The sequence below is a fragment of the Lepisosteus platostomus genome, chromosome 1, assembly GCF_059453375.1.
Source record: "Lepisosteus platostomus isolate fLepPlt1 chromosome 1, fLepPlt1.hap1, whole genome shotgun sequence".
NCBI lineage: Eukaryota > Metazoa > Chordata > Actinopteri > Semionotiformes > Lepisosteidae > Lepisosteus > Lepisosteus platostomus.
The window spans coordinates 7,390,425-8,543,857 of NC_142611.1; the positions used below are offsets into that span (position 1 = coordinate 7,390,425).

The 1,153,433-nt window shown below is 35.0% G+C and overlaps 1 protein-coding gene and 2 long non-coding RNA genes across 45 annotated transcripts; 2 read left to right on the forward strand and 1 right to left on the reverse strand.

Annotated features, from left to right (window-relative positions):
• Positions 1 to 133,134: 133,134 nt before the first annotated feature.
• LOC148677632 (uncharacterized) lies at positions 133,135 to 136,391 on the forward strand. 2 transcript variants are annotated; one of them, XR_015935803.1, is made up of 2 exons: positions 133,135 to 133,217; positions 134,042 to 136,391. It is a non-coding gene; the product is annotated as an uncharacterized LOC148677632 (long non-coding RNA). The 2 variants fall into 2 exon arrangements; XR_015935875.1 differs by having other exon boundaries at positions 133,142 to 133,199.
• A 13,477-nt stretch (positions 136,392 to 149,868) lies between these two features.
• LOC148677633 (receptor-type tyrosine-protein phosphatase delta-like) lies at positions 149,869 to 805,994 on the reverse strand. 42 transcript variants are annotated; one of them, XM_088606470.1, is made up of 45 exons: positions 805,859 to 805,994; positions 805,613 to 805,720; positions 805,437 to 805,473; positions 624,475 to 624,546; positions 609,911 to 610,009; positions 569,068 to 569,112; positions 530,705 to 530,753; positions 420,303 to 420,340; positions 317,617 to 317,784; positions 274,789 to 274,934; positions 272,068 to 272,209; positions 232,112 to 232,300; positions 230,216 to 230,233; positions 228,059 to 228,169; positions 226,721 to 226,732; positions 223,685 to 223,954; positions 221,516 to 222,097; positions 220,103 to 220,248; positions 219,717 to 219,861; positions 215,935 to 216,240; positions 214,872 to 215,065; positions 212,457 to 212,483; positions 211,203 to 211,320; positions 207,958 to 208,542; positions 207,484 to 207,581; positions 206,868 to 207,124; positions 205,511 to 205,601; positions 200,788 to 200,997; positions 199,004 to 199,164; positions 197,184 to 197,195; positions 193,765 to 193,877; positions 188,774 to 188,815; positions 188,183 to 188,280; positions 181,092 to 181,215; positions 175,913 to 176,088; positions 174,320 to 174,343; positions 172,389 to 172,508; positions 171,635 to 171,789; positions 162,269 to 162,554; positions 160,361 to 160,539; positions 159,438 to 159,564; positions 158,641 to 158,766; positions 155,869 to 156,023; positions 155,038 to 155,173; positions 149,869 to 153,214 (listed from the first exon to the last, which is right to left on the reverse strand). In XM_088606470.1, the coding sequence occupies exons 9-45, from the start codon at positions 317,699 to 317,701 to the stop codon at positions 153,146 to 153,148; spliced, it is 5,835 nt and encodes a 1,944-aa protein (XP_088462596.1). In that variant the 5' UTR covers positions 317,702 to 317,784; positions 420,303 to 420,340; positions 530,705 to 530,753; positions 569,068 to 569,112; positions 609,911 to 610,009; positions 624,475 to 624,546; positions 805,437 to 805,473; positions 805,613 to 805,720; positions 805,859 to 805,994; the 3' UTR covers positions 149,869 to 153,145. The 42 variants fall into 42 exon arrangements, with proteins under 42 accessions (XP_088462596.1, XP_088462172.1, XP_088462262.1 ...); XM_088606046.1 differs by having other exon boundaries at positions 207,484 to 207,584; XM_088606136.1 differs by lacking the exon at positions 805,437 to 805,473 and having other exon boundaries at positions 207,484 to 207,584.
• Positions 371,429 to 378,109, forward strand: LOC148677634 (uncharacterized). The gene is made up of 2 exons (XR_015935963.1): positions 371,429 to 371,559; positions 376,686 to 378,109. It is a non-coding gene; the product is annotated as an uncharacterized LOC148677634 (long non-coding RNA).
• Positions 805,995 to 1,153,433: the final 347,439 nt, after the last annotated feature.

Sequence of the window (1,153,433 nt, forward strand, 5' to 3'; positions counted from 1 at the left end):
ATATAGTATTTTACTTTATATGGTCACATGTCGTTATGCCCAAAATACAAGATCATTAAGAGAGGGCTTACTTACAGTAGTAGCATATTACAGTACCTTAAATTAGTTCTAACCTAAAGATTTTTCATTCATGTTTACAGTGTGCAGTGTTTTTAATTTATAAAGATCTTGATACAGTATACTCACTCATCCACTATAAGAAAATATTTTGAAATGCTTTCAGCCTTTGAACTTTTTCAACTGACAGTTCTTGTGTAACGCTCATCATAACTGGATACTCTTTCACTTTTCAGATCTTCCATCTGCCCTTGATTTTACAACTCGTACTTCAGATAAAATCAAACATCAACTTTTCCTGTAAGGTACAGTACTGTAGCACCACACAAAAAAAAGAAAAACAAATCTGTAAGGATTCAGGATGTAAGGATTGGAGAAAATGAAACATAGACCAACCACGACTACCACGTACTATATAACAATTTGAAACCACACAATCGTCTAGTTACTGCTTTAGTAGTACCTCCTCAGTAGTCGGATCTGTGTATATGATCAATAAAAGTATTGGTTTTTGTGCATCCCTTTGGTTTTATAAAGGTTATTTATTTCTATTTTGAACATAGTTTAATCTAACATTAAAAAAAAGTAATTCTATAGAATGGGGACATTTTCAACCAATACTGGTGCTGAAATGTTGTTTTGCTATTTAGCAGTACGGCCAGGAGGCAATCTGCAGAAGGATTTATGCAGTGTGCAGCTCATTCTTTTTGTTTTGAATATTTAAAGCATTTCTTAATGAAATGTTCAAAAACAGAGAACAAATTGTAATATTACGGTTCCTTTATGTGATTATCTTCAGTTTTCAGGCTGTCAGAAGTGAAATACCAATAATCTTTGCGGCATTGTACTGTTTTTACTGTATTTCAGGACAATAGTCATTAAAATATGAATCCATCCATCCATCCATCTTCTCATCACTTCATCCAATACAGGGTCAGGGGGAGCGCGAGACTATCTTAACAAGCAACAGGAGCAAGGCAGGATACACTGTAAAAGGGATGCCAGTCCATCGTGGAACCAGAGTACCAGAGAAAATCCCAGAGGACATGGGAGAATATACAAAGTCCATGCAGACAGCACCCCAGGAACTGGACCAAGGTCCCCAGTGCTGACCACTGCGCCACCCTGCCACCCGCCTAAATTTTCACAATGAGCATTTGCAGATATTAACATTTTATTATCAAAAACAATAACTGGGATTTTGTTATTGTTCGTAGTTGTCTTTCTCAACTTGTAAGCCTTCAAAAAAAAAGTCAGCTTTGAAAATAGTTATTTTATCCTGTTTAATTTGATGTCAGAAATTAAAGAGCTATCAGACCAGACTAGTACTGAAGTTTAATATTTAAAGACAAGCTTAGTCCATCCTACATCTGCAGATGAGCAGTGCCAGTCTGTCTCTTTTACACCTCTTCACTCAGTCTCACTGGGCTTTACTATACTATATTCTGTACTGTACAGTACCTGCCCCAGAAACATTTTTCATCCTGCTGAGAATATTCATAGCCTCCTCAGCTGAATCTAATCATTGCTCTCTGCTCTAACATACTCTTTGGGTACAGTATTATTTTGACTGGGAAATTCAGAATCTCCAATGAGAGAACTGGCAGTCGTAGATGAATTTACTTCCCACCCAAAGAAACGTTGTGTTTCTTTTCTTCTCCTTTCAGCATGGAATAAACCTTTACTTGTTCCTTTGTTGCTGAATGTATCTTTTGTTGATGATAACCTAACTACCAGGAAGTATTTGCCATGCATTGACTAGACATTACCTTTCATATACTGGACGAAGAATCGATACACTTTCAAAACACCCCTCAAGATATGTCTCCCGTTATACTGCAGTACGGAGTGAATGCGAATGAAGCAGCAGTACTGTGACTATCACCAGGAGCTGGTGTCAGATAGTTGTGGAGGGCTGGCAGTGCCTGGTTTAGGTTGACAGGACAGTCTGATCATACTGGGTTGGTAGCCGGTAGGGGAAATTAGTTGACAGGAATGAGGAATGAACAAGATTCCTGCATAGATTAATTGAGAATCAACTGAAGCCTAGAGGCAGTTTGTCCAAGCATTAACAAAGAGAAGACTTAGCTTCTCAAAGGGAGAGTTTTTATTCAATCTGAAACTTGAGGAGACTCTAAAAGTATCATCACTGATTTTTTTTTTATTGCAGAGGTGAGTAGAACTTGAAAAATGAATGAAGCAAACTAATTGTTTGTACAAATGCTATGGTATGTACAAACACAGTATGTGTGGCACAATACTGCCATAAAATAAAGATTTAGCCTCAATTACATACTGTAACATACATTGTCAGAGATCAATATATTTTGTATTCACTTCTGTGCAATATAAATAAGACCTATTTATGTAAGAAACTCAAAGACGATTTTTGTCTGTGTATATTTCCTTTTATTTTGTAGAAGGTTAAAAATCCATTAGTATATGAAGGAAAATTATTTAAGAATTTTTATATTTATCTGACAATAAACTACATGAAACTTCAGCTGAGCATAAAAACTATATGAAAAAGAGGTACTTCTTCAAATACTTGTGGACACACTAAAACTTTCTTACAGGAACAACAAATTTAGACTGGGAAAAGCATAGGGCAAAAGCAGCCTCATAAATCAACATGTGACAGTGTGGCTGCATTCATAAATTTAATCTTTTATCCACGAATGCTGCAATGGACGTGAGGTTTCAGAGAGCATCAATACTAATACCTCTTCTTCTTTCACCTGAGGAAGGTATTTTTTCTGGCCTCAGGGGGCTTAACTGAGAAGAATGATTTTTGAGACAGACTGACAGTGACATTATGCAGATGTTTCTGGAACTTGCAATTATTATATGATTAATATGATCACAGGATTGCAGTTTAGTCCATGGTCTGTTTTTGATTTCACATGGAATTTTCTCATTAAAGACAAAAATGAAAGTATTTTCATGCCTCAAATATTCTACTATTACTCAAAAGAAAACGGACTCCACAAACACACAACACAAAGCTTAAGATCAAATAAAACAAATTGAAAAGGTTTAACGTGCCATATTCTTTAGGTATTTCTTCTTTAAAACTAAATTATAAGATGGTGATGTCATTCATACTGTATCTGTAGTGACAGTGAGATTCTAAATATAGGTATAGTCTCACACAGAAACTTTGGTTCAAGAAATATGAATAAAGATCTCAAATCTGCAGATACTGGGAGAAATATTTAACAGTAGCAAGGAATAAAAAGACTTATAATAAGGGTCTACTTAGATAGGCTGCACATTATTAGGGTTAATGAAAATGTGATTTTCTAAGATTTCAGTTTGCATGGAGCTGAAATCGAATGGCTTATCCTTAAGGGGGAATGTCATCATAGATGTGTCTTAATTGAATGCTACATAACTAATATTTTACATTTCTGAAAAGTTCAGCATGGGCTGTGAACCTTATTATTGCCTTATTCTTCATGTAAAATCCACTTACAGAATAAACTAACATCTTGTATGTTAATCTCATAATGAATAAGTACAGTACATATCTTACACTTTGTCCACAGGTTAATCTAAAAGGAAATGTATTTTATGCTGCTTTAATATTTATGTCTTCAGCGTTTGTTGAGGTCAAATAATGTGACCAATAATTTGCAAATCTGTAGCTACTGTAGATTTCTGGAAATGTCATAAGCAAGCATGCATGGATTTTTACACATGTGTTCAAACAGGACTTTAAAGTGACCATGCTGGAAAACAAGGAAATTGCTGTTCTGAAATATGAGTTAATGTCGCAGCATAGACTGATAATGTTTTGTCTCATCTGATAAATGCTTACAAAAATGAATATTCAAATAACGTTGTTAGTAAATGCTTATTTATCATGTACTACATGTGAATAATATAGGTTTTTTCGGGTATCTTATACTCATACATACCTGCACATTTTAAAGATTGATCAATTGGTGTGTTATGGGACCCTGCCCTAACCTTATCTTTATGCGAGATGTTATATACTGTACAGTATATGTATTTAGTAATGATTTTAAAAATCACAAAATCATTATAGAATACACAATTCAAAATTGTCTGTCTGAAACAGGGCAGGACAAAGATCTGTCATCATTTGCAAAAGCAGCATTGTGCATATGCGCCATGCAGAAGACACTGTAGCAAGGACAATAAAGATTACTAGACTTCTGCAGCTCATCATTCACCGGAGTGTGTCAGGGCTGACAAACAAAGGAAAATTAGTGTCCAAGACATCCTGCTGATACCACAAACATTCAGTGAAGGATGAAGGAAAGAGATGGTAAAAGAAGCTCATAAGAAGGAAGCAATGCTTAGCTGCTTAGCTGCTTGCTCCTACCCCCATCTGTGGCAGGTGAAAAATGGATCATGTTGCATGACACGATAAGCAGATTGGTAAAACAAGCATCTACCGACAGTTCAAAAATGCCACAGAAACAAATTACAAAGTAAACCCAAATAAAAACAACTTCAGCAAATACCAAAGATTAATGCTACTGAGCAGGTCCTTATTTTAATGAGATAACCTGGTTTGTTCCTTTTCCATGTTGGTATTTGCGATGTATTGCTAGATGGTTTAAAACAACACCAAAAAAACGTGTGAAGCTATTTTAATAAATGTATCCAAAACGTTTTTATCTTCTGGAAAAATGGTGCTGTAATGGACTCAAATAAACTCCTTCACATGGTTTTAAACCTTATGCAGCGTGAAAATCTGACTTGTTTGCAGTAATTAAGCTTGGTCCTATTACTTGTACTGTATATTAAAAATAGTGATCAGACAAAAGGCAATTCATGTACACCTCTGTGACACAGCACCTGATAAAACTAAATTTGCCCATTCATCTTTCTTTCCATCCATTTTCTAACCACTTCAGCCAATACAGGGTCGTGGGATCTTAATGGGCAAAGGGCAGGATACACCCTGGGTGGGATGTCAGTCTATTGCAGGGCACGAACAGACACAACCCCAGACATGCACACACTCACACCGAGGCCAGTTTTCCCAGGAGCCAATTAACCTGCCAGCAGGCCTTTGGACTGTGGGGGGAAACCCATGTGAACAAAAGAAGAACATACAAAACGTCATGCAGCTAGTATCCCAGGTCAAGAATTATACCTGGGGCCCCAGAGCCGTGAGACAGCAGTGCTAACCACTTGTGCCAGCATGATGGCCTAACTCAAATGAAAACAATCACAACTGCATAGTTTAAATGTTTACACTAAGAGTGGGGGCAAGACAGTTTATAAAAATCTAGGCATTTGGTTAGAATGTGCTTTTTAGCTTTCAAAAGTCATTTTAAGGCTATACTTGATTTTCTTTACTGCAACAAATGTTGTTTTATCTGTACCTATTTTTCTAGGTATACAGTAAACTAGTTCAAATGTCTGTACACCTCATACTGGACATTTTTTTTTCAAATAGTTTCTAAAGATGTTCTTAGGAATATCAATGTCTAAGACCATTCTTCCCTTAAGATTTATCATGAGCACCCCCTATCTCAAACGTTGTGATCTTTACTCGTTAATTAGTTGGTCCTCTCTGTACACTAGATGAATGTTTTACTGGCTGAAGTTAATTTACTGATCTTTAATTGGGAAAACACTTTCTTATCTTCATAATTTATTACAGCTCTCAGGGAGATCTTACAATTTGAGATGGAAGACTTTTATCAGATTGAACAACAAAACAGAATCTACTGATTTTGGGTGCTAGTTTTTTCAATTTGCCAAGTGTTTTCTCAACTGATTAATCTGGTTAAAATAAAGGAATATAGATGTTAGACATTAAGTAACTAAGAGCAAACAGAATGTTTATTTATATAGTTAAAACGGCTTGTATTGTAAAATTGTACAAAATGCATCGGTAAGGGTGCACTTCCATTATTGTTATACCATTTGAATCATCATGATTTAACAAAAGCAGCTCTAGTATCAGCTCAGAAAATACCAATCTGATACATCCCTGGTTTGAAAAAGTATATCTTACACTGACAGACTAAAATAATTTAGCCTTTTTGTTCTTGAACACAAAAGACTATGAGGGGCTTCAAGCATTCATACTGCTCAAAATCAATCCAATGTTCTTCTTCAGAACTGACAGTAAAACATGAACCAGAGGAAACAAGTAAAATCTACAGTCTCATAATCAATTCTAAACACACAATCTAAAGTGTGTTTGGAATTGATAATAGGAGGAACTTTTTTTATATACAATGGGCTCTGGGTTTCTGGAATAATAAACCCATCCATGTTGATAAAATTGATACTGTGACTTCTTTTATAAAATGGCTAGCTGAGATCCCTGGATTAATTAGCTCCTAGCAATCAAGCCATCTAGACATCAAGATTAGCTGGATGGCCTCCTGACCATTAGTAAACGATAAATATATTTGTGAATATATTTTTTTGTGTGTGATCAGCCATATATATATAATTGATTATTCTTTGTGTGCGTGGAAAATCTTGTACTAATGGGACATCATGCGTAAACTTTGCAGCATGAGTTGCTAATAAAAAAACAGGTAAATCTAATACTCACGTACTGTACTGTATAAAGCATGCCAGTGTCATTTCCAACATTAAGCAAGAATGTGGAATGTGAGCAGCAGTAGGTGGGTGGGTACTTATTACATCACCTGTGTTCTGTATCTGTGCCTGTAGCTGTGCATCTGCCAGTTGGCACAATGGGCACTGGGAAACCTGAAACTGCGCTGTCAATTATTCATTGCCCCCCTATTCAGGTCTATTTTGGAACATGTAGTGGAGCACAACCCCTGACATGTCTTCCCGAAATTACAGAATACTGATTGGGCCTCACAATCTAAACAGTGCAGAGAGAACACAAGATGCATTTTGTGCAAAACCACAGCGAGTGATAAAATCTGTGCTGACTTTGCCTGCCATAATCAGAGGCTGAAGGATTTATGAATGTCTTTAACCATTAAACCTAAGTGTGTTTTACTGTGTGCAAAATAAGTATTTTGCTTTCCTTGATTTTGATTGAATAAGGGTCAAAGGGTATTCAACATTTTTGTAATGACTGTTTAAATATTGGTGTTCCCCAGTAATCAATCTTTAGATGCAAACCTGTCCATCTGGTCTGTACTTTTAGGCTAATTATTATCATTTCTACTGTTTGACCACTTTGTGAAGACAGCATTCAGCAAATAATAATAATTTATACGAGTTCCTCCTCACAGTTCAGGGTACAGTATGTTGTTAACAATATTTCTGTCACTTACATATAGAGGGGTATGTTTGAAAACATACCCCTGTGAATGCTGACTATTGTGTCTGTAGCTGACTTTTTATTTCATATCATCTGTCATAAAAAATAACCTTTCATACTGATCAGCGGAGACATATCTCCTCGGAAAACAGTGAAATGTAAGACAAGTTCTTTTTTGTCTCAAGTTTAGTAAACATTCTGTACTAGAATGCCTGATTGTGAGCTTGCCGACATTAAAACAGAAACCAGCCACTGAGTTTGATCAAAGGTGTAAACAGCACCCCTGGGGTTTTATTGAACTTGGAGTCTCTGCGCACTTAAGTAAAACCCTTCATTTCAATCAATACTCTGCACATTAACCTTTACATCTTCAACATGGCTGAATCAATACACATACAGAGAAAAGTGGCTGCTTGTTAAACACTGTAAGGGATTCGGGGAGCAAATCCAACGGACAGATTCTGCTTATTTGAGCCATATTGTGTGATTACAAGGAATTCGAAAAGATTCTGGATCACTGGTTAAGTCTGTGCATATGGTATCAAATCCGACATAAATAAACCACTTCACTGAGAAAACCCTTTCTGAAGAAGCATCATTAAGCTATTTATTCGGGAAGAGTCAGATACTCTTCTGAAAACGTGTTCCCATCATACTTTTCAAAAGTTAAGATGCTCACCTCATGAGTTGCAGACCCAGGCAATCGAATACTTGCACAAATGACTGCACAATATTCTAGAACTCTATGATAACATTTCATAATTGTGGAAATTGATATTTTGAGTGGCACAGACATAAAAACATGTGAAAGCTTCTGGGTGAATCTTCAGCTCCTTCTTGTCTATGTTTGCAAAAAAATGCATTGGTAAGTCCTTATTTAGAATACCATGTGTATTTCTTCCCACTAGAATCAGTTCAAAGCAAGGTCGAAAAGCTGAACTTAAGACCTGGAAGGAACGTCATAGACTGATAGGTTGAAAGAACAGAATCTCTTTTAAAGCCATTCCAAAGGAGCCAAAGGAGACTGTGAAGGGACTCCATTCAAGTTTCTAAAATCCACCAAAAGCGTTTAAAAACACAACACAAAGACTGACGTTTTCCAGGTCAACTGTGAAATGCAAATACAGACTATGGGAAAATGCAATGTAAGACCAAGACAAGGAGAAATCTGTTTACACATAATGGTGTGGGAATCTGGGAGAAACTACAGAGCTGCATTGTTGAAGATGATGCTACATTTTCATTTAAGAAACAGCTGGATGAAATACTTGGAGCAGTTACATACTAGCAACCAAATAAGCTAGATGTGCTGACTGAACTCTTCTTGTTTTTAAACATTCTTATTTAATTTGTGCTCTGAAATACTTGTGCTTATTTGAAATCGTTAATGTACTCTAACATACCACTGCTCCCCTTAAGGTGTGTTTGGGCCTTCCAATACTGTTTGTTATGAGAAAAAGAGAAATAGTGATTGATCTGATCTACAGTACAAACAGATAAAAAATGTTGCCCCATGCTCCTATGCCCCACTACTACAATCTGTGATCAAAAACCGTTGGGATGTCTGAATTTAAATGCTATGACCAAAGAAATGGGTTAGCCACATACTGTAGTTGGAATTTAAACTAGCAGTCTCTAAGTGGTTTATCTTACATTCCAAGCAGAAACACACCTTAAACATCGATAATGACTTGTTTGAATTACTGTAATGCCTGTTAGAAACTTGTTTGAATTTAAGATGCCTTTTATCTAACATAAACCCAAAGAATTACATATTATCATTCTTTCTCCATAAACCAAAGAATTTGTCAAATCAAACTGACAGCACTCTACTTAGCATCTGAAACAAATCCCCATTTTTTCAGAGGCAGTCATATTTCATTTACAAACTTGATGACTTTGATGAGCAGGAGAGAAGAGTGAATAAATATTCCTTCACTATGCATATTCATTTAAAGATAGACGTCTGTGAAATTAATTAGAATACCAAAGGTTTTCTCCAGATTTTCAATATTTCCAGTTCGTATCACCTGTAAATGATTCCCTAAGCAGATCAGAATATAAATACATGATAAGGTAAACTTTAATTGTGTAAATATTAACTACCAGACAAATATATCTGTGACACTGCTGTTACAGTTTGATTGAAAAGTTGACATTTCTCAATATTATAAACATCACTGACCATTTAATAGATCACTTTATTGACCATATACAATTTCTTGCATTAGGAATCCGTCTTTTCGCATACCCCAGCTTGCTCTCCATGAGACACACAGACAGGGAGAAAAGCTTGGGGTCAGAACGCAGGGTCAGCCATTGTACAGCACCCCTGGATCAGCTGGGGTTAAGGGCCTTGCTCAGGGGCCCAACAGAGTAGGATTCCTCTAATGGCCACGGGATTTGAACCAGCAACCTTCCAGCCACAGGCTCAAATCCTTAGCCACAGTGCCACCGCTCCGCTGGTCAAAATCACTGACCATTTGTGGCTTCCATTCTCTTAGTTTGCAATGTCAGTACTAAATATACTACTCACCCAACACAACTTGTTGTTCGGCTATCTAAGTAAACAATGTTATTTATGACACAGACATATTGCCTTGTGCCTCAACATATTTTAAAAAATCATTATTTCTATATTGCACTGTAAAGGCGGTCTAAGAAAGAGGCTATTAAACCCAAATCAAATCAAATTTCTTTTCTCACTGTCACTAAACACATCTCCCTGATGTTTTCCTGCTGGTTCTAAAATCAGGATACCCCCTTTTGCAAATAGCCTGCTTGGTCATCTCTTAGTTCAGGCCTCTGTTCTTCCTAGACTGGATTGCTGCAATCTTCTGTCAGCCTCCCTGCATCAGCAATCCACTGTCTCTGGATTGTCCCAAACTCTCTTTCTCTCCTTGTACCGTGATTTACTTTATTCTTCCCATCGTACTTCACTATTCTGGACTGTCCACAGTCTTCTTGTCCCTGCTAAATCATACCCCATATAGTCCTTTTTGTCCTCATCTACAATGGAGTGCCAGAACCTCTCTATTTTGTCTAAGAATAGTGGAGCAATTTTCCTATGGACATCAGGACGTTACCTACAGTATGCCTCCTTACCCATGCCTTAACGTCATTGACTTATTCAGAGCAGTAACTTCACTGAGTTTATTGCTCTGTATAACATAATTACATTTACTGTACCTTGAGTTTGTGGTATTTTATTGTACAAAATAAAATTATTACTCTCAAACTAAAAATATTTGTTTAATCAATCCAACATAAATGCATGAGCTACTACAGGAGAACAATCACCTCATTCTCATCAATTTAATTATTCATAGTTAATTATTTATAGAAATAATGCTTCATATGGTGCCTCATAGGTGTGGTGCCTAAATGCACAAATTGTGATTATTCAAACTACCTTTAAGGAATAATCCAGCTAAATATGTAAACAATAATATTGCAATACAGGAAATACAGTCAGAACTAGTGTCCACTAATTTTCAACAACAGCAGCTCTTTGGTCATCCTATTGCTTTTCCTGGGTAATATTTTAGGCAGATTGTGTGTTGCCAGTACCTTACTAATTTCACAAAATGTTTTAAAAAATTATTATTTTAATATACTTACTGTACAGTATTAGTGCCAAATCTGTCATTGCATTTAAAAATAACTTTTTAAATATCTATAGGTACAGTATATACAGTGTAAGACCCCAAAAATCCAAAAATGTTGTATGTGATTACTTTATACTCTGTGTGGAATGCGATAGTATGGATTGGTTTTAACACTTCGCGCTGTGATTTATGTTGCTGAATTTAGTGCATACTGTAAGTAACAATATTCATCCTGTACCATGACTAAATAATTAGGTTGGGAACATGCAGTTTGAAGGAACATAAACATCAAGGTAGAACACACTCTACTCTGACTTTCTTTATTACAGTGTACTAAGAGAAGACTGACGTGTAATCTTAAAAACTGCAAGTATAATTATTTTTCTACATTTTTACAATCTCAATCTCAGTCCTAAACCAAGGTGCTTGTTGCTGCCCTTGGGCTGCAGCCATATCACCCTGTAACTGACAACTGTCTATGAAGTGGCTTCATTACTCTGTTCTCCTCCCCACTGAGAGCTGGTGTGTGGGGAGCGTTCTGGTGCACTATGGCTGCCATCACATCATCCAGGTGGGGCTGCACAATGGTGGTGGTGGAGGGGAGTCCCCATCATCTGTATAGCGCTTTGAATGGAGTGTCCAGAAAAGCACTATATAAGTGTAAGCAATTATAATTATAACTGGCAGCCTACTGAAGCTCATCAGGTGTGAGCCTGGTCAGTACCTGGGTGGGAGACCTCCTGGGAAAGCTAAGGCTGCTGCTGGAAGAGGTGTTATTGGGGCCAGTAAGGGGTGCTCACCCTGCGTTCTGCGGGTCTTAATGCCCCAGTATAGTGACAGGGACACTATACTGTAAATAGGTGCCATCCTTTGAATGAGACATAAAACCGAGGTCCTGACTGTCTGTGGTTATGAAAAATCCCTGGATGTTTCTTTAAAAAAGTAGGAGTGTTACCATGGCGTCCTGGCCAAATTTCCCATTGGCCTTTACCAATCACGGACTCCAATTAATCCCCTTCTACGAATTGGCTTCATTACTCTGTTTTCTTCCCCACTGATAGCGGATGTGTGGTGAGTGTACTGGTGCACTATGGTTGCAATCACATCATCCAGGTGGGGCTGCACGTTGGTGGTGGTGGTGGAGGGGAGTCTTAATTATCTGTAAAGCGCTTTGAGTGGAGTATCCAGAAAAGTGCTATATAAATGTAAGGATTTATTATTTTTACTATTATTATAATTATATATAAGTCTACACAGAACATAGCCTATCCCATGCCAAAACTCCTGTTGGGCCTGCTTGTGGCAATACTGTTTCGCCCGCACAGGTTCGAGCTCCCAACTCGGAGAACAATCGCATTTGCATGAGGAGCTCAAAACCTCCCAGCGTTACACGCACCAGATTCGGCAGGCTCTCCCAGCCTCCTGCTGCTCGTTAAAGTTAATGAGCACAGTATTTGAGCCCCACAGCACCATTGCTCTGGGCTTGGATATGGTGCTGCTCACAGTCTTGCTCGGCCCTGATCTGTGAACTCTGTATTTCAATTGTGTCCTGCTTAACATAATATTTCTTATGGTCTACCTTGTAGGTAATCAGTCTGATATGATAACATCACATTTATTGTACAGTATATTCTTACATACAGTAAAAACAAAAACAGTATTCAACCAATTCTCAGATTCAATTAGTCCGTGGTCCAACTTGCACTGCTCTGTTCTGGGAGTGTGCTGGTTGCAGAGAGGAAAAAGAAGAGCTTTGCTTAGCACCTGGCGTTGGCCTCAGGCAGCTCTGCCAAAGTTAGCATCTTGTTAACTTCAGTCTTTAAAAACCGTCAGTGCAAAAATGAGTTGGATTCTTGCTTTTAAGTTGGTGATTGGCTGAGATACAGTACTATCAAGTGTGTCGAGACCATGCTCTGTAATTATCTCCATTATTTATATTACATTAGCCATAAGCTGTTAGAAACACTGCAGATGCCTTTTTTAAATTTAGAATCATAATTTGTTTTTGTTTTTTATCATGCCAGAGGCACTACATTCTTGCAATGGAGGTTCAGCACAAGATGGAGGAGAGAAATGTCCCTCACTGACAGCACTGCATGCCTGCTAGGGACAAGGAGGCTGTAGAGGTCACTGTGTCACTGACAGCTAATAGAACCCTGGCTAATTCTATCTTACCCCTGGTGATGCTTGGCCAATTGTGTGACAACATTTAAGGATTTGCGGTCACATTCAATTGGTGACACAACCCAAGACTGAACCCGTGCTCGCAGAGCTTGACCTGCATCCAGGCAAGTGTCTGTCAGGTGAGTCATTCAGAAGGCCCCAAGATTCTTTTTAACAACTGCTTTAGGTGCTAATGAATTATTACAATCAACATTTTACTGAATTCTTTTGTCTCTTAATGAATGTCACACATAACCTTGACCTTAATGGATCCACTGTGAGTTTTGCATTAAAGTTTTAATATTAATTCAGTCAAATTTAATTATTTTTTACTTTACAAATTGTTTAACAAAAAAATAAATGTGAATTTGTTGTCTGTCCTGTTCAGGTTCAAGAAACTGTTGCCCACAGCCCCTGCCTGCCCTTTGAACTTTCTTATCATTACATAAGAAACAACTGTACAACTAGCATAGAAACTAAATTTGACAACTCTACTAATCAATTTTTAATCAATTCATTCATGCTGTGCAATGAACAGAATATGTTCTTGGCCCGAAAGATGTCAATATGCATGAAGCAATTAATATAATTAATGCATTCAAACTTCTGGTATTCCAGGGTCCTTGATACTCTGAGGTTGTGAGAGGTCACCATATCACTGCTCAAGAGAAAGCAATGCTTTTTTCTGCCCTATATGCTACAATAAGAGGAAAGTATGTGATAAAGGTACAGTATACTGATATAAGGCATAGAAGAAATCAGCAGGTTTCCGTTATGTGCCTTTATACTGTAGTATTGTAGTTATGTGCCTTTATACTGTAGGCTTCTATCTTTTTGTCTGCATGGCATCAGCTGGCAAAAGACACTTCTCTTTTACCTTTCAAAGATGTTTTTACAAAAGAAAAAAACAAATTACTATTGTACAGAATAACAAAAGATAGCACTGATAGTGATACATACAGCATGAATGCTCATTGACCAGGAACCTGATCAACATGATGGGCCTCTAACTGGCAAAAACAATTTGAGCAAGGTTTTGAATTGTTGGAAGATGGATCACATCCTGTTCCCAAGTGAAGTTTAGGACAAATGATATTTTGCCCCTATTTTATTTTTTTCTGACAGTTTAATCTAATTATATTAAGTGATTATATTCAAAAACTGACCATAAGTTGTAAGAAAACCTGTCCTATTGGGTAAATACAATAAAATTCTCATTTTGTCATTTAACGTGCAAGTAATGTTCTATTCTATTGTTGTTCACTTTTGGTAGCATTATGGGTTTTTTTGTACTCTGGCACCAACCTTAAATAGCTTTATGAGACTTTAAAACTGTTGATTTTTCACATTACCTCTAGTTAAGCAACAGTATAAATCTGAGAATATTGACAAGCTTCCTTAATGCCTAGAGCTATCTGAGTCACCTTATTTGATTAAATGGCATAATGACAGGACACATGCTGGTCAAGTTTCAGTTTTTGCCTGGACTTGGAGTTCCACCATTCCAAACCATTGTGCAGATTTTTTTTATTAGTACAAGATAAAAAATGTAAATTAATATATCTGTTCCCTAAAGCTATCCCTGTGCTGTGTCCTTGTATTAAGAACAATTTAGCATGCTTTTCCTATTCCCTTTTTTCACGAGCACAATTCAGAATTATAAGTAGGACTTTAAATGCATCAACATCCATAACTTCATTTCTCACATACACAGAATAAACAAATCAAAATTCAAATGACAATTCTTTTTTTGCCAATAGTTACCATTGTTTCACTACTTTTCAAAACTAGTAAAACACTGTAAAGGATCAATTTTGTTTTGGAGGTGCGGTACAGATATACTGTTCAAATTTTCAGATAATGAAATGTGCTTGTATAAAATGTTCACATTACCGTAGTAATATTTGGACTCCTTTAAAGTGGTTTTATAAACAGGGATTAAAATCAAAACAACTGAGGCAACAGTGCAAAGTCTGTACAGGGTTTGTTACAACATATTCTCCTTGATCTACTGTCAGATATCAATCAGTCATTACTGCGTGTAATAGAAAACAGTGTCTAGTTATATTTGATTACAGTCACTGCATTGGTTTTACCTGAAATGCAAAGGAAGGACACAGCAGGAGCTGTTGAACTCTGTCTAAACTCCACTTAAACAGAGACTGTATTTCACTAGAGCAAAATGTTAGTTTTTTATTTAACTAAAAGGGAAATTGAAAAAGGATATGTGTGCTGGCCTGTGTACTTGATATGTGCACTCATTGATTGCAGATACTTGCAAGCAATCCCTGTTTTCCTTGACGATAGAAAGTCCAGGAGGTGTTAATTTATTATGTTCATGTTGTTTTCTTGCTGACAATTATTGATTCCTTGTGCTAGATACCAGGAACTCTGCTTTGGGTTTTCTTTCAGTGTGAGGGAGGAGGGATTCCAGATGGTGCATAGTGAGAACATGTTCTGTCACTTATGGCTTGTGCAATAGCTAACAGTACAAATGTTTTCATCTATGCATTACATGTGGCAATTTTTAATATAAATATTTTTATAGGCTGAGGTACTGTAGGTGACAACGGGGGTGTCTAAGAATCTAGAAAAATCTAGATATACCTGGCAGGATTAACATTTCCAGCTTCAAAGCATTATGTGCCTAACAATTTTCCCGAATGATGAAAATTTTACTTGCAATAATGTATTTGTTTTCATGTTTCTGAACAATCTTAATATTATTAATATATGAATGTCTAGACCCTATCTTTTTTATTTCCTTAAAGTTTCCTCTTTCAGCCCTGAGGGTAACCTTTCTACAATAATTAGATGAGTAGCAGAATGCTATCCTATTTCTTTGTTAAAATAAATTGCACCTCATGTCCTGCTCCTCAGACCAATTATTGTTTGTATGTCTACTGCCATAGAATAGTCCTTATTTTTCCATGTGGGTATACTGTGGGCAAACGCAGTGCGCTTTAACAGGAAAGCTTGCAAAATGGAAAATTTGCCCATGGGCTAAACACATGTCAATATTTTTAGAGCCAATAACGTAAAGGTTGAATTCGTTCAAAATATAAAACATATATACACAAAATATAAACCTCTGAAAGTTGAAGAGTATTAGATCTTGAATCGAATTACTTTGGCAGATGATGTAAGGCACTTACTGTACATTGAGGTTTGGGCCACAGGCATGCTTATTGTCCTGTAACCAGTTTGTTATTCAATAATTATTGACTTTACCACAACATCCCGTAACAGAATGTGGGGCACGGTTATAGAGGGCGTATACTTTGGGTCTAGAGCCTTAAGAAGCCTCTACCTTCTATAACCATGTGTTTTCAAAAATGTGTAGTTTCGTGTGTGCAGAGGACTACAATTCCAGAGTGATAAAGGGGATATATGGTTAGTGTTCCAAAAGAGGGAATTAGGTTTTGTTTTGGGTTTATGTTGGATTGAGGTTTGATTTTATCAAAAAAGTTGAACCCTGAGTTGTTTTTCTGGCTTTTTCACTGTCGCCAAGGCACGAAGATCTCAACCAGTTGTGACCTGGCTACCCTAAAAACGTCACAATGCATACTGTATCAGACTATTAAAATTTGGGGGAATACTTACTGAGGATATACTCATATATCATATATTTCAGAAGTATATGCAGGCTCATAACTGGATATTGACTGATTGTTATGGAAACAGTTACTTTCCTAAAAGTGTTTTTGCTGAATGAAGAGTGGCTTATAAAGACATTGGGAGTGTGCATGACAAATTAAAAAAAAACAAACAGCTGTACAACAAGACATGGGGACCTTTACTTTGAAACTTCATCCTGTATTATTGTTACACAAATATAATTCACCTCCTGCAGTGTCTGAGGACGTTGTGTTACCCTCCAAAGGACCAAGAAAGAAAACAATGAAAGTGCAACCACGCCAAGGATTCATCATCACCGGTCTTTGGTTTTGTTCACCAATGGAAGCTGATTCAAGATGGCCGAACATGGGCATAGAGTGGCCTTGGCAAAAGATATATTGGCACCTTGCATTCAGAGTACTCTACTGTACCTCAGTTTCTCTGGTCATTATGTTCCTTGAACCAGTACCGTCAAGCAGCTACAAGATTAGATGGGATGATGCTTAGCACAAGTTGGCAACCCATTACAAGACCTGGGCAAATCTCAGTCTTGTCTCAGAGGGACAAGTCTCAGAGAGAACAGAGCTCTCACATATCTTCACATACAATCATATTTAGGATTTAAAACAGAAGCAGGAGGTCTCCCCACACAAGGTGCTGCACAGTACATAAACATCTTATCAGTAATTCACTGACTGCAGTTTACAAGGCAACTTTCAAAGCATTTTTTTTCTAATGCAAAATTTACTCAATTTTTTCTGTCTGAAAAGAGCTCATTTTATATCCAAAATTATTTATGTAAAAAAATCTATTAATCTGTTTGTTAATGTATTTATTTGTTTGTTTTGCGCACCTAATAAAATGTTTAATATAATGAAACCTCATAAAATGCTTGATAGCAATATCCATGCAGTTTATGAAAACCCACTGTGCATTAAAATTCATTTTTATAATACACATGAATACATTAATGATATAAAATAATAATTGGATTCATTTGCTCATTCATCAGGACTAAAATACCAATTATTAATTCATATTGATCTTTAGACCTACTACACTTCACCTTATTGTAATCCTTCAGAGCAATGCCCTTGAACACTACAGGAAAATATCTGCAGTCACACACCTGTTCATAGCTCATTGAACTCATTGGTGTCACTAACATGTTTCATACGGAAAGGGTCTGGTCTTGGTCTTGACACACTGTACAGTTACTGTATGATGAAGTTCCGCCTCCACAATCATTCTATAAGGAAAGGTTTGTCCTGTTTTATTTAGAGAGCTACAGTATGTTGTCCTATCCAGTATTCTTTATCTTTACCATCATTATCAATATTGCATAATTACTTATTTTTAGACTGGGTTACTGTCAATAGGCTTTATTATCTGTATGTGATTTGTTGTGTTCCACCATTTTACAAATACACTGACAATGCGAAAAATATCCTCACATTACAGTGAACATTATATTTCTCTTTTCCTGGCAACCCAAAATATCTTGGGCTGTTTTAGAATGAATTTCAAATAAATGAAGGGCAAATATGCCTATGGAATTTATTTGACAAAAGTCAGAAATGAAATTACAAATACTTTCTATAAATCATAGCTAACACCAATGATACAAAATGTCAAAATGATTGTTGAATAATGCTCAATGCTTTTTAAACTTTCTGCCTCTAAAATGGAAAATAAAGTGCTGAAATGCAAAATAGTCTTCAGAGAGATCTATTGGATTCAAGATATGTAGCAGTTCCAAGTGTAAATTTATTAATACAATATGAACTGTCAAATACGTTACATTCAAATATAATATTCTGTAGGCCTGCACCCTATTACAAAAATGAATGGTTTCAATATCTGTGCAATGGTGTGTTAAAAATGAAGGAAATATCATTAACAGCCGAGGAGGCTATTAAAACATTTTATTTCTCTTGAGAATAAAATGTGAATCCTGCCACTGAATATAACTATTTTTTGTTTACAGGCTTCACGCTATATTCCCTCTGGGACAATTTACCATAATCATTAAGATTATAGTAAAGAAAGCACATTTAATATCATTAGGAGCAGTCAAATTAAATAAATATGTATACTAGTCATAGTGCAATATCCTAAAATGTTAAACTATTCAATTTCTTGTAATGTGCCCTTAGCAGATAAGATCACTGATGTTTTGAAAGTCACCGAAAGAAAGTTTATTGTCCAAACTCCATGGTCTCAAGTTTTTTTGTAATGCACATTATGAAGCCTCAGGAGAAATTTACTGTGGTTGTGAAGTTTCCAGTCATATCAGTTTAAATGCAGTTAAAAATTAATTCTGTTTTTTGCCAGTATAGGAATACTGGACTGTTTGTCGTATATACTTAGGTTAATCTTATACAAGCAAGTGTATTCCTTCCAAAGTTTTGTGTAGTATTTTGTAAGATATTTGTCTTTTATGATGACAGTATGCTTAACCCCAGAAGAGGGTTATTCAGCAAATACTCAAAACACACCCTCTTTGGGGGGCAAAATAAAACTTTGTATTTATACTTGCTATACTGTAAGTGTTTAAGTTCTTAAATATGGACTATGAAGTCGAAACTTCCCTATGGACACCTACTGAATGCTTTATAACTACAGAAATAATAACAGAAAGAATAACAGAAAATGCTGTTATTATCAATATGTACAGTATTAACAGATAGCATCACTGTGGATATTTGTCATTACTGAATGGTCTATTTTTATTATTTATTATTTTTATATTACATTACATTTTTACGATACTTATACAGTATTAGATTACTTCAAGGTGAGCACTAATCCAAAGCACATTATGCTATATCGTATTACTAACAGTAAAGTACAGAAGTTAAGTATCATAAATTGAAAGAAAATAGTGTAAAATCAAAACATTAAGACTTTAAAATACAACAGGAGGATTATTGATTTTTCAAACATTAAAAAGTCCTCAAATGTCCAGACAACACACAGATGTTGGACTAATTAAAATCCGAATTCACATATTCATAGCGGTAAGGCTAGGGATGTAAATTAATTTTGAAGCTCAACAAAGAAAATGTAGTTTCCTGTTTTATGATAACTAGTCCAGAGGTACTTAATGCTGTGTGAATATCAAAAAGGACTGTAATATTCTCTTTGTCATAATACAAACTAATGTGGCAAAATCAGAAATGAATTTCTGCTCATGCCAGATACTGTTTGTTCATTTTGGTACTGCAGTAACTAGATTTTAAATCAGTGCAAAAATCCAGATAATTAAAGACAAAGAATTTTACATCACAGTAGCAACTAAGGTGAACTGTACTGTATATTAACAGTGTTTTTGAAGAAGATAGTAGAAATGTATCAGGGCTGATTAAGAGCACATCAATGGAAGAACTGCTATCCAGGTGAACCCAGAGATACAGTATCCGACTACATACAGAAGATCAGCAGTGACTGTAATTTTTTCAAGTGAAAGTATTGGTTTTCCTAAGCTTGTGCTTTGATGCCCACCAATAATTCACCAAAAGGTGGTTCCTCATTATTTATATATTTATATACTGCATGTGTGAATGAAGACATTCACCAGATAGAATGGAGAGAACAGTGCTCTCAATAGCAATACAATTCAAGATTTTTCTCAACTATGAGATGATATTTTGGCACAGGGAGGTTGCTGCACTTTGTCGAGGCAGGTGCTTCACTTTGTTAGTCAGGTAAGTCAGGTAAGTCACCTCCTACAGTATAGCGTCCTACTGCATACAAGGTACAGCACTTGTGATCATTCCAGACGAAAGTTCTATGGATAATGTAATTAAATATTGTTTATTATTACTATCATATAGTAGATTCATCAGTGTTACTAAGATTTAGAAAAAAGCATATTTATGATTTAGTTTTAGCTCATATAGCAAAGAAAATTATGTTTGTGAGTACCTACGTGTGCAATCATTTGGGCTAAAAAATAATTTTGTGTGGGTATTGATTCAAATTGCAGGGATTCAAACCAAATTCTTTTTTCTCATTGATGCCACTGTTTATAGTTCTTTGTGTGTACTTATACTGTATCATAAACAGCTGTATTCTTTCGAAGATAATTGATGTCAAACCTCAAGTAATTAGATTGAAGCACAGAGAAAAAAGGCATAGTTGTGTGTCTGCTTACTCAACATTGTGAGATAATTCAAATTGCCCCTTAAAAAGCCATTGTTTATTTTTTGTGATTCAAAACTTATTTCCAAAAACAGCAGCTGTACATATTCGCGTGCTCAGAAAAACAAACCGCATAATTCCATTTGTACTTCAGTGGTTTCCTGTTAACCTTAACATTAATTTGGAAACTTTGGACCTCAGTTCTATTGACATAACCTTATCTTGCTCTTGTAGAATTTTGTCATTCAGACTGTTCTATTAACTTGAAGGCTTTTGGGGAACATTTTTTTTAATCCATGTCCCTTCAAACATTCTGAAAAGTCAGTGGTGCAGAGAAATCAAACCATCTGTTGAACACAGTTCACATCCAATACTTTTAACCATCCATCATAAAATGTTCAAATATAAAAAAAGAGGTAGTCAAACCATTGCTTCCAACATCATTCAGTGGAGAATAATCTTTCTTTGCAATTATTGATTTTAATTCAACCATGCATTTCATTTGTGTATGAAACAAGAATGATATTGATTGAAAACTAGAAAAGTAAGAGTGGGCAAAGTGATGTGAAAGGTTTTCTCATTGGTTTTTATCTCATGTCTTCACTAAAGTGTTTGGATCAAGTTTGGGTCTTTTCGCTTTTAAATGGAGATTGGAGACATAAAAGTCCTCCCTACAGTACTTCGCATCTACAACAGAAAAACGGTTGTAAGACAACATGTTATAGGTATGGTAAAAAAGACAATTGCATTTTGTAATGGATAAGGACTAGTAAAATGTGATTGATAGATTACAAAAATTTTGCCATAGGTGGAATTAATAGTCCATAAACACATAGAAATCATTTGCTGTTGCAACAACTTATTTACCAACAAAAGCAGAACAATAAGTTCTTACAAAAGTTTCATGTGCAACGTTAAGTTCTTTGTGTTGCTTTTTGTAAGTTGTCAAAACATTTTTTAAATAAAAAGGCTTCTATGCACGATACAAATTATATAGTTTCTAGATTTTATCAATTTAAATTTCAAGTGGTACAGAATATCTACATACTTTGACTAAGCTGATCCAAGTAGATTGATACTGTGTTAATTTATGTGAATATGATAAAAGTTCTAACCAGCCAAGGGTTAGTACTATGGATAAATTGAAATTGTAACTCTGAGCATATCTTGAATCTGTTACAAGGTGATGCAATGCTCATGGAAACTAGATCGAAATGTATTCTCAAGTAGTGGGAGGCCTGGTCTTTTTGTGCAGAATTCCCAGCTATCTAAGGAGACACTGCAGGCTTCAGAGCTGGGAGTTTCCTGAGAGACTATGATCAAATTTCAGCAAGGGAGAATAGTGCATGCCACACATGCCCATGTGTGCTAACAAAAAGCTTTCAACAAGAATTCAGTTGCAAAAAGGTAAAATTGAAGATATGAGACAGTACAGTCCCATATTTACAGTATATCTTTGCTGGTTGTACAGTGTAATTATGCATTATTGTTTTCTGATTTTGCCCCCTTCTTTCCAAAATGTAAGGAAGGGCACCAGTTGTGGATTGTATGTGTTTATTGGTTTATTTTTTTCAAGAACAAATAATTTTGCTAATCACCTGTCTTTGTGAATTGTTTGCATGCTATAGCATCAATCATGTGAAACGTTTTACACCTCTCGGGGGTTCTCTACTACTTCTGCAAAGTCTATAGCTGCTCTCAGCTTCAAAGAACCTATCTATTTCAGCGTGTTTCACCATTTTGTACTGTAGAACAATAAAACCAAACCAGCTCTCTACTCCCTTGCATATGCTCCTCCAGGGCAGACATCTTACAAATCTTTCTCTCCTTCCCAAAATGATAGAACTGCCATTCACAATCCAAGTCATGAAGTCATTACAAATAAATCAACATGTACAAAATAAAGGTTTAAATAATAGAGGCTCTGCTACACTGAACCTTATAAGAAATAACTAAATTAAATGAGACTAGCGATTAAATTAAGCACTTGGTATGTATAAATAATAAAATGAATTGTGCAAGATAATTCCTTAATAAAAATGTTTCATAGAGATTGTTAAGGAAAATTTGAAGACAGGTTTTAATACTGTATTAAAGTATTAAATACAGTATTAATACTATAAAACCATTTTGCACCTGAGCTAACTTTATTAGTGGTGTGTATCAATCATCCTAGATTTTTAGGTATATTGAGAAAGATATCCACACATTAAATTACCAAACTAAAACAAACACAACTGAGGAAACACTTTCTAAGTTAAAAGTACTGTATTTAAAGTCATTTATCTTTTAAATGTTTTTCTTTTTTCAGGTGATACAGTATGTGTAAAACAATTTGTTCTTCAGTTGTTTATTCAGCTTTTAATTGACAAGGTCTGCTAATTAAAAGTTAACATTTAAAGAATACATTTTAAATCTGTATTCTATAAAATTACCTTTATCATTGTTTTCTTATACTATATAACACTGTCTATTGACACCTGAAGAAGGCTCCACGGCTGAAACTTTGTGTTTTCTTTCTTCTTTCTTTCAGCATGGAATAAACCTATTACATGTTCCTGTACAGTATATAACAGTGTGCATGTGTATATAACAAATAACATTATATAGAATTATTGTAGCTATAATTTGGCAATTTCTTTTTCTTTTTCCAAAGGCAATTCCCACTTAAGGGTTTCCCTCGTGGAAACCACTAACATGGTAACTATTTTACTAAACAACTGAGATAACAAGTTCTGTTAGAAACATAAAGTGTTAATTTTATAAGAAGTAGAAGAAAAAAAGGCTCCCCCTCCGGCTTTATACAAATAACACCTGTTGTTAAAATCAGCGAAGCTTACAATTTAATTTTATCTGCCTGCAAACAATCTCTCATTAGGGGGTGAAATGATGATGGAATTCACTGAGGCATGCAGTTTCACATTCAGCAGGGCAATACATAACAAGAGTCATCTTTTCGCATGAGAGAAATATCAGTTCTCCCAAACACTCATTGACAAGGGAAAACTTTCACCAGCATAAAATAAATACTGATATTACACTCAGTAGTAAAACTGTGCTCTTCAGCATTCATTTTGAATATTGCTATTGCTTTAATTTTGAATCTTGCTATTTGAATCTTAACCCAAAATTGATTTTATTGACGGCTTAATTAAATTTAAAAATTAGCATAAACTGCTTGAGACTTACTTAACCTCTGTTATAATAATTATAATGTAAACTCAATAAAGTGCACTCGCTGATTAAAAATAATAAAGAAGACCATGCTCTATGCAGGAACCAAATCCGACTTTAATTTAATTGCCTACATGGATACACACTCCCACAACACTGAGCTAACCCTTCAACACAGAACACATTGGCACAAATATTAGTGAGATGATTCCAATGCAATGTAAGAGTGCAGAGTAACCTTAATTTTTTTCAGTTAAAAAGGACAATATCTTTGGACAGAGAAATCCCCTTGTTCTATTATAGTTCTTTTTATCAAACAGTCGGAAGTAGTTTTGATGTGTGGATAAGAACATCAGAAAAGCTCTTGGCGAGAACAGGCCATTCATCCCATCAGTGCTTTTCATGTCCCTATACACTGAATGAATCTATCATGGCATCAAATCCAGACTCGAAGGTTCCTAACATTTCTGCCTCTTCTGTTTGTCTTGATAAAGGATTGCAGAGATAGATACTGTAAGTCTCTTAACAAAACGTATTTATCATACAGTATTTCTTTCAAATTGCCAGGTAGCTAATACTGGAAATATACTGTTAACATGTTTCCAGCTATGAGAAAACTAAAGAAAATAAAAGTCTCTCTTTAAAAATAATACACAGTGGATAAAATAAGCAATGTTTTAAGTCATCATTACAAAATATAGTGTTGTATAATACATATAAATTTAAAAACTCTTAGCAGTAAGCTTTGGAATCTGGAGCACCTCCACAATTTGCATCACTTTCTTTAAAATCTCCTGTGTTTTCAATTGTCTTTGCTGATCATCATAAAACGAAAACCTGTACTATAATGGAATAGCAGTAAATTGAAGTGTAATTTCTGACAATAGCTGGCCCTGCAGCCTAGGTTTTATTGCTTCAACAATTGCCTGAGCAAATGTAAAATAAAATGGATGGCTCCATCCCAAATGAATAAGATAGGGAACAACAGCTGGCAAATGAATTTTGCTTTAGGTTAGAGGAGGCAGTGCTGGGCAATAAATTTGAAATGGACACTGTAGCCTCAACTTGGTTATTACTATCGATAATGTGTAATGCTTTTCAGTGAACAGTACACCAATAATAAGCATAATTGCAACAAATTATACATACTGTATATTTAAGAACACATATTTGTCCAAATCTTTTATTGTCATAGTCCTTGTTAATTACACACCACTGACTTTGGTGTGAAGGAAAAGAGCATGTGTAATCTGTTTGACTGTTTTTAGCATTGCTTTTGTTTGTGTCCTTTGGAATGAATGAAATTGTTTGTTATTGTGATTTGTGATAACACAGTCACATCGAAACAACACATCAAGAAATCATGGTGTGATTTCAGGACAGTACATTATACAGTGTCAAAATGAAAGCCTCTTCTACATAAGCAGACAGATATTTCTGTTAATTTCTGCACTCTGTCGCTGCCACTATCAATAAAGACACGTGAACCAGTTCCAGAGTGGCCGTGCACGCCCAGACCATGACATTACATTGACTATGTTTCAGAATTGACTCAGAAGAACAAAGATGAGCCTGAAGAGTTTTGGAACAACGTTTATGGACAGCACCCCAGGAACAGGCAAACACTCAAAGTGGCTATATCAGAGCATCACAGCTGATTACAGAGAGTTTGGTCCCAGACCTCATGCAGTTATTACCTCAAATATGTAAATACTGACTTTTAAGTTCTGAAAATGTACTTAAATTTATTTCAAGTGAATATGTTCCTATACTTATGGTCTCTTGAAATTACTGGATTGAGAACAATGTTTTTTTTCTTAAAAAATAAGATCAAATAATACACGGAATTACCCTATAATTAAATTCCATTATATTGTATTTATGATTAATTTTAATTACATGATTACAAATGCAGATTGTTTGGCTGTAATGCTGTCCCAATACTTTTGGAGGGAGCACACTGTAGTTTCTCATGCTGTTGCCACTGAAGTGAGAAAACAATAATGCAGATGCAAATAAATCAGCCAGTTTCCTGGTTCCTCTGGAGTAGTCTGCTGATCGTTAGAACAGGAAATCTCATTCTTCTGGCCAACTCTTTTCATGACTGGTCAGGTTCAGTAAAACCAATGGCAACCAGACATGAGCTTTTCTTCATTACTAAAGCAGGCCAAGACACTATCTTTTTCTATTTTGCACCAGTTAACAAAATTAAATGACTTTACAGGTTATTAAATCATTATAGCAATTTTCATTCAACTTAAATACTTTGAGCACCCTGTATTATTACAAAATCACATGACAAACTCAATCAGTATTTCATTTTCTAAAGGAACAATGATACCAAATATTAAACAGCCTATCTATTCACTATATTATAATTAAACAACGTTATGCATGTGCTTAATGATTTAAAGGTTAGACAGTTGCATATGTGCATACTGTACATACGGTATATAATAAACTGTATATACAGTATACAGTATACTGTAACACCTGCTTTGATTAATTATATGCTTTGGAAAATCAACTTTAAAAGTGTAGTTGACATCTTTACAGACATCTGAATATTCTATTTTATTACTGAAGTTATATACGGTACATATCTTCACCTGCAAATATGAATTCTGTTTTCCTGTTTTCATCAATATTAAATATCACATACATTATTGGTATATTTTTATTGTACCAGAAAGCACAAAGTAGAATAACATAAGAAGAGAATGAACAGAAAAGTGAAAATAGGTTTTGTTTAGGTGCAGACAAGGAAACCTGAAACAGTAATATTGGGAAGGTTGTAAAATATTTATTATTATGTATTAAATTTAAACTGGAACACCTAAGTGCTCTAAGTTACATTTTATGTACTATTCAATTCCTTATAATAAAATGCTAAGGTTTAGCCAAGTTTTTTCTGCCAAAATCTTTTCCTTTCTGAATTGAGAACTAATATCCTTCACCTGTTTTGGTGAATATGTCCCCCATGAGAGGCATTACAATTTCATTGCATCACATTACTCAGACTTATATTATGTTTTTCTTAAAATACTGATTGCAACAGTATGGTCACATATTAGCTGTGGGTCAGGAATTGTAGGAGGATTTTAAAATGCTTATTCAATCAGAAATACAATTCTTAGCATATGATTTTATGTATTTGCAAATTGCACAAAGTAGCAACATGCTATTTGCATATACACAGCAAATTTGCCAATAATGTTAATCCAGTCTGTTAGAGCTACCAAATGTCATAGTTGTTAGCCTTTGTCAATCCATACTGTGCATAAAAGACTAAGCTTAGAATGGTAAGAAATTGAACAAAACCTGCACATTTTATTACGATTAAGCAAATCAAGATACATGCGCAATCACCTTTTAATAAGAAGCTGAAACTAAACAAGCTGTAGGAATTTCACTTCACAATTTTCAGCCTTTTGCTGGTATCGTCTTTTTCAACCTAAAGAATCCCAAAGTGCTATAGTATACACTGTATATGGAAGGGGACCCCCTTTCTCTACCACTGAAATGCTACCACTATCAGAGTGGATGCTGAGCAACAGTACTGTGCTCTACTGAGAAAGTACTCCAATTGAGTTAAGGGCTAATTTTAAATAGGCCATTGAGGAATTGAGCAAACCCAACCCTCTTTCATGATGGAGGCCATGGGATATTGAATAAGTAATCAGGACCTTGACTTATTGACTCATCAGAAGCATGGATATACATCTACAGTGTCACAGTATATGAAACAGGCTATAACCTGTTGAGGGATGTGTCCCAAGCTCAGGAAACTCACCTGCCTCCCTTCTCTCATGTGCAAATTAAGAACATACTGTAAGAAAGGCTGTAAATGAAAGGAATCTACTTAGCTCATCTTTTTTAGTTCTTTAGTTTTGTAGATTAGTGAATCTACTGTATATCCATGTGTGTCTGTCTCTTAAAACTGTTTTGCAAGACTTTCTCATCCGCAGCCCATTACCCACCCACAACTGCCATCCATGCCCGATGATTGTTGCTGCAATAGAAATCCCTGTCCATCTGGCTACCTCATGATCTCCCAAATGATGATCACCAGATCATGTCACCCTTCAACAATGACACGCATTGTATTTCCTGCAGAAAATACCTTTCTGACAGGAGAACGGGGAAAGAAATAAAAAAGAAAGAGGAAAAGGACTGGGTGATCATTTCAGAGAAATTCCATGTCAAGTATTTCCCATAATTACACTTCTGAGAGGTTACATCCTTGCTTACATCCTCATCTGATGTCCTCCCTTATGTCCATGCATACCTCAGACAGATACAATGTTTTGTAATTTTTCTCTAGTAATGTGCTGCAATTGTGTAAGTGGTTTTAAAAAAAGGCACACAGTAGACTGTATGGCAATCAGCCTGATAAATAAACAGCATACTTAACTATATTTTTTGTATGTTAGGGACAGGAAATACCACATAGCGGTATTGAAGTTCACAGGTCATGGGTACTGGGTTATATTCTGGATCGTTTTTATTTTTCTTTGCGCGTCTACGTGGGATTTTCCCAGGTGCTGCCCAGGCTAATTGGTATCTTTAAGTTGATCCCTCCATGTCAGTGTATGAGAGAATGCATGTGTGCACTGTAGTCCTGCTTTCTACCAGCTGGGTAAGCCTCTGACTCACCTTAACACTCTAAGGACACTCTAAGAGTTACTGAAAATTGATGCGTAGATTGACAACTGCTTAGCATCTCAAGTAAAAGCCTAAAATAACTGTTAATTAAAAAATAATATTTTGCTGGCAAAATGATGCTTCACAGTGATGAATTGACATTTTTCAAATATACATGTTGGCCAGCATTCTTTAACTCATTGTTTTCTCATTTATTGTTATAAAACTCCTTCTACTGCTGTATGAGCTCAAGAGGATGTTAAGACAGCTTGTGCAATTCCCTACAAAACATACAGTATACTCTCAGGTCATCAAATAGTGTTGCACTGCAAGCCCGAGCACAACGATCAGAGCAAAGACATTGGATGGAGGATTGACACAGCAAGCTTATGATCACCAGCCCTGGTAATATTCTGTCAGTTGAGCTCCTGGTAACAGTAGATTAATGATACAATCCAGATTTTAACTAATGATCTCTGTACTATACAACACAAACTGTATATTGTCAGTTTTACAAATAGTCAGTAACGCTGGAAAGCAGTAAATAAAACAGCCTTGACTTAACACCTTAAAATTTCAAATTCATTACCTTGTGTCTGCCTGAAATTTAGAACTTATGATTTTACATCAGCATTACCTAAGATACTAAAAATGCTTGGTACAAAACATCACAGTTTTTGTTAGGTGAAAAGACAAATATTCTACTTTAAACGGATATCTTGAAAATAGGACAATACATTTAGAAACATGTCATATCCTTAAGTACTTTTGAGAAGTACATTGCAAGATATTCTGGTTTTGAAATCAGTAGTAAATTACTCATTTTTAACAGCATATTTCATATTGCTATGATTTTTCAGTGACCCTTTTGACTTCTTGAAAAATTGGTTTTGACATTTTTTTTAAGTTACATTACTTTACAAAATGTTGCAGTGTGGGGTATGATTCAAGAAAAAACTGCTCGAATTTGAACTGCATTCATTTTATGAAATAGTACACTATTCCTGAGGAATATGAATGAGACGCTATTATGTATTTTTTAAGAAAATGACCCACAGATGGAGTATCCATCCTGTATAAATTGCACAGATAGATCAAAGCGCTGAAGACAACCTCTGCCCAGATCTAGCAAGGCTGTGTATCATTTTCTCAGGCATGCATGAACTGCAAAATGGTCCCTTCATTCTGGGATAAAATTACACCACTAATTTTGTCAAGAGGAAGTGGATAATATGAACTGAAACCCTCCTTTCATGTTAAACCTTTTCTGCCTTTCTGCCCTTCTCCAAGACTGGCAAAGCATCAAGGCCTTTAAAAATGTCTGATAAAAGTGAAATTTTGTCTGGATGGTAGTAGTTGGTATTAATCTGAGGGAATGAATAGCAAAGGATAATATTATCCTTTCTGATGTTTACTCTAGTGTACCATGGTTAAAGGCACAGTAGGAGAAATGAAAACATGAAAAAGGTCATGGGAAGCAACAGAAATTCATGGTATTTTTGAATGATGCAAGAATAATAAAACCACAAAAAATGACTGAGAAAATTTTCGGTGGTAAACATTCTTTCAAGTATACAGTACATGAAGAATAGTTATTTTAGAACTTTTGAAAAAGAAATTAGGAGAAAAAGGATTTTTTATCTTCAAGTTGAAAACTATATTTGTCCTCTAAAACGAAACAAAACTTGTGACATTCTTTTAAGGAATTCAGCGGCATATTTGTGATTTTGTCACAGGCTAATTCTGTTTAAAATACCTTGGTGTGAATAAACAATCAATTGACTACAATACATGTTTTTGTGTATGCTAAATTTTTTTGCCATTATGACATTTTGTCTTTGTTACGAGAAAAAAACAACATTTCAAATTGTTGTGACGCTTCCATACCTTAGCTTTGATCTTATTGATATTTTGCTCTTTTCTTTATATGTAATCAAGAACAGTACCAGGGTTCAGATCTGGAGCTACATACTGTAGTTCATCAGTAAGCTCCAAAAATACAGGCTGTAAAATTACAATAAAGCACAATGGTGGTACTGCCTCCAACATGGAAAATCCAAACTATGACATCAAAGAAACAGGATCTGAAGTCAATAAGATCCCTGGTCTTAAAAAACATTGCAATACAGAAACTTTGTTCTGATCCCCTATGCAACCACAAAAAAACCATGAGAGAGTACGGAACAAAGAAGCATAAAAATCAGGTCTGGCTTATGTCCAGCCTTACTCACATAACACAGTCATACCCAGTCCCTTTAAAAGATATATTTTCAATTCCTTTTAAAAATAATAAACTCCACTGCCTCTCCTCTGTGCTGATGTAAGAGAGGCCACCAGCATGGCAGACCTGAAGTGCTGTTGAATAATTTAGAAAAGACTGAATCTGCTCCCTTTAGTGGTCTCCTCACTCCCCCAAAAAAGAGTTTGTTCTGGATTGCCATCTAAAAAAAAACCCAACACAGATCCTTCAGCTGTGCAAACAGGGCCCGGTTGCCAACGTAATGCGTCACGTTTGCGCAGAAGAGAAGTTCAAAGACAAACAATGGGGCTTGACATGACTTCCAGAAGAGCATCTCCACTCTGTATTGTGTATACTATGCACTTTTCCACACAGAACTCTCTTTGTGTGAGATTTGGAAATCATATTTTGTTTCAGCAATCCAATCCGTTCATGGCATTACGGCATCACAGCATTAGCCTCACTCAGGCAAACCCGCTGCGTGAACATTATTTTGTTTTGGGTCATCTTATCCAGCAGCCATATCACCCTGCAACTCACAAATGGCAACCCACTGAAGCTAAGCAGGTGTGAGCCTGGTCAGTACCTGGATGGGAGACCTCCTGGGAAAAACTAAGGTTGCTGCTGGAAGAGGTGTTAGTGGGGCCAGCAGGGGGCGCTCACCATGTGGTCCATGTGGGTCCTAATGCCCCAGTATAGTGATGGGGACACTATACTGTAAACAGGCGCCGTCCTTCAGATGAGACGTAAAACTGAGGTCCTGACTCTCTGTGGTCATTAAAAATCCCAGGGCGCTTCTCGAAAAGAGTAGGGGTGTAACCCCGGTGTCCTGGCCAAATTTCCAATTGGCCCTTACCAATCATGACCTCCTAATACTCCCCCTCTATGAATTGGCTACATTACTCTGCTCTCCTCCCCACTGATAGCTGATGTGTGGCGAGCGTTCTGGCGCACTATGGCTGCCGTCGCATCATCCAGGTGGATGCTACACATTGGTGGTGGTGGAGGGGAGTCCCCATTACCTGTAAAGCGCTTTGAGTGGAGTGTCCAGAAAAGCGCTATATAAGTGTAAGCAATTATTTTTATTATTATTATTATTATTATCTTCCAATTTGACCAACTTTCCAGCTCTGCTGAATAACTAACTATTCGGTATCTTTTTCTTACTCACTCAGTGTCTAATTGTGTATCAGTTACTGAATAGCTAACATTTAAGTATTTAAGTTCTCAGCCAATACAGTATCCGGGGACTCTCAATGTTACCACCTACACTATGTACAGTATTCTGTTTCACAGACTGCGCCAAACAGAGTGTCAACCTTGGCCTTGACCAGAGCAAGATAAATGAACATTTTTAATTTTTCTTAGCTGAGGAAAAATGTGAGTAGAGTCTGTTTTTTTTCCGTGTTCTTGCCATCCTGGGAAGATCAAACACAAATAAAATAAAAAAATAGATTTGGGAGATAACAGAAGATAGAACAAAAGGAATTGGCAGCAGGAGCTCTGACTCTGATTTACTACTACCCCAGCCACACAATATCCCCCGACTGTTATTTCTGATGAACCTAGACATTTTAAAGCAGATCAATAATTCATTTAAACAAAATAACTTTGAAACGCGATTCATGAAGAGACAGAGTACAGGTGTGCAATAGGTCATAAAAAACGAAAGGAAAGTAAACCTTAAAAAGGGGCTTTTTTGTGAACAGATTTGGCTGTTTTGTTTGAGTGTGGACCACTCACAAAACTCTTGATAGGCACTATTCGAATGGTATTGATTAGTATAATTAATTGTAGTTAAATAAAAGCATTACGACATGGATGGAATAATCTCCTTTATGAGCAGTCTTTTTTTGCATATATCAAGAATAACTGTTTGCATTACAGTACGTGTTAATTACCATTTGAAAGCTCAAGGTAGTCAAAGGGGGAAAGAAGTATTTTGTAGGTCATTTCTGAGAAACAATGGTAATGGGTATGGTTCACATTGTGTGTGGCGTTTTCTGTTTAGCTTTTTCACTAATCTCCATCATCAGTGTGGTATTAGCTCCACACATACAGTAAGAGATGAGACTTTTTCATTAAGTGCAAGTCTAAGGGCTTAAAACCATTGTATAACATCATTTGGAATAGTTGTTAATCATCTTATCAGTCTTACAATCCAGAGAAAAGATTTCACTACATAGACCTATGTTAATCAAGGATGAGGCTTCCTTTGATACACTGAAGGAATATCAGACTGTAACTGGAATTCAATACAAACATACTGTAGCAAATCTATGTATAATGTATAAAATAAAGGCTACAACAGGCTCATATTAAAGGTACATGTGCCACCATGTTGTGTCATTCAGTAACAATGTTACATAACCATGGACATTCAATCTCTACATTGTTGGAATTATTTCATGTCCTTTTTATCAGGTAAGCTCCATTTTATTGCATTTTGTCAGATGCTCTTTGTAAGATAAGCCCTACTGACATTGAAGCTAACACACTTCATTTAATAAGTTTAGCAAAGTGACAAGTTTTCTTTTGAGTATGTTAAGCTTCTCTTAAAATCTGAAATGTAGGGTTATGTTATTTTAGCCCAGTTTTAAGCAGGGAGTTTGACGCAATGCACACCAGATACTGATAGCTGAAAATGTATTCTTGTGTGAAGTTACAGACAAGAATTTACCTAAACTGGTAAATATGGTACCCTACAACATTTATTTCTGGCAAAGGTTGAGGACCTCATAAGAAATAGTTTTGTATATATGAAGGAAAATATTGGAATACGGCTTTCTGAAAATGACAGCCATTTCACAGCAAATGTGAACATCTTTAAGAAATTTGATCTATGAGACCTTTATTGCCAAGCCTCAGGCTAAGTAATTCAATGCCTTTGGCCTCTGCAGATTGTTTTAGGATTTGTCAGTATTTTTCTTCCATCCTGACCTGGGTTTGGAGGGAGATGTTTTTATTCTGACGGGACAAGGGTTTGGCATGGGATCTTTTATTCCACCATGAAACTGGTTTGGCAAAGAAATTTCCTAACTATTTATGTGAGCGATTATATATGATTATTTTACAGTGTTTATTATAACTTTCCCCCTGAACTTTGGTAACAAGAGTTGTATGAGCTCAGACCAATTACTGGTAAGTTCTAGTATTTTGTTCATAACCTTTAAAAGAAAAAACAAAAAGAAAATATGAAAAATGGAACATTAATGGAAGAATCTAGGTTGTCAGTGTGTATGTGTACCCTTCAAAGTATTGTCTGGCCTTGCATCCTGTAATTAAGGAATGTCATGACTCCTAACAGGAAAAAGTAGCTTTCTGATAATGTACAGATGGATAAAGGAAGTTATGCTTTGTTAGTTGGTGACCCTAAAGGTGTGAAAAGGTTGAAGGTGAGTCTTTTAGTAGAAAAAAAAAACAAGAACAAAATAATGGTAGATAAATGATTCATTAGTATATGCTGAAACCTACTAAATTGTGTTCTTTTCACAAATACACGGGTCATAATTTCACAGTATTACCCTTCATAGATGATTTTATGAGTAATACCCTGAAATACTTTTTTACCTTTAATGGGATTTGTAAACATCTGATCAATTACTAGTTTGTTTCCTTTATAGAAAATCTATTTGTCCATGCTACCACCCATGTGAACCAAACATGATGTATTTTTTAATTGTGACTAAGCAGTGTCCCAACTATAGTGTCAGAAGAGAAAGTACTTTTCTTAATAGGGTTTTGCCCTGTGAGAAAATATATTCACCAAAATATGTATCATTACCAAAATATTTTTTCTTATAAATCAACTAGTTATATAAAAATATTGTTCTCATATGGCTACAGAGACAGATACAGTAGCTATTAACCTGCGTGTGTTCTGGAGCATTCATTTGTTAGGAACTGTAGATGCTAACTTTGGCTTTTGTTTGCTGAAGAATATTTCATGCAAAGTGAACATTCTGAAACCGCAGGATCACTTTGTTTTGCAATCAATATTAATTAAACAGAATAGTTGTTTGCAAATTAATTTTTTTCATGTGCAGAGCATCGTTAAAACCGGAGGGTGTGCAGGAGAAGATATGCACAGGGAACATGTCGGTGACAGCAACGCTCTACAATGCTCTTTTTGGCAACCTGAGGCTTTTTTGTTGATAATGTCAAGCTTTAAATACAGCAGAAATAAATACAAAACAACAAAGTGCTGATAATCATAGAGTTGCGAACTGTCCAAAATGGCCCCTTGTTGTTGTTTTTCCGAAACAGTTTGTTGCATTTCTAACATTAATAAAGTGCACATTTACACTCTGCAGTGCTGCAGCACCAATCTCCATAATCTAATCAGAAATAAAATGGTAATATGGGTGGATAGGATTTGCCCTTGGGGCTGAATTCAGGCTCTCTATAAATGTTACTACATGTTAGCAATATGTATCTGTTAGCACATAATGTGCCATAAATAGCATTGAATTGACCTATAGAGATTAATGGATATACTGTATGTTTTAGTAAATTCTTTTTGGTAGCTGTTCCAGAATGAGACTCTCAATTAGATGACACATAATACTATAATGTTGCAGATACTCCAGATGACCTAAAAGTAGCCTGGAAAGGTGTTCTGTATGCAATGTGGTGTATTGGTAAGGCACAAATAAGAGTATGGGACAACACTGCAAGTGCAAATAGACTGAAAGGGCAACAGGCTGGACTCATTGAGTCAAGCAGGATTACTGTTGGACCAAGGCATAACAGAATAGATCAAGAATAAGACCTCCTGTTAGACAGCAAAATGAAATCAATAGGTTCACAGGCTGGATAAGGATAGATAAAGAAAGTTCACAGAAAAATATGTTGAGGAGGACTTTGTCCAGCAGAGGATCAATGGAAATCAATGACAGTGATTAATAGACTATAGTTATATACTTTTTCTGAAGCTCAGGTATCTTCTGCCTAATTGACTTCTACATGCTATCAGTTTACCTTAATATTTATGCAAATATTTATGTATGAAAATTACAGTACTGCACACTGCCTTAGTGGCAACATTATGCAAAACCTTACAGGAATCTGGCGGGAACATTTCAAGGGTGATCACAAAGGAAAATAACGACATACTGTACTGCACAAGGGCTAAGCTCTCAATGAGGTCACTTCTGTAACTTCCAACAATAAAGGAGATATAAAGTCAACTCTTCCAAATCTATCCTTGATTTATTTTATGTAATTATTCTGTCTCCTGTTTTTTACAGTTTGTTCTGAAGCAAGAATGGTGGCATCATTCGCCCCAGACCTCAGTTCCTTTTTGGTCTACATTTATCGATTCAATTGCAATACACCAGAACACCATTTAAGATGATTACTTGTCAAGCTCTTGAGGATGTTGTTCAAAGTAAAAGTAAGAATTCTTTATAGCCAGTCTTTTTTGTCCAAGTACAGGTAGAGCTCAACAATCATGAGTTCAATGCCTGGGTCACATTATTAGTCAACTGTGACCAAGAATCCCAAAATAGTTGGCTAAGCACCACCTTGGATACGCTAGGGATTGGCTGCACAGGGCACTCTTGGCTCTTAGAGACACAATAACTCCTGCTAGCACCTAGGAACATGCAGCCATGAAATGCTGTTGATGAAGGACATGCAGTCCCTCTTCTCCTGTGAACCACTGGTATGAACTGGTGGTGAATTGTCTGTGATGTGTTACAAAATGAGTGGTTCGAAGGTGGACAGATTGGAGGAGTCTGCCTACAGTACATTTCCTTATTCTCCTATGTGCCGCCAAGGGGTTCACAGCTGTGTGCTGAAACATGAACACCACTGACTGTTCCAAATTGGGTATTAAAAATACTCACAAATTTACATTAAAAAAGAAATACAGACCCAGCACAAATTCTAAGTTTAGTAGTGCAATATACTGTAGTAATAGTGTAAAAAACAAAAATCCAGGAAAGAGAAGCTTTCTTGTGACAGTGTAGTGTTGGAGTAGTTAAACTTGGCTGCAAATATGAAAGACAGGCTCTGAAAGAGATTGGATTGATTTATTCACACCCTAAGGATAATGAAGATGACAACTTTAAGATTACAGTACAAATCAGGGCCAGGGGGTGAAACTGATGTGCATTCTGAGTCTGGACATAATATAGCAGTACACTGTTTCATTCTTTACAGAACATGCCTGTGGCAAATTATTTTACCAGAGCAGCCCCTGGAACTCCTGTTTTATTTTTTTCAGGTCAATGCCACTGCAGATGAACAGTGAATGTTGACTATTTCACATAATTAACCTTTTACCACAAATACAACATTATTGTAAACTTATGGCAGTAGCAGGGATTGAAATCCAAATTGCACCTTTGAATTTGCCATATTAATGGACACAAACATGAGCTATTATGAATGATTATTTTAATTTGACCATATTCTAGTTACTGTACATCCTAGACTAGTGTAGTACTCTCGGCATTCAAGTTCAGTTTTTTAATTGTCCATTCATTGAAGGGCAGTTTTACCTGAGGTTTAACTCTAACATTATTACTAGGATTAGTTTAAGTTGCCTTGAAGTGATCCTCCATCCATCGATTGTCGTAGTGGAACCAGAGCCAATCCAGGCAAGAAATGTGCCCAAGGCAGGACACACCCCGGCCACGATGCCAGTCCCTCGCAGAGGAACTGATTCAAAGAAACAGAATTTATCGTCACATCTTCACACCTGTATCTCTATGTAAAAAACCTCTCAAAGAAAAGCTTCACAAGAATAAAAGCATAGAAAATAATAACTAGCAATAGAAAATGACATACAGTACAGTATAGATGTAACCAAAAAGCACCGAAAAGAGACAATTCAATGAATAGGCATAAAAGTACATTTTCAATGTGGTTATACAGTAAGTGTACTAACTGTGTCACTGTCTTTTAGGTCTTTGTACCGTACATTTCATAATGAAAGAGGTAGAATGCGAGGTCACCCAAGGAGCACCATTGAGTTTCTGGGACAGAGAAAAGTATATGATCACTACAAGAAGTACGGGAAGATCACTAATATCTTCCAGTGTTAATCTATTTATAGCTATAACTCTTAGAACTATAAATTTAAATTTTACTGTGGACTCTACCAAAAGCCAGTGCAGAGAGAGACTAAGGTGACAGAGGTTCATAATGTATTGTTTCAGTTTAAGGTTGCTACATTTTGAACATATTGCAGCATGTTACAGTTGTATGGGAAAGACGAGTAAATACTAGCATAAAAAGATGCCTTAGAAATATTAAAAACATAACTTTTAAAAAACGCAGATCTCAATGAAAAGCAATACTACTATTTTATTTTCACTTCTGTGCTAGATTGTGTTGTCTCCATTCCAAACCACAATAATAACAGGAGATGGACATTCATTTGTAAATGTGCTGCAGGCCAAGTTCTTTTTTGAGGAAGTGGGGGAACTATCAATGACTCATCACAAGAATAAGTCTAGGATAAGTCTGTGCCTGGAGCTCTAAACTCCCACTCTATAACCTGCTAGCACCCTTTCCCACATTCTGAACTATGCAGACTGGTCTGGCATCACCTACTGTTTGCAACCTTAGTATTTTTAGCACTATTAAAGTTAAATTTCAATGAACTCAGAAATACAGTACAGCTGGAACCACCCTCACAATCTAGGTTTAATCATTTGATCACATGAATGTACTGCAATTCTGTTATTTCATTAAAATAAAACACTGTATACTGTATTAAACTGATTTTTCCCAGTGGTTCCTAACATTTGAGTAATTCCATGTTTCTTTACATGTACCTTAAAGTCCACAATGAGTCTTTCTATATGATGAAGCCCTAGAATATAACACAAAATACTTCTTTACATTTTTCACCAGTTTTTATTCATTTAAATGTTCTAAAGACAAAAAAAGGCAACAAAACAATGAAACATCCTATCCCACTAAGAGAGGCTTCCTGCCATTAAATGATCCACCTCTCTGAGTCTCCCACCAAAAAAACCCTTAAATAAATTAGATAACTAGAGGTAGAAGTACAATTCCAAGCCCCCACAGTCCTCATACAACTCAAATCCAAGCAGTAGAGAACTGTACTATATACTGTTTATCATAATACATACAGTGTAATACTATATAATATATAGTGTTATATATTATATAGTATTACACTGTATGTATTACTGTATATAATAATAAAGTACTGTATATAAAGCTGCATATTAACACTATGATAGGCCAGGGACATGTGTGGGCTAAATTCTCCTATTCTCCTGCATATTTTTCTATGAAGGAAAATATAGATGTTGTCTTGATACATACCGTAACACTGGAGTCTCAATTGAAACAAAATGGCAGTAGATTTGCCAACACTGTAAGTATTGCAACGTGGTTGTCTCCCCTTCTGCAGACAAAGGAGTGACACAAACAGTGTTAAATAGTATCATGACAGTATCTTTGAAAGTCTCTCTTTGGGCCAGGGTTTGGTTAGTTCAAATGAATACTTCAAGTTAAAGTTATCAAAAATCTTAGAAGCAAAGTCATACAGTACCTATTAATAAGTGACAATATGGTTTAGAATCCAATCACCTCAATACAGGTTCATATAAATCCTTGAAATCCCTATTTGGGGAAATTTGGGACATGCTGTGTTAATTAAACAGTTAAACATGTCACTGGTAGATTTGTACAGTATTATTTTACGCTGTAAAGCATACGAAATATTTATAACTAAATACTTCTGTGATCTGCTACTGACATTTCGTGTTGTCCTGAAACATGACCCTGTTATGATTCGGGTGTAATATTTAAGAAGATTATAGCTTATCTAGATAACACATGATGATAGGTCAGGCTCAATTAAGAAAAAATGAGGCATTTTTCAAAAAGGAACAAAAAGCAATGAATGTCATCCTGTTTGACTAGAGCAGTCAACATTATGGCTGTGTGTGAAGTTACAGACAAATCAATATATGCAACATGAATCTTGAGAAATGTCAGTGAAATGTTTCTCCAGTGACAATTCAAACTAAAGACATATCTGACATGGAAATGGACCTTGTCAGTCAAAACATAGAGGTCACTAATGAAGAACACTGAAAAGGCAACTGAGTGCTTAACTTTAGTGAGAAAGTTATACAAAGAACAATATGAGAACCAAACATTTCAAGTAATCGTTTTTTAGATGCTTTTGCCTTTTTGTGCTTAAGAAATAAAAGCAATTGATGTGTCTTTACAATTTTAGGAATTGAACATTAAAAAGAAAAATGTAAGAACCTAATTTTCACATTCAATGTGGTTATATCATCTTTAAATTCCTTTTACTAAGGAAGAATTCATCCCTCAACCATCACGAAAGTACTGAATGGGAACAGTTTTGCTGGGAGGACAGTCAGCAAGCAAACATTACTCTCTATAAAGAACATTTCCACCCATTTTACATTCACCAAAGAGCACCTTGGCAATCCACAAGACTACTGGAAGAATGTATAAACAGTAGTCTAGATAGACAAGTCAAAATGTGAACTTTTTGGATATAATGAGAAACATTTTCTGTGACAAAATCCAAACACTTTTTAAGCCAATGCAAATAATAAATAGTTACAGGAAATATCTAACTGAAGTCATTGCTTCTCCAGGAAGTGGCAGCAGTTACTTAATCACATACAGTACAGTACTTGTTCATGCACTATCATTCACTAAAATACTTTTTGATAATTTTGATAATTAAATAATGTACAATATACTGTACAGTATGTTATGTCTTCATTTTATATGCTTCATCAAGTTATCTTTAGTTTAAGACATTCAATGAAGCTCTAATTACATTTTAAGTTTAACATATTGGAATACAGCCCAACCTAGGAGGTTCACAAACTTTGTTCTCAGCAGTATAATAAAAAACATAACAAAACCTTCACAAGACTGCCTACGGGTATCATAAATGCTTTGACCTATTTTACAAGAAAGGTTTGATGTTTTTCTTTCATACTACTTTTAAAAAACCTCCTGCACGGCAACAATATTGATTATTTAGTTCACAGACCTAAATCATGTTAAGACAATTCAATAATGAGCTGGGTTGTAAATGAATTGGAGAAATCTCACAATAAAAAGTGCTCTTTGCTGCCATTAGTGATGTAAGAAAGCAGTTCAAAGAACATGGTTTTCTCCTATTAGTATCCTAGTTGCTCAAAACATTTTTCTGTTCTTTGGTTTTCTATCATTTAAAGTTATTGATTCACCTAAGCCAACTCATCTCAAGTTAATACCAAGAAAAGACTAACCAATCCCAGCAGACAAGTCAATAGATCAAAAGAGAAGCCATTGTGTCTTTTGAGAACCTGCAATTGCTTCCTGAAATTCTACCCTTGTACCTTTGCAGTTATTATACTGTAAGATGCCTGAAAAAAAAATTTTAAGACCATCCATCATATCAGAAGGTTTGTATCGTCATCTTAAGTGCAGTCTCTAACAACCTGAGTCTCAAAGTAATGCCACAGGGCATTTTCTTTTCAGAAGGAACTCTAGTTTCAAACAAACATTATTAATAAAGTTTTTTTTTTAATGTACTGCTTTGCCAAAGCAAGGATACTCAAAGGTAAAACAAAATCACATCTTTCCATTTGAGAAGAATGTACTTTCTTGAGTAGGTGAATTTGTACAAATATTTTACAAATAGCTGAAGCTCAAATACTGTAACTAGAATTTACACATTTATTCAAGTATTCAAGTAGGTTTTTGTAGTCTCTTCCCATCTACTGCTTTACTTAGATAATCACTGCTGAAAAGATACTTCACAAAAAGAAGCTGGCATTTCAAGGAAAAATGGCAGTTTGTTGTAAAATAACTCGCCAACAATAAGACAAGAAAAAGTACATAAGATTTTAGTTTGCTGGAAGTTCTGTAAATAATGATATACTGAACATTGTGAACTTGTATTTGGCTGAATATCTTTTAATTGGAGTATTTCAACTCCCTACAACCCCCAAGTAAAATAAAACAATGTAACATCTTTTTGTCCAGCTGTTAGTCAGAAATGACTTTCTGTAATCATAATATATAATGCAACTTATCCAGGGCAAATCCAGTTTATTGATGCCTCAACCACAGCCCTCTGACTAGTGGTTTATTAATGATCGATATTCTGGCCACAGTTTCTTGTGTAAATTCAGCAGGGATCACGCAGACATTCATCTTGTTTAAGTTCACCTTGACAGCATGGTTAAGAAGCATGATTACAATGATGTGTAAAGTGACATTCCTTGTTTATCAAAGTTGTACTGTTGTTCATATGGTCCAGGAGCACTATACAGTACATCGGGGGGGGGGGCATTGCACAAAAATTGACGTGCGCAGCGCTCCCTGTTTCTGGTCGTTGTGGGCAACAGCTCAGCAGAATTTATAGGTGTCCTTAAATCTTCCACGAGTACAAGGCCTCAAGAAGAGTATTAAATTAGCTCTATTGAGACTTAATTGGATCAACATTACCTTCCTGCACACGTCTAAAACTGCTGTTGATTTAAGGATACCTATAAAACCTGCTGGGCCGCTGTCCGTGAGAGACAGGTTCTGGCAAACGTGGACTAATGCTTTCTGCTTAGTCCATTATTACAGCAGTCTACCTGTTGAGGCAGTTTCATGAAATTTCATTTCTTTGGACGGGACCTATCCAGTCAATTTCACAATGTTTTCTGGGTAATTTAAGATACTAGAAAAAGCCAACAAACATGACTGATGTGTCACAAAAAGAGTGACGCCAAGAATTTATTTTAGCGGAAAACATATGCCTCTAAGAATGATGCTGAAAAGATAATTCTTTCAAGAGACCTTTTTAAAGACATTCTAAAACTGGTAAACATAAGATTGGGGGAAAATGTCAATAAAAACACAAAAGATTGTTTATCATATTGTATATCAGGAGAGACTTTACTGAAATTGATATGAAAACATTTTGGGAACCTGCTTTAATACAGTAAATATATATTTTTGTTGTTTCTAAGTAAAAACGAAAACAATGTCATGAATATCATAATAACATTTTAAATAATTGTATCTTTGTTAACTGGATGAGTAAATGTTAAACAGTTGATAGCCTATTGTGGTTAAAACTATTAGAAATGTCTTTAATGTCAAAAGAATAAATGGTAGGAATTCCATAAAATTCTATTAATTAATCATTGTCTGCAGCTAGTCTGGTTCAGCGTAAAACTTTAATGAATCATACCCTTTGTATTTTAAACAATTCTTACATAAAATTAATCTGCTCTAAGAATACAACCTTTGGTTCTATTGAAAGACTGAGTTGATGTTCAGAGCTTGCTATCAAAAGTAATATTACTTTCTGTATATAGTATGTAGTATAATTTTGGCATCATAGAATGTACTGGATCAAATTATTTTAGTTAAAAAAAGCAATTGTGATGTGACACTGTTTTGTTTTGGGAGTAGTTTAAAGTAGTTAAAACTTGAGGTCAACAGTTACAAACCTGAGAAAACCATTTAAAAATAAAAAAAATTGTATTCCAAAAATAAATAAAAACTCCAAAGCATATGCCTGTAGCATGCGTTTACCAGGTGTTATTGTGATACTACTTGTTACCGTTCATAAAATCTAGTGCTTTTAGTATCTGATAGAAATTCTTGTAAAATGGGTCTTTCGCAGCATACTGTAAATATAGCCTGCACCAAACTTTGTCAGCATTTCAAGTGCCTGACATCTCAGGAAGGTGAAGTGGGATAAAAAACCCAATAAAGATGAAGTGTTTGGAAATGAGTCAGTTTTGAATTGAGTTCTGGAGTTTCACAAGTGCTTGCATTGAGTGAGTGCTAAATGTGGTTCTCTCCAGTACCTGGGAACACTGTTCAGCTAGATGCGAGATTTTATCAGTATCGTAGCAAGTACTGTGCATTGGAGAAACTGTAGGTAACTGGTAATGCTAGTTTTACGCATCCCTTTTTCACTGCTTTTGGGGATATATAGATGACAAGAAAACATTAGGTTACTCCTGTAGTCCTGATTCCCTGAAAGAGAAGTGTTGTCACCAACCAATGGCATATTGCTGTCCCTATGGCTAGAGGACTGAGTATTTAAATCAATGCTGTTGACACTGTAGACTACTCAGGAATGTGAAGGCCCTTTTTCCATCCCCACCCCTGAGGGAAATATATTGTATGATAGGCACCTCTTCCATTCCTCTCTCTTTGATGGACCCCACACTGGGGCTGCCAATTGACCAGAAGATGCCATGCCCTCTACATCTAGAGGGCGCTCCTGTTCCTAGTCTCCCCGTGCTTTACTTGCTCTTCCGGTGTGTCTCGTGTCTGGGGCTTTATATTTCCTCCTCGCTCGGCATTGGGATCGGTTGGCTAGAGGCTCACCTCACCAGGTCGCCCCACTTCCGCTACCTGAGTATTTAAATCTCAAGAACCTGGGGGCTCTGGTCTCGTCCCTGACTCCGCCCGATACCTTGAGCCCAGACCGAACCCCCATGTTTGCTCCGTTCCTGTCGCTTCGCATCGGGTTTTCTCATCTCGCCGGTCTCTCTCCACAGCTCGCCTCCAGCTTCCATGACAGAAGGACCTGCTGGCCTTTCCTCTACTTCCGGGAATCAGGGTTACGGGAACAAACTAATGTTCCTTTTCAATTCAAAAGCTAACCACAAACCAGTGTGACAGTGTATGACCACCCGCCACATGTTGACCCTGGTGAGAAATGCTGATTTCAGTACAACTAGAACCAGAAATGTTGATCATTTTAATCCTGTAGTGGATTATTTTATTGAATGGTGCAATAACTCCTTCCTTCAACTCGATGTGTCTAAAACCAAAGAGATGATCATTGATTATAGAAGGCAACCACCAGCTGCAAAACCAACAAAGTTCAAGTAATTGTAATTGTCAGGCTACAGATATCTTGGCACTATTCGTATTCTGTGAAAACACTTATACGATATGTAAGAAGCAATTGTTTTTCCTGCTTTTGTAATGTGTACAGTATACTCCATCAATGACATTATTTTATTGAACTTTCATTGAACATTCACTAGGGTAGCCTGGTTTGGTAGCCTTCATACACACATTATAAACAGACTGAGCAGGATTGTGTATCCAACAACATTTTTGATGCACAACAATAGTCATTGACTGTCATGACCCCCCCTTCCACAGTGAATTAGAGCTGTAATAAGATACAAGCGACGATACAGCTGTAAGATACTCTAGATAGTAGAACTTAATTTCCCATGGTTATTATTCTGCTTAATTTGGACAATTGATTGCATATTTTACTTTATTCATGTATATTTGCCCCTAATTTGTTAGTGGTTTCATGTTGTGTTTAATGCATTGTGTATTGTATTATACCTTTTACCTGCCTGCAAAGCAAATTTCCCATCTGGAACAAGTAAAGGAAGTATGTAAGCACTAGAATGTATGTATATGAGGGCTACAACACTACAGTACCTTGCCTTGAAGAGAGAGGCAACCACCAAGTAGCTCAAGGAAGAACACCACTCTGATCTTCAGCCTGCTGACACAGCATTGAACACCAGTGGTCTCTCCATAGGCCGTGCACATTTTTCCCATTCCAAATTGCACCACAACCCATTTTGAAGGCATAGACGCCAAGAACCCAAACTGCAGTTCACTAGCAATGGCAACAGCCAAGAATTAGGTTTGTTAAAAGGTTTATTAATCATTTAAAGCTATTTTAAGATTACTTCTTGGCCATAGGATGAGGAAGCTAGAACCCCTATGGAGGTGAGATGCAAAAGACATATGCGTGAAAGCGAACGAGATTATGCACGGCATCTACAGTTGAACTGCTTGAACTTGACTTTTGTCATCCTTCCCAAACTTTTGTTATAAACTCCATGAACACTGACGGAAAAGTTGGCATCTGACGGTGACTCATAATTAAATATAGTATGACAGGTATTTTAATTTTCAATATGGTCAAATGTTCATATGGCTAATTAAAGTTGTAAACAAATATTGTTCTAAACAAAAATCTGAGCAAGCCAGCACTTTTAGTTGAGTGTCTTTGACAAGATCCTTAATGCTGAAACTTTCGATAGATGTCTGTAAAATGTTACAGGCATGGACAATAGCTGTGTCTACATGCGTTGTGGCAGGAAATGAAAAGCACTTGGATAGGAAAGGGACAAGAAAGTGGATTACTGACTGCAATGAGAAAAATAGTTGCATTTAAGGAAGCATAATATGATGCTATTTGCAAAGTGAATTTTACAGTAAGACCACAAAAAATATCTAAGGGATGCAATTATTTGAACACCTTTTTATATTGCAGGCTGAATACGTTAATGACACAACTGTAGTAATTTATTTTAAAGAAAACCATTATTTCCATCTACCTTCAATTTAAAAAGGAAATTTGGTGTAATAAACTTTGTTAGCTAATGTTTAAAGAAAGAGACATACTACCCAAGTGTTATTATGATTTAAAGAATTTCCATTGTAAGTGAAATGTTAGCTATGACACTTATGAATGTTTAGTGAAAAGACATAAGACATCCATGCTCTATATCTCTGTGTTTCTGTCAGTGCACAGCTGTGTCAAAGCTTTGTCAAAGCGATGTGAAAGTAAGTCAAGTGTGACCAGAGCTGAAAAGAAATGCTCACAAGGGTTTCTCAAAACTTAGGGCACTAAATCAGAGTTCTGAACCTTAGTCAGTGCATGCTGAGGAAAGAAAACCTTTTTGTTTAAAAAAATGTTATAATACAGAGGAGGTTTGCTTTATAAACTGAAAAGAAAGTACAGTGTACATACTGTACAGGTACCTGTAGAATCTCTAAATGTTATGTACAGCACAATGCACAGTCCCAAATACTAAATTTTTATCTTTAAATTTCCAAATAAAACACAATATTCTTTAAAAACTTTCGAAAGGGCAGAATAAAGAGAGAAACTGGTTAGTAAGAAAACATGTTTGCGAGGGAGAAAACATCAGCCCGTGAAATCAGTTTTTGCAGTAGCAAAATGTACCCTACTGGTGCCTCTGACTGTATTAGCACATTTACAACAGTCATTTCTAGCTGAACATTAATTGTAGGTTTCCTGATTAGACTGAACTAGTCGCACTTCTCAAGCCTCATGCCTCAGGATGGCTCAACAGCTGGAACATTGTGTTTTTTCATTCTACTTTTTACCGTATAATTAGCCTTTACTTATTCCTTTGCAGCCGATGTGTGCAGATGCAGCACCCCACTCAAACCCATCCTGAAGTGGTGTTGATTGTAAACCTGTATTGTAAAATACACAAATTATTTAGGTTTTGTAAACAATTGAAAATGCCTTTAGAAAAGTGGGCAGTTTTCTTTGCTTCAGTTATTCAGAAAAGCCATCATTGAATAATCCAAAATGATTGCAGTTGTAAATGATCAACTGCACTGTACTGTATGTGATGCCAGGTTTTTGCTCCTCACAGATTTCTAGATTCCAGTTTATGAAAATCCCACCATCAAACATTGCTTATCGATTGTGATTCATGGGTAGATTGATGTTTAAGTTTACTGCAGGACAAAAGTTTATTAATGGAGAATGGGGGAAAAGAGTTTTTAGTGAGCAAACTCTAGTTCTGCCTTAAAGTGAAGATTACTGTATATTAGAATTTTAGCATCTGGTGTGGAGAGACTAGATTTTTAGATACTGTAGTTTAGCAGATTGCAATCTGAAAGTCTGGGATGAAGAAGTATTCTTATAGTGGGGTGTGACTTCAGCCACCTGGAAATTCCTTACCAGCGCTTGTATTCTGATGAAGAATTTGACAAACACTTTCCTTCTCCTTCTCAATTAATTATTCTTAAAGGTCACACATACAGCACCACTTAAAAAACCAGTACTGCTGTTAAGTATGGGTTTGAGATTGGTGAATTAATCCCTAAGAACGGTCTATAGCTTTTTGTTGAGTACAATGGTCAGCATGATAAGCTTAGCACTGCTCACAGTTTTTAGGATTAGGTTAACTTCTGGGCTGGGTGTTTTCTGTGTACAGAAGTTGGTCTCTTTTGTTCATGTTTTTTTTTGGGGGGAGCCCTGGTTTCCTCCAACCTCCCCAGAACATACTGGGTAGGTTCTGATTAGTTATTTTAAGCTATTCTGTTCTCCATGACCCTGGAATGGACTGGTGTCCCATCTACTTTTTAGTCCTCCCTTGTGCCTTATGCTTCAAGGATAAGTTCTGAGTTGCTGTGACCCTCACCAAGATAAGTAACTTTCTGATAATGGATGTATGTTTTTTTGTAATTAATATTATGTTTTTTAAGAAATATATGTCCATATATACAGTATATACAACTGTACAAAAGGATTAGATATATTTTTTATTGATGTACTCTTTTCACTCAAATGACTCTCCAGATGAATTTCTCTGTTATCTTCTACTATAAAATATGTCATATTGGTTAGAGTATCAGCCTAATGTATATTGGTAAATAACAGGCTTAGTTATTTCTTATCCAAACTAAAGTTTTTTGAAAACCAGCCAAGTTGTTATAAGAGCAGAAAACACAAGTTGAGGCTTTGAATTCTTGTTGGTGTTGGTATGCACATGTAACAACTGAGTGTGTGCCTTTGATGTCTATGACTTTTGTGTACAATATTATGTAATATCATGTAAAATCAACATAGTTAATATTAAAATGGATTAACTGGCTTTTATTCTATATTTTTTTCTTCATGGCATATACAGATCTTCTTTAAAATGTTAGTCATGTATGCATCTGTCTTTTTTTCTGTAAGATTTTTTTTTTCACGCAATAAAAAAGATTTGTTTCCAAAGATTACTTTTTCTGTATGTCAAAGGGGGGAAAGGCATGATAATTTTCTTTGCAGTGAAAATTTGTCTGCATTTGAAATCAAAAGCAATTACATTATGCAGTGTCTGTTTCCTCAGAGCTGATGAGTGACATGATTGCAAGTTTTCTCCTTGTCGGTTATAAAAGAGTAGCAGACACCTACATATTATTAACTGCCACATGCTAGAAACTTCCACTTCTTCACATCATGCCCAACTTGACATTTCCAATACAAATCTTGAACTGTAAATTTTTTCCCTATTAAAAATGTTCAATTAAAATTCAAGTTTCAGATTTGATAGAAGCGTTTGATTAAAGTTACAGGAAGCTAATGAGTCTTTAATCGCTGTTTAGAAACATTCACTTAAAATACTCAGAAAGTGACTCATAAGTTTACATTATCAATGGAATGTAATTTCTTAATAGGAGTCAATGTAATTTAAACTACTCATTTATACATAGATTGTATAAATGAATAATTGTCTCTATATAATGTAGTCCTGCTTTTTCTGTTATTGCAATATGATCAGTTTTGTGTGCAGTTATTCCCATGGTTTTGTCAAGCTTACATCCATGAAAATCAAACACACTAAAACTGTGTAATAAAAGTATCATCTTTTCATACAGTGCCTCACAATGACAGGTGAAGATTTGGTGATTTTAAGACACAGGTGGCGCAGAGCTGTGAGGTATACTGTAGCATTTCTGCCTCACGGGTTATGGGTCCTGAGTTTGCTTAGGGGCTGTGGCACTCTTCTGTGGTGTTTAAATGTTCTCCTGTTGTTAACCTCTCTTCTCCAGGTGCTCGACATACTTCCTACAGTACCTTCTAAAAGTCATGCTGTCTAGTCTAGTCTGTGTCTCTGAAATGTGTAGCCTTGCCTTATGTCCTATGTTTTTAGGATAGACTCTAGGTTAATACTGTAATACAACTGACTGGATTATGGAACTTTCTGATTACGGATGTTTGAAAAACACACATGTAAACAGCACTAGATTTTTAATTTTACACTTCCACTATTTTTTCCTTGATGTTCTTTTACTATGTTTGAATTTTAAATCAAGTACTTCTTGCAATTCTCCACTACTTAAACTAGGTGACCAGTCCTAATATTTGTCATTATATAGTCTTATTGGGGTGCTGTTAATATTTTAGTCTAATTTATCTTTGCATTATACAGTGATCATATAATTCAGAATTTTAAAAAAATCATGTTTGTGTCTAATTTAAAACATTTCAATACAATGTTTTATTAAAATACACTTTAGAAATAAATATTTTATGCCAGCTTTTTAAAACAAATCTAATTATCTTCAAATGAATATACCATACCACGTGAAAAAATAATATTCTATAGTTTAATGCACTGCAGGTTGACAGACAACAGGTAAAGCAAGAGGCTTACAAATCAGACTGACAAAAATGTAATGTATTTTCATTACATTAAATACTCTATGCTTATGGAATCTACCATATTACCCCCACTGAAGGTCAGGTAACTTACTCATTATATATGGTGAGTGAATAATCAAGGAATTCCTAGTTGTTTAGTCAGCATAATAACCAAATCTCCAACCATGAATTTCCAGCTCATGTAACTGTCTAAAATTTACTGTGTAGGATAGAAGAACCCATACAGTAGTTGAGTGGAAATCCCTCTTCTTTATACTCTTTAAAATGTGCACCCTTAACATGCACACACATGCATTCACGGTAATAATTAAAGCTACATACTGCAGACACAGCTCACTATACTGTACGTAATTATTTTAGACCTAAATGCATCAAATTCTTCCCTGTTCCAAGTGCATTGTGCTGTCTTATATTGCATATGACACAAGAACCCTGGGGTAGTACTTCCGTCACATGGTATCTTTGATGTTACACTGTATATTGGTAATGGCAATTAAAATATCGTTTGCTTTAGGTGTGTCTCATCAGTGTTATATACACAAAACAAATAGCCACAGTAGGCTCATTCGGCCGGATAGCGAAAGAACCCGTTTCATTTTCTCAGAGATCTGTTTTACAAATTAATGCCATTCTTAATGCTCTGCTGTCCTTCACCTTTTTTGTTTGAAAGTCTTTATTTTATCTGGGGGGATCTGTACATTGTCTCGTCCACTTATGTACCAGCTGGTTTTGATAAACTGATAAACTTTCAGTGAAAATTAGAATTAAACACAGGAAAAAAAACTTCACTGTCCTTCTGTGCACCACTCCCAAGATTACAAAAGCATCCTATATGCTGTTTGGCTTATTTCCAAATCTATTTTCTTCCAGACAAAAAACTGAGGGTATTTATTCATAGTTCCAGAATGTTTTGCTTCCTGTTGCTGGGCTTTTTTACTTTTTTGTTTTAGAATCTTCACGTTAAATTACCTCAATAGAATTAAAGCTTCACGAAAACCCCAGAGTGTTCGATACCTCACTGAGTGGGTTGTGCGCCCCCATGTTGTGAACACACGGTGTAGAATGATCACAGATCTGAGGAACACAACTGTGTTTTTGCTATTAACAGGAGTGAGTTTTATCCAACTGTGTGCCATATAATACCACATATGGAAGCTGTTGTTTAGAAACAGTGATAGGATGTGAGGAGATTGTCATTATGAAGCTCACCTGCTATGTTAATTATGTTCAGCACTTTATGTTAATTTAAATCGGTAAAATATTTTGGTTTCTGGTATTGATATTGTTCATTTCAATTTTCTAATTTCTATAGTTCTGGAATCAAATCTCTTTTGTATGTTTTCTAGATGTTTCTGTGTTTTTTTTTCCATTTTACCCTGTTTCTCTTATGGGTGGCAGGGTGGTAATTAGCATTTCTGCCTCACAGCTCTTGGGTTGTAGGGCTGTTTGTGGACTGGGCTGCATTTTGTGTAGATTTTGCATGTTCTCATTGTGTCCAGATGGGTTATGTCCAGGTTCAGAGAGACAGCAGAATCCAGAAGAAGGGTGTATTCAAAATTTCACAGAACTCACTGAGGAAATGGAAGCATAACCTTAAGGTAAATTCTTACAAGACTCCCCTCCCCATACAGTACACACACTAGTGAGGAATGAACCAAGAAGCTGCTGTAAGAGTGAAGATGGGGTCGGAGGGTACAAACACGATTCGTGCAAACGGTGCTCAGTAGTCAGGTCGCTGCGTCTGGCCATTTAAGAAAAGCCTGTGAGAGCAAAGAGATGATGGGGCGGGAGCTGACTGATGGTTCAGAATACAGAAGCTAGCAGGAACGGAGGTTGAAGAAGTCAAAGGTGGACAATTGAAAGGTAAGGTCTGTCCCTGGCAAGAGCAAAAAGTGCCACAAATGATTCTTGCAAAGGGTGATCAGGAGGCAACTTATTCATGTGTAAGAGACCAGAAGTGGGTTATATTGAGGTCTGATCATCTCCTGGACTTCTACTTACAACCTCCATTTTGTGATCTACAGTAGTACTGTATGTCTCATTTAATAATTGACATAAGCCTCTAGAAATAAAAGGACAGATGAGGAGTACTTCAGAAATAGAACAATTGAAAACAAATTGTTTTCAGGGGACCTGTTAAATAGTCATTTAACAGAGAAGAAAAGACACTGGAAATAGCTCTATGAGGCTTCTCTGATATGACATCAGAACGTCATCAGAATAAACATTCCATCCATTTCATAAATTGGAAAAAATATGTCATTTCAAATTAACAAATTCACTGAGCTTTTGGGATTTCAAATGTATTTTTATACTAGTACAGAGCAGGAAACCATGCTGATGTCAATGTTAAAGTTGGAGTCTGTGGGGTTTTGGTATCTGCAAGTGCCAGGACACCACCTACAGTATTCATGTGACTACATAGACAAGAAACTACAACAATTGTTCTGATTCAAAAGCATAAATGTTAACTGTAATAGTTTATTTTTATTTTCCTTGAATATGTTTACTTACTTGTTCTTCTTTTTAAATTAACATCAGACCATTTTGTATCACGGATACTGTATGTCAATATCACAAATATATAATTTTCCCTGCTTCCGAAGTGCTCTCTTACGTTGGACACCTAAATGTCCTTGAAACCACGTTTAGGAGGAAACAGTCTAGGTTAGATGTTCCCTCATCAGTGTACTATATACAGAAACATGCAATTCTTGACCAAACCAAAAAAAAAAGCCAATTAAACAAACAAACTTGAATTAAATATTACAAAAGTGGTTTGGTTACTTTCATCTTGTTTGCATTTTATATCTCTCTGTAAAATGTTTCATGTTTTTTGCACCGTTTACAAAATTACAAACAATAACATTTTCTTCTGCCTCACTAGTCTAAAAAAATCTTGTGGTTTTGCATGCTAACACTTAATGTGTCAAATACAAATACAAATAGAAAATTGTTGACAAAAGTGCTTGCAAAATTAAAAAAAATATATATTTTCACCAGCATCTTTCCAAATACTTAAGACTGAAATGGTCAATAAATAGCTAATATACTGTATGTTCCTAAATATGCAATATTTATAGGTATTTTATATTTGAGAAACTGTTTAGTCTATGTTTAATAGAAATGTTGTAAACACTGAAATGTCACATAAAATCTAAATTACATAACCTTACATGAAATACGTACTGTATATCTGCACTAAGCTCACATCATGAAAACTAATGATATGATGATTGTATTGAAGGTCAAATGATACAAACAGCAAGGGCAGTCATACACTATAAAAAAGACATCAATTATCCAATATTTCAGCAGTTATTGCTGCCCTATAATGCTGTTAATAGAATCCATTGCATTACTCTAATCTATAAAAACATGAAAAACAAGCATGATGAACATCTTTTTTAAATACTTCTGTGTGGGAGTGTTTTGATCTAATCACTCACACCTGCATGCTGCAAACATGAGTGTCAGGTGCAGTTTCTGTTCTTTAACATTTAAAAGAAATATATTAATCTAAGTAGGATTTAAAAAGAAATGTCTGGTGTTACATTTCATTTTCTGTTGATATTATGCAGTGTATAAAACACAAAGACACAAAGGCAATAAGTTTGATTTAACAGGGTTGTGATGTAGTGAATGTTGATTTTGTGGGAAAACGTCACAATCTTAGCTCAAATATGTAGCCCATTGATGTGACCTTGAGCCAAGATGTTTGCCTCTTTATTGGGAAAACCTGCACAGCCCAGCTGGTCTAAATGATAATAATTTTTACTCAGAGGGAGTGAGATTCCGCATGAGGAACAGAAGCTGTCAGGATAGGCTCTGCACAGAAATCGCCCCGCCTCTATGCTAATTAAGAGGTATTTAAGTTTAGTTTGGTGGCAAAGAGTTTTTCTATTTGACTAGGCTTTTTAAGACTACTTAAATGTGAAAAAAACTAAGTTTTTTTTTTAATGGCAGTAATTGGATATACAAGGTGTCTGTGCCCACATCTGTCATAAGGGCATATTTCATCAACCAATAACAGAATGATCTGGACTGAGTATTTATCAAGAAAAGTGACTTCAAAACTTTTACTAAGTGACTGACAAAAGCGTAGGCTTATTATAATGGAAAACCCCACAGTAGTTTTAAATGAACCAAAGGCTACTGTATGTCTAGCTTTCAAGAGTGTATTTTGATACACAACTCTTGCCAGTCCTAGAAAAGAGAAAACTTTATTCTGATTTCCCTTATCGTATTCCATACATTAAGATTAAAATTATCAGTTCAGAATGTTATCTGTGAAGGCACACCAGCAATACAATTTACAAGAGCATTTTCATCACTTTCAAAAGATAAAGTATCAACATTATAAAGATAAGATTTATGACTAATATAATTACAGGATTTCTTGTAAGTTTTCCTTAAAAACTTTGATGAAGTACTCCAGTGTTTGTTTATTAACTAGTTTCACATAGTGGGAGTGAATAAAAAGTCCCATCAAAACTGAAGACTGAGATTCAAAGCATTAGTAAAGACAACTCAAATGGTTTGAAAGTTGCACCCCTCAGTATTATGATCTTCTGATCAAACCTTTATTAACTGCCATTCATTCATCTTATCAAACTCACAAATGAACAAGTGGGGATTTAATTAAAAAAATATTTACTTAATTGGGACAGGAAAATCATAACTAAATAGCAGGTCTGTTCTTAAGTACCGTATACCCTATATATTTAAATTGTAGCAGTTAAACAATATTCTGAACAGTTTCCTTACACAATCTGTCATACATTTAGTCATTGCAGATCATAAAGCTTCAACGTGCAATTAAGTTTTGCAGACTACTTTATTGATATTAATAAACTGTGAATACAGACCATAACACAATTACATTGCTAATTATCATGACAAAATTCAGACTATTATACGAGACTTAGGTGCATACCAATACATACTGTAAGCTTGCAACCTTTATTTACCTACTGTATTTACACAAAGTAAAGCTTATTTATTCTCAGTGACTCATTGTGTATTCCTTTCAAATCCCTGCCTGAGACAAGTGGAAATACTTATATTGTAGTCTATACTGTTGTACTGTATGCTGACTCTAGTTTCATCTGCATATAAATATCTTCTGGCGTTCTCACAAATAGATAAGTGCCATTTACCAGAAGTGAGAATGGCAAAAGCCAGATATTGACAAACAGAGAACCTAGTGTTCCAGTCCTTTTGATGAGGAGTCACAGTTGTCAAATTGTCCACTTGCTGTCAGTAAAAGAGAAGCTGAAAATGGCTATAAATAAGGGTCTAGCCTGACTTGTTTGAACAAAGTGCTGTTATTAATTCTATCTTTTCATAGATCAACAAAAAAATCGCTCCTCTTGCCACCTGCTAAATACTGTATACAATACAATATGATTCTGGACCTTCGGAAAATTACTTTCTCTGAATTATTACAAGGAATTTAAGGTGGAAGGCATGGTAGGAGATGTCTCATTTTATTACATCATTCGAATTAAAAATCCATATCGCGCTCAAAAAGCACTTGCACAATATCTTTCAAAAGATATTCAGTTTCAAAATAGGTGGCAGCAATCTTTTGATGGAGACAATTACTATGTCATGATGAAAAGAATGAAATGTGTGAAATGTATTTTTCTGCTCTTCAACTTGTCCCATCAGCCTCCTTCCACGCCTCCTCCCATTTGAGAGGTGTGGATGCTTGCTTTTGAATGTGAAGAGCTAATATTTTAGCCATTTTTCTGAGGAAAGATGGGTTGTATGGTACTTACCCCTTGAATCTGCTTTGCAAATTATCACCATGATTTCTATCAAGAAAAACATTTGCAGCCATCATCCATACAGAGTGTAGAATCATTTTCTTTTTCCGTTTCAAACTCTAGAGGTAAAAATAAGATGTCAATTAGTAAATTGCAGGATTTTCTTTGAGCACATTTTTTATCCTCCCAATTTGGGATGAACAATTGTTCTGTTAGGTGTTAGTTCATAGTTATGACTCAATAGTACTGTTCTATATGGTACTACATGGGGAAAATAAAGAGGGCAGACATGCTTCTCCAACCTGCCTACCCACCAAGTCATTCATCTTTTGACAGATGCAAGTCTGATAGCCAATTGGAGGAGCACTGTGTCTCTCACTGCAAGCCTGCAGGAGCCAGGTAGTCACAAGGGTCATTGCTTCACTAAGGTGGTAATGTTTTGCCAAACGTGTGACAGACACTAGGGAAATCAGACATTACCCAGGCTGTAACACGCATGCCCAGATGACAGTGTTCAACCCATGCTGGGAGTAAGTGGCTTTATCGGTAGAGCCACTCTCGAGTGCCGTAAATCCCCAAATTTTAAAACCAATTCATTTCCAGGAATCCCAGAATAACAAATGCAGCACAAATGTAAGACTTAATTATTTATTCAAACATGTATTCAAACATACACAACATGATTTGTTAAGACCGATTTCTAAATTAAAAAAAAAAACACTTAGCATTTTTAAAATACTACATGTTTGTGAACTTATGGGCCCTAATTGAACAAATATTTCAGCTCATCAACCTGTCACCACTCCACAGCAGATTTCCAGTAGGGCAGGCGCAATAAGCCTCCAGCAAACAGAAAAACTCATCCTGTAAAATATCTGAATTTATGATTTGTGGGTAAAACAATTTTTTTAATTTAATCTGGGTTTTAGTTTACCTCAACAGATGTTGCTTTGAAAGGGGAAAAAGATGGCAATCAGCACAGCTTTGTCCATTATCCTGAATCTGTTGTTGAATTTTCCTGACAATAAACATTATTGCTTCCATATACTGTACTATATTGCAGTCCATAGTCTAATTGTTCACATTATTGTTGTTCACCACAAGTTTCTTTTCTGTCTAAATGTTTAGGCTCTAAACATGCCAGACTTTTGGCAGCACTGCAAGATTCCACTGAAATTGTCTGAAGGTTTTTGCAATTAGGACACAAAATGAGAATGCTCAAGTGAAATAAATAAGGGCATCACATCTGCAGTGAAAAACCACTAATTGCTGATTGATTTTAAGTAGAAGCCACTCTCAGCAACAACAGCAATGCAGTGGAAAATTGGTCTTCCCCCATTTTGATTATCCATTGTTCTGTGTGTTTATTGAGCAGAAATTGAAAAGAATGTCAGGTTAATAGAGCTTAAAAGCCAGACATGAAATTACATTCCTTTTAAAGAAATATAAAATTATATTTAATTAAAACCTTGTTTTGCAATCTGTTTGGTTTGTTCCCTTGCATGTAGCAAGATTAAAAAAAACAAACACAGTGAAAAGAGTAAAATATGATAGCTGAAATTATATCCGAAATGAGCAGGGGCTTATCTCACCTCCTAGTGTGAAGTAATTGCGCAGTGACCAGTTATAACAACTTCAGGTTGTGTAGCTCCTTCTGGTACACCAAATTCCAATGTCCTGTATAAATTACAATTTGCTAGACATGAACTGTTGTGCAAAAATCTAATGCATTTTGTGATGTATTTTTAAATGCAGAAGCAATTTTATGGCATTTTTTATTTAACATTTAGTAAAATTGTTTTAACACTTACTCTTGATAGATTTACAGTATATTTGGTAGTACAGTAAGTAGTGCTTTCTGAAATCGTGTTGGAATAATAGAAAACACTAATGGAGGCTTTTTTTTGTTGCTAAAAAAAAAGCCCAAAAATATCTGTAACTTCTGATCGTGTTTAGACTATTGGACTACGGTGTATCCTATTACTTATCCTAGGAGATCAACATAATCCATCCTGCACAAAGAGCCATTGCTGTCATCGAATTAAATCTGGTTGACAAATGCTAAATTATAAATTTGTTTTATTAAAAAATGCACAAAAATAATATTTGCATTAGAATACATGTGCTTTATATGTTTGATATGGTGTGAAAATTAATTTTATAAATGTCATAAATACAATGTATATGTGCTTATTACAGAGTATGGATCAAAGTGTTCTTTTTTTCCAAAGAGACATTGTATCAATACAATAATAGTTATTTTTTCATTCACAGGTATACATTTATATTAGACAATCCCTTTTTCAAATGTTGCTCTGCTGAAGTGTCAGATCAAACATCTTACGATGAAAATGCATATATTACCAGTGGAAAGGACAAAAGGAAAAAAAAATACTAGGAGTACAGTATTTCAAAATGATATCGTTTGGCACAAAACATGCTGTAAAATTGCTTTCTGAAATACAACTTAGTTCTTTCAACTTAGTTTCCGAAAAAGAAACAAGAGGCTGCCATATTCACGAAGCAAGTTTCTTCATGCATGGCTGCAGTCGTCTTGGAGTTTTGGAGCTCCTCTGCTATGGAACACTGAGCAGCATTTCCTCCTCACCAACAGATGAACAGACAGCAAAGGTCATAATCCCTTGCAACAAATATTACTGTGGATGAATCAGACAGGCACACGTTCTTTCTTTCCTTTATCCTTTTTGAGTTTTATTCCTAAATGTCCTAGTGTACTATGTATGTAAGACAAGAGTATACTGTTCTTTGTTACTGTATATAGGTTATTGGTTTCAAGCCACCTTTAAAGATTTAATCCTCAAATTGTTATTTATTCAGATTTTTTCAGTAACAAATGTATGACAAGTGTATGACACATTTCTTTGTGAAGGGATTCATTTTTGTAAGCTGAAAGACAATAGATGCAATTTCTGTTTTCCATTTTCTGAACTGACATTTTATAGAGTAGATGCTTTTCCTGTTTTTCATTCTCTGAATTTACTGTTTTAGAGCAGCCTTTCATAAAATCTTTGAAGTCAAAATCATCTTGGTAAAGACAAGAGCAAAGCCAGTGGTGAAGTAATGTGTATCAACAGTGTTCATTCATTGAAAAATTAAAGCATTGCAACTCATGATGTAGATTTTTCCATCATAAAAATTGCTTTTATTAAAAGAACTCATTTTCCTTCATTATATGGAGTGCTTTATAAGACAGGCTCACTGCTGTGAATGTTGTTGTTTCCCAGCGGGATATTAGCCATCTCCACAGACTCTTTAAATTGAAATCATTTTACCTCCGTTTTTTCATTTGTATTTTAAAGAAATAGTAAATGTAGATATGTTTTTGTTTCCAAATAGAGTGAACTTTGTTTTCATTTGTCTATTAAGACCTGAAAGGAGTATTACAATGATCTAACCCAAGATAGGATTTTCATCTTTGAGAAATCCAAATGTAGTGGATCACTTCTTGGCAATGATTAAGTCTTTATGCTCTTTGGTACTGTATTTGAATATATGTTGGTATGTTATACAGTAATCACACCAAGCTTTGTCAGTGTGTGGGCTGTAAAGACACAATAGAGGTTAATTCCACATTGAAAATAGACATTTTGACTGTTAAGCCTTCTTCAGGTACTGTATGAGTCAACTCAGACCTCAAGAAGGCATAAAAGCTGAAACATTGTTTTCTCATATAATTTAGAGTATAAAACTCTCCTCCACCTGGGAATGTATGTGGAGTGTTAATTCAGTCATACTCTGATGGATTGACTCACAGGATACCACAGCTATGTTGATCAGGTTGTCATTTTATAATGATTGACAGCATAATGAAGCCATTAGTCCATTTACCATAGTAATTATAAATGAGTTCTTACAAAAGATTGCAAATTGGGCAACACAGGAAATACGATTATTATACATAAAAGGCCGTTTATTTCTACAGATATTTGGAATCACTAAAAGGGAAAGAAAGGAAAGCAATTCAGATCAGCCTTTAGAAAGGAAAAAGAAAGCAGGCAGTTCATATTTTATTCTGTAATTCACTCTGCCTTTTGAATCAGTGGTGGTAAAGAATAGATTTTCTTACTGTCAGACATGACTTTCGTGTTAACAAGCTCCTAGTGCAGCAACATGACATGGACTGCCAATTTGTCCCACAGAAGGCACAGTGTGGGGCTTACATTTTCTAATCATGTCGCCCAACAGGAACATGCGCTAATTTCATTTATAACCCCAGAAAACCAGTCATAATCTATGGGAAAATCACAGAAGGTTGTCAGAAATTGTAAATAACAATAGGATTCATGCATCTACTGTATATACTGTACAAGGGAAAGGGGTTTATGAAAACCTACAACAAAAAGCCTATTTTTTGTTGAGCTGACAAAAGTTGCATTGTAAAATGTGTGTTTTATTAAAGATCAGCTATGAATCCGAGCACGAAGATTAACCCTACCTTCACAAAAAAATCAGATTTTGCTACTGTAGGTCCGTCCTCTGAGCCTTCATTTTAAACACTGCCTCCTGTCATTCCTTCAAGGTTTTTTTTTCTTTCTTGCATCCACCACTTACCAAACGCCTCTACCAATGTAGTGTGAATAAGGGATGACTGGATCGTGCTGAAAAATTGTGGGGGGTGTTTCTTCAGTGAATGCTCAGATTTGGTTGCAAAAAAGGGGAATTCACGCATTTTCCACTTGAGGGCAGTGTACAGAATCGCTTGCAAAGGATGGACCAGGGGTTAGGGGAGAGAGAAATTGAGCTGCTTCCTTGCTTTTTGTGATTGCTCTGTGACTGCTTAATTTAATTTGGTGTGCGGAAAAGATAATCAGAGTAAAGTAAACAATGCATAAACATCCATTTGCACTCCAAGTCTATGATCTTGAAGAAATACAGTGCATTTTCAATATAGAATGAAATGAAATGCACATAAGGAGAAAATCAAGGATAAAGATGAATGAGGTACCATACAGTATGTTGTTGTCAATGTAAATAATATCAACAAACGAGGAATGTACTGAAACAACGCCATTATGAGAGCATTGAAAATCTCCCAATGTACTCCACGTTTCTGACTATACAGTAAATAGTTATTTAAATTGAAATTGAAATCGCTCAAATAAATGTGGCTGAAGAAACATACTCTGAATATCTAAGCTCGAAATGAGAAGATAAACCATTATGAGAGGTTAAGATGTGTATTTTTCATTTATGAAAGTATCGTGTCATGTATCTCCAAATGTCCCAATCTCTGGTCACGAGAAATGTCTACAAATTGGGTTTTAAAACAAGTAAAAAAATAAAACCCAAAATTATGTACGTTAAAATTGATAACTTCTTGAAAATTGCCTTTTCATGTACAATAGACCCAATTCATAATATGTGGACAGTTTATTCAACACCAGAATTTCAGTAGAAATGTATACAGTGTGTATCCTCTTCTCACCTATAAACTCAGGAAGTCATTCATCTATTTTATCAAAGCAGTAACTATTTGTATATTGTCTGTAGCACTATACAGTATGTCATTAACTGTTTTATTATAAGCTCTGTTCAGTTACCTTATGTACAGCAATTTGACAAATATTTGTGCGATCATTATTTTCTTTGCTTAGTTATGATTTCAAAAGGACGTAAAATGATTTAAGGCTTCCAATTAGACTTGGTATAACATTGGCCCTACCTTTCAGCCAGCTTTTGCTTTCAGCTATAAAGAAACTGTCATACAATACGATACAGGTCATTTGCTCAGAAGGTCTGCAGTGTAGATATAGCAAACAATTAACAGAGAATAGGACTCTGGACTGTTTTTTCATTACAGTTGTACAATGGCTCAATACTGGAATGTGCCATTTGTATAAAAATGACATTAACAATTTGCTTCTAACAAGCACATAGAAAAAGAAAATTAAAAAGAATTCCTAGGGAAAGAGTCAAAGGTCTGGCTATCGCAATTACTCAACCAGAATGAAATGTTTAATGTTTGATCTGGAGAAAACCAGGAAGTCCACAGCTGTAAGCTGTGACAGTACAGATCTACTGTACAGTATGTTTCCATAATTTATTTTTGTTTCAAAGCTCCATAGTTATTAATTTCTAAGTGCTCTTCACATGTATTATTTAAATACAGCAGAAAGAAGAAAAAATAAACGCAACTTTTATAGTGACAAGAGGCTTTGGCATTTGGAGGCATACAACACAATACATTCATAAATATACTGTACATGTCAAATTAACAAAAACTGTATGTGTAATGAGTTGGGACAGCATAGCAAGGTCTCGGAAGTTTTTGAATTACATTGCACCACATATTGCAGTGTTTTAATAATTTATTACATTAATATGGCACTGTTCATTTTGAAGGATCCTAAAGCCTCTATAAATATAGTAGGGAACCCACTTCACCCACCATCAAAGAAAAGCACCCACTTGAGTGACGCCTACAATACACCAGCACTCCCTCCTACACTCCTACACCACAGATCAGGTGGAGAACAGCTTCATTAATGCAGTACATTTAGGTTGCCCATATCGTACAAGTGCCAAATGGAATTTAGCTAGGACTGAAGATCGCTTCCGAGACCTGAAGAGATCATGCTAAAAGAAGATAATGATCCCTTAGTTTATATTTAAAAGTATATATTGTATAAATAAATTATATTATATTAATTATACATATTGTGAACTCCACCTGTAAATTGATTAAAATGAACTTTTAAAGCATCCTAATATTTCACTTTTACAGCAACAGTTTAGACAGGAAAGAACTGAGATTTTCTTATTTTAGTTTTGTGAAGGCAGGGATTTCTATATCATGTAAAGGGGGTCTCTTCTTTTGTTCTAGGCTTGAAGTATTATCATGTACGCCTTTACCAAATATTATATGTATTGTTTTCAAGACTACTCAAGTTGCCAATGAAATGTTCTAAGTGCTGGCGATGTCAGATGCTTGTGTTGTACTGTATGTGTCCAACTTGGCAGGAATACGGATCTTTCTCTCTTTTCCAAAACTCAAGAAATACCTCAGTGGACAGCACTTTGAGATTAATGAATTTGTCATTTCTCTGGACCAGAAATAGCTTCTTTTTTTTCTTGGACGGCCTTCTGAAATGTGACAAAATGTAATATTGTTGCAGGAGAAGATGCTGAAGCACAAACTTTGTGCATGAAACAAAGAGTCTTGGTTTTAAGAGCAGGCTAGATACTGTTTATTCTAAATGCTCAACTGTAACCTAAAATATAAATAGAATCTTAACAAACTTTTAAATATTCATGTTCTTAACAATTTCTCAACTTTGGTGTATGGGAGTAGGGGAAGAGGTAGAGATCTGTTTTCTCCTTTTACCACAAACAAATGATAGAAATTTTGATTAATCACAACTTTGAAACATCTTTGGAAATTCTGAACTGAGAATGGGATGTCATCTATCTGTTGGTTAGATGCAAGAAGACTGAAATACAGACAGCCATCATCAAGTAACACATTTGGAATCAGTGCTCAGGTCAAAATTTTAATGTAATCTAGGACAGATTAATTTTTGAACACTGCTTCTAAAAATGAATGAACAAAAGCTTAATCATTCTGGGATATTTAAACAGAATAATCTGTTTTTGAAAAATGGGCTTTTTTATTTGCATTTTTTTAGATTATTCAGTTTTAAAAAAAACAATTTGCAGTATTTAAGTGAAATATAATTTAAAAGACTGCATACGTGAAATTTCTGTTAACATTCTAACTTTACTTTTGAAAACAAAATGATATCCTTTTTAGTCTGAACAAAATAAGTGATAATTTCTGGACCATTCCATATTTCAAGTGTGATGACATGTCCTTTAATCAGAATGATACAGCAGCCCTCCGGGTAGCGTATAGACCACCCTTCCATTTGGTGTTTTCCACACTTAGATCCCACAATCAAAGTGATGGCAGGGGTCCAGGAGTTGTTGCAGGCTCTAGAACCCCCAAAACCTTTTTTAGGTGAATTAGCCTTACTAGCACAGCTGAGATTGTACATGAAAAGATTAAATTACTTGTAATGAACTAGTTATCAGAGTACTGGAGTAGCTGCATCAGCATGCGTAGGCGACAAAGGAGCAGGGTAAAGGTTTATTCCATGCTAAAAGGAAAAGAAAAGAGGCACAACGTTTCAGCTGTGGAGCTTTCTTCAGGTGTCAAGAAGAAGGATCCACAGCAGAAACATTGTGTCCCTTTTCTTTTCCTTTCAGCATGGAATACACATTTTCTGTTCCATTGACTACTTGGATTCTGTTGCATGGATGGGGTGTGACAAGGTAATAGACAGGATGCCAGTGAGGATGTGAACAGAGGAACAGAATAAGTGGGTGCAGGTTTCAGCCAGTTGCAGAAACTTTGTTTCTGAATTGTCTTATACACTGTAACACATAAAGAGTCATGCACGAATACAATATTACCCAGAGTTATGGGGTCTCAAATTTTAGAGTATGGTATTATGAGTTGTAAAACACTACTGGACAAGGCTCAAGGCATTTTTTCCTCCCATCTGCATTAAGCTGGATTGTGACTTGAATTCTGACCTGTCTCTTTTCTGTGGAATGTGATAAATGAAACAGTTATGGGACTGTGCAAATGTACATTTGCTTTTCTTTCCTTTTTTTCTTCCGAAAGTATTTGGAAATTCAACTTGTTAGATACTATTATTTTGGTACGTACACTAGGACTCTTTTGTCTCCTGTTGTCCCTATGATCAAATACTTGGTCTCAACGAATGTATCACGTGTACAATATTGCATATATTTTAAAGCACAAAGATATTTTGTTTGACGATATTAAGTATTCTTCAGAATCAATCACACTACCTACAGTACCACTGTAAAATATGGTTTGGCATGTTCATTGCAATTAACTGTTTCAGTGTCAAGCATAAATATTAATTTTGCACCAAGACTGTAATCTTGTTTCTTCTCTTGTTTCCAAAAGTATTTTCTTGTTTTTTAATTCCCTAATTTGATTTTCTGTTTCAGCAATCTTCTTGGAAATTGTCTAATTTATTTTTTATTTATTATTTATTTAAGCAATTAATACCTCTTTAGTCTGAACTTTGGAGGCCTCCCAGATGATTTTTCTGCTTGGGGCATAAGAAGAATCACTCATACAAGATTGCCTAAAGATATTAATTTGGTCATTAACAGGCTCTGAAAAGTATCTCTTGATAAAAAAAAAACAAATTGAAAGTCCTGTAACAGATAGAACTCTAGTGCTAACAGCTAATTCTGGTAGACCTATGCAGTGTCTGGCTTCTAATACTGTGAACAAAATTATTATTATTATTATTATTTATAAAAAGTATTTGTGGCAGAAGCAATTTAGTTCTATTTTTTCCAAGAAACAATTCCAGTTAAAAAAACAGTATTTAAACACATCAAATCTTCTCTTACACATAAGTAACTTGTCTCCTGAGTATCTCCTGAGCATGCATCTTTTCTCAAACCCCTCCCAACTCCCCATCTTTGGCTCCTTGGCTCATTCCTCATCAAAAATAGGGGATGCTGTCATCCTTATCTCTCTTGAGTGGGCACTGTCATTATTTTTAACCTATTTAAATTCTGAAGGGTACTGTATAGGTGTGTTTATTAAAGAGGTAACTGGCATTTTGGAAAATTAAATTCTAAAATTTGCATTTTAACTAAAATTCATAAATCTCATAACTGATCTCCAACTATTACTACAGTACATAACATTTTAAGAAAAATATTAGCTGAAAAAATTAAATAACTATTTTTTTCTTAATCTTTGATCTATAATATTTTTACTTTAATGTTCTCTTTTTTAAGCCTAGTTGTTTTTTTTATGTTTTCTTGTGGAATTTTTTGTTTAAAAACTGTATAATTCAACGCAAAATATTCATCAGTGATCTCGGGTGAATGCTTAGGAATTTGTAGGAATTTATTAAAAAGCAAAACAGTTGCAGTCATGAGTGGTGATCCATTTGTGCTTTTTAATACTCTGAGGGGTATTTCTGATTCCAGTAGAAATGCATAACAAGAAGCACTTAGTGTCTTGTTCGCAATCACAAGCTATTCATTCCGAGTTTGGAACAAGGACTCATCAGTGTCCCTAAACCTGTTAAACAAAATTTCAATCATTCTTTCTGTAAAACAGATTTTCACTCTTTCTTAGCCTAGAGACTGCATGGATATGAGCTATGAACGAAACAGCACAGGCTCTTTGGAGCACTGTCAGAGTTCTGTAATATCCTTTTCATCAAAACAGCCAAGCTGCCTCTTTGTAATTGTCACAATAACAACTAAAGGCCAATGTGATTCATGCCATGTCGATTATTTCTCCATTGCAGTCTAAGCTTGATTTTTCTTCTGACACAAAAATAGCCCTCTGACAAATATGTGGCAAGATAACACTTAAGCTCACATCTCTAAGATTTCCCTACCATGAAATGCGGTTCAAAGTACACACACTGGAAGGTTTCCCTTTACACAATTTTGTCTCACTGTGCTTTAAGATTTATTTTTATTAAGTACAGGTGATTATTATTTTTTAAAAAAATACAAATTAGCTTTTGTGCATCTTCTTTCAGTGAGAAGCTCTTGCTTTGGTGAACACATCATCTCTTTTATGTCCATTTTCAGTTAGATATATTTTTAGTGTACTGTAATGTGCAGTACAACTCCCTCATTCAGTGTCAATTCTAAAACACTGCCAGTTCTAGTAGTCCATAATTGCTGATCATGTTTGAATGTGGAGCAATGTACAGTTGCTACCCTTAAATGGAATCATTTAAGTGAAATTATTTGAGGTAAACCATCTTATTTTGCACTAATATTTAAAACCAGAATAATAACCGTCACATAATATTTATGGCATACACATTTTGGATTTCTTTGACAACTTTATTTCAATACAGCATTATTCACAGTGCAATGGAAAAGTATGTCAAGATTCAAACAAATCCACTGCAAAGTACAGGTTAGAATCAGCTTGAAGGAACTACTGTAGATGGATTATTTTGTTTTATAAACAGATTAAAAGCAAGTCTTTTCCCAGTTGTAATTTAGTGCCTTAATATACCATACGCAAAGTGAAGTACCCTACATGGACTGTAGTCAGTTATGTAAAATTCATAAGAAATTTAAATGGGAATAGTTATACAGTATGACTGTAAAACTGATATACTGTATGCCAGACTGATATAATAAATATGGAAAACAAAAGACAATTAATGTGTCTAAAAAATAATGAAGCATGTGGTTTGATCATTAACTAGTTAAGTACTGACTTCTTGATTTTAATGTCATAATATTTTGGACTTCAGTGATTTTTTTTGCTTTGCTATTTGTAGATACCCTAGAAGATGCTAACAAAATGAACCAAATTGTCATCACATGCTTAATGTGAGATAACCCTGAGCTATCAGAAATGTGTTAACATATTCCAAAAGCATTCTCTAGTGTCTGTTATTTAGTGACAGACCAGTTCTTAACATTTTGTCTCTAGCGTATCATAACTCTCTTATTTACCTCATTGAAAGCTATTGTAGCTAATGGACAAATAAACATGTAGATTTCAACTCACAAAGAATCTGAAGAGTCTAGACATATTTAAAAGAAACTTTTAACATTATAATTTAACTACCTTAGAGGAATAAAGTTATATTTTCTTATTCAGATTCTGGAGATCAATATCTTATTATAATAATAATAATAATAATAATAATAATAATAATTGCTTACACTTATATAGCGCTTTTCTGGACACTCCACTCAAAGCGCTTTACAGGTAATGGGGACTCCCCTCCACCACTGCCAATGTGCAGCCCCACCTGGATGATGCGACAGCAGCCATAGTGCGCCAGAACGCTCACCACACATCAGCTATCAGTGGGGAGGAGAGCAGAGTAATGTAGCCAATTCATAGATGGGGATTTTTAGGAGGCCATGATTGGTAAGGGCCAATGGGAAATGTGGCCAGGATGCCGGGGTTACACCCCTACACTTTTCGAGAAACACCCTGGGATTTTTAATGACCACAGAGAGTCAGGACCTCGGTTTTACGTCTCATCCGAAGGACGGCGCCTGTTTACAGTATAGTGTCCCCATCACTATATTGGGGCATTAGGACCCACATGGACCGCAGGGTGAGCGCCCCCTGCTGGCCCCACTAACACCTCTTCCAGCAGCAACCTTAGTTTTTCCCAGGAGGTCTCCCATCCAGGTACTGACCAGGGTCACACCTGTTCAGCTTCAGTGGGTTGCCAATTGTGAGTTGCAGGGTGATATGGCTGCTATTGCTTATGATACAGTGATGGAGGATGTGCATCTCTGACTGTCTGCAGCAGGGACAAGACTGAGTGACTAAATCTGGCCTCAAGTGACATATTTAGGCAGTTGAAGGGAGTTTCATTTTGAAACACCATTCACCTGCTTGAGTCTGTGGGCCTGAAGCCTGATCAATTTTATGGCTCATGCTACAAGTCAATTTTACAGACATTCACGCATGGATGCATGCTTTGATATTCACAAATAATCTAAAAATGAACTTCAGAATGTGAAGAAGTTAAAAAACAAGAACATAGCATCATAAATCTACTGAGGTTCCTTGATACATTATTATTAACGATTTAAGAGTCTTGGAGATGTGTATGTAAGACCTATGTAACATCTGAACATTGAAAGTAACATTGGCCCCCCAGAGGTCACTCTCAGGAGTGTTCCCTGCTGTCTGGGCAATGGAACTTTTTCATAACAGATCTTGCCTAGGAGGCATGTTTTCCTTAGTGAATAAATGTACTACTGTAGCTGCAAGTATGTACTTTCTCTGCCTTGCCTTTCCTTGTTCTCCCCCCCCATCAAGTCAGAGAATTCTTTTGGAGATATTTCAAACAAATTCTTAAAATCAAAATACTGAGATAAAAGGCAAAATCAAAGGAGATGTGCCTAAATTCCTACAAAATGGTATTTTTTTACATCTTTTTTAATAACGCAATGTAGTTTGTGTACTGTACCTCTGCACCCCAAACTGTAGCAGCACTGAAGAGCAATCTATAGAAGTCAGGCAATTCAATCTTAAATAGAAGTGATTAAATGAAGTTTGGAAGGGATAACAACAGCAAGTCATTTTCACGCAACTGTTCCTAATCAGTACTAAAATTAGCTATACATATACAGTAACATCTAACATAAACACCTCCTTTCACATTTGTTTCATGCATCTCTCCTTTATCTTGCAACTACTGATTGGTTAACTACTCTCTCCTGAAAGGGGTTTGGCCTCCTTGTGCTCAAACAGCCAGGGTGCTGTTCCTCAACCAAGTGGGTTAGGCCATAACTTTCCTGTAATAGGTTAAAGCTCCCGTGAAGCATAGTTCAGGACCCTATTCAGATGGTATAATCCGGAAGTAAGTGGTGAAGGACAACAGGGAAGAGACGTAGAGGATCAGGACAGCTTTACAGACGGGGGGGGGGGGGTGTGACGGCGGTGATCCGGTGCTCGGGGGGGCATGGTGAAGGCAAACAATCCAGACAGTCTAAAGGGGGAATCCAGGGTGGAGCCCAGAGTCCAGGAACCGGGGGATCCATCTGAGACAGACAAAGTTAAGATCCGGAACGGGATCCAGAAAAGGAACAAGGAGGAAAAACTGGTAGGCGGGTTTCTGGGCATCCATCTTCCAATGCTGAGCCAGGAATAGCAAGAGCGCCAGGCTTAAATAATGACCGACAAAACAGGAGGCAGGTGTGCATAATCAACTAAAATTCGAAAGGGTCAGAGCGCCCTTAAGAGAAAGGATGACAATTGTGACATTTCTTACCTAAAATACTCAATAATTTACATAGCATCTGATTTTTTTTATGTTTTTGTCCCTTATGAATTGTTGTATGCTTCTGAATTGTTCAAATGGAAATTTGAACAGGTTATACTGACATTGAATAGAATGGAATGGAACTGAAATTTCATGCAATATAATATGAATTTGAAGTGAACAGATTTGAATATACAGTACCTTGCAAAAGAATTCAACATATTCACCTATATTTAACTTTTTTTCATCCATAAAACTGTTCAGTGAGAACATTCAAGTTATGGTAAAAAATATTCACTTTTAAAAAATGAATATACAGTTCATTTGGAATTTTGCTTAATGTGATGTCACTGGAAGAGGGTAGATTATTACAAAGCCATGATCTAAACATTCTGAAATGTTTAATCTGACTTTTTATTATACAACATATCTTGTTTTTCTGTGTTAATCTACAAAACATTTGCTTTGAAGTTTTGTTTTAATCATTGCAGAATGATAAGAGCCTCTTGAAGGAGCAAGAATTTCTTTTATGTTGCAACAAACATTTTCAGCCTTTGCTTTTTAAATGGATATTGAACAATTTCAGTTAGAGACAATGGAAGCTATTTTAATGACACTCATTCTATTTGTAAGTATTTGTAGAGCTCAATTCCATCTTTTTGTGCAATACTTCAAAGAACTGAACCAAAGAAAGAAACAAAGTGAATGAGTGAAATGAAAATCTTAATGGTAAATTAATAAAAGGGTATGTCGGAGAACAAAATGCATTAAATTTGTTATTTACAGAGTTCAGGCAATGCACACTGCTTCACCCAAAAGTTGGAAACCATCATCAGAGATACTACAGTACATTGGTCTGCTTTTACTACAGAGAATATCAATATTTACTATTAGAAAACATTTTATTATTACTGTGTCAAAATGAAAATCAACCTTTAAAGGTGTGATACAATATGAAACCTAAACCATAAAGGACAAAACATTTTAATCTTAAGATCTCAAAATATGAATGGGCCTATGTTTATGTTTTGTATTTGGTAAAGGTGATGATAACTCATAATGTGTAAAACAGCTGCTTCACATAGATACTTGGTGATTCAATTTCTTCATGTTCAATAGAATACATTTTTTTTCAGTCTCTATTTGTTTCAACTTTTTTCTCCCCCTTTTTGTAAACTTTTGCATGTCTGGATGTCAGCCTCAAATAATAGGTTTAAAAGAAAAAGCATATATCTGGTCACAGCTGAGAAAATGACACAACAAGGAAAACTTTCCAGTGCCCTCTCATTATACCATATTCTTTCAACTGGCACATCTAAAAAGTGGCAGGACTCACTGCCAAAACAAATTTAATTAGTAGTTTGCTTTATACCAACGTTTCCCAAAAACAAATGCTATACATTAGTGGAAATCAGTGAGAAATCCTTGGTCAGTTAAGGCTTAGATATACTATGTGCTTATCTTTAAGAAGCCCTACTTTTTCCTTGTAAATTCCAGAATCAGTTCAATTATTCATTTATACATGATATATTCATATTAAAGAAATTACAACGTTGTGCGATTCCTGTAAACATGACATTTTGTGCAACATCAATTACAGACTGGATAACAGCAGTCTTTGGGAAGCTCCGCAAAGTGTATTTTTATTTTGTATATTTCACTGGGTGGTCAAGAACCACACACAGGATGCAACCATGTTCATTGAAAAAGCATCGACAGAGAGCTCTTTAAAATTGTGTTTTTACTGCAAATCGATGAGCAAGTACATTTTGACAATGCAGACCTTTGAACGCCACTAACAAAAAAGTAAAGTAAATAAACTCTGACTGTTAGTCAACCTTGTCAATAAAATGCTTTATTACTTAGGGTCAATATACTAAAAACACAATAAGGTAAAACACTTTATAATTAAGACTTCCTTAATAGCTTCATTAATAGCTTTCGTATTTCATTCTTAAAATGCAAGTTTCCACTTATCTGAAAGGAGAAAGCACTATCCATCTTCTTATTTATCTGGCATTTCAAGTGTTTAATCCATCGATATCAGGGTTTACATTAGTTGGCCTATAGCATTTATAACCTTAAAATAACTCAAACATTCAAATTAAGAAAACTATTAAATGCATCTGTGTTTAGTTTTTTTTACTACCTTCAAAACATTCTCAGCTTCCATATAACAGTAGTAGTGAAGTATGATTTTTCCCCGCTATGCAATAGCTTTCTTTTATTTTTTTTCATTTAGTAACCCTTAAATGGAGTTTAGTGAAGTACTATAGTTGGGACTGCTACTCTTAAGGAGAGTGCCATGGACTCTTTAATGACCATGTGTAGTTAGGACCTTGGCTTAGGGTCTCATCTAAAGGATAATTGGAACTGGAAAATTGGATTGGAATTTCTAGTCAAGCAAAAAAGTGCCATCTATGGGTCTTCAAGTAACACTTCCAGAAGAAACCTAAGTTTTCTAAGAGGTCTCAATTGTATTTGCATGGGCCTATCTTTACTTCTAGTGCTCAAATTCCAACTATTTTTGAAGTACACCTCAATTGGATTAACATGTCGACCTGACACTGACTTTTGTTCAATATTTATCTGAAGCAGTAGAATTTCAGTTGTCATAAACAATGGGCTTCAAAGTGGAAGTATCTTCCCCTAGAGTATAAACCTAGTGGGTTTGGGATTTTATTTACAAGAATGACAACCACCAACAAAGCTGGAAACAAAAAATAGCAGACAATCTTACTTGAGCATTGTGTGAATAAAAAAGCCCAGCTCAATGTATGGTCAAAAATTGCCATTCAGGGGACTTGACTTACTGTATGACAGCAATAGAAACACATTAGACAACTCTTTCCCAAACAGAGGCAAAAAACATAGAGCCCAAACATAGAGACACGGGGTAAAAAGCTTCAAGTTACTGCTTTACATTTTTGCATAATGTGTGCAGCATGTTAACTCCTTAGAGTCAGTTTTCCAGGAATGCTAGGAAGATAGGATACAAACAAAAAGTGTGTAATTCCTGCGCTGATTCATCAACACAAACCAGGACATCACAAATTCAGTCCAGTACATGTATATCCTCTAGTGATGAACTGTTCACAGTGATGCCTCTTAGTCTACAACTTCAGATGGAGATCACCTGTCATCAATTCACTAAAAGAGCCAAAGTGATTCACAGATGAGTAATATGACATTTTTGGATGGATACACCACCTGATTAAATGACCAATTACCAATATGTTATTATGTAACTTTATTATGTAAAAAGAATGTGCAACAGTTTGGGGATCTTCATACTCTTCAGTATTTCAAGCATTGGAAACCTGAAAGCTAACCAATCATGTGACTGCAACCACTGCTGTCCAAACCAAAATTAGAACAAAATGAACAGAAAGTAACTTCCAGACTGAGAAACTTTACATACAGTAGATGGAAGTCTGTTAACAACTTCCTTTGTGATAAGAAAAGTTTTGTGACAAGCTCTAAATTAATCAGGGAAAATAAAACAGTTGGACTTCCGTTGTTGTCAGCAAATATCAGTGAATATTCAGTATAGCAGCTACAAATACAGGCAAGCACATTTTCTCCCCAATCTCAATTTGTGGATATATCCAGTTTTTGAGATTTCATGAACATTTTCCAATAAAGAGGCTGTCTTCAGTATGAAGCTAGGTGGTACCCTCCTTTACTACTCCAAGATCTGCAGGACATCCTTCGTCACAGAACCAGTAGACAAGAACCATGGTGCAACCAGATCCAGCTAGTTCCTCTGAATGTAAAACTGAACCAGAACTACCTGGCTAGTTGTTCTTTGGATAAGTACCTGTATATATGCAACAGAGTACTGTATACATTCAATAGTCACAGAACACTTCAAATTGGAGTTGTTATTCTAAACACATATTTGAGAGTTTAAGCCAAAAAAAGAAACAAATATTTACTTTGCTGTTAAAGCTGTGAATATTGAAGTAATCACAAGGTTGGATCTAATTATAGTAGTATCATTCTTGAATGATTGATCAGCCATTTGTATCATGGCAGACTGATTTATATACTTTCACCTTTATTAATTTGTTTTGTATGATTCATTTTATTAATAAAATTGCAGATTGCATTCTTGTAATCGGTGTGTGCATTGTCCTAATAGATCCCTAGTAGCAATAAAATACTCCCTGTGTTTACTGTCCTATTTTCTAATCATCTCAGTAATTGCCAAAATGAAAACAGTACACTTTAGTTTTAAATAGAACTAACCTTTCATGTATTGAAAGTTTTATTTACATGTATCTGTAAATGTAAATGTTTCTGTAAATGTGTATATGTTTTGATATGCAATGCAAGTATTTTAACCTAAAACAAACTTTTTTTCAGTTAAAAAGAAGTCAAAAACATTCGCCAGGATATAACTTGAAACACATCTTTCTTGTTTTCATGTGGCATTACTCTTCTGATTAAATGGCAGTGGTTTCAAAGCAAACACAGAGTTCCTGTTTACAACAGATGCTAGGACCGGGGCCATCTTCCTTGATTTATGCTCTTTGCATTATTGGGCCTTGAGCCATCTCTTGAGCAGGATTGAAGCCAGTGGTGAAGCTTGATTTGAATGCAGTCTTAAGTAGCCAACATTTTCATACAGGCTACCTAACCTTACCATAATAATATTCATAAACCTTTATAACTAATCAAAACACTTCACGTTTCTTCTCAAAATACAGTTTCATTTATTTTTCTCAGTGCAGTGATGAAGACCAAAAATATATTTAGCATTTTTGCAGTAAAGCATCATCAGTATCAAAGGTCAAAATGTTAACCAATCATGAATCATGACTGTAGTAGTTCAGGTGGGTAGCTGCGTCAGCATGCGTAGGCTGCAAAGGAACAAGTTATAGGTTTATTCCATGCTGAAAAAAAAAGAAGAAAGAAAACACAACGTTTCGGCCGTGGAGCCTTCTTCAGGTGTGACACGTTGCGTTTTCTTTCTTCTTTTTTTTCAGCATGGAATAAACCTATTACATGAATCATGACTGCACTCTGAGTCTTTTGGAGAGTTATACACCAATGTCTTGAATGGTAAAGGACTGAGTTTGATGGTACTGAGATGTTATATGCAGTGCAGAATAAAAGTAGGTTGGTCTGTGCTCTAGTGTCTTTCAGACCCAGAACATAATTAGATCTTCTTAAAACTCTCAACAAAAGATTAAGATGTTGTTAACCATATAGAGCAAAGATATAGTACATGAAACATCTGAATAATTTAATTGACAAAATGAGACAACAGTCAAATTACTCATGTGAACATAGATTTAGTAACCTGTGTTGCCCAATGGTGTAAGTGTGTGTGCCATGTGAAGGACTGGCTGATATCACATCCAGGGTTAGAAAATGAATGTATGTAGTTGTACTTCTACATAGTTTGGTTATATATAAGGAAATAATAACAGTTTCAATTAAAAATGGGTGTCATTGTAAGAAATGACCATTTACCAGAAGAAATGTCCATAATTATAGAAGTGTTAATTAAAAAAAAACTTTTTATCATTACTGTAAGTGTTAATTAGCCAGAAGATGTGAGGTGGATGTATCAAAACAGCATGTTAAAATCCAATATATGTTGTAATGCATGGTCTACAAGATTAGTCTACTGACTTGTAATTACGCACAAAACATTTTTGTGTATGTACTGTACTGTACAATAGTATCATGTCCTGCTTTCTCTACAGTAATCACAACTATTTCAAGCAACAGTTATCCTTCTGATGAACAATGCATACAATACCTTGAAATAAAGGAACAACGTAAAGTACACTTCAAAACAATTTTACAATATTGCTAAACTTCAGGACAACAACAATACAAAGTGTATAAAAACAATAACTATACACGTATTGCAGTAAAGCTTGACAGTAAAAATAATTGAAATCTACAAGCTGAACTAATATTACCACCTTCATCTTGATCGGTCTCCTTGCCACTGTGGACATTGTTTAGGCTGAAATCTACTGTTCACTATCACTTCTTATATTTCTAATTTATGATGAGAAAGCAAAACATACACTTACAGTACATGGTGGGGGATCTAATCGAAGACTGAGCTTCGAGAATCAGTGCTATAGAGTTTCACTTCCATTTATCATATTATAATGGTTTTGCTTTGACAGACATCAGTGTCTTTCAACTGTGCAGAGGAAATGGCAGGCGTATCTAAACTTTCAATAAGGGATACATCCTCCATACATGTCGACAGCAGCAGAATATTTACAGAGTATTTGATTACAATGATTTTCCAGACAGGACTCAGAAAGTCATTTTTTTTTCTGTGCTGCCTGACACTGTTGGTTCAATGTCTGTAAGTGCTTTTGATGTTGGTGATGTTTTCAAATATTTTCAATAAGGTTTGCACTGCTATTGTTCAGAAAGTCTTCAGACATGAGAGCACTGTGAAAGTGGAAATTAACATGTCGGAGAATATTATAATCATTTTATCATCTCTAAGGAAAGGCTAGTGACAGCAAAAACAAGCAGTTTTGAATGATTTTAAATAAATTGTTTTCACATACTTTTTTGCTGTGCTTATAAAAGTATATTCTATATTTTTTTAAAAAACAAGCAAAGCAATGCTTAAAATGCCAAATAGGCCATCTAAGTCATATACATTACATACTATATGAAATCACAGTTTTGTGAATTTACTAATTTATTTTGTATAACATGACGTGCATAGTTGCAGTCTTGAAATAAGAATTACACATCCTTCTGCACATAACAGATATTCCTAGTTATGTTATATACAGTAATAGATATATCCCAGCACAAAAAATAACATTAATAAGTTTATTAATTAAACTACTGTAAATCCAGCTGCTGGAAACAAACTAATAAGACATTCAAGGTATGAAAGTCATTTTAGAAGTCCTTGATAACAATGTGGTAATATTGTAGTTATTTCTCTATGCAAATCGCAGGTAACATACAATACTGCACCTTCACTAAAAAGAGATTATCCTTTTACATGGAGCATACAGTATATACAGTATATATACACCTTATAACTAACTACTCCAATTTATGGATTTATGTTGCATTTGCTGCTACAAGGTGGCAAGAGTATCTTCTTCCTCTTCATTTTTGTGTTTGTTTTATTGCCATTTAGCCTTGAATGAATCCTCCATTTTCAATCGATCTTAAAAACAGTAATTGCCATGTTAAATTTGGGAGAATGCTAAATGGTAGTGCACCAATCTATCTATCAATCTGTCTACCTATTCTCCTAACATTTCTTCTGTAAATGAACCATTATTAATTTTAGTGCATAATCGAGCATAATTAATCCGAACTGTAAGTGCTATAATTAATGTCAATTGCAGATGACTAAAAGGTCTTGCTAAAGATAAATGCTCCCTGTGGTTTAAGGAAGAAGACCTTTGAAATTTCCAAGAGTTTTAATTACCGTTACAGACTTTTAGGCTACCAATAAAAATAACCACCTAATGGAATTACTATTGCTTTTTAGTATTTTTCAAATCCCTTTTATAATACTTTTTCTCTACAGAAATCACTTATTTTTTCTTGTCTCTAAAATAATGTGGCAAAAGTTGTGTGTAAATCTTTAGATTCATCACTGGTAGGTTATGGGTTCAAGCCCCCACTGCAGACATCGCTGTTGTGCCTTGATCGAGCTACTTTATACTGATTGCTCCAGTTCACCCAGCTGTGTGAATGGATGATAGTGTTTTCTGAGGGTAGGCTTGGTGATGGACTTGAGTCACATCCAGAGGTGGAGTCTTAAGCTTTCTGTTATCTTAACTCCATGGAAACCAGAATAAGCTCTCTCACCACAAAGTATCAAAGTTGCAAAAACAGGATATACAGCCGGCAATATTTTCGATCACTCCTTGTGGTTGCTCAATCTGGCCTCCCTAAAATTATCTTTAAATTAAAATGATGAACTGACCCTTGAAGGCATGGGAGTTCAGGCCAGGACACACAGAAACACCAGAGACAGCAGACTGGAGTAGATTTGCTTTATTATGGCACAAGGAGACCACCCCCTCACTGTATATTGTGCAAAGAGTGTTCTCAGTGTAACAAAGAGTTACAGTACAAGGCACCCCAGCAGGGATGTGTGAAAGGTTATGTACATAGGATTACCAAAGATTTAATACTGCTATATTATTCTGCTCAGAAACACAAAAACAGTGTGTGTTTCAGGCAAAAGAAATTCAATAAGGTTCAAGTGACTTGAGATGGGCATTGGGAGTGAAACTAGAATAAACTCCATGTTACCTCTCCATTGCCTACCTTCTCCATGAGGTCTAATTTGCCCAGAACATTCCAAGTACCATCGCTTAACAACCTAAATAGTAGCCCACTTCTTCAACTCTTCCCAGAGTCACTCTCAGACTTTTCTCCTCCTCACAAGCCTGTCTTTTCCTCCAAGCCTCTCTGAACCAGTTTCTCGCTGAGAACCTGTCTTTTGCTTGATGCCTTACTTCACCTTAATCTGTGTCCTGTAGTGGAGCTAGTGGCACCCAGGTGGGTGCTACACTTCATCTTGGATAAAGCTGATCACTTCTTAATCATGAAGGGTTCTGAGACTGTTTCAGATGAAGAACTATACCCAGATGGACTGATCTTCATGTAAGATGTCAGAGGTTTCAAAACAGCAACTTTCCCCAATACTAAAAAAAAAAAATCTTACTATGCCAAATGGTTCACAAGGTCATATAATGATAATTATAATGTGTAAAAACATCTGGGGCCATATTGATGCAGTATGTGAAATACTAATTTTGTCAGTCTTGATAAGGACATTTATATTAAGTAACTTCCTGGTGATGAAAGTTTTCCCCACCTCAAATGTAATCTTTAAATTTAAGTTAAAAGGATGTACAGTACAGTTCAGTATGAGAGATATTCCTCCAAGAAGTCCTCTTTGAATGAATTGCAACCCCACTCCCTTTCCTCTAACATACATAAAAAAAAACATTTTTTTTGCTATTACTGTAAAAGTGAAGATTCAATCGTAGTTCTGTTGAGGACAAAGATGTGTACAAATGGCTTCTATCGTGTAGGAGTATAATTTTTTAGTTACAAGCAATCCCGCAGCATTATATACTAACCAAAATAAAAAAGTCTGCAAAACAAGTGTTCTTTTGTTTGCTGTTTTGTTTTGTTTTTTGAGTGGCCAACGGGAGTTCCCATTGAGTATCTTTGTAACTCGGGCAAGTTTGTTTAACTTCTGTTGAACTCGGTCAGATGCCAAAACCAGGGCAAGAATCTGAGGTTTCTATAAGCTGTAATTAAATATAGGAAGTTTCTCAAGGGTTTCTGTCATGACTAAGACAATCATGGAGGTGAAGTTTCCAGTGAAACCGAGACTGAGAAATGAATTTTTAAGCATTTGATGAATAATCCTTACTTTTGCAAAGCCAACGAAAATCGTAGAATTGAACGATTACTTACTGTAAGAACATTTTTAGATGTAAGATCCTGGAGGTGTATTATGGAAGAAGTCTACCTGAAATGTTTTTATCTTGTCGGTGGCAACAGCCAATAAAAATGGCAAAATGTTAAATCTGTGCAAGAGTGAAGATTTAAAAAGACAAAATTGATATGCACCCACAATTGTGCATTAACAAAAACACTGAAATTGAAATGGGACACTTTGAAGTAAGAGCCACTCTATATCTATATCTGAAATGGTAATAATTTAGAATACTCATTTGAGATTCATGATTAGAGCTAATGATGTAATTTACCATGGTTTCACAACAATTTATGATGTATACACTTAACATTCAATAGTGTTCTTGTTACTCTATTCTTACTGTACTCATTCTACTTACTCTATTCTTACTGTATTCTATTTATTTTAACAACTTAACTCATTCCTGCCATTCCTATTTTATTGTACAAGTCTAAGACACTCATTTACATATTGATATGGTTTGAATACATTAAACCTTCCCTCAGAAACACTATAAGCTTGACTGATTTAAGGTATTACAAATACTATAGATTGGATTATCAGTACATGCACTGTGGACTTTAAAACATGAATTGCGAATAAAGTGCTTAGACTGACAACAACCTCAGAGGTGTCCGTGTGATCACTAGGATTAAAGTAAAGTTTGTATGAGCACACAATCACTGCGCTGAGCTACCATGGACATGGTGCCAGAAGAATGTACTGCATGCAAATTAACACTAAAATCCTTGAATATGGACAAGTGGCTACTTGATTTTCAGAGACATTGTACTTTGAATAAATTACTCTTACATTAGCAGTATGAAAAATGTTAAATGCTAGCTAAAATGTATAATTATACAGTATATACAGTATATATATATAAAAAAAGAGAAAGTAAAGATGAAAGTAAAAAAAAATACTTTCAATGTCATACAGCAATTCTGCCTTCATGCTGGCATCATTATCTAATTTGTTTAAGATATTCGCAACTTCATTGCCTATATATAGAATTTATTTAATAATTCTGGCAGATTTTTAGGATATGTCCTAAAATATGAAGCCAGGACAACTTCTCTCTTTCCCATAATCCCATTAATGTGCAGTTCTCAATGTGTGTTCTCAATGGGTGTAACCCCTGCGTCCTGGCCAAATTTCCCATTGGCCCTTACCAATCATGGCCTCCTAATAATCCCCATCTATGAATTGGCTTCATTACTCTGCTCTCCTCCTCACTGAAAGCTGGTGTGTGGTGAGCGTTCTGGTGCACTATGGCTGCCGTCGCATCATCCAGGTGGATGCTGCACATTGGTGGTGGTGGAGGGGATCCCCATTACCTGTAAAGCACTTTGAGTGGAGTGTCCAGAAAAGCGCTATATAAGTGTAAGCAATTATTATTATTTGGGTGTCTACACCCCTTCACTCCTCCCAAATAATTTGTAATTCATACCTCCTTTCTGAACTTCAGAGTCAGCTATATGCTGTTCTTTACAGATTATACACATAATACAATTTTCAAGCTCAATATTTTTCTGAAAGTTTAACAGCACGCAATAAAATCAATTTTGCTGAGCAAGGTGGAGACTTAGATACTGTACTGTATCTTTTGACTCATACTGTACATTCATGCTCATACGGTAAACAAAGGAAAGGCTCAGCTGACACCCTAGGTAGGGTTGGGGTCAGCATTCAAACACTACTTAGACAGTTTTAAAGCTCAGGGCAGGATTTTGGGTCCCATGTCAGGTTTAGGACGAGTGGCTTTTACCTCCTATCTGAAAATGTTTTTTTTTTTCAGAAACTCCCAGGGCCCTGGATGTCGCGGTGCACCGTGCAGAAGTTGTATCTGAAAACTGATCAGTTGGATCGAAAGTCGTAACCAAGCATTATTGAATGTCATTCAAATGCAAGTGCTACTGTCAGTGGTCTTGATTGTTTCCCACATGTTCTTTTTGGTTTGGGGAACATGTCAAAATCCTATGCCCAGAGAAGTTCAGATACACGTACTTCTTCAATACTATACAGCAAAAGTTCATTTGTTTGCAATTACAAAATTATATCTGATCTGATAATGAGCTGATTGTTTTCCCAATCTTTGTTGTTTTTATGCTGTATTTGTTCAATGTTCATGTTCTTTAAAAGTTTTCAAACGAATTGAACAAAAAAAACGTTATTTTCCCAGGATAGAAGTGTGAACCCAGACATTAATGAGCAAAATACAGTCTTTATTAATATCTATAAAGGTTTCTGTTTATTGCTCTGAATAAGGTATTGATACTATGGTGTTATTGTGACACCTTCAACAATAAGCTGCAAATGTCAACTGAAAGTTACCCTGAGAACGTACTGTAGGTAGTAATAAGCCCTGGAATCTATGACAGTATTGGCCACCCAGTATCGACTCATACTGCTTGAGCAATAACATATTGCCCAGCATCAGGGAACAGAAAGTGGTAAGCCTCACTCTTCTCAGATGAGGATCTGTCTTGGAAATCATCCATGAGTTTAATGACTATTTAAATCTTTTCTAATATTTAAATACCTCAAATCATTAAAGCCTAATTCTAAATGTACACAAGGTGATCCTTAGGAAACTTAGCTGCATTTGCTTGTTTGCCTACAAAATATTCAAAGCCATATTCTAGTACATTGCACACCAATATATGCATATGTCTTTGTAATTAAAAAGAGATACAGATTTAGAAGACATCCCAAACAGTAGAAAGCAAATCAGTCTAATCAAATATATGTGTGTTTGTTCATTTGTGGCATACATAACTGTAATCCCTTTTAATTAATTTTGGTGTATTTTAAAAAAAGCAATACAGTTAATGTTCATCCGAACTGACTTCTTGATAACGCAACACACAGCAACAGGAACTGACTGACATTGAAAAAGTAAAAGTCTGAAAAGCTGCCTAAGGATTCCCGTACCTCTTCCCCTTATTAACAAAAATTCTCTGTAGCAATAACAACATGATTATTATCCACATTTAACCAAAAGGTATTGCATTTTTGCCATGTCTGGTTTGGTTGATGTTTTGAGGTTATGACATTGTTGGTGCAACCGGCATGTTCTAGTCACCTGAGTGCGTTTTATTACATTGCATGGTGTACAGTCTTGAAAAATATTTCTGAACCACAGAACGTTGGAGTTACTCTTGCGGATGGGGCCATGCAATACACATGAAAATTACTCTTCTAGAGATGGTACACTACAGTAAGTCCAGTAGGCAAGAGAAACATCACTCCCTAACCCTGCCGTCTTGTAATATTTAAGTCATCTTGACTCTGTTGCGTGGTCACATCACTTGACAACACTCTTAGCAACCATCAAGCTGTTTTTGCTTTGCATATTTCCAAAATTGTAAATTGTGGCTAGAAACAGCTTCTCAGTCACTTACAGTATGTGTTGACACACATTTGTTATTATCATTGACTTTAGGACATTGCACATGCTCTTGTAGCATAAAGGAAGCAGCCAGAAAAGATAGTTATTTGAGAATGAATTAATAACCTTGTTTTTTTATTTGCTTTGCAGTACAAACACACAATTAAATCAATACAAACAAAAACAACTGAAATAAGAAGCTAAAACTGTGAGCTGAAGTAAAATCAACCTTTCAGACGATTTAAAACATAAGGTGAAAAAAATACTTAAAAGCTGAGGTTTTGGGAACTCATCTGTCCAGTTGAAGTACAAGTTATAAAAAGCATAAAAAAGTGTTGGCTAAGTGGAATACAAAATTATATTTTAAAATACAACAACTTTCAGTGATAGTTTATCACAAATTCTAATCTGAAATTTTCATACAACTATTCTTTTGTTTTTATGGCATTAAGTTTCCGTATCAGTAAAAAATAAAGATACTGTTTTTAATCTGCTGTGTAGAGATAGTTTGGAATCTTTTTTACTTCTACCAGGGTTTCATATCTTATCTGTTCTAAAGGAATGTCAGATACAAAACAAAAACGAAAACCTTGACAGGCCACCACAGCAATCATTTCACGAATTAATAAAAATCTGATTAAAGATGAAAAGATTAGTGTACCTGTTATTCTAAGAAATCATCTACATTGAACACTATGTTTCACCTTTCATTGCACTCAGGGAAAAAAAAGAATAAACAAACACAAACTAGGTTAAATCCTGCCTAACCAAAGGTTTTCTACAGGGAGTGCTAAATATGCTGATCAGATTGAAAAGAGACAAATGCTTTCCTATTTAAAAAATAGTGGGAAAGTGTTATGTTCTCATACTGTATGTGCAATGATTCAGAATGCAAGTGTGGAGGAACTGTTGTCTTTATTACTACCCTCGATTTTTTAACATATTGTCTCAAGTCACCTCTTGTCAATATGAGAATCCAATCCATTCTTCCCTTTAAATACACAAAACTAGTAAGATACTGTAACACATCTATATCAATTAAATAAAAGTCACAGTCTCATCTATGAAAATATTGGCAGTGATCCATTTCTACTCATGAAAAAGAAGTGTATATAAAGCAATTTTCTACTTTCTTTATTTTTCAATTTCTTCCATCTATTTCCAATCGTTCCACATTATGATGACACAAGAGCTCATACAGTAGCTGACTCCAGTAAGATTCTTTCGAGAAAAAGATGGTACCCTAAATGAACCTCGCAAACCTGTACCAGAATAACCAACAATTGAATCAAATGAATCATATTCATTCTTTATATGGTTGTTATTCTGCTTATCCATATTGTTCAGTGGCCTTCTCAGGTGCTGTCTCTTGCTCCAGATGATAGCAATGATCTCAAAATTTTGCACTGTTTCATTCTCCACTAAGAAATAATGTGAAGGTGGTTGTGTCAGCATCTTTATCTTCACAACCTTTTCCATCTTGTATTCTAAGTTTTCTGCATATGAATTCAACCCTGGCCTTGAAGATAAAATGGTGTCTTTCAAGCACTGTATACTTTATCCCCAACAAGATTCATCACCTACTGATAAACTATTTTGTAAAAGACCTCTAATCATCAAATTGACTAAAGGGACACAAAATGTGCAAAAAAGATGTCTGAAATGTAAATAATCTTCAGCTGTTATCATTGAGACAAACTTGACAAACTCTCAATGACACAAGCCTAGAAAAGAGCTTTTTAATTCATAATTTCGCTCATTGTGAAAATTTCTTTCAATTTAAATGTGCTTATGATAATAAGCAAATCTAATGTCTTTGATTAATTTGAGATCTTTAAAATACATATGCATCATCATTTTCCAACAATTTGCCCAGTCTATGTGCTCCTCAGCTTTGGTAGTCATCCCCATATCAGTAATTAAATCTAGGTCTTTTTAGAGCTTAAATTAAAATGCATGAGGTAAGTTCCTGGAAGCATGTACAACTAAAACTGCATTTCCCCTCATTTACATTTTGTACTTTCCAAATAAATAAACCCATACCTGTAAAAGTGCCCATGTATTACAGACAGTCAGCACATTCTTGCTTCTGTGCCATAATAATACTGTTGATTCTCTTAATTAAACACAGATTTTCACATGATGCATGATTTAGAGTTTGAGAGACTGTCTAATTGAAAAACAAAAATGGACACTTTCTTGCAGCTTTATTAGAGCTTCATTTTTCATTCCTGTATATGTTGTAACCCGCCCTGCCCACTATGTACACATCTGTATTTTTAACTAAAACTGTGCCAACTCAGCAGTCATGTAAATCAGTAGTTTCTTCTAAACTTCAGTCTGTCTAGTGTAGTAAATGTTCACTCACTTTCTTTTCTTGTATTCCCATTACTTGATGGCCTCTAATCAATGAGTCAGTCATATCTTCGAATCTACATAACTGTCTTCAAGTCTTTAAAAAAACTGTTAAATCAACTACTGTTCTTTTCACAATCATTTAAAAAACCTATGCCTATCATAAGCAGTTTCTTTATATCAGTGCGAGCAATAGGCTTCATATGTTTTTATCACAGTACCTATCTTTTTTCATCTTCTGAGAACTTGAAAGTTTTCTAAACTTGCAGTGCTTCTATTGCAATAACAGCATTGTTTTTATTTAACCTCTTCATTTTGAGCTACTGAGACCAGATTCAACTTGAATCTCAGCTAATAGCGTCTCCCGATCTCTTTGAAATTAGTACTAAGGCTTCATGTTAATAGCATTTTAATTTGGTCCACTTTTCCATTTAGTTTTGTTAAAGGTTTTTGCATACTTCAGGCACTGCACTGGAAAGACTTTTCATTATTACTTATTTTCTATTCTGGTGCATATAACTGTTGTTTTGCTTTACAAGACCTCAATCATTCTGGCATGTCAAAAATGCGAGTAAAGAAAAAATATAAAAATAAAAGACTGTATGTTATTGATATTTTGAAGAGTCCTTTGTAAACAGACCTTATCATGGTATGCAAAATATTCATATACAGTATTTTAAAATAAGTTAAATAATTAATTTAAAGTCTCTTACTGATATATAACTGAAATGTATTTCATTGAATGCACTGGAAACTTTGAGAATTCTGTAGTCAAATCTATTATGTTTGCCTTCCATTAGTCATGAGGTTGTTAGAACCCTTCTCCCCCTTGGCAGAACCATTCTGTGGCCGTATGGTTCAATTCAAAAACATGTGTCACCCTGAATAATGCTGACAGATGACAGACATGCTATGTTCCTGTCATTTACTTACTTTCAAGTGAGTGAAGGCATTACATCATAGGACAAAATGCCTGTATTTCATGTTAAAATATTATTTTTTACACCACATACCTTATTAACATCTCCATCTGGCCAACAGCTGCCACTCCACTTCCAGATTTTCTGAATGAAAGCTAGTGTTTTGGGTTTGTCGGTGTCCATCTGTGTTGGCAACTGTTTCAATAAGAGAACCATCTGAATTGTAAATTATATCTCTATAACACTCAATGATTCAAGTACACCCATGTATTTGAAGTGACATTTAAAAATACCAGTGGTCTTGATATTATGGGCATTTGAACAAATATTTTCTCATACATCATGTACATGGAAAACTTCTAAAGAAGAAACACAAAAGTAAAAATAACCAATTTGCTTTAGTTACCTCTAATAATACAAACACTCAAGAGGATTAAAATGGCCCCATTAAATATAATGATCTCAATATAATATGACTCAGATTTAATGAATATACTATGGCAATCTGTAGAAAAAGTTCTTATATGTTTGGCAATGAATCATTTAAGAGGCTATAAAGAGTTCAATTATCCTTTCCAACATATTCCACAAGGTGTCCAGTATCCAGTATCCCCTTGAGGACCCGAGAGACTTTCCAGTCTCCCATACATAAAGGGGCATTTCTCATTCCTGGTATAGCAGAGATTCCCAATCTATAGGACCAAGCACCAACATTTTGCATCAGCCAAGATCTCAGGTACACACATATACCCTTAACATAACCCTTAACAATAATAGGATTATTTGAACTATTTGACTATTTTTGAGCCTTTCAAAATGACAGGGGGTTGATTTTTAACTATTGGCAGTATAATAAATACCAAAGTTATGAGTAAAAAAACTTGCAAATATTCTAATCAAGCAACTTATTATTTCATTTTCAGTCTTGAATGAGGTTATTAAGCTCAGCTGGAATGAAAATTAACAGGTGTGTGGTCCAACTATACCAGGACTGGGAAACCCAGTCCTGTAGATCAACACTTTTGCCTGCTGGAACTTGAATATTAGTGCTAAAGCCCGATTTGTGATATAGATATCTGATTTCAGTTTTTTATTATTAATATTAACATTGTTTAGAATAATACTAGGAATTCATTTGTTTTTGATTTTACTTTGAAAGAGATTCCATGTAAGTGGACCTTCCAGCCAGAAAAAGTTGGAAAGCACTAGTTACAATGACAATCATTTTAGTCATCTAAATATAAATATATTCTGTTAATGAATTAGTTGGAGTAACACTGGAAATCCACTTCAGACATATCGCCGAATACATTTTTGTGGTTTTCACCAAAGCAGCTGCTGGGTTTGTTTTTGTTAAACAACACATTTTGTTTTGTTTGTGTTTAAGAAAAGATCAAACAATGCCTTTTGAACAAGATGAAAATCGGGCTGCAAGTCTGGAAATATGCAAGAAAAGAAAAGCCCTGTAGAAAATAAAACAAGAAGCTCTTTAAATCTCTTGAGCTCTTGCTAATATAGATGTACCGATACAATATGATTAAAAATGTGATTCAGGTTTACTCTTTCTGTTACTGTGCCTGATTAGCAGCTAAAACATTTATATCGTTTACAAAATAGATGAATTATACTTTATAAATCAGAGGTGCTCGACCAGTCGATCGCAGAGGAACTGATTATTGTTGTATTGTCCACAATCTAGTCTTTTCTTGTTAGGGGTAAGGTAAGGAAGTGGTTTAGACTTAAAAGTTATGATTATAAAAAGCAAATCCCAGCATACATTTCTGTAATTGTTTTATCTCTACAGCCTACCTTATCAAATAAACCTTAATAAAAATGGAATATGGAATGGTGGTGGAACTGCAATAAAGTGCACTTGGGCAAAAATTATTGTGAAAGTAGAATCTCAGGGGGGCCATTGTGCTTAATAATGCTTGAAAGGTTTGCTCCAGAGAAATCCCAGCCAGCTTGATTTAGTCCTACATTTGGTGTACAGGAAATTGTTGAAGTAATAAAATAAAGGTCAAATAAAAGTAAATCCAGTAATGCATCCACTTAGTCTGGGAGTTTGTAAAGGAAAATGTTCTAAACTCTCTGTCTCTAATTTTCATAGGGCTCTCTACATTCATATTTAAAACTATACATGCGGTACGTCATCCATGTGTTTTCTCACATAGAAAACATTGAGAGCATCAAAATGTGTTCAAATATGATTTTTGCTAATTTTAGTTTTCTTAACATATTGAAAAACTTTACAAATATAACCCAGTATCCAAGATCAACATCAGAATGGATAAATGTGGGTTTATTTGCTTCTATTCATCATTCCATCATTTGTTAACAATTTTCTGAAAGTTTATGGTATATGTCATATGGTGTGTTCAATACTTCTCTATCTAAATAATAGGTGTTTGGTTAGTATTTCCTCCATTAGCTTGAGGACAAGTATGCAAATACCATGACAAACAGTAATGGAGAAATTGAATATACAGTAGACCAACCGTGGAGATTATCCTCCTTTCAATCTCTAAAGCAGTTGCCAGATCACTAGTTTAGGCAGCTCTAATAACGATAGAATGATAGAAGTACTCAAACTTTTTTTCAGTAAATGACTTTTTGTACCACAACCCCTTCCACTTGGTGCCAAGTATTGGCTGTAAGGTTGAAGGTGTAAGAAAATTAACAACTTACTCACAATGTTACTCACAATGACAGTTTTGACTGTTATTAAAACAGTCTTGTGTGGGCAAAATGAAACCAAGCTTGCCAATCTGTATTTCACATTTTTTAATGTTTTAGTTTGTTAGACCTACAGTAGAACTGTGTGAAAAATTAATAAGGTTTATCTGTGAAAGAATGACGATTAACCATATCGTGACATATTCCTTCAGCAATTGCAATTGATCTTTTAAAACGGGTGCTTAATACTTGAGTTATTTGTGTGCTTGATTCAATTTGATTGATATCAATTTGATTTGATAACAAAAATACTTCAGAATATCCTAAAGAAGCCTTAGAGATAGTTATAAAACTTCAGAAAAGAAAGAGAAACCAACTGTACCTGATATGTTTATAAGCACTCTTCTATGATATTACAGAAAGAGTTTGCTTACAGCACTCAGGTACCTGAAAAGTAAGAAACACTTATAGTTTGCTGGAGACAGACAAGGCCTTTAGTTTAAAGGTTTAAGACTAAAAAAGGTCAATTGACAGTTAGACATCTTTAACAGAAACACAAGATGCCAAAAGTATATCTGTGGAAAGACACAATGAGGAAAGTGATGATGAAAAAGATTATTCAGTCATATTCTTGTAGAAACATTTTACCATGAAAAAAGAAAATTAGATGTACTGTATGTGAATGTCTGAATGGCATGCCCAATATGCTGATTGCTTGGAAAAATTATAATACCTTGTTAATATTGCACCACAGTACCAATTTAAACTCTTTTTATGGTCTTTGTGAGAACAATTATTTCCCATGGCAGTTTTAAACAATTATAAAATCACTCCCTAGACAAAGGACATCATAATGACTTGGCAAATATTTATAATCAATGTTTTTATTGCACTAATAAAACAACATTTTAACCGCATTCCACATAATTTGTTCGTTGGGTCATTATCAGCTCATTTTATTTGGTAAAAATAACCACAATTATCCACAGCTAAATGAAAAGGCTCATTGTCTACTTGAGCAGAATGATTTGGAATGGAATGACTGCATAGCTGGAAAGAAATTTAAATGGTGATAACAATAACAAGAAAATAAGAACCCCATATGAAGTCCTGAAGTGCCCATTTGTGTTTTGAGTTTTTATTTAGAATTGCCAATTATTTTTACATATATATACAGTATACGGTATTCATCCACCCATTTTGGAACCATCAACTGCGTCTTTAACTTTCGACTCAAAGCGATGACCCCATTTTCCCCATATAGTGAGAATATCGATGTTAAGACAGGCTCCTCCAAAATGCATTGTCATTGAGTCCTTTACCTTTTGTCTGCTGTTGAATGGAAGAGCTGACCTCACTGATTTCACGGCAAGCCTGCAGACACAAGGAAAGTCAGGGGTAACTGTTTCACAGGGACTAGTAACGCCCTGGTCCCTTGGGGCATTTCAGTCACAGTTGTCTAGTGACATGATCCAGGGTTGTGCTCACAATGTCTGCCTCATAGACCTCAAACTAGACTCTGAGCAAGTACTGGTACCAGATGAACCACCAAATATAAAAATGTTCTGCCCAAATCTATTATGTTTTAGATATTAGCTGTAATTTTATTAGTTACATTTACAGGTACTGTAGCATTGGTAATAATGGAGTACACAGAATTGTCAAAAAGCAGAATTCATTTGTTAAAATACATGGAGGTGTATTTTTCTGTATCTTTTGCAGTGTTTCTAAGGTAACTGTTTAAAAATTTCTAATCCCAGAAGTATTTGCAATTGCTGCCCTTCCTTGTATAAAGCTTTGCTTAGGTGGAGAAGGTAATTTCCTTTAAGCAAATTCTGATATATTCAAACTACAGCTGATATTCTTAACCTGATTAGAGGACACTGCAGTGATGCAGAAGACACGGCTCTTTATTCTTGCTTTCAATAGTATTGCCCTCTATCTTTAAACCTTTCATAAGGCAAACATCTACATACAGTATCAGTGCTGGAACACAGCCAACACAGCATGAAAATAAAGCATTATGTGACTAATTATTATACGGAAAGTTAATGAAGTACTGGAAAAGCTGAAATAGTTCCAAAACTATACTGAAAGGCATTAAAACACAACAAATGAGTGTAGGAGCCAAGGGCATTTATCGCATTTTAATGCCTTCCAGTAAATTTTTGTTGCTTTTTTCTTACAGGTTTATAGCAAAGCTGTTTACACAGTAAATTCCATTTCTCAACTCAGTTTAAAGGAAGGCTTTATTGAAGCTTAGATGGGATTTCATTTCACATTAATATATTGTCCATGGGGGTGGCATGGTAATATAGCTTTTAGTTCTGCTCTGTCACAACTCTTAGGTCGTGGATTGGATTCCAGCATGGGGTGCCTCTTTATGGAACTAAAATTATACATAAAACTTGTTACTACTGTTTTATTTTTACACAATTCAATTTTGATCATATTTTCACTTTATGTGAAATGTATTTGCATTTGCATGTATTCGCAGAATCATTTTCTAACTCCATACTTTGCAGTACACCAAGTAGATAAGTAACAATTAACTTTAACATTTAGAGATCATAGTATCGCAATGATTGTGACAGAGTATTCTATATTTAACCAACTATAGGAAATGTTTTCTTTTTACCATTACCACTTTAGCCGAAGTTATCTCTAACTACCCTTTAATGCACAAAAAAATAAACATAATTAAATATTGACGTGAATCATGGAATGTTTACACAGACATTGTTAATTTTGTTAACAATTGTTTAACAAATAAATGCTGTCACTGGAATACTGTCATTTATAAAACATCCTCAAATTTATAAGTAAACCATCAAGCCTGAACTTTTGGTTGGTTGTCTAGCCAAAGAGAGTGATTCATTTTATATAATCAGATATGGTTGGATTTAGCTGCCTAATTAATGCTTGTGTGAGTTACAGAAAGGGAATGAGTAGCTCAAAAACACTGAAAGGCAGGATATATTTTTATGGGTCCATCATAATACAGTATGTGGAAGATGCAGGCCATACTGTACATCCTGTCATTCCAGGACAGGTTTCAGCAGTAAAACTGATATGGGTGTACACCACTGGTGCAGATAGGCAGTAGAGTCACTGATGTCCACTGTCAGCTATTATAAAACTAGAGTATCACAGACGAGTGGCAGAAAGCTTAGTTTTAGTGATGTGTTTAACCACACTGAAAATACATACTTATAGTTTAAGCATTCTGCGAGGAAAAACATAGTAAATACTGTCTCCCCCAAGAGAGGATGACTGTAAAACCTTTCACAATCCACACCTGTGCCTAGTTAGCTTCTCTAATGCCAATAAGATGATGGGGAAACAATAAACCCACAGGATTAGGTATCAGATGATGGATTGTTAATTCACCATGGACAACTACGTAATCCACAGAAGTTTAGAATAAAAAAAAACCAAGTGTGTGCTGGTGTTTGAGTGTTCTTGTTTTATGGTGTATTGAATTAAATGTTTGTTGGATTCCTCACAAGCATCTGCAGAATTGAAGCCATGAGGATTTGCGCCCACTCTATAAGCTTCAAGAAGTAATTTCAATACTTTATTTTCTATGCTCCTTGTGGTCATTAAATCAGTAATTACTAACATTATATTTAGTAAACAATACATAGAATCTAAACGTATTAATCTCAAGTTAAAAAAGTGTGTTCATTATGTACAGTAAATACAGGACAATTTGCTGCCTCACACTGTACATGTTGGTCTGTGACAGTATAATATTGACTTTAATTGATATTATTAAGTTTCCACCAAGAATACTTTTGTTAAAATTTCACCATTTTCTATTTTAAGGAAAACGTATTGCAATATAATGTGTCAAGTCCAGTTTGAATCCATCCCTGTGTGCAGCCATTGACAATTCTAAAACGTATGAGCAAAGTTGATTTGTCAAAATAATTCAAATTAATGTGCACTGAAAACTAAAACATACACTGTGGCTTAAAACAATCAACATGAGTTGGGGGCAAATCTTTTATTTTGCAGAAACTGATTCAGAAAGGGTGTGAAAGCTCAAGCAAATGTTGACATTAACACCTGAGAAAGAAGAAGATAAAAACTGATTTGCTTCTGCTCTGTATCTTAAATATAACAGATCATGTCAAAGTAAATGTGAAATGGAGAACAGAAAGCATCAGCTGAAGGCCATGAAATTAGCTGAATACATTTGTTTCTAATGCTTTGGATAATCTCACCATATGTGATGAATTGCTTTGCAGTTAAAAAAAATCCATTGGTGTGTCTGTTACATGGCTTGTATAGCCCAGCATCTCTAAGCTGTGCTGACAGCACATATGCCTTGGAAAGACTCCTTGGAATCACACACTTGTGATTTAATTCTCAGCCAGCACCTACAAAAAATAAGTTAAGTACGCTGAAATACTATTGCAACAGTTCATTACACGCATAATAAATTTGGTGGTGCTGAGAAATGCTTTCATTAAAACCAGTCATGACTCTGAGCTTTGCAGTTCTAGGAAGCCCTAATACTCCCACGGATGCCTCCTCACATCACCTGAAAAATGTGGAATCATGACAGATTAAAGCAGTGCTGCAGACCCCTGATTTACACCATAACACCACTCCACTGGGGAATGCTACCTCACATGAAAACAAATGGCGGAGGAGTTGCCTTCCGAGGCTCACTTGCTTAATTTTCTTGCAGTTACATAGACAGTTTTCTGCAATGTCAGATGTAAGTACATAAGAAAGGTTACAAATGAGAGGAGGCTATGTGTCCCATCTTGATCATTTTTGTTAGTAGATCATGTAGTTTGTACTGTATGTAGGAAAAAGGATGCATTTACATCCAAACAGGTTTCTAGCAAAATTACTAAAGGCACACTCAGACACATAATAATGATATACTGTACAGTATGTACACCACAGTAGTATGGTTAGGGAAATTAGACTATAAGCAGTTAAAGTAAAAGTGAAGCAAACGAAACGAGGTTTGAGTTATGTTTTGTTTCCACCTATAAGGTATTAAAAATAAAAATCTTCTGCATGTAATGAAAATTACGCTGCATCATCAATTCTGATAATGATTCAGAGAATTCAGAAACAGACATAGCTTTGACAGTGCTTGTAAAAAAAAAATCATTATTGAATATAATAATGCCACTGTAACAAAGAGTAATCTATGTGTGAAAAATTATAAGAAAAACTTTCGATTATTTCTCTGGTTATTTGAAAGTAGATGCAAATATTTAGAAATGAGGAGCATTCATCTAGCCTTATCAAATTTTAAAAGCAAAACAGAGTGTTCCCTTTTTAACATTATTGTCTTAAAATAATTATGAGCTGGTTTTATTAATATGGGAAGTGAACTAAAGGCTTATTAAGTCATGCTGTTGTTTTACAGCAGATTTTATGTTATGTGATAATTACCCTTAGAATGTCCTCCCAGTTTGGGTAAACAAATGAAATTATTTACTCAAACAAACTGTTGTGCTTAATTGCATTTAAGCTGTTCCTGCTCACTTTGCCATGGTTTCAGGCATTATTTTCTACCCTTTTCCACAGTTTTATTGTAAGTGGCTGCTTAGGAGTGTTTATTTTATATTTCATTCTGATGTTCCTAAATCCTGAATTTTTATTTTATGATATGACTTGCATATTCAATGAGAAATTGTGCACTAGCACCAGGTCTTTTTTTACTGTTGGTGTGGACATTTAGTAACTAAGTCTAGAAGACTTAATACTTTTTTTTAATCTAAGTTTTTTGTGTGCATTTTGTTTTTGTTATTTGATATGCAATAACTTACAACAAGCAAGCTGATTCAAAATGAGCTGCCTTTAAAACAAGTGGGCTTATAAAAAAGAATGCTAACACTTTCCCTGAACAAGTACTGTAAGCACATTATGTTGCAGGGTGTAATTCTCTTACCAATACATTTCTCTCACACCAACATTCTCGCAAACATACATAATTTCTGGTGTTTTTTAATATCGATGATAGGTGAATAATATCAAACTACTTAGTCAATTACTGTATATCATTATTTAATTGAATCCTGGCTCAACCTGAGCTAAACTATTAAATTAACAAAATGTAGATGTGAAAACTATATTAAAGCATATTTCAATGTTTCAAACAATGGACTCATTTGAGTCAGTTGGTTTAAACTAGCTTGATATAAAGATACAGTAAATGTAGTAAAATGGATCATAAGTCCATCTGCACGTTTGATATTTCAGGTGCTCTGCCTTGTAGTGTCAAATGAATAGTGTTACAGTAGATATAACTCAGAAGCTGATATTGCCTTACAAATGATGTCATTTTTATAATTCCCACTATACATTTTTTTTTAATTTAATAGCAGATTTAAAAAGCAAGAGCATATAACTATGGCACAATGTACAAGATGTTCCTGAAGAGACTGTATTCCTTTTTGCCAGATTAATGTTTGTTTTTACGTTTTTGTGGTCACAGGGCTACAATGTGTTTGTATATAATAATGCCAAAACTATTGTGAAGTTATTGTACCCTGAAGAACTTCCCATAACACATTTAAATAATAGGTTTCGACATGTGGGAAAATGTTCTATTGTTTTACTAAGAGGTCATGCGAGGAGTAAAGCCTACATGAAAAATGCACAGTATCAGCAGCAGTACCTAGAGTTTGCAAAGTTAACAGTACTTCATACAATCTGTCTACAAACTGCAGTTTTATCATTAAAAATATTTTTCAGGACATTTTTCTATTTCTTTGTGCATTTTAATATTTCTTCTGTTGAACATGCTGTAAGATACCATGTCGCAAAGCTTTTAAAGTTGGAATTCAATTAGATCATTTCAGTTATGTACTGTACCTTAATACCTCAAGGGGAATGTTGAAATTCATCTGATTTCAAGGGTAACCACCAGTTAATGGATGGGACAGCCAGATAAATAAATGTTTTTGATTTATGTTACTTAAAGCAAAAACCTTCAGCATGAATTTTTGTACAAAATATATGATCGCTACTAATGATATTTTAATTATAAACTGTAATGTTGATTGACATTTTACAAAAACTGAATTTTCCTTAATATTTGGAATAGGTCACTGAAAAAAAAATATTCTGAAGAAGCTGCAGATTAGACAGACTCCTCTCTTTTGTCATTTCCTATTTCTTGTAAGTATATTTCAGCATACTTACAGTAGCTTTGTACACACAATTGTGTCCTGATTCATATCTCATTTAAGTGATACAACTTGTTTGGAGGTTTCTGACACAACCTACTATATTTTGAAAACCCTGATGAAATTTTTTACAGTACATTAGTAAAAGTGTATTTTTATAATTCAGTGAAAAACAGATTGATATTTTTGCTTAATTTAGAGATGAAGAGTGAAATATGAACCAAAGAGCACAAGGGAAATCTACACTTATTTACCCAAAGGGTTGTGTGAGCATGGAACAAATTACCCAGCCATGTTTTTGAAGCTTATCTAGTCAATGAGCACAAGCAAAAAAGGTCTCACAGTAGAATTTAAAATCTGAATTTAACAAATATGTTTGTGCCACAGTGCATTCTTTTTCGCACAGGTAGCACAGAGATACACACATATCATTACTTGTTCTTTACAGAACAATAATGTCTTCACACTTACATTTTCAGTTACCTCCTCCCTCTCCAGCCCTCACCATTTGCAGTCTCTGCAGCAGATGGGCTATGTGACTGATGATCCAATAATTGTGCTCATTTAAAATGTGCACGCTTTTAATTTTTCTCACATTCAGCTAAGAGCTGAAGAATGAAATGGTTTTGTCACTGTCAGCAGATACTTAATTGAGTTTACTTTGATTTTCTGTAACCTCCGACTGTATAGTGACATCCACATAAATGAGCGAGAAGCAACACTTTTGGCCCTTCTGGCAAGAGTGTAGGTGACTGCTCCTTTGCGTTCAAGACAATGACATTTGGTATGGCATCAAATAGACCAACCTGCCAGTACAGTATTCGACAACACTTGCGTTTCAGCTCAATGATTTGCCTTGGGCAAGCCTTATTAAGAAAAGCAGACCTCAGTTACAGATCCTTTTTTCTTTTCTTTAGGATGTTCTGATGCATCTTTTTGCACTAAACAAGTGGGCAGACAACACTAACAAAGAAGACAAGCTTTGATTCTAGAAACCTAAATTTAAAATTGACAGGTGCGTTGAAAAAAAAGTATTAACACATCAAATTTCCCTGAATATTGTGCCAGACTTTTAGATCTGTTTAAAAGATTTTGAAACCACGATTTGACTTATACGCACTTTTGATAGGCATGGGGAAAAACTTGACAAGTCTTTGGGCCATTTCAGAATAAAGTTAAAATACAAACCCGAAGAAGGCTCCACAGCCATGTAATGAAACGTTACATTTTATTTCTTATCTTTTCAGCATGGAATAAACCTACTACTTGTTCCTTTGCAGCCTACTTCATGCTGATGCAGCTACCCACCTGAACTACAGTTAAAATAAATAAAGTTAAAATAAAATAAAATATACCATCAATGGACGTTTCTTAAAAGGGTAAAATGTAAAAATAAACATTATCATTACTTTCGACTCTCTTTTTACCCGTATAATTCAGAACATAGTTTCTTTTTCTTTTTCTTATGCTTATGCTTACCACATAGCTGGTCCTAATGCCATACAGTCTCCACACACTAAAAACAAGAATTAAAAACGATAGCTTTCTATATACTTTGATTCAATTAATGGTTTTAGTGGGTCCTCAGTATGTTTTAGGCAAACCAAGGTTAGAGGAGATCTATATGGAAAGAGTGAGTAGCACAGCTTGTGCTCAGACAGTGACAGGCTCCTTGGAAAGCCCTATATAGATTGTAATATACAGTAGCTAAAGAGCCACATGCAGAAGAAAGCAGGAGTTATAAATAGGTACACTTTTACTTCACTTGTGTAGTGAAGTAAAAAGAGTTTGTGCAAGAAGGGTGGACAGCACAATGTTATCTTTTTTCTGCATATTGTATCTTAAAGTTATGTTTCAACAGCTCTCATCTTCTCATCTTAAAACTGAATTACATTTTTTTTTTCAAAGAAATCTAATACAAGAAAAAAAGTATTTTCTGTCTGTTGTCTTAAAATACATTTGTGTTGGTAAGTCCTTCTGATGTGCAGATCCTAGCTTTTAAGGATTTTGAAAGGATATTGCATAATTTGATATCTGGCACTGGCTATAAAGTAGAATACAAAGTAACTTTAATCTTCATGACATTAAATGGAGTTTAAATGGCATCACTTAAAAGCCACCATTACCAGCATTGCAACAATAATTAAAACCTAACATTAGATCTTTATTATTCTCTCTGTAATCCATCTGCAATGAAGGCTTTTAGTTCACTCTTTGAAACAGATTTTAGATTAAAGAACTGCTTGACTTGCATCTCATTTTTGTTTTTAAAAAAATAGGAATGACCTTTCAAAAATGCAAAGTACAGGATTATGCTGTAACTTCCTATGATAATAATAAGTATATAAAATATTAATTCTAGTGGGAAATGCTTTAATGAGAATTGTTTAATTTATTTGAAGCTTGAAAACAGAACAATTATGTGTTAGAACTGTAGAAGAAGGAAAATCAAAACATATGCTCAGTCCATAAAAAATGAAAGAAGGATTTTGAAGATGATCCTCTTGCCTCTGGAATCTCCCCCTTTATAATTACCCCCTTGCGATCATCAATGATTCTCCTTATTTTACTAAACTTACTGTGCAATAGGTTTTCCTATTAAATCATTCTTAATCCAAAAATAAAAAGGTTTGGGGGGTGGAGACATCCAGAAAAAAAACAATCCCATTTAATAAGGCTTTAAAATAAGCAGGAAGACAAAAATCCAACCCACGTGCAGATGTGCCAAAAAATAAAGGTGCCGTCATTTCAAAGTAGTTATACTTTTCAGCTTTAATAACAGCTCCCACACAGCTCCATCAGTATGAATTTAGTGTCATTCATTTATTACACATCACACATATGTTTCCATCTCAGAAATATCCATTCAGTTGTGGTGAAAGGCTTGCAATCATTTTGGAGAAATTGAGGTGTGTAGTACTTGGGTACATGAATTGTGCTGTAAAACACACTTTAATATGGTGAAACGATTAATGCTATTACGTTCTCTTGAATGTGCTGCCAGGTTTGGATTCAGCACTTTTTCAGTGTTAATCACATATCGGATCCAGTTACTGCCAAAGGGCAATTTTAAAATCTGACAGACGTTTGCACCTTTCCAGCACCAGAAGTTTTGTCACTTAAAAGAAGGATGCTATTTCTATAAAGGATGTTAGCTATAAGTCTCAATGACTCAAAACTCAGAAAGGCCCTGCTTTTTTGAATGGCTTCCCTGACAAGGGATGTGGATCAGCCTAAGAAGTCAAAAAGCTTCACACATTCATGCTCCAGTAGCAATTCTCAGTCCAAGGTCTGTCTGCACCTGACTGTAACAGGAGTCTGTGTTTTACATAAAGTTTTACAAATCTACCTGTTCAATATCATTATTGTACTCCACATTATGGGGATATATGTTTATCCTACTATGAACTAGACATTATGTAAAACTATATGCCTGAAGATAAAATACAGCACATGGACAATTTGTACTGGCATTGTACTCCAGTCACTACAATGAAACTGCACACAATTTAGGACCTACTGTAAAATAAGAGAGAACAAAGAGCCACATAAAAAAAAATCTTAACAAAGCAGGAGCTGAGTGCCAACTTGTTTTGAAAGAGAAGTCTGAAAGGAAAACAGTACAGTGGGTTACCATGATTCCAGAAAAAAAATTTTGTCATTTGTCCGTAATTATCATTCACAAGCTACAGTATGTGTGTTATAGTGTTATAACGACTTACATAGCAGTCCTGAGGAGGGAAAGGCAATTTTGGGAATTTTAAGAGCATAAAAGCATTTTTGAAAGGCACTTGAGATAGTATTCCATAATATACTGTACTGTACTACAGCGTGAATTTGGATAAAAAGGTTCTGGGCTGAAGAAGTGGAGGCTAAGGAGGCTAAGAAGTGGACCTATTGAAGTGAATGAGGAAATCACAGATTTTCAATACATTTTTCTAACAAAAGTTTCACCTCAGGTCAAGTGAAGATGAGTATCATTGAGTTCCTCATTCCTAGACTTAATAGCTTAGCTATATCTATTGATCCTGTTAATCTGACAGAACATAGGAGTTCATAGGAGTAAAACGGACTCCACCTGTACAGTTGCAGAGTAAACTTCAAAGCACACCATACTGTATTATGATCACAGTTCCCTAATGGCTCCATCACGTTTTCCTCATTTGTATTCCTTGTATTTGTTTGAACATACAAGATATATTATAGATATACTGTAAATATTCCCTTTGTAGCCATAAACCATGTCTACCTTTTCACTTTCTACTGCTGACATCCCTACAGACTTTCTTTGTGGTGAATGTTGATGTTCAGGTATCAGATAAGAACATATTTATTCTGTAGTACATAAATTAACTGTGCATAATACAGTGTTGAATTCTAATTAAAATCTGAATTTCTTGATCTATACCATTACTCCTTGGACTATACCTTTACTCTATACACATGTTTACACATACGTATTTTGTAAACATTGATTCCTTTAACTTTAGTTTTAGAGTATGAATGCTCTTTTTAATATAGAGGGTATGGTGCCTCTTCTCTTCTGTGTTTCAGGAATAGTGACATGTTTCTGTGATTCCATTAAAATCATAATTATCTTCTAATGTGGTAGCTTCTACTATAGGCATTTTGTTTCATGAATATTAGCCCAGCTCATGTGACTAGCTGACGTTGATTGGGTTTTTCCAAGCAGCAGTGTACAATTAGCATTTGCTACCAAGGCTAGGGCTGGGATTAGTCAGAGCTCTCTTGACAACAAATTATGACTGGCCATTCAGCAGGTGATCCAAAGAATATTATTATAACAAGTGTTAAAGAGGGTCTCTGTGAACTTTGTACACACTTTTCCTGCAGAAGATGCAATATTTTATGAGGTGGATATTTAGAACTGGTTTGAACTGGACTGGAAGAATGCTAGACACAATACTATGTAATTCAATACTGTTACAGCATATAGAAATGCGTGCAATGAACCTAATTAACCAATTGTATTAAAATAAGTTATCTTTAGCCAATAGGGAAGTAAGAAAATGTGATTTTGGATCACTACCAATCTTGTAAGCACAGGGAAGCATGATTACTGAAAAATATTTAAGGAGTGTTCTAGTTTAATTACTTTGAGAAGAATACACCGAGCATCTCTGAGTGTTTCGTTCCCATGCACATGAAATAAAAACTTCTTTTAACTTCTGAGATGGACTCCTGTCTTTTAAGGGGAAATGGGGGAAAATGTATCCAACACAACACTCAATGCATTTATCCCTGCTCTTTTGCTGTTTTGCTTTAGCTTAAAGATGAAAATTCCAGCAACAGTTACGTACTGTACATACATAAAAACTAACAAAAAGAAAAATAAGACCAGTGCAAAATGAATTTTCTGATGATGGATGATAAAATGCAAATTGCAGTGACAAAAAGGAGGTAAAACAGAATTAGGATATAGGCAACAAACAGTAACCAACCAAACAGTTAAGGATGCCCCAAAGAATTCAACTGACAGCTGAAGGACGAGCCTTGGGATAGTGTCCAAAAGCTTGGGTACTGTTCATTCTACTGCTGAGGATTGCTGAGGAATGAGGGGAGAGGAGGAATGGGCTGTGAAAGCTCTGAAATTGAGGAGAGGGTACAGAAAGCCTAGCACTCTCACTGATCATCAATGAGAGTGAAAGTACGTGTAAGGACAGATAAGGGGCTGAAGAAGAAGCAGTATGCAAAGCTACTAGGGTTTTTTAATCAGACGTGTGCAGCTATAGGTAGCCAGTGAATGGACTGGAGTAATGGAATGGAGATGAGTGAAAAAACAAAACGAGCCACTGAATTCTGTATGGATTGGAAGGACTTACATTTAGGAGGGAGGCTGGAAAAACAGGAGTTAAAATAGTTTAAGCAGGACAAGATGGTAACAGGGCTTACATTAGCAGCTGAGGAATAACTGGTAAGGAAGGGACAAATTCTGTGAATTCTGATGAAGAAAAAGCAGCAAAGACATGCCAGAGAAAGAAAGTGTTGGGCACAGGGAATGGAAGTGATGTTAAGGTTCTTGGCAGAGGAACAAGGTGAGAGGGTGGTGGAGCTGGAGTCAAGAATGATAAAAATAGAGAGTTACGTAAAGGATATGCAGAAGAATGGGCTTTTATTCAGGTTTTGAGAGGTTGAGTTTAAGATGTGAGTTGATTTATGGTATGAAAAGGTTAAGGGTGAAAAGAAAGGAATATTCAAGCCTCAGCACCATAAAGGTTATATAATATGCTGTTGAAAGAGGTGAGGCAATCTAAAGAGTGACTGTAGAAAGATCACCGGTGTGCCTCAGATGGAAACCTGAGGGACACCAGTGAAGAAGGAATAAGAAGTTGAGAGCAAGCCTGGCCAGGAGACCTCCTGGTACTGTATGTGTAATGAGCAAGGTAAGACAAAAAATAGGCAAGGACAGTTCTAGAGATTTAGAGGTGAGCAATTGACGACTAAGAATAAAGTGATCCATGGTGTTGAAGGAAGCATGAGAGATCGATGCTGATTAAGACAGAGAGGAAGGAGAGGGCTCCAGCTAAATGGAGAGCAAAAATAAGACTGAAGAGGACTGAGGAACAAGTGCTATAAGAGAAATGTGAAGAGATTATATTCACCACCTGTTCAAGATCTTTAGAGGGGAAATGGTATAAAGGAGACAGGGCAATAGTTTTGAGGTAATGATGAATCAAGGGTAGGTTTAAGATAGGTGTAATGATGGCCTACTTAAGAATAAAATAAAAACAGCCCAGTGTTAAGAAGACAGGAAATGAAGAGAAGGCAATCAGCGCCAGCAGACACCAGCGAGGACAGTGACCTGAGTGCATGTTTTATGGAAGGAAGAGTATGGAAAAACAATTATTTCTGCAGTTGTCTGAATTCCTGAACCCACTGACCCTAACACCCTGTGATGAGACAAGGCAACAGCCAAAATTGAAATAAAATGATTCATGCCAATATATTAGTTAGAATGCGAAAATGCTAATGGTTTTGCCCCTGTCAGAAGAGGTTCTGCCCCCAACTCACCAGTATGACATACAAATGTCAGCTACTTTACTTCTTCAATGCATTAATAATCTTATAATCTCATGGCTTGTGGCTGAGGCAGTTGGAACCCTTATAAATCAAGCCTTCTATAAACAAAGCCCAAGGGAAGCCTTCTCAGGTAAAAGGGGAGAACAAATCAATCAGACTTAATGACCATCCTTAAACAAAGAATCCTCTGCTCAAATAGAGGAGTTAAATCTTGCAGAAATTTAAGAATGCAGGGAAAAAAAGTGAAACATATTCATTGTGGCATTGAGAGCAAAGGGGAAGGCTACCTACAAAGGGTTTTTCTCCATTGAGTCAAGCTTCTGTCTATATTAAGCTACACCTACAGTATGTTAAATTGTGATTATGTCATAACTATGTAAGATGAAGTTGTAATTCAATTTATCCTTATGCCCTATGAGCCGTAAAAGGACAGCTTCAGATGGCAGCATTACGGAGGAGCCCAAGAACAGCATCTGCAGCCTTTTAATCACGCTGAAGAGTTGTACTGTATGCCATTTGCAAGTGCACAAGATAAACAAGAGTGCTTGAGGAAAAGACGCTGGAGGTCAAGTAAGACCATATGTTAGAGACTTGTCCGTTGGGCTGCAAGCTAACGACCTTGAACACTATTTAACTTTGAGTTCTGAAATCTGTAAAGCAAAAGCATACAGAATGAGTCTCAGAGTTCATTCAGCCGTGCAATGGAACATCTTGCTTAATAGTAAAAACAAAATCCATCATCAATCATATGTTGAACTAAGAGAGAGAGTTGCTGAAACTTTTATTTAGAATTTTAGTTTATATAAAACATGTTTTCAGGCACTGTTGAAATCTTTTTGGGTACTCTTTTTTGTCAAGCCTTTTTTATGAAGAGAATAGATGGGCTAGCGCATCTTGTAAAGTGTTGGCTGTAAATTATAAATACTGTACTCTATGTACTATATACAGACATGAAGGGACCAGCTACTGTATAAGCAAAATATTGAAAATAGGGCTGTAAAACATATTATAATAATTATGCTCAATTATCTTGAATTTTATAAATTAAAATCTAAAACAACATATCAAAATGTCACACCTTACTAAAAGATGGACATTGCTATGAAAGGATCTAATCCTCGATTATAGCGAAAAACATGGCATATTCATTGGAAATTCAGGTTACTTTCTCTAAGAATTTGAGCAAAGCTTGGTTTTAATTGACAACAAAACCATTGTTAACACAGCAGAAGAAATTCCATAAAAATGACAAGCATCCAAAAAACAGAGTATTGTTTTACTGAAGGCAATTATAAAGATTCTTATTGGAATCCCTTTTTGTGACAGCTAAACAAGGAATAAAAATGAAAATTGTATAGCTGTCTAGATGCAGTTTCCAATAAAAAGAAAACCATAATGATCCTAGTCAATGTCCAACTTAGACATTTATAAAAAAACATAGAAAATAAAACTAATAATTCAAACTGGGTAATTACCACATACTGAGGCAGTCAAGAGTTAATTATTTCTTTGTTATCATGACACTTTCAAGGAGAATAAAACTATGGTGTTAAAGTTTGGTTGAAAGACATCAAATAAATTAAATGGGTATTTACACTTCAAACTATGTGCCAAATACACTATGGTGTAAGCATTTAAAGCAGATCAATAGTGTGTACTCCAGGCCCTTGCAAGAGGTTCTAAATGTCTTTCACTGCACCAGTTTCCATCACTCTAATGTTGTTAACAAGACAGCTAGGCATCAATCCGAGAGTGTTTTTTTTTCAAATAAAAACCAATCTCTTCTTCCAATGCAGTCACTGCAAAGAGTCTTTTTTAGAAAGACTTTACAGCATCTAAAGCCGATGACAAGAAAATAAAAGCCTTCTCCGCATTGTCTTCATTAAATTAATTATGTTGAGCAGGTATTAATACCCTTGTAAAAAAGTTATTATCAGTATAAAAATCCTTTACTTCCATAGTCATCTGTGAGTGGTAAAACAGTATGGCTGTTAGCACTGGTGACCCAGAATTCTTGGGTCCTGGGTTCAACGAGACTAGTGCTACTTCTCCATGAAATTTGAATGTTCTCCCTGTGTTTTGCTTGGATTTTCACTAGGGGCTCAGATTTTCTCCCACATTCCAATGACATGCTCTGCCCTGTGCTCCTTGGATAGGCTCTGGGTAGCTGTACCCCTATCCAGGAATAAGTAGCTTTCTGATAATGGATGGATAGATATCTTTATAAATGGCATTATTTATAGCATTAATTGCATGTCACAAAAAACACGTTTGAAGAGAAACTACTAGCATTTTGAATACATTTAGAAGTATGTGTGAAGTCTTCTTGAGTACCAGCATGGTGGCATCTGAGACATAAAGAAGTGCATTGGTCTTTAAGAAAAACAGATGGTAGTAACTCATAAGAGCCGTTAAAAACGAGAGGAAGCCATTAGCCCCATCTAGCGCATTTCGCAATTTGTACCTAATTGAGTTGAGGATCTTAACCAGCTATTTCTTGAAAGAAGCCAGGATTTCAACTGCAAAAACAGTAATCTGTTCTGTTCTTTCACAATCCTTTATATAAAGATGTGCCTCCTGCTCTCAGATTTAAATTTCCATTTTATGACCTCCAGTTCATGGTGCACTGTTGATACAGAAGGAGTTTACTGGGTTGACTTGGGCTTACATGTCCCCTTAAAATCTTCTCAGTGACTATAAAAGTTCAGCTTTTGTAGCCTGTCAGTGTTGGACATTCCCTTAAACCTGGGCACATGTGTGATTGCTCTTCTCTGGATTGATTGCATATAAGCAATATCTTATATGTAACATGGTGAAAAAAATGGAAATTCTAATTGAGGTCTCATTTGTACTTTATACTATTATAACTTTGCTTGATTAAAATTATAAAATTTGACTCTAACTTTACAGTATACCCTAACATTCTGTATACCTTATTATTACTTTCCCACATTGTCTTGAAATGTCAATGATTTGTGAAGAGTCTATCTAATAAATAGCCTTTTCTGGGATCAGTGTTTCCTGTTTTAAGTTTATGTTTTTTACTGCCTGCATGAAAAACCCTAGATTTGTCTATATTTAAACATCATCTACCAGCTGTTTTCTCAGTCTTGAATTTTATGTTAATCTTTTTATTTGAATTGCCTGTTTTTAGATTGCTTGTATCGTCTGAAAACCTTACTTGTTTACCAACTAGACCAGAATCTGGATCTTTCATTTAATTAGGAACAGCAGTGGTCCTAATTCAGATCCCTGAGGTACTCTGGTAATTACAGTACATCCCCATACTTCGCCCCATCTTTGAAGAATTAGCCCATGAAACTTGTATTTAGAAAACAGAAATGATTATGAAATTCTGATTATGATAATAGTTTAGACCAAAAGCAACAGTATAGGTAAACACCTGTTTTGAAACATTAGTATTTGGGTCGTCTAGCACCATCATACTGTATATAGTACTAAAGTGACAGGATTATTTTGGAACGTGTCAACTTTTTAGCTGATTGATACATTCTCATTATTCCACGTTATAAATCTCTTAAGTTACAAGTGTGTGTAAGTGTGTAATGGCTTTCCTCCACGTCATTGATTTTGAAGTACAAAACACAGAACCATATAAAAATGGTGCAAATAGACTGATTTAATTTATGTAGTTTTCATTTTGTTTGCATCTGGTATCAAAATGGGTATAGCTGATAAAAATAAACTTTGGATGAGAAAATGTTTGCCTTCATGAGCAGAATGGAAATCTACCTGCTACAAGACATTAGCATTTGTGCCCATAAGGCTTTTCCTTTTTATTTTGCCCTAAAGTCCTGTTTGCAACAGGAAAATGCTCATGCATTTTTTATAGTCCCTCAGTCTTCTGGTCATTTCTCAGCCCAGTGCAACTAGACTAGAACGATATATTTTATGCTGAACCCAAATAAGCACAGGATGTTCAAGGTGGAGAAAAGTCGAAATTAATTTATACAATGGGGTATTCAGTTCATGCTGAAATATCTTGGAAAAACTATGTGTTTTAACCTCTCATTATTAACTACTGAATGCTCAGAGATGTAAGAGATCACATCCCCTTCACTCCTTATTTTCTCCATAGCATGAAATGTCAAAAAAGAGAAAACACTTGGAACTAGAGCTCCTGTAGCCTGACAGTCATTCTGTGACACAGACCCATTGTTTTCCCATTTACAGTAAGAAGAATTTTAAAGGTTAAAATTCTTCAGAATTCACCGAGATGCTTGTTCTATTGAAAACATCAACAATACTTAATGGCATCTCACTGGCACAGTTCCTGAAATAATCTACACATCCAATATACCTACATACCAACATTCACTTTGCAAAAATGATCATTTGGAAAAAATGATTAGGAAAAATGTATCTGCTATATCCTATTAGTAGAATAAAATGAAATGCTATAGTTGCTAAAATGGGGATTACAAATACAAGGTCATAAGAGTAAAACTGAAAAAAGCCTTAACTTACAAAACTATTGCTGATTGTTTACAACATGCACATAATCCAATCATATTCTGTATGACAACACTTTTAAGAAATAGTGTACAGTATTTTTGGAGATTTTTTAAAATGTTTTAAATCTAGGACCATGATTTGTTTTATATTTTAATGTAGACAGAACACATTTCAAAATGAATGAACACATATGAAGAATGAACATCTGTTTATAATGAAATAATAAAAATACTATTGCCTCAATCATTTATTGATAAGCACAGCACCTGAGATTTACAGTAGAACTGAAATGTGTAATATGTACAAATTACTTTGTACCACCCAGAGACTTTAATGAAACTTTTATGTGATATTTTTTTACTATGTACACTTGATGTTACCAAATTGCAGTGTGTTAACTAGGATATTCTTACTTTGCAGATGAGTCAAAACATACTTAGCATACTTCAGTTAAGGGATGTTCAGTCCTTAAGGACCTTTGTTAATTGGTTTAATTTAGCAACTTTATACTGTTCTTTAAGTAAAAGAGACTATGGAACCCTACAGACACAGGTGGGGACATCCCTGTTTTAGTTGAATGTTTTAGAGATATTCTTGCATACAGTACATCCTTTAGTTTCACATCACTTACAGTACATATGAATCCTTATTAAGTTCATGCAGAGAGACAGAGAAAGCTAATCAAGTGCAACTACTTTGTGTTTCTTCAAAACCTGAAACATTGCTTTTGCCGTGTGCTGTTGGATTGGATTGTCGATACACTGGAATGGAATGATCAGCTATAAAATCTCTTTTTATAACATTTCTTCTGCAATATGGTTGCATTTCTGCAATCTTCAATAACACATGTATGTTGAAGCCCTCACACTGCTAAACCAAAGTGAAATTATTGTGGACCCCCTTCCATATTTGACAGGCAGAGGAATTTTTTCTTCAGTGGCTATATTCATTTTCCACCAAACATACTGTGGCCACTGACTGAAAAAAATCTATACTGGTTTCATTGGACCACATAATGTAGTTATAAAAAGCTTGTGGTTCCTCAAAATATTGTTTTGTCAAGACTATATGGTTTGTTCTGGGTCATATTTTTTTTTCAAAAGTGGTTTTTGGAAGGGTCTGTGTCCATGACATTCTTTAGAATTTTAAATAACCTATCACTATTTTGTCATATACTGTACCATACTTCCAGGTTCTTCCAGTTAATTCTTTAGATCCGTAGGCAAATGTTTAATGTTATAAGTAAAGGTTTATTCCATGCTGAAAAGAGAAGAAAGGGAACACAACATTTCGGCTGTGGAGCCTTCTCTGGGTGTTTCGACTATGGAGCCTTCTTCGGGTGTGATCGAACCGTGTTTCCTTTCTTCTCTATTCTGCATGGAATAAACCTTAACTTGTTCCTTTGCAGCCTATGCATGCTGACGCAGCTACCTACTTGAACTGTTTAATGTTATAATTGCTTCCTAATTTATTCTTTTTAATACTTTTTACACTTAGACTTTAATAATCAAATACATTTTACAATTCACATTGAAGAAAAACTGTACGAACATCTTGATTTCCTTACTAGATCTTACTAAAATAGATTGTCATTTTGGATTCACAAGACTTTTGTTTTGCTTTGATTTGTCAAGAAGCAATGAGGTCTTTAGTTTTAAATCCTTTCCTGAAATTAAGATCCTTGTTCCTCAGGAATTTATATTTTGTAGAGCACAAGAATAATAAGTTCAGGTGGGTAGCAGCGTCAGCTTGCGTAGGCTGCAAGGAACAAGTAATAGGTTTATACCAAGCTGTATTCAGGTGTGAAGAAGGAGTCTTCTTCAGCCTACACACCTGAAGAAGGCTCCACGGCCAAAAGGTTGTTTTTCTTTCTTCTCTTTTCAGCATGGAATAAACCTATTACAAGAATAATAATACTTGCTGTTGTTGAAAACAAATAATTCAGCTTTATACCGACCTCAGAAATTACTCTTTATAAAACATGATCTTAGGCACAGAATTACAATCTTACTGATGCCATGCTATTAATCAAAAATGATCAATTTAAGTTTCACTAATAAAAGTTTTAATGCTTTGTCGAGAATGTTAAGAATGGGCAACTAAGGAAAAAACATCCTTACCTTTTAAACAGATACAGATGTTTTAACATGAATGTTGAAAATATTTTTGCTGAGTTTTTACAAAAGGTGCACTTCAAGTACTTTGATCTAGCAAATACAACAGGAAGAAACCAAAACACAAAGCACTATTGTAGTAATTTATCTTTTAAAAACTATTTTTTAGGAATATGTCTAATGAGTATTAAATGACGTTTAATATCATATTAATATGAAATGTAACAGTTCTTTGAAAGGCCATTTAGAACAAAAAAGGTATCATTATCCATATGCATAATTTAGCAATTAAATTGTGTATTTTAACATCCCTGTCACATTAGTATTGTCACCACTTAATTTATTACTCACATGATCTTTTTTGTTCTCTCACTGGAAACCACTTATCTCAACCAAGCAATACATCATTTAGATATATGTTGCATCATTAATGTTTAATCTGAAAGCTTGAGATCTACTGCCAGGTACTGTTTAATGTTTTTATTGAATAGTTAAAACTGAACAAATTATAGTGTAGCAGGAATGTTTGGGGCATTTGCATGCATGCTGCTATTCAGAGAAAAACTTTTCAGATTGGGTTGGGCACAGATTCTGGATATGCACTGGCAGAGAAACACTGCAGAATGTACAGGCTATGCCAATTTGGAATGAACTGCAAACAAGTATTTAATTTCTTTTCCCTTTTGTAAATGAGGAGAACATTTTAAGACAGAGCTAGGTTATGTTCTGACAATGGATGGCACAAGTAATAATTAAAGTGAATATAAAAATTAATGCTTTATCACGATAACATTAAAACTACACTGTACCTACTGTAACAACATAAAAGGATACTTGGAATTACTAAGCAAGTTATAAGGAAGTTGATATAAAATTAAATGTGCCACTGAAATGTGCTTTTCACTTCTTTTCCATATTGCAATTTCCACTAAAACAAACAGCAGAGTTAAACATAAGAAGAAAAACATCCCTGCAGGCTCATAGGTACTGCTTCATGGTAAACTGAGGCTACTAAGGTATGGGACAGAGTAGCAAACACAAACTAGATTAACCAATAACTAGAGTATGGCTTCTACTGACATAGGTGAGAAGTTGCATGTGATTGGATACTTTACTAGACAGACCACTTTGACTAGGCTGATCACACTGTTAAAGACAATAAAAGAGTAGCCAGTGTCTGTCTCAAACTGCAATGTATACATTTACTACCTAAAATTAATTCCTTTGGGTTGTGACAGATGGAATTTTAAGGCAGCCCTATTTTTAAGGATTTTAAAACAACACAATTATTGCAAAGGAAATGAGCTAATGTTTTAGTTAATGGATAGAGAATGCAGTTCTGTATGTATTATGGAAAATAAACATTTGAAAATAAATATTGTCATAATCAGAGCCACTGATGCCATTTTTTAGGAAGGTGTAATAGCTCCTTCACTCGCAGAATCAATTAAGCACTATATACAACCTCCAAATCAGTGCAGTTTACTTAAACACCGATTCCCTATTTGCTTTTCTTGTGAAACTTTTCCAGATTTAAGATTTCACTTCAAATATTAATCCGTTTGCACAAGGAAAGAACGAAATTCACCGTAGGACCAAAAGCACAGATGAAAGCACCTGACTCAAACCTGTGTCAAACCAATATCAAAGCTCCTAAGCAATCCAGTATCCTACAGTAAGTGCACCTCCATGATAAATTAGATAAATTTCTCCATAACATACAGAATGAATATACATTAAAGGTTTCCAGAGGTCAGAAAACCGCAGGTATGCATGGTCTGGAGTTTGCATGAGCCTGTATACACTGTACATTTAGAAAAAGCTCAAAGAGCTTAATTTTAGTGTGGGTTTGAACAGTTAAGCACTATTCTCAAGATATAGGAGAGAACAAATTCTGAAGTATATCAAAACAATTAGCCCAGGTGTAATTGGCTTTTAGCTGAAAGCCCTATAAATACATACCTGCCTCTACTCACGGCTTCGGTGCTGAATGGCTGACATGCTGGGATGACAGCAGGAGAGGATACCTACCTGAGAAAGGTATCAATTCTTAATGGTGCAACAACAGAGCCAGCTCTGTCCTGGTGCTCAGAAAGGTATACTTAGTGTCAAAATAGTCATAGTACAAACAACAGACTTTATCTTAAGGTCACTCTGAGCTTTCTTTCCTTTTTTTGTATTTTTTTTTCTCATTCCTTGCTGCTATTGCCAAGGATTTCAATGGAATTTACAATGAATTAACATTATATGTACTGAAATATACAGATACACAATGGCAAATAAAAGTATTTATACCACTGATAAAACAACAACAATAAAAATGGTCAAATTTCATTAAGACATACATCTTAGATAATACATCTTGCTTATAAAGGTTTAGAAAAGTTATAAAGTAATCTTAATAGTACTGCATAGACTAAAGTTGTATCTGTCATAAATAATTAAAGACATCAAACAGGTTTGACTGAATCACCCACAATTAATCAATTAGACAAATCAAGTGGAAACCCTATTGTGAAAACAGGAAATAACTGAAAACAGTTTCATCAAGGTATAGCAGAAATGCATTAATTACCTTGTTTTTTTGTGTGTTCATCAGAATTTGCACCGATAATAAAAACAGATTTATAAAGAATGAAAAATTGTTTTTTCCTGAAATCTTACTTTTAGTTTCCATTGGTGCTTATAATAATTTTTAATGGAGCAAAAACATTAATCTCATTGTGGAAAGCAGTTTTATTTTACCAAAAAAAGTCACTAGGACTGAGGGCCTTATAACAGGAATACAGATGTACTTTCCTTCTGCCCCTTCATTAACCTAGCCATCTACAATCTTCTCAAGCCGACAGTGCGATTAGGCTAATCCTTCCTATATGTACATTTTTTTTCCACATTATTTTCAAATTTCCTGTGCTGCTTTTTTTCAGGGAAAACTGAAAATCGAAAAATATATTTCGACTATAGTATCAGATTAGCTCTAATCAAGAAAGAGAGATATGCTGCTTGTTCTCCTTTTCCTTACATGACAAAATCGCTTCTCTCGAAACAGGAGACTAGAATACAAGCTGGTATGGTAATAAACAACTCAGTGGTACTCCTGGTGAGGTGGACAGTTTCTTCGTAGGTGGCCCTAATTGTTCCAACAGCTTTTAGGTATTCTAATGCACTCAAGTGAATTACCCACTGTAGAGCCTTTTAGAAACACAGACATTTCTACCTCCATTAATATGGAAGATTTGAGCCAAATGTTCTTAAATGATAGCTTCTCTTTATTTGCAATTTCAGAGTCTATTGATTTCCTTCTGTTCCCTTCATTATGATTTCAATTGATTATCTTGGTAGCTGCAATAACAGAGATTGCACTTGACACCATCTCAAACAATCGAGATTCCATTTAAATAGGAATGATATAATCTGAGGCAGAAAATGCCTCCAAGAGCCTTACATTAGTGGTGCATTTAGCAAGTTCTTTAGTTCCAGTCTGGGTTATTTTCCACACAAAGACATTGAAAACATAGACAATGTAAAATACATAGCTATACTAATTTATGGCAAACTCAATCACCATAAGTGTACTGCAATATTGTAGAGGAAAGAGATCACCAAAAGTGATCTTAACACTTCACAGATCTTCATGAAGTATCAGACCTCCAGATCTTCTGTATGATTTTGTGATTCTGGAATGTAAACATACAGCCAAAACTGCTTATCCTGGCTTATGTTACGGCAAACTGAAGTCTGTCACAGAAGCACAGAGTGCAAGGTCGAAAGCAGACAACATCTCTGAACTTGCCCTGGAGAGAACACCAGTCATTTGTAGTGTGTCAGAAAGCAGTCTCATTTTAAATGTATACTTTGAATACCATAGATTACCTTTGTGGCACTGGGCATTTTTATTTATTTGACAAAATAAAAGTTCATTTAATATACAGCTGTGTTATTTGTTAATTTTGTTGTGCAATCAGGAATCTAACCTACTTTAAAAAAAAACATCAGTGGTGTGGCTATATCGTAGGTCCATCTGTTTATCAAAGAGTACAGCCTGCTCTTCAAAATACCTAAATATCTCCTGTCAGTCTCCCTCCTCAAAGTGTCTGACTGATCCTCTTTAACACTGCTACCACTGTTTGTTCCAATAATTTAGCACACAATGTGATGGCAGATTAAACCGTATTGAAAAATCAAACTAAAATCATACACAAGCTATAAAATAAGGCTCAGCCAAACTCTAATCATCAAATGTTTCTTGCCCAACTGTTCCTCCAACAAGATCTTTTGAAAAAAAAAGAGATTTAATATTTATGGGGACTCCTACTTAAATAAAAGGTTAATACAAATAAAATATTGAAAAAAATCTAAATCAGTTTCAGAATTGATTACATGCTTTATTTCTCTGAATTAGTGCATTGTATTTTTCATTTTCTGTGCAATACAGCATGTTGCAATAAATTCCTATTTCAGTTTTTAGTTGTTATTTTTCACATCTGAGTGATAAAAGTAATTCTCTTTACAGAGGCTTAGGAAAATTATGTGGTTCCCTATTTTGCCAAACAGGCTGGACATTTCTGTTAACCTTTTTACGCTCTGATTTTAGCACTTACCATTATTTTTTTCCCGGAGAAATGTGCAACCATATCGTTAAATTATTGTGTTTAAATTATACAATCTGTCTAAAGACTTATAATTATATACATATAATAGGCCAGACAATAACAACCTATCACAGGTGTATCACAAAATCCTGCACAATTCAGAGGTGCCAGGATTTTCAGTAACCAAACTGAAATTGCAATTATGCACACACATTGTTCTTATTATTACTTTGTCTACTCTACAGCAGTGCTCCAGTTGTGTGTCTGTGATTTTACTACAACTCCTAAAAGTAAGAACACAAAAGCCCCCTCAAAATGTTTCTAGGCAAATAATTTTATAACCAAACATTCTTTTCCATATGGTTTGGTTGAATGTCTGCAAACAATGAATTTTAGCTTAAATCTGGAAATACGCACCACTGGCTTTATAAAATAACCTTTTGAGATACTCTGTGACTGGAGACTCCATTTCCAGATCACCTGGCACTCATGGGGTGTCCACATGTACACATAAACACACATACGCAAACATTTCACTATCTAAACAAAGGCGATAACTGTGTTCCAACGTAGACAAACTAGTCTGAAATCCCGGGGATAGCTGTGCTTCCTCTGTGGGTGCACACACACAGTAAAGTAAGGTAGTTCCCATTTCATCAAAATTAAACATGAACTGAAACCAAACTCCTGTTTTCCCGTGTTTTAGAAGTGAAATGTTCCAAAATGGTGACCAACTCACGTGTTTCAAATAATTAAATTGTCTGGATTTCTCACCGGCAAAATGGTTTCCCCCGCAACTTGTAGGACCCAAACGTTGGCATGGCAACAGGGACAGTCTTAGTAGTGCCTGTTTCAGGGTTGCGCATGCGTGGATTGATTTTTAAGAAGATACCATTAAGAGGTGGTAGTATTTTCTTAAACAATATTTATGTACATAAAAGGAGTATGATATTTTATTTTTGGTAATAAAATGTTCATTGTTTAGTTGTGTACTCTGTGCAGAAATCAGAATCCTGATTATTATTTCGTAAAAAATGTTTTGCTTTATAGTGGAATATTTTAGGGGGAGGAGTTTAACCTAGAAAATGAGCTCTTCAAGATAGGAGGACGTTGGTTGTGGGGTAGAATAGGAGCTGCCTACAACAATCTATGTTTTTACATCAATTAATGTACAGTATTTATTATTGTACTATAGATTTGTGGTTTTTTTTCCCCTGGATAGTTTGTATTTTTCACTTTGTTTTTTGGGTGTGTGGTGTGGGAACACGGTTCCTCTTAATAAACTCCATTGCACGTCTTTGCAATTGTGGCTGTGCCATCGTTATTTCTGCATCCCATCTACGCCTCTAAACGCTTCAAGGAGGAGACGGAGACATACTTATAAGACACCAAATCAGATGATCTTTCATAGCTTTCTCAACTCTTACACTGTATATTCCAGTATTTTAAAGCCTTTTCTATATGCAATGGGAAAGGGTGAGGATGTTTTGGAATAGTGCTAACATGCAGAGATGATTATACACGTATTAAAACCAGAGCATTTGTGTTTTCCACAATAGTTTTGAGTTTAATTTAATACATTTTGGTGAAGCAGAGGAGACATTGTATTGACAGTATGACTGGAACAGTTAAACCTTTAAATCCAACCTTCAGATACGGCACACATACTGTACAGTAGTTGAACAGCAAATGCGAACATTAAGAAATAACACAATCTAGAATATATGAATGAAGAATAAGAAGACATAAATATCATTATATAGCATTTGAAAATAGGACCTAATTAATCAAATCTAAAAGCATAAGATCTAGTTTTATAATGAATCACAGTCTGTAATGCCTGAGTGTGTGGACCAGTGTGTGAACCGGTGGCTCTGTCAATGTTGTTTGCGTGAAGAAATCACATGTTACTGCTTTACAAATGTACCTCTTAAAGATTCAGAATGGCTAGCACCTCAAGGTAAAAATCGGCAAAACAGGAGGTATCAGCTGCTTGAAGTACTGTATAAAGAAATTGGTTTATGTGCACTGCAGTTTTCTGACAAGTATAGAGACGCAGGATCCTTAATGATGTGATTGCCAGCAAGAGACTGAAAAAAGAATGTCACTGTGAGTGGCAAATGAGTGAGCACCGAAAATAAGACAGTTAAAATACACAAGAGTCAGTGTGCACATACAAGAGAAAAACAGTACTTGTAAGCAAGACAGTCAGAGGACAATTGAAGCATTTCAAGATGAAGCTATCAGTTTCCATGTCTGAGACCGCTGATCATGTTACAGTGGGCATTCTGGTGTTAACAAAAATTAGACTGTTCATTAAGAGGGTTATTCTGCTTTAATGTCAGGCAATTAGTCCTTTAAACCCTGATTTGATACCACAAGAAACAGTTATTTCCAAAGACATAATTTATCACTTCCACAAGAGATCCTTCAACCCAAGGAGCTCATCACCAAACAGCTGTCACCACTTCTCTGTTGTTTTCTGCCACCTGAAATACCAGCTTCTTTCTGTTCCAGCAAAATGCAGCTGCACCCTGCTTAGTGATACTCCCCTTCTCCTGAAACTTTGAGACATCAGTCAGTTGTCTGAAACTCTTCTTCAAAGCAGAGAAAAATTGATCTGTCTCTAAACTCATTCTTTCGGAATCCAACTCAATACTGAGCAATACCAATTCCCTCTCCTTCCTATGAGCAAAACATCCAGGTTCTTTTATTTAAAACCTTGTACCATAAGGGTTTATAGTGTTTATAGAAGTGTTTATAGAAATTGATCATTCTTTGAATTCACTTAGAACTTTTTTGGAAATTGGAAGAGTGAATTCTGAGAGTACTTTTATGGCTCCAAGGAATCAATCAAGCACAAAAAATGGTAACAGATGGGTTTTAAGAATACAAAATACTACTGTACTTTATTAATACAAATAATAAAAGTGAAGAGATACATTGAATCAACCTGCCATGATAAACAAAATCACTCACTCAGGAATTATTATTACTATATTATTAATAATTCTTGTTACAATAATTACTACAATTATTTATTGGGTTAAAAAAATCTGACTATATACTGAATAATTTTTTTTTTGTAGCCTGACTCATAATTTATAACAGTCTCAGCATTCACACACTTGAAAGATAAGTATGTACAGTAGTTCTTGTTTTAAATTAATTTTTATCTAAAAGGTGTTTGCACCTTAATTCTCAAGGGTTATAAGGTGAATACTGAATGCATACAGTTCTGAATACAATGTTGGCCAGGTCTATTTCAGAAATTTAAAATGTGTAAGGATAGGAAAAGATGAATCCATTTTTTAATTTTGTGGAAAAAGCACCTTTGTGGCTCTGTGCCAAAGGAAGCCCAGTTATCACAGAAAGGGAGAAGTCAGTTTCCAGCTTTCACAATGTCTCAAATCTCAATCTGACTGCAAGTTGGGGTGAGATTTGTTAGTCTTCTTGTGCATGTTTATAACTGTTACTCTGAATATTCTGTGATATTCAGTGGTGTCAACACCACTCTATAAATGTTCAGCTGTATTATTTTGCATGGCAGGTGAAATTACAATAGGAGGTACCTGTTACAAGACTTCTTTTGTTGCAGAGAAAGTCTTGGGCAGAAATCTATTTTTACGTATAGTCTCTCAGACCGGACTAAATTGAAGCTACGTTTCTTTGCTGTAGGAAGTCACACAAAGGGCTCACAGTTGTGTAATTAGTTAGCTTGTCAGGTTGGCTAGTTTAGGAGAGAGAACCACAAATCCCAACTGCTATAGAGTATCTATTAAGTTAAGCCATCACAAGTGCTGATTGTCATGACATCATCAGATGCTGTGTCCTTCCCCACCCAGCAGGTTTCATATTGCTGAATTATTGTAGTGCTGTTAGTGTATTATTGGCTGTCCTACATATTGGGTCGCAGTCCACATTTGCCTCCCTCTTGGAACTGTAAATAAAGAGGTACCGATGTCAAGAGTTCATCACTGAAGGTGTCATTATGAGCGATTTATGATATCCTGGTTTGTATCAGAATCTCAACGTGTTACACTTATCAGGTACCATGTGCCAGGCTTGTTTTCAAGCCATCTCATTCACCACAGTACACATTTCTCAATCAGTTCTTAAATAATGCAGGTTTGGTTAAAAATACAGCAGACATAAACATATTTTTAAGGATATTTCTTGCAAATAACTGGCAGAAGAAAAATACAATCACAGATAAACAATATCCTAATTATGAAAACGCAGCAAACACAATTAATACCTTGCAGCACGAGAGTTCGATAAGCATTATATATTAACAAAGATACCACAAAGGAGTTGCGAAAAGATAGATTTAGAACACAAGCAGAATGGAAAGAGGTGGGGAAAATGCAATATAATTCTAGTTAAAGTATTATTCACACTTTTATAATGAATATTTGATAAATTCTGATATTTATAAAAGAATATAACACCTTATCACACAGAAAGAATACTAAAACATGGAATAAATTAAATCAGTACTGGATTCTCAAACCTTGATTTTGAAATGTAATAAAACACAAATGGAACTACATTGATAACCTCTTTTATAATGAAGAACAAAAACATGCCTCCCTTAGTTCCACAGACTTCATTTTGTGGGTGATTTGTTACAAATTTTCATTGCTAAGCAAGCTTCATAATACATGTTCCTATTTATACATATAATAGTATATTCTGGTATACAAATGTACAGTATAATAAATTAGACATGCAATACTTATATTAATCAAAATCACATTTTAATATTCACTAATCTGTGAACTGTAATTAAAGAAGTTATCATAAACATATCACGGAAAAGACTGAATCATGTCAAATTGGAAAGCTACACATTTCATAAACATATGAATGATCTTGCATTTTCAAATTGATGTCTTTAAGTAATGAAGAGGTTGTTTGTAATTTGATTTTGGTTGTGATTTTTATTTTATGTATACTATCCTTCTACATACTGTAAATGTACAATGAGTGCCTTGTTTGTAAGCTATGCAGATCAATAATTGTATAAGAGCCTAAGAAACTCTATAGAACAATCCTACCTGGATCCCAAAGAATAGTTTAGGGAATGTGTGCTACATTTCTGGTCATGGAATACCTCATTTTATGTAATATGTAATCATATCTTTACATACAAACATTCCTTGTTCCAACAATTCATAGTCTTCATCCCAGAATGCTTCTTTGCCTTCTGTGTATCTTTTCAGCTTGGCTTTTAATTACTTACTTGAATATTTAATTCAGTTCAAGAGTTGTTTCCAGCTCTCGAACTATTTTTCAAGAGCTGGAAACAAATATTAGTGGCCAGTTAAGCAAAGCCACCTGTTCAATTAAGTGATTGAGAGCTCAGTTGGAACAAAAAAACAGAAGGGTACTCAGGGACAGGAAACTGAAAGCTACTACCTTAGACTTTCACCTTGTTAAACTTTAGTTTTTGTATGTGCAGACATTACAGTAAAAAACAAACATCAACAAAAATATTAACCTTTAAAGTTAATTGCATTTTATTTTCTTTGGTTGTTTTTAAGCCATCTATGACACCTTTTGAATGCACGACTAGTCTGGATATGGAGCAGAGAGCTTATCTATTTAATGCATAAGTGCTTAGCTCTTGTCCTGCAGGGCCACAATCCAGTAGGTTTTATAGGTCTGTTTGAATCATCAACAGCTGAAGACCTTTGAAAAGTACTAAATTGGACCAATTAAGCTAATAATTAGTTCAGCTAGGAGCTAAGAGCTCAGTTGGAATGAAAACATGATGACACTGCAACGCTTGAGGACTGGAGTTGTGAACAATTTGTTTGAGGTGATAACTTTCAATTAATTTGCTAATTTTGTGTTCCATATTTGAAAAAATGTAATATCACAACTATAATGGCAAAGCTTACAATATTTGAATTGTGAGAGTGATGTCTTGCAGGTCTATGTGGCCATAAACCAGAGCCTCATTAAAATTCAAATTGTTTATGCTTATCAATGTCAGTGTCAACATTTGTCAATCTACTGCTGGCCTGCACAAGTGTCTTCAACAAATTTCTTTTTGCAATTATCCTCACCTAGCTTTTCTTCTTCTTTGCCATATCTTCTTTCATATTTCTTCTTACTTTTTAATGTCCTCTTTCACTCTCCTTGTTGACCTTCCAAATGGAAGGCTATGTACATTGGTATTACACTTTTCTCTTAAGGCACTAAGGATGTATTATGCTTAATTTCTTTTTAAGACTCCTCCTTTAATTTCACACATCTGGTATTAGGAAGTTGCTACTTATTGACTTAAATTACATAATGGTTCACTTCCATATTAGCTTAATTGTTATTAGCTGTTAGAAGGTCAAAAGAAATGGTCAAATGTTAAGGACTCATACTGTACATTGCGTGTTGAGTACTTCATACAGTCTATATACCACTCATGGTTGCACATCATCTGTCCTGGAGGGCTAGAAGGTTTTTGAACATGTTGAATCCTTTCCTTGTTCTTAACAAGCTGGAGTTTTAAAGAGACCTATATCATTCAATAATTTATATTAGAATATGCTATGGTTTGCTACACATTAAACTCATCCTGCACAGCAGTAAAAATGTCTGAATGTTATAAAAACTGAATTTCCTGATTACACTACAGACTCATTTCTAAAAAAAAGAGGTGTTTGAATCATGATAGGGAATGTGTCCCTAAAATAAATGTTCTTGATAGTCAATCTCCATTTTCTGACTTCAATCTTATAAAGTTCAAGTTCAAAGTTCAATCCAATCAAACATTCCAATTTCAAGAAGGCAGTTCACAAATGGAAACCAAAGTGTCTGAAAGATGTAGAGCAGTTCTATCTAGAACAGTGGTTCTCAAACTGTGGTACCCCCATGTGGTATGCCAGATGGTCCTGGCACACATGTGTCATGTGCATTGAAAAATTGGGAATTAAAAATGGAATAATTAAAAATCCGTACATTTTTCATTTGTAATTTGCTTAATCGGCTTCAGAAAGCGTGAGATGGGTTTTCATATTTTCTATTTTAATAAAATTAGTTTATGTGTCAAATATGCAACCTATGTACTTAGCTACATCGATACAGCGTGCGCTAAAACTTGAGTGGCCACAAGAGCAACTATGTATAAACTATTGTATAGGAATGTGTGCTACGTGGCCAACTGTATTAACAGAAGTTATCTTTAGCAAATAGGGAGGTAGGAGGATGTGTGTGATTGTGGAACACTGACAATCTTGTAAGCACAGGAAAGTGTGATAGATAACAGAAAAATATTTAAGGACTGTTCTAGGTTAATTACTTTGAGAAAAATACACCGAGCATTTCTGTGTGTTCCGCTTCCATGCACAGTAAATAAAAACTTCTTTTAACTTCTGAGATGAACTACTGACTGTCTTTTAAGGGGGAATGGGGGAAAATGTCTCCAACAGCGCCACATTCGCCAACAGAACAATTAATCGAAAATGAATACCTCGATTATACATTGGCCACCGACACTAGCTCTGCTGCTGAACCTGACACAGACAGCACTGCTAGTGTTAGCAAGCGTCAGAAAACGGCTACAAGGCGGTACAATCCAAATTATCGAGGTGCTCAGTGCTGTTTTTATTAAATGTGTGTGAGTCTGTGTGTGCGTGCTTATGTTGGTCATTGAGATTTTCTGTGGTTCCTATGAGAAAATGACTTGAAGGTAGTACTTAGACACTTTGGTTTGATCAGGGGTAGTACTTGGTCCAAAACGTTTGAGAACCACTGACCTAGAGGAATGGTCAAAAATCCCACTTCAGAAGTACCAAAATCTCATAACACACAGGAGGCATCTTGTCAGTATAATCCCTGCCATCCTTTAGAATTTACTAAATACTGAACAGTAGAGATGTGACTTAAATTACAAATGACAAATAACTTTACTCTATGTTTTAGATCACAGTATAACATAACATTTTTAGATTTGTTTAAAGCACATCATCCAATCTATAAATCTATCTGTTACATGGTAGTTTTGTTCCTCTTTCATCGGTGGTGTGAATAAATCAGGAGGGCACTGCATAAGTAATTTAGCATTAACTAGAATGTGACATTGAATTTCAAACTTATCTCTGCTTATTTTCAGAAGCTGGAATTTAAAATTGGTAAAGCTTCTGAATCCATGTCAGGTTGCACTGTAATTTACTCAATTTACAATCCAAAATAAATGTAATATACTGTCAACATAACATTCACAGTGGGAACACAGTTTAAAGTAAGCACTTTTAAAAAGAAGAAACTAAAAGATGAAATAAAACACCTATCTTAATATAAACATTCATAGTTTTTCAAACCAAATGAAGCAATCCACGATTTAATTAATCATTCTTATTGTGAACAGTTGAATTTGAATTGCAGAAAAAATGTTTTTATCTGAACAGACACCATATCTTTTTTTAATAAATGTTATTAGTTATAGACATATTAGTATACACAATTGTCAGGTAGAGCTTAAGTATCACAATGCTATTTATATGATTACTGTAGTTGAGCTGAGGAAAGATTTACAGTATGCACTTTTGCTATCAGCTACCTTATAGAAAATAGAGGATTCCTATAGTGTGGGCCTAAACCTTTTAAATGGGCTAAAAATGCTGATGCATTCTATTTATTTTGCAGTAATGGATTTGTTTTCAGCTGAAAGCCCTGGGTCTCCCAGGAATATCGGGGCTTAACACCACTCAGTTTTTGCTGCACTGGTCATTTATTCTGATTAGGAGAATGAAGTCTTACACACAGCTATCTTGAAAGTAATTGCCAAAGTGTTCTAGGAATGAAAGAAAAAAGTGTTTCTGATGTTCTTGTCCTCACGGTAATGTTTTGAGCAATATGTAAAATGATAATGAAAGAACATAAAAATGTGTTTTTGCATTAGATATAACATATATCATTTTTTACTTTACTCATTTGAAAGGATAATTGGTATACTTACAGTATTTCTTTTCTAATTCTTTCCAAATTGCCCAAGAATGTCAACATGATTTGAAAGGTTAGTGTTCTCTGGAAAGGTTAATGGAGGTCAGAAACTCTGTACAACATTAGTAAAGATTGCTGCTGTTGCCCCTTGCAATTGAAAGTAATCTTTCAGTGCCACACGTTTATTTAAACTCAGAAAATCTTAAATGGCCAAATGTCACCCTATAGACATTCATTTCCAATGGTTTATACTTTTCACATAACAACTGATGAAATATCGTATTAGTGGAATGGACCTTTACCTTTATCCTATTTCTGTACATGTAGTTAAAAATGAATGTTTGGGCGAAAAGGCATATCCTTACTTGTTGCCTCTATTTAAATCCTTCCTTTCCAGCATTCATACCTTTGCATTTGTCAAACACACTGTCCTAGCACATTTAGCCTCTTAACTCACTACAGTACATACCTTGTGTGTTCTTGTTCTAGCTATTCCAGTCTCTTAACTATATTCAAATCCCCAAGCCATGGGATTTACATGGTAAAGGCTATAATCCTTTCGAATAGCCACTGAAAGACATTAGGTTATGGGTGTGCTCATTTGCAAATTTCCAAATGATCAGAAAATAGGTGATGTTCCCAATAGCATATCAGCACTGCAAGATCAATCTTAGGGGTATATAGGCAGATAATTGAAATTAACATGGACAGCCACAAAGTATGGCATGCAACAATAAAAAAATTAAAATTTCAAAACATTTTCAAATACAGTTTTGAAATCAAACATTTTATTGAATAAAAAAATGAAGGAACATAGAGAATGAAAGTTTGAGAGATATGAAACAGATCTTCAAGTTTATTTTGGCTTCCTTCATGTAAAACGTGAGTGGAAACAATAAGAAAGACCAACAAAATGTAAAATTTAAATTGTGCTTTGCATTAGTTAGACTTCACTTCAAATGTTGTATTTATTCTTGGGAACCATGTTTCAAACAACAATGAAACCACAGCTGTAATGGATACACACAAAGTATTTGGAATGGTGTAAGTACATTTTAATAAGGCTTTCAATAAAGTTCCTCACAAAGGATTAGTTCTCAAAGATGCAGTATTGTAGGTATTCAGGGAAAGTTTTAGTAATTAAATAGATAAATATTTACTAATGTAATTGGTGGAGTTCCACAGGGATGTATATTAGGACTGCTACCTTTCCTAATTTGTTCTAATGATCTAGATGCTGGGATAGCTAGTAAATTAGTCAGGTTTTCAAATTATACCATAATAATATGAATAGAAAATGAAATAAAAAAAGATAAAACTCTGGGAAAACACCCAGATGATTTTAATGTAGACAAGTGACGGCTTTTGCACGCAGGTAAAATCTAAAACCAAAATAGAAATCTCTAAGTTTTTATTGGAGAGGCAACAAGGACGTGGAGTTTTATTGACACACCATTTGCCTCTTCTCAGCCATGTGCAGAGGCAGTAAAAAAGGTAAAAAATATGTTAGAATAAGTATTTAAAAGTACATTGACAAAGTCCCATTCAATGGCCGTTTTCGCAATCCAAGTCAAACATAAGGACACAAGTTGAAACTAAGTGAAAATGAATTTAAAACTGGAACAAGGGTATCTGTAGTGCTGTTTGTACAGTAACTGCACTGTGTGTACTCTGTCACACACCTGAAGAAGGCTCCACGGCCGAAACTTTGTGTTTTCTCTCTTCTTTTTTTCAGCATGGAATAAACCTATTACTTGTTCCTTTGCAGCCTACGCATGCTGACGCAGCTACCCACTTGAACCTGTACTCTGTTATGTTTGTGTGTAACACATATAGCACATTAACTCCTTCACCTATGTTTTTACAAAATGTTCTATTTAGTATTAGATGAAAAGAATAATCTGAAGAGAAAAATCTAAATCTACTGTACAGTATGTACTGCATTACACATTTGACTATGCATATTGCAACCAATAGTCTAAAAACTCATTTAACTCCCTAAAGTTTTGTTAATGTCTTTGGCACACATTTCTTCACTCCTACGTGCCAGACACACCACACTGATATATGCTGTCCTGCATCTGAGAATCCCCAAAGCACACAGCAACAGTGAGACACCTGCTTGTAGAGTAAAGCCAAGAACAGCAAAATTAATGTTTTGTTTCCAGCTGATGATTCTCTCCCAGGAATTCCTTCAGCATTTCCCTAATACAGTTTTTGCATGTCTGTTTCTCTCATATTTGCAAAAGTTACACTCATGAGAAAAATGTAACATCTAATGCCTACTGTTCATACCTCATATCACAATTAACTGCAATACTGTAGAGCTGGACCTTTAAATCTGGGATTGGAATGATCACCAGCACCTTTTTGTGATTATGACTTTTATGTGTTGAATGTGAGGATTTTGCCCTTTTTCCAATATTATTTAATTGGCGTAACATTTTACTACAATGGATTACATTCTCAAAGGCATGGCCAAAGTCAACCCTGCAGACTTCTTCATAATGAACAGTGAAATACAAACCAATGGATGCAGAAAATTACTTGAAAGTACATGAGAGTGAGAGTGAGTGAGAGTCCTCTCTGTACCTGTAAGTTACATTAACTGCGATGATAAATACGGTGTAGTTTTTGTAGCGTTAAGATGGGTTGACTTTCTTTTAGCCATCTGGAGTATGGGTGGACTGTGGACGTTCCACACTCTAGGGTGAGATCAGTGTAAATCTGTGAACACAGAGGGTAAAGGAACAGAACATACTGTACAGTATAGTAGGAAATATGAGACTCATGCAGCAGATGGCTGCTCTACAGAGGTTGGGATTGAGGGGAATTGGCAAGATGCTGAGCAAGTGACTTTGACCTTGAGAGGGGCCCTCCTCATGTCCCTCCGCCCTTGTAGGGCTACCAAAACACTGTTTTTTTTTCCACTGGACTTAACCTTACTTTTTACTGTAAGACATGTTTAAAAACTAAAAAGCAAGGCAGCAGCCTTCTTAACAGACTATAGAAGAGACCAAATTAGTCCTGCAACATTCTGAATCTAAGATGATATGTTTTGGACATACTAAGTAAAAATAATTCAATTTGAGTGTTTGCAAAAAAATCAATTTACATCCATCCTCCTTATACCATATCTGTTTTCGACCAAAGGGCTTTAAGATTCAGAACTAAACACATGTACACATATGCTATCTGTTCTAGATAGCCACTGTAGTGTGTGATTTCTGATGTGTTTCACTTTTGTTCAGACAAACAGCCGATCATCATTTTATTTTCATAACCATTTTCTCGTTGCCTTCGTTAATTTAAGGTTACTGCATATTTTCGCCTCTAAGGGGAATGATTGTATGTCTTGATAATATGCTTGCAACTGCAGTGATGAGTAGGATGTCTGATAACATGCGGCAATAACTTGGCATCTGCAGTAGCTGCAAGTTTATCCAATAAAAAAATCATTTAATGATTTCCTCACAAACTTTGCTCTGGGATATGAAAGCCCCTCTTTTTTCCCTGCTCAAAAATTCCAACCTCCTGCCATCTTTGCCTAAGGGACTGAGGCTTGAGATGACACATCTGTCTCTTTTATTTCTGGTTATGACTGCTCAAGCTATTAAGTCAGATCATGAGTTGTGGAAGTACATATCTGTTAAATGCCTGTGTTCAACCTCAGCTTTTCTGAGAGTGAGAGTGGCATGTTGAATTATCTAATTCATGCCTGACCACTGTTTCTGCCTTTGCTGTAAGCTTTAGAAATGTTACTAAATATAATTCCTTAGCTTTTTGGAAAAGACAAAGAAATCTGATAAAGTGAATGCGCTTTATCATGGTATAAAATTAGGAAACATACTCTTAGTAAAATCTTATATACTGTATATACCTAGATTTCTACACACATATGAAGAAATTTCTACACAACCATCTATAAATACCACTTTTATTAATTTCTTTCTTTTTTTCTTTTGTAGCAGACATACTGTACATATATTGACATATATATTAGCAGACAATAATTATACTACCTTCTCTGTTAATGCATAATTTCGGTTATGATAATATACTTATCACTGCCAGTTATAGCAGTGTCGATTTTTACTTACAGTATGGCTAAGAAAATCTTTCTTGCTAAGTTAAGGATTTACGAACAATAAAAGGTTATGTAAAATAACACAATATTACTTGAATTGTTATTTACTGTATACAGTATAATGCTTACAGAGGTTTACATCATGCTAGAAAATTAAACAGTACGAGAACTGTATTATTCATGTTTTTTGTAGAATATTTTGAATGACAAAAAACACCCATAAGATATGAAATAAGTGGAGCATAAAGATAACATGAACTACCACTTGCAATAAAACATTCCACCCAGCAATGTTTTCCTTCCATACAAAGAAGGAGGGAAGCACGTTCTGCCTAAATTATTTATAGAGAATATTTTTTCTACAATTACTTTTTATTTTTTCTGTCACAAAATTGCTTCAAATATCCATAATATGGATGATTTGAAAATGAATATTATTAGAATTTTAAATTCAAGATAACATATTAAATTATGTGGGTTTTGTAATAAGAATGTTTCCTGAAACATGAAAATGTTATTTAAATTGTTATAAAGTACTGTACTGTACATTCATTCACATGAATTGGACACTTAGTAAGTGTCTTGGCCTTTGAAGATATTTGATTATTTTCCACAAATAACTTTAAGTAGAAATACTTCTTTACTTTGGAATGTGATGAACAAGAAGAATTTTCAGGCGTGGCATACAGTATCTCTGCAAACATTACACACAAATAAATTGTTTCCTTTCTATGATTTCCCAAACCATTTTTCTTGACTCGCTTCCATTTTTCTTGATATGCTTCCTAAAGGAATTGTAATTTTCATCGTACTTTATCTTCTCGGTACATGCTTTTAAATTTCGATACAAGTGCAGACAGGTGAGATTTTCTGAATTCCTATGCATGTGTTACATTCACAGTGTTACTTTAGTACCTTCTGTGGTTTGTTACTGTAGATGTAATCTTGTAGCTTGTTGATGTAATCATAGCATGCCAAGCTGGCTCAGAAAATATTAAGTTCAGAAGGAATGTCATTCCATACCGTCTGCCCCCATGGTAGGTATGTTGCTTCATTTTTAACTTATAAAGCTCTGAAAACAAACATGCCTGCATTCTAAAAACTATTTCCTACAGAGCAAAGAAACGTGACATACATTATTATGGGTGCATAAGGAACACAAATGGAAAAAGCACACCAAACGGAACTAGCACCGCCATTGTTCACTTGATTTTATATCCTAGGAATGTATTGATGTGATATTAGTATCTTCTGGTATGCAGTTCCTTTTCCCATTGTTCCTGGTGGACTCATTTGTATGTGGGCCAAAGTGCATTACTTCAAATTGTACCACTTCCATGATTCAGATGTTTGAATATTCCAACCTGCTTATGCAAGCTTATGTAATTTATAAAAGCAAACTGTGCTCAATCAGTCTGGTTCATATCACATCAAATTGCTACTTCTGATTTCTCTTTATACCACAAACAATAATCAGAGAAAAAATAGTTGAAAATAAGTCTCATCAGTATTGTAATTATGGATCATACATGTATTTAGAGGACCCAAGTAGAATTCCTATGCAGCTTGTTTGTGCTAAAACCTGCTGGAAGTGAAAAATTGAAAGCAGTGAGACAAAGGTAATGAAGCTGGTCCTGTGCAATGAAATGGAACAAATGTTGCTAAAGTGCCATTTGAAAGACAAGCACGGCTTCCTCCTATACCACCCCAATCCCAAGAGCAACTGACAGACCATAGGAATAAGAGCTGTTCTGCAATTCCGTGCTGATCCTGCTGTGTATTCCCATATAAATTCCAGCTCTTTCACCAGGGCTTTACAGCCGTTCTGAGGATCTCTGGGATGTGTGGCTCCCATTGTACTCTGTATAGAGGATTTTACTATACTAAGTAATTCAGCAGGCTTTGATTAGTCATTAAATGTCTTTTTCTATATATTGCCTCGGAGAGGGAAAGAGCGAATCCCAATTACACTGAGTTTTAAGGCAAATGTGATGCCACCATTTGTCATGAAAACAGCATTTTCAAGTGAAACAATGTTCTTTAATTCATGTTTTTTTTTCTTTACATCAGTGCCCAGGGGAGCCATGAGAGATTACAAGGAATTTCTCTTGCAAAGATTTTCAGCAATCTGCATCTTACCCCTGATATTTTAGAAATCATCATCTGATATACAGTACAGTACCTCAGATGGACAGTTTTGTTTGTGTAAACTTCAGAGAATATGTTTTTCGTTGAAAGGGGGTTATTGAATAAATCCAGAACTACATTAGCCAAAACAGGCATTTTATCATTGAGTAACAGCATAAAAACAGCTTGAGCATAAATATAACACAACCTACCATTCACATTAAAAGCACTAAAACTGTGTAATATATCCAGGCATGAAGCACATACAATTATAAGCTTTATTGCATTTTCTTACTTTTTACAGGTGCTTTGTTACAGTTCACTTAGTTGCACAAGTCAGAACCAGCTGTCAAGGCTGGCATTAAGAGTACCTGGTTGGACCCTATGCGGCGCTGAGTCTGTAGGCAGCTACTGTACTCTTTGGTGTACAATACCCAAGGGCAAAAGGCGAAAGTTGTAGTCGAGGTAGAAGAGCCAGGTCGGGTATCACAAGAGTCAGGTCGAGAGTATCCAAAGCCAAAGGTTATTCTCAATAGTGAGCGGGGACTGAGTGGAGTGAGAGGGTATAATAAGGGAAGAGCGTGAGGAATGACAATTGATTAATTAGTGCGCGGGTGTTGGCGGTGAGAGGCGCTCATAGGAATGGGGTTCGTGACACCAACATTGCTGTGGGTAATCTCTGTGATGGACTAGCCTCCCATTCATGGGGTGCCACATGCTCTCTAGTCTGCTTAATGCCACAATGACCAGGGTGAGCTCTGACCTCAAGAGACATTTGTTCAAGTTACCAATGTACGGTATTGTGTATTTCTGTGACATTGCTTTCCGGAGATATTTTCTGCAAGAAATTTGTTTTACAGCCAAATCAAATCAAATGTATGAATCAGAAGTTTGAGTGAGATCTCTAAAATAGCTCTTAAAGGTAACTTATCTGAGCTCAGAGTTTTACTTTTATCAATTCCTTGACTCTTACAAAACAAAAATGCTCTTTAATCACCCCCTGCTATTACCAATTATTTGGCCCATCTGTCCTTAAGAACTCAGAAATAAGTGTGATTCAGTATAATTCTCATTTATATTCCAAACTGAACCACATATTTCAAAACTTTAAACAAATTTAATAGATTCAGAATCTGTTACTAAAATACAAATTCTGTGATAAAACAGATGGATAATGTGTTGACACACTTCCCGAAATGATGATTTTCATTTGTTGACAGGAGAAAATAAGCTGATTAAAAACCGTGTCTTACTGATATAAAAGTTAAATCTGCAACCGTACCCGCAGTACATGCAGTATTTAAGAAAAAAATAAAATGCTGAATATTACTTTGAATGTAAGTAATTATATGATGTTTAATAAATAATCCACACATTAAAATGCAACATATCAGTCAGTATGTTACATTGGGCTACTTAACTATTAGGGGCATTAAATAGGGTATTAAATATGGGGCATTAATCTGAGACAAAACCAGAACCAGGTTTGAGCTATATGTAAGGCACTTTAAAGTTGTTGATATCTTCTGACTAGATAATAAATGAACCAATCACATACAGCCACAAGATCTATGCCTATAAAGAAAGTAGCAGTAGTCTTGTCATATACTTCACAGGAGCCATAATTCAAACTGTCAGCTCACAGCAAGACTTTGTCATTGAAGTGACCAAATATTAGCAAATTAATCTGGAAACATGTTGCTGTTTGTGTTTCTTAAAGGTGAACGCTAGATTGCAAGAAAAATCAGACAGAGAATCTTCATCTATTCATTAAAAAGATGTAAATGTGCTAGGGATGAAAAAATCAGAAAATCAGAGTGACAAAAGTGGACAACCTAAAGCAAACTGCAAGGGGCCATTTGTAGTTTTTCGTGGGAAAGAAAATTGCAAATTGGTCTTACAATTACCTCATTTAGAAAAGAACACAAAACGTTCACAAGTAACAGAACAACAGCTGAGGAAAAACTTCTTTTTGGAGAGGTCACGTTTGCATATAATACTATATGTAAAGCATGTCCACAATAATGAGACACTGCCACTGGTGAAATTCCAAAATTACTTCAAAAAAAGTGTTTTTGCTCTACTAACCGATTTCAGTTCTTCTGCAGAAAATCTGCTTCTTTTTAAATCAAAATATTCTAAGAACAATTTATTTGTACAGCAACACTAATAAGCTCTTCTTTCTTTTCTGAATAGAAGGAGATAGTTGTGAATACAGCCAGTTAAGCATTTATACTTTAGCACACGACAATCAACCCATTGAAATACTTCTGAGTGCTGCGTTTTTTTCATAGAAAAACCAATTCAACAGTTCAATAACAATATGCTTACAGATGACCTTCTGTAAATATCCACACACTGTATTTAATCTCCTCACAAGTCCTCACTTGTCATTTTATCCAGCTCTGCCAGATTAACTGTTCAAAAATCTTATTTTGTAGCTTTAAAACTGATGTCAGACAGAAACATTATATAATATTTTCTGACAGAAAGAACAATGATTTTGTTGCATAGAATATCATTGTGACAAAATTACCAAAATGCTCTTCGGTTTAAGTCTCAAATGCAATCCATTTGTTAATTTCTAATAATACAATTGAGCCTTGTGCTTATCACAAATAAAAAAATCCACCCATCAAACAACCCTTTAAACTCTCTGTGAATGTCTTCTTGTTATCAACTTAAGTTTGGAGTTTTTAATATAGTTTGATGTGCTAAACTGTTCTAGGTCCTAACAAAGTTTATTTAATCTATATAATTTGTACAAGTGTAACAGATTGCTTGTGTCAGTCATGCAAAAACAGCCTTCTGTTGTTTTTGTACTGTTCTTGTAGAAGGAAATAAGTTTTCGTTGTTTTTCAGCTCTGCCAACACCTTAACTGCCAAAAAAACTTGAAAGAACAGTTTCCTCTTGAGTCTTCCAGTTTTTCCTAGCATTTGAAAGTCTCACAGATCTGACAAATACCCCAATGTCTGAGTATTCATGGATAGCTTTGAAAAATTACTCTCAAAATTATCTTTTCATTTACTCTGAATTTGGGTGCCAGCATATCTCAGGCTGTAGGACTGAAGACAAAATGTGTTAGGATAGGAAAGTCTTCTTGAAGACTGGACACATTCTTTCAAAGACTTGTGTCAATGTTTATTTCTTTTCCTAAAATGCTTTTTTAACATGTATGCAAATGACAGAAAAAAGTCAGTCTAGGAATGAACTCTAAAAGATGATCGACTATACTGGGTCATAGATGCTGAAAGCATTGTTCATCACAGCAGCAAAATGGAACTGTGCTATATAATTTTTCTACTTTACATTAGTAATTTTGTAGAAATTTGTAGAAAAAACTTTAGTAGTTGGGAGTTCTATTACAACAAATTGGTCAGAGAGAGAAGTTCTGGCAATATTTGAATTTCTTGGGATTGTAAAACAGAAACTGGGCAGCTGATCACTTGACCATCTGTCCACTAAGATATGTCTGTCTGCAGAGAAATCAATAAACTTGCAATAAACTTTAGATAAATAATTTAAATTCTAAGTTGTGAAGTGGCATTACAGTACATGGATCTTTTTTCGGATTTTCTGATACTTAAATTTACATGGAATTAGATATAGTGATTCTCAAAGATGATGATAGATGATGGCAAAGCCACAAGTGCAAAGAAGTGCAAAAGTGTTTATTGTGAGGAACTGTTCCCAAAGTCCACTGTGAAAAATACAAACTAACCAAAGGAAAAATAACACACAAAACTATAGTACAAGAATATATACATTAATTGATTTAAAAAAAAAGAGATTGTTGTAGGCAACTCACACTATTCTTTCCCACCAACTTCCTCCCATCTCTCCTCTCTTATCGTGAGAAGCTCTTTTTCTAGGTAAAACTCCTCCCTCTAGAATATTCTACTACAAAGCAAAAAGGAATTAAACAAAATCATGATCAGAATTCTGAAATAAACTTGTCTCCAACAAATACACCATAAATCAATCAACATATTATTAACTAAAATAAAATGTCATTAATCCTTTTATGTACATAAATGTTTTAAAGAAAATACTACCCCCTCTTAATGGTATCTTCTTACAAATCGAACCACACATGCGCAACCCTGGAACAGGCACTACTAAGCTACCCCTGTTGGCATGGTTTGGGACTTACAGGTTGCGGGGAAAACATTTTGCTGGTAAGAAAACAAAACAAGGTATTTATTAGAGACACGTGAGTTGAACACCAATTGATCCATATGTATTTAGTTCTTTTCACTTATAGAACAAAGAAAACGCGTGTTTGGTTTGAGTTAATGTTTAATTTTTGGCCATACGTGAACACCCCTTACTTTATTCTGTATGTGCACCCACAAAGCAAGCAAAGCTATCTCCGGGATTCCAGACTAGGTAAAGTTTGTTTGCGTTTGAAAACAGATTTATCGCCTTTGTTTAGACAGTGAAATGTTTGCGTATGTGAGTGTACAGAACGTCTGGATTCCTTGCTAGTGCAAGGCGAGTCTCCAGACACAGTGATTTTAAATTTGGCAAAAAATATACCTGTGGATTCCTTCCGTCAATGTGTCAATGTTCAGATTGAGAAAACCAGCAGCATTTCATTTTTGAATGAAAAATAGACTTTGGGGGGGTCAAGAGGAGAGTTGCTGATTGTTGATTCATTGTGGACCTAAGATGCAGACTAGTACAACATGCTGATATTGAATTAGAAAATCAAAATCACGTACCTCAACAGGGAACTCTGTACAAACATAAATTATACAGCAGGTTAGTGGATGTGAAATGTTTCCAGATAAGATGGCCATAGTCCAATCTATGCTATTTATTTGTAGTCCTATTTTTTTTTCTATAACCTGTTGAGTTCTGATCAATAATATATTCAGTTTTCTAAAATGAAAAATGTTATTTTATTTTTTCTTCAACAGAATAAGAAGGTTGCACAGTATGTTCAGTGAGTCTTTTTTTTTTCTAACAAAATCAATACATACAAACTAACCACATTTCTTGAATGATTTCCTTATAGGGTTGTTTGTTAAACAAGCATCTTTTAGTAGTCACAGCACCACCACTACAGTTTCAGTTTGATGATAATGAATGGATTTCGTGGGAAATGGAGCCGATATCTGTCGATAAAGCAAGATAAAACGGAGCATTCCTGAGGGAACAATCCATAGGGAAGACAGGGTGAGAGTGGAGGTCCCACTTCAAGGATACCTGGAGAGAATGAATCCTCAGGTGGGACAAAAGGAATGAAATAAGCAGCGTACAGTATGCGTGGTGAGGAGGGTCTTGATGCCTGAAGTTGAATCCGAGGAAAGGTCATGCCCCAGTGTGATGCTGTCTGTTTTATTTAAACCTCTTCTGAAAGTGACATATTCTGCCACAGTTGCTAATGTTTTATTTTTTTTCCTGCTATCCAAGACCCATGCACTAATTCGTCCTTTTGTGATTTCTGGAACGAAATGCTAGATCTTGAATTTCATGAGGATAGTGCTGAGATTGTTTGGATTTGGGGCATTAAAGCCTACATACTATAATCTTTTAGTTTAAAGACTCAGATGGCAAAGACACAAATGCGCCCATTACAATGCATGCGTCAACTGTTTTTACTGTTTAGATGTAAAACAGGAAAATAAGGATCAAAATGCACAGTCCCTTTATATACAGTATGAAACAACTGGCAGATTAGATTCAGTTCAGGAAAGAAGTGAAGGGTCTGTAAGAGGATTATGAAGCACAAGGGAGCATCAAGATCTGGAGAATTGGGATTTAAAATGTATTTTTTAATATACAGCAAGCCTTTATATGACACTTCATGTGAAGAAAATAAAAGCTATTTTAATCCTTACTGAATTGCAAGTTAAATAACATGGCCACTTAATTGTAAAGCAATAAGCAACCATATATTCTAAACCATCACAAATCTATCCAATGTTCATACCTTTCACATTGGCAAAGCTCAGTGGTTTCATTCTTTGTCATGTATCCTCCCTTTAAATTTCTGCTGAGCTGTTTTTTCCCTAACAAAACTTATTTCAGTTCATTAAAAAAAAAAAACAAGGTCTTTTGCTTTTACCTTCCTATTGTACACTAAGCTTTGTATTAAATAGCACATTTCTAATTCATAAACCTTTTTAAAATAATCACTAGTAACAACTTGCCCACCCCTTTGCATGTCCTGTGAGGCTGGACTTTAGTTATGACTTTGGAGTGTGGGAGGAAATCGGTGCAAACGCCAGAAGAAAATACGAACTCCATGCATATACACTAGCACCCCAGATCCAGAATTCAGTTTATGCAATTCAATACTGTAGATGTTACGAAAAGCAAATGTAAACGCCATTGACCTATGAAAATAAGGGTGAACATTTTTTAATGTTCTTGTTCATACTGGCAGGGAAAGCCGCTCAGCCATTTTAGAACTGTGTGTGTATTGGTTTGACATTTTTGATGGTAAGAAATGTAATGGGTATTTTGTGATTTTGTTGCACATGAAGTCCTGTGAAGTTCAGGCTTGACTCAGTTGTTGCTCGTCTTAAAATATCACATTTGTGAATGTTTACATTACTCTTTAACATGAGAAAGTGATTTTAACCCCCTTGTGCCATATTTTGTTACCATGTGCAATATTTACCATCCACATTTTTGCGTGTCATAAAACTGCATAATTTGATTGTACAGAACAGAAATGTTTTTGGCAATGTTTTGCTGTTAAGGTGTGATAGCATGTCTCTATTGAATATGAATGTTTAATGATGAAATCATAAAAGAGGTCAAATCCCTTAGTCTCCTTTCCTTTGTGTATTTTGCACAGAAGAAATCAGTGATCTGTATTTGGACCTAATATCCAAAACAAACCAGAAATATTTAGAAAATTATCTGTTGTTGGCCTAAACTCAGTTTGAAGTGTATATCATTATTATGATTTCTGAATTACTGAACCACGGCCTTTGAACATTAAGTACAATATTATGTTTTTTAATTTAATGAACCACGGGCTTTGAACAATAAGGACCTGCCCGGACAACTTCAGTTGTCTTATTTTCATTCCAGATTGGCCAAGTCTCCCATATTGATTCATTAGGTTATATTTTATTCTGTGTGTCATGTTTAGAAAATCATCATTAGAACATTGAAAATTTTGAAATTAAATCTGTAACTATATAGGGAAACCAAAATACCCTAAAATGGTAATATATCTTTTTGTGTAAGATATTTAGTTTAAAACACTGTTTAACATGTATTTATATTTTTATTGACTATCAACATTAATTTGTTGTTCAATGCACTTCTAAATTCAGACTCAGTTTTTTGGCTATTGCTGTGACCTACTCTTGTAACGTAAAGTGAATAAAATTAATGCTTTTAAAATGTATTTAATTTCTAAAGTTAATTTGTCTGGTTTTCATAATGGAGTTTGTAACGTGAGCACATCGGGAAGGTCAAATATCTTAATCTCACTCACTTTCTCTCACCATGTACTGTATATAAATATTGCACCCAGGACTTCCCACTACATACTGTACCTTTCTCGCATCCCTCCTGCATCCCTCCCTCCAGTCATCTGTAGCAAACTCCCCAACTCAGTCCTCACAATGACTCTTCTAAGTTATCATTCCCTTAGCTAGGCAAGTCTCACCAAATTCTCAATACACATTTCCTGCCTCTGTTACATTCGTTAGGATCTAAATGAACTACTGAAAAACACATTCTGAGGCACACGGTTGATTTTTATCCAAATGACAGACCTGTTTTTTTTCATAGGTTCTCCTCATTTTAGCTGATGGACAATGAGTCAAAAAAATAACTGGTAAAAAGTACTAATCTGTGTGATTGGTGTGAAGCTGGTCAGTGAACTCTTGACACTGCCTTTTCATGTTCTGACTCAAATTCAATTCCACCTCATCATATTCATCCTTGAGATGAAAATAACCTTAACAGCTTTCACAATTATACTGAGCGTGCTGTGAGGACCAGTGAGGATTCCTGAGTGTGATGGAGTAGTCAACTTTCTGCGCTCAGGGTAATACAGGTTAGTTGACTTGCAATTATTCAACAAGGGTCATCGACGTGAAGCACAAGAGAGATAGAGAGTTGGCAGAGGGAGGTAAACGTGAAAAGGTTCTTGAATTATACATAATAAAAGTCATTTAGGCCATCTTCGAATCCCTGTTATAAAAGAGAGAAAAGCCTCATGGAAACTGTGGTGTGTCATTTCACTCTGTTTACACAGAACAAAGTATTTTGTTCTTGTTCTTGTGCATTTTCAAACTTGTCTAAAGCCAAAAACACGATGTTTGAAGTCATCCCTAGTCCCTAAATAAGGACTAGTTTGATAATCATAGCCAACAAAAATATATTGAAGACAGTGGGCTATATATCCAATCGCTTGGGATCTTAAATTTCCATTGCTCGCTATGGAGACATAAATGCTTTAACTGTTTTGAATATTGGGCCCAATGTCTTTCTTGAAAAAAATCCTTTATTCATATGAGTAATATACTCTAAACAACTAACAGATGTAGAAATTGCAAATAATAACTGCTGTACTTAACTATAATGATTACACTACAGTATATACTTGCATTAAATGGACTTTGCAAATCTAAACTACAGTAGGTCACAGGTGGTCAGTACCTGGAAACATAGACTAAATCATTTTGGACAGCAGTATGTGGTCTCTAAGCTGAGAGTATTAAAGCTGTCCATTTCTTACTGACTCAGCATCAGCTTTAATGGTCATGTCCATTTCTGTTTTAAGATGGGCTGATAAAATTTGATAAACATTTGCAGAACTGTACTTTGTTCTGTTATCCGTTTTGATCCCTACCACACTTATTATGCATTATTCACACTATAATATGTTATATAAACACAGTGTTGAACATTATTAACGTACTTCTGCGCTTATTATCCATTAATCTAAGTAACTGATTAAATGATCAATTTCTTAGGCAGTTTTAACTTGATTGCTTAGATATTTCAAATGTGATGTGATGATTTGCAATATGTGGTTATGTGATGATTTGAAAAAATATGTTTGAAAATGTTGATTGAGATATAATTTCATCCATAAATGTGTCAGAAAGGGAGTCAATCAGCCCTCTGATAAAATGCTTCAAATAAATCTTATACATCTATTAATTACTGTCATCAGGTTTATAAAATCAGCCTAAATCTGTCAGTTCTAGATTAAGTGTCTATTTAACTTAATGTATAAAATGAGCACCTCCATCAGTCTTTTTAACATTTACGGTTAGTACTGTTACCTGGGGAAAGTGAAGCCTTTAATCACAAATCGAGCTATCCCTCTGGAAAAGGAAAGAACTAACAGGTGGTGCAAGTTATCCAGCCCAGTTATAACGGCTGGGGTCCTTACATTATCATGTGCAGTACTCGCCATGTAAATGCATGTCATCTTATATTATGAATAAGGTGAATATTCGTGCCAAATACGTCAAATATATTTAGCTGTCTTATTATCTTGTTTTCAGAAATCAGCCTTTGAAGCTCGATGGAATCAATCCTCACTGTACACTAGTAGTATATATATGACTCATGCTTATATTAAATATAAATATGTATGATCTTTGTCATTTTCAATTTCATATTTATGGTTAAGAGCTGTAGTGTCTCAGTGATGATCATTAGTGAGGCTGACCTGGAGGCAATGTGTACTTGGCTTCATTGTAGGAAGTTTTAATGCAAATGTATCATACCAAACAAATATAAAAACCTCAGTAAACAAATGAACATTTCTGTGTATTTCTCTGTGATATGTAAGAAATGAGTCTTATCGTTTTTTCTTGTTTTAAGTCTTTCATCACTTTGGAACTCCAACAGAAAATGCTAAGGAGATTCATAAATGCTTACAGTTAAAGCCAGAGGTTCAAAATGCAGGATTGGCTTTGTAAATTGTAGGACAATCTGGAAAACAAATGTATTTTGAGATCTACCAAAATAAAATACATAATTTTTAACCTCATTGGTGAGAAATACAACAAAAATCTTTGTGTTGACATGTCTTAAACGTGAGGTGCATTCATGAGTTGATGGTGTTTTTCCCTTGTGGGCTAAGTTTTGAGGTATTTTCTGAGAGATCAATGAGAAAGCCAAGGTCCGTCAGCCATGCAGGGATCGTAAGCTCTTTCAAAATGTTCCCTTTCTTCTTGTAGATAATGGCCGTTTTTATCTGAGTAGAATAAAGAACAGATTCAATACTGAACTATGGCTAAACTTTTGAAAATGGTATATTATGTGGAGATATATTTAGCTTTCAGCTAAAGAATGAAGAATACAATGCAGTTTAATAGAACTTGCACCTCTCATGCACCTTTTTGCACATAAGCAGAATCATCACATTTTACTGTGCTTACAATTAATATTAGATTAAATTAAACAATCAGATCCCTTCTAATGACAAAACCCCTATCCTTTTCCTATAGAAAATAAGGGTGTATAGCATTATTTGTCTTCCATGCTTTCATCACAAACAACTGACTGGCAATCAAAAACACATTTTCACCCAGCTGCTGCACATTTGCTGTGCAAGCCTTCCATTTCCCTCACTAGTTTATTCCTTGCTCAACTCAACTGAACAAACTGCTGATTATTGTCAGGTCATAAGGGGTTATTTCAAAATAATGTGTAATATAATAATGGGATATGAGAAAGATTAACCAAAGAAATGGAAATCTGGAAGAAAAATGGGAGAAGTGCTCTTGCTTCTGCCTGTTAGAAGAAATAAAAAATTAAAAAGTAGAAAAGGCTAATTTGTTTTCAAACAAATTCATATTTTTCCGTGACATTTTTATTATTTTTTCAATTAAGAAAACATCTTTAAAAATTCCAGTGTCTTATTCCATGAACCATTATCTAGTTTTCTGTTTTTTTTTATTCGCTACTGTCCTTCTGATAACATTCACTGTGGTGTAGTTGGTGATAAGCCTTTGCATTGTATATTTGAATAAATATTTATAAACAATATATGCCAGTGTGGTTAGCTCTTAACTCTCAGTAGGAGCCATAATACAGGACACCAACACAGCTGGTGTTGAAAACCAGGTGGTTCAACTGCAGTGAAGACAAAAGATGAAGAGAAAAATTGCAACAGATCAGTAACAATGCAAGAAATAAAAGAAAATGGGAAGAATGAAGAGTAAATACTGAAAATTGACAATAAAAATGTAAACGACAATGATAATCACAATTATAAGTCATTTAACAAGTTAGATTACTTGCAGAAAATAATTCCATTGTTATTATTTACAGTATGCTGGGTCGGCCTCTCCAAACATGAGTATGGCCATAGTAGGAGCTGTTTTGCTCCTAGAGGTTCAACAGGTTTATTTTAGCAAGGCAAAAGTAAACTAAAAAGCTACACACTTTAAAAGAAACACATTTTTGTATTTATACAGTATACAAAGCAGAATATAAAAATGCATCTCCAACTGGATGTGGCCACCAGATACAATGAAAAGTTTTGAATAGGACAGGGGTTTGCTACTATTACAAGATTTACAGGTAGATGGAGAGAATGTGTATCTCCCTAAGTGTATTTTCATTTGGTTTGAAAGTCTGTGTGATTTGTATGTTATTCCCTTTAGAAGCCACAAACAAACACAACAGTTTGTTCCTACTGAGAATAAAAATGCCAATCACATGGGTATGCTTCTCAAAAGACAACTCAATTGTGTTTTTGTAAAATATATTTCTATTCTTTCATGGGCTGAAAACATCTACAGTACACTATCAACTTTAATTTCAGCTCCTAGAACACGCTCATTAAATTATTTGTAGGTAGAAAAACCCTACATTCACACACCATATGAATACATTATCCTAAGACAGTAACTCTTCACTGCGGTTTCATGAGAAATATCAATTACAATGTGAAGTGCAAAGAAAAATAATCTCTAATTCACCAATGACACTAAAAGGCTGTAGTAGAGATGTATGCTTTCCCTTGTGGTTAAAACATATCTGCCTTATAAAGAGTACAAAGGGAAGCTATAAAGATCATTACTAGTCTCACAGGGTTGTCAAATATAGAAAAGGTTAAGAGTTAAATCTTCAGTCTCAAACAAAGGAGATTGAGATATGCTTTGATCCAAGTATATAAAAATCCTAAGTGGCACAAATAGCTTCAACCAAGGGAACTATTTCTCACTCATTAGCAACTCAAGGATGCACTATAGAAAGACATAAATAGGTAACAACAGAAAGAGAAGAGGAATCCATTTATGTTGCAGAATAGGACACACATAGAATTGTGGGAAACTAGATACTCATATTTTGGTCTTCAAGGAAAAGCAAAAATTCAGATAGAGGTACTATACAGTAGTTAATAAACTACCTAATAAGCAAGATGGGTCAAATGACCTACAGTATTTTCGTTTTCAACTTTCACATGCTCTTATAGCATAACTACACTCTAGTGTGATTGTAAGACTGAGCCTGATCCATAATTGGATGATAATAACAAATTAAAGGTTTTGAAGTACTTTATCTGCCTAGCTGTATTGTTAAGTTTGAACTGACAGGGCAAGCATTTCTACGGACAGCACCTACAGAGCAAAATGCTGAATTGGAAGTAAAATGGTCAATAGCTGTCCACATTGGCACTAAATAACAATGCTCATAACACAAAAAAAAATAAATAAATTCTTATTTTCCCTGTGTAGCATGTTCACAGCAGTTTGGAAAGTCTTTATGGCCACCATCTTGTTTTTAAAATAGAGCACTGCATCAAGGCAGTACCCAGCTAACATTGTAAGTACTTTTGAAAAACTGGGTAATAACAAGGAACATTTGGAAGGAATTACAATTTTATACCCCCAAGCCACAGAGCAAGAAGTCCATAGTCAGAGTTGATGCTTTTGTAAATTAATCTCAAAAGTAGGAAATCAACCATCAATGCAGGATTTTATTGTAAAAGTAGAGTATGGGATGAGTTCCGCTTGTGTATTTAGAGGGGCTAGCTCTCGGATCACTAAGAAGATGCCTTGGTTTTGCATCATCCCTTGTTCATGTTGTTCTTATTTAACTTGCAGATTCTTAGAAATATCAGTCCTTGCTTCAGTTTTTTTTCTTTTTCACATCATATGTTTTTAACCAAAGCTACAATATTATGCAAATGCATTTGAAAGTTTTAAAAAGTGAAAAACATTGCACTGTTGCAATTTCATAATGATAAATGCAACTTGTGATCATTATGAACACCAATAGAGTGATATCAGGTGACCAGTGCTGCCATAGTGATTTAAGAACCAAAGCAATCTGAGAATATCAAGTGAAACAGTATGAAGTATAGTGAGATGTAAGGCAACAAACAGTAAATTTGAGTGTTTCAAATAATAGCTTACACATATCTGATAAACAAAAATTTGACAGAGTGTCCGGGATATTGGTTAAAAACTACATCTCCATTAGAAAAGTAGATCCTTACGGCAATTTCCCAGATGTTCCACTTCATACGCTGTCTGGCGTCTGGGACAGTGACAGGATAGCTCTTAAGGTTAACCGTATGAAATCTGAAGAACACTAGATGGTCAGATTTAGTTTAGTGGTATCCCGTGTCAGCTGAAGAATATCAAATGCCATAATAATTCCACTGTTTTTGACCCAAGTTTTCTTTATCTAGGCTAAATTTTCAAAATATTTTTTTAGTATTGTTTATATACTGTATACTGTATTACCGAGCTCTTTCTACAATTACTCTCTGATTTTGATTTCTTATTTTTCCACCTTTTCCAACATTTTACAGGTACACCAGTATATAACACATCTGAGGAGTAGTTTCATCTATGTTTGCAATAACTAAATGCGGCAGTTAATTCCTTTTTTGCAAAACAGTTTGATATTGTCATTGCATCACAATTAATTTGCCATCCAGGAATGATATTCTTCGTAGACAGGGTTAAAACCTTTCTTAAAATAATTGACAATAGAAAACTAGTCTTGAGCGGACCATCGACAGACATTTAATAAAAACAATAAATATAACTTTTATTGACTGGTCCTGACCACTTGCAATAACATCTTTTATTGTCTTACATTCTGTAACAGTCCACAGTTTTATTAGCTATTTCTGAGGTCCTCTTTATGAGGTCAGGAGCAACAAAACTTTGATGAGAGTTTGTTTAGTGTTGTGTGTCACCTATCAGTCTCCAGTTTTGGAGTAAAACAGCAGGAACTGCCGTGAGAGCCCACTTGAAGTGGAAAAGGAGGAAGAAATTGAAGCAGCTGTGGCACAGGTTTATTGGGTGGTCCATTGATAGTTTGGGAAATCTGGCATTTCTAATACTTGGGGGAAACATTGAAATTTGCTTCTGGTGATAATCAAAACCTCTGACCAAAACACTGATGCTGATTGTGGATTGTATTAATTCTATACTACTTCAAAAAAATTATAATAAAGTAAGAATTAACTTATTTGAGTTACAGCATAATTCACACGTATACAGAATGTAGATGATAATGAGTGGGAACAAACTCATCAATCAGAAAATTCAATGTACTGTATGTAGATTGTTTGTCAATGGGTCTGTATTTATCTGCAAAAATATATGCTGATGCATATCTTCGTCAGGGTGCCATCTTTTTAAATGCAAAAAAAACACCCCTCAATATTTATAGGCAAACATTACAAATGTCTTGATCCTCTATTTTTCTTCTTCTTACTACCATGTACTACTATAACACCAATAAGCTGATTAAGTTGGCGCGAGTAGGGTGACCAATGTAGCAATGAGCTAAAAACCATAAACATTAGATGGCCTTACAGACCGTAATAACACAGCATTCGCTTCCTTGCACATTAAAAAAGTCCTAATGAAATCCTCTAGCAATAAGCATCTAGGTGAAATTGGGCACTTTGCAATATAGATGAACATCAGCATTTGCCTTGCCTTAATGTGCTTTAATAACACAGGGTATTTTATTATTTTACACAAATGACTTAATGTAAGGATATTCGTAAAGTATTTAGTTTTTAAAAGCTATCAGAAGTTACAAAAGTGTTACTGGTCATTACCTTATATTCAGAATTCAAATGAATTCCACAAATAATTGAATAAAAGATAATGACATTTTCCATTTTAAAATGTGACAAATTAAATGCACAGTGCTCCTTAAACAAAGAAAATAGATAAAATAAAAGTGGGCTGATGTAATTAGTGGAGTACCACAGGAATCTGTATTGGGAACACTACTCTTCCTAATTTATATCCATGTTTTAAATTATTTATAGTTAGTAAACTAGTCAAATTCATGAATCCTACTAAAATAGGACCATAAGCAAACACCACAGAAGCTACAAAGGAAATACAAAAGATCTATACAAAATGTAAGACCTGGCTAACGTCTTACAGAAAAATACAAACTATATTCAGTACATACAGAAGGAAAAACCCTAATCTTCAAGAAACTACCTTTGAAAAAAATTGGAGTGGCTAAAATGTTACAATGCACTAGTAAGTCTGTTTTGTACAATTTTAGTCACCACAATAAAAAAATATATATATTGCTACCTTAGGAGCAGTCCAGATAAGATCAATGGATGTAGAGCTTTTTACTCTTAAGCAGAAAAGTAAATGAAGTATTTAAAATTATTTAAGTCAACCAAATGGACTTTAGACTCAACAGTGATACATGAAGCAGAGTAAAACATTGAAAACTACAAACTACAAACTGAGCATACAGTATGAACAATATTTTACAAAAAAGATCAAAGATCTTACACTTCAAAGATCACTCCAAACAAATAATTTCCCATTTTACCTCTAACGGCCATGATCATTCTGATCTCTCCAACTGCATCGTCACAGAGGGGTTTCAGTACTCCTGTTGTAGAAAGACATCCAAACCCAAATTATCCTTTAAATTGGATCACACCTTCCCCCTTCTCTCAATGAGAGACTCATCTTCTAAATCCTCTCCATTCATTTGCAGATTTTGGCTTGACACACCTCTGCTCCTTTTCTCCCTTAGTTTTGACACGCATTCCCACCTTCTTACCTACTCTTTTTTTCTCCTATGCTTTATTTAATTTACTATTTTTTCCCTCTCCCTCACAGGAGAAAAGAAGATTCCACATCTGAAACATAGCTCCCTAGTTGAACATTTTTTACAGAAAATAGTGTGGGAGTCTGAAATAAGCTGCTCAGTTATGTTGTCCAAGATGACTGCTCAACTTCTTTTGAAGAAATGTTTAGATTAGATCTTCGGATCACCTTAAATATTATGTTGACCTAAAAACGCAGAGAATTGAATTGAAATTAAAACTGCCAACAAATGGGAAAGCAATAGTGAATTTTGTCAAATCCCTGGTGCATAATTTGTGACTTCCAATTTCAGACATCATTCAAGCCGATTCTGTCTTGTTACATGTTAAGGATGTAGAAGTAATATCCAATATGTCAATATTCATGTGAACAGTTCTCACACAGCCTGTAGTCACAGAATGAAATGTTTATTTAATCATCTACTAAGGCCATTTTTTACTAAATTAATCACTTTAGATTGTCCATCACCATACATATCCTCCATTTGTTGAGGGATTGGTGTAGGATTATATCTTTCCTGATTAGAATAATGAGACAATGCACACATTTACTGAAATTTGTGTTTTCAGTAGTCTAGACGTATAGATTTCTTCCAGCCAAAAATAGAGAGTAAGCTTTCAAAAGCAATATAGATCAAAACTGAAACAAGATTAAGTTGTTCATTAACTTCTTCATTCACCAATATGCCAGCCAGACAGGTATATACTCTCTTTTGTAAGCTAAGTCTTTCAGTATCTCTATACTGTATACTGTACTTCCACGCAATCTTGTTTGAGCATGATGGCTTTGCAATGTGATTCATCTGAATTACAGTTGAGACTCACTTTAACTGACACCACAATTTAGCAGACTGTTGGCATCAAAATATGTTTTATTTTGCAATTAATAAATTATATACTCATATTCTAAACCTTTTGTATTAAATTAGGTAAATCTCTTGAAACATTTTTTACATACTAGACATTCACTGTGATATTTATTTTAATGATATTTAAGCAGGGTTATATTCCTGACATATGTCTTTAATTAAAATAAGATTAGGTGGATTTTAAATTATGGTTGTCAATTAAGATTTATTTCCAATTTAAGCTAATTCATTCCTAAAACCATATCTATTAATATATTAATATAACAAAATTTGTTCACAGTACAAAATAGGCAATGGCGTAAAATCTGACTGAACATTCAAGTCCCTTTTAAAATTGTGCGGGAAGTATTTTGAATATAGCGAATTGAAAGAACACAAATAGGACATTCTTAAGGTCACATGGCAAGAGGACAGATTGGGAAGGATGGAAAGGATGAATAAGGTCGCAGAAATACAATTTTTGCACCTGCTAGAGCCAAACACAATAACACAAAAACAGCAACTTTACAATATAAATGATGAAAGCAGTACACGTTTTTCTGATTTTCTGAGTTGATGACTTGGCTGATATCACTCTTCTTAATAGAACTCAAGTGGATAATTTTCATTTACTGTAGTTCCCCATGGCATGCATTGTTCAATATCACAATATACTGCAAATATCTTACTGTATTTCAATACAGGAACGTTTTCCTGCCACATCAGGGAAACTGACATTTCAGAGAAGAGTAAAACTCTTTTTCTTTTCTTTAATAGAACAAGGTATTGTTCTAGCCCATTCTTACCTTACTTATCACCCTGGTACCTTGCAAGTTTGAGCAACAGAAACAAGTGGATTCTTTAATTCTTTAATTTCTACAATTTGAACCTTTCCAATTGGCTTGGCTGCAAAGACTTGCTTTCTTTTTTTTAAATAATTATTTTATGTCCATGAAAGTTTGAATTTAATTAAATCATTATAATTACAAAGAAAAAAGACCAGTGTACACCATTTAAATTAAACATTGGAGTCCTCATTTTCGCTTTCATTGCAAGAAACATTGTTTATTGTTCCTTGTGTTTGTTTCAGTGATTACAAGCAATTAGTATTTTATGTTGTAATATAATGAGTCTGTAGGTCAAGCTTGCAGCTGTAATTTTTTAATTACATATTGTGCTATTTATGCTGTACAAATGCGCTGATATATTTTATTCTAGTTTCAATGTTAAATAATTAGTCTCAGTCAGATTTGATTTCTTCTCTGCTGGCTCCACCATTTTCACAGTCCTTCTGGTGCCTCTATCTTAGACCACATACATCGAAAAAGCAGGAACAAATACTCGAGTCTACACATTGAAATCTGACTTATTTGTCATGCATGTAGCAACAGAGATCAGTGCTGTCCCACAGGTTAATACAGTATTTCAAAAGAATGGGTGCAGTAAAGTACCAGCATTTGTCTGGGCAGGGTCTCAGATGCTCACAATCACGAGTAAAATAGGTTTAAGAAAAGCAAAAACGAGAATAAAAAGGAGTTTTAAGAAATATAAAATGAGGGAACATTATGTGAAATTGAATTCATGAGATATTGTATTACTTTCTTTCATGTTTAGCTGGTCTTTATACTGTAGATGGGAAGTATTTTTAATTTTGTTTTTGACAGAAGCAGGTGTTTGTTTTCTTAAAGCACTTATGAGCATTAGCGAACAACACAGTGAAAACAAACATTAAACACAGTTTTTGTTTAGGAAATTCTAGTGGTAGGTGTTGGCATGTACAGTAGATTAAAGTCTAAACCTTTCTTTCATATTATTGATATCTCTATTTTCACATACATATTCTATCATTTTTTTAGACATTCCCTGTTAAAATGGCTGAGATAGAGAGAAGCCAAAAGTGAACATAAATATAGCACGAGCCTCAGAAGGCCCAGAGTTTTAAGTGTGGTGTGAAGGATAAAGAAGGATTTGCTAATTACTGTTTGTAGTTAATCTTGTAGTTAAACAGTTTTGTTCATACCCGTATCATTGAAGAGGAACTTTAATGTCCACCATTTCAGTTTTCAGCTGTTGTTTAAACAAGGTGTTGTAAATTAAAAATAAACTTGAGTGTTCTTAAGTTTAGCTGTTTGTGTCTCTCTGTAACAACTACTGTACATACAGTAACATCACTTTCCATATCAAGAGTTTCAAATTTTTCCCCTTTGTACAATACAAAAAATTAAAAATAGGAGCCAATATGTTTCATCAACAGGAAGTAAACAGAACAGATTAAAAAAACATTTATATTTTTTGTATGTATCCCTTTATGTGTAAAAATATGAAAAATGAGAAATATAGGATATGGGTATATGATTAATGAACTACAGATAATACAGTAGAAGTGGTCATACATTTGAGCCAGTTTCATAACTTTGTTATTACGATGTGCTGAATCAGAGCTCAGTACTACATTTGTTTTGTGTAATAGTCTTTGATAGTTATGATAGTGTGGCAGTTAAGATGACTCTACTGAACATCTGTTATATTGTAGAAGTGAAAGCAGCCATATGTTTTCCAAATAATGTTTCCATCTTGTCACAACTAATTTTTAGCTTTATAGCAAATCATATTGATAATGTGATTTTTTTTCTTGTCCTTGTCTTGGAAGTATGCTATGAATTCGTAAGCTACTTACTGTACAAACTCTTATGCCCAAAACTGAGAATATAAAATTTCAGAACACATTTTTACAAAGCATTGGTAATCGATTAATCCTCAAGCTCCTGATTTTTAGTTAGGGTCAAATGCATTTGCAAATGAAATTTATGGAAGATTAAGTGAAATTCACTATGTTGAATTAAGGTATTAGTGAAACACGGAGTTCTGTTTTCAGAACCACCCACAAATCCTATTTTCTGATTTACTTACCATTTTGTAGCATAAACAACATTTTTTGTATCTCCCTGCTAAGACAAAAGTCATATCTGTGCTTTCCAAACGGAACAAAAGGGTAAGAAAAATGCACTGCCTCTGAAATGGAAAAAAAAATAGACTAAACACGTTTATTCTTTTGTAGGAAAAAAAACTTGCAGGCATTTGCTGAGATGTTAACAGATAGCGAAAACCCCAGCTCTGCAAACATACACTTGCTTCTCAAAATGAGGACCAACTGCAGTAAACAGTAGAGAGTCACACACTGAACCATGAAGAGCAGACTACCAATCATCACTTTCATTGCACCAGACATATCCCCTGGCCTTCTGTAATGTACACTTCCAGTTGGCTCTTGCTAGTGTCAACTGCACACCAGATTGTCTGGCTCTTGTTCTTGCATTTTGAGACCTTCTGCAAACCATTTTTGCAGACACTGCAAGCACAGCTGCATAGTGGTTTTTGGCTTAGACATATTCCACTGGACAATAGAAGCGAAGTTTCATCCCTGCTTGGAGCAATTTAAAGATAAATGCTTTTAATCATTGCCTATATTTCAAGTTAAAAGTAAAAAACCTCCCAAGGCCCTTAGTAAGAAACTGAAAGGTCTTCACAAACCATTGGAAGACAAAAAACCCCAACATTTTAAGACATCTTTGCCACAGTTATCCCGCTGTGTCTTAGTTTAAGGGAAATATCCATTTCTATGTTTGCAGTTCATTTAAAATAAGTTCTCCTACCCTTTTAAGTAAGCTCCTATTTAAGCTCCTTAAATAGTTTACTTCAGGAGAGTAGGGTATTTTACTTTAATGTGAGGTAAATAACAAAACAAAGTACATACAGTATCCTCACAGTGTTTAAGAAAATATTTAAAAAACTGATGGTCTCTACAATATGAAATAAGTTCTGCTTTCAAATAAAAGAAAAATAATTTCTGCCTAAGGCTGCAGTTAGAGGTGAAAAAGCATCCGTGTTTTAATGTCCCTGTATGAATTAAAGAAAAACACCAATAAAAAGAGACTATAGTGCATAACACTGACATTTTTTATTAGAATTCATTTGTAACAAATGGAACTTGTGTCAGCAAAGAACTGATTTTCATACAGACTTCTTTCGCCACCAATGTAACCTAAGTAAGAAAATAAAAAGCACTCCTTTCATTCTGAAAAACGTTTACGCTTACTACTATCAGAGGTAATTGTATGATTCTTTTAACAAGCCATTTTTTTTACAATTTCATTTATTATTTTCAGTCTATGCATCCAGACGAGAGATAGATAGAGAGCAGAGAACACAACGTTTATTTTTGTAATGACACTCCAAGCTTGAATGGCAAAGCCACATAACAGATGGTTATGACAAAATCTGTCGTCAGCAGTTGTCTGCTGGAGTATCATGGCACCAGAAATGGATGCTCTTTTGCCACAAACTATTTTTTGTCTTTTTTTTAGTTCAATATTCTTCTGTGTTATTTACATACACACAAAGTGAACGTTTAAGTAAATTCTTACAGATGGGTTCAAGTAATATATTATTGGGTTTAGAATCAATAGGGCAGTGCATAGTACAAAGATATAGAAAGTGCAATTCTTCCTAAAGGGCCCCCATTGGCCATCTGCAATGTTTTACCATGCATATCAAAAAATAAATGAAAAGAAGTGGACCAGTACAAATGTACATAGATTGCTGAAAATAACTAAGTACAAAATGATACACAATGTCTACCCCTGGATGTAGAAAAATAATAGCACCTTACTCATCACACTTATGACTGCAAGAAGGAAAATAGAATGAAAAAAATAACCTTACTGTCCGATTAAGTGATTGGAAACAACTGCTGAAAATAACAAGGGAAAGAAAGCAACTGGAATGCACATCCACAAAACCAGAAGGAAGAAAACAAAATCAAATCAAAAGGTGCCTAGCGTGTGTGTCCTTAATTTCCAGGAAAAAAAAATCAACACCTTAAAAGTGCATCTGCAACATTAGCAGACATACTGTTACACTTGACCAACTTCGATTGTCAGGATTCAAATGCTAGTTTTTTTTTTTCCCCAGCGGTTCTTTGTTCTAATGTGATTTTAACTGATTTTCAAAAGATGCGTGTAGGCGCAAAGAAAAATGTTTTGTTTTTCCCACCCTTGCCATGTTCATTCTTAAGGCCTTCCCAGCTGAGAATCTGTCCAACGTGCATTGCACTCTGTCCTGTTCAACATTTTCCAGAGTCCATCTAGAGGTAGCCTTCTCATTGTATGTATATAAAAAGTGCTTTTTACTGCTAAGGTTTGGTCTTCGAACAGTCTAAGTGTATAGGTCTTCGGTAATGTGAATGCTTCTGTATATCTTCCTTTACGTATGCTTCTATCTAGCGAGTTATTTGCATGATTTTGTACCCTGAAACATAATACTGTTGCATGCTAACGAAAAGAACAAGCTGCTAAGACAATATATAAATATGCGTACATTTTCAAAGTGCTAGTAGATTCTACAAATACAAAATGATTAGGCTTAAATAAGAAAACCTAGAATATACAGGGGAATAGTGTGACCTGTTCTCTTGTTAGAAAATATATCCCATGCTCTGTCATAGTGTCTGTAAATGAAGGATTCACTGAACTCTACATGGGCAAATCCATTTAAGACCAAGAACCAGATAAGGCGACTGAAAATGAAACCAGGATCGTTGCAAGTGACTTATTTGCATATATAATTGTATATCATCTAATAAAAAGTAATACTTTAGATAAAATGAAATAGATATGAATTAAGTAAAAGGATAGATAAAACTTTTAAAGGAACATTATAAAAACAGGCATTAGATATAAGGCACTCTAAATGCAAAATTAAAACATTACATATTATGCTATTCAACATGTCTGAACTTTAGGAAAGTGATGTTTTTTATGCCTTGCCCTATTACATTAAAATGACATCTATATCGGCTTGTCAGCTATACTAAAGCAGCCTTCTGCACAAACCACTACCATTATGAAGCGAGAATTACAGAACACACTGGTGTACCTAGTGATACATGACAATCCCCTTGTCACTTTTCAGGGAATAACTATGCGATGAATCACAAAAGAACTACATAAATCCTATCTATAATACATCTATTTATTGCACAAGAAAAGATGCACTGTATCGAAATACTTTTTCTCCTACTGATGTGCATTCCAGTGAAAAATCTCTTCATTCCCCCCCTAATTACAGAAATCTCATTGTGGAAGCCTTTTGCTTTTATCTTTTTCTACTTACTGTACTGTATGTTGTGTATCTCATCAGAGGCTGTTTTGGCAAACTGTATACATCACCTTGGAAGAACTAAGATAATTGGTAGCAGCAACTTCATACTTTGCTCATCCCTGTTGATTCCACAAAGCCCCAGTTTATCGCATGGTTGTTATGGGCATCATTTAATTTTAAAAAAAGACCAAAAAAAGGAAAATGAAAAGAACCCTGTAATAAAGTTATTTTGGTGGTGTTTAATACAGAGCTGCACAGAAATGTGCAAAAAAATTAAAATAAAAAAGCACACTAAAATGAACATTACCTCAGCTTGATGGTACAAACATTATAACAGTTCTACAGCTGAAAATAAATGTACAAGATGGATGGAACAAAAAGGTGAACAATTAAGCAAATGATTTGTTTAATTCGCTTCAATAAATGAAAAAAGTTCGTTAAAAAAAGGGAAATAAGTTTACACAGTTATAAATGAAGCACAGGTCAGCAGTATAATACAGTACTAAAAAACTAAATCAGTAAGTTTATTTTTATTTTTTAAACATTCCCCATTTTTTCCCCTAATTAATAATAATGAACTTTATAGAGGGAAGGGGGATATTACTGAAGCAGTGTCTTCTTTTCATAATTTACCAATATCTGGCGTCCTTTTAAATGAATTGTCTGTGTATACTTGGTTGTGAATTTCTTGAGATTTAGCTTTACAATGTGCATTCAGTTTTCAGGCAACTCTGAAAACAATTTCTCTGCAATTCCCAAGATTTCTGTTGTTGTTTTATGTTTCAACCCAAGATGAATCCTTGAAGCAAAAATTAAAAAAAAAAAACTTCCTTAAGATGCCTCAACAGTCAGGATTCACTTTTTACGTTCAGGGTAGTTTTTTAATCGTGTAAATTCTTGGTCCACCTGGAATTTTTTTGTATTTTTTTTCTGTTTAATATCCGACACTTAAATTGTCTTTAGCTAGAAGTTAAGAAGTACTTCTTAAGCACGTGTTTATGGCTCAGAAGAGGCTCTCTGGATCTTGAAGGGCCTGCTGTTATCCAGGATGGGCTTTTTACGTTGCATAGTGATCGAAGCTCCCAAGGTACTCCAATCCAGCTCGGTAGCAGAACTGGTACTGATCCTAGGTAAAGGACAAGGTCTCGAGTTAGTAAAATTAACACATAAAAGAACCTGCTATATTTTGGACATAAAGGGGTCTATGTTCAAAACCCCTGGAATTTAAAGGGGGCACTGCAACACTATTTTTATATTACACAGTTAGAAAGAATCAGAATTGATGAGTGCATTTCAAAACTCAATACACAGTCACTTCTAAAACATCCAATTTACGTCACAAAATAGCCGAAATGACCAGGTACGCGGAACACCATCTTCTGCGGTTCAGAACAGGGCAACAAAACTTCCTGTGATGTGTAGTGGCCTTTTCTCATTGTAAACAAACAGGCTTGTGAATTTGTATTTGAGATTGCGCAAATTCTTAGGTCCTTCATAGATCTTCTGTACTGGGGAAGATTTTACCATAGTCATTTGGTAAAAACATCAGGCAGACAAGACAGCTTAATTATAAGCACAAATCTATATACAGTCATCACTTATACAGTAGTCACTGATCTAGCTTTTACAGTCACGGATTCTTGCACAATTAAAAAGTCATCTGGGACTTCAGCCAGATCTGAAAACAATCTTTATTTCTCCCAGTAGAAAACAATTACTTAAACTGAATTTAAGAAAACTACCTTGTAATAGCAGGTATCTGCATAAAGCAAGGTAAGCACTGTCATTACTCAATTCACTCCACTTTCACCTGCACTTGTCCTTCTGCTGACATTAACTGCATTAAGCTGCATTTTCCATTATTTTCCGGTTGAGTGAAATATAAAAATTGTCAGGCGAAATGATTTATATTTCACAATAGGTTTCTGTCCTGCTTTCGATACGCTGCTTTTCTGCAACATCACGTGAGAAATGAACAGGATCTGTCAGATACAGTAAAGGAGTCTTCACTGCTTCATGAGCATGCTGGGACACGTAATCCCTTTGCAACACGCTTTGCTCTTTCTGCAGGGCATGATTTTGCATTTGGAGATGCTTGACAAGGTTTAAAAAAATAAATTCTCAGTACATGTTCTGGCTGATTATCAGCCGCCTTTTAAAAGAAATGTGTATTTTAGCATAGTAACTTTTCTTTATTGACATGGCATGACCAGAACAAAAAACTGTAATTTTAGGAGTATGTTTTGCATTTAACTACCAGGAATTTATAGTAACCATGGGATAAAAGTTTCTATTAAAAAATGGAAACAATCTAAAATATCAATCTACAATATGGATATCAGATGGGGAAAAGTTACAATTATTTTATTACGAATATCCCTAAATTGAAACAGAAGTCAGTGAACATGAAATCTAACTTATACTTAGTGACCATTCATTTGTTTGCTTTTCTTTCCTATGCAGTTTTTTAAGATGCTCACTTGGTATTTTTTGTCCTTATAAGCACTAAATTCTGAATAGTGCGCATAAGTACTAATGAAGCATTAATTCTCCCCTCAAGGCTAATTTTCTGCCATATTTCACTCGGAGACAAGTATTAAAATGATTACAGCAATATATCTAGTTCAAGACTTTAAAGGACACATTACATTCCCCCGCAAAGCTAATACAAGTAAATCCCTATTTAAAATGGCGGAAATGTTTATGTAAGGCTAAAATTAGCATTACTGAAGTTGACTTAGGACCCACACAAGCATTGGTGCTTCTTGGGTCTTAGATGTGCTTTCAAATCGGTCCTGTCAGCGCACTTAGTTGTACAGGGATTAAACCAGAATGGGAACTGCCAAGCACCCTTATGATCTGGAGTTTGAGTGTAGAGGCGACTTGTCTGTCTTCCGACCTGTCTCCCATGCAGGTGATTTTCCAGCATTAAACACATTATTTCCTCACCTCTGTCTGTACCATGGCTGGCCTCTGTGTCCTTAACATTTTGACAGTCTGAAAGATGTCCACCACACCTTCATACCTCATTCTCTCCAGGACAATGCTGAGTGTGATAAAAACACCAGTTCTTCCAACACCCGCACTGCAAGGGAATGGAGAGAGCTTTAATTAGGTGACAATCAACCATCTAAAGGCTCTTTACACTCATGACCTCCCACTTATTAGTTAGTAATTAGAAAACAATAAACAATAAACACCAACGAGGATTTTTTCCACAGAGCTGAGATGTAATTTACTCCTTTGCAAGGGGCACTCTCAGCACCTTTATTAGCTAGGTATCAAATATACAGTAAATCAAAAGGACTTGGCGTTATGAATAAAATTAAATTTGACAGGCAGTGCTCTTGCTTCACAAAACAAAGAAAATATAAAGATTATTTAGAATAATTGTTAGCTGTAACTACTACAATGTATTGCCAAAATTTTAATGAAGCAAGTTTTGATATTGTAGTTTAGACATATATTACATATACAAGTTCAAGTAGGTAGCTGCGTCAGCATGTGTGGGCTGCAAAGGAACAAGTAAAGGTTTATTCCATGCTGAAAAGAAATGAGAGACAACATCTTCCTCACACCTGAACAGGGCTTAACAGCCAAACATTGTCTTTTTTCTTTTCAACATGGAATTAACCTTTTATATATTACATATTAAGAATTTTAAGTAGCCAGTGTTGAACAATTCTGAACATGTATTACAAATGCATAAGGTGATTTAGTTATTTTCAAGAGCTGCTCTTGTTGCTAGCAGAAACTCATTGATGTGTGGTCTTTACTTACCTACAGTGAACTGAAATTGGCCCATCCTGGCCAAACTGTTCTTTTGTTTTATGTACTTGGCCAATGAAGTCAATGAAGCCTTCTCCTGATTTTGGCACTCCTTGTTCTGGCCAATCAGTAAACTGAAACTGTCTTACTGTTCGCGACTGTCCATCCTGTAAATAAAAAAGCAACATGCTCAAGATCAGATAGCCTTCATTGACAAATACATTCTAAAGAAAGAATGTTTTCTCCAAAAATTGTATGCTTTTATATATTCTAGTGAATGGCCTTAAAAATATTGATGTAAAAGGAACACTGTAAAGATTTCAGTAAAGAAATAAAGGTAAATAAAGAATTATACCTTTATTTAAAAATATATCAGACTGTGCTTAAGAGATATCTTATGACAGTCATCTTTTTGTAATCCTTAAAATCTAATCTTAAAACTGACTTTTATACACTAGAGTTTAATGACTGTATTAATGTGTGCATACTTGTCTATAAATCTAGTAGGAATGGATTCTAATAATGTCAACAGGCTGATGTGTGACAATGTAAATTGTGTGAACAAGGATTACAGTAACAATCTTTAATAGGTTGCTGTTAAATTTAGAGAACTGATTTCTAATGTCCATATTGTAGTCTCAGCTCTAGCTCTTAAATGTGATGAATAATCTATTAGTGCACTTCTTGCAAAAGCATATACAGATGTTGAATTAAAAAAGTAATTACTGGACACTAGTAGAAGAGTGAAAAAGCTTATAATCTGAGTCAAAAATGCAAGTATATTACGAGCTGGGAAGCCTGCACTCAGACAGCTCATAGATCTCTAAAGGGAGGAAGGGTCTTTGCATCAGAAAATATTTTGGATGCAAATAACCATAGTTTTGTAAACAAGCATGGACTGCAAAAAATGATTAGCAGGCCCCGTTGAGCTCGATTGTATGGTGGCATTCAAAAAGGCTGAAATGTGAACATAAAATATTTTTAAAAAGATTATTCATTTCTAAATGATTAGAAATGAAAATGATTCCATCCTCATTCCATCCAAATGAGGATGGAAATTAAAACCCGAAATACATCTAAGTTCAGAAATCTTTAAAATAGTACTACCCATTTTCTAATGTACCATAAAAGATGAACAACTATGCTGTGAAGATAAAGTTAAGGCCATTGATTAGTGATTGCTGATTACCTTTGTACTACTGTATGGAGGCTACAGTGTCATTTTATAGCGGAAGACAAATAACTTAAAGCAAATTCTACCTTGCAATGGTATATGAACAGGGCTAATGCCTTTATTCTTTCGTAACCATAAAAATGTTGAAAGCTAAGAAGTTGATACATTCCTGGTGTCTGCCTTTTCCAAGGGAAGGTCACTATTTTTGTAGTTAGAAAGCTGCAAAGATACTACTTCCCTCAAGCTACAGTGATACAACAGAACATGAAGGAGCTCTGTTACTACCAATTATTACTCAGGAAATGAAAAAAGAAACAGTAACCTAGGAAGCAACCAACCAATCAACAGACAAAAACAAAAAACGGCACATATACTGTAATAATTTTATTTCAGTGCCATCGAGTCATAAGTATATTTATACACAAACTATCTGAGAACAGTTAAACTTTTTCTTTGTCAAAGAGCACACAAAACTGAGTTTGACTTTGTTAATTTGATACATTATCTGATTATTTTCATTTTGTAAGCCTTATTTGTTTCAGAACTGTACATAAACTGTACATACAGAAATGTAAATAAACAGAAACAAAATTCAAAACGTTAAGTGGAGTAATGGATTAAAAATACTTTATCAAAAAGATATATAGTTTTTGATAAACATCTCTTATGAAATGCACAAACCCACCTCGTAATATACTGTTTTACATTGGCTTTGTCCAGTAATCTCAGTTATATGCCCTTATTCTAAATTTCAATTACAAAAGTATAAAATGCACATTTTCTTTAGACAAACAACACATATTATGGAACACCTTTGTCTTTCTACTTCAAGTGCTTGAATGCAAATAATTAAGATAGCTTGGCTTAATTTGTAATGTCTGTCTGTTCTTGGTCACATTCATGACAGTGTACATTACATATGTAATAATGTTTATGCATGATAAGGAATGCAATCCCATTGAGGTATGTGTGTGATATGCACTACAAAAGCAAAGCTTGCACAGTTCATCTATATCAGAGAAACACCTTTGATGGAATTACTGGTTCATGTGCACAATTCTTAGTATTTAATTTTTATGAAATAGTGAAACGTGTCAAAATTTCACTGAAGAAATAAGCCTCCAACTAACATTTCAAATGAGATAAAGAGCTTAAGTCTACACTGCATTTATAAAAAAATAGACCTCATTTAATTGTTGCAGATTTTGGTATGTATTGGTAGGTTTACTATATTAGAAAGTCTTGTGACAAGATATCGCCTAAGAAATCTAACAGAAAAAAAAATACAAAGACAAATTCATAATACAAGAAATTGTATATGTCCAATAAAGTGATTGGCAGCAACAAAGAGTGGTGATGTCAAAGACATTTCTGCTAAATTCTCTCTTTATCCATGGCATGTCGTGTTCCATCTTCATACACCCCTTAATACTAGATATGGCAGACATCAGTCACTTGGTTTGTACACATATAGCTCATACATACAGATTCGCAAATATGTAGAATTACTGTCACCTAATGCTTGTTGTACTTACACTGTCCAACAGAACACACAACAAATTAACAGCAACATATTTACAAAAATATTAAATAAATTAAGAAACACTTACTCTGGCATCAGTCACTTTAAATTCCCGCAGGATATACTGTGGCATATTGTACTCTGCCATGGGATCCACAACAAAGTATTGGTACCTGGCGGACCTTTCTGCTGGCCAGTACTGGTGGCATTTTTCCTATGACAGAAATGAAGTGTCTTTTTTTAGCTGCATTCAACCTCATTCATGAAATAGATGTAGCAGACGATGCAATATTACGTGTATCAGAAACCAAGTCTGCTCTATTCTATAACGCACAACAAAAATAAAAATTTTGATGGGCTCCTGTTCATTTTTACATTCATATCTCAAAACAAATACAGTCAGATGCAGGTAGGAAAAGGGGAATGTGCAGGTCTACTGGATCAGTCAAGTGAATTTTTGTTTCGAGCAGGCCAGAGAGCAGACATTTCAGGAAACATTTATCAGTACAGTTGCAAAACAAATGTGTAAAACATTTTTTCTGTGTGAGAATGTTTTTTGGTGCTTTGGTGTGGGGCGGTGCAGTGGCTCTGTGGCTAAGGATCTGCACCTGTGGCTGGTTGGTTCGTATTCCATGGCTGGCAGAGGAAACCTACTCTGTTGGGCCCCTGAGCAAGGCCCTTAACCCCAACTGCTCCAGGGGTGCCGTATAAATGGCTGACCCTGCACTCTGACCCCCAGCTTCTCTCCCTGTCTGTGTGTCTCATGGAGAGCAAGCTGGGGTATGCGAAAAGACAAACTCCTAATACAAGAAATTGTATAAGGCCAATAAAGTGATCTTACCCTTACCTTATCTTAGAAAATTAGAACTGAATTTTGATACTTACCCTCCCCATTTCTCTGAGCTTTGTGAGCATGACAACTATTGTGGAGTTGTGCTCCCAGAGCATCCTCCAGAAGTCTTCTGTAGTCTCTGCTAAGGGGCCTTGGGTGGCTATGTAGGCTTTCTGTTGCCTGAAACGAGTTATTTCATTAACTCATTAACTTATTGTTATTCACTAATTCATTATAAAACAAATAAAATCAGAAAAAAATAACCAGTTCCAGAACACCCTCATGGGAGTTAAGTGCTGCAGAAAATCCTGCCCTGACAACTTCATTAACAAGATATTCCACTGCAAAAGGTTTATAAAGCCATGATTGCCTGTGCATTAAAAAACCATTAAAGATGGTTTAATCAAAGAATTACATTTCTGCAGATTTTGGAGGCTCATTTACTCAAAGAAAATTAGTTTGCTGATCTATGCAGTAGATCTACTGTTTACATGCTGTCACGGCTGTAATTAATTAGAAGCATGGTAGAGAGACTCGACAATGCTTCTTCATTTAACCTGTTACAAAACAGGTTCTGTTTTTCAAAGAAAAAATTAAACCAGTTTTGGAACACAGTACACAGCTATATGGTAAAAGCTAATAAGATGCTACATATGCAAGTCCAACTTTAAAAAATTAAATTAAACCAGGCATTAAGTGTTTTAGAATTTACTTGTGTCCCAGAGGTACTCCTAATTTAGAAAATGATTAATGATTAAACATGAACTAAAACTATTTGGAACTAGATTAACTCTATAAACTTTCAGGATCACATGACATATCTCCAAATCAAATACACTCTGTTTCCCAGCTTACAAGTACTTCCTGTGTCTGAAACTCAAGTTATTTCAATACAACTTGAAACACTGGGCTAACTCATGGCACTGTATTTTGTAGCACACTCTATTCATATATTAATTTGTTTAATAATCCTTACCTGTATCCATCAATAAAGCTGGCATTGATGTAATCTGAGCCTTCCACTCCTCGGATAGGCTGCAGACATACTCGAGTGGATTCATATGGCATAATATTAACAAGGCGGTTTTTGAATTTGTTACATGGTAGATTGGCACTGATGAATCTTGATGTATGGGCTTTAGTGTTGGCTAAACGCTGTAGAGGAGAGATAAAGCAAGTTCTTTCGAATCACATGCTGTTTATATTTTAGTAGGTCTGCATTTTGCATACAATATTTCTCTCAAGATAAACTCATTAATAAAAAAAGTGTCTTGAAAGGAGTGGTGGGTAGGAATGTCGAGAAGATTACAGGATCCCACTAGCAACTGCTGTTGAAAATTCAGAATCCTTTATTACATTCTATAGTAGCACTGTGAATGGGAGACAAAAGGATTACTGTTCCTTTGCTGTGTCAATCTTCTGAGGAAAATAAGTCTTCAATAGCAAAAAAAAGTAATACTATGAGAAAGCCTAGCACAGCACACAATTCTGTGAAGGAAAGGTAATTTTATTTATTCATTGGTGCATTAGCATTCAGCATTTCACCTGTACAGCAGTGAGATTTTAAAGAGGAACACAGATGCAGGCCTATAATTTAAATATAAATATGTAGCAGTGTAAATACAGAAATTCAAAATGCATGCATTTTGCAATGAAATAATACACCCCCACTTCCTCTATAAGACTACTTCCTTGGTTAATGGAGACCTATACTTAACATGCACTATGAAACTGTGTCCCTATTACCACAGATGTCAAAAGCTGTATGTCTCTCGGGACTGGAAAAGTACATTTTATTGAAACCAAATTTCAAAGAAAAACAGTACAGAGGAAGCCACAGGCCCCATGCTGTCTCATTCTCCGAAAGTGTCTATAATGGTATCATGATCAAGCAATCAGTGAAACTTGCCCCAGAAATTCTGGGGCTCTTTAAATGAAACAATATTTCACTGCTTTTTTTTCGTTGACTCAAGGGGAAAAACGTCTGAAGGATCTCATGAGTTCAACACAATATAATATGAAACAAATGGTGGTTACAAGTGCTTTCTTATATAGTGCAATCTTTGAATTCCTAAACCAGTTCAGAAGCCTCTGGCTGTCAAAGCACTTGTATTGAAATTTTGACTCCAGTCCTTGTGACTCCATTCATCTGCTTTTTTTAAACTTGTGATTTGTATGCAGTGCTAGGAATCCTGAATTTTTTTTACACTTTCCATTATTTCTGCACATTATGCAGTTCTATGGCTGCCAGATTTAGCCCTTTATTAACTTGTTTCTGATGGAGAATCCAGTGTCGCAAACAAAAATCATTCAGAGTAATTAAGTATCAAGCATTGTACTTTTAGGTAATTTCCACAAAATAATATAGTTTAGGAAGAAGAGCCCTAATCACCAAATCACAAGTGCCTATAATATATGTAGTTTCATTATTAATAATATTCTTACACTTATATAGTGCTTTTTTGGACACGCTACTCAATGCACTATACAGGTAATGGGGACTCCCCTCCACCACCACCAGTGTGCAGCCCCACCTGGTTGATGCGATAGCAGCCAAAGTGCACCAGTACGCTCCCCACACACCAGCTCTCAGTGGGGAGGAGAGCACAGTAATGAAGCCAATTCATTATTAGGAGGCCATGATGGGTAGAGGCCAGGGGGAAATTTGGCCAGGACACCAGGGTAACACTTCTAAATCGAGGTTCAGTTAAATGGCTAATCGAACATTACACAGGAACAATGGCTCAGTCCTCAGTCTTCTACATAGAAGACGATACATGTAAAAATGCTATCTATACTATAAGTTGGATAAAACATGGAAAAATGCTACTTAACTAATACGCAATAAGTGTCATTTTTTTGCAAATCCCCTGTTGTTGCTTACCTTAAATTCCAGTTCCATTCCAGTGACATTCTCCCCCGCTTCTATCTGTGTTAGCTTCTGAATGTATGCATACAGGTTTCTGGCTGGCACTTCAGTAGTTCCGCAAGTCACTGCCTCCAGCAGTGCATCATGGATAAAGATATATTGGTCCTCTGTTTGAACCATGTAATTCCTCTGGGATCTCATCAGAGTAACGTGGCCATAAATATCTACAGTCTTCTCGTGTTTTATCCTCTCCAACATGGCATCTATTACAATGAAGCACCCGGTCCTGCCAACGCCAGCGCTGAAAAAATAACACATAAATAATCGAAACCAATCAAACTGGTGTGAACTGAAGCGCTTAAATGTCATTGTGAGTCTTCAATGCAGACTATAAAACAGTCCACGGGGTCTGTCTTCTCCCTGTGAAGCATGCTACGTAAATTTCTATAGGCCTGCTGAAGCTTCAAGTCTTATTTGTTATCTAAAGGAGATAAAAAGTCATATACTGTATATATTCGTAACACCAGACTGCAGGAGCATTAAAGGCTCAAATAATGCTTTCCCAACATGCAGCAAGTCAATTCATACAGGGAAAGAAATAATGGTTCACTGTATGTGCTGAGGATGAGAACTTTTCTGAATCTCCAGAGGAAGCTTAGCTGGCACAGCGTGCTGTAATGGAATTGAATATTCAGGCTTTAGCATTATTATATATGAAGTGCTTCTATGCTAAAGCTCCATATCAGGGGAGCATAATTCCAGTCATCAAGGGCCATAGTGCTTTCCGTTTTCTCTCTGTAGTAACTCTTAATTAGTTGATTAAACTAATTAATTTCTCCAAATCTTGACTGAAGTTGTGCACCACTGTTGTATATCGTTAAGGGGGAAAGAGCTGCTCTATATCCATATATTGTGTATATTGTATATATAATATGTGACTTTGAAAATCAACCGCAGATGAGTACTTTTAGCTGTAATGCATCAATAATACTTTAATTGAACAGCAATTACTCATTCATGACAAAATGGTTCTCGTTCTTGGTTGAGAAACTCTCAGCAGCACTGCTGGTATTGGACAAGTTATATACAATGATATTATATCCAGTTAAATAAATAAATGTGTGATGTAATCCCTGGTATCTGGTATCCCTGGAGATTTGGTTTATTATAGCATCAAATGGATACTATTAGTCACAGTCGTGAATGGTGGATCACATTAATGGAAATGAAGGGTTTTGTGTAAATAACACGTATGCAAGAATACTGAGAATCAAAATAAACATCACTGTTTATACATGTGTATATGGAAATTGATTACATGTTTATATCATCATTCCATTTAATTAATGAATCATGATTGACTATAATACACTTGATTTACTTTGTTGCAAGAATACTAAATCACTTCATTAGTAAAAGAGCTGATTGGGTACAGGTGTTGAGGTGCAATAACCTGCTGAATGTCAAATTTGGTGGAAAAAGAAGATGAACTCCGAAATGAAGATGAAAGAAACTAATATGTCCCCTTTGTTAAGGGATCAAAACCTATGTTCCAACAGTATGATGGATATTTAGATGGACTTGCCAGTCATGTCCTCTTTAAAGAACAATCAAGGTTTTTTGAAGACCCCCCGGATGTCAACAAGTGTGGTGCACAATGATATGCTCATTATGGTGTACAACAGACCATTTCACCAGAGTGCAGTGGTCTTGGCTGAAGTGTCAAGTAGCTTTAGAATTCCACTTGTAGTGATTGATGGCAACCTGACTGCACAGAACTACACTGATCAAATCCTGAGACCTCACCTGCTCCATTCCAGCAGGAAAACACACATTCGTATGCTGCCTGTGTAACAAAAGCTTTCTTGTGAGATGGGAATGTGACAGTTATACTACAGATGTCCTACTTGCCACACTTGAGTCCTACTGAACATTTGTCGGCTGAGCTGTGATGACAAGTGGTATCTAGGACTCACAGACCAGTGAACAGGTACACGCTTGCTTGGGTTCTATGAGAGGAATGGGGCAAAATCCCACAGGACACAAGACAGCATCTGCAAACAGGTGCAAAGCATGTATTGCAGATGTACAGTTTGTATTGGTTCCAGCCATGGCTATGTGCTATTAGACTGTGACTTTCACAGTACACATCTTTTCATCAAGCCTGATAATCACAACCGTTATTCAGCAAATAATTTACCTACTCATGCCTGTTGAATGAGATGTTAATGAAACTTGTCCAAAAAGTATTGTCAATTTCTCGATAAAAACTTTGTTGCACTATTAAGTGACGAGCATCTTTTGAAGTTTAGGGTACTCAAGTGTAATATTTCATGTTCACAGAGAAGACTTTCAGCTCAGTCGGAGGTTTACTTTTTTATCCGCGCAGATTATTGCTTGCTAAAAAAAATACACAAACTTTTAGAAGCAGATAACAGACAACACTGTTATTAATGTTTAAAGTTTGTCTTATTGATGTGTTTAATGTACCCTTTGAGAGACATTAATATTCATCAGAGTTGTTTGAAGTGGTACAGAAAGCAAGGCATTACAAAACAAGAAAAAGAAAAAAAAACTTTCTCTAGCAAACAGGAATATACCTAGATGTAGGTCTAGAAGAGGATACTACTTAGATAATAAGGGAGGAATACATCTGTTTTTGGTGCAATATTAAGTCTTTTACCCACAGTTTAGCCCTAGGAGCACTAGGAAATGTACAGTAGTCACTACCTTACAAAATTTACTTTGTCATATTTGTTAATTAGTTACTATTACTAATTAGTTATATTATTTAATAAAAAGTATATGTATGCAATGTACCACCATGAGCACAAACCCATAAACAACAAACACCATCTGGAGTTTAGAACCTTTTTTAGTGTTTTTCATAATTTAAGTATCTAGTATTGTTCAATGTGTAAGCAAAACATTGGATTTGCATCTGCATCCCCAAAAAAATCTGGAAATGGTTTTTGGAAGGGAATTAAATACACAAAAAAAACATACAGTTAAGCTCAAGATTCACCCAGATGTCTACTAATAAAGAGTTTGGTACTTCTTACAAATAAGAGGGCCGAAATTCATTTTCTGTAATTCCGATTATGATGACTTATCGTAAGACTGTTAAGCGTCATATAAAACATTAGTTCTAATCTTATATTTCAGAATATACACTTTTTGGTAAGAGTAATCTTTTTTAAGTAACCAGATTTCTTTCCAAGGGGAAAAGAATACAAAGCAGTTTGAGTTTTTTTGATGTTATTGGCTTTCAAATGTGGTTTGACAGAATAAAGGTTTATTGTAGATGTCCTGGCAGCTTGCCTTACTTGACCTTTGCCAAATAATTTAAATGTATTATGGTCCTGTTTTCTGTAATTAGAAGAGCTGAATAAAAAGACAGTAGAATATAACTGGCTTTAAGACTTTCTGTACAGAAGAAACATTCAGCATACAAAAACACTGTACATCCCTTATAAGCCAATTCAATGCCAAGTCTTAGCCTTATCTTAGAGAGAGTCCTTAGGTTGGTGCTTAAAAGCAAATGGGTTATTCAATCCATTAAGCAAACATGCCTAGTAGGTGCTATCTTGCCTCTCAGCATTATTCTTCCTTCAGTCACAACATTTGTTTTTAATTTATAAAATCATGACTGAGTTGCTCCCCTGAGCTGAAATTTGGTTAATGTCCCATGATGTGATGTAAGCGTGCAAGAATAAAATTAAGATACATACGGGAGTCATTTTGTGCTACAAATCGTCATATGGTTACGTTTAAAGATTGGCACCAGCTGATTAATTTGTTACTGTTTTAGTGTGGACTTCAGCTTGATACTTCAGTGATCCTGGCAGATTAAAATGCTGTAATTGCGAAAGTTTCATGCATCATTGGTTCATTGATAAAAGTCTAGTTGTAATCTTGTTACACATATTTCTGGAATACTGTAGTCCTTTCCATGACTTTGAACAACAGTACAGGTAGGGCTGCAGCTAAATAACCAGCATTCTCTTTTAACAGCAGCTGTTTCCAATTTTTATCCATTATTATATTTCAGCATCAGGTACCAGTAAATTCCTTTATTATTATGAGATGTAAAAATAGCTGCACTGTATATTGTTTTCATATACTTTCACAGCTGTTAGAATGATAAAGGAGTTACAAGCACTTTTGTACAGATTTTAACATTTTTTCTGACAGGCAAGATTAAATAAGACTGCTTTCAAATTATGTATTATAGGGATTTATTTTTTTCTGGTCCTTAAAGAGATTGTTTTAGAATTAAAACATCTAACAATTTATATAAATCTTAGCAATAGCATTTCTGTATTTATGATAAATTATCAAGGCCATAATGCACAATTAAAACATTTTGAGGTGCAGAATTTTGCTTGTTCTATTATTATTTACAGTGTTTGCAAGCATGTGTCTGTAAATGTGTATAAAATTAAATTTGTTAAAGTATATTTTAAGCTAGTCTCAAGATTAACAGTAAAGTTACAAAAACAGTTTGGACTGGAGAAAACTGTAGAATCAAAAACACACAACAGGCTCAATAGGCACATTTCCTTAAATGTTGTCAGAATCTTCAGGTTAAATCAAGTTTGTAGCAGCAGCTTCTCACTAAGTAGCTGTAACTTATGAATAGTGCATTTGGCTAAATGTTTGATTTTCCAAATAGCCTTTCAAACAAGTTTGTTAAGCTTCTTCAATATGGTGCATGATTTAGTTTGTAATTTTTCAGGCACATTTACATTATATGTAAGACTATAAAACTGGATTCCTGAAAAGGCAGATCCTTAAAGTGTTATAAACTAAGGTAACCCGTCATAGTAATGTAAAGTATTTTACACATAAGCTTTCAAGCATATCAAATCCCTTCAGAATTCTGTGATTTTGAAATACACATTTTAAACCATAGCTTTCTATCCAGCTACAGAGACATATGTTAGCTATAGCTATTGAAAAGACTGTCTTGCTTTGTAAATAATTTAAATAAACCAAAAAATAAAATTTAAAGAACTGAAACTGTTCAGTGATAACATTGACTATAAGCTGTAAAAGCTGTGAGAACTTCTACTGGAATAATAAACCTACTAAATGTATTTAGAAGGGGACGTGCTTGTATTAATTCCAAATGTCTTCTATAAGGCAAGCAGGAAAAGAAGAAATTAAAATGTTTGTAGCAGATGAGGATTAAAGCACCAAGATAAACGAGGAGGCAAGCTGATGTTTTGATATGAAAGAAATGACAAGTTGCTTGACTCATCTGAAAATGGTATCATTAGGCAAAGATTTCATGATGAGAATCACACAGCTTATCACATTGTTGCCTTAGTCTTACAACCAATTACTTTTTAACCTCAAATGTGCATCTGAGGTAACACAGCATAATTCAAAACAAACTAAGAATCCTATATCAGTCAATACTTTCCATTCTTGAATAGTGTGGAAACCTATTTTAGAAACTCAAACCCTCCTGTCATGTTCTGCTCGGGAAATTCAGTATTCCCTACTCTGACTTTTTGCTGTAAGGTCATAAAAATATGTTCTTATTTCCTGCAGATGGCTAAATTCCATTCCTCCAAAGTAATTCCAATTCAGAACTCATCACAGACAGCTGTTGACTAGTAGGTAACTTAATTACTTTTTTCATACTAGACTCAGCTGTAAGCACTTTTTTTTTCCCAAGAACAATGTGACAAATAGCCAAATTAATACAACAAAACAACCAGCAAAATAATAACTCAGCGCTCAGAATAAAACAGATGGCTAAAGAGATTCTTGCATGATTTTAAAGTAAAAAAAAAACAATAACAGCACAATAATGATAATGACAAAAGCTCCATGCTGTGACTTTTCGGCCTCTTAAAGTTTTAATAAGAAAGTAAATAGTGAATGATTAATTATTTTGTCAGTGCATGTTATTTCATTTATTTTTCTTAGAAAAAAAGCTGCGGTTTTTAAGTCTCATAGATACCTTATGATATTGGTGAGACTATGACAAAGTTATTTTTATTAACTGTGTTTCGTTTAATTGTTTAGGCTTTGGACCCTTAAACATAGTGGGCATAACACTCTTAACACAGCATTTAAAGGACCATGTCTGGTAAATAACTATATATGTTATATGTGGTACAAATAATAGAACAAGGCTTTCCAGCTAGGAACAAAGAAGAAAAATTAAAACTACCTAAGCTGAACACAGAAGGGGCTGGCTTGAAGCTATTATTAATTATTATTATCTGAATTTACACGAGAAGGCTTTATTCCTGGTGTGCATTTTCAACCAACCATTTAACAACAGCCCTTGTTCTGACTTTTTTTTTCATTATGCGTGACAGACAATAGTGGAAGGCTCAATTTACGTCTTTCTTTGCTCTCTTAACATCCAGTAAAATTCACTCTTGGGTGTCACTTGACATATTGATTACACATGATATCTCGCAGAAATACCAACAAGGACAACTTTTTTTTTCCGGAAATAAGAAAAAGATATAAACTACAGTTCAAAAGGTGATTTGTTGATGACATGCTTCAAACGAATGTTTTAGTTTTTCCATACTGTGCATGCTTAAGATCAGACTGTCATTATTGCAAGCTACCTTTCTCACCCCAAAATAAATGACAAACATAAAAAATGATACATTTGTGTGCCTCATCACAAGTGCCGTGTTGTAAAGGCTTGGTACAAAGAAGCCTGGTGACAGGTAGTGGTGTAATGTTCTCTGGACAGCTGAGTAAAACATTTAACTCTTTGGCCACAACGACCAGCCAACAAATGAATAAAGTAATGTGTTTTGTGGAAAAAACCAAGCACTGCCCTCCAACAGAAGAACCTCATCCTGACTGGCAAGTTTGGTGGTGGATGTATCATGGTGTGGGTTGGCTTTGCTGCCTCAAAACCTGGACAGCTTCCCATCATTGATGCAACCCAAAAATTGGTGTTCTTTCAGCACATTCTGCAGGAGAATGTCAGGCCACTCTAACGAGCTGAAGCTGAGCTAAAAGTGGGTCATACAGAAAGACAATGATTCTAAACATACAAGCAGATCTACAACACGATGACTGAAGAAGACGGAATTTCCTGTTTTGGCCAAGTCACAATCTGGACCTAAACACCACTGATATCTTATGGAAGGACCTGAAACAATGGAATCTAGAAATATCAAAGACTTAAAGCAGTTCTGTAAGGATGATTGGGCCAAAATTAAAAAGGCTGATAACCATTTACTGGAAACATCTGCAGTAGTTCAACTGATTACTGCCAAGGAGGCACCATGAGTTACTGAATCCAAAGGTTCACAAACATATTCCCATGGAGAATATACTGTTTATTAAGTGTTCGGTCATTACTGTATCTTAAATAATACAAACGTATAGAATATCTTTGTGTTATACTGTTAAGTGACGTATTGTTATTCATTAAGACTATCGTGAATATATAATTAAGTTTAAGGTGTCAATTTTATGAGAATACAGACCAAATTAAGGGATTCACAGACATTTTCACGGCACTGATCTATCAAGGGCAAAAAAAGGACGGACATAAAGAGACAAATTAGAGTAACTGGACAAAACCTAGCTTCTTATTATTTTATTTATATTAGAGGAAAGCTTGTGCTATCCTCGAAAAGTACCTTTACCAATCAGAACAGATCCCAGGACCTGTTTGTAAAACAGTACACTAAATCACACAACAAACACAACAATCCTGCTTTGAAAGCTTAATAATAATAAAATAATAGTAGTAATAATAAGAAGAAGAATATGTTTTAACACATACTATCTGCTAAACATATTAGTAAACCACATAAACTAATGGAGGACAGACTGCATGAATTAACAGGGCTACTGTATGTAGACTGAGAATTCATGTTATGACAATATACAGTCTCAGAAAACTGTCAGAAATTAATGTTAGAATTTCATTATTAATTTATACAGCATTTACAAAAACAATTTTGCAGTGCAAAATAATGCAGTAAAGGACCTGTTTTCTGCTTTTCTCATTTCTTTTAAATCCAAATTTCAACCAACTGGTTGCCCAGCACGTTTCTCAGTGATTTACATGCTGAAGTCAATTTATAGTTCCAAAACGTTTTCCTTCACATATTGTGGTTAGACTGTGCCTTAGCACTTTTAGAAACTGTTTGACAAAGCTCTACAAAGTAACAATCACACAATTTTCACTTTATTCAAAGAGTACATAACATTTCTGATAGCATGGGCATAAATATCCTTCAGAACAGTAACTTTGAAAGACTATAGATGAAGGGATTTCTTTTAAACTGATTTTAAACCACTGTGAAGCTTATCTGATCTGGGGGAAGGAATTAAAACTCCCATCTGCAGTATGACATTAATTCCAGCATTCTGCATGCCAAAATCAGGATTTTCAATTTAAACTGATTCTGCTAGTAGGTCTAATTAAGTTCTGCATGTGGTAATTTAATTCCTCAGTAATCCCTTTTCCACAGTTTCTCAAGCAGGTTTATTTGCCTTTGCCCCGTAAAACTGCTTCACTTTCTAGCAGAACTGGTGCCATTCTGTGGATTACAGTGACAGCTTCCTCTGTCATTGTTTTCAGTTTCTCTATCTGCCACACATGTAGGAATTCTAACTATGTGGATGCAATTTGTATAAAACAAATTGTGTTTATATTCAGCCTGGGGATATCCTGAGAAATGAAATCCATTCATATATTGTCCATCTTCATCACAAAGATGCAACAATTCTCTAGTGGATACATTTTCCTTTCCATACCAACTAGTTTTAGTCTCTTTTGTCGATTTCTACCTCAGAAAGTTTATCTACCCCATTCTCTATTCCAGACAACTTAAGGTTATATGGTAACCTGAAGAGAGAGTAACCTACTATACAATGTATTCTGTCTGATATCAAAATGCTTTTTTGATGCATTTTGTACTAAATCTTTAGTACAAAAAAAATAAGTGTACATCTTCAAAACTAAACGCTTCAAATACTGGGACTAATATACGTTCATATTTACTTTAGATTAGCTAGCATACATATGGGTTATGCAAAATGCTTTTTTTTTGTCACATTGGGAGGACCAGAAAACAAGAGGGTCAAACAACTTTGGGAAAGGCACAGAGAATGTGAAAGCCAGGGATTTAACCAAAACCTCCTACTAAAAATCAATTTACTTAAACCATTTGAACACTTGGTCACCTAAATATGAGATTCATTTCCTGAGGATAAAATAAGGGAAATTGTGGTATAAATAGTAAAGTGAAAAGGAATCATTTATGAAGCCTGAAAACCAGTTTTTATAACGACGTTTATGTACAATATACTTTGGAGAGGTACGACCCACAATGAGCTTTTTCACTGATGCACAGAACGAACTATAAATGCTCTTACCTGCAATGCACGACCATTGGCCCTGCATCTGGTGGGTTACAGGCTTTGACACGGCGTAAAAAGGCAAGGAAAGGCGTGGGATGTTCAGGAACGCCATGGTCAGGCCAGGCTGTGAACTGGAACTGCCTCACTTCTCTCTTCTCACTGGAGCCATTCTGTGACAACAAGTGCACACTAATTCCATGCCACCACGCCAACATTTACAGCAGCTAACATCTGCTTCCCATGCAAGCAGGAAAATTGATTGAACACGAGCTAAGCTTTTTTTTAATGACCTCACTTTCAAGAACGTAAGTTAAGATTTCCAGATAGAAATGAGGAAAGAAAAACTTTCGGCTTAGTTAAACTTCTGAACAGTTAGTGTATTCATAGTTTGACAACTCAGACGCTTGTAACGTCAGTTCCCAAACCCAACTAGAAGAGGCTGATGGGATTACATTCCTCACAAATTCACATAAATTGCCAGCCTTTCAAGACAACTGAGAGGTAATGAGGAAAAGAAACAACTTTAAATGACTTAAAGAAAAACAAAAACGACATTGGCAATCTGATGAACAGGTGAAGGACCCATATGGGATGACTCAGTACTAAACTAATTTCTTAATAGTCATCAGCATGCTAGTCACTAAATTAAATTAACTTTGGAAAGTGGCTAAATGTAGCATTCCGGTAATGAGATAGATTGAAATTCAGGGTGATGAGGAGTTTTGATCTTATCATCAGACAGTAGCAGTATCTTTTACTACACACTTACCTTGTAAAGTGCAAATGTTCTAACGCAGTAAGTTGCTAGCTCCACTGTATCTAATAATGTCACCTGTATGAGACCATAGGTCTCAGTACCTCTTGTGGGCCAGTACTGATCGCATTTAACCTGCAACAAAAGATTGTATTAAAATACAGAAAGTGCATGACATAGTAAAAACTGTAGATTATATATAACATTTCGAGAGCTCAGTTCTTAATCTTTAAATCTGCATCTGAGGCTTATAAAAATCTGTCAAATGACTTACATAACCAACTGCATATCTGTCAAAAGGGAAACTACAGCCATGGTGAATGCAAATCTAATAAATAAAGGGTATTGGGATGCCAGTAACTTCTCATTCTGCTGATTTCTACAGTTTCAAATAAAAAAAACAACAACTTAAAACATTCCACTGATTCAGACAGCAGTATTTATAAACCTGACAGAGTCTATAATTACAATCTTAACTGCAGTTTTCCAATCACATTATAGACACTAGTTTATTATGATTATACAGTTTCGTTGCCCAGTGAACAACCAATAAAACTCTGTTCCATTACAGTATTTTGTTTCACTGCCAAGTGGAAACAAAATTAATAGTTTAAGTAAATAATAGACTTTTACACAATAAACTGTCTAAAAAGCCATACGTTACTCTCATTAAGATACATCTTTAATCCAAAAACAGATTATGCAAAGACAAACAATTAAAAATGACCTCCGCATCGCAAAATTAGCTTAATAAAAATGTTTACTTAGGGTTAGACAACATAGATCACAATTAACTGAAGAGTCTCACAAAGATAACTATTTAAGTTTATAGGATAAATGTTGAGCTAGTCAGACACATAAACAATGCAGAGTCTTTATCTAGGCCATTTAGATTACAAAAAACTATTACAAAACAATGGCAAGAACTACCACAGTTGTTGAGCCCTAAGGATGTAATGTCTTTTAACGTTTTAAGAAACACTTAAAACACTGGAAATAACATGACAACTGTCAGCTTCATACACAATTTCTAAAAACAGTATACTATAATATAACATGCTACCACTAGCAAATGAATACTGTAATTTGGGCACAGAACTTGTTTCTGTTTGTTAGTATATACCACAAATAATTAGAATTATAAAAGAAATAACTGATCTAATTATATTTTTATTTTGCGAACATCATAGCTAAACAGTTTACAGATTTTTTAAAATTGATTATTTTATTTTCATACAAACATACAAGAACAAATCTGCAAAGTAAAAAAAAAAGTTTTAGAAAAATGCTTTGAATTATTTGTAATCTAAAAAATACACATCAGGAAGCAATTTTCAAAGGCATGCAGTTTGTGCTCAAGTATACCTGTGTGGTCATACAATCAGAATGATAACATTAGGAGTTAAGGAGAAAAACAAGAAAGGGGGATTTCTCTCTTTTAGGTGTAATGATGCTATCTAACCTAGCTGCATCAGAAACTGTTAACTGGGTCCACTGATTTTCTTCTCCACTTTACAAAACTTCTTTTTAATTAAAATTAAGACCTCTGAAATGCCAGGTGACAAACTGAATTATTGTGGAAATCATGCACTTTATTTCTGTGACGTGGTTGTACATTTCTCATCAAGACTGTGCATAACAGAAAAAATAAAATATGCTATAGCATTTGCATATGCCAATTTATTTATTTTTTCTTTTTAAGCATGTTCTAATGGAGAAAAGCCTTGCAGCGTGTGACAGTGCCAAGTGCCGACGACAGTTTTGTGTAATAGCAGTTTAGTATCAGTATTATAGGTGCAACATTTACAGCTTGCACACAGCAGTGTTGGATAAAAACAAAGCCATGCTACTAAATTAAACAACGACACGACAAAGAGGAAACTCGAAAAAAGTGACAGATGATTGAGTGAATGACACCCAATGGCACAAAATGAGAAATGTCTTGCCTTGGAGAAGAAATAAGAAGGCATCTGAAGAAAAAATATAAAACAAAACGAAACACAACAAAAAAAATGATGGCAGTTAAAAAAGTAGTTTGTTAAAATGTTAAAGCAGAAACCTGCATTGAAGAAGCACCTTTTGAAGGTTTAATAAACCAACTTCAAAAACTAAAATTCACCATTATTCAGACTAAATATTCAAAGAATACCTGAATGAATATAAGAATATCATTTCAAACGGTAATTAGGCTTTCACATAATTCATTCCTTTTGTTGTTAAAGAGAAATCTCATTAAAAAAGGCCACTTCTCTCTCGATTTCTTGCGGTTTCTTCATTGTTTATACCTCTTGTTTTTGGAATATGTAAATGTTACCCTAACTGCTAATGTTAATAAAACCAACAAAATTAATTATCCTTAGAATTTTAACTATAACATACTGTAATACCTATTTTCAATCTGCCAATAACTAAAGGACTACACACTTTTTGTGAACAGAAGTTGTAATCATTTTAATGTTGGTTGTGTTAGGAGGGACTAGGATTTTATTTTCAGGTCCAAAACAGTGGACCCCCCTTCCACAATTATTATTTGGTCCCCCCTTCTACAATTATTGGATAAACCATAATTATAAGGGGAAAAGAGCACTCATTGGTTAAAAAAATGTGATTCTAAACACTGGAACACAAATAGTACCTGAGTAAAGCCTATCAAGAGACGCAATGCTTTCATATTAAAGTAAACACAATCTATATGAATAGCTAACATACAAATATTTACAACAGTCTAATCTAATCACAGTTTAATAAGATGTGCTTTGTAGAAATCTAGAATGTTGTGACCAACTGTACTTCATAAATATATTTTCAGTTGTTCTGGCGATTTCAGTAAGCGAAATATATACACACTTTGAATTTGTGAAAACAAATAATATCAAAGAAGGGCAAAACTTTATATGAAGTATAGAGGGTTCTATAATAAAAATGATTTTACAAAAATATTATCCCAACAATTACTGTTTGATAGGAAGAAAAAAGTTTTCTTTTGATTTGTGCAAAAGAAAATTACTAATTTTACTAAAATTCCTAATACTGAATGTAATGTTATTTGTGAGATGTCATAAATAATGCGGGCTTTACAAAAAAACCCATCAAAAAACATTGTTTTATTGTCTTTCAGGGCGAGAAGTCAGGAATGATGAATTAATTATTATTGCCATTAGATATTCCATCAAAAAAGAACAGAATATGTATACATAAGTACATGTAATTTATAGTTAAAACATGAAAAAAAGCACTGTTGCTTTGTTGCTTATTCCTCCTGATTGTTTGACATTTCAAATGCATACATTTTAAGCATCTTGTACTGTATGTTCCAGATGTAATCTGACTTTAAAGCTGTGTCGCTGGCTTAGTGGATTGGATGGGTGGTCATGGCTGCTAAATGAATCAAAGATAGTAGCTGTAACAGGAAAGAATTTGAAATACTACATCCCAAAATCTGGTAGTCAATAGACTCATTAATTCTTTCCTTAATCTTTTCTTTTGCTTAGCAAGATAACACAAATGTCACATGAAGTAAGAAATGATTATGTGCTTACCCTAGATCTCTCCTCCAGCTTAGTCATCATGACAATATTTGCACTGCGTTGTTCCCAGATCATCCTCCAGAAATCACCAAAGGTTTCTGGGAGTGAACCCTGGGTGGCAATATAAGCATTCTGTTTCCTGTAGCCATCAATATAGTTGGAATTGATATAGTCACTTCCAGGGATACCTGAAAGAAAAGGAAAATTAACATTTGAAAGAGGATTACACACATATATTGCAATCTGGTGCCCAAAATGGGTTTGCAGTTGATTAAAAAAAACATGCAAAAAAAGGTTGCACAGAAAGTGTCTGATATTTTAGATCAGCTGTTGGTATGTTTTTCACACTTTCCTAAGGCCATCACTGCCTCTGCCCCAAGGTTTAATTTGTAGCTGTCCATCTTCCTGAGACATTTTTTTTCTTGCTCCACAATGCTCAGTATCTCTGAAGTCACAAGACAGTGACACAGAGATGACTGTCATTTGAAGCATGTGCTATGGGCAAGTACTTCAATCACGCTAGTGTCCCTGCTTGAAGAAAGCTGCAAGGAGGTAAGATAAAGGTCTAATAAGCTCTTTTCACTCACTTTGGTCACTTAAATCCCACCAGAATATTAACTGCTGATCACGGCTATGCCTTGCATCATATACATACTGTAAAGATATACTGAAGAAATAAAAATATGTGTGTCATTTGCAAATTAATTTGACATTATAAATAATCAAAGTTAAAAATGTCAAATGGGCAAAAACAGTGAAAGACACTTTCAATACCAGTTGGTGCTTGTAACACTGGAGCTCTGAAGGCATTTCATCAAAGTTTAGAAAATAAAAGAGGCATAGATTGTATCTGTCATCATTCCAACCTAAAACTAGTTTAGAGTTAAAATCCAACATCACATTTAAACGGCCTGCATAACAACCAACAAATATGTCCTTTAGAGCTACAAAGAAAGCTTTAAAGATGTTTTCTGCCGTTTCCTTCCTTCACAGCCTTGCTATAAAATCCCAGCATGTAATAGAGGTACCTGAGGTAATATCTCTAAAAGGGTTAAGTTTACTCCTGATTCTTGTATTAATGATTTTAAAATCACAACTGCATCTGCATTCCTAAATTGTGGAAAACATTCTAGAGCAAAATGTATGCCCCCCCCCCCCCTCCATTTTTCTTACTCTTTTCAAATAAAAGCAGCAAGTCTTTTTCAATCTAGGGAGAAGCCTGGCTGACAGCAGAGTCAATGCTGCAGGACTGGCAGCTGTGAACAGCACTCACACATGGTCTGTGAAGATAAGTCTCATCTGCATGGGACTCACGTCTTACCGGCGCCTGTGCTTTAACTTTGCCTTTTTGCAGGTAACTTATTCAGTGAAAAGACCAAACCGTGTGTTCTTTCAAAATTCACTGTTTTGCTGTAAACTAAGCCTGGCCACATGCCAGTCATTTCTCTATGATGGGAGCAGATAAAGACAACTAAGCTTCCGGATGAAAGAAAAATGAAATATTACTATGTCATGAATACTAAGGTGTTGTTTCCTGGACATTGATTATTTTCAGGATTTAAAACTACTGCTCCCTCCCTGTTTTCTACACGGTAATCTCCTGTCATACAGGATAAGAAGGTATAGCAATTTAAATGTTCTTTGTATCTTTTAATATATCTAGCATTTAACTCTCTAGGTATAGTCAAAACTATACATATATGAGAAAAGATCTGAAACGTTTGGAAAAGCTGTTTTAAGATGTTTCTCTAAAAATAATAGATTTTTATGGAGAACATTATTCAATTGCACATTCACTATATAGAGTATGTAGAAGAAAGGGAACACTACTAGAAACAACAGAAAGAGGAAAGCAATAATAATAATAATAATAATGATTCACAAAACCACTATATTTGAGTAATTCCTAAAAACAAAAAGAGGCTATAGCTCTTGAAATACACAGCTGCAAAAATCATTTTCTTTATTGTACTACTGCATTGGCAAAAGAAGGCTTGATCAGCTTTCCAAATTGTCAGTCAGGATTTGCCTGTTTTACTTTTTACCAAGTTGAAGCATCTGATGCAGTGTAGCTGTTCTGCAATGCATGGCAGCTAAATCAAAACTCCATTCATATGGTTTAAGTTCTCCAGTACAATCATAATAGGAAATGCTACAACCAAGAGGATGTCATTTGGACTAGTTAGCCCACTTGGTTACTGGTTGCTAACTGATCTGAGGATCCTCTCCATCTGAGGAGCCTAAGAGACTCCCACAGTTCTTTGACTAGTTATGGGCAATTGGTGGATGTAATGTTCCTGTGACACATTTGAAACAGTGAGGAACATGTACTGTAAATTGGGCGCTCCGTATCGGTAAGCAAAATCTGGCATTCCTGGGTATTTTGTTTAAGAGCATAAGAAAGGTTAGAAATGAGAGGAGGCCACCCAACTCTCATCTCTCTTCATCTAGCTCATTTTGTAGCAAGTAACCAATTAAACTGATCTCATCCAGCTGTTGCTTGAAAGAAGCCAGCGTATCAGCCTTGACATTATGGCTGAGCAGCTTATTCCCCACCAGCCTTTAGTGTAGAGAAGTGCTTCCTGTTGTTAGTGTTAAATGCAGTCTTGTTTCACTGTGGATTTTGAAGAAATCCACTAGATTGCTTTTCAGGATTTCAAATACAGTACTTTCAAATAGTATTCAGCTACTCAATGCACTGTGTACGCAGAGCTGCCTGATCTGATAAGGCTTTTCCAATGATGGAAAACAAAACAGAACATAGGAAATTTAAAAAAAAAGCAAGACTGCAAGTTAATATTCATAAAGGCATCATGCAAATGCAAACAACAACAACAATGTCTTGTTTTCTGTACAAGGCCAGTGACACTGAAAGCTTCTCCTGAGAGATGGAAGTGTATTGGCAAAAGCAAAACTGGTACTCTACAAAGCTAACAGAAGAAGCAGGGAAACACTTTAGTACAACAGCGAAATAAAGTATTTGAAGCAGGAAGCAGAGACCATAACTTATTCCCAATGGCAGCTTTATAAACTAGTTATACAGACAAGCCCTTTGGCAACAAATTCTATCAAACGGTTTAAATGTAAACACAAACTCCCAGGTGCCAACTGCTTTGTTATATCAAACTGAAAAGTCCCCAATCTCTGGAAAAGCCCTCCCTTCTCTCAAAAAGTAGCAACTTCACCATTCTGCTGTGTTTGTGTTGCCTAAATGGAATCCATCAATGTTCAACTGTCTTTTCTTTTAGGGAAGAGGCTGTGCAAAAGGACCCACATCTTTATTTAGCTGCTATTGTTACTTGTCATTTACATCCATTTTACAGTTTCTTTCTACCCGCACTGTGCTAGAATTCCATTTTAGTTCTTGCTTGCATCCTTTCATTTGAGTTATCTGGCATGAGCAGATTTATGTTGGGGCAATATTCTATTACAAAGTTAAATGGCTCATTATGGGACTAATGCCAGAGAGCTAAAAAAATGTGTCGATTGTGCATTTTATCCATAAAAAATGTGTTACTGTAAAAACAGAGCAGATAGGATTTTCTACCATGTGATGTAGTTGTACATGAGATATTATTTAAGATAGACCACACTGGATATTTGCAAACAACTGTTAGAACTTTATAATGTGTTGCACTTAACATCACATTGCAGTATAACTACAATATACATTAAATAATTATATATCATAATTATCTACTGTAATTACAACATAATTATCTGTTAATATTTGCATTATCTATTGCAAAATAGCTAATAAATTGTAATATTCAAAATGGTATTTTTCTTGTTTACATGCTAGTCTGAATCCAGAGCATCAGATTTTAAATGAGTATTAAAACTAAGAAAATTAGCTACTTCTGACTATTTGAAGAGCCCATTTAGAAAATGTATTACTATGGTAACTGTGAAACAAACACAGCTGTTACACACTTGAATTACAAGACTAATACTTTTAAGTCTAAAAATACATAATGCAATGAGTAGATGAAACTGAGATTTACAAATTGACTGGAGAAACAAACATTTCTTTTGTTAATAAGTGGTATAATTTGCTTTTAAACTAAGGGAAAAAACAAACCCCTACAATTTTACTGGCTAATGTAAACAATTCTCTGAAAAGTTTAAAGTGGTACCATTACTCCAGTATTTGGGGACTTGGGAACATACCTTTTAGGAGTTTTGAGAGTTTGGAGTTTTTGGAGGAAATTGGGAAACAATGGGAAAAGGAAGGATTGGATTTTGACTGGAATCTCCTTTAACCTCCCTCTTTAGACAGAGCTACAATAGATACTTCTACCTCGGAGATCACATCTATTCAAAAAGTCGTAGTGGCGTGGTTCGATGAGTCATCAGGAAACAGAGTTTTCTTTTTAAAAACACTGTTCATTTTTCACTACCTGCAGCCATGCATGTTGAGGAAGTCTTCTAATGTTAGACAGAGCTGCAGATAATGAAGTCTCAGAAAAAATTATCGCATATCAAATTAAACGTCAAGTCGAGCCTTGCCATTTTTGACAAGAAGCAGATGTGTCTTGTCTATTGCAGCTGTTTCATGTGACAAACCAAATTTTGTATCGGGAAATACAAAGTCTTGCACGCTAGAAATGAAAGTATGACTTATAATTGGAATATGCATGGCTCAGATCTTGAACATACCCAATGAGGAATTCATTGTGAGATGTTATGAATTTGTCATTAACAGCCTCTTGCCAGTGCGGGAGAGTGGTAAAAAAGACATGCAGAATACTTATGTAGAATGCAAAACACATCCATGGATGACAAAATGTTGCGCAGTACCCTACTTCTAACTCTTGTAGAAAATTGGTTCTTTCAAGCTTTGTTCATTCATCACAAAACCATGAAATGGCATGAAAAAAAAACAAAAGTAGATTTCATAATAGATCAAATCTACCACTTCAGTTCTCAGAGTCTTATACATCTGGGATAGTCCTGCTTTAATTTCTAACAGAGGGGCATCCAAAAGCAAGTTGCATCACTTCATTCTGTCCTGCAGTTTTATTCCCATTAGAACCATTAGAGCTGATTGTTAACAAGTTTACCTCCTTACAGGCTGACTGTAAAAACATCACAACTTGTTTCCTGAGAACAATGTAAGTTTATTAAGCAAGACTGTAAACTAAAGGTAACTGTAAACTGTCTGAAGAATGGCACTGCATGAGATACTCACCTTCTATGGCAGAAAGCAGGACGCGTGAATGGTCATATGCAATCACATTTGCATATCTATTCTTTGGTTTGTTAACTTCCAGGTTGGAATGCTCCCATGTGAACTGCTGCCCAGGATCAATGGACTGTAAGAAAAAAAAAGTAGATTTTAGAACTAAATACCTCTTTCAATTACCAGACTCTATCTAAAATTTCCACCTGCCCATTATTTATAAAACTTCATGTTAAATGTTTCAGAAACACACAGCAAAACTTAATCTGACGAGGATAATTTAAGGTTTTGTTAAAAATGTTTCACAGAATGCAATGGAAATCCATTTTCCAATACTAAGTCTTTGTTGCTATTTAACCTATTCAAATGTACCCGTGTTCTTTTAGAATGATACATGTTAATCATATGCAATGTACAGTAGTTGAATTAAGACCCTTGTTGCTCCTACAAGTTTTTGCAGCTTTTACCAACATACATATTCCAAGTCAAAGGCAGCAAACAAACCAACCAAATAATATCTAATATACAGTGCACTAAAATAAAAAAAGCATACATAATATTAAAGTCACAGATTTAGCTTGAAAGAAAAGTGATACTGACTTTTAGAGAGTACAATCAGAACTATTCTGTGGGTCTTTGCATTCTGAATGACCTTTAATAAAATAAGTCTCCTCTTTAAAGTTACCTTTACCATCCATCCGGGCACTTTATCTTACACCAGGTCATGAGAATTATCTAAACGTAAGACTGCAACTGTTTTTCCAAAAATATATACTTTGCTGAAAATTGTGATGTCTACAAAACGGCTTTTAAGAAAAGCAGTTTATATTATGGAGCAAGGTCCGATAATTAATACAAAATATTCAGAGTACAATACTCATAGTACTTTTGCTCTGAGGTATGCTGCTGATAACATTTATCATATACTGTAGGCTAAATTCTTTTAAACACACACAAACATGTTCACCATTTACAACAAGAAATAATCTAAGAACGTGTCATTTTATAATATCATCTATTTTTAATCAATAAACTGATTTGTATCAGTGCACAGCCCAGGAACATGTGTCATAGGAATGAGCAGTCTCTCTGTGTAGCAGGTAAAACACATTTTCAGTGGCAAATATATATTTTCCTCTGCATTCCCTGTAGGAAGACTGTAGGCAATCTGTTAATAGGCTACAGTTTCTGGTTCCACAAATTCCTGAAGGAGGCTTTTTTTCTTACAAACGTTTACTTTAACTTCAAGAAGGTATACCAGTGCCCCTAGAATCTTGGTAAATTCACAATTAATCCCTCACAACTCACAGTTACTCTACGGAAGAAAATGCTTTTGACCTTGGCTGAAGTCAGGATCATGATTATGTTTTTTACCAAGAGGGAAAGCAGAAACAAATGGCAAAGCAGCAAGTTTGAGGCTGAAGCAGCAGAGGGCACTGTCTTGAGCAATAATACTTTATTGTCATTAGGTTTATACCACTGTTCTTTTGCACTGCTGTGTTTTTAGTTGTTGTTCAGTTTGTTGGCCGCTGTGAATACTTCAGCTAATCGTTAATCTAATCATCACGTATAATGCAAATAAATAATAATAAAAACATAAAATCAGAATGAACTTGCTTGATTTCTACTGTTTTCTGCTTTGTCATTAGAATTAAGTGATTGGAAAAAAAAGTTCACAGATGCACATGAAAACAAAAAATGAATAATAATCCTTGCATTTCTACAGTTCTATGATGTATTTAATCGCAAAGGACCCAAAAGCACCTCAAATTTTGGGCACAATTTATGCAGCCTTTTTTCCACATTTTGTATCACTATTGTTATGAATAGGTTGGAATCTCTGATCTTTAACTCATCTCACATCCTGTGTCAAAATCAGATATCCTTCAACTCGAAACATGTGCTGTCAGAGTAATCTTTGGCACTCTGAGCCCCACTGTGCCAGTAGTGCAACTCGTATCGTCTGGAGGAGTGATGGAGCTGGCAAGTCACAGGGGTTGCTGATGTAGGACAAACATTCTGGCCAATTCAGTCCACTCCAACTGAGTCTAAACTATTTTACCCTGCTGCTTTGGGAACCCCCAAAACAAGTCCTTGAACGAGGGTCCATGGGTTTAACACCTCAGTAGCCTCAGAAATACATTCTACTGTAAAACATGTTGACATAGTTTCAACAGTACTACCATAATATACATGGGTGTTCATGCATCTTTGTGAAAAAGAAATGAATAGCATACAGTATGTATACATTGATTTCATACTAATTCCACAGGAGATTATGCATCATTTCATATGTAATTAAATACATAATGGACACTTATTGTAGAAACTTACTGATCCATGTACTTTAAACTCAGTGCTAGGCAACTGGAATTATAGACCACAACTGTTATGCATTTCTACATTGAACTGAACAAATGAATCACAATAAAAATATGCCCTTTCTACAATTCATTCTTGCAAAGCAGTAGTTTCAAATATGGCAAAAGGATACCTACTACTGGGCTGTGGGACAGAACACACAGTAGGGCTTAATTTTTTTAAGTGGCAGACTTTTTATGAGTGTGAAAATGAATGGCTTATGGATAACACTATTGAAAAAAAAACTCATTAACTCCAGTCACTGCACAATAATTAAAGAGTACAAAAAACATCCAAATTAGGTTTACCAATATCCGTATAACTCTGGAGCTATGGCACTTAAAAGAACTCACATGTGAGCCCATACAGAGAGAGCATGCAATTCCGAATGACTTACAATACATAATTATGGGTTTGGAATAGGCTTCAATGTGCTTTACTTTTGGAATCATAGAACCATGTGTCTCTGGTTATCTCACCACAATTACTTACAAATTCCCTTAGGCTGATTTATTAAATACATTTCAATAACAAATTCATTCCCAACAACTGGCTGCTCCTTGACCTGGGTTATTTGTTAAACCACTCTAATTTGAAAAACGCTGTCCATTTACAAATTTCTTCAGTCTGAGATTAGTGGTAATTATGAATCCACACTGAAAGGTTTGAAACGTGCCCTTCTGAACCAAACATTTGGAGACCACAAATCAAGCGTGGCTTGATCAAATCGTGACACGAGTTTCTTCACTCTTTCCATGGATATAATTTAAGTTGCTGGGCAGCACCAACAAACTAATGTTGTTTCCCATATATATGGTGAGAGTTTCATGTAATAATATTAAATTAATATATTGCGTTCTGGTCTAAACTGAAAACATGTGCTTAAAATGTAATATAACAAATATCCCCACTGGTCTTTTAAATACTGCTATAACTTTTATAAAAGTAGTTCAGGCATTAGTGGTACATTTTCATGAATATTTTATGCAATGCAATGACAATGTATAAAAATAAATTCACTAATTTGTCATAACACGGGTCTATTGAAAGGATTGCAAATAAACTGACGAATTGTTTTACTACTTTCCAACCGATGTGTATTTTTAGAGATCTCTGAAATTTCAGACAAGGCCAAACATACCCTCTAGAGACTACTGTTATTTAAATTGCATGTAATTATGATGTGCTTAAACTGAATTATAGTATCGTTTTACATTTCCCTTTGTCTGACAAGTGCAGACTAAAATTCACGTCTCCAGATGAAATGTGTAAATCAGGCAAAAGTCTATGCTTTGATTTTTTTTCTTCCATGTATCTTATTTGTGAATCTTTTGATTTTCTGCACAACATTCAAGAGTAGGTTATGTACAGTCTTCATCTGCAGAAGCCATAGGTCTATTGCCAAATTTTCTCCTATGGCAACAGATGGAAGGGACAGCAACTGATGAAACTTTTAGGTTCTGGAAAACTGCCTATTGACTCTTTTCTTCCTATTGATGCGTCTTCCTACCCTGTTTACTACACAATATTTAATGTCCATTGTTTTCTGAGAAAGATTTTAAAAAATGTACAGTATGTGCCTGAAAGCCAACTATTTCGAAAGAGATTCTAACAGCACACATTTGTTCCACAAACTCAAAATTTATGCATTGCACACTACACAAAAACATTTTTATTTTGAAATTTTGCATGTGAATTTTGCCTAACCCATTGCCTCCACTTCCTGCTTTCCCTATAATGCCATTTTCCAATTCCATCTCACTGCCACCACAATCTTACATGCAAGAAAGTCTTCCAGTATAGGAGAAAATTCATCTTTTCATGCAGGGCACCCAGTGAGCAGATGTTTCTGCCAAACTACAGAATCCATTAGAACAACATTTAGCTAAATAAACCAGTTCTGAAATGGCCTCTCTATTCATTTACTCAGAAGCTGTGCTGCACTGCACAATTCCTGTCAGAGGCAGTTTTCATCTGTTTGTCTACAGCTCCTGCTAATGTAGTACACATGCGAATACAAACATAACATGCGACTGCACTTTCATTTCAGAGTGTGAAAGTTGAGTAAATTTAGATTTTTATCTTCTTTGTGCTATGTGATTTATTAAACCTATTTTTTTTACAAAACTATTGTACACTGGGGTAAAAGAAGGCAATTAACAAGACAAAGATAATCTTAAACCAATTTCATTTACTACATGAGGATCTTGTATCCATTCCGATTGGTCTAGAGTAGCTTACTTTGGTGTAGTCACATTCAACGTGCATATAGTTTAACCATTGATCGCAATGAGGCAGTTCAATCTTGGAATGTGGAAAATGTGATAATCAAGTATTATTTCAATTAAGTGAATTAAGCTGATTTAAACCCTCTGCTCTATCACCTGGACTTAAATCAGCACTACTTTGTCATCATCTCAAACGTTCAGTGCTATGTTATTTCAGAAGACTCTTTAATTTTTGCTTTATTCGATTTTAACATATACATTATGTCAAAACCATTGGAAAGCTAGCTGACAGAGAACCTCGAAGAAAGGACATCAAGCATCACTTAGTGCTTGCTGTTCAAAGTAGACCCTTCTGGATATTTCTCATTTACTTTTAATGTAACGCTGTCACCCAAATTGCTCTTCAGGTGGTCACAGCCTTGCAACACTCGACAATTTGATCATGTTTTTAAATTATGCTTTTAATGAGTTTAAAAAATGCCTGTTTGATAAATGGTTTATTCAATGAAACAATTGTCATTAATAGAAGCTGTTAAGTTCAAAATTCAGCAAGGAGCCTGCAGTGTCTGACTTTTTAACTACCTTACAAAATTATCTGAATCTTGTTTTGCACGACAAGTAACATCTAAGATGTAACAATCTCATATGTTATTAATTAGGAACATGCTATTCCATAACTCAAAATGTGCAGACAGCTGCACATATTTCCTAATAAATGTCCTTATTTTTCCAAATATATATTTGTTTCTTTTTCATTCTTCATGAACAGTAGCTAGCATTTGTAATTTGATGCACTAAAATAACAATAATGTTATGGCATCGTGGCTGCTAGCCGAGATGTGACTTCATCTTCTGAGGCATTAGCAGTCACAGAGGAGAGCTGGTGCAGAAGGTTAACCACAGGCTTTCACACATAATGGCTCTGACAAAAGCCTATCTTGTATGTTTCACAAGATATAGTTAAGATTTTACAGAGAGCAGTCAAATTATCACAACCAGAAATAATTATTTTAGTGTCTAAATGATTTAAATTTAGTCTTTTAAATGACAGATGGCTTTCAATCCTGTTAGCTTGAAGACTATTTTTAAATTCAGAAGTAAATACAATTGCTGGAAAACATCCTTAGTGCCGGTCTATATATCATTTATCATTGTACAGGAAAGATAAGAGATTCCTGAACTTCAAAATAAACATATATTTGTTCTTGTGTTATACATTACATTGATAAAATATGAGTGCGTTTTATACCACTCTTTGATTGCTGTTGATTATCCAAGTCAACAATACATGTACATACTGCATAGATAGTAGCAGACATCTTGCTGTGCATAACACTGTCCAGATAAGTGATTCTACCAGGAAAATTTTAAAGGATTTGGTCAGGGATACCCCACATATGCTCAGTGATATTCGTGTACAGTAGTTAATTTATCCAGAGCAGAACTCTGGTAACCACACTGAGGGGGCAGGATTGTGGGCAGCTTGATGATTACAGCTGGGGCTCTGTGAAGAAAATGCAAACTACTGTCCAAAAATGTCCCAGAGAGATTTCTACACATCTATGCCAATGTCCATTTGTCCAAAATGGGTAGCATTTTACAGCCCTGTAATGGGTGTGCTATTTAGTTGGTATATAAAAGAATAGTTTTGAGAAAAAGCATGCAGAAGAAATGTAATTATGTTGCCACTAATACTCATGTTTAAGACTGCTTTTCAAGAAAGGCACAGCTCAGAATCTTGCATTTTACATGCTCTTCGAGTAGTAATGAGATTATACAACAGTCTGTAACCTTTTCAGAACCTCAAAATTAAATGGCAAACAACTGTTATTCTGAGAATGGAAATGTGGCTGTTATTTGATACTGTAAATGGGTAAACTTTTTCATTTCAGCCAAGTATTAACATTTTTATGTATTCCACATTCTGCTCTTATACAATTTGGCATGTTATAAAGATTATTTGTTCTATAAGGCAAAAATGAATGCTTTTTATCAACACTATTTACTGTTTGGGGGACAAATAGCTGTTATTCTTGTCACAGGAGACAAATGTATTTGAAATTCATCATTATATGGTTTTGATAGGTTTGCTTGCTCATACGTTAGAACAGTATGATGAAAAATCAAAACCATGAAGGCAGTGAGTATAGAAAAATGTACTAAATATATAACCCAATTACCACAGCTTACAGTCTGAATAACTAGCAGACAGTTAGCACTTGTGAGCTGCATATTCTTCATTCAATAAGAATCCCAGTCTCCGAGTGTCCCATACAAAAATGTATGATGTGCATTTCTAGATAACCATTATTTTTGTGTTTTGTGTGTGCACGGACATGGGCACGGGCTAAGAAATTACAGTATACCAGGTTATCACCTTTAAACTAAAGGCACATTTAGTAGGACATTTAAAAGCTTCCATTTAGAAACAGAAATTAGTTTGCCATTGGTAGTGCATTAACTTCTGAAAAAGCGCAAAATGCAGAAATAAAGTATCATTAGGACCATTACCTCATATTCTTGGGAGAATTTCAAGTTGTCATTAGCTTTCAGCCTCTCTATGTGATCAGCAAGCTCCATGATGGGGATAGGAGGGTGGCTGGCCATACCTGTCAAAACAGACAAGAAAGATGTTTTGAATGATCAATGTAGCTTATCAAGGTAGCATAAATTGACAGTTATTAATTAGAAGCAGCATGTGTGTAAAGTAGCAATGAGAAGGTGAATCTTGTTAGGCAGACTGTTTGCTTCATCAAAGCAGGGCATGCTCACAGGATATGAATACAGAAGCCAATGAAAGTCACCAAGCATACTTCCAAAAGCTTACATTCCTAGTGTAAAAGAAAATGTTATTTGTACTATGCTGCAGAAAGGTTAGCATGACAAAAAAGTACATAAAAAGTTAGGCCCGATGTCGACATCTGCTTTGAATAATGACATGTTACAGTGTGTCATTTCACACTTCTCCTCCTGCAATGGATGAACATGAACACAGTGTAGATTAGATGGTGTGAGATTAACTAAGGTGCCTAAAGAGAAGAAGATAAGGTTTCGACACCAAAAAAGAGAAAAGTGACATATGCATAAACAAGATCAACTAACTTGACGAATGGAGGTTACCAGGGTAACCGGAGACACCTGAACCTGAAAAGGAAATGTTGGTATAAATAAAAGGTTGTATATTTTTGCAGTAATGTGGTGGACAATTTCAAAATAAACTTAAAAACAACAACAAAAGAAAATCAACAACAGCAGAAAATCAGGCCATGTAAACATACTAACTTAGGACTGCTGGTATGATTATATACTTAAGATATAAATCTAGCCACTCTGTCGCAGAGATTAGTAACACAGACACTGACATGCTAAATGTTTCTTAGTACATCATACAATTCCATGCATTTGCACATACTGCTGCAAAACGGACCACACAACCGGACCTGGCAAAAATGTTTTCACTAGTAGCAGATTGTAGAGTGAGAGGGGTATTGAGGGAAAAACAAAATCAACAAAATGTAATTCTGGGGTTACTTCAGCTAATGAGACATTTAAGGGTCCCTCATCTGAACCCCAACCTTAATTTCTACAATCCACTTCAGATGTAAACATCTTTGTCCATTTCAATGCAAAGGTATGTGGAGCCACAAGCTTTAGTCTACCAGCTGCAAAGAAAAAAAATAAAACTTTTTAGGAGAAAACAGATATTGAACCGCTTAGCACTGAAAGCCATTTACTGGGTTGCTAAGGTGGTGCTGTATGGAGGTGTACAAGTTGTGAGTTGAGAAGGGCTGTTTTTTTTTTGTCTTTAAAGCAGCTGGCAAGACCTCTACTCAGGGCACCTCAGAGCCACTGTGAGAGCACAATGGGGAAATAAGGGTGCTCGAACTGGAAACCAGAAATTTCAGGTTTTGAACAGCAAGATGGTGAGCACAGTGTTTCATTAGTGTTTCATGGGTTCATTTTTTCACTTCCTTGATCATCCATGTGTGAGGGCACACTACACTTCACTTCTGCTACTTACCAATAACATAAGTAGCTATTAACTAATGGAGAACAGGGGCCCTTTATACTGAAGAGACACGAGTGTCTGGCATTAAAGCAGTTAAGATCTATCTCTGGCTGAGTTCAGTGACATTGCCATTCGAAGCGGCCCTATCCAAACATCAAGCACCCTTAAGAGCAAAATGTGTGTGAGGAAGCCTGACCGTAATTTCCAGCCGGGCCAGCTTACAAGATGGAGGTGGTCTAATGTAACACCTATGCGGTGCTTGAAATGAGACAATATAAGAGAGACAAAGATGTTTAGACCTTTTTGAGCGAGGCGAGGGAGAGAGCTATTATCATATAAGGACCGAGCAGCAGCTTGGCTAGAGAGGGAGGACACAGAGCCAATCAGGGAGGTGTATGGAACTGAAACACTGGTCGAGGCTGTGAAAAGGGAAAGCCAGGTGGAAACGGTCATTAGGTGTTAGTAAGAGCTCCGCAGTCTCAAGATTGTAAATGCTGCCCTTTAAACCTTATTGAAAAGTTCTGAAAATACATAGCTTGAGAGCCTTAGTAGAGCTTCACAAATTAAACATAAAGTTGGGAAAATATAGACGGTTTACATAAAAACTTGAATTTAGGGACATATATATAAAATGTGCCTGTATACGGTGTGCTAGTTTTGCCACTATGTAAAAATGACAATGTCAGCAAGCATTCTTATGACACTTCTGCTGTATCTTGGCTGATATGTAGCTTATGGTTTAGAGTAATGTTGCCTTTCATACTCCATGAAAATGTTGCAAAAACAAATGTGGAATTTGCTGCAGTCAAATTGTCAGAGCAAATTAATTTATTAACAAAAATCCTACGAGAACTGATGTTTCCAAGTGGATGAATTGAAATAGGAACTTATCAGAGAGCAAGTTTAGTTTTATTGACCAGACATCTTCTGAGTTAGTTTTAGCTGGCTGTTGTTAGGATTTACACACTAAAGGTGGCCAGGATGTTTGTCCGCTTGGTGTTCAATGGCTCCTGAGGCTCACTGGGCACCTGTGAGCTTGTAGTGACAGTGTCAGATGCACTATGCTCCTCCAATTGGTGCTAACTCTCCATTTGGGCGCTATGGAGCTGACAGCCTGTTAAAAGGTGGTTGCATTTCATAGGTGGGCATATTAGGAGACTGTGCACACATAGAATCCCATTCTCCTTGTTTGGCATAGGAGCTGTAAAAATAATGTAATTGTTGATAAACCACTGACAATTCCAGATTGGGTGGGCAAGAAATTATAACTGGAGTATATAACGTCCATAGAGTTAGTGCATTACAGAGCAAGTTAAGAAAGTAAGAAAGGCAAAAACACTGTATGTGTGGGCATGGTTTCCTAAACTGTGTCTTTATTAGGATTAATTATTTTTATGCTCACCAGAGTAACAAAATAAATGTCAAAATAACTTTCAAATAGGGTTTTGGACCACAATAAATGCTACAGTTTTTTTTTTAAAGTGATTTAGACCTTTGGATTGTTTGGTCTGTTGGAATCTTCAAAATATAGGATTTGATTATAGTGGTAGGCAACATAATTTTTATGTAACTATTTGCAAATTCTTTCCATTTCTATAAATATAAATAATTCTACAGTAATATAAATAATTCCATAAAGTAATGGAGGTTTTCTGTGTGTACAGACCGCTCGAATCCAGAATATAAATTAATTTAATTGCAGCGCAGAGAGCCTTAAATTAAATCAAAACTTCAACTTATCCACCAATTCCAAATTACAAAACATTTGATGGTGACATTGTGTGTCAGAAGCTTGTTCTTTCTGCTCTGCTGACAGATGCCATCAAGTACTGGGGTTATGATTTGCCATTGGCGACTGCATCAAAGTTGTGATTTAAAAATTGATATATAGTTAATTAAATCTAGACAGTTTCTAGAATAATTTATTCATACAGCTCTGAAATAAAGCATTTTAGTAGCACTGTTTAGCACAAAAAATAGGAGGTATAAAAAATATGTAATATGAACACAACTATTGTAACAGTAAAAATGAATTCGGGGGGGGGTCATGTTATCCGTTAGAATCTATGATCCAGTTTTATATTAAACAGACCCATTGATAAAAGTCTAGAGAAGTGGTTCTCAAGCTTTGAAACACAATTCCCCCCATTCAGCTACCACAAAACCTATTTGTGAACTTAATATTGCATCAATGAATAGTAGTTATAACTTTAAAAAAATAGTGAATCAGATTAAAGGTAGCACAGTCCAAATTCTCATCTGAACGTTAGCCTCCAACATTATCAATGTAAACTCTAATGCTGCATATCTGCCACAAGTTTTGAAATTCTTCAGCTTTTGTGGAAGACAGAGCACAACGATCACTGAAAATCCAGTCCATACACAGCCTACATTTTTTTTAGTTAGCTGTATATAAAAAGCTCTCACGCCACCCTTTAGATTATTATATGCCCCCCTAATGGAGTGTACCGGTTGAGAGCCCATGGACAAGAAAATGGCCACAATTTTCAGACCAGTATCTGCCAGCATATGGCACCATTCTGTCACAACATTTCAGTAAAGAATGCTTGATTGACAGCTGTATGGCCTCACATGGTACTTTAAAACAGTGAGGTTTAAGCAAGAACTGCCAGAAAAAAAAAACACTTTTGTAGCATCACCCAGTACTGTACAATGGCTCAGTGGTGACCAACCCGAATCCTGCATCTTCAGAGCTCCTCTCCAATCTCAGTCAGTTCTCTATACATTGATCACCTATTGTTTAGACCTAAAAAGAAAGCCAGCAGATGCACTGGTCACCCAGGCCTGGGCCTAGGCCTGGGGTTGGATGCCGCTGACTTAAAGTAGTCTTTGACCTAATCTTTGAAAACATTGAAGAGGGAACTGCAATCTTTTTCAAACCTGTGCAGGAAAGCTTATGCATTGTTACATTTGTAAACCATATGGGGTAAAGACTGTTATACTACCACAATCATAGTTTATACTGGGAGAACAAAGCCAAAACCAGAGGAAATCCTTTCTTCCACCTCCTCCATTGGACCACAAAGTGTGCACAGAAATTCACTACATCAGCCATTTCAGAGCTCAACTTTTGATCCTTCATGAAATCCTAGGGCATGTGGTTCTTTTAAATGCAAAGTAAAACTCCACTTCTGGCCTATTTTTTGACTGCTGACAGTGTTCCTTTTAGCCACAGATTAGTTTATATTTTATGTTTTTCTCTCACTTCTTTTTACTTGTCCTTTAGTCTAATGACCCTTTATACTGCCTTCATGTACTTAATCACTAAAAATAAATGTCTATTCAACACGGTAGTAGTCAAAAGTCATGTATATTGAAAGGCAGTCACCTATTTACTTACCTCACCGATTGTTAGTAAGTGCAAGTGCTGGCCATATTAAGAGCACATGCAAATGTCCAGAGATGGGAGTCAATCAAATTGTCTGGGTGTGCTTTTCAAACTTATTTGTATGTTAATATATACAGTATATACAGTATAACAACTGCAATATATATCTGCTCTATGAACAGTCAAGAGAAAAGCTCTTAATGCATTTCTGTGTAATTGTGGGTTTTTCAAAATTTGTTGTGATAAAACTGAAAACTTTTTTTGGTCACATATGAAAATGAATGGACACATAAGCTTAAATATATTTTGTTTTCAAATTTCTACTTACATATTTGTGAATTTGATCATATGCCAAAACTATGACTTTTGCATATTCTCTTTAAAACCCAAGCATGCCTGTTCAAACGTGTATTTAGTATGTATAACCTGAACATACTGTATACACACATATAGCACATATGAACACAAATATACTTAGAAAAAAAGACTTCACTTAGCATTTTATGTTTGCAGAAAGTTATTCTAATTCAATAGTGTTGTTCTCATGTTTTTGTCCCAGAAAACTTCTTTCAATGACTCCTTTCTGCAGAAACCTGTATCTCTCTTTTGTCTGTTGAACGCAAATTTATTTGTCTGTACCACAGACAATATTTTAGAAAGTCCATTGTGACTCAGCTGAGCTGACGACAAGGATCCTGACCAGAACAAATGAATGTTTAACATCTGTGCACCTACCAGGTGTCTGGAAATTGAGGCGCCTCAGTTCTACTGGATCTGTGGGATGATGGGATGGTATCTCCTTGCTGTTAGGAAGGCTACTCTTTCTAGACTCAGATTCAGCCCTTTTCCTGAAATAACAAGAAATACGTACATCAAAAATAATCAATAGAAAAAGAATATGGAGTGAGTGCTACTGCACTGTGAGATTATCCTTAATGCAATTAAATTTATCACTTACTGTGAACTCTACCTTCAACGTAAAACAAAACACCAAGGCACTACATTAAGATTAAGTCAGAAATGGACTAGAGGTACTGCTTCAACCTAAATTAAGATACACAGGCACAGCTCCAAATCAGCGCCTACCCAAGTGGTGTATGTGACTGTGTGAGCAGTTAAAGCTCAGGATTAGATGGAAATTTTCTGGAATGAAAAGACTATAAGATCATACTTTTCCAGCGAGTATCCCAGAGTGTATTGACTTGTATGTAACTGAATCTATTTTTTTTATTACAATGAGATTCTTCTGAGATTCTTATGATTAACTAGTGGCATTGTACAGCTGGTACACAACCTAAACTGAAGTATCATGAAAGCCAGGAAGATAACTGCAATCAAAATATTAGGATTAATAGAATAATAAAAGAATAGAAGTCAAGAATTTGCTTAATGTTTTTACTAATAGCATCATTTTGAATAATGGAATTTAAAGCTTGCAGTGGAAGCAATAATGATCTCCTGTATAGAGATTTGGACAGCTAGGGTACATGCCAAAATAACCTATTAACAAATATTCAACTGAATTCTATGAATTATACTGACAAATGCACTTTGGATTATTACATATTTTCTGTTGAAATTCTAAAGTAGTCACTAAACTCTATTCACTATTGCTTGAAGTACTTCTAAGCATATGGTATAAGTTAAATTTCTAATTTAACATGATGTACTTCTACTAAATCTTCTTTTTTATGGATTAAATCCATCTGAATTCAAAACAACTGCCTGAAAAATATTAAAACATATGCTGCACATTACTGCATTTCTGACCTTCCTTAAGATTATCTGATATGCTGCTTAAAGAGATGAGAAAATGTCCATTCAATAATGACTGAAGGCTGAAATACACAAGAGTCAAGTACAAATATTATAATGTGTGGATAAAATAGAGTCAGGCTAGAGGCAAAAGACTTTCCATAAAAAAAACCCATCATCTAGATCTTAAAAAAAACGGGACAATACGGTAAAGATACAATGAGAGACGTTTATTTCTAAGAAGTACTGATTACACACCCCTTCCAACTGACTCCAGAAAATTATCAATGTGCACTATCACAGCTAATGCAACACAATTAAACAAAAGCTTTCCATAAGCCATGCAATGAGGAACTGCAACATAAAGAATGAGATGGAACAAAGTGGCCAAACATGTCATGGATGTTGAAGAACATCCCTAATCCAATGATAAACTCATGCTGTTTTACCCATTCCAAAACACATGTCTTTAGAGTTAAGGAGACAGAGCAGTCGCTCAGACAAAGACTCTGTGCCACAATCAATTTCCGCCCTGAGTAAAATGCCTTCTTGTGGGCACTGATCAGGTCCGATCAGGACAGGCTTGATATGGGGCTCTGGATTAACAGTGGAACAGAAAAATGAAATGCTTGGACTCTTAAGGTGGGAAAGCTATGCAAATGTGTAAAAGGGGTACAGTACCGGTATACTGATTGTTCCCTGCCAGACAGTAAATTTGATTGTGATGTCATACTGTTGAGAAAATATACCTATATGTGATATATTAGCATTAGCATAAGCATGCCATTTTTGTATAGATTTAAAAGGGAGTGGGGGTAATAGGGAAGCACATCTTTCTTTGCTTAAGACATGCACTTCCTATAGTAACTTTAATGCAGGCAAGGCAAATCATAATCTGTTCTCTTCAGTGTGGTGAAAAGTGCAGAGAAGCAGAAGGGGTCAATTTAACTGACATAAACACGCATACATCAGACATATCCAAATACGCACAGCTATTGTTTGACTTAATTATGTACAGTATAATATTCATTGGCACACCAAATGGAACTCATATTGGCATTGGCTGGCTTTAGCTGTAACAACAATAGCCTGCATTTCACTCGAAGCTCTACTGTACATCAACTAAATGGACCCCCTTCTGTTCATACAGTTGAGGCAAAAGATACAAGTTACATAATGATCAATGAAGGATGGGAATATAATAAACTACAAACTATGTCATTGCATAAAACTCAGTCACTATTAATAGTATTTTCATCGGACATACAAATGTATATTGTATAATCAGGATAAAATCGTAAAAATAAAAAACTTCTTAAGCTACTTTGCTACTTCTTTTTCACGGGTTTAATAAGATTCGCCATTTCTAATGACAGGAAATGTGAATAAATTTACTATAAATAATATAAAAGTAAAAAATAAATTGCATTTTATTTAATCTTGTTGCATATGCTGGTATGTACTCTGTACTTATATCCTGTATTGCTTGCTTTTTTCAGCATTAAAAATTAATAGTGGTACTGTGGCAAAGATCGATGATGCATTCTCAAAGCTTTAAAAACTATCAACATCACACGATGACAGTAATTGCTGTCATTGTGTTGTCCTTACGACTGCAGACTGGGTTTAACTTCAGAGAAAAGATGTCTACTGTATGTAAACAAATATCTGTATGCTGTTTTTTTCACTTGCACAATTAAGCCACGGCACTGGCCTTTAGATCAATAAAATGTGATTAGCTAATGTCTTATTGTTCATATCCTTGCATCTGCTTCCAAGCAAACGCACGGGTATCTGAACATAAAGGTGCAGCTGGCACTGCTAAGACACACAGCTGAACATGGCCAACCCTGGCCCAATGCATGAAGTATTTTGTTATTCTTGCTTTCACTAGTTAGACAATAACTTTATGCTGGAGTTCTAGGTGAAAGTGTACAAAATCTCTGACTTCAGTGGTTCTGGTTACCTTTCCAAATTTAACAAGACAGATACAACTGTGGCCTTTCTCTTATCGTTGCCTCCTATTTTAGAAACCTAGAGTACATTTTAATAACAAGATGATGGAAACAACTCCTGAAAGAGGTTTAAACGAAGCATAATCTCCTGAGAGACCAGCTGACACGGAAACATTGGTGTATCTTCTGTGTGTCACTTCTTGTTCATGAGTTTTTTTTAACTCTTTTGAGAAGCTATTTACTTCCTTTTTGTTTTTGTGCCAGGACCAGCATTACAAACAGCTAAAGAAAAAAACAGGACCACAAGCATCTAACAAATACAATACATAAACAACAGAAAACCTAAATAAAATGTAAAATGGGGATGACAAACAACACTTTTAGATATAAAGACAAAAATAAGAAGGTATATAATGGATGGCAATAGGTGTGTTATCTTCTTACCTGTCTGGTTTGCTGTTCCATTTACATGCAGCATAAAGAAATAAGGCAAGGCATTAGCTGGCCAGTGCAAATAACCACTAACCATGATAGCAGTGTATTTCTATCACAGCTGCTTTGCTATCAGTGAAATTAGTAAATGGGTACCCATAAACACAGATAATGTGTTAAATCACACTGTAATGGAGAACATGACAAGGCACACAAAATGACAATGGTGTTTGCGTCATGGAAATTTCAGTTTATATGTCACGTTAGCTTTGCCTTACTACTTACATACCACCCTAAATTTCAGATCCTGTGGTAGTAGTTGAGTAAACATTAATTTCCTACCAGGTAAAGATTTTTTTTATCTTATTATAGCAATTTGTTTGACCTTATGCATTAAGTACTTCTAATTTTGATAAGGAAATGAAAAACACCAAAACATTCTCTACCCCAGCAGTTAGAACATCAGAATATGTCTGCAATTGCATAAGCACCCTTTGATACATTTTAAAGAAAATTTTCTTTAGCAACAAAAGAATCAGTGCCATCACAAACTAATACCTCCAGACTCTGGTAATGATCACCCCATTTATATATCAGTTATGTTCCCTAACACATTTGTAACATAAAATGGAAAAATAACATTACTCTAAAGTACACTCTCTCAGCACAGATCATCCAAGCACAGTATTTCATGGGAAAGCCTAATAAACCTAATAACTGAAATGTAAAGGAGTAGGTCAAGGATAGATAGAAATTGGAGTGATCAAAAGAGAAAACAAACCTCTCTATGAATAGTTATAGAGAGACGCTTCATCTGTCAAGAGACATCTAGCTGAGAAGCTTATGTCTCAAAGAAGAGACGGAAAACTTCAGCACAGCTGTGTAACACTAAACACTTTTTACCTATAGTAATACATCCTCAAACAACAGGATATACTACTATATTTCCTCCATAGGAAGTCTAAAGTTGCAACTGGGTGCAAGTCACTAACGGTGCCAGCAATCCTTGAGTTCACATATCACAATAGGATTGCTAGATACCAGCATTAAGAAACGAATAGGCACAAAACAGTATGATCACAATCCAGGAAGTTATCGATAGATGATTGCACCATATGGAAAATATCAGCACAAAAAGATTGTTTTATATGAGCCAACCAACCAGACAAAATTTTCCACAATAGGAAGAAAACAGTAAATCCTTTACAATCTGGCAATCCCAGACAATGCAAATTTAGTGCTGACTGAACACAAGGAGGTTGAGGTGATAAGGATTTGGAAATTAAAGATAAGAATGGTTCAGTGCTAACTGAAGCTCAGGAAATAATCAAGGAAATAATCAAGCAGTGATCTACAGAACACTTAAAAAAACCCTACTCTACAAAAGACATACAACAGAGCTACAAGAAGTAGCATTTTTCAGTGCAGCTTACATTGGTCACAACATTGGTTAGACACTTGTTAGACATAAAACAGATCATACCTGAGTACAGAACTAACATGATCTAATTTTCAAAGCATTCCAGAGATGGTGAAGAAATATTAAATATAGTAATATATCATATTTGTTCATTCTAGCAAAGCAATTTTCAGGACTACTTTTAGTTTAGTAATCTGCTTTTAGTCACTTTTGGTTGCAGCACTTAAACTAAGGCCATTTACTGTGTGAGATCTAGGAGAAACCCGAGGCTGTTTATTTCTGTATTAAAAGTGACATATGCCATATTGTTAAATTGTGGTATTACTGATAGACGCAAATGGGTTTTGACAGAGACTGCTTGCTTACGCTGAATAAAGAGGTTATCTCAGACAGATCAGTCCTATCTCCTTACCTCTTGTACAGGAGGATGGCAATGACAATGCAGATGATAAAGACAACAGCAAGCACTGGTCCCACCACCCAGATCAGACCTTCCTCCTCATCAATGATTGGCTGAGGATCGATGTCAGCTGACACCACCGGGTCAGAATAGGGGCTTGTCGCATACATGGTCTAGGACATCATTAAAAAAAAAGAATGTTAAAATAAATAAATGACTAAATCATGATTCAGATGGATAGCCAAAAAAACATAATCAAGAGAAAAAGAAATCATTTGTAAACCTTTGTAAATGTATGAGAACAATTGCAATATTAGATTTACAGTGCCTTCATATTTTATAGTATTAACCTTTATTTTATATCATTCCTCGCATGGTTCATGACTGCAAGGATGAGACTGTAAGTTATCATTAAAAACTCAGGAAGAATATAATAAATGCCTCAGTAATTTTTGAGGCATTAAATCATCAACCAACGCAATCACAGCATCGGTTGTGTCAAACTGAATGCGCACGAGAAAAAGAATTTCAAAAACAAGGATCAATGACAAGATTGAAGGATCAATGACAATGATAAGAATATGCACTGCGTACACAGCACTACCCTCTGTGGAGTTTTTTGAGGTAATTTAAAGGATAGTTTTGAAAATGTCTTATCTTTTAGAAAATAAAGCAATATCTAATGTCAATAAAATAGTTTACATTTATGTTTCCACTGATGAGGATTGATGAATGAAACCTCTCACATGATTTTAAGATAGTTGTTTTTTTAAAATATTCCTTTGCAAATGTGCTTAAAAACAGAAAAACAAGTCTTTTGAAATAGAATTGCATTCAGGGTAAGAAATTCAACATTTGAAACTGCTGCATCAGGTAGTTCTTTTATCAAGGACAGCTAGGCACCCTACAGTCCAGACTTACAAATGCTATAAGATGACAGCCCCCACAGAAATCCAGTATTAATGGAGGCCCTGTGATGAAACACAGCTGGAGACACTGGTGTCTTCAATAGCCTTTATGTGCATTACACTAAATGACTTCCATATTCAAAGCAAACATTCCAAATACATTAAGTACACTAAAATCCACTTAAATTGTCAATGAGAATATAACAAACTCCACCTAAATAATCTAAATAAAAAATTCCAGAGCAATGAGTAGTTTCTCATAAACTATTCTTAATTTATTTTCAATTTGTCCCGCACATACTTTTCTGATTTTGTACTGCATATCAAGCATAGGAATGCTAGATAAGTTCTTGACTTGCATTTTAAAGATTTTGCTTTAATGAGTAAGGTTCAAATTTCCTGCTGTCTGTTATCAGAAATGCTGCCTACAGTAACGATAACTGGAGCAAAGATATATGAGCTCATATGGCTTGAAAACCCACAGCTCATTATATAGAATATCCCCAAAATTTACCTAATCATCGTTCATTATCCTCAGACATCCTGAAATGTCAGAGATAAGGTTCACAGCACTTTACCGCAATTAAAGCAGCGTGAGTTATCTAGTTATACCTCTGATTAGACAAGAGTCTTCTTTTTCATAGAAATGACTGTTTCCTCAGTCGCTTGCTGCATTTGGATTTAATTGTTTTTAAACTGACTAAAATAAGGGCAGATATGTCCACAGGGCAAAACCTCTGTTTATAGCTTGCAGGTTTGTCATTTACTGGAACATTCAATTTCTAGTACCAACAAAGACTCTGGGATGCCTGAGGAGGGGAATTCTTGTCTAATGCCTTCCCGCTCAGGATTAAACAGATGTGAACATTGTTAGGTAAAGAAACTCACATTTTCAGAGATCTCCAACACAGCCAAAACAAAGAAGACATATTCTTGACCATTTAGGAGCTGCTTGTTTTCAAAGTCTCCATAGATCTTCTGGTCTCCAAGGGTGAACTCGGTGGGCAGATCTTTGAAGTAGGCAGCAATGTAGGCTTTGGGTTCCACTTGTCTCCTGAACCGAAGACTCCTGCTCGTCCTGTTAATCTCTTTCAGCAGCTAAGCAGAAAATCATACCAGGAGTCAACATAAGTGCACAGGAAAGAACATTCTTGTTCTCAGAAAACCAGGACAATCATACAAATGTCTTTTTTTATTTTTTTACTGTCAACTAGAAGTAATGAAGTGCACAGGCTAAAAAAAAAACTACAAAAAAGGAGTTTCATTTTTTTTATTTTTCCTTTACTTCACTTATTTATATATTTACTTATTTTCATTTTGATATAATCATAGGGATGTGTGCCTCAGGGAAACTACTTGAAAATTAGGTATTTTCATATCAAGAGTCTCCTGGGGAGATATTACTAAAAGCAATTTCAACTGCTCTCATCCACAGAAGTGCATAATTTCAATGAACAACACAGGTATAAAATACGACTGAACTAATGAAAAAAAAAACAAGAGGATGAATATATGAATGATTAAGCAATAAACAACAGAAAGCTATTTATCAATCTATTAAAAATCACATTTTTCCATATCAAAACAGTTTATCAAACTACAAACAAATTAATTTTTGGTACTAAGATTTCCAAGAAAAATAACAGTTAATCCTCATGATTTCAGTGACCAAGGTTACTTACTGAGCCAAAACCAAATAAACAAATGCTCTCTATCAAACACAATCTGGACGAAGTACTGTAGTGCTACTTTTTCTGAAGTAAAGCCTCTAACTTTATTTATTTGATGACAGCACCCCTAAGCAGACAGCTGTAAAGTATTTACATTTTTAAGTCTTGACGTGCCATGAAAGATAAGAGAGCACACTCCTGGCCAAAATGAAACAGTGGCAGTAGATTCTTCCCACTGCTCTACAACATATTCTGGCCCTGACCTTTGTTGAGCAATACTGTTAACTTTCAGTAAACAGGCTTGAATTGTGTGTCTTCACTCTCAATTTCTTCTTCAGGCCTAATGCATACTAAGCCAATCTAAGGACACCAAATGCATTCCATGTGCAACTTAAGCCAGATCTGATTCCAGGTCATCAGAGCCAAAAGGTGCCAGAGGCTGTTAAATGTGCCACCTGGTCCCCTTTATTACACATCTTCTGTATGTGACATACACCATTGCTCTCCCGGGGAAATCCTCACCAGGCAAACTCTGTCACATCATGTTATTACTATTCAAGATATTTGAGACACAATAGGGTCGTTGTGTTTTTTTTAATTTATTTTGGCACACTGGTGTACTGTAGGTATCAGAGATGATTGTGAATCACCACTCACTACTTCTAGGGTAATTTGTGATGACTATACAGTACTATATATGCACTGTGTTTGTAAGGTAAGCCGGCCTATTCAAACTTTATTGACAATCTGTGTACCTAGGAGCAATGTATCATGTTCCACAGATAGCAACAGTGACCACTAAAGGGTGCTTTGTCTTGGCCAGTTTCTAACGTAGGAATGTCGTGGGGACACATCCCCTAAATTAATAAGATTTAATCATTAATTTTAAAAAATCATACATAGACTTAGAACATCTTGTGTGTTGGTGCTCATCCAAGTACGATGCCCTATGCAGTAAAAAAACCTTCACATGTACAATGCCTATAGAAAGTCTACTCCCCTTTGAACTTTAGTGCAGGTGGCTTCTCTTAGGTAGTGCCATACAATACACTGTAGATGATCAGGTCTGGGTAGAGTGTGTGTCCTCTCTTTTTCACAGATAAATGCCATTATTATAGTGCATTATAGCCATCAAACCAGAGCATTTTTTATGTCTCCCAATATCACCTTTACATGTGCAATGTCACATCACAATGCTTTGTCATTTCATACTCAGGGAGTAACAAAAACTAACTAGAAGAGTAGCTCATATTTGGAAATTGACAAAAATTAGTTTTTTCTACCTGTATATTAATAACACCATTCTCGAATGGGTCTCTACCATGATATCATATCAAATGTTAAATAGGTTAACATTGTGCAATTCAGAATCAAAATACGTGCTAAGTTTTTAATTACATTTAAAAATCCCAGAGTTGCGGAGTTAATTCAAGGACACATCATGCTAAGACAGAGACAAATGGAAAAGGTCCTTAAGCACAAATAATTTTAATTGAAAACTGCAATACTATGAGTTTACCGCATGAATGTCTTCCCTCTAGCTTAGTATCAATGCACTGCGCAACAGCAGTGTAGGATACATCATATAAGGACATACACGGACATAACCAAGGAAAGATTTAAGAAACGAATATGTTAAAACAAACAGAAACACTTCAAAGACATCCACGTAATGTATTAAGATAATTAGACTTCCAATTAAACCTAGAAATTTACCCTAAAATAATGAATCACGTGTCCATACAAGCCGGTCTTAAAGCAGAACAAATAATGTAATTCTTGAACCTGATTATTTTTATAAATGGAAAGCCTCTAACTGCTCTACCACTGAGGTGCAATGTCCTTTGCTAGATTATATCTTCAATCATATTTCCTCTCTCTACTGTCTTTCCTGCTAAACTGAATGTCCTTGGGGAAACTTGAAAAGGTGAAAGGAGATTGACAAACAAATAAATTCTGAAGGGTACTGTTTGATGATCAGTCATGCTGTGACATGAGCTTGCAATGTATTCTATGCACCTAGTGATGACTTCTGGAGATACAGCTCTGAAATCATTCAATAAGATTAATTTCAAATGAGAGAACGAAAACATCAGCTTTAAAACTATTTAAAACTATATACACACATAGACATAGAAGGATACCAGTAAGATACAAAAAACACACACACATAAATGAAAGAGTTTCCTCTGTGCAAGCAAACGGGCACATTTTTATAAAACATTATAATTGGGACTGTTGGCAGCACCGAAGATGAAGGATAGCTAAAAATAGTATAAAGTGATATGTTTCCCTTCTAAAAAACGAACATTACAGCTTGAACTAAATGAGAAAGAAGATATTGTCTGATGTAGAGTGTGCCCCTGGGTAGCCAGATCTCTGTTTGAGTTTGTTTTCTTTGGAACTCAACTCATGTTTTGTTATGAGATCCAGAACCAACCAAACTGTTATTGCCTGTTCTTTTTCGTACTATTATAAGGTCCACCATGGACTGATCACTGCTGCTGTGGTTATTTGGAAACATATTGATCACAGGTATGGGTCATGGGAATATTGACAAATTGCAGAACTTTCATTATACCATTTCCTCAAAATCCCAGAAATGTGCATTTTTCTTTCTTCTGCTACATGCTCACTTTTAGCACAATCAGCTTCACATCTGGATGTTTTAAAAATAACTGTCTCTTTCCTTCAAAATTCCATGTGCTGTAAGTAGGGCTTTATAGCATCATGTAGTACAAATGATATGAATTTGAGACTTAACAATCTTTAGATGTTTACATTTTAATACTGAAATTTGCACCCAGTTCCTTTATGATGTTTATAGAATTATCTACGCCTTACTGATTTTGGTTGCACCAGTGTGTAAATATAGGTTGAAAGACAAATACACACAAGTTTTAATTCTAAGATTAAACATATACATTGTTTACATCAGTAATGATTCGAAGAGCTCAATGAATGTAATGAAAAATGTACTTTTTGTAATTTTGAATTAGTATTAATTGTATATTTTTCATTCAAAAACAGAACAAAATCTTAGTAGAATACAGCATTTCTCCATTCCCCCATTTAATCAAAATAATCCTAAAGAAATATTAGGCAGATTAATGCATCACAGGTTGCATCTCATTAAACTCCTCTGTTCTATGCAAACATGAGATTAGCTGGACGCAGTTCCTGCTCCACTGGAGTACTTATAAACTATTTAGATCGTGTTAAACTGATGCAGCTACTTATTAATCAATTTGTATGTAATCTGAATAATTTGAAGACAAAATCGTATATGATCATATCTAAAGCCATTAAAATTATAACAAATTTGACATAGAAAACGCATATGTACAAAACTGTTATTTAAATTAGCAAAAATTATATACTGTCCCTAAAGAATATAAAAAAATAAAACTGCTATGTATTTCACATTTGTAATAAAAACTAGAGTGACATCAGCAAAACAATTAAGGGAAATATTTTAACGTAAACCGTCCATGTTTCTTGGGAGTTTTTAAGAGCTAAATTATGTCTTTTACAAAACAAAGCTTTTAATCTAAAACAGGAAGTGTCGTTCAAATCTTTAGTCAAGCTTAAAAAGCCTCATTTTAAATTATAGAATATGGTCCTAGTAATATTCCCTAAAACCTGAACACTGAAACTGGCTAACATACTATGCATAAAACAATGATATAATTAAATTATAAAATGTTAAAGTTATTTTTTACATCTAGAGAACATCGCATTATCATGATGTTTCATTTTTTAATTCTTTAATCTAATTTTATGTAGGTTCCCTGTGGCTGTCTGTAACACAAACGGTTAAACCCGATAAATAGGTAAAAATAGACAACAGTGTGTATGGTATAGTGCTTACACTTTTTAAGATACAAGAGAAATGTGTTCAAGCATTTTTCTAATTAAAATATTATAATCAGTGAACGTACCTCCTCCAAATTCATTTCATCTGGACTGTCCCAAAGCTTGATAAATTTCCCACGTTGTTTCTTCAACGGCACTACCACAACGTAATAACCCCTGTAAATACAATGTGACGTTTTTCACAGTTACTGGATGAGCTAAGTTTGACACCTACATTAACATGCATCTAATGCTTTTTACCGTTTTCATTTTGGACCATATTATTTTTATCTATGCATGCTCTTGAGAAAAAAATACGGGAAAAAAATTCAACTTTAAAAATTAAGTATACTGTCACTGTTACTATATTGTCAAATCTTTTATTTATGTGCTCTTTCAGTCTATCTGAAACATAATAAGTTAGTTCAAGCTGACAGTCACACCTCACTCTGGCCTCATTAGGCATCTCTATAAGAGTAGAAATTAAAAGGATATCCATTAATCGGGATGTATAAAGATGATGACTTCACAAGCATTTTGTTTCCTGGCTGGATGTTATACAGCCATCACAGTCAGGAAGTCAACATAGCTGAGTAATAGGGAACTAATTAGTTTAACATCCTAGCAGGGAACAGGTGTGTGCTCATTTAGAACAGTCAAAGAGATCAAAATCCCAGATTTTTTGAAGTGGCAAACTGCTGTCTTTTATAGATTTAAGGCTGTCTGTCAGTGCTGTCTTTTAAAGACCAGCTCAATATATCAGTCCTGCAGGGGTTAATTAAATATTGTAGTGGCATATGTGAAATACATTCTAAATGTGTTAATGAAATTGAGCTGGAAGACAGGTGCAAATACATAAACATGTAAAGCTAAGCTTTCAAACCGTGTGACATAAAGAATATATTATGATGAAAAATTGACTAAACACACATAGTGTAGCGTCAGCTCCAGTTTGCATATAGGAGTTACACAAAATGAATGAAAAGACCTGGGTAACACCATTGTTCAGTGGGGAGCAGCTCCAGGATCCTCGGCTCGATTGTGGGTCTGTTTGTTTTGAGTGTACATGCTACCTTTGTGTTTTCATGGGTTTTCCCTGGGTCCTCCATTTTCCTCCCACATTCTGAAGACATTCTATCAAGGTTCACCATTGTTCTAAAATTCCAACATGTGTACACGTGTGAGTGGATGTATGCGTGTGTGTGCCCTGCGATGCACTGGCACTGTGATGGACTACTACTCCCTTCCAGGCGGTAGTACCACCTTGTACTCTGTGACTACCAGGTTAGGTTAGGGCTCACTGTGACACTCTAAAGATAAAGACGTCACTAGATGGACAGACAAATGAGAAGACCCTGCTATGCAGTTCCGTTGTTCCATCTCTTATCTGTCCTCACTTAACTACAGTGAAGCTCAGAACAAGAATAACCGCCTGTTACTCACTTCACTTTCTCTTTGGTTTCTACTGTTGGCAGCTCCACTGTCACCATCCCGTCAGAGTTGGTTTTTCCTATTAGGTAGGGCTTGGTACGTAGAACATCTGGTGCCGTCATAGTTGATACTCGGTGCTGGAGCCCCCCAGCGCTGTTGCCTCGGTTCGTCAGCAAGAAGGAGTACTGTGTTCCTGGCTGAAGGTTAGTGATCAGTTTTTGTGTGAGTTTCCCATCCACTTCAACACTCTGGCCATTGTCATACAGGATCTGGAAAAGGGAAGACAGAGATTACTCTTCATGATACTGAATCACACTGCCAAATATTGAAGCAATGATTTTCAATATGCACAGTCGGTTTCAAAACTGAACTTTTTGGTACCACGAAGGACTCTACTAACAGTAAAAAGACTGTTCAAGTTCAAATGTGCTGTTAAAACATTGTACACAAGTTTCTAATGTGTCTTTATACATGCTGCATGCAAGTGAATAATGACACATTTATCCAGGGAATACAAATCATTAAGATGACTCTATTTTCAAAGCTCATGGGAAGGTAGATAATGAATAAAAATTACACGTAGAGAATCTGGAGATACACTTGTGTAGAAATCGTCAAATCCACCTACTGTGAAAGGTTGAGCTGGATTGTAGTTTTCTGGTATCTCCCAAGTAAGCAGCACGGATGTCTTCATTGCAGCTTTCACATGAAAATTTTTTGCAAACACTGCTAAAAGAAAAGGCGGTGCAGATGATTTAGACAACATAACCAGCACCCCAGCTCCTCACAGCCCTGAGCACTTCGAGAAAAACCAGTTTCTTACCTGTGTACCATCCATTAAACCAGCCTTAAGTTCTTCTTATGAACACTTCACAAAGCTAATACAACAACTCAGTCTTACCTGTTTCGGAAGAGCAACCCTTGTATAAATTTACTGAGATGACCAGGCACAGGGATAGGTACTGTACAATAGGTACTTTAGTACTATACCTTTGACTCTTTGCTGGGTGTAATGGTAGCTATGAATATCTTGTAACGGAAGATTAATGCTGACACCCCACTCTCCTTTCTTGAGGTGAGGCCAAAAGGGGAGAGATCCTACCTTGATCAAGAGGCTGTGTCCTGAACTGGACACTTGGGCTATAAGGACCGGAACCTTTGCTGGTAAAAGCGCACATTTTAATATCGTAAGTGGTGTCTGCCTTTAAGCCATCAATTGTCACGGTAGTTTCAGGAGCAATGACGAAGATTTCTGAGGGGTTCCTTGGGCTGTTGATGTCCTTGTACTGGATGGCGTATCTGATAATGTTGCCGTTTTGCTCAGCCAATAAAACAGGTTTCCAGCTCAGCTGAATGGTGGTTGTAGTTATGCTGTCAGCAACAATATTTTGAGGGTAGCCACTCGGTACATCTTCAGGTGTAGAGATTTCTTTGACGATCTCCTCCCCAAATCCCACTTTGTTCCTGGCTGCCAAACGGAAGACATAGGTGGCGCCTTTATGAATTTCCTTGGTGGTGTAGTGATGCTCCCTTTCAGAGAACTCTATTACAGTCAGGGGCTCATCCTTTCGGCCAAACCTCAGGCGATAGCCTTGCAAGGGGCCATAGGTAAATGTGGGTGGGTGCCACTGAAGTAACGCAGTCCCCATATTGGTGGTACCAACCATAAGTCTGGGCTTTTCTGGAACTGAAACAGAAGTAAAAAAACAAAATAAGGAAAGAATACCTCAACTTAAGAAATCCCTTTTTATATCTGATGTAGTCCCACTGTAGACATCCCCCACAGAGCCAATCAGAATAGATGTATTCATTTTAATTTCAGAAGTTACACTGATAACCCATGCTTTTCCAATTTTCATCATAATAGTCAAAAGAGGCTTAAGAGGCTCCTCCACATGTTTTTTTTTTTCTGTTTATATACATGGCTTTGGTATATAACTGAATATTGTTGAATATATCTTAAGGCTGTCTTTTGCTCATAAAATATGCATGTTGTAATTCAATCCGAATACTTGATTACAATGTCGGCATTTTTCTTTCTTGCTGACATTATTTAAAATAAGACTTTCACTCAGATAAAGACAACAGTACAAACAATTTATAAGAAAGTCAGCGCTGGCACTCCTGGAAATGCCAAAAATACTCTTTTGATATACTCTTTTGATAAGTTCTATAAAGACTGCTTTTGCTGTCAGAATATGATATGTGTTTATGTTGTCTATGTCCCAGCTGCGCGGGTTCAGTATTCTCAGCTCGAAATAAAAAAGACAGGTACAGCAAAATATCTTGCATTGCTGGCAACTTTTAAGTCTCTCTAGATGTGTGTTAGCATCAGCATAGCACTCAGAATCCAAAGATACAGCTGTTTAAAAACAAAACAAAAAACAACAACAGCAGAAGAATGAGAGTTCATGCCCTCTCTCTGTTGTTTGTGAAGCAAAGCCATAGACATTAATCAGTCTCCTTTCATTTCCATCTTTGTTTACATCAAACGTATATGTCATACCTTTCAATTCTATAAAGGGCTCGCATACTGACTAATTACCTATGACTATCAATGAAGTTGATTATTTGTTTTAAGTCTAAATGTAGCATACAGATGCAGCCATTCAAAATGAGCAGGGCACGCTGCAGTACAACGCGATGGGCGTGTCGCATCAAAACGCGTCATTTTGCGTCATAACGCATTTTACCGTATGCAAATTCGATTATGTTAGTAGTATCCAGAACCACCTTGCTAAACCGCCAGGTGGAGCTAATAAAGCTTAACCTCTCATGTACAGCATTTGAGCTGTCACCAGAAAACACCCAGTTTCGAATCCCTATCACTGCGGAGTGACAATCTGTATTTAATTAAGAATTTAAGTTGTATACTCTTTAGACTTAAACGGTGTATTACAGCATGTTAATCAGTATACATTAAAAAGTTGGTATATGTTATGAAAGCAAGATTACTCAGTTGGACAAAAGTACACAACCTACCACCTTTATCATAAATATTTTAATTATGCAGAACTATTTTATGGATCAAAGTCTTTACCGAAGATATTACTAATAGTATTAATAATGAATTACCTTACTTTTAGAATTTGAGTAATAGGGAATAATAATATGGAATCGCGTATCTAAAGAAATGTATAACGGTATAATATAATGAATAATTAATATAATTATATCGTTATTAATTTCTTTAGATAAGCGATTCCATATTATATTCCCTATTAATCAAATTCTAAAAGTATGCTTTTGTTTTCTCTGATAACGAGTGTATTCGCAGAAAAGGTTAAAACGATAAATTTTCACAAAGTATATAAATGTACAGTAATCTGGTCAGAAGGAGCACGTAAAAACGTTTCCGAAATAAAAACATGTAAGACTTTGATGCTTAAAATGTTTAGGGAGAAATGGAATACTGGTGTGTATTTTTTCTTTAAACTACCAATACCAGCCATATACAGTACAGTTTACATAATATGTTTATGTTCCTAAATTAATATCGCTTAGACCTTCAGATGTGCTATGCTCCTCTTCTTTTTATGCTCAGCTACTACAATTTCCCCTTAGTTGTGAAATTCCATATAAACATTCAATACTAAGCGGATTAAAATGTGCACAGTAAAGAGATTAAATGATTAAATCTTTTCACTACCGACCAATGCACCACGAGTGCCCACCTGTCATTTTGGCCAGCCAATCACGTACCGCGGTACGGTGTGGTGGCTTGTGCGTAGTCGCGTGCGGTATGGGTTTGTACCGCGAAGTTTGAATGGCTGCATCTGTATATGTTAATTTGACACTGCAGGACTTTTTTACATACTGAATGAATTATTTCAAAACATTTGCCCCGCCTTTCCATAAGAACGAGTTGTGTATATGCAACATTTTTGTGATATCAAAATCAAAACGCCATCCACAGGCAAAAGGGCTTTTGGTTTTTTATGGCTTTTACATTTAGATTTCACATTATACCCCTGAGTCTTTAATGTTTCTCCCTTGTAATTATGGCTCAAAACTAGAAGGTTGTGGGTGTAAATCCTGGGTGGCTCACTTGCTTTTGTCACCTTGTTGACCTTGGAAATTATTGAGATGCAAAGGAAAACCAGGCTGCCGTTGCAAGTGATATTGTCGACCAGTAGGTGACACCAGTCCCCCTGGACTGAAAGATTCAAACCCATGGCTCGCATGGAGCCTGGGGACACAACGTTATAGGAGGAGACATCTTGTGGATGACTTGTTGAGTGACTTTTTTGGTCATCCTTTGGATTGAACAGAGCTATTGTATATAAATGCAACCATTGATTAATTAAGCATCAATTAAACTAGCACCCGATATAAAAGCTAACATACCTGCACCAGTTGTGGAGACGAGCTTGGGCTTACTGCGAGCCCCGTCTCCTTTGGTTGTATACGCCGCAACAGCGACAGAGTAGGTGGTCTCAGCCTGAAGTTCAGAAATGATCATCTCCTGCAGATTATAAAAGACGCAGCATGAGAACCTCCACTTCACTTTTAAGGACTGATAAGTACGTAACAAGCAGAGGTAAGGCATACAATTTGGAATGGCTACACTATTTGTCTACCTATTCACTTTCTTTCTTAATTCTTTTTCAATTTTCAGTTTTTTTTTAGAGCAATGCCTTCCTTTTAGACCCAACCTAATAAGTTCAACAAACTGTTTTTTTGTATCTTATTTAGTAATAAGGCTTTATTGCACGTAATTTAACTTAATTTCTATTCACTGTACCTGTTTGGATAAACCTATAACATGACCAAGCTTTTTCTCTAGCCTTCCATTAACCCTAAAAGATTTAGTAGTTTAATTTGCTGTATGTTTATTTTTTATCTCATATACTTTATATATTTTGATGTAGAGCTTAATTTGTATTGTACATTCATATGTAAAGGCCATTTCTGCATGATATTTTTCATATTTTTCATTGCATCTTGGACTAGATTAACTCATTCCATTCACGCTCTTTTATGTTCAAATTAAAGGTGTTCTTTGCATATAGCCAGAAGTAGTGAGGTAACCTAACTACCAGGTAGGAACAATCAGGAAATGATGTTCAAAATTCTAATGTATCCAAGTGTGTAATCAGAAGAAAAAGAACTGTAGTAAGTGTCACCTCATAATTTATTTCTTAATAATTAAATCACAAGCATGCTTAGCATCGCACTGGTAAATGAAAGGCTTTGTTAAACATGCTAATAATGTCAATATTAAAAATCAAGTATAATCAATAAACCAGAATTTCAGATGAAAAGTAAAACCTAAGGAAATGATTTGTGATTGATCATGGTTTTGTTTCATTTAAAACCAATTATTACTGTTTTATTTTTGTTCTTTTTCCAAACAAGCCTCTAAAAAGTGTTTATAAAAGAATTATGCCAATTTTAGCACCAACCAAAAAGCAGAGCAAAAAATGAATAAAAAACATCCATGCACTGACACAGGACTGCCATCAAAAAGTACAGCGGAATTTAGAGCAGTAGTAAAAATGACAAGATTCCAACAGACAGACAAAGTATAGGTCAGGCCATGCTGGGCAGAAAGCTTAACAGATAGGCATGACACACTTGGATCAGTCCATATTTACTCACATGTTCAGCAGAATCATCATATTCCCACTGATTGAAATTTAGAAGATAGAAAGGAAAGAAAAAAACAGGAACTAAGTGGGGGCATACTACCAAGAGGGAAGACAGTCCAACTTACAGCGCACAGCTGCTGTTTCAGAAATTAACAACAAAAAAGCCTTTTATATTTTTTTCCCCTCAGCTAATAAATAACATCAGACATGTCACTTTACATAATCTCATTCGAGATCTCATTCTGCACATGCATCTTTCTAAAAATGAATATTGCAAAACCTTATTGCATGTCAATATTGTAAAATCTCATCTAAAGATGAAAACTTTCACCTTTGTAGAGAATGATAGAGAATTTATAAAGAATTATACTTAAGACACATAAATGTTAAATAATACTTGTGCATACACAATGTACACATACTTTACTTTAATAATAGTCAATTTTAAGCAAAACTAAAATGGTAACAATATGACGGACGGTATTAAAATGTATATTTCTATATTAACAAAATTAGTACATTTAGTGAATGCTAAGGCCATAAGAGGGTGTTGTTAAATGCTGTATAGTCCATTTTCTAACCACTTCTTCCAATTCAGGGTCACAGATGAGCCAGAGCCTATCCCAGACAACAACACCAGTCCATCGCAAGGCACATACACGGAAACGCACACACTCACACTCACACTCACACTCACACCAGGGCCACTTTTCCTAGAAGTCAGTTAACCAACCAGTATGTTTCTGGACTGTGGGAGGAAGCCCTAGACTACAGGAAACACACACAAACTTGTGGAGAACATGCAAACCTCACACAGACAGCAGCCCAAGCCCAGGCTTGAACCCAAGGCTGCAGTACTGCGAGGCAGAAATGCTAACCACTGGGCCACGGTGCCACCCATTAAAAACAGTGAAATGTCAAAATAATTTCTTCTCGGATACATTATTTATCCCCTATATCTAGCAGATAGCCTTATTTTTACATTGAAATATGTATATCCAAATTATTTAATTAGTTTAAAGTCCACTGTGTATTGATTATGTCAACATTGTACATATTTCTTATTTAAAGTACCCTGATTTTTTAAAAACAATTCATTAACATACTATTGTTCTCTAAAACCAAGCAGTCTAAAGCTCACCCGCTATTTACATTGTGCCTCACATTCTGTCAATAAAATATCTATGTTAAATAAAATGAGGAGTAATTCAATTTAATGTACATAGTTCTATATGACTGATTTGAATATTATGCACGTATTCTTTAGCCATCATAAGTAAACTTACTGCAGGCACAGCTAACGACTTAATTAACAAATTCATACACAAACCCTTCAGTAACCAATTAATCTCTGTTGAAGCAAAGCTTTGTAAAAGTGTTCCACCTTGGGCTCCTCATAATTCATTCCAATCAGATATGGATTGTTTTCCTTCATATGTTAAATTATGCTCTTAGGAATATCTCTCAAAAAACTCTGGGACAAAGAGCTACCGTACTACATTAAATGAAAAAGAAAAACTGGAAAAAATTAAGGCTGTATAATCACATCTCGTATGTGTGATACTTGTAAATCAGAAGCATTTGATTTGTGCAATTATTTGTATTTTTCATTTCATCCCTCTCTCAATCTGGAGTAAGCAATTGCTTTTTTTACGTCTCACCAATAGCACCAACCACTGTACAAACACAAGGAGAATTAAGAAGGGCCAGTCTGGAAGAGCAACTCTTTTGACATGCTTAAAGTTTCACAGCTTCTTACAAGAGAGTTAGCTCTGATTGGTGATGATGTCCCCCTTTAAGTCTGCAGGCACCTGTGATGTTACAGGAGTCTCTGGTTTTGCTGAGAGATAGGAGAGCACCGTAAACTAATTCCTACTGTACCTTATCCACTTCCAATTGTACAATAATCACATGGGATAGCATGCCCAACGCCAGACAGAAACATGAGCTAGGCTCAAACATTGCAATATCTGGTTCATTTGTGTTTAACGGCACTCAGTTTGAGTACTTCACTGGTTGAGAGACAAAGGAGCCCAGAACTTTATGTAAGAAACTAGAAACTAACAGGCATGGCACAATATATCTTCAAAAGGCAGTGACCCAGAACCCAGTGCTGAAGCTATCCATTAAGAGAGCATCATAAATTGTGAGTGAAGTGCTCACAGTGATAAAAAGTGGGAATCCTCTTTGAATTTGTGCAAGAAAACATTTATATAGAGCACATGATGGGTCTGACCATTCCAAACTTATCCTTATTGATGCTGACAGCAGCCATTTGTTAGTCATAGTCGGCTAGTGGCATTTAACTTCTTTATATTAATCCCATCGTGAATTAGAGCTGAACCTGGGTTTCCACACACCCTCTTGTGCTAAAATCCGCAAATGTTTTGCGCAAAAGACAAAGTGGAAATCGTCAATACTTTACCTGGGCATCTTCAATCAAGATGTCCTTAATAATGGGTTGTCCGGTTGGCTCTCCATTTACCATCTTGACATAATGCACCTGGTAGCCTCGGATCTGCCCGTGCTGCTTGTTGGGAACCGGCGCACGCCAGATCACTTTAATTGATGTGGAGTTGACAGCCTCCACCTCGACTTTACGAGGGGGACCACTGGGAACTGGAAGAACATCATGGGATAAAAGAAAAGGTCAAGATTACAGTGACCCCTCTCCTGCCCAACTCCGCAGAGCCCATTTGGGGAAAAAAAAATACAAAAAAGGGCAGATACCACAGCATTGAATGACATCAATATTTTAATAATGGTTAAGAAAAAAACAACCCAAAAAAGGTCTGAGAGCTGACCTAACATTTTGAAAGACAGCAAAAAAGTGATCAGTGGATTAAAAATATGGAATAAAAATGTAAGTATTTGGGAAAAAAAGCAAGAAAAAGCCAAGGGTGATGCTTCGAAGATCAAAGCATCACAAAAGATTAAAGAATTTGTCTGTGAACTGTAAAAACATTGAAAAAAAAAGAATGTTTGCTGTGGCCAAAAAGCATCCATTGCCTCTGGAGTTCTTCCCACTAACCTGTTTTGCCTGGCTGTCACGTTTAAAAAAAAAAAGAAAAAGAAAATGGTATTACAGAATGAATTTTCCCCCCAAAAAAGCCAGGAAGCCAGGAGAAAAACTGGCAGCTGGAAGTGAGGTAACTGAGCTGCCTCCGAGGGATGGGCTGCAGACAAAATGGATACGGTGGAGTCTAACTTTTTTGAACTTCTAATTAGGTGAGGGAGGAAAAACAAAAGTTCAAGGAGAATCAAAAATATTATTCAGCCTTGATGGCTGGAAAAAAGTCCGAAAAAATTCGAGGATCAAAAAGATTACAGAGGGGGGCTGGTTCAAGGTTAGTAATTTTGGGGCAAGGTAGAGATGTCTAAAAGCAGGACAGAGGGAGTGAGAGGAGGACTTTTGGGGAGCTTAGATAACTCTAGGCTTGCAAGACTGCATTGCTAGTTGTCTATTGGAGCAGCAGGAGCCAACATACCATCCTCGTCGGTGCGGATCAGCACGGGTAAGCTTTCAGGGCCCCGTCCAACATCTGTGTGGGCGCTCACTGTCACACGGTATTCTGTCCATTTTTCCAAGCCTTCCAAGAGGTACTGGGAACTTTCAGGGGGGAGGTCAGTGATTTGGCGGGGACTGGTATCCTCTCCTTCGGTAGCAGCATACTGGACGGAGTATTTGGTAAGGATTCCATTCTGTAATTCCACAGGTGGTGGCAGCCAACTTACCAGAATGCTGGTGGAGCTTGGGCTAGAGCATGTGACATCCTGCGGAGGCGCTGACGGCTCTGATTGGGGTTTGCGGGTGTTATTTCGAATCGAGTTTTGTTGGTGCATTTCGTTTTTAAAAGCGGGGTTCAGAGCAGGTTGGAGTGATGGAGGGTTTTATGACGGTGGAAACAAATGGAAAAAGAAAAGGAGGGGGGGGGGATAAAACGTAAAATGAAAACAAAATACACAGATCATGTTGCGGTTTATAAACCAAACTAAAATGAAATAAAACGTCATGAATTATTCTGGATCAAATGGAAAAAACAATAAGCAAAGACCAACACCTTGGCTTGTCAAACTGAATGTACTGAAATGATGAATGATGAAAACCACACACCGAGGATGTTGTGTGAGGGGGTAAATAATGTGCTTAAAATGGAACCTTACAAGGCAAAACCTACCTTTGTTGTTTAAACCATTACACCCCTCTCTTGAAAACTGTATAAACCTTCCCTTGTGCCTACTGTAAAGAGCTCCCACAAGCCATGAGGCTGAATAGTAACAAAATATACACTGATACTGTAAGTAAACCCTCTGATTTAAGAACTGCCAGTGGTATAACCAGGATTCATGATCTGATCACACTAGAATTGGTCTTCCTTTATAAGGTACTCCTACACACAGATGCCAAAGAGAGGCAATGGATTTTGCTGAAAAGCAACTATCTCACAATCACCCTTTACCAAGCAATTACCACGAATCAAAAATATAAAGGTTGATGTTTCAACTCTCTTACTGAAGGAGAAAAGTTACATTATTCACCAACCTTTCCGGAGTCTGTTGGTTTGTGGTAAAAGCCTGATCAAATAACACAGTGCATTCAAAGAATAAAAGACTGATGTTCTGAAATCATCTAAGTAACACAGAAACATGCAAAAAGTCTTTGCGGGAGTGAACAGTTTACAAACAACAAGTAATATGGGGTTCTGGTATACATACCAAGTTCAGGTCAGACTTGATGAGCTTTGGACTGCACAGTAACTTATACCCACCTGCGTACTACCTGCTTCTGATTCAGACCTCAGATTTATGTTCATAAGAAGTTTTTTTCTCACTGTTATTAACTCAGGGCCTACAGAAGTACATTTTATGTACACACCCTTTGTAATTCTATACTTGTGGAGACCATTGATTAATTCCCATTCCATTTTAAATAATATTTTAAACTCTGCCAGATCAAACTCAACACAGCGTATAAGCAGACCCAAAACAAGTTTTTTAGATTTTATGTGGTTTTGCGGTTTCAAAAAAATGATTTGCCTTGCCAGGACAACCTTTCCGGTCAACACAATGCCTGTTTCTCAGGAGTAACTTTTTTTGTGAAGACATTTTCTCAAATTTGGTCCTAACAAGTACAGTAAACTTAAGCAACCAAACACACATAATTTACTTATATACACATTTTACTGTATGTAGCACATACACATTTAAAGGCATTTAAAAACAATAAATTCCTTATCATAAGCAATTTCTCAATGCGTTCAAGGACAAATAGAATTAGATACATGTACTTATTTAATTATTAACATGGTCAGTTTTAATAAATCTGAGGTCTGTCAGTGTGAATCAGTTAATATTTTTTAAATGTTCAGAGGATACTTGTGTTTGAGCTTTCTATTTTATGAGATGTCCTCTATAAAATAATAATGTCTGCTTTGTATTCAGTAACAGATGATAACGATTGCTGATGATGTTCAATGGCAGAATGCATTGGCCTCAATAGAAAAGTGTTTAGGCTCGCTAATTTCCTTAGAAAGCTCAATCACTGTATGCTAATGCATATCAGAGCTGACATGAAATGTCAAGAGACAAGGTTTTAAACTAAGTGAACACATACTTTTCTATTTAAATGAGAAACAGTTGAATAACTTTAAAAGAAACAATGAATTATTCATTATCTTATTCCTTTATTGGGGCTGCATCAGGACAAAAAGATTTTTAAACTTCAAAGGGAAAGAGTTTATGAAATCTTGCTATAAACCACATAACCTTGTCAGTTGACAATAAAGACAAGCCCACTCCAAGACTGATCTTACAATCCTTTTGAAATGAAAAGGAGTGCACACAGTCCTAATATAAGAAGCCAGTCAAACAAGAACATGTATTTTCACAACTCTGGTTAATTAAAGTATTCCGTTTTCAAAACTCAGTCACTGCTTTTCAACTTCCATGTATTGTTCAAGTTGACAAAATTATATTAAATCCTGGTCATAAGTTGACTTCTTCATTTATCTTTTGTTATCATTTATTTCATTTTAGCACATAGACACAAGGTTGTTCTAAAAACTACAGCCATATATGGGAAGTAAATGGGTTTGCTGTCTTGTATTCGTGCAGTACATACAGTATACTGTATATAATACAATAATGTTTGTTCACTTAAAGCCTTTAGTGCTGTGGTAGTGTAACGTACAGTTGGATCATAGAGAGCTTGCCACAGGTGTACAATACAGGTGTATTGCCACTTATAAGTACAATTATTTGCACTTGTACGTTATTTGAAGAGAAGGATAGCACTGTATCTTTATAATCACCAGAGTCGATTAAGATATTTGAATGTTAATTTTATTCATGATTTTTATTCCAGCTATTTCCCCTAAGCACTGAAGGTTGATGGCTGAAGCCTGAAGTTCCTTTCATCCATCCATCTTTTTTCTGACAGATGTATCCAACAGAAGTTCGCAGGGGGAGCCGGAGCCTATCCCGGCAAGCAGCAGGTGCAAGCAGGATACATCCCGGACAGGATGCAGGGCACACTCAAACACATCTAAACCCAATTTTCCCAGACACCAATTAACCTACCAGTATGTCTTTGGACTGCGGGAGGAAATCGGAGCTCCCGGAGGATTCCGACGTGAACACAGGGAGATCATACAAACTACGCAAATGCAGGCCAGGTTAGGAAACTAACCTAGGGCTCTACCATTTAACTTCTTTTAGAACTTCGCAAATGACTTCATAAAAATGCCTCCTCTCCCCCTTAATAGTTTAACCCGCTACAACTTAATACTTATACAGGACTGTTGTGTAAACCTGCAATTGCCAATACTGCACATATAATGTAAAGTCTCCCTGGTAGAATGCAAAATTCTGTAGGCAATGTTCAAACATCTTCAAGGTAAACCACTACTTATGTTTTGGGTAAAGAAACATAAAAAGAAAGATTACTTTTTATCTCTTTGCTTGCAACAGCATATTTTAATCTGTTGAAGGAGACTTTGAGTCTCAAGGCGCCTCAAAGGATAGAAAACATTTTAGGAGGGGAAGACATTTTCTTTTCATCTCATACGGCGCAAATAAATATTCAGCCACTGGGGTCAAGCTCGGAGTAACATATTTCTTAAAGTGTTGTGACCTCCTAGTTTTTTTCTCAATCTGTTGACTTTTGAAAACGGAAGCCTTACTCGTGTTAGTTGCGCTGCCTGTTTTTCAGGCACGGCTCATTGCAAAAGAAAAACAAAATATCAGAGATTTTTCAAAGAAGAAGACCTACGTGTCTGGGGGGTTTCAGCTGATACCTCATTGGTATACGCGCCTATCCCATGCTTACTGCGCGCAGCCAGCAGAAAGGTGTAGGTGGTGAATGGTTTTAGTTCCTTTAACAGGTAGGATGTGGTAGGCTCAAAACTGCTACGTTTCTGTTGGACAGAGAAATACAGATATATTACTTTCAAAGGATAAAAACATGATTTCTTTGTTATCTGTTAAACAGCTGAGTCTTATTAATTAGACACAAAGTACATTTATTCTTATACATTCTCTAATTCAGTTCAAAACAGGACCAAGAAATTATAAGTGACGTCCACAGGGTGAAGTAAAATATTTTCCATTTTTTGCTTTCCTTACTAATTATGGGGAAAACAATAAGTTAGTACGTACCTCCTCCTTATCATCCCCTTTTCTATAAAGAAGTTCATATCCAATGATTTGATTGTCTTGACCGTTCTGTGCTGGTGGCACCCAAGACAGCAAAATGCTTGTTTCTGATTTTGCTTCAGCTTTGAAGTCAGTTGGCTGAGATGGAACTGCACATCAAAAACACAAAGACAACAATCCTTATTATGGCTTTGTATTTAGAAAGCAAACCAAAATAAATTCCCAAAATAAAATCTCAGGCACTATGCGGCCATAACATTATGTAATTTTTGGCACTACAGAACAGTGCATGTAAACGTAGATAGAATTCAAGGGTAAAATAAATTAATGTTGGGATATATCCATTAGGAAAAGTACAATTAACAGCAGAGTTTGAATCCACTGTTGCACATAATTTAGAATTTTTCCGTTATTAGTTTTTAGTTAGCACATTGGGTGTTTGTTTTCTTCATTAAAAAAGGGTTGTGGTGATGAAACAACAGATGAATATAAAGGTGAATCTCTCCTATATGATTTACCATCATTTTTTTATTTCAGATCATAAAATTAAACAGAAGAATTCTCATATATTTCTAAATAAGCTTAAACATTTTGTCTTATGTCTTCTAAGTTAACTTATTAATGTACTTAGTACACATACATTTTTACTGTTTTATTTTTAAGTCTGTTCCTCTTTACAGCAGATATTAATCATTCAATACATTGGCACACTGCACTGTAAGTGTAGTGAGTTACCCACTGTCACATAACTATCAAGCATGAAAGAGACAAACACATAAACATAAACCTCACGTGTAACAGCTGTTTTTCAACTGTTTCAGTATAGATTATAGATTCTAGATTTATATAGATTCTATATAGTTTTGTTTGTCTTCACCATAAGAGGCTCTAAGGGAAAATTTTTGCTAGTCAAATAATCCTAAATAAAACAGAATGATCATTCAGATCCCAATGCATACCTGTAATAACAAGCAATTATATTAATTTAATGACCTAATTATTGAGTATGAGGTGATAGATTATATATTATTACAAAAGTGTGAGCGGAGATACAGTGCCTATAATAATAAGGTAATATATAAACCACTGCACAGTCATTTGTCATGCCTTTGACAAACCTTCTCAGTAATCAGCTTCCTTACATTCTTAGGGGAATCCAAGCATTTAGTATTATGATTAGAGAAGATGTGAAAGTGTTTTTTCCTACCGTCAGGATAAAATAAAAAGAAGTGTGAAATCCGTGAAGAAGAGATGACTCAAATGGGCAAAACAACTCCCTAGATAACTTCCCCTTTGCTGCATACCTTTCAGGCTCTTTTCTCTATTTTTAAGCTCTTGCTCATGATAGCAGGAGCTGACTACCAGATTAGCTGTTCCACCCACTGTCTCCCTGACTGAAACACATGGAGAGCTCACCTCCTGTTTTGGCTATGATCTGCAAATCCGGGGAGAGGGGTCCGTCTCCAACAGAGGTAAATGCCAGAACCTTGATGTAATATGTCTTATTTGGGATGAGTCCCTGGATGGTGAGTAGGTTAACATCACGCACGATTTGCTTCTCCCAGTGATTGACGTGCTGGTTAGGCTCCGTGGTGTAATACACCCTGTAGCCCATAATCTGTCCATTAGCCTCCTCCGGTTCATCCCAGTGGATGATGGCGGTGGTGCTGCTAAGCATGCGGCCCCTAACCTGCCGCGGCGCTGTGCTTGGAGCCTGTTCAGCCGTCTTGGCTTCTATAGCTTCACTTGGTGGGCCACGTCCAATATTGTTCACTGCCACCACCCTGAACTCATAATCTGAATAGGGACTGAGGCCTCCAACACTGTAGCGCGTGGTCGCCACCCCGTCAATCTCCTTGTAAGTCTCCTCAGAAAACTTGGATTTGTGCTGAATGATGTAGTAAGAAACAGGCTCCGGGTTGCCAGAGTCCCACGTTAATGTGATACTTGTTGCTGTCCTCTCAGTTACGACAGGGGTCCCAGGAGCCTTGGGCAGTGCTGAAAATGACAACATGGATTAATTAGTGAGAACCTCAAATGTGACAGACTACACAAGCACTTACCTCAGACTTTAACTGTCACACCCAGTACACCTAGAGGGCGCTCTACTTCTCTCCTGTTCCTAGTTCCCTGTGATTATTCATGTCTTTCTGGTGTGTCTTGTTGTGTAGCCTTTTTACTTCCTGCTTCTGCTCTGCTCCTCGCTCAGCACCGAGGTTCGGATGTCCTGAAACCCGCCTAACACCAGGTCGCCCCACATCGATACCTGAGGGCATAGGTTTCTATACGACTCCTGAACTGCTGAGCCCGGGCTAACCCCTGTCTCGCTGCTACACATAGGATCTTTCATGCTCTCCTGCCCTTCCGTCCATTCTCCTCTCGTCCCTTCCGACTTCCGTGACATTTACACTGTTGACGTACACACGTAACAAACATATTTTTACTTTTTTTTAACTAAGGCTGTTCTGTAGTTTAAGATTAATTTAATGCACACTTTACTCCATGCAGCTTTATCAAATGAAGGACGTGTTTTTTTTCTTTTTCTTTATAATAGTTGCAATCGAAATCTCTTTTTCTTAAGATTTACATAAACTAATAAAAAATGAGAAAGTCCCCATATGGTCCCCTACATGGCATTAAAAATGTACCAGAAAACAGAAATCAAAGATGAAGTTCCTGATCCCAGGATTAATGTTTTTAATGTTTTTATTTGGGTCTAATTTAACACTAGCTCTTATTTTATTCAAGAAGTGACATTAAGAAGTGACAATATCCACTGTTTTCTTTGAATAATCTCCACAAATGAAGTATAGGCATGTTTAGACATACAGTATGATGATTCTTTTCTGTTATGTCTAAGAGTAAACCTTCATATTGTACACACCTTGCTATAACAATGCAAACTTTAACAAGACATTCAATAACAATACAGTACACTTACAACAGCTCACAAATTTAATATACTGTATAGTGTATGATTGAAGATGGTAACTCCACATGGAGACAGTACACTTTTACTAGAAATGTACCTTATTTTTTACCCTTCTCACTGGCTTTCTGTAGTTACTGTATATTGCTCTATAGGTAACCTACCTCTGAATTTATTGTTTACAGAAATGAATCTGCCAGGTAATTAAAACTGTGCTGAACCTATTCATTACATTCAGTTTATAAATTGTTCTGTGAATGCCAGTTCCTGGAACCTTTTCAGAAGATCTAAGAAAAAGTCTCTTTATTTTAAAATCTAAGTGTTTGAAGATGCGCAAGAAAGTTTAGTGATGTTCTCCTTGCAGTACTGTACTGTATCTCTGTACTGTACTGTGTCTGCCTATGCAAAGATATGACTTCCTAAAATCTGAGTGAGTAGTTTTGCAGTGAATTTTACCTGAAAGCTCAATGTGAGTATGCATGTGGCAACCCCCTCTGTCGAAGCAGCCCAACATTTTTGCTAGTGCGTGGATACCACAGTGCCTTAGTTAGAGTATGGAAATATGATTTTTATTACTATGCTCTACGGGCTGTGAGGTGTGAACCTTTCTTTTTCCGATTCCAGACTATTTTTCAAAAGAAAGTAAGGGAAATCACCTTTGACTGTAATCTGTGCAATATCCTCAATGACACCCAGAGTAGACATTGCCACGCAGGTATAATTGGCGGACTGGCGAACATCCGTGAGCTCCAGCACATTCCTTCCAATGGGCATGTCATCCTCGGGCGTGAGGTCTTCCGAGCCAAGCATCCACTTGACGTAGGGCATGGGCGAACCCACTGCCACGCAAGTGATGTTTACACTTCCTCCCGGCATGATCTCGTGGTCTGTTGGAGGAATTGAAAACCTCGGGGGAACACGCCGCACTGGAAGAAAAACACAAAACAGGTAACAACATGTGCGAAAGCGGGGATCGGGGGCTTTTAACTCACTAGCGAAACAACACCGAAGACATCTATATGGGTTTTAAAAATTAGATTTATGTTACTTTGCGCCATTACAATGAATATATTTTAGACTATTTCAATTGACTCTGCTTGAAATGTATTTGCCTCTATTGTTTTACGGTGTTGTAGAAACACATTCACACACAAGTTGATTCAAACCTAACAGGGCCCAACAGTGGACTAGCTACAGACTAACAATACACAAACACCATGCACAAAAAAGTATATCAATAATGACAGATATATAGAACAGCACAGAAGTAAGAACTGGAGGATCAACAGCATGCTTGAGTTGAGTACGGAAACCAACTTCAATGCTGCGTACTTCCAGTTGATGTGAAGAAATGTGCCGGATCACATTGTCACATCACACAGACAGTAGCCCGTGATAGACACACCCAACTACAGTACATGGAAAAGTGCAACTCTTGATTTGCTCTCAAACTCAATCAAAAGTGGATGCAGCCCCAAAACCTCACACTAACAGTTACCAAAACAAAATGTTGAAACAGAACTAAAAAAAAAAAATCAAATCAAAGTATAAAATATACATTATAAATGCACATGGAGAGAAACAAGGCAAGAGTCTGGGGCATAATCTGGGTCTCTGTCATGCACACAAGCAAATGGCTGACTCTGGAAGACAACCATGCTTAGGACTGGTGGAGAGAAAGCTGGGAGGTCAACAATAACAAAAACGGAAGTCGAGTCACAAAGAAGGGGGACGGGACTCTGACCAATAGCTTTGGCTTCACGAGAAAGATAAACAGGGAGGTTGCTTAAAAGCTGGAATTGTCACGACATCTGCAGAACTAAGTGCCAAAGGGAGCACAAAAAGCAGCAGGAGAAGGAGAGGGGTGGGCACTGAGAAAATAAAGCTCAAAACAGACACGAGAAGCATTTCTCATCACTGGGAAATAAGGGGTTGATTATATAAAACATAAAAACACAAAATACCGTTGCTTATAGGAAATTAACTCATGACTTTAAAAGGAAACTAAGGGCAGAAAGCAAAGAGGAGACTGGATCAGTGTTTCTGCTTAAAATACCCCTATCATTATATATTACAGAGATACATCAAAATCTTTCAATCTATACTGAACAGCTGAACTTGATATACAGTAGGAGGGATTTTTAAAAGGACACTTTTATGTACCACTGCCTCTGAAGTGCAGATTTCACAATTCGCCCGTGGAATCTTTCAAAAACAATTGTTCTTCCCATTGTTTTTATTTGCAAAAGAGATCATTTTTTGCCCGTATGACAGCAAGCCTGTATATGAAAAAGTGCTATAATGACCTCAGCAGGTACAGTGAGCATGTCTGATGATGTCCAATGGAAATTACACACAACAGAAGGAGTACAGAAAGTAGGTCAAATCGCTGAACCCATTTAGATTTTTTTTCTCACCAGGGTTTATTGAATCCCTTTTAGTATTAAGGATATTGATTCCTTCAAAAATGATCTGTGCTTTAAAGCAGTGATAATCCTGTGGAAAGAACGTAGTATACACTACTCTCCACAGGCTGTATTTCCCTGTGCTAGGAACCAGTACCAAAAGACAGGGATTTTACAATCCCTATACCATATATTCTATGTAATTCTTTCTATAGAATGGCATATTTAGTATTTCTCTAAAAATATTTATTAAATCATCCAAAACATTTCCTGTTTTTCTATTTGAAATATAACATGTATCAGAATATTCACATTTGTACTGTTGTAACTGTTGATGATAAATGATAACCATTCTGTTTAGAATATGTATGTTACCATTACAAACAGCAATTGTTCTCCTTAATGTTTTACAAACATAATGTAAAGAACGATATATTAGCCTGGTGTTAGAGCCATTACAACCTCCGTAAAGAGCCAAAATGGATGCTCAGTGCATTAGCACACCATTAACATTATAATTAACATGGTCTTGAAAACCCCCTCTTGGTGAAGAACAGCTCACTAATTCTAAGGAGTTATTTTCTTTCTGCTTTACACAGATGTCCTCAGAAAACTTTGGCACAGAGCAATTCATAAGATATCTCACTATGAATACTTATTAAACAACACATTTTTTACAGTGTCCTCAATAATGCCCTTTTTAGGGTAATTCCTTCTGGAAGTAAAGGGCCATATCTTTATGACTATGAGAAAAAAATGAAAGGACGGGCAGAGGAAGCACTTCTGATACGGACAACATACAAAGCAGAGTGCATGTCACTTTTTTATTTTTACAAAAACACATTAAGGATTGTTTCTCATCAAGTGACACACATCTATAGGTGGGTCTTCATGCTCTAACACAGGTGCTTGGCAAAGTCATCTTAATGTCAAACTACTTCTGTCGCCAAAGGTATCACCATGAGTAATCAAGCAGGAACACTGAACAGCACAGGGTAAAAATGGAGCAGACCACAGCTTGTGCATATACAGGTCGCCATGCATCCCACAATGCACATTCTCTCCCAACATGCATCACTTTTTGAATAGTCAAGCATCATAGCCAAGACCAGAGCATTCTGTACAAAATTTCAACATGAACCAAAGAAAATAATACGAAAATGAAAAAAAGAAGAAGAAAAAGGCCACGCAGTGCAGCTTACATTCATTTCATTTGTATTCTTGTAATTGTTTTTTAATTAATGTTTTTTTTTTTGTAAGGTGGTTAAAAAGTAAAAACACACCAACCTTCTCGCAGCTCTGAGGGATGTAGGGGGTTTGATGCAGAACACAATGAAATGAGGAAAGGAGAAAAACAAGGGAAACACAGAGAGAGTAAAAAGGCCATATCAAGGCTTTCAACTGCTACTTGAAACATCTCTGCTCTTTTGAAGCCTTCCTGTCACCTTTTTTAACACCTGCATCTTCTTGATGCTACCTTAGAATCAGAAACCCTAACTAGCATCATTTTGAAATTTTAACCATTCCACATTAAGAAAGAAAAACGTACCCAAGGTCTGAGGTATTACTGTACACTAAACCAGAGTTGAAGCAGGAATGGCAGAAACGGACTTCCTTCTCAGCCAATTCCTGATGCTGAAAACCTTTTTAGATTCTTAGATGTATAAACCCAAAGCCCAAGAAGCGGACCCAGAGATAAAACATCCACGCTGTCCTGGAGATTCCTGCCAGATGTTACTGGGTAAGAGAGCTTGAAAAGGTTTGAAAGCGACTGCAAATTTAGCCAGACTGTGTCATACTGTACATCCAATAATCACCAAATTCCTCAAACCTTGTGCAAGTTGTAAAGCATCAACAGAAAAATTAAACACATTAAAATTTCAAAATCAGGCTAGGTGACTGCCTAAATAATCATCCACACAGAATAAAATGAGTTTATGTTGTCGTAGTATCCATATGAATTTTTCTTACCAGTTCTAGGAAAAAGAGTACTCTGCAATCCATGTGAGAAATTAAAAACGGCAAGATATATTTTTAATAATATAAACTGATGTTTTGTCATCTTCTTGTCATTAAATATTTCTTAAAAGGTAAAAAAGAAGTTTTATATTCTTTGGGAAACTCATTAATATTATATTTCTGAAATGTTTTTTGTACTTGCAATTGAAAGAAAGGTCCTATTTCAAGGAGGAAAAAGAAGACATGTCCATGTCCTCCAGAAAGGAAGTGACATTGAAAGATTAGCGAAACGTCTTGACGCTTATTGAAAGAGGGAAGCATGTGGAGACATCCCGCTCCACCATTGCAGAACCAGGAGTTAAAGGCAATTAGTAACACACCAAGCAATAGTGTTGTAAGTGTAAAAAAAACAAACAAAAAACAAAACAAATGCAAAGCACAGGTCCAAATTAATGCAAGGAAATAGAATGTAGAAATGTATACTTACAAACCCCATGTCACAGGATACACTGGACTCAAAGATGCAATAGTTAATCCAGTTCGCACAAGATTCAGTACCCTTTTAATCATGTGTCAAACATTTTCATATTACAATTTGCCATTTTATTGTTTTCATGAATTCAGTATCCCTTCTGAGTGAAAGGGTTCGCTTTTCTTTTCTCCTACCTCTGACATATAGATTGGCAGGGGCAGAGTATCGTGTACCATCATTGTTGGTCGCAACACATTCATATTTCCCCTGGTCAGACTCTTCGCTCTGCTCAATTTGGAGGGCACCTGCGAGGGAATAAAACGCATGGGGCACAAAGCCAGATTAAACGGCTGCAGGTAAAATGGAGACCCGCACATATAAACCTCTGCTCAACTCCTGACAGGCCCTGCGTGTGAAGGTCCTTTTACTCCAACTCCGCGCTTCACTAGATTTGTGCTACTTTTCTCTTGATTGAAACTGAACCGACAAAGGCTAATGTAATGAAAACAAAAGCTGAACTTTCTCATGCTCGAGACCACAACCGCAACCTCAGGTAATTAAAAATCACCTCTGTGTTTTTCAGCAAGGCTGTTTGTTTTCTTGGTTACCAACCTGGACGTACAGTATGTCTTGAAGAGAACACTTTATTTAATATAGATACATAGATGAACATACAATTATTTCTATATTGCATTACTGCTTCTCCCATTGTCTCTGCCACACAGTGCTGACGTAGTTTCAGGAATCACACTCAGCCATTATGAGAGACATTATCAAACATGTACAAAGCAGTCTGGAGTTTTAAATGGCACTCAAAGCAGAAAGTCTTGAAATTACCTGTTTTGAGAAGGTTCACATATTTAAAGATACTATTTTAAATTTCTGTTCAACATTAAGGAGATTATTGTTACTCTAGAATTTCTCTAGACAAATGTAACAGATACAACAAGCAACTTTTCTTGGGGGGTAGGGGATAGGGGACATGGGGTAGACAATCCTGCAATAATACAACATTTCACTGGACTGGTCAATATGGAAATGGGTGAAGCAGCTTCGCGGGAAGCATGACTTGAATTAAACAAAAGAGGTTAACAGTATACAAAAGCACCATAAGGATAGGGAACAGTTTAAAAGAAACAAAGCCAGGGAGTTCTATAATATTATAATCATATTAAGTAACAGATGTATTTTATTTGGGGATGGTGTTTGACTTCACCATCTGATAGAAGCCCAAAAAATGCAGCAAATTCAAAAAAGGGGTAGGAAAAATCGCTGCTTGGATATAAAAAAAATAAATAGAACCGTGATTAGTTACAATAATAAAAAACAAAAACAAAAACAAAATACCATTGGAAATTACAAAACTTTGGACATGCAAATCTTTCCAAGAACAAGAAATGTATGTCAGAGCAACTTACAACCTTTTGACAACCCTTAGCTGAAAAATAAAATGCAAGTTGAATTAGAAGACAAAATTCAAAATCATGGCTGAAGCCCAACAAGAAATCAACCAACCACTGCCATATTGTGAAAGGGCAACAAGAGACACCCAGTAAAATCCACCAATGGGATCAGCAGTGTGGTGTCATAAAACCCAAGAAAAATGTTTTACGCATCAACCACTCTCCAACTTCAGCCATGTACTCAAAAATGACAAAAAGCGCACACCCTAAGTCAATTATCCTTTTCCAAACCCTAAAGAATCAAAAAAAGGTCAAAAGGTAAAACAGCCTTCAACAAAAGAGCAAAAGTAAGAAAAATAGGTGGAATAAAAAAGCACCGTAGGAACTTTATCAAAAAAGTAGTTGTTTGGGGCTTTTTTGTAGAAGGTAGAAGAAAGTAAACAGAAGAAAGAAAAAAAAGTTGGCAAAGATAGAAAGATTTTCTTTGGAAAAAAGTACAAGAAGTGTAAGAAAGGCAATGTTGTCTTCAGCATATCTGCATGAATCCACACCATCTTGGTTTTTAGTGCTGAACAAGAACAGCTAAGGGAAAAAAATGTTTGGTTGTTTTAGTTGGACAAAAAGAGGGACAAATGATTCGCTGTGACTGGGCTATGGCCAAAAACCAACAAAAAAAAAAAAGATTTTAGATATGCTTCTTAATTCTCTGTTAAGCATATCACAAATTAAAAAAGAAGTTCCTTTTTTAACATTAAACAGAAATCAAAGAAAAAATAAAAGACACTTAATGGGAGAGTTAATGGAGTTAACCAAACAGGACAAATTAAAAAGGGAAAAGAATGAGGAATTTATGGATTTTTGTTTCTGTAACGGGACAAAAATGGGGAGGATGAGAGGACAGCAAGAATGAAATATTTCATTCTGTGAACGTTAGTTCAGCACTCTTACCTCGTATTGGTGTACCACCTGGGTGGATAATATGAATGCAAATAAGATTAGAAAGAAGAAGCATTAGTACGAGAAGAAGGAGGCTGGGGCTTTGGAAGAAGAATCAAATTAGATTTAACAGAGTAAGCAAATAAAGGTACTAAAAGGAAAAAAAAGAGAGTAGTTTTTTACTCTACTGGTAAAACAGGATTGTCATAGATATTAGATTATAAGAAAGTTGTACAGTTATGTACCACAAGGGCAATGCCATCTAAGAGTGGCATGGTTTCTGGAAGAGCATTAAGTGGGAGCTCTTTAAAGGGAGTTTGGATTATGAACGGGTTGAAACAGACTGTTAACCTAAAACCTGTAACTTAACCTTAACACATACTTTAAACAGGGTCTCTGTCTCTTAAAAGCATACTGGAAACACTACCGTATAGAAATATGCAAATATACACAGAGTGATAAATAGGATACACTGAAGGCAGGTAGGAAAATAGTGTTGGTCAGGTGGGAATATGGCATCTACTTAACTACGTCTAAGTGACATTTGTGTGCTTTAGACAGGTGTTTCTATGGCTGGAACGACAACAATTGTGTGGAAGTGTGTGCCACTACGGATATCTGGTGACTACACTAACTGTTAGTAAAATGCATGCCATGCATTTTAATAATAGTTTGAATATGGAAATTAGTGGGGGTGAAGTGCGCTTCAGAACTAAGCACTTACCAAAGGATTCTGGAGATTTAAATACGGAGAGAAGAAAGACAGCATAAAAATATTATTATATTCCTTAGACTTTGGTACAAAGTTTTCAGAATTAAAGCTTTATATACTATATACTGTATATTCTACTTCACAGGTGAAAAACGTTAATTCTTACATTAAAAGGTTAATTTACACAGTTCTGCTGACAACAAGCAAAAGGCAAGTTAACAAGACGAATTAACATCACAGGACAGGTCAAAAGCTGAGAATTCTGGGAAGACAGGTGGTCAAACATCTCAGGCTATAATTGGTATCATTACCAAATGCCAATCGTAACAGCTTATTACAAGCAAATATAGTAGCTGGGAACTATTTTATATAAGCTTATTTAATTATTTTGAATAAAAAATATCTAGATTACAGCAAAAAAGAGAAAATTGGGGGTTGGGAAAGGGAATATTAGGGAAACGCCATAGGCAAAGAGAAGCAGAAGCTGGAGTCTACACCAAAAGCAGGGACCGTAGATCCAGAGTTAAAGGACTGGGAAAGCTACTGCGCGATCTCACACACTACTGTGGCTACTTAGTTTAGAAAAAGCATTCCACTAGAAAAAGCACCATGGTTTTGTTAGTCGAAACAACTTCTCTTTGGTTACATTATGCAAAAGGTGTTATGTATTAGTGCAAGGGGAAAGTTAAGATCCAAACTGCTATTGATTTGGTTAAAAAACGTTGAAAAGAACACAAAATATAGGCATATACCTTTAGTGAATTCTGTTTATTTTCTTTTTGGTCATTTTGTTTTTTTTGTTTGTTTTTTTTTTACCGAATGGTTAGAAACCACTGATACTCCTTTGCAAGTTCTGAATGAAGCCCAATGTTGAAAATTAATTGTTTTTCAGAAAATAAAATGGAAACAAAAGAAAAAAAAAGGAGAAAATGGATCCGTCAAATACTGCGAAAAAAGCAGTAAAGGAAAAAAAAATCATCAAAAAGTACAGTCACAGCAGTGAGCATTGTGGAGTAAACAGAAGCCGCAAACACACAAGACATTGAACAGGCCATGACAACAATCAGAGACAAGGACGACACACACCAAATAATACATAGAAGAGGAAAGGAGTAGAAACAATATAATTACCTACAAATTAAACCAACAAAAATGGGTAACAGCTCTTGTAGTTGTTAACAATAACAAGACCATACCTGATCGTAACTGCTTGATGCGCCCGTTATTGTTGCTTGTGTTAACAGGTAAGAAGTCTTTGAACCAGGAAATGTCCGGGTCTGGGTTTCCACTGGCAGCACAAAGCATGGTGGCTGTGCGCGTGCGCTCCACCACTTTCAACTGGGGGCCCATGTCTATGGTGGGAAAACCAGGAGGAAGCTGGTCCTCTGCAACACAGAAAACCACATCATGTTCAGAAAGGCAATCAAACGTGCCACAGCTCACACTAGAATGAGCTTATGTAAACAGACAACCAGAACATTTGACCATATAATAAGAGAAAATACTGCACCAAATATTTGGAACATGTAGAAATAATAATGCATTAAATCACAATCCTGCAAATAAATGCAACTCAAGTCTTATGTATTTGTAGCCATGAACAACATATTGTTTCTATACCTACAATTTATATGATTGTGCTCATCTTATTATCCTAATTCCCTACATCATTGCTTTTTTTCCTTGCAATGCTTTAATATTTTATAATGCAGACCAGCAGTGTAGAATAGGATATAAAACATGTTCCCTGTTCTTGAAAACAACTACCGTTACAAGCAGTGTTTTGTCTTTTGCATTCTTCTCAAGGCGTACTGTTCCTCTATTTGTCTTGAATCTCTTCTTTAATGCTGAAACATCACTTTATGCTGTAGTTGCTTAACACACCCAAGCATGTTTTTTAAAAATCATGGTTTCATGCTTGACTCTTGGCAATACTGGACAGAAATGCAACACATGCAACTCAACCAATGACAAGACAGTACGGAAAACTCAAAATGACTTTACTTCAGGTCCACTCTGTTGTTGAGTTTGTATGTTTTTGGACAGTCATTGTATCACTGCAGTTTGACCAGTAATGTTTTTTTTCTAAAAAAGAACCAAATGAGAATGATGGGCTGAACAGCCTGTCCTCTCTCGCTTGTGTATTTTATGATACTCCGTTCTTCTACCACATCAGATCGAGAAGCAAGACGCAAGAGTATAATCCACAAGTCGATGAATTGTTTCATCAATGTCAAGTGAACATTTTCTTTTAAATGAATGATCAGGGTCAAATGCGTAAATTTGCTTTGTCGGTACTGGAGGAGTTCAGTGCTCTACAGTATCTTCTATTAAGCAACAGAGGGTTTCACCTTGGAAATAGTAGACAAAATCTGACTTGTGCTTACATAAAAAAAAAAATCTCAGTGCATCTGCATGACCTTTGTGCTTATTTTACCACTGTTGTGTTCTCACTGGCTGTTTGGTACTCCAGAGTATTTTTTTTAAATATATACATACTGTAGATGTGCACAACAATGAAGATGTAGCTTGCATACTAACAAGATGGAGTCCGCCCTAAGCTTCTCTTTCCCTTTTTAATAAGGGTAATTAAATTCCTTCCTTCCCCCTCATGCACAGCACCTTTTTGATTCACTCACTTCATTAAATTTTCATGAGAAACATCACAATGTAACAGATTTAAACAGCCAAAGCTATTGTATGCTGACAGTCATGGCCTGTTTCCAATCTGGGTTTCAGGTGTTTAAAAAAACAGCATTCAATATAAAATATCTTTAAAAATGTATTTTCTAATGAGAAATCACCTGAAAGCAATGTTATACTGATTTCTTTTTGTGTCATTTTTTAATCATGTATTTTACCTTAAATTATACAAGATGATTCATTTCTTGTACACATTAAGATTGCTCTGCATTAAGATCATCTTCAGCTCTAAGACTAAATATTTTTTCTTGAACATAATAAACATCAAGATTCCGATACAATCTACCAGCATTACTCCTAAGGCTACATATGAAATACACATTAAAATAAAATAATATTCTGATTCTTAGCACAATCACAGTATTCAATGTGATATCTGTCCCATTGGATTGTGGACTCCACTTATAGTAAATTCTGGAATACTACTCCTTAGGTCACAAAGTTAGAATTAATGAAAGTGAACCGGCAGTGTGAAGTAGCTTTTAGGGATCTGAACTTGTAACTAAAACATTTTGTAAAAGGTTAGAGGTCCAAAACCCCAGTGAGAACAGTTCTTGTACCCCTGAACAAGATACTTTACTCAAATTTGCTTCAGATAAATTTTCATCTGGGCACACAGGCATAAAAATGCTGAATGTATCAGACAATTTAATAAACTACGAACTGATTTGTGACAAAAGAATGCATAAATTGTCTTTTTTATATCAAAAAAAACTTTTTACATTGTTTTAAAAAAGTATGGAAAACTTTTTAAGTTTTCCACTGCAGGTCACTAAGAATGTGACAGCCTTCCTATATGTTCATGAAGCTTTACAATAGCATCTACAAAATGCAATGCAATGTCAAGCCATGCTAAATTAGTCATCACTAATTTAAATTAGCACTGACCTTCACTGAGCCATTTAACTCTGTCACTGTAATTGTCCATTAAACTGCAAATTATAGAACTTCTGCCTAACAGAATACTTTTATACTTTTTGAAATGATGTACATTATTATTATGTATTGTTATCATTCACCAAAAATACTTGGACTATGTCATTGTAACCAATAGTTGAAGTCTTTGCCTTTCTATTTCATGTGATCTTCCAAAAACATTTTTCCAGCAATACAGTATTTCAGGTGAAGTCACTGCTGTCAGTCCAGCAGGGAAGATATGAAGACAGTTTTCCATTCACTCCCCAGATTGCGTTTTAACCACAGAGAACTAACAGAAAGTTTTATTATTAATTTGGCATTTTACAAAATATTACAGAATTCACATGCAGTATGATACAAAACTACCTAGAACACATGTTCCTTTAACAACCTATGAAAAAAATAGTGAAAATGGAAACCTTTGGAAAATCTTTGGCCTGCAAATGTGGATCTCCCAGATGTCAATTAGAGTGCTCCTTTTGTGTTCTACACTGAACCCCAAACACAACCTCAACAACATGTTCTTCATTAGCGGAAAATACCACAACTGGTGAAGAGCTGCTATTTTCAGTGATTTGTAGTGCATCAAGCTACCTGTTGGGAGATGCTACAGGCTATGCTGACTCTATTAACGTCTTACGTTACAATCAATCACACCACGAACGAATGGAGGTGAAGTACAGATAATGTGGCAACTGAAAAAAACTAACAGCTCACAAGTAAAAGATCCTTCAAGTACCCTAATAGGAAATATGAACCCTGTATCTCTTCCTAGAACAAAAGATGGAGACACCCTTGAATGTATGAACTAAAAGTATTTTGGCAGCAAATAGAGTATTTTTTTTCTAAATTGTTAAGATACTTTGTACACATACAACCACAAGTTGCATTTATGAAGCAGTGCGCTGTTGGAAGTAACTGGCATAAAAAGGAAAATAATGCAAATGACTTTATGTAAAAGCTTACTGTATGAATATTGTTTAGTACATGCACACTGTTTTATTAAAAAAATATGAAGACAAATGAATTTATTCTTTAGTAAATCAGTATCAAGGGTTGGGGGCCCTGTGTTCTATACTGAGTTTGACCTTTTGCGTTCATGGTTCCATACATTCAATGAATGAAAGAATTACATTCTAAATATTCTGCGACGCTTCCCACAATTCCAACTTGTTTGGTTGTCCTTTGCAATATCCATAGATAGCATCACACAGGTTCTGATGTTCACAAAGGCCAAGGCTTCTTTGTTGTGTCCCATCACCCTCTACACATTTTAACACACTGACTGCGCACCTGGGGTCAATGTCATGTTGAACGTGGGACCCCTTCCTTATGAGATGCAGCTCTGAGGAAATATCAAGGTAGATCAGAGCCTGTTTTTACCTGTCAGCAGTCGGGTTACCCCTGATTTTATATGAATCCTGGACACCCCAAGCTGATCACAATTGTACAGTTTGTAAAAACATTTATGAAGTTTCTCTTCACATTGTTTCATATGTCTTGCTTTCTTTTGGACTTTCCTCTCCATACCAAAAGGCTTCTAAGCAGCTACATGCCCCACTGTATACTGTTCTTGGAGAAACAATACCTCCTGTATTTGCAGCAGGGTCATTCATGAGATCTGTACGAGATTAACACCCATCTAGAGGACAATTTACAATTCACTACATTACAAACATAACATTGCATTCACATAACTCACACTCAAATGCCAAAAGAAGGATTCATTCATCATAATCTAACAAAGAGACCTCAGCTAAACATACAGGGATGAATCCATTTTGGTTCAGTTCAAGTTCAGGTAATTAATGGTAACAAATATAGCCGTGAGGAAAATGAAGACATGCCTACTGAATTTGTTATTTAGAAATCAAAGGATATACAGTAGCAACATTTATAGTCTAGTATTTATATGACCTTGCAGATATTTTTAAGCTTTTGATGAAGCAAGGGAACAACATACTCCTCCCACTTATTCTGGCACAATGAATTCACAATTTTTAGAAAAAGATCAAACTTAAACACTGAAGGCATAATGACCTTCAATGCTATTCCATGCATTAATATTAGCAAAGCATTAGTGATAAACATCATGTAAAAATAACTGTCCAGCTGCCCAGTTTGCTGACTTTTGATATAGATTCTATATACATAATATTTGAGTGCACAAAAAATAATAAAAAAAAGCTTTAGGTAGAATGGGATGATTTTTTAGATCAGCCTTTTTAGATCAGAGGCATCAATAGAGTAGGTGGCTCTGTGAAAACACTTGATCTATGGTGGGTCTAAGGTTATTTGGTAGAAATAATTTAATCAATATCACAGAGTTAAAAGCTGCATGTTTTAACATTTTGGAAGCTGAGAACATCCGGTGTATCTGTATCTGTTGAATATCTCCTGAATAGGAATATACATATTCAATTTACTGTATTATAATTAATGTTTTCCAATCATTCTGTATGAGAAAGTGGTTGCTTTAAAACCCTTTAACACCAATTGAAAATAAATATCAGGGTAATTCAAGTTATCGTGACAAAGAATACTTATGCCATTACAGAAACAGGTAAGGTTTCACAAATGAAATACCACAATTTTGGACTTCTATGCTGCAAGCTATGAAAGAAGAAATTAATATCTTTTTTTTCCCCTTATTACAATTCCTTTTGAAGCATGCATGTCATAATCTTCACAGAAGTGAGATGAATATCGTTTGAATGCCTGGAAGAAGTATTTCTTTTTCCAGATTTCGAAGAGGTAGTTTGAAACAGGTTCAAAAGAGATCTATCACAATTAGTTTACAAAAATAAAAACAGAAAAACAAATGTTAATGCTAATAAGGATAGAAATAACTCATATACACAACAATGTTAAAAATATATGCTAAATATGTTGCACATCCAGAATTTAAAATTGCCAGATCAACCGCCTATCAGCTCAGGAAGAACTGTTTTAGAGATGCAATCTACATCTTCAGTAATAATAACGGACACAAATTCAGTAACCTATTTTTATTTTTTCCTAATCTAGTTTGCTAGTGAAAAGTGAAAAATGTCTTCATTCCTGAGCTGAAATAATACTTTATACATAAAACCTGCTGATGCTCCAGATGACTTTAGAAAGTTTGCCTCTGTCCTCCAGTGTCACATAATAAAATCTAATGAGTGTGTTCAGGCTGTAAAGCAGAATATAAAGAATCTATATGGAAACTAAGGTGATTTATTTACTTAATAAAAGAATATTGCACCGGTGGAATTATGCTGTATGTGTTGAGAGTCACACAGCTAAGTTAGGAATAACTAAAGAATTAAACTGCTCTTATCATAATATGTTTACCACCCTGAATCTTTACTGTTCCTCCATTAAATATAAAAACAGAAACCCAGAACATATACTTAAATCAAGTACTCTTGATTTGATTTGACAAAAAGGATGTACACATTCATTCATCAATTCAATTAGAAATCAGGTAACTAATTACATAATTTATAACACAGATGGAACAAAAAGCAGAAATTCTCCAGGATCAGCAATGACAGTCCACAGACCTTATAATAAGCTGCATAAAACAATCACATTTTTAATTTTTTAAATAAAAAAAAAATGAAAATAGTGCTTGTTTAAGTATTTTGTAAAAGTATTTACAATCTATAATATTGTTATAACATTGTTATAACATGAATTGGTTCATAACAATTCAAGTTGACAAGGAGATCAATTTGTTGTTTTCAAAATAAGTAGAATCACTTTTTCTGATGAACTATGACAAGCCAGGCAAACAGAATTGTCCTTCAAAGGGTGTACATCTAACTAAAGCAGAAACTTTGCAGGGACAAACATTTCAATATTCTTCTGATCCCAGCTGCATTTTAAATGGAAATAAATAAAGTCAAATACAGAGAAGTCACAAAAAAAAACAGCAGTGCAACTTAGTATAAATGGCTCAAAGACAATTTGCACACATTGGCCTCGGTAGATTGATTTTGTAAAGTAGACTTCAATGCCATATAGATAATGGACAGTTTGAGTTTGGAAAGGCACCAGTGGGTGACTCTTTTCACTTGGATTTGCCAGGGTTATCTACTCTGCTTGAATAATTTTGGCTGAAGTGTGAACAAGTGTCAGTCATTAAAACGTGTCAGACTTTCAGTTAATTTACCAGTCTAAATAAAAAAAAATAAAACACTTTTTTGACACAGTTTCAAAAAGAAACACTGAAACAATGTAACACTGAGAACAAACCGTCAGTTCTAACTCCCCACAAAGAAAATGAAAATATCTATGTTATTTTGATTCTTACACATGGAAGCCCACTTATTTAAACACACTGGTGGCTTCAAATTAACAAAAATGGTGAATTCTTATGTTCATACCAACCTATTACTCATATCATATAACAGTGATATAGCAATTTGAATGACTTGTGTCCGTTGGACAATGAACTCTAAACGAAATGGTCGCAAGTTAAAATCCAAGGTGAAGACACTCTGACTTTACCCTTGCAAAAGGCACCTCGTTCATATTGCTGCATAAATAGTGTTACGTTCAGTTTATTTTTTTACTCCCCTCCCGTGCAGGGGGTCCATTTTTGGAGGTGGGTGTGTCCCTAAATTTGCTCTCTCTGTGGATTGGTTGAAAAGAGCTGTCTGGTTTTAAAATGCCAGTGTGGGACGTCCAGAGGGAGAGGTAGAATAGAGGTGTGGAATACACTATGCCAATTTTTTGTAAGACTGGTCCTGGTTTGTAGTTTTTGGTAAACGTGAGATCTGTCGGGTTTGTCTATTTGGTTGTGGTGGGGATTGGGATTGTTGTGGCTCCTATGTGTTTTTTGGGGTTTTCTTTTACAGCTTAGTTTAGTTTAAGAAGCTAGCTTGCAGAAGACTTTTCTTTGGCTTTGCCACCCCTTCTTTTCGGGATACAGGTTAAGAGGGTATTGGGTTGTAGGAAAGTGTAGTGTTTTTTTTTGTCTATTTCTGTCTGTTTAATCCCTGGCTCATATGTTAGTCCCCCATTCTCCCCTAGACTGAGCCATATTGGGGACATAACAATGGGGTAACAAAATGTTTATTTAAAAATAGTTACAATCATCCTGAATTACTCTGCATAAAAGCATCTGTCAAATCAGTAATAAATATTCCACCTAGTTAGTAGATGTGAGTTTAGACACTGAATTTATCCATCTTTTGAGTCCAACATTCTTGTCTTAAGGCATAAAGAAGATAAGAAAGCAGAATGAACTGGAAAAAATGTTTTTCTGCCACTGGGATAATGTAGTACAGTGGAAACTAGGGAAAGTGAAAGCCTGCACTAGATTAATGAGATTGCAGTGGCATTACAATTGACAGGCATAACTAACAAGTTCCTCAAAAAAATGCTTTAATTTAATGAAGATAATTAACTCTCAGTGGACTGGACTAACATTTAAACACGATTAGTTAACATTTACCCGGTTAACACAGTTGAGTTTATTTAACAGCGTTCAGGAAGAGCTTAGCTTACCTAAATCAGATTTTCCAGCGGATGCAAATCATATTATCACAGTGTGGGCATTTCATTAGGACTGCAAGCCATTACTTTAAATGGAAAGAAAGCACACTTTTTTCCATTTGAGATCATCCTTTGTACATTCATAGAAAATCCTTAAAATAACTTTATAAAACACAGCCTGCTGAAATTAAAAACAAATTAATTTCCTCTGCAAGCTGTGTGTCTTAAATGCTGCTTCCAGCATGAAGAATGTATAGGCCTCAGTAGTACATTCTGTTCAAATGAATTGAGCTCATTATACTTTTTGTCAATGAGATGCAATTAAACATCACACTGTAACTGCTTTTGTGAGCCCTAGACACTTTTACTATGTCCTTATTTGGCATGTATGAGAGATTTATTATTATTTTAAATCTTATAACCTACCTAAATCAATTTTTGACTTTTCACTGTGTAGTAACTAACATTTACTTGTTTCTTTGCAGCTTACAGGCTGAAACTCTAAAGCTGGAGGGAACCTAAGGCACAAACAATAGTACAGTGAACATGGTAAGTGCTCTGTTTTAATGGAGCACTGGACTTTAAACTAAGCATACATATACTATAGTGTTTAACATTAATTTTGCATAAACAACACTTTCTAAATGTAATATATCATGCAAACCTACAGTATATGAGTATAAGCCACTGTTTATTTGGTCTATCTTAAAAGTTATGTTTGATGAATACATTTAACAGCGCGTGTGAAGGTTTATAGCCCTCAGAAAAGAACAGCACTGTCACCAAACTTTTGGAACATGGTTTGAGTACAGAGATCACTATATTTCATTATTCTGTTACAAGTATAAACTCTAAGTTAGAACCACGAAAGAGCAAAAGCGAAGTACAGCATCATAACTTTACAAACAGAACCTTCTGTGTTTTGTTGTGAGAGTAAAGCTGTGAATTGCTAAGCAAAAGAATCAATTAAGCACTTCTAACTCTCAAAATATTCTGATAAGTAATAGTTGGGAAAGTAATCTGTTTGGTGTTCTAGGAGGTGGGGTATAACAGACCATACCTGCTCGTTTTGAGCTCTGCACAGAAGCAGAATGACAGTTAACTATGCCTAGAAGTCTCTCATGCCACATGCTTTTTAATTGAACTTGCCATTACAAATTCCACTGATCTGCAGAAAGGATTTTCAAATGGCTCTCCGGTGCCTTGGACTCTCAAAGAGTCTCTTTCTTGCATGTCTGTGGTATTCCTGCTGAATGGGGATAGGAATTAGACCGACTTATCCCCCCCCCCCCATGCAGGACAAGTCCTTCCTCTTTTCATTCATCTTAGAAAATCCCCCAGGTTCATAACAAGATAAATTCTTTTAATGTTTTCAGTAGATACAATCTTCTCTTCTGCAATGGGTCATTTCTTTAGGCACTAACCGGATGAGAAAGAAAATGTTTCACTTTATTATCACTGGGATATTTTCTTCAACATTGCAGCCCAAGGATTATGAAATGGTGAAACCTTTAAAATGCTACACTGAGTTCTGTGAATGTGCTCAGTTATCCCAATTGTAGTGTACCAGTAAGCCAAGGCTGAAGGATATATTCACAGTATGATATTCTTTTTTAAGAGCAAGAGGATGTTCTGTATTATGAAAACTAACTACACTGAGGGAAAACTGCTAAAAAATGACTTTGATCACTACAATGTGTATAGTGGATAGTATAGATTAAATTCACAGATTAAACAGTATTAAACCAATCTATGTTATACAAAATGAGAATGCAGAACTTTCCAGGCATTAAGACTTCATTAACAAACATATTTTACAACCAAACATATATTTTCATGGATTTTAATCAATGACAATTCAAGTTAATTTTCCAATTAGTCTTTAAAAAATCTATCTGAATTCAGTAGAGAACCCAGCAACTTTGTATACTTCACTTGGAAAAAAGATATCACCCTACGGTGGGCAACTGATGTATTGTATGCATAGGCACTAATGATGGTAAATTGATTTGCCACTAAATGAGGGTGACTGGCAAAGATATAATATGAGAAATAACAATTTCTCAGAAAGGAATTATTATAGGGCAAAAGACCTGACTTTATAAACATACAATTATAGTAGTTCAGGTGGGTAGCTGCGTCAGCATGCGTAGGCTGCAAAGGAACAAGTAATAGGTTTATTCCATGCTGAAAAAAAGAAGAAAGAGAACACAACGTTTCGGCCGTGGAAGTTGTGGCCTTATTAACTATAAGTTATAGTTGTGTTCTAACTATACAATTATAGTTACAAGTAATAGGTTTATTCCATGCTGAAAAGAGAAGAAAACAAAACATTGTGTTTTCTTTCTTCTCTTTTCAGCATGGAATAAACCTATTACTTGTTCCTTTGCAGCCTACACATCCTGATGCAGCTACCCACCTGAACTATAATCATAGTTATATTTGTAATACGTCATAAATATTTACAGAATATACTTTGTATGATACACAAGTGATATCTGGACATGTGAGAAAAGCCACCACAAAAGGTAATCAATGGTAAACCTGAGCCAGCGCAGTTGTACAGTCTGAGTAGCACAAAATAAATTATAGCATCAAAGTGTTTACTGTCTACAGAGACCCTTAAGTCTACTGATATTGTTGTTAGCCATCAAAGCACGTGCAGTTCAGTAGAATAGCTAGATTCTCAAGGAAACTAATATGCCTTAAATTCCCACCAGAGCTTGTTAAGAAGCCCCCTGAATACTGGGAACTTAGTCTTGTCAAAATTGAACATTTGACTCACACAAAGTTCATCCAATGTCATAGTAAGGTGGAAAATGACTACCTAATTACCTGTACTCATCAATGAAGAGTGTTGCTCTGACTGATCAAATTAATTGCAGGGAATTTTGAAGGGCCCTGAATTAAACGGTCTGAATTATGCCTTAGGGGGAAACAATGACTAGAAGTCAAAACCAGCACACTACCATTAATGAGAATGAGTCTAATTATTAATAAGAATGGGTCTTATCTAAATCAAAACTACAAACTATGGGGGGTTTATGTATAAAATCCCAAGCAGTGATAAGTACATGTGAAAGATGTGTTTGTGCATTTGTGTGAAAATGTTTAAGACATATATCCATCAATTAAGACATTATTGATGGATAAGACATATATACATCAACTTCCCTACGGGATTAATAAAGTATTATCTATCTATCTATATACCCTGCAACGGCTAAAGAAACAGCATTGTATATGATATTACTAATATTTGACCATAAACCTGCAAAAAGGAATGTGCTTCTCTGCCCCTCTTCAGTGGGTTTGAGAATAAGGAAATTATTAAGCCAGGCTACAGTTTTGACAGCTGTTGATTCCGATTTATTTCCACACATGCCATGAAATACGTCTTGTCCACAGGTTGGACAGTAACATAGGTTTTAAATTCCATTCTATTGAAAGCAGTCACTAAGGCACAGAGCTGACGGACTGTAATCTGTGGCAATACTAGTAAGAATAAATTCACTAGGCCCCTGAGCTGAAAAACTTTGCAGACTGTATTGATGCCCCTTCTTATAAGCACTGCTGCTTATTTGAAGAGCACAATCCCCCAGACAAACGAGCTACAGCTCACCTCGGTTTCTTTTAAAATTCTTCTCCGGTTGCATTCCAGTGTATCTGTATGTCAGTTATTTTTCCCTTCTCTAGAAATACTCCAAAAGCAATTAAAATTTTGAGGTTGCAGTGTTATTAGTGGTAAAAAATATTTTCACAGAAATTAGTGGTTGGAATGAATAAATGTCTCCTAACTTCAGTCTCCTAGCTGGTTAGGTAAGTAATACAAAATAAACATTCTAATATCAACTCCTCAAGTGTGTATTTGCCCTTAAACCCCTCCATTGTAATGAGATGGCCATACAGAAGGAGCTGTTGGTTATGCTTTTGCTGTCATTACAAAATACAACCTATCAAATAATTATTATTATTATACTTATTACAGAAAATACAACTCAGAGACTGTCCCTGCTTTCGAGATTGTCCCTGCTGCTGACTCTTTTTCACCAAAATGTAGAATTCATTAGTATCAGTGCCTTGTCAACCACATTGAGACACATCTCTGAAAGTTACCAAAACACGTTATGGTCTGGCTATTTTACCAGCCCTTCAGCTACATTTTTGGATTGGGCACTTTTTTGTTTTGTCTGTTCTCACCTAACCATTATAGAACATACTTTATTATTATTATCATCAATTTAACGCAATTTAAAGAACACAGACTTGTAGTAGAGCCTACAGCCCACTATTTATAACTGGCAAAACAGGTCACAATGTCTATTAAAACTGTGATTTAACTTGCCAATTTTTATGTTTAAAAGGAAATTTCAGTTCCATCAGCCAATTAAAAAAAGAATCCTTTGGAATAGGAACACAGGTAAAAAATGTTGCTTTTGTTTTATATTCTTAAATAAATTCTTCCCATTTTGTTTTGAGCCAAAATCACATATAGCTAGAATTCTATAACAGACTTTAAAAGAAAAAAAATCTTCTAAGCTGAAGAAACCAAATTTTAAAGAAACATATGAGAATCAAATATCAAATAGGCTATATGCATTTAATTAATCTAATTCTATAACCATAACAAAGTATTTTCATGCATGAATACTCCTTCATTAGATATCAATTGAGATTGTAATTACAATCTTATAAACTGTTTGAAATAATATACTTTGAAAATTCAAAACACAATTTGTCTTTCTTGCCTGTTTCTGACCACAATAACAGTGAACGTTTATGATGTGAACTCCTGCTTATTGTCCCAAACCAGTTACTAAAAGAATAATCTTCTCTAACAATCACAGTTCTACCACATTTCCGACTTCCTATTATGTAAAATATTTTGTTAAGGCATAATGAGCACCAGGGAGTTTCTTATAGTTTGTCTTACAATTTCCAGTAATAATAAATCCGCTACTAACAATATGCTTCCATCATGTTACTTTGGTTTTTAAAAAGTTCCTGATAACCTGGAATCAGTTCATTTTCTGGTGTTTGGCATCTAACAGCTCAAGCTCCAAAGAGCTTTCTGGCAAATCTGCTTTTTTAGCAAAATGTCTTTAAAGATTTGATACATTTAAATATAGGTAACACACTAAATTCTGAATTCCAAAAATGATGTGCCATTACACGCACACATTTATTTTAAAAATGGGATTTGTTGAAATACAATGAAAGGCTTAGAAGAGAAATGGTAAATGTTGTTGAACACTGCCTTTGAAGACCTAAAGAAACAGTTTATGCTATCTGAATTTTTCTGTTACCACATTTCGCACTTGAATTACATTCTATTATATGTGTTCCAGGGCTCTGCCCAGAAATTTCTATTAGTGTGGCACTGTGAGCTGGGGGTAGGAGGTGGTTCATTGTGTCGGAGAGGCTGTGTGGCCAGGATGGAAAGCCATTTTTTCCGTGTTTCGATCTTTTTTTTTCCAATAGCACGGCTATTTCACTTCTTACGGAAAGGTTGAGTGCACTCTGTCAGGTGCTCATTTTATTTCCTTGATATTAAACCATGCCTTTGAAATCAAATATAAAGGCCCTGTGGAGTACTCCCTGGAAGGCTCCATTGTTTGGACAGAACCCTATGATGCTGCGACAATATTTCTCGTGTTAACCATTTCAGCAAAATAATGGCTTTGCAAAGGTGTCTGACCTGATAAAAGGAAATCTCGTGGCAAACTACATCTGCACCTCATCTTCACGAAGGTCTATCGCAGGGTTTGTGTGACAACCATCTGACTCAGTAATCTTTTCTTATTACATTTTACTTCTACTATATTTACTATATTTCTAATATATGGTATATTCATTTTATCTCTACTATTCTACTATTTCTACAGATCTAACACACTCAAATTCCCATTACATATTATGAAACACTCAATCAATGTACTGTACATGCAATATGGGAAATAAAATGAGTAATAAAGAAAAACAAAGACGTAAAACTTTTGAAAACACACAAGCTGCTTCTTTAAGCAGAAAAAGTGCTTAGGTGAAGCAAAACAAATACAACAAAACACAAACAACATGGAGGTTTTAACAGTTTTTCCACTGATAAGAGGTCTTTGCTTACTTTATTGATTTGGCCAAGGATAATGATAATGTTTCTGGTGATTAAACCAGAGCTCTTCAAAGTAAACAGATATTGACTGTTAGGAGCTGACATGCTGATAAGTCAATAGACCTGACCAGGGCAGATACACTGATAGCTCCCTGAGAATGGGTTCTAAAAGCCATCTTACTGACCCATACTGCAGTGCATTTTAGCAATGACCTGATTCTTATTTAAATACTACTATCGCAGAGTGCATATTTATAGGATGAGCTCCAGATAATTTCAAAGTAATGTTCTTATGTAATTCAAATAAAAAAACATTGCCTCTTTGAATAACTGCTTCACAAACCAGCTTTAAACAGGCTAGATTGGATTTGAACAACAATGAAAAAAAAAAAACTGCTGGAAACTTTTCCCCCATCTGTGCTGTGAAAAGAATCCTCAAATAGCCTTGCTGTCACTTGTCTATTATATTTTAAGAGATTACTCTGTAAAAAAAAAAATCTTTCATCGGTTCCAAGAACTTTCTATTCTCTTCTCCTTAATTTAATCTTTGAAAGAAAGAGAAGTAATGGAATTGCCACTGGCAGGTGACCCAAACAGCTGAAAACACAAGTGAATTTGATGACACTTAACCCACAGGGAAAAATCCATTGCTGGAGGGCATATAGATCTGAACCAATGAGTAAGGCATATGAAGTCATGCCACTAACTCTTTCTAATACAGTTCCCTAGAGTTTGAACTTAACAGTAACCAAATTCGCCCGGGGAATGTGAAAATACAGACTGCCAGTGGTGATAATTAAAAATAAAAGATTGGTGAGCAAATTTTAACACATTGAGGTTTAAGCAGCAGGCAGACTCTAGGAACTTCCCCCTATATTATTTGTCTTGACTACCATTTTTGCCTGTAGTTAAAAGCTTTATATAACTAGAGAATTTGGAAGCGTACTTTTGATCATGCAACAGCTTGCCACCATTCCTGTCTCATTACTACACCCATCTTGGAATTAGCAACATGTACTGAGCTTGCATAATAGTAATGACTGGTCATTCCATGATATCCAATTTAATATCCAAGTCTGTTCTGCAGTCACTTAACCATTTATTATCAATCACCAAAACAAACAGAATATAATACACTTAATAAATGTGGAAGTGTGGCCAGTAAAATTCTGTTTGGGTGATTTGCAAGTATTCAAGCTCCTTTTGCAGCTGCGAATGCATTCTTTGTCAGGGTGCTTTGTCAGCTGTAAGACACTGAGAAGAAATTGATAACAATATGATTAAAAAGAAAAGCAAATAATCGATAAAGACATATAAACCAGAGCCAGGTAATGTAAACTGAGGGTAGACACTTCAGAGTATGGCATTTGTGTTTGTGTTAACATGCCTTTATTTCTTGCTTGTATTTGTAAGTATTCATTTTCTTATACTTAGGACTTAGGACTTGGCTCTTAGCCAACTCTTTTGGCTAAAAAATGTACTGAACTGGTATTGACCTGATTCTCCTTCTTTCAAAAAGCACGATAATAAACTATAAAAAAAAGCAAAATGTGCTGTATTTGAATGGTTCACCGACGATTTCTTAATCATATCATCCCCAGAAAAAAAAAACACTACAAAATATACCCTTCGTGTCTCTCTGCATCTCCTGTAATGAAACTATGCTCAATGAAGCTTCATTCAGTAAGTCTGTTATATCTTAATGAGTGGGACAGAGGGACGAAATATGAAAAGAGTAGTTGACATGACATGCTAGATGAGGGAAAGGCATCTTAACTCAGGGGTTCACTGCCCACCCCAACCCCCTTCCTGTTGCCAGGAGTAAGCTAGGGAGTTTGCTGCAAGAGAGTAGATGGGGAAGCGGGGATGGAAAGGTCGGTGGCTGAGAACTGCAGGGAAATGAGAGAGATATGTGAGGGGTGCAGGGGCCAAGACTTATATACATTGGCAAGTAGAAGTGACTAGGATCTAAATTCCTGAACTTCTGTTATGAACTCCATTAAGCTCCAAATTCCACAGCAACAAAAATCTAGTAAACACACAATATAGTGTATTTAGATTATTAGACAATTTTTATAATGTTCCTCATAAAAGAGTAATTCTCAAATCACAGGCTGTAGGCATGTAGGGAAATCCTTCTATAGACTGAAAATAGTTTAAAAGAAAGAAGAGGTTATGGGTAGGGGGTAAAAATTAGGATGATGTAATGTTAGTGGAGTTCCACAAGTATCTGTATGAGGTCCACTTCTATCACTAAACCATATCAATTTTCCTGACACTGGTACAGTTAGTAAACTAGCCAAGTTGGCAGATAATACGAAAATTATGAAGCTTAGCAAACACTGTGAAGCAGCAAATGAAATTCAAAGAGATTTAGAAATTCTAAAATGGGTAAACACCTAGTAGATGATATTTAATGTAGTCAAGTCAAGATAATTATATGCAGGTGGCAAACAGATAAACTATAAAGAAATATGACTTTGAAGAGCCTACTTATTAAAAAGACTTGTCATATGTTGATGTATCATTAAGATCTTCTGGAGAACGTGGAGAAGCAATAAGAAGGCAACGAACATATTAGATATGATTAAAACACAGAATATGTCTCCCAGGACATATATTTCATTTTCCATGACATCAAATACTCTTTGCAAAAATGTATTAGTAGATAATATGCTAAGCAATCACATGAAGTTACAGATGAAATAAATATTAGTATATTCTGAGAAAGCTAACCTTTAATCCCAAGTGATCCCTACGCTATTTCTAAAATAAACATAACAAATAATATTTTGATTACTAACTCGATATTATTATACATTATTTTTGTCAGTCTTTTATGTAATTCATGTTAATGAGCAATTAATGGTCAAATAAAATTATATTGGCTTACACTCCTATTAGATTGCAATGAACTTCAATTTGGCACATTTGTCAAATATATTTTTGGAAAAAGAATTGTGTATTAAAAATATTCACACAAACTGGCACACATGCATAATCAATAATCATAGACAAAAACAATTTAAACGTGGCATCATTCTGGTTTTAAGAAGTTTAATTTTAGAAATGAACCAGATGTTACATTAGCTTAAGGTTGTAACCACACAAGGGTTTCAGAAATACACAAACAAATCTCTGTTTTTTAGGCTTTATCAAAGCTCCTGCTAAACAGGATTTTGCAAACAGGATTTTTTTCTTCAAAATATTAGATTCTGTGTTTATATGAAGACCTTGCAGATCTGAAATAATCCCTGGCTAGCTTTCTTAAAAAGTGAGAATTTTAACATTTAAGATGAGAAGCAAAGTGTCTGGTAAAACATAGTTTGAAATGTAGCTGAGGTTTTTATTGGCACTTCTTGTGCGTACTGGCTAGGCTATTCAAAGTACAATTAACATTCTCTGGTCTTGCTTTTTGTTGGACATTTTTCTTCTTTTTGGAGTAGTGCTGCTATTTTTTAGAAGCACCAGCTGTTAAAGTCAAACTGAGAGTACTGGCAAAATACCAGTTACAGCACATCTTAGCTCCCCTGTGGTAGGACAAAAAAAGCTCTAGTTAACAGGACAGTTTCAACATTGTCCGTCACACAAGATATCTACTGCATCCGTTTGCCAGGAATAGGGATGCCTTTTCCAGTTTCTGCAGAGAGTCTCCTTTTCTTTTAAGGTATATCTGCAAATCAAAATGAAAAACCTATTGTTCACTGAGGTTTCATCATTACCAAATGGCCATGAAACGCAAACTTTTTTTCTTGGCAACTGATAAAGCAAAATTGCCGTGAGACAAATTTTAAAGCAATTCCCCTTATATAACAAAGGTAACAAAGTAAATTAGAGAAAATTGCTTGGAATTATCATGTAAATCAAGTTCTTTAAGCAGTAGTTCAAATCTGTTTTCAGTTTCATAGCCTAAAGGCAACATAAGAGTTAAAGTCATGAAGCTGTGTCCGGTCTGTTAATTAAAGATCATAAAGAATCAGCTCTGACAAGAAGACAAGGTATCCCATTACTACAATATATACAAGTATTACTGTGAAAAATGTGCTTCCTGACCTCAGGCTCAAAACCAACTCTTTTTTGATGAAACTGCTGTGTTCTGCACTCCTGCTTTCTGGGATTCATATGTTAAATATATCTCTTTTGAGATTTTTAAATCAACTTAATGCTTCCTGTGGTTAATCATTGAAATACCTATTGCTAATCCCCTAAATTGTTTGTAGTTATTACAATGAAACAATCAATCAGTGTAGTTTTACTATAAATCCCTTCACTGCGTTTTAACAAAGACTAAACAATTAGATTCTGTCACAGAATAGAAAAATAACCACAAAATATGAATAATGGAATGTGTGGCATCTTTTTATTTTTCAGCGAACTAAGAACCATGCAGCTCTACCACTGTATGTTATGTTATTGTGTGCAGTATCAATCAAATAACATTAAAGATATTAGTATTTTAAACTCAGTAATACTTAATGTAATTACCATAATATTTCTAAGTAATTACATGCCTATTATTGTCCTGTAAAATAATGTTACCAGTGGTGTTCATAATTATTCTCTGATAACAGAAAGTGACAGTTCCTCCTGTACAAGGTATGATAGATTATTCCATGATGTATGAGCTCTGAAGCTTTTTTACTTGCATTATTTTGCTATGTCTTAGGAATACTGAGTAAGTCTTCAGCCTTTCATCTAAATGAGCAGCAAGGACTGCATGGTGTCAGAAAAGCCATTAGAAATGGGAGCAAGGCCATTTAAAGCTTAAATCAGGGCCAAAATCAACTGGACAAGAAGCCGATACAAGGCTCATTACACTAAGGTTATGTGTTAATGTCTCTGCTGATGTTAGGGAGCTTTGGTAGTACTTAAAACAACACATTAGACCATTAGAATACCAGTGAAAAACGAATTGCATTCAATAATCAATCCCAGATGTTTCAAAAGCATACATAAGTCTTTCATAATCCAAAGAAGAAAAAATACCCTCCAGGTTTATTCATACTCTGATTAAAAAAAAGGAACAAATCATCTTACACCAGAAAGAACTGTAGATTACTTAAAAAGATATAAAAATGTTATTGTTTAATCATAATGGTATTGTGTTGAGCATAGTCATATTTCTCATAAAAAAAACTGAGATTGCAAGAGTCATATTCACAACAAAATCGAATTTACGATAAAATTCTGCTCTGCATTTAATTTGTGCTGGTCTCTCTCGATTTTGGACTGTCCACACTCTGGGAGCTCTAGGCACAGCACTGGCAACTCCTCCTGGCATGAAAAAATGTAACATGCACGTTTACAATTTAAAAATAGTCCTGAAGAATTAAAAAAAAACAGAGAAGGAGACTTTTGATTTGTTATGCTGCTGACATGCTGTGCACATTGCCAGCATAGCAACACACACTGGCCCTCCTCTGAGACACTGGAAAAAAGGCTGTGGAACATGCGTGAACCAAGACGCATGTATTTTGGAGAAAGCTAAGTGGACACTTTAGTGCAGACCTTAATATTGAGCTTTGGCACCTTACAACCAAAAAAATTAAGTACTGATTCAGCACATTGTAAGCGTAATGGACACCTCCAGAAGTATACAGATGTGTCCATTCCAAACGTAAGGCTACGGGCTCCCACCACAGGTTGAGAGACAAGTGGGTTGAGAAGTATCTGTAGTTCTAAAGACAACAGTTGGAGATCGTCGACAGGTGTCTTCAGGAAAGAAAATGTTAAAATCTACCATTCGACATTTCCAGGATGACGTCTCTGCTGAGGATGAACCACAAACAGAGGGGACTCAAATTTTCTAAACTTGTCTAAACGACAAATGGAGTCATGATGAGATGAAATTAAGACATGTTCAACAGTGTATGCTTCATATAAGCTTATGTTCAGAAAAAAAAACATGTCCACTGTGAAGCATGGTGATGGGACCGTTATGTTTTATACAGGTGTCTCTGCTTTATCGCGATACATGAGTTCCTGTAAAGTCACGCATTCAAAATAATAGGGCTTATGGGAAAAACAGGGTTAAGGGCAGACCACTCAAAATCTAACCAAAGCTTTACCACGTTTATTAGTTATCCTAACAAAAATGTTTACACAGTTTAAACATGGTAAATTGATAGTGTAGCATTTATGGAATGGTTCACAACACGCACCCTTTATTACAGGCCTCTATCAGCCTATTACCAGGCAACAAAAACCATAAACCTTTCGCACAAAACTTAAACACACAAAGGCAGCAAAGAGAACACTTGCACAACTTTAGGGTGAATACAGGGGTGAACATCAACCAACCAAATACAATTTCCTAATAAAACACTATTTACATAGCTAAGGATAGCTAGCTGTCAGCCTATGGGCCCTTAGACCATCTCCCGACAGTACTCCAACAGTGGTTGCCAGCCTGCATCGCGGCGCATACTAATTATCTGGGTGTGCTTCCGCCAAGACATCAGGTGGGGGCGCTACAATAACAAATAAATACTACAGTAAACTTAGGACCTTATCTGGAAAAAAAGTTCACCACCTGAAATTTTATCACCAGCACACCTCTTAGACACATTCTTGTCACCTTGTCTACTCATATGCAGAAGATTTAGTTAAAACAGCATGAGAATTGAGGAGCACCTCCAAATTAGCACTTCCTAAACAAAGCACGTGGGACAACTGAGCATTATGTGTATTCCTCCGCAGACCGCCACTTTCAGTTGTTTTACTCCACCATGCAAAACGTAAACAGATTGGGGATAAAACTGTGTATGGGCCAACACGACTTTCGTGTTACACAGACATCTGTCCCCTATTTACAGTACCAATTGTGTATGAGCCAATTTGCGTTTTGGAAACTTATGTAATAGCAGAGATCAGTGTGTTTTTCATCTACGGGTCCTGGATCCCGCGTTTTGGCCAAACACCTGGTTTATTCTGACAAGAAGCTGACACTTGGCCAAAAATGAATATTCTAGCATGATAGCGCTCCAAATTGACAAAGAAGTGGTTAATTGCTCACAAAAATGAGTGTTTTCAATTTCCAAGACTTAATCCAATCTAACATTTTTGGTTCAAGTTCAAGAAGATGTGTCAAAAATGGAAACCAAGGGTTCCGAATGACCTACGACAATTTTGCCTGAATTTTGCTAATTTTGTCAAAAATCTCTCGTCAGAAGTATAAGCTCCTCCTTGAACACTACTGCAAGTGTCTTACCTGTGTAATGTGTGCTTGAGGAGGATTTACGTAACTGTCCCCATCATGTTTTCTGGACCTTTATTTATAAAAATAAGGCTCTGTGAATGCTATTAGAGAATTTAGAGAATAACATTCTTAGAATTTCAGCAGGACACCTTAAATCCATAATTCTTTGGGTTGCATAACGCATTTGGTTCGTATTTCACTGGTATCATGAATAAATTTGAATGGCATTGTACACCTATTTAATATTACGTCTTAAAAAAACTTTAAATTGCACCACACACCACAGTATGGATCAAATAAAAGATCGGCATAAAAAATGACCAATTACCTCCACAATCAGTATGTAATCATTTATTTAAATACATTTATCCCATGGTTTATATTTTAAAAATGATAAACCAACTGTGCAACCTTACAGAAATTGTATGTTCTTTATGAACATTAAGCTTTAATCTAAAGCTACCATAGATCTGATCGCTTTCATCATTTTTGAGACAACAAGTTACCACTCAGTTTCAAATGCTCCCAATGCAAATTGTTTTCTGCTGTTCGCTAAACGAGGACTATGTATTTTTGTCTTTTGGAATCAATACACACTTGGTCCAAAAATATCTGCTGTTGTGACCCATGTATATTTTAAAGCCGTATCATTCATAACCATGATGGATTGGTAATGCTATTCCTCCATTTGTGCACAAGCATATAGCAGAAAAAGTGCATATACTTTGTGCCCAAGGTCAAGATAAAATTAATGGATAAAGAGACAGATAAAATGAGGATCAAGCAGAATGGACTGAGTGCTCTCCACAGGATACAGCCATGCAAGCAGTACAAAACCCATTACACTCAAATGCTCTTGAAGCATTTCAGATATAAAATTGTTTCCGCAGGGTGAAGCGCAAATGCACTGAGCCCCTACATTTCAATAGTAAAGATCACCTAGAGGTATTGGAAGGGAGAAGGAGAAAGTTTCTGTTTAGGATTTTATTTAGCATATCCCATTTACCCGTTTTTTACCTTGAGCAATAAATCCATTAAGTTTTTTTTTCCTCTGCTAAAAGTAACGTCTTAGAAAATGGAACATTTGTTTAGCGTGACAAAAAAAGAAGTTTTCAGTGACAACCTCATCTGCCATCAGCAACTTTATGTCCTGATTGGCAGCAGTCTGGAACAAAACCAACTTCACATAGCCAGGAGCTACTTCAAAGACATTGAACGGTTGAAAAGAGATTTTTATTTCTTTCAGGTTTAATATATAAGACCTACTACAGCAATAGACTCAAAGTCTTTTTCTTGTGATTTACTCTCCCGATTAAGTAATAGTTCCAGTTTGGAGGTATCTGTTTGGAAATATGTTAAATGTAATATTTTCTTTTAACAGTTTTTAGTATCTTCTATGAATTACTACAGAAAAATGTTTTAAATCATTTTTGGCATCTGACAAAAACCTTTTTGAATCTGTCTCATTTGTAAAATGTGACAAAATTAATACCTTGATGAGAAGCAATGAGAAGCTTGGATCCCAACTTTGTGCATATATTTCTTTTTTTAACAAAATCTTTATTAACAATAAGTTACACACAAGCTTACTTGACGTACACCAGACACGCTATAAACAGTTACACTAAGCTCAGGCATTAACAATTCAATGCGTTTTATAGTTTATAGTAAAAGGAAGCCAAAAATAAACACAGAAATAACTTTTCTAACACTCTCCACCCCTTCCGCCTCCCCACCACCCCTCATTATGGGAGTTATATGATCATCAATAGCTCATAAAAGAATACAAACTCATGTATGATTCTGAACATAATATAAAACTGAACAGAATGTAAGGATTCCTTTACACCTCCAAGGCTTAAAGTAGCAACAAAGGGATTCCACATAAAGCTATTTTCTTTTGTCCTTGCACTAAAACATAAGTTTATTGAATTTAAAATGGTCCACCATACAAGAAAGCCATCATACAATAGGTACATCACTTTTATTCTTCCATCTGAGGAGGGTTACCTTTTCAGCCAATTCAGGAAAAGAGATATTAAGCCCCCAAAGGTCCTCAATAGGGCAGAATTACAGAATCTGATCGAATGATCTGGACCATTACGCTAGGGCTAAGATTTGTAATTCTTTAACAGGTGTAAAGTTCCAAAATGCATGCAAATGATTTTCACTTATTTGTTAAGTACACTGTTGATATATTTCAGATATTTAATATTCAGTACTGCCCATTAAAAAAAATCTTCCTCAAGTAAAATGTACCAAATTCAAAACAATAAAAGAGTATTTTAATTTTTATATTAGAAGAAAATGTAAAGGTGTTTAAATGGATTTTATACCAATAATCATCATATTTACGTAATACAAGATCGATACTTCACTTATGTCATAGAAGGTACAATGAACCACCGATAGAAATATATATAGCATATAGAAATAATTTTACTTTTCCCTGTCAATTTTTAAAACATATTATAAGTGGAGTGAATTCAAGAAAAGTATTAAATATTATTTTTATCACACTTACAAGTTGGTTGTAATGACATATCTGAGTATTTGGTAGAATATATTCCAGAACGAATTGATGTTAGGGAATAATTTGTCTATCAGAAATTAACTGCTCAAGCATAACAATGCCCTTTGACTTTCATACTGCAAAATAATTGGGTTTATTCTCAATAGTAAAATCTGTTTTTTGCCAAATTGTTGAGTCTAAGGAAGTTGATTTAATTTTACAGAAATTCATGGATTATTTGGGTAAATAGGTTTTTTTAAATAGATTTACTACTAATAAAAATGAGATATTTTAAACACAATAGGGTACAGGCAAATCAATCTGCTACTATGCAAGAAAGTTGGGCCTGTTTTTGAATTAGCTAATTAAGTACATTTGATAAAAAATTTAAATATTTCAGTTTATGTGAAATGCATCAGAGGAAAAAGATCAGGGGTAGATATACACCCCCTGTTAGTTAGCGTTCTGTCAATTTTATATGAGGTGTTTAACTTTTCCACTGAAATTTTGACAGGGCTGTATCCACCTTAGATAACCTTAGATATCGACAATTGGAAGCATTGAGAGAAAATAATTAATCTGAGGGAGAATATTCATTCTAACCAAAGCAATACGACCCATAAGAGAAATAGGAAGCCTATTCTAACTGTCTAACGGTTATTATTATTGAACAGAGTAATGGGTTCACATAGAGGATAGATAACTCTAGTATTCCATCTAAATTGTTAATCTCGGGACAAAGTACTCCAATTAACATTTGTAAGTGGAATTATTTCAGACTTAGAGCAATTTACTTTACATCCTGATACAGATTCATTAAAAAGATCTAGTATTAACTGAAGAGAGGTATTGGAATGATGTACACAAAGTAAGATGTCATCAGCATAATTTTGTGTTGAATAGAACCTGTCCAAATACCTGGAATGGTTTCATCTTGTTGGATTGCCAAACATCTGTCAAAATTGCCAAAAGAATTGGCAATAATGGATAGACTTGCCTGGTACCACGACAGAACAAAAGTGGTTTGAAAATACGACCATTTGTGAGAACTGATGCTTTAGGTGTAATATGTAGTATTGTATGTAATTTTCCACCATCATTTTTCCCATCATCAAAGATTTTTCAGCTTAATTCAAATTGGGCTTGTCGGGCTTTAAACAGTAGAAATTCAATTTAGTTTAGTATAATAAACATAAAATATTTCATAATGTTCTTCAGAAGGACAGTTTTGATGTATAATTTTCATCTCCTTTAGTTCATCTTCTAATTGTAAATGCTCCTTCTCTAGGTTATTTTTTCATAATTGAAAAACACTTTCCAAGTACAGAGGTAGAAGAATACAATGAATCATTTGTTTCTGAAAAAAATACATTCCGACATTAAAAGATTCATCCTTCAATAATGAAGTGTTAAAACACCATCTTAATAACCTAAACTGGCTATAATGAATAGAGATCTTAAAATGTATAGGCACATGATCAGGAATTATTATCGGATTTACTGTATGAGATTTTGTGATACGAATATAAGACACATTGAATTATTCACAAGAAATAAATAAATAAAAGTATAGGTTTGATGAACTGGAAAGAAAAAAGTATATTCTCTATTTGTTGGAATAAAAGTGTCACAAAAACTCAAATCTTTGATATATTTATTAGCAACACACAAAACCGAAGGTTTAAATGACTAATGACTAATCTATATAAACTGAGCTGTAATGTTAAATTGAATTCGCCACCAATGGCCAGATTGGCTATATAGCATAAACCTAGTTCTGAAAAAAGTAAATGAGAGAATTCAGGTTTGTCTTCATTTAGGCCATATAAGTTAATTATTACAAAAAAATTTGCTAATTCTTTAAGAGAATTTGTCATTAAAACAATGTCAAGCTAGATCACTCGGTTACAATTCTGAAGGACTACCCATGAATAGGGTGACAAGATAATCCCACATAACTATCCAGATCCAGAAACTGAATCCATTTTAGTACATGTGAATTATACTGCTAACTGAGCAAATTTCACATCCCCTTCTGAGAGCACATGCACTTTCTTGACTGATCAATAGACTTTAAATTGATCTCATGCATTTCAACTTTGACACAAACTGCCGTCTCGCTTTAAATGTGAAAGTAAAAGATTTATAGAGATACTGTAGTTATGTACACAAATCTTCTAAATAATAAATACAGATCGGGACCACAAAGACAGACATGAATGCATGTCACAATGCTTCAGGTTCTTGCAGGTAAACAGACTTTATAAAACCCGATGAGCCATTATCATAACCTGCACACCATGATGTGCATTTTAACTACCACCAGGATTGTCTAACCTTGACACCAAGGAAAAGTTTTTCCCAGTGGGTGCTCGTATAGTTGTCAAATCTGAAACAGGCTGCCCTCCCAGGCTGAGAACCAGCCATAAGGCACGCTTCAGAGAAATTGTATTGTAATTAACCTCCCATACATCACACAACTGTAAGATGGCAGGTCAGCTTGCTAAAACATTGATTTTTAATACCTTGGGTCATACACACAAATGGCTTCTGTATTAAAATGTAGAGATTTAAAACGTATAGTGAATATGCAATCCTAAAATGATGTTTTAAATTTGTAACATGACAGTTATTACATTTTTTAATCAAATTCCAATAATAAAAAATTTGGTTGAAGATAATATAATGCAGAAGCCAATTTAAAGCAATGTGCATACAGTGCACATACAGTTAAGGTGAACCCTTTTTAGAAATACAGGAACGCATCTATATTACTACCATTTCACTTACGGTAACATATTTTTATGAAATTTTGTGCTTTTGTGGTACGTGATGATGAAAAATATACACTGCCATATGTGGTCTTGCACCCAGTATTATGTACATGATGAACAAATGAAATACAAAATCACATTGGTATATTAGCATTTTTTAAATAATAAATGTAAATTTCAAAGAAGAGGTAACTCAGTTGTGTTTGTTTCTTGTTTTAATGTCTAAAAAGTAGACTTTGATCTGAGGAAAGGTGTTGCATTAAAATAACAATGCTGATATTGTTATCATGCATTTTTATTAAAATAAATTTCTGGAATGTCATATGATGCCACGTTGCAGTTTCATTTAGCTACAACTGACATGACCATGATATTGTGGATCCTCTGCCATTATTCTGGCTCACAGTCATTTGCAATTCTGGTCCAGATCATTGGCTTGGATCGCATTTATTTACGCTTGACAATATCTAAAGTATCTTTCATAGACTGCATGAAAAAACAGAAAAAAAAATCAAATGCAAACCCGATTCACCTGATGACACTCAATAAATCGCATTTTCTGGAATGTAACAAAGAAAATATAATAAATTATTGAAATGACTCTGGCTGAGAGCATGTTAAGATACAATGATGGAGATTATTCACAGCTCAGACAGCACTGACTGGAAGAGACATCTTACTCCCTTGTGGCCCTAATGGATTTGGGTTATGTCATCCTTTCAAATTAAAGAAACAAGTGACCTTCAAAGTGGTCCTGCAGTTAAAGTGAGGATTTTTTTTAATTAATAATTAAATATTATAAAATATTGTATTACTTTGTATTAATTTTAATTCTCCTGAATTCTTAAGTCAAGATAATAATAAAAACATTACTACTAATTCACAGTGCCGGGAGATCTAATTCTGGGAGTTACAATTTCTTAAATGTCAATAAAGTTTTACATTTACAGTACCAGTTCAATTCTTTTTGAGACACAGCGGTGAATTAAGCTCTATGCATACCTCTGTTAGACCAGTTATATACAAAAAGAAAACATTCAAGGCCACGTTGACTCTATCCAAAACTGGTTGTCCTCCCAAGATTTCTCCAACAACAACCTGAAAAATCTTCTAGGAAGTTACAACTAACCTCAGAGTAAAATATAAGGATCTGTAGGTCTCTTTTGCTGCAGCTAACGACGGTTTCTCAACCCTTAGTAAACAAAGGAGAAATCTTTGCTTTCTAAAAAAAACATTATTGCCTGTCTCAGATCATTTGAATGATCCACAAGACTACTGGAGGAACATTCTCTGGATTGATGAGTCAAAAATTAACATTTTTGGCCACAATGAAAACAATTTTGTGTGGCAAGAACCAAGCACAAAAGTTCCATAAGAAGAGCCTCTTCTCAAATTGTCAAGCACAGTGAAAATAATTTCATGGGTTGGGGCTTCTTTGTCTACTCAGGACCCAAATGGCTTGCCATCATAGACAGAACTTTGAATCTGGTGTTGTATCAGTACATTCTGGAGAAGAATGTCTGGCTGTCCGTTCGTCAGCTGAAGCCGAGATGGAAGTGGGTCATGCAGCAAGACAATAATGCTAAACATACCAGCAGAGTTATAACAGAATGATGAAGAAGAAGAAATTTTGCATTTTGCCTGTCCAAGTCAAGTCTGTTCCTAAACCCCATTGAAAGTTTACACAAGGACCAGAACAGAGATGTTAATGCAAGGAAACCCTCAAATGTCAGTGATTTGAAGCAGGATTGTAAAGAAGAATGGATCAAACTTCCTTGTGGATACACAGTTAAAAGAAAAGTCTAGTTGAAGTCAAGAAGATGCCACCATTTTCAGAATCTAAGGGCTCACAAATGTATATTCATGAGGGCATTTACTTCTGGATCATTTTGTAAATAATCCAAATATACGATATGTCTCTTGAAATAATCTAACATTTTGAACCATACTGTTTCCGAAATATTGTATTATTTTCCTATATCTACTATTTTATGACCTTCTTAAGTTCACATCTGTTATGATGCCAGACCTTTCTATATACAACAAATAATAAATTACTTTTACCTTTATATGTACATTTTGTCACTGTTTGCAGTTATTTAACCTAAATATAATGTCAGAATTTAACCTCAGATTTCAATTACATATATCACAGAAAATGCTCCTGGAAGATAATTGAAGTCATGGTCTTCTTTGTTTCTACAAGACAAACATAGTTCGTCACTTCAAAACAGCTAGTAATGTTGGTGGAAAGTTTTCAATACTTCTTAGTGATTACAATTTATCCAGAGCCTCAGTGTTTAGCTAAAGCTAGCTACTTGATCTTTGAAAGTGTGCTGGAGAACTTTTTTTCCATCTGGAGTTTTATTAGATGAATTAGGTGTGACCCTGAGCTCCTCAATTAATCAAGTAAAAAATACCTTCCATTGTATCAGAACCCTATGACTCTGAAAGACAGGATAATACTTTTACAATCACGGTCAAAGAATTTTCAGCCTGAGTGTTCTTTGGGTAATGGTAATACATTCCACTAAAGTGATTCTGTCAATTGCAATTACGAAATCTATGCTATACTGGAGCTGCTAAATTAGAGATGTTAAGCTTTTTACAGCTTCACAACACTGTCCACAGAGCTAAAGAACTAATCAGAATAATGAAAAAGTCAATAATATATCCATGCCATGGTTGCTGTTTTCATTTAGTGTATATTAAGTAAGGTTACTAAATTTTCTTCTTTGGTCAGTGTAAACACTAAAGTGTCAGAACTGTTGTTTAAAAAAGTAACTGAGTTAATAGCTTTTGTTTCTTTGAATTATTTCCCTGCATTTACATCTGCTATGTGCTGACATAATTACCAGGAGTGCATTCTGTTTATTAAAGTCTTCTTTCACTATATATCAATTTTTTAGTTGTTATCAAATATTACTTGATTTAAACTTTTAGTCGTATCAATTACTGGTTGCTATTAAACCCTCTATTTCCCAAAATATTACTTTATTTGACAAAACCATATACTGTAACTACAGGTGTCATTAATGACCTTGTCTACAACTGTTTGAGATAAATGAGATTAACTGCAATCAGCTGATGCACAGCACTGAATCAATGTGAGGTGGATGAATTTCATATCTTGGAAATCACTCCCCGACATGACACTTTTTGTCTGCAAATCGTTTAGCACCAAGTGTACCCTGGACATTAATGTTTAAGCATTTTTCTGTAATAAAACTCCATAGGCACTGAGAATGTTTGCAATACCGCCACTTTTAGAATCAATTATATGTTTTATGCATAGGATATAGAATTTATTTTACTAAAAGATTACTAAACTACTTTGCTTGCAATACAATCTATCATTTCAAAAATACATTCAAACCCTTTTATAGTTGGAGCAGCTGTTTTCTCAGTTTCCGTTAGACTATGCTGTGCACATTCATCTTGTTAGCAGCCTGGGTAATTTTTAGCTAACCATCAAGCAAGCTCTCTGTCTTAAATCACATACATTACTGTACCAATAACACTTTCAAAGATTTATGGCCTCTATTAATTACACTGGAAAATTTAGGAAGATTTACTCAGAGAAATCAATTTCAACATGGACAGTCAACTCAATTTTTTAATTACAATCATAAATAACACTAGATTGTATAGTCATTATCTATTCCATTTTTGTGATGCATGAGGCAAGAAGTAAGAGCCTTCAAGATTTAAAACTGGAGGAAGGAAACAAGCCACCAGGAATCTTCATGAGAAACTGAGCGATATAGGTTTGATTCAGCTTCAGGGTTTGTGAAACATTTCAAAGAAAAGATCCTAGAGGAATACTTACACATCACTCTATTACAAATCAGAAAACAGAGCCAGTTTTCTCAATTCCTTTCATTTTCCAGTCAGAAAGACTGAAAAGTTCCAGAAGTCATCATTTCAAATGTGCAGAAAACAGAAACAAAGACTTGACAACTTTCCTTTTTAACTCTTTCTCTCATTGTTAATGAATTAGCTGGATGAACCTGAACTTGGCAGATCAAGTTTATTCTTCCTGCTAACTGATTAATATGTCCATGAAACTGCACTGAATGTAACCTAAACAATCCTGTTTGTCAGTTTGTTTACAAAATGAAATTCAGGTGAACAATGTGATTTCTTCCTAAAGAGGATAAGTGAGCTCCATATCCTCCACCTGAAGGAAATCTCATGGCTTGATCTACTGTAATTTCTGCATGTTATACTTTAAAACAGTTGATAGCCGCTAAACAAAATAGCATTGCAGATTTTTACATATAATTCCAGTTGAAATTACTCGCCATTTGTGAGTCACTGAATGCTAGCCAAACTTTCTAGCAATTCCCAGGGCAGTGTGGAAGCTAGCAGCCTGTAGAGATTAATGATATCCAAACTGACAGGATATTAACATATCAAACATGACAGAAGATATTTTCATGGTGTATTATATTTAGGCTCTGTGGAGGTTATTACTGCCCTGTCTTGCTGGACTTGTTTTTTCCTGTATATCCTTGATGACATAAGAAACCCTAGCTGCTACCTTCCTTCCAAAGTGTTTCTCAGGTATCATAAATCAAACAGCTGTTAAGCCTCATGCAAACTCATTCACAACCCAAACTGTAGTAAAACAAGAAATAAATCTAGCTTCAACCCATGTTATACTGCATTATAATTAATTATCATTAAATTCATTTGTATGTACTTATTTTATTGATGGTTTTTATTTAACAGAAGGATTTGGGTCTTTGCCAGGGCCAAATATTGTAATCCTAAAATAAATAACTATAACCCACATATTTACTTAGAGAGCAAACAATAACACCTTGGTGTAAAAATAAAGCATGAAATAACAGATAGATGGACGTGACGTTAAAATGTACTCTGAAGTGTATTCTTACTCTGAATATGATCTTGGGTGTTGGGTGTATGAATGGCACTGTGAAATGTTGAATGTTATGCTATCACACAATACATTCTGAAGGAGTTCATGAAATAATATTATCATTTGCTTTATTTTCCAGTTTTATATACAAACTACAGCTGTAAATACCAAAGAATCATTTTTCTTATTACTTATTAGTATATTAGTATTTCTTATTAGTATTTTTGAGTTTTCAGGGAAAATGAACACATTAAATCTTCACTGCCTGTTTCTTTTCATTGTTGCTGTTATTACCACACATCAAAAAAAGAAGAAAATCTGTAACCTAGCAGAGAGGCCAAAAGTAGTCCTAGTGATTAATGAAAAGTGAAATCCAATCATTTAACATCATTTACCCTCTGTGAAAACTTTACTTCTCCATAATAAAATAATTGAAAAACATTTGATGTTAGTCTGCCATTTATGAAACGTCAAGGTTGCATGCTACAGAGGTGAAAAGTATTCATCTGAGTTACCGTTGTATTTTGAGTATCTCTCTTTTCACAAGCTTAGGGCTGTCTAGACTAGGCTAGACACCAATGTTCGGGGCAATTTTAAAACAAAGGATTACACAATTGCTGTTTTTATTCCTATTTCATTTCAAATAGCAGTTCAATCGCTTTCAAGAGCTGATGTGTAATTTAATTAAATAATATTTAATTTTTCATCCTAAGAACTAAAAGCTTTTCTATATGTATATACCCTAACACGACTGCCAAATCAGGGCTCTTTTTAAAACTATAATCAGCTTAATGATGGGGAAGAAGTACAATGCGGTGTTTCATTTTATACTATTCTATTCAAATGTAAATAAACACCTCCATTGTTTTGTATGTTTGCTTTTTGAAAGTATATGCATTTTTCAAACCAAGCCGGCTTATTTCAGAAACTTCCCTTTATTGGAACAATGTAGGAATTCTTTGTTCACATTTATCTGTGCATAACTGAAAGAAACACAGCAGGCGTGATGATGCATGTCAACAGGTCATAAACCTTGAGGACTCTTTTTTTTTGCAGCCTCTTATCACCTATAAGGAAAGAGGGCTGGAGGGTCCATAAACATAATCCACGGTGATGTTTCAGGTAACTTCTGCACATTTAAATCTTACAAGGAAATACCATCCAACACACTGGCAAGGACAAACCAGCAGGACTGCATCACATAGAATTTCAGTAAGTTTGAAATGTTCCTAGTACATCAATAAGTGATCGCGACATAAACTCCACGTGTGTGGATGTCAGACATTCCCAGAAGATGCATTTCACAATTACATATTCTTATTTTAGTAAACTTTTCCCATTTACTTACTTCTGGGTTCTCTTTCCAGCTTCTCTTTCCTCTGACTAAATGTGTGATTTGCTTAAGACTGCCTATACCTCAGTGCACTATCCTAAGGCAAGCTCTTTTTCTTCATCAGGAGTAGTTAATTGGTACTCAAGTGACACAATACATAAGAACTAAAAATAGCCTGCTTAGAATATACAGCTATGCAATGTTGTAAAGAATTAAAAAAAAACTCTAAACATCAGAATCTAGATCATTTGCAATCCATTTTCCCTCATTTAAAGATGACTGCTTTTTCTGAAATTACATGCTGTGCAAAGGGAATGATGGTAATAACAATTTCACATGTCACAACATTCCACATGAGTACTGACTGGTTCTTGCATTCTCTCCTAATTAGAAGTTTATACTATATACTGTATATATTCTCAGCATTTTGTAACCTCTTTTCAGCTCTACATATAGCCTGTGCACAAATAAATAAAACAGACTACATATAAAATATATATTTTATATAATAAAAGAAAAGCTTTCATTCCAAGTAGGAAAAAAACATCTGGAACGTAATTGAAATTGAAGTGAAAAATCAACTTGGATTGAGCTTTCTACTTCGGGGTGGGGTAAAGTACTTTGCTCAAGTGTACAAGAGCTACTGTACGTCTGCAGCAGGGACTTGAACCTAGAACAACTGGCCTTCTACAGGGTGCTGCCCCCAGCATTACAAATACAGGGACCAACTTAATCTACAGCTAAAGTACATCACCTGAGTGATATGCTACGGCCACTACACAGTAGACCAGTTAAAGAAATAAGAAACTGCTTCACTGATTGAATTAAGGTGGAAATTTGACTAGGCCTGCTTCTGGAAGGCTGTTAAACCCCCTAATCTTATGAACAATACCATGGGATCTTTAATTACCACCATCCAACAGTGTCCCTGGTTGGGAGCATTGCTGGTCTTAACTGTAGAAATGATGTTTTAAGTCACTGCGAAATCAGAAACACGTTAAAAGTGATTCTTAAGTAATTCTATTTAACTGAGACATTTTAAAAATACTTTATAGATCCCCACACAATTTACACATGGGGATGATTTTATTTTCCTGTAAGAGGTTCACCGACGACATGTGACACAGTTCACTTTCAATTGGTTCATAAGAGAGCTGCAGAGATGCAAACACAATTGTTAACCACAGCTGTTTCTTTCCTATTTAAAAGCAAGAGTGCCTAACACCCAAATGAAATAAAAATAAACTTACCATTATCAGTTTGTGTGTTGACTTGGATTATCATCACACTGACACGTTTCATTCACTTGTGAAACACTGCTCAGTTAAGGATGCTGCTGTGTCTGTCTGACAATAAAATATTCATGCATGCCTTTATTACTACATTATAGTAATGAGATATCTTGCTTGTAATAAATAGGCTTCGGTATGTCCAAAATTGAGCAAATAGTGTACTAACTCAAAGTAATCTACCTCAGATTGGATGACTTAGCTTCTCATCTTTTGAGGACTGTGTGTGTCTGGTCTTGCTCAGCTCAGGATCCACGTAATGGACAACAGAGCAATCAAAGGAAATCTTTTTTTTAAATCATACAATGTATTAGCTAAACCTCACGTGTTCAAATATGGTCACCATGTTACAAGAATGATACTGCTGCTCAAGACTAAGTGCACAGGACAGCAACCAGACTTATTTCTGTTTATGCAAATGAAAACTCTGTGTAGGTTTATTATTAATTGTATTCCAAATACATCCAAATGTTAATATCTCTGTGATACATTTTAATTCCAAAAACATTCAAATGCTAATATCTGTGTGATATATTTTACCTCTGGCCCTTTTTCTTATGTTGTGGCAATTATAACAATGTACTTTTTTATGGGATTAGCCATTAGCAGGAACCCATTACAGAACAGATGCTACTAATTTTCACCACAGGCCATTGAAACAGAAATGAACCTCATTTCAAGTCACTTCAAATTCATTATTAACTTCATTATTTATTCCTTCCTGTTACTGGACCTCTGTTACTATAAAATGAAATGACGGGAAAACGACAGTGGTTGGAGCACATCAGGCAGGTGAAAAGTAACACCATGTCAGCTAAGTCTTTTTTTCCTTTTGATTCTGTGTTGATATTGAACTGCCATTCAATATCCCTGTAACATGGAGGCTGGAAATGAAAAAAGTCCCTTTGATAGAAAATCAAAGTGAAGATAAATCAAGAGACATAAATTAAGATCTTCTGTAGGCTGTCAAGGTCTGTTTGGCATGGATATCAAAATATAACACAGGGTAATTTACTAGATATTTATTTGCCTGTCATTTATCAAACATTATCACTAAATAAGACAATTGTCAATATATTTCTGAACGGTTCAGATAATATATAGCAAATAAAGACTTCACATCATAGGCCGCAGTTATCACTGACCCTGGACTTAATATTGCCAAGCAAATCCGGGACTATTGCCAGTCAGTGTCTGAAAAACTTCTAAAAAATGTCTCACTTGACATAATAATGCATACAGATGTATTGACTAGCAAATGGGCTGGCAGTTTCAAATTACCCTATGGAATCGGAAAGCGTGTTATTTTAAGACTGTACATAGAGTAAGTTCATTTCAGAATATGTTCAATATTCAAATCCCTCTCAACAACAGGGGTTTAGTTTTTGTCTTAAACTGTTAGTTTATCAAGTGAAGAGGACTGGACCGTGTCTTTGACGACCATATTGACGATCTTCACATGGCACACAAAATACGATATTATATAAGGGGATTCCTGGGGAGGATGCTCATTTTTTTTACAAGTACAATTACAATTATTTACATTTAAAGACACAATGAAAACAAACCACAAGAAGCTCTTTAAATACACAAACAAATATGTATTTTTTTTATTTGACAGCACAGTGGCATGACAGCACAATGGCTTGTATAATGGGTTAGATCCCAGATAACGTCGCATTCTGAGAGGAATCTGTATATTCCTCCCTTTTTCAGCATGGGGTCTCTCTTTTCACCTTCCAAATACAATTGGTTGGGTTAATCTTTTGTCACTAAACTGTCCCTGCAAGTTTTTTTTGGGCATCACATTCAGGGTGTGGTGTCCCCATTCAGCCTAATGTTCTTCTGATGAATGACGGAAATTTGTTTTTTATCTTCATAGATCAGATGCCAAATTTATTTTAAAAAACGTGTGTGTTCTTTTGACATTTCTCGATAAAAAACACTACATTTACTATGCTTTTGGTTTTTGCTCAGTATTGCCTCAGCTGTATTACACGGATTAACTTGAATGAGACAGGTGTTCAGGCTCAGCAAATGCAACCTCAGCAGAAGTTTGTTTTCTTTGGCGTTACTCTGTTTTTGATTCTTTGCTGTAAGCAGGAGCCTACTGTTCATTGTGTGCCGTCCCTCTCACAGCTATCCTGCATTCCAGACTTTATCACATCAGCTGAAAAAGCAATGTTTTCTCAGCAGGTGCAAAAGACCATGCTCATCTTCAAAGGAGGCTAAGAATGAATTGGATGGTAATAAACATGCTAATTCTGGTCACAGAATACAAAATAGTCTATTCAGAGCAAACACTGTTGTGTATCTCCATGCCTGTACGTTCAGCATTTCTTTTCAACACGAGGTAAATATTGTAGTAAATGACCTACAATGGAAATCACCATTCACATCAGATACGACAAAAGGTGAAGACCCTGCAAAGGCTTTATTCATTTGTTTAACAGATAAGGCAGTTGCTCTCTCAATCTGAAAAAAAAAAAGATGAGCATGATTTGTATAAGCTAAGGGTCCTACTTAATTGAAATAAATTAATGGACAGTTTTATCAACATATGATTACACAGTATACAAATAATGGACGCCATCTTTACATCACCATCTTTTCAAAAGGAATGATCTACTTGGCTTGACAATATTTTAACCTATTTGGCATGACAACAGACCAAAAACAGCCCAAAGCCATTCATTTCTCTCTAAAAAGAAGGTGAATTTGTTGCATTATTCTGCATACATAAGTGATTAATCAGATTTTGAATACGTAAAGTAAACAGAGGTGGACACTCTGGAAAAGAAGTACATGTTTATACAGAAAAGGCCTTCAAACTTTAGGTGTGATGTAAACAAAAGAACACAAGCTACTTGGTCTTATATACAAAGGCACAACCATTTCAGTTACGCTGTTCCTTAGTTATGGTAACTAAATTAAAGATTGTTATTCTTGAAAACACTTTGATTCATTAGTATTTGGATTATTGGCAGTATATATTTAAAGTTTTTAAAAAACAAAAAACCCATATTGTGTAAAATGATGTCAGTCTATGTAACAATTAGATTAAGAAACAGACTGGCTAGAGTGTGGAAAAAAAGATACTGGGAACTTCAAGTTTGCTTCCAGGACCTCAGATTAAGAATCATTTGACTAAATGATTCAAGTATATACAAGGTGAAAATAAAGAGAATTCTACTTTAGAGCTTTGCACGTAAAAGCTTAATGAAGAAAGTACCATTTTCTTGGTACACATTCACAATGAGAATTATAACATGTGCTGGTCATATGTAAGGTCACAGTATTTTGCTTCACTGGACGTAACATGCTAGTGGTTGACAACTGATGGTCTTAACCCACATTACATTTCTGCAAACATCTCTCATTTGGGTGGGCTGTGGAGTGAAGCAGATGCCATTGGTCGTTTCAGAAAAGAACGTGGAGCTGTTGAAGGTGTTGATTGCACCAATAACAGTGTCAATGCCCTGGATGAGCAAAAATAAGCAAGAACCACACTGACTGGCAGCTGTGTTGTGTTGTACCAAATGAATTCTTGCAGCTGTGATTTGTGCAACCAGTCAAACCAACAGGTGGAATTCATTGATAAAATATACACTGTGTGGGGTGGCTACTTAAAGATGCAAGAAACATGTGTGAATGTGGTAAACATATGGGTCTGTGTTACCATAGTTATATTTAAAAAGCATACACTCAGATTTGTATTGAACAGTATTAGAAAGCAGTATAGTTTGCGATATTGTATATTTTGTAAAATATTAACATATTTTTAATCGGGAGAAAGCTGTCTGTCAACTATGAAAAGTATGCATGAAAAACTCCAAATAAGGTGGACCAATTACAGGCACCTTAATGGGGTAATTAGTTACTGTGTTCCAAAACCTCTTGAGTATTTCAATAAATGAATATAGAATGAAAGGACACACAACGTAGCAGTGAAATCAGGAAGCAGTTCATTTAATGAAGGTCTGAGATTATCTAGAAGAAACTGCTCAGCCATGTTGTTGTAATGAATAGCCTGGAATCCTAGAACAAACAACCAGATACCACCATTACCAATGTAAAGTCTTAACAGGCTCTGGCCAGCAGAGCCTGTTGGTATCTTGGCATGGACCATCATCTACAGGAGGAATTCAGCACCATTCTTCCACAAGAAAACTCACCCCCAGTTGATGGAGGTGAAAAACCGTTTGAAATGCCATTATAAATGAGATGGTATTATATCCCATAAATGCTTTGATTTGGATTAGATCTCTTGATTGTGCAGTCCACAACTGCATAATAATGGATAATATCAGTGTCATGGTCATCAAACCATTGGGCGACCACAGATGTTCTGTGGTTGGGGACAGTGACATCCAGAATGACACCACTCCAAGCAGGAAAGAAATGCTACTACTGAGATGATTACTCACTACCATTAACCTTGCATTCTATGGGAATAAGTACACCCAAACATTGCCAGGAAAATGTGCCAAACAACATTACAGGACCACCAGAACCCTTTACTGTTGGAACCAAGCACTCCTGGCTGTAGAGTTCTTTCAGGCTGGTGCTTTCAGGTCTTTAGGTTGGTGTTACAAAGTGTACTCATTTATTTGTCAAGAACTTGGTGAAGTATGATTTATCAGACCATCTCACCGTCCTGCACTGCTTGGTAGGCCACTGTCCATGCTCTTTTCACCACTGGATATACAAACACGCACTGTAATCTGGATATGGTATCCAGCTCTGTGGAGCCCATATTGGATCACTTTGATTAAACTGGCTGCTTGTGCCCTAGGTTAAATCTGCAGTCAATTGATTTGTAGTCTCTCGCCCGTTTTACCTTGCACTTCGAATTAAGGCAAGGATAACACGATTCTGGAGTAAGCACTTCCACCCCCTGCTGCCCATGATGTCTTTCCCTCAGGCCCATGCTAATATCACCTTAGACACCATTTCTTGTGAAACATCAGCAAGTGGAGCTGTCGTGGTAGCCAAAGCTCCTGTTAAATGCGTCCCAGCAATCACCCTGCTTTCAAAGTCACAGAGGTCTTCTTTGCAGCCATTCCAGCCATAAACATAGGCAACCAGACCTGCCAAGCACGTTTATACATGTTCCTAAGCATTCTGGGATGTTATTTGCTTAATTAACATGACCCATTCTTTCAATATACTTGGTGTACATAGCTAGGTGTTTCCATTTTTATCTACTACATGTACAGTACACTGTATATCAACCACTCATTAAGTAACAGTCATATACAGTAAGTACAGTGACTATTTAATGCTCATACTAATTCTACTGTCTTTACAATACATTTCTTTTAACTACCTAAAAAGATCATACATTAACTTTATAAATTCAACTGAAATGTATCAACACGTATTACAATAATTTGTTCTATGTGAGAAAAAAGGTTACTACAGTTTCTGTTTTTCACATACTAAAATCCATGTTTGATCTTGAAAGGTTTTGTACATGTAGCAGAAAATGAGATTACTACTAAGCAAAGTTGATGGTACTAAAGCAGTGCTAGCAATGAAAGAATAGCCTTCACGTATTTACATATTAATCAGCACTGTCTGCAAACACCCAAGGTCACCCTCCAAAAGCAATTTGCATTTCTTGTGTTCCACTGGAAATGTGGTCCACATGCTGGGAAAACTGGATGCAAATGTGTGTAGAGATTATTTTTAAAGGGAGGGGAAATAAAACAAAGCAGATCAATCTTACATTTAAGTCTTCCTTGACTTGCAATTTCATTGTTTTTGTTTTATCTAAATGGAGCTAAGTCAGCATGCAATGAATAATTATACATATATTTGTTTTTAAAACTACGTGAATGAAAAAAAGACTTTCAGCTTACCTGATCAGCTGGTGGGAGTAAAACAAGTTGTAAAGGAACAAGAGTTAATGATATTATTCTGTTGCTGAGAAAAGATGACCTACCACGTAAAACAGTGAGCCTGGTGGAAGCACTTGTTTCTCCAACACTGTTGGAGGCAACACATTCATATATAGCTTCGTCTCGCGGAGTACGCAAGGGCTGAATTCTTAGAACAGACCCAGATCCATCGTCAAACTCTATCACCTGCAGGTGTGAGAGACAAGATATGTTAAAGGAGTTTTTTTGTTCACAATATTTGATGGACCTTTATCATGACTGATCATTAACCATAATGGTTACCTTCAGTTCTTTTAGATTTCTCTTACTCCAGATTGAAACAACTGTCATAGACTGTATTGCAAATCATTAAAAAGGGGGATGGTCTTCTGAAAATATTAATCAAGATATAAAACGATCTTCTGGTCTGCTTCTGTAGTTCATGATATGCATTGACTTCTCAGAAATGTAACGGAGACTTTATCAAAGGGGAAAAATGGGCTGCGTTTACTTTTCATGTTTTTCATAGCATATCAGTTGACTTTTTGGTTCTAATTCAAATTCCAAGGAATTCCAAGGAAGTCAAGCTACTATAGATGTGCAGCATTATTAAATATATAGGCCACATTACTATCAATGTAAAATCACAGACCTAAAAATGAGTTTGGACGATTTAGTGTGAAGCCCATTATTATAAACAAAACAGATATTTTAATAAATTGCAACACAGTGAATCTAATTTGTCTTGAAGTCAAAACAGCCATACGCAATGTGATTTGATATAACTCTAAAGATAAAAAAATATTTTTTTTCCCTCTGGAAAAACTGTGGACAAGTTGATAATGTAATCCAATTACTCTGGAGTGGGCAGCTTGCTAAATTTGCCTACAGGGAAAATAAGAACCAAAGTGTTTTAGCTGCTGGTTAGTTTTGGCTTGACATGCATTGGCACAGTGGGTTCTTTTCAATTTTTCATTCAACAGTGTGCTAAATTAATTAAATTCTAGTGCTGTAAACAGCTTCACAAATGTCCACCTTCATCTTGGTTAAATGAAAAAAGTCATTACTTGAAATGACCAAACTCCAATAACATTAAAGATGGCAAAGGGGACTGACTAGGCAAAACCCTAGGAAAGGCATTTGCACAGATAAGAACCTCACCCATATACCAAATTAAACTTTATTTTTGATTCACACTAGCATTAAAATATTTCAAGATGTTTTTTAATTTAAAAAGTTAGGTGAGCCCAATGTTTTAAACACATTTAACAGACAGATGCCACAAAAAATCAAAGGAAAGAAATGCAACAAACATTTGAATGTGCTTCAAAAACAATACAGAACAAGTTCCGATGATATAAAGTGATATGAAATACAAAAGACAGTTGTGACCATCTCCCACACTTTTGATCAAACAGGTTGAACAACAATATATAACAAATGCCAAAACAAACAACTGTATGGTAACTTGTTCAGATATCTCCACATGCCATATACTCACTGTTTAAAGAAATACCTGCGTAATTACACATTTTTGTCTTTAATAGTTTTGAAAGTAGCTGCATTTGTTTTGAATCTGAATATGTACAGATTATTTGGATGGATTTTTGACCTTCATGAACATGCCACTTTGTGCTTAGGCGTTCTTTGCAACTGCATGTGATGTTGCAGCTGATCTCTCCCAGTTTGAGAGATCTCTCTGGGCTCTGAAAGAAAATCTGCTTTATTAGAAATGAAGCACACATGTGAGTGAGCGTAGGGTGACTATGTCAGGGTGTTTCTGCCAATGGCGCCACATGTATGAAGCCAGCACTCTACATTCAACAAGCAGCTTTAAATGAATGTGATGAACTCTGATAAGATTAGATTTTCAGTTTAATGCAAAAACATAGCTCTATTACTGATAATGTGTTTGGTGATTTAAAATACAAAAAGATTTCAAGAGGAATATGGATACCCAAGAATTAGATGCATTTGAGGATTTTTATTGAGTATTTAGGTAAGGTGACATTTAGCTTAACTCTCTTGGCTAAGGACCAGCCTCCTGGCCCCAGGACAAGGAAGCTAGGATCCCTTGCGAGTGAGTAGTTCACCCAGGGTTTGTTGCAAAGGTGGAGATGTGATAGAGGAGGGGTGAAAAGAGACGAAATGCAAAGAAGAGGGGTTAGTATATGATATACACACAAATACAGCTTTAAGAAATGACATTGGGACATCGGGACATCAGGATTATCATTTAGAACAGCCGGGAGAAAGTGGCTTTGTTGTTGCCATCCCTCCCAAACTTCAGTTAAGAACCTCCATTTAAAAAGCAACAGTATTATTTAATGAAATGCAACAGAACTTCATATGAATCTTATCAGTGTTCAGCAATTATGTGTGGGTATTAATGTTGCACAGCCTAAGCTCAGATTAGTATCAAATATTTGGCAAAATGATAAAATGCATGCATTTTTAAAAACCACAAAACAAGCAAAAGGGGCTTTTGACATTGCACTGCACAATAATCAACATTTTTTTGCAAAAGCTGTTACTTAGCTGAAAGAAAGCAAATGTCAGATGAAGTTAGGTATCTAGGGCAAGGCAGCTTTTTAATTACAAATCTGTCCCTGGATCTCTGCATATATTCTCATTTAAATCATGCATGTAAAAGCCTGATAAAGTGATTATTAAAGCCCATTAATGCATCCAAGAACGCAAGCATGGCAGCTGGATTATGTGGAGAACCAAGCACTTTTGAGCATTCAAATGTCGAGCATTTTACATCAGAACAATAGACCTAATACCTCAAATCTCTGGTTGCTGACTTTCTTCCCCTTCTTGTTCCACACAATCTTAGGCCTCGGGTCTCCAGTAGCTTGACAAATGAATGACGCTACTCCTCCTTGTACTCCTGTCTGGTCAGTGGGAGTTCTTATAAACTTTGGTGGTGCTGAAAAGAATAAAAGAAACAATGACTTTGTGAAATCCATCCTTAAATATGGCAGGTTTTGGTTCTTGAATAAGGGCATCAATCGGGTGGTTGAAAAGTAAACAAACAGGAGAGATATTGCTGCAAACCAGGAGACATCTCCTGCTTTAATGAACTGCTGCAATCTGTGGCATATTTAGCAAAACACTGTTCAAGCTATTAAAGATACTTGTAGTCACTGAAATGGGCATTTACAAAATTCCTGTTCACATTTCACTGATTTTTAAAACTTGCTTCATTTCCATTTACCACACAACTTGATCCATACTTTAAACTTAACTTCTATTTCCAAATTATCTCTTGAGCTAGAGCTTCTGGAGCTACAGTATAAACACGGGGAAGACCCTATACAGGTCTGACTCAAGCTGCACCTGGTATTTTTTCCATACATGAATACAACCAGGAAACATCATTACACACATTAGTATAAATAATTCTGGGATGTGAGAACTGCCCTATCACTCAATATGATTCTAAAAGGATTATGAGTACCCAACTGTTGTTTTTTAATAACGCACAAAGAATTAGAATAAAAATGTCAACCGTTTTCAAAATAGTATTTCATTCACATGACCATGAGATAAAAATACTTAAGTGTTTACTTTTTGATCTTAACTGTAACATACAAACAATAGCTGTGTTATTTACTGTATATAAAGCACTTTAAATATGTTGTGTGTCTGAGCAGTGGACATTTTTTAAGTGAACAACATTCCTGAGAATGCAGTCATTTAATAACTGGGAAAGGTGATATTAATATTTATCAGTTGCCTATTTATCTCTAGGCACAATTAATCCTAGTTCCAGAACAAAACGAGTACAGCTATGTATCCTTTGTGTTTCTGCCTTGTGTCTGCTGAGTCAAGTAAGTTATATTTAGGGAGCAAATACAACTTCTTTCTCAAGCAGGCAAACCACAAACGTGGTCTACTCCAGCATTTTGTTATGATTCCCTTTGTATCATGGACCCACCCAGCTATTATGGACAGGGAATCTTGTTAATATCTTTTAAAGGGGTAAACAAAAAAAAAAACAATTACTTCAAAGTCAAGATCAGTTTACGTCCACTGAAAGACAATGCTATAGTATCCACTATTTATAACCTTTCCCGACAACTGTGTAGCCTCAGCTAACAATGTGTGAGGTAGATTCCACACACTTCATTAACCCCTGATGCCAGAAGCCTGGCACTAACCCAGTGCTTTTAGTTGAATAGCACACAGACATGATATGTTCTTGGCAACCACCTGATAGGTCATCCAAGATTTCCAAATCCTAATTGGTCCTCTGCTTTTGTGTTTCCAAAACACACACACAAGGCAGAAAACAAGTTAGACTGAGTGAGTAAAGGCAAACAGCACTTTCTTTGTCTGACATCTCCATATGGAAGATAATGTTATCTTGGCCTGTCTGCATGGGCTGCAATGTAACACTTCTACCACTCACAAAGCATTCAAAAACTTGTCCGTTAGACAGCAGCATTAAATCTTATACTGTCCCTCAAAGCATTGCCTTGGCTAGACTCCAGAGCTGCAGCTCACTTCAACGATAGTGTGTTTCCACCCTGCCTTATCAAGGGCACTAACATCGACACTGATTTATTTCCAAATTATTTTTAAATGTTAAAGCAAACACCGTAAGTCATAATCACTGCATACCCTCACCCCCCACAGGCATCCATCTAATTAAAATGCTTCTTTTTTATAGAACTCTGAATTTTCATTGATTTCTCAGACTCAATGACATTTGCAGTATAAACATTTTTTTTTACATATTTAACATTTCAGAGAGTATCAGTTTTCTCTGTTAATGAAACTTCTGTTCGTTACTAAGCCCATCGTTTCACTGCAATCGTGCACAGATGCAGATTTAAAATATTTTAATTTCTCTCCCAGGGGATTACCAAGATCAAAATAAGGTGTGACTCCACCTGTCGCTCTGCAACAAAACAGTGCTTTATTAATTGTTGCAGTGGGCTTTTAGGAACCTTTTATCTGCCAAGTAGAGGGGTGGCCATCGTTGGGCAGAGTGATCCTGACAATAGAAATCGAATCTGAAGGCACCACTTTAAAAGCAACAAAGAGACGTGAAACAAAATCAAAAGAAGATAAACAAAGCAGCAGCTGCTCACAAAACATGTTCATGTGACTGACTCGCTCATCTTTGAAAACAAACTAAAAGACCTCCAGGCAGGTGTCCTTAAACCCAGAGCACACAATAGATCCAGGATGAAAGGGCTGTGTTATCTGGAAACACATTATCCTGTATCTGCTTGCAATCTAACTGATAATTAAACCCCAACAAATCTGATATATTTAATCTCTCCTTGTCCATTACTAAGTCTTTCAAGAATTGGCCATACAGGCTACATCTACAGGTTTAGGCTTGTAACATAACTTCTACTATGCCAACGTTCCTCAACCATTTTAGGTTGCACATCCAATCTTGTGTAATGTTGTACAACCCGACAGCAGGTGACATTGTATTGGCAGCATGGAGAAGGGTTCTAGCTCTGCATCTGGAAGCATATGGCTTCAGATTCCATGTGAGGTATTGCTATTATACCCTTGAGGAAGGTACTTTCCTTCGATTGTTCCTGCAAAATGCCCTTGTGTATAAAAATGGGTAGGCTGTTTTAAATGGGAATTTGTGCTCAGTTGACTTATCTGGCTAAATAAAGGTCTGTAATTATTTCAGTGCTGAAATGTCAGAAAGCATCATTTTAAGAAGCTCATGTGCCAGGCAACAAGAGAGGGGAGGCTGAGGCAGAGGTGTAAAGAGCATTTTCTGTTTTTAAAGGTAAATACTCAATTTTCCAATGTGTGTTTTTCTATTTTTTTGTGTGTGTGTTCGACAAGTTAACTGTGGTTAATTTAGAACTACGTCCACAGCATATATACAAATGAGAAATAGGAAATATAGTTAGAGCACTTAATATTTCACTACAAATAACAGATATGCATTGCTGTGAAACCACTGTAACAGTGTGCAGACCAGACCAGACAAGAATCTTTTTCCTTAATTTTATCACACCCTCTATCCCTCAGTTTGTTTGTTTGAAGATGATTTACAGGAATGGTCTGACCCCACACTTATTGTGATGGTCTTGAGAAAAAATACTTTCATATCCAGTTAGATTTTAAAATTTGACAGATATGTTTTGTAAAATGGTCAATACTATTTTCATTTTACAACCATTTTAAATGGACATACTGTATCAGAGCAACTAGAAACAATCAATATGGTGATGTGCTACAGAGGATGGGCATCTTATAAATTACAAAAAAATGAAAAAGCAACTATGTGGACTTACAAATTGTACAGCTTATTACAAACCACAAGGAAAACATCAGAATGTCATATTCAAGACAACATTTCAAAAACCGAAAGTTGTACTATTTACCAAGAGCAATACTCTTTATTTCATAATTTTACCCTAATTATTTTAGCACTGATTGTTTAAAGAAAGCTAATATTATTTTATTATTTATTATTAAAGATTGATTTTTGATGTCTCAATTCTATCTATACTTTACACAAAATCACTATATAACTATATAACAAGGAATATGATTATAATCTGAGACAGAGATGAATTACCAGACCAAGCCAGCATAAACCTCTAAATTATGTTCCTGTAATATAAAGGAATCCAGTATTACTGTCTTAAGTACACTGCAATTAAACCTGTTACTCTTTTGGTTGCTTGACATTAAGTGTATTGTTAAATTATGTGTTGATGCCATTGGCCTCTATCACATCTCACAGAGTGAGCCATATGACTGAGAATGTCCTGATAAAACACCAGACAGTTCATAAGAGATCAACATGGGAGACACAACAGTAGTCTCACAAATGTAGTCATTTCAGATTGATAACAGAAAGAAGTTATCTAGTATTTATATTAGTTCTCAAAAAACAGAAAGCAGACTCTCAGGTAGTCCAGTCAAAGTAATTCTGTGTACCCAAACTAATTTAGGTTTGTAATAGCAAGAAAGTGAATACTTCTGCAATTAACACGTTTAAGTTTTAGATTTTTCTTTGCACTTTTTGCTGACACTTTGTTTATTTATAGCTCAATTAGAGAATACAGGTTTGGACTTCAAATTGTTGTTTTGAAACAAAAAAATATAAACCATTTGTAATTAAAGAAAACAGGACACCTTTGGAAGGGAGACATACTTTTGCAAGGCACTGTATTACACCACAGTAAATAACTAGAAACATACAACTAAAAGCTAGAAATGCATTTCTCTCAATTCCCTTCATACTTAATACTCATGCATCTCTATATTTTATTATAGAAACATCATGGAATTAAAAACTCAAAAAACAAATTCAGGATGTGAATTTGTCATCAAAATAATACTACCATCAATAATAATTATTTTGGGAGTATTATTTTTACACTGTCTGTGCATCCATCCCTTCATATAGTAAACATGGTACTTGTGATAGTATACATGTACTTGGCTGGAAAGTGAGTTGTCTGTTGGTGGCCAGATCATGGTTTCATCTAAAATTAGAATCATTTTCAGTATGGAGTTACAGTAACCAATGGATTACACAGAAATTTAAAGAAGCACGACTGGAAACAAGTCCTTTCCTTCTGTATACTGTTACAGTGCATGAATAAAGATAGATGCATACACAGCTGACACGCTGTATTCTCTGTTCCAACCTAAACATACATTGATACTTGTAGGCTGACCATGATATTTTCTACTGCATAAAAAGGGTTTAATTTTCCATAGATGATTTACGCGGAATTATTCTGACAGTGTCAAAACTGATGCTTTGCTACAATCCAGCATTATGATACCAGTCCTGAATGTGACATCAAAGATTGTGTATTCAGACACGTCACAAAATCTGTACTAATGGCATTCCGGTATTTGAGAAAATCCCTACTTAAAAGCTTATGACAAACCAGTATGACAAGGAGAAAGAATTGCTTTTGCTTTTAAAAAATTCTAAGCCTCTGTAAGAGAACAGACCAGTGGCAAAAAGGATACATCCCTGCCCCCTCCTTCACTTGAATATATACTGCTTTATCTGGACAGGCTTAATCTACCTGAATTAATACAGGGACTTGCTCAGTTAATCCAGTGTTAAGCCTTCGCCCACAAACAAATGAAAAGTGTAAAGCCTGTGCAAGCTAAAAGGTTAGTGACGTGTATAGCTTCAACTCTCCCCGGGACATTATATAACCCTGTCATATTCACTAACTTAATGAAAGGAAGTTCCGCTTCAAAGCTCTCCACTGCTCCATTTTCATTTTAACGTGGGTAGACACGGTATGAATAATTTGGTGACTGAAAGCTCCAGTCAATCTTTAAAATGCGAGGTTCAGGCCTTTAGTAGATGGATTCTAAAATGAGGCAAAGCAGTATTTAGGGACGTCGCAGACCCCTGCCATAAGCGACCTACATACTGACTTCATTTTAGATGCAACATGCGCTGGATGTTACGTACTGTTTTGCAATTCCCCCTTTTTCTAGCTTGTCGTGCTGTGCTTTTGAAAATAAGAAAGCTCTTCTGCAATATGAATAAAATATTAACCTGTCTCATCACAAATGTGAATAAAAAATACGAGAACATTTTTAGTATTTTCACAAATTAAAGGCAGCCTCCAGTGCTCAAATGACTGCAGCGTCTTTTAGTTGACTGGATGTGATGAGGACAGACATTCATCTTTCTGTTCTGATGTCCCATTCAGCACCATGGCATGATAATTTAAAGAACAGACAGACTTCATGGCCAAAAAAAAACAGAGTTGGTAGGCACAACTGTAGATAATTCTACTAAATCTCATAAAAAGAGACATTTTCCAAAAATTCTGAAAAACATAAACTTAACTGAGCTGAATCTCCTTATGAAATTTTAAGTTCATGCTACAAATCCTTTTTTCACTTTAATTAGTTATGCCAAAGGACATCTGCGATCCTTGAAATTATAATACACAGCTCCTTTACTCCAATGCTGAACATACTCCTCTGTGCTACATTTAATGAAAAACATAGTTTTTTTTAGTTAAACTGCCATCCTAGCAGCTTGGCTTAGTGACAAACATTAGAATTAACTGACACCTCATGAGGGGTTATGAAAAAATATGAAAATCTGATTTCAAATTATGAAGTAAAAGGTCACTATGAACATGAATGTGTTCAGACTTTATAGAAACCTAAAGTGAAGACTACTTTCCTTATGCAATTCTGTTTCTGACATATTCAATTTCATATATTTGAAAAGCTCCTATTTCATCCCTGAATATTTAACTTTCAAAAAAAGAGGACTGTAATTAATCCTAACACTTCCATGGCAGCCTGACAAATTTTGGGTGATTAGGACAGCTGGATGAAAAGAACGTTTAAAGATGTCATTAACCTCATTTACCATACTCTTTCCAGCCTGTTATATCTGCCCTAAAATATTGATGAATTATTAGGCTTTTCTGAACAAAATGGATGTTGCTATCAATGCCTTTTTGAAAGATAACAGCATAGAACATTTAATGGAGCTACTGGGAACCTGGAACAGAGAACATAGCACCAAATCAACTTGAAGGTGAACTTATACTCTACAGAACAAAGAGATGCTCCCCAGGTTAGACTTTCACAATGTTCAGCAGCATTCATTTCAAGACTTAGGATGTTCTCATTCAAACGGTATAACAAACTATCAAGTCCAGCAGGAAAATTAAAATCTCCCAAGTACAGGACAAATGCAGGCTTATAATTTTTTTTTAAAAAATGCTCTTCAATGAAAGATAAACCCGTCTTAAGCACACAGTGTAGGCCTGCAGTTCTGAGCTCTAAAAGTACTTGCCCTGGCAACTTCAAAAGAAGAAAAAATGCATAAAACCTGGTACAAATAATGCTCAAATGTGCAAACATGTACTGTAGGTTAAGTGCACAATGTGTGTATAAATGGAAAATAAGAAGACATAATGTAGCTGACTTCAAATGGTAAATCAAGACTGTTGTCACTAATACTCTATGTGAATCTTATTACAACAACATAGCTGTAGAATTGGTTAGTATTAAACATTAAGATTTACAAGACACCTATTCTATAAGAATACAGAAAAACAATGAACTGCCCTAGTTTGTCTAAAGCTTTTTTTATCAATTTACATACTGTGTTTTCAAGTACATGTTTCCGACTGAGTTTTTGGAAAGGAGTCTGACTTTCTGAAACCGGTGCCATGATAAGGGTAGACAAAGCACAAAGAAAGAACTGTTTTGTTTGCTTTTATACCACATCCCATTTCTCCCAGATTACACCATGCTATCCGTACTAGGTCAAGCTGACACAGAAAAGTGTTTGTTTAACATGAATTCAAGTAGCAGAACATTAAATATCAGGCTTTTACAGACACAGCTTTACCCTTAGCACTAGCATTTCAGATAGCACTTACAGCTGTCTTCGTGCATTAAGAAAATGTTAAGTAGATCACACATCTTTGAAAACAGGAAGTACATTTTTTAGCTTTGAAGACAACAAGAAATTAAAAGCATTAAATATCTTTAATCTTTTCCTAACTACTGAATTGCACAATGCAATTGCTGTTTGATATTTTAAGTTTTGAAGATATTAATTTCAATGCCTTCCCAAATACTTCCTGTGAACTAGAATATAACTCACAGTAATTATTACTTCTGCTCATTTGCAACAGCTGTATAAATGTGTGTGACTGTATTAACTACTCTGTCAGCGATAGAACATTTATTTCTCTGAGAATATTCAATTAAATGAAACACAACTAGGCTTTATTAAATCAATACTGCTACTGGTTAAGAACTAGCTTCTACTGACATTCATAACACACCTTCTTGCTCAGACAAACACATAACAACCATTAAGTTAATTTATTTAAAACATGGACAAATCTTAATAAAAGCATTACTTTTTTATTATAGGAGTAATTAATAATGCATAGATTCCCCTTGGAAAAGCAGTTAATAGGTCAGAGCTGGGAGCATATGATCCCTCAGTACAAATTCAATGGAACTTTCTCATCAGTAGTCAGAGTCTATTACTCATGCTTGATGGCACTCCTATGCAAGCTTCCAGCTTTTAGCTCTCAGGACAGTGCAGTTAGTTACACAAAGACTGTTTTAGAAAGAACAGACAAAGCTCCTGTCCTCTTTAGATTCTTTAGACTTAGAGCATGTAGTTTCAAAACCAGTGAGATCAAGGTTAGCAATTCTGGCAAAAGGTGCAAAACTGCACTTGGCATTCACTGGATCAGTAGAACATTTGGCACAGACCGTACAATTTCTTGTTGATCTGGCAGTAATCTCTGTTCAGTTATCTTAGTTCTTACATGCACTACTTACATAAATGGGAATAAGTTGCTTTTTAATAATGGATGGATGGGTACATACATGTTGCATTGAATCAATCCACACCATCTTTATCTACAAACCACTTCATCAGATTTTTCAGATTTTAAGTTAAGGACACTCTTTGAAAACAAGCCTATAAATTTGCTTCGTGTCGCCCTGAAATCAGAATTTAATAGACTAAGATCTTGTTTACATTGCGACCATTAAGTATCTCAAGGCTCTTTTGCCAAGATAAGGAACTAGCCCAGATTGTTTTAGACAGTAAAATTACAGTTTACAATGTTTGTTACCCATGAAGAACAGTTCTGACATTCCTTTTTCTGCAATAGCCAATTCTTTAGATTGTTACTCTTGAATGTATGTTCAGTGAAAACATCAATTCAGTGCTGAGCTATATGAGATTGCAGAAAAGCTTCTTTTTTACAGCATCAGAGGTTTCCTGTAAGGACTAAATATAATATGAAACTATCAACTACTATGGTGCCTGTTGTTCATAGAGTTAAGGAGAAATCATATCTCAGACAGCACCTTAAAACTCCTTAAATAGGTGAACTAAGTCAATTAACCTTTTAATTATGAACATCTGCTTAAAGTATCACTTAACTAAATGTCACTTTTAATAAAATTGATGTATACTAGAATTGTGAAGTTTATATATTGCCTTTTGCCAATAGTAATTCAGCATACAAAAATAATGTATCCACTGAAGTATTTCCATTTTCATATGATTGTCTTCATAAAACAAAATTATCAGTCATAAATTGGTTTTTAAATGCTCTAAAATATACTTTTCACACTCAAACTGGGGTACTAGTTAACTAAAAACATAAGTATGGATAGATTGTATGAAATATGAAAGATTTTCTGTCTCCAACACAATCACATATGAGACTTCCTGTATCCTGCTACTCTGAATAATTGTATCACATATCTGAATACTTCAATTACCTCAATTTGCACTTTGAACAGTTCTTATATGTTATACCAGTTTGGTGCTGTATATACACATTTCTTACCCAGAAATAAGCAACGCAACTCAGTTAATTCACCGGCTTTCATTAACGTCTCAACTGAAGACACAAATCCACATTATAAATCCCTCACAAAAGCCCAAATGGAGGCCAAAACAGTATAAAGACAAAGGTCATGTATTGACAAACATCCCTTTTATCTTCAAAGCAGCCAGCCTCTAATATAGACCCACAAATTGTGCATAATATAATAGCATGTCCTTATCCATTTTAAATGTCTGGTGTATGCATGGTTTATGTGCAGTTTTCCGTAACATTTTCAAACATAAATGATCAGGTATTAGATTCTAAGTGGTCAGGACAGGTTTGAGACACATTGTTCAGAACTACAAGATTTCTCTTTCGTAGCTGAGAATGTGTACATTGTCTGTTCACTATTTATACTGCATTAGATACAGAAGTTCAGTATTCAGTACCACACATCCAGCAAACGACACACTACAATGACTTAATATTTAAAGCCAAATGAGACAGGTGCTACAGTATGACAAGCAAAAATTCAACTTCACTTCATAAATTCTATCATGTTTCATTAGACAGACCTAAATACCTTTCAAAAAGATTAGTACTACAGACACAAACGAAGGATCATTTGAAACTCAAATGCCTTAAGAAGGTGGTTACTATGAAGTCTCATCTTCAACAGACTGACTGTACATTAACTGATGACTTTCATGGGATGCACTGTGAAAAAATACATGAATCTAATTTATAAACTATTGCAGTAATATAGACAAATATCCACCAATATCTCTAATAAATGAGTGGGTTTGCTTTTTTATTCAACTAGGATTTTTTCAGGAATATATTTGGAATTGGATGAGTATGAAGAATTGCAGAGGAAATGTCAAGAAACTAGAAGGCCATTTCTAAAAACCTATTACAGTTAAACACTTGAAAATTCATGTTCAGTTAGTTAGATGTCTAAGCGAATGTCCAAGACATTCTAGTAAGGGACTTCATTTTCTAGTTTTTCATGACAGATGTTGCAGAAAGTGGAAGGGGTTAGCACATAATAAAATGACAATTCACAATTGATGGGAGCAGCTGAAAAACGTGCTTTACCAGCAGGATAAATACTTGCCCAAATGGGTAAAATTCACAGACAAATAACAGAGCAAATTGATAAGAAACTTTAATTGTGTATTTTCCTCTGTTCCATTCTCTTAGCATTATGTTTGCAAAAGTTAATTATCTGATAGGATACATTGTGTTTGCTGCTGACACAAAAATGCATGGGTTCATTTATTTATCCACCATACAACAGAACATTTCATTTAATAGCAGCATTATCACACAACACAGCAAACAATTATTTTATAATTATTACTTCTTAAGTTTAAACCATGAATTACAGCTTTAGATGACATTTAACTGCACATAATGCACTGACTAAGTTTAGTATTTGCCAAGATAGCAACCAATTCCTTTTCAGGGATTATTTGCTTTTCTGAAAAAAATCATTGTATTTTTCCTTGAGAAAGTCACAGCTCTGCACAGCATATAATACAGGCCTTTTCTCTTTGGAATATTAATTACTTTGTTCGTATGGACATGCAGTGCCTTCTAAACGTACTGGGGATCTAGAAACTCAAAACTGAAAAGGAAAATAAATGTGTATCTATATATATAATATATAGCTTCATTGTCGAGACAATTATATCTTTGAATGTGACATTAATACAAATGATAAGTATGATGCAACTTATGTTTTATTTTGGGGTAACCGGTTACATATATTTGATCACCCATCCAGCCATTTTCTAACTGCTTTATCCAATACAGGGCTGCGCAGGAAGTGAAGCCAATCTCCGCAAGCAACAAGCGCAAGGCAGGATACATCGTGTACGGGACGCTAGTCGCAGGCCACACAAAGACATAGGTCATCTGCAAGTTACTAAGCAGAAATACAATCTTAAATTTAATCTTAGTCTTTGTGTGTTAAAAGCTACATGGATGCTTCTTCCTAGGGAGTTGATGTACAGTATATAAATATGGTATGTGCTACAGAGTACATGTAACTATAATTAATAATACGATACTGTCGATTAATGTAGACAACACATTGTACAGTAATGATATTGTTGAAGGAGAATATAGTGTTAAGAAAAAGTTTATTTCTATTTGAAGCATAACCCTTATTATAAAAGCAGTTCCTTCCAACGCTAATTGAGCATTACATTCACAATAAATACACCTACAGAAAGTGAACAGTTATCTACTGTAACATCCATACATTTTCTAAACACTTCTTTCAGTTCAGGGTTGCGAGGGAGCTGAAACCTTTCCCGGCAAGAAACAGGCGCAAGGCAGGGTTCACCCTGGACAGGATGCCAGTCATTCACATGGCAGACACACAAATACACACACACACACTCACATCAGGGTCAGTCTTCCCAAAAGCTATTTAACCTACCAGTATGTCTTTTAACTGTGGGGAAAAAACCTGGAGCAGCCGGCGAAAACCCACACAAACATGGAAAGAACATACAGTACAAACTCCATGCAGACAGCACCCCGGTCTGAAATTGAAGGCAGAGATGTTAACCACTGCGCCACCATGCCACCCACAGTAATTTTAAATGATCAGAAGCATTAGCACACATTCGCAATTCAGACAGTAGAATTCACTATATATCCCTTTTTTAATCTCCTTGCAGATGCCTTGGTTGCAATGGCAGTATGTTTTCGTTCATGAAGATCTGAAATATGCATACTCTTTGAAAGAGATAACACTTGAGAACACAGGCATAAATGCACAATTCAACATCAGCAGCTGTAGCCTTTTTTTGATCTCCAGCAGGATGAAGGGACCAAGAAATTCTCCCTTAAACTTCATCACGTGGATTTCCTTATAGTATTAGCATCTTTAAAACCGTGTTACATTGCAGTTATTGCCTCCTTAATGAGCTTCCTTCTTCTAAATTGGAGGTTTAAGAATTTGCAGATTTAGTTAAAATGCATTGCATTCTCCGGAAGAACATTTCATGGTTGCAATGTGCAAACTCTTAGATGTTTTATATTAACAGTAAAAAATTTTTAAATATTTTAAATGCATTAAATTCATACAAATTAAGACAATACTACCACTTCTATTTAACTGAAAATATAATACAAAAATATAATTAACTGGAATGTGTAAAATACAGAGTCAATACTAAATGCCATAAAACATAATATAACCATGCTTATGTATTTTTAGTGAAGCAGGTAAGCTTATATTTAAATAAACTGTATGTCATAATTTAAAATCATTAGTTTGTCATAAGAGACCTACACTGCTAATAATTAGAAACACTCACATTTAAGTCGTCACTAAGGCATTGTGAACTTGAAGAGTTCTTTGGATACAAATCAATCAAGCTGTACTGTTAAAAGTACTGTCAAAATCAATGTTAGGAAAGGACTCAAGAGGAAATATGCTGAAATAGCAGCTTCCTTCTCAACGAGGTAAACAGGAGCCTTTAAAGCAAAAGAGGAAGAGTGTATTCATAATTATTATAAAGAAGGGTACAGTGCTTCTTCCTTTTTGAATGCATATTCTCACAGACTATTCCAGAGGTAGTTTAAACTGAGATGTTCTGTACACAGTATTTTTCCACGGTTGTAAACAGTAATAACATAATTACATCACATAAAGAAATATCTAATACGCAAACATCTGAAATCACATGTAACATATATGATGTTTTGGAGGTACTGCAACTGATACTTGTTCATCCATCCATTTCTAACAGCTTTATCCAATACAGGGTTATGGGGAAGTAAGAGCCTATCCAGAAAACTAACAGGACACAAAGCAGGATATGAATACTATGAATACTTTTCTATAGGAAAGATGCAATATAACTGCAGTATAATGTTGAATTTGACTTTACTTCAAGTTCTGTTCTTGAAATAGCAGTGATGGCACCGTTAAATCTTACACTCAAGACAGGAGTATAAATACTAATTTTGTTCCATTAAGGGTTTTCTGGTGTTACTAATAATCTGCCACCCAGGTAGTGAAAAATCCTGAGGAAAACTTGTGTGTTTTTATTACAGCTAAACTAAATTATACATAAAGAGGAATTTTAGGCTACATTTTATATTAAACGCTATATTAAGGATCACATATTACAACCCAGTCGAAAATACAACAGGCATGCTATTTTTATGGTCAGTTGCTCCTTTCTGTTTACAACCTTATATTGAGTATGTTGTACTCAGTGTGATTAAAAGGCATTGATATGTACGGCCCATGTACATCAACTTAAAAAAATAACAAGAGAGACCTTGAAAATTAGTATGTTTTCTTGTAAAACCTAAATAAGTAAAATAATAAATTGCAATCTTAACAAATGATCCTGATCAGATTCTGAATACCCCACTTACTTCAGTAAAGCAATCATTATTTCAAAGAAGACAATGTCTAGTGAACATTGTGCATGAGTATATTTTCTGCCCATGACGTCTCATGTTTTTAGAGCTTTAGAACTCAATTTCCCTAAATGAGAAGGTATGAGCCTTTGATTTCCATGTAAGAAATCAACTCCTCCAGGCTAAAGAATTAAACAAAAGTGGTCAAGAAAATTAACTCAATTAAAAAATATCTCTAACAAGGTTTTCCACACCACTTTTAATATTCTAGTAAACAGAAAGCCTCAAGATTATTCATTGAAAACATTAGTGAGAAAATGATAACTGACAGCACTCATAACATAATGATTTTCAATTATAACCCACATTTTTTCATGTACTGGCCATGTAGAAAGTGGAGATAGAAGATAATTAAGAGAGAAAACAGACATATGAGAAGGTAGATCTTTTAAGTCCATTCTGACTGAATTCTTGACCAATTCAAAATCTTGATTATGTTTTTTGATAACTAATTCTAATACAATAGAGTGTAGGCTGATGTCACATACCAGTTCTTTCACATTCTGCTATAGTTATTCTAATACAATCTTAGCCTTCATAAAGCTGCTATAGTTTTTGATAGTTATCTAAAACTATAACAACTAAAAATCAGTTTATAGTTAGCAAGATGTAATTTTCAGAACATCTAAAACATCTTCAAAATATTTTTTCTGCCTTAACATTTTCATAATTTTTCTAAAAGGTACAAGCTGTGATGCAACACCAACACAGCACAACTGAAAAGGAAATGCATACGTGCACTATTTTAATTATATTTATTGAAGAAATAATGATCCAACTAAATGTGATTGCTGACAAAATGCAAACTGCAATTCCAAGAAGAAAATGACCTTTTGCAGTTCATTAATCTTTATGGAACAAGGGAAAGTTTGCTTATGTTGCTGCTTCAAACCTTTTCACAGTAGATCACATTCACAACAACCTATCTAACAATAAAAATGTACCCCCACAAAAGGTGATGGTTAATCACTGCCCATGTGCATTTAATGACTGTGCTTTAGTTTAACACTGTTTGGCCTAAGGCTTCGTTTTGGAAATGTCGAATCCACAGCATGCTTCACTAAAACTGACTCCTGCAAAAACAGAACTGCAGTTAAAAAATAATATAATCAACAGCAAGCAGAAGTAAAGGAGGCCAAGAGCATTAGTTAAGATATTAGAGCAGCAAAGGATAAAGTGTTTCAGAGACGATAATGAAAAACTGATGATGAAAAGCGAATGGCTAATGTATTTTACAAATATTTCACTCAGGTGTTTTACAAAGGAAGAATTGAATTCGTGTTGAGGAAAAGACAGAGTTACATATTTAATATGAGCATAGAAGAAGCTGAAGTGTCAGAAGGTACTTGAAGCACTTAAGCTAAATCCCCAGGGCCTAATGGTATTCTACCAAGAGTAGTCAGCCAGGACATGGCTAATGCCCACTGACTAAAAAACTGTCAATGTAGCAGCCATTAATAAAAAGGGTAATAAAATGACACCTAGTAATTATTGACCAGTAAGCCTTATGAATGTTTTCATTCATGGTTTAGGAAAAAATAATTAAATCTATGCATATGATATGATATATTTTGACTTTCTGATAATGTTAATCAGATAACGACTGAATGTTAAAATTTGGACAGTGTAATTATTTGAGTACTGCAGGTATCTGCACTGGGATCACTGTTCTTCCTAACTTCTATCAGTGAAAATGTACATCTTCCATCATCGGTCGCTATTTTAATAATGCAATTGAATTCAATACCCACAAATCCAAGAAAGTTTTAGTTAGGAATTCTGATAGTAAATGCAATTAAAAAAAGAAAGCAATCGTGGTGAGCAATTCGATGGGTTTTACCTCAGGTTATATTCAAGGAATAAAAAAACAGCATTAACACACTTTTGTTCTGAAGCGACTAGTTTTCTGCTAGGGTTGCAGCAACTCAAAACCTCAAAACATCAGGGCTCAAGGCAGGACTCAGGAATTATATCAGTATATCCGACTACTAAAATTAAATATTATTTTTCTACAGTTTTTGTGGAGATAAAAATAGCATGATCAGTGAAATACCACCCCAAAGAGGAAAGAAAATGTAATCTCAAGAGGCTTAATTAAGAAATACTGGGAAAATAACAGCATAAGCTGAACTATATTCACAGTGCAAGATTTTTACATATTCTTTAGAAATTATTTTTCAACTCTTTTAACTTAACATCATTAAAACATAGGACAAAGAAACATAAAATGTATCAAATTAAAATATACTTTAAAATTAAATCAATTTGATTATGTTGCTGACCCAAAAGTTTCTTTGGTTATTCTAAACAGCTGTTTATTATCATGCAGAAAACACTTAAATACAAATAAATGAGGCAACTGGAATTTCCATTATCACTTCCCAGTGTATCTTCATAAGTGTAAATTAAGGTGGCGTGCACTAACTCATCAGAGGACTGCAAATAAAATATATGTATCTGAATGACCCGGTAAGTGGTTAAGAGCATTGCAGGAGGTCACAAAATCACCAAATTACCAAAAATCTAATCTGGTAAATTCCTCTGATCATGTTGAATATTTTTTCCTTCTTCATTTTGTTGTCCTTAACACCAATTTACTAGCAAAACAGTCAACTTTATCCCAGGTAACCTGCAATCTTTTACAAATACAAGGTATAATAAAATAGCAAAAATTATAAATGTGATTTGGTAGTGTTATAAAATTCTCTAATGTTTAATGAAACGTCCAGAGAAATTTTAATAACTAGAATGTCCTTTTAAATGTCAAAATGTAATTGCATAATCATATATAGTAAAAAATCAACATACATTTTCCCAGTTGAGAATGGAATACATTTTTATCATAATATCACCTACAAAACAAATGAGAAACCTTCACTTAAATTATCAAGGTATTATTTACTATTATGCCAATTGGAGTATTTAGTCACTAAAAGTGACTGAGCACACCAGATGGTGTTGAAATATTATAATATATATAATAAATATATAATATATAATAAATATTATATTATATATAATATTAGATAATATTAGAAAATACATTGAAATCTACATTGAAGATATTATTTAATGTATAACCAATCATCTGCACGTTTAAAGAATTTTATTTTTTATAAATACTTTTATATTTACAGTACAGTATATGTCATTTTTATCTGCATGGTCTGGAAGCACTTGAGTGCGACAAGTGGTCAATCGATGTCACCAGGACCTTGTGAAATGCAGAGAACACCTTCAAATGCAGAGGAGAAAGTACATTTAAGTAGGAGATCCACAGTTCTCCCTAGCCTTTTTCAAAGTCTTTGACAACAGCTGCCTAATCCAGACAAAATCAAGATCTAAGAATTTGTAAATTTTTGGTGAATTTTTAAAAAGAAAAGTCCAGTCCTTCCCAACCCTGGTCATAGGGGATCATTGTTTTCGCTGGTTTGAGATCCAGCAGAGCTCCCAAACTCCAGTGCTAATTGATGCCTTTAATTGATCTGTTTGTTGTTTAGACTGGTTTACTTGTTTATGCATTTAGTCTTTAGTTTCAAAAATACCCCCACTTCAAGGATATCATTTCCAACAACTTCAGTTTACAGAAATTTAAGCAGTCTCTCCTCAGCTTGCTTACTGTTACTTCAGAATAAAGAGCTTGGAATAAGTGATCAATTTAATTTACATTGGTGACTGTGTGAAATTCTGTCACCTTCTCAAGTAATTACAGAAATTTCCGAATTACTTCACCAACTTTCTTTGATCTATTAAATGCACAGTCAACATATCCTCCACAACTATTTTCTTATTTGTTTCATTTTTATGAATTTCCCTGGACTGAAAATATCCATTACAAATCATCTGAATCATGGAGCAATGCCCTTTATAAATTCTTTCATCCTGAAAACACTAAAAATTATCTTTGAAACTTCTTTTCATGCAGTTCCTCATTTATTTTGTAATAACAAAAGCAGATTTTGTAAAACCAAACCACTGCATTCTTTTTTTTTCATTGATAGGGCCTTCATCGGAGACAAACTCACCACTTGGAGATGCAGGAAAGAAGATTCAAGATTCCTTTCCAACCCAACACCCTTTCACTTTCCAATGTCATCAAAGAAAATTCTGTTTTATAATCTCACCCCTCAACTGGAACCTTTTTCCAGACCTACCAATTATCTCATACTGTTGACCACCAAATCTATGCAATCTTCTCGTCAACATTTTCCTTTACTGCCCATAGTCACTATCTTGCATAACATTTGGAAATGTCTATCCAGCCAGAGAGCATTGTGTGCTTCCAGCAATTTCATTTATTGCATCTCTTGCAGAAAGTGGCAAGCAGGTAAAAAGATTGGGGGACTGTTTCAAGAAAGACATCTGAGCAGCAAATTAACAAAGACCTCATGAAGCCAACAGTTCCTCATCTGACCTCTTTCAGTCACGTTTGACCTGACCCTTTTGTCTGCATTCTTTAACAGAGTTTCAGGACTCTTATTCCAGAAAGCCAAGATTGTCCTTAAATTTGGAATACGCTATTCACCAGCCTTTAATTGTAGGCTAATTTCTTTTTCAGAATCACTCCATTAGGTTACAGATTTCAGCTTTTTGCACCTCTTCACCAGATTTCCATTTGTTTGGACATACTTTCTCACCTGCTGTGCCCATTCTCACATGCTAATACTATTGTTCCCCTTTTCTTTATATCACTGAAACTTTTCTGTCTCTGCCTCACACTTGAAAAAAAACAAATTGTTGTGTTTTATACTTTGTGCTCTTCAGCGTGGAATGAAATTTTACTTGATTTTTCTGCACAATGATACACATCTCAACTTAAACATAATGAAAGATACTGTATGTTCAGGTAGAAATTTTAATCTATTCAATTCAATTTGTGGCTCCTCAAACTAAAAATACTTTTACATTTTGAATTGTGGCTTTTAACATCACCATGAATTTATTCTTATTTTGGACCAATTCAGACTGCTGTTTCAATACTGATAACTATTCATTAATTAAGAACACATTTTTCAGAGTGGACATTAACTCCTGCAAAAACTGGGAAATAAATATTTGTTTAACAATTCCTACACAGCCACCAAATAGTTCTAAATATCATCAATCATTAAAAAATCATTAATAAAATCACACTTTCTCTATTCCACAATTTATTAAGCAATCAAAATAAAACATGAAACTTCACAATGCTAAGAAATCGAATGATAATTGACACAGACATCATCTGAAACTCCACTATGATATCTTCCATGTAGCAAAAGTTAATTTTGTCCACAAGGTTTCAATGACTGCAGGATTGATTCAGTGTTTCTCTTCACCTCGCTAAACACTTGTTTCATTCAGTTTGTTTTTGACGTGGTCCGGCCTGTAAGAGTTCCTTAAGGGAAGAAAAAGCGATTTAATGGGATTTTCTATTTTGACTGGCTGGTGGTCCATTTACTCAGAGGCAATGTGTGTGACAATGTGTTAGTGAGTGTTTTCTCCTTCTTCCACTGTGGCTAGTTTTTAAACTTTATGGCAGTTTTGCAAATCTTCAGGAGCTTGTGAAGTTAAAAAGCTATAAAATATGATTTAGAGACCACAGAATGCCTAGCAGATCTCCAGTACATCATGGAAGGTTCCTTGGATTTAGATGTAATATACATACATGTATATGACTTTTTTTTACCCTGATCAAGTAAATATGCTTCAAAACATTTTCCAAAGTTATTTATAGATCAAATACCAACAAAAGCTTGAAACATTAAAGGACAGCATCAAAATAAAATTCACCACCACTAAACGGATCTCTCTTAACACTGATCAAATTTTGCAAGCCATTAAAGTTGTAATTCAATAGTCCTTTCTTTCACTTACCACAGTGGAAATGCTCATATATATAAAAAATTATAAAAAATCTGAAACATTATCAGCATTGAAATTACATGCTTCAGTCCTTCGCTGGATAACTTTAAAGATACAAGTAAAAGTTTATTCCATGCTGAAAAGAGGAGAAAAGAAGCACAACATTTAGGCTGTGGAGCCTTCTTTGGGTGCGTGAGTCAACTTAAAGATGTCAGTTATTTTACAGAATAAAAAAATTTAACAGTTTAAGTTTGCTTAGCATAAAATTCACTTTGAAATGTTTATAATTGGGATCAACAGTAGAAAAGGTTTTCACACTGGCTCATTTAATCTTTGTCTGTTCAATTTAGAATAAAAATACTACTTTAACCAAAATAAGAGCTTCTGCTGTTGTGAGGTTTTGCAGAACAGCTCATGCATTATGACACCATCCATGCCCAATAAATAACATTCAAGAAACCTGATAAGAAGCCTCCCTTCTCAGTGGAGGAACACTAAGTGCTTGCAGTTGGCCTTAACACTGTGGCAGTGCCTGGAACCTTCAAGTGCACTGTCTTCACAGAGCCTCAGCTGGCAGAATCGCAGAGAAAACAAACAAGCAGTCTGAAGTACAAACATTTACCATCATTAATGTGCTTCAGATCAACAGGGGTATTTGTGTGAAGGCATCCCCTCCTCTGGGGGAGTGCTGTTCACTTATTATCGTCTCCAAGTCCTTTTTTTTTGTCCTTGATGTGTGTGTATTGTAACATTGATTTTCTTTTAGCTCAAGGCAACGTTAACGACCTTTGTTCACCGGATGTGTGAAATTATCAGTATATTTTTTTTTTACGTTTAGGTTTTAAGAAGTTGAGGTCATGGACACACATTTGTATGTCATGTTTGAAATAATATGTGATGCTTAGACACCCTTTTGTGACATGTTTGCTCCGGCATGTTACTGTAGTTATGTCAAATGCTTTAATGCACTGCGCATGCATTACATCAGCAAAAGCCTCCTAAAGCAATCAACAATCAAAGCAGAGCACTACATACCTACCACACACAAGGGTACAAGCACAATGACAACCAGACCATACTGTCTTTCTAAAAAATATTACAGCTTTTATTTGGAAAATAAGTCATTTTTATGCTAGAAAAGTACTGTAGACATAATCATATTTCTTTTCAGCTAGAGGAAGTCCAAGTTTTATATAATAGCCAAAGGTAACCAGTGCCTTCCCAACTTAAACACCATCCGCATGATTACAAACCCATCTCTGTTCGCCAGAGGAATTTAACTTTTGTCTGTAAGCTCTTTAGTTTTTCTCATACTGTTATGTACCACCCTCATCAAGCCACAGTAACTTTTAAAACTGTTGGATTTCTCCTTCGGAATTTTTCTTCATCTACTTACCCAGCGCTGCATCTTGACTTGTGATCAAATAGCTCAAAATGTTCAGTATATTCATTCTTTTCTTTATGTAATGCATTCTAACTTATTAGCCTTTTGGTTTGCTGTTCATTTCTGAAGACTTCCTGAATGTGAATGTGTCCACACATTCCTTGATACTAAATTATAGAAAATGTCAACTGTTCAGACATGCATCTGCAATCATACTCTTATTTTTGTACATTAGTCTTTTTATACTTTCAGATTCTCTACAGACTTCACCACTTCTTCTAAATCACAGCTGATCTAAAATAAATGTTAAAATGAATAACTGAAATATTTAATCAAAATAACTGTGTATTTTCTGCATTTAATGATAGTATATTGTGACTACTAATTGAACATGTTCATTTATTCTACAGACACAGATCCAAACATTCATCCTGATAATTGTACAATGTAATTTTGTGACTAGGCTATTTTATATGCAAGTACATTTTTTTGGTTTTAATTTCACTACAGTCCCATTTTTTAATTGTGGAAAACACAATTTTTTTAAGCAATTACTGTACATAGCATTATTGAAGTGCCTTTCTCATGGGTCACACAAATGGAAAGGTGAAATCACCAACACGTCACTCTCTAATAGACACCAGCCCAGAGCATTGGTCAGTATGGTGAAAAACTGAATGCTAATGTCAAGTGCCATCTATTTTCAAGAAGTAATCATTAAAACAATCCCCTCTTCAAATGTCCTTTGTGTATTTGACTCCCATAGCTAAAAGAAACCCAGAAACCAGCACACAACAACAATAAAATACACTGAACAAATTAACACTCCTCTTAAAATAAGACTTAATGAATACACCCCAAGCTACATGATCTTAATCTCCCACATAAATTCCCCATTCCTCCCTTGACAGCTTTGTCTTTCATTGTTAAGGCACAGTGAAAGGATACAATTCTGAATAGACAAGTCGTGTCAATGTTATTTAAATTATGTTAGTACAAATTAATATAATTAGTCAAATTTACTGTAATGTTTAAAAACTCTCCTTGTCTTCAACCTTGACATGTTAAGAAAGATCCATGACACGTCACTGATCAAATTTAATATGACTGAAAAGCAGAACATGAAAATGTTCTGGAGAACAGAAATGACAAACAAAATTTTAATTAAGAGAAGCCCAATTCCCCAATGGAGAATGTGAACACAATACCTATCTGCAATTTATATTCTCTATCATTCACTCTAAAAGGCAGGAGAATCAAAACAGTATCAAAAAGATTATGACATCTTTACTTGATAATTATCTTCCATTAATTCCATATCTTGCATATCAATATATTAATTAATATTCAACTATCACTGATTTTCAAGTCTTTTTAAAATGCTGTTGTTATCACTACACGTGAAGTATAGGGTTGCCCCCTTTTGATGTTTATATTTCACATATGCAAAAACTGTTTCATATTAATTTGTCGATTTAAATATATTCACTCTACCCATTGAAAGCTAACAGTATTGTCATTGTGGGCACAAATAACTGTGGTTATTAAGCGAAACAGTCATTTATAAGGATTTAACTGAGCTGGAAAAAAAGACTGCAAAGATGTGCTTCTCTCTCAATTTGACACAATGTATATGATAAAAGGCTAAGGTAGTTTTCAGACTGAAACCGTTGAGCAAAGAAAAAATCACTAATGAATAGTTGTTACATTAAACTCACTACCGAGGCTGACAGCACTGACAAGAATTAGAGTTTAGCCTAAACAAGAAATTTACAACATATTTGTTTCAGTAATTTCTGCAGTTCTTAGTTTAAATAAATTACTGCAACAAATACACTTTTAAATTATAATAATAATAATAATAATTGCTTACACTTATATAGCGCTTTTTCTGGACACTCCACTCAAAGCGCTTTACAGGTAATGGGGACTCCCCTCCACCACCACCAATGTGCAGCATCCACCTGGATGATGCGACGGCAGCCATAGTGCGCCAGAACGCTCACCACACATCAGCTATCAGTGGGGAGGAGAGCAGAGTAATGTAGCCAATTCATAGAGGGGGATTATTAGGAGGCCATGATTAGTAAGGGCCAATTGGAAATTTGGCCAGCACACCGGGGTTCCACCCCTACTCTTTTCGAGAAGCGCCCTGGGATTTTTAATGACCACAGAGAGTCAGGACCTCGGTTTTACGTCTCATCCGAAGGACGGCGCCTGTTTACAGTATAGTGTCCCCGTCACTATACTGGGGCATTAGGACCCACATGGACCGCAGGGTGAGCGCCCCCCGCTGGCCCCACTAACACCTCTTCCAGCAGCATTCCAGCAAATGAATCTGAATCACAAATGGATATGTAGCTAACATTTATTTAATATTTCTCACTTTACATATAGAACATTTGTTAGACCCAGCAACATACTAAGACAGTTATGAAATGTACATATAAAAGTAAAGATGAGCCTGAACTTTTCCATATGCCACAATGCTCGATGTGAAAATGTTTTCAACACAAGCACACATTACATGTTTGGACAATTAGAATTAAAGAAAAAGATTACTGTATTTTATTCTCAGAATTCTGATACGAATCTTGGTCCTCATATTGTGAGAAGCAGTAACCCATCTGCTGTGACTGTCTCTAGATTACCCTTTTCATGTAAAGAGTCTATGAAAGTCTATGATTTAGAGGCAAGTGTGGATCAGTGCACATCAAATCCTAAAACCTAATGGGTTCTGATCAAAACTGGTCAACAGGCACTAAATCTCGAAAAATGAATTTCCTGTTCTTTTGTTCAGAATCAATCTGCAGATCCTGCAGCATCTCTAGAAAAACAATAAAAAAATAGGAAATCCACAGAAGGATTGTGAATTCAAAAGATACGAGGATTTTTTTAAATCTATATATATAGGCAGTGTACTTCTATTTATTTTTTGTCAATGCTCATTTAATACTGCTGTAAAACAACAACAAAAAAATGTATTGAAAAAAGCTGTTTTTCTGGCACGTTGAAAGTACTTCAATTCATATCTTAATTTTGCAAAGCAATCCATTCATTTCTAACCACTTAATCCAGCATAGGGTCACAGAGGAGCCACAGCCTATCCAGGACAAATAACAGGCACACAGCAGGATACACCCTGGATGGGACGCCAGTCCATGGCAGGGCACACACACAAACTCCCCACAACAGCACCCCAGGTCTGGAATTGAACTCAGGGCCCCAGCACTGTGAAACTCCAATGCTGCAGTGGTAACTGGCCACCTTGCCATCTTTAAAACAACTATTCATAACTAAATGTGAAGAGTCAGAAGCATGTTAAATTGTGGTTTTAGTGTAACTAACCACTTCAATACACTGAAAACATGCTGCAACTTTGCCCACAAGGTAAGATCACAAACAAATATGGCTTCCTTGTATATGCACCTAATTTATCACCTCACCTTATCAATATAAAATCCCAAAAGAAAAGGTTTTTAGCTAAAAATACAGTGATGAGACAACAATAAATACATAATTTTTTCAATGTTTTTACTCGCAACAAATATGTTTAATATTTCCTATTACTGATTGACCAAACTGCAATTTGGAAGTTAGGAATTAGATACACAGCTGTAAAATGAACACAAGCAAGACCAACCTAATTAGAATGATAATCTTCTGTGGTGTAAATAGCATATTTTACGTACTGCAAAAACAGTCACTATAGACCCCTGCTTGGAGGTCATTGCTAATGTAAGGCAATTACACACTGGAATCTAGCTAAATTTAAATTACCTTCTCTGCAACCTGCACCTCATTATACCACACAAAAAGCCTGAATGCTGAGGGCAGACTTATAATAAGGGTGGAGTACACTTATTAAAGACTCAGCGAACGGTGCAATAAATACCTTATATGTTATATAGCTCTCCAAAATAAAAAAAAATACCTCTCAGGTGAAAATATGATGTTTTCCAAACAGAGTTCCAGGACCAGAAATGTAATGGCTCCCTGCAGAAATTCTTTCATGCAGCATGTTAAGCGAGTTATGTAATTTTAATTAATTTTCTACATAATATATATTTATTCCATAAAGGGATACAGCATAACTGGACTAAATATTACTCCTAACACATAAACTGGCAAGTTATTTTAACACAATTCATTTAAGAATTTGAAAGGACATGGTGCTTGTGACACTGCTTTTCATAGACCTGATCTGGACCTTCTGATACGGACAATATTATATATATTATATATGATATAAGTACTGTATATATAAATGGTTTAGAAAAAAAATGATTAACCCCTACCCCAGAATCCAAGGAAACAGAAGTTTTCACACAAACTCTTGATCATTTTAATTCCCGGGATCTTTCTCCAGCAATATAACCACCCCCCGTAGGTCATTGTGGGAGCTGCACAAGATATACTAGGTCTTGAAACATTTCCTCCCAGATTTTTTGCTGCAATAAATCTCTCACAGAAACCTCTCATGGAAACCTAGAAAAGAGCTTTCATTAATCATTCAGCAACAGCCACAGCATTGTCAGAATTCATAATGTACTTTTTTAAACTAAAGTTATTGCATGCTAAGACAATTTTCTTAGAACCAAATTGTTGGAGGGCTGTGCTGAAATGGCTTCTATTTCACACACATCCTCGTTGTAGCCTGCAGTTCTAACTACAGACTCACACAATTTATCACTTCAGATCTCACTCTCGTTTGCCCCTTTCCCACTGCCAGCCATTAAAGTATCCCTGCGTCATCGTAATCAGATTGCATTTCAGCCTCCTGAAACATTAATCATCTTCTGTCTAAGTTTTATCTTCCCCGGGTGAATTGCTATCGGTTGGCCTATGAAATAAAAAAAAGGTAGTAAACTTAAATAAATAGCTATGTAAAAAGATCATCTACATAGAGTGCGTTAACAATGCTACACAGACACACACGGTATTCTGAAACAGCCATGATATTCTGGCATAATCTCTCAATGGTTAGCATTAACAGGCAATAAAATCTGTGCTCAGCACTTGATTTTCATTTCTAATTTTAATAGTAAACACAAAAGCTTTTTTCAGAGCGGTCACCACAGCAACGCCTCCTTGTGGCAGCAGTCCTCCTTGTGCGGCCCCAGCATGAAAGGGCACTGGCGGGAATTGGGAAGCGTGATGCCCTAAAGCCTTATCACCATCAAGGGAAGGAAAGGGGTGAAAGAAATCACACTTCTAAAAGCTGGATAGAACAGTCATAAAAAGACTGACTCCAGACATGCTAGGAGCAAGTCCACGAGCAACAGGTCTTTAAGAAAAACCATCACAAGACTACCTGCTATTGAGATGAGTGCTTTACTGTCTCAAATAGGATCCAAGGCTCATCATTTCTTTTTAACACCAAAGTCCTTTCTCGATTCATGATTGCCATTCAACAGCAAAGACCAGAAGATAGCCAGATGTCATACATATGAAGCTCAAATGCACTGCAGATTATACAGTCTTGAGTCAAGATCATAAAACCTTAACATATGGTTATCAACTGCTATCAAAATGAAGACAGAATAAATTATTAACTGTTAAATTTTTGCTTATAGGGCCAATGCAAATCTCTGTCTAGATTTCATAAAGAGCCTCAGATGTAATTTAAAATGATCATTTAAAAGTGTTCCTTGTGAGCATCTGCTCACAACTATCAAGAGAGGACTTAAAATAAAATTCAGGACAGTGCTACAATGCAGTTAATCTTTAGCCCATATAAAACATTAGCCAAAACTATATTGTGCAAAATGGAAAAAAAACAAGAACTATACAAGAGAAGGAAGAGAAATAACAGCAACTACAAGTTTAAATATTGTGCTCTATAAAATATGAAATTCATGTCACATACATATTTTTACATATATATTTTACTAAAAGTTATACGCAATATTTCAAATAATATCTTTAACGTTATACAGCACCCTTAAATCATACATCTCATTTGTAAATGAGCAGTTTCCTTAGCCTGTTTTTTTTATGGTTGCACTGTCCACTTCTGTGATACAGTATGTCTCCGCTGATTATAAGTCTAAATGTTTCTCTTGTCAATTTAAAGAACTGTTGATCCCTTAAATGACATTTGTACCCGCTTAGCCATCTCAGCGGCAGAATTCAGAAAAAAAAAGTCATTTACAAAGTGAAGCCAGACATTCAAAGACTATTGTGTCTTTATGGTATACAACAATATGGTCATCTGATGATCTCCAGGCTTTCAGTGGGTACAAAAGTCCAAGAAAGTGTTATCACAAGATGGGAACTTGTGAAAATTGTCTGTTTTGTACATTGCTCACACATTATTTGAATAATGAATAATTCATCATTCTGTAGACAAGAATATGAGAGAGATTTTGCAATTGTCAGTCTCCTTCTGCTGATGACAGAAATAAATGTAGCGAGCACCTCTAGTGAATGCTACAAGTTTTACAATGAATGCAAAGAAACATATTATTGAATGTATGATAATATTATTTTATGAATAAAATACTATTTTAAAATTACGACAATACTATTTTAATTAAGATGTATATGTTTATATACACATTAGAAAAATGTGTTACAAAGTCATTTACAAAAGACAAGGCAAGGCTCAGCTTTAAGAGTAAATTTAGTAACGTTTTAATATTAAACATGTTGTACCTTTTCAAGAACTTTAAATAAAATGTCTTTACCTCACTCATACAAAAGTCTCTGTGAAATTTGAAACTAGTGAGCAAAAAACCCGGGTTCTCTGCTTCATGTCCAAAAATTCATTCTCCCCCACATACTAATGACGGGATGTAGGCATTTCTATATCTATGACCTCGGTGATACTATGAAGACTGGTAGGAATATGACATTCTCTGATAAACCACTAGTGACATAAAATGATACGTTGGTGCCATGTCTTTGGTTGTAGAAAAAGTAGACCCAGATGTTTACAGATCCAGTCAGTAAAATGAAAGCAGTAATCTTCTTTCCATTTATCTGTTTCTACTTAATTACATTCACGTTCCTGCTGTCCACACTTGCTGTAGCACTAGAAACATCAGCACTGCTGTAAGGGCATTCCTTACCTCCACAGTATGTAATTTTGTTAGCAGTTGCCATGATCTAAAAATGGATTGGCACAACAAATTCAGAGTTTTAATCCATTTCATATTTGTACCCAGGAGCAATACAGCTAGAGTGGAAAGACCTACCGCATATATGTAACTTGCTTTAACTCGGATATCCATCAAAGGTGCCCTTTAACCCAGACACTCTAGTGAAAAACACATCTCTTTCTCAGTTCTGACACAGGTTTTCTTATACCGATCCTCACAGCATCACTTCCTTATTCTTAATCCAGGTGTTATTCTCATGCATTTCTATAACCATAAGTAACCAGTGGTTTAAGCATGTGCTCTGAACTTACCATTAAGTATCAGACAGTACCAGATACAGTATCATTGTATGGAGTTCAAACTTGCCTAAATGACAATTATGCTTAGTGGAGCAAGGTGGAGATAATTCCGGGCAGTCTAGTTTTTTTTTTCCCCGTGTTAGAGGAAATTTCACATTCTGTGAAAACAAACAGCATTAATGGCTGCCACTACTACTGTTCTGAGGCATCAGCAGTGCTTAACATCTCTCGGCCCCTAAGGTTAAATTCATACTCAATTTTGCAAAATTGAATTTGTTACAGCCTGATTGTTTCCTTTATCATTATTCTTCCAGTGTACTTAAATTCCATTTGTTCTAATCACCCTCCCTCTGCAAATAGCGTTATTTAATTCTACTGTTCTGCAGCTCACAGGAGGTCAGCTGTTTACAGCCCTGATGTGCTTTTATTATTTCTAACTAGTGCCTGAGATTATGTATTTTAGCATGAAGCTCCAATCAGACTCTTTTGTTTCCATTTACAAATGAGCAACAGAGTGTTTTTCTAAGTGAATAATCTGTTACTTGATCCAAAGCAAAAATGATCTTATGGTCAACATGATCTAATAACGCCAAGAATAATAAAAAAAAATAGTCTATATAACTGCAACAACCAAAAACAGCAGCACAATTTAAATAATTAGAATCCCAACACAGAGACAAATATATATACAATATCAAACCCAAAAACAAGAGAAACGTAAAGATATAAAACAATCTGTAGTATAGACAAATACATGATATGCGATAATATTTTTGCCAATTCAGTGTTTTCAATGAATAAACAGATGTTTCTATTTCGAGTTTGTATAATATCAAAGGTCGTAATTAAATATAACAGGAAATCTTAAATTACATTTCTTAATTTCAGGAAATGTTATGTATCCTTGACACATGTTTAGAATCTTAACAGTTGCTTCTGACACATTTACTAGAAATGAATTACTTTACCTCGTAGTTAGAGTGCCCTAGTCCTTGCTGTAAAAACATGTGTTTGGTACAGTGTATGAAGGCCAAATCTCAGCATAACAAGGCCAAATGACATAACCCTTTACCTGATGGATTACATTTTCTGCACTTTTCTCTGTTCCTTCAGATCATTCAGCCTTTTGTTTTGGAGACTGCAAGACAACAAGAATGCTGTTTCTTCACTGCCCATTATCCCCATACACTGTTCAAGGTGTTTACCATAAAAGCTAAATTTGTCTTCACTTTCTAAAACAAGCACATCAACCTTGTCTAATGATAATGTGCTATATGATTCAATGTATTTGCAGTACTTCTTTTAGTCAAAGTCAATTTATTGAAGGTTTCTCAGTCTGTCCTCTAATACATATCTGGTTACTGTGACAAAAACATCACTCAAGGATGAAGTACCCCTCCATGCTCTTCTGACAGGAATGTACAGTCCAGGAAGCGATTATAAAATATCCTTATTTTTAGAAAGCTAAAATAGTGACCTCACAAAAGGCATGAATGTTCGAGCACATGTATAAATTATAACATCAGACCTGGCTAAACTGTCAATTCAAATAGCCTCAAGGTTTATAAGCAGTGGTTGGTGAGTAATAAAGCATCAGCTAGAAACTCAGGTTATGAGAAGCAACTGAGCTGTACATCACATGTGCAGGTGTATCAACTATTGCTGACTGAGAAGTCTCATAGACATCTGTGAGCATCTAGGGCAACCATATTGTACACTGATGCTCACTCTGTATTTGGCTTGCTGCCCACTCTCTCCCCCAAAGTTATTTTCTCATAAGACTTCAAATTAAATTACAATTAAAGTAAACAAAAAGCAACTATTGCTGGGATAAATTTCTGGTCACCAAGACACTGTATCACAGTTTATAAAATGCAAAATGACTGTGACAACACCAGTCGAAGGTTCTGGAATCACATTGCAGCACAAGCAATTGAACATTTACCTCCAAGCTGCAATTTTTTTAAATCAGTCACCTATACAATCTGAAAGCTTTGTCGTGCATTGATCACATCAACAATAGACCATGGTCCAAAGGTCACATGTAATATCTAATGGGTCAAGGTTAGTTAAAAGAAGACTGGACTAGATTGGAGCATCCTGTGGGAGAACATTAGCACTCTGCGATGTTTCTTCATGATTGATAAAGTCTTTACTGGCAGCACAGCTCATAGACAACACCGCTGCATGTCATACTGTACCATGTGCTTGCCATCATGATGATGTGCTCCTTTTTCTTGAGAAAAACACCTGGAGGAGGAATGTTTGAATTTAATTTTGACTAGTAATGTCACTCCCAGACCATATCTGAAACATCCTTATCTTATGTTCAAACAATGCTGACTGACTTACAATACCTACACAAGCCTGGCATAACCGAGAGAAATGTCTTTGGATGTATCATGGCAAACTTGGTGTGCCTCGCTGCCAAAGGTGGGTTAGCCCATCACCAGTATTCCATGTTTTTGGTTTTTATTTTTCAGCAATATACATCCCCTTAAAAAGCAATTAGCAGCTATGTTGCAGTCATTTGTTCCCGATTTACAAAAACGTATTCATTACCCTCTGGGTATAGGATGTTTTTTATCATTATTTACCATAATCATGTTAAATCTTGTGGCTAAGATTATTATAAACCACAGACATCATCTTTGTGTTGAAAAGAATATGAGAACATGTTCAACAACTCTAGTGACGATAAAGGTTTCATCATATACACATATACATTATAGACTGCTAAAACTAGGGTACTGAAAGTTGTCATTAAATGGACTCTGGAATTAGTGATCAGCACTAATCAGTTATCTGTAAACAGGGTAAAACACTCAGTGGCTGAGATGTTAAGTGAAAAGCATCTTGCTTTGGATTGGCAGTTATGAAAAACCTTTAATGCTCTTAACAGGGAAACAGAAATTGTCATATGCACATTTACAGTATGTAACATATTTACAGTATGTGCCAGTATATAACAAAAAGTAAGCCCCGAAAATCCAGAACCCACACTCTTGCTAATGCTATGGGAAACTATAACTTTTTACCCTTCCTCGCCACCCTTGACTACTACCAATTCTTTAAAGATTTCAACTGTAAAATCCCTTTAACCAAGCTTTTCAGGAAGGTAGTGGTGCAATGCAGAAAACATATTTTAAAACATCTTTATACATTTGGGTATAAGGAGTATTTCAATTGTCTATTGCGATGCATAATATTCTTCATAATACTATCACAACAACAAATATATTGAGAACAAGATTTTTGTATCATTGTAAATGGCTTGGTTGTGGCTTGCACTGTGGGGAATGCACCTCTCTTGACTCCATTAGCCATACTGCATCTATAAGAGCTCAGATTTCCCTTTCTATGCAAGAGACAGTTCGCGGTATTCTTACAATTGTACTTCACTTCCTCTTTTCTTGTATGTGCACAAGAATCAATCAAAGTGAAGTCATGTTTTTCCTAGCTATCTGTTACATCCAAGGCATTGCTTCCTGAACCGATACTATGTTAAAATAATATTAAATCGTCTGCAGAAACTCTTCTTAACAGTTGTTATGGGCACTCAGACTGAAGCAATTGTAAAAGCAAGTTCCAAGAGTGTTATAATGTCACAAACATATATGAATCCTGACTAAAAGCCTGACTAATTTGAAAGCTCACACGATCAAATGTAAATGCTACCACCTAAGAAGGCCCAATGAAACATTACCGTACAAATATTGACGCTGTATGTAAAGGGACACTGAAAAAAGTCTTGAGCATTATGTCTTACATAGTAAATTATTTTCATCTAAGAACACTTTGCTTTCTTAGTCAGTTCTACTGCATACACCCGCAAATATTGTTTAATATTGCCATTGCCAACATTACAATTACTGAATTTGTCATTAAATAGAATAAATATATACTGCAGTTATGCTATATATAATGATACTCATTTTGTCTCTCCACTTAATGAAAGTGATACAGGTTTTTCTTTTATAATTTGATATTGAAGAGAGAATTAACTAATGATTGAAGTCACCGCAGTGTCCTTATATTTGTAATATGCACAGGCAAAAGTGACCCTAGTGCACATGGCTTAAACAACATGTGTATAGATGTATACATGTGTATCTATGAGCAGAGGGAAAGGGGAACTGAGAACATTATTGAAAAAAACGTATATCTCATCTCAATATTCTGCTCCAGCAGCCACTTAATACCCTTCATCATCGAAAATGACAGTGATTTCCATAAAGCTGGCCCTGTTTCAGCCAGTGTGTCCTTTATGTCTGTGAGGCTTAACTGCATTTTCACTTTTAATTGGATAATCTTCTGCTCATATATTTGGCTGAAAAATAAACCAGAAAAAGTTAATGAGTTCTAGTGCCTTTATTTTGACATTCATCTGCAGAGCCTAAAATATTCCAGTAGTAAAGCGGGCTGCTGTGGTGAGGCCAAAAATGCAAAGCAAATGCATTTCATCCCACAGAAGCACAGGAAAGCAAGTCAGAACATGTGGAATCAATCTCAGTCGTAAATGCAAATGTATTTACTCTGTTTTGCTAGTAAGCATAATGTAGAGTTTTGGGATCTCCTATTAAAATAAGGTGTTTGAAAATAAGCTAAAGTAAAGACTGCAGCTTTATCTCTTCAGACCAGACACTTCCTTCACACGCCTCTCTAAGGCGATGGAGCTACATAATTAACCCCTAGGCAAATGCTCCCTATTGGCACAGAAAACTGACATTTAAAACTGCACAGCTAAGTGTAATGAAACGTGCCTTAGTCTCTTATCCACCCCCCCAAAATTGCGTTCTACTCTTCAACATAGGTTGCTATACAGCTAATTCCTTGTCTATGCTCAAGAAAGTGGAGCTCTACCACCGAGTCTTCCACCCAATTAAAAAAATATCCCGTTACACTTGAGATGGGAACAACAAGTCATTGTAAATTTGTCTTGTATAGTGTGCTCGTATCTTTTTTTCATTACTTATTATAGAATGGCTTTTCTTATATTTGAACACTTAAGATCATACAGATATTTAACTAAATACATTGATATATATTATCCTATATCCATTTAACATTTGTTAAAAAAAAACAATATACTTCCTTGCCAGTGAACATTCTGAAATCATGATATAAAGTGGCACTGTGTTAAACCCTCCAAGGACAAGCTTTAAACCATAAGGATCTCTTGACAATTAATAGACTCTAAGGTTGTTGTTATACATTCACTTAATTAGAGTAGATAATTAAGTTACTAATTGACTGGAGATGATCACTTGCTTAACGCACAGGAATGCTCAGTTCTTCTTGGCCATATACCCTTAAGACTGACCGACGATTTAATCATGAAGGGGTATTAGAGGTGTCACCTACAGGAATCTGTAGTACAATGCCGGAGTTTTCTATTGGAAAAAAAATAAAGAAGCCATCCTTCTGCAGGTTCTGCAGTTCAATAGCGCTCATTAGTGATTTTTGAGGCAAACAGTAAAACAACAGCACCTTGACTACAACTAATTACTTTTGAGGCATAAACCTTGGAGAATGCACTTGTCTTGATGGAAATACTATTGATTGAGACAAGGGGTATGTGCGTGCCTATTCATATTTGAAGTGGGTGCTTTCATTCAGCTATGCCCAGACTTTATGATTTAATAATTCAAAAAATATATGACTTTAAGTGGTCTGGGAGATAAAACTGCTTTAGTAATTCTCTATACTGTTATATGGGAAAACAAAGCAGATGGTCTGCCCATGATAAATTGAACAATCACATCCAAGTGACTTTGAAGCCCTAGTTTACTTTAATGCTGCTAAAAATGATCACTTCTTGAAATAATGAATAAACTGTTGTTATAAGCACTTTTTAAGGCTGTAAAGATTAAAGAATTCTCCAAGCCCATAGTTTCTAATTTCACCTCTGACGGCCATGATCACACTGATCTCCATCTGCATTCTTAAAGTAGGGTTTCTTAACTCCTATAGCAGAAAGACATCAGAAACTACAATTATCCTGAAACTTGGTTCACATCTTTCCCCTTCTCTCAACAGTTGGTTTCTTCCATTCTCTCTATTCATTTGTAGGTTTCGTTTCACACCTCTCCTCACCTCTCTCAACCTCGCACCACTTGATTGGCCACTCTGCCTCTCCCCTGCTCCCACCTCCTCCTCTCTCCGGGTTTTTGTTTTCCCACGCTATATTATCTTTGCTGACTGCCCTATTTTTCTTACACCCGAAGAAGGCTCCACAGCTGAAGAGTTGTGTTTTCTTTCTTCTCTTTTCAGCATGGAATAAACCTATTACTTGTTTCTTTTAAGATCTTTATCTTAGGCTACAAAAACCAAAGTTCACCCAAACCAGAACTACCCTCTTATTTCTAATGCGTAGCTTTAACAACTGTGTATAACCTTGTATCACTAATTAGAAGTGTGGATGTTTCTAGTTGAGCCAGAATGCTGCAGGAGTTCAAAGAAATTGATGCCTAGAGGTTAAAATCACCACCTAGGAGTTTACCTCCTGGGTAACTAGCAATTACAACTACCCCAGGAAGCAAACTGTGGTGGTTCCACTGATATGATTCAAATTGACTTTGAAGCAAGGCCCTTGAAAGTCATGATAGAACACCGAATTGATAAAAGTCTACAGTTGCAGAACTGCTTGGAGCCTTTGTAGCTTAGCGGTTGTGAAGCCTTCCTTCCAACGCTATTCTAAGTGGTTTTATTTCCAGCACTATCAATTACTTTCCTGACTCGTGTTTCACATTTTCTGTGCCTTCACTTTTGTATGCGGGATACTGAAATAATCAGACATTTCCAGAATTAATAAGCCTGATCTATTATTTTTCAGGAGGAAACCCTCGTTGTCCTCTGATCCCCACAGAGAAAAAAGATTATTTCATGCAGTAATAAGGAAAAGTGAAAACCTTTTGCAAGGGTTTCAAAGTGTTTTATACCAACATTAACCATACACTACGTATTTCATGAAACATAGCAGAAACAAGGAAAATAACTGCATTCAAGCCTGCAGTTCCTCCAAGATAAGGATTAATTTAACTGCTTAAAACGCACTCAGTTCTGTAAGTCAGTTTACCTCATTTAGAAATGTTCTATTTTTCTGGCGCTCAAGGACAACTATATTGCATGGCACATTAGGAAATTAAGCTGTTCTTGTAATTAAGTTTTATTTACATAGCCACAAATGTGCTTTGCAATGAATAACATGCCAATAATACAATAAATAACTGCTGTGAATCATTAGTCTTAGTGCCAAAGAAAGAGTCAGGACACACAAATCAGCATAGTGAGAACAGTGAGATGGAAATAATGAAAACATTTAAAATGGCGACAGCAGTAAACAGATGTAAATAAATGTTCCTGTAATACTGTAATCACGCATTGTTCTCATGTAGGAAGACAACAACCTAAAACACCAAAGGTCTTTTTTTAATATATAAGATGCACAGTTGCCTCAATAGTAGGAAAAATAAGGTGGAGATATGTACAATATCCTTTTCAACTCTCAGGATAATGCAGGCTCACACTACTTATGAGATAAAGCTGTTAGCCTTATGATGGCAATGATTTTGAGATTGTTAGTGTGGCATAATAGGGATGTTTCTTAAGCACAGTTACTACAGAATGTTCTTATACATCCTGAATTTCAGTTTGGTGTAGTTTAGGTGTGATTTGTGATTTTATGTTAGATTTGGCCTTTAAAGAAAAGAGAATGTCCTCAGAGAATTGATGGATTTACATACACTTTTATACGATTCCATAGAAGAAATAACTACAAGTCTTCTGGATTCATCACTCTCAATCAACTAACCCACCTTGTTGTGCAGCACATTTACCTACTTGATCAAAGACATCACTACTGTATTAAAATAATTCTGTATCAATATTACAATACATTCTATTATACTTGTTAAATGAAAATAACAAAAATACCGGCTTTATCCAATCCAGGGTCATGGAGAAGCTGAAGCATATCATGACAAACAACAGGGAGCAAGGCGGGATAGACCCTGAATAGGACAGCAATCCCTCACAGGACACACACAGACACAAACACAAAACACTCACACCAGGGCCAATTTTCCCAGAAGCCAATTAACCTAATAGTATATCTTTGGACTGTTGGAGGAAACAGAAGCACCCAGCAAAAACCCACACAAACATGCGAAGAACATCCATAACTCCGCACATATAGCATCCCAGGAACTGAAGTGCTGCAAGACAGCAATGCTAACCACTGCACCACCATGCCACCCACATTACTACTAATTAGCAACAATTTACTTAACTCATCCTTCTTACCCTTGAAGCAACTGCCATTTAGAGCCACCTGCTATTGTATGTACTAAGGCCTCGTTCTCTTTAAAGCAAAAATGTTTCTTTTCACATCAGATTCACCTAGAAGCAAATCAGTACCCTTTAAAAGAAAGCATGTTTAAAAATGAAATTACAGCCAATAGCTAAATCTTAATTAACTTATGTAATGTACTTTCCATGCCTCTGCATTTCATTGTTTGTAGGCCAAAAGAGAACTATAGTACATGCTTTTCAATGTCAATAGTCAAGTTTTAATTGTACCTTCCCAGCTCTATATCAGCTATGCACCAAGTCTGAACATTTTCATAGTTACTGTCACTGGCTGAGTCAGCATGACACAAATACTGTATAACCTGTGGCAAAAGCTCCTTTTCTAATATTGTAAAAAAAAATGCAATATTTAGCTATTTAACAGAGTTGCAAAAAAATACAGGAGACTAATAAAAAACTGTCCAGGTTTAGTTTTCTGAAAATGAATCAAATATTGATCATATGTGCTGAGAATATGAACTGTAGATTCTTTTTTTTTCTGCTGTCAAAAGAGTACACCAAAATGCTGTACCAATGTCAAAATCAAATGTTCTTTTACGTATAGTAATTCCATTCAAGGAAATTAAAAAAGCATATTTGGTTATCACATCACAGGAGATGCAATCTAAGATCTTAAGATATCTTTGTTGTTAATTATATTTGCTTTGTCTTACAATCAGATATCATGCAACCCAACAACTTGGATTTAATTAAACAGCTTCAGCATAAAGAGAGTGCCTAGAGTGTTGTTTTCCAATTCAGTCTAAAGAAATGTTGTAACTAGAAAGCCCTACACCTGCGGATTTTGCTCGGGTGGAACGAAAGCCATTAAGCTGGTCAACATAAACAAAAAAAGATCTGGAGCTAGGTCATTGCTTGTGTTTCTATTTTGTCCTTTATCACATCTGCCCCCTTAAAAACGACTTATCTAGCTGCATCTTTTAAAAGATATGCAATTAAAAGGAAAAAAAGTGGACCTGATTTAAATCAAATTACTGTGCAGGCAAATTAAGCAGTGGGATTTAATTTGAACTGTTGTAAAAATGCTAATTTGAGAAGAGCCTCAAAGGCTTATGCAAATACAACTGTATATTACAATTTTTTATTAGGAAAAATATAAAGTACAAGTTTACCAAGATTTACAGCATCACATCATCTGGAAACACAGTATCATTAGCTTTTATTTCCTCCAATGTTGTGCTCCAACTATTATAGTATAAGGCTCCTAAGAGAAACACATTCAAGGTTTTTCACTTAAGGATATAAGCTTAAAGCAAACCTAAAGGCTTTTCAAAACATGCACATATTTAGCAAGTTTATACCACAAAGATCTCATAGGTCCAGGTTACAAAGTGACTACTATGTAAAAAAAGGAATAGCAAATCGATTTTTACAGTCAAATTTTCCTTTTTTTACCTAATTAATTATGCCATTTGCACACAGGATAAAGATGTAGAACTAATTTCCATTAGCCATTTCTGGCTACGATAAAGTAGTTTAAATAATGATTTTACAAATTCTTGACAATGAAAATAAGTGCAGACATGACGTCAGTCTGTATGAACTGTTTACAGAATGCAATGAAAATCACAAATACAGCACGTTTTGTTAGGGAAAGGGTGCTTTTGTATCCAGGAACATCTGCAGAGTCGGGTTTACATCCAAAACAAAAATAAGGAAAATAAAGTTAAGGAAAAGTAGCACAAAAAATTAACGTTCAGATACTGGACACACATTTCTGGACACTCCACTCAAAGCGCATTACAGGTAATGGGGACTCCCCTCCACCACCACCAGTGTGCAGCCCCACCTGGCAACTCAAGAGCAACTCTTGAGCTTGATTCCAAACTGGAATGACTTCTGTGTAGAATCTGCTGGTTGTCCATGGATTTATATCAGGGACTCCAGTTCCCTTACCACCTTCCAAAAGTTTTATCTAGGTTAAATGGTGTCTCTACATTATCCATCTGTTAGCATGCTCTGCTGTGGATTGGGATCCCATCAGATCACTATATACCTAAAGCGGAGCGGTGGCTCTGTGGCTCAGGATCTGTGCCTGTGACTGGAAGGTTGCCGGTTCAAATCCCGTGGCTGGCAGAGGAATCCTACTCTGTTGGGCCCCTGAGCAAGGCCCTTAACCCCAACTGCTCCAGGGCTGCTGTACAATGGCTGACCCTGCGCTCTGACCCCAAGCTTCTCTTCCTGTCTGTGTCTCCATCGAGAAAAGCTGGGGTATGCGAAAAGATGAATTCCTAATGCAAGAAATTGTATAGGGCTAATAAAGAAACATTAAACCTTCTACTTTAAGGATTAACCTTATATGAGGGAACAGTTTCTGCAAATCTAAAATATAATATACTTTGGTCATATCAAAGCATTTTTTTAAATTCATTTTTAAAATAAGTTTGATTTGTTAAATAATTCAAACAAGAAAGAACAATAATATTTTTGGCGAAGGATAAAATTATTTTTTTGTCACATATGTTTTAATCAAATTTTTAAGTAAATATCTGCAGTATGTATACTGTTTGCCATTTATTTGATGCAAAAAGTTATTAGTCCCTCAGACACCATACTATCCTTGCAACTGGAAACAATCAATTTAAACACTATTATGCAGAGCTGAATTAGCCAAAAGCTGTCGAAGGCAGTAGGGAAGGATAGAATCTAAAATAATAAATAAATCTCATAGGATGTAATATAACTCGTGTGGAGAAAAAAACTGTGAGTGCTGCGTTTTGATGACTGAACACTCAAGGTAAAACTAATATAAATATTACAGGTATTTAAAAGGATAAGGCAAGAAGCCATGTACAATGCTCTCTGAAATATTATCAATGAAGTCAGAGCCCAAAAAGCCATACAATCCTGTTGAAGGATATACCATAGGAAGCTCTAAGGATTTTTTTAAATTGTCTGTGAGGGATAACAGTCTAAACCACTACCAGTAATCCCTGGAGATTTAGGTTTTTTGCTGCTGTCTCTATGGACAAGGATATTTACCACTGAAATCACATGTGGCAATGACTTGGGTATACCACTAGCTGTACTTGTACAGAAGTCCAGAAGTACAGCATGTGATCCAGTGGAAAAATACAAATTAATTCTTCCTTCAAAGCACTCGATCAAAATGGACAACCGGTTCTGTCCACTGTCACATGATGCATGAAAGTAACCAACTGAAACCAAGTGAAAAACCAATGATTATGGTAAAAATATCACAGTTTGTAAATGTTAAAACATTGAGAAAGAAAATAAGGTTCTTAAAAGTTACTGAAAATTGATACAAAGATACAATGTATCCAAGATGCTTGTGTCCCAACTGAACGATTAAGAACTTAAGAAAGGTTGCTAACAAGAGGAAGCCATTTGGCTCATCTAGACCTTTTGATAGTTATTAGTTAACTGATCCAAGGATTTCATCTCACCATTTCTTGAAAGAAGCCAGGGTACTGCTTTCAATTACTTCTCTGGATTTCTTGTTCCAAACTCCCATTACCCTTTTAAAAGAGTACTTCCTGTTCTCAGATTTAAATGCACTTAGACAAAAGCTTCCATGTAATATTGTTTAATGGAAGCTCAATATTAAATACGATTTTTTGTCTTTGGTCTTATTTAATGTTATTAGAAAACACACACACAAATCACCTTGTGGACTTCGATGACAAGTGCCTGTTCAGGTGTCCCAGTTGCAGATTACAGCAGTTATTTTATTCATTAAGCTCTGCATGACACTGTTAACAAGACCAGAAGGTCATCTGATTGCCTTCTTTCTAGTTTACTAGAGACAATTAAGCCGTGCTTTGTGCTTTTCCAAGACCTATTTGATGTACAAATTAAAACTCTTCCCTTCGTAGAAAATAATATGACCTAGTGTTGGAGTGCTTGGTCTAAGTGCATTATTGCAGGAGCTCTGCAGTGTAATTTACACTAAAAAGCACATTCACCAAAGTGAGATATCAGGTTAATAGTCCTATGACTAAAAATAAAATTAGTCTTATTGATTCAGTTTGTCAAAAGACTAAATCTTTCAATTGCAATGCCTATCTGTATTTGGGTCAATTTCACCTCTTAGGAATCATCAGGGTCAGATGTTACACAAGCTACATTATATCATGAAATGTGTAGAGGTTTGCTAGTTATATAAGCAGTGCACATTATGCTGCATACACTTATTCGTAGCCTACTAGAGGGAATCCCCTCAAAAAGACATGCTGTGACTAGTGTTCAAATGGCAGAAGTTTGAGGCAATATTGAACAGCCTCCTTAAACTTCCACTTTGGTTTATCCATACTTTCCCTATAAAAGAGGCCTCCGCAAAACATGTGTAATAATCTGAAAGTATGTGGCATCAACAGAACATTCAAGGTCAGCTTCTTCACTTTTCATAAGTTCTTAGTCTCTGTGCCGCTGTGGCATCCCATATGGACTGGAACAATTTTTCATCGCCAACAGGGAAATACTTCCAGACCTACTGCATTTTTTTGATGGATCAAGCTATAGGCTTTTAAAGCATTCACCACCACTTACAGTGCAGATGGCAGGAGCTCTGAGCTGTTTAAGTATTTATGCAGATGTAGTGCCTCTCATAAGAAAATTGTAGACTGCAGTCTCAGTAGGACGGAGCATTTGTGCTGGATTTTTTTAAAATCTCATTTCCACCCAAACAGAAACCCTACAGCAAATTTGTATTTTAAATACATTTGACTCCTTAATTACATTTATTTCCACGGTTAAACAGTGGACACCAGCTTGCTTTCTCTCCATCATTATTTTACAGCTTCTACAGTCCCCAGACCCACGATCAATTTGCTTTGGCTTTGATAGTATAAACCAGCACAGCTGTCAAAAATATTATATCAGAGCAGCTGTTGTGACAGAGAGACTGGGTATTGCATTTTAATGGGACCAGAAGCACAACTGTTTATTTTTTTTTTATTACAGCTGTTTTCAAATTAACCTCAACAGTGCCTTGGACTTGCTACTGAAAAAGAACAATTCTTTTGTTAATTTTATAAACTACATTCAGAAAAAGTATGCTGTGTGTCATGTTTTTAAGCTACCTTAACTGAAAACAAAAAAATATTTTTAATAACAACAATTCTGAAAATGCTATTACTGTGATGCAAAACAGTGTGAAGATTAAAATTACAGGTTGTTTATTGAAATTATAGACAGATTTAACACTGGATCTGTGAGGTTTTTTTTTTAAAGGCTTGTACTTCGCAATGTTTGAGAAATTAGGAAAATGAATACAACTCAAGTCGTTTAGGTGTGTTACCCACTATTACACATATATTTGAATGATATGAAAACCACGTGTGGAAATAAAGGAATAATGTACAAACAAGGGCTACACAATTACTCAAAATTATAAATTTTTCTATTATTCCAGCCATATTTTATAAATGATGCACTTTGCCGTAGCAAGTCATTACTTAAGGCAGCAAAGACCAAAATATACTCGAAAAAAAAGACTCTGACATTTCACTGTATGGTGTGTTTAGCTCCCCTGTACAGTACTCAAAATCATGTGGGGAAAAAAATCATGAAGTATTATCCTGTCAGGAAACAGAAACTTACTCCACAGCACTGACCAACCTTCCCTGCCCTTCAGGTAATGTACTCGACATCCACTGCACTCCTCAAACACGCAACGTAAACCTCTATTTACAGAACCTGTTGCTGCACCGTGATGACAACTCACGTTTCTTTGATTGTAGATTACATATCTATCTTTCATTTGCTAGGATATCCTTGCATGTTAATATCAATTCAACAGTAAAAATGATGATGATGATGATAATAATAATAATAATGGTCAATGAAGCAAGTTTTACGTGAACTTATAGCTGCGACTTACTCTCAGCTTCAGCGAGGAAAAGGAAGCACAGGAGCAGCACCGCTGGCCTGGCTATGTTCATCATCCGACAGCTTGGCACCAGCATCCTTTGGCAGCCTCTCTCTCACAGGCTCACAGGCCACTGTGAGTCAGCCTGGTCTGATTTCTCAGATGCAGTATATTCACAGCCTGGAAGAAAAGGAAGCATGAATGAAACCACAGTAGTTTTCAAAACATTTCAAACTCTGCAGAAATTATTGAGGCCATTCCTGACCTAGGCTGGGGAAATAAGAGATGTTTGTCTGCGTGATTGGCACAGTTGATTTTGGATTAACAATGATTGTGAATTCTTTGAAAGGGAAGCATATTAATAATAGCCAAAATTAGCATGTAAAGCCTACATTGAAGGCTGATATAAAGTTCACAATTTTCAAGACTAAAGAACATGTTGTTTGTTCAGATTCAATGTTGAATATGAAATCTGGAAACAATTAAAATTAACCTACAGAATAAAGGTTTTTAAGACATAAGATATCATTTTTCTTTGAAAACACAAATTATAATGAAGACACTAAAGATACAGCTGCTATTTTTATAACTATAATCAACATGATTAAGCAAGAGTGACTTTTTTAAAGACTATGATTTATGTAAGACCAGACTACAAGTACAAACACTTGAAGTTTCTGTTTGAGTACCAAAACATCTTGCTATGCCCCTCTCTATCAGAAAAAAAGATACAGAAATCCCTTCCCCTGACATGAGCAAAAAGCAAACCTTACAGTCCTCATTGCGAGAGCACTGTCCAACTAATCCCACACAACCTTCAGCAACATTGAGACTGCTGTGCACAATGCATGGGGAATTCTGGTTGCTGCCAGCTACTGACATGACCCAGGCTCGAACCTGTGATCACAGAGCTCAGCTTTCGCTCTGATGAGCACCTTAACCATTTGAACCTATCGGCAGGCCCTGGCTTTCAACAGTCTTGAAATACAAATGGTATGATGTCTGCAGCTCTGATTCAATTTTGGAGGCTTTATTGTTACTACAGCTGGACAATGTGCTATATGTGAACTTTATTTTCCTCCACAGAAGGATATTTCATTTTCACACTGACGAAAACAAATGAATTTGGATTTCAAACATCCGTTTCCGCACACTGTCAGGGAACTGCTTAATCAGTTATTATTCTTCATCACTGCAAATAAGGTTAAGACAGTCAACACAAAAGAGGAAACTATAAAAACTATGGTGAAAATATGCATGCCCCGATAGAGTGTCGATAATAACGCCACACAATTCTGAACACAGGTGACCACAAGGAAAACAAAAAACAAAGGAGTTGTTTGTGTTAAGCAGTATCCTTGTAACTGAACACTGACAAGAGTACGAGATCAAAGTATGGACAAGGGATGTCCACAGGGCTGCAAATGTGAACATCTGATTTCCATTAATTTGCTGTCTTGGTCTCCTACAGCTGGACTGAGAATTAGTAGAGGATGGAATAGTGTTTGTTACTTCCTAAATCAGCCCACTCCTCTCTTTTTCTTCTTTTTTGTATCCCCCTTGGCATTCTGAGAGTCGTCCTTCTGTCTTAAAACCTCAAAACCACTCCCCTCACTTTGCAAATGCCATGTATGTTCAAAGGGACCTTTAGCAATTGAATTTTGGCTGCATTTTCACTTTGGAAAACAGGAAGCAGGGGACATTTTTCAATAAAATAAATCACCAGAAATTGAACAAAATAGACAATAAAAGTATACACACAGATGACAGAAGAGAAACATACAGTATATGTCATGTCATTAAGGAATTAGTCATTTTTTTTTCTTATTTGAAAAGAGGACATAGGGGAATTAAGTGCAAATTTGTTTTATTTTACTTTCTCTGGCTAGCGAGGAAAAACATGCCATTTTAATTATGTAATAAAGTAATTTGCTAGTGTGTTTAGTGCTTTCACTGCCAGCCAACAGTAATGGGAAATTAAGATCAGGTCAGGTATAGACCCAGGGAAAATGCACAGTCACTTCATCACTGTCCCAGAAACTCACCACTACTTCCAAGATCTGCAAAATACCATCTGCTGCATTAGTCTCTGCTTCTCAGTCTCCACACACCCTGTCCTTTAAACCTCCCTGCAATATACCTCTGAATGTGTCAGCTAATTCAAAATGGAAAAATAAGTTATGTTAAACCACATTATACGGGCTGTTCAAACCAGCATATCATTACATTAATTAAACAGGGAAAAAAATCTATTCAGTTTAAAGAATTAAATGTGAAAAGCAACACTAAGCACTTTTAAAAACAATGCCAATTTATGTGTGTGGGGGTACGAGTCATAATAATATATAATAATTATGAGAACAGTGGTCTGACAAGTGGTGCTACAGAAGAGCTATGGATTAATTTAATTTAAGCCATAAAAATCCATCACTGTGTGTAAAATATCCAAATCTGCAGACCAACCATTTTGCAAGACACCACCCAACAGCCATTTATAAAACAACTGCAAGGAACTAGAGGATGAAGTACAGCAAAGTTAAACAATTCTCATTAGAGCAGCTGTGGGACAAACCTAGCAATAAATGATACACACTTTAAATGCAATATATTGACAGAATTTACAAGAGTAGTAAATCCAAAATATAGGTGCATTTCATAAAAATGATAAAGGCCACAAAAATAGGGCAGCACAGAGACATTGGGGAATCGCCGTACAGCCAAGAATACACAGATTAAGGGTGATTTTATACTCTAAATTGTCCCTTTCTAATGAAGGAGGATAAGAGGATTTCAGGAATGTGGAGCTTCTACTTGGTACAGCAAGTACATGCCATGGAACCAATATTTATTTTATTGTTTTTTAAGTTAGGTCAAATGACAGTTTTCACTGTATGTGATTTCACTGGTTCCTGATTTCCTTTATATATCAAATAGGCCACGTCATTCTGAATATGTACAGTACGGTTAAACCACTTTTAATTTAAGGGTATTCATACTGCTAGAAAAATTTGGGCCTTTTTTATTTCATTCAGAATGTTTAGAGAACAAACTTCACTTCACAGTGAGCTTCACGTTAGTATAAACTAATACACTAATCAGGTAGGAACTAATTTAGTTTAAGGACACAGTAAGAGAGCCTTACTTTACATTTATTCTGTGAAAAGGAGATCTCCTGGGAAGATATTTCTATAGGCTGTCTAATGAACTCCTGCAACCAGCCAACCGTATCTTCAAATCCCTTGATTTTTTTTCTGGCAAACATTAAACATTTTGCTACAAATCTCATTTTAACTTTTGCATTTTGGATTTAAATGATGAGAAAAAAATCAGACCAGCTAGTTCCCTTGCAGAACGGACACACTTTATTCTACCAGAATACAAAATTCAGTGTAGGCCTGACCTTAAAAGCAGAGATGCTATTATGTAATCATCATTTTAGTGAAGCGACTTTTGTAATTTCAAAGGCCCATCACAGCCTTCAGATTTTAGAACCATTTTGAACATGCAGCCTGAACTATTAGTCTGACAATCTGCAAAAATTTAACAATTTCCATCCTTTCTGTCCAGCTTTGTATCTTTGGCACAGAAAATATTTGAAAGCAAAACCACAAGGATAGAGCGTATCAAAAGCACACATTTCCTTTCAGTTCCTTGGGTTCATCCTTCATTCTAAGGCATAAAATGACAGAGAAGGCCAATAGACAGCAGCCCAGTCACAGTCAATCTGTATCTCTGGGAGACAGGCACAGCCACCTGCTTCTCAGCAGTTTGCCTCATGTCAGGGCAGAGGAAAAATGTGTAGAAACCAAACAAAACTAAAACAATCTTCCTCTTATTTTCAAAATGCAATGTGTTTGAAGACCACTTGATTGAAGGGGGAGGGGAACAGTCGCATCTGAAGTCAGCAATACAACAGCAGAAAAAATGAAAGACTATTTTTTTCCCCGGCTGCCTGACAGATATCATACTCTTAAATTAATGCTGAATGCCTTTTATGATAACACGCCAGCTTCAATCCCATATAACATTTTTCACGCCCATTTTTTTTTTCTCTGCACGATAGCAATAGATTTTTACAGGCACAGAAACACTGGAGTTTATTTTGTTTTCAATCTGACCTCCCTTTCCTGCTGATTTTGGCCAGCAAATCTATTTGTATGATCTGTAACCACGGAGAAGCAAAAACATTATGCCCCTATTACACTCTGGCTTCCAACTTCGCTCCCAGGGTCAACATAATTGCATGCGGATTTCCGCTTTATTAAGCAAATAAAAAAGAAGAGGGAACAGCATGCACCACACATCATTCAAAATGAAGTCTAAAGCAACCCCGTTAGAGATCCAGTTAGAGATCCAGTTAGAGGAGCTTACCAGTGAAAACATGCTGCTCTTTCCTTTCCACTCGCTTGTGGAGGCCTCCAACACTGTGATAAAATAAATGCCACCAGCAAAGGACCTATCATTTCTAATTCCATCCTCGTCGCCCGTCATTCTCGCTGTGTTTCTGTCTTTGAAGAGTGAAGGCGTTGAAGAAGCATATGTACGGTGCTTCGTGTGGGCTGGGTCTGGCACACAGCACAAAGCCATCTGAACACCTCAGAGACACATGGGAGTCCAGCAGCACAGCCCTGAGTGTAGGTGGCAGCTTGCTCGGCACTGGGCATGGCTGACCAAGGCCAAGCGCCAACTGCACAATTTTAACGTCATTTATGGCTCTGCAACGCAAATTAGTGAATATTCACAGCGTGTTTACTGGGTTTTAAGACAAAAGCAGATAATCATGGCACGTTTAAAAAACGTATGTATATTATAACATACAAAGTGTGCCACCTATGGGATATAATTAAAACCTATAAGGTCAGTTAAATGTGTTTGTACTCACTAGATTAGGATTTGTGTTCATTTTATGTATTTTGACCATTTTAAAATTGTCTAAAATGTAAGCACTCCTGTTTTAATATATTTGTAATATCCCTATGTAAGATATATTTTTCAAAATCTTACTATATAATGAATATTTTTTATGCAACCTTTCCTCTTTTCAAACAGACTTTGGAATCGACAGTATTTCATCTGATATTCAGTCTTCTTTTTTTAAAGCTGTGCAGTATAACTGAAGTCTACTCAATCTGAAAAGTGCGACAATGTATGATTATATGTCCTAATCACAGACATAACATTGTTAGTCAAAAACAATGCGGAAAATCCCAAGTAACTTTTTATTTCAGGTCAGACATCTAAAGGCTGTGGGAAGCTAGTACTTCCAGTGCAGGACATGAACCCTTTAATTTTACAGATTATACAGTGCATTTATTTCAGTTGGCGGTACTCCACTTTCTGCTGGAGTGGAAAGTACTACATAATGATTGATTAATTACAATCTTCTTCGCCGTCATGGCACACACCAACATCATATCAATTCAAACATAAAACTGAAGAGCTGGTAAAACTCTCAATCTTTCAATAAATAAAAAAAAAACAACAACAATATTTTAATCCTGCTTTTGCTGAAGTCATCTTATCAGGAAAAAAAGCACTCTGAATCTTTAAGCTAACAAAAGCTATCCAGACCATATACAATGGCCTACTGACAGAATAATCTGCTGGCACAGGTCCGTCTTACTAAATGAATTAGAATGCACTGGCCCATTACAACCTGAAGATCAAATCCCACATTAAAAGATTAATATTTTGAAGTGCATCTGAAACATGTCACAGGGGTACACCTCGTTTTGCAACTGCTGCCAAAACCCCAAAAAACAATAACACAAATGCCAGTTTCACATTGGAATTTGTTTATCAACACTAGTTATTTTTGTGTGCTGCTGTACATGAGAAATACCTCAATTCTAGCACACTGGGTCCCCAAAACATAAGGAAATGTTTCAGCCCCATCCGTCTGTCTGCAGCATGTAAAATCCACACTCAACCAGTCACTTTGCCTTGACATCACCAGCCAAGGATTGCAGATGTGCTTTCATGCTTTTAATATCTAAGAAATAACAGCAAGTCGCCATAATTATATATTCAAACTTAATTTTATGTTGACATTTGGGGTGTTTAATCTCAATCACCTCTAGGCATTTTTTTTCCTGGTGCTCTTTCTTGTATATCAAGCACAGAAAATGTTGCATAAGGCAGCCAAGGAATCCACAGGAGAAAAGGCTGATAACTGTGAATATCTCTGCTAGGTACATAGTTCACTGGGGCACCATTCAGTCAAGCTGGTGAAACGAACAAGGTGCCCTCAATAACACGAAGCTTCACATCTTCTGAATTAAGGTGAGGTGGACTGAAACAATTTTAATTCTGAAAAAGCACCACAAAACTATCAAGAAGTCTAGATCCACTGCATTTGCTGATTATAAAGCTATATTCATTTGTGTGGCCTGGGGTGCTCACAGAAGATCAAGATACATTAATTTGTATCCATATTATACATACTGCACACAATATCACAGTTTCATGTCACTCTGCTGAGATACTCAAGAAATACCTTAAATTGTCAGAAAAAAACAATTATACAATCAATAATCTGCTTTTAGACTCATGTCCTCAAGAAAAATCAGCAAGTTAATAGAACATATCAACTTCCCCTGGTTTTATCTCCAGGGGTATATGCAGAACTGTTGTAGACTTGCTACTGCTTATTACAAATTCTCTAAGTTGCAGTTCAAAGAAAATCGGTTTCTCTACATCCAAGACACCAGAAATTCCAAGAGAATAGCTGGAAGTTGCATCTCACAATTCATTTTTTTTAACTTTACGCCCCCACAGAAAAAGTGAATAACAGTGAGGATCTATCCTGCTTAAATGGCCACTTAGAAAACTTGGAAACCCAACAAACAACATTTGTTCTTTGATAAAAGTTGTTTGTCACCAACATGTAACATTCAAATACTACTTGGTCATTAAAGATCCCACAGCACTTTTTTGAAAGAGTAAGGGTGTTATGCATGATGGCCTGGCTCCACTTTGGGCCTGTACCTAATGTTCCCCTTTAATTCAATTCATGAAGCTATGTAGCGTGAATGTTGGTATAGACTAGCAACCTTGTATTACCCAGGCATTTTCTGCACCTCAGTGGTGGTGAGAAAAGTGCTTTGAGATCCTTTGCACTATGTAAGGAAGTATTAATGATTATTAAACAAGACTGTCCTATATACCATACCAAAAGTTTAAATACTCCCTTTCTTCACAAACAACAGAAATATTGTAGCTTGAATTTGTCCGAGATCTTGCTGTACTTCAGGCACTGTTTCTATTCTACAGGAAACATGCAGCCCTATTTTATCTTTTGTTTACTTCGACAGCTTGATTTAATACCACTATTGGGCCATTTTTCATGCATTGTACTGATATGCCAGATCAGCGGGCACGTGTAATAACATCCCTGGAGCTTCACTAAGCTATGCCCTCAAGTACAACATCCAAATAAAAACCCTATAATAACACAGGCTTATTTCTCACTCTCCAAAGCCAGCCACCTACACAAATGATCTGCACTCTCAGAACAAGGACAATCAGCCCGGAGTGGCAAATGTATTTATTTATTATTTCCCATCAGAGGGGGAATGCATAGCGTTTTGATTGCTTTTTCTTCAAGCAGCATGCAAACGCAGATTTCCATCACTGGTATTTAGTAACCCTACACATTGGGATAAGCACACTGGCTTGGCTGGCTTCAAGGTGTTAGTTGCTGTGCTTATCATGGGTTTTTGCCACTTAAAATACGACAGCTATGAGACTGTTCCCCACTTTCAAGAGCCTGCAACTTCCTCTTTGGGATACTTTCCGGATTTAATTTCTTTGGTGAACTTCAAAGGTCTCTGAGGCCTCGTTACAAGCAGGGTTTTGTGTTTACTTTGACTCCAGCTGTCTCTGACTGGTTCCATAAATCTTATTACCTGTTATTTCAGAACTCTGCAAACTACATATTTTCAGTCATCACAGCAGGGACAGAAGTCTGACCTTACAACTTGGTCTTGGGGGCCAGCATTACTCACCACAAAAAAATCACCAGGAACCAGTACACAGATGATGTATTATTGTTATTAATGCCAACACTGCGCTCCAAGTTTTTAGATCGTTTACTTACAGCTGTACAAGCAAACATGGTGCTGAAGAGTAACTCCAACTTACAGCTTCCCTTTGCACCAGTGGAAACTTTCTGTTTTCTGACTCATTAACACAGTACCCTTTATAACTGCTGTTAAATTCAGATGCACGTCTAGCCCTCTTAGCCATTATTATGAAATGTAAGTCAATTACCATTTCAAGCTCATATGGAGAAACAACAGTTATATTGCATGTCACAAGTTAGAACATGTGAACATTCTGATGTAGCTGTACTGCAGGTAAATACCTTTCTGCTGTTATCTTCACAAGATCTAATATTGTTATTCATTTTTACAAGAAGTGTGACAACCATGAGCAAGTGTAGACAACGTCATAGTTCAAAACAATCCTCAGTGCAAGCACTTAATAAGATCAGCTTGTAATAACAGGAGTTTTTATGTCTAGCTGAATTTGCTTTCTGTTCTTTCTCTTTGTGTTCCGGTTGCTAAATACTCAGAAACATAATAATAATAATAATAATAATTGCTTACACTTATATAGCGCTTTTCTGGACACTCCACTCAAAGCGCTTTACAGGTAATGGGGACTCCCCTCCACCACCACCAATGTGCAGCATCCACCTGGATGATGCGACGGCAGCCATAGTGCGCCAGAACGCTCACCACACATCAGCTATCAGTGGGGAGGAGAGCAGAGTAATGTAGCCAATTCATAAAGTGGCGATGCCAGAATACGCACAAAGCACAAAAATGTGATGGCAAAACCCAAAATGCCTTGCAGCAAGGTGAGTATTTTGCACTATGCCCTACTAAAATTAGGAGCTCAACCTATGGTAACAAGGATAACCATGAGTGAGGGGGGGTATTTAGTAGCCATTTCTACAGCCCAGAGGTGAGGTATTGTTGTATAACACACTAGTAGAACAATGTGAAAACTAAAATGAAATCCAAATGACAACATGGGCAACAAAGCCTTAGAGATGCATGAAAATGAAATGCAAGCTTTTTTTTTTTGCTGAGGGTGCATATGACCTACTATAGGTAGCGTTTTGGAGATGATTCTGCCAGCAGAGAAACGCAAGGTGCTCTGTAGTGGAAAGGGTCAATGCTGTTGGTTAACGATACAGGTAATGAATAGATGGCAGGACCACTGGTGGAAAACCAAACTATAACTGAAGATGCATCAGTTTCTGAATCACACCTGCTCTCTCCTATTCCTCAAAAGGCAAATTTTGATCTCCTCTTTGTATGCCTTGTGGCAAGTTAGTAAGATGCAATTCAAATACTGCTGGTGCATTCATAAAACAGTAATACAACTTTGTAATGCACAGCAGCTGCCATTCTGAGACAACTGAGTGATTTCTAAAGGTGTGAGCTTTTATAAGATTTTGAATACCCTTGTACTGCAAATGTTTACACAATAAACAAACAGGTGTAAATTATGTGGAGATTTTTTCACCTGCTTGAGACCAAGTCAAACTTTTCAAAATTCTGCTTTATTCTTATTTGTATGACATTTTTTGTTTTTCCAACCATTTTAACGGCAGTACACTTTTGTTATGGTTATAGTTCAGTCTTTACCTGGCTGCACTTCCAAAATCACAGAGAGTTAATTTGTTATAACTTCAGATTACAACTAAAAATTAATTCAAATAAATTAAATAAAATTATAATACAATGAATGATGCACAACCCAAAAGGCTGTAAGAAAAAAAGTGGCTTATCTGAATCTAAAAACATACTATAAAAAGAATAACAAAACAGAAGCATTTCTAAGTCTCAATTTCCATGCTCTAATTGGGTATCTGTGTGGGATCACAATGTGACAGCGTGACAGAAGATGTGTGAAATCAGGACTGAAATGGCCCACAGCATTCAAACAGTTTTAAAGTGTCATGTTTTGTGAACTAACCAAATGAATGGTTCAGGTAATAACAAACTAAATTTGAAATGCTGCTCCATATTCTATGACTGTAAATACAGACACATCTTGACCTTTGACATTCCAGAACATGCTTCTGATGGAAGTTTTCAACTTTTGAATGATATGTTGTATTAACATTACGATATGTATTATATACTGTATCATTTATACTGTTATCAGTCAGTCATCATTGACCAATCAATCACCATCTTAACCTGTGTGAACTACAGTACCACAGCAACTAAAACAAAAGCTGCTGGTGTGTCTATTAATGTGGTATCATAAAAAATATTATTTAGAGTTCCTTACTACTATTTCTGATCTACCAATTTTAACTATTATCAAACCCATAGAGGCACCTAAACCTAGCCCTGAAGAAAAATGTTAAACTTAAGTTTAACTTTCCGTGTCCTTCGACACAGGTAACACAAGCTATTTAAAAACATGTAAGAAGCCATAATGAAGAAACACCAACACCAACAAGAAAATGTTTGTTCATTTGTTTTCACCCTTGAGCATATATTGTTTGCTCAGCAAAGTTAATTGCTGGAAGCATGACCGTTCACAGTCATGAAAATGCAAGATATTCACTACTCCTTTATGCCCACATAAATAATGATTATCTTCAGAAATTGTTAAAGCACCATGTGCCATCTATTCATGGGGTTTCCAGTTAGACACTGCAGTTTCCTAACATGCTTAAGGAAAGAGAAATGTCCAAACCTTACCTTTTAGCATGTTTATTAGTTTAATTTACAGTATTTCTAAAATCAAGTGGTGGGTTTAGCAACAAAATTCTACTAGTGAACACCGAGATGCTTTACAGAGATTTGAAATGCATGCACCACATTTATAATGACTTAACACCCTCCAAAGGTGATCGGCAAGGGATATGATTTGTAAGGTAATGCCTCTCACTATGGATGCCACTACAAGAATGCTCAATGAATTTCTCGGGGTCTAATACTACCTTTGAATTCCTGGCAGAAGAACAAAGCTCTGAGCCTTTGAACACAGGCCTAGTAGTGACAGCAGCTGCTGCCCACAGGCTGGGAATGTGCTTATGATGTGTTTTTAGACATCCCATTGTATGAAACTCTTTACGACATCTGACATCACCCAGTCCCAGACAGTGTCCTTCTCTTTAAATAATTCAGTTTCGGTAAAAGTCCAGCCTTTTCAGAACTGAAGAATATAGACCATTTGGCTGAGTGCCCTGGCTGCAGACCCATTACTGTACCTTCGTACTAAAGACAAACACAGATGAAAAAAAAATAATCTTATTTTAAGATTGAATAGACAGGTAGGACTCCTGTTTCCATATTATATGTTAATGTGCAATCTGTTATTTAACAGATTAAAGTGTAAATCTTGGTAGAGGTACTGTAGTTTTTACTCTTGGTGCTCTATTGGCTCAGACTGTGTTGTGTATAGCTTTTTATTTGCGTTTCCCCAATTCTTGCTACGTTGATTTGTGCTTTAGTAAAACAAAGGAATGCACAAATGAATGTTTAATTCATATCACCACTTCTTTTTACTTAATTTTCACATTTAAATGTTTTTAAACATACAGTATTAAACTCAACATGCAGTACTCAGGAGAATTCCAAATGGTAAAAACCACAAACACTGTTACAATCGTTCTGGATAAAAGCATTTTTCAAATTGAGCAGTTTATTAACAAGGTTTGGATTTTGATTATTTTGATGACTTAACGGTTTTCTCTTTAATGACATGTTCTGTGTTGCACTGCTTTCCAGGGGCAATTTTATAAGTCTGGAAACATCTGATGTTATTGGGACTCCTGTGGATGACAACCCAGAAATATCTATTTTAAAATTAAAATCAGTAACGATACTGACTCTAGAGAGGACACTGCACCACTTACAGTATGTAGCATGAGCCCAGTTTCTCACATAAAACAGATAATGAGACCTCTGCTAATTAGCGTCTTTAATATTGTTTTTGATAGAACCAATTTGCAGCCTATTAAATCCATAATAATCATTAAGAAATTCCCCAAATGAAACTTCCAATTATCTCAGCCCTTGACCACAGTGTGAGCCCAGAGCAGTTATGATTCTTGTTTCCACCCAATACATTCTTCACATCTTGGACTTCAGAGGCCTTGCTTCTTTATTAGAAAACAGCAGCTTTTATATCACAGAGTCAGGTTGCATTGGGAGGTAAATGCATTATATAAAAGTACATAAAACTAAGCTTTAGGCACACATGGTCCTCTACAAGGCCAACACTATAATTAAAACACCAAGTGTCTCCTATTATCTAAATGCTAATTCGGTATGATCTAGCTTGAACTAAATTACTCAAACTTCCATTATTATGTGTTTGCTGAATCCATTGAATTACTGTTCGAGTCTTATCCTTTCAATTACTAACTACAACATAAGAAATAATTTACCTGTCATTGCAAGGCAAATGCTATTACCTCCCAAGAGCAACTCAGATAGCTTTTTATCAATGGGTCTCTTTGTAGAATTTTGTTGAGCTACCATAAAACTCCCAACTGATTTAACATTTTACCCTACGTAAAAAGGAATATAGGATATTTCTTTCAAGATTTTGCTTAAAAGCAAGACATGCAAACCAGGTGTCTGGGGCTTTCTGTTGCTGAAGGAACAGTGGGCACTGTGTGCTTACAGTCAGCACCGCCAGTACAGGATGACATTAATGAATGGCCAAGTGATTAATTCTCAAAATAGATTTGAATATCTTCACAACCGAGTATTATTTTATTAGGCAGAATTGAAAAATAACTGGTCTTTTAAATTTAAGTATATCAGAAATATAGCCAACAAAGAACTATGCTTTCCCAATACTATAATAATCCTATAATTTATAGTAGACCTAGACGCTACGTGCATGCCCACATATACACACATAAAAATAAGCACTCCCCTTGAGAGGGTGTTATGATGACTCTCTCTCCAGGACTCTCGGCTCTTTAAGTCAAACAAACTTCTGTGACATAAAGAGTTTGGTTCTTGTCTGGGATTTTGTGGGTTAAGATTACAGTTTGTCTGTGATGGCAACTCAAAATTGGAGTCTCGCCGTATATTCTATATTGCTTCCTGCTATTGAAAAACAATCACATTTTCAATTCCTAGTTTCGATGATGTCTGAAAATGAATCAATTTATACAACAAACATTAAGTTATGTGTTAATTTATACAGCAACATGTTTGCTTGTACAGCTGTAAGTAAAGGTCCAGATTAAACCAAACTTCAGGTTTTCATTATGTAAATGCAGCAGTCTTTTGGAACACAGAAGGCTGTCATTACTAAGTGGTCTGTAGGGCCCAATTCTTGACTGTCAGGCAGGACCAAGTTCTGAAATAATTCAAGTCCCTTAAATTAGTTTCATAAAAGACATCTTTACTTGGACTGGTCGGAATTTGTTATTCACTACAGTCAAAAAGTCCAATTTCAAATTTTACAAACCTTAGTGTTCTTAATAGATACACATTAACCATTAATATCTCTGTTTTTCTCCCTCTGTTGTTTTTAATTTGCATTTGGAAGATCCATATATGCTTTTTTTACTGATTTTACTTGCTGAAGGAGATTTTTTACGCTTTTGTGTGTGCTGAGATATCAAACCGACTTATGTATGAAGCCGTTCTACAATTAATGTAACGCAACTGGTAAATATTTAAAATAAACTGGTTAATACTTAAAAAGTAAGAAACACATGATTGTCCCTTGTTTCAGAAACAATGCAATATCCCCTGTGCCAATACATACATGTTATTGATAAGCACTTTATAAAAACCTCAAAGTGTACAATGGTGCAGGTATAAAACACACAAGAGAAGTAAAGTATAAGAGAAAAAGAGGCTACAGATAGCCCAATAAACCCAAGAGGAAAACTAAATTACACAATCAAAACTATAATTAACAGCTGGTCCTTACACAAATTTTAAAAGTGCCAACAATTTTCAATGGACTTGGAAAGTGAGTTCCACAGATAAGATGCTGCAAAAGAAAAAACCTCCATTTCCAACTACAGAGTGTAGTCTTAGGTAGAAGAAAGAAGACCTGAATCAGCATATCTCAAAACAGGTGTTGGACTACATGCATGTAATATGCCCTTAAGATAATCTTGAACTAGACCATTCAGTACTATTTAGGACAGCAGAGCAGGAGTACTACAGTATATACTGTATGCTACTCTAAGTTTCAGAGGGAGCCAGTACAATTTACATAGGATGGGAATTACAGTTCATGCTAATACAGAGTAGTTTTAGTTAGCACACAATCGCCTGAATTCTGGATAGACTGAAGGCTATTTAGTAGATAATCCAGAAAGTGAAGCATTACAGAAGTCTAATCTTGATGAAATAAAGACGCATGAATATTTCAGCATTACAGAGAGCACAGATTTTTACATTGCAACGTTGAGCATATGGAAAATATGTCCAGAAAAGGGTCACAATTGCACCCCTTTCCAATGCTGTCCTAAAAAAAGTATTTTTTAAAGTATTTGTTTTTTTTCAACACATTACCAAACAATAAAAACATTAAAAAGGCATCAACGTAATAAATACAGATACATCTCTGAAAAGATATTTTAAAAGATTTTTACGAGGCAGCCCGACTACTACTATTTCAAAGATAATCTCATACTGTGCTCATTTAGTAAGTGAGCACTAGAGATGAAGACATATTTAAAGATTGTGTATTTATTAGCTTTAACATTATTTTCCCACTTATCTGGCCTTTGAGCATAACCTTGTGCTATGGAACATGAAAGACGCATTGCTCTAATGTCATTTTCAGAGCAGAAGCTGAAAAATTATTACAACATTGAGGTCAAGCTCAAAGCAGTAGACAAGGAATTACCGCTGCTTGTGTTAAAAGCATCTCCTTATACCTCCTCTCTTCCCTTTCTTTCAAATTCCATAAGTAAAAAACTGTCATAACAGTGATTCACACCATAAGGTTTCCAAATGAGACACAAGTCATTAATACTAATAATGCACTATGCTCCAATGTTTTTAATTTTTCAAGAACTAAAATTATGTTTCCTAAAGCATTTAAATTATAACTCCATATAATTCATAAATGGCCAGACTGTATATGCGAAAAATATTTTGCATATGTTGATGCATTTCACTGAGGCATTTCAAGTTGGTTACGGGAGGTAAAAAAAGAAACAATTCAAAATCAGATATTTGGGAGATATAATTAGTATTTTAAAGAAAAATGTTTTATTTGCTCTTTACTTTTACATTGATGATGCAAATGCACCTCTGGCTATATTATTTATTATAAGCTAGCTTTCCTGTTGGGTGCAAGAAGCCTCTTTAGTTCTTAAACCCAGAGGCCTCGTTTCAATGCTCACAATGAAAAATAATAAATTCAGTTTAGCTAGGCTGTTTATCTCCTGTGTTCTTAACAAATCATTATCAAAGACTGTATAAAAGCATTTTCTTTTTAGGAGACCTAACAAAACATTTTTGGCCAAAGGGGGAAGAGCTAATTTTAGCAAAAAATAGATGTTTTTATAGAATAGAAGTTTAGGAGGGATGATGGCTTCCAAGCCTCTTTTGCGCCAGCTGTTCTAAATCATGACCATTCCTGAATATATTTCTTAAAATATATATAAAAAGCATATCCTTCTTCTTTTTGCACTTTGGCTCACACATTCTTCCTCAATCTCAGCTCCTCAGGAGCTGTGAGATAAGCCACATTTCAATATACCTAAATGCTCAATAAACATACTCAAATGAATTTAATTTTATTGTTGATTCCTCAAGAAATGCGTTTTTAACTGAAGGGAATATGCAGCAAACATTTGTATACTTGTTTTTACTCTTCAACACTCTCAGCAGAAAAGGCACTATTTCATTTTCTAATTATGATACCATATATAGTCACTTTCAGGAGCTAGACTTATCACTTACTCCCTAGTGGACACCAAAGAAAGTGTCACTTGCTGTAAAAAGAATTCTCACACCTAAGTGATAGTCTTGCTAACATTTTGTATGTGCCAAAGGAAAACAATGAAAATAAAAGTTTAATGAAAACAGCTGTATTTCCTTCTTGATTAGGAGATCTTAATGAAGAAATTAATAATCAGGACCCAATGAGGAGTGGCTGGAATGTATTCTTATAATACTCTCCTAACTTGTAATTCAAGAATTTGAGGAACTGACACTTTTTAATGTGAAAAATATAACTTTTTGTTCCATTGAATTGAGTGTTTTCTATACAGTGAGTGCAAACATCCTGTTTATGTTTGTTTCTCATTGTTTCTAGACCCCTGACTTTTCTACAGCTTTGCACTCAAAGTAAACTACTGTTTTGAACATTTATTTAAGAGTCAAACATTAACTAAATGAAATGCACTAGCACATGAATTTTCCAGTGCACCACAATTACCACCTGCTAGCATGGTTCATATTAATCTAGTTCACCACGGAGAGAAATGAACCATACGTTGCACCCTGTTTCTAACCTTGCAGCAAAATATACACACAGTATGAATCAGCTGTACCATGCATGCACCACCATCTGGGCAAACCTTATTAAGCAACATTAGCATTAACGTAAATGCACCAAGAAACTCCTAAAAAGATTTTGACTTTTTGTGACATAATAGGGACTCCAAATAAAAGCTAAATTCTACAAATATCTACACACTTTCATCTTGCCATTTCCCCCAGTAACAAACTGTAACATCTAATGAGTTTGGTAGTCACTTTTAGACATTATATTAGTTATTGAAACAGTGCTAAACTCCAAGAGTAAATTTGTCACTGCATTTTTGCATGTCATCTGCTTACTTAATCACTATTTGGCATAACTGCAAGGTCACACTGAGGAAGGGACAGACTAAGTACAGTCCAACTTACTGGATCGGCATTGGAAAGCATTTCCCCACAGTTGTATGATCACACAAAAACAGTTCCTTTCACAGAATCAATACAGTATATCAAATGTAAATAGTTTGTGGCAATCACAATAAACAGGTCACTAGTGCAGTATGCTACTTTTGTAATGTCTCTAACTGGGATGACTACATTTTGTAAAATATATATTGGGCTGTTCTCAATACAGAATGAAAAACACAAATTATCCCATGTGTAACATGGCCTCACCACCCAATTATTGTCTTTGTATCATTAAGAACCTTAAATGGCCAAGCATACAAGAAACAAAATTCTATACTTTGTTAAAAAAATACACTTTCCAAGAATCAACACAAACTGTTTAAAGACACAGTCTGGGCAAAGTTCACACACATATTGAAACATGTTCGATGGTTAGACTGTATTTCTTGAACTGTCAGTGATACTTTACACCAACTCTCCAGTCAGTGTCCATAAACATTTTATTAATGGGTCTGCCGATGCTCTCTTAAAAGAGCAATAACGAGGAGCACTGCGAGCGGTTGATTCTGGCTATGATCCATGAGCTGATGTACCATCTAAAAAAGAGACAGCTCAGGATCTTGGGAATAAACTGTGTATAATTACCTATTTAAAGATTGTAATTGAGCATTTCATTAAGGAGTTGGCAATATATTCTGTAACAATACCACTGGGAGAGAACGTATGTCAAGAGACTGTGCTACTAACAATAGACACTGTAGTTTGCATCTTGGAACATTATCAATTGCAAAATCACTTTGATTTTATAAATACAGTCCCCTGTGGAACAATGTAATGAAAGATAAGACATATCTATACTCCGGTATCTACCTGCCTATATTCTATGATGAAGATCTCTAATTAAGCTTATTGGGGTTTTTTTTTAATGGAGGTTTGCTTCAGCTATGATACAGAACAAAATCCCTCAGGGCTCCTTACTGTATTTGTAAAGCTAATCCAGGGTATTATCAAAGGTAAACTGTGAAGAATCTGTCTGAGCAAATAAAGGCAATCATGGTCTGTGACAAAAACAAAGTGCTTAACAGAAGCCAAATTGCCTGCGCCTCAAAAGGGGGGAAATGTCTTTTAATAGAAACCTGTAAACATGCGATTTGGGTCTTTAATGTGGATCCATATGATCATCGTCATGTTTTCGTGTTTCATTTTCACTGAAACATAAAAGTCCACACTGTTGTTTTTGCATGTCAGTTAATTTTAGCAATGGTTATACCTTTTCATAGTAATCACAGCCTTTACCAAACAAAAGAAACAACATTGTTAGGTGATTTTTTTTTATATTTTGAATGAAAAGACACGCGGTGTCTGCAGTTTGTTCATGAACAATTTGACCTGATTTCAGGCTCGGCTGGCTCCGAGTCATTCTTCTAAAGACCTCTTTTCAGCAGCTTCTTGCCAATTCCAGCCTGGTATGGAAATGTCAGCAGCAAGTTCTCTCGGGGGAGTTGAGGCCATCACAGAGTCACTGACCATTTAGCACTGCCTGATTGAGGTGTCACTCAATGGCTTACAGCATGTCAGACTATAGGAGTGCATGCAACAACTTCATGTCAGGGAGTAAGAATCGCAATTTGCACTTTTGCTATTGAGACATTGCACACAGATGTCCTGGAAGAATATAATATGCATATCAACAAGATCACAAACAATCCATTCTTCAGATCAACGTTTTAGGGAAATGGGATGTTAATACCATACTTGCAATGAAGTTAACATACAGAAATGCATTTATAAAACATAAAGTTCTTGATTAGACTGAGTGTTTCTATTCTCCATCCGCCAACTACAAACATGATGTGGTGAAAATTCAAGGTCATGGAAACATTTTATAAATCACTCTATGTCAGCCATGAGAGTCACAATGACAGTTAAACCTATACTTTCCATTCATGTACAAATTCCTTATTGTCCCTTAAATATGTTTATCCTTGTTAATTTACAACATGCTTGTCCTACGTTTTATGCTGGACCATTTCTAATGTCTAATTAGGATATTTCCATGGTCCAGCATAGTAAACCTATAGAAAAACTATGACAAAATTATTGCTATAGTGCATAAATACTTTATTGAATTAACTTTTTATAAAGCCTATTTTGACACAAAATCACTCAACATATACAGGTCACTAATCTGTGAATGCTTTGATTTCAATAATGACACAACCCAAGGAAACGTAAATTACTCAGGTAAGATAAAAGAAAAGAGTATGTTTCTCATTTACTGTACAGGGCATGTCAGAGTCAGCTATCCTTAAACCCATTAAAAAGCCATGAGATACACTTGGCAGAGAGAGACAAAGAAGTGTGCACCCAGCAATATGCACTGCAAGATGATTAGAGCTGAATGGCCAAAAATAGAAAGCAATGCACTGCCAAATGTGCGTGGCAACAAAGTGTAATGTGTAGCTCGTGCTGCTTTACGAACAACAGAAGATATTTGAATGAGAACTGTTTGAAGTGAAATGCCTGCAAAACATGGTCTCCGTTTCATTTTGAAGCATACATAAGAGACTTCATGCTAAGATTTTGAGTCTTAGATGTAATTCATTAGTATTAACAAGTCACACTATAACTTTTGACGGCTTATGTACAGCTTTTGCATTTACTTAGTTCTCCAGTGATTTGACTATTTTTAAGCCCATTATACAAGTCAATAATCTTATACAATATGAAGCACTGTGCCTTTCACAATAAATATTTCCCAAAACTGTTACTTTATAAATGCCATTCAGAACAAAAGTACTTGTGTGGGCTTGTTGCCACAAAAGCTGTTGAAAAAAACATACTATTGCGATCAGTTAAACTGGAGAGTTACCCTTGACCTAATCCTTACCTTTAAACATTCCCGACTCACCATTCCCCCTTAGTCTTTACAGTCAACTGGGTGCTGGTACAATATGCTTCAAAGGCTGAAATGTATTCACACATATAAATGACAGACTGGCAAAAAAAAATCACACAAAAGAAAGCTGTATAATCCCTAGAGGAAGAAAGAAAGAACTTCTTTGTCTTTTTAGTAGACCAGTACTTCAAGAGGTGACCATTGATGTGATTGTGGATTAATAACATAATCTCCTACCATTGTACTTGGAAAGCAAAGTTAAATGGTGACTGTTACACATGAAACACAGACACAGCACGAGATAAATATTTTGGATAGCAACCTTCTGTTTCTGGCAAGAACTGTACAACTTTCGTACGTCTACTTCATCATATATTTAAGATGAATCATGCCTTTTACGTAAATGTTGTTTTGCAGTGCTTTTCAGGTCTAAAACACAAAAGCTGTGGCTGCTACATTAACGGATTAATGGAAAATGGTTTGTCTGACCTAGAAAAGTGACGTTGGTGAACAGCAACAGATCTGGTTTGATGAATCAAATAAACAGAAAGGCGCAGATGGTTGAAAAACATGTCCGTTTGTCCACTGTATCATATGCAACACTTGTGATCCTGACAAATAAGCCCATAATCTAAACAAATCAGTATGTAAATTGTGCAAAGCCGAAAGATCTTACATTTTCCCGTATTGTGGTTTCAATAATGACTTGTAAGCTAATAAGCTAATATAAATGAAAGCACAGGACAAACAACTGATTATACTGGCATAGCATTCTTTATTCACTGAGATTAACTTTATATAAAAAACACAGCATTTAAAAAAACACCTGAGGCATTTCAGGTGAGAAATGTGGAATATTCCACAAGAAGTCTAAGTAATATTGTACAGTATATAGGAGCTGTAATAGAGGCTATATTGATATTAAAATCTTAAATGATATTTTGATACCCCATTAAAGTAGAATCCATGTAATCATTGACCATATGAAAACTACATATAATGTACAACACAGTTTAATTAGAAAATTAAATTGTGAATAGCACATTATGCATTAGTCACCAGTTTTCTTGCATAAAAAACCAAAATACTACTGTTAATACATGTGATTTTTTTACATGCAGGCTGCTGAGCTCAAAGTGAATTAGGGGATTATTTCCATGATGAAAATCTCTCATTAATTCCCTACATCACAGATTGATGCTCATCATACAGTGCTATACTGGATATACAAAAAACATGACAGACAGAATGCATTTATATAAACCTATTGAGTGTCCCATCTGCTTTGATTGTATTGAAATTAAACAGCTGGTCTCCTGCTGACTTTGATATTCTGTACAGGGATACCAGCTCAGTTCTAAAAAGCAATATATTCTTATTACTTTCAAAGACTGAAAAGTCATTGACATTGTCTAAATAATAAAAAATGCCAAAGATACACAGTTTTTCCAACAAATACAAATGATTGAAAGGCCAGAGACTCATTTGAGCGAAGTATTAATAAACATAGTATTGATGGTGGCTAACCAAAGCGATTTTTACATATTTCCAAGGCAGTGAACGTCATTCCTCTCAGTTCCATGGACCTAATTAAGTAACAAAAAAAAAGAAGAAAAACAAAACTATGTTCAGAACGTAAAGCAAAACCTAACACAAGATTTTTACCACCCCAACCCCCGTTTGCTCTTAAGAGGGGCACTAGAACATGAATCTCCAAAGAGGTTCTAAAGAATTCCTGTGAGATTCAGAGACAGACATGGAAAGGATGCTCATCAGACAGGGTGATTCTGTACGATCTCCCATCCGTTTCTTGCTTCTAAAACTCGCAGAAGCACTTCCTTTGATTTCTGCTGAAGAAAAGCCGAGCATGACAGCATGCAGATCAGCCAAACAGGATCCTGACAAAGAAATATCCGCGGCCGCAAGCAGAACGGAACTTCATCTTTATCTCATTACGGCCTGCGAAAGGGAGATACCATTTCCAACTTCAGCATGAATTATGGCCTCCTCCAAGAGGGGCATCATCTTCCCACTGAGGGCAGAGCTGAGCAATATAACAGCAGAATGAAATATATTCAGATTAGAAAGGTGTCACATTACTTTCTGTGATATGATAAATATGTGGTTATAATGGCCATTAGTCTTTCCCATCTGCTTTTGCACATAGTGGAAGCCAGCGCTTTCCAATTCCATGTAACACATGGATAGGTAGGAAGAATTTTCACCTCCAGAAAAACAACAGTCACAGAGTCACATCTTCTTCAGAGGAAACAGTGTGTATCCCCAGCATCGTGTATAGGAGTGGCTGCTGCTGTATTCTTAGCTGGATTAACGAGAACTCGAAGTACCAAGGCAGAACGGTGAGTTTTCTCTTGATTAGCTCAGGTTCCCTCCAAAGAAGCAAATGGCCTGAACTCCCTTGCTAATGAGCAAATCCCATAAAACAGAACATGTGAATAAACCGTCAACCGTTACCCCATTAAGAAAACTACTTTTGGCATATGTCACCACAATGAGTGTTTACTTTGGCACAACTCTTCAGCAAACAGCCAGTTACTTGGGTAACCGCATGGACAGCCTCAGGTCTAACTCTCTGAATACACAGACCTCGATGTGCGGAGGTCATGGATCCTAAATAAAGGGAGTTTAATTTGAGAAATTCATATTCCGCCAATCAAATCCAGACAATTATTTTTTATATGGATATCATACGATACTTGTTTTGGTTGAAATTTATGAACACAGGTATATCCAATTGCAAACATTACCTTATAAAAATGAGGTGTTCTATAGAAATGGAAAGGAAAGTTAGATACAACATAGTAATAGTTGGAGACAGTATTAGGTATTTCCAATCCTATTAGCCCTTCCTTATTAACCATATTATCCAAGGCAACATACAATATACTGTATTGTCCTTCTCAACATATTCAATGTTCATATTTAATTCACAGATAGCCTGGATGTCAGTATGGCTATGGGAAATTAAATTACCTATGAAGCTCTTTAAAAGTGAATTAATACTTTTTATACAGATTGCAGATAATTTAAGAATTGATTACCTGTAAATTGCCTTATACATATTACTCTACTATTTAAAACATGTTGTACTAAGAGCTACATTACTATAGTTTTATATATATAGTTGCATAAAAAGAATTATAAGGTCAAATTAATGTTTTCCTAACCGACCACAAAGAAACAGTAAAATAATTAAAAATCATGCATCTGCAATCTAAAGGTTAATAATAATGCAAACATTGTAACTATTTATCTGGCTTAAAACAGTCTCACTGATATAAAAGTATCATATATAAATTAAGATGTTACTTTTATTTGCCAGTTAATTCTAAAACTTTTGAAGATCTAGACTTCCATCTAACATGTAATAAACTCCAGAGACTGACACATCGAGCCGAATGATTCTAATAAATTGAAACACCTCTTATTGCTGACAGAAAGCTTTAAATGATGGTGCTAGCCCTGCTCAGTACTGGCATTCCAAGGTCATAATCTGAAAGTTTTTTTGTTTTTGTTCCCTAACAGCACCTCTCAACTTAGAAGCATCAGAGTCACCATGGTATGCATTGTTAACAACTATTCTATTTCCCTCAGCGACACAGAAAGACTACCTTTAAATAACATAAATAATCCAGCTTCTTCACTCAGGCAAACACACTGGATGGTTGTAAAACACTGTGTTAGTGAAAAAATCCCCCACTCTGTGCCCCCTTAGCCCTTGGATGTTAACTCTTCTCACATTACAGTATTTATTGAATTTCTCAGCCAAATGGTGTTCTGCTCCATAAAATCTAGACAAGTGGACTCTGCCAGGCTAATAACAGCTTCATACTGCTGAAATAAACTTATTTCACTGCAGCAAACAAAGTGATATGACCTGGAAAGGTTATTTTCCACTGGGTAATGATGCTGTTTAAACCTGAAGATTATTCCAGATTCTAATTACTGCTGGTTGTCTTGTTTTACATTTAAAGGAACTCCCCAGCAACTTACTAATTACCAGAACCACTTCCTTTTTTTGCAATTAAATCAGACAAGCTTTGGAGGGCGTTATCCGCTTACTGGACTGGAATTCTTCTCTTTCTCGGCTCTTCTGTTCGCTTTTGAAACAGACAAAGATATCGCATACCTCAGCACAGTTTCTGGCCATCTGAAATGCCTCAGTCACTGACACTCAGGGGTCAGTGCACAACGGACCTGACACAGGAAGCCACCCGTTTCAAGGTCCCCAGAAACCGCAGTTGGAAAAAGCCGGTATCTTAATCACTGACCCATGCAAACGAAAACAAAAGACAACCTCCTGCATGTAATTCTGTTTTCCCATCTTCTCTTTAGGTCTTAATTGATAGATAATGCATCTTATTATTCAGACAGGCTAAGAAACCTAACAACACTGCATGAAATCTTTCAGAATTGTTTTTTGTGGTGACTTTTCCTTGACTTAAACTTGACCATATAGACATATGTGCAGAATCTATTCATATAGAAGTATCCTCTGTAATTATGTAATGGCCCATAAATATGTAAAATGAACCTTGCTGTTTGTGGACTTTTACTAAGCAGTGTAACACTTGTCACAAATGAAAGCGGACAGGCCCAGGCAATGCTTTTTGCAAAATTTCAGTAAATAAAATCCTACTAAAAATGAATACTTTACATCGGCAACTGCTTCATATGTCGTGTTGCTGGAAATCACCATAGCAACTTAGCTCCCAAAAGAAACATGCTTGTCACAGCAAATTAAACCATAGAACATGAGACGTGTTTCAGCTCTACAGTGCGTTTTCTTGAACACTTTTGCATTTTCTCAGTGATTTGCTGTACCAATGGCATTAATATGAAATAAGGCTGATTTCATTTTCAACTTTTCTTTTTAATGACTAAACAGAGTTTGGAACTTTCTGTTTAAGACATGGGAACATCACGCTGCATTACTGAATTCTCTTTGCAGAACTGCCTCCTCATTTAACTGTGCTCTGCAGGCTGAAGGCTACATAACTCTGATAGCTGCAGCTTTTCATTTAAAAATATGGACTGAAACATTACACTACTCCTAGCACATTATATTTCAATTAATTTCGCTGGCAGACTCTTCCAATGACGGATGGTTTAGCTCCCAACAGAAGAAATCAACATACAAAAGTAAGCATTTCAGTCCTGTGCCACCCAATTGAACACTCTCTAGCTGAAGTCTCTGACCAGCTGCCATGATGAGGTCAGAAGCTGTTAATCTGCCCTAAAACAGGAAAGAAAGAAAAGCCCGACAAGCAGCTGGGATGCCTTTGTCCCCCATCTTTCTCTCCTGCCAGGTCTGCCTGCTGATGGCTAATAAAAGAGGCAGCCCTTGACTGGGAACAGCTGGGCTCCTGTGATCCAGCGCTGTAAGGCTGTTAGGCTTTTCCAGCCATTCGTAACACTCCATGTGAGTAGAATAGTAAACTTACAGGAGAAACGAGAGAGGCTCAAATACAGACAGCACAGCTTCACTGTAAAAACCAGGCCAAACAGTCAAGGGCAGGGTCATCACAAAGTGAGGCTCTCTCCTCTTATCTCAAATTGTAGGCTATAACCCATCTAATGAGGGCTTTAGCCCTGCAACAAAAATCTGCTCATCGTAAAACTGAAAACATTATCAAAAACATTATCATAATCGACAGCGCTATGTCCGTCTGGCTGTGTCACTTTAATATTGAAAGATTGTTTTCCTATCTTAATACCTAAATATAATCAGTTTTCTTTCAAAACGCACGCACAGCAGAAACGAGATGTTTTGAGATCATTTGAAATTACTCGGCAGTGATTCTTCTGGAAGACACATCTTTGGTGTTTTTTTTTTTATTCTTTCCCAGAATAAAAACATAGGGATGATGATTTTAAAATTTAACAATCATATTTTTGTGATCCTAAAATAATTTTAAAGTCTTAATGCACTGTCCGTATGCTATAGATTTAACCGATGAAGGATATTACTATAGACTGTTAAATACTGGATTAAGATGTTCGGGACATTTAACAACTTTAAATAGCATTTATACCTAAACTCTACATAATATGGACATACAATATCTTTAGTTTCACAATGAAAAACATATTTTGCATTGTTTTTCTTTCTTGCTACTGTTTTCCTTCTTGATGTAGAAACTGTGGCCATATATTACTTAAACTATCTGGTTTTAAGCTAACCATTAATCCTGACACTGTAGGCCTGCATTTTGTGATGCAAAGTGGTGATTTAACATTATAAGTGCCTAGAGATAAATAATGATAATGAACACCTGACAATGGGTCAATCAGATTTGATTGCTAAATATAAAGGTCAGGTATTACAACACTTAACACTGACTGCTCATGAAGGTGATCTTGAGTTGCTGTGATCAAATGTGTGAGAATTTTAATATATGAATTAAAAAATGCTAAATGGCACGATTTGTGTCTTCTCACCCAAAGTGAGCTATATTATTACTAACATTCAAAACTTATTGATAATATAAAACACCACTGGAGACTTTGAGTAAATTGTTAGTACTCATATTGTAGTGCCTAATTATGTCTAAAAAATACTAAGAATTTGGCACAGCAGTGTATACACTAATGAAAACAATGGGGTATTTACATGAATGCCTAACACATGGCCCCATGTGGCTATATGGGTGTTACAGATTACAGATAGAAATAAAATAAAATAATATATATATATACTGCATGCTTCTTCATCACATGGATATCCAGGTGTTAGAAAGCTGGAATCCACTGATTTATTTTTCAAGGGGATATATATTCTTCCATTTTCTAACTGCTTTATGCAGTACATGATCGCATGGGAATTGGAGCCTATTCCAGCAAGCAACAGGCAAAAGATGGGATACATCCGGGCTGGATGCAGGGCGCATACAGACACAGACCTGCACACAATTACATCAGGGCGCATTTTTTCCAAGAAGCCAAATAACCTAAAAGTATGTCTTTGGACTGTGGGAGGAAACCCACACAGACACGGGGACAAGGGGAGAACTCCATGTGTGTCGCACCCCGGGATCAGAAAGGACCTCAGGACCCTAGCGCTGCAAGGCAACAATGCTAAGCGCTGTGGGGATAAAAGATACAAATTAATGCAAATTTAGTATACATTAAAAATAACACAAATGTTAACTGTAAGCTTTGCTTTGATATGAAAGCCGTAAATATATATTAAAGCATAGGCTATGTTTCTAATTAGATCTTTTTTTACCAAAACCAGCATGGCATAGATATTATTTTGTCTATTTATTACACAATATTTAATAAAATAATGGTAATAAATATATGTATTTACATTAAAGACCTTTATCAAATAACTTGTGCACTAAATCAATTAGAAAGATTCTTCTCTAATTAAAAGGTCCAGGCATTGAAGAACATTCCAGATGCTCTCCTGCTGGCAGTAAGCCAACCCATCTAATAACTTCATGCCTGACTCATTAGAAAAAATAACATTCTGCACCTTCAGTTGTACTCCTTGCCATGCACTCTGTGTAAGCTGTGAGCATCTGTCCATATACTTCACAAAGGATACTGAAAACTACATATCTTGGCGTACTGTAAAGGTGACATTATATTCATCATATACAGTAGTATTGGAGAATTCAAAAGACCAAGCATAATATTCCCTTTCTCCAAAAAAAGCTGTAAGCACTATATTTCTAAACTATAGATATTACATTTACATCTTATTTAAAATGTTTTTATTTCAACTTGTATTTTTAGTCAGTACCCTGGTATCTCAGTTTAATTAACTCCTACCTCCAAAGACTGACAGCAGCTTGTCATAGAGGGAAAAACAGGTCAAAACCATTAAGCTATAAACGAGGAAGGCAAGAGAAACAAACAACATTTTAATTAACACTGACTCTTTCCCACTCTCAGCAAACTGACCTGCAGCTGTATGCTGTACGGTTTATTTACTTCCTTGCCCTGTTTTGAGGTTTTTGAAACAGAGAAATCCTTATGTTTTCTTATAGTGCTGTGATCCAAGCAAAACAGTTAATTTAAGTACAGAGAGTATATAATAGAATACATTAACTAAAAGCAGCCCCTAGCATCAGTTTGCAAACTAAGAGCGGACTGCTGTGACCCACTATCTCCAATTAAACACTTTCTTTAATAAGGCTTTCCTTGCAATTCTCAAACATTAGTTTCAGTTTCAACAGTGATCTGACTATAACAAATATTCACTAAGAGTAAGCCCCAGACTGGGGTTTACAAATACTTGGTGCAATGCTTATTACATATCTGAGCAAGGTATTTCAGTCACATTGCACCAAATAACACCATGGTGTACAAATAGCCACACTCCAGGTCATTATTATAAATGAAACTTTGATTTAAAATTATATATCTAGTTAAATAAAGGTATTTTTCTTTAAATTAATACTATTGTTTATGTTGTCAATCACAAATCCAGCACCTATAGTTGATGGTGTTTTTTTATTCAGTAGATACGTTAACTCTCTGGAAAACAAAATTCTCCAGACACTGATGAAATCTGATTTTAGAATGTGGGTTGAATCTTTCCTTTAATCTGAGTCTTGTGATTTACTGCAATTGTTACACAGTACAATACTTTTCATTGACGCTTTATGAGCTACATTTAACAATAAAACATTAAAAGAACAAAATGAAAACTTAAAGCTAAACTGTTAAAATAAATGAGGGGATTAAATAAACTACTAATAAGCCAAACTAATCTTAACACTAATGATAAATGATATCCAAAATGATCAATGCATTTATGCCACTGGAAGGCAGCAGTTGGACATCTGTGATATTCATTTTTTCTCACTTTATAGACAATAATTTAGTCAAAGTATTGCTTAAATTGAACAGCTTCTCTTTCACAGTAAGATTAGGGAATTGCTGACTGTGGAAGAATATCAAGGTCACAGTACAGACAGAATACAAAGGGGAGACACTAGCAACAGATGTCAAAACCAATAAGCGTGAGTCTGATGTTAATGACATGCACTCAATGTTATTATCAATTACTGCTCATAGCTTGGTGTCAGCATGATGCCAAAATGATGCAGTCCATTTTTGGTGATGTTTTCTGCCCCTAGTGCACCCAAAATGAATGTGCTAAACAGATGTCATCCTGCCTCTTTGTGGGTGTCACTGATATTCTTAATGATGCAATTAATCATCATCTGAAAATTGCTTGAATGTGGGAAGCACAAAAGGAGACCTAAGATACATATTTGGAGAAAAAAAAAAAGGAAAGCTATAGAAAGTTCTGTGTTTAATGCTGAAAAGCTTTTACTGTCTTCACTAATTTCATGCAGACCCAATAGGATTTATAGAATAGAAATATTTGTTGAAATTGGTTTACCGTATATTCAGCTCAACATTGTGCTTAGCATCTAACTTTTTGCTGACATTTTGCTGTCAGTGGTGGTTTAATTAAACTGTGACTGCAATCAGCAATGCAGTTACTTTTCTTCCTTCCACAAGCAATGCATGTATTTTAGTTTTCTGTGCATGATCCAATGGTATAAATATTGTTGCCCTGCTCTTTAAATTTGGCTGAGTGTATTTTAGCTTATGTCATGACTTCTTCCAACTACTGTAGTTCACTAAAACAAGGAACAAGTGGGATATTGCATTTAGAACTCAACAAATAGAATTATTATTAAAGAGTTATTAGATTACAGTGTAATAAATAGCTTAAGCAATCACTTCCACTCCACTACTATCCAAACACAAAAAGAGTATAAGCATTTTCCTTATGTTTTAATCAACAACAAAAAAACATACAAATTTCCCAATCTCTTCTTAAAGAAGAATCTAAAAAATGCATCACAGAAATCAGAATCCCTCATGAAACATTCACCTCTTCTTCCAAATTAACAATGCATTCACTAACTACTGGACTACTAGTACTGCAAATACAAAAATTAATAACTCCTTATATCTGTATCGTGCTTCCCCACCTACTGTATGTGTTATTAAATCTTGGTAACAAAATACATTCAACGACTTTTATAGAAAAAATTGACGAATTTCAAATTAAGCACAAAATCTTGAACTTTGTGAAAGTGCTGTAATTCGCCTTCAAGTTCCCACAAATTGTGACGTGATGCAGCTCTTCCTGCTCACTAGTCTATGTTAGTAATGACTAATGTAATGTACAAGCAAATAAGTACAGGTTGCGCAGCAGACATTTCACCGCTTAAATGTTCCAAAATGGCCTGCATACAGAGTTAACAAGTAGTATTTGTCAGCAAAACCATCTCAAAATCGAAATAAAAATTTCTATTGGATAAAAAGAGATGTATTCACAAGCCGTCTGTAGAAGTTTTGTTGCCTTGTTACACATACCTGGAAATGTTGCTATTTTGTGACGTACATTGGAGGTTTTACAAGTTCCTGTGTTCATTTTACTTTTATTGTGGTTTGAAATGTAGTCATCAATGCTGATTCTTTCTAACTCTGAAATATAAAAATAGTGTTGCTGTTGGCCTCTAAGGGAGAAATTAAGGATGCTGAAAAGCCCACATTCCCAAAGTGGATATTAGCAGAAGCTAAGGGTTGGTGAACAGTGCCTTGGAATCTTAGATCTGACATGTAGTCAGGACCACAGTTTAACATCACCCAGAAGGATGCACCACCTCCAACAAGGCAGTATCAGATATCACCATATTGGGCACAGCTGAAGCTTGCAACTGGTCTACTAACACCACTTACAACAGTAACCTGAGTTTTCTTAGAGGTCTCCCATCCCTGCACTGAACAGTCTGGTTAAGCTTCTCTAATGAGATCAGGTTAGAAGGCTTTTAAGCTACTATCTAAAATACATAATATTCCCTGGTGATCGTAGTCCACCAACATTTCAGTTAACAGCCATGATATAAAAGCATCACATATAAAAACACAAAAAAAGGACGTTAATTGTTTAAATGAAGAAATTCCTGACATTCCAGGTAATCTAGATCTAGCTTAATTCAAAAGATGCAGCTTCATTAGATTAGATAAGCAAATCTGTGAAACCAATGAATTGACATGTAACATTCTGCCAAGATAGCTGGTAACTAGGAGATTCATCATGTTTTGACTGAAAAAGACAAAAAATAAACTCTATATTGTCATTCAAAACTCCTATCTGAGCACATAATCAAAGTCTCAATCAGATTTTCTGAAAATAGCCCAAATCATAAAATGCTATGAAATAATACTAGAATAAATCTAGCTCTAAGAAAATTATGCAGTACTAAATAATTCAAATTTTAAATTCAGTCATCAAAATAATTTATTATTTAGAAAATTACTCTACGCAGAGTTTATGGGATATCACCAGCACAGCTTAAATTTTCATGGTTTCAGTACTTGGGCAGGAGAAAGTTGTCTTGAGATCCAAATTTAAAGAGAAAATATCTGTTACAAAAACTGGAAAACACACTGATAGACCAATATTGATACACAAGTACAGTATATTTCTCTCAGTCTGAGAGGTACCTCAAACAGATCTGTATCCTGACTGTTGAAAAAGCTCTTCTATTAAGAATCCACATGAGAACAAAAGTGAGGTTTTCTTCCCTTGAAAATGATTCCTCAAATATCTAAAATACATAATATTTACTGATTAAACCAAATACAATAAACATTTTTGGTGCATATTTAGACTGTATATCCAAAATGTATGTTATTTAACTTATGCCATTTTCTCTTGTTTTAGACAGCTAGAATAATCTTCTCTTCTCTCTAAATGGAAGAATTTGTGTTGCTAGAATGAATGTCCCATTCATGTTAAGTACCTGTTTCAAATGATACCTATCCCTTCCCCAACCATCTTGTGTAACCGATTTCACCATCAAAAATCAACTGGAATAAAACCTACTACTCTCACAGTATATCTCTGGATAGGGCTACCACGACCAAAACTCTCAAGTTCACTTTTAGGTACCTTTCATTGCTTTCCATTTTTTAAACAGATTAAGGAGTGTGGACTCAAAGGAAACAACACAAGATGCATTTCTTGAAAAAAGAAAATGATGCAGCTGAATGTCTTTATGTATTGTATACAGAAAGTCTCTCTTCTGTATGTGGAATCAATGCCAGGCCAGTGGCAATTACTGGTCACCATGCAGCAGGAGATAAAGGTGTGTTCAAATTCAGTCACATTAGCAATATTTCACCAGATTCATAAAACTGAAAAATTATCTTTAGAGTATTACTGGGATTGAATTTCCTGCACAGATGGTACACAGGTGGCTTCATAAGGTTGATATGAGGTTCACAATACCCTTAATCCATGTTTAATTCCCTGACACACCCAGAAATGCTCCAAAAGTAACCAGCTCATCACTTATTTACAAGACAAAAGGTTTCTGGGAAGAGCATTTAGACAGTTTGACAATGGGCTGGCCAATATTAAAAATATTTTGTATAGGAAAAATAAAAATAGAAATAAGGCTCCTATATAAAGATGGAAGGTATGCTGACATTCCTAGAACGAATCAATACCTAGAAACATTACCATACTCTCCAGGCCAATTGAAATATTAAAAAAAACAGGAACATCAATCATTCAAAGGTCCAAAAACAAGTGTCCATGGACCCACAGAATGATTTAGTCAGAAATGTTGTTCATATCGTAAGTTCAGAAGAGATCAATAATATCTGAATATGCAGGTCATGAATTGACTAAGGAAAGGTTCAAGCTTCTCCTTAAAAAGCAGAACAGAAAATATATAATGTATAACAATATAAACACTATTCAAAACAGTTTGTCCAAATGTACATTTAAAGAATTGATCTTTAAGAAACGGTACTATCAAAAACACATACTGAAATTCAAAGAGACAAAGCTGAGAGATCCAAATTAAAATACAAAAGTACTTACTGCTCTATTTATGTGCAAGATTATTTTAGGTTTCAGAAAGAGGAAAATCATTGTATGTCTGAAATAAAACTAAAGGCATTACAGCACCGCTCTATCAAACTATTGTTTGAAATGATCCACAAGCTCCTTGGATAATACAGATTCACAACAAACATGGCAATGATAAAAAGCCAAGTGGACACAGAAACTCTAAACCAGAAATCAAAGTTCTTCCTCTGACTGATCTGAAGGATTTGTAGGAAAGAATTTGATTTCACTCAGAGTTGGAAATAGGACTTATCCTGACAACTTGTTTTAAATATATACAGAATCTTGCATATCATTACATACTGTATAACATGTCAAAGGATGACACAGTAAGTAGAACCTCATGTATTTCAGCACATTTCCAAACGTGTTTCGTATAGAAATGTTAAACACAAAGATTTGCACTGCTTTACTGGGGCTTAAGGGAATGCCCTACACTGACAGCCTGTCAAGCTGAGGGAAATACACCTTTTTAGGCTTGGGAACAGGGAAGAGCATGAAGGGACTTGATAGAACCGTTCAAAATCCTGACGACAAAGTCAACCCAGTGGACTTCTTCAGGGTGAACAGTGAAACACGAACCTGAGTGGGGACATGAGTGGAAGGTATGTGAAAGTGAACTGAAAACTGACCACAGGAGACACTTCTTTACCCAAAAGGTTCTGGGAGTATGGAACCAACTGCCCGGCCATGTTGATCCCGTGTGGCTTCTTCCAAGAATGGGATCCTCAGATAATTGAACGACTAACTACCGCAGAATAGACACGCCCAATTTCCTCCTCTTGCTTGCAACCGTTCTTTTGTTTTTGATTGTTGTAGTGGGGTATTTCTGTTTAACTACAATACACAGGTATGTATAGAAGCAGCATGTTTAGTGCTTCGGCCTCTGGACTTGAACGTTGTGGGTTTAAAATCCAAGGTACATCACTGCACCTTGCTCAAGGTACTGTGCCAGCAAATGCACTCCTACTGTATATACAGTGCAGTAAGTAGGTCTCCAGATCATAATTGTAAATGAGAATTTGTTCTTAATTCCATTTATCCGATACTATAGTACACAACATCTTGGTGTCAGTGTTACCAAAGGTATAAAAAATAATATTATACAATTACTATAATATGGTATAGCTAACAAATCAATAATTATTATTATGCATGCTTCTCTTCATAAGTTTGAGATATTGATCTAAAAAATCAATATGTAACTTAAATATACACATATATGTTTTTGTAACTTCGGCATGCAGTCTGGCTCATCCAGTTGTCAGTTGTTTAGAGTAAGACATTGATAATGTGAACACAACTGTGGCAAAAGCAGTTTTACGTGCATCCACTGTTCTCAGGAGAATACTCTATGACCATAACTGTCTGCGTTATTAGTATTATTATCATTAGATGTAGGTGCCTGTATCAGATGCTTTGTTGTATTCAGCCTTGAACAAAAAGGCATCAAATGTCCCCACCACAGACATACAGACTAAAGGGTCCATTTTAAATCTTAGTCTGTTGCTATATTTAACCCCTGTACGATAAAAATGTAAAGTAGTATAAATTCAATATAAAATATAATAAATATGCTTTACATGATCTGGAGTAACGAGTAACAAAGCCCACAACACTAGATAAGATGATGCATAATATTTTAAAATCAGGAGTAATAAACCTTGTTTTATTTTGGAGTAGCATGAGAAAAATAACTTTCTGCATTCTCTATTGCTCTTTGTTGTATAGGATATCTAAAGCTTCATGATGTTGGTTTTCACAAGCCAGTTTATGAAAAGCACTGAAAATAAGGTTCATTTGTAGTCTAAACAATAGGACAATTAAGCAATTTTACTGGATTAACTGGCTTCCACAAGTAGCACAAATCTGAAAAGCGAGCCGATAGAGGCTTTTGAACTTCAACATTTTTTAAATGCTTCCACATTACATCTTTGTGTCAGTGTTATCATTTTAGAATAGAAGAGCTTTGTAGCACAGTTGCCTACTGGGACTAATAAGAAACAATTTCTTGTTTGAAAAGGGAGAATGATAATAATCGCCATATAAAGCTTTATGGGGGCATCTTAGTATAATTCCTTAATATAATGCAAAATTGGTATGAAATATCTTCTTAAAACAATCCTAGAAAAAGCAGATGATCAATGTGATCACTGTGTTCAGGGGGCTTGTACACCTTTCTCTCTCAGAAAAGCTCCCAGTTGTTATCAGTAATTACCTACAAACACATCAAATGCAATGCATTCTCTCCAGTTCTCTCTGAGGCATTAGTGGTACATAGAGCAGTTACCCAAACAATACTTAATGGAGAACTGTAAAGGATTTCTACTGCACATGGTTTTCCACTAGTTGCTATAGAAACCACACCATCTAAGCTGTTTAGCAGTATCATTTTATATATTTTAATGTCTATTTTGAGATTAGCAAGCAGTTTGAGGTACTCATGATACACTTGTCAATTCAAAGAATATGAGAGGTCTTGAGTTAAAGGACAGTTTTCCAAACCACATGTAACTTGAGGCCAGGATAATCAGACAAAAATATGGTCAGATCAAAAGCAGGTATCATATATCCCTAGAGCATTTATGTGTGTTTGCTTATTCTACACAGCATGTCCTACATCATATTATGTTCAATCGTTGAATGTATGGCTGGTATAGATGTTCATAAGAGGTTTTCCCGTGCACTGCCCCTGCTATTAGGAATTAAACTGAAAAGCATGAGAAGTTTCTACCACCGTACTTAACCTATTTTTGACCATGTCTTCCCTTGCACCCCATTTCGATGACTTCTGAAGTCGGAAAACACGCACAAGACAGTTTCCTCCAGTTCAGATGATGACTAGAATAATAACTCAGGTTACACTGCAGTGGCAAAATCTAGAACAAGCCCCTGGAAGTCATCTCACACTAGGGAACACACTACCATTTGAAAATTATAATTGTCCAGTACATCACTGATAAACAGCACTGTAGGGATCTCCGGCTGAGCCTGCCCTGCTCTGCACTTAAACCCCCAGGAGGGATGAAAGGAAAGATCAAGATATCATTGTGGAGGACAATGTGTACACTGTTATCACAGCTACGCCATTAATAGGATCGCTGGTATTTTATGTCCCCAGGTCTGCACTCTCTTTTATCACTTCTGAGGACAATTTGAAAATGTACCTCTGCATATATCATAGGTCTTAAAAGAAAAGAGAAAGACAGTAAAACAAAGCCAACGTGCTCCTCAATATAACACGTCGCTGGCAGAGCTTCTAAAGGGAGCTTCTAACCTCACAGTCTTGGAATCAAAATAAATTTCTGGCAGAAAACAAACACTAGACAGCCTCAAAGGAAATCTAAAGTTAATTTTCAGACTTGCTTTGTGTCTGTATTGCACACATCACATCATAATGTTAATCACTGTAATAAAAAATATGAAGTTTCAAGTTATATTGTGTGTGGTATCTCAACTTAAGCACAAGATCACAAAGCAGTTTGTTCAATGCGCTGTCTAAAAATGTCATTTAGATTTCCCTTGTGAAAAGTAAAAGAAAAACAGCTACAGAACCCTCCACCACAAGCATGTATTTTTCACACGACTTTGAACACATTATTGTTTTCCTTGAGTTTCAAGATTAAAATCTTTAAAATATGTGATATACTCCCTGTAATTTGAACATTTGGTCAGAAAATGTACTGTATGTTTTAGTCACCCAAGAGAAACTGTTAGAAAAATCATAGCAATAGTAAGTAGATACTAAAAGACTGGAAACTTTTACCATCAATGTGTTTTGGTAATCAGTGTTTCGCTAATTATTATTATTATTATTATTATTATTAAACAAAATACCTGTATTTGAAGCACAAAGCAAACATATTGTTTTCCTAGTAGTGAATTAGCCACGGCCTTCGCAATGTGGCCCAATGTGGGGTGAGACATGACTGGGCACTGGGTGCCATCTCTACCATCTCAGCCATCTCAGCCAGCCACTATTTAAACTTAGCAGACATGCAAGGTTAGAATTTTACCTACTCCTGAATTTCTCTTAAACAAAAATGTGGAGGTGTACATGAATACACAGGTTCTTGTTTTTGCATTTTGTGCAAATGTGCCATATGAAAAAAACACTTTCTTATCACTTGTCTTATCACTTTTAACTCAAGGAAAACTTTATTTTTTACAGAATTGTATGTCTACATACTTTTATCTGAATATGACCTTAGTCCCATTTCCATGTGGCCTTTTGCAGTTAAACAAAAACAGCTACACAAAATAAGTTAATTATAAAACTTCAGTGCATGATTTACATGGGACTTCATACAGTGTTATATGCAAGACCTTTGCCTTTCTCTTACTAAGACCTACAGTAAATCTACTCCTTTAAAGCCTGGTATTGCCTGAATAAGGCAAAACCTGAAGCTATTTAATTTCTATTTAAAGCTATTTAAAAAAACATCAAGACACAATTCTGTATTTTCTAAGTTTATTACATACAGTATACAAGGTCTAAACCCATCACATGCTCAATGTGGTGATTATAACAGGGTGAAAACTGATTGAAGAACTGAAGAATTTAAAAGCATCATTAAGGCCAACATACAGCTGTAACATCTTATGCAACGTTTTAAAACCGCAAACTCCCTAGTGTTCCTAATGTTTATACTTGGCCTCTTTTATTCAGAGGGCCAGGAATCTTATAAGAATCTTTAAAAAAACACAGGAAACAAGCATGTTCTCTGTACTAATGAACTGAAGAAAAGATTAAATTGGTTTGCATTATGATCACCTGCATCCAGCCCAGCAAAACAAGGCCAGAGATAGCGGTTTCATTTCAGCTCCAGCTACAGTATATAGGCCACCATGCAAATAAAGCCCTCGAGCAAAGACCAAGACTGCAGGAGCTCTGGAAGCATTCAATATTCGAACTGTACACACAAGACTCAGCACTCAGCCTGGCAACCCAGTATGCTGAGAATTCAGCCAGCAGAAAATCAATGCCAGCTTTCCACAATAGCCTTCCATTTTACTGGACGTTTTCCAGCATCCACTCAGTTATCGGGGCATAAGGAGTCCCTTTTGCATAGCTTTCTAATTCAAATGTGGCACGAATGCTAACGACAGCAAGGCTATTTATGTGACTGTTTTAAAATCCAACATTACATTTAAGCCACCAATAATGCAGACAAGTTCATGAAAATAATTATTTCCCTGACAAGCATCACTGCATATGGTAATTTTGCATGGGAACATTTTTTTTTGCTTGTTTTCTTTTTAAGGCACCATACGGTTGGCTGGCTAATTAAATATGCTTCCCACTGTCAATAAGACCAGTTTTTAAAGGCACAGAAATGCTTGGCAGGAACTATTCTGACTTTTCATTATTGTTCTCAGCACAGAAAATAAAGAAGCATGATAGAAAATATGTTTCTTCCTCCTTTATAATTCATTAGATAGGAGAAATATCAAGTGTTATGTTTGTTGAAACTGAGACAAACAACACCAATGCCTGCACTGGGGACATGGAAGCTAATAACACTGTAAGTCTCTTCTTATTCAATATAATGTCTGCTTCTGACAAAAGAAAAAAATATCAGGTTTCATGTCATGTGAAGACCAAACTTCATTCCTTTCTCTAAAATTGGTTGGCAGGCTGAAAATAAAATGCTTAATATATGTTATACGTTTTGAAAATGACTTAAAAATTGACCTGACAGCATTGTTTCCACACAGAACCAGTTGTATGTTTTATGAATGTGTCACATTCACATTTTTAAGCGAACTGAGATTGAACCTCTCCCTTATCATTATGTATTTACCCTCTATTTCAAGCCATCCATACCATGAAGTGTCATATCTGTGTGCTGTCTGTCCTGTATTAACCACAATCAGCTCTTGCAATGGCTGTTGCCACTACACAAACCAATTACTACAAAAGGGAAAATTAAACAAGAAACAGGACATAAAAAGATATTTCAAAGACAGTACAGGAAGGTAAGCATCCAATTTTCAGAATCTTGTGTTCACTTAATTATTTCAAGAATAAAACCTTTATAAAATCTAATAGTAATATGAAAGGACTAAGTAAATAGAAACTATAATACCCTGACACAGAAGCAGCTTTACATTGTTAATGTTGTTTTTACAACTTATATTGAAAGAGGTCAGTCAGTTAAGACTATTAGCGTGGCTGTTCTGAGATTTCGCTACTGCACACATAAAACATTTTATTGAACTGAACACATAGCTAACCTAATTAAATGATGGGGAAATGAGTTCCATTTAAAATAATAGGCCTCAAATTGCGCAGAAGCATCTGCATCCATAGACTTTTAAATGACTCAGTGCATTTGCAAACAGATTTCAATGTCAACTGTATTAAAAACTAAACATTGAGCTACCCAGTACTGCAGACAGAAATCCTTCTGCTGAACAGATACAGAAGATGAGAGACAGTAGCATCATTGAATAGTTAAATATTTCATTTGTTCATGAGGACATGCTATAAGATATTAAAGAAATGTTTCATTATTGCACATGATTGGACAACATTTAGCCTTTGCTGAGCCTGTATCTCTTACTGTCTGCTAACTAGGGAACTGAAGAAAAGCATACATTACAATAATGTCTGCTGAGCACAGTAGCTGTGAGGATTTTGACTAAAAATAGAGGTACTGACAAGTTGATCACACCCTGCTGTTCTTTGAAACTGAACTGCTAATGAACCCTTTTCACTATAAACCAAAGAATACGCAGTGCTAGAACTCGTAGTAAAAAGGAAGTGTATTTTTCTCTTCAAAAGTCCCATTTGCAAATAGTAATATTCTTATATCTCTTTTACTGGAAAGTTATAATGTTAGGTTAAAATTACTCATTTAGCCTTAAGGCCATATCGCACTGTTAAAGACTTCGCTGAGATGTAAAAAAAGTAATGAAAGGGATTCCTGAATAAGAATTTATGAATCAGGCTGATTACATGCTGATCTTAAAAACAAATATCGAACATTACAACCCCTAGGACAACCCCATGAATGAAAGAACCATCACCTCACTATACACTTTCCTCACTCAGAAAGCGAACAGGAAAGCCATGCCTGCTGTTCTCACAGAGTGCACAATAGCCACGGAGTCCCACAGCAACTGCAGATGGCCACTGAGATTGGATGGCAAAAGGAGTAACCATTTATGACAGATTGTCCTGCTGAAATTAAGAGAAAAGGTCAAAACGTCAAACTGGTCTAAATTCCCAGACTATCAGCACTGGGTCTTTTGCTTTTAAGCTACTCGTTTGTGAATGTTGCATTCCCCCCCCCTGTCTTTTTCAAAGGTTGGTTACACCACAGGCATTGAAGAAAAAGACTATGACACGCATTTATCTGAATCCATTTGAACAGAATGCCAGTTTTAAACAGAAGATTTGACACATGTCTTCCCTATTGAGTGTCAGTTTCTCGTGTGAGAAAAGCTACTATTTTATACTACTATACTAGAGCCTAAACAAACACGATCTAATTCTCTGGTGTCTTCTGCATCAGCCGGCAAACAGGCAGCGCCACACAATGCGCAAGAAGCTATTCCAGGAGATTCGGCTTTTGGCACAGTATTCAGCACGGCATAATAATGGTTGGGAAAATTCCCAAAACAAAACAAGTAAGAAAAATAAAACACAGGAGAGGAAGGATTGTATTGACAATTTGTCGAAGCCTTTTGATACGGGTGTGACACAATATAGTCCAGAAAGCTGGAGCTGCAAAATCCACAGATTTCTTCATAATTCTATAATAGTATTGTTTTCAGGCCCTTGCTAAGAAACCAGGGGTTACGAAGGAAACAACAGAAGCAAAAACATCAGTTTAAAAATTAAAAAATAAGAATGCTGGCATTGCCCCACTGTAAGTCGATCCTGTAATCTGTGTTCTGGGAAGTCACTTCCCCATTTTTGTTTCTGCTGTGTCTCATTAGTAACCTATCTGGAAACAGTTCAAACGTCTCTCACACAGGCCTTTCCAAATTCACATCTTATTTGTCACCAATAAACATTAGCTCTCAAGGAAAGAAAAGCTTCAAACCAATAAAAAGTTAAAAGGCCTCTAAGCGGGAGCATTTCATCAATGCTCATCCACAGAGCAAAAATAAAAATGAATTAGTATAACTCAAGTTTTGTTTCTCTTACAACCTTCACTCTAGTAGATTTGACAGCTGTGTTCCACGGTATTTAGTGAGACTGCTTGAGCTGTGGGTCCCCAGGGCCTTGTGCATGTTAAATCCCCATTTTGATCACCAGCAGGCAGTGGGATCAGTGGATGATTACTGTATTTCTTCAGTTAGTGCCAGTCCCCCACACCACAGTGTCGCTCGGTTCAGGTCAAAAATGTCAGAGCATCACCACACATAAGGATTCCAATCTCAGGGGCTGTGTTTACGTGGAAATTCACAGACTGTGAACAGTAAACAGCGCAAGCAGAGCACAGATTCTGTAGTCACAGAACAATTCTAGAAAAGGAAAGTATTTTTTGCTTTTCTTAAATCAGTTAAAAGCTCAGCCAAACACATTTGAGTTCATACAAAATAACGTCACAATATAGCAACAAAAATAACAGAATCTGCAAAACAATAGTGAGATGGGGGTTAGACTTTTTTTATATGAAAAGAGATGCATATACTCTACGCGAATTGTTGTCAGTGATTTATTGACACCAGTCACAAAACAAAGGAAATATTTTATTACGTCTGTTATTTTAGAGAATTAACAGTGCTATTTTCAACATACGTTTCAGCAAAGAGAGAAATTAGAGACATAAACCACTGGAGCTTGCAACAATATAATCTTACTGGCCTGTGAGTGAACTTCATTCCCAGTTTTTAAAAGAAATCTAAGATAAAACAATTCCACCCACACACACCACCACACACTGCAAAACAGTCTCAAAGATCAAATCAAGAGGTCCCCAAAATACTGCCAGTTGAGATCAGATTAAACCCACATCGTCTTATCTGTGGAAATCCCCAGTTTGCCATTATCAACAGCCACTCCCAATTTCTTAAGCATCATACACTTTGATCCCTTAAATTGCTATGCACCCAACTCGTTTTGGAGAAAAAAGACATTTCAAAGTTACATGAGCAGACTCTTGAAATCTCTTTTACAACCATGCTGCACATGTATGGCTCCTAGTTAAAAAAATTATAGGCTGCTTTCCTATAAATACACTAAGGAGGTCATCTGAGACATATTTGCTTCACAACTAAATATAAACAAGGAGCATTTCTGTTATCTCCCAATGTGATGCAACCACTTGAAAATCTTCACAGCTAACTCAAAAAAATAAAACCCTATACCATACACTATTTATATTTGCTAAAATAGACCTTTGGTGACATTACTAAGGCATTATTGTATTCAGAACTTCGGTCTGTAGTTTTCTTTCTACTGAACAAAAGTAAAAGAAAACTTGCCACCATCAGCAAACTATTTTAAAACACAACACTAATTTTACTTTCCTCCGAATTACCATCATGTTGTTGCAAGTCCTTTTTAATGTATTTAATTATTCGATGCCATTAGTAGTGCAAAGAAATAACCATTATTTATCATTTTTTTCATAATTCTCTTGAAATAAATCCAATGTTCTGACTTCTTACAACTTGATCCCATTTATTTACAAGTTTAAACAAACAACTGCAAACAGAAGCATGTGAGGAATCGCGCCTGTAAGGCTCAATAAAACTGCGGAGGCTTCCAAACATTGTTACACACAAAATAAGACCAGAGTCCTTTATCAACAAACACGACATGCACAGAATAAAAATCAGTAAGACATACATTATACAGCTAAATCTGAAGAAGTAAACCAAAGTGATACAATTCAAAATATTTCTTTTCAACAAAGTTCCTTTCCTGTATCAATGAAGAGCAAAATTAACATGCAGTCCAGGTGATAGTGTTATCCTAAGAAAGTATGGTAAACCCCTAATGAGAAAACATTGCAACATACTTTGCACATTCATCTTGTAATCCCCTCTTAAAGCGACTAAGCTCCCTTCTGTTTAAATGAATAAAAAATTGCTAAGGGAAAAGCCTTTATGGCCTTACAAAACCTTACCTAATCAAACAAAACAAGGAAATGGCATCCTTACGTCCCTGGGCAAACTGTGGGGATGGAATAATATTGCAGCTTTGAAAGTGTGGCATGATACTTATACCCAGGCAGCCAGTGCCATTTCACCAACTGCAAAAGTCACTTCACTTCAAATGGCAGTCATTACAAAAAACATGAAAAGTCATTTTAGTTCCACTTCAGTTCTTCAAAGTAACCTATAATAATTACTATAAGAAAAGCCACAAAATGGAATTCAAACTGTGACTCATAACCCTGAAATGAACATTTATTTTTTTTTCCTGAAGAAACTGTTTCATAAAGCTTTCTGAATAGCAGATGCCTGCCCAAAACGCAGGATAAAATATTTTCATTTTAGCTCAGTAACCACCAGACCATATGTTTTTTACATATGCCTCAAGTACATGCATATCACTGTAAACCTACAGTACAGGAATCAGGCTATTAATTCAACATAATCACAGCTAAAACTATTAACAAAATCAATTACAAACTGAAGTTTATCATAACTGTTCAAACCTCCTATAAGTGTTATATATTCTATCAGTGAAAACTACCTTACTTTGATAAAAAGGTCAACAAAAGAATGTCAAAATGCAAAGGACACTAGAAACTCTTATAGAGCACTTATTCTGAAGTAGCAAGGAGGACAGCTCGATTGTAGATAATATCTTCTCACTCCTGGAAATCACTCTTATTTTGTTTTATTCCATCATAATAAACGTCTTTATTTTCCTTTTACTGCACTTTCTTAAGATAGTAATTGAATTCAAAGACAGCATTTTTAACTTAAGAAGAATTAAGTTACTTAAAGAAGCTAAGCTAAAATTAAGTCACTGTGTTAAATTTGCATCCCTTCCCTAAAAGCAAAATCAGCAGAGTTTCATGGATATAATACCAGCCTTATAACACTGTGGCCCACTGTTTTGTGTTAAAATATGGAAATCAGCCAAGGAAGTGGCAGTAGTTTCACTTGTCTGGCAGATATTCACTTTTTTCCTTGCATAATTGGTGATCCATAGATATACACCACTGCAACGTACGCTGCCATTCTCTCTTATTCTAAATTTTTAATTTCTTGCCATATGCTGAGTTTCTTTCACAGGTAAAGCCAGGTTTGAAGTGAGCTACTTCTGTCAGCCTTGTGTGTTAGAAACAGCTGCTGAGGCTGGATTCGCACTATGCCTCCCTCTGTGGGTCCCTTAAACTCCCTTAGTTTAGGAGGACGGTGGCTGAAAATAATGGGTAATTTACAGCTTTGAACAGTTATTTATCCCATTTTATCTACCTTACAAATTGCTGGCAGCATGGCTGATAGTGTTCCTAAGCTTTGTTTCAAACTGGACACTGCTTAATTTCACATTCATTACCACTACATTAATCTCAACCACATAAAAGAGTAACCTATAGTAATCTTAAAAATCCTATAGAATGAATTACTTCTGATTTGGTTTTATCATATAATAAACCACATGTTTACTTTTCACTATTATTAAACACTGCAGTTTACTACTGACAGCACAGTGGCAGGGCATTTAGCCTTCCTGACTCATACTGTAGCTCTTGGGTCCTTGGTTTGATTCAGGCACCTTCCCTGTGGGGTTTGTATGTTTTCCCCCGTTTCTCATGGGTTTCCTCCTATTTCTTTCCTCATTCCATATATACAGTACATTTACAAGACGAAATGGTGTCTGAGTTATTATTGGTGTGTCTGAGTGCCCTGTAATGCGCTGGCATCTTGTCCAGGTACAGATCCCACTTCCTCCACCATGTACATCTGGAATGGACACCAAGTAGCAGTGACTCTTACCAGGAAAAGCAACATTTTCATAACAGATGGACAGATGATTGGGCGGCTAATATGTCAAACAGCTAAGAATAAGTCAAAAACAACTGCTGTTTAGCTTAAAAGGAGTGTGACGTTATCTTTAGAAATGAATGTTGTGAAACAAAAATGAGTGCATTTTGCATCAATTAAATCATTTAGGTGGGACTTTCAATAGTCCACAAGTCCATTTTTTTACCTCAGTTATTGGATTTCCTACAGTAATTTGCTTCTTGTTTATTTAAAAACTAAAAGGAAATAATACAAGAATTGTGTGCTATAAATAACATCTGTGCCCTAGCTTTTCACACCCTTTTCAAAACACTCATTTTACATCGGGGTTTTTCTTTGTTAAAGAGGCCTGTACTTTGAAAGACTGCAATATCCACATGCATTTCAGCGCCATAAATGCTTGCTTCAATTTCCCTTTCACTCTTGTGGTACACTCATTTTTTTCAGTGTGCCATTAAAGAAACATTCCTTTTATCAGTGCTACTTCTGTCAAGAGTTATAAGACAGATCCAACTGTAGTTTTGGAAATGGAGGGCAGGCAGTAAATTCCATACCTTCAACAGCACTACTGACCTCAGAACAAACCCCCGCAACTGGCTACAGGCATTGGGCATCCATCACTTATCCTGAAACCTAATCTTTCATGGGAAGACAGCTGCAGTGGGAAGCAGTGGAGCAGCTATGCTGTACACCCCCTTTTTGTCTCCCATCTAGTCTGTTCTATGTGTGATTGAAATCTTGTTGAAACAAATTTTGAAAACCATGCAAGCATTAGACAGACAGACACTTCAGGGACCAATTTCTTCCACGGCGATTACAAATTAAAAGCATGTAAGAAAATAAGATGAGAAATACTCCTCTTAGTGCATGGAAACTTTACGCTACACTATACACCAAGACCGATCACAGTATAAGCCGAGAGACATTAGGAACGGAGCATGCATCTATCCAATGGACAACACAGTATTCTAAATAATGTCTACTTATTAATTAAACCACAAGGTAAAGTAATTATTGATGAAATAATAGTGTACCACCAACAGAAAGTCAATACCTTGAAGATGCATTTCCAGTCAATGAAATTAAACAATAAGCATCACACACAAAGGTCAAGACAGAGGGCAGAAATGATTAAAGAGAAGATTCAGGCCAACACATAAGGAGGAAGAGGAGATTTTCTTTATTATAAGAATGTGAACTGGATTTTTTCATTGTAAGAATGCACAGCATTCTCCATTTGTTACACTGCATTACCTTCTAATCTCTCTGCCGGGTTCTTCAGTTGTCTGTACATTTGACATGACAACAGTCACAGTGCCCCTCCTCAGAGCCAGTACAGTATGTTGGCTATTACAAAATTTAAGGTAAATCATACTGAAGGACCAGGTAGAGTATTGTTACAAAATAACTTCTAGCTCACCTTCATCGTACTTAACACAAATAGTTAAATAAACATCATTTGTGGGCTGAATTTAGTCATCCCTTTCTATCCGAAATAAACTGTCATTTATTTATCGGAAACTGGAATTTTAGTTTCTGATCTGGGCCTGGGTGACGCACAGAAATCGGAGTGCTTTTTTGTACTTTAGCACATCTACCCTAAGAGACATTATGCCAAGGTTAATTTACCTCATCACTATCAAGAAAGATTTTCACTATGTAGGCAGATATTGGCTGTGCCTTTGCCCCTTTTCTAGGGTTCAGTAGCTCCAAAAAACCTACTTGTTAGGTTCGCTGGGTTAAAACTGGCAGCGGCTACTGTAGATTGTACTGAGCTCATGGATCATTAGTCCTCCTAAGACGCATGTGGGTTGCAGCAGTGAGATGACATTACCACCAAATTTTCATAAGCAAGGAGAAAGAGAAGAGAAAACCAGATGCTACAAATAAAAATCTTTCCTTTACATGTTGTATTTCGTGATATTGAGTCACATTTCAAGGGGGCGAATTTCAAAATTATTTCAACCCACTGGACAATATAAAGGTAAAGTTAGAAATCCCGGAAATAATCTTAAGATCGTGTCTGCAATTCTTAACTATATTCAAATTTCATTATAAAACAACTGCTATAAGACTTCATAATTTTCACAAAAGATGGTTACAATAGCAAAATGACTATGAAAAACATAACAGAAAAATGCCCCCCCACCCCCACATGTTAGTCTGAGCAAACCTTGTGCATTTCTTTATCCTTCACAAGCTTTCGGTGCAGTAACCCAAGGGTGAAGCCATTTTTCTTCCCCGTTCGTACTTGGTAAATCATTGAAAATTTATGAAGGAATATTTTTAAACCGTGACTTCATTCTCAACTGCCAGTTACTGTTTCACATTCACATTTGTGAGTACCTGTTCTCTAAAAGCCACAGAAAAGAAAGTCAAAGTACTAGAAAAAAAATACCTGCTGGGTGGGTAACACTGACATCTTCCATGACTGGAAGTGGCTGTCCCACCGTATTTGCCCAATTCAGCTGGATGTGCTGTATTTAATTTTAGAGACTGACAAAGCCAAATGTAGAATAAGAAAACAGATAAAAACCAGAGCACAACTAGGCACCTCATTAGAAAGTATCATAATTTGTCTTTTATTATCATATGGTGCAAATCCATATTAAATTCATGCCATCTTCACTTTCACAAAAACAAAACGACCGCTTCTTCAGGTACACTGCATCACAACAGCCTGCTTACATCTTACATCCACCCATTTTTAAATACAGAGCATAATTGCTGGAATATAAAAATACACACACCACAATTTAATTCCTTCCTGAAACAGCTAACATAAAAATGAACTACTAGAATGTTGCCTTCAGTTCTTCACACAGATTTACTATCACACAAGGACGGTTATGAATAAATTCATACAAATCTCCATGCAGTATTTGAGGAGGAAAATAAACCCGTACTGCTACACCAATCTTGTACTTTAAAAAAAGCAGCGACATATTACCAATATGTATATATTACCATATATTACCAATTGCTGCAATATTTTCAATTTAAATGTAGCTATGACTTTTACTCATTTTCTTGATAGTAAAATCTAAAACACAACAACAAATTTTCACTTTTGTACTGAACTGCTTCCAGGATCTCATTCCTCTATTCCTTCTGTAGAGAACAAGAATGAAAGAGCATTTTAGTGTGTTTCTTCTTTAAATTGCCATCTCGTCACAGCTATGAAATGGGAAATTGACTAAGAAGCAATGTAACCGAAACAGCTCTGATTGCTCTATATCAAATTGGGAAACTACTAATTGATCGAATCCGAATCCTGGAAATCTACGAAAAAGCCTTTACTGTTGTCTTGGTACGGATTTTAAAACTGCTGACTGAAGGCAAAATGAAGCCTGCTCCACACCCATTCATACAGACAGTACTTACAAGACATTTAAAAACACCTCGCCAGTCTCTCCCTTTAGTTCTCTTTGAACATTTCTCACTCAATGCAATGTGATGATAATGGATAAAGCAATGTATGATAAATTGAAAAGGGACTCCTAGCAAAGCAAGTGGTTTGCTTCACAGCTCTTTCACATATGCTACTGCTGTAAAAGCCTAAGCATTCTTTTTTTTTACTTTCTTAACAATCAAATTAGCAAATGACTATCATTATTTCCTGTGGTAGCAATTTTCATTCTCTTTTTTTAATTCATGTATGCTGACATGGTCAAAAAAGAAAATAAAGAAATGCTTAAAATACAAAATACATGGTCCCCTTCAATATGAGAATAAAAAGACAAAATGCAAAAAAGCAAAAACCTTGATCTTAAATGCATTAAATAATAAGTAATGTACCTTTATTTACTTTTATATCACACAACATATTGTCTTAAACTTTAAACATTTAATTACATTCTGCCCTTATCATGGCTTATTTTTAATAATCCACATACTGGCAGCAGGGAGATGAAAATTATCCTATTCATGAAAGTGGTGTATATTAATCCTTTTAAAATGAATGGAAGCCAGCTAAAATTACTCATCCTGAACTCCAAATCCTCAATACTAAAAATCGGCAACATACACTGGCATTTCGCATTCTTAAATTGTATAAAGCAACCTATGATGAAATGATAAAAGGTATTTAAAAATACAATAATTCCTAAAATTTCCAGCGGTTTTCTTTTTTACAGTGCACCTAGTTGCTGATTTTTAAATCAGTAAAAAAAAAAATTCCCAGAGCGCTTTAATGTTCATATTTTCACTTAACAGTTTTAATGAAGTGCTGTATTTCTCCTAGCCTGCTCTAACACTAGGTTTAAGCACTGTGGCATTATCCTCGGTAACGTTCTTGCTCTCTATCTCTATTTTGCAGTTAAAGCACAGAGTATGAAAGCCCCTAGTGGCTCAACTTGTTCAACTAACACCAGGCGCGGTCTGGTCCCAGCTCTACCTGGTCAGAAAACAACACTTCTGTACTTCACAAAGGCCCCTGGGATCCTGTAGGATAGCAAACCGCTGTTACCACTTCGGATATTTTAGTTCACAAAATATTCTTTTATGCTTTGCCACAAAATGGTCAGTATGTTCCTGAAACATAATATGAATACAGAAGAATTTCAACCTTCATTTCCTAGCTGCATAACTCATACTTTGATAGCATTACAGATACTGTATATAAAAAAGCCAATATCAGATTTTATACAGGCATTAATAATTATTAATAGCATTGTCAATGCAGTTTTATGCCGTTTGAGTGCATTTATGTTAACTAGCCCATGCTGAAACCCGTGGTTGAACATCATATTTAATTCATCATTATTAGCAGTATTTTTATTGATTGTATTTAAAACAGGCACCACACAGCGTGGGAGTGGACTATACCAGGAAACCTAAAGATTTCACGTTTTATTGTCGGTACGTCAGTGCCTCAAGAAAACTTTTTACTCAAAATATTAACAACTGACATTCAATTGCGACATACTCCAGCGAAGATTTTGATATGAATGTTACTACAGTATATGCATTGCTATGCTAATTTTACCCCTACAAAGGACTCTTCAGTTTCTCCACATGAAGTTGTATTTTGTCTTTAGCCAAGGCAGAAGCTACTTAAATATATCAGACACATCGAATTAAAAGCTGTGCTTAGTCTAATCCTATGTCAAATTCAAGTCTTTAAAGCACAGGCACTGACAGACCGCTCAATACATCAAGATAACAGATTTTCTTAACTAAATTCAGTCCATCACAGTTTCTGTTGAGCTATTTAAGAATGTTCTGAAACTGAAGACAAGCCCTAACTGCTTTAGCCACTACTGTATACTACGCTGCATTTTAAAATGAAAATATGTCGGAAAAACTGAAATCACTTTTAATAAAGGGTGAATATCCAACTGTAATCACAGGCAGGGAATCTCATCCCTTGTAAATCCAAAGGGAAATTAAATTCTATTGAAATCATACGTCACAAACTGTTCATTCCTACAAGACAGTAATGTTCTTGTGTTCCAAGATTTTAATTCACACATTATCATATTTTCAAGACTTATTATAAATGTTGAAATGCGTACTTAGTTTAGAGACACATTTTGAGTAAAATGTTGGACTGTTTAGAATCATATTTAGAGGTAAAACTGTCAGTTAACCATTTCGTCGAAAAACATAACAACAACAATAATAATAAAGCACGTTACAGGTTATAAGCAAATAATTATTATTTATCAAGTCCTTTTCTCTTACTAAACCACATCTGATTTTCCATTTTCTATGTATATGTATGTATATTCATATTATATACAGTATATACATATGCATTGATGTATTAACAATTTGCTCATCATACCATATTGGACATTCAGTTCTCACACAGGTAACAACTCTAAAACTATCCTACAACCTAAACTCGGCGTGCGCCCCTAGAATACAGCGCTATCTATCACATATGACAGCTACACGCATCAACAGCGAATAGGCACGATTTTGTTAGGTTATTCAAAAAATCTATACGCTATATACCGAACAAACACACAATTCTGTCCGTTCGCTACAATCAGCGTAACAGAATATTCCATAACAGAAGCCTCACGTTTCCAGCACTGAAGATCACACAGTTCCAGCACTTACAAATTGCACTGATTAGTTACATTAAAATCAAGAATTTTACCTTAACATCATTGTGAACGTGTGTGTTCTAAACCTTTGTCTCTCCTCTTCTCCAGTATTTCAGTATTGTGGTTAGCTACATCCAATGTAGTTACAGCAGAACAGAAATAATCCACCATCTAAGCAACCGTGTGTGTTTTTTTGTTTTCTTTCTCGTTTCTTTTGTCTCTTCTGATGTCTTTTAACTCGACTGTCTTTCGTCTTCGGAACAAGAAAGGAACCCAGGGAATGTAGGAATGATTCTGGAGCCGGATTCAGAAACGAAGGCAGCAGGTATTTCCCGTATGCGTGCGTGTTTTGTCTTCATAACCAAATGTGCTGAAAAAAATGTGTACTTCGATGTACTATAGCTGAGACACAGTCTCTCCTGCCGAGAGTCAAGCAGACTGTGAGAGCTGGAGACAGAAACAGAGAGGGGAATGGAAAGGTGACGTCACTCCTCGGGATCAACTAACTCCCTGAGATCAACTCGCTCTTCAGAGCTCACACTTTAAAAATTCAGCCTACCAAAGGAATTCGCAGCTTGGAAGAATTCTTGCGAAGGCAGACCATGATTTTTAAGGACCTCAGAAGGGAACGGAGCAAAAACAAAAAACACAAGAGAGATATTTTTTTAAGCGTACTCTTCCACTTTTAGGATTAGACTTATTTACATCTCGACGTTAAAAACACATAAATGGGAAATGAAGTCTAATGCAAAGAACGTTTCAAATCAAGTTACAGTAGGTGATTCCTAAGTAAACACAGAGTGTTTGCGATGCCCTAAAAGCTGCATGAAATAACGTTTATGATGAATTTTACACCTTCTGTGTCACCGGTGGTGGTAATTCCTTGTCAAAATGTTCTTATATAAAAAAACAAACATTAAAATAACGAAAAATCATTTGCATTGCAAGACTTTGAGATCGTAATCACATTTTTTATTTATTCCGTCTACAGCCTTTTCTGGCATTTCCTTGAGACTTCAAAGCTATCGGTTATAGTCAAGGCCACATGTTTTTTGTATGTCTATAAAAAGTGTAAAAAAAGATTTAAACAGTTAATTTCTTCTGGGAATTCTAGTTGTTAATCAGCCGCACGTACTCCGTATGAACTGAAGTTATTTTTTAATGTTCAGTTTTTCAAGCCCCAAATTAAGGAGACGACCGTCCTAGACTCGCTCAAATGCCATGATTATACAGTATGTAATGCGATTAGAATATGGAGCGCAGATTCGCCTGTTAGGGTGTCATTTATGTCACCAGCCCTCTCTGACGAAGATTCCCCAAATAGCGGTGCCCGACGTCTGGGCTGGAAGAGTCTCAAGTTTGTGCACAACAGTGATTCCTGGGACAGGTCCATAGCCAGTGAAAGCCTCCAGTCGACGTAATGTAGGCTTGAGGGGACTAAGTCAATTTAAGGGTGGTTTTTGGCTTTGAATTTGCAGTTTTGCAATACGCGCACGCAATCCCCCATACGTGCGTGTGCTTTCTCCTTCTTAAATATATCGAAAATGTGAAAGAGTGGAACCAAACGGAGAGGGGAATAGAAGGTGTTGTCAAGAATCAACTCAGTTTTCGGCGCTCACAACTGTGTAGCAAAGGAATTTCCAGCTTGGAATAATAATCAGAAATTATTGTTTAATTTGTTATGTTATTTAATTTGTTTGTTATTGTTATTATGGCAAATCATGCATTTTAAAGTCAAAATATAACAATATGAGCAGCCGTCAATTCATTTTCAATATACCTGAACATCTGACGAAAGGTACATTACGGAGCAGTATGGCAAAGCCTATTGAAAGTCATTGGAAGTGTTCAGTACAATGTATAATAGTAAACTTGCCTTACTTTCAGGAAGTATCTTGAAAACAGTCTTTAAAATTATAAATTTATGAAATGTGCAACCAATGGATTGATATAAAAGCAATCTGCTAGAATTCAAATTGAATAATAAAGTGTATAATTAATAGTAATTCGAGCAAAAAAAACTATAGTGCTAGTAATTGTTACGCCATTGTTATATGTTTACCAAACTTTTAGTATCCTAATCCTTTGAAAACAAACGACTTGTTTGGGGTAAAATGAGACTACGTCATGATCAGAAACAATCCCTCCAGCAATATGTAAATCAGGCGTGTCGAACACACTTGCTTCTGAAACAGGAATTCTAAGTTCACTGAGTTAAAAAAAAGTACCTTCCAGGCATATAAACCATACAGCTAACAATGGAACACTGCCGAAAGTGTCAGCTAGCGTGCACAAGTTGTTGTGCAATTTTGCTTAAATATTTTTCTAATTTCACTTGTGCATTAGAAATATATTGGCTTTGACTACTTTTCTCTTAGATTACAAGTGAAAAAAGAAACATCTCTTTGGGAAAAACAAAACTGTGCTCCAAAAACACAAATGATTAACCCCACTTTGTGTTTTCTTAATGGTAAACTGTTTAAAATAAAAAATATATATATATTTTACTATTAAGAGGTAAATATGGAACACATCCACTCACTGTCACTTTAGGTATACCACTGGTTATTCCATACATAACACAAAGACAGAGGAAGAGGAACTGTATTTTTGCTCCTTCCAGTCAAAAAGAACCAATCTTACTAGATAAGGACAAATAAAACACTTCACAGACTGAATTACAGATGACAAGGTTTGCTTGAAGAAAAATATATTTTTAAAAAAAGAAAACATCATTCTTTAAAATCCAATATGACATTTACTATTCTTAAATACTTTAGAGGTTTCCAAGTACACTGCCACCATCAGTTGCACTATATGTAGCAACCCATGAATTAGATTTAATCTACACCTAAAAAGCTTTTGTTTGGACGATACACTGACCCACTAAAAGGAAAGGGTCAACGAAGAGCAGGTTTAGATCCCTGAGAGGAATGTTAATCTAGCCATTCAGTTATGCAGGGAAACAACTGGGAGTAATTTGAGTGGAGTGACTGCTATTATTGCAAAACTTGATTTATTTCCTATTTTGAAAAATGTCTTAATAAATCAAGCCTACAGCTGCATACAGCAGCAATGTTTGCTAGGGAAAAAAAGTTAAGGTACCTAAGAAAGGAGACTGAATTAAAAACAATGTTTATATTACAGATGTTTGTCAAATTAAGAGCCGGTTTGCATAAGGAGTTATACCACAAAAGAGCTGGAAAACAGAACAAAGCAATAAACCTGAGGAATGAAGTTGCAATGCATTTCTCCTAGTACTTATTCCAGGAACCTGATTGGGTAAGAGAAAATCTCTTTGATTTACAGTTTTATTCGTGCAGCTCATTTGATGATTTTATGTTGTTATCACAGACGAACAGTAGTGTAATAGAACAGCGTTTGTTGATAAATGGCGACAAGGGTGATATTTATCACCATCGCTCACATTTATCATCGGTGATCTTTGTAATAGGATTATAGGCGAGAGTCAATAAACTGTCTGTCTTCAAGATGGATTTTAAAAGAAAAACAATACAGACAACTGGATTTGGACACTGGGAGTATTTTTATGCTCCTGAAATGTGCAGTTCTAGCTTTTGTTTTTTCAAGTTTCAATACATTTTATACATCATTACCCAAACGTAATCCATCTGTTATGCAAGTCATTGAACATACTCTAACTCAGAAACTAATTTTGATTAAATAAAAAAGATTAAGTTATTTTAATACAGAATATATTTACTATATGTGTACCTCAAAGGTAAAATATATATTTTAATAGGATTGCGAGCAAAATGAATAGTAACTTTAGTTATTGTGCTCTAATGCAAACTTACCTAAAACTTGCCAACAGCAATTCATCACATCATTCAAGATGACAAACCTGATCAAAATCATTCTAAAATGCGGGCTGGCAAAAAGGTCACAGTCTAACACCTTGAGGCATCAGATGTATTGTGTAAGTAAATATTGTCTAGATTATCATGATATGGGTATACAGTAACTTCCTGATGGTTTATTTCATAGACGATGTACATATGTCTTTAAAGAAAACAGATCATACAAGATTCATGGATATCAATCTACCATTTAACTTTTTGAATATATATATACATACTGGTTGTTGGTCTTTGAATGAAGTATTCAGTGAAAGAGATATTTGTGAGATACAGAAGTTGGCACCATGTTTGAACCTATCTGAAGCTTTATTGAACCAACAATTTGCATTTCATTTCACAGTTAAGTGATTTTTATATATCAGCTACAGGATACCTGAGTCAGATAGTATTGGTTTCAACATTACTGATTTAGTATTGGGACTCAATCTGCTTTGCCTCAGTCCTCTTCCAATCACCATCATCTCCTTAAATGTGGACAAGAAACCACCGCAGTGCTCAGAGCATATTTTCAGCAAACATCTTTTCTTCATCGAGAAATAGTAGAATATCACTTATTTCTTCAGCTGTACCATGACACAGCATGTGCAAACACAATGAGGTCTTCTGCACATACTGTAAAGTCCAAGTACTGCAAACAGTGCTTAAACAGTACTTCAAGAAATATTTTGGTGGTAGTAGTCACTGAAAAGAGAATTAACAGTCCAGTAAGAAATGCTATTAGTCTTTACCTTTGCAAGTACATTTATGACGAACACTTTGGTGATCCCCTTTTTTGGACAAAGGACCATTAAGGTGATTCTGAGACCATTACAGTAATTTTACTTGTACAGTAACTAAAGGTCAGCATCTTTTCCACAAATGAAAGAAAATTGCTATACTGGCTTAAAAGAGTTGTTATTTCTGTTATGGCTTTTCTTTTAAGGCTTATGAAAGCTTGTTTTCTATAAAATCTCTGCATACACCCACACAGATTACAAGCAACATTTAAAGGTGGCCTTAGTTACAAATTAAATTTGTCAAATGTTTGCAAACCTTCTGCTGTTTGCTTAGCATTTTAATGATTCACTTATACAGCCTGTGTTTCAGTGAAGTACCATAGCTGCTGAATATTCTATTATAAATCATTTAAGTGAACACAACAGCTAGTAGTTGCACTCCAAAATGCTGTTGTAAGTTTGTCACAAACATATTTTATGCCACAGTTCAGTAATTTATTCCACTTGCATACAATTTTCAGCTAATTTTGGTTTATTGCCAAAAACAATGGAATGAACTGAAGATGAAAGAGCTGAGGTACACCTTCTTGTACTTCTAAGTGGATCTCCCAGGTTACAACTGTATACCAGACAAAAGACTACAAGCATTTAGAACGGACTGCCTGGAAAGGGTTAGAGAAATAAAAGTCACACAGAAGAAAACATTACAGTAATCAAAACAGGGTAAAAAATGAACGAGGAAAAGGGGGTTTAAGCTGCTAAACGCTTGCATAAAACATTTTCACAGCAACAGCAAAGTTTTGGTGATCTGGAGGCCAGGCACAAAATTAGGTTCATATGGAAGACAAAGTTAATCTCTGAAGACAAATGCCAGTAAGAAATATATAAAAAAACATAACATATAAAAAAAATACATGGACTATAAGGACATGTTAATTTGAGAAATATTTTAAAAGGCTTTATCTTTGAATTTATGATGAAAGGTTTATAAATACCTGGGGCTGTCTTTCTAACTCAGAAATCTAAGGTTGACAATTTTTTTATATTACTCTAGTCATAATTGTAAATGTAGTGTTTGCTTATAATAAAGAATGTGAAAATTTTAGTCATTTGTTCTAAATTCTGTATGTTCTTAAACCTATACAAACAACTGGGAAATGTTTTAAAACCCCCAAATATTTTTAAAGCCCCCGACTTTTTTTCAGATGTGATACTATGCTAAGATACATTTTGTTCCAATAAGATATTGCTCTACTGCATAAATCATAAGGTAGCAAGGCAATTTGATAGAAAGTGATATGAAATATAAGTGAACTTCAGACAGAAAACTGCAAAAAATGTATGTGCCGAAACTCCACACTGTCTCAACTGTTGGACTTTATATTGTGAAATGTCAGTTGGGTTGTAATTCGAGCAGATGGAAGTCATACAAAATATCTTGAATTCTGGGTTTTTTTAAATCCAAAAACAAAATTGCACTAAACACTTTCAGTGATTTCTATTCAACAGAAGGTAGCCAACATTCAATATAAAGCAAATAGCATTTAAGTTAGAATTTCTTTGGTCAACATTTTTCTGATTGAGCAATTGATGATTTGTAATTTTTTTTTTTAAGTATGGCTTATACAAAAAAAAAATGCTGTATAGTCTCCATTCCGTTTACTAACTCACTCCTGCCAGTATGTATTGCAGAGTTTCAACATAATATAGGGATACATGCCTTAGTGTCGCTAACAAAAATTTCCTTCAGGTGGCTGTTAAATTTACCAAGTCTGAAGTCAATATAACAAATAGTACCCAAGATAAAAAGCAATTCATTTTCCGGTGTGTATGGTAGCAATAACCTTGTGATAGATGGCCCCTAGTCATCTACCTATGATGAGATTTTGACCAGAATCTAATCAGTACTCCTTTATATGAAGGCTGTTATTAAGTGAACTTCAGAGAAAGTTGATTCTGCCACTGTAGATATTTTTGGTATAAATACTGTGCTTTGCTGACCTAACACATGGCTGCTTAACATTCTATGCAATTATACAATCAAATCCACTAACTGCGTAAGAAAGCAGAATAACGTATCAATCCAAATGATGATTAGAATCATCAAAACACAGGATATCAATGAAACATATTGAAAGGTAAAGGTATTACCACTACAGGAAATTGAAGTGCCTTTTTTTTTCTTGAACGTCATCTAAGTAAGTACACAGGAGTGAAGAAATCCCTAAATTTAGTGACCTGCTCATTTGAGATTAGACTGATTGGTTTCTCTAAATTGTCCCTCTGGGGTTTATCTCCTTGTGGAATGTAGCTGCTCAACAAACCTCATTATCCAGCCATGAAGAAAGAGGCTTTGATACCTCTTATCCTACGCCTACTGTTTCAGAGTGTGGGACTATGCAGACGTATCTGCAGAATCCCCTGTCTGCCCAGGGGGAAACCAGTTCTCGTCATTCAGTTTCATGATTCATACTTGGCACCATTGCAAACTCAAAGGATTCATTATCCTACTTGTCATGAATCAGGAAGATCTAATGAAATAAAGTGGATTTGCTTCTTGAATAGGCTGTATTCACACCTTAAAACTGATATATATAATATTTTTCTGGATGAACGCTATATTTACACATATTAGAATAGTTAACACACCCAAAAAAGGCAAACCCCAGCCGAAACATGTTTCTTTTCTTCTGTATTCAGCATGGAATAAACTTTACTTGCTCCTTTGCAGCCTACGCATGCTGACACACCTACCTACTTAGAATAGTTAATGTTATTATCTAAAAAGAATTAAAATTATACTCTCTTTCTTATATTTTAAGGTTGCAATTTGCTTGCTTTGTTCCCCATGAAAATATTTCTGTGTATCAGCAATTATAATTGTAGGCAGCAGTGTGGAGTAGTGCTTAGGACTCTTTACTGGAGATTTGTGGGTTGAAATCCTCAGTTGAGAAAGGCACATCACAAAAAAACACACTCCAGTAAATGCCAAGATATATAAAAGTCTTAAAATCATCATTGTATATGAGACTTTGTTCTTAATGAACTTATATGTCAGAATAGAATAAATGAATAAATGTGGTTCTCCTTCTTGTCTTAGTAGATCTACAAGAGCATTCTTTTGTTTGCCACTGTTAGGTAATATTAAGTTATTCCAGCATGGTAATGATTACACCCCAAAATACTAAATACAGCTTATTTAAAAGACAAAATAGTAAAAGGTGATGCTCTGGTGTCTTCAGTCCCGTGACAGTCCCGTCTTTTCCTCTGCTGTGTCACGGGACTGAAGACACCAGAGCATCACCTTTTACTATTTTGTCTTTTAAATAAGCTGTATTTAGTATTTTGGGGTGTAATCATTACCATGCTGGAATAACTTAATATTACCTAACATAATAACACAACTTTCACCCAAAAGCCTTCCTGAAGGTATTACAGGAAGTGTAATTATATTGTGACAGTATTTAATTTCCTGTTTGTCAGTAAAATAATCTAAAACCTTCATTTTAAAGCCATCAACTGCACAATGTCTGACAAGAGCTCTTCTTCTCCTCATATACTACTTACAATTTGTTGAAATATGAAAACATTTTTTCATCATTAAGACTTGTCTTCAAACATTCAGGTTTTTTCCAAAATTCAAAGTTTGGTGCCTCTTTTAACCTTAATGGTTTCCACACCTCACCTGTGATTCTGTGCAAGTTTATCAGCCTCTTTAAATTGTCTGTCTCCTTAAACATATAAAAATTTGGAAATACAGATCTTTGAACATCTAAACTAATGTGTCTTCTCTATTTTGACACCTTTTCAGCCTGATCCATCAGATTTCAGAAGTTAAGCAAGGCTGGGTGAGCAAGCAAGTGAAGTGACAGGAGACCTATGAGGAAATCCATTTTGCTGGTTACAAGAGGTGTTTGTGAACCAAAAAATGTCCAAACCAAGGACACCACCCTCTGAGGAGATGTTATTTTTCAAAAGATACTTTCAAACCGAGGTACTGACATTATTAATGATCTCACAGCACTTGTTGAAAGACTGGGGGTGTTCTCCCAGCTAAAGTCTACCCTGGATTTGTATGCAATCTGGCCTACGTAAGCTTCATCCTTAACTTACTTGTTAAAGCATTTGTATCTTTTCTGTTTTATAGTGGCACTTGGCATAAAGGCTGCTGTGTGTCACCTGGGTAGGTACTACATTTCACTTGGAGTCCTTTAGGATGAAAAGTGCCATATAAATGCAAGGCATTATGATGCTTTAGTCTATAGCAACACAGCTAACAATGTTTTCTGGATCTATTGATTATGGTCAGCACTAAATTAAGCAAAGTATTGATTTTCCTTTCAATTCATCCCACTAAACATGCTTCCTTTGTTCAGTGTTTGTGGACAAATGAACATTCTATTTTAATTCCTTAATTAAAGCTACATAAAACACACATACGTTGTGATTGTAATACAACATGGGCGTGGTATCATGGTTGTATACATAGAAGGCACTAAAATATCAGCAGTATTAAAACAAAAACAGGCAGCTGGGCTCAAATATGATATTTCTATAATCTTTTTATAAAATAATCTTGAACTGCATTTGTCTTAGATGGAATTAACAGGACAAAGGCTTAGGAAAACCTGTTGATCTGGCTTTACAGTCCAAAGAAGGAATGCGTTTTCAGTTATTTTTTGTTTTATTCACTTAATTTAAAATAGTTGATTACTCACATTTTGGGCAATAGTTCCTACATCTGCTTGGGGAAAATCAGGAGTTGTAGACATGCTACTCAGGCACACTAACCTGTCAATTATCTACACACATGGTGGAGTTATGAAAAACCTTACGATTGGAAGAGCTTGACAAGTCACAAGAGTTGCTGTTTCCCTGATATCTAACTGAACCCTGGGTGACTAACGTCAACTATGTCTCAGTTGTGCCAACTCTGAGGAAAGAAAAATTTAGTTAAAGCTCTTTCTATAAAGCAGTTGGTCACAATAAAAGTGCTATACAGTATTACCAATATTTTAACCTGTTCTCAATGTAATTAATAAGTCATAGATTGGTTGTTGCAACAATTCATGTCATTGTTATAGGGGAAAGGTTTCAAAAGTATTCTTTGATTTAGGAAACGGAAAAGCAAGTTATTTCATACAACCATATTGAAATTGTTCTCATATTACTATGCATGCAATAGCAGCCCCTATCAATGTCAGCTCTTTTTCAGATAAAGCAGCCTTTTATATACCCTTTGTCTCTTTTCTGTGTCACTTCTAGCTGAAATGTAGCCCCTTTCAGACAGGAGAAGAACATGTCATTACTCTCACTTTACACAATGTGGGCCATTACTGATGCTCAAAATCCTGTTGCCATCACCGAGATTTCTTTTTAAGGCAACATCCTTTCTCCTGTAAGTAAGAAACCATTTGTTCTCTCGATGCAGGACCAATTTCCCATTCCCAGTCCATGTGAAATGTTAAAATGAGAAAGATTCCTACAATTATAACAACATTTATTAATGCAGTTTAAAAATCCTCCTTATCTTAAAAATGAGGAGATGATGTGATGCAATATTTCAATAATCAAGTGCGATAACAAGCAATGACAGACCTACTGAGCCGATATATGTGCTAACCTGCAAAGACCAACACATACTGGAAAATAAGAAAATTGATTGGCATAAGAACATTAAGCAAGCACGCCATGTTTGGCATACCACAAGACAAAACTATGCTTAACATCTGCAGGGCATGAAAAACACAACTTTTAGTCACTAAACCGATAAATATTTTGTGGCTTTGGGGTGTAATGTGTCTTTCTTAAAAGGCTGAAAAAGAATTCAGTATCTAGACTGTATTGTATATGATGAATTGCTTAATAAGCTGTCTGATTAATTAACTTACAACACAAGCAGGAATGCAGCATACATTTCTTCAGAGTGCTTTAGATAATATTTTTCTTCCTGTAAAATCTAAATTCCAATATGCCTTTCATTCAAATTAATAATTAAGAGAACACTGGGTACAGAAAATGTACTAGATTTGTTTTTTTTTCTATTTTACAGGAACCACAACAATAACTATAGTCTGTAAAAATGGGAGAGAACTAGTGAACGTTTTCCATGCACTGGACACATCAGCAGCTGAATCCCAGATCTGAAACACGACCACAGGCACACCTCCAGCTCAAATAAGCATCAAAGCCACTGTGCCAAAGGAGACCTGGACCCTTAGCAAGAGACCCTAGGGAGTGACGCCACAATAACAGAGTCATCATGGACCATAACTCCTGTTATATTCTCTCCTCTGTAGAAGACCCTAGCTTCAGGTACAAAATAAAATGTAAAAATGAAATACTTCTTCATTTGAAACACTGCCATGAACTTCACCTAACAAATTCAAGTGTAGGCTCAGCCTACCATGAGCCCCGCAACCTTGGGCTACTGAACCTGCTGCAAATGGACGAGATGGGCTAAAAGCAGCTGTAGAGCCAGCAGCCATATCACCCTATTACTCACAACTGGCAACCCACTGAGGCTCAGCAGGTGTGATCCTGGTCAGTACCTGGATGGGAGATCTCCTGGCAAAAACTAAGGTTGCTGCTGGAAGAGGTGTTAGTAGGGCCAGTAGGGGGTGCTCACTGTGCTGCCTGTGTGGGACCTAATGCCCTGGTAAAGTGACGGGGACACTATACTGTGAAAGGGTGCTGTCCTTCGGATGAGATGTAAAACTGAGGTCCTGGCTCTCTGCAGTCATTAAAAATCCCAGGGTGTTTCTCAAAAAGTGTAGGGGTTATCTTGGTATCCTGGCCAAATTTCCCCCTTGGCTTTACCAGTCATGGCCTCCTAATAATCCCCATCTATGAACTGGCTTCATCAGGCTGTTCTCCCCACTGATAGCTGGTGTGCGGTGAGCAGACGGGCGCACTATGGCTGCTGTTGCATCATCCAAGTGAGCGCTACACATTGGTGGTGGTGGAGGGGAGTCCCCATTACCTGTAAAGTGCTTTGAGTGGAGTGTCCAGAAAAGCGCGATATAAGTGTAAGGAATTATTATTATTATTATTATTATTATTATTATTATTATTATTATTATTATTATTATTTTTATGAAAAGGCTTCCTCTCATTTGCAACCTTTATTTGGTTGCTGGGAATACTGCTGTTAGTACTCCCAATGCAATCTCTAGTTACTGAAAACACGCCTTTTGTACAAACAAACCAATGTGCAAATTTACACATTCCAAACAATTACAATCCTGGGTCTAGTGAGCCAGTGTGTCTGCAGGTTTTCATTTCAACCGAGCTATCAGTGAGCTCAATTACTTAGTTACTGGCATAATTGGAGCAAATGAACATCTTCTTGCAGCTCTTCATGTGCTGTTGTTTTGAAAAGGACTAGAAAACATGCAGACACACTTGCCCACCAGGTTCAAGGTTGCACCGCCCAATATTACACAAGAGAAATGAACTACTGTTCGAAACAATCTGTGAACTGCCGTTTTAAGATTTCTTTCATGGCAGCCCCATTGTCACTGCACCCCTGATTCTGCCACAACGGGTAAATCCATAACCTCTTTCAACATTATCCAAGATCATTAAGATGTAATTGGGTGTTTGCAGTAGACTTAAACCGGATCGACAAGGAATTGGATAGACTCAGACCTCAGTAGAGGAAAACGCTTTCCAATGCTACAAATTGCTGAATGAACAGATTCTCAGGTCATGTCTGCGCTTGCAAGCTCAGAGCGGATGACCTATACCCATCCCAGAACCAGCCGTATGAAGACTGGATCCAACTACTAGAAAGACAGGTGGAGCCACTGCTATCAGTCTTACTGTTGCATGGCTCCCAAACAAAGTTACACTCCAGGAAATGAATAGCTCCTACAAAATGACAGTGATAAGATAAAATTTCTGTGAATTGCCATTTCCCACCTTGAGACTGTTGTGCTGTATGCACTGTATTGTATGCATTCCAGGTCCAGAGAGGTTACTTACGGATCAGACAGTAAACTCCCAGAAACAGGTCTGTGCATTTAAGCCAGTGTTCTTTTGTTATCAGCTTCCTCACTTTTAAGAATTAATAATAAACTCAAGGGGTTCGTAGTAGAAAAATCAAACATTAATATTTTGGCTTCAGTGAATAGACACCAAGGTTCATTATTACATAAAAACAAACATTATTTAGAAGCGAACTGTGTCCTTGTTGGTTGTCCAAACTCTGTCCTACCTGTCTGTACCTACCAAACTATTACACTATTACACAATACACTATTTATAAATCATTTTAAATAAATTAATGACAATAACATTGAGCAAAATGCTCACACCTTTGCTATTGGTGCTCTTATTCACACAGACAGACATGGAATTGTTACAGATTCACGTCATGCATCTGAGGTATTGTGAATCCTTCTGGTCTTGTCAGTTTGTGACATCACTTTACCGTCCATGCTACACTGGTGCTATTTCCACAGACTAAAAAATTAAACACCTCCAAATACTTTGTCAATTGTCATTCTAGGGCATACCAAACCACAGTTTGTACAAAGGATGAAGAGCATTTAAGTTTTGTATTGGGCAATGAACCAGCTGCAGGGAGAGCTGTGAGAGAGAATAAAAACCATGACGCACAAAGAATAGCTCCATCACTTTAGCAGATATTTTTCCTTCATGCCCATTAGAGGCAAAGCTTTTGCACTATTTCACTGAGTTTCTAGTGACTACTTCTTTGCCAATATTATAGTCCAGTACTGTAATTCAGCTAGATAACAGCAGGGATGTGCATAACCCAAGGCAAGCAATTTGATATGTAAGTGTGCCAATATTATCTACAGAGGTGATATTACCTTCAGAGATTTCCTAGAATGGCTTTACATCTAAAACACTGCTAGCATAAGCATGGCAGGTAGCAGTAGTGAAATAGCCAACATCTAGGTTTAAGCTTTATAATCAACAAGAGCCTATGAGACTTTGCATAACATTACTGAACTTTGACTGCATCAAACCGGACCTCTCAACAGGCAAGTTTTCCAGCTCCAGTTCCTCCACCTAGTATCAGCACTGAGCTCCTGCCCTATTCAGAAAATAAGATATATGCCAAGTAATTGTTTTTTCACTCATTCTCCTAAAAACAACAGAAAGTTGAAGGAAACTGTAAGGAGACATTAACACATTCCTACTTAATCTGTACAATATTACATTTATTAATAAAAACAGCCTCTCAAAGACATACGGGACATTTGGATATTAAGGATATTTTTCCGTTTCACAAACATGCAGAGAGTTATAAGTTACAGTACATTTGACTAAGAAGACATCAATTAATTCTGTGAAACATAATTTTACAAACATCACCCAACACTTGCAAAGTTCAACCTTACTACTTAATGACAGCTTTCCACCTGTGATCACATGTTTTAAATGTGTTATTGATGAGTCAGGTGAAGTACAAATTAATTTGGGCCTTATTAAAAAATATAACCAAATTAAAAAATATAACCAATCATAAAAATGAAAACACACATTGGAAGAGTTTATCACTTGTGTTAGAGATTTGTTTGGAGCTGCAAGCTTGCTCTGTGTAGTAACTTCAGTAACTCTGTTGCTCTAGAATGTTGCTCTAAAAATGTAAGCATTTTTTTGTAATGCACCACATGCATTGTCAAAACTGTATGAAGAAGGCAAGCTGGAGCTGCAATCTCTAAATCAAACTTGTATTTATATTTTGATTTGTGTACAGAAAACCAGATAATAAAAATAAAAATACATAGCTGGGAAAATACATTAATAATCCTGACAGTTACTGCCATCTTAATGAAACAACTGTCTTTTCTGAAAACGCTGCTCCCTAAATGTCCATAAAGAATATTAGCAAACTGGTTGAAACACAAAATCTGCATTTGTTGTTGATAATATGTGTGAATGTGCCAGCAGAAGCTTATTGAGCTCTTGACAGGTCATCAGTATGTTTGGCATGAAAGCCCCTGATGAAAGGATTTGTGAAAAAGAAATCACAGTTGTAGACAAAACAGGAGCCTAAAGGAAGAGAATCAAGTTGGGTATGTGCCTGAGTGATTTCATCAGTGCATTTGTCCAAGAACTGAAAAATACCAGAGGCTTAATGCTTGGAGAGAAATAGAACATAGTAAGCATTACAGTAGACATAATTATAAAGTTCCAAAACCACTGCTTCAACTTGATATAATGTGTTTTCACAGTTAGACTAAAGTGAATTCTTCCAGATATGCAACTAAATTCAATATAGTTTTGAATATATTTAATGCCTGTCATAATTGTTAATGTAATTTACAGATTCATATCCATTAAACAAATAAGATATATTAATGTTACACAATGTACTGTACTAATTACTAAAATAACTCCCATCAAATCTAGATGTATTTTCAGGGTTACGCCCTTACAAGACCAGAGACAATATATAGTACAGTCAAACCAATTTACTGCATTCATTTGTGCTAAGCAAATTCTTAAATTTCATCCAAAACAAAATTCACATTTTATATGCACTGGATTAAATGACCTCACAGCTAGCAATCCTAATTGTTTTACTCCAAATTTGAGGCAGGTGAGAGAGGTTGATGTGCAGCAGTGTTAACTAATCTAGTCAGATCTCAGAAGTTAAGCTAAATTAGGCCTGGTCAGTACTGGAATGGAAGGCTTGAAAGACAAAGCAGACAGCTGCTGCTAGTAGGCAGTACAATCTTGACTCTCTGGATCAGAATTTCCAAGACAATGCATCCATACAGTCAGAGAGGACACTGTTGGGGGAGAGTCAGCGTTTGAATTAAAAGTAGAACTATGGTCCTAACTACTTGGTCATTAAAGACCCTTTGGTACCTTCTCAAAGAGCAGGGCTTTTATCTCTGGTGACTTGGCTAAAGTGCACTCTGGGCTTATATAGACTTGCATCCCTAATATTTCCCCTTAATTCAAATGATGACATCATTGCACTCTTCTCTGCTTTCTCTGCTGCTAGCCTGCAATGGCTGTCATGCATTACCAAGGTGGTTTTACCCTTTAGTGGCAGATAAAGTGATTCCCTTTAATTTTGCTCAGCCAGGGTGTTGAAGCTGACATGCTGTGATCTTTAAAGATCAAAGTGGCCAAAGTCCTTAGCTTAGATACCTAATGGACAGCCAAACAACAGAGATTGTGTGAAACAGCATCCTATGCAGCCTTTTTAAAAAGTGAACTTGTCTTAAAGAGAATTCACACCTATACAAAAAAAAATCTGTGATTTTCTCAGTAGTAAGAAATCAGGCTTTTTATACCCAATAAATGATTTATTGAGGAAATGTTTAGTCTTGGGCAGCACAGTGGTTAGCATTACCGCCTCACAGTGCAGTAATGTGAGGAGCCCATTGGGTGCTCCTGTTTCGTTCAACAGTCCAGAAACATAGCGGTAGGTTCATTGTCTGGGAAAGGTGCCCCTAAGTGTGAGTGTATATATGTATACAGTATTTTTATGTTTATGTTAGTCCCGTGATGAACTGGCATCTCATCCAAAGTATATCCGGCCTCGTGTTCCTTTCTTGATAGGAAACGCTGCAGCTCCCCTGCAAACATTTCTTAGATAAAGCAGCTAGAAAATGGATAGATGCTTGGTCTTGACTTGCATTTGCTTCAAAGCAAATATTTGTGCATGTAAGGTACACACAAACTCACTACACTCTTTTGAAATACTGTGTAAAATACATTTTGAGATGTACTGTATAAAACATGTACATATTGTGGGATTTTGAAATCTACCATCGCATATTATTGTGGGTTGGTATGATGGCTCATGTCTAGAGAGTAATGATGTCTCCTTTATTTTGTGGCCTGCCTCAAAGATGATTTTTAAAGATGATTAAACCTTATTGTTACTATTATTAATGTAAAATGTCTTGAGATCCATAGATGTTGAAAAGACACAAACTGCATATTGAATATTGAATTTTGCAGGTAAATAATGCAGCTTTAGTTTGCTTATGTTGCATTCCAAAACATACAAGCATTACATTTACAGAAATTAAATTCATGCACTTTCTAAATTCTCTTACAATGCAGTGGCTTTTATTGTACCTTTTTTATTTCTATAGCCTTTGTTTCTCTAGTTCTTGCATTGATTTGTAATGATTTTGCAACTTTGATGTTTGGTGTTTTTTTCCTCAGAAAACCTTTCTCAGAAACTATACACTTGTTCCTTTTAGTTGGCTGCAAGATGCATTATAATATGAAAAAGGCCATTTACCATAGCTAGGCTGTCTCCCAACAATACTGTGAGTTGCTTTTAGAGAAATGAATGGGAACATATTTACTTGTCTGACTCCTGGCCGTGTGAAAACTTGATGAATAAGCAAAATGTCACTGCCAGAGTGTACCGAGACTCATGTGCAAGTTTAGCTATAAACAGCTGAAGTTAACAGTGGTTGTCAGCTCAGTTGGACTACATTATCCATTTTTTTAAAGTTATCCTGCTAGAATGTTGTCTTGATTGCTACAAGGCAAATCATAACTAAGAGCATACTGTAAATTAATCTGTGTGGTATATATTTTACTTCAGAAATCCTCACCTAAAGTTTCTTTTTACCAGAGGATGTGTTAACTTTCCAAAATATTTCACTACTGTAACACACAATCTCATCTCATTGTCTGCAAGCCAGCAAGGGTTGCTGTAGTAACAGATTGAGCAGAGTAGACCAGACTTCCGTTTCACCAGCAACAGTTTCCAGCTCCTCTTGTGGGATTTGCAGGCACTCCTAGGCCAGTTGAGAGTTATAATCCCTCCAGTGTATCCTGGGTCTGCTCCAGGGGCTCTTCCCAATGGGTTGTGCCTGGTGTATCTCCAGTGGGAGGCACCTGGGGGGCATCCTCACCCGATACCCAAGCCACCTCTACTGGCCCCTCTTGATCCAGAGGAGGAACGACTCAAGATCTTTCTGGACTGCCGAGCTCCTCAGCCGGTCACGGGGAGTAAACCCAGCAGACCAACAGAAAAACCTCATTTCTGCCACTTGTACGCATGATCTCATTCTTTCAGTCACTACCTTAAGCTCACGACCATATCTGAGAATGGGGACGTAGATTGACTGGAAAATCTGAAAACTCAGCTCCCACTTCACCACCACGGTTCCCTTACAGCATCCATATTTCTGCAGCAACTGCACCAATCTGCTAGTCAATCTCATAATCCCCTCTATCCTCACTCGTCAAAGAGTCCAAAGACTTAAACTCCTCCGGTTGGGGGAAACTCTTCCTCCCTCAGCTAGAGAGAGCAATCTACTCTTGGTCTTCTTTAAATATTGTGTTGCCTATGAAAACCAGCTGCTAACAGCTATTGAATAAAGTAATAAAGTCACATGTTCCTTTAAATTATCAGAAAGACACAAAGGATTTTCTTCATAAACATGATGTTGCATCATCCATGTGGTCAACATGTAGCGACAAGTGAAAGGTCTAAATTATCTTGATCATTATTCTTTGCTCATTACTGGATTAAGAAGTTTATGTTTGTTTTGGAAATTTCAGCAGGGGAAGCAGGTACTATATAGACTCAATTAAAAGTATTAAACATCTTTTTAGAAATGAAAATAAACAGCTATATTTTTCATGGATTAATGTGATGAATCTCAGATGCATTTGATCAATTACAATTAGAAACACTTGACAAAACTCAGTTGTAAGGGAAAAAATATTATTTTGCATAAGCAGATTTGTTAAATAACATATAAGATCACTTTTTTGGCCATACACAATTTCTTGTATTAGGAATTTGTCTTTTCACATACCCCAACTTGCTCTCCATGAGACACACAGACAGGGAGAGAAGCTTGGGGTCAGAGCACAGGGTCAGCCATGTATACGGAGCCCCTGGAGCAGCTGGGGTTAAGAGCCTTGCTCAGGGGCCCAACAGAGTAGGATTCCTCTGCTGGCTGCAGGACACAAACCGGCAACCTTCCAGCCTCAGGCACAGATCCTTAGCCACAGAGCCACCGTATCAGAAATACATTTGAAAATGATTGTCTTCGTCTTCCTAAAGAAGCACAGCAGTGATGCCCATGCAAATTTTTATTTTTGTCTTGTTTATGGCCTCTTTTAAAGATGTAAAAAAATAATCACAAGGAAATTAAATGATTTGCTCACATCTACAAGGGAGTGATATAATTTGTTTTTTACCTCCTTGTAAAAATCTTTAGCTGTTATTTGCTTATTATGTTTATAACATTTAGATTAGACTTTTAATTAGAATCTAGAAATCTACATTTATAACATTTAGTTTAGACTTGTTTAACAAATAGTAAGTTGTGAATTTAACATTCCATCATAAAACTTACAACATCATTAGTTATTTTGTATAAAATATATATGTACAGTACATATATGTACAATATATCTAAATCAACATGGTTGTTAACAGTGATCTCACAATGATACCAAATGATCTCAGATGCCTTTGGATACCAAACCAAACATCCACAGGACTGCTACTCATCCAGTTCACAATCATCCAGTTGTGTCAGAATTTAAAACTTTGAGCAAAAAATTAAACCTACTGTACAATGACAAGTGACATTGCCCATTTGTGACAAGAGTAACCGCAGCTTAGGAACTTATAAGGAATTAAAATGTCAGTCTAAACATGCCTTATAATAAGGAAATCTAAATTGGAATTTCTGCTCCATGCATCTGAAGCTATCAAATAATAGAATTTCATATCAACTGTAACCAGATATCATCAAGGGATTATTTTTCAGAACTTGTAATTGGGATAAAAAATGTTCGATGGTGTTATCCCGTTTATTAAAACATTTTGATTTAGCACTTTATTTAATCATTCTAAACTGGATTTGTTTGTAAAATATTAATGGAAAAAAGTACTGTATATGTTCATGTAAGTAAAGACCATCCTTGTGTTAAGAAATATCCTCCAACATTACAACAGTACTGTTAGTTTAGAATCTCACGTTGAATAAAATGTATACCATGTGTAAAAAATTAACAGTCTTGTCATGATAATTTCAAGCCATTCGGTTCCACACAGATTTATTCTTTCATCATGTATCATATCTTAGGGAGGGATGAGAAGTTACCACTGCATTTGAAATTACACATTGATGTGGCATCCATGAGGTGAAAACAACTGGTCAGATCTGGGTTTGATTAAGAGGAAAATAAATAAAGAACCATTGAAAATAATTGAAATGAAAAAAAAAACTATTTTGCCAATTACCATTAAAAGACTATAGATATACAGTATATGTACACACAGTTTGTGAATATACAGTATTTTCAAATCAATTAAATAGTGTTGGATAATATTATGCTATTGTTTGCTTCACTATATATTACATTTTAAAGAAAATTGTCTTCAGAAATTAAACTTCCATGCTATCTGAAAATGAACAGCTAATGTGTTCAAAGCTCTATGTGATGATTTTCAAATGCATTACATCTTCTTGTATCTGATATAAATTACACAACACAATATACCTTCGAACATACATAACTCCCAGAATAATATCAAAGCTAATTGAAAACATGATATATATAATATTAGGTAAAGTTTGTCAAAATACTTTTGAGCATTTTATTTACAAAATTAATGTAAACCTCTTCTACAACACTATTGTTTCTGACACATTTCCATATTATTCTTCTAAGACATTTCTGAACAAGTAACAGTTTTCATAGCTTTAAAGCCCTCAGCAAAAACATCATAATAACTTATAAGAAAACAAACTATGCTAACCTTTAGCATAAATATCAATACATGGCCTCTGGAAAAGAAGATAGGGGACTTCTGTGGCTCAGTTACTCTCTTGAACAGTCAAGGGACAATGACAGAAATTCAAGTTTTGTTACATACGGTAGATAGTGTAAATGCTGTACAGTACATGCATTGTACAATAAGTCCCCCTGGATAAGGCCATTTGCTGAAAAAAATAAATTAAACTGAAGCAACTGGTTTAGAAAGTAATGTTCTGGTTTCACTGACCTGACCTACACTGTCACACCTGTCACTGGCACAGGTATGACACTAAAAGGAGAGAAGGGCAAAAAACACTTCAACTAGCATACACATGCTTGAGGATTGTGACGACAATGAATAATAAATGGATGACAATACTTTACTAAAGGTGTATGATAGAACGCCCTTTGTATGTACAGGAGATCGAATTAACAAAAATATATATGAAAAAGATGGCAGATAAACATCAGCAACCTGCCACCGCCAAATAAATCAGTTATTGCATAGCTGGTTCATTTCTGGGGACTTCTTTTTATACTCAGTGAGTGGCAGTGTCTTGGCCGCACCTGTGATCTCCAGGCTGTAAGACTCATTCTGCAGTCTAGGTGCAGGCTTTCATCAGAAGTGTCCTCTTGATTAATATTGGCTAATCAAAAGCATTGTATTTGTTTCTCCTTCAGTTTTACAGTTCAATATCCATGACAAGACAATTTGCAGCTCACCAGTGGCCTCACACAAATATGTCTGGTCTTTAAACATGCCAAGGAATTTTTGTTACTTGAGACACATGCCTGTTAAAAATAACATGGTTCATACGCTCTTGGCATTTTACAGTTAAGAATGGAACTGTCTATCATTTGGCTTGTAAATAATTAGTGAAAACTCTGCGGGTATGCATTTAACGTTTTCTGCTTTTTTGAGTTACTGTACAACAAACAACTCTCCATTATTTTAGCTTGCTATTCTGTAATAAAGGGAAGTATATTTCAAAATGAGTTGAAACTGACATCTTAAGAATTCATTTCATGCATACCTAAACCAATTTTATTAACAGGTTAAAAATAGTTTGCATTTACATTCAATGGATTGTGTTTCAAAGCTGTTTTAACTTTTTAATACTATAATTTTCAATATTCATACTCTATATGTACTGGGAGAAGAAAATTGTAAAAAAAAGAAGTGTTTAAACATTCTTCAGAATGCTGGAGTCAAACTGAAATCTGAAAGATACATAATGGTTATAATACCAGTAAAATTTGTAAGATTAAAAATAATGCACTGAGTTCCCTTTTTTCCTCACATTTAATGGGATTTACAAATGCAAGTGGTTCTAAACAGTTACGGTGACAGTTTGGGTTATGTGGGGCAACAGTAATTTATTTACTTTAGATCCAGACAGCACACTAAGATGAAAACGAAGAGCTACAAGAGCCTTCAGTTGATTTGTCCAAACAACTCTAATCCTTAAAATGAAATATATTTCTCTCTGCAGTTCTGTATCTTCCTGCAGCGTGTCAACAGCAAGCAACTGTCAGCATTTGCAACTAGTTTGGATTTACGATATTTCTGTTACAGTCTAACAAAATATACCAAGCATGTTGAAGGAACAGCTGCTAACAGTGGGGAAAGAAGAAAAAGTGAATGAAAATGAACATAAAATGAATATAAATGAATATAAAATGTATATAATAATGCAAAGAAAGTAGTGGCACTGCTAAAAACAAAAGAAATAGCAGCACGTTTTTGTCAGTATTCATGTCTCATACAGTTAATGTTTGCTGCCCCCTGTAGTTTATTTGTCTGTCTCTGGTAAGGAAATAGGATGTCTTGTTAGATCTCCTATTTGTATATCATAATGCAATGAATTCCCAGACACATTTCTGTTCCATTTGTTTCAAGTTTGATGTGCGTTGCTGGGCACAGCCTCTTGGAAGATTTGTCCATTTGACTGCTTTTATATAAAGATAGTCTAAAACTCAGCAATATGAAATCCACCAAATGGAAAATTAAAGAGGAAAATGGGTTTCTGTTGTACAGCATGTTATTTTTTCCACATTCAAGTGTGAGTAGTTTGCTTAAATAGTAGAATAACATATTTAGTATTACTCTCTTTGTTTACACTTGGCATTTGCAATGACTTATATTTTATGTAATTTAATTGTTTTTAAAGAGGTCTTAAATAAGTTTGATCTTTCAGATAATAAGAACACATAATATTAGCTGCACACATATTGGAATGGAACTTTAGTCATTCTTAATGCCAGTAATTTTGGTTGATTTCTAATTGGTCTGGTTTGACTCCTACAACTCAAAGAGTACTGTACTTCAAAATAGATAATATGTCTACTGGACACAGTTTTTCTGTATTTAAGTATGTAAATACTTCTTCTGCTTTAAACCATTACCTTCCATCTGGTTTCTGTGGTTCATTGTACTTTTAAAGTGTCTTTTGAGACCACCCTGTTATTATAAAGTGTAAATTACATGGGCTAGCAAGTGTTTATGTTAGGTCAATCTAAGTAATTTTAATACATAGACTATAAGTGACAGGAGAAAGCGCTAATACAGTGAAGTTTCTGTTTTATTTTGGTGGAGAGATGGCAGTAAGGTTTTTATTAATAAGTACAGTTAGTAACACATTTAATTCATTTAATTTTACTGACAAAGGAGTTTGTCAACTCCTGATAAATGTGTTTTTTTTTACCTTTTCAGAATACTGGCAAAGAAATCAAGCAATTGTAAGATCTAAATTACATTTTTGTTAAAGAACATGTATATCACAGGATACATGCTTACTATATAATTAAAAAAAACCACAGATATTATTGCTTTCTTGCAATTTCATGACTCACTTAGATTTGAGAGAAACAAATCAACAGAGAGATTTCAAAAGTACCATGGATTCATTCAACTGGTATGGTTTATAGTATTACAATATTGATAACAGTGTGAGACAATTTGCCACACAAAAATAAAACATTTATATTTAAGAAATTCCAGGTCAGAGTGCTATCTCAATTAGGTGAAATATCTTAATTTGGACATAAGAAACACCTAGGGTATCCTATATCTTTTTTGTTCGAAAACACTTTCACATTGTTCACAAAATACAAAATATTTGAGGATGCAATATGAGTACCCTATAAAAATCAACATTACCCAAATTATTGTGGGTATTTGTTATTTCTGATTTCAAATGTTTGTAAACTCCAGATAAGTGATTATAATAATGTACAGATTCACTGTACAAAGACTGATCTAATAAGGAATACATTTAGGAATATTGTGGAGGTTTTTCATACATTTGCTTTTATTCATGGCTATAGTTGATCAAAATCAAAAATCTATGTTACTGTAAGTCTCCTTACTAAAGAAAAACAACTTACCAGTATCTACCAGAATTATTAGTGTGGTTCTTTAGATACACATACTATATACACAACATTAAGTTGCATTAATACAAAAAATTGATCATTTTGAACAGGATTTAATAAGATTGTCAGTGCATTTCAGAATCACAATCAAACTATGCTAAAGGTAAAAATTTAAACGAAGATATAGTACTATGCTAACTGTTCTTTTCTGCAATTATAATTATGTTAGCTTTAACCTTTAAATACCTTATTATAAGTATTTGTTGAGAATTTTGGATATTGAAATTTATATAGGATTATGCAGGGAAAAATCTCAAGTTTCAACAGTATGTAATTTAGTCTCATGAAAATGATGACTATTTTTGCAACTAGGCTTAAAAACTACATAAAATTATTCAAGTATTTTTAATAGAAACCTTTCTTTAAATAAACAAATCCAAGTACTCATTTCTCAAAGAGTTGAAATTCCCATGAAAATACACCATTTGGATGTAATATCCCTACTCAAGGCCTGACAGAAAAAAGAAAAAGTAATGACAACCTTCACGTATTGTGAATGCCTCTCAAATACTGTACTGTACAGCTTTTTCCCAGCAATAAACCATTTTTATGCCAAGGCATGAATTAAGCTCACACTAGAAAGGTAGAGGCCACAACTTTCCTCCAAAGCTCCTAAATTCTGCATATGATTCTGTGTATGAAAGTATTTTAAAATGTTTTTAATAATATACTAGGAAAGGAATTTTAAAAGATTTATGTGATACAAAACATGGGCAATACTTTAACAGATGACTTAATAAACGAATCTTCTGTGTCTAGTTTCTGGTCCGTGAGAGTAGATTGGAGCAACTACAGCTCCTTTGTGATACATTTACAAAAACCCAGACCACTACAGTACTGAAATACTTGTGTTCTAAGGTTGATAAACTAAAGTAGTCTTAGATACTACAAATTATATCAATGGTCTTCTGCAACATGTTTGATAATAATTCACAAAGTAAAGAGACACTTTAAACTGCCATTATGTAATATAGAATATTACAACTTTAAATACCAAAGTCCAGCCTATTTTTAGCTGTTTATTTCAGAGATAAGCAGGAAAAATGCTGGGATGTTTTTCTGCTTACAAATCAAATTATCTACCAGAGAATGAACAAAGACCATGATAATGTACAAGATTTATGGATACAAAATATCTATATTTATAATATCACTTCTGCACTGTTTTGTCAGTCAAAGATTATACCTGCAAAACAGCAGCTTTGGAGGTCATCAATGTTATTCCATTTTGTGAACAGGTACAGTAGTTACAGTACTTGCCAATTCTCAGAAATCTACAAAACAGGTTGGTATTCATCTGACGGACAACTGGGTTCACAAAATGATCTTTCTACCTTTGAGATTTTGCACTATTTGCAAGAAACTAACAAAAATATGGTGATTTTTTTTGTCATTACTCAAAAATACCAACTGCCGTTGATATTCTTTCAATGAAAAGATTGAAAGTTGCTTGGCTTTTACCATAGATGACGAAGAGCCAAAGTAAGAACAAGTCTGCAAACACCTTGATAATCAACTGTGATAAAAATGACTGTGTCTGGACCCAGATCAAAACTGTGACCCACCAGCCAATTGAAATTTACAAAGGTAATTCTTGATGATGGATTTCCTTTGGATAGAACAACATATGAAAGGCTGTAAATTGAAAAAAAAAGACTGCATGGTCTCTCTTGCTCTCTGATTGCATAATGTGATTGCTAACATCTTAATAAATCCATCAAAACAATACTGAAATGCAAACAATTTATCTTCACATAACACACATACTGTTTGCCAAAAGTTTTAGTGTGATCTAAGTCCATTTTCTAATAATATGACCATGCTTAAAAAGGTTATAGAACTATGGTACAATATGTGTCAAAACAAAATAAAATTCAGTCAAGGCAGAAGCCTAATAAGGTTAAAGCACAACATGCATCTCATTACTAACAAGCGTAAATTCACCTTAATGTGAGCTATTACTTTGCCTTGCTAAGAATATGTATTTGTAATGCCTCACTTGGATAACTGATGTTATCTTTAAATATTTTGTGCCTTATGTGAGACATGTACAATCTCTCACCAATCTGAAACATAGAGTTTTACCCACTTGTGGAACTGCTTGTTTTTGGAGACCTCCAGCCTAGCAATTTCATGCTTTGCTAGTATGCCTCGACAGCCATTGAATCTGTAATAGCAATGGTGGACGGTAACAAACCAAGATGGCAGCCTCGTAAAGATATTTAAAAAATATATATTTCTTATTATTCTTCCAGAACTGCTGGACCAACTGAATTGAAACATAGTGGATTCCAGAAAGTACCAGAGCTTTGTCATTTTTGCATCTAAAAATGCTATCATATTTTTTTTCATCAAATATTTTTTGTGCTCCCATAATACAAACTGTACAGTACATGCTGAAACACTGTTTTACCAATTAACTCCATACTTTATAGATATAAAAGTCCAGTCCTAATCAAACAGGATAAATATAGGTCAACATGTATACAGTACATACATGGCTGCCTGACTGTGATTTCTTTTTCTATGTTGGTGATACAACACAGATGTTCTATGTTGGTGATACAGTACATGGCCATAACCAGCAGTTGAACAATTAATTCTAAATGTGGTATCACTGTAGCGAGCAGACTGTTCCTGCTTATACCATGACTACCATTTTCTTTTCACATCTCTATCTTGGGAACCGTTACACCTATTGAATCAAAACACAACTGATTTAATGAGAAACCGAAGCTGCTCCTGATTTACACCTCATGCTGTGATAGTTTTCCTGTCCACGCCAGGTCATGTTAAATGTGGCTTCTTATACAAACTATTCCTGCTCAAGGAGTGTTTACCCAATTAGCTCAAAATGTGGTAGGCAATAAAGTTAGTAAACAGAGAAATATGCTATATGGTGAAAAGAGTGGTCATAGACAGTCCCAGACCCTGAGGAATGTCCTACACTGACAGGCTAAAAGAAGTGTTTTTAGTCTTGAAGAGAGAAGATTATCAGGAGATCAGATTGAAATATACCAAATCCTCAAAGATACAAAGTCACCCTAATAATCTAATTAAGAATCAACACAAAGACACAAACCAGACACAAGTGGAAACTACAAGGAAGACCATTTAAGTCTCAGAACAGAAGCTATTTTTATGCAAAACTATTTGTGAAGGTTTAGAATGTTGTCTTGTCAATAGATATCCAACACCATAAACTGCTTAACTTGCTTCAGACTTTTGTAGGTATGAATGTATTGGAATGGAGTTTTTAACAGATGCACACCCTGAAAGTGACTTTAGATACTATAAATTAAAAAAAAATGTTAACTAATAATTACAACCTGTTTAGATAAAGATGAGGAGATTTCATCTGTGCTTTAACCATCTGACTCGAAAGAGCATCTCATCCGTACCACCCACTTCATCAGTAAAAACATGAGAGAGAAGATTGCATCCACCTCTCAGTCAAAATCCGATGGAGAATGGAACAAAGACAAGAAAATTATACCAAGAATGTGTTTTTTATATGAATAATGGAAAGCCTATTTTTTTCTCAAAATACACTGACAAAAAAAAGCACACAAAATGTAATACTGATTTGTCGCAATTTTTTATTTTGACAAGGAATGGAGTAGATATTGCCATGTTTGATGTGGCAAAATGTTTTGTATGAAAGAAGAGCGTTCTTGTTCTGCAGCAACTCAAACCTCAAAAGTGCAAGCATTTGGGAAATTTTAATTTGAGATTCAAATGGCAGATGTGTTCATGTAGGATTCATGTTCTGGGACTTGTGAAATCTCAGAAGAATCACATTTTGTTAGAAGAGTGAGTAATACTTGGTATGGGCCTCTCAATGACAACATTGGAATGCCTCTTTCTTTTAGAACTGCAATGCATCGTATAGCTGTGCTGTTCAAGTAATCTTTTATTATTTGTATCTGAATTCTGAAACAATTCATGTGTATATGAATAAATGGAATGCGTTGGATGACAACTGTGAATAAAAAGATCTTTGCCCACTGTGAAGGAAAATGCAGATACAGATGTGACTTTAATTTAAACATTCATCAAAAATATTTGGAAAAGTTTAGTCCACTACCCATTTTCTCATATTGGGTGCACCTCTTTAATTTTTATGTCAGACATTTGTTTGGTTATTTATGAATGAGAAAAAAGTATAAAAGTGAATAAAGTAAAACAAAGCCTAAAAACCTCTTAAAAGTATCTGTTGTGTAAAAAACTTGATCTAATAAAAGAGAAGCTAGAAACCACAACATAAACATAAACGAACACAAAGAAAAGGCAGCTAAAAAAATTCACATGCAGAGATGTTTATAGCAGCTGCTACATTTTTAAACTCAATATTGCCTGGAGGGTCTAAATATTGATTTTCAATCCCTTTTTTCCTGTATTCTTAAGAGTCTGCTTATGTAGTAGAACACATTTAAGTCACTCCTCTAACAAATTACTGAAACAAAAGCAACCTGGTCTCTGCAGTAAACATTGGTGTAATTGCTGAGCTGTCAAATTTCACAACAGTACAATTTGTATATCACTAAAAAGTAAACTTCATTTGTTTTACCAAAGGATCTTGAATAAGGCAATCTTTCAACAATTGAAGACAAAAATCTTCAAGTTTAGTCTTCAATGGCCAGAGGAAGAGACCACATAATTTGACTTAAACCTGAAATTGTGATCTCAAAAATAATTATTCACTTAATTGGAAAAATGTAATCCTATTTATCCAGGAGTGACAAAGGTGATTTACACAGACCTGTTGCAATGCAGCTCTCAATTACAGGAGCTAACAAATCTTAAATTAGCATTTCCATTTGTTTATGCTCCCCGAACAGTGAAAATCAGAGTACAATGCACCTTCAGGAAAAGTACGAAGTATTGGGCTATCTTGCCCTCGTAACCCTGAGATATTCTTCAGTTTTTAAATTAGCATCACCTGAAAATGATACCTAAAATGTTCATTAATTGTGCCAATTTGCCTAGAAGTGATACAGTATAATGGTGCTGACTAGAGCAAGATAGAGTTATCCACTAGAGCAAGGGATGAGATCACTGAACTCTTTTCTCTTGCAACTTTAGCCTGATTGGAACTGTCTGCAAGCCATTAACATGGCTAGCAGTGAAGGCAGCTTCCAACACAGCAATGTAATGCACTTTACACTAAATCTGACAGGTGTGCAAAGATTGTAATTGTTTTGCCAATCATTATGCTTTTATGGTCTATTTTGGCATCAATGAAAATGAACAATTGATACCAAGTCCAACACCTAAAGTTCTTACAGGCAGTTTCTTCCAGCATTGTGCATGGATTGAACTCAGTAGTAATTTTGCTACCTAACTCTAATTCACATACCATTACTCCTTGCTTTCTGATCAGTTTTATCAGAACCCTTATATAAAAGACATGAAACAAACATTCCATATACTAATTACTCACTCACATGAAAAATCAAAGTATTCCATACATGAAAGGGAAACCAATCTAACGAATGTGCTTAGATGCGATGCTGCATAAGTTTCTGCAATACAATTCTATTTATACAGTATGTATCTCATATATACTGTATATAGATACAGCATATAGATATGTGTTTAATAGATAAAATAGATATTTTGGCCTTCCTTACATTACATATTTCTCGGTTTACAGATTGAACTGTTCTTGTCATCCCTCTTTTGTAAAGACGACTAATTAAAATATATTTTTTAATATTTTTATATTGGTGCAGTATTCAGGCATTTTGATTAGGACGCTTTCTGACCAAACACATTGTTTCCCTGTAAAGAATATATGTATAGCACAGTTTATATAAAGGTACTACACTGTCCAGTCAAGGTGTCAAATCAGTAAAAAATATAATGACATATTTCTTATACTTTTGTCCAAGAGACTATTGATTTCTCCCTTGCCATTTCACTTTAGAACAGTTTTTGAATACTGAATGTACAATGTCACTCAGTGTGTTATTTAATTTTTTTATGTACATACTCAGCTCATTTGGCTAAACCCCAAGAGCTAGGAGCTAGGTTTTCTATTACAGAAATATCAATCATTATTGAGCAAGCTTCTTCAAGCGGTTATTAACTATTTTTATTGTGGATTCCTTGTGCCTTTGAAGTACTGTATGGGACGGCCTGATGAAAATATGTTGATTACACAGCTTTATAAACATTCCCTTGCAGATCTTGTATACAAGTCACAGTGGCATACAAACTAATGCTATTTTTAAAAAAAGACTTATATTATGTTCATGATTTTTCTCTCTCAGGTAGCCTTATTTGAATTTGTAATGCACTGTTTTACATTCATAATATTTATGTTTAAGGGCACCTGTTACCTCTGCCTATGCCCAAGGCCCACATAAAGTACAAACATAATGTATCATATGCATTGAATCAACAACCCATGTTAGCATTCTTCCTCTGTGCATGAATAACAACAAATAAACTGTTGATCCACCTGTACAGGAATGGCTGATGCAGTATGTGGAACATAGTGTGAATATTTGCTAGCATTTTGTGAAATGGTCAAATACCGTATGATCTGAAATATATTTTAACCTAGATGTACAGGTTGCTGTGATGAGTGTATTTCAACCTAATATTATTATGTCAAATATTCCCACAGTATGTTTTCATTAAGTTTAAAAGTAAACATGAAAATAGATCCTGTAGACATAAGACAGGCTTGTGAAGATGAAAAAGTTATTTCCAGTGGTAAACAAAATTATGCATATTTTACAAAATGCACCTGTTGGGATTTCATGTGTTTAAGCTGTAATATCTTTGCGTTGGGAAGGTTACCAAGCTCTGCATTACTCACTTTCGAAAGATTTCTAATTTAACATTTTTCTTATATTGTCAATCACAGGTTAATTCGTTTCAGGCATCATTTAAATCATGTTTCCAACATGTCATTTCAATTTTGTACCAGATTGGCAAGACCATCCTTCTTATTGATGCCTTTAGGACATTTCACTTTCCTGATCTCAGATGTGACAGTTTGAAAACAAAATCATCAACAATCCTGCTATAACCATTAGTGTTCATGTACAAACATATATCTTGTACACTTCCTGTTGTATAGTGATTTAATTAATTTACAATTTATAGATTTCAGAGCAGATAATCTAGAATGTATTATTGGCAACATCTTTATTGCTACTGGATGTGGATATTTATTTCATTCTTTACTTAGATTCCAATCAGAAAAAAAAATGTGAATCATCTCATCTCTGCAGGTTTCAGTTGCTAGAGACATGGGGATAATAGGGCCTACCACCATTTCAACATTTAACATTTTAATGAAGCATTAAATTCTATTGTTCACTTATTCCCACAAGATATTCTGCAGGATTCCTGCTAAAATACCATAATTGACATTGGTGCCAATTTATCTAATCCCTTCAGAAGACTGTTGCAATTTTATAAAATGACAAAGTCAAGACAAAAGGATTAATACAGAGGATATTTTTGAAGGCTAATAGCAAGAGCAACTTTGACACACCTATGCAATTAGATATTCTCTGTTTTTATCTATTGTGAATGGGAGCAGTTCAATTTAGCACCACCTACTATTTTTTATGTTTGTTTTTCAATAGTTATTTAATTTGAAACAAATCCAATATTATTGACTCAATACAACTTGTCTACAGTAACCTTAAAACTATAGTGATTTTGCTTATTGTGCACATCATCACGCTCCTGTCATTGTCCATGTTATTTTTGGTGCCACTGCAATTATTACATTATAAATAATTTACATTCAGTTTTTCAATTCATCTTAGCATTACAAATGGTTATGCTGTTTTTTAGTAAGCCAAATAATCTTAAATATTAATTGATGTCTTAGATGCCAGGACATACTGTAGACTTGCAGATGTACTATTATAGGGATCACAAATGTAATTGCCATTTTATTTAACTTCGTGAAAAAATAATCTGTTCTCTTATTTTAATACACAAGAAAGATGATGAATAAAAATTCACCCATAATGATGGATGTTTTAATGTTATTGAATACTAGGAGTAAAAGGGATCTCTCTTAACATCTTTCTTAACAGTGAACAGTAGCAGAAACTGTAAATGCATTACGTTGTTACACAAATCTTATGATATGTTCATTATAACAAAATGGCAACAAGCTTTTGTTGTAGAATATCTTTGACTTTGCTGTAATGAAGGTTGTTGAACAATTCGACTAGATTTCATCACTTGAGAGAGGTCATGGAGTTGTGCATAATCTGATCAAGTCTGATGTAGAATAGGCACAGGTACAGCTTGTCATGAGCACAAGCACACAAGGGCAGAAACAAAACAGACACAAGGAAGCTGACCCCTCTCTTCCTGCAGATTCTTATTCTTCTCCTGTAATTAACTCTTTTCTCATTTCTCAGCTAGCCATTCCTCCGTGCCATTCCACTTCCTGCACATCTAAATGTTATGCTGTAATCCACTGACTAATCTGCCGTCAGCCTGCATGACAAGGCATCAACTCTGTGTCACCAGTTTCAATCCCTCCTCTGAGAGCAGAAACAAATTATTTTTCATGCCAATAAGCAAATACAGAAACCCAATATGCACTAAATATAATGTAAATATTTAAAAGCCATTTAACTTTTGGTTTTTGGTTTTTTAACATGCACAAGGAGACTGTCTGAATGTTGTCCACAGAGCACAACAAAGGACAAACAATGTTTTCTTTTAAAACTGGATGAAAAGCCACCTAAGTATGAGGTACTGTAGAACCTGTTCCTTTTAATATAAAAAAGAAAGACTTGTAAATCTTACTTGTAGACTCATAAATGCTTTGGGACAGTAGCACGCTATGACAAAAACATGACTACTTTCTATCATGATCTTGTCACATCTCAGAGCCTAAAGGATCTGGCACAATCTGGCCTATTCCAAGTTTTCCGTGAATTCAACTGGTGCAGTAGTTTTTCACTTCTCCACAAGATCTTCTGTGCAGTGGGCATGCTGAAGCCTAATGGCTGTCACACATCACCCAAGTGGGTGCTCCACTTCAGTGGTAGATGAAGTGGCTACAACATACAGTATGTAAAGTGCTTTGGGAGTGTTCAGAATGAAAAGTGCTATATAAAAGCATGGAATTATTGTGATCCCTATAATTCACATACTGTACTAGTATTAAACATCAGTGTTTGGCTACAGGCATGGCTTCCATTAGGAGAAACATATTCTTGGAAGCAAGGTCTTAAGTACCACATGAGATTCTGTAAAACACATTCATTGTATATGCACTGAAAGTGTTCAAAATTAACCACTCCTCCTGTTTTTGCCCCTGCTTTTAGACAGTGGCCTCAAACCCACTTCTTGAAGAATATGGTGTCTTCTGGTTTTTGTTTACATTTGAGTAATCATACTATTTTCTTAGTTAGGCATACAGTACAGTTTATAGGATACTTAGTAAGGTGTTTGACAGATGACTACTTGCAAATCACTCATTAAAGATACAGTTACCTTTAAAACCCACACAGGAACTGCATGTGAGACCCCTGCTTTAAGGCATTTAATTCTGTCCTACATTAATTAGACTGATGATCTCTCTGGTTAGCACCATATAGAAATTGTACTATACTATAAACTGTGTAGCTTCTGAAGATCAAAACATTTAACAGTATTTCTGATAATTCTTCTAAATTTACATATTTCTTATTTTCTGTAAAGTGACCTTTTTTGTGCTGAAATGTAACTCATATGTTGTTTTAAATGCTAATATCTTAATGAGTTTCTCTTAAAGAGTTTCTTTATGTGTCCTAACATTCTAAAACCAATAGAAGATTGATACATTTATTAATCCTGTGAGGGAAATTGCAGACGAGCAGATATGTACAAAATACGTATTTGCTTAGTTCTCAAAAACTTTCAAAAACTGAAAACTTTTAAAAGCAACATTTTCTGAAATACCTCAGTGCCATAAGAGAATACAAAGTAACCCTAAGTTTGCAATGTATAATTTAAACCTGTCATGCTTACTTTTCTTAAAGTAGGGTAAAGCAGTAGTACATGGAAAGCTTGGGAAATTCAAATGGATAAAAACATTGAAAAGTTATTTTTAGTAGCCTTTTCCACATGTCTGAAGAGAACTAGAGTAATCTTCTGTGTGAATTATTTCTATCTAAAATGTCTGCCCTTAACATTTCATACAGTATGTTTGTGTCTTTTTAAAACAAGGTATAATTTAAAGTTAAAAGACTGCAAGAATTTTTTTCAACAATTTTTATATTTTTATTCTGCATTTGACTTTTCCCGTTTCTTTACCTATTAGTATTGTATCTGTTAAAAGTCTAGCTCTGGGCAGTTGACCAACTGCCTTGTCAGATGCAGACATAACTTGTTAGTTTTTTCAAACTTACTCAGCACCTGTCTGGAGTGTCTTGACATTTTTGACAACTTTCCCCAACTTCGACAACTATACATATCAAATGTATCAAATGCGGTAAGACTTTATAATAGACAGTACTATAACCAAATAAATTGTTAGCAATGTAGTATTTTCAAATTACAAATATCTGACATCAATTAATCTCTTATACCCTTGTGATGAGTAACACTGTACACATTTAAATGCGGGTATAGCCCTTATTGAGTTTATATATAGTAATATTCATCAGGACAGAAGGTGAAAAATAATGAATAGTGCACTTATATCGCATACAGTGCCAATAACGTGGTAGTAAGTCAGTGATCTTTGTTAATGGTAAATTACTGTACATGTTTATTATTGCCAGTTTAGATTATAGTATAGGCACCGAGCATTCTGATTAACTCTCAGTTAATACAGATAACAGTGAATTATGAAGCAGTAATAATAATAATAATAAACTTTATTTTATATAGCGCCTTTAAAGGTGGCTTCTCAAAGCGCTTTACAGGATGACAATAACAATAAATAAGAAGACTACAACAATAAATAAGAAAAATTTCACAAGACAGGACACAATTATAATTACAGCAATACAACAATAACAATAGAGGAGACCGTGGAAGATGGTATTAAGAAGAGCAGAGGGGTGAAGAATGGAACCAGTTAAGTAAAGGCTTTTCTGAAAAGGAGGGTTTTGAGTCTGGATTTGAAGGAGTTTAGAGAAGGTGACTCTCTAATATCCTTGGGCAAGGAGTTCCAGAGCTTGGGGGCATAGCAGGAGAAGGCCCTGTCGCCCATACAATGTAGACGGGCTTGGGGGACAGTAAGGAGGGCAGAATTTGAAGAGCGGAGGTTGCGAGGTGGGGAGTAGGGCGATAAAAGTTCAGACAGGTATTGAGGTGCCAAGCCATGTAAAGCCTTGTAGGTGAGCATGAGGATTTTAAAGTCTACGCGGAATTTGACCGGAAGCCAGTGCAAGGACTCCAGGATAGGAGTAATGTGAACACTTGCACTAGATCTGGTCAGGATTCTGGCTGCTGAATTTTGGACATACTGCAGCTTGTTCAGAGTAGATTTAGATACCCCAGGGAGCAGAGCATTGCAGTAGTCAATTCGAGAGAATACAAATATGTTGATCAGCTTTTCAGCCACAGTTAATGATAGCATAGGGCGTAGTCTTGCGATATTTCTAAGGTGAAAAAAAGATGTTTTGACAGTATGCTGTACATGTGGGTCGAATGTTAAGCCAGAATCGAATATAACCCCAAGGTTTTTCAATTTTGATTGGAGCTCAAGTACAGAGCCATCTACAGAAAGGGTTACAGGACTGGCTTTGCGAAGTTGATGGGGGGTACCAATAAGCATGACTTCAGTCTTGTCACAGTTAAGATGAAGGAAGTTTTGAGTCATCCAAATTTTTATGTCAGAGATGCAATTAGATAGAATAGAGACAGCCACATCAGTGTCGGGTTTGGTATGGATGTATATTTGAGTATCGTCAGCGTAAAAATGAAAGCTGAGGCCATGTGATCTTAAAAGCTGACCAAGTGGGAACATGTAAATGCTGAAGAGCAAGGGGCCCAGTATTGAGCCCTGAGGGACACCAGACTTGACAAGACCAATTTCAGACCTGTACCCATTGAGAGAGACAAAGTGACAGCGATCAGTGAGGTAAGACTTAAACCATTTGAGGGCAGTGTCAGAGACTCCAAACACAGTCTCGAGACGAGAAAGCAAGATGTTATGGTCAACAGTGTCAAAGGCAGCACTGAGATCAAGAAGGATGAGTATGGAAAGAGAACCAGAATCAGAAGCTATTAGGAGATCGTTGGTGACTTTGACTAGGGCGGTTTCTGTGCTGTGAAGTTGACGGAAGCCAGATTGGAGGGGTTCGAAAAGGTTGTTTGTCATGAGGTGGTTATGTAACTGAAGTGTGACAGCACGTTCTAGAATTTTAGAGAGAAAGGGTAAGTTGGAGATGGGGCGAAAGTTGTTAAGATTGTCGAGAGCCATGTTAGGCTTCTTTGGCACTGGGGTAATAGCAGCAGTTTTGAGGACCGTTGGTACAATGCCGGTGCTCAAGGATTCATGTATTATATTGAGGACAATGGGACAGAGAGAAGAGAAACAGGACTGGAATAAAGTGGTGGGAATGGGATCTAAAATAGTAGTGAGAGTCCTCATAATAAACTGAATCTAAACCTTTATTAGAGTGGGAGGTATGAATTGGTGGAGACTCTTATAAAAGATGCCCAAACAGAGCAATGAAATTGCAAGCTAAGAAGCAAATGGCCAGGCTAGGAGAACAGCTCAGAGGTTTAACCATAATAAGTCTCTCTCTGCCTCCAACAATGAGAGCAGAAGCACAGTTTGACTTGGTGCCATCCTTTACAGGCCAGATTCCCAGTTCTTTGGGCCTTCTCCTTGAAAGACATAAAACACACCAGATGTTCGAGATCTGAGGAACTTAATTTAGTCAAATTGGCTTCCTTTTTTGAAGTTTTCATCAGGCCAAATAAACCTCTCTGTGGTAGTTTGATGCATTTATCTGGTATAGTGAGAAAGAATCCCTCCAGTTTAACATAAGCTTATAGAGTAGTTTTACCCTGGATAGGGCCTTTCAGTTTATCAAAAATGGCTTTACTATTCTTTATACTGAATGTGTGCCTCTTTCAATTGAATGCATCTGTCACTAAGATACCAGGAACTAGTAAGTCTTGGTTCTTTAAGAGGTTGGGTCTAATTATTCACGATTATTTTGATTAATAACAAGTGGTGTGAATAAAAATGGTGTCTATCATGTTGTGATAATTACATTTTGTGAATAACAAAATACACATAAACTAAAGAACTGAGGTGCTAGCCTGATTATTTTGCTTTTTAATATTGTGGTTTTATTGTCTCACTGTGTATCCTCAATCTGGCACCTTCCACAACACATTAAACCAGGACCCTAAATACAAAGATGACACAGAAGCTACAGACATCCCAGAGAAGCACAGAAAAGAAATATACTTCAAAAAAGCAAAAGGAAAATAATGAATGTGTTAAAGCACAAACGAGAGTGTGTGACACCCAGAGTAAAGAGACAAAATATGGAAATTGGTTGTAAATAAAAACTGATCATCATTGACTTGTCATTGGAAACATTAGTTAGGATCCCAGGAGACATAAAAGATAGCCTATGAGATTGAATCAATGTTTGCAGGAACAAGATAGATTAATTATTAGTCTTTTCACTTCTCACAGTTTTTACATCCCACAGAACTGATTAAAACAGATGCCTGAGCACTGGTGATTCCTAGCTTGAAGTAAAAAGGATTGTTTCATTCCTTTGTAAAATTAAGAAAATGGAATACAGCTTTGAGAAGCACAATGACAAGAGGTTTTCTGATTTGGTTTGAAAAGGCAAAATGCAGAGTTACATTCCATCTGAAATTTTGTTTCAGAGAGATTTTGCTGCCCTCTGACATGTGGCCTGAGATAATATTTCTACATACTGTATCTACCTTTTCTTCTGAGGAGATTTTCTTTTTCCTGTTTTTTAAAGAGCTAAATATTATGGGAAATCTTCTCATTCAATACTGATTCTCAAGCAGTGCATCCTTCAACTTGGAAGTTCAACTAACTTTGGCCAATTTAAGGATGCATAGATTAATGTTCGAGATACATTTTAATTTGGAGAAATAAATGCAACGTTTTCTAACAACCACTAAAGATGACTGTGAAATGAGTAAACTGAGCTTTGCTGCCATTATAATTTAATAATAAGTGATGCTGTAAATAGTAACATTAATACTAAATAACCTCCTTAGTCAACCTTAATCTGAGTAGGTGAAATATATAGTTATTTAGGCATTTTCCTGTGAAGGAGGTATTGCTGTTGAGCACTTTCCTTCATTTTCTGAACAAGTTCAACAAACATTACTTAAAACAGAAACCACATTTAGAAAGATACATAAAAATCTAACTAGAGATCTAATTTCTTTAATGTTAGATCGCTACTTTTTGAATTCACACATGGAAATTACTGTAACTTCCAGGCTGCAGCTAAAGTGATTAAGCATCAATGAAAACAACACGGTCACTAATGTCTCTATTTTTATATTTTCCAATGCATCTTCATTTAAAAAAAATCAAATCCCCTGTTGATGAAGGATGAGGATGACCTATGCCAGTATGTTCTAAGCAAAACTGAAGAAATAGAACATGACTCAATGTCATCAATAAGAAATGGCACAAAAGCTTCTTCTGGATAGAGTAAATACAGTGTATCCAGGGATATCGTTTTTAAAACTCTATAAAAATAAACATCCAGAAAGAGTGTTACTAGAAAATATTTTAACTGGTTTTTCATTTAAATAGATTTGCAGTATTATTAATTGCTAACTTACGTATCTTCATCAAACCACACTCATTAACCTCACAAGTAGTACATGATTTGGGTATTAACTGTGCCATCAATGTAAGTGAAATCCTTTGAACTTATTCACAATAATACATATTTACTCCATTATTTGGAACATGGTAGAAGATGTCTGAATAATTGTGTACCTGAACACAAACCGCTTTTGTATCTGAAAAAAAATTGCAATATTTCTGCAAGAAGAACATTAGAAAATTAGTAAATTATAAAAGGTCTGAAAGCAAGTCCTTATGAGGTATTGTTTTCTAAACACTTAAACTTCATAATTTTAGTTTAGAGTTTATAATAAGTGGTCAGCAAACATCACCCTGCAACTCACAACTGGCCAACCCACTGAAGCTCAGCAGATGTGATCCTGGTCAGTACCTGGATGGAAGACCTCCTGGGAAAAACTAAGGTTGCTGCTGGAACAGTTGTTAGTGGGGCCAGCAGGGGGTGCTCATCCTGAGGTCTATGTGGGTTCTAATGGCCCAGTATAGTGATGGAGAAACTATACCGTAACATGGCACTGTTCTTCCGCTGAGATTTTAAACCGAGGTCCTGACTCTCTGTGGTCATTAAAAATCCCAGGGCGTTTCTCGAAAATAGTAGGGGTGTAACCACGGCATCCTGATCAAATTTCCAATTGGCCCTTACCAATCACGACCTCCTAATAATTGACTTCATCACTCTGTTCTCCTCACCACTTATATCTGATGTATGGTGAGAGAACTGGTGCACTTTGGCTGCCATTGCATCATCCAGGTGGGGATACACATTGGTGGTGGTGGAGGGGATCCCCATTACTGCAAAGCGCTTTGAGTGGAGTGTCCAGGAAAGTGCTACAGTATATAAGTGTAAGAATTCTTATTATAATTTCCGTCAAAAAGGTGATGGATTTAATTATAAATAAAGTATTTAAAGTAAAAAAAAACACTAGTTATGTGCTTTTTATTGTTTATTTAGAAGCACTGGAACTTTCTTTTCTGAATGATTTTCTGATTTTCAAAGATTTACAGTTTTGTAAGTGTCACACAAATATTGTGAATTTCACGCTACAAGATAGTAAGGTAACTGCTCTGGTCTGCACCACCACATAACTCTTTCAGCAGTTATAATGCAAACATTGTTTTCCAAACAACACTTTATTATTTAGCATTTAAACATTGTGTGCTAGAGCACAGTATTTTGCATTTTAAACTAAGGGAAATGAAAACTGAAATGTTGTTAGGGAGAACACAACAAAAAAAACCTTTTAAAGAATTCCATATTACTTTTATTTTAATATATAATATTTTTAAATAAATGTATAATATATAAAGAGTATTATACATAAATTAGGAAGGTCATTAGGATCAAAAAAGTTCATCACAAATTAGGCCACCTTAGACTTGTTAGATTTGCTTTAAAACAACAGCAAAGCAAATTTTTGTGTGACTCCTGTATGACGTATTGCCTACACATTAAACTATTTAACAATGTGTGGATATACAGTACATGAAGCTGCATCAAAATGACTTAAGATATTTGCCAGTAAGACCAGGGTAGCTACTCACAACTTTGATGTGACTGGGACTGAACTTTTCCAGGATTTCAGCAAATCCTTTGTTACAGAACAGCCTCAAAGTGGGATGAGAGCCTGTTGAGAAAAGGGCAGAAGCAGTCCCTAGAGGGACTGGCAAAAAAGATAGCCAAAGAATGACATATCTTGCCAAGTAAACACGTTAAATTAAGTCAATTTGTGACTACTCCTGAGCTTGATTTTTTAAAATTCATTTATCTGATTCTCTTCCATTCCCATATTTTCCCTGAATTTGGTCATATAATTCAGCTGAAGTGTGTATTTACTGTACCTCTTTTGATTTGTACTGTAAATCTATTTTTGATCTATTTGTTTTTTTATCTTTTTATCTACCTTATTTTACATTTTTACTGGAATTTGTAGGGAAGTTACTGAAAAAAAAAGGTTTTGTAGTCCTGTTGCTTGGGAATTCTAGACTATATTTACAGTTCAAACCAGATCATGTTTTGAGCCTCTGTGACTTGGAAGAACAACTTGCATAGAAAATGACATGTACATTGTTCCACTATCAGCCCAGTATCTACTGTGATTTCTTTGTGCTAAGAATTGTCAATCCCTTAGTAGTATATTAAGAAAATGCAACTGGAACATACACTGTGGCTTTCATAAGGACTATGCAATTAATTGTTTAAACACCTCTTAGATGTAGCTCTATTTTTCTCTGTGTAAATTCATAACAGTATTGTCATGTGGCTACATACAGAACAATATACAGTGTATATGTGTATATACTGTACACATACTGTATATATCTGCTTTTTAAACAAAACATTTACTCAATCATTGTTCCACCTGCCTCAGGTCCCATCTCAGCTATGATCTGCTGTGTTGAGTAAAAAAGTAGAGCTGACAAATCTATAAAGCATAAAGCATACCATAAAGACGTATGCTAAATCAATGAAAAAAGAGCTGAGAAAGTGTTTCTAGCAATTATACAGTATGTAACTAGTTTGAGTACTTTATTTCAAATATCCTAATACTCCACATTAACTTCACCTCAGGAATAATGTTACTACCGTGGGTCCCCAAAGCAGAGAAAGATGAGACTGCAACTTTCTCTACACTCAAGATGCTGCTTGCAGTGTGCAAGATATTTCTGTTCCTCTTAAATACCTGTCTACTAAACCCCTAGAACCCATTCCAGCAATTCTAAGTGCTAAACTTACAATATATTCAAACTACTGTTTGTTACTGTGTGTATGCAGCACTTGAGAAAGTCTGACTTCCAAAAAACAGGCAGAGGTTTTTCTTTAGTATTTATGCAACGGAGGCTTTGAGGAGAGCTAATATTTCCACCACTTATATTTTCAATTTCTGTCTTTACATATGCATATGCTGGACTATCCATCCATCTATTTTCTAACCAATTGTGGGTTGTGGGGGTGTCGGAGCCAGTCCCTGCAGCAATGGGCAAAAGGCAGGGTATACCCCAGACAGGACAACAGTACATCACAGGGTAAAGAGTACATTTTCCAGGAAGCCAATTAACTTACCACTGTGTTTTTGAACTGTGGGAAGAAACAACAGAAACCAGAGGAAATCCAAGTGAACAGAACATACTGTACAAGCTCCACATAGACAGCACCCCAGGTCTGGGATTGAACCTAGGGCCCCAGTGCCACAAGTGCTATTAACCAGTGCACCATGGTGTCCGTGCCTGGGCAAGACAATTATAAAAGCAAAAGCCTGTACAGACTACTAACACCAAAGAGAACAGGGTGTCAAATGAACTTAGCACTACAACTATATTATCTTTACATGAAATAGACTGAGTGAAGAAATACAAGACAAGAGATTATTGTTCTACATAAGTACAATCAGCATTCTTTTACTTTATAGAGTGTAACAGTTTCACATTATTATATAAACCCCAGTTCACACGTACTTGCCAAAAACAATCAGTTCCTTCTGAAACAAGTTCCAAAGTTGCACATTTAAATGTTGTCTTCATGATTTTCACTACGTGCATCCTGAACACCTGCTTTACTGAGTTGCACTTAACTCTCTCGTAGTGCCACCTCTGCACAATATTTCCATTCCAGAACAGCCCCCTGACAGCCGGGCTATGGAATCCATATTTTTTGTAAATTACTAGCAGAAAAGTGAACTAACAATTCAACAGAGCTTGGAATAGATTTCTGCAAGTCCCTTACCAGTAAAAGATCAAGCCAATTCACTACAATTAAAATGTACTGGTCCCCCTAATGTACTTGGTACTGATGAACTCTGGTTCTAGGAAAAATGTAAAAACGTTTACAGAAGACATACTCATTTTTAAATTTTCAATGTATAAATTTGTCTTCTAAAAAATATGCAAATAATATCTCACACAGTACCAGCATGATCTTACAGTAGTTGTATCACAGGGAATGCTTATGACATGGAGCAGCTAACAATATAAGATACTATTAGAATAAAATATTTTAAAACGTTGCTTTCTGCCAACAAGTTCATCTTCTAAATCAACTTCACATAAATCATACTTCACTGTTGTACAAATGACGGAATGCTGCCAAATGCAATGCTAATATATGTATTCATTAAGGAGACCTGACCAACCACGGAATACATCCATAAATGAAGAAGTGGCGATACCTCATTTCAAAGAAAAATCCAAAGCTTCAGGAAAACTGCCAACTCTTCCTCTATCTGGGTAAATAAAGCCATTTTCCTAATGATATACAAACTAGATTAAAGTGATTTTCTCCTAACAAACTGTTGCCTTTTCATTGGACCATTAGAGACGCTATTGCTCCTAACCAATACAATAGGAGCTATGGAGCTGAAGAATTCTAAAATGGGAAATCACCATAGTTATCAGGATAACTACTGTATCTCTCTCTTTATACTGTAAATAAGGAATCTGTAATCTAAATGCACATGCATAATTTAAAAAGTGATTTTGCATCTTTAAACATTTCAGTTGAAATGAATAATCGCTTTTTGGTCGACAATATTTTTGCAGATTTGAGGAGCATGGTTCACACACACCCTTATACATATTTCAAATGACAATACATCAATAAAAACTGATTCGCAGGATACAATCTGGTCAATCTGTTTGACCTATTGAATGACTTTCACCTTTTTGTTTTTGTTTTATTCCTTGTAACTCCCTCTCTTCTTTTTCACAACAGTACTGTGTTGGCATTTAGGTTATTTCAATGAAGTATAACATTTGTTGTGCAATAACTTTCACTGCTTCATAGTGGTTTTTCTTTTATTTGGCATATTAGAAACAAAATAATTTCAACATGCATTCAACCAATTACTATTTCATTACAAGCACTACAAGTATTACAGGTATGACAAATTAAGGTGTCAATACATATTGTGAATTTCTTCATTTTGCTCTTTTTCACCTCTGATCATTTAAACACAATTCCAGAGAACAATTGGAGGACTGCTTTAGGAATTCTGTACCAAATGCCTTGTAAAATATTCCACAAATCCAGGTTTGTTGATTTTGTTGTTCTTCTCTGACCCTGAATAATCCTGAATGCCCCTTGTGGCTTTAGTTTGTTTGTAAACCTACAGTATTTAACTACAGTACATTATCAGTACCTTCTTGTATTAAATTCATACTATTGAAAATATACAAATAAATACACAGATAAAGTCATCATATAACATCCATGGTGCTATTTACTGGATACTCATTTTCAAACACTTCACTATTACTTATTTACTGCTCCCATTCTTCTCTGCAGAATAATAAATATTTTGCCTACTAAACAAGTTAAATTAAGTCAGCAATTCGTGACTACTCCACCCAAAGCATTAGAATCCCCTACTTTGCTGTATAAATATTTCATTTTTAAAATAAAATCCCAAAATAATGTTTAGTTTCCACAGAATTGCTTTAATGAAACATACTGTACAAAACATTTCGGATTCTTAAATATTAACTTTTGACAATGTTTTCAGTCAAACAGTGTATATAACATATCTGGGGATGGAGTGACAGTGATCAATTTAATGAAGGTATTTGAATGTGCATGATACAATCTTGTTATTATTTTTTTTTATTATTTCTAAAATTGCTGTTTGACAGAATTATTTGCCAAATGTGAAAGATTTTATGCTGTGTTGAACAGAGATGAAATGTACTACCAGACAAAACGATGAAATACAGATTCATAGTGTTTTGCAAAATGTAGCACATTCCATTAGTTTTAGAAGAAAACAGTTGTATTGCAGTTATTTTACTGACTGAAATAGTATTTTCATGAATGATTTAAACAAATTCTAAAACGCTGCTCCTGTAGCTTTCAGATTCAGTCATAATCAGATGTTTTCTCAATACACAATTTATTGCCTCTATCATTTGATTGCCTCTATCATTTTATTAGATGCTCCACAAGTACATTAGAGAAAGGCAACTATTGACTTAGACAGTAGTGTATCATTGAGGGATTTCCTTGTGGGGTACTATTAAATATTCAGACAATGAAGTCATTACTTCAGATTCCCATTTTGCCAGCTGTGAGCGAATGGATAATGATGAGTTCCAAAATGAGAAATAACTGTTCCCAGTGCAGATTTTAAAATGCATGCTGTACATTTCGTTGACCAAAAATCAGAAACAGGTACTTAAGCTTGTTACTTAGACATGTAATTTATGATGCAACTAACATTTTCTTTAAGTTAACTTTCCAAAGAAAGGGCTTACTTGCACTGTAGATCCTGTTGCTGAGTAGTTCTACAGTATGTTTGCATGCTTAGCACAGCATGCTCAGAAGACAAACAGTATGGAATAGTTCTAAATTCGTATGTACTGTATAATTTTAAAGAGGTAAGGTTTTGTGTTGTGATCATGAGAAATATGATTTCTCTTCTGTTTACTCCAGAATAAAAGAATGACATATTCACTGGTAAATGTACAGTTGAATCAGAACAGCCTAACTAACCTTGTTTTCAGAACAGATGCTCAAAGCTGATCCACTACACTACATGTACTGAAATTTAACTTATGTGAACTGTTGTGCACTGCAATGATTTAAAAGTAGAGCAAAACTACCATGACTATTCAATTAAATGACAAACACATTAGACAGTACTAATGCCATGTAATTCATCTACATGGACCTGCAATATTAAACTTACATAGTGAGTTTAGTTCTTTTATGTGCAGTACTGTGTACTAACATCACCTTATGCTAAATTATGTTTCTTTGGTTTATTCTGAAAGTGAGATAACAAAAGCCTAAAAAAGCTAAATTACATTTTGCTCCAAATGCTATTTTTTCTTTCCAATAAGAAAATGCAATTGCATTCCACTTTATGAATTACACTTTAAAGGTTCACTAGGAAGCAAAGCACTAAAAGGTCAATGTACAGTAGAGCAATCATAGCACATCATGAAGTATAAAAATATGCATGGCTTGCTTTATAGTAGATCACCTTAAAATCAATTATGATAAAACATAATTGAAAACACTGAAAAGCTCTAGGTGAATAAGTTGAGCTGCATTGTGAAATTGATTTCTGATAACTTTGACATCTCTCCCTCCTGCACAACAACAAACATTCTGATTTGTAAATATAAATTATGGGCTAGTCTTAATAAAATCAATGCAATCTTATCTGCCTATATTTCCCAGGAGATAGCCTGCACAATATGATGAAAAGACAAGATGCTTTCAGCCTAATTGACTGGGTAAAACTGTGCAAGTATGATTCACAATAGATGTTGGACTGTTGTGCATATTTTGAAGGAAGAAGGTACACTCAAAGATAAATGAAAGCTTTAATATTGTAAGACTTATAACAAAATTACTGGCAATAAACCTTAGCCACACCAATGCTAATGTGTAAGGACTATGTGAGGATTTTTTTCTGGAAGGTTCTGAAATATTCTTAACCAAGTCCTATAACAACTCTCTTGCAGGACTGCATTCAGGAAAAGCAATGGTGTGTGGGATTGAAATGCCCATTCCATACTATTTGCAACAGTTTTCAATAGGACTGCTATCTGGGGATTGTTCCATCTAGGGAACGTTACTGGACGTTTGTCTCATGGTCAAGTCTGCTTGATCTGCCTGACACAGGCTTTATTGAACTAGGGTTTCCTAATTTTTTGGCAAGTCAGTATACAGTATGTATATATTATATGTATGATTTGTTGTTTCCTGGTCTCTTAAATTTGAAAGTTTAGATATACAGACTGTGCTTCTGAGCTTGGTGAACACTAGGTCATTTTTAGTTACCACTGAATTTTTAAAATGTATTAAAATTCTCCCACTCAGGTTGTTGTAGTTTGTTTTTACTATCCAGACCAAAAGATAAATGTAAGACAGCCTTTCTTTTCAATGCATAAATGGAAATATGTTTATTGTTTCAGTATGTACATTAAGCTACACATGATGATCCAACAATAAAAGAAGATAGTATAAGGTTGATTTCTGTATTCAAAAACTATAACTTCATGCCAGTTTAATTAAAATAAAACAGTTAAATAAATAAATTAAATAAAACAGTTTGAGAAAAAGTGCTTACTATAACTTAATATATAGTGTAGTTTAGTCTGAGTAGGTTTCAAAAGCTTTAAAACTAAACAGAAGTATACTGGATGTTTTCTTAGGAAAGAGTGGATAGTAGCACATGAATTGTATACGGTATTTATAATGAGCTATTAGTTACAAATTATTTTTACAACAATAATTAAACTTTATATTCAATACACTACTGTGTTAATAGCAGCAGTAAAACAGTAATATCGAATCAAAATGTATAAATGCTAAGTGAAAAAGCATTATGGTCTTAAAGCCTTAAGATATGACTAGTACATTTTGATCTTAAGAAACTTGGCTACATAATTAAAAACAAACATGAAAAGCAAGAAGAGTTTGACCTTTGACCCACTTGTGTTACATTTCATTACATTTTGTTTTCCTATAGGCATGTAGAGTTAGGATATTCCATACACAAAGAAACAAGGTTAAAAGGTTAAATATATGGATAATTACATTTTTAAAGCCTAATCAAGGCTAGAGATAATAGTTATTCCTACATAGGAAGAAAATGCAAATATTGATTGCACACAACAAAATTGCTTATACTGTACATCTATACAACCTATTAATTGTTTTTGTTCCTTTGGTTCCTATGGGAATTTAAGCATCTGATGTTTTGAATACAGTATACAGGTGGGAACCTAAGTTATAAGGATGTACCATACATGACTGCAACAGGTTCCCCAGATCAGATCAGATGCAAACATATTAATTCCTTCAAGAAACATCACAGTCTGTCGCACTCCTATAACTTAAGGGTACGATTATGAGAGCAACAAGCTCCATTAAGGAAGAAACACCATGACTTACACATTTTGAAAAAAAAACACATTGTAAAAGTCTTCTTATCTTTTGTGCAATCACAATACCTGCGCCACACTGGCAACTTCAACTTATACATGAGTGTAAAGCACTAAGCACCCAAACCTGCTTATTCCAGTACATCTTTCACACATTAATCATTTTATTTCTTAGTCCAAATGGATGCACCAAACAAATTAGAACCACCAGGAGGGGTGTTGGCTATACAGAGGAACAGGTGCAGTGAAGATTTCAATGGGCATTAATAAAATGCAAAGACAAGAGCTTGAGGCATGAACACATAAAAAAGTTTACTAACATATACATAACAAGATGTGACAAGTCTCAGCCATAGAACTAATTATGCCTTCCTACAGCTTGCATTTTCACCAAATTAAACTGATGCAAGATGAAGGCACACAGACTACACTTTAAAAATGTACGTGAAAAGGAACAACAGTGTATAGCTGCATGGGCATTTCCAGTCTGTTTTCAGATTTTTTTTTCTTCTTTAAAAATGATGATTTCAACACACAGGTTTCAAACTGAGTTATTTCCCAGAATTAGGGGTGACAGTATCTGTCAAAAGTAATACACAATTTTGAAACAAGACCGCAGAAGTTCAATGCAATCAGTAAGTTTTCCATATGCGAATGTACTGTATTGCTATTCCTCGGGAGAACATCTGCTTGGCTAAAAAAACAGAATCCTGAGCAAAAGAGCAAAATATTCTTCAATTGAGCAAAAAGGTCCAGAAGAAGAACTGGAACTTACACTACTGGCTAGAAGAATATAACAAAGTTTAGGCAACTCAGTCAAGCGTTGAGAAGTGCTAAGAACCATGATAACCATGCAATTATTAAAAAATAAAATTAAAACTTATTTATGAAGTGACTCTGATAAACAATTTAATCCAGTGTCACATGCTTCATACCTATAAAAGAGTCACTGCTACATAAGGCTGGAGGAATGTATTTGAGATAATAAAAACACTGTACCTTACAAATGTGTTCAGACCCTTCCTACTGTCCATGTCCCATTTAGCGAAAATACAAAATGATGCATACACATTTTTTAAACTTGATATTTTATTAAAAACCTGAACGGTCTAGCCAAACTCATCTAAAAGTAAGGACTAAGGACTAAGACTAAGTTACACTAAATGTCAGAAAAAAATGTTGCACAAATATTCAGACCCTTAAACCAACTCGGCGTTTGGCTGCAGCACCTTTGGCAGTAATTACAGTTGCAAGGCTTTTGGGGGTTTTTCCCAGCTTTGCACACCTGTTCTTGTTCATTCTTCGAGGCAGATGTGTTCAAGGTTTCTGAAGTTGCTTGGGGATCACTTTTGGACAGCAGATTTCAAGTCTGCTTGGATTCAATATGATTCAGGGAGGGCTTTGACACATCCATTCAGGGACATTCACTTATTCTTATTATTAAGAAGTATTATTCTTATTTCTTATTCTTAAGAAACTTGAGTGTAGCTTTGGTCTTAATTGTTTAAAGATGAATTTTTTGTCCTAGTTTTAGGTCTGAAGCAGGTTTTTAGGTCTGAAGCAGCAAGATTTGACAGTACTTAGTACTATGTTGTCTGACCACAAAAACCTTTGCCTCACTTAGTTTCTTTGTTGCAAAATCAAGTTTCAAAAAGCCCCTTTTGTAGAGCAACCAGCATATTGTTGATCTATGGATATCTTCTCATATCTCAAACGTCCCACTGGGACTCAAAGTAGCATATCTAACCAGTTTCCACCTTGCCCTGCTGCTTAGTTTGGAGGGACAGCCTGATCTTGGAAGTGTCTTGGTGCCTTCCACTTCTTAATGACCAACTTTGAACAGTATATTGCATATTAAGGATTTTTAAAATGTTTATATACTGTACCCTTCTCTTTTATACAACGTTTTTCCCAAGTTGTTTTAGAAAGCACCTTTTTTTAATTCACCTTGTTTGAATCTTTGCTTGAAATACACTACTTGACTAAGGAACCTTACAGTGATAGATGTATCTATTCTGAAAACATGTGCACACAGGCAGATGCCACAGATGTAATAATCTGGCTCATTAAGATGTTTTTGTGCACCTAAATTCATTAAGGTTTGCCATAGCAAAAGTTTTGAATACTTATGGAATTGTGACTTTTCCATGCTGACTTCCCAGTCATGACTTTTTTCATATTAATTTCTATTTACTTTTCTATTTTTGTATTTTGCTTTGAATGTTTGGAACAGATTGTGTGTATAATAAATATTAATTGTTGGTGGAAAGGTACTGTATGACCACAAGCTTAAAAGCAACAAAGTGTGAAAATGTGAAAATGTCTGAGTCCATCTTATGCAAGGTGGTATGTGGCTCTACACAGCACAAAAACTTTTATGTTTAATTATCTAACTTCAAAATAATACCATTACTTTTTGGGATTTGTATTCTTACTAAAAACAATCCTTTAAATTTCAATTTAGTTGTTACTTTATGAACTTCATTAAATGTAAGTTAGGTAGACAGGTAAATTAAAAAAATCTAGTAATGACTAAGAATAAAGTTATAAAACTGGTACACTGTTGTTCCTTTTCACATACATTTTTAAAACCAAATTACCAGAGGTGGAACTGCCCCCTTCCAAAAAAACATCAGTAAAGTTACGGTGTTGCCTGACACCTTAGTGGCTTTTAAGCTGTAGTCTTCTGAATGAAGTCCATGGAGCCACTGAAAACATTCCCACCATATTCAGCAGGCTTTCCCACTGTTCAGCAAACTAAGTTTGGCAGCTTTTTTGCCAAATTGATTCACTGGCTATTCTATGTTTTCAGACCAGGGAGAATGTCAGCATTAATGGACAAGGTGCAAACCACTGCCTTGGGAGCAATTGATTTTAAGCTTTAGCAGTCCCTTTAAATAATACCGTATCTGTGAATGACAGAGGAATGGATGCTGGTAATTTAATAAGAGAATAAATAAAAATATAACAGCTGGTGAAAAGGTTAAGGTGCTCAAGACCAGCAGCAGTTTACACACAAAAAGAACCTGTCATAACACCAGTGATCTTGTTCTTTCCTAGAAAAAAAAATAGAACCAATCACTGGCCCAAATATTAGGGATTCCCTCATTGATTAACCAGTTGGGCCTTGGGAGGCAGAAAGAACAGCTGGGACAAGATGTGGCATGTGTTCCACAAAACTCCACTCATCAAGCAAGGTCACCTTTATATAATGCTGAGGGTAATAGTGTAAGGAATTGAACAGCATGTTCTACCATGTTCTACCAGCTTCCAGGAATTTTCAACACAATTCAGTTTTGCAGATTTTCTAGACCAGATAAAGTGATAAAAGTCTCATTTTCCTCAAGTCGCCTACACAATACCTTTAAGTGAGCATCTCTTCATTGTCATGAGGGCTCTGAAAATTCTGGCTAGTGAAAGTAGTGAATTTGTAGTGTAAGTGAATTTGTAGACATGGAATTAGTTTGAGAACCTGAAACCTGAGGTTTCGTTTAAGAATATATGTTACCATCTGTTAACAAATTCAAAGTAAAATCTTTGAAAGGCTAAATAACACATGCTTACCTCTTGAGTATTTGAATATAAATGTACTTATTGCAGGTATTAAATTAACTGAACTTATTACAGGTAACTGAATTATATTAAAAAGAGCATTTATAGACAGTATTAATCTTCAACAATTATAGAATTATAGGACTAATGCACAGGAGTTAACCTATAAGCAGACAAAAACATGAACAGGAATAAATTTCAGACAGGTCTGGTGTTGATATAATAAAGAGTAAGGTTCACCCCACATGTCATGATGCATATCCTTGTTATTAATGAATTGGCTCTGAGCCTATTACAAGTCACAAATGTCTCATACATTCCCAGCATTCCCCATTCCTTTGCTAACGGGGATAATCAGTGAACAAGACAGTTATGGAGCCATTTATCACTGTCAGATCCGGCTGAGCAAAAGTTCCTATTGGCTGGGCAGAGCTTGGTAACTGCTAAAGCAGCACATGAACCTCTTATAAAATAATAATAAAAAGTATAGAATGACACTTTTTTTACTGAATCCCTTCACCACCCCCACTAACCGCCTTTAAAATTCTCCTTGAAGCAATGCAATTAAAGAATAGGAAAATATTCTTACTTTCTTACTGCATTGGCCCTGTACATATTCTATTGTTTAAAGTTTTAAGAATAAAACTATATGTATAGAATATAACCTCAGACAAGAAGGAACATTTAAAGGATATTATATTTTTTTTGGTTTTGTTCAATGGAAGGCCTTGAATTCTCAAACAATATTATAATTAAAAGAATTTTCAAATATAAAAATATAAAACGAGTGTAAAATAAGTATGCTTTATCGTCAATATTCTCTTGTATACAAGATGCAATTCTTTTTAAGGAAGGTTGCAGGGTTTTCTTTCAGATGCTACTGAAAAGAAGAAAGGAAGTATTTCTGGAAGATCACTGACTAAAAAAGCTTTTTAGACCTTGAAAAATGATTTCACTTTGTGAAGAAGACAAAGTTTAAAACAAGAAAATAATATCACCTACCTATTTGAACCCCCAAATCCGTCTCGAGGATTCAAGAGCTGAAATACAAAAACAACACAGTTCTATTGCAAAGGATAACTGACGGTTATGTTCCGCAGTACTTCAGTCGAACTTTTTCAGCAAAATGCACAACAAATTAATTAAATGTTTAAATCACATTGAACAAAAATAACTTGAAATGTGTTATACTGTAAGCAATAAAGAGTGTTTGAGGCAGTATACATTAAGAATACATATACAGTAATCTCCAATATGACATTTATAACTGTTGTGCCTTAAGTAATAATTTGTTATCTATTTTAGCCAGAATCTGTTTGACACAGGTTAATTCTTTCTTCTTTTCAGCCAGTCTATAGCTTTTACAGGGAAATACAAATGGAAACCACCCCCCAAACTCCCAGGTTATTTTTTTTTTGCTTTTGAAAGAAGATTTTGGAGACCTGGTATCCCAAAATGTCTGTTTTAGAATATCTAATTTCAATACATAGTAGGTGGTACTGAACTGCAATGCACTTCAGAAACTAAAGTCATTCATCCATTATCAGAAAACAACTAATTCCTGGTTATTTGCTTGTGGCAAAACAAAGTTCCAAGCACAGGGTGAGACCACTCACTGGAGGTGAAACTAGTCAATGACAAGGAACACAAACAAATAGGCAATTTAGAAACAACAATTAATTGAAAACACAAGCAGACACAAGAAGAAATGCAAGCTCTACATTGAAGGAGCTGTCACACCTAGAAAGTTTCACCCCAGAAACATTGGGAGTTCCTTATGAGAACATTATTATTATTGTAGCGAAGTCGGGTTCTTGAGAGTTTCTGCCCTTGCTGCTCCTGCTCTAGTTCGTCCCCCACCTCAGGATCGAACCTGAGTCTCCGGCATCACTCAACAGGGATATTGCCCGCTTAGCTAAAGAAGGCCTTCGTCATCTTCGTCATGGCCAACATCCCAGTTACGCGCAGGGGTGTAGAGAGCGGAGGCATCATTGCGCCGCTATCGGCTCGTACAACCTGTATGTTGGCCGTTCGTTACATTCTTCTTATTATTATTCTTTTTCTTATTATTAACTACTACTACTAATAATAATACTGTTAGAATACCAGTCACATAAGTTTACTTTATGAAAAACTGTGGCAAACTCTTTATGAAAGCAGCATCAGGGTTTTATTTTTGTTCAAATTAAATTATAGGTCAGAGATTTTAAGTTTTAAAAATTATAGATTGTCAATTCTCCTTCATTCCTTTTTGAATAATGCATCCAGGGTACTGCGGATACATGCTGAGTTCATGGAAAAATAATACACTTCAGGAGATTCTTCTTAATATAACTGTACTTCAGAGAAAAAAAATACATTAAATGTATTTTACTTTTAATTTGTGATGGATGACAATTTCTGACAAAAATGTCACCTTTAGAATAATCTTTTTTTTTTCAAGCAGGTGGATATATAATACCAACAAAAAGAACAAAAGATAAAGCGTTTATTTTGAAAACAATTGAAGAATATGTTTGTCTAGTCACTGCTAAATAATAAATAAAGTAAATAAAAAGCTAACAAGTTCTTTAATAAATTATGGAATTATGTAATCTGCACTGATTATGAGATAAAAACTAAAAATATTTTGGTCATATTCCAATGATCTTGTAATGATATTATTTTACAAAAACGTATGACAGAAAACTGAGCAGTGGTGGATGAAGAGATTTGGTTTGAGCATTATTTGTATAAATGGGTATCTAAAAACACTCCAGCATGAAGTGTTGATATTTTAAGAATCTATGCTCTTTAAATGAGATATAATGACCTAGGTAAATGAATGAACATCTAACTGTCATGTTGATCCATGGGTTATTTTAAAAATAACTACCTTGCAGATGTTTTACTGCAAATTGAAGATCTAGTGCATTACAGTCTTACATTATCAATGATCATTAAAACTGGACTTTCTAGGATATTTAATTGCAAGCCAAAGTTTGACCATTTAACAAAGTCACTTAAACAGTGAAAACACTGGTTTAATTGGTTTTATTTATACATTGAATGTATACAGTTATTAAAAAAGGTTTATTGCCTAAACAGAAAGCTATAGTACTCTTCATAAGACTATAAGCTAAAGCTATAAGACTCTTCATTTTTATTGAAAGAAAACATACCATCTTGATTAAGTAGTGCAGCTACCTATAGTACACAGATGCAGAACCTGTATGATTGTGTTAGGAAGAGGAAAAATTAAGGTATGACCCAATTTTGCACAAATACTACATGCTGTGGCACTGGTGCGAAATGACAAAGGGAATTACAGTGAAGAGTAATAGTTACGGAACACTGATCAGCAGCAAATGCTAATCATTCTAAACTTCATCTAAGATTTATAACCAATAATCAGGCATGAATGGAAATTCCCCTTCGCACTCAGGAACATAGCATGTTCCCACTCCTGGACACAAATAGGGTGAAATCAATCTCCCTCATGCCACTGATATACTGCCACAGTCCTGGTGAGAGGAAGCAAGCGATTAAATTCATCTTCCATTTCATGAGCTTTAAGAAACTGAGACCAAGCGTGGTAAGCCAAGCTGCCTGAAATAGCACTTTACCAATTTTAGGAGAGTATCTAAAGAACAGACGTTTTATACTTTGCTGTGCAGCCTGTGGACATGGTGGCAAGTACAGAATGTACTATATTTGGTCTTGAAAAGGACGGTGTTCCATAGGGCTGTTTCACAGTAAATATGTATGAAGTTCAATGACCTAAACAACAATCGATTTAGAATTAAAAAAATATTACAGTACAATTCTAAAGATAAACATATTTACCATCCTGCATGACTTAAACAAAGTACGCATTGTGCAATATATCAAAGGTCACATCACATGTTTCTATCACAAAAAGAAAGCAGAGCGGCTTTTGGCAAAAAAAAAGACAGAGCAGATACTGACAAATCATCCAATGTTCTCGTTTGATTTTATACTACCAACCCTGCTACTCTAATTTCCAGTCACTGATTGTTAATCAATTTCGCTTGCAGCTACAGTCCTCATACCAACACAGGAGAGATCAGCACAGCGTAATCGTCCCTCAAATTGTGCACTGTGGGGCCACCCAGTCCTTTTAAATTTGCGGTTCCAAAGTACCAACATTGAAACTGAGGCATAAGTCAATGGACTAATTCAGCTATGACCGACAACACTGCAAACATACAAGCATAGAGGACATCATAATGTTCAACCTGTGCTTTACAGTGCAGGCTCTTCTAATTCCGCCATTTGGGAATTTGGAGAGCTCCCTACAATGTTTACTGAATACAATGTATACTGAAACAGTGGGAAATTAGGAATTGCCTAGGCTGAAGATAAACATAAGATAGGATACATTTACACTTTGGTATACATTTACACTTTGGTATACTTTTCAAGTATCTTTTATCAAATAGAATAGCTGATTAACTATGCTTTTTTTTAATTAAGCCACAAGAAATGTACTTACAAAATAAGGCACTTGCAATTTTAACTAAATGTTTTAAGCTTTAAATCAATTTAATAAGGACATGTACTTCATGAAAGTGACTAAGGGATTCCAAGTAAGTTTATTAGAAATTCAAATATGACCACTCACTGAGAAACAAGTAAAGGCTTTCATTCACCAAATAAGAGCATTGAACAAATAAACTCTTGATCCAGTTTTATTACAGTTTTATTACTGCTTAAACAACATTTAAGTTTATGTAGTATGGTAATCTTAACAGTTCCCTTTTTCTACATGTATAAAAAGTCATAATATTAAAAGTGACTCACAAAAAACATAGCTTTAATTATTACTTAGAATACACTTAACAGAAGAAAGCTGGATGCCTTATTTCTTCATTCTTAACAAATAGGATAAAAACAACAGATGTCATAATAAAAATACTAGACCAAATAGACTAAATAAAATATTTGAACAACAGATGTGTGTGGTTTGGGATGTTCATTTAAGTTATATTATTTGTAGAAAGAACATATTATATCCACATTGAGCACAGATGCATGACCATGCTGTTGCTATGCTTTGTTACTGTTGCCAGGTAAAAATAACCTACGTTACCATTTCTAGAACGCGTCAATACAACTGTTTTGAAAGGAAGCAATCTGGGAAAACTAGGGTTTTGCCTTTGGTCCCAGACTCTTAAAAATGATAAAATACAAACAAACATGTCTTTGGATAGATGTACTTCACATTAAATTGAAATGTATTTTCCACCAGTGAATAAATGTTCTGAATAATACTGCACACTGGAGGTCCACTACACCTGGTCCCAAAACTCTGCAGCTTTGGATATAGTGACTGGTGGATAGAACACAACCAGTAATCCTTTATTCCTTTAAAACAGCCGACCTTTCAGCCTCTGCATCCCCAGCGATTTGAAAGAGCCAATTATTATTCAGCCAGAATCACTGCTACAATTCCCTCCACTAGACTGGCAGAGATGAAAGTGACAAAATGCACTTTTACACAGTATGCATTTATCAAACATATAATATCAAGCCATCCCCTTATTGTTACATTGAGAGACCAGAACCGGAAAACAATGACTTTGTGCCAGGTGGAAGACCAACACAGCCACTGTTTTTAATGCCTGAAGAAACTGGTTGAATTTATTTCACCCAAGATGAGCACTGCTTGGCCAGATGTCTGCTGGTCACAGTAGTGGCTTAATGTGGAGTGTAACTGGAAACCTCTAGGCTGCAGGGCACCAACTAGTAGGGAAATTTTTAGAAATTTAGATTCTTAGTGTAACTGTGCTCTGCATTACCAAGTCCTTGTCAAAAGGGCTTGTTTTGTAGATCTAAGCACAGCACAATTACACTTTCTGTTTTCCATTTGTCTTCAGTATTCTCTGATTTGAAGCTGAAAATAGACATTTAAGTGGAAGTTACTCAAGCTGAAAGGGAAAGCTCTAGCTGTTCTGATATGATTGCATCCTGAGCAGAACCATAGTTCCAAAAAGCACAATATTTGTTCAATAATTAAACATGCACTTATGGTACACTGTGTCACGTCACAGGCAAACATCAGTATGATGCTGGCTTAGATAACATTATTTTTCAAAAAGAAAGAAATCACAATGGGTTTACAACAAAAAAACACTACATATCACAGATACAAAATGTATTTAGCAAAATCTGGACAATTGTGACTTCATAGGATATTAACTTGATGTTCATATGATCATTGTTATAAGAAAATATTTTTGATATTACGAAACCCCACTTTTCTGCCTGATGTAGGCTTCCTACGTCTTTGCTTGTACATTAATTGTACAGAACTTTGTGTTTCTCTGAAAAACATTATTATTGCACAACGGTAATTCTTATACAACAATTGCTGTGTGATAGGAGTGAAGTTAGAACAGTGCATAACTTACTGCAGCAAAGTTCAAGACGAAGGAGCTCAGTGCCCTGAGTGTCAAGACAATGAGGAGCTTCCATTCCAGAACTCAGTGCTTCTCCTGCCGCCATGCCACGAGTCTCAGAGAGACAACATCATGCCATGATCAGAACCACAAAATATAGAGCAATGGTCGCTGTCAAAATGGCCAGAGATCTTCAATGAGGGGATGATCGACTTAAAGCCCCTACAGGGAGTCCATGTTCCTAGAGTCTGCAGTAGATGGGGATTGACTGCCCAAAAGTGAAGAAAGGAAAGATCAACCTGCATAGCCAGAACCTGAAAACCTTATTGAAAACACTACATGGCCAGTCATTAACCCCTAATGTGACAATCTAACAGAAAACCAATGCCTGTAAAAATGCAGGAGGAGCTCTGAGGTCCCTGTGCCAGTGAAGGGGTAGGAGAAGCTGTCAAAAGTCTCCATCCCAGAGTAGGGGGAAGAAGCACTGCCGCGGGTCGCTGTTTCAGAGGAAGGAGAAGAGGATTTATAACCGTGGCCCTGGACAGACCCTGGAGAGAAGGGGGATGATGACAAGATGTTGCTACCATATCTCGTGAACGAGAGCAGTTATTGATTCTCAGTTGCCCAAAAAGTTGATAAAACAGGGCTTAAAATCTGTGGTCATATGCAATCTCTGCTTTACTTAAGGTACTTAAGATAAGGAATACAGGCACTAGAAATTAATTAAAAACAGAGGATCCAGGTTTGATACAAGAGAATGTCATTAGGTCATATTGAATTTCTGTCACGGATGTCGGAAGGGCATGCCGTGGAATGGCCACTGAAGAAGCAACCTGGTACTAGGCGGGTCTCAAGACATCCGTACCCTCAATGCTGAGCCAGGTACAGAGCAGACACAGGAAGTAAAAAGGCTACACAACAAGATACACATGAATAATCACAGGGAACTAGGAACAGGATAGAAGAGCAGTGCCCTCCAGGTGTAGAGGGCGTGACAACTTCTGATTTGTTTTTACTGTCATTTTTCTGTATTCATAATAATTTTTTCTATGCATTCATTTGATTTTCTCTACTGGATATTTGGTAATCTTTCTAATGGTTTGCCTGTAATAAACCAAAGTATCTTTTCAAGAGCAAATCAGCATATCACTAGTTTCTACATTGATCTCTGCTAAGGTTATTTTTTAACATACAAAAAAAATTGACTGAACTAGATGGAAGATCAGAACCTTTTTAATATTTCCTAAAGGATAGGGTCGGGATTCAATATACTATTAGTTCATCTTTGTTCCATCATCAAAATAGCCCTCAAATTTGGAAAGTTAAAAAAAAACTGCAAATAGAAATATAGAAATGTCAAGACTCCTCTCCGGTGTTTGACACTGTAGTTTAAAAAGAACATAAATGCTCTAGAACGTCAGGTCATAGTTCCTGAATATGCTGTCAAAATAACTCTTGCCCTTTTTACCTTTTCTCAGATTACTAGCTACCAAACCAGTATTGATTATAGTGGAGAGTATAAAAGCTAAAGGCTTATCACATGACTGCAGTTCTGGGTCAGAGCATACAAGTGCTATGGTAGAAGCAGTTTTCGTTTCTGACTGACACATTATTTCCTCTGTGCCCCCCAATCTATTTTCTGCCTCACTAACCTTATAAAACTCTGCATAAATTCTTCTTTCAGACTGCTAGGAAATCCTATGAACACACTATCTTGGTTCTTTACCCAGAAAATGCTAGATGGCTAGTGTTTAAAAAAACAAATGTGTTTATACAAAAAGAATAGGGAAAAACATTGTACAAAGGGCTTGTGATCAGATGTGTGTGTAAATGACAGCATATGCTTTTTTCAATTAAATGTGATTCCAATGAGAAATCATAAACACAGAAAGGAATGGGATTGTGTTTTTTGTTTAAAATATGGAAACACCCAAAAAAAAGAATGACATCTTAAAGAAAGTACTGAACGTAGTACATGACAGGTCATAAAACATTAATTTGATGGTCCAACATAGGCATGATGTCTGTCACAGGTTTTTATTTACATATTAACTGGTGTTATGGATTAGCTGGTTTTGGGATTTGAGAATTAAGAAAATGCTATCTCTCCTCAATAAATATTTTATCTATGCATTTCATCCCATACTTCTGAGCCATGTGTCCTTATCATTATAAGGAAGGTTTACTGAACATTAGTGAATGAGATAAAATGACATATTCAATATTTACCGATATAAAACCAAAATATATAAATATATAACCATATATAAAACTAAAATATAAAAGGCTAACAACTCACAAAAAATACCACCAAGTTCATTTAATAACAAGACATTGAAATACCTTTTTGGTGCCTTTTTATTTAAAGTGTCCTTTGAATTGAAAAATAAATGCAGAAAAAAACTTTAGAATTTATTGTATTGCATTCTGAATTGTGACTTTTTCTGATTATTAAAAAAGAGTAATGTTTTGTTCTATGTTATGAGAGAGATAAACACTACAGTTAATGAGGTGGGTTGGGAATACACAATTGTTCTGTTTCTCCATTAACTGACCCTGGTAACACTTTAAACTAAACAGTGACACTAAACAGGATATCACCAATTTGCTTTATGCAGTTCTTCAACTCATGCTTTTGATAATAAGACAAGTCTGTAAAAATGCTTGCTCATTAGCTCTCAGTGCTGAGTCTAACCTTTGACAAAAAGCACACATGCATGCATCCATATACACACAGACATACGTACTGTATGAAGAAACCAATAATGGAATAATTGTGAGCCACTTATTTAAGGAAAAGAAAATTGAAACAGCAAAAGTGATGGCATTATCTTGTTCAATAGCTTTAGCAAACAGTCAAGACATTTATCATTTGCAACCTTTTGCTATGAAGTGAAACCAACAGGAACAAAGTTGCATATGAATCAACATTCTACCTTCATTGGATGACAAAAAAATGAATGTACTTTCTGGAATGAATGTTTATCATTTAATAATTAAGTCTTTGTCTTTTGACGAAGTGAGGAAAAGAGGCATCACTTTCAAACCACTTTTCAGTAATAAGAAAATGTCCTGCCTTTCTTGAGTTCTATTCGTAATAATAAGAACAACAATAATTTGCTCAGCAGATAACCCTTATCCATTGTTATTTCATGTTTGAACTTTGTACTCGTACAGTGCATATGAAATTTACAATATTTCATATGATCATATGTCTACAAAACGTATATGAAATGAAAAATAAGGCCAGCACAAGATGCAAATAGCAATAAACTTTAATAGCCTCACCAGATATTAATTACAACCCTGATGTTTCAAAATAATAATGGGAAAGGAACTTTCTGAAATATTTGAAGAGATGATGAATTATGATTGCTGCCATAAACCATGCACTCTAAAATCTTAATTAATTTTATCTATGCCATCACCTGAAATTGACTGCTGGTTAAATATGATGCAGTAGCAATAGCAGGTATTTTGAAATTTAATCTTTTAGAAGGTTTCTAATATATGTTGAATGTTTAGTTCCAAGTGCAAGAGATAATGTAAGGCAGATATAAAGTATGCTCTAAGTACAAGATTCCAATGGTAACAGAGGTCAGGAACTGTGTATATTGAGGCCTGTTTGGAAGAACAACATGGAGTTACATTAATTCACACAATGTTGATTACAATATAATTTACCTATTAAACATGTTCAATATGAAGGTTAATACATTCCATTTATTTTACAATAATATAATTATAGCTTATTGTATTTATACTGCTTTTTGTCTTGAAAGGAACCAAAAACACTATGCATACAGAAGAGAACCCTTTGCATCCTTCACTGAATTCCACTGTCTGGGTACACACAGCAGTCTTTATGTGCCAGTAACCACATTCACAGAAGATCAAGTGGAGAAGTTAAAAATTATTGCTTGAAATAAGGGAGAGGACCACAGGACCAGATTTTGGAACGTTCATGTTCTAGGTACAGCCAGGATAGTGGTGTCAACACTCCTGCTCTTACTGTATGCACAGTGACATTGACTATTTAATAGCCAAACAGTCAGGAACTTGGTTTACTGTTTCATTCTAAGGATGAAATTTTCCCGCATGACAGCATCTCTCTGAGAGTGCCATCTACTGGTCCACCAACACCAAACCACAAAGCAATGTAAAAATGCAACTCGTGTACAAGTGTTAGACACAATTTCCTAGAGCAGGTGATTGTCTTGAAATGCCAAGATTTATTCTGAAAACTGTCAGTATTATTAAAGTTAAATGCATTGGATATCAAAAGTTAAGCACGGTGGCACCCAGGAATATGTGATCTCATTAGCTTAATTGTAATGCCAGAAATGCACATTTTGATATGGAAATAAATTTGTTGTTTCATGCTTTGACAGTCAGAATATTATGCCCTTGTGATCAAAGATGCATGCACTGTACTTTTGCCCTCACATAAACTGTAAAAATGAAGATGTTGAAGTGCAATGCTTGCACATGCAAAGGCATGTCTTTGAACCGTGGAAGGAAAGGACAAAATCCATAGCAGTAAAGGGAAAGCATGAAACACAAATCTAAGATCAGAATTAAATCCAGGAGCCTCGACCTATGAGGCAACATAGATAGACACTAAGCCCCCTTGCCACCCTTCACAAAATATAAAAGAGGGAAGTAAAAAAACAAACTTATAAGCTTACACCTAATACATGGGAGATTCTAAAACCAGAATAGAGCTAGTCATAGTCCGTCTTCAGTGGCTTCTAAAGAGCAAGTCTAGCCATATGAAGTTAATTAAAAACTTGCACAGAAAACATCAGGGGGAAAAATGTGCAATTGTACAAAGCTACTGTATGTGGCAACCTTGTTGAAAGGCTGAACTGAGTTTATAGCATAGCAGGTCTTCCTTTCTATTTTAATAGGTTGCACTCAATACTTTAATTGGCCCTAATACACGCAGTACATTTTATAGGGGTGGATGGAAGCTGACAAAACACAATGCTGCTGGGAATGTAATTAGTTCATCAGTTGTCCAAGCTTCCCACTAGATTTAAAGCTTAATAAAGAAAAACAATGCTACTGTATATAATCTTTCATTGGGGACATGAGTTGTAAACCGTGCATAGGGGTGGATTTCAACACTAATGGGCAGCCGCATGTTTTGACAGAGAATTGGGAGATCTTGCATACGATCTAAAAATACTGTAGATATTGTACAAAAGCTCAATACCAATAACAAATATACAGTACAAGATAGTAATGAGGCTTCTTATTTGCTCATGCCCCTGTAAAGCATTATACATGTGATTATAACACCTTGTACATTATAGTACATATGAAGCAATTATGTTATGAAGTTATGAAGCAACATTCAAATAAAACATTACCATTTTTTAAGATGCCGGCACATCAATATGACTTAATGTTGACTGGTCTTTCACACGTTTTATAGGTTTTGGATCATCTGAAATATGTAGTTTTACATTTTCAAGCTTTTAAAGTAATAATAAGCAGTTCAGACTGTGCAGGCTATCCTATCTTACTACCTGAGCTTCTAATCTCTAGAGAAAATAATCTGCATCACTGTACTCTAGTATTTAATTTAATTTTGAAGTTTGAATCCAACACAGTATTGTATTCCAATTAAGGGAGAAAGAGGTGACTGTATTATATTATTTTTTATTAACTGTGTATTTCTATGATTGAGAAATGGCTTTATATTTTCTTGCAATTGGAGAAATACAAAGTCATTATGAATAGACACATACAATTACATACAATAAGTAGAGTGACACTCTTTTTTTCCCACCTGTCCCAGTTGCCATTTAAATAATTTTCTCTCAAACTGTCTCTTGCCGTTTTTATTTTATTTTGACATCAGAGGAATTGTACCCCCTAAAAAAGCTCAAACAATAAAGAATGTCACATATACAGTATCAGTCCACAGTAAACTGTATATCCCTTTCAAAATATTTTAGTTTATAGTATGCAAAAATTGAATTTGTCCTTTAATAAATCTCAAATGCTATGCTTAAAAGAACTTATGGTACATTTAATGTAGTGTAGAAGGTTCCTTATTTGCTATTGCAGTAGAATACTGATCCTGGTAAGAGGTCTTCCAAGAAATCACTAGATTTGTGTGCATGCAAAGAGTTAAAAATGTAAGGTTTCAATACGTGCTGTCCATATGTAGGACTGCATTTAGTTAAGCAAGTGAAGTGACAACAGTAAGCAACTAATGCATCTAGATTAGTGTCTGCCTAAACAGGAAAATCTTGAACAAAGATTACATTTTATTTCCCTGAAAAGTAAACTGTGTGCAAGATGTGTGTCATATTTATCTGCATAATACATATAGTGTTTTCCTAAAGATGAATATTGATTATATTCTGGGAGTGTTCCAAAATAGGCTTTGAAAATGTCTACAAATCTGTAGTTGGAAATCTAAAGTTGTTACAATGTGTTGTATTCTTAGATGTGACCTTAAATTGCACTGGATCCTCAGGCATTATTGTATTCTACTATACAACACTCTGTAAATAGGATTATTACAGCTGAAGAACCTTCTGTTATATAGAGGCACTAACACTACCCAGATTTGTGTGGTAGCTTTTTTCTTTAAATGTATACACTTTAGAAATTACACAAATTATGTGGAATGGTTTTAACTCTACATTCCAGTCCCCCAGGGTCACCTTACCAGTGTGTTCCACCTGTCTGATTTACTGTTTCACACAATTACCCCAGTTAAGCATAATACCACTGCAGTTTAAACAAGGAAATCTTGTATAGGACCTAAGACAGTAGACACTATACTGTACAACTAAACTGTTTACACAAACAAGCGAAGCATAAAAAGTAACATTATATAATATGAAATAAAATGATAAGGATACTTTGTGCCATAAATCTACTCAGTGGCATGCTGTAATATTTTCATATGGTACGAGTTACGACAGTAAACCTCTTACTTTAGACAAGGAAGCTTTCTTAGTCTGTCTCCCTTTACTTACCCATAAAAACTGACCTTATTCTTTCCAAAGCATTCATGTCAGTTCCTAGGTTAGTAGCAAAAGCTCTTTAATGTTATTCACATCAAATTTGGTATACCCCATAAATTTTATATTCCTTCCAGTACAACAGCAAGGATAACAAGATGCTACCAAACTGTTTGTGTGTTGTGTCTTGCTGTGTCCAACAATGCTGCTTACAGTATGATTAACGAATATTGATAGTTTCACAAAATTATATACTGCAGATTCACAGCTGTAATACAGAAAAAAAAACATAAAACGGTAATTAATAGATTGATGCATACTGTATATGAAACACTCCAAATGTGATACACTGCACAGTGTGTTTATTTAACCATAATGAAGTAATTATTGTATATAAGTATACTGTATGTCTTATAATTATTTGAAATTTAAAATATTTGAGCTTCTTGCATAGTACAATAGGGCAATATCTCATACACAGAGTTGTACAATAATACAAGGATGGTATGAGTCCTATTTTCAGTGTACTGATAGAAGCATGCAAACATCATCTGCATTTTTGTTTCCTTATGTGTTTGTAGAATTTGATTATATAACTAAAACACGTCATATGCAATACATTTTTTTTTACAAGAAACCAAAATACATCACATAAATATGATACAGTCAACTATAAAACTATTCAGACCCTTTTCAGATTTAAAACTTGCGGTAAGGACACTCTGAAGTACTGTAGCAATACATATTTATTATTTAAATAACTCCACACATTCAACGCAAAATACAAAAATGAAGAATACTGTAACTTAATCGACAATTTGAAATAATTAGTTTGACCATTTAGGTTTTAAATACAATTTCATTTAAAAAAGGAATCATTTTCTAATTTTACAAAATGGTGCACCATATGAAGTTCTGCAAGACAAAAGGTGCATCTTTTAACCCACCCTGTAAATGTGCAACTAACAGCAATGATCAACAAGAAACTCCATCAAAAACTTTGTCAAACCAAATATTTTTAGGTTTATGAACAAAAAATGTTTTATGTTTATCTTTTTCAAACACGCAGGAACTCCATACATTTTTATCTGTCTCATGTTTGCTTAAGCCTTGAGGAGTCTACAGCGCTGATTAATTAATTTCAGAAACAACTGAATGCTTGAGATATCAGGTGGAAAATGATATGATAAATCTTTAAAGTCAGCCGTACTTCCTTTTTTTGTAGCACGGCAGATGTATGCTGAAATTTATATATATTCAGATACAGTATATGCAAACAAAAGTCCCACAAACCTTTAACTCAAATAAAAGCAAGACAACAAACAAATATGTACTATATTAAAATTGTTCTAGGAATATGTGAGAAGAAACACAACTTCAATATACTGTAGTCCTTTGAAATTGACTCCAATGATCGAACAATCCATTCATAAATACATATACAGTGCCTTGCGAAAGTATTCGGCCCCCTTGAACTTTTCAACCTTTTGCCACATTTCAGGCTTCAAACATAAAGATATAAATTTTTTATTTTATGTGAAGAATCACCAACAAGTGGGACACAATTGTGAAGTGGAACGAAATCTATTGGATTTTTGAAACTTTTTTAACTACTAAAAAAATGAAAAGTGGGGCGTGCAAAATTATTCGGCCCCCTTGCGTTACTACTTTGTAGAGCCACCTTTTGCTGCGATTACAGCTGCAAGTCGCTTGGGGTATGTCTCTATCAGTTTTGCACATCGAGAGACTGAAATTCTTGCCCATTCTTCCTTGCAAAACAGCTCGAGCTCAGTGAGGTTGGATGGAGAGCGTTTGTGAACAGCAGTTTTCAGCTCTTTCCACAGATTCTCGATTGGATTCAGGTCTGGACTTTGACTTGGCCATTCAAACACCTGGATACGTTTATTTGTGAACCATTCCTTTGTAGATTTTGCTGTATGTTTGGGATCATTGTCTTGTTGGAAGATAAATCTCCGTCCCAGTTTCAGGTCTTTTGCAGACTCCAACAGGTTTTCATCCAGAATGGTCCTGTATTTGGCTGCATCCATCTTCCCCTCAATTTTAACCATCTTCCCTGTCCCTGCTGAAGAAAAGCAGGCCCAAACCATGATGCTGCCACCACCATGTTTGACAGTGGGGATGGTGTGTTGAGGGTGATGAGCTGTGTTGCTTTTACGCCAAACATATCGTTTTGCATTGTGGCCAAAAAGTTCGATTTTGGTTTCATCTGACCAGAGCACCTTCTTCCACATGTTTGGGGTGTCTCCCAGGTGGCTTGTGGCAAACTTTAGACGAGACTTTTTATGGATATCTTTGAGAAATGGCTTTCTTCTTGCCACTCTTCCGTAAAGGCCAGATTTGTGCAGTGTAAGACTGATTGTTGTCCTATGGACAGACTCTCCCACCTCAGCTGTAGTTCTCTGCAGTTCATCCAGAGTGATCATGGGCCTCTTGGCTGCATCTCTGATCAGTCTTCTCCTTGTCTGAGCTGAAAGTTTAGAGGGACGGCCAGGTCTTGGTAGATTTGCAGTGGTCTGATACTCCTTCCATTTCAAGATGATCGCTTGCACAGTGCTCCTTGGGATGTTTGAAGCTTGGGAAATCTTTTTGTATCCAAATCCGGCTTTAAACTTCTCCACAACAGTATTACGGACCTGCCTGGTGTGTTCCTTGGTCTTCATGATGCTCTCTGCACTTTCAACAGAACCTTGAGACTATCACAGAGCAGGTGCATTTATACAGAGACTTCATTACACACAGGTGGATTCTATTTATCACCATCAGTCATTTAGGACAACATTGGATCATTTAGAGATCCTCGCTGAACTTCTGGAGTGAGTTTGCTGCACTGAAAGTAAAGGGGCCGAATAATTTTGCACGCCCCACTTTTCATTTTTTTATTAGTTAAAAAAGTTTCAAAAATCCAATAGATTTCGTTCCACTTCACAATTGTGTCCCACTTGTTGGTGATTCTTCACATAAAATAAAAAATTTATATCTTTATGTTTGAAGCCTGAAATGTGGCAAAAGGTTGAAAAGTTCAAGGGGGCCGAATACTTTCGCAAGGCACTGTATCTGGGATATGACTTGTGAGATACTATTAGGGTGCACTCTATCCATGCGATGACAACATTACAGCACTACTACAGGCTGATGATTTTAAGACACCTGCAATGTACAGTATAGTGCTGAATGATATCAACTTATTTATCAGCTGAGAACTGACTGGGCAAAGGTGATGAGGGAATTTGGGGTATATGAAGCTTGGAGAAAATATAGAATGAAAATGCAATAAGTACTGTAACAATATACCTAAATAACTTTTTTCAACAAAACAACACAAATGCACCACCTCACACAGAGTCACCAGAAGTGGAATCTATTTACAGTAGGCCTCCTTAGTAATGAATCCAGATTTTGTGTAGCCCAGGAGTTTCTAATCCTGATCCTGGAGGCCCAGACATCTGCTAGTTTAATTCCATCTGAGCTAAATTACTTAATTTAAGTCTTAATTGATCTACCAAGTTGCTTGATTGGAATGCTAATTTTTGGTTTTGCTTAAAAAGTTAATTAAGGATTCAATTGTGTAACCGAGAGTTTGACTGGATAAAAAATCAGCAGGTACAGTATGTCATCCTCATGGACCGAGATATGGAGCCACTGGTATTGACCACCCTAATGAACATCAGTGAGCATGATGCAGACATGCAGAACAAAATACTACTGTAATTGTTGTGTACAGGAGGAGTAATCAAGGAGAAGGTTCACACAGTTTCACAGTAAAATGCTGTTGATGATAAGTGATAAACAGTATGTTGCATTTGCCATTTACCAATAAAATATGTGTAGGGCCACAAAAAACATTTTGTAATTTTCGTGATAATACCTTTGTGATATTTTGCAGATATAAGTAATACGTTTCTTTTTGCTGCTGAGTATAAAGATTTACTTTAAAGAGTTACTTTTGCTTTGATTAGGTGTAGGTGATTACTGGATGGGGTATTTCTGCATACTGTGAAATAAGGTTGAACTGCACTGTTGTTAACTCCAGAAAGGTACTAAGCAACAATGTAAATTGTACATATTTTAATTACACTACAAGAAACAGCAGTCAATGTTGTTTCTTGGGGTTCCTAATTAAAAAATGTGCTATTCACAGTACTCATAATTAACCTGAAATCATTATTCTTCGATGCTATGCTCAAGTCTCTTCCAGTGAACAGCACAACTTGAAGTATCCTAAAACAGACTTATACAATGATCCTTTGTTTCTACATACAGCACAGTTAAATCTTTAGCTCCATGAAAAATAACCAAATCGTATCAGGTATCAGTTAGCCTCATCCATCGATCTGATCTATACAGACACTATACTGTATCAAGGTGGTTCTAAATGTAGATCAAAACCATCCACTACCGGGTACTCATGCATGTAACTGATTTTGAAGTTGATATGGGAATCTCACTACATATGGGATTAATTCATTACATTTGTTCCAAAAGCCTTAAGCAAAAAAGACACGGAGGATCCCGACATCAATCTGACCAGCAGCATATATACCAGAATTTAGCATCGGCATTAAAGTTAGAAAATGGGGACTGAAAAAGGAGATTATGAAAGAAATATCATTTCTCCAAGTAGTTTACACCAACCTTTAAAGATGTCTTCAAACCAGCTGACTGGAAAACACGGAACTAAAGATCAGGTGAATGAGATGAATGATAATGTCTGATTTGCTGGTGACACAGTATTTGTACCACACCACAGCAATCAGTAATCTTAATATAAGAGCCAAATGAAACCAGCAACAAAGTAATGCTAAAAAATGAATGTAAGCACCATAATTGTCATGTTTAATAAATAGATGTGGTTGTTCATATGGAGAGTGAAGTCAATAATTACAATATTATTCCTTTATGTAACCAGATTAACTGATTGAGAACAGATTCTCATTTACTATAATGACCCAGCCATGAGACCTACACCAATGTTTCACATACAGTAAGTCAAAATAGAGCAAGAATGAAAACAACAAAAATGAAAGGATAAATAGCACCACAGGATGGGACAGTGTTAACAGGTGCAAGTATCAGGCAAAAAAAAATCACATTACTGAAATCAGCCCCGGACACAAAGTTTCGGCTCACTTTCCAGATTTTTCCTGTCATTGCCTCACTCAAAGTCATTTCTGTCTCTTTGGAGTTTCAGTTTGATAAAAGTTTCAGTTTGATTAAATTGTTGGAAAGTACAAAGAACTGCATCCAATAAATTATTTAGATAGGAAGGTGTTTTACAATCACAGATAAATAAATTAATTTAAACCAGTGAAGAATTTGTCTAAGAGACAATCAATCAAATAATTAAGACAAGAGAACTAAGCTTTACACACCTTTGACACATATTATGTTATGTGACACATACCAAATGAAAAGCAGATGCATATAACAACGAGTCAAAATGGTATAGTACATATTTGGAAGAAAGATGACATTACTGAAAGGAAAACTACATTTATGCCTTTGACCAATGTACGTTCTCTGTGCACACACAAGGGGTGGAAACAAGGGGTTTGAATGAAAGGCTAACTCATGATCTACACATACTGTAGGCCAATAAAGTATGGAAGGGTGAAAAAATGTCATAGTGCTGGACACACAACAAGGACAATAGAAAGAGTTGGACGGTTGGACTAGAACAACAGGGAAGCCTCATGGCAGATAGCGAGGTGAAATTGCTGGAGCAACATGGATGTGATGTCCATACAAAAACTAAAATAAATAAGAACACTGTAAGTATTCTGTAAAGAATTTGTAAGTATTCACTGTATAGAATACTGTATGAATTTTGGAAACATTAAGCTCGAATAGTATTTCTTCTGAAAAACAGCATTCTGCATGTTACAAGGACAATAATAATAAAAACAAATCTAATTCAGTGCTTCCTGTTAACTAACTCTTATCTCTGTTTCCTTTCACATATGATATGCCACTCCAAGACTTTAGTCATGAATCTAGTGATTGAAACTGAAAATTAATCTCTACAAAATCATACTCCATTACTTCCAATATCATCTGCATAATTTCACCACAGCATGAAAAAACATTTACACTGGGACTATCCTCCAGATATTACACTGTATTAAGCAACTAAAGTTGATGTGTGTTCAAAAAGACCCAGGGGTAAAAAGTAAAGTGATGAAAAGGCTGGTTATCAATTTAACTTACAGTAAATATGTTTCATGAAACAATCAATGTATTCATTTAAGAATTTGAAGAGTAATAATTTAGTTATTCAGACTCAAGAAATTGAACATTTCTTTTAACAATTTGAACTGTAGACTTCATACTCAGGCATCATTGAGCCTATAGAGAAAATATATTTGATATAGCATCAATACAGCCTTTTCCTAATGCGATTTTCAGGCCTGCGCAGTGAGACAAATTAAATCAACTAAACAAAATAATTCAAATTTACAGTTTAAAACCCAAAGGATAATCAGCACTTATAGAGTAAGTTTGGGTATACAACAACTTATTAGAGAATATATAAAAGAGATAATAATACAGTTAACTTGCAGTCTTCTATCCATATGATGTTTTCAAATTGAAATGATAAAACATGTTGCAGTGTACTATTGTACTATTGTAATCAAATTCTATAACCTCATTTACTGGGCTTTTTTCAATTCTATTTACAATTAAGAGTTTAAATTCTTAATTCAATATTACACAAAATACGTCACTGATTCTTCCATCAATACTATTTTTTTTTTATTCTGACAGGAATAGAGTCAGTACTAGGTTAGGCCTCAATAAAAAAAAAAAAATCAAGGCCATGTAAAAATCAAGATAAGGGAGTTAATTAAAGAAATACTTAAATAATGCCCTTAAGATCCTAAATAGCACAGCTCTATCTCACTAAGTATATAATTATTCATGGTAAACACGATGGGGGAGTTTAAGTGATTAAAAAAGTTAGACAAACAACTGCAAAGAGAAGAAAAGAAACACAGCGTTCCGTCTGTGGAGCATTTCTCAGGTGTGAGCAGCCAAAACATTGTGTTTCTTTTGTTCTCTTTTCAGCATGGAATAAACCTTTACTTGCTCCTTTGCAGCCTACGCATGCTGATGCAGCTACAGTACCTACTAACAAACTGTTTGATTGTTCCTTCAGAATATTTCTGTGCATGCAACATTATTTATTCATTGTCAGGCTTTGACACTGGTACTGCAAAGAGTTAGTGTCATAGTCTGTTCCACTTAATAATACTGAATAATTGATTCTGTTTTTGAAGTAGTGGGAGATAATTGTACTCAATTAGAACAAATGTCCAAAGACCAAAGCTTTGTTTTATGTTGAAAGCCACAAACAACCGCAATTTGATGTTTCATAAAATATACTGTGTGATTTCATAAGTTGGTAAACAGTTTAGTTCTCACTTAAAGGTACAGGCAGAAAGAGTCAGGGATAAGTGGACATTCTCAAAATGTGAATTGGACAGGCATTTAATTGGCTTAGTAAAAAAACAAAAATAGTGTAATTCTCAAATGCCTATGCTGTTGTATAGCATTTCTTTTAAAACCTCGGGGCTTAAGTTTTTCAGCTTGGATATTTAAGTTGCTGATACCAAAGCGGGGAAATAGTCATTTTTGCATAATATTCAAAATGTTCAAAGGATTCACTGTGATGTGTAAATTTTAAATGAGGCATTCAGAAATACATTATTGGCATTCCTGAGTTTAGCATTACACACTTTCTTTTTTTCTGACATATGTTTCAAGTTTCTTGTGTTATTAAACAACAATCTACTTTTCAACACAGAACCCATGCACACATGAGTTCCAGCTTATTATTACTGGTTGACTGACTGGGTCAATGTTATCAGCCCCTGTCAGATCCCTATGAACCTGCAGATTCTGGAACACTCTTTATCACTAACAATTTTAAATGCATCCCAAGCAAATCTCAAAATGGGTTGTTCAGTTGCATCACAATCACATCTACAACACTGAAAAATCCTCACAGGGATATCCTCACCAGGAAGTATGCTACCTGGAAAAACAAAATGTATTCTGTCTCCAGGTGACATACAAAGGCCCAAATAACTCAAGGTCATAGATTCCTGGTTCTTGGAATATTGAATAATTCAGATATCTCAGATATCGAATAATTTTAGTTTGTTACCAATTCAAAATCCTTTGAGTTTCTGTTTTCATTTATCTAAAGATAGTTATGGTCTGCTTTTTATCTAAATGTGCTACAAAAATGATTGTATCTCAAAGCAGGAAGCAAAAACACAAGAAGGACATTTTTTCCTACTTTAGCCAAATACTTTAGCCACATTACTTTAAAGTAGCCAACAGTCTATACAGTACAGTATATGTACAGTATGTATGAGCTAACCTGGAATGGATTAAAATCACTTTTCAAGTTTTAGTCATACACATAAATAAACCAGCCTATTTAAAATTTACAGAATACCCCAGTGAGAAAGTGGTCCAGCACCAATGACAATTAGAACTGAAACACATGAATTAGATTCCATAATATTAAAAAATGTCCATGATGATAATGCCTTACATTAAGTGAATCTTTCCAAGAGAAATCGGACATTTTTCTCTTGGTTTCACTAGATACGTGCAGTCTGAATTTTACTTCCTGATGCCTTTTTATTTGCCAACCTCTTTTGGAAAACCCTTGAGGCTGTCTTAACTGACACATTAATCACATCTGTTGCCTTCAATGATGCACCAGGGGCACATGCACCAACAAGATAGCCCATGATGAGGTCATACTGAATATATCAGCCCTCTTTCCCAAAATCAAATCCTCTGAGGATGGGGTACTCCTCTGAAAAATACCATTATATAATAATTTGGTAGTGAAATGTATATATAGTGTGAAAAATTAAAGCATAAAAAAAGATTGGAACCAACATCTTTGGGGACTACATATGTGTCACAGGCTCATGAGCTTGACTTTGGTATTTTCTCATAGTACCTCACACCTGAAGAAGACTCCACAGCTGAAACGCTGTGTTTTCTCTCTTCTCTTTACAGCATGGATTAAACCCGTTAATTGTTCCTTTTCTTATAGTAGCCAGCCAGTGACTGGAAAGAATGCAGTAATGGCTATTGTTCCCAGTGGTAATGGCTATTGTTCCCAGATTTGCTCCCAAACATAGTGGTCCCACAGCTCATTATGAACATCAGGGAAAGCAACTGTGGGGTATCATTACAAAATTGATTGAGTTTACCATCCTTGACGACACTGATTAGGTTATAATTGCTAGAAGATGTATATTGATGACTTAACCTCAGGTAGAAATATTTAGTTTTGAGGATCACTTTCTCTAATGGATTATTGAGTTCAATTCATAGGTTCATGTCTTAAACAATGTATCTATTGGATTTCTTTCCAGTACCTTTCAGAAAGCAAATACAGTAGTTGATGAAGAAGTATACCAAGAATTGTATTCATGCTTGTTTATACTAATTATATTACACTGTTTAAGAAATGTAAAAAATGTATCTTGTAAGTTATCATTAACTCTGGTTGACAGATTTTTTGTTGTTGTTTTTGTTTCCCCTTGGAAAACACAATTTATGAAATAAATGAAGTTACCAACATTTCTTTAGCTTCGGATATAATATCTTAATTTTACTTAATTTATCCAGGTTTGTAGTTCATAGGAGAACAGAAGATGTATAAAAAGACCAAAACAGAAAAAACAACAACATGCATTTCATTTTCCATATTATCAGTACGGATCATTTTGGAAAGATCAAACAAATATGCTGTTCTCGAGGGGTTTCCTAATATACTGTCTTTCAGTGAAACAAGAGAATCATATTTAATTCAATATTTCTCTGGATTAGGATTTAATAAATAAATGAACTCTTTATCTTCTACGTCCTATGTGCCATGTGTGGGCCCCATACAGTACATACTCTAGAATGTCCATTTCCTAGAACTGCCAAACCTAAAGAATTTTCACAAGCTCTCTGATGTTTTTGGTAACAATATTAGTGGGAGAATACACTTGGCAGTGTGTTATATCCTTTTTCTATGCATGGGAAAAGGGTTCTGTGAACAGTGTGACAAAGTGCTTATTTTCATGGATTTAAAATAATGTTTTTAGCTAATTAGGAGGCAAGTATAGTTGCATTTAGCTGAAGAATGTAACTGTTTATGTACACAACGGTATATCAGAATGAAAAGAAATGTTATTATAATTAAGCTCAGAAATTGAAATCTTATCTTCTGTAAAGTCTCTCACCCTATTCAGAAATGATCAGAGATCTGCACCAGAAGCTAGTTTTTGGATTTAATGGTCACTCTCTCTTCTCTCTGAATCGCTCTGCAGTATGTTTAATTAGAACATTTTACTGGTAAAAAATGTGCATAAACGTTTTTGTTATTTTCATCCCGAGCTTGGAAATATACATGCCATTTTATTGTATTTTTATGTGTGTGTAAATTATACCACTTTGGCATTTTAAAACAGTGACCCTCTGTAATTATGTCGTTCCTTCGCAAAATAAAATCTGGAAAGTGGGTATATGTAGAATACCAATGTTTATCTTATCAGTATATATAATCAGCTGTCTATATTATCTCCAGTATTTCAAGCTTTATTTCTCTATACTGTAGTTGTGGAAACCTGCTACTTACAAATATTAAGAATATTTTCATATGCATCAATTGGAAAAATACATATTGGTTGCTTAATTGGCTTCTGCTAAAATTGGCCCTAGGCTTTAGCTGTTTGTGTCTGTGCTCTATCTGTGTGTTTTATTTGTGATGGACTGGCATCCCATCCAGGGTGTACCCTGCCTCCCACACACTGCTTGCTGCAATAGGATCTGGCTCCCCTATGACCCTGAATTGGAAGAAGTCGTTAGAAAACGGATGGACGTAATTAATAGGACCTGAAGAAAGAAATATTTACAACAATTACTTACTGAAAAAGATACTTTGAGCCGTATAAGCATCCCAGGTGAACTGACTAATTTAGACAGGATGATGTTAATGCAGATTATGCCAGCAGCCACATCATACTGCAACTCACAACTGGTAACCCACTGAAGCTAAGCAGGCGTGAGCCTGGTAAGTACCTGGATGGGAGACCTCCTGGGGAAAAACTAAGATTGCTGTTGGAAGAGGTATTAGAGGGGCAAGTATGGAGTACGGTCTGTGTGGGTCCTAATGCCCCAGTATAGTAATGGGTCCAAATTTCTCATTGGCCTTTACTAATAATGGCCTCCTAATAATCTCCATCTATGAACTGGTTTCACCACTCTGCTCTCCTCGTCACTGGGGAGTGGGGAGTGTATTGGTGCACTATGGCTGCCGTTGCATCATCCAGTCAGATGCTGCACATTGGTGGTGGTGGAGGGGAGTCCCCATTACCTGTAAAGCACTTTGAGTGGAGTGTCCAGACAGAAAAGTGGTATTTAAGTGTAAGGAATTATTATTATATTATAGATAGTTCCTACCTGACAAATAATACATCACAGTTGAATAATTTGTAGATGGTCTTTAGAGAGAAGAACCCACAGACCTAACCAGCCAGGGGAGTTGCTGAAAGAGCTTGCTAGAAGACCAATCTGTGTGTTTTACAAATGCTCAAGTAAAGGTAAACTCAAGCCTATTTGCTTGTTTATTTAAATTACAAAGCAGAAACAAAAAAACAGGCCCCCACCACTCTGACTTCCTTTGGCTGTAATACTGAATCAGGCGTTCTGTATCATTAGCATTCCTGTACAGTTACACACATTAGGAAACATAAAATTCTTTTGTTATTCAGTTAAATATTTATTTTGAGGGTTGCTCAATTCTAATGTATACAAATTTATTTGGAATTCTGTGGAGGTTGTAGCTCGTTTCTCTGGGGTCAGTAATCTTGCTGTTCAAAACAATGAAGGAAATGTGAATTCAAATGGTCCTCTAAACCTAGGTTGTGAGTACCCATTAAAAACATCTGACAAAGCCAGCTGGGAGGCTGGAGGGAGCCTGCAGGGGGAAGCGATATATAAATCAACCAGGAAATCCGAAAAGGTTTCAGAATTACATTTTTTTTTTGCTTTTCTTTATCATGTGTGGTCTCATGTTTATAACGACAATCAGGAACAGTAAGCTTGAAACCATGGTGCGCTGGGTTGGTGCTAAGCATCTGGGTGACATTTTTTACAAAGGGTGTGCTACACAGGCAAGTGAGATGCATGTTCCTAACGCATGCTAACTACAGATTAACTGAGTCTAGATGGAGAAACTAATTAACCACGATGAACCAAATTTTACATATAGATTATATGTACCATGAAATCCATATACTGTATGAACCATATTAAGCATATAGAATACATATCAGGAACACAGTGAATATGCTGTATATTTACAGATTCGATGGGTTTCATACTGTGTATACTGTATATTAGGGATACAGAACTACAGGTCTGGAAAGTCATAGCATATGTGGTTTTAGACCATCTTATTTCTTAATGATCTAATTGAGCTAATTAGTATCTTAAAAAGTTTGCAATTTTATAGTTATTCAGATGTTCAATTTAAAAAGACATGGTGACACAATTGGAAAATATATACTATATAATAAGTCAATAGGAATTCTACAGTAACTATTGGCTGAAATTCCATAACAATTCTTAGTCCAGACTCATCTTCTAATATTATATCATCACAATCTTTTTAAATATTAAAATAATACATGAAAGACTGGGCTTGGAGATATATTGTGCTTGTGGAAATTCTGTGCACTTTTTTCAGTCTAGCACCAGATAAAGAAAGTGTTTGAAGCCGTCACTAGGTTAGTTATAAACAGATGGTAATCATAAGTTAACAAGACTAATATCTTTCATTATTAATATAAGCTAAGAGAGAAAAAACATCTATTCAAAATTGCCTAACAATTTCTAAAAAAAAACCAATCATTAGATTGAGGCAAAATAAGTTTTAATTTGGTAACATAACTTGAAATTTACAAAAAACAATTATGTAAAAAAAATAATTTAATTAAACAAGGAATATAATACATGGTTAAAAGGTCATCATTGAAAAATGTATAACATTTTAAAGTAATCTACAGTATATAAATCAGATCATGAAAATAAATCTAAAGATATTAATAAACTCTTAAATTCTAAATCAGTGAGAGAAAAGGATATCACAGCAAAAATGTGCCAGATTCTGTGATTTAAATGTAAATATTTCTGTAGGGACTTTTTGTTTCCATATATTAGTGAATAATACCCAATTCTTATTTTTCACACCAAAGTAGTAACCAAGTTTCTTTTGAGCTGCGTGAATGCATAAAACTGATTTTAATTATTACACAAAATATATTATTATATTGTAACGCTTACGGCCGACAGGCACTGTGTAAGAGCCGGCGTACCAGAGCGGGTGACGTCACCGCCCTTCCCTGTGATAGCAGGACCACAGCTACTGGGCTGTGGAGAGAGATCTCTCTTTGGCTCACGGGGCTAGGTCGCTGCAGAGAGACGCGGAAGTCCCGGGTTCGAGCCTCCAGTCGGGATGGGGCCGACCAGATGCGGCAAGGGCGCCCGCCTGAGCCCCCGTTGCGTTACATTGGTGTCAGAAGCGGGGTGGGATAGCCCTTCGCCGGGGACGGCGATTTAAGCGGGGGAGAGTGTAACGCTTACGGCCGACAAGCAGTGTGTGTAAGAGCCGGCGTACCAGAGCGGGTGACGTCACCGCCCTTCCCTGTGATAGCAGGACCACAGCTACTGGGCTGTAGAGAGATCTCTCTTTAGCTCATGGGGCTAGGTCGCTGCAGAGAGACGCGGAAGTCCCGGGTTCGAGCCTCCAGTCGGGATGGGGCCGACCAGATGCGGCAAGGGCGCCCGCCTGAGCCCCCGTTGCGTTACATTGGTGTCAGAAGCGGGGCGGGATAGCCCTTCTCCGGGGACGGCGATTTAAGCGGGGGAGAGTGTAACGCTTACGGCCGACAGGCACTGTGTAAGAGCCGGCGTACCAGAGCGGGTGACGTCACCGCCCTTCCCTGTGATAGCAGGACCACAGCTACTGGGCTGTGGAGAGAGATCTCTCTTTGGCTCACGGGGCTAGGTCGCTGCAGAGAGACGCGGAAGTCCCGGGTTCGAGCCTCCAGTCGGGATGGGGCCGACCAGATGCGGCAAGGGCGCCCGCCTGAGCCCCCGTTGCGTTACAATATTATAATATTATCGTGTTTGAATCTCAATTGAATTTCTAGGATAAGAAAGCACTTTTCCAGTGAGCGCTTGTGATTCATCCCATAGGTTTTATTGAAAGATGTAGTATTATTTTACAAAGCTACAGTAGCTTTATGTCAACAGGGATATTAGAAATCATATTCAATCTCTCATGTTGATGCACCAAGAAAGGTCTGCACAGAAAGGGATGGCAAAACATTGAGAAGCTTAGATCTCCAGCTCAACAAACACTCACTGCTGCATTTCTAAGAACATACTGTTTCTCCAACTTCAGTTCATTTCAGAAGCCTGACTGAATAAACCCCCTGACAATAATGCAGTGTGTCGCAAGACTGCTGCATTGCAAGTTTAATTGATTTTGAAACAGTGATGACCTCATTGTGAACATGTTTATTTGTTTTTTGGTGCCTTTGACCCCAGTGTCATAATGGAAAAATATAGTAATAACAATTATGACATAACGTTAATGCAAGGTTGAATCTAAAAAGAATTCTGATACAAAAATATTAGTAATCCTTACCATCACAGTAAGAATAAGTGGGAAAAAATAAATTAATTAAATGAAGCGATATAAAATATAGGATTTTGATCCTCCAAGCAAGTATTGAGAAGAATGTATCTGTCCTTAACTTCCAAATACAAAAGGAATATGAAAAAGCCATAGCCAGCAGCCATATCACTTGCAACTCACAACTGGCAACCCACTGAAGCTAAGCAGGTGTGAGCCTGGTCAGTACCTGGATGGGAGACCTCCTGGGAAACACTAAGGTTGCTGCTGGAAGAGGTTTTAGTGGGGTCAGCAGGGGAAAATAACCCTACGGTCTGCGTGGGTCCTAATGTCCAAGTATAGTGACAGGGACACTGTACTGTAAAATAAGGTGCTGTCCTTCGGCTGAGATGTAAATTAATACCTGTCCTGTCTCTCTGTGGTCATTAAAAATCCCAGGGCATTTCTCGAAAAGAGTAGGGGTGTAACCCCGGCGTCCTGACCAAATTTCCCATTGGCCCTTACCAAACACGGCATCCTGAAATCACGGCATTATGATTTGACCTAATTACTCTGCTCTCCTCTCCACTGATAGCTGATGTGTGGTGAGTGTTCTGGTGCACTATGGTGGATGGTGGAAGGGAGTCCCCATTACCTGTAAAGTGCTTTGAGTGGAGTATCCAGAAAAACGCTATCTACAGTAAGTATAAGCAATTATTATTATTATTATTATTATTATTAATTAAAAACTAAAAGCAACCAATGGCAAATTTTATTTGTGCGAAAATACTGATATATTTGAATGATTTCTGATAACTTTGATATGGCACTAAGCATACATCCAGTGTTCAGAACTACAAAGAAGCAGTTAAACACTACAGCAAATAAGTATATGCTTGTCTTATGACTATCTTGAAGCACTATTGCTACTTCCACATAGCAAAAATTTAATAAGCTACTTTCTGTAAATGTATTTTGCTGTAAAGATGATCAAGAAACCACGTGAGTCTTCAATCATAATTTTACAATGTCTAACAGTGTTTAAAAATCAATGTGTCATACAGCTGGACTAACATATATTTATATCATTTTCAAAGCAATTATTACATACTTCTGGAAATCAGGGAGCACTAACCAAATCATAATGAAAAGCAACCCAAGTGTAATTTCCAAAGAAATAATTAGTGCAATAAAGCAGCGAAAAAACCACAACTTGAGGAAATCAACTGTTAACAAACATCTGAGACCACACAAGCTGAGCTGAAACATATGTTACTTCAGCGAGAAAGCAGTATTCAGTCTTTGCAATGTGAAATCCTATTTATATCCCAAGAACCCTAATTTTAATTGTCTTTGCAAGTTGTGGTGCCATTGTGATGTATTTTAAACAGAAAGAACCAGTTTAGAGGAAAATATAGTTAACATATAATTAGAACTTTGAGCACTTTTTAAGTCTTTTAATTAATACCATCCCAAATGTTAGTATTTTACAGACTACTTCAAAAGCGGAATAACTGAACAGAACTGATTTTTCTTTGGTTAAAGAAGCAGTTTCAATAAACACAAAAACAAGTGTAGACCAGATTGAGCCCTTCAACTAATGCTTAAAGGCCTTCCAGTCACAAAAAAGGTAACATGAAAATGTCATACTGTATATTGTACATATACTGTACGTTAAATGCATATACACATAGTATGGTAACTTATTGATGGGTTACACAACAAAGTAAAAGGTGTGACAGTCTGACAGTATTCAGAAGTAGTTTTAATTATTTAGTGTGGGTTTTGATTTAATCTGATGCTGTTTAAACCCTTAGCAGCTGCCATGTAGTCACAATAGCAAATTTAGCACAAAAGAAGAGGGAAGCCCCTCCCTTTCAAAGCTATAGTCTCGGAGCCACTGTTAAGCAGGGCACAACTAACTGTCCCATGTCCATTTATTATGAGATGGATGCAACGTGACAGGGTGTGTACATTTCCCAAACAAGCTATATGGAACAAATCACAGATGAGTACAAAAGCTGATTAAACATGTACAATGCCAGCCATCTCAATGATAAGGCGCACCATGGTTCAGTGGTTTTTCTCAATCTGAAGGCAATATGTGAGCCCCATGGTAGAGGCTGCACAGTCCATTCTAACGACACAGCCTCCGTCATATTGTATTTTTGACTGGAATTTTGTTTAAACTGCTATAATTTTCATTTGATTATGGACTACTCTTATGTGCTTTCTGGGAATTGCTCTAGAGCTCTATTCTGGGATATACTGGCAAGTTTGTAAATATATCATCAAAGCGATTTGTGGCTTACTTTGTACTTCAATGTACCCAGTCTTTGCACAACAAATGCTAGATTTATTGTTAAGTGAAGCTGCATTTCAATTTATTTGCCATTCTGATGTTCATTTAAATTCATATACATTGAAACACATTTTTATTTGAATCATTTAATAATGAAAATATTTACACAGTATACAGTATATTGCTTTTTTCTATAGCACATTCCCCTGAAGTGTCACTTCATCTACCACTGAAATGCAGGAACCACATAGCTGATAAGGTGGTATGGTAGACACAGTTGCCCATCAGCCCCACTACACAGCACTTTAGATAATAAAGTGAGGGATTGCTTTAGGTAGGCCAGATTGTACAAGCTGAAAGAGGAATTTAGCCAGATCAACAAAGATAACAAACTACTCTTTAATGGCCCAGAAGACAGGGCCTCCTGTTTCAAATCTCATTTGAAGGAAGGCACCTCCAGCAGGATGTGTCCTGTTAGGAACCTGTAGGTAGGAGTTTCAGCTACTTTTCAACCAATTACATTTGACATCAGAAACATTGTTTTCTTTAGAGGTCTCCCATCCCAGTACTGTACAGTCCCATACACCCGAAGAAGGCTCCACAGCCAAAACATTATGTCTCTTTTCTTATCCTTTCACCATGGAAAAACCTTTACCTGTTCTTTTGCAGCTTACACATGCGGATGCAGCTAACTACATGAACATCTAGTTCCAGATTTAGCCTTACATCTCACTATTTTTAATTTACTAGTCCATCAACGATTTTTGATTTAGTAGCAAGGTAGTCACTAAATGCTATAGTTCAAAATAATACAAAAAGTGTTTATTACTCTCATTAAACTGAAGCTTTATTTGTCTTATTGAATTGCAATACTTTCAACAAGACAGTACTTACTGTATTAAGCAGAAATACAGTATTTCTGTATTTAAAGAATGCATGTACAGTTGAAGAAAAAACATCCTTTACTGTATGAATCCATTAAGCATTTCACTTTTACTAATTGATATCTAATTTTTGGAGGACTTTGTGCCATATTAATTTAAATAAAAATCAAAAACTCAAATTCCCTTTAGCACAATGATTATCAAAGTAATCATAACAAAGTATTTAACAGACATCTGCAGTTAAGTTACCCCCCTTGTCCTAACACAGCAGCTGAAGATATGTTAAAAATGATCTCTAGTAAATATTTTTAACCACAGATTATGTCATTTCATTCTTAAAATGAGCTTCAGCACAGCTACGTACAGCCATCCAAAACTCCAGTATATAGACAGCAGCAGTCTTTAGTATTTCAGAAGAGTCAGCTGGGAAAAGTTAAGCCAAGATGCTAATTTTAAAAATCTACAGAGAACTGAATAATGGGAGTTGTAGAATGATTGTCATTTTCATTTTCATAGAAAGCTTCACATTAGCATCCAAAATAGTTTGCCTCAGTTTTATAAAGAGTTATTGTTCTGACTAGAACAGAGTAGAAAATCGATTCTGATAATGTCTAGAAAACTCCATTGTATTCTAGTCACAATCATTCCATTGTTTAGGCAATGCATTTTCACAGTCTTACTGATCTGAATTAATTACCTTAGTGAATACAATTTTATATTTCATATGTCTAAAGTTATTTAAAATATATTTTAGAATTTGATTTAGATCATATTTTGTGATCTAAATTTGTGTGTGATGATCTTAGAATAGGAGAAATACATTCTAGATAGCATGTAAGATAAAAATATGTATTTATATAATGTTTCATATTTATAACACAGTAAATTAATGTTGTTCACATTTCTATGAAAGTTTCTGACATAAAAGACCAATACAGAATTCTACTTGATTTAGATTCCTATAGAATGACTTAAACAAAAAAACAGGATTTCATAAAAAAGCCGAACACAAGAAAAAGTGATTTTTTCTCTACGGTGAATATAATGTATACCAAAAACAACACAGATATGTAATGTAAACTCAACAATCTAGCATTGTATCACATTTTAAAACTCCAATGACATTCACTGGAAAAGATGCAATCCGCATCTTACCAGGTTGTTGAAAGACCCCCTGATGTGTATAGCAGTCCAAGATGTGCCTGCTATTTGGTGATGGGAAGTCATGACTGCTCCAGCTGTCAAGAACACAGCTGTTCTCTTTCCTGTTGAGTGATCAGTGCTGCCATTGCCCTCCAGCAAGTGTGTGATTCTGACAAGGTCCAGTGGAGAGCTGAAGCAGTTTCAATGCTCGAGTTCCAGTAGTAAATGAAAAACAAACTTCAAAACAAATTGCATTTCATATCCGCCTGATGTCATCTGATTAAAAAGGCGAAATTTGTTCCGGTGCATGGGTTTGGAAAACTCTGATTCTGTATTCAAATTGTTCTTTTTTTGTTGAAATTCTGGCTAATGCATTTTCGACATAAGCTTGAATAGAACAAGTGCAGTGCACATTCAAATTCCACACAGTCATTTATCAAAATCAGGTGTAAAAAAGATAATGGACTTTGAGGGCTGCATTGTTACGAACGTTTAACAGATAGTGCTGAATTGAAAAAGGAAAGCTCTCCTAATTCAACTTCCTTCATATCTACAGTAATTAATGTTAGACTCTAACTCACGAGGACCAGGTATGAATCTCAGAAAAGAAAAGGGATGAGTTGCATTTTTGTTTGGAATAAGAAAATTTGTTATAACAATAGATCTCATATGAAAGAAATAAAGAAAAAAGAAATAAAAACATTTAGCAATGACATTGCTTTTTCCCTCAGAAAATTAGTCATACAGTAGGAAATACAGGATGGAATGCTGAAGTTTGCCAAAGATAGACTAAATTTAAACAAATTCAAACTGTTGACAAGGCTATGTTTAAGTAATTGTTTCATCCTATGGACATATATAATAAAGAAAGAGATATCCTAAATCAAGTGCTTCCAATTTTATTCTGAATTATTTTTTTCCATTATTGACTGGTCTGAAATGTGAAAACATTTGGTCCCTTTCCATAAGTGTAAGATGCCAGAGTGTGTGATTGCCATGGTAACACCCAGATGTAGAATAGTACCTTTCAGCTTGCCTTGATACTGTAATATATGTATTCACTGAGTAAAATGGCAAAAATAAAATATTTATTAATTTTAGTAGTTCCGATTCAATCTGAATAAATGACTAAATCAGGCTAAATAAAACATTATGAATGCAAAAAATGATCCATTTTGTAAGACATTTAAGAGCTCCATAAATGTATTGCACAACCTACTATGTAACCAAAATGAATTGTCCACTCAATGACCATAAGAGTCTCATTGACCTTCAGAAATTCAATGGTCTTGAAATGGGTTGACTGCTTCAAAGTGTAACACTATGCGCTGGCATAATTGAACACATCTCCTCTGAAAATGAAGAAGAAAATTGTTTCAAAAATTATTACTCTCACTTGAACATCAACTCTAATTATTTCTGTGAAAGCCAGTGTTGATGGAGTTATGAAACCAGCTGTTTTTTTACTTTGGATCTGATTGAGATGAAAAGTGAAACTGTAAAAGCCATTAAAGGTGAGATTTTGAAATCCCTGTTGCATTATGGGTACACTATTTAACGACCATCTGAAGTGTTTATTGTGTTGGTGTGGTGTTGAGAATCATATCTAGTGCTTGGAAATTGCTAAAGGAAGACTGTTTTATGCCAATTTATATTTTTTTATTTGGGAGAAATGTGGCCCTTGAATGCACAAGAAGAGCTATAGCTTTTTGTTGCATAATTTCCAAAAAGATTGAATAATCTGAGTGTACATGCAAATAAGTGTACAAAATTGGTAGATATTCTAGTGATTGGTTGGGTGGCATAAACATAGAAAGTGCTCAGTGCAGACTGGCAAAACTATCCACCGCTCACAAAACTGTTTGAGGAACCTTAGGATGACTAGTCCGTAGATGTGCAAGAAGAGGCTCAGTAGACTGTCAATTATATCACTCTTATGTTAGACATGCTAGAGATAAGTGAACTAAGGAACCTTTTGGACTGGCTAGAAATCCAAGAAATGACAGGGGAGACAGCCAATATTCAGAAACGAGACAATGAAAGGCAGAGAAAAATATCCACTAATTACCTTTCAACCTTGCATTATTATCATGTCAGTTGTTATAACAATCATACTGTGCTGAAAGGAAAAGAAAAGAGACACAACATTCTGGCTGTGGAGCCTTCTTCACACACCTGAAGAAGCATTGTGTGTCTTTTCTTTTTCCTTTCAGCATGGAATAAACCTTTACCAATTCCTTTGCAGTTTCCACATGTTGACACAGCTACCTACTGGAACATATTGTATTTTATGCAGTTCACATTTACAGTATGTAACAATGATAAAAAAGGGCCAAAGCTCATTATTTTCTCCAAATCCTTTTATAAGTTCTGTCAATCGGAGGTCTCTATGCACCTATTTCTATGTCTTTAGAATGTCCAGTTGTGGTTTTCCACAGTTCTAAACAAGGGCTTCTCCGGCTCTCACACAGTGATGGTCGTGGCCTCTTACAGCAGAAGGAAAATATCTGGTCGGATGGTCTCACACTAGCTAAAAATGTTGACAGTGCATTGAGAGCCTATTTATTTTCTTTCCTAGCACCATTAGGTCTTCTCCTATCTTGACATAATTTATATGGAGCTCTCTACCACATGGATCCATGATGCTGGGAGGAAGAGTGAATTGGACTGCTGCCACTGTCCTGGTCACTTATTGTATGGTACTGTACTTTTGTTTGCCTTACTAAAGTTTAATGATGAAATACAGGGATTTGAGGGAGGAAACGGAAAGTACCTCCCTTGTTGTTTCAAAAACAACATAAGATCACAACATCAAAAATGTTTGAAAAATGTTGTAACGATCTGTTGTTTTGAAAATAGAATGGCTCACAGAACACTTTTCTCAGAAAATGTCTAGTACATACAGTACATACTGTCAGATAATGTTTTTTGTATTATATTTTACCAAATGGAATTGGAATGCCACTTTAGTGGATTCTGATATGATTTTAACCACGTCTTTTTTATTCAGATTGATGAAATGAGCTAATTTCACAGAGTGGTGAGCAGACTGTCATCCAGGAATTTTTGCTTGCACAGCAGTTAAAAAATAAAGAGCAGACATTCACTGATGTTGAATCGCCACTATCCTGCCAATATGGTTCGGATAAATCTAGTAAAAATAACAATTTATAACACAGCCAAACAATTTATGAATACAGTCATTTTGTAGTAAATTAAATATGTTAAACGGCAAAATGTACCAACTCCACTAGACCTAAATATGCATCTAGAGAAACTGCTTTAAAAAAATAATTCCATTCCATTAGGTTGACAAATATTACTTAATATACTGTACATGAATGTGGAAAAATATTCTGAATAAACAAAAAGAAATCAGCAAGGAAGTTTCCCATGAAAAACAAACCTTTAATACTGATATTCCGCATTCTGCAAATTGCTCTTTGCGAGAGAATGTTAAAGTCAAATGAGGCATTTTCATTGTGAAGTTTGCCATACACTCCAAAACTACAAATATAATTTAACTGATCACCTCTTCTCTATCATGGAGATATTGTCCACACTGTGGCTCCAAAACCCTCTCTAAGCAGATGGAATACTGAATCATTCTAACTTAGACATGCCATAGGAACACAACACTGCACCTCATTCATGCTAGCTTCTGCGATAATTTCTCTTTAACTATCAGGTACCTTAAGGATAAGTAAACATTTATTTACAGAAGTGCATTTGGCACAGCTCCACCACACATGCTCAGTTAATTTCACACTTTAAGCTCAGTGGAAATAAATAAATCAAGTTCTGCATCTCCAAGTTTCTCTTTTCCTCTGATAGTAATTCTTTTACTGCTAAAGTGCAGACAGCTGGAATGTACTGCAGAACCATTTGAAATCAACTAATTTGGTCCCACCTGAGCATTTATAACACAAAACTGAATTGGATATTAGTAAATGACGAGCAAAGGGGAGCAGTTTGGTAGCTCAAGGTTGATTTTCAAAGAAGAATGACTAAAGCTACAGTAATGATGTACAAAATAAATTATTTTTACTCATGTTCTTAACAAACAATATTGGTTAAAATTATGACGGACGGTCAGAAAAGGTAAGGTATGAAAATAAAGGGATTCTGTTGTAAGAGTAGGTAATGCAGACTTATTATTGATGGAACCTGAATGGGATTCCCTAGACAGACAAGTTCATAATATGCAGAAATGTAAAAGTTCTTAATTTCAAGAGCTAAAATAAAGTCTGATGAGTAGGAAAACATGACTCATTTCATTTTTTTAAAGTATAGTCTCAAAAGCATATTAAATTCTAACTGATGACACTCTGGGTTAACTAAGTTAGATGCATTATGCTATTGTGTAATTACAGTAGATGGAAATGAATGAAATGGTTAAAATAATGGTTAAGTCATCCCTTGTAGGATGTAACAAAAAAAACATGGACATGCTGTGTATGCTTTAGTGCCTATCTTTTTTTTTAATTTGAAGCACTTGGGGCTTATGTTTGTATTAATCAGCATGAGCCTAATTCATCATCATCAGGACTTGGATAGCCAGAAACCAGTACAGTAATTGTATCTAAATGTCAGGCATGTCTAGTTGAAATGTTGATCACAAATATTTTCCCAGCAGGAAAGTGCATAAACTCCTTAGTAATAAACTGCCAATAGTCAAAGAACATGCTCAAAAGTACTGAATATTCATAGAGAACAGTCACATAATTGATCAGTGACTCTAGTCATTTTTCGGCATGATAAATCCTTAAAATACATACAGTATAGGTTGTATGGGGAGTAAACTGAAATCGTCAGAGAATGATGTCCTTCAAAACATTCTCAGATCACCCAGCGTACAGTACTATTAAAAATGAATACTGTTTGCACTAATTAAATCTTTTTACCTCATGTTTCTCTGACAGCGTTTTAGCTAATGTTCCTTATCTTTATGCTTATTGTTGTGTTTTAATGTCTCATTTCCCTGGGAACTATAGTATAGGTTGACGTGACATTTGCAAACATTGCATTGTAAACATTTCTTTTGCTAAATGACCTCTGCCACTTCTCAGTTCTTTGACCATATCCATAAACATTTCATAATCATATAATCACAGATTTCATGGTTAATATCCAGTTAATTAATAAATGAGAAAGAAAAAAGCAGAGGGCAGGAAACATGTCAGGATGAGTGAATGGTCTATCTTAATATCTAAACATATTACATACAATATGTACCGTATATTAAGAGACATTAAAACAAGCATAATGTTACATCTCTGTGCATGTCCGTGTTTTTTTTTTCAGCCTCGTGTATTCAGGCACCTCCTCCCCTTCCATTGGTCCATCACTACACCATCACTGCAGTTGTGACATCATCACCAACAGTAACTCCTGGCCAATCAGCAACCAGACCTAAAGTTCAAATACCTGAAGAAGATTCGACTCCATTAGCTTTCGGCTCAACTTCGGTTAGCTTCGGCTCGTGTTTGCATTTGTTTGTGTTCGTTGGTTTTGATTACCTGTGTTTTGTTATTACCTTGCCAACGCTTGTTACTGTCCCTTTTACCTTGCTTGTGCTCATTTGTTACCCTATTCCTTGCTCGTACTGTATTTTCTTCGGTATTACCCATTTTCCGAAAATTGTGCGATTCGTTCACTCGTTACTGTTAACTGTGAACTTGTTGTACACCAAGGGAGAAGGTACAGGTAAGGTCGTCGGGTTACATTGTGCACACGTACAGTAGGTTTGTTTTTGTCTAGACTCACTAGGTTAGGGTGCGAGTACCACCTTTGTATTTTTCTGGTTAGTCAGTGTAGGGAAGTTAGGGTGTGTGAAGACATTGAAGACCTTTTATTTCGTGTTTTTGTTTCGGTTAGTTAGGTCAGATCTCACTGTCACTGTACTAGCTAGGGCTTTTTTGTTATTTTTCTTTTCTTTGGCACCGCTTAAGTTCCTTTTCCCTGTGAGTTCTTTGTGTCCTGTAATATGTACCAGTCACCTTTTCACTTTTTTTACTTTGTAAACAAATCACAAAGTCCCTCACCAGAAACCCACCTGCATCCAAACCCATACTGAATGTTACACCCCTTTACCCCTAGACACCTGGGGTCATAACACATAACATAAAACATTTGTTGTGGTTCTAATGCTTCTTTTTCTCTATTCTAAAACATTCATAAGCCACCACTAAAAATGATGACCAGAAGATCTGTTAATACTTTCTCATTTCCCTTCTTCATACCTTTGTCTGAGATTCTGAATATAATCAAATCTCCTTATATTATGTGTTAATTTCTCTTTCAGAATTGCATAGCTAAAGTTGTCGCTTATGCAAGGTTTAATTCAGGGGATGAAGCCAAGTCAGTGGTCCCACATGGGATCCTATGACATTCAGCCAAATTGTTTCTCGCCCAAAGAACACGAAAATGTGTCAAATCACAATAATTAAGCATTGGACTTGAAGACCTTTTCTGTTCATTAATATCAAAGGAATATCTGAAATGGAGTTTATTTAATGAACGATTGGGAGGGATGACAACAACCACGCTAAATCATTCCCAGCCGTCAGTAATTAGCAATCACTCCCTTCGTCCTTCCTCTACCGAACGCTATAAATACCAAATGTGAGATCTCTCTTCCTCGCGTGCGACTTTTGCATCCCACCTCCACCCCAACTCCACCTCTGCAGATGGCCCTTGGTTACCTTGGTGGGGGTCCTGGCTTCCGCGTCCTATGGTCAGGAGGTTGGCCCTCAGCCAAGCGGGTTAAGCCAAATATTCGCTCCACAATTGTTCGCTACGCTTCAATTTTGGGTGTTGTCATTCCTCATGAAGTTTTTTAAGTAAGTTTAAGTAAGTTTTAATCAGTCATGAACTATAGCAGTTACAGACCATGCTATTGTAAGTAAACCCACACTGTATGTTTCACTGACTTTTGGAGAGAATTATGGAAGCCATTTACTTACAACAACATCTTAAATTTTAAATTCATCCAGTTGTTGTAATAATGATAAGCTTTATTTTATCTCACCATCTCATGTGGGTTTAATTGAATGCTCTTACTGACCAGCAAGTTCTGATACAGAGTGATAGATCATTCCACAGTTCTGAGCCTTTTATTGAGAACTAAAAGAAGGAAAGAGTCTGAATATTGCAAATATTGTGTGAATACTATCCTTGAAACTGTTGTCTATACAGGTAACATTTTTATGTAGTTCAATATTTCTGAGTACACTCAAATAAGCCCTCAGTTTACATTTTTGTCTTACTCTTGCTCTTCGGTATGCATAGTTACAGGAGTGCAACCTGTGCTGACAATCATACCACATAACTTACTGGGCAGTCCCGCAAAGGAAAGAGAAGGCAATTTAAAATAAACATAGTTCTCCAATGGATCAACTGCAGGGCATCATTTAGAGATCTGGCTTGGTGAGTGGAACCAAGATTAGGCTTGACAAAGTCATCAGAAGATCACCATTTGCTTTCAATCTTCTTACTTGCTGGTTGGAGTTGTTAGGTGGAGTGACAGTTAAACCGGGCATTCTAAATATACCTCTAAGAATATGCAAACCCTTTTAATGACTACTACAACTGAATTAAAAGTCGCACAGTCTGTACCATTCTGTAATAACACTTTACAAAACATGCAAGCTGCACTTTAACAAAATCTTTTTTTTTTAAGTTTACAGGCATTTCTTTACGAATAAAATGCAATGTGCTTTAAGCATAGATTGTGTTGCTTGTGATATAATAATGTAGATTGTTGGAAAATGCTCCACTACCTTTATCTATTAAGAAAATATATATTTATTTGAAAATATTTTACTTCGGCTTTAGAAATTACTAACTTGATGACATAGACTATTTTGAAGGAAACATCAGGATCAATCTTTCTTTTTCATTTGAAATAAGCTAGGCTACATTGGCAGCTTCGACTGTGAAATACTTATTCCTATAATTCCAGTTCCATGAAGAAATATTGATTTCCTTGACACGTAGTAATAAACTACACTGGCATTCTAAGATGTCAACTCAGCTGGCATCTTCAAAACCATCTGACAGTTGATTTATAGCCTGTTTTTTTCACCACATGCTCTTGCATGAAGTTTCTGCCCAGGGGGTCTTTTTCATTTTTCTTTCAACAAAATAAATACACACAAGATCCATTGTCAATGTAAAATATAGTTGTCAAAAGCACTTTGTCAAATGTTTAAAATGCTTATACTTAAGATCAGTATTTCAGTTGCCATTTGTTGTGATTTTTCATATACATGGAGGGATTATAATTTCAGAGTTCTGATAGTGAAATTAGCACAGATGCCTTAATAGAAATATACCCAGTGTATACCAGACCACAAAAATAGTTGTTAAACATTTTTTTCATAAAATTGCTCTGATCTTGTTTTGTTTAAACATTATTAATTAATGAAAACATTATTCATCATAAAAACAGGTGTTACAATGCTGTCTTGGCCATGCCATAAAAAAGTCCTAGAATGCTGCTGAAATGATGAGAACATTGTATACAACAAAAGGAAACAAATGCAGACAACTTGTCTTAACCACTCAATACAAAGTGGAATCTGACATTGCACTGAGACCCCATATCAAGCTGCAGTCTAAGGACAGGGTGATAAAGAGCAAGCCATGTGAAACTCACATATCCAATAGTAAGAGGACATACAGAAAGGCTGATTGTGGATTTCACTCTCAACAAGTTCAGCAAAGGCCTAACTTAATGGTTAGGCCTTTGCTGCTTCACACAAAGTGATGGATTTACAATCCTGCATAATGTATCTGTCACGCCCTCTGCAGCCAGAGGGCGCTCCTTCTCTGTCCTGTCCCTAGTTTCCTGCCTGCTGTCCTTTCGGTCCCTCTCTTTCCCTTGGGCTATATATTTCTGGGTCTTGCACTCTGCCCTCGCTCAGCATTGATGTTCGGATGTCCTGAGACCCGCCTAGCACCAGGTCGCCCCACGTCTGCTACCTGAGGGCATAGGTTTCTATACGGCACTCCTGAACTCTTTGCACAAACGAGCCCGGGCCTTTTTCCCGTCTCGCCGCTACGCATATGGGTCTTTTTCCGCTCTCCTGCTCTCCACGGTTAGTCCATTTGGACGTCCGTGACAGTATCATCTTAGATTTCATGCTTAGAAATGCTAAAATTTGGAAAAAAACAGGGACTGGTAAATTAATTTAAATTTTAAAAGAATGTAATGGATTGCATTCCTGCAAATATTCTTAGTATTTATGCTTGATCTTCTTTATCATGTCTCATTTCCTAGGAAACTATAGGATTATAGATTATAGGATAAACCAGTGCCAAATTTACATTCTTTGACAATTCCAATAAATGGGTGATATGAGATTTCTTGGTGGATGTTCAGTCAATCAGAAGGCAGTGAAGCCAAAAGATATATTGAAATTTTGTCAGGATGAGCTTGATTTATAACAAGGTTCATTTGCTATTTAGGCTTTATTTTCTACCAGTGTTGAGATTCAAAAATACATTAATCCCATTGCACAATTAATACATTTTAATTACAAGTGACAAAGAAACAGAGATACAGACTGAATTTAACAAATGACCTACCAGTCATCTATAAATTCTAAACACATAATTTTCAGGTCTCTACTGGAAAGATAGCAAAATGCCATATAAGATACCCATTGAATCTTTTTATGGTGAGCGGATCAATTACGGTAGGAGTGAAAATATTAAACAGCATAAATTGCCACAGAATGATTTCACACTTTAATTAACATGTGCTTCATATGAACTTCTTAAAAAAAGACTTGGATGACTATTCCTAACAAAAACAGCATAATGCTACCATGTATACCCTTTGCTGTTTTAAAATTTCACATTGTCAGTATGTTGTGTTGCAAAATATTTTATTTTATGTTCAGCCAATGTCTCTAACATTTAATAGTGATTTAATTAAAACTGCTCATTTTTACGTCTGTGACATTATATGGTTAACTTGCTTGGGTTTATTTATCCAGTCTTACAAAATTACCTTGGAGTTCTTTGCCTCAGAGCTTCTGTTTTGAAGAAGGTAACTTCTAACCATTTCAAGCATTTTTTGGCATTATGCCTGATGTGTACTAAGCTGTGCTGAAAGAAAAATGTCAGCCTTCTCAATGCCCTGCAATGAAGACAGCCAGGGCAAAACTGCACAGTGTCACAAACACCATGATTGATGTGGTGTACTGTACAATTACACACCATTGTTCCAAGTACAATACCTAATGAAATTTTACATATGTGTTTTCATCCACTGCAAGAACAACTGGAACATCAAAAATAGACTTACTTCATTATAGAGGGATATGCCCTATAGTAAAATAATCCTTGAGATGGGGGATCGTTGTATTCATCCTAATTCTGTTTGATCACAAAACCAACAATGAGAGCATTCATTAGGTCATTTTTTGGGGGGATGGAACAGATGTGGCTCTGTGAACACATTGATATGAAACTGAAAGATTGTTACAATTTTTTTCTGGCCTACATACAGTATGTTGGGATGAAATATTTTCACCCTTTTTGTGCTTAACAGGGTTTCATGGCAATGAAAGGGAGTTTTATTGTACAGGTGGAGAACATAGCATCAGCTCTTTCAGAAGACTTAGTATCTTACTTATTTGCTGATAAAGACAGTATACCTCTTGGCTCAACCCAGGGCCCATGTAATCATCCTTGCATTTGAACAGCCTACTAATTAGATCATAGGCTTTGATTAGGGTTGCTTTGAAACATCTGGCCGATTCGTTTTGTCAATGAAGCCCTAGGGAACCTAATGTATTTCCACAATAGTCACAGAGGAAACAAGAGCTATGCCTAGCCAGTGAAACTGACAAAAAGCATTTCTTACATATGGTATTTTCCGTCATACAAAGGGTAAATGTATTTCAATTTCCATACCACCAAGGAGGATGAAATCTGTTTCAGAATGGCTGGTTACGAATGGCTGCTTTGGGTAATGGGTGTTTTCTTTGCACAGGAAATGAAATATAATATCATTAAATAGAGATATGCAGAATGAAGTGTCAACAGATCCATCTTCCTGATGTTTACACACTTCATTTTTGTAATGCTTATTTTCTCGTATTAGTCCAATCATGAAAATGTCTCATCAGAAAACTTGACAACTCTTGCATTGTTCATGTAGTGCTTCTTTATCAAATTAGGGTATAAAAAAACAAGAAAAACATTTAGCCTCCAAAGCAGGCAATGTGCAACTAAATATACTGTATATATTATAAGTGAATTATGGATATGAATATTAATTAGCTCTTCATCCAATGAAGAGTGTTTCTCCTAAGGTCCATACATCTTTGCCACTGGTAAAAGTTACCTATGTTACACTGATGAGATGTAATAAGTGTGAAACAGCTGTTTGTGGCTATCTACTTTATGCAAAATGCAAAATGAGAAGTTCCAACCCCTGAAGTTTTGTAGTTGAATGAAAAGCTGATTATTATTCAGACCCATAATTTATTTGATATACAGTATACAACATTTATCCATCAAATGTATTTTTCAAGATATTATATTTCTTAATAAAATTATATTGTTTGGTCATCAGTTGGAGCGTATTTTCATTCACTGAATGTCTGCCCTCAAAGAATTTCCTTCAACAGGACAAACAGTTAAAAATCTAATGGTATGAGATTTGTACTATAGCATTCGGTTGGGTGACAGTTCAAAAATTAAACTTCTAAATACACATACTGCACTTCAGCTCTTACTGTGTGTGGACATGCTGTCTTACTGCAGAATGACAGGTGAGTGCCCTGCAATCTGTCATCACCCATACCAAATCACCACTCTGCACATCTGCTACAAAACTGGAGCTAGTAATACTCACACATCATTTTGGATTGTGTTTATTGGCAAAAAACATTTTCCGCTTCTACAACTTTAGAATGTTAAATCCTCTTTAGCAAATTTCCTAGAACCATGCATTTAATCTGTAACAAAAAGTTCAGACATTCAGAAAAAATATTCTAAATGCGTCTAAATCTATTCCACTCTAACTGAAACCATGTCAGCATTTCAGTCTATCGTAATTCAGTCAGCTACATAATTTTCAGAAAACAAGAAGACAACTTTAGAAATTATTATTCTGTAGTTAATTGGCTATGGGATTTGCAAACTATTGATAAAAGCACATTGTCTCTCAAGTACCAGTCATGTCTGATGACATCAAATTAAATTCACTATAAAAAGGAAAATGTACTGTAATTCTCAAAAGATCTAATTGCCTTGAATCGTGGAACACTAATATTTTATACATCGTCATGTAAATGACTTAATGTAGCAACTAAATATACTTAAGAAATGCTTTAACCCTGAAAAGGATAATTTAAATACTGAAAAATGATTAAAGTGACACATTCTTTCTGACTTAGAAGCTGATTTCTGTTCCAATACCTTCAAGACTTTGAGGTCACCATTAGAGCAAGGCCAAGTAACTACAGCAAGAAAATAGCAGATTAGTAGTTTATACACATTTGACTACATCACCCAATTATTTTCTATTACAGTACTTGTCTGCATCACCTATGACAAAACGTTTACTTAAGTGTATCCATTCTCAGAGTTGCAATAGAAAACTAAGCAGTATTTTCTTGTATTTGTTCCCAAAGAAGCATGAAAAAAACGAACTGGTTGGTTACAGTGTAAAAAGTTTCTATGTGATAACGTAGTGTGAAAGACATTAAAAAAACAAGCACCATTTGATAAAAAGTTTTAAAAAAATCTGGCACATCAGCAGGAAATGTTTCATCTTGTTCATTCTGTTCTCATAACAAATAAATCTGGCTGCTTGACAGACCTTACTTTACAAAACTCCTAATTCAGCTGCAAGTCAGCTCTCTGAACTTTGGATTTCGTTTCCCCATTTTTGCAAGTATATAAAAGTTCCACGTATTTTGCGTCTATTTAAATTTAAAAGAGAATTTTGTACGACTGCAAAATACTGTATTTCTGTTAAAAAAGAACATATCAAGAACTGCATCTAATTCTATTAATTTATGATACCATTGTTGTACATTTTTACTATTTATGAAGCGATGTTACTGAGTGTATGTGGTACATTAACAATTTACATAAATGTATGCATGACAGACTTATTGAGAAAAAAAAGCTAATCAAATTAGTTTGCTTGTACTTCACTGTGGGAGGTACAGCAGATTTGTAGTTTCCAATACAATGATAACATAATACATTTAAATTATAGAGAGAATATATTACAAAACATACTGAAAAGCCTGTAGCACTTCAAATTCTTTCACCCTCTGATCCTCAGATGAAAATATATGATGCATGCCAAATACTTTAAGAACAGATTATGATAAGTATTTCATAGTATTATTTCCTACACACCTGCTAACTACAAGTATCTGTAATTATTCTCGCAATGCAAATTGTATTAAATTGTGTTTCATCTAAACATGCATATTTAAACTAAAAAGAAAGATGTGGATACAATCCATTAGTATATACTGTATTTCAACAAAAATGCTTTTCAATAAAAAGCTGATATACTGTACAGTACATAACAAGGCCTATTATCATGCTGTTGTACAGTACAGTTACCTACAGTATACAGTACTGTATATACAGCACAGACCCATTTCTAAAGTGCTGTCATACTGAAATAAACATGTAAAACTTCAGTAGAGAAAACACTCAGTTGCAGAATTTACCATTCATTTATAAAGTTTTACCCACACTCCCTGTGAAAGACCAACATTTCCTGATCAAAAGTACTGACTCATTTAGAGAATCCAAAAGTAAAAATACCATTTCCAACAGGCACTTATTTTAATTAGAAAAGCCAGAGGGGTTCATTTGAATATAGTTTTGTTAATTTGACAACATAAAGCATTTTTATTCATGGAAATTGAGATCTTTAAATTTGCAGTAAGTACACACACACATATATACTGTACTGTATAGTATATACTGTGTACTGTATATACAGATGAGTATTTGCAATATACACTGCACATACAAAATTGATGTTTGTCCCACTGCTTTTAGTTTGACAGGATCTTCAAACAGGCAATGTCTAGTCAAATACAGCACATAAAGGGAAGCCCTGCAATGAGGCTAATGAAAATCCTGTTACAAAGGGATGACATCTAACAGTTTTGAAATGAATGAGGATACGCTGTACTATTAAAGTTGATACATAGATGAACTAATTACAATTTGAGCTATTTGTATTTAGAGCATCTTTTTACGTTGGATACTTACTGCATAGAAAAGCATGATTACTTCAAAGTATAGTAATAATTACTGAGTTGAAACCTAAACATGAATTGTGGCTTGCATGTTTGGTGTCTTGTACAGTATCTCCTTTTTGTTCCCTGTTTAGGTAAACTGATCACAATTTCATACTGCAAGCGTTACAGTGAGAGAGCAGCATTAGAATCAAACAGAGGACTGAGACCGCTCTTGTTTATAGCACTAAAGGCACATAACCGCATTGACCTGTAGTCAACAAACTCTATATTTCTTTCAGATACATCATTGGACCTCCTCCTTACCCAGCTTTGTTTGGAGGGTAGTGTCTGGATGATTTGATATACCTTTTCTTTTTTGATGACTGGGTAAACTGTGCTCACAGGGATATTCAAGGATGTCATAGAGAATTCTGAATTTTTGTACCTTTCTTCTGACTTCAATGACTATGTCCCTCATATGCTTTGATATGCTCCTTATACAGTACTTCATGGTTGAGTCTTTGCTTTCTTTTAATACTGTAGGATTTATATGTTTTCTTCTTTATTGTTATGGGTTTAAGATGTAAAAACTACAAAGGTTTGAAAACGTTGCCTATTATTTTAACTTTGCTTATTTATTAAACTTATAAGTTTGCTTATTTACTTTCTGAGTGGTTAAAGTCTGTACAGTAGATTGATGTAATCAAATGTCTATTAATGCAGAGATATGAATCAGAATAAGGCACATAAAATATGTCTTTGTTTTAAACATTTTCCATTTTAGTTTTAATGAACAGCAATGAATTGCAATGAATCTTCTTCAAGGCCACAACTGAATGTCTTAGCCAATAACTTGGAATACAATGTAAAAATAAATAACAAGTTTGCCATAAAATACCAGACTTATCATCAACTGTGCAAAACAACTGTTTTTTAATCCCAGAATATCGTTCAAGAAATACTGTATTTCCTTCAGGAAAGTGTTCCATGCATTTTCTTACTATTAAGATCTTACTGGTTTGTACAATTCCTTAGTGAATGTATTAAATACTACAATAAAATCCATCTTAAGGTATTGTTTAAAAAATTGTGCACCTGTTTTATATTTTGAACAGTAAGGCATTTTTGTTTTGTTTGTTTTTTTTTTTTGTTTTCTTTTTGAACAGCACAAGGGAGGTAAGGGAAATCAAATTTTGCAGAGCTAATCATGTCCATTATAAGTTTTGTATAGCTGGCTAAAGATGAAAAATGAAAAAATACATCAACTTGTTATGCCAGCAAAGCAGAATCCAGCAGAAAAATGCTAAATGCCTGTAGGTCACACATCCAGAAAATTTAATTCTGTGAACCAGGGAGAGCTGATCCTTTATCCATAAACAATTTAGCACTTTGTGGCTTCATTTAAGGAGTCTTCCTCTTCATCAACGCTATGCTGTGTTTTGTTTCACACAGCCATTACTAAGGGCCCTTTCCTGTCACACTGCAAAGCACAAAAATCAGAAAAAAGACCAACAGCACACATAGACCTTTCATCACAAACCGTATGTCTGAGCTGACTTTTAAAAATGTCCTCATTCCACCTACTGTTGCTACTTATTTAGCATAAATAAATGCATACTTATAACTTAATTTATAGTGTAATAAACTATGACGACAGCACAATGTTGAAAATACATTCTATCGCAACTACACATTTAGGATAGGATTTAACCATTTCTCAGAAGATTTTTCAAGAAACTTTCTGGTGTGCTTTAACAGTCATTTTAAGTTATTTCTGCATATAATAAGCTATCAGAATCACTCTCTCTTTCTCAGAGAATAACAGTGTGTATACAGATTTAAAGTTAACAATATTCTAAAAGCCTGATGCATACTGTACTGCAGTGAGGTACCAGTATTCCAACAAGGATAACGACAAATTGTTCGTCATTTGGAAGAGGCTCTTTGACGTTAAATATGAATTTTTCATTAAACACATTTTTTTTTAAAAGTCAACAATATAAAGTGCATGTTCGATACAACTGGCATGACATCCAGGTAAACACAATTAAATTTTTTTTTAATTCTGCAAAAAATAAGACATTTGTGATATAATAATAATTATTATAATCCATATAACAATATTTCTGGCTTAAGATATGAAGCCATGATCAACACTTTTAAGAATTCTATTTTTCTTCATTTTGTGTATGCAATATTTACAAATTGTATCTTGTGAGTTGTTTTCACATACTGAAAGAAAGATTTCTGTGCCAGCTGAATGAAGGAGACTGACATTTAATCATGTGTGAGCATGGTTCTAACTGTTCTTGGAACAAAACATAGAGCAGGTAAATGTTTTTGAATGTTTTGCTTAAGGCTGAGAAAAATACTTACCAACCTATCTGCAACCTTGCTTTGAACCCAGCACACCAATTCAGAGGGTTCTGACCTTCAGCTTAGGGAACACTGATTAGTTTCTTCAAAGTAACAAAATAAACCCCATGATCTCCTTGTATAAGTCACCCAGATAAACAGTAACTGCTCACAGTAAACCAGAATTCAAAGTAAAAAAGTAGTTCAGTGACTCCTGCTGGTGTGACAAAGACACATCATGCTTGGTTTTTATACATCTTTAAATTACATTTCTGCATCTTCCTTGAAAGAAAACCAGTAAGTTTCTTACAAAAGGTGCTAAATGTGTAAGATCTTCAGCATTTGAAAAATACTGGTTTTAAAAAATTTCAGCACAAAGTTCAAAAGGTTTGCAAAAACCCTTACAAATCTTTCATCATCACTGTTACCAGTTACCTTTTATTACATCTGCAATAAATGTTATGTTTCCTGTAAAATGGAAAAAAAATCCCCAAAATTGCCTCTTACACGTCAGTTTAGTTATTTGTTTACTATTTTGTACAGTGCTACATAAATAATTAAGCATTATCAGTAATACTAATTTCTATGTCATGTCCAATTAACCAGGTTATGAAAAACACCCACATCTCTCGTGATGGCAAATATTACAATAGTGAAGGTTAAAGGCACAGAAGAGCTACTGTATAGTTAGTTTTCCACATAAAAAGTTAATACAATGAATACCTGGCATCTTCTGTAATACAACTATTGATTTTAGTCACAAGTTAAGTCAAAAACAACAAATATAGCACACATAAACTCCGTGATGTAATTTTTAAAAGAAATAATGTTCTTATTGTGTTTCAGATATTAAGTAACCTGATACTCATGTTATGCACATTTTATGCACTCCTGCAGCATATAAGATTATCTTCTCCAAACAGTCAAACAACCTGAGTTAATTTTTATTGTCCGTAAATTGTAACTCTTTGGTTAAAAAAAAAGTGTTTAAAAGTAAATAACTAACTGTGCAAGTTTACATCTACTGTAATACCACTTGGGATTTAAATTTATTTAAGCTTTATTTTGCTGCAATGTACAGTATAGTCCGAATGGGAAATAAAGATAGCCAGGTAGAGACTGGATAAGAAACATACCATAAAAAAAATGCAAAAAAACAACGTACATTACAGTCACACAGTCCAACAAGTATTACTGTTTCACCCTCTATTGCTAATGAATTAGTTCAACAAGTATTACTGTATCACCCTCCATTGCTAATTAGGTATTCATCAATTTATTAAGAGCAAATGAATATGGTTTGTTAATTAAAAAAAACATGAACATATTGCTTCTTCAACATGAATTCTACAACACATCAGAAATACATTGTAGTTAGAAATAGTATGTTTAAATACCCCCAAGATATGTACTTGTCAGTCGATCCAGATCTTATACACACTAACCCTTACGGCACCAACAAGAAGACTAGAGCATTAGAGGGAGGACAGATGTGACTCTCATCAACACTGCTGGCTATGCACAAGTTCTAACAAGCCCCAGGGGCTGCACAAGTTACACAAGGCAGCACCTGCACCTGAAATAGGACAGCCTCCAATGTAGTTTCAAACTTTATGAAACTTTATCATGCAACAATAAACATTCATTGTTAGTTTTTCACTTTTCCTGTGTCTTCCCTTCTAATTTTACTTTTATTTGCTTAGCTTAGTCTACGCTTTCAAAATATATCACAATGGATTATGAAGATGTCATAGGAATTATTTCTAAGGGTTTTTGCCTGTCTCCTATAAACATCAGCTATTTACATATACAGTATAAGACACAATAATATCATAGTGTAGTGGTATTGTGCATAGTGAAAATCACTGGAAAGCACTGTGAGCACAAGCTAAAATACAGAAAAAGATATAAACAACATGTAAAAAGTGAAATATTATCATGCACATTGACTACAGTAAATATATACTATTCTGTATGTCCAGTAGGAGGGCCAGTGAAGATGTGATTGGATCAGTTATTACCCAGAATAATTTTTTTTTCTAGAAATGTGTTAAAGACACTAATATTTCTAAAGTCCATATTTACTACAGTACTACAGTATAATTTACTAAAGTATAAGAGACTCAATTTCTATTACAAATGTTACTTTAGGTAAACCACAAAAGAGGGCCCAAAAACATTTTACTGTATATTGCTATCTTCAGAGGCATAAACAACTGCAAAGAGCTAATGGAATGGTGTATTTAATATCACCTTATGTGTGTCTAGACAGATATTTCATATTATAACCTACCTAATCTAAACACTCTTTTTAAGAAGTAAATGTGCTTTGTTCAGTTTTTCAAGGTGCTAATTTCATGATTTATTTCAACAAAATAAGATATTTTACATGTAAAAGAAACCCGTGTAATCCACATAAATTGCCATCTCCTCTCTTACAAGAAGTATGTTACTCATGAAAAAAACTGTTTTAATTTTAAAAAGTTCAGCAGTTTGAACTATCAAAAGTCTTTTAAGCTCCTGACTACCACTATCATACACTATTTTTTGCTTTTGAGAAGCAAACTTGAAATCAGTTTTAATTCGATCCTAAGCAAAAGGAACTATGATTTACATTGCTTTACAAAGCCAGTCCCTACCAATGTGTCATTTATTGGTATTCAAACGGGGCTGTTTCAAATGTAAAGAAAAAGTTCTGCGTAGAGAACTGAATAGATGCAAATAGAATGATAAATTATAATTAATTATAATCAATTATAAACTTTCAAGAAGATATGTAATTAATAGTAGATAACATACAACTAAAATAAAAAAAACTGAGGGGATCAAGAGAGATTACAGGGGTCAAAACTACATTAAGATGGTAACAGTTTTAGGACAGATATGTCAACATTAAAAATAGAAACAAGGGTAGGACTCACAGATACATGGTACATGTTCTGTTATAAATACTTTTATAAATATAAAGTATAGGAGTTTGGGGATGGGGTAAAGAATGAAGAATTAATTACAGGTGATCTAAATAAATATAAAAATTAATCAGTCAATCCTTAAGACCATCAGATTTAACTGCTTTGCATGCATTTACTGTAATTGTTTGCCCCATCTTGTAAAGTGAGATGTACAGTAATCATGTTGAGATCACTGAAAGTGGAATGAAAGTACAAGTCTAAGATTTTCTCAAATTTACCTGTTCAGATTCAAGGATATTCAAGGATCTACAGTATACTGTATAAGGGCTAGATGTTCAAGGACCTTGTAAATTTAGTTTAAGATGGTCAATACAAAAAACTTGCCAACATTTATTTGCCAGTGAGACATAAGTATTGTCATGTTTATTCTCTCAGTAAATGTGGAAAAGCTTTGTTAATGAAAGAATTTAGAGAACATACACCTCTGAGTCTAAGAGTTTGCGATGTGTGACCAAAGCAGCCTTAGTAAAGACATTTATGCTAAGGAAATTATGCCAATAAATTGTGAAGAAATCTTGCAAAGTGAATATGTATTATTTAGGAAGTCAAAAAATTTGAAAATGTATACTCAAGAAAAAATTAAATTAAATTTGGTTGGCAACAGAGGATAAAGTGAATGCAGTTTTGGCTACCTCAGAACAGCAAAATGGATACAAACGTGCAGGATATTTTCTGTATTTTTCAGCTAGAAATGTGTTTTGGAATAAAGCAAATAGGGACTCCTTCTACGCCTCTAACAGCACTTTCAAATGGACTAAGTGCGCTATGATCTACAGCAAGTAGTTTGCATACACTGCTGCAATTTGCAGACTTTTGAATTGCATGAGATATAAGAGAAAAAAATCAATGCACACTTAACATCAGGTTGATAACTCTACAGCATGTACTTTACTTCAAACACCCCACAGTGCAAAATCAGGAAAAATAAACACTTTTTGGTTCTGGGGGTAAGTGGTAGAGAATCCACATTTCAATATCGAAATCAACATGAATACTAAAAAGCCTGAACCTTTCATCATGTTAGCTCTTAGCCTCTAATAATAGTTATGTTTTGTATCAATTCAGGAGAGAATGCCATGGAGTACTTTGGCTCTATTTCATATGTTGGTGTTCCTCTAAATCCTAAAATTGTTTTATTTTTAGTAGGATGTGTCCATATTATCTAAATTACTATCAAGCTAAAATCTCCTTTAAGGGCAACTGAGTATTTTATGGTAAAACTTCAAGTATATATATTAAAAAAAATCAATTTCTGTATTAAAATAAAAAGTTGTTTTTAATGAAAACCAATAATTTAAGTGTTAATGAAAGAAAGGTAATGTTAATGAAAGTGATTGCTTACTGTAAATGTTGTAACAATGTTATTGTTTCAGAATATTTTCATAAAACTGCAAAAAAGAGACCTTGTGTCTTTTTATTTAATTTAATAGTTTGTTTTACTTTTTATATTTTAGTGTGGGCATTAAAAAAAAAGCTGCAATCCTGAGATTTATTTTCAGCAGATATTGCTGAAATTTTGCAGATATTTGAATTTTGTTTGTTTGTTTGTCATGATCCAGCTTTATTTGTTAAGCTAATTTTATAGAGACGCCTGTGTTGTGTTCAGGACCTGTCTGTCAGCAAAACATTCAACTGACTGTGTGAAGAGACACCTAAGTACAGATGTTACCTCATCCCAGGACTTTTTTCATGGAATCCTTTCACAGGAATACAGACACAGAAGTGGACACTCTCAAATGTATAAAGCATTTGAAACACAGCTGATTCATTTTCTAGCTCAGAAGTGAAACAAATTAATTGTGCTTTATGTTCACTAAATTCAGCAGACATCTGTAGCACAGCTAGAATTGAGTGAATTTTCATCTGAAAATTGGAATAGGGATTAGACATTACCACATTAAATAAATAACCAAAATCAAAGTGACCACTCCATAAAAGCCACAAAGAAGCAGCATATCTATTTTTGATAAAAAATGGTGCCATTTGCATTAACTGTCTCAGTTTCATTTTTATGTTGGCTGTTTTAAGATGTGCCTCTCTGGCAATGGCTCCTGTGTTACCTTTGAGGGAGTGACATATTCCTTTAGTGTGTCCACCTTCTTTTTCATTACGCAGCTTGTCCCCTCATTGCACAATTCAGCCAAATAGCACTGAAACCACTGTCCCACTGCTAACACCAATGTAATGCTGGAGTTGTACTGCAGGTAATCTGAGCAGCAGGAAAAATGAAGTCCCAACCAAGTCTGTTATCTTATTGCTAAAAGGCAAAAACGAATCCATGTAGACATGTATTCTAAAAAACATGACTCAAAGTATATACTTCTAAGGACAATAAACAGATTAATATTAGTATTATAGAGACATATCCTTCCAATACTTTTGGCCTACGAAAATCCTACTTTTGACATCATAAACATTGACCTATCTTAAATTTACATTAAAATATCAATAAACAATAAATAATAAATTGAATCCAGAGCTTATCATAACATTTTTTCAGAACAATACAGAGTGTCACGCTATTCCAGGCAGAACCCGATAATAGCGCTAATTAATATTGCTTACACTCGAGGTTTCAACTTGAATGGCGAGGTTTGCAAATGCACATACAGTATTGCTTGAATTTGATGAAATACAAAAGGCTTTCAGATAATAACATAATAGGGGTATTAACAGCTTCTCTAACCATGTACCAGTGCTTTGCAATTCCCCATCTAGCTAAATATAATAAAACGTATTAAAAGACTCAATTAAGAATTCTGAAAATTTTAAGAATGGCATTTACAACTTAATGATCAAAGTTAATAACCAAATGACTGCATGAAACACTACAATAATCATCCAGAGAGTCTAGATTCCGTACAATAATTATATTTCTGTAAATGTAAAGCAAAAACAAATGTGCTGTGTTACTTCCACTTCAGCTGGGACACTGCACTGTATTATTTTATTTTGTAGCTGGTCTGCTTATTTAGTTTATGAAGAATGTGAAATGACTGTTGGAGAAAATGCGTTGTATTTACTGCACATCAAACGCTTTGATTAAATGTCTGATACAAACCCAAGGGAGTATATAAATACAGACCTAAGGGAAAACCTAAATGAGTACAAATATTAAAACTGATGACTGAATATATTACATCTTTTGAATTAAAGGAGCTCAGAGCAAAGGGGACTTCAGGAAATCTCCCTAGCCTCAAAAGCTTTCGCTTGCAATAGATCATCTGAATTTAAAGACTTAGTTAGAGGAAGGGGATCAAAAGAAGCTGTGATGTCAGAAAGGTTTCTCTTGAAATATCAAAGATTTCACTGGGACTTTGAATTGTCTTGCCATTATTTGTCTAATAACTGTAATGCAGAGTCTTCTATGAAGCTGAAAGAACCTTTAACAATCCTTTGTTAAAGAATAAAATACTGTACAAGTAGTGTGCCAAGCCTTGCAAAAGGATTCCCTAATGACACGAAAGGTAAATACTGCATAGAGAAATATAACTCAAGACCCACAACACATCATATTACAAAATGCATCCGAGTACAGATGTTGTGAGTTGTTACTTACAGAAGATACGAGTTGTTTCAAAATAGATTGGAATTTATTTAATACAGAACTCAGGGGCATTCAAATTATTTTAGCAAACTAATCTCTATGAATGTGGCAGCAGAAATAAATTTAATTTGGAAAATTGCGTATATTAGTTATTTTCTTGAACATTGATTACCCTTTCTCTAGCACTCCTATGAGAAGAAGACTAATTTTTAGAAATAATAATGAGATTTTTTTTTCATTGCTAATTTTATATAATTGAGATGCTGAATTTTGTTGGTTCTGTTCAGAATTAATTTGCCCTGAGACGTGCTGCTATCCAGCTTTGCTCTGGCTCACCACTATCCAGAACTGGTCTAAGAAGTTACTGAAAATGTAATTAGAACTGAATGCTACAATACATATCCACTGTCTATTGATAATGAAATGTTCCTCTTTCATGGGTACACTTATTCCATAAAGTATAAATCTTCCTGAATCAAGAATGAATTAAGGTTCTACAATGAAATGTACAATTTATTAACATCTCACACATGGCTCAAACTCACAAGGAACTTACAGTAAGTATGCAATATTTACCTTTAGAGCTGCAAAACTATGTACTGTATGTTGTGCAGAGAAAGAAACCTTTGGCGGCATAAGATAAAGGCACGGGTCTTTAAACACACGGGGAAAACGGAAAATGTTAAGGGAAATATAGTATATGGTTCTGACAAGTCTATACAACTTTAAACATAGAGCATTTTTTCCCAATAATTACACAAGAATAAATGACAGAAAGCCACAAGCAGCACAGTGGCATAGTCACTAGCATTACTTAAGCATAGAGCTGGAGCCATGGGTATAATTCAGCACCCAGGAATTGGGGTGATATCTGCAAGGAATTTATATGTTCTTCCTGTGTTTGCGAGGGTTCCCTCTGGGTTCTTCTGGTTTCCTCCCACAGTCCAGTGACACGTTTGCAGGCTAATTAGCTTCTGGAACTTGGCCCTGGTGTTAGTGCGCGTGTGTCTGTGTGTGCCCTCAGTAGACTGATATCCTGCCCAGGGCGAATCTCGCCTTATGCCTGTTCCGTGCCAACTTAGGCTCCTGCTCCCCCTGCCACCTGGTACTGAAGAAGGCAAATAGAAATTGGACAGACGTGTGGATTCTTTGTACATTTGTACCGCTTTTTATGAACGTAATTCGCTCCCAGAAACCCTTTCTTGAGCCAAAATTCATAAAAAGAAAAACCTTTTCCCATTATTTTGTATGGGGACAAATTACTACTGTATCTGTTCCAGACACCAAAATTGTCACCCTTTCTTTTACCGTTTTTGCCAAAAAAATAACAAAAGAAACAATAATAACTAACATTCATACTACGCTTTGTGTTTTTAGTAGTAAAAAACACTGCTTACCTAGTTAGACATCATTAATTATACCTATGTACAGTACAGTTCTCTACTAGTTACACACACCTACAGTTTTCATTTCCTTAACATTTTTATGGTCCATGATAAAGTCCAAGCCACAAATTTTCTTCAAGATGCAGTGAATTACATCACAAATGTCTTTCATGCCACTCGTAGGGCTGTGCTAGCTCTCACCTATACTAGTTAGTGGAATATGATGCGTCATTCAATATGAAACAAATCGTGTAATCCCTTCCTCTTCATTCTCAACATTTGGTGGAGATTTAGAATTTTTTATTCGTATAGCTTCTTTGTAGTTTCTTTCAAGTCTTTGAAGTTGGCTTTCATTATTTAAAATGTTTGTACCAATTCACATGGTTCATAGTATCGAATTTACATAAAAAGAACATTTGTAAAAAGAGGTACAAGTGTATTTTGAACATCAAACAAGTCTATCAACTGATAGAATATTAGTTTACAGCCATAAGTTCACACTCTTGATATAAATTCAGCAGAATTTTAACCAATGACAAGTTTGTACAAATTAAAGACTTTTTAAACAATTTGTTACTTGGACAGTTTTCACTGTCACAAGTGATAAACATTGCAAACATCTTTAGCACAGTATGTGTACCAAAGTGTTTTTCTTTTTTAGTGCAGGTCAATAATTTTCCTTTTTTGTTTCTTTAATAAATGGTGGTAGATATTTAACTCCACAATGTTGTGGTGTATTTGAATGTGTACACTTTCAGAATTATAACAATACTTTGATGAACCCATTTGATCTATGTACGATTTCAAATTCGACCTCAGTCCTTGGTAATTCTCAAATTATAATCATTAGACTAAAGATTAAGAGAAGTCAAGTATTTACCATATTTGTGTAAAATTTTCCATTGGTACCAATACACCATTTTCTTAATGATATCCCGATATCCTAGTTTTGAAAGAATAAGTGAATGAAAACATCAAAAACATCTTCCGTAGCAAGTGCTCGACACGGTTTACAAATTTACAAATTGGGTTAAGAAGCTATCAATTTATAAACAATAAAAAACAAATCAAAATATTATTTTATAAAAAATAAAACAAAAATAAAATAAAAACAAAAAGCCAAACAATTTCAACCATATCAATTTCACCTTCTACTGTACAGTATATTGATCACAACTATGTCCCACTTTACTGTATGCTAGTAAGTCTTATACAGTAGGCCACCCTAAATCACCTACTTTCAAAGACATGGCATACTTGGAAGTTATTGATCAATTTTAGCAAGCGATTTGTTCAGTTAAGAAAACTCTGGAAATCTGTGCTGTCTGCAATCATGTTTGATTGCATGTAACCTTACCATGGCTCTCAATTAACCCACATGCTGTATTGCCTTGTTTACACAATGCAATTCAAAAAATGATCCCTGCAGCTTTTGTAGTACTTGCATTTTTTCTGGACCTGTGCAAAGAAATGAGAGGCATTAACAAAGCATATCAAAAGTCATTAAATGAAACAGCATTTTTAATAGCAATTTCAGCAGCCAATAGAGGTTGACCTTCACTTTGTTTTCATCAGGCAATAAGAAAACAAATAACGACATAGATTGTTTAATTCAAGTATGGATGAAGCTGTCTATATTAGGAAAATGGGTTTTGCTCCATATCAGTCCTATTTTGAACATCTTCCTAAATTTTGCATTCTCTGTTTCATATTTTCCTTAGGAAATTCTCTTTCTATTTTCATTGCAAGTATTCTACAGCCCTAGAACAGAGCACTAGAAGAGAAGAATGTTATATTGGTATATAACCAATAACCAATGGTATTAGCACAGATTTGGGAACCTTATTTTACGGTACTTGTCTTCTAGTGATGTCGCCATGAATTGTAGGACACAACCAATAAACTAAGTACATTTTTCCTTGAAAGGGATTTCACCTACAGTACACAAGCATTCAGATTCTGTAATGATGGACAAACAGCATTCTGCATGTGGATCAATGAGAAAGCCATTATTCCTGCTAGTGCAATCTTGTTTTGCTTTGTGTGGGGTTATCACACATACTGAGAGTAGAGTTCTGACACGTTCTTGAAGTGCAATATACTATATATTTTTTCCTTTAATTTCTGGAATGTATATCATGTTTTATCATGTTTTTATGCGTCTATGTATATATAGTATGTCTGTATGTGTATAGCGTATGGGCAACTCACCAAGTCAAATTCCTTGTAAGTGAAAACTTACTTGGCCAATAAAGTGAGTCCAGTAAGTCTATCTATTGCAGGTTTTTATCTGTGCCATCTCGAGGCTGTTAGACAAAGCTTAAGGACCTGTGCTTTCCCTTACAGTCTCTCTAATATGGAAGGCTGCCTACACATCTGCCATTATTGTTCATTCTCCCTGCTCTTAGCACTGGTGCTGCCTCCCTGGCAGCACATTCACCCTGAGATTGTTGCAGTGTCATTTCCTGCTGAACCTTTAAACATTGAAACATTAAAGATGAGACTGGTAGCTCCAGTATACAGTACATAAAGCCACCTTTATCTTCTTCCTGAAGAATTTTCCCCAAATCCTTCATTTAATCAGATATTTCAACAAATACAATCTCATTTACAGTGACAACCTGATATTTGAACTCATGCTCCTCAGATCTCGATCTACTAAATTAAATTACACTAATGTGTCTTTAACATCCCAGGAGACCTAAGATACCAACTTCCTGTTGCTGTTCTTAAAGTTCTTTATACATTTGATATGTAAATCTACTAAATCCCACAAAGTTTATTATTTGTGAAGCTGACATTTATCTCTTGTTTTGTGCCCCCTAAGATTCTTTTAATTAACATGGTGGTTAACTAGGGTTAAATGAACCCAGGATCATTGAATTCATTGCTTGTTGTAACATTGTTCTGGTCAATGGCTGGTGGGCTGATGTCCTGCAGTCCTGATATCCTCTTCTTCCCTGATCTATTTTCATATGCCTAACTGTTGTCTCCTTACTTTGGCAAGGTATTGACGAGGTCCTGCCCTAGAGTGCAACCTCCTGTCCCAGTGTGGACTTTGTCATAGCTGATCAGGGTTTTCATTGTGAAGTACTGTGTCATTGTGTTCATTTCCTTTCTTAAGCCATTTACTGTGTTATCTAACTTAATATCATCTTTCACCTCTGTTCTTGCTGACTCTAGGGCTTTTTCCGTTTTTGGTTTTCAGCTTTTAGAGGCCTCAAATGTGTGCTTCCAGCAAAACACAAAGCTTACTGCAACCAAAGAGGGTGGCTAAGACTTGTCACCCCCTGTGGTATCTATTTCCTCTTGTCAGCTGTCTCTCCAAGCTGTCATGCAATCTTTCCCTTCTCTCCTGCTGGACTATTCACAGTAGCCACTGGATGTATTCAGATCACAGTTTAATGCCTGAAAGTAAATGTTATTCTATATAATGTTTGGCTCTGAGCAAGGTCTTGGGCATAAGTATATGCCTTATTGGGCAATTCAGCTTAGTGTTGGTGGAGTGGATTATTTTTGTTCTGACACAGACCTGATTTTTATCAATATTGATTTCCATTATCAAATAAATCAGTCAGCTTTATAACCAGAACTGTCTTTGTTAATCCATTAACCATTCTTGATTCAAACAAGCTTCTAAACAATTTAGCCACTTTTAATTAAACCATGTTTTCTCTTCCCCTCTGATGGAGAGTTGGGGATCACCTAAAATCATAAAGCTTTAATTGCTGGATTGTTATTTTATCTGTTACACTTAAATCTTCAATGTAGCTTTAAAGATGCATTTCCTGACATGACCATTGCATGACCATCCCCAAAGAAATCATTTAACCTGACTGCAGCCCTAATGTGTTCATACATATTTTTTAATCTCTGCTCTGGTTGGTTATAAAGTAATGAAATCTGGATGTCTTGTAAACTGAATTAAAATTTCATCATAGATTTAAAAGAATCTGTAATGTTCATAATCTGGCAGTTTGGCATTTCAGTTCAGATCATTTGAGTTCTACAACCTCTGAACATAAAAGTCGTTCTTAGGTCAAATGACTTCCTGCACAGTAAATTAATTTACAAATTAGCTGGTGCTTGTTGAGTAACTCGAGCATAGGCCAGCTTTACAAAGTAAGTGGTTAGGGTTTCAGAGTCTGGACTACTGTAGATCATGGGCCTGCATTCCAAATCATTCTAGTAAATACTCCAGTGTACAAACAGGTATTCCCCATGTCGTAATTGGAAATTATATTTTGTTTCTATTGTTTTATCTTTGACACAAATTATAAATCCAAATAAATATCTGTGACATCTATTTCTGATAAAAAAAAACGTAAGAATGCAGGTACAGTAGGTAGGAAGGAAAAATGAATAGATTTTCCACATTATTTATTATTAAAACATGAACCGATATAATTCACACTTACAGTACAACATTCCAAGTGGTAACACTGAAAGATAGTCAAACCCAGATTAAAGGCATTGCGTGCAAAGTCTTGACTATAACATTCAAAGATATGGATAACCTGGGTGTGTGGTATTTCATTCCTACAAGTAACGTGTCTCTCTGAAACTGTAATGGATGTGCCTATTACAATATCAATACCAGTGTAATACATAATTTAACATGTACAGCCCCAGTACGGATCACATTCCACAGATTCCTCTGTGGAATGAGCTCCTGCTCACTCACCTGACCAGTTGCAGGAAGCTAATTGGGTCAGGTAGTTCTTTAAAACAACAGGAAGTGGAAGTTTCTGGAGTCAGTCTGGGGAGTGGTGAATAGGTGAATGGGTGAATGGGTGAATGGATGAATGCGTGAATGCCTGAATTCCTGCTGCTGGAGGGGATCAGAAGGCAAAACCCCACACTCACCACAGGAGAAGGACTGACCAAAAAACTTGTGAGTGTTAAAAGTTGTGTGAAGAGTCTTGGAGTGAGAGACTCTAATGTTGAAAACAGAGAAGAGTCTGAGAGACTGTTTTTGGAAAAAGATTTTGTGGTTTGTTTGGTGGTCAGTAAGCAGTGTAGCTGCCTGGGTACTAGAGTAGGGATCTGCAAGAAGTTTAGGCAGGAGCTCCAGAAGAGCTTAGGATTTGTGTTATGGGTGCTGGTGTTTTGTGTTCCCTGTACTCCAAAGAAAATGCACATGGATCTTTTAAAACCTTACAGATGTGTTTTTGGTGTGTTTGTTGGTCTAGCCCCGCCCATTTGCTAAGATCCTGGTTATGACATGCCAACAGATACAGTATGTCATAATAGCAAATACTTTTATATAAAATTGTTTATGCCTAAAATTAAATATGTTAAAGTGAAGTTTAACACTGTAATCTATGGGTAATAAGATTTAAGAACGTTTCAAATAAAAAGTGAACAGTAACAAGATAATGAAAATAAAAATTGGTTATTTAGTAGCTACTGTAAAAACTAGTGCCAATATTAGGGCTGATATCATAGAGCATGATGTAGTTAAAATTAAATTCAAGAATCAGTCAAGAATGAAATAGGCACACAATACTCATTTTTGATCACCTACTGTACAGACAGGTTTGCTTAGAAAGGTAATAAACACGCTGTTATTGTTGAAATAATCGTATTTCAGAAACCTAATGGTGCTTCTGCTGGTGCTTGTGAAAGAAGAACTATTTTCCTATTTTATTTCTCAAATTTAGAGATACTTAAAGCATGAATTATGTAAGAAATAGTCTTGTCAACTCCCTGTTCATTTCTTTTACTAACCTGATTGATTCCTAATGGGATACAGCACAAACGTTCTTGAGCATGTATATTTCTACATCCCCTGTGGCACCAAATAGGACTGATAGAATGTCAGACTTAAAATCATATTGAAAGCTGCAATGTAAGGTACTGTATGGTTGTTCATCTTCACATCAACTAAAACATGTTGTCTGTTTATGGCTTTGACCAATCTTTGTACTATATACAGTACAAAAATTTCAATCTTCCAATCATGTCTTTCTTTTTAGAATTACACAGAGTAGAGAACTCATTCTTGTTATTAAATGACTGAAAAACCCATGCTGCAGTTCATGCACTGGGCCCTAAATGTCCACCTCATTCACATGACCTTTTCATTAGATGAAATACATCTGAAATATTTAAAACCTCACAATGGTATTTTCTAATTATAATTTGTTTCTCTTTCAATATCTGCTGATATTTGCTTAGTAGAACATCAAAACTATAATACAAAACCTGCAGCACTGACAATAATAATAGCAAAAACATCTCTGAGAAAGCTTGGTGAGACTCTTGTAAACAGGGTCTTATGATATTCATGGGCAATCAAGAGTAGCATTTTAAATTTCAAGCCCAAGGCAAAGAGCTGCACTTTTTTTTCCTCCTTCTTGCTGAAATTATGCACGCACGTGCTTACTGAGGAGGACAATTTTAGTATACACCAACAATCATAAAGCATATCCAAAGAAATGTTTTATACTGGAACGAGGACATTATTATGGTTTCTTGCATTTAATTAACATCTCAGAGAACCTGCAATGTGATCATCGTAGAAGGTCAGTTTCATCAAGAAAAATCAATCTCCTCATAATTTCCTTTTTTACTATTTGCATGTTTTAAGTTTTAAAACAAATGATTACATCTAATTAACCCCAGTTCCCCTGGTAACAGCCCCATTCACAACTTTTTATTTATTGTTAACTTTTTTGAGAAATGTTTGGGACCTGTGTGTCATAGAGCTAAGTATTTTATCAAATTGTTGTGGATGTGTTAAAGTTATTTACTGTACTTTCATTTAAATTTTCACATAGAATGATACAAAAGGTGATCATCCAAAACTCAAACAAGAAAAAATGATTGCAGTCTGCAGATTTTTTTACTTACATTATTGGTTGGAAAAATGAACAATTTTCAAGAAATGGTTATTTCACATTACCATCATTAATATTTTAACATGTTTAAAATTTACCACTATTAACAACACTACCTTAACTAATTAAAATATCAGTCCATATTGGTGTTGGTTGTATAACAGCTTTTAGTGGAACTATGACATAATCTATGCATTCTAGTTATTAAAAATGACTATAATTAATGTCTTGGAAGCCTATTGCAAATATCCAAGTGTTTCTTTCTTCATTCTAAATTAATTCTTCTTTAGTTTACTATTGTGACCCGATTTCTTTATTTTGCTACTGAACATAAAGTAGTCCAGTGGGTTATCCCTATCTATACCCTTTAGTATCTTATACTGTATACTTGAAACCTCCTCTCAATCTCATTCATTCTAGATTGATATGCAGATACTTAACCTGACTGTATATGACAATCCCCTGAAACCAGAAATCATTCTATTTTTCAAGTCTAGCTTCCTGTAGCTCTGGAACACCCATGCACCATATATATAGCACATGCCTCTAATAAAATGTGTATAAATTTGCACTTATTGATATTAAATTTCAGTTGTCATCATGATTTCCTCCAAGTCTCTTTATAAAGCTCTTGCCATACAGAAAAAATAGAATGTCTATTTGCTAGTCCCCCACTTTCTAAATTAAACTAGTTGGTTAACTAAAATACAATTTAAATTATTTCATTTCACACCTCTCTACACCTATTCTGACTTCACACCTCTTGATTGGCCTCTCTTTCTGTCCCCTGCTCCCGCCTCTCGCTCCTCCTCACTCACAGCCTTTGTTCTGCCTTTGCTTACTGCCTAGTCTTTCTCACACCTGAAGAAGGCTCCACGGCCGAAACGTTGTGTTTTCTTTCTTCTTTTTTCAGCATGGAATAAACCTCATGACTTGTTCCTTTGCAACATTATACAGTATACATTTCTGATACCATTTTGTCATACAGTTATGCAGTTTATGTGAAAATGACTGGTGTTTGACATTAAAACTCTTAATAAAGTAATAGTAAACTAATTTGAAATGTACAAAAATATTTTCTTATGACCTATGATTGTGACAGTCACGGTTCCGCGCGGGGTCGTGCCCCCCGCCGCCCGTTCCGTCCCCCACAACTGGGGAGCGAACCCGGGTCTCCGGCGTAACGCAACAGGGCACCAACCGCATGAGCTAAAGGAGACCTCCCCCAGCCCAGGCAGCTGAGGTCCCTGTTACGCGCAGTGAGGGCACTGACGTCACCACAATAGCTCCGCTACATAATATTAGTAAAAATAATAAAGACTGAGGAGGCATTTATCAACAGCCACAATATTTTTATAGAATGTACAGTTTAATTGTGTGGGGATCACTGAAGGTAGCTTTGTGATTGCCAAATTTAATTTCTCCAAATATCTGATGGATATCCTCTGTGTACAAAAAGCATGTTTCATGTTTTTAGGTCTATTCGGTTACCGCTTATCTCACTCAAAATGTCACTGGGTAGTTCGCACTGTTTCAATATGAGAAGTATTAGATAAACTGGACAGATCAACTTGTTTGATAGTCATGGAACCTATAAACAACTTCTTTCTAATCTGATAATCCTCAAATGAAGGATAACATGGGGAAGTATTCTTGGGGTGTCATTCTTGCTTAAAAGGTCATACTTTTCTTTGTATAAGGTTACAAGTGTCTTAATAGGCACCCAACCAAAAGTTGTGTTGAGGCTTTCTTATACTAAAGACAAGCTTCTTTATCAAAGTAATTTAAAACACACAAAAAGCACACTTTCTCTTGCTTTCAGTTTTCCCAAAGCCTAGATTCCATCTTGATTATTATCAAGCTTTTTGAATTACAGATTCTTCATAACACTTCAGATACGAGTTGCAATATATAAACATGAAGTATGTTAACAGAAAATGAATAGATGTTCAATGACATAGCAAGAAATGACCAGTAATAATGGTAAACTCCATGTTCACAAACAAATTTCAGAATTTTCTCAATAAAAAATGCATTATTAATGCATAGTGTTGATAGCTTGTTATGAATTCTAAAATGACAATTGCAGAAGGTACACTAAAATATTTTCACATTTAGATATGTCTTTATTCAAAGGAAGTTTACCTTAATATGGAAGCAAATAGAGATTAATTCCACCCTGAAAGAGGAATACATTTAAAATGGAATTTGCCTCTTCTTTTTCTGTAGCAGAATACACACTTACACAACTCTCCACTCAGACTTCTTGCTATAGTATTTCTCACAGAAAAAAATGAAAGGAAATCTCTCACGTTTAGCACTTAAAGGATCTACCTACCTGGCATAAACATAATCCAATTCTTTGCTGCGTAGCTATGCAGGATGAAGAGCCTTTCCTATAGCATGCGTCCATTCCTTAAATCTAAACTTTATCAGCATTCAAGACTAGGACGAATAGTTTGGTTATAGGCTCTAACAGTTTCATGTCAGGAAGGTCCAAAGCAATGTATTTCCTGCCTCCTTTGAAATTGCAATTGATTTCTTCTGAGCTATAATTATGGTCCATTAAAATGCAAATTGTGTCAATTGGAGGAGGTAGATAATTATTCAATGTCCGCTTACAGGCAGCAAAATGGCTCTGAATGGCTCAGATTGCAGAAAAGACACCACTACTGGTTGTGCAAACAATATAATGAGAGTCTATGAAATAATTACTGAAGCAAAGAAATGTTGTCTTTATAATTCTGAAGTGAAGACCACCAGGATAAGCAAAAATACATACATCCATGCAGTGCATACATAAACACCTTATTGTAATTAAGAACAAGATCTGAAATCCCTTTGTTAGTGTTTTATTTTAATTTCAAATGGTTGTACCATCATAAGATAGTATAAATACATTTCATAAACCATCATTATATGGTGTCTCTCCCATCCTCTGGGAAATCTTTGCAGGGCATTTTCACTAATGAGGTAACAATTGTTCAAAATGACAAGCATTGTGTAACTAAGGAAGATGCAAAATAATACAATTGGAATTGTATGTATTATTATATTATTAATTAATGTAGGCACCTGGATATTGACCTCAGATCAAAAGCAGGGCTGTGCAAAACAATATTCTTACTTTCACTAACCTATTATTTCCATCCCTGGACTTTAGCATCTGTATGAAAACTGACGGCTTACCATCACTAAACTTAAATGTTTGAGAAAGGCACCTGGAGTGAAGCTACAAGGCAGACTAATCAACTCAAAAGTCACATCCCAACTTTGCCTGAAACCAGAGACACAACATCCAAGCTGAAAAAATCTACTGGTTCGGAAACATTATCTTTTTTGTAATGAGGTGGTTGAAAATGAACATAATAGTCCTAATGAGATCTTATTTGTACATCGTACAATTTTAACATGAATCCCTTATTTTTTATTATTTATAAAATTCTAAACTTCCCCACATTACATTTAAAAGATGAAAATGTTGTGTCAGCTTGGACTCATGAGTCTTTTTCATAAGAAGCTTCTCCAGTCTAGTGTATCCCATCTTTTAATTTTAGTTCATGTTTTTTTCTGCATGCATGTAACACTCTATGCTTGTCTGCTTTAAATGTCATCTACTTGGTGTTTGTTCAACTTTTTCATTTTGCCTATATCTTTTTGAATTTCCTTTGCAGCTTCTGCACTGCATGCTAATTCTAATTAAACAGAATCTAGATCATTGATTATTATTAGAATTAAGAAGAGCAGTGGTCCTTACAGATACTTATCTCCACTAATTGCATCACCCAATTTGAGATTTTACCTCTTATTTATACTTTATTTTCTAGCAATCAACCAGTTCTCAATCCAAAATGCATTAGGCATTGTTACCCTGAATGCCTACTGCCTTAAATTTGAGAATCTTTTATGCGGATCTTTTTTACATTTCAGCCTTACAAAGGACCATATTTATAAATATTTTACTCAAAATGTATCTGCTCCATTTGTTTAAAACCTTTCACCTTTTTGTCTGGGAAAAGAGGGAGGATTTTCTAAGTGGGTCATACAAAACATTCTTGGGCCACAATGAAATGATAGTAGCAAACTAATAGTAGAATCTAAAATAGTTTTTAAAACTGGCTTGTACAGTATGTGTAAATGCAAAGAAGTCACTGCCTGCATTAGCAACCCAGAAAAAATGCCAAACAAAATCAGTGCATTTGAGGGCAGAGATGTTCTGATTAATTTGCAGACCTTAGCCATTAACAGTATCTATATATGATTAAGTTTCTAATGATGGCCATTCTCTGCAGGAATCCAACAGATTAAAGGCTTGTATATCTTACCATTTGCTATCTGGTTTGACAGTTCTACTGAAGCTCTGTTATCAGTTGGTCAGGAGGAAAAAAAGGGTTATTTTTAGTATATACTCATGTTGCTTTGATCTACAATAGGTCACAAGGACATTTTCATACTACAGTTGCCAAGAATTTGGTATAAACAGGTACAATTCCGAATTTATGGAACCTCTCTATTTTTATTTGACATTTGTAAAATAAATCCAACTATCTTTCGAAGTTTATACTTTACAATTATCAATTTTACAAGCTGACCAACTACTGCTTTGCCATTGCTGTATTATATGTTTCAGTTTCCAGTGGCAAGATCTTAAGTTCTTGCCACTGGAAATTCCGGTTCCGGTCGAGAGGGAACGCTGGCGCATTTGGCTGCCGCTCCTCTCACCAGTTTTTCATTTCTATCTACTTATTTATGTTTTTTTTTTCCCTTTTTCTCCTCGATTGCACTGATTTCTAGTTTATCTATTTTCATCCGCTTCACGTTACAAGTTCACGGGTGCGACTTCCACTGCATTGTGAACTTACTCAACTGAAGACTTTCACCTCTTGCTACCGCCTTCTCTGGATTTCCTTCCCGTCTCGTTTCATCAACCATGTCTCTGAGGTACACTGCACTGCAACTTCTTCAACTAAAACAAAGCTACTTCCTGGTCAAAGACACATTCGATTACTGCCGTTTTACTGGGATTTTACGACCGACTCGCTACATCCATCGCAGCACAGGACACCGTTCTCTACGTTCGTCTGCCTGCGGAGTCTCTATCCCTGCCTTTCGCCGCACGTCTGTAAGTCCATCACGTACCGGCGCCGATCTAAAAAATCTCCTCTCACTACCGCACCTGGACCGCACTCCGCTTCCCCCCGCATCCCCGAGACTGGCCAGATCAGCGCTACTCAACACCCGCTCCGTTAACAGCAAGGCTCTTCTTTTATGTGACATTATCAAAGAAAAACAACTGGACCTTCTGTGCTTAACCGAAACATGGCACAAACAAAACGATGGACTCCTGTTCAACCAACTAGTTCCTCCTGGATATGGTTTCTTTGACCTTCCGCGTCTTTCAGGCAGAGGCGGGGGCATCATTGTTATTTACAACCTTTTTTACAGTCTAAGTCCTATAGCTATACCTCCTCCCTCTTCTTTTGAGTGTCTTGTTTTAAATGTTTCTATCCCCCAATCTACTATTATTGCCACAGTTTACAGACCACCCAAACCCAGTGGAGTCTTCTTAGGTGAGTTTGCTGATTTTCTCTCATTCTTATCCCTTACATTTAAAAGGATCCTTATTCTAGGGGACTTTAATATACACATTGATTCAACTTCCTCCATTCTGGCTAAAGACTTCCTTTCTCTTTTGGGATGCTTTGACCTTGCTCAGTTTGTTTGTACCCCTACACATAACAAAGGACACACCTTAGATCTAATTATTGCAAATGACTCCTTTGTCTCCCACTGCTCCCCCCTTGATCTAGGCCTCTCTGACCACTTAGCCATTCTCTTCAATCTGGAATTACCTGTTTCTAACACTTCCCCCTCACGCTCTGTAAATTTCCGCAACTGGCGATCAATTGATCACCCAAGGTTTGCAAATTCTGTTCTGTCCTCCTTATCCTGTTTCTCTTCCTCTGACCCTCTAGAGGACAAAATACAGTTACTTGACAATGCTCTTTTATCTACCCTCGACACCTTTGCTCCTTTAAAAACTCGAACCATCTCCTTCTCTCGCCCTGCCCCCTGGTACAATGACCATCTGCGTTTCATGAAGGCAGCCTCTCGCAAACTTGAGCGTAGGTGGCGTCTTTCCGGCCTAAATGTACATTATCAGGCCTGGAGAGATTACTTATCTGATTATAAGGTTACTATAGAGTCTACTAGATCCACCTACTTCTCTCACATCATTGAAAATCACCAAAACAATCCCAGACATCTTTTCTCCACCATCAACAGACTGCTCAAGCCAAACTGCCCCACCACATTACCTGCCTCATCACAACTTTGCAACACATTCTTAGATTTCTTTAGTTCTAAGATTGACAACATCCGGCATCACATTCTCTCCACTACGGATATAATTTCCACACCTCCTCCCTCCTCATCGAACTTCTCTGGTTCCCGTCTCTCCAGCTTCTCTCTTCTTGACTCAGCATCCCTAAACAAACTAGTTACGCGCATGAAACCCACCACATCTATTCTAGATCCCATTCCCACCACTTTATTCCAGTCCTGTTTCTCTTCTCTCTGTCCCATTGTCCTCAATATAATACATGAATCCTTGAGCACCGGCATTGTACCAACGGTCCTCAAAACTGCTGCTATTACCCCAGTGCCAAAGAAGCCTAACATGGCTCTCGACAATCTTAACAACTTTCGCCCCATCTCCAACTTACCCTTTCTCTCTAAAATTCTAGAACGTGCTGTCACACTTCAGTTACATAACCACCTCATGACAAACAACCTTTTCGAACCCCTCCAATCTGGCTTCCGTCAACTTCACAGCACAGAAACCGCCCTAGTCAAAGTCACCAACGATCTCCTAATAGCTTCTGATTCTGGTTCTCTTTCCATACTCATCCTTCTTGATCTCAGTGCTGCCTTTGACACTGTTGACCATAACATCTTGCTTTCTCGTCTCGAGACTGTGTTTGGAGTCTCTGACACTGCCCTCAAATGGTTTAAGTCTTACCTCACTGATCGCTGTCACTTTGTCTCTCTCAATGGGTACAGGTCTGAAATTGGTCTTGTCAAGTCTGGTGTCCCTCAGGGCTCAATACTGGGCCCCTTGCTCTTCAGCATTTACATGTTCCCACTTGGTCAGCTTTTAAGATCACATGGCCTCAGCTTTCATTTTTACGCTGACGATACTCAAATATACATCCATACCAAACCCGACACTGATGTGGCTGTCTCTATTCTATCTAATTGCATCTCTGACATAAAAATTTGGATGACTCAAAACTTCCTTCATCTTAACTGTGACAAGACTGAAGTCATGCTTATTGGTACCCCCCATCAACTTCGTAAAGCCAGTCCTGTAACCCTGTCTGTAGATGGCTCTGTACTTGAGCTCCAATCAAAATTGAAAAACCTTGGGGTTATATTCGATTCTGGCTTAACATTCGACCCACATGTACAGCATACTGTCAAAACATCTTTTTTTCACCTTAGAAATATCGCAAGACTACGCCCTATGCTATCATTAACTGTGGCTGAAAAGCTGATCAACATATTTGTATTCTCTCGAATTGACTACTGCAATGCTCTGCTCCCTGGGGTATCTAAATCTACTCTGAACAAGCTGCAGTATGTCCAAAATTCAGCAGCCAGAATCCTGACCAGATCTAGTGCAAGTGTTCACATTACTCCTATCCTGGAGTCCTTGCACTGGCTTCCGGTCAAATTCCGCGTAGACTTTAAAATCCTCATGCTCACCTACAAGGCTTTACATGGCTTGGCACCTCAATACCTGTCTGAACTTTTATCGCCCTACTCCCCACCTCGCAACCTCCGCTCTTCAAATTCTGCCCTCCTTACTGTCCCCCAAGCCCGTCTACATTGTATGGGCGACAGGGCCTTCTCCTGCTATGCCCCCAAGCTCTGGAACTCCTTGCCCAAGGATATTAGAGAGTCACCTTCTCTAAACTCCTTCAAATCCAGACTCAAAACCCTCCTTTTCAGAAAAGCCTTTACTTAACTGGTTCCATTCTTCACCCCTCTGCTCTTCTTAATACCATCTTCCACGGTCTCCTCTATTGTTATTGTATTGTACTGTATTGTTGTAATTATAATTGTGTCCTGTCTTGTGAAATTTTCTTATTTATTGTTGTAGTCTTCTTATTTATTGTTATTGTCATCCTGTAAAGCGCTTTGAGAAGCCACCTTTAAAGGCGCTATATAAAATAAAGTTTATTATTATTATTATATTATTAAGTTATTTTTTGCCTCTTTAGATAAGCTCACATGTAGTCACTTATTTATAATTCACAGGTTGTTCTATAAATTTAATTATAATAATTTATTGCATCTATATACAACTGTTCATTACAAATGATCCTAAAGTGTTTTACAAATTAGTAGACTCATCCAGCACAGAAGGACAGCACCCACCTGGGTGATGCTCAGCAGCCAAAGCATCTGCAGCCTCACTACACAAAGCTACAGGTAGAAAAGCTAGTTCACCAATGGAACTAAGAGGGGGAATTCAGGACTTCAGTTAAATAACTCTTAGGAAGGCCTTCACCTTAACTTCACTGAGGCATTAGTAAGGAAATACATGGGAGAAAGTCCACATATCCATATCCATAGATGATACATATCCACTTCCCCACTAACAGGAGCAACCTGGTTCCTCAGAATTCTTCCAACCCAATACTAACTAGGCCCAACCTTTTCAAATTAAGCTACAATGCGATAACATTTCTAATGGTACCCTGATAAATTTCTATCTGTTTGTCTATACACAATACATTAAACAAATGAGTAAACTAAAGAACAGAAATTGTAAAGTTGAATGGTTGATTATTTCAAGTAATCATTGATGCATCCAAAAATGAGATTGACCATTTCCAACAAATTTGAAGCAAATTAAACTTTTTGTTGCACAGCACTCCTGGCTCAAAAAGTACTGTATTTACTTTAAAAAGTGTTTCTCTGGAGGGATGGGTCATAAAAGTTACATTAAAGTTTATTCTGCTTTTTTGTGGATTCACTACAGCTGTGTTAAACATCTGCTGTTTCTGTGGTTACTAATACACTTTTATACATTTCATTACTGTACGGTTTTTGCCTTTTCAGTAACCAAATGAATTGGGTGCCTTTCCCACTATTAAAAATAAAATGCTTCTAGTTTGATTAATGGAAGTGCTGCTCTACTACATTTTTATAAAGGGACTATGTGAGCTGAAAATTATACAAGACTGCAGAAAATAAATTGCTAAATTATAGGACTCTGGATTCAAATCTTTTCAAATGTCTGAAGATTCACAGTTCTGGTTCTTGATGGGTCTCCTTCTAAGAATTATTAAAGCTAAAAACTTGTATAGGTGAAAAAGGTCTATATATATATGTGAGTAAATTCTGCAGCATTCCAAATTACAAAATTTTAAAATGGATAGTCAATGCATTTAAAAAAATAAAAGGACACCTAGATATTTTTAAGCTCTTAAACTCTTTTGATTTTTTTCTAAATTTTGAATATGTTTCTTCTTACAGACATGAGATCAAAGGTTGGCTGGGGATTTAGTACTCTGACATATTATATACAAAAATATATTGCAATAATATACTGAAAAAATATTCAATTCAACATTCAAGACCTCAATGTTATTCTTTTAATTCCTCCAAAGATATTCCTAGACATCAAATGGGAAATGTTCTCTGTCATCACATTGTTGTACTTCATCCAAATATACTAAAAATATATTATCACGTTTTTCACCAAGGTACTGTATATGTTGTCAACAAAACAGTATGTGCAAATCCACCTCTTTTCTCTTGATATTTCACTCTTGTTGTGTAACATGCACATATAGCCCAATGATAATTTAAGATTAATGAATGATTGTTTACCCTACCCTTGTCCATATAATGCTACTTAATTTGTTTAAAATTCTATCAACACAATTTTGTATATATATATAAAATATGCATATACATTTGTATTCTGTATATTCACACTCATATGTTTTTTGTTTGGTACCAGTATTTTTTCACCGGCACAGACATTATGCTAGGCAGTAAAGTGAGTGTACTTTTTAGCAAGAAAGTCTGATTGACCCTGCCTTTGAAGTCCTGCTGTTGAAATGCAGTGCTTCTCCATAAGTGAGACGAATGCATGAGATAAAGTCCTTACTGTGGAGGTGATTTTCAAGTACACATACTGTATATAGCAACAAATGAGATAATTCATTACTAGTAGTAGATTTTACTGTTCAAGCAGAATGAATGGAAGAATACTTACAAATTTCTTTAAAGAAAATTATAACTATACCTCATATTTTATGGGAAAAATACAGTTTTTAGAATGGATGTAAACTACTATGATGATATAATCCTTTAGCAGGCATGTCATCCGGCATTCCTTCTTAATCCAAAGAAGCTGATGAATTTAGGTATACCTGAAGCAAGGCTGGAAAATGTTGTTAAGTTTGATAGCAGGCCTAACTTATTTGAGTGCCTGCTAGATGCAATTTGAGTGTTGTTATATAAATTGTTCTAAGTTTAGCAGTATATTTGAGCAATTACATTGCCATTTGTAAATGTCAAAGGAATATAAATCATATGGGTGAGAAAACATTATATGTATTAATTTTTTATGTCCATCTTATTAAAATCCATTTAGAATTCATTCACTGTGTTCTTTTAAAAATTCTATTTGTTTGATTGTAGCTTAAAGAAGTTAAAGAGTTATCAGATCCACAGCAGAAAGTTAATTTTGAATGGAATTATATTAAAAATTAAATGAAATAGCTTGTAATTAAGCCATTATTTATTTTTAAAGGTGTTGTATAACTGTGCCCAAGGTCGATTGTGCGCAGTATATTTCTTTCAAAAAGTTTTCATGACATTTTCAGAAAAAGTACTTTGTGAGGTGTTTGGTAGGAGGTTACAGGGAGGATTATATTTCTGAACTACTTAAAAACAAATAATTATAGATTTATATGTGAAGCAATTAAGAATTTTGTTTTGCCCAGAACAATTTCTTAAAACAAATCCTAAATCATCTTGATTTCTCAAAGAACAATCTTTTTCTAGAAACTATATGCCTCATAAAAATACAGAATGTACAGTACCTAATACTGTAAGTGTTTGGACTTTTTAGGGTTTACTTCAAATATAACTGTTACGACCCCAAGTGTCTAGGGGTAAAGGGGTGTAACATTTAGGATAATTCTTTTGGAAGCAGGTGGGTTTTGGTGAGGGACTAGGAAGCGTGATAAGGGTAAGGAACTAGAGTGGTGCCAAAGAAAAGAAAATAACAAACAAAATGGAGCTGGCTAGGACAGTGAGGGAAAGCTAACCTAACTACAAAAGAAAACCCGAAACACGCGGTCTTCGGCGTCTTCAACACCCTAGCTAATCTGCACTGACTACCCAAAACCAGACAAGACAAACGGCACTCACCCGTACTAAACTAGTGAACTAATACAAAATCAACTAAGTGTGTAAAGTGTACCCAACAACCTAAACTAACCTTATATACAAAAGTTCACACAAAAACACAAGTGAACCAGGAATACAAATAAGGGAAAACAAGAGTAATCAACAGGAGCAGGGTACAAAAGAACACAAAAGTTAAACATGTAACACTGGGGCAAGGTAATGGGAAAACAAGGATGAACACACAAACAAACGAAAGTACAAAGAAACTAACAGAAAACCAACAAAACAACAAAGCCGAAGCTATACGAAAATACACACACACAAAGCAAAACAAACCAACAAACGAAGACGAAGCAATAACCAGAAGCGAAGAGAAGCAATAACCAAAACCAAACGGGACCGAAGTCAAACGAAAGGCCTTTTCTTCCTGAAAGTCTGAAAGTAAGCTGTATTGTTCAAATAGTATGACATATTGGTACCGGTTATACAGTATGAATATTTGTTGACTTAATAAAAAACACTAATCTTTTCTCTCTGAAACTATTATCTTTGGATATGTCTGAATTTGTTAGTTTTCCAGTTCAGAGCAATTTGTTGGAACAAAGATTTTTGTAATCAACAATATAAAACTGCATCAAGTTAATGTAGTTTCAGCTTTTTCACACGAAAGATTAAATGAACAAACCCTTTGATTTCAAGATGTTTTCTTTATGATGTATACAGTGCAATAGTGTGACAAATTGTCATTCATCAGAATAGAAGGATTTGGCAAAGATGGCCTGCTGCCCCCTGCTTAAATGAAAAGAAAAATCAATGAGAATTTGTCTTATGTTTGATATATAGGTTTTTGTTTTTTTCAAATAAAGCAGCTACCATTTAAACCTTATCAACCAAGAAGGGTTGACTAGCAATACGAATAACTGCTTAAGCATCTAAAACTTTGCAATAATTTACTCTTTCAGTTATTTTCTTTGTTATTGCCAAATTATTCAGGCTTATATCTGGAGATGAGAATTGAATAAATTCAGCTTAGTTGCTTAACTGAAAGATATGCTATAATTTTTAGGTACTGAAAATGCATTAAAGGAACTTTTCTTACTAAATTGAACATTCTGAAAGTCTGACTGAAAATCTGATACTCATACCTAGAAATAATACAAATAAATATTGATCTGAAGAAACAGCCCTACAGACTAAATAAAGAGATGAATGTCTTTGTTGACCATGCTAGCATAATATTGATCATCTGAAACATAAAACATTCAAGAATAAATGTGATTCCACTTTACTCATCTGAAAAGACTGAAATATTGAACATTAGCTTCACTTTCACTTTAGCTTACCACATGTAATGATATACTGTTGAAAGTGAAGTGGATGTGTGAAAGGAACCAAAAATGTTAATGATTTTTTAAGAAATTGTACTTATTCATTAATTATGTTATGAATTAAATGTGCTATGTGTTTTAGCAAATTTCTCTTCAACAAAGAGGAAGTGTTACCCTTCAAAAACATTGAATTGCTTTACTGCATCATGGTAGAAATATAAACTACAGGCTTCTTACAAAATACATCAGGACACAGAATTGTTGTTTCTCAATGAAACCATATATCACACAGGAAACATATTTAATACACATCCAAAATACATATGAGCTTTAAACAACATTTAACATCATTTAATCAGATGTGACCTCAAAGTAACCTTGTGAGCCATTTAAGTTCAGTTTTCAAAAAGGAGCTCTGGACACACTTGGAGGATTTCTGTATAAAATTTAATTATAAAGACATGAAAGCTTGACTAAGAGGTATCAGAACATTACTAAAAATGACAATTGACTTAATGTTTTTCGTCTTTCAATGTTTTTCATTTCTTTCCTAGTAAGAGGTTGTGTAGAAATGTATGCAATGTATCATCAGTAAACATTAAAAATTCAAATGGCGATTTCCACATGTGTGAGAACTACTCTGCTAATGAACTGTCATTTAGATTAAAGCACAACCCTTTAAGTGCTTTCTTTAATAGCCAGTAAAAGGTAAAGTGGGAATTTAAATACTAGTACACAAAATCAATATCATCATATCTTCTCAAGACAAAGAACATACTGTAGGCAGGGTATTACAAAAGTTGACATTTTGTGATATTACTATTCATATTAAAGGATTTAATGACACATTCCCTAATCATTTAAATTAATTCATTGCTTTGGCGACTACATCAGGATCAAGGTTTTGAAAAGTAACTGATTTGTTATTACAACAATAAAATGACAAAAGTGCTTCCAAAATCATTTGCTTTTTGAAGTCATCTTGTATCGTCTGTAGTATTAAAAATAGGGGAAAATTATAATTATAGGAAATTAAATTAATTTAAATATTGGTGTACAATACCTTCACTGGCAGTACAATATCTGCATTGAAGCATTTTCTTCTATTTCATAATGTAATAATGATTTTTTCTTAACGAGCAAGGGTAACAATCATCATGTAAAGCACATATTTTTTGTCCATTATGAAAATAATAATTGTTATTCCAATTACAACATTGTAATTATGGAGTTACTTTACTAACATGCACTAAGTCTCTGTATCACTCCTACAGTATATTAAAAACATAATGTTTAGTATTTATATTAAGTATATTAATTGTCTTTGTGTCAATGTTGAAGCAATGACTTGCTCAAAAAAACATTTGCTATAAATTTCTAAAGTTGCCCACTACATATACCCTAGTTCATTTGTTTTCTGGTAAAAGGTGATGAAAAAAGTATAGCACTTTGTTAAAAAAAAGTCTACCGTTTATAGACAAAGAAGGGCTGATTAAAATCAGGGGAGTGAGAATTAATGAGTCTGCAAATATACTATATGTATATTTTTACATATAGTAGCTGGAAAGGTTATAGGTTGTGGGAAAAAAAAACGTTTTTTTATTTATCAGTTGAAAAATACTGTTGTTGCATTGGAAACTACAATTGTTGTTTTTATCTTTTTAACTGACCATCTGCAGCTGATACTTGTTTCAAAACATGCTTATTCCATCGATACAAAACCCAAAACCTTTGGTTTATGCAGACAAATCATGACATCGACTAGGAAAACAAATGACCATAAATACATTTGCAAATAAAGAAATTACTTGTTTGGCCAAGCATATTATTTTGTGATCAAGTTTAGTGAAAGCAGCCACTATCTAAAAAGAATGATAACACCACAATTTGCAGGTTCAACTCTTAGCTTGAGCAGCAAATCCATTTTACAGTTCGATAGTTTACGAAGGGCCTCAGCCGTAGTCTTTACAGGATGATACTGCATAATAATTAATGCATTGTAGTTAAAACCACAATGAGAGTGAATAATTTACCTGAAGATACAGATTTTAGTTAAAAATGAAATTAATTTACTCATCCACCTAGCCACCCATTTTCTAACCACTTCATCCAATTCAGAGTTTGGGGAGACCGAGCCTATCCCGGCAAGCAATGGTTGCAAGGTGGGATACCATGGATTGGACGCCCATCCTTTGCAGGACACACACAGACACACTCACACCAGGGCCAATTTTCCCAGAAGCCAATTAACCTTCTAGTATGTCTTCTGGCAAAAACCCTTGCAAACACAGGGAAGACCGTAGATGCAGATGGCAGTCAAGGAACTGAAGTCAGGCACCCTGCACTGCAAGGCAGCAATGCTAATCAATCGCTGAGCCACTAACTGTGTCACCCTAATTTACTTATTGTATATCATGATGGTTACGGTATCTCTGGGAATTAAACAAAAAGAAAAAACACAGAAAAAAATACTTTTTTGAGAAATGACACCTTTTAAGAAAAGATGAGTTTTACTTCACGTACATTTTAATTTATTATTACTTTTTCATTTTGTTCATTGGTGGGGTTTATTCAGAATTTTCAAAATACATATTGTAAAATTAGTTTGAAACCTGAATGACATTTACATTTTACCCCAGCAACACATACCTCTTTGCAGAAAAAAAATGGCCAATGTGTGAGGCACATTGTGCAATTAATTTGTATAAGAACTTACTGTACAGAAGCTGGCACTGTTTTTTTAAATACAAACATCATCATGGTGAGGGAAGCGCTTTGATTTGAATTTATTTTAGTGAAAGCTGAAAATGACCGACACATACAATGAACTAACACAAAAATGATCTTCTGCACACTGATATAACTGCCAAGATTCCAGATTGTCTTCTACAAATGTTTTTTTTTTACAAAACTCTTCACAATGATATTAAAAAAAGGAAGTGAATATGCTATTGTACCTTTTTTAAATTCAAATGTTAACAAGGTTCATGCATAAATTCTACCTCCTAGGTATCAATGAATGTTTCTTAAATTTCTTTTTGCATTACAGTGCTGATTGCTCATCAGGATTCTGCATTTAAACATTAATCACAACCACTGGCTTCAAGAAGATAATGACTGTAATGGTTGTTCCTAGTGTGCCTTTTTATAAAGTTAAAGTTGGTATTTTATTCTGATATCCTTTGATTTCCATATTTAAAATTAGTTTTTTAATACACAGATTATACATAAAAACAACATAGGTGACACAGACAGGTGGTACAAATGGGGAGAGTCATTTCCAAAGAAAACATTACATTTTATTTTAATATGCTCAGTGGTTAATACTATATGTAAAATATCTTCTTGGATTAAAGCATGACCAGTGTGTATTTAAAACACATACAGAATTGAGGCTATACCCTATCATTACATTCTTGACAGACTTTAATAAACCCAACATTTCGTCACAAAAGGAAGAATGGTGATGTTGAAGGGGACTGATGATATTTTTCTGTGTTTATTATTCCTTAGACGTGTCGGGGATTTTGAGTAGTGACCATACAAAATGCACTCATAAGTTCATGGGGCTAAATTCTGTCAGTTGTAAAAAAATGGAAATTATGCATTTGCTATTGCAGATTTGCCTGCAGTACAAATAAAACCCCCAAGATAATGGAATCCAGTACAGAAATATTTACATCAGGCTGATTTTGCCAGTGATGCTTTTGTCCTCACACATAAGTATAAAAGAATAAATTTGTGTGTGTGGGCGTGAGTGAGGATGGCACGATGGAGCAATGGTTGGCATTGCTGTCTCACAGCAGTGAAGCCTGTGGTGCTTTTTGTGTGGAGCTGTACTGTACGTTTTCACCATGTTCTGCTTTCCTCCAACAGTCCAAAGACATACTGGTAGGTTAATTGTCCCTGGTGTGAGTGCGTGCTTGTCTGTGTCTGCGTGTGCCCTGTGATGGACTGGGGTCATTTCCAGAGCTGGGGTGCAATCTGTGTTTGCTCTGGGTTTTCTCAGGGTGTTTCCTCCCGCAGTCCAAAGACAAGCCCGTAGGTTAATTGGCTTCTGGGAAAACTCGCCCTAGGTGTGAGCATGTGTGTGTCTGTGCCTGTGTGTTCACCCTGCGATGGACTGGTGTCCCATCCAGAGCGTATCCCTCCTTCTTGCCATTGCATGCTGAAATAGGTTCCAGCTTCTTCACGACCCTAATGTGGATAAAGCAGGTAGAAAATGTACAGATGAATGGATGTAAAGGAGGAGATGGAGGTGGGGGAAGATTAAGTGTGCCTAGCTCTGGAGGTACCCTCAGGCACAAAAAGCAGTAAACAATATGGAACAAACCCTTCAAATCAGAAAAAACTGTCCTCTGTGTTGGGTGTTAAAGTTGAACCGACACTTATTTGGTTCTTACTTTGTAGACTAGGATTAAGTCACCATTCTTTAATTTGACAGCTCATGTGGAGGTTTGCTGGATATTAAGAAAAAACAGTCCTAAGATTGTGGAAAATGGGTTCATATTTACCACAATACCATATTTGTTCTGCCTGAAAACTACAGTACAGTATTTAAGTGCTGTACACATACAGTACTTAAAATTAATCCACTTCTTGTTGACTACCAGAAATCTCAGAATAGAATCTGCCTTTGTCTGCTTTCAGATGCCTAAGTACAAAAATACTAGTATTTCCTTTGGTTAAAACATTCTGAAAACTAATTTCACAACACCCTGAGCAACTGTATTGAAATTGTAACAGCCTGTAGGTAATGCATATCAATGAAATGTTCAGCTTTCAGTTGCAAGTCAGATTCACTATAGTCCTTGCTAAGCAAACATTGCACGATACACATACTGATCTAGGGCTTCAGCAAATTAGTCAATGACTACAGACAAACCATATGATTTAGACAATTCTTTTATTTTTCATAAGGTAAAAGCCTGCTCAGCCAGCATTCAGCAAGCTACTCTTTTTAATTCACATTTTTTAATCCAAAGTGATACTGCTGGTAGAGAATTTGATTAAAAACCTGAAAAGTCACAAAAAGTATTGACTTTCAGTAGATTGGACTGGATTACAGTAGAGAATTCTGAGTAATTGTTCTATAAAGCCATTGAGATGTAGGCATGATGATTATATGAACGGAAATTGATGTTAAATGATCTCCTGTCAATGCAATTTGAAACCAAGTGCAAAGTGATTAATAAACACAGTTTATAATCAGACTTAAGATGATCATTGTGAAATACAGAGTTTTTTGGCTGTTTTTTATCCCACCAGCAAGACTAGGTGTACGCAAACAATTTCATATTGCCTGGGGTTATTCTGTATTTCCTTCTTAAGTTTTCAAGGTAGGTTCAGCAACCTAGACATTTCCACCTTTATTTGATAAATCTCACAATCTCTCTTTGCCTTGCCACATTGAAGTAATTTATTTTCCTTCACTTCAAGGTATATTTCCAGTTAGTATATCATTTTCTTTATACTTGCTGACAAAAGTACCCCACAAGGGATGATGTAAATTCCAGAAGCTTTGCTATCACTGAAGTACCTTGCCTTTTCATCAGCTTTGAAGCACTACACCTTTCTTCTAATACAGATGGAGTCACACCACATCAGGACCAATTTTCCAGAGTTAACCTAGAGCACTGCGGGGCTCTGGTGCTAACCATTTTACCACCATCCACCATACCGCCCTAGTATAGACATCATGCATTGAAATCTAGACTTTGTCATTGACTATTTTTTAATTATTTTAATTATTTCAACCATGATTTCAAACAAATGGCAGGGGGCTACTAGAAGGGTCCGAAGACTCCTCTGCTAGCTTTACTGTGCCATCCTCTTTAGTTAGCTTGGTGTCTGTGAGCTAATCATGCTACTAGCGAGAACATTAACAAGTCCTTCCTGAACTTTTCTGAGTTCACACTGCAATGAGCTTTGAATGATCTAACAGTGGAGTAATCTAACATCTCACAGCCATGTTTGTTGCTTTCATCTATTTGATGTTGGTATTTAAAGTGATAATTGGGCAAACGAAAGTTTAAGTTTCAAAAGTGGCTACAAAACAGTGGAGATTACAGATTCATTTAAAAAAGAATATGAGTATGCACTTAAGGTAAATAAGGTCTTTCAAAGTCTGTTCTGTTTCATCAATTTATCAATTGTTTAAACCTCTACACCAAATCAGAAATTCTAATTTACAACAATGACCTGACCAAGATGTTCACACCATTGTAGCAAAATATATACAGTGAAAATCACTACAGTGAACTCACTAGTAATGGTACTGTTATACACATTAATTTATGACTGAAAAAAATGTCTTAAAACTAGGGGAAAATGTCAAAATCATTTATAGTGATCTCTTTGGAATGTATCTATATATACAGTACCTGAACTGCTCTTTTTAGAATACATTTCCATGTTTTTGCTGCCTCACTATAAAAAGAAAATGCTGTACTAAGCTCCCAAGGTGCACAAAGGGAAAACACACCTAAAGCTGTTAAAAAGCCTTGAGTTCCGTCAAATGAAAATCAATAGTTGTATCTGAGTGCTCAAACGCACAAGAAATTAATAGAGTGGCCCAATACGTTTCTGTCTTCTCCACCCCATTCTGCTTTCTCACAGCTTTGATTTTTCATGCTTTGGAATGGAACCAAACAGGAAAAATTACAATTGATTTTCCATTAATGTCCTTGTCGTTCATTTATATGAATGTTTTCAGCGAGTGAGAGCAGATGTTGTGGAACTTCAGGTCTATTAATAGGAGGCTTTGACTGGCAGCTCCATCACCTCACTTTTGTTGACCCTGATGCTACAAAGTAATAAGTAAAAAAAAAATTACAGTATGCTCTCATTTATTTTCAAATTTTAACCTACTCTTTATTCTGAGAGACTCCATAATTACTATAAAGGTCTCTGCTTGCTATTAATTCAGTGGCAACCTTCAAAACTGTCCAACTACAGGCCTTTACATTAATCAATTTTTCTTCTAAAATGCTCCATAGCTCTTTCAAGTTCAAGAACTCCAAAACTCCAATGTTTTAGTACAGTAGCTACCACTTTAAAAATCATTACGTTTATCTCAGTTTTCCCCAACAATTGTTCTTCGAGTAAACACTTCACATTTTTGACAACACCCCCTTTCAGTAACAGTAATAAAAAGCTAATTTTAGTGTTTTAATGAGCTTTTTCTTCACTGTCTGTTTATATATACAATGCTTATGCTTCATGACATGAAGAAATGAAACCTTTATGACAGTTTGTCTATTTATTCCTGCTATCTGCTGCTCAGTCAGTGTCTTTTGTTTTCTTTGCTAAGGACACATCCTATTTTTCCTTACAGGGGACTGAGCTGCTAGAAATATGATGTGTTTGTGAGTCAGCCTTGGAGAGCAGCATCCTAGAAGTCAGCAGACGGTGTTATTTTGCATCTTTTGAAACCACTCAAATTGTGCTTTAAAATGCAGAATTGTGGAACAGTAACATGGAGTGGTAACATAAAGCAGGCTTGGGTAATGGTGTACAAACTGTATATTGGAAGTCAATTCAAAAATATTTTTTGGTCAATTCCTATGCTGTCCTATGCTAATGGCCAAGACTGTTAGGATAATTTAAAATACTGATGATCACCTACAGTACATGGATATAATAAGCAAGGGAATAGCCATGAAAGAATTAGAAAAGGTATGTAGAATTTAAATCAAGGGATGGTACAGTATGCAGAAAATTATATATTGTAACACACTATAGTGGTCTCATTTAGAATACTGTGTACAATTTGGGTCACCATGTTATAGAAAAGATATTGCTGCGCTGGTATCTAACTAGAGAAGAGCAACCGCATATACTGTAAGATTACAATGATTATACAAGATTAAAAACATTCCTGATTCAGGTGTTCAATATGAATTGTGAAACACAAAGGATTTGTAAACTACTGTATGTGAAACTGAGAATAGGAAGCATGTCTTTATGAAAGACTTGTAGGAGTATGAAATAAGATACCCAGCCATGTTATTGAATCTGGTTCCTTGGCTTCTTGCAAGAAACTTGATGATGAAACCAAATGATGTCCCTTGGTTTCTAACTGTTTTCACTAGAAAAGAAATTAACTAAGATGCAGAAAAGATACAGTATATGACGAATCTTTTCCAACACATTCAATACGTAGATTAGGATTTAACATAGAGCCATATATATATATATGAATTAAAATATAGCCAGATAAATATAGAATTGCTAGATTATATTATTATAATAAGATCAAATTTTGCATTCTTAATACTGTATAACAATGCCTCTTGTTGATTCGTAAACAATTAAACAGTAACTCAGTACTAAGCTGTCTAATTCCTAGTGATTTACTGTACAATAATCACGATTTATTGAAATCAACCAAAATCAATGGCTCAAGAACAAAATTTTACAACTGAAGGCCATTCTGAAGACGACAGTATCATATTTTTATGCAGACTGTTTTAAATGTGTCAGGCGCACTTAATGATTTCAATGCAGACGTGAGACGCAGCAAGTTCCTCTGGGATTGACAGCTCTATAAGAGTCCTGCTGTGTACTTTTTTGCTTCTTGTAACATTTCTGCCTGTATTTAATGCAAATATCTTGACAAAAAGAAAAAGATAAATCTTTGACATTCACCCAGTCAGAACTATTAATTACAGTGTGAATGAAGTGTTCACTTCTGATCTGTTTAACAAACCGTAAAGCAAAGTAGAATTATCCACCTTCCAAAACAAACAAGAATAATACTGTAGATGACGAGAAACAAAGATCTTTTTGTTGTTTCAAACAGACGTTTTGATAAGGTACATTCACAGTTTCTATCTTTAATAAGCTTCAATGAAGATATTCAACAACTCTTTAGTGTTGGTTACTCCAACACACCGCCAGCCTGCTCAGCCTGCATGCAATACTTTTTATCCTTTATCCTGCTGCCTCCAACATTTTAATGTAGTCTCCAACATTTGTAATGACAAACACATTGTAGAGCATAAGGGTGACCCCTACCCTCTTAGCCATACGCTGCTGTTTCATTTAGAATGGTTTTATTTCCTTTTTATCTTCCTCAACCCGTTATTGTCCTGAGCAACTTCCTAAGAATGAACTGAGGCAGTACATCTGTATGAAGCCATTTTGTTAACTGAATGCAGAACGTTTTCTTGTACTCTTCACATGGTATTTAGTTGCATATTCTTAACTGTCTTCTAAGCTTACAACAATTCAAGAAAAAGGTGTCATTATTTCCTTTTTCCTGTCTACAACGGTTTCCCTTATTCAATTGACTTACGGTAGATTAGGCAATGTCTATACTATACGCCAGCAGCCATATCAACCTGCAACTCACAACTGGCAACCCACTGAAGCCTGGTCAGTATCAGGATGGGAGACCTCCTGGAAAAAACTAAAGTTGCTGTTGAAAGAGGTGTTAGTGGGGCCAGCAGGGGGCACTCACCCTGCGGTCCATGTGGGTCCTAATGCCCCAGTATAGTGACGGGGACACTATACTGTAAAACAGGCGCCGTCCTTCGGATGAGACGTAAAACCGAGGTCCTGACTCTCTGTGGTCATTAAAAATCCCAGGGCGTTTCTCGAAAAAAGTAGGGTTTTTTTTCCACATTTCTTTCCAAAATTTCCCATTGGCCCTTACCAATCATGGCTTCCTAATAATTCCCATCTATGAATTGGCTTCATTACTCTGCTCTCCTCCCCACTGATTGCTGATGTGTAGTGAGCGTTCTGGCGCACTATGGCTGCCGTCGCATCATCCAGGTGGATGCTGCACATTGGTGGTGGTGGAGGGGAGTCCCCATTACCTGTAAAGCGCTTTGAGTGGAGTGTCCAGAAAAGCGCTATATAAGTGTAAACAATTATTATTATTAATGATTATTATTATATGAAGTGACTAACAATTAATTATTGAATAAGTAGTCTGCATTAAACAAAAGTGTAGATATCAGGCAGGCAATTACTGAGAATCACAAAAAGATTGCATTTTTAATCAGTTAATAAGAGCTAATTTTTGTGAAAACCTTTTCTTTTGTGCATATGGAGAAATTATCTTGTCAACTGACAAAAACAAAAAATACTGTCTGGCATCAGAACTATTACAACATGAAAAGTGTAATATTTTGCTTTAGGCGCTACAAAGTACAAGTGTTACAGCTCTACCATTAAATTTACTTTGTGTGAGGAAGATTTTCATAATATAAAGCTACCCTTCTTATCATTTATCCCTTACATTACCAAGTTGGCATACTGATAGAATGAATAATACAATCACTTGGTTATAGTGTGCTCATAAATATTCTAAATATTATATATTCCAAAATCCTTTAAGATTTTCTGTGAGATCTTCAATACTTTTTTTTAAAATCACATTGCTTCTACCATTTTGATGAGCAGGGCAAATGCTCAGGTTTGAGAGGTTTGAGAACAAAATTAAGATTACCTTCTTATAAGTGTCCAAATTTCAGTCATATTAAAAATCGCTTCAACACTTCCTTTATGATAACTATTCTCTAAGTGAGGTGAATAAGAATGTCTTGTCTCGATACTCACATTGCATCAATGAGATTACCACAATGAACTATTTTCTTCACATTTTCAAGTTAGTCTAGATGGAGGAAAATTGAATTTATTTTGAGATGAGAGGCGGGGCCAGCAGCTCAACATCCAATAGAATGGGAATTCTATCCAGATTAATAAAAAAAACAACCAGAGAAAAAAAAACAGCCAACCTAGGGCTGTGACAATAGTATGTGAACACATTATTAAACTAACCTGTAACCCATAATACACAAATCATATTAAACATATAGTTTCCCCTCCTTCAAAGTACACCTTATTTTAAGTCATAGAAATATATTTCCCAGGGAGTGAACATTTTCAATGAAATCTGACCCAGAATGAGACACATGCAAACCATATTAATAATATAAACAGTAGAACTACTTTATTTTGAAAATAGGTCATGGCCACTGACATGCAACGCATGTACACTTTCCATCGCATAACAAACGCTAGGCACTGTTCCCAAGTTGCAGTTTTTTATAGCGCGGTCTGTCGAGTGTTAATAATTTAAGCGAGGTTTCCATGACCTAAATGCTAAAATTCACACAAACTTTAAAGGATCTCCATGTGAAGTTGTCAAAACATAACGTAGCTTTATAAACATAAACTGCTTTACTTTGGTTATTTCTCATTTCTTATACAGTATGTGCTACAAATACATAACTGGAATCACCACATTTAAGGTCAATGTTACACATGCATACAGTATGTTATTCAGGTGGGACACATTAGTCACACATTTGAGGGATAAAGGCAGTTTTGCCAGTTTTGATCATCTAATTATCCTCCAAAGGCAGACAGCCAGGTGAATGGGAATCACCTCATAACTGTGGAAGATGATTCTGAGTGAGAGATCAAATCTTTTCAACAAGTGGACTAATGAATAAAACCTTACACAAATCTTTCCTTCTAAAAGATCAAATGGGAAATGAGTGTACTGCATAATTATCTTTAATTGTTATCAGAGGAATTTAAAGCACCAGTACAGATAAGAAAGTCTGAGTTACTCTTTCTCAATACTTATTGTTATATTTATTTATCATATAAATACAATATATATCAAACATAAAAATAATTTAAACACATTATTTTCAGATTTCAAACTAATATGTACACCAATCTTCAAATGATCTTTGTAGAGTGTCTGTTATGCAATGTCTTTGTTTGGGGGTTCTGTTTCGCGTATAGATTTCTATTAAAAATACAGTACCAAACAAAGTAGATTTTGACTGGTGTTTGTACAGTATGTAACTAATTCAAACTATATTCTTAATGATGTGAAAGTTAGAAAAAATACAATTTGAGATGTAGTGTGAAATACTCCATGTGTACCATCAAATACTGTATACAGTATGCTGAAACAGCATGATAGGAAAAACTGTGAAGGCACTGAAAGCCCAGTAGTCCTGATTACTGTGCCACACAGAACCACTGAAAGAAATTACTTGCTGCTTTTATATAGTGCATGTTGGATGCATTGACACTGTGCAAGATGTCACTCAGCCAATTCAGTTGGACATACCGAAAACTTCATTGCCACCCAGCTGGGAATCTCTACCTCTCAGAATCTGGTACCAAAGTGCTCTTAAACTCAAGGAATTGATTGCACTGCTTTCAAGATTAATCTCTTACCCATTCTACCTGACAAATGCATGGCAACTCATTGCCTGACAGTAGGAATTAATAATGAAAGAGCCCAAATTTTCACCAATCACAATCTCAGTAGGGCAGAAATACGGGGCTCTAGACAATTCTATCTCAGCATTTTCCAGTTCTCTACTTGAACTCACTGATTTTGAGAAGTTTCTTTGAAGTTGTCCTTAGATCATTACCACTGTGCTACAAGCCCAGTTTCAGCTAAGGCTCCAGCCTCTAAACCTATCATTGCTTTCTCAATATTAATGTTGTACTGCTAAGTCTTGAACCTTTAGCTGAAAGTTCTGCAATCAGTCCATAACCTTAGTTTGTGATCAGAATGATGCCTTAAACTGACAAGCTTTTTGTTGCAACCTGCTGCTTTCAACTGCCATTACTACCTGCTGTTTTCAAGATTCTGTTTTGAACTTGCTTTCAAGCTTTTGCATCTACACTGCAAACTGTTTCTTCAGTTTTCTGCCAATTAAACCTGCCCATGCATTCTTAAACTTGATGTTAGACAGCTAAATCCTGAATGATCTCTTTGTTGCTGCTGCTGTTTGACTCCTAAATTCTATATCTCATCATTCATTCTCTGAAATCTGATGTTGTAATACAAATTCCAGAGGATTCAAGATTTCAAACTGATGTAATGACCTTTTTCAGGAACCCAATACATGCCATGCCCTCCTTTTGTCATTCTTGTCCCTACCTAAGATTGACTGATTATTCATTTGTTAAAGTTTTGAAACAGAAACTAGTACAATTTCTCCATGTAATCCCACAACACTTCGCTGATCCAAAGGTCCCGAACTGATCAAAGTTATATAATGACTTTAACTTTTAATAATAACTACTATTACAGTTAATAATTATAGATAATATTAATAATAATTATTAATAATTGAATAATAACTCTAACTCAATGACTCTAATCATTGAGTAGAATATAAACTTTTTTCTATATACCTATTGCAAGGACCACACCATCCCGATCATGCCCAGCCTGGAAACAAGAAACACCAATGATGTCTTAACCTCTGGTTCTACCTTCAAAAACCTTCAGGTAGATGTCCTCACTAGTGTCTGTAGGAGATTTTGGCTGACATGATCTCTTCTGTATACTACTAATCCTTGAGGTTTTCTCTTTCTCATCTGGTTGCCCTCTCACTCCCATTTTCCACCATGCCCTCTGTGTGTCTGTTCTTTTCTCTGTTCTCTCTCTTTTCTGTTTCTTCTTATTCTCTTTATTTCCCTTGCCAACTTTTCTATTTCTTCTGGTGCACTTGTGGCCCCGGGTTCTAACTTTCTAGCACCTGTCATTTCTGATGAAACAAGCATTTGTTGTTATTATAGATGTAATAAACATGGCTCAGGCTCCAGCAGTCTATTCTTTGCTCCTGTAACAACCAGCTGATGTCCTATTCATTTAGTTTTGGCTTTGGAGTAAATTTTCTTAACTTCTTTCTCCTTTGTTGTTTTATGTTACAATATCATATGAATTGAATTTACTTTCAAAGCTGAACTTTTATTGCCTGAGGGAGTCAAATAGTACATTCCCAGTTTTCTCCCATTTAATGCTTTTTTATGGGCTCAGGGTGGCCTAGATACTGTATACAGTAGTATGAAGGGATTTATAGTATATTAGAGTACGTTTGTATTGTTACAGAGAAGACACATACATTTGTTCAGTCTATTCTTTCAATTCTTCCTTCCCTCATTGTAAATTGTCTGTGAGTCTAAAAATGGCTAATACATGCCATTCTCATAAGGATAATTAAACTTGTTGGAGAACTTCAGTTTTATCTCAGTACCCAATTACATCACTATTTATTAGATGGGCTCTCCACACTTACAGTATTTCTTTCTAATGCTTCACTTGTTTAAGAATCTCAGTCCACCATTAACAGAGTGGCAGACAAAACTTCTGTTGGTCCTCGGCTTTGAAAGAAATCTGGTTTTCCTCACCATACCTTCAAAGACCTCTCTGTTCTTGAAACGAGATGTTGATACTCATAAAAATTACAATAAAATATGTCTTCTCTTTGTTATGCATTTCCCCCTACAGTGTCTTATTGAGTTTATACTCATGTTTCAGGTTTCAAGATCACAAGATAAAGATCTCAGGATTCTGTTATGATATTGTAAGAATTCACCCCAGGAGCCTGGGCAAAAAGATATTATCAACTAAAACATCCAATGAAGCAGAATGTATAGACACAGAAGGTATAGATTCAGTTTTATGTCATTTTGATGTGCAGTTGAGGACATCTAGTCAGTGATATTGCACATTTTCTCTATGTGCTGGTTACTATGTTGTTTCTTCTAATATGTACTTGTACAGAATATAATGTCATATACCCATCCATTTTTAATAACCATTAATCAAATAGTAATATTAGTGTTTTAAAGGACTTATTGTAATTTTACAGTGCACGACTATAACAATATTGGATTCAGGTTAAATGGTGATACTTGGGGGTTTCGAAACAGACTTTAGGAGAAACACGGAATTCCCTATGTTCCTACTTTTATCCCTATGACAAAATTTAATAATTATGTTTTGATATTTAAATAAAAAATAGGACGGCCTCTACAAGCCACCATAGATCAAACATACAGTATATCTTAAATATTTTGATTCCTAATTGATTGAATTGAACAAAAGTGATTGATTGTACAAAATATGTACATGGCTGGCTAAAGTTGATTTCTAATACTTTCAAAACTAAGTCCATTGTCTCTGATATGAGCCAGAAGGTTGATTTAAATTACATACAGGTACAGTATGTGCATATTTTGAACTTAATTATGAAACTGTATATTTTGTAAATCCCTTTTTATATCGGAAATTTGGAAAGCCTCTGTTCTGATTGGGTTCACCTCCTGCTGATTTATGGCCACAATTACTTGTTTTAACACTGTGAGAGCAGTTAATGTCTTATCTGAATGGTCTGTAAATGATGCCTAACTTTCTGTCATAACCACAAATGTGAAAGCTAAGATACTATTTCCTGATAATATCAGCAAGAGGAAGAATGTAAAAAAAATAAGGACCTAGAACACAGCACTGGGAAACACTGGGCTCTGCAGCACATGGATCAGATGTAAAAATATCTGAAGGAAACATATTAATGGCAGACAGACTGATAAGAAAATCAGTAGAAGTCCTTCCCAGAGAGGCAAACCTAAGTCTGTAAGCATTTAACAATGATATTGTGATCCACTGTTTCCAAAGGTGGTGAGAAATGCAGCACTGCATCAGATTGAAGCCCAGCCTGATGACATACTGCACGATGTGAATCGCCACATTTCCATAGGGAGGAATAAAAAATGTAAAGTATTGCAAGATACAAGATATACTGCATCTTGTGCTTTTTGTAACACGAAGAAGGATCATGTTTCTTAATTGTAACACCTCAGTTCAGTGGTGCAGTATATGACTACCTCATTTGTGTGAAACCTCAGCTCTAAGATAAGCAAATTTCAGAAATAATTACTGTGAGGTATAAAACTCCATTTGTGATAACAGTGCAAATTTGCTGAATTACAATATGATCCCTTTTAAGTATTTTCATATCCTTTAATATGACCTCTAATAATACATCCATGCAACAATTAAATTATGTAAATTTCAATATGTTTCCAGAAAGCACTTTCTCTATACATCTAACCATTTTTAAAGGACTACCTTCATGTAATCATGTAAATAATTACTAATAATAATGTAAGAATAATATGTTTTATTTTTAGGTAAGTTTAAGAATACATTTGATCATATTAAAACAAAAATCATTTGTGTTCAACCCACTGATTTAAAGTAACCATAGGTATTTGTACACATTACATTTACCCTTTATGGCACGATTGTTTGAGCATAAATTAAGAAGTGCTCATATATATTGTAAACCACTATTGACATTTTGCTCTGAACACTGATGAACACTGACTAGTATCCTCCTGGATTCTGCAGCCTAATATCACTGCTCACTGATAATCGTCCACTCCTCTTCTGTGAAGTCTGAGTTCAAGACTTAACAGGACACAAATAGTTCATTGTAAAGGTCAATATTTGGTTATCTCTGATAATTACACAAAGTCTGTAGCCCACTGAAATCAAGAAAGATACTTTGATGCATTCATTTGTAATAGTTTCCTATCCTTAGGTTGTTCTGATGTTTTCTGAGAATATTCAATGCATACTCAATTGTTTCATTGTCTGTTTTAGACCTTTTTCATAGTGAAGCACTTCTCAGTAAGAAGGGTAGCATTTTTTTTTCTAAGCAGACAAAGTTTCCGTGAATATCAGAAGCAAAGGAATCTGAAGTGAAGAGCTCAGGTCAGACTCTGGACACATTATCAGATTATCCTTCTTGAGACTGGAGGAATTCAGTGTTCATTCTGCATGGAGAAATCAGAGAAATCAGAAGCAGTTGTTAGAAGCTGATTTCTCTCTATAAAAGATAGTAACAGCAAGGGTCTACACCCTGGGCTGTATATCTCTTTCAAGTCGAGGGTGCGACAGTTTACAAACTTTTAAAGAGTGTGTTTTTTTTGCAGGAGATTAAGACAAACTGTTGGGAATACAGTCATATCTCAACCTCTTGCCAACCAGTATTCTTCGGCTAAACTCAAATAGGTCTAGGACAACAAAGACATAAAGCACTCTTGGGGAAAGTAGGATGAGAAGGTAAAGGATCAAATCATAGGGATGGAATGGCAGAAATACCAGGTTAGCCCTACCTGAGGTCCTTAATTAACAGTTTGTTCAGTATATAGGTTCTTCTAGTCAAGCTACCCCAAAGAAGGATCTGTTACATGGCATTTACAAAGATGAATTTGTTACAAAGATGAATAAGCCAGTTCCAGAGAAGGCCACGCTCCAAAGATGTCACACTTTAAAGAAAATCTATGATATACAGATCTCCACACTTTAGTCGTCACTTTGGTAAAGGCTTATCATTGTAAGCATTATATGATCATACAACTTTGTTCCACAACTCTCATGGCTCATCTTTGTACTTTGGAATATAGTCTGAAGCATGTCAAGGCCTCTGCATGAATAGTTCTCTCTTGAACTACCTACCCAGTTCTGTCTTTTTCAGGTACAGGAAGATTAGATCCTTCATGGTCGCAAGGAGTAGGAGGTATATAAAATCATGTTTTATGATTACTAAAGCTTTAGATATGTTGGAAGAAACTTGCTGAGTATAGGAAATAAGGTACATTTTTGTTGGGCAAATACAGGACCTTGAACTGTCTGGTTTTTCCACAAAAAGTCAGTGTTACAAACAGATAAATATTATGTCTATGATGCATAACTAATGTTAAGACCTCCTTTTAATATAGCAGAACTGTATATTGTATTTCGTTTTATCTCCATTTTTAAATAAGCCAGGTCATTGTCGCCACTTGTTAATGCACTTTGTGAGCTTTAAATGTATTAAAGTAAATTCATTTTCCACCTTCATTTCCTCCTTTAGTATTGTACATCAGCTTCTTGACTGTAAATCCTCTTATACTGTATATGGCACAACCAAACACATATTTTCAAAGGTTTGTTAACTGCTTTGGACTAAAAATCAATGGATTCTGAACATGTGACATAATTCTTCTTCCTTTATTATTTTTAAAAATGGAAATCATCATTGAACTAGAAATCATACATTGATTATTTAAAAAAAACTCCAGCATTGGTAATTACAAATAGAAAACACCCACTTTATGTTCAGATGACTCTTGCTCCACTTAACATGGATTCTGAAGTGCTTAAATGGATTATACTTTCTTTCAGTAAAGTTATTATGCAGAAAAATGTTTAATTAAGCATTCTGGTGTCAATAATTCAACATCTGAATTTGACCAAGCTTACATCATCCTACATTATTAACTTTAACTACACATAAGATGCAGACAGTTCAGCATTAGTTATTGTGGTTCATCTTTTAAGGCCAAATTATTTAACATGTTAGGTGCAGTAGGTTTGGGTTGATCAATGCAATTGTACATAAAGCAATGATGTACTGTAGCAAACATATATATGCATTTATTGTGCTTTGGGGAACGTAACTCTTTCCTTGGGGTGGAAGCACCAGCATTTTACTGGGGTATCTCTAGCTACACTTGTTAGAATAGGGAACAACCATCATTTTAGCTTTATCTGATCTCCCACTTTCATAAATCTAATCCAAACTATTGCCTAACCCTCACATGAGGTAGAAATCAAAATTCCAGCTCTTCCATAAAAAACACTGAGACTCTATGCTTGGAAATCTAAGATCCTCAAGCTTTTCCCTCTAATGGACAATATGCAGCACATAGCCTGTAACAATTGTGTAAAAATAAAAAATAAGTGCATTAGACTTGTGTACAGCTTTAATATATGCTGGACATTACTGTAGTATATTATAGCATTCCTTACACGGACAGCTGTCAGACCTTCACTAGAGGAAAACTTAAGGTTTAGATTTTAGTTGCTTTTCCAGATATTATCACATATAATTAGTAAGTGCAGTGAATTATTGTTGGTTTTCAGTTTGACATTTTTTCTCAAAATGTTATACAGTACAGCATAGCAGGCCAATTGCATCTGGCTTTCTGCTCCTCACAGGTGGGTTCCCAGATTTATCTCATATACAGTACCTTCTTTGTTTCACCCAAGCTTATGCAGTATGTGCTGTCATCTCAGTTCTGCACAATGATGTTAATTGGTACACATGGCCTTGCATACCACCTGCTGGAAATTACTGTATACTGACTTGCCACACAGAAAAATTCAGTTTTACTCTCCCCAACTACCACACTGTCCAAAGGGAAACAAATGCAAATAAGCTTGCATTTCCACAGGTCATACAACATTACAGTACCATGAAGATGATGTATATGTGTCAAATAGCTCTTTAACACTTGCAAAGATTTCCTTTCATTAAGTAAAATAATTCATACTGTACATCTGTGTAGCCAACATCCCCTACTTGATAGCATACAATTTGAGCACATCTTATTTTTACAGGAGTCAGCAAAACATGGTTTTAGGTTAGAAAACCTGGATTCCTTCACAGGGAAGAATTCTCAATAGGTGTGTAACCTTCTTTACAATCAAGATCTTAATTATTATCTTAAAATAATATTTTTCTTGTTCACGTATAGAATAACACTTTTGTAACACATTAATATGAGTCTTATGTACGATATCTATATTGAGAAAAGTATAACCCAGTCAAAATGTTTAGCAAAAAAAACAGTAGAAAACTGTGTATGCACTGGTATTTTCAAAACAAGCAGTTAATTAAAGATGTAGGGAATGATTTGAGGGCACGCAGCAGGGAATTCACAGTTGACCTAGTTTAAACTAATTACTGTGCTTTTGAATTGATAAGGACACAGGTGTGTTTTAATGTCTTTATTTTAAAGCTTCTTGCCAGTTACTTCAGACCATTATCATCTCTATTCTCTAACTCACTGATGTCTCGGGATCTCTACAATTACTTAAAAACCTCATCAGAAGGAGGCCTATCAATCTCTGTTTCCTCTGGAAAATACTGTCTGTCGAGAAGCAGGCCTGTCAATGAGTGGCATAGTTTTTCCCTAAAGACAAGTAAAGATGAATGAGCATGATAAAAGATAAATGGTCATGATGACTCACCTCAAAGTTAACTATTCTGCTGTGTCACTTCTATAATTGGTGTTGGTGGACCATTAGGCAGCATTCTTCCCTCTGGAGGAGAATTTTGAAACTAATACCCCATTAGAGAGATGAAGGACATCCTGCTGTATAAGGTTCCATCATTTACAGTAGATGACGCCAAACTGAGATCCTAACTACTTCATTAAAAATCCCATGCCAATGTTTGTCAGAAAACTGTATGTGTGTTATCCCCAGTGTCCTCACTAAAGACCACACTGGGACTGAACTATCTAGCATGCCCAATGCCCACTCTTACTGTAATTCAATTGGTAAGGCAATCTTTCAAAATCGATTTCCATCTACTCTTCTTTGTATTAGAACTTCTAGCACAAAATGGCTGTCTCACATCACATACTGTAGGTTGGTGGATGGAATACAGTATGTAAAGTGAATTGGAATCCTTTGGGATGAAAAGTGCCATATAAATAATAATAATATACATTTATTTTAAGAACATTTTCATTCATTCACAAATTTTAGCTTTTCACACCTCTCTTCATCTTCATTCATACAATATAGTAACTAGTAGCATTCTCTAATATCTCCTTGGTAGTCAATGTCTTGTTTATGAAAATATGTTAGAGGATTACAATCTATACAGGAGTGAAATCAAATCTTAAAACATGAAAAACATATTAATAATATATTAATTTTGCAAAAATGTTTACACTTCTTCATAGTGCCCAGTTGTCAGATTTTTGAGATACTGTAAGACTTTAAAGTACATACAGTACAACCAAACAGCTAGTGTTTAATATTACACAGCTAGAACATGAGAGGATGTACAGTAGTGATTAATCAGTGAACACTTTGGTACTGTATCTACATCTTCACAGCTTGATCATAAGTTGATAGGTAGCTGCAGTATGCTTTACACAGTTAAAGCTTTACATTTTACTGATGTGCAGCAAATGCCAGCTGGAAGAGCCGGAGATCTTCACAGTAACTGTGGATAGCTTCTCCATGTAGTCATCAGCCATAATCCAGAAACTGGAAACCACACCTGATCTTCTTCCCATCTTTGGAGCCCCATGTACAAAATTTGATTATGACATTTTTTCACCATAAAAATATTGCCTGTATATTTTTCACATTGAATTTCTATCAATGTCCAAAATGCAGTGCTTGATTCATGCATTTTTAATTTCAAGGCTTGATTTCTGCAATTCTTCACTCTATGTGCTCCCTAACACACTTCTCAATAAATTGCAATATGTCCTCTGCAGCTAGACTTCTATCTCACACCAGACCTTGGCAGCTTATCCCTCCCTGTACTGACATCTGTTCATTGGTTGCCTATAAAATTACACATTCAATGCAAGATCTTGTTACTGACTCCATATGTACACTCTCTCTCATAGGCTCTGTTCAGCTGAGGCTGGTCCTCTGCTTACTGCACCCAGGACTAAATCTAGAAATTTTGGTGATGTTTCTGTTGTTGGTCCTTTATATATCCTTTATATTCTATAACGAATGCCCTTCCTCTGATTCTTCAAGTGACAAAGTCTTTGACTGTCTTCAAATCTAACCTCAAATGTAACATTTTGTCTAATTGCCCTACAGTACATTCTATCCTGTATGCTCATGTTTAATTCTTCTTTAAATTTTTATTGTACTTTTTATCTTTTTATTTATCACTATGTACAGCATCCTTGGGTTTGAAAAGGTGCTTTACAATTATTACAGTTCACCACTACAGAGCAAGCGTTCTGTATATACTAACTACACACTATGTTTGAAGAGAATTCTTTCTCTTGTTGTTTAGAGATGCTTTCTTCTGATGCTTGGATTTCTCTGCGAGCAGTCTTATTGCTTAAAAACTGAATGTGATATATTTAATATTCTTTTTTTAATTTCTCAGTGGTGAAACTATAAATGTGATTTTAAATCCACTGGTATTTATGTGTAGGTTTTTTTGAAAGAGAAGATGTTAATCAAGATCATGGCTAGCTAAAACGTTTCACTCAGATTCAGGACACACTAAAAGCAAGCATTTATGGCCATATGAATAAATTAACTTACACTTCTTTCGAAACCACTTACCGAAAACAAGCAGAAGTTTCTATGCACTAATATTCTTATCTCCAATGTGCAAATTTTTTTTTTTTAAATGAACATTGTTCTGTATCAACTAATTTCTAAATTACTTCATGCTCATTTTGGAGTTATTGTCTAAGATGCAATTCAGATTTATCAATTTGATCCAGGGCTGATGGTGAGTGGAGGCTCATGTTTATTTCAAGTCAAAAGGAAGTGAATTCCATGCAAATTAACACATTAAATGTGGGTCAGGACTTACATTAGTGAGTCTTGTACTTTTTTATTCTTTAGATGGTTTAAAAATGTAATGGCAGCAAGTGTTTCTCAGTTAACCAAGTACTGTACATCTTAAGTTGCTGAAGAAATATTATCTCATCCAGTATAAAAAAAAAAAAACAACCAGAAAATACCTATGGGCTGGTCCAATTTTTTTTTTGTTTTTCTCCCCACCTTCTTTGATGTGATTCCTTGTGAAGTCAGAGACCAACATTTGGTATAGTAATATATATATAAATTACTAAAGCGTATATATTACTATAGTATAGATATAGTAACTATCATTCAATTAATTAATTAACAATGCAGTTTACAATGTAGCACTGAGTACTTTCAACGAAAGTTAAAGGGTAAAAAGTGTACTATTTCATGAAGAATGACAGGAACTTAAAACTAAAATACTTTATAAGGCTATAAAGCAGGATAAAATGAACCTGGAAAATAACAATATGAAAGCAGAGCTGTTTACAATATCTCACAACTGAGATTTCATTTCTGTAACTCAAATGGCAATTATGAAATATGTGAAAGCAATTAAAATGAGTTTTTGTTGCATCGGGGAAAAAGTTTATCTCATAATTAAAGATAATTAACTTTTGTGACAGATGTACAAGAGGATGTACAGAAATAATTTCTGTCTGGGTTGCAGGGTAGACCCAATGCAAGAGAATCCCATTATCTGAGCTGCTGAAGTAGGCTTCACAGACATAATTATCATGGATGATTCAACTCGTATGGTAATTACAGTATTAGAATAAATGGGAACATGGCAGTAAGTGACCTAAAAAAATCTTCTGGCAGAACAAAGATAAGTGTGATTTCTGGAAACAGCTTTCTGTAATCTTTTTTACCCTTTACTGCAAACATAGCGTAAAGCTTCAGAAGAGCAGTCAAAACATATCAAACTCATCCTTAATCTTTGAAATAATCCTGGTGTTCACTGAAATTCGAGATATCTTTTATCAGTCATTTAAAGTTGCCATAAACATTAAAGAAACTGCAACAATTTCAAATGGATTGTTGGTTAGAATATACCCGTTGAAAAACATGAGGAAATATTCACTGATTTACCACTATCTGCTCTGTACAGACAACTTCACAGATTCTTTGAACCATGTGCATTAAAACTGAACATGCACAAAATACACATACACAGATGCATATACTGTACATATCACACATATATAGCAGATATATACATACATGTAAATGATTTTAGATGGGCAGTTTTCATAATGAATTACAGTGATGAATTCAATTCTACTGTATGCTGCTTCTCTGTGCTATGCAATTGTGAATAGAATAAAGAACTCTAGGTCTCTAACAGACCTTATAAAACAGCATGCATGATTTACACAAAATGTATGCAACCATTTTAAACAAGTTTTACAGTAAGAGAAATTGAAATGTTAACTTTTAAATTGATTTCTGCCCCAGTTTTCAAATTATAAAGCATAGATACAACACTGCCATAGGGATTAAAATTAATCTTGGATCTCAACACTACATCACACTAGTGGCGTTTAAACAATATTGACATCATAGTAAAATTTCATAGCATGCCCCTTGCCTCATAAGCTTGGGATGGATGTTGAAATTATCATGAAACTGAGGTCCCAACTCCAACTCCTTGTGTATACTTGCAAAATCACGTTGCTTTTGTCAAGAGTATATACAGTATATTAACAGTTTAAAGTTTATATTTTGGTTTATTGTGGTGTAAGCATGTTTCTAAAAGTTGCAAAATGTCTTGAAGATGTATGCACCAAAATATTAACAATTGAATAAATATGGAGCACCAAAGTGCAGTATCTGTAGGAGACCAGAGTTTACAGTATGTAATTTTTAATTACCTTTATTACATGTTCTGTTATGGTGTCCCCATTGGATCACAAGTTTTGTTATTACTGTCCATCTATTGATTGAAAAGCTCAAAAGATTAATTAAATTAACATTCTGCTCTGGAATTGCCTTAGTCATTAAATAATCACATAATGTACTTAATTTTTTTTAAATGATGCCACAAAACATAACACATTACATACTGTAAGAGTAAAAAATATATTTTTACATTAAAATAACTTCTGTTAGAAAAGCTTCCATCCTTTCTTTTGACAAAAATGAACACTTCTATCTTGCTCTGAAAATAGCTCATAGCTCTGAAAACGAATCACTTCTCAAATGGAATGGAAGTCTATGGCCTGTAGCCACAATACAGGTTTTAGTGGGGCACCATTCTGATGGAGGGCTCTGACTAATCACACTAGTTTAATGTTCAGATGCAGAGAATCATGAGACTTGTATAGACACCTATTGTATGCTTGACTATTGTTAACAACTAGAACTGTAAAATCAAGCCCTGTTGTGTGCCTCTTCTTATGATACTGTATAAAGCTAAGGCCCAGTGCATTACCTGTTTCTGCTGAGTCAGTACTTATGGGGAAAAGGGGTCGTTACTAAGCTGAAAGTAAAGGGTGTCTGACTTTTACAGTGGGTTAAAGATAATATTTTAAAAATAATACAGTACATACATCACCTGGAAATGTTTACTACACTAACAGATTTAGCATAATATACAGTAATCTCATTGTTCAAATTAGCATACTGAATAAATATTAACTTAATGTATTGTTTTATAAAGTAGTCACTTTGACAGTACACATCAAGACTTGTCCTACATATTTATCATTACTGTATGTGTCATTTTTTTCCTAACCTCTATGGCTACAGTTTACCCGTATTCTCTCCATTATTTATATTTGTATTCTTAAAAAAGGAAATAACCAGGGAAAAACACATTTAGCTCTCCAGGCTCTCCACTGATTGACATTGAATCATTCAAATGTAAGTAATCATATTTTCCCTGGTAAATATCTGAGGGCACCTGCAGTATATGAATGTACTGTGATGACTGTACTGAAGTTAATAAAATAAATGAGATGTGTATAGCAGTACAAAGACAAAAGTAAGGATGTATTATTATAGCATTAATTGTTTAAATACAGAATCAATGTTTCACATTAATTCACGGATATTATGGAAATCAGGAAATAAATGTGGAAAATCTCAATTTCTGATTCAATTTGAGGAATAGTTAATAATTTCAATATTCCATCATTGTTACGTAATTGTGTAACTAACGTACTATTGAGGGACAGTAAGAGTGAATGATGTTCTGAATTCCATGAAATAATAATTATGCTCATGTTCTTTGTTAAACAAATGTTAAAAGTGTTCATGAAACTCTTACATTGGTGTGCCTTTTTAAAGCACATATCCAGGAGTTCTGCACAACAGTTGATTTGCTTTGTACTATGATTTGTATACAGTACATGCATTATAAAGCACTGTGATTAATAATGCAAGGACACAGTATACTTTGTTTCATGTTAGATGCTAACTATGAAAATCATTAGTTTAGTGAATAGCATGGAAAAAAGTTTCATGATCAGTCGCTTTCCCATAACAGCCAATACTACTTCTTCTATTCCATTGGATGTTTTTGGTAATATGGTCTGAGGAATTTAAAGCATTATTTTACTTAAATAATTATATTTTTCTGATGGGAAGATTTGATAGTTAAGCCTATCAATGTAATTGTTGCTGATATTCCATTGAATATTAAATTCCAATTTTCATTTTATCATGAAGTCCAAACCACATTGTTATAATGTGAAGAAGGCTCCACGGCCGAAACGTTGTGTTCTCTTTCTTCTTTTTTTTCAGCATGGAATAAACCTATTACTTGTTCCTTTGCAGCCTACGCATGCTGACACAGCTATCCACCTGAACTACTACCACATTGTTATAAGATGATTGCCAAACAATTTGCCATTCATGCACTTCCTCTGAACATCTTCACGTTCAATTCAGTTTTTAACTTGCTCCACAGTTTGAATTAGCTGGGGAATAGCATTCCTGGATCCGCAGCTATTGTGGAGTTGGCTCATCCTGTACCATATTCATAAACTGCAGCTAAGGGAACATCTGTCAATTAGTGATTTACAGCAAGCATTGTCCAGAATGTCTGTCTTCATGACAAAGTATTTGTTTGTATGAAACAGAAATGCCCCTGTTGAATGGTTGAGTGAAAGCGAATATAAAAACCTGTTTTGGAGGAAAAACAAATGACAAAACACCTGAAGTCTGAAATAAATTACTCATGCATTTCTTTTTTATTTGTAAAATATAACAAATAAATACAACAACTTTGTTGTTGCATTAAGCCAAGAAAATCAGGTGACAACAACCAGAAAGCATTTCTCCCACTAAAACCCTCCAGCTTAATTAAAACAGTTAAATCCTCTCTTGGACTAAGGTACAGTGTGTCATTTAGCCCCTCTGTGCCTAAGTTTTGTAACAATGGATTAGCTCAGTTACCGAGGTGTTGTTTCTGTGTTATCCCTCACATACAGCAGCTCTGTCCTCGGGCAGTGTTTTTACCTCTTTAGTGGTTTGGTATAAATGACTTTACTGTTATGCAGTGGTGCATTTTTGTGTTATTCTATTTTGTTCATTATACTGTGACAAATACTCACTAAATTTGTGCAGTCAGATCTGTACTTTGATTTATGTTATTTTTTGTAAAGGAGTATCACTTTTGAATTTAGGGTTACCCTAAGGAGGTTACAAGGAAGTGATTTGGCTGTGGAGGGGGTGTAAGTTGGAACTTTCTGCTGTTCTATAATGAAGAACTCAAACTCCTAAAAGATATGACCTTGCAACAAGTTACGGTGTTCATTCTAGAACTGAATTTAATGCTGGTGCGTGTTTGATCACATTGTCACAAAATAATCAAATGATCCAAATGATGTAGTTTATTATTGAAAAAGGCTCAGACCGTTGTTGTTCCTCCATTATATTTCACCATTAAACAGTTATTGCTATCAGTAAACTGACAAACCTAACATGGATTTTATCATTTAGAATACTGTGTTCTCTTGAGAAAAAAAAAATGTGGCTGTTTCATCAAGTAACTTTTCAATTGGAAGCACAAGTGCTACAAGATAATGTCTCTTTAAAACACAGCCACAAGCTATAAGCTTCTAAGTTTGTAAACTCAAACATACAGCAAGTCTTGCAACACCTTGTTCAGCCAGTTTAGATTAACAGAAGGAAGCTGTAGCTACTTTATAATCATGAACTATGTAAGTTAATGATGTGAACTGTATTTGTGTTGGATGATGTTGCAAACAAGTATCAAGTGAACAAAGATAAAATACTAAATTATAGCAAATGCTAAAAGACTGCAATGCACAGGGCTTCTTACATGCCTATAAATCCTGAATCACCTTCCCTAATTCAGTCATGTGTAAATTTCCTCACTGAATATAGTGGGTAGAAGGTTAAAGTGGACATATTATACTGCCCATTCTAGTGAAACTGACATACTCCCCCTGGGTTTTAAAGCTCTGACCAACAACAGTGTTCTACATTTCTGTTGACAGTAGCCATATCTGACACCTTTAGAGGCCAGCCCTTCAGAAAGAAAAAGGTTTAAACTATAGCTTTATACAGCTCATTACCTTTTGGGTTTCATGAAATGAGTCAGTATCTTTTTTGGTCTACAGTTTAAAGTACTTTTTACTAGCATTCATAATTTAGGATTGAATCAATTCCTATTTGTGTCAGGCAGAGGCGTTTTCTAATCTTGTTTTCTTTTTAACCTGATTACTTTAAATTAAAACAGCTTATTGGGTGAGATAAAAGACCAATGCCAATTCATTAGAAATAATAGTTTAATAAAGCTGGCTATAAAATACTATACAATATAATGTACAAAATACAAAAAAAAACATTTAAGGTTTAAGATAACATTTTTGATGATGATGAAATAAATTATTTTGTGAACAAATAGATAAGTGAACAAAAACAGATCAGCTCAATTATCCCAAGAAACCTGCTGTACTGATGATCTATTCTGTTTTTATAGGATGGATATGATCTGTGATTAACACTTTTATTAATGGACTTAAACATACAGTATATTAACCTTGAGTTCATGATTAAAAAATACAGTATGTTGTTTTAATAGTAACAATATTAAAGTCTAGCATTTTACAACACATACTGTATATTAGAAGCCCTAGAATATAAATCTAAACCTGATATGTTAAAGGACAGAAAATCATTCAGAGCAAAAACTATTGAATTTGTAAACTAATGGAAAGCAAAATTAAAACCATATGTGTCACAATCGTAATCCCTCCTCTTAAGGGTGCTCTGGCTCTTTCTCATTTTTCTGATTCCATGCACCTGCCCTCAATCCTGCCCCTCCTTATCCTGCGCTCTCGCTACTCCCGGCTCTGCATTGGAAGACGGACGCCCACAGGGCCGCCTACCACCAAGTCGCCCTCCGTCCACTGCTTGAGGGCATAGGCCTCCTATCTGCGTCCTGACCCAGCTGAGTCCGGGGCTCAGAGCGCCTGGCCTCGTCATCCTGTTTTTGTTTCCCGGCCCTGTACCAGATCCCGTTCCGGTTTTTAACTCTGTCTTGTCTTCATCTCGGATGGATCACCCGGATTTGGACCTTAGACTTCTCCCCGGATTTCCTCCTGGACTCCCTTGGCCATGCCCCCCGAGCACCACTTCACTGTCGTCACACCCCCTTGTTCGTCAACCTGCCCTGATCCTCGTCTCCTCCCCGTTGTCCTACTCCACTTACTTCTGTGTTATACCATCTGCATATGGTCCAGTAATACGCAACATCACAGTATGTTCCATTATGGACATTTAACATGAAAAAGAAAGTTACATACTGAAATCTGTTTCTGAGAGACTCTGTTTTGTGCTTTTACCTCTATTATCTCATTACTTCCCCTTTTGTTACAGTATCTTTAGATGAAATAAATCACTAAGCACCAACTGTAAGGCTACCACTGTGCTTGGGTCTATACACATTGCAATATTAAGAAATTAACAAAATATAAATACAGTAGTCTATGCTGTAGTATAACTTCCACAATTATGTAAGAATGGTAGAATCTAAAAATTGACATTTTTCCTGAAGTAAATGTTGTAATTGTATTAAAAATAAAGCACTATAAAATATACAAATACATATTTTTAGTGTAACATTTCTTGAATTGCAACATACAATATACAGTATTTCCTCCTAGTTTTAGGAAGTCTGTACTTAAGATCTTTCCTGTAAAAGAAAGGGATCCAGTCTACAAAGAATAACTTACCTGATATACAGTATTATATTATGTGCAGGTTCACCACTGCAGAAGACCCAAAACTTTTTGCTTTTCTGCACCACAACATTTTATTATTCCTCAGCCCATTAAACTGTCTTTTTATGCCATGCTTTCTTTCATCTTTATTTCTTCCAGAATTTGTTTCAGAATTAATGATTGGAATAATGTGGAGCTACTGTTTTATCTGGTTTCACACTGAAGCACTTTATAACACTTTTTTCTGTTGAAATAGATATGCATGCAAAATACTTTTGTTGATACACCTTGGATATTATTTAGTTTTTTTTAAGGGTGGCTTCTACTAAACTGAGTTAAATTCAAAACCATGTATTTTACATGGAGTTGATATCAGATCTGTAGAAGTGTGAGACCAGACAGTTGACTGTGGTGGTCTGTAGTGTATGTGTTGCCAATAGATTCCTAAAGTATACAGACCTGAATCATAACAAGATATGTATTTTAGTCAATGCACAAGGTCTAAGTTCCATGTTCCAATTCCTTATACACAAACCAACAACATGTAGGACCTTTAAAAGTGTTACAATTTCTCACAGTCCAAATTGAACTCTCAGTTATGAGTAATTTTGTAATTATTCCATAAATGAGACAATCCTTTTTTTGCATAATGCCACATTTCCTTTGGTTTTGAAACCTACAAAAAAAAACTATTACTGTAGAAACATCAGATTCATTCCCTGAAGTTAAGAGGACACATCATTAAGTGCAAGATTTAATTATCATTAACTTATTATATATACTGTAACAATCAATAAAAATGAAGAGCAGATTCAATAAATATTACATAAAATATGGGAATGTGCACAATGCAATCTGCATGTAGTTAACATTAGAAAGCATTTGCTGTCCACCATTCATTATTGCTTACACTATAAAACGCATACTAGCATTCCTTTTATAAGTCATTCAGATGGTTTTGTAAATGTGTTTAGTCCAATGTAATACAGACAAAATACAATTTTTGAGATATTAAATCAATTGTCTTTTCAAAATATAAAGAATGAAAACACAATCCCCAAGCCACTCATGTGCTGTGGAGTTCCATCATCTAATGATTTTTGTATTTGGAAATGTATTATGTTAAAGCCTTGCAATAATGTTTTTGCAAGCACAATTATGTTTATATATGTGAGTTTGCCTGTAAAAGTCCTTTTTAAAAACTAACAAAACTTACTGCAGTGCCATTTTAAATATCCCTAAAGAGTAAAGGACATCATGAAATTGCTAAAATATGAAAAAGGCAAAGGTAAAGATCAACAAGGGACCCACAGCATACAGAAATACTGCTTGAATGGATGCATTCAAAATGACAAACTGGAACGAAACTGCTGTTTGAATGGTGTGAAGATTACTTCTTCAGGCATAACAATATAAAAAATAAGTCTAGATAAAAATGCAAACCCTCAATTCTTTGCTTGTTTAAAATTCCCTTCCCCTCCTTTCTCAATTCATCTTGCCAGTTGGAAAATGTGAAGAAACTCAGTATCTGTATTAAACATGGTAAATCAGGTCAGTCTGATACATTTGAATAAGTGTACAGATTAAATCTTATTCACCAATTGTCATTTTCAGCAAAGTCTTGTAACTCTTTGACATAGTAAAGTGCAATATGTACACTGGTGAGTTCACATTGTGCCTAAGACATGATAGAGAATTGTACAAATGACAATATTAGATTTGATTCACTGACTCAAATGTGAACTAACTGTGGCAGTAAACAAAATACTTTTTCATTAGAATGCATCTATTCTTCGATAATAAATTATATATTCTTTAAGACACAACAGACTTACAGATAACACTGTTACATCATTATCACAAGGTCATTTATTCCTGGAAATGGTTGTAGTTTACTGGAACTTAGCAAATTATTTCCAGACAGGATGCCCATCACAGCCACTGTCTTTACTTACATTTTCAATCAAATGTGAAAATTCCTTCTTATCACTGACATATTTCTCATTGTGTGTTGAAAGGCATCCATATTATATGCACATACAGTACATTCTAATAGTCAGTTTAGGTTATGTGGGATAGATTCCCATTTCCTCAAAGGTAGGTAATGAGGTGATGTACCCAACAACCTTCCTCATAGGGACAGACAGGGTATGAATGTCAGACCCTGGCAATATAAATGTCAGGCACCCGAGCCACCCAGTCTGGACAATCACACAGGGCTTTCATAATTTAGAAAGCTAGATTTTGAGAATATAGATCATTAGACAAAAAAAACCTCTTCTGCTGTAAATAACTGTACATACTGTACAACATGTATTGATTAAACTAACAACTGAAGCTCAGACAAAAATAATGCATGGCGTGTATAAAAACTAGAAAACCATCTTCACCACCATTGCTTTGACAATGGTACACCTGATCAACCCAAACTGTGCCAAAACCTGCTCAGAAAGAAAAAAGGAAATTTGAAAGAAAAGGAAAAGACATTTTTATCATCAAATGTTCAAGGAACAAGGACTGCAGCATGAACATATGGAATCATACACAATATAAGAAAATCCAGAAGAAATGTTTGCCCACTCTAATATGTCACAGATGCAAATACTAAAAAATAGTAAAAGAAAACACTGCTAAAAATACACACAGCTAAAAATGGTTAAAATTGAGTCATTTACGACACATAAGTAATAGACAGAAGTATAGACAAGCATTACTCATATACTACAGTATTTTAGCCTACCACACTCTTCCATTTGGAACAAATGACTGAACAGAATACAGTAGCATTTTCAGTTTTTGAATAATTTAATGAATTTACCTTTCTACTCATACCACTAATTTCAAGACATAAAACCTTAAAGTGTTCCAATTAATTTGTACCAGGTTTTTAATTGTACATAATTAAAACATCAGATTGGTGTTGAGAACTTATCAATATATCTAACAATAAATTAAAATTCACCAGACTGATAAACAATGCAGAGAAAAAGAATATACCAGAAAGGGATAAAATAATAATAATTAATAATAATTGCTTACAATTATATAGCGGTTTTCTGGACACTACACTCAAAGCACTTTACAGGTAATGGGGACTCCCCTCCACCACCACCAGTGTGCATCCCCACCTGGATAATGCAACAGCAGCCATAGTGCGCCAGAACGCTCACCACACATCAGCTATTGGTGGGGAGGAGAGCAGAGTAATGAAGCCAATTCATAGAATTGGCTTAAAATGAAATATTGAAAGTATTTGGAGGTGTAATTACTTGTGTGGGAGAATTTTACCTACTTTAATTCTAAACAAAATAATATGATGTCACAAAGTTCTTCTTCAAGGTTTACAGGTGAGAAAGTACCACGCTTCAAACCCCTGGTATTGATATAGCACTCGTAAAACATACATTTGTTTTACCACACAGTCTTAAGAGCTGCTCACGTAACCCTGGGAATCTGAGATGAACAGGCTTTACCGACAAGGGAATCTGAGATGAACAGGCTTTACCAACAAACTTTACAAGATGATGGCAGAATTCAGACTGACAGACCATATCTCCAGTGAACAACTATACCATCTCAGTGGTCAAAGCTCTTTATCTGAAGCCATGTGTACAAAACAGCTCATGTGAATCAGACACTTTCTCTTCAGATGAGAAGATGAACCAGTCAAACTTTATGATCCACACCAGCTGATACTTCAATGCCACAAGGAAAAGAAAAGGGCAGCATTTGGTTCACTATGAATATTTTCCTTTCCAATGATTTTTATGTCGTCCAGACAGTATTTGACCTCTCACTACTAGGCATATTGTAGTTCTACAGCCATTAGATTACAAATATAAAAATAATATGAGTGAAAGTCTTGTGGTTAAAATGTCAGGATTTTCTGAATTCTGGTCAAAAATCAATTACTATATAGTGTGTTGCTGTCTATTAGATTATTTTGTGTATAAAACACTCTTTAACACAGTTTCAAGTTCTGACCTCAGTGCAGATTGGAAAAAGATATTCAAAGTCTCGTCTGGTTTCTGTTCATTATCAATTTCTGACCTGTACGATACAGTGCAGGAGACAAAATGATGCAGCTGTCACTCGAAGGACTAACGGTTACTCTTTGTTTTGGCCTTGCTTTATTTAAAAGTCTAAAGTTTTCTCACTTGCCAATCACAAATTCCAAACTCTATGTTTGATAATCAACTTTCCATTTGATCCAAGAAGCCTAAAAAACCTGAAGCATTTTCCATGCTAAACATTAAATTATATAAAGTACATAAGAATGTAAGTTATTGTTAGTGTCTTCCATGTATTTAAATTTAATTATTGGTAAATAATAATGCTATGAACTGTAAAACATGAATTCCTAGGTCATCATTTATTGATGAACATTCGCCTCATATACAGTAACTTCTGTAAATTGATTATACTGTATAACACATTAAATATATGTACAATATATAATGTTTTCTTGCTAATACAACAACATTACAAACTTGCATTAATTAAATAAACCAATTAAATGTGTAACTGGTTTCATAAGTTATGTATCATGAAATGGACATGCAGGGTTGGACATGTTTCTTTGTGATATTTGATCCTAACCACACAATACTGTATGTACATGTATGTACTGTAATGTTTCTGAAATTTGAAACAACCATGGGGAGATAACATTTTTTAAAAATATAATCACAGTTGTCCTTAAAAAACAATTACAGTGACAATAAAAATAAAATAAAAATGCCATTTTTTTCTGTGTACTATATTTTTTGTTGCTGGCATATTAGATTCTGAATGACATAAGGTATTTTCACACATCAAAACAGGCAGGCCCTATAAAAAGGATAAAAAGCAGACAAAATACCCATGCTTAAAAAAGCATTGGATTTTTACATAAACAAACTTTTAAAACATAAACTTAAATGCATATATATAAGATTTTGAAAGTAAATATGTTCCCTTACTTTGATATCCATCTTATAAAAGTATTTCCCTTAATACATTTCTTATAGAAAAAAAAAGGGAATCTATATGAAACTTTTAAATGATCCAATATCAAGTATTTACAATGACTTTTATATGAAAGCTCCTGAAGCTCCTGAGACTGGTTGAGCTTGATAATACCTCACCACACACATAACTAATAGGAATGTGAACTAGCAAACCATGGGAGACCAAACATGCCCAAAATACGCTGAACCTAAAATTGTATTCCTTAGCTTGGCTACATGCTTCTGATTTTCTGATTTTCTGCCTGGCAAATGGAAACACTATATGTACAATACATTCCCACACGTCCAGAATCACTGGATTCAGTTTTATTGTAAGTGCATAACACAAGTACACCTGTGCTAAACATAATACCTAGTTCTATTTTGCATGGCGATTATAAAGATTAGCTTTACAGTATGTACAGTAGCATCCTAATGATAGCACATCTCCCCCAAAAGAGCAATAGGAAACAAGTTAGCTTTACCCTGAGTTTGCAGGTTTGAAAATCAGTGGAACATTCCCTCTCCTGAGACCTGAAAAAGTCAAAAACAAAACAAGAATTAAAGAGACATAATGACAAAGACAAAAACAATGGAGTGCACTGGGAATACATGGAGTGACAGAAACATGCGTATTCACACTGGTGCACTGGTGTCTGTTTATGGGACATAAATGTTATTTAATTTAAAAATGTAAGGAGTTGTATTTTCTAATACTGCAGAGTTGAAACATGTGGTAATAATCTTGCAACAGAAATAATGTGGCATTAAGAAACAGCAGTACAGTATTACAGTAAAGCAGTTGTACTGAAGATGTATGCCAATATATAATTAATTATATATTTCCATATGATTTTTTCATTTTCATAATCATACTCAGCAATAGAACTGTGCTTTTACTAAAAACTATTTTGCCTCCCTTGTAGCACTGTGTTTCTTCCTTGTACTTCAATTACAGAGAAATGAATTGGTGAAATCACTGTATTCAGAGTATTCCAATCTTTTAGTACTGTACATCTCTTTCTGAAAACACCACACCCAAAAAGGCACTTATCAACCAGGCATTTGCATCTGCTTAAGGGTTTTTAATGCAGTTTTATTCTTTAAGGCCCTTTACAATGCAGAATCGACAAATAATAATAACTAATAATTATATTTCCTTATACTTATATAGCACTTTTCTGGACACTCCACTCAAAGCACTTTACAGGTAATGGGGCTCCGCTCCACCACAAGCAATGTGCAGAATCCACCTGGATGACACGATGGCAGCCGTAGTGCGCCAGAACACCCACCACACATCGGCTATCAGTGGGGAGGAGAGCAGAGTAATGTAGCCAATTCATAGATGGGGATTATTAGGAGGCCATGATTGGTAAGGGCCAATGGGAAATTTGGCCAGAACGCCAGGGTTACACCCCTACTCTTTTCAAGAAACGCTCCGGGATCTTTAATGACCAAAGAGAATCACATCCAAATGATGGCGCCTTTTTACATTATAGTATCCCTGTCACTATACTGGGGCATTGGGACATAGTCCTCAGAGTGAGCGCCCCCTGTTGACCCCAATAACACCTCTTCCATATGAAGAAAATCACCAAAATAAAAACTGCAATGGACAATTGATTTTATGTGTGGGGTTTAAAAACAATTCAATGTTATTCTAAACACTTGAGCAAAACATGCATTCCTTCATTTGTTGCATGTATTTATTTGTGTAGCTCACCATGCAAACATAAGTGTCTGCCTTCATTTTTGGCTTTGTTCTGTTTTTAGATTAGTACTCAGCAGAAATCCATTGAAAAGAAGTAAGAGGTGAGTAAAACAGCAATATTGTGGGTATCAAATACAATAAAGTTAAGCCAAAAACTTATTTTCACTTGTGAAATTTATTTTATTTCTTTCTGCTACATTTATGAAAAAATCAATTTTTATTTTAAGTGCTCAGAATGTAGATTTGTAAAGCATCAAATTTCATACTAAGACCTAGGCAAATTGTCCATGTTTTTATAAAAGACAATAATACTGCAGTTCAGTGCTATTGTCTATAGAGGCTGATGTTGGCAACTAATCTATTTAATTATTTCAGGTCAATTTGCCATAGTAAAATGATCCAGAGAATGATTAAGTCATTAGCACATTAATAATGGTAATTATAAAACATGTCCCGCAAGAGCGGAAGTTGTAGGGCAAGGAAATGAATTGGTTCAAATTCAAGTTCATTCAAATGCAATAATGCATGAAAAAATGAAATTCAACAGAAAAGGCAATGGGGCTGTCAGAAAGTTGCTAAATGCTAATGTGAAATACAAAAATATGCTATAATTGACAAGTGTCTTGAATCAAGCACAGTTTGGATAATAAATTCCAATAATGCTATGTAATGGCAGTTTCTTTTACGGGACCTCCGCAAAGTACATTTATCCCAGATGTTTTCCTGACCGCTTCCTTCATCCTTTTTGTATGGGTTAGTAAAGTATGAGTTGTGACATCATAGGTTATACAGTACATGAACTCCAGCATTCTGCAGTTCCTAGACTGTGAGGAAAAAACTGTAGAACCAGTCCAGTCAACCTTCTTGACTGTACCAAAAAGCAGACCCACCTCAAATTAATGGTGCCATCAGGTGCATACAGCATGTATAACAGGAAGAAAAAGCACAGGGCACCTGGCTTTTGGAATTTGAAGAAAATCCAAAATGGACAAAGGGAAACTTAGCTACTATAAATGCATAGCTGACAGGCAAAGGAACAGAACCCAAGAACTAACTTTACTCTACTGTTTTATTATTACACTGGGTAGCTGAAGGAATGTTATTGCTCAAAGATGAGCTTAAAGCATATTTTGCTTCCTTTTGCTCCTGGCAACAAACCAACCTTATCCCAGATAGTAAAGATTCATTGTGGTGCCACCTGCCACAGAGTACCCTACACACAGTATATGTTCATTTGCCTTATAAGGAACACCTTTCAGGATTCCAATGTCTTGCTGTCAATATGATTTGTAATGAACAACAATTATCCTTTATGCATTACAACACTGAGAGGCAGACAGGAACAAAAAGACTTTCACTTCCTTAAATACATTTGTTCGTATATAAATGTTTATTCAATTACCAACATTCGGGTCTGCAAGATGTGGTCCCATTATCAGTAACACATGCCGATTTAACAAAACTATTGCAACATTGACAACTGGAACCCAATTTGGCATTTGACATTTGACAACTGGAACCCTGATTTAAAGAATGGAAGGCATTTGGAAAAAAAAACTAAAAAGTTGGTGCACTTAAGTAAAGCTAAATGCCTCTTTCTCTAACCATCCATCATGTACTGTATTAAAGTTCAGTTCATACAAAAGAACCAACTTGAAAGAGGAAGAAATTGAATCTAAAATGAGCACTAAATAATAAAAAAAAACATTTTATGCATTTTTTTGCAGCATGCAGTTTTATGACTTTATGTAGCCCATTAGAAATAGAAAGGCTAGCATGCTGCGAATGCATTTAATCTATCATTAGATGGCAGTTCTGTTTCGATAAATGCAAAGAACATTTGAGCTGGATTCTTTCAGAACACCATGCACTGCTACAATATGATACACAGGGAATTCAACAATTTCCAGCACTTATGTTGTAAAGTTTATTGTATACCTTGCTTGGTCATTAAAATCACATGTTCCAGTTTTAAGAGTTCAAACATTTTTCCAACAATGGAACAGAAAAGGAGTACTGTGGATAATAAAATTTGAGCAGTAGATATTTCAAGTCATCCCTGGCACTAACAGCAACATAAATGTGTAGTAGAATTCAGAGACAAGTCTCCTCAATGCTGTATCAGCAGCTTTTTTTCATGGTTTTTATGTTAAGTAGGGTTAAATTAATTTGCCCAGAGATCAAGAGACTGGCTACCCCCTGGTTTTCTACAAAACATATTACTCTTGCTCAGGTAGTATGCGATTGTAAAGCCTTGATATGGCTTCAAATCAATTTCAAGATTAAGGAGCTTCATATAACAGAGAATGTGGATTCAGGCATAGAAGAAAAATACAGTATCCCACATTGCTGAATTAAATTCAGGTCTTCCAATGATGGCCTGAACAAGCCTTACTTTAGTTAAAACCTTAAGTATTAGGAGCTGCTCAAAGAATTTTTTTGTAAAGCGTTAATTCATTTGTTGACTCTGCCCATTAGTTGCAGATCTTCACTGTACCCACTTTTTTCCAAACAGCCTAACCTAATAGCCTAATACTAATGGCACAAAAGTGTAAAATCATCATCATTTTAATGGATGTGTTGGGTGTAATGCAAATAGCATGATGGAAAAAACTGAGCTTTCTAAAAGGGTTGTAACTAGTGTATTACATAACACAGCTTTCCTTGATTTTAGTCCTGCACACCTAATTATTTATAATGTATATATATATAAAAAGTTATATTCAATTCATAATTCATTCATATTTAATTATATTTAATATATAATTATGAATTATATATTAAATTATGTTTGACATTATTTATTGTTTCCCCAAAAGAGACTAGATAAAGAAGCTCATAGAAATTCCTTGATATTTCTGCTTTAGTGAGTCATTAAATTTAATACCTCGATTGGCGATTTACATTGTATATTCGTACTGTACTACCTGCATGCAATATATTACACTTATCCAAATAAAATGCCATTATAAAGTAACCATGCATTCTTGACGAAAGAACAGTGTAGAATGGCCCCTATTTCTTAATAAAAACATTAAGTATTTTAGAAAATAATTGAAAAAAAAATGTCCATTTTATTTAAGCTGAAACCCTGGCTTCTTTAAAGAAATGACTGGATAAGACACTGGATCAATTAGCTATTACCTACTGTACCAAATGGCTGAATGGCCTGAATTGACAGAGTTTGTCTAGATCTCTTTCAATTATTTGAAAACAGAACATGCATATTTTTGATAAAACAATCATGATTAACACTTAAGTCTCGAAACTGCTGTATGTCTCTATAACCATGGTAATCTTACATACACCTTAAGAAGAAGTCACTGCAGAAACATCTTCATACATCACCATTTATCTGTGATCACTTTGAAACACATTCATCTCAGCTGTTCAGCTTCTTGTGTTTCTTGTGCTTCCAATAAATTATGCACTATATGCTTTAACAGAACGGCATATAATTAAGAATATTTTTAACGGGTTTAAAACCCGTTGACCCCACTTGGAAAAAATACTATAAAAATCTACATTTCTAATTATTATTTTAATTAACAAAGGCTATAAAAATATACAATTAAGTTGGATGTTCTAGTTATACCACATTATGTTTGTAACTAATTTAGTTGTCAGTTATTATTACTGACATTCAATGTTTATTGCATATTTTAATTTTGTCACTTTTAATCACTACTGCCAATATAGTCAGATTTATTTTCAGGCACAGTTACCAGTTATACGATGATCAATCAAGTTATTCATATAAAGAACATTTAAAAAAAACTTGCTCATGTTTTAAACTATAGGTGAAAATATTATTTTCATAACATAAATGTTTATGAAAGTACTTTTGGCAGAATTTGAGCTCATTTTCATAGCCTAAAGTGAAATGCAACAGTTTAAGAGGTACTAAAGCAACAAAGGAATCTAACTTATTGTAAAGAGGTGAATGTAAAAATTGCTTTGGGTCACAACTAAATGTCTTAACTTCTCTTACAAAAATGGTAGGTTTTAGTGCCTCTGGACAAAATGCACAATTAAATAACATTAATTAAATATATATAATAAATATCTTTATTAAATAATTTAATAATGTAATGTGTTGATCTCAGTTGTTTTAAACTGTTCTAAACCTTACTAACAAAATAATAAGACATAATTTAGTGCTGATGAAAGAGAAAGGAATTGAACTGTTAATATTTTCCTTTTTTTCATGATTAGGCCTGGAGTCAAAATATTAAAGATCCTCTATAATGTCCATCCACATATGATTTTACTTGTTTCAAAATGTGCCTAATGTGTAGATCTGAATCTAATCATTTCAATCATTTGGTGTTATTACAGTTTCAATGATAATCATATTCAGCAAGAAGTCAATAACTGCTCTTACCACTGCCTCGGGCCATATTGGCAAAAACTATCATAAAAAGGCTACATCAGACTGCATGATGTTTTACATAAAACATCTGATAAACAGTTCAAATACTATGAGGTTCAAACATGATACTGACAACATTTTCTTTTGAGTTTACATCTACTTAAGTCTAACTTCAGAGTTCAGTGCTCTTAAAGCATGTTATTACTTGGACCTACTGTAGCCTGGTCTCTTGGGCTTTTGAAGGAGGTGCTTCTCTTTTCACTGTCTTTCCTTTTTCTGTCCTGTTTTTGTCCTATCTTCTCTAATGATTCTCTAAGAAAGATGATTTAACCTAAAATGATCCAGTCACCATTAAATATTAGTATAATGGTATGGCTACCTAGATCTTTGGCCATTGTTAATGCCTGAAGTATTCAAAACAAGACAAGAGGACTGTACTCCTGTGGAGACGCAAAAAAATATGCATGTACTGTATAGAGTAAATAGTGTATATATCCGTCCACAAAAACTCAACCTGTTGCCTCAGAATGACAGGAGGATAACAATGGGCATTCAACAAAAACATCATATATACAGTATAAAATCATGTACAGCTAGAATATTTTCTCAGGTGGGGAGCTGCGTCAGCATGCGTAGGCTGCAAAGGAACAAGTAATAGGTTTATTCCATGCTGAAAAAAAAGAAGAAAGAAAACACAAGAAGGCTCCACGGCTGAAACATTTTGCTGGCTCTCTAGCATAAGACAACTACTTTCTACATAACTGAAATCTAATGTAGATGAAGAGGTGGTCTTACTTACCAAAGCTGAAGTTCAGTGTGTTCATCCAAATGCAAAGACAGCTCTTACTTTAGAGCTGTGTTAAATCGATACTTAATTGTGCTTAAGCACTCTAGAGCATTATTCTCTTTATATATTACTTCTAGTTATCAACTGACAGCATTAATTGATATAATCTAAAAACACACACATATCTGAAAAATAGGCAACACTTTTACTATAGAAGTACTAACAGCATTTATTTCATTTCAAATCTCTTCTTAGTCATGATTGCGATTCCTGGAGCAACATAGATTTGGGAAGAGACACCGTACTACTGATATGTGGTATCAATTATTTATTTCATTATTGATTTTTAGTAAATCCTTTAGTCCTGCAGAAACAACCATAAACTGAAATTCTAACTGAATAAACTACAAATCAGGTGTGAGATGAGAGAGATTTCAGTCACCTATATACGTTTGTTTCTTATCTTCGCTTGAGGTCGTAATGAATAGGGAATTGATTTGTGCACATGCTGAAGATAACCTATTTTCAGCTTTCTCAAAGTAACTGCAATATAGACAAATAATAAAGTTAAAACTTAAAACTTTATGTGTGGAAATTGTTGATAATTGACAGTACATACTTTCAATATACCAAGTCTTAGGAGTTACTGTATGTAATAGACCACAGATTCCATTTATCAATCAGTTATAAAGCAAGGATTCCTCATAATCATTTTACTAAAAGTACAAACTGAGATATTGTCACTATTGTTTCAAATGATTGTTTTTTCAATCATATTTAATTTTATTAATTAAAAGTCTATATAGAAAGAAAATCCGAAATCAGAGTACCATAGCTAAAGATCATCTGTAAAATGAAATAGATAGAAAGATACTGTAGATAGATAGAAATACTGTATGGATACAGTTAAACTGTAGATAATTCCCTGAAAGGAGAGGCAGGTTTAAAAATGAAAAGCCTTGAATAACAACAAGAAAGCACATTGTATGATGCTTCAGTGTTATAATGACTGCAGTCCATGTACTGTAAATAAAAAAAGTAAAAATTAAGATAATAGTGATGCTGTATAGGCAACAATCTTGTATGGTGTGACTATTTTCAGTTGTGAAATCAGTTGCAGTTCTAATCAGTATGTGCCATTTACAGAACGTGGCTTAGTGAGTGACCAACACATTTCTTTCATTATATTCTAGTACTGTACATGCTGAGATTAGAGGTAAGCCATTTGAGAATGTGATAGGAAAGATACTGTTGGATGTGTAAAGCTCACCAGATGAATTGCTATACTTTCCTATACCACTCTGCAGTTTCAAATAGATAAAATCCAGGGCAGCTAAGGAGAGCTAAAATTGTGAGGTTTAAGGGTTTGCACTTGAAATCCATCCATGTGATGTGAAAATATCTATTATGTTTTAAGAAAATACTTAAAATCTAGTATTTTAATTTGCTGCCACACTAATCACGTGTGCATTCTTTCTTCCAGTCATTTGTGTTTGTGAAATTTATTAACAGCTATATTGATTTAGGATTATCAATGCATCTAGGCAAAACTAGCAGTTTAAAATCACTTTTAAATCAGTTTAAAACCTTTCCATCCCTCCTGTAATCTTCTACCATAAAAGAATGTAAGATTATTATCCAACCTGAGCTCCATTTATCCATCTTACGATCATTGTGAAAATGTCTCGCATTAAATTTTTTTCTATCTACAATAGAAATAATTTTTTAATACTTAATATATTTTGGGAATTTTATTTATAAATGCCCGAAAATAAAAGTGTTTACTTAGCAAATGCATTTAGCAATAATAAACTGATGTACGTACTGTACCTTGGACATCCACATAATTTCCATTGCATATTGAAATTCTCGTAGGGATTTCATTTGGTATAAAATTAAAAATCTGGTGGACTATTTTTGTAGTTGTGTACTACATACAGTAGATTAACTTAATAAAATACATTATATACATAATTGTAATACAGGATAAAAAAAACTTTTCCCAACATTAACACTGCACTTTTGCAGTGTTCACCTGCACATTTACAGGTGAACTATTAAAGAGCAAAGGCAAGATAAAAACAAAAATTCTAACCACCTCGCAGTTGCAACACCAACCAACGCAAACTGACACTTTTGCAAATGAACAGTTATATACTGATATTTGGAACTAGTGATTGCTGGGCAGTTGGATACTGTACTTTTATCAGTTTATTTAATTTGATCTTAAACCACATCTTTATTTCTTTAAGAATCTGCCAACATGTGTTTCAATTTTATCACAAAACCTAAAAATACTGTAATTACAATGCCAGCATCAGAAATAATTAATCACTGGTGTTCATAAATTAGTTTTTCTTTTTAATTTTCCCTTATGCACCCATGTTTAACAAGCAGCTAATTACAAGCACAAAATCTAATATGCTTTTTAATAATTCTGTACTTTATACATTGAGGTAATTTAAAATGTATTACAAGTCTACATTTCTGGAATAAATGTCTAAACATTTTCGCATGGAAGTGATTGCCGTGGCTAAAATACTACAGCATTTTTTTTTTCTGGAACATTATTAATCATGAAGAAGCAGTGAGAATGAGGAGAAGATTTTTCATGTTACTAACATTTTGACTGTCATAGAACACACAGATGAATACACAGTATTTACACACTGCTGGAGGTCCACTTGGCAAAAACCTTTTCTGCAATTAACTTTTTCTTTTGGGTATTATGAAGAGAAGGGTTCCAATGCAATTCAGACAAAGGAAACTCTAGAACATATGGCCTGGGGTAGGATTTATTCTATTTGAAATATCTCTCTCAAAAGATTTCGCTGGCTAGAATTCAAATGGATTTTGCTGTGATCTAGCCTAGTAGCTTGGGGGTATGAATGTACTTTATAATACAGACTGATACAGAGCATGTACAGAACAAATCTCTGTATAATATTGTATTTGTAAAATACTGTATATTTCTTACAACTTAACAACTGTTCTTGGAATGCACCGCCTACTTCAGAGAAATAACATTAGCTATTAATCTTTTAACAGTACTTATACTGTATGTACAGCATTTTGGCTGCACTATTTTATACTTAAGCATAAGAGGGAGGTAACAGTATAGTTTAGATTTAGGCATGCAGAAAGTGAACATAAATTTGGGTATCTGTTTTAGCCTTTTAACCTTTTTAAATAATAGTGTTTCATTGTACTTCACAATCATTTGTGATGATATTGGGTTGATTTAATTTGACAGGCTAGGCAACATAACTTCAGTAGACCTTACCAAATTTCCTTTATCATATATGTATATTTATAGATTAATATTGTCTCTATCTTGCTGCATTTTGTTTTATTAGACAAATAATGTATGCTGTTGGGGAGACAAGAAGATCTTCATTTAGGGCAAAGAGAATCTGGATTTCAAGCTGAAATAAGTTGTTACATTCACAAAATATGAAAAGAAATATAAATCTGTAACAGCTTATCTTACTTTTAATACTGTTACAAATGGGAGGTTTCAAAAACAGAGAAATGTCAGGAAATTGACTGAGAAGATAGATCAGTAAGTAAAACAAATAATCATGACCCCCAACTTGTAGAGATTTTGCCAAGAATATATCTGACTGGTTTGTATAGTTAGAGGCATGTGAGTTCTTGGTTTTCTGACACAGCTTTGGTGGAAAAAAAGTAATAATTCAGGCACACTTTTTATTACAATGACAGTGACGCACATTACACACAACATAAACATATAACATACAAGTTACCCTATGTATGAATTTACAAATATGGCATATCAGAGGTCTAATAATTCCTACAAAGGTAAAAAAATAACAGCTAAGTTGCTTCTTAACTAAATAGAATACTACCTGTGTTCTCTTTCTCTGTAAACGTGGATGCCACAAAATAAAGGAGAACCCCATTCTGAAATGCACTCAATAACCAGGAGAGGCTGTTTTTATCCAAGGGTTTTTTTTACACAGGAAGTCAGAGTTACCCAGGAAACTAAAGAATAACAAGCTCTCTTAGCAAGGTCTGAATACTTAACTTCAATCTGACCCTCCCTGGTGATCTGGAACAAGGAACTATTGGCTTGGATATCTCTCTTGTGGTCTTGTCTGTTTTCTCTTCTTGCTGTCTGTCCTTCATTTTCTTATATGTGTGTTTCTGGACTGTTGGTTCATACTTAATCACTTACCCAGGTAAGATAAACCAAGGTAAACTTTGATTTATGATTGCCTTGATTGCTGAATTTGGATCCCCTACATCTTAGCCTACTGTACATCACATCCACTTTGTTTTGAAGCTGGAAATGCTTACAGTGCCAGGTGTTACACATTTTACCCAGATCCTTAGATACACTTCCATTGTCACCTATAGCTGTAGGAATACTTAACCAATAAATATGATATTAATTGTCAACACTTGATGTGCTGTTGGAACTTCACTTGTCAAAATGTACTTCATTGTTTCTAACTCCACATAAAGTCAGAATAGTTTTCAGGTTTATAATTGTACATTTTCATTGCAAATAGGGAAGATAATTGTGCTGTACATAAAAAAGTTTAAGCATTCTTTATTAAAGAATCTACAAAACAATTTGGAAATACACTTAATAGTAAGAAGGGCAAACAAGAGGTGGGCAGTTGGACCATCCTACTCAATTGATTGTCTTGTTCTTTTGAACTCACCAGTCATATCTATACCTTTAAAGTTTAAGCCTATTTCAATAATATATTCTGTGCCATGGTTATGTTCCAGGCAGAATCACCTTAAATGGAAGACAATACCCACTTCTTAATTGATTCATAGATTAGGTATGTTTTAGTAATCTCAGTGCTTGCTGTCAAAGGGTGTTTTGGGATTTGTTGTTGGTGTCTCTAAAGTATTACTAGTGTCAGTAACTGTAATAGATCTGGATACCTTCTTTTAGGTCAACTACCCTGGTTCAGTGACAAAAATTAATGTGATATCACATATTTTTAGGAATGCAAAGCATGCTGTCAAGAAACAAGCAAAAAGGCCTGTTTTTTCTCAATGGAATAGACAGCAAACTGAATACAAATTCTGTTAAGTACAGCAGGTTATTGAGGGATACAATCCTTACATTACGAGAAATACCTCCGGTGCTCTGACAGGACAACAGCGAGTTAGGGAAAGTGAGATGTGTACATTATTTTCAGCTGGAGCACTACAGGAAAAGTAAGACATTAATTCTGTGCTTGGAATCCAGAGAATAATCAGCTGGATTGAACAACAATGTACTGATGTAATCAGCACCTTGTTAGGCCAGACCTCACGCTAAAGATGCCGCTGTTGTCTCTTGAGCTTCTGAGAGCTTTTTACATGATTTATAATAGTCTGGAAGCTGTTATAGAATGTCTAACAATTGAGATAGTGATCCAAACTGCTCAACAATTTTTGTTAAATGCCAGAGGCACACACAACCCCTCATTTGTGTTCTATGTATATAGAAAATAAAATGTTATTTTTACATGTAAAACTCATTAAATTGTTATAATCTGAGGCAGTCCTATTTTGAAGATAAGCATTCTAACAGAATTTTTCATTAGTAAACCGAAGTACTCTTCTGCATTTTTTCTTACCTAACAACACAAGCTAGATACAGTAAAGTATATATATATATTACAAATTGATGATATGTAACCAGAAATAAATATTGTTTGACTTGCAAAATTATTTTAATGTCTCTTTCAATAACAAATGTGTTTAGGTATACAGTGTTGTTTAAGCTAACACCACTATATGCTTTAAAAGTGGTTAGAAAGTATGGCTCTTAAAGAGATCAGTGAAGTAGTTTTGCCGTGAAGTAATTACCACTTTCATTAGTCAAAAAAGGCTGTAGTATTTCAACAACTCACAGGGTGGTTATCTTACCATTTATCTCACATAAAATACTAGAGTCTGAAACAGTGGAAACAGTCATCTGTAGTATATATGTAGTGACAGCCCTATTGTGGAGAGTTACTGTAGCTTATGTTCTTTAAAGGAAGATAATGTATAGTAAATACTTTTTTTCAAGCTACATACTGTATAGTTGTGACACAGGTAAGGCTTATGATACACAGTATCGTTGTGGAGTATATCTGGATCCCCAGAAATATTGTGATATGATACCCAAGAAGTGATCAAGTCTTAAAATTATTGCTATAGAATATGAGTAATAATGTGACCTATTAAGGAAATATTGTGCCATTTACCGTCGCTACAATTTTTTTAACTTGTTAGTTCAGTCAAGGTGAAATAAACTTTCTGTAGATTTATAGTATTATACTCAGGGAAATCCACTACATTACCATTCCTAGTGTTATGTAGAATATATGAAATATTTAACAGGCAATGCCAATTCTTATTTTTGTTTTCCATTTTTAATCACAATTTTCAGTTGCCCATTATTTCATGTTCTACTATAAAATACAATTTTTATCCATATAATTTTGTATTACACCGTTTAATGTTATACATTGTATATGCATCATAAGTGACTTCCATCATAAGACTAAGGCATAATCCAAGATGCAAAGTAATAATCAAATTAATTATTCAATAATTATCTCAAGTGCAATTAATTAAAGATGTTGATGAACTAATCTTGAACATCTGTCTTAGTTACACCACTTGAGAGAATTCATACAGTACCACAATAACACAATTAAATATTCAGTGATTGAAATGCTGTGTTTAGGTAATGTCAGTAGCTATGTTACCGAAAACAATTAGCGTTACTTTATACTAAAATTTTAAAAAATAGGGGTCTAAATAGAAAATTAAAATATAATACAATTTTGCCTTGTTAAGAATTAGGACATTGTGTTAAGAATCTTCTGAGAACTCTTTTACACAAATATACAGTTTTCTTCTTATTTCCAGTAAAGGTATAAATGATTGAGACTGCTTTAATAGCTTTTCACATTTAAACAAAATTTTGGGTTACTGGAAAAATACACTATCTGCTTTATTATTTAAAGTATTTGTACAAGGATGTCCTCAATCATCACAATTCTTCAATTTTGTGTGAACATTTCTCTTTTTTAAATTAATAGGGAATACCTTTATACTAAACCAGGGGTTCGTAGTGCTGGTTCTGGAAGTTCAGACTTGCTGATTTTTATTCCAGTTGAGTTTACATGCTTTATTGAAGCCTTACTTGAACTATTTGCAAGTGTTTTTTCTACTCAAAAGTTTGGTACTGCAATTGACTTATGAGATTCATTACTTAAAAAACAACGTCCAACATGTTTAAGAGCTGAAAGCAATTAACGAGTTTAAAAAAATCATATGATTAAATCAATTAAATGTTCATCTCTATTACTAGGAGTTTGGCTGGAAGAAAAACTAGCAGTCCTCCAGGACCATAACTGGAAGCTCTGTACTAAACAAGCAAGTTTCACAATCTAAATTATTAGTTAATAAATATCTTCTGAGCTGTAAATTGTCTTCTGTCATATGACAAGATCTGGAGACTTGAAATTGATCATCAATACACTATGAACAACTGTTATTATATTTGTGAAACAGTCAAAAATATACTGTAATTACAGTATGTGATAAAATAGATGTTAATAATATACTGTATAAAGGCAGATATGTAACACACAACTTAAAAAATGAAGTTCAGGTCATTGTATTTTACAGAGTAAAAGCATAAGAGTAATGTATTACTGGCGATGGTTAATCTCCATTTCCATGATCCAGAATCTAAAAACTCCATCAGTAAATGAAGTACCTCTCAGTAGTAATCACATATGACATTACCACACTTAAATTGATAAATCAGGGATTCTATGGCCTAATTATTATCAAGAGCAGCACATTACACTTTGAATGTACTGTACATTATGCATTTTAATCATCCTTTACATAAACCATAAAATGTTCTGTTCTGCATATGATTAATAATCATTCTGTATTTCCAGCATCCTTTATTTTGGATCTTTATCATGTGTATTTAGGTATAAGTATACAAAATAATATTAAACAACAAATTATATCAAATTTGCCAATGTAAATGATGCAAGCAATGTAAAGTGAATAAGATTAAATACACAGTATGATCAAAAACCAGGCCTGTAAACAGCTTCCTTACCCCAATATGTCAGAATTTTAAATACTTCAACCAAATACTGTATTTGTAAATAATATTATTTTGTATACTTACAGTACTTTTAAATTTCAATGAATGGCATGTTAAATTATTTACCCAAATTTAACTTGCTCTTTGAATAATATTTGTGACTAGTAGCTTTTCCTCTAAACATCTTGTCATGCAGCAGTTTTCAGCAGTTTTCAGCAGAACTCCAAAGTATCCAGATCTGTTAAGTAGAAGTACCATGGTGGAGTTGGATATAACCTTTTTAAACAAAGGTGAAAATATAATGGGTTTGATTTGCAATACATGTTAGTAAAATGTTAATACTCTTTTTTGGCCTATGGAGTAATTAAATCTGAAAGCAGGCTATTTTTATTTTAAATTTCAGCTTACTGAAGAACAAGAAAATGTGGAATATTAAATGTGAAACCATGTCACGAGAACAAGAGAGGTGTAAGGAACTCACCTTCTCTACAGAAATGTAGTTGTATTTTTTAATTTCAGAATAATTCAAACATTCTCACAGCTAACAGTTAAATTGCATCTCTCAGACAATGACTATGGTTATAGATGAAACATCTGACAAGTTCTCATTGGAGTCTCCCTCTTTTTTTATTAAAATGTGTATTTTCTAACCTCTGTCAACACTGCAAACCCCAGTGGAAACCTTAGAAAACCAAAAACTCTAAACCCAAGAGGGGATCTTGTCAATCAATATGATGGAAACTCTGAGAACTCTGGAAAGTTTATTCTATTTCAATTCACAAAATTAGTTCAAAAGTCAAACACAATGCTTCAATACCATTGAAGATGTCAAGAACTATACATTTATTTCTTTTTCCTTTTGTCAGGCATTTCCAGTTTGTAGTTAACAGGGCCAGTTCTCCTCAGTACAAACTATGGACCTTGCCATTGTACTGATATTTTATTATTTACTGTACGGTCAGCAACAATAATAATGCTTTCTGTCAAAGCTTAGGTTCTCCGTTCATAGAAAGAGATTATACCATTTCTCTTGTTTTGACCATGCTCCTTTCACATTCTCCATTGCTATGGGTGAATTTTGTATAATATTATATTTTATTTAAAGTATATAATCAGTAATGATCTGACTGGCAGTTTTCCGATTCTATACAGGGCAGTTACTGGCATCACTACACATTTAGTGACGTTTAAATGATGGTTTATAACATTTTAATCCTTTTTATGATTTTTGTCATTCATAATTCTTTAAACAGGACATAAAAAACAAATAAAACGCAATTTGCATATGTTCAATTTTTAATTTACTGTTATATCATTACTGTTTGTTGTATAAATTAATCAAAATAGAAATAAAGATACATTTCCAATGAAAAAGAAGAAACACACCACAGATTAAACCATGCAATGCCTTTTTCTTGTTATAGTCACAGGGAGTAAATTATTTTGTAGCACTGGAGACCTTCACTGCATACAAATCTGAGTCCATCTCAAAGCTGTGGATTTCCTGACAGCTGCTAGTTTTATCAGATCTACCCTTAGCATTTAACTTGAAGTCAGTCCAGTTTATTGCAATGGCTATCCAATGCCTTGATCTTCTTGCCTCTGTAGAAATTTAATTGAATTGCTTCCAAATATTATGAGCAATGCTGAACTCCATTTATGTACAGTATTACATATTTTATTGTAACATTTATTTTTTGAGCTTTGTATTGTACCTCTTCACTGGTTAGGCACGTTTAAAGTAAAATGGATTTCTGTGTTATATCTGCAAGACTGGAATCTTATCTACAGACTCTTAGATTCTACAGAATCTTGTTTACTAAATTTACCACAAATATCTCTTGAGGTAAACAATGTAAGTACATAAGTACATTTGCCTATGTGTAATATCATTTTTTAACAATGTGATGTTAAAAATAATGTACAAAATCGCTACATCCTGCTACAAACTGCTTTGTCCAATACTGAGTCTCACTGAAACGGAGCCTAAGTTGTCAGGCAGTGGACGCAAGAAAATATACGCCTATGGGGATATAAATAAAGTAGCCTCTTACTGTCATTAGAGACTCAAGCTCAATCAAACAAAATCCTTGGTTAGCACACCTATGTACAATGAGACCTTCATGAAGCAGCAACCACTGCATAATCCCAATATAGAGTGTGGCAATGCACCACAGACTACACCTGCACATTGAAAATGAGAACCTGGTAGTATAATTATAATAATTCCTTACACTTATATAACACTCTTCTGGACATTCCACTCCAAGCGCTTTACAGGTAATGGAGACTAACCTCACCCACCACCAATGTGCAGCATCCACCTGGATGAAGCGAAGGGAGCCATAGTGCACCAGAACACTCATCACACATCGGCTGTCACTGGGGAGGAAACTGGAGTGATGAAGCCAATTCATAGATCGGAATTATTAGGAACCATGATTGGTAAAGGCCAAATTTTGCGAAGCTGCCAGGGTACAGAACTACTCTTTTCAAGAGATGCCCAGGGATTTTTAATGACTACAGAGAGTCAGGACCTTGGTTTTACGTCTCATCTGAAGGACGGCCCCTTTTTACAGTATAGTGTCCCCAACACTATACTAGGGCATTAAAACCCACATACACCGCAGGGTGAACACCCCCTGCTGGCCCCACTAACACCTCTTCCAGCTGCAACCTTAGTTTTTCCCAGGAGGTCTGCATCCAGGTACTGAAGGCTTCAGTGGGTTGCCAGTTGTGAGTTGCAGGGTGATATGGCTGCTGGTCTCAATGAGGCAGGTTTGTGACTTAACCACATTAATGAAGTGCAGAAGGAGAAAAGTAAAGTATTCAAGAGAACCGCATATAATTTATTTAACTAGCATAGCTTTACATTTTAAAACATGGTGCTGTATTGGGATCACTAAAATGAAAGAAAATTTTTATGTGGTCTGGATTAACGTTCTGTTAAGTGCAGATTTATGTTAAGTGCAGGAAGAAATTTAAGAATGTTTAGCTGATATGCAGTATTAAATATTTACAGTATCGCCATGCCGCTAAACAATTAATAATATAGTTTACATTGCAGCATTTTATTGTAAACATGAAGAACACATACAAGGCAAATGTTTTGTCAAATATATTGCTTACCAGATAAAATGAAAGTGAATTTGGAAGAAATACACATATATAAGTTTCACAGCTGAAAGACAACCAGGAATCTATGCTGAACCAAAGCAACAGACCTTCTAACTGCAGCAAACGGTTTAGCTTAACCCAAAACTGAAGCTTTTCAATTCATAAATCTCATCAACATATTTGTTCACTGTTGCAGGAGCATACTCCCCTATTTCACAGGTTTCTGGGTTTTGATTTCGCTTGGCTGACAGCAAGCTACTAATAAACAAGTTTCTGAGACCATGATATTAAAAACAGGAGGGAATATAAAACACAATAAAAATGCAACAAGCAGCGTGTTATTTCTATCACATCTGTTTACTATTTTCTTAACAGGTTGAGCTAAAGAAGCTTACTATTTTGTAAAACGGATTTTGAGCAGCACAATTATTCACTCCTGCCAAGAACTTCTGAGGGAAGTCATGTGTTTCTCAGGCTCCAAACAATATTCAATCATTCAATTGAATGAACGAGTCAATGTATAAGATTGTTAATATCGTCATAAATCATATGAACCCCACTAACACTCTTCCAGGATACAAAGTACAACATCCACATGCTTGCTTTACAGCATATCAAAGCTAGACTTCCAAACACAACATTTATTACAGGAGGGCGTCTTATGCAGTATATGACTATATGAAAAAAGCATCTCCACTAAAAGAAGTCAATTTTGATTGTGTAAACTTAATTCATACTCAGACAGAGTGCACTTCTCTTTGATACAGTATATCCCAGTGTGTTTGCAAGAGGAAACTAAAAAAAATATCTGACTGTTCTTCCTTACAATAAGTGCTGATACATTTCTATATACTGAAATATACTCTATTTCCCATAATATGAAATAAAATGAAAGTGTACACCTTGGTCTTTGTTTGATCTCAGTACTTCTATCCTCGCCTTAAATATTACCATGAAAATATTGATTGCTTGTAGTTGTAATTGGCCTCTTCGTTTTTTAAATAAGCTGTTAAGTGGCAGCAAGCCTAATATGTTAAAGGTCATACTTTATACTTTTGTGCAGCCACTGGAATTAATTTGACATTTGGAGAGGAAAAAAACATTTATTGGACTGCTTCCATTTCCTTTCACTTAGGGTAATCAAAGCTTTTAAAAGACCTCTCTTGTTATTGATAGCAGTTGCATTCACATGACCTTTCTGTCCAAACAAGACTATGATGATGTTTGGTTCTCTCTGGTTGATTTGTTTTATGATTTTAATAAACAGGGTAAAACAATGAGTTTGTTTTATCTGTTTTGGTTTTTTAGAGGGGTGGACAATAATTTGAATGTCATTTATTAGTAGCTTATTTATTGGCTATATTTTCTGACTTGTGAATAATGAAACAAAGTTATTTGTTTTTAATGTTTTGCCTTATTTGTAGGTTAAACAAGAGCAGACAGTGGTGACATTTTGAATCACCCACAGACCTCATAAATTGCTCACAGGTCCATGTTTCTTTCCTTCTCATTTAAATGTTGTTCATCCTCCTTACTTTACTTTTTATGGTGCATATTTAAAAAACAAAACAAGATACAGTAAGAGACAAACACAATCTGCTTAAACTAATAACACACAAACAATTGTACTTCTTGTCAGTACTAAACACATCGTTTAAACATTCACAGTCTAAGTTGGAAAAAGTATGTGAACCTCTAGGCTAATGACTTCTCCAAAAGCTAATTGGAGTCAGGTGTTCCAATCAATGAGATGATATTGGAGGTGTGGGTTGGAGGTGCCCTGCCCTATAAAAAAGGCACACAATGATTGGTTACTGACAGAGTCTGCTATTCTCAAGAAAGAGCTCTTCATGTGAACCATGCCCCAATCAAAAGAGATATCAGTGGACCTTAGAAGAAGAATTGTAGACATGCATAAAGCTGGAAAAGGCTAAAAAAAGCATTTCTAAAGGCCTGGGTGTTCATCAATCCACAGTAAGACAAATAGTCTACAAATGGAGGAAATTCAGTAGGAGTGGGCATCCTGCAAAGATCACGGCAAGACCACAGTGTGCAACGCTGAAGGAGGTGAAAAAGAACCCTAGGATAACAGCAAAGGACCTGCAGAAATCTCTTAAACTTGCCAAAATCTCTCTTCATGTGTCCACTTTAAGAAAAACACTGAACAAGAATGGTGTTAATGGAAGGACACCACGGAGGAAACCACGGAGGAGCCACTGTTCTCCAAAAGCAAACATTGCTGCACGTCTCATGTTTTTAAAAGACCACCTGGATGTTCCCCAGTGCTTCTGGGACAATGTTCTATGGACAAATTAGACAAAAGTTGAACTCTTTGGCAGAAACGCTGTTTGGAGGAAAAAAAGCCCTGCACACCAACACAAAAACCTCATCCCAACCATGAAGCATGGTGGAGGGAGCATCATGGTTTGGGGTTGCTTTGCTGCCTTGGGGCCTGGACAGCTTGCCATCATAGGATGGGAACAATGATTTCAAAATTGTATCAATAAATTTTACAGGAGAATGTCAGAGTAGGGGTCCGTCACCTGAAGATTAATAGAAGCTGGGTGATGCAACAAGACAATGACCAAAAACACAGGAGTAAATCAACAACGGAATGGCTTAAACTGAAGAAAATTCAAGTTCTGGAATGGCCAAGTCAGAGTCCAGACCTCAACCCAATTGAGATGCTGTGGCATGACCTAAAGACAGCTGTTCACGCAAGTTCATTATCAAAGAACTGAAACAGTTATGTAAGGAGTAATGGTCTAAAATTCCTCCTAACTGTTACATCTCATCAGCAGCTACAGGAAACATTTGGCGGAGGTTTTCTTGCAACTGTAGCTACAGGATGTAGGATTAGATATCTTATGTTTTATTGTATAAACAGAATAACTAGCACTTCACTTTTTCAATTTACAATGACTTTCTTGCTGAAGTTTCTTAACTGTGCAGTTCACTATGAAAGTCTAAAGAGGAAATTACGATTTTTTTTTTATTACTTCCCGTGGTCATAGTTGCCATTAAGTATTTCATTTGTAAACATGTCAATATCTGATGAACTCTTCTCTTCCTGCTGCTGCATAACTGACAGTTCCTGTCTTTTTCTTTTTAAGAGCACTTTCTGCTCATTAGACCGTGAAATTACCTCCTATGGTCCAGCTGTGAATGACTCGGGTGTGGTTAAATCATTCGACGAGAAGCTGATGATGCATAAGCATTCCTTTTAATTGTGATGTGATCATTTTAAGCAATTTACACATTCTTTTTTATAAAGAATGATTAACTTAAAAATGAAACAAATGTAAAGGATTTGACAGCTTACATAATTCTAAAAGCATGTTTCACATTGCAGTTTACAAGCTGAACAATTCCTTTTAAATTACCAATTGAATTAAAATATTCAGCTGTCCTGTTTTTTTATCTGTCGAAAACATAATTGTCATTATAGCTGAAGGAATATGCTTAGAATATAATAGGGATGTGGAATCATATCTGCTAGGTGAGTTTATTAGTTATTCTGATGGTGTTATGTTGCAGAAGACAATTGTGACATTTTTAAGTAAAATTTCAGATAAAAGTAGAAAACATAACCACTTTTTTCTGTCTCGTCAAAATTAAATTCTAAAATAGCAGTAGCATTACATATCTACGTCCAACTCATAAATGGTCATCTATCTACAGTACAGTATGTATACATCCAATTTATTTCCTTTTTTACTTGATGTAATTAAAAAGTAACTGTTTAATGTTTTTGTACAAATAAATCTAGTCCTTCAAGACACTATTGGTTCAGTCTTCAACTTCCTCTTAAATGGTAAGTATGATATTTAGCTTCAGTGGGTTGCCAGTTGTGAGTTGCAGGGTGATATGGCTGCTGGCAAATGGTAAGTATGATATGAATCTTACTAATTTGCCAATTGCAAGATATTATGTTTTCAAATTGTTGCACATTGCTGTTAAAAGCTGAATAGGATGCTGTTCAGGATCTCAAATACATACAAACAAGCAAAAAGGCCACCAGCCTTTAAACATCTGTAACCACTGTGTTAAAACAGGCTTCTGCTTTAGGTGAATTTAATTCACTGCATGTACAGTAGTTGATGTATGAGTATTTTGCTAAATTTAAATGCTCCTTTACAATTTGCCTTTTTTGTTAAAGACCCACCTTCCCAATCATCTTAATTGCATTGATTTCATTTGCCAGCTGATCTGAGAGTTTGTATGTGCCTGACTTCACATATAAACCCTGAATCTTATTGTTCATGTTTTACTGTGTTTTGAACTATTAATACCAACAAACTACAGTATAAATTACATAATGACTACCAAAATATATTGCTATTCAGAGAACAACCATTTAAAATTAGGATTTTTTTCTTTTGTATTAAAAATATACTGATAAGCCTAAATGGCCTTCAGAACCATACAATTATTTACCAGTATATTGATTTTTAAAGTGTTGTTAGTGATTTGCACTACTTCCATAGAATAATACATTATACAAGAAGTAAATGCAACACACTATACAAGCTAGAAATTGATTGGCCTGTTGCTGCCATTTATCAACATAATTTGACTACTACTTAGTGAAGAGGTTAATGATTGAATTAGTTTGGAAAACGCCAAGTTTTAAAAATTTTCAGAGAATTCAATTTGTCATATTGCATGCCGTATTCACCACACTAAAATGGATTCGGTATCACTATTATATATACTGCATGATTTAAAACTTCTGAACAAAGATTCGTGGTTTTAGAAAAGTCGATTCTGTAGTTATAAAAATTCAGAACATCATGTGACCAATCAGTTAAAATTTTCTGTGTCACATGTCTTTAGGCCTGTACCAACTACATTTTTTAATTTTTCAAAAAAAATTTTCTCAACAATATGCCTATGAGCAACAAAATCCAGTATAGCTGACAAACTGTGTGAGCCATTTTTAATTTTGCACAGGTTAAATAGTAGATAACCTGTTCAATTTTGTTAGGTGACTACCTCGACATCTGCAGACTAAGTCACCCAATCAATAATCTTTCTCTTCTACTGACAGCTCCTTTATACAGCATGCACCTCAGCCACTTATTTACCTCATATGAAAATGTGCACCAGCCAAACTGCCAAAAATCAGTTAACTCCTAGTATACACAATTAGATTCTTTACAATTTAGATTATTAGGTTGGATTATTTACGACTCTTTAATCTGATCTGGTGGCCTCATCTCTGCCAGGCTATCCTAAATTATTCGATCAAACTCCTTGGGATTTAAACTACAGGACTAAAACAGCATTGTGAGTCGAAGAATGTAGAAACTGCTGTATTTATGGAGGTACAGTATGTATCCCATGACAGTATTGTGCCAGCAAAGAAAAATGTTAGAGAGGAGTTGGTCCCAGGTTTTCAAAGGAAGAAAAAGACAGGAGTCTATCGAGTCTACAGGAGTGTACCAATCACAGCATCACATTACCAAACAGTTTTGCTCCACAGCAGGTCTTCATGGTGAATAGTCAAAACCCTGAAGACAGAAGTTCCCAGGATACCCTGATCATAGACACCACGTAGATCCCGATACCTTCAAATCAGTGCCAGTAACACCATAACCTCAAAAAAGAAAAGTAGTTGTTATTGAAGACTCTATCTGCAGAAATGCAGCAACCGATATATGTACTGTATGAAGCACCCTGCATCAACAAAAGTCTCCATGGAGCTAATAATACAAAGAAGCCAAAGAATAGACAGGCTCCTAGCATAGGGACTGTAGGTGAAAACCCAATCGTTGGTGTTCATGTTGGGACAGATGACTTTGGCCTTGAGTTTGACTCAAAGACCTGTGACACAAACCTGTGACAGTTTCTCTGGGATCCTCCCACATTATGTAAAAATGAACAAATGTACAAATGTAAACAATCCATCAACACAACACAGTTCTGAGAATATTGTCTGCTGTAGGCTTCAGCTTTCAAAAGAATATACTGGTAGCTTTAAAGTTGTTTCTTTATCAGACAAAGAGCAGGATGGACAATATGTTAAAACATGAAATAATTAACTTTAATATTTGCTTATATGGACTACCTAACTCTTAACTTAACAAGTAAGACTGCATTCTAATGTGTACTGTAGCTCTTCCATGAATTTCACGGTACTTTTATTGAGTTATGTTTTGATCATTTTGACCAAGTTAAGCCTGATATATTTTCCTTACTCAGCTGGATAGAGACCAAGACGTCACAGGTGAAAATTATGGAAGCAAGGTCTGTCTAATGGTAATACTATTGTCAGGGTGAGTCTGTTTGCCTGACATTAAACTGTTTAACATCTTTCTACAACCCCTTTTACATACCATGCAGTTCAGGTAGGTTTAGGTCCACTTTCCCCATTTTTAAAAATGATTGTTTATATCCACCCTACCTGATCAACCTGATCAAGCATCCAAAATAATTTCTCATGTGACTCAATAACTGGACACCGTATCACCAGATGGACATAAATTCAGTTTGGGTGATTTTAACAATTGTACTCTAAAACTCTGTACATATACCTTTTTATTTATTATCAATATGTGACCTTCCAATGTGAGATGAACAAAATTATCAATCAGTGCTATTGACAATTCTAAAGATCTTAAATTAAAGGATGATATTCATACAGTAATTTTAAAGTTAGTAAGACCTCATTTAAAATATTCTGTACAATGTTTGCCAGTCTACAGTTTCTGGAACAATCCAAAGCATGTCATAAACAACTAAACAACAAAAAAGAAGATTTTGTTTAATTCCAATCAGAATCTGTATCTTTATCAGGATGGGAAAAAGCAAAAAAAAAAAAATCATCATCATGGTAATTTATGCCAAAGCAAATAAACAAGATTATGTTATTAAAAGATAGAGAACTGATAGTATCTTCTGCTTGAATTTCTATTTTTATTTGCAATGAAAGTGCAACTCGAACATTTCACACCTTGAATAAATATTTAGGGAGGCAAAAAGATATGAATAGGTCAAAACAGCAGGACCCCTGTTTGCCAGATACAGCCATGTTGCATCAAAACCCAAAGAAATCAGTGGTGCATTTAAACTCTGTATAGTTGGGAACAATCCTTTAATTAGTGCTGTTTGTGAGCACCTATGAAATGCAGGTGATAACCATAAATCAGAACAATTAGCCTGTCCTGAAAAGTGCCATGATTAAATCGAAGTCTTTTTAACAGCTGCTCATCCAATGCACAGCTTATGCGCTTTCAGTCTTAAGTGACGGGTTCCCTAATAAGCTTATCATTCCTGTCCGACAGCTCTGAAGTGCCATTCCGGAAATTAATTCTATTGGTTTAAGGCCTAAGATTCTTTGAGTTTGGAAATCGCACAGCATACTGCACCTAATCCACTTTGGAAAGAGATGACAACATGCTTATATTAAAAGAAAACACTCGATTTTGAATCATGAAGATATGAAGATGTCATGATGTACATTTTTCCACATCCATACCTGCCCAATCCAGCAGGATTTAGTGAAATAAATTATCCAATCTGATAGATTGATAAATCACTATTGTATTAAGCTTCCAAAAATGGTAGAGTTCTTTTCATATTCTAGAATTAACCTTAAAAGAATGCTTGCTATTGATTTTTTCTAAGGTGGATTTTTTATTAATTACTGTATCTTCTCTCCAATATAAATAAGCCTTTGAACAGCCTGAAATTGTGCACAATATGTACCCTTAAAGAATTGGACACCATATACTGTACACTCCACAAAAAAATATATCTTTTAACTTTAGATCATTGTTGTCTAATCATAATATCTTCTTATGACGCAGGTTATCATGTAGAATATATACAGAGAGACATTAAAAATGACTATTGCTTCCAATATTCATGGCCCTACATTCAGCAAAAACATTTCTTTTATCTGTGTTAGCACCATTTTGATTAAAGAGTTAGGGGAAATGTGCCTTTCAATAACAAGTAGACAATAAATTACAACTGTATCCTACTGGAGCATTTTAGTCTATGCATTGTAAATTGGAAACACAAACACTTTTTCACATCTGCATTTTTGAAGTTGGATATCTACAAGATAATATAATCTTACAAGATAATTTATAAATATAAATTGTGAAATTCAATGTAATTCACATACTGTAGCAACATATTTTGTTGCTTTTCAAACATTGCTTTTTCAAACACCCGATTGCAGTTTGAGGAAAATCGTGACATTCTGACTGTTGCCTATTATATTTTAAACATCAGATTTTCCCATCAGTTATATAATGTAATGATGCAGAGAATGGGATTGATTGGAAGCATTTTTTCATAACTTGCTAAAAAAAATCACTTTTTATATAGATTTAAATCCATCATACATACTCAGATGCATTTTGGGTCAACTGAATTTTAGTAAACACACAAAGAGTTCCTTATGACAGCTAATATTTCATAATATAGTACTCTCCTTATTTGCACACAGAAAGCTAGTCTTGTTCAGTGGGTAGCTATAATTTTCCATTTGAATGGGTAAACAGTCATTGGATGACACAATGATTAGCCTGAAAATGATCTTTCTTTATACCAAAAATGAACATAATGTTTGTTCTTTTTTAGAGCATAGAGCAAATATGTAAGTGAAAAGCCTGTATTGAAATATCATGATAAAAAGATGCCGCACTACACTGTAGCCTATCATTGTTTATTGTGGAATCAATAGTCAGCCTCTTAAGAATAGATTTTGGTAAGCAAAACAATCCAATATTGCAAATTCAGTAAATGCGGTACACAGACAGACATACACGAAAATTGTATGTGAAAATCTTTCTTCACTCCACAATCAAACTACACAAGACCAACCCTTTTAAGCTGGCACTAATACTTTTTTAGATGCTTTTGAATAGACTATGGGCCTTTTAGTACACTATAATACTATTCACCTTTATCATGTAAACAAGTAATCAACAAGACTTCATTTTAAAGAGGTTCAGGTGGGTGTGTCAGCATGCGTAACAAGTAATAACCGAAACGTTGTGTTTCCTTTCTTCTCTTTTCAGCATGGAATTAACCTCTAACTTGTTTCTTTACATTTAAAGAGTTAAGGGAAGGAGGTCCCAGCCTTTTCAGTAACAAAGCACATCAATTAAACAAACAATTCCACTGCATAATCACTTTTTTTCTACTGAATTGATTTGTCATAAATGTCACATTTATCTACATTTAGTGCACATATAGTTGTACTGTAGAGGTTTGCAACTGTAGCAGTAATGCTTATTAATAAGACATAGAATTAAGTGTTGCTGTAGATTCCTCACTGAGGCACTTCTTTGTGTTCCCAACCATAGAAGAACTAATGATCTTTGCATCCTGGAATATATGGTGCCATCTCCAAGGATAGCAACACCAACCAGTACCAGCAGTCCCCCATGGGGGATATCTGATTCTGGCATCTGGATGTCTGGCAAAGCCATAACCATATCTGTATGATGGTCTAAACAGTCACAGGTTGTGATCGATCATCCAATCAGATGACCAAATAACCAACTACTTGTAGGGCATTTTAACCAATCAACAACTATATTTTCCCCAGTTAAAAAGCAGTGAAAATCACTTCTTACTCTCCTACTATGAACCAACTTGGTTGGTTGACAACAGAACCATGTGACTGTCAGAACTGAATATCTTATTATTTAGCAGAATCCGCTGAGAGCAAACTGAGTTTTTCCCATTTTTGTGTGAGTACAGTAGCTCCAACCAAGCAGTCACCCCTGTGTGCAGATTTTTGTCCCAGTTCAGTTCAGCAGTAACCCAGACATCCCACTCAAGAGAAATGACTGTCAGCTACAACAGCACCCCTCCCACCCCCTAATACTGCACCAGGAGCATTAAGCCAGAGGAACATGGATTGGACAACGCTATGACAGACCCCATCATTTGTTCCTTTAACGTTCTGCCCAGGAGTTACAAATCCATGGTTGTGGATGAGTATAGTTCAAAGTTCAGCTTTACCAATCTCGAAAATGTAATTGCTATCCTAACACGTTGATGTCAGTTTAATTAATTTATCATATTTACTTATGAGTAGCTGAATGCTGAGTATGTTCATGAGATTGATTAACAAGTTAGTGTAATCAATGGTGTATGAAATGCACAACCATTGTTTTGTATCTCCTCTTGATCTGTAGTACAGTATAGCTTGATAACCCTGTCATTTATATCCTTGCTGTAAAGTGATGATTAATTGTCAGTAATAAGAGTTTAATATTATGATTAAATAATTTTTAAATTTACATTTTCGCTTTACCCCCTATAACCGGGATTACACACAATGTTTTATGTTCATACAATTCCAGTGTTGAAGCCTGCATTGTCACCTAATTTGAACACTTTCAAATTTGAAAGTTGGGTTGTCATGTTTGACAAAAACAACCTTAGCCAGAAACCATCACAAATTAGGGACAGTCCTTGCAGAAATATAAGACATCTCTCCACAATCACTTGTGAGACATCTGTGTCAGTCAATGGCTCATAGACTCTGGGCAAGTGTTGGAGCACAAAATGTTCACATCCATTACTATGCATCAGTAACTTCTGCATATTTTAAGGACAGCTGTTATATCATAGCCAATCTGCACTGGTGTGGAGTTTCCTCTGCTTTTTGTATTGACAAACAAAACTGAGCAATGAAGATGCCATATAAACATTCTTGGAAACATAAACAGTTTCACTATTGGAATCATGTTTTTGTTACCTCCCAGTACTTTGTATAACTAAAGGAGTTCAGAACAAAAGTAAGCAAAAACAAAATGCAGTTTAAGCTACCAAAAATCACTTCTAATCTGTGATTTTCAAAGAGGAACTTTATACAGTATTATGTCACACCACAAAGCAGGTTTACTAATTCAAGCTTTATGACCCATGGTTTACGAGCTCATGAGAACTAATTATAATTATCCTGCCAAGGTTTTCAAAGGATTACCTACCATGCATTACCTCTGGAGGTGAGTTCTGTTTTTGCTACAATGGTGAGGTTTAATTGAAAAAGAAATATAAAACAACAAATCTGACAGTAGTATGTAGGATGCTATATTTCATTTTGTCCCTTATGGTTTATGTTTCGAAACCTATTGGTCAAGCAGTTATGCACCTCGGGCACCTTATTAACATGAAATACAGTAGCTCTCAACAAATTTGATGCACGGTTTACCCAAACCTTTCAAAAACAGACTAGAAAGGTCACCTTTTCCATTCTGCAGAATTTACTTTTTATTTGAATAGTCATCTACACTGATGTGTTATTTTATTTTAACAGAAAGACCTAAGCACAGTAATAACAATCAGTGGATGATAATTAAAATATGCATTGTTTTGGTTTACCTAATGTAGACAGATATACTGAAACAAACAGGAGAGAACATGGAGGCACTTTAAAACTATCATACTTAATGTTACCACCTGCATGTTAGGAGCAATTAAAAAACAGATGTTTTACCTACAGTACATTCAATTTAATTTATATCTGCCCACTAGTATCAGCTGGCTCAGATAACGAAATTCATTCACGATGTTTTGAAATGTTGTTTTCATGATCCAAAATACAAGTTGGCTGAACAGGAGTGGTTAAAATGGGGCTGGTAATAACCTATAAGCACTCTGGGAGAAAACTGGCAGTGTGATATACTGTAGTGACAAGAATTACAATACAATAAAGATTAAAGTCTATTGCATAACACCTTAGTTGTACCTACCACCTGAATATTCCATGAGTATCATTTGTATATTATTTATATATTTAGCAATAATTTTCACTTAAACTGTACTTCTCACAGAAACATTTTTGACTGAACAGGTACTACTTCTTCATTTTAGAGGAAATCTGCAGTGGTCTTTTGTATCTTGTTTTAATGCAGTAGCATTAAACATGAACTTTTTCAAAACCCCAACATTGTAGATGAATTGAACAATGCAGAGTTGAATATAATGAGGAGCTGTCCTTCTGATCAAAGTGATAGTCATGTTGGGATGTGTTTTTTACATTTTATATTGCAACAAGAAGAAGGATCAACCATTTTAGATGACAGCCTTTTTAGCTCACCTGCTCTCTTAAAGGGGAACACAAATATGACATGCTTTCATTATAGAACACGTGCCCCTGCAAATTAAATACAAATTATTTTAAGACATTAAGAAATGTTAATCTAAACTGTGATGGTGATTTCTGGATGAACATTAGAAACAACACAGTAATAACAGATAATGTTTGTGAACATAACATTGCCTGTAATAGCAACTAAAATATATATCCTTTTCTTTAAATTTCTATAAATGTCTTGAACATGTGAAATTAGCAATGAAAAATGGTTTTAGATCTGAAATTATCGGGAAAAAAACTTTAAAGGTATATTTAAAAAAATGTTTTCAATAAAAAATAAAATTACTTATATTTGGATCTGACTCAGATGGAAGGTGGCATGATGTTGTTCAAGCACTCAGGTGTCATTGCTCATTTGAAAGAGGTATTTCTGAAAATTACCATTTGGCACTACTAAATCACCATCTTGAGCTAGCTATCAACTGTGCCCTTGTCTGTGTTGGTGGGGAGTGAATCATTATGAATGCTTCACTGCCACACTGAATGCTATGCACAGCCTCTTAAAGCTAGAGCAATGTGTGAATCTTATATCAATATATACTTTATACACAGTGTCATAGAAATATATTAGGATCCCTATATTTAAACTGTTTTTTTTGTGTTTTTTTACATTGTGTACCACTTTCAGACACCATACAAAATTCATAGAGGAAGTGCACTGAAGAAAACAAAAATCAGGGATTCACTGGCAAGTTACTGACATAGAATACATTTTTCACTTGATTTTGATGTGTGACACAGCAGCTGTTTCGGGTCTTTTAATCAGTAATCAATGTCTGAAATTTTTATTTAGTTATATATAAAGGTATATACTGTATATAAATTAATTAAATTTAATTAATGTAAATGTTGTTTTTGAGCCAGTTTTGAAAAAATGTAAAGGTACTTGTTTAAAGGTAAAACCAAAGGTGTGAAGGGCCCAAAATTAATATTGGTAATCACACATTTTGCCCTAGAGCCCTAATTTTGGTGAGGTGGGGGAGGGGGCAGTTTGTTTCATTGGGCTGTGTAATTTTTCCACAAGAGAGCAGGCTCTTCTGAGACTGTTGATTTATTGCTGTTTGAGCTACTACACCTGAACCCAACAATTAATTGATTTTGCCACCAAGTGCATTAGACTTCAGCCAAGAACAAACATTTGTACATCTTTTTCAAATATGGTGGTGTGTCCCCATGAAAAATGTGAATATGTATAATGTGCCCGTGTAGATTTAGCATGTTCAAGCTATTTGACATCAGTTTTATTACACTATCTTTGTAGCTCATTTGTCAACAATATTATTAGCTGCCACAGAGGGTCTTCTTTGTTTGCACATGAGCGGTGTTCACAGCTCTAAAGTTCTGACAGTAACTGCAATGGCTTATACTGGATATGTTTTATGAAAAAAAAAAACTTTTGAATGTTTATATAGTCACAGCCGAAACATTGTGTTTTCTCTCTTCTCTTTTCAGAAGCACACAAGAAAATAAAATGTGAAATGTGAAAAAAACATCTGACCAACTGTCAGTTTTTGCACTAACAAAAATCCATTCTAGCTGCCCTTAACCTTAAGATTTATTAAATCGGTTTTGAATTGAATACTGGTACTTCTTGCATCAGTAGACAATCCAACTAAATGTGATCCCAGTAAAGTACCGGGCTGTAATATACATGGTTTCAAGAAAACATGTTGAATTCATTCATTGACCACATACTGTACTGTATAAACATTAAAATGTGTTGTGTACTGATAATAATTTTTTCTTGTTCATCACATTAAGTGGTTTGAAATGAGTCAATTTTTCATACAGTATGCATGCTTTTGTGAGTTCTGAATATGTAAGACTACAGTGTGTTCACTAAAAGACAGATCTGAACCTGCAAGTACCTGAGCCACGCAGCCCAAATTACCATCAAACTGCCGGGACAAAAGGTCATCCCCTACCTGTGGGAGCGTAAATGGCCCGGAGAATCCTGTGGAGCCATGCCACGGCATTGGGCTCATTACATTCTTTGGGCTCTATTATACTCTAAAGTTACCTCCACAACAACCTCTCTGATTGATTGCCATCCCTCCGCTCGATCTGAGGCTTGGCGCCATATCAACATGTGTGGTGAATCGCTAAATCTCAGCCACCCCTCTCTGTTACACCTCAGAGCACTCCAGGAGCACGGCTGGAGTCCTGTCCACTTGGACGAAACCCTCCTTCTACGACACAGAGGAAAGATATCAGTGTAATATGGTTTATTAGACGTTATGTTCACCTTATTTTATACAGAAATTTGATTTGTGAAGCATGCTGAAAGCCGTAAGCAGTATTCAATATAATCTATAGTCTGTTTAATTTCTAAGGTTTATAAGCATCCCCACTACACCCCCCTTCTTTTCCTAATTGTGACAAATACAAATAAGAAAAAAATAACAAAACCTCCATAATTACAATGTGTTGATGTGATCCACATATTGTACATCCAAAAGACCAAATTCCGTCTGGACCATTTTTTTAACTAATTGCCATACCGATTGCACATTCAAAATTTGGAACACACCATCATAATATACTGTATTGTGCGCAATGACATCGACTAACTTTGTATCATTTAGAAATCAATGAAACATTCCTGGTGCTGATCCATTCAAAAAAATAAATAAACAGTTTTAAGAAATCCAATATAAATGCTGATGTCGAATATGTTTTTATTAAACGATTATTCTAGAGGAGCAGTCCATAGTGATATCGCTCCTTATAATCTAGTTGTTCCAAATGTGATCCTAGCCCTTGCCATCTTGGCAGGGGGGAGGATGTGGTAATTTCCAATAGTATAGACATGCTTAATCTCAGGTTGCCATGGTGTTATGTTTTCTGCAGCAGTTTGAAATTTGCTCTTAGGGTATATTACTTTTCATATCTTTTTTCCTCGGAAAGCAACAGAATTTTCCATACTACAGCAATCTTATGAGCATTCCAGACTCACATCAGAGGAAAATATATATTCATGAGCAGACTATGAAATCATTTTCTATTGCTGAGGAATGATGATGATTATAATGATTATAATTCTCATTATTTTTGCAATTGTTATTTTATGCACTTTCTTTTAAAGGGTAACAGATATGTCAAGAAAGCACTTCTTCCCTTCTTTCGTAAATTGTTACCCATAAATTAGTGCCATATATCATTTCAGTACACACTTTGCATGGATATAAGCCACAAGTGAAAAGACATTTTTACCAAACTTCTGGTGAAGTATACTGGATCCTGTAAGCTTTTTGTTTACATGGGCAAATGAAATAAGTACACTAGTTATAACATGATATGTTTTTGGACAAATGTAAACATGTGGATCCGGGTTATCATAATTGTGCTTAAATGTAGTATAATTTTCTAAGGGAAAATCAAATATATACAGTACAATAACATCTCACACCCAAAGAACGCTCCAAAGCTGAAACGTTGTGTTTCCTTTTTTCTCTTTTCAGCAGGAATAAACCTTTACTCGTTACTTTACAATAACGTCAGTACATCCTGCAATGAGAAGAGCTATTTTATTGTGGATTTGTGAGGAAAAAATGATATTTTCAATCTATTTTACACGGACTGTTGTTGTAGGTGGCATTGATATATATTATGTATGTGGGTCATTAATTCTTATTATGAGCATACATAAAGCACATTTTAAAAGTTTATACATTACTAACTTTGAAATACATGATTCATTTAGGCCCACTATAGTTTTAAACAAGCTGCAGAAAATACTGTTTATTTCATATACAGTCAAGATTAACCCTCAGTTGCTTAAAATACTGTAGGAAGAACAACAGGTGTTAACATTCTTTTACTCGATTTTGTCACTCCCCTGGCCTCATAAGGATTGGTTCACACGAATCGTTTGGTGAGAATGAACTTCACGAATCAGTGAAAAAGGAGGAATTTGTATAAACAATGTCACATGGCCTGGGCACAAACATCCGATGCCTGGATTGTAGATCTTAGTTTACACCCACAGTGGGTGAATTTGCTGGTGGTCCCACTCAGGAGCTCCACTGTCATTCTTCTTCTTTAAATCAATTAATATTCACAGTCAAAGATGCCTGCTTCAGTGTTTTAACTTCATGCTGCTATTGCAGCAACTTATCAACATGACTGTCAACTCCACTGAGGCACCAACTCCACTTGTAAGCACTATTATTCCTCATAATCATGTTGTTCCTCAAAATGATTTCAATTCCAGCAGGAAAGAAATTCAAACAAACTAGACAGACAATGAGTGTCACAATGTTTCTTATGATTCTTAATAATTCACAGATTATTTCCGTAGCCTTTTACTCATTGTACCTTAACACAGTAATAAAGACTTAATATCTTGACCACTTCAGGATGCTCACAACATAGACAATTTGCTGTAACAAAATGAAAGCAAAGAGCAGTATGATATGATTTAAATGACAAAGTATTTTGAGGGTGCATAAAAGTGGGTAACAAGCTCAGTTAAGTGAAAATAACAAACTAATACATCTCTGAGGTCAAATTGTCCTGCCCTAAAACTCAAAGGCTAAAGCTGTTACCATGGTGACATTTAGAATACAGCGCAAGATATTGCTATCACCACATAATGTCTGGTTGATGATCAAATAATTCTTGTTTTAATTAAGCAATTATGAAGTACTACAGGATCTACATTTTATATAAAGGTTCTATTGGAGGTAATCTGTTTCTCTGAAGCAAGTGAACCCCATGGGTGTCAGGACAGGTGCTGTTGCTTTGAACTTCTAGGGTCCTGGGTTGAATTTCAGCCTCATACATGTATGCCTGGAAGACATTTCAAGTTTTACCCATGTTTACATGATGCTTTTTTCCCAGTGCTCTGGTTTCCTTCCATCTCTGTAAAACACTACATATTGTCCATTTCTCCATTATACTTCATTGGACTACCATCCTGTATAGAAGGAGAGCAAATGTACTGTATATTCTCACTGTGCTGCTGGGATAGATTCCAGCTTTCTATGATCGTCATCACAATAAATGGCTTACTGATAATAGTTGTCTTTATAGAATGTTGGTACAATTGAGAAGATGCCTAATATTTCTTACTTATTGCCTAGAAGTATAAGTACTGTACCTGTTTGTACTTTTAAAGCTAAACTATTGTCATTGTAATTATTAACAAGTAATTATTTATTGACCACAAAGTGTAGCATGATAATTTTTCCAACAGATACTGTATATCATTACAAAAATGTATATACTGTAGTTAAAAACAAACAAATAAGCTTACTTTGTAATTAGCTAACTGAATTCTGAATCTTTTTTTCTGGGGCCTTAGATGAATTGTTTAATCCTGTGCAGCCTTTTCATGTATGGAAGCCTCGCAACAATACCTTCTTTCTAGGGACACAATAAAATGATAAAACGAAAGCCTCTGAGATTATGCAACACCTGCTGAACACTGGATTTTCAGTAAAAGCTGTCTTCCAAAAGAGTCTATGGGCAAATATCATTAACTGCTCTGCAAATACTCTTCGCCAGCTATCAGTCTGAGCCAATATACAAGGGACTGCACTGCCCTGCCAAAATGAACTGCATTTTTGTATTAAATCTCAGAGGCTTTCTGACTCTGAATTGGAATTGTTCGTTTCACCTGGCCTTCTGTTCAGTCAAACATAAGCTTGTGCAGAGGCTCCAGGCAAGACTTGTGCATAGAAGATAAGATTCTCTCTTGGACTCCTTGCTCCCACTGCTGTTGCTATTTTGCCTCCTGCACACACTTAGACTATTAATAGCTATACAGTACATACAGACACAGTAAGTCCCCCAGCCAACAGAAAAAAGGCAGAACAATTGATAAATTATTGAATTTGAAGTAATAGACCATAGGACAGCTCTTGATTTTCTGTTGTACCTTCATGTTTACTGAATACTTTTTGCAAATACATATTGGAAAAACAGAAAGACAAGTACCAAATGCTGCTGTTTTCAACCAAGGTTATCAATAACATCAATATGATTCTAATGAAGATTAACATGTAAATGTACATGTTAATTTAATCGAAAGTATATCCCAATTTTAAAACAAGTTAAAAACAGATGAAAAAGAGGTATAATATTTTTTTATAGTTTTCGGAAGTTCACATTTGTATTGCAAATAAAATGCAATGCAAATAATCATTCTCTTGTTTTATTTATATATATTTAAGGTTTTGATAATAACTGGATTGATATCAGTATAAACTATATTAATTTGTGCATTAAATCATAAAGTGATAGTGTGGAGGTGCTGTGACACAGGACAGACAAGTTCTTGACATTTCCCAACTTTATTCTCCCTTTTTAGTGGTTAGAAAATCAAACAAAAGAGTCATGCACAAGAGCATTCAAGATGCTTATTGCAGCCTCTGTAGTCACCTTGGGTTTCATCGCAGTGCACAGCATGTTAACCCGCTGGCCAACCTTAATCTAAACCTTACCCACTTCTCTCACAACACACAGAATATGAATGTCCAGAATGCTTGCTTATATATAATAAGGGGTATTTAATTTAAAATAAATTACATGATGTTAAAATGATACATTATAAGATCTTTTCAGATTTTTGTCACAATGCTGAAGAATACAGAGTAAATACAGCATAAGGTATTATGTGGGAACATCAGGTGTTCATTATTCTGGAAGGACATTTTCAAGATAAGCAGAAATTCAAGAATATTATATGTCGACACAAGTGGAAAATAACTGTAAGTGCATTCATTCACAAAACAACTGTGGCAGTCTGTAACCCACTTAAGTAGTCATGTTGCTGAAGTGATCCTTTAACAAAAGGCTCAGTGGATGTGGTGGACTATTAAACTAACTGTTTAATTTCAATTAGTCAAAAATAAGATGAGTCTTGGACTATATTATCTAAATTACCATTAGGTAGTCCTGCTGGGACTGTCACCAAAAAATCAGTTGTTTTTTTTTAAAAAAAAGGCTAGAGATTATTTAAGTGCTCATATTTTTTATATAGATCGGATGCTACAGTATATCTTTTTAGCTTTTTGCATTTCCGTTGTAAACCCACCCAGTGTGGAATCACCAGTTGTTTCTTTGCATCTCATCTCACAGCGACACTTCCTTTTCGTGCAGAAGAATGAGGGAGACATTCTCCTCCAACCTGCTCACTCATCAAGAATTCTATTAAATAATATGTTGCTCCACAATGCATTAAAGGAGTGTGAACTCCTCACTGATATAACTGCAGCAAATACCCGGCTACAGGTGGAACAATATGGATTCTATGGATTACCCCACTTATCTTAGCCCATCACTCAGAAGGAATCACCCGGCTGTGCTCTGCCATTTGGGGAATCCCAGTCATAGTAAAAGCGAAGCAGTATTTTCAAAATGTGAAGTGCACTGCTTTGTTTCACATTCTTGTTATATACTGTACATTTAAAGAGGTGCATTGCAAAATTGGTGTTCTAGGTATGCACTGTATTAAAGTGATAGCTTTTCTGTAATTAAGGGAAGCAAAGCCATCAAGAACACAAATACAGAGATGACAGGGACAAGAAATATAAGAAAAAGATTTTTCATTGACACATTCCTGTAGGCATTTAGAAATCTGAGAAATAAATCTTTAAAGAATAACATAAGGCTGAATTTAATTGATTTGGTCCTTCCGTGCATTCAGTCAAGAAAACTGCAGATATTGTACGTCTGTGTGACCACCTGTTCTACTTTTTCTTGTAGGCTACTTTATAATTTACTTATTATAGAGGCTGTAATCAAGTCTGCCAAAATTAGATGATAATTTTGACCCTGCCACTAATGTTTCTTCCTTTCTTTCCTGTTTTTACAGATGCAGAAAATGTTGTACATATGTTTTTATTCCTACTTATAAGAATAAGTATGAATAACAAAACTACATTTACCCTTAATGAAATAATGTATTTCAAAGCAGAATGCAAACAGCTGTTTTTTACCATGAAACATTTTTGCATTGATGAATAATTAAGGTTATTTTTTTTTCTTTTCTGGACAAAACTCATTGCCAGATTGTGAAGGATTCTCTTTTACAATGTATTTTATACTGTTGAAGTTGTAGAGCATAACATAGAAATGAATTCAGAAAAAGTACCTACAGTATATTATCATTTCAAGTCCTTTAAAAGGGGCTTCTAAAAACACTTCAAATGTGGTTCTTTTCTGTTGTCGTTCTTGACAGATGTACAATATAAATGGGATGATACCGGTATGCTTCACCAGGTATAATGTAAAAAAAATAACATTTTATTTTGATTCTAGATTTTCATTATTTGGATCTAATATCAGTTATCAGCCAGACTGCTTAAAAATGGCCTCAGACTTTATCCAAACAAATAGAATGTAAATTATAACAAAAAGGCCTTAACTAGATTTTATACTAAAATTCACAATGCAAATTTAAAACTTAAAAAGTTTGTTCTCCATGTTAATGCCTTTATCTTCTTTAAGCATATTGTTTGTTTTTGCCACATTCTTCATAGGGAGAAACCAGACTTAGGTTTACTTTAGTATCAGAATGTCTTTCAGAAAACAAGAAATGACCATACTGTCTCCGGTAAAATTCGGAACGATGTTTTTATTTGAATTTCCAACACAGCCATGGTATTTTGATATGTTGAAATCCTTACCTTTCCCCAAGGTTCATCCTGTTGTTGTCGTCTCAGGAAAGAGAACTGAAAAAAAGATAAATTTGTAATATTTAGTGACGTAATTAGCAGATTCTAATTTTAAATGGGACAGCATTCTACATAATGAATGTTATCAAATTAATTGCTAGTGTACCTCCACAGCAACCGTAAAGTGCAGGAAATCATTTTAAATCACCATCAGCAGCAAATAAAAGAGGTCATAAGCAGAAGTGAACACCTGGCTGCAGATGATTGCGAGCAGCTGAAAAGCAGGCGCCTCGACAAGTTTGTTAGGCTCATAAAATTCATAACGGCCTTTTAAAGTGTAGGGTTCACGTTGAGGGTTTCATGATGACAATTAGAACAGCAGCACAGGACAAGCTGTAATGAACAGTGCCATAAATACAAAACACTTGTTTCAGAAACAAAATGTGCTGATAGCAGAGGAACAGGTGTTTATTTGAGAACAGTGTTGAAATTGCTAGGCTACAAGTCGAGACCCCTACATAGCAACAGTGACCTTCTCATGAGAAGACTAGCTCGGAGGTTTCTTTCCATTATGAACTGAGCAGGTTATGGGACTTAATTTAACATGTACACAACAGCCACTGGATTCCCTCAATATATTAAACTTAGACTTTCATATCAGGAATGTTTGACTTCACAGTTCCTGCAGAATGAGGCAGATACTGTAGGTGTACAGCCATATGGCAATATCTCACCAATTCTTGATGAGTCTCAGTGTTTATCTATACCATATGCTTATGAATGTCTCGTTCATTTTCTTGCTTACCACCCGCAACCCTTTGGATTTCTACTCATCACTTCTGCCTTTTTTTAAACGAAGATTACAAAGACAAATGGCAGCTGTTCTTTGAGCACAAACCTAGCATTTGTTTAGAATTCCCTCATCCTTGTCAGAAGCAAAGCTTGTCAACAACAAGAAAACTTCTATATGCAGTTTAATTTACAATGAACGTAAGACTAACATCAGACAAGCTAAACACAAAAGTCAGATTTCCTGTTCAATAATAACCTACAGTATATTTTATATTTAAAACCAGGGACATTCAACATACTTCATTTTTGTAAATTTATGAGACAAGAATATGGGTTCAGTATGATAATACAGACATAACCTGAATGTGATTTTTTTTAATTATTATCATTTATAATAATATTATAATAGTTACAGTATGTGGATTATCTGAACCACAACATACTGTATTTATTGTTCCTGTTGTCTACATGGTGTTGTGTTGTCTGTTGTACTGTGTGTGTCCTGAGAGATCAGCGCGATTGAGAATTCCAATGTACAGTACGTGTACTGTACATATGGCAATAAACTTCTCTACTCATATACTGTTCTTTGAATACTAAAACTCTTTGAAGACTTTGTGTATAGCAGCTCATTTAAGATAGTTCTTCAGCACTACTTGAGAAGTTACCTAAATAGCACCTTAATCACAAAAGTTACCAAATAGTTGTGATATTTATAAATGTATATACAGTATATAAGGTTATATCCATGGACCTGTCATCCAGTTGTACAGTATTTTGCATTTACTATGTTAAGAGATAAAATTGATTTGACAACCTTTACTAAGGCAGACAATCAAAAGTAAAGAATATTACTCCAAATATTGTGATATTACTTAAAATAAGTTTTTTTTTTCCATACTGGACAATTTGCATTTGTACATTTTTACATTGGTACATACATTTCTTGATTGTATATTTATCTCATATCTTGAAACTAAAATTGCCACAGGGTGGTCAGTGAATTAAGTTTGACACTTTTTGTTTAATGTGAAGGTGCTTGAGAACTTTCTGTTCAAAGATTCTGCTTTATACAAAGATAGATCTGACCATCTAACCATGATCGAACTCACAGCTTAATATTTGAAACGATTTAAAAGATACATGCAAAAAGCTTTAGTGAACTGTGCATAAACTAATGATAAATCAAGTGTATGATACAATTTTACATACTACACTCTGGATTTAGTTTTGAATTGTGAGGGTTGATATTGTACACTGACCCTCATCTGGACAATGGATATTATTTTAGTTTCAACAATGCCCATCCTAGTTCTAATGTGTTTTCAAAACAGGAAATATAAGGTTTCTTGCCTTGCTGAATCCTATGTTAAATTTAAGATAATTTGCATTATGTTTAAGTTAAGAATTGGATCATAAAAAAGAAAATATTCCTCTTTAGAAATCCCTTCTTCTCATACCAAACATTTTTGCTACCTCTGACTTTCAGTCAGTATTCTACACATAAATATGCTTGAATTCTTACAAGGATTGATTCTATTGAAAACCTTCTAGTCCTCAATCTGACACCATTTTCTTCATACAAAAAGTAAATTACTTCTTTTTTTCTCAAATTGATTAGATCATGATGAAGTGTGTTCACAATATAATGGAAATGAAATGCTCGATCATTTAAAATTGATTCAGTCTTTTAAGTTATTACATGAATTCAGATATTTTCAGTACATACAGTACCATTTTATGAGTTTTAAACCTACTGCAATTTAAGCCTTCTACTGCAACGTAGTTCAATAGAAAGCAAATTTTATATTGCTTGATGCTCATTATACATTTCTTTTTATTTATTTAATTTCATGTGCTTTTGATTAGCAATACAAAATGTAACATCTGGTGACTGATGCTGTGAAGATATTTTAATATGTATAGTGAGTCGGTGGTTTCAGTTTCTAAAGTTTACACAAATGTTACAGTATTAACAGTCATACTGTATGTAACACAGATACTGTATACATTAATAATGAAAATCAAACTTAACATGAAATATATATCAGTTTACTAAGATGGCCAAATTCTAATAAGCTTTCAATGCTTTCAAAGGTCAATTCATAAGAGATGATAAAGAACAACCCTTATACCACAAATACACTCAGAAACAATAACAAACATAAAAACAAATGTATCTTCTTACAGGAATTGTGCTATAAATCCTTATGTCAATTTTGTTGTCAATCTGAATTAAAAATAAGCTCTTAGGATAATAGAAAAAATGGGAATGTCATAATGCTATCATCTTTAAAAGCATCCCCAGTGCCATTTAAATGACCTATTTAAGCTCATGACCATTTTGCAAGCCCTCAATGTTTGGGTAAAGAAATCCATCTACTTTACCTTTACTTTCTTGGAATACTTCACACATTGCAGTTCAAACCAAAGATTAGCTAAGTTGTGCCAGCACACACTATAGAGTCTTTTCCAAGGAAACCAAGCGAGATTTTGATATGCCAAAAAGTCTAATTTCACAGCTATAAAATGATTTTGCAGAATATTGTTTAGATTTGTGAAAATTAATGACAATAGCAAGCTCTGTGTTTTCCTTAAAGCAGCACAGCAAATTAGAGTTATGTGTTATTCAAGAATTAGTGGGATGAAAGATTTTTCTCAGGCTATTTCCTGCTAAATACATTACCAGATGCTGCTATGCCCATATACGCCTGTAGACTAATGTTGGTGTAAATGATTAGGCACTTATTGAACCAACACGAAGAAATGTGCTGTGGGTTGTTGCTTCAAAATGTGTGATAAACATTTTGCTAATTTGGATGCATGCTAGAATTATATAAAAAATATTTGGAAAATATAATAAAATATTAATAAAGTCATAGATTCCCTTGAACTCCTCAGCGTTTTACAGATAATATGTTCAGTCAAGAATGTAAGATACAGTAATAGCATACAGCTTATGTGGGCATTCCCACTGTTTTAGGGATTTACTGAATACTGCACATTCCAGATGAACTCTTAATTTAACGTAATTTCTATACTGAGCTAATATACTATATATCTAATTATATATGTGTTCTTAATATGTTATTATACTTTGAGCCTCTGCTGACAAAGAATTTAGTATCTGGACCAGCCAACGTATCTTGCCTACAGAAGCCCTAAAGTATATAAGATTTCAAGCCAATTGGCTTAATTTATCACCATCAACACTTATTATTATTCCTAAACTGTATATATTCATACTATGTAGCTGATTCGTACTTTGAATACCATCTTTGTACAATAATTATACAGTTGTTGTTTTTTTCTTTCCAAATTTCACTGTGCCAAAACAAGCAAAATCTGCTTTCTGGTAAAAACAAACCTAACCAAACGTGACAAAAAAGAGGATGTGATTCAGATCCATCTTGCTTGCTTGGTTACTAGTTGCTAATTTATGTCAGAAGACCTCAGCTTTTCCTTAGCATGCTTCAATGTACAGTATCTGGCAGGGTTATTCTGCACACTCACACTTTTGTAAAAAAAATGCTTCGTATTCTCAGTCATAAATACACTGTCTCTTAAATTAATTGGGCCAAAACCCACATACCATATATTCAACTACACAAAAAACACATTTGTGCATGTGGTTCAGTTTAATAATAATAACAACAAACTTTCTGATCAAAAGTTTATTTCTTCTTCCTATTGTACTTAAAGGCATTCTGTTATCTAAATTAATCAATTGGCTACAAAAGCAATAAATGTACAGTATTTTTTAACACTTTCATTGTCATTTCACAGGTTGTTCAGAATGTTCATTGCCAAAATTAAGACTTTTCCTACATGGTAAAAAGTTCCATTTGTTGATTAAACAATTGGATGTTTCCTGGCTCTCTAAGGCACATCAAGTTGATTTCATGATTTGTACTTGGCAGAACACAATGACAGACTCATATGGGTCTCAGTCAACGGTAACCCACTTACTGTACCTGCACCAGACAACCTTATTGTTTGAATTCTGAGCCTGGCTATGAGAATTCACATTTTCCTTTCTTTGTCATACACATGCAGAGAAGTGAAGCTTTCATAAGGAAAATAAATGTTGCAATGAAAATCTGTTGTGATGGAATCCCTTTGGCCTATGTACAGTAAGACAAAGCTACCACTGGTCTTTTTATGATTCTCATTTCTTTTCTATAATTCTTAAAAGAAAATTCTATAAAGAAAATGGGCTTAACAGAGTTTTGCTAGACACAAGGCAAGTAGGCATTTCTAAAATAAGAATACAAAGGTTGGCTGGAATAATTGAACCATCCACCTTTCCATCCAACTGAACTCTTAATCACTTGTGCTGTTACAGTACCTTTCTGTTTTCTTATTTCCTCTTTTATTTACCTGTTTCTGAACTCAAAATACCCTACTTCAATTGTATTGCTCCAGCAACTTCAGTATACAGATCTTTGCACTCTTTCTCCTTATTTATTAAGATTTTGGTGCCTTACTTTTGCCAAAATAGCTCTTAATTGGCAATCAATTTATTGCACAGAAACAAGAAGGAATTACAATCAGAGACTCCCAAAATTAGTGTTCCTTTTTTTTCTGCAAAGGTCCAATTGGTTATATTTCAGCTAACACACCTGTAGGAGAGAGGTTCTGAATCACAGGCATTGGTCCAGCTACAGAATATCATATCTGTATTTCCTTTACCAAAGGTTAGACAGATTTTGTATTATTTTTTTCTGAAACTGAGACAAAGAAATACCAATACTTAAGGAATATTTACATTCATTAACTACTTTCTATATTACTTCAAATTTCTTCTCATTACATAAGTAATTATGCTTCATCTTACCATGCAACCCCCTGATACATCTGCAGGGCACTTACAGTACATATTTCAGTGAACACAATCACAGCATGGTAAGTAGCATTCACATTATGTTCAGTTCTTGGGTCGACTATGCTACATGAACATAAAAAAATATAGATTTTTTAAAGTTATTATTATCCATCCATTTTCAAACTGCTTCATCCGCAGGGCAACCGGGGTCTATCCCAGTAAGCAACGGGTGAAAGGAAGGATATACTTTGGGTGGGACTCCGGTCAGACAGGGCACACACAGATATAAACACACACTCATACTCACACCAACGCCAGTTGTCCCAAAAGCTAGTTTACTTAACAGCATGTGTTTGGACTATGTGAAGAAATAGGAGCACTTGGGAGAAACCCACACAAACCCAGAGAGAACATAACATAACAAACTCCATGCAAACAGCACCCAAGGAATTGAATACAGGGCCTACACTTTACTTTTATTGAATACAATGCTAACCACTTTACCACCATGCCAAAGCTTATGTTTAATTAAAGTTAATCTTATCTTGCCTGTTTGGTAGTTAGCAGCAGATTGAAACAAGGTTCTCATCCAGGCATGGCTGTGTAGCTTCTTCCATATTCCTACAACCTTACCTTTATATAATTCAAATGTAATATTTACAAACGTATCAAAATTCCAAATAGTAGAACACAACACATTTCAGAAAGCTGGATCTGATCATTCTGAACCTGTACAGGGTTGATACTAATTATAAATCTATGCTACTGCTTACAGTATAATATATTTCAACAAGTTGACCTGTCATTAGGAACTCAAAAATCCAGCAGTCATCAAAATCCAATAGCAGCAGGGTTGGCAACCACTACTACCTAAGCCAATTCCAGTGCATTCAGCCTCATCTGAAATCCAACATCCCTGGGAGTTTCTGATAATGCTTAGCAAAGTGATTCAGACTGTATTCAAACCCACATCCTTCAGTTTATAAGATTTACACCAAAGTCTGAGCAGATAAATTTACTGGATGACCTGTTCACAGGGCCAAAATAAATAACTACATTTTCTAAACACATTTAGAACTGTCAGTTTTGTCAAGAAGAAATTTTCATTAGACTGTTTACAATACCTATATTTTATATTACTGCCACACTCACAAATAAATAACTCTCATAAACTTTGGCTTTTGATTATTTAAGTCATTTCAATAGATAAAATGTGTGAGGGAGGATGGAAGGCGAGACAAATTGCGCCCTTGACTACAAATTGATACAAGAGTGCATATAGCTGAGAGTGCTTATTATTTTCCTACTGATATATCCTGTCCATACTAATGAATGCACAAATTAAAATTTAAAAAAAGTGTGACACTTTGAATATTAGGAACTGTCTTTTTGATGTGGTGAGGAATCCATAATTAGACCAGGATTTGACCTTTAATTATAACATTAATACCAAGATAATGTAAAATAAAAAAATATGCTTTAAGGGATTCAGTGCAACAATGCCAAAAAAAAAAAAGACAAGAAAGCCATCTCATAGTTCCTTCCTTGAGCAGCCATATTTCATTACACAGCATTGAAGCTTAGAAAGCAATCAAGCATATTTAGCCGTCCTCGTCTCAGGCTAAAGCAATTATTACCCTGGAGTTTTTTACTGTGCTCGGCCAAGAGGAAAATGAACCGCAGTACTTATCAGCTCAATGCATACACAAGTGACTCTGAAGGCAGCTGACCAAGACTGAAGCCATAGGTTACCTCTGAATCCATTAGCACTGTAACATCAGCACATTTAGGCTTGGATAGAGCGATAACCATAAAAATGTCACAAAAAAGGCATTGTTATTTGCATTCATATTGGATAAGACAAATTTATTAAAGGTCAACCAACAAGGTGAAGGTTTATACTCCATTTCCTATGCCACATGATCTGTATCAAAACTCACTTATTTTCCTCTCCATCTTGCTCTTCATTTTCTAATCATGTTATCTGTGTCAGTTTCTGACAAAATTAAAATAAAATAACAATTCAGATGTTAGCAATAACTTATTTTTGTATACTAAGTAACAAAAAAAATCTGAATTTGACACATACTGTACATATTGTACACATACTGTACGGTGTTGAGAAAGTGTTTGTGAACCCTTTAGGATTTTCATATATACTGTACAGTATGAAAGCTCAGTTCCTGGGTAGAGTGACTGTGGTCTTACACTTTGTCCATTTGTAGACTCTGTCTGACAGTGGATTCGTGGAACCGCTTAGAAATTAAATAAATATTTTTGTAACCCTTTCCAGACTGAGGAGCATCAATAACTTTTTTCCGTGGCCCTCAGAATTTTCCTTAGATCGTGGCATTACTTGTTTTCACACAGCTGTATGGTGAAGAAGCAGTTAGAAAATGGATGGATAAACGGGACTAGCACAAACTGGTTCACAGGTGGAGATATTTAGCGCAATGTACTTCCCTACTTCATGTTCCTGCTGGACAGCTTTCAAATAGTGTTGTGTGTCTATGTTCAGTGAGTTTTGTTGTGCATTTTGTTGTAGGAGATGTATTTTAGATGTGCAATTCTGAAAATTTGATCTTGCTAAGATCATTGTATGTGCTGTGTCAGGTTTTTACAGAATGGTGAATACATCAAAATTCTTACTAACTGCATTTACGCTTAACCAGTGATAACATCATTGTTGCAAGACTGTTTTACTAACATCCTCTGCTCTGATCAATTTGCATTTATAACTCATAAGAAATAAGTCTTTTCTGTTGACCCCACATATGCTACAGTACTTTATGCTTAATGGGGCAGTAGTATTTCTTATGGTCTTTGGTGAAAATGTTGAAATACAGTCTACAGAAGTTCACTGACACTTCATTTTACATTATATAGTGTCTTTTCAAATGTATCAAGTTTTATATGCTTTCCAACAGGGCAACTCAAAGTTGGAGTGCAATGCAATATTTCCATGATAAGGTCAACCCAGTGATTCTCTGCTTCATTTTGTCATCCAACATGGCACTTATTGAACACATCTGGGATAAATAAAGCACTGATTACTACAACTTACTCTATCACAGATGTTTTGGCAACTGGAATCTATCATTGTTTAGGAATGGAAAAGACATCCCCAATTATTGTTTAATTATTTAGATGATGCTTTGTGTCTGACATTATATTTTTCTGAACAGGCTTCAGGAAAAATAGTGAAAAAAGCTTATCATTTACTTGCTATATTGCCATTATATCTGAATGTTAATCAACATTTTTAAGTCTTAAAATTATTAAAAGATGCACTATTATCACCAGTATTATTAGTAATAATAATATCCATTTTTAAAACATGTGCTCACTTTTACAGCAATTATATTTTTTCTGCAGCTCTTCTGTACCTTTTTTGTATCCATTTGCTATATAAGAATTGTAAATTGGTTCATTATAATACTACTTTCGAACTTCTACTGCATATACGCCATTGGTTACCATTGCCAGCCTTATCTTAGCTCATGTTTATAAAATGATTTGCATGCTGTAAGATGTGTGAATGTAGTGCAAAAGGAATAAGAATCTCTTGGGAAGATGAGTCTTGACTATGACCAAGCTCCACAGGTTTGTGCTTAGGTGCTAATGTTTTCACATTTAGCACAGCCCCATTTAAAATAACAGAACAAAATAAGCTTTATGTTGTGCAGAAGGTTCAAATGATCAAATAATAATTGTTACAGCACATTTGGCACATACTTTGACTGGTTAGAAAAAAAATGTAACTAAGGGTCAGTAGACATACTCATTTAAAACATCTGTGGATGATGCTGCCATGGTGTCAGAATGAAATGTTTACTGCATGAAGTTACATGTTTGCTTGAGCTTCCAGTTTGAAGATCAATTCTCACTTCTTTTGTTTGTGAGGATTATTTGTATAACACTGACTCACGCCACAGATGGTGATGTCTTCAGCAATCTGAGCATTGCTATTGAAGTGACAGGGAACTGGTATTAATTTGAATACTTTGTATGTGTTCCGCAAAGCAGTCATCTAATCATCTTTTGGTTTCTTCAATATGCGGTTGGTTGCACTTTCGCAAGTCATGCAAGAAAATGCCTAAGAATGATATAGTATACTCTTGGCTGGAATCATGAAATGTTCCGTGTATATTTCAAATCTGGGTGGAAATTTGCTCGAGATTAAATGAAAGGTTTACATATTGTAGGTCTTTACTGAGTTTCTGGAAATATCAATGATACCGATGATGATGTATCTGTGGTACAGCCTACAGTAGGTGAGTTGCCTTCCTATTGCTGTAAAAGTGTTCAACAGGCCATACAAAAAGGTAGGTAAGTGATGGCCCCATTTTAGTTCCAATGTTGACATCTCTGACTTGAGTGTAAAGCTTTCTGTTAAAATAAAATAAATTCAAGGTGAGAATACATGTATATCATTTCCTTTGTCCATTTACTGAGGAACAATTTTAGTGCATTCAAACCTTCAGTGTTTGGAAAGTGTATAGGCATTTATTGTTCATTATAAATGGAATGAGATTTTCACAATAGTGCTCTTTTTAAAATTGTCCAGTATTTGAAGAAAATGTTTAGAGCCCTTGACATACAGTATGAGGGTGATTTACCAATAGGTCTGAGAGTATTATCAAGAAAACTACATATCAGGTCAGTGAGACAGGAATGGGCTGATATCATGCAGCTGACCTGGATTTAAGGAAGTAAATGGAAATTAAAAAGTACACATACTCTATAAGGTGATAAGCATTGTAATTCATGTTAACACTATCATGAGAACATAAAAGAACAAGAGGGGTCATTTTGATAGTAACTTCATCAATGTCAAGAGCATCTTTTAAAATTGGTTTAAAAGCTGTTTTTTCCTCCAAATGTTGTAAAAGGCATTTTATACTAATAATAAGAGTATAATAAACTAATAATTTGTAATAAAATAAAGAGCAATTTTAGATAATGGAACACAATGTACCTGCTAACAGACTCAATAACCGAGCAGAAATCAAAAAATATCAGATACTGTTCATCAAACTTGTATATGCATGTCAAAAGGAGTAGTTTACTTTATTATGTATAAAAATAACTCACTATACTGTACACTGAAAGAAACCAAAAGATGATGAGCTGAAAATTTTGTGAAACATATACAGTATACAAGAGAACTGAGAACTGATGTTCAAACTGGAGACTTTGTGGCCTCATGAAATAAACATTTTATTCTGACATCAAGACAGTCTCATCCACAGAAGGTTTTAAAGAAGTTACAGTAAGTGGACCATGGTTACACTCCTTTTAAAACAGATTAAGACAGACGCATTGCCAAGATGTTTATTTCTTATAATTACTTTTTACAATTATTTCTGTAATCATGTTAACTTTTTGTACACCCTAAAAGCAGCACTTCAACCTACTGTACATTGTAGGTCAACCGAAGCTAAAACTCTATATACATTGGGGCTAGAGAAAAAAAAATATGGGAGATATTTCAAGGTTTGGTGAGGACAAAAAAGGAGAGAAACAGCAAACATCTTCTTCACTTTTATGATTTCTGTTGCTTACATGAATCAATGAATCCATATTTCAGCTTCTAATGATTTTGACGTTTTAGCTAAATAAGAAACCTCATACCAGATTTTTCCCACATTTACTTTTCACTTTGTTTTCTTGCATTTCAAAGGATGGGAGTTCTTTTTTTTTTACTGGCTTAGACATTTCTCTATAACTGGAGTCATATGCTTGTGGAACAGTTACTGCAGTTTACTCAGGGTAAAACACTGAACGAAAACAGGTTCCACGACAATATACTGTATATGTTTTGACCATCATATAAACTAGAGTTTTTATTAATATTTTTTAATAAAATAAGTGTATAATTTATTCAATTATTAAGTACAATAAGAAAAATACTGTCCTTATGTACAGTAGTTGTGCAAATGTTTAAAGTTTGCCTATAAAACCAAGCTGTAAAATCGAAGCGACTCCCTGACAAATGTCTATCGTGTATATTATTTTCTGCCAGTTGTCTAATGCATGTATCTTTCTAGGCCTACAGTATATCAGCCAGGTCTTGTGAGACCAATATACTGTACAGTAGAGGCCCTGTTATAATTCTTAATCAATGTCAGTGGAGCTGTTGTTTTTTTTTTCCTGTACCACCTCATAGACATTCATTATGTACAGCTTAATGCCAAACGTAAATCAAATTGAAACAAACTGTTTGAAAAGGGTTCATAGTTCCTGTCATTAACGCAGCCAAAACAGGCTTTAAAAGGTTGTCATTTTTGAAGGAAACACAGTATAGTACATGCAAAAAAACTTTTGGATTAACAAATACTGTTACGCAACAGCTACTTGATATCGTAATGCTGGAGGGGTACCCGGAACACATTATTGTTATGCAAAATGATTAACTGCACTGGGTGCCAGAGAAAACCTGACCTCATGAATAACTTGTATTTGCATTCACTTTCTCTACTTGTACCCTGTATGCTGTATGCTGTGCTCCCAAACTGCCCACACTATAGCAATTGAATCAAATTCTGCCATTTGTGGGCATTTTGCCCACAGTTAGCCCATTGGACCTTATGTGTCTTAAGCTATTGCGTTTTCATTTATTGTGACAGTTCCCCACAACTGGTGCGACACAGCAGGCAATTTGGACAGGCAGTTATTGTTTTTCATTACAGTACTGGGTTGAATGTTTAATTAATATTTGATTCTTTTAATAAAATTAACCTAACTAAAATATTTTCACAAATAGTATAATGGTGATCACACAACTGCTGTACTGTAGACAGAGTACCTAATGCAAAGCAACCTATAATAAGACATTATATTACTTTGTTCAAGATGTGCATTTTTACCAAAAAGATAAATGGTTAATTAGAATATTAAGTAGGGGATTATTATCTTTATAATGTTTTTTTTCCTTGTTTAGGTAAAAACAAACCTTCAAAATAGTGTTTAGTACTTAAAATTACCATGGGACATTCCCAAAAATGACATGGAAATAGTATAAACGTGTTTTTCAAAGACAAGCATAGCTGATTTTAGTGTGTCCCAATGACAAATTTTCACAAACTTTGGCTTCATCACTCTGCTCTCCTACCCACTGATAGCGGGTGTGTGTGGAGTGTACTGGTGTGCTGCGGTTGCCGTCGTATCATCCAGCTGCACATTGGTGGCGGTGGAAGGGAGCCCCCATTACCTGTGAAGCGCTTTGAGTAGCATGTCCAGAAAAGCACTATATACTGTACAGTAACTGTCAGGAATTATTATTAAATTAATAATAAATCACACCACATTCATGCATCCATCTATTTTTTAACCGGTGCAGCCGAATACACGGTCAGCCAGAGCCTATCCTGGCAAGCAGCAGGCACAAGGCAGGGTCCACTTAACTGACAATATCAGTGTGTCTTTGAACTGTGGGAGAAAACCAGAGCACCCAGAGGAAACACAGAGAATACACGAACTCCACTGAGATGCACCCCAGGTCATAGAACCCAGGGCCCTAGTACTGCAAGGCAGCAATGCGAACTACTGCACCACCATGCTATCTGTTACTGTACATCAGCTTCAAAAATGTCAATGATCAATATTTCCTCTTAGTCACGAAGATCCAGATTCCTGATGTAGATTATAATGTTGGCTACTGAACACCATCACGTTCTCTTGTTTTTTGTGATAGTGTGATAGTGATAGTGTGATAGTGCATGATTAAAAAACCCTGTACACCTTGCTTGACAGAAGTTTGATATACTGTATGTTTTCAAGTAGTGCTTTGAGAAATAACCAAACCTTTCCTTTGTGAAAAAAAAGAAAGTAAAAAATGTCATTCATTTAATGTTCATTTCATGAAGACAAGAGGGCCACCAGACCAAGGAGGACAATGAGAAAAAGAGAGATTTTAAATGAGTTTAACCTGAAATACCAATGGACTAGCAAATGCATGGCTGGGTGAACAGACAGATGGTGAGGGTGATGGCGTTCAACAAGAGTTTGAATTTAAAGGAGTCTGCATACAATGTAAAAACTTCCTGAGGAAAGCTTTAATCTTGCATGAGCTCTCTCGCGTTAACAAATAGGCCTCTTACTTCATTACTGTTGTAAATAAAAGTTAATTCTTTCAGTCACTTGTAATTCCCCAACCAAGGAAAGAAGACATCTCAAATAATAAACTACTTTATTCTTCAAGGTGGTAATAATCTGAATTAAAATATAGTTTAAAAGAAACATCAATTTAACCCAGGCACAGCATCAGGGATATGGCACAAAGAGGCTTATTCAGCTCCAATATTGCCACCTGCTGGTGATGTTGGTCTTGAAACAAACCTGTTTTTTTTAACTGAAGAATTATTTTGTGGGCAATAAGCAGGGTACATTCATGAGTATATCAATAGTCATCTACTGTACATGCATCTGATAAATAAGTTCATCAAGAACACAGATTACATTGTTTTAGCTTTCTTTAAGGCTAAGTGATTAACAGAAGATTATACACTTTTTTTAAATTATCAAAGTCCCTATTTTTATTCAAAGCAAAAGTATACAAAGCAAAAGGGACCTTTAGTGAAATCACACTATATTTATACTTAGCATAATGGCTATATTTAATGATTAACCAAGAGACAAAATCACAATTTCTATTGATTAATGTTGCATAAATTCTAGCTTAGGTAAAGATACAGACCATTGGGGGAAATACAAAATAGTGAAATCTGCCATTTAATGAAAGATCTTATCTTAGGATAAGTCAAGATATGTTTTTATTCTAGGCATTGTGTTTTCTAAAAATACACACAAGTAGCAACATTTAATTAGTTATGATTATTTATACAATCATACAAAATGAAAAGGAACAAGATATCTTATCTCTCTGACAGAAAATAAACATGTTATTTCATGAATAGAATTCAGCTTCTTACATTACTTTATCTTTTTTTCTAAAGAGTGCAATTTCACTAAGGCAATCAACTTTAAAATCATGACAAGTGAAAACTAAATCTAGAATTAGGCAGATTTAAAACCAAACACACAGCAGGACGCTTATTATTTTAGAAAAGTGCTTTCCCTCCTTACTGCTGCCAGACACCATTACGTAAGAGGTATAGACACAAAAGTACAATTAAATGAATAATAGATGAGAAGTCTAATCTAAGAAGATTAAAATACTTGCCAAAACTGTAGTCAAACAAAACACAATTTGTGTCTCCCCAGCATTTGATGGTGTTAACAAACTGCTTTGCTGAAGGTCACTCAAATATTGCATCATGGTCACCTGAACACCTCACAATGCATCTACCAATACATATTGACTAGCAAGAAGCTTTTATGGCAAGGAGATATGATAGAGATCTCTGGAGAGGTTTAATGAGCGAATCAATTCTGCACAATAATAGAGGAATATAGTTTTATAATACATGGTTGTTTACTACACTTCCCCACAGATGCAGAACATGTACAATATCTTACAAATATGTTGTTTTTGTATTCGTTCATTGTATTGATATTCATTAATCTGCACAGTCAAAATATACCTATACTATTATTCAAAGGGATCTGTTTATTTGGTGATTTTATTAAGTTAAAAGGAAAGTGTTTATAACCGTATGAGCCCACTAGAAACTTAATGAGGAAACAAATCTAATTATATTCTAAGAATCTAATATTGCAGTTGTTTTAGCAGTAACGTTACATCTAGTTTTAAGGATAAGAAGCTAGACTGCCAGTAAATATTAATTTATAATATTAAATTAATAATTAATAGGACAAAATGTATTCAGGTGTTTATTTCAAATGGCAAAGTTTATTTTTTTAATAAACCAAGGATAAAAGACCATTAGTCTTGGTAATGGAACAGAACCTCTATCAAGTGATGTTAAATCACTACAACATTTATCTTTTTACAATAACAGCAAGTGGTGTTCTTAGTACCTATTCTTAGAAAAGGATAAAACGTTATAACTTTTTATGAAGTAACTTTATATAAGCTTAATAATGTTAGAAAAACCATGTTAAAACCAGAACCCATGTAAGTTACCAAGTTAAAGACTTTGATGCATAAAGTATTTATGCATAATTAAAATATTTATGATGAGGGTGGAAGGTTGTGTACTTTAGTCCAACTGAGCAATCTTGCTTTTAGAAAATATACCGACCGAATGTTTAATGCTTAACATGATGTAATACACAGTTTAAAATTATTAAAAGTCTAAAGAGAATACAACTTAAATTCTTAATTGGAAAAAGATTGTCCTTCAGCAGTGACCGGGATTCAAAACCTGGAGACAGCTCAAATGCTGTACATGAGACGTTAAGCTTTATTAGCTCCACCTGGCGGTTTTACAAGGTGCTTCCGGATACTATTATCATATTTCAATTAACATGCGGTATATTGCACCATGCCCACAGCGTTTTTAACACAGCGTACCTTGTGTAATGTGAACGACTGGATCTGTACAGCCAAAATATAAAGCTTATTTGAAGACTTGAGAACATAAGTGTATGTTTCTCAGTACTAAGAACTGCATATTTTGTTCATACAGTTCAATAACTGCATAATATTCTATGTAAAGAAATAGATAATGATCTTTTAAAACATAAAAGTATTTTGCAGAAAATGTGATTTAAAAAGTATAAACATTTTATTTTGTATTTCAACAGCAAAGCACAGTGTATGGTTTTGTTCAGTTCAAAACTATAATTTCAAATTCAGTCGAATTTATCAGAATCACTTCCAGATTATTTTTATTTGCGGTAATTTCAATTAAATCATCAGCGAAATGTAGGTTAAAATTCATTGGAAGACTGAAAACTATGGTTTTCAATTGCTTGTGCACCATAACACTTTGTTTAACTTGATCAGTAACTTGCCACCATTCAATTTTTTAAAAATGGAAAATTATATCACACACATTTAATTTAAAGTTTTGAAAATAACATAGTTTAAAAGCCCTGCTTTTGAACCATAGATAAAGAGAGAGATTAAAGAGAAGGGTAAAAAGGAGAGAAAATTGAGTTGTTTGTGCTAGAGACAAACTTCAGAAAATTCAGAAACAAGCAACATGATAAGAAACAGCCAAGATCCTTAAGAATTATGAAGTGAATCACAGCACCATCTAGTGGATATGTCAGCTAACTTGAAAAATATTGTACAGAAGGAGAAAGCCATTGTAGTTTTCATTTGCAATGAATACATTTTCCTGGCACGTACTGTTTCCTTTAATTCTAATAAAAAATAACCCACTTAAAATGATTAAATATATGACACTACAGTGTATATAACAATTTTTAACAGAACCAAATCAAAATATTGTTGATATAGTGTATTGTTTTATATCTTTTATTTCACTAGGACACATAATTTATTAAAAATCCTTCATTTGTAGTATGCAGTATACACATAGTTAAGAGAAGAATACCTTCATAGCGTTGTGAATTTTTTCTATTTTTTCTGATAAACAAGCTGTAAGAAACTACATATTTATAACTCTTGTGAACCATCTTTATGGAATTACAATTCAGAAATTTAAAGAAAATCAAAATAGCATATTAAGTCTTGTTTTCCTGGATGTTTTCTTAAGAAACTATACATTTGTGTATATATATATATATGTTTCAAGAATGTTAAAGCAGGGTTTCCTATTAAGAAAAACAGTTTTTAATTTCTCAAGAAACCTCCAAGGCAAGTATACTGTATGTATATCTACATAGTATATCTCTAACTTCAAAAGTTGTAGTTTTAGAGTTTTCGTATACAGACAGTAACTGACTGAAATAATTTCACAATTAGCCATTATCTTATGACAGACACAGTCTTGAAGGTGATTAAACTTTACAAAGAACTTCAGGTTTTATTAGAGGGATCTTTCTCCTGGTACATTCTTTTTTTATTTAGTAAATAAAGTCTAAGCTGATGCTTTTTAAGCCTTCATCAGATGTCACCTGTCATAATGAAGAAGGCTTAACATTGGAGAGGTTGTATTTTTTGCAGCTAATGCACGCTAACACAGCTCCTTACTCATTTTGACAGTTGTGGTGCAAGCACTTAAAAGATATTCAGTGTTGTTTCAAGTGTTTTTTTTATTGTCAACACTAGGTTTGGAAACTCACTGTAAAAGGTCTAAAGTACTTACAAAAGGGTAAAAAAAAATAATACACAGAGTATAATCCCATTTACCACATATTATACTTATTTCAAAGAGCATCATCTTAAGATCCATGTGTATTTTTCACCTTGGGCATTGTGCAAACAAGTACATGCATTTTTATTTGCAAGGTGTTTGATAGCATTTAAACTGTGTAATGAACATGGATGCATATGCAGAAATGATTTTGTGCAGATATGACTTTGCTCAGAAATGAAGAACACATCTTTTAAGCTTAAATCAAAGGGTATAATTTTGTTCCACAAAGCTAGACAAAATAACATGAAAACCAGCCAGGAGTTTTAAGTGACATCACATATATATTCATAAATGAAAACTGGCAAAGATAAACTGTGAAGATGTGTGAGCATACTTATCATTTCCGTCTGTATCACAAGACATAAAGCACAAGTGCACTACCTAGTGGTATTGTAGGAGATGAAAACCCTGACTATGGGACTGCTATAAAAGCTAAAGCTAAAAAAGTTCAGAAATAAAATGCAGATTTTTCAAGATATGGGATCTAATTTTAATTACATGAAAAAATATATTTTTGTTAGAACAACATCTTAATGATGGACACAAAGTGTATTAGTGTTTGCATTTTTAAAATGTCATGCTAAGCAAACATTTCCTCAGCATCATCCTCAGGGTAGACCCATTCTGCAGATTTTCACTTAGCAGTAATTTAAAAAATAATTGTTTAGAACATAAAAAGGCAATTACAAAAATACTTGTTAAACAAAGTATGACTGAAGCTTAAAAACATACATTAAAAAAAACATGGTCTGTTTTGTATTTGTATTGTATTTTTGAGTGTGTAAATATACTGTAAGTATAGAACAAAATGTGTAATCAAACCAGCAGACAAGGGTGGTGTTGTTGTTTTACAATACATTGACCTATGTGTCTCTGAAGCCTTAATACAACTGACTAATACTTGTCAATACTGAATGTATTTGTTTTACCACCAGGTCAGCGATGCTGTCACAAGTACCAAGATGGGACTGAACTATGCCAAAATCATGTCAGCTGGGTTAAAGAACGCTTCATCTTCTCCAGTGCTTGCAGGGTCTCACTGCTGGGTTACATTTAAAGCTCTGCTGTTGCAATCACCTGTTCTAGTAATCACCTACAGGAATTTTTTATATCATACTGTATATATAAATCTCACAAAAACATGTGTGAATCAGTGAGTTTGCCATACACGGTTATCTCCGTTACAGCTCCTTCCATCCCAAATATATTAAACCCTATTAAAACAATATTTTTTGCATAAATGGACGTTATCCTTCACACACCCTTGACAGAGCCCTTTTCCAGGCCTCCACAATGTCAGCTACAGGAAAAATACCTTCACACAGAAGTGTATCCCATTCGTTCTATAGCCATTCTACCATAATACCCTGTCAAATTTCTACAACAGGCTTGCTCAATCTTAATTTCCCCTTAATTCAATTGCTGAAGTAGTTTCTTACTTCTCCACTTGATCTGTGGTGTAGAAGGCTGGTGGTGCTGTCATTTGTCACCCAGATGGGTGTTGCACTTCAGTAGTGCATGAAATGCATCTCCTGTTATATGTAAAACACTTTAGGATCCCTAGTTATGCAAAGCATTATACAAGGCAATTATTATTATGCAAGGAATGTTCAGTATTATTAGCAGATGTCTCTTCCTTTGAGTGGGTGATGATGCTGCAGGTTTCTGTTTTCTTCACTTCCATCCCCCACAACCAAACAGAAATGTCTCATGTGGGTTAATCAAATCCTGCTGCACCATTTGAAAGATTTGCACTCGTGCTGCCTTTTGTTTTACATCGGTCATAATGAATGAATGCCCAATGGCAATAGCAAAAAATCTACACAGCAAGTTAGGGGCTCACGGCTGACTAGCACATTCCACCTTCCAATACTTGATTGGTTTAGGGGCAAACTTGTTTCACTACATTTTGTTTGCACATGTGTGCTCAAAGTCATTCTCAGACCCTGCCAATCCCTCCAAACAGTCTCTTTCAATTTTCCAAATAATATTAAAACTCATTGACAGACACACTTCCATATGACTATGATTTTTTTTAACGCTATGAGTCTTTAAGTTACCTAAGTAAAGTGTGTAGTAAAGTAAATAACTACCAGGAGCTTTCACTTACACGTCTAAATTGTAAGAGTTAATATTATTCTGAAATCACTTTTCTTGAAATTAATTACTTCTCTAACAGCATGAATGAATTCTCTGGGGTATCCAGTTTTAGTCTTGGGGGAACAATGGGTTCGTTTCTTTTAAATCATTTTAAAAGTTACAATTATTGGGTTAATTGGACCAATTTAACAGTTCTTCAGGTGTTTTCTACAGTTCTAAACAAATGTCAGTTACCCAAGCCTTCCAGAAGTATGACAGGACATTACTGATATAATGTGTAATACGTTCTCTGAACAGAAGTTTATGTAAATAACCATTTTATACTTAGTAACAACATCTGAAGGTTTTCATATTAACTAATAAAAGATACTGGTTGGCATGCTGTACAACTTTTGGATTTCTATTGCCTAGTTTAAAAAAAAAGAAGCTACATAATCCTAATTGCTGCTCAAGTGGAGTTTTAGCAGGTATTTCCCAAGGGATATGTAATTTATTTTTAATAGAGTTTCCATGTTTCAGCTGTTCAATTAGAAAATGCATGAGTCAATTTTTTTCATAGATACTTTGCAATCATTCACCCTGGAGCTGTCTACTAATGAGAACTCTGCATACTGCTCTACTGGTATAATGTATCAAAAATATATCAATCTTAAACATGGGCATCACAATGGCTCTAAGACAAACTAAAACATTTTATAAAATTCATAAAATAATATACTCTTTAAAATGTTACCTTCTAGCATTTTATTTGCTAATTTGTTTTGGTTATTTATTTAAACTTCAAAGAACTTTAGTGGCATAAACAAGACTAAATATGTTTATTCCACATTTCCACATTGCGTTTGGTTTTGAATATCATTTGGCTTACTTGTTAGAAAAACTATTTTTATTTATTTAAAAGCAGATAAGTATACTGTAAGTAACCTTTTCCAGTGCTTGGGGCTACACATTTGGTAATAGTTGCAGCTTGTCTCAGATTCAACCCTTTGTGCGTGACTGAAGCTCATTCTGTCAAATTATTTGATATAAGGTTTCATATAAATATTGCATCACATAATATTGTATCATACACTTTCAAGAAACGCTTTCGGGAAATTTCTCTTTGGCAAAGAACTTCCCAGATCTTTCTGCATAGTGTTATGGTCATACTGTAGATAATTTTATGGTTTCCTCTCTCAATAGTGGATGTTGTCTTTATGATTCATTTTAAGTGCAAGGTTCGGATTACAGAAGACTCAGACTAATGCCATTGGGTTTCTTTTTTAGCTGACTACTTGAAGTTTAAGTTTCCCTTTCAATATCTGCCACATTTTATTTTGGTATCTGTGGGTCGATGTTAAAGAAACAGAGCATGTGATAACATTTAATCATACAAAAGGCTGGATTCAAACTAAAATTCTCTTAAGAATATTCTATAATTACAATAACGATAATGATGTTGCTTTGAGGGAAAAGATGCAATGTCTTCGGTGTACTTAACATTACCATTAATGGGTGTTTATTATGGTTACCTTGGACTGTCTAATATGAATCAGTACTAGATTACATTCGTAATTTGATGTGTGTGCTAAATATAAATATTACTTTGAACACCTAAGATTTCCATTTTCTCTAAAACATGGCACTGTATTTTTATTAACTAAAAGTAAAATATTTCTGTAAAGTCTAACTATAATATGGTACGTTACACTTTTTATGAGACTTAATCTTCATTGTTTGTCCACTACAACATTCTTTTCTTTCTGTCTCTTAGCATTTCTTTTTTAAGTTGTGTTTAAACTGTTTTTCTTTAACTTGAATGTTCTCCTTTTTAATCATTCTATAAAGTACTTTCTTTCTTCTTAGAATTCATATTCAATAATGCTTCTACTAAGCTCTGTCTCATTGTTTCATAGTCTACTTTTCAGAAATTGTAAACTTTTGTTTTGAAATGTGAAATATGTACAAAGTGTACCACATTATGATCACAATTCTCAAATGTTTGAAAATAGTAGATTGATATGCTGGGATTGTTAGGATAGGCTGTGGTATTTCCTTGGTCCACCTGAGAGCAGAGTAACTGTATCTGAATGTTTATTTTTTATTTTTAAAATGTTTTATATTTCTTCTGTAACAATTGTGGTGCACACCGCCATTAATGTGAAAGGAACTGGAAAAACCATCTCATGGCATTTTAAAACTTTCTGTAGCTCCATATCCAATGCATTCACTTTTTCAAGAAGGAACTGGATCTTGTGGAAGTTTTCAGAGATACAATATATCTGATGGGATTGTCCCAGGATGCTTCACATGTTGGACAAAATTTAAATCACATATTGTACATACTGTACAGATATTTAAGCGAATGTTAATTGGATGTTTTATGACTTAAAATGTATCTTATTCTTTATATATATATGATGAAAAACAGTAGAAATACAGTATTTCTCCATATCTGCATTACATATAATTAAATTAAGTGTAGTCAGGCTTTCCACCTACAACTGTCACCATATCAGATCTGCTTTTAGTTAGCCAGTGAACTAGTTACTTGGAGTTATCTTACTATCTCACTAACGCACAAAATAACCTATAACATTAAAAATCTACCATGCAACTAGTTTTATGTTCTTTCAAAAAAGTTAAATCATTGATTACAGCAGCAATTTGACTGTATGGTAAACAATTCATACCACCATGATATATCGATGTAAAAAGATGTTGATGTCTTAGACATTTATGTTTTCACTATGAATCATGAATTAAACAGCACATACTTTATATACAGTATCCTACAGTGTATTGTTATGTAGTGAGCTTCTTTTGACAAACAGATGTTAGAAATATGACAAACAACATAAAATTACATCAATGTTTGTCTTTCTTTCAAGAAATCTGTAACTTTTTTTCAGTGTGAAAACCCAGTTACACCTTCCATTTTTATTTGGCACTTCAATGTTAACTTCTTAACATAACTTCTTGAAGCACAAAAGCAAACACTGCTTATTGATTACTAATTTTCCTAAAAGTTGGAGGTGTCCTTATATTATTTCTTGAAACATAACAAAAGTTATTCATTTTCTTTCTTTACATAGAGTAAACTGTGTTTGACTCACAAGATTTACAAATTGATTATACTGTACTTTACAAATGCTAACAAACATTTCGATGAATAGTGACTATTTCGTCTCAATACTGAAGAAATCATATTTCAGTAAAATTTATTCAACATTACTTTCACTGCATATCTTATTTTCCCTTTCATTAAATAGCTGAAATGTACTGCTGGTTGATACCAATTCCATTACTCATCACTATACATACGTTATCTGCCTCATGACCAAGAAATGAACTGCAATTTTATCTCTCAAGAGTTTATCCCCAACTCACCATTCTGCTGTCAGTTGGTTACAAAAGAATCTGAATAAGTTCAAATTACAAGATTTATAGGAACTACATTCACATTTTCCTTCCATAACAGATCAATAGGTTTTGTATTATTAATGGGTCATATAAAATCTACAGTTAAACGTTTTCATAGCTATCCAAAACACTTTATATACAGTATACTTGCTTATCTTCTCAGACTTGGATTGACTTTTTTCCATTTTTTGGAAACAAGTTTGGAATGATTTCCAAACATAAAATGTGTTTACCAACATGTATCTTGTTTATCCAACAAAAACAAAGCTTTTCAAGTCTTAATTCTGCGCATTCAGACTAACAATGAGGCTTTGTGCTGTCATTTATTCGCATGAGAATGGAAATGAGCTGAACACTTGTGAGCTGGCCAAGGAAAGCTATAAACCTTTTCCACAAGGTGGAAAACAATTTCCCTATTTCATGAGTAACACAATTACGAATGATACAAATTTAAACAAATAAAGACATACAGTAAGGAATAATTTCGCTGAGGTAGCTTGTGACTTCTAAAAACATACAACATTTACTGTAGATGGACCTTTTTAAAAAAAATATTGTAGATACTGGAGAACTCAATCATGAAAAGCTTTATACACAGTAAGCAAAAACAATCTTAGAAATATAGTTAAAATATAAAAAACACAATATTTATTTAGTGCTTTACTTTATTTAGTATTAAAATCCCAGGAAGCATAGAATGACAAATAATCGAAACCACTGTGTATATTACACAGACATCAGACAGAATATGTCAAAAATAATATGTTAACTTCACAGCATTGCACAGTATTCCTTTCTAAACCTAATATATCTAAGAACATTATAAGCAGAAACCAACATTTGTCCAAGCCAACAACTCAAAAAGTCGGTGAAACCATGAACAAAAACATTCTGTCATGTTCTTTTAAACTTTCTATCGTTCACAATTATCCTTTTCATTTAAAACCTAGCACAATCTCTCCAGGGGACTATAATCTTGAGTTCTGTGGCATGAAAAAGTGTCACAGACTGTTATTGTAGTTCACCAGTTTCAGTAAAACAGTTCAAGAGTTGAAAGCATATTTGGAATTTAGTCAATATTACTATTTTGTGTTTTAAAGAACTAAAATTAAGCTTTTTAAAAAATTTCATTTGAATTCAACCTTTTGCAATATTCAATGCATTCATGTTGACTTTTATTCACATTTCCTTAGATTATCTACATTCCGTCTTGCCTGAAATAATTTAAGCATATACAGTATATTAAAGACCAAAGTATTAATGTTTTAAAATGCAATTATATTGTTAAATATAAAGCTTTAACTATTGTTTCTCTTTCATTTTATTCTCTTCCTTTATAGTATCACTGTTTGCTATTGCTATTTTATTTCTTACTTTTTTCCTTCATTAGTATGCACTTTGGGGTGCAAATAAAAATATGAAAGGTTACAGAAGAGAAGAAGCCATTCGACCTATCCTGCCCTTTGGTAGTTAAAGGCTAATGCACTTTGATCTGGTTTCCTCATAGTCTCCTTTGTTCAAGGAATTTTCTTTTTTTAATTAGAATCACCAAATGTTTAATTGAGTGTATTGATTCTTCCAACTTAACAATGTACAGTTAGCATCAAAGGGATGAAACAATACAGCTTTCTGACAACACAGCAATCCCGGCTCAATAAAGCACACCCAGCTCTGATATAATATAGTCTACTGTGTGCCACACCCTGTGTAATCTCATTCAGATTATATATGGAGTACAGAAACAAACTATAATAAACTGTAACCCGTTCACACACTTTATTATTTGAGCCATTTAATTTATTTTCCTCAGAAATGTACACAACATCTATAAAAATTCTGAATGTTCTACACATTTCTGATGTTTCCCATATTAGAGATATTTCTGTCTACAGTATGTGCGTATATAAAGGTAGGAAAGTATGAATATACTTTTAGGCAAGACGTGTGAAGAGGAATCTGAGCTCTCAACTGCTTTGTCTGGATAATAATGCTTACATTGCTATTGACTCCTACTATCAATAAGCATCATTCTTTCATCACTTACAATTTCCATGCATAATCTTTATGCAGGTCTAACTCTAGCCAAACACATATTCTACATAAATATATGTTACAAAGCATATTTTAGAGCACATGCAAGTATACGTATTATTACTAAAAACATGCTAGTCTTATTCTAATAACATTTTATGCATGGTTTTGTTGGTAGCTCTTCATGACAGATCTTTTGTGCATGAGATCCCAAGGCATAACAACAATCTGCCTAAATTCCCATCTTTGTTCTTGGCTGTATTTAATAAAATAGCACGGTTCTGTGTTTGAATTAATAAAAATGAAAGTCAATCTGCTGTAGTTCATAAACATGTGAGTTTTACTACTTTTCTCAAGAACTAGACAGCTGGAAATTAGTACTGTAGCTCATAGCCACTCCTGTTGTGTACGGTAAATGATGATTTTCTAATTGCATTAACATAAGTCCTAGAATAGAAAATATTCAATGTAGATAGGAATAGTTTTAGAATATTTTGCATGTGTAGAAAAAATGTGATTTTGATGTTTTTAAGGTAAAAAGCTATTCCACAGTGCCATACAGGTACTTTGTCTGATGGCCTTAAGTTCCATCACATATATATATAAACACACTGTGCACATATAAGCAGCTACAGAGGCACTTGATAAAACACATTTCCATTTTAAAAGCAACAGTTATCACTCAGACTGATATTTCAAGATGAATTGAAAACCAAAGCAATTCCTAAAATAGGATTTAAATTAACTGTCCTGAAGAAATAACCATGGTTAGCTGAGTGACAAGATCTGCCTTTTTATATCTCTTAAAATAGAAAATGAAATTATTCTGCAACTTAGGTCCATGCATTTTCTTTTTAACAGGTGTCTGAAGATTATTTTTTTATCCATAAAAGGTTCAACAGCTCTTTTATATTTTTGTTGTGGACAAAAATATTACAATGTGCACAGTTCTTCAGACTATGATTTTGCTTCTGTATTTTATGTTCATTAAAATTAATCTTGAGGCTGATCAGCATTATTTGATCAAATATCTTTATATTTGTGTACAATTTTTATCATATGCATTAAAAGTCAAATAAGAATACTCTTGATAAAGAAAATATATCTATATTAAAATTTGAACAGATTGCAAAAACAGCTAATTGTTCAAGCTTTGCATTTGGCAATGATGTCATCATTGTATTACTACATAATTGTTTTCAACATGAAGCATAAGATTTAAGCTCATTCAATAAAACACTGTAATGCACTGATAGCCTACAGTATATGCAATTCAAACACAAAACTGAAGACATCAGATACTACAAATGTCTGAAACAAAGTTTAAGCCATCTTAAGATTCTTCTTGTTAATCACCTGCATGAAACAAAACAAACAAACACTTTGTTAAAACAATTGTGTTCTTAAAGGAATATCAGCACTGGAGCTACCAGAAATGTATTATGATGACCAGTACTACTTAGTACTTCATCCATAGCTTTTTAATTGAACAGTTTGAAGCATATCTCTAGAGTTTTGTGTGAATTAGTCAATGTAGCTGTTTTCTTTTACACGGAATAATCACATTTTCTAAAATTATATTATTAATTGCTGATTCATGAAGAAAATATCAGTGACAGATACAGGTTTTAAAACCTACTGTATGATCTAATGATTGATTTAACCTACTTTGCTACAGCACTGAGTTTTTTTTTTTGTTGGAAATACATTTAATATTCAAAATGGGGCTGATGTGGTAATAAATAGATCCTTATTGTTTTCTTTCCAGCATGATTGCAAATCAAATAAGAATAAATGAAAAACAAATTAAATATATGGCATCCATTGAATCCCATCTTATTGCAAAAAACTGAAAAATATCCACAAGCTAATAAATCCTCGGAGGACAAAGAAAAACACCACAATTTTTTAAAAGACACCATCATTGTATAATTGTGTTTTATCATCATAGCTAATTATTCAAATGTGTATTATTCATTACAATTTCAATACAGAAATGTGGTGATACCTTAGGCGTGGACTTTTTTAAGGATGGACTGTTTTAATTGATTGCAGTCACATTTTTTACATGCTTCTAAATACAAGAAGTCTTTAAAAGACCTTTAGAAGTCACTACAAATGGCTTACTCCAACATAACTGAAACCTGCCAAATTACACATATTCTAAATCTGCTAAAAATAGCTAAGAATAGTCAAAGCTTTTCTTCTACCAGGGGTATTAATTAGCACTGTTTTAACTGCCTGCTGTTCACTTTCACAGTATTTGTTTCCACATTAACTGAAGTAATGCTATATTGCCCAGAGACTTCACAGAATACTGTTTGAAGTAAAGTGACAACTGGAAGACATGAAGTTTGAAATGACATTAATTGTCATGAACACTAAATGTCTTGCAGCTTTCTAACAATCCTGAATATAATTTGAAATTCACCTACTGTACAGTATAACTGCTTGAGTACATTTATAATGCCAGAGAGTTTGGGAATATTATTCAGTGCTCTTGCCTTGTTATTCTCAATCCATGGTTTTAAGGAAGTCACCTGCAGATGAAGCAATTCAGTTGCTTTACATATTATTGTTCCTCAGCAGTCAACGGCTTCTTGTGTAATTGCTTCCATCTAATAAGTCAATATAGTCATTAAACAAATGCCCTTGACATACAGTACCATGATGACCCATTCGTACCACAATAAAGGCAGCTGATGGTTCTTTACATTTTAATTTCAATGTGGAAAGGAGATTCCTGCTTCTTTGTTTATTTATATCACAGCATGAGGTGGTGTTAAAGTTACTGGTCAATATTATCGCACACAAAACACACCAAACAAGCAAGGTGAGCTTCAGTCACAGTCATGTGAAAACAGAACAAAAAAAATGAACAACACATACTGTAGCAGGAGGACCACCTTTACAGGATATTTGCAAAAATGATTATTCTTGTTAACATTGTTCATCTTTGGGTAGCTCCATAATATTTTACATGTATAACCTATATTTTTAAAATCCAAAAAACTATGCTGCCCATTCATCCATTATCAGAATGGATAGAATGGATTTCTCAAAGAACAAAACCCTGGACACACACAGAATATCGGCTTGCCTTTTTAAATTACTGAATATTAGAAGAGTGAACTAATACACTAAACTTGAAACAAACTTTATTTGCTGCTATTATTTCTTACTTAATGGAACAAAGAAAAATCCACCATTTTAACACTGCTGACTGATATTGTATGCTCACTGTAAAAGCTAGCCATGCTGAGCTTATTTTACTGCACATTCAAATAATTAAATGATCCTTACATGTCCAATACATTTTCAGCTTTGGATTGCAACTGATGCTTAGTTTTCTCATACAATATAAAATGTATTCAGCTCCTAAGTGTTTCATACAGGAGTAGTTATTTAAATCTCTGGGTTGCAATACATGTAGGCGTGATGAGCAAGGATTAAGAAAAATGATTTAAAATGCATTGAATTAATATCTTATAATAGTGAACAATCAAACAAACACATTTTGGATAAATAGGCAATAAGAGTCTCATACACAGTTTAAATTATTACTTAGGTCAGTCATATTGACTTTCCCTATAATTTCTTAGAATGTTGATTGATTTGCAAGGTTGCAAAGAGTTGCAGTAACACATGACATGCCACAAGAGGCCACTATTCTTCCTTTAATTCTTGTAAATAGCCACACAGAGGGTGTTAGTTACTGTAATTATTAGATGAAGTGTTTAGAAAAAACGTTTAGCAAAAGAATATATAATTGACAGATGCAGTGAATCTTTCCACTTCATATTTACTGGAAATGGTTGGTTTTATGATAAAAACCTAAGCCCCTGTTATATTGCAAATAAAATAATCTGCAACAATCCCATATGCTAAATAGAATATGAATAAGAATATTCTAAGTACAGTACAGTATATTAAGTACATGCCATAATGGGAGTAAGGCTATAAAATAACTTGACACCCCCTTTAAATCTCTAATAAGTTCTCATTTCTTATTCCATGAACTCTGGTTTTCATAAAATTACAACAGGCAGGAAGGTTTCTGCTTCACATAATATGCCAATCAAATCTGATTATACTGTGATGTTTTCTGAAGAGGTTTTATATGGATGGTTAACAATCTGATAAATAGATTAAAAAAAAAACAAGTTCCTCTTTTACAAAGAGTAAGTTTTTGGTAGATAGATGTAGTAGAATTCAGGTTTATGTGGGTTTGCATGCTTTTTTTCCCACTAATCTTAGAACGACTGAATGGCGATGGTTGCAGTGATTAGTGTAGTAAGTACAATTTACGCTACTGTGAAATTAATAAAATTGTGGAGATTGAGTCTTCATTTTATCTGCATCACATACTGGTGATGCTAAAAAGTAAATATTGTATTAAGTATGTTTCTCTTTCTATTCAGTTTTTCCATTCTCCTATTTTAATTCTATTCACAATTGCATATCATGAAACAATTTAATCGTTAAACTTTTCTTAATTTCACTGAAATGGCAATTAGTTATAGATTTTGCACATAGTGGCTACCATTAACATGGTATCATGATACTTTACATACAGCTTATGTCTAAAAACAAGTCTTCATCTACAATATTGTAAAATATACTTTGAAACCTAAATATTAATCCATTAGAAAACCTAGCAGCATCACTTTGGGTCCCATACAAAAAGTACTGGGTGCTTTAAAGACTACACTCTTGAAAAGAGGACAGTCCAGTGCCAGGCACTCAGGGAAAAGTTTAGAGACGCAAACGAACCTAGTCAGCATAGCTGGTGCACCTTCTAGTAACAACTGTAACAACTGTGAACACTGGGAGTGGATACAAAGCAAACATGGAATAAATCCCATGAGGCTAAAACTGTTAGGAAACACTGGTACCATGCTACTTCAAACATGAGCATAAGGTACAGCATGATATTTAATATTAGAGGACTGCCTTAAAGCAGAAGCAATGAATCAAAGATTTGGTGATATTTTTTAAACACAACATGTGTATAAGAAGATATAATTCACATACATACTCAAACCCCATATCCAAATATACTGTACTTATACTGTATAACACATATTCATCTTGGTATATTTAAAGAAGCAAGTGTTGAGATTTCAGGGAATGGCAAGGAACATAGAGAAGAAACAACTCGGTCAACCTGAGTATGAAATGCTGGTAATAGCCTAACAGTAACTAACAACCCTCCAGGAAAAACCTTTCTTTTCCACAGGATTTTTCACTGGATGTTGGTTGTAGGTTGTAGTTTCCTATGATTTTCTGACTTTAAACTTGGCCTTTAACCCACCACATATCTGGAATATTTCATATTTACATTTATCAATCAATCAAATTTATTCTTATATAGCATCTTTCAGTTAGAGCATTCTCATGTTATTTTACATTAATTTTACAGCAAAAGACAAAAGTACAGAAGCAGAAACATAATGCAAAAACAAAAAATAATTAAGTTATTGAAGGTAATCAAGAACAAGTAATATAAAAATTGCTGCCTAATTAGGATTTGAAATATACAGTACCATTTTGAGGAGAAGTTGTCTTGTTTCTTATCATACTGTACTGTATATTCATACAGTAGTTTGTAGTGCTTTGTGTTTATTTTGCAGCTAAAACAACTGGTGGTACTGGTGTACTGTAGGTGTTGTTATTTCCGAAGCCAGAGATGGGTCATTAATTTGTTCCTTTTTAAAAAACAGTTTAATTGCTGTAATGGTTGGGTTTACAGGATATTGGAGATCACTTACATGTGCAATACTTTGTGAAACGTTTTAAAAAATGTTATAATAATATGTTGTTTATGGTAATGTAAAGTGCATCCAAGATGAACAGATACAGTTAATACAGTATCTCCTCCGGGCAATCCAAAAACAGGAAATAGGCTTTTAGTTCAGAAATAAGGGTATTTTTTTTGCAATTACTGTGTGAGCCCTCTTTGACTCAATCCCTTCTCTACATCTAACCAATTCAATAGCTAGTTGCTGTAGCATGCTAGTCACAGCACCCTTTCACCTAACTAATTGGATCAATACTCATTCTAATTAGACCTGGTTAGCCTCTTTTTGAACCTCTAATTGGCCCTGCAGTGTATTATTTGCCTTCTTACCCTATTTTTGTGCTCTTGATCTGCCATTTCTTATGGTAGAGGTTTCTGGGAAAAAATGTATTAGTCACTGCAGAGCAAATACAGTAGCTAAAATGCTTCACACTCTTTTCATCTTACATACTGTACAACTACAGTACTAGGGTAACTACTGCGGAACTACGGTCTGCTACCATCCAACTGCTGCTCTGTTGCATGGAAGCTCCTCTTTATTTCATTTCAAAATTCCTTTATAATTGTAAAACTAAGGTCTGGGTTTGTTATTGACCATACTGTATGTAACTTTTAGTAAATAAGATAAAAGTTCTACTGAGAATACAAAAAGTCCATACATTTTAAGAGAGACTACTTTAAGAAGGAAATAGACGGATGTTCAAATATTAAAATTCAAAAGGATTTTTTAAAGGAAAATTACATATACAGGTCAGAACATACTGCATACTGTACTTTAGCTAGATTACATTTTAATGTAGAATATCACAATAATAAGAAGAACAAGAATAAAAAAATAAACACATGAACAACATGAGAAGAAGCTATATGATGTTTCTATTTTTTAATTCTAAAAGTAATAAATGTGCTTGTGACACCTGTTTCTAAGAATTAAATGTGTCTTTTAAACAGTTTTTTCCATTCTACAAGCTGAAGCCAGATAGCAACCTGTTCCCTCACTGTTACTTATACTGAACACTGTATATGCACACTGTGTGTATGTTAAGGCTTACAATATCTAAGCTTTCTTGGTGCTTTTTTTAATTGGCATTAACTTTTCGTTCTGTTGTTATTTAGCGTATATACAGTATGTACTGTATGGTACTGTAGATGGTTTGTTTGAAGTCACTGTGTACACTATCTTTTAAAATAATTTTCAAATTCAAACAGTTTACTTAAGAGACCATTTAATTGACCTAATAACCATGGGATAAGGAATAAGGATAAGGATAAGGAAATGCTATATTAGGGTATATTTACCTCCTTGGAGTATTCCTGGATGGCCTCAAGCAAGGGTTACGTGAGAAGCATGACAACAAATCATATAGGTAATAATTCTATTTCCTTAAATATATACTTTAGGTTGCATAGATCAGTTATTGAATAAGTGCAGTATTACTTTTTATAGCCAAAATAAAGTTTTTACATTTCAAAGAACTAAAGGAAGCAAAGATAGCAACTGAATGTAAGACACATTTTGCTAGACTCTCTAACAAATTTACCTACAAACTAATTAAGCACTAGAACTTGTTTTCAGGATTGATTTTCAGTTCCCCAAAGTCCTATTATTTTCTGTTTCATTGCTGTGCATGTTCCTTTGTCCTTGATCTTCTTAAAACCTATCCTCCTAGCATACAAGTCTGCAAACTGCATTTTGACTTTAAGTTTGAATATAAGAAAATATTTTTTCTCACTAATAAAATCCTTAGAGAATTGGGAAAGCATACTTGCCAAAACAAAACACATTTATAGATCTTAATTGATGTATACTGCATATACAATGCCTACCAGATATATTATTTCTCCCATTAAATAAATGCAAAACCCATCATATAACAGAAAGATTTGCTGATTTGTTAACGTGTTCTGCTTAAATAATAAAAATATACACATACTGTAAACTCAATGGCGATTGAGAAAACATTGGGATTACATTTGGTAACATCCCTATAGTTAGTATTGGGTAAAACATCCTGTGGCTTTACTGGATTACACTGACAAGATACCTCTTGTGCTGTGCTATGAGGTTCTTACACTTTTGAGGGTGGATTTTTGAACATTCCTCCAAGCGGAATTGTTCTAGGTCCTTCAGATTATAATATTTCCTCTTGTGAACAGCAAGTGTTTAATTGAATTGAGGTCTGGAGATGGAGCTGGGAAGTTGGGAAAGCTTATTAATTATTATTAAGCCAAGCTTTGGCTTCTTGGCAGAGGGAACCTGGTGTTTGGCCGCAATGTCTTGATATACAAAGGGATTTTATTATCAATTACAAAATAGCTGGGAAAGGCACAGTATAGTGTCCCCAGTCATCATATTGGGGCAGTACTGTAGACATTCTGGAGGAAAGAGTGCGATCTACTGTATAGGTCACTTATAGTAGCAGCCTGGTGTTCCTCAAAAGTTTCCACCCCTGTCCTGATCAAGCTGAATCTTGCACAGGTTAGGTAATGAAGGTAGTAAGAGTGTTGTTTCAAAATCCTGTGTTTGAACTATAGTATTTAGAATCTAATCTTTTTTTATTGTTTACTAAAGGTAATACTTTAACACAAAACAATTTGCTGGATTGTATAAAATTAATATCCTTTTCAACTGATAACTAAACATGATGTAAAAGTAGAGTAGATGTTTTTACAGTAAGTACTGTATGGATGTTATGAACCTCATAAACCTTTAAATTAGAACAACATAAAAATTGCACATTATGGGATTGTGTAAGAAGAAAATCCCAATTATTAAAAATGATTTTAACATTTGCATGTTTGCAATATACAGATTACATCAACATCATCAATGCTGCTAGGAACGTTTTGAACACAGTATTTGTAGGAATTTTCTTGATACAGTACTGTATGTGTTCCAGAAGTGGCCGAGCTAGAGTTAGGGTTAGGGTTTCAATAAGCACTAGACATTTTCTGATGCCTTTGCTGTGCTTTTGGATGCATTTGAAATGCAGGAAAAGTGTTGTTTTGATGTTCCCTCAAGAAAAAAATGAGGCCTGATTTTGAATTCTCTTGTTTCCTGCATTCAGTGCCAAAATACAACGATTCTTTTAGTCATACTGTACTGGTAATTGTAAAACTCTCCTGCAAACGGCACAAGAGTTGCTCATTTTATACGCCACTTCAGGAGCAGGTGAGAAAAGGCAAAATACTGGAAATTTAAAACAGATTCAGTGCAGATACATTGCATATACTGAAAAACGTTATTTTAAATGTTTCTGACTATATGGGAGTCATTTGGGTGACGTTTTGAACACAGTATTTGAAGGTATGTTTGTTGATGCAGTACAGTTTGTGTGTTCCAGAAGTGCACCAGCTAGGGTTAGGGTTAGGGTTTCAGTAAGAACTAGACATTTTGTGATGCATTTGCTGTGATTTTGTATGCATTTGAAATGCAGGAAAAGTGTTGTTTTGATGTTTCCCAGAGAAAAAAATTTGGCCTGATTTTGGAGTTTTTGTTAAGCCACATGGGTATCGCTCAAAAATGGTCAAAAATAAAAAGTTTGAAAACACACATTCTGCAAGTGAAATTCTCTTGTTTCCTGCATTTAATGCCATATACAATGATACTTTTAGTCATACTGTAGTGGTAATTGTAATGCTATTCTGTAAATGGTACAAGTAAGGCAAGGTTTACCAGTGTGGGATAGCAGCACAGAGATTACAGAATCTCTCATTTTTTTTTAAATGTCAAACTTTCTCTTAACGCAGCAATCAGTATAAGCAGACACTACCACTGGTGTGAAAAATCATATCAGCAGATATGATTAAAAAAGAAAAAAAACAACTCAGACAATTCTTCAGAACTGCAGAATCAACAATGAATAATATCAGACTTGTTTGTTTCATTTTTCACCACACTGAAAGATGCAGCCAAGCTAAGGTAAAAATAGTAAAATGCTTGTTTTTTTTTACCTTCTTTATAAATTAATCTATCTGAAGTTTGTATCTCTGTCCTGTGATATACATATATCTTCCTGTTTGACACTGCACTATGCCTTTTAGATCTAAAGATATGTTTTTGATTAATGGCCAGAAATGTACTTTGGTCATATGAATGACAGATGGTAAATGTATTGCAGTATATAACCTTTAGCCAAGTTTAGCAGGTAATGGTCATATTTGGTTGGTGTGAGGCTAAAGGGAACGCCTAATTGTGTATATATATGATTCAAGTACAGCAACACAAAAACTTTCCTCACCTCTTTGCAAATACATTTATTCACAAAGCCTACAGTGCAAAAAGAAATGCCAATAACTGTGAAAAACATCACTGCTGTGCACAGGCATTCCACTGTTTAAGAAGACCAAACATCTGTCAAGAAAAACACTAACTCTTCAGTAGTAAAGCACTAAGTAACTTCATGTCTGTCTTGCCTAGAAAATCGAATCAGCGCATAAATGAATTGAGATTCTCACCCTCACTGACTCATCTCTGAGTTTCATGATGAAGGAAGTGAGCAGAGAAGGATTAGAGACAGTGAATTGGTGATTACTCTATCAATCTAGTTTAACTGATGCTAAAATCTGACAGAGCAGATTACAAGTTGCAGGCTGTACTTCTTATCAATTCATTATTGGTTTCAAGGCTCCTTGAGTGTTGCCATCAGCCCCTGTCACCAAACGAGATGCTTTATGGTACAATTTTTCACTTTGCTTTCAACGTTTTTTAATTAAGTTGGATGGCGAGTTCTAGTCATGGAGAAGTTTGCTAAAGTTGTGGAGCACTTTATTCCAATATAAACAGATTCTTTGTTGCAATTGTCAATTAAATTAGTATAACTTTTATGCTTTAAAGTACCTAATCATTTTATTGATTCAGAACAATTTCTACAACAAAAAACGGTGTCTTTCTGTACATATATGGATACTAATTATTGCTATAACAACCTGAACTGTTTATTTAATAATGAAGAACATCAATAAAAATGTTATTTTAAGAGAATCCACAATTATATCTATATTGTATTTGTAACTTCAATAAATAATAATAATAATAATAATAATAATAATAATAATAATAATAATAATAATAATAATAATAATGTCAATGTAAAAAAATGATATTTGCAAAAGCAAAATTAAACATCCATCCACTTTATCCATCACAGGGATACATTGGAGCTGGAATCTATCACAAACAACGGGCATGAGGCAGGATACACTCTGGAATGGACACTAGTCCATCCCAGGGGACTCAGACACAAACACAGACATATTCACAAAAGGGTATTGTCATTGGACTGGGGGTGGAAACTAGAGCACCTGGAGGAAATCCACACAGACTGTCACGGATGTCGGAAAGGACAAACCGTGGAATGGCAGGAGAGTGAAAAGACCCTATGTGTAGCGGAGAGATGGGGGTTAGCCCGGGCTCAGCTGTTCAGGAAATGCCGTATAGAAACCTATGCCCTCAGGTAGCGGACGTGGGGGGACCTGGTGCTAGGCGGGTCTCAGGACATCCGAATGTCAATGCTGAGCGAGGGCAGAGTGCAAGACCCGGAAATATATAGCCCCAGGGAAAGAGAGGGACTGGAAGGATAGCCAGGCAGGAAACTAGGGACAGGACAGGGTAGGAGCGCCCTCTGGCTGCAGAGGGCGTGACACAGACAAGGTGAGAACATACAGTATAGTAAATTATGATGAACTGTTGAACTGTTTAATTGAACCTATGGCCCCAGTACTGCAAGGCAGCAATGCTAACCACTGGGCCAACTTGCCACCAACAATAAACCTTATGCTATTTTCTATATGTTTACCTTTTTCTTCTGTTTTAGTATGGTATGTAGTAGTAGAGACTTTATTCAAGTAGAAAGACTAGTGCTATACATTCACCATTTCTTTAGAAAACAAATCTATGTTGTCCAGTTTACCTTTCATGCACTATTTAGCATTGTTACTTGAAATCAGGTCACATTCTTCTTTTTTATTATAGTATATGTTTAGACAATGTTCTATGCATATCTCAATACAAATAAAATAGTGGTTATGCACAGGAGAGTATGTGGTCAGGAGGTTAAGATAAAAAGCCTGTTAATAGGATGTACCTTGTTCCCTTAGCTCTGACTTTGACTTACAATATGCTACCGTGAGCAAGTTATTTATAACCCCCTTGTGCTCGTTTATTTTAAGATGTAAAATTGAGATCACGGCTTCAGTAACTTTAGCAGCAGTTGTTGATGCATTTTTCATCAGGCTTAGTGTCTGCAGGTCACTTTGGATACAGCATTGGCTGTACCAATGGCGGTTATTATAGGCAACAGCAAGCATTATCACGGATGGATAAAATATTGAATATTGGAGCAAAGATCATGCACATTGAGAAATGGATGGGCAACCATCCATTATGAAGCTGTAAAAGTTAAAAAAGGTAAAACCTGATAATAGACCTCAAGAGTGTATAAAAAATGTATAATAAAATATATTTTCTCCTGTGATATAGTGAAAGAACTACAGTAAACAGAAAACAAAGAATCTCTTTAAACAGAGGTAAAATGAAGATCTTATTAGAGGCAGGATATGTAATCCTATCCCGGATGAGTTGTCCACATTGAATTCCCAAATGTGTGCATCAAAACTTACTAACTATCAAGTAAAACCAATTTAAAAAAATGTTCCTGAAACTTGGATCACATCTTCCCCTTTCTCTCATAGACAAACTAATTTCTTTCTAAACCCTCTCTATTAATTCATTCACCTCTTTCAAGCCCATTTCCTCTCTGCTCCCCACCTGTACTCTGTCTTTTGTTCTCCTATGCTTTATTTATCTGCTATTTTCTCTCTCTTCCTCACACCTGAAGAAGGTTCCACAACTGAAATGTTATATACATTTTTTAGTCACTAAAACAGCTCTTTTTCCTGTTATTATAGTGAATGTTGGAGACTGAAGCTTGATTTTCGAGGGTACAGTAAATGTATGAGTTTAGCATGATAACACTTTGCATTTAAACAAGGGGACAATGAGCACCTGACTGTGTATATGTTATATGCATTTTACTTTTTGATTATCTGTTTCATCTGCCCTGCCTCACAACATACAGTACATGTATACTGTCTGCTGGGAAATGCAATCCAGACACTTCATAACCAACAGTTATGTTGTTCTGTACTTTGGATTTAAGTACCACTTACAACAAAGGACTCTCTGCAACGGAAAACATTTTGCAAATAGACATGCAAAATAATGAGAGTATTTTTAAAAACTAAAAAACGAATTGATCTATTTTTTGTGTGAAAACCTTGAAAATCCAAGTTCTAGTCCAAGTACAGTATAGTCTTTAAGATATCTAATTTAAGAATGAAACAAAGCTCACTATTGTTTCCTCTTTTCATTGTATAAGCATTTTGCTTAAACTTTTTACATCTTTTATCCTGGCGAAGTTAAGTTAATTATTTCATTGTGGCTATTTGTTTTGTACTGTTTTTCTACTGAATTGTAGTGCTGTAACAAGACAAATTTCTAAGTACAATGAATAATCAATGGCAAGCCAAAATATTCAAGCAATGATTAACATTCTCAACTGCAAAAAAGGAAACAGGAATCTCTAGAGCCAAGGCTTCACTGTCAGTTCATTAATTAAGCTGCAAGCTGTATATATCATTGAAAAGATCATAACCCAAAAAAGTCATCACAGTGTAAGGGAAAAGAAACTACGATGAGCTTCACGATGTTTTCTCCGAAGGCTGTTAGGATTGAAATCCATTTACTGCCTTTAATAAGTGATCTGCTGATGCAGTACAAAAACAGTAATAAACTCTCAGCAAATGCAGCGACTGAACTGATGAACTTTGTCGTTGAACCACTTAACTACAGAGTAAATTTATGTACAGTAGATATACATTATTTATATATAAGTGTCTCGAACATAGTTTTGAATGTTAGAACAGTAACAATATTTTTCCAGCAATTGTCAATACTGTATGCTAGTACTGTAAATACATACAATATCATCAGCTTGCATGATCTATTTAATTGAGGTCTGCAACTGCACACCATGAGCTTATGACCTTCTTTCATTATAAACTGAATTCAGTGAAGGCATTTCTGGGACAGGCAGACAGAACACAGAATAACAATTTTGAAACTGCCTTGGCCACATGAAATCAAAGACTTCAACCACACAATTAAGCCTTACTCATCCATGCAATTCAATTTTAGTACTCAAAGAGTCACACTGAAGACTATAGGGCGCATCATGTTCCCCTAACATACAGTATACTGTACTTGTCTCCACAGCCTGCTTTCTACACATAGAATGTAAAATTATTGCATTGAATTATATGAACATATAAAATCTAAGAGTAATGGAAATGTGTTGGTGAAGTTGAAGTTTCCCAAAAATTCAGTACTAGATAAAGTTCAAGAGAAGGGTAAAAATAGTACATTATGACTTTAAATAGACTCCTTGGAAGAGGCCTTGCTCACATTTGTTCTTGAGAACTTAGTTGAAATGCAAAGCAATATAAAGTGGTTCCATGAAAATGTGCTAATTAAAAAATACATAAATTTGCAAATATTTGCTTGGCTGGTGGGCATTGGAGGTGTTAGATCTTGCTAATTAACTGAGATCATGAGGGAAGAGAAACACCTCAACCTCGGCAATATTCACCAGAGGCTCAAGGGTACAAGCAGTTAATCCTAAACACATTACAAAATGTGAAACTTGCATTCACTGATTCCCATGTACAGGTCAAATACAGTACATACTATTCGGGTACATAAAAGCATTGGTGTTTTCATCCTACATGTTCAAATGTACAGCTAAGTGATTTCTTAGAAAAAAGAATCAATTTTTCTTCTAACAACATAGCCTAAATAAGGAAATTCTACTGGGATTGGCAGGCTACAATGATAAAAGACAGCAAGATAAAACTTTACTATAAGGATATGACACATCTACTGTATATCTTAATAAGGTAAAAATTGTTTCTTGCAGAGGTTGTTAGGGAGGATAGAAAATAAAGACTGAATAAATTATTAATCAATTACTTAATGATAATCATTGTAAACACAAGACTACTGTATGCTTGTGCCGAGCACAAAAGAGTTTGGTGCTTTTCACAAGAAATTACTTTCAGTAACAGAATACAGGGTTGAATTCAGGTCTGTACTCGCTCTGTTTAGTGCTGATTACACATCCACGTTTCCTGGTACCTGATTACCATGTACTGTACAAAAGTCTGAAACCAACGTACAATAAATAATTTGAGGATGAAACATCATGGTGTTGGTGTGGCGAACTTCAGTCTATCCACCTTCTTAATTTGGAAATTATGCCGTAGTTTGAAGGAAATATTTTCCCAATTTTTGTACTATGTTCAGCATTTGTCCATGACTGTCACATTCATAAACATTAACCTGCTTTTTCGAGGATGTTCATTTGCATTTGGTGTAAGAATGAGATGTTTAAGCCACTTAAACCCTATAAGTACTATGACAGTAGTATATTATTTGATTATATTAATGAGATCTAGTTTTTTCTATCATACACTGTGAAATAAATCTTCTAAAAAATCAATCCAGTTAGTATAGTATAGAGAGTTAACAAATATAGCATCACACAATCCTTTATGCATCAATGTATTATTATTTTATTATGCTCAGAATTTTACTGATGAACTAAACATAACATAAGGCACAAAGAAGTCACTTTGTGAGTAAATATCACCTACCAAGAGCTGAGGCTTTTTAGTGCAGTTCATGCAGGTGCCAAACATCTGCCAGATGTACACATATCAAAGGCCAGGAGAGCAGTGCAGTTGTATTCCCACCTACAGTACACAAACACATGGTCACAATTTAGGCCTCACTGCAAGAACCTCTTAAATCAATATGTACAGTAGCCACAGACAACAAGCTATATTTCAGTAATGAACAACGTACAGTACATTAGTATTTAAATGTTATGCTGTAGGTTGGGCTTCTAATTATAATTCCATACCTTTTTAAGTACTATAGATATTTTTCTGCTTTATGTGTAAACGCTTGAATTTCATGTATCATTATAATGAATGTACTTTGAAACAAGAGTAAGATTTACTTAAGAGTGATTTTGAGGATCAAAATCACAAATAACAGCTTTATCCAATATAAGACGGAATGTACTATAAGTGGCAATGATTCAGTATATAAATCCTTAAAACTCAAACCTTCAAGTACAGCTTTAAAGAGTGACCTTGAAAAACTGATATTAACTGACAAATCGTTCTTAAATCGTTCTTGTAAATGATACACATCTAGTCACAAAACTTCTACAATCTTGGTAAAGGAAGATTCTTTTTTTTCTGCTAACAATAGGAAGACTGGATAACAATATGGAAGCACTAAAGCTCAATTTAGTATGTTTTTGTTCCAATAAAAAATTGGTTGATAAATACATTATTACACAGAAGAAAAGTGGTTAAAGAGAATTTACTGTATTAAAAAAATAGTGCTGACAGAAGTTTTAATAAGTCTGCAACATTAATATTAACAATTCATGATTTACAGTAAGTGGTTTCTTTGTAAATATAACAATATATGAGTAAGCTTATCAGGATACCGACACCTGGGAATCTTTTAGTTTATAAAGAATAAGACATGATTTTAATGGTCTGTAGGAAAACACGCTGGCAGCTAAAAGCTGACTAATGATTTTGTTTTTAATTTAAGTGACAAAATGAATAATGATTAAATTAAAATTCCAAAATTGCTGCCAGAAGCCATTCTTGCTAAATGTTGCATATATGTGCATTTTTATGTAAGTAATATTTATTGTACAGCTAATCACAAATATAAAAATAACAGCACTCATAATGCTTGATAAACTTCACCCTTATTTGCTTAGAGCTTCATTATCAAGCAGAAAATGTGCTTTTTCTTGTGTCAAATGAGAAACCATGAAATTATTAATAATTTATTTTTTTACATCAAGGAACTTTCAAAATTAATGTGGATGATATAGTGCCTGAGAGACTAGATGACATTATCATTGGTGTTAGAGATAAATTAGCTGTTTTAAAGTGAATGAATCGAACAGACAAAGGAAAGGGCAATTTTGTGCTTATGATCTTTGATTAAAGGAAAAACAGTGAATATCACTTAAAAGTGTCTTGTAGCACCCTCTGCTTTTAAATGCTTTCTTGCAAAAAATAAAAGGAAGAGGCAGATTTTGCAAGCTGAAATAAATTTCCCCTTGATCAGTCTTTAGCTTTATTGAATATACAGCATATATAACACTGGTTGTATTTAATGATTGCTATATACTGTATCCAGTAGTTCACAATTTCTAAATAGGGTCTTTCACAAATTTCAACTTAAAGGGTATACAGTAGGAACAGTCTCATGTACTGTACATGGAGATTTGTTCAATTCATCACCACCTATCATGTGATTTCTGAACAATTTGTATGTTAACCAGTTTAATGACTGCAACAAATGCAGGAAGCAGAAGACAAAGAATGACAAAGTTTCAGCCTTTAGATTAATACAGATCAAGGTTCGTTATTGGGCTACCACTCATTTCTTAACAGGTTTTTAATCAGTATCTGACCTACTCTAACACCAACTTCTCTTTCAGATGTATTCTTTATTTGTTGCAAAATATACAGGTATTAGCAACATTTCTAAGCAATATAACATTAGTTTTACATGGTTTACTGTACAGTATGACTCAGAACAAGTGCTTTGGAGAAATAAGTAACAATCTGAAACTAAGTCACAATACAAGGGGTTATCTGAAAATGAGCAATGTTATTGGATTAACATAAAAATCTAAAACAATATACTGTACATAAACAGTTTACATTGAATTAAAAAAAGTTGAAGTCCGTAACACACCACATAGTTTCCTGTCAAAAAGCCAGTTTTAATTTTATTTGCAAGGAAATATCAACCTATGAACAACTATTTAAAGCAGAGCTTTCTAGACTATAGAAATACCACATTGGCATTTGTAGGTCCAAATCTGAGGAGGAAATTGATTTGCACCAGTATTGTGTAGCTACATCTGATTAAAAAGTCCACTGGGAAGTCAAGATAAACTGGAGATAAAACTGAAACTGAAGTCGATCGTCTACAGTATGGTTCAATAACTCAACAGCATTTCCTGATCAAGGTAAAAGAGTTCCCTGTTCTTTACTTCTCACTTTACAATTTACACATAATCTAGTGCAGCACAACACTCACCCAGTCATATTTATTTTTTGAGGTAATGCTCACTGTTATTTACAGGAAAACATGTTGCACATATGATTTTGAGTTTGTTATTCGATATACTGTAGGTTGACTAATTTTTAAACAATTTTCAAAAAACAAAATCTTTCATTCGGGGCATGTATTATGATGTAGTATTGCTCAGGTACACTGTGAGGCGCAAGACCAAGTGCCTGCAACCACCTACTGTATATTCCCATAATAAAAAACTTCAGGATATGCTGTCAGTATTGAAAGTCACCTCCCCTTTTCAAAATGTTCACCTTTTGTTGCCCTAAAGCCCAAAAAGAAAATAAATAAAATCAGACCTTTTCCAGTTATATTTACAAATTGTACCTTGCAATATCCAAGTGAAAAAAGCTAAATTTCTGAAAAAAAAGGTAGAATAACTGAGTTGGATAAGAGAACACCTCCCCTGAGTTAATATTCAGTGGAAGCACCTTTTGCTTGTATTACAGCCTTGAGTCTGTTTGGATACATCTACTAACTTTGCACAATTAGGGGAGGAATATTTACCCATTCCTCTTTACAGAAATGTTCAAGCTCAGTCAAACTGCATGGTGATAGTCAGGTCAGGCCTTTGACTAGGCCACTCAAGGACATTCACCTTCCTGTCTTCAGCCACTGTACGGTTGCTTTGGCAGTGTATTTTGGGTCATTGCCATGTTGAAAGGTGAACCGTCTTCCTTCCGTCTTTCCACTTCCTGGCTGAGGGCTGCAGGTTTTCTTCAAGAATTTGGCTGTATTTTGCACCATCCATGTTCCCTTCTATCCTGACAAGTGCCCCAGTCCCAGCTGAAGAGAAACACCCCCACAACAGGATGCTGCCACCACCATGCTTTACTGTAGGAATGGTGTTCTTTGCGTGGTAAGATGTGTTGGGTTTTTGTCAGACGTACCATTTTGCATTCTGGCCAAAAAGTTTGATTTTGGTCACATTTGACCATCGTATCTTTAAGGTGCTTTTTAGAAAAATATAAATGAGATTTATGTGTTTTTTTTTAAGGAGTGGCTTTTTTCTCGCCACCCTCCCATACAGGCCAGATTTGTGGAGCACTTGTGGCATTGTTGTCACTTGCACACAATGACCAGTCTTTGATCAGAGAGACTACCAAGAAGCTTTGAACAGGCCTTTATGGAAGTCTCCTTCTTGCTCAGTCATCCAGTTTGGAGGGACAGCCTGATCTAGGCAAGGTCTGGGTGGTGTAATACGCCTTCCATTTCTTAATGATGAATATCCATGGGATGCTTAAAGCCTTTGAAATCTTTTTATACCCATCTCCTGACTTGTGCCTTTCCACAACTGTATCGCAAAGTTCTTTTGAAAGCACCTTTCCGCCCATAGTGGATTCTTTGCTTTGAAATGCACTTCCAAGCAGTGGAGTCCTCTTGAAACAGCTGCTTTTATTCTGAACTAATCAAAATCACCACAATTTATCACAGGTGGTTGCCTATTAGTTTTTGTGTGATCTGTAAGGTGATTGGTTATACCTGAGCAAGTTTACAAATACAATTGTAAGTGGGGTGTTCACTTATCCAAATAAGGTATTTTACTGTTGTAATATTAATTAATTTTCAGAATGTTTTAGAATTGTATTTTCACTTGGCTAATGTGGGTTAATGTGTGTAAATAAAAAATGGAACAAGCCTAATTTAATTTGTTTTAATTTTTGGAATGTCATATAACAAAAGGTACAAATTTTGAAAGGGGGTGGTGACTTTCTATACCCACTGTAATTTGAAGTATGTTTTATTTAAAAACATGAGAACAAGTAACAGAAATATTTAAATATTTTAACATACATAATTTACTATTTACAATTAAATAAACGAATAATGATAAATTAATAATATTAATTACTAATAAAAATAAGAATTGCTTTGTTTTAAAAAAACATATAATGCACATTCATCTTAGGCTTTGACAATCATAACCTCTTCTACTCCTAAAATGCTCACACCCTCTAGAGGCTATTTTTACCTGGAAGGATGTGCCCTTTAATATCTTGCATCATCTTAGAAAGTATAGACAGTAGCAGTCTGGATGAAGGCTTAAATTCAAGGTAACCACTTGAGCATCAGGTCTCAACAAGCACATTTTATTGTCTTTTTTCAGCTATTCAAGTTGTGCACATGTAGGATGCCAAATGTAATATCATGTCCTATATTTTTATTTATTTGGATAAAACATTTTAGACTTATAGAATAAAAAAAGAACATTTGACATGAGGTTTTATAACCTGACAAGGTTTTGCTTTGGTAATATTATTGTAATATTGTAATATTATTTAAGTAAAAATAAATAAGCAGACTGTCTTTGAATAGTGCATCTTCTTATCTGCATCATGAGGAAAAAGGTCTAAAAAATGTTTGTATTGTCCAATTGAAATATGAAATACATAGAATTGAAGGAGAGGTTGTCTTGTTTCTTATGATGCACAGTTTGTGGTGTTGCGTTTTGATTTTGCTGCTTAAAATTGATTAAATAAGTAAGTAGGGCCGTAGGTGTTTTTATTACAAATTCATCCTTGGCTCACAAATGCGTTTGTTTTAAAACAAAAAAGGGTTTCACTGCTCGGAGAACAAACTTGACATTTGAATTTAGAAGGTATCAGAGATCACTTCCATGTGCGATATTTTTCAGTCGTTTCACAAAAAGTCTATTGTAAGACAACATAAAATATAACACAACATGCAACACTTGCTGCGACGTCTGTGTCCAAGATGGTTGGAAAGCTGTTGCTGTCTACTGTATCCCCACCATTCCCGAACACCACACACAATGCAAGATAGCTACATCTGCCTCAAAGAAATACTGTAAGTGGTAACACTTTACATGATGTTGGTTATAATACATATTTAATATATTTAATACAGGGCTAAAAAAGTTATGAAGTAATAATCAAGCATTTCAGTAAGCTGTGGCATTGAGACATCTTTGCAAAGTCTGATTATTGCATGTACATGAAAATAACATGGTGATGGTTTATTAAAACTTCATAACTACTTTATTAGCTATTTTTTAAAATATTTAGAGCACTGATACATTATTTATAATCAGCACCTTAATATATTTCTGTCAGAAAAAGTTGGGGAATGTTCTCTGTAATATTGTTTTAATGTATTCTTTCTCAGGCATAAAAATGATGGATGCTCTACAAAGCTGCTCTGTTCAACAACATGAAGGGAGAGAGGGTAAAAACATAATAGTTCGAAATTTGATACAGTATGTTACAGCACTTCTCCAATAATGTCACATTTTGAATTACAAATGATACACTTTTAAGTGAATACTTCTAAACAAAATTTTAATGCACAAACTGAAAACCTTCATAGGTAAAATAAGTTAAATGTCAGCAAAAACAATCAAAACTAAAATGTGCTTTCAAGGTTTAAATCAACCGGTGTGATAATACTGAAAATTCCATTTATAAATGTATAGTATCAATAGATTCTAACCTGATGGTCATTAACAATAGTTAGATAGTTTTCATGTATACATTCTTTATTAAGTACTTTCATATTGACTGAATACATTTCAAAATCCTTGTAAATCTGTAATAATTGTCAGTTCCCAATCTCTGTTACTACCACACAAGTCTATCAGAATTATAAACATGCCTTTATTATAACTCTGAAGAAGTACAAAAAATAATTCTACAAATCCATGTGATCCCCTCTCACACCCATCACCTGCCGCATTCCAATTCTCCAATGTGAACACATACTGTACACTAACACAAGGGAAGACTTAAATGAAGATTGCAAGGTTTGGATGGGCAGCTAGGACAACATTATTCCTGGACTGATGTTATACAAAACAATTTAAATGGGCGTGCAAGAAATTATATGAATCTCTCTCAGTGTAGTGGGCAAGCTGTGGGGCAATGGTATAGAGAGTACCTGTCTGTATAGCTCACATAGCCCAGTACTGTACAGTATGTTCATCTTTTATGTGTAAAGCAGATCTAATATCCACAGACAGCTTAAGTTGTATTTGCAGTACTGTAATTCCACCATTATGAAAAATTCAGACCTCAAATGCATACATTACTTCTAATGCTTTGTACTATATGTCATGTGTACCACTCCACATTTTCCTCCAGAAATGAACAATCATTTACGTCAGCCACTGCTTTCAAGAAGATGACTTGAATCTTAATTATCCTGACAGTAAGTGCACTTAAGGATTTATGAGCTTAAGGGCAAGTGTAAAGAATAGCAACTTCATCAGCTGTATTCTTACTTTAAAGAAACCAATGAATACGTAATAAAAAAAAATGAATTAAAATAACCCATGCAGTCATAACTTCAAGTCTTAAAAGATGGATTTCTAATGTAACTGAAACACAGAATTCTAAAGAAGAAAAGTGAATATTTCAAAGGTGACGGCATCTCCTTATTGAAATGGAAAACTAATAAATAAAATGTTATGACTTGGAATCATAAAAAAATTAAAGAGGCTCACATACTGTACAGTACACATACAGCTCATAAGATAAGATAAGATCACTTTATTGGCCTTATACAATTTTTTTTTCTTGTATTAGGAATATTTATTTACGAATACCCCAGCTTGCTCTCTATGAGACACACAGACAGGGAGAGAAGCTTGGGGTTAAAGGATTCGCTCAGGGGCCCAACGGAGTAGGATTCCTCTGCGGGCTGTGGAATACAATCTGGCAACCTTCCAGCCACAGGTACAGATCCCTAGCCACAGAGCCACCATCATGTACAGCATCATGTTACTAATTTGCTAATAATATAAACCTTGTTACTAACTAATAAACTGCCACAACAAAGATATACAGCAATGAAATCTGGTTCTTGGCAAAACATATACTGTAGAACTAACTAACCTCTACAAAATTGTATGAAAATATATGAATAAGCAGAAGTGACAAAAATAAATTAAGGGCTCAGAAGAGAAACGGGTTTAATTTTTTAAATAAAAACAGAGCATGAGGAAATACTGACATTTGAGTTTTGACTTTGACTTTGTGCCGGAACTTTTGGAAAGTACTATACTGTAGCTGTAACTATTTAAGGTAAGCCGGTATAATTTAAGGTACTTTATTGCTGGTACTATTTAATGTACTTTTTTTCCTATATGAAATACTGCAACACATGAAGATGAAAGTCTGATGGCATGGTTTTTAACGATTCTACCTCCAAAATTATTATGATGTATTTTTACTATCCTTTATGATTTGTTGTTACTGTACATTTGTACTACCTTATACCTTTACTAAAATGATTTTTTTGGGCTTACCACAGTGTGCATTATGTTTTACCATAGTCTATGGTTTGTCAAGTTTTCACCTTGACTTCAACTGACCTTACTATGTTTTTCTTCTGCTTCCACAGTAAATTATTTTCATTTGGAAGAACTTTGCTGGCTTTAGTTCCCATTAAATATATTCCTGACTGTGAATATATGACATGGGTTGCTTATGATCCAGTAGGTTTCAGATTTATGAAATTTGTTATTTCGTAATTATGTTCTCCAGTTTCCACCTTCATTGGATATATAATGCCATTTTAAACTACATTTTCATTATGACCTGAGAGGAAAATAAGCTACACTGAAATATAGATGAGTACTGTAGATGGTCCTAAATGGATTAACAAGCACTGTTCAAGTACAGTGCAAGTGGAGCTGCATAATTTAGACATCAACAGTGTGAGTCCAAACTGTATTCTTAACCATCTGAGATTGGGATTCCCCAGAGAGCATAAACATGATGAAACACTTTTGAGGATGTGTGAACTAGAGTTCGAGACTAGAGACTTGCCAAAAACCAGCAACGTTGGTGTTAACAGTGAGAGATGATCTGCTCTTCTCATCTGTGAATAGCTCACCTATTAAGCATTTTCAAGCTCACAGTTCACTATATGGCAAGTGCCTGCAATAGATAAGTAGGAGGAATGTGTGAACAAGCGCACAGTGGTTAAAAACAGCACTGTTTAGGAAAGTCCAATTCAGAAACAACTAGAGTCTGTGTAGTTTTGTCTTTATATCTTTTCATCACTCACTTAATTAGTGGTTGCTGTGGTGTAAATAAAATGTATCTTGGATATCTCTTGTATATACTAATATGAGACCTAATCAATAAAAGGTACATTTCAGCATAAAACTGATCTCTGAAAAGCAACATTTCACCAGGCACAGCATGGCATCAAATCCAATTAACATCCCTTTCAGCTTTGTGACCTCTTTGCTTCAAATATCAATATTTTAATTATATCCAACAGGGACATTCTCCCCATTGTTATTATATAGGGATGGATGAATCACATTTTAAAACAATTACCTCCTCAGTCACATGTCAATCTCAGTCTCCTGTGGAGTCTGAGATTTACAAACCTACCACGCTGGAACAAATGCTGATTGTTTTGGTTCATTACCAAAAAAAACCACAATGGTGACCAGAATTTAGTCTCCTAAAAAATTATAAAAATATTTAAATGAATTAATAATAACCAAACTGGAATTTGCAGTAAACAGCAATCTCTAAGCAGGTCTCATTCTGTAAAGAACAGGTTACTTCAAATATGCATCAATACGTATACCATAACTTTGCATTAATGAGATGTTCAGTTGTTGTTTACCATGATAAAATAATGATTTTTACTCACTTTTAAAATGCTTTGGAAAATTATCAGGGGCTGTCTTGTATCATCTGTTTTAAAAGTTCTGGTTACTCACGTTAGAATAGTTCATGCCACAAGAAAATGCTACCTCACCTCTCTTCCACTAAACATGCTACACAAGGTTGCAAAGGAAAATTTTATAATAAAAGATGGTCATTCTGTCCATATGAACTCACTATTCTACTTGGCATTACAATGCTCATTAAACACACGTGCATCATAGACAAAATTTAAGACCAACAAATACAATGTTACATTAATGAAAAAAGGAAAAAAGCATGTCATGAAATAAAATTTGTCATCCAAAATAATTCTGGGTGGAAAATCCACAACTACATAATTGTAATCAGAAGGGACTGTTACCTGTATAATGCACCTTTTAATAGTGTAGCACTTACTCAAAATCATTAGAACATTTAGAGAGGATGGATGGAGCCTTTTCACTTGGAAGAAATGCAGCATGTACTGTAAGTGTAAGGCATCACACTTTACATTAAATGGGCTATTATACAAGTACAAAACAACAATCTAAAAAGAAAAAAATATATATACAGTATGACATTTGGAATACAGTATGCTAAAAATGCATTTCAGCTGTGAAAACATCTTTATGTAAATATTAGACAGAACAAAATACAGTGTACAGCACTAAATCATATGCATTTCTAAGTTAATGATATTGAATGTCCTCCTGGATGAAGTTCTCTCTCTAATATCCCTCCACAGGTCCCTTTTTTGTGACTCTTTGTATCTGTGACACTCCTGCAAACAATTCAATTTAATCTTCTCATCTTTCATGAGGCCTCCCAGTTGGTCTTCTCTTGAGATCTGTTTCAGTATTTCTTTGATCCAATGTCAATCCATTCTTCTTGGTCAATTTAAGCTTCTTCACTCCAGTAAAATTACAGACTTTTTCATCTGTTCAGATACTCTGTTTTATAAGATTGATTTCTTATCTATGTTTTACTTTCATGGTCCCATCTTTTGATATTTCCTCTGTTCAACCTGCCATGTTTTTGTGTTGCTTTTGGGTTCACTTTTATATGAACCACAGAGAGCATGCATTGATTGAAGCCTTTATTATTAAGGTACAAAGGTCTTTGCCTTTAAGAATTTATTAACTTTCCTGAAAGTGTTGTACCCTGTTTTTGTTTAACACAACCCATTCCAAATATACTACATGTATATACAGTAACTCCTGACTTCCTGAAGCTTGGTTCCATTGACTGTTATCAAGAATTCTTTCTAAATTTTATACATCCATTTTAAATAATTAAGAAAAATGTAAGATGGACCGCCCCTGGAATAAAACTCGGAGACTGCAGCAAAGCACAGAAGGGCAAACTAAGAGTTTGATGACCCAAATTAGTTGCAAGACTTTATGCAGTTATTGCTTCATTTGCATCATCAGTTCTTCCTTATGTCATAAAAGGTTCTGCTTTATTTTTATATTAACCTGATTTTAAAATACTTAATGATACCACGAATAACATTTCACATAAATTACCTGCAAAACATATTTCAGGGGATTCAGTTTTATTTTGCATAGTGTCTGCATAGCTATGGGATCAAATGGGTTGCGGTTAGTTGGTAATGCTCAGGTACTGTATGTGAAAAAATACACAATTTAAAAATTACCTGATTTGCCTTTACTAAAAAGCAGCATGAAATTCACTTTAAGCATTAACCTCTGACAGGAAGTTATTTACGGGAGAAAAATAATTATTGAAATAAATGAATTGATAAATGAATGATCAAGTCTAGTTTTATTATTTAGTAGACCAATCTACATCTGACTAAAAGATAATAAAATTGCTTTTATAAAGTAAACATCTAATACCTTAATGATATGTTACTCATACCGTGATACAGTGTACAGTGTAAATACAGTACAATGTACAGTATTTACAACAACTTAAAGCACAATTAAACAAGGTGTGGACAAGTGGTTAGTTTACATCTCCCAAAGTCTATACTGTAGATATTTTTGGTGAAAAAGGGTGTGGTACAGTAAATTAAGCTATAAACATTTGACATGTCAGAGGTTTACCAGAGGCATGAGAATTTTGATGTACTGTATACCATATTAGCAACTGCCCCCCAACCTAAAAAAATTAGAATGTACAACAATTCCAATATCAGTGTTTCACAGATACCCTACTTATTTAAATGAAAACAAAGTGAAACTGGTTCTCTTCTCGTTACTTAAATTGAAGTTATAAAAAATGAGAGAGTTCATACCACTTAAAATTACTTTTCTTATTTATGATGTATTCAAATTTAAGAAACATTGAAAGATGACATTTTAACACAAGCTTGCCTCAAGATAAATGTCTTTGTTTAACAGAGCACAGATAAGTCATGCTTAAAATGTCACTTCCATCCTTGTTTGAAGAATCCAAATACACTGAAATGGTACTTTGGAGTCCCACTGATCAGTGGTCTTCAAGGCGCATTACAAGATTACTGTCACAGGACAGATACATTTACATATTTAAAAATCAGTCAAAATTTAGATCTTTGCACAACTGAAAGAGATAATGTGATTTTTGAGATAAGATTATTAAGGATGAAATGTATAGAAATATCAAGTTCAACAGCAAGTGGGAGTATAGAAAGTGTTCTCCTGAATGCTGCCCATTATATCTATAAAAACATGTTAAACATGTGACCAATGTGTACTGCACATCAGCAGAACATCTGCTGACGCTGATCAGGTTGGTCTGCACATAACCTTGGCTACATTACTAAAATGTTCAATTGAGGTGTTTCTCCAACATAATAATTGCATGAAGTCATTTTTTTTCTCCTAATAAAAAGTGCACATTCATTCCTTGCTATGTTTTTCTTTGATTTTCACCAGGCTTCACAGATTGCAACAATCAAATTTCTTAGTCAATTGTGTTCAACCAGATTTGTCACTATTTAATGTTTTAATGCTTATTTGCTAGTCAAAATCATGCAAATATATTCCAGGCAATGATCAGTTAATTGAAATGGTGCCAATACATGTAATCAGTTTTCAAAATATGTACAGTATAGCTTATTCTTCTAAAACCATAAACAGTATGCATAAATCATAATTGAGTGATGTTGCTTTTGAAACATACTGCAGGCATTGCAGATATATTTTTACTCTGAAAATTGCTTTACTCACATCACCACCTGTGTAGTACATATAAACTGTAGGAGTTTAAGGCATCAGTGTAAATGCATATAAAAATGATCAATTACAAAAGTTTTAGATTTCCAAAAAACACTTTGTATTCCAAAATGTTTACATTTTATAGAAGGTGAAAATGGGTTCTTTTATTTTGCCTTAAATATCTTTTTTTTTTCCAAAACAGTAATAGTTAAAAAATTGTCGAGGATAAAACGCCTTTTTAAGAATATGAATTTATTATTATGAAAAATCATTGCAACATTACACAATTGAATACTGTACCTTTTTCTGCATGACAGAAACAAAAACTAACATTAGATGGCACTGTAAACTGCATTATATACTGTACAAAGTGGTTTGTTTTCTCTTATGTACAAGTAGTCAAAACAAAAAAAAACAGTTAACGTAATGCATTACAATATAAAATTTTTTAAAGTAATTTTGGTTGAAACTCTTTTGGCTTACTATTAACATCATATTATATTAACTCATTTTACTAAAAATAGAGCCTGTTAATTTACAGTCCAAGCCTCAGTTAAAGTTGTATTGTCTTTTAAAAACATGAGTAATGGGTCATTAAAATTGATATACATCTTACTGTAAATCTGATTTTTTTAGAGAACTGTTAAACCCTTCTAAATGAAACGAGTTAGATTTATAGGATGGACTATTAGGATAAAAGGGTAATTATTTTTATTTTATTTTTTATACTAATAAAAGTATAAAATAATAAAAAGTATAAAATCACCTAAAATCCTTTACACCACTCCCAGAAGCAGAAAGACTTACAACTGGTAGTGAGTGAAAATTTGCCAAATGAGTTTCCATTTCAATGTAGCAGCTACGCAATGGAAAGGATTTTGAACCTTTAGCTTAACTTCAGTGCTTTGCATCCTAGTCAAAGATTTTCTTTCTGTTCATCTACAGTTTGAAGTAGACACTTGTTACACAACAGATTTTATAATGGCACTCCTCCAATAACCCAGGGGATCTGAAGACAAGACAAGCCAACTGCCTCTTTACACTGTGTAATCCTTAAAGGGAACAGATGAACATAAATGCCAACTAAAGAACAGGAACAGATTGCTCTTACACTGAGCAGTCCTGCAAAAACAGGAGAAACGGACACGGTTCCACTATATCTAAAATCCCCTTGTGGACTACACCAGACTCAGTTACAGAAGTGTGCTCAAGGCAATACTATAATACTGCCAAAAGAGACAATGAAGACTCCCTGCCACAGTTTCTCAATAAAAAGGCACAGCCCAGCAAACAGGAACCTAAACAAGCACATATAAAGTACCTAAAGCAATGGAGACCAGAAGAAAACTGGAGATGTCACAATCCCCACTGTTCCCTGCACATTGTTTCTTAAACAACACTTTTAAATCAGCCGATCGGAACATAGTATTAAATCAATGCAGTCATTGAAGTGATGCATACACCAATGATTTTCAAAGATGTACAGTACATACTCAATTTGAATTGTATCAGATTCAAGAGTGTTATGAGCCAGTGAAGGCTTTTCCAAATGTTGGAAACTAACACTTCTGCCAAGCAAAGCGTGGCAGGTGTTATTTTCAAATGCATATTCCTACAATGGTAATTAATTATTTATAACAAACATTTTGCATTACTTAACTTTTTATCCCCTGAGAGCTTGAGGTAAAACGGAGTGCATTGTAGTCATCATTAGCATATGGGTGTATTTATTATGTGTACAGTATGTGCTTAATGTGGGCGACACAGCAGTATAGTGGTTAGCTGCCTTGCAGTGATAGGGCCTGTGGTCGATTCCTGGGGTGCTACAGTACATGGAGTTTGTATGTTCTCCCTGTGTTTGCATGGGTTTCCTGCAGGAGCTCTGGTCTCCTCCCACAGCCCAAAGACACACTGGTATGTTTATTGGCTTCTATAAAATAGGCCCTGCTAAGTGTGCATGTTTTTGTGTGTGCGCTGTGATGGACTAGCATCCTGTGCCTGGTGTGCATTGCTTGCAAGATTAGGCTCCAGCATTCCCTGTACTGCATAAAGCCGCTTAGAAAATGGATGGATGGATAATTGTTTTGTGTTGTAATATCAATGACAATTGTAGATTTTCTTTTTTTTTCAGTATGACTTGATAATGGTGTCAAGAAATAAGATTTCTCCAAACTCTGTACAAAAGCCATCTAATACCTATCATAACACAGAACAGCATTATCATTGTCATAATCATCATCTTACCGGTATAAGGAAACTGACAGCAGGGTAGTCTCAGACTGGAGGAATAAAAGTCTAAAACTCCTCAAGATCTCCCTAGGAAAAATGGAGAAAAAATTGTGAGAATACATTTAAGACTGGATTCAACAATAAGTACTAAATAAAGATTTTAAGATATCATGTTTAAGAAAGAAGGCATGTGCATCAGGTGCATTTTACTTGCTATTGAACTTTCTAGTGATTTCTGATTGGTGGAAGTAAGCAGAAATACTGCTAAAATAATTTGTAATAATTCCAAAATTATTACATTAGATTTTTTTAAATTATTAAAAATTAGATGTACTTATTTAATAAAGTTATCAAGAAGGCTGGCTCTGTGTTGGGGCTGAGCCTTGATCCCCTGGAGGTGGTGGCTGAGAGGAGAATGCTGACCAAGCTCACAGCCATCATGAACAACACCTCTCATCCGCTTCATGGGACTGCTACTGGGCAGCGGAGCACATTTAGCAATAGACTGCTCCAGCTACGGTGTTCAAGGGAACGTTTCCGCAGGTCTTTCCTCCCGGCGGCTGTCAGGGTGTATAACGCTGCCCTAGGCTAGGACTGTTAGCCCTTCATTTGCTCCTCTATGGACAGCATGTTGCACCATTGTACTATTTTGGACACTCAATCTATATATACCTATGCACCAGATGTTCAAGATATTTTGTTAACTTCATTATTCAGCAGGATTTGTGTTCTATAAATAAACATGAAGCAATACAGTTAGACATCTATATCCACAACTGTTCATGTCCATGAAATGAATTATTTTTGATGCATACATGTAAAAACTTAAATAATAAAAAGCACACAAATGCACAAGCATTTTTCGATAAAACATGTCTTCACCCCAACTTAAGAAGAAAATTAAGACAAATGGAAAAAAGGCAGTGTTGTCAATGCTGTACATGCAAAGTTAGAATCTATATTCTATATTTTGGCAATATATTGTTTGATAAATGAATATATTCTAATAAGCAAAGTTAATTAAACATTTTTATAACGATAAAACATTGACATTTTTATAATGTCAGCAAAATACTTCTATCCAATGATTGATAATGTTTCACAAGCCAAATAAAAAAGGGTGTGTACAAAGGAGAAAATATATTGTCAAAGTTCATTACAACTGTGTTAAAAAATATGTTCATAATACTCCATTGAGAATTGTTATCATATTGTATGCATGTGAAACATCAACCCTAAATATAAATATTTGTTAAAATGTGGACAATCCAAAGATGAACAGTTTATGTACATCATAATATATTTATAACTCAGAATAACACTTTCAATTGCAAATGAAGCAATGGTAGTGCATAAAAAGGTTTACATTTTGAGAGTTAGAACTATTAACATTACATTAAATACTGTATACCATAAAGCTCCTATTCCCATGTAAATTTGTTTTTTTATTTTATTTTCATCAATGTATCGAAGGAATGTTCAAGAATACATTTCGGATTTTTATTTTGGATAAAATAGAAACAATACTGTTTCTGCTTTCTTAAAAGTATAGTCCACCTGAAAGTAACTTCCTTTTTAAATCATCCCAGTTCTCACTTGACTCCTGAGGCCTTTAATTGATTGAATGCCCGCCTGACTGAATTGACTGATTCAGGTAAACAAGGTTGAAAAACAGCTGAGCCGACACCTTGATCACCTTGGTCTGTGCCATCAATTCAGCTCCGTCACTATTCAGCCTAAAGCATTTGCCAAAAAGCCCCACAAAGTTTCAGTTTCAGAGGGAGATAAAAAATTATAACCTATCATTTCTAAATATAGAAGTAACAACTGTAACTAATATAGTTCTAGAGTATAGAACAAAGACTGTTCTAAGTCTTTATAATAATGTCTGACTAATAATAACTCAATAATGATTGACTAATAATAATGTCTTTATAATAAAGGAGTGTTGGAATTTTAAGGTGAAACTGCTAGAATTATGTGATTTCTTGTTTTACCTTGCAAGATGTTTTGACGTATAAATGCATATTACATGTTTTTTAGATATTTTTTTAATATTTTGCATTTTACATATGTATATGAACATCAAATCCAAATTGGTGTTTATCTCTGCCTGTCAACAAGTGGAAATCCTACTGTTCCCTTTCACTATGCAATGCCGATGAGGAAGTGTCTTTTCACCTACAGTAGTTGATACTGAGATCTTGTACCAAATTACTCTCATGGGGACAGAGCCATGCCATCCTAATTGGTCCACCCTTTTTCCAGAACTTCGGATGGCTTGTGCTTCTGTGTGTCATTTTCATCTCACTGCTGAGAAGACCACATTACATTTGGGATCCTTATTATGCCTTCATTGAAGAATTACCACAGTCCCACCCTAGGCTCATCGAGAGCTTTCATTTATCATTTTCCTAACCATGCTGCTACTTCACTTGGGTGAAGTGATGGTGAAGATAAACACTCTCCATCACTTCGCCCAAAAAGGACCACTCCCCAGTGTACAGGAGCATCACCTGGCTACAGATACTGTACCTAAAGCCTAACAAAATTTGTCTTAATACACATGGTGATATGTCCTAGACTGCTATCCACATCTTCTCCTCTTCTGTGGTTGGAATACTCCAACCTACAGCAGGTTTATTTTGTGGTTTAATAAGTCATGTTCCACCACGTACAGTACCTTCCTCTTTTTCCTCTGAGTGAAGGATTTGATGGACATAACATCAATAGGCTCCTTTATATGTTATAAGTTGTTGCTATCTTGCACCACCCTGTAAATTCTGTACAGTATATGTACATGTACTGTCCTTTTCATGGAAGCAAGATTGTGAGGACCTTTCATTGACCGAAGAAGAAATGAGCCAATTAGTATAATTAAGGTGGTTTTGCCAGTGCCCTGAAAAGAGGAACTGTGAAAAAATAAGGTACATTTGTAAAGAACAAAATATGATTACACTCATTTCAGGGAAATAACCTCAGCAAGAAAACATATTGGTAAAGTTATGTGTGATAAAAATCCTAAGACACAGCCTTGATAATCCTACATTTCTTAAATAGAGTGAAGAGTAACCAGTATTTAATCCGATTCCAACATTTTTAAAATACAATTAACTCCTTAAATGACAAAAAACTACAATTCACTGTTAATGTTTCTAAACTCAAAATATGGAAAATCAAGTTACCAGAAAGATCAAGGTTTTATTAGAGATCTATTTGTATTATTTAAATCTATAAATAACCTGCTTACAGCATACTGATTAATTAGCTTGTTTAATTAGTTTAATGATTTGAAGAAACACAGCTCTAGCCACCCAAGAAGTAATGTTAATGGACCTCTGTCTAGATCAATTAAAGTGTACATAAATCAGCACTAATCACCAGAGCCAAGAATGCATATGGGCACTGCAAAACAGCTCATATTTCATAAATGGCCTGTAAAGATCAGTGTGTTTTCCCTCTAAATGAATTGCATCTCCAGCTGATGCAGGTTCAAACTGGAGACACACTGATGTCTGTTGGGACTGGCTCGATAAAAAATATGCATATACACCTCAGAGATGTTTAATCAATACAGTCATCTGAGAACAAAACACACCACTCTGTGCTTTGTTTGAATGCACCAAGGTTAGTCTTACATGTACGAGCTAAAGAGTTTTTCCCTATTGATCTTCAAAGGCCTGCAGCAGTTCTTTGACTCAGATACTGTTAGCTGGAATTTTACAGTTTTATCAAACAGCATTTGATTGCAAATAAGCTTTGATGTCAATGCCAATAATATATATATATGAATTGTTCAAGTACTTTGTTTGTTGGTATTGTCTCAGTTTAATTGTCAATTGTACATACTGTAAACTATAAAATGGCATAAATAAAAGACTTCTTTAGGTGTTTTTTGTGTGTATTTATGTAGTAAAAAATCAAGTATGCAATTCAACTGTACAATATATACCCCAAAGTACAAAAAACGTATTTCTTCTTTGGAATAACTTACACACTGCAAGAGCTTCAAGAGTATTGAGCAAATCACCTTGCAAAATTATATTTTAACATTTCTTGTTCAAACAGTAATTCAACAGAGAATATTAGCACATACTGTATCAGCATTATCAACAGGGTTTGGAAATAACTCGGGTGACCTTTATTTTCTAAAGCAACCATTTTAATTAAATCATTGCTATTACACATAATGGGTAATTTAATTAACAGGGCTCTAGTACTAATATCTGCATTTCTAGAGTTGTCTATGGAATTGCAGACATAAATATTTACCCTCTGTATCTTGATTAGTCTATTCAAAAGAATATGTATGTACAGTACCTGTAACTAATACTTGTTAAGTATACATTTGTATTTTATTAAATTAAAAATTTAACATTGACAAACATTGTTTAATAATATTATATTGTTAAATAATTTGAGTATAATGTTTGTGAGTAAAATACATGGCCTATTTTACAGCTATATTTTCAAGTACCACAACTATACTTTAAAAGTCTGCCTTAAGTAAACATACAGTACATCCAATACAACACTCAGCATTAAAAGATTATTTCCAATGTAAATTATTTTATAATAAAAAGTCTGGAAGAACTAAAACCATCAAATCTCATAGGCTTATCAGACTTTATTCATCAGTATCTTTTGAATCTGCAGAATATCACTGAGGTTGTGATACATTACTATTTCAGATTTCTTAATTTAACTCATTTTTCTAATCTCCAGATAGATTCTTCCAGAATTAGAATATCTCTGTGAATAAGTTGTTCAGAATGATAAAATCCTGTCTTGCATTTCTTTAAAGGAAGGTGATATACACTGTGCCTGCCATAGCAATCCTATGTAGCTAATTTACATTTATAGCTACAAATTGTAAATATTCTTTTTAAGAGCAAGTATGAAACTGTAGTATGGGTCTTTGTGTCCTGTGCTGATAACTTGGTTCTCCTAATTCATTTTTTTTTTATTTTTTAGTACTGTTTTATTTCTGTTGACATTCAAAGGTCATGTTATTCTTTTAAAAGCAGGTATTGCTGTCATAGCCACAGAGCTTGCTGCATTTATTTTCATCTCCTCATAGGCAATGACTGATGAAGACATCAGCCTCTCAACCTTATCTAAATATAAATCATAAATTTCCAGTGCGTATTGGGACTTTGCCTGTGCTGTAAGTAATGGTGGCTTTGGCGGGGCAGTAAAACCTCTGGGAGATGAACAAGTCATGCTGCAATGAGCACATCAAGAGGCAAGGTTAAAGCTCCTTGTTTTCATTGGCCTGGCTGAAATACTGGAAGATCCCCCCTATAAATTCTGTGAATTTACCGAGGGAAGATGGCTGTTGCAACTCACCATGCTTGCAAATCATGTAGCTGTCAAGCATCACATTTTGCATGAAATGGGATTCGAGGTTAGTTAATTTTGATGGAAAATGGCAGCAGGTAAGGTAATAATGAACATATCAAAGAGTATTCAAAGCCATTCCATAGTTTCAGTCTTCATTTTCTTCCTCATGAAATGAGAAAAAAAAAGTTTTGGAATAATCACTTGTGTTCAAAGCAAAGCCCATAAAATACAGTACCACATGCTGGGCCTATTGTACTTTCAGTACTGTGTCTAAAGACCATTTGGTCACAATTGTTTTATTTATTTACTCTTCTCTGAAATGCAGTAGGAATTAGCTCTAAATGTGGAGTTAAAAGTCTCTGAAAAATACTGCTTTATTTTTTTTTTATTTAGAGGTCAGGAAAAAAGTAATTGCAGTTTGAAAAGTTTTACAATTTTGGCCTCAAATTTTTTGTCTTTAATAAAGCCTGATGCCACTTCTGTTTACCTGTACATCCAAAGTCACTTATTAGTGCAGATTGTTATTAAGAATAGACACACAAGTAAGATGAGTATTTAATGGTTAATACAGAATTGCACACCAGAACGGTATGCAGGAACATGCAGCACATGAAGGAAACTAATGGCACAGTCATGTTTTCAAAATAGCTGCAAATCAGGTACATCTGAAATCCTGTTTAAACAACAGTAAGAAAAAAAAGTGAAACTGCAATAGTTACTTGAAATCCACTTTCCAAGATTTTAATTCTGATACTAAGTTATTAGACAGTGGACACTGAATGGAATTCTGAAAATGTACTGCTTGCAATAACTATTTTGTTTTGCGTTTTACCAATAGGAGTGACAGTTCAGAGGCAGACAATGCCTTTAGAAATGGAACACAAGATGGACAACTGTTACATAAGTACAGTACTTTCTGGAGGATGTTATTTTTAGTTTTTCAAAACCATATGATGTTTGAGTCAATGTCCGGCATGTGTTCAAAATACTTCATTCCATTTCATAAGATTCACAAGAAATGTAAGTTTTATTTGGTTTGCACAGACACTATACACTTAAGGATAGCTTGTTTATTAAATATTGTTTTAAGAATTTTGGACATAAGGTTCAAGGCACTCTACAAAGTGAAAATATAGACAATTAAAATGATTAAACAGATGACAAAGAGAAAAATAAAAAAATAAAAATGTTATAATGCATAAAACAAATGAATACTTGATCAAACTTTAAAATAATACAAAAAACAGTTTAAAATCAGAAATCTGAATTATACTAATTCTAAAAACTGGTATTCATTCTTCATTTAAAGATACTTTTAACTGGTGACCCTGTGATTTACTATGGCACCACATTCTATCACCACAAAGCCTATATACTGTACAGTATTTCAATATAAAGGTAACCTAGATTTAAAACTGTGATCTAAGAAATGATTATAAAAATATTCTGAACGGTAATGTTATTGCTGTTGGGTCATTTAGTAACCCTGTGGTCATTTCTGCCTGTGATTGATTCAAGGCTGGGCATATTTCTGCTTCAAATGAGCATATTCTAGCCATCTTCATTTGTGTTTTTCCTAACTCCAATGTGACATGCTGGTAATTTTAGTACTCTATACAAAAACCACCCCAAATAACCAGGATGAAGTCCTGCTGAAGAAGATGACATTATTATTTTGCTTGTGTTGTAGTTGTATTTAAACCAACATACTGTATATTTTTTTATTAAGAAAGCATTAATATTAGGCTTGGCCACTTAATTTAGAAATGTACTGTATTCCCATTGTAAAGCAGAGCACAATAAAACTTTGAAGCCTTAACTAAATTGTAGACAAGCAAATTAAATGCTAGAGTTCGTTTAAGAAATCTGTAACACAAAGAAAAGAAATGAGAATGTGCTTCTGGAATAGAAGGACTAAAATAATCGAGCAGGTGCAATATTTTCACTTTATCCCTGCCATCTACATCTCAGCACTGAATATAACATCTTTCGTTGACACCATTCTGTCAGAAACTCAAGCTTGCTTGTCAATGCACCTTTCCTTGCTGCTAAAACAAGACTGCTAAAGTGAGAAGCATAATTTGTTCCTTTGCTTCTCTTTTATCAACAGCTGGTGTGGTGTCAGTTGCTTGCGCTATCATAGGAAGGCTTGGAAATCACGCCATAGCTTACACATTTCCATTTCTCACGCCGGCTTTCTGTTGAGTTAATTATAACCTAAAAGGATAAAACACAGCCAAGCACTTTATCTTTCTGAAGGTAATTTAAAATTCAGTTTGTTTTGTCAAATTTGTGACTTTATTGCTGCATTTGAAAACATTATCATACACTTTAAAGCACCTCATTAAATTGCTAAGCTTTCTTATAGTCCCACTGAAGGTTTCATTCGTCATAAAGAACAGATTCTGCCATCACAAAAAGTAACCTGGTTATCAGCTATAGCTGTAATATATAAATAATTTAATATACCAGAATAATGATTTCTAATATTGCCATATGACAACTTTTAAGGAGGCCCAAAACACTCAATTACATGAAAAATATTTGCCAAGTCTGTTTCACTTTAAAATTAGCAGTAACAGAACTCATTTTATTATATGGTATAGTACTTCAGTTTATTTAGCTGCAGATGTAAGGGCTTTACTTTTCCAGATTCTGGTATTCTGTTTTATATGTTCAGATTCATACCCCATAAGAATCTCTTTAAGCATAATCAGTAATGTTGCATGGATTATAGGATTTTGTATGCATTTTTACATAAATAAAATGTTATTTTAAAACTTTAATAACTAAAGATTACGGGGAACAAAAGTGATCAAGTCTCTCAATGAACTTTAAAGAACAAAGACCAGTTATTATTATTAAAACATCATATTGAACAGGCTGCTATCCACTGATGTCCACATCCATCATTTATCAATTATCATTTAAACCCCTATTTCACAAAATTATTTCATTTTTTTACATCTGACAGTGTTCAAGGAAAAAAAAGGAGCTAGCCACATTGTTGACGGTTTGCATCACTTCCTTCCTGACATTTAAGTAGCACAAATACTGCACATCTTTTTCCACAGAGCTTGAATGTAGCAGGGTTAGTGTAACCTTCTCTGCTTCACTGGCGGATGTTCCAGGCTGATAAAAGCCAGGAAACTGGAGCTATCCCTTCTTCGATCAAAGCCCCACAGTTCTCCATCAGTGCTAACCTGTTTCCCAAGAGATATCATAATCTACTCAGCAACGTGATCTTAATCATTTAAATGTCACATTGCAATACTGGATAAGCCTGTCATCAGCACAGTAAAAGGGGAGAAGACACATTAAGCACTTGGTGAAGAATTAAATAAAGTGAGTAACCTGTCTGGCCCCTGGCTTTTGAGAAACAGAACAATCCCTGAAATCTACTTTTACAGCCAGGATTTCTGAGGATATTGTATTGATTATTTATTAATTTAACAACATATATATAGAGTGGAATTAAAAAGACAAGAAATGCTATTTGTCCGAATACTCATTTGTTGCATTTTTAATGCTTCTCAGTATATTAGCCATGCACTTTAGTACAGCTTCGATTTCTTAAGTAAAGTGAATGGAAGTTAAGTTAATATAAAGTAGAGATAAAGTATTCCATTATATGTTAAACAATATTAATACTAAAATTATAAAAATCAGAACTGGAATGGAATTTGGTTTGTTATTTCTTGAGGAATTTAATATAAAAATGTTGTTGTTAATTAAAGCCGGAGCTCAGAATATCCTATGCAAAATTTGTCAATCCTATAAAACAAATTTAATACTTACAGATTCCAATTCATGCTCTAGCTCATGACAACATATTGAAAATGTTTCTCTTATTTTCCAGATAAGATCCATGTGGTTTACATAAATTACCGTTTTAACTTTGAAAAAGGTTATGTGAAATTTGTGCTGCACTTTTTTTAAGTTGATTTTTAAATGTTTCCCTTTCCTAAAATATTCCAGTTATAGCACTTGAAGTATTAAGTTTGCTTTCACTTGTCTCCAGAGATGCTGAGAACCTTAGCTCAAAAAAATCTCAGCTCTTTCAGATTTCCTATATAAATCCCTCCTCTCTTTCCTCTGCAAATCTTTATTCTAGGCCCTGTGCCAATTTTTTATGAACTGTTTTGGGATCAATTTATCACTTTTGAGAACAAAGAGGGTAATATCTGGGGATACCATGTATCCATTTGATTTATGGGGCTCTAGAAAGAAGGGGCATTTTCAGGTCACGCAAATTCTGGGCACTGAGAGGATTTTTTTTCTGAATACATTTGTGATCTATCTTTTTATTAGAGACTACTGGATCTTTATATGGTATAAGGCATACTGAATAATTCCATTCACTTTATATAAAAAATTCAGATGCTTCTAAATATGAAGAGCAACCACTAGTCTGTGCTGTTAAATAAGAAATCTTTTTAGCTGTTACTGACCCACTTTTAAGCATGAGGCGAAATATGACAGAATACCCTTAGAACTTTGCCTCTTAATCACTGCAGCACTCTTAAGACCATCCTAATGACAACATACTGCATTTAGGTCTTTATATGTTTAGACAGATAGGTTTAAAATCTTAGTTTGAAACCAAAACACATCAGAAATGACAGTACTGTGTAACAACATCTTAATCATCACTTAATTTTCTGTTACAGAATTTTTCAATGACCTGCAGCTCTCCTTCCATTAATTCTGTACAGTTTATTGCTACCAAAGTTCTTTCGAGGTTCTTTTTTAAAAATACAAGATTATTTAATTTGCCTACCTAACAAAGAGCCACACGCCATCATCAGACAAAGCAATGAATCAGTGGAAGAAAATCCTTTCAAATTAAAACTTCTCAACACCTCTAATTTTAACATACTAAGTTCTACTTCAGTTGAACAGGGACTCATCCTAACATAAGGTTACACTATTCCATTCTGAAACCACATATGATGCCTTTATTTGCAATCACATGAAGGATTCGTTTTATAGAGGTGGCAATCTCTTTTTTACCTTGACGATGTACTGTACTGTATATTGAATCAGTATGGTAGAGTTTTTCTTTCAAGCACAAGCAGTGAAAATGGAAAAGAAGGTACTGTATATTGTACTGTATGTACAGTATGAAGTCAGCTGTACCTAATTTCTTAAGTATAGTATAATACAGGATTAACCATCGGTGATGGAGATGTTTCCATTTTTCCAAAGCAGTTTTACAGAAAAGGTCTTACAGTATTTATAAAAATATAAATTGCACTACATGACCTTGGCTGTTATAGTAGTCCTTTTTTATCAAAATCCTTATGAACCCCCTACCTCTTCTTTTATTAAAGTTCAATGTTATTGATATTGCAGTACTGTACCTGTAGTAGATGTCAGGTTCTAATACTCACCAGTGTTGACTATGAAATACTACTCACAATGGTTGATTTTATTTATCAGGAAGTAAGTAAAAAAATGGGAAACAGGAAAAGTAGCAGATCTAACCCAAAGGTGTAAGTCAATCTTAGACGGCAACATGCTGAGACAATTCATTATGGCTAATCCTTTCTCCTTTTAAAGTTTTTGTTGCTCTTTCAATGCCAAAGTGTTTCTTTTTGATTTGCAGAAGAAAAACAAAATACAGTGCTGCACATGTGACGCGTGACATTACTTAAATTGCCAATATATAATGAAATACTGTATGATACAGTATATAATACTGCTTCAAAATAACTTCACATTCACAATAAGAATAGAAGAAATTTAAAATGTTATGTTCTCAGATTTCAAATTTCTTTCCATTGTCATCAGGTATTAAGATGATTAAAATACATCTGGTTGCAATTATGTGACCGATTTTTAAGACATTACTCTAAAAATTTAAATCTAAAATACACTGCTGTGTTTTACTGTTGTTTTTTGTTTGTTAATGATAGAGAAAACGATAAGATGACCACAGAAAGTAATGCATAATAATCAGAATGAATTTATTGCATTTATATAGTGCTTCTTATTCTAAAGGAACACTGGGACACTAGAGTTAACACCATTCCTCTTATGCCAATGCCAATGGATCTTTAGTGATTGAGTAATCATGATCTTTATTGAATGTATCTGAAGGATGGCAAGTCCTATAGTCCAATATCCTGAAGCACTATAATGAAATATTGGTAGGGAAAATCTGGTACAAAGAGAATAACACAACCTTCAAGTCTACTAACACCTTACGTAGTTCTGAGACAAGTCATGCATCTATTTTAAAGAGAGCGTACTGTATCCTGGACAAGTGACTGCTAGTATCTGAAGCTTTCTAGCACAGAGAAAAGAAATGACTGATGGACAAAGCCATTAGAACTGTGTTAAAAAGATCACAAGTAAACTAACCATGCCTACTACCACACACTGGTAAAATACTGTAGCTTGTCACAATAATAATAATTGCTTATTAGAATAATTGCTTATTAATAATTGAGTGGACACTCCACTCAAAGCGCTTTACAGGTAATAGGGACTCTCTTCCACCACCACCAATGTGCAGCATCCACCTGGATGATGCGATGGCAGCCATAGTGCGCCAGAATGCTCAGCACACATCAGGAGACCAGAGTAATGAAGCCAATTCATAGATGGGAATTATTAGGAGGCCATGATTGGTAAGGGCCAATGGGAAATTTGGCCAGGACACTTTAAGAGAAATGCCCTGGGATTTTTAATGACCACAGACAGTCAGGACCTCTGTTTTACATCTCATCCGAAGGATGGTGCCTGTTTACAGTATAGTGTCCCCGTCACTATACTGAGGCATTAGGACCCAAGTGGACCGCAGGGTGAGCGCCCCCTGCTGGCCCCACTAACACCTCTTCCAGCAGCAACCTTAGATTTTCCAAGGAGGTCTCCCATCCAGATACTGACCAGGCTCACACCTGCTGAGCTTCAGTGGGTTGCCAGTTGTGAGTTGCAGGGTGATATGGCTGCTAACAATGGTTAAAGTAAATTAATGTACAGCTTAAAAAAGACAATGTACCTGAATATTTGTCAACTTTTGAAGCTTCATTCAAAAATAAACAGTAAAGTTTTTTACAGTAAAAGAAAAAAGGCATGTAAACCACAGAGCATAGTTACTTTCTAGTATTTTAATTATAACCAATATTATTTTTGCCAAAACAGTAGAAAGTGGTGTAAACATACTCATGGTATCACATTTTAATGTTGAACATAATCTCTATCTATGGCTAAATCCTTTGGGATCACCATCAATTATTAATTTTAAAATATACACGTTGGATATGTTAATAAATGCTACAAATATGTATTTGCAGAAGGGGATTTACTGTGTAGAAGGAAAAGGTGCCAGAATACATTTAGAAAACATAATGTAGATTGACTTTGCAGTGACACATACTGTACAGTACAAACAAGGCCTAAGTTAGTATCATTAAAAAAAAACATACAGTAGACCAAAATAGCCAAAAATAGCCTACAGTATGTGACCTTCTAATATTTCTTTACTGACATAATGAGAAATTTCAAACTTTAAGTGGGTTATTGATGGTTTGTTGGATTGTCTTAGCTAAATTAGATCTGATTCTCACTGCCAAACACTTAACTTCTAATTTAGGTGTGAGATGCCACAACGGTGTTGCATATGCAAAGCCAGCTTCAGCTCATCACAATAATCTCCACCTGTTCTACCTAATTGGAATTGTTCCCACAGTTCCACAGTGCTGTCTTCATATATCCTAATCACATCTTGTGATTATGAGCTAATGAACAAAGGATTTGCAGCTTCCCATTTCACAGGAAGCTCGTATAGTAGGAATTCATATTTCTGGTACAATAAACAGTTCATTGAAAAGGTGAGATAATGGATAAAAATCTTCAAACTTTGGATCATAAAACATTTGTGTTTATAAAATTCTACCTTTTGTGAAAAACAGCAACAGTATTTTTTAACAGATTAATATTAAATGTGACATAAAATATTTTTGGTTAAAAACTGTTTTAGTAATGTTATTCCCATTCTACAGGAATATTTACAGGAGTAAATATATACAATATACAAAAATATACAAATATATTTGCTAAATATGTATAAAGGATAATGACCGTAAGAACCGCAATATTTTTAACTAGGATGCAGTAAAGCACAAATCCAAATCTATCTACGACAGCACATGCGGAAAAAAGAAGAAAAATACCAAAAAATATCTTTTAAATGCAAATAACCTCCAATGAATAAAGAGATCTCAGAAGCCTGCTGTTTATTCTAAAAATAACACTGAGATCAAGAGATACCAAATAAAAAGGAATTATTTATGGATGTGTTTGGAAAAACTACATGAGTGGTAGTGGATAAATGTGACATAATCATGAACATATGAGCAACTAATATTAAAAACAAAAATGCTAACCATATCAAATATACCTGTAATGAAATAATTAAAAATTAATGTTTTTAGTCAGAAAACATGACACTAATGTAGCATAGCAACATTTGTTCTGCTATTTCTTTTGGCGAGCATAATGTACTGATACTAAAAATACAAGAACAACATACCATAAAATACAAGTTCTTTAAAATCTAACATCAAATGTTAGTTTTACCTTTGGTTAATCAGAGTAATAAATCTAAAAACGTTATTGCTTTTCAAAATATACCATAACTGGTGTTTTTGTAAAGTACATGCAGGATAGTATATAAGCCTATTTCTTTATTTAATATTAACTATGTTTCACTCATGAGGCCCAAGAAGGGAAAAAGTTGTCAGTTGTTGAGACTATATACAGTATATGCAAATGTAGAATTAGAAGAATTCTTAAATGGTTCTGCTTCCTTGCTATAATGATTAATCTATTTAATATGTATTCCCATAAGTCATGGTAATAACCTAGTCTAACAACTACTACAGGTATGTCCAAATTTAGAGATTTAGTAGCACAACTTATATATTTTCATTTTTCAGAATAGTGTTGAAAAGGAAACACACATACAATTGTAGATATTAGTCGTTTGCAGGAATAACTCAATTCGATGTACAAATATTTCTAAGACACAAAGATGTACAAAGATGCAGAATTTATGCAGTACATGTTGTGTTCTTTAAGAAAAAACATGTTGCAGTTGTTTGACTCATACGTTGCATGTAAAAGAATTGAGAGACATTGGGACATCGGGACATTTTGCACAGATGAATGTCCTTTTCCTATTCTGCCCACTTATCCAAAGAAAACAGACATTTGGTGCTTAAGCTCACATTATGCTGGCAAGTTTTGATATTTCATATAGAAATACGATGACTTCCTCAACTTGCTGTAATGACTTTAATAATCATAGTGCAGAAATACATTCAGTAATGAAAGCATCCACTACTTTGTGGGAACTGTGGGAATAAATGCAGATAGACAAATTCAAAATTTCTTGTCTTATCCATACTGCCCAGTGTCATACTCTGCTCTGCTCTGACAGGTTCCCATTTCAGAGAGGGAAACTGATGAATCCACATTGCTTGCTTCATTGCCCAATTACACAGAAGCATTGCCAGGTAAGGTCAAGGGCAACCATATAGCCTCATGCACTATAGTTCTGCCTCTGCGATCTAAAACCTGTGATGGAGTGGAAGACATTACCTCCCGCAGCTAACAACTGACACAGAGTTAAAAAGTGGAACATTTACCAGGCAAGGGAAAACAGTTTCAGTAATGCTTTCACTGTGAAAGATATTTTGAAAGCAAAAGGCATCAACTAATTAAACATCAAGCAAGCACAACACAAAAAAGGAACATTTAATATTTAAAATGCACAAATTAGGCACAAGAAAGCATGCAAACACATATTTACAGATGACCTATTTTCATTAGTTTCTACTTATTATACTGTAACTAATGGTATTAGCAGTAGTGACAGCAATTGCATAAGATCAACTAATAGGAATGCAGTGCCAATACTGATGACGTATAGTGAAAGAGTTATAGTTATAGTTGTCTTGAATAACACTTTTACAATCTGAATGCTATTTGCCTTTCATTAGGCCTCAGTAATGGTCTGCACCTCACACTTCTTACAGTCTTGTAAATTTTAATGAAGCACTTCACTGATTCAGTGTGGCCCATTTTTATTCTCTGAACTGTTGAGTGCTGCCCTAATTTCTACATAAGGAAGAAAATACATCCTCCTCATTAAAATTATTTTCAACTATCGAAAATGGAAAGCAGACATTGAATCCTTTTCACTTATTTAGTTGATTCTTTTTTTTAAATTAGACCTTGATAAGTTTTTTTTTATACAAACAAGGTTTTCTGTTTAATATGAAATAATTGATAAGTTATACTATTCAAACAAATGGGAAAGAAAATTTTAAATACACTGTACTTTGAAAAAGCGTGTTTATATAGCATGCAATGTTGTCATTTAAAAGATTAATAAAATGTTCAAATTCTGTTACATCTCTTTGTGTTTGCATTATTTCAAAGTCAATACATGTATTAAACATATTCTTGTTATTAGATTTAAAGAGGCAAACCACTTTAATTTCAATCACATAAACCTTAAATATGAGTCACAGCTTTGGTCTATCGATAAAATCATACGGATAAAATACACACTAACTACAGAGAAAACAATTTAATCAAAACCCTTTTAGTATTAAATAATACTATTATTTTCATTAGATACTCTGAACCTAGCTCTCTGTATGTCCATCTATACATATTTTGCATGTGATACATTTATGTTTATGAAGACATTAAATAAATCAATTGATTGTCCATGATACTAAAAGAGTAACTCAGTGTACAGATGTTCTTATAGAAACCCCTCAGGATAGTAGAAATCAATCTCCTCTGTAATGCTTCCATAAGAAATTAACTTGCTTTATACTCTGTCTTGTTATCTTTAATGTCAGAGACTCTTTTCGACTTTCATGGAGTAAAAGAGCCCAATAACTGCTGCTTTATGGTCTATCTGTCTGACCCAGTTATCTGTACAATTCCGTGTAAGTTTAGAAAGCAAGCAGACTGGATGGAAAATTGATTGACTCTTTGATTGACAGATTCATTGATTAGGGAGTTCTCACATTTTAATTGATTGCATGGAGGGTGGGGAGTGGCAGGAAGGTGGTGATCGGAGAAGTATGTTTATGAGGCGCGCAGTACTCATAACAAATTGCCAGCAACAAATCCTACAATCCTACAGTAGGTATCACACCGAGAGAGAGCTTCTTTTAATGCATGAGCAAAATATTATTTTAAACTATAGTGCAAAATGTGAGAAGACCATTTACAAATAACAGAATCAATTTAACAACATCTGCATCTTAAAATCATGTTAAAAGATAATCACACAGCACAAATAAATGATGCCGCATGTACATGAACATGTTTTTACTGAATGACCGACAATTGTGTAAAGAGCATTAGCTTTTGATCTCAGTGACTTTGTAGATCGGGGTGCCATCTCCACTTATACACTCAGATCTGAAAGACTGCTTTATGGTCCTCTAATCCTGGAAGCACTGATGTAATCCTTTGATTAGATTCTAACGTTTTATTCACATCTAAGTCATAATTACACAGCCGGATTACTACTCATACAGTATACTGTATTCAGTATGCAGGCAAGGCATGTTAGAATTCAGAGTAGGGAAGATGAGACCAACTGCTCCCATCCCCCAGCAATTATTCTACCTCACAAAACAAATCAAAATAAAGTACCCTTTTAAAAAGATAGCAGTATTCCCAGAGCCAAAACTAAAGAGCATCTGCCATTCAAACAGCCAAGCATTCAGTCTAAATCCAAGTAGCTGCTTTATCATAAGGACCATCAGGAGCTAATAGCAGGTGCCTTGGGAGTCTAATCTGGACCTCTGTCCCTTGCTTGTGGGATATTACTTTTTTTTCAAACAAAACCTTCCCTTCCTTCTTTCTGCTTTCTAATGACAGTGTGTGACTGGCAGATTTTTTTCAGTACATTGCTAGCACTTCGTTCTTTTTCACAGAAAGAGCCCATTTACGGAGTTTGAATGTTATAGAGTAATTCCTATTTCTGCTTGCTGCTGCAGCGTTTCTTTATTTTTACAGTGTTAATGAAAGTTCCTGTCCTTTATCTAAAAAAACGGCAACAAATGTCCTTATACTAAAATATAATAGCTATTGATTTTTTCCTATTTTATGGCTTAAGTACAGGAACATCAGAGAGCATGTGGAAGCTTTCTTGCAAAATGCATCTGCTTCTTCACTGCAGTTTAATAAGCTGAGTGATCAATCTTTTTGGACAAATCAGCAATAGGAAAATATTATGCCTGGAATTGTGAAACCCTATCCTATTCATCAATGTTTCTGCTGATTCTTTCAGACACCCTCAATGCCTGCTTTTACTATTAGCTTGTATTACCTTTCTATCAGTCAATATTACTTTTCTTATGATAAGAAAACGTTTAAACACAGCATTACTCATGACTTGTCCATTCAAGCGTGCTAAATATCTTCGAAGGAATGCACATTTTATTTGTAAACAATGCTGACATTTCCATTATCTCTGGTGGATACCTAGGAAGGGCTGGCGAGCTGTCGCCAAAATAGGGATCAGTGATATGTAGAAAGATGATAAATAAAACCCCTGTAATGCCAGATGCAGCAAACCAATTTCAGCTGATTTTGCCAATCGACCAATCCTCATTCTAATCTGGGACAATTCTATTAATGGCAGGTAGCAGGAGATAATTTCTTACTCTTATGAAAATCAATTACTGTCTGTTCTCATCCAGAGTGCCTTGGTGACCCCTATCAGTTTCAAAGAAGTAAAAAATAGAAGTAAAATTCCACTCCTTTCAAGCATTCAAGCTAACCATTAATAATATGAAAACTAGAAAAGTTCAAAATACAATAAAACATAAGTTGAAGCTTTCAATATAAGGCCAGAATATGATCATCTTACAGTTTAGCTCATCTATTAAGAGAGTTATGAACATGAAAAGTGTTAGTTATATTTTGAAAATACCAGTTTCCTATTTATAGACAGGATTCCATACATTTCATTTCAGAATTTAAGCCTATTTGTATTTAAGTTCAATTCTTACTGCAGTGTTTTAAGACACATTTGGGTATGATTGTAACATTAAATGTGCTTACATTTATACAGAGCATGCAGAGGAACTTACTGTACCACTCTAGATATGTGTGTTTGTCTTTAAAAAATAAATATATTGATTTTGGATATTGATTACATGTTTTGTCTTCATTTTGATTAATTGATTATTCATTATGTACAGTGATACACTTAACTTACTTTGTTACTGTACATTAGCACTAAATTACCTCATTAGATAAATCAGATTGGGCGAGGGTGATGAGCCTAGATAACGTGTTGAATGATAAGACAGGTGAAAAGCAAGAAAGAAAAACACAGAAAGAACCAATACGCAACAGTTATCAAGTGAACAATGCCTTTATGCTATGTTATTTTGGTTTCTTGGAGCTACATTGAGTATCAATAGCAGTGCAGCCAAATACTTCTTAGGAATCAAGAGCATGTTTTGATCACTAAGATGGATATTGGTGATTGCTACTGTACGTGCAACATGGATGGTCGAAGGAGAGGTCAAATTGTCATGGTCAGGAGGGGGGTATCTAGTTGCTAAAGAATTACACTTGTAGTGATTGATGCAACCTGACTTCACACTGCTACATCGAGCAAGACCTGGGACCTCACTTGCATTATCCTGACATGGTAACAGAACACACTCACTCACTTTGCTTTTGTATTACTGGCTTCCTTGCCAGAAGAGAATGTGACAGATATGCTGTGGAATTATGTGGAAGGACTTGTGCCCCATTGAACGTTTGTGAAATAATTGCAGGTGACATGTGACATCTAGGGCTTTGAGAGCAGTGAACAGGCACATGTCTGTCCAAGTTCTGCAACAGCAAAAGAACAGAATAGCACAAGACAGCATCTGCAACTTGGTACAAATGTATAGCACTTATACTGCTTGCATTGCTTCAGACAGTTTCCATGCTGCTAGACTAATTTTCACTGTATACAGTTTTCACTCAATTATTATTATTATTCTGCAGTATTTATACAGTAAGTATAGTGAATTTACCTACTGTACAGCATGTCATGCACAGTGTGTACAGTAAAAAATCAGTGCATCTGCTGTGATTAGAATTCATTTTCATGAAAATAACTGTATCAATCTGTTATACTTTGAAATGATGAGTTTCTTTCGATGTTTTGTTGTTCGGTTAACTTTAAAGAAAACAAAACCAAACGTTGTTTCATCTGTGTGTCATATTGGATGCCTGTCACATTTTTTGTATTCAGCTGATGGCCTTCTCCACACCATCACTCTCCATTCTGAGCAAAATGAAAACTCATTTTGACACATCTGACCAAATGACTTTTTTCAACGAAACTTCTTGAGGTATATTTTTGGGGAAAAAAGCTAATAATTTCTTCTTGGTAGATGACTACACTACCGATTATGGGATTGTGCTAGCAACACAGCTACTGAATCCCCTTCTTTTTCATTGTACTTTTATGTGGTTTATAATGCCATCTAAATGGCTTATTCATCAGATTGGTCCTTTATGAAAAGAAAAAAAAATTAAAAAGTTCTATTTATACCAAAATAATTGTTTGAGTACCTGTAAAATACTTATTTTAAATAGTCAACCTTCCTCCTGGTCCCACATATTATAGGACCATAGAAAAACAATAGCAGTTTACACTCGCAAGGGGTGGAAGGTATAGCTGTAGACACATCAACTATGGTAACATCAATTAATAATAAATGTATTTCCTTGAAGTAATTGTTAAAAACAAAACCATCCAGCCATGTTCTACTTTATCCAGTACAGGGTGGCAGGGGGCTGCAATTTACCCTTGACAGGACACCCGTCCATCGTAGAACACAAACATGCACGCATTCACAGCAGGGCCAGTTTTTCCAGCAGCCAATGAACCTACCAGTTGGACTATGGGAGGAAATTGGAGCACCATGGAGGAAACCCTTGTGGTCACGAAGAGATCATCTAAACTAATTATTTAATTAGGTGAATAGGTGCATATAAATTCTGGCTAGTGCTGGATAACAGAGGTCAATTTCGAGTTTACTTTTACTTTTAACATAAATTCTGTTTTTCTTTAAGCCAGATAGTATGAAGTATGAAAATAGATATCCCCTAATACGGAAAGATCTGTAGATACGGTACATACACCCTGAAAGTATATACAGTATATTTTTCTATTATTACTGCTGAGTATGGATTCCTCATTGCTGTTTTTTTTCTTTTTATTGCATCCAATTAGTTTGTAGACCACTCTGAAATGAGGAATGAACTTCTGTATTGTCCATATTTAATAGAGAAAATTAGCAATTTAGATTTCTATATGAAAAAAAAAAAAAACAAATATAGCTTGTAGGAAACTTTGGAACCATGAAGAAATCCAGCATTGTTGACAATGATAAATTCTCCAGCAGGCCAGGATCACAGAGGCCTGTACTGGGAGCCAGAATATGAATAATGAACAGACAGCACAAGGTAGCAAAGGAGCTACTCAGGATATGTTAGCTCCCAGCACATAAAGAAGGGTCATGAGACTAACCTGTTTAAAACTGCATCAGGCTTACTCAGGGGTTGCTTTGACTTCATTAGCACAACTGGCTTGAAAAGCATTTCTATTGACTCACCTAATGTCTTAGTTGAGTACAGTATGTGAAAAACACAATGTTTCTCTTTTACAGAAATTAACATATGTTAGATGAATTACAGGATTTTTATTCTCTTAACAATGAAGAATAACCTCTTTTATTAATCAATCTCCCCCCTTAACTGAAGATTTAGCATTGTTTCTTACAAAATTAGCTATATTCTCTGAAAATTAAAAAAAATCATACAGAAAAGGATATTGATTCTATGAGCTAAATGCAAGCATACCATAAAACATTACTACCGTATGAGTTTCACTTTTAAAAATGAATAGCAATAGTCTTGAGCAAGAGTCATAATGTTTTAAAAAATCTTCTTCTACATCAACATTTTCCATTTTGCAAAGAAAACTTCAAAGATCTTATGCATATGTAATTCCTATTACTGAAATCATATGGATTACGTAAGTCTAGCCCATGTTGATTAAAAACAAAAATAGATAAAATATATGTTCTTGAATACAGTATGTGACACTTTTGTTTATTAGTCATTTTTCCCTCTAGGATGCCTGAGGTTTCTCTTAATTGTATGAAAATCCCACACATTATTGAAATTATACTGTTTTCTAGGTTTTATTTTATTTTTTAGGTTTATAACTTTATAAAATGAACTGTTTATAACAGGACTTATACACTATAAACTTTTAATTTAAAACAGTTCTAGGCTTTAGTGTTTCCAATAGACTTTAAAAGACAACCCAGAGTTGTAAAAATATACACTGCAATACATAGTGACCATTCATTTTGCAATATAAATAAATAACCCAAGCCAAACAAGAGTTATGCAGATAATTACTAATAATAAGACAATGAGGTAATCTTACGTCATAGTATTTTTGATGTGTTTCCATCTCAAAATATTAATTTCAGGAAACACTTTGGATTACAGACAGTTCTGCAGATTCATTAGCTGGAGCCCATGCAAATGAAAAAAAGGAATTTGAAACGCTTTTTTCTACACAACAAAGGGTTTCCTTTCCCCTGAGCTCCCAATTGTTTGTGAGGGCACTTCACAAAATATACAGTAGGAGCTCTTATTTAATGAGCACAAGAAGCCACAATAAAGTACAAAATCAATAGTCACTTGGTCTTTAAAGCAGTAAAGTTTAAAGCTTTGATGATTCTGAATAAATTATTGCACAAACTAGATCTCTTCTGCTGGCATTAGAATGTTACATGCTCTGGTACTTTTTATCAACATATTGCCTATCACAGCAGATGTTATTGTACAAAAAGTGATTTGGAAGAAGGTTCAGGAGGTATAACATTTTTAATACAGCTTTTAAAAACATTTACAGCGTAAAGGACAGCATCCTGAAAATAGGATTCACTGACATGGTGAAAGAAGTCTATAGCATAATACCCAAGAGCAAATTCTCCAAATGCAATGTAATGAAAATATACTTTTACAAAAGGGATGAGTCTGAAATGTCTCAAAAATATAATCTAGAAATGTTTTAATTTTAACATGATAAGTAGAATATAATAAACTGTGGCATTCTGTCCAGACAGTCCCACCTCGATCCCATTCCAGCATCGTTTCCATCTCAGAATGACTGATAATTTGCTAAAAATCTATTTTGAGATAATGAATAGATCATGATAAACATTCCTTGGTCTAATAGTCTTTGAATTTTTGGAAATTTTATATTTTACACAGATTTCAGGAACGACTTGAAAATACACAGCATCATGGGTAGTTGTATTCAGACATACAGTACAGTAAATAGTCTTATTCATTTTTAAACAAACGGATAAAAGTACAGTATATTATCATCTTTCTTCAGGACATCAAATGTCAACCCTGGGAAAAATCAAGAAATGAAATCATAATGATAACTTATCAAGAGAACAATGTCTTTGTGGGCTAGACTAAATCACCTCAGGAAGACTTGCAATCAGTGCTTTTAAGTCTTGTTTAGCAATGAATCAAGATGTGGTGTAGACTCTAGTCATTATAGAACTCCACTAATAGTTATGCTCATTCTGTCACTGTTTTTTTTTGTATTAACAAAATGTAACCCACCCACAGTTATTCCCATGAGAATAATTTCTGCGATTGAATGCAAACATACAGTATATGCCAAGTAAGGGCATGTTAATCTTCACAAGATGCTAACTAAATTTAGAATGTGTGGGCTTTACTGATTTTTGTGATAGGCTTCCCAGAATAACACATTCTCAGAAGTCCTGAATAACAATTGCAGGCCAGGAACATACAGCAATTCCATAGACCAGGAATGTTGATCTCACTGAACCCAATATGTTGGCAGAACAGCATGTATTATTAGAAGTATTAATCCCACTCATAGCACGGCAATGCTACTGTATGTATACTGTAGATCCAGAATAAACACATGGCTTTCAGATCTTAGGTATTGCATCTATTTTTGCTTGTACTGTGAAGATTAACTTTGAATAGATGGTTTTGGATGGATAGTTATTGGAAAAAGGGCTAATTAATATCAATACAGTACCTTTGATTCATTGCAAATGCTACTCTTAACTCCTCTCCTAACCTGGAAAGGTGTTTCTTCAAATAGATTAAATAGATTGGAATTATATGGTACAGATTACAGAATTTCAGACAAATTCTTTCTTTGCAGGGAAAACATGGTATTTCCTCTAGAGAATAAATCTGCACTTCTCCTTTATATTAGAACAAAAGCTTCTATAAGGTTTTTGAAAAGGTCAAACAATTCTTTTATAGCAAAGAAAAGAATAAAAACAGGGAATGTTAAAAGAAAACTTTTTGTACCTAAAGAAAGTGGCATGGGTCCACATTTAATAGCCTCATAAACTTTTTCACTATCCTCTTCCATAATTTGTACTTCAGTTGCCAGCAAAACTAATATGACACACTATCGGAATATCTATACCAGATTTAAAAAGAAACTGACTTCACTATCAGACTAAGACTATGCTTCATTGGTTAGGACTTCAAAGTATAATCATTCACCGCTGCTATGTTTTGCCCTATGGCAAGGACAAGGCCTAGGTTAAACTCTCTGCTATCAATATCAATGCCTTACGGTTATAAAAACTACACTAATTAACACAACCTTATACTAGAGCTATTAAAGTTATTTCATTATTCAATTTAATGTATGTGATCATTTATTTTCATTCTGCTGTACACAAAATAAAATTCTACCTAAAAGGTATTCTTTTCAAGGACGGGTTTCAAGGTTTTTTAAGACAGATATACTTATTTTTCTCAGATATACAGTACATTTATTTTCTGCCACAAATCACTTGATTATTTTATCTATCGCAATCTAATTTAATGTTTAATGTTTCTTTATTAGCCCTATACAATTTCTTGCATTAGGAATGCGTCTTTTCACATACCCCAGCTTTTCTCCAGGGAGACACAGACACAGAGACAGAAGCTTGGGGTCAGAGTGCAGGGTCTGCCATTGTACGGCACCCCTGGAGCAGTTGGGGTTAAGGGCCTTGCTCAGGGGCCCAATGGAGTAGGATTCCTCTGCCAGCCATGGGATTCGAACCGGCAACCCTCCGGTCACAGGCGCAGATCCTTAGCCACAGAGCCACCGCTCCGCCCTGAAAGTTAGTTCATCCACATCTCCATTATGTTGTGGTAATACTGCCATCCTAATATTACACACATACTGTAGATGATAGATGGTAAAAATATCTTTTATCTTTTTTCTGCTGACATCATATAGATTTGGAGGAGGTGGATAGAATTTGGATAGAAAGAAATGATAATACTGCACCAATTGGAATAAGATCGAAAATAATTGTTTCTGTTACCTGTTTATCTTTTATAACATGACATTTAAGAGCATGGTTATCTGCTCCACCACAAAAAATCAATTTAACTAGTATGGTCTGCCCTAAAAGACAGATCATTAGACTTCCCGGTAAAAGAGAAATTGAATTCTTACTGAAACATCTGAGGTACAATGGATAAGCAATTTTATATTGGACAAAAGACGAGTTTTTTTCCCAATACAACTGGTTTGGTAATCATGGCTTTAATCTTGTTGAAAAAATCCCACTGAATAGCTTGGTAAATGATAATACACAGTTATTGTTCGGGAGATACCGTGTGAAACAAACTTGATGTGGAGGCCTTGAGGATGAGAACATGTCAATTATTTCACCAGACATTTGTCGATCTACTGCTAGCAACCAAATTAAAAAAGTCAAAAACACAAACACACTGTTAAACTGGCGCGATTAACTAAATAAATCATAATCTGAAAATAAAATGTAAAATTACCTTTTGGTATTACCCTTTCACTTTAAATCAAATAATCTGTAGGATTACACATTAACATTTCTCAAAGCTGAAGCTGCTCTAAGGAAAATGTGTTCTGGTACTTTTTCATTTTAGTTCAGGTTTTCTTTTGTATAATGTTTTTATTATTTGCATATTTTCTAATAGGCTACAAATATGAACTCTTCTAGTGACAGCCCTTGCATGTACCATATTGCATAGTTGCTTCTTCACTGTCCCAGTTGCAGTGGTGCTGCAATATTCATTGCTTCACTTGCTCAGCATCTCATGTAGTGATTCCTCCCTCTTGTCTTGTCATATTTCACAATGTTCCCACAGCAACTGCAGCCACAGAGCAGGCCTGCAATTCTGATTTTCCCATTTCAGATGCCGCAGGGATATGTCACTACAGTCTTAATTATTGAAAACAATGGAACAAGATGAAATGGAATGCGAAGGAGTTAAAATAATCTGTGCAAATAATCTGGTCAGTGATTGGTTGATTTTCTAATCAGGTTATGAGTAATAAACATATCACAGAATCTTGGTAATGCTCAATCATTGAACATAAGCGAGTACATTTGGTAACATTAGCATTCATGTGACGTTTTAAAGGTCATGAAAATGCTAAATGCAATCAAACACCTCTGAAACACAGCTTTGCAACCATTTAAGTAATTACAATTAAATCATGCATATGGTAGAATCAATTTCTTTAAAAATGACTAATTTAGGTTTCAATAAATACATTCATCACTACTAAAGCTTCAAGATATACCGCATCACATTGCTTTCCAGCTCTGTAACAAGAATATTAAACTTTTCAATATCTTAGCATTCACTGATGACTAACAATTGTGTTAGGACAAAAATAGAAAGAAATGGCATTAGTCAAGATATTTTTGTCTTGTTTTCTACTTTTTATAAAACACAGCTCTGCTAATATTTAAATTATGAAGGAGAAGCAGCTGACTAATCTGAATTCCAAAATGTATTCATGTTCGATAAAAAGCTATTCATCAACTTAAACTCTGTTGTAAGTTCAAATCAAATTTAGGCCACCTGGGAGAAATCTAAATTGCTCTCTTTTTACACTGTGTCGACTATGGATAAAAATAACATAAAACAATTCAGAAAGCCTATAAAGGAAAAAAAATATCACAATTCTCCACAGAGCCCTGCAATAGGTTTACCTGAGTCTCCAGAACAAAAAGGCTATAGAAATCAGATGGCAGATTAACTTGTATTAAATATTAATAGTATTGCAGGCTTGTCATCCCCAATTGTAAAGTGTATTAAAATGAGCCAGGGACACCAAAAAAATGGGAAAAAGCAGGCGGAACGCAAATCTCAAGAGTACCTCATGTTCTCAGTACCTCTTCCTGCATAAATATGGAGCTTTCTATGAAATTGCTTTTACAATTCCCAAGTCACAGACAAATGAGCCTAGGTGGAAAAAAAGGCTGAAGTGAATGGAAAACAAAGCATGGTACACAGTAATGACATATGGCAGATGCAGGAGGAACAGCTTCTTACAACTGCGGAAGAATTTGCCTTACTTTTTTTTCTCTACCAAAAGTTGCCTGGGCTGCTGAGCTTGCTTAGGTTTTGTCGATAGTTATGTTAACAGTTGTTGTATAGATTTCTCTGACACTATGAACCCAGCCACCTTTATCCTACACAATCTTAACCTTTTAAACATAAGCTACCAGAGCAGCAATCCATATTGTAGCAATTTCTTAAAGACACTATCATGGGAACCTTGATACTTCTGACTTTGTTGAAAATCATCCTATAGTTATTTCCTTGCGCCAAACTCTGTTTGTCCTTGCTGATATGGTGACCATTTGGGATTTCAAATCTTTGATTACAGAGGATAATGACTTACATTTAACCTATCTCGGTATATTAAACATTAATTTTAATTTTACACCTACTCTACAAACTCATTCCAATTTAAAGAACTAGGAACATAATGAAATGGGAAGCATGACTCTGAAAAGGATAAAAAACCAGAGGTAGAAACAAATCAATATAGTCCCTTGATATACAACTCTGGCTCAAAGAACAATTGTATTTCGCTAGAAAATAACCACCATTGACAACCTTAATCCTACAGTAAAAACAGCTTTTCTCTGAACCTCCCAATCATAAGTTCTCCAGTTCGTCAGCTCAAATGGCAATCATTACAAGTTCTCCCTAGTGCAAGGTCAAATATTGCTTTCAAACAGAGCATGTTCAGCAACATCGCTTATCAGTTGCCCTTTAACTGATGATGTGGGTATGAACAGGCCATAAGCTAAATAACATAGAATTTCTATTAATGCTGCCCTAAGTCAAATGAGAGATCAATAACAGTGATTGTACTGCATGTGTATAATCAGCAGCCGCAATTCAGATCAATTTCCAAAAAGGTAAGTAAATTAGGACGCATATTTGCCAAGTAGAAAAATATAAGACATCGCTCAAAAAAGCATACAGTACAGTATATAAATGATCAGTAAAAGTTCAGGCTGAACAAAGGTTTCCATACAGTGATATAAATCATACAAATAATTATCCTCCAGCAGTGACAAGGCCTTAGATACGTAGACATCTTTAAGGCAAAGTCTCTTGGGAATTCTAGCTGAATTTAAGCAGAGCAGTCTCATCTATATAAAAGAACCAGTTTAAGCATTTGATGGCCCAGTCTAGAAAAGGACATTTCTGACCCCTTTTTTGCAATGTTAAATTCAAGGCTAGAGGACAAAAGTGTGCTTCAGAAAAAAATACACTCCACACACACACAGACTTTCTTTGATTTATTACACCCTGTTAGATGGACATTAATTTAGCATAAACATTTTTTTCATACAACCCAGTGAACAAAGCATTGATGTGGGTTTCCAAAGTGAATCTCTGAAAAACATGTCTATGCTATTTTTGTTAGTTTTTTTTCCTTTTACTTAAAAGTTGCTTTAAAAGACAACACTCTGTTTTGGTTATGCTTACCTTCAGAATCTTAAAGAACAAATCTTAATTGGAATTAATGGAGAAAATACACACTAGGTTTGCAAATGACATTTTAAAAGCTAAAACTATCTTTACTTATAATTTGATAAACACTGATAAAACTACCTATGAAAAAGATTTAGATGTTGACACACCACTTTCCTCCTCTAAGTAACATGAATTACCTGACCTTGTGCATTAAAACCGCAAGGTGACAGAGTTTGAAGTGCATACTCTATCTACACCAAGGCATTTTAGTTTATTTTATTTTGAAATTGATCTTTCTTTTTCTTTGGCACACCATACCCAACACCTTCAGGTGTTTTAGAAAAAGTATTCCCAAGATAAACAGTGTGACAGCTATAATGTTATTTGACAAAACAGATGGAGATGACAAAAAAAACTATATAAACCCTTTCAAGAAAACTTTTCGGCAGAAGCAGACGTGTCAATGAGAATAAGGCTTGTCTACCAAGGAATCAAATGAGGTGCTAGATGGCTCTAACATATTGCAGCCTTTTTACATTCCCTTCATTCAGGACTCAGCCACAGAATATGAGGTTGAGACCAAAAGTTATACAACAGAGAGCAATCTCCTAATTTAAAATATACTGCTTTACTTTTGTTGTAGTTTCTAGTGCAATCGTTATATTTGTATTATAAAAACAAGAGTGCTTTTCCCTAGGTTCACTGACCAATAGCTCAAACCATCTCTTTCACCATTTGAAAGGATAAGGCAAGAGAGAAAGAGTATTGGAACACATATTTATGTTATGGAACACTTTTATGATTGCAGAAAAAAAAAGCCAAAAATGTATTTATTCAGTTTTCAAAAAATCTTTGAGCTGCAGAAGTGAACAAACACAGGCCAAGAATAGCATTTCAAAGTTGTTATTTTTTAGCTATTAAATTTTATAGTTATATTTTGACTAGTTATACTCTGACAAACTGCATATACTTTTTTTTAATATGTACTGTAGCAGTAAGAAAAACTGACAAATCTTAGAATGAGGTCACCTACTGTATAAATGGAAAAGACAAAATTAACATTTTTTTATGCAGTAATGCATGCTATAGTTTAGCAATACAGTCTTATATTAATTCTTAATTTTATATATATAGAAATAATTATATAAAATGTTTCTCCCTTAACTTAAGTTGTAATACAAAAGATTCATGAGATCCTGGTAAAATGAAGGAAATACAGAATACAAAATAGTGCTCGTCTGCAGTCAGGGCTAATTTCTATGGAAAGAATCATAAACCTGATATGAAAAGGGCAAATATGCTATAACACTACAACAAAGAAATGGAAACAAAACATTGAACTCTTTTGATTTGAAAAGACCGAGCAATTTTCGCTGAGAGTAATTATCAGCTACATAACTGAAAACTGAAAATTAAGGTTTTGTTTCAACTGATTAAATATGGTCCGATACATATTCAAAACAAGTTTAAAGCCCTGTCGAAGAGATGATATCATGTAATATACTGTACAGTAGAAGAGAGAAGAAAAATTATACGTGTGTCAATTCCAAGACAAAGTAGCTTCAATCTGCTTTTATTGTAGGTGTTCTTTAAAAAGCTTTGCTTTTTAAAACTTAAATTACCCAATGAAACAATATTCAGGAGCCCATCAAAAAGTTTTAAAATAATAAAATATTCATACAGTATCTGTGAATGTTCTTGATTAAAAACATAACTAAAGATAACCACATTAATTTAGCATGTAGTGATAGTGACATACTGTATACAGTAATCAGTTGCTGAAACAAGTAATGAAAGTGTAGACTTGATGATTTTTTAATTTCTTTTCCAGTTTTTTTGTGTCTTTCTCTTGCTTCAGCTAGATTTATAACTTACAGTAATTATAACCCAGTATTCTGAGGTGTAACAAACAAAATCAAAATCAGGATAATAGTAAATGATTCTGTGCTGCATTCCATCATTTACTGTGCACCTTGGAAATTAAAGCTATCACATGCAATGAAGGGAAATTTGAATTGTGAATTTGAATACCAGATACTTAGTTGATATCTTCTTAGGACTCCAAATGTTTTTTCCAAGTAAATTTATTTCCATCTTTCTCTATCTTTACAAACATTTCATGTGTTTCACCAACAATAAAAAGGGAAAATAAAATAGAAAACCATACATTCTCAGTCAAAACAAATCCACACCATGCCTCTGTGTGCCTTTGTCCACTGAATCGAATGTCACAGTGTGGCTTGTACTTTGAACTGAGTGAAAGGACTCAAGCTATGAAGGGCAGGTTCAGCCCAGATTCCTGCTAGTCTCAGCTTGACTTGGCTTGGCTCAGGTGTCCCACAGTGAAAAGGTTATGATGATAAAATAAGGGAACAGCTGGTTCACTTTTACAAATATTAAGTTCGTCAAAATTAATTAACAATATTTTCAGTCTGTATTGGTTTTAAATTATTGCAACTTTTGGATTAATAGCCATAATAAATAATTATACTGTATGTATGTGTTATTATTTAACCTGAAGATATCCCATTAGAGCTTCAATACAGGATTCAATTTCAGAGTAGCTCAACCAATAATGATGACATCACGGCTAAATGTGACACTCCTCCAAAAAATGCTTATACTCCTGCAAGTCATTGTGGGGCATGCATTTTGGAAATACGCATCTCAGAGCAGTGCAGATCTTCACCCAGCCTGTACAGTCTGGGGTTGCACTGGTAAAACAAGTACAGTACATTAATTTGAGACTCAAAATGAATGTGCTTATACAGTATATGGTAGTTCATAATGTGTGAAAAAAACAATGCAGATTAAAAAGATCAACTTGAACTGCATGAACCATTTCAGTGTTTAGACAATTGCGTATTTCTCAGATAGTTGTTTTTAGGGTTACTAATGATTTACAGATGACTTTTGGCTTGCTTTAATTTTTTTTTCTTTGATTCTCCTGCTGAGGCTCAGTAAGGCTTTTGAAACTGCAGATCTTACCATATTGTTTGATAGATTAGAGAGCCTGTTGGTATTATGGATATTACTGTTTTCAGTTTTTAGCAAATATATGTTACCAGTTGTGTCAAATTCTTTATAGGTAGGCCTTCCATTTATTTGCTGATGACACTCAAATGTATGTCTGCGTGAAACATGGCATTAATTAATACTATATTCTTTGTTGCTCTACTTTAAATAATGTTACAAAATGGATGCAAAAAATGTGTCACATCTGACAAGACCGTGGTGACGATGGAATCAGTTCAGATTTTCCAGTCAGGAATCTGTGCGTCAACTTTAATGTCCTTCCATCTGATGCAACGAAGGTAATGCATACATTCCACTTCTTCAGGCTTGTTTACTGTAAGACATATTTGTACACTACACACTATTGTACACTCTCTCCAAATATGTTCTCATTAAGTTGTAATATTTTTACAACTAAGCTACTGAGATCTTAAATAAAAGTTAAACACATGAACATATCTCTCCTGTTTTAGCTTTCTTTCATCGGTTCCCTGTAGATTTCAGAATCAAATTCAATCTATTGCTGCTTACATTTAAAGGTTTGTATGGTTTGGCTCCTAACTACACTAGACAATTTTTATCTCCCTACACACCTACATGTCATTTGAATTCTTTGTAATTTTGCCTTCAGCTCCTAAAAATCAGGCTCCAAGCCTTGAGAGGCCACGATTTCTGCTCTGTTATGCCAAGGCTGTTAAATGATCTCCCAACCCACATAAGATGTCAAAAGTCAGTCAGCACTTTTAAATCTTTTTATATACAGTACATGCATTTAGTAGACATTAGCATTCCTTTTGTAGATTTTGTTTAGTTTCTAAGGATTTTGTTCTTGCTTATTTCCTTTAAAGTTCCTTGAAGTGTTTCATGAAAGATGCTATAGTATATACTCGACACACTTCAAAGTGACAAACAAATGGCACATCCATCTACCATCCATCTATCTACGTTTATCAGAAATCTGCTTAATTCTGGTAAGGATCCTTAGCCATTTGAAGTCTGTTCCAGTAGCATTTGGAGAAAGGTGTATCTAAACCTTGGAAGGAATGCCAATTCATTGCAGGGAACCCGCACACAGGCGCAGTATAGTTACCAAAAACCCTGACCAGCATGTCTTTGGATGGTAGGGGGAAACAGAACCACACTCCACATGGATAAATGGAGATACAGATGCCACAATTAAACTTACATAGTTAAATGTACATAGAGTACAATTTTAAATGAGAAAACTATAGAAAATAAAGAATTGTGCAAAGTGTTGAAGACAGTACTTTGGAGTTAAGTATACCACTGGCATGCATTCCCTTTGGGTTAAATTACAACTAAATTGAGGAAGGTTTGAAAGAATCAAAATATATCTGAAATGTTTTCAATTTAAAAGAAAGTCCAATTTGATTAAAGTGGTGCCTTGGGTTTAATAAGAAATATTTTTTCCTTCCGTTTTCATTACACATCTCCTTGTCGCTGTTTTACATTAATTGCTTTGATTGTGACATACATAATGCATTTAAAAAATGTGGTTAATTAATTTAGTTAAAACAGAGAAAATTGTTACCATCACATTGCTACTCTCTACATTTAGAAGATCTCTGCTAGAAAAGTTGGGATAATTCTACTCCAGGCATCTCGGATGGTATATAAAGTACTGTATTTTATAAAGCAGCACATCAATGTGAAAAGCCAGTAAAGAGAGAAGAAACCATTACATTGGATCTTCAAAACTTGTAAGAACCTGACAGTTTTCCTTGAAATGATGCAAAACAATTCACAGAGTACTCTGTAGGAGTTCACTATTTATAGGACTCACAGCTTACTGGCTGAAATGCAGAGAGCTGATTTACAAAGTGCCACGTGAAGATGAGATGACAAGTAAATATAAAATTCATAGTTCAGTTGAGAACACCTTTGGGGACTCATTTAAACAAGTCCCTCTTAAGCTTTCTGCACCAAAGCAGCAGGGGAAGAAAATGTGAGAAAAGAAAAGTGGCTGCTAAACTCTCAGACTGAAAAGTTGTAAATTGGATGTTTGGACAATGTGTGAGAAACACTGAACGCATCAAACAAGTTCTAATTTTACTTTAAGTGCTTATTGTTGGATAACCCCTAAAAAGAAACATATGAACAAGTAAATGAACTAACATAATGTTTTCTTCCTGCCTTAATTCAAGAGTTTCTTTGTTTGTTTACACACCAGGTTGGTTGATAAAACTTTTAGTGGGGAAAGTAGTTTTGTTCTGGAAGTATTGCATGTGCCAAAACTGGTAAGAATTAATTATGTTTCTGTTTCTTTTCATGCTGATAGAATGTTCTGAAAATTTAATCTGCACAGGACTGTAACCCTTCACCAAGTAAATTGTACATAAGGGAAAAATCTCATGAGAAATGACAATTTTATTAGACGTCTATACTTGAGCCTGATGACCTACAGTATCAGGTTGGAATTTATTCAAATTTCTGAGACTGGTATTGCTGGTTTACACTGAGAGTACATGATTTCCCCCTGAAAGGAATGCTGGTCCATTAGAGGGTTACCCCCAGCTATGCTCATGTTCTTTATACAGATCAGTGGACTGGAACATTCAGTGTAAAGCGCTGTATCACTTAAGGATACTGTACAATAGCAGTGTCTGTAGCGGGGAAGTGAGCCCACAACCCTCCAGCTTGGACTCTATAGCCCTAGGCACTGCTCTAAAGTGATTAAAACCCCCATTTTATCAGAACAAGGAGAGTTATTATGTACACATACATAACACAACCAGGGGCTTAATTGTACAGTACATACAAAAAATAAATGATACTGTATAACCATACAACAGAATCAGCTTTTTAAGGATTCATTTAAAGTTTAAATTATTTACTTTATAAATCACAACATATAGATTTTAATCTCATATTCCATCTAGGTTATATCATTGCAACCAATGCTTGATAATATTACTTTGTTTATTAATATAACATCACCAGACAAGCTCATTAAATGAAACAAATGGATCAATTTAAGAAAAATCTGAATGAAAGAATAAATATAAATGTGGAGGTTAATTAGTCCATCTTGTTAATGTTATTACTTGTAGCCAATCAATCCTAAAATTACATGTTTATCCTGAAAGAATCTAAAACTCAGCTTTAGCTTCTTGGCTGGGCAATTTGTTCCACATTCTGTTCCAGTGAAAAGAAATGCCTATTTTCAGTGATAAATTAATCTCCTCCTACTTTGTTGTGAACGTGTCTTTGATTCACTCTCGAGCATGAATCAATCTCTGATTTCATACATACGGTACCTATGAGAACTTTGAATTTTTCAATCCAATACCTTGGCTCCATTGTTTGAGACAGTGAATTCCTTTGAGGTCAGGAATGAATCTGGATGTTTTTAAACATTTTTAAAGACAACCTTCCCTCAATTTTGCAATCTTAGATACTATATGTAGTGTTTCCATGCATTTTGTTGGCCAATTTCATGGTAGTCCTAAAACAATTAGCTATGGTGAAGTCAACACAAATATTTAAACTATTTTCAAATGAAGCTTTCTTCATGTTTAGCACCATTCATATGCACAGTTTCAATTTTCACTATTTACTGTATATTTGTCAAGATCCATTTGTCAAATGTCTGCCCATTATGGAATAAGGAATAATAATAATTCCTTATAATTCCAACTCAACTGATCCTTCTACAGTTTACTACGTGCCTTATTATTTTTGCATCATGTACTGTATGAATTATACTATTTAAGTAACTATTACTGTATTTATATTGACATCTATCCACAAGACATATGTAAGATCCCTTTTGTACATCACTAACAATGCAGCCAAAAAGAGTATACGTAAAAAATACAGTATATTTGCAATGTTTTGTTATGTTTTGGATTGGACTGTTAATCCATATACTGTAATTACATTTCTTTGGACGAACATGGATTCAATTGAAGAATAAACGTTTTTGTGTAAACAATTTTTCTTATAAGAGAATTCACAGAATTGTGGTTTCTTTAACAGACAGCAGACTGTACAGTATGTTTCAAGATATTGATATTTGGGGTAGAGCTGTGGCACTGTGGCTAAGGATCTGCGCCTGTGGTTGGAGGGTTGCCGGTTCGAATCCCATGGCTGGCAGAGGAATCCTACTCCGTTGGGCCCCTGAGCAAGGCCCTTAACCCCAACTGCTCTAGGGGCGCCGTACAATGGCTGACCCTGTGCTCTGACCCCAAGCTTTTCTCCTTGTCTGTGTCTCATGGAGAGCAAGCTGGGGTATGCGATAAGATGAATTCCTAATGCAAGAAATTGTATATGGCTAATAAAGTGATCTTATCTTAAGCAGAGCTTGCAACAGAGGGCATCAACTCATAAGATGTTTGTACTGTACAACCCCAAAATACAATGAAATAGCACTTAATAGTAGAGTAAGAAATGAAATCTATTTCTACGGGGGAAATCCAGTGCAAAACTAAAATCCAGGTCAGACCATACCCAGACATGATGTGGTTTTCTCTGGAGCATGTACATTGTCCTTTCTTTCTCCACACTTCAGTCTTTCTATCACTCTGGTCAAGACTCTAGACCATACAGTAAAACTGCCAAAACTCACCTGGCTCATCTTTGTACTTCCGAGACAATGGCAGATTGTAATTCTGAAACATGGCAGATTGTACATACTGGGTATGCATGGTTGTGTTAGTAATTGGCTCACACATCTGTATTAATACTATAACTAATGATTGCAGCACTAGAAAGATTTCTGCAGAAACATTTTTTTTTCACATGTGTAGAAGACAATGCTTAAATACTTATTTTGCAATGGTTTACCATGCAGAATCATAGTGAAACAAATCAGAGAGGAGTTCTTCAGGAGAAAAAATAAGACTGGCTAATCTCCTGATTTGAATTTAACAGAACCTGCATTTTTCATGATGAAGAAAAAATTGAAGTTGTAACACTCCAAGAACAGATAAAAAACTTAAAGTGCAAGCAATAAAGCCTTGGTAAATCATCTTAGATGCCTACACAAAGCATGGTGAGCTCAGTGGGTTGCCGATTTTAACAATTAGTCTCAAACAGATACAGTATGGAACCCTAAACTAACTTTTACACTCTGAATTTTAACCTGGGTTCAGTTCCAGACCTGGGGTTCTATCTACCTGGAGTCTGTATGTTCCTTCTGTGTTTGCATGAGTTTCCTCTGGGGGTTCTGGTTTCTCTCGCAGTCCAAAAACAGTAGATTAAATGCTAGTAGATAAATTGGTTTCTGGGAAAATTGTCTCAAGTTATGAGTGTGTACGTGATTGTGTCTGTGTAACTGCCCTGTGAATGACTGGCATCCTGTCCAGGGTGAACCCTGCCTTGTGCCTGCTGCTTGCCCGGATAGGCTCAAGCTTCCTTGCAACCCTGAACTGTAAGAAGCAGTTAGAAAATGGATGGATGTTACAGTAAATTGTTCACTTTCTGTTTGTGTATTTGTTGTAATTGTGATGATAAATTAATATTGGACAGAGCTATTTTATAACTAGAGTTATGCTTCTAATGGAATTAAATGATTATATTTTTTTTATTAATAGTGTTTGTATTCTGACATACTGTAGGGCACAGCCACATTTTGATGTTTTCTCCTTCAACAACATACAGTAATTACTGTACTATGTGTTGTCTACATTAATCACCAATATCTTTTATTAATTATTTTTACATGTACTCTATAACACATATTTATATACCTATTATATACATATATACAACCTATTTATATACATCTACTGCCTAGGAAGAAGTATCCATTTAACATTTAAAACACAAGGGTTAAGATTAAATTTAAGATTGTATTTCTGCCTAGTGACTTGCTTGTGACCTCCTTTGCCAGCCTACAGTTCCCACCCTAAATATGGTGTTTCTATAAGGACCTTGCAGTGTGTTCTCAGATACTGCATTGGGTATACTGTATGTCAGAATACAGTACATCTGTACAAATGTGGTACAAGAGGAGGCTGCACTGAGAAGGCTGTTTCTTTTTTACAAAATTGGCAGTAATGCATTATAGAAATGATTTGGAGGAATGTATTTTTGTTCTTAGTCTGCACTGGATATCCTCTATAAATACTATTCATCTAAAAATTGTGTTAGGCACCTTGTATTCTAATTCACTTTAAAAAGATACATCACTACTGGAGTGTGTTTCATGAACTCTTAAGTCATTTTAGTTTAACACAGCTTGTGGGTTTATTTGAAAGTTTTAAGTAAAAAGATGGAACTGTAGTATAGTGGGATGTTTGCATACAGTATAATAAGAATAGGTAGAGCCTGAAATGAGAAGTACTGTAGTCATTAATTCCATGCTGGAAATTAAAAGAAAAACAAAACCTTTTGTCATTCTGCCTTTCTTTTTCAATTTTTTTTAATCATGGAATTAATGTCTGCTAGATTCAATATTTATGTTCTCTCATTACCATGCTGAAATAAATATATATATATTTTTTCAGATATACATTTGGAGAAATATGGGTCTCAACTTTTTCTCCCCTTTAAAAACTTTGGAAATAGTGTTGAATGACTAAAAAAAAATCACAGAAGCGTAAGACAAATACTTCACACCATTCTTTTCATAATAATCTACAAACGATTGGTTGAACATCGAGACTGGAGAGTTAATGGCAAAAAAAAAACATAAAACATGAAACAGTCGGGGTAGATATATTTGCAATGCCTAAAGCAAAAATTTCTCAAAGAGCACACAAACCCATATTTTGCTGGAGGCATAACTTCCGTCAGGCCCACCACTGAAATCTCAAACAGCGCAAGTGCTGAATTCAAAGGTGACATCCCACTCATATCCCTGCAGCACACCCGCTCCAGAACCAAGGGACATGTTCACTCTAAGACTCATCTGTGAGGATCTGAAAGCAGCCATCAGTGAGTTACGCTTCTTTACGCAGATTAGCAACAATTTCTCCTAGTAGAGGCAGCTCAGAACTCACTCTGTTAAGATATGTGAGATAAGGAATAAATACATGTACAGCAGCCACCCCTTGTGTCTGGCATTTCTAGTTTATTCCCACATTACCTGAGTTTTTTTTTTTTATATTTTGTTATGCAAATTTCACATGAGAAATATACATTAGAAAAGCCAGCTTGTTAGGAGTGAGTATTTCAAACAAGTTGTCAAGTCTACTGTTCCGCTTTTTAACAGAAAGTGAGATGTACAGTATAGTTGTTACATGATAATAGCTATTAATAAAAGATTGCTTAAGCATCAACAATGTATTACTTATATCAATAAAATACCATGTAACAAAATGGGGGAAAAAATGAAGAAAACCAAAAAAAATTAAATATTTGCTTGAACAGATTTGAATATAAATTAAACAATTCACATTTTGGTGACTGAAGATATGATAGAAATGACACACAGATGATTCAATATTCTGCAGTTACAAATTTGTTAACCATATGACCATATAACCATTTGATCATATAGATTTTTTGGGATAAACAAAATGTTTGAATCTTTCTGATGTACATTTTTAATTTTTACTTAATGTCATTAGTACCTTTAGGCTTTTGTATATAAATTAATGCCTGTGTATTTTCAAGCATATTTGTTTCTTTGCGTTACACCAATGTTATTGAACCTTCACTCTTCCAAAAACCTCACTGTCAGTATCCCAACAAGCCTATTTAATATCCTTTCATATGTTAAAAAACAACAAAATCTGGAAGAAAATTTAAACCACAAATTATCCTGTTGTATAAGAACAGAAATGCATGAAACACTGACAAAAAACAATAGTAGTACCAATTCATCTGGCTGAGTTTGACTGCAAAATTCTATAGCTGCGTTTTAAATTGCTTCACTTCTCAGATATTTTAGCTAACGTAATATCCAGACTGAGAAATCTGATATATCATTAATAAGAAAATATAGGAAAGTGTCTATGTCCACATTTCATTTGTTGCAAGTGAAGAAAGTATTGCTAATGTTCTGATGTAGAGGAACATCCCTAGCCTTCCGTACAGTACAGTACGAGTGTTTTTCTGAACAACTTTACTAACTGTGTCTTTGAATGTAAGACAGGTTAGGATACTAATAAAATGTAATAATGATAGTCAGTACATGTGCTATATACTGTGTACAATATATAAAATGTTTCTAATATAGGTTAGTAGTGTATTTTGATTATTTTTTTAACACTGATGTGTACATTTCACACAATTTGTAGCAGTATTCACTTAGAGTTTAAATGGGATTCTCAATACAGCTAGAGAAAAACCCTCACATTATTTATATAAAGAGTGTCTACATTAGTTTATTGAGACAACTGAATTTTGGGATGGGAAAATGAAGATAGACTTCCTTTCTTTAGTCCTTGTGGGAATGAATTATACAGCTCTACGAATTAATGTGTCTTTAGGATTGTGCATCTGTCTCTAGAGCCATACAGTAGTTCTATTTGCAGGTACCCCCAGCTGGTCGATTTCTATGCATAGATTCCTGTAGCTTATACACAGGCTTAAGAAAGGTTACAAACGAGAGCAGGCATACAGTATGACCCAAAATGCTTACTTGGTTGCACCCAATCACCTTATCCAGTATTTGTTTTAACGTTTAAAGGAAATGTGTTTCAATAATATGGCTTTCCAGCTTGTTCTAAACATATTTTCCCCATTGCATGAAAATATGCCTCTTATTCTCAGTCTTAAATGTACTTCATTGTAACTTCTAGATTTGCCTTTGGGTTCATCATTCACTGGTGAGCATAAAGTGAACCATTGGGTTAATTTTGTCATTACCTTTCTTATATCATGTTCCCTTAAACAAAAAATGGAAGAAAAAAAAACCTTCATTATACTGAACCCTCATTTTTACAGTACTGTATGTGTTTGGTCTGGAGTTTTAATTGAGAAAGAAACAGAGTGAATGTGCATCATACATTAGTGAGCACAGTGCATATTTTATCTCTTTTGTCATTAAAATAAATTGCTATCACATTTTTACTAAACTGAACTTAATTCTAAAAGTTTTGTTTCAAGACTAATGTAGAGTACAATAATCTACATACTTAAGTTTAAAAAAACAATTAACAGCTTTACTGAGAATCAATTATCAATTGCATTTGACATTACTGTACATACTGTAGTAGATGATTTCTATAGAGTTTATGAACATGTATGTATTGTGTAATGTACTAGATGTAACAAGCACATGATTTGTATGCAATTAATCCTCACCAGTCATGTAAGATGGCAGTATATTCCTGTGGAAAACAGCTCATCAATCAACATACAGTAGTAGCTTCAGTATTTGGAGGAGATGGAAGGATGCAGATATGGCACAGATCTTATGAAGCTGTGAACCCTACAAGCATCATTCAAGCAGTTCAAGTAGCTGGATGTGTTGTCATGGTCTTCGGGCATGTTTACTGTAGTAGGCATGATTGTTATCCTCTCATCATATTGCTTACTGCAGTCCCAGGTGTAATCCTGTGAATACAATGACACTGTGGCAACCCAATTTAATTCAGTAAGTTAGTGTCCAGGCAGAGACAGGTGCTTGAGCACCAAAAAGCAACATTACATTGGCTCTTATTGTACTGGTCTGGTATACAGAAGACAACAATGTCATCTGTCTTTGGTTTCTGGTTTCAGCTGCATTTCGAACTTGGGTGTTGTTTTGGAATGACAAATCAAAGACTAAGCATAAAAATAGCATTCTCTGGGATAAATATGTAAGGCCAATTATGAATGGTACTAGTGGATAAATACTTTTAATTACCATTGGACACCAGGCTGAAGTCAAGCTGCCACATTATGACTGTTTTTTGGGGGGTTTCAGAGAAACAGCGAATCAATCAAATCAAAAATAGTATTGCAGAATCAAACATAAGTAATGTTGCAGCATTTCTTCACAAGTAATGTAAATTACATAAAATAATGCACTGATAATGATTTAAATAATAATAATTTTAAAATCTCCAATAAGCTGTGCTTGTTTCTGATGTACTGAATTGATAACTTCTGTGGAATGAATTGTAACTGTTCGACATGCCATCAACTTCATGGTAAAAACCTCAGGAAAACCCCAGGAATTTATATACTGTAACATGGGGAGAATAAAGCTATCCACCCATCACTGCACCAACCATTTCTCAATAAAAAAAATTGAACCTCTAGTGGAGAATTTTTCAAACACTTATCTGAAGCAAAAAATACCCAGCAAAAAAACAAAAGCAGAAAAATAAGAAATGGCAACAGTCATAATATCATATTACAGTGTATTATAATTATAATCCAAAACCTCCATCCTTCCCTAAATACTTAACAACTACTCTTAAGCTATATTTGTATTATGTTACATTATTAACATTTCAAAGCTGTCAGACAATTATTATTCTTGTTGGTCACTACCACATACTATTTGGTATGTGGAGCTTTAGCTACTCTATTATGTAATAATAATAATAATAATAATAATAATAATAATAATAATTAATTATTATTATTATTATTATTATGTGATACACCAAAAAAGGACAAAAATGGTTAACAATTGGGCTCTGATTATCTACGTGACTGTGAATTGGATTTACTTTAAAAAGTCTGGCCATGTTTTAAACAAAACTGTTACAAATTCAGGTACACAGATGAGTTCTCACAGTACATAAATAAAATTGCTGTGATGGCTTTTGCGGAGATCTGGACAGTGAACATATGCCCTCTCATTTCTGACATCCACGTTAATTTTCTTATTTTAAAAGTACAATTAATTGGTTGAACAGAAACAGCAAACCTTGTGCTGGGGAACAAGAGGTTATTATTTTGCAGGTCACACATGCTGCACTTTAAGCAATGATTCAGAAAATGCTGAAGTCAAATCCCCAAAGGTTTAGCGACAACAACAAGCAGGCGGGAAAGAGAGGGCAGACAGCAAAGACAAATAATCAATAGCAAAGATATGTAACCGCACAAAAAAGGAAGCATTAATAAAAGCATAACAAGACTCCTATTCCAAAAATATCCAATTTGGTAAAACAACCACTGAAAACCAGATGAATGCTGATACATCTGTGGAAATTAATTAAGATCAGAAGCCATTATTCTGCTCTATATTACTCTGTAATAATGGTACAAAATTAGGTTCCGTATAACCTTAAGGGAGGGGTACAGTGTGGAAGGAAAATTCTTCAATGTCTCACTAATGCACCTGAACCTTATCCCACATGAATACATTGTGCAACATCAGCCACATATTCTTGCATTCTCGGCTTTACTTTCCTCCTCCCCTGGGTCAGGTGATTACCAAATCAGACATATTTCACAGGAATTAGTAGAAATGGTGGAAGGAGAAGGTTTATCACTGCATTCGACTTAACATAATTGGGGCAACACACCTAAGCTCATTCAGGCCATGATGATCTGGCCATGTAAGTTTCATCTGTACTTCAGTAATGCAACTCTACTTCATTAATGCAAATATCAAATTTGTGCTTTTGCTCGATTTGCACTTCATCGTATACTTTCCAAAGTTAAAAATGTAAAGTCCCTCTTTAGAGGAACAACTAAAACTAAAGCAAAGATGTTACCTACTGTATAGTAATGATTAAATCTCTAAAATGCACGAGAATATGTACTAGTTTCTCTTTTAGTTGAATGTAAACTTTAAACATTGAAGTGGGGTGTTACAGCCTGCAATAGTCCAAGATATGCAAAACTAGATTATAATAGAATATATATTTCTTACTAGAAAAAATAAACCATTTCGCACTGTTAGGTATCATGAAAATACTGTAAAACAATGTCAATTTACTTTGGTCTGACCATGAGGAGAAAGTGATCCTTTCTGTCATTAAGCCCACTTTTAATAATACAAATCATCATCATTCATTTATAAAACAACTTCTTCTCAAACTAATTTGTGTCAAAGGTAGCTCAGCAGATCTTTTAAAACCATCCACCTTCTATTTGCACTGTTACATATACTGTATGTATTTCACACGTGCCCTTCCTTCATACCTGTGACCAGAAAATCAAACACCAATGCTGGGTTGTAACATGTTTAACCTGCACACTAAGAGAATATAAAACTGCCAAATGAAAAAGGCTCAAACTTCTATTTCTCACACCTAAATAAGAATTATGCTTGGGGATCCATCTGTCAAATATGCAATGCTCTGCCACACCTAAGATAAGCACTCTGATAGTGAACAGATTTTATTTTGAAAAACAAAAATACAATGAGCACAATCAAAAAGTCTATACCTATGGATGTGTGTACATTGCACATACAATACTTTAATATTTAAAGGCATACAATGTCAGAGGTGTGATATTATAGACAAATCCAGATTTTGACAAATGTGGAAATGTTGTCTGCTGCATCTCTTGTTATTTGGCAGAGGTCAACCTTTCTGCAGCTCATGATCCATATGTTCCCAAACAGATGTGTTTGCCAGCATATACAGTAGTACATGTAAGGATTCAGTGGTGCCCTGGGAAGAAGCTGCAGCTCATTCCATCTCTTACAACAAAAGTGGTTTTGACTTTGATGTACTGTATGTCAAATATACAGTACCCATCTTCCCACACTTAAAGGGGAACTGCAGTCCCAATTTATAATAATATCCTTACACTTATATAGCACTTTGGACCTTCTACTCTAAGTGCTTTACAGGTAATGGGGACTCCCCTCCACCACCATCAATGTGTCACCCACCTGGATAATGCAAAGGCAGTCAAAGTACCCCAGTATGCTCACCACACATCTGCAACCACTGGGAAGGAGAACAGAGTAATGAAGCAAATTTGTAGATGGGGATTATTAGGAGGCCATGACAGGTAAAGACCAGGGGGGAATTTGGGCAGGACAGTGGGGTTAAAACCATTCTTTTCGAGAAAACCTATGGGATTTTCAATAACTATGTAGAGTCAGGACCTTGGTCTTACATCTCATCCGACGGCCAGCACCTTTTTCACAGTATAGTGTATCTACAGTACTGTATCACTATACTAGGGCATTAGGTCCCACACAGACCACTGGGGGAGCACCTCCTACTAACACCTCTTCCAGCAGCAACCTTAGCTTTCCCCATGAGGTCTCCCATTCAAGTACTGGCCAGGTTCACCCCTGCTTAGCCTCAGTAAGTTCCCGGTTTTGAGTTGCGGGGTGATACAGCTTCTGGCAATACCTACTGCAATGCGATGTACAGTATAAGTGAACAAGTACAGGTGATTTGCATGCAGAGTTAACGAGTAGTATTTGTCAATATTTCTATTGGATTAAAAGAGATGTATTCACAAGCCTGCTCGTGTACAATCGCCGTGTTTACATCACTGGGAGTTCTGTTGCCTCGTTCTGAATCGCAGACAATGATGTCAATATGACACTGTGCATACCTGGAAATTACCTGTCTATTTCGTGATGTCAATTGGAGGTTTTATATTGTACGTCACTGCCTACATTTTACTTTTATTGTGGTTGGAAAAGAAAGAATGCTGATTATTTTTAACCCTAAAATATAAAAATAGGCTGGCAGTTTCCCTTTAATGTGTCCCATACAGCAAAGCATTCAGTATGGTGGTAACAAGGTTTTTCTCAACATTCTTATTTTACCATTCTTCTTCATCCTAGCGTTAATCCCGCATCGGCAGGGTCCGGTTGTCGGCACGCCCATCTCCATTTGGCGCAGTCATAGGTGTCTTCCGGGCCGACGTTCACTTTCCGCATGTCTTCAGTGATCCGATCCATCCACCGCTTCTTGGGCCGCCATCGCGGAAGTCGACCCTGCGGGCTCAGTCGCATCGCTGTCTGTGTCACCGTGTGCTCCCCACTTCTCATCACATGTCCATACCATCGCAGTCTTCCTTCTAGCATCTTCTCTGTTATTGGTGCTACTCCCATGCGTCAACGGACATAGTCATTGAGGACGTGGTCAAATCTTGTTAGGCCAAGACACCACTGGATCATCCTCATTTCCATGACATGGAGGGCCCGCTCATGCCTGGAAGTTGCTGGCCAGCAGTCTGATCCATACAGGGCGACAGGACGGGCAACGGTCTTGTAAACTTTGGCCTTGAGTCGGATTGGCATCCGGCGATCACATAGAACGCTGTTGACCTGGGACCACTTCATCCATGCCTTACCAATTTTACCACTCAGCTTCAGCATCCAAAGACACAAACCTGTTCATTTGAATATAGCAAGACACTGTATATTATATGTTACATAATGTTTTTCTTAAGAGAGAAGGATTTGATCACGATATGCAACAAGACAGGTAAAGTTTAGAATAGTAGAATTTGCATTTATGCTTCTTTGTGTTCTGCACAAACACAAAAGTTAAAGACTTAGAAGAATTATTCCAAACTATTTTTACCTTATAGATTTGTAAATGAAGTTACTTTATTAAAGTTGTCTCATGCAATCAGTGAGCACACATGCAAACCTGAAAAGTGACACAAGCTTTAGGAGACACAAAGAAAAACTATACAGTAGTTTTATGGTTTCCATTTGTCAAGCTGGTAACTTGTAAATGACAAGGAAAATCATCATGTCTAGAAAGAAATTGTCCAAACACAAGTGGACAAAAGAGCACAAACCCAGGAGCCCACAGAAAAATATTTCAATGTAAAACTGACAGTGACATAATAAAGATAGTTCATACAGTAATCTAGACTGTAAATGTTTGTCTCAGTAAACTACTTTATACTTAAGTCAATACCTATCAAAATTAATTTAGAAAATCCATATATACCTGTATATACTGTACTGTATCATCCCTACTTCAGCAAAAAATTATTGTCATGGCAAAAAATGAATGATAAATTTCTTATCAACCCAACCGAATATGTTGCTGCCAGATTTTAAATCCTTCACATCACTCACCCTTTTGAAATGGACATAAATCCAACCAGAGCTAACTGAACTTATTTTACAAATTTAACGGTTTGGCTAAAAAAACTTTGTTTTCAGCTCTGAAAACATTGGATTGGATATAGATTTGAAGTGCTGTTCCATTGTATGATTTTGGGGATTTAGGACTTTAGATACATTGTTTCCATTACCATGTGTCTGGAATTTAAGCTCACGGAACTAAAGAGTATTTCTAAACTGTAAACTTTATCACTTATTGGGTTTCTATTTTGAGACAGGGAAAACATGGGAAGAATGAATTAAACAAGCTCAGATCAGGATAGGAAGCATTACATTTGTCATTTTTGGGGGCATTATAATGATATAAAATGTAAATAAGAATAGTCTATCCATGACCCAGTGAAGCAAATAACATACAAAATATAATTAACAAAATAGTTTACTCAAGGATGCAAGAATCATAAATAAATAAGAATCAATTTGAATAAAACCCAGAGGACTGAGGTAACTGTGAGAACCAGACCTGCCCTGATGGTCTTTATAAAGCCGTATGAGTTTCAGGGTCAATATAACTAAATACTGTATAAATATAAATATAAATATAAATATAAATATAAATATAAATATCTTCTGACCTTGCCCCTAAGCAGGGGCTTAACTGGAATAAGTTAAACTTCCATTCTCCCAAAGTTGACTTGGATTTGCTTGTTTAGAACATGAACCAAATCAGTTTTTCATTTTAAAGGCCACCATGGACCAATTACTGTGTGTTTTCTTTTACTGGTTTGTGTTTGTCAAAATATGAGATGTATTTTTGTATATATATATTTATATATTTTTCTTTCAGAGCAATGCCTGTAGTTAGTCGTAAAACAAAATTCTAATAATTCCTTAACATCCAACACAGGAGTTGGATAGAGTGCATACTGTATATACTGTATATAATACTGCCAGACAAATCAAGAATAATAAATAGCACACTTACAATTAGATTGATACATAACAGATTTGTGACATATATTCTAACTTACAGTTAAAATATGATTGTGCTAACCTTTACTTAATAAGCCAATAATTCTGTATAGATATTTACTGTTAAGCAGTCCTGATTACAATGTTTATTTAGCTGTATCATCTTAGAAGGTTAAGTTGCAGTCCCATTAATTGTCACAGCTCTTAAAGTTTCACTTTGGAATGTCAACTGAACTTAATAAAATGAATGCATACAAAAAAATGCACAGAAATAAAGACGCCAGAGCCTTGTCTGGTGAATATTTTCTTTGAGTATTATGGATGGATATCATGGATGTCAATACAAATAATCTTGAATAAAAAAAATAAAAAAGCTGAATGTCGCATATAAACGCAATGGTCATCCTTCATATACTGTAACAGCTTTCAAGCTTTTATAGATAAAATAAACTGTTCACACTTTACACTTTTTATTTTCATGACATTTTTCTAAGCATTCAGTTCAATTGCTTCATTTTCTGACTCTTCTGTGGCAGTACCTTCCACCATAAGAATTAATTTCATATTTCTTAAATGTTGTATTTTTAGAAAATGATGTAAAAATCCAAAATTCATCACAGCTTCTTTGGATGAAACTACTTGCTATACAAAATACATCTAAAACAAAGCATAACTGTCACTACCAATGGACCTCTTAAAAAATGGTAACAACATGCAGACGTTGTCCTTTTGAACTGAAACAAATATAAGGAAGTTTTGTCTGTAAGTGTACTGCTTGTAAGTGTCATTCAGCTCACTGGTTTTGGCTTTGCTTCGAAATACAATGACTTTCTTCTGTGCTTCTCTGTGAGCATCTGCTGTCACCCCAAGGTAAAAATGAGAGTCATAAATTAGACAGCATGAGGCAGTCACTAATAGGACACCAAAAGGCTCAGCTGACCCAGAAGCAAATGGCATACAAAATTGAGATATGATCTAGTTGTCAACTTCAACTTTTACCCTGTTACTAATCATAAACTCCTTCACATGTGTCACATCTCTTGGAGTACTTTCTATATCCTTCAAAGGGTAGGAGATTGGATGGCCACCGGCAAGTATGTGTTATTCTTTGGAAACAAGTTGCTAAGTCTAACATGTTTCACTGCAGAAAAATACAGCTACTATTGAAAAAGAGGCCTTGTGTTCTAGATGCACAACCAATTAACTTTTAGCATGCTGAGAAATCAGTTATAATGCCATGGGCGGCCCAAAGAGAAGGTTCCTTCACAGACAAAGGTTGACTTGCTGTTTTTGAGTTCCAACAATCTGATTAAATAGGTCAGGACTGTCAAATAGCATGTTAGGCTTCATATGCATTTCAGATGACAATGCTGCCATCTAGAACATTGCATAATGAACTCAAAAGAGGCTTTTTAGCTACTTTTGTCAAAATAAATCTGAGCTGCACAAGCTTTATGAGTAATTTAAGTTACAGATTTGGAAATGCAAAAATATTACACAATGAAAATGGAACAAAAACAGACAAAGCCCTTCAACACCTTTACGATGTCATTTTGGGTCATAACACATTTTTAGGATCTATTTTAATATCCATTAAGCACCTATCTGATTCAATTCTCCAGAATTAGAAGCACATGTAAAGTCATATTGTAGTCCCTCATGTTGTAAATGTTATTCGGCAACACATTTAAAATTTATGTTTTGGGATGATTCTTCATCTTGCATCGAGGATATCCTTGTTCTATCATCCATTATCAGGAAGAAGCCTATACTCATGAGGGTCATAGCAAGCTGGATCCTATCCCAGAAGCAAACCAGTAGAACATGTAGGCTCTGCAGAGACACCTGATGCTGGAATTGAACCTTAGACCTAGACCTGTAAGGCAGCAGTTCACAGAAACATAAAACCTACTGTGAATTGGAATCACAGGGTATAAGGTGGGTCTACATTCCTGATGGGACAGTAACACCCAATTTTGATTATCATATTAAAATACTGTAGAGAAACCAATTAACCTGGTTGCAATGGAGCACTCAGATAAGCTCCATGCAAATATAGGGAGAAAATATGGACACCATACAGAGTGCACCTCAACCTAAGCAATGTGAAACGCCAATATTCAATGCCACATTACCATACTGTACCATACTTAATTTAGGACATATACAGTAACACCCAATATTATAGTATCTTTCCACATTTTGTGCTTAAATTAATCAGCGCAGAATGTTCTAATGCTCCTCAGCACTCTTAAACGTCACCACCTCTTGCCATTTTCTTCTTCATCCTTGGAACCCATCTGCTACTACTACTCCAGGTGATTATACAGTCTTTCACAGTTGTTGACTGCTCTACAGTGCTTCTATCCCATTTTACAGTGTTTAACATAGCTTTTTATGTTTCGTTCTGTTTTGTACTTTTCTTCTACTATGTAAACAACTCTACTTTTGATTGCCATCTTTACATTATTGTTCACCTTTCAGTTGCAAACTGACTGATTCCTAATTTAAATGTAGATTGGTACATTTTTAAATTAATACCTCTAACAGATTATTCATTGCCTCATAAAATCAATCTGGATGTGTTCTTTTATGCAGGGAGCAAAAGAACTAACATTCAGACATAGAAATTCAGCTAAATTAATAAAAAGTCTTCCATTCAGAAGACGAACAAAAACAGCAATTAAATATGACAGTCTCTACATGTTATATTTATTGCTTGCCTTTGTCACATATCTTTCAAGTTAAACTTTAATTTGTTTATTTTTTGGTTTTAAAGAGACAAGAACACAAATGAAGACTGTTGGAAACTAAGCAATATGCATATATGAAAATATCCCTCTTGTTTACAGCAAGTATGTCTACACTTTGCATTTAAAAATGAAAAACAAGGATTTGGGGTCTTATCGCATACCCTTAATGTGTTTTGCATGTTACCATAAATTGAGGACACATTCACAAACAGCAGCACCACTAGCCTGAAGTGCAGTATACTACAGTATATGTGGAACATTTAATAAGCAATTCCATTTTTTAAGTCATTGACATACAATAAGCAATGTTACATAATCTCTGTGTGCATGTGTAATGTGTAAACAGTATACACTGTTAAATAGGGGAATGTGTGATAGTTTTAGTTTACGTTTTTGAACAAGAACTGTAGTGACTATACATTTTTGACTTGATCATCACACGTGGACCTCCCCATTGATCTTGGTGTGGTGCCATGACTTACGGTTTCCCAGATCATGGCCTAACATTGACAGCCAGTGTTTGGCTGCAATATCTTTCCAGAGAAGACACGCTGGCTAAACAGACCATACAGAAAGAACCATTCCACCAGCATCTAACATACTTCCTTTATTGTCTCAGATGAAAAAATTTGCTTTGCAGGCAAGTAAAAGACATAAAACCATACATAATAGATTTAACACAACACGAACCCATAAAAAATAAGAAACATATGGCCTATGTCTATAGCTATTGGAAAAACTAATAGTTTTTAATATGTACACGTCATAGCATGCATACAGCACATTCTACCACTTTAGACATTACACCCGATAAGTATACACATACAACTAATTACATTACATTTTGGGGCGTTCATTGATGCAAAGCTAATATTTGAAGCCCTAATTATGCTACAATTTCTGAGGAGCTTTCAGAAGGCATTTACTGGACCTGCAAACACTGGAGCAAATATAGACCGCATTGTCAATAGAGGCCGATAGTGAACAAAGTACAATACTCAGTGCTAGTCCTAGTTAACCATGGTTTGTTCCCAATTATTTAATCAATTGTAGTAGCAGACACGCTCTCTTATGAAAATACATTGTGTGTAAATTATAGCCAGGCATAATCTTCTAGTTTAGGAAATTATCAGGAATGATTGTTTATACATATTTTATACCTTGAGCAAGGTATTCCATTAATGTGTTCCACATGACTGCTCAATGTATTTTTATTGGGTTTTATACATGTTTCCATCCCTGATTGCCAAACTTTACATCATTGTTATATTAATACACCAATCAAGATTTTATTTATTTTAGTTATTTTTCAATGCAATTAAAAAGGACACTGAAATTAGTTCCTTTTTACAGGTCTGATATTTTGCCAACAAACAATCATTGAATGCAAAAGATAACCTTGAATTTTAAGAGTGTAAATTGGAAATTCTAGAACTATACATTATATCCACTTGTATTAAGCATTCTTATCATCATTTAGAATACTTGCATCATTTGATTTGGAACATCTTCTAAGCCACTGTAGTTAAGACCTAGTTTAAATTGTTTTTGTACTTGTCATTTCCAAATAACAAAGAATACTCAACTTTTTACCCTTTCTGATACAACACAGTATATACAGTTAATGTATGTTATTGCTTTTGTATCGGTCACATTAATTGAATTTTAGTTTTGAATTGGATCAGTACATCGTATGTCATTCACAGCATGCGTAATGGATTTTTTTTCATTAGAAATTTTATCACATCAAACCAAAGTGAAAAGATTTCCTAAACCTGCAGGATGCTTCATGATCAGTGTTTTTTTATGCCCAATAAAAGATTTGCACTCAAGGTTAGTGTTTGTGTGGAACAATCTGTAATCGTTTCCTATCTTTCTTCCCTCCCACCAGAGGGCATAGGATCACAAAAGGAAAAGCTACTTCCCTGCTGTACACAATCATACCATAATAATTGTTCCAGCTCTAGGCAAGATACACATCTTTCTCTTTACAGGTTTCGTCTTTTTGGTAGTAAAAAATAGCTGCTTAGCTTGAAACACATACTAGACATAAGCGGGCAGTAAAGAGTCAAAGTGTTCTGTATCCACATGGGTTACTCATCTAACACAGTTAACACAATACGGTATGTGGTATTTTGGCAAAGGAAAAGAACAAGTTAAATTTAATAGTATGGACACTGTTTCATATTCCACCAAGCCTGCTTTAGTAATCCCTGGTGACTCTGTATTAGCATTCCTAATGTGACAATTAAAAATATAATGTATAACACCAAGGGAATTACCAGTGACTACTGGCTAGCTTGTACAATTAATTTAGCATCTTTGGAAATGTCTCCTTTAAAGTCTTTTAACAGTACCTCTGATATTTCTTTTTTAAAAAGCAATTTTTATCTTTTTTATTGTTAGTCAAACAAGATTTGTTTTTTAAACAAACATTCAAATTCAATCAATACTTCACCCCATGCACCAAGTACAAATTCCAAATTCAAGCCTAGGATGGCTTCCAATTTATCAAAGGTTCCTAGTGCCTCCTCAATAGAAAACTGCCTTCTTGCCTTTGAATGTTTAGGATTAATCCGGGCTAGGGATGGGTTCATTTCCATTTGTGGAAGATTTTTCAAGTAGAAGTTTTGACGATCAATATTCATGTGAGATTTGTAACAGGTACCATTTCTTTTTAAACAATTATTTCAGGCTTTTCTATAGTAGGTGTTATTAACTGAATAAAATAAAACAATTACACATGCTAAAAACTTATCTCTTTTAAAGGTCACATAGAGACTATGTACATTGACACTAAAACATGCTGTAGCCTACTGTGCTGTTCAGGATGTTTGTTCATTGTTTAAATGATAATAAACATTATCTGTGTATGCTTCAGACATGCCTTGTTGTGCGCCTCAAAATGTCTGGTCATAAATTGCCAAGGACGGACTCCTTCCCAGTTAGGCATCATACTGCAGGTATACACACTTAAAACATTTTCATTTCCAAAAATGGATGTATAGCTCCAAATAGAGAATAGTTGTGTGAGTTCAAAGTCCGTCCTTCTATATTGTTGTGAATTATGTTTTATATCCACACTCACACGTACAGTATATACAATTCAATATAATAACTTGAAAGCTTTGAATTTTCTCATAGTGGCAGACTGGCCTTCTGGCAGAACAGAATTCACTGCGTTCTGGAATGGCCCTGTGTGGTTTGGAGCTGGAGATTCTTGAGAGATTGAATTTGAATCCCAGAACTGGACAAGATGCATAAACCACATTCACAGTACATATGCTTATACTTACAGTCTACCCACAAACAAAAAAAGCATTCTTGTGATATAATGACTAATTTCATTTAGACATGATACAAACATCCATCTCCACGATTCAGCTGTGGATGTCAGCATTTCCACAGCAGTATATAGTCAATTTCTTGTGATCAAAAGCATTTGCATTGCATTTGTTGAAAAGTTTTCTATTATTTTCTTTTTAAATTGTAACTATAAATCATGCAACAGAAAAACCTAAATTTAGTTTGAAATACAGTATTTTATCATTAAAATATTCCAGACACAAAGGGTTTAATTTATAAAAAATACAATTACAAATGACATTTATGTATTTGATCACTTAACATGATAGAGTGCCTTGCAAAAGTTCCTATGGTATCCCATTTTGCGAAATTACAAATGATGAATACACATTTTTAATTTAATATTTCAATCAGAACCTGAATGCTCAAACTTCCTAGAGACTTCTTAGAGTAATATAAGTAAACTAAAGGGAAAAAAACAGAAATATGTAGATTACATAATTGTTCAGACTCATGAACTCAATATTTATTAGAAACAACTTTTTACAGTGGCACCAATTACAGTCGCAAGTCTTTTTGGGTAAGTCTCTATTCCAAACAACTGTACTCTAATTTGTTGCGATTTTTGCCTATACTGTACCTTCTTGGCAGATTTGCACAAGCTCTCTCATTGCATGGGGGTTGCTTATGGACAGCAGTTCTCAAATCTTGCCATACTCTAGTTTCTTAAAAAGACTTATGTCAGGACTTTGGGCCACTTGAAGATACTGTACTCACTTTCTTGTTCTTTAGCTACTTCAGTGTGTGCTTTTTATTATTGTCCTATTAAAAGTCCCATTTTCACCACAGCCCTTTGCAGACTAAAAGAAGTTTTCCTTTAGTACTGTATTTCCCTCTGTTTAGCTACTTCAGTTTTTCTTTCAGACCTAAATAGCTTTGCATTCGCTGTTGAGGAGAAGCAACACAACTGCATGATGCCGCCTTACGCGATTGCTGTATATGGATGGTGTTGACAAGGTGATGCTGTGTTGATTTTGCACCAGATACTGTACAGTATAATGCTTTTCAATTGCACCATAGAGTTCCAATTTAATTTCATCTGACAACAACACTTTTCACTATGTGTTTGCTCTATTATTTCAATGTTTTGTTACAAACTACATGTAGGATTTGACATGGGTTTGCTGCTCTGCCATATAGACCTTTTTGTGGAATGACTGGGGTATTGCTGCTTATCTAGCCATTGAGCTCTGTAGCTCAAAGTTGTTGTAGGCCTCACAGTGGCATCCCTCACCAGTTTCTTCCTTGCCCAGCTGTTTGGACCTATGGTATGATGTACCTTCCATTTCTTGATGATTGAGTAGACTGTGCTCACAGGAACATTTAGACTTTTATTTTTTATATGCTAGAGAGGTATTTAGATATGTTTCATGAGTTGCTGTCATTTTCACTGATTTTATCCCTGGCTTTGAAAGCTAGCTAGTCTTCCTGGTGCAGTCTTTGGATGAATTCGCTACTTGACCAAGAAGCCTCACTGGGACTAGTGTCTTAATTTTGAACCAGAACCAACATTATTGTACATACTGTATTTGCCACTCAACTATAATTGTGTGTCTGCTTAAGATAACTACGTGCCCCTAAATGAAAATATTGTTGCAACAGCAAAGGGTTTGAATACATATGCAATCATTTTTCATTCATATTGATTATTTCCTTGTTTATTGTGCTTAGAATATACAGAGTAGTTTGTGTATATAATAAATAAATAATTTATTTTTCAAAGTGTCCGGGCTGAAAGCTTTAAAGGAACAAAAAATATGAGAACTTCCCTTCCCCCTTCTAACAACTTCACACCACCTGAGTGTCCTCTTTGCTTCTCTCCTGCTCCCACCCCCTTTCCACTCCCGGCTTTTGTTCTCCCATGCCATACCAACTGCTGACTTTCCTCTCTTTCTCACACCCGAATAAGGCTCCACAGTCGAAACGTTGTGTCCTTTACTTGTTCCTTTGCAGCCTAAGCATGCTGATGCAGCTACCTACTTGAACTAAAACATGAGAACCGTGCAAAGGTCTGAATCCTTTTGCAAGGCACTGTATGTATCTGTAAGTAAAAAATATTTTATTTCTGAACTAAAAAAAGTAATACAGAAAGTAAAGCAGTAATACAAAATTAACCCACTGTTGTTGCTCTGAATAAAATCATATTTCAAGAACTGAATGGAATGTAACACAGAAAAAAGCAACAAAGTACTGAATTAATGCAGTTTAGAAATGTACTTGGATTCTACAATTGGACCCATTGTTTTTAGATATTTAACATCCAAAAGGGGACTGATAAATTCAACCAAAATAATATGAAAAATGAAAATACATTAAATTGTAATTTAGGACTGGGGGCTCTTGTTTTGACAAAGTGCAGTGGGCACTGTATGAACACACCTTGTTAGCACAAGCACAAGACATTTTAGAATCTAGATCCCTGTGATTTTTCAGAATGCTTGATTTCAAATTTATAAGCTACAGTACAAGTAAGGGCTAAACGGTCCTCTTCCATTTGCAGGAATGAAATACTGTGTATCTCGGGACACCTTTGACTAGATACAAGCTCTCAGCATGAAAATGAAACAGTTGATATCCTGCATTGATTCTCCAAGGAGATCAGCATATATCGATGCCTTTTAGAATGCTAAATTTGAGTTAGTTCGATAGGTCTCTTTTGCTGGCCCAAGCAGCAATTCCAGTTGAACACTAAGATAAAATGTTGCCAATTATGGATGTGTAAAGCAGTTAACAAAACAATTCAGACAGAGCTGTCTGGGAGGAGCTAAAGGATACTGCTTGTGGGTGCTGAGAGCTTCAAATGGATAACTGCTTGAATTTGTATTGATTCTTCATTGAGCAAAGGCTTTAAAAATGTACATCTGCCCACCACAAAAGGCCCTGTATGGATGTTATTTACCCTGTTAGCAGAATATTTTTTAATTATTTTGTTTTACTTTTTGCTTTAGGGACATCATATATAAATAATTCCCTAAAGTACTGACATCTTCTTACAATGAAACATCAATAACTATTACAGTACACTCAAATTCTAAATCACAATTTCACAACAACAGGTATTTCTTACAGTTTCCTATTGCCATGTCCTGTAAGGTACTGTACTGTACAGTATGTGCTATAGTTACTTACTTTGTGTTTTCTAATACAGGAAATACTGTATAAAAGTCATAACCAACATGTATTTATTGGTTTTAATTGCTAAACTAAAACTGCACCTATATACAGTAGTCCTTTACATTTTATAGTCTTGGGATTTTAATATAGAGATCCATTAAAAACCCAACAAAGGTGTTAAGTGTCATATTTAAAAAGAAAAACACACAAAATTGACTTATGTCTTGTGAAAAGCGAAACTAGTTTTTTTTTACAATTGCTTAATTCAATTAACTCAGCTAGATTTTTGGCATCTATTAATTAGCTAATTACTTTGAGCAAATCAATTAGTTCTGTGTGGTAATGTGTACCAGGTGAGGGAGTGGCTATAAGTAGTGTGAGAAAAGGGTGTGGGTGCTTGGAGGCACATTTGTGTAGGAATTAAGAGTTGTGGGTAAGGCACTGTACATTGGTTAGTAAGTAGTGTCTGTGATTTCTTTTTCTTCCTTGCTTTACTTGACTTGGGGAGCTTATTTAACTATTTTTGGTGTTTGACGACTCAGTCAAGGGGCCTTATTTGTGAATGTTGCAGATATTGTCCTGTGATGTGGCTTAATTGCCCTAAACCAGTGCTGAATAGTCTTTAAGTGAAGCTATGAACTGCTCAAAATGTAGGGGACCCTTATGATACATTAATGTTAAAAAAAACATGATCAAATCAAAGGAGGTTAACTGACCCTTTTTGAAATGTAAACCTGATTCATTTAATAGTATACTAGTCTGTTTACACTTGAGACTTTCTTTTTTTTTATAGTGACTCTGATATTTCATATTGAAGGGAACATTTCCCTTCCAGAGCATGCTGGAAGTGAGTTGCAGGATGTTTTTGTAATTTGGGCACTTGGTTGAATGGGTGTGCTGAGTAAGCACTTTGAGTTTAGTGGGGGATGAGGTTTTTTTGACCAGGGTTTTAAAATATTAGTCAATTAAAACAATTCTAGGACAATTGAAAGATCTTTCTTTGGATTCTCAAATGAGTTAAACCCACTAAGATGCCTTTTCAGACTATTGGGTGGTGTTACTTTAGGTTGTCAGCTAAGAGTGTTCATTAGAAAGTCATGCAAAGGTCTGTTGCACTGTGCTTACTTAACACTCCAGGTCACTCTGTCACTTGTTTCTTTTTTTGCACACTATGTACAGTACAGAAGTTTGCTTACTAATGGCAATGGGGGTATATCCATTGGCAGCATAATGGAAAGAGACCGTTTAGGTATCATACTCTATGAATTCTAATTCTTGTGTATTCATTCATTTTAATTTAGAGTGCATGTATTGCTCTCGTATACCTCTGTGGTGTATAGTGATGGGGGGGATGGCCTGTAAGATATTCTCATAATAACCAAAATTCTTATCTTCTGCACCTAAACCCAACCCCAACTTGCTCTAAACCTAAAACATTCTAGAGTGTTCACTTTGACAAATGTTATGTTGCATTGTCTATTGGAACAATAGTCATAAAGAGTTATGGTATGAGTTCTTATACTCTTTCCTATGACCTCTTCTAAGATGGTATGATAGTCTATAGTATATAAACCCTCATTCAAAGGCAGTGACCACATTTTTCTAGGGTCTACGGTCTACATAATGTGGTAGGATTTGGTAATGACAAGATGGTGGAAACATTTTCTTCACCTCTTGGATTACAGTAAGGATGACAATATAACAATTGCCGAAGCTGAGATGGGGTCACAGGGCAGGTAATTTTTTTTGTGGAAGTGAGAATTGCACTCAGTGCAATGGAGACTGAAAGGATTTTGATTTGTCACACTTGAATAAAAATGTATTATAACTTGGGAAATCCATCATAGGGTTAATCTGCACAGCCTTGATTTAGTTTTTTTTTTTAACAATTGATTCCTCTCCTCGAAGAATTCAGCTAAGCCAGGAAAGAAACAAATTTCCTTTTCCAAATGAAAACATCCAAGTACAGGATGTATTGCGTTCTGCAACCTTGAACTAGTATGAGTGCAAAAGCTACGGTCAGTGTAAATAACTTAGACCCTATTTTGTATTTTAGATTCTTGAAATAGATTCTCTAAAAATACACCCTGCAGATTTATCCTGGCAAGATGTTTGACAGTTTTTACTCTTCAGCTTGGCTTTCAGTAAATGTCCATCTGTCTTCTTCCCCTGGGTACTTATTATTCCCAGCCATCCAGGGATTTTTTTTTTGTGCCAGCAGCCAATTGAATCTCATCTTCATGCTTTCCAAACACAAGCCATTCTCTGAAACCATGCTGGTGTTTCAAGCTCTCGTATCGCCTCTATGCTGGAGAGGATGCAGGTTTTCTAATAATTACCAGTTTGGAATTTTAAAAGCCCAAAAAAGCTATTAAACATTCCACTCAGAGGGTAAGGTGAGTAAATGGTATGTAATTTAAGATAACGTAATATTTGCAGACACTGCCCACTTCCTCCTCCTACATTAACCCCCCTCTCAGTAGGAAGAGATTGATTTTGCCTGTGCTTGCTTCTGCGCAACAGGAACATTGAAGTCTCAAACGCTCCCATAGAGAGGCCTCTGTGCTCACAAGCTGCCTTTGTGGAGATTCACTCAACTAATGGACCCCCTACAACTGTTTTTTTTCAGTAGCCTGATATGCTGGAATTCTGGCATCATTTATTTCCTGCCATACAATATAGCTTACAAGTCAGTCTATTGGAGGATCATCCTGATTCAAGACTGTGACTGTTAATAAACTCGACAACTTGGCAATCTTTCTCAGGAGAGCTGTTTGTCAGCGGTAATGGACATAAATGCTGACCTTTCTAAAAACATTTCTCACTATTTTAATATCAAACTTTAGACCATGTAATCATCTGTTTTAAACTAACAGTACCCATTTAAATACATCTTAGAGTTATTTAAAATAAAGTTTTAATGAATAACCTATTTCCCGTTTTAGTGTACAGGACCAAAACCAAGTTGCTCTTATTTACCTGAAGGAAGAGGTTTATTTCTGAAAACTGTCATAGATTGCACAGTAAATAATTCACAGTGAACTAGAACACAAAGTCCTATTCTCTTGTTCTACAGCCATTAAATCCTTTCTTAAGTTAAATGTTACCGATGATTCTTTGAACAATCTAGGCCACTTGGTTCTCATTAAAATAAAATTTTAATATGAAGCATGGAGCACAGAAATGTTGCCAAAAATAGCACAATTGAAGTACAGCTTTTGCAATTGGGAATAAGAGAAAATTTCCAATTATTGGTCATTTCCATAGTGGATTTATCCCTCCACATCATTTCTTCATGGATACAGTATAATTTTACATGTACAATAGACATCCCTTCAGAATGTTGTACTGTACATTACATTTATTTTATTGAAAGAAAATGCAAAAAAGTTACATTTTACCGAAACAAGAAATAAAAAAGTGGGAAATAAGTATCGGCTGATACAGAGAGATGGCAGTGAGTCAGACTCTGCAGATCCAACTTTAAGTATCATCTCTGTCAAGGAGAAAGTATAATACACAGTACAAGACAAAAGAGAAAATGTCTGATGATGCTCTCTTGGGTATTCAAAGTTTGCACAACTTGCAATATTAGCTATCAAAATTTTTCTCCAATTTCTGCGCAGAAAAAAAACCTGATGGCCTCATCTAGAAAAGTGAGCTTTTACTTTCACCTGCAAGTTTTTATATACAGCTTCATGTGAAAAAACAATCCAGTTTAGAAATCCTTGCTTTTTATCACTGGTAATTACTACCATAAGTAATGGCAGCTTTCAAAACAACAGTCCTGTCTATATTCCTATTTATATGCACATGATTAAGCCATTGTTGTAGACAAACAGAAGGCCATTGAGATAAAAGGTAAGGTTATTCCATGTAGAAGTAGTTGTGTAAAACTATACACTTACAATTCTGAAAAACGTCTACATTTCTACACAGGTCACAATTTTTCTTACACTGTAGACATTCATACAGTTGCTTTTTTTAAAATGTTTTCAAATAGAATGTAAAGTTCAAAATGTCACATTAAAACAAGAACATAAACCTAACAAGCTACAATGGGAACAAAAAAAGTCTACAGGTTTTGATGCATTATTGGTTACAGAGACGTATCACCAAGCTAGTATATTCTGCCAGTAATATGATTTATTACAGATGATGTCTTTCTTCTGCATCCATCTGCAATTCCCTGTATATGTTCTCTGGGGAGCAACCACAAGTGTACGTGACTACAATACTGAAAGGCCCTGCTCATCTTAAACTATATTATTTGTACACTATAAGAAATTAGGGCTACAGCTGACAATTAATTAGAACAAACAGCATAGTATGTGTTACAATTATTAGTATTGTTCCTTCTGCTTGATATACATCAGAGCTAATTGCTCTACTGTCCTGCAATAACAATCATAGTATTATTGATGAACTGTAAGTAAGGAAGATGCTGCACTGCTGTAGGCTATTGATTTCCTGTAGGGTCAAAATGGCCACAATTGTTTTGGGGAGTTGAACTGTAGGTCCAAGCTCAGGGGAGTTTTAAAGCCCCTGAAATGACTTACGTCTCATTTAAAAGAAACAGTAAGTTTCTTAATAGCTAATAGACATTCATGTGCACTGTATCTGCACAAAAAACGCATATACTGTATGAAATGTGCTCTTTTACTTTTGGAAAGCAACGGAGGACAAAATTCAACTTTTGACTACATTTCCTGTACAGTTACCCTAGACCTAGAAGCTAGAAACACAAGAAAGCATACAAGTAGATACAGTACATTTTAATGACCATACCCTCAATAACAACTAAATAAAAAAATGAAGACCAAGAAAGGACAGGGATTTTCCTTTTTAAAACAATTGTGAACACCTTAAGAAATACTTTTTAATATATTCTTAATATGGGGATTGCAGTCGTACACTGGCCTATGTTACACAGTCTAAATTAGAATAAGTTATAAAACAGTTATTTAAAGCTCTTGAAGGCTACACGGTCAATCCAAGGGATGAGCAACATGAGCAGCAGTGGATTTACAGTACTTTGACTTTAATCTTACAAGATTTATAAAACCTTTTTGACAGCTGTGCAAAAACAGCAGCAGAGGGCAGCATCCCGATACTGTATTTACTGTATAGAAAAAATACCATTCTATAGTTGTGTTTCCTAAATACAGTATAATACAGATGCTAAAATGTGCAAGAGGAGATGATATACCATAATCCAAAAATATTTAATTTCTCTCCACAAACTTTAGAACAGCAGGTACTGTATGAAGCAATTTTCAATGTCCACATGCAGGTACAGTGTGCTTCCTAATCACAATTGCATATCAGACTGTTTTAACACCCTTTGGCTAAACAAACTTTTTCCATAATGCAAACTACAAATTTAATAAATGCATGAAAAAGCTAATAGAATTAACCTATGACTGCAATTTTGTTAGAAGTGTGGAACATTCTTCTTTTTTAATAGTTCTTCTGTAAAATTAATTATCTCGCTATAATTCTGTGTGACAATCTTCTTGACTGGTCTTAATTTATAATTCCAGCAACAACTAGTTTGAGCTTAACAATTTCCCCATATGTAACTCTGTAGTATTTAGCAAAGTTGAGCTCTAAGATTTCTCATTGAAATGTTACATTATAGTATACAGTACTCTTTTACATACAGAGTATCCTATAATGTATAATCCGATAATACTGAAAAAAATAGAATAAATAATACTGTATATTCCTGCTGTGGTAGGAACATTGACACTGAATCATCTCTGAACAGATGAAACAATAGTTTTGAAAACAAAAATGATAACCTCAAGTAATTGATCACCGTGTTCAGTGTTTTTGGAATAATTACAGTAACACACTTTCATATATCCCAATTTTAAAATAGTACACATTTGCACTAATGAATTTTGGGACATTCCTTAATACATGGAAATGTAAATAAATCAGACTCTGTCTACATGAAGGATCAATGTATTCAACTTCTTACATAAGTCACACTGACCAAACGCAAATAAAAAAGCTAATTTGTAAAATAACATTTTTCCAATCATTTTTCTTGGATGCAAGAGTCTCCCAATGCAGACTATCCATTGGGCTTCACTGTGCCTGCTGCCAAATGGCCTAATTCACTTAGCTCTGTACTTTACTGCACAGTATACCTCCCTGATTTGATTTACTGAGCCATCTCCACATTTTACTGCATGACCTATCACACTCATTCAATAGACCCCGCACTTGCTCAATTGTTGTGCTTTAGTGTGGCATTAACTTACTGAAATGTTAGCATAGGCCCTCTATATCAATACCTCCTGAATCAGAAGTAATTTGCGACTGCTTATTTTAATATATCTCTCAAAAGTGGCATTAAGTATTTAGTTGAAAATAAAACAAGATTACAAAAGGCTTCATAAGAAGGTTTTATTTAACAATTTAACTTAAATTTCATTTGTGCTACTATTTAACCTATTCAGTAGAGTGGAATCAGAGCAGCTGTTTTTTTATAGCCCAACATAATGGCTTAAAACTGCTTGTTGGCAATTAGCCAGTGCTTGTACCATCTTGCTGCTAAATGTTTAGTCACTAGTGAAGGGTGGAAAGCTAAAAGCTCCACAGCACTGAACAGCCTTTTATCATTTGTAGTGCTATTCTCTGGATGAGAATCACAGCATATGTACAGGGTGTTTACTCCTCAATTTGATAAAATACAAAAGAGAATTTTGAAAAGGCACAGATTTTAATTTTGTTACTCCTTGCTAGGCCAACTTTTGCATTTAAAATAGATACTAATATGCTGGTTACTTTGTAAAACCAAAGACACATCTTATTTTTCAGTACGTTCTTACAACAACTACTGTATATGGCAAATGTAGTGAAAAGTATTTAAATTTGGCTGAAAGCTTATTTATTGCTTTTATAATCAGTGATAATATCATATTTACCACTAGCAGTTATGTTTTCTATGCTTGTAAAATGACTGTCATGACAAATGAGAAACTGATGCTTCTAATTGTTTACAAAAAGCAGAAAACCTTTTTTTATTAATTGAATGTTTGTCCATCAAAAACACTAATTAATAACTAGTAGTTGCAGCAATACAGATAAATAATTACAATTTTGTTTTTTGTAAAGAAATAATACATGACTTGTTCATACATACTTTAGATTGCACCAAAGTTTTGCAACTAAAATTTGATTACTCAGATTGCAGGGAAGTACGAATCATGCACCAACAGTTCAATAGTTTCACATTGTGAAGTGTACACATTAATTAAAACAGATATAGTATCCTGCACATATAGCCTATATTTACAGGTACTGTATCAAGGAAATGATTTGAGCTCATTTTGCATTTTTTGCACAGAGCGGAAGGGGTTATCCATTGCAGTTTAGTACATCCTTATTAGTGTGTAAGGCAACCACTGGAATCAGTCCTGAAACTAACAGTTGTATGGTGGAACAGAACAAGACAAGTACATGTTTTGGTTTAGCAAAGAAAGACAATTGAATCAGACCAGCTAACAATAAGGTTACACTACCAAGCGAAAATTGACTTTTTTAACCACAAAGCACAATCAGAGAGAAAAAAGACATCATCAGCAAATATGGTACCATCAAAACCACTGAAAAAAGCAGGCATCTTCTATATAATTCTATTCCCATACCACAGAAATATGAAAATTAACTCCAATTCAATGTCAGAGAATTTAGCTTTTCTGCAGAATTTTGGATTGATTTGTTGGATACTTGTCAAATTAAAAAGATTACTCCTGGCAAAATCATACTGTAGAATAACCTAGCATTCTCACAAGACTTCTGTATCAAAGTATAAATATCAACCAACCACATCAGCATCTATCTCAGGCCCCAAATAATACATAAAACCAAGTTTGCTTTTTCTTTCTTAATGTACTGTACTTGATTCTCTTATATATTTCTCAGTCAAGGCTCAGTTGTTTTCGTTGTCTTTGGCAGATCTTTAGTTCTTAATGTACAATTTTATTTCTTGAAAAAGGACATTGTCAAAGCCCTTTTAATGCAGAATTTATTTTTTTCTTGTACTTTTTGTATTTTAATACTGCATGCAACTGGGATTTTAGCAGAGCTGAATTTAGGAGGCAGTCCTTCCTTTTAATATTGCCAATTCAGTCACTCTGAAAATTCATTAAATTGGTTCGACCCCTGTGCCATCTGTGAGAAGAACTGAAAAAATAGAAGAAATGAAGAAATTGCTGAAAGAAACAGAATAATGGCTTAAAATGAGGTACTGAGGATGAAAATATATAAAATAAATCTTTCCATGATCATTCCAAAATCAAAGGAGTCCACAGGTACATGGCCCAAGGGGGCAAAAAAGCATTCTTTAAAGATTAAAGTTAAATTTCACTTTCTACTGCTTGATATGGAAAAGCAAACTATTGATGAGTACGTTTTACACCTCAATCTCCTTGATTTTTCCTGAAGTTCCAATTAAGATTTTTCTCCCTTATTAGTTTCATGGATTGCAACATATTTTCCCCTAGGAATGAAAGCTGCAGAAGCAACCTGCTCTATTACTGAAAGTCTTCAGTTCACAACATACTGTATAGTACCATATCATTGCCTCCTAATGAGTCTGTAGTTACAGAATTACTGGTTCCACTGTCCTTTGACCCTCTTCCTCTTAAGGACTTGACATACAGTATATGAAAATTATGTAACAACAAAGAACACCAATAATTCCAATATAAGACTTACCACCCTTGTCCTTCTGTCTCATCTTTACAGTAAATTAAAGACACCCTTTAGGAAATACTGTGAAACGGCAGCGCCTCACGTCACTTTACACAGTAATAGGCATCTGACTGCTAACAAAACATGCACCTGCTGTTCCTCACCTGCCAGCCAACATCACATGTTCTACAAGCATCCTTCACAAGAACACATTATCACCACTGCCATGATTTTTTTCTTGTGCCTCAACTGTCACTTAAATAAATCTTTGTAATGAGTAGCTTTTTACCTGGAAACTACCAAAATATGGGCATTATCGCTATGAAAACTGTTCTTCAAAAACAAACACAAAACATTCATATCCCTCCTTTTCAGGTAAGGGTGAATGCTTGCACGACGCACTTTATCACACTCCAATACTGGAATACGGCAATACTTTGAGCTATGAAAATATATGACATTGAGATCCTTAAATTAATATTGTTATTAATTTCTTTAGATATGTGATTCCATTTTATATTACCTATTAAGCAGATTCTAAACAGTATACGTTTTTTAAGTGCGATAATGAGCGCAAGTAATCATTGAAAAGGTTAAAACATTATAGCTTTTTATAAAGAATATAAACTTAATATTGTCAGAATGAGCACATCTAAACTTTTCCAAAATAACCACAGTAAGTGACCAAGTGAAATACTTTGATGCATAAAATGTTTATAAAGAAAGTGGGATGCTGTTGTGTATTTTTTATTTAAACTACCACTACCAACCATATACAGTTGCATAATATGTTTATATTTCTAAATTAATATAGTTTATGATGTTCAGAGACGTTGTGCTCCTGTTTTATGCTCAGCTACCAAACTTTCCCTTTAGTTGTAAATGTCCATATTAATATATCATATTAAGTGGATTTAAACATACCTGTACGCAGGAGAGAGATTAAAAGAAGCTATCGTTTCACTAAGACATAATGCCCCATAAGTGCCACCTGTTGGTCATTTTGGCCAATCACATACTGTGGTAGGCTGTAGATGTGTATAGCCATATAAGATATGAATGTATTGTGATACATGGGGTGGAAGATAATGTGTTAATAAGTTGATCTAAAATTTACTTTCCTCAGGGTAGTTTGTGAAAAATGGAATGATTTCCTACTGTTACATTTTTAACTTCTGCTCCTGCTGTACTGCTCTTCATACTGCCATTTTCACAAAGTACATACAGTAGTATAGAGAAAAAATACATTCAGACACAGCTTTACAGATTATACATCCTTATTCATCAAGATGACACTTGCCAGTGACACCCACACTATTTACCATGCATTCAACCAAATAAAAGATGTTCATAATAATCTGTGAATTTAAAACACTTCTAATGTTGAGAAGATGAGGAGCAGGTGAGCTTGTGCTACAGTAAATGGATGTTTTTTGGAAAAGGTAATATTACCAGGTTTGACCTCAATAAGCATTGGCAAATCCATATCCAGTACAGGGTTGCAGGGAAGCTGAAGCCTATTCTGGCAAGCCCATTGATAAACACAATTCTAAAACTGTATGAATGTGTTTGCATCTGAACTCAAGCCTGACTATAGGCATTACACAGGTGTGAAAGGTAAATAATACACAGTGCCTTCAAAGTGGGTGATAAAATCAAAAGATCATACCAATTATTCACAAGAAGAGGTGTGTTGTGAATACTAGACATTAAGGATGAACACTATGTGTGAAGAACAGATGGAAGAAGAAATGCAGTGCCTACAATAAAACAAAGAAGGTATAAAGATTTTAGATTTTTTTGTATATACTGTATACTGTATAATGTTTGAGTGCAAACAGGACACTTTGTAACAGCAAAGTATAATTCCCCTTAGGGTGAAACTTCTTGGTGAAGTGTTTTTCAATGAAACACTTCACCATAAACACACTGTTACATTATATACAAGCTAAATCTCTTCAATGAGAAAGAAAAGCAACAGGTTTTTAGACTCCTGCCAGGGTTTTAGCATTCCCATTATCCTTTTCCCACTGAACAACTGTAGCATGAGTTTGATAGTACAGCAAAAAAAGATTGGAACCAGTGACTGACTGGACGACCACAGAGAGCAACATACATGAAAATGTCTGACAGAATGCCAAGAACATCAGCAGCTATGATTGCTCATAAGGGGGTATTTTCATGAGAAAGGTTTGCAGTAAAATGAAAACAATATATCCTCTGATGCATTTTCACTTACAAAGGTCAATACATTTTCATATAAATCAATAAATAGCTTTCCAAGCAGAGGTAGAGTATAGTGATTGTACAGTATATATTTTTAGTTTCCAAGTAGTGGATGTCTGTAGTATCAATAAGGATTTTAAGACCATACAGTTGGAGCTCATAAACTGAAAAGATGTACAGTATTATGATAGAAGGAATGAAGTGACTTCTCAGTCTTACAAGCAAATATGTAGCCACAGCTTTTATGTACTGTAAACCAAAGCACAAAAGAAATACAACATATAAGTCTGTGTGGATGTAATTAAATTTTTAAACATAGCTATCATAAAAAGCCACACAATATGTAAATAAATAGATCTAGGAATCATGATATATTCTCTGTATGAAATGGCAGATTGTAAAAATAGAAGCATTACAAAGTCAGTAAGGGGTATGATCTAACCTGAGTATAATTCTAGCAGCGTTGACACCCAGACCTAAACAGAATCTAGAAATATAGCTCTGGGATGTATCAAGTCTTGTCCTGTACAGCTACAGATCCCCACAGATTGCAGTCTTAAAGTTGTGCCACTATAATCCTAGAACCAAGTGGTCCTGCATGATCCTACTATATTCTTAACATTTCTGGACTGGCTTCCTGGAACTGAAGAACTGCTCTACATTCTGTACCTAAGGTGTTCTCCTGTCAAAGGAGATTCCACCGCATTTCATCACACCTCCATCACACCCTCCAGTTACCTTAAACAATGTCTCCATACACAGTGTCTTCTGCCAGGTGTGTCAAGGGCAAAATGGCATGCATCATTGAATAAAATACTCAATCGTTCTCTCTGCCACCCCCTCAGGTGTTCTCTGACTCACAGAAGATGGCAATTTAATCTCTCAGCTGTCACAATTACCCCTGAATGGCCTCTGGGCATGCAGATAGTGATATACAGTCATTCTGCTGAGTATGAGTTATATCTTCCTGTAAAATCTAGTGCTGTAGCCACTCTGAAATCTTAAAATGATTACACAGATGGATCAGACAGATTTCACAGTCCTCGGCCAGTGTGGTGATTCTTTGCTGAATTCCTGGTTTCTTTGGAATAGTCTGCTGATTTTTTTAAGATGTGCATCTCATTCCCTTGGCACCCGCTCTCACAAAAAGGTAGCCCTCTCCGTGGTAAGTTCAATCTTGTCGATAGCAACAAGGCAGTTTACATTTCTTAGGCAGGATGTGATTGGTATCTTGTATCATTGTTCATGTTTTAATTAAAATCATGTTTTTTTAAAATGACTACTGAACAGTCTTCTAAGGAATTAATTTTGTCAAATGTAATTCAAAACCTAAACAACAGAGGGCATGCCACTTTTATGAAAACAAGACAAGCTTAGTATCTTGGTTATTTTCATCTTAATATTACAACTAGCAGAACGCAACAGTATCTTCATCATACAGGTAGTAGTGCAAAACTGCATCATTTGCAATAGCTGTATACCATTACATATCTTTCTGAGCCAGAAACTGAATGGCAGGGCATCACTCCAATACTGATTACAGTAATATTAATATTAATACTTGAAGATTTCTGTGGAGGTAAGAGTTTGACATTTTCTGTTTCTATGCCCCTGAACAATGCTCACATGGTATTGATTGCTTCTATAAGAAGAAGAAATCTTATATAAATAAATAGAATAATAATATTTCCACAATACCATCAAAAGTTTTAGTATTTTCAAGAAAACTAGAATGGTTCAGGTTCATGTCTTTTATATAAATCTTATCAACTTTTCTCCTTCTTATGGATGGTTGAATCGGTGGATAAAGTTTTACATAACCTGTACTTGAACAATGCAGACATGTTTCACTTGTACTGTTTTTTCATAGTCTGTGGATACTTAATATTATGGCATTTAAAGTAATGTTTGTGATGTGCATTAAAAACATGCGATTGCTATGAGCTATAGGAGTGAATATTAATTAGCTCTTGTCATTTTACAGTGCTGACGGGGACAAAAAATACTTATAATTCAATATCATGCATCCATCATTTTCTAACTGCTTCATTCAATTCAGGGTTGCAGAGGAGTCAGTGCCTATCCAGGCAAGCAACAGACAGAAAGACAGATACACCCTGGATGGGGACGCCAGTCCATCGCAGGGCAGATACAGACACAATTAACCTACAAGTATGTCTTTGGACAGCGGCAGGAAACTCATGCATACACAGGGAGAGCATACAAGCTACACCCCAGGTCTGGAATTGAAACAAAGACCACAGTGCTGCGATATAGGAATGGAAACCGCTGCCCCACCAGGCCAAACCTCAATATGAATATTTTAATTTATCTTCATATTAATCCCTGTGATTCATAGCAGCAGGGTCTTAAGACACAATTAAACTTTATGGCATTCCTTATACCAATCCATACAATACAAACGATGCATACAGTATACTGTCTACAGTATATCCATTTGACTTGTCAAGGTCAGCTATGATGAGCTTTAATCAGGACACAACAGCTGTCTGTGGCTGGTAACTTTGATTTTATAAATACAATTTAATCAACACTGAATTACATTTAAAAGTCTCAATGTTGATAAATTGCAAGATCAAGTTAATTATCATTCCCACATTATCTATCACTTATATATTGTTCAGTTTTATTTGTCTATAGAGTAGAGATATAGAAGAGGAAAAACGTCATGCATACAAAAAAGTCCTGATCAAAAACATCAAAAAATAATTTGTCAGACACAAAAATCAGTTTCTTTTATGAAAGTTTCTTTTATGTCCTTTAAGCTTTAAGAAAGGTTAAGTAAGCTGACAAATTTAGTTGTGAAGTAAAACTACTCTTTTAATAAAGTTATACTGGAAATTTTTCACATTTGATTTTAGCATTTTTAACATTTTGTGAAATGTGCAGGGTTTAATGTACATTGACTATAACCAGTCCTGCTATTCATGACACTAATCAACACCTATATCAAATTAAAATTCGCCTCAGTGGCATCTGATCTGTTAACTATCTAATTTACATGATTTACTTTGCAGCATTCTTTCACAAGGAAGGAATCCTGGAAGTGATTAGATCTGAAACAGGAACATTTTATTGTAAAAAATAACAGGACTAGAAAGTTAATATAGACAAGCATACCAGTTTGTGTTAAGTGATATTCCATTTTCATCTATCTTTTGAATAGCCTCACTTTTCTAATGTTTCAGATATGTGAATAACCCCTAAAACATAGAAGAGTGTGCATCAAGAACATGTGACTATGCTGAAGGGGGAATGGCGGGTTTGCAAATAGGCACAGTATGACACTGACCCTTCAGCACCTGGAAATAGGAAATAGGATAGATCGCTTCACTGCTTCTCACCCATGCATTTCAAGGTGCCTGTGCCCTTAAGTGTACGCGAGGGGGATTTGGGGACAGCTTTTGCTGAAAAACACAGGGTCATTTATGACAAACATATTTATCAACTGGCATCAGTGTAAGAATAAGAAATTCAGGTGACTTTCAGTCAAGATGTCACGCAACATAACTGTTGCTTTTTCCCCGGTATCACATTTGTTAAATATTTTGAAACAATAAGGAGGGACAAAACAATTGTGTATAATGTATAACATATATGCACAACCGGCCTCCATTTCAGCATGGAAAAAACCTATTACTTGTTCCATATATGCACAACTATAGGTATTTGGGTGTGCATTATGTTATAGGATAGAAGATGCAGGGGAATTCATTACATTACCATACATCTGTGAGTCAGAATATCTAACACAGCTTTTGATATGATGTCAATCACTTATTCTGCTGGGTACTTACCATGCTTTTATTATAAGTACAAGTATATTCTCATTCTTTACCGATCCTCCTATTTAACAGTAATGCAATATTTTTTGATAGCTCTGAATTTTCTTTTTGGGCAAAGCTACAAAATATTTGGTAAACCAATTCTTTGGTATGTTGGGGAAAGTCATGAGATATTTTGACTTTCAAAGAAAGTCAGTGCTCTAAATTTATGGATAACAATGGATTCATATTGATCGAGATGGTACAGTACGTGTAATAATGTTTATGATGATAGCATAGTTTCAGGAAAATATTCTAAGGAAAATGCTGAAATTTAGCTGACGATTCCAGGGTTTGCTTTCCTTCCTTGTTTATATACAGTATACCAACATTAAACATCATCATCCATTTATTTTCAGTCATGATACTATTTAAACCACTACTTTCATATCTAGAAAGTAGCAGGTTACCAAACAAACTCACCTTTTCTCTGTGATTGTTACTAGAACATACAGTACAGTATATTCTTTCCAGCTATATGCCAAAGCATGTGCAAACACAACTTTTATAGTTGTTATAAGAATTAGAGCTCTTACAGTCTTATGGACTGGGAATGTGTAAAAGCAGAGTGCTCAGTAGTCTCCAATGACACAAAGCCTTTGTATTGACAAGGCCTTTAATTTCACCTCTGGTCACAGCCTCAAGGTGCAATGCTATCATTTTCTCTACAGATTTAGCCCTGAAAAACCACTTCATGATACATTCAGGACCTAAAGTTGAGAGCTGTGGGGATATGTGCTTTGGCAGCTGTACTTAGATCTGATTGTGTTTTATAACACCACAACAAGGACTTACAAACCTTTATAAGGTAGTACAATCAAAGTGATGCCACCTGCTCTGTTTCATTCTTCCCAATGACAGCATATCATCACATACTGTAGCATAGAACCATAAACATACTTGAGTCAATCTGTTCCAGATAATATGTTTTACAGATCTAAACAATATCATCTCTGCATGTCAAGCCAAGAGATTCTGTGAGTATATTGCCTTCAGTTCACAGAGACATGAAGTTAATACATGTAAGCTTTCCATCACAGAAAAATAAAACATTTTATGATTATAGAAAATAAATTAATCTACTGTAAATATTTTGTAACCCATTGGTGGTACACAGCACGTGGCTTGTACATCTATAAATTGAAATATCTTTTGTGATAGCTGCAGTTCTAAAAAAAAATTGTTGCACCTTCCTGTTGCTGATCATGCATATTTTTAATTATATGTATTTCCTAACAAAGACTTTGAAAATGTACACATAGAAACTTCTTGATACTGTTTGATTTTAAGACTAGAAATAGCAGAGAACCACTGTAAGAATGCATAAGCATATGCAAGAAGTAAAACAAAAGGACAATGTAAATTATATAATCTACTCCATTACATTGACACTACATCGATGTAAGGATTTAATACAGTATATAATATATGGTCTCCTTTGTCACACAGCTTATGCAACATGAATGATGCACTGTTTACTTAATAAGTTATCATATCATACACAAATCTGACTTTTGCAGTAAATTTATGTCCACTCTAAAACTCAGAGCTTTTTAGCAGCAGCATACTTAAAACACCTATACAGAAGGTACTGTATATTATAGCGCTTTAAGCTACAGGAATATTTCTTTTATAATTAGCACACATTGTTTTTGCATTTAAATGGCATTTCATATTAGCTTTTCTGCAGTACCAAGTGTAAACAAACTCCTCTTTATGCTTAAGTAATGATGCCCTCTATTGTTTTAGTATCCACAGTTCCTTTTTCAGTTCAGTTGCTGTAATGAAGTAATGAATATGTCCCTGCTGACTTGGCTCTCGAAGCAGAAACTAATTGTACCCAACAAATTATCCCTACTCTAAGTAAAAACATACATTGTGGCTTCCTTGGTGTCCATGTTACAACAAGCACAAAGAATACAGCATTAAACATTAATGAATGCTGCTAAATATTGCACAGAATTGGAAAGCAGAAGAAAAATCACAATTGTAAACAAGAACTGCACATGTAGGTTAAGTTCAAGTAATTTGAAAAGATAAATACTATTTTCAGCAGCAAGACCATTTTTCTTCTTTAAAAGAAGGTGTCTGATTTGGAGCTGCAAAAAAGGAAAAATGCACTTTTCTGAATTTACATTCACCCTGGAGGGTACATTTTTTTTTCATTGCCAGGGCTCTGGCAGCTTCAAATAAAAATGTCTTGGTAAAGTAGTTTTGCAGAAGAATATTTCATGGTTTTGCCCTGATTCTATTCACAATCCAATAGCATGACCTAATATGAATAAATGACTAAATATATTAAATTAATAAAGGCATCATATCATTTTAAATTATTCAAAATATGGAATGAGTTACAATGTATACATTTTTCACAATCTGATTTCTGAAATGTGTATAGCAACAAATATCACATTCTGCACATCCATTAACAAATAGTATATAATCTGTTCTGATCTAAATTTGTTACCTGAAACTGCAAATGTATGATCAAACTTTTCCACAAATCAAGTCTTTGTCCATTGCTAAATGATCCACCATAAAATTTAGTCTCAAAAAGCTCCGATAATCACATCACTTATTTCTTTTTCTAAGCTTGTGTAGGATTTCATTGTCCAGACCATTTCTTTCAGCTTTAATAATCCCAGTGATCCTTTTTTCTTTCTAATCCTCCTTAACTACGTCTGTCCCCTAAAGCTTTGGAGTGTTGCTGTAATTTAATCATCGCCGAAAGCTGGATAACTGCCATGTTCCTGAGTTTATTTGCCATCACTCTCATTTGCATTTGTCTTAATTAAGATCCTTTTTGCCAGCATTCAGTGGAAATACAGTATGATATGTCTTCTTTGTCAAAAAGCCTGAATTAGCAAAACCCTGCAAAACCCCTGTAAAATTATGATCCGTTGGTCTATAAAGTAAAAAAAAAAAGGTTCCAAGGTAACACAACATTGTGAAAGGAAATATCATATTAATCTACTGGTGCACTAAAAAATATAGATACTAAAAAAATATCCAAATAACTTTATTTCAACTTTTTAAACAGAGATGGAAAAAATTCAGTACCCCAGCATCATAATGTAATAATAGTTTTGATGCTAGAGAACCCTTTCAACATGCATTTGCATGTGTCCTTTGCTTTTTATTACATAGAGCCAAACATATTGATGAAAGCACAATGTTTGGTTTGATGTTCGAGGATCCATTATGGGCTAACTGCCAAAGAGCATAAAAAGGGAACCAAGGAGAGAAAAAAATGTGATTTAGCTATCCTTAGTCTTACCACATGGCCTATCTGTTGTTAAAACAGTATATGTTTTTATGTTCACCTCTTCATTTGGGGGAAGATGAGAATCTATTCATTTATTCTGTGATTTTTATTCATATTCACATTTTCTCCAGTCACAACAAAAAGTTATTATGCATCTACACTACAGACAGAATCTATTTCCATGGGACCATTTACTGTATATTAGATTTAAGTGTTTAGGTGAACTATTAACATTTCAAAACCTTTGTGATATTTTAGCCATCGATCATGTCGTCTGTACATTTCAGATTGAATTTTTGTATTTTTTTTTATTGTATACTGTATACAATTATTGTATTGTACAGCAGGTTTTACTGATATTTGTGAATAAAACAACACCTTCTGATTCAGTTTTGACAGTTTTGTGCTTGTGTTGCAAACATCAGCATGTCCAAACCAATAAAAAAAAAACAATCAATTGGTCTACCAGTCCTTCAACAAGCAGATAAAATGTTTAAAATAAATAACCAGTAAAATTAAATGCAGCTTTTAAAAGGACTAGATCTCCTATAATTAAGAGTTAGACTGTAAAAGTTCTCAGCTTTTAGTCCTTCCAGTCTAGCAGATTTTTGTTTTAATTAGCATCCTAGTTATTACAGTGATTCTTTTGGTTATCAGTTAAATACCTGCAGAGTAGCATTCTGCAATGGACTGAACTGGACTGGAAGGACAGCCAGCTGAGTTGCCTGGATCTATAATCTATCAGGAAATGCCTTAACGAACTTTCTAAATATTAGACCCAAGAGATATGACTGCAACACATATTCCTTTCTGTGTGTACACTGCATTTCTAATATGCATGTATCAATCTCTTTAGCAAAGTCCCCCTGTCAACCTTAACTTTTTAACTTAAATAGTAAATTAACGAGCTACAGGTATGACAATATGTAATACAAACGGTGCCATCTAGAATGTGCAAGGTGTCAGTTCGTATACTGCGATTGGCTTTCCAATTTTACAGAGTGCAGTGTCTCATCCCTTTTTTATTTTTGCAAATAATCTGATGCAGGACTGCACTACTCTGTAAAATTGCCAGGTAATGCAGTGAATCTTTAAAGTATCACAGCTGCATGCGATTGTCAGACAAATCGGTTCAGTATTTAACATAGTTTAACCCATGAGTGCTTTCATGCTCTAATCATATTGAATGAATACTAGCAGTATTGCATTAAATACAACGATTACATTGTTGGGACAGGATGTTGTTACCACGTTGTTACCACAACCTCAAATGAAACAGTCCTCGTTACAATACTCATTAAATGAAGCTACCATTTCACTAACATCTAACGCATCACAAGTGCCACCTATCAATCTGTTTTGAGCAGTGAAGGGGTGAAATTGGCACGCCCGAACAGACAGTAGTTAATGGCAGTATGCTTTCCGGTGATGCGAGTTATGATGTGCATTCTACTGTAGATGGCCGCATCTTTTCAGATATTGTACTGGAAATGTTAACAGCTTCTTTTACTTTTAAACAAATATGATTAACAAGGTATCAATCAAACAACCCATATCAAACTTCTGAGCATTCCCATTGTTGGCATTACATGGAATCATGTACATTTTTCTAAAAAAGCTCCATGACAATATTTGAGAGGAAATAAAAAAACAAGATGCTGTGGACAATTTTACAAGTGAATTTTCATCAACATTTCAAATGAGTAAGCAAAATATTTACTTTGGAATATATTTTGAAAGTGTCTATTTTCTGTACATTCTAAGCACAACAACCTAATCTGAGTTTTAAATAACACTTGCCAATATATATATATATAAAAGTTTTACTCTTGGCTTCCAGTTAAAACCCCAAAATGTTCACAGATAATTTGCTTGTTGAACACTTTTTCATGGAGGACATTTGTTCTCAGATAAAAAAAATACTTTGAAAAAGATGAAATGACAATCTGAACAACCTATTTTGTAACATTAAATATTTCTCTTCATCAAGTAAAGCTAATAGAGTGATTCTCAGGCATTTACAGTATGTGCCTTACTGTTACACTTACTGTTTAAAATGAAACTTAAAATTGCTTTTAGACAAAATAATAATGTAGATACTATTAGGTAGAGAATATATATAATTTTCTCCTTGAAACAACTCTCCAAGTACTCCTCAGGTTGTAAAGAGATATTTTTGTTTTTTTCGCATTGCTTGTGTCATACATTCATTGAAAACTCTTACTTTAAAATAGGAATAAATCATTTTTTTGAACAGAATTTCTTCATGTGCATTGCTGTAAATTGATAAAACAAAACTGGCTTCAAGGGATCACATTAATAAACATAAGACAAAAGATCAGACTTAGCCTGTTTATTTCTGAACACTTTTTTCACAAAAGTACTTGAAATTTTGGGCCACGTAACAAGGTGGGAAGTACATTAATGGACATAATTGGGACAGAACACTGTTGCACAAAATACTCAAGATACATTACAGACATATTGTTACACCTAATGGCTTAAATTAAAATTTAAGTATATCCTGTTTTTATGTTTTTATCATTTTTGCCTATTTACAGTCAACATGACAGTATTTTATGGATCATAATAGTCTTGGATTAATTATTTGTTTGGAAATGAGCATTCTATAACATCAAAACATTTTATCACCTACACACGAAAATAATTTTCTAATCAGACTTGTCCAAAAAGTCCCATTATAATAATCTTGCTCTTTTTCTACTTCAATATTATTTCATTTATAAGAGGCAAAGGGATATTCATAAATATTTATGAAGGACTCTGTTTTGTTTCTTGCAGTTTATAGGTTCTGATAGAAATATGTTTGAAGTGTAATTCATCCACAATGATAACTAATTATATGGATTGTAAGTGATTTGTTACAAATTTGTGATCAATTGAATGCATCTGTAGATACTTATGATTTTTCTATACAATAAATGTGGTGTGTTCATGTTTCCAAATCAACTCCGGATGAAGATTCAAAATGCATTTGTACAATACTCCAAGTAACAGTGAAGCGGCTGGAGGCAGGAGACTGGATTCAGGTGCCGGTTCAGGAAACAGGAAAACAAGTAAAATATAATCCAAATTGTAGTCAGGAAGACAGAGGTCAAAGTCCAGGAGGCCTTAGAGTAAAGAACCAATGGAAACCTTTGGAGCAACGTAGAAACAACAGGCAAAGGGTCAAAATCCAGAGAAAAGAGAAGCAATCCAGGAACAATTCAAGAAGGCTAGCATGGCTGAACCACTGAAGGTACGTTACTGGGAACACTAAGACTAGTAACAGAAGACTCAGACTAAGCACAGAAGAATGAGAAGGCAGTTCTGAAATACCAGATGGGATTAGAGTCTGACAGGTGGCACTGATTTCCAACTCTAGCACATAGTCATGGTTACTGACTGAATGACAGGATTAGCATTGCTAGCAGCGAGTCTGTTGTGATTGATCTTGGTCTAACAAGCACAGTTATGACAGTGTCCATTCCTTAATAAGCAACCTCTTAGTGCTAGACAAGGTTTGTTTGGTATCACAGAATGAAAAAAATTAATAATTCAATAATTAAAGTCATTTAATCCATTCAAGGAGAATTTCCAGCAGAGGTTGGTAGGAAGGGGCTGTATTTACCAGGTTTCAGGAAACATGGAAAGCTGATGAGATACTGCAACAAAGAGAGCAGAGTAAGACCAACCAGTAAGTAACAGAATTGATGCAATTCTAAATCTGAAAGATGCCAATGAAGTGGGGAGCCAGTTTGAATTAACCCGCAGACAGAGATGTCTAAGGAGTTGGGCATAGTGTTTATAGTAATAAAGTTCCAATGAACCTTGTGGCAAATCTCAAAATTCTCAACAGGATGCAAGGTCAATAAGGGAAATTGGAAACAATAGACACATTCAAACTGAGACAATTTTGTAGAATAGTTTACCAATATCTTTTGGGAAAATACATCCAAGGCAGAAGCTATACCCAATTATCCCAAAACTCCAAAACGTGGCACTGTAGATAAGTTTCCAAATCCTGGTTAGTCCACTCAGTGTGGCTACTGCTTTTCGGATGGTAGCCTGATGACAAATTGACCCTGATTTCCAGCTTCTTACAGACTACCTTCCAGAACATGGAGACAAACTAAGATTTCCGTCAAAGGTGATGTCAGATGGGAACCCTGTGGTATCTAAAAATCTCTTTGGCAAAGATAGTAGCCATATGGGGAGAGATTTGGCAAAGGAAATGAAGTGAGCTGCCTTCAAAAATTGGTCAACAACCTCCACAATGACCAAGCAGCCAGAACAGGACATCTTGGTCATAAAAACAGCAGAAAAGGAGCTTCAATGGTGCTGTTGAATGGAAATATCCTAAAATCCGTCCAGTGGTGTCCTAGAATCCTTAGTGCAACTACAAACTGGGCAGGCATCCACGTAATTGAAAACATCCTTTGTCATAATGGGCCACCAAAAATGTCTGTGAAGCCATACCATGGTCTGTGAAATGCCTGGATGTGCAGGTAAGCAAGAATCATGACCCATTTACAAAACCTCGGTCCTGGCAGAGAGTGCAACAAACAATTTATCGGGAGGCGAGTTCACAGGAGCAGGATCAGAGGCCAATGCTGTTCTCACTGTCTCTTCCACCACCCATAGAGGAGCTCTACCAATGTGAATGATGGGAATAATGGGTTCTCGTTTAGCTGAAGACTCATCCGGAGTGTAGAATCTGGACAGTGCATCTGCTATTCTTAGAGCCTGGCCTGTATGAAACAGAAAAATTAAAACTAGAGAAGAAAAGCCCCCACCTCACCTGTCTGGGGATAAGCCATGTTCTGAGCAACAGGTCAATGAGGGTAATCATAGAGGTGTGTGGGTAAAAGTCATGGGCCTTTTCTTTACTGAAGACAAAGTCTATTCCTCAGGAAGCTGCTCCAAAACAAGTTTAGTCATAGCAATAGAAGGTGCTTATAAAATGCATAGTTCCTGACAAGTAGTGCTCCAGGTAGTGTGGTCTCCAAAGTACCAATCCAATTGTAAACTGTGACATTTAATGAAAAAAACTAAAAGAGAATGTTCATTGGCCAGTATTTCGTTACGAGTGGTTAGTACTAAAAAATTTCAATTACCTTCCAAAACCATCATCTTTATGGCGCAGTGAGAATTTATTTAATATGATCATCCGTGCAAGTATTTTAAAACTGTTCTTGAATTATTATTCCAAACAATCTGTAAAAAAGTAATTATTCAACTACATTTTAACTTTAAGATTAATGTTTATTAGTTTATTAAAGGTTTATGTTTATTAATTTTAGCTTCAGCAAATACATTTACTTTTAATGCTATTTTATTCCAATTTTAGGATTCATATTCAGTTTAACATCAGTATGTTTCTCATTGGTTGAGCCACTTCCATATCCTGGATGTTGACCAGATTATAGGTTATAAAGAATTTGAACTCATCCTGAGAAGATTCTTAATGTATCCTAGACACCAGAGCTAGCTAGAATCATTTGAAGCACACTTCCATATGCCTTTGTTTGCCTATTAAATATGACTCTAGATCATTATTAAATACTGCATTACTAAACATTCCATATGTATGTTCTATAAAGATAGCAACACATTATAGATAATGTAATATAAATCTGAAATATCATTTTACAGGCAACATTCAAATGCCAATCAGTTCAATACAATTACATAAATACAAATGTAAACAGATTGATTTCTGAATTGCCAACATTGGTACAGAGTTGATAACTGTTGGAAAACATTTTACCAGCATACATTCCGGTGTAATACCCACAAATTATTGAAAGTGATATCTTAAAGAAAACTAGGAACATATAAAAGTAAAGAAATAATAAAGAATAATGCATATTCTTACAACACACCTTTAGTACATTTCTAAGTCTATGACAGAAACATTTATAAATAACAACAATATACAAATAAACACAGCTGATGGCAAAATATTCTATATCCCATGAAAAACAGTAACATTTGTAGAAAAGGTATTATCAGAAATCTTCGTGAATTGTAATTTTTCCCTCTGCCTTATTTATGTATTATGTTATAGGTGTATGAACTTTACATGTTTGTTACTGTTATTTAGGACTGGCTTTCCCTATAATGTTGGGGTAAACCTACAGTACACACAGTCATCTAAATTTAAATTAGTGTAATCTAAAGTGACTGCTCTGCATAAATAATGGTAATGCAAAAGCTTTAGATTGGTGAAAGGACCCTTGTGGCAACTTTCTTTTGAAAGTAAGGCACCAGTCACATTCTCATTCAGAAAATAATATTACTCCAAATGGTAAAGGAGAAAAAGAAGAAAATTTGCACTAACCTATGTAAAATGCCAAGTGTACAAACATCATATTTAACATCATATTTAACTGGAAAATACAAGTATAAGGCAAGATTATTAACTCTGCAGATTACAACATTTACGTAATGAGATTCAGTGGGGAACTTGAGTGCTTTATGTAGTATGCATCAGCCGTATTATACCATCATATCCCTCAATTATATTTTAGTTTATTTGGGAATCAAATCTTGCTTAATATTATTTTATGGAAAATGTTGTCTTAATTTATCACAGTATATTATCAAAAATAAAACAACCAACAATTTTAATACAAAGTTCAATTTAAATGGAGTTTATTTCATTTGAATGTGAGGAAAAATGCCAGTCTGAAGTACAGAATGCACTCAACACAAGATAGTCACTTTCACACAATATCTTTGCATATTGAGTATATTCAATACAATACTCAATATTGAGTATATTCTGTACAAACAGCATATCTTGTTTATTTTCTTTAAATTGAGGTTCAAGATATCATGCATTGCTAGAACATTTTAAAATATTACAACAATCATTGTGGACACTTATTATGTATATCCAGGTTCTAGCTACTGTATGCATTTTGCATATTTTAATATTATTCTGCAAAACTAGGGCCCATTAGCCAGTCCTACAGTTACTGGTATTACAAAACTATTATTCAAGTCACATTTCATCTCTCAAAGAGCAGAGTGACCTTAAAACAATATCTCAATAACACAATTCACTAAAAGGGCCCAACCAAGATCTGTTCTGCAGAATCGTGCCTCACAAACGTCACCCCAAACCTGTCATTTGCAGCCTTATAAGCTGTTTTATGACAGTAGTGTATAACCATATGTAGCATGACATTCACTAGGCTTTATTTTGGGTAAGATGTCATAGCAGAAATCAAAATAATCTGTCTAGCTCTTCAAGTAATGAAAAAAGGGATAACAACATTTCATGAACTTTCTTATCATATGTTCTGGGAGACTGTCATAGTTTCAGAGAGCTTGTCTTCATCCTACAATTGTGAAACGATTTGGAGAAACAGCCATTTACTCTGTTACCCTAGACTTTGTACAAACATTTATCTAATATTGGAAAATTTAAAATGTTCTGCAAATGGAATGGTAGACATTCACCCAATCATATATTAATTAATCATATATTTTTAAAAATTCCTTAATCATTGGTGACAATCTTTACCATTTTTTTCTTTGGACTTTTGTCATTATCTTATGTACTAAAACTGGTTATCATAGGTACAATAATCTAGTTCTAGAAGACCTCACTATCTTTATATTTTCAAATGTTCTCAGTTACCACTGAATTAAATTTAATAGTCAGTAGTCAGTGAGTAAGATGTAATTTTTCTTAATGGTCTTTGGCTGCTTATAATGTAGAGAGACCCACAAAACCTAGATGTAGAATGTTAGACTGTAGCTCTTGAAGATGGGATTTATGCACCATTTTTCTAGATAACTAAACCTCATTGCTGGTGCCAGAGAACATATTTACAGGAAAGACAAATTAATCCATTAATAAAAGGCCTGTAAGCAGTGTCAATTAAGGACCGTTAAGTCAATAGGTGATTCCATTAAGTGTTTGGCTACTGTAGAAAGAAATCCTAGACCACAAGTCTATCCGAGGATATTTTTTTCCTTGACTTTAAACACTTTTAGAACATCTGCAACACTGCAAAAGTCAAAAGTTGATGATGGTGTGATGAATGCTTTAAAACACTAGCAGTGAAAATGCAATTCAAATCATTACCACAAAAACTATCGAAAATGACAATTTGATCATCTGAAGCAGAACAGGATGGCCGTTGAAAACCATATTACTTCACCTGATGTGCTTTAGGACACATTCCATTTACAAGTTTATTGTTGCCACATTCAAATATAATTAAGAACATACAATTGATGATTGTCCTCACCACTGAAAGTTAAACTCATTAAGCATTCTGCACCTCTTGTTCCTGCTCAACATGTGTACCATAACATGTACAGTAATCTATGATGAAAATGTTTTAGAACTACCTTTCTATTTATACAGTACATGTTCTCCCCAACATTCACTAAATAAGTGTTTCCTTTCATAATTTAATTTAGCATTTTTAGATGCTATTTTTTTTTAACAGAAAGCCAGACTGGTGTTTTTCTTTTACACAGTGAGGCAAATAATATTTGCATATTTTATATCTCTGTAATGCAAAACATCTTCCCAAATTTTTACTTTCATTGAACAGTTAAATTAAACAAAACTTTAAAAATGTCGATATTTTTCTTAGAAGTGTTAGAGTTGCTTTTAAAAGAAGAGAGCACAAATATCCTGTATATTATTTTCATGAAGGTAGTACTGTACTTAAACCCAAGCCTTTTTCCCCAGTTCTATTGCCTGAGCAGATTAAAACAAATTTCCCTTAGGCTTTTAATACATTAGAAAACCTACACTGTTAAAAAGCAGTGAAGGTTTGCAAAATTTTCCTTGCAAAATCTTGTATAGTTAGTATACTGTACACACACATCTGGTGCTGCAGTCATTAATAAGGCTTTTTATTCTAGGTTAAAACTTGACAATCTAATGTATTTGACAATTCTGACAACCTAGTTCCATTCACTTGTTCTGTGTACAAGCTTTCACACAGCCATATGTTTCTAGCTGACTGATGCTGCAACTACCATTTATCGTTCTTGTACAAATCTATTTATATATAAAAGGAACAAACAGAAAAGAAACATACATTAATTACAGCAGAGGTGCATTGTGTTTTAATATTGCAATGTGCCATACACTAAAATGTGGCCTGTCAGATAATGATGCCATTAAACAGTCTTCAAGGGGACAGTGGTAATCAGCTTAGCAATTAAGGGACTCTATTCATTATCATAACATTTAATGTCTTACTTGTTTATTATCCCATTTCATATGTTTACAATCCTTCTTCATTACTGCTTTGGCTTTCATTCATATTTGACATGTTTAAAATACTGTAACGCTTTGGGGTTCACGTGGGCGCCCTCACTGCTGCCGCCTCAGGTCGGCCCCCCACCGTTGGGGACTCGAACCCGGGCCTCCGGCGTCACTCAACAGGGACCCAGCCTCTTGAGCCAAAGGGAAATCTCCCATCAGCCCGGCGGCTGCGGTCCCTGCTATTCACAGGGAAGGGCGGTGACGTCACCGCTCTGGTAAGCCAGCTCTCACAAGCAATGGAGGCCGTATGCGTTACAATACTCACTTATATACTTCTGGCAAACATAACTAGGAAAGGTACTGTAGATTGTTTGATTAAATGAACATAGTTTTCCAAACTAAAATGAAACTATTTTTCCAGAGCACGCGACTATAATAACCTTTTTGATACAATCTTTAAATAAGAAAAGATTGTTTTGCAAGCTTAATTAAATGCAGAGCTTTAGCTACTGTACTTCCAGGTTCAGGTCTTTCTGAAATTAAGACACATTATGGTTAATTATTTAAAACAGGGAATACAGCGTTTGAATTTAGATCTATTAAACTAGTTGGAACACTATATATAAACTGTATATATGGAACTACATAAAATTAAATGTGACAGAAAGGATTAATCTATATATTTTAAAACTGTAGCAATATAGCTGTATTCTGTACTTTTTGTCTATAGTTGTGCACATCACTTGTCCATGTTGCAGATCAGCATTCCATTTCCATAGCTGGCATAATTTTACAAAATCTTTTAAACATATGTATTACTGTACATTGACAGTAAAATTAGATTTCAGATACTGCATGTGAATCAATAATTATTAACCATTGATTTAACATTACTGTACATCACTGGTCTTTAGCCCTTCCTGTCAAGTTACTCCTGCCCTCTAAATAACCCTTCAAAACTCATCTTGCCTGACCAGCAGAAAACCTTAGGTGGCAGGGGATGAGGGGTGGGGGATGGGGTCAGAGTGGATGTCACTCTTTTTCATTGGACAGAGAAAACAGTTAGACTATATACACTGTAATATACTTTTAACTGTTTATTATAAGTAGTATAAATTATAGTATAGCAGTATATACTGTATCTTCAGATGTACAGAATATGTTCAGCATTATGGTTATGGTATACCATTATGGTTTGTTTTTCTTACCTGCATAAAACACCCTGAATGTCTACACTAAGTGTCATTTGCCAGTTGTTTGCCTAGTTCTGCATTTTATCTAAAGTGCTTTTGAATTTCTTTTGCAGCCTCCACAGTATTTGCCAATTCTCCTGCTATTTGTTAATCCTATCATCTGTGAATTTCAGCAGCAGCTTGCTAACTTTACCTACTGTAGGTCACTTGCAATAAATCAGGCAGAGCAGTGGTCCTAATACAGACCTCTGAGGTACAGCACTAATTAATGTACAAATCCCTAATTTCACCCTGAGTGTCTTATCTGTACCCTTTGTTTGGTAACCAGTTCTTAATCCATGCACATGTAATTCCTAACCTGTCTTAATAGAACAAATGAAAAAAAAATCAATAAATACCAAATAATGAGATGTTCTAAAAAACACTAATGCAAAATGATCAAAACTGTTTTGATCAATCAAGCCAAACATGCTCTCAGCATCCTAGAAAATAAATAACTTGTTCTTAGAACACTAAAAACTGAATGTATTGATTAAAAAAATATTTATTATACTGCACTAATTAAAAGCAGACCATATTGCCTTAAAGGACATTAGTATATATTCACATCTTTCTAGGTACTGTCACTGTTTTCTGTTTGTTCTCTTCTTAGACCTTCTGTTCTTATAGTTTAAGCCTTAAAATAACTACCTGTAATTGCACTTAAATGAATAGAGTAGTTAATTCATACATTTTAAGCATACATTGCTTAAATAGAAGACTTACCTCTGTTTGTGAACAAGGGTGGATAACTTATTTTTATATTAATGACCACTGCTGACCAGTAAAATAAATTCAGTAATATATAAGATGAAAATTACAATTCGGTAAAATGTGTAATCATGTGGATTTTTACAGTCATAAAGCATTCATGCAACGTACATTGTGTAATATCTACAGTATATTATTCCACATTCACAAAAAATAGTAATGTTGATAACTGTGTCCAAAATTAGTTTCAGACCATGTCTATGTTTTTATTTGTATACAGATATGCTTTCTTTAATTAGACGTGGTATGATAATAAATGGATATGGTCTTTATGGCATCTGTGAATAATCTAAACTGTTCCATTAAGTATCACAATATGTCATAGTCTGCTACTCATTGTATGCTACTCAGCACTAGCAAACAGCACCATTTAGTACCTAGAACAATAACTACAGCCATAATGGTAATAAAAGATTTTCCCAGAAGGCTTCTGCTAGACCTCCAATCCAGATTCCCATTGAAGACCCTACCAAAGTCCCCCCCCCCCATGCTTTCTCAAGGTAGCTGTTTCCTGCTATTAAAACCACAGAGTAAATTTCATCCTCTCCTCAGGGATTCTGATTACCCTCCTAATGCGCAGCTTAGAAACTGTAATGCAATAGACATCCAACTTATATTTCCCCAGTGAGACAGTGCACTAAAACTTCATATCCTTTAGCAATGGCAGAGGAAGTACTGGTCGGCTGGAAACAAAGGTGTGTAGAGAGAAAAGGAGGAAAATGTGCAATAATTTGACTGGCAATAATGCTGTGGATTACATGAACAGATATATATATATAAGTAGATGGTATTTCCAAGTGCGAGTATCTACTAAGGTTGCTGTTCTGAACTAAAATATTAAAAATACATTTCCTGTGATTCTGAAGAGGCTGCTCAGAGGGAATATTTTCAAATTACAGATCATTAAAAATATCACGCTATTCAGGTGAATGTTACCTAATTTCATCTTCAAGGATTTCATTATTTAAAAATAGATAAACATACTGTAAGCGTGTGGGGAGGAAATATAGTAATAATTTACAAATCTGGAATGTGTAACAGTCTTTACTACACTGTTTCTTATCTGAATAATAATCACACACAATGGGACAGGGTGACATCAAGAACTTCATACATTTGTGCTATGAAGGTACCACTACAGAACAATAATGAACTCGAACTTTAATATTACTTTCAAGTCCCAAAGCTTCTCCAATACAAATCAGTTTGCAGAACATTCCATCTGCAGGGAAAGACTATAAATTTAAAGAAAAATGAAACAGCAATGCTGTTTTATGGAACTATTACAAAGGAATGTAGTTGATAAATTCTTAAGGATAAAAGGTAGGGAATGCCACAGAAAAGATAAAAAAAAAAAATTAATAAGACAGCATATCCAGGTGATTTTAATGCATATTTACAATGGTGGCTTGGAGACCTGGATCAGATGGCACATGATCAAAGATAAAGCTTATGAAATGTTATTTTTAATATTAGCTAATCTAACATAGCAGGTAAAAAATATCTGTACCTAAACTTCATATGAAAAAAGTTTTATTATGTGACGCATTTCAAAAAACAGAAATACACTGTATTTTAAACTATGAACACATTTTCTCAGCTACTGCTCTGTAATGTACAATGTACAGTACTGTGTATATTTTCAAATTCCTTACATTTCTTCTTGTTTTCTCTTATATATTACCTACATTATTTCATACTCATTTCTGTTTCTGAAAATATAGTTTCCATGAGATGTGCTAATAATTTTAATTCCTTGGAACACTGTCATCTAGGGAATAGCTCAGAATGCTTGCCATCTCCAGACTTCCCTGATTAATGACATTTCACAATGACCCCTTTCTACAAGCCTGACAGCTTTTTTTTTTCTGGTGAGTCTATGCAGACTGATGGAATCATTCTGAAGAAGAATTAATAAGTATATCCTGGTACTGCTATCATGTTTTGATAGCCCAGATCAGGCATGTTTTGTTGAACAAAAGCAGAAGCTGGTTTATTACTGAACATTTAAAGCAAACTCATTCATGATGTTTTTATATTTTTAATTCAGAACAGGCTTCTCAGTGCCATCATATTATGTCATCATAATCACAGCAATGAAAATATACTGATGAAACAAGATGCACTTCCCATGCACCTTATGTTTATTGTAACTATGTAGTGATCAATACAAAGTTAGTCATCTAACAATGTTTTTGCTAGACCTTTTTAATAGTCATGTTTGATACCGTAGATGATTTTCAGTTTCTTAAAAATATAGTTAAGACCTAATCCGCATTATGAAACATTCTGTGCTGTTGCAAAACGTGTAGAAAAGGGTGAAAGACTTGGACCTTGAATTGTAGAAAATGTTATTAAAATTCATTAAATTTCAATATTGTATAATAAAACCTGTCATTTGATGTATGATACTTTTTCTGCAACGTTTGTAGTTTATGTAGTTATACCGTTTAAACAAGAGAGGACAAGCAAATCACCTTTTTTAATTAGTTGTGTCAAGATTTAAGAATAAATGCATTTCCTACTCCATTAATCATACTCAAGCCCATAGAGGATCTGCGAATCTATTTTTATACGGACGTTATTCCTGAGATATTTTAGTATTATAAAAACAGGGCATGCGATATACAAAAAACATTTTAAGTACTGTAGCTACACACTCAAAGTACAATTTAAAGATTGTTTATAACAGTCAGTTGGCAATGCCAATCTCTAGTTTACATACAGTATGTATTGTATTTTACACTCCCATATTAAAATGGGACTTTCTGGAATTAAGAGAAACGTATTGCAAGAAACAAGAAAAAAAGACTGCAACCGTGTTAAAGGTCTTACGATCCCCTTGAAACAAAATCTTACATATAATTACTTGGATCTCTGTTTTTTTTAAGTATTCATTTTCAACAGCAAATGCAACAGTATGGAGTGCACAATCCTGAATACTTCTAAACATAAAACATGAAACAGTTAAAGACTAAACATAAAACTGTCCCAACTGCTGCACTACTGTAAATACTGTAGTTCTGAGCTGCTTACATTGTAGACCATGATCCATGATCTCCACAACTGTTAATAAAGCAATTCTTATTTTTGACATATTACACACCCTTACTTAATATGGTCAATCATAATGAAATGAGAATATTTATTATTTTGGAATAAACTAAACAATTTTGCAAGCTGTCTAATTATACTCATGTCAGATTATTTCTGGCCAGGGGCATATTAAAAGATGAAAATATTGCAGTTCATATGGCTGTGAGCACACACCGTTCTGTTATTGCAGACTTTTCTTTTTATTGAGAATAAATTTGAGCCCGCAGGCCTTTTTTATGAGATACATATATGTCACTTGTATGTCAAATCTTGAGATTTTGATCTGTGACGTATGCAGATCAGCAAGGCCTCTTTATAGGGCAGCCATTGAGAGAAGCCTGTCTAAAATTGCTTTGCAGAATTTAAAATCTTAAAATGGGGAATTTAGAACAAAAGTGGGCAATGATACAAATAAAATACCAAAAAAATTCAGTGTATTCCTATAATATTAAATGCTGATGATACATAGTTAGTCCATAGTTAAACAGTATTTTTTCTACACCACCACAACAACTAATTAAAAGAACACTGATTGTGCCAGGTTATTAATGAAACACCATTACACTTACATATTTATTACAGTTATTTAAGTCAGTTTTTAATTAAATCATTCAGCCAATTGTCATATTACTTGCACGTTCCCATTAGTAAGGGGAAAATGTAGACAACACCCTAAACACAGTCAGACAGTGATACTGCAATCAATAAAATGTGTCACAATAAATTCTAAGAATGTGAACACAGCATTTAAGAGAAATGCTTGCAGAATTATAATTACAAAAAAAAAAGTTAGTGCTGCAATAGGAGTTTAAGAAATTACATTTGTGCAGGGACCTTACTTATTAAAATAAACCTCCATGAAATAAATCGAGTTTATTATGTGTGACAAAACACCAAAACCAGAATGGAAGACAAATGCATTTGTGTTTTAAAGTTTGGTCTGGCACAATATACTGATGGCTAGGAAGTGGACAATTCTACAATTTATGGAGGGGTATTAATTTTAACATGTTTAGAAATCTATATGTTGTGTTAGTGGATGATTAATTTTACTTTAAGAATTATATAATTCCCTGAAGTAGAGAGATATCGCATGAACAATTCATCTTTAAAAAAACTATCTTTATTGGTGAGTAATTACTTACTAATTGCAATGCATACCACTTTAATTAACATCCAGAAACAGTAAAAAATTGCAAAGTAATAAAAATCTACTAAAGAACCAGCTGATGCAAATAAAACGACTGAACAGTCTTGTGATTAATTTCTGAAGCCATTGCATGACTTATCATTGGTGATCTTGAAAAATAAGATTTTGTTTTGCTTTTTATGTTCTAGCTTAAACTTGAACATTTCAATTTTTCAAAGATTAAATTAAATGTAAAAATACGAATAAATGAAGAAATATTGCTTTTGAATGCAAATGCTATTTAATTTGATGCAGTATTTTGGTTAACCTACCGTACAGTAGTATTGTAAAACAAGCAGTCTTAAATTCCCAGAGGCATGTGCAGAAAAAAAATTACAATTTACAAACATAGTTTTTATCTCTTACTGGAAAAACATTGTATTAAAACACATTATCTTTGGTGTTAGTTTAAGATGTACAATTAAACAATTACAACTTAAATTAACCAACCAATTGATCAATATTTTAACTTGTTTTCTATTAACATGACCAAAATATTAGAATACAGAATATAAAGAGAGGATATCTTCATCAAAGATATCTGTCAAATAATGGGTTGGAAATACTTCCCCTCAAGTGAGTTGGTAAGAAATTGTAAATTGTCACATTTTCCAACGCACAGTGAAATTCTGGAACAACACATTAATAAAGCAGATTTTTTGTTATTTACTAGGTTTTAGTGAAATCAGAAAGGATATTACATAGTACTACACTTTTTTACATAATTCATTATACCATTCCAAAATCTTACTTTATTTGACTTAAAAATACAAATAAGAGGAATCACCAGGCACTTTGAGAAACCATAGTGACAAAGGCACTGAAGGAGCAGTAGCAGTGAACACTAGGCTTCTTATATAAAGGCAAGCAGGATTTACAACAAAGATACTTGTTCCAATGGGAATCAGAGAACTAGATCATGGATGTTTAAAAAAAACAACTTCTCTCCCAAATCTAGCCTCTTATTTCCATGGCAACAGTAGATCAATAGACTAGAAAGAATATTATAAAATTGCATCTATATATTGAGATGATCTACATTCAGTGCCCTTAATTTCAACAACAATTACTGTATATATATATCTTTATTTATTTCACAAAGATTACGAGTCTGACTGCCATGATAGCATTGTCCGTTTCCTTGTTTTTTTATTTTAATGAATTATTAAATGCATAAACATATTGTTGGTTCTGATAGATTGACTGATTTTGATTTACAAGACTCACTATGAACCTCTGTTCCTCTCTATGAATATGTATTAATTTCACAAAATAATCTTACAAATATTGTTTCTAACCAAAAAGATTTGTAAACACCTAGAAAACGCTAAGACCTAACACCTTAGACCTGGAATCTCTACTTGTTTATTTCGACTCTTAATTGAGTCTCTTATTTGTTTTAAAATGAAACATTCAAGAGACACAATAATTAAATGATTCCATTTTACTTATTTATTTTTTAAAATTCTACATACAAGAACTGTTAAAGTAGGATTTGGATGTATGCCCTTAAGACTAGAATTCTCGTACTGTAGGTCAACAAGCATCCATACAATAAGATATATTTTAAATAAGAGAAACCTTCACTCTTTCTCTTATTCTTCTTCTTTCATAAGTAGCTTGACTGCACATATGAAAATGTTTTAAGATAATTTTATGAACGGTTTGCTCCTAAAGTTTACAAAAAATACTCAGAACAAATGTTGATAGAACACAGGAGACAAACATTATACAGTATTTCAGGTTAACAATGTGAAGAGTCTGGAGGACAATTACTGTAGGTATACATTTATTTGATAATTCTTATATACTGTATAAGTTAAGATGGAGTTATGAAAAAGTAAGGTAAACCTGAATAAGGATCCACAGCATATCAAAGGCAATCATGCTATTTTATATGTGCAGGATATAGTTTTTTACAAATCCTAATATAGAGTTTACCTGACCACTGTTATGAGAAAACCCTTAGGTAATCTGTTCCTGTGGAAACAATGAGAATTCAAAATGGTGATTCTTCCTTTTATCTTGCAAAATACACACCTCTCACTGAACCACTGATTAGAACAAGCCTAAAAGAAAAAACAAGGACTATTATCTGTCTACAGCAGACTTGTACTTCATTACATATGATCTTTATTTTTTACTTACCACTTACTATATAACGATAGTTTTTACTACTTGGAGAGGAACTCTGGGTCTGAAGATTAAAAACACATGCTAGATGATCATAGATGCTTGAAATCACACTGACTGCTGGTAATAAAATAATGAAAAAATACGACACAGTTGATAGTTCATAATAACTAAAGATCATAGGTGTTCTAATAAAATATATCAGAAACATTATTTTAGCAAATTTCATGAGCCGTATTTATTGCTAAGACTGATTTCTTCAAACAGTGAACAGGTGACCGTGGGAAACTGTGGCATCCCAGAAAGCAGTTGGGCTGCCACCAAGGTAGCACTACAGCGGAGAACTTTTTTAACAGCATCAAAGCAAAACTGAAACAAAAACAAAAAAAAAACATTTGACACAACACAGAAGTGTCATTCAAACTTTTTAAAGTTACTCAACAGAACAGAAAAATGTATTTTTCCCTCCCAACGCCAATCACTATTGCAAAAGCAAAATGACGCAGTCTAACAATATTATTCACAACATTTAAAATGCCTAATGCGAATATAATGTAATGCTTCCCCTCGACTGCTTCTCAATGAAATTACTCAAGTAAAAACTTGGCAAAAGAGTATCAATTAATTTTCTACAGCACCTTATCTTCATAACTGAAAAGCATGTTTAAAAAAAAAGCTCACCCATTATTTAATTTCTTCTCAGACGCCATGAAATGGAATCCCATGAGCTACAGTAGCTGTTTGCAATGCCTGGGTTAAAGCACTTCCATTTTTGTAATAGTTGAAAAATACTAGATCAAGGTGAACAATAAAGAGAGACTCATGACAGAGAGTCATATTAGTGTTTTCCACCAACAGTACCTGCAATATTATTAACACCTTTAAATATTAACAACAGTACTGCAATAGATATTCATAATACAAGGAATTCCGTTCTTTTAATTGATGTTTCAAAAACATTAAATTGGTGCTGCTTTAAAACTTACAATATACTTCTATTCCTGAATACCTACAGTATACTGTATGTATCCAAACAAATTTCCTGTTTTACATCATTTTTTTAACTAATCACTCTTACTATGCCCAGTGAAAATGAAACACTTTAAGAGGTGTTTTAGCTGTGGCTTTCAGCCACTAGTCAACTGTCAGAACCTGCCCTCAGTGTCAGGAAAACTGAGAAATCACCAAGAGGGGAGCCCAGCAAGTCGTCTTGTGGCCATTCATGCCACTCGTTGGGCATCTGCAAGATAGCATGGGTAGAATCAGTGGGAGGTGTGTTCATCCTCTCGTTAACAGCATGTCCTTCCTCTGCTTTGAAGGATGTACAGTTTGAAAAGAAACGACTTGACACGACAGCCCCTACACAAGAGACAAATGTCTGTTTTCTGTCCTTAGTGGTCAGTGCATGAGAGCAATGGTGAAATGAGACTGCATAGAAAATTTGGGATTCCGGACTGGGGCATATAAATGACATGACAAATAAAACATGAGCATATACTGTATATACTGTAGAATGCCATCAGCATTTTACAGTACATATGACAGATATTTGCATACAGCCTTTCTATATTCAGATATTTTATTTGTAGGTACTGTTTACTGTACATAGTAGAGACTACGTGTATGAGACTCCTGATAGGATGAAATTGAAAGAATGATGATCAAATGAGGTAAACAAAATCAGGTCATAAATATTTGGTTGCAAAGTCATCTTCTAAACATTATAACACATTAACATTTTACTGTATGCCATTGCTTACTCTGAAAACTCAATTTTGGTCTGTGTAAAAACATACAGTATGTACTGTCCAGTCTAACCTTTATTAACTTCTCAAGCCTTCTTTGTCATTTCTGTATGTAAAACTCCATATTTAGCTATGATTTACTCAAGCTGTGAAATTTTCCCCATGGAAATCAGAATCGGTCTGGATTCCTGCCTTTGCTTACCTCTCAATAAAAAATATTTTTTCTACTATTTCTATTTTTTAAAGTATTTTCTATACTTAAAAAGAAGCATTTCTTGTGTTTTATACAGGTATGTCACGAAATAAATATACATGAATGCACCATATAAATATAAATAAAAAGCAGTATATGGTCTTACCATTCCACAGTGCAAAAAAGCAGAACTGTCTAAACAGACTTTTTATTCGCCTTTCCATATATAAACTACAGATAACTGTCTCATTATTATTAAGGTTTATCAGCAGGGCATATCTAATTTTAACCAGTGAAATGTGTGTATACTGTATATGTCATACTGTATGTATGACACCTGAAGAAGGCTCCACGGCCGAAACGTTGTGTTCTCTTTCTTCTTTTTTTTCAGCATGGAATAAACCTATTACTTGTTCCTTTGCAGCCTACGCATGCTGAGGCAGCTACCCACCTATACTGTATACAGTATAAGTGCCTTACAAGGAACCAAAAAAAATATCCAACATCATGATAGTGAATCAGTCTTTAAAACATTGTTATTTTTTAGATAATCTTTAATGCTTGAAAAGCATACTGTACAAATTCAATCGAAAATATATTTCTCTTTGTTGAATTTCTAAAAGTCTAGCTCAATTTAAAGTTTAGTAGCATGATGGTTAAGGATTATGGTGGTTAAGTAATATGGTAAGGCCCAGCCTGAATTAAAGTTCTAATGAAAAACTGTAAATTCCCAAACCAATGTACACTATAAACACAAGAAAGCTGTGACAAACAAAAAACTGCCAGTATACAGAGAATTCTATACTGACTGACAGATTGGGAGGTGGGACAAAGTTTTTATTTTTTTGCCTGAATCTAAAGTATTATCTAACATAGCAGTATGATAAATGGGTCAGGTCTTCTCATACAGAAAACAGCTAAAGATTTTTATAACATGTGATCAAATGAAGCACTCAATCCAGTGCCTCTTAGTTGTTTTCTTATGTGCATTTTCTTTTTTACTATCCTTCTATTAACCTGGTCTGGGGTTGTTTTGTGGGTAAAAAAACAGGTTTATGAAAGCATCCTGTAAGGCTGTTCTCTTGAGAAAAATGTATAAATAAATAAAACCCTACTCTATTCCACTAAAGGATGCACCTTTACTCAGTATTTCCTTGTGACTAACAACTAGGTTTTTTGAGCCTGATGTGAAATAGCACTTATATTGTTTATCTCCTCAAGGATATCAAGACAATTCAACCAGACATACCACATTCAGTCTTATTTAAGAACAGTATGTGTTCCATGTTGTAGCATGCTTTTGCTGTAAAACTGTTGCTTTGGATGGCAATCATAAGCATACCATTCTTACTCTGGCCGGGACTGAGCTTCCAAATACTGTACATTTTATCCAGATAATTATTCATTACCACTTAGTGATTACTACAAAGAAAAGCATAACTCAGAAATACTTCCCTTACATTGGTAATAACTGCATTTTGTTAAATGCATTGTGTGGGAGTGAGAGAAGTAGAAATATAATTTATTATGATGCAGGTAAACAGGTTTTCTTCAGATCTATTCAACACCAAAGTACATGGTATTCATACTGTACACATTTTCAATTGGAAATCACTACACCATAAATTCCCTAAATTGTTTCCTACAATTTCATCAATGTTAATGATAACTGGTTAAATAATACCTAAGAATTTCACTGAACTATCTATTCAGAGGAGTACAGTATCTGTCATTAAATTCTCATTTTATGACATTAACAAAATGAAGAAAAATCTTTTTCAGTGATTGTAAGGGCTGAAAGCAACAGCACAGAGGAACATAAAATCCATTAGTTCTAGAAGACAGAGGTACAGCATGTTCTTTTGGTCACCAGTGCCAAGGCTGGATGAAAATATGCCACAAGTTAACTGCTTCCAACCTTTGAAAATCCTCCTGCAATGGTTCTAAGGAGAGCCAGAGCTTTAGTTTTGGGTTAAGTCAAGCCTCATATCTTATCTTTCCATTTTACAAAAGCTTCTCCTTACAGGGTTATGCAGGTTAGGTCTGCGGTACCTGAGTTACTTCCTGTTCCTCAATCCTACTAACAGAAACAGACTGCACTCACACTGCATTTCATTAAACACTGGCTGATTTTTTTTTTTTTTTTACAGAAGGCATCTTCAAATCAGCAATTTATTATGGTTCAGACAGCAAATGAGAAATCAAATCTCATTTTAATGTTCTTGTTAAGAAATCCAAATGCCCCAGCATTGTTTAGCAAGGACTGGTGGCAATTTAAATGGTAATATGTTTACAGAACATGTGGAAAAAATATATAATTTTCCCAAAAGTTAAAATTATAAAATGTATTGAATCTGTGTTACACACTGGACAAGATAATTTAAAAAAAGTAATGTAAAATTCATAAACTAATTACAATAACAACTCATTTTACAATGTATCTTAGTTTCAATTTATCTCAGAACTTCTCTTGAGTTTCATTCAGACACATTGCAGTCAAAACTGCAGATACTGTATACAGAACCGTTTTCTTGTAATGATTAGTTTGGCAACCAGGAGTATGCCATTCAAAAGCCATGCCTATAAAGAATAGTACTCAACACAATGAGGTTAAATTATAAATGGTTTCAGAAAAAGCATTATTTTTTGTGGCAAATGGAACAAGCATCCAAACTAGTTAGACTGGCTGAATGGCCCCCTTCCATTTGTAATCTTTTATGTTTTTGTTACTGCTGTTAGGAAAGCAGATTGAGTGGTGCAGGCCACTAGGTGATCAATTGACACAGAAAAAACAGCAGCCATCACAGATAATTTTTGATGCAGTCACTTTAGTGACAGTGCTGCATTTATGAATGAAAAGATAATACAATTAATGAACTTGTGTGGGAAGAGCTGTCTGCATTACAGATGACTGTGATATTGATGATAATAAGTTATACTGTATTTGACCCTTCTAAGCCATGCTTTAAAGTGGCCAGAGGTAATAATAAAAGTGATAATAAGACCACATCCAGGAAAGTAAGCAGACAAATGGGATGGGTGCTGATGCCTAAAATGGTTAGAAGATCAAAATTAACTCATACTCAGATACTCTTTGCATCACTAAGGAAATTTACTTAATGACATAATGGAGCACAATATCAGTTTTGTTGGCATCTATCTATTGAGTTTTTGTGATTAAAAAAATGAGCTCTAGTGGTATTCACGTATGTACACTAGCAGAACTTGTAGGGCGTAAAGATAAGTATTTTACTACTAGAATCTCAAATTCATTTTATTTTTGTACTGTATATATACACTATTTGTACATTAGTATATATTTAACATGTATTATGCACTAAAGCATTTATAAAAACACTAACATACAGTATAAGGATAATTCAGACACATACGTTCACAGAATACTCCCCCACATACAGTATACAGTATGTGGTTAAAATTTTCCTGTTTGGTGTTGAACATGAAATTAGACATGGTAGTCACACGTTAATGAGTAATTACAAAACAGCATCTGATTAGGATTTACAGAGCAGGTGATTAGAGGCAGGCTAAAAGGTTAATGAATGTGTAAATTGTACTTCTTTTTCATTAATATTTTGTGTTTTTCAGACATACAGTACAGCATGAAATACTGGGAAAGCTGATACTGTATGTACAGTATATTTGTAATTTTGTCTATTGTTGATGAAAAAGATAACGCTTTGGATACTTTCGTGAGCAAAACAGAAATACTAGAGCTTTCATCCCACAGGCTCAACCTATGGTGATTACATCTCATCTTTTCAATGATTCTTGCTTAAAGCATACAAAATGTAAAGTAACTGTATATGCAGTTATGGGCACAATTCCAACAGCACCTGGAATTGTGCCCATATTGGGAAAATAATATAATGATTGGTGTCTTCTTTATCAGGTATAAAACCTTTTATCTTAAGGCTGTTTCTGTTACTAGGCTGAGGTGCACTCTTTCAATTATACACCACTCTTGGCGAGGTTTTGAGTATCATCAGATAACTTGGATTACAGAGTGTACAAGGTTACACAACTGTTTTTGTAGCAGAACAAAAAGTGGAAACTACATGCCTTTTCAGCTACAGTACATAGAATTGACAGTTCTCAAAGAAGAATACAGAACTTTTAAAATAACTCAGAATGGAAAAACAAAAAAAAATTGTTTAGCACAAATGACAAACAATTGAACACCCATGGCCCTGGTGGATGATAGTGGTGACTGTATTTCATGGTGTCTTTCCATAGAAGGACCTCAAAAACTTTATGATTGGACCTAATGGGGGTTTTGATGTAAAGTTAATTTTATTTACTTTATGTCAAGTCTTACGTAACAGAGAGTGAAGGTATAATTAGTAATCAGGTCATGTTCAAGACTGAATATCCATGTATGGCACAGATTTTGATAACTACATTGAAATTAGAATATCTGAATCTTCATATCCTCAGCAATATAATCAGTGATATCTTAACGTTCGTTTGCTATTTTATAAAACTATATACAGTATAAAACCGTTATATGATTCCGATATCCCAACGTGGTCCATGTGTGTTTTGTTCCTATGTTCCACACTTTGGTTGTTCTCCCTCCCATATTGGTTCATTAATTCATCCACATTGCCGTTTTACGTCATTCGTAATCAGCTTCTCTACCAATCAGAACTCAGCTTCTTTGATATTTAACTTGGAGGTTTTCAGAACGTAGGGGGCCTTTGCTCGACTCAGCTTCAGTTTCCCCTTTTTTTTCCGTTAGTGTGTGTGTTTCCGTATAGCTTCAGCTTTGTTGGTTTGTGTTAGTCTTTTCCTTGTACTTTTGTTTGTTGTATTATCCTTTATTTTGCCATTACTTTGTCCAAACGTGTTACATCAACCCTATTCCTTGTCTATAGTCGTTTTTCCCTATTTTTATTTGTAGCTCTCTTGTGCAGCTGTGTGAATTTTAGTGTAAAGGTTAGTTAAAGTTGCCGGGTACATTGTGCACATGTAGTTTGTCTTTTTATTAGAAACACTATTTCAGTAAGGGTGAGTGCCTTTTGTCTTATATACTTATGGGTAGTCATTGAAGGTTAGCTTGGGCATTAGAAGACGCCGAAGACCAGGTGTTTCGGGTTTTGTTTTGTAGATACTGTAGGTCAGCTTCCCCTCACTTAATTAGCCAGCTCCATTTTGTTTGCTATTTTTGTTCCTTTGGCACCACCCATATTGCCTTTACTCCCATACCAGTTACCTATTCAAATCGTACATATTTCACTTCTGTTTACCTATTATAATTTATTACAACTATCTTCTTCCCACACCAAGATTTCTTCCTGCATGCCTGAAATTCCCTTAATGTCACACTCCATATGTCCCTAGACTATCGGGGTGCATAACACACACATACACAATGTTGAATAGCATGGAAATATATGAAAATGTAAATAAAGAAATATTAAATGTTCTATAAATTTCCAGAACAACTAGCCATTATTCTGTCAGCCACTTATAAGCATAAGGGTAAAACTGAAATACTGTACATAGGTTCACTCCAAGTTCAAAAGTAACTTGAAAATCTTAGAGCAAACTTGGAATAAGATTGTCTTATGTTGAGAATAACACCTGTAATAACAGAGTTAAGGAAGACCATGCATTCATTTTTTTATATTATGTTGTCTCTGAGGCTTTCTAAGAAAATAAAACTAAACATTTCCTAGAGAATCATTTACTTTCAAATCCCAGGCAAGGCATAACATTAATACAAGAGTGCTTATTGATTAGTATATTTACGTTATCATACAACATGCACAAGCAATGACGTACAGTGTGCTAGTCTAAGCAAGCCATTTAATCTCTCTGTGTTCTTATGCTTTGAATAAAGTGCAAAAGTGACTCTGCGGAGGTAAGTACGGTTCACCTCTGTAGTCTCCGTAAATCACATTAATGTATTGTATGTACTGTACAGCATGTATGACAAAATACAGTATATCTAAATACAGTAAGTACTTACAGTATTATTAACATAAATAAAATAATAAAAAACATTTCCTGCCTCATGCTGCCTGATACTTGAGTATACTTGAAACCCTTCCTACATCCATCCATCCATTTTCAAACTGTTTTATCCAATACAGCATCATGAGGCAGCGAGAGCCTATCCTGGCAAATTACTGGTGCAACACACAGACACAAACACACAATTACAATTTTAACAGAAGCCAACTAACTTACATGTATGCCTTTGAACTGGGGGAGGAAACCAGAGCACCCGGAGAAAACCCACACAAACAGAGGGAGAACATAAAAACTCCAAAATTGAACTCAAGGCCCCAGCGCTACAAGGCAGCAATGCTAGCCACCATGCTATCATGCCACCCCTTTTAGTACATATATTTATTGTGTTCTTTTTCTATTATATCCAAAATATAAATAGGTATAAGACTTAATCTAAATTAAAATATCCTTTTGCCACCAGCATAATAAAATCCTAATTAAAGTTGTAATAAACCCTGCACCAGATCAGACTACATTATTATTTTGCAAAAGCCAATCCTGTTCAATTATTTTTTGTCTGGGTACAAGCATATTGGCAATAATCAGCGCAGTTGGCAAGACCACCCTATGTTGTTAACCTTGTATAGCCTTTCATAATGAAGAATTTAATATGCCACAGGAAAAGGGGATGCTTGCACCATTATCCAGAGCAATCTCAAACACACTGCCTTCCGATGATTCATGGCGGAAGTGTCAACAAGCAGTAATAAATATTTCCTTTCCACTTCTGCTAATTGTTCATGATAGCAATTCAAAATGAAACTTTTTTTTTTGCTAATTTTATTTCATTTGCTTAGGGTTATTTTTTTAAGTGCTTATGAATATGCTGCTGAAATAATTATAAATGTTTCACTTTCAGTTGGACTTAGCAGGCAAACAGTTTGAGGTCTGTGGTTTTGGATATTTCTGATTATTTGTGACATACACTTTTTTAGACATTAGAATTTCAGATCATTCTTTATAGAACTGTCTAATTAATTTAAACTCACACTTTTAATCCCAGTTCTACGGGCCTGATTTAATCTATTTATTTTTTAACTGATTTATTTCATACAGGACTGCAGGGGAGCCGCAGCCTACTCCAGCAAGCAACAAGAGCAAATGAGGATATATCCTGGATGGGACACCAGTCTATTACAGGGTACATACAGACACAAACCCACACACAATTATACCAGGGCCAATTTTCCCAGAAGCCAATTCACCTAGAAGTATGCCTTTGGACTATGGAAGGAAATCGGTATAACAGGAGCCGGTCCAGGCTCCCGTGAAGCATAGCTCAGGACCCTATGCAGATGGTATAATCCACAAGTAAGTGGAGAAGGACATCAGGGAAAGGAACAGCAGGATTAGGATGGATTGACAGATAGGGGGTGGTGACGGTGGTGATCCGGTGCTTGGAGAGCGTAGCGAAGGCAAACAATCCAAACAGTCCAAAGGGGGAAACCGGAGTGCAGTCCAGAGTCCAGGAACCGAGGGATCCATCCGAGACAGACAGGGTTAAAATCCGGAACGGGATCCAGAACAGGAACAAAGAGTTAAAAGAGAGTAAAGAGTCCATGTGTTCCAATCCTGGACTCAGACGGTCAGGAAGCCTATGCCGTCAGGTCTCTCCTGGACCCGTTGGTACTGTAGGTGGCCTTCTGGGCGTCCATCTTCCAATGCTGATCCAGGAATAGCGAGAGCACCAGGCTTAAATACTGCAGTGACAGACAAACAGGGGGCAGGTCCACGTAATTAACTAAAATACGAAATGGACGGAACGCCCTTAAGAGGAGGGATGAGGATCGTGACAATTGGAGCACCTGGAAGAAACCCACACAAACACAAGGAGAACATACTGCAGATAGCACTGCAGAAATTGATCCAGGGTTGTACCTTGCCAGGAAGCAAGGCTATTCATTGTGCCCCCATGCAGCCCATGGGACATACTGTTTTTTTGTACAGTAGGTTTTTATTCTGTAGTATGATAATTATATAAAGGAAAGACATGAATCTCAGTACTTAATGTCAAATTGACATCTGCTGCCCTCCATTCTCCAATGTGCATGTTATTATAGAATAAAAAACAGATGTAGTGAATGAAAATCATTTATTATTTCCTCCTTGCAATAATTTGACTATTAAGTACAATCAATTCATATCCTCATATTCACAATTATCACTTGTGTAGGAAATGTTTTATAATTGCTGTAGTTCATGGTTTAATGGCAGAATTATTGCTTGAATCAATACATTATGACATCGCTATCAACTTAATAGTACATAAATGGCTAACCACATGGACAATGAAACCTCACACTAATTTCTACTGATCTTCAGTCATTTCATTCCCATTTTTTATATAAAGGATAATAATGAGTCAACACTACAGGGACATTGAGTTGGCAATAAGTCAACTACAATAACAGCAGCATTGACTCAGGCAGCAGTTACATTACAGTCACACTGCATTTTTTAAATAAAAAACAGATAATCCCTATAATTGAATATACACATTTTAAATATGAAGTTAAAAATGAGAAGTACAGCTAAAATTTTATTAAAAGTTATTTAATCTCTTTAGCTTTCTTTGTTAGTAAAATGAAACATTTTTGCATCATGTGTATGGAGTATTTTGTAGATTTGAGAATTTAAAAACAGGAAACTAATACTGAAAATATGAGTTGCAGTTCAACTATGGCAGAAATCAGTTTAATACTGTGATTAATATAGTATGTTTTCTACAGAATGTGAACATGTAAAGTACATTCAAAATATATCAAATATAAATACATTAAAAAATAAACTATAGTGACACGAATGCCAAAAAATAAGAATATGTCAAGTTCTTAGGTGGAAATTAATGACAAAAATGAATAGCCAGGTGACAAGACATGTTCTGGATATGCTGTAGTTCTTTAACCTTAAATGATGTTTCTCTATCTAATATCTTTACATCTATAGAGACAACATTATATGCACTCTAATTTCTGTATATTGAGTAAGTCTTAATCTACCGATTCTTTTTTTCTATTCTTAACAAACATATCAGCATTTTTCCCCCACTGTGCTGCTTTTATCCATCCATCCCACAATTTGATTTCTAATCCTCATATGTCTGGTCACAGTTACTATCCAATATTACATTTCTTGTCAAGTTTTTTTCAGTCAAAAGGAAAACACTGTGATCACAGTAAGAAGCAGAAAGCTCACAGCACGGATTAACAGAGAATTCTTAACATCTTAACAAAAGTGGTTTCATTGACCTTAAAATCAGTGGCTTAGACAGACAGATTTTGATCCTGAGTTGATATTACCAAATGCTATGTGTAGATAATGGCTTGAGGAAACATCAGTGAGTTTTGCAACTAGTTTGAGAGCGGAATTTTGCAAAGCCTTTGCAGGCTTTGTTGACATTGATTTACTTGTCTAGAAAGAATTATTTTTTTTCCCCAATGAACATAAAAGACAAATGATCTTAAGTTGATGTTATGTCATATTATCAGTCATTAGTGATTATGCTAAGGCTTTGCAATGGCTAGTTAAAATTGGCACTGTCAAGGCCATCATAATTTATGACATATGAAATGACAAAAGTACATCAGATGTTGTCAGCCATTTTTATGGTTAAGGTCAGCATATCATCCATTGCTGACTTGGTCAATTAAATATTAAAGTAGAATTGGTTGCTAAGTAGGGAGATGAACATTTCTTTGGGTTTATTTAGTTCTATTGATTAATAAAGCTATTTTTACTAATAAAAAAAGTTTTACTGTCTCATTTCCACATCAAACTGATTTTACAAGTATATACTATAGAAATCACAGAATTTAAAAGATATTTACTATTTCATTTGTATGCAGTAATACAAAAAGTAAATATAATCTGCACTAATAAAGTTTTTTAAGGAGTATAAAATATTTTTCATAAAGAAAAACTAGAATTCAGCTGAAATGTGCATACAGTACCTTCTGTCATATTTATGTGCAAAGATCACTCACAAAGAAGTAATTTAAACTGATACAATCAGTCCTTCATTCATTCCTACCACTGTTTGTAAGTCACCACCAAGCATTCAATTCATAACATCATTCAAGTCACTGCATATAATGCCTGAATGGCAACTACAATTACTGAAATGCTTCAATTCGGAAAGAGATGACATATGGACTTTCGAATGCGGCAATCAATAATTTTGTTAAAATGTTTTTTCATTACTAAATTTCATCAGAGTAATGAGTTTCTATAGTGATTATTTTTTACCTAGAAATGATTACTACATGCTTGCAACATACTGTAGTGTCAGTATCATTAACATATCCCACTTTCCGCAGTCTATCCACAGACTATCCAGCTCAATACTAAACCAAGATCTGATGCAAAATCACATTTTTCATTCACACGGTCCCTCAGATTGAATATGAACAGTAGTTCATTAAATAAATGAAGACATACTGTGCACACACTTGATTAGCAGTGAAGTTCTTAATGTATGACTTAAAAACATAATATATCCACTTGACATTAAACACCACCATGTTGAAGGGAAAAAAAGCATTTTATATAGTAACCACTAAGCTGTCAGATTGAAACTGCCTGAGTTTTAACAACATGGTAAAACTGCCATATGTTATATCTTTAAAAAAGAGACTTCAACAAATAAATTGACAGAAGATAAATGACTTTCACCAGACTTTATCAGCACATTTACATGATTTTGGTGGTGGAGGTTTTTCATGGAAGAATGTGATATGAAAAAAATAGCTTCTGTACAGTAGTGGAGTATTAATTATCTTAGGTTTTATTGTTATTTATACATTTGGATTTTTTCAATTGAATATGCATTTAAATATAAAATATTGTACAGTTTTAATAAAGCCTTGTGTGTTCTTGAGGGTGGTGAAGCTCTGAAAATGTCTGTAATTGCTTGTAATTAACTTGAACCCATGTGGAAACTTAAATGATACAACAAAGTTTGATCAACCATGACTTGATATTACTATGAACTGTGTCAAAAGAATACAGGCAGCACAGTGCAAAATGCTTGTTAGCAGTAAAAGCAAGCCAGATAGCATTGCCTCACTGACCATAGGATTGGATGAATGAAACTCTCGTTCCACCTTTGGATAAGTATAGCCTCTAGCTGCAGAAGATTCTGTGATGGGTAGATATTGTTAAGGTTTTATAACCACATTTGTGTCACAGGTTTTCAATCACTCTAGTATCTGTTCTATCATGAAGTTATGCTGAAATTGATAGCATCTGAAACCTGGCTTGACAATCACAGTTCTAATATCACTGATGTAGCCCTGTTGCAACAACTTCTGAAGACATGAACAGGTTTCAGATCACTATACACTACATACATCATATTGCTGTCACCCCATCTATCCATATTTGAAATTCCCCTGGGACTCCTGAACTGACATCTAACACAACCATGTTTTGAAGGCAATTTAAACGGACGAAAAATAAGTTTAATATTTTTGTTTTTAACTTCACAATGATGCGATTATGCAGCACATCCAGACAAATCAAGGAATCAGCTTTATACTGCAGTATAATACGATAACCATGTGCTTTTATATTTACATACTGGGGTAAACAGAGTAACATGATGAACTTGCAGAGTATGAAATGTAAGAGAATTACACATCTAACCAACTAGACACATCTAACCAGCCATTTAGACAATATCTAACCAGCATGTTAGATGTATAAAGTGTTATTATGCGCATTGTTTCAGTGCCGCACAGTTTAGTACTGTATATTTACTGTATGTGTAACAAAATATAAAGGTAATTGTCAGAGTTTAAATGAAGGTCTATGTACCAAAATTGTAAATGCATGAAAATAAATGAATGCTTGCAAAAATCTACATATTTATTAGAGTATTATGCTAAAATACATCATGCAGTGTATAAGCAGTGTAGTAATAATCATCATTTTTAATCGGGAAGAAAAAAAATGATAACCATTGTATCTTAATAGCATTAAATACAAGTATGAAACTGAAGCATACACTGCAAAATAAAATTAATTAAAATATTTTCTTAACATACAAATCACTGTTGAAGAATGACCAAAACTGGGGATATATCACACTGTATTGCTGTCACAGACATTTTGGTAGTGCACGCTATCCTTTTTTTGACATTCAGACAACTAAATAGGATTTATTAACTACCCTGTGTAAAAAAGCAAAACATTTATGTTCAGAGCTGCTTCTGATTTTATGAACTACCATAATGCACTGCATCTAAATGTGCATATGATTAATCTCAATGAGTTTTGTGGCACAAAGCCATATGGGATAATGACTCCGATTTTATAGCTAGTTTTACAAGCGGTAATCATCACAAAAAGTACCCGTTCTAGTTACAAGCAAGCATGGCTTACAAATTATATACTGTATATATAATATTTGTTAATACACCTTAAATTAAATACTTGTATATAGTCTGAAAAATTACAGCTACTGCTGAAAACAAATTAGAAAAAATGCAGTGTTCAAATTCTTGCAAGAACAGTGTACTAATGATGATTACCATATAATGAACACCAGTTATGGAGACTATTTTATCTCATGTAAGCTGTACTCAACAAAAAATGTTAAATGTTTCCAATATCTAATTCACAAAATGTCATCCCTGCAGAGCTTTGCTTCTTCTCAAGAATGCAAGAAGTACATTCAGTTCCTGAAAGCTTTCTGTATAATAAACAAAATGTACTGTAACAGCTTAGAAGAGAGATGTATTTAAGGCAGAAATCAAGCTTCTTACATTTATTGCTAAAATTAGCCTAATTGTCAGAACTAAACTTTAATCTAACCAAAGCCTTAATGTCACCTTAACCCTCAGTCTTGCCTTAGTATTAAATTTAACATTATATCTTGCATTGGCACTAAGTCATCATAATTCTCTGCTATAACCATAACCTTAAACTTAACATTTTAAATTTAGCTGTATCATTAATTCTGAGCTCACCTGAGCTTAAGTACAGTTAATAAGCAGTAAAACAAAACTTTAACATTACACCCAAGCAAAAGAAACAAGGACCTAAGGCAGTAGTTTGGTGTTTCAGCACATGGCCTTTTTCAAGCATTTTGGTCAGAGTTGTCTGTGGTTTGGATATGATCAAATATGTTTTTTTCCCACCAAGATTCTCAGTGAGTTGGCAAATGTTTAAGATTTACAGTAGCATCTGATGTCACCTTTAATGTGTTTATGATTTGCTGACTTTGCGATGTGACTTTTATGGTTTATGGTTATACAGTAGTTCACAGGAACTTTCATCTCAAGTCTAGCTTTAATATTAAACTACTTAATGCAATCCATATTCTAAACCTTAATTCTGGCCCTATTTCTAAACATTCTTTCAAATGTAATCCTGGTATTTACCTTTATTCTAGCCTTAATTCTAACTTTAACTTCAAACTTAGCCTTGGTTTTTACAAACCAAATCTCAAAGGTTTGTTGAATGCAAAATTTTCGTAAATAATAAAAAAAAAAAAAAATAATTCTCATAATTACAAGAGTTTAAATGAACACAGATCTTTGCCTTAATTGATGCTTGTACAGTATAGTTCTATAGACCCATTCAATTAACAGGACTGTAGATGGTGCTGTATATAGTCCCTAAAAAGCAAATTTACATTACAGCTTATTTTTGATGATAATACACATCTTAATGAGCATTTTATTATAGGAACCGGATGTTGTACAATGGATTCTGATGGAGACTCCAAAGTTAATTTCTATTTGTCGTTGCGTTTGTTTGACTCATTTGTCTTTACAGACGATGTGTTATAACTAATTACAACACAGCAGCAGAATTACATTTATGGAAATATTTAGTCTGCTTCTGCAGAAGAAAATAATTCAATACTTATTGGGTGGCACTTCACCACACAGCTTGACAATGACACAAAAAAGACCACCTCTGAAGAAGGCTCCACAGCTGAAACGTTGTTTCTCCTTTCTTCTCTTTTCAGCATGGAATAAACCTATACTTGTTTCAAGAAAAAAAAAAAAGATACAGGCAAGCCTTGGTCTGCAACCAAGGAGTTCATTAGGGAAAAAAAGTGGAAAATCATAATCTGACAAATTCAGTGTACAGATTTAAATCCAATTAAGCATGCTTTTATTCATTCTGAAATACAATTAAGTCATAATACCACAAGAACTGGTAATAAACTGTATGTAGTAAAGCAAGTCAAGCTGCACACACACTCAGTTTAGTGATGTTATTGGGTGACAGATATGACACCCAGATATGACATTTACATGTGTGTTGTACTAATTTGATCAGATATATGGTAAGCTAAAATTATATTTTTTTGAACTTATTGATTTCATGATCACAAGTGCAAACTGCTTGACTTTATTTTTGGAGGGCACTGTATTTATTTGATGCTGAAGGTAATTTTAAATCCCCACCATGTGCTCCAGAACAGTAGCAGGACTCCCAGTGAGGACTGCCATCAGTTATATGCAATTTGTCAAGCTAAGCAAGCAACCAATCACAACAGCTTCTCAGTCTCTCGACTTATAGGTAATCACAGCTGCCTCTCAGTTAAATCTCCAACTCTTTGCTCATCCCACCTCATATGCCTTTAGCAATCCTTAAATGGGTGTTTTTTCCCCAAAAATGTTTTGTATATTAGCTCCAGATTTAGAGCTGACATAATAATATTCATTTTTCAAAATGTTTATTACATGGGATTTAATTTCCAAGAAATCTTGTGGCGGTGATAAAGTTTGCTTATTTTGGCCAATTTAAAGGACTGACTCTGTTAGTGCAAAGGAAGAGAGGATTATTTTTTTTGGTTTCTGTGGTTTGCTTGGATTGATTTCACATGTAGAATTCAAACCCAATATGTTAATTACATCCAGATCTATAATTTCTCTGACAATATCTTTTAATCAGATGCACATACAGTATATAGTATATATAATGTATATAAAGTCCTTCTTATGAATTCTGTATTAAGTTAAATGTGAACAGAAATAATTATATTTGAAAGTACAAATATGAACGTTCATCCATTTTTATTGCACCTCTATGATCCTCCATGGTAAAAAAATGAAATATGAGAAAACAGTATAGTTATGTACAACTTAGAGCAGCCATAAGATTTGTGAATTATGTAAAATTATTGTAAAACGTTTTATTTTACCTGGTAATTTATGGATTTCACCAGTTTAAATTACAAATGTTTCAGTTCCTCTATTTTTATACAAACAGAAAAAATAATGTAAACTGATAGATCTCAAGATGGATAAAAGTTTCCTTAAAAAAGCATATTTAACATAATTGTTCTTTACATTAACAAGAATGAAACCCTAGTTACAGGTAACACATTGTAATTTATCATAAGTGTAAGTTTAACATACTGTACTGTATGATCACAAAGTTAACAAAATGATAAAAAAACTAACTGAATCAATCTTAATAGTCAAAATTATAAAATAATCAAAACTGATAGTTCATCAGAATAAACCAGTCGGAGCAGATAGGGATATTACTGATTCAATATACAGTAAGTAGGAAGAATTCATTCTTCTTTTTTGTAGTTTAAAAATAAAGTGAACCCACAGTGTAATGACCTAAATTAAGCGCTTTGATTCACTGTGAATGATGTATGATTTTGCCTCATTCTCCACTCCCTAAAACTGTTTTTAAAAAATGTTCTGAAGTGAATCCAGTTGCTGGCGTCAGATTCTTGTTCTTAGTGCAAATGACAATGGGATTACAATTAATAATGTTTTATTTTTACATTTATGCCAACAACCAGAACTACTGTACCATCTGTTTTTCTGTGTTTTAAATTAATGGAACATATGTAACACACATGCAAAAAAAACAACCTAAATGAGCACATTAACATTGCGAAGTAATAGATTCAGAAATTGCAGTGATGCAATGACGTTTTTATTTCAAGCACAATTACATGAGGGCTTTACACAGCTCTGTAGTAGAAGTTCTTTCTGGCTTATTTCTTCTCTTGAACTCCTGTAGTTCTTACCTCAATGTCTCCAGTTTACAAATTGGACCCTACAGTATTCCAAAGAGCAGTTCAATTCTTAAGTCATGTAGGTGATTGTAGGTCAGTCCCTCACAGAACTGAGAATTTTGAGCAGAGAGCTGAGCTCAGAACTTCACAGCTTTTCTCTTTGACCTGACAGCCTGACAGTCTCAGGGTCCCCAGTTACAAATTAAAACCATTACAAGTTTTATAAAAGATACAAGATGCATATGACCAATTTAAATGTATTGCCTTCAAAACATGCCAATTGTGACCTTTCTCAGTAACCTGAAGTACAGTAAGTATCTGTAATTAATTCTAAGACTGAGCTATGATTTTGCTTACACCACTAAAAAACTATAAAATTGTCATTGTGATACCATAAGTATAGTACAAAAAATATGGCTGTACAATCCTTATTGCCTCGGTGTGCAGCAATTCAGACGTTAGTCTAAGGAATCACTGGGGAAATGTAATCATATCCTATTTTAAGCACATTTTGCAATTATACAGAAGTTTAGGAAAGCAAATGATTAGTGAACGAAACTGAATTTTGAAGCAACAGAATATACTGTAACAAGTATGAAAATAGAACAGAGAACATTTGAAAGATATTCAGCCTGAAACACAGAACAGAATCATCCTCAGAGTAAGGAAATCAAGGAGAATGCAGTGGTCCAAATGGATTAAGAAAAATGTAAGCAGAAAAATGGTATTTAATAAAGCAATTATAAAAAATAATGAATGTTAAGAGGAATGTAGGAAAGCAAAGGGTAATAAATAAGTTTTTATTTTTCTACCACGAAAATATTAGAAGGACAGTAAAAGTGTTAGTGAAGTGTGTCATTAATAATATATAATTATAATATAATATAATAATAATAATAATAATAATAATAATAATAATATATTATCGCTAATAATGATATTTTGCCAGTCTTTGTAACTTCTATTATACTTTGAATTGAGGAATACTATTTATTAAAAGCCCTTTTATTAAAAGATTTATCTCTTATCTCAAATCTTTTAAAGACTTTTTGTTCAGTAAGCATAATCACCATTCTACATCGGATCTAGCTCAATCACATGCTGTGAGATAGGACATGTCCCTTCTAAATCAAAACAAATTAATTTGTGAACTAAGCAGGAAGACTTAATTGGCTTATTCACTATTTGTCAACTAAAGCTTCTTCCCATCAGATGGCCTGAACAGCTGATCATCATTTCTAACTTCTTGCAAAGAGTCTGTGTAATTTAAGAAGATATACAGTATGAACAGAGCATATTAACAGGGCGCAAAACCAAAAATGCACTGTAACTGCTTAGAAGAGATTCTTACGTAAGGCAGAAATCAAACGTCTTACATTTATTGCTAAAATTTTCAGAGCTAGAAATTAAGCTAACCAAAGCCTTGATGTCACCTTAATATTAACTTTTAACCCAATGTCTTGCTTTATCACTAGTCACCATAATACATTCTTAAAACCATAACCTTATATTTAGCTGCATCATTAATCCTGAGCTAAATCTGCAAAATAAGGTAAACAAGTGCAAATACTGTCTATAATACAAAATTTAAGGCCATGTCCCAATTCTCACACTGCTCCCTAAACCCTTCCTTCAAATCCACACTTCAGTGATGCACAGTAGCGCGAGCATTCAATGGTACGTCGTTATAAAAAGGGTAATGTGACACCCTTCTGTGACGTCACTCACTCATTACACAGCTCACGGTGAAAATGCTGTCTGTTGTTGATGCTGCTTTTTAGTGTCTAAGTGCATGTCGGCAGATATTTTAAAATAACCTTTCATTCTCTGCTCCCAGTTTGATGAAATTGAATGCCATCTTGTCTCTTCTTGCACAAAAGTAGTGACGCATCATGTTCATTCATGTTGAGCAGAATTGACTCAAAACAGATTAAGTAAACTTGGGAAACCCTGAAAATATCGCTGTTTATCCAAAGCTTTGTACTACTAAATACATTTCATTTCGCCTGTCTTCGTGCAAAAGTGACAGTACAAGGAACACAACATTTTCATTCATGTTCATTCAAAGTAAACTCAATGAGGTAATTTGGCATTATCTCAAAGCTTTGTACTATTGAATACAGTACATGTGCTATTGAGCACTCAGTGTACAAAATACATCGCAGGTAAACGAATATTCAATAATAGCTTCATGTCATAACTTCGTACCTAGAATACATAAAGTATGAATCTAAAGTAGTCCAATTAAATTTAAGTTTAATGTTACTAATACATTAATATTTTAGTCTCCATGGCAACTTCCATCCGCTTCAGAGACGGGCGCATGGGGGGGTGCTCGTTGTGACCGCCCTTGTAAAACACAGATTTAGAAATGGGATACCCTGAGCCCTTGCAGACTTGAGCGAGAACATAAATATGAAGGGCGCAAGACTGCAAGTGTGAATATTGGGATGCGGACTTAGACTTACATTAATGCTGTCTGGAGATAGTATTGTAACGCATACAACGGACATTGCAGGTTGTTCGAGCCGGCTTACCAGCGTGGTGACGTCACCGCCCTTCCTTGTGAATAGCAGGGACCACAGCCGCCGGGCTGACAGGAGATTTCCCTTTAGCTCAACCGACTGGGTCCCTGTTGAGTGACGCCGGAGACTGATTCGAGTCCCCAGCGGTAGGGGGCCGACCTGAGGCAGCAGTGGCGAGGGCACATACCCATGTGAACCCGAGAGTGCTACAGTATTTTTTTATTTCTCAAACAGCTTTGTGTTGGTGTGCTATGGTTTAGAGGAAAAGTGAAAAAGCAGTCCCATCTCAAACTGTCCAGTTGATATTGGGCCATTTGGAAACCCTTTATTCAACTGATGGCAAACCGTTCACTTAATCTATTAAAAAGGTCATTGCTGAACCTAGATCTATTAGTCTATAGATTATTATTATTGTCTGTTACTAATTTGCCATTGTATTAATTTATTATACTGCAGCGCCCCCGCCCGGCATTGTGGCCCAACAGCGCCCGGCTAGGGTGCACGGCGAGGGGCAGGATGGGAGTAGTGGTGGCCAGGGCGGCTGACCAATGGCGGAACCGGTGTACACGGTCACGAGATCGCCCGGACTCATGGAAATAGTTTCCCTGGTTTTGCACCCCTTTTATACATGTACTCAATTACCACCCTATACCTTGTGTAACTGTACCCGAATTTACTCCAGAGTGTTGCAGCCTGTTGTGGTTGCTGTGTCGGACGCATGTCCGATTAATAAAGATCGGACATGTTCACTGTAACGTGAACATATGCCAGCATTTCCCTTAGAACACAATTCTCAGTTAACGAGCCTGGGTCCCTATCCTTACTAATACTAATGTCATTTCTGTGTTTATACTGTATGTATTTAGTGATTCCTAAACAGATTCTACAATGGGATTTTCACATTTTATTAAACAAACTTTGTATGCTTTACACACTAGGGTCAATAAATTGCATGAAATCTACCAAACTTTAAAAAAATCTACCTGTTTGCAAATAACTTAACATTATGGTCTCATACAAAATGGACAAGGGAAGTACAGCATAAAAAAGAAAAGTTTTTGTGTTTAATATATAAGGGTATAATTTACTGTAGTTTACACTTGTTTATACATGTGAAAAATATATATTGTTTCAAGAGTTCAAGATCTTTTCACCTGGACTGTAATTTCAGACAATACCAAAAATGCTGTTCAATAACTCTAAAGTAACATGAATTGTTACTGTTATTTTTAAAACTTTGGGTCAGATATTGTAGACGAGGCCAGATTGTGCGGGGACGGATGTCTTGACATGTGACTTGCGAAGATATTTCTGCCTATTTTTGTGTTACTTCATTAAACAGGGCTCAAATGTACAGTACATGACTGCATTGATTATGTCCTTCTTTATGCTTCCATTGGATTTATGGATCATTTGTGTGATTAACAAGAAGTCACCAGCTTAAAACACTCCAAAAAGTACGAGTTTTGTACAACCGTCCAGATGGCTTCTTCCACCAATACATGCTGGAAGTGGCAATAACTTTTGGGTAATGTGTAATCCTATTAATGTGTTGCCATAAATTGTACAGGATGCTTCAAGTAAGGCAAAGAAGAATTTTCGGCAGATGTGCTTAAAATGATGAGTACAAAATGTCGATGGCTTTAAGCCAAGACTGTCAGATGACAAAGGGAAACTTCAAAGAATTGCAGGAAGGAATAACTTTGTTAAAAACGAATTCGTTGGATGTTGTGCAAAAACAGACAGTTCCTCTGACCTTAGATGAGTATATGAAGAGCTATTGATCATCTTTAGTCTGGTCAACCAGTCATACCCTATTCATTGAAAGAATTGGTGTTTCATTTGCACGTACAGCAAATATGGCTTTGGAAGGGTAAAACAATCTACAAAGTGCTGAAGGTGACTGCCACTGAAAGTGTGGTTAAGATGGTTACACCGGATTTGAACGTCAGTTGACACAAGTTCAAGGTGTTAATGACTTATACAAAAATTAAGATCCCCAAAGAATAAATAAAGCGACTTAGAAGCCATACAATTAATTATTGAACTATATAGGCTGAAATGTTTTGGAAATTATGTTGTACTGCAAGTACAACATAGTGAAAGATGTTTTTTTTTACTTCCAGATCCCAATACCTCACTTTCAACATCTTTCAGTTCTTTGATGTTATAATGTTATTTGGTCCACTGTAAGCTTCAACAATTAATATAGCTAGCTCCATTTGGATTCCATTCAAGAGTGAGGTCAGGAACATAACTCTGAACTGCAATTCTACAAAATATCAAATATGACAGGAAAAGGAATTTGCTGTTCTGTATTAGAAATATGTAAGGCTTTCATGTAAGGCTTTCCATTTGTACACATAAATCAAGTGTACAATGCACATTCATTTCTGAAGTGTTTCATTATATGGAATGTTATTGATTGCACAATAAAAATGCTTTATTTAGAAGACAATATTGACCATATAAAATGTAGAAATTTGATAGTAGAATAACATGAAGAATACTATCAACTGAAACAGTTTTCCCTGTTTGTGTCATCATTCAATGTTTGCAGGAAAATCATATTTCTTGTGTTGCCACCAGTCTCGAGCCTATGAGTGAGAACAGCTTATAAGAACACATAAATACATTTGAACAATGTGTAGTCTTCCCTACTATGCCACAGGTTAGACAGTATATGATTTGTTCTTAAATATTTATTGAATGCTAGGTTTCTGTCAAACTAACTGCATGAACACGTTTTTTTGGCAAGGCTGAATATGCAAGTTAAGGATTTACATTGGACGCACCCATATTGGTGCTGTATACAGTAGTTACTAAGTTAATAATTCTGTACTGCCTAAAGCAGCTGCTTTTAGCAGTTCATATTCGGAATCAAATCATTATACTTTGTGGGATCAGAAGACTCGCTGAATTTTTTAAACATTTCCAGAAAGAAAAGTAATTTCTGAAACTGCATGATGACATTTGAAATTCTTCTGAGATCATCAAGCAACATATACCCTGGTGTACTTTCATAGCAAAGAAAGAAAATGGTTGGTTACAATTCTATCCATGGAATGACACTCTAATTAAAGGCATATTTTAGAGGAGGAGATTTATGTCTGTTCAGGGACCCACAGATATTTAGCAGCTTACTGTTTACTAGAGTTTTTGAGAGAGATATGCAATCCTCTTCCCAGTCCGTCTGCACACTATTAGCTGTCCAAATTCTTTTGACAGGGCCAGGAATGCACTTGAAGGTCTATTACATAAGCCGAACTCCCTAGTACGTTATAGGTTTTACTTTCAAAAATAAGGAATTATAATTAGTTCTAAAATCTGAGAGAGAAGTCGTGTAGGTCATCAGATAAACAGACAGTCAGAGAAAGATGGATAGACAAATAAATATGGACAGATAAATGGGGCCAAGATTCACAGAGTGAGGTGGAGAAGAAAGCTGTATGCTCCCTTGTGATCAGTACCTGCCAAATACCAGGTCCTAACAGCTGCCAGCAACTCGTTGGTGGCAAAGGATTTGCATTAGGTTCCTAGCCCTTTATCTTACTTTCATCACTCATAATTAAATATCAACCATGCGTAGTTCTGAGTTCTTTTTCAATTTCTTCTAACCTGATTCAGTACTTTGAAATATGGAAACAACTCGAAAAATCACTCCACAAGAAATCTACTTGCCTTATATGCTGTATGTACTGTACAGGAAAAGTGAAATAAATGCAAATTAACTATTTATTAGCTAAAATATTAAATAAATAAAGGTATTGAATGGCATCTGAAGTTCTCTATAGCTGATATTCATTCTAAAAATCTTCTTTTAGGTAATAGCATTGTTTCTTCATGAGGCGGCCTTCTCTGTAGAAAAGCATTTCCCTTAATTTATGTTTTCTCCCAAAGGTACAATAATCTGACTTCCCTACAGTATATTAATTTTAATTTTAAAGCCTCTACCTTTATTCATAACTCATAACCCATTTCATGCACGGGAGAATACCTAAAACTAAAATTCATCTACTATTTTGGTGACTTTTTACATTTTAGAAAATTAGTATGAGAATGGCCTTTTTATTTCAGTGAAAATATTTGAGCAAAGATTTGATCCTGTGTACTGTGCCACCATCTTCAATGTAACGTGAACATATGCCAGCATTTCCCTTAGAACACAATTAAGGTCTCATGGAAGACTTTACTTTTGTCAATCTGGAAGCAGCTTGTAAGCGATCAAAATTCTGTATAATTTACAGCTGGTTGGGTGTGTATGTGTGTGTGGCAAGGGCGTTAATGACCAAGTGTCATGAATTTTATAACACAAGCTGTTGCCTGTCTTCAGCTTTCAATTGCTATAAATCACATCTGCAGTCTGTTATGTAATACATCATTCTGGTAAATCCAGTAGAATGCTCTTAATTCTTTGTATTCAAAATGCTATTATGACAACAAAAAATCATGATTTACCAGGCTTTCTTTATAAGCAACTTCTTGATTTCTCTCCAAGTTAACTGTTAGCTGACAAAAACTCTTTCATAACACCAATACTCTAAACAATCCTTGAGCAACAACACAGTTTCAAGCACACAGTGTAGATCCCCAAAAGGGATTTGCGATACAGTATATGATCATGATTTAAACATCTTGTAATGTAGCATAGATGCAATGTAATGTAATTTTCTTAAGGAAGAAGTAAAAGGTTTATTCCATGCTGAAAAGAGAAGAAAAAAAAACACCACGTTTTGGCTGTGGAGTCTTCTTCGGGTGTAATCTTCTTACACCCATTCTCCATGCATCCGAAGAGGGCTCCACAGCCGAAACGTTATGTTTTCTTTCTTTTCTCTTTTCAGCATGGAATAAACATATTACCTGTTCCTTTGCAGCCTACACATGCTGACGCAGCTACCCACCTAGTTTTCTTAATATATTTTTCAGACCATGGGAGGAATGGAACATAATCAAGATTTGCAGTGGAACAGTAGTCAGTAGACAGGGATGTGGCTTAAAAACTTGAACCATCCAAATATGTTTGGGTCATAATCTTTTTTTAACTTGATTGCCTCCTCTCTACCATGGCCTTCGTTTTAATTTTAGAGTTCTACAGTCTGAAGACAAACACCACAAAATGAAAGCTTTAATGCCAAGAGGTATAATGAAGAGAAATGTAAAAGGTATGATTTATGACTCTCATAACAGTGATTCTAATTTTATAATTAAATTATATTAAAGGAAACACCTACAGTAGTAGCCATTAACTGACAATAAAGAAGTCACCCAAACTCAAATACTTATTGATACATTAATTTTTTTTTGTTAAATAAAATCATATACAGCACCTTTAATTTTGAGGTCATCAATTCACACACAATGTGAAATCAGGTAACAGCTTTCTTTTATTCCAACAGTTACACGGTCATGAAAAACCTATATTATAGGAAAATAACATAAAATATTAGAAATCCCTCTGGTAAAACATTAGCATAAATGCTAATGAAGAACACTTTTTTTAAAAAAATAAATAAAATGTGTGATTTTAATACAATTAGATAATCCTGAAACATTTCTTCTAATCGCTGTTTCCTGCAGACTTTTAAACATGCATATTGTATGAGTTTCATCGAAATAAACCTTCCCCCAAAACACAGCAACCTACTGAACATTATAAAGCCTCTAATATAATATCATGTTACCAATAAAACACTCCAGGCTGCACATTAGCTAAACATTAAAATTTTGGTGACTGTCTGATTCCATAACTACAAAAGGCTTAAAGACATTTCATGTATTTTAATTCACCTCTAAATGGAAACAAAATCTTTGAAAGCTAAATGTAAATAAAATGGAAAATGCTATGGAAGTGGCCTAAATCTATTATAATGTTATTAATGTGATATTAATATTTTCTGAAAACTCAAGCAGATGTAATGGTGGTTATCCTTGTGTCTTTCTCCTGAAATTTTTTTGGAGCTTAGAAAAAGCTACAGACATAAAAAAAGAAAATAAAACACTTTGAGACACAACAAAGGTAATGTTAAAATTAATGGGGACTAAAAGCATACTTTAAAACAATTGTTTCATGTTGATCAATGCACAGGAGTGACATGTAACATGTTGCTTAACCAAAAACCAGCACACTAATCTGAAAAAAAAATAAGTATCCTCTATGACAAGCCAAATTGCTTTAACTATGCTAAATTTATTATCTTGATTTTGACCACTTTACAAGAACAGAACAAACTAATTAGTCTAGATGTTTGAGTCATTAAGCACCTATTTTGATTAATTAACATATAGAGGATGTGTAAATTAGTTAATACATTCTATTATTGGTGATTTATGATACTGGTATAGCATTTATCTTGACAGCTATAGTTCAATCACGTTATGAGCAATACTAGAGGAATGTTTTAGGTTGTTTATTGACATTCAAACCTATAATAAATTATATACAGAACTGTATCAATGAAAGGTAAACCATTATGAGAGCCCTTATTGAGTAATACAGAATAGCACATACAGTACTATATTTTTTATTGCCACAGTGAGCTTCTTAACTATTAGAGAGGGGCATACAGCATACAGTATATGTAGGGTGGACGACTTTCAGCAATCACTTGCTACATAAAAATATTGTTAAATCAGTATACAGTAACTATGTACTGTACATAGCTAGGTGTCTGATAAAGGATATACAACTGCGTGACTCACTTTAAGCACAAAAATTAAGTACTTTACGTAAGTACAAAATTACTTTAATGACAACGTTCTTTGCATTATCATTATAAAAAGTCTCATTCAGAGAGCAAAATAATCAAAAATAATGATCTGAGATTCTACAAAGTAAAATATAATACTGCACTCTATGCTGAAATGATTTAATGTGATTATAAGGAATAAAGTAACAAAAAAAGCTCAAATGCAATTATCATAGTGAATAGGGTGTATTTTAAATTATGCTGTGTATAGATGGATGAAGATTTAAAGACATTGGAAAAAATAATGTACATTCTGAACTTTGCAGAGAATCCTCTGAGAAGAGTCAGTCTGCGTACTGTATGCCTCTCTGTCTCTATCTCTCAGAGTGGTTGTTCTCTATAATCAATTGTTTGAGTGCCAACACAGGTAGGGTGGGACTAGTCAGTGAAGGCTTTCTCAACTCTCAGCAACACAGCGACCCCCAGCATGGAACTGCAATGCCTGTGGTGTGTTAAAAGAAGGTCTGGCAAGTCTGCCTACAGTTCCCTATTGTGTGTCCAGTTGCAACATTCTTAGCCTTTAAGAACAAACAATTGGTGATTCTAAATCAACTGTTCATTAGAAAATAACAAACAAATATAAATGTATACAGTACAATACACTCCAATATGTTAAGAGCTTTAAAGCTCTGATTCCCCCCCCCCCCAACAAAAGTCCTCCAGTAGATCTTTAAAGATATATTTTATCCATTTTGTGAAGAAAGAGATCTATTTCATTTTCTGGTCTCTATATCATTGTCATTGTGTGGACGTTACACAATAAATCAGACCAAGAAAAGAGTTAATACTGACTTAGATGCTGTCAGAACAGAAGACTGTCTGGTAAATGTGGGCAGGTTGCTTTCAAGCCAGAATTGAACAGAGTGTATTTGGTGAGTCATATTTAACCACCATTTTCTAAAATGTGCAGCTAAGTCACACATGTGATTCTACATTCAGTACAGCAACAATAATCAAGAATCACACAATCAGTCTGCTTAATTTCATCTCTAAACAAAGTGGATAATTACAAGGCAAATCAAGGGAGTAAGGCACTGATTAAATACTTTAGATATACAGCAAGAAACAAAGTGATTCACATTTGAATCTTTTCAATGTACAATAATACACACCAAGCTTTCTTTTACACCAATATTAAAACAAATCTCAAGTGAACATGGAAGAGTAAATTGAGGCTGTTGTAAAAAATTAAAAACCTTGAAGCTAATAAAAGCCCAAGTTAATGTTAGCAAGAATTTAAGTATTGTGGGCCAACAGCCAAACACTGCTTTGGCTGAGAACTCACTGTTTATAACATAGTGTTGTTAAATGTAGTAAAAAGTACACATTTATTTCATGGACTTTTGGAAAACAACCCTTTTAAAACTTGAATTTCTGCAACTTATTTTAGGTTTCATTGTACTACTGTACATCTTTAAATGCTCAAGAATTTAACGGCAATGTTGTATTGTCAGTGACATACAGTATACAAATGATTTCTTGGAACTGTTTGCTAATTTTTACAGAACTTTTATGTATATTTATATACATATTCATGCAACATACAATTTTTCCTAAAATAGATGTAATAATTTAAAGAACCTATTTGTGGAGAATTCAACTGAGCTGTATCGAAATGATGAGTTACAGTTCATCAAAAACTAACACACAAGAGGAGGCCACTCCAATTTTCTGTTTCCAGTGGCTAATTCATCCAAGGATCTCTCATAGCGATTTCTTGTGCAAAAATGACTGGGCAGTTTGTTCCATATTCCAATATCCCCACAGATATATTATATTTTCATATATATTCCCATTTGTGTAAAACATGTTGTTAGATCTCATCTTGGGATGAACTACCACATGGCTTCCACTTGTGTCCACTAGCTCGTGTTTCACTACTAATTCTAAAGAAGTCCAAAAATAGACTGAGTGAGGTGCCCTTTGAGTATCTGAATCAGGTTTGTTTGCAGCCTTCTCTGTTCAAAAAAAGGTTGTGTTCCTTCAACCTGCCAGTATTGGGGCATTGATTTAAGCCCAGAAATATATCTGGCCATTCTTCTCTGGACAGATACCAGTGCAGCAATATATTGTTTTGTGCTGCGGGGTATCAAGAGTTGAATTACACACCTATTTCTTCTTAAGGTAATACAAAGGACATTCTTTGGAGTGTGGAGTTAGGCTGATTGGAGTTGCACATCTGTTCCTAATCTTATTTTGTCAATTGAGGCAGACACAATGACCAGGAACCAGGTGGCCAGACACTTTTAGTATTATTTAACAATGACCAAAACATTCTTGGGAGGTAATTAAGCTAACCTTATTGGGGATAGTACTAAAATAAAAAAGGGATTCCAATCCAGTAAAAATAAGACTTCACACACTTTCAAAAGACAGAGTTATATGGTATATGGAGAAAGGTTTTCTTTTGTTTGGCATCCATTTAGGGAATGGTTTTGTCTTGCATAGGGTTTATAATTTTATAATAAATAAGTTCCTCTTATCATTTACAAGGCTAAGTTCCATTTTCTGGTACAGTTAAAGGCTGTGTCAAGGTACTCACAGTTTTGTTATTGTCAGGTACTACTTGTAAATAAAAAATAGCTATTTTAGGCTCTACAAAAGTTATCCTTTGGCATTCTCTGACGAATGGGGGTGTATAATTATTAGCTTTAGAATTGGTTTTGAAGGAAAACTGGTATTAGGACCTGATTGTTTATTTAATTTGTTAACATCCTCTGAACCAAATGTCCACATTTGGTATCTTAGTGGTATCTTACCCAATTTTTCCAGTATTTTGTATAGTCATTACACTCGATATTCTCAATGAAGTCTTACCAGTGCATGAAGCTAAGCAGGTGTGAGCCTGGTCAGTACCTGGATGGGAGACCTCCTGGGAAAAACTAAGGTTGCTGCTGGAAGAGGTGTTAGTGGGGCCAGCAGGGGGCGCTCCCCCTGCGGCTCATGTGGGTCCTAATGCCCCAGTGTAGTGACAGGGACACTATACTGTAAACAGGCGCCGTCCTTCGGATGAGACGTAAAACCGAGGTCCTGACTCTCTGTGGTCATTAAAAATCCCAGGGTGTTTCTCGAAAAGAGTAGGGGTGTAACCCCGGCGTCCTGGCCAAGTTTCCCATCGGCCTTCATCAATCATGGTCTCCTTACAATCCCCCTCTATGAATTGGCTTCACTACTCTGCTCTCCTCCCCACTGATCGCTGATGAATGGTGAGCGTTCTGGCGTACTATGGCTGCCGTTGCATCATCCAGGTGGATGCTGCACATTGGTGGTGGTGGAGGGGAGTCCCCATTACCTGTAAAGCGCTTTGAGTGGAGTGTCCAGAAAAGCGCTATATAAGTGTAAGCAATTATTATTATTATTATTATTATTATTATTATTATTTTACAGTTTACTACAAAACATAATCGACTTGACCCAATGACCCAAAAACTGAAGAAGCATCTCTAACCACCATTCGATCATGATGCCAAAAAGGAATAGTTTAAATAAACTTATAATTTGAAATGCTAGAAGTACTCCTATTTTCTTGCTGTATTCATTTTTTATGTTTCAGTATAGCTTTAAAACCTTTTATCATTTACAGAAAGATGAAACCAAACCTCTTCATCTGAAATAATTCACAGTGCAAGTAACTATTGATATTCCTACTTGATTCATGAGGCTGACAGTGATAAATAAGCCTTAACCACAAAAGAACGTATGAGTCCATTGTACATATTATATGTTTCGATCTAAATATTATCCAAATGACAATTATGTTTTTGAAGGGGAACAAGTGCCGTTAGCTTTTAGTTAATGCATACCCAGGAGAAGGTAAAAAAAAAATCTTTACTCACTGCATGGGGTGAAAAGGATGCAGGGTAAGAAAGTCTTTCTTGAAGATGAAGAGAAGAAAAAAAGAATCTGACAGCCTCTGAAGAAATTAAAAATATCTTTAAAGGCATTCCACCATTGCTTTGAATGACATATGCCATATGGAGATCACAGGAAAGCGGCACTGCCCAATTGTGAAGAGATTAACATTTCATTTCCTGTAGCCTTCCATTTGCTTTGAGATGACAAAATGTATATGATATATTTCAGGCAGTAGCTACAACTTAAAAGGTAAAATATGTAAATCAGTCTCCACTGTTTTATACCTGTAAATACTATGTGTACCTAAATATTTCTGTATTCTTAAAAAAAACACACATTAGCCAATACTTTGAATGTACTTTTACAATCTCCTGAGGAAATTAAAAAAAAGCAACTGTTCTTTCAACATTTTTTTCTTTTTATTTTCATTGCTTTATCATTATTTGTAAAAATATTTTTTATAAATATTAACTTTGTAAAAATAACTAATAATTGTCTTAATGGTTTCATTTCTGATGAAGACATTCAACGCATAGAAGTTACTGTAAATCTAAGAGTGGATGTTTGTGAGAAATACAGTTCCTGTAAATTAATTTTACAAATAGACTCAGGTGTTTGCAGATTAATCTTTTATGGTGTAACACAGTGACGTGAATAACAATTTAGTTTATTTACATAATTTTTGCATTAATCCAAATTTTAATTTCACTATGTAGGTTAGTTCTTAACCACAGGTGGCTTAAAGTACAGTACAATACCTAACGGATTTGCATTTCCTTAATAAACGCTTGTCTGAATATTAACGACTACGGCATAGTGTTATATTATATCATCTATTGTTAATTATGTAATATTAATATAACTGAAACAAATCTATATACAGTATATATATCAATTTAATTTGATTAAGACATTCAATTTTAAAACTATCTTTAGGGTTACTTACTTACATCCAGTTACTTTTCTGCATGCTATTAAGAGATGATTTTCAAATATAAAACTGCACAGTGACACTATTTTCATCATAAGAGTAAATTGTGAAGAAAAAAAAATCTTCCAGTTGTAGAACACATTTAAGAGGCAGTGGCTTCCACATTTGATTTTAGCAATGGTACGGGATATTTCTCAGATGTTTTTCTGAATCCCATTATTATTGGTTGAGTTGTTAATTTGGTTTTAGTTATTTTCAGGTCAGAAAATAATAGTTGTCTGGAAATTATAAAAATGTAAAAGCAGTCTTTTCACTATTATTCAGTTCACCAATTAGTTCATCTTAATAAATAAGTACAAATTTAAGAACTTTGGAGCTAAAACATAAGTGAATGTGAGAAATTGTATCACCGAATTCAAATATGGGCATTATAGACTACTGCAATAAGACGGTTATTGAAAATAAAATTGTATGAAACTGAATTTGAAAGAATCCTATTAAAAAATGGAATACTGCACATCCAAACAAAATAAATTTGGTATGAATGACACATCAGTCAGGTACTATCTATTTAAGAAGGCAGAAGAAGCCTTTCCAAGTCTGTGAGGCATGAAGGAGAAATTGTTGCTTATTAGCAAGTAAAAGAAAGTGGTAATCAAACACTGCCTGTCATTTGAAGGAGGGAAAAAAAAGCAATTTTTCCTGTTGTGGGGCATGAAGAAAATCAAAAGAATATCAATTTGTTTTTAAGTTCACCTTGAAACTAGAGTTAGTAACCCAAGTGTACAAGATTCTCAATCCTTATGTAACAGAAGAACATAAGAAAGGTTTCAAACAAGGACATTTGGCCCATCCACTGTTGCACATTTGATAATAATTAACTGATCCAAGAAACTCACCCAGATATTTCTTGAAATAAACCAAGGTAAAGCCTTCAACAACGTTGCTGGTTGCAGACTCCCACAATCCTTAAAATAACATTATGATTTCAACTATATATATATACACATTCTTATAATAAGAAAGTTTACATGCTGATATAAGGGAAATGTATATTTAATTTAAGTTTCTACTAGTTGATATTGTGACAGAAATCCTTTCCTACTGTAGCAGCACATGCTTCCCTTATTGTCCTCTGGTGCTCTTAGTGCAGCATGATCAATGAGGTCCTAACGGTATGCATAAATCAAAAGCACACTTTCTGTTTGCTGCTCTGTAGATCTTTGTTTTCTTCTCCAATTTCCATGGAGACACCAATAAGTTGTTGTGCTTATCAAAACTATGTTGTTGACATTATATTCACCTCGATTTTGTTCATATTTCTAAGAGCGGGTATGTCTGTAGGATAATCATCAATATTATTATTTAATGAAACTATATGCTGTTGTTTCTTCAGATTGATTCTTTCATAGTTAGATAGCAATGATAAAGCAGTACCTTTTTATATTTTCAGCTCATTGTTTACTTAACAGTACAGTATACAAGATTTTTTCATTACAGTACACTGGGAGTCCCATCTACAGTGTAATGAGCAAGCAGATCTTTCATGACTTCAGAGATATAGAGGTGATACAAGAATAGACTGGCTACTCCATATTAGGACCTTTGTGTTAAATATTGTGATTCCATTGGACATACATTAGCTCAGAGTTTTTTTATTTATTTCATGTGGCTACATTTGTTTCCTATAAAATACCAAGTGTAAGCAGCAAAGCAATTTTCACTGCAATTTTCAATTTGCAGACTCATTTTTGTATCAGTTGATTAATTGCTCTAAACATAACAGCACCTTTTAAGAACATCCCGTGTGGGATATGGTTAAACGACAGACAAAATTCTGCAAACCCTCAAAGGTATTTTCCATCAGGACTAAAAAACATGGTATGTTTTTATATTTGGATTGATGTTAATCTTATTAGTTAGGAGAAATCTTAAAAACCAGTACTGCACACATGATGTAAATGTGGAAGCAAAATAAATACCTAATTCTAAGCAATTGAGGAGCAATGCATGTGATGTTTTTTGAATCAGACCAATTAGCTAGAAACAACCTGGTTTATACTGTATGTACCAATGTTAATAATGTTCAAGGATTTTAGTGTATGTAAATATGTAAATGATGCAGGGGCTAACTAGAGGCAGGGTCTAAGATGACAATATTTTTTGTTCGGAAGAATCAGATGTCTTCTGCCATCTAATTTATCCATCCATTTATTTTCTAACTACTTTATCCAATACAGGGTTATGGGGGGCTGAAGCCTATCTTGGCGCAAGGTGAGATACACTCTCAGTGCAATGTCAGTCCATTGCAGGGCATAAACAGACACACACACTCACACCATGACCAGTCTTCCCAGAAGCCCCAAACCAACCTGTATATCTTTGAATTGTGCGTGGAAACTAGGGTCTCCAGTGAAAAAACACGCTAAAAAGAATAAAGGAATACAAACTCCAAGTAGATAGTGTCCTTAGATGCCAGATTAATCCAAGGGTTCATGCACTGTGAGGTAACAATGTTAACCACTGCGCCTCTGTGTCACACCCATCTAGTTTATTACTTAAAATTTTGTTACAAATAATTCATAAGTGGAATACAAGACTACATTTGTCTTTTAAAATGCTTAATATTAAACAGTACTCATGTTTTTTAGGTTCAATTTAAACATTAATTTATGGAATTACACATAACTGAAATCACTGTCAAATGACAAGGTGGAGTAACAGTACCCAGATCAAGGTTTTATTGCTTTTTGAGTAAAAGAAACATACAAAGAACAAGTGAAGTTGGAAGACATATAGTTACTAGATTAATTATCTTAAGTCATGTCTTCAGATATCTACATATGCATCGGCAAAACAATTCTGGGTCTCCATTTTACAATCTAAACTTTTAACGTATTCACAATCCCTTACCTGCATTTCTCTACACCTCTTGGAAGTGAAAATATTGTTTCATGTTTGTATAGCACTTTTCTCCAGAGCTCTTTTGATAATTTTTTATGGATTAGTGCCATTCTAGGCATTTTGGTCTTCACTCAGGTTATCAACTTGCAACCTTTCCATGTCACAGCAATGTGGTCAAAATTCTACTGCACTGTTTGAAACTGAGAAATGTGATCTGAAGTTTAAAAAATTTAAGCCCATCTGCTTTTTAGTTGTTTCCTTATTTTGTCTCAGCTACACTTGTTTGTACTGTATAGCCACCATTTTTCATGAATCTATTGATTGTGGTCAACACCCCATTATGCAAAACACTCACTTCCTCTCAAGTAATACCATCACTTGTAATACTGTACTGTAGGTAATTACAGATGCATGATCATCATGTTTTATCTCCTTTTTGGAGTCATGGGATCTCACTTGAAGATTTTAAAGATCCAATGTCTTTTATTTTTCTTAAATTACAAGTTTATGTGTGGGTTTTAAGTTTTCTTCCCAACATGATGACTCTAAACAGTCAGACAAAAATGAGAAAAAAACATGTTAAATGGATATTTTGGTTACTCTCAACCAATATCAACAGCGTTGAAATACATTGGGTAAGGCATGATAGGCACCCTTGTCTTCTTATATGCACTCTGGGACATAATACAAACTGAGCTAACAGCAATAAATGATGATATACTCCTAATATTCATGACAGAGTGCACAGGGTGTGTCTAGGAATTCAATTGTAAAGGACTGCAGGTGTTTTGATGAGAAGCTATTGTTACAAAATGACAGCAAAACTTTTCTTCTAATTTCACATTATAAATCAATTTTCATGGGAACATGGTGATTCTTATTTCCATAGTTAATTTTTAGTAAAACTCTACATGCCTAGATCTGGATGACCCAATAATTTAGATTAACAACGAATCAATGTTTATACATGATGTTTAAATCTAGATTATGTGTACAATGGAACATAAGGAAATCTATAAATTAAAATAAATCAATATCCACTTTGGTCAATGTGTTTCATGAATTTAAATTGGTTCAGCTGGTTTAAAATGCCCATTATGCTTGTAATGAGTCAGTGTTTACATTTTAAATCTCAGTTTCCATTAAAGAAATGTCTTTTTCCCCGTGGGTTTCTCATCAGATGGACAGAAAATCTAAACCTAGTACATTAGAGTATTGGAAGTACCGATCTTTCCTGTCCTTAACAATAAAAGTACTACATTTTATTACTTTAGACAACTTTCTAATTGCATAAAATTAAAAAATTACAAACTTAAAAATTATAGTCAAACAGCTTTAGCAAGCAATGGCTACAAATAACTGGTCAATAGGGGGTGAATTAGCAATGATCAGCAGGAAGAGATTTGCATTTACGAAAGTCAGCAGATCAAACTCGAAAAGCACCTGCCAAGGATGAATTACAATACTACCAACAATATACTGTATGAGGTAGTGCAAATGAAAAAAAGGAAATGAGCCGTGAAGAAGTTTAAAGATAGTTTTCAAATACACTTTAGGTGAAATTTCCAGATGAAGAAAATGATAATGTCTATAAATCTTGGAAAATTTGTTTACCGAAAAAGTAGTAATAAAGTATAATGTATGAGATACGATAAAGCAAAGCTTTTTCCAGATGTATTTTCAAGTGTGCAAAATTTTGAATTTATGCATTTTAAAGAATAAACATGTCTTAAGTTTCCACTGTACAATGGTAATTTAAAAGGATGAAAAAAGACCCTCTTGGATTTTCATTATGGCTGTTTCATCCCAGTGTGTGGTCTATGTGTGTTTGTTTTTATGTTCCACATTGATGACCTTTGATTGTTCTCCCTCCCCCATTGTCCCACCATTGCACTAATGTTCTGTATGACATCATCATCAATCAGCTTCTCAGGCAATCAGAGTGCATCTTATTCAGTATATAACATGGAGGTTTTTAGTAAGGAGAGGCCTTTTGTTTGACTTTGGTTATCGCTTCTGCGGTTTGTTGTTTTGCTTTGTGGGTGTGTGTACTTTCGTATAGCTTCGGCTTTGTTGTTGTGTTGGTTTCTGTTCGTCTCCTTGTACTTTAGTTTGTTTGTGTTTATCGTTTATTTTCCCATTACCTTGCCCAAACTTGTTATATGTTCAACCTCTGTGTTCTTTTGTATCCTGTTACTTGTGTCTACTCTTGTTTGTATTTGTAGCTCACTTGTGTATTTGTGTGAACTTTTGTGTACAGTTAGTTTAGGTTGTTGGGTACATTCTACACCCTGATTTTTGTATTAGTCACACTAGTTTAGTACGGGTGAGTGCCGTTTGTAGTGTATGGTTTTGGGTAGTCAGTGAAGGTTTGCTAGGGTGTTTGAAGGGGCCGAAGACCGTGTGTTTCGGGCTTTGTTTTGAAAACATACAGTATTTTAGTCCAAATTCCCTGCTATTCCATTTATCTTGATGGTATTGTTCATTTAGGAATACTGATGTGAAGTTTGACCTGTAATGAACTGACATGCATATTCAGAATCTTTGTAAAATACTAACTAATGCAGTATTCAATATGTTGATAAAATCTTCTATTCATTATCAGAAAGATTTTTCCTGATAACTGTCATGAGATACATTACAGGAGCATATACCACAAGTATATGGCACAATGCAGGGCTACACCTCCAATGAGACCAAGTTCCAGGCAACACACACAAGCACACAGGGACAGTTTAGAGACACAAATTAACTCTAAACTCTTGAAATCATTAATCACTGTTGAACATATAACCTGTTAACAACATAACTAGTAGATACCATGGTCATTTCCATCATCATTTAATGATGTTACTTTATAACGTGTTTGAGATGGTAGCCTACATTTCTCAAATTGTAGTGCAGACCAGTGAGATTGGGTGGGATTCTGTATTCACTATGCAACAGCATCCCCTACTGCTTACTGGACACCTGTGAGCTAATAAAGTTATCAGTGAAAGCTGCAGCACCCCTCCATTCTGCATGTGACTTGACTATTTACACTGTGTGTTCACAGTGTGAAATAGAAGTGTGTATTACTTTACAGAGAATGTGGGCATTTAATGATAATCCTTCCCATGGTGTTGCTACAGATATGGCCTTAAACTGTATCATTACAAACTTGCAAAAACTCAAATTTAGAAGTATGAAAAAAGAAAACATAACTGAAAATTACTGTATACAGAAAACTAAAACAACAACAACAACAACAACAAATGCAACAGAAAAGGGTGAAGAAAAAATAATCTTGTCCCAACAAAAAAAGTAAGTTTGGTATGGCATATTAAAGTTATCGCAATGCTGGATGTTGTGTTTAAATCCTTACAGCATCAGAAGGCAGGCATAATACTACATAATTCTAATATAAGAAAAAGCTTTACATAATGGGCCAGATTCTCTCTTATGCATTTTTAAATATGCATTATTATTATAATTTAAGAGAAAATATTGCTTTTCCAACTTGGCATTAAAATGCAGCAACCTCCAGCAACAGGTCTTTTTTCATTTGCTTAGCAGATATGAACACGGATAATGTATACTTTTCAGTACAACTTTCATGCATTAGCAGCTTAGCAAAAACAAAATGTGTATTTACAAATGAAAAAAAGTTTTAAAACTGATTGCATGTAAATCTGCTATATTTGTCACTCATTTCAGAACTAGGTCAGGGCCAACAGGCTCCAGTATCAGGTGCAGTATGGTATAGTATTCTCAATTACTCTCTAATGAACTTATTTCAACTCCACAGCAGTCAGTGTTTGTTGTAGATCTAGTTATGTTTAACAAAAGACATTCAAAGTAATTCTGGTGCATAAATCTTATTGACACAGCCCCCGTGCAGATTCTTTTACTGTGCTGACAAGTAAATATCTTGTAAAGAACAGTGACTGATGACTCTGCTTCGCTCCCCTGGTTGTAACCACTGTACATCTGAGATTTAGATGTCCTCCATGTTTGCACTTCTAGAATCCTATAGAAATGTGTTCTCTTTTCTTGACAGATCAATGTGTTTAGAATCCCAAGAAGTCAGAGACAACAAAATGTGTAATTTAATCATCATTCCAATGCTTATCTCACTTATGCAAGTGGAACACTTTCCTTGGATAGTATTTAATTATTCAGGAGATAATCGTCCAATTTTCCCTTGCAAATTATGCTTAAGGCAATATTATTACAATGCACAAAATAAAATTTAAGCCCAGAGATACACAAATCAAAAACAAGTGGTATCAATAGCACACACATTCCCAGGCCACTTTCCAAAGATTGAATTATAGCCCATACATATTTTTGCTATTTCTGTGCTCTGTTTTTTTTGTGTTTTTACATTTCCCTTGTCAAAGTTACTTATGATACAAGAAGCGCGTTAAGATTTTCTTTCCAAAACCAGGGAAGTAATTCAACCTTTCATGAAAAATATTCATGCTGCAGGGTAAATTTTGTGTTGTTAAAATATGGCTTATATGACAATTGCTCTTTTATCAGATGCATATTGTTTTATTTATTTGGCACAATCAAAACATTCCTTTGGGAACGGTTTTGTTCAAAGAGAAGAGCTTTTAAATATTGAACTGTTAGTGTGCAAAACTGCACTTATTCCATATGAAATTTGATTTTTATATAGCTACAGTACATACTGTTTTTTTTAATAAAAAGCATTCAGATTACAGGTAGAAAAATCAAAAAAGGTGACTGGAAGATTCTTCTGTGTTCTCATGTTTTTAACAAATTTAACTAAGTAATTCATATTAGAAAAGCGGTACAATACAAAATAAAACATGGAAGAATTTAGCACTAATGAAGCTCTGATATCCACAGTGTATCTGAATGTGTTCCATTGAGAATATGTCTGAAACAGCTGACTTTGGCTTTGCACGGATGTCATCCATCACCTTTGATGGTAATTCCCAGACACTTAGGTTAATACACAACATAGTGATTTCACTGTAAACTAAAATCTAAAAAACCTTGTCTTGCTACAATAATTTTGTTATTTTTAATCATGCTACTTTGAGAAACAGAAGTTTGTTACCATTCTTTTTACTCCCTGTTTCAGAGCTACTTCTGTATATAGTTTTGTGCTAATACACGCACACAAAACAAAGTATGTATTGAAAGCGAACCCTGGCTCTCCTACAGTACATACAATTTTCTCTTCAGTAAAGGAATTATCTTGCCCTCTAGATAATGATGCAACTTCCACTTGCTGTCCCCCTGAGTACATATATTATGCTTGAATGGTCAATTTATCACATACAGACTACTGAAATCTCCTTATAAAAACTGTGAAAGCTATCCAATAAACCACTTTAATGGTCATAAGTCTTTTCTTGCTAGAAAAAGAAAATGATCAATTTAGCCTAACTGGAGTTGAAGACTAATATAATACAGACTTTAGTCTACTTCAAACAGCTATGCAGAAAAGCTGTGCCTGAAGGTAGTGGCTACAGAGGCATTTCAAAAGAATGGGTGGAATTACACTTGTAATGTAGGCATCATTTAAGCTCTAATACCAATATGAAGACATAATAAAGTCATTTTCAGATTTTACATTATGGTACACTACGAAATGCTACCATTAAAGGAGTCTGTTAAAACCACTCATCCTATTGCCTGACCCTTTTTAGGGCCAGCAATTCTAAAGGGATCCCAATCTGTCAGAATTGATTTGTTTCAAGTGACAGTTAGTCTGCAACATGCTGACTTTAGACTGTTTGTTGAAAGAAGTTAGCAAGGGAGATTTACTGTAGTAGATTGAATCTAGCAGTTCACCATAAACTTAATTTATCATCTGGCATTACCCTATCAGATGGTTCCAAGAGAAGAAAAACCTGAGCCCTAGGTCTCATTAATCCCAAGGCAAATGTGAATGGAGATATATATATAAATATGCAGTATACATTCTATCTTTACAAGGAATACCGTGCTTAAAACATTGGCACTGATATGTTTTTTGCTAATGTTTCACTATTCTAATTTTTGAAACTTGCAAATTACAATAATACTGATTACCTCTGCTATTGGTAACCACTTAAAGATTTTAAATCTGGATTTATGGTCTTCTTAAAGAAAATTCTGTTATCAATGGGCAATGAATCCTGCCACAGTATCTTATAACATATACTCACTGTGCACACCATGCAATTTGTACACCCTGGCACCTGGCTTAATCAAGCAGAATTACCAGAATTTCAATGCTTGAAATCAAAGAGATTTGGGGAATATTCAGAACAGGCTATCAGGTGTTTTCCAACTGATGAAACTGATCTAAAAAAATCACACAGCAGATTACAATTTACAATAAACATACAAAAGCAAAACAACTTGGAAATATTACACAAACGTCATTATTTTAAGGTCAGATGCAATGTCAAAATATGCTTGAGGATTAGACTGGTATTCTTTGGAGTATAACGAGTTTTTTAGTTGATTTAACTGCATAACGTAATACTGAGCAGAATCAAAGTTTTCTTTGATTTATCATCTCAAAAATTGCAAAAGAACATATATATTTATAAGATGTCTTCAACCATGGTTAAATTTTAAAGTAAAGCAATGAAAGCATCTGAGAACTGTACAGTAAATAGACAGCTTTTTACCAGGCATTCTGAAGTGTTTTAGACAGTAAAGTAAATTCAGGAAATCACCCTTGGAAATCTGACATATTTTGCAAAAGATGGCATTATCCACTGAATAACCCTGCTTTGGATACTAAACAAATGAGATTTCCTGGTTATGAAGTTGGACATCAATAAAACATTTTAACTAGTTTAGTTGAGTAGTAAGATATGGAGAGAACATATCTTAGATGTCTATACAGCAAAAAAAAATCTTTTGAATTAGTTACAGCTTTTTCAAAGGGCTTGATGATTCTCAGCACAACTTGAGATTATATCCGGAGTTGGCAGTTCATCATGAACAAATGTGAGCAATGCTTGGGGCAAGGATCTTGTCAGGAAGAGGTTCTACTGCCAATTAGTATCAATCTAAAGAAAAATACAATCTGAACATTGCTCCAGTTTCACTATACTGGGAGTTGTTTTTTTAAAAACAATAAATATTAGTGTTAATATTCAGTTTATCAGCATTTGAACACAGGAAAAAAAAAATAGCACTTGTGCAGACATGTCCAAAAATATATAAGGAGGGGCAGTTTTGCAGCTCTGAGCATAGAAATCTTCATATGTTTTATACTGTATAATGTGGTGATCATTGTGGTGCTGTACATTGTAATGTAATTAAATATTTCTGTTTAATTAAATACTTCCATTGTTCCATGATTCATGTTTTACCTAAAATCCTTCAAAGGACGTTTTCTTTTGAAAAACTTTTCAAATCTTTTAAAGTTTAGGAAATAAATTAAATATTTGTTTTGGGTTTTTACTCTCTCCAAACTTTGCTTTCATATTATGAACTGGATGACAAGTACATTTTTTTCAGCCTCTTGAGATTATCTCAGAGGAATGAGCCTTTATATTGCAGTCTTTACCCTTTTGGTGCCTTTTAAAAACATGCGTGACCCATTTCAGTGCTTACTCTGTCCAGGAACTACAAGGACATAATGGAATTTGCAACCTTTTGAGCTCTATGCATGAGGGACATCGTCATGTTGAGGATAAAGCAAATAGCAAACAACTGTTGGCAGATTCTTCACTACATCCTAGGAAAATAAATACATTCACACTGTTCCTTCCTTGTTAGCAACAAATGTGCAAGTTCATGGCACAAGCCTTGAACTGAATAATGTGTTTAGTATTCCAGGTCAGAACAGTGCAGGTGCCTTTAGCTAAATTACCCTGACACATCAATTTGCAAATATATTAGGCAACATTCTTTAGATGGTTGGGGGCCTCCTTGTCACAGTCTGTGATCATAATATGCAATACATCACTTCTACAGTTGTCACAATAATGGCCTTCTAGTACACTAATGTCTTCTGGTTTAGATCTTGTATCAGCTCCTACACTGTTTTATGAATGCATTCTTGTATTCTGTATTCAGTTATTCTGTATTTGTTATTAAGCATCTCTGATTAGTGATTTATAAATTATTCTTTATTATTTTTTTGCTTCCCATTAGCACACAGGAACATACCTCATCGAAATTTACTGTAGGATTTCCAGTTGCTAATCAAATCACATAATCAAAACAACCTTCACAGCAGGATAGGAGAGTGCAACAAACACAGATTCTCTGAAACATGCATTGTCAAGTTATCCACACCTTCTCATTTACAAGCCCACAGCCCAAACAAAACATCAAACTAGGTCAGACAGAAGACAAATGCACAAATCATTCTGCAAGCCCACACCACAAACGGTACAACTATGGCACCCAGCAGAGAAGTGATGCCTGAATAAATGTGAAAGGGCAAGCTACAGGGGTCACTCCTGGTGAACATTGAACAAAGCCAGCTATGGTAATATCCCACCAATGTAACTCCAACTTCTGGGCATCATAGTTGGATCAATGATCAGATTCAAGTGATATCTGGATGAAGGGGTCTACATACAGCTTCCCAAATACATCTCTTTTTGGCTGATCCTTTTGGAAGTCACCTTAGTGTATTTTATTTCTCTTAAATAAGAAATTGATTCTCCAGTTGAATTGAGAGTGAACCTTAGGGAAGCCAGATTGTACTACACAAGCAGTCAGTATACCTTTTGCCTCACAAAAGATGTAGCGCCAACTGCAGGAGTGGTACATCTCTCACCACAAGCCTACAGGAGCCCCAAATGTCACACCAGTTGCTGCAAAATGTAAGGGAATGCTGGCCAACTTACAACAAACCTAACTGCCTTGCCAACAGGGCACCACCAGGGACGTCTGCTAAATGTAAACAATGAAATGACCCAGATTCAAAAGAGTAGGTTTTTATAACAATGATAACATACTTTTTGAGAAATATACTGCATTGTATGTTTCGAGAATGTTGATGGAAATCATGAAATATGAAACATTCTCTTAGTCTCGATAAAAAGTACAATATAAAGCTAAACAAAGATCACCTAATCAACATTTCCGGAAAAAAGTTAGAATCTAAATAGGAAGTAAAAACTGGGCAAGGATCAATTAAATATAAACAGGACTTCATACTGTATATAAGAACAAATGTCCCCTATGGTAACAGCAGCTTGACCTTGCAAAACATTAGGATAGTTCCGATTGGTATATAAAAATTGTGTATGTGTGCACATGTATGTTTCTTTGTGTTCTGCCAAAATACAGTATATTGCAAGGAAGAAAACAAAATCTAAAAGAACTTCATAAGACAAATACAATTATGTAGAATACATGCACGCATTCAAATACATTAAGTAGAATATGCACACAGTGCATTCTAGATTCTGTTCATTATTCTCAAGGCAATACCTCTTTCAACAGGGCAGGTGCAAAATGAGCATTAAGCAATTGTGTAATTATGTATGCATGAGAGATAACAAAACTGTTGCTCACAAAAAAAAAAAATATCACACACAAATGAACAAAGAACTCCACCGCGGGCCTAGGAGCGCAAAAAATGACACCACCTGTCTTTTGAGACGCTGCTGTGTTGTCTGATGAGAGAAGGCACACATGTAGGATGTTCCCCAGATAATATAGCAAATATTCCCCAGATTCAATGATGTTCAGAGAAAGAAAATGTTCATGTAATTTTATTAGTTTTTCTTTTTTTATGAAAACATACTTTTACAGTTATACAGTAAAGGTTTTTGTTGTGTTTGTATGCTTTCTTTAAGATGTTGTCAGCAGAAAGCATATAAAAATTCCATTAATAGGTCTTAACTGAACATGTATTATCAAAAGAATTTAGTATGGCAAATTTACAAACACTCCTTATTTAATTTACCATAGAATGCACACAGAGTTGTAGAGTCTGATGCTTCCAAACGTAGGCCATTAGTGTATGAATATACAGCAATATATTCAGTAGCATCATTGCCTCATAGTTGTTTACAATTGAGACATACTTGTAAATACGTATGTATTTCCTAGTTAAATGGCTAGGAAATTTCTTGTCATGTGATTGACTATGGCTATTGGAAATTCAGTAGGTACTCCACTCACCTTCAGAAAAAAAAAATAGCATATTGATTGAAATAAGAAGATAAGAAGCCCTGATGCAATAAAGGACTTCATTTCTTTTTGTGAAATGTTTACTGTGCTGCTCGATGCCATGTCCCTGTGTTCCCCTTGTGTATGAGTGACAGTGTGGATGCAGTTGGGCTTGACTGCTGAGACATGTACAGTATTTAGCACAGGAGCCCCGGAGCAGTGGGCATCTACTGTAGTCGTTATGCAGCTCTCGTGGGGGATACAGAGAATGTGATTTGAGGATCCCTAGTTGTCTGACAGACTTTAGTGAATGAAGGTCTTTCCCATAACTGGGAACTCCCATCTCTCCATCTCAGAATCACAGCCCTCTTTAATATGTTTAACAAAGGTGGCCCACACTAGCCCACACCCAGTTATATTACTGATTCATTTCCATTTTTTGGAAATGTAGAAGACATTTTGAGAATTATGATTCACTTTTTCCTAACATTTTGTCACATTCTTCCCTTTTGTACGTTAAACATTTTTGTTAAACGTACTATGAAATTCTTGTCCTAGTGATTTTATTATTCATTAAAATAATCCAACAGCTAAAAAAATTATTATGCATAAAAGCTACAGGTAAGTGGAGTATTTAAACCACTTAGCACCAAAATGGACAGGCATTATGCTACACTACAGGGGTAATGTAAAAATAGGAGCAAACTGATTGTCTTTGAAGTGACCTGTATTTAATTAAGTCCAGCTGTGCGTTTGTACCGTTATTTTTTATTATAATGATTGTCTTGATTGGCCATTGTAATTTAGTTTTTTATTATGCAGTAAGCACGTAAAATGACCATTTTCTGTAAAATATATTTTAACTAAAAAATATCTCATGACAAATAATAAGCGATGAATGCAATTAATGTCATTTGTGTTAAAGTGGTCATAATAGAAAATTAAAGCTGAACATTTTGTTGTAATCATACATGGGATCCATAGATTTAATAAACATTTAATTAATATTCACTTTACATACAGTAAGTCAGACCTGCACAGCTGTTACTCTCTTATGCTGCAGGCAACACTCCACTTTATATCAGTGTCATTTAATAGTACATAGAATTATAATTACAGTTTCAATAACTAGCAACAAAATCACGCATCATCAGTATAGAATTTGACTATATAAAAAAAAAACTTATTGTCTTTTATGGACTAATTAATATGTTTAAACACACTTGTTTTCAATATCAAGAAAAGTACTGTACATTATGTTAAAATAAAAACTGAAAAAGCATGAACTGTAAAAGTTTAACAATATCACAATGTAAATGAAATGCTTATCTATAATTCTTTGGTGAACAACATTTAAGCATGAAGTAATTTCCATCATATCTTCCAAATTCATACTTGTGTTATCCTTTTGGTATCTAGCTTGTTAGTTCCACAGTTATTCATGTTCGGACTCCTGTTACTGTATGTCTCCATCTACACTTTTAAATCCGTTGCCTATTTATTTTCTTCTTCAAATTTCTGATCTTATCTAGTGGCCCCTGCCAAACTGGTCATTAGAAAATAGGATGGACTTATCTTCATCTACAGATATTAATGTGTAATGTTCTGGAAATGAGTAAGTGAAGTCATTTACAGCCTTTAAGGAGAACATTTTCTTTTCCAGTATAAGACTACTGTATAACCGTCTATACTGTATGTATTATTCAGGACAACAGCTGCAACAGATGGATTTATTTAGCCTGAAGAATATAAATAAATTACAGTGCCTTAAGATTAAATCTTGTCATATCATACCATATCAGAACAGAATATTTGTCAAATATTTTGATAACTTCACATACTATTTTGCAATTCAATTTTTTCCTGCAAAGTTCAATGCCACATTTACAGTATATATCTTTTCCACATTCCACATTTTTAACATCTTCTAAAATGTTAAAGCTACATAAATAGTCATTAAAACGGTAATTACCTTAACAATAGCCAATTAGTCTCATCTAATAAGTAGTGGTTAAACTAATTATGTGGAAAGATAGCTAGAACTTTACACACATTCTGTAAATTAGGGTGCCACACAGTTGATAATTACTATTACAAAATGATTATGTACTTGTAATCTGCTGCATACAGTAATTATTTGAATGAATCTGTAAAGTTCAGCACTGATGAAAAACAAAGATAATTGCAGTGAGAAGTTTAAATGGAACAAATGTTCTTGCTTTAGCTATATTGTTTAATATCATGCCCCTTATACCTTTAGTGCTTATACCCAGTATGTAACGAAAATGATTATACGCTTGGAAATTTACAGAGAATGTGTATTATTTCTAATAATATTTGCAGCCAAGGGTGATAGAACATTGCCTAAAGGAATGATACATGAATATCATTTATACTGTATGTCTCATTGCAATGCAATAAAGCAAGACATTACAAGTTACTGCTGTTAGCCGGCACTAGATTCTACACCTGTACATTCTGCCCCGCCTAGGACCAAGTCCAGTTTTGACACTGTAGCATTTCATTAAAATTCACAATGGTACGAGAGCTACGAAAAAATATCAGCTTTGAAGTTAGTTGTTCGAGAAAATAGAGAACTGCATTCTTGCCATAATCAATTAAGCAGTTGCTTGATCAGGATAATTGTCCACCAAACTGAAGCAGAGGCAGCAGGAAATAGAATATATTTGCATTTAAAAATCTTTTAAAAAGACAATTTTTCTAAAAAGTGTACTGAAACAACACGGAATAACTCCTAGTCCATAAGCAGTAACAATTGATCACATATACTGTATAATATTTGATCAGTGCTTTGCTCTCAATATTATTTCTCATAACGTATGATTCCTGAACATGCTCGATCCTAATTAATCTCTAAATGTAAGGTGAAAGGTGAGATTCCATGTTTTTTATTTTATTTTATTTTGAATCCTTACATTTGAGTGGATCCTTCTCAATATTTCCTACAATAGAAATGAGTTAGATGGGTTCAGATTTTTAGATTTTGGCTGAAATTCAATACGATGGGATTCAGGTGAAGCTGGAGTATGGGATTGTAATATGGAATTTCTGAAACTACTGTAGTGCCACTAGATCAATGGAAACATTATCCAATTCAAATTGTTACATAAATTACAGTATCTTTAGTTGGCAACATAAAAAACATCAACATAAAAACCTTCTTCATAAATAATTTGTTTTAACAAGTTAAATTGCTTTATCCATTATCTATTTATTTAGTTTTCTCAATTTAAATACATGCTGGCTTAAAATGCCAAATCGAAGTTTAAAGTTTAAATCCAGGATCTCAAACTCAAAATCTAGAGGACCCATTAGGTTCAGTTTTTATTCCAACTTGAATAGTCAATTAAACAATTAACCTAATTACTGTTAGACATACTGTAAATACATGTTTATCTTACGTACATTCACTGTTACAGTTGAAAGGCTGGTTAAAAGTATTATAATTAAGCAGTTGATTAAATAATTAGATCTACTGTACAGTATGTTACCTAGTTTTCAGGAGTAACAAAAGCTAAGACACACTAGGCCCTCCAGGTGTTGAGTTTGAGACACTTTGTTTAAAATCTGCTAATCTAATATATACAGTACTGTGCTTTGCTATTATATAAAAATAACTCTAGCATAGAGCACAGTCAGTTGCTCCAGGCTTTAAAAATGACAGATTTCAGGAGAAAATAATAAAAAAAAATTCAACAGAAAGTTATATTTAAAGAAAATGTAAAGAAATTATGTGGAACCAAAACATCTTCATCCAAATCATTAATGAAGACAAATGTACATCTTTTTCCCCATCTTAGAATGCAACTTTAATTGATAAGGAACAAAAATTTCCTGAAGTCCAACCATATCTAATAAAGATTTCTGAAGATCCTTATCTGTTGTTGAAATAACTTTATGTACAGTAAAGAAAAAGCAGAGATTCATAAGGACCATTATGGAGCTGCTCTCCAGTTAACTTATAATTAATTCACAATTAATATAATATTTATGATAATACTTGGGGGTACACAGTCCTGTCTATGTAGAATCTTTAACATTAAACTATTTCAATTTAAGAGTTTTCACACAGAATAACTCATCTAAAATATTTTTAAAAATTCAATAGGCACTAGTCTTGATAAATCATGATGTATACAGTATTATAATTTGTAATCCAATATTTCCTATCTAATGATATATTCAATTAAAATGACATTAAAATTTAACTTCATATTTCTCAATTGCTCAAGCATATTCTATGACACATTAGTAGTTATACAGTAAAACTATGTTGACCTCCAAATTGTAAACTTCTGTATGTTCTTTTCACATCTGCTTTGAGAATATAAGGCTTTAAACATGTTGATCGGCAATTTGTGCCAAAAATGTAGCATAGTTTTCACTCTTTCTTGACTGTACGACAGCATTTTCATCCATCCACTTATCCATTAGCAAAAATAAGCATAGCAAGTCTATTCTACAGTGTTTAAATGTGCTATTAATACTAAATGGGCAAATCTGTCACAGTAAATCTAGGTGATATTAAAGAAAAACAGATTTCAGAATGAACCCAACATTAGATGTCCCTCAATCCCTTAAGTATTGTGCCAGCAAGACTGATCTAGTCTAACAGAGTTAGTGCCCAAATAAAGGTATATACAGTAGTACAGTAGGTGTTCAGGGGCTAACACTTTGCTTTAATCACAACTATCATTAATACAAAAGCATGCTTTCACTGGAAAAAATGTAATGTGAATCTTGATTGCCTGGTGGAAGATGAAGCATTTATTAAATTATCTTTTATGCTGAATTGTGGCCTGTCTACTATCAGCAGAAACCGAGGTGTTTTTTTTTCCCCAATGGTCAGAGCAGAAGTAGTTAAAACAGATAAATATAAATGAAGAATCAGTGACACAGACATGAGAAGAGCAAACAGGAACTGTAAAGACTAGAAAAAGAGCGATCAAAAGGCACAGTCTTCAGATGCAAGAAGAGTGGAGGTGATGAGACTGCTCAGTGCACGTAGTGTAGACAACCCAGTGACAACCTTGTGTTTTATAGAAGTATCAACAATCTGCTCTTTCAATATATCAATACACTACAAACTAAAATGTTCAAATGTTTTAAAACATTCTAAAACGTTGAAAAATGAAAAACATTTATGGCTTTATATGTACGGTATATTATTTAAAATATATTTTATACTTGTAAATATATCTGAATAAAATAATATCAATATGAAATATGCATTCAAAGTGACAATAACAACAAACTTTTTCTATTCAAATCTTTTTTAGAGGAAAAAAAAGCAACATGCCTTTCTCTTGTGTAAAAAAAAGAAGCTTGCCCCTTAAAATGAGCTTATCAGGTTTTCTCTGCACTTACTCCTACCTGATGTAGTTTATCTGACAGCAGCAAAACCGATTTGCAGGTGCTAATAGGTCTAAGCCATTTCACGGAGCAGTATATTAAACAATCATTAAAGATCAGCTGAGCTTTATGTTCTAGTCCCAAGGCTAAAGGGATTCTGTGAATCTGCTCACCAACAAATATGTTGTGAAATAAATGGTATTGGTAGGAAATTTATCATAATGCACAAATGCATCTTTACCAATCTTTGACAAAATCCAAAACATACTTTTCTATTAAAAGAATGTTTTAAATATTTAAAAGCCTTTTTATTACAGAAGACTTACCATATACATAAGACTTATGATATGATATAAATCTTTTACATCATTTATGATTCTACAAGGGTGAAATAAGTGCTATAACTGCTGCCCTATACAGTAGCTATTAGGTCCTGGATACAATTCCACCCTTTGGCACTGCCATGTTCTCCCCATGGCCATGTCAGCTTTCTACAGATGCTTTCCACTACCTAGTTGTTCTCTAAATTGTCCCCTGTATGCACATACAATATATGAGCCCTGGCATCCTAGCCAGAGTTTACCAGTGCCTTGTGGCCACTGTCTGTCAGTTTAAGCTCACCATGACCCTGCATTGGATGGGTTATTTAAAATGGATGGAGGATTCCTCAATCAATACTGATGTAAGTGGGGAAAGAAAAAAAAAAACCGTTTCTGTGTCTCAGAAATTAAAACCCAGTAAAGGTTTGCATGACCATTCTATTTTCTATGACATTTTAGACTTTAGATCATATTGAAATATTTTAACAACTGACCCACTAAACTGTACACGTTGCATAGGCGTTTTAACGGAATGTTACTGGCTATAATAACTTGGGTCTATGAATCTGTTGCGTGTGCGTGAGAGTGTGTGCTTAAATGCAACAAACTTTCGGCTTTGTGGAATTTAAGCTCACACACACTATCGTCCCACAAACTGGTAAATGATGCCCACTCCCTCTCTACATTCGCACTATGCCCACAGTAACATGTACAATTTACAGTAGCTATAGAAGTATAGGTTTATGTTATAATTCAAGTGTTTGTACACTACTGCAGTATGGTGGTGTCAACTCTGAACACCACCTTATTGAGAAACAGGCATCAGACAGTCTTGTTCCCAGGGAAAACCTGTTCAACTTCTTGAAAGAGAACATTTGTTGTCATAAGTGTGTTTCTGAACATGGAGACTAATTTCCGTATTACTCTACAGAAATTGGAAAGCTGTCTGTGGACCAATGAGAACTGCAATAAAAATCATTTGAATTGGACAACTTCGGGGGCACTCTTTGCAACTACAGAGAAGTCATCCACAAAGTATCTGAATGCAGTTTGAGTTCCGATACTGTTCAAATCGTCTGCTAAATACCTGTTGTAGATCTTCAAGGGAGTCTTATGTATGAAACTCCACTCACAGGTCTCACAAGCAAATGCATCTTGACATACTGTATTACAAAGTGTGTCAACTGGCCTTCATTGGAACTGACTTATGAAGAGCCCTGGTTTCATTTCAAATCATGGACCAAACATCTTACAAGTGAGTTCATAGTTCTACTACAACATCAGGTTTAATACACTAAAGTGTGTAGTAGTGTCTCTCCAAAATGTCAGATCAGCAATCCAGTCACTTTTCAACCATGACAGATGTGTCCTTTTCCTTTGGTTTCAGAAAAGACATGATTTCACTTCAGAGCAAAAAAAAACAAAAACGTGAAATGAAAAGGTTTCCATTGCTTAGCCACCAATCTTCTGCATAATAGCACATCAACATACTGTATGCAGTACTGTTACTCTCTAGAAAGATTGGGTTGTTAAGAAATGGCACTCCGCATTAACAAACATTATTTCTTTGAATTTCAGGTGTCGCATAAGACACCTCATGATGGATTATGCAATGATACTGCTACAGCTATTCAGCCTGATCATGCCCAAAATGCTTTGAAATATACATGGTTTCATTGGTTCTTGCCAATAGATGTTTTCTTAATTGAACTGCAACATTTGGTTGTCCTACCATCCAATTAACAAGATTTGATTATTGTTTTAACTTTGATTGACTTTGAATGCTTCAGTGACGGGACAAATGCATATTAAAAGCTGCTCCAAGGCATCTGAAAAACATCCAATGTCATTCATTTTGCATTCAAAATGCACAATGGCACAGTTGAGCAGTGGTTAGTATTGCTGCCTAGTAGTGGTAGGAACATGGGACCCTGGGAATTTGAATGTTCTCCCAGTGTTCATGTTTTTTTCTGGGAGCTCTGGTTACTGTACCTCCCACAGTCCAAAAACATACTGGTAGATACATTGTCTTCTGGGAAAACTGGCCCAGGTGTGAGAGTGTGCCTTGCCTTGTACCCATTGCTTGCTAGGAAAGGCACTGGATTGGGAGAAGCAATTAGAAGATGGATGGATGAACTGATCTTCTGCATTTTTGTAATAAGCAGACAATACAGTACATTTGTGCATACTCACTCTGGAAATGCTTCCATTTTTAAGGTTCTCTTTAGTTTCTGGGCATATCCGATGTGGATAGTCTATTAATCTTTCAAAAATGTTAGTGAAAGGGAAATCTGCCTTTCATCTGTGATGAGTTCAAAAAATGGAGGCATGCACAATTGCCAGTTTCATGGTTGCTAGTTCTCTTAGTAAAGACTCCTGTTGACCGAGCATTTGAGTTTTCAGGTAGTCTGTCTTCTCTGAGTCTTGTTTGCTTTCCCTCATAGCAACATATGCTGTATGCTTAGGTTACAGCAGCACATTCATGCCATACAAGGCATGTGAAAGCATCAAGTTTTGATTATATAAAAAAAAAACTTGTCTATCCATTCTGAAATGAATGTTCTGTGTTCCACATCAATTTTCCTCTTTTTGGCAGTAATTGGCTTTGACAGAGACATCTGCTTGTATAGTATATAGCCTATTAGTGGATTACACCTTAGTCTATTTATTGTGGTGAGGTACTGTAGGAGTTATTTTTTAGGAGAGGATTAGTGATTATATGATAACAAAACTGGCCCTCTCCACACAATCTCTGTATCAACGAGTAATGATGAAAATAATGTATTGAAACTATTGCTATTTAGTTAGATTTTACTATTTTACATGATCTCTTGTATTACCGGTAGAGGGTACCATTTCACATTGTATTATTCTGAAGCCATGAGAAAGATCAGTGCGTCAAATGATCAACCCTTTAACAGATGTTTTATTATTCTTTACGGGCCAGATAGAATAATTATTACCAGTAGACCCTATGTTCTACACCTTAATCAGTCACATAAAAAGGGATTTATTGCATTAGAATTTTTTACTATACATAAAAACATCTTACTCATTGTTATTTGTACCATAATTGGTAAGAAAAACAACTTTTAAATTATGAGATCAAACTACTGTAGTTCTTACGTGAAGTAAATTAGGAAGAGACTGGGAAAACCAGGACGGAATTTTCAACCCCTTACTTTTTCACACTATATTTACACTTAAAAATCTGTAAAACTGTTGAGGTGTCATTAGAATCAAGTACAGAAATAACACCCATAGCCTAAAAAAATGAACCACACTCCTAAGATAACTATACGGTGTGAATATTAGCTGCATATATTTTAATTGCTACAGCTGTTGTAACTTAATTTGGTTATCACATCTGTCTGAGGAGTACAACCAATATTTGACAAAACAGGAGGAACTTATCCACTCATACAGTAAGTCTGTGGGAATCAAGAACGAGCTACACATCCACGCCATCAAACTTGATTACCTGACTTTTTGCAAGAAGCATTTGGATGAAATACTTAGTTACTTTAGCTACTAACTGACAATTTTTGGTAAAAGTAATGGCAACCAGGAGCTTATTTTGGGACCATAGGGAACAAAGCTAAAATAAACCCTGAAGAGAAGATGTTAGTACTGTATACAGTTGACATAAAATGTTTAAAATGCAAGTAACGACATTCATTTTACATTCTCCTCTCTGCATATGCAAAGTTCTGAGAAGATCAGGATGATCACCCAATAAAACTATGAAGTGTGCAGGCTACGTCTGATGTGGTAGTCTGCTGTTTAGCTCATGAAGACCAGATCAGTAATGCTCAGTTTTGAAACATACATCTGCAGCACCATTCTGGATCATGGTTTCCAGCTCAGAGTTCTCATGTTTACTGTTTATTTAAAAGTCTACACTACTTTGCATTAGGTCCATTATAAGAAGCACTTGCTTGTCCTAGATTTTAAAGTAAATTAGGTCTTACATGTTATGTAAAACAGTCTAGTTTTTAAGTAAGTAATTAGCAACTGTACAGATAAAAACCTGGACCATTACTGGTCCCAAAGGATTATGGTTGAAGAACACTGGTCTATATGCTAAACCCAAGATCAATGTTATTTTCAGATTAGGATAATTTGGGTTTTTAGATGGATATACTGAATTAGTTTGTGGTGGAATTTTAAGAGAGAATGTAACACAAAATCAAATTCAGCCCGCTGAATTGATCAGATCAATGTGCTCACACATATGACACTTCACTCTTATGGTTAACAAAACTAACATGACTAACAAAAGGCAAATACTAACAACGTTTTTCTTAGAGGAAAGCTTGGCATGTTAAAATGTTTCTAAAATTCAAGAGTATCATAAGAAAAGAATAAATAACATTTCAGATTGAGATATAAAATATCAATTCCATCTTTTGTTGCATTTTCTTGTCCAGTTATGAATGTGTCAGTTATGTTCATAACTAAGACACATGCAGTATGTGGGTTTCAATCTTAAAATGCATTTTTTTGCTTATTTGAATCAAAATCAAGCTCCAACAGAGCTGGCACCTGAGATACCAGCTATGCCCATCCAAGATGAGACTGGCAGCCTTGTGACTGCAGACCTTTTGTTAGTATTTTAGGTCCTTGTTAGTAGGTTTAAAGAGGAACTGAAAATATCAAGAGACTACGATACAGTTGAGGAGTAACAACACCAAGAAAAAAAAAATAACAACACTAAGAAAATGAACATAAGAGGCTATTCTTTATTGATCCCCTCAAATCCAGTATGTACTGAATAATGTTTTATAAACAATGGCTGCTACATATCATACAGCTTTAAAATATCTCTAATCACTTCTTAAACAAAAGCATAAGTACACCTTACCATTCTTGCCAAGTTTTCTTAAAATATTATTTTTGGCAAAGAGTATTACTTCTGATTGGGCAAACAGGATGCTGAAACAATGGAATCGTCAGAGAGAGAAAACAAACTCAGTCCATGGCACGTTTTTGAGACTGAGGTCTCACTTTCATCTTGCAAGCCTAATATATTTTGGAATAATTAAGTCAGCCTACCCTTTCATTAATTAAATTTTAACACCTACATGATTAAGCAGCTACTTTAATGAAATCTTCCACACTTTGGAGTTGGGAAACGCAACTCATTTTTACACTGTGGTAATGAGGAAGAAAATGTTAATCTATAGAAACCCCTAACAACAGGGTGTTAAAAATAATTTTTCATTTTCACTTTGGAAAATGTGCAAGGTTCTGGGTGTGACACTAAACAACACCAGAACAGTTAGTGAAAGGCTCTCAAATTATCTTGAAAATAAAAAGGAGAATTAAAAGTGCATTCTACATTTTTAATTAGTCCAATTCTGTGAACAATACAAGAAGAAAATTCTGATCAAAGACAGGAATAAAGAAAGACGTAAAAAAACATTTGAAATATAACTTTATTTTCTAAGAGGTCATACTATATTTATAAATCAGTTCATCCTCAAGCTACTGAGCTGAAGTACTCTGAGAATGTTTTTACTGCCTTCATTTTCTAATTTGTTTGTTTTTTGCAAAGAAAGAACTGTTAAAATACTCTATATATTACAAAATTCTAATAGCAGCATCTATTAGATCTTGATTTGACTGACCGATCAAACTAAACTTTTGAATTAGACAGAAAAATAATGTGTAAGTCAAGGTAACACCTGTGATATTCACATTATGAATGTGTTCTTTTATGACAAAACTTCCCACTTTTTAGAATAACAGTTTATAACAGCATAGAAAAGTATTGATTCTTATTTAAAAAGGCTGTGAAATTGTTTCCAGAGTATCTCATCATCTTTTAATGATAATAGGAATAATATACCAATATTATGATCTAAATTGCATTTATTTTGTTGTAACCAAGTCTCTAATATCTTCAGATTATTATAAAAGTCTACCTTTTACCTGTTCAATTTACACCTAAGTCAATGAACTGGTGCAGTGATAACAGGGAGTCCTAACTGGATATAAATCAGTTCCAGATAGCTCACCTGTAATTCTTAGCATTATTTCATTTTTTCCATTTATCAATGACATTCAGCTTTGTCTACATGCTACATACTGCTCACCACTCTACTGCTGCTACTTTGTTTTAGTATGAAAGTTGTAATTACAGTATATGCCCAGGTAAGCAAAGCATTTCACATTCCTGGAGTTTGACTATCCCCTGCATGCTTTTAAGATCACTTACTGGATTAAGTAATTTTTATTAAATATTTTTTAATTAAAAAATTAATATGGAATGTAGATAAAAAGTTTACATATTTTTTTTACTTTAGAATTTTCACCTCAATCATACTAAATATATTGCCATCACGTGAGCTCTGAATGTTTGGAAATTTACAGTCCTTAAAATATCACTGCCCCTACAATAAAGCCCGAGAGATAAAACAATTGTTTCAACAAAGGGGATTGACTGATTTGTTCTTCCTGAAATTCTAAAGTACTTTACAACTTTTGGAATATTCAAACTATGTAGTGGAAATTATGTACCATGCTTGTGTTTATACAAATAGTAAAATGCAATCATCCTACTTCAACAAAAGATGAAAAAATAGATATCCTGGGGCTAAAGTCCATCAATGATGCTACAGTATGTTAAACATGCTCTAGCATAGGGATGTGGCCAGTCAGTATTAATAGGCATTTCTAACCTAAAACATCTGACAAAAACCAAGAGTGAACAGAAGTTTACAAACATTCTCCGTCATGTACTGTATGTACAGTACAGTACCGTAAGTGCTTGAATATTCACACATACTTTGTTGTGCATCTTCTACTACAAAATGGATATGTAAGGCTGTCAATAATCAGTAATAGGTACATTGAAATAGAATTCATAAGCTTGTGATGGTATTTTTTGATGATTGTTTCTATATTTATGTTAGTCATTGTTAATTACTCAATGTAACTTCAATATTCATTTCTTAAAGGAATGCATAATGTTCCAGACCACAGTATTTGATCCTACATTGTATGGTACAGAAGTCTGGTACTAAGGTTTTCCAGTTGTCGTTATGCTGAAGCTGATGCTAAATATTTTTCTTTTGAAATGTTTCTATATGCACCACAACTTGCTCACTGTCAATTAGGTAATGGTGACCGAATACACAGAGACATCAAACAAACCAATGCCAGTAGCTGCATGAGGTAAATGATACGTTCCCTACAGTGCATGTTACACCCAATATCCATTCTGATTTAGGATTCAATAACATGGAGTATTCAATGTACAGAACACATCAGTATTTTGTGTTCGCATGTTTTTAAGGTAGTCAGAAAGCACAGATAACGAATGTTATTTCAAAATACGTTGTGTTTAAGGTTTTTTACATTATATTTTCCTAGTGGAAAACAGGAAATAGGAACATTTTGACAGCCTAACTAATCAGTCTCACATAGTTAGGAAATGTGATGTGAAATAAGTAAGATAGGTTTTAATTCTTTGCACTTTCCTCCATTATTGTGTTTAGAATTTAGAATAGAACTCAGCGTAAAGTAGAATTATATATGGAAGCAGATGCTTCATGTTAGGAAGATAAAGGTTGGGTCCTATTAAAAAAAATAATAGTCTTACTTTCAAAAGTAAACCCTTTGAGAAGTGTAAAATTATGAATTGAATATCAATTTCATCCTGGAAGTGTGGCTGGCAAGACCTCCTGACTATGACATAATCAAATCTGTCTCTAATGATTAATACGGGAAAGAATTCATGATGGCTTGTCCTAAAACCTATTACAGTTGAACAACAGAGCAGTGCACACACTTTCAAGAAGAAAAAAATAAAATATTTAAGTAGCATATTCAACTTGCTTGAATTTACAATATGTAATAGCAAAACAATACAAAATAAGTTCTGGTAATACATTAATTATTACAAAACAGCACAGATTTGTTAAGATGTAAAATTTCTGATACCTGTGAAACTTAGTTCTTCAACAGGAACACATTGTGCTTAATTGAAAATAAATTAAAACTAAAATTCTAATAAGCAATTTATTTTTTTAATTTATGATTAAACAGTGAATTAAATACCAATTTAACAGACAGAATTGAAAGGAAAAAAATCTAAATAGGCAGCATGAATCAGAGAATATTTTTTATCTCATCTTAAAGTTTGTCCACTTTCCCTTGTGTACAAAGTGTTTTAAGCAGAAGGCACTGTTGTACTGTATATTATGTATACAGTATTCAGCTTTAAATATTCCTAAGGGAAGCACCTCTAACAACAGTTATTTTCAAAACATAAAATCTCTCAGTATAAAGTACAGTATTTCCATGAGTGCCATGATTCAGTCTTTCTATGTCCTATCAGCACTGGAATGCTGATATGGGGAAATAATGTAAATCCGGCACCTTGGACAAAAGAGTGCTGATCTACTAAAGCACTTTAAGCAAGAGGTCTTATTCAGATTTTGATTTAAAAACCGAACAGCACAAGGGCATCAGTACTGACATTTTGCAATAGACATCACAAGGAAATGCATTGCCATTCAGTGCAGCATCACCTGCAGATGAGTAATAGACTGTATTCATGCAATCGCTATTCACCTTTAAATTACAGTTTCTACCCCCAGCCCCCCCCCTTCTTATACTCTGTGTGACTTGTGAACTGTTGCAGTGTCAGCTCTGCAGGCTCAGCTATGTGCATGATCTGGTGTTCCTATCGGTTCTAGTCTACCCTCAGGTAATTTGTATTAATTTGAAAATGATTAATGCCACCTTCCTGGTGGTCTGAATGAGTATACAGGTATGGTGTTATGCCTGACTGGTCTTTTGCCATACATTACTATGTGCATGTGGAAGTCCTTGGAACAATCTCCCTGCGCATTGTTCCCCAGGTGTTAGAGCAAGGTGGCAAGCTGTTAATTGTACATGACATGTCAACCCTCAACACCGCAGGCTTGCAGGACTCAAATACGTCTGCACAGCAAACAATGCTTTTAATGCTTCCAAACTGTTAGAAAATATACATTTTAAATAGATTATTTTCAGATTCATTAAGTCTTAATTATGAAGCACCACAGAGGATGACCGAGTTAGCAAAGCGTTTATATTAACCAGGAAAAAAAACATTCTGGTTAAAAAGCAGTTTTTCAGTGTCAGTGTGCAGTACATTACTGGAAGTTAAAAATATGAGCACCCCTGCCGTGAGCAATATGCATAGGCAATTTATTTACCTTATCTTTTTACTTTCCTGTAGAGCAGGTAAAGTGTATTTTTATGCTTTAGTTTTTTTTTAAATATAATTTATGCATAAGGAAGAACAGCAAATACTGTATTTCTTTCACCATACCTCTATTGTGTGTGAATGTCTAATTTTGTGTTCTTCAATTTAACAGCCAACTGCCTGTAGAGTCACCAGACTTTGGCAATAGAGAAAATTCCTTCTAGATTAGGAACTATTTAGTATGTTTATAATGACTTGCTGTAAGATTCTCTGGCCACCAGACCACAGGGGGTTGTATTCTCTGTTGCACAGCTCCCCAATTCATGTAGAGCAGGGATATTCAGTCCTGGTCCTGGAGAGCTGGCGGGCTGTTACACGAAGCAAGTTTAATTTATTCTCAAATAAATCAGATTGAATTAACCCGATAACTGACTTCAGGATTATTCCCTGTTCTCAAAGGCAAACTCTGATTCAAATTATTCGGTTAAAGCGATTCGTGCTTAAACAGTCTGATTAACTGCAGGTTGATGCCACAGTTTCGGAATGCAGAGGGTCCAGCACCCAACCCTTCACCCACACCAGAAAAACTGTGGCAAAGGAACATGCGTCTTAAACCAATGATCATGAGTAACGACTCTTTATGGAAAACTATCACAGTAGTGTTTTAATAGTGAGGAGCTATCCTGTAGTCGCTGTAAAAGCCAGAGAAGATTCCTGGCAAAGAATCGCGAATTGAATGTGGAAGTTATTTATTAAATCCAATCTCAAGCATGCATATATTGGTGTTACTTAAATTATTAAGGCATTGAGGTGGAGATGCTGTTTAAGCTATTGTGTTATACAATATAGCTTTTAAGCAGCAGTAATTTATGCATTTACAGTAGCTGGATCAAAATGGAGACAGAATACAAGAATATCATCCAAAGTGGTACAGTACAATACACTGTAGTGTAATTCTCTAAATTAAAATGTTCTCTAATATTAGCCAATAAGAAGAAGCATGAGCACAGTAAGACTGGAGGAGGAAGAATAATCATCATCAACACAATAAAAAATGCATTCCTTTATTGGGATATTGTCTTTTCCCCTAACATTTGTTTGTGTGAATCTAACAGTATACTGTAGGTGAGCCCCCCGAGATTGCAGAAATGTGACCCAATTACAAATGGAAAAAAATAATCTAGATAAAAATTAGAAAAATGTATCCTAAAAAATGGTCATTGTTTCACCAGAATAATGTCAGCTCTGGGAGGAAGGTCATCACGTTGTACAGGTGGAGGGGAGGAACTTGTTCCTAAGGGTGGCAATGTTATTCAGCACAATATATGCAACAGTGATGTCACATGCCCTGTCTTGGGATACCCAGAGACAGAGTCATGTACAGTACGTGTTGCTGATGTGACACATTGCATCATAGATCATTTGATAACATACTGTAGGAAACAATGTGAAGGAAACTATTCATTATGAATGCCTAAGTCTAGGTACTGTAACACTCATTGTAGACTTTCAAAAACATTTTTGGGGTTGAAATTGATAGTTTTTATTGTTTTTTATGTAATCGAAGTTCATATTTTTTAGACGAGAATTTTAGTTTTTAACTGAACATAGATGCTGTCAATTGATTTTCTGTTAAAAAAAAAATCAGCCTAGTTTGGCCCTGTGGGGGCTTTAATAGGGAACACCTATTATATTAGGAAATGCTGGAAGAAATGTTTAGATCAAAGTACACAGCGACAGGGAACAGAAGCTAGTGTAGATTTACAGTGGATAGAATAATATACGGAAATAGTACTAGTTACAGTATTTCATTTAAACTTCTGTTTGATACTATTCGGAATGTAAAGTATTCAGTGAACTGAAAAGGGTTTTGGTGATCTCTAAATTTTCATTCTCTCTGCAAAGCTCCAATGTCAATTGGATCCCTGAAGAAATGCAACAATTTTTTACTAAGGACAGATTGGTCTATGAGTCAAACTCTTAGCCCCAAAGTCAGGCTAAATTTGACTTAATCTATACCAGAGCAGGTTTAGATTAGAGGATATGTTGGTGTAGTAACTTAACCAAATACAATTCAATCTTGCTTCATGAAACCAAAATTCAGAATTTTGTTAAATTTTTACTAAAGTTATCTGGTTAACTGAGAATCTCGCTTTGTGACCGGATGTGTCTGCAGCTTTTTATTCAAACTCTTAATGAGCTAAACCAGCTTGTTACTGTTTTAACAAAACCAAATTAGCAAATTCAGAATTTAACAGCTTCTCCCAGTTCTTCAGGTGCTACTTCTTTAAAGAGACCTTGAAAACCCGCAGGAACACCAGCTCCTCAGAACCAAAATAAGACAAACATTGATTTAAAGCTAAACTACACAACTGAGCGGTTCAAATACTTACTGTATATTAATTTTTCACATTCCATAATTAAGGCCTCATTTAGATTATTTTGAACAGTTAGAGTATGATCACCAAGTAACAGTAAAGATCACTTTGACTCAAAGTGAGGTGGCAAGGTTATTTCCTACTCTTAAAGGGATATGTTACAGAGACAGATTACATAGAGCTGAATCTCTTCAGACTTGAACAAAGAAAACTACATGGTGGCTTATACTAGTGCTTCTAAAACTGAATGTATTGACAAAGTCAGCACACAGGACTAAGTGTGAAAAAATCCCACAATTGATGCAAGTGGAAATACAGTAGTATGCACTTCTTTACAAAAAACGCAGGATTTACTTTTCAGGAACACAGTCAAATTATTTAAATACAATGTTTAATTCTTTAGAAATGGTTGTAATGAGGTCTTTGGATTAGTAAAGTACTGGCACGTAAATGAGAAATGTAAGCCAAATGGTCTCCTCTCATTTATAAACTTTATTACAGGTACTGTACAAGCTTATACAAGCCTACAACCAGGGTGAGACAAGACACCTGCTGGGCACTATTTGTAAGAGCTAGATTATTCTTTTTCCTGTCGGAATTAAGTATCACAGTCTCCTATTAAAAAGTCAGAAATATCAGGTTTTGATATATAGCAAGTATAGCACATCTACACTACAAGGAAGCTGCAAGATCAAATCCTAGCCAAACCACATATTACTTGAAGATCTGTGACTAACATAATACTGGCATACTGTACGTGCTTTAGATGTCTGTAACAATTCAAACAATTTGCATCTTGACATAATATTATGTACTAAGGTGTGGGTATGTCTGCAGTACTGGCATGTACAGCATTAGGCCAGAGCATCCAAAAATATGCAATTTACCTCTTACATTAAAAAAAAAAGTCATTTAGGCAATGGATATTACAGAATCACAAGATTGACTTTCAATATTGGTATCTTAAAAAGCTAAAACACAATTTTATTGTTGGACACACTTGCAGTGTATGAAAATGAAGATTTAGATCTGACATTTGTACTACATTATGTCTAAGTGAGCAGGCCTTTTGCTCCATCATACTGTAGTCATGCACGACTAACTGAAGCTGTTCAGCTTCCTCATGGAGCTGTCGGACTGTCTAAACTAAGGTCTTTAAAAACGTACTATATATACAGATATAAAGATTCACAATGGTAATTGTGGAACTCAGAAGGAAAGCCTAATTAAGCTATAAGTCTACGATGCAGTCTGTAGTTTGGGATGCTGGGAATGCGGCACAGCAGTCCCAGCGCAGTTACTGTATGCGCTCTTGTGAATTGAATGAAGAGAAATCATCGGCTTCACTCTTTTTGCCCCTTCAACAAAAATCTTTTCATTTAATGAAATCTCACTTTTTACGTGGGTTGAATATTAGATGAGTTTTGTTTATATAACTTGGTGTTTTATATATTGTTTTGCAATGCAAGATTCACAAAATATCAAAACCTTGTTTTATATGCCTTTCTGTAAAGAAATTGGAGAAAGGGTAGACAAGCACAATAAAATCTTAATGAGACCAGTGCTCTAAGCAGGATAACCTAATAAAAGTATAATTTTATTTTTTTTTACAATACATTTGTGAAAGAATGAGTGCAGTAATATTACAGGAACAGAATAATATACAGTGGTGTGGTAGTGTCTACATTTTTTATTTAAACTGTTTGATTAAAAGCCGCTGGCTGCATTTGTCTATTATCATGAGACATAACCTAAATGTTACTTACTCCCAGAGGGACAGACTGCAAAAAAGAAGCCTATTTCTGTAGATTTCATGAAGATAAACAATGAGTTAACCCTAGAACAAGCTGCTTGTTCTTTTTCCAAGACAGATGGACAAAATGTATATTGTTCAGAATAAATACATTATCTTACCTATACACCCTATTGGCAGTAACTTTATCAGCCCTTTTTATGCAAGCCAGTAGTTACAGTACAGTATGTATTTTTCATAGACCAGGGAACATCTTTATTTTGCATGTCTCTGGTTCTGTTATAGGACTACTGGACTATATCCCAACCCCCCATTAGACGAAATGGGGCTTCAGTGTAATAATTATTTTCATATTAAACAGATTTTGCAAACAGAAAGCCAGATAACTCTTACCCGTTGGGCACTGAGTGCACTGCTCATGAAGTAGCATAGCATGCATATGAACAACCACACCTGCCAAAAAACAGTCGGCTGGCATAAATGCAATTCTCAGGAGCAGGGGATTTTGGCACTAATTTACTTAGGCATACTACATTTCTTCCATTATTGGAAACAAGCTGTACTGCTAAACTGCTTTCCTGACATTAAGATGATTAAACCACTTCAGCTACAAAACACTCACACTTGAAATAATCTGTTCTTGTTCATCATATTACTGGCATATTAATTAAGGCATCAGTGACCCTGTCTTTCTATTTGTAATGCACAGCTGCAAGCAATGCCTTTCCTTTTGGCTATCTATTGATATTCTTCAATGCCTGCCAGTCCTGTATTTTATTTGACAAAATATATATATACACATTTTGTATAATACAAACTTTAATAGAAACATGAATTATACTGTACTTACTGTACATTATGGAAGCATTCTCAGACCAATTAACCTGATACCTAACTGATCATAACAAGTATTCTAACTAAAAGCAGAGGTTAACAAGGATTATAAACCATGGGGGAAATAAGAATTGAATAAATAATCTGTTACTACAGTATTTACAGTACAGTATATAGTGAAATTTTCTAATGCTGTAACACTTAGTCTCTTAACATTAAGGTTAAATTGAAACAAAAAGCAACAAGGGACTAAACAGATAATGTGCAAAGAACCAAGTTTACTTGCATTATTGTATTGTTCTGTACCGTAGTGTTCTGCTTTCCCTTCAATCCAGAAATGCACTGATTGACTTTTTGAAGAACCATTTCAAAACACTGGTTTTCTTAAAATGGGGTTGCCACAGAAATCTATTCTTGCAAAGCATTTTTTTTTGGTGTCATCTGCATAAAATCAGGAGTCTCAGTAGATTTACACAAGCTTATACAGTAGATCTAAAAAGACGTTTCTTCCAAGACACCCAATTAATCTACCTTATAGTAAGTTATAACCCTTACCACTGTAAATTTGGTAATGAGAAGACTATATCTATAATGTTTTTTGCATAGTTTATATAGTAATTTTCTAGTTTCTAAGAGAATACAATTTGAATAATTTGAAATTTCACATGAATATAGTTAAATGGAATTAGATTTTAAATATGTACATGTAATGATTCACCTATATATCAGGCTTACCATAAGTAGAACTAGTATGTGATGGCATTTACTAAACATACTTTTTTCAGGAACCTGCATGATTCTTTTTGAAGCAGCATTTACTCTAAATATACAAGATAACCAGCTGGAACATTGTGTGATGAGCATAGCAATAAGGGAAGTCTGGGCAGTGTATAAATGATAGGCAATTTAATAGATCTAGCTAGACATTTCTTTGTATAATTACTATCATGGACATTTTTCAGCCTCACTGTGTGGCCATGAATTAAAATTACCATTCAAGGTAGAGTTGATATTTGAAAACATCCCAAGAAAACAATCATCTCATATTTTTATCATTTCATTTTTGTGGAATGCTACAACAAGGCTATTATACTAAAATGTGGCCGTTGTTTCTTAATTGTGAGCTGTACTAAACTCAATAATTTACATTATGTGTACCATAAATAGGTGCTGTAAAAATCTGTATTGTATAAAAAAAAACTTGAAACGGCATAATTCTGCTAGTTCATCCAAAAATACTTAATTAACAAAACTTTCATTAAAAAGCATCCAGAGGAATGACATAAGATAAATCACTGATTTTATACGAGAGACCTCCAAGTACTTAATGCAATGAGGACTAGAAGAAAGAATTATGGCCATTTGCAATCTAGTAAATCAATGTTAATGACCACTCCACTCACACCATTCTCAGGTTCATATAAATGACTGACATCCAATTAAGACACTGTTAAAGAACCTGAAGTGATTATAGTCTCTTGAGCTTATTGATTATGGATAGTCACAGGTGCCTTTTTAGACACTTAGGTACTAAGTGTTATTTATTTCATTTATCACATTATTGCTTATAACATTTTAGTTTTAAAATGGTCTTTTTCAGCAACCAAATACAGTATCATGTTATAAATGACTGCAAAAATAAAAATTAACATTATGTAGTACGATACCTCTACTGTATGTTATTTCTGCACCTTGTTTTCTGGTTCTTTTTAGCAGGACATGTGCACAATATGCATAATTTAAGATTTCAATAAAACAGAAAAAAGCAAGGAGGATAAATGAATAAAAAAATGGGGCAGTGGAGCTGGTCTATATTGCTAGTAGATGGGAATGCATATTTCATTTAGTCTTTTTAATGCAGTCTGTCTGGATTTTTTGTACTGCTCATAAAATACCATCATATGCAGAACAAAGATTGCTTGTCATTTCTTAAAAATCCATTACATTTTAAGAGATACTTTTACTATATAACTGTGGAGGAGTTTTATTCCTCAGTGAAAGATAATAATTTTACAGTAATATGGCCTACCAGGTCACAAACTAAGAAAGAAAAGAAAATGTCACAATATCAAGTAAAACAGTGGGAGTAACACTGAACTCAAACTTTAAACAATAAATTGATGACTGGTATTGAGAAGAATCCTATTAATAATATTTTTTTTGATTTACTGATTTTGAGTGTATACTGTACAAATAGAATATTGTAAGATAAATAAGATCAATTTATTGGCCATATACAATTTCTTGTATTAGGAATTTGTCTTTTCGCATACCCCAACTTGTTCACCATGAGACACACAGACAGGGAGAAAAGCTTGGGGTCAGAGCACAGGGTCATTTATATGGTGCCCCTGAAGCAGTTGGGGTTAAGGGCATTGCTCAGGGGCCCAACAGAGTAGGATTCCTCTGCCGGCTGTGGGATTTGAACCAGCAACCTTCAAGCCACAGGCACAGATCCTTAGCCACAGAGTCACTGCACCACCCATATATTTTACATGCATATATGTTATAAATATATGTCCACAATTAAACAAAAACAACAATTGGTACTACAATTATTATCTGAAGTTTTAATGCATCATGTTATAATTCAATTGTTTTGCACAATATGCTATTAAAATGGGGATCAGATGGACTGCATAAGCATCTCTTGGGGGTGTTGCTGTAATTGCAGTAATTTGCTTCTGAGTCCCAGGCCTGGTATGCTCACTTAATCAACACCTGCCTTCCATCCCCTGGTTCTGAGGCAGGAATGCATATTTCCTGCTTGCCACAAAATATTAGGTAAAACTGACAAATCAGCCGTCCCAAGCATGGCTTATCCTACTAGCTCAGCAACTCTAGCGACTGGTTCCCTATCCAGCCTTTTCCTTTCTCAGTCATGCACTGCAATCATAATGAAGCCATTCATCCTCCTGACGAGCTTTATGTTAACCCCCTTTTTTTTCCTTCAGAGCAGTGACATGAAAAAAAAAAACTTTAAAATGCAACATACTGCAAAACATTGCACAATACTGGAAAGATCTCTATTTGAGGGATATTAAGCCATTACTAGATACTGCATTTAATCATGCTCACAAGTCTAGTTATCTAGGACATGACTAATCTTGCAAAGAGTGGGTGAACATAGTCCACTACGTTCATCAGTGGGGTTACTGTGACTGACAGTGGCATTGTGGTGCTCTAAGACTCTTCCTAACTTTGTGTTCTACATGTGTTGTGTTCTGGGAAGCCATCTTCCCTAAAAAGACCTAACAACCTTCAAATTGCCAAGACAATACCAGAAAGAAAATAATTTATCAATAGAGGATATCTAGTATCAGGCAACATTTTCTTCAATTTCTTCATTTACTTTCATAAACATCCAACACAAATTGGTCCAAACTGCAATCTATACTAAAGACAGATGAGTGCAACTACTATTATATTATTACTATTTAGTGTGGGAATGGTTGTTGGATGGCAGACATTATTAAAAGACACACTGTATTACCAATGTGAACAATAAAGGTGTCAAAACACATTCAACATCTTTGATACAGTATAGTTATTTACTTAAGAAGGAGAAGAATGAAGATTAACAAAAGCACGCTGGATACTATTTGCAATCCTTAAGCAAACACTTGCAATTGCACTGTGCTATGAATATAAAAGAACACAACATTTGATTTTCAATACTTTTAAAAATGCATTTTAAAAGTCCAGTTACAAAAATCTTTTAAACGTGTTAGCAAGAATCTAGCAGGATTCTTCATAAATATAAGACTTGCCTGCTCTCTGTAGAAAATCTGTGAACAATGGAAAATGTTGGCACTGAATTAAGACAAAATTATTAAAAATAATTCTCAATACATTTATAAACACAACTATTAAAGTACATTTCCTTGGGCAAGGGAGATACAAGATTGTTGCACCACTTAATCATTGGCATCCACTTTCACAGAAGCCTTACTTTTTCAGTAGTTTATTTACGATTGTTTACTTGAGTTTTGACCTTTAAAAGTGGGGGACACCATGAAAGTAGTAATTACATTATGCATAATTAACTATACTACACTATTAAGCTTATCTGAAACCTATTCACTCAATCAATATTTTACAACTGCAAAACAATTGCTTCTTTTCATGCATAATGTCATAATGGTATAAAGTAATGAAGCCTAGCTATGAAACAGCCTCTAATTAAAAAGCAGTTGGAAAGCTCATACATTTTCTGACAATTGAACATTTTAGTTAGAATTATAATACAGATAGACTGTCAAGGTGTCTGAATCAACAGTCATTATGCTAGATAAATAAATTCAGATTAGTTAGCACAAGTCCTCTTTTTAGTTCTATTTAGATCCAAAATACCACAATACTGTATGCCCTAAAAGTGTCATGTTTTGGGTGTCTAATTGTCCAGTGAAACAGGTTAACATAGTGTAGCATTCATAATTACATGTGTAACAGTGAATCATCCAAGGAAACTTTAAATATCAACTAGTCTCTAAAGCTTGTAATAGCAGAGAAATAGAAATTGTTTTATTGTTTTCAGACTTTTAGAATACTGGTTTATTTTCAAGAGAGTGCAACTTTTATGTGTGTAATGGATTTCTTGCCCATTAATACTGTGGTACGTATTAACGGGCATATTACCATATATTAATGCATCTCTTTTAAATTATAAAAAAAATTAAATGTGCTTTTGTATGGTGATACAGTGAAAAATTAGAATGGGTGCAAGGAAACACAAGCAGAGGTTAGTTTCACACTGAAAAGTAAAAAAGAATCCAATGTTTCTGTGGAAACTAGTGTGTAAAAAAAAAAATGATGCTACTTGCAGGGGCTCACTTGAAACATCAAAAAGCATTTTAGTCTGGAGAATAGGAATTTATGTGCACATCGGGCCGCCAAGAACACCTCCATTGGAGTCATGGTTTGTGTGCACAGGTACAGTCAAAAGTGCAAGAAGAATGGCTATCTGATCACAACTCATTTCATTCAAGGTCTGGGAAGAACAGAATCCATTTCGCTTCCTCGCAGCAAAGAGTTATAAATCCTAATGACGCAAGTTTGTTAGGAGTGACAGTTGTTCTGCAACTCTAGATGTTAACACCCACTAAACAGACCCTGCAGCACTTCTCCAACAGTGCTGTTTGAATCTTTCCTAATTATTTCTGCTTATCAAGTAAGACATTTTCCAAAAGGTACTGTATTTAAGACGTTCTCATTTGCAATTAAAATGGTATTATCAGGAACACTTGGTCCAACCCTGGTCTTTCCCATTTTCTCCTAACTACTGTACAGACAGTATAGGAGTACAAAATCTAAGGTCAAAGCAGAGAGGGCTAGAGCTTAAGAACAAAATAACTCATTATATTAAACCTGAATTGTAGTCCCCATCCAAGGGGATTATTCCTTGAATTTCTGTACCTTAGATATTCATGAACCACTATTTGAATTAAATGTTCATGTTCCTGGTAGTTGGTTCACCCAGTTGAAACTGCTGAGCTGTTGCTGTCTTGAGAATGCAGCATCATAAAATCAATATTTTTGTTTTGACTTTAAAGTGCGTTGTAAACTTGTAAACAGGACTTCTATAAAAATTGATTGCTATATACTGTACAGTAGTAATTGCTACCTAGATACTTAGGAAATTGATTCTACTGCCTACCCAGCCACATTCTAAAGATGACATTGTATTTTTCCAATCACGTTATTGAAATATTTCAGTGAAACATTCCTAAAGAATTTTTATTAGAAGTTGTATGAACATATAGCGTACTCTGTCAGTATATTTTGTCAGTAAAACTGTGGATGCTATTTTGGCATTTATTGTAGTCAACTCAAAAGTAAAAACAAAAATGTTCTATTTATTCATGCCTGCCTAACGGATGTTATCCGTTATACGTAATTGATGTGATTATTTTGTTGTTTATGGGTTTACAAGAAATTACTGTGATCACAAGTAGTTGTCATTTCTTTGAACATGGCAATGATGTACAGGGGTTTCAGTTAAATTTGACTTAAGTAATCACGTAACCTGATAAATTTGACACAAAAAGGCGAGAGTTATAAGCTACGTACCTAGTGCAGCAGAGAGTACTGTGCACTAAGGATTTCTATACTAACCGTGATCTTAAGAAAAAAAAAAATTAGGGTTTGCATGCCAAATGTAATATTTCTACACAACGAATTTGAGAATAATTTTCCAGTAATGGATATCATATTCAAAGTTGTATCCTGCCAACACTGGTTTATAGAAAAATTTAATTCAGAAAAAGAAACTGCTCTGAGCAAAGTGGAACTTGGCTATTAATGACAGAAATGCAATCTTAAATGCACATCAGAAGCCTCAATGCACACCCTACCTTGTCTCACAATTCAAGGAATGATTAATACAGGGGTGAAGAATTATTTACATTACATTCAGCTTTCAGTTTTTAAGCACAATTTAATATCACTGCAAGGATAATTTGCTTAGTTTATTTTTTATCAGCACCATCAGCAACATTATTCTGGATTCTGAACCATTTTGGACCATTCTGAACTAAGCGACAAATGAATTTTAAGGTAAAATGAAGGTTTCTAAAATATCACTGAAGTTGTTTATGGATTTACTACAAAAAAAATCCAGAGAACTGTGGGACAGAACGCCTGTATTTTCTTGACAGCCAAACTAAAAATATTCTTTAATCAGAATTTTCACTTCTTGTCACTCTCTCATCCTAGGAAATAAACGAAGCTAGAGAATTCTGAAGTGTAACAAGGGAGTACATTGTTTTGAGACCTACACCAGATGTTTGAAATGAATTCGCTTCATATTTCTACATCTTTAAAGTATATAGGGGTTTTATTGTTGGCTTCTTTCCAAGTTATGTAGCCGTCATTACTGACTGTTGAGTTCTACACAAAAATGATCTACAAATTTACAACAGATCCATGCAAATGTATCCAAATATCTGAAGGAACTACACTTTCAAAATGCTTGCTACCATGATCAAATCCACACTCTTGATTTTTTCATGTCCAATGCATGACAAATACTTCTTTTTCATTAAGAAAAGTTACTTGCACAACTTCATAAATAACATAAATATTCAATTCATTTTTGAACAGTCTACAACTTTTTTTTCCTTCATTTTGACAGCTGCCAGGCTTTAAACATTAGGACAGAGATGAAATACCACAGGAGAAATAATTGTATGACAATCCCCTGTGTCTAGAACAATAATTTAGTACGAGCACAATTTCATTTCATAACAAATGATATAGAACCAATGAGGTCAGCTTGATCAATACATTATACTGTACAATCCCAAAGCATATAATTTTTAACCACTGAAGAGAACAAACATAACATTTAAAAGGCATTTTATTATGTGAAATGTAACAAATTACAATACAATACAAATACCTTACAATTTTCAGTCTTTATCATTCTTAAGTATTAAACATTGTTTAATTCTGTTTTGGAATAATATATATTTTATATATTTCAGATTGGGATTATATTCTCCTAGTCAACCTAAATAAATACATTTTCTTCTTTTGGAGGGGAGATTGTCTAATGTTAAGGTAATCCAATCCATTAGGAACCTTTGAATCTTTTCCTTTTGCTATTGGAATTGTGATGTACAGTACTATAGGTCATCTCAGGTTGTTTTGCTTTTCTGTTATTCTTTTTTATCTTTCTTGTAGTAAATGTATAATTCACATTAACCCAATAACCCTGATAGTCAAGCTTACACATCCACAAAGTTAAAAACAAAAGTAAAATAAGGTTGACGTAGAAAAAAAGACCTTAATATTTAAATAAAAATGTCACATTTTCTGGAATTTTCTTATCAACAGTTTGAACTGACTTAGGCTGTGTGGAGGGAAGAATGCAGCACCAACTGATTGTAGAGGAATTGTTCATCTCAATGTCACTGACATATGGAAACAAGTATCAACATTATATTACATGAGCAATAAACTTCTGTTGTTCTCTACAGTACATGCTGTAGCGTATTCAGAGGTTTAAAACTAATGGACATTTCCCAAAGGATCATGGATTACTGTATTCTGTTTACTATAGTTTGTTACAGTATTCAGCAACAGCACTTTCAGATATCTCCATGCAATAGGCTTATATATCGTTCCCTTTGGCAGTATTAAACAATGCAAAAAAAAATTGTTTTATGTAATAACTATCAATCTAGCACATAGCAATGACCTTTTCCTGGAAAATTTCGTAGCAGCTACTGCTGAGAATGTAAATGGAGTTTGTTTAAATTAAAGTTTGTAAATTTAGCTTTGTTACACAGGTGAGCTATTACTGAGTTTGGTAGCTCAGTCATGAGTTAGGGTACCTGTAGATGCAGTATACCGTATATATTTATAAAGGATACATTCTAAGCCTTAGACAATGAAATGCTTTGTTACTTTAGTTAGTGGAGACAGAGCAGAAAATGTGTATAACAAATCTTGAAGGATTAGAGACCACCACACTCCTTTGAACCAGTGGAACAGAATACTTCAATATTTATTGGAGGCGTTCTCACATTCACTCACGAATTCTACTGATTACATTCTATGAAACATTAACAAAATAAAACATTTGTGTTTAAATGACACCCCTCTTAATTGTGTCTCTGTGGCAATAAACCCTGATTCAGAGTTTAACAGTTTATGAAAATATCCCTTTGTTTAATTTAGAAAAAGGTTACATTGTAGTACAGTGATGGAATAACACGACAAATATTGTTATACAGGCTTGGATTTGTTTTTTGTGGTTCACTCGCATGAAGCACAAAGATTTTTATTAGAGCACTTGTTAAAATAAGTAAAAATCGTGTGCAAATATGGTACAAGTATATTAAATCTAAATTAAATGTAATTAAATCTAACCATGAGGGGATTTTCAATATATTTACCGTATCCCTTATTCCATTCAGAAATAATCATCCATAAAGCACTAGCCAATTGCGAACATTTGATTATGTGCACTAGTCATTCATTTTACCTACTGTATAAAATGCATCAAAATGAATTAGAAACTTCATTACCTTGTATAATTAATGTTTTTTTTTTTCCTGTTCCCAATCAAAGGCTACTGGAGTATCAACGAACAGTGGTATTTAATCCCTGTAGATTCATTTGTCCATTCCAGTAAAAGAGCAATAAACAGAAGAACAACATTACCTCCTTTCCATCTTTCTGCCGGCAGCCAGGCTTTTACAGCCATAAAACATGGGAAATGGATGCTGGAGCTCTACCACCATAAACTCTAGAGTTGTTTACAGCTGTGGGGTAGCAGGTGCCAGCGCTAGCCTATAAGTTCATACACACTAAATGTTAGAGCCTGCCTAATGTGAAGAAACATCTTGTGGCTTTTTATCGAAAATATGTTTTATAAACCTCCAGGGACAGTTTATCACAAATTCATCCACTCTGCCGCAGATTGCCGTTTTAATGTTGAATCCCATATTTCAGTCAGCAGTTTGTCATATATTTGAGCATGCAGTGGGGGGGGGGGAGAAAAACAGTGAATCATTATAACACTTTGTCAGCATGTAAGTTAAATTTGGATGTTAGCGTTTCTCAGCAGAGACACTCTTGTTGGATTGTGTGACAGCATACAGCAGAATGCTAATTTCTTTTTTTTAAGACTTCGCTGTGAAAAATAACATTTGCATCAGTGCAATTGCACGTCCTGTAAGACAATTTGATTTAGTCAAATACGAAAAAGATCTTTTGTGCAATTACACATTATCCACTATGTGAGACTTAATGTTAAATAAAATTAGTTTCAGCTTTATTATTCTAGTTAATTAGCATAACTGAACCACATTTGTTCTAACCGTAACATCATATAGGCATACACAATGCACCTACAGTATCCTTTTTCAGTTACCCCTTTATCACTAGATAGTCACAGTGAGTCACTGTCTGTCCTGGAATGCACAGGGCACCAGACAATATACATCGTGGTCGGAACTCCAGTATATCACAGGGCAAACCAAACTCACTTAATAATTTTCTTATTATGTAGAATCTGAATCCTGACAAACTGATTTGGTTTGTAATTTCACGTTTATAACCTTGTGGAGTATAACCAAACCATATGGACAAGAGTTTTAGAAATATACTGTTGTATAATGAAAAGGGTTACAAAATAGTTATGGAATAAGAGTTAATTGTTATATACTATGGATTTGATGAGAAAGGGCCTGTGTAATTCATTCTGTTATGGAAAAATAAAAAAGTGAATTTTACTTTATCTCCATGATATCATTATCGATGACACTCATTGAAAGTTAAGAACAAAACAGAAAATTCTAAACCATGGAAAAAACGTTACCCTTTTCATATTTTCAGTTCTTTATTTAACCTCCTTTAATAAAATAATGAAGAAATACAGACTGCCACAATTTTAGTGCTATATGCAGATGTTTTGTAAACCATCTCTCTGTAATTTAATAGTGCATAAAAACAGTGTTTATAGTATATAGCAAAATATTTTACAGATAATTAGGTTTTGGAAATGTTTTTGTGTTGTGTTCTATGTACGATAGTTTGAAAATTAAAACTGATAATTTGTTCATTAATAACAAAATGATAATGTTTGTATTTCCGCAGAAATTTTTTAATTAAATTTAAGAACAGGACTTTAATGAAACACTAACACTGCACTAAATTACACCGATTCTAAGTATCGGTATAGACACCTTTATTAAAATGCATAGCCTAAGAAGAATCTATCATATTGTGACTCCTGGATATTCTAAATCCCATTATAGTACTTACAATTACAAAGAAAAAAGAAAATTAACTTTCAAGGGTAGAAATTATAGGACACATTGTTCATTTATTAAGGCACAATGGAAATGTTGTTTTAAAAGTAAATCATAATGTTTTAGCAGGTCACAGAAAAGTAATTAGTGAAATTACTTCTATTTAACGAACTGAAGTACTAACAATCAAAGTGTTTACTATTACTACTAAAACACTAGTAAGCATTCAGATAAAGATATGGTGATATAAACACGAAAATCCAAATCATTTGTCATATAGGTAGTTAATTTATATAGTTAATTTGCAAACAGGTAGTTGAAGAGAAACCTCAAGTAAAAAAAACAATGCACATGTTTTAAAAAAAAAAAGATAGGTCAAGTAAAGAATATTCACTAAGCAGGAGGCTACCAAAGCACAAAGTGTAAAAGCATCAAAGTCAAATCATTTAAAGAGGTCATCAAGTCCCCAGGCCAATGGTTATTAATACACAAAATGCATTTTAAACATCAGTTCCTGTGGGAAGAAAAACAACAAAGTGCCTATAATACAGAAAACTGCAAAGGCTGAGAAGGTCTGTGACTGTACCCTACTGTCCAATGGACCAAAAACCAGGTAAAAAAAAAATCACTTTCAATTAACAAAACAGTCAAACCAGCTACGGTCAACAAAGAGGCAAATCCATTCTGCTATGAGTCTGCTTTAGCTTTTTAGAGACTGTATACTGTACCTAATACTAGCTCAAAAGATTTACATATTCGCTAGCATCACTTCACACTACAGCATAACAATGATGTGAATAACATACCAATACAATTTCCAAAAAATAAAACTAAAAAACTGACTAAGCATTATAAGCAACTTATCTGAATTATGTTCAGAAAGAGGCTTACTGAGAGGGTGTAGAGAAGTTCTTTGTCTGGACTACGGAAGTAACATGAAAGCACTCAAAAACCTACTGTAGCTTGCATGGAGAAGGGAGAATTTCACACGACAGCTAAGATGCCAAACACTCATCTAAATTAAGGTGGTCCAGTGCCTGGGTATCTATGGTGTAAAGCACCAGCATCTCAGAAGATGGGAGTTGTTGGTGAAGACAGTGATGGTCTAATGTCTGTTATTTAGAACTTGAGATGGAATGATAAACTGCAGCTGCACTAGCCCTGCAGTAACCCATTTAGGCCATCCTGATCTAAAGAAATAATCAGAAACAAATGGAAGGACTCTGCAATGTTAATGAATGCCTTAAGGTAGTGTGGCCATCTCTGATGACATTTTATCATATCAGTATAATACTGTATTAAGTGTTTATGCAAGTGCTATTCATTTACATTATCTACAGTATATATTCACTGATTCCTTTATTTCCATTACTGCATATTCTGACACTGAAAACTTGGTGTAATCATTGAAATAGTGTCATTAGAGAAATTTATTTAACTGGTAAAACAAGTAAAAATCTGACAATGTGAGATCTATAAGGTAAGTTGGATGTGGTAACCGTTTAAAACAAGACTTCATGAACTTCAGTATAGTCCTGATGGTTTGCGCATGAATAATGTAATCACAGATACCAACCAAAATCCTTTGACGTTGTGAAATGATAGAAGCAGAAGAGTATGGATGCTCATAAGAGCCATGTTGAGAAGTCTATGCTGTAAATACTGTAGATTCAGAAAATAGAGGTCTGTTTTATGACAAGAGATGGTTATGGGAAAGATGATTGTGAACAATTTACACTTGTATAGCCCATGTATAAAAAAAACTGGGAGACATAATATCTTAAACTGAAACCTCCAAATTAAATTACAGTCCACAGAATTCCATCAAGCGAATGTACTATATACTGTATGTGATTAAACCATTTTAGTACTTTATTCATTAAATCAGTCTCAGAAAATAATCTGTACTAGTCTCCTCTGAACCTCTGAAACTTTGTGACAGTTAGCAATAGCAGAAGAATGACATTTCACACACTCCACTCTCACAGTAGGAATAAGTCTTTTTCCCCCACAACAAACTTTTAAAAATTAAGTACACATACAGTAATTCAAACCTGAATGCACAGAGAACATTGTGAGATTTAATTCAACACAGTGCACCCTTGGTGAGTGAAAGTGACAGTGAATCCTTAAAAAGAGACAAGTTGAAAGATTCAGCAGACAAGAGGCCAAGTGATGAAATCAACTCTAACCAATCAGTCACACATTATTCTGGACTAGTTGTTTTACAAAGGCTTGATATGGTCATTTCATGAAAAAGGTGATACACAACAACATCATAGTTTGCTCAGGGTGAACAAGGTCATTAAATTTAACCCCACATTCCATTTAATAAGGTCTCTTGAGAATTGTGGCAGAATCTTAAAAAGACATCAGTTACTGTCGGAGATCACAGCACTTGTAATCCTCTGTAAGCTTATGTATAGACACACCATAGCAGATCCTCTAGCCTTGAAGGTTTTTCAATAAAATTCTGTGGGCATTTCAGTCCCTGAAAGTCACAATCAGCACCTATTTTATCGGTCTCTTTTTGCATTTTCACATACGGTATGTAGGCTGAAAAGACAGGCAGGAAATAATTAGATTTCTCTTCATTTCTGTATACAGTTCTGGGCAAAGTGAAAGCAAGTGAAAAAACAATATTGGGATTGACGGATTCAGATGAATGGGAGATTCACATGAATCTGAATGGAGAATAATGTTAATAATCAAAGAATGGATTGAAATAGTTTTAATGGTAAAAGACAGATATAGAAGACACACGTCCTGAAAGTTATTCAAAGTCTGTAAGATCATGAATCAAATACCACCAGAGCAGACATTTTTTTGCAATTCTGATCTAATTTGCCTTTACGTTTCTATAGATATATGTTATTTCTCTTTATTAAAAGTGCAGCAATGTGTGTTTGTACACACACATTGGGTTCATTGGTTTAAAGGCTAAAGCTGCCACCAAAAGAGATTTTTCAGAAAATGTCCAGAACCAAATTAACTACGTCATATGCTCCCACAGTCCATTTTTAAAACAATTCAATTATTATACATGAATTTGGAGTTATGGGAATGCATATGATTTTACCAATTTCCTATACTGTAAAAACATAAGCTATGATAAACTACTTAAATATTTTGCAATTAAATAAATAGTTTGAATCACTGCTGCTGTATGTACATTATACTGTACGATAGCTCTTCTGTCAAATCAATTTTCGGGAATTTAGCTAGATCCTAACCTTTTTTCTCCTTATTTGTAAACACTTCTAACTTAAGAACGTAAGGAAGTTCATAAAGGAGAAGTGGCCATTTGGCCCACTTACTTTAGCTTCCTCGGTTTCTGGTAACTAATGTATCCTAGAATCTCCAACCGTTGTTCTCGAAATAGGCCAGGTTATACTGTAAGTATTAACATGGCTACACAGACTCCCATGACTGTTTGTCTAGTAAAGTTCCATTTTCCTCATCTAATTTTTAAATACACTACCAATAGTTTCCACTTTAGTTTTCTGTTCATGATATGTTTGTTCTGATTCATTGGATTGAGTTTGACAGTGCCTTTGAGGATTTTGATCAGGATTCTTAATCAGGTGACCTTGTAGTCTTTTCTGTTCAAGACTAAAGAGATTCAGTTATTTTATCCTTGTAGGGTAGAATATTCCTTTAAACTCGATCTAGATTGATTCTAGTGTTGCTCGACAATATATTTTTTTGCAACAGAGTTACCAAAATTGTATACAATATTCTAAATTAGGTTATGTTAGTGAATTGTATTATTTTAATATTTTATCATTTAGACCACTGCCCCTAACATTTTTAACAAAAGGCTAACAAGGGTAATGTTATTTCTTTTTAATTTAAAATTAGTCTTTGCATATTATTCAAGATACCAATTCACCATTTTAATTAATCAATTGAAACTGTTAATCTCAGAAGAATTATAGTTATGCGTACTGTATACCTTTAATCTACTACAGACTACTAATAATTATATTGTTATATTGATGTTCTCAACAAGAGAATTAATGTGTTCTGTAGCAACAATGGGTCTTGAGGAAAAGGACAATGACATCAGAGACTGTCATTGTATGTATGGTCTACAGGACAAGTTGGTTGCTGGACTGAGAGACAATTCATGATCACTGTCTCTGACCAAAATTAATCTTGTACTTGGGTAAACATATGTACTTTCATAAAGCATGAAACTGCAATAACTGCTACTGCACAAATAAGGTGCACTGAACAATAAAGAGTTGTTTTAAATTGCTGGAGGCATTATGGATACTTAAAAGGTTCACAATACTGTACTTAACTCTGAATGGAAAAAAACATTTATCATTGTAACTTGCATGACTGAGTGCTTAATATATCATAGAAAATGACCAGTTTCATTAAGCAAATGTCATTCAGAAATCAAACATACAGTACCGTATATTTTTTTGCTGCTGGACAAAAAAAACAACAGCAACAAAATAATTATTGAAATCTTGCAAGATTTGACTTCAAAAACTGTTACACAAGTCTTCATTTAGGTAGCAGAGGAAAAAGTAAATTTACAAAGGAAGTCCTCTTTCAAAATGTATTGGGGCCTTTCCCGTTTTCTTTTCAATACTTTTCTCAGTTATGCAAGTATCAGCAGGCCGATTTAGTGACAATTAGGGTCAAAGTAACTAAAATAAACTACTTTTCAGTGTAAATACAATTATATGGTATAATTTCAGCGAAACATATATAAAATACTTTAGGCATGGTAATCAGCTATGGTTTATCAGATCAACTTCATAAAAGTAAAATATCCTTCCCAGGAAAGTATTTACCCCAAAAAAATGTAAATAGGTTTTAGTTAAATCATATTGATCAATCAGACAATGTGTATTGCTCATGAATGAAATGCATTTGTTCAGTTACATTTGAAATCTACTGTATACTTCATTTCAGGAAATACAAACTGGCACAACACACAGTAACTGTCACCACTCAACAAAAGCTGAAGGAACTGAAATGTTACAAGATTAAATAAAAAAAAAATTGCAATAGTCTTTATATTTATATATTTACTTTATACTGTATGTGTATTTAAAGCAACACTGAAGAGGTACAGTAGGAATTGGATGAAGTGAAATATGACATACAGTATTGTCATACAGTTAATATATATTTTTTTCCTTTAAGTAACATACAGTACAATAATCACTGAGTGGAGATTTGATTTAAAAATGTACTGCTTTCAATAATCCCAAGGAATGGACTCTAAAGAAAGAATTTTAAGGCAACATTCTCAGCACAGGCACAGCTAAACTAAGGATTCAAGTCACTCGCAACAAAATCTTCAAGAATGTATGGCTGAGGCACCCTAGTCTGACTGGACTGTACATGTCATATCTGCAAGCTTGTGTCCAGCTTTGATCGCCTGCTTTTTGAGATCATCACATCCACCGTGTTCCGTTTCAGAATCCCTCATTGCTTCTCTCCAGGGGTTCAGATGTCATCACTCTTTACCTATTAGATGAATCAGCCCCCCCAACTCTTTGCAAGGCCAGTCTTTCCTGGGAAGATAAAGATTTTACTCATTGATTCCAACAGAAAGATTGATTTACAGTTGGCTAAGGGATACTTCTGACCTTTGATATGATCACATTAGAACGTTTATTATAACAAAATTAAGCAATCAAAGGAGAAATCCATTAGGAAAGAGGAGCTTGGCTTACCGACTCCTTGATTCTGTTTTCACTGACAAATAACTTAAGATTCCCTTTCTTCTCTTTCTCCATCTGAACCTCCAGGGAAAATAAAATATATATTTTTAAATTGCACTTTGCCTAAAGGCTCTCTGTTAAATTTAATTTTCATCCCACATTGATTTTCCTATTCTAACGCATTAAATCCCAATGTTATCTATCATAGATTTATATGCTAGAAAGAAAACAAGCGATGCTGAATGACAAAGTACACCATAGATACTCTGTTATACTTTAAAGTGTTCGTGGGGGAGAGGAATTAGCAATGCCACAGGCTCATTCCTTTGTCATTTTGGACAATACAAGATCACCATGAACATGTAAAATAAATACAAAATGACCTCAGAAAAGTACAAAATGTAATCTTTTTTTCTATGGAGACTGAAGTCCAGATGACTCCGATTGCAACTATAGCTAGATAAATTCATTTTGGAATTCAAACTGCACATATGTAGAGTGCTTCATACTTTTTATGCTAAAAATAAACCTACCAGCTGGGAAGCCTGAAAAAAAAAAATCTCATTGTGCATGTACCACAATTATTTATCAAGTCACCCAAAAATAAACTTCTACAAGCACTAAGACCAGCTCATATTCCCAAAAACAGCATCCCGCTTCAATCTGGCCTGTTTTCCTCATTTCTTTCCCTTGTGTCAGCCTTAATGCGATATTCATGATGTCACCGTGGGAGTTATTTAAGAAGATATGGTTAAGCATTAATATAAATAGATAATGGCACCTTAAGATATCACACCATTTCCACCTTAAATTCTGACTGTGTTGACATCTGGCACCACTGTGCATCTAGGGTGAATGACTTTTGATGTCTCCTGCTAGCAACACACCTACAAAGTCGACAAAGCAGACAAAGGGAGCAGGGTTTTGACAGATCTTTGCCTTTACGCAGAATCATAAATAGCTGTTATGTAGAGGGAGTAGGAAAAGGGAGGCATTGTGGCATCAAATTGAGCAACTTAAAAAAAATACTTAAAAAATGATTTTTAGGATGATAAAACTGCCTACAGATGAAATCCCCTTTGGCAATTTTAAACTCCTCTATACCATTTGTTTGCCATCTAAGCCTTCACAGCATTCAGGAGACTGGGACTGATATAAGCTCTGCCAAGTATGGCCCTGTCTTGGAAAGCTGGTCTCCAGACCCCCTCATTGTTATTCATTCATGATGCTTCAAGATCTGTTCGGCACCCAGCTACAGCCCCACAGCAGGCTCAGAAAAGGGCTGGTGGGAGGGAGGAGGGTCTGTGGGAGCAGCAGCAGATTGTGCGAGAATTTCTGATAGCAGGGAAGGCAGGTGACTACGATTAATTGGCCTATTTATGGCATTGTTAATCACCACAGATACATTTATCAGTTTATTTTCAGAAACAAAGATTCTTTATTTTTTTGGTGGGTTGGGCAGAGTGCTCTGCAAGTTAGGTTATTTTATACAGTTAATTTGCAGTGTATTACTTCATTTTTACTTTTTATTTTGTCTGGTTTGTGGCCTATAACTCTGTCATTTTTCCCCACCAGCCTTCAACTCATTTTCCAAGCCATGCATCTAACATTTTTACTTAATTTTACTGAGTTCTGTATTCTGATTCTCTGATTAAATACGGCACGTAGCATAAATACTCAACTTTGCATCATTGTTTTTATTTTTTTTGGTTGTCAATAGTACATTATCTGCCTCCACTCTTTGAAAATCACTTTTTTCTCACTTTCCTATGAAATTAATTCAATTTAATCCACACCAGCCTATTATGTCAAATCTAATTTTTCTCCTTTCACTGGGCCCTTTCAGTGATGTAGGCCACCCACTGATAAGCTTTTTTTTAAAAAATAATTATTAATATGCCTTGCACAATCTGGTTCTTCATTGTTGTTTTTTATGTTGACAGCTTACAGACCTCCCATTTATCTGCATTTTAGCTGTAAATATTCATGCCCGAAGCTAGCAGAATCAAAAATGTGTAAGCTAGTATTCCTTCACAATAAAAAAAACTGCTAGAAAAGCCAAAGTCTCATAATAAGAGTTTTATGGAAGACCAAAATATTTTGGTCTTTACAGTAAATGGCCCCATTAGAATATCTGTTTCAAACATTTTACTTAATTGTTCAGTTGACTTTTCCAGATTTCCATCTACAATTTAAAATACAACGCCTGTTGTACATACATACAGTATGACTTTACGTGTCCTAGTCTTAATAATGAAATCACATCACCCTACAAGAGACTATCTCCCCCAATAATAAGGTAAGCTCTGTGAGCTATGTGCCTAATGAGACTTTAATTAATGATATGCAATTTTCCCTTTTCATTTCTTATTGATTTGATTCTATGAGCACGTCCTCCTCAGTATCACACTTTTATTTCAGTTCATCAGTCCCTTTATTAAAATGACTTGAGGTTCTAAAATCTTGCTTTATCATAAAGCAGTCTTAAAATGACCGATTACTGTAAGAGATCACATCTAAATACCATTTATGTGTATATAAAGTACAACTGTTAATTTATATGTTCTTTGTCCTTACTTCATCAATTAGTATTATACAGTATTTAAGCACAGCACTGAAACTGTTAAGCTTAAAGTGATAATTTTATATGAATATAAATCAAAACAGATATTCCAGTAGCACCATTTTATCTAAGCACATACAATGTTCATTGTGCATACTGTATATACATCACGTTTATGTAAGTTCATAACAGCTGTTCCACGGTTTCAGAAAATGTATTCTTGTCCATACCTCAGTGGCTTTAAAATAGCCTATAGGTAAAGTAAGGGTGTAAAGTCAGTACAAGTGGGTCATGTTAACTTCAGATCAACTCCAAGAGTCATGCATCTTATTGTTTGGATTAATCCATTATTCTCAGCATTTCATCTAACACCTTCTCCTTAAAATGACAGCATAGACTTTTGTTTAGTTTTCAACTGCAGTGAATTGGTAAACTTTAATTTTAAGTCTAGCAAATGAAACCAAAGGGTTCACAGAGGGCCCACTCAACACTTGAGTGTGCACATCACAAATCATGCAAAAGTATGGATATTATACAAACATTGAGATATGCAACAGATTATCCAGAAATACTCTCTGTTTATGATTCATCCTAAAACATAATGTCAATGATTGAAGTATTTCCTATGTGTGAACAATGTCAGACAGCTGATAACCACTACTGTGGTTGGCAGAAGGGTCCTTTCTGTAAATCATTACTCCCTACCCCACACGCAGTTTGATATCTTGATAAAGTTCTGTGACTAGCTTCCTAATGAGAATGAATGACTTGCAATCTTTTGGGAGTGAACCACTTAGTCATTCCTAAAATTGAAAGGGAGATGACTCTAAGGTACAAGGTCACATACCACTGTCACAATTATTCTGTCTAATGAGATATCAGAAGCAATTCACGAGTTCAAAAGTCCTTATAAGGGTAGCCTAGGGATAAAAAAATGGAATCCTTACAGTAAATGAAGTGCAATATCTCCTCTGTAAAATAGATAAATAAATAAAACATTTGCACTTTAAAGGAGTGGCACAGAGAAAGATTTTACTTTTATGTTGTCAAGGAGAAACGTTTTATTTAGGGATGAATCAAAATTTTCTGAAAGCGTGTGTGCCAGGTGTATCTAATTATCAGTCACTTCATCCTCATTATAAAACTGCCCTTGGGAGGCCAGCATTCTGGGTGTTATAATGAGGTGCATGCAATAATAAGTGTGTTTAAGGAACGTTAGGATTTTAATAAGAGATTTATGCAATTTCAAATAGTCCTTAAAAACTGCCTTCTTCAATTGAAGGGCCCTTAAATACAAGTTTCTGACTTATGCCAAACATTTCAGTCCCTCCTTCCAGTGCAAGCAAACATGACTTTCTTGAGATATTATTGCAGCTTTTCTAAAAAAGTTTCTCTTTGACTTAACAACAAAAATATCACCAAAACCAATTTTCATATGACATTTCTGTGCGTGACTACCTACCTTTGTTGTGGCAATCCTTCACTCTCTCTTAGCAATGGCCTGATTATGTCATATATAGAATTTCAGAAACTGTAATTACACACCTTTGTCTCTGAAAAAATGATAAGGAAATAAAGCTGCTTTCAAACCACAAAAACGGTTTAAGAATGAACAATTGCATCACTTTTGAGTTCCAAAACTCTGATATTTTGCCTTCTAATATTAGATGTAGTTTCAGTCTGTTTATGAATCTCCCAACCTGAACACTGTCACAGTGATTTCACCTCCATGATACAACAGTGTCTATTGGATGTTGCAAAAGCTGATAGGAAACATGAAAAAAGACTCAGAAGCAGTTTCCCAGTCCCCCCCCCCAATCTGGACAGTAGAATATTGTTGAATGGTGGCAATTTATGAAAAGGACTGCTGTCTTTGCTACTGGGAAATAAACCAAAGGAACACCTGCCAGATTCATAGAGACTAATCCATGATAGCTTAAACAAGAATTTAGTACAGTTAATGTTAAAGTCATTTTTGTCCTTCTCCCTAAACTGACCAGCCCTTAGCCATTGGTCTCAAGGAAATCCCCACTCCACTCAGTCATTTGAGTTACAGTACAGTACATTAAGACTTGCACTACCATTAAAATACTGTTGCTTGGGATCACATAAATAAGGAGGATTCCACAGCATGACTTAACAGTTAAGCTAAGGGTGATACAATGTGTATGCATCCCAACATTTATTGGTCTTCCAAGTATAACTAAAGAAATTTTAGAAATGTCACTTCAACTGTACTTTACAGAGTCCGTTTAAAAGCTGGAACTAAATCTAGAACATCAGTATCTTGGGAAGTACTCTATATCATTTTGCTACTTGAAACAAAATAAGCACACACATACAACCTGCAGTACAGTTGGAAACAAAGCAGCGGCTTGAGAAGATTATCAGATGGAAGTTTTAGCACAGACAAGACTGCTCCACAAATAGCAAACACTCACAGTAAAGCTAAATCGAAGTAAATGAAAATATAATAACAAAAAATCAAAAGCAATTTTGAATGGAATAAAACTCACAATCAATTGAGAAATCGTAAAATCAAGCCACCTCCATTGAGTAGAGCAAAACTAGACGGTGGTGATTTTTTCTGTAGTTTAGGTAAAGTCTTTCTGAGCATTTCCTGGGAACTTCCTGTGCCATCTTTGAGGACCCCAAGGAGTATTCAGATCCTAGTTACAGAACCACTGATCTGCATTTTTATAGCTGACTGTCTTTTTGTAAAAGTTCTGATTCAAGCTCATAGAACAAAGAATGTACAGTACAGTATATAGAACTTTCATAGGTAATTAATAATGGGTCTTAAAAGCATCAATTAAAAAAAAAAAAGTAGTGAAATGTCAGGAACATAAAAATAAACAGCTATGTAAAAATGCTTACATAGAGCTTTTCACTATGCTAAGGAGAAAAATAAACTGCTTCCCACTAGTAGAAATGTACTGTAACTAAAGCAATAGAGCCTTATTAGTGAATTTCTATCAGTAAGCACTGTCTTAAAGAGGCTTCCATTATTCATTTACAGAAATGCTTTCATTGAGTGGAACATATCCCCATTAAAGAAGAAGCATATCATTTTTAACCACCAAAGATTTAATTAGTGATTTTGTTTTCTTGCAAAAATTCAGTTGTTTACAATATTGTATGAAAGGTCTACTGATAGGTCCCATTTATTTTTGTAGTTGTAAACAAGCTAGCTCTGTATGCTGTATTTTAAAATACTTCTGTTTTTTTTAAAGTAAACGGAGCCATCTCTTTCATGTCCTAGATTAGCATTTATTATCTACAAATGCACCTAATCCTTGAGGTAAAAACATGTATTCTAAAATCAAATTAATTTTCTTTGTAAGCTTAACAAAGATTCCTATCTGACAAATACAGTATCTTCATCACAAGGCCAGCTTGTTATATATGTTACAGTTTCCATTTCCCTTGAGAATTACAGTACTGTACTCCAAAGGTTTTGCTAAAACATATTTGATGGAAAACAGTGTTTTCTCTAAAGTGTAAAGGGAAAACAGCTGCATAGAAACAAAACTAAAAAAAAATAAAAAATCACATAACGTGACTGGGAATTAGTATAGTATACTATAGTATAGTAATTAGAATTTAGCAGAGTTAACACACATGCAGCAACTATAGTTATAGCTGTTTTGAACTGAAAGGTCACAGTGTCAATAGCAGATAACATGTCTCATTAAATAATTAAATCATGATTATTTCAGAGAATCTCAAATTATAGTAAATATTGCCACTATATACACACATTTGGCTTCATCAACAAGTGAGGTATGGTTATTATAGACTTCAATCAGGTGAAAAGTGTCTCCTGTGGTGTGTGGTGTAAAAAGGAAATGTCCATGTCTGAGCTAAAGTGGCTCATTGAGCCAGAGCTCATCCTGGTTTCTGTCGCTTTAAGCAAATTAGGGAGCATGTGACTTCCCTGGATGGGATGCTGGTCCATCACATGGATACCCCCACCAATGCTGGCTCCCAGTTATACTACTGGGTGGACTGGAGCAAATAGGGTACCTCTCTTAAGGTACAGGTACCTGTACAACAGCAGTGTCTGCAGCAGAGACTTGAACCCACAACCTGTCAACTATGAGTCCAAAGGATTACCCACTACACTACGTCACCACCTGGTGTGAGACATTGCCAAATCTAAGAAAAATTAGTAAAATGACTGTATACTGTATATACTTCAAAATGTGAAACAGTGAATTAAAAAAATGCAATAGTTATAAGGAAACAGAAGGGGCCCCATGATTTTGCAACATTGTTTACATCCTCATCACATGAGTATAAGACACCCTCCCATGACTGAAACACAGGCTGTCAATTCACTTGGCTGGCCTGTCCAAGAGGACACACTGAGGCAAGTCCTAGAAAAGTTTCCCTACATCTACATTCTACAGTAAAGTGAAGGGCTAAAGCCTCTGGAGAAGACAAAACAACTTAAATTCAACCAAAATACTTCAGCTTTCAAAAACAAACGCAATAGGATAGGAAAATAACAGGTTTAAGTCACAAAACTACTATTATTAAGTGCAAGACAAACCTACATTCTTTTCTTATTCCATCAGACTTGGCAATACATTTCTTTTGCAGCATCAAAATAAAAAGGCTAAATTCAATTATGTTTTTTTTCAATTGTATGGACATTGAAAATAATGTATCCATTACAGAAATGGACTTTTTAGAGACAGCATATTCTATTAGTTACAGATTTACAGGAAAACATGACTATAAATATTTTATTAGATGGCATCATGATAATTAGCAGGCATTTTTATAAGAACATATTGCACCTCCAAGCCATTATCACCAACCACAATTTTAAATCAACGTTTCGAAAATGAGCCATGTATTTGCTGGATGTGGCTTAAAAATATCCCACCTCAGCAATTCCTTACAACTGAGCCAACACAAACTCATAATTGAATACTTCCCACAGTCAGTCTATGTAATGCCATTATATAGCACTAGGAACCACTGCAACTAAAAAACACAATGCAAGTACAACTCCAATAGCTACTTACTATACACCCAGTTAGATGGTTTCAAATGCCTTGGAAACTGGAATTTAACAACAAAAAAGGCAATGATAAGCAACTATTTAAGAATATATATAACAAAAACATATCAACACATACATTTATTCATGGAAACCAATATTTATATGACTTTACATAACACAATTGAAATGATTACTTACTAAGACATCCAGTATAAATCTCTTTGGAAATCCAGAGGAGTCTTATCTTTCTTCTCCCCAGTCAGAAACAGCAATGCTTTCTTATTCCAGACACAGGCCCCAAATGAACTGCAAGAGAGAATACATCACACAGGCACATCAGCCCCATTAATATATCTGGGGTTCCCCCCAAAAAGTGTAATTGTTTCAGAGAGAAGAAGTAAAATATGCATTCATTGTTAAGTTATCTGCAAGGGTAGTTGGTACCTGCTCTCTCTCTCTCTCTTGCTGTAGCTGGAGACAATGAGAGCGGTAATGAGAAAGACAGAAAAGTGAGAGCTAAGCTTTCTTTAGAGAGACAGTGCTGCTGTCAAATTGTACCACACACTGCTGCTGGCGATGTAAGGAGAGCGAGAGGCACAGCGAATGCGAGCAAGAGAGAGAGAGACCGAGCGAGAAATAGATGAGATGCTTTCACACACCTGCATTTCCTTAACGAGCCACTTGATGGCCAGCAGGAAGAGCATTTTTGCTGTTCCTTTCCCTTTGACACCGACGCTGTCGATGATTACCAGAAGAATTAGTTGTTTCCAGATTGCTGTGTCAAGCTGCAATCCATTACAACTAGATTAGTTGCGCTGATAAAATGTAGAACACAGCACCTCGGTAGCATGTAGCTTCCGAAATGCTGACATTTAGCTGATTTTCAAGTTGCAAAAGTATTGAAGGTTCCAATCTTTGCGCTTGTTAGAAGAATGGAGAGAGAACCTGCTGGCATTAATACCTCCGGCAGCAGGGGAAACTTCATCTCAAGAAAATGACTGTTTTGCATATGTGAAAGTTTTTTTTTTTCTAGTATTGTGACTGTATGTATTTGTTCTGCATTCCTGACGGCGCCACTGTGCTTACTGCTAACCAGTTAAATGCGAATAAGAAAATTAGGAGGGATGGTACCCGCAGTGTATTCTAACTACTGGATAACAAACCTGAAGATCCGCTTTCGGGCAGTACGTCTGAGATGGGTGTTTTTCAATTAAGAAAAGCCTGTTTGTGTGTACAGTATGTGTGTGTTTAGTGTACTGCAAAATAAGTGTAAAGCAAACGCTCCATCACGAACTGTAAGATCGTAAGAATCACATCATCCGAATCGCGAAATCACGTTGTTCTTGGTACAGTGTGGGCATTGTACATACAATTCAATTTGAAAAAGTGTTACTTTCGCTAACTGAATTCGTTTTTAACCGACTTTTAAAACTGCTTATCAGTCTTTTTATTTGATCCAGAAGGAAATTAATTAAATTTCACTGAGGCACGTCTACAAAAGTCGACCGTCACCGATCAATTTACAGACTGCCAATTTAAAGCTTTCACACAATCCTTGAGACAGAATAGTGTTTACATTTCAAAATATTCTTAAGGTAATTATTTTTGTGTATTGAGATGAGATTTTTGCTAAAGAATTAATGATACAGGTTCCTTATTTAATTGTATAGCATCTTGTTAATTAGTATTTCGCCCTAGTTTGCTCAAATTACTCCTTTTTAGTTTGAGTAGCAGCAGAAAGTGATGATTTTATATGATACGAAAGCGTGTTTGAATTATTATTATTATATATTAATAATTAAAAATATCAAAATAAGGAAAAGGCAAACACTACAATGAAACAGGGAAAATACAGTATGTTAACATAGACGTTGTTTGGGGGGTAATTAAAAAAAATTACTGTATTGTTTTGGTGTTTTAGAGTAAATAAGTGATAATGCCAATTCAGCAAATGTCTATATCTCACTTTAGCAATTTGTTAATTAATTTCTCCTTAGGAATAACTTTCAAAACTTGTACTTTCTGTGTCTGGAAATTGTGTAGTCAGGTGCCAATAGTGTTCAAGTAAATGTTGAAGTAATATAATATTTATTATAACTTGCATGTCTAATGAGGTCAGTTTCAAACTGACACCTTTTGAATATTATAATACATAGCACCAAATTTTGCAAGCATTGTATTTTTAGTTGAAGTAAAGCAATTAACCTGTTATAGAAGCAGAAGAAAGCTTCAGTTTCAAGATGAGGCATAATTCGAGGAAGAAGGCTCCAATGACAGAGAAGTGATGTAATTCTCCATTGTGCATGATGTAACACTATGGTAAGCCTCAAGTGCTCTGTGTGACAGCTACTGTAATTTATTCATTAACAGAGTAGGTAACTATTGTAATTTTGTCATGCAATTCAAAGCAATATAACCAATAGACAAACATTATTTGTTGTTATCAAAGTAACATAGAAAGTCAACAGTCAAGTAAAGTATATACAGTAAGATAACATAAAAAATAGATTAGTAGTTTCAAAATATGAAAATCAAGTTAAAGGAACAAGAGAGGGGCAAAGCCTCATAAATATGATTACATTTTTATATCCAGTACAGAATAAAGGTATTAACGAAAAAAAAAAACATGCGAAATTCAAGTTTTAAACAGCCTAATCAAACATGACTAGAACTTCTGTCATACTTTTGTCGATTGAATTGATTCAATGTCTCATTATTATAGAGTACTTTGAGACAGTCACTTTGCTGTTCCTTCTTTTAACTTACCTCTTACAAAAATGGGTATATGGAAAAAAAAAGCTGTAAATTGGGTGTGAATTTCATCAGTTGTCTCACTGAATAAATTTGATAGCTTTGCTTTATTTGCTGCTATCACAAGCATGCTCCAAACAAGGGATGAAATTGCTTCCAACCTGTCATTGTTATCACCTATCTGGGCTATATATCTTTCAGTTTTCTTTTATGTATTTATTTGAATAGTTTTCCTGAAGAATGTTATGTACAGTATGGAAGTCTAGAATGATATTCACGTATTTTTTGGAAGTGTTGCACCTACAGTAGGTGTTCTAAATGTTATATTTCTTCCTGGCGTTACTGGGAATATATATGAAAGGAATAGCTGTAATTTTCTAAAAATTTGAAGTTGAAAAACTGCTCCTATCTAATTTCTTTTCTGTGTCACTGAATTATGAAAGTAGGAGGCAACATATAAGCAGTGAGTGGACAATAGAGTTGGACAGCTCCTGCCTGATACCGTTTTAATTTCTAGAACACTTTAAAAGAGATTTTGAAAGTAGAAACTTATCACAATGCAAAATCACCTCAATATGAAGAGGGAAATGTGTTTCTGTGTTCTTTTTTAAACAAGTGTCAAGAACATTAAAGTCATCAATTTCAAATTCCACTTTTGTGGTATGGAAAAGGGTGCGGTGAATTCTGGTGTGGCTGAGGGTTTCAACTTCAGTTCTGCTTTCATTAGCCCTCACTTGATCAGAGAAGTAACCTTTCAGTAGCCTTGCCTGAGGTAAAATGATGATAGCTTTCAGACAGACTCCAAAAGATCGATTGGCTTAAAGCCAAATCTTATTACAGTCCCTCCTTGAAACACTGAAATGTCTTTTACCAAGCTAAAGTTTTTTTTTTTTTAGAATTATGTAGTTTTATGATGGATTACTTCACGTAATATAAACACGGTCTCACTTGTCATCTATGATCATATTTTTCATGAAGCTCCAGTTCTGCATGATTTTGGTTTTATTATTTATTTATTTTACTGGGAGCCCTTTTCTAAGCAACTTTCCCTGTGGAGAACATTGAGGAAATGTCCCACTTCTTTGAGATGACAAGACCAATTTAAGATAGAGATTAAAATTTACACAAAATTGAATGGTATACCTGAAAAACACAAACCTGTATAAGTACTACAAAAAGTACTGTAGTATTCCAAAAGGAAGGTGTTATTTAATTTTAATAAGGATTGTGCATTAACTCAAGAATACCATTAACCCTATAATGTGCATTTTATTTGATAGTCACTGCCTTGTTACTAATATTCCAGGTAAGCCCTTATAAATCTAAAGATTAATTCCTGTCAGACGTTATAACATTGATGAATGTAATGAATTTTGAGCACATCAAATTTGCAACAACCAGATGTCTACAGGTTTTACAGATACTTTGCATTAAACAACTTATTAAGATCTATAATTACAAGTTATCTGACTTCTTGCCCAAATAATTAATTTGATTAAGGAATTAATGTTAGAGTTGTAATCCTTCAGTGAACTGTGTGTCTTTAGAGGACTGAATTTGTCTCTCTCTGATTTAAACTGTCTCAGAAACAGATTTATCACCATTTGTTTTATCTGTTGTTCTTTCTACTAACATAAATAGTCTTCTTAATTAATTTATACTACAGAAATACCAATATTTATTGGCGATATACAATTTGTTGTATTAGGAATACAAAGTGATCTTATATTTATTTCTTTAAAGCAAAAAAAGGTGTCAGCTAGATCTGAAGTACAGACATACAGTACTCCTAGCAGCTTATCCATCTGCCCCTCAAGATTTTTAGTACCTCAGCCTTGAGTAAATATATTGTAAATATATCAAACAAATAGTGATTGTGTTATTCTAAATATTTAGGTGCAAGTGAGTGCCATAAACCCCAAAGAAGTAGACACATCATATGAAAATAGTGGGATGTTGCATAGCTATTACTGTAAATAATAATTATGAAAGTTATTTCTGTAAACCCATGTTTTGTCTTTTTAATGTTTATGTGTTCATTATATGCTTAATTATCATCTAAACATTAACAAAACAAATGTACACAATACATAAATAATCCTAATCCTTTACATAAATAACTTTCCACCCACAATAATAGTTCTATATATACTTAACATCCATTACACATAAATACTAAATAGTTCAGGTGGGTGCGTACTAAAAGTTTAAATTTTACAGAAGTTAAAAACACAATTTGAAACAGTTCAATTATGAACTTTAAAAGACATGTATAACAGAATGTATAACATTTTCATTTAACACTAAATAGGGGTGATGATATGTCCATCTTAGATAAGGAATTAAATTAGGGACATTAAATTAAATTAGAGAGTGTATAGCTAAAAGTAAGAAGTCAAGCTGTCCATTGAATAGGAAGTTGAGTTTACATTCCAATAAAGACACTACAATTGACATGATTATAAATCATTGGATTTCCTCGATCAGTGTCTGTATAGCCATCCAAAGTATAATACATACTGAAAACTGTACAATTACACTGCACATAATGCACTTATCCTGCAAAAAACTCATGTGGTCGACTCCTTTTTGTGGATGAGCAACTACAAGTTCAATTAGGAAGTAAATTAGACATCCTTGACATTTTACACACAGCTAATTATGTTCGTAGCAAGTCAGGCAAAGAAAGCTCAGTTTCTCTCAAAACATGGCTACACATATATACATGTTTATATACACTACCGATAGTATGGGGGGGAAATCCTTCACAGCTGCATGTACAGTACATTGCATGTACTGCATGTATATCAAACAGTATTGTGTAATTACTGTAGAATAATATGTATCTAGGACTCAAAGAACCCAAGGCAATACAGAACCCATACACCACTATGTCACTCATTTATTAGTGACTGAAGTATCAATATACTTTACAGTAGTTTATTTATATACTGTATGTACTGTATCATATTTAGAATTGTTAAACTTTAAATTTGTCATGTACGTCATCGGCAACACAACATGCATTTCTATGACACTATGCATCATTTGCATACCCCAACTTGCTCTTCATGAGACACACAGACAGGGAGAGAAGCTTGGGGTCAGAGCACAGCGCCCCTGGAGCAGTTGGGGTTAAGGGCCTTGCTCAGGGACCCAACGGAGTAGGATTCCTCTGCCGGCCGCGTGATACAAACTGGCAATCTTCCAGCCACAGGCGCAGATCCTTAGCCACAGAGCTACCGCACCGCCCCAATAATGGGATCTTAATATTTACCTAGTAATAAGATCTTCGTAACCAAGAAATGTTTGGAAGAAAAGAAATGTTACAACTCCTGTTAGCAACATCAAGACTTCCACCCCAATAGCTTGAAAAAGACCTGTTATACGGTAGATATCTGCTTATCTACCCCAATTAAAGTTCCCTATCATGTTGTTCACCATTTTATGAGATTTTCTGCTTCTTATGCAGCCGATAATTCTATTGCCTCTGCCTGAAAATCCCAGGTTTGGAAGAATGAGTGGAGAATTTGCTGCTGTTTTGCCAATACATTTCAGACAGTTCCCGGTGTACTTTCTTCTATTTTGTAATAGAAAAGAAAATAATATGTAACATTTGACTGGAGGAGAAGATGGCATAATATTCTTCCTATGACATTAGTTATATGTTACAACCCTGCCAGCTGTACACAAGTACAGCACATAAGAAACAGTACAAATGGTGGAGGCAACTCAACCCATCTTGTTCGCAAGTATCTAATTGATTCATACAGTAGATGTCATCTGGTCACATATACTGTAGAACATACCAATGGGTTTGTTTCATAAACTCAGACAATCGTTTACAGGATTGGTAAAGTGTAGAGCTAATTTATGGATGATAGCATTCTTTAGTTTAGAAGATTCTTTAGTGCTTAAGTGAAGGTAGCAAACAACAACACAAAATACAATGATCAGGATTCTGCAATTGTTATTTTTTCATTCTCTGAGAACAGAACAGTTTGATTTAGACATGGTATTGGAAGAGTGCTGTATTAAGTGATGAGATTATGGAGCTGTTATGCCAGGTTTACAATGACCTCAGCTGCTGTGATAGTATGGGGGGAAAATCCTTCACAGCTGATATTCCTTTTTTCAGTAAGAAAGCCGAGGCCAATCTGGAACTCTTCATCAGTTTCAGAATCAGAAACTCCATATGGCTGGGTATCAAACTAGCAGTCTCAAAAGGCAGATGTGCCAGCTTAGAGAGGTGCTCCCCAAGGGTATGTAGCTAACACTAAATCAGAGTTATCTGTATTTCTGCTTTTAAATAAATATTTTAACAGTATTACTTTCCTTATAAACCTTTGACAAATTGACTATAATGGCGTTTCAATCCTTTGCTGTGCAAGAGGTCTTTGTAATGTTATTGAAAATATTTTATCCTTGTTATTTAAAGTCATTTTCATAGCACAAACTCTAGCCACTAGGAGCACATCTCTTCTGTTACAGTACTTACTGAACATGACCTACATCCATGTTAAAATCAGATCGCAAACGTGAGCTGACAAGGTAAACATCAGAATGTTTAACCTCTGTATCTTGTTTCCCTGGAAATACTAGCTGTTTCCCTAAACACATTCCTTATGCAAGTCTAAAGTAATTATTGTCCAAAAGAGGCAAAAATATGCACTAATATTTTATCCTGAATGTATAAATCAGTGTACAAAACAACCTGTTAAACATTAAGAGTAATTATATAAAACAATTGAGAATTGTTGCTACAGCCTACAGTATATGTCAAAAAGGCACGTCAGAATGATTTTCAAGAAATACCTGATGAATACTTTCCATTAAACCTATGGAATATGGTATTTTTTCTATTCATATAAGATAATCCTTATATAGAGAGCTGTTTACAGCAACATTGACTAAAAAAAATTGAGAGTAAAATTGATCTAATGCTTCAAACATTTTGACAGAATATCGCAACATTTTAAATTATGCCAGCAGGCTGAATAAAAGAACACTAAAACTAGCTTAGTATGGCGTACTCAATCGCATTTGTCAGGTGAAAGGTATCACTCAAGTATATCATTAAAAAAACTAGCTGTTCCTACAGTATGTAATACGCAGAATAATATCACAATACAGTATGTGCATGTGTATTCTTAGATAACAAGAAAAATTAAAGAACTATCCAGAAATCTCTGAAACACAACTAGGTATACAGCAAAGTTAGGATCTGAACAAACTATTGAACTGAAGGAGAAAAATGAGCCATCTGAGTGAAACAAAATGTATATTTTTCTAAAATATTAGTGATGATTACTGAAAACATATTTTTTATAGAACTATCTAATGGGCATCAGAACAGCACAGTGACTAGCATTGCATAGGTTTGTCCATGGGTTAACTCCTGGACATGGGGTGTTATCTGTGCGGACCTTGTATGTTCTTTGCATGTTTGTGTGTGTTTACTCTCGATAGTCTGGTTTCTTTTCTATACTGTAAGTTAATTAATTTCTTTCTGGGAAAATTGGCTCAAAGGTGTGAGTTTATTTTATAGCAATGGTTAAATAAAATGGATATACTTTATATTCTTCCACAAGATTTCATTAGTAGACATTAGTAGACCATTAATAGATGCATACAGTACATTTGTCAATGAAAACCAGTGTTCAGTCATACAGTACATTGTGTTCTCTGTGCAAACCTTTCATACTGAAATAAACTATACATAAATAACATTGTCAGAATTCCATAGTATTATTCATTTAACTCTTATGCCTCAAAACCTTTAGCTGTATTAACATTACTTTATTAACCCTTTACAATTTCTTGCATTAGGAATTATCTTTTCGCATACCCCAGCTTGCTCTCCATGAGACACACAGACAGGGAGAGAGCCTGGGGTCAGAGCGCAGGGTCAGCCATTGTACAGCACCCCTGGAGCAGTTGGGGTTAGGGGCCTTGCTCAGGAGCCCAATAGAGTAGGATTCTTCTGCCAGCAACCTTTCAGCCACAGGCGCAGATCCTTAGCCACAGTGCCACCGCTCCACCCCAGTGGTATACTGTATGTTTTGCCAGTATGAACAAAAAATCCTACAATTACAATTAATTAACTACAATTAATTTGTTGGCATTTCAATAATTGTAGGGACTGGATAATGATGCACTTCACATTTTGAACAACCTCTAAGATGGCAGTTCCCAACCCCAAACCTGCTGTGTTCATTCTTTTTGTTTACCTGTTTCTGTATTGACTCTTTATTAAAAATATCTTAGTTCAGATCTATTGTTTCCAACGGCTTCAGCACACATACCTTTATGCAGCCTCTCAACTTATTTAGATCTGACACCCTTGACATCGCCTATTAAGTGACGAATTTATTATGAACAGACACTTGGGAATGACATTGAATCATATACTACTCGTGATCTTTGGTTTTTCCTTTTGCCTACGTTCAAGTAGATCTATAAAAGTTTATATTACTTATGAGACTGCTAGTTAATGATTTGATCATCATTTACTGTAGTCATCGTTCCCTCAGCCAAAATACAATTATAGTCTTTATTAAATTGCTTATCTACCTGATTCCACTACACTACTGTCTTTATCAGAATCTATTGAAAAGTATGAAAACATAATTATCACATTTTCAGCTTTCATCCATTTTAACTGTCTAATTATATACTCCTCCTCTCTTTTTTTCTGCCTTCCCATTAAATAGGCAGCTCCTTTCTAAACAACTGCTAGCTGCTAGTTTGTCCCAGATTTTCATATGTCTACGGTATCCCTAATACATCCAGAATGTATTCCTGTAGCTGAAAAGGAAAATCTACATCCAGAACTTTAGACAAAATATCAGTCAAACATTCCCCTACAGTATGTTCTCCTTAATAATATATGTCAATGTTTTATACAGTAGCTTTCCATTCTTAGCAGAGTTTTGTGAAGATGTATGTGTGCTTCCATCATTTTTGACTGCTCTTATTTGCACAACAAACTATTGGGAAGTCTTTCTAGTCTTGTGTGACAGAGATACCCTGTTGCAGTGTCCTGTCATTAACTCAACCATGGTGATGGGCTTCACAGTTTGTAATGTCATTATCAAATACCTGTCAACCACATTCATGACAGGATGACCATAGGCATGACCAAGGCTTGTTTCCAACTGAAGCCAGTTAATCCTCTTGTTTATATATTTACAAACATACAGTACGCATGTGTTGTATTGGCAGTTAGATTTGATTTTCCAAACCTAATATAAAAAAGCTTACTGCCTTAAAGCTTGTCTTGTCCGATCTGGGAAACAGAGCCAGTCTAGCCTTCTCATTCTGAAATAAAATGCCTCTGGGGCAAAATGAAAGTACTGCTGCTGATGTAGAGAGAAGAGCTGGAACCTAGACTCTCTGTCCTGGACCAGAAAATAAAACCAGTGCCCATAAATCTTGATAACTAGGAGCATATAATAAAAGGTGCCATCTTTTGAACCAAACAGGTATTTAGTGGCATGCTCCCACATTACTTTTTTTTGGTTGTTTTAGCTTCATTTCACTCAAACCCATAAACTTGCTAGTGCAATATCTTTGTAACAGTTGGAACATTCCTGTTTGAAAGAACAGGATAAAAGATCAATCCTGAGAAAAAGTCACCCTATTTTCTCCAATCTGTTGTCTTTTCCATTTCAAGTTCCCTGGGACAAAACAGCCAAATTAAATGACAATAATAGTTAAAAAGCAACAAATAACAAAGCACAGTTTTAAAAAGCAGATGAACGTCATTCACTATCTACTTTATGCATGGCAGTGTCACACAGAAAAAAAAATATTTTAAATCCTGTATGTTCCAAGATTCTTAAATCAAATGTGAAAGAATAATTCCTATACAATTCCATTAACAACTCCTTTGATCTCTTTTGAAAGTTTCTTAAGATTTTGAACAAGGAGAATATAAAGATGGCTAATTGACAAGCTTAGTACAGTACCCTCTTCCCAGAAGTTCTATATGTGGTGTTAATAGCAATCAAAAGTGCTATGGAAGTAGAACATACTAGTGAAAGCTTTGAGTTTATTGTTCACAACATATTGTACATATATAAGACTGTCACAGAGAAGTGTACATCTTTTATTTACTATGTTTAAAGAGAATTTACCTAACAAGTAAAATTTAATCTACTATGTTAAGACCATGCATTCAGCTCCTGTGATTAAAAAGTATTATGCTACCAGATCAGTTGAACGACTGCTGACTTATACAAACAAAATCCTTTTCTAACATCCAATCAAAACATAACCAGACACTGCAGGAATTTTGCTCAATCTTCTCTACATCGCAGTTTTTCTGTTTTTATGACACTCAAGGTGTTGATCAGCTTTCTAGTGATCCTACAAGCATCTAGGCACAATTTTAAAAATTACTGTACTTTACCGCATCTGTGGGCATGCTTTTTTGTAAATTGCCCCTGTTTTGGTTTTGTCAATACTGGTAACAGAAGATGAGTAATTTAAATATGTAATTTAGTTAAGATAGAAGTTAAGATTTTGATCCCTGTGCAAATCATGAAATTACGTCTGCCAGGTAAAAATGATGAATAACTAGCTTGAAGGATGTATTTAACAATTTTTGGTTTCATATCATGCATTTTTGCAATGATTATACATATAATTTCATTTTAAAGCATACTTTAAGTGGGGAGATTCCCCGTATTTGGAAACTTTGAATTTGACTTTTTCCCGAGTGAAAAATAATGCCAGCAGACATTAGTTCCAGCCAGAATGGCTCCTAGCTCGCTGCAAATTGTCTCTTTTGTGCCCTGGTTTCTGTACTAGTTATATCTGTGGAGAGGAAAGGGCAGATAGGCAATAATGAACACTCACACCTCAGGTCTTTAGTACTAATTCCTGCACTTCTCTACATAAAATATTGTATTATCTTTAATAACAGCCAAAGCAACATACTTTAAAATGCCAATGCTGTTTCTTGTTGATTTCACAGCAAATCCCTGAACTCACATTTTCCATGACATATTAATCACTAAGCACTGTTTAAGGATTTGTTACGCTGCAAAGGTGCACCACAACATTTAAAAGCTACCATGCTTTATATGCATGACAAAACAGTAATAAAAGCAATGGTGATACTAATGATCTGTAAATGTTCTCTATGGTTTTCATTTTCTTTATTAAGCACTTTACAGTACATCTTTAAATATGCCAGTATTTGCTTTTGTAATTAAATTGAGTAACATTAATACCTGGATCTCTAAAGACAAAATAAATAAATTAAAATTAAGCTATAAAAAATGTAGTTTTATTTCACAAGTAATATCATAGTTTTTTACAAATTTTATTTATGACATTGTTAATCATACACATTACATAGCTAAAGTGTTATTTCCAAAATAGAAGAAGATGGGTATTTAAATGTATTTCTGACTGGGGCCTTTCTGTGTGACATTTGCATGGTGGCTTTCTGATCATGTAGGGATAAATATTACACATACATTTCCTCATAAACATACAGGTTTTTCATGCATCACAATCAAACTAGTTCTCAAGAAAGACAAACCTCATTACAGTAGATGTTGGCAATCAGGCTCTAGCACTCTTGCACCTCTGCATAAAGCAGCTAGAAAATGCATGGATGTTTCTAATTATTCATACTTTCATGGTGAATGAGAAGTTTTGGATACGCACATTTATATAAGTTCATTTCATTATTCTCTTATTTAGTTAATTAATGTGGACTGTAATTTCTCTAATTAAGTTGGTATGTTAATTTCTTGGGTGTGAGACTGCTGCTGTACGGTACCTTTATATAAGATACTTCGATAGAATCCAATTAAAATGTCCAGCGCCAGAAATGGGTACATTACTTCCGATAAAAGCATGAGTCAAATAAATTATCAGTAACTATTAATAAAGAAGCTAAAACTGCAAAGTACAAGCTTGTTGCCACAGCTTTATTTCCAGTTAATGACACAACAATGTAACCATTTCTGTTGGGAAAGAATTCCTCCCACCTCAAAATGTATCAAAATTCGGTATTTTAAAGACAGGCTATTTTGTTGTGTAGGAGCCAGCACTAAACTGCGTACTGTATCTGTTAGTTTGTACTAACGTTGGTCTATAGCTCTGTACTATACTTCCAAAATTGTGCATCAGCTGGTTCCTTTGTTCCAGACAAGGCTTTACAACAGGCTCCTGCCTTTCATGCATTGCAGGTCAAGTCAGGTCCCCGCTCCTGATCCAGTCCCAGGATGCTATCCTGTTCTTTGAAACAGACAGGATTCAGGTGGATTACTGAGATATTTCAATGATAAAGAACTGCAATATATAGATACAGTGTTTTAAAAGGATTAACAGGGAATACATTGCAAACATTGTACAGTATGTGCACCCATTGTGAGTAATAATACAACAATAATAACATTTTATTCCCAGGCTCTTCTCAATAAACAAAAAGCTCTTTACAACAGTACACATGAAATATGTAGAACAGAAGTTAAAATAAAAAGAAAAAAAAAGGAAAGTATAGCAATGACCTGGTAAAACCAAGAATAATGTGCATCATATGATAGAAGCTGTAGTAAAAAATAGGTCTTTGTATTGAATTTAATGATGCCACCAGTCACACATTTGTACAGTGATTTCCACAGATGTGGTGCTGCACATGAGAAAGCTCTACTATCCATTGAGTGGTGCCTGGTCTTTGGGAGAGTTAAGATCAGTAGATCTCAAATTAAGAGTAAAAGGTTAAGTGTACAGTAAGTTAATAAAAGAGAAAAGGGAAATAAAAGTCAGTGGGGTTCCAGATAGTTGTTGGAGGCCTTTTATGTGGTGAGCCCAGCGGAAATTTAATGTAGTGAAAAGCCTTAAACCTTGTTTATGATTTCCATGTACATTCTGAACACATTCTGATTCTGAATCAGACATACTGTATACAGTACACAAATAGGAAATATTCCAAATTAAGGCTTGATTTTAAGAAATTCAAACTGAATTTTTTCACAAACTCCATAGGACATAAACGGCAATGTATTATTTTCTGTAAAAGGGAGATTCCAAACTAAATGTGCCATTGGTCTCCTTGTCACGCCCTTCCCAGCTGGAGGGCGCTCCTTCTCTGTCTTGTTCCTAGTTTTCCTGTGCTTTCCTTGTACTTCCGTTGTGTCTCGTGTTACGTCCGTTACCTGAGGGCTTATGTCTGACTCCGACTCCACCTGATACCTTGAGCCCGGACAAACCCTCTCGTTCGCTCCATTCCTACTGCTACACATAGGGTCCTACCACCTCGCGGTGGTCTCTCTCCACGGCTAGCTCCCGGCTCCCGTGACACCCATCTAGCTTTTTTAGTCTCTAATTTATGGATTTCATCCCATTTCCGGAAAGAAGAGAGGATACTACCTTGGACAGCATGGTTAGGTAGCTTGTTTCTGACTCCCACAAACCTCTGTGTAAAAATGTGCCACTTCTGTTCTCAATCTTAAAATGTGCCTATACTTAGTTTTGACTTGTGTTATTTGAGATTCACTGTTTTTGCCAGTGCTGATGAGAATTTTCCCCACAAGGTTTAGAAGTTCCTTTAACCTGTCAGTGTAAGACATCTAAACCTAGAAATTAAAAAGCTTGTTATTGAAAACATTCTTTATAAACTTTATGTTCAATCCTTTGTCAAGGTTTATTCCTGCTGCTTTTCAAAAAATATGCCTATTTATTAAAAACTCTCATAAATCATTGTTAGTTTAAAGTGATATTCAAGGACAATAGCAATTCATGCCATTGTCATAGGATTTATAAAATAGATAAATATGAAACAGTTCTGCTTTGTGTCAGGAAAAATAAAAATAAAATGAGGATGTGGAAGGACATGTTTAGGTGCATTCAAAGGACAATTTTAACTGCAATCAAATACAAAATGCTAATAAATACCATAAATAAATAGTCTAGTTGTGTCTAATTACAAAAGAAATTTCAACATAGACTTCACAAATACCAATGTGTTTGAAGTATTAATCTAGTGCATTTTTTCAAATTTATACCCTTATGTTACCATTAATAACAAAAAGAACACTATGAAAGCAGGGAAGCCTCGTTCAATTTAAAGAACTTCCTTTAATAATAACCTGTCTTACATCTCTCCCATTATTACATATCTTCAATGATGGAAATGTTACGTTTCTAATATACTGTACCGTACTCTTCATGACTGCAATCCTGAAGAACTGCACAGTGAAAAGGAGATTAAAAAAAAGAAAATGAGAAATAAAACATTCAATAATTTATTAAACAATTCAAACCAAAATGTGATAAATGGCTTATAGCTGATTAAAAGTTACAGTCACTGACTCTGAATATTGTATTTAATAAAACAAGGCAGGCTAGACCTCAAACAAAAAGCAAAAAAAAAGCTGTACCCTGCTATTTGCATCCTAGAGAGCTACCAGCAAGCTGAAAATTATGAATAACATGATAAGAAAATTTTAGTAACTGAAAAAAATATCCTTGCTCATAACAGGAAGGATGTTAACCCAAGTGCCCTGCTGTATCTGAAATGGCTTTGGGTTTGCACTGAAGGAAATGCTAGAAAAGGTATTAAACGGCGATTATGACATCAAAGATCTGACTGCACTTTTTGAAGAGTAGGGGTTTTAACCTTGGTGTCCACATTGGGCTTGCATAATCTGGCCTGCCTAAAGATCCCCCTTAATTCAACTAACAAAATAATTTTTCACTTCTCCAATTGAACTGCTGACAGATTATACACTACCTGGGCTAGTGCCTTATGGTTCCCAAATGTCCCACATGTAACCTACTTGGAGAATTCAAAATTATTTTAAACACATGCATCTCTTCAGTCAACCATTCATTTTTTCTCTCACTATTGTATATCGACCTAATACTTGCATTTTATTAAAGAGAACCTTGGTAAGTGTGTTATTCAAATATGTTTTATATGTATTTATGGGTCTTATTTTAATACTGTTGGAAGAGTCGGTTAATTGGGATTGAACTTTTGAGCCTCTAGCAAAACCCAGTGTTACCATAATGCCATGGTAGACTGATTAACAAGAAAAACAGTCCACAGGTTTATTATTATTATTATTATTATTATTATTATTATTATTATTATTATTATTATTATCTGATCAGAAGTCTGAGCAATACAAGCTAAATTGAAAACACCCATTCTGTTCCCAAAAGATAAATACCTATTTTTAGGGTAGTAAAAAGAAAAAAAAATCATGCTGTAGTGTACAAAAATTTAATTGCACTGCTTTTTGTGAGTATAGCACTTTCTCTTTGGAGGATAAATACAATGTAACAAGAAGGTTTGTTAATGCTCTGGCATGAGTACTAGTAGTCAATACTTCACATAACCGGTGAACCAAGAGATCTTGTTTGTGTTTGTACATTCCAGGAGGACTGTAATAACATTAAGTGTGATTTTCTGTTTGCACCTCTAGCTTTTCAGGTCATCCTCAAATGACCAATACTTTACTAAGTTTCTTAAACATGAGGCTCATTGACTTATATTAAATTTTACATGTTCTCAGTAAAGAACCACTGTGCATCATAGTAACTCAATAGAGAGTATTTAACGATTCTTTATGTATCTGTCACGCCCTCTGCAGCCAGAGGGCGCTCCTTCTCTGTCCTGTCCCTAGTTTCCGGTCTGTTGTCCTTCCGGTCCCTCTCTTTCCCTTGGGCTATATATTTCCGGGTTTTGCACTCTGTCCTCGCTCAGCATTGACGTTCGGATGTCCTGAGACCCGCCTAGCACCAGGGCGCCCCACGTCCGCTCCCTGAGGGCATAGGTTTCTATACGGCATTCCTGAACTCTTTGCACTACTGAGCCCGGGCCTTTTTCCCGTCTCGCCGCTACGCATATGGGTCTTTTTCCGCTCTCCTGCTCCCCACGGTTAGTCCCTTTGGACGTCCGTGACAGTATCTTTGTAAAGTCTCTGTCAGGCCTTATGGTTCTAGGATAGGCTCAAGGTTTCTGTGGTCCTGACTAGGAATAGGCATCACTTTGATAATGGGAAGTTTGGTGGATGTATCCTAGCAGATGTTTATTGGTTTTTGTATTATTGTAATGCCTGTGATAAGTACAGCACTCACCACCACAAAAAATATAAAAAGTTAAAATACACCAAAAATAATTGCATACTAAGACTAACAGATTTTAGAAGGTGATGTCCTACTTTTAAGACTAGATTATCTCTGTTCATTTATTAAAATGATGGCTGAAATCATATCTACTCAATATGGATGTTGTGTATCCCATAGTTCATATACATGCATCCTTTTACTTTCTCACACTGGACAATTTACTAGCTGATGGTGTTGAAGTTTTATTATTGTTATGCTCCAAAATAAAAATAAAAAAATGATTAGGAAAGTGTGTGGCTTATTGATGGAATATTTTAATAGCATTTAAATAGATCAAACTTTATTACTGTTATACATAGAAAACTCTATAGAGAAAATCTAAAAAAAGTTTTAAAGTATTTGGTAATAATCATATAATAGATGATGTAAGTGTGCGATACATAATTATGATAATTATAAAAGGTTAATAATCTTTGCTACCGATACGGCTATAATATACAAGAATATACAATAGATCATAATATAATATACAATAGATATGATATTACATTTTGATAGGATAATCACCCAAGTTTACCAAAAGGGCTTTATTTGTATTTTGTTTTGTCTTTTCCATATAACGATAAAATATTAATCATCCATCCTAAGCCTCTTACTCCTGGTATTCCATTCTAATGAAAAGGCAGGGCTGGGATGGAATGCCCATGCACACATACTGTACAGACGCATGCCTGACAGTAATTAATCTTAATTGCATGTCTTTGGCATGTGGAAGGAAAACAAGAGTTTATGATAAAAGCTCACACAAACATGACAAGAACATACCATACAGTATATGCCATACACCTCACACAGAAAACATACCAGTGATATCCAAACACCATGAAGCAGTGGCACTAACCTGTATGTGACCTAATATAAAAATGTATGTAATAAAAACCGGCCTTTAGGACAATTTTAATAACCCCAAGGAACTTTTCGAATGCTTATGGTTTGAAAAATGTTATTACAGGGACCAAATTAAGACATTTTTCTGCTACCTGCAGTAAAATTTGACAAGGTGGCTTAAATTGAGGTTACAACAGTACATAGAGTATAAAAATAGAGGCTGAGCAGAGAGAACCAGAGGGAATGGGAATTGTGTAGGAAATGCATCTTGCACTGAATGTATTTATTTTATATGCATGCTTTTTTGTTGGTAGAAAATGCAGTAGAGGTTGAGACATAGAACCTACAAACTAATCACCTTCTTTATAAAACCTATTTATTTATATACAGTGTATATAAAGTGACTAATTATAAATAAGGTTATTTGACCAGGAATCATTAATTGTGATATTTTTCATTTAGGTCAGTTACTGAGAACAGTGATGCCATTGTATATTTTGGCCTTTTCATGTATTGGCATGATAAACCTTTCTTTGAATGCTTGCTGATTATGTAAGCTAGGATTTAGGAAATGACAATGACCCTGAACATTAACCTGCATATCATAAGTATTTCATTGAGCAAGAAAGAACATTTAGGGGACAATATTAATGGACATATCTGTAGTAGCCTACTTTTGTTTTTACTTTTGCTGACTTATGAAATCATATATCAGGTGATAGCAAAGAAATACAATAATAGTAGTCTTAATCTAACTACAAGAGTCACTCTTCCCCTCACTTGTGGCTTCACCCAGTAGCCCTTGCGATAAACTTGGCAGAATCTCGTGGATGCTAAAGAAACTCATACAGTACGTACGAACCCAGAGTTAATTATTTTAACCACAAGTCAGTCAGTCTTTGATGAGTGAATTAGTTTTCCATCATTTTCATTTTAATGAAGGAACAACAGGTTCCTTATAGGTTATTAATGTGATACAAAGCAACTTTCCTTCATATTTAGCTTGTTCTTTTCTAAACAAGATGTATGTCACCCATATTCATTCAAAGATTAACCAGCTAATCAATTGCTAATTCCAATTATGTTACTAGAAGATGTGCAGAATTCTGTTTGCCAAAGCAGTCCTGCAACTACATAAAGAAAAATTACCATTGATAAGTCAGTCTGGAAAGTAATATGCAGGTTTGATGCAATCAGATCAGGGCCCATGTGTGAATAGAACCGACCACAGAATGAATACCATACTGAGTGTATAGTACTGTATGTGTGTATTTATTAACATTGATATGAACTAATAATTCATCTACAGAAGAACTTGAATACTAACATGACATTATTACATTAACTGACAATTAAACACTGGTTAACTAATCTATCAGATCATATTTAGACTGCAGTCTTTTCTTCCAGCCTCCTATCAACATCATTCCTTGAAGGTACGGTATAAACAACAGATCTTTTCTTTCCAGAGGATCTCAAACTTTTTTACATATTGGAGGGGTCCCTCTTCCTCTCTTGCAGTAGAGCATGACCTTTATGTGCCAACAGCCCCACAACCTAGGCGATCAGGTGGAGAAATGAGAAATTTCTTACCTTACTGATTTAAATTGGAACTCTATGAAGACCAGACTGTACAAAGCCAGAACATAATTTAGACCAAGTAATAAGGGTTAACACTGGGCTCTTTCAAAAATTATTAGATTTTTAAATAAGTACCTTATACCACCCCAAGAAATTTTGTTGACAAAAAGGGTTACAAATGGGAAGAAGACATTTTGGTCATCCAGTCCAAGGTTGTTATGCAGCCATTTCATGAAGAAAGCAAGAATATCAGCTTCAGTCAAGCATGTTTGTGCAGCTTGTTCCAAGCTCACCCTACATTATGTCTTCTGGACAATCTTCCATAGGATTGACTTTTTCGATGGCTTTGATGAATTTGAATACTTGAGTGAGGTAACCTCGGAATCTTTTAATTCATTAGAATGTTGGTCACTGCTTCAGTCCCAGGAATGTACAGGAATCTTCTTACTCTTCTCTGAATCGATTTCAGGGCAGCAAAATCTTTGTTGTATTATGATGACCAAAATTCAACAATGTATGCTAAATAATTCATTGTATATTTTAAGGTCTGCTGATTAAAATGTCTTTACCTATTTAAAACACAAACAATATGTTAGAATATATTGCTTCCCCCACATTGCCTGGAAAATCTAACCTAACACCTACATCTTTAAAAAAAAGTAGCTTCAGTGTTTTTGAACACCCTACAATTCTTTACATTACATGCCATCTGTCAGGTGATTTTTCAGTCCTGAATTTGTTCTATGTTTTTATGAATTTCTTTTTATGTGCTGCACTATGTAGTCTTGAATCTTCTGCAAACTTGACTAGTTTGCCAGATATGCTAGAATCTAAATCATCAATATGAATTAGGGAGGGTAGTAAATTCTCTTGGAACTCTACTAATCACATCACCCAAATTTGATCACTATTCTTTCAGCCCCGATCTGTTTCACATTCATTCATCATTTGATAAGTATATTTATTATTTTGAATGCCTACGGCCTATTTAAAGACTTGAATATGCCAGTGTGCAGTGAACTGAACTTTGATACCATTAATTATTTATATCACCAGATGTATGTACCTGAAGGTACTAACAGGTCTATCCCATTCCTTATTTCTCAAGAGGTTTGTTGTGAGCTTTCCTTAGCTCATTACCAAAAGAACCCTGCGACTACCAGGGAAATATCCAGCACCACTACCAGTTTGCCCTCAACTCTCCTATGAATCAGACAGAGAAGTCCACTTCTGGGGTCAGACACAGGAGCGATAGGGTGTCTGTCTGCCAAATACTGAGGAAGGAAACAGCAACCACTACCATAACATATTCTCTGTTTGCGTTGATTGCTAATTTTGCTTATACATAAAACTGTACAAAGTTAGAAATCAGGATAATCATATGCTTTTGATACTGTATATGTGGCAATGCTACTATCACAACATCCTATAGCTGTTAGATGAGTACAGGGTCTTTGAAATGATATGACCAGTGCACCCAGTGGAAAAGTTGGTGTATTGTGTTTTCCAATGCATAGACACTTTGTTTATTCAAACTTCTTTCAGGGTTGTTACCATGTTGACAATTAATTCAAAGAAATTTGTTGACAAATTTTTCATTGAAATAAGATGCCACATCACTACTAGATATAACACTGAAAAGAGGGGAGTCAACTCCACAAGTGTGTTATACTGTATCAGATTCCAAATTATAAAAAGGGATGGGTAAATTTAAAATTAAGTTCAACAAGCAGAAAAGCAGAGAAATATCAGTGCAAGGAAGCATTATTTGATGAAAGCTGAGGGCTCCTAAATGGAGCAACTACTGTGGTAAAGGAATTTGGCATGAGTTCAGATTGAGCTCTATAGCCAAGAATGTGTTTCTTCAAACCTAGAACATGTCACTAAAATGACTGTAACTGTGAATCCCCAATTAGGAGGCAGAGAGGTAGTGAGTTAATTGAAGTCCTCTTGGGTTTTATGGCATAACAGAGACTCCTGGAACTTGTCAAATGCCTGTTGTACCAAAACCCAAGAGGAACCCAACTTCTTAAGATCAGTTGTGGGGTGCAAGGCACAGAAACTGGATACAATAGCTCACAGTTTCCCATAAACTCACTGAGTGACTTTCTGGTGTTGTCTATGTCATGAGTCCCTAAGCTGCCTGATTGTGGTGACATCCTGCAGGTCCTGCCCACTGCTGGAGTTTAACCAAAGGTGATGTGTTGTCATGGGTTTGTCCGGAGAGTGAACTCACAACCGGATCCCTCATTTAAAGGTTTATTTTCTAAGAAAAAATGGAAAATAATAATGGGAGTGTTTTCAATACATTCTTACAGAATGGAACAACTAACTACCAGTTGGCATGAGGATGCTGCTCCTGTGCTGCCACCTTGTCACCTGGTTACACACTCATCTGAAGAAACTGCTCCATATAAAAGTTTGTTAGCTTCCTGTACGTTGTAGCATCTGCATAAAAAAATAAAGAAACTTCAATTGCACAATTTTAAGTTTTATTTCATTATACTATTCTTTATCCCGGTTCTCTGTTTCAACACTGTTCAATTTGTTGGAGAAATGTTTTCCGTTTCCCCTTACAAGACAGTCTCAGAAGTTAAACAAAGTTTTTATTTCATTCGCATGGGGAGCGAAACACACAGAGATGTCCGGTGTATTTTTACTAGAAGTAATTAAACTAGAACAGTCCTTACATATTTTCTGTTATCTATCACTCTTCCCTGTGCTTACAAGATTGGCAGTGTTCCCAAAATCACACAAATCTTCCTGTTTCATATTTGCTTTTGATAACTTCTTTTAACTCAATTGGCTTTTTAGGTTCGTAGCATGTGTTCCTAAGATGGACTCTGACTGTCTTTTAAGGGGGAGCGGGAAAAATTTATCCAACAAATTCATCGTTCAACTCTTCCTGCAAATTCAGTATAAGTTATAATTTCACCTTAAATGGACCTTCGTTTAATAAGGTCTCTCTTCCTAGGTTTGTTCCATTTTCAGAACAGCCTAGAGGCAGAGCTTTTTGTCTTTGCCATAACCCAATTTAATTTTCTTTGCTTAATTTACTGTACTCATATAAATAAAAGGTATGTGGACCATAAAAACAAAAATAAAGACATTGACTGCCCTCTTCTACAATTCCGCCTTAACGCAGTTCTGACTACCCAAACCTCTCAAACCTGCGATAGCAACAGTATATAGCAATACTGTAGATGCCAACCCCAGTCCAGGGACCACTATCTGCATTAAGCTTTAAAGACATAAATGTATCTACTTTCTTGTTTAGACTATTTTTTAACTTTTGGACTGAGTCTGAGTTTTAAAAAATGACCTATTCCAAGTGCACAGTTCCAAATGTGTACAGAATTTTAGACTGCCTCTCCTCTTCCTGCTTACACTAATTGCTTATTATTAAATAGCTATTATCACTTAGATATTATTATCACTTATGACTAAATAGGTCTTGAAAAGCAATCTGTTTTCAGCAAACTGATAAATGGAAGGATAATGTCTAAAATATGTCTTTTTTTCTTTCTGCAGAGGTCTGGCTGGTTCTGTTTCAGATACCAAACCTTGAACATGGGAGTTCTCAAATTCAGAAATTGACTCAGGATTGCTTTTTTTTATCCACAGGGAATCAATGACCCTTTCATCCATGCAACATATAAACAAGTTTATACCATCTACCGTACGTTATTAGGTATCAAACATCTCTATATACTGTATGTTATTGTGTGCTGAAAAATATTTTTCCTCAGACAGGGTTCTTCCTTACAGTATATTTCAGTTTCCTACAAGAACACAAGCCTGCAGAAGCCTCTATCTTATTTTTGTTTTAATCTTTAAAATCTTTTATCATTCATGCAGCTTCTTATACAGTGAGTCTTTTCATACAAAGTTTCAAATAACAGTCAGCCTCTTGATGAACAGCCATGCTGGCAAACATGCTTTGAACCGAGTAAGAGGTGTTATATGCACTTCTTGCTTTTAAAAAAGGCAATTATATTCAGTATGCAAGTGTTTTGACAGTTACTGCATTCATTAATGTCTTGAATGTATCTGCTTCTTGCACACACATTATGTGTAACTGTGTTTATGGTTTTGATTATGCCTTCTATATGAGTGTTCTCTAGTTCTAGCTTTTTGAATTGAATTATGGAACTGAGAAAAAAATTATTTAATATTGACATCTCTGCTGATGTGGAGGTCCATAAAGCTACCTACAGTATAATGAGTTTAAATCAAATAAGTTGATTTATACAGTATTTAAAATCCTCACTATTATAATGCCATTCTCGAGTGCTGGTAGGACTTTTTCGAATGAAGCTTTAATTTATGGTTCAATACAGTGTACAGAGGGTTGCTGCTGAAAGGAGCATTGCTTTGTACAAATGTTCAGTAATGTTTTAAATCGTAGTTATATAAATTGTATAGTGACATGCCTTAGTAAGCTAAACAATGAGTTTAATATTGATCAATAGTTCTCATTGTTTAAAATTCACAAAAGGAACTTAACATCTTTTGTCTTTATAGAACAGATCATAAGGGGATGTGACTAAAGTATGAAACACTGTCAGACATCCATGTCTTAAACAAAAGACACCAAGCTCTAGTCTGCCATACCCTTAAATAACATGAAAGGCTTTTTTTCATAATGCCTATTCCTACTTAACTCAGTGGCCACCTGTGGTGTACTGTAGGTGGGGAATGTGGTTTAAATTCTCAATAGACCTTCTGAACTACACAATCACTTTGGGAAAAAATCTGTGAGTAAAGTTTGCCACATGCTTACACTATAATTGATTCTATTCTATACATTTACAAAATACTTTGTTACAGTAGGCTCCTTTACTTTTTGATATTGGCTTTGTTACATATACATTGATTTAATTTGTAGCTTAATTGCTAATGTTATATTATTTAAATTGAATTTACATTAATGATGCTAAAGTGTTCGTTGTACATTTCTGGTCAATACTATGTATGTTTGTTTGTCTTTAGTTTTTTAATCTCTTTAACAAATGTAAAATAAATTAAATGATGTAAAAATGTACAGTAAGACCGTACAAAGAATATTTAGTAAACTGATTAGTAAATTTATTTATTTTATTATTACCTCTTTTGCTCTTGTTATTTGGAAAATGAGCATTTAAATATTTGCATGCATTTTTAATTCAAATATGCCTTAATCACTGCGAAATGATTGTATACCTAGATGTGTACCATTGATTAAACTTGAATCCGTTAATACTCTTATACAATTTAATAGGTAGTACATGCTTCTGCTCTAACCAACAGAAAAATAATTATTTCTGTTCAGCTTTAATCCTACTCTCCTTCTTAATGTCTTACACTACCTGCTGGGACAACCTCCACAGTAATAAGGTTATGATTTATTTTGTTTCAATACCAATTATAGTGGTGTCACTTAGACAACATAGAACAAAAGAGTTCCGGAAAAGTTAACTGCTTGTATATCTGAGATAAACTAACTTATGATGAAGAAAATTACTGCTTTGCTTCAGAACAGGAAAATATACAGTATGGGATAGTGTGGTCACCACATATAAACCGGTGTACTAAAATATTGTCGAGAAAGCCTCACAATCGTTCCTCACACAGATTTTTAAAAAGGCTATACCTGAATTCACAGCTACAAAACATGTTTAACAATGTAAAACTGAAAAATGTTTTCTGAAGCTTTTCCTGATTTGATATGTCAATTCTATACACTTTTGTCGCATGTACAAATGATGGACTTGTGTGAATGATAATTATGATATAAATGTTTGTGTGACCTGGATCAGCATTAAACATGAACATTAAAACTGACATACTGTACTGTACCCGAATGTGTGAGGTATTTTCTGGGAGTATAGAGATGGTAAAGTGCTTGTGGCACAAGTTTGGCACTGCATAAATATTTCATCATGAAAACTGCTACTGATCCTCACCTGCTGTATCTCCATTAGCACATTCTACAGTAATTTATCTGCTATTTTGGCATTTATTTCAATTTCCCTTGGTTCTCACACCTCTAATCCTCCTGCATTTTAAACTTCACATTTTTTTCAAGGTCAGGGAAGATATTATTTTAAACAACACTTTGTGAAGAACTCCACCAAAGCCAAAAATTCAAAATGGGCTGAAAGAAATTGCTTAAGAATAACTAAAGATAAAATACTAAACAATATGCAAGTTCTTGTAAGTGGATTCCTTTTATGACTCCATGAAGGCCCGCAAAGCAAATTTATTAGTCGGTTTAGTTAATCAGTGAAATAAGCAGATGAAAAAAGCACAATACACATTGGTATGGATTGATGGATTACTTGTGATTTAACAGTAGTTATTAAACATGGAGGAGTCATAGGTGCCTTTAAACTGATTTGACCACTTTGTTCATTGTCGCTGCATGAAGTATGATGTACGAGGTATCCACTGACACACAAGCGCTTGTGGGAGCACTATCCTATAACAGCACTCACACTTACAGTTAAATTTTTTATTATAGAAATTCTAAATGTTTGTAATATAGCCCAAATTCATATACTTATCAAAGAAATTGACATATATCTATCTTGTGTGAAAAAGATTCCCTCAATTTTGCTGACAGATAACTTCAGACTGTCTTTTATTGGCCTATTTGCTTTAAGTCTGAGGACTTAAATTTGGTGTTGTGGCTGATTGAAAGTGGCTGTGAAGGTGTTGATTATGGGTGGCCTGGTCTTGCTGGGATGACGTGTTCAGTACCAGGACAAGAATAGTCACTAACACTATCAGTATTTCTTTAGCAATTGAACAAATGAAAATTTTCCTCTGAGGACATCAGCATGTGCAACAACTGCTATGGCACTCCAGCAATCATCATCCAAAGTATTCTCTAGCAGCTGTCATTATATTGTATTTCCATTTGATGTAAAGCTGTTCAGAAAATGATCTATCGGGTTAAAATTCATTTTCTTTGTATTTTATTTTGTGGCACTAAATGTTTAGATAAATTATTTTATGAGCCTTTGAAATTGCTGGCAATAATTATTTGCAGTAATTAACCTGATGACTGATTTGCTGTATACTGCAAAAGTGTTTCCATGTCCTTTAAACTGCACTCAGATGGTTTATCAAGTCAAATAAAGGATTAGTAAGTTTGAATGATTGATTGATTGATTGATTGAACCTTAGGATTACCATCCTGAGGTAAACATAATTCCAGCATAAGAAGACCTACAGTATAAGACACTTAACAGTTACTGTACTGTATGTGTGATCTCAGTTTAGCAACAGAAGGTTAAAGAAATGCTTTAAATCCATTCACCTGCATCTAATTATAAGTGCGACTATGATTCTCACTGTCAGTCCTTCTCATTTGGAAGCCTTTGCCTGATTGTCTTCTTGTCTTATTGAATTGGAGACTGGACTGTGCCTCTGTATTAAGGTAAATGTAGATGGACATAAGATATATTAAGAGAGCTGCACTCTTAAAATTTCAATAGTTAAAATATGTGTGCTCACACTGAAGAATATTTAATTCTTATTTGCTGCATCCTGCAACATTGTAGATGTTTTATTGATTTAAACATAGTTTTGTAAATGTCAGAATAATCAATATCAGGTAAACGTCTAAGATACTTATGGCTGCCATTCAATTGCAATCCAAGGAGGTGCAATTCCCTGCACACAGAATCTCTGTATACTTAACTATACTCTTTTTTCCACTGGACAAAGGTACAGTTAATCCCGGACACTTTTAAAGTAAGGTTCATGACAACATAATTAAAATGTATATAAAAATTAAAATAGATCAGTTTCTTGGAAGGTGTACAGTATTTTAGATTCTTTGAATACTTCAGATACTTTCTCATTCCCTGGTTTCACATTCAAAATTGAAAAAAAAAACTCTGAAGTCTTGCTAGCTTGTTAGATTTCTTTAAATTCCAACCTCCAGCTGTAAAGAAAATTACATGATATACATTTTCAGAATACATACTCAAAAATCAACTTTATAAAATTGCAAAAGAGTTTTTATCAGTGGTTCAGTGGTTTGCATCCATGTACCAAATCTCTGGAAGTCTGATGTTATAAATATAAAACAAAAACAGAGAAATTCAGTCCATCTCTCTAAAGGTACAGTATTTTCATCACTGAAAGGTGTTTTTCTTTAGCTTCTTTTACAAAACCTCTGAATTTTCAGCAGATTCAGGCCACATTTTTTATCATGAGCTATAGAAGATAACTACTAAGAGCTTTGGGGTCTGAACTGGCCTCAGATGTCAAGTTATTTAACAGGGGATCCTGCTTCATTTATGTTCTTTACTCTTACTTTTAGTATTTTCTTTTTTGAGACGAGCAGATAATTAAGTTTCTGTACTTAATTAATCCAAAGATCCCCTTTGTAGTGTTTTTTTTAATTGAAATATCAGTACAGGGATTAGGAAATGAGAGCAGATTGAGTTTAACGCCAGACAAAAAATAATCAACGGAAATACAATAGATTTTCAGGAATATTATTTAGTACCTTTGAAAACAAAAATAAATTAGATTAGAGAATGATATGATTTAGAGACAGTGAAGCATAAACCTCTTTTAATTAAATTGAGTAATGTGTTTTAAAATTAATTAATAAAGTTTTTGGAGATTAAAAGGTAAAAAATAAACAAAACATACACAGAATTAAGGTGTAATATTGTTTTCTTTTTTGTGATGTTTGAACACTTTTCTATGCTGCTAAAATAGTAATCCATTCACCCATTATCAAGAAGCCACTTATTCTTAGACAGGTTTGAGACCCTAAAGTCCAGTAAGCACATAATTACATGGACTGGACACCGACCCAATACAGGGCACAATACTTTAAACCCACTAAGCTAATTTTCTGTTTGAAGGTGTGTAAGATCTAAAAATGTAAAGCAGTGGAGAATGTGACTTAGAATAGCTTTGCTTTAGTTTTCCTTACTGGCTAAATACACTGCATCTTAATTACATCTACTGTATACTACATACAAACAAACTTGTGATGTTATTATTTTGAGATTTTTAAGCTTCTTTTTGTGTCACAGGTTGAATGTTTTAGTATCAGAATAACAGTACTAACTTAGTTGGAATATTACCACACCAAAAGAAGACCATTTATCTTTTTTTTCCCTTTCAAGTTAGATTCAGAAACCTTTTTGGTGTAATTACATAACTAATAAGTAAAATGAAACTTTACCTGAATGTTCCAGTTTATAATTTGGAATTTCCTGGTAAAACAATGTTTTGTAAAACATCCCAGAATCATTTGCTTTGTCAATGTTTATTGAATATTTAAGAATAAAACCTTTTGGCTTAACCTGCTTGGTCAAAAGTTAGCCTCCTAGCCATAGGACGAGCAGGCTTGTCCCCCATTCAGAGGGAAGAGTAAACCAAGACATAGCTGCAATGGTGGAGATCGGGTGGAGCTGGGATGGATGCAAATAATGCAAGAATAGCTGTGAGAAAGAGTTATATATATAGTATACTGGAAGATAAAACAACTGGGTGAGATTGTTATTTCATTGTCATTATCCCCCCTGAGTTTCTGCTGATAATGTCCATTTCACAAGGAATTATAACATCCAAGAATCAGATTCTTCATGAATGTTTATTGAGTACTTGGTTAAGCCTAGGACAAGGAGGCTCAACCTCCAAAAAGAAACAAGAGAACCCCCAAATCACCAATGCAGAAACAAAGACAGATGGAACGTACAGGCACAGTGTAGAAATGTGGACATTATCATAAAAAGAGAAAGCGGACATTAAAAGCTATAAGGCACCTACTGATTGAGCTGGAGATAGGATGCCAGAAAGACTTGAGCCTAAGGAAATGGCATCAAGAGCAGCAGGGGTCAAGGAAGGAGCCCAGGGCTGCTCAAACCCCAAAAGATACAAGGGAACTCCAAATACACCAGTGTGAAAACAGATAAAGGGAACATGGAAATACAGACATTACATGAAAGGAGAAGGGGGGTGAGCAGGGTTGAAATGGATGCTAAGGAAAGCGTAAATTGTTGGACACCTGCTGTGTGAGTAATAGGTAGGACGCCAGACAGACCCAGGGCGGTGGCATCAGGAGGAGAAGGGGATGAGAGGAGAGGAACCCAGAGCCAAATTGGACACAACAGAACACAGCACTGAAGAGCACATCAAGACTAAGACAACATGAAGGAAGGAAGAAGGTGTGCGACTTGAAATTTAGAGCAGCACAGTTCGTGTACATACAGTATGAATAAGGCACAATGGTGAATGCAAGTAGCATATTTATGTGTTCGTTTGCCTGCATGATGTCTGAAACACAGTCCACATTGAAAATGAATGTAATTTAAATGTGAAACGAAAATGGGAGGCAAAGCAAAACAAGTAGTAGACTGTATGTTTCTCTTTTGAACTGTCTTATTTTTGCTTACCTGCTTGTTGTTTGAAGCATATATAATTAATTAGATAAAAGGTGAGGAAATGTGGAACAAATAATGCATTTTTCTATCTTGTTCTAAATTTTTCCTTTACTGCATGTTATTTGGAGCGAGTTTCACATAGAAAATGAATGTGCCAAATGTGAGAATGTGTGAGGCAAATGTAAAACATGTAGCATATTTTTCTGTTTATTCCATCTTTTATTTCACTTTCCTGTCTGTTTGTTTGATGCACAATCCACACATAGAATTAATGAGATAATAATCTGAGGTAAAAGCAAAAACAAGAAGTGAATTTTTTTTCTCTTTCCTGCCCTTTTTTTATGCAAAAGAGTTATATACAGTGACAGTCAGTAACAATTGTAATTTAAAATAGCTGGGTGTGATTGGCTTGTCTGTTGTAATCTCCCCCCAAACTTCAGTTAAGAACATCCATTTAAAATAAAGTGATATGAAAAACACAACTTAGAACAGTCTGCAGACACACTTCATGTTGTGAAAACAAACAATCCTGAACTGAAATAAAATGTACTGTATTGCAAGTCCTTGGGCTTTGGTAGAGGTTAGAGACACATCCCATTCAGGTTGATTTAGTAATTAGAGTGATGCATTCAGCCACATTCTCATATTGGAAAATCAAGTCTCCTGGCAGACCACCCCAAAGCCTAATTAAGTGCTAAAGTGGCTCACCAATCACACCACAATATGAGCCACTTTTCCAAAAAAACATATTGACTAATTTAATTTAAAATTATATTTCCATGGATACCCTTTCACAGCATGAAGCTTGGTTTAGGATGATTTGTTCAGTAAATACCCACATTCTGAATACTACTTTGGCTAGGTAATATTATGTACTGTATATAATTACAAAAAACATACTGTATAGCAAGACAAAATGTTCCTTGTTACAGTTAAGAATGGTATGCATGCATTATGCTACTGTGCTGTTTTAGGACAGATTGTATATTTTCCAGAATTGTAAAATATGACCTTTGTAAAAAATTGTAAAAATATTTGTGTGCTATTTATTATCTTTTACCATCTTAAAAGATGGAATATCAGAGAAAAACATGTCCGAAGTCAACAAGTAATAAAGACTTCTTTCTTTGTTTTACTGGACTATACACTATCACAGAACAGAATAATATAAAATAATTATAAGTGTATAGAAAGCCTACAGAAGTGTAGAATTATTCTAAAATACTACAAATTACAATCTTATTTTTGTATATAGTTTCTTAATACCAAAAACAATACAATAAAAGAGCAGGGATATTGTCTACTGTATGTAGAATGATTGGCTGTAATAACGATTATTTTCTGTTCTAGTCTACTCTATTTCTATTTTTTACTTAGTTTAGCTGTAATACATAACAGAATCAGGAAGATTTTCTTGTCTTCACAAAAACTGCACAATACACATCACGACCCTCACCAGGAAAAGCAGACTGAAAATAGATAGATGGATCACTACATATCTCAACATAAGTATGCAAGGAAAAGAAGATTTTTATCAGAAACTACTCACTTGCTTGACTAGAACTACTGTGTCAGTGACAGAATTAGAATTGAGCAGAATGCAAGTTTGTACTGCCTCAGTTGAGATGTGCAATTGCATGTTAGAAATCATCACAAACTGGGCTTCAGAATCTGAAAAATTATACTGTAACATAAAATCAATTGGAAAGTTTAATACATGAGCAATATTTTTAAATGATTCTCGCAGATGTGACCTTAAAGGCTTCAATAGCTAAAGGCTCTGAATTTATTATGGTTGAATGTAAATCCAGAGACAACTCTATCTACATCATGGTGTGTAACAGTGTGAACAAGATTAATTTTGAAAACTGTAAGGGTCTACATAAGACACAGAAGAAGGCACTGCCAATTGGCAATTAATGGGTTCTGAGAAATTCCATAGAAAAAATGATGATCAGAAAGAGTTCTATTAAATCTAAGTAAGAATATTATTACTGTGCACAGGTGAATATCAACCAAAAAGCAAAGTCAGCCAAGAAATCAGATTGCCTATTATAATTTTGTCAATAGGTTAAAAGACTTTATAAATCATGATATTTCTGCTTTTGTTGCCAATTGTATAAAATCATAATAGAGTCATAGCTTTTCCTGTCATTCTTAGTTACCAGCATTTGTATGGCAGGGTAGAAAACTGCAAAAATTGTCACAATACTGACAAGTCAAATACTGCACAAGGATATCATAAGGACCGCAATTTAAGGCAGGCCATTCACCCTACTTTCAACATTTTATTGCTAATAATTTAATATTCCAAAAATATTATGATCCACCTCAAGCCATTTATAAAAGGATCCAAATGAATATTAATCCACAGTGGGAAGATTGTTCAGTCCACAATGGTTTGTGCAGAGAAATACTTTATACTGTATACTTTATTATACAGTAGGTCTTAAATACTCTCTTACTCAATTTGTTTTTTTCTCTCTTGTTCTAAATTCTGTGTTTATTTAGAAGCAGTTCTATGAATCTTTTTTAGACAAGTATGCTGTTGTATTTTCATGTAAGTGAAGAAACTCTCAGTCCTAGATAATTATTCTTCAAACAAGAAAGAGTATTCTACCCGTGAATTTAATTCAGCTACGTCTTCCTGTTTATACTGTATATCACATGTATGGGTTTGCTTCAATACAGCTGTTCTAGTTCAATATTTTCCTTACCATATACAAAATACTACAACACAACTCTCTAACCATGACTGGTATTTGTTCATCCTAATATAGTAATGGCCACTATCATAATAGTTTGGTCTTCACACATAAAGAAAAAAGTATCGTGTGTGCCACATAATCAGTCATTTGCCTTTGTACTGTGTCCCACATATTAAAACAGAATCCATAGTTTTTTTCAATACACAGTTTCATGTTAACTTTGACTCTCTGTGTTTTTTTCAGGTTTTTTTAGTGAATTTGCATTCTACTGTATATACAGCCAGAAGCCCTGCACATTAATTGACTACTCTCACTGTAATAAGGCAGTTTCTTTACATGTTGCATATATGGCAGGTACAATTGATTAGTAACAGAGAAAAGGTACCCTTCTGAAGATAAAAAACAGAAATCCCAATGTACAACAGACTCTAATATAATTTCATACTTTCAACTTCCTGGATACACAGCATATACAGTACACACTAAATATTGCATGCACCATTTTGCTGTCTATATGAAAATACTTGTTTTACTCCAAACTTCAGAGTCACTGTAGTATAAATACTACATTTCAAAATAACATCTCAAAGAACTTTTATTTTTAATCTTTATTTTGCCTTTTGTTTGATTTTGTAATAATTATTACAGTACCACAATAAAAAAATCCAGCTGTCAAAAAGTTACTTAAATTTCCATAACTTGTCATTTTATATATGCTTCAGTGTAGAAAGAATTATATCCTTCCACAGAAATGTATATTGTTCTGATGTAAATTAGATAATTTTGTGTCATTTCTGAATCCTGTTACTTTTTTTTCCTGAGTCACAGGCTGAACACATAAAAGGCATAATACCACGATTGTTAGGATTATGATGTTTTTTTACATGGTTATCATTCAAGCAGATAGCTTGCTGACTTATTGTGCGGGACAGTGAACTGACCTCTCTAAATGTCTGTGACATGCAGTGTCAAATCAAACCAAAAGAGAGAATGTCATTAAGCTTAGCTTGAAATACAATACACAGTAGATATGTGGATTACATCCATAAATATCAAGATAAAATGCACTAAACCTATATATAAAACCAACCAGTTTCAGTTTTCTGTCTGCCTCTACCTCCCTGTGTATCTGTGTCTATGACACAATAAACTGCTGTGTACATAAAATTAATTTACTCGACACTAGGCTCTGAAATATATTTTCTTTCTGAACTGAGCTGGCATCCATCCATTCAAGGTCAGATGGGATACACCTCCAAAACTCTTCATGATTGCCTTAATATTGATTCACAAATATCGTATCTACTTTGACCCTAGCACATTTCAGAGTTCAACATAGAAGAATTTTCACTGAAAATGAGTTTACAAAAAAGAAAGGCATCTTAAGTTTAAAAAAAAAAAACTTTTTTCATACTTGGAAATCACATCTCTATGAAAGACAACAAAAAACATGACAGTAAAACTGTATCTATTAGATGAAACTGATTTAGAACAAGACTTCAGTGTTAACACAGTAATACCTTTATCTGTTTTTACAGCACTTTGAGTCAGGATCTTCAGCTTCTACTCTTTATTTTATATTTGAAATAGACTTGCCTCAGTCTTGTCTTCCATGGAATCAAGTCAATTGTAAGTCACAGATTCAGGCTGAACTTGCCCTCATAGGAAACCGCGCCACTATGACTGCACAAATCAAACCTAAAGGAATTCCAAATGTAGAGTTAGGAATTCAATAGTAGGCATTTCAAAATTAGGCCTAGAAATTCAGACCATTGCATAGTTTTCATTTTCACATTAATTCTCAATAATAATTCTGAATAGGATTTAAGGATTGAAGAGGAGGTGAATTTTTTATTTATATGCAACTTTCTGTACTTGTCTACTTTAAATTTAATCTGTAGGATCTTTGCCCAGGCTTGAATTCTGCCTAAATCTTCTGGAGTTTGCTTTATAGTTTCTAAAGTATTTGCTAATCCTCCAATGATGTTATTATTAATTACACCAGACTTTACAATAAATCACTGATATAAATTAAGTACTACAGTAGTCCTAATACAGATTCCTTTGGTACTCCACTAATGATATGTCAAAAATTTGCAATTTAAGAATTAATCTTATGACAAATCCTATAAAACATCTTCTGAAAATCTAAATATACATTATCATATATTGGAGCTCTCTTTGGAACTATCACTGCTGTTGCCTGTTCAATGAAATCTAACAAGTTATTTTAAGAAAGACCTACCTTTTCTAAAAGGGGTTTTCAATGTTGTTCAATGTTCAATGTTTTCAAGTTGGGAGGGAAAACAGCAACCAAGTTCAATTGGCCTCAGTTGTCCTGAATCGTAATCATTTCTCATGTAATTTCCTTAAGAATTAAAAAATCTAAATACTTCATGTAAGCCTCCTCTCTCCTTCTCATTTGTCCTTTACATTTCTCCTCCACGCCATCTCAATGCAGCTGCAGTACCCTGTGGTTATCTCCTCCCTCTGCATGAGGTCCTAATGCCTTGTGTTAGTCCACAGCCAAGTGGGTTAGGCCAAATTCACTGTGACTTAAACACACAATAAACATTTTCATTACAATACAGTAAGTTCTAATTATTATTTTCCTAAACTTGTCTCATAATAAAATGTAATAGAACTAAGGCTAGTGGGTCTATAATTAAATGGTTTGGTTTTGTCACCCTTTTTAGAGATGGTTACACAAGCAATTTTCCAGGCAATGAATAGTACTGTGTCCTGAGTAGCCCCTGGAAGAGTTATGTTATAGCTTCCTGATGGTGGCAGCTCTTGTTTTCTTAAGTACAACTGGTAGAACCAAACCCTAGTGATCTGTTCATCTATATATACAGCATATCTTCTAGCATATACAGTAGAACTTTGATGTTACTCAGCCTGAGGTATGCTGTCAATTTCCTGAAATATCTGAATGAAATGTTAAGCTAATGCATTAGTCATATATCTTTTACCATTTAAAGTTTCTTATTTTTATCTCTGAAATTTATTTTTGTGATTCTGCACAAACATTTTATTATTTTGTATCATCCACTAATGTGGATTCTTTCTCCAAATATTTTTATTAAAAGGGATTTGTTAACAGAGGTTGAGGAGGGCTCAATCTCATCCAGGCATTCCTAATCACAATCATTACAGGGATTAGCTACAGTATGTACTGTAAATCGAACAAACACTTCCATTCACATTTGTCTCAAGTAACCCTCCTCCACCTCATCTCCACCTTGCAGGTATTGCTTGGTTAACTCCCTTCTCTGAATGGGGTGTGAGCCTTCTCATGTAATGGCCAAGAGGATACCCATGAACTAAGTATGGTTAAACCAAATTTATCCAACCAAAATAATCCATTCACGGAGCACCTAATCCTTGAATGCTGAAGATTACTCAATGGTAAATCTGCTCTTAAAAATATTCAAGCAGAATATTTTAAAAATGTTTAAATTTCCATATCTATATTTATCTCTAAATGTGCTTCCCAAAACCTAAATCTAATTTGTTCATGGTATGCTTCCCTGAAACTGCAAACCCATATCTCTCCCTGCACTGTTTCAAAACTTTATAACATGCCATATTATGAATACAATTTCTATATGGTCCCTTTGCTTTCCTTGCCTGATTGGTTTGATAGGCTATAAAATGTCGGTTCAGATATTCCCTCAGGTAGGTGCTCTGACAAATACAGTGAGGAAGCAATCTTCTTCTTCCTTTTATATTTTGCTTATTCCATTATTTATTAGATAGCATAAGAGTGCATTATTATTGATATAATTTGCTTCCAACACTGAATTAGTTTTAATTGTTTCTTTTCAAAAGTCTGATTTATGTAGTTTTTGAGACTCCAGATGTATCTAGGTTAAGTTCCTGCTCCTGAATGCCTTTTGATGTACAGTGTAGTGCCATTCCTCCATCATTTCTATCTTTCCTGCTTCTGGAATGCTAAGTATTCATTCGTGTTCCTTTCTTTTCTCTATTCCATCATTCTCTATTAGCTACTGTATGTTTCTGTGAAAGCACTTTCATCACAATTGCATGATAACACTTCAGATTAGATGTTAATACTTCAAATGTATCTCTTTTATTTTGTGCCTGATACTTCTGACATTTACAATAGGTATTATCTCTTTACCTTATCACTTAAGGACTTGTTTTTTCTTCATATTTTTGTGTTTTTTTACTCTACTCCCTGTGTATCTCTCTTTCAGATTTCCATTGGATTTCCCCTTTTTCCTTTCCAGTATAAATGACGATTAATTTCTCTTTGGAGAAACTTGCCCTGCCCTTGCATTGTCCTCCAGTTCTTCCAGACAGGACATAAGTCAGCTTTTGGAGTTAATGGCTGCATTACCAATGAAACCTACTTCTCAGGGACTTGCATAACAGGTTGCATCTTCCCTAAACTGAATGAAAAATGCATCACATTTGTGTGACAGAATGGTTATCATACCACTATCTCAATCCTTAACCACTTGAAATCTTATCATAGCTGATGTTTTGATTATTTAATTGTTTAGACATTTTTGGATCAATTTTAATTAATTGATTGACATCAAGAGGGTTCAGACAGAAAATTGGGTGTCAGCTGAAAACACATAGATTAAAAAATCACTAAATTAAAACTACATAAAATTTAATTTAATTATCATAACACATGACAGAAACCAGAAAACTAAAGAATAAAATGATGACAGAAGTATAAACAACTTGAAACTTTTCTACTTGAATAACTGATCATATTACTCTCTTAAGAGAGAGGCAAATATTCAGTATTTGGAAAAGTATCAGTATTTAATAGTGGTGTGGAAGGATTTGTGTGCCTACATTAAAGTTTGGTACCGCTTGATAACGCTGTATCATCTATTTACTGAAAATGAAAAGTTAATTATATAAAATTCAGTGGGTCAGAAGTGTACTACAGATGCAGCCACTTAGAAAAGTGCTTTAATTCTTATTATCGCAGCACAGCAGGGTGTGTGGTTTGCTGACCTAAGACAACGCACTTGTGTTGCATTAAATGTTAGTAAAATGATTGCTTAATTAATGTTTCTCTACCATGCATCTTTAAATCCACTTAATATGGAATATTAATATGGAATTATGTAAGTAAAGTGACAAATGAAAATAAAAACAACAGAAGTATAATGTATGTGAATGTCATAAATACTATTAATTTATGAATATGTGTTATACATAAAGTACATACAGTAGCTGGTAGTGGTAGCTAAAAATTAAGAAAATAAAGTACACAACAGTGTTCCACATTCTTCATAAACATTTTCTTTATCATAGTCACGGTCACTCAATGTGGCTATGCTGGAAATGTTTTAGTAGACACACTCATTCCAACTATATAAATTTTATATATTTCTAAAGTTCGATAGATGATGAAGTAATAAAGCAGGCTTGTCTATTATAAAACCACTAACATCAACACAAAACATGCATATTTTTTAATGTGAAAATGCTAAGAAAAGGACCTCTCTGCCAGCTACAGGATTTGAACCAGCAACCTTCCAGCCACAGGCACCAGCACAGATCCTTAGCCACAGGGCCACCACTCTGCCCCACAACTCTTGGGGCAACAGCTACAAATTTTAGAACAAATCTGAAATATTTTAAACCAGAAGTGATTAACCCTACAATATTTCACACACCTAAATCTCTCTCTCTGCACCCCAGATGCCACAAAATAAATGGGAGCCCATCTCCCTATTCTAATAATGCACCCTAAACAGGAAAGATGTTTCTAACTGAAGTAATATTTAGCTCCAGTCAGGTTTTGTTTGCATGATCATGAAGAAAGGGCTCTTGTCTGGCGCAAGCTTCAAGTTCCAGCTTCTCTCTTCTCTCTCTCTGCTTGTCCTCTTCTCCTCTCTTCTTGCACTGCTTCCTTGTTTCTTGTCTCTTTGTGTAGACTTAATATGATCTTACAGTACATGGTGTGTTTCTGTACTGTTCATTGACAATCATTAACCCACAACTTACCTAAGTATACCAAAGTAAATTTTACCATTTTTTTTGCTCAAGGGACCCCCCCACATCTCATCAAACATTCTGTTCTGCCTTGAACCTAGATGGGTTTACTCTGAAGGGGTCACAAACTTTATCTAAACTCTAAGAGACAGTTCCTAGTCACCCAAACCTGTAACAATACTGTAATCTTAACAACATGGCACAGAGCAAAGTCACATTTGTCATAAATAATTTGAGTCCTGAAAACATTGGGGTCACATTTATTCACACCCCTGAAGTTAGCATTTTGTACTGTATGTCCTCCTCTAGCATGAATTACACTGACAAGACACCTGTAGAGTGCTATTAGATTTTGGCACTAAAGCTGATTTTTGACCGTTCCTTCAGGCAGAAATGCTAAAGATCCTTTGAGCCCTTTGGTTTCCATTTGTGAACTGCCTTCTTGAGTTCAAATCACAAAAGTTCAATTGGATTGAGGTCTGTAGATTGAGATTCTTGGCCAGTGAAGGGCATTTATTTTCTGTACGGTTAACCATTTCTTTGTAAATACAGATGGTTTGTCTGTTTTTGACCAAGTTTGTCATCTTGGCTTGAATAAATGTGATATTGGAATTCAATTAATTATCTATCTCAAACATGACTTTGCTGTATGCAAACCTATTGAGATTCGACCATAACATTTTTAGGTTTATTTTTGAGGCAAGACACTTTATTAAATTCAAAACTCATTCTGTTATATAATGCATTTTGTCCCTTTTTCACTGGAGTTATAAATAAATCCGGAGTGCAGTGTTTAAACAACGGCAAATCAATAAACACTGTATTATATTTTTTTATATTTTCATTTTGGAGCTTTAGTTTGGAAGCAATTTGTCAAAAAACATTCTTTAAAGCAATGATGCTCAAATATTAAGATATAATTTTCACAGTATAAATAGTTGTTAATAATAAGGAATATAGTGCATTAGTAGCAGTAAAACAGTAAAAGTATATTGAATAGATTTGCAATACATCTTTGACATCAGACTGTGCAGTCTCCATTAAATAATATAATTTGAACACATCCCTTTAAGCAAACAGTAGTAGTGTATTTGAAGTAAAATTACTTTTAAAATCACTTTGAAATAATATCAGTAAAATATTTTTAAATGCTATCTGTTCACATCTAGTAAACCAGCATTATAAAGCCTTTATAACCATTGACAGCCTTTCATCCCTTAATTTATGGATTACAGCTGGCAAGTTTAAGGTGTCTACAGTGAAAGAATATTACCTTAACAGCAAAACATAGTGGTCACATGACAATTTAACCTAATGGTAATTACCATTGTCTCATTACAATATCTCCTGCAGCATCTGTTTGCACAGGGTCTTTGAATTAGATAGAATACTAATGCAGTGAGTGAATATGAATGTGAAGAATTTATATTAGTGTCGTGCTTCATTCATGTTACAAAAGCATATTTTACATGTTTCTGTATAGTGATTTAGTGATATTTGACTTTTTAGCGATGGTGTGGCTTATAAGATGAGAGAGAAGATGGCAAGTATTTCCACTAAGAAACATACAAAAGAATAGCTTTAATGTAATCTTTTGTTCAAATTCCAGTCGATTTTCTGCAAGAAAAGTAACATCCTTCATACAATGTCTGTTAATATGTCTGAATATAGTCTGTGATCACTGATGTGAAATTGATGCCAAAAAATCCAATACTTTCAACTAGCTTGGATGCTGGGAAAGAGGTCCTGAAGACATTTAGAAACCTCAAGTGTGTTGAGCAGGGCAAACTGTGGTGAAAATATGATTTCCTTTCATCGTAAAGATAACAGGAAAATGCGTTAAATGTCTGTGGGTGGAAAAAAAAAGTAAACTGTTTATTTTTTATCTTCTTTGATATTGACCTTTACAGTTAGGTATCAGCAATGAAAAAATAAACGAGACAAAACAGTAAGCTCTGGTAAACATATAGTACCAGCTGAAATTAACCATGATAACAGTATATTAATCAAGGGAGAAGAAGGCTTTATTTAGCTATATTTAGAGGTTTTGAAACGTCATTTGAAAAATGTGGAAAAAATATTTAAGCATTCAGCAATATTTTATCCCAGTTTATTTTTTCATTTAAGGTTTAGAAAAACAAAAACCGTTGAAAGACTTCAGAAAGCAAGAGCTCTGTTGTAGCTTGTGTTAATAAACAGTGGAATGAAAATTAAGCAACATTTTCAGGTTGATAAAATTACTTTAAAATTTGCCCAAAGGCACAAGTTATCTAATTATAAGAATTGTATAAACATTGGTCAATTTCTTATTTTTGCACAAAAACATACATGCCTATAAAAAGTATCTTTTATAAGTACAAGACATGCCTTATATACAGTACTGTATATTTCACTAGGGTCAAAAACATCCAAGAAATAGATGCTTTGTGAGTGTTTGGATTATGTGTGATAGGTTTATCTTAACCTTCTAGGTTAATGGGCAGCCTCCTGGCTATAGGACAAGGAGACAATAACCCCATTCAGTGATGAGTTAACCAAGGGATAGTTGTAAGGTGGAGATGGAATGGAGGTGAGATTCTTGAGGTGAATGTGAAGGGAGGTGTTTGTGTTCAATATGCTGTATAGCTAATGTCTGTAATGATTGTGAATTGACCATTGTTATCCCTCTTGAACTTCGGTTAATAACTCCCATATAAATATGTTAAAAGAAAAAGAGTTATTATGAATATTTAAAGTTGCCCAATACAAACCATCTCTATTGACATCAAGTATGAACAAATATGTTAACATTGAAATAAACTGAATGTTTAAGCCATCAAGTTGTTCAATGTAGAAAACTGAAATTTGGGTTTATTATTTCATAATTCTAAAATAAAAGCTCTTGCAAAAGTAATGTGAGTTCAGGAAGCAACAATTAAAAACTAAATCATCAAACAGTAATATACCAGTAATATATCATTTTATTGTTTACATAATAAACCTGTAGCTGTTGAAAACCTGTGTTTCTAAAAGTGTAATATTGAAAAATGAGTGAAACGTTTACAAACGTTTATATAAATGTACCAGAGCTTCTGCCTTCAAAATTTATTTTTCTTCAGCTCAGTCATACTGTACTGTATAACAGTATTCACCCATTTCCGTTCCAATGATATCCCATTTTGTTGAATTGCTAACAATGTATACACATTGTTCTAAAGTGACTGTTTTTAATCAAAATGTTTTGACTAAAACAACTCTTTTATAGGTGAAGAAGTTAAATGTTAAGAAATCATCCATCCATTTCATAACTGCTTAACCCAGTACAGGTTCACAGAGGAGCCAGAGCCTCCCAGTAAGTAACAGATGCAAGGCAGGATACAGTGGGACACCAGTTTATCACAGGGTGCAAACATACACACAAACACTTACACCTGGATCAGTTTTTCCAGAAGCCACCGACTTTCTATCAGACTGGAGTGTGTTCAAAGATGTAGCCTCCCACGGATCCCACACCGATATCGACATGTATGCACCATCAGTCACCAGCTACATCAGCAAATGTATTAAAAAGCATTAAAAAGATATGCAAACTCCCAAATCAAAAACTCTGGATAAACACTGAGATCCTCTCCCTACTCAAAGCCCGTGATGCAGCATTCAAATCTGGTAATGAGGAAGAATTGAGAGTGGCAAGGAAAAAATTAAGAGCTGGCATGAAATCTGTCAAGAAACAGTACAAATCCCAGATAGAACACCAACTAACCCACGACGCATGTGGCAAGACATAAATACAATCACAAGTTAAAAGAACAAAACAAGCCCTGTAAGCGCTACTGACCCCTCCCTCTCAAACAAGCTTAATAATACCTTCTACGCACACTTCGAAGCTCATAACCATAAACCGACCACCTGGACCACTAACTCTCCTGCCACCCCACCCCCCACACTATCCAAGCTAGATGTGTGGAAATCACTAAGTAGAGTGAACACACAAAAAGCTGTTGAACCTTATGGTATCCCTGGTCTGGTCCTCAGAACATGTGCCTGGCAGATTGCTGATGTCTGTACTGACATCTTCAACCTGTCCTTGGCCCAGACCACTGTACCTAGCTGCTTCAAGACTACCGCCATCGTGCCAGTACCAAAAAAATCAGCACCCACATGCCTGAATGACTACCACCCTATTGCACTCACCCCCATCATAATGATATGCTTTGAAAAACGACTTATTCCACAGATTAAAGCCAGCATTCAAAAAACACTTGATCCTCTCCAGTTTGCCTGTCACACAAACCGCTCCACAGAGGATGCAATCTCTATAGCTTTACACACCACACTAACCCACATGGATAAAAGGAACACCTATACAAGAATGACGTTCATTGACTTTAGCGCAGCATTTAACACCATCATACCCATAAAACTTGCTACCAAACTCAGGGCTCTAGGTCTAGATACCACCCTTTGTAGCTGGATCCTAGACTTCATCACCAGCAGACCCCAGACTGTCAGGATTGGCAACCTCATCTCCAACAGGCTCACCCTTAACACCGGCGCTCCTCAAGGCTGTGTGCTCAGCCCACTGCTTTACTCTCTATTCACCCACGACTATACTGCCAAGTTCAGCACAAACACCATCATCAAGTATGCTAATGATACCACAGTCGTGGGCCTGATCACTGACAACGATGAAACTGCCTAGAGGGAGGAGATAAAACAACTTGCAGTCTGGTGCCGAACCAACAACCTATGTCTCAACATTAGCAAAACCAAAGAGCTGATCGTTGACTTCAGGAGACAAGGAAAAGTCCACTCCCCAATCTACATTGAAGGGTCTGTGGTGGAGATGGTGAATAACTTCAAATTTCTAGGTGTTCACATCTCTAAGGACCTCACATGGGCACTCAACACCTCCAGTCTCATCAAGAAGGCACAACAGCGGCTGTACTTCACACACAGATCCTCAACAACTTCTACAGATGTACGGTGGAGAGCATACTGACCAGCTGCATCACAGTCTGGTATGGCAACTGCACTGCATTCGACCATAAGGCACTGCAGCGGGTGGTCAAAACTGCCCAACACATCATCGGCAATGCCTTACAATCCATCCAGGAAATCTACAACACCAGAAGTTTCAAAAAAGCCACCAAAATTATGTCTGACCCCACACCCCAGTCATAACTTGTTTGTTTGTCTGGCAGAAGGTTCCAGACGCTCCAGTCACATACAACTAGACTCCAAAGTAGCTTCTTCCCCAGAGCCCGCAAGCTGGTGACGCCTCCACTCCTTTCCATCATACTATGATCTCTCCTCACTTCTACCTGTACCCACAATGACTGTACTCCAACACCACTACATACACGACAACTGAATGTAAGCCGAAATTGTACTTAAAACTGTACTAGTTGTAATATTTATTAAGTACCATATTATTTTTGCACTGTTCCCCGAATTACTTTTGCACTGTTTTTGTCCTGTTGTATACTTGTCTCTGCGTATTTGCACAGTTTTTGATTACACTGTTATGTTATTACACTGTTATTGTTATTGTGTTACTGTCTATTGACTTGTCTTCTGTTCTATGTATATACTGCACCTGAGTGACTAATGAGAAAAACTCTTCACTATACTATACACCCGTGTAAGTATAATGACAAAAAAGTTTAATTGAATGTCTTTAGACTGTGGGAGAACACTGGAGCACCTGAAGGAAACCATTGTGAACATACAGTACAACTCCACACAGATAGCAGCCCGGGAACTGAACCCAGGGCCCAGTGCTGAGAAACAGCAATGCTAACCACTGCACAACTGTGCAAAAACAAAGAATCAAAAACAAAAATATGTTGATTGCATAAGTATTCAGCCTGCTGAGTCAATACTTTGTGGAAGCACCTTTAGAACCTTGAATAACTTAAAAGATTTGCAATGCACATATAGAACAGTAGGAAAAAATTCAAATAGTGCAGTAAGATATCTCGCAACACTCATTTGGAAAATGACAGAGTGGGAAGCTAGTAAATTATTTTTTTTTCCTAGGATTATAGCAGTGCAACATATAATTTTCAAACTGTGCTGAATTATAGATAACCAATTTCATCTCAACTTGAGGCCAGAAAGCCTTTGGTGAAAACTGTAGATATTTCTATCCAAACACAAATATATGCATGCAGAAACATAAAATACCTTTTAACAAAATACTGTATCTAATACTAATAATCAAATAGCACTTATATAGAGATTAAAGCAGGGAGCTGCAATAGTACAGTTAAAGATTCTTTCCATGCTGAAAGGTAAAGAAAAGATTTATGGCTGTGAAGCCTTCTTCAGGTGGGAGGGCAAGAGGGAAAGTTGCAAATAAATAAGGTGTAGGAGAACAAAGGTCAGAGTAGGTAAGAAGGAATGTTGAGAAGGGGGGATGGGCATGTAGCAGGTGAGAGTGAATGTCCAAACTAAGGGTGAATGAGGAGAGGTTAGGAAAGCCAAAATCTGGACATAAATGGAGCGGTGAGGACGCAGGGGAAGAAATCGGAAGGATCATGGCTGTTAGAGAGAGGTGAAATGGAGAACTACTGGTTTAGAGAGATATTTCATTCTCACAGTTCTGACATGATCACTGAAATGGCTTGCCAGTCTCCATCCATTTCTGTCTAATGTAAATGGCTGGGTATTTTCTTCATGAGACACAGTAAATGAGGTTGCTCTAAATACATGTTGTCCTCTAGGTCAGTCAGAACAGTCTCGAGGAGCCTTGAATGTGAACTGTTGTGCATGTATACCATATTTACCAGAATACAAGCCCCCCCCCCCCCCCGAATGTAAGCTCCACCCAGAAATTTGACCTGTTTAAATTGAAAAAATTTAAGCATTTAAGCATAAGTTACCTTTCTGAATAGAAATTACTGAAATGAAAAAAAAGTACTCTTGGTTCCGGATAAAAGGAAAAACCTCTTCCTTCATTCCTCTCCATCTTCTTATGCACCACTCGTCCACTTCAAGCTGCCTCCTGCCTGATGGTTCCCATGCTGTTCATCACCTCCTTCTTGAACGCAAAAGCGTACTGTGATCCCATGTTCATTTTGGATAACTAAAAAGGAATGTAAAAGATTTGTTTATTACTCGATCTCAACCTCACGCCAGAACTAATCAAAATGGTGGTCCCTTGCAGTACATGCAAACAGTTCAATACTGTTCAGCACTCTGGTGGTAAATATGTCAACAACCAGATAACTTCCAATTTATTTTACTTGTATTGGAATATAAGCTGTTGGAGTATGAGAAAATGTGAAAAAAAGAGTGTTTATTATGTCTGTGGTAGAAAAAGCTATACAGGAGATAGCTGTGTAGTTTGTTAGGTTTGTAGTAGACAGAAGTTGAGTCAAGGATAGTAAATGGAGAGCTATTATTTCAGAGACGGAAGAGTGCTAGAAGCACTTTTGGGCTCACGTGGGTAGCCAAACCTCAAACCTGGGCCTCCGGCGTCACTCAACAGGGAACCACCCTGCTGAGCTAAAGGGAAATCTCCCGTCAGCTCGGCGGCTGCAGTCCCTGCTATTGACAGTAATGTAATGTAATGTCGGCCGATGCGTTACAGTATATTAACTGTAAACTTTAGGGTTAAGTGAAAGTTGGTGAAGTGATGCCGAAAATGATCTAGTTAATCGTTAGAAGTGGTACCGACACAGTCGTTGATGTATTTCTAATAGAGGTCAGAGACAAAGCCAGGACAGAAGCATTCTTCTACTTAACAGACAATAAATTTGCACATGTGTGTCCCATCCTGGTGCCCATGGCAACTCCATTTACCTGCTGGTAAAAGATGTTATAGAAATAGAGGACATTCAGTGTGAGGACAAATTCTGCAAGATGTATAAAGGTGTGGGTAGGTGGGTCAAGGACTGTAAATTTGTAAAGCACATGCTTGAGGTCTGTAAGACCGTCTGTGGGGAATGACAGTGTATAAGTGTGATGTCTGTGGTGAAAATGAAACACTGTGGGTCATTCTGAAAATGGAAATTGTCAAAAAGTAGAAGAGCATGGTAAGTGTCCTTATTTATATATTAACGAAGCCCTTCAACCAGTGGCTTCATAATGTTGTCAAGAAAGTGTCAGGGATCCGGCAGGTAGTTCTCCAGGGATCCTGTGCGTAGCCATGAATTCTGCGGGATGCAGAGGCAAACAATCCAAAATCATAATCCATAAGCAAGGTCGATAGGAGAAGCTAGAGATCAGTTAACCAGAAAGAGCTGAGACAAACCGAGAAGACAATCCAAAAGGCGAAATCCAAGAGATGAGATCAAAAGGGAAAAGTCCAAAAACAGGAAATCGATAGAAAACTCTAAAGGAGGCTTTTCAATAGTGAGCAATGCTTGGTGCGTGAGGGAACATAGTGAACATTGTAAATAGTGAAGGGAGAGGAACGTGATTGGATAATTGGTCCAGGAGTGAGAATCTGTGGAATCTGTGATGGGTTCAGTTAGGAATGAGAGCGTGAAACAGTGGGTTTGGGAATGTAATGGCGTTTGCGAGTGTGAGTGTGGGGCGTGACAGAAAGGCTGTGAAAAGATGTGAGTGGTTAATTAAACTTCATGCTATAAATTTAACCGTATTTTGGTAAATGCTATTTATGTTCAGAATTATATTAATGCTCAGTTATTATTTTTACCTTTGAGCATGCACAATATATTCTGGAACATGGTGCTTGAGCTTGGAGTGTAAATAGCTTGTACTGTATGTGTTTTTTAAATTTTGAAAGCAGATTTTTACCTAAAAAAATACTGTACATGTGAGATTGCTAGACTTTAACAGGGACATTCAGATCCTGGAAAAATCTAGTTTGCAAAAACAGAAATCATTACAGACATTACAAATGCATTACAGATTAAGGTAAATTTGTAGTACAGAGTGTTTCTTTTAACAAAATATTAAACACCCAACTGCATCACGTTGATTAAACCTGAAAAAAGACTGAAATTGAAATTGATGTGCTGCCTTCAACTTTATGAGATGGATTTGTTATGAAAACAAAAAGATTATCTTGAGAGGATTTGAAGCAAATTAGGAAAAGTAGATGTTGCCATACTTCTAATGTTCTGTGATACAATGCCTAGCAAAACCCTTTCCAAAACCATCTCAGGTTTCAAAAGTGAGAGCCCTTTACATCGTTTAAGGCAAAAACCAGGTGATTTGAATTCTAATCCAAATACATGTAGATAATCTAATTAAAAAATAAAGTAAGGGGTGTATTCGAGAACAGGGGACCCTGCAGTATTCGAAGGCTGAAGTTGTCTATCCTTTCAGCATTAAATGCTGACAAGAAGGAATTTATGCCATGAAATGCCATGAAAATATAACCTGTGCCATTATCTTTAAAGAAGAAATTTTGTTTTAAGTCAGTCATTTATGACTATGTTTTCCAGCATGGCTCATGACTTACCAGCGTTTGTGTGTGTGTGTGTGTTGGGGGTGCAATGCTAGCACCTAGACAGTGGGAGGACAGAATTTTTTTCCTTTTGTCTTTCTCGGTTTCTGGGTGAGGAGAGCTAATTGGAAATTTTCAGCAAGGTAGGAAAGGATGCAGATTTTAAATGAGGCAGCTGCCATCTCTCAGCTCCTCTTAGTGTTGCAACTGGAGGGGGTTTTCTCCACCAGAAAGACAGTAACTTCTGCCAAGCAGATGATGTAAGATTTTCCCTGTAATGTTAATTACTTTTTTATAAGCCAAAAGGCATCTTCTTTTAAATATTAAAGTGCCTAAAATATTTGTTTCTCAACTATTTTCATCTTATGTGGAATCTTAGTATGGTGAAACATGGAATAAAAAATTTAAGTTAAATGAAAATGAGAGTCCTAACAATTATAGTAACACAAATATGCGTGTAAAAATTAAGTCAGAATTTTATATTATGGATAAGGAAAAGGATTCCACAATAATGCATCAAAACTTTGATTCACTATTTTTTAAGAATTGCATGTTTAAGTATTATTTGTGGTTCTTACATATTTTAAAGTTTCACATATACATTTATACTGTAACATTTAAATTCTGCCTTTTAGGCTCTAGTTCAGTCTTCTTTCTATTAAAGCTACAGTTCATTGTCCAATTCAATTTCCCATTGATTTCCATCATTTAAATTAGGTGCTTTGCAAGTAACAAGTAGATGACAGTCTGAAATTGTAAACATGGGATTTTAAGATGGCATTCTTAAAAATAATATTTAACTTCAGCTTTTAGAATTCATTTTAATACCATAGGTTTATCCTCAATACAATTATGATTTCATTTCATGTCTAGAGATTACAGATTATGTGCATGATATAAAATACTAAAAGAAACAGGAAAGGAAATGAAAGAAAAACGTAAACTTTCTGCTCGTAGTATTTTAGTTTTGTATGTATTTGATTTGGTAGGTTGATGTTTTGAGAAGTATCTCAGTTTAAAGAAACATTTTTGTTACTGAATTCATTATCACAGCAATCCTAACATAATTCATTATGTAAAATATTAAAGCTGTAGCACATACAAAGACAATTGTAACTATGAAGGGCAGATTTAGCTGCACTCATAAAAAATATTGCTATAGTCTTCAATATGCAAAATCTGAAATATCACCCAGGAGAGGAAAAGGAACCACAGATATGTTAGTACCAGACTGCTGACACATGATGTTTGAATTGGGATCCAGCCAATTTCTATATAAACTAGTGTAGTTCTGTTTATTATTAATTCCCACCAATGGTTCATCATCACCCTCTTCTACCTTAATTCAGCTTTTACCAAATTGTATTACCAACAAACCATCAGTATTACAGAGCATTCTTTTTCCACCATTCTTGACTAAATAATGTACATGTTAATGTTAGGTTTATTAAGTGTTTCTTAAAAGTCAAACATTTTCAGCAAGTGCTGTCTGAAATTAATTTTAGTACTTTCCCATATTATTGATCATCTAGCAAGAAATGTGCCCTAAGTACTTTTATTTCTCACAGATCACCATGGTTTAATAGATCCCTTTGGGAATTAAACTCATGGAGGTGCCAGGTAAAGCTTCAATGTACCTCTGGCTTTGTCAAAGGCATTGTTATTTGAAAGAAGGTACCTGGAGATGAATAAAGAATTCTGAAAATGTAATAGTGGTATAAGCCAGCCCCACACTTCCTCATAATCAAAGGTACTTTCATTATTTTCATGTTGACTTTAATTTCACGTGGAATGACAACACCCCAAAATCAAAGCGTGGCGAACTATTGTGGAGTGAATATTTGGCTTAACCCGCTTGGCTGAGGGCAGACCTCCTGGACATAGGACGAGGAGGCCAGGACCCCCCCGCAAGGTAACCAAGGGGCAGCTGCAGTTGTATGTTGTTGGTTTTTATGAACAGGATACATTGAACTCTAATTTGTTCATCAGTGTCCGACGTGTCCACATAGATGAATCTGCAAATAAAGTAAGGGATCATAATGTTTTCTTATTTAAGGAGATAACTAAAATTTAGGGAGGCACAGTTATGATCTCCCTGTGTTCAAGTAGTTTTACTTGTGGTGAACTAGTTTCTCTCACTTTCTAAACAGATGCTGCCCAGGTTACACAGTATCTCTAAATTGTCCCAGTGTACTTGTGTCTGTGCCTTGGGACTAGAGTCCCAACTAGGTTAGAATCCTGCCTTTCCATTTATGGTTGGCTTAAAGTCATCACATGTTCGTGGATATATGTTATTGTCAAACGTAACCATTAATCAAGATTTATAAAACTAAAAAAAAGGATTTATAAGAGAATACATTTAGAAAGTTGACAGGAATACGATTCCTAATGCAAACATTAAGAGACATAATGTAAAACTACAATATGTTCATTCTTCCTTTAAAATGTCCTGTTTTTCTAGGATAGAATCCTGGAAAGATCGAATGAGATAGAAGTTCATTTCTAAAGCAAAATTGAACTAGATTGACCAAATGGAGTACTCTTGTTCGCAAACTTTCTTATGATATCATTGTCCTTAAAGGAAAAATAAAAGTCAAGAGAATAGGACATTTATAATCCATCTTAGGCACCAGGGAAAGATGCTAATTCAGGCACTGCAGCTTATGACTGAGTAAGATCAAATAAAAAGGCAAGCATACTCATAAGATGCCCAGTGCCAAGATAGTCATGAACATTGAAGTATTGGCAGTTGACAGAGGAGTGATACTACTTTCAGTAAGCTATAGAGTACTTTTATGTCACAAAAATGAAAGTTTTGTGTAATAACTGCACATACTTGACAAAACAGAAATTAACTAGGTAGGACGAAGGCACCAGTGAAAGCAAAAAAAAATCCTTAGGGGTAATATAATTGAATTTTTCAAACTGGCTCAACTTTCAATACAATAAACAAATATTAGGTATGTTATGTTGGTGTTGTTATCCACTTGCATGTTACTTTTTATTACATGAAATTTGAACACCCAAATCGGTAATGTGATTTTGCAATTATTGTTACATTCTAAAATCCTCCTAAATTAAAACATGACTAAAGAGTTTAAAAACGCTCTCCAGTACTACACAGTTTGTATAATTCAGCTTGGCAAAATGCAGAGAAAGCTGATATTTTATTTATGTATTTTTAAATACTGCAAGGTAAGTATAATCAAACTAATACCAAATCTCTATAAATTCATTTGGTTTCCGGTTTCCCCATCCCTATTTTATACAACGATGTAAATTCATGCACTTAATCCTTGCATTTCCCTTTGTGGACCTCAATTTGTTTGTGAAAAAAAACAGTAATGTCACCCACATTGCTGAGGCAGCATTTATTAGGCTGAATTTATTTTACACCATTTATCCCTCTCTCTACTTCTCTCAGCACATCTCTGATACCTGACATATTAATGTCATCTCTTTCTGAAGAACGAGTACAGAACTTATTTTGTCCTTGCAACCAGTTTTACTCAGCTTCTAGTGTAGAACCTAGTTTTGTCTTGACTGAAGTACCACAATTCACTCCTAAATGGCCTGTCTGCTTCTGCCGTCTCCCTTCTTCGGATCTGTGAATGCACAGTCTTGCTCTCATATCATTTGTGCGCTTTGCGCTCTCCACCCCCTTTTCAAAGCAATATCCTTGTCTTTGCTCATTACACTCTTTGCTGTTTGACCCCCTCTTCCCTGTGGTCTCTCATGCCCACAGGCCCACATGCTCTTCTTCTGGCCCAGTAGTCATGGCTTCCCATCACCCTCCAATCTCCCAGGATTTCTTCTTCTTCACACCAGCCCCCTCTTGTTGTACCATTACCTGTGATCCTAAGGACAGCATCATCTGTCATCACCTTGCGGTACTCATTACAAACTCATCTCTCAGACTACACCTGAAGGATATGCCATTCGATTCTGCCTCACTCTTACAGACTATGTATTAGTCTGAACCATGTGTTATTGTACATTAGTATCATATATTTATAGTACTAATACTGTTCAATTCATACTCTACACTATTTAGCTTCCAGGACCATGTAAACTCTACTAAATGTAACAGTCTGGGTCCCTTTCACTTTTCTATTTTTAATGTATTAACAATGCTTTATTAATAAAGAAAAGTGCAGTAAATACCAATTCTTAGATAATTCACTTATTGATTATTGGACGATTATCTACTGATAATCGCATCTACCATGGTGATGTGTAGTAAAGAAATGGAACTAGTAATATTCTGAAGCAGAAATCATAACTGACAGAAAGGTTTAAAATAAAAAGAAAGTTAATATGAAGAGATACTTTTACATTTAGTTGGTGTTATACAATAACTGAAAATATTATCAGATTCTTCTCCTCTTTTTTTAATCAAGTCACATTTTTGCACATTCTTTTAAATTTATTATAGTGACCTTTATCAGGTAGAAAGTGCTTGAAACATCTTAAATCCTATCTAAAAAATCTACTTTTCTGGAAAGAAAAACAGGGGAAGAATCAGGTAATATTTTTCTGTCACTGTGTCACACAAACCAAGCGTGAAAGTATCACCTACTTTCCAAGAATCTAATACTTTCTATGATTTTTCCCTTCAAACAACAAATTTCTCATTCTGACACAAAAATCAAAGAAGAAAACAAGTTTTTACAGCAAACATCTCCACATCATCTTCCTTTTATTACTAATCTCATCAGATCCCTCAACTCCAAATTCAATTCTACTAGTTCCTAACGGTGGATAAGGACAAAAAACCCAATCATCTTTTACAGAAAAGGCCCTCAAGGCACCTACTCCCTCCAGTAATTCCTGTCTTGCTATTACCATAATCTCAGCCCTTCCCCTTTCAAGAAGGATAAGAGATTTTATACCATTTTCCAAGATGCTGGTCATCTCCCTAAACCCAAGTTGAACTCAACCTCTTTTACTGCAGAATTCGCCACAAAGCACAGTTTGCTGATGACACCTCTTCACTTGCAGCTGACAAGCTGATTATCGATGCCATCAAAAAAATTAATCCCACAAAAAAACTGTTGGAACTCCCCCCTTCAGCTGTTTTCTGTCAGTGGATTATTTCATCAACCAACACAACCATCCAGTTCCCAAGACCCTTGCCACACCCAGGAAACACAGGTCTAACCTCACCCAAGGAGAAGTTCTAGTGCTCCAACTCTTCACAACAGAGATTTTATTCTCACCAAACAAGCAGATAAAAGGATTGCTCTTGTGGAGTGGCAAAAAGACCTACTGTATATATAAATGAAGCTTCCAAAAAACTTAATAAGTATTCTGCCTACCATCCTTTTCCACAGAATCCTACCAAAAGGAAGTGGTATCCACCATCTTTCTTCTCATCAGTGAGGGATTACCCCAGGAGGCAAATTGTCTCATCGTTTGGTCCTCACACTCAATGCCTTGTCTTTCAACAACCTCTGTTACCAGCAGACTAGTGGAGTTGCCATGGACAACAGGATGGGAACCAGCTGTGCTAATATTTTTGTTGGCTGGGTAGAAAAATGCTTCTTTGCTTCATATGCTGGCTTTGTCCCTGACCTCTGCAAGCAATACATTGATGACTGCATCAGTGCCACTACATGCTCTAATGATCAACTAGAGCATTTCCTGCATCACTTCACCAGCTTTCACCCATCCCTTAAGTTTACAGTCAACATATCTTCCACTTTTCTTCTGTTTCTAGATATGAATCTAGATTTAATAATTCATGACTTTCAACTTCTGTCTATTACAAACCCACGGACTCACAAGGTTATCTCCTGTACAGCTCCTTCCAACCCCACACATACTAAAAACTCTCTCCCGTTTTCACAGTTCCTCAGGTTCCAACGACTATGCAGTGATGACATGGACTTTCTTAACCAAGACCTCTTAATGCACCCTTTTTTCATTGATGGGGTATTTTCAAACTGACATCTTATAGAAAAGCTGCTCTGATAGGTAGAAATACCTTATCACATCACAGTGTGATCTATATTAATAATTTAGCCACACAAATGTGTCATGATTATAATAATTAATAATAATAATATTCTTACATGCATGTAGCACTTTTTGGACACTCCACCACCACCAATGTGTAGCCCCCACCTACAGTAGATGATGCAACAGCAGCCACAGTGCACACAGTACACTCATCACACACCAGCTATTAGTGGGGAGGAGAACAGATTGATGGAGCCAATTCATAGATGGGGATTATTAGGAGGCCATAATTGGTAAAGACCAATGGGAAATTTGGTCATGATGTCAGGGAAACACCTTACTCTTTTCGAGAAGAGATTAGTCATGAATGATTAATCAAAATATTACCAAAAATATTTCATGTGTTAATTCTGTTTTTTACATGGAATGTTAAGTTTCTTTTGATTCTTGGTGTACATACAGAGTATATATAAAACATTCTTCCCCAATAATTAAATATCAAGCGCATTGTATGTGAATTTCGATATGTTACACATACAATATTCTTCTGTTTTTTATGGAGATATTCCATTTGGTAGCTTCATACAGTTTTTTTTTTCCTTCTGGTGCATAATAATAGGAAACAGATGTTGTCTTAAATTCAATCATTGACAGCAGACATAATCTCCAATGACAAAATGTGAAAAAAAAAATTAATAGAGATTTTTTGCTCTGAAGAAACAAAAATATTAAAACAATTGTGGGATCTTTTAATAAACAGAATTCAAAATAAATGAAAAGGCAGCTTTGATTTATAAAAAGTTATTTATAGAAAGAGCTGCAGGTAACAATTGCTGAAGGCAGAAGAGGGGATAAATTAACTAGAGAAAGCTACAGTATGTGAGTTGTACTAATGAGCCGGATATTGACAGTTGCTGGGGAATGCCACAACCATACCTGTGAAACCATAGCAGAATCCATCCAACTTTCCACCTTGAATTAAATAGTCACATACAGTTATTTCAGCAGGTTTGAGCTTCTCAGACTTGCAAGCCCATTTATGTTGCCATTTTGTAAAATTCCCCCAGAGCCCATGTTTGTCACCAACACCAAGCGTGACTTAAATATATAGCTTTAGCTGTAACTGCCACATTGCTCACAGAAGTGAGATTATGTCTACACTTATTTTTAGAGTGTAATTTCTCATCAAATTGCCAGTATACAATTGTGCTTTAATAGGTGTGCAGTCCCATGGTGAAGATGATGAGAAAGTTGTATTTGACTAGCTTGTGCTTTTAGATTTGGAACTCATTTTTCAGATGATGCCAATGTACAGTACCTAATGCCAACAATTACTGTAAATGACTCACACACTGTACAGTGTTGAGGAAAGTTACTTCCAAAAGGTAACCATTATAGTTACAAATTGATTTTGAAATGCAGGAAAGGTAGGGAAAATATTTTTAAGAGTTAATGTATTACTTTTTATAGTATACGTACAGTACACTACAATGATCAGTGTTCATGGTCTAATGTTCATGTTCATAAACTAATGACTTCTTAAAATTCACGTTAATTTTAACATTTTAGGAAGGTTAATTTTCACTTATAGGCTTTTACCTGAAATTACTGTACATGCTTAACTACAAAAATATACTGAAATAGTGACAAAAACATGAATAAGGCAATATCAATAAAAATGAATAAAGAAACATTTTAGGTGTCATCTCATCTATTACTTTTTTTCCTGAACCACGGCATGTTGAGAGATAGTAAATGAATAAAGCAGGGCTAGTACATTACTGAAACATATGGGAAACATATGAGGTATTTCTTAGTTTTTAGTGACAGCAGGTAAGGAGAGCCTTCTTAGTCTTAATATACTGACTGTCCATTTATGTAATTCATAAACAAATACATGGAAGACTCCTTAAACACAAAATTACCATGAGGTCTTGAAGGCATGAAACCTATATCAAAATATATAAAATTGTGTTTTTTTAGTTAATGAAAAACTGTCATTAATATGTCAGTCTGTAACTGAATTATCATGCAGAACCATGCAGGATTGTGAGAGGTATGCTATTTCAAACTAAACATCAAGGAGGTATTTAAAATGCAGTAATTACAGATGAGACATTGCACACAATAGTTTCCACAGTACAGCACAAAAACTAGACTTGTGCAGAGGCTTATGCAATATTCCGCACTTGCTCAGAGATGGCAGAGGTCAGGATGGACAGGGATGAAAATGACAAAACAAAACAATCAGGTTAGAATACATTTCATTTTTTTGATCCTCCATGACTTTGCACCCTGAGTGATTTCTCCAATTTCCTCACCCTAGTTACAGCCATGACTAATATCAGTAGTGAGGAGCATATTATTCAGATCTCCCATAATGATTACACACTCAGCAGAAAGGCACATACAGTACATAAGAGAAATGCAAATAACTGAAGCATACAATTTGGGTTATATTCTGGAAGTCAATAGATAGCCACAATCTTCAAAAATAGTAAAAATTATACAATACTCTAAATGATTACAAGATGATACATTTCTGAAAAAATAAATCCTGTAAAATGCATAGAGATCTAAAGTATATCACACAATGCATGTGCATTCGTTGGTAGATTTCGCTTATGACATTAAGTTCTTGATATTTATGTGTTTTTGATTCAGTCATTCTGATGTAATCCAGTAAATTGGTGGTTTTTACGATGATCAGCAGCAAAGTGAAGTGACCTGGATTGTGTAAACACAGAGAGAAAAAATAGGCAGGTGTTGTAAAGGTGATTAGCGGTAGTATTGTTGCAGATTGCATGCAGACTTGCTTTCTACTGTAGATAACAGACAAGTAGCGAGCATGGTGCCTGCAGAGGTGTTTCTGAACCCTGTATCACAGCAGGTGCCCCCCTGCCCTACAGCCCACACCTACAAAACCACATTTGGCCAAAATAGCCCTGGGGATATTACAGTACAGTGCATGTGTTTATGAGTAAGAAATCCTCTGCCTATCACACTTTTGTTTCAAAATCATACTACTGTACTATAAATAAATTTGGACCTGGCCTTGCCTGAGGCTGACTTAAGCCTCCTGTCTCTCTTTCTACTCACACAGCGTAAATTTTTCAGTTGCGTTCTCTCAACTATAACTGTGTATTAACTTACCAAGAGCGCAAGGTATAAAGTTTTTTAAATTAAGCTTTTATACACAGATGTAGAATTTATAAAGCTACAATAATGAGAACTTTTTCCAGTGAATAAGCTCTATGCTATTGACCTGATAAAAAATGTAGGTACTACCTAGCAGTATAATTGCATAGGAGTGAAGGTTTTATAATTGGTGATGCCATGAATTCTGAATTATTATTTTCTATCTGTGTTCTTATGTTTTGTGCTTCAGAAAGTGCTCGTCTGTACCACACACTGTGAAGAGGCTGTGCATGTCATTTCAAAAGATATTTTGAAACAGGCTGTGTGTAGCATTATGCTGGAGGTGTTCAAATTTGAAAATTCATAGCTGATATTTTCTGTTCCTCTTCAAGGCTAATAAGAATCTAAAGATTTTTTTAAAAAAATATATAAAGAGTGGCACTCAAGTTAAAAGCAGTAACATAACAAACAAGGTTTTTTTTAACCTTGTTACTACTGGTAAAAGAAAATTATTAACTATAAATAATGATGAAAACATGCTAACGTTAAATTTAGGGAATTATCTTTTTAAGATGATGTAGATCTGTTTAACATAGTGTAAATAACACTGCTGACAGTGTTTCTGAAGTTCTTGAGTTGCATTTTCCAACAAACATAAAGGACAGGAATGCAAGAATTACTTTCATTTGGCATTAGTAAATGCCTTTCATGTTGTACCTGTATTTTTATGACACCAGCCCCATTTGACATTGGATTTTCGGATTTCAGATAAAACTTAATATACAGTAACAAGGATTATAACTAAGTATACTTCTGAAGAGACATTAACCAGGGTTGTCTAAGCTTTAGAAGATCTGGCTTCTTTAACTCACACTTGTTACAGTGTGTTGCAGCCACAGTCACTAGTAGCCATGCCTCCGTTCCACACTGATTGCTGAGGAGACAGGTTACACAGAGCGTCTGGCTTTATTGAAGCGCCACTTATTGCCATGTACAGTACTCTGAGGTATTTAAACCTTGCTCGGTCTCTCTTTGGTGATCAGGCATTGACGTTGAGACCTTCACTTGACTCCTGAGCCACCATCCAGCATTGCCGGTGGCTGTTTTGTCCAGAGCTTTCCTGGTGCTAAGTGTGTACCAGAGGTTGGGACCCTGCTTCGGACCTGGATCTCAGCAGGTGACTCCCTCGGCTGGGTCTCTGGCATGCCTCACCTGTCCGCACTGACAGTGCACGCTGCCCTGGTCTCGACAGGAGACCCCCAAAGAGTATGTGCCTTTTTCTGCCTGGCATTTGCTACGCCTTCCTGAGACTGTCCTGATTTTGAACATCCTGCCCTGCAGTAGTCTCTGGAACAACAGCAGCACAGGACCAGGTGGCAACTGCACCTGTCTTCCCTGCACTCCTCTCCTGTGTTCCAGTCCCAACCCCCTGCTTGCATCTCGGATGATTCTTGCGCGATTCCACTACCCCATACGCCCTGTTCTCCTAGAGCCTGGAATCTGGTCGGTTGCTATGGAGTCAAACACCCAAGGTGGCTCCTGCTCCTGGAGCCCAGCTGTGGATTTCCCTGGACAGTCACGCCTGTGAGCCAGCCCCTCCTCCAAGACTGTAAGGGTCTTGCTCTTGGGTCCATAACACCTCCACGTCCACCTTCCTTCCCTGGGGAGTGGTACACATTGTAACAGCACTAAATTAATCTACAGTATGTACAGTATAAAAGAAATATATGTCCGCTAGGTTAATGGGCATATTATACAGATGCTGCATGGTTTGTTCAATGACTGAAAAACCCACAGGACATGGAGGTGCAGTTACTCATACATGTTATTCAGAATTATAATGGAAGGGCCTGGAAAACTGGTAACAAACAAATCAACAGATCACTCTCAGAGCATTCATAAGAATATAAGAAAAGGTTAAAACAAGAGGAGGCAATTTGGCACTTCTTCTCTGTTAGGTACTTTTTGTTAATTCCTCATCCCAAAAAATCCTAATTGGTAATTCTTTCATCTAGTGACTCAGAAAAACTGTGTAACAAGATTCTGTGGTAAAAACATAAAGGTTTTAAAACATAAACTACTACTGTAGCAAGATGAGTTTGATAGCGCAATCCAAGCATTTTATGAATAACCTACTCAGTTTGAAGCAAAATAAATTATGAATCTTATACATACAGGATTACTGTAAAGAATCCTTGAAAATAAACATACAAATTTAACACAAAAGTATAAATGCACAATAAAAATCTTACATCTTATTCATGCAGTAAAAAGACAGAATTGTATTAAATCATTTTCTTCCAGATGAGTGAATATTAAAAGTAAGTTAGCAAAGAGGGTTTCTAGTCAATATCCATTCAGAGCTGAGCATTTACATACAGTATAATGAGGTTAGAGTGGGGATCTGCGTCAGAATGTTATCTGCAAAGGAACAAGCGCAGAGCAACTGGATATTGCATACTCATTATAAAGTTATATTTTCAGTTATATCTTAATTGTTTTTGTTATAAAGAATTGTTTTAACAGGCAGGTTTCAGCAACTTTAAACTTCCAAGACTACAAACACAAAAGCTTTGGTCACACATTAGTACGCATATACAGTATAGTAGCATCCTCCCATCATCTTTAAGTACCCCCAGCAGGCGTGTAAATGGGGAGCATCATAATGTGGTTTGTTTTTCAGTGTAATACCCATTGACCACTGTCCTAGGGAGGCTGGCAGGGATGCCAAAGTGAAACCACCAAACAGAACTGATGGCACCATCGCAACAGCACTTTAAGTACAAAAATGCTAGTTTAATTTTACAACAAAAAAAAACAGGCACTTCATAACAAAATGCACAGCATAAATAAAGTCTAGTATAAGAGGTAAAATCAAATATCACAAAACATCTACGAACAGCAACAATATACAACCTACCCGCCCCCCAACTAATGGAGCCAGATAAATAGGGCTAGCTCCACCTCCAGGAACCTACCACTTTCCCATTAAATTAAACCAAAGAGTCGAATCTTCTGATAAAAGATGTACATTTTCAAAAATGATGCAATTAATTAACTGTGAATCAAACAACTTAAAGTACAAATAAAGCAAAAGAAGCACGTACACACTTTATTTCATTTTCACGCCGCCCCATTTCGACTGTGCTTGCCACCCCGAGTGGCATTTCCCACCCCGGTGAAACACGCATACGCCTCTCAGGGCAGGTACCTCAAAGCCAGTCTGAGGAGGAGGGCTCAAATTTTGACCCCCTGAAGCTGTCGTATGAAGAAGTCAAACCTCCCGTCAGATCAGACAGTAAGTATAGACAGATAGAAGAGAGACATCACGGAAGAGATACTGTGCACAGAACATTCTTCACACACCACGGATATACGTAAACAGAGAATAGTATGCTAACAGTTGTGTGCATGTTAAAATACTGGATAACAGGTATATTTAACCAGAAAGTAAATGCTTATTTGTCAGTGAATGGAATGGAAGGTCGCTAGCTGATCCCCGAGTGTGCACCCTTGCAAGCGAGCTATTTGACATGCAGTACCTGCACAGATAAATGTGTAGAAACATGGATGAGTTGAGCAAGCTATCGTTTTGACAGTATTAGAGAGCATTGTTGCTTATGTAGAATATCAAAGGACATTTTACATCGACTGTTTTCCAGAATTATATAACAACAAATTGAAATAGTGAGTGCAATCTCATAATTCCCAAATAGTGATATAAAATAAATGAGCACCCTATTTACAGTAGATAGGCAGTAGCCTCTGTTGCTATCAATTCACTTGATTAAGGGTAACTAAAGAATTCAAAAAAGAATAACATTCATTTATGTCAGTCGTCTCAAATCTTTTTACCTTGGGGCCAGTATCTGCCTTCGAAGTCTCCATGTTGTTCAATCATGTCACTGAGGATGTTCACAAAAAAATCATTTAGATTCAAATTTCATAAGAAAAAAAAAGTGTAGAAATGTACAGAGTTCCTTTCCTGCTAGAGAGTTATTTGTGTTTGCCAGACATCTGGCAATACTTCTGTTCTGTCGGTTTGCTGAAGTTGGGCTTCAGGGACTGAGCAGTTGAAACCTTTACGATTCCAGCAAGGTGTGTATCAGATGGTAGTGTTCTGTATTTTCACTTGTTAATATTCGTTGCAGAAAAAAGTTGTTCACAAGTATAGTAACTGCCAAACATGAGCATGTCTTTTTTTCTGAAGGGGATTAGGGGAAGATGATGGAAGCTGTGAGAAAAGCTGTGTGGCATTTCCTGTTTCTCTACATTTTGTCTTCAATGATGTGTTTCAGTGCAAATCAATCAGTTCCTTTTGTAAGTCACTTGGTGTGGAATTCACATCAATAGTTATTGGATCTGCAAATGTTGTAAGCTTATTTTGTACTTTCTGAAATCTGTAAACCACACATTAAACTCCTGCACCTTCACGTCAAGCTTTGTATTCAGCAACACTGAACAGAATTTGAGAGCCAAGGTTCTTTACAAGTGACACATACAGTATACTGTATACAGTAAGGCAGATTACCCAGTAAAACCTGATTTTTCCAGAGTTTTAGTTTGGATGCTCTTACATTGTCATACATTGCTGTCAGCAGTAAGTCTGGATCTTGGAATGTCATATTAAGAATGTTGAGCTGGTCAGTTACAACCAGCAGAAGAGTCTTCATACCAGGATTATTTGTTTGTGCAGTTTTGTTCCAGTTGCAAACAAACGCCAGTCACTAGTACTGTAGCTAGGTTAATAATCCCTCATTTTCCATCAGTGTTGGTCTACTTCCAGAATCTCAGTTTCCAGTCTTTTTGATCATCTTGAAGAAATCATTTATAAGGGTCATTTATATCTCCCTTTATAAAGTCAGGAACCTCCCAGAACAATTCACTAACATTTTTTGTTCCCTCATAGAAGGACCTTTCACATATGGTGTCACCAGTGTTCTTTCTGTCCTATAGGAATAAGAGAACTATCCTGAAAAAAGTGACATCATGTGAATGTGGAGTTATGCTGTGTGGACGAATGCAACAGGTTACCGACCAAGGGTCACCAACATGTCTAAACATTATATAAGTGTCCATGATAATACAGCTGAGGTCAATAGTAATTTTGAAAGAAACATTCACATTACAAACTCTTAAAAAGTGTGTGTTTACTTCCCACAAATTGAGAGTGAAGCCAAGATTTTGTTATCCAATTAGGCAAAATGGCAGCTACATTCAAAGTTACTGTACAGTATATCCATTTGTTTCCCTAATTCCAGTAAGGAAAAAAGTGCACTGTGTGATGTTTAATTTTAAAAGGTTTACTCAGACTGGCTGAGTAAACAAGAATATCTAGGAATTATATGTATGGAGTGTGCAAGATATCCCCAAGAAATGAAAGAGCTCGATTCAGCTGTAGTTTGTGACCAAGCAGAGAGGTTGTTGCAAAATATGTCTAGGAATCTATGAATATTCTATGTCTAAGATAAGAAATCTACAGTAGGTACAGTAAATTCAATAACCAGCTTTCTTAACTGGAACAGTATGTCAAAGTTGTACAAAGTGAGCTTTGTCAAGCCTACAGTTCATCAAAATCTACATTGTCATTTTCAGCAGGCATCATCTTCAAAATAATTGACAAAAAATGTCAAAAGCAACATTAAATGTTCTGCATTTTAAATTAATGTGTGATGGTTGTACTCACCATGATAACTATTGTCAGCTCATTACCTACATTTGCTTAGCCAGCATTGACAAAGGTAAAGTTTCTACAGTACATGTTTTCTTTTTAAATAGCAGAACACTGTGGTGTAGAATATCTGAATGCACCTAGAATCGCTTGCTTGGAGGATGACCAAAACTATTCTGTTAAGAAAATGTTCATCAGATGGGGCAACTGTAATGCTAGCTGAATATACTGTAAAAGCATTTCTAAGAGACTGAAATATCGCGGTGGTGATTTATTCATTCAGTGGTGTATGATAAACACACATCTGTGAAGTGAATGAAGAGGAGTGTTCAAATCTCAATAGCTACAAAAAAAAATTCTGGTAAGGTTTGATTGGCTGCTTTCCTTGAATGCATTGTGAGAAAGGCATTTGGAAATGGGTCACTAAAGTACAGAACAACCTGCCAAATTGATGACGTGTTCCAATTTCCGAAATTCATTCTACAACTCAATTTCATGAATTGGGTTTTGTCACCCCCACCTTGCACCCATTACTCGTGGAGATACGCTCTGGCTCCGCCGTGATCCTGAATTGGATGAAGCGTTCAGAAAAATGATGGATGAATGGCTTTGTCTTTTCGTCAAGCAATTAATTATGCAACGCAGAAAAAGAACTCTGATCAGTGAATGCTGTGTTCTGGAGAAGTACTGCAAGTTAATTTGAAGCTGTTAAAACTAAATTGGGATTCTGTGCTAGACTTGGATATCCAACTGACCTATCATTTCCTACTATGACAAAGTTACAGAGATGCTGAGGAAGTGTGATGAACAGCATTTTGTGTCAGAAACAGAGATTGCTCAGATGAAAGCAAAGCTAATAGAATATATAAAAAACTAGCACAGGTTTCTTAAAAATATACTTTTCTGAATTACATAATTTACTTTCCCCTGCACTACCACAACCGCTGCTCTCAGAAATTCTCAAACTTTCTTCAGAATTTACAAAGCATACCAATGTTGAAATGCAATATTGATTGTCGTGCAAAGATGTTGTTGTCAAGACACTTTTGACTGTGATGGGAGTAACTATCAAATTGTGGTTTCTTTTCTTTAAGTCAAGTGAGAATAAATACAGTAATCTGGGAAGTCTTTCACTTCTTGTACTGATACCGAGACCTGACACATACAGTATTGCTGCAAGTGAGGTTTCAGCCACTTGAACTCTATCAAAGGATCTATGAGACATCACCATGGGAAATGTCTAGCTGATGCCTATCTATGTATTGTAACTTCAATAATGAACATAAAGGACAATATAAGATGGTTTTATTATTAACTACATTACTCTTATTTTTCAATTTGTATTTTCCACATTTTTTTCATTTTGGAATATTGAGTACTACCCTATGGATTCAATGGTTGATTTTATTAGGTCATGCAGCAGATTTTAGTACACCAGATTCAGTTACATCATCTGGAATGCAAGGCACTTACTATATCCCTCGTTCTGTATTAAACTGGTTCCTGGTCCTATTTCTCTAGTCATAAACAAAAAGTTCTGTATTACATTACTTACAATATGTCTCTGTAACGCTTTCTGGGTGTCATCTCTTACACAGTCCCTCATGGATCTATTTTGGGTCTTACACATGAATTACTTGTGTTGAGCTGTTCACCTTGCTCTCCTATTCTTATTGCGGGATGCCACCTCCCAACATCCGTGCCTGTCAGCGGGTCATTCAGCGGTGTGCCTTCACGACATCCGCGTACGAATACAGTACTTGGCTTGTCACCTCCCGGCATCTGTGATAGAATGTTAAGTGTTTTTTTTCCATTCTCCCATTCTTGTTGCTGGATACCGCCATCCGACATCCGTGCCTGTGAGCAGGTCATTGTGCGGTATACCTTTCCGACATTCACGTTCAAATACCTGGCTTTCCTTGGATTGTCACCTCCCGGTATCAGTGACAGAATGTTGAATGTGTTTTTTGCCCCGTTTTCTATTTTTGTTCCCGGGTTTTTTTGTAGTTACTTTGTTTTTCTCTTGGTGTTTTGGTTTTTCACTTCCTGGTTCCCCTGTTCTCTGGATCCCTTGACCCCTGTTACTTGGAACTCTTGGTTTCTATCTGTTGTGTGGGGTTTGTTCCTCTTGTCTCCCAGGTTTATTTTTGTTTTGTGTGTTTTGTACGTATCTTTTGTCTCGCTCCCCTGGAGCCCTGCCCGCCCCCCTCTTTCTCTACTCAATAAAGGTTTTTACCATGGAGGAGGGGGTAGCTCTCAGTCGTGGAATCCTGGAGGTTTCCTTTCAGTTAAATGAGGTTTTTCCTCCCCCCCAGTGCTGTGCAGCTCATCTGTTTTATGGGCGTTGGGAGACACCCATGAAGGGGGGGGGGTAATGTCATGCCCTCTACAGCTAGAGGGTGCTCCTTCTCTGTCCTGTCCCTAGTTTCCTGTGCTTTGCTTATCCTTCTTGTGTGTCTTTGTCTGGGGCTATATATTTCCGGGTCACTCTTTCCACCTCGCTCAGCATTGAGGGTTCGGATGTCTTGAGACCCACCTAGCACCAGATCGTCTCCTCTGTGGCCTGAGGGCATACGTTTCTACCCGACATTGTCTGACCAGCTGAGCCAAGGCTAACCCCCGTCTTGCCGCTATGCATAGGGTCTTTTTTCGCTCTCCTGCAATTCCACGGCTTGTCCCTTCTGACATTCATGAAAATATGGGCCCCATCTCCAAAGAGTAACTTTATGAGAAAGTAATGCTAACAAGTAGTGTCTATAAATTGAAAAAATGTATTCTTTAGGTATTGTGCTGCAGTAGCTTTAATCCATTTTAAACTTTCAGGTCTAGGAGTGTTTACTGGTTAGTAATCACTCCTAGTCACTCCAAGCAAAAAAACCCAACAAAACAGTTAAACTGCCTCTATAAAAGCTGTAGTAATCAAAATGAAAATGTTCTGTGTTCCTCCATCCTGAAAGTTAACTTCAGTTAACAATATCCATGAAACTTAATCCATCTGGAGCTGTGTCAGCACTGTCAGAATGCCTATTCATATTCAAAACTGACATATCACAACTGTTTTGCAGTTAAATGTAAGCAAGACTTAGTCTTGTTTTTTGGCTCTCAGAAAAACCTATAGCCCCCCCCCCCCCCTTCTCAAAAAGTATTACAGTGGATTAAATTATTTTTTTAATATTGGTTCAGTTACTAAGAATCTGGACATCCATTTTGACTTTGAACCCTATTTTGATGTGCATGTTCAATCAGTTTTTAAATCTTCTCTTTTTCCATCTTAGAAGTTGTGCCCATGTATGCCCCTATTTGGATTAAACTGCTGAAGAAACTTTAATCCATGCTTTTATCACCTCTAGGATGATTTAAATACAATTTTGTTCTCACTTTATCTGAATACATCCCGTGTTATGTCTTGAATTGAGTACTGAGACCACCTCAATCAAAACTACTCAGTGTCTTCACCTTGGCTTGGATTATTTGTAGCTCATTCGTTCTGCTACCAAGCTGTAAACATCTACCAAGAAACATCTGTGGAATCTTTAGACTATTTTCTTTTTAAAACCAGGGTAAAAACATTTATATTGGATTAGATTATCAGTTTTTTTTTATTTTTAAAAGTTATATTGTTGTTTTAATTGATCTAAGACATACCCTCAAACTCATACTGTACAGTATATAAGTGTCACGATCGCAAACCCCTCCTCTTAAGGGCGCTCCAGCCCTTCCTAGTTCTGCCTCATTCCCCACACCTGCTCCTTATTTCAGCCCCTTTTCAGTTCCCCCTTAAAAGCCAGACACAAATGATAATCGGGGCTCTACATTGATTCCCGTATCATGCGAGCCCGAGTCCTAATGCGTCTGGCTACGTTATGCTTTTAACTTTCTGTTCCTGTTCCCGTTTCCCCTGCCGGTCCCAACCCGGTTACTGTTTTTAATCACCTGTTTCGGATGGATCGCCTGGCCATGGACTCATGCTCGTTTTTGGATTCCCGGTTTGGAATTCTTCCTGGATTGTTTGCCCCGGACTCACTCCCCCTGGACACCTGCGCACTTTGGACACGCCCCCACGTATTCATTCCCGAATCCTGCATGACTTTATCCTAGTGTTTCCTCACTCCACCCCAGATTGTGTCATCCGCATAGGGTCTGAAAAGAACTGTTCTTGAAAATAAGTGCCTTAGATTTTTTTTATGTGATTTATTGATTGACATATCTTATTATATCAGAGTTCTACATATTGTTTCCTACTGTTTGTGAGCTTTGTCAGATTATCATCGTATCATCACAGTGAAGAACTGACTGCATCAGAGATTAAATCTGCAATGGCATTCTCAACTTTGCTGGGTATAGGCAATGTTGCAGTCCACTTCACTTCATCTCACGAGTGTCTTTTCTCACTGAAGAATGAGATGCCATTGAATTTCCCTTTGACAATCTGTTTTTTATTTATGTACAACTTTATAAACAAAGGTTTATGACTCAGTCAATCTAGGATTTTAAATACTTTTTAAGTTCAAGGGCAAGAGGCTTTATTTTAGCTTCTGTTTTTATGATATACTGTATGGCTGCGGTAACATTTTCTTATTTATTTTATCTTTTGACTCTTACTTAAGATACATCATGTACTTTTCAATAAAGGCATAACTAATTGTAAGTAGGGTTATAAGTAGGAAGGGTACCAGAGATGTGTGCCAGAGGTGGCTCATGACACAGTACTGTAGCATGACATGTTAAATTACATTATAGCAAATATAATTTTTGTGTTGATGTTCTTGATGTACAAAAAAGATAAATGTAGGTAAAATGTATTTTTCTGGAGTGTATAATGAAACTGCAAATTTCATGTACTCTTAAATATTTTTAGTATGAGTTACTATACCATACTGTATGTAAAGGGAATGAAAGCAGATTTGTAATAGGGTTTTAGAGTCAGGCAGAGGAAAGATATAGCTCTCACTGATAATATCTCAAACCGACCAGCCCTAGACCAAGGACCCAAGTGTATTAACCTACTCCAGACCCAAGTGCTACTTATCCAAATGTGCACAAAACCCTGAAATCTTCTCACCACAAATTAGCTGGTGATACAATCTACATTTAACCCAACACTGTTGAGGTAATAAGGCCACATGCTCCAAATTAGCTGGAATCTCTACATCATAAAGCAGACTGTCAGTAAGTGCTTGCACCCATGTACATTTAACTGATCTGAGATGGTTTATACATCTAAACTGCAATCATCTATGCCATACAGTGCCCACTGGGCCTCCTTCAGATCTATTAGAATCACTCTCTCTCCTTCCTGTAACACATGAAAATCACATTGGACAAGGCAGCAGAAAATACTTAGCGGAATGAGCTTTTGACTAAAGTTAATAAGTTCTCCCATTAGTAAATGCCCACAGAGAGAGGGAAAATATTTTCTCTGCAATCTCTTTTACATTGCAGAGATGATACTTTCTGTTATCATTTTTGACGTCTTGTTATCAAGTCTTGAGTGGACTGTTTTTTTTTCCATTAAAACAATCTTCTGAAATCGTGTTATCAACACTTTCTCACTTTCTTTGTCATCATTCAGGTCTTTAAGAAAATGTCATTTGATCAAAACTGTTGTTCAGTAGTTTCAAATTATAATTTTGGGTTTATCTGGACAGGTTTACTGAAAGAAATATGAGACAAGGAGAGTACAGACAAATCATGCACTGGACACTCAATCACACATTGTGCACTACTGTCTATTGTTGTCAACATGTTATCGGCTCCCAGAAAATCGTTATGCTGCTTGCACTTTTATTTTTCATTCTCCTGTTACATTCATGCTGCACAGTTCAGTGAGACAACAGAAAACAGACCATTTGACACAATCCAACAAAGATGTGTTGATGGAAAGAGATGGGGAAAATGTTCAAAAGCTCTGGAATGCCCACCAAGTTAAAGAAAGTGAGTCAAAAATGTGTAAGGGATACATTCAGCATTTTTTAAATACAATTTGTTAGAAGACAAAAAGCATTGTACTGTATCATCCAAAAATTCTGTATTCCCAAAGTTAAACAAGGAAGTGGAGAAGTGATCAGTTGAGATTTATATACTGGCAAAAAAACCCAACATATAGTAAGTGTTTCATGTCTTTCCGTTCTCCACTTTAATGCAATACCTTCCCCAAGGCAACTTGTAGGGAAGGAGCTTATTTTTCAACATAATGTGGAAAACAGTTTCAGACTGAATTTAAAGTACATAAGGGGGGAAGAAAAGTAAAATGTTTAAAATGATGTCTCACTAATCAGACTTTTGACTTGAAAGGATCCACTGCTCTCACCAATCCCCTGATAAGCTACTGTATGTACTGTAACAGTTTCTAAGAATTTTGAATAAATTTAATAGTGTGGATAAACTGCAGTGGGATCTCTGGATATGTTTTAGACAACAAAATCTAACAGTGCTCCTTTGCTAGAGACACAGCTCAGAGACAAAACAGAATACCAAACACAAAACACATCCTACTTATCAGTACAGATGAGGATCACTCTGGACATACTGTACAGTACTCCTACATCACCAACAAACTCAGACAGGGGATACCCCTTTTTAAACCTAAAAAGGGGTCCTTTGGAGTCTGCTACCAAGACTTCCACCAGCTGAAACAAGGCCTTCCATTCCTTTAAGAAGCCCCCTTTGCCCTTGTTTGGAGAGTAGTTTGGAGTAGAGCTTAGTAGAAGTGGTGAGGGCTGGGTACTCATAACTGGGACACTCCTATGATACATTTTGATTGAAATTGAAATTGCTTCAGTAAAAATGTGCACCAGTAAATGTAATATGCACAAATGTAATCTGCTATACAGTGCATAAAAACATCAGTCAAATAAATAATCATGATCATGTTCATATCAGCTAGCCTTAAATCAGAATGTTGCATATGAAAGTTGCATATTATTTTCTGAGCTGTATTGCTTTAAAATTTATCCTTCAGAGTCTGGTGTTTGTGCTTATATAATATTTACTACTCCAAGCAAGATGCATTTCCTGTGTAAAAGCACATTGCTACACTAAACCTTAACTAACACAATATGTTACCAACGGTGCTTTTTTGTTTCTTGACCCTATTCAAAACATTTTTAATAGTCCTTTTAATTTTATTTTAGTATAAATAATAGTCAGGATATCAAAAACTCGTACTGTATAAATACTCTCTTCAGGAGATAAACAATTGAAAATTGAAAGAAAAACAATAAAAAATCTGGTTGTCTTGTGTATTGTTAATAAAAAAAGCTATATTTACAATGAGCTTATTACTAAAAATAAACTTATAAAACAAAGCAACATGACTTGGGAAGAGGTTTTTAAATCTACTATTACTTTAATATATGGTCTATAACTTGAAAATGTACTTGTCCACATGAATGTTCTGTATTAATTAGGAAAAATCTGTAAAACAAAAGTTGGGCTTAACACAAACAGGCCCCATTGTGCACGGTTTGTAGGGAAAAAAAGCTTATCAAAGCTTTTTATTCATTGTAGTGTTTTGACAGCATGTCCACAATCATGTACTTCAGCTGTACAATGCCATGTCTTGTTGGCTGTTACCAGGCTCCATAGACTGAAACTAAATTTAATAAACACGCTTCTGGTGCAATAAATCAGAATTCCAAATTGTATATCACAATCAGGGAAGACAATTAGAATTCTATTAAATTGATTAAGTACTTGCAGTATATACAGTATAATTGAATGGAGAATGTGAGATCACTAATTCTCATCAAGTATTCTAATGTCACCTTTTAGAAATAAAAGAGAATACATTTCAAATGTCAAGATTTGTCTTTAATTAGTATGTAATGTGTCTGCTTTGTTTAGAAGGCTTTCAGTTAGACACAAAATCGCTTATGTATCATAATACATTTGCAATTATCTTCCATATAGTAAAGTGCTGCCAATACTTAATTATTATGATTGCTTCTCCCTCATGAATATGAGGTTTGTTCAAAATTACTTTGTCAGTAAAGAAAGTGAAGCTATTAGAAGAAGAATAATATAATTAAGGCTACATTTAGAGAAAAATAACATTCTGTTTTTGTTGCCTCCATTTAACAATATTGCTTGAGTATAATCTAGGAATTATAATGCTGCCAAAGTGTGATTATTGAGATAGTTTTCCTTTGTTGGAACACAATCTAATAGAAAAAGAAAAAAAAGCTTAAAATGCTCTAAATACATCAGGAATTATTAAGAACAATAATGATATTCACATTTGAATGACAGTGCTCTCTTTCATTGTAAAATCTTCTTTCCAGCTGTTATTACAGGACAGTGAGGTTATATGCATTATGCATTATTGAGCTTTTCTATATTTACTATCAGTGATTGTCAAATACCAATCCTTCCAATCAATTTAATTTGCCTGATTTTTCAACAATTTCAGAAATAAGAATCCTAAAGAGAAGAAAATACTCAAATGCAGAAGAAGAGAGAACAAGAACATTAAACTTTAATTTCCCTGAATGCTCTGAAGTCAAGAATCCCTTAATTATCTCCTACAGTCAGGGACAGACGGTAGTGATTCAAAGGGATAAGTGCTTCCTGAGCATCAGATCGACCCCCATTAGTTTCGTTGGCCCATCAGGGGTTCCTCCACTCATATTACTTTTTCGCCTGTGGGTGCTGTAGGACCACTGCATGCCAAAACCACTCCTGGGCCCAGTTTAGGACAGCGCATTGCAGTGACTATGCACTCCTGAGTGAGCACCCATATATTTACTGTATACAAGAACATGTACAAACAAGAAGGAACATGAGAGACAGGTTAAATCACAACATAACTACTGTATGTACAAACTACAGTATATACTTCTGTTTTGTGACCTTTGCAGTACATACTGTATAGTCCATACATATACAAACGTGTTTATATAGCATTATTTTTATAATTATTATTATTATTTTTCCCTCTAAGAACATGTACTTATATGAAGGGCCAATTATTCAAGAAGGAAATTTACCTACTAATATGTCTTTGGACTGTGGGAGGAAACCACAACAGAGAGAAAACCCACACAAACATGAGGAGAACATACAGTACAAACTCCATGTACAGAAGATAGCACCCCAAGTCCAGAATTGAACCCAGAGCCCCAGAGCTGTGAGGCAGCAATTCTAGCATCTGTACCACTGTGCCATCCAGCTTCATTCTTAATTAATTAACAAATAATTGAAATGTTTGCAAGCAATTATTCAATAACTACATGATCAAATATTTAGAGTGCTATAATTAGAGGAACAACAATATATTAAGACCCTTGTTAGGCTACAGTGCATTGTGTATTGATTGTCTTTTTTAATAACATCTTTATTCTTCTTTATGTCATTGCTATGTAATTATTCTTATGTAATTTGCAAATATTTTATCATCAAAGTACTTATCAACAAAAACAACTGAAAATAATAAAAACATTCCAGAAAATGGCTTTATTGCATTAAATTAAAGCAGATAAAATTTAGAAAAAGTAACAATTAAGAAAACATTGGTTTAAACAATTGTAATTGTAATTACTGTGCAATTGTAAACATCTAATTTTTACAGGTGCTTGGTGGTAGACTCCAGAACTTCAGAACACCTGCAGAGCTTGTTCTTAGCAGTAACAGCACGATACAGGACAAGTGAAAGAAAAATAACAATATTTTAGTTTTAAATGTAACAGTACTTGCTTACTTTTTAAAATTGCTAAAGACAATTGCTAAAGGATAATATCGTCCTAGATACAGAATAAATACCTTTCTCCAAAGCATTTATATAAGAATAATCACCAGCCCTCATGCACCTACAGTAATTCTTCACCTCTTTCCTCTCATCAACTTTTATACAAGTTGTTACTAAATAAAGTTATTACCTCTTTATTAAAGAAAATCAAAATACATCACCAGCTAATTTGTGGTGGGAAGATTCCAGGGTTTTGTGCACATTTGGATAGGTAGCACTTGGGTCTGGAGTAGGTTAATACACTTGGGTCCTTGGTCTAGGGCCAGTCGGTTTGAGATATTATCAGTGAGAGCTATATCTTTCCTCTGCCTGACTCTAAAGCCCTATTACAAATCTGCTTTCATTCCCTTTACATATGGTATAGTAATTAATACTAAAAAATATTTAGGACTAAAAATTAAACTTAACGAAGCCAAAAACTGTTTAACATGAATAAACTACTATGATGTTAAATCTCTGTGGCATGATACAGTATACACTTGTACTGTGTGATCCAATTCAGTTCAGAGATAAACTAAAAAACATTGTTCATTACAGATAGAGTAGTTTTGAGTCTTATCACTATGACCTACCTTCTAATTCCTGTTTGCCTCTCCTTATCTGTACCTTTCTGCTCCCTTTTACCCTTCTTCACCTAATCTGATCCCCCTGCCTCTTCCTTTGTGCCACTCTTGCCCCCCCCCCTTCACATACTCTAGTGTTCTCTGAAACTATCTAACAAAACAGACTTAATTCCTGCTTTTGTCTCCCATCTTCATCTTCATTTCCTGGTTTTCACTGAAACCTAAACCTCCTGACACCTCAGCCACGCCAGTCTCCTTGTTTTGTCTTCTCACTCAGTACTTACTGTCCTACCTACCTTGTGTCTCGGACAAAACTGAATGAACAGAACATTTGGTTTGCCTCGCTTACACTTATTCAATCCTGATGATACTCTTATTGTTAGTATGATGGTAGCACGACATCGTTAGACTATTCGTAGGCTATGGTAGTTTTTCGACTGAAATAACATGGTATTGAAAGGGCTAGTTATTAATAATATTATACTGTATCAGTACATTAAACGATGTATGTACTATATTACTTGTCATGTTCAGTTTTATTACATTTTTAAGTAATTAATGCAGTAATATCTCTAGTTACTGCAAATTCAGTATTGGCAGCAGCTTCTGTTGGATAAATTAATAATAAAACCGCTTTGAGTACTTTAAAAAAACTTAAATCAAATCAAATATCAAAGTATTTATTATTAACAATCCCAAAATAGATTTTTGTATGAGGAAAGACTCATATGACTCTGCATAAGATTGATAATTATTGCATAATTATATCTTATATTCGATCTTTAACCTCTCAGAGGATCAATATATTTTATTTTGTGAAACATTTTCTTAGAGCAGCCTTCATTGTAAATTAAAAATGACTAAACTTAATTTCCTTAATATTCCAAAGACTTAGAATGAATTAAACTAAAATCTTTATTTTATTTATTATTTAACTAGATTAAAGTACGTGGCAAAAATGTGACTAAACCAATTCAATTTTAGTCAACTAAAAGAAAGTGATTTCAGTCAAATGTAGTTGACTAGATTGAATTAAATGTGTATGACAACAATATGAATATAACTAATAGACATTTGGGTCAACTTGATAAAGAACGTGACTTAATCACAAACTGAAGATTAAAATAACACTGGGTGATTGCCCATCTTCTCAAGCAAGGTTCATCTTCTAACTGTGAAACCTCTTGAAGTCTCTGATTCTGTCTGGTCTACTTCTTCTCCCAGTGTTTCCATCTTCCTCCTCAAACTAATGGTCTCTCTCTACCCCATCTCTTCAATGCTTTGGTCAGATACTTATGAATTGCGTCTGGATGAAAAAGAAATAAAGAAAAACTAATACCCAATCCACCTTAGATATATTGCGTTCCAGCTTGTCTTTCTTCTCCACTGCTCTAACCTATTCCAAAGTCTTACATGTTAATCCCAGCTTCCACTTGTGGTATGATGCAGGAAATGTCTGGTGTTGGGAGCGGAGCTCCGGATTAAAGAAGACGCGTTGCCGTGGAAACCACACCTGACATGAATAAGTGAATGAACGGCAGGTGTAGAAGTGGTTTAAAACTAGCCTGAGCACTTCCTGGAGGTGACGCGGAGTCTGTGCTTTGAGAGAGCCGGGCTGAAGCATGATAGCAGTGGGTGTGAGAGGCTACTAGTCGAGGTAATGTTAGAAAAGCGTGCCGCCGCGTATGTGTAGACAAAGAATGACTAGCTGCTGCAGAAACCCCGTGAGGGGGTGAAGAAGAACGACAATTCCGGAGGGGGTTGAGAGGAATAGACTACAAGGAAAAGAGTGAAAACTTCTGTCTGCGAGGAGACTGATGGAAGAAACTGAGCTTTATGAGATCATCAAAAGATTTAATCCTGCATCCTGCTAGGGTGTGAGAGCAGGGCTGTCGTGTCCACTGTTTGAGTGAGTTAGTGTGTGTGGACCAGAGTGGGTTGTGTGGTAGAGGGACCCTCCCCTTGGCAATACATTGGTATTGGAAAAGCGAGTGGGGTCTACAGTATCTAACTACACCCTCTGGGAGATGTGCGGTGGTGGCTGGGCACAGAGAGGTGAGCTGGCAGCTGTAAGTTCACAACCTAAGGGTGTGAGAGTGAGGCACCAGAAAGGTTCCGAGTGTGTGTGTGTAAAAGAGGGACAGTGTGTTGGGTCTCGGCACGGTGTGTAGTGCGAAAGAGACCTGGTGATGTACTGTAGGTAGCGTGTGTTAATGTAACCCAACCTGGTGGTGTCAGGAAAGGATGTTCCACTGCATCAATGCAATAAAATTAATGTTGCTTTTGTCAATTCTATCTGGACACAAATGGAAAAACACAAGTTCCAAGTTAAAATCCAAAGGGTTTCATTTAGAATATAGTTGTGATGTAAACATACAGGACTGTTGGTACATGTACTGTATATTGCTATGTTTTTTTTCCCTGATACTTGATAACATGATCCTTTCTGTAGGGTTCAGTCTAATTCCAACAAAAATCTATATATTCTGTACACTTCTACCATTGTAGGAATTCTCCTCCTTTGGATTTTATATGTGACACTTTGGAATACTCTGATTAGTAGAGATACTGTAGGAAATGCAGGTTTTGAGGCAAGAACTCAAGATGCTCTTTAATGTCTTTTACATTGGAATACACATAATTTATTGTGTAGCTTGGACTTATGAAAAATCATTTTTAATAGACTATTTTTGGAGAAAATAAAAGGCTACCAAGAGATTTGAAAGTTGTTTTCTTATGATTTAAATCGAACACAACCAGTAAATCAAATTGTCTTGAAATGGTAAAAAATAAAAAGGAAAACTTCCAACAAAATTGTTGAGCTCTGATGTTTTCAGCCTAAAAAATGTGAAAGAATTCCGAAGCATGATCTGAAGCTAAGCTTACATAAGCCTTTAAAAATTAGCTGGGCTCAGTTCATAAAAACATCTTATCTTTTAGTTTAACTAGGAAAATAAATGAACTCTGTGAGTGTATGTTAAATCACTATAAAGGAAAACTGTCAGTGACCATGGTTAAACATTTACATGACAGAAGTATATTACATGCATTACTGCTGTAACTAAACTGAAAATCTATATGTAATTACTAGAAGCATATTTGTACATTTGAATATTTTGAATTATTGTTAGAACTGCACATTTGAAAAATAACCTAATCTAAGATTCTGGCAGTACCAGTGTATTACAAAATAATTTTAAAATATATAATAATTTAATCTATATAGAAATTGCACAGTTACACCTTCTCCTTGACATGGAATCTAGGAAATTAACAATACCAATGAATTGAAAAGTAAAGTCCTGGAGCCACTTCAGGAAACCTGAAGTCCTTTTAGAATTAATACATCTTTATACTCAACAAATGGAATTTGGCAACCTTGTATTGAACACTAGAGTACGCAAAACATTTACCACTTGTAATATTTCAGTGGCTGCTCAGGCAAATGAGACCTCTAGCCATTTTTATTTCTGTACCATTGGAAATTGTGTTCTGTCATGATAGGCATAGAAGCTGATATACAATAGTTGCTCCTCAAGAAAATGCACAGCTGACTTCTATTCCTAGCACATTCACCAAGTCCTTTGGTAACCAGTTAATGGTGATGGAAGCAGAACAGTGATATAAGACAACTCCCACTCAAGATCTACCACTGAAGCTGCTATTACAAGAGGGTCATCAAGCACTGGGTTTAAGGCACAAGTGTATTATGGCAACTTTACTTTTTAAGATGCATTTTTGACAAAAAGTTCCAGCATCACCTAAGATCTGCTAGACCATGCTTTGGCCACCTGAGGAAGCAGGTGTGAGAATCATGACATTGAAACTGTCTACTACTCAGTCATCATTTTTACTTTATTTTTGTGGGCTGAACAATATGCTTAAAATTTCCAGGGTCATATCACCAACAGTTTTTACAGATTAAGAGGGAAGACAGACACTTTAACATGAGTGTTCTCTGCCAAGCAGGTATCCAAATCCTGAAACACGACTCCAGGATTCCAAAGACATTTCTCTTCCTTCGCCGTAGCCAAGAGAAGAGGAAGTTAGGTTTCAAATAAAGTATATGATAAAAAGATAACTTCAAGAAATGCAATATTGACATATCCTCCACTGGGATTATGGTTCTTGACCAATGCAAATAAAGGCACAATTAGATATTTCCCCAAGACAACACTCCCTCAATCAGCGAGGGAGTATGCTGATCCTTACCCTTTAACTTCTGGTTAATTAAAAATAACCAACCTCTGTTTGAGGGTTATCCAGTGTATTTGTGAATATGAATTACAGTTCTCATATCCTTAAAAACAAGCAGTATTATAATAAACTATTTAATATAAGAGGTTAACAATGAGTGAATATTAAATTCAATTAGAAATTGATGTTGTAACGAAGCGTTCTTTCAGGACCCTATGCAGACAACACAATCCAGGGATGAGTGAGGAAAACACGGGGAAAAAAGCATGCAGGGGTTGGGAACGAAAACAGGGGGCATATTCATGGTGCACTGGTGTCCGGGGGAGGTGTGGCTGAGGCAAACAGTCCAGAAGTGAGTCCAAGGGGGAATCTGAGACTAAGCAAAAGTCCAAAGCCGGCCAGTCCATCCAAGACAAACGGGATTAAAAACAGGAACCAGGTCGGGACCGGCAAGGGAATGGGAGCAAGAATAGGAACTAAAAACTTGACGGGACCAGGCACTTCCAGGTCCCGGACTCGCCTGGTACGGGAACCAATGCAGAGCCCGGAACAGTGAGCGCCCGGCTTTTAAAGGGAACTGAAAAGAGGGCTGGAACAGGGAGCAGGTGTGGGAGATGAGTAAAAAACATGGATGGGCTGGAGTGTCTTAAGAGGAGGGGTTTACGAACATGACAGATTTATTAATTAAACAAATCAGAAAGCATTTCAACAAGAGAATTAATCTGACAATATCCACCAGGCTTACTGTCCACTGACAGATTTGACTTATTTTTCAAAGCCTGCAATGTATCTTTGAACCACTCTCAAAAGAAAGTAATAGACCAACATTTAAAATGACAAATACAGACAAAAGGCTGAGATAAACACTAGTGAAATCACATACAGATGCAACTATTCAAAATGAACACTACAACCCCGTACGAAATTATTTACAGTTCAGCGCGTTACACCCCAGTATGTGATTGGCTGGCCAAAATGACTGCAGTCTTCGTGCATTGGTTGTTAGTAAAACGATTACTTAATTATTGCTTAATTATTAATATGGAATTTTACAACTAAAGGGACATTTTAGTAGCTGAGCATAAAAATAAGAGGAGCATAACGTGTTTGAAGGTCATAAACAACATTAATTTAGGAACATAAACATTATGTAAACTCTATATGGCTGGTCTTGGTAGTTTAAATAAAAAAATGCACACCAGTATTCCACTTTCTTCATAAACATTTTAAGCATCAAAGGCTTTCATTTGGTTACATACTATGGTTGTTTTGGAAAAGTTTTTATGTGCTCCTTCTGACTTTATTAAGTTTATATACTTCAGAAAAAGTTATAATGTTTTAACCCTTTCTATGAATATTTGCGTTTGTTATTGCAGTAAAAAACACATACTTTTTAGAATTTGATTAAAAGAGAATATAATATGGAATCACATATCTAAATAAATGAATAACAATATAATCATATTCATATAGCACAAATTATTACAGTAGTACACTTTCTTTGTAAACATAAAATATGATGCATAATTAAAATATTTATGATGAAGGTGGAAGGTTGTGTACTTTTGTCCAGCTGAGCAATCTTGCTTTTATTAAATATACTGACTTTTGAATGTTTAATGATTAACATGATGTAATACACAGTTTAAAATCAATAAAAGTCTAAAGAGTATACAACTTAAATTCTTAAATTGGAAAAAGATTGTCCCTCAGCAGTGAGCGGGATTCAAAACTGGGTGTTTTCTGGTGACAGCTCAAATGCTGTACATGAGACGTTAAGCTGTATTTGCTCCACCTGGTGGTTTTACAAGGTGCTTCCAGATACTATTATCATACTATTCCGGATACATATTTCAATTAACATGTGGTATGATGTGATATATTGCGCCATGCCCACCGCATTTTAATGCAGCGCACCTCGCATAATTTGAATGGCTGGATCTGTATCAGAAGTCTGTCAGTATATACAGTATGACTATAGGATGTGGATGTGTGATATAGTGCAATTTGTTTTACCAGTTGTAATTGAGTTACTGTATACATTCATGTGTGATGTGCCTTTTTCATCCATACTTTTTTCATGATTGACCAAAAGCATAACAATGAAGTACTCTTGAAAATCCGCCGCTTGATTGAGGCTGAACAGCGGTGACTAAGTGAATACAAGGGTTTTGGAAAGGAGTTTGTCATGAGACAAGCAGGAAACAAAAGTTTGTGGGGAAAGGCATTATTTATTTAAGTACAAAAGATATGAGACAACTGGAAATTAAAGATGAACAGCAATACATATCTGGTTAGTTTTGTGTTGTGGAAAAAAAATATTACTAATATTGCTACTACTAATTCCTTATACTTACATAGTGCTTTTCTGGACACTTCACTCAAAGCAATTTACAGTTAATGGGGACTCCCCTGCACCACCACCATGGTGCAGCATCTGCATGATGTGTTAAAATGTGCCAGTATGCGCGCCACACTTAAAAACAGTTCTGATATGTGTGGGGAAAAAAACAGAGCAGTGAAGCCAACTGCTGGGGATTATTAGGATGGTTAGTAAAGAATTGGGGAAATTTGGCCACGACACTGGGATTAACACTCCTATTCTATTCCAGAAATGACCTGGGATGTTTAATGACCATGGAGAGTTAGGACCTCAGTTTTAAATCTTATCCAAAGGACAGCACCTTTTTACAATATAGTGTCCCCGTCACTGTTCTGGGGCAGGGGCATTAGGACCCACACAGACTGCAGGGAGAGCACTCCCTGCTGGTCCTACTTGCTCTTGGATTCTGTTCCAGACTTTGATGATAAATATAAATCCAAAGTAAATTAATACAAACACTATGCTGATAGAAAATGGCAGTGCAATGAACTGGGGAATGTCAGCCTCATTATGGGAAAATTATCTGTCCGTTGATACCAATTTCATGGATGTTGAAAAAAAGCATTGATTCATACGGACAGGTTTTAGCTCAGCAATATCAATCCATGGAAAAAAAAAAGAAGAAAGAAAATGACAATGATTACAATTAAATGCAAAATATAACACGCCAAACGTTTAATTTCAAACTGTATATTCATATTTATACTGTATAGTTATATTTATGTGACCCTTGCAAACTGCTTTTTTTACTTTACATTATTTTATATACAGTAGGCTACTCCAGATTGATTATGATTGATGTACTGATTCTAATTTCAATATTTTTGTTATCTCTTCAAACAAGGTAAAACTATTCTCCTGATACATTTTTACATGTTCCTTATAGTCATTTTAATTTATTGCTGCATTGTTTATGAATAAATCTATGATTGAATAAAGCACACATGTGATGAAATGCCTAGAGCCATATGGATGATTATGCATGTAAATCGTAGCAATACATGTCTGATGGAGATGGTTAAAGTATCATAATGGGATGATTGTTTATTAAGTGTATAAAATATTCCATATTGACATCCTGGTGCTTGTGGAATTAAATGCAAGATAAAACATTAATCAAGAAAAACTCCAGGCCCTACTTTTATACAAAACCAAACTCCATGTGTAAATCCCCATATTCATTTAATTATACAGTACATTATTAACAATGAGCTGTTTACAGCAGGTGAGTTATACACACGTCCCACTGTTGAATTGTTGGTCCCATTGTCATTGCAGCATCTTTCCCCAGGACCACTGGGTCATTCCTCCACAAAGCAAACAAGCCAGGCCTTTAGGATTTTGGTGGTCTTGAGTTGCGTAGTGCTTCTTGGAATGCTACGTTTGTTTGATGACAATATTTAGAATATTATGAACTTTATTAACTGAAATGATAAAAAATTCAGCTGACATTAAAATGTAATTCCCATGCCGTAAAGTTTAACATATAGTTCTTCAATAAGATCCCTGCTTTTGTGTAAAAATACATTGTTTCTTAGTTTCTCCACATTCTGACATGAATATTTTCACTCCAAGGAATATTTCAAAGTGATTTTATTATCCAATTTATATGTCCAGGGTGAACCAATGATAATATTTCTATTTATAGTGATGATAAAGTTGTGACATTTACCTTAGATTTTAATATTCATCCTAATAGATTTAAAAAGTCACTCCTTTCCTGAAAGAAAACTGTGTAACAGTGGTTCAGTAGCGCAGTGTGAGACAATTACCCCCAAGGCTATATCAAAGTTTACCTCAGGGAGCAGTGGTCTCCGGAAGGATTAATAAAAGTATGTTTTACTATTATTATTTAAATTGGTGCAACCGCATATTTATTATCTTTAAACGAATCAGTTAAGAATGTTTTGGTAATGTTTACATATTCTCATATAAAAATAAGAGAGAGGGAGAAAAAAAGAGATGGAACTAATATAAAATTGTAAAGATGTTCAGACCATTTACTGTACAATTAAAATTGACAGGAGACTGTTGCTAATTTTAGCCTAATCTCCAGTAATTGAATGGCAAACACATGTGAACACATGCAATTCTGAAATCAGTTTATAGTATCCAATATCATAAATCAAAGCTCACAAAGCTGTTCATGAGTTTGCAAACGTTTCAAAATCTCTCTTGCTCTGCAGCAGTGTTTCCCAACCTGGCTTCCTTGAAATCTCTCTTTTTTTCTGGCTGCCGTTTCCTCCAGGTTTTCAAGCACTTAACAGAATGCTTTATTGATCTGATAATTTTCTTAATTACACCTTTGTTTTTAGCTCTTGAAATGTTATAAGGGACTCAGAATCTTGTGTTTTTAGGTGTTAAAGTCTGATTAGGTAAATTAGTTTCATTAAAGCTTGACTTAATTAATTAAGCACTTAGTGTTATACTGAATCCATGATACACTACAAATCCCAGGAGCAGAGATGGAAAACGTTGTGCTGTAGCTTACGTCTTTAAACATCAAGCAGTTTGCTGTTCTTTTGTGACAAATTAGGCATTGTTTAAATATGAAACAAAGCAGATATTAAGTGATCATTTTAAAAAAAGCAGCTTTGTGACAGCTTTGTTTTTATAACTAATGATTATACAATGATGGAGTGGACCCGACAGAATTGAATAGGATCAAAATTTTAAAATACACATCGATGAGATAAACTAGCACAAGGGCAAGACAAAATACAGTCTAACAATTATTCTTTCATCATCAATTGTATTTTTATGATGTTCACCAGCAGGAAATATAAAGCTACTCTTAATCCAAGCATGGCATTACATTTTGTAATGTAAACAGAATATTTACAATAACAAAAGGTTCTACTACTCTGGGTCCAATTAACGAACTAATACAACTCTCTTTTATGGCAGCAGGCCTGCAGCAGCTGAGTGACTTGCCAATCATTTTGAGCAATCAAGCAAGTACATCATTTAAGATGGAAATGCACTCACCTTGCAACAGATTGACTGGTTAAGCAGTGGGGACTGAAATACCCTTTTGCTGCCCCCTCAAAAACATTAAGCATTACACATAATTATTTTTATACACATTAGCTTCCTTTATTTATAAAATGCTGTCAAGGATCTCCCTTGTGTAATTAGTTTATATTTGCCTCTAAGTGATCCAGTGAGAACATCAGGGCTTCATAAGTTCTTAGCTTGTTTCACATTAGTGCTACATTCAATTGAGTATCCTGAAGGCATGTCAATTAAAATATTTTATTTAACATTCTGAATCTTAAAATATGTGTCTCTTTCTGCCTCAGGCCTCTTTTAAATGTTTAAAACAGTTCAATATGCGTTAATCCAGGCAATATAAGAATGAAATATTGTAAAATCCATCGGCCAGACCTGGGATTAACCAATTTATCAGTATTAGCAGAAATTTATGAGTCTGGTTTCTTGGAAGCTTAGTAAAGCTGTTTCACAAAAGAAGTAGAGAAGTAAAGCAAGTATTCTGTACTTTTTAATAAAACATGTGATTTTAAAAAGTTCCATTTGCATTTTCCCCTCATTTGGTGAAAGAAAAGAAAGATTTAAATGTATTCTTCCATCATTTACCATTCTATACTTTGAGACTTATTATACTGAAATCTTTGACAACTCATACAGTAATTTGATCATTTGAAGTGACAACTTCAAACTAAAACATTTCATGGATATTTCTACTTGTACAGCTGTGTTTATATTACAGCTTTTATACAATTCAAGGCCATGTAAAAGAATACAAAAATCAATATAGTTTTTGCTGGGTTTTACTCCAATACTAAAGAGATGTAAACTTTTACTAACTAGGTTCAAGCTGAAGAAGGCTCCACGGCCAAAACATTGTGTTTTCTTTCTTGTCTTTTCAGCATGGAATAAACCTATTACTTGTTCCTTTGCAGCCTATGCATGCTGAGGCAGCTACCCACCTGAACTACAATGCAGGGAGTGTCTGGTGGGGAGGGGGGAGGGGGCAAAGCCCCAGATTAAGGGAGACACGTTGCCATGGAAACCATACCTGGCGTGAATGAACGGCAGGTGTAGAAGTGGTTAAAAGCTAGCCTGAGCACTTCCTGCAGTGGGGGGAGTCCATCAGGATTTCAGTCTTGCTGTTGCTGTAGTAGTGAAGAGGACAAATGCGGAAGCATGACAGTAGCGGGTGTGAGATGCTACTAGTCGGGGCGATGTTAGAAAAGTGTGCCGCCGAGTATGAGTGAGCAAAGGATTAGCCACTGCAGAAACTCCGTGAGGGGTTCAAGAAGAACGACAATTCTGGAGGTGATTGTGAGAGGAATAGCCTGCAAGGAAAAGTGAAAACATCAGTCTGTGAGTAGACTGACCGAAGAAACTGAGCTTTATGAGATCGTTGAAAGATTTAAAGGGACAGCATCTTGCTAGGGTGTGAGAGTAGGGCTATCATGTCCGCTGTATGAGTGAGTTGTGAGTTGATCAGTGAGTTGGTGTGTCTGGACCAGAGTGGGTTGCGTGGTAGAGGGACCCTACCCCTGGCAATACATAAGTATTGGAAAAGCAAGTGGGGTCTTTCTAACTACACCCTCTGGGAGATAGTGCAGTGGTGGCTGGACACAATGAGGTGCGCTGGCAACTGTGAGTTCACAACCTAAGTTGTGAGAGTGAGGCTCCAGAAAGGTTGTGAGTGTGTGTGTAAGAGGGACAGTTTGTTGGGTCTCGGCACAATGTGTAGTGTGGAAGGTGATGTAGGTAGTGTGTGTTTTTGTAACCCAACCTGGTGGCGTTCGGAAGATGACGTCAGGGCTGGAGGCGGACCTTGGAGTCCAAGGCACTGATTGAGCATTAAACCGTGGCCTAAGGGAGTAGGAGTAGGAGGCTCTGTGTTGATGTTTCAGAGCAGGAGGTTCCATCAGTGAGGATAACAGGATGAACTTGAGACTCTAAAGTTAAAGGGCCCAGAAGTATTGGAATATGGAGTCATGTATCCTGTTACTCTGATGAAGGGGTCAGTGTGATCACCACTCTTGGAGGAGAGTGTGTGTGTGTAAGAGAATATAATGATAATTAATAATTATTGCTTACACTTATAAAGTGCTTTTCTGGACACACCAAAGCGCTTTACAGGTAATGGGGACTCCCCTCCACCACCACCTGGATGATGCGACAGCAGCCATAGTGCGCCAGAACGCTCACCACACATCAGCTAACAGTGGGGAGGAGAGTAGAGTAATGAAGCCAATTCATAGATGGGGATTATTAGGAGGCCATGATTGGTAAAGGCAAGGGGGAAACTTGGCCAGGACGCCAGGGTTACACCCCTACTCTTTTTGAGACATGTCCTGGGATTTTTAATGAGCACAGAGAGTCAGGACCTCGGTTTTACGTCTCATCTGAAGGACGGCGACACCTATTTACAGTATAGTGTCCCCGTCACTATACTGGGGCATTAGGACCCACACAGACCGCAGGGTGAGCGCCCCCGCTGGCCCCACTATCACCTCTTCCAGCAGCAACCTTAGTTTTTCCCAAGAGGTCTCCCATCCAGCTACTGACCAGGCTCACACCTGCTTAGCTTCAGTGAGTTGCCAGTTGTGAGTTGCAGGGTGATGTGGATGCTGGCCACAGAAGGAACCTAAAAAAACTTATAAAGGGGTGTGACAGGGGAGCCTGTCCACGCCCAATGCAGTGTCAACTACCCCCGTGGTGCCACATAAGGTTTAAAATAAATCTTTAGGCCATGGGGAACAAATTTATAAATCCGTCTGTCTATATACAACCACCCTGGCAGCTTAAGCACCTGAAATGTTTAGTGACAATAAAGGAATGAGGAGCGATAGCAAGACCAAAGTGAGGAGACCTGTTTTTTAACTCTTAACAGTGTTATTAATGTCTCTTGTAAAGAACCCCCTCTCTATGGGCTGTGTGCATTATCTCAAATAGTAAAGTCCCAGCTGATCCCAGAAAGCAAAGAGGAATTGATGGGGTGTGCCATCAAATCCACAAACATACCTTTATTTATACTCTGCGTTAACTCTTTTAATGCAATTAAAGAAATCGGATCATCCATAACTCTCAGAGCTGAATGGCAGCTGTGGACTTTAAAGAAACTGTTTACATTTTTAACTATCATAGTGGATATTACAGCTATATAATTTTTAATAAAAGGAGTGTTATTGTTTATTAATTAGAATTATTTCAGAGGATATATGCTCATGTTCTTAATAAAATAAAAAAATTGCTATGCTTTTATAGTGAAAGATTCTTAGTACTTTAAGATGGCTCTGTCTAATTTGATTAAATTAACAATTCTACCTATTCCGATTAATACGGAACATGCAGGCTAAGCAGAAGATGGAGAACTTTCTTAGGAATATCCAGTTAAAGTTTAGTGATTTCAGAGAAAGAGCTTTTTAGTGTGTGCTTAAGGAGGGATGATTTACATTCTGTTTTTTTAATTATGCACAAATGGTTTATAATTTTATACCATACCTGATAAAACCCTTTCAATGCACCCCAAAAGATCACTCACTGAGCTACAAGTAAAAGAATGAAATTCATCAAGTTTGAATGAAAAGGAAATTTGAAATGATTTCATGTTGTGTGCCCTTATTTGCATCATCTGCAAAATTAGGTTACAGTAGATTGAATTGTGATCTGAAAGAACTATTGGTAGAATGTCCATATTTTGTAAATGAGAGAATTCAATATGAAAATGAATTGTCTTGTAGAAAAAGAAATTTAATTTTTTTGTCAAACTGGTTAAACACTTGGTTAACGAGTTTGGGTTCTATAAGGGAGCCTCTACCATGTGTGAGAGAATCTCTTGTGCTGTCAGAAAAAAATAGCTATCAGTCTTGAAGAATTAAGAGCCCATCTCCTAGGAGCACCAACCAGATTGTCCTGCGCTATCATCTGAATATCTCCCTAATTAGAACAATCTTTTATTGTCTCAGGATCACTATGTTATGGCTCACAACAAAGCCAATGAAATCTGCACTTGAAATACCAGTCTCGCTGGACTGAAATTTTCGTACACATCAATCCAAAATGATTTATTGCTTTGAAACAATAACTTTGGCAAATATGCAAATAATTTGCATAGGGACTTTGCTCCTAAAAAATCAGTAAAATATAATAACTACAACTTTCATGTCTGTGTCAACTTCCAAAAGCTCACATTAATAAAAATTAAATTCTCTACCCAGCAAAGCAATTTGATAATGATTTTTTCATTGACTATAAATTAGTCCTCTTACCCTGACCCATACCATGAGTTAATGTCTCCTCATGAGTTTGCTCTTATAATCACAAGACAATATACTGTAGCTCAGGCTGTGGTAGGAGTTTAACAACACCTTTCAGTACAGACCTGTACACTTCCACTAAACTGCAGTTGGATATTCATTCTTAGAATTGCCATATAAGATTTCAAACCTGAACTCTTTTCATGTTATAACTACAGGATCTCTTAACTCTATATTATATTTCTTTTGGAGTTTAATGAATTTGGATTTATTCCAGCTATAACATTTAAGTACTGCATGATAAAATTGATATCCTTCTGCCTCTATTCAGTATTAATGTCTCAAATGTTCAAATTCCTTGCATCATTGTAAATTTATAATGTGGAATTGCTGCATTTTTCAATAGATTTGAAAATATTAATAATGATTTTCTCCTATATATACAGAATATAATTTGTGGCTGCAAGCCAAAGCACCTGTTTTTTTTTTTTTTTGGAGTGTATAATATGATAATACTTGAGTTTTAATGAGTATGAATGAATGCATAGAATTGTATATATACTAATCTTTCCAATTAAAAAAAATGAAGAAATGTTCATACATTGTATATATTTATATTATAATATAATGTATAATGTACTGTATTTCTAAAATGTTAATCCTGCTTGAAACTGAGTATACAGTATACACAATAAATAAGGCAGTATATACTTAGGTTATTTTAAATTCTGTAAAGATGCCACTATAAGGATGCTGTGTCACTATTCACAGCTTTCTGGATGTCCCCAAAACAATTTTCCCAAAACATCACAATTCAGTGATGTGAATTCAGAGCACGTCTATTATTAACCCGGGTGGGGCACTGTTGTTGTACCCTTGAGCGAGGTACTTCTCTATGATTGCTTTGGTAAAAAGCCCTACTGTATAAGTGGGTACAAATGTAAGTCAGTCTGGATAAAAGCCAGTTGGCCGAGTGCCTGACATCTACAAACTTTTCACCAAGGTATTCAAAGACAAGAAAAACACGATTGGCCAAGTAAATAGCAGGAGTAAAATGGATTTACAGTAATGCTTTCCTTCCACATAACACCATATTTATGAATAATTAGCACATTGGAAGTATATTAAATAAATGTCAAACAAATTTCGGTGGCATGGTGGAGTACTGGTTAGTGCTGCTGCCCTACAGCTATCGAATCCTGGGTTTGAGTATGTTTGGGCATGTTCTGTATGCAGTCTGCATGATGTACCTGTGATCATATGGGACTTTTTCTAAGTGCTTAATTTTTCTCCCTCCTTCTGTCACGGGAGGTGGTCCTGACTCCCGTAAAGTGCGCTGTTTATGACGCTATGTGGACGGTATAATCCGGAAGTGTCTGGAGAATCACATCAGGGAAGAGATGGCAAGGTTAGGTTGGGTCAACAGACACGGGGCGGTGTTGGAGGTGATCCGGTGCACAGGGAAGGCCGAGGCGACAAATCCAATAGAGTCCAGAGGGATAGTTAAAGCATGGTCCAATGTCCATTGCGGGTAGGTCCATCCGAGACGAACACAGGAACAAGGAAGATTGAAAAAGGAAGGGTAAAACCATAACAGAGCCAGGTGCTCCGAGCCCCAGACTCAGATGGTCAGGACGCCGTTCTGAAGCCCATGCCGTCGGGTCTCTCCTGGACTCGCTGGTAGGCGGGTTTCCGGTTGTCCGTCTTCCAGATGCTGAGCCCTAAGCTTTGGAGGCATGGGGTTTAAATAGTAAAAGGGAAAGAAGGGACAGGTGTACGTACAGTAATAATGAAACTAAAATACAAAAGGGTAGGAGAGCCCTCTAGAGGAGGGGATGATGATCGTGACACCTTCTGAACAACTGCTGCCTAGGTTAATTAATGTCTCTAACCTGCAAATATAGAAATGGCATTGACCACACCCGTAAAGATGTTGACTTGAAGAAAACTTGCAACTGAGATTGTCTTATGAGTGTGTGTACTTGATTAGTGATTTATCATTAATATTTTTACCACAGTGACTGTCATGCAATATCCTGGTAGGTATTATTTTTAAGAGGTCGTTATAATAAAAATGAACATAGCTTTAATTGCAGTCTACAAAAGTAATAAAGTAACACTATGGAATTTAACATTGACATAATTAACAATAGACTCCAAATAATGTTCCTCATAAAAAGTAACATTGAAACAAACATAAATGAACATAGAGAAAAGGTCAATATCTATTTTAGTCCACAAAAGGCTTGTGGCTAGGTTGCTTGATGGAAACATAGCTTTTGGTTTCAGACAGTGTGCAATATTTGATTTTTCAACAATACTTAAAAATAAAATCATGTTTACCTGCATTTATTTCAAAATCAGATATTTACATTTGATATAAAATGATAAATAAAGTTGTTGTTTTGAGTCATAAAGAAACTTTTTGACTTTCTAAGGATATGTTATTGTGTGATGGGTGTACAGTACAATTGAAAAGTTTAGAAAATGAATTTACAGAGCCGATGGTAATGGTGAGAATACAATTATTCATTCTTCGACATGATATTGTTTGTGAGACTTTGCAGATGTTGTTATGCAGGGAGACTTACAATATACATAAGAACATAAGGGGGTGATTGATATATTCTGCTTTATTTTGTATTTGCTAGGAAAGATATAGGTGGCGAAGATGTGTATTTTCTGATTTTGTTCAGATTATTAAATGTATTTTTATACATTTTATTTCTTCTCAATAAAGATATTTTTCTCATAATTGTACAGGGTTAGATACATTTTCTATACTGGCTGAAATATATACTCTAACATACATTTTAAGTAGCACACACTCTCTTCTGTTGTTCAGGTTTCCACCCATAAGGAGAGCAGATGTGATTTTATAGTATTTAGTAGAAGAAAGTACCCATGCTCCTTACAGGCAATGCACATCTTCCTCCCAGGAAAGACTGGGCTGCTAAACATTCTTATCAATATCTGAAATATAGTGTTGAAGTATATTGTTGAAAAGGACGTTACATGAATTCATTTCAGTTACCTTCAGGAATAATGTATAAAGATATTCATGAATTAGTGCAGTACATAAGGGCAACATGGTAGAGTTCTGATTAACATTGCTACCTCACAGCTCTCGCATTCAGACTGCTGTGTGACTTAGTGGAATTTGCACATTCTCTTCAGGTTCATGTGGGTTTTTTAGGATACTAGGATTCCCTCCTACCTTTCACTGGCATGCTATTGAAGTTACCAGATGTCTTTAATTTGTCCTAAAGTGTGTGTGCCCTCTGATGGAATTGTCCCATCTAGCACCTTATATGGGGTATCTATGACCTTTACGAGGAATAACTGGTTGTCTGATAATGGGTGGACAAATTTCAGTGATAAACAACGAACTACATTGATCTCTACACCAGTTGCTCAGTACAGTATGTGATGTACTGCACATATGGACAGTACAGTATGTGCCTCTTTCAGTTTTAAAAAAGAACCTTGTTATTTTATGACTCGAAAAGTACACCAAAGCAATGTAAAGAGTAAACTTTGTCACTCCAACATTTTAACTTTACAGCTGAGTCCATATGAAGCTGCTTTGAAACAATAACAGTGTTATGCTCAAAGCATTAATTCTAGACAAACTCATTTTAGGTGTGACAGTAGGAAGTGCACGACAAAATTCGGGTACTTCAAGAATGCTTCTGCATAAGTGTTACTTCAGATTTATGTGTGAAATACAGAGGGAAATGACAGCATATGTCCCAGGATCCATAAACAACCTAAATTATCATTGTGAAATGCCAACATTATTATCACTGTGCGTATTGTTCTGGTTTCTTTTTTTAATAATCTCCTTACCAGTCAGTCCAGTTTTTCTGTCTGTTGGCTGCCTGGTATGTCATAGGTATATCAACTATATTGGCCATGTGGTAATATTCTTCCTGTAAACAGAATGCAGTTATTTTGGGTAACCTCTTATTTTCATTCTTATTTCATATTGACTTTTTTCATAGGGGGCTATTTGCATTTACCTTTGTAGAATCTTAACATTTTTTAGCAGTAAATACTAAAATTTTGTGATTTAAAAGATCTCATACAAAGCTTTAATTCCCAGATGTTCATGATGTAGTTTTATAGTGTTACAAGAATATTATGGATAAAATATGAAAGGCTGTCAAAAATAAATAATTTAAACTATGCCTGCTACATTTAATACATCTGTGCACTGAACTTGAACTTTCACTGACATTTTGCAAACTGACATTTCTTTGGACGTTTGCCTAAAGCTATCAATATTTAGCTATAAGTTGAATACCTGTTACAAGCAAGTACTGACATGATGTTCATTTTACAATATTGTAAATATATCTAAAATTAATCTAATTGCTGCTGTCTGATGTCTAACATACTGCTGTGAAGAAAGCTGGTGCTTTGATTCTTAAATGACTAACCATTGCATTTCTTTAACCTATTTTAGCGCAATACTGAAATCCAAAAGGCATAGTACATGAGGCATTGTATTATTTATAAAGTCTGATCGCTAAAGTAGGCCAAGTTAAAATAAATAGTTGAGTGATGCTTTGTAAGAAAAAAGTGCATTTTAGAGAGTGGGAATCTGAAATATTAATTAAGCTAATACAAAAATCTTTTATGACATGGTATGGAACTGTCAAAATTCTAATTTTAGAAGATTTATAGAAGACTTTATATATTAAACTATGGACATATAAATGTGTGCTTAATGAATTCATTACACAAGGAGACATAATGGTATCTACAGCTGGAATACAGGTAAATATGTTTTCTTTCAAATGTTCAATTAATAATTTTGATGTGTTCATTTTTCATTGTATAACCTGTCAATTTGGAATCATTGTTTCTTTACAGCTCTTCTTGGAATAACATTTTCTATAATTCACAATGAGAACAATGAGGGATGCATTTCATTTACAATCTCTGCTCTCAGGCAACCATAAAATTGTTAGTCACAGTTTTGCTAAGAGTCCTGGCCTGGCCAAGTAATCATGATTCTGCTCCAAGTTATGCTCTGATAATTATACTGCAGATTGGGGAATCTTGGACACAGACATCTAGCAACATGACCCAGGCTTGAACTCATGATGTTTAGATCATAAAGTTATGAACTACCCTCAAATCAAGACTGATTGATCTACAGTACTCAACCATTGGACATTGGATGCACGTTATTTGCTGGTTGCTAAACCCGTTCATTCAGGTACGATGTTCTTTGCGTATGTTGAGGCCCACTGACATTTTAACTTCTATAGTCTTTCAATGATATTGTAGATCTACGTGATGGGCTTAGATCCATCTGTTTTTTTATCTGTTACCTCTTGTTGTACCAGCATTATTCACTGATAAATATTTACTATTAAACATTCCTATGTTCAAACATGAATTTTCAGGTAATATATTTTTAGAGGTGTCTAAGCTGTTTACCTACCAAATGGAAGCATTCCCTGCAGCATTTGTACTTAAGCAAATCCTATTAAAATATGCTTTAGTAGCAGATGTTTAATATTTTCAATTATGAATCTATTTTCAGCTGCTTATAAATTGCAATTTTATGCATTTGTAGATCTTTTTCAGGCAGATACAAGTATTAAGTGTTAAAAGTAAATATTGGCATCCATTATTTATAACACTGACACAACTCTTTTTTTAGTAATTATTTAAATATTTCTTGATATTAAGTACCAAGACAAAATTATTATTTTACAACTGAAAGCTATTCATCAGAACATGTCAATTAAATGCATCATAAATATCATTTCACCAAAAACATTCAAAACGTACAGGAAGAAACAACGTACAAAAAAGTATTATAGTATAATTCCATTATTTATGGCTATAGCATTTGTGTAATAGAAATCTGTAATAATTATATGTAAATGTTATTGTTATTATTATTTTTGTTTAAGTAAATGTTAATGTCCATGATCATAGGCAAAGTTAAATAAATCAATAACTAAATTTTGTTTTTGGTTTGGTGTTATAGTATACAGTACATATAGGAACATGTAAATGATTTTAAGTTGCCATTAGACACATTTTTTGTAATGTACCAAAGTTATACAATAATTTGGTAAATTGTTTCATTTTCAGTTCAGGAAGAACAAAAACCAGAAAACAATAAGCCAACCAGGGAATGAGTTTGACACTCCTTCTTTAGACTTTTATGCAGTCATTGCATACCTGAAGTTTAACTTTTTTGTGTGTACTGTTTTTCCAAGAGTTATTTCAGTAAACTTTTCAGCTTTTCACGGCAGGGCTTAAAAACCATAGATACTGTAAACTACAACTTAACAATATCTAATCTTTGTTTTTTGTTTTTCCACTACATGACACATTTTAGTACAGTAATCAACTCATAAAGACCTATATATTACAGTCCAACAACCTCAAGAAATGTTGCCAACTGGCATCTCCAGGGAGAGATGAAATCCATTGCAAAAAAAAAATGTCAAAGCAAATATACATTAGCAGTCCATTCTTGTCACAATGAAGAGATGTCAATGCTTGGGTTTTTCAAAATCACTGGGGAAGTTAAAAAGCAAAGCAAAAGCATATTTGGCAAAGCTTCAGTATGTAAAAGATATCAAGAATTAGTGAACAGAGATATTAGTCCAACAGAAGAACACGTGGAAATGTAGCAAATAAGTCAGATGCAGTCATAGAGAGCAACACTGTTGTTTTTCAGAAAAGGAAATTTCACTGATCTAAAGAGCAATGACATGCATAATGAAAACACTGCCATTCTGGAGTGCTCATTAAATCCCCAGGCAGTTAATGGCACAGCGGGACCCTGAGTTTAGCTTTCCCTTTGTGTTAATGTTTAAAATACTAGCAGAATCAGTGGATTTTATGCTTGCAAGAAACATTTTAAAGTTCAGAAACTGAAATGTATAAATTATGCTACCTGCATCGACACATGTAAGATAAACCTTTGGTGTACTTAACACATTTTAATGACCAGTTTTAAAACAGGGGTTTGATGTTCACAATAAAGTACCTTACAAAAGAGTAATTAAAGAATTTGGTATTGTTTTTTGTTTGTAATTCTTGTCCCTATCAAGGACTTTCCAGCTTCATGGAAAACAACACATGAAGTGCTACACCAAGGAAATAGATGGAGGTAATGTAGGGCTTAATGTGAAGAATTATTAAATGTTAAACGAGGAATAGCAGGTAGGAAGTTCAGAAGGAAAATTATTAAGTGATTCAAAAATGTAATGGAATACTGTTACAAACAATAAAAACCATTTGGCCCATCTAACTTATTTGTTTCCTTGTCAGCATATTGATCTGAGGATTTCATCTAAACGTTATCTGAATGAAGCCCTGGTATGAGCTTCAAGGCTTGGTAGTTTTTTTCCAAACTCCTAACACCCTTTGTGCAAAAGAAATTGTCCCCTGTTCTCTGTTTCAAATCCTCTTTCCCGTAGTATCCACTTGTGTGCTCTGGTTCAGATTTCACCATTGATTCTGATGAAGTCTATTGGGTTATCTTTATCAGTGCCTTTGAAGAACTGAATAGTTGAATCAGGATCTATCAGGATCTTTTTCTTTGTTCAAGGCTACTGACAAATAAGTTATTTCAGTTGGTGAGTCTTTGAGCTGGTCCCTTTGAGCCAGGGAACGTATATGGTTGCTCTTCACTGGCCTGATTCCAAAGCGGCAGCATTTTTTTCAGCAGTGCAGACAAATGCTAGTTAAGGCAGGGGAATGGCATATGTCAAAAATTGAGCTTTATTGGGGTAACTTATCTGGCTGCACAGAACAACTCTGCAATAACCAGTTCTTAATTCAAACACACGTATTACCTCGCATGCTTTCCATCACAAATCATAGAATTAAATTTTTATGAAAAACATTATGAAAAAGCTTTTGAAAATCAAAATATACTGTACCATATGCTGCATGTTCTGTTTGAATGTATTTCTATAATAGCCTTTTCTATTCACTTCACCTAATCAAGACCTGCTTTTTCTAATCCATGTTGATTATCCCTTAAAATCCTTTTAGTCATATTGTCATGTTTTTCTTAGTCCAAATTAACAATTCCTAAACCTTTCAATTTAGGGAAGTAATTCTTATTGCTGGGGTGGCACTGTGGTGCAGTGGTTTGCCTTGCTGACTCGCCGCACTTGGGATGTGGATTCAATCCTGGATTGCTATCCACATGGAGTTTATATTGTCCAGAGAGTTTTTGTCAGATGGTTTGGTTTCCTTCCAAGGTCCAAAGAATTTGGGAAAATTCCTGTTGTGTGTGCATCTTGCAATGGACTGTTACCTGTTGCTTGGCGGGAGAAGCTCCGGCTTCTCAGTGACCATGTATTGGATAAAGTGATTAAAAATTGGATGGATGGAATTCTTATTGTATTATAAAAGCTTGGTTTCATTTTAGCACCCTTTTATGGATGTATGTGAAGTTTGTGACAATATGACCTCTGTCCTGAGAAACTGCTGAAAGATTATTGGCCTGTGGCTCTAATTTCCTAAATCGGTTGGATAATCTAATATACATTGAAAATAAAAAATATTGGACCATATTAACAATCTTATCAAAATACTAGTAAAACTAGAACACTTACTGTGAACTATTAATTCAGAATTTAACTGAACTTCTATAGAGAAAATGTAGTTTGATGGCCATACTGTACATGGATCTTATTGAAACCATTTCTCATTCAAAGTTTCCCTATTGTGAGCAACCACAGCTGTATGTATTGAGGGCATTTTGTCAAACAACCAGAGTGGTGAATTCATGTCTATTTTTGGGTATTCATTCCTAATTATGATTCAAACATGCTGTATAAGCTGGTTGTAATCTGTTTTGAAATACTTCTTTTTCCTTTTTATTTACCTAAAGTAAATTTAGGTTTAGCCCACTGTGTATTTGTGGATCACTATCATTTAGACAGTTACAACATTAGAACTAAGAACATTAACCTTACAAATGAGGTTATCAACTTGTTTGGTTTCTACTAGTTATTTGATGTTAGAATTTCTTCCAGCAATTTATTGAAAGAAACAGGTGTATCAGCTTTAATAACATACATACATTTTATATAAAGTTTCACTAAAACACTTTGTATGAAATGCATTCTATTCCAAATTTAACAGGAATGTGTACTTATGTCCCCTGGTTTGTGTTTTAGAGTTGATTCTGTAGAAGAACGTATTTCAATGCATTTGATGATTTGAATAATTGGATCAGGAGTGAATATTTTGACCACACAGATTTAAATCTTTTAGTATATCAGCGTAGACTAAAAGTTATTATTAAGAGTGTTTAATAATTATTACTATGATTCTGAATAATGATAAAAAATATTATTCCATTGAACTTCAAACTTCAAGCTTCAAAATAGTATTTTAGTTGATTATTCTGTTATTGTAAATACAGCTCCAGTTTCCTTGCAGCTTCCAAACACACAGTATGCTTTCTAGGATAGTTTTCTGTAAATTATTCACTTTAGACACATAGAGTGTGAGTACGCCATGCAATTAACTGAGTTCCCATCCAGGCTGTAGTCCCACTTTACGCACATGTGACACCAGTTTGACTGTGGTTTACAATGACCCTTTTTAAATAAAGCAGCTGTAGAAATTGGATGGTAGTGTGACAGTTAAATGTATGCAATTATTCACTCCAAAGTACTCCATACAGTTCAATTCTTTACCAAGTAGAGCACTGCTGTCTATTCCAGGGGTAGTTAACATTTTAAACCCCGTACAGTGAAACAGGGTACCCTGCACCCCAACCAGATAAAACAATGTTTATCAATGTTTAACGGATTGATAGATGTATAATAATAATCCAAAATTAAACATTGTATTGCAAGTTCAATTCACAAATACTGTTTTTAATATTATGGAAATTTAAAGTTTGAATGATTTTTAATTCAACATAATTATCAAAAGAAATATCGTTTTTAGAAGAAACACATTTTTCATCACCTTCAATGATACGGTTTTGTACCAAAGCTCGAAATAGCTGGGTGGTTTTTCACTGGGCAATTCACATGTCATTCACTGCATCCAATCTGTGTTTGGTTCTTTGTCTTGATAGCAACCAATGTCACGTCGAAAAACCTGACTCACACAGGTACTGTATGTTATAGCAAAGAAGACAAGTGCTGATATGATTACCTTACATTTACACCTCTCTGAAAGAACTACTGTATAGTAACATGTAAAAGAATGAAAGGAAAATAAGTAGAAATTGTAACACTATGTTGACGGGTGATGGGTAGTAGTCAGCCGCGCAACTATGATATAATTTAAGTTTTGCTTGTTGTGATATGTAGCAGTTTGTTACAACTGCTTAGAATGGTGAGCGAGGTGATGATGGAACAAAAAAAAGAACAGACTGACCAAAGTGTATATATACTAATGGTGGGGAATTCTACATGTAACATCATTCTTCATCTGTCAAGATAATGTCAGTTTTGAAATATACAGTATGGGTGAGTGTTCTATGTTTAAATACTTACTACTGTACATTAATCCCACTCACCTAGGGTGTGCAGGCACCCTAGTTTAAGAACCCCTAATCTAATCCACGTTTTTGTGATGCCTTTGTTTTCTCATACATTTATTTTCTTCCTTTCACAGTGATTCTACCAATTATATTAAAAAATCCCTCATTCAGTATATCTGACCATTCACAGATTGCCTGATATAATCTTTTGAAGCTGATTTCTAGTCCCCTGTACACACTCTGCTGGTGAAGGGGGGGCATTGTGGACATACTTCTACACATGTTTCGGGAATGTCCAGGGATTGTGAAGTTCTGAATACAGGTCTGTTCCTGTTTTTCCATTATTCTAATAGACCTATTCCCTGTTCATATGCAGCACTCTTGCTGAATAATGACTCTAATCTGGGCCTCTCACAGTGGCAGAAATAGATCTTGTTGGCTAGTCTGACAGCAGTTAAAAAGTTGCTTGTGCTGCACTGCATTCCCTCTCCTGGTATTAATGGATTCTGTCCTATATTAATATTATTTATACAGTATAGAGCTTTTGACTGTTATGACAGTAGTGGTACAGTGTAGGCTTACAGAGCCTTGGTATTTGGAGATTCTATTGTGGGTGTATGACCATATTGTAGGGATCCATTGGCATAAACATAGAATTTGAGGGGGCTTGCATACAATACAATAAAATACATTTTTTAATATTGCATTTTATTATGAAAAAAAAAGGTTGACCAAAAACTAGAATGTGACAAGCTAGTATTTCTGTCATTAGGTCAATACTTCCTTAAGGGGGGGAAAATGCCATCTGCCTTACAATAGGTTAATAATTTAAATAGTCTAAAGAAACCATTTTTTTTTTGCTTGTATAGAAAAAACAGTGATAATGATAGTTGGGTTTTAAAACGTCATCTATCTATCAGTGATGTCTGCAGAAAACAGGAAGTAGAATATGACAGCAGAATGTCAAGAGCACTAAAATCAACTCATGTCATACTGAAAATATATGGTTGGCTAATTCTGTCAAGAACACTTATTTACTTTCCTGTAAAATGTCCACTACAGGCTCCTAAAGAGCCAGGAGACTGGAAAAATACAAACAGACTGAAATACAAACACTTTATTTTTTGCAAAATTGTTCTTTCTAGAGATTAAGCCGATCACAAAATTGAGTTTGTTATTTTAACTCAGTTGGGATTTGACCAGACTGAATAGCTCATGGTTTAGCATACTGAAAACTGCAATTTCATAGGTATACCAATCTTCTTCACATAACTGTAGATATCATCAAGCATATGCACACCCATGTCCCCTGTGAACATTCTCATTCTGCAAGTACAGAAAAGTGGATGCTTTGGAAATACAGTAGAAATTTAGAAAACCTGAAACATCCTTACATTGTGATGAAGCATTTGAAGCATAACAATAGCAAGCTGTAATATAAGACTGACTAAATAAAAATATCTGAATAAACATGTGAACATCATTTTTAATATTAAAAAACATAATAACCATCCATCCATTTTCTAACTGCTTCTTTCAATTAAGGGTCACGGGGGAGCCGGAGACAGAGTGCAAGTCAGGGTACACCCTGGATGGGTCACCAGTCCATCGCAAAGAATATCATGTGGTTTTATTACTTTGGACAAACTGGCTTTTCAAATATTTCATATTTTTATATTTCAACTGTTCAGTATTTACTGTATGCATATGTCAGTGTTTTTAATAATATATTGGCACTGGAAAAATTAAATTCTAATTATTAAAATACTGTATAAATGTCGCAACTTCAGATAAAGATGAAGATGAAACAGGGATTCTTTTTCACTGGATATTACGTTCAGAGTATTACTGACACTGAGGCATTATAAATAAAGCAAACTTCCTGATTATGTTCCTTTTAAATTGTTAATTGTTTTACACAATAACCAGAACAAATCAGGCAAATATGCAGAAGCAAATGTGATCTTAGAAAACAAAAATATCTGTGAAACATAGTATTAAAAAATTACACTGCCATCATATGGCAGCCCCAGGACTGTACAAGCATCAACTGTAGACAGGAAAGAAAAAGAGATTTTCCCTAATCTGGTCACCCTCGAGTTATCATCAACTTTTATTTCAGGTCCACATTCAGCCATTATGTTTGAACTGGAAAGATCATACCCTTTCATCTTCAGGGGACATCTTGATGACCCAGCTCGTTTATGTGTTTTTCCAATATTTTATGGGCTGTTCTTTGACATACTACTGTATTCTGCAGTGTTCATTAATGGTGGTACCGTTTATGTGTGAAGTACATGAAAATATATTACTTGTACAGACTTTCATGACCATATCCTGTATTTCCATCTTGATTAAATTATCAATGATACAGTAGTTTGTAAAACAGATCTGCACTGGAATGGGCAAGGGGGGTCTGTGAGTATAAAACCTTGGGCTAGAGTTTATTTAAAACACCTGCAATATATAATAATATCTATGCTTCATTGGCCAGCCTAGTGCAAAATGGTATGGGTGGGTATGATATGGGTGAAAATGGGTTACGTCACTTCCATTGGGAACCTCATTAGTGTACACATTTCCTGTAGCAGTGGAAGTTTTTTCAAACTCTTTTCATGCAGCAGGATTAGTGTTTCTAAGGGCTATATTGATTGGGCACTTAGAGCCCAATCTAGAGGTGTAACTGAGATGGCACATAGAAAACAGAGCCCAGACACATAAATCATGTGTGGTCAGACTTGGAATCCGATTTGCCATCTCTCAGGCACATCCTGGTGTCTGAGACACACAGCCCTCAAAAGTAGACAGGATTGCTGTCCTAAAAGACCTGCACAGGAGGGTGGAATACAGTGGAGGATTTCTGGGAAGTGATATCAAGCTGTTCATATCAAGTGATATAAACCTGTTACACTCTTTACTTGTAATTCCAATCAGTTGTTGTTTCAATTAACAACTCGATAGCACAATAAAAACAATAAACTTTATGAATTTAGTGCATCTCTATAAATGCACTTAGTAACTGTTTATTTCTTCAGTAAATCCTCAACTAAAGCTGAATTATTAATAGGTTTTAATATACCATACACCTTTTAAGGAAATCCGTTTATAAATAGTTTATAGTGCTTGGATATTTCAATTAAAAAAAAAACTAATTTAATTGAAAAAAGAAGAGTAGAATATTTCCCTATTTCTCAACACTGCATTTCCTTTCCCTTTCTTATAAATATTGTGTGTTGAAACCTTAGAATACAATACGTTCACTCAAATTGAAAACTTTGTGGGTTAAAAATACTGTCTTCACAGATGTGTGCTTGCTGAAAATTTAATTAACATTGTTAAAATCGTATAATTTCACCCTTCCTGAAAATATACACTAATTATTCAGTACATTGGTCCCCTGTAACACTTGTATTGTTTGCTATGTACTTAATACAGCATCCTTGTAACTCTGGTTACCCTGGCTAATTCCCTAATGCCCATTGCAACCAAGCAGAGCTGAGTTAGTCTATTATACAGTATATACCGTACATTGCTCAACAAATAGGAATAATACTGTATGTGTAGCCCATTATTAACATTCAGTTCAAATACATTAGATTTTTTTCCACTTCTCCGCTGAATGAAACCCCATTAAGTATGTTTTCTGATGATTATATCATTTTATACAGGAAAAAAATAACTTCCATTACAGAAAAAAAAGTTTCAAATTGAAGCCTATTTTATAACAGGCTTCATTGCATTCCCTGCAGTCAATCATTCACTCAATTCAAGACTGACAGGTTTCTTACTGCTCTGTCTTTATATCCTGATTCTAGTAGATTATTACCACACACATGCTTGTGATGCTAAAAAGAATATAAATTTTCTGTTATGTCCCTCAACTACCTACAGTATATAACTATCATCATCACAGACTCTCAAATGGAAACTACAGTAACAGAAAATATTTGAATGAAAGTGTTGAAAAAGATCTGAACATTACAGTGTCATGCACGATTGAATAATCAAGTAAACTAAGCATAACCCTTTATTGCAGTTTTTCCCTCATGATGTCCTACCCACTTGCTTGACTACACCATCATAAAGTTAGAAGAATGTATTATACTGTACCTTTTGCAATTTAATATGGCATATAGCATGTTTTCATAACACAATACACAAATATCCTGTTACTCCTACACAGTTCCTTTGTAGTACAGTACATGTTGTGTGTACTGTGACAGTTAGAAGGGATATTCCACTGTGCACCACTAGAGGGCCCCTTTAACTGCCCCCTTCTCTATCTAATTCCGTGTGAGAATGTATATCAGCACCTCTTGGGGTCTTCATTAGAAACCCTATATTACATTCTCATGCAATCTCCCTGTGTTCACCTTAGAACCACGGCACCAGCTGAAAGCCTGTGGAAGCCCTTTCTCTTCTCTAGTGAAATCTCTACACTCGCATAGAATCTCGCCATTCATTATTTCTTGCGGCCCGAAAGAACTCCACGCGAGGTATCGAACCTCCACCGGTGAAAAGGCAGCTAGAAATTCCACACTCTTACAGTATGTAAAGCATCAACCTTCCTTGTTAGGGTTTATGCTAAAAACATACAGTCTCAATCAGTTAGGGGACATGGGTATTAGCTCCAGTCCAATCACCATGGGAAAGAGCTTACAGTATGTGTATGTACTGGCATTTAAAATACAATAAATGTTTCTGGATCCAATACTCATTTGTTGTGTTTTAAATGTCTATTAGTGTTTTTAAATGATAACAAATGTGTTTATCGAACAGCACTCAGTGCACTGAGTGAGTTACAGAAGTGACATCACTTTGCTTTTAAATCTAGACAGTGTGAAACTCAGCCACAACATAGGACCTGGTCATTTATTACGGTGGAGTTACATGGATCTGCTCTCTAAGGAGCAGTGGCAAGCTCCTGAGTCCAAAAGAGGCAGGCAGAGCTTGCCACAATAGTATATTCAGTGTTATGAAATCCTTAATTTAATCATACATGTAAAAAAACTTTTTCTACAGGGATATGTGTGGTAACCTGAAATGTTGTATACAGGGGTATGCGTTTAGCTTTTCACAGTTCTAGAAATCTCACTGTGCAGCATGTCTGTAACGAACAGTTCTTTCCGGACCCTATGCGGACGACACAGTCCGACGGAGTGGGGAAACATTGGGGAAATGTCATGCAGGAAAACGGGGCAGAAGACAGGGGGCGTGTCCAAGGTGCGCTGGTGCACGGGGGAGGTGTGGCCGAGGCGAACGATCCAAGAGTAATCCATAGAGTATCCAAAACGCAAGGGTAAGTCCAAAACCAGGAGATCCATCCGACGAAGGAATTAAAAACCACGAAGACCAGGTCGGAACCGGCAGACAGGGACAAGGAACAGGAACAGGGGGGTTAAAACCTTAACGGGACCAGGCGCTTCCTGGTCCCGGACTCGCACGATATGGAAATCAGATGCAGAGCCCGGAAGAGCGTCAGCGCCTGGCTTTTAAGGTGGGCAGGGAATAGGGCGCAGGTGCATGGAATAAAGTCTTGAGTGATAGGGCTGGAGCACCCTTAAGGAGGGGGAACTAATATCGTGACAGTACGCCCCTCCTTTTCAGGGCGGCTCCGAAGCCCTAAGAAAAAAAAGGGAGAAAAAAAAAAACCGATGGAATCCAGGCTGCCAGGGTGCCGTCCGCGGGGTCCAGGTGTTGGCTCTGCATTCTGTAACGAACAGTTCTTTCCGGACCCTATGCGGACGACACAGTCCGACGGAGTGGGGAAACATTGGGGAAATGTCATGCAGGAAAACGGGGCAGAAGACAGGGGGCGTGTCCAAGGTGCGCTGGTGCACGGGGGAGGTGTGGCCGAGGCGAACGATCCAAGAGTAATCCATAGAGTATCCAAAACGCAAGGGTAAGTCCAAAACCAGGAGATCCATCCGACGAAGGAATTAAAAACCACGAAGACCGGGTCGGAACCGGCAGACAGGGACAAGGAACAGGAACAGGGGGGTTAAAACCTTAACGGGACCAGGCGCTTCCTGGTCCCGGACTCGCACGATATGGAAATCAGATGCAGAGCCCGGAAGAGCGTCAGCGCCTAGCTTTTAAGGTGGGCAGGGAATAGGGCGCAGGTGCATGGAATAAAGTCTTGAGTGATAGGGCTGGAGCACCCTTAAGGAGGGGGAACTAATATCGTGACAATGTCAACTGAAACAGCATTATTAAATAATCACAAAATCAGATATATTTGGTGGTAGGATATTTAGTTTTACAGCTTCCCTTGTTTATCTGTTGTCTTTTCATGTTCCACAATAAATAAAACAATTTCCACTCTTTGTTCCAACCTCTTGCATTTACCCTCTAGGTCCACTGTCCTCTTACCTCCATTGACCTTAATATGTACTGGGGTGTGTTCAAGAAGCAGAAACCATCAGAGTCCTACATCATGTTGTGTGATGTTATTTTTATAAACACATTTTTCAATACCTGGTGAGAAGGTAGGGAATATTTCCACAGATTTGAGTTCCATGCTTGTACAATTTACATGTACAGTATATAAATAAAAATCATTCATACCTAATAATCTCATTTAATTTGCCCATATTCAGTAAATTATTGAATTTAGTGGTGCTCAACTCCAATCTCCGTGGTCCACAATCCAGCAAGTCATTGGGATTTCTACATTTCTCCTAAAGTGCTGAAAGTCTTAAAATGGAAAGAAATGTCAAACTACTGTGTTAAATAATAGTCTTGTTAATAAACAAACAAACAAATAAATAAAAGTGTTAAATAAACAAGTTTGTTAACAGTTTGGGTGTACTGTACCACACTGAGACTCATCATAGACAGTGGAAAAAAAGACAAGATTTCTCAAACATGGAAAACTTAAAACTGTCATGTTAAGGAAGTTAGGAGAAGTCAAAATTAAAAATGATTAAATAAGGAAATACACGGAAATATCATTCACAATATTTTATAAAGCACACTGTGAATAAACCCTAATCATTGTGTATTAATATTATTATAATTGTTTTTGAGGATAATGATGATGTATTAATGTACACATAACATGCCCTGCTAGTAGAGATGTTACCAGCTTGCTCAGCAAGCTTAACCTGCAGCAATGTGACAAACAAAGCGCTGACTGTAGCTACGTTGTACAGTATATTATTCATCGTTATTACACACACTGGGTTATCTCTTCTTGGTATACTAGCTGCTACCTGGGTACTGAATATACTAGACCTCTGTCAACCATTTGCTCATTTCCATTGCACGGATGATCAATGACATTTACAGTAGGCCTGGGCTGAGGGTGAATCAGTCCAATGTTTGATTGTTATTCTGAAGAGGTTTTGCACTGGAATGTTTTTGTCTGGGGAAAAAATGGACTATCAACAAATGATGACCCAGCTAAGGATGAAACATTTTCATCGATAAAACACTGAACTGTGATACAGTACATCTAACACTAGTGGTGTTCTATAGTCATCTGACAGCACTTGACTCCCACAAGAGATGTAACCCCACAAATGGAGGGCATCCCCAACATCTCTGCAGTAGTATTTGTTAACGAGTGATGATAAACTGTGGAACAATGAATTGCAATAATAGTCTCCAGAATGCTCATGTATGATATTCAACAATGTCAATATGTTTCTACTGTATATATACTGTAGGGAGTATCAAAATGTTTAAATGACTTCTATCAGTTCTACATTCCTTAAGTTAATACAGTGGGCATTCTTTGGAGCATTTGTCTATCCTCAGCTATCTCTTGTCTCAATTTGTCACAATGACCAAAAATCCTGATGGCCACAAATCTTTACTAATTTTTAACTAAAACAACCAATGTAGATCAATCATTAAGTCATTTGAAATTAATAGAGAAGACAGTATAAAAGTCAATACAGAAATCAGATCAGTACACAGAAGACAGAAAGAACATAAAAGAGGAACAGAGTAAGACACAGATGAAGTATTACCACCATAAGAGAGTTTTTCCTTTGCAGACAAGATAAATAGACTACAAGCAAGTAATGTGAGCACTAAAGAGACTGACACCAAGTTTTTATGTAAGGGACTGTTGCCTTATTATTGTGGAAATAATTATTTCCTATTTCTGGCACCCACCAGACTAAACAAAAATTCTCACTAGTTTTTTAATGCACTGTTTTCAAACAGAAGAAAATATTCCCATTCATTTATACAATTATTTGATCCTGAGTAGGGCTGTTTACTTTATAAGAAACTGGTTCCTTCTGTTCCTGTCTGATATATGTGCCTCATTTAATGGTTATTTCAGTCTTTCCATAGCACTGATAGAAAACAGGGTTCTGAAATTCACAGTTTAGTACATGTACAAAATATTCTTACGTATTACACATTTTTGTTATTTGTTAATAATGTACCTGTAAATTGATATAAATAAATTTAGTCTTGTATAGTTTTTTTGCTTGTTTTATACCTTTGTTATCTCACTGTGCCGGACAGGAAAGAAAACACATGCCTGTAGGAAAACACATGCCAATTTTCCCTGACAAATAAGGTGGTGCATAATTGTTTATTTTTATCATTGGCTTGCAAAGTGAACAGGTTTCAAGATATTTCTATTTTATATTTTAATTAAATATTAATTAAATTATTCTAGTATTCACACCCCATAACGTATTACAACATATTATATATACAGTAACATGCAGTTGTATGACTTGGAATTTAAGCTAGATAGTGTCTTGTCTTTGTGCAGGCCAACATTAAGGATATTCCAATGCTTTATTTGAATGACTGTTTCCTATGTTCCGCTCTATTTTCATTATATGAAACCAAACATTTAAGATTTTAGTATTCCAAATATCATTAAAGATTTTACCATGCAGTCCTTGTCAGTTACACTAAGATGTAGTAGGCATTACAGTATATTAAAAGGAATATGGTCATGATAAATAATGTTGACACATTTTTGAAGAATATTTCCAAAAGTAGAAGGCAGCATTAACAAAATGGGCATACACACATATTTGCATTAAAGAAGATGCCAATGGGTACAGTATGTTGATAGTCTCCTGAGGGCAGGGCTTATCTTGAACCATCAATAAAGAGTGTCTAAGACTTCAAAATATCACGTCTGACACAACAGTCCAGTAAATTGTAATAGGGGTAGCACAGAGGTAATTATAGTTGTCTAATCAAATATGTATCAAGTACATTAATCTTACATTAAAAATGTATAGATAAAAGGATAGATTTTTTCACTATCTTTACCTGGAGATCCTTAATACTACAGGGTTTTCAAGCAGGATTCTTTTTTTCTTAAATTCTGCCAAATGATCTATAGAATTAAGGTCAGGGGACCAAGAGAACCAAGTAATCACTTCCAGCTCTCTGTGAAATCAGTTCCCTGTATGTAGCTGTTGCACAAATGCAGGGAGTGCTTGGGGTCATTATCTTGCTGGAAAGTTAATCTTGCACCAATTAGTTTCAGCCCAGAAGGTATTGCTAGGCACTACGATATGAAATGACAGTGCTCCTCTGGGAGTTTCTGTTCACTTCTCCTGATCAAACCAAGTAATATTCAGTGAAACAGTATCCAATTGTTTTTTTAAAAAAAGTCCTCACAGTACCAGCTCTGACAGCTATTATTCTAATGTCCCTGCCACCTAATGTCCCTGTTTTGTTCTCCAGTGTGCACTGTGTATCTTGTGTTTTCTTACTACAAGCTCCAGCTTATGTCAGAATGTCTTGTTTTGTAGCTGTATGTGGATTTCACGTGACACAGAATTAATAATCACCTCATATGGTTGGTTTAGATTCTTTATTGGGTGGGAAGCTTACTAGAAAACCTCTAATTATCTCGAAAGGCCGACCTTTCAGATCTTGTTTTCCTATCTGGGAGGCCCCCTTAGCCCAACACACATAAGACCTATTATGTCTTATTCATAGTGGTACGTCTAAATAGCTTACATGAAGATTAGTAACCTCCTCACAGCTAAGCCTCATTGCAATTGATTTTTTTGTCTTACCTTACATGGTTTAGTAAACCCTTTATTGTCAACAAAGATCCCTGGCTGAGTATCTGCATCTTGCTTGCATACACAAACAACTTCTCTGTGTGTGTGTGAATTATATACATGTACTGTATATGAAAAATAAAAGGATGTCTTTGTGCTGTAAAAAAGGTCAAATTGATAAAAAAACATATTCTCAGAGTAGTCTTTGAGAACATCTATGCATGAAATTGCGATAATTCCTTTATAATGTATCTACTAAGAGGTACCGAAGTCTTTTTTGTTTTTGCGAGGTATTCCAAAAGATTGAAAAGTTGTAGAACAAGCAGAGAAGTAAGGTCTTATGTTATAGATACTGTTAAGAAAGACGCACCAAATGTGCATCAAGGAAGACTGATTAATGAAAAAGGTAAAAGAGGAATGGTGTTCCATGTCTATTCTGTGAAGGAATAAACAAAGAAGTCAGAAGGTCTGGAAGAAAATGGAAATAGAATATATCTAGTGTTATGAAGTTAGATTTCAAGCAATACAGATTCAGTAACATTGGTTGGATTTTCACAAAGTTGAAGCAATAAGGAGATATGAGCTCTTGTAAAACATTTAAAGGTAGAGAAGTCGCAGCATAATAGATCTTACAGTGAAGGGAAGCGGAGAGTAAAGATTACCATGCCTGGAAAAACTTTGAAAATTAATCATGAATTTAACCTATTTTCATGTTGTATTACCTAAAAGAATGCACAAAAAATAGTTGTACAGCCAGATTACAAAATTTAAAAATGTTAGACTTTTTTATTTAATTTAAAGTTATAGTCTAGGCCTTATAAAGTAAAAACACTTTATACAATGTATGCAAATCAAACATATATATATATATTTCCATTTTAAATAGGGCAATTTATAAAAAAAACAGAAAATATCTTATTGGTCATTGTTGTGAACTTTTTATTTATTCAATTTATCTGTTGACATACAAATCAATAAAAGGGCAGTTAGCTTATACATTTGTAATGCATTTCTAACATGGAATTGCCTTGTCTGAACCTGCAGGAGTTCTTTCTCAATGTTCTCTAAATTGTTCTGGCATACTGTTTTTTTTTAAGTCCAAAGGGATCCATGAGAATTTTGAGCATTTAGAACAAAGTCAATATGTAAGAGTCATACATTCTATAGTGTAACACTCACAGGCTGTCAATGGTTGCATTAATTAAATGAGCAAGCAAGCCCCTTATTGTTTTATAGAAGATAATTCATACCTATTTATGATTTCTTCTAAATAAAAATCAACATATTTATGTAATCTAACAGGAGAAACATCTGATAAGCAAATGTTTTTTTACTGTACCTGTTATTATTGTTTCAGGAAAGCAACAAATACTGTACATGTCATGCCTTATAATTTTTAGAAAGTCTAATAGTTGGATAGACATTCAGTATACCTGCTATATTCTTAAGGTACTGTATACTGTACCTACTGTATAATAGAACATTAATGTCTTTGACCGCAAGGAGAAGAGAACTATCCATCCATTTTGTAACAGTTTTATCCAGTACAGGGACACAGGGGATGCTGGACTCCTTGGATGGGACACTCATAAAAGGCCCAATTTTTCCCAGACGCCCATTAACCTACAAGTGTATGTCTTTGGACTGTGGGAGGAAACCCAGGCAAAAACAAACAAACATACAAAGTCCACATGGATTACAGTACATACTGTACAAGGTCAGGAATGCTAACCACTGCTCCTCCATGCTGCCCTGGAAAGAAGAGTATCACCCCTACAAAAATAGCTGTTGTTTTCATTGTCGAAATTTAAACCATTTCACATTTTAAGCAAACGTTCTTTTTAGATATTTTCTATAAGATGTTATATTTACATTTACAGTATATATATATAAATGTAATGGAACAAGTAAAGATTTATTCCATGCTGAAAAGAGAAGAAAAGAAACACAATGTTTCGGCTTTGGAGCCTTATTCGGGTGTGTTAGACACCCGGTGAAGGCTCCACAGCAGAAACATTAAACCTTTACTTGTTCCTTTGCAGCCTGCACATGCTGATGCAGCCACCTACTTGAACTACTATAAATGTAATGGTTTCTTCACTGAAAACTAAGACTGGTAATTTGAAAGATGTAGTGAAATCTGGCAGTACACTACATGTGCCATTTAAAATGAGAAGGTTTTGTCTAACTTATTTTATGCTGCACAATAAATTGTGAACATGAATAAATGGCCAAATTACACAATTATCCAAGCCATTAAAAAAGTATAATACAACATTTTCCTCTAGTAAAGTATAATTCATTGGCCAGCTTATAGCCATAATTTCAATACCACATTATATCAGAGACCCCAGCCTTTCAGTGTAACCAAAATTATGTTTTGGTAGGAATAGCACAATATTCCTACAACAATCCATACCAATGGAGATATTCAAAAATACAGGAATGCATTTAATGTTTCATCTTGAGTAAATTGATACATTTCACACAAATCAGTGATCAGTATGACATCTCTTCCCTGGAAACTGATTCTTTCAACTGTATAGGATTTATGATTATGTATACTGTATATGAATACCTCTACACAGGCACACATACATTTTTTCATAATAAAGAAGATTTCCTGCAGTCAAATTACAGTTTATATGGAATGTGCTTTAGTCCCTGCCTTAGCCTTGTTTGCCCTGTGTATGGAGTGTATGTAATTGTAAATTCAACTAATTTTCTGTTCATTTTTATCATCAGACTCTGACACACTTTATACAATGTGTTGTATGTAATAAGCTCTCCTGTCAGCTTTTAGATGTGGTACTTATGGAAAAAAAGTGTTTTGTACTTGCAACTAAATCCTTTTGCTGGCTAAGCAAGGGAGTTTGCTTAGCCAGCACTGGCATGTCCTGAAATGCAAAAATTAACATGGAAATGGGCCTTTCCTAAATTAAGGGACCATCTATTATTTAGGTGTCTTATTTGCTTTGGGACCTGTGTAAGGTTTGTAAGATTGTCCAGGACTCCATTTAATACAATGAGAATAAAAGAGATAAGAGAGATCAGTATTGCACCCAACAATAACCAACACCTTTAGATACTAAAGATAAGAAACATACCAAACACTGCATTTTTTCTATCTTGTTGCTTAAGAGGCATTATGAAAACTTCAATGTTCATGGATGCTTAATTATGCTTTCTGATCACTGTTGCTTAAGACATGACTAAATCTGAAAAATTATTAGCACAACAATTATGTACAAAAATAGCTGTGTGAACCTTTAAGCAACCTTACAGTGCAAATGCAAAGAAAATAAATTTCTTATTATCCCGTAACGTGATAATTCTACGAAAATATAAAATACTTATTTTCTAAATCCAACAAAATAGCTTCATTTGTGGGGGTTTCTATTACAAATGGAAGGGAAAAAAAACCCCAACAATTTAATACATTGGGAGACACTTAGTATTTAGTATTGACCAAAATATGATTATATCAATGATAAATAATAAAAAGGTTGCAGTTTACTTTTTTATGAAGTGTTTCACCTAATTGCCTAGACTGAGGCATGAAGAAGAAGAAAGCCAGTTATTTTGAAAACACACAATATACTATAGCAATATACTGTAGCAATATAGGTACTTTCCTGTTTTATCAGTAACAAATAGTTTGGTGGTCAAGTGAATAATTTGATACTTTAAAAAATGTAGTGGGAAAAAAGGTAATTATTTTATATTCACACCTGAAAAAGGCTCCAAGGCCGAAACGTTGTGTTCTCTTTCTTCTTTTTTTTCAGCATGGAATAAACCTATTACAGTACTTGTTCCTTTGCAGCCTATGCATGCTGACGCAGCTCCCCACCTGAATTATTTTATATATTTCCTTTAAGATACATTCATTGTACCAGGCCATTTAATCGGCGTGCATTTGTCATTGCAGTCTACTGTATGTAGAAGTGCTTAAATTAACAAGCTGTTCCATTTTGCCACCAGTTTTTGCGAAAGAACAGTTAACCTCATTAGTGCCAACTACACTGAACTCTTCCAATTCTTTCTCAAATTTAAAACGGAAGCATAGTCTTTCATTTCTGGCTTTGAAATTTCTTGCATCTGTTTTGTAATATATAAATTGATTGTTAAATTGAGGTAGCAGATGTTTTTGGTTGATTTCTGTCACATCAATTTGTCAGCAAACACATTTGTCAAGAGCCGTATTGATTTACCGATATTACTGAGATTGGTTAGGAGTTAGAGAACTGTAAATCAAGCTACAAATCAAGAGCCGTGGATCCTCTTTGAAATGACTGGTACCAGGTGTGTAGATTTCAGCTACTAAATTCACAAGTCTCTGCAGCAAAGGTTAAGCTGTAATGAATAAGAATGTTGTCTAAGTACATACATTATTATATGAAGCTGTATTACCTTTTAAATAGTTGTTGAAAAATGACTGAATATTCATACTCTTAATTTAGATAAGACTATTAGAGAAGTTAACATTTTTTTTATATTGCATTTAAGTTGGCAAATTCAATTTTATTTTCATTGTTCAAAGTAATGGTAGTAGTCTTGTTGCTTTTTTGTAATTAAGTTTTTCTTCTCTTTTTTTGTGATTCAGCATTCTTGAAACCCCCTCCTGATTAAGCCACTTAGCCAGTCAGCACACATTAAAATAAATTATTTTGTTTTTTACCAACAATTAATTCCTCTTCATTGGTTTTAAAGGTCTTGAGTAAACAGTTTCAAGAGTTTTCACATATAATTACTATCATTACTAGCTACTTTAATCGATATAAGATTCTACAATGTTCACTTGAGTATTTATTCACATTCAGATGATTGGTTCTAGGTGAATTATAAACATACAAATGTACAGTATATTGTATGTACTGCTGGTGTATGTTTCTTTTTGTTTTGTTATATTGTTTTCCAACAAAATAACAAAAAACACAATGTTCCCATATATCCATTAATTTATATATAATTATTTGAATAAATGTTACAGTGGTTAAGAACACAAAACATTAAAGACCAAGAAGAAAGAAAAGACTGATAAAGGCAGTCTCTGGAAATGTCAAGAAAATGAGGCAGCACAAGATAAATAGTAGGAAGGTGTCTGAGACTTCAAGCTCTCAAAATAGAAGAGGAAGGGCTGTCATGCAATACGAAATTTATCACTGGGGCCACTAAGAGTGTCTCTAATTTTCTCCAATTTACGAAAATGCTGTATATCTCTGACCTAGCTATCGTGAGAGGTCAGGGCAATAAGTCTCCATTGGAAAAAGATTACATGGCAGGTAGTAATGATGCAAAGCTCAGCTATTTTGAAGCATGTGAACCTAACCCAAAATGTGAAAAAGCAAACAAGAACAAAGGACCATGGATATAATAAGTTACAGTCTCTCTAATGCATACTTATATTTGATTTGGGACTTGGGAAAACAGAAAAACGTAAAATAACCAATTGTGCTAAAGATCTTGTACAGTACATTCTGAATAATATCCATCAGATTGCTCAAATTTACACATATTATTATGACCAAATGTCTATTAGGATGTGTCAGAATGAAGTGATTCCTTTCCTGAGTGCAATTGATCTGTTCAGACATAGACTCCTTTTGTTGTGCACAAGCTATTATGAATATCATGGAACTAATCAGATACTGTAATAAATGTTAAAGGAAAATGTATAATAAGAGTCTTAACTGTGAGAAGGGATTCCACCATAATCTCTTCTTTATATTTTAAGATATTTTTCATGTTTCATTTTGCATTTGTGATAATTTATCAACTCCAGTTCTACTGATTTCAAGAACATCATTGATTGTACTGTAGCTGTGACAGGCCCTCTAGCTAATTTTGTAAAATTGGCAAAAAGGACTTAGATCAGACTAAATGGTACACATGATATAATAGAAATACCAAAGAAAGAAAGTTATTTTCTTGTTGCCTACATGAAATTAAATTAATGGTAAAATGACAAGTAGAGTCTAGATTATTCTGAAATTGCCCTTTTCCAGAAAAAAAAAAAAACATCAACCCACTAAAACCTGGGGAACAAAGTAACCTCTCCTTCATTATTCTGAGTTAGCCCGGAAAATGGAAAAAGATGCTTATAATAGAATGAAAGCTTCTGAAACCTAGTGTGATATCCCAAGGGGTGATAATCTGACAGAACGACATGCTATCATGAATAAATTGCTGGAAAAAGGTTTTGAAGTTATTTTCATTTCTGCCTTGTATTGAATATGTGGCAGGTACGGAACAGCGTGGCCCTAACAGATACATACATTGTCAGGTTCCAGAGAAACTACAAATTCTTTACTACTACATTAGCAAAGGAAATGAAACAAATGCTGGGGTTAGAGGTGACATTGCAGTCCAATCAAGTAAAGTGTGTTTCAGTTCACCATTTTTAAAAGGTATTTTTACATCTTCAACATAAGCCATGTCAATATTTTTCCAGAGCCAGCTGTACAACTTACAAAACATATGGCATTATTTAGAAACAGAAAAAAGAAAGAAAAGGAATTCCCTTTAGCTTTGGCTCCTTTGGCTACACAAATAGCCCATTCCAGAGATCTCAGTTGTTTTTGTATAATCAGCTAGACTTTATCTGTGTTCTTACCATATATTTTAAAATACAAATGCTAAATTTCTACTTTGTCCCTGGTGCTCACATGAGACATGTTGTCAGTGTGGCACCCAAAATTGGAGTCCTTCATGACTGGCTGTGAAGAGAAAGCAGGGAAACCAGTCCAATCAGAAAACCTCACTGTGTGATTTTACTGCATTCATATTGAGCAGAAGGGTACAGTAGTGGTTGTAATGTGCATACTGTACCAGAATCTGTCCTGTTCTTTTTTTGCTAGATCTCTCCTGTTTCATTTGCATCACACTGATGCCATCATAGCTTTGGGCAATTATTCTTTTCTTGTTGGACTGCTCTGGAAACAAAAAAACATATCAAGCTGTTTGAACAATGGATTCTGAGAAGAAATATTGTAACTGCATGAAAACGTATTATGTTAATGCTTTTATCTTTACAGCAGTACAAAATTAAAACGATTGACCTCAGTGTTTCTGAATTGCTCTACAGTGCAAGAGACTCCCAGAGAAGTGGGAGAAAGTAATCCTGTGCACTTTGCTAACAGAAAAGGCGGGGTATAGGACCTTCTTTTTCCACCCTGCTGGGACATCACCAATATAGTACTGTCAGAACTGCCTCACCTATTTGAATTCTGTTTTTTTTTCTCAAAATTCTTTCTCTTCTTCTTGTGTGCCTGCCTCAACATCTGTTGGGAAGCTACGCCTTCTCTCTCTATCTTCGACTCAGTGCTTTCAGAGACATCTCTTGTTTTGTTTTCCTCTGAATTGTGATGTTCTAACCTGGCAGTCTTATTATAACCCAACTGTTTCTGTTTGGGCAGGTAAAAGCTGTCAAAATGGCCACTCTTGCATTGTCTGAGCTTCTTACATGCCCCTAACTCCAAAAATAGGAGTTGTTGGTACCAGATGTCTTCACCACTTCTTAGTAGAGTTGCAGACTGAGGCACTTCACTCTCTTAAATACTTCTAATAGCACTAATGAATTCTGACAGGGGGGAACACAGGTCTTATTATGATGCTACCTTTTCATACTATGTTTATCTACTTCAGCATTGTGCATTTTTCCAGCATGGTCACTTTCTTCCACTCATTTAACTATGTTTTACACTCCCCAAAAAAGCAAATGTAATAGGTGTGAGTGCCTGTATTGACTACAAATAAATTGTGAGGTTTACACAACTCACATTTTTTAATCCTTTTGGAGAGATGCCTCATGTTGCTCCCTCATTTTTGACACAAAACAGAAGAAATCATTCACAGAACTGCTGTCACACAACCATTTAAATACTACAAGTTGGACATCTTATTAACAGACATATCACCACTGTCTTTTGCAAACAGCTGAACTGACAGACATGGCTGATCAGTCTTTACCTTCACTGCCTTATTTTTCACTCAAAATTATTTTTTACAAATTATCAGTGCTAATAATTGCTGATATTTCTTACTATACCAGTGCCTGCTGATGTTCTTGCTGTTTCATAGGTAACAGCTATTCTACCTGTAAAACATGAGAACATAAGAACAGTTATAAACAAAAGGAGGACACTCAGCTTATCTAGCCTGTTTGGGCTAATTCAATGAGCTGGGGCTTCAGAAAAGAACACATACATTGGCAGTGAAGCAAATGAGCATTACCATTCATGCTAAGTGTTCAAAGTTTTAATAGGTAGCAAAAATTTAACTTAACAAATGTAATGTTAAGTTTGATTATGAATTTATAATTAAAATCCATAAAATAACATATCTAATTTTGTTTTTTTTTTCTACTGAGTTGACACTGGTGGATGGCATCTTGGATTCATTCTCTACTGTAAGGAAGTAAAAGAGAAGATTCATCAAGAGTTTTTTAATTACTTGTGTACTTTTTAGAAAACCAGAATATTTACAGAGTTTGAAGCTGACCATTTCAGAAATACTGTATACTGCTTAATTCTACACCTCAGGATCCTGTGATGGGGTGGTTGAATAAGTCACTTGCCAAATACAGACCAAAATGTAACAGTTACCTAAATATGTTAGTAGTGGTTACCTTTTCCCCAAATTAATAATAATAATAATAATAATAATAATAATAATAATAATAATAATAATAATAATAATAATAATAATAACTGCTTACACTTATATAGCACTTTTATGGACACTCCACTCAAAGCACTTTACAGGTAATGGGGACTCCCCTCCACCACCATCAATGTGCAGCATCCACCTGGATGATGTGACGGCAGCCATAGTGCACCAGAACGCTCACCACACATCAGCTATCAGTTGGGAGGAGAACAGAGTAATAAAGCCAATGCATAGATAGGGATTATTAGGAGGCCATGATTGGGAACTTTGGCCAGGACGCCGGGGTTACACCCCTACTCTTTTCAAGAAACACCCTGGGATTTTTAATAACCACAGAGAGTCAGGACCTCGGTTTTACGTCTCATCCAAAAGATAGCCCCTTTTTACAGTATAGTGTCCCCATCAATATACTGGGGTATTAGGACCCACATAACGAAAGATCAGGAGGGATGACAACAACCACGCTCAATCATTCCCAGCCGTCAGCAATTAGCAATCACTCCCTTCATCCTTCCTCCACCAAACACTATAAATATCAACACAGTATCTCTCTCCCTCATGTCTGACTTTTGCATCCCACCTCCACCCCAACTCCACCTCTGCAACGACCCCTTGGTTACCCTGCGTGGGGGTTCTGGGCTCCTCGTCCTATGGCCAGGAGGTCAGCCTTCACTTAAGCGGGTTAAGCCAAATATCCGCTCCATAATAGTTCATTATGCTTCGATCTTGGGCGTTGTCGTTCCTAGTGAAACTTAATGCAAAACCCATGTCCCTAATATAGACTAAAACCTTCTTCTTTGTCTTTATGGTAGTCTGCACACCATTCTATAGTGCATCACTGTCACCCAATTTACTGGAGTAGAAAGTGCAATAAATATAGTCCTATCTTATATTCTGGCAAGTAGGCCAGTTGATCTAATAAGTGACAGAGCAATTTTAGAATTTTCCAAGATACTTTTACGATTCTCAAAAACCTCCTCCAGAATAAGACATGCTATAGATACTATTGCATTTAAACCTGCACTGCCCTTCTTTCCGTGGCATATTTTATACAGTGTGTTTTAAAAAAAGACACCAATTCTCCATATTTCTGCCATAGCCCATCTATATGGTTTCCAATTAACCTCAAAGAATTGTTGAGGCCTGGTGTCCCATCCAGGTTGTATTCTGCCTGTTGCTTGCCAGGATAGGCTCCAGCTTCCCCAAATTAATGTAATGTAATGTTTCTTTATTCGCCCTATACAATTTCTTGCATTAGGAATTCATCTTTTCACATACCCCAGCTTTTTTCCATGGAGACACAGACACACAGACAGGGAGCTTGGGGTCAGAGCACAGGGTCAGCCATTGTATGGCGCCCCTGGAGCAGCTGGGGTTAAGGGCCTTGCTCAGGGGTCCAACGGAGTAGGATTCCTCTGGCGGCCGCGGGATTTGAACTGGCAACCTTCCAGTCACAGGCGCAGATCCTTAGCCACAAAGCCACTGCTCCGCCCGGTGCGGAGATAGAGCAGTTAAAAAATGGATGGATTCTAATTAACTGATTCTTTCTGTACTATGTCTCAGTATACGTGAGTGCTTTAATACTTTTCTAAGATGACATAAATGTCTTATAATGCCTTATAATCTTTATTTTACGTTACACCCCTACACAGTCAGATACAAACTACCTTTTTGTACATTTTATCTAATGAAAAATATGCCCCTTACAGTATGTTCATTTTTGACATGACCATGAATTGGAATAAGCGGTTAGAAAATGAATGTTTTCTTACGGTATTTATCCACAGTGTTCACATTGTTTGGTGTCCTACTATACATTATCATGACCAGCTTTTGTATTTAGAACTGTTGAAATCTGAAACTTCTATAAATGCCTTCTGTTTGCGAACTGTTTTTTTTTTGTTATGATACAAGAGGAAACAAGAAATAGTGCCTTTTTTTAAAACACAAAGGTATCAAGAGGAAGTCCACATAAAAAATACTGCCAGAGTTAAACCCAGCAAGTGGATTTTGGATAAATGAGTATTTTCCCCGATAACTGCAAGTTACAAGTTGAATCTGATATAAATGGGATAATATACAGGAATATATTAATTATTTTGAAGTATCATCTGCTTTTCATGGAGTCAAAAATTTGATGGCCAAAATGACTCAGGAACAGATGCAGCTATTTATTTTTGCTTCACCTCTTAAAATAAAACAGGACATCACCAAATCAGGAGTGCTCTCCCACATGGCTTATTGAGCAAGACACTGAGCAAAGATTTCTGACTTTTTGTGATCAGCAGCCACACAGATATTCCCACATCACAGAACTTTATTGTGGCAGGCAGCTGTGCTGATTCTTTTAGATGAACGTGGCAGCAATTCTCAAGGTGTAATGTTGAATGTTCTTTTTTACTAGCAAAGCAGACAACCTCATGTTTAATTTATCACCAGAAAAACATTGTAAATACCTACAGTTCCCTTTAAATTTCATGCAATCAATATTGCATTACTTTATGAATATATATTCATTACAAACAATATACAGTATGCTATCGGTGTCAAAGCTTTCATAATAAGTCATTCTTAACCATCCCATTTTAGTTATACTTCTTATTTTTGTGTATATTATTTCTAAATTCTAAGGCAAGGTTTTGAATAATTTCTAAAAACGCAATGTACTGTACATCTCCACTGCAGTACTTGAAACATACACTTAAGTACTATTGTTATTTGTATTGTTAAACTGGCAGGTCTCTAGTAATGACTACATCAAGTCATTGTTTTGTAATGTGATGTACTGTCTACTTCATCCATAATGATTAGATAGAAATTATGTAGTATTTTCAATTATCTCTTTATGGGCAGTTAATTTAATTCTAGTTATCCTACACAGATCTGTTCTGTAGAACAAAAATAAAACAACCAATAATAATAATCATCACCATCATCTCCAGATAACTGAAGTTCTGAATCAGTGAAACATTAACGACAGTATTACAGTCTGAAATGCTGTTAATCAATGATGTCCATTAGTATTGGTTATCAGAAACCAAGATTCAATGATTTGATAAAAAATATTTAGTAATAAAGGTCTTGACATACTGAAGTGCATTGCTGCCACCAAGGAAAACAAAATCCTCGCCCCCTTATCTCGTAATTACGAGAAAATTATCTCATAATTACGAGATAAGGGATTATCTTGTAATTACTAGATGGTAATTCTTGCATACTTTATGTGATCACGTGATAGCACAATTGTCATATACTACTTATATCAAGTAGGTACCTTTGTTGGCATGTGTAGGCTGCAAAGGAAAGTGTTAAAGTTTTAAAAAGTTAAAAAAAGAAACAATGTTTTGGCTGTGAAGCCTAACTATATCTTTACGTGCGGACTTACAGTTTCAAGCAGTGGAAGTTATTGCACGTACAGTATAAATGTTCATAAAAGAACCATCATTGGTTTGATCTCTAAATCCCACAAAACTGGTCCTCATGCTTGCAATTATTCTGTTCATATTTGTTAAAAATTGCAAGATTTCATTATGACTAAGCCCCAGTTGAAAGCAAATCTGTACAAATTCTGTAGCGCCGGACATTGACACAATCATTAAACCGAAAGTGCCAGCCAAGTTCCCTGTAGCTTCTACATGCATTCAGTGCACAACATAACGGGTTGTACATACACTGACATAAGCATTGCTATCTCGTTATTATGAGATAAGGGGGTGATTTTTTTTTCCTTTGGTGGCAGCTTCCGTATTGACACAATGGAGAATAGTTTGGCATTTGTTGTATGTTTTTCACAGAAATAGTTAAATATAAAGAAGGGTCTATAGATGTGTTATTCATCAAACAAGTTCAATTTAACTAGAGCAAACACCAATAATTGTCATTTTCTCCTTTGATACCTTATTTTCATTGTGCTCCTTTCAAACGCAGCTGTTTCTTTTTGACCTTTGCTATTAGTTAAAGTCAGGAAAAGATTGTCAGAACCTCCGTGGTGTTTCAGTGTGTTCACAACTGCTTCTCAAGTGAGTTGGTACTCTTCTGCTTTACATTATACTGTATATGAATAATTGAGTAGAAAAGTTTGAAATTGAATGAAGCCTTGAACAGTTTATTCATTATTTTCACTACAAAGTAAATAAAATGTGTCTTGTTTTTAACAACCATGTTACAAAAATGTATCCTACTTACCTACTTACTGTATATGAATCTTGCTTACAAAAATAATTTAGACAAAAAAAATTTGTATTACTGTATAAACACTAAATATGATTAAAACATACCCAGAAGATCGAACGTGGTGTTGTATGTGAAAGTGCATCACATTTAGTTGAAGAGCATAAATAAACAGGTACACACTTAAGTGTATGTGTACTGTAATCAATAATCTATTTTCAACAAGTACCCTTAAGATATTTTCAGCACAGCCCACATTAAGATTACATAAACTGAGATTGACCTTTCTTATTGCACCCTCACTGCTTGATGCTATTGTGCTTTAACCTTATCATTATACTGAAACAAAAAATGCTTTTGTATACATATGTACGCAAATATAAGGTGCAGAAATGAGTTTTAAATGAAAGAAACTGGAACAGTATATATATTCTTATTTTGGAAAAATTTGGTGCTCGTTTTATTATTTTATTCAAAAAAAAGATCTAAGAAGATAAAGAAGAGGTGTTAGTGGGACCACTCACCCTGCGGTCTGTATGGGTCCTAATACCCCAGTATAGTGATGGGGACACGATAATTTTCAAAGGCGTCATCCTTCGGATGAGACCTAAAACTGAGGTTTTGAATCTCTGTAGTCATTAAAAATCCCAGCGTATTTCTCAAAAACAGTAGGGTGTTACCCCGGTGACCTGGGCAAATTTCCCCTTGGTCTTCACCAATCATGGTCTCCTAATAATCCTCATCTATGAACTGTCTTTATCACTGTGTTCTCCTCACTGATACCTGATTTGTGGTGAATGTACTGGCTTACTTTGGCTGCCATTACATCATCTAGGTGGTGCTACGCATTGGTGGTGATGGAGGAGAGTCCCCATTACCTATAAAGTGCTTTGAGTGGAGTGTCCAGAAAAGCGGTATACAAATGTAAGAATTATTTTAAACTTCATAACTTAAGAATTCTGCATCAGCGTTACGGTGTCCCACTTGCTTTTTGGGGGGGATTTCCTACAGCCACATCCACAAAAATAGTTATTCTCTCAGCCAAGTGAGATAAACAAAAAACAAAATTAACTCTAACTAGCCATAACTTAATTAGTGTTTGTTTGAAGTATCAAAAAATTAGAAATGGAAATGGAAAGAGATCAAATAACTTTGCCTACTTTTGCTGATCTACTTCTAAGCTTCACAATTTTAGATTATCTACTTACAGGGTTTGTTTTCACATCCCTTCATCTACTACATCTTCACTCTTGCAACAGCTCCTTGGCTCATCTCTTTTGGTGTGATGGTGGTGGTTTCTGATTTCTTTTATGTTCAAGTTATTGTGTTCCTCCAACTGGTGAGTTATGTCAAGAAAGCATATAAATTCAAACCGTGAACTGTGAAATTCTGTCTTTATATTTGATTTTGATTCGGATTCTTTTGTTTTTAGATCAAGAGATCACAGTATGAGGTACAAGTACAAGTGGCTTATTTTTGCCAATTTTCATATCTATGTTTGAGTTCAATGACTACATATTATCAACAGGTTCACACAAACTTTCTCACACTGATGGAAAACTGTATAATCAGTATCTGCTAAATAACTCCAGAAATATGTTACAGTCAGGTGTAATGTAAATCATGTAATCATTTTATTAACATGGTTATTTTTCATTCTAATATAAACTGTCAAGCAGTAAAATAATGGACAATTTATAGTTCAATTCTGATTGCAGCATTGCATTTACACTTCCAGAGCTATATTGACTGAATTCTGCCAGAAAACACTGATATACAAAATTAGATAGCATTAGTTTCTGTTTATGTCTTGTCTTTTGTCTGAAGCACTTTCACAGATTACAAACAAACTAACCAAAAACAACATTCTAATTTTAATTAATAATTAATATCAACCAGTTTTAAAAGTTTCACTCTTACAGTAAGTTTAAATGATAAATTCTGAATTTAAAACAGTTGTCCACAACCTGAAGGACAGTTCATGACAACCATTGTTTTATGAATGATTCATCAACATCAACAATCAGTCATTAAGCTTTAAAACAAATCTCCAGCAGGGAACAAATGTTAGTTATCAAACATTTATTATCATAGACATTTAGTCATACTGTCAACAAATATTCAGATTAAACTTTTAAGTTAATGTACAGTATGTTCCATGTCTCAATGTGACATACTGTAACAGATTAAGGTTTACTGCAAATATAGCCATGAAATATTCTTGTTATTTTGGTAAATTTTAATGAAGAAATGAATTAATATAACATGATAGTGCATTTCAACTTGCCTGGCTAACAGCAAACTGGTTCAGCTGTGGTTTTGCAGGAGCTGAGCAGCATGTGCGTGTAATATGGAATGAATGAGAAGCAAGTGTGATGTACAGTAGACGTGAGCTAGTATGATCTTTTAGATTCTGATATACAATTAATGAGAGGTATGAATGAAGCATACTTGTGCTTCAGGAGCACGCATGATGTAGTTGACAGAACATGAGTCAGAGAACAGCAGCTATCTAGATTATGATTGGGGCTAGCCACAATGGAAGATGCTGTGGTGAGCTACAGTAAAAGAGTAGCCTGATATAGAAGAAGGATGAGAACTACTGCTTGCAGAAGTTTGCTAGTTGGAATGAATGAGATAATATTCCAGATGGAACCCCAAAAAGAAGAAATACAGGTACCTACTATTTTGTGACTGGAAGCTTTTGGAGAGGGAAAAGTCAAGGGCTGACACCGCACAAGTTGGACACCAATTAAGGGAGGTGTAAAATGCAGGGGAGACTTGTTGTTGTAGCAGCCTAGACTGTGGGCATTAGGGATAGTGTGAGTTGTTAATGATGAGGCCAGGATCTGATGCAGACTGATGCTGTGTGCTCGCACCAAAAGAGCAGAATGGGAGTCAGCAGCCAGGGTCTCCTATGTGGACAACAAAAAAAAGGATAGGAAATGGGAGTGAAACAAAACAAAATATATAGGCTGGAGCCATAGATGAGGTGGGTTGGATGATCCACCAGAAATGGAGACAAAAAGGGAGAAGGAAAGAGAACAGAGAGAACAAGTTTAGAAAGTAATAAATGAAGGGATGGGAGACAGAACTACTTCAGTTGTTTGGAGTTTCTGGAAGGCTTGAAGACATTATGGAAAGAAAAATGCTAACACAAGAAAAATGCTGGAGATGAAAACAATGAAGGTGAGGTCCTAGTAATGCAAGATGTGAAGTAGTAAAGATGCATGTGGTTTCATGTTCAACCAGAGATCTTATACAGTATGTGTAGGGGAATTAGAATTTAACCTTCTTCTGAACATCAGTTTAACTAACCACAATGTGTAAAGCTCAGATATGTGCCTGTGAATTTATAGTAAAGGGTTAAGAATTCCTTGCATTGCTACAAGCTAAACATGTGAAAATGCAATTGTTGTCCTTTTTCAAGTTATTGATTTATACAGTCTTATTTTGGGAAAAAGATATCACCATCAAGATTATTGCGTTTGACTTATGATTTTGAACCAGAGATTTGTGTTGACCGAAAGTATGTTTAATTATCTTTACAAAATTATTTTAAAAAAATTTGTCTGTGAAAAGTGATAGAAATCAATGAAATTGGATAAGGATATCATTATCAGACACAGAGTAATATTTATTTCTATTTACTTGCAATATTTTGTAAAAACATCACCTTCACACACACAGTATTGTTTAAGTCCCTATCTAACTACTAGTTAAATTCACCTTTTCCAATTACAACCAATAGGTGTACTTGGACAGAATGGTAGATTGGCAGCTCTTGGATCCCAGATACTCTGATTTCCTTCTGTATTCCAAAATCAGGTGTGGATAATCAGTCTCTAAATTGCCCCTGTATGGTTGTTCTTTTGTGAATGCACCTTTGAAATGGACTAGCATTGGATGTATTTACAAGTATCCCCATTTTACACAAGAACACTTGAGCCACGTTAGAGCTACAATTAGTTATTCTTCTGTCAGTCACATAGTTGGAGTTGTTTCTACACTCAGGGAGCAGGCTGAGTGATTTACAGTATGCCACATATAATAGCAATGAAGAGTTGCCATCTGGATAGATTCAAATCATGCTGGTCTTCTTTTCTGTCCACTTGTCAGTAGGCAAACAAGTAATTTAAATTAAAACTGTCAACTGTATTTGAAGGAATCAATAAGTAGAATAAAAACGTATATATATATGAACACTTAAGGTCTCCCCCAACCTGTAGATTCTACCAAAACATCTGCAGATTTTACTGTACATGTACTGTAATGTATTATATTTTATATTCTATATTTAATATTATATTCAATAATATAATACTGAATAATATGTTTATTTTGTATTGTAGTATTTTGTAATAAAGCAGTGTGATGTTGACTTTTCTTACACAGTTTATTCCTTATATTACATAATTTGTTCATGAACGCAAAAGATTATGTCATAGATGGAGATGTGGATATTCAATTTGGCATTATTTTAAGGAAATTTGTTTCACAGCAATTCAACATTGGATGTGATTTGAGATTTATCATACCCTTCTCTGGAGCTGGGCAAGAAGAAAAAAATAGTATATCCTTTACAATACCCTGCATGGTAATTAGAAATTAGTTCCATCTCAGCAAATTGTAATGGATTGGCTCAGTCAAGTCCAAAGCTTTGTGGTCTGCATGCAAAGGGTGTTATGTAGGTGTGTTCTGCAATTATACCAGGGAGTCTTATATTGTTGTTACAATTACTCAAGGGAAGTCATAGATAGTATTGAGCAATAATATGAGCACAACTTCAGCATATATAAAAGTAAATCGATACTGGTAGTGCTACTCTAAAGCAAGGAACATTGGAGTGTCCTGGGAAATGGTCTTCTCAAGTCATTATGAGAGTTTCAGCTGAGGGATGCAGCTAGCAATCTTAAAAATACCTAGAGGTGGTGTTTTACATGTTAACAGTGACTTGCAACAACCAAAATATTTAAATAATATGTACTGTATTTCTGATCAGAGTACAAAAAAATACTGTTTGAGAATAAGATAGACATTAGTTAAGCAAAACAAAATGATAAAATAATTAAAAACTTTGTACTTACTATATACTTGCCAAATTTAGCAATTTGATGTATTTTGTATAGCAAAAATACATGTGTATATCATTTGCTAAGGCCATACCTTACCTTTTAAATCAGCTTGAAAGCTTCACAAATAGCATGTTTTAATGAATCATAAAATCCATTACATAATTTAGGGGGAAATATCAAGGATATTTTGAAAGCCAAGAGAAGTATAAATGATAATGAATCACTTAGTAGATTTTAATAAATTTGCCAAAAGAGCTTTTGTGATTAATCTTATTATTAGCCATTCAAGGATCCACTTCAAAGAATGAATCCAATTAGTCTGATATTGAAATTCTAGGTTGGTTCTTGATTTAAGAACATTGTTATATGTTTGACTCATATAATTAATAATGGCTCATAAATGTGTAAACAAAATTTATATATATGTAGTTTATATACAGTACTATATCACGGTGCCAATATTGAAGCTGTACTCAACTATATGAAGTGAGGAAAGTAGATTTATTGTCAATTTAAATTTCAGTTGGGGTGAGAGTGTAATAATTTGTTTTTCTACATAAAGTATTTTAACACATGGCTAACTAGATAGGATATCTAATAAATGTAATCAAATTCCTGCTTTATGACCAAAAATGGGGTGAAACAACACCTTACTGGTAATGTTATTTTGACCATCTGTATTGGTCAAAGCCATTATTAGCAGATACATCTGAACTCTAGCTGTGAATGTCATGGACAGGAACTGAAGAAAAAAAAATGTGAAACTGTATACAGTAAGAACAATCAAAGCACACCTTTGATGTGTCTGATTTCTGGTTCACAATGTCAAACACACACTCAAACTACCAAGTAACTCTTCCGATAATAATATACAGTAACAACAACCAAAGACAGAATAATTACCTCAAGCTGAAAGGTGCTAATATCCAATCATCTGAGCTGTAAAAGATTCTTTAAATTAAAAGAATTAATTCAAAACCTATATTTGGTAAATACCGATCACAGTTGCTTAGCCACATGACTCAAACTCGAACATCCAACTTTTCAGTAATACAGCTCAGCCTTCATGAGAGTCAGCTTGTTTTACTTGTTGACGCACTCTGGAGTCGCCTTGCACAACTTTGAAGATGTTATCAATACTTTCAGAGACATTCACCATCATAAATTATGAATATAATATAGATGTTCTTGCAAAATAAAACATTGATTTAATTGATACCGTCAAAGCAGAAGTATCAAGTCTGGACTGGTAATGGATTTAACAGAGGTCATAATTTGCTATTTAAAGGATGCCTGTGGTAGTTCAAAGATTCTTGCAACCTTTTACAGCACAGATAACTAACCGCCTGCGAGGAAGGCTCCTTCTTTTAATTTTAGGAGATGTACTCATACTCAGTCAGGCCATTTCACTGTGAACTTAATTAAACTAACTACAGGAGACTGGAATCTCCCATGCACACCTGGATTCATCAAATAATAATAATATGCTAAACTTTGCTCACCGATCCTTGATTTCTGATTGATGCGGTCAATATTTGAGGTTTGTAAGTTACTCCATGCTGTGATCAAGGGAATATTTATGGGATTCCATCCAACTTAAACAAGAAATTGAAACTGAGATTACATTTTAAAGCACTAACATTAACTACATTCAACACTCATGTATTTACTAGCCTGCTACTGACTTATGAATGTGCTCCTCTATCTTATTGACACAAAACAAGAGACCCCAGGATGTAGCTCAATTTCTAATGCAGAACATTACAGTCTGAATGAAATATTATTTACCCTGACTCTGTAATTTATTGCAGAGCATTTACATTTTGATTTGATTACCCATGCAGAATATTAGATGCCTTTTGGACTCTTTCATTGCATATTGTTTTTCTTCATAATTATAAAGTCTTGTATAGTTGTGTAGCAACAGATGGAGATTTTTACCTTATCAATAAATTGACCTTTTAAAGCCACCCATTATTTCATAATATTTCAAACCAGTTCAATTACTTTAGATTAGATTTAGATCCTGTTCTATGTATTTACACTATCACCTTTTAATGGTCAGGAAATGCATAAATGTCAGTCTTGAAAAGAGTAAATTCTGGACTTGTCAAATTTTCTGATGTTATCCTATGATATCGCTGTCAGGAAGCTTTGGACAGCATCCCTATGTGAAATCCCCTCAGCATCCCATGAGAAAAACTTATCAATTTCTATCACATACAATACAGTCAACAAGATGTTTTTGACTTGCTTCTTCAATCAAAAAATGAGAAAAAATATGCAATGACATACTTGCATTTGCTTGCACAGTAAGTGCAAACAGCACATCCATGACATGGAAATAGCTTCTGTCATATTATTCAGTGTTATGTTATTTAACTTGGTTGTCAAAATAGACCGGTCAGTCTCTAATGCTCATATACTTATAATGTGAAAACAGAGGTAAGGTATTGAAAACTATTGAAAGACATGCTGTTAGAAGATACCAAAGGCTACTGAGGTGTTTTTTTTTTAATCTCTGGACCTTCAGTTGTAACAGTACTAGAACAAAGACAGAATATGTGTATCTAACTAGGTTTTAGTAGCATTTACGTTTTAGTCAGGCTTTGTCTAAGAAGTCATCAATTAGTGAAGTATTAGGATAACAATTCATCCATTTTCTCACCTCTTTTTCCAATTCAGGGGAGAACTCAGCAAGCAACCACAAAATTAAAATTAAATAGTGTCTTTGACTGTTCAAAGTCAACATTAAAAACAGGAATTTGCATAAATCTACAAATACAGTATCTAAAAATAATCCTCTGTATAGAGGTACAGTAGGCTTAGCATACAGTAAATAAATAACAGAAAATAAATTTTGACCCTTTTGTCTGATTATTCAAAATCTCACAAAAATATTTACCTTTTGTGATTTCCCTATGTCTTAATCACACTATTCTATTAATCAATAAAATATTTGAAATTATTAACATACAAATTAGAAAAGCCTATTTTTCTATGCAAAGCAGGTTCTCACTCTTACAAATGGGTTTGATAGGGTATTCTGATAAAGCACCTTGCTTAAGGATTGTTTATTTTTAAGTAAGTCTGCCATGTTTAGAGATGCAGCAGCACTGTCTCCACCTAGGATGTGAACTCACAGTATGTCAGAATCTTCCACTATCCAAGTTATTATTCTCAGAAATACACCTGATCACAAAGACTACTTCAATTCAAACACGTCTTTATTATTATCCTAAACAAGTGATTATTATTATCCATTCACACCTTTTGAATGTGGCATGTTTTCAGAGTTTTTCACATCTAAATTAAGTAAATATTGTCATTACTCAATCAATGTTTTCTTCAAATGAGGATAATGTGTTAACTTCCCAAGTAAAATTAACAGAGTAGGAACTGAATCTGCTACTTAGCCAATTCCTGATCTTCCAGATCATCTTTGAGGGTTATAAAATAATTTATGTATTTCGAGAATAAATTTCCAGGATATTTGCTAATGAAATCACTTTGTTCTTCTGTCATTTTAATAGACCAAAACACCTGAACAAAAATAGCCATCCATCCTATCTTTAAAAAATAACTGTATCCTTTATCTACAGTAGGATTATAATTATAATCTGACAATATTTATAACTTCCGAATCCTATAGTACCCTCTTGATGATGATATTCAGCTTCATTAGTCTGTTTTTTAATTGAGCTTGAGACCGTAGAATCAACATTTCTTTTTTAGTACAATTCCATTAGAACACATAGTAGTTTTGTTCAGGCGATTTGTGTATTTTCTTTTAGAAACCACATTGTGAAAAATTTCCATTTTAGATTATATATCTTTCTGTATGATGAATCAAAGACACAGTCTTTACATTGTCTTTTTTTCTGGTATAGCATTTTTTCTTTTTCTGATGATCCACCAACAGTGCAATACGTACAGTACGCATGGATTGTTTATAGCAGTACATTTGCAGGACAATTTCAAATATCCAGTGGAGATTTTTAATATCTGTATTTTTTTTCCAGCTCCTAAAGGCCACCATAATGAAATTAAGATAATCTTGAATTAAAAGTAAAGGCTTGCATACTGTAACTGTACTGTAAGAGACGCTTAGGACTGATGTACCAATAACGATAACAATACACTACTTTGTGGTTCATAGTCAAGTCTGACTATGGATACAGGGGGAAGAGAGCTGAGGGCAATTTGAAAATAGTAACAAAACAATCCTGATGTTGCAATACCTTGAGAAGGTTTAGAAATATCCATATCAGACTACATTTAGTGTTGATGCTGCCTCTTATAAATACATTTTCACCACATTGTCCATGCATGTCTGAATTTTCATCTCATATATATAAATAGGTTAACTCAGTGTAATCAAAACACACAAAGCTGAATTATACTTACATTTCAAAATACTGGACCGGAAACTCAGGTCACCAACAAGATCTTCTTCACAACACATTGCTGATGTTTCAAAACTAAAGGTTTCTTTATCCATGCATTCTGTACTTGGGTTTAATGAATTCTCAAATGGCAGGATTGTTGAAGAATCAAAGTCTGCCTTTATTGTAACTGTAGTTTTCATTATAAGGGGAAGCCAAGTGGCAGGGGGAGTATAAAGAGAGTGGCAATAAAAACTGACTAAAGTGTGGATGTGTTGTATGACAGGATCAAAATACACCTTATCTATGCCTGTTTTTGTGCATAATATTTTAGTTTGAATTTCATGTCACTAATTATCTCTTCATTTATTTGACTTTTTTTACAGTAGTCCTTTCATTTCTTAAACTGATTACATGGTCTGCTGCTACATTTTGGCATTTTAAATACAACATTTTTCCTACGTCTTCCACTGAAAATGTACGGATAGACTGGGAGTGATAAAAAATGTATTCTGTTAGGGATGCCCCCTCATTCTTCACCTGCACTTCACTTTGTGTAACTGTTTCTTCTTTGTGACTGTGCATTTTGTTCAGTAGATGCATTTGTCAAGTGGCAGTACTAATTTAACAGTCATTCTCTTTCCTCGGGGAGTAAGTGTGTACTTTTTACTGAATTCTAGAATGGGTGTGTGCAAGTTGAATTAGAAAAAATGACCTCTAGGCATTACATCACATCATACTTATTACTCGTGAGCTGTAATGTACATTTTAAATAATTTTGTACAAAATGTTTTGACATGTTGTGATTTATGATAGGAATTTCATTTTAAAATGTGTTATTACGGCAGTACGATGGCACAGTGGTCAGCATGGCTACTGTACCTTACAGTACTGTGGCTCTGGGATCGAATCCAGACCTGGGTGCTGTCTGCATGGAGTTTGTATGTTCTCCCTGTGCCTGGGTGGGTTTCCTCTGGCTGTTCTAGTTTACTCCCACTGTCCATACACATACTGGTACTGTAGGTTAATTGGCTTCTGGAGAAATCAGCCCTGGTATGAGCATATGCATGTCTATGTGTGTCCTGTGTAGGAATGGCATCCTGTCAGGGTATATCCTGCCTTCTGCCTGTTGCTTGACAGGTATCTCTGGCTACCCTGTGACCCTAAATTAGAGTAAAGAGTCAGAAATAAATGGATTACTAAATAAAAATGTCATCTTATTGTTTATAATATTCATTCTATTTGCATAAACAAAAATGGATTTTTTGGTTTATGCAAATAGACAGAGCATAGAAGCATTGACTTCTATTACGGGTTATTGTAATGGAACTAATTGCTGAGAAATAGAAGGTGCTATTCAATTCTGCATGCCAATCCTAATCAGTTATAGAGATAGGATTGAGTATGCGGGCAAATTCTTGTGGGTTCTGAATTCATTCTTTACTATTTATTACTTTAATTATTAATTATTTGAAATACCTTAGCTTTTTCAGCTTCTCCATTTGTGACACTGCTCAGGCTTGACCATATGAAAGATTCAAAGACTTTATGGATATAATTAACATCAGTATTTTGTTTATTAAACAGCTAAGTTCCCACAGACAGTTAAACAACCATCATGAATCATGGAGGCCTCCTACTAATCATGGCCTCCTACTAATCATGGCCTCCTAATACCAGCAGCCATATCACCCTGCAACTCACAACTGGCAACCCACTGAAGCTAAGCAGGTGTGAGCCTGGTCAGTACCTGGATGGGAGACCTCCTGGGAAAAACTAAGGTTGCTGCTGGAAGAGGTGTTAGTGGGGCCAGTGGGGGGCGCTCACCCTGCGGTCCATGTGGGTCCTAATGCCCCAGTATAGTGACGGGGACACTATACTGTAAACAGGCGCCGTCCTTTGGATGAGACGTAAAACCGAGGTCCTGACTCCCTGTGGTCATTAAAAATCCCAGGGCGCTTCTCGAAAAGAGTAGGGGTGTAACCCCGGTGTCCTGGCCAAATTTCCCATTGGCCCTTACCAATCATGTCTTCCTAATAATTCCCATCTATGAATTGGCTTCATTACTCTGCTCTCCTCCCCACTGATTGCTGATGTGTAGTGAGCGTTCTGGCGCACTATGGCTGCCGTCGCATCATCCAGGTGGATGCTGCACATTGGTGGTGGTGGAGGGGAGTCCCCATTACCTGTAAAGCGCTTTGAGTGGAGTGTCCAGAAAACCGCTATATAAGTGTAAGCAATTATTATTATTATTATGAATCAGTCAGTTATTTCTAATTGTGAATTTACATTCAGGTTTAATCTGTTGGTCTTCAGTGGGATCAGTATCAAGAATCCAACAGTACATCTTTATTTTGGAATCACTCTAAATATGCTATGCACAATGAGGATTGGTGAACACCAGATAATTTGCTAGAAGTGAATCAATAAGATCTAGGTCACTAATTACAATCTGTAATGACAGTTTCCCCTTGCCTAATCTGTTACCTGGTATTTCTTTCCTTTGCTGGCAGTGGAAGTGCAACCAGCTATTAGTGTGTCTTCATCTGACAGCTAATCAATACTTTTTTAACATGTCTTAAAACAAATATTGACTTGGTTATCAGGAGGCTTGCTCTCTTGTACATATCCCTCTATAGGAGTTATTTACCAGTTGCTTGATGCCTGAAATGGAAAATATTTGTACCTGCATCTGTTAAAGACCTAGGTCAGGACTACTTTATGGTTTTAAAATGATTATTATACAAGGTTGTCTGTATTAACTCCCACAAATTAAAAGAATGTTTTCTGATCTACAGAACTGAGAGAATATAACTTTTATCATATCATCTTTAGATGATTATGATGGAAAACACCTAAATGTAATGTACTACTGTATATCTTCATGGTTAGTTTGGCGAGCCACACCAAATACTCTAAACACAATTTGTCTGTCTATCACACTCAATAGGATCTAACTGAAACACTGAAAAGGCATCAACAAAATTAACCTTATGGACTTCTTCATACTGAAACAAATCTTGAGAAACACATCAATTAACTACTAGCAGCCAAACAGGCCAAATATGAGAGGAGACCATTTAACTAAATGGGTCAAGCAGCCTCTTCTCATTTGTAGCCCTTCTTATGTTTTTAACAAAATAACTATTCTTACAGTAGATTTTATTACAAATAGGGTAGGGTTTTTACAAATTATTATACTCTGATACAGCTGTCCGTTTATCTAAAAATACTAGTAATTACCTGTTACTGTATATCTGCTGAAGTAAAATTGTCCACAGGAGGAAATCACTCAGAAGTGGCTTTTTTATTTTAATTTTGCCTCAATAAAGTCATAGTCTAACAAATTGCTTCAATGTTTTTCAATAGTACAGTTAGTCATGTGTACAGTCCTCAGTCTGGAACTGTTAACCAAACATTATATTTATAAATTCACGTTAAATTAATTAGCCTTGTGCCAAAAAAAGCAGTCTGGTTGCCAACTTTGTGGGAGTTTATATAATTATGTGTAATTGTGTGGGAGTCTTAGGTTGACCTGAAACCCCTATGTTCCCCAGGACAAGTTCCCTGAGTGTCAATGTCAGTTAAGTCTTAAAGATTACTATAACAAATACTGTGATCTACTGTATATTGCCTGCACAAATACGGTATCATCAAACTACTGAACAGTAACAATCATGATTAGTGTCTATAAAATGAGCTTGAATAATGACATATTTCTTACTAACTTTATATGAATGTTCTTAGCACTCTATTTATTGGTTAACTTATATTGTATTATTTAAAATAGAAATTCCATCTCAGGTATAGATAACTGCCAAACAAACTGAAGGAAATACTTGAGTTAATGAGAGATACAAAGTATATCGAAAGCAGAGCTTCTACAATGGTGTGGTCCTTGTGTTAACTAAGTAATTAACATTTCATCATTCTCAGAGTCATGTAAAAAATGTTTAGCAAGACCAGTTGCCCGTTATTTTGGCTACCATGGCTAAAAGAAGAAATATCAGTGACTTTGAAATAGGGTGATTTTTGAGGCAATTCTGGAAGGAGCTTCAGTGACAAAGACTGCTCAACTTGCTGATTTTTTTATAAAGAGCAGTGACTAGGATGATGTTGGCATGGAAGTCTCATTGAAAGGCATCATCTGTCACAAGCAACTGTTAATGAAACCGCATACTCCTTGACCATGATGTCCATTTATTGGTTCAATTTGCAAAGCAAATCAGACGAAAAGCTCTAGATAAGTTGACTGCAAACATCAATCTAAGGTAAAGTAGGCAATTTTATGAAGTAATGTGAAAATTATGTAAACATCCCATCCCGTGTCTACATGCCATCCCAGTCACTAGATCTCAACCCCCTTGAACACTAATGGGAGATTCTGGAGCAGCACCTACTATAAGACATTGTTTTCACCACCATCAAGAAACCACCAAATGATGGAAGTTCTTGTGAAAGAATTGTTTCACTTTCATCCAGTAGAGTCCGAGACACTTGTAGAATCCAAGGTGCATTGAAGCTGTTCTGGTGGTTCATGGTAGCCCTACGCCCTTTGAAGACACCTTTGTTGGTGTTTTTGGCAGTTACCTGTATTTAATTCATTTTTGCAGTTCCTTATTTTATGCTTTCTTTATTTGTGTTGTCCTCTTGTGCACAAAATAATCTAAATCAATCTATTATTACATATCATAACTTTATTTTGTCTGATCAGAGACAGAAAATTATAAACAGGTGATCACATTAGTGCTTGTTCTGTCTCAAAGTGTCTTGGGTGTTATTGGGACAGGTAGTATGATCATGAAGATGGTGAAATACTCTAAGTATGCTGAAAGCAAGCACATTTTGCTAAGGTATGACTTGTAGAAGTGTAGAAATTATGTTTCTACATACTGTAGTTGTGGCTTTGCTCTTCCAAAGACATAAAGCAGTAACTAACCAGACGTGGGAATATGAGAAATGGAAAACTGGTATTTGTGCTCCTTTTGTTGTTGTAACTAAGCAAAATCAACCAGGCCAGCTTAAAAATGTACCATTTACATCCCGGTCATCACAATATTTTTCAACAAAGTTCCTCTTTGTTTTATATTTACAGTTGTAAAGCTATAATCCAGATGGGCAATATCAAGTAGTCTTTATGACTTTAGTTAACTCTTCAAAAGCTGAAGAATTCTTAAACTGTTTAAATTAAGTTACACATTACTACATTAAGATTATTTGAGGTAAGACCTCACTTCTGTGTGCAAACTTGCAGGACTCAAAAGATCAGAGTTTTGAGTGAAGAAAGGTAAGAAACCAGCCTGTAATTGTTCTGACTGTTAGAAGTGTTTACTACTCGGGCAAAAATATGGGTAATAATGAACACAACTCTTGATTGAATCACTAGAATCTTATACCCTAGCCTTATAGTACTAAAACTATTATTATAATCACAACAATAAGAAAAAGAACAAGAAAAAAGGCTTATCCATTAAGCTCCTGGACAAGTCCATTCCTTTTCTCCATTTTTCTATTCTAGTGAATTATGAATAATTAAGGCTGATCACTTCCCTTTTTACTTTATTTTTGTAATATTGTCCAGGTAGCCTCATCAGTTTCTAAACCACAGTACTGTAAATATTCTAAAAATGTACCTGATCACTTGAAGCTCTGCAAGAATCACTTTAAAGATAAGTTTTATTCTGTGATATTTATACTGATGAAAAAAACACCACAAATTCTGGTACTGTATATAGCAAGACGATAACAGTGTGTTTACTTAATCTTCTATTGTAGTCACCCTTCATCTGAAATAAATCCTTTAAGTGAGCAAAATGCTTTAAAAGCGCATTTCCTGCTTAAATAACTCATCTGAATGTCCTTGTAACCACTTTTCAATGCCGGATTCATTATAGTCTTCAGATCAAAATAAGTCTCTCAGTACTAAGTCTGGACTGCAATGAAGATGATTCAACTGTTAGAACCATCACAAATGGGGCCTGAGCAACTCTGGCCTTGAAAACTGGCACACTGCTAAACAACAGAAGAACACCATGTTCCCTGAAAATTTTAATGGATATCTTCTCTGGTCTGATCCAAAATTCACTATAATTATAGCCGGTGTTTCTAACTTTGTGTAGCATGTTATTGATTAACAGTAACTTATTTTATACCCTGGAGATTCTGACCATAATGTTGGCATTTGAGGCCATGGTGTTAAACTTTGTGTGGACATGCTGGGTATTTTCACAGCATTGATTTGGTCTCAGAAAGCCAGTGGTCAGCACAGTAAGTAAGCAGTTAATGAGAGGAAACTTTGCCTTACAAAGTAATTAAGCACACATGGATTTGCTCTGCAGTGCATCTTTCCTTGCACAAAAATGTGACAGCTGAATGTTGCTCAAGATGATCATTCAATGACCCCATAAAGAACAGAATGGCATTACTCATTTACAGATGGTAATACAAATATGAAGTTAGAGATGTACTTCAAAGCACATATGCAGCTCTCAGTAATCCATATGAACTGTGTGATGTAGTTATAATCTAAATAAATATTAGTCACTAATCCTTTCAAACATACTGTGTGGTACATGTACATTGCTGTGCAAAATGCTTTATAAGAATTTATTCTTATACACATTCAGGAATTTCAAAGTATGTATGTTATGTGCAACAATATTTATTTCCAAGATTCCTCTACTGTTTTTGCATTATTAAACACAAAAATGTCTCTTGTGAACTTTATTGGCTTTCCACTTATGGCACATTTTAGCATTTGTAATGTGTACAACTTCCTCTTCTTGTATGTACAAAACAGTATCCCTGTCCACAAGCAGATTTTATTAAAGGAAAAAAAAGTAAGATTAAAATTATATATTTTATTTTAAATATAATTTCTATAGATTACAAATAAACATTACAATGTTTAGATCTCATTTGTTAGCTCAAATCTTATTTCAAACATTTAAAATAAAATGTGAGCAGTTTTTTTTAAGTCTTCTAACATTTTTTAATGTAAATCAAAGGACCAATTGCTGTTTTTGTAGGGTGTGGGGCACTGACAACAAAGGAAATTTTAAACAAAATAATAAATGGCATTTAAAATGTAGATACTTCCAATGAGGGTGATGCTGAGGGAATAACTGGGGCAGTTATTGCTTTAAAAAACAATTCCTCCAGATAAGTATAAAAAGTTGGTAAACTACAGTATGTTATGAATATTTGATAAGGTGTGCATGTAAAATGCATTTAAAAGGCTTAACAATAACATTTGAAAACATTTTAAAAGGATGTGAAGTCATATAAAATCAAAGGGCTCTTGCTTTTCACAAATCCAGCCAATAGAGTGACTTCCACCTCTTTCTTGTTATAATCAGTTCTCCTTCCTTTTCTTTGTGATCCCCTCTCTTTGCTTCATCAGTAGCTTTTCTTATAGCATAATTCTCTGTTAAAAGAGAGCTGTGACTGTGTAGGTGAAACTAAACAGATTAATTCTTCCTCTGACCTCTGGTTTAGTGTCTCATTCTATCAATTTGTCAACAAAGCTTAAATAGACAAAGGTAATCACTCCTTAACAATTTGCTTACAGCTGCACAACTATAAGAAGAGTATATTTGTGCAAAGTTTACAATCAAACTACAGTATTGACATGTGATTAAGTAGTCAAGTACTCACCCAATAAAGATTTGAAAATTGCTGAGTCTTCCTATAACCAACACTTTTATCAATGACAATGACATCTATGAAAACAAAAGAAGTTCAATGCTAGTCTGTCTAAACAAAATAAGCAGCTGGCTCACAAAAGCCATGGGATGTATTCATGATAGGAGCTGTAATTCCATTTAGTGCTGCAGCCTGTCTACATAATTCAATACATCTCTTTACTTGTGCAGCAGTACTTTATTCATAAAAAGCTAAGGGAATTAACTTTAGAACACTGCTTTAAAAATATGTTTTCAACGGTAAAGACAGAATAAACTACCTACTGCTAGCTACAAAAAGTTGACCTGACTAAAAACAATGCATTTACAGTACTGTACACTGCACAGATCACTTTTAAAAATCAGTTGACCATGCAATGGACTACAGTCTATTGTATATTGAACCATTAAATTAATGTATTTAAAAAAAAAAGTCAGAACAAACATTTTAAGAAAACATGTAGTTCAGGTGGGTAGCTGCGTCAGCATGCGTAGACTGCAAAGGAACAAGTAATAGGTTTATTCCATGCTGAAAAAAAGAAGAAAGAGAACACAACGTTTCGGCCGTGGAGCCTTCTTCAGGTGTGAGGAAGAAGGCCTGAAGAAGGCTCCACGGCCGAAACGTTGTGTTCTCTTTCTTCTTTTTTTCAGCATGGAATAAACCTATTACTTGTTCCTTTTAAGAAAACATGCCTACTGAATATACTCTTGAAATTCTCCTTTAAAGTGAAACTAGAGGTATAACTGGTGTCAACATTATAGGATCTTGGAAACCTAATCATACAGTACATTGGCCTAAAATGCATGCTGTTTTAAATACCATTCCAAAAGGAATTGTCAGGTGTTTGAAAATACCCCGAAGAAGATACATTATTAAAGAAGATCAGTTTCCAAGCATTTGTATCACTGGACTTGTTTTACACTCATTTCAGATTTTTGTAAATTGAGGGCTGCAGAGACCGATTGCAATTTCTGAGATGAAACCCGAGCTAGGGTTAGGGTTAGCATTCCTCCATTACTTTGGCATTTTTTACATGCAGCGTTGGATTTTAGAGCTCAAGTGAACTTTAAGATGAGTGTTAATTTGCTGCTATCTTCATGTTATTTATTTGGGTACTTTTACTGTATATTGAAAATTGAACCGTTCAGTAATCGAATCCCAGAACAGAGTCAGATCAAAAGGTTAAAGAAAACCTGTACTACTGTTAGTTTTGTCTTTTAAAATGTAACTAGAAGTGTACCTGGAGTCATCATTTAATGGTTCTTGTAACCTTAACTCTACACTGGCCAAAAATTCATGCTCATTTAAATATCATGTTAACAGCTTTTTCCAGCTGTTTGAAAATTTGCCTAAATAAAATGCATTTTTGTAGAAGATGGTTTTCAAGATCTTTTGATTGTTTTAGACTCTAATTGTTTGGTTTGAGAAACATTTGATAATCTGATGAAGGGAGTTTTTTAGTGGCCAATTGGAAAATTGCTCATTTGAAACTCCAGCTAGGTTTAGGGTTAGCATTTTCACATTACTTAGACATTTTTGCGGTCAGTGCTGGATTTTGTTGGCCTAAGTAAACTTTAAAATAAGTGGTTATTTGCTCCTACCTTTAATTTTTTTCGGAGAGTTTTGGCTGCTTATTTTCAATATTGCACCATTAGGTAATTGTATTCCAAACATGGGTCAGATCAAAGATTTTGAGAAAACCTACAGTGTTCTATTGGGTAAATCCTCTTAATTATGTCATTTAAAGTGCAACTAGAAGTGTAACTGGAGTCAACATTTAGTGGTTCATGTAATCCAGCCCTACAGTGGCCTGAAATGGATGCTCATTAAAATACCATTTTAAACTTTTATCACCTTAAAGTCTCCCCTTATGTTCTTTATACAGTACTTATTAATTTCACAGGTTCTGGTAAAAAATGTATTTACTAACCTCAAAAGTTATGCATACCAAAAGGAGAAGTTAAATTCTTTCTAGATGGTACCACCTTTAAAAATGAATTTTACCTTGTGAAATATCGCTATCTAATATATGAAATAGTTTATAGTCAATGGATGGTCTTAAAAGATGCCATAAAACTGAAAATCAATTTCATAGCTTGTTATTATACAGGGTATATAGTACTATTTTCACAAAGGACATGGTATCGCTGCACGTTAAAGTGGAAATCCTTTGTGATGCACTTGATTATTAATTAAATTAACACTTAGAGTTTTAAAATATTTTTTTTAATGATAACTTATGCTTATGTTAGCATTAGTGTGATGCTGTGCAAATTGATTATTTGAACTGATTTGGATTTAAAAAAACAGGAGACAGGGTATCCTACAGTGAAGCAGTATAGCTACAGTAATTGTGCCATGATTAGTCCATTTAAGACTAGCATGCACAAAGGAACACTCAAAAGTATTTCAAATACTCAAACCTATTTCAAAATAAGTTTTGAAATAAACATGTTATAAAACTTTTTTCAAGCACCACATCATCATCCCTTCCCCACACTGTGAGACAGTACTTATACTGCAGTTACATTTGAACTACTATACATTAATTATGGTGTCATTGCAGAAACAAACCTGGAGGGACAAGGAAATAGAAGCATCTTTACCAGAGGTGCATTTTTTAAAAAATAAAAGTGTTTTATGCAGAACTATTTTAACCAATCTAAACATTTATTTCTTAGAATTTAAAATAAGAATGGCCTACTCCACTTTTTAGAGTCTTCAGTATCCTTGATCTTCTTTACTCAGTTTCAGAATCTAAATCACTAAAACACGTCCATTTAGAAGTATTATATTTTCTTGGTTGTTATATAGTTAATAAACCTAGAATAAAGTGCAATCCAGTGGAAAAATGTATTATGCCCAAAATGTTTTCAAAATGACCAAAAAGACCTTGTTGTAGATCCGATAAGCCTTACGTCATCTGAGGAGAGAAAAAATGAATCACAACTTGTAAAATATCCTGGCATGCCATCATGCTGAGAAGTATGTACCGTCAATTCTGGTATTTTCACTTTATCTACAAGCAACATAAGACATCTGGTTAAAAATTCATTTCTGTTGGGTGTACATTGATTTTAGATTTATTTATTGAACATAAAGTAAGGCAATTACCCTTGCCAGGCAAAGGGCAGATAATAAACCACATGAAAGGAAATGTAGAAGTAAATAAATCATTAAGACACCTCTAAAGAAATAAAAAGAGTCATTGCTTCACATTTCCTCCCGTAAACTAGATCTGTAGATTAAAAAAAAGACAGATATAACTAGAAACAAGTTTAAAAATCCATTCCATTTAGCTTGTTCTCTGGTAATATTGTTAAATGATTCAGTAACTTTTCATCATACTCAATAAACACTACTAATAAATCACTACATTTGAGAAAGACTATTTAGTTAATGTTTCTGTCAACAATCAAGTTGAATTTGTATTAGAAGATGATGTTTAAAAAGATCGAAATAGATCCAATATTTAAAAGAACAATTTACCTAACATTTCTCAGTATGAGTTGTTGCACCTTCTGCACATACAGCTGCTTTTCAAGTAAACTTTTTTTTGTAATGTTTCTCATTTTGTTTTATTTAAACATTCTTTGGTTGATATTATTATGTTACTTTATTTTTCAATAAATATCATTTTTTATTTTGCCTTTTCATTGCAAGTAACTTTTCTTGAGTGAGGACTTACATTAATAAAGATAACTGTGAAATCATTCCTTGACATATTTTTTAATCTTATTATTTAATATTATATATTATTTAATCTTTATAATCCATGTCCCTTTGTGAGAATACATGTTTATTTTCACTGGATATTTTATTTTTAAATCTGCACATTATTTATCAATACAGTACATGGAAGTTCCTTAAATTACTGTAGACAATGCATTTATAGCCTTATTCAATAAAAGATAAAAAAAATATATTCAAATTCCCATTACAGTTTTATAGGAAGGAAACACACCTTAGAAAACCTAAATAGTTTCCCCTATATACTCCAAAGCTATTGAAATGCTAAACTAAAATCTCAAAAGATACATTGCATTGAACCAATTTGTGGGAAAGAGTACAGGTTTCATGGATAATAATGAATCGCAAAGCATTTATGACGTTGTTGAATATGTTCCTAACTGACATCATTAGAAGTGACTTTGTACAGTTATCAGCTGCATGACTGTTACTTACTATTACTATTTTGTGTTTTTTTATTGAGTAATGATTTATTGGTAGTTGCTTTTACTTTACGCATACAAGCTTTTTCTTTATACAGTACTATGTCATACAGTACAGAAATGTAGTACTGTATGACAGCATTCATTTACATTCATGTCTGCATTTAAAAGATTTAGAAGCTCATCAAAGTAATAGGGTGCCACAGTGATGCAGTGGTTAGCATTGTGCCTCACAGTGCTTGGGACCTTGGTTCAAATCCTGACTTGGGGTTTTATCTGCATGGCATTTGTATGTACTGCCCATGATTGTATGTGTCTGTGCTGCATGCTCTAGTTTCTTCCCACAGTACAAATTACATGTTTGTAGGTTTATTGGCATCCGGTCAGACTGGCCCTGGTATAAGTGTGAGTGGGTGTCTGTGTTTGTATGTGTCCTGTGATGGACTGGCACCCCATCTAGTGTATATCCTGCCTTGCCAGTATAGGCTCCAGCTTCCACATAACCCTGAATGAAAATGGATGAAGATGTTACAGAATGAATGGATGGAACTACACATCTGCAGATTCAAAGATGCTGGTGTTGGAAATAAGGAAGAACCATTTTCAGGGCAACTGAATTTTAAACTAAGATAATTTCTTAAATGCTAAGAAGTAAAAAACACCATCTCCTTAAATAACACATTAAATAAGGCTTCTTTATAAATAGGAATTTCTATGTTTATAACATTGTTGAATTCTTTATTGTGATCATTTCATTTCCTTGTTTATATTCCTACATATTTAATGCCTATTCAATTAGGAATAATATACATCCTGGAATGTTACCTTTTTTTCATTTTCAGCAGTGCAGGAGATTATGTATTATTTGTTTTAACAACAGCTGCTATAGAGATTGTTGCTGCTACTCTGTATTTTCACAATTTAAAGATTTTTATCATCATGAAAGAACTTTAGAATGCCTAATGGATCATTTAAAAAAACTCTGTGAAATCACAAAAACATCTGAGCAGAGAACATACACTTTTATGCTACTGTAAATACCTAGTCCAATTAAAGATGCAAGCTGCTTTCCATGAACAGCAATAAAATTACAGCTAAAAAAAATGCACTTTTTTGAATGATTCAATGTCAAAAGTCAAATAGATGTTTCATATTCAAGTATTTCTCTCTTTGCAGTCAGTATTTTCCCCAGTGGTACGACATCAACACAAAAATCACACAAGCAAGAAACTGTTTTCTAGTTCAACAGACCTACAAACTGTTGAAAATATTCTCAAATGTAATAAATCATTAGATTTTCACAGAAGATGGTCCAGACAGCATTGTACCTCTGTTATAGTTTAGAGGTTTTTTAGTTCTGTAAATATACTGTAGGTTGTTTTTTTTAATGTGGTGACCAAAATCATGCTAAATATTCTAAAGGAAATCTTACTAATGCATTGTACATTGTATGTGCAGTTCTTTTTCAACATGACATACAGTACCTTGATTGAAGATAAAATGCATGCTTTTAACTATATATCCCAATACTCTGTTCCTTTTTTATTTCTTCTTCATATTGTTTAAAAGACTTAAATAATGAGTCAACATAAATGCTTGAATATATTGGAGAAATACATTATTTAGTTTATTCTTCTGCTACAGTACCTGCACTTCTTATTCTGTACTTGTCTACATTATGCCATCTGACGGGTGTTTGCATATCTACATTGAATTTTCTTTGTTGTTTCTACAATCCTCCTATTTTGGTATCATCTGCAATCCTGACTAATTTACTATACTGTACCAGAATTATACATAATAATTGATCTACATATAAAAATATAAATTAACATCAGAGTTTAACAAGTGTCTTAGATATTATATTGTAGCGCTCTCGGGTTCACGTGGGTATGCGCCCTCGCTGCTGCCACCTCAGGTCGGCATCCGGCATCACTCAACAGGGACCCAGGCAGTTGAGCTAAAGGGAGATCTCCCCGGAGCCCTACGGCTGCGGTCCCTGCTATTCACAGGGAAGGTGACGTCCCCGCGCTGGTAAGCCGGCTCGAACAACCTGCAATGGCGGCCGTATGCGTTACAATATTATTGTAACCCATCTCTCCAAAAACAAAATATCCTGCAGTACCTTGAAAAATAAATGAATTTCCTTGAACAAAGCAATTACAAATTAATTGGAAAGGTGATTCTAAATTATTAAAATAGACCTATCCATGTTTGAAACTTCTGCTCTTACACTCTCTGCATGATTTATTAATGGGGAATTTATATCACAGAAAATGTGTGAATAAATGAAAATGGACTCTTTCAATTATATTTACTAAATACAAAAGCCATTTTTCACAAAATAATGCAGGAAATATGAATACCTTAATATGTATCCACTACCTCAGACAATTTAATTTGTGAAGGGGACAAAATTAAATTAGAAGGCCACCTAAGGATGTACCCTTCAGTTATCTGTGCATTATCCTTCAATCTGGTCTATATTGGTCATCTTTCATCCCAATTTTACTGACTCGGTTTAGTCTGAATTATTGGTGTAATCCTGCCAGCCACAAAGTAGCTAAAGATTCTGCCTCACATTATATCTTAGATTAATATCACTAAAAGTCAATCAAGTGTTGAATAGCTCAGTAGGCTTTTAAATGCACACAAAGGAATTAGAAAATCCTATTTTCAAATGGTTCTATAATTCCTATCCAGAGTCACTCTGCTATACATGGTACTTTAATTTACTTTGAAGAAAAAAGCTTATCCCTAAAGACAGACATTAACAGGCGGTTATTAATACATTTAAATCATATCTTTAAATACCAGAAAGATTCCAGGTGATTGGCAATCTCATATTAATCTAAAATTAGAGGTATCATACCTACCAGAAATCATTGGCACACTGCCTTAGTAGACAGCATGACATTTAGTAATCAATAATTACAACAGTTTCAAATACTACATATTTATTAATTCTAATATCAGAGCATTGTCAAAATAAGTTCTGTAGTTAGAGGTCTTACATAGTAAAACTCTTTGATGTTTCTGAAAATACAAAAAGTTGTGATTATGCAGGATCTGATATTGCACACCTACAGTTTCTTCACGTTACTCATGAGTAATTATGTTTTATATTCAAAGTTGTAGGACTTTAAGTTGTTCTGTGCAGACGAATAAACAAATGGCTTTTACATATGAAACAATGAGAAAAATTAAAAGGGGAAGAATCTTATAATGTAAGATTTTGAGTTCTGTAAGGATTGTGTAAAAACTGTTGTTTTTCATAAACTGACATCCTGTTAGGGATCCCTGGTGGGAAGATACAAGGATCCTGTGCAGACGCAGGCATGGGTAATAGATGAGGCAGGCGAACAAACCAAAACGAGAGGCAAGGTCGTGGTCAAAAGGCGAAGGGCAAATTGTAATCCAGGAAGATCTCCGGTAGCAAACAGTCCGAGGCGAGAGGCGAGGTGCAAAGTCGAAAAGGAAGAAGGGGAATCCAAAAACCAGAATAAACAAGGTACGGGAAAAACCGCCAGGTAGAGCTCTCAAGGAGTAGACTCAATACCGAGCAGCGAGAAGCAGGTGAAGATGGTATAAATAGCACTGCGCACCACACGGTGAGTGTGAGCAGGTGGTTTAACTCGTGCGGCGGCGTTTGTTAATAGTCACCCGCTGCTGGGGCTGATTAGCTCGCTTACGAGTTGGTCTTGACTGCCTGGTGGTCGTGACACATCTGTTAGTATATAAATAGCAAACGCATTATATTTGAAGATGATACAAAGCTAAGAGAAATAACCAAATCTTAGATTCAGATACAATAGGAAAACATACAATGGTCTAGTTTCCAAAATGGATACGTCACATGATGAATTATCACTTACACTATTAAAATGCAGAAATGGAAATTTTGAGTATTTGTGTGTGGGGATCAATTTATTTACATATATTTTATTTTCTTATATTATATATACAGTAGGTTGCATGTCCTGTCACTACAAGTAAATGTGAATTGGAGCATAACGGATTGTGGGCTATTTAAAAAAAGTGTTCTATCTGCATAGCTTGTGATAATTTAATTTTGAAATCACTAATACAATCTAGGGATAATTATTGCAATTCAAAAGAAAAGTACATTATATAGTAAAAAGAGTAAACATAAAGGCAACATACTGTAGGAAATAAAGGGAAAAGTATGTAAATCGAGCCTTTGCCCACATATCTCCATTTATTTATTTCACAGTTTTTCTTCAGAGCTTTGTTTACTTATTTTGACACCTTTTACAATAAGTGTAACAGGTGTATGCAAAAATCTAAAATGCATGAAACAAATGTACAGTACAATTACAAACACAGGTGCAAAAAATGCAAACAAAAGGATATACAGTATGTCCAGACTTATTGTCTCTTTTTTCATATGAGTAGTATCCATTTTAAGCCCATGACAAGTTTAGCATTAATGTAACAATACAAAATCAGATTTTTAGTAGTCCCTGAGTTTTTCCTCTTTCCTCTAAACTTTGTTTTTAAGGAACCTTCAACAAATTATAGATCTGGCAAGCTCAGTAACAATCATAAACAATGAAAATTAGTTTTAGGAAATGTTTAATGTCTTTAAACATATTCTATATGCTTTTGAATGAAGATCCGTCCAAAGAAATTTAACAGTAGAACTGTACACATAGATAAGAAACTGAAAATTAAATAAAAAGCAGTTAAAGATGTTTTCTGTGTATTTTGTGCTGTAAACACAAGGCTGAAATCGAAGCTTGTAAAACAAATTGATGTTTGAGTACGTATGGTATTAGAAGTGTATATTTTTAGAACACAGTTCTGCACATTTATAAAGAAATCCATTTAAGCTTTGAGACCTTGTAAAATATACAAAAGAAAACAAAAGTGGATCACAAAAATAAATATTTAAAACAACAAACAAAATCTATGAAATTATTTTCCATATCAAAACATAACTTCCTACAAAGTTTTTGACTTTGTGACAGTTGCTGTTGTCATACCTACAGCAACAAAGTAGAAATGTGTTTTTGAAATGCAGAGATCAAATAAACTATACACCCACAATAATGGATATTTCCACGGCACCCTGAAATTCATCTTATATAAATCCACATGAGTAATATTTAAATAGTTAAACCACATAAACTGTGGAAATTAGAAGTATATTATGAAGCATTACTGGTAAATACTGTAATGGTAAATTATTGCTTTCAGTTGATGACCTTTCAAATTCCTGTGAAAGAGTTAAACTCTTTTCTAAAAATGTTTAGAAAAAAGAATCCTATAAATTGCAAAATCATAAACTCGTAAACAAAAAACTTTTAAATACAGATCCATAACCTATTGTCATGATTGTAGTCCCTCCCCCTTAAGGGCGCTCAGGCTTGTTCACTTTTTAGTTGATTTTGTGCACCTGCTCCCCTTTCCTGCCCCCCTACAAAAGCCAGACGCTCACTCTGTTCCGGGCTCTGCATTGGTTTCCTGCACCAGCCGAGTCCGGGACCTGGAGCTCCTGGTCCCATCCCCCTTTTTCCCCCCCTGACCTTCACCGGATTCCTCTCCGACTTTGTCTTTGTTTGTCTTGGATTTATCACCCGGCTCTGGACCTTTGCCTGCACTGGAATTCCCTTTGGACTCCCTTTTGGACTGTTCACCTGGACCACGCCCCCCGGAGCACCTTCATCACACCCCACCCCAGTTCCTCTACCAGTCCAGTTCCTCGTCTCCTCCCTGTGTGTGTTCACTCCCTTCTGGATTGTGTCCTCTGCTTAGGGTCCTGAAAGAACGCTTCGTAACACCTATACAATGCTATGACTGTGCAGAATTTCTCTGGGTTCAGAATCACTGCCCCCTTTTTTATTATTTGATACAGTGTGTTTATTTCTGCACGTTAAATTTTATTAAGATTACTATAAGATTATGAGATACTGTAGCTTACATTGCCCTGAAAATAGCACATTCAATTGTGTGTGAATATTAAAAAGCCTGCATTTTTTTTGTTTCATGTATAAATGTCCAGATCCAACCATCTGAATTTATACGTTGCCAATGTTAATTGCTCTGTTGAAATCCAGATCTGGTGCTGGGTGTCGTTGGTTTGGGGCTGGAAAATATGTCATCTGCAGAGTCCAAAGCAGATTAGTATGTCCTTTCCCCTGGTTTCCAAAAAGGCAGGCTGAACTCCAATAGCCAGTGTTGTCAATTCTCTCATTTTTCTAAGGCAATGAAGACAATACAGTTCTGCACTCAGTATTGAAAATCCCACTGAAGGGGTGTTTCCTACTCAGTGCACAAACAAACATGATACAGGATGCTTCTCATTGAGCTTCTTCTTAATGGTGGCAGGGAGAAAGCATTAAGATTCTTGCTGCTCCATAGATAGCAAATGGCGAGTGAATCTGATTAACAAGGAGGAAAAAAATTGTCTGACAGATTCTAAGCAATTAAGGAAACATAACCAAAAGATTTTATTTCTACTAAATGAAGGGAAATTAACTCAATCTGTTAAAGAGGCATCTGTTATGTTTTATTATATAAAGTTTTAAAAAAGAAAAAAAAGAACTGCAGTTTTAAAGACCTGGCATAAATTTAAAAGCAAGTTAATTTTCTTTTCTAGATTAATATATTAATCCCTGTGTGCAAAAAAAAAAACATAAATCAGAGAAAGAAATTAGGGGACTGCTAACCTACAAAGGAAATGAACCAAGTATTATTTTTACTTTGCAGACTAATATTATAGGTAGACTTTATCATTTACTTAACAAAAGTAATTTTGTAGATAGATAGATACTTTATTGATCCCATGAGGGTAATTGCAGAATTAATTTAAATATTTTGCATTAATTAATTTCAATTAAGAAATTAATTAATTTAATTATAAAAGGAAAGACTGACAAGCAATTCCTCCAACTGTTTTAACTTGGGTTAAAGCATGAACTTTGAATGCAGGATTAGTGTACCTCTTGAGTAACATAAGAATAATAATCCACTAAGGGAGAGAGTGCCTCCACAACTGGAGCTTGAACTCAGTTCTCTTGGCTTCTAAGAATAGATGTTACTACAGCACAAAACTACAGTATCTCACACTCTAGGATGTAGCTCTGGAGTATTATAAATATATTAATTATTCAGTTTTAATATTGATTCTTATTTGAGTAGTTATTAATCATTGTTTTAATGGTTAATTTTATCCATTTGTTTTGAATTTTTTTGCAGAAATCAACATTAAATATCAATTAGATCCAGGCTGAAAGGTTTAGATTATGTCAAAGTGAGACTCCTGAATGGCTCATATTCCCTCATAAAGGCATATTCCCAAGTGGAGGTTGAGCTCTATGATTGGGAGATTGATCTTGGGTCATCTCACTTGTCTGCCTACACTTCTTCATTCTCCCCTACAGTATGTGCAGTGACAGGGTTTAAGGCTTTCGAAGCACATGGGTATACAGAAAATATTGGCAATTCTATATCTATTATAATAAAAGAAGATAATGACAAGAATCTTTTTGCATAATGGGTAAAATTCAATGAAGCAAGCAAGCTACAGTACAGACTCCTGTACTTATTACCACATTAATATCAAAGAACACATTTTATGAGCTGGAAGTAAACAGACAATGCTGCTGTTTATCCATATACTGTATTTTGCAAACCTTTAGCCTTATATTTCACAGTTCCAGACAGATATCTTTAGTTTATAAGGCTCTGCAGTTGCAGAAAAGTCATTATTTACCATGGGAAATCCTTCCTGTCCATCCCTTTAATGGTCCATTAAACTCACTGTAGAAAACAAGGATTTTGTAAACGTGATGGGGTAAGCGTCATTACTGAACAAGTGTTAATCAAATTAAAGGGTTGTTGGTGAATACCAACATGAAAATTAAAACTAATACTGTTTTTTGTTTATGTAGCAAAGGAACAGGAAGTTTCATTCCACACTAAAAAGTAAAGAAAAGAAACACATTTATTTTTTTGACACCTGATGAAGGCTCCATTCTTTACCTTTCAGTGTGGAATAAACTTTTAACTGTGCGTTTGCAGCCTACACATGCTGATAATAGTAGCTGCCTACTGGATTATTTTTTTATTATTATTTTCCTCAAGGACAATTTGTGAAAACGACATAGTTTTTAATAGATAAGTATATCTATTATCTAACTTTAGGATAAAAATATGCCCATGGAATATACTGTATGAAATATGTATGAAATAAATTCAAACCTGTAGAGAATAGTGCTTTGAATTAAAAAAAAATGCAATTTAAATTAAGATCAAAATAATAATTGAAAAATGTCTTGCATATTAAGCAGCTCTATGGTAGAATGTTCTGATATCAAAATACCTCTCATTGGTTATCAGTACAATTAATCAATATACATTGAAGACAAGGATTTAATGTGAGTGTAAATGAATCTTTTTCATATTCCTCAATTCTATTTTAATTCATTCATTGAGAATATGCCTACACAGGCTCTCTCTAGAGATTAACATTTTTCTTTGTGCATACAAAGTTTATGATTAAAAATATTTGATACTGCTAAATTTCTGCAATCTAAGCAAAACATAAAACAGGTTAAGGCATTACTTCAAAGAACAATTTAATGTTTACCTTGCCTTTTTTACATACTTAATTAAATTTCACATCCTACTGTATGTTGATGGTATCAATCTACTGTAGAATCTCTAAACCTAACATATTGTTAGTGCAGTATATTGGTGTTGTCTTGGTATATCTACTTTACAATTGTTTTATTTAAGTTAATTGCCTACTCACCTTCCCCAATTATACAGTAGGAACACTAGCGAAGGCCAAGTGGTATCCTTAGTCTCACCTCGTCATACAGTATAACTGCGGCCTGTGACCTGAAAACTATTTGTGTGCCTTCTAGACTGTTTTCAGTGTTGTGTGATATACTGTACAGTACAAAGGTGTTTTCTGTTTGTACTGTTCTGCAGATTGACTAAATCTTTTTTTTTTTTCTGGGGGAAAGCAAGACAGAAGGAGTAAAGCTTAGAACATAAATGGGAGGTGACTATTATAACACTTCTTTAACCACAACAAGATTCAAATTAAATTTTGCACCGTGGCATGAAAACAATTCAAATGAGGGGGCTTTGAACTTTCCCATCTTATTTTTGTTCTTTTTATTGTGCACAATATTATATATTAATTCTTATGTAGTGCGATCAATAATCTTGACACAATTTTATTACAATGAAGAATATGATCCATAGTCAATACTTTTGTCACAGTTGAAGAGGAAATATCTGACGCAGGTTCTTCTGGATTCTAGGGAACAGAATCAACAAAGCAAGACACTGTAATAACATTTTAGAATTTTGAGTACACAGGAGGGGGTGGTTACAGACAAATAAAAAAGTAAAGGATGGGTTAAAAGGCTAAAAATGGGTAAAAACAATCATGTTTAAAAAAAGGTTAATTGGGAGAAGTTTTTGTTCAGGTGAAGTGGCCAGGCTGGCTGGAGGCATGTCCTTGTTCCAGATAGAAAGTTGCATATATGAGATGGCATGATTAGACAAAATCTGAAAGAGGATCAACTGATGTGGTGTCAGAAATTAGATGAGTCTGGGCCAAGGTTGCAGTGGTGTGTCTGGCTTGGAAAAGACACGTGAAACTGAGGATGGATTCGGTTGCATGAATTGATAGAAGCAGACTGACTGTAGCTGAAGAAGGGATAGACAGAGGTCAAAATGAAGGGGCCAGCTGCTAGATACTTGTGAGGAAGCTGGAGGTTTAGAGAAGACATTGAGCTAGAGGCTGAACAGGCCCACATGCTGTGGGAATGAGATTAAGAGCAGGTGTCAGATAGGAGCTGGATTTCAGAGGTTTACCGAAAGAAGTTCAGCTTCCAAATTGGCTGGAGTTCCATGACTTGCTCTGTAGCTGGAAACATATTATGGTTTCATAAAGGTAGTAGGAATAAAGGGTGACAAAGAATCGCATAGTGAGGTCAGTCTCCTGAGAGAGTGTTTACTTAAAGGGAAATTTTTCGGACCGCTTATTAAATTTCAGTAACAACATAAATTCATTGACGGTATAGAAAATTATACATTTTGAATTAAGCTTAAAATCATAAACTTTGTGAAAGTACTGTAAGGTTCTATGTTGTCCCAAACTCCTGTTGTGAATTGTGATGTGAAGTGGCCTTTCCTGCTCACTAGGCACTTTAATGCCTAATGTAATGCGATGTACAAATGAATAAGTACAGGTTGTGCAGCAAACATTTTACTGCAGAAATGTTAACTATGCGTGCAGATCATGTTCGAACAAGTAGTACTGTATTTGTCAGCAAAACTGCCTCAAAATCCAGAGCAATATTTCTATTGGATTAAAAGAGATGTACTCTATTCACAAGCCTGCTTGTTTACAATGTAATAAGGCCGCTTCACATCACATGAAGTTTTGTTGCCTCTGAATCACAGAATATGGTGCTGCAAATACCTGAAAATTTCGGCTATTTTGTTTTCAAGTTACTGTGTACATTTTATTTTCACATTTTGAAATGCACTCATCAATACTGATTCTTTCTAAACTTAAAATATAAAATTAGCCTTGCAGTTCCCCGTTAATGGTATCATGCAAAATGATAATGCATGAGTAGGCATACCAGAATACAAATTTCTGATGAAATGTGCAATTAATTGAGGCAATGTAATATAAAGTACACCACACTTTCCATGCAGTCATTCATCAGATAAATTTATTTAAATATTTTGCAGAATGTGGTACAAAACATGTGTTCAGACCATTTCTGAGATTTTATCTTTATTACTGGAATATTTTTTTTACCAGTTGAAACAGCAGGAGAACGTCTTGCAATTAGCACATTTTTATAAGATTGATTAAATTAGAACTTATTCCTATTGTATCAGATAGTATAAAGGACTGAGCAAATACCAATATTCAGAGAACTGATAACAGGAAAAAAAATAATTTATGCAACTATAAATAATTAAATATATAGTACTCCCCTACAAATAAAATGGGCAAGTCTTGATTTTTCACTTTACAGTTGGTTCAACTTAAAGTACCTTAAAGTGAAAAAGGTAAGTTGAAGCAGGTGGAAATTAATTTTATATGTGTTTTACAAAAATAATTCAGTGACACGAAATTATCAATCGCAGAAAGCACTTAGAACATGTCATTTCTTAACTTTATCCACAAACTCCTTGGCTGTACAGATGATACAGTATACTGTAAAATGGTTGCAATTCCCTAGAAAACCATACAAATTCGACTGATTGATGATGTATTTGTATGGACTGCATTGCATTACCAAGATGGATGAATATGAAAAAGCGTAAGCTCATAAATTGTTCACAGTGATGATGCTATAACAGGGTGCCACTTAGAACAATACAATATGTATGTGCAGCAATACTCCAAAACCTAATTTTGCTGTTTAATATTGGGTACTTGAAGGAGTGACATGGAAATCTACACCTTAATATACAGTACCATGGACAATATACATCTATGTTCTGGGGGTTGTACCATGATCTGTTTGGGATAAATGACTAAAAAAACACCTGAAATGATTACTTATAATTAAAATATCTCAACTTCAGCATAATTTATCATTTGAAACTATTGCCTATTAGATTAATATCAGAGGTGTTACCCGGAAGTGGGAACCTACAGTACAGTACAATTACCGAATATAATTTACAAAAGTTGAGCAAGCTGTTCCTTGATCCATCAATAAAGGAAGGAAATCTGCTGATGCTGTTCCTCTGAAAGAGGTTGTTCTTCAGCAAACTAACCCTTTCAGTTTTTCTTTGAGGTTTGCAGTCTCCTAGTGGTTACTGTCCAGTGTGATGAATGTTCAGACTGAATCTGTGGAGGATTCATTAAATACTTTATTGTGTGAGAGGAACACCTCAGCAAAGTGTGCGTGGTTCTCAATGTGCATCACAGATTCACAGATTTCCTCTAATGATGTCATCACTTGCAGCTGTTCAGCAATATTTAAAATATAAATTGGGTTATGCCACTCTCCTTGCAGGTTATGTTGACAACAGTTAAAATAAATCTATAACCACATTTTAACTTTCTAGCCAAAATGCTATTACTATGTTCTCCTGCAAAATATTTTTAAAAAGCCCACCAAACAGTTTTTGAATTTACTTGGTAATTAGTATACTGTACTTCCATTAGTATATTTACATTTCAACAAACTAACCTTAATATCTTAACCTAAGCTTAGCATCATCTCATAGGCTACAGGATCTACATTTTCCTGGTATTAGGTCTAGAATTATAGATTTAAAATCTTGCATTAGTGTCATTAAATCTTTAGAAAACTAAGAAGTATTTTCCACCATTTGGCTTGTCTGTACAAGTTTCAGAAAACATCTACATTTTGACACGAATACATTCTCCTGACGAAAAACAGCCTGGCCAGCAAGAATTATTGAGTCATTTAATGACTTACACTATTAAAAAAAAAATCATGCAATATGTTTCAGGAGCACAAAGAAGGATATTTCCTTCCAAATTTCTCTTACTTTATGTATCTAAGGCTAAGAACCGCTATGCTTATAGGGTGTCTTGTAACATTTTCTTCTATTGCCCTTTTAACTCCCAGTCACAACTCCTGTAGCAGTGGAAGTTTCTCACCCAGTTGTTTCCGTTTGGGCGATCTCGTACCTATCAGTCTACTTTCTTACTGTCAAGCCAACGAGGAAACAACCGGGGCTAATATTTGATAGGAAGAGTCTTTACCGGACTTAAGTCACCCCAAGGATTGTAGAGCCTTTTTACATTAGTGGCTCCCTAGGATCCCTGAGGTGTTTCACAGTCACAGTCCAGAGTGACTGTGAGGGTCTTGACAGACAAACAGACTCTATAATAAGTGTTTTTAAAGGGCACAGGCCTCCCCAGGTGCAGCCCATTCCCTAATTTCCTCATAAGAATGGCTGGAATGTATCCCTCAGACTGTCAAAATGCCTGGCAGTTGAAAACCTGTTTGAACAGTCTTGGTTATAACTTCTTAGTTATCGCTATAATTTGGGATCATGAACTGGGGATTTTAGGAATTTACACCAAATGGAAAACATTATGGTGAATTAAGGCCTCAAAAAGCCCTTTCTTTTAACTAATACAATACAAGATTATTCACAGAATATACACAACTCTTTATAAACAATTTGTGCATTACCCCTTTATTTTATTGGAACATTCATAACCGTGGTGCACCTAGTTTTTTTTCTTTATATGTTCTTGGACTGTCCTTGTTTTAGAAATGGGTAGCTGGCAAAACATTTGTATTATTATACTGTCAGATTCATCTGTCCTCTGCTTGGTTTTGAAAAATGATTATTTATCTGTAGGTCTTAATGGAGTGCAGTGAAAAACGTTATTGGTGGGCTGCAACAATAAAAGGTCTCATACTTTGGGGTGCACCCTTCATAGCCACAGTGCCATTGGTTGATTATTTTTTGGTTGAAGAAACAAGGAACCTGGTTTTCAGTTTCCTAGTCTAGCACCAGTAACCATGGATTGAGTATGTCTAAATAACATCATTAGTATATCTTCTACTGTACCTCTGAGTGTAAACTTGATTTGCATATAGTTCAATACTGTAAAGATTTTGTATTTATCAAAATAAAAAATTGTTGATTGCAAAGAATATACAGTACAGATCTATGTACAAAAACTGTATATGCAGAAAGACTGGATGACTAATGATGGGAACTTAAGAATAATTAGAAATTGATTAAGAAAGTATGTTTAGTTTACACCATTAGCTATAAAAGTGTACTACCTACAGTAAGTCATCACCTCACATTTTCAGCACCATTAGAATTATACTTTGATGTCAGTGAGAGGCGTTTATTCTGCTCAACTTGCAGGGCATCTGCTACACATAGATTGCTAAAATTATGGCTGGGTAGATGGCTCTGCTATTAATCTATCATAAGGTTAATTGTTAATTTGATTACTACATTGCAGGAAGCAGAGTCCTGCGCAGTTCTATAATAATAACAGATGGTAGGGTATGTAAAACACTTACAGCAAATGTTTCAGTTAGAAAGGTGACATCTTCAGCACAATAACATTAGGATTATCCTCATTTAATCCACCATCTACCATAATTCTTAAGGGCATGCAGGGCATTTACCCCAAAGTAGGGTCAAATCAATGTACTCACAAGGGACTCTTAATGGGAGGTGAATCTGAAAGAAAATGTATTGGAAAATGAGCACAGTATGATTAACTGGAGGTCAGACACATAAGCATGTTCTCTGCATTGTGGTAAGCCTGGGGCACAGTTGAAGTGTCTTCATCACAGAGGTTTCTATAGGTTAGAACAAGACCATCTTGCAATGATAACCCTTAGGGTCCAATTAAATAACTGTACTTGTAATATCCTTCAGGATCCATTGTAATACAGTTAATAATGATGTACTCTAGACATTCAAAAATAGCTCAGTGCTAATTGTTAGGGAATTATTATTGTCTGAGAAAGCCCTGTGGGGTGTGTATAGAGTTTCTGTTTGGGGGTATCACTTGATTCCCTACCTCCCTTTAAAGTTGTAACTGTATTGTTAAATTTTCCTTATTTCAGAAATAAAATATGTGATTAGACCAAAGGAACCCAGTATTTTATTTCTATTCTGACCAGGTAATTTATAGCCAAGGGTATCAGAAATACAGATGGTAGTTAAAACAATTCAGCAGGTGGAATACTGTACTACAGTATGTTTATTGATTAATACATTTGAAATAATGAGTGGACTTCTTGCAGAAAATCATAATAAGAACTACAAAGCCGGCCATGCTGCTAATAAAAACTATAAAGTAAAAAAAGAATAGTTTACTAAAATTTAAAGTAAAAAGTAATTAAGAAATGTACTGCATATTGTGGAATATGGATACTGTCATGTAGAATGCACATGTTGTACACTGTAGGCACTGTGATATAATGGGCAGCTGCATGTCATTGTTTTTTTTTTAATAATCTGATGCAGGACTGAACTACTCTGTAAAACTGCCTGGTGACACAGTAAATTCTTAAAATACTACAGCTGCACGTGGTTGTCAGAAAAATCAGTGCAGTATTAAATGTTTTTTTAGTGCTCTCCTGCTCTAATCATACTTGAGACAATTTAATCAAATACAATGAGTACAGTGTATTGTTGTAATAGGATGTTGTTACCACATTGCTACCACAACTCCAAATGGGATATGTCACAAAACTGTGTAACACTAACATAATTATTATTTGTATCACAACTAGTACAGAATTATTAGTAATTATGTATAAATGGTAATTAGAAAACATATAATTTTAGATTTTTAATTTAAATATATGACATACTGTATAGTGGTTTTAAAAATGTGATGCATTTAAAAGTGAGTAAACGTAAAGAACAAGAATGAGCCCAGATTAAAAGTTTTGAGGAGTGATTTGAAAACGTTTGTCACATACTGTCAAATGCACTGTAGCTGATAAACATCTGCACTATATTATAAAGTTTACCATGATTTACCTTAGTTAATTATGTTCTTGGTAAATGATTAAGTGCATTGTCAACAGTCTAGATACACAGCATAAAACAGACAGAAAAGAGGATAGGAGGAGGACAGAGAGGTGAGAGGTGACTTTTTTAAGACAGTTTGCTAATCTGTTGTTTTAGTCCCTCAGTTAAAAATGTCCTTTCCTGGTTAGTACTGTAGGTGTATTTTTAGAATTGGGAAACAAGTATACATTCATTTTGTAGCATTCAGGTTTACAGGGAGAGAGAATTAACCTACTGTAGGTTGTATTCTGTTTGGTTTAGAAGGCAGCTTTATCTCTTCTTTTGGCCTGAGTAGTTAATCTATTAGAGGATTTGAATACTTGGTAGCTGTCTGGTGTTTTCTGGATTGTCATGTAGGCTTCTAGAACACCTTGTTAGTAAATTTTTAAATAGTGTGTGTTGTTAAGTGTGTTTATTGTGTTTAATAATAGGTATCTGTTTAATGCTGTGTGACTGAATTATTACTATTTACACGAAATCTGTGTCAGAGAACAAAGAACTCAGGTACCTCTAATTATACCAACCACTCGGGTACATTCTTGACAAAATCATTTGCAAGTTATAACCCCTGTCATTATTATTTAATTGACTAATTGATTAATTTGCTGTGCCTATTTCTGATATCCTCTGTTTATCTCCTCTATTTTCATAACCAATAAACTTTATTTTATATAGTGGCTTTAAAAATAGGTTCTCAAAGTGCTTTACAGTACAAAAAAAAAACAGTGATAGGAGATAAAAAGTTAGCACATTAAAAAACAAGGGTTTTGAGAATGATAAAAGATGCAAAGGGGCAAACACAGACATCAATGAAGTAAAAGCCCTTCTGAAGAAGAAACTTTTGAGTCTGGATTTTAAAGCACTCAGGGAAGGTGACTCCCTGATAATCCTTGTGGATACAATTCCAGAGCTTTGGGACATAGCAAAAGGGGGCCACCTAGCAGCCTTTGTTCGTCTAACTCTGGTCTCTTCTCCAAGCTCGTCTACACACTATATTATTAAATTTTGGTTATTTTTATTTTCAGCTACCAAAATTTCCCTTTCATTATGTGTTTCCATATTTAGTGGATTTAAAGAAGCAGGCCAGAACATGAATGTTACACTACTGTACTTCAAAGTACCATACATTACAAGTCTAATGCAAAAGCTTTCCAGTCTAATGGATTCAGCCATGATACATTTTAAAATAATATCTAGACTTTTCATTTTATAGGTTATATTTTCAAGAAATATGATTATTATATAGACTGACAAAAAAACAGATATACACCTATCAATCATTGAGCAGATGAGAGCTGAATTCAGCATGCTGAATAAAACAGTAGCATACAGTACCACAGTTTTCTTCTTGCTACTGTGAACTTTGATGCTGCATCTGTATATCAAAATAGTTGTTACTGGATACTAGAACTACTTTAGGTGCATGTATTTTTACTAAAACTGGGATTTCTTCCCATTATTATTGTTGTTCTTGTAGTGCTTAGTATCATAGTTTTTTAAAATCACCTTGTAGCCAGAGCTTTATCCAGTTCTTGCCTTAAGAGAAATTAGGTCAATGATGCTGCTGCTTACACAGAGGGACCAACTCAAAACATAGGGTTAATAGGTCATAGACACATACAGTAGCTAGAAGAATTACACTTATGAACTTCAGCACCTACAACAATAACAATGAGACTATACAAACAACTGAAGTCCCAAAGTTCTTGTCGTGGGGTCTTCTTTGATAGAATTAAGTCTAAATCAAATGCATACAAGACTCTCACCCCACTGTTTACAACAAGCATGTTCACTTTGTAATTAAACATCAGTAATTATTAAAATTTCACATTAGTTCGAAAAGGGAGGAAAAATCTACTAACATATAAAAACCCCAACTCTCTGACAGGACATAGTTAAATACAGGACAATTTTCTTCAGTGTACTTGACAAGCAAATAGACATCTGATCCACACTAGAATCAGCACCCTAAATAAGATTATGAACAGCAGAATTTCAGCAGGGTGCTGGATCTGTGGAAGGTGTGCACAGGATACTGTAAGTGCCCTTGAAAAGAAAATAGTCAGCCTGAAACCTGGAAAGATGCTTGGGAACCCAAAAAAATTCAAAACGTGTTCAGACTGCCAGGACAATTAGTTTATCTTAGTCGTTTTTGTTATGTGATTAATTTTTAAATGAAATACTTCTCATAAACTGATCTATTTGTAAAGGTGTTGTCAAAATAAGTCAGGTTGTTTTGATATCCGGTATGACTGCAAAGACTTTCACTGATTGGTTAAAACTGGGGGAAAACAAGTCAAGAATCTCTTTGTGATGATTATGCATAAAAGCACAACACTGCTGAAACATTTCATTGTACAAAGATAACCCTATTATACAGTAGTGATCTAGCTGTATGAATTATGAATATAAAGACACATAAGCAAGAAGGAAGCACTTCAAATATTTTTTTTTAATATTGCTAAATAATAAATAATAAATGTGGATCACTACTTTGTTTAGAGAAAGGTATGATATTTAAGTGTGTAGGGGTTTTGTGCATTTACTGGGACAATTATTAATTGTAGCAGTAAGTCACAAAATGATTCTTTGATGGCTTTTAGAAAACTGACCTTGCGGGATAACTCAGCAACGCACACACACGGATAATAATGCACGACAATACATTTATTAATACATAAAATGTGCATATAACCATAAAAGATCTTAAGAGTGAGGGTCAGCAGAATACAAAAGGCATATATTCGATAATGAAATGTTACAAATACCAAGAGAGACATACATTCAGTATACCATTCATTTATACCATTTCATTAATGAGCTTTGATTACAACTTCTGCACTAGATATTCAAAAGCAAGTACGTCACTTATAGGAATTAAATTGATATCGACTGGGGTTGAGGTAACAGTTGAATTCTCGAGATGTAATGTAGAATGTTGAATACTCATCCAATCTGTGTGGATTCATATCTCCCGCGGACACAAAGGAACAGCAGCAGGCTGCATCCAATCGGCGTCCTCTGGCCCAGTACCAGGCATTCGCAGTGGGGTACCGGTGGTTCACGAGGCTTGCTGCTGGGTTAACCTTGTGCGGATCCTTTGGTTACGCGCGGGAGACCTCCGTTCTCAACTCTTAGAACAAAGTAAAGTCCTGGCACTCTGACACATTGTGCTCGGATTGTCCGAGCTGAGTCTGAGAATGTCCTGGAGGGGCACCTCCTGGGCCCTGTGCTGCCTGTTTTATCTGGAGGAACTACGGTCATTCATTGGTTTAACGTTCCGCGGGCATTCAAGACCCATGTGGGGTTACCCTGCCCTACCAGTTCCTGATTGTCTGATCGAGGTGGAGGATGAGTAACAATGCTCTCTGACACTAGGGTTGTAAACAACCTGGGATGAGACTCTCCCTTGGAATCTCCCAGACAGTAAGGCGCCAGAGATGACCATTTATTAGGGTGGTTGGAGAATCTCAGCCTTGGGAGTTGTTCCTTATCAGGAAACTTTCAGATAGAAAAACACCTTAAATCTGAACCAAACAGAATGGCCTCTCTGTGTCCAGCACCACTGAGATGAGGGAGAGGGGGACTGGCAAGGGAGCACCAAACTTAATTCCTGTATTATTAATAAGCCTTGCCGCTACAAGTATCAACAATTTGTTTCAAATGATCATTATTGAATCATCTCTGTGATAAATAACTTGATGTGTGAAGTGGAAACAAATATTATTAAGTTTAGTAAGTTCATTTTATCTTGTTTTGTTTTAAATCATATACTGTAACCCACAGTTCAGCTTTTAGACCTTTCATTCCAAAATTAAGACAAAAGTTCTAATAATCTCTGAAAACAGCTCCTGGCCAAAACAACACTCAATCAATTTTTTTCCCCAAACTTTTTTTTTAATGTGTTTTTTAAATGTTATTATTTTTTAAAAGCACACATCACAATCTCAGATTTGTGACAGTTTATCATTTTGGATTTTTGCAGAGTTCACACAGTCATAAACGAGTCATGTTAAAGATTATGCTGGGAACCCACAAGTAAGAGAGTATAATATTTACTAATTGATTAATCAAAATGATAATAATAGATAATTATTTAAATGAATCTAATCATCATAAAGAAATATTTCTTGACTTGTACCTGACAGTTCTAGAGAGTAGTACAGTTCTGCATCAGATTATGCAAAAAAAAAAGTCATGGCTTTGCTACTGTTCATTATATGCACTGATACTGACATTATAGATATCTTCATCTGTGTAATTAAAAGCTTCTACAAGGTGCTATTTAAAATATATATTTGCAAAGGAACAAGTAGAAGTTAAATCTGATTTGAAACAAAGAAAATCGAAATTACATGCTTCAGTCATTTAGCTTTCTTTTTATCAATTCCCAATTCAGTTAGTAATATAGGCCACTAGGTTTCTTCACTGCTACTATAATTTTGCCTGATCATGATCTGTTGGACAACTTGCTGATTCGTAGTGGTAAAGAAACAAAGTCTGACATTTTTTTTCACAGCACAATTGTAATAATATTTAACTTAGAGCAACAGTCTAACAAGCATTCAAGAATCAAAAAGTTTCCTTTCATAGATACTGTATAAATGCCTGCATACTTGCTTTATGTTAAGCCATAACAAGGTACACTACATGAATTAACTTAACAGTTCTGTAATTAACATTTCTCATTTGCTTTGAAAGTTCAAAACATTTTAATGCATATGAGGCCAATAAATCGTACAGATTGTATTGCCATATCAGCACCTTATATAATAAAATACACCTCTTTGCACCTCTATATTACACTTTTTTTACTCAAAAAAGTTGTAAATATTGAGTTTGTTTAAGTCACTCCAAAGTTGATCTCATATTAAATATTAACAGTGATGGGCTCAATCATGCTTAATGGAGCCCATGAGCTCATGACTCAAGTGATAGCTTCTCTTGCAAAGAGAATTGTAAATTAAAGTTTGGTTCAGTAGCTATGGTTTACAACCATGCTATGGTTTGTTTTAATACAAGTGTAAAGTAAGTGCAAAGGTTGAGGATTCTAACTGCTACATGTGTACACATTTGAGAATTAAGATTTTTGTGTGCTGAGCACTAAGGAATCAGAATACTTTTCAATAAATGGATGGAAATAGCATTAGATTTCTACAATAAAAATATCCGTGAAGTGGGATCATATTTCTTAGTCAAACTGGCTACAGTGTTCTTAGAATCACTAGCAAATACAGCTCTAAATTAAGTGAGGGTTAGTACATACGGAACTCATTTACCCTGATTAGCATTAGTGGTGGACTCATTTAGTTACATTAAGTAGGTAAGAATAGTGTTAATCAGGGTGTGTGATTCCCTGTATGTGTCTCTGTGTCTCATGGAGAGCAAGCTGGGGTATGCGTAAAGATGAATTCTTAATGCAAGAAATTGTATAGGGCTAATAAAGCAACAAAAAAAATCAGGAGATGAATTCCACCTGGGGCTGTTGGTACTCAGGCTGATTGTCTCAACTTCCTCCATCTAATTAACGAGTGCTAATTTCATCAAGTCCAAGTTTACAGTATGATCCCTTATCTGCTGCTCTGTCATTGAGTTACTGTACCTTCCAACACAGGTAGTGCACTCAACAAATACCAGTCTACGTCCCAGGAGGATACTCAGTGAAACTTTTCCTGTCTGTCTAGAACCTACTCTGCCTGCCTGCAGCCAGTTTTGTATGCACAGGCACAGTGGCACGACTCTGAACTCCCTGCTTGTACCCCTGTGTGGCGGCAAGCCATCCCGTCTGTATCAACCCCTATAGCTGAGCTAATCTTCTGTCTTGGACTAGCCCTGTCTGATACAGCTCTTCTTCTTGCTTTAACAATCACCGCCTGACTCCGTCCTGCTTCGGCATTTTCTGGCAGTCTCCATTTTCTCTGTCTGCCCCTGTCTCTCTCCGAGACTTCATTCTGTCAGCAAGATGTGGCTTTCTGCATTACCTCACCAAGTCACAACACTATGTTTATAACCATAATGATTAATATACTTACAATCTACTCTCATAAGGTAGTATGTATAACTTTTCTAGTTTTAGACACCACTTATTCATGTGGAAAACATTTTTAAGAAGAAACTACAGCAAGTGAGGCTGTAAACAGCTTTCAAGATTATAGCAGATAACCTTGTTAAAGGTTTTTATTCATTTCTCAAAATCAAAGGTATCTCCAACAAAACAGCTGCACATTCGTTCTTAGACTCTCACTGATTGAATGAAGTGAGACAGCCCCCCTCTGTTTTCATCTGGTTGATCCTCTTTCTTGTGTACACTAGTTCTCTATATTTGACAGGCATCACTGCCCACCCCTATTGTAAGTATGAAGTTAGATCAATATTTTTTTTCATGAGAGAAAGAGAATGTGGTTCCAAATACTATTACCTATGAGAGTGTGAAGCTGGAAAAATCTGAGGAAAAAAAGCTTTTAACATGTTCCTGTATAACTGTATAATGCAAACTATTTTGACTTATATTATCTGAATTCATTGTACCTCTGTTGGCCAATAAATGAAATCCACGTTTTGGGTTACCACTGTACAGTTTTGTCGTTTCTGACTTGGTTATGGACCAAGCATTCCCACAAAATGTGCAGTTTTTCTGATTGAAAGGGGATATTTTCACAGACCACCGACAGAGCCTTCATGTGAGCCAAAACACAGTCCTCTCAATTTCAAACCCAACAGGAATTTCAGCACCTGAAATCACATTTTATTGGTCCTTCCCTTTCATTCTAACACCTGTCTGTTTCTATGGTCATCAAAGGAAACTTCTAAATTTAAGAGAATGACCCCTGACCTGGAAACTTTTTTTCCAGACTGTTTCAAGCAAAAATGTGGAGTATATCAACACACAATGTGACAACAGAACAATCTATGCCAATCTAAAAGCAGACAAATCTGAAAATAATTCATTTCTGTAGTGTTAAAGCTACTAAAAGTCTAGGCTAACATGTTAAAGCAATAACTCTGCTTAGATGTACTTATGTGTTATGATGTCTAAATGGTAAATGTTATTATCAATGTTGGTTTACAATAGCATCAAAAAAGTGAACTGTTGAGTATGATCTATAAAAGCCATCCTTCTTTACAATTCAGTAAATGTAGATGTGTGTAGCTGTGAAGCAAATACAGTAAAAATATCTTTAATGAATCTTTAACTGTGTCCCATAGAAAGCAGGCGTTATTTAAGTCATGATTTAGAACAAAAAACTACACCAATTTAGCTTGAAACTTTGCCCAGAAAAACTCATTTTATAACACTCTATTATTAAAATACCAGTGGGGGACATATGAAAATGTATCAGTGAGTACTGCTGTAAAAGCAGAATGTTGATAGTGTTTGAATAATACTTAATCCTAACCCCATCTCGAGTACAAGAAAACTATAAAATTCCAATATTAAAACACCCCCCACAGATCAAGCCAAAGTCCAGTATGGTTGCATTGTGTCTTTATTGTTCCATTAAAAATAAAAAATGGGGATTCATTAAACAACAAATATACAAGATACAAAATAACACAAACTACAATATACAGTTGATGTGAGCGAATAGCACATACTGTACACTTTCCATACTAAATTACTCTCACTGTGAAGGCCTAACACACTTAGAAGCAGAGAGCCATCTATATATACTGTAGGATGGCAAAATACATTCTCTATACATAAGTCTACATTCTGTCCTGATGATTAAAGGAGATAATTTTTGGTCTCTATGCACAAAAATGCATCTTAATCCAAACAAGGGACAAATATTGCCTGACCAATATAAAAGGAAAAAGACATATATCTATAAATGCAAAAGATTAAAACTCCCTCAATTTATTCTGAAGCTCTTCAATTCCCAGTACTGTACCTGATCATCATTAAGGAATATGGTGAAGTTTAATTGAACTGTCAAAAATTTCTCACTCCTTACTTCCTGCTTCTTTTCTTCCCTGATATTTTTTTTTCTCTCTTTTGTGGTCTGCCTTTTCAAGTACAGTGTGTAATTTCCGCTCAATAAAATATTTATATGATCAGTCAACCCAAATAAAAACAAAACAAAACTAGAAACTTCGATAACACTGATCCCAAGAGGGACATATGAAAACTACCAGTCTGCACATCCACACCCAACACATAACCTGTGGAAATTGTCATGGTGATCTGATAGTAACATGGGTGGTGTCTCAGCATCTGCAAAACAGGAAACAGAGCCTGGGATGCATGCGGTGTATGATTCACAACATCATTCATATCTGTACTCAGAAGCAGATCAAACTCACAACTTCCAACAGGGATTTGGGCAGGAGATTAAAAATATCTAGCTCAAAACCCAAAAAATATTTATTTGAAATAATTTTCTAATGTCAATCTCCCTGGTTTATTACCCCCCGACACCAATGAAGAAATCTGAAACTCCCTTACTTTGAATTTCTTATTAGCATAATCTAAAATCTTGTTTCTGTAGAGACTCCTGTATCATGGCAACATCCATTTGTTTCCCTATGTAGCAAATCTTAACAGCTAATAAGTTTTGTAGGATAATTACTTTGCATATGTTCCAGAATAAAACAGAAATATATTCGGGGCTATCAGAAATCAAGGAACAAGTAAAGGTTTATTCCATGCTGAAAAAAAGAAGAAAAACACAGCTTTCTTCTGTAGAGTCTTCTTCGGGTGTGATCACTGTGAAGAGACAGAATACTGATTTGTTGAGAGACGGGGGCAAGTAGCCCAGGGAGAAGGAGGAGCAATGATGAGGAGATCTAGAAAAAGATTTAGAGGAAGGCATAGTGGGTCACAGCATGCATAGGCTGAAGTAGTTGAAGTAGGTAGCTGTGTCAGCATGCGTAGACTGCAAAGGAACAAGTAAAGGTTTATTCCATGCTGATAAGAGAATAAACACAACATTTCTGCTGTGGAGCCTTCTTTGGGTGTGTATCAGATATAAAACGCTATTGTAAAAAGGAATATGTAATGACCTACTGTAACTGAATAAAGAAAATCTAGAAACTAAAGGACAAAAAAAGGAAAGACAATATAAAGGATATAAATGATGTTTTAACTTTATCCTTTGCAGTGTCCCACTGCGATATATTATTATTATCCGGCTACAATGCTATAATCCAGATAAAGCTGCAGTATTGATCTCTCAGTACATCAACCAGGGCTGGAGTGCCTTTTATTAAGAAGCAATTGTCTACTGGTTTATCCAAGAAATCTGAAAATAAATACTTGCATGTTGCAACCTCCAGAACACAAGTCACAATAGATCCTGTATTTGTTCATGTGGGGAGCTGCGTTAGCATGCATAGTCTGCAAAGGAAGAAGTAATAAAGTGATGAAAAGAGAAGAGAGGAAAAACAAAGTTTTGGCTGTGAAGCCTTCTTCAGGTGTGAGGGTGAAGCCTTCTTCTTAACACCTGAAGAAGGCTTCACAGCCAAAACATTGTGTTTTCTCTCTTCTCTTTTCAGCATGGAATAAATAGATCCTGTATGCTCTCTCTGCTTCCTAGTAAAACTATATCACAAAAGATATCAATAATGTTTTTTTTTAATACTCTGACTGGATTGCCTCAGTGGATGCTATGAAATAAATCTGAGAACCACTTCAACAGTTCTGAGTTTCAAGTTTCACTCACCATAGTGAATTTCACTGAGAGAGTTTTCAGAATTTGTTTTTCATTCCCTTTGTTTAATCAAAACCAGGTTGCTGAATAACAAAAAAAACCCATAAACAACAAAGAAAGTGGATGACAGAGACATAATCCTGAATCTCCTTGATCATCTAATCAGGTGAGTTAAATTTAGTTAATCAAGTTTTGTATGATGTGAAAGCGTAGATCACTTCAATAAGCCACTTCTGGGATAAGAGTAAGGACAATTGTTCCCATAACAATGCTTTAGAAACATAACTTTATTTAAAAATTATTTTACGATTTTTAATGTCACCCAATGAACATGCAATGCGCATCTTATTGAATCAATATCCAAATATCGCCAGCAGCAATATCATCCTGCAGCTCACAGCTGGCAGCCCACTGTAGCTAAGCAGGTGTGAGCCTGGTCAGTACCTGGATGAGAAACCTCCTGGGGAAAAAGTAAGGTTGCTGCTGGAAGACGTATGAGAGGGGCCAGTAGGGGGCACTCACCCTGCAGTCTCCGAGGGTCCTAATGCCACACTATAGTGACAGGGACACTATACTGTAAAAAGGTACCATCCTTTGGATGAGATGTAAAAGTCCTGACTCTCTGTGGTCATTAAAAGTCCCAGGGCACTTCTCAAAAAGAGGGTGTTACCGTGGCGTCCTTCACCAAATTTCCCATTGGTCTTTTATCAATCATGGCCTCCTAATAATCCCCATCTATGAATTGGCTTCATCACTCACTGTGTTCTCCTCCCCACTGATAGCTGATACTTCAAGCTTCTCTCCCTGTCTGTGTGTCTCATGGAGAGCAAGTTGGGGTATGCAAAAAATAGACAAATTCCTAATACAAGAAATTGTATATGGCCAATAAAATTATTTTATTTTGTCTTATCTTATCTTATGGCTGCTGTTGCATCATCCAGGTGGGGCTGCACATTGGTGGTGGGAGTCCTCATTACCTGAAAAGCACTTAGAGTGAAGTGTCCTGAAAAGCGCAATACAAGTTTAAAGAATTATTATTTAAATAAGCAGCAATGTCTTAACTATTGACAAAATTTGGGTTAACTCATTTAAATTTGACAGTTGATTTTAAAATCACGGTCATTTAGATTTCTTCTAAATGACTTTCATATTCAATTATTACAATATTTTACTATCACGTATTGGTGATTTCCTTATCCAAAAAGTATGATAATAGTACCAAATGGTACAGTATGAACACATATATTTGTTAGAAATAATAATATATTGTTGTGTATTCAAACTATAAAGTGGAAAGAATCCCCCTACTTTAAACAATAACATTTTATTTTTTAAAAAATATTTTCAAATCTAGTCCACCCAACACTAAAGCTTTGCAGTTACTTTGACCATTATAGCTTGAGAATAAATAATTTAAATTCCAGCTGCATGGGGGCATTTTATAAATCTAGACTGAAGCTCTCTAGAGAAAATGTAGCTGAAGTAACATGACATGCTCAACTATGGAAACAATGTGAATACCAAGTCACGTTTACACCTGTCTCTCTCATGATCAAGGGACAGAAAAAGCAAGCATATATAAAAAAGTACAGAATTAAACTTTTGTTTGTAATCAGGTTTGCAATCAAGAATATAACCATCTGATGTATAAGTAAAACTGCTGGCATCTTTTGTTCATAATTAATTAGCTGTCATATCATATGAAGGAAACTGTGAGAAAGACTAAATTAGAGTTATGCGAGTCCTCCCAGATGAGAAATTTAAAAGGTGGTCTACTTATGGGCCTTGGAGAGCAGTGCTTGTATCTGCTTAAAAGTTGCATTAGGTATGATGTAATGTCCTGTTTTTGGCAACCAGATGTATTGTTTCATTGCTACTTTCTTATATTCTATTAATTTATTTAATCAAGTTTAACATGGAATATTGGTAGGACTAATATACATAAATATTTTTCTAGTACTGTACTGTATTTCCTCTTAATTTATATCGTGAATTAATTTTCAGTCTAATTTCACTTGATGTATTCAGACCCTTTGACTCCTTTCTACAGTACTTTTGATTGATACCTGAATGAGCCAGTGTGCATTTTATTTGACTGAAACCTTATACTCTGGCCAATTTGGGTATTTCATTTGCAAATGAATCACATTAATGTCTCTCAGTATCTTTTAATGAAATACATGGAAACATTTTTCTACTAAGATTTAAGGTAAGGTGGCCTGGTACACTAGAGAAAAGAGAATTGTTTCACTAAATAGAATGGAAATGATTGAGCATCACTCTTTTGAACTTTTTTGTTTGTTTTTATTTCTAAAAATACAAATTTGTAAAACTGTAAAAATTGTAAATTTATGTAAAAATTGTGCCTTCAGTCAAAAATTGTAAATCAAGTTGAAGAGAAACATAAAAATAATAACAAGAATGCAGCAATAACACTGATATGCAAAGAAATTAGATTTATTTTTTTCTGTGATTTGGGATTTTGCAAAAAATGTTTGCTTTCTTTGGTTGATACAGGTAAGTTAGGCAGTTTATGACCTAAGCATTTGATTAAATGATAAAGTATTACATGATTCCTGGGTGGAGCAATGATTTGATTGTATGTGTACAGTATATACAGTAGTTTTGTGTTTCCATGCCTACTGTTGCTTTGAGTGTAGTATTGGTTTTACTACTAATAGTAGATAAATGTTGACCAGGGCAGGATGGGGCTTTTAAAATTCTGAATGGAGAGAAAATCTTCATCCCTGGCTCTGTAGTCAAGAGCAAGGTAAGGTAAGGATACCATGCTTAGTAATGCACCAAAACTGAGTTTTTCACTACAATGTGAACACACTCTGAGCTTTGGAACTCAAACTGAGATAAGGAGAAACCTAGAAAGACCACTTTTCCATATTTTGTAGCTGTTACTGTATGTAGAATACTAACTGAATTATGTATCCAAAAGTGATACATTATATTTGGAATCTCATCACATGTCTTCTAATGCCAAGGACGTCTTGGGCAGAACTTAGTTTATATGCTGTACTCTTTTGCCTGGTACTGTAGTTGCAGTACTTTTAGATTATTAGTAGAATAATTAAAATCACTTAAGTCTAACCATACTCAAAGCCTTGGTGCTAAAACATACACAGATGAATCATTAAACTTAGCAAAAACAATTCACTACAGAGCCTAAGAATACAAATTATATCCTGTTTAATTTTTATAAAAACATTAGAGTTTTGTAATAATGCAAATGCCCCTTACTTGCATACCAGTTCAGTATCACTCTGAGGTATAACCTTCTGATAATCTGCAATTGGTATGCTGATTTATGTTCTTTACAAAACTCCCATTATTTTTAATGTAAATTCAAAAGATAAAATATTTTAATTCCCCACCCTACTCAATTGATTAGATGTTTCCAGAAATCATATGGCAGGACATATATGTTTGTCTTGAGAAACATACAACAGATACAGAACAATTCCCAGATCTTATTTATATTTAAACATTGTAGAACTGGTTGAAAGTGTATCTAAATCTTACACTCCTTCTCACACTCCTTATGTTTATCACTGGTGAAGGTGAATCTTAACATGACAATGATAAGGGGATTGGATTACAATGTGTCAAAAACTTTTGGTATACATGTCATATATTGATGAATGTACTGACTTTAGAAATTTCTGTCTTCCTCTTCCAGGGTTTTCATGTGTTGGGTGATAGATGTTAATTCTCTCTTTTACATGTCTTTTATGACATTGACTGATGAATTTAAGTTGGTGTCTCTCTATTATCTGTATTAGCAGTTCTTATTGCCTGTATATTTCATAGTTTGACAATGTATCTACAGTAGATGCATGAATGAATAAATAACATCAAACACTATTCAGTAACAAGTGGTTACAAAGCTATTTAAACTCTTTTGGATTCTTAATGATCCAGTCCTTGAAGTAATAAAATGGATGGATATGAGTGCTGTTTTAATGTCTGTTTCAATTTATAATATCACCAAACCAAGATCCACAACATTTTTAACACAAATTACAAGAACAACAGAAATACTACTACTAATAATAATTCCACAACATAATTAGTAAAAACATTTAAACTATACAGTATAAAACTAAATCAAAATAGGATTAAGTATATAACTGCATAAACTTGTTTTTCCAATTACATCTTAAATTACTTACTCACCACACGATAGGTACTACATGGATCAAAATATGTCTTTTTGATCAGAAATACATAACCTTTAAATGTTTTTTAACATGGATTCACACCAGGAGAAAGCTAAAACTAGAAGCTATTAACACCACCATTACATTTTTAGATTCTTTTTGAAACACACTCAGCTTTAACTCCTTTATAATAGGAAAATAAATGTCTCCCACTAGTCAATGTACTCTCATTCATTTGTTTACATTGCATTCAAGCTCACATGCAGTCAGGGATAGCTTTTCGACCACTCAGAATTCTTTGCCCTTTTCCATTTCCATTTTCCAAAATGTTTTGGAAATTAACATTTTGTTATAATTTGATTGTACACAGATTGTATTCCCATATGAAGATAGAGATGAAACAAATTATAATAACAATAATAATATTAAGATCAACTGCTTGTTAAATTAGAAAAAAGAACTGGTTTTCATACTCCTCTTATGGCAGTATTCACATGTTTTCCAACTCTACACTACACAGGTCCATCCATGATATTTCTACTTTTATTATTAATATTAATTTAATATTTAAAATACATATTAAACATATCACGATACATAAAATTAATATAAATGTCAATAATACAGTACAATACAGTATACATATTATTATATGTTATTGTCCCCAAGGTGCAAGTTGTTAAAATCACTTGTATCAGGTCCAATGCAACTTACAGTACGTGACTGTAACCCATTCTTTGAAACTCATTTAATCACTATTTGATAAGTTTTTGCACATTCACTTGCTTTTAACTAAGATAAATTATATAACCACTATGTATAATATATTTTAACAATAAAAATCTAAAATAAAATTACTTGTTTTCTAATTACTATTTATACATAATTACTAATAATTCTACTTATGTAATTTAAGAGACAAAGAATTCTGTTAGTGTTACTGTACAGTACGGCTGGTGCAGGAAAACCCCAATGTGTTAATAAACATTGAATTGTTATTTATAAAATAAGATTTGTCTGACAATGGTACACAGCTGCGATACATTAATGATTGAGGTACTTTTCTTGTTGGGGTATATTGCTTGACACCTCACATGTTTTAAATGGTTGCATCTGTAACTCTTTCATGATAGGGAACTGTTTTTTACCTGCTTTCATTGCTGTTGGAGGATGGCTGTGTGGCATAGGTTTCATAGAATGTCTGTTAAAAGTAATTAAATACTGGTCTATGAAATAATACTGTCTGGGTTCAAGCTGTGCTTACCTCTTAGCTTATGATAAACATTTTCAACTGGTAAAAAACTTAAAACAGAGTGTGTATTGTAATACCAATAAAAAGAAAGCTGTTTTATTCCATCAGACTATCTGAAATACATTATATGACATCACTTTTTGAATAATTGTTCTGCTATAAATAAAGAGAGCTGCAAAATCAATCATGAAGATATTAAGGATCATGACAATCAACTAAGAAAATAAACCCTGAATACTTTAAAAGCCTAAAAGATCTCAGATGTACTTTTGCAACACCCAGGATATGTAAAAAAACATTCTGTCTTCTTCTGTTCCATAATCTCCTCACAATTAGGGTTAGGGTTATCACTATCCTGATGTAATACTGCCTTGCATTTAAACCAATACATTGTTTTTTTTAATATACAAAACTCAGATGTTACTAGAAATCTATTTTGTTACATTTGAAAGATGGAAAACTATAAAAGAAAGGAAAGCTTTTAAACTTGTGTGTGTGTGTTAAGCAGTGTATGCAGTGGGAGGGATTAAAATATTCTCTAGTTGCATGCAAGACACTGAAAATGGGTAATCATTTATTGATTCATGATCTGAAGCTTTTTTTTGCACCTGGTATAAACTGCTTTGAAATATAACCTTCCCATCAAGTTCTCTGCCATGGATGAGGATAATACTGTGCTTTTCGTCTCTGTTTCATGCATGTGTATTAGCCTTGATCTTTTAAATACAGTGTTTAGATCTTTGTGCTATATGTTGAAAGAAACAATTTTGAGGGAAAATAAATATATATATATGTCCTTGGTGATTAGAATGCTTTTTCTTAACATCTAATAAAGTTGCATTTGGTGAATTATAAATCTCAATTTATGATCTTATTTTTTAAAGGAATAAAATAAAACCCTGACTAAAAGAATTCAGGTTGATGGGCATATAGTTGACACTCTGCTCTTCTTGCAAGCCAAAACTGGCAGGTTTCATTCCTTGACAAAGGGAAAAAAATCTTTAACTCTCTAAATGCCAAAGCATTCCAATAATTTCCAAAAATGAACAGCCTATATGAGGCTAAAGTGAATAGTTTTTCAAAAACACTGCACCAGCATCCATTGTGATTGAAGCAGCAGTAGAAATATTTGTTGTTATGTGTCAACACGCAATGTGCCTGTTATGATGCTTGATAATATTGAAGTTGAATATGAAGTTGATAGGCTACAAGTGTGTTTGACTACACTATTACAGTAAGTGCTATTAAGGAGTCTTAATGCTAAGAAAACAAAAGGTCAAAAGGCCATGTCAGTTTACACAGGAGCTCTTGTGTAAAATATATTTATTGCATTTTAGCTTCATGGTTGTTGGTATAAGCTGAATTTCAAAGAACATTAATGCTGTATGCCATTGTTGACATACAAATGAGCATTTTGAAGTATAAATCTGAAGTAGATTTGGGTGTTGTAGAAATCTTAAATGTTAAGATTAGTGCTCCCAAGATTTTGTTTGAATACACCAGTCAGACTGCCATGTTGGTTTATGTATGACTACACCTGCCTTTTTTTAATAAATCAGCTACGTGGTGTATGATCAGGAAAGTTTGAGCAAAATAAGATATTGCTTTTTAAATTTAATGTACATTAATGGAATTATTCCAGCTTTTGCTGCCCATGACTCCTTTACCCTACACTAGCACTTGTTATCTATTGTTAAATTATTAATGTGTTTTTTGGTTTTGTTCCAGACAAACATGGCAAGATAAATTAGAGGGCTTGCTTTAAGTAAATTCAATGAGCACAACAAAACACAATGATAATTTGCATTAAACCTAAATCATCATCATCAAAAGTCATCAAAGAAAAAAAAGTGCAGTCACATTCATGACATGGCTATGATAAAAGAATAAAAAATAATGCTGTTTGACCTATCTTGCCTTTGGCAAAATCTCATTACTGCCAGATGTTAGTTCACAGTGATTTTAAAATCCTCATCTCATTGGACTCATGGCTTAAACACCTCCCATGCCTCACCACTTTAACCTCAAGCTTTAATTACCTAAAAAATGTAGATGTATTATTTGCTATTCTGCCTCTGAGTATTCCTAAAGAGTTTTTAAGAAGGTGACAACAGCAGTCTCAATATAAATTACTATGCAATATGCTACTTTACCGGTGATATTTTTGCACTATGGAAAGTATTATTCCATTAAATAAGGCTTAACTTGTTTTGTACTTTTCACTTTAGTGTTCCACATTATATTATAATGCACTTTTAGCACATTATAATAATTTATACACATTTAGCATAGCCATTTTCAGCAGCCTTAGATCCTTGGGTAAATGTGTGCAATAATTAATTGACTATTAAAACTGTGGTCTTAGATTTTAATTGTGACTTGACAATCAAATGGCTGTGTTGAAGTTTGACCCCAGAATGGATTTTTCAATTTATTATATTTTAGATTTATATAGGATAAAAAGATAAAGTCCATACCAGAGCCACAGCAGCTCATCCTGCTTTCATTCATAGTAGACTACAGAGCATGTGATTCTTTTGCTGAATGGGACACCAGAAGTTAACAATGCTGCTCCCCATCTATAAAGTTGGGTAGATTTGAGTAACAGCTTACACTGGAAGAATTCTCTACAGCTGAAATACATTAGACATGCGTTTTCCACTAATTTTCTATGTGAATTTGTGTACAGTATATACGGTCGGTGAAGAAAGAATATAACGCAGGAAATTTCACAAATTAAAATCTGGCACGGTGCGCACTTGAGTTGCACTTCGGGATCTAGTTACAGAGCTGAAGCACACTGGTGCTTTCTTTATTGTGGGTTATCAACCTCAATATGGTTCTTAAATTGAATGAATCTTTGATTCGTATAATTAGAGACGGAAAGATGGCTATTCATATTCACAAATACTGCATACTTAAACTACATAAATACACATATGAATCCACGTACGATTGATTTTACTTTAAGTGAGGGGAAAAGAAGAGTCTAATATCTAAGAGGGTTTTTAGATTATTAATGATTTGGGGTATATTTGCTATGGAACCTAACTACCCAGTAAAATGCGACTCTTCGGTATTGTTAATTCTCTTTTATATTGTTCAGCATGGAATCAACCTTTACTTGTTCCTTTGCTGTCAGCACATGTTGATACAGTTTCCCACTCAAACACAGGGAATAACAATGTCTGTCTGAAAAACATGAATTTAACGAGGGTAAAATAGCTCATAGAGAAAGGTGAACCATTCAAGTAGGTAGAGGCCTGTGAAGGTGCTTCTGAGGAGATAAAAGCAAGTCCCGTGTTCTGTCTTTCTCAACCCATTGTTTCCTTTAACATTTACTAATCCCAGTAAAATCCATATTTTTTACAGTTGCAGTGTCTGGCCAGTTATTCACTGCTTTAGTCTTATCAGAATCTGATGACCCCCTCATTGGCCCACAACATTTTCCAGGAACTTTGTTTTCTGACAGAAAAGTCAGCATTTTTAGCATCCAATTTAAATTCCCTAGCCTTGATAGAACTAAGCATGTCCCTGTAAAATAAATGTGTGGACAAGAAGATCATCTGCAGTAAATGCACCAGTCAAGGATTTAGCAGAACAGAGCTTAACAATATCTATTAGTTGTTGAAACTTAAGAGGGGCATTACACATGCTGAACAGCATAACTCAGCAAACTACTACCTAATCAAAAGGCTATTTGTAGCTATCTCTGGCCTGTCATCAGTAACAAGTTCCACATGCCAGTATCAGCTCTATGTCAAAGATGCTGAACTGTTAAGAGCCAGTGATGCATTCCAGCCCTCATTGAACCTAGCAAGTAGGTATGTTTTTTACTGTATCTCATTCATACCCCTATAATTAATGTAGAACCCAAGTGTGTCCTCTTTTTTTATTTACTAACTTTGCTCTTTTAATGCTTTCTAGTTCTTCAATAGCCAGCAGTTCTGCTAAAGGCAGGTGCCTACAGGGAGTATGTGGTACAGAATGTGATAAGGCTAGTAGTTTCATCTGGTCCTCATAATAAAATACTCTACCAATGCAAGCAATGTTTCCCTGGGCTTTATGGACATTGTGAATAAGAAATAAAAGAAAGACAATGTAAACAGAGCATTTGAAGAGAACATTTAGCATTTAAATGATTCCTGTTCCTACAAGGGAGCTTGCACCCTTAAGGGGTAGAAGAGCACCCCTTTTTGTAAAGCTTCCAGAGGATGGTATTGAAATGATGATTTGATGGTTGTTCTCGTATATATTTATCAATTCCTCACTCTCATCTCAGAGCACCTCACATTTGGAGGAGATCCATTTTATCCACCACAGAAGAGCAGCATGCAGATACTGTAAGTAGTGCATAATACTCATTCTGTGCCAACACCCTCAATATAATGCAGATTGGGTAGAGAAGTGAGAGATTACTAACTCAACTAAGGAGAGAATAATGGAATGCCAGACTGAGCAAGAACAAAGTGCAATTTAGCCAGCACTACAAGGTTAACAACCCTACTATTCCAAACAATGTAATTCAATATTTAATGACCAATATAGCCAATACCTTGGTTAAATATTGAAAGGGCAGCTCCTCCTACAACAGCACAGTGTCTCCTGTCACCATAATGGGACATTGGTTTAGAAATTCTTGTCCAGAGAGAAGAGTGCCATCTATGGGTAAATCAGCACTTACAGCAGCAACCTGATGTTCCTTAGTGCTCTCCTACCCTACACTTTATAAGACTAAGCCTTGCTTCTAAAAACTGAGGAGATCAGGTAAGAACAAGGCAATACTGCTGCCAAACCTCCTTCCACAAGAGGCAATGCCTTTACTTTTGTAAAAAAGTATCAATTTTTTTACAGTATATGACATGTACTGTAAGTCATTCAGAGTGTCATTATGTCAAAGGTCCAGGCCTGAGTGGACAACAGCTACTGTATTAATATTTGTGTTGCTGCCAGAATAAAAGAATGAATTGCGTATACTGTAGGGGTTATGTAATCATTTACCACTCTCTGTTAGGAACCTCTCGTGTAATTTCTATGCATAAAGATTAAAAAGCTACTATATGATCATTAGAAAGATAAGGAAAAAATAAGCATTATTTCTTAGTGTAAAACTAGGTCTAATCCTGCATTACTATGCCATCAAGTGGCATGGATAAATACTTGGTAGTTAGAATATGTGAGTGTGTAACAGAACTGGCTCAAAAATGACACTGGCTGAGATTCAGTGTCATCTCTAAGCAAAACGAGGAGAAATGAATACCTTTGGCTCACTGTGGAATGCATTGTGCAAACCTCAGCATGTGAATTATTCTTAAGGTACTTCTATAAAAGTGGAATCATGAAGTTGAAATCTGTCATACTTTCTTTGCAGAGTTGTGTTCCATTAGTTCTGACTTTGCAAGAAGGCTTTCCAAACTTTTTGAAGCTCAAGTTGACAGATCCTAGCTCACCTACTTTTAAATGAGGGCTCAGTTCCGAGAGCTGTTAATTATATGAGGGTTACATTGCAAATCGTATGCAGTAGCAGCTGTCTGCATTTACATATCACAGCTACAGCAGGAAAAAAACAGTCTGTTTAGTAGATGTATTTTTGGCACATAAAATGTGATTTATTCACAATTATCTTTTGAAGGAGATATTATCTTTATGTATCCAAATGTCTGAAACAAAGTGCAGTCATGAATAAATAACTAAAGATAAACCATAACAGAAGATGCAAAAATGTCACATGAATTTGCACAGAAGCTGACAAAAGTCTTATAACAGATGTACTGACACATGAAATACATAGGTGTAAAGAATCACCAGACCAAAATACTTCTTGTTTCAGAGAACAATAAATATTTTTAGAATAAAATAGATTTTTGGCTTTTAGTTGATTTATGCATATTGTGTGTGGGAATGTGTTTTTAATGCTTTTTGTGATGATATTGAATGTGTGCTGGAGGCCATTGTGAACAACTGAGTAGGCTTCAAAACGTGCTGGAAAATAAGACAAAAGGTTATAACAGCAATAGCAATACCAATGATAATAATAATAATAATAATAATAATAATAATAATAATAATAATAATAATAATAATAATAATAGCTTTTCATGTAGGATGTACTTCATCTGCCAGTGAAGTAGCCACCTGGGTGCCAGCAGCACCATTACACATGAGATAGGGTGGGAAAGAAGACATTACTGCGAGGAGGCCCAGGAGTACACTTTTGCCAAGAAACTAAGGTTGACACCCTAACTCTTATGAACAGTGACACTGGATGTTAATGACCAAGATGTCTGAACCACAGATGAAAAACTCCTCCAAAGGACAGCAGCTCTGGCAGTGTAGTATTCATGGTCACCATTCTAGGGGAATGGATTGAAAATTAAAGTCAAGAGGGAACAGCGCCATCTACCTGTCCACCAATATAACAAGCAGCAACCCTTAATTTTCCATCGAATTCTCCCATTCTGGTACTGATGTATGTTCTCTTTCCAATTATCTTTCTCTCCTTCTCTTCTATATTTTGCTCTCCCCTTATATATACTGTATATACTCTACTCTATATTTATCTTATAGAGTCACATATTCAACAGATATCACCACGGCTTTATTTAACAAAATGAAGACCATAAAATTATATTTGATCACATACTGTATATAAACTGTAGCTCAAACTTTTTGCATCGGCCTGTTGAAAGCAACCTTTTTGTAAACTATAGGTCAATAGATTCTCAGCTGACCTGGTTTAAAAGAAAGTAGAGTTTTCCTTTACTGACAGAGAATGTTTCAGCCTTTAATGCTGAATCAGGAAAATACATTAACAACCAGCTGCCATCAGTGAACCTGTATATGGTATAGTGTTCTCCCATTAAGAATCTTTTGGCAATGTCTCAAGGAAAGAATAAATAATGTCTCAAATGTTACAGAATGTCTAACTTAGATAAATCGAATAAATTTACAAGACAGTAGTATAATTTATGTTTGCTACTATGTGTTATGATTGTCTTTTCTATAATATTTTTTAGTGCAGCAGAGAGGTAAAACTAACATGTCTATTGGATATACTTTACAGTATACAACTGATTTGTATATATTTTTGTATAAAGTAGTTACAAACAAGCATTTGTACAGTACACAGATTTTAGATATTTAATTGCATTCAGCCAGGGCCAGATTTCCCATTAGACACTGTAGGCACAATGCCTAGGGCCTACAAACTTTTAGGGCCTATGGAGGAGGGAAACACTTCTGACTAATGAAAAATGAGCTGAAATAACATGCTTGCGATCAACTCTAGGTGCTCCAAATCAATAATCATACGCTATCTAGTGGCTCATCTATAAACTAGAAGTATCGAAGTGATGGTCGCTTGACTCGCCTTATCAATCATGTGGTTTAGCATTAGAATAGTTTCAAGTGCATCATGTCAATCGACGTCATTCAATTGGCATTTACCCCTCTTTTTGCACATTTTAGAGTGAAAGTGCCTAGGGTCTATGAACACCAAAATCCGGCCCTGCATTCAGCTATTACATATTTTATTTCTAAAATTAAATTAGCCTTAAACCATTAATGTACCTCTATTCAAATGATTTAAACTACCCTTAGTGTCTGCTTCCTTAAACTGAAAATTTATAGCAAATAATAGTGTGATGGGGAATGTTGGTAAGATAAGCATGTCTAAACATTCCCAAAATAACTGCAGCAAGTGACCAGGTTAAAGAATTTGAAGCAAAAAATGTTTATGAAGAAAGTGGAATACAGATCCAGCTATTCAGTCCGCTGTGTTAAAACGTGATGTGCGTGGTGCATGGTGACACATTAACTGCATCATACCGCACGTAAATAGAAATTGATAATAGTTTTGTACTTTTGTATTTTGTATTGTTTTTTGTATTCTGTTTAGTATTTTTTTTCAGCTACCACCACCATTAAATTCTATGAAGATGTTTAGTGAATTGTGAATTATGAGTATGTATGTGTTTTGAAAACAGAATGCTCACTTTGTCACATTATTTTGGCTATGTGTGATCTTTGAAGCACACAATGCAACAAATCTAAGTGAACTTACCATATTACACTAGCAAGCAGATGAAGGTCCTTAGTATTGTTAATACAATATATTTTTTTGATTGAAACATTTGTAATGCCTACAGATGCAGCCATTCAAAATGTATGGTACAACCCCATACCGCACAAAATTACCTGCGGTTCACTGCATTTTACCGCGGTACATGATACGGCTGGCCAAAATGACCAACAGGGGCACTCGTGGTGCAGTGATTGTTAGTGAAACGATTTAATAATTTAATCTCTTTACTGTGCATGTTTTAATCCACTTAGTATTGAGAATTTATACGGAACTTTACAACTTAAGGGAAATTTTAGTAGCTGAGCATAAAAAGAAGAGGAGCATAACGCATCTGAAGGTCATAAACAACATTAATTTAGGAACATAAACATATGATGTAAACTGCATATGGCTGATATTGGTAGCTTAAATAAAAAATACACACCAGTATTCCACTTTCTTCCTAAACATTTTAAGCATCAAAGTCTTTCATTCAGTTACTACTGTACTACATACTGTGGTTATTTTGGAAATGTTTTTACGTGCTCCTTCTGACTACAGTACATTAAGTTAATATACTTTGTATAAGATCTCCCTATAGCTCTACTGGTTGGTTCCCTGTTGAGTGATGCTGGAGGCCTGGGTTCAATCCCCCAGCAGTGTAGGGTGCATACCCATGTGAGCCTGTAAGGGCTACATTATTAATAATTTCTTCCACGTTGCATTTACAAGTGTCTCCTCTATAACTCTTTAGTTTACAGAAAAATTCCACCAGAGCCTCACACCATTGTCCAATAATACTCTTCTTGTGTCTAATTTTTAAATTAGGAGGATTTGAGCTACAGTATATGAATAGAATTATATCGTTATTAATTTCTTTAGATAAGTGATTCCATATTATATTCCCTATTAATCAAATTCTAAAAAGAATGCGTTTTTTTTACTGCGATAACGAGCATAAGTATTCGCAGAAAATGTTAAAACATCATAACTTTTTAGAAAATACTGTATATAAACTTTAATCAGAAGGAGCACGTAAAAACATTTCCAAAATAACCACAGTATGTAACCGAATGCAAGACTTTGATGCTTAAAATGTTTAGGAAGAAAGTGGAATATTGGTGTGTAATCATTCATAGCCGTTCAGGGACGCCAAATATGTAATCATAGCCACTCAGGGACGCCAAATATGTAACGTTGCCATAGCCAAAATGTAAATGTAGTGGCTCTCTGAAGGCACCAGTTCTGTAGGGTTTGGGCATTTACTGAGACAATTATTAATTGTAGCAGTAAATCACAAAGTTGATTCTTTTGATGGCTTTAGAATCCAACCATGCGACATAACTCAAACAACGCACACACACAGGTACTAATACACGAGGATACATTTATTAATACATAGAATATGCATATAAACCTAACAGATCTTATCGAGAGGGTTATCAGAATACAAAAGATATATATTCAATCAGTTACAAAGAGTTACACATATCAAGAGGACATACGTTCAGTATATCATTCATTAAGACCGTTTCATAAATGAACTTGGTTATAACTTCTACATTAGATACTCGAAACAAGTACATAACTCTTAGGAATTAAATTGATATCAACTGGTTTGGATAACAATTGAATTCTCGAGCTGTAATGCATTGAAGTTGAATACTCATCCAATCTCTGGGGATTCAGATCTCCTGCGGGCACAAAGAAACAGTTGCAGGCTGTTGCTGTCCAATCCGCGCTCTCTGGCTCGGTGCCAGGCTGTGCTGTGCGGCTTGCGACGGTGCACTGCAGATGCTCACTGACCGGCTTGTTAGTGTTGGCTTTAACTAGCAAAGTTTGCACAGGAGAAAAGATGACTGTGGGTCCCAGCAAGTCAGGAAGAGGACCGGTTCGTTCCTGATGAAGAGCTAGTTCTGAATAGTGATTCAGCTGTCCAAAGTTCCGACCTGTTCACGAAGCCTGCTGCTGTTGCTAACCTCGGGTGGATCCTCTAGTTACTCTCTGGCAACCTCCGCTCTAGACTCTTAGAACAAAGGAAAGTTCTGGCACTCGGACACACTGGCCGTTCCGTGGTTGTCCGGGCTGAGTCTCAGGATGGTCAGGAGACGCGCTGCGAGAATGTCCTGCCCTTGGGAGCCTTCTGCTCCTGGGCCGTCCTGCCCTGGAATTCTCCTTTGAATTCCCTTTAGAAAAGTCTCAGAAGTCCACTCCTGAATCTTACTGAATCTCTCAGGCTCTCTGTGTTGCCTGTTTTTACCTGGAGGAACTTCAGCTCATTGATTGGCTGAAAGTTCCATGGGCATCAGAGTCCCACGTGGGTTACTCGGCCCTACCAGTCTCTGATTGGTTGATCAAGGTGAGATATGAGTCACTTACTCCTGACACTTAGGAATGCAGTCCAGATGTCCATCTGGCACTCCCTAGACAGATAGGCGCCAATGGATGACCATTGATCATGATAGCCAGGCTTAGCTAAGTGCATCCCCCTTTGGGAGCTGTCCCTTATCAGAGGAAACCTTAAATCAGCCTGCATGAATAGTTTCTCTGTGGCTGCACCACAGAGATGAACAGAGATGGGGCCTCTTTGGGAAAGCTCAGAACACTTAATTCTTTCTTATTAATAAGCCTCGCCGCTACAGGTGTGCATTTTTTCTTTAAACTACCAATACCAGCCATGTACAGTACAGTTTACATAATACTGTATATAAAGCTTTTTATTATACTTTTTATTATTTATATAATAATTAAAATGTTTTTTATTTTGGTAAACCCCTCTTTTGCAAACAGGAAGGAACATGGTTTTCTTTTTTGTGGAAGCTAGAAATGCTATGTCTCCTTAGATAAAAATGGTTTTACATGTTTATAATTGTTATAAAAGTCTTTTATGATTTGTTAAATTCTAATTTTTTGGTATAATTGAAGGCACCTTTCCTGGCTTTGTCCTGAACAGAATTTTGATACTTAAGTATGAATTTATCATATAACGGCCTAATAACACTTAAGTTATTATTATCAATAATTCAATTGGTTAATGACTGTTGTTTGTTTAAATTATTCAAATGAGTATCATCATCATCATCATCATTCTTATTATTATTACTGTATATCATATATTATTAATAATAATGTATTTTTAGTACTGTGCTAAATAAATACTGTACATTTCTTTTTTAACTGATTCAAGTACTGCAACCTTCACTTGTCTAAGGTAGCAGGGAATTTCAGTAATGAAAATCAGTCAATCTAACCATTCATAGTGAAATACAAGAGTGGTATCAGATACCGACAATGACTGATCATGACATCATGAAAAGCTTTGAGTGAATCACAGCCCTGCTGGACTTTCCTGCCTTTGGCTAACACCTTCCTGAAGCAGGAATGAATAAATGCTTGCCAACAATGCTATAGGAGCTGAAAAAAATGATTTTACTGCCTCATGCTGACACACTACCAGCTGACATCACATGTATGGTACACCAAGATATTGGTACACACTGGCTGAAAATAACAAGTACTGTCTTAATTATTAAAGCTAGACAGTGACATTTAATTTCCTTTAAATTTAATCTTTTTAACAATATGAGTGTAAAAGCATCTTCATTATTCTGTATCTTTTTTTTGGGAAAAGACAAGTTCAGAAAAAAAGGTCAAGGCTAGCAAATGCTGACTGTATTCCAACAAAACCTCATTTACTACATTCTAACTGTGCTTGTTCCAAGAGCAAGTGTTTAAACTCCCTTTAAGGAGTATGGCTATAAAGGGGATGGTAGTTTATTTCTTTCTTTTCTTTAGTTTATTTTATTAAAGATAATCATTGGTGTTTTCAATCCCCATTTTCTATAAACACATTCTCTGGGTTATTACAGTCCTGTACAGTATATTCCTGACAACATGATCATAGATTCTTAGTCTATAATACACTTGTTTATAATTGTACAAATGCCATTTAAACCAAGGGAATCACATGACATGGTGCAGTGTCCTGTTTACCAATAAGTTATTCATGTAAGTTTTCCTAAGCTTGTATTTATTGATCAACTAACAATACATTATCCAACAGATGGAAGTTTATATACTGTTTTAATCTGTTTTCTTGTTGGTACATACAGTAAGTAGAATAATGAGACTAAATTTCAAATTAAAATTCAAAATAAAAGAAAAGAAAAATTCTGTATGAATATCATGAGTATTCTTGAGTATCATAGAATTTGTATCAAGCTCCAGTTTAGGGATCCTGATCAGTCAGAAATGACATTATAATATCATCTTATTTAAATCATATATTGATAAAGGATATTTCAGTGTACATGCACAATTTGTTGCACACTGTAGCTAAAAGCAACAAAGCACTAATTAAGAATTATACAAAGTTCAATTAATACAATTATAATAGTACAAGTAATATTTTACAGCGTTTTTCTTTTTTGAAAATTGTTTTGCACATCTGGACATTAAATGTTAATGTCAAATGTCTAAATAAAATAAAATTTTATATTAAAGGGATCAACACAAAATGACAAATATCAGTAGAACAATTTCAGAATTTGAAAAATATAGTGCAAAAAAGAAAAATCATAAACATGTTTTATTCCATTCTTCTGATATTTAAAAAATCTGAATTTAGTAGTTACAGGCAGTGTCTTATCTAATGTGTACACAACTACATGTCATGCAATATGTTTTTGTTCTCTATATTCTTGTTTAAATGTGATTCAATTTTTATGTAGTTCAAAGAATTATATTATAAATGAAAACAACAACCTTCTGGTTATGCAGTTATATTTAGTGTTCTCTTAAGATTTTGCACTGTCAAAGCTGTTATTTTTGGTTTACAGTGAAACAATCTACATTTGTTAACATGAGATTAATATGAATTAAAAGTAAAATATAACATACTTCATATATCAAAATTTTTTGATATTTCGATATGGCATGATTTGGTGAACATGACCAGAAAGTACCAAATAAATATATTTTTTTTAATGCAGTTTTATTTAAAGGGAAAAAAAGGCTTTTAGTGCTTTCCAAAAGAATTCACCTCCTTCCAATGATGTCCCATTTTGTGGAATGAGTAAAAGAAGTAAAATGTCAGCACGAATGGCAAAGAAAAAAACAAAAACTAATGTTGATTGTATAAATATTCACCTCCATTGCTATCTTACTTGTTTCCGGTCCCCCAAGGTTTACTAAGACCAATCCTGCAATAATGGTGGTTCAGATTGTATTAGAATAAGTATACCTCTCTCTAGAAAGTCCCTTAATCATGTCATGCATTTCAAGGAAAAAAATCCACCATGAAGACCAAGGAGCTTTTTTAAAAAACAAACAACTCAGAGTTGTAGAAAGGAACAGATCAGTTTGAAAAAGTATTAAAAATTTCAAAACCACTAAATATTTCTTTGAGTACTGTGAAGCTAATCTCTAAGAAAAAGAAAGTGTATTGTGTCAACCAGACGCTGCCTAGATCAGACTATCCTTCCAAACAGAGCAGCTGGGCAAGACGGAAGCTGGTTAGGGATGCCAATGGCAACTTTGAAAGAGTTCAATGGCTGAGATGGAATGAAAAATCCATGATCCAAAACGTCCCTCTAAAACAGGGAGTAAGGGTTTCCACAAATAAATAAGATATGTGGATATATGGGTATATAGTGTATTTAGATTGTAAAGAGACTTTTGATGACATTCTTCATATAAGAGTCTCTGACATACAGTATATCAGTAGATATTCAAGGAAGTACAGTATATAGTTAATGGATAGATAAAAAATAATACAGATAAAGGGTGAATGCTCACTTGGGATTACTTAATTAGTGCAGTACCAGAGGGAAATACGAGTCATGTTCACACATGATACCAAAATAGGTTTAGCAAACACATCAGGACTTTGGCAAACATCTCACAGATGGTGTTTAATACAGACAAGAGCAGAGTGTTACATGTAGGTAGAAATAGCAATAAACTCCCAACTTAATATGGGGAATACTGAGATGTATTTGCTTTCTTAAACCTGTATCTCCCCCTACACCTCCACTGCCTCAGTTGCACACTCATCTTCCTTCTGTATGTCCTAATCTACTCTCTTCATTTCTCTGGATGGAGTGAAAGCACAAGACTTCTGCTCCCCTCTCCCGTTACCACTTTTGAGTTTCACACCAGTGAACTCCCCTATTTGATGTCATATCAGTTTTCATTGCTGCAAGCCTTGTCTTTTCTTTTCTCTATGCCTCTGTTGATCTTGTTAGATAGAGGAGATTTCACTCTCAGTTGGACTACTGCCCCTTCTTCACTCTTACAACTTATTCTTCTCTCAATGTCCCTCTGTTCACAACAGTGACCATCAACTGCTTCTCATCACCAGCCTCTTCGTCAATCCTTTGACTGTTCATCTCACTATTTTATCTACTTGCCTCTCTTGTTCCAGGGTCTTCCTTCTCTATCATCTCCTTCCTCTACAACCTCTGCTCTCAGTCTGCCTTTCCTTCCTGTGCCCACATTCCATCTATTGACTTATTATCTGAGCTTAATGCAGACTCTGCTATTTTCACTCTCTTCTCTGCTCTTACCTAATTTCTTGACTCCTTTTGTCCACTCATTTCTTGCACTGCCGACTCCTCCACTTTTCACCCCTCATCATCCTCCATCCTCCATCGCTAGGCCATAACCAAGGCTCTGCTAGGCTGCTCTTGACTCAAATGAAATGGAAGTAAATTAAATCACTTAAAATCTAAAGCCATCACATTCTTCATTTACCATTCTGTTCAGCACTCATCTCTGCCAGACATTTCTATTTTCATTCTATCATCCAGACCTCTACCTCCAATCCTCTTAAACTCTTCTCTAGCATTTCTTCCTTTCTCAACAATCCCACTTTCCTGTATCTCGTCCAATAACTTTGACTCCTTTTTCTCCTCCAAAATCTCAGACAATGAGCAGTAGTCAAACAATACACCTCTCTTCCCAGCTGTTCAATAGAACTAGGGACACATTTCCTTGACTATTGTATCATGATTGGCCTCCTTGCCAGTTCCATATGCCAATCTATCCAAAATTCTACAGTCTTCTTATATTATTCCATTACTTCAGTTTCTTCTTGCTTGTCCATTTTCTCAATGCATTCAAAACCTTAATTCTCACCTACCACTGTATCAATACTAAACTTCAATTTATTATTTTCCCTACACATACCCCTCCTCTTCATCCACTTTCTGCAGTATTTCTATATTCTCCCACTTTTAACTTTATTTTCCATCCTCACACTCTGTAGTCCCACTTTAAGAATAAACAATCTACAGAAACCAAAAGTAGTAATCTCCTGATCATCTTTTGGTATATGTTGAAGACTCATCGATTTCAACTGTATATCTGATTTTTCAGCTCTGAACTCCATCCTTCAATGTTTACACTGCATTACACTGTATTGTTTAAGTTTTTTTAATTCTCAATCAGGTATTATATAGTTGCTATTTCACATATTCATTGTAAGTTAAGTATACATACTGTACTGTATCTACCATGGGTTTAGATTACTGGTCTTTATTCATATTATCTGTGTACTGATTTAATTATTTTCTTATTTAATTTTCTTGTATGGCACCTTCTAATTCTGCGGGCTTCATTGTTTTTTATTGACTTTTAAATTTTAATTCAACTGTTCCCTGTACTTACATTTTCTGTAAATTGTTTACAATTTACTAAAACAATTGTAATTGTAATTGTCTGCTAAGCAAGTACTGTACATGGTTAAACAATGAAGGCAAAACTCAATTTTGGATTTAATATTTGTTCTGATTCACTATTCTATTAGATATTCTTTTAATAAACAGCAAGTATCCTTAAGCAATCTATTCTTTCTTTCGTGTTGCCTTTGCATCCAGGTTCCCCCTGGGGAGTAAGTGAAGCTCACTTCCCCGACCTCAGGATGGCAGCACCACTTTGACATCACTGGTGACATCACCACTTTTAGGATCTCAGAGCATGAGCCAGAGGGTACCCCTGGCCACATTATTTTCAGTAGCGCTAACTAATTCTCCTTCCCTTGGTCCCCAAAGGGCATACCCTAGTCATGAGGCAGCACCTCTCATGTGACTCTCTGCGAGTCAGGGGTGTTTATGTTTTCATGCCCCGGAAGCTGCCAAGTCAGCCAACCCAAACGGACCACTTGGGTTCCCCACGCAGTCCGGGTGCTACTTTTCTCTACTCTACTGACCCCTGCTTCTCCCCTTCAAATGAATATATTGCCTAGGTCTATTGCTGAAACGTTGACAATCTTCCAAATGTCCACATGGTCATCACCTTGCCAGAGCAATGACATATTTGGATTCACCATAAAATTGTAATACAGTACTTCAATTTCCTTTGAGTTACAATAAGAAGCTTACTCTGCAGAAATGACTGAATAATAGACAAGCAATTTAAAAAATGTGTTATTCTAACAAAAAACAGAAAGTTTCTTATTCATGAGCAGACTTAATTATCTGAAGCATGGTGATTAATTGTTCTTGCATGCTTTTTTTGAATTTACTGGGTTAATTGCTTAATTCATAGCTGATTAACAGAGGAAAAATCCATTGTTTCTCTTTTTACATGGGTCAGAGGAATATTTTCAGCTGCTCAAAAATAAAAAAAAGTATTTTGGGCAGTGTACCTGCTCCATATTGAACAGACTCTTCTGTGCATGTCAAGTGGTCTTTGGGACAGTAAACAAGACTTGAGGAGAAAAAAAAAAAGAATATGTATAAAAAAACTTAAACTGACCATTTATTCTTTTATTGTTTTCCTTCACTCTTTCTGCAAGTAAATGCAACATTTTCCATTGTTGCAGAAACAACATACAGTATGTGTCAATACAGAAAGAAACACAAGAAGCAGACATTGTATTCAACCAATAAAAATACAATATCACATGCTGAAATTAACTGAAAATGGAAATAACATACCGAAACATATACAGTAAGTGTGTCATTATATAATTCATTCTGTGAAGGCACTTGTTTACATGGAAGTCAGACCTACAGTAGTCTTTATCAGAAATATAGATAAATAGCAATCCTGTTACATTAATGCAACATAAATATTGTAATAGATGCATCTTTAATTAATTTGCCTGAACTGAAATATAAAGACGCAACATGGCTGACTGAAATATTCCCCTGCCCTGTGAAACATTTTCCTAAACTTAATGGCAGATGCTTTAAATATCAGTAACACAGCTGCATCAGGTGATCGTATCATCCTAATTCAATAAAGAAAGGATAGATGGTGCCAAACAGAAGAGCAAAACATGCCTATTTGATGGTTTTCGCAAACCAACAATCACGCAGGTTATGAGAATCTGCAACAGTATTGAAAACTGTATACCTTGAAGCAAATTTGTATGATCCTCATCCCTGGCACAAGGAAAAGCAAAATTGATTAACAAATGTTAATGACAAATTGAATGGTAGGGTTATGGTAGGAAAGTTCTTCACAATCCATAGTTTAAAATGCTACAAAATAATGATTAAAATAATAAAAATCTAGTTTAAATTGCTACAGAAAATAATTTTGTTAAGGTGAACTACACTTTAAAAAGATTTACACAATTTTGTATGAATTGAAGATAAAAGGTTTCAAAAAAGTGAACACGATTATTGTACAGGACTGATTACCAATGGAAGAAGCATGATCTAATCACATAAGGGTAAGGAGCGAGGCAATTCAGATCTCAAGGAATTACAAAGAAAAAGAATAGGTAGGACTGTGGGTGACATGGAATAAATTTAATTATTGATTCTTGTTGGGGAAACAAAAATGTGGTTATTACTCTAGTCATAACTAGGCAGTCTTACTGTGGTAGCCATACCGATTAGACTGTATAATAGTACTGTAAGTGCTATGTTAGTTAAGAGTCCAGTTCTCAAGCTTTAACTTTGTTTTTAAAGACACTTGCAGTGATATAAGAGAAAGGATTCAGTTTCAATTATAATTAGTTTTAAAGAATTTGATATCTTATTTAAAGCCTCACATCCATCTCTAAGGAAACAGGAATGCCTATTATGAAAGCAATGAAAGGAAATTGAAATTATAAATAGAAATGGACTTTTATCAATATGAAAATTAAGTGCTGAAAAATGAAGACATTTATTATAACTACACATACTGTATGCACATTCTTAACCAGTGCATAATAGTTGTCAAAAAATAAAATACACTTGAAACTGTCTTCTGTTTTGATGTTTTACATACTGTATGTACCAATAAAAAGGCAGGATTCCTGGTGTACTATATTTTATAGGTGGAAAATGCCCCACTAACAATAAAGCAGAGTTGATGGTGGTCCACTTCCTCTAAAGGGCTCATAACCAACTTTGCTAGGAAAGAAAATTGTTATGATGGCTGTAATAGGGTTGAGATTTCAGGGTCTTAAATTGACTTCTTATCTGTGCAAGGTAATAACTGGGGTTGCAGTTGAAGATCCCAAAAGTTGGTTAGCTGTTTTCTGGGCTGATTGTCACCCATTATGGTCTGTAGATGGATAAAGTGTATTACCTGCCTCATGGTTCTGGCTAATAATTCATGTTGATTCAATACCCCATCTACTACCATTCAAAGATTTTGAAAGGTCATTGTGGTATAGTGTCCATTCTAAGTATTTGTAATATTTGTGGATATATGATTCTTACATGAGGTACTGTATTAAACAATGCAAAATGCCAGTAATACATTGTCTCCTATTTCCTTTTTAAAAAGGATAACATCTGTGTATACAATTTAATATGCTACTGTATGTACTATTTTTGAAGAGGAATTAAATAAGGAAAAAGAAAGATGAACAGGCAAAGTTTGCCTCAATTTTTATAAGCAAGTTTATACGGTGCATGAAGGACTCTCTTACTGTGAAAAGGGTGTAATCTCATGCCGTCTGAATGTGAGAACTGTGAAGATGTGTGGTGCTGGCTATGCAAATGGTGCAAATTGGCATCCCCATCTAAAAAAAGAGACACCCATGGATCTTATTATGAGTCACAAGAAATGGGAATTTTACTCTAAAATAGGTTTCAAGGAAGAGTAGCTTAATTCTCAGAAATGTAAGACTCAGCATCCCATTTCAGGAGTCTTGAATGTTTTGGTCCTTTGAGACTTGATTTTAAAAAATGCAGTCATACATGTATGTGCCTAAAAATGTCAGCAAATATAGCAAAGGAAAAGAGGAAAGCTTCAAATTATGAAACTGGAAAGGTCAGAAGGTAAAAGTGTTCTGTGAATTTTAAACATAATTAAATATATTTATGTTCCTCAGTTTTGCCAAAAAGTTCTGCTGCTTGTCAAGAACCAACATTTTTTTAAATGAGGAAGTAAAATCAAGGTACTAAGACATGACTTCAGTTGCATTGCTCTCAAAACGTACTGTATAATAACTTAGTAATTTATGCTATATTTTCAAAGGACATAGTTTCAGTATAGTTTCAGATGTGCAGTGTGGTATGTTGAGACTCAGTCATTTCTTAATTGTACATTGATTTCTAGAAATTATTTTGTAGCACAATTTGTGTGGGAACCATTTACTGTTTTCTCTTTTGCATTGTCTTTTTCATATTCTGTTATTGAATATTAATATTAAAGGTAAACAAAAAAATACTGTTTTCAGACATACTGTACCTGTACTGTAAATATTTAAAACCAATTTCTCCTAGTATGTGCCACATCAGGATATTAGAGCTTTGTCATTTTTTCAAGATCCATCTATTACCAGTAAGTCACCTATCCTGGGGAGCAGTGTGGTAAATCAGAATCTATTCCAAAAGCACAGGGGTAAATGACTAAGAACACATGAAGATTTGTCCCAGTGGACAGGACACCAATCCATTCTAATTCCACTGTGAAAGGGATAGTTTAGAACAACCAATCAAACTGAGTTTGAACCCAGAAAAATTGTACGTGAACATAGGGGAACATGAAAATGGTATAGATTATAGTTTTATATAGGATATAAAACTATAGGATACATACAGTACCTGCTCCCAGCATCAAACCCAGGACACTGGAGTGGTAAAGCTACAGTATGTTAAGTCACTACACCATGGTACCAGTTTTCACCATATTCCAAAGGTTAAATAAATCATTTATTTCTTCTGAGGTTTTCTTATGTGGAAATAAATCATTTATTTCTTCTGAGGTTTTCTTATGTGGCTGACTTAAAAAATATATAGAAGATATTTAAAATGCTTTCTTTAGAACTGCATATGAGAATGTAGAGTATGTACTGGCATTTTTGTTAAAATTCTATTTAGAATTTTAAAAAGTCAAGAATGTTTAGGTGTTACAAAAACTGGAGCAGAATTATGACTACCACTGAATTTCTTTGAAGCCTTTTGAAAAGACATATTGAGATACAAAGCAGTGGGGTGCATGCTGACAAAAGCTGAAGGATTGAAAGCCCTTTAGACTGAAGCCCTTTAGAAATGTGAAATGTAAAAATCGTAGCTACATGCCATCAACTTCACTTGGGTAAATTTGTATCCCCAAGGGCTTCCACATCTAATCAATGGAAAGAACTGAAGGTCAATTTCAAACTGGGGAGTCCAGAAACGCGGGAATTTCCATAGATTTTCTAACAAATAAGATGTACATGTTGTTAACAAGTTAAAACCAAAGTGAAACAATATTGGTAGCTCAAATGGCACTGAAAGACAAATACTAAAAGAAATGGCAAAACCTCAGCTTCTGATTTAACAATGCATAGTAATTACTTACTATTACTGTTACTTACTATTAAGTAATTTAAAATGCATAATTGTATAAATGTAATACTAAATTCCACTTTTGTAGAGAAAGAAAAAAATTAAAAAGGCTATTATAACTTTTGTTTTCATTACTTCACTAGCAATCATACAGTATCAATGTTGTTGTTCAGGTAGGTAGCTACTGAACCACTAAATAAAAAATCTTAATGGAACCATCTATAGGAATGACTCAGATGAAAAACAGGGTATCAACTAGATTCAGGATTCTTATACAAACACTTCAACCAGCAAGATCCAGTAGAATAATACCTAGTTGCACAAATTTGTACAGAAAACCACAAAGAATGAAACAATATTCTTAAATGTGACGCACCCTGAAGTTCTATGCTCTCACTTTTTAACTTTTATGGAAAAAAGAAAATTTTTTATTGTCAACTGCAGTTTCAGAGAACAGAATGTTTCAAATTTGACTATTTTGCTTTAATCTTCTTGTTCGCTATCCAGCAGTCTGAATCAGCATCAAAGCCAAGAGGATGTCACAGTTACTGTGATGCTATACCAGAAACTCTGCTGAGTGATAATTTATTATTAACCACACCTCTTTAATTCATACTGCAGAGCAGGTGTCAAACTCAGTGGGGCAGATTTGATTTAAATGCACAGTACTTATAGTGGGACATATTGTACATTACAATTATTTAAATTATATGCAAAACAATAAAATAGTATAATTTGTAGTGTTTTGATGTTTACTTTACATTACAGTTTCCAAAATAGTATCACAATAATGACTGTAACATCCCCTTGGCTCTGATACTCATTTAGTGTTGATGCTGGACAGTGAACAAAATCTGTAGATTAAAGCAGAACAGTGAAATTGGAAACAGTCTGTTGTCTAAAATTACTGTTGAAAATAAGATTTTTTTCTTTAAAAGTACAGTATGTGGAAAACAACTGTTGGTTTAACAGTTTACATTAATTTTATGTGGCATTGTGATGCAAAGCGTTTTTCAGGACCCTATGCAGACAGTAGAATCTGGAAGAGAGTGCAACAAACACGGGGAGGAGAAGACAAGGAACTGGGCAGGTTGATGAACAGGGGGGCGTGACGACGGTGCACTGGTGCTCGGGGGTGGTCCAGGCGATCAAGTCCGAGGAAGTCCAGGGGGAAAACTGAGGAGAAGTCCAATAGTCCAAAAACAGTCAAATCCAGAAGAGACGACGACAAGACAAAGTTAAAAAATGGGTACAGGGAGAGGGAATAAAAACGGGGGTGATGAGGCCAGGTGCCTCAAGCTGCGGGCATAAGGCTACTTGGTGGTAAGCTGGAGACTTTGACTTCAAGGTGAACGTAAACACAAAAGGAAAAGAAGTAATACATCCCATTCTAATAAAGACACTGGCTATTACAAATATACACACAGTCAATATAGTCTCCAAGCTACTGCCCTACTCTACTTTTGTCACTCTGTTACATACAGTATATACAGCAACACAACACACTAAGTTTTTATCACTTATTTTAAGCCCTTATTCAAATAGATGAACAATGCACAGTGAAGTGCAACTTCAGAAGCTATTTGTTAAACTAAATAACTAAATAAATAAAATAAATTACAGGATATTAAATAACTGTGTCAAATAAAGGGTACCAAGACATTTGCCTACAGTGAAAATTATACCCCAGAATCACACATAAATAATACTTCCCATGAATCTAACTTACAAGAGCTGTGTTTTGCATTAGATACTGTAAAAGCCATACAATTTGCCAAAATTATTGTATTTTTGGTAAATAACAGTGGAATTTTGTTCACATACAAGAGTTTTTATTAAACATGCATTTTTTAGCATCTGATAAATTATGTATAATTTTCTTTTTAAATTCTTTTTTGTACATCCATGCTGTCTGTTAAAAAATAACATTAATATTTAACATATTGATTTAAAAAAAGTTTCTTGAAAATATACTGGCACAAACATTTAAAAGAAAGCCTCAGTAAATTGTTGCACAAGTTCTGTTCTGTGGATGTCAATTATTATTCTATTCAGGACAGGAATAATCCTTTTGTAAAGAATTGAAAACATTAAAGCAACCTTGCAAACACTGAAGTTAGCATATTTGCTTTATAATTAATCAGATTATCTATTTGTTTTCATGCATTCATATGCCTTTGAGTAAGATTCATATTTCAAATGGCTTGTTTGAATTAAGCACTTTGAGATTGAGATGATGGATGGTCATTTAGAACGAAAGTTATTAAAGATGTTGGGGGTGATGCTAGGACACATCCAGTGCAAAAAGAAAATGTACTGTAGCTGTAAAATACAAAATAATGAATGCAAGTGTTTTGTACAGCATACTATGCCTGCTTAATAGCTATGCAAATTATTCAACATGCACAGTTTAGGAGCTGCAAATATTATATAAAGGATAACTATGAGCATCAGGCTATTTAGCGGTCATTTTTACAGCAAAAAAATGTAAACAAACTAATAAAAAAAGAGATCGTGTGTCATCATGACACAAAAAAATAAAGTACAAAGTTGATTTCCTGAGAGCTAATCAAAACAGCTTCTTGGAATTTGAAAGAAAGTTCCAATGCCAGTTTGGCTATGAAATAACTACAGTACTGTCTACTACAGTGGAGGGTCAATACAGTCAGTATGGTGTTACTGGGAGACTTGTTAAACACATCATTAAAGGGTGACAGAGCCTCCAGGATAAAACCAAAGCAAAACTCGCAATGCAGCCCAAGCATTTATGTTCTGTTTTATATATATTGGAATTGTCTAGTAGTAGCTTCAATATACAGTACATGAACTGTGTTCAGCTCATTTTGAATTTAGTTAGTGAGAGAACTCAAACCTGTCCCTTAAAATAGATTTCTAAAGAGTGTCCAGAGCTTGTCATGGACACTATGCTCAGTTGTGCTATGTACTGTACAAAATGGAGCCCATAAAAATGTTGCTTAGTGATATATGGAGAGGCATTAAATCCAACATATGAGTATTTAAACCAGCAATCATTGTTTTTCTTGTGTTCTTAATGCTTCTTAGCTCCTATAATTTACAGTATTAAATATACACATATATTTTCTGAGAGCCATTAATATACATGTATATATTCATGAAATTTATAGCGCTCTTCCTGCTGTGGTTTTCTTTGAAATAGGAAAATTAATGACTACAGCACACTTCATATTGAAGAGGTTTGAGCATCACTTTTCCTGTGGATAAATGTTGTACGCCTCTTGGGTCAGTCAATTGATAAAGATGCTCGCCCAAGACTACACACAAATTATACAACATTAAAATTTTCATGAGGTCTGAGACTCACATGGAATTAAATTTGTGCCGTGTGTTCTAAATTTGAACTTGTGAATTACTTGAAATTAAATATGACTGAAAACTGACATTACTTATGTATTCTCTGGAGTTCTGTATCCATATTTTCCATATAAAACATATTTTTGCATTTATCTGATTGGTTTTTCTATCTTATAAGAAACACCTTTCAAGGTGTCTATTGAGAGCAAGCAGTAGCTATGATTTAGGAAATGTGAATATTAATCGTCTGTGGCATCTGCTTAGTGCTGAAAGTCAGAAAAATTGTATGATAATGAAATGAACCAGCCACACAATGATTTACCAGCCTGTATCAGAACAGTGAAGATAGTCTGGTTGCATGGTGTGACCATAATACCTTGATTTTAAATATTACAAGAATGGAAGAAATTGTCTTTGGTCTTGAAAAGAACAAATGTCCTTCTCCTATCCTAATTCATTATGAGTCCAAACTCTAGATGTCATTAGAGAGTTCCAGACACACCAAGCCACAAAAGCAATGTTTAATGTTAAGTATTGTAATGCAAGTGAACTCCAATATCTGCTATGGTACATCCAACCATTAACTTTATTTACACAGCAGTGACACTATTTTCTAATAAACCAACTGATTAATGAGATAGCACTGTCCAAAATAATAAAGACACATACAGTATTCATCAAACATGATGAAGTAACAGTGAAGTCCAATTCCTGTTAAAAGAATTCTTGTGGATTTTGTAATAGATGAGCATTACTCACCACATGTGCACAGCTAATGTTCTACAGATAAATATATATTAAACACTACAATATTTAGTTCACAGAATTAAGCTTTACAATGTATGACTTTATTTTTGTTTAAGTGCATATTATTTTAAACAAGCAGGAAGACTAAACATATTTTTATGAAAGAAAAATAATGCAAGGAAAAGACCACAGAGCTGACAGCTAGATTTTCCCAATTTAGAAAAAAAAATCTAATTTAAAATGCTTTAGTAAATTACATACTGTACTGTATGTTATCCATTCTTCTATTTCTAATAAAGCCATTTGTTCTTGGTAAGGGCTGAGGCATTCAGAGCCTCTGCTGAGCACAGGGTGTGAGAACTACATCATAGTTCTCCTGAAAATGAAGAACCTCATTAATTACCTTTATTTAGATACCTTTTTGCTGGTTTTGTTCAGCTGCTAGAAATTAAGTTATTCATCTATTTTCTTTCACCAGCAAACAATATATATTTATGAACATTACTGAACTCATTGCACAAAATGTACTTAAACAGCTAACTACACAAAAAAAAGCATTCTATGTTATAAAAATAGAGACAAACCAACCAAGTTCAATGCAATTAGTTTTTTAAAATACATTCATAATTAAATATTATTGTTTGCATAATTACTGTAAATGTTTCAGAGACAAAGTTAAAGAAATGTAACCAATACAGTATGTCAATTCAGAAAGACGATATTGCAGATGTTCATATTTTCTTCCTGAGATTTGAAGCAGGAAACCCTTAAACAACTTCAATATGCCATTGAGGATTTGCAATAGGCAATTAATAAGTTCAGATTCACAATTCTTCCATGTGAAAATCTGTCCAAATTACACACATATGTCACATATGGATAGTGTATATTCTTTGTTTTGCCATGTTGCAAATCACAATTTATGTGACTGCAAACATGACATGGTGTGAGAATCAATAAGCAAATAGGTGTGAAAAAGTAACAGTGTCAAAAATATTCTGCAGTCTCACTTTGAAACTAAAAAATAAGATGATTTACAGATTAAAGCAGAAAATAATATACTGGACTGGCTCTTTAATGGTGAAGGCACATAATAAGCAAAATGTCAGAAGTACAAAAGATGAGCAAAACAAGCTGTATTCTGAGTGGCTGATTATTGTCTTGTATCTCCACTCTCAAGCTGGTGGATCAGTCAACAAGGCTGCTCAAAGGGGATAGCACTCCTGATACTTTAACAGATTAAGACTGAGCAGTAATTATCCAAGTCCCAACAGGAAAGGACACAGCTCCAGGACATGCAGAAATGCAAGATCACTGTTGTTAAGTACTAGTATGCAGTAAATCATCCAGTTCATCTTGGGACTCTGCAAGTCAAAGAATATTGAAAGCTTGCACATCTACGTCTACAGTACATACAGTAATTGTTAAGATTATGTTTCTGGAAAAATACCTCAATCACGTTTTTTTTTACATTTCTGACACTCAAACAGTAGCTAAACAAAATGTTTCCCATTGATAAAAATACATCAATGTATTGCAATATTAATACACAGTATTTTAGTGCTATGTCATGGAAAACATCATCATTTTGCCTGCATATGCCTGCTTTAAAGACAGACGTTTGTTTTCAGTAGCTGCAACACAACACTGGGCAGGGGTGGAATGCTATTTTTGCTTTTTTGTTATTGTCATATTTCTTGTCAGCTGTTGATACTGCTGTCTAACCATGTTTTAACAAAAACAAATAGTCTTTATTAGACATTCTTTTATGTCAGTTTAAATGTAATCCTTTTGAATTAGAAAACAAAGACTAGGAACAAAGTAAAACTGAATAAAATGAACCTACTGTAATTCTTCAACAAATACCAAAAATAACAAACAGGAGGAAGCTTTCTAGTGGTATTTTTCTAGCATTAAAGATATTATGATGCCTTAGTAAATTGGCAAAGCTATTGGTGTTTTTAAGATTTAAAGTCTTACTTTTAGAATACACTATGAGAAGGATTTCACCCTGTCCTTTGGGAATTCTCTGTAAATAGGTTATTCATGGATGTGGTCCCTCTTGTCCCTATTAGTGAAGGGCACTACACATTAATCACAACAGAGTGAGCATTTCAGTGTAGTACTCAAGCACTGTTTCTGGTGACCATTCATTAACAGTTTTCATTGCACTTCTTTTCTTAGAATTTATTTATACTACTGTACCCTACACCTAGGCACTGAGTATTTTGTTCTTCTGCTGAAATGTCATTTTCTTATTGCTGTAAACTGTAGCTGTGTACTAGCATTTGCAGCAAGGTGACAAGACCCATAATTTTAGATTTGACGAGGAGTAAATTAAATGAAGGAATCATAATTATTCAATTACTCGGTCTCACCTATATTAATATGCAAATACTGCATATTATTCAACTTAAGGATAATTTTCTGACTAGATAATTGTATTTTACTTAAGAGTATTGTATATAACATCTTAAGTGTTGTCCTTAGGTGTGACTGTCACAGTTGTGATGCCGCACATGCTTTCATCTGTAAGCCTCAATGTATACATAATCTTGAGTGTCTTTATGTATAAATGACTTTCATAACCTTTCAGATAAAAATTATGTACTTATTTGTAAAAATGGAAAATGGTCACAGGAAAAAGTTTAGAAAATGAACAGTAAGTTAAGCAAGAAAGAAAAATCAAGAGACTTCCAAAAGAAAGTGTCTGACAAGCAGATTAAAGAAAGGTGCCACAAAATCATCTCAGCAATTAAAAACAAAAGCTGCAAAATGAAACAATAGAGGTTGTCAAAGCATCAAACCTGGCTGTAAAGAAAATGCCTCCTTAAGAAATGTAATGGTGTGTGGATGGCTTCCCCATTCAGGTGTCAGTCATAGCCAGGAATCTGGGAATCACATTTGATCTTCTCCTACCTTTTAAGCCCCATGTGCTTAAGAACTTTTTTCACATTAGATATATTGCCAACATTAGCTAGTTTCTGTCAGTGTTCTATGCTGTGTGCTCGATTCATACATTTATAGCTTCAAGGCTTGATTTCTGCTACTCTTTACTCTATGGGTTCCCAAACACTTCTCAGTAATATGTCCAAAACTCTGCAGCTAGACCTCTAACTCACACCAGACCTTGACTGCATATCACTCTTTCACTTGCAGTAAATGTCTACAATATTTTTTTATTGTCTTCACAGAATCTTATTACTGACTTTCAAGGCTCCAAATAATCTGGCACCATTATACAGCACTTCTCTGAACTCCGTGTTTACAGTGCCTACCATGAGACCGGTCCTTTGCTCACAGTACCCAGGTACCTAAATCTCAGAATTTGGTGACCATGGGTTTTCTAGCCATTCCATTAGTATGGAATGCTCTTCTATTGACTCTTTATTCTTTGGCTCTTTTCAACTTCAATCTTAAAACTCACCTTTTTACTAGGACCTACTGTACTGTATGTCTGATTCCCCTACAGTTTGCCCTGGATGTTCTTGTTTCATTTCATTACTTTTATTTATTTTTTCTTTATCAACATGCACAGCATCCTTGGTTTGGGAAAGATGCTTTATAAATAAAAGTGTTTATTATTATTGTTATTATGAAATGTATTGAATGTACCATAGTACCAATGTTCTGAAACTGGCCCTTATTAACAACAGTTAGCAGTTTATCTTTCTCCCTTTCTGTTGTTAACAAACTATGTCATTGGTCTGCAGGTCTGACCCTGGAAAGTGTTCTGGTATTCCAGTCAAGCTCACAATCACTTAATTGGATCAGACATTTATTACACAACTAGCAATGTAACACAGCAATACATGTAATTGTTTTATTTTGCATCCACAGTTAATATACAGCTTTTCTGGACTGATGTTGTAGACCATGGTTTATTTTAACTAGGATTTTATTTTATTATCTGATATTTAAGCCACTGTTACCTAGCACAAGTCCTTGTGCTTTGCTTCTTCAAAGTCACTGTTATCTTTCATTCCTTTAAAATAATCAAATCATGGTTACTGTGAAGCCAAGAGGCAACAAAGTGTTTAATTATGTATGATGGGTTTTAAATGCATTGAACATTTCAAGAATTAAATTTGTTCTGCTAATGTATATTTCTTCAAATTCTTATGGTGTTTCTGCATTCCAACATGGATATAATCTTTCACTCCTATTATTCGTTTCTGAATAATTTTGTGAAAATCACTACATACTCTTCTTGCTTTTGTTAACGAAACCTCATCATTAAGCATGTGTGATTTCAGAAGTTCAGCAAAATGCTAATTAATGAGATGCTGATAAGAAATGTATAAAACGTTTATTTGACTTAAATAACTGGCTATGGGAATGGCAGTTTTTCAGTCATTATTTCCGGGATATTTTCTCTCTCTGAAGAACCTTCTCTGGAGCAAGACTCCAACCTTACACCTTTGTTAATAGGTATTTTGTCAGGTCTCATACTTAACCCACTCTCTTCAATGTTAAACTGAAGAGTCTTTGTTCCAGAATATGTTTGGCACGTTTCCTAGCTCAGTTGAGGGCTGCTATGTAACGAATCAGTTCTTTCCAGACCCTATGCGGACGACACAATCCGGGGTAGTGAGGAAACACTGGGGAGAAAAGCCATGCAGGAATCGAGAATGAATACGGGGGGGCATGTCCAAAGTGCGCAGGTGTCCAGGGGGGTGAGTCCGGGGCAAACAATCCAAAGAAGAAGTCCAAAGGAGAATCCAAAACAGCGCAAAAGTCCATGGCCAGATGATCCATCCAAAACAAAGGATTAAAAACTGGAACCGGGTCAGAACCGGCGAGAGGGGAACGGGAACAGAGAATAAAACTTTAATGGGACCAGGCGCTTCCAGGTCCCGGACTCGCACGATACGGAGATCAGATGCAGAGCCCGGATTAACGTCAGTGCCTGGCTTTTAAGGAGGACTGGGAACAGGCTGAAACAGGGGACAGGTGCACAAAATCAAGTCCGAAGTGAAAGGGCCGGAGCGCCCTTAAGGGGGAGGGACTACAGTCGTGACATGCTACTCTTGAGTTTATTTTTGATAAGGAGATCACTGATAAATGTTTGGTTGATGAGTTGTTGGTATTGTAATGACTACAGGGTTCGGCATGGAATGGAGCAGGTGTAGGTCTCAGGAAAAGGGGGTAAACAACAGATTTATTAACCAGAACCAGGGAAAGGTACACACACAGGGACAGGGATTACAGCACTGCACCTACAGTATACCAACACAGACACAGAAGGGAACAGGTCGCCTCACGGCCCCCGCTCCTTTATATACAGTCCGTTTCCCCCAAGTCCCGTCCTTCAGGCACTGTTCCCAGCCCACCTTGCATGCTCATGGCCAAAGGGGGCGGAGCAGCCGTTAAAGAGTCCCACGTGGGCACTACAGTATTTTTAGGATTGCTCACCTAGCACAATGGGCCATGTGCAGAACACCATCATTTTTCCCAATACAATACCAAAGTGGGAAATATAGATGGAATGAAGTGAAATGTCTGAAAAATATATTGTCTTTTCATAAGACACTCCATTTATTCAGTGTGCAAACGTGATGATTTTTACATTTCAAAAATACTTTGAAAATATTTTGACAGTTGAGGTCAGTTGCTACTTTTAACAATATGTAACATAAATGTAATAACTGTGATAACATGTAAATTAAAGCAGTAAGGTAAGACTTAGTTATCAGTTTCTGATGCCAGCTTGCCTACCAAGCAAATTTATGAAATCTAAATAATAAAACACCCCACTAGTTGGGAATGTCAAGCTTTGGCATGTGGCATTTTTGCTCCTGGCACAGCATAGTTAAAAGTAAAAGAACTGGCAATAGATTAAAAGATACAAGCATCTATTTTTAAAAGTCATTATAAGTTGAGTTTTATTCCTTTCAGGGAGAAAGCCTTAAGTGCTAAAATTGTGGTCTGTAAAAAGGTGGTGCCCACTCAGACACATTGCTGTAAAAAGATGCTGTGCTTTAGATGAGATGTAAAACTGAGGTCCTGACTCTGTTTAAAATCCCAGGGTGTTTCTCTAAAAGAGTAGGGGTGTTACCCCAGTGTCCTGGTCAAAATTCCCATTGGCCTTTACCAATCATAGCCTCCTAATAATCCCCATCTATGAATTAATGCACCATGTAAAGATTCTCATGATGAACTACAACTTAGTTCAGCTTTAAACAAAAAGCAGCAGACTAAAATGTCCAGGTAATATATCAAATCAATCTGCCCCTTATTTCTAAGAAGGACACAAGAAACAGGATGGAAAGCAAGAGTTACCTTGGATCTTTGGATAATTTTGTGACTCTCCACAAGTTGAAGCAGTACTGAAATGACTACTGTCAAGGTAAATGGCAATATATTCTTAATTAATTTATATGGCTAACACCATATATGTGTACACTTAACTTAGTATATACAGTAGTTCTCCTGAATTTAGCAACTCTGTAGCTTTTATTTTGTTAATTAAAAATAAATTGTTATGATTAATAAAAATAATAAAATCACCTGGAAAAGCATACATCAATATTATTAATAACTTTTAATTGTGAAACTACAGTAAACTACAGTATAACGCAAATGTTTTTATAATAATATGTACAGTATTATTTTAGCTCACATAAAAGTTGGCTGTACAGTATATGTAAAGTCTTTCTTGAATGTTTGTCTTAAAAACATTTTAAAAATCTATACTGTGCATTTGAAAAGCAATCTTAAATCGTTCAATCGGTTTTCAGCCTGCCAGTTGCAAAAGCACTTTGTAATCTGAAACTAAGCATGGATAGTTCTGGCTAATACTGCAGTTGGAAACCTCTGAAAAGGAGGATGGTGGAAAATTCTCTCCTCATCATTACTATAAATCCAATTTGGATTTACTTTATTTCGTTCACTCTGTGTATTGCAGGTTCTATATGTAAACCATGCACTATCTACACTAGAGAGTACATTGTACAATGTAATAATATAATGCTTTTGATTGGTTTGAACATAAGAAAACATTACAGACCAGAGCAGGATGACATGGCCCATCCACATCTTTTGGTAGTTAGTAGATAAGTGATCCAAGGATCTCATCCAGCAGCAATAACATTTTTGTTATACAGTATATACCGTAGTAAATATGTTCTTTTTTATAGTGACATGATGACCAAAAGTGTACATAATATTCTAAATGAGTCCTCTGCCTTAACCAACAAGAGGCTCCATCCTCCAGAGCTCCTAACTCTCCCTCAGAGAGTAAGCTACCAGATGGTAGCAAAACCTTTTTAAGTGTTTCTACCCTTAGATTGATGAGCACTACGCTTCATCAGTGCTCCTCTTTGGTGCCAACTCTAAAACTCACCAACTGTACCTGCAAAATTGGCCTCTCCACAACACTGACAGATTTTATCCAAAAGTCTGTTCCCACCATGATGGTCCCACCTGGTCTGACATCACTGCAAGACTAGAGTCAATCTCTTGTGTTTTTATACAAAAAAAAACAAACAGTTGAAACCAGATTCTCCAGATATCCCTTAAACTGCCCTCTAGTGGCTGAAGCGGACTTGGACACATGGACGCTCTGGGATTCAGCTGCCCCATTACAACAGGACATGGGCCTCAACAACAAGGATAGGGGCGTTTAAAAAGCCACATGGATTTAAAATAGGAGCCAACGGAAATGGCCTCAAAATCATAAGACTCGGAGAGAAATCTGTCTTGTTTAGAATTATACCTAAGTACTAGCAAGATAAATTTACACAAATCATTTGTTGTAACTTAGAATTTATTTCAGATTTCCAGATATTAAACCTAGGGGTTATCTGTGAACTGTTGGCTTTTGTAATTTTAATGTTTTAATGACATATTTTACTTTTTATCTATACATACTGTATATTGTATAAAATATGAATAACTCCTACTTGTAGCTTCTTTCAAGAAAATGCTGGATGAGATCCTTGGATCAATTACTGTACCAACTAAACTACCTACGAAAGTCTCTAGGAGATATGATTAGTTTTAATCATATAGCTTTTGTATGCTAGCTATTGTGTGAATAAAAAAGTGACATTGGAATCAATGTTTTTATTATCCATGAGAGTCTGCTGTAGCAATTGTGGTATAATTTTAATTTTACTCCTACATGTTCCTCGTTATCATCATTTTGAAAACTTTCCCAGTCAGTTCCATGATTATGTCTAAATTTAAAAGTAATACACACTGCTTCAGATTCATTACATTAATTAATAAATTACATTCTTTCCCATTTGAAAAAAAAAGTAATTAAGTCTGACAAACACAGTTCAGTTGATTTCAAATTACACTATGTCCTGTGGGATGAAAACGACTTTCTTTAGAATCCATTGCTTTTCCTGTGGCTAACCTAAATACAGGAATAAGATACCCAATTACTACATGCTAGCATTATCGAGTGGCATATCGCAAGGGACCTTCAGAGTGAAAATTGACATAGCTTTCTACAGTACAGGGAAATCAAACATATTTTCCGTATGTGGAATTGTATTTCATTTTGTCATGCACACACACCTTTATGAACAGTATAACATTGCAAACTGAAAATAGTTTATCCTTGTAAGATCTTCAGGAATACAGTATAGTATATACTGTATATTGTGTAAAAAACAGACCTTTGCAACAACATGGGAGCACAAATACATGTGCAGTAAACAACGAGCATATCTGCTGGCTTTTCTACTTTAGTGTCATAGGCTGCCAGAATATTATTAATTAACTAATTATTATATTATATTCACGTATTCTCCTTTATTGTATTATTAATGATATGAATATAAAATTATGGATGACTACCACTGGTATGCATTATTATTCTGAGAGGGTGTGGTAGTAAAACCTATTAATATTTTAAGCTTTTCCAATGACCTGCATCATGACTTCCTCATGACTAAACCCTTGGAGACTTAAAGGAAGAATAAACTAGCAAATCTTATTGAGATTTTCCATCCCAGAATGAAAGAAAGCTGTCCTCTTTACAAATATTTGTTAGACCATGTTTCCCTTTGTTCTTTCAATGTGGAAAATTTATAGAAAAATATCCTGTATGGAATTAATCATTTTGGAGAACAGGACAATGTGAATATATCCTCAAGAATAAAAGGAGAACTGCTGTGCTACAGTGTACAAAAGTGCTGGATATAACTAAAGAACCAAAACTCAATCAATGTCTAAGGGGAACCGAATGGAAAATTAATTAATCGCCACTGTGCTTTTCATATGAATTTAGAAATACTTGAGTACATATGTCCCAATATCCTAATGTGAGAGATATACCTGTAGTGATCATAGAACTAAAAAAATCAATCAATGTAGCAACTTCTTTTATTTATAGAGAGTCGTAAACGTGAAATAAAATGGGAAAGTGTGGCCATCTGTTCAAATCTTCATCCACCTGTCTAAAAATATTTATCAGAATAACACATGGGATAATGTAAAGTAGAATAAATACCAAGGTGCTTGACGATAAGTGGTGCAATCAATGTTTGCAATTCCTCCAATGTAAATATGAAGGATAGCTACAGTATGCAGAATTGGACCAATAAACTTTACTCATCATTTTGACATTCAGTAATCACAACTTCCCTTCATGTACTTACAGTATGTCTAATCTCTAGGCATTTACATAAATCCCTAGGTCCAGAGACAAAATATAGCAAACTTCAGGATTGTATTATAACCATACAAGAAGATTTTAATTATATTTCCATTAAAAAAGTTTTAAAAAACACCTTATTGGTGAATCAGGAAAAAACATAAATCTTCAAATATTATTGGGGTGATATGATTAATATGATCATGTTTGTTTTTCTCAGAGTAGGCTATCAGACATCACAAAATGTCTTTGTTATCATTCTCTTATCACACTATTCACTGATATCACATAAGGTCTATGCCATCCTTCTCTTAGACTTCATTTTGTTGGTTTTATTTGACAGGCAGTGATAGAGTTAACTTATTTTTTATTGTAATATTTTATTGGCTACTGTAAATATCAGTTAGTATGACAAGAAATCAAATAGACATTGGTAATTTATTTTTCTCCACACTACCAATAAATCATTCAGAGGTTCTACAATAAATTATATGAAAAACCTTTATATTAAACAAAATGTAACATAAAACTCCAAATTCTAAAATGTTGCATTGTGGTAAACTTGGCTCTGTTTTTTTTTAATTGAGTCCAGTTATTTGTGAGCTAAGTTTGCTTCAATTAATTACTTGTTCTTGTCTCTGACATCCACACTTTTAATATCAAGTGTCTTTTTGTAATTTGTCTGTTTAAAAGTTTCATTTTAATCACATTTGATATGCTTCTAACCCAGGTACCATTTGTAATAAGAACATTTCAGATGTGTGACATGGAATTAAATGTAGACATTGAAGCTCACTTCTGATGACTTCTAAAATGTTCTCTGTATAGCCACATCAACAGTAAAGTTTAACAAAGGAAATGTTCTGTTGTTACCAAATGTTTGTTCAAGGATGTTAAGGATAAACATATGTAATCTTTTTGGAAAGAAATATAACTTTTGCTATATAACCTTTCTAACCAACTGAAGAGAATGTTTGTCCAAAATATCCCAAAACAACTAACTTTTAAAATAATTTCTGAGTCATTTATTTATACATTGCAGTTCAATGTGCTCTAAAATTAAATTTACTGGTTAAATAGTTTTGTTCATATTTGTAGGAAGAAAAGTAAAGTTTTACAGATTTAACTTAAAAAGTGCATTATTTAAAATGGAAAGTATTGTGGACTGTTTAAGTTTAAGATTTTCTTCTACTGGCATACTGTAATACTGTATGTTATTTGAATATATCTTTCCCCAGATAATGCAAATAATTATATGTAATTAATTATGTAAGTTATAATATTTCACGGCAGATTCAGAGACTGCTACTCAGCAGCACACTTGGAGAACTGTTGTGTATTGCAAGACGGACTTGATTACTAATTGGCAGGATGCTGAGAAATCCTTTTTCCTTTATTTCATTTGTGTCACACTGGACATTAAACTGAAGACTTAGATTTCCCTTGATAGTCCTCTCAAACAAAAATCATTGCTAATAATTTGTAGTCTGTTTCTTCAAGTACTCTTAGTTAAGCTACATATTGATTGAGTGGGAAGAATAATCACCCTATCTGACATGAGGAGATTAGAACCACTACCTAGAATAGAGGCATTTGAGCCATTCATTTCCATCTCATCATCTTCTGTGACACCACAGCACGGCAAGAGATTCGCAGAGTAATTATTTATAAATCGGTGGGAGGTTTCTGTTCAGTATTCTCTAATAAGGCTTAGACGTATGTCAAAACAAAAAATCTCAAATTATGAAATATTTAAGGACTGATATTCTCCTAATAGTTATGATTTGTAATTTCAAATGTGTTTAATCTATCAAATTAAAATCATGCAGTATTAATACTCCTGAGCTTGATCTTGTATTTGCAATATTGTGCTCTCATTTAAAGTACTCTCCTACTATGCATTATAATTCTTTATATAATATTATTACTGCAAATAATCTTTAGTCTGAGATCTAAACAGAGATAAACATAAATATTTTTAAAAATCACAAATGAAAAAAGTGAAAACATGATCTTCCTCCTTTGATTTCTAAGAGCTTTAATTGAATCTTAAAGAAACAAGCCTACTATTTAAAGAGAAGACTAATCCCTTTTTAGTACTGTACTGTATTTTTATTTTTTTTTACTTGTTTTACCTTTAATGTGACCATTTTTGTCAAACTAATATATTGTAGTCTTTCAAATATGTTTGTAGCTGAATATATTTATTTTGTTTATTCAACTTTACTTGGTTAATTACATCAAGCAAAGATTGCTTGACCAATTTTGAAATTGTGGAAGAATAAAATGCCAATGCCAAATGATTCCAAACTATAGACATAGTACTGCTGTGGTATAGCAATTCCAATAGAAACAAGTACAGTAGGTTTCAATTACCATTCTTAAAAGAAAATGCTAGGAGATTTGACAAGAATTTGTTTTGTGTGATTAAGATTATTGAAGTTGGAAAGTAAAGGAATGTTGAATGTCTTGACATTGAATTGCTGCATCAACAATGTATTGTTTTCCTTTGAGTTTTTGGTTGGTGTTAATGAGGTCAACAGTTTTAAGTTTAAAGAACACCTTGAGGTTTTAATACCACTGCATCAGATCAACTCTACATGTGTAACTAAAGAGCTGTGCTATGCTTTAGGTAGAGGAATATTACTTGTCTTTATAAGTATACAGTATAAATATATATATATATCCTTTCTGAGAAAAGTGTAACATTAAGAGAACATAATTTCATGTTATTAGCATTGTATTACATATACAGTATGTAAAGGTTGGTAAAGCAGTACATTAAATTAATACAAATTCAGATTTTCTTCCATCTCATTCGTGATTAAGTACTACAAAGATAAATATTCCAGTACTCACCTTTGAAATATGAGTACAGCTTGGTCATTAATCTTTTCTGAGATTAAATTAATGGGACAACATTTAACATAGAAGTAAAAAAATTGCAGGCCTTGGCTGCTTTTTGTTTCAGAACAAAAGTTAATAGCTCTTGCCAATTATTCAATAAATATCAAATGTGTCTGCATCATTTTAGAAAATTAGCCTTCATTTCCTGTTACATGTTTGACAGGTTCAATTTACTTTAGCTGTCCTAGACTGCATGATAAGGTAGATGTGCCCATTAAGTTCATTTCTGATTTAAAGCCTAGCGTGAATTAGTGGTGGTTCCTGATTTTTGTCTTGATGTTTTCGATATGCTCTATATATGTCTATTACATACTCTGTATACATTGCACATACTGTCACATACTGTATGCTCCAATCTTCCTAAGGGTTGAATATTAAATGGTCAAATGATTTTTAAGGTTTTGAATTTATATATCAGAGATATAGGATAATGAAACCACGTATGCAGTAGACGATACAGTATATTGTAGATACATTTTCAGCTCTGTTTTACTTTCTTTGTTGCTGAGGCACATCCCAAAGTACAACACATTTAAAATGAAATCATTTTGTGATGTTGAAAACAACATACAGAATTTACTATGAATATTGTCAGTATTATTTGCACATCTCTACTGTTAAGACCAGTGGAGAAAGCAACATGACAAATGACAAACAGCTTTGTAAGTGGGCATGTCTGCTTCATTCTCACCCAAGCCACAAAGCTAAGTTTTTAAACAACGGGTGATTACATAATAATACACAATCAGTGATTCCATTTTTTACATTTTTGCACCTAATAATTTATTAATAATTCTGTCAGATTATGTTTTAAAGTATGTTTTGTACATTATGGTATAAATGAACATAAAATAAGCTCCTCTTATTTGTAGCACAGGAGTTTTTTTTTTTTCAAAAACAATGTAAAACAATAGTTAAATTTAGCCTGCAATATGCATATTTCACTTGCAGTCAAACTCCTCTCTCGATAAAGTTTGGTTTGTTTTTCTGTGAGTTTTTTTTTTTGTCAGCTTGGAGGGTGCTTTGTGTGAGGGGGTTCCACAGTCAGTTAATCTTATAGCAGAATTTTTGCTTTTCATTTGATTTCACAAACTTTTGAAAATATCTGGTGGAAGCAATTATTAACAAATATTAAAAGCATGACATACAGGTTTTCCCTGGTTATATTATAACTAAAGTACTGTATATTTGAAGCATTGTGTGTCACAGAGTTTAACAAAAAGATGACTCATCTTAAAAAATGTTTTGTTTTCCTTTCCCATAACTTTTTGATCACTTTGATTTCATGTTATTAAGTAGCTGTAGAGCACATACATGCTGATTATGTTCTGCAAAGTCAAATTACAATTTTTTATGCCATTTTATTGTCACATGTGATTAATATTTTTAGCTCACCTTCCTGCAGCAGTATCTTTTCATTCCATTAAATCCACCTTTAATTAAGTCTAATTTGGAAGCATTGTCATTATTTCTCTAGCTGAGTATGTTAATTAGAACATGCCCCAAATGCTCAAGTAAAACTAATGCAGACATTAACCACAAGGGATGTCACCGACAGTGCCTCACAGTGCTAATCAAGTTTGTGCCTAGTTTGTACCACATGAATGGGTATTATAATTGTTGAGTTATTTATTGATCAACTCGATGAGCTTCAATAGGCAGGCAACAGATTGCCTATATTTCTTGTTTTTTTATTTTACTGGAAGAGCTGCTACTTGATTTTGATTTTTTAAACAATACCAGTTTCTTATTGTAAATTGTATATCTATATAAAAGTGTATTTTAATATGCTCCAAAGAAACAGAGACATTCAGTTTATTTATCAGAGTTAATTTTAAAATATTTAAATTGTGATTTGTTTTCTGATTTGGCTGTGGTGGTATCTAAGATGAATTCTTTTCTAGTTCAAATATACAAAGTGTGAAGGGAGAACCTATGAAATATTTCAGCAGTGTAAAAAATATAGTTATTTTATCATTTATTTTACTAGGAAAATTGGATGCAGATGGTGCACTGTAAGAATTTTAATTTCCACATTCTTAAATGAAAAGCATTACAATGGCCCCTCTCTAAAAGTTTAGAAGAAAATGTATTTTTCCACATCATTCATCAAAGACAATTAAAACTATTTAAGTATGCCATAGAATATGATGAAAGACACAAGAGGATTGATTCATTAAACTATAAAACTAAAGTTTTTAGAATAAAGTTTTATTGTGGTATGTGCAGGTTATGAAAAGTGTGTGATGGCAGCCCTCACTCAGCTGCATGAAGACACAGTAGGCCTCCAAAGATTAAATGAAATAATGCTTACAGTAGGTTCACTGCTACTTTCTTTTCACATGCAGATTCTTTCATAATTGTGAGAGAAATAATTCTAGAGGTTTCATATCACTGCAGTGTGACAGTAAAGAACAAGGTTAATGCAAATTAATCTGTGCCACAAATTCCATTTTCAAACTACTTTTCCTGGTGGGGGTCTTGTCGGTAGCATGTTAAGTCGATGGGACATCTTTTTCAAGAATCAAACTCCTCCTAAGGGATTCTCAAATCTTCTAACTTCAGGTTGAAAATCCAGTCCCTCTAGCATGTCCTGAATCATCGTTGAGGTCTCCAGCTAGTGGGGTGTGCCTCTAAGAGCTTCACCAGGACCCTCCTGGGGAGTGTAGTGATGATAGTTTAAAATAAGTTATGAGGGCACTTTTTTAGCATGTGCCAATTGGCCAATAGCCAATAAGGAGGAGGGTACCCTCCTGTGCTCATATGTCATGGGTCAGATATGCCTATACTGTACATGGTGGGATTGGATCTGAGGAGGTATGGCTTGGGTGCTGGGAATCTGTGTTTGCAATATTTCAGACATTCTTCCCAAGTTAGCCAATTAAACACATAAGATTCCAAGTACAATGATAAGGAGGTCTGTAGGAACCTCTGGATGTAACCGAGAAGGTTAGATGAGAAGAAAAGAAAAAAGTTCAATAAGGATATGAAAAAATATATTCTGGTTAATTAATCAATGCCCAATAGTAGTCTCTGAGACTGTTCATGTATACTTGTAACCAATCCCATTATTGATCATGGAAAAACACAGCATGTGTAATGTGTAATGGGTTTTTGAAATATTGTAATTTGGGCTTTTCCAAGAGGAAGCACCAACACATTGTAGTATATTTAATATTTCCACATTACCATCTCAATAGGCCGAGTCTGTGAGGTGAAACTTCTTGGTACCTCTTGGACTTGACAAAAATGTTCACTAGGACAACATGGATTCAAAGCGGCAATACCTCAGCTTTAAACATATTGTTATTATTCCATTATCGGTAATAAAAGAATGTTATTAACCCATAGTGATAACTGCAGCATTGCAAGCCATTGAAGGGCAAGACAATGTATTATCCTAATACGTTTGGTTGCATAGTTAATGCTCACTGACCTTTCAGCAGACTAAGCATGATGTATTAGCAGGTTACTGTATGTAATTTACTGAGCAAAGCATTGCAGTGGAAGGTTAATCAGGCATGGGTTTTTTTTTTCTCAGATGACCGACGGATTCTTCAATTTCAACCAGCCGACGCAGATAAATTAGAAGCTTTACATTAATCTTGATAGGTTGCATGTGTCGTTTAAACTGAAAATTCCAGACAGAAGCAAGAAGAATTTAAAAAATGAAAAAAATATATTAATGCTACTTTTGCTGTAAGTAAGTGTTGCAAATAAAATTGTATCATTCTTCAGCTACTGTATAACACAGTCCCTAAAAATGTTAATATTTAATAACAAGCTTTTTATATAGTATCATAACCATTCCCGGGCATCAGTATTTAATACCTGTGACCTGGTTAGCTCAAATGATGGAAACAGTATTGAAGGAGTACTCCAGTTTCAATCTATACACAAGAGACAGATTTGCCCATTGGAGGGTATGCAGCAGCTAAACTAAATCACCCATAAGCACCATTCCACTTTAAATTTGCTGCTGTGCAAAACTGTTAGACAAAAAATAAATTAATACAGCTTTGAGTGAGGAGAAACATAGTTTGCTATTTAGCAAATGTAATTCAAATTGATCATTATTTCAAAAACTTAATCAGAACAGCTCAAGATAAATTATAGATGAAGATGCAACACGAATTGTAGTAGCTATTCGATCACACCTCGCAATCAAATCACATTGCCATGTTTCCATCGCCGTTAACATTTGTTTCTCAATCCACGTAGATCATATCATACAGATGTGGTATTATTTTTAACTAAAAAAGGCAAAAAAGATTGCTACAAAATTGAATCTGTAGGTAATATCAGAAAAGCATTGAGGTGAAACAACAGAAAAATTCTAAATGTAAATTGTACACAACTGTTTTAAGTATAATGTGCAAAATTCATTCCAATACTTATTATACAGTAATATTATACAGTAATCACTTATTTTATTAGCATGCTGTCACTTTTGAGAAACCATTTATCAAAATGGACATTCCATAATAATTTGTAGGACTAAAAAAGTAATCAATATACAAATTATATTGGAACAAGCAACAGTTAATTCCACACTTAAAAGTTAAAATAATTAAAGCTGGATGTCTTCTTCAGGTGTACACCTGCAGTACAGAGAAGATATTAAGTTGGAATTGTCTGGAAATCATATAAAGTCATCTTATAAAAAAGACAATTATATTGATGAAAAAAACTCAGAAGTCTGTGTGGGGGTGTTGTACATGTAACTCAAAGAGATTGAAAATGGATATATGGATGCATGAAAATGTAAAACTTTTACTTCTTGTCTTAGGGCATATCTGCATTGTGTCCCAAGAGTTCAAATCTGATTAATACATACTAAACATAAAAAGAAACATATTATTTAAACATACATAATATTATTTTAGAAACACTAAGTATACACATTTATTGATTAAATGTGTTTGTTGTCATTAATCATTGTTCAATTATTTTCTGAAGAATTATGTGCACCAGACTAAGGAATCATATTTTTTAATTTATAACATAAGCACAGTAGCATGATAAAGATTATATTTCAGTAGTTAATTTAGTGCATATTGAGAATTTCAAAAGCACAGATATACACATGCCCAGACATAAAATGGCATGTGGACTGCTTGCCATTTTGGTAATATTAAACCTAATTTGCAAAATGCCTAAATCTTTTTGTAGTTCATGCTGATACTGTTGATTTGGTACAAACTAGATAATAGGTAACTAAATCTGCAAACAGTAGATATAAAACAACCTTCATTGATTACTTACTTGAAAAACAGGCGAGTTTCCCAGTACTTTTACCATTGTGTTGTGAAACTGGTTTTACTAAAACTATGTAAAATGTGAATTAATCTTTCAAACACTTTACCTACTGTATTGATTTGAATTGTTTAAAACATTTCCCGATCTGCAAACTCTGAGTTTCCCAGGAGCTGAGTGGCCCCAGGGCTCCATTTTACCAAATGTGTCTCACAGCACTCAGCATGTTTTTTAAATAAGGACATTACTTATTGTAAGAAAACTGTTATAAGAATACTATTGAAAATATTTTTTTTTTCATTTTAACATGTTTGATTATCACATAAATGATATAACAGTAGTTGATAATTTAATATAAGTTGGTCCTATTATTACTTATCAATATTCACCATCAAAAACCATATAGAGCATGCAAACATTTTTCATTCTCCTTAATAAAGTGTACAGCATTTAAAGATGGATAAAGAGATTTTTTTCCATTGTCACATCCTTTTGTTTACTATCTCAGGAACAGATTTAATATGAAACTCCTTTTCATTTGGCAATATTAAAGAAAATTTATGGGGCACAGATGGTCTGGTCGAAGGTAATGTCTTTAGAGTTTGGTGGCTTGACTTAAAGCCAGTCCCTGACCAGCTGGATGGGACTCAGCTGTTGATGGAGACCTTTAAAGATGAATAAAAATGTCGTCTGTTGTGACTTAATTGAGCCTGTAGAAAAATAAGTTGGCAATATTATCATACCATATGTCTATTGGCCTTAATGTTTACAACACTTGTATATGATCACCAAAGATTTAATAATATGTGGTCCTGTATCATGCAAAAGGTTTTAATTGTTATTGTTTCCATTTTGAGTCAATCATTGAATGTTATCTTAAGAATTGTACCTTTGCAAGAATTAGGAGGCTGCTACATGCCAGATATTAATTCGCAAACTACAAGCTTCTGTTTACAACTCTAAATTTCACATCAATTCTACCATTACTAGAGAGCTGCTTATTCCTGGCAAGGATTGCAACAGCTCAGGGCCTATCCTGGAAACAAAGGGGAGAAAATTGGACTATGTGTTGAACAAGATGCCAGTCCATTGCAGGGTGCACATGCAGGGATAATTTAGAGACACCAATTAATCAGGTCAGCATGACACTGGGACATGGGAGACCTGGTGAAAGCCGACAAAACATGGAGAAAATATGCACTCCACACAAAAGTTAAACCAGGTTTGAAGAATCCCAAATGGGAATTGAACCCTACAGTATATCCAAGAACTGTGAGGCAGTGAGGCACCTGCTTCTACATTTCACATGTAAAGGACATTTTAATATTAATACAGAAAATTAATGGATGCAGCATATCAAGACATAGCTCACTGAAGTTGACATCAGAAATTGGTTAAATGAGAAGGACTGTGATTGTCAAAAGTTTGACAAGAAACAAAATGTGAAAAAGACATTGAACATGTATAATGTACTCTCCCACTTTGTGATTGTAGTTTTACTTTTGTATTTTTTAATATGTTAAAAATAAAGAAATACGTTAAGTGACATAAATTAAAAGTCTCTAAAACAACTAACAATAGAAAATACATTTAAGCTAAGTAAAGTTTTTAATGATGTTAGTTGTCATACGAGTTATTACATTATAAGGTTCAAGCATTCTGTTTCGATTGTTCAGTGCCCATATCTTCTGCAAAACAAATGACAAAATAAACTCCATACCAAAATCAAGAATCAACCGAATAAAGTATTAACAATAAAAAATAAGTGAAATTGTCAAACATACCCTTTATTTTTTATATTTCAATCTGTTCATTATTTTTTAATGTGAGTTTGTCTCACACATGCAGTGTGCATCACATGGCATTGCTGTTATTTCTGAACTTTGCTATAAGTAGGTTTCAAATCCATTGGTATTGAATGACTTTGCTTAAAGATCTTCTCTGAACTGACAAATTTCCATTGAGAGCAGTTAAACTCTTTAATACTCATAATTAAATGCTCTGCTATGTATATAATCTCCAGGGTGATTTCAATTTCAAAAAGAAAGAATTGTTGGGTTTTATCTGCCCTTAGGTGCATTTTGCAATATTGAGGTTCCAACACAAATACACATTATAAACATAAAAGCAAAATAGTATCTCACGTTTACATTTGGGTTTTAAATAATACATAAAACCCTTCTTGTCCCTATTCTTGCAGTTACAGTTACATTGGATTATGGTAGATTCAAAGATGGTCAGATTGTACATTTTCAAAAATGAGATGAGGTGAAATTCATCTAATGAAATTTGGCCAGGAAAAAAAAAGAAGATTCCTTTTAAATCAAAAACGCTCTGAAAACTGCACAGAGCAGAGCCTGAATGCATAATTTAAAAGAGTGGCTGAGCTCAGTAGAAGTGTTGGCTCAAAGAAGGCCTTCAAGAAAAATTACTTGGAACAGCAGGATTTTGCACATGCAGTACCTAGTTGTAAGGTAAATTGAACTCCTTTGCATACTGTTTCAAAAGAAGCTGGTTATGGACCAGAACCTCCCTAAATGTAAGAAAAAGAATAGAAAACCAAAGGAAAGACACTTCAAAGAGTTTTCTCAAAATCTGATGGATTCCTACCAAAGCAAAGAAGGCTACAGTACCACCCAATGTATTTCACATTGTTTGTCTTTCAAAACTGTAAGTCCAATAGAATGCAATACAAATGCGAAGAAATCTTCTTTATGGAATCCATGCAAGAAATAATCAGTTTATTTTCTGTCACCAAGGTAAAAATATGCTTAGGCATTGTTGTTGAAAAAAATGTTGTCATCTGCGTTTCTGAGTTAGGGACAGAAGAGCAAAAGACTTTTATGTCACTTTTGAGACATCTGTTTTGATTGATGTCCTGTAGACTTTAGGCATGTGTCAGGTCACAAGTGTCCCTGGCATGCATTTTCCTATGCATAAGTAACCCCTATATTTATGACATCAGTTACATCACATCAAACCAATGTGCAATGCACTTGTTTCCTTTAATTATTGTATTGTTAAACTCAACCAATAAATGTATTAACTATTTGAATCTTCATGCAGCATTTACAGTAAATTATTTCTCATACAGAAATATTCATTTTTTGCTGCTTTTTAGTATATACTGTATGTAACCAGATTTCATGTCATATTAAATTCAAAATTTAAATGTGTTCTATTGTCAGAAATAGTTTGAAATGATGTTTTGTTGCACCAAGAACTATATGGTCTTTTAAAAAGAGTCTAAGTGTTCAACAAAAAACTATAAAACACTTAGAACAATCAACAAAGTACAGAAACAGGTAGAAGCTAATCACACATGTAAAAATTATGAAAAACAACAACTGGAAACAGTGGAATAATGATGATCCAATCTGAGTGATGACATATAATGCCTAATTCTGTTCTATACATATTGTTACAGATGGGGGGTATGGAAAATGGTGAAAAATCAAGAATTGACCAAGCGGTTTAGTCAATAAGTAAAATAATTATTTATAATCCCCAAATTTTACATGATCCCACCAACACATACCCAAATGGTTGGCATAATTACAGGCAACTGAATTCTTTATTCTCTAGGACAGCTTTGGTTAAAGGAGTAATAATCCAGGCAGGTTTGGTTAAACAAATGTCTATTAACACAACAAAACATACAACACACAAGTTATTCTATTTACAGAATCTACAAAGTGTTTCAGAGGCCTAACAATCTAATCACCCAGAAAACCCCAAACGGCTACGAAGCATTAAAACTCTTAATGCCTACAGAGGCCACATAAGAGATAAGCTGTCTTCTACCTAATTCCAATGTAACCTACAGTTAAATCACTGTGCACCCCTGATACCACCAAATAAATGGGAACTTACTGTATTTCCCTAGTCTAGAAATGCACCCACTGTGAAGGTGCCACAAGCTCTGAGAGTCACCTAAAGCTGTAACAAGATATTCATACTGTAGAGTATCTCTTTTCCATTCCCAAAGAAAGACTCACATCACTTTCTAAGGAACACAGCTTTCCATGTAACTGAAATGAATTACCTATTTGCTGGTTATCATCCATTATTCCTAAAACATTTCTGAACATTGACTGAAGTGAATGAATGTTATAGAAGAGTGAAAAATAATGTGCAATAAGTGCAATAATATACTATGATACATTAAATGAAAGTTTTGACTCAAATGTCAAACACAAATCCAAATCCTAACCTAGGAAATGTCTTAAATTTCAAGTATTGTTGTTTGTTTTCAGTGTGTTGGATTCTTCATTTTATCCAGGCCTTAAACAATTTCTCAGAAAGCATAAAAAACTCCAAAGCTTTTAAAAAATAAATCTTCCCAATCCCCATGTAGAATGAAAAAAAGCCAAATTAGGTACTTGGAATTTTCCACAAGCATTATACAAACAGGGCAACATAATTTTCATCAGTCCCGTAGTCTGTTTTCTATGTTTACAATCTTGTTTCCACACAAAGTTATATGTTGAGGGAATAATACAAATTCCATATAAAATCTAATTGGCAAACCATGCGCTGTATTGCCAAATGTACTTTCAAACAAGTTAAATTTGCACAATAAATCACACCAGTGTCATTGTTATTGTTGTATAACAATAAGCTGCATGTGGTTTCACCATATCAAATAAAGATGACATCTGGTCATTCTCTGCTTGGATGCCCAACATACAATATGCTAATATCTGTGAAAAGAGTATCATGAGGTTTAACCTTTGTAAGGAATTTCTAATTTTTTTACTTCTGACAAAAGCATGGCATAGCATATCTTATACAAAGAGGCATACACTTTACAAAATTTTGCAGTACAAAATATCACCATTCCCTTCTTAAGCTTTTTTACAATGTGAAGAAGTTTTTGAAATGGTTTTATCAACCTGCAAAAATGGTGAGAAGGATGTGAATCCAACACCCACTGTATCCAGAGATACAAAAGTCCTCCTTGCATGTCAGGTAACCATCTGCAACTTCAGAGATTTCCATGTCCTAAAGTGTGCTGCATAATGTACTAACATAAGGCTGTTAATTCTATACCTTGAGTCCATTAAGTAAAATTAATACTTATCAAATTTCTCAAAGACTATTGGGCACCTTCGACTAAATTAAATCAATACGTTTGATCCACGTAACATAGAGATGAGTTACCATTAGAGATTCACACGAATACACAATGAGCATCATTGTTTATATAGTCTTTGTATTGACAACTTGACACCATGACAAAAAATGATGCTTCAGCTATCAGTGTCTTTCCAGAAAGCGTATCACTTCTAGAGCTAGAGTGTGTTGCACTACAGTCTTGGACTGCAATGGTGGATTGGTCTGAATTCTAGAAGCTGGGACGTGAGGTGTCTCACTTGGTCTCCGAGAAAGGTCAAAGGTGGAAAAGCTAAGCCTTGAAGGAGGCAATATTAGAGTGAACTGCAGATCCTGAGCAAGCAGGGAAGGATACCACTGGAAACGTGCTTCATGCAGCAGAATGGGCAGGTTTGAGGATCCAGGCTCCAGTGACAGGACCTTGAGATTTGTCTGGTTTTCAGGTTCTTCATGGATTTAAATCTGCATTTTGCAGAACAGTGCTGGGTGTTGCACTATTGCGGGTAGACTTAATGTCACATCACCCTTCCAGTGGCATTTTAGGACTTAAATAAGGATGTTGAGTGAAATTAATTCAATTGTATGATTGGTTCCTTGATTGGAGTAGCACTGGATGAACTGATAGGCATTTTCACAGGTCAGGTGGAATGGGAGGAATCGTGGAAATGCTGCCATTGCAGGTGATAACTGCAAGTTTTGAGTTGCTACCAGCCTGGATGTGACATAAGGAAGTTAATTCTAATGATAGCATACACCACATTATAGCTTTGATGAAGATCATGACTATTATATGTGTCCTGTGCCTTATTTTATGTTATTTCAGTTGTGAGGGATGTTGTTTGACTCACCCATACACATACTGCACAAACCAAAGAATGATTCAACAAGGTTCACTTGCTGAAGCAATTTTTTAGCATCTTCTGAAGTTATCACAGAGTATTCACAATGATATAACTTTTTATATACTGACATAAGTTTCTGTAAGAAATTTAACACTATTTGGCTGAAGCATTTTTATTCTTAAAGCGAGAAGACAAAACTAATAAATGCTTGTTGCAATGTGTGCCCATTCTGTTACACTTTCACCTCTTTGCAGCCAGAGGGCACCTCAAAGCACTGCTTGATGGCCCGGCTGCACAGGAGAGGTGCAGATCATTCTTAGCCACCCATTGAAGACTTACAAGTGTATCTAGGATTCCATGCCTCCCTTCTCCAGCTCCAAATATATTTAGTGTTCTCATTCCCTTCAATGGTCCATCTTGTAACCTCTGGTTTGAGCTCTGGACTGTTACTTCCAGCACCTGTTTTTTCTGATTCTTGTATCCTGTTTCTTTCCTTGACCCTTACTCTTGTTCGTTTTTCAGCTTTGTATCATATTCTTGTTCTTCTTTTTTCTGTTGTTTTCTCCTGGTTCCTCTGTGTTTCTGTTCCTCCTCTTTTTGTATCCCAGTTTGCCTTCCTGGTTTGTGAATTCAGCCTGTATTTAGACTTCGTCAGTGAATTTAGTCTTCTGGTGGTTACTTTTAGCTCCTAGTCTGTTGGTACCTGCACAGGGTCCACTTCCCTGGTTATTTGTCTGTCTAGGCAGGCCTTACATCATTTTTACCTCATTTTGCTGTGTTACACCTTTCTCAGAGCTGAGAGACGTTTCTTGAACACCCCACAGTAAGTTAATTTGGCAGACACTCTTGTTTAAAGTAACTCACATTTTTACCCATTTATAAGGTGGACATTTTAGTGTAACAATCTAAGCACAGTATCTTACCTCAGGGTATGATATGTGACCCCCAGCTGTGATTTAAAGCCACAATTACCCATCTAGAGCCATAAGTGCTACTCCACACTGCCTTGTTTATAATTAAGTTTGCCTCAGTGTATGGCTGTAAGTAGTTACTAGCTGCTACCACTTGTTATATCTTTGATTTTAAAATTAGAAACAGCTGTGTTCGTGTAGGAATATTGGAAGAATTCCCACTGATTTGAGGTAGATCCTAAATAAAGTACACATTATGGTTACAATCCATACAGAGCCAGCTATAAACACCAGATATACGATATAGCATCATCTCAAGGACAGGGAGTCTTTTCATGGAAGTCCACCAAAGGGAAGCAAGTTTTTGGGGGAGGGGTATTAAAAACAAATACATTAAACACTAACCAATAAAAACATGCAGCACAGAAAAGTCTTGACATCTGTGATTCGCAAAGTACGCAACATGTGGAGCATCCATAAAGACTCTCAACAGATATATTGCATGTTTGAGAAGTGCCATCTTCCTTGTAAAAGTGAAAACAATGAAGATGTAACTGCAGGAATCCCACATTAATGGAGTTATGTTATAGAGATATGTTATAGAGATACAGTATGAAGCCAATACCTTAAACCGATACGAAAGAAGGAAAGGGAAAGAAAAAAGCAGGGAAGAATGGAAATATTTTTCTTCCTTCCTTTCTAAAACATTTTGTGTTCCTTCTATCAGAAAATCACACATGCAAAAGCCAGATATCACACTTTTAACAGTTTTGTAGCGTTAAAATATGTTTTTTTCTTCTTTCATATGAAAAGAAAGCTGTCAGACCCAATCCTCAGATAAGGTGGTCTCAGAGATCTGCACACATAAATAAAACAAATGATGAACATCAAAATACTGTAGGTGCAGTTGGCTTTATTCCAGTATTTTTCCAGATTTAAAAATAAGCTCTAGCACTATGCATGCTCTTTTTATATTAAACAAAAGCATTTATGGTCACATGAGAATATCCATTTCTTCACGCATCACTAATAATCTAATTAATACATCGACACCCAGTACGTACTCATGGTGGTCAGTCCATTTATGACTTGGGTCTGAGTTTGTGCTACATACCATGTTTTTCTGCTTACCCGAGCTTTCCCTTTGATTGGTTGAGTTTCTTGATGGAATTGAGAATCTTGTATAATCAATAATTTAATTATCTTTTTTAACACCTTACTCATAGAAATGTTATATGTTAAGTGAGACTCCTTGGAGTGCATTTATCAAAGAACTTATTACAGTATACTGTATGCACAGAGATTATTAAACATTTCGATGGATTAGTTTATTGACAACACTTAGCAAATTATTATCAGATTTTTTTTTATTCTGCTCCATCCTAACAGTAGATATATCAATGTGAATCTCTAATGGTGACCCATTAATACACATTTATAATAAAGAAATTCACTTGAGAACAGCCAAGCTGAACATTATGCCATATACTTCATCCATCATAAATTACCGCCAACTGATTTTATGAAGTTTGTCATGCCAGGGGAGAAGCATTAGGCTGAGCACTTGTAGGAGGTTTATTAAAGGTTCTCCACAGATAGCTGAGGTGAAAAAAGGTCTTGTGGTTGAGTCAAAGGTATTGCTGCAGTACACTGATAAGATGAATGACATACCTTGAATTTTTGATAGTAGACCTGCCTTGAGTTCAATCCTGCTAGCAAAGACAATGATCCTACTGCATACCCACCTTTTGTTCTTGTGGAGGTGAAATTCCCAGATTCCCAGTCAGCTAGCTACAACCTTAAAAGGGCAACTAGTACAAATTTATTTTAAGAGCAATAAATTGCAGTATGTTCTTGTTATTTTTTCAGCGTCAAAGGAACCATCACTACACAGTACACAGATTCTGGATATTAATTAAATGTTTCTAGTAACATTTTAGTATTTTTTCATTAATTAGATATTCATGGCTGTCCACAATAAATGGCCTCACAATTATGCAGAATGCTTTTGGATTTTGACGCTTATCTTGCTTATCTCGCCACTCTTTTCTTCAATTCCTGCTCACTCCACTCTCTCTATACTGCCACATCTATGGCCACATCCGATCTCCATTGTTCTGACTCTTCCCACTTCCCCCATCCATTTTTTCGATGCTCCAACAGGACCCCCAAACATATACCGAGTGCAAATTTACCTCCCCTCTGCTGGCATCCAACTGGTGTGGTGTCAGTCGCCATCCTGTTTCCACCCATTACCTCTCAAGCAACACCAGACTTCTTCTTATCCTGAGGATCATTGCTTTTGTTTTGTTATTTTTCTTCAGGAGCATCATTTAAAATCATTGCGTGAGCTGTTATGGCTGATGAACTCACTCAAGCTCAGACTATTCTCATTCAAGTAATCAATTTTCATTCCTTTATATGCCTTGTGAGTCTCTTTAGTTTTATTACTCTCTGCACTCTTCACAATCATTCATCTCAGTCATCCTTTCTGCTCATCAATGAACATCAAAACAAGCGGTAACTCTGAGTTCTGAGTTCTATTCTACTTCCATGTCAGTTCAGATGTCCTCAGGCTACCCTTTCCAGGTTAGTACAGCTTCTGCTGCAGCCCTTCACAGGCTCTCCTTATCTTGTTAGGGTTTGAATTCTCTACTGACACCTGTTTGCTGAATTGCATTCCATCACCTACATCATATGCAGTTCTGAATCACCTCACACTATGGGGAACATTCTGATTTGGGATTTGTTTCATTGGCTTTTTCTTGCTCAAAGCTATTTCTTCAGCCATTTGTGCTGGCAAAAAAAACATTAAAATAGGTATGACATTGCTTTGTTTATGTGGTTTGTTGTATAGTCACCTTAATTGCAGTTCGACCACATTACTGAAGTGGAAACTGGATTTTTTCAGCACACTTGCAAGAATACTTTAATTTTTTGCATTGGTGCACCACTGGGACATATTTGGATGCTATCATTAAAAAAATATTCACTGTGCATTATATAGCTTATTTATGATATTTTTCACTGCATGTAATGTATCTAGACTTGTGAAAATACACTAAAAGAATACAAAAGTCAAACTACTGGAGATGTATTGCCTCAGGTTTTGCTGCACTGCTGACACACTACACACATTTCTAGTCTATGTTGCACATAACAAGAATAGCAGATGATCAATAGATGTATGTAAAATCTTGCAGACAAAAACGCAGCTAGTGTACATTAGCCATTACTGGAATAGAAATACTGGAATCATCATATCACCTTATACTGTATATACAATATACTGTATAGGAAAAAGTGAGTGCTAGTTTTCCAGACAGGAAATAGAAACATTGAATCAAAAAAAACAAATTGTATTAACTTTGCACAAGGATGCTACATTACTGATGCATTGCACTCAATAAAAACACTACTAGAGCTTCCAGATGGGAGGAGAAAGAAGGAAACTATTTTTTGCATTCATAGGGTGATGCACCAATGGAAAATGAAGGACCAATGTAGAATGAAAGACTAATGATTTCACTTTTAGGTACAAAAAGATGAATGATTTGAAAGCTTTACCGTTAGGGACTAAACAAAAAAAAAGATTAAAAAACTGGGGCAGCCATGTTTTTTTCTGGGACATCTGCTACTCCTATTTATACTAAGAAAGGTGTTACTTATTTTTTCAGACACTTTCCTTATTTTAATCAAGTCATCCACGCTGAATGTGGTAAAACAGTCAGAAATTCTTTCTTTCTGAACAGCCAAAAAGTCCTCCTCTTCATTCCTCCTGATGAGCCAAAAAAACTTCTTGAATCTTTCACCATTATTTGTTTAGAACATTATTAATTACTTAGTCCTTTATATTTAGGTAAGTTTAGAATATTGTGTTTTGAAGTGGCTAGGTTCTAGAAATAATATTAAAGTTAAATGTTCAATTTAAATCCAGAAACGTATTGCAGGAGATCATTTATATTTCATAAGGATTAAAATATGAGATGGAGTTATTATCTAACTTATCCCCATAATAATAATTCATAAAACATCTGTAAAGTCCTGGGAAAACTGATGAATTCTTTCTTCTTGGTTTTACTAGATACATAGTTTTGTATTACAGTATTACAGCAAGAAAGATTACAAATCTAAGGAAGTCATACACTACAGTATCTACCTTGTGACGTACTGTACAGTAGTTAGCAGAAAGTGATCCAAAGATCTCTTCCAAAGTTTTCTTGAAAGAAGTTAGGATATCGTCTGGAACAACCTGGCTGGATGTCTTGTTCCATACTTCTCCAGCCCTTTGATGAAAGAAGTGCCACTTGTTTTTGGTTTAAAATGAACATAGTTTTCAGTTGTGTTTTCTGTTTTGCTTTTCAATGTAAAATAAAATACTATTTGGTTACAAGTTTAGAAATATAATTTCATTATGATGTCTTATTGATATCTTTTACTTATAATTACTACTACAAAAATATTTATGGAGGGCATTTAGTTAACTGACATTACCACCCTGATGGTTTTATTCACTAAGTGGTGGTAAAATTCCCTCATTATTAGTATTGGAATGCCACACATACAGTATTAAGCAGTTTATAATATGCACAATGAATGGACACTTAATTTCATGTTTTCACATTGAGTAAAATTGCGCATGTATTTTGAAGACATCACTGGTACTGTATATTACGCGACATTAGAGAAAGGTTTTCGGGGACTTCAAAGAAAGAAAATAATTATGAATGAAACATTTATCTACTAAATAAATATTTGTGATTTTCAGAAATACAGGCTGCTTCTTTATTCAACTTCTTTTCATTCTTATCATTTTTATATTATCAGGCAGTTATGAAGCCTTGATGCAACACATAATCAAGCCAAGGTGACTGTGTACTTTTTTGGAATCATATTTAAGCAATAATATGGCCAACCCATGCCAAATCAGATGTCCAGCCAGGAAGCTGGATGAGGATCAACTAGAAGCTTCCTGAAATATTCAATCCAGTTCTCCTGCAGGACCAGTCTTGGCTTTGCAATTGGGTACCTTCTCTGATCTGACCTAGCCTCTAGTACTAGACAGGGTTGGTGCCAAGCTACCCTTGAGGCCCAGTGGTGCAAAGTCTGGCTTAGTGCATCCATGAATCTTGGCTAAAGAGGAATACTATAGTAGAGGCTCCTTCATTCCCTTCATATCCCCAGCAGCAGATGGAGATGGCTACAATCCAATCAGTCTCCATGGAAGTGGGACTACAGCTTTGCCTGGTTATTGTACACCTCTATAAGGCTGTACTACATCTCAAAACCAACCTGGCCTAACTGTCTTGTATTAAAAATAATGCAGCAAAAATGAAATATGAGGCAAAATGTTCAGGTAGATTAGGTGTTACTTTTGTGGAAAGGTAGCCTGTCACTGATCTTACAGTTAAGCCCATAACAGATGACCATGACCTAATTCAATCGAAGACAGAAAATATGAAGAAGAGCCCCCAGTCTGATGGTGCAACAGTTGTACATAGTATCTTGTATAATCAACTCTGGTAACATTACAACTGATTCTTATGTAATTGCAAGTCATTGATGATAAATTTGAGCCAACATCAGAGTGGTCAACAGTTATCACAGGGATGTCTGCTCAATAGAAAAGAAGAATGAATGTCTTCTCATCTTTAAGTCATTTAAAATGGCTGTAGGGGAACCTGTACTTAAGAGATGTAATTGAAGATTTCACAAGCTCAGATCCCAGAGGAAAACCTGGTAATACAGTAGGTTACAGCATTTGTACATTGTATTGGTTTACTCATAAATAGGAAATTCTTTCATGTGAATTAAGACTGTAGTTTTTATTCTCCTTAATATTCAAAATAATCTGGTTTAAACACTGGCTTACCTTGTGACTTTTAATAAACTGTGTTGATATTTCTGGTTGTTGTGAAGAACACATTATATTCCAGATATACAAAATAACATCAAGTTCACAGCGTTATTGAAATATAAGCTTGTGCATGTCAATGAAAGAAAATGAACCAGTAATTTGTATGGGTGTTTCCAGTTTGTACGACTTTTATAATAATTAAAAATATACTGTACACATTATATTCTTCATTGTGCATTGAAATTCATTGCAATGAAATATTTTAAAATAACGTCATGCTGTGTCATGTTGCATCATTTTTTAACAGTCCATCCATCCATTTTCTATGGTTATCTATTACGGGGTCAAGGGGAGCTGGAGCCTAACCTGGTAAGTAACAGATGCAATGCAAAATACACTCTGGTTAGGAAACCAGCCCAACGCAGGGCACACTCAGACACACAGACATGCACACACTCACACCATGGCCAGTTTTTTACTGAAACCACTTAACCTACCAGCATATCTTTGGACTGTGGAAGGAAACAAGGGCTCCTAGTGGAAATCCAAATTAACATGGGAAGAACATACTGTACAAACTCCACATAGATTAGCGCCCTAGGGACTTCCCAAAAGCAGCAATGCTAACCAGTGCACCACTATGACACCCACAATGCAGCAGTACATACAGTGCCTTGCGAAAGTATTCGGCCCCCTTGAACTTTTCAACCTTTTGCCACATTTCAGGCTTCAAACATAAAGATATAAATTTTTTATTTTATGTGAAGAATCACCAACAAGTGGGACACAATTGTGAAGTGGAACGAAATCTATTGGATTTTTGAAACTTTTTTAACTAATTAAAAAAATGAAAAGTGGGGCGTGCAAAATTATTCGGCCCCCTTGCGTTAATACTTTGTAGAGCCACCTTTTGCTGCGATTACAGCTGCAAGTCGCTTGGGGTATGTCTCTATCAGTTTTGCACATCGAGAGACTGAAATTCTTGCCCATTCTTCCTTGCAAAACAGCTCGAGCTCAGTGAGGTTGGATGGAGAGCGTTTGTGAACAGCAGTTTTCAGCTCTTTCCACAGATTCTCGATTGGATTCAGGTCTGGACTTTGACTTGGCCATTCAAACACCTGGATACGTTTATTTGTGAACCATTCCTTTGTAGATTTTGCTGTATGTTTGGGATCATTGTCTTGTTGGAAGATAAATCTCCGTCCCAGTTTCAAGTCTTTTGCAGACTCCAACAGGTTTTCATCCAGAATGGTCCTGTATCTGGCTGCATCCATCTTCCCCTCAATTTTAACCATCTTCCCTGTCCCTGCTGAAGAAAAGCAGGCCCAAACCATGATGCTGCCACCACCATGTTTGACAGTGGGGATGGTGTGTTGAGGGTGATGAGCTGTGTTGCTTTTACGCCAAACATATCGTTTTGCATTGTGGCCAAAAAGTTCGATTTTGGTTTCATCTGACCAGAGCACCTTCTTCCACATGTTTGGGGTGTCTCCCAGGTGGCTTGTGGCAAACTTTAGACGAGACTTTTTATGGATATCTTTGAGAAATGGCTTTCTTCTTGCCACTCTTCCATAAAGGCCAGATTTGTGCAGTGTAAGACTGATTGTTGTCCTATGGACAGACTCTCCCACCTCAGCTGTAGTTCTCTGCAGTTCATCCAGAGTGATCATGGGCCTCTTGGCTGCATCTCTGATCAGTCTTCTCCTTGTCTGAGCTGAAAGTTTAGAGGGACGGCCAGGTCTTGGTAGATTTGCAGTGGTCTGATACTCCTTCCATTTCAAGATGATCGCTTGCACAGTGCTCCTTGGGATGTTTGAAGCTTGGGAAATCTTTTTGTATCCAAATCCGGCTTTAAACTTCTCCACAACAGTATTACGGACCTGCCTGGTGTGTTCCTTGGTCTTCATGATGCTCTCTGCGCTTTCAACAGAACCTTGAGACTATCACAGAGCAGGTGCATTTATACAGAGACTTGATTACACACAGGTGGATTCTATTTATCACCATCAGTCATTTAGGACAACATTGGATCATTCAGAGATCCTCGCTGAACTTTTGCTGCACTGAAAGTAAAGGGGCTGAATAATTTTGCACGCCCCACTTTTCATTTTTTTATTAGTTAAAAAAGTTTCAAAAATCCAATAGATTTCGTTCCACTTCACAATTGTGTCCCACTTGTTGGTGATTCTTCACATAAAATAAAAAATTTATATCTTTATGTTTGAAGCCTGAAATGTGGCAAAAGGTTGAAAAGTTCAAGGGGGCCGAATACTTTCGCAAGGCACTGTAATTCAATGTTAATGGATAAAAAATACAATTTAGAAAATATGTTCAAATGCAGTGTAGTTCTGAACTAATTTAATAAGGAAATATGGAGGTGATGGTGGCGTCCCTCACATCCACATTGATTTGTATTGCTGCTTTTGTAAAATATTGCTTCTGCTTTGTCATGCACTGAGGCAAATCAGGTCAGAGAAGAAACCATATTAGCCATATTAATCAGAAACAAATCACATTTTCGATTCCAATTCCAAATTAAACTAAATTACCAGCACAATCATACACATTGTAAATACAATATATTTATTTTAGTTAATTTCTAACTTTGGTTATAAATTTGAAATGGGAAAAGCACACTGAAATGCAGAAATATGCATTAAAGATTTCTGTATGTTAACTATGAGATCAATTTTGAAATCAAGATTCTCGTCTAAATCTTATTTTTAAGATAAATCTTTTTTAAGTGGCTGAGAACCTTCAGCTTTCATGTGAAACTGTCAGCTACTCTAAATCCACTTGTCTTAAAATAATCTGAAGCAGTACTGCATGAGCAATACTGAAAAACATCAAGAGGATTTTTGCTGTTAAGAATGTTCTTGTTCCACTTATTAATTTTTTTGCATTTGCACTACAGAAGTCATTTCTCAAAGAAAACCCTCTAGAGATTTTGCATGTAGAGCTGTAAACTTATTTTTTACTCAAGAATAATACTATTTAAAACGAATAGCATGCTTGAGGAATGTTAAAACTGACACTCAGTGTAAACTAAAAAAGAATACAGAAGACATGATTTGACAGGCAAATAATTAAACAATACAACTGTTTGTGTTTATGCGAATATACATATTTTGACTTCACTTGCTTCTTAATGTGAATCTTAAGTGATTTTCAATTATTCTGTAGAAGGTGTCTCACTTTACAAATAAATATGGTTAAATAATATTATTTATGCTTTATACTTTTCTGTTTTTTTCATTGCCATGACTTCTCACAGATATTTATATGTAGTACTCAGATCTTCTCCTTCTCATGTTTCCTTCTACAAGGCCTATTCTATATAACTTCTTCATACTGTTACTCTGATCTGCTTACTCATCTTCCACTACCACGATACTCTCCCATTTGTTTTCTTGCACACCTGTTACCTGACATTCTCCTTCCACCTCTTTTTAAATAACAGATATAAGAAATATCCTGCATCTGCCCTGTCAGATTACTGGACCGTAGAGAGACCTTGTTCTCTCTAAGATGGGTTATTGTACTGTAGCTCTTCAACCCATTCAGGATTTTGTGAATTGCTAAGCATTTTCTCTGCATTAGCTCTTATATAAATATTGTTCTCTTACTCTTCTCTGACCCCATTGTTTTGATACTTACCTTTGCATACTACCAAGTGCATTAGAACTAAAGAAAGGTTACAAACAAGAAGAAGCTCTACTGACCTATTCCGTTTAGCTGTTTGTCAGGTTTTTGAAATAATCTAGGTTTAACAACATAGTTGCTTAGCTTGTTATGAATATAAGAAAAGTTGCAAATGAAAGGAGGGGATTTAGCCCACCTAGCCCATTTGGTAGTAAGTGGATAACTAGTTTTATTAAATAACAGTAGTTTGCTTTTACAACGGCATAGAATAGATAATCCTCTATAAATCCTAAAAATCTTTCTGAAAACACAACGCAAATATTCAGATACAGTGCCTCGTAATGGATTACGTCCTTGCAAAGTTTCCACATTTACTGTTGAGTAAACAAGAAATCTTGAAACTTTCAAATAGGGCTTTCTCTTCATAATCTACACAATCTATTCCACACTGACAAAGTTAAAATTCTGATATTATAAAAATAGATCAAATTTAATATTAGAAGATTCACTACTGGATAAGTATCCAACCCCTTTGATACAAAAACCTTATATGAGTTCAGTTTACAAAAGGATAATTAGAAAAGTCCTGTAAATTTCCTCAGACTGAGAGTCGCAACTCTCACAGCAGAGTGACTAATCAACAGTGAAAACTGTGCAATGTCTGAAACACAACAGAGATAAAGTGGCAGAAAGACATGGATAAGGTGCAGACTACTTATCCCTTTGAATATGGTAAAGTTCATCATTTAAAAGTGGAATGTACAGTACATTATACCACCCAGATGTTAATCAGTCTGCCCTTTCAAACAGAGCAGGCATGTATGAACCGGTTAAGGATGGGACCCTGAAGCCAAGAATGACTTTGGAAGTTTAAAATCTTCCCTTCCATGTCTTCAAATTGTCTTTAAATTCCATGTCTTCCCTTCCATGTCTTGATTAGTAGAGTGTCAAGATAGAAGCCTTTACTGAAAAAGTTATACCTTAAATCTTATATGAGATATACTGTATGCATGAAGAGGTTTTAGAAACAAAAAGAAATTAAAACATTTTTGGGCTAAAAACAAAATGTTACATTGGGCACAAACCCAACACAGAACATTACCCAGTAATCAACTCCCTGTTCTCAACCATGGTAACAGCACCATCATGTTATGGGGATAGTTTTCATTAGGATAATACAAAAAATGTACTATATAGTGCACAGTACAGCAGAACTTCTGCTTGTGTCACCAAGGAATCCTAAACTGGATTAAAAATCCACGCTTCTGGGCAGCAATGATTAAAGCTAAACCCACACCAAAGTCATTAAGAACACAGTAAATATATTTGACTCTCCCAGTCAAATTTCTGTCTTGAATCCAAAAGAAAGTCTATCTCAAGTATTGATGATGGCAGCCTATCAATTATCCCCAACAACTTAGAACTATAGTAATTTTGCAAGGAAAAATGGGCAAAATCACACCATCCCACTGTGTAAAACTGGTAGACACATATCCAAAAATACAGACAGCAGTTACTGCTGTCTATTCTGCTCCCACCATGCACTGGCATGATTTTTGTGAGGTGATGTACTTAGAACAAAGCTTCTATTTTGTAAATATAATAAAATAATTATAATTTCCATAGCTCTCAATAACTTTACAACAAGGTAAATAATAGAAGTGATAGAAGGGATCAATTCTATCTAGTTTGCCATTCCAGTTTAAAATAAGAATCACTCTTCTTTTGTGATTAAGTTACCATTTCACAACCCACATACTGAATACAGTATTTGCCAGTTACAGCCTACATGATGAAAAAATAAACTACAACATATCAATTTGTTTTGTTTTTTACAAAATATATCATAAAAGGTACTTCTAGTATTTTGAATCTGCCATACAGGCTTGATAGTGAACAGGGTACTATAATGAGGGAACTTTAATGGTGTACAAGGTATGGACACCACAAAGGTGTTTCACATCTGGAACAGTTGCTGAAGATAACTAAAACAGTTTTACAAGAGAAATACCATAGGGAGCCAAACAATGCTGTGCATCACTGAACTGTAACATCTAATTATCAAGCACTGTAAACTGTATTGAATTTGTCAGCTCTTTGGAAAATGCTGCTTTGAATGTTTTTTTTTTTCCTGAAAGCAGCCCTTGTCATTTATTCTACATTCATAAGTAGAGAATGCCTCTCCTCTGCCAAAGAAGAAGAAAAAAAATTAAAAAAACAAAATGAATACCTCAAGTGTTTTAAAAATAACCTTGAACTGTTAGGCCTAATTAAAGAGTTCTGTTCTCTTACACTGTGTGCACTGATTTGAAGATTTATTTAGAATACTTGGTGGATGCACACAGATCCCAAGGGAAATGCTATTTTTTCAGTGTTCAGCAGTGTGAAAGCATTACTGCAGATTGTTCCAGAAACACATACAAGATAAAAGTTATTCCAAAAAAAACATGACAGTATACAGACACGGTTGCTCAGTTTTTATGTATTTTTTTACATTTTACAATAAATTAGTCTTTAAACCTGAATTGTATATGGCAATAATCATTCATTTATTTTAATAGCATTTTTAGAAAATTGTGAGAACTGTAGTTGGATGGTATTTTAATCAATACTTCACAAATAATAACAACGTCCGTGAATCACATATAGTACTTTGTTTATTGAGTATTTAGGTATAATACACTTTGGGTAAATCCACTTCATTAAGGAGTAGCCTCCTGGGTACAGGATGAAGAGGTTCAGAGAGAAGAGTAAATCAAGGAGCAGCTGCCAAGGTTGAGGTGGGATGAATGTGACAAAAATTGGAAAATAGGTGTTTTCAAGAGATACCTGTATATAGTGAAAGTTGATAAAGATAGTACTTTAAAACAGTTGGGGAAATTACCTTTGTCTGTCGTTACCCCTCACATACTTCCAGTTAAGAACTTCAGTTTTACAAGGAATTAAATAACGAAATGCAAGAATCAGACACTTTGTGAGCGTTCATTGTGTATTTGAATATGGTAAGTTTTTGCTTAACCCACATATTTAAAGTTAACCTCCTGGCCATAGAATTAGGAGCCTCAGAAGCCCAAAAGGAAATAGGAACCACCAATGCAGAAATAGAGACAGAAGGAAAGTATGGTATGAAACTATTAAAAGTGTGACATGCACAGTATGAAACGCTACACAAATGCTTACTTCAGAACACCAGAAGTGGTTTGGATATATACTTGTGAGGACCAATGACATGTTCATAAGTGTTAAAGAATGCATTGGTGACCTACTAAGAAGGCTGCACCCATTCAAAATAAGTGAAAAAAAATGAGTATTTCTTTATTGAGAAGAGAGTATTACCAATATTTAAATAGCATTGGATATGGCTTGCAATGATTAAATATTAATAAGTACTAGAAAGCCATTTGAGAACTTACTTTTTTCCCAACTGAAACCACAATGGAAGGCAGTATCGAAGAGGTAGGACTCCATCAGCCAGAGGTAGGACGCCATCAGCCAGAGGTAGGACGCCAGACACACCCGAGGCCTAGGAAACTACAGTATATCAGGAGCACAATGCAAGGAAAGGAACCCAGTGCTGCAGTCACTAATGTGTTGGGCCAAAAATACATCTTTAAACATAGCCCTTTGGCAAGGTTTTGGAAAACAATCAGAGCAACCACTGTATTTGAAGTCTATGTAGTATTCCACAGCACATTTAAGTAGAGTCTGAGAAACAAGGAGAAAATGCATGTAATGTAATCAAAATTGAGAATATTGAGAATATACAGTTAATAGTTTTATTACAGCACAGTAAAAGGAACAAGTAAAGTACCTTTTAGACGGTAATTAAGACAGAATTGTTTCTTTTTCAGGACCCATTTGTAAGAAACTGATTTGTAAAAAGATGATCCTGCCTTTAGGAACAAAAATCCTTTAGTCTAATTTAGTTTGATTATTGTCTCTTTTATTAGATACAACAAAACTAATGAACCAGGATCCAATGTGATCTTCAGATGAAAAGGTCACCATAAGTATTTTGGAGCTGTAAATTTGTTGACCTAACCTTTGGGTGCTTACCCTTCTATGGAAAGTTGCAAATATTTTGGTGTAAATGAAATTGGTATCAATCAGTTGGAAGTAAAAAACACAGTGGGTGCAAATATTTTAATTTTATTATGGATATTCTACAATGTAGTTTCGAGTTTCTCGAAAAGAGTAAGGATGTTGCCCTGGTGTCCTGGCCAAATTTCTCATTGGTCTTTACTAATTATGTCCTCTTAGTAATCCCCATCTATGAATTGGCTTCATCACTCCTCCTCACTGATAGCTGATGTGTGGGGAGTGTACTGGTGCACAATGACTGCCGTCGCATCATCTAGGCGGATGCTGCACATTGGTGGTGGCAGAGAGGAGTCCCCATTACCTGTAAAGCATTTTAAGTGGAATGTCCAGAAAAGCACTCTATGAGTATAAGCAATTATTATTGTTATTATTATTATTATTATTATTATTATTATTATTATTATTATTTTTATTTTTATTAAGAGATTATCTGTGATAACTCTGTGTGTTACGTCCATCAGTTTGATTTGGTTTAGGTATGTTTAGAGTGTTTAAACATTGTTCTGTGTAAGTAAATATCTTAGAAGACTGTATGTCTATTTCAGATTTTGCATTTTACAAATAGAAGCTACTTGGAACAAGTGGAAATTTGACTCTATGTGTTATTTGCTGTGCTGGACTAGCTGGCTAGTTGAATCAGAATGGGAGTGCAAGAACATTCATATCCTAGGCTACTCAGTTTTGTGGCTGACACCATCCTTTTATTGAGAAGTTTTCTTCTGTGTCACAGACAGGTTTTGCTGAAGCACTGCATACAGTATGATTTTTACTAAAGTACTCCAGTGAGACAGTTGTCTACACAGGTACTCCAAGAGTGAACAAATGTTATTGTGGCTTTTACATTGCTTGTCCAAAGAACCCCTTTTTATTTTGTCTTTCCATAAAGAATATTTTTATTTAATTAAAAATCTGCCCTCCTGTGTGATGTAGGTTTGCTCACTCATAAATCGAAATAGTGTAATTAAAACTTTCTCTCCTCTGTGCTGTGTTTGTGTCACGATTATAGTCCCCCCTCCTTAAGGGTGCTCTGGGACTTTCACTTAGGATTTAAATCTGTGCACCTGACCCCTGTTCCCAGTCCACCATAAAAGCTAAGCACTGACGTTCATACGGGCTCTGCATCTGGTTTCCTCACCATGCAATTCCGGGACCTGGAAGCGCCTGGTCCCGTTAAGGTTTTAATCTCTGTTCCCGTTCCCTGTCTGCCGGTTCCGACCCGGTTCATGGTTTTAATTCCTTGTTTGGATGGATCACCTGGCTATGGACTTGTTCTTGCGTTTTTGGATTCCCTCTATGGATTACTTTTGGATTGTTTGCCTCGGCCACACCTCCCCTGTGCACCAGCGCACTTTGGACACGCCCCCTTGTTTTCATCCCTGTATTTCTGCATGACTTTTTCTTAGTGTTTCCCCACTTCTTCGGATTGTGTTGTCCGCATAGGGTCCGGAAAGACCTGTTCATTACAGTTTGCTCATTCACACAAGCACGAGCCATATACTTTGAACATTTGTTATAGTCACTCTATACTGTATAACTACTGTATGAATCAGATTAGATAACACCATAGCAAGTATTTACATTTCATTACATTAAGGAATAAAACTGACAATGATTCTCTAGAATGGTTCTGGAATATCATTGAATGCCTCGATTTTGGGAATTACCACTAAGGCCCTGGAAAAAGAACTGACCAACAAATGGATTGTTGATAAGATTCTCCAGTTATCAGTGATACTGCAATGGCTACACCAACATACAGTATAACAATCATCACAGGCCATTGCTGAAGGAAAGAAAGGCATATATAGACAGCAACCAACACTGATAAAGAATACAATTTGTATAATTTAATTACATTGACTTATGCTTTGCACAGTCTGGTTCCATTAACTAAATTGACTACTCCAGAGTATTTTTATCCACAGCATCATAAAGCCCTGCTCCCTTGCTTGTTGTAATAGCTGAATATATAGAATGCAAACAGGACCATTGCGACTGAGTTTGATAATCCAAACTACATAAGGCCATAGCAGAGACTATGTGTTTTAACATACTCAGAGACCCAGGCAACCTGCTGGTTTATGTAGTCTGGGAGAGAAATATCTATCGGAAAGTAAATTATCCGATTCTCTTTTGTCTCCTAGAAATTATGCAAACAGTGCACAGCTGGATTATGCACATGAAGCTCTCTACAATCTGTGGTAACATCTGAGGACATGACCTTAGCAAGCACAATGCTGGTTTTGCTCTTAAATGCACAAATGCAGATGCAATGGTTGCCAAAAATAAAGCATTTTAAAAAAATGAGCATTAAATCATGGGTGATGTGTCATCACCTCTTAACACACTACAATTTCCTTATACTGTACACAATTTTGAAATTCAGCAAACAATCTTGTACTGCATAGTTGACTTTTCATACTCAAAAACGATTTTTCTACTTGGATAATAGTTTCACAGGGCCTGTTACTTTTAAATCTAACTTCTGTGAAATTATTGCATTTCATATTTTCTTTAATCAAGAATAAAAGTACCATGACTGAATCCTCTTTTATAATGATATCCTCCTTTATAAAGATGGACCATATTAAAATTAATAACATTTTTTTAAGTAAGATCACACATTTAATAAGGCATCATTAACATTTACATTTTGAACTAATGCATTTACCTGATACACCATCAAATCCCAGATATACCAGTCTAGACAAAGCAGTTAATCAGAAATACTAATAGACCAACACAGGACTTTGTTTAGGATCATTGATAAGCAAGTATTTCTAAAGGTTGATTCTAAGATTAGGATTCTGAATTGTAGGAAAGTAGACTAAGAACTATTGAGGCTGAGCTTACAAACACTGAAACCATTATTAGTCTATAGTTACTTGCTTTGGTATTGTGATCCTTTTTTATGGATGGACACTACCTTAGCATTTTCCAGTCAGTGGGTATTACCCCAGTCTTAAAGTGACTGGTGGAAGAATTTCGTTAATGACCTAGAGATAAATTCCCATTTCCTAATGTACAATTGGTAGAATACCATCAGCCCCGAAGATTTATATATCCTAAGTGCTTTTAGTACTAATAGCACATCTGCGTCTTCTATGTTAATATTATTTAATATAGAACTTTGTCTTTTTGTAGCCTGATACCAGTTGTCAGTTTCTTTCTTGGCAAGAATCTAAATGAAATATTCATTAAATACATCAGCCACTTCCTTTTCATCATCTAAAAGCTTCCCATTATTAATCTATGAAACACTTCATCCTTTACTCTTTCTTTTATTGGTGAGCAGTAGTATGGAGTAGTGGTCATAGCTCAGGAAACTGGTCTGAAAGATTGCCAGTTTAAATCCCAGATGAGTTGTTGTTCCCTTAAGTAAGATACTTCACTTAAATTGCTCCAGTAAATGTCTTGCTATATATAAGTATTCTACAAATCTTAATTGCAAATGAGAGCTCCTTCCCAATTAATTTATGTTATACTGACAATTAAAGTTGTATAATTTATTTTAGCATCGACAGTAGTACAGTACACCTTTTTGTTTATATTTCTCTTGGACTTTCCATTCAACCTTTTACCTGTGCATGTATTTCATAATATACCATCGTTCATCATACTTTTTTATTTATCTGGCCCCTCTTCTTTTTAAATCATTTTATGAAGTGTTTTCTTTCTCCTTATCTCCCAACTGATTTATTAAACATTTGCAGTTTTTCTTGGGATTCTAACAACCTCTGCTCTAATTTAAAATATTTTTTATTTATTTCTGTAAATCTAAGATCAAAGCAGATTTTGTTCCCATCTAATTCTGATGGACACCATTGCGTCTATACAGGTACTCCATTCTATAAAAAAGAATTCTAAAGGCTATGAGAGATGAATCATTATTCAACTCATCATAACCTCAGACATACATGTACTTTATGTTCATGGATTAGTTTCTACTGATGTTCACTTTTGCATGATGCAAGCAGGACTGCTGCTAACACAATCAATTTGTACTTGCTCTTAAGCTTGTAGGGAAGTGTGTTAGTTATGTCAATGTCATTTGCCCCAAGATAAACAACAACTTCTGTGCCTTCATCTGTCCTTGCTTGTAGCTTTTCTACTCTTTGGATGGTGTTAGCCACTGACTCCAAAGAGAAGGCATACTATTGTTGATGTGGGGGACTGGCTACATACTGTATCTTACCTGCAGTTTCCTGATAGAGTCTCCAATAACCACCACTTAATTCTGTTTTTTATGTATGTTTGTGTTGGCACAGATTGACGTTGTTAAGAATGGTTTATGAGCATCAACATCTGTGATGGTGGTGACTTGGGAGTTCATGTCTTGAGCTTACATTACTTAACAGTCTATTTGCAGGTCCTGAAGTAGAACAGACTTGTATAGTGATATGACGGTAGGTGGGTGTATAGTGTAAGGCTGTTGCCCTTCTTTCTTCCTACAACTCTGCAACAATTCCTCTCTGTCATCTTGTCTGTATTTTGTGTCCTTAACTCTTGTGTGCTCAGCTTATATTGTAAGCATCAGTGTGTTAAAAATAATGTACAGTATATTCAAAGAGAGGACAAGATTAAATATAACAAGGGGAAATGAATAGATTGATACATATGAAAACACATTTAAAAAAAACACAGCAGCAGCTTCAAAAGTTTAAAACTTTTGCATACAGTGTACTGAAGTCATTTAAAACTTTCTTTACAAACTAACCAAGACATTTTTTAAAGATCTGCTATGCAACAAATCCTAATGACAATGTTAAATATGTTATATGAAGGAGTTACAACACTCAAAGTAACGCAGTATTTTTGAATCATTAATCTGTTGATCTGAAAAAAAAAGGTTATATTTCAAATCAAGAATAAATTAGGTTTAAAGTTCTAAAGGTAAAGAAGATTAATTACAGTGTTATTAAGTAGTATGCACTTATGTAACTATATTTTAATTATTTAATATGAACTACTAATAAATTAAATATAATTTCATTTGTAGGTGGTGTATATTGTCAAATCCAATTATGAGGCTTTTCACAAATGTTAAACTGATTTAAGTTATAATAATTGTTTAACAGTAAAATATTGCAGTCATAGATTTGAAAATGCGTATTTAAATTCCATTTAAATGATTTTTAAATTATAATTTAAATGAGGCAATATCAATTGTGCTGATAACATTTTCATCCAAGTGAAATAACAAAATATCAAAACAAAAAAGTACTGTTCCTTTTCTATTTAATCTAAGTTTTTTTAAGGTGCTCAGCAAACTTTTTGTTTTTCTGTTTCTTTGCTTTGAACACATTATTACTAGGTAAAAAATGAATGAATACAAACAAAAAAACAAATGTATGTGTTTATGTGTTATGCTGTCTTTCCTGTCATGGACTTTATTATTTACAAATAAATTCTATGGCAGGAATGATACTTAAAGGCCTGAATATATGTGTGACAGTTTACAAACAGATTTATTCTAATTAATAGGATATGGTAAAAGTCTAGGGAGATACATCTATTATTCATTTTACACTTTTATAATTTCAAAATTCATTTTGTTGTTGTACAGTACATACCATTCAAAGCGTGGATTCTGTAAAAAGTGTTTTTATATTTGTCATTTTTATCGAGCCTTTCGGTAATAAGAGGGTACTGAGAGATTGGAAATAGATTTGCCAAGTCACTTGGAAGTAACCAAAAATGTCATTTCAAGTGTCACCATAAACCATTTCTACTTTGAGGGTACCATGGATGACAGTAATCATGTTTCTACTGTATATTCTTCGTTCAAAATGAACAAGCACAATATTGTCCTTCTAGGAAGGTATATACAGTGTGCCTCACATGTTAAAACATAAGATATGTGTCACCAGCCAAGTGACCAGGTTTGGCTCAAAAGAAAAGAAACTCCCACAAAGCAGTCTTCAAATGCAAACAAATCTGGATTTATTGCCATCAAAATAGGGATGACAAGAAAAAAAACTTCACAGACATGCTCTCCACACCTTTCCTCCAAGACACCCTCCTCCATATTGAGCTCTCCCAGTCCCTTTTATAGCCCCTCCTCTTCTAAGGACCATCCTCTTAAAGGGACTCGCTCACATTTTCTTAACAGAGATGGGCAGTTTGCTCAAAATAAAGTATTCAACAATCCAAAAAAAACTTATAAATTTTAACAGAGTCATGCAACCGTGATATATTCGCTTAAACAAAACACCTAAGCTTACATCGGTAATTTATAGTAACCTTTCCCTTTAAGATCATTTGTGTGATACTACAAACAGGAAAGGTGACTGGTGGCCATCTTGATCAACACAAAACAATACAATACAATACTCCAAATGGGGAATACACTGCAGTGCTTTTAGGGGAACAACAAAAAGGGTAAGTATCATTCACACTTCATTCGTATCACATACACTCTCTCAAACATACCAGAAGGGTAGGGGGAAGTATTGGAGTATTTCACATTCAGAATGAAAAAATAACAAGCACTCTGTCACAATATGATAATTTAATCTTTTGATAAATTAAGAAACTTTAGGCATGATAGAATCATATCTGGAAGCCACTTAATGTTTTGTAGTTGAAAAGACATTTGCTGTAAAGAGAAGAGATGACAAGTAAATATTGGAATCATTGTTTTCTCCACACTGGGACATTATCACAAAGTCACTGCAGATGAAGTTTCCACTTCATTACTGAAAAACCCAAATGACCCATTTGTATGTTTGTGTAACAGAGACTAAAATCAATTTTTGGCAAATTATATGTTAAGAACGTATTGTTGTGCCTAACATCTTGATCCAGCACATTTCTGCATGATGACATTTTTAAAGTCTCTGCAGAGAACATTTTGAAACTGAATAAAGTGTAATGAAAGACCAAAGGAGAGTGATAATTAAAGATGAAGGGTTTTGTTAGTGTCAAGCTTACTGCTCTAGTTTTAATTAGTTTGGTATATTTGCCAGCAGCTCTAAGTAGAAATACAGCACATAAAATAAAATAAGAATGATATAGGTAAACAGCAGAGCTCTAACAGCTTATTCTGCTATGTTGAAATGTTTGTCAAAGGCAATAAACAGAGAGAAACACTGTATTTAACTTTTTATTCTCTTGTTAGCAGTCTCTACAAATACCTATTTCTGAAACTGAAACTTTCACAAACTGTAACAACAAGACCAAAGGAGTGTTTGGTAATGTATAGTAATGTATATGGTATGTGTACTGAGTGGTAATCAATTTATTTACAACACCCACCTGACCAATTGGTGATCCCGTTTTCATATTCTACAAGATAAACTATTGCCAGACTTGTTTTTGTAAATCATTATATACAGTACTATTTAGTAATCATTTTTTCTGCTATATAGTACATTAAATCTTTAATTATATGTTCTGTAGCTTTTGCATTGGAGGTTTTTTAGCCTCAGGATTTGCTAGCATCTAGTACTTAATACTTGCATTTTCTATGAAGAATATATGATACTCATGGAACAAGTAATAAGTTTATTCCATGCTGAAAAGAGAAGAAAGAAAACACACCCAAAGAAGGCTCCACAGCCAAAACGTTGTGTTTTCTTTCATCTCTTTTCAGCATGGAATTAACCTATTACTTGTACCTTTGCAGCCTACGCATGCTGACACAGCTATCCACCTGAACTATACTGTATGATACTCATTGCAAAGATAAAACATTTTTAATTAAATATGAAATTGTTTTTACAATTATCATTGTAAGGGCAAATACTGCCCCACTATATACAGTAGCATACAGTACATATGGAGTGTATTATTTAAAAGGTTAATTAAACTCTCTGAGATTTTTTTTCTGATATGAATTAATATTTTGAATTACTGTCACAGCACCAGCGGTGTTTGCAATAGGTGGCACTGTTTACTGAGCCTTACAGATTGTGCAAGGCTGTTCTGTTTAAGAGGTGGAGATATAATTCCATCCTGTCTTAATTAGATGGAGCTCAAGAGCCTTTTAAGTTGGTTTCATTTCCAGCAAGATATATTACTTCCTTGGTAACTAGACAAGTGTTGGAAATATATTGGAGTCTAAAGAACTGTAGTTTAGAAATGCAGACTAAAACACCTTCTTCCACTAAGTCCAACTATAATGTTTTTAATTGACATTTCTTTATTAATTTTTAATTTATCAAAAACACAGCAGAACAATACCCCATTTCATCTACCCATCATCAGCGGAGTGGTGGCACTGTGTCTAAGGATCTGCGCCTGTGGCTAAAGGGTTGCTGGTTCAAATCCTCCAGCTGGCAGAGGAATCCTACTCCGTTGGGCCCCTGAGCAAGGCCCTTAACCCCAGCTGCTCCAGGGGTGCTGTATAAATGGCTGACCCTGTGCTCTGACCCCCAGCTTCTCTCCCTGTCTGTATGTCTCATGGAGAGCAAGCTGAGGTATGCAAAAAGAAAAATTCCTAATACAAGAAATCGTATGTGGCCGATAAAGTGATCTTATCTTATCAGTGGTACCATGATCTAAATGTCCCACCAGAGAAACTACTGTATATTATGATTAAAGTTACAGTATGAATACATGCTATGAATATGGTATAAATGAATAAAGATCTGAACATGTCAGCAGAAACACTCTATGCCCCTATTGTCCCCAGGACCATGACTATTAGCAGTTAAAAGCTTTTTATAAGGATAGATCAGGGTTTTTTCATTTGCAGTTAGTGACATATCACTCACGTTAATGCTTTTAAAGGTTAAGATTAATCTTTCAGCAAGAGTAGGAGATAAGAGGAAGGAATATTCTTCTTTAGAATACTGAACAAAAAGGAGAAAAGCTATCTCCAGGAATTTGCCAAATCTGGATACCTCCAAAAAGAGTGGCCCTGAGACTTTCTGTGCAGAGCATTCGCAAGATGTAAGGTATGAATGTATAAGGGATAAGTTTTATATAATATTTTGAGGGTTCAATACACTGTGAAAAAACCAAAGCAAATATTTTGATGTTTATGATTTCTGTTGGGTGAATTTATTTTGTTCTTGGACATTTAGCCTTCTATAGTAGACAAACTGCTTTTCCAAACATAAACAGCTGTTAAGGGCTTATCTGAAATCGCTGACAGAAAACATAAAAGAGAGAAAATTATTTTTTGCCCTTAAAATATAGGTGGTTATTCATCTGGTACAGTATGTATACTGGCCTGGCATGGTCACAGGGTCAACCACAGGCATAAGTAAAGAAAGAAGAACAAGACGTTATCTCATAGTGTGATAGCAAAAATCTGCGACAATAAAAAGGCAACAGAGTACAGTAAATTGCATCTTAAGTTTATGTGGAGAGGTAAGTTTTTCTTCACAAGGGACACCAAGATACAGGAGTGACATGATTAAACAAAACTGACAGTAATCGTTAAATAAAGCAGGAGAAATAAAATTAAAATTTTAGTAGATCTAAGCTCCCTGCTGATCTTTCCCACTGCATAGTGGAGAACGTTGTCACTTCACTTCAATTTGAATTTAGAAATTCTAGAGAAGCACATCTAATTTTATTATGAAGAAGCAGTTGTTTGAGGATGATTGGAAAATGTGTCCATCTGTTCATGTCAGTCTACCAGCGGAAAAATGTTTATAGTGATGGTGCGTAAAGAAGAATAGATCTCAATACCATGGTATAAGATCTGTGTGACCAATAGTATACTGGTACATGTAGGTCCTTTTCCTCCACTGCAAAATTTAAATACAGCAATGCAGAATTGGATTAATTGAACTTTGAATGTGATCTAAATGTACAGTAAATTATATCCTAAAGGTTTTACTTGTTAAATTTTCCACATAGTTTCAGAACAAATTCAAAACAGTATGGTTTCACCTGGTGTTCATTATGAAATAATGAATGTAGAAAGCTTAGGTCTATGGAATAGCAATTCTCAATAATAAGCACACTATTACAGTTGTAACGTTGCCATAGCCAAAATGTAATGTAGTGGCTCTCTGAAGGCACCAGTTCTGTAGGGTTTGGGCATTTACTGAGACAATTATTAATTGTAGCAGTAAATCACAAAATTGATTCTTTTGATGGCTTTAGAATCCAGCCATGCGACATAACTCAAACAACGCACACACACAGGTACTAATACACGAGGATACATTTATTAATACATAGAATATGCATATAAACCTAACAGATCTTATCGAGAGGGTTGTCAGAATACAAAAGATATATATTCAGTCAGTTACAAAGTGTTACACATATCAAGAGGACATACGTTCAGTATATCATTCATTAAGACCGTTTCATAAATGAACTTGGTTATAACTTCTACATTAGGTACTCAAAACAAGTACATAACTCTTAGGAATTAAATTGATATCAACTGGTTTGGATAACAATTGAATTCTCGAACTGCAATGCATTGAAGTTGAATACTCATCCAATCTCTGGGGATTCAGATCTCCTGCGGGCACAAAGAAACAGTTGCAGGCTGTTGCTGTCCAATCCGCGCTCTCTGGCTCGGTGCCAGGCTGTGCTGTGCGGCTTGCGACGGTGCGCTGCTGATGCTCACTGACCGGCTAGCTAGTGTTGGCTTTAACTAGCAAAGTTTGCGCACAGGAGAAAAGATGACTGTGGGTCCCAGCAGGTCAGGAAGAAGACCGGTTCGTTCCTGATGAAGAGCTACAGATGCAGCCATTCAAAATGCGCGGTAAAAACCCGCGGTACGGTAACCTACCCACAAGCCACCGCGGGGCACCGGAGGGTACCGCAGGGCAAGTGATTGGCTGGCCAAAATGACCGACAGGGGCACTCGTGGTGCATTGGTTGGTAGTGCAAAGATTTAATCATTTAATGTCTTTACTGTGCACATTTTAATCCGCTTAGTTTTGAATATTTATATGGATTTTACCACTAAAGGGAAATTTTAGTAGCTGAGCATAAAAAGAAGAGGAGCATAACGCATCTGAAGGTCATAAACGATATTAATTTAAAACATTACTGTATGTATGTAAACTGTACTGTGTATGGCTGGTCTTGGTAGTTTAAAGAAAAAATACACACCAGTCTTCCATTTCTCCCTAAACATTTTAAGCATGAAAGTTTTATGAAACGGTACCCAAATATGCGATTGCTGTATAGAATGAATTTTAATTAAAAAAAAATATTTAACACGAACATTAAGCTGTTTACATCTTCCGCCTGAGAACAGTCACCCGTTGCTACCCAACGCAGAATGGTGATTGGCTGACACCATCTGACACCCCTCTGATTGGAGAAAAAAGACGTGCTGGTTTGCTATACCAGGAAGAGGATTTCTTTCAATTCTAAACGTGTATTTTAAAAGTTTAAGAAATAAAAACCTTACAGCGTACACAGATTTCTAAACTGATCAGGATCGTTATCTTTGTCTTATGCATAATAATGTTCACCGCTCTGTCCAGCAAATTAATAATAAACTTTATTTTATATAGCTTTTTAAACGAATAAGTAATTAGATTGCTCATAAACCTAATCACTTGCTTTTTCTTTTTATTTAGGCTCAGATTTCAACTATAGATCGTATTATTAATAACCATAATAACAACCAACCAACAAAAACAACCATATAAACATAATACCAACCAAAAACATAGATAACAACCACAATACAAAATCAAATAATCAAACCATTTTACACTCGCAAGTCCTCCAATTATCATAATCCCGCCCCTTATGCAAAACCAAACCTTCCTCCCATCCCAGTTTATCCTGTTTATCATAAACAAAATCCACCTCAATTTTCAACATAAAGCATTACACAAAATCAATACCTCAACACTCCATACTCAACAACGATAATTCACAAACAGCCAGAACATGTAACTACACATTCCCAAACATACCTACTTTCCATAGCCCCGCCCCTTATGCAAAACCAACATCCCTCCCCTGTTCTCTCTCTCCCCTGGCGGTTGTAATTGTTTTTATTTTCAAATAAATTTTAGCAAAGTCATATAGAAAAATCTTAAGATTTTTAAAATACATATGTCTTTATTTAGTGGTTTCATTAGTGACAAAGGCTAAACTTTCTTGGAAAAATGTCTTTTATGTAAACTATGTTTGCTATTAATTCATTCAGGGCTAAAATATGTTCATTGTCTTCTAATGAAAGAAGGGTTCCTTTCGCCGTAGTCGGGAGCCTAACTAGTAAGTACTGTATTTACTGGGTTTTTGGGGGGGGGGGGGGGTGTCTTTCGCTGGAAATCTCGCCTCCTACTTTGAAAATACCTGTGAAACCGGTTCAATTCGTCACAGCCAGCACTCCTGCAGAGAGTTGGGTTGTACTTGCAGTGTATACAGTACACGCGTTATGCTCTTCGTTAATGTCTGTGAAGTTTTATTTAATCTCTGAGCCATACTGATTCTTCTGGAAGCCAGTTTCCGCCAGGGAGTAAAAAAAAAAACACACTATGGTATTCTCTCCAATGCAGTGCAGTTAAAAACATACCTCTGATGCTGCTCCTAAATGAATATCGTTTATGACCATCAGAAGCTTTATGCTCCTTTTCTTTTTTCCAGTGGATTGAACAGGGAGAGGCATTTCATGATGTACTTTTCACTGATGAAACAACAGTGGCTCTGGAACAGTTTTCAACCAAGTCGTTTTATAAAAAGGGGAGATATGTACACGTTACTGAAGCTAAAAGTTTAGCCTTTGTCGCTAATGTAAACACTAAATAAAAACATATAGAAATCCCTACGTTACAGACTGTATATGGCTGGTATTGGTAGTTTAAAGAAAAAATACACACCAGTATTCCACTTTCTCCCTAAACATTTTTAGGATCAGAGTCTTACATGTGGTTATTTCGAAAACGTTTGTACGTGCTCCTTCTTACCATGTTACTGTTTACCGTTACTGACCATATTAAGTTTAAGTGCCTGTGGGCACTTTTCCTGTCCGTGGGGGGTGGACCGTCTTTCATTAGAAGGTTAGTCTGTTCTACTCTGAGAATGTAGGGGGGGGTGGGAAGTGCCCGCGGTCATTTAATTAGTATTAAAATCTTAGTTATCTTTCTAGTTCACAGGTTTGCATGCATAATTTAATTTTGAAAGCCACTGAGACATCAGGTACTACTGTTGTATTTATGAAAAAGAAACAAAACAAAAAACATACTTACAACTGTGCCATCCTACTCCTTAGTTAATACATTTTATTATTCATAAACAGTTAACATTGTTAGCAAAATATTTTGAATTATATTTAACCCTATTTTTTCTTTAGTTTTGTATTTCACTTATTATATGATAGTCAGACTTAATGTATATTTGAACAATGAAAATATATTTTTACAAGATTTTACATTAAGCACTTAAAATTAATATGGTTAATAATAGTAAACTGTAACATGCTGTAACAAGATCGGTTAAACTGCTAAGAAAATCCTTTCAGAGAAAATGTTTCAGGTGTGAAGAACAAACCTGTTCCCACACACCCTGCCCCCACTACCATTAGAATATACACAAACATTTTAGCGTTTCATTCTGAGCAGAAGACCCTCACACCTGAAGAGTGCTGGCTGTGACGAATTAAACCGGTTTTACAGGTTTCAATCACAGATTGGGACTCAGTAAAGTAACACACAGCGCCACTGGATTTGATAATACTGTACCTAACCAAAATCCGCAATATGGAAACAGAACCTGTGTAATTGTTGATAGATGATGTACTCGTAACATTTTTTCAAGACGAACTACAACATTTAAAAAATGACTTGTATGTACTTGATATCTCTAATCAATCCACGGGTTCCAGCACAAAACGAAACTAAAATGCATACCGTTTCGCGCTTCTTATTAGTTGCTCAAAAGTAATTTGACCGTATGAAATGCATAATATAAACCTAGAAACATATACGTGAGCAGTACTTAAGCACTGTAGTATCGGTGTTAAGACATACCTCTCAAATACTGTAAATCAAGTTAAAAATATCTCAAGACCGATTCTGGTCATAATGAAACCATGTTTCGTGTATGTTTTCTTTTTCATCTTGAAATAACTCATTTCTAAATACCTTTTTCACTGTTAACATCTTGTAGCAACTTTGCGACAAAATATACACTCTGACAGTTCATCCTGCTACCAACATTAAATAAAACAAATCTTAAGATTTCTATATTTATGTCTTTATTTAGTGGTTTCATTCGAAGCTTACAATGTTTAGGGAGAAATGGAATACTGGTGTGTATTTTTTTCTTTAAAGTACCGAGACCAGCCATATACTGTATGTTTATGTTAAGATTTCCCTTCAGTGGTAAAATTAGATATGAATATTCAATACTTAAACGGGCACAGTTAAGACATTAAATATACATATACATATTGTATACAGTACAGTTTGCATACGGTAATATGTTTATGTTACGCGATTAAAAAATAAATAAATAAAACTGAAAGGTCCAGCACCAGCTGGATTCGAACACACAACCTGCCAGTTGGTAGTCACGCAACTAGACCAGTAGGCTACAAGACAGCTCGCATAAGCAGGCAGGCGAAACAGCCCTCCCGCAGTACACGGATATAATCATACCGTTATTAAATTCTTGAGATACACGATTCCATATTATATTCCCTTTAAATCAAATTCTAAAAGTATGCTTGTTGACTCCGGTATCACGTTAGTTAAAGACTTCGAAGCTTACAATGTTTAGGGAGAAATGGAATACTGGTGTGTATTTTTTTCTTTTCATGATAGGTGTCGCATTTTAAATCATTTTCGTAGTTAGAAATTATGAAACGCCCTGTTAAAAGCAAGGAAGTTTTTATGCCCGTTGAAGTAAAACAAAATGCCTGACAAAGTATGGCTTGGACAGATTCCAAGTGCTTGTACAAATGTGCTAAAGAAATTATACTTTGAGTATACAGCTTGTCCAAAGTCATCCATTATTAATACTATTAGTAATATCTTCAGTAAAGGCTTTGATGCATAAATATTTCTGATAAAGGTAGGTTGTGTACTTTTGTCCAACTGAGCAATCTTGCTTTCATAAAATATACCAACATTTGAATGACTGATGATTAACATGCTGTAATACACAGTTCAAAATTAAAGGCTCGAATGCTGTACATGAGAGGTTAAGCTCCCCCTGGCGGTTTTACAAGGCGACGCCGGATAGCTAGTCACGTGACACACGTGATACCGCGTGATACCCCGGTGGGCGTGTCGCGGTATGCCGTGAAATACCTCACCCATTTTGAATGGCTGCATCTGTAGTTCTGAATAGTGATTCAGCTGTCCACAGTTCCGACCTGTTCACGAGGCTTGCTGCTGGTGCTCACCTCGGGTGGATCCTCTGGTTACTCTCTGGCAACCTCCGCTCTCGACTGGCCGTTCCGTGGTTGTCCGGGCTGAGTCTCAGGATGGTCAGGAGGCGCGCTGCGAGAATGTCCTGCCCTTGGGAGCCTTCTGCTCCTGAACCGTCCTGCCCTGGAATTCTCCTTTGAATTCCCTTTAGAAAAGTCCACAGAATTCTCCTGAATCTCTTCTGAATCTCTCAGGCTCTCTGTGTTGCATGTTTTTACCCAGAGGAACTTCAGCTCGCTGATTGGCTGAAAGTTCCATGGGCATCAGAGTCCCACGTGGGTTACTCGGCCCTACCAGTCCCTGATTGGTTGATCAAGGTGAGATATGAGACACTTACTCCTGACACTTAGGAATGCAGTCCAGATGTCCATCTGGCACTCCCTAGACAGATAGGCGCCAATGGATGACCATTGATCATGATAGCCAGGCTTAGCTAAGTGCATCCCCCTTTGGGAGCTGTCCTAGGAAACCTTAAATCAAAGGAAACCTTAAATCAACCTGCATGAATAGTTTCTCTGTGGCTGCACCACAGAGATGAACAGAGAGATGAGGCCTAATTTGGGAAAGCTCAGAAACACTTAATTCTGCCTTATTAATAAGCCTCGCCGCTACACAGTACAAAAACCCTAAACTTCCACCTTGCAGCTAAAACTTAGTAACGGGATGACAATCAAAAAATCTTAGATCTGATCTTACATGCACAGTTATAAAAACTGACATTATAAAGAAAACATAATGGTGAGATGAAGTGAGTGCTTGAGATCTAATTAATTACTACTTCCACTCTTCCAACTGAAATAAAGAAGCACCCCGGGATGCAATAAAAAGGGAACAGACATTAGCATCAGAGCCAGTCATACAGTACATGAAAGGTGGGTCTTCATGAATGCCAAAGATACTCATTTACAGTATTTCCTTTTGGAAGTCCTGATATGCAACTGTTGCCCTTAACAACTTCCAGCTTGACATTGTTGTATTTCCAAACTTTTCATTATCACAGTGCATTTTTTTTCCATTACATTTGTTCACCCTAGACTAAGCCCTGTTTTGAGACCAGTTGCTGAATAGTACTTAAGCTTGTTTGTAATGCAACAGTCCATGAAATCACAGCGGCTACCTCCATTTTAGCAAGCAACTCCTGCTGTTCCTTGGATTCTAAAAGCACAAAGGCCATTTTAGCTGGTTCAGGTAATTCATATCTCTTTACTTGTTTCTTAAATAGAGAAAAAGTAGTTGCAGACCTCACTATTTTCTGAGTCTCTTAAATTACGGATGTTATTACAATTACAAATAAAAATGATGAGAGGAAAACAATAATAAAGAATGAAGTCGAAAGCAAATGGATCTCTAACCCCAGACTAGTACTTCAGGTTAAGTGCAGGTTATGTGGTGACCATCTGATCATAATCTTGAAGGACAAGTAATACCTACAGGATCCACTATGTACCTCATGTCCCGAGTGAAAAGCTCTATGACTGTTTCAGGGATGTTGAGAAAAAATGCCAGAGAGGCAGTAGTTACAATTATTTTGTCACAGTTGTAGCATGCTTTCACTTAAGGTTTTTTTCCAGGTTAGAAATACATAAAAGCTTGCTGTTGCTTTTGATCTACTGTATGTTTAGGCTATGTGATTTTTATGGCTTTTCTGAAAAGAAAAGTCACATACGCCCGTGCTTTCTCATCCTACATTATTGTGTTTGAATGAATGGGTTTGAGGTCTCATGATATACCTATTAATCCCTATGTTGTAATACATGTGTCATGAGAAGAAAAACACCAGGCGGGGGACTTGGGTTTAAGTCCATTTGTGATTTAGCAAATTGAGAATGCAATTCATTGTTTTTTACTGTCACTTACAAATAAATATACAATATGTTATTTTAAACTGGTATCTGTTTAATGAAGAATTTAAGAAACACATTAAACATACTTTACAAGAATATACAGCTCAAAAGTGAATTGTGTGCCCTTTGTGATTGTCACTTTAATATATTAGTTGTGTTTAGATCACTTTAAGAAGCAGATTTGCAATTAAATGTAAATGTGTACATACAGTAATTGTAGATCCATGCATGTTTCATATGTACATGTATTGTTCAGTTGTATAAAAAGCTTAGTTTTGTGATATTATGATTTGTTGATTTCTATTTGTATTTTCCATTTTTTTCTCACATTCTAGCACATATGCAACTGGTTGTAGCAGATTAGAAAATTCACCTAATAAATGCTAATATATTTGCTTGCATGCATTTTGACTTCCATGGCAAGCACTTTACTATGTTGTGTAAGGGTCTGGACCTGCTGGCAAGATGGAATCTAAATTCCATCTTGGAATTTAGATTCCATAAAAAAAAGTAAGGGTCTGGACCTGCTGGCAAGATGGAATCTAAATTCCTTAGACCCCATCACTCTTAGGGGCTTTAATATAATTTGATGTTCTGTGCTCTAAAATAACAGTCCTATAACACAATTAATGCAAACTGATGATGTGTAGTTACTGATGCTGGAATCTAAAACAATTTGTATTGTGAGTTTTTGGGTTTCATTTGATTTATCAATTTAATTTTAATATTTTAATAATATTATCATTTTATTTTATATTTTTATAAATACTAATTTATATACAGTACTAAGTAATACTAATTAAAAAAAAATAATCACACATATCTAATAAAATGGATATATTGATGTCTTTTAGATCATGAGATACTTCCTGAAGCATTCCTTTAATTTTTTTGATGTTGCAATGTCCCTTTAAACATGCCATACAAACATTCCATTGAGAAGCTTTTCATTTGATTTGTCATTTGCCGTTTTGCCTCATAAATACCACAAGCAGAACAAGCACAAGTGATACAGGTGGCATTGATCATTATTACTAGTGTTTTACTGTACTGTACTGCAGCTTAGGAATAGATACAGTATGCTTTATACTGTATATAGATCTTTCCCAAGTTTTGAACAAGATGTTGTATTATCCCCCTCTGGCATCCCTATGTAACCAGAACACATGGAATAGAGGATGCAGTTTGTGTATATAAAGAAATTGTGGTAAAGTCTACATGTAATATTGATTTTTCTAGCACTGTTTTTTTTTTTTTCACAAAGACAACAGATCAAATTCCTTGTACATGTAACACCTGGCAATAAACTGATTTTTTCTGATTCTGATTTACAATAAGCACCACTACAGTATTTTTAAAAAGTAGGCTTATTAGTGAACAGAGCTTTCCAACATCAAAAAAGCAATGAGCATGCTTTGCTAAATTGGGATCTAGTTAAGACACAATGGCTGCTAACTACCTTTAAAAGAGGGGTATGTTGGAGAATACACATGAAATACACAGAACACTGTATGTTTTGACTTATGCTAAAAAAACTGAGCACTATGTAACATGTTTGAATACCCTCTTAGCTGAGAGTGCTATGAAATAGACAGGAAAGTTGCTTTGGTGGGCATGGCTTTGAGAGAAGAGGTACAATGAGTTGGCTTCCATATCAACATGAATGAACATAGTAATGAACACTATGTTCCTTATTCCTTAAATTGTACCAAATCGTATTTTAATCTAATTTAGTCCATATACTGTATATATCTTAAATTATTATACAGTGATGTGAAAAAGAAAGTACAGTACTTCCCCTTACGATTCTATGGTTTTACATATTAAGACATACTGTATTGGACCTTCATCTAGTTCTCACCTAGTCCGAACAAAAGATTAATATGCCTTCATGTGACAAATAACACATACTGTACACATTTTACTTTGTCATAATTTATTAAGAAACAGGCAACATTCAATAGCCTTGTGTGAAAAAAGTGAGTGCACCCTTATTGCTTCCATATCAGAAGGTAATTAGAATCAGGTGCTGCTAAACAAGTGCACATTGTTGATCATCAGTTAATACTTTCCACCTGTATATAAAATCTGAAACTTTGTCAATTTGTTCTGGAGCATTCATGCTTGTGGTAACATATCATACCTTGGTTAAAAGATATCTGAAAACAAACTGAACCCATGTAGTGGAAACACTCTCATATCCAAAGAAGTTCCCTACAACCTGCAGCTGATACCTTCTGGAGTGATAATTAATTACATACCAACCAAATCTAAAAGTACCAGTTAATAATATACTGACTAGCTTTGCTGGATTGTAATGGCATGCGTGTGGGGAATTTTTACACATGATCTACTTCTGCTGCACAATGATTTGCAGTTGAATCAGCAACCTTACTCTAGACCATATTTAGCCCAGAGTAACTATAATTTGGTGTGACATTTAAAGTCTGTGCTGCATGATACAGTTTCAAGATAATGATTCAGTGAAGTACAATTTTAAAGCGTGGTTACTGAAGAATATAGATTAGTTTTTTTTATCAAGGAATGACTGACTGCTGCTGTATGAAGGAATAGTGGTCTTAATGTGGTGAGATGGAGGGTGATTATGTTGAGAAAGATGAGAAATTTCTGTTCTTTTTTTCTCTCTAACTCTGCTGCAAAACATTTTGAAAGCACCTTATAAAAACTGCAAAAGCAGAATACAAGCATGCTAAAACTTGGTAGCATTTTTGTTTTTGAATGGTGATGGCTTTGAAATCATTGATCAAAGCTGAAAAGGCAAGGATATGCACTACAATGCATAGTAGTGCATTGTCTTTTAATTGTTAGTTAGAAATATTGGGAAAAGTTTTGGAGATACTGCACTGATACAGTTAGAAATCATTTTAAATAATGAAAGCTAATGAATGGTATAGTATATCTAAAAATTGACACGTTATGGCAGTGATACCAGCAAAGGTTTGGCAGCTTGTCCAGCTTTGTGTATCAAGCCTTATACTGTACCTGCCTGGTTAGCCTTCAGCCTTCCCCATGACCCTGGTTTTGGATAAAACAGTTTATTGCTGTGATACTCACTCTTAGCCCTGGAGAAACACAAATTAAAACTTTCATTGAACCTGCACTATTAACATTTTGATAGGGTTAATTATTCACTTAATCAGTCTTAATTACCACTGCTTCCAGGTTTTTATTTATTGAAGAGTGTGCGCTCTGTGTAAAATCTGCATATCTATGATTATAGATTTGCAATGATCAAAATCTTTTTGAAAGTACAGTCTTCAAGCCTATAAAATACAAACCACCTAAAACAAAAACAACCCATATGCTTATAATTGCAGTTACAGTTGTAAAGGGTCACATAAATGAGAGGTTTACATGATTTGATTTACAAGTAAGGCTATTATTTCCACTAATCTGTGCAAGTGGGCAAGAATTTAATCTTTGAAACAAATCAAAGATTTGTTTCTAGTATGTGCCGAACAGGACATGGTGAGAGAGGCATGGTGGAGCAATGGTTAGCACAGCTGCCTCACAGTGCCGGGGCCTTGTGTTCAATTCCTGGAATGCTATCTCCATGGAGTCTTTATGTTCTCCCTGTGTTTGTGTGGGTTTCATCTGGGTGCTTTGTTTTCCTCCCACAGACCAGAGCTTGTAGGTTGTAGGTTAATTCGTTTTTGGCTTTTCTGCCTGTGCCCTGCGGTGGATTGGCATCCTGTCCAGCCTTTATCTTGCCCTGGACCAATTCCTGGTCAGTACAGGCTCAACAAAATGCCAGGTGCAAACAGAGAAATTAACATGCAAATTGTGTGGTAAATATGTCTTATTCAGACTGTTATAAATTCATTAATTTGCAAGGTGAGCTTGAAAAGGAGAGATGAAATGTGAATTATTTGCAAGTCAATTATTTGGAGCCATAAATCTCATTCTTAAGGACAGCTGACCTTTGGTATATCTGTTAACATCAGCCTCCTGTGAACTGATATTGGTTTGAAAGGATAGTGAAAAAGAAAAGTGCAACCAACAGACATAATTTCTGGGGGCTAGCTGAGTGATGATAAATCTGATGTTGTGTGACAGAATACCCAGAGCACATGCAGGTGCAATAACTAACCGATTGGGATAGGGTTTTAAAGGCAAAGTTTTGGACATACCAATACATGCTGTAAATCCATAGTTTATTGTGATTTTCTATATATTGGTTTTACTTCAGAAGGAGTGTCCAGTCCTGTTATCAGAAAGGTAAAGGAACATTCATTAGGGATTTTTTATTTATAAAACAAAACAAAAAATGAAAATAAATGGTCAGGGCAAAATAGATATGTTTCCGTTATTAATAGTAACAGTACATGTATTTGAACACAAAATGCGTTATTCAGTCCTACCTCCTAAAAAATATTCTACAGCTTGAGGTGATATGACTGAATGAGAAATGTTAAAATGTTTTCCTGGCCATAGGAAGATGAAATGACTTCTACGCAAATGGTTTTTGGTGACTCCAAAAGTACACTTCAGGGATTGGAGTTCATTGCATCTGTTGTTTTTTTTTATTAACTTTGTAGTACTCTGAGAATGATGTACTAGCTATGTACTACATGAAAACAAGACATTTAATCATGTTTCCGGATCTTGGGATCAAATCAGTCGCTATCTTATTTTCTCTAATATTTTAATCCTTGAAAATTAAAGATGCTACTGTAGTTGTCATTATGAAAAAGAAAGGCATTTAATGATAATTTTATGTTTAAATGAAATAATTTATTTCAATTACTCCCAAGACTCAGTGGAAATACATGGTTACGTTCCATTGCCACTTTTTTCTTTGGCAAAAAATATATATATACAGTACAGTATATATCAGTCAGCAAACCAAGTGGTTTAAATGATTAAAGTTTAGGAGCACTGCAGAGCATACAGTACAATATCTCTGTATTTTACACATTGGATTGCAGTCATAATATGAAGTAGAAAATGAAAGACACTGAATTCAAAGTTTGAGTAAAGAGCATGAATAGAACCTTCAAAGACTTATAGGATTATTAAAAGTCTTCTGTATTAAAAGTCAGAATATGACATGCAGAGGTGTAAAGGATAGAGATTCTCACAAGAAGAATTATCCTGAATCTGCCTAAGGCACAAAGACATCCGCAGGTAAGGGATCATCCAGGAATTGCACTTGTCTCAGGAAGTGATAATGAGATGCCAGTCTTACACACTTTAAACACGGGCCAGGAACTGAGGAGGCACTCAGCCAAGCATGGAGCTGCTAGCTTGATAAAAAAAAAAAAAGCAGAGGAGTCCAGGACATTCAAGACAAGAATACTAAGCAAAGAAACAGTACTGGTAACAATAGTAAGAACGGGTACGTTCACTGGGGATAATTTAATTCAGTGTATAAAGATATACTGTATGTGCACTTCTTTCACAGGTACAGTTTAAAAACAACTACCAGTATTAAAGAAAAATGAATTTCGTGTTGAAATTGTTAGAAGTTTAAAACTAAGGCATAGTTTAAGGTTATTCATCAAACCAGTTAGTTTCACTGAAACAGCGGTTAATGATGCAGACATTGCAAACAGCAGTACACAATTAGAAACCAAATACATTTTAATACAGTATCTACTTAAAATCTTATTTTTTCTGTTGTTATGTAATTTTAATATTTTTTGTCACATTAAACATTTGAGCAATAACTGCACGTGACTAGTAATAATTATGATTAATCTTTAATTTTCATTATTAGATTTTGAAAAATGTGATAATGTTAAATGTTAGAAATGAATTTCATGAGTTAAAATGTTAGGATTTACATTTTTTCCTGGTGCTTCTGTGATAAGAAGCATGTCCTGACCATAACACAGACCAAAAAATCATAAATGGGGCCCAAAAATGAGTGCCTCTTTGTCTGCAACTCAAAAGATCTTATTTAACCCATCTGGAGTGGGGCCCTAGCTAGAGGTCACTTGTTAAGCATGTCCAACCACTGTGGAACCTGTGGAGTAGAGAAGAACACAACAAAATGCAAGAACACCTGACAACAGGTAGTCCCAATTACGTTTACTGTAATAAAAAGATGTTTCTCACTATGGCATGCTTAGGTCTCTCAATCTATACCTGACAACCAAATGAACTAATCAACAGCTTGAATACAATTAATTCAAGTTGTCCAAGCTTTTTAAACATAAGTTTAAGAAACACCAGGCTGCGAGAAATTAAATCAATTACTAAATTAAATCCTGCCCAAGATTTTCTCTGCAACAAGAGAAATTGCATGACCTGAGAGCTAATTGTAATTTTACTTTTTGTTCATAAGCCTAAACATTAATGTATATTCAGTAATAGCATCTACAGTACACTACTTCCTTGTTACTTTCTGCAACAGATATTTTTAAAGGATATGTATTCATGTTAAGGACAGTGGTTGAAAAAAAAAAGTAAATTTTAGTTAATTTGGCAAGGTGAGAGTGGTAATGATCTTTTGAGTCTTTTGAGTAGTAATACCAATGATTACTTCCTTTTAGTGTGGGTTTTAAACTGCAGTGAAAATTACAGGAAAAGCAATAAACATCATTCAAGATCTGTAAGGGAAATCAGAAGCACCACTTGCAAGATATGGAATGTTTTTCATGTGACCAATGAGTAACATACTTGGTCACAGGTATGGTGGAACACTCTTTATTTAGCCAGGCCTGACAGAGTTTACAACTTTAGACATATTTTTAGTGTTTTTACACTTCTGTGGGTGTCAAGGCTCCACAGCTGAAATGTTATTTCCTTTCTTTTTTTCCAGCATGAAATAAACCCTTATTTGTTCCTTTGTAGCCTTCGCATGCTGACAAACTGTACTTTAACTTATTCAAATAAAATCCTGGTGTAGCATGACTCTTGTTTGCCATGTGCTTTTTTATTTAAAAAAAACAGGAATTAATGGTTGGCAGGGAAGAATGTAGTGTTTTAGACATATTGTGAGGGTTCAGTCCTATCACCATTCCTTCAGAGCAAACTTCCTCCTCTTAGTCACAGTAAAGAGCACCTTCCCAAGTTCTATCAGCTTTGCTTCATTTTTAAGCTTGACATCATTGGTTCATGGAAATTCTCTAGAAATGGAATCCATGGAAACAAAAAGCTGCCAAAAATGAATGGTTTAATGAGTTGTAAAAATTACTGCCATTTCACTGAAATAAAATGGCTATTTTGAATAGCATACAAGGAAAACTTGGTGGCCCATGTAAACAAACAATTTACAGCAATTTAACTGCCTGCCACCTGGAAATAAGATGGTTACAAACTGTTTAGTCATTCCTCAAAATTAGCAGCACAGAAGTGTTTCTTAATACAGTATTTGTTGTTACTTTCAAATATGTTACTATACAAATAATGTTTGTGAAAATTTAATGGAAGAAAATGATTCAAAGCCCTTGTTATTATTTATTAGCTTGAATCATTCAGTGTCAAGCCCTCATCCAACCAGATTCTCACACAGAAGCGCACTCGTGCTAATTACACTCCAGCCCTGCTTCTAAACGACACCGTTCCTGTCAATCAACCAACCACGCCACTCCACCTACTGTATCAATGGACCTTCCTCCCCTCACAATATTTAAACCCTCTAAAACCCTCTCCTCTTTGCCCGGTATTGGTCACCCCTTCGGAGCTCCTACCTCACCATCTATTTCTAGTGTTCTAAACCCTTTATGATATGAACCAAGGAACTTGCCCTTGACCACATCTCTAGCCTAGCCCTCTCCTGGATCCGAAGCTTCTGGGTCGTTTCCCTTTGTCTCCTGACCACCTGAGGTACAGCACAGGGTCCATCCTCCTGATCTGTGGATCATTTGTGACATTCAGTGCTGTGATACAAGAAAAGTTTTTGTTTACTTCATGTTAAGCTACAGTAGTACTGAAAACCATGCATATTAAGTATTTAACTGATTAAACAGTAAAGACCATCACAATTGAGAGTAAGCAAATCAGGTGAACTGAAAGGATAAAAGGGTTAAAACACTATAGTGCCCTCAAAGCTTGTCATCAAGCTCCAGGACCTGGGACTAAACATCTCCCTTTGTAATTGGATCCTGGACTTCCTGACAGGACGTCCACAGGTGGTGAGGGTGGGCACTAATATATCCTCTACTCTGACTCTAAACGCTGGAGCTCCCCAGGTTTCTGTGCCCTTCCCTATACTCCTTATTTACTCATGATTGTGTCACCAGACATGGCTTAAATTCCATCATTAAGTTAGCTGACGATAAAATAGTCAATGCCTTGATCACAGATGGTGATGAGTCTGCGTACAGGGAGGAGGTTGAAACCCTGGCAGTTTGATGCCAGGATAAAAACCTCTTTCTGAACATCAGTTAGACTAAGAAGATGACTGTGGATTATAGGAAACATCAGGGAGGAGACCACACACCTATGTATATTAACGGGACTGCAGTGGAGAGAGTCAGTAGTATTAAGTTTTTGGCAGTTAACATCTCAGAGGACTTAGCCTGGCCTCACCACACCAACATCATGCTTAAAACAGTGTGGCAGTTCCTATTCTTTCTCTATAGGCTAAAGAAGTTTGGCATGCCGTCATATATCCTGGGTAACTTTTACAGGTGCACTATTGAGAGTATCCTGACTGCCTGGTATGGGAGCTGCTCCGTCCTGTAGCGCAAAGTACTGCAGGGGGAGGTGAAGTCAGCACAGCTCATTATCGGCTGTGAACTACCAAACATCCATGATATCTACTCATTTAGATGTCTTAAGCAGGCCAGGTCTATTCTCAAGGATCCCAGTCATCCTAGTCATAAACTGTTTTCTCTCCTGCTGTCTGGCAAATGGTATCGAAGTATTCAGTCAAAGACCAACAGATTATGGAATAGCTTCTACTTCCAGGCAATGAGACTGCTAAGCAGCCAAGCTGTAGTCACTATCAGCAAATCATCCTAGTAGTCACAGATAAATGGTCAGGGTCACATGGACATGTAGTATTTTCATTGTATTTGGCATATTTTATATTGCACTTTTTGGACATAATACATTGTATACACTTTGGATACATAGCAGTTCTATTCATATTGAGTTTTATTTGATTCTATCTTATTTTATTTTATTCAATCCTTATTGTGTTATTTATGATGTAATTTTATATTGTAACTTTTAACTCAAGTAATTTTTAATCTATTTTCTCTGGTGAGATTGCGGAAGAAACATTTAATTGCCAGCAATTTATTTCTGTATGCTGTATTGATGTGTATTTGATAAATAAATTTGAACTTGAACTTAATTAGCATTGTAAGGTGTAGTACTGTGTAATGAAGTGTTTTATGTAGTCTGTTAAAAGGTGCACTGATCATTTACAAATAATGTTGTCATTTGTGGTCCCTTAGGTAAATTAACTCATTATTTATATTAAAACAATGTGTGCAGTTTTTTTTATTAATTGAGCTATATGGACAGTTATTCACATATTAAAAGAACTAACTCAGTAGACTCACAGATATTTCATGGCATACAGTATACGTTTCTGTTTTACTTTATTTGTACATCTCATAGATGTCTATTTTTATGTAGGGTGAGTATAAATTAAACACAACAAGAGGTTGTGCCATTCAAAATCATTCTTATTCAAAACTAAAACCTGAAAAATAATATTTTAGATTAAAACACCACAAATGAACTAATGAAATGAACATGAACAATCAAATTTTCTACATATCAGAATTTTCCAAGGTTTGACCCAAAGAATCCCTATTATTGCAAGAATGAGTCGATTAACACAGCAATAATAGAAACAATGTGCAATGAAGATTAGCTACAACAATCCATGCCTTTATCATCTTGTCTTTACACCAACCTCAGCACCGAGTATCTGAGCAACAGAAAGTTCAATATAAAATACATCAAAATGAGAAAGAATCCAGTGATTTCAGAGGAAAGAATGCATAACCTGTGACTGTTTGTGGCTAGACCAGCAAACCAACAGTATTTCGGAAGAGCAGTATAGTTTAGTTTAGTTTAGTTTAGTTTAGTTTAGTTTAGTTTAGTTTATACAGAACAAAGGAGAAGCTCATTTCCAAATGTTTTCCAAATCTAGATATTCTGAAAATGGTGAGAAAAGGTGTCAACAACATCCCATGGGCAAAACAAACAGAAGAGACTAGTGTTGAATATTAGGCTCTCTTAGTAATTTTCTATCTCCTTCAAAGGCTTGTCTCTGTGGAGCAAAAATATATAGTGTGATAATCTGAAGTATAAATCACTCAGTCAAGTGAACAGGTCCAGACTCACTTTCTTTCAAAAAGAGCTATCAGCATAATGAAGAAGTTTCAAAATAAAGACTTGGAGCTTGTCAAAGCTCCCAGAAGAATAGTATCCATAAATTATGTTTGCCCTTTCCAGGCTCCAGTGCTGCTTTGCCAAATTTGAAAACCACATAAGAGACTACATGTTTTTTCAAAACTCAAACTGGATCATCATGCTCACTTCTCACTGGCAGACCCATAAGCTCTGCCAGAGCACTGTAATATTATGTTTCAGATTCTCCAGCTTTGCTGCATGAGTATTTATGTCTCAAAACCAATTGCTGAACACTTGACATCTAGATTTGAGCATACGTCTGCACTTAACAGCCACAATCCATGAACTTATCACTGCTATATCAGTTTTTACAACACGCACTCACTGTTTCATTGAATGTTTCAGCAAAGTGATCATTTTAGCTAGTAGTGGAGAATCAATTTTTCCATTTCTCCTTAATCAGCAAAACAGCAAGAGATGATTCAAAATCTCTGCCATCTTTGAAAAACTTACCAAAACAAAAATGGCATGAAAAGCGCTTTAGGTCAGGCTCACCATCCTTCAAGATGGGTTATGTAATCCCATCATATCTTCTTAAAGGGAAATGACCTCTGTGTTCATTAGGTAATTAATGTGGCAACACAGGCATTATGTTGAACCATGCAGTTTATTCACATTCTCACACAATACTCTAGAGAAAAGATACAGTAGTTTGCTAAATTTAGTGCATGCTTTCAAATATAGTGTTTGAGGTTGATTTTCATCTTGGATGATGTATATTGCTTTTTTTCAATAGTTCAGTGATTAAATTGTATACAGTTTTTTAATTTATTTTAGAAGCTGCTTTGAAATAAAGTCCACCTAAAATGTATAAGCTGCTGTATTATGAATAATTGATTTGCTACAGCAATGCATTGTAACATAATGTGATTAATACAGAATAGGAAATATAAGTGAAACAAATTAACATGTGCTATAATAGTCTGTGATTTTTTTTTATTCCTTCTTTGAAGTTCATTCTGAATCACTTCAAAGATGTTGCTGCGGTCCTTTAACAAAATCACAGCAGGTAGCATACTCTGTGTCTCAGAGGTCTACAATATTCTCCTTTATGACTGGGAAATTGGGCAGCTTTAATACCACCATATTCTTATACAGTAGAATATAATGCAGTATATTTTAAAAAGGGTATTATCACTTTCAATATTATTTGATTTTATGTAGTTTATAATTCCGTGTCTAAGCAATTACATATGCTTTTGCTTGGTCAGTTTGAATTGCACGCGTACAGTACTGTATATCTTTGTGCTTTCATTAGAATCACCCACTGACTGCAGGTGCAAGTGCTTGACAAAAAACATCCCAGAGTAGATCTCCATAGTAACGTTATGGTGCAAAAATGGGGTCAGGCAGCAGTACTCAACAGAGCAGTGCTAGCATTCTTTGTTGTTGTGTTTCAAATTTCTAAAGCCATCAAAATGGGTGCCTTATTCTGGTTTAGCGAAAACTAGTTTTCCAGGCAGAACCTGTGCATTCTTCACCTTAATCCTTACACAATATCAGACATTTTTCTAGCTTCTTCTGTCTTCACAAATGTATTTTTGTCTATTATGAATCCAGAGTGTATTGTTTCTAATAATCATGATTTATCATTGAATGATCTATAAAACTACACCAATTGTAATTTTAGAATGAGTCTATTTTAAAATTGTCAGTCGTTTTTAATGTAGAAGAATACCACATTGGGTTGGGAGGCATGTGCTATGCCAAGTAATTTTCTCCCTGAAAAGACACCCTAAGTGTCAGAGTAACTCTCACACTGGAAACAAAACATGTTTATTTTTTATTAGAACATCAGCTAATATAGATGGCAAAATAGATGTCACATTTTTCACATTGTCACATTTGACTATTTTTTAAAATATTTTGTTTTTTCATTGTCACTTCAATACAACTTTAAGAGGTATTTATATTTAATCAAAATTTTCTCGTTTCTATTAATATTTAGTAGCAATTTTATTACCATAAAAATGCACAACAATAAATATTACAGTCTGACAAAACTTGTTACAAAATCCTTTTTTAACTAAATATATTATAGAACCTACAGTACATGTTCTAATGATAGAAATTAATTCTAAATGTTATGTCTAAAAGTTTTCTTTTTTTTTGCTCAAGGGTATATCAGCAATCTGGAATACAAAAACACAACCACAACCACTGCTCCAGTGAAACATGTACTATATACTGTAACAAGATCTTAAACTTTTACAGTACATTCCGATTTGCAGAACATTTTCATCGCTAAAAGTTGAACCTTCAAAAATGTTTAAAGTTATTTTGCATAAAAATGTTGGTTTGGTTCCTATTTAATCTGTGACCTGTATTGGTTCCACAAAAACTATTGGTACATGGTCAATTTTGGTTTGTGGAATTCAGGACAACAATATCATTACTACATAATTATGAAAGTTCAGAGTATTTATACTATGAGGCCAACAGTCTTGGCTTGGAAGCATGTAACACTTATCCCCTGGTGAAGTTAAAATCTTTTAAATAGGACTGAATATTTGCTTCTGCTTCTTGTTAAAAGGGTGCCACAGGATTTTGTTTGAGCTAAAATACTTTTAAATTATTATTGGGCAATGAATATGTGGATTGAATACATATTATGTACTGTATATAATACGGCTTGTCACTATTATGCTTTAAAGCTGCTAAAATATTATTTTATGAATAATTAATAGAAGAAGAGCTTGTGCTGACAGTTTTTCCACTGAGGAAAGTTAAACAATTTGGGTACACTGTTATTTCTGCCAATAATATGTACACCTTTCTATGCTGCATATTAGGGTTTCGTTAATGCTCATTTTCCTGTGATTAAGACATAATGGAGTGTATAATTTCCCTTGAATCTATCCATTGACGCTGAAAGAAGACTAAGACTCAGCTACCTGAGTACCTTGGATTATGCTGTAAAGGTTGTGTTGCTGTACATGTTGACAAAATGGAACTTAAAAAATGAACACTATATCATTATATTATTTTTCATACTAGTTGTTTTGTTTTTTTTTCAGATTGTGAGAAAAAAATAGGTTAACATAAATATTAAAAAATATTTATTTCTTTGCTTTTTGTTGAAATTGAAATTTTAGTAATTTTTTTTTTTCTGTCTGATAAATGATCAGATGCTTCCTCCTCTATGCATGATATAAATTAGGGTACATAGCATGTAAACATGGCAAGTAAAACACAGAGTTTACTTGGACTTGGAAAACAGGAACCCACAGAGCCAGCTAGTACTTACATAACATACTGTAGCTGCTAATGCACTAGTAAAATAGTGTTAAGGTAGTGAAGAACACATCACCAGTTATACATAACGACTTTCAGTTTTCTAGACATGTCTCAGAAAAAAAAACAGGTCAGTTCTGCTGAAATCACAATAGCACACCCCATATCATTCCTATCACTGACATTAATTGTATATGGAAAGTGGATAATCTCACAATCAGTTTGGATCAAAAAGAGAAGCTCAGACAGAAAATTGTAACACAACATTTAAGACGTACATGCAGATAATGTGACCTGTTCCATTAAGGTTTTCTATGACTCATTGTTTTTCCTACAATTTTATGTTCTTTTATTCTCCTAAACTAATGTTATTATTTTTTATTCCAAACTTTTCTGGAAAACATTGCCTCTGAAACATTTTCCTTAAGCTGGTTGAAATGGCATGAATACGTGCAAGCAAAGAGGTTTTCCATAAGTCTTAATAGAACTACAGTATGTGATATGTTTCCAACCTCCATGCAGTAAATAACACAAATAACTCTATAAATTGTGCTTAACATACATAATTTCATGTGAAATGTAAATAGAAAACATCAGACTGGCAAAAATGCAAACAAAACACACCATCCATGCTTTCTAACAGAAAATGTATGGACATTTTAGACTAAGCTTTTTAATATATGCCAATTTTTGGTATCCCTGATTTTGTCATTGTAAAGTTTAGTTTAGGGAACATTTGTCTAACTAAAACAATATTGCAAAAGTAATTAATAATTGACATAGAAATCCCCCCTTAGAAAAGAGACAGGGTTTCCTACTTTAATGATGGAAGCTTTTTTGATTTTCTGCACTCGGTGTGCTCTACCAGCAAAAAAATAAACCATACATAAGGAACAACTATCTAGGACACTTGACTTGTTTCTTTGATTTTACTCACCAAGATCTGCTGCCATACTGTTCTACAGCTCATACTGATAATTAATGAATTAATTATTTGAAGGCTTAAGTTAGGCATCAATCACAATGCTTCCAAAATTGAGGATACAGGTATGGAGCAAAACAAAGGATAAGAGACAGATAAAATACTGTATGTGTCAGCAAAGATATTAAGACTTAAAAACTGACATCTATGAATGTATCAGTTGCTCAAGGGAAATGACACTATCTACAATTCCTCGTCTGTAGTGTGGGGGTGGCAATTCTTGTGAATTCAGCGCTTCACTTTTATTTTGCAAGACAGATGCTATGTGGGATGTTTTCATTAAGTATCATTTCTCAAATTCAGATGTTCCAATGTTGAACAATTTATAAATTGTACATTAAAGAAAATTGTACCAAACAGATTTTCAGTCATTCTTGTCATAAGTCAGTTTAGATTCATCTCTGTGCTGAATATACCAAAGGCTGCTATGATTCTTCTCATTTTTTGTTCACTATGTTAATTTCTTCGATTATATGAGCAATGGTTGGCTCTTTGTGATTTACCTACTCAACGGCTGCTCCTAATTATTATGGGAGGAAAGCACTGCTTTCTGGAATGTTTTCAGCATCATTCCATCTGCCATGCAGTTCACTTCAGATTCAGAGTCATGTGTAATCTTTTCTTTATTATCTAGTTCATGTTGCACATTTAAAATGCTGTTGTACAATACATCAGAGTGTATTGCAATCACTCTGAAAACCAGTTGTGTTTTCCATGTAATTTCATAATTAAAGGAAACTTAAGTATTTTCCTCCTGAGAATAAGGAATATAATGCTATAATGAATGCAACATTTTTTAGATGAATGCATTCATCCTGATTAAGCTGTTACCTTGATATGTGCTCATAAATAAATGTATTATTATCAGCAGTTATGTTGCAAATTCTGTACAGAATCAATTAGTAATTAAAAGCAAAAAAGACACAGTTGAAAAGCAATGGCAAAAGTAATTGGCTAACGGTCTGTGATCCAAGCTGATTGTGAGATTATCCACTTTCAATATACAATTATTGTCAGTGATAGGAATGATATGGGGTGTGCTATTGTGATTTCAGCAGAACTGACTTTGTTTTTTTTCTGAGACATCTCTAGAAAACTGAAAGTCGTTATGTATAACTGGTGATGTGTTCTTCACTGCCTTAACACTATTTTACTAGTGCATTAGCAGCTACAGTATGTTATGTAAGTATTGGTTGGCTCTGTGAGTTCCTGTTTTCCAAGTCCAAGTAAACTCTGTGTTTTACTTGCCATGTTTACATGCTATGTACCCTAATTTATATCATGCATAGAGGAGGAAACATCTGATCATTTATTGACAGGTGATAAATCACTTTTCATTTTAGGATTATTTGTTATAATTGTCCATTTATAAATTACAATAAGCATTTATCTAGCTACACTTACAGTAGATAGATTTACACATTTTGAGAAACATATAGATGTTTGCAAACAGACACCAATGTGATGTTCACAGCTCGTCCCCATCTGGGATTCGATATTCATGTTTCAGGCATGCACCCAGCCCGGAGCCACACGGCACCTCCTCCAACATTGTTGAATGCCTCTATGCTAAAAGATCAGTTTCCTTTTGTGAGACAATTCAATGCTATCAGGTGTCCTCAGGAGGCCTCACAGCAAATGAGTCCTGCTACACTAACATATGTTTTAGTGACACATATAGCATATAGAAGTAGGCAAGCTGGCACTTCTGTGTGTCTACCTAGTGTCACTAGTTTACAACTGTTCTACATGCACAGGGACCAGAAATTATACTCTCATGTCTTATAATCTTATTAGTGGAGAATGTTTGGCAATAATGCAGTCCTTTCCACATCTACAGTAGGTGTGCTATTATACTACTTTACAATGTTGCCATGAAGTTCTGAATGTAAAACTGATATTTGTTGTTGTTTTTTTGCTATATCCATGTTTTACAGTATAACAACTGTGATTAACATACCTTCATAACATGAGTATTTTGAAAAAAACTAAAAACAAAATTTTAAAAAGAATAGAATTAACTTTAAAACAAGGCATTACTGTACATTGTTGATGGGAATATAAAAGGAAATTTGAGAAGTTCAAATTTTTCTATAATACAATTTCTATAATTGCTATAAAACATTGTGACTGTATTAAAATATTAGTCTTTTTAAAACTATGATTTAAGTTTTAGGTTATTTTTATAAAAAATGATTAAATGCAAATGTAAAATATTCATATCAAAACTGTTCTCAAAGTTTTTAGATTTAAAAAGCTGAATACCTGACTCTTCTGTCTTTGGTAAGAATTTATTTGTAAAATATTACATTGATGTAAATACCTCAGCAGAAAATAGTATTATCGCTTGATATTGGACAGTTAAATTCCTTGGCTCAGCAGCATGCTTTGAATGCTAATGACATGGGTTGTATTATGCATAATATCTTATTATGCATAGTACAACTATGATTGTGCTCTCTTTCCAGCTTTGATGGGATTCTTATAATTGGGATTTTTCTTTTTATATGATGCAGCAGGAGTGCCCTCTTTCTTTCATTCTCTCATTTTTCAGATAATTAATCCCAGGAGAGTTACTGTTGAGTTAACAAAGAGGGTGAGGCTTTAAACTTCAGCTGAAACAATTTCCACACATTTAGTTGAATATTTAATAAGTTTTGCAGAAAGCTATAATTATCAAGGAAGACGTTCAGAAGTGGTAAAACTTTCCAAATGTGTTAACCATGAACACAGTCTTATATACAAATATATTGAGACTATTGTTTTAGACCTTCTTTTTCACCTTCTAAAACAAACATTTTGTAGTTTATATATACATTCAAACTTGAATTGATTAAAAATTTTTAATGGACAGACAAGACAGTGATCAAGGTCTTCGTCACCTCAGCAACTCTTACCCATAATTCTCTGTGATGTCACTTCCTGAAAAAAAATCTCAATAGCATATTATGCCTCCCTCTCTTGTTTGCATTCATCTTTACTAAAAGCTAAATATTGATAAACATCTGTGTATAGGGTTTCTTCCTCATGCTATGACCAGGTGGTTGGCTTTAGCCAAGTGGGTTAAGCCAAAGCTTCTTGTTATGGGTGTTGTGCTAAACAAAGGGCATCAGCCGAAAGTTTCTGTGTTGAAAGTCGTCTTTATTTCATATGCTAATGGGACTCATGCTCTTGTACGCAAGACTCAAAAAACAACGCTTACAGTGCTCTTTTATACAGTGAAACAAACGATACAAGATACACTCCCACATGACTCTCTGCTTGCATTGTGGCTATATATGATCATTCTAGAAAGCTGACCAGTACATACATTTACTTTACTGCCAGCTTGCATGACAAGCAGCCCCTTCTGCTAAATAGACCATTTGTTCCAGGAGAGATCACTCGGTCATTTATCTGAGAACTATGTCAGCTATTCGTAAAGACACCATATGGCTATGTTATCTTTTGAGACAGATCCTGAGACAGAGTTTGTAAAATATAAGTAAAGAAATACATAGCCAACAAGATATAATACAAACTTTTAGTAAAACATTTAGTTAATTCCCTCATGGGTAGTGTTATTTCTTGCGAATAATGAAAATGCAAGATGATTATTGTTTTAATATACTGTAGCTTAAGTCTTTAAAAATGTAGAATGTTTATTATTTTACTTTTTTTCTTCTTTTCAGAAATTTAAGATCTGGAAGTCAAGTATACATTTCTATTGCTCTTACAGTATGCCACTTTTTATTCAGAAAAACTGTACATTAAAAAAACAGGTAAACCTTTTCTTCCCTTGCTTTATATATGATCGCCGAAAAGAACTGAAAAGCTTAGAATGTTGTATTGTGAAACACTATTGATCACGTTACTAGAATTAGAAAACATTATAATTATAATCCCTTCCAATATCAATTAACCCAATATATATCCATTCTTCTCTTCTCGCCATCATTTTAATTGCCATAGTCATAGTCGTAGTCACTGTAAATGCAATTACTCTGTAAGAGTTGAGTTTCACTACTTGGTTTGACTATTCTGTTTTCACCTGAAAGACTAAAAAACTTTATGTTTTGAACCGATATGAAACATTTTTTATACCTTGTAATACAAGATGTACCAAATGCCTTACTCAAATTAGAATATGCTACAGCATATGTATTTTAATAAAATATCAATTATATTGAATACCTGGGACAAAACTCACTACTTACAGAGAATTTGCACTCATGGTATATGATTATTAAAGGACATTTTTGCATTCATGAATGATTCATGCTGTGGACACTGATATAAAACATAAATATTCAAAGTATTCATCAATATTTAATTTGAAAATGTTAAGGAACTGTTCAAGAATTAAGAAAATTTTAATAATCAAAAGGCCACCTATTGAGACAAGGAAAATACAGTTATACTCATGGCATTCTCAATATTACATTACCACTTCTCAAAGAACATTGAAATATATTCATGTGTTAATCATCTCATCTGATAACATTCCATGTTCTTGTGTACCATACATTTTAGATTCCAGTAATGTGCACACTTTACATTACTGACCTATAACCATGTGTTATTAACTGGATGTATTTTTCCAATGGGTTGAAAAAATGCTATGGAGATTAAATATATTATTGGAAGCAAAAACACAATGTGCTTAATAAAATGAAAGGTAACAGAGTACCATATTGCATACTTAACTGTCCATGTCAGGTTTTGTAGTAGACCCTATGCGATGTGGTAAGAGCTGGCGGAAACAGGAGGCGTTGAATGGGAAAACACACAGGGTGCCTTAATGGTGCACAAAATAAAATGACAGTGAAACAGTGTCCAAGAGACAGTGAGACAAAGAGTGGCGTCCAAATCCGAGCAGGTCTGAAGCAGGGTCAGGGAACAGCCCAATAGATCATTAACAATAGATCCATCCTGAGATCTGACAAAGTTAAAATCCCTGGGAAGGGGGAAAACACGAACAGACAACCGACATAGTGATCCTGGGATAACGGGGCAGGGTCCTCCAGACCCGAGGCTCAGAACACAGGAGGTGTTGGGGATGAGGCCTATGTCCTCAGGAGACAGAAGTAGGATATCCTGGAGTTAGGCGGGCCTCGCGACATACGTACCATAATGTTGAGCCCCAAGGACTGGAGGCACTAAGCTTTAAGTAGCGATAGACATAATAGGCTGCACCTGGGGAAAATAGCAACAATCATGGAAGTAATGGCAGGAGTAGTGGAGCGCCCTCTAGGGGAGGAATGCCGTGACATTAACGCACTCTAAGGAAATGTTTTTTGTGTTTTTTCCAAATTAGTTTCATTTTACAACTGAATGGAATTATGTAACATACCAATAATGTGACAAATTCCCTACAGGGAACTGAATGGTACATACAGTAACAAGAAGGAAAATAGTCGTAACACCAAGTTAGATATGATTTGCACATTTGGCAGGGTCCAGCAAAAGCACAGCTTTTTGTTATTTCCATCTAGTGCCTATCATGTACATTAGTGTTCTGACTGTGTTCTCATACAAATCTGAATGGGGGAAGCTCAAGTTTGTACATGGGAAATTCTGTCCAGTTTCCCATGTGAGCAGATGTATCTGGTGACCTTTTTTGTGAGAAAAGAATCAAGAAAAAATAAAAAGGGGAAGGTTCCATTTTGGCATAGGTAGCAAGATGATCAGGAACATACAGATGCAGCCATTCAAAATGGGTGAGGTATTTCGCGGCATACCCCGGTGGGCGTGTCACAGTATCACGCGGTATCACGCATTTCACGTGTGTCACGTGACTAACTATCCGGCGTCGCCTTGTAAAACCGCCAGGGGGAGCTTAACCTCTCATGTACAGCATTTGAGCCTTTAATTTTGAACTGTGTATTACAGCATGTTAATCATCAGTCATTAAAATGTTGGTATATATTATGAAAGCAAGATTGCTCAGTTGGACAGAAGTACACAACCTACCTTTATCAGAAATATTTATGCATCAAAGCCTTTACTGAAGATATTACTAATAGTATTAATAATGGATGACTTTGGACAAGCTGTATACTCAAAGTATAATTTCTTTAGCACATTTGTACAAGCACTTGGAATCTGTCCAAGCCATACTTTGTCAGGCATTTTGTTTTACTTCAACGGGGCATAAAAACTTCCTTGCTTTTAACAGGGCGTTTCATAATTTCTAGCTACGAAAATGATTTAAAATGCGACACCTATCATTCAACTAGAGCTTAAAATATCACAAGGAAAAATACACACCGGTATTCCATTTCTCCCTAAACATTGTAAGCTTCGAAGTCTTTAACTAACGTGATACCGGAGTCAACAAGCATACTTTTAGAATTTGATTAAAAGGGAATATAATATGGAATCGCGTATCTAAAGAATTTAATAACGGTATGATTATATCCGTGTACTGCGGCAGGACTGTGTAAGGCTGTTTCGCCTACCTGAACATGCGAGCTGTCTTGTAGCCTACTGGTCTAGGTGCGTGACTTCCAACTGGTAGGTTGTGTGTTCGAATCCAGCTGGTGCTGGACTTTTATTTTAACAAACATTTCTTCGAAAAAATAGGTAAGCGATATTATGGACAATCAATTGACTTTTATATTTCAAAATATCGCAACATGATCGATATTTGCGATATTTTGAATATATCTTCCCTTCTGACAGTGGTTCCTGCTTCTATTGTGTGTGTGTGTGCAACAGTAAATTTTTATAGAGAAATGGAGGCGGGACAGTATGCGTTACAATATAAACATTTATATTGATTTAAATCGTGTTCTGATTTAAATCGCAAACGCGTGTTTAATTATGTGTTTTTTAATCATGATCAGGCTAATGCATTTCTACATTTTCTGTATGAACCAGCTTAGAGGTTCATACAGAAAGACAGCTTGTGTTTAAATTGAGTGTAAGGTAATTTATGCTTCTAAAGTCATGGTCAGTATTGTTGTACTGTGCTGTACTGTGTCACATTATTTTATAGCGTTTTTATTGCGTTATTAAATCCGGTGGCGCTGTGTTAGTTTCCTGACTCACATTATTTAAACTGCGACACTGATCATTCATCTCTAAATAAACTTTATTTTATATAGCATTTTAAGCGAATAGGTAATTAGATTGCTCATAAACCTAATCACTTTTTCTTCATAAACACAGCGTGATTGCTCTCTGAAAATGCTTTTCCTTTATTTTTAAAGTAGGCTCAGATTTCAACTATAGATCGTATTATTATAAACTTTCTTGGAAAAATGTATTTTATGTAAACCATGTTTGCTATTAATTCATTTAGGGCTAAAATACGTTCATTGTCTTCTAATCGAGTCGAGTTGACATTGGAAGCCTGCCACACCCGGACCGTTAACGCATTAGCACGTCAAAGCCCATTGAGCCAGTATTGGCTTTAGTATCCCCCCCTTCTCCCCTCAATTCAATTCAATTCAAGGTGTTTTATTTACATGACAGATGGGTACAAGCAGTGTTGGGTACTGTATGTATATTGTAACGCTTACGGCAGACAGGCACTGTGTAGGAGCCGACGCACCAGAGCAGCGCCTGCAATTTTTATATTTATAACTTAGTTTTTAAAATTAGTCAAGCAATACGAAGCATCTCCTTTTACTTAGTGCCTGAGCATACTGCAACGCGTGTGAAGCCCATAAACGATATTAATTTTGGAACTTAAACATACAGTATATGGCTGGTCTCGGTACTTTAAAGAAAACATACACACCAGTATTCCATTTCTCCCTAAACATTTTAAGCATCGAAGTCTTTAACTAACGCGATACCGGAGTCAACAAGCATACTTTTAGAATTTGATTAAAAGGGAATATAATATGGAATCGCGTATCTACAGAATTTAAAGACCAGACAATCGCAAACTCGTTTTCAATAAAATTATTTTATTCATTCAGCAGTTTGTGAGAGGGACATCCAGCAGGGAGAGACACACACACCGGTTTTCATTGACAACATTGTTTTTTTTTCAATTCCTCTTGTCTAACAGGAATGTTTTGTTTGTGGACAGACTGTTAGACAAGAGGAAAAGACTGCCTCCTCCTACGAAGCATTTCGTTGATCCGATCACGAATTCTTTTCCAGTCGTACGCAGCAAGGGTTGAGAATCTCCGATTCACCATCGTACTAATGGTTTCCCGGAGATTGGGTTAAAAAAAAACAAAAAACATACTAACAACTGTGCCATCCTACTCCTTAGTTAATACATTTTATTATTCATAAACAGTTAACATTGTGAGCAAAATATTTTGAATTATATTTAACCCTATTTTTTCTTTAGTTTTGTATTTAACTTATTATATGATAGTCAGACTTAATGTATATTTGAACAATGAAAATATATTTTTACAAGATTTTACATTAAGCACTTAAAATTAATATGGTTAATAATAGTAAACTGTAACATGCTGTAACAAGATCGGTTACAAGAAGAAAATGCTTTCAGAGAAAATGTTTCAACCAAACTTATTCCCACACACCCCGCCCCCACTACCATTAGAATATACACAAACATTTTAGCGTTTCATTATGAGCAGAAGACCCTCACACCTGAAGAGTGCTGGCTGTGACGAATTAAACCGGTTTTACAGGTTTCAATCACAGACCATGTGACATGGGACTCAGTAAACTACAGTAACACCGTATTTGATAACGCTTTAAAAACGCTATAAAATAATGTGACTTGGCACAGAACAAGTTTACAACACAGTACAAAGATAAATGCTGACCATGACTTTAGAAGCATAAATTGCCTTACACTCAATTTAAACACAAGCTGTCTTTAGCCCTCTAAGCTGGTTCATACAGAAATGTAGAGATCTAGGCTCAGAACACACAGCTTCATTAGCGAATACATATGCAGGACAACTAGAGAAGACGTTTTACAGAGGGTGGATTTTTAGAAACATCCCATCAGACATCCCATCATATTCACAACGTGAAATCTAGAAAATAATATTACGTAACCAAAATCCGCAATATGGAAACAGAACCTGTGTAATTGTTGATAGATGATGTACTCGTAACATTTTTTCAAGACGAACTACAACATTTAAAAAATGACTTGTATGTACTTGATATCTCTAATCAATCCACGGGTCCCAGCACAAAACGAAAGTAAAACGCATACCGTTTCTCGCTTCTTATTGCTCAAAAGTAATTTGACCGTATGAAATGCATAATATAAACCTAGAAACATATACGTGAGCAGTACTTAAGCACTGTAGTATCGGTGTTAAGACATACCTCTCAAATACTGTAAATCAAGTTAAAAATATCTCAAGACCGATTCTGGTCGTAATGAAACCATGCAAGGGAGTTTTTATGTCCGTTGCAGTTCTTTTGCAACATGAATATAATTATATCGTTATTAATTTCTTGAGATACGCGATTCCATATTATATTCCCTTTTAATCAAATTCTAAAAGTATGCTTGTTGACTCCGGTATCACGTTAGTTAAAGACTTCGAAGCTTACAATGTTTAGGGAGAAATGGAATACCGGTGTGTATTTTTTTCTTTAAAGTACCGAGACCAGCCATATACTGTATGTTTATGTTAAGATTTCCCTTCAGTGGTAAAATTAGATATGAATATTCAATACTTAAACGGGCACAGTTAAGACATTAAATATACATGTACATATTGTATACAGTACAGTTTGCATACGGTAATATGTTTATGTTACGCGATTAAAAAATAAATAAATAAAACTGGAAGGTCCAGCACCACCATTATGTTTATATGGTTGTTTTTGTTGGTTGGTTGTTATTATGGTTATTAATAATTCGATCTATAGTTGTAATCTGAGCCTAAATAAAAAGAAAAAGCAAGTGATTAGGTTTATGAGCAATCTAATTACTTATTCGTTTAAAACGCTATATAAAATAAAGTTTATTATTAATTTGCTGGACAGAGCGGTGAACATTATTATGCATAAGACAAAGATAACGATCCTGATCAGTTTAGAAATCTGTGTACGCTGTAAGGTTTTTACTTCTTAAACTTTTAAAATACACGTTTAGAATTGAAAGAAATTCTCTTCCTGGTATAGCAAACCAGCACGTCTTTTTTCTCCAATCAGAGGGGTGTCAGATAGTGTCAGCCAATCACCATTCTGCGTTGGGTAGCAACGGGTGACTGTTCTCAGGCGGAAGATGTAAACAGCTTAATGTTCGTGTTAAATATTTTTTTTAAATTAAAATTCATTCTATACAGCAATCGCATATTTGGGTACCGTTTCATAAAACTTTCATGCTTAAAATGTTTAGGGAGAAATGGAAGACTGGTGTGTATTTTTTCTTTAAACTACCAAGACCAGCCATACACAGTACAGTTTACATACATACAGTAATGTTTTAAATTAATATCGTTTATGACCTTCAGATGCGTTATGCTCCTCTTCTTTTTATGCTCAGCTACTAAAATTTCCCTTTAGTGGTAAAATCCATATAAATATTCAAAACTAAGCGGATTAAAATGTGCACAGTAAAGACATTAAATGATTCAATCTTTGCACTACCAACCAATGCACCACGAGTGCCCCTGTCGGTCATTTTGGCCAGCCAATCACTTGCCCTGCGGTATGCTCCGGTGCCCCGCGGTGGCTTGTGGGTAGGTTACCGTACCGCGGGTTTTTACCGCGCATTTTGAATGGCTGCATCTGTACATTAGGAGGTTTCTTCCTCCTGTATTTAACTTTTTTGATTTTAACTGTATGTAACTGAATATACAGAAAGAGTTTTTACATTAATAATAAAATATTTACATCAGTTTTAATTTTAAGAAACGTGTTTGGAATTCTTCTGTAGGATTGTGCTGACATTAGTATACCTTCCTATGATGTTTTTCTGACATAATAAAACATGTTCCATTGACCTTGTATGGTATATTTAATGGATTTCACTGATTATGAAACTATAAATCTCAGGATTGATCAGTTATGTCCATATTTATATCAGTGAATATTGTTGTGTTTATTCTGAGTTTTGATTATGCATCTTTTTAGGTACTGTACTGTATATGAATATTCCCTGTGTCAAGCTTAGAATTGTGTTATTATAACTTAATGTGCAAAATTCATGTGGTTGCCACCAAAAGAACAAAGAGTTCAAGTACAGAAAAGAAAAGCACTTCAGCAGAACTAATTATGTGCCTTATAGTATTTTACTTTAGTAAATTCTAAGGCAAGGTTTTCTTTTTTGCTTGTTAGAAATTAATCACTGTCACCTCATTGCTAAGAGGAGAAATACAGAGACAATGATAAAGTGACTATAATCTGCTTGTGGTATATAAATTAGGTTATGCACAACAGAACAAAATACTTAAGACACCTTTTAAAAAGTTTTTTGGCCATTTCATTCCTGAGAATAGAGAGATGTGAGTACTAGACATCACCTTTACATTAATGGTTCTTAAAGTAAAGACTTTACAAAACACATCTATCACCTACTAATTTCTGCAGGTTTATTTCAAAACTATTTTTTACAATATTTACAATTGAGGCCACTGCCAGATACTATTAACTGAAAATATATTTCAATTTATGACTGTATATGCTGTATTTGCTTGCTTCCTCCCGTTGCTTCAATATCCTAGACACACCCATGACCTAATATTGGAAAAGCGGTTAGATTTCATTTTAAGGCATTACCTCATTTATCTTGAAAATCCGCAAAATACACATCAGCAATGAATAAACTAATCTTTAATAAAATATCTTTAATCATTCTAATAAAATGTTGTCAGCTTTAAAACTTATCATAAATGTAACAATCATATTATATTGAGAAGAGAATCATGTTGAGGCATATTTGTTCTTACAATTTATTGCAAATAACATCTCTTTAAATGTCTAAGACTTTGCAATCAAACTTGCAATCAAACTCTAGGCTTCCTGGAACATAATGAAGGGGAAGCTGCATCAGTGTGCTACATTAGGTGAAGAGTTTCTCTACTGTAGCTTTACCTGATTATTTTTAATAAGGTAAGCCTGTGTAAAAATAAAGTGACCCGATGTATTTAAAACCATACATATTAAATTCTAAATGTAAACAGTGATGTGAAAGGTTGAGCTGCTGGTGATGTTTTCCTTTGGAGCTTTCACAAGTGTGTCTGGCTTTTTTCTGTTTGGTTAAAAGACATTTTCTTCTCACATGTTCCTTAATGCATTTTTTCATGAACTGCCAATAGACCTTAACTCTTGCATGTCTTGCATGTCTGATGACCCTTTCTGTCCCAACATTGCACACTTCACTTCACCACCACTTCGGGGCAGTGCAGTGGCTCTGTGGCTAGGGATCTGCACCTGTGGCTGGAAGGTTGCTGGTTTATATCCTGCAGCCGGCAGAGGAATCCTACTCTGTTGGGGCCCCTGAGCAAGGCCGTTAACCCCAACTGCTCCAGGGGTGCCATATAAATGGCTGACCCTGCGCTCTGACCCAAGCCTTCTCTCTGTCTGTGTGTCTCATGGAGAGCAAGTTGGGGTATGCAAAAAGACAAGAAATTGTATAATGGCCAATAAAGTGATCTTCATCATGGAGTGACCCTAAAACTATAAAGTATAGCTGTTTCCTTAGGTTAGTCATTGGGAATAAGAGTATTTTCAATATGCATCTTGCTGATTTCATGCAACTGTTTCTTGATGGTGCAATCCATTCCCCTTCTTCCCCTTCTTGCCTCATTGGACACTCATTGGACTTTCACTCTGTATTTTCCTCCAAAGGCAGTGTCTTCTCTCTGGGACATTAATTTCCTTCGGGTCGACTTCTGTCCCTGGCTGACTGCTGTAATATTCCTCAATTTGTCTTGTGATAAAATGTTGGTGGCTTCAGGCACATGAGATTTCCTCTATTCGAGTGGATCCCATGCTACTGAGACTGGATAAGATGACAGCTCCTCTGTAAATTCTGCAATGTGCACCACTCCATGATGAAGCATATTTCAAGAAGGCACCAAAACAGTATGCTTACATTAATATTTTTTTTTCTACCTTGATATTGTTTGCCAAACATGAAATCTACTGACTCCCAGCTGTGACCTTTAACTTTGCTTTGCTGGATATAATTTAAGAGTACAATTGTCTAAATCCTAGTGTAGTAATCAGGAATTTTCTAAACAAACTGTTCATGTTAAGGCAAGAAACTGAAGCTTTCCTGTGTGAAACTGGGAGAATCAGTGAGCAGACCTATCAGTCTCTTAAGGATACTCTAAGGTTCTCCACCCCACTTGATAGGATTCCTAGATGAGAGTTGCACACATTTCCTCTTCGTCTTAAGAGAGATTTTTAATGCTGTTTATATTACACTAGTCTTTGACTGGTATAGTTTTGCTAGTTTTCCTGAGAAGTCTGGTGTATGCTGTAGATGAATGAATACAGTAACATAGGAAACCCATACCCCTATTTAAAAAATCACATGCTTAGTGTTTTCTTTTTTAGAGTTAGAAAACAATTCACACGATTAGTTCTGAGCTTGAAGCCAGAGTTTTGATTGACCCTTAACACTTGTTACGCTTCCTCCACAAGGTCCTAAAAGTTCTTTTCCCAGCATAAGACTCCATTCAAATAATAGAAGACACTCATCAAGCAGTCCATTATTGCAGCATCTCTTACTTGTCCTTCCAGAAACCTGCTGGAACATTAATTAAAAAAGGGATTTCTCACTCACTTGTTAATGTCTAAAGGCTTAATGGACACTTTCAGATATGGAGATTCCTCCACCATGAATCATTAATGGTCATTTTTGTTTTGATTGAGACTTGAAAACAAGTTGGTTGCCATCCAACATGTGTGTGAGATCTTTTCACCTCCGCATTCTTATGTTTCTTTCATTAATTATCTCGTTTATTTTGAAGCAAATCAGTATATGCAGAATGGAATTCCCAAGGAAGATAAATCCCCAATGTCAAGATTTATGAGGTCCTTGCAAATCTGCCTATCATGAGTTAGTGCTGAGTATGGGGGACGTTAAAGACACAAACAAATGTCTTGTAAATATTCAGGCTAGTTTCCGTTTTACAGTATATTTGACAAAATTTGATTATATTTCTCTCTTCCAGCTGGATGATGGTGAGTGCTAGAACCTTTGAACCTATTCAGCATGATTCAGATTACATACTATAATTTGTTATATGCCACAAAATGCCAGATTATGTCCCTGGTGAGAATGAGATATCTAAAGACCTATAAAGTGGAATAGAATACTGCCATTATTCTCTGGATATAGTCACAGCAATATAATCTTTTGTAATTATTATCACCATTCACATACAGAGTAAAATGGTCAGTGAACCAGCAGTCACCTTTGACCACTACTCCACAGTGCTTGTGCTACTGAGTAGTTAGGGCTCTCTTGTCAAATTGTTAATAAATCTGTCGGTTGAACATTCAGACTCTTTAATAACAGCTGATAAATATTCTTGTTACATGCTTCTTTGATATAGTTTCCCTTATATTGTGTGTGTTTTTTGAGAACAGCTACTGCATGTAACATTGCACACCTACAGTATTTCAGCACAGGTCTGAAACAATTCTTCACAGCTTAGAGTAGCTTTTAATAGCTGTTATGGTAGTAATTGTACAAGTTATTTATTTTGTTGCCCATTATTATTTTTGTTTTATACTACTATAATCCTAACATTTACAAGCACTTGAATTTCCATAGCTGAAAGTTTCTTTGGCTTCTTGGAAGCCTAAAAATAGAATCATTGATTAACTGCTTTGTAATACTAAGTAAAAGTAATGAGGGCAATGTATTAAAGACCAAAGGTTTTACAAATAATTATTATGTCAATAAAGTAATACAAAGGTATAAATCTATAGAGTAATATGAAGCTGTATTTCTAATATGACGAATAATATAAAGTTACACAAAACATGTAAATGTTAGCCTGTACCAGTTGTTCTAAATGGATTTTGTTCATACATGCATAGAACTACATTTCATTGATAATGAAATGTGTACATTTTATTGGTAAGCAGGACAGTGAAGAGAAAAAATTGACTAGCTTCACACATGTGTATTCACTTTTTTAATACATTTAAATTATGTAATAATACAGGAGCATAAAATAACATTAAAACATTTTTTGGGGTTTTGTTTTTGGCTTTAGATACAAGAATGCTGCAATGACGTATCCCAAGAAGCCACATAAAATAGTGCTCTGCAGCATTGAAGTGCTGGGACATTGCACACTGCATCAAAGTGGGATTTACGGATGATGGGTCAAAGACTGAAGGTTTTGACAGGAATCCATAAGAACATAAGAGTATAAGGAATTAAGGGTGCAAGAATGGACCATTCTGTTTAAAAGCCTTTATCTTTTTTTGTTGATTTCTTCCCTGATGTTACAATTTTTCATGCTCCTCTTTCTTCTGCCATTAGACATAAGTGAACTTTTGTCCTTAACCTAGTATTTTTTTTACTGTATTTATAGTAGCATGCCAGCTAAGCCTGTACCTGTTTCTAGCAGTTACAGTACTGTAAAATTAAATCATATGCTTTGTATACTTTACTATTATTTTACTACTATTATTTTTTATTTTACTACCTTATTTAGATACTCACATTATATAATGTGACCACTAGAACCTGTCAGGGTACTAAGCACTGAGTTTAATTAGAAAATGGACAATGTTCCTAGTTAGCACAATGTGCCTTCTGGAAGAAAGGTGCTCTGAGACATCACATCACAGCCAGATACACTAGCTGCAATTTACTCAAGAGTCTCAGGGACCTATAGGATCCCAAACACACCAAAACCTTGCCTGCTAGACACAGGGGCACAGACATAGAACGATAACCCATGCATGAAAGAACTGACACATGTCTGGATAAGCAATCAGAGCACAAAGACAGAATATGTTGGTTAACTTTGTGGGTGAGGTACACTGTCTTTTAATAAATAACACTAATAATGGTAAGTTGAATAATTTGTGATTCTAAGCTTTCCATATAACCCTGCATATATTTTGTTTTGTTGTATAACGTATCTGTTGTACTAAAAATGTGCGACCAATATATTAATGAAATCCCTAAAAAATGTAAGGGTTTAATTTAAGGATTTCACAAAATCCCCAGTGTTAAATTTTTACTGTAGCACTAATACTGTATGTACAGTAAATTCGAAATCAGAATGTGAATTGTATGCATAGACCAACCTGTAAAAAACACTAAAGTTTTTCACATTTGATTAGACCCCTTCGTACTGGTGACTCATTAACCAATGTACTTCTGTCATTACAATAATTGGTAATCTCGCTTTTTTGTTATGAAAGATAGATATCTACTGCATATGTGTGAGTGAATGCACAACAGCTTCTAGAAAGTATTTTTATTTTAAATTAAAATTTTTTGCTTATCCTTAATTTTCAATTTAGCTCACACCAATTGTGCAGTCAGAATCAATATTAGGTAATGCCTTGCAAACTTTAAAGGAATCAGGATATTCTAATTTGCTTTTCAGTCTCTAACCTTACAATGTCTAATTACTCCATTTAAGCTGATCGAAATAATAATTAACAGATCAGCACATTAATTACTGTGTAATTATAATTCAAGACCCACTAATGGTATTTGTAGAAAATATGTTTTTATTTAGATTAAGACTATTTTACAGTGGGATTCTGCTGACCACTTAGGAAGTAAAGACAAAAGGTTGTTGCTGCAGTCTTTCACAAGAATCAAAGTGTGGTATTAAGGCATTGGTTGTTATGGGTGCTACCTCATGTTTACAAAGTTGTTTCTAATTTTGTGCATCTGTCTGTGAAGCATTTACACTCTCTTTATCAGTTCACATACGTTCTCACCAAAGTACTCCTATTTTTCCCACCTCCAGCCGATACACTGGAAGGTTGGAGTGACTATTCACAATTAGTCAGTGCTCTGGCAAGCGGTACCGTACCATTAAACTACAGTATGGACTACTAGAATTAAAAACAGCTTCTACCCTATGGCAATGTGCTTCCTAAACAGTTAACTTTGCCTCAGAATTCAATGCACATCTGCACTCTGCACTTTGACTTTCTACCATGTATTTATTGTTTTACCATGTATTACTACCATGTATTTATTGTATGTAGAGCTCTGTTTGTTTGTTTATTGTCTGCACAAACTATACATACTATCATGTGTTTCTACCATGTATTTATTGCTCTGTTTGTCTATTGGCTGTACATACTGTACTGTCACTATTTATTATTTGCTGCTTTGTAATGCACTGTCTACTTTATCTGTTGTACTGAATTGTCTGTTGCACTGTGCATGTCCTGAGAGAACGGCATGAGAGAGAATCCCATTGTACTGTACATGTACATACAGTATGGCAAATAAACTCCTCTCTTGAATTGTCCTTTGGCCTCTGTTGCAAGGGTAAAATCTGGTGGCCTCTCCTGAGGAGAGAAAGTGTGTGTTCTCAATCCTACCTTGCACCCCATGCTTCTTGTATATACAGTACCATGGCATTTCCATGTCTCTCGTCAGTGTTAGCAGGATATTGGGTCGTTGGTTAATTTAAAAAATATAAAAATTGAAGAATTTACCCATTGAAAAGTACGTTTTTGTTTAATCATTATGTGAAATATCTTCACCTTATTTTTTTGTTTAAATTCTTATCTAATTAATAATTCAGTCTACCTAACTACCAATCTACCCTCAAAACACTTGATCTACCTCAAAACAACCACAAGAGGTATCCATACTCCTATAAATGGATGTGCTTCCAAATATGAAACATTCTTTTGATAAAGTTTAATGAAATAATATTCCCTCTTTGATAGAGATGTCTTTTTGCTTTAAGTCCAATGATGAGCATCTGTGCTGTTTTAAAGCTGATTCAAGAAACCGTTGAAGACTTTCAGTCTTCTTTTTGGTAAGGTGTCAAAAGAGAAAGTTTCATGCATTACCAGTCATTCAGTTTATTCATTTCATTCTTTTTTTACAGGATGTTATTTAGACTCATGTTCAGATTTTGGATTTAATAGTAACATACAGTACAATAGCTTACAAATTTCCTTTTGGGTTTCTGTTCTTAAAATGCTGCTGAAGAATGTACTGTATATACAGTATATGAACATACACTGAGAAAAAGTCTCAGTATAATTCACCCATTTCTTAGTTCTTCCTTCCCTTTTCACCAACAGCAGTATAAATGGTTTCAACTGCTTCTCACAGTTATTTATTTTCAATGCATTGGAAAGGATGGTGGGTAAAATATTTCATTAATGGTTTGTCTTTTCTATTCTTTAGAAAGACAGAGAGTATCATATTATTGTCATTTTGTTTGAAATGAAAGCTTCATCACCAGGGTGAGTGATAATAAATGACAGCAGAACTTTAGTTCAATATTACATTTTAAATCTTATTTATTAGTAGTAGAGATATGTGGAATATGTACATTAATATCAAGTATATATAACAGAACTCTAAATAACTTAACTAATTGGGATTGACAAATATTGTGAAAATTGTATCTTCATATTCAGTAACCTCTCAAAACTAGAGCAGTTCATACGTACTGTATATAATCCTAAAATAAAACATTGTAAAAATGCATTACAGATGAGTGTCCTTAATGGTTACTATACAGGCATAATTTGATAGGAAAGAAAATGAGTTTGACTTTGCCTATGGCTTCTCATTTCAAGAGTTAGGGGCAAAAAACTCACTGAATGAAAGACCAGTGTTTCTAACAAGGTATAACACCTCTATCAAAAAAAAAACTACTTACTTACTTATGTATTACATATTTAAAGAGGATATTAAGATGAGCTCAAAAAGTATGTTGCCATTTGCTATTGTACATTGCCTAGAGTCCGAAAAGCACACTTTTGTATCATTTATAGATTCACAAATTAAATGTTGAAGTACACCATAGTTAGAATGTATTCATAATCTGTTATAAATAATCATGTTTTATTATTTATTTAAAATGTTTAATCACGATTCATCAGAAAAAAGGGGAAATATACTCTGTGCTCATGTGCAAGTTTGCTTGTTTTCTGTTTTCAAGCTACTGTATTTTAATTAATATATTGAGCTAAAAATTAATCAAAGAAAAAATCATGTTTCAGGTAAAAGTCAACTGTTTAAATTTTTGCTGTAGTAATGATTAAATCATGCCATTTCTGGATGGCATATTTTAATGTCATCACTGCAGCAGTGAAGAGTCACAGTCCAGAACAGAAGTTCTCTTTAAATCTCCTACGACTGAAGACCCGAGAAAGGTGTTAAACTAACATTTTGGTTGAATTGACAAGATGCAATTGTAAAATATTTTAATTTTTTATAATAATTAAAATTGATCTACAGGACAGGCAAACAAACAGCATGGGATTGCAATACTAAGAAATCGATTGCTTGATGTTAATATTTACAGCTTATTATGTAAAATCACCACTTTAAGTATTTTCATTTATGCTAACCCTTTAAACACATCCATAAACTACTATTTTACAGCTGATGTGGAATGAAAAAGAAAACATCGCACCCATGAAGGTTTTGTGTATTCAAGAAAATGACTTAATTTACACACTCCTAGTATGTAGATATGATGCAGAGATTTTATTTCATGCTTCACAAAAATGCAGCCCTTGATGCACTTATATTTGACTGATCGTTAACCACTTCAGCCTCCAAAATAGCCACTTTTTTTAGAATGATAAAAAATAACCACATTTTTTTTAGAATATTAAAATCAGCTCAAATACTTTTCCTTGATTAGAACGAGCGAAAGAAGATTACAAATTGCATTTGTTAAAAAAAACCATCAAATTGTAAAAGTTAGAGAAAACCATACAAGGAATTTCTAGAATTTTTCAAGTTTTAATTTATCTTTAAATACACAGTGTTTTTTCACATTGCTGTAATCTATTTAAAAAACGAAGCAATGTTGCACAATTGTGATAAAGCGAATCTACTGTATACAGAATTTATTTAACAATTTTCCTCCTATCTGCAGTTACCTTCCATCACTGGGTAAAAGCTCCTATCACTACATACATTGTCAGTCAGATGGTTCCTTATCAGTTAATATTTTCAATTCTAACTGTGTTTGGTTTCACATTGATTAAGAACACCCTTGACACAAAAGAGCAAACACACATTATCTGATACAACTAAAGAAAAATAACCTCTCAGAAATCACTTTCTTTTGCTTTTCTTCTGCCATGGATAGAAGGAGTAGGATAGTGACTGAAGTGAATAGATAACTGAGAACCTGAGAAGACAAATGAGATGTTTTGCAAAGGTAGCCCGAAGAAGTAGTAACTTATACATACTGTACAGTAACTGCTTTGATAAGTCTTTACAGATTTTTATTTTGTGGTAACTTTTGCACCGATGTTAACCAGAAAATACCTATCTTTAAATATTTTTTGACAGGTGCATGACTCAATGCACCGCAGTAACAGAAATAGAAATAAACCAAGCCTCTAAGCAGAGTGCTGAGGCTTACAGTTGACTGACTTTGAAAGATATCCTTTATTTATCAGCTAGATAGTCCAGCTAGATAGTCTCCTTGTAAGTTCTTACTTTCCATGAAATCTTTGCTCTATGTATGCAGGCACTATATTACAGTAAACTTAAAATGTATTGCTCAAAATGCAGGCAAATTTGAATCTGTGTTTGACTATACAGCTGGTCTACAAATGTAAATGCAGTAATACAGTATAAGTAAAATACATTTCCTAAAGCTACGAGAAAAAATACATATATAGAAAGGAAATATCCAGGAAACTTGTACAATGTAGTGGGGTGATTGGAGCATAACCCGGCAAGAAGTGGTCAATTGGCCAGTCTACCGCAAGGCACAAACAGACACAAAAATACACACACCAGGAACATTATTTTTTTTACAAAAGCCATTTAACCTACCAGCATGTCTTTCCACCGTGGGAGGAAACCAGAGCACCCGGAGGAAACACACATGAACACGAGCAGAACATATAAGCTCCACAAAGATACAGCAGGAACTGACTCCAAGGCTTCAGTGCTGTGAGGCAACAATTCTAACATCAGCTACATCGCAGCCCTCAATAGAAAATGATATATAATATCATTGTAGTATGATATATGTAATATCATTGAAGAATTGTAGGAGGATATTAAAAAGAATGGTGAGGAAGGCCTTGCTTGTTCTCATCCCTCCCATAACCTAGTTAAAAACTCCATTTAATCTGCTACAAAACTTGCCAAATGCTATGCTAATTGTAAGGAATTCAATTGTTATTCCTATGATTTAATAACTATAATAGAAATAGTGTGACCTACAAACAAAGGTAGACATTTTGTGATCCTAAGATTGTCACCGTCTCCATTCCATTAGAGGCGTAGATGGAATGCAGTTATAACGATGGCACGGCCACAATTGCAAAGACGTGCAACGGTGTTTATTAAGAGGACCTGTGTTCATCAAAGTCTGCACCCCAGTAAGACAAAGTGAAAAATACAAACTAACCAAGGGGAAAAAACACAAAACTATAGTACAATAATATACATTAATTGATGTAAAAAAATAGATTGTTGTAGGCAGCTCCTATTCTATACTGTAACCAACGTTCTCCTACTGTATCTCTCCCCTCCTATCTTGAAGAGCTCCTTTTCTAGGTTAAACTCCTCCCCCTAGAATATTCCACTATAAAGCAAAATAATTTTACAGAATAATAATAATTGCTTTTTCTTCATCCATGGTAATTATTCCCTAGAATCCTATTATCATGCAGACGATTCTCTACTTAGGTTATAATTATTGTTTCCAGAACCTGATATGTAATTAAGCTAAGGCATGTTGGTCTGTAATCATTTGGTTTGGTTTAGTCATCTTCTTATGAATTGGTGTTATCCTTGTAGTCAATGGGTATTATCCCTTGTCCTACATGACTCTTAGAAGAGATTTGTTATCTTTGAATCTTTAAATAAATATTGCTTTTCCTTTCCGGTAAGTGGAATATAAACAAGCCCTGAATATTTGTTTGTCTTAGGTGCTTCTAATACCTGTTACCCTCTGCCTATTCTATGCTAATTTGATTTAATATACTGTAGCAGTCTATCTTTTGTAAGCCTGAGGCATATTGTCAATTACTTGCTTGGCTTACACCTGAGTGAAATATTCATTTATTATCAATTTCCATTTAATCTTTAAAATATTCCCATCATTAACTGAGACATTTTACTACTTCCTTCACTATTCTTCTGTTATTGCAATACTAAAAAAAAATATTTATTGCTACTTTTATTTTATTATTTTATTTTCTGTCTGCTTTGGCTTTTCTAGCTGTTTTATTTGTTCTTGCATTTTATTGAACTGCCATTCTTTAACTAGATGCTGTTTTAATTGGATGCTATGGGTGAATTGGGGGGGGGGGGTTCTCTGCCCAGTTTTGATGTGGTGGCACTCCAATTTCAGATTTATAATTGGTAAGAAACATATAGTCAGGCACTACCCCTACCTCACAAAAATAAGCAAGGGGATAATGTGGAAAATTATTTGTTTAAAAGGGAAAAAAAATGAATTGCATTATATGGCTGTTACCATGCTTATCGAAAGTATAGACACTAATGTAACACATTTTGTGGCCTTACAGCCTCACATCAAGACACATTGAATCATAATTTATTTTACCTTTATTTACACATTGTAGCGCACAACCACCAAGTGAAAAACAAATGCTCAAACATTCTGAAATGTAATTACAAATGACACCTTGTCTTTGTAAAATTACTGTTGCATGGTTTTGTTTTTGTGACATAGTGCATGTACTGACATACCATTTAGCTGATCGTAGTTTGAAGATGAAGATATTATTTTCATAAAATACTACTTATCTTGCATTAAAAATACATACTTATAAGTTCAAAACACCAATGCATTCAGGATGCATCTTAAAAAAAGGGGACGTAGTGGTGGCACTGTGGCTAAGAATCTGTGCCTGTGGCTGGAAGGTTGCCGGTTCAAATCCTGTGGCCAGCAAAGGAATCCTACTCCATTGGGCCCCTGAGCAAGGCCCTTAACCCCCACTACTCTAGGGGCACTGTTTAAATAGCTGATCCTGTGCTCTGACCCCAAGCTTCTCCTCCCCTGTGTGTCTCATGGAGAACAAGTTGGGGGATGTGAAAAGACAAATCCCTAATGCAAGAAATTGTATATGGCTAATAAAGTGATTTGATCTATCTAATTGCCTTGAAAAGCTAAAGCCTTTGTCACACTAAGGGTGATTTTCTTACGACTATGTAAATTAAGGCTAAGACTGAAAATTATAGGAAAAGTCGTGTAGTGTGACACTGGTTTAGCTGTTAGCTGTCACATATCTCACCAAAAGAGTACGTGACTGAGTGGACCAGTACTTTCCTTTGCTGAGTTTGTAAGGTGACACTCCAGAATTTGAGTGGTAAAATGGGATATAAATGAGCCATTCCATTGGAACTTAAGTTGTGTTAGATCCCAATAGGCTGTTCTCCCTCTGGTCTCAAATTCATTAGTTTGTTTGCATTTGAGGAACAGAGGCACAACCCAGTGTCCATGGCAGTTAGGAGATGTGGGATATCCCCGTAACTTAAAAATACAATTCTAGGGCTAATTTGAGTACAACACTCATTGTATCAGGGTAAAAATATAAGTTGGAGGTATGACACTTTCAGAACTGTACAGCATAACTATGCACCTACCTTTCCCTAGGACAGAGTGAGTTTGTAAAAAAAAAGACCTTTCCACTGTTGAGTAGCTGGAATTGCTGTGTATTAGGACTGAAATTGCTCCACCTTCAGCCTGGCTACAGAACTGATTACGAACCCCAGATCTGGCTACAGTTTGCCCTGTTCCAAGCTCCGGTATGAGTCTCATTACAAATGCTTGGAAAAAATAATGGATTACTATACAGTATGTGGCTATGTGGCAAAGATAACTTGTGATTTAAATGAATTGGCAGTTAAAATGTTTTGGACATTTAAGTAGAAAATTCACAGTAAGACCTCAAAGATTTTCACAATGAGTGTTGTACTTAAATGTGTGTTTTGCAAAAAGAGTATCTGAGAATTTCTAAGTGAGTTAAAAAAAGTAGAAAGTGTCTATAGCTCTGAATTTGCACAGATAGCTTATGTTTCTGTGATGTAAGCTAGAGCATTTGATCACTTGGTCAAAAGTTTTAGTTACACATTGTAGGCTTATATGTTTTTTTTTAAATCTGTCAGATCTTTATGAACAGCAATTGACAAAATTGTGCTGATTAATTTTGAATGTTTAATGTGGTGGTTGAACAAGAAACATGAATGTAAGACTTAATAAATTTGCATATAAAAGACTTGTTATACAGTACATTTAGAATTTTAAAATACTGTAAAACAACAACTACTGTAAAATCAAGATTTTACAAACAAATCAAATAAAATTCCCCTTTTTAAGTTTAAATGTCAAGGTACATTTAAAATGGCAAAAGATCTTTTTATTTACTAAATTCTTCCAAAAATGAAATTAATTCTATAAGTAAACTATAAAAAGACAATCTTCTTGTGGAGGTGTTCTCTTTCAGTCTTTTCAGTTTTTAGCCAGATATGTCACCATTTGTCATGATCATTTGTTTTCAGTGTTTGCAGAACCATTGTGTTGTCTTGCTGTACTATGTTTTGTAGTGCTCTTAGTATACTGTATACTGTGCCATTTTTTTCCAAGTGTGGGATATTGAATACTCAGTTCCATGTTTGTAAATACTAAATTAAGTAATGTTATCTAAATTGTAAAGTGAGTACAAATTTTGTATAATTTTACAACTTAACAAACTGTTTTTATTTGCTTATTGACACAAACACATTAGAATTTCGGTTATCATTATAGACCAATCGCAGTTCTGAACCTTTAAACAACCTTTGTTTCACTTTGTCTCTCTGTATCATTTGAGTGTTTATGGAATCTTTGTAGGTCCATTCTATAACACCTTCACCACCTGGGAAATGATTACTCAGCGCCCATACATACTGTATGAATTACCTTATAATATGAATAGTTTATAATATTTAGCATTGTTAAGAATGGAGTTTTTTTAAATTAAAATGATTAAATGTATATCAATCCCTTTTTCATATTCATATTAGGATGCCAATAGTAATGGAATGAACAGTTTACTGTATTACACTTTAATATCTCAAGATACAAAATCTCTGTGGTGCCTCTGTGTTTATTTTCAATTACCTTAATTCAATAAATTGTTATGTTTTACTCCAGGCAACTAATATTTCAATGTTAAGTGTCCCTGGAGTAACTACAGTAAGTTATATTATAGGCTATGTGATTATACTACTTATAAAATAATTCCTATTGTTATGATAAAGGTACAATTTGAATAACTGACTGTATATTTTAAATGATAGTACAGTATTACACACAATAAAACATACACATATTAACAGATAATAAAGAACACACTTCATTGTTTTAATGAATAAATGTGTATCAGGAACAAAAATCATCTTAAGATTACATATACATTTAAGTTAATATAAGAAGTAACACACGATCTTAACAGAGCACACTATTACATAGTGAAAGGCAACCTAAAATAAGAAAGACAATCAGACAGCCTGAGACTAAAGAATTCACTTTCTGACTTGAACAAAAAAAGTTGAGGTCACTCTGGCACATTTTTATTTTGCAGATGTCACCCGACCCATTGAATTTGACTTAAAACCCCTGTTAGGCCAACGTCAGCATGTTTATAGGGTTGGTACGTTATTGAAAGCTTTCATGACTGCCTGTAGTCTATAGTTATTTATTATCTATTGAATTGGTATACTGTAATGCTTCTTATCCAGAAGGATGCGTGGAAGCTATTCTGTGGCTTACTACACATCACACCAGATAGAGAAGTGAGAAACTTCTTCAGCAAGGGTTGAAGGGTGAAGGGACATACAAAAGGTTTCATGTTAACTTTTTTGTGATAAAATGCAAGATCCACATCTAAAAAACTTAATCAAAGTGTGGTTTTATTTTGTTGACATTGATCAGTAATGTCTTTCATGCTATTTCTATTTCAGAGGGATATGAGGGCTTGTGAGGCATTTTTATGTGTAACATTCTTTCCATTTATTTAGGATACAATTTCAATTATCCTTTGTTTTATCCTGTCAATTTCATATTCCATATTTGTATTTTCTAATATTCAGCCAACATTGCTATGTAAATTCAACATGATCCTTGTGCTTTTCAAATGAAACTGTTAGTTTAAGTTGAATACCTTGGTATTTCTTATGTATTCAGCAATTTTCACTGTGTGGCTAGATTTTATTGTATATTTTAGGATAATGTTGTCTTTTGTGCATTTCAATCCTTTGCTTGAGTGGTAAAAACACTAATGTATGTAAATCATGATAAAAAAACACATACAGTATGTCTAGTACAGTACCTCATGGTACTTTAGAACCACTTACATAGCAAGAGCCAGAAGACAAAAGAAACTAAAGGAGTGATAAGATCTGAGAGAAGACGAGAAGAGATTCTTATATATTTTATTGATATATTGTGCCACCCACCAGAATGGCACTGGAGGGCAATGAGGCATTATGAACCCAAGAGCAGTAAGGTTGAGTGGTCTTTTTGCAGGATTGGGTATGGATAATATGATGTACCACTTCACTGTGGATTACTGAGGTGCAACAGGGACTGAGCCAAACAGTGCGCCCAATGAGAACCGGATCCCGTGCAGAGTCCCTGGGGTAGGTTAGGGCACAGGGCAGGCTGAGGCAGAGGGTGGTGAGCAGGCTGGCTGGGAACAGGACTATAGACAGAGCTGGAGTACAGGCAGGTGAGGATGGGAAAGGAAACCAGGTCCCCTGGTCTGCAGCGGCATCACATGAAGACTGCGAGTCCAATGCAGTATCAGAATTCACCACCCTCTCAACACCACGGGGAAAAGGGGTGCACAGCTCACTTGTGAAAAATGCAATGCAATGCACCAGGGGAACAGAAGCGACTCACGTCCACTATGGGACAAATCCAGTGGAAAGTGACCGCCAGGAGGACTGAAGTTTGTGTGCTGACGCAAAGACACAGACCCAGCCACACACTGCTCGCATCTGGCAAGACTGGTGAGGGCAAGCACAAAAACTGACAAGGTTCCCGAATGGAATCCAGACCGGTTAGAATAGAGACAAGAAATCAGTAGCAGGCATGTGCAGGGGGATGAAGCTGTGGTCCGCAGCCACTACAGCTGTGAAAAGCCTGTTTACACATACAATATAAGTTGCCAAAACTGAGATTGCAGTATGGTATCTATAGTATGTTGCAAAGTATAGTATAGTGCAGTTATCCATCCATCCATTGATTTTCTGTTTCATACAATTCAGGGTCACGGGGGGAACTGAGCCTATCGACAAGCATGGTCCTGTTATTACTGTATAATTGTTGTTGTTAATTAGTGCAAGTATCTGGTAAAACATTTGGGGTGATTAATTGAATAAAAGGAAACTTTATCATTAAAATACCTAATGAAAACATATGGTTCATAATAAAATTCTTCTTAAATTAATCTGTAACCTTGTTTTGGAGTATTAAATTCTACCAGATCTCTCATCTTGCTCCTCTGTTATTGCACTGCTGTTTTGATTTGCTTTTTATTATGTAATTTTCAATCAGTTTTATGAAATTAAGTATACTCCTTGCCTTATGTAATCTATTACACAAGGGACAATGAGAGACAAAGCTATCTGAATACTGGAACAAGTAAAGGTTTATTCCATGCTGAAAAGAGAAGAAAAGAAGCACAAACTTTTGGTTGTGGAGCCTTCTTCACACCCGAGGAAGGCTCCACAACCGAAACGTTGTGCTTCTTTTCTTCTCTTTTCAGCATGGAATAAACCTTTACTTGTTCTTTTGCAGCATATGCAGGCATGCTGATGCAGCCACCTACTTGAACTACTTTCTGAATATTGCCTTCTTTAAAGTAATACATATTTTCCAGGATTATGTTAAAGAAAATATAGCTACAACTCCAATGATCTGATATATGATTTATGTCTGTGGGCACAAAGAAGCCCATTGAGACTATTTTGTAGATAGCAGCAACTATTGAATTCTCACATGATAAAGATTCGCATTTTGTATCTGTCTGTGTCTATCTAATCTTAAAAATATTTTTATACTAATGGGGTGTGGGTTAATAAGAAAATTATCTTTGTGAGATTATAAAGAGCAATGTGTTTATGGTTTGGTTAAGAGAAATTCCAGTAATCTAAGCCACGTAACTAAAGAGCCACTTACCATGCTCAGTATGCCTTTATGGATCTAAAAATATCAGCTGGCTGGAGCCTTACTACCTCTACGGAGATGCATAAGACTTTAATTTGCTAATTAAGTGAAGAGCAGGCTTCCTTTAATAACACTTGAAAATGACATGGTGCCAACACTTCTTTCTTGGCATGAAAAGCTAGACAATTCTCACTCCCCCTGTTAATCTTTGTCATACAGTACAGCACAACATACATTGAACAATTATCTCTTCATTTGTTGAATAAAGAATTAGAGATTTTCCTATATTTATATCCCTGCTTAGAATATCTTCATATTTGTACATTTAAAAGGGTTAGTATCTTGATTTAATTACTAAGCATATCATATCAACATGCAGGGGAGCCAGAGCTTATCCTGGCAAGCAACAGGCGCAAGGCAGGGTACACCCTGGATGAGATTCCAGATAACTGCAGGGCACACAAAGACACAAAAGCAGACTCACAAAAACTCACACCAAGGCTAGTTTTCCCAGAAGCTAATTAACCTACCAGTAGGTCTTTGGACTGTGGAAGGAAATTGGAGCACCAGGCAAAACCCCACACAAACATGAAGAGAACATAAAACTCATCACAGATAGCACCTGAAACAGATCCCCCTGGAGAGCAGCTGAACATGGTGAAATATGCCACATTAAATCCCATGTTAACCTCACTTACAGTAGGTGGCACCTGCACTGTAGTTTTTGTTTTTAACCAGGTTTTCACCAAAAAGCAGTCCATAACTGTTAACTAACTTTGTTGTACTGAATGATAGAGTAGCAGTCTAATTTCCTCTCTCAGCTAATTCCAATTGTCTAGTCTCATTCCTTTCCCATCTGCTCTTTACTGGCTAGCCAACATGGAAATGACTGAGACTGCTACTCCGTTATACTTCACTATTCTCATAACTTTTAAATGTGTATCTAGGAGTCTCCCTATTCTCAGGCAGCTCACTCCAAACCTTCCGCTGCTAATACTGCATGTGTCTCACTAGGGACTGGGCTCCCCCTGAAACTCCAACCCTGTCTCTCTCCTGAGCAGAGATGTTCACATGTCTCACAGTGAGGAGTCCATCTTTCTCTCAGACAACCCTGTTCTCTCCCTAGAACAGGCTGTCTGTTGTATTGATCACATTCCCTTCCTGGATTGTGCTGGAATCTTCTCCTTCCGGGGATTACATGATACTTTGGCATCACACCATGAGAGCCAGTATCTCACTGTCCCCCTGATAGTGAGGATCTGTTTCACTTACCTTTCACTGACACACCTGTCACAAGTGAGTAATTTGTTTGCATGGAATCTCACTGGAAGACACGGTCTCTCACTGATCTCGTGACAGTGAGGATGTGACTCTTTTGAGTCAACCCGGACTGTTTATTCACTAAACCTTATAAAGGGAGACTAGCTTCACATGGGTGAGGCTAGTTCTCTCAAAACCTTGTACATTTGCAATCTTAATGCAGTGTATCTGGAGCATCTCACGAACACCTGCTGGTGATTTAACCTTTTATCTGACCCTCCATCTCTAGTCACCCTTTAACACACTCCTGTTCCAGAATTGAACTCAAGGCACCAGAGCTGCAAATCAGCAATGATAACCATTGTCCCACTGTGGCTCCCTCCATTCCATTATTTTTAGGAATACTATTTTTTTTTAATATTACTAATTTTAATTGCCATTTAATTAATAATGTATAGAATGTTTCTTTTTTTAAGACAGGTGAAACAATGTTTGAGCTCTTGAGGTCTACATGAAAGGTGTAAGAAGAAAATCGAGATGTCGTCTAAATGTTGAGTAGGGCAAAAATATGCAAAACAATTGACTGCAGTTGTTCAGCAGGTGCACACAAAATATATGTGAAAAAGGTATATTTGCAAGGAAAAACTACTTGTAAATATTACATAATACCTCCATAAAATAGCATATTTTCCAAATTAATAATTACGTTAACAATCAGCCTGACTTTTAATTTATCTATATCAGACAGAATAATTTCAGGTTTTGAATTGGTTCTCTGCCCTACCAAGTCATATGGTTTTCACCCCACTGGTGTGTTATAGTGTGAGCTTCACAGTAAAAATTACAGCAAGAGTTATGGAAATACAGTAATTGGAACACTGGTATGTGCAGCAGTGAGTACTAAAGGGTTTTTGACAAAATACAAACATAAAACATGTCCATTCCAGCATTTTCTCCTTGGAGATGTTACTACTGGTGCGTACAATTTTACAAAAACTCTAATGCTGACAAAATGAAAAATCACTTGGAGAACATCAACCTCTTTGTTGTCTTTCTTTGTTTCCTCCTTTCCATTTTTATTTATGCCAATTTGATGCAATATGTGATTCTTTTTTCATAACATGCTGAAGGGTGTTATAACTCATCTTACAGGGAAATGTAAGCTAAAAATAAACCATCACTATAATCTTCTCACTATGTTTAGTCAAGCTGTATAAGGATGTATTACCCATTTGATTCTAGTTTTGCACTGTGCACTCTTTAAGGACGTGCGTAAGTACATCTTTTAAAGGAAGCACACGTTTTCAAGGCAGATAAAGTGTTTCCTTTAATTAAAAGATTCTAATTTCTTACAAATTTGATGGTGATTTTTTGACAGTGTAGAATTTACTGGTCATTAGAACTCAATTTAAGGCAGTACTTTGATTATATTAAAAAGGCTGTGTATTAATGGACCACAATAATCATCCTAGTGCCTATATTTAAGAACTGCTACTTGCAATTTAAACAGATCATATTAATTTTAGGCTAGCTAAGGAATACTTAGGTGATAAACTGTCTTCGGTAGTCCATCATTTCTTAACTGAACAGCTATTTTAATTAACATGTTAATAAATGCTGCAATAGATTTAATCGGCACTGACATTTTAGTCAGGAGGATGAAATCTGATACAACACAGTAAATTTGTCTCTTGTTAAAAATGGCATTGCTGCTCACTTAACCATATCACTTCTTAACTTCAGGGGTGTTTTTTTAAGAAAAAAAGAAGCAATAACCATTTACTAGGAAGATTTAAACTTTCAGTTCCCATATTAAGCAAAATTAATGATCTATTTGCTTAGGTGCTGCACATTACCTCCCGTTTAGCTATCCATTGGGTAAATGGTTGACATCACTTGGTCAGTATGATAGATTTCAACACAGATAAACCATCAGTCAGCGTCTTGTGCTGATTAGTTGTTTGTGTGTGTGGCAGGCTCTTCCATCTAGCTGAAGGAAAGCTTGCTGATTGCTCTCTCTTCTCTCTGCATTCATTGTACTCTTCTGCCACTATGTTATATAGCTAATGCTGACTGTGGAAATACTTATTGACACCTACAGTAAGAGCAACTCTTTCCATAAAATTACAGGAATATAACTGCAGTTTGTAGAACTTTTTATTATAAGTATATTGCTAAAATAAAAATGCATTTGTGTGTATAATGATTTATCCTTTTTATAATGTATTTAAAATGTAATATTTTGCATAAGAAATATAATTACTTGTCCATCATTGGAATGACACTTAGTCTTGGTAAAGATTGCTGAATACCTGGAGCCTGTCCCAAAAGCACTGGTATACAAGGTGAGACTACACCCAGGACAGGGATACCAGTCAGCCGTACTACACAAAAAAAAGGACAATGCAGAGACAAATTAATCAAGTCAATCTGGAAATAGAAGGTACCTAGGGTACCCAGCAAAACCTACAGTACATACTCCACAGAGAAAGTGGCAGAAATCTGCAAATGGAATCCAATACACACAAGCAGTGATGCAGCATTGCTAATGACTACACCACTGGAATGCTGATATATTATTATAATAGAGTTCAGGTGGGTAGCTGCGTCAGTATGCGTAGGCTGCAAAGGAACAAGTAATAGGTTTATTCCATGCTGAAAAGAGAAGAAAGAAAACACAACGTTTCAGCCGTGGAGCCTTCTTCAGGTGTGAGGAAAATAAGCCTATATTATTATAATGTTGTTTTTTTATAACAGAACAGTGAAGATTGTAGTATGACATACTTACATCATGGAATCTCTATTTGTCTATATTCTTAACAATGTAAAGTTTAGTTAAGATTATGGGATTTTCTATCAGTAGAACACAAATTCACTACTTCATTGCCTACTTTTTTTCTTTTATTGTTAATATCATTTCGGAATCAACTAAACTTGCTACACTTAAATGAGATTTAGTGTCTTGTGTGTTTAAATGATGTATTGTGTACACATCACTCTTGCCCATGATCAGGAAGAGCATATTAGGAAAAAAGTAATTAATATTACTTTCATAATCAACTGTAATAAATTTACATTCAAATAAATTGTGAAAAACATTTTTAATAAATCTATTGTGCCACATTTAGAAGTTTTAGCATTATATTGATTAATGAGCACAATTATGAACATTACATTACATTAGTATAACCACATGCACAATAAAACCACAGTTCTTCAAAATGTAATATCAAAAGGCCAATTGAGACATTCAGATTCTGTTCCACATATTAAGTAGAGTACCATGGCTAATTGTTTTGTTGTGTTATTGTTCTTCTTTGGATGGGTTTCTGCTTAGTGTAGGTAACGTACAGCAAGGGTGGAGCGGTGGCTCTGTGGCTAAGGATCCCCGCCTGTGGCTGGAAGGTTGCTAGTTTGTATCCCGCGGCTGGCAGAAGAATTCTACTCCGTTGGGCCCCTGAGCAAGGCCCTTAACCCCAACTGGTCCAGGGGCACCATATAAATGCTTGACCATATGCTTGGACCCCAAGCTTCTCTCCCTGTCTGTGTGTCCCTTTTAAGGGTGGAGTGGTGGCTCTGTGGCTAAGGATCTGTGCCTGTGGCTGGAAGGTTGCAGGTTCAAATCCTGCAGCTGGCAGAGGAATCCTACTCTGTTGGGCCCCTGAGCAAGGCCCTTAACCCCAGCTGCTCCAGGGGTGCTGTTCAGTGGCTGACCCTATGCTCTGACCCCAAGCTGTGTGTCTGTGTCTCATAGAGAGCAAGCTGGGGTATGTGAAAAGATGAATTCCTAATGCAAGAAATTGTATAGGGCTAATAAAGTGATGTGATGTTATGTAATTAGCAAAAGAGGCTTGTTTCTACCATCTCTGTTGAGCTTAACACAAATTGCCAGTTGAGTTGTCACAGAATCAGCATATAAAGCCCATGAAAACTAATTTATTTGCTTCAGCTCATAAAGAAATAATGATATAATTAAATTGTTTTTGTTGAAGTATAGTACCCAAAAGATTTCGGTGAATCAGAAACAGCCATGGGGGGACTTGATTTAAATAATTAACATCCTCAATTGATATTAACAAAATTAACCCAATGAACTTCTTCAGGATGAACAGTATACCACGAACCAGATGACCTCAATAGAAACTAAGTGCATTTAGGATATACTGTACAACAGGAGCCACTTATTTAGATATTAGATAAAGAGCTGTGGCAGACTAGAGAAAGCTGCTCAGTTATGTTGACTCAGAAAGGTGTTGGGTGCATGGTCCAATAGGAAAGACCCTGTCAAGTCTTTTATTCCTCCTTTTATTCTCTTTGGAGCTCAGTAACCTTGGAATGGCCCCTCATTAGGGGGTAGGTATACAGGATATACAGTAGAAGGAAACAATATGGACGTCCTTACCTCATATACATGTATATTCCATTAAAGGCAATGGAGAAATATTGATAATGACTGCCCAGTGCCACCTGACCAATTGATCCAAGGCAATTGGTTAGGTGAAAATGTAAAAACCAGGAGTCAAGGATCTAGGCTTAGATGGCAAATACATTAAAATGCACAGCATCAGTAGGAGAAGGTACAGAGACATGTCCCTATGTTGTGAACTGTCAAAAAAGACAATGAAGGGATTAAATTGAAGAGGTTTAGTTAGTGCTGAAAGAGCTTGGTTTTGTTTTTTGTGTTTTTCCTTTTCCCTAGTCACTATAGTAACTGACACTATGTTTATCTCAGACTCAAGACGCACATATTTAGAATTCTTCTACTGTACAATTTTCCTTGGCATTGTCAAAATGTAAATAATTCAGTATATTGAGCTATACAGTATAGTAACAACAGTAATTAGCTGAGATCCAGTAAATAACTGATGCTGCACAGAAGTAATATACTAGCTAGCTCACCTCCTAAAATAGAGCAAAACAATAATTATCAAAGTAACATGTCAAATTAGTCAAATAAAGTACAGTACTTGAGGCTAAGCAGGTGTGGATTGCTGGAACTAACTTGACTGTGAACCAAATCAACAACATTCGACTAAATTTGAGATGTATAAGAGGTTGTATAAAAACAGCCACAAAACAGAACTCAGGTGCTTACAGTAGCTAATATACTTCACTGTGCAAACTACCATTTATACCATGTGGAGGTGGTAAATCACATACTACTATAGTACATACAGTATCTTACAATATAATGTTTAAAGTAGGGTGTAACACAGGTTTCCTCTGGGTGCTCCGATTTCCTCCTACAGTCAAAAGATATAGTGTTAGGTTTGTTGGCTTCTGGGAAAAACTGCCCCTGGTGTGAGTATGTGCATGCCAGTATCTGTGACTACCATGCAATGACCTGGCCAGGCTGTATCCTGCCGCCACAACCCTGTATTGGATACAGCAGCTAGAAAATGATTGAATGGATGTTTAAGGTACAGTATATTTCAGACAACATGACAAAATGAACAAATACAGACTCGATACGTTGGGGCTGTTTTCATTGATATTGCAGGTGAAACGACAGCACAAAAGATCACAACAAAGTGATTCAGATGAGTGATGATCATGATCACGTTTCATTCCTTAACAATTTACTTGGCCTTTATCTCTCATGTACTGTGAAATGTTTCCAAATATCACAACATCAACATTTTCACATAACATCTGCAAGTATATATCAATTCATAATAATCAGTGCTGGTTTAATTAATCTGAGTGATTCCCAGATATGCTAAGAAAACATTAATTCTGGTACCCAACTCTGACAATGTAGATGCGTGTACTGTAAAATGTAAAAAGGCTGTTTCGTAAACTGCTGATAAAAAGTGCACTCCCATAAACACGTTATTCTTATTTGTGTTAAAAAGATAGGTCACTGTTTACAGTTTTTTATATTTTGGATGAGGGTGTTACATTCGTGGAATATAGTTTGAGCAGTTTGTGTTCAGACAGGGTGTCCTAAAATAAGGAAGTGCCGGGGGATGTAGTGAGCTGGTTGGTTAGGTGCTTCGGTTGGGTCTAGTCTATGTTAAAGAGTGACATACTGTACCTGGGATGTATCATGGGATGTATCAAAGTCTACAAGTCCTGGTTAACACACTCCGCTTGTCCATTCGCTTGGGAATGGTAAGCCGAGGTCAGAGAGAGAGAAAGAGAGAGAGAGGCTCCGAGAGATTTACAGTTTTACCACTGTTAATGTGCTTTACTCTGCAACACCAAGCTCTCTTCAGCAGCTACATGCATTGATAATCTCTTAAGCTGTCAGTCACAATCTGTTTGCTTCTCTCCAGAGTAAACTATCATTAAAAACACATTTAGATTAGAATGCAGTGCAATTCAGTGATCCAAGACAATACTGATGATGACTATAATTATTGACAGGCTCCTTCATTGATTAGTAAATAAGCCCATTTTAGCATAATGTATCTTTTGGATGTTCTGTAATCAGTTTTGTTTCAATATTTTTTTTGGCATCTAACATGGATAAATACAGTATGTAATAGCTAGATAATGTTTCAAAACGTTTGGTGAAGACTGATTCAGCTGAAGGGGTGGAAGTATTTGAAAAAAGCATTAATAAGACTCAATTTTTGCATTTGTTAGCACTCAACTGTTTTTCTGAAACACATTACCTCAATTTATATTTCGTTCTTTGTTTGCTTATTTTCAAATTTCATTAAAGTCATCTTACTTATGAACTACAACCTCAACTCTGGTAGACTATCAGTGGTCTGCAACCCACCATTGAGAAACTGTGATCTAGAGCACACAAATGTGAATGTCTAGATCTATGCTGAAGAAGACTAACTGTGTGGGGGAAATCACTAAATTACCAAGCAAGGTTTATTAACTAAAGTTAAGAAATATAGGGCACTCTATACTGTAGAATTAAGAGTTTAATCAATAAAAATAAGGATAATGGCTGATAACCATGATGAAAAATACTAGAGGTCGCAATAATACAGAACAATGTGAAAGTGCCTGCAATATTTTGTAGAGTGCAATAAAAAAATGTTTCTCCAAATGATTTATCAGGGTTAAGGATCAGATAGTGTTTAATACCACATTAGTAATGTTAGAACTTCATGGTGCCATGTTGGTCAAAACTATTGCCTTTCAACTACTTCCACTGATGTTGGGCAAGTCTCTGTGTTTACATATTCTGTTTTTTCTAGTGTTGCAGTTTTCTCCCACTGCCAAAAAAAGTTAGGTTTATTACCATTGGTAAATTGTCCCTGTCTAGGGGGAATTCTACAGCTAGTGGGTTTGCTCCTGATACAACCTGTACTGGTTATTAAATAATATAGAAGCAGTATCAAATGTTGTGTATGATGGGCTAAATAGAAAGGCCACAACTGAGAAGAAATCATTTATTTTTAACCTTACATTAGTTTATTGAACTTTGCTTTTAATATCAATGTCAGGTATCTCCATCAATGTTCTTAGTCAATCACATTTTCCAATATTTATTTGATCCAAATAAATATTTTCACTGGTCCTTGTAAACTGGTACTTAGTCTAATACATAAAATAATATGGAGTCCTACAACAGTAAAACAGTAATAGGGAACACATTAGAATACATGTAACACATTAACAATATAGTAAAAGCACTTACTGTGTAGCTTCTTTTGTAAATAAAGATAGTAAATCATACTTAATGTGTTATATCAAGCTCACCTCTTGCAAAATTTTACTTACAGTTCTTGGCACATTAAAAACTGCAATGTAGTCTTTCACACACTTTCAATTTCTTGGCATGCTGTAGTTAACTTTATCAGATAATTATGTCTGCTGTAATTATAAACTCCAGCTAATGTATCATTCTGGTACTCTGTTAAATGAACCTCTCTAAACATTAATAAATCTTTTGAGGAGTTTTGACATTGCTTAGATTGTGTGTTCTCAGTCTACATGCACTGCTTTATTATTTATTAAGATAAGTACAGTATTTTTATTTTAATTGTAATACCACACAGTAGAGGATTTTGGTCTTTTAGGATTTTATCCAAGAGGAAATGTATCCTATTAATGACAATCCCAACTGCAGCTGAGTCTTGTAACTAGGAATTACTCAATCCTGTCAATTCACGGTCTGAGAATTTTGTTATGTAGGAGCTTTTCTTATATTATGAAAACATGCCATCTCATACAGTTTGCACCCAAGGGCCTTGACGATAACCTGTACTTCCTCTCTTTTCAGCTATCCCTGCTAGCTACTGTATGCTCTCTCTCACCCCCCTTCTGCTCTATATCTGATTGGACACCTATGGCTCCAGTGTATCATTGGCGCTTTGTCTCCCCTGCCTCCAGTCCTCCTTTTTGCTGCCTCTGTAGGTCGCTGACCTCCACTCTGCCCCAAGGGTGTGAATGCATAGCATCAGTCTGCTGTTGGTCAGGATTTCTTGATCAAAGACTTTGTTGTCCCCAGTGCCCATATCCACGACCACTGCTTCATGCAGATGCAGTGAACACTGCCTCAGTGTTCAAATGGTGCTGTGTCGAGTTTAAACTCTTCCCTCTACTCCCTCATATGTTTCAACCCATGACCATTCAAGCGGACAAAAGTAATTATTTAGCTGATCTTTTTTCAACTTTTGGGTTCAATGTTCTTCATCAATTCAATTTCAGCAAACATACAACCACTTTCTATTGTGCTTCCACGTGCTTCACAGTGCTGATCACCTTAGGCTAATCCTTCCAGGCTGGCCCAGTGTCTTCCACTGCATACCACAGAATTCCAATTTCAAAAGATCTAAGTATCAAAGGTTCTTAGACTCCAAGCCACAGCATATTTTCTCTAATTGGTGAAGCCTGTTCAGTGATTCCACCAAAACCATTCATTTCCAAACCAACTTGATCAAGAAGATCTTGTCCACCAATTACTCCATCATTGAAGAAATCTGAATCAGTGTTTTGAGATTCCTTTGATCCTTTTTGGAGTTTAGGGAGATTTGATCTTCAGTTCAGGCCTGTCATTTCCTTTGTCAAGCACGTAAATACCAACCATTAAAATATTAAGTACACCAACCCTTCATATTTATCACCTCATTATATCATAATTAGAATTTGCCCAAACTACTGCAAGATACTGAATGTTTCTATTGTGCTCTCTGATGGCTTTGAATAATCTTTGCTAAAATGGATATCAACCTTTTGCAGAGTTTCTCCTGGCTGTGACTCTTCTGTGTATTTTAGAACCAGACACAAATGGTGAATGAAAGTAGTCTTGGCAGCCTGAAGGAATGGTCTTCCTAAGGGTCTGACATAAATATAGACAATGCGTATAAATAATGTAAGTCATATCTTACTGAATCCCGCCTTGTGCCCATTGCTTACCAGGATAGGCTCCACCAATGAAGCAGTTAGAAAATGCTTGGATGTATAGATGTTTACAACGGATGTTTGTCAGCATTACAAAATCAACATAAGCAGACAGGGCACTTGGAGGCTGTCTTCATCAATATGCAAGTCGAGTGACAACAATGAAGAAAACAATGAAGATAAGCATGGCTATCTTACTGATCACCTACCCTTTTAGATATTGCATGCCTTTTTTTCCACTTCCCCACTTTGAGGAGCTCTATCTCTTTCTATGTAAAAATGTGTGCATGTGTCACATTGAGGCATTGCGCCTGAACACATAGGAGAGAACAGCAGGTCATACTTACGCTAGTAAAGTGAGAATGCTATACATCAAGAACACACTAAGAAGGGTTGGTATTTACTCAAGGGGCTGCCTTTGAAGCACCTTTCACATGTTGTAGGTTAGCCCCGGAAGCCACATTAGATGTGACTTACCCAGTTAAAACTCTTAATTGTGAGTGAGATGTCTGTAAATCATGTAAATGAACACTGATCTTTACTTATCCTTCATGTAACATTCAGGAGGTTTTATTTACTGTAAATAAGTGAAACAAGGGTAAATACATAAATACATAATTTTTCAAATTGTTTTAATTCCCAGATTTGTTCTCCCTCTGAGGCTCACATTCAAGACAACAACATAAACCTGGGCTTGTTAATAACATTTAATAAGAAAAACAGAATTAAAATGTCTAGTGCAATTAAGCTATGGCACTGTAAATAAACAAAATGCATTCCTGCATGCAAGTTTATTATTTATCTTTTAAGACAGTTAAGACAAATATTCTTATAACTTCAGCTAAAAGAATTTTTAGGTTTTTTAAAAAAAGGTTTTTAAAACTTTTTTGAAACTAATGAGTTTTAAGTACATATAAAATGTTAAAAATAAATGTTATTCAAGAAGTTACAGTACAATTTGTGTTAATATTCACTTTTTTTTTCTGAATGGACAACAAACAGATCTACAGCTGTTGTCAGTGCGATGCCTGCCAGAGGTATTTGAAAATCTGTGTTGTTGAAACAAAATTAATTACTTGGGTCATATAAAGAAGGTTTTATGCAAAATAAGCACAATACAATGTTAGGCCCTAACTTCTCTTACTGTACACAAAACCCACTTTATGTTTTTATGTGTGAATGTGTTTCATTTTATTTTCCCTGCATAAGAAGCTGATATCCAAAATGGGCACTGAATGGATAAGCAGTTATTTCAAAGCCATGAGCACAAAGTCCATTCTTATATGCCTGACTATACTGCAGGGTGAAAACTGTTTTGGCAACATAACTCACATAAATAGACTGCATATAACTCATAAAAGTCACAAGTCAGCAAGAAGGCAGAACATAATCACTTTGCAGATAAATTCTATCCTAATATGCTTCTACCTATACTGATGGCATTCTCAATCCAAACAAACATTGTCCTCTATACAGTATCATTAACAGAAGGCCACTATTCACTATTGTAGTTCACTATTTGTCCTACATACTGAATGTATAAACACATAAAGTCAAAGAAGGCTGGGTTTAGACATACTGTAATCTGAATAAATTAATGAAACAACACCAAGTTACTTCAACATCTACAAAAAAATCAAGAGCCAAGTAGACAAATTCTAATCTGGTCTACTAGTGCATTAAAGCCACAAGGTGTAATGGGGTTTTAGTACAAAAACTGCTAGTGTGTACCTCATCGTCAGTATAATGGAAGCATTAGAAAAAGCATGTCTGCCTTGTTTTTCTTTTCTTGTTTCAACAAAGTTAATACTGTACTTACATGCTCTCATACTTTTGCAGCATGACGTTTTTAGCACTGCTATTTTGTAAGTCAAAAAGAATTAGAAAAAAGAAACTTTCAACCTTAAAAATCAGTAAAGAGCAAGATGATGTTGTTTCCACAATGGAATATGTGTCAAAAGGGTTAGTACAATATCATGTCAGATTGCTTCATTTTTCTTGACAGAAGTAGGACAGAGAAAAAGACAAAAGTTGGTTTTTTTTTCAGGTGGAAGTATTTTGGTGATTTCATGTGCTTGTGTGTATTCACTCTTTCCACACTATTGCCTGCAGGAGCCCTGTGGTGCTTGTGTAAGTAGAGAATTGTGATTAAAAGAATCCAGACCTATTTTTAAAATATCTAGGTAAAAACTGGGACATGCATATGACTGTCTTTGTCTAGAAGCTTAATGTAATCACTACTCTAAATACTGTAAGACCTTTCTTATGAAATTAATGGACATGGATCATTTATCACTGAATTAATCACACCATGTGAAACGTTTAAATAATTCAGATGGCTTTGTATAGTCAGATATCTGCAGTATTGCAGCAGATCCCTTCATGATTACCTCCATTGGAAAAAAAATGACTTTTATCCATTAAAATCAATAGTACTGCAAAGTACTATTAATATTTGCTTTCACTTATATAGCGCTTTTCTGGACACTCCACTCAAAGCACTTTACAGGTAATGGGGACTCCCCTCCACCACCACCAATGTGCAGCATCAACCTGGATGCTTAAAGTGCAATATATTCTAATGATGTGTTCAATGATTTTGCATTAATTATAATACTTTTGGTACTAGAGCTACACTGCTAAGAAACATGGACTCTTGAAATGAAGTTTATTGGGTTTTTGGTAGAGAAGCACCATATATTTAAGATAATAGTGACAGTGGGATATTGCAGTTGACAGTTTTTTGTTCTTCCCCCTATTGAAATAGCTCTTGTTCAGTTATCAAGTAGGCTGGGAGCTTTATTCTGCAAAGAAATACTGAGGCATAAAACCCATTATATTTGTGACAAAAAGTTGGGGTCTTCAGTCAACCAAAATGGTAGCTCGATCCTCATCTTGAAAAACCCTTTCAAATCCTTTGTCTTATACACTGAGGCACCAACAGAATGTAAAGCTTCCACCTCAAAAGCTGGTAAGCTTGGTATTGAGGACTTTCACACAAACTAATCCCAGTTAACTCCACACTTTATACAGTAGGTGTAATATGAACAGAATGAATTGCTTTCAAATTGCCACATTGTCTACAACACTAATTATTACCATTTAAAAAGCATTTTGTTAATACGTACATACTGTACATGGTCTGTGTATGCACTTTTTAATGCTTACACCTCTTCTATAAACTCTGTTTGAATACTCTAAACTGTATAGGTATTGGAGTGCCTGCATAAACTAATATTGCCACCCACCATGATGAATTATAATTATTATTTTTTTACAGGTATTCTACACATTTAAAAATACTATTTAAAACTGATTAAGGCATCACTGTAGTTCCCTTTAGTTTACTTTAAGTTTACTCCCACTCCCAGTTGAAGTAAGTAGAAGAAACATGCCTTGAAGCCTTCAAAACAGCTTTCGGTTTTCTGGTTAGTAATTGTATTTAATATTTTATATTCACAAGCACAGCTGTGTACCAAGTTTTCATTGTTGAAAGACAGAAGTATACAAGTGAAATTGTCTTTCCACTGACATGTGTCATCCCAAGTTCCTCAGCTTTTCTTTTTTCTTTTTCTAAACTCCTTGACTTTTTGCAAACTGTCAATAAACCTGAATTAAATAAAAATAAAAGAAGATAAGAAACAATTTATTAACAGTCATTATAGTAACGGTTTAAGTATTATTTAAGTGTTTTATGGAAATTTGCAACTTAAACTACTTCATTGTAATGTACAAGGTCAACCTGACAGAAGGACATTCAACACAGTGAAATTAAAATTAAGACTATGAAGAGCACTGTTACTGTACATTTTACATGTCAGGAATTGTGGATTTAAATGTGAAGTTTTACATTACTAAGTGCATTTTTTATTTTTTTATTTTCAAGTGTCAACATCTAGTATTGTGGAAAACCGTCATCATCCAAACTAAAATAAAACATACATTGTTTGGAATGTTCTAACAATATTAAGTAATTTCTTATTATTATTCAACATTTTTGTACTGTGTAACAGCACACTTAAGAAACATTTGTACAAATAGGCAATTTATGTAAAAAATGCTGCTTTGGCATACAAAAATATACATTACAAACATTAAATTAATCAATGTGTCCATTAATTTCTTGTGGGCCACAACTAGCTTTAGCACAGACAGAAAACCACAATAGCACATCTGAAACCAAAAATATGGACAGAAAATAATTTTAAAAAACAGTTTATTTAAAGAACTACTTCAATTTAAGGGTTCTAAAAACCTCAGAACTTAAGAAGTCAAGTGACATTAAAATCAAAAGACACAGGGTGTCTCAAGAACCAGGATTGAGGAGCCCTACCTTAGAGGACACAGTAATATTGAGCTCCAACATGCTAAATTGTTTTGTTTTTATTGTAAATTATAATATGCTTATAATATGCTTAATTAAAAGAATGTGCACTGTCAAAAACATACGTACAAAATCTAATAGTTAAAAGCCGTGTCAGGAAAAAGACAAGATATTTCAGCTGACCTACCACTACAGGCCATAAAACACACAGTATTAAATATTAAACATGTTGTGAAATCTGTAGTCCTGAAATAAAGTACAGTATTAAACATCTACTGTAAGTGTAATTGTTAATAGGGAGTTATCCCTGTAAAAAATAAAATGTTAAGCTCGTTTTACATTTTCATTATTTACATTCATATGCAATATTGAAGATTGTAAAAATGTTCATAGTACAATAGCTATATGAACATGCTATGGAACAGTACTTCAGCTGACATATCAAAGCCATTACTTTATCACTTTCCTCTTTCCATTTCACTCACTTACTGTATTCCAGTCAGAAACTCTTTGTTATTCTTTTATGAACTGCATAGAATAGAGAAAATGCTTTTGAAGCAAGCTGTACGTGTAAACTTTTAGAAGAAAGTTACAGTGATGCTGACAAACCAATGAATTTAAAAATAATTCTACAAAAAATCAGGACATAATTAATTGCTATTAAATGTATTTTTAAGAGAAAATATTTATTTTAACACTTTAGGAGTGTCTGCTTTTGCTAGATGAGTCTTAATTATCTCACAGAACATTTATGCTGAATGTTTTGTTTTCTGTCACGATCGTCCCTTAACATTTCAATGGGGTTCAGATCATTGGACCAAGAAGAAAAAAATCTCATGTTTCTTTCTCATCAAGTTTGACATTCTACTGTCTTTCTTTTGATTTAAAATAATCTGGAAAACCCCAATACATCAATTCAAAATATCATATTACAATACATGCCTGTAGAACATTGAACTAGCCCTGGACTACAGCCCTGGACAGCTATCAGGACATCGGTCAACTTGTGGTCTTTATCAACCAAAAAAGCCCTGAAAAGAATAAGAATTTTTGTGAAAAAATATTTAATTGTTATTCCTTATGCACTAAAGCAGTAACTGTCACTTTGTGTTTAACAAGAGGCACAGCTTCACATTTATCTAAGTAATAAAATTATATTATTTTAGAGTGTTTATAGCACAAGGTTCTGCATGGAATAGAACACTATTATTTTTGTCACATTAAAAGCACAGAGATTATTCACTGAATGTAGCACATTGACTATGACATAGTTAATATGCTACAGCAGGTTATTCCAATGGCAACTACAATCCATCCATTTTCTAACCACTTTATCCAATAAAGGGTCACGGTGGAGCCAGGGCCTATCCTGGCGAGCAACAGCCCCCAGGGCAGACACAGACACAGACATGCACACACTCACACTCACACCTAGGGACAATTTTCCCAGAAGCCAATTAACTTTCCAGTATGTTTTTACACTGTGGTGGGAAACTGGAGGGTCCGGTAAAAACCCACATGAACACAGGAGGAATATAAAAACTCCATAAAGATAGAACTCCAGGAATTTAACTCGGGGTCCAACCACTGCAGAGAAGCAATGTGAACCACTATAGTATCATGCCACCTGCAGACATATTCCCAAATTAAATTTTTCACTAGAATTGTCTGTACTAATGTATTGTTTCCTTGGATATAAAGGTTGATTACCGTCACAAACAAATTGGCACTTCAGTGTTTTCTGTAATTAGGATCATCTCTGCAATTTCCCTCACGAGATTAATAAATTATCTACAGTATCTGCTTGTATTTCCAGAGTCCCTGGTAACCACTGTACACTTACTAACTGCAAGTAGTTTGACATGCAAAAATATATTGCATAGAAAATATATTACACTTCCATAGGATACCATCTTCACTCAGTCACCACTGATTACACCTGTAATAATTCCTGTACCTAGTTCATTATTTAAATATTCTAAAGCAAGACTATTATAACTGTATTTTGTAAATTGGTTAAAAATAGAGATTTTTAACCTATTTCAGAAACACTCATGAACAAACTGTTTTTCTGTGTGCTCTGGTAAGAAAATCCTTCATTTTATAAGTTTCGGAAATCCATTTTCTGCACAAGAACTATTGCCATGACAGTATGAACTTGGGAGCATTGACGTTTCACCTCCTACATTTTATTAATTTAACCATTTACATATTAAATGTGCATTAAAGATGCTAACAGATACAGCACATACTGTACAGTACAGTGCAACTTTTTATGCATGTTTAAACTTCAATAGGTTATGTACTGTATGTGCTTCTGTAAAATGAAAGCTTATAAAATCCCCAAAACAGACGATATTCTCACAGGAAATTTTATTTACATGAAATTCAGAAAAACACTTTCTTTAACATGAACAAGTGCCTCCCACAAAGCTATAATAAATGTCACATGGGAACTGTTAAGCTATCATAAGCTTGGCATACTTACTGTATGTGTTTTCCATTACAATACTTAAGAATTTTAATTCTTGTTAAATAAATACAGTCTTGGTGCCATTTTGCAGTAACGTTGTTAAGTCACTCATTAACAGTAGGAATGCTTAACTTTTAACAGTGTATCATGTAGATGAGGGAAATGGAGAGGCATAATATTTAAATTACCCACTTGGATTGTAATGCGACAAGTAGTTTAGGTCCCCATAAAACTGCTTACATGTACAGAGAAATGTTATATGTGGCATAAAGGATTTGGGTCTAATGCATATGGTGAATGAGTCCCTGATTTGCAAATGTGATGTGTCTGTTTGTAATAATTTGTTGAAGTTTGAGCACTCACACCATTTCTAACACATAATATGCGTGGAGAATTAGGCCTGCATAATAGTTTAAACCCAGAAATTTCTGTTCATCTGCTTTTCGTATTCAGAATATTGAAATATTTGAATATTTTGAAAAGTATAATTAAATTGTATAAAAGTCTGCATTAATAGAAGAAAAAATACCATTATTTGATGATGCAATAATATAATATTTGTACATTCCTATTCAAAACAAATTAAGAGAAAACAACAACATAATAGTTTGAAAAACAGTAAATACCCCAAAAAGACAGCTTTAGGGGATAAAGTTAAATATTGTTATGAAAAGGTGTCTACAAAACATAAAGACTTATGGAAGACCTGTATTCCGTTAAAAATGAGCAGGATAAAAATAAGAAAACATTATCTCTATGTGTATGGAATGCAAACTAGGTGTATGGGTTTGAAAGTCATTATGACCCACTATAAAAGTTCATAGCAAAACAGATTACTTTCAGCCTCTGTTTAATAAAATGGAACTGTCATACAAAACAAAATACAAAGTAAACCAATCTCATTGTTAGGCTTCTATTTTCTCTTTCCTTTGAACCATTAATCAGTAATTTTCCTTAATATTATTGTTAACATCACAGTGAAGTTTTGCATATAGATTATTTTTTAATGAGACGAGCTGCAATAATGGAACATGTACTGATTTCTTTAAGGTTTCCCTTATCGCCTGCCTGTATCTTTGAGTATGAAAAACAAGCTTTTGTTTTCTAAATGATTTCCAGGCCTACATTTGCACTTGAATTGGATATTATCCATTTTTAATCGCATCATGTGGGTCTTTTTGAGTTTATGCAAAACACTAAGTTCCAGAATTCTACATGTTATTCTGTTTATGATTGAAATTAAATGTCTTAATGTTGCAATTTTTTTTTCACATCCAAAAAAAACACAATCTCTACATATCAATACTCCCCATGAAAGTTTTAAGACAGCAAAGTCAAAATTGTTATTTTGGTTTTACTGTTAAGCAATTTGCTTTTTTTACAATGAAATTAATTTAGGGCCTTCTGTTGCTATGTCCCTGAGCTCTGGAATTCTATCCCTAAGGATATCAGAGCGTCGTCTTCCCTGAGCACTTTCAAATCAAAGTTCAAAACCTTCTTCTTTAGAAAGGCTTTTACTTCATTGGTTCTGTGTCTCCCCCTTTGCTTTCCTGCCTTATTGTAATTGTGTAATTCTGCTGTCTCCTCTCATTGTGTGCTTTTTTTTACTGTAAAGTGCTTTGAGAAGCCACTTTTAAAGGGGCTATATAAAGTCATATAAACATAAAATAATAATGGAACAAGTAATAGGTTTATTCCATGATGAAATAAAGAAGAAAGACATTTCGGCCGTCTTTGTTACAATCTGTTCCTAATGGCAATTAGAATTTGGCAATTGATTGCATATTTATTTTCTTAACTCTGAGAGTTAGCTGTATAGGTTTTAGCTTTATAGATTTTGAATCTTTTTATTTTACAGTATAAAATCAGTATAACATATATTTTTTAATTTATATTGTATACACTGTGCAATTCTATCCACTATTTTATTTGCCTCCTCTGTCCTGAATGTAATACTGGACAGTGGAATTCCATGATCACTGACAAAGCCTACAGATGGGGAATTGTAACATGTCAAACCATGAACACTTTTTATGAGATATACAGTATATCACTTATAGAAGAAAATATTAAAACATCAAATGCTGCAATGGATTGTTTTTGGTTCATTGTCAATCTATATGGATTTTTCAGTAATGCTTCAGTGCCTGGTAAATAGGCACAGTTTTATTAATTTATATACTGATTACCTTAATGTTTTGATCACATTATACGTGCTAACATCCCATGAACTACATTAAACATATAATAGAAATCAATTTTGTATAGTAGCATCATGAAGTCAGCACATCGGTTTAAGTAATAGCATTTCTCATAAGCAAATTGCCTGATTCTTATCTCCTCACCTAATGAGCAAATAAAGTAAAGTTTTGATTGTATAAGCATTTAACATACTGTACTTTGAATTCACAGGGAAAATTCATATCTGATTTTTTAAAGAAAATGAATTTTGCAATATCAGTGATTTAACTATTACTGAAATTAGCATGTGCATTGAATTAAAAAGAATGTGGTGAATCTTGTTTTGCACTGAACACATTATTGACTATTTTTAACTTTTGTAGAGTACTGTAAGTGTTATCAGTTTTCAAAAGTGTATAGAGTTTCACTTGGCAATCCTTTGAATGCATGTTTTGTTAGTGTTCTCCACAAAGCACTGATAGTAAGTACTATCTTGTCTCCATAATTCCCTGTTAACCAAGTTGAAATTCTTCTAATGTAAATCCAATATTGTTTCCTTGACACCCTTTGACATTAGCTAAAATCATTTTAGAACCTACTTATATGAGCGAATGTTCTTTTGAAATTCATGATCCATGTTGCTTGCTTCCTTTCTCATTTACTGTAGATGCAATACATCTCATGTATAGAGGTGGTCTTACCTAGAGATAAAAGCTTCTGGGGGCATCCAGAGAAAGCAACTCCACAACCAGGCATTGCAGCAAAGGTGGAACAATTTGGGGCTTTTGTTTAGAGAAGACAGTACCATAGGATACAATGCCAGGGTGTTATTCCTGTTCTTCAACTTGATTCCTAGCAACTCCTTCTGCAGTGAATGAAGGCTGTATCTTAGTGAGCTGCTTCACAAGCTTTGTGTCTTGGGTTTTGTTTCAGACAAGGAAGTCTTTCCTTAGTATCAGAATTTTCTTCCACATTCCAAAAAAGATTGGTGTCTCTAAAATTTTCACTGTATTCTTACATATGTACTGTGTGTGTGCTCTGCAAAGAAGAGGTATGCATTCCAGTATATTGCCCTACGTTGTGCCCATTGCTTGCAGTTTAGAATCAGGTATGCTGCAGTTCTTACCAAAATTAAGCTAAATTAGAAAATATTTTTCACGCAGAATCATTTATAAAGATTTGCACTATCCTTTATTACCAGAATTTTCTAACAACAGTAGTGTGCTAATAATTGATCAGTCACTTGATCAATAAGTCTTGGATTTTGAGGTGAACTATTCTAGTAAGAAGGCTTCAAAGTCATTCATACTCTTTCACTGGTCTGCTTTCATGTACACCATGAAAAGAAAAAAAAGTCTTAGATGCAAAATAATGAGCCATCATTTATGCATTAAAAGTTTAAAAGTAAAGCTGTTTCATTCCATACTTGAAGGTAAAACTTGGATTTGTGTCTAAGTCTGTGATCAGAAAAATATAAACTAAGCTGGCTATCATTCTAAGCAGCATTTGGCAATGTGATAGTGTTTCAAGCCTTCAATCAACATTTTAGTTAGCTAACATGACACTATCCAATTAAATATGGATAATATCCTAGGACTTGTATACCTTTTTATCCTGTAGAAATTCAAGGCATTTTTTTCTTATAATATGTTTTTTGCAAAAAAGGATGCAGTATGATGTTCTTGGACACTTTTCAATACTCAATACTTTGGTAACATTTCAAACAGGGTAATTCAATCTTCATGCCAGGCTGTCACAGATTAAAACTAAGTTACACGGTGTGGTATATTGTTATGGCTACATAGTACAGTATATAACACACTATCAGTATATAAAAACAAACATCAATTTAGTTTCAAAACAGAAGTAGATATAACAATATAACAATTTTAAGTCCTGAAACAGAAGAATTTCATGTAAGTGGACTAGTAAAGTTAAGGAAAGAAATCACCCCTTATACAGTACTTGCCACTGGGTCCTACACTTTCTTTCCCCATGGTTATGGAATTGTACCATACTGCACTGATTACATAATCATAAACTCCTCACCTGTTTTTTTCCAGTTGATTCAACTGTTTCTCATGTACTATACTTTTATTTTCTTGTCACTATACCTTCACTATAAGTACAGTGCAGTATCCCTTCTGCTACTTCAAAAAGGTCACCGTTAAAAGCATATTACCACAACATGCCTAAATATCTAAAGTTTTTACTGCTCACACAGCAGTTATGATAATATAATATACAGCACAAACCTAGAATACATGTACATCGTTTATCTGACACTCTTATCTATGAACAGTTAAGTACGTATTTGTGTTGAGTGTATACTAGTTATTCTAATATGGATAATGAAACATGCTTTTAACATTCAGTACCATTTATGCTATACAGGCCAGGAAACAATTAGGGCACACAGGTGGCTTGCTCAGACCACTAATTCAGTGGCTCTGCTATATTTCAGGAGCTATGCAGTTTGAAGTGCCTCGGGTCAGGTTCCAGGGTTTTCTATTGTCCACCAATTTATATTTTTTCCAATTATCCACCAACACGAAGTCTGTCACTAATACAGACAGTGAATTGTGCAGTGAATTGGAATTCTTCATCTGTAACATTCAATTATCTATTCCAAGTAGTAACTTCCATTCCCCCAAGGAATAGAAAAAAAAATTGAGCAGAATGGAAATTTTAAGTTTATCTAAAACAAAGAGCAGTCTAAAGCTCATTTTGTGGTTTTCGGCAGTCCTGAAACAAGTTAAAACCATCCTCATTAAACTATATGCTAGAAGATTTATCTCTTTATTGCTTCAAAGAGAAGATAAAGAAGACTCACCTGTGAGAAATTCATAATCATGGAAATAGAAGAAGAATATAGTGTTTTTTTAGATTTTATGAATATTTCTTAAAAAATGCCAAATTGTATTTAATAACAGCATTCATCCATCCGTCCACTTTCTATCTGTTTAGTTGAATTCAGGGTCATATGAGAGCCGGGGACTGTCCTGGCAAGCAACGGGCTTGAGGCGGGATACACCCTGGACTGGACGGCTGTCCATTGCAGGGCGCACACAGACACAAACACACTCACACCAGGGCCAACTTTCCCAGAAGCCAGTTAACCTACCAGCATCCAGTGGAAACCCACATGATCATGAGGAGAAGAAACAAACTTCACAGCGATAGCACCCCAGGTCTAGAATTCAATCAAGGCTCCAACACCATGAGGCAGCAATGATAACCACTGTTCTACTGTGCTGGCCTTGATTATAGAATTATAGGACCTAAAATCAGTCTATACTAAGAGAAAAAATTCACTTCTAGTATAAATTCAGTTTTGAAGTCTTTATCAACAGTAAAATATTCTTCAAGCGGATGGCAAGATGTGCAATGTTCTAGATTAAATGAAACAGGGGGTGATTCCAAAAATGTTTAATTTAATGTCTAGCAGAAGTCTTACTTTCATGCACTAATATGAAAACTTTAAACAGCTGCATCCCTTTCCACATGAACAGGGAAAGTCTAGCATCTATCCAAACATCCTGAAGGTGGAGAAAGAGGGATTTCAGCACTACGGAAATGTAAGCGTTTGTTTTTAACAGTAAAACATCAAGCTTGAATACGAATGTGTCCATCATTTTAAAAAAGCATGTACTGTACTTGTTTATTTCCAATCAATTTTACAATTTTGCCAAAATAACAAAAAACAGAAGATGAGGCAGGGTCTAGGGAACACTGTGTACAATAATATATCATTACCATGGAGCAACATGTGATATTCAGTACTGTTAATAGAAGCAGGGGTGGATGGACAACTTGAGCTGTGGGTTACCAAGACAATACAGAGAAGAAAATTGAAACTGAGTATTCGTTACAAGTAACCCCTGGAAAAACAAATTGGAAAGACTAGATGCATGTAAATACTTAAGCTGTATTATTGGTGTATTAAATTATAAACATATACAGTAAATGAAAACCTGATCCCATATCCATATGATCTCAAATGGATCATAAATATTCACATTTGTGTTTACCAAAATTAATTTAGCAAAAAGTCATCATTGTAGTTGAATTAGGAGTGAAACAGGGAACACTCTGTAGCTAGAAATTCTATATAAGCTTTTCAGAATTCTGTCCTATTTCTTTTCAGGAGTCTTTTTTTTTGTATTTTGGTATTTTAATGGTCAGAATTAGCAAGAATTATCAATATATATTAAAGGTTCCCTAATCAAAACCCTTCACAGTTACAGGGTTTTTCTTCAGGATTAGTCATAGAATTCCTGGTGAGCAAAAACATTACACTTGAATTAAACCCTGCTGTTTTCATAATGAAAAAATAATTGATTAATTTAAATGATTTTCTCCTGTAGCAAAACGAATATTCTTTCATTTTCTTGTAACCATAACCTTTGATAAATATAGTAACAATGAATTGTTCATAATGTAACAAGACCACCTAGATCATGGCCTAAATATGTGTTATATTAAACCTAAAAATATGTGTCATTATGCATAGACATCTAACATTTAAGTACCATCATATTTTAATTTCTTGTTATTCTGTTTTTATTATTCTAAAATATCATGTAATTAATAATCTGTCCTCTTTTATTAGTTTAGTATCACTAAACCTACCACCACATTTATTTGAATATTTTTATAGATATGGGAATTTTGCTAATTTTGCTTTCACAGGCTAAACATTTAAAAAATGATCCTGAATAACAAATATATCTTTGCCCAGTTCAGGTTCTGAATTTCCTTATCTGCTACCACTGCTGTCTTTTGAGTCATCGGCAAATTATTGTTGATTTATGTACAGTAGAAATGAGTCTCAACAGTGAGGCCAAACATATTTGTGGAAATTACAAACTTTTTGGTGAATCCAGTAATCACCAACTGTTCCGGGTTCACCTAATGAGAAGGAATGGCAATGTACTTTCCCCTTGTGCAGGGTTTGTAACTTGTCAGATGGACAGGGAAACATCAAAGAATTGGACTTCAGATTTGCAGGTGAAAAAGGAAACTTTAATGTATTATTACAGAGCACATTATATTTGTTTATGTTTTCAGTCTTATAATTAAATTTTATTTTACATAGAATTTGTATTAAGTGACTAGTATCACAGGTTGTAGGATATCAGGATACAACAATTGTAACACTATCAGAGGGTGCATTGTTAAGACTTCTTTGTCCATACCTGCAGTAGTTCTTGTAAATCCACTGACTCAAAAAAGAATGAGAACAACACTCTTACTTGGTGTGAAGCACTTTTCATGTTTACCTTCTCTTGTTTTACTATTAATGGTGTTATTTGTATTTGTGAGAGCATTTCGTTATCTTTGAGACAATGACGTGTCATTTCTACAGTATATGCTTACAGTTGTTACGAATATAGTCTGGTAAAAAAAAAACTTACGTTTTGCATTATTAAATCAAGACATTGATTTTTACATACAAACACCTTACTAGCCAATCAAATGAATGTAAACAAATGTGACTAGGCTGACTCTGTTTTTTTAAATCACAGTGGACAAGGACTGATATTTTGAAAGGAGCTCAGATTGCAAAGTTGCGAAACATATTATTGTTCTAGAGTTTAAAAATCACATGTGCAAGTGCAAGAACTGTATTTCCAGTGGGTTGGAATTTCATAAATGCATCATGCAGAGCCCAGAACATGTTGAAATTTATAGAATTACAAACTGTATGTCTACTATTGTACCTGTATATGATTAAAGGCGGTTTGATCGTGATAGTGAGAAAAAATATTTAATTTTGTTTTGCTTAATAACATTCTATTTTGGATCAAATTTTTATCCAGCAACAGAACATCATTCTTTACTATGCATTACATAACAATATTCCAGTAGCTAACCTTATTTCTTCTTTCACAGGAGTAATCCATCACAAATACATATATGTAACAGCTACTCTTATCCCTTTACATGTGTTATAATTTATAATTTAGTTATAATTTCATAGCTTGTAAGGACTTTTTTAAGAAATGTAAAGATGTCTTAAAAGTTTTTTTCTAGATTTATCAGGTATGAACATAAGCACTTATACTGTGATTCAATAATTTTCCTTCTGCTACCATATGGATTGGTTGCTATATTATGAGAGGATGTCCTCTTCTTAACTGAATAACAAATTTTCAGCAAGTATTTAATCTTTAATAGTCATAAAAAAAACCTAACATACATTCTAAATAATCTTAAATGGAATTTGGACATTTGATGGTGTTTACAGAGCAAATAGAAAAGGCATAATTCTGTGATATAACCACAATATATAACATATCTAGAACTCACATTCAGAATGTTACTGTAAGCAGGTATAAGAGGGCAAGTTTCCATCTGCCTCAAGAAAACTGAAAACCCTATCCTCCATGTAAGATATTACATACAAGATGTATAGGTCACCGGGCATCTACATTTACGGTACATATCATTAAGTGATACTACCTCAGCTAAAAAATAAATACACATCTTCCATAGGATATGTGAAATAATTTATCTGTGATTATGACCAAATTTCAAAACTTTTAAAATCAAGAACAATACACATGGTCATTTAGCACTTCATGTCAGGGACCATATCATACCTGATTAACACCTGTCTTGCCCTATCAGAGATATTGAACACAGGATTATTACATTCAATCTGTAAAGCAATTGCCAGAACAGTGATGTCATTTAATAGTCTGTTGTTCTTGTCAAACGAACCTGTCACCTACAGTATCTTGTCCTGGAAAAGCTTAACAGGATTAAAATCCAATGGTAAATCACATGCATGAGACTGATTTAGATTTTTTTTGTTGTGGTGATCAGTTTAAAGGTTTTGGAAGATTTTAATATTATGTTGAGGCTAGTACGGTTGATGAAATGTAGGGAATACAAGTCTAAAAACAGATTTTTAAAAGACAGCTTTTCCACATTTGTTGAATACTGTAGGTTTTGGTTATGAACCCTAGCTTCTGGTATTTTTGAGTTTCCTGGTTGGATTACACATTTAACCTTTGATTGTAGAAGTAGCCCCAATATTTAAATAATATTTCCAATATTATTGCCTCAGGCCAACTGCTGCCCGTTTCCTGAGGAAATGGGAGGCAAGATAATCTGAACACATAATGTCTTATTGAAATTTGTACAGCATTGCTCATAGGTAGACCTGTGGTGGAGGCGACGCATGTGGGAGGCATAGTGAGAAGACCTGGGAGATAAGGGCACCAGTGGCATGGTTGCAGGAGGTCAGCAACTTGTTATTAGAGTCCATGTTTGGTAGAGTAGAAGGTGATGACAACAGCTGTCTGTATGCCTCAAGGTAAGAACTCTCACCTTATTCTACAAGAACAAGGGTTATTGCAGTGAAGGATCTCCCCTCAGTGTTGAGCAGGAAGACCTTGACAGAATGTGCAATGAAATGATTGTGACAGCAATGTCACAGTGAGAACATTGCTGACAAGACATTACCTTGAAGTACTGTAGATATCCTTGCAATCGATGTTGGCTAAAAATGAAGCCTCCTGGTCTCTGTACACTTACAGATGAGGTAATGCCATCGAGTATTCAAATGATAACAATGAAAGTGTTAAACATGATCACATGCTCTTGTATGAGTATAATTACTTAACAAATTTGTGGGTAAATCATTACTTTGTGGTTGTAATGAAACAAAATGTTATTACCAGATTTAACATTTTCAAAACTTACTTTATTCCCCTTTAGATAAAAGTTTTAAATTCTTTGTACTTAAATAATTGTTTTTTATAATAGAACTAATCATCAACCGGTCTTGTTATATTTAAATTAAACACCAAATTACAAGTGGGCTAGAAGGAACATTTAAAACATAATTCATTTGCATACTTGATTGGTAAAAGTATATTTTTATATAAAACTTTTGTATATTTATAAGTGTCTGCAGCCACAAAAGGATTTGCACTTAATGTGTTTGATTTAATTTCCTGCCTTGTGTGAAGATATATTCAGTTATAAAATTTATCCAAACTCTTTTATTTTATTTTTACAAAACATCTATAATATAGTACCAAACATAATATTTTGTTTTCCTTACAAAATCTTGCAAGTTTCTTATTGAGTAGGTGAACATATTTTAGAAAGGATAAATTAAAGATCAACATTTCATGAATATGTAGAATTTGTCTAACAACAGCATTTCATGGAACTACTATCTGTGCTGTTTGACTTATGGCAGAGATCTTGACTTTATGTACGACTGATGCAGTTTATAACAGGTATGAAATATTTGGATGTCAAAGGGAATTCGGCAGTTTCTCCATGTTTTTCAAAACTGTAATAATTCTGCAAATACTTCCTACCAGAGCCCAGAAAAGTTCCTTTGAGGGAGTCGGAACTGAAAGGTCTGTCACTCCATTGTGCAGACTGAGCCCCAAGCAATATGGCTGTACAACTGAGCTTGAAGACTTCGCCTTGAGGAATGTGATGTGAAAATTTCATTCCTTGCTGCCCAATTGCAAATAGTTCCAGCAACATATCCTTATTTAATAAAGTTCTTTTAGGCATTTCAAAGAGCTGGCTTTGTCACAGATTTCAACACTCAGCACACAAACAAGTTTCTCACAGGTACTGGGTTCTCTCATCCTGAGCTCTTTAGAAAATACCTTATTAATGTACAGTATGTGAGAGATATTGTTAAAAACTGACATAAATCAAATATAGGATCTTAAATTGTGAATGATAAAAGTTGTTATAACAATTACATTGATGCACATGGTGTTCTGGATCCCAGCACAGTAAGGTAGCAGAGTAATGAAAAGGACAGCAAACTTTCAAAAGACAAATAATTATTTACACTTGTTAACAGACATGGCCACAAAACCTTGGTTATTACTGTACTGTATGTGCAATTATTTTTAAAAGTTATGAGTACCAGAGCTTAGCCTTCTACAGATCCAGTAAGTAGCTCTTAACCCTGAGAGTCACACATACCACAGAGGAAAAGGGAACCACTTTTTTAGAAAATAAAAAAACATAGTCATGATAAATTACAGTTCTAAATGAAGGAAAACCTTTCACTCCATACAAAATGATTGTATCAACAGAGATCTCTTTTGCTTGGATTCCTACAACCATAAGACAACAATACTTTCATTTAATTCTAAGATCAAAGCTGAGACTAAGATACAATTCAAGGTGATGATAGCCAGAGCCATAGAACTTGGGAATCCAGTAATGGCGCTGCTTTATACTGTACATCTGTTAGTTAATCAGAGAGAGAGAGGATGTGGAGTCATCATGCACAGATATATTTTCATACAATATTAATAGGTCCTTTTGCCATCCAGCTTTGTAACTATGCACTATCCATTGATAACTCAAGAAGAGCTTTTGTTTTAAAAAATAAATATTTGATTTAACAACAATGTATATATTTCAAGTTGTTCTTACAATATCAACATTTAACTGTTTTTTTGTAGTTCAATCTACTGAATGTAAAGAAGCAAACTTTAGCAAATGGAAAAGAAAAGGAATGATATAGGTTCTCAGTAAAAATATTTTTAATCTTTTAAATAATCATTTAAGTTTTAATTTTCTCACATAATTAAACTTATCAGCTCTGATAGGAGCAAAAGCAAATCCCTTTGATAGAGCACTGAACTCAGAAGCAGATAATTGTCTTCTTAATAGGTTTATAATTTGTATCTCTTTTGTTTCTTGTGTTAGATATTAGTTCTTGAATGGATATGAGCTTTATATCCCTCTTCCGGCTTCTGGTTCCTTGTCTCCCTGGTGATGTTATTGTTCCCTGTCCCCCTGTTCCATCAGAGGTTATTTTTCTGTGTGATTTTTTTTATTTGTTGTGTTTTGTCTACCCAGGCTCCCAAGCCTGCTGTCTCCCTGTCCTGGGCTCCCATGCCCGCTGTCACTCTATTTTTTGTCGGTCATTTTTTATGTGTTTTTTGTCTCCCTATTCCGTTGGGGCTTATTTGTTTGCTGTGTGTGCTTTTTCTTACGTGTTTTGTCTGTTTTTTGTGGTCTCGCTCCCCTGAAGCTTTACCCGCCCCCACCCCCCTCCTCCACCCAATAAAGGTTTTTTACCCCGGAGGAGGGTGTAGCTCTCAGCCGTGGACTCCCAGAGGTTTCCTTTCAGTTAAATGAGGTTTTTCCTCCCCCCAATGCTGTGCAGCTTATATATTTTTTTGGCGTCAGGAGCCGCCCCTGGGGGGGGGGACTGTCACGCCCTCCACAGCCAGAGGGTGCTCCTGCTCTGTCCTGTTCTTAGTTTCCCTGTGCTTTCCTTGTACTTCCGGTGTGTCTCGTGTCTGGGGCTTTATATTTCCGGGTCTCTCCTTCCTCCTCGCTCGGCATTGGGATCGGTTGTTGAGAGGCTCGCTGGTCTCTCTCCACGGCTAGCTCCCAGCTTCCATGACACAGGTCTCACAAAAATGTTTTTTTTTTTTATCATTAAGGAAATCTTAAAACTGTACCTTGGAACAACAACATGCTTTTTTTCTAATTATGTATTACTTTTTCTCACAGCATGAAAGACTGGATTAATTAATAAGAAAAAAGTACACAGGTGTTGAAGATTAGATAATATAAATAGCTTTTTCAAACTTAATGTACTTTAATGAGTAAGTTATTTAGGACACACACTAGAAACCGCACCGATTTAAATAATAAAATCTTGTAACTCTGCTTTGGGTTATTATATATTTGAAATTCTTCCTAACCCATCTTCTTCCCTGAAGGAATTAATTGATAGACTAAAATTATTGTTTTAGATTTTATGGTGTGATATAATTACGTTTGAAAGATAAAATAACCATAAAAAATTCACAAGCATTTACTATTGTTCTGTAAAATGTTCTCATTATTTGCTATATTATGTATTTAACAAACTTATTATAAGCTTGGGAAGATACATTTAGGGAAAATTTTAAACTGAAGGCTGAATAAGCATGTAATGTCTCACTAAATACGTTTATGGTCATATGCTTTTTTTATTTGTATAATTCAATAAAATCCTAGGTTTGTGGTTCTTATTTCTGAATATTTTTATATTATTGTTAATATAAAACTATTTTTGTGGTACCACTGAACGATGTATCACACCTAATACTTTATTACTAAAATTACATCATTTTCTCTTTTCTATCCACAGTACACATATTAATTAATATTTCACAAATATAGCTGTGCTCAAAATCCACATGCTTGATTTATTAATCAGTTTGACATTGTATTTTTTTAAACCCCTGTCTTCAAAGCTAGGCAAGGTAAACAACCACATACTTCCTTTATTATACAGTATTTTTTGCAAACATTAAGAGATTATTAATATGTTAACATTTGTTCTGTTAACATTTGTGTACATTTACACCTCAGTTATAATGTACAGTAGCTTTTTTAAAACAGCATTTTACAAGCTCAAAGGTTGATGTTTCTCTCATTCCATCTAATTTTAAATTGCTGAGATCCCAGAGAAACACATCTAAATCACCCAAGGTTTATTTATACACCAACTTCGAACATGAGGCAGCATCTAATAATCCTTCCATCATATTTCATAATCTTTCAACTTTAAAATAATACCCTAGATTTTCAAAGAAATGTTGAAGACAACTCAAAAACAATAAAGTCCCAAACCCATTACTGGTCTTTCTTGTCTTCCTTGCTACTTTAACTTGGAAAACTAGATGATTTATTCAATATGTAACAATATGTTCCAATATTCCACCAAAAAACTGAAATACATAAGGAAGCCAAACCAAAAAACAAGCCCATTAACAAAATATAATCTTGTGAGGAATTAGTAATTACATTTTAAATAGATATATGTGACCATATATCTATATGTGACCTTGTAAAATGTTGCAAAAGCTCCCAGCAATTTTATAAAACCATTACCTTTCTACCTACAGCAAAAGTCTTCACCTCCAATCTTCAAGGGTCACAAGGGTTATCTTGTACTCTTTATTAAGTACTGTGCATAACTGCTGGCAACACCCAAGCTGCTTAATAAGATAGTGGCGGGTAGATAAAAAAAACAACAACAGAAAACATTAACCTGACCACCAGAATCTCCAGAATTGTTACCCATAGCTAATACTGCAAAAGACATCTTTGGATATCTAGTGGAATTAATCCTGTGAGATGTTTGAGGTAAAGCTATTGCTAGAGATGGCCAAACTCACTGTTTACAGCATTCTCTAACAGTAGGGCAAAATGTATTAAATATATTTATTTATATTGACATGAATGATTAGTTCAATTTGGTTATTAAGAGTTTACGTTAGATACTAATCTCATTTTTAATATACAGTATAATACACATAAAATAAAGCATGTTTATGTAATGAGTAGCCTATATTCCACTATAAATGGTATGTTATGTCCACAGCATGGCTGTTACTAAAGTTAAGTAAATGTTAATGCTAAAAATTATTTAAAATTAATGTTAATGCTACAGACGGTGCTTGAGGAACGCTCTAAGCATCATCAAAGACCCCACACACCCCAGCTTCAGACTGTATGACCCTCTACCATCTGGAAAATGGTACCGGAGCATTCAGGCCCAGACTACCAGACTCAGAGACAGTTTATACCCCTGCACTACCAAACTATTAAAATTCCAGCCTCTCTCACCTACGATATGAACCTCACAGTGTTTTCTCTCTTACCAAAAACTCAAACATACATTAAAATCTACCTCTACCTCACATGTCAAGAAACTCAGTCCCCATAATTGTCTATCCTTTATTTCATTCTGTTGATGTATGCACATCTGATGTTGTTTTGCACATTACCTGTTACCTGTTGTTGTTTTGCACACTTCCTATTGTTGTTTTACACACTGCCTGTTGTCTCTGTCTTTCTTTTCTTATACAATTGTATTGTTGTTTTTTGTACTACGTATCGTCTGAGAGCTACTATAGCTAAATAGCATTTCATTATACCATATACCTGTATATGAGTATAACGACAATAAACCTGAACTTGAACTTTAAAAACACAAAGGCTAACTATTCTATTTGATTAAGTGTGACCAGAAACCTTGCAGTATTGTGTAAACACTAAATAAATCCCTAAGAGCTTTGGCAAATTATTAAAATTCAAACAGCTGTGAAATGGAAAGACATTGTAGATATGAACATTAATGCAGTGTTGATTTCTTTGAAGCTGAACAAATACAGAAGAAAAGGGTGATTCTAGATTAAGTTATGCAAAATAAATGTATAATTGTAAAGGGCTATTTCAGACAAAATGTATTCAACAATTTAATTCGATCAATTTAGCTCGTATTCTGATCTAATAAATTAAGTTGTATTTTTGAAAGAAAAGATGTGATTTAACCCTTATTTTAAAAATAGATAACTAAGTGGATCTATCTTAGACTGTTTTCTAAATTCTTTGGGTCCTACATGTTCAATTTCTAGAGCTATGCAATTGTGCACAGTTCTGTTAAGACAATTGTGTCATCATTTCAACACAGGTAAAGATAGCATTTGGTTGGCTTTATGTTTTTTTATCTAAATTTTAATAAAAGCTTTGGTAAGGTCTGTGAAAATCCAGTCAGTAGGTTGTGCTATTTTTTTTTATATCGAATGTACAATCAAGCTATTTTTATTTAATAAATAAATTACAGAAATAAAAATTGGTTTTAAAGAACATTATTTGTATTGAGCAAGTCACTCTGCTTTATTGCTGCTTGTTTGACGTTTTTTATTCTTGTGAAGAACTTTGTGCTGTTGTATAAATTAAGAGTGCTATAAAATATGAAACCTATTATATATTTGAACTGTTGTATTCCACGCTAAGAGACACCAGCCCAGGCAGCTTTCCACTTAGCGTAGAGACAGGCAACTCCTTCAGCACTAAACAGTCATAATGCTGGGAGGAGATGATTTATTGCACCACCATAAACATTAAAGAGTTCCTACTCATTATATCACTGTGAGCAGTGAAAGGAAATGCTGTGGATAAAGAAATATTAAATAAGCATTTTTTAAAAAAAAACCCAAATAATTCAGAAACCTAAATGTAGTGCAAAGCCAAATAAAATAAAAGCTTTTAAACTTCATTTTCCATGCTTGCTGTTGCTTTACCTGTCTGTCTTCAGAATCAGCCAATGCACATCAATTAAAGTGCAGTGTAGTAGAGACAACCTTAAAGCACAGTGGTCATGAAGATTGGCGTAGGGGTTCTGAAAAGTATTACATGCACTTTGAGTTCCCTCCCTTGTATTTGCTCATACATCGTATTGTTTTGTTTCGATGTTTTTACCAATGGTATGCAAACACAGATGAGTAAGACCTATCACTCATATTGTGCTCATTTCTACCTAAATGCAGCTTTATTTTTACAGCTTTTCCTTATTTTTTACTACGCAACACATATACTGTACAGTTACCATGTGGGAACAGTTACTGTACAGTCTGCAGTGGATAATTGTTTGCTTGGTTCAGGTCTTGACAAAAGAATGGCGCATGCTGAGACTTAAAACACACTACTTACAATAGCTGTTGTGCATACTAGGACTGTTTTTACACAACAAACATTATAGAACTAAGACATTTTATATACTGTATGTACTGCTCCAATTCAGGTGGAAGTTCTGCTCTGAGAAAGAAGACTTGACATGTTCTTCATCATAGAGCTCTATGAATACTAGCTTAAAGTTCTTCACAAGGCTCTTGAGGGATACAGTGGTCTCTAGGGATCAGGAGGTGTATCTACTGAAGCACGTACTCTGTTTAACTTTTCAGATTTAATTTCAGTTCAGATTATATGCAGTAAACATGTAATCCCGATCAGCCATTCACTGTTCTTGAACCAGGCCAAGTGAATAGCTGAACAATGTTATCAGTTTGTCATCAAGTGATTACAATTAGGTGTTTTATGTTAATAATAAAATCTAAACAATCACGGCATAGATTTATCATAGCATGTGTGCCAAAGTCAAATGTGAGCAACTTAATAATCATAAATACAATATACACAATAAACATATACTGTACTGCGAAACTGCACATTGCTCCATAACCTCAGAGTGCAATCACCTCCCACAGGGCCTTAAAGTATAAACACAGAAGATTCTAAAATGTTCGATGTGCACTTCATTTCTCAATTCAGTTTGGATTATCCACAATGTAAAATGTTAAGGACATTAAAATGATTCTCTTCATGCCTGAGAGTCTAGGTTTTTTCAAAAATAACCTCATGCTACAGTACTTTCTGAACACTTGTTTCATTTTTACTAAGATTAACACAGAACAGCTGTGCCTCTTTTTATCACTTTCCCAATTAGGAGACAGCCATTTGGGCTCAAGGTCACACCATTAGCCTTAAATTTTGACAGGATGGTGGCTTCTTCACATAGACACCTCTACATACCTCATGGCTTGGAGTTATTGATTCAGTGTAGTTTAGGTAGTGGTATTTTGACAATGTAAGCTACAGTACATCCCAGGATGAGATACCTGAAAAATGTATACATGCACCTGCATGAGCAGTGATATATATATATATTTTACTGTATTGCCTTTTTATGACATGCCCATAAATCTAAGGTACCTTAGTCAGCACACTGTACAGTACAAAGTATTGTACAGTATTAGCACCATATTGCATATTAAACTATATTTTTGAATATACTACATAGAAACATGAAGTAAGATCAGGTGACTTGTTTTAGGCACATTACAGTAGTTTCAAAATAAAGAAACAGAAATGATTTAGGAGACATAGTCATCTACAGTATATATTGACAATAATTACAAAATTAAACACAAAACACAAGGTACATGAGCTCTTATCTACAAATTATTTACAAACCCCTGAATCTGGTCTGTCTTGCAGTCCAAAGCTAATCAAGCTCATCCCCTCAAAGAAGAATAAACAAAATGATCTTCACAGAACTGCCTACTCTCTAAAACTGACATGGAAACTTTGAGGACAAATTTAAATTAGACAATGTATCCCAAAGATATAAGCTCTGCTTAGCAGATATTACAAATATTTTTTTTTCTTTTAAAATAAAAACCACAGGCCTATATACAACATAAAAATATTTCCTATAAAGAATGCTCCATCTCAGATGAGAACAGACGATGGAACAGAATATGGGAGTGGAGTGGTGGCTCTGTGGCTAAGGATCTGTGCTTGTGGCTACAAAGTTACTGGTTCAAATCCTGAAACTGGCAGAGAAATCCTACTCCGTGGGGCACCTGAGCAAGGCCCTTAACCCCAGCTGCTCTGGTGGTGCTGTATAAATGGCTGACCCTGTGCTCTGACCCCAAGCTTCACTCCCTGTCTGTCTCTCGTGGAGAGCTGGGGTATGTGAAAAGATAAATTCCAAATGCAAGAAATTGTATACGGCTAATAAAGTGATCTTATTTTTACAAAGAATGTGTATCAGACAGTTTAGGTTATATGTAAAAGACACATATATAGATGTAATTAATATTGAAAGAAACATATTGCTTATAAAAGCAACAGACTGACAATGTTATTATCAGGGCAATGCTTAATCATATAATTCTCAAATATTTTTGTAGCAGGTGTACTGATATGAAATAGGTAAATTAATTATTTGAATTAACATTTGTCATCAACAGGGGGTCTACTGTGAAAATTACTGGCCAGTACCATGCAATCTGTTGGATTACAGTAATACAAGCTGTACATCTGTGACGCATGCTGTCATCAAACACTACAAGTGAACTTCTGTGGTGATTAGACACTACTACCTAAATCATAATACTTTGACCTCCCCTCCAATCTTGCCAAAGTGCTGGGACTCATAATCTCAATATGAGATATCGCAAAGACACATCAATGTGTCCTCTCATTGATGGACTTTTCTGGAAGGTAATGGCTAATCATTTAAACATTTGCTGGCTATGAAAACATTAAGCAGGGAGAAATAACACATTGACATAGTACCAAATCCAGGCATGAAAGTATTGTTTTCTTGGTAATTGGGTCATATTGGTTCATTTTTGCATTTTTCTTTCTTAATTTACACCAGGCTTAACTTTCAACTTAATCACTCAGGGCAAGCCGAGACTTTCTTAAAGCCTCTTCCTTCTCTGCAGTAAGTTGCACACACCTGCCTTGATTGACTAATTGGATTCATGTGGAATGGAATTCCACAGGCAGAAAAGGGATCATATGATTGGCCCTGTGCTTAATTGGGACATTCCTCAGGAGTAGCAGCAGTCAGGTTTAGAGGTGCATCTATAGGATTTTCCTGTAATTCAGGGTGGGAGAGCGGTAAAGCACACAGGTGTTTAACATTAGCAGCCAGCCATCCAACTGTATGTCCAGTTTTGGTTAAAGAAGTCAGAAAGAGATAATAAAGACTTGAAGGAATTGTTAGGCATGGTATTAAGCAAAGACTGATGGATCCAGAATGAATAGTGTTCACTAGTGTTTCTAGTGTGTACTGTATTCCTGGATTAGTTTGAATTCTTGTAATCTTTATAGAATAGTAATTTACTAGTGTTTATAGTTGGAAACTGGGTGCCAATAGGTCTTATCAGGTACATAGAACATGTACCTTCCAGTGTAGGGGACACTATCTGTGGAAGGGTGTGCCAGGAGATCCTAAATTCATTAATGATCAACTATAATCCCCAAAATCTGCATGGAGTGATGTTTTTTATGCTCAACATGTATGATAAAAAATGAAGTGTGTGGCGAAAATATTTTATTTGTTTTATGAAAGTTACAAATGTTAATGCTAGTAAATGTTTTCCAACATATGTGTATGTTTCAATGCCATTAACACATATTTCAGTTATGTGAATTAAGTCCTATCTGTTTTGTTAACTAAAGTTTATATTAAGAGCCAATAAAACAAATTGCACAGTGTCTGTAGTCAATATTCTTAATTTCCATTCATAGGTGTCATCTTAAAAGGGGTTACTAAGCAGTGATTTAACTGAACCACTTCCTCAGATTTGGACATACATTAAGACAGCAACATACTGTATTACTTTCCTAAGTGGGTTAAAGCTTTCCCTTTAAAATCTGATTCTGTATAGGGCGTTGCCAGAAATGTTTGTTGCCAGATTACAGATGCAGCTGTCCTCATTGAATCCTCTCAATCCAAGGGAGAGAGTCTGTCAAAGAAGTGGGTCTTCAATATTGTTTCTACGATTTCTTCATGGATGTAAAAATGTTTTGCAAATATATATTTTCTTTAGGAGAAGTTTAAACTGCAGTTACTTTGTGTGTGGATGATCCCTAAGGACAATAGTGTGTCCACTGACAATACATATAACCTTCTTTATTGTCCCTTTATTTAGTTTATTTCTAGATTGCAATAGATTCCCCTTTCTTCCTTTCAACCTGGCTTAAGATGACAGAAGCACTATTTAATAATGATAATAATTGCTTACATTTATATAGCGCTTTTCTGGACACTCCACTGAAAGCACTTTACAGGTAATGGGGACTCCCCTCCACCACCACCAATGTGCAGCCCCACCTGGATGATGCGACGGCAGCCATAGTGCGCCAGAACGCTCACTACACATCAGCTATCAGTGGGGAGGAGAGCAGAGTAATGAAACCAATTCATAGATGGGGATTATTAGGAGGCCATGATTGGTAAGGGTTGATTTATACTGGGGTTATACATGATTTATACTGGGGTTACCATTTCACTATATTATTTTAATTCAATGACATAATGGCTATGTTATGATTTACAGTCAACTACAGTAGATCACAAGAATTAAACTATTAAAGGGTAAGTGCTTCCTCTGTTCTGCTATAGTTTATTTTTCAATATGAGCTGAGTAACCTCTTTCATTTGTTTCTCCATGTACCTGTTGACATTCTAAAACACTGATCTCACACCTCTGTTTAAGACTACCTTCTTATCTTTTTTTTTAAACCAGGGTTTTCACGGTTGCACTTGGGTGCCCACTCGTGGCAACCAAGGTGTAATACATTCTATTAGTGCCAAATTCCCTCTTAGTCAGTAATGAGCTACTGTACATGGTAAAACAATGATCTATTTTTTGTATGTCTATCTATATCTATATGACTGCTTTGAGATGTTTAACCCTTACCAGGAGCAAATGATGTTCTTATATTGGTTTGTTTATAGAGTAAATCTATATTTAGAATCTTCTCATGTATGGATGCATCTATTGCTTATGCATGTGCCTGATTTTTTTTTTTAATTTAAACATTATGTAAACTTTTGTCGATCATTTTGTGAGTGACAGCTGCTTATTACCCCATGATAAATGGCCTTCATAAAAAAGAAATGGTAGCAACAAGAGATAACTGTACACTGTTACAGTATTTTCTGTTCTTAAATATTATGCTGTCAAATTCTCCAAGCAGTGTTCATACATAAATTATGCTTGTTTTGATCTTGCTCGTGTTATTATATAGTGAATAATTTGCTGCTTAATTGTTAAGTTATGGGAGAAAAAATGCAATTTTCTTAGACTGCAGTAATACTAATGTAGGTCCTTAAAATAATGATTTTTAAATCTATGTAAAATATACATTTTCAGAAACTAGTATTTTTATGAACTAGTACAGTACAGTATATGTATAAAACATAAGTCCAGTTTTATTGTGAGACAAAATTGTATTTATGCTTTTGAGTTAATATTTTTAAATGATGTTCACGTTTTTTTTCTCACTCTTAAGTAGTCGGTTTCATTTTCATCATTATATTAAAAATTGCCTTAAAGATATCACAGAATGTCCTTATTGGTCTACATTCACTTTTTTACTTTCTTTTCTGCCTGTGATCATCATCCAACACTTTTGAAGGCTTATATGTTTTATATGTATGCACCTGGGGTTGAAACCATAATACATTCAAAACTTTAACAAGGAGACATGGAGCAATGAATTTGGCTGACCCCCTTGTCTTTTGGGAAAAATGTGTTGGTAAGACAGGAAAGGTGGAGTGGTGTGGTAATATATGGTCTGTAGTAAAATACAATCAATGGTGCTCTGGGTACAGTTTTGCTGCTTGCCGTACCATCAAGGAAAAATAATTCTGTTAAACATCAACATATTTATCGAGAATGATCTGCTAGTCAATGAATTTAACAACCTTTGGGTTGTAAGTCTCTGAAATTGAAACATGCTGTTTCATCCAGGAGACAGGTATGTTTGATGTGGAATGAATATAAACAGTGATTTAAATACCACATTGAATTTTCAAGAGGATGGAAGCATAGATGATGATATTGCCACCTCAGAACAAATGTAATGCTTTAAATGTGAAATGAAGTTAGGAACTGTAAGCAGTATACAGTCTAAGGGAGAAAACACCACTGTGGAAGTTGAGGACAGAGAGAATGCCTTTTGATGCCTGTTGAAAAAAGCAGGTGCTTGCCAGAGCAAAGAGTCAAGCAGCCAGTATCTAATTTAGGAATTGGGACGGTGAGGGTCAGAAAACGAAGGAAATGTCTCAGGGACTGGAGAGGGAGAATGGCAGGTAGTGACTGAGACAATACAGTCTGAATTAATAATTTTGTGTTACAAAGTGGTTCCAGAACTGGGATAGGCAGTGGAGAGTGTGGTTGAGTGACAGAGTGGCATGAGGTGAAAGATAGAGTCTCTTATTGGGCTGGTAAGAAATTAGTGGTGGATTCAGGGGAAGAGAAGGAGTAGGGGGATATAAGACAAATAGGAAACAGTGGAGTTTAATTTTCTGAACAGGAAAACATGGAAAATTTTAAAATTATACAACTGAATTTTTCCGTTATCTTAAGTCCAGTGAAGGTGCTTGACGGGAAAAAGGTCATGCTGAGATTAATGTAACTGAGGAGAGGTCAGTCAGTGAAGGAGCATTGGTACCGATGCCTTTCTTTATGGGCAGCTCATATAGTGTATGCAGCAGATGAAAGAAGGGTATAACACAGAGAGTTTCTATGCATATTTAGACAAGGTAATAGCAAGGGATGAGTGTAGTTAATGCAGTAGTCTGGGTTAATGAGTGTGAGGATATAGCAACCCTTATCCATGGGCCACGTTTTAGTATATTTTAGTATTGCTATTTTATTTATTAAGAAATTGTTCCACATTTAAGGTGTGTGATCAGATCACACTGATGTGATTAGATGGCTGAAGATTTAAGTATAGTGGAACAGCAAGACATTGATGTTTATTGATTTCATTGTTCCAAATAAAGGAAGTGAGAGGGTGACTTTTTTCAAAATTTTAACTCAATAAAATGCCAAGAAGACAATTCTGTTTGCTGTGTATTTTAACTGCACTGAAAATGAACGACTAGATAGGGATGCCTCAGAACCCCAATCCAGGTCAGCGAAAGAACCAGTTACTGTTGTAACAGTACAGAAGAGCATGATTTGATGGACATCTAGCAGAATTTCCATCCAAAGGCTTTCCTGAGGTGATCCAGAGGCATGCTGTAGCTTTCTTTGCTGCACACAGTGGGGACAGTGGAAGAGATCCAGGGGGCACATCAGTTCCTCTAGGGTCTGATCAGAAATCAGTTCAAGGGGAATGAGTGGTTTAAGGAAGAGCTGAGCTTTCAAGAAATCACAGTGGCTCTGGGGGGTCTAACTAACAATAAATTGCCAGGCATTGATCGTCTGCTCATTGAATTTTACAAGTCTTTTGTCATCTGATGGGGAGAGACCTGTTTGGTGTATGGTGAGAAAATACTGGATACAGTGCAACTTTGAGTCTGTTGCCCATGAAAAGAGACTTATGTGTCATAAACAAAACTTAAGTATATGTTTTATTGTAACTAATGGGATAGGATGGTTGATAAGCTGATTCCTTCTATGTGATTATTGGATTGAATGAAAATAAAGGCTGCTTTAAAACCATCTCTCAGCTGCTGAATTTGTAAAAGCTTTAATCCCTGCTCTGGCCTTTCAGTCCCTTCTGTAGTTTTCAAATCAGCCTAATCTGAACTATCTTTGCCTTATACATGCTGACTGGTTCAAAGACATGGTAATAAGGATTGTTTTGTCATGAGACCAATTACATTTCTGAATTGCACTTTAGGTTCAGACCCAAAGATTTTGAACCCTTTCCAGCACTTTTGATGTCTTTAGACTAGAATAATATATAAACAAATAATGATGAAAAAGTCCTACATAAATAATGTTTGTGATATTTTAGTCTTTGTCAGAATGCACTTTGTAAATCGTTCTTATTTCTGATCCTCACAAGAACAAATACGACCTAAATTTGCACAAGAGGATGCCTTTTAACCCTATGTTAGAAAACTCCAGAAACACTTCTTAAAAAGGCACATTCACAGTTGTATCTTGTCTTATTTTGCCCAGAACATCAATGGAATCTTTAAGAAAAAAATTACAACTTAACAACAAATATTTAAATTAAATTCAATTAAAATGAGCTTTGAGCTTTCTAATTTAATTTTGTTTATTAAAGTTGTAAAAGGGTTAAGGTTCAGGAACCCTTGTAGTTTTGTTTTATAAAAAAAATTCAGGGGTTTAGGGGTAACAAAACTGCAAGAGTTCCTAACCCTCGAACTTCATCACCGACAAAAAGATATTGGATACTGTATGTGATTTGCACTCCAAAGAATAAGGGACTACCAGTGGTGGCATAACTGTACACTATCACACACATTTTGTACAATGTTCATTGCTGCTCTTTTAAATAGTGCCAACAAATTTAAAGAATACTTATACAGTCCGAAGTGACATGTCTGTGTCTCGTTTGATATCTTCTAACTCTATTATCTTTTTATTTGTTTAATAGTTGATTCTGATAATACACTGATATTATGAAAGCTGGTGTCCAGGCTCCCAGTGTCGGATAAGGCATGAGCTGACAAAGGGAACGCACCTGAAACACTCTTGATTCTAACATTTCTACCTTTGTTGTCTATTCCTTGAGAAAAGAACAAAAAGTGATTGCTGAAAGCTACTGTACTATAGTTAACATTATATTGCTTTAGTGTTTTACTTCAAGCTACTGCAACTACAATTGCTCTGAGGCTTGTGGATGTAATTACATATAATAATAGACAGGTGGACAGAAAGGGCATTGAAAAATCAATCCTGGAGCGTCTTGAGTGTCTCAACCAGTAAGGGCACTCTCCCCCAAGAGCAGGTTGAACTCTATCATCACAGACTGAGCCTGTGTAATGTACGAAGCAGATTGTCACTAGGATTTCCAGTGACACAGCAACATCTGCAGTATTCCTCCTCCAATTGGCACTGTACTCACAGTATAGGGCTGTGCTGTCTGTAATGTGATAGAAGACAAATGGCTTGAGGGTGAGTAATGGGTCAGAGGAGTCTGCCTTATTCTCCCCTAAATGCAATCTCTGGGTTCGTAGCTGTGAGCCGAGATGTTCCGAATCAGGTGAGTATGCCAAAACTAATTAGTTAATCTATTTTTTTAATCAGTAATCCCAGTATTTCCAGCTTTAAAACTGCAAAGCAAGAAGTGCTTTATTTTTTTTTCAGAAGGTGTCAGAGCGCATAAAACATAGAGACATTTACTTTATAAAGAGCCCTCACCCAAACTGAGTCTCCAGTATGTGTAGAATCACTTAGTGTATCACTAAGGTACTGACACAGCTGCAAGTGGTAGCTATCGAGATAAATGCCTAGTCTCATGGGTCCACGTACTGGATCAAATATAAGACTGAAATATTTTAGAACTTTCCAGAGATGTTGGTAATGCAATCATTTTGTGCACCTAGGGAGATAGAATATAACAAAATATAAGAAACAGAAAATTAATATAGATAGGATTAGAGCAACAGAGCAGAATAGAACAGGAGACTTGAATGGGTTACATCTACAGTAGCTGTAGTACTGGATCCCTACTTGATGAACCAGAACTAGTGAGGTACAGAGAATTGGAAAAGTACTGTACAGTCAAAGAGAAAGGACTTCTACAATATTTAGAGAAAGGTGGTGTGCATTCACATTAGTGGAGCTGTTTCCTTTTTAAATCCCCAAGACAGAGCTTGTCACTTTTGTTTAGGATGCGTTTTTGTTAAGGATTTCAGGTTATCTCCTTGTTAGCGTAAATTTAGAATACCGTCTTCTTATTTCCCTTTATAAATCAAAATAAGGATAAAGAGGTTGAAGCTGTGGAAGATTGGGTTTCCTATTCTGAGTACTCAAGTCTGTTGTAAAAAGTTGTAAAATATTGTGATTAATGTGTTCTGTGTATTAATGTGTTATGTAATTAATTTGTACCCTTACTGTTACTGCTATACCTCTTATTAATTTCCCCACCACTAAACTGTTCCCAGAAGATTAAAGACCTCACCTGGTATTACCTGACAAGTTGGTTTTATAAATATTTATCTTTCATAAATTTGCTTTTGAAGGCACAGTTGTGTCAGGACAGTGTTAATTAAGATTTAGGTTTAAACTGTTTAACCTCTTCTGTTAATAACATTGTCCATGCCCCATTCATTACAATATAAATAAAATATGTGATCATTTAGCCAACAGAAACGTACGAAATAACATCAAACCCGTATGCTAGTGCCCTTTTGTGACAACCATCCTGGCTGCCACCTAGTGGTGGATAGCACTATCACCGGCATTTTGTCCAATTCTAGGTTGTGTTTTATATTCTCCTTTGGTTAAATTAAAAATCACTTCAATCCTTCTGTGGAGAGAAATATCTGTTCTATTAGAAATACTTAAATCCAATATTACTTCACTTTCTCAAAATATTGTCCAAATCTCATGTATGTTTACGTCTTCATTCATAATGGAAATCCTACATCACACAAATTCACTCATATTACAAACAATACATCTAACAAGATAATTATGTTTCCAAACAGCGTAGCATTTCTATTCTCTTTCACAGATGTAGTCTTTTTTTTGCTGTTGTTACTGCTCAGAAATAGCATTGTAGTCTGTTTTGTGATTCTTCCATGTTTCTGGAGGTTATTACTAGAACACTATTTGGCAAACTGGTATCTTATAGTTTACATTCTGCAATATTCTTTGCTTCCTTTTGACATATACTGTGGTGCTTGAGGGACCTTTTTTGCTGAGCCAGTCACTCCTATCCTACAGTAGTGAACTCTACCAGTTTCCGTATGAATGTGATACATTTTTCAATCTGCAGCCTAAGGCACATGTGCTACCACCACTTTAGAAATTGTGATTGCAGTAAAAACTTATTTTGTCATTTTAGAAAGAATGGGCTAAAGATGGTACTTGTCAAGTCTATTTTCTAATTAGCTCATCACTTGCCTCTTTTTTGTCAATAATCGTTTTACAGTTTAATTATTTAAGAACATGAGAAAGGTTACAAAGAGAGACATTTGGACGATCTATGATTTTTGTTTGGCGCTAAAAAAAAAACTTTCTTCACAAAACTGAATCCAATAGCAAATATGGGACAGGACTTAAAAATCACTGTCGAACAGCAGTCCTCAATCTTCTGATGAAGTTTGCAAAGACAAGTGGATGACCTTGGCACAATCGTGGTGTATAAAGCTGGTGGAAACATACAGGTGAGTCCTATGTTTCTACCTAATATAGGTTTTTATTGCATAGGGTGTGTCTGAACCCCCGAATCCAAAGCTAAGATACACAGGGTGTACCCTTCCCAAAATGAAATAAAGATTATTATATGATATTATATTATTATACAAATATTTAATAGAGTGTTGAAATGAAGAGTACAACTGAAAGGAAGAACAATCACTTGGAGATTTGAGAAATTTAACAGCACATATAACTCAAATGCATACTTTCAAAAGATAACCTTGTTTTATTTAAATTGATGTAATATTTATTTTACTGACATATCAAAACAGTACTGCAATTATATTACAGCAACAGCAAATTCATCAAATGTAAAAACCTCAGGGATTACGAATTAAGAAGGAATTCAATGTATTAGCTAGATAACATTTAATTAATATTTTACAATTTAATGGATTAATCATGGTAGCAAGAAGTAAAACTGACACAGATAGTATTCTGAGAATGCCTCACTAGCAAATGAAGACAAGTAGGGTGCAGTAACAAACATGGTCAGGTGTTGTACTTTCTTTCTGTCACACATCATGCTCCTGCTATTGATTTCTATCTTCTGGGAATTCAAAATACCACATCTCCTTTGCACAGTATTTCAAATACTTTCTCTGCTTACTTTGGGATTTTGCAGTAAACACCCAAATTTACAGTTTCTGTGACAGCATCCATAGCCCTGAGATAATTGCTTTCCTAATTACAATGCAAACCTTTGGAATGTTGAAATTCTACGCAGCCACCCACCTTTAAAAACAATTTCTAACTGATAAGAAGAAGGTTACCGTAGCATTTCTGTACATAAATATGTAAAAAATTAAAAAATAAAACAGACAAAAGAACATTAAAGTATTTAAGTTTGGATATTGACATTGATTAAATATTCATAGATACATTTTCAAAAAGGTTCAAGTGGGCATCTGCGTCAGTGTGTGTTGGCTACAAAGGAATAAGAAAAGATTCCTATCTGAAAAGCACAAAGAAGAAGGCTGAACAAGGATCAAAAGCTGAAACATTGTTTTTCCTTTCAACTTTTAAGTGTGTAATTAACCTTTACTTGTTCATTTGAGAAATTAACACAATTAAATTGGAGCTTTCCTAATCAACTAAAAACAACCTCATCTCCGGTAAACAGTTTACTACTGTACTACACCATTACAAATGCCATATATTGAGCCATAGTTTATTACTCTGTCCTTAGCCTGTAGATATTGAATGAAGATAGACTGATTAATCATTAAACCTAACAGTAAGCTCACAGAAGTTTTATTTTCCCTCGGAATGAGAAAGCAAATGCAGTAAAACAGACCTGCTTAAAATGAAGAAAAATTAGATCTGATTTGAAAAATACTGTTAATTTACATAAAATCTTGCAAACCATCAGAAAAAACGCTTTGTGAAGGCTCCATTCCGAAGTAAGAGTTAAAAGTGTAAGTGGTTACAATTAAAGTATGGCCATTCAGCTCATTGAGTTAATTCTAAATTAAAATAAATGGAGTATAGAACTACAGAGAGCTGATAAGATATAGGTACAGTATTAATGAAAGTCTATATTATCTATTATTTATGTATATATTATATATGTATTTATTTAATGCAGTGTGGTGGAAAGATTGATTTGTAGGCAACCAACTATAAAAACCCTTACAGTATATCAGAAAACAATGTCAGATGCCCCCAGTGAGTGATCACAAGAAGTTGTCATTACAACTGCAGGTGTACAATGCAAGTAAAAAATGCCACAAACTGAAATAATCATTACTTTATTAAGAAAACAGGCATTGAGAACAGAGAAGAAAAACATATGTTCCACAATTTAGTTTGATCTATAATGCACTTTGCATACCTTTGTTTAACCTAAAATAGGGGATAAACTACTTTTGATTAAAGATTTAACAGTAGGATTTGTACCTATCCTAATCTTCTTTTGGCACAGAGATTGCTTTGAAAATGTATATTCAACATGAGGCTTTAGTAATGAGTGTAATTTGTGTTGATAATTTATTTGTAAAACTAAAATCTTTTGGCATGCACTAAATGTATCCTTATAATACTGTAAACACCAGCCTTGTGTACAGTCCACAATCATAACTAAATAATGATTAATAATAAATCTTTTATTTACAGTAACGGAAATCTAGGTATTGTATTCAAACTCCACATTCAAACAACCACTGATGAAATCCAAATTTTGAATTAGTCTTGCCCTTTCTTACATTTGCTGTGAATGCAAATAAGTACTGTACAAAAATGTGCTTTTCAAACCTTTATACAATGAAAGCAAAATGTTGTGTGAAACAAAAAATATAACTGCCAATTTTATTTTTCAGCAATCTAGAGATATCTTAACATATTCATATGTAATGTAGAAAGACAGGCAATACATCAGTTTCTTATTGTATACAGTATGCAGATAAAATTAATGTGAGACGTCAAAGTACACTACTGAACACACAACTGCATAAATCATCTCTCTGGACATATACAATATGTCAGTCTCATTTTGCTGTTTATCATTCTGTTATCTTTTGCCCCATTTGTGACATTAAAGTAATACAGTTAGAAGTAATTACCTTGTTTGGATATTTTCCTAGTATTTGAACTTACAAAAGTCTGATTTTTTTTGCGCTCATCAATACCATGAAACAACCGGAGTATTACTGGATCTCATAATTTTCTTTCTATCCAGTATAAACCTATTTATATATAATGTAGAATGTAACATTACTTATACTGAAGTTTCAATCATTAGTAAAAATATTTACTATTTTGTAGATTGTGCATGTGAGATTTTTCAGGGACTAAATTTTTTTCAAAGTTTGTGCAAATTATTTTGTTCCAACTGTATAACGTACGATACCAATTAAACAAACAACAGTGTAATGGGATGCATCTGCAGGCCTTCAAGAATGTAGAAATGCTGTGCACTTACCTGTCACAGCAGATTTGGATTGTCCATTGCAGCAGCAATCCAGGAAAATGAAATAAAATGTACTTACATACAGTAATTACAGTAGGAATGTTTGTTTTGCTTAACATGTTTAAGCTGCAGATAGTTTATACCTACCTATCTCTGGGCAGTTGTGAGGGCAGAAGTGTTGTTCTGTGTATATTATGTAAAAATAACATGCTTTTAAGAGCCCATCAGTGGTTACAAGGGAGGAGAAGCTTCCAAAAATAAAAGGCTGACACCCATTACATTTTGTTCATTATCTTGCAGATCTTTGATGGAGTAGATGGTGTATTATGCCTGCTTTGTTACCTTCCTGGGAAACTTAAGTTGCTGTTAAGTTTGGAGCTGCTCTACTGTTCTTGCTTTTCTAAAATTCCTTTGAAGAGATTTTGTTGAGCCTACCATCCACCTTAGCTCAGTGATAAAACTACTCTTGACTTCTAATAGGAGACTTGTGTCATTTAGTATTATTTATGCACCAAGCCCAAGAACCACTTCTCAGGAGGGGCATGGTAACAGACGATGCAAAAATGGTCGTGGCATAAAGCAATATTATCAAAGTATGAATTCTGCTTGGAGGTATTTCAAGTTCCCAAACTTAATCTGCAAATAGCAATACATTTACAGGGTGTTAAAATTGTGCACCACATGAAATACAAAATTTCAAATATACTGTATATTATATATTAAAACTTGTAAAGTGTATTCATGCAAAATAGATTACTGATCAATTATTTATGAATGGAATTTACCCATTGAATTTATAAAATCCTACAGTAGATGGCAGTTATTATGCATATTGAAACTGGGGTGGGGAAAACCTTTAATTTTACAGTTCAGTGTTTTTAATCTAAGTAGCCTTGGATAAAATTATTAGCTACATATACAACCTACTAAAAAAACTCCTGCCCCGGCAGAAGTTGATAGCAGCTGATAGCACTTCTGGTGCCTCTGTATCTTCCCCTGCAGTCACTTTATTTTCACAAATGCTATTAATAACCAACCAATGATGTGCTTTACGTCATTTGCAGTATATTTATATGAATTTTAAAGGAAGGGCCTCTCAAGAGAAATTAGCATTGACTAAGCCAAAAATATATCCATCTTCTAACCACATTATCCAATTCAGGGTACCAGGGTAAAGCCTATCCCGGCAAACAACAGGAGCAAAGCAGGATACACCCTGGATGGGACACCGGTCCATCGCAGAGTACTCACGGACACAATAGCAGACATGCACACATTCACACCTAGGGCCAGTTTTCCCAGAAGCCAATTAATCTGCCAGAAAGTGTCACGGGAGCTGGGTCAGTCTCCCGTGAAGTGTGTTGGTAAGACCCTATGCATGACGGTATAATCCAGGGGAGAGTCTGAAGAAGGATATTAGGGGAAGACACAGCAGGGTTAGGTCGGGTTGAAAGAGAGGGAACCATGAATGTAGTGATCTGATGCATGGGGGGAATAGCACAGGCAACCAAATCCAGGTAAATCCAAAAGGGGTAGTCGGGGCGCAGTCCATAATCCAAGAGCTGGGAGATCCAGCCAAGACACAGATGATTAAAACCAGGAAACAGGGAACTAGGACCAGGAACATGGAGATAAAAACATGATGGGACTAGACGCTCCAAGCCCTGGGCTCAGAGGTCAGGACATCTGGGGATAAGGTCTATGCCCCCGGGCTTCTCCAGAGCCCGGTGATAGGCGGGCCGTCCGATGTCCGTCTTCTAATGCTGAGCCCAGGACTACGGAGACACCGGGCTTAAATAGCAAAAAGGGGATGAGACACAGTTGAAAGTAAAAAAAACGATACAAAAAAGGTAGGAGTGCCCTCTAGAGGAGGGATGACGACCGTGACAGAAAGTCTTTGGAATGGAGGAAATACATGTGAATACAGGAAGATAATAATGATAATGTTTCTTTATTAGCCCTATACAATTTCTTGCATTAGGAATTCATCTTTTCGTATACCCCAGCTTTTCTCCATGAGACACATGAGAAGCTTGGGGTCAGAGCGCAGGGTCAGCCATTGTACGGCACCCCTGTAGCAGTTGGGGTTAAGGGCCTTGCTCAGGGGCCCAATGGAGTAGGATTCCTCTGCCAGCTGCAGGATTTGAGCCAGCAACCTTCCAGCCACAGGCGCAGATCCTTAGCCACAGAGCCACCGCTCCACCCATACACATACACAGTCCATGTATATAAAGCCCCAGTTCCAGAGCTGTACCCAGAGCCCTAGCATTGTGAAGTAGCAATGCTAATCACTGCGCCACCCACACACTTAACATATAAAGAATAATGTATTGCAGTGTTCTTATGAGATTTTACACAGTTTACAAAAATGTTCATTTAAGAATAAAGCTAACTTTTATATAAACTCTTTAATTGTAGCAGGTAAAAGGGTGAACACTAATCAGGATTACAAATTGTTTGTGGTTCATCTCACCCTTTTAGTCTCATTTCTGAGTTTGAAGAACGTTCAGTTTTATTCATGTCTTAGCATTACTTATTTTTCAGTTAATGTGTGCACAAGGATGAGTGTCTTTAAAAGAGTTAAATGTACTGGACAATAACTGAGGGCTGAATGGTTACAAGATACACAACTATAAACAATGATTAACAAACATGGTAATGAGTATTGTTTTCTGATTGCTGGTTGATAACATTTCCACTTAAAGCATAATCCTCACAAAAATATACGGACATTGTAGTTGTCCTTTGACTTTCTGTACTGTGATTTCTCATTGCTAGGATCCACGTTTTAAAAAAGATGTACAGTACGTAGTCTTTATCTATTGTGTCTCAGTACAATGGTTAGATCCTTAAATGGGGTTCCCAGTCAAATGTCTTCTCCAAAACTGTGGTCTCAAAATGCAGGAAGTTTTAGGTCATGATGTGCAATATAAAGCAAAATCCAAGCATAATCCTAATGATAGGAATATCAGTAAGCAGAAAACTTATCTTAGCTCTTCATTGACTCACAATACTAAGCATTAAAGGAAAACTCAACCCCATTTTAGATGTTGGTACCTTATTGGTATGTAGTTCATCTTTATGTAACTGACAAACCTGTGTTCCACATAACTGCACTGAGCTAATCGTATGTTATATTGCATCTGTGCCTCTCAGATGAATCACAAAACATGTAAATGTCCAATTATACTAGCATCAAAGAGTCAAAATAAAAAATTAATGTTACCAACTTACATAATCCACAATGGTAAGTTACATAACTGACCCCAAAACAAAAAAAGAAATACAGCAATAAAACTAACAAAGACATTGTTAAATACCTAAACTTAAGAAGGCATTTGTATTCAAATTACTGTATACAGTATATACATTATATGTTTTTTTGTTTGGTATTATAGAATCTGCACCACATACAGTACCAACCATTTTTGTTTTTCAAGAGTTGTGTGCATCATCTGGTGTAGTGAATTGATGACGCCATCTGTAGTGCACTGATGTTGTCCATGGAAATTACTTTTTAATTTTTATTTGAACAAATTTTAATGTATACTAAATATAATTATTATATATTCATTACCACTGATTGTGGTATGAAGATCATAAAGGGAATCAATTACTGTTTCTTAAAACATGGTTTTATGTTGCATTCTCAAGTCACACTGAATAAGGAGCTATATTTGGGTGAATTAATTTACACACAACTTACAAAACTCTACAAAAATAGGAATTTATTTATAGTGCCTGCATGCACATACAGTAGAGGTGTGTCTTGGGTGCAAAATAATTAGTCCATAATGTTGATCCAAATTTGAGATATCTGTCAGTTTCTGAATTGAGTCACGAGTCATGTTTAGCTCTTTTTTATGAGATCATGGCTATTTTGTAGGGTTATATTTTTCAGTTTTTGACAGCCTTTACATATTACATATACTGATGCAAAAAAAGAAACACAACACCACCTCCTCCACACTCTGGCCCTCTCGTCTGTGTGGAACAGGGTGAAGAGTGACTCATCCGTGAAGAGGACCTGATGCCACTGCTGAAGAGCCCATCGCAGCCTCTGTCTGGCCCAAGCCAGTCGGGTGTGACGTCTAGAAGGTGTGAGCAGAGGGCCTGTGACAGGTTGCCTTGCTCTAAGACCAGCAGCATGGAGCCTCACTGTCCTGTCACTGATGTGGACATTATGTCTGCCCGCAGTTTCAGCCGCAGTACGGGTGGCAGATCTGAAAAGATCTCTCAGATGGACCAGTCTGATGTGTCGATCCTGCTCTGATGTGGTCACTCGAGGGTGACCGGATCTTGGACGGTCATCTGTCCTGCCGGTCTGCTGAAACCTTCTCTGCAGTTGTGACACAGTGGAGCAGCTCACTCCATAGTGTCTGGCAACGCTGGCACATGACATGCCTGCCTGCAGCATGCCAATGGCCCTTTTCTTTGCTTCTAGTGACATTCAAGGCATTATGTAAAGGACAGAAACTAATTTCCTTTGCAGCCTACGCATGCTGATGCAGCTACCCACCTGAACTACATTAAATGTAATGTTTAAACTGTTTTTCATCATTTGTAATTGTTTTCATGTAGCAATACTTTTAAGTTAAATTATTTTTTACTTGCGATTTACACATTGTTTCAATACAAATCTTCCACACCAAGCTTTTTATTAACAGAAGAAGCTTTTTTCCAGAACAGAAGAAAACTAAGCACATATATTCCCTGTCATCATTGTCTTCTGCTTGATAATGGTCAGTGATCTAGAAATGGACACTGAAGCATGAGAGAGACAATACATACTGTAACTATCAGCTACAGACAGCTAGTGAGGAGATGACAGCACAGGTATAATGAGATGACATGCTGTGCCTAGGAATTTATTCCAACTATAACATAACCATGTCAGTCCAGGGAGGCCCACCTGAATGTGTCATTTTTCCCGTTATATCTTTTAAAGCTTGGTAATCCCACATAAAATAAAAGAAGTACATAAACAAACATGAAAGCAATTCACCTTA

Excerpts from the sequence above, each read along its gene's own strand:
- LOC148677633 (XM_088606136.1), bottom strand. The coding sequence starts at position 317,701 with ATGCTGGTGCCAAGCTGTCGGATGATGAACATAGCCAGGCCAGCGGTG. Across the intron at positions 205,602-206,867 it reads GAAACCAAAGAGAAAGTGAA|GGGTTATTACGTTGTGGTAG; the intron begins GTGAGTAACAGG and ends TTGTATTTACAG. Across the intron at positions 188,816-193,764 it reads CCTCAATTTCCAGACACCTG|GTTCAGGTGTCTCCGGTTAC; the intron begins GTAGGTGCACAG and ends TTTCCTTTTCAG.